The sequence below is a fragment of the Taudactylus pleione genome, unplaced genomic scaffold, assembly GCF_031769625.1.
Source record: "Taudactylus pleione unplaced genomic scaffold, aTauple2 ptg000043l, whole genome shotgun sequence".
Classification (NCBI taxonomy): Eukaryota; Metazoa; Chordata; class Amphibia; order Anura; family Myobatrachidae; genus Taudactylus; species Taudactylus pleione.
The window spans coordinates 17,709,324-18,862,756 of NW_028284445.1; the positions used below are offsets into that span (position 1 = coordinate 17,709,324).

The 1,153,433-nt window shown below is 44.7% G+C and overlaps 3 protein-coding genes and 2 long non-coding RNA genes across 7 annotated transcripts; 1 reads left to right on the forward strand and 4 right to left on the reverse strand.

Moving 5' to 3' along the window:
- The first annotated feature begins 48,707 nt into the window (after window positions 1-48,707).
- On the forward strand, window positions 48,708-807,237 carry ATP8A2 (ATPase phospholipid transporting 8A2). 2 transcript variants are annotated; one of them, XM_088460283.1, is made up of 37 exons: window positions 48,708-48,790; window positions 87,483-87,630; window positions 154,321-154,420; window positions 163,419-163,517; window positions 171,640-171,685; window positions 177,913-177,953; window positions 179,312-179,385; window positions 181,307-181,376; window positions 189,833-189,960; window positions 197,073-197,184; window positions 198,988-199,153; window positions 207,422-207,549; window positions 211,431-211,508; window positions 218,474-218,562; window positions 220,857-220,901; window positions 224,255-224,327; window positions 233,525-233,630; window positions 235,114-235,196; window positions 236,043-236,092; window positions 257,467-257,536; window positions 272,175-272,259; window positions 274,764-274,903; window positions 277,298-277,436; window positions 283,134-283,198; window positions 344,423-344,595; window positions 445,718-445,901; window positions 448,754-448,864; window positions 559,613-559,687; window positions 578,975-579,097; window positions 585,181-585,259; window positions 619,072-619,133; window positions 619,240-619,296; window positions 620,256-620,363; window positions 738,579-738,667; window positions 757,797-757,901; window positions 799,123-799,214; window positions 804,618-807,237. In XM_088460283.1, exons 2-37 carry the CDS (start codon window positions 87,530-87,532, stop codon window positions 804,713-804,715), a joined length of 3,444 nt encoding a protein of 1,147 aa, XP_088316409.1. In that variant the 5' UTR covers window positions 48,708-48,790; window positions 87,483-87,529; the 3' UTR covers window positions 804,716-807,237. The 2 variants fall into 2 exon arrangements, with proteins under 2 accessions (XP_088316409.1, XP_088316410.1); XM_088460284.1 differs by lacking the exons at window positions 48,708-48,790; window positions 87,483-87,630; window positions 154,321-154,420; ... (1 more) ...; window positions 171,640-171,685; window positions 179,312-179,385 and having other exon boundaries at window positions 177,926-177,953.
- LOC148537893 (uncharacterized) lies at window positions 106,598-116,068 on the reverse strand. The gene is made up of 3 exons (XR_015873097.1): window positions 116,012-116,068; window positions 108,318-108,460; window positions 106,598-108,040 (listed from the first exon to the last, which is right to left on the reverse strand). It is a non-coding gene; the product is annotated as an uncharacterized LOC148537893 (long non-coding RNA).
- Window positions 727,201-803,346, reverse strand: LOC148537894 (uncharacterized). The gene is made up of 3 exons (XR_015873251.1): window positions 803,222-803,346; window positions 763,792-763,900; window positions 727,201-728,246 (listed from the first exon to the last, which is right to left on the reverse strand). It is a non-coding gene; the product is annotated as an uncharacterized LOC148537894 (long non-coding RNA).
- Window positions 807,238-973,668: 166,431 nt separating the features above from the next.
- SHISA2 (shisa family member 2) lies at window positions 973,669-996,655 on the reverse strand. The gene is made up of 2 exons (XM_088460286.1): window positions 995,650-996,655; window positions 973,669-978,960 (listed from the first exon to the last, which is right to left on the reverse strand). The coding sequence occupies exons 1-2, from the start codon at window positions 995,951-995,953 to the stop codon at window positions 978,407-978,409; spliced, it is 858 nt and encodes a 285-aa protein (XP_088316412.1). The 5' UTR covers window positions 995,954-996,655; the 3' UTR covers window positions 973,669-978,406.
- A 42,528-nt stretch (window positions 996,656-1,039,183) lies between these two features.
- NUP58 (nucleoporin 58) lies at window positions 1,039,184-1,146,536 on the reverse strand. 2 transcript variants are annotated; one of them, XM_088460287.1, is made up of 15 exons: window positions 1,146,296-1,146,536; window positions 1,138,274-1,138,401; window positions 1,134,477-1,134,620; window positions 1,131,982-1,132,110; window positions 1,123,609-1,123,710; window positions 1,109,446-1,109,470; window positions 1,108,835-1,108,900; window positions 1,108,083-1,108,257; window positions 1,107,457-1,107,536; window positions 1,071,254-1,071,372; window positions 1,069,632-1,069,714; window positions 1,064,903-1,065,104; window positions 1,055,056-1,055,154; window positions 1,046,430-1,046,525; window positions 1,039,184-1,041,789 (listed from the first exon to the last, which is right to left on the reverse strand). In XM_088460287.1, the coding sequence occupies exons 1-15, from the start codon at window positions 1,146,400-1,146,402 to the stop codon at window positions 1,041,620-1,041,622; spliced, it is 1,725 nt and encodes a 574-aa protein (XP_088316413.1). In that variant the 5' UTR covers window positions 1,146,403-1,146,536; the 3' UTR covers window positions 1,039,184-1,041,619. The 2 variants fall into 2 exon arrangements, with proteins under 2 accessions (XP_088316413.1, XP_088316414.1); XM_088460288.1 differs by lacking the exon at window positions 1,055,056-1,055,154 and having other exon boundaries at window positions 1,146,296-1,146,535.
- Between the last annotated feature and the right edge of the window lie 6,897 nt (window positions 1,146,537-1,153,433).

The following is a 1,153,433-nucleotide window of genomic DNA, read 5'->3' on the forward strand; positions in this document are numbered from 1 at the left end:
AATAATGTGAAAAATGTTCACATTATTTTAGGTAAAAAAAATATAGGAATCCCGTCTCTTCCCCTGCTCTTAAAACGACACTAATCCCCTTTTGCATTTAGAACTTTCTGATGACATCACAACGCGATAAGACTGCCCCGGTCACATGGTACAGAGATAACAGACAACGAGGCAGTTGTAAATGTGCACAGATATTTAGATTTGGGAGGGGCGTGTCCAGACTGAAATCTTAATTGCAGTATAAAAATAAAGATGTCCAGCACTTGTAGACTACAAGCAGAAGCAGCCAGTATTTACCCTGCATGCAAATATATGTGTATATATATGTATATATACACACAGTATATATATATATATATATATATACTGTGTGTATATATATATATATGCATTTGCACCCCTTGCATTGCAGCATGGTTTGTTCAGGTACACAGTTATTTTATCTATTTCTAAATCTGAATCAGGCCCATAGAGTGTAAGCTTGGGAGCAGGGCCCTCTTCCCTATTTGTCTGTTATTACCCAGTCATGTTTTGTTACTGTTCTATTACGTACTGTGTTATTCCTGATTGTAAAATGCAAAGGTATATGCTGGTGCTATATAAGTACATGTTAATAAATGAGTGCCTATGCATTGCATTTATCTATCATATAAGGGTTGGCGGCAGGGCCTGACTAAGCTATCTGGCCGCCCTAGGCTAATACCATACCTCCCAACTTTTCAGATTTAGGATGCGGGTCACTGTGTGCACCCAAAAAGGGGGCGTCCCTTCGCTGAAAGGGACGGGGCCTTGCAAAAATGGGGGCGAAGCCTCGCAGTACCCACGTTCACATCACTGTGGGGGTGGAATAGTGTGCTGGGCAGCCCCCAGGCTTCCCCTCCACTGTGAATAGATGCCAGACGCATTCGCACGCCATCTTTTCTCCCTATGCTTACCCGCTGCTCTGCTATAAAGAGCAGCGGTGCGCGCTTCCCCTACCACGGGACACTGCGACCTGCATGTGGGACAGCGGGACAGTCCCAGAAAAAAACGGGGAGTGGAGATCCGAAAGCAGGCGTGCTTAAAGGTCAAAACGGGCGTTTTATGGGTGTGCATAATTAATACAGCAGCGTCATTGACCACGTCACTGGGTTATTTTATAGTCAGAACTGCTCGCATGATTGCGGTATGAAAAACCAACCACAAGAATAGCGAGCAGTTCATACGCTGGTCGATGTACTCGATTAATCTAATAAATAGCGGACATGACATAGGATGCGAGCGGCCAGGGGGCGTAGTTTTCCAAAAAACAACCGCAAGTTTTGTTCGCTCGTTCAGACCTAGAGGCGTGAACAGACCGCAAAGAGCGAACGGTTCATTTGAATAGCCAGCCCTTTTTACTGAACGAGCGAGCGCAAATAGCGTCCGGCTCTGAATGAGGTCCTTAGACCACTGTATATATCATAATGCCCAAGATCCCGGTGTTGGCGGTAGTAGTGCTTATTCACTGGCCACAAAAGAGGTAGAGTTTTTGCCAAAAGTTAACATTTCTTGTGTCAGATATGGGTGGGTTTGGGCAGATCACAGTGGGATTTTGGTGGATCAAGGCTGTGTTTTATTTTGCCCCTGTTTCACAATAGATACACAGACAGACAGACAGACAGACAAACAGTAAAACATGTTGGACAGGTTTATTTGGGTAACACTTCCTATGCTGGGTGATGCAGCGTTATTTTATCCCACATATGCCAATAACAGTAATCTAGAAAGCTATAAATATCCAACAACTATTCCAATGTAAAAAGAAAAATATAGGACTCAAGTAAATGTAAAAGATAAATCCAATATGCAAAAGTGTGTCAAATGTAAAAGGTCCAAGGAACATTACTACGATGGAGCAAATACCAGCGTTTACACATCCAGATAGGATCGTCGTCGTCCAGCCTAAATTACCATCCACCCTGACCCGTATCAGGTGGTTGTTGCTGTGATTTGTTGCCAATAGTTCTTCTGAATCTGCTAATTGGCTGTCAGGGTCATAGCATGTTCTGTCCCTTTTTTTGTTGTTGTTTGTTTACCATTATTCTCTTTGATGTCATGCTCATTAAGGAGGCAACAAATCCATCACCTTTTATCTTGCTAGTAATGGAGCAGACACATCTGTTGACATAATAACAAAGAGAATAATGAGACTGCACAAGGGAGAGCAAAGTAATTCTTATATGATATAAGTGAGCAGACAAAGGAGGTGCAGGTAGACACATTACTGATACTGTATGTGACAATTCTCTTTTACAATGAAATGTATTAATGCGTAAGTAATATTTTCACGCTATAAAATATATTCACCCGCTTCTGTATTTTTACACTTTATTTTCTTGCAACATGGAAACAAAATGGATTTATTCTAAAATTGTTACCGATGACCTGATTTGTAGCGGGCTAAAGAACAAGCATTACCGTTTTTTTCTATATTGCAGAATATATTGTGATGATCAGTGATAAGAAGTCCACAATAAATTGATAAATTCCATATTCCTTTTTTAGTAATTGTTTGCGAGCGAATATGTATCTGCTGTCCAAGAAATGTACTCAAAATAAATGTTTATACTTAGCTGATAAGGCTCACTGTGCTCTTTTTTACCCCTTTATAGCTGGTGGGTGCTTCATAGAGAGTAGGGTTGGCCATTGACCATCGATGGTTAACATCCATCCATGGTTAACCGCCGATAGTTATACCATTGATGGCACAGAGCCCCTCAATTATTATGTATTTTTTCTCCATGTGGCGGGGACACGGACCATTGCTCTGCTCCCCCTCCAACGCGACCTGTGAAGCCCTGTCCCCAGCTCTGATTGGTCTGCTGGCTGGTGAGTAATGAAACAGGGATGGACGAAACTATTGATGGTTCCCGTCAATGGTTTCATATCATCGAGGTTAACCACCAGTTAAAGCACCGATGAATATGATATAGAATAGAAAGTATGGGGGAGGGACTTTAAGCTTACTTATCACCCCAGCCCTGGCACCTATAAAGATCAGGGCACCCTTGTTTGGAAGAGTCACATCTTTTAAACTAGGTGAATTCAGAAAATCATGGAATACTGTGATGGAGGAAGATCTCCCCCTCCTGGCTTCCAAAAACTATGGGACACTTACTTTAGATTGAGGTGGTCCCCTCTTGCAACTGATGAGGCGCTAGTGGATATGTATTGTCTGGTGATCACCTGTGATAATCAGACAATATCATGCTGCAATAAGGAAAACAAGTTTTCCATGGATAGAATAGGGCGCCAAATTTGCCCTATCTCCACCATATGGCCAAGAAACGTGGTGGTAGCATCATTTGAAAGAGGGGAGTCCCCAATTGCAAAGGATATTCCCAAGTAGCCGATACTGGTCCTGATCAGAGATTAACGCAGATGCAGCTGCTAATAAGTCTGTGTTGCAGTGAATGTGCGAAAATATGCAAATTTCGCAGACGCCTACATTTGTATTAAGATGTCCACCGGCAGCTTTGCAAATACAATCGTCTGTGTACTAAGTCGCAGTATTGGTAACAGATCCTTCGATAATTCACTACGCAACAGTGAAAATGTTTCCAACATGAAAATACAGTAATTACTTCTAATTGATTCAACATGTGACGAAGGAATATGACATTGAGATCTCTGTTAGTTCTCTGTTCTGAGATCTAGCACATTTATGATGTAGAGGTATATTCCTAAATGCTAGGGAATTTTGGCAGTTAGAGAACAGTATAGGTTGGCAAAACTGAATACAGGAAAGCTGAGTCATTGTAGGCCATGTTTTGCTTGTCTGCGTATAGCTTGCATGAAGTGAAGGTTATGAGTGTTGTTTCTTTCATTTGTTTGAGTTTTGTGGTTATAATTTTCGTTAAAATTAAGAACTTTGTAATGGAGATGAGCAAAGATGGAGAAGCTTTCAAGTACCTGAGAGGACCATTTCCACTCATGAGTGATGCTAAAGTTAAGGAAGGAATCTTTGTTGATCTGTAATTCGTCAACTTCTTAAGGGTGAAAAGTACGACCGGGTCCTCCAGGTTAATGAGAAAGCGGCTTTGGAAGTCTGTAAAGGTGTTGTGTATGGCTTCTTGGGTAACAGAAGAGCTGGAAACTATGTTGTATAGAACAACCTTCTATAAAAGTGTCATCAATTAGAATGCAACATGTCACTCAAAATCCACTTTCTGGACTCTTCTCTGGGCGTCTTCTCTGACAGCTGTGGTGCAGTGAGTGACGAGCACGGTGAGCGATTCCACCAAGACATTTCTACAATGGAAGGAAGATATCAGGGTAGGTGGAACGCGTCTATGCTTGCTGACTACTGCTGGACAGTGACAGGAGATGCCATAGAAGAGGAGTACAAGTGACAAGAGAGAGACTGCACCCTCATGAATAGGCCACTATTGGAGATAGTACTTTTGGTTGCTCTATGTTGTTTCGTTTTGTGTCCTTATTTCTGATTGATTGAATTGAAACAGCTGTTATTTATGTTCTATCAAGAAAATTTTATGTTATTTTACAATTGCTTTTCACTATGAATATATCACTGAAGTACATATGGCGCAAGTAGTGTAGCTCAAAAACTAGAGCTAATAAAAAACATTCTGAAGTCATATTCATTTCTCCTGACCTCAAATTAGTAAAATATGACTATTTTCAGAAAGGAAACAAATTAAAAGTATTTATTTGTTGTACAGTGTAACTGGCCTTCTGAGTAACCCTACGGTTGCGGGAACTGAGACGCTGAAGCCATGTTTTTTGCATACGGGATCACAGTCACTATCTCCAACACACCCCGAAAATGGTAGCAACATGTCTGCATTTTTGCTGACACTCCCTCATTACCTCCCCCCAAGCACTCACTGACTGTCAATCACATGGTGGGAAAATAGTCTCTGCAACCGCCGACGGTGATGCATGCGCAGTCCGACTAAAACGTATGCGAGGACCACGGATAATCGCTCAACTGCGTAAGCATTGGCATTGTGTCCATCTCTGAATCAGGCCCAATGTCAGGTGATCACCTATGGTCACCTATGATCACCTGGCAAATTTACTCTAAACATTTTCTATAGATAGGGGAACGAAACTTCATGTGCCTATTATCCTCATAAAGGCCCCATGTGTTTATATAAGGGCACCTGCATTAGAAAGAAGAGAGCTTTCTGTATTTTCTTACACATCATATAACGACAAAAAGGAAAGAGAAAACCAAACTACTACTTGTTACAGTAAACTCAGGTCTGAACTTAAATTATATTCTATATACATTTCCCACATCCTGTAGTATGATATTATTACATTATTATTATTTATTTTTAAACAAGTTTTATTGAAGTATCAAGCGTCACAGATACAAACATGGTAGTGAACAATGGTGCAAGTACATAGGACAATGCAATTATAAACCATAATATAATAATAATTTAGATACATAGCATCACCATGACAATGAAAATAAGGAGCCAATAGGCTCCATCACATGGAGATCCAGTAGAATAAAAGATAAGATGACACAAAAGAATTATAAAAGCAATGGAAAGGAAGTGTCTCACCATCTCCCCTATCCCCACCCACGGCCAACACAAAATACATAAAAATAAGCAACTTTCCACATCTATGGTTGTATCGGAGGGTTATTAGCTGCAAGTAGTGACAGGTACCAGGACAAATCCTTCACACTATGATAGATTTGTGTTCTCATAGGGGTAGAGAGTGTATCTAGCTTGTATCTAGTGAGTGTATGTAGTTTTCCCACGTAAGAAAAAAACTTTTGGTTTTAACTTCCTCGTCCAAGGTAACCCCGACCAGAATCATTTTAAGCAATTAGTGTAGCTTAGCTTTAAAAAGCGATAGTCAAGGATGGAGCAGGTGTATCCAGTTCTGCAGGATAGCCTTGCAAGCTGCCATACTTATTGCCAGCAAGATGCGTCTACCATCCTTTGTAATGTGTGGGTACAGGGGGGGGGTATTACAATCAGAGCCCATTCAGTTGTAAAAGGAATATAGCTGACCAAATTATCTATAGAATAGGCACGAATTTGGAGTTGAAAGCCGTTCAAGTTTGGAATTCAGGGTTGGAAAGTAAGGGGAGATATAAAGCTTTGTGCGCATTTAACCAAGATTTGTGCTTAAGATAATCCCACGTTTTCCTAGTGTGCCAAAGTAGCGGGTTGTCTCGTATCCCCGGTGGAATTTCCTATTTGGGAGAAAGCTAATTAGATCACCCTTTCCTAAAAACTCTATTTCAAGGATTTATTAGCATATAGGTCTCGGTCGGACAGCCAATCCTTATAATATCGGAAGTGGGCAGCGTAGAAATACAGCTGGACGCTAGGAAAGTTAATTCCCCCATGGACCTGAGCTGTTGTAGTTTATTTAAACCAATTCTCGGGCGCTTCTTGTTCCAAATGAATTTTCTAAAAGTGTAGTTCACTACAGTAGCTCTACGTCTTTATTAGAGAGAAGAAAAGAAGAACTTGAATGGGGAACATTTATATAGGAAACTAAATCATCTTTATAAGGCTTACCCTGCCTAAATAGGATAAAAGCAAGTCTCTCCAACCCCCCAGCTCCACCGATATAGAACAAATCACAGAGGGAAAATTAATGTCATAAAGGAGATGTGGGTTACACCGAATCCACACACATACATATGTAAAACTTTGCGTAGCCCATGTAATGAGGATAGCCGAGGTGAAGGGGATGTGAGAAGAGCGTTGACCCAGACGAAGTGCCACCGACTTAGCAATATTGACCGCAAGCCTGATATGGAACCAAATTCAGCCAGAGTCGCAAAAATGTGGTCAAGGGATCAATACATTTTTTAGAAGGCATAAAGGGAGCAATTCAACTCAGCGGGAATTGAATAGCGCCAGAAGAGAGCTCCCGGAGCTATTCAATTCACCGCGCTGTTTAGTCTAACTAATGATTTAATCTGGTACCCGCCTGAGGGTGCGAGGAGAAATCTGATTAAGGTGCCGGCCGCAAGGCTGTTTTTCGGCTTACCATAGCGCTAACAGCCTCGTGGCCGGCACTTTAGTCGGAGAATGCAGGTTCTCGCGACTTAACCTGGGTGTTTAGTCGCAAGAACCCGACATTCTCCAACTTCTTCCCTTCGGAGTAAACATTGCAGTGACTTGAATAGCTCTGGGAGCTCCCTCCTGGCGCTATTCAACTCATGCTGAATTTAATCGCCCCCCATAGAGTTTATTTTGGAGGGCAAATGAAGAGGAGCTATTTACATTTTGTTATGTTATTTTACTAAAAAATTATTACACTTACCCCAAAATATGGAAGTGTTAAGGAATACAAAATAAATACAGGAATACTTTTTCAGGATTGATTAAATGAGTGAATTATTACTAATATAATAAGAACGTTGTGTCTGTCTATTCCAAGTTGATGCCAAACTACTGAACCGATTTTCGTGAAAACTACATAATTGTGTAGTGGAAACTCCTAGAAATAACCTGCACTTTGTTTCATCTCAATCCATTAAATTCAAGCTGAGCAAAAATTATTGACACCAAAAACACAAGAGATAGCTGTGGCACCATGCGCGTGGCCGGTAAGGGGTGGGGGAGAGGTGATTTAGGCCTGCAGTCACTTGAATAGGATAGGCTACATAGCAGTCTGTGCACAGGGCACACAGTGACATTGGTGTGAGTGGTAAGTGAATAGGATAGGCTACATAGCAGTCTGTGCACAGGGCACACAGTGACATTGGTGTGAGTGGTAGGTGAATAGGATAGGCTACATAGCAGTCTGTGCACAGGGCACACAGTGACATTGGTGTGAGTGGTGGGTGAATAGGATAGGCTACATAGCATTCTGTGCACAGAGCACACAGTGACATGGGTGGGAGTGGTGGGTGAATAGGATAGGCTACATAGCAGTCTGTGCACAGGGCACACAGTGACATGGGTGTGAGTGGTAGGTGAATAGGATAGGCTACATAGCAGTCTGTGCACAGGGCACACAGTGACATGGGTGTGAGTGGTGGGTGAATAGGATAGGTTACATAGCAGTCTGTGCACAGGGCACACAGTGACATTGGTGTGAGTGGTAAGTGAATAGGATAGGCTACATAGCAGTCTGTGCACAGGGCACACAGTGACATGGGTGTGAGTGGTAGGTGAATAGGATAGGCTACATAGCAGTCTGTGCACAGGGCACACAGTGACATGGGTGTGAGTGGTAGGTGAATAGGATAGGCTACATAGCAGTCTGTGCGCAGGGCACACAGTGACATGGGTGTGAGTGGTGGGTGAATAGGATAGGCTACATAGCATTCTGTGCACAGGGCACACAGTGACATGGGTGTGAGTGGTAGGTGAATAGGATAGGCTACATAGCAGTCTGTGCACAGGGCACACAGTGACATGGGTGTGAGTGGTGGGTGAATAGGATAGGCTACATAGCAGTCTGTGCACAGGGCACACAGTGACATGGGTGTGAGTGGTGGGTGAATAGGATAGGCTACATAGCAGTCTGTGCACAGGGCACACAGTGACATTGGTGTGAGTGGTAGGTGAATAGGATTGGCTACATAGCAGTCTGTGCACAGGGCACACAGTGACATTGGTGTGAGTGGTAGGTGAATAGGATAGGCTACATAGCAGTCTGTGCACAGGGCACACAGTGACATTGGTGTGAGTGGTAGGTGAATAGGATAGGTTACATAGCAGTCTGTGCACAGGGCACACAGTGACATTGGTGTGAGTGGTAAGTGAATAGGATAGGCTACATAGCAGTCTGTGCACAGAGCACACAGTGACATTGGTGTGAGTGGTGGGTGAATAGGATAGGCTACATAGCAGTCTGTGCACAGGGCACACAGTGACATTGGTGTGAGTGGTGGATGAAGGAGCTGCTGCCACCAGTCTGAATAGCGCTACTAGTCACATGGACTACTCCCGCAACAGGGCCTCTATGCAAAGCAATACAACTAGAACACCTTAAATAAATAAAATGTTGGCAGAAGCGATTTCATTTTGGGTGAAGTCGTGGACACAGCTAGAAATGTATTACAGGCAGAGGGGTAACTAGGGTTTTTGGAGGCCAGGACAAGATGAAGAACGGAGCCTGACCCCCCCACCCCCACACACAGACTAAACTACATGTGCACGCGAAAGGCACACCGGAAGGGGCATGGCCACTGATAATGGGGCATGCCAACTAGACACGCCACCCATTTCTCGTTCCTCTGGGAACATTCCTTTCCATATGCACCTTACCTATATGGTGGTTTCTCACAATGTGGAACCTCTGAAGAAATGTATCCTCCCTGGAAAGACGGCGTCTTCGGTCGGTATTCACTATTCATGTAGGTCACATGGTCCGGAAGATGCCTGTTTGTGTAGGAATATTAACAAGGTCATCATCATACAACAGCAGTTCAACCAGACTCATGCCCCCTATGCCACTTCCTGTCCTCTGCATCTCTCAGCCACACCATCATCTCCCCCCTGCATCTCTCAGCCACACCATCATCTCCCTCCCCTTGTGTCATCTCCCAGCACACCATTACCTCCCCACCACGTTTTCCCTCAGCAAACCATCATCTCTCCCTTGCATTGTCTCTCAGCACACCACCATCTCCCTCTCTGCGTCATCTCCCCCTTCATCTATGTATCTGAGTGTCTCTTCCCCCTTCATTCTATGTCTGTGTGTCTCTCCCCCCTTCATTCTATGTCCGTGTGTCTTCTCACACCCCCTTCATTCTATGTCTCTATGTGACCCCCCCTTCCTTCTTTATATGTCTCTCCCATGTCTCCCCCCTCTCCTCATCTTCAGCTGGGAATCGGGGGATGGTGAGGCCAGGCAGCAGGCTGAAGCTCCGGGTCCAGGGAGAATGACGCTGGCGTCGCGGTCACGCTCCCAGCAACAGCCCTAATAAAGTGGGTGCTGCTGCAGTAACGCCTCCAGCACCACGGGCCTTACTCTGCGGGGCAATGGGGACGGACTGAAGGGCGGCTGCAGCGGAATGGTGACAGGTGGGCAGTGTGGGTACAATGCCCTGGTCAGTTTTGCCCTCCTCTGCTGGGCCTGACACGGCGCACAGGGCAAGTGCCCCGCTCAATACACCCTGATTACGCCACAGGATGAGGGAAACTTATATTGAATATATTGCTTTTTTTAAATTAACCAGTGATCGGATGACTTCGACACTCCTAAGGTGGCACCACTAAGGAGGCACCACTGACATCACTAGTGATGTCAGTGGAGAGCTTCCTGCTCTGTTAGAGCAGGAAGTTCTCTGGGGCTTGCGATGGACGAGACCCTACCACAAGGGTCTCGTCGCAAGCCCCGATGGTCGCGACCATCACCTGGTCGCCCGCAAAACATGTGGGTGGTCACCCACAGCCTAGCGAGCGGCCAGGAGGCCGCAACAAAAAAGAGCGTCCGGCTCTGATTCAGGCCCACAGTATTGCGTTTGGTTGCTGGTCACATAACCATTAAAATTGATACCATTTAACATTACTGACTGCACTGTAACAAGTAATTTGTCTTTTTCTTTCTTGTTGTTATATGATCACCAGTGATCACCATGTATAAATATAAATAAACTTACATTGGCTTTTCACTGGCAAATACTTTATTGAAATGTCAAATATAGAAAGAAAGTTTTGGGCCATTTTGTTTAAATTCTGTTTAATGTGTTAGTTCCTCCGGAACCTTCTCCGTATGCCCCCACTGACCCATGCACAGGCTGACAGCCGTGCATGCGCAGTACACACGCCGATGCCGGACCTGGAAGTTGCCCTATCTCTCTACTTCCAGCTCTTTGCCGGGATGGTCTCAAAACAGATATTTACTCCATTTTAATTTTCACCTTGCAAATCTAAGCGACATTATATCCATGCCACATGTAAATGCGGGATATGATAAAATCGTCCCCATTATCGTATGGTCATAAATATTATTTGCTTCTGCTACATATTCATAATTTAGTATCTGTACCCAATGCAGTGATGTTATGGTCTTATCTTTTATTTACTACCTTGTCTCTGGCATCCTGTGGTAGGAGAACAAATGAATTGCGGTATGTTATGTGCCTAAGTGTAACTTCATTTCCCAATGTCCTCTCTTCTCATTGATTTCAGCTTTAAATAAATGAAATGACACAGACAAGGTTATAAAAGACCTATATGTAAGTTATACCAAGAAAACTTCTTTCAATCCTTGGGCCTGATGCAGAGATGTCCGCAATGCTGATACTTACGCAGTTGAGCAATTATCGTCCGCATTCTTCACGGTCGCACAGCACGCGCACCAAAGTACCTTAGCGACGCTGCTTGCAGTGAGAACTTCTTTGCACAGTGATCGACATTCAGGGACCTCTTGGAGGCGGTCAAAGGGGAGTGGCGGCAAAAACGCAGGCGCTTCGCAAGAGTTTCCTGGATGTTTCTCAGGCTACAACTGCGATCCCACACGCAGATACAGTGATCCGGACTTCTCAGTTCAGGTCCCCCCTCTCCCGAAACCCCAGGCTTAGGCTGAAGCCCAGGGCTCTTCCCCGCACCCCTGGGTTGTGGGTACGGGGGGTACGGGTGCTGGCTGCCTGCTGGCACTTGTAGTTCCACAAGTGCAAAAGGGCAGGCATGCTGACACCTGTAGTTCCACTGTAAAATACAATAGTTTATAACTATTTCCCACATTATTACCCCCGTACCCACAGCCCAGGGATGCGTGGAAGAGCCCCGGACTTCAGCCTAAGCTTGGGGTTTCGGGAGAGGGGGGGCTGGTTATGCTTTTTTTTGGGGGGGGGACCCTTCGTCATTTTTTTTTTAATTAACCATTTACAGGCAGAAACATACATGGATCACACTGATCTGTGTATGTTTCTGCCAAACACGCAGCTCACAGGCAGGTGAATTGATTTCACATATTTTTACAGGATCATTGTCCATTCTCATGAGAGTTTAGAAACTCTCATCTTGGTAAATTCCCGAATCCTATCTTCACTAGTGAAAAGTTACTCGAGTTTGGCCAATGGTGAAGTGAAGAGAGTTTGCCAACTCTCCAGAATTTTCCCGTAGCAAAGGAGATTTCTCTCCCGAGTTTGTCATTAGTAAATTTGCGAGATGAAAAACATGCCTAAACTCACCCGAAATTGCAATCTCGACCAAACTCGAATCTTAAGGCCCCCATACACGGTGCAATTCAAAGTTGGTAAGATGTGTTGTACAATTGCCCTTGACATTCTTCATACGAAGTGGTCGAATGGTGTACGACTGATCGTTACGATCATAGGATAAGATGCATAGAAGTGTATCACATTATACTCAAAAGATAGTAGATCTCTCTGCAAAACCTTCTGATCTGCGATCCAACTAGAGGACGGCGGGGACGCGCATCGGGGTGGCAAAACACACAAAAAAACCCTATTTTCATACGATTGGTCTGTACAACACGTTGAAACTGTCCATATCAGGTAAAAAATCGTACCGTGTATGGGCACCATTAGTAAATTTACCCCTTAGTATCTATCCATCTTTATGCCAAAATGATCATGAGACGATGCAGTTTGGACGAGTCTACAATTGGAGTAAAAATCAGAGGGAGGAACATCAACAATCTACGATATGCCGATGACACAACTCTGCTTACTGAAACTAGAAAAGACCTAGAATATCTGGTCAGAAGAGTCAAAGAAGAAAGCGATAGCATGGGACTGTACCTCAACATCAAGAAAACAGATAATGACTACGGCAAGACGATGCAGTCCATATTGCAATCGATAATGAGGAAGTTGAATCGGTAAGAGACTTCCTCTTTCTGGGTTCTAAGATTGACCGTAGTGGAGAATCATCTTCTGAAATAAAGCGACAAATTGCACTTTGCCGCATTGCTATGCTAGGAATGATGAAGATATGGAAAAGCAACTATGGGGGTCATTCAGACCCACTCGCGAGCGGCAGTACGCTCGCAAGTGGGTCGATGGTCCCCACTGCCCATGCGCACAACGGAGGGAGCTCCGTCGTGCGCATGCGCGAGACCCGGCGAGCGAAGGACTTTCCATCGCTCCGGGTCTCGCACCAAAGGGGGTGTGCTGTCGATGTTGATTGACAGCACGCCCCCTTTGGTGGGCGTGCCTGCCAGACGGAGGCGTTCCTATGGGAACGCCTACCGTCTGAAGCCGGCCCCACTGACATCACTAGTGGGCTTGCGGGCTTGCGGTTGAGAAACCCGACCACAGGGTTTCATCGCGACCATCTTGTTGGACGCTCGTATATGCTGTGGGTGGTGACCCACAGCTATACGAGCGTCCAGGAGGACGCTCCATTTTAATGGAGGTGGGCCCTGATTCAGAGCGAGCGCTCTGGTCAGAGCATGCGGCTCTGAATCAGGGCCTATATCAGCAGCGCAACACAAGCACGGTTGGTCAATGCAGTTGTTTTTCCGATCTTTATGTATGCATAAACACTGGACACTCAAGAAGGCAGATCGCAAGAAAATCGACGCTTTTGAATTGTGGTGCTGGAGGCGAATGCTGCACATACCACGGACAGCAATGAATACGAACAAGGCAATCCTAGAGCAGTCAAACCAAAAATATCATTAGAAGGCAAGATCACCAAACAACGACTCTCGTATTTTGGACATGTCATGTGGGCTAATTCCCTAGAAACAGCGCAAATGCTTGGATTCGTCAGCGGGTCCAGAAGAAGAGGACGCCAAAGAACTCGTTGGCTGGACACAATAAAGGCTGACACGAACATGCCCATAAATGACCTGAAGGAAGCAGTCAGAGAAAGAGAAGCGTGGCGTTCACTGATCCATAAAGTGTCCGAAAGTCGATGTCGACTAAACGGATAATCATCATCATCTATCCATAGTCACTTTATTTGTATCTTTTACACATTACAATTAATGCTTTGCACTAAATCTTATCAACATTTTGAAGAACCATGACTACCAACTCAACATGAGACATGGTTTAGTAGTGTACTGTACTATGTAATATGGTTATCCATTCAAAGCAATTTTATGCTCACCGGGAAATATATTACATATACAGGTGCCAGCTGCTATTAGGGAGCAACCATAGCACTGTCAGCAGTAACAACTCTATGGTTGGGCTTCCAATAGTGACCTTCCAGCCTACCAGAGACTCAGGGCCTTTTTCAGATATGCGGCAACACAAGTTGCATGTTTTTTGGCTGCAATTTTCAATGCTCATGCACATCTCTTTTTCAGGAGTATACAGGACCTGCAATTGTGTACTAGGGGCAAGTACAGGGGCTGGAATGGGCACATAGATGCTATAAAGGAAATTGAGAGAGAAAAAAAAAACTCTTTTTGGCGATGCACTCTCGACATTGACTCGTCATGGCCTATGAATGTGATGCAGCACTCATGATGTCAGGAGCCGATCTATGAGGATTATGAACGACAGACGGCTCCGTGTGCGGTGTACACACTGTGCAATAACCGGACCGACCAGCTGAGTTTTGGCTGCTTATTATCGTACGGTGGGCCTGATTCAGAGGCGCAAAAAGCGAGCGTTCGCTCTGAATCAGGGCAGCCTTTTTAGGTTTTTTTGGCCGGCCTCCTGGCCGCTCGCTAAGCTGTGGGTGACCACCCACAGCTTTAGCAGGCGGCCAGGTGATGGTCGCGACCATCGGGCTTGCGACGAGACCCGTGTGGTAGGGTCTCGTTCCTGCAAGCCCCAGTGAGCTTCCGGCTCTAATAGAGCAGGAAGCTCACTACTGTCAGTAGGGCTACCCCCAAACGGCAGGCATCCTTCAGGAACGCCTCCGTTTGGCCAGCCACCCCGCCTACAAAACGGGGCGAGCTGTCGATCAACATCGACAGCCGCCCCGTTTGTAGCGAGCCCCAGAGTGAGAGAATTTCTCTCTCGCTACCGGGCTTGCGCACGCTGCATCACATTCATCAGCCATGGCGAGTCAATGTTCTGCAGCAAATGCAGACTTCGCCTGACAACCTGCACGTAGAAGACAACACCTCAACAATCTTTACAGAAAATGATCGCTCTTATAGGAACGATAATTGTGTAGTGTGTATACAGGAAATTGGATGTTCTCTGGATCGTTTCAGCTGTCAGGAAGTAAGAATAATAGTGGATCATTCCTCTGATATGTCAGATGTGTACCTAGCTATAAATTGGCCATACCAGGCACTCTGACAATTAAGCACTAGTTTGACTGATACAAAAAATCTTGAAATTACTCCTTACAGTGAGATTAATCTTCACAAATTTATGTGGGGTGCACACTTGGCCGACCCAGTGGCCGGTTGACTGCCCCACACGGACTGAGCGACTGATTTGGTAAGCATACACACTTACCAATCGGCTAGTTATCACAATTGGGTGGGCACAAATTTGCCTGCCCAGTTGTAATGTCATTGTTGGCGGTTCCTGCGGCCAGTATAACGGGTTGGTCGGTTACTCGTCCACACTGACAGATGCGCACAATATATATCCGCAAGCTCTAGAACATCTGCCGCACTGCGCGTCCGATGCAATATAACTGTGAATGTCTTCATTCACAGATATATTGTGTATTTGTGCACTAAATATTTTGTTAGTTGGCTGTACGAACTATGGCCCTCATTCAGAGCCGGACGCAATTTGCGCTCGCTCGTCCAGAAAATAGGGGTGGCTATTCAAATGAACCGTTCGCTCTTTGCTCTTTGTTCACGCCTCTAGGTCTGAACGAGCGAACAAAACTTGCGGTCGTTTTTTGGGAAACTACGCCCCCTGGCCGCTCGCATCCTACGTCATGTCCGCTATTTATTAGATTAATCGAGTACATCGAACAGGGTATGAACTGCTCGCTATTCTTGTGGTTGGTTTTTGCTACCACAATTTTGCGAGCAGTTCTGGCTATAAAATAACCCAGTGACGTGGTCAATGACGCTGCTGTTTTAATTATGCACACCCATAAAACGCCCGTTTTGACCTTTAAGCACGCCTGCGATCGGATCTCCACTCCCCGTTTTCAAGCACCTTCCCCTGTTACCACCCACATACGCCTCATCCTGTCACTCAAATTATCAGGCATTCGCTATTTTGCGAGCACATGAATTTCGACCGCACTGACTGGTTCGCGCATGCGTATAACGATCCGTACGTATGCGCAGTTTGGCAAACATCGCTCGGAGCGAACGAGCTGCCACTTACAAGTGGCTCTGAATCAGGCCCTATATACTGTACTGTATTGTACAGTTTGCACCCAACATTACAATGTGTTGGTGCTGAATGACGGTCTGGCAGATCAAACTTGTTAGAAAATCCAGTCAGAAGATGAGGACCGTTTTTTGCCATCTTTGAGCGTCTGGCAGATTATCTCTCATGTCCGTACACTGATGAACTTTCAGAATAGTCTTTGATCTGCCTAATTTGACAGATTTTCTTTCACTGTATGGCCAGTTTTATATATGGTATCTGGCATCAGGGGCGTATCTATAATGGGTGCAGGGTGTGCGGGGAACACGGGTCCCTGGGTCCAGGGGGGCCCCGCACCGCACATCCTGCACCCATAATATACTTACCTATACGGAGTCCCACGTCGGCGCGGAGGTCCGGCGCTGTAAAACAACTGAAAAATGGCTGCGGTGGCCACTTTCCCGTCATTTGCACATGCGCAGTACAGGGAAAATGGCCGTCACGGCCATTTTCCCGGTGACCTGTGCATACATTATAGACTCTGGGCACACTCTAGTGTCCAGGGTCTATAACTCCGGCGCTGGCCGCGCACAGCTAAGTGCGCTGCCGGTCACCGGGCAGAGAGGAGGGGGCCCGTGTTGGAGACTGCACACGGGCCCCCTCCTCTCCAGAAACGCCCCTGTCTGGCATAACAATAGTAGGCAAGTATGGTTTATCAGGGCCGTAGCTAGGGTAGTGCGGCCGGTGCCATCGCACAGGGCACCACAGGTCAGGGGGCGCTGTTTGGGCCTGTCAAATTTCTGGTTATTATCATTTTCACTTGTAGCTTCCTATTATTTCATCCCCAGCATCTCCTGGCCTCCCCTATCTCTTCCCTGGCCCTTCCCCATGAAGCCATGGCCCTTTATTGGGTGCATTATGTCCCTTTGAAAAATGAGGGGGGCACCAATGCTCTTTCTGGCACAGGGCACCAAAAAGTCTAGTTATGGCTCTGTGGTTTATAACACTGTCCTACAGATGTGGCAGGAGTTTCAGCTGTGAGTGGGAAGCTAATGACTTTATTTCAACAATGTTAATATATATTGTATTTTACTTTCATTATTAAATATATATTGTGTAAATGTGTCTAGAGGTCCTTTAAATATCTTTGTAAAGAATAAATAAAATCACTATTATGATAACATAATTCTGTCTGCCCTCCCCTTTAGAATGTAAGCTGTCACTAGCAGGGTCATCTTCCCCCATGTGCTTTTCATTCACTTTTACTATTATCTACTCCATACGCCTTACAATTATGGATGTGCGCCGGACCATTTTTGCCGGATTTGGATTTGGTTCTAATTCTTCGTCCGGCTTTGGATTTGGATTTGCATTTTTTGCCAAAATTCGCAAAAAAACCTAAAATGACATAAATTGGGCGTTTTTTTTTTCTTCCTAGAGTGTTATTTACCTCAATAACATTAATTTCTAGTCATTTACAGTCAATTTAGACCACCTCACTGCTTAAATTATTGTTTTCACCATTATTGGCCAAGGGTTGCAGTGAGCTGACTGGTTACCAAGCGTCAGAGCAGCGGCGCAGTGGCACAGACACCACAAAGTCACGGTGCTTGTATACACAGAGGGCTAAGGCCAGTCATGGCGCTTGTATAATACACACAGTGGGCTAAGTCCAGTCATGGAGCTTGTATAATACACACAGTGGGCTGTCCAGTCACGGAGCTTGTATAATACACACAGTGGGCTGTCCAGTCACGGAGCTTGTATAATACACACAGCGGCCTATTCATTAAACATAAAAATTCAATGGAGATAATTAGCTTTAGAACTCTCATGGAGTTCTAGCTAATTATAGGTGGAATTCATCATTCCACCTCTCCATAAGTATCTATTCCGAAAAGCTGTCATTTTTGCGATGACAGCTTTTCGGGAAATAGATACTTTTCCCTGCCTACACTACATTATCGCATCTGGAAACAGTGCTGCACATGCGCTGTTACATCTGTAAAACCAGCGCATGCGCAGCACTGCCTACAGATGTGTTAAGTTTGGTACCCCCCCACCCCCCTCCGCTCACCTCCCCCTTCCCCCCGACTTACCTGTCCGCGCAGCAGCCTCCGGCTCCGTCCTGCTGGTCTGTCATGTGGTTTCCCAGCAGACCACATGACAGATTCGAAAAAAAAACAAAACATTTTTTTCTTTTTCTAAACTTTCTTGTGCTCTGCTGGGGAGCACACATGACAGACCAGCAGGACGGAGCCTGAGGACGGAGCAGAGCGCCGGAGGGACTCGTCGGGGGACCTGCACACGCGGATACAGGTAAGTTTCACCTGCTATTCGCCACCTCACAGTGGCGAATAGTAACTGCATCAAATTCCGAAAATTGATCATTTTCGGAATTTGATGAATACCATAATTTCCACATCCCCATACTATCTCCTGTGTTAAGTCTGTTCATGAATACCAAAATAACGTTATTTAAGGAAAATGTCCTTAAAAACGTTATTTTAGTGTTGATGAATAGGCCCCACAGTGGGCTAAGCCCAGTCACGGAGCCTGTATAATACACACAGTGGGCTAAGGGCCTGATTCAGAGCCGGACGCTCTGACCAGAGCGCTCGCTCTGAATCAGGGCCGTCCTACCTAAACTTGGAGCGGCCTCTTGGATGCTTGCATAGCTGTGGGTTACCACCCACAGCTTATGCGAGCATCCATGATGATGGTCGCGATGGTCAAGACCATCGCGACCATCGGGCTTGCGACGAGACCCTGCGGTAGGGTCTCGGTGACCACAAGCCCTGGAGTGATTTTGGCTCTATCAGAGCCAAAATCACTCCCACTGACATCACTAGTGATGTCAATGGGGCCAGACCCAGACGGCAGGCGTTCCCATGGGAACGCCTCCGTCTGGCAGCCACGCCCCCGGCACGCCCACCAAAGGGGGCGTGCTGTCACTCACCATCGATAACACGCCCCTTTGGTGCGAGACCCCGAGCGACGGCTTCCCCGTCGCTCGCCTTGTCTCGCGCATGCGCGCGACGGAGCAGCCTCCGTCGTGCGCATGCGCATTTGAGTACCATCGACCCGCTTGCGAGCGTCCTGCGCTCGCGAGCAGGTCTGAATGAGACCCTACGTCCAGTCACGGAGCTTGTATAATATAAAAACACACAGTGGGCTAAGTCCAGTCACGGAGCTTGTATAATACACACACAGTGGGCTAAGCCCAGTCACGGAGCACACAGTGGCAAGAACTACTCTCTCTAACTGTAATCTAACTCTAGTCTCACTTTTCCCCTCTCTATCACTAACTAACTAAGTGGGACTGTTCCGTCTGATACAGTCACGCGAAATGGCGCCTTTTATAGAGGCCGAACGTCACCCGGCTCTCGCGAGGTCTTGTGGAATCCGAGTCAGGCGGGAACACCTGAACTTGCGTTCGGGTGGACTCGGATTCCACCTGTTCGGAGCGGTTCGGATTCCTCAGAATCCGAACCGCTCATCACTACTTACAATGGCACATAACCCTTGACTTCTGCCACCGTACTGCTTATCGGAGTGATATGACCGCTGTTGCAGCAATGTTTATATACCTTCTACTTCTCCTGCATTGTCTTGTACTGTAAGTCACTGTTCTCTTTTTCTGCTGTACTTTGTGAGGCGCTGCGGAACCCTTGTTGTTTGGTTGCTGCAAAATCACAGCGAATTGGTCAGTATTACAGAGCTGTGTATGTGTAGTTGAAGATTACGGCTTCAGTAATCCAATTTGAATATCACGTATCACATACTAGTAGTACAAGTTTAGGGATCATGTTTAGACAAGAGAATTCAGATTATCAACAGAAGGTGGGGGGTCTGCCACAAACAAGTGATTTCTCCTTACTATGGAAAGGAAAACACAAGGTAAAGAGCTAAGAAAATTGCTTCAACATTTGCTATGGTGGCGTCACTCCCGGAGGCAATGGAAGCGCGCGCTGGGGGAGGAGCGAGTAAAGGCACCAAGATGAAGGAGTTACTGCCGCCTATGCTCTGACTGAGGGCCTGATTCAGAGCCGCTCGCTCTGAATCAGGGCCGGGCTTTTTTTTTTTGGAGCAGCCCCTTGGCCGCTCGCATAGCTGTGGGTGACCACCCTCAGCTATTGCGAGAGGCCAGGATGATGGTCACGATGGTCAAGACCAGCGCGACCATCGGGCTTGTGACGAGACCCTTGTGGCAGGGTCTCACCCATCGCAAGCCCCAGAGAGCTTTCGGCTCTAACAGAGCCGGAAGCTCTCCACTGACATCACTTGTGATGTCAGTGGGGCCGCCCCCAAACGGCAGGCGTTCTCATGGGAACGCCTTCATTTGGGCAGCCACCCCCCCGGCCCGCCCACCAAACCGGGCGAGCTGTCACTCAACATCGACAGCTCGCCCCCTTTGGTGCGAGACCCGGAGCGACGGAGTGCCCGTCGCTAGCCAGGTCTCGCGCATGTGCACGATGGAGCCGGCTCCGTCATGTGCATGCGCTGTGGGCCATCATCGACCCAGTTGATAGCGCTCAGCTTTTGCGACCGGGTCTGAATCAGGCCCTCAATTCCTTGTTTGTGTGTGTGTGTGTGTGTAGAGGGGTTTGGGATGTGCGCAGGTGGCGTATGGGATGGGTGTAGGAAGACATCTAGCAAGAGGGGACAAATGGTAGATAGGGACCCCAGACCCTCTGCTGTTGCACATGAAATTCCATACATATTTCTGTATAGAGCTTTTGTGTGTGTGCAGCTCTTTGATTTGATATCACTGGGATAAAATACAGGCTGGACCAGGCATTATAGCGAATGTAGCATTGGGAGGATGGTGTAATAAAGGCAGCACATTAATAGGGTACATTGTATTTGTAAACAGTAATAAGTTTTCTTAACTAAATTCTAATTCAGCTAAATCTGGAAATTACAGTTTTAAACAAAAGGGGGAAAAAATTCTACTAAAGAGCAATCGGTAACTCATTTAAACATATTGGACTCTTGGGATGTTTCATTTAAAGCCTAATGGATACTTATGCAGTCCTAATTGATCTGTCAAGGCAAGGCCTTGGATCTTGTTTGTTATATACTGAACGTGTAGCTTTGGGAGGGATAAAGTCATGGCTACAGCAAGGGAGGACTATTATTGAAGCAGTGATCACATATATTAGCAGCCAAGAAGAGTTGACCTATACGTGTATCATCTCTTTACTGCTGTGACTTTTTGGACCATTAAGCTAAGCTCCTAGATTTCCAGCAGACAGGAACATAACTTCAGGCAAATGGAGTATAGTGTCTGCTAATGACAGCTTACCGTCCAATCAGAAACATGAGGAGTGATACAGAAGATGCAAGTGCATGTCTCGCACATGTATAGGAGTGATGGTCTCAGCAGTCACTGCAGGATATGCAGGTTAGAAATATAGGGGAGGGATATATAAAACCTTCTAACAAGGACAAGTGGATGTTTTTGCCCGTAGCAATGTCAGATTCTACCTACAATTCCATAGAATGTACTAGATAAATAATAGCTACAAGCTGATTGGTTGCTATGGGTATCTTCTCCTTGTCCTCTTTAGAAGGTGTGATACATTTCCCTTGTAGACAAGAGAAGAGGGCAAGAGTATTATGGTAAGAGAGTTAGGGGAATATTTATAAAAGAAATATTAGTGAGATATCCGCAAAATACACTCCCGCCCACTTCGCTCCACAAACAAATGCCGCCTCTCCACCCAACTGACTTTGCACGTGCTGCTACCTACCTCTGATACTCTCTCCCTCTCCCTATCAGACTCTCTACTTCTTTACAAACCTTCAAACAGGCTCACATGACCCACTTCTCTATCAAAGCCTCCCAGCTCTCATTCTAACCCACTGCTCCATGCTCACTGTCTGTTTAACGCATGTCTGCCTGCCCCTCCCTTTTAGACTGTAAGCTCTCACGAGCAGGGCCCCTCTTCCCTCATGTGCTTTGCCTTCCGTCACTTATAACATCATCTCTTCCCCACTGCCTACAACGGCACTTATCCCTAGGGTATTATGATTTATGACTGCTGACGCAGCACTGTTTATAAACCATGTCCGTATCCTGCAATGTTCTGCACTGTAAGTGACTTTTTTCTTGTTTTGTTCATACTATTTCTGTCTATGTACCCTTGGTAAGGTACTGTTAACCCCTTTTGGCGCCATATTAACAAAGGATAATAATAATAATAATAATAATAATATATCAAGCATCATAAGGATATATGTATGGGGTATTGCAGCAGATATCAGAAATATCTTGCTTGGCCTCTGTAGCTAACACCATCTTTAGCTTCACAAATGTTTCAGGGAGAGGGTTTCTAATGGATTCCTCACCAAAACTCTCTGCTTGTACATGCTTGGTCTGATGAGCACAAATGCACAGTGGCTGCGGCGGCCATTTTCCAGTCGTTTTTAGAGCGCCGGACAGCCGCTCCGACGTGGAACTCTGGAGGAAAGTATGGTATGGGTGCAGGGTGTGCGGTGCGGGGCCCCCCTGGACCCAGGGGCCTTTGTGCCCCGCACATCCTGCACCCTTTATAGATACGCCCCTGGCAGGAGCCCCTGTGCCTTTAATGCTATTTTGTTACATCCTGGGGAACCTTAATATCTTGCCGAAAATATCATCATTGTGACCAATTCATGATACTTAATAAATTTGGCCCTAAGAGGCAATGAGATGAGTATATACCATAGTAATATAGTGGTATGGTTTCCTAAAAAGGGGAGTCAAGGTGAGGCTTCATGCACTTCTCTAACCTTTAAAAGATGGGATATTGTCTGATTAGCACTGTGGCACAGCGGTTAGCATTGCTGCCTCACAGCATTGGGGTCATGGGTTCAATTATCATCAAGAGGCCTGATCTGTGTGTAGTTTGTTTTAGTTTCGCCCCGGTACCCTGTTTACCTCAAACAATCTAAAAACATACTGGTGGGTTAATTGGCTTCTAACAAAACAAAAACATGTAAGTAAATAACATAGAAGAGAGTTGTGAAGTATGAGTGTAGCAAGGGAACGGGGGACCATTCAGGAATAAGACTATGAAAGGCCTATGTCCTAGGCCAGAAATAACAGCATGGCTGCCCTTTGCCAAGGGTCAGTGGAGTACGCCAATTCTCCAGCTGCAAATTTGTACACAGTAGCTGGGCAAGTATTGAGGCAGCAACTGGTGTCTTTGCAAATCCAAGCGACTGCGTACATAGACGCAACATCAGCTCCCAACTGTAATTTTTCAAATACGGCCTGTGAGATGACAGTTGCGAGCTGAGTGGCTGGCACCTTATCACTTTTCACTCTGTGTCCTAACACTGCTTTGTAAATAGACCCCTATGAGTCCTCAGGGGGCATCTGGTGTCACAGTGGCTAATTTATGCACGCCCCTGCAACGGCGTTGAGACGCACTGGCACGCCTGCGATCACCCAACCAACCCCCGTCACCACCCACAAACGGCACTTCCTGTCAAACACTCCATGGGTGTGCATATTCTCTGTGATCACAGTGTCTGGTTCGCACACGCACACTGCGATACGTACACATGCGCAGTGCAAATCGCCGACTGCGTGCGTATAAGCAGCGCTGATCCTTGCTGAATCAGGCCCTTAGTGTGGTGCTGCTTCCTGGTCACTTCCGAGGAAGCCGCTGAACCTGAACGGAGGCGGAGAAACACGTAAAACTCTACTATCTTGAGCCAGCTAGTCGTTAACACTCATGAGTACAGGACAAATAAGCTAACAGGCTGTGTTCCTGAACTTTCTAAGGGAACGACCCTACTGGTTCCTGTCTCAATGAAAAGGGAACTGAAAGCTTTAATTGCTTGCTTGTTGGACTGCCTACTAAAGCTGGCCACACATCTAAAGATTATCTGTCCAACCAGGAACTAGTTGATTGGTTGGACTGAAAATCTGGTAAGGCATAAAAGCAAATTACAATCAGCAATTTGCTCCCAAATGCCGGAAAATGGACAAAATCTGTTGTTTGAACAAATTGTTTAGATCAAACATTTAACAAACTTGTCTGACGACCATTTTCATCTGTTTTCTGGCATTTAGGAGCAAATTGCTGATCATCATTTACTCCCATATGTTACCAGATTTTCATACCAACCAATCAACTAGTTGGATGGTTGGATGCAAGTTGGGCTAGTGCAGTGTTGGCTAACCTTGACACTCCAGCTGTTATGGAACTACATAACCCAGCATGCACTGCTACAGTTTTGCTATTAGGGCATGCTAAAACTGTGGCAGGGCATGCTGGGATATATAGTTCCACAACAGCTGGAGTGTCAAGGTTAGCCAACACTGGTCTAGTGTGTGGCCAGCTTAACACTGCCTTCTAACACTCTGGGCAAAAACTAAAATCTATTTTATAGCAACAGAACTGAAGTCTGGACGGATGCATGCCTAATACTAATCACATTACAAATCAATTTATGGAGTTGTCTGCAATAATCTTTCACTAACATTCTCTGCTTTGGGCATGAACTAAACATATAGGGCCTGATTCAGAGCCAGACGCTGTTTCAGAGCGCTCACTCTGAATCAGGGCGGCATTTTTTTTTTTCAGAGACCCGGTCTCCTGGCCGCTCGCTAAGCTGTGGGTGACCACCCACAGCTTTTGCGAGCGGCCAGGTGATGGTGCGACCATCGCGACCATAGGGCTTGCGACGAGACCCTTGTGGTAGGGTCTCGTCCATTGCAAGCCCCAGTGAGCTTCCAGCTCTAATAGAGCTGGAAGCTCACTACTGAGGTCGCCCCCAAACGGCAGGCGTTCCTTCGGGAACACCTCCATTTGGCCAGCCACCCCTTCTGCCCGCCTCCAAAATGGGGCGAGCTGTCAATTACAATCGACAGCCGCCCCTTTTTGGTGCGAGACCTGTAGCGACAGAGAACCCGTCGCTGGCCGGGTCTCGCGTATGCGCACGCCAGCTCCGGCGTGCGCATGCGCAGTGGGGGACCGTCGACCCGCTTGCGAGTGCTGTGCGCTCGCGAGCGGGTCTGAATCAGGCCCATACTCTGTATTGACAGAGTCCGAGCCTAGGATATATTTATGCTTGCTATTTCTTTTTGCACAAACTACTCATTATGTGTTTGTAACACTTATAGCCATTTTTTCTTACAAATAGATTGCCTGGGTTACTACTAATCTACACAGTAGATTAGTATTATATGTTTACTACAATTCTGCCTGATTATTGTTATTAGAGTCCACTAAGTTCCAATCAGGAATACATGATCTATTGGTTTTATTATGGATATGTTATTTTTTTTAGCTTGTTTTTGTTGATGAGTGGTTATACCGGCCGGTTACATATACTCAATTATTTTTAATTGTGTATACTGCTATATTCATATTAATAATTCATATGGTATTTGCTATGTATTAAATATTTCTGTCAATTAGCGCTGTCTATATATGTTTGCTTTTATTTGTTCTTTATAGTATCCGTTTTACAATTTTTCAATTTTATTGCTACACATCTGTTTGGTATAGAGCTCCTGGTTTTATTTTTATTTTTTATTGCTTCCTGGTCTGCATTGATGTTTGAATGGTAATTTTTATATAAAGTTTAAAAGTAAAGAAGCTGCGCATGTGATTCAGGAAACACTAAGGAAGCAAGGAGTTTTCCCGTGCTCCCAGGTCACATGCTGCAAAAGTAAAGGTGCCTACACACTAGAAGATATTTTGCACGATTTGCCAGATTTTGACGCATCGGAACGACAAATCGTTTAAAATATGTCCAAATCGTCAGTGTCTACTCACAATAACGATGCCGATGCATGTCCCCGTGGGTCGTACATCGCATCTTCAGATCTTGACTACAGCAGGCAAGATCTGCCAATCTCGTACACGGCGCACTGGAATCATTAAGGATACACGAAAGATCATTGGTCAGATTGGACACTTTTTAGCACCATATCGTGTCCTGGAGTGCCGGGGAGAGTTCAAGGGAAATCGCTCATGCTATCGCATCGTGAGCACATCGTCTAGTGTGTACCCACCTTAAGTCTATCACTGATAACCTTACGGGCCAAATTTGATTGGAGGATAGTACATGTGCAGTAAACCTTCAGGCATGCGCTATGTGCCTGTGCTTTCATCGCTGAGAGGGTGACTATCCGTTCACAGTCTTTGGCAGGAGTAATCTTAAGGCGCCCACACGCTGTCAGATATTTTGTGCGATTTGACGATTTTTGATGCATCGGAACGGCAAATTATGCATAATATGTGCAAATCATGAGAGTTCACTGATGATAACGATGCAGATGCGTGTACCCGCGGGTCGTCCGTCTTACTGCATGTAAGATCTAGCAATCTCTTTAACGATGAACTGAAAATCGTTAAGGATGCACGATAGGTCCTTAGTAGATCGTTTGTCAAAATGAGCACTTTATGCACGATATCGTTTGTCCAGGACTGTCAGGGAGCTGCCGGGGAGTTCAAGGGAAATCGGTAATGACATAATATCATTTGCAAGTTGTTCAGTGTGTGGGCACCTTAAGTAATAATCGCGGTAGTCGCCTCCTGCTTCTCAGTGAAAGCAGGCGGAGCAGGGGTGGCTCTTTCTTTACGGTAAGTGGAGGTTTAGTACATAAACCCCTTACCGTAGCGGCTTCTAGCCCTTTGCCAGGACACTGCTTTTTCAGGAACTCTGCTCCGGCACCCCAACAATGAGAAATGCAAGCAGTAGCTTACATTGCCTCAATACGAGTTAGAGTATAATTATCTCATCACAACCGCATTAAAAATGCTGTTGGTGATGAACATGCCATTTGGAAGGGACGGTTGGATTTGCTATTTAGAAAACAATGTTGCTGAAAGCTGTTGTCATTTCTGTAAACTGGACAATATGACATAGAGGGTATTTCTGTTTTCCTCTTAATACCAAGAGCCCAATGAGTTAATATAAGTTAATAAATGGTTAATTTGTTTACAAAATCGTAATTTTTTCCGCAACACGAGATTCATTTTATGTGTCAGTGTCTTCAGATAGCCTGTTTATGGATTTATTTAGTAAGTTACAACAAGATCAAAGTCGTTTCTAGACTCGTCATTTCTGCTAGACAGAGCGGATCATTGCGTCCATGACATCTATACAAGGCTAATCTTTCCGTTTCTAAAATGCATAAAGCACAACATAGGAAAGTAAGATCGATTTTTGTTTTCCTTAAAATATACCAGAAGGCCAATAGTAATTTAATGCCAGATTGACATTTCTTGTAAAAATGGAGCAATTAGGGTGAAGTGCTTTGAAAAGAGACTTTCAGTGAAGAACTTACCAAATGGAGCTTAATTGATTATTTAAAAGTTAAGGCATCTCAGCTGTCCAAACTCAGGAGATCCTGATTGCATTACCATTCTTTCATGTAGGGTTATGACTAAGAACACACTGTTGCAGTTGCCAGAACAATATAACAAATGCAACTTGAGATAGCAATGTGATTGCACCCTGGGACCATCATTAAGAGTGGTGCAGGGCCATGGGGTCAGCACCAAGGCCGTAGGGAGGGTGGTGCTGCCGGTGCCTCCCCTCAGGGCGGAATCCTCCAGTGACACCGGCCACACACTTCCTGGCGCCGGAGGTCTGCAGAAAGAGACCTCCGACAGTGGTGCACGGCGTACGAAGAACGTCGGCTCAGGGTAAAACCCCTGGGAGGAAAGGTAAGCGCTCTGGGGGAGGAGGGGGGCGGAGAGGGAGCGAGAGGGGCGGCAGTGCTGCACAGGGCGCACTGCCGTCCAGATACGGCGCTGGTCGGCACCATCACTGCCCCATGGCATCTGCATTTGGCCTCAAGAAGTGCCGTACTAAGGACACTTGGGGCAATGCTCTTCTCCCTGGTGCTGGCGGCCAGACTCTTTAATCACGGCGTCATAATGTCATACTGTATGTTCAGGGGCAGAGAGCAGAATATCGCACTGCTCCGGCACTGACTGGGGTTACCGTTTAGGGACCCCTTAAGTTTTAACTGCCATCGTTACTAGAGCCAGTTGGTTTGTGCACCTTTGGTCAGTGCACACAACATTCATAATGAACCCTGTAACTTATTTTAAGTTGAACACCCACAACAATGTGTACCTACATATGTGTGTTAGTGGGATGTATCTCAAAATGCATACAGTTCAATCGCAAAAGTTTTTGTGCAAGGAATATTGTGAGTCTTACTATGTGCAACCAGACAACAGCCACTAATTGATCTCTTAGACGAGGTAATCCCCACACCTCCAATATACAGAAAATAAAATAAGCCTGAGTTCAATTTGTTGGTGCTATCTCTTTTATTATACTGTGCGGATTTTTTTTTAAATATAGTCACGTTCTTCACATTAAATACTGTATGTCCACTCTTTCCACCACGGTCTAGTTGGAATCCTCCACAGAGTATCTCCTTATACCAGTTCTGTTATAGTACATGGGCGAGCTTGGAACAGGATTACTTCAACTGAGTACATCCAGCATAAATTGTAGCTCAGCACATATAGGTATATTTATTTATTTATTATCATTTGCGGGCAAAATCTTGGAGGCGGGAGTGGGACCAAAAACAGAAGGATAGGGAAAAAAAACAGTGTAATACGTTTTTAGATTTTAATAAAGGACAAAAAATACATACATTTAGCAAAAAAAGAATCAACAATGTATAGCACTTAAGCTGTACCAAATAGGTGGTACATTAAAACAATTACCAAAGTTAGAACTGGCAACGGTCAGTTGTTTCAAGAGTAGTGTGTATAATACACCATTAGAGTCCCGGGGCTCTCCTGGTCCTGATTGTTATCACTGCCGGTATTGGAAATCTCCACCACAAGTTGGATACGCCCCTGCCACCAACGCGTTTCACCCCACTCTTGGGTCTTTTCCAAGGTGAGTATGATAAGTATTGAAACCTCCATCGTTCTCATATAAATACCTCCTCCCAGCCAATACTACTGTGAGACACACACCTAACTTTTATACATAATCAACTTCCTAACTCCCTGTCTTTCATAACATTGAGAATAGCCGACCAATCGCATGGATGAAGTTTGCACATGTGATCTCCACCTCACAACAGGAAGTGTATGTAGTTCCATAGCAATCGAAAGCTATTTCAGAATACATCTCCCATAATCCTTCCTGTGTGAGACCATATTCGCTGTCTGTATAATCGCTGGATGTTAAACTCCCCTATAATCCAGGCACAGGACATACATAGGTCATTTGATTGTCAGGGTAGCCATTCAAATGCGTATGTATTTAAAACACATGATCTCATCAACAGGCAAACAATTCTGCACAGACGAATTGTGCATACACACTTACCAATGGCCACAGAAACCAGTAGTGACCTCACTGTCGGCGGTTTCTTGAGCCGGCATATTGGGAGGTTGGCGGGTCAACCGTACGCACATGCAGATGTACCAATATATTGGCATCTGCCATACTTAGCGATATATTGTTCGATGGCTGTATGAAAGAATGGGAATGGGTATGTAATACCGGCTGTCGGGATGCCTCCTGTCAGAATACCGACAGCGGCATCACGATGGTATCCCGACAGGAGTTGGGTAAGTATACTTACCCTCCCCCCTTCTCCCCCTAACCCTCCTTTATTGTAGCCTAACCCTCCCCGTTAGTGCCTAAACCTAACCCTCCCCCCTTCATGCCTAAACCTAACCCTAACCCCCCACAGTGGTGCCTAACCCTTCCCCCTAGAAGTGCCTAACCCTAACCCCCCCCTAAAACCTAACTCTGCTATACTCCCTAAACCTAACCCCCCACATGCCGTGGCTAACGCTAATTGCGCCTTGGACTTACCTTGTTTGCCTTGGCGTCCTTCGGCATTCTGGCATCGGGATTAAGATAGGCATCGGTATTTCTACGCCTAACTTAAGTTCCTTGTCGGAGACCGGCGGCATTGCACACCATGGTACGCAAGGTATGCAATTTTTATTATGACAAGATGAAGATAGTACAAGTATTCTCCTCAAGAATTGTCTAGTGTGTCCACCAGTGACATACAGGAGAAGTACGCTAACCATCGGGTTAGCGTCCATCTCTGAATCAGGCCCAGGGTGTCCTTGGCTCCTTTTGTGCTGCTGACTGCAGCTCCTCCTCGCCACTGCGGCTCCCATAGGGCTTAGAAACTTAATTACAGGTCAATAGTGACATCACTGTGGGCGGCAAATTTGAAGTACTCTATATAAGGAGAAGTCAGGCCACTTCTCTTTTACCAGAGTATAGGCTCCCAAACCATACTCCAGCACTCTTGTGATCCCTACTGCTCGTTTCTGACCTTGGCTTGTTTGTGACCTGATTCCGTCTCATCCCTGATACTGCGCTTGATATCCGGCATTGACCTGGGCTATTCTCCGTGACCTGATTACATTTGATCCCTGGTACCATCTTGTCCGGATGGTTCTGACCCAGCTTGTCAACTATGTTTATACGTCTTCATCGTACTTTGCTCCAATCCGTTCATCAGCACCTGTACGAAGGAACCAAGTCTGAGGGCCGCGACCTGCGTGTTGGGGAATCGGTATGAAATAGATTCCCGGCAGTGCATGGCAGACATAAGCAGAGTTTCCGGCAGCGGAAGCCCGACAGCTAGTGGGTATATTTACTAAAGTGAGAGTTTTTAGAAATGGAGATGTTGCCCATAGCAACCTATCAGATTCTAGCTATTATCTTCTAGAAGGTGCTAGTTAAATGTTAAGTAGAATCTGATTGGTTGCTATGGGCAACATCTCCACTTTTACAAACTCTCACTATAGTAAATTTACCCCTATAAGTCTATATATAAATCTATGGTCACTCAGAATGGCAATTGAAATTAAGACGCTGGAGCTTTGGGCCTGATTTATAGCTGCTCGTTGCGATCGCGCTCGCACGATGTGTATGCAAATTGCGTAGACAGTGCTACCACACAGCAATGCATTAGCACGCCCAGTATTTCTTAGAGAGTGATCACATAGTGTATGCAGACACCCACCAGCCTATCTTAAGACGCCCACTTGTGCATGTCATGTCCAGGAAGTGTATGCAACCATCGGGTAACATCGGATGCTATCGCAGCGCTTGAGGTTGACCATACCCTGCCACAAGCACTGCGAGCACTTCAGTGTAAAAACAAGCCAGGTGACGTGTACTATGATGCTGTATTATAATTATGCACATCTCTAAAGCGCCGTTGAGATGCTCAGGCACGCCTGCGTTTGCACCTCCACTCCCCCGTTTTTAATGGCCAGCCCCTGTTACCACCTACAAACGGCTTCTCCTGTCACTCACTCTGCTGGGTTGTCTATGTGCAGCGAGCGAATGCATTGTGAACTTTCACTAAAGTATGCACATGCGCACACTGCATACACACTGCATACCATCGGCAGCAGCGAGAGTATGCATTTTAGCGAGCGGGTCTAAATGAGCTCCTTTGTTCTCTGCATGCGCAATCGCAGACGCTGGCTAGTACACGGCCCAGACACACCCGCACTTTGGGCGGAACTCCCTGTAACCACCCACAAAACGGTCCCCCTGCGATCGCAATTCATTCGCAGTGCGTGCGCTATGCGGCTGCGGCGAATGCGCAAACCACCGATAATCGCTCAACTGCTTAAACATCGAAATAGCTGTACTCTGAATCAGGCCCATAATTCATTACTGTAAGTGTTACATTTTGTTATTTCAAATGATTTATGTTGATATACTGTACCTACAATAACTTCCCATAGGGTAACATTTGTTGTGGAGGGTCGCCGGAGAAAAAAGCTCCCGGCAATCTACTCATTTGTACTGTTAAATAAAAAGAAAATAATGGCAATACTTTGTTACACAACATTGAGCCTATTAAGCAAAGCATCTGTCAGCAGATAGAGATTAGAAGCCATTTCATGCTGGTCTGTAAAGTAACCGATTTTTCTTCATTTATGTATATTGATTTATTTTAATTCCCTGACAATATTTGTAGTAGAGAGTAACATACAAACGATGTCTTCTCTCTGCTGTTTACAGTCTGCTGATGAATTGCTGCAGTTAGGACCATGCTGTAATCAGCGTGGGGCAGGAGAACAGGACTCTCTGTACCCTTTAGTGCATTCAGATCCAGCCAGAACATTTATAATTTGGAAATTATTGAAGAGATGAGTTATCGTTTTGCAGTTTTATATAACAGTATATCCTCATTATCTTCTTACTGCCAATAGACTAACCCTTTTGCTTCCAGACCTCAACAAATCATACACTGCTGACCATACATCGATAAATCATGTATTCAAACTCCACCATTGAGCCCCACAAAACCATACATTTTCCGGAAAAAAAAAAGATATCCTATTAAATGTAAAACGAAAATATATATTCTGGTACCCTGCACTGTGCTTGTTTGTCGTTTGGTCACAAATATTTTAAATTATTAATAAAGTGAAACAAAAAAAAAAATAGTTTGCATCTAAAATGTCATTGCCTAGTACATAAAATGCCCACTAAATGTAATCTCTGCCCAATCCATAAATAATGCATGTGCCTAGTTTTAATTACGCATGTGCTTGTGATATAGCTATATCCTCAAGCATACAACACTGTAAAAAAAATAAAACAAATCATTATTCCTTCATTTATATCCCATAATTTATTCTATGACTCATACCCTACCCTGATCAGTATGACAGTAAGAGCCATTTAGACTCTTCTGTATGTTATGCCAGTCTCAGTGATGCTCTCTGTATTGAATATTTGTCATTGGTATGCTCTGAATTTTATATTGGTGTCTGGGACGCTCTCTGTATTGTAAATTTGCCACTAAGATGGTCTCTGTATTGTATACAGGGCCTGATTCATTGCGGATCGCAATATAGCATACGCACGCAGTTCAACTGTGAATGTATGCTAATCCATAGCAATCGCAATGGCCCCGCACCACAACATAAGGACGACCACCACTTCACCTACACGCACATCCATATGGTTAGCAATACATCTTGCGTTTGGTATTCGGTATAGGTTCTGGTTTACAACCACACTAGGAGAAGTAGCAATGTCATGCTTTTAGGTTGGTGCACACAGGAACAGAAGAAAATACATCTCCATTCTGGTGTACCATTTCTCCCACTTTATCTCTGTGACTTGGGGAGGAGCCAGACCCTATGGTAACCTCATGTTCTCCAACCTTTACTGTTACTAGGTTTTCCTCTTGTAAAGGCTTTAACTTCTGAGTTGACACACTTTATAATTTACTAGACTTAGGGGCTCTTTAGAAGAGCTGTACTAGAGGGGCTATCTTTCCCAGCCTCTTTTGCATTCAAGCCACGAACTACACTAGATCTGGCTCCCTTGGAGACTGCTGCACCCATCCATCCTTTCAACATGTCTAGCACACCTCTTGGCCGACTCTATAGAGTAGCACAAAAGGACTAAGGACCTCATTCAGAGTCGGTCGAAGCGGCCGCACGGTCGTACGGGAAAAGGGGCCGGATATGCAAATGATTCCCTCGCAAGTTGCATCCCTAAGTTCGGATCGGTAGATGGCCGACCAAGGGGAGGAAGCGGCCGGAATTCAAAAATATACGCCCCCTTCTCGTACGCATTGCATGTCATCTCCGGCCATACAAGGATTAATCGAGACCATCGGAACTGGTCGTAGAGCTTAAGGTTGACCATACCCTCTCTTGAGCTCTACGATCATGTTAGTGTAAAAACCTCCCATGTCACATGTGCCATGACGCTACTTTGTTAATTATGCACTTCCATAAACCGTATGCACTCCCATAAAACGCCGTTTGCATAATTAGGCACGCCTGCGTCCGGATCTCCACTCCCCCGTTTTCAAGCACCTTCCCCTGTTACCACCCACAAATGCCTCCATCTGTCACTCAAACTACCGACCTGGCTGTGTTCAAGGAGAGAGAAATTTCTGATCGTAGCGGCTAGTTTGCGCACACGCATTGCGAACATTACGCATGTGCAGTATAGCGAACATCGGTGGCGTACGACCGTGCGGCCGCTTCGACCGACTCTGAATGAGGTCCTAAGACCTCCCAGAATGCAAACAATCTGTCACGGACTGAGGAACTTGGGATTTGTGTACCCGAACTGGGGTGTTGAACAGAGACACCTGGATCAGTAGGTGGTTTGAAACTGGACGGTTTTATATAGTTTCTGCTCATACAGCTGTAATAAAAGAAGACTGTGGTATAAGATGAAACACTAGAGTCCTCTGGGCAGAGATAATGCAACTAGAAGATGTGGAATAAGTCTGTAGGGGAAAGTCTCTAAATAGTTGCTGAACTTAGAAAAGGGACTGTAGACTTGGAATTTAAGTGAACTTGAACTTGATCTTTGGACTGGAGTAACATGGTTTGAACATGAAGAATTTGGAATTTTGACTCTGAACTGGAATAACTTGGATTGAACTGAAGAACTTGGGATTTGACTCCAGACTGGAGTATCCTGGATTGAACTGAAGAACTTGGGATTTGACTCCGGACTGTATTATCGTGGATTGAACTGAAGAATTTGGGATTTGCTTTTTGTGCTGGGAAGCATAGGTTTCACCCCGGAGCTCAGGAACATAGGTCATGCTGCAGCAATGGACATTGTTGTACTGGCAACCAGCATTTGTTTGTTACAGGGAGGTCTTTTACAGCACCAGGCTGAAACGGATTGGCTGAGGCAACTTGGGACTGCTGCTGACTGGATGCAGGAGTATCACCTGACCTGGCCCAAATAGCTGTGCCCAAGTCCCAGGAAGCTTGAATGCTGGCGTGCGCGCATGGATCTGCGGCAGAGGGACACAGGCAATAGTGGGGATGCTGCAGACGATTCTCCAGTGGAGGCCTCACATCAGAAATCACCGGAGGAACGGGCCGATGGCACAGCAGGCCACGACGGCACAGATGCACAGGAAGGTACAGGGGTCTGGGGTGGAGGTTTCTGGCACGGTTTGTGACACAATCATTTGGACAGGATGGTATCTCAATCCTTATTCTCCTAAACCACCTCCTTCTGAAGCATATTTAAGGTTCTGTTAAAGAGTTAGACCAAGCCATCAGTTTGAGAATGATAGACTGAGGCATGAAGGGTCTCTACCCCTAAAAGTTGGCACATATTCTTCTTTAGATATAAAAAGGGTCCCATAGTATGTGAGGATCTCCATTGGTATTTTAAAGTGAGTAAAAGTCAGATGTAATTCTTTAGCTATAATACTACATGTATGCTTCTTAGTGACACCACCTATGAAAAGTGAATGGCATAGTCTACCACTACCAGAATATACTGATGTCCCCAAGCTGACTTTTTTAAATTTATTAGCATTATATAGCGTACACATATTCCACACCGGACATATTTGTCCATTCACATCAGTCCCTGTCCCAGTGGAGCTAACAATCTAGGCGCCTGATTCTGACGCTCGCTCTGTATCAGGGCGTTTTTTTTTGTGCGGCCTCCTGGCCGCTCGCATAGCTGTGGGTGACCACCCACAGCTATTGCGAGCGGCCAGGTTGATGGTCGCGATGGTCAAGACCCTTGTGGGAGGGTCTCGTGGCCACAAGCCCCAGAGAGCTTCTGGCTCTAATAGACCGGGTCTGAATCAGGCCCTATGTTCCCTACCACATGTACACACACATGCTATACACTAGAGTTAATTTTTGTTGGGAGCCAATTAACCTACCAGAGCCAATTAACCTACCAGTATATTTTTGGAGGAAACCGGAGCACCTGGAGGATACCCACGCAAGCACAGGGAGAATATACAAACTCCAAACAGTTAGGACCGTAGTCGGAATTGAACCCACGACCTCAGTGCTGTGAGGCATTAGTGCTAACCATTACACCGTCTGTGCTTACATTTCCTCACAATGTTTATGTTAATACTTCCTAAAGGAATCTGCTTAAAATATAACCTAAAGGAATCTGCATAAAATATAACTGCCACTTGGACTGCAGGGCAGTAGAAACTATGTGAAAATATGCCAATGATTGCAATCGCAATGCTGTCGCAGCCAAACATAACAACGTCTATTTTACTTTACACACATCCGTAATATATGGCAAGTCAGCTAAACCTTCGGGAACATCGAGTACAATCGGAGCCTCACGCACACTTGCACAAGGCCGGACCTTACTCAGGAATTGCTAACCTCATCGCACACAGTGAAAGCCCAAGCTGTGTTTGGCATCGCAATGGCTAATTTATGCACGCCCCTGTAATGGCGTTTAAACATACTGGCACGCCTGCTTTTCTTCGACCACCCCCGTGTCACCACCCCCAAACGGTCACTTCCTCTCAGTCACTCTGCAATGGGTCTGCGTAGTCACTGAGATGCATGTGCAAAAACGCAACAATCGGCCGATTGCGTGCGTAATCGCAGTTGCAGTCGGTAATAAATCAGGCCCTTTGTCCTCCCCATGATACCCCCACATACTGTATGTAAGAATATACCATTTGTAATACTAGCAGAGCCTATACCTGTGGAAATAATAGCCGCTTTAGCCTCTCCCCTTTGGAGGTACTGACTTGGTACAACAAGTCCTTTTTAATTATAAAATAAACTGCATACCCAGCAGGTTGGGAAGACTTCTCTTTCCCATTACCTTTAGTTGAAGCTTTATATGTAATTGCTAAGGTAGTATAATTAAGCTGGTCCCAGCAAAATCCTGCTGGGGAAACTGTCCTGGTATAAGGTCACAGTCCTCCTCTCTTGCTATGATTGGCAGCACTTCATCCGTAGTCTCTCAAGCCTGTAGTTTCATAAGATAGCGCTCTACTTCTCTCTCCAACACCACTTCTCATGATGCTTTTTTTTCCATGGGTTCTCCATGGTTTGTTCATCACTTTTACTAGGTTAACATCTAGGGAGGGTAGTTCATTCAGACCTAGGTCTCCTGTTATCACCCTGGAGAGGTGATCTCTCAGCACCTGTAGATCTACATCAGGGTGAGTACACTTCCAGAGGCCATTAAAGACAACTTTAAATGAGGCCAAATACTTTCTCAGGATGAACTTTCTAAAACTTAACGTCCCTTTATAGTATCTTTTAGTGTTTGACTTAACATATAGGTGATGTCATTACCATGATGGTCAAGTTTGTGTAACCCATACTGTGGATTTCAAGACACCAGTGGACACTTCACTAGTGCTGTTCTATGTATTTCTGGCCACTTCATTCTGTAGAAAAATAAAACCATGAGATATCTACCAAACCCCAAAGTACTCATGTCACCAAATGGCAGTGTCAATATTTGGCACACACCAGATTCCATTCACTGGTGCCAGACATTACCAGAACACAATAGCAATGCAGTCAATATTTTTGGCCCTCACATTTGGCAAATTCCAAACAACTAGATCTTATGTCAACTTAATCATCACCTGTACAGGACAAACAAAATATTTAACACTGTAAATGTAATGTAATGCGTAATTATGATGTTACAGGGTTGTGACTGTCACTGAACATCTGCGGATCAAAAACCATGATTGGACCCTGGCTCTGGAGAGTGTGCAGTATTTATAGGGAACGATGTATGTAGTCAATCCCAGATCTTTGTGTATATCCTTTAGCGACAAGATGGACTTTGAAACAGGCAATGGTTCCGTCTGCATTTCATTTTTTACAGTAGACACATTTGTTCTTGACAGTCTTGCGGTGACTTGGCCTATTAACAATAGTGCATGTATTGTCATGCAATTATGCCATTTCTTTATGTATTGCAAATTTCCATACTTCGTCGTTGCTTGACTATGCTTCTAGGATATGTTGGGAGTTTATAGAAAGCGATATTTGCAAACTCCTCATAATATCTCTTAGGGGGTCTTCCTTGTTTCTCACAGAACTCCTGCTCTGTAATTGGGTATCCACACTGGCAGTCTCTAGCTCAGAAACGCTTCCAGTGTGACAAGCTTATGCTGTGATTCTTGTTCCAGCTTCACGTCAGGTGGCACTGTTTCATGAAACACCTTATCTATGCATTTTATAAGATTGTTGTATGTAATGTCCCCCACAGTCTGTATCCATTACTTCTTTGGCAGTATCCAAGCGTGATACACTCCAGGGACTTGGGATCCCGCTTACGTCTCTTCTCTTTGCGTATATGTGCATACACTCTGCACGCAAAGACTCTGAGATGATTGACATTTGGAATACTTACAGAACACGCCTCTAGCTACTATGGGTGCAGGGTTCTTCAGGTACACTGAGGTAGACACTGCTTCTGCCCAAAACCACTTTTCTAGGCCCACAACACTCAGCATATGTCTGCGCTCCTTCCACAATTGTGTGGTTGGCATGCTCACTGACACCATTTTACCCTGGCATGCAGACAATGGTTAGCTGGTGCTCAATGCCATATTTCTTTAGAAAGACTGCTACATTTTCATTTTCATACTCGCTGCCATTGTTGGATCTCAAGATTTTCAACTTCTTTTTTGAGTATCCACCAAACTCTTGAGGGGCAATTCAAACGTTTCTCGCACCCTCTGCTGGTCTTCTATACAAATAGGCGCCCGACAGGTAGTACTTAATGCGGCTACAAGCACCAGGTTTAGCTGCACAAAGCAAACAAAACGGACTTTAGACACATTTCTTCTCGCACCTCAGGAGGCTGCAAGAAGAAAGGTTTCCCCCATAGCTTTAGGCGTCCGAACGAAGCAACAATTGAATTGCTCGGTCTGGCGCCGATTCGTATAGTCGCCCAGTGGGGGGTAGGGTGGGGGGTGGGCGTCTAAAACAATTAAATTGCCCTCTTGTAGTCTGCAATTTTGTCTGCTACTTCACTCTTGGCTTTGATGACATAGACATGTGTCATTTTTGTGAAGTCAATAATGAATGTCAGAATTTATCAATTTCCACTAATCGATTTTACCTCCATTGGACCATACACATCTGTATGCACCAATGCTAGCGGTTCCTCAGCTCTGGTTGCTGACTTTGGGAAGAGACAGCGGGTTTGTTTACCCATTATACAGGCCGTTCTCTTAGTTTTATTCTCAACTATGCCAGACACCATCCCATCTAGGAGTTTCTGGACATTATTATTCCCGAGTTGGCCTAGCCACCTGTACCACAGCTTCATAGATTGGCTTGAATCACAGGCCGCCATCTTGTAACACTTCTCCGTGTCTTGTACGCATTAGTGGCCCCAGGTTGCCATCCCTCTTTTATTCTGCACAATACACCTGTCCTTGGCAAACTTGACCTTGAAACCTTTGTGTTCTAGAACACACTTATGGCAAAGAGGTTGGTTCTGAAATCTGGTATGAATAACACATCCTGGATGTCTGTGACTATGATTTCATCTTTAATTCTCAGACACAACGTGATTGTCCTAACTTTTGTGGCTGTAAGGACTTTCTGTCAGGATTCAGTCTGGGATCGGCTGTTACTTACCGCAGCGCCGGCTTCCCCTCACTAGCGAGCGCGGTGAGACGTCAGGTGCGGTGGTAGTTGACACGCTGAGTATTCTCCCCGGGGCCCAGGTGACTTCCACGCAATCCTCTATATCGGAGTTCTTGCGGCGGCGGTCATGGGCGCAGCAATGTTGTTTGAATCACATGACAGTCTCTCATCCAACAGTAGCCTTGTCAGTTCTCAGCTGACTTCCTCCTCCAATGGACAGCTACCTGGAGATATATAGCAGGACTCCAGGTAACAGGAAGTTGCCTGATCAACAGTGATTACTCCCAGCATAATTCACCAGTGTGTACTTAGTTCCTCACCTGAGTACTGAATCCTAGTGTCTCTTTCCAGTGTTCGTCCTGCGCTTGGATCTCCAGTCTGTTCTCAGAACGTCATCCAGTACAAATTTCTGGAGCACTACTCCGGTGCTCGTCCTGTGTTTGGACCATCATAAGTGTACTCAGTACAACATCCGAGTACTGACTCCTAGTGACCTTTTCCAGTGATTATTCTGCACATTCAGTTTGTACTCAGTATGTTATCCTGTACTGTTTTCCAGTGCACTACTCCAGAGCTTATCTTGTGTCTGCATCACAAGTGTATACTCAGTACATCATCCTGCGTCTAGATCTTCATTGTGCACTCAATACATCATCCTGTGTCTAGATCTTCATTGTGCACTCAATACATCATCCTGCATCTAGATCTTCATTGTGCACGCAGTAAATCATCCTGCATCTAGATCTTTATTGTGCACTCAGTACATCATCCTGGGTCTAGATCTTCATTGTGAAATCAATACATCATCCTGCATCTAGATCTTCATTGTGCACTCAGTAGATCATCCTGCGTCTGGATTTCTATTGTGTACTAAGTGCATCATCCAAGTACTGGTTTCCAGTGAACTACTCCAAAGCTTATCCTGTGTCCGGTCCACCATTGTGTATTCAGTACATCATTCCAGTAATGATTCCTAGTATATTCCTCCAATGTTTTTCCTCTGTCGGGATCTCCCAGCTGGACTCCGGTGCTTCTCTGCATCCAGTTTTCCAGTGTATTATCAGACACTCATAGTACACCAACCCTTGGTGATATTCTAAATTATCAGTCCTGTGTCTTCCTTCCCTATTCTTCTGTTGTCTTCTGCTAGTAACGGATACCTGACCAAAGGGCCGTGACCTGCTTGCTGGGTGCAGCTGAAGACCATATCCCAATTGGAGGAGTCACTGGTTAGACTTCGCACCTTTGCTCAGGTCTAGTCAACCTCCGGTACTAGCTGTTTTAGAACACTTATTCCCAGTCTCCTTGGTAGCTGCTCTCCAGACCATAGTTCTCCGACTTCTAACCCTCTGGCTGAGGGCCTCCAGAGTCTCACCGCGACACTTTCTCTCTAATCTCTCTGTTACAGGTTCACACGTGCTCAATGATGTAAACCATTCTTGATTGCAACTGAAATACCTTGTGGCTCCCGAGTCCATTTACCAAAAACCCTTCCTGCAACTGCCTGTGACATAGCTCTGAGGTCGTGGTTTCATTTCCCGCCACGGCCCTAACTGTGTGGAGTTTGTATATTCTCCCTGTGTTTGCGTGGGTTTCCTCGTGAAGTGGGCAGAATGGGTAGAATTTCTGCGGCGATCGCTGGTCCCCGAGTAAGGGGCGGGGTTTAATGACGTGATTCTCAGTGGATTGCATCATTTAGCCCCGCCCCTTTTTAAATTGAGGCCAATCGTGGCAGTTTGACGCGAAGGGGGCAGGGCTTAATGACGTGACCAGTCAGGCCCTGCCCCATCACAGCCCATCTGCTTGTCCGCCCCAGGCTTCTCCCGGGGAGGACAATCAAAAGGTAGGCAACTATGACTTCCATGTGGCATAATTCTCTGAAACTCTCAATTGTATAAAGGTCATGCTGGCTGCTGCACTGTGCATTTTCTGGCTTGATCCAAACAAATAGGACTTCACTGTAATCTTCACAGGCAGGGTACTGAGGCCCTGATTCAGAGCCGGATGCTCTGACAGAGCGCTTGCTCTGAGTCAGGGCGTCTTTTTTTTTTTTATGGAGCGGCCCCCTGGCCGCTCGCATTGCTGTTGCCACCCACAGCAGGATGATGGTCGCGATGGTCAAGACCATCGCGACCATCGGGCTTGCGACGAGACCCTTGTGACAGAGTCTCGTGGCCGCAAGCCCCAGAGAGCTTTTGGCTCAAACAGAGCCAAAAGCTCTCCCACTGACATCACTTGTGATGTCAGTGGGGCCGCCCCCAAACGGTAGGCGTTCTCATGGGAACGCCTCCGTCTGGGCAGCCACCCCCCGGCCCGCCCACCAAAGGGGGTGTGCTGTCACTCAACATCGACAACACGCCCCCTTTGGTGCGAGACCCGGAGCGACGGATTGCCCGTAGCTATCCGGGTCTCGCGCATGCGCACGACGGAGCCGGCTCCATCGCGCGCATGTGCTCTGGGCCACCATCGACCCGGTTGCGAGCGCTCAGCCCCTTCACCTAGCCTAAACCCAACCTCCAGGGGGGGTGCCTAACCTTAAGTTCCCCCCAGGAATCCTATACCTAACCTTCCCCCCCAGCGGCTGTCCGCGCCCAGCTTACCTTCGATTGGTAAGCCAGGTGTCGGGCTCCCGGCATAGGTAAAATTACAGGCGTCGGGATATCGACGCCTGTCATTTAACCCCTTGCCGGGATTAGACAGTCAGGAAGCCGACGGTCGGGATTACGTCCAACGGCTTCCCCTACACAGCTAGTGCTCATACCTTCGGGACTTGCCCCATATAGGGATGCTCATACCTTCAGGACCTGCCCTATATAGGGATGACACAATCATCTGATATAATGTATGCAGCACCCACCCAGTTAATCACATTAGGGAATGTGTATAATCTGATTCTATGCACAGTAATCTCATTGCCGAAGTCCTGTGTGTTGATCATACCCAGCAGGTGCAGGCCTTGCTATGTCCCGTCTATGCAAGAAATGCAGCTCCATAGGTAAATTCAATATGTCCTTACATTTAACAGTATTTCTATTAAATATGTGATCTTGAGGTGGGGAAATAACAACGAAGGCCACGAACAGATGGGTAGAAGATGGGTAGACTAATTCTTTAATCCTGTATTAGCTGGCAGTGGCAGGAAAAGATCTCTAAAGTTTATGCAAAAAAAAAAATATCTACATTATTAACATAACTGTTCTGAACACAACCAATAGCTCCTATCTATAGCTAATAGCATTTACTGTTAAAAAAAATATAGGTATAAAATTTAAATAATGAAAGATGAATCAGCCTGTTGGGTTGTACAGTATTTGCATTGTTTTTATATTCTGTTATGTTACTGCAGTGTATTTCACATGGATTGTGCTGTAGCCTGGAGAGGGACTTTAGCTGTGTACCTTACTGTACATAGCTGATTCTACCAAGCAAGCATAAATCCATGATAGATCACGCAGAGCATCCAGGCTGTAGGGAAATGGTCTGAGGGTTGCAGGCAGAGAGAGTATGGTGGTAGATTATATACTGGGAGGCAGCGAGAAAAGTGTTTGCTCTACTAACACTAAAAACATGATTCTGCATTGAAATAAACAAGCACGACACGCAAATAGAAGACAACAGACCATCAAGCCAATATGCGAGTACTTTCCATAGACAGAAATACAACTCACGGACTTTCTGAGAATCGTGTTTTAAAACACGATAGAACACAGGGCAGAATAGAAAAGTGTGTTCTGCCGAAGCACTGTGCTGTGCTTCTGTGTATACACTGTAAAGAAAGGGTAAAAAATCAGCAGAAAAAATTGGCATGCAGTCCTCTACCCCAAAAGCATAACCAGCCCAGGCCTCTGAGCCCGTTCTGGTACTAGAAATTAAGGAGAAATAGCGTGGGATTTCCCCTTTATTTCCAGTAACCAGCACAGGGCTCAACCAGCCGGGGGGCTTACACTAAAAGGAGGGAGACACATAGCATGGCGTCCTCCTACCGCAGTGTAAACCCAGCCCCAAAGTGGTCAGGCCAGGTCCTCCGTCCCGAGGATTAATCTTACTGGTGGCAGTGGGTGCAGGGTTATTGGTGTAAAAGTTAGAAATAATATTGTTCTTTACAGTGGGACTCAAGTTCCCAGCAATCTTACCCCGTGGCACTTGTAGAACCACAAGTATCAGCAGGTCACTGGCACCTATGCCTCCAGTATAAAGAAAATATATATTAAAAAAAGACACACACACCCCAAAGGAATTATGCCTTTATTACACATCACGCACAATCATACTGCATATTTACCTTCTCTTGGAGAAGGTCGATCTTCTTCTCTGGATAGAATCCAAAGTCTTTACATGCAGTTTATCCCCAAAATTTCAAGTACTAGGGGTAAATTTACTAAAGTCAGAGTTTTTAGAAGTGAGTTTTAAAAGTGATGTTGCCCATAGCAACCAATCAGATTCTACTTAACATTTAACTAGCACGTTCTAGAAGATAATAGCTAGAATCTGATTGGTTGCTATGGGCAACATCGCTTTTAAAACTCACTTCTAAAAACTGTCACTTTAGTAAATTTACCCCCTAGAACACGTTCAGAGGCCCGAGGCTAGTTATGCATTTAGGATGGTAGGGGTCTCCACGCTAATTTTCGACGCCAATTTATTTTAGATTTTTAACCTTTTTTTTTTACAGTGTACTCGCAGAAGCACTGCACAGATCAGTGTGCAGTGCTCAGTTTAGAAGCGACAAATAATCTTAGTAAATCCGTGACGCAAAAAACTAACGCGTGTCCCTGAGATGCCCAGCCTGTTTTTTCATGACCAAACACGATTCTTAGCAAATTTACCCCTTAGGCTTCCCAGCAGAGACATTTAATAGCATATATGTGTTTCAAAAATTTTATTACGGGTTGTTTGAGCCTTCAGATTACTTTCATTTATTGATTCGAACCTTCCTTACATTTACTGCTATCATCTGTTCTTTCAACCTATCATCAGGCAGAGTTGTGACTATAGTGTATCCCTTATACATGGCACAAAGGGCTTCATTTAGAGACGCACGCAATGACCATGTTCATGTAGCTAATCGATTATTTTAAATTGCTCATGCGTGAAAAATTCAGAAATCTTCTACAGCGCATGCGTTACCCAGAGCAAAAACGCTGTTGCGATCGGGGCAGATGGTATCACAAATGGGGTGGAGAAGATGGCTGGTCCTGGGCGGTGATTGGGAGTTGGCCAGAAGTGCACGCAAAAATGGTCCGCTCAGTGGGCGTGTTATGGGGGTGCTGTGGGGGTGTCAATGCAAGCGGCTGCATTCACAGCCGCACACATAGGAGGCTGTGGTCAGATGGAGGCACTGCACCTGCAATAGGGTTGGTGCGTCCATTGGCCGTGTATAAGGACGCACCTATCAGTATTACAGCATGCATTAGCGCTAAACGTGGGAGTTGCGGTCCTTGCAGATGCTGCTGCACAGGGGAAGGAGTTTGTAGGCCATTTGCATAAAGTCGCAGATGGAAGACCACCAACAGACGCTGCTGCATGCCCAAAGTTACTTCTGTGTCATACTACAACGACAGTTAACCATGCCAGTGGCGGAACTTGTGAGTGGTGGGCCCAGGTGCAAAAATTTGCTTTGGGCTCCCCTCCTCCGCCCTACTCCAAGTTCAAAGTGCAGTGGGTGACGGAGAGGTAGAGGGTGACAGGGAGAAGCAAGAGGTAGACAAAGAGAGGCAAGAAGGTGACAAGGAGAGGGTGACAGGGAGAAGCAGTGGGTGACAGGGAGAGGTGACAGGCAGTGGGTGACAGGAAGAGGGAAGAGGCAGTGGGTGACAGGAAGAGGGTGACAGGGAGAGGTGACAGGCAGTGGGTGACAGGGAGAGGTGACAGGGAGAGGCAGTGTGTGACAGGGAGAGCTGACAAGCAGTGAGTGACAGGGAGAAGCAGTGAGTGACAGGGAGAGGGAAGAGGCAGTGGGTGACAGAGAGAAGCAGTGAGTGACAGGGAGAGGTGACAGGCAGTGAGTGACAGGGAGAGGTGACAGGCAGTGAGTGACAGGGAGAAGCAGTGTGTGACAGGGAGAGGTAACAGGCAGTGTGTGACAGGGAGAGGTGACAGGCAGTGGGTGACAGGGAGAGGCAGTGTGTGACAGGGAGAGGTAACAGGCAGTGTGTGACAGGGAGAGGTAACAGGCAGTGAGTGACAGGGAGAAGCAGTGTGTGACAGGGAGGTATGACAGGCAGTGAGTGACAGGGAAGAGGATGAGAGGCAACAGGGAGAAGCAGTGGGTGACAGAGAGGGGCAGATGGTGACAGGGATAGTTGACAGGCAATGGGTGAAAGGGAGAGGGGATAGGCAGTGGGTGACAGGGAGAGAGTGATAGGAGAGGTGATAGACAGTAGTGACAGGGAAAAGCAGTGGGTGAGAGGGAGAGGTGACAGGCAGTGGGTGACAGGGAGAGGGGAGAGGCAGTGGGTGACAGGGAGATGATAGGAAGAGGTGACTGGCAGTGGGTGACACGGAGATGTGGGTGCCCAACACATTATACCACACTGTATTCCCCCCCACATTATGTCACACTGTAGTGCCCCCACAGTATGTCATACTGTAGTGCCCCACACATTATGCCACCTCTAGTGGCCACACATTATACACTGTAGTCCCCACACATTATGCCACCTGCAATGCCCACACATGCCACACTGTAGTGCCCACACACTATGCCACACTATAGTGCCCACACATTATACCACTGCAGTGCCCACACATTATGCTACCTGTAGTGCCCACACATTATGCCACCTGTAGTGCCCACACATTAAGCCACCTCTAGGGCCCACACATTATGTCACCTCTAGGGCCCACACATTATGCTACACTGTAGTCTCCACACATGCCACCTGTACTTCCCACACATTATGCCACCTGTATTGCCCACACATTATGCCACATTGTAGTCCCCACACATTATGCCACCTGTAGTGCCCACACAGAGCACTCACCAGCAGCATCCTCAGGCAGCCGGCAGAGAAGCAGTCACAGACTCACAATGAGTCACACCCATGAGGCTGCGCTGCTGCTAAACTCCAGGTAAGAGGAGCATGTGATGGGCTCCTCCAATGAGAGCTCAGCACATGCTCCTCTGACTCCATTGCAGAGACTACTGGGACTTATTACTCATCAGTGCACCGCAGTGCTGAGACTGACTGCACTGTGCCCTGGTCCTCTCTGCGTGTAGCTGCCGGCCGGCTAAGTCACAGCCCTGATGACTGCCTGGCAAGCAGCTGCTCTGCAGCCTGCCATTTACATACGGGCGCCGGGCAGTGTGGACCCCTATATTGAGGGGGGCCCTGGTCAGGGGCTGGCTGGCAACTTTCAGCCTGGGGGGCAGACACAAGCAAGTGGCCCAGTTTTTCTACTAGCAAATGCAATGTAAAATTTGGCGTGACATGGTTTCCCTAATGTGCGTGTGGTTTAAATAGCAAATGAAGCATATGAGGGAAAATTGTTATGACAAAGAGCTATAAATAAATACCATCTATTGTGTGCGTCTCCTGGGGGCTGGGTTGAGCAGCTGTGCCCGGCCCTTTGTTCCGCCTTCCTCTAAAACTCTGGCCCTCATTCAGAGGTAGTCGCAAAATGCGAGCGGTCGCTCTAAATGAGGATGGCCGCTTGTATTTTGAAGTGCGGCCTCCTGGTCGCAAGCTAAGCTGTGGGTCTTGCGACGAGACCCTAAGGTTGGGTCTCGGCAACCGCAAGCCCCAGGGAGCTTCCTGCTCTGACGAGCAGGAAGCTCCCCACTGACATCACTGCTGATGTCAGTGCAGCCGCCCACAAAGTGAAACCACCACCCCGCCACGCCTACAAACGGGGCGAGCTGTCGATCACCATCGACAGCCGCCCCTTTTGCAGTGAGCTCCGGAGCGAGAGAATTTCTCTCTCGCTCCGGGGCTTGTGCACGCGCAGTGTGGCCGCTGCGCGTGCGCAGGGCCTAAACATCGACCCGCTTGCGAGCAGGTCTGAATGAGGTCCTCTGTCCCACAGAGTGTGTGTCTGACCCGGACAAAGCAGGGTGCAATTCATCGATCACAAAATGAGCAGGGTGCATTTCACAGTTAACAAAACGGGCAGGGCGTAGTGCCCTGCTAAAAGTACCTAGTGGGAACACTAATAATATACATACATACAGACACATTAAGTCCACACACATGCAGGGGAATTCAATGCAAAGCAATGTTGAATAGGCCTGGGAGGGATCTCCTGAAGCTATTCAACGCAATGTTTGGTCGGGCTAAAGGATTTCTTTTCGCACCCCCCTGGGGATGAAAGGAGAAATTCTACAAAAGTGCCGGCTGGCACTTTAGTCCCAGAATGCTGGTTCTCGCGATTAAATAAGTTAGGTGGCGAGAACCAGCATTCTCCGACGTAACAGCGCGCTGAACTGAACAGCTCCGCGAGCTCCCTCCTGGTCCTATTCAGCATGGCACTGAATTGAATTCCGCCCATGGACATTATAAAGTACAAAACAACACCCCCACAAAGTTTATGCCACACTGACACATATAACTTGTATACAAGATATGAGAGATAGATAGATAGATAGATAGATAGATAGATAGATAGATAGATAGACACACTGTATATAAGCCCCACCCTCCACTTACCTGGTTTCTAAAAGTGTAGAGAAGAAAGGATGTTCTCCTGCATTCTGTGGAGCACTCCTCACCTCTGCACTCACTGTCTCTCTCTTCCCTGGGTGCCATAACGCTTCTTATTCATCTCAGCTTCCCTGTCAGACTCCCCGATAAGCTCCGCCCCCTTTTTCCACTTTCCAGCCTCTATGGATCCTGGGAATGAACACCTGGCTCCTCATTGGTCGACAGCGGCCATTTCTTTGTAGCTTAGCATGGGGGCAGCCATTTTTTATTAGCCTCTTTAACTTAGATATCACTCGCTGCGTAGCTGGTCTTCCCCTGTCAGAGCTGAAGCAGCACTCTCTGCCACAGCCAGGCGGCCTTCAAGTACTAACAATGTACCGGCCCGGTAGATGGCACCCTGCCCCCCGGCCCAGTCCGCCACTGGCCCTGGTGCAGTGCACTGGCTGCACCACCGGTAGTTCCACCCCTGAACCGCGTTGAAAAGCACAGAAGGCGGCAAGAAATGTATTTAGTAAAAGTTGTAGAACAGCTTATACAAGTCAACAATCAAGTTATTTGGAACAACTATGTTAATTTAAACGAAAATGCCTTTCCGTAGAAGACACTATGGGGTAACTAATAAGGTAATAGGGTAAAATCAACCTGGTTTTGCCTGTTAAATGACTACTACTTTAAATCTTTAAACATCGGACATACTCGCACAGAATTCGCCAATGTCAGAACTCTGCGCAATATTGCATTTACCCCTATGTCTCAATATGGAATTATGCATACACTCAATGCAGTTACAGATAAAAAGTGACTAAGGGGCCCATTTATCAATAATCACATTTGCAATGCAATCTGTGTGTGATAAAAGCGCCCCAAAAAATCGTTTCAGGATGCGATTATACCACCCAAATATATTAAATAGCACATGCAGAGACGGGGGCGCTGTGATGTGCTCAGAGTATGCATCATCAGCTGCTGAGACCAAACTCTGGAATGATTCGCATCTCTCATAGAAACCTACAGCAGCGCATCCCTCATAGAAACCTACAGCAGCGCATCTCTCATAGAAACCTACAGCAGCGCATCCCTCATAGAAACCTACAGCAGCGCATCCCTCATAGAAACCTATGGTGATTGCAGTTGCTGGCGGAATGGAGCGGCCGCAGCAGATATCGAAGATTTTGCTGCAGTCCCTCCTTCATACATTGGGGTGATAATAATTGCGGGTATCTCGCGAAAATGGAATGGATGTTTTCAGGGGAAATGCCATAAATATTTAATGATAAATAGGCCCCTAAGTGAAATGTCCTTGTGGACGCAGCGTTAAGCAGGAAGGACATAGTGCTACACTTGCTAAAATCTCCGATATTGGTTGCTGTCATCTGTCTGCTGAATGAGACCTAATTCATATCCCCAATTAATAATGCATTGATTTGCAAATCATTGTTATGCATTTTGTGCTGTCTTCTGTGGAAATAAGGCACTTATATGAAAGCTGTTTTTACAATGTCTACACATCCCAGGTAGATGCCAAAATACTTTTTTTTCAGTGACAACTGTGTTTGAACAAGCACTAATGCCAGTGTTACACGCAGGATTTTTAGATGGGGGGTTTCCAAATGCTTGATTTTACAGTGAGTGTGGCCAGTCCATGAAGACGGCATAATTAGCACTTATCCAGCTAAAATATGCATCATACAAAGTGTATTGTGCATCATAATTCCAGATCACAGTAAGCCATTAAATGCAACAGTAGGGCCATCCTGCCTGAGCTGAATGTATTTATTTCAGATGCAGTCACCATTCCAGACTATTGGAGCAAGTCCGGGAGTCTGGGGGTGCAGCACAAGAACATAGCACTGCTCTGGGCATATATGTATATGTTGGTCTTCTTATGCACTGAGTAGTGTATTATACAGTATTAATAATAAACCCTATTGATGGTCTATAGCATTGCATCCATAACAGTGCATGTTTTCCAGATCTCCTAGTTGGTGCACAGGTGTATTTAATACTGGCTGACACTTGTTCAACAGGTGGTGCTGATTATTTCATTTGTGATACCGAGAAGAACATGCAGCATAAGTGAAATTCTATTATATTACGATTTCTAATGTATTGTGGTTATGGTATGGGCTGGGGAGGGGGGTTTCCAGGCAACCCAGAACCTCCCCTCCACCTGTGTTTGCCTATGTATGCTGCTGTTTTACAACCCTCCTTAACTGGACATTTACTGCAGCAGTCTTGGGCAGGTACCATTAGAAGGCTGGAACGTTTCATAGATTTGTTTTAAGATTAATTAACCCTTTAGTGCTGCAGTCAAGTTTAAATATTTCTCTGCCATCACTAGGTACGTTACCCACTGGCGTGGTTTTGTGTAAGCAGATGCAGTCGCTCTGCATTTGAGCATTAGTCTAATAAATGGCTTGTGTATGGTCACATGTATCTAAAAAAGCAAGAGTACAAGTAATACCTCTTTTCCACCAAAAACCCAGGTCCGACCTGGGTTTTTGGACATGGTTCCAACCCTGGTCAGACCCATTTACACTGCACCTTTGATCTGGGTTACTCCCAGGGCCGCCCTGTTCACATTGAACTCAGGTCTGCCCTGCTAAACCTGTGAGGTCATAAAAAGTGGGAGGTGACTGCTCCACAACCACGAATCCGTTCATTTTAGGCATGTTCCAGATCAGATAACCTGGGTTGCACCGTTTACACTGCACCATTAACTATTTTTCAGGGACCCTTTTACACTGAGCTGCAACCCAGGTAGACCCAGCAAAAACCCAGGTTTTTGCTCTGGTGTAAAAGGGGTATTATATACTGTAGACCTTCTCCCATTCTCTTCAGTAGTCCATTCCTTGTTATGAGTTCACAGTATTTGAGCTATGTGTAAAATCTACATTGAAATTAATGAATTGATTGATTGAATGAACGTGAAAAGCTCCAGTAATAAATTAATAAATAAGCATTACCCTTAACCCCTAAATATTTTACGCAGCCCCTGTGCTATTAGTCTGGGCTGTTCCCTAGTATAACAGTGAGGCCATGAGTGTGAGGTCCTTGTGTCAGGCTTGTCAGCGCAGGGCTGGTGTTTCTATGGGAAGCATGGGCAGCAAAACACCCATGGAATACTAATACCCCTTTCACATCGCAATGCCTGGTCGCACTCGGGATTTTGTTCACGGGTCCATCCCGGGAGCGACCCGACTGAGACCCCTTTCAGATTGGCAGCCCGACCCAGCTTATTGCCGGGTCGATGATGTCACCGCAATCACGTGCTGAACCGGCGATTGGAGATTAAATCATCTCCAAGCGTCTACTCTTCCTACGCTGTGAATGGGACCCGGGTCGCATCAACCCGGGTTACCCGTTCACACTGCATCGCTACCCGGGTTGAAAGTAACCATGTTCAACCCTGCTCGTTTCCAGGGTACCCGGTTATTTCAACCTGGTCTTTTCACACTGTGCACATAACCCGGATTACCTGAGATGCATATAAATCTTAAGCTGTGTACACACGTAAAGGTTTTCTGTCCAACCATCCAACTAGTTGATTGGTTGGAATGAAAATCTGGTAAGGTATGAAAGCAAATGACAATCAGCAATTTGCTCCCAAATGCCGGAAAATGGACAAAAACTGTTGTTTGAACAAATTATTTCGATCAAACATTTAACAAACTTGTCTGACGTCCATTTTCATCTGTTTTCTGGCATTTAGGAGCAAATGCTGACTATCAGTTATTCCCACACGTTACCAGATTTTCATTCCAACCAATCAACTAGTTGGATGGTTGGACAGAAAATCTTTACGTGTGTATGCAGCTTAGTCATTCGTAGTCCCACAAATTTGTGTATGCTCGGCAAGAGATGCACAGTGTGAATAATAGCAAGATCCGCCGATAAAACGGACTTGCATGCAACTCTGAAACACAGCCATTGTTCTGGGGCACTTAAGAGGCTGTTACTAATACAATGTATTGCAAATCTGAAATAATGAAACCTATTAACAAACTCAGGGTCCTATCTGACGTGCACATCTCTTATATACATTCCATTATATTACAGGTTGAGTCTCCCATATCCAAATATTCTGAAATACGTAATATTTCGAAATACAGAATTTCTTCAGCATGAGATAGTGAAACCTTTGCTTTCTCATGGTTCAGTGTACACAAACTTTATTTAAGGCACACAATTATTAAAAATATTGTATAAAATTATCTTCAGGTTATTCGTATATGAAACACAAATTAATTTCATGTATGTACACAAACTTTGTTTGAGCCACAACATTATTGAAAATATTGTATAAAACAACCTGCAGGCTATGTGTATAAGGTCTATATAAAACATAAAAGCATTCTGTGTTTAGATTTGGGTCCCATTCCCAAGATATTTCATTATGGTATGCAAATATTCCAAAGTACGGAATATTCCGATATCCAAAATACCCCTGGTCCCAAGCATTTTGGATATAGGAGACTCAACCTTCTGCGGCTTCCAGCGGTAACCATCGGGATGCTTGCATATTGTGACTCGGACACATGTGCAGGCTGAAAGCACTGGCGACAAGCATGCGGCATTAACTTAGCATGCTCCTTTGAATCAGGCCCTATCTGTCAGTTTATGGGGACAAACGATAATCGTCCATAAGTTTCAAAACGGCAGAAACGATCTTGTGTGATTTTTCCTGCACACAATAAAAACGTCATCTTTGTAGCCGGGCATATATAAATGTCTGGCTATGTACAGTATAAGGCTATTAGATCATTTAAAAAAAAAAATGCATGGAATCCCCCTAAATCAGTAGAACGACTGCTTTCAGCCTAGTGCTGGTTAGCACAACATTAGGGGAACAACCAGTTTGGCATCCCGTCTGATTTTAGGCTAACCAGCACTAGGTTTTGCCTGACTACCCTGGTGGAACCATAGAGGTTAGACATGCATTGTATAGCAGTACTAGGGGTTATGGAGACAGCTGCTATTTGAAACAGCTGTCCCGGCACTGTAGCTATATTGAACTGCTGTGATAGTTAAGTATCCACAGCCACAACTTGCGACATCATTGGGGTCCATCCATCCCCCAATGATGAATAGGCCACTCAGTGAGAGTCCCCTATAGGAGAGAGCTGCATGGGATGTAGTGTCAGAGAAGGTAAGGCTGGGTACACACCTAAAGATTTTCTGTCCAACCATCCAACTAGTTGATTGGTTGGAATGAAAATCTGGTAACATATGGGAGTAAATGATGATCAGCAATTTGCTCTTAAATGCCAGAAAACAGATGAAAATGGTCGTCAGACAAGTTTGTTAAATGTTTGATCTAAACAATTTGTTCAAACAACAGTTTTTGTCAATTTTCCGGCGTTTGGGAGCAAATTGCTGTGTCATTTGGCTTACATACCTTACCAGATATTCATGCCAACCAATCAACTACTTGGATGGTTGGACAGAAAATCTTTAGGTGTGTAACTATGCAGTCCTCGACTTTCTTTCTGTAATGGCAATGAGTATGAGAGATTTTAAAATGAACAGATCCTGGATGGATGCAAGCAGATCTGCTTTCCAAAGTGCACAGGGGAAGGGAAATTAGTGTAATGGGAATATGTGGGTCAGGTTGGTGGGATTATAAGCATGAGATGGATGAAAAGTGTTTCGCTGTGAGGAGGAGCGCGAGCAGATAGTGAGGATTTCACTAGGTCCAGGGATGTGTGAGGTCACTAGCAGACATGAGGTGGACGAGGGCGAGGAAGGGGACGTGTGAGGACAACTTGTGGGTGTAAAGTTTGTTTCTATATATGTACAGTAGGGCAGTGAATTTCGTGGGTGCAGGAAACAAAATAGTTAATGGATGCAGATAAGCGGTGAATGGGGAAAATAATAGGAGAGGGTGAAATAGGATTCTGAAGAGAGACAGAGGCACAGAGAGGGGGGGGGATATAGGGCCTGATTCAGAGCCGCTCGTAAGCGGCCGCTCGTTCGCTCCAAGTGATGTTTGCCCAACTGAGCATGCGTATGGCTCGTTATACGCATGCGCGAACCAGTCAGTGCGGTCGAAATTCATGTGCTCGCAAAATAGCGAATGCCTGCTAATTTGAGTGACAGAATGAGGCGTATGTGGGTGGTAACGGGAAGGTGCTTGAAAACGGGGAGTGGAGATCCGAACGCAGGCGTGCTTAAAGGTCAAAACGGGCGTTTTATGGGTGTGCATAATTAATACAGCAGCGTCATTGACCACGTCACTGGGTTATTTTATAGCCAGAACTGCTCGCAAGATTGTGGTAGCAAAAACCAACCACAAGAATAGCGATGTACTCGATTAATCTAATAAATAGCGGATATGACGTAGGATGCGAGCGGCCAGGGGGAGTATTTTTCCAAAAAACGACCGCAAGTTTTGTTCGCTCGTTCAGACCTAGAGGCGTGAACAGACCGCAAAGAGCAAACGGTTCATTTGAATAGCCACCCCTATTTTCTGGACGAGTGAGCGCTAATTGCGTCCGGCTCTGAATCAGGCCCATAGGCCCTTTGTCGTGGCCTGGGAGTGAAAGTTTGATGTAATCAAGTGACACCGCTACATTCAGCTCTTGCAGGGGCACCTGATTGAGTGTGGCCACGCCCCCACATATGGCCCTCTGGTAACATATGGTAAGCCCAATGTATTGCTAGCCCTAGGAGCATATACAAATGTTTAGTAAAGATTTTTTCAGGTATCCACAAATATTAAGGATCCCTGGGATCTAAGTAGGAGGGACTGCAGGAGATATCTCCCATAACTGCCACTGTCCCTCCATTTCCGACCACAAAGCAACCCCCTATTGCTGCTAAACTGACGGATTTACCAAGCTCTGGATGGTGGAACATTCCGGAGCTTGGCTCTGACCGCTGACGCCATCTTAAAAACTATTGTAGATTTTCTGGAGAGGGATCCTCAGGAACGCTCTCCCTTGGCCCACACTGATGCATGCACAAGTAAACTGAGTAAGCGCATGATGGAGGGGTCTGAGAGATGTGAATTAGCTAGCGTAGGACAACAATGGAGGATTTGCGGCTACTTTACAACCCCCTGTCTGAGGTTAATAGAGTAGGCAGTCTCTGCATCATTGATATTAGCTCCGGTATTCTGACATCTGGGCTCAGATCATCCAGCAGCCACACAAATATGGCAACAGCAATGATGGATGAGTTCAATAGACGCAACAGCAATGATGGGTGAGTTCCATAGACGCAACAGCAATGACAGTTGAGCTTCAGTAGATCCTAACACAGCTTTGTTATTCTTGTGATGTCACTCCTCACCTCAGAGACATAGACCACTGCATCCCCAGCCCCAGCATAGGGGTAGTTACACCACGCTGCCGGCCACGGTACCGGCACGCCCTAGTTAGCCAGTGTAGTGCCGACTGCAGTGAGTGCGGTCAGCGCTACACATTTACACAGGACCGGCACTAGGCTTCCAGCGCCAGTCCTGTGCTCAACAGCCAAGCCCCTTCCCTCCCCCTGAGTGCTTGCCCAATAGCGCCAGGAGGAGGGTGGCAGGCGGGCTCATGCTGTGCATAACACACATATCGCCGCCAGCGCTGGTGGCGATGTGTGTGTTAATCAGCAGCCAATGAGAGTCAGACAGACTCTCATTGGCTGCTGCTGCACACACATCTCCGCCGAACGGCAGCGATGTGTGTGTTAATCAGCAGCCAATGAGAGTCACATAGACTCTCATTGACTGCTGCAGCTGCAGCGCCCACTGCAAGAGCCGGCTCCCTTCCGGCTCCTGCAGTGGGTAATGGGAGAGACGTCATGACGTCTCCCCCATAATGCAGAGCGCGCCAGCCCGGGAGGACTGATGTGCGGACGGCCGCGGGAGCCGGAGCGTGGATTCAGGTAAGTATTTTACTTGTATTTATTGTTTAATGTCAATGTGTATTTGTCAGGGGGGACACGGCACTTATACTGGGGGCACTGCATCGCGGGGGTAATATTACTAAGGGGACTTCTACTGGCGGCACTGCTTCGGGGGGGTACTATTACTAAGGAGGGGACTACTACTGGCAGCACTGCTTCGAGGGGGGCTATTACTAAGAAAGGGACTACTACTGGCGGCACTGCTTCGAGGGGGAGGGCTATTACTAAGGAGGGGACTACTACTGGGGGCACTGCTTCGAGGGGGGACTGTTACTAAGGAAAGGACTACTACTGGGGGCACTGCTTCGAGGGGGGGTTATTACTAAGGAGGGGACTACTACTGGGGCACTGCTTCAGGGGGGAACCACTACTGGGGGGGATACTACTGGGGGCACTGCATCGTGGGGGACCACTACTGGGGACTACTACAGGGGCACTGCATCAAGGGGGACTCCTACTGGGGGCACTATATAAAGGGCACTGTATAGGGTGGACTACTACTGGAGGCACTGCATTGGGGGGACCACTACTGGGGGCACTGCATCAAGGGGAACTCCTGCTGGGGCACTATATAAAGGTCACTGTATAGGGGGGACTACTACTGGGGGCACTGCATTGGGGGGGGACCACTACTGGGGGCACTGCATCAAGGGGGACTCCTGCTGGGGCACTATATAAAGGGCACTGTATAAGGGGGACTACTACTGGGGGCACTGCATTGGGGCGGACCACTACTGGGGGCACTGCATCAAGGGGGACTCCTACTGGGGCACTATATAAAGGGCAGTGTATAAGGGAGGACTACTACTGGGGGCACTGCATTGGGGGAAACCACTACTGGGGGCACTATATAAGGGGCTTACTACTGGGGGCACTGCACAGGGGGGACAACTACAGGGGGCACTGAAAAGGGAGAACTGCTACAGGGGGCACTGCATAGGGGGGTAACTACTGGGGGCACTGTATAAGTGGCACTACTGGGGGCCTGCATAAGGGGGGATCATTCCTGGGGAACTGTATAAGGGGAACTAATGGCAGGCTGCATAAGGGGGACTACTACAGGGGGAACTGTGTAAGGGGCACTACTGGGGGCCTGCATAAGAGGGACTACTACTGGGGGCATTGTATACTGGGGATACTATATAAGGGGCCTGCATAAGAGGGACCACTACTAGGGGCACTGCATAGGAGGGACTGTATAAGGGGCACTGCATTAAGGTGCAAATGGAAAGAAATGTTCCCAGTGACAAGAAAAGAGTGTGTGTCATGTTGACACACCCCATTTTTCAGTAGCCACGCCTCTTGTGACCACGCCCATTTTTGGCACACACGCCTGCGGCGCGCACACATAGTGGGGGGGGGCGGGTTCCATTTTAAAGTTTGCCCTGACCTCCAAATACCCTAGTTACGCCAGTGACCACGTGCTATAGCTGCTTAAACTCATATGCACCTAAAATGAAATATATGACAAAATGTGATATAATACAAAGCAGTGTGGGTGCTTCCTGATTTACACTATGTTACTTTCAGTAGAAACGTCCGTCTTCCATTATCCCAGCTAGAAATAGATATGTGTAAAACCTGTAAATAAAAAAAAACTAATAGCTTCATAAATAAATGTAAAAAGTTAATGTGGGCTGATTTTGTGGCAGTGTCACTGCTGATCTACATTATATTACAGCGATCAGTAATCATTGTGTGCAGCCAGCCTTTGGTCCTTCAGCAGCCTGTCAACATACTACGTCCCAGGGTGATTCTGAAAAGTCATTTTCCATTTGATTGTGCATTATTTAACAGGCATTACCTTGCTTTCCCATAAGGCACTCTTTCTAAATATACATTTTCAGACTGTGCTGTTGGGTGCAGACCTGTATACAATACACACTGGATTTCTATACAAGAGGAATATCATATTCATATTACTGTAAGCCTTTACTTAGGTCTCTTGATATTTATTAGAGAGCTATGTATCTTTTTTGAGTTATCTAAGCCAAAAGCTGTTAATTAGGCCATATTCAGCTGCGCCAGCATCGAAAAAGTCTGCAAATAGTGATCAAGTAAGTGGGTGGCGGGTGTGTGCATCTTTGTTTGTTCGTTTTTGTGTTGTTAACTTTTGTGTTTATTTTTAGCTTTATGCGAGCCTGATTGTCATAGGTTTACTACGGGCGCTGTGTGCAATCCTTGAGATAACCCAAAATACTGCTGGCATTGTAAGCCTCTCCTGCCAGATTGAGCTCTCTAATTTGGGAAGGAGTAAAGATGCCTACACACTTACCGACTTGCTGACTATCTGACATCGTGCATGATTTCCCTAGAAACTCTCCCCGGCAGCTCTGCACACAATCTGGTGTCCAATATTCAAACGATCTCTCCTTAATCCAGACTTTTCCCAGTGCATCGTGGACCAGCGGGGACACGCATCGTGATCGTGAGTGGGGACTCATGATTGTGCATTTTTTACACAATCTGTCGTTCCAATGCTTTGCAATCGGCCAGATCGTGTAAAAAAATCGCCAAGTGTGTAGGCACCTTAAATCTCCAAGGTGCAATAAGTCTCCCTGTAATAAATGAATATATGCAGGCAGAGAAGTGTGAGATAGATGTGTCTTATTGATATAAAGACTGGAGACATGTGATATGCATGTAATGTTATAAAGCTACAGATATGTCAGATGTGCCTAATACAATGCAGCTAAAGTCTCTAGAGAAGTAGACATATGAGATATATGTAATATTCAGCAAGAGTGACATGTATATATAATCATACGGCTACCGACGTGATTTGTGTCTAATATTATGCAGCTAGAGACATGTGAAATATGTATCTCCTATACATAGTATAAACTAAAGTCCCTGGTCGGTGTTTGTTTGGGTTAATCTCGAGAACCAATGCATGGATTTTGATGCAGTTTTCACTATTCTATAGTACATTTGTTGAGGAAGGTTTAGGTATATGACAGATTAATGTATGACAAAAGGGAGCCGAGCAGTTACAACAGGGACGTAACTAGGGGTGTGTGAGCGGTACGGCTGCACAGAGCGCAGTGCTCTGTGGGCGGCACCGCGGCTCACTAACGGCCCCGACATCTGGCTAGCAGGGTGCCTAGAATGACGCCCCGCAGCCAGAACTTCTGCAGCAGTGCCGCTTGGAGTGTCCTTAGGACGCTTCAGGCATGCACACCGGTGTCCTTACAGCCCCCCAGGCATTGCGGTAATCACCGGCGATTGTGGCCACGCCCCATCCGCATGATGTTACGCTGAGGGGCGTTGCTTGCACCGGGCGCCAAGAGCGCAAGTTACGGCGCTAAGTTACGATTTTAGTGAAGACAATAAAAAAAAGGGACGTCCGAGTGCTTCCTTGGCTTATGTTGCCTAAACCATTACAGATATATCACAACAATGGACTTTATTTTATAGCATGTAGAGATTGATACATATTATGCGGTTTCTCCAGAAAAACTGATGTAAACCCTGTTTACTGATACAAAATTTAAGTTTTTCCCTTGATTTCTTCCGTTCCTATTTCATTAATGTGAAAAACCGGTAAGAGTCTGCTTTGCATGACAATAAATAAAGCACAGGGACAGACACTTATCCTGGCTGGAGTTGACCAAGAGGAGGCTCTTTTACTCATGGACAACTTTACGTGGCCCCTTTTGCATGTCACGTCAAAACTAAATCTTTTTGTTTTGACGTCATGAGAAAAAACAACGAATGTTGACTACAAATCAGTCTTATAAGACCTTGGTTAAAAATGACTATAGCCGTAAGTTCAAAATTGCTCCAGCGCGAAGCTGGGGCGGGTATATACTGTATATATATATATATATTAATATTATGCAGCAAGATTGAGATGTATATAATATCATTCAGCTAGAGATGTGTGATATGTGCAATATGCAGCAGCAAGAGTGAGATGTATACTGTATATCATGCAGCTAAAGAAATGTCATATGTATGCAATATGCAGCAAGAGTGAGATGTATATAATATCATGCAGCTAGAGACATGTGATATGCAGGGTCAGATAAAGCCTTCGGGGGCCCAGGGCACTTAAGACAGGGGAGCCTACCCCCACTTTTCCGGCCTTCCCCCTCTTGTAGCCACTCGTCATCCATCCCATCCCCAACTTGTCAAGTGGTCCAACCCCACAGTGGCGGACTGCATCATGAAGGGCCCCCAGGGGAATGCAATAAAAGAGGCCCAGAAAGGGATGTGGCCAGTCACTGGAGAGGGTGTATTAATGAGTGAGTATGGAGGGGTCAGGGGGGTAGTGCAGATAGGTAGTGGTGAGTATGGAGGGGCCAGGGGGTAGTGCAGATAGGAAGTGGTGAGTATGGAGGGGTCAGGGAGGTAGTGCAGATAGTTAGTGGTGAGTATGGAGGGGTCAGGGAGGTAGTGCAGATAGTTAGTGGTGAGTATGGAGGGGTCAGCGGGTAGTGCAGATAGGTAGTGGTGAGTATGGAGGGGCCAGGGGGTAGTGCAGATAGGAAGTGGTGAGTATGGAGGGGTCAGGGAGGTAGTGCAGATAGGTAGTGGTGAGTATGGAGGGGTCAGGGAGGTAGTGCAGATAGGTAGTGGTGAGTATGGATGGGTCAGAGAGGTAGTGCAGATAGGTAGTGGTGAGTATGAATGGGTCAGGGAGGTAGTGCAGATAGGTAGTGGTGAGTATGGATGGGTCAGGGAGGTAGTACAGATAGGTAGTGGTGAGTATGGAGGGGTCTATTTATTTGAAAAACAATTTTAAAACATATTATCCTCCAGCACTTTGGGGTTTGGGTAACGTACCAGATGGAGAGGTGTATATGTACACCGGCAAACACATGTGAGTCAAGAAGCAATCCCGGACAAAGCCCTTGTCTTCACGATCCCTGATGTAAACAGTCCACTCCTCACATCTGCATCTGTTCCTTCCCCATAAACACCAACGCGTTTCAACAATTCAAGTCTTCAACTAGTTCTAAATTCAACAAATTTACTGGTATCTGCAGCATGCTAATTGTTCAAGAGCTGTGCAAAGGACTGGAAAGTGATCAATGCTGCAGATACCAGTACATTTGTTGAATTTAGAACTAGTTAAAGACTTGAATTGTTGAAACGCGTTGGTGTTTATGGGGAAGGAACAGATGCAGATGTGAGGAGTGGACTGTTTACATCAGGGATCGTGAAGACAAGGGCTTTGTCCGGGATTGCTTCTTGACTCACATGTGTTTGCCGGTGTACATATAAACCTCTCCATCTGGTATGTTACCCAAACCCCCAAGTGCTAGAGGATAATATGTTTTAAAATTGTTTTTCAAATAAATAGATTGTACTTCACTATATGTGGCAAATTTTTTTCTCTTTTATATACATCCGAAATATATGCCTGGCGGCAATTATTGTGGAACAAGGAAGAAGAATCATTTATAAAGAACTTTTATTCTAAAGGACCTACAGGAGGGAATAACATTTTATATCCACCTATAATTAGTTAGAACTCCATGCGAGTTCTAAACCTAATTATCTCTAGAGAATTTTTAGGTTTAATGAATAGGCCCCACTGTATCTCATCCATATATATTCGCTCTCCTCCCTCTGCATCTCTTCCATATATATTCTCTCTCCTCCCTCTGCATCTCATCCATATATATTCTCTCTCCTCCCTCTGCATCTCATCCATATATATTCTCTCTCCTCCCTCTGCATCTCATCCATATATATTCTCTCTCCTCCCTCTGCATCTCTTCCATATATATTCTCTCTCCTCCCTCTACATCTCATTCATATATATTCTCTCTCCTCCCTCTCATCCATAAATATTGGTATTCATGAACAGACTTAGGGGCCTATTCATCAACACTAAAATAAAGTTTTTAAGGACATTTTCCTTAAATAACGTTATTTTGGTATTCATGAACAGACTTAACACAGGAGATATCACAGATATCTCCTTGCTAAGTTCCCCTGCGTTAATTTCCACACTCCCCATCCATTAGAATGGGGATGTGGAAATTGTGGTATTCATCAAATTCCGAAAATTATCAATTTTCGGAATTTGATGCAGTTACTATTCGCCACTGTGAGGTGGTGAATAGCAGAATCGACTTACCTGTATCCGCGTGTGCAGGTCCCCCGACGAGTCCCTCCGGCGCTCTGCTCCGTCCTCAGGCTCCGGAGGCTGGTCGGACATGTGTGCTCCCCAGCAGAGCACAAGAAAGTTTAGAAAAAAAAAAAAAAGTTTTTTTTTTTTCTAATCTGTCATGTGGTCTGCTGGGAAACCACATGACAGACCAGCAGGATGGAGCCGGAGGCTGCTGCGCGGACAAGTAAGTCGGGGGGGGGAGGTGAGCGGAGGGGGGAGGGGGTACACAAACTTAACGCATCTGTAGGCAGTGCTGCGCATGCGCTGGTTTTACAGATGTAACAGCGCATGTGCAGCACTGTTTCCAGATGCGATAATGTAGTGTAGGCAGGGAAAAGTATCTATTTCCCGAAAAGCTGTCATCGCAAAAATGACAGCTTTTCGGAATAGATACTTATGGAGAGGTGGAATGATGAATTCCACCTATAATTACAAAAATTATATTGAAATAACAATGCGCTTCAATATAGGATGCAGTTAGAACGATAAATAGAGGTCACAAAACTCTATAATCAAAGACATAAACAAAAACAATAAAGTCCCAGCGCTTCCTCCTAGGTTAATATAAAATGTTATTCCCTCCTGTAGGTCCTTTAGAATAAAAGTTCTTTATAAATGATTTTTCTTCCTTGTTCCACAATAATTGCCGCCAGGCATATATTTCGGATGTATATAAAAGAGAAAAAAATTTGCCACATATAGTGAAGTACAATCTATTTATTTGAAAAACAATTTTAAAACATATTATCCTCCAGCACTTGGGGTTTGGGTAACGTACCAGATGGAGAGGTGTATATGTACACCGGCAAACACGTGAGTCAAGAAGCAATCCCGGACAAAGCCTTTGTCTTCACAATCCCTGATGTAAACAGTCCACTCCTCACATCTGCATCTGTTCCTTCCCCATAAACACCAACGCGTTTCAACAATTCAAGTCTTCAACTAGTTCTAAATTCAACAAATGTACTGGTATCTGCAGCATTGATCACTTTCCAGTCCTTTGCACAGCTCTTGAACAATTAGCATGCTGCAGATACCAGTACATTTGTTGAATTTAGAACTAGTTGAAGACTTGAATTCTTGAAACGCGTTGGTGTTTATGGGGAAGGAACAGATGCAGATGTGAGGAGTGGACTGTTTACATCAGGGATCGTGAAGACAAGGGCTTTGTCCGGGATTGCTTCTTGACTCACATGTGTTTGCAGGTGTACATATACACCTCTCCATCTGGTACGTTACCCAAACCCCCAAGTGCTGGAGGATAATATGTTTTAAAATTGTTTTTCAAATAAATAGATTGTACTTCACTATATGTGGTAAATTTTTTTCTCTTTTATATACATCCGAAATATATGCCTGGCGGCAATTATTGTGGAACAAGGAAGAAGAATCATTTATAAAGAACTTTTATTCTAAAGGACCTACAGGAGGGAATAACATTTTATATCCACCTATAATTAGTTAGAACTCCATGCGAGTTCTAAACCTAATTATCTCTAGAGAATTTTTAGGTTTAATGAATAGGCCCCACTGTATCTCATCCATATATATTCGCTCTCCTCCCTCTGCATCTCTTTCATATATATTCTCTCTCCTCCCTCTGCATCTCATCCTTATACATTCTCTCTCCTCCCTCTGCATCTCATCCATATATATTCTCTCTCCTCCCTCTGCATCTCATCCATATATATTCTCTCTCCTCCCTCTGGATCTCATCCATATATATTCTCTCTCCTGCTTCTCATCCATATATATTCTCTCTCCTCCCTCTGCATCTCATCCATATATATTCTCTCTCCTCCCTCTCATCCATATATATTCTCTCTCCTCCCTCTGTATCTCATCCATATATATTCTCTCTCCTCCGTCTCATCCATATATATTCTCTCTCCTCCCTCTGTATCTCATCCATATATATTCTCTCTCCTCCCTCTGTATCTCATCCATATATATTCTCTCTCCTCCCTCTGTATCTCATCCATATATATTCTCTCTCCTCCCTCTCATCCATATATATTCTCTCTGCTCCCTGTATCTCACCCATATATATTCTCTCTCCTCCCTCTGCATCTCATCCATATATATTCTCTCTCCTCCCTCTGTATCTTATCCATATATATTCTCTCTCCTCCCTCTGCATCTCATCCATATATATTCTCTCTCCTCCCTCTGGATCTCATCCATATATATTCTCTCTCCTCCGTCTCATCCATATATATTCTCTCTCCTCCCTCTGCATCTCATCCATATATATTCTCTCTCCTCCCTCTCATCCATATATATTCTCTCTCCTCCCTCTGTATCTCATCCATATATATTCTCTCTCCTCCCTCTCATCCATATATATTCTCTCTCCTCCCTCTGTATCTCATCCATATATATTCTCTCTCCTCCCTCTCATCCGTATATATTCTCTCTCCTCCCTCTGCATCTCATCCATATATATTCTCTCTCCTCCCTCTATATCTCATCCATATATATTCTCTCTCCTCCCTCTGTATCTCATCCATATATATTCTCTCTCCTCCCTCTCATCCATATATATTCTCTCTCCTCCCTCTGTATATCTTCCATATATATTCTCTCTCCTCCCTCTGTATCTCATCCATATATAATCTCTCTCCTCCCTCTCATCCATATATATTCTCTCTCCTCCCTCTGTATCTCATCCATATATATTCTCTCTCCTCCCTCTGTATCTCATCCGTATATATTCTCTCTCCTCCCTCTGTATCTAATCCATATATATTCTCTCTCTTCCCTCTGTATCTCATCCATATACAGTCAGGTGCATAAATATTGGGACATTGACAGAATCTTCATATTTTGGCCTCTATTCACACCCACAATGGCTTTGAAATGAAACAAACAAGATGTGCTTTAACTGCAGACTTTCAGATTTAATTTGAGGTTAACTACATCCAACTCAGGTGAACGGTGTAGGAATTACAACGGTTTCTATATGTGCCTCCCACTTTTTAAGGGGCCAAAAGTAATGGGACTATCAACTCAAAAGCTATTTCATGGACAGCTGTCAGCTATTTCCTCATTATTTCATTATCAATTAAGCAGGTAAAAGGGCTGGAGTTGATTCTAGGTGTGACATTTGCATTTGGAATCAGTTGCTGTCGACTCTCAATATGAGATCCAAAGAGCTGTCACTATAAGTGAAGCAAGCCATCATTAGGCTGAAAAATCAAAACAAACCCATCAGAGAGATAGCAAAAACATTAGGTGTGGCCAAATCAACTGCTTGGAACATTCTTAAAAAGAAAGAACGTACCGGAGAGCTCAGCAACACCAATATACCCGGAAGACCACAGAAAACAACTGTGGTGGATGACAGAAGAATTATTTCCCTGGTGAAGAAAAACCCCTTCACAAGAGTTGGCCAAATCAAGAACACTCTCCAGGAGGTAGGTGTATATGTGTCAAAGTCAACAATCAAGAGAAGACTTCACAAGAGTGAATATAGAGGGTTCACCACAAGATGTAAACCATTGGTGAGCCACGAAAACAGGAAGACCAGATTAGAGTTTGCCAAACAACATCTAAAAAAGCCATTACAGTTCTGGAACAACATCCTATGGACAGATGAGACAAAGATCAACTTGTACCACAGTGATGGAAAGAGAAGAGTATGGAGAAGGAAAGGAACTGCTCATGATCCAAAACATACCACCTCATCAGTGAAGCATGGTGGTGGTAGTGTCATGGCGTGGGCATGTATGGCTGCCAATGGAACTGGTTCACTTTTATTTATTGATGATGTGACTGCTGACAAAAGCAGCAGAATTAATTCTGAAGTGTTTTGAGCAATATTATATGCTCATATTCAGTCAAATGCTTCAGAACTCATTGGACGGCGCTTCACAGTGCAGATGGACAATGACCCGAAGCATACTGCAAAAGCAACCAAAGAGTTTTTTAAGGCTAAAAAGTGGAATGTTATACAATGGCCAAGTCAATCCCCTGACCTGAATCAGATTGAGCATGCATTTCACTTGATGAAGACAAAACTGAAGGGAAAATGCCCCAAGAACAAGCAGGAACTGAAGACATTTGCAGTAGAAGTCTGGCAGAGCATCACCGGGGATGAAACCCAGCGTCTGGTGATGTCTATGCGTTCCAGAATTCAGGCTGTAATTGCCTGCAAAGGATTTGCAACAAAGTATTAAAAAGTGAAAGTTAGATTTAGGATTGTTTAGTTTGTCCCATTACTTTTGGCCCCTTAAAAAGTAGGAGTCACATATAGAAACCGTTGTAATTCCTACACCGTTCACCTGATTTGGATGTAATTACCCTCAAATTAAATCTGAAAGTCTGCAGTTAAAGCACATCTTGTTTGTTTCATTTCAAAGCCATTGTGGTGGTGAATAGAGGCCAAAATATGAAAATTCTGTCAATGTCCCAATATTTATGTACCTGACTGTATATTCTCTCTCCTCCCTCTCATCCATATATATTCTCTCTCCTTTCTCTGTATCTCATCCATATATATTCGCTCTCCTCCCTCTGTATCTCATCCATATATATTCTCTCTCCTCCCTCTGCATCTCTTCCATATATATTCTCTCTCCTCCCTCTGTATCTCATCAATATATATTCTCTCTCCTCCCTCTGCATCTCTTCCATATATATTCGATCTCCTCCCTCTGTATCTCATCCATATATACTCTCTCTCCTCCCTCTGTATCTCATTCATATATACTCTCTCTCCTCCCTCTGTATCTCATCCATATATATTATCTCTCCTCCCTCTGTATTTCAACCATATATATTCTCTCTCCTCCGTCTGTATCTCATCCATATATATTCTCTCTCCTCCCTCTGCATCTCTTCCATATATATTCTCTCTCCTCCCTCTGTATCTTATCCATATATATTCTCTCTCCTTCCTCTGTATCTCATCCATATATATTCTCTCTCCTCCCTCTGTATCTCATCCATATATATTCTCTCTCCTCCCTCTGTATCTCATCCATATATATTCTCTCTCCTTCCTCTGTATCTCATCCATATATATTCGCTCTCCTCCCTCTGCATCTCTTCCATATATATTCTCTCTCCTCCCTCTGCATCTCATCCATATACTCTTTCCTCCCTCTGCATCTCATCCATATATATTATCTCTCCTCCCCCACATCATATATTCTCTCTCCTCCCTCTGTATCTCATCCATATATATTCTCTCTCCTCCCTCTGCATCTCATCCACATATATTCTCTCTCCTCCCTGTGCATCTCATCCATATATATTCTCTCTCCTCCCTCTTCATCTCATCCAGATATATTCTCTCTCCTACCTCTGCATCTCATCCATATATATTCTCTCTCCTCCCTCTGCATCTCATCCATATATATTCTCTCTCCTCCCTCTGCATCTCATCCATATATATTCTCTCTCCTTCCTCTGCATCTCATCCATATATATTCGCTCTCCTCCCTCTGCATCTCTTCCATATATAGTCTCTCTCCTCCCTCTGCATCTCATCCATATATAGTCTCTCTCCTCCCTCTGCATCTCATCCATATATAGTCTCTCTCCTCCCTCTGCATCTCATCCATATATATTCTCTCTCCTCCCTCTGTATCTCATCCATATATATTCTCTCTCCTCCCTCTGTATCTCATCCATATATATTGTCTCTCCTCCCTCTGCATTTCATCCATATTCTCTCTCCTCCCTCTGCATCTCATCCATATATATTCTCTCTCCTCCCTCTGCATCTCATCCATATATATTCTCTCTCCTCCCTCTGTATCTCATCCATATATATTCTCTCTCCTCCCTCTGTATCTCATCCATATATATTCTCTCTCCTCCCTCTGCATTTCATCCATATTCTCTCTCCTCCCTCTGCATCTCATCCATATATATTCTCTCTCCTCCCTCTGCATCTCATCCATATATATTCTCTCTCCTCCCTCTGCATCTCATCCATATATATTCTCTCTCCTCCCTCTGCATCTCATCCATATATATTCTCTCTCCTCCCTCTGCATCTCATCCATATATATTCTCTCTCCTCCCTCTTCATCTCATCCATATATATTCTCTCTCCTCCCTCTGCATTTCATCCATATACTCTCTCCTCCCTCTGCATCTCATCCATATATATTCTCTCTCCTCCCTCTGCATCTCATCCATATATATTATTTCTCCTCCCTCTGCATCTCATCCATATATATTCTCTCTCCTCCCTGTGCATCTCATCCATATATATTCTCTCTCCTCCCTCTGCATCTCATCCAGATATATTCTCTCTCCTCCCTGTGCATCTCATCCATATACTCTTTCCTCCCTCTGCATCTCATCCATATATATTATCTCTCCTCCCCCACATCATATATTCTCTCTCCTCCCTCTGTATCTCATCCATATATATTCTCTCTCCTCCCTCTGCATCTCATCCACATATATTCTCTCTCCTCCCTGTGCATCTCATCCATATATATTCTCTCTCCTCCCTCTTCATCTCATCCAGATATATTCTCTCTCCTACCTCTGCATCTCATCCATATATATTCTCTCTCCTCCCTCTGCATCTCATCCATATATATTCTCTCTCCTCCCTCTGCATCTCATCCATATATATTCTCTCTCCTTCCTCTGCATCTCATCCATATATATTCGCTCTCCTCCCTCTGCATCTCTTCCATATATAGTCTCTCTCCTCCCTCTGCATCTCATCCATATATAGTCTCTCTCCTCCCTCTGCATCTCATCCATATATAGTCTCTCTCCTCCCTCTGCATCTCATCCATATATATTCTCTCTCCTCCCTCTGTATCTCATCCATATATATTCTCTCTCCTCCCTCTGTATCTCATCCATATATATTGTCTCTCCTCCCTCTGCATTTCATCCATATTCTCTCTCCTCCCTCTGCATCTCATCCATATATATTCTCTCTCCTCCCTCTGCATCTCATCCATATATATTCTCTCTCCTCCCTCTGTATCTCATCCATATATATTCTCTCTCCTCCCTCTGTATCTCATCCATATATATTCTCTCTCCTCCCTCTGCATTTCATCCATATTCTCTCTCCTCCCTCTGCATCTCATCCATATATATTCTCTCTCCTCCCTCTGCATCTCATCCATATATATTCTCTCTCCTCCCTCTGCATCTCATCCATATATATTCTCTCTCCTCCCTCTGCATCTCATCCATATATATTCTCTCTCCTCCCTCTGCATCTCATCCATATATATTCTCTCTCCTCCCTCTTCATCTCATCCATATATATTCTCTCTCCTCCCTCTGCATTTCATCCATATACTCTCTCCTCCCTCTGCATCTCATCCATATATATTCTCTCTCCTCCCTCTGCATCTCATCCATATATATTATTTCTCCTCCCTCTGCATCTCATCCATATATATTCTCTCTCCTCCCTGTGCATCTCATCCATATATATTCTCTCTCCTCCCTCTGCATCTCATCCAGATATATTCTCTCTCCTCCCTGTGCATCTCATCCATATATATTCTCTCTCCTCCCTCTGTATCTCATCCATATATATTCTCTCTCCTCCCTGTGCATCTCATCCATATATATTCTCTCTCCTCCCTCTGCATCTCATCCATATATATTCTCTCTCCTCCCTCTGCATCTCATCCATATATATTCTCTCTCCTCCCTCTGCATCTCATCCAGATATATTCTCTCTCCTCCCTCTGCATCTCATCCATATATATTCTCTCTCCTCCCTCTGCATCTCATCCAGATATATTCTCTCTCCTCCCTGTGCATCTCATCCAGATATATTCTCTCTCCTCCCTGTGCATCTCATCCATATATATTCTCTCTCCTCCCTCTGCATCTCATCCATATATATTCTCTCTCCTCCCTCTGCATCTCATCCATATATATTCTCTCTCCTCCCTCTGCATCTCATCCATATATATTCCCTCTCCTCACTCTGCATTTCATCCATATACTCTCTCCTCCCTCTGCATCTCATCCATATATATTCTCTCTCCTCCCTCTGCATCTCATCCATATATATTCTCTCTCCTCCCTCTGCATCTCATCCATATATATTCTCTCTCCTCCCTCTGCATCTCATCCATATATATTCTCTCTCCTCCCTCTGCATCTCATCCATATATATTCTCTCTCCTCCCTCTGCATCTCATCCATATATATTCTCTCTCCTCCCTCTGCATCTCATCCATATATATTCTCTCTCCTCCCTCTGCATCTCATCCATATATATTCTCTCTCCTCCCTCTTCATCTCATCCATTTATATTCTCTCTCCTCCCTCTGCATTTCATCCATATACTCTCTCCTCCCTCTGCATCTCATCCATATATATTCTCTCTCCTCCCTCTGCATCTCATCCATATATATTCTTTCTCCTCCCTCTGCATCTCATCCATATATATTCTCTCTCCTCCCTCTGCATCTCATCCATATATAATCTCTCTCCTCCCTCTGCATCTCATCCAGATATATTCTCTCTCCTCCCTGTGCATCTCATCCATATATATTCTCTCTCCTCCCTCTGTATCTCATCCATATATATTCTCTCTCCTCCCTGTGCATCTCATCCATATATATTCTCTCTACTCCCTCTGCATCTCATCCATATATATTCTCTCTCCTCCCTCTTTATCTCATCCATATATATTATCTCTGCTCCCCCACATCATATATTCTCTCTCCTCCCTCTGTATCTCATCCATATATATTCTCTCTCCTCCCTGTGCATCTCATCCATATATATTCTCTCTTCCCTCTGCTTCTCATCCGTATATATTCTATCTCCTCCCTCTGCATCTCATCCGTATATATTCTCTCTCCTCCCTCTGCATCTCATCCATATATATTCTCTCTCCTCCCTCTGCATCTCATCCAGATATATTCTCTCTCCTCCCTGTGCATCTCATCCATATATATTCTCTCTCCTCCCTCTGCATCTCATCCATATATATTCTTTCTCCTCCCTCTGCATCTCATCCATATATATTCTCTCTCCTCCCTCTGCATCTCATCCATATATATTCTCTCTCCTCCCTCTGCATCTCATCCAGATATATTCTCTCTCCTCCCTCTGCATCTCATCCATATATATTCTCTCTCCTCCCTCTGCATCTCATCCATATATATTCTCTCTCCTCCCTCTGCATCTCATCCATATATATTCTCTCTCCTCCCTCTGCATTTCATCCATATACTCTCTCCTCCCTCTGCATCTCATCCATATATATTCTCTCTCCTCCCTCTGCATCTCATCCATATATATTATTTCTCCTCCCTCTGCATCTCATCCATATATATTCTCTCTCCTCCCTGTGCATCTCATCCATATATATTCTCTCTCCTCCCTCTGCATCTCATCCAGATATATTCTCTCTCCTCCCTGTGCATCTCATCCATATATATTCTCTCTCCTCCCTCTGTATCTCATCCATATATATTCTCTCTCCTCCCTGTGCATCTCATCCATATATATTCTCTCTCCTCCCTCTGCATCTCATCCATATATATTCTCTCTCCTCCCTCTGCATCTCATCCATATATATTCTCTCTCCTCCCTCTGCATCTCATCCAGATATATTCTCTCTCCTCCCTCTGCATCTCATCCAGATATATTCTCTCTCCTCCCTCTGCATCTCATCCAGATATATTCTCTCTCCTCCCTGTGCATCTCATCCAGATATATTCTCTCTCCTCCCTGTGCATCTCATCCATATATATTCTCCCTCCTCCCTCTGCATCTCATCCATATATATTCTCTCTCCTCCCTCTGCATCTCATCCATATATATTCTCTCTCCTCCCTCTGCATCTCATCCATATATATTCCCTCTCCTCACTCTGCATTTCATCCATATACTCTCTCCTCCCTCTGCATCTCATCCATATATATTCTCTCTCCTCCCTCTGCATCTCATCCATATATATTCTCTCTCCTCCCTCTGCATCTCATCCATATATATTCTCTCTCCTCCCTCTGCATCTCATCCATATATATTCTCTCTCCTCCCTCTGCATCTCATCCATATATATTCTCTCTCCTCCCTCTGCATCTCATCCATATATATTCTCTCTCCTCCCTCTGCATCTCATCCATATATATTCTCTCTCCTCCCTCTGCATCTCATCCATATATATTCTCTCCTCCCTCTTCATCTCATCCATTTATATTCTCTCTCCTCCCTCTGCATTTCATCCATATACTCTCTCCTCCCTCTGCATCTCATCCATATATATTCTCTCTCCTCCCTCTGCATCTCATCCATATATATTCTTTCTCCTCCCTCTGCATCTCATCCATATATATTCTCTCTCCTCCCTCTGCATCTCATCCATATATATTCTCTCTCCTCCCTCTGCATCTCATCCAGATATATTCTCTCTCCTCCCTGTGCATCTCATCCATATATATTCTCTCTCCTCCCTCTGTATCTCATCCATATATATTCTCTCTCCTCCCTGTGCATCTCATCCATATATATTCTCTCTACTCCCTCTGCATCTCATCCATATATATTCTCTCTCCTCCCTCTTTATCTCATCCATATATATTATCTCTGCTCCCCCACATCATATATTCTCTCTCCTCCCTCTGTATCTCATCCATATATATTCTCTCTCCTCCCTGTGCATCTCATCCATATATATTCTCTCTTCCCTCTGCTGCTCATCCGTATATATTCTATCTCCTCCCTCTGCATCTCATCCGTATATATTCTCTCTCCTCCCTCTGCATCTCATCCATATATATTCTCTCTCCTCCCTCTGTATCTCATCCATATATATTCTCTCTCCTCCCTCTGCATTTCATCCATATACTCTCTCCTCCCTCTGCATCTCATCCATATATATTCTCTCTCCTCCCTCTGCATCTCATCCATATATATTCTCTCTCCTCCCTCTGCATCTCATCCATATACATTCTCTCTCCTCCCTCTGCATCTCATCCATATATATTCTCTCTCCTCCCTCTGCATCTCATCCATATATATTCTCTCTCCTCCCTCTTCATCTCATCCATATATATTCTCTCTCCTCCCTCTGCATTTCATCCATATACTCTCTCCTCCCTCTGCATCTCATCCATATATATTCTCTCTCCTCCCTCTGCATCTCATCCATATATATTCTTTCTCCTCCCTCTGCATCTCATCCATATATATTCTCTCTCCTCCCTCTGCATCTCATCCATATATATTCTCTCTCCTCCCTCTGCATCTCATCCAGATATATTCTCTCTCCTCCCTGTGCATCTCATCCATATATATTCTCTCTCCTCCCTCTGTATCTCATCCATATATATTCTCTCTCCTCCCTCTGCATCTCATCCATATATATTCTCTCTCCTCCCTCTGCATCTCATCCATGTATATTCTCTCTCCTCCCTCTTTATCTCATCCATATATATTATCTCTGCTCCCCCACATCATATATTCTCTCTCCTCCCTCTGTATCTCATCCATATATATTCTCTCTCCTCCCTGTGCATCTCATCCATATATATTCTCTCTCTTCCCTCTGTTTCTCATCCGTATATATTCTATCTCCTCCCTCTGCATCTCATCCATATATATTCTCTCTCCTCCCTCTGTATCTCATCCATATATATTCTCTCTCCTCCCTCTGCATCTCATCCATATATATTCTCTCTCCTCCCTCTGCATCTCATCCATATACTCTCTCCTCCCTCTGCATCTCATCCATATATATTCTTTCTCCTCCCTCTGCATCTCATCCATATATATTCTCTCTCCTCCCTCTGCATCTCATCCATATATATTCTTTCTCCTCCCTCTGCATCTCATCCATATATATTCTCTCTCCTCCCTCTGCATCTCATCCATATATATTCTCTCTCCTCCCTCTGCATCTCATCCATATATATTATCTCTCCTCCCCCACATCATATATTCTCTCTCCTCCCTCTGTATCTCATCCATAAATATTCTCTCTCCTTCCTGTGCATCTCATCCATATATATTCTCTCTCTTCCCTCTGTTTCTCATCCGTATATATTCTCTCTCCTCCCTCTGCATCTCATCCATATATATTCTCTCTCCTCCCTCTGCATCTCATCCATGTATATTCTCTCTCCTCCCTCTTTATCTCATCCATATATATTATCTCTGCTCCCCCACATCATATATTCTCTCTCCTCCCTCTGTATCTCATCCATATATATTCTCTCTCCTCCCTGTGCATCTCATCCATATATATTCTCTCTCTTCCCTCTGTTTCTCATCCGTATATATTCTCTCTCCTCCCTCTGTATCTCATCCATATATATTCTCTCTCCTCCCTCTGTATCTCATCCATACAGTGTGGCGTTATGCAACGGTATCACATACCGGCACTTCCAGCACAACAATTTATTTATTATTTCAACGTGCAGGGACAGGGGGAGTGCCTGCGCCCGCTACTGTCAGTCAGTGACACACACCACACTGCTCACAGGCTGTCTCAGGAGGACAGCCCCTAAAGCCAGCCACACAAACATAACTGCGGAAGGTTTTAGGGGCTGTGCTCCTTTGACAGCCTGTGAGCATTCACTGTAAATGCTGGGCAGTGTGGCACTGCCCACCCAGCCGTGCCTGTCCCGTCGCCGTTGCCTGTCCCTTGCCCAGGGCCGTCTCTCATATGCGGTCCACGCTGCAGTGGCCGGTAACAGCTGCCACTCTCTGGCCCAACGCAGTGTAGCTGCCTGGACTGCTGGTCCCGGAGATAGTGTGGGGGGGACGGGTTTGAGCGGTGGAGATATGCACCGCGGGTCAGTAACAAACTTCACCGCCATGGGGATGTCAAATATGGTGCTGACCGCGAGCCAATCACAGCCTCGTGGAACAGCAGACAATCAGAAGAAGCCACTCCTGATTGGCTGCCAGTCCGTGAGGTGTGGTTGGATTGCGGCTGGCACAATATTTGACATGCAGACAGGGCTGACTGCACCTATCCCACCCGGGTCCCCGGCTCTCTCCAGGCCTTCAGAAGAAACGAGGAAGTCAGGTACTGCTCTGTGCCCCTCCACCTAGTGCAGATAGCCTTCCCTGCCCCACTTCCATCCAGCCTCTCTTGCCTTTGCCTCCCCTCTACTCCAGCCAGCTTCCCCTGCCCTGACTCCCCCTCCTCAGTCCAGCCAGCCTTTCCTGCCTCTGCCTCCCCCCTATTCAAGCCAGCCTTCCCAGCCCTGACCCCCCCCCAGTCCAACCTGCCACTTCCTACCACCCCCCCCAGTCCAGCCAACTTTCCCTGTTCCCTATTAAGGTCCAGTCTTCCATGCCACCACCCCAGTCCAGCCTGCCCTGTGCCCTCCCAGTCCAGCTTTCTGAGCCCTGTGCCCCCCATGTCCATCCTTCCCTGCACGCTGTACCCCCATTAAGGTCCGGGGGGGGACCACAATTTACCAGGCCCCACAATATCTGATGGCAGCCTTGGTAGCCGCAGCCAATAACAGCCACAACCCCCTGTCGGTGGCCAGCCGCCACCATCCCCAGACTCCCAGAGCGTGCATTGTGGCTGCTGGCTGATAACAGACGCCACCCCCCATGGGCCACCATAGCTTGCACTGCTGCCGCAGCCACCCCCCCATACGCAGCTCCACTCAGCTGTGTGATTGTTGCTCCTCCCCCTCAGTCCTGACTCCTGATAGAAGCAGCGGTAAGGTGGCACTTGCCACAGCCTAATAGTATTTCACAATGAACTTGTAAAAGAACATACTTTAGTATATTGCTTTACACTAGTAGAGTACACAGTAGGCCTGATTCAGCACAGATCACAGACAGCCGATTGTTGCGTACTGCGCATGCACAGTAGTGCACAACAGCAGCTATGTGATAATGCAGAGTGAGTGACAGGTAGTCAGCATTTGGGGGTGGTCGGAGAAACGCAGACGTGCCTATCCTTTTAAACATAATTGCTGCGACAGCATACACAGCTTGTGTACTCACTACATGCGACGAGGTTAGCAATTTCTGAGTAAGGTCAAACCTGCTGTAATTGTGCATGAGGGTCTGATGCTCCCGATGTATAGGCAGCACTGCAAGGTATTACGGATGTGAGATAGGGGTAGTGGGCGTCCCTATGCTGGCCGTTAGCATATTTTTGCAGCAGATATGCATGTGCAATCACATTAGCGATCCATAGTGAATCACGCCAAGTGCAGGTGCAAACGATGAGATGAAAAAATGGATGCATGACATGCCCTCGTTTTGAGTTGCCACACCCCTCATGACACAGCCACACCCCTCATTATGTGTTGCCACGCCCAATTTTATTGTGCGTCCCCATACCTCCACTTCAAATTTCCCAATTCGACCACTGCATCCATATATATTCTCTCCCCTCCCTCTGTATCTCATCCATATATATTCTCTCTCCGCCCTCTGTATCTCATTCATATATATTCTCTCTCCTCCCTCTCATTCATATATATTCTCTCTCCTCCCTCTGTATATCATCCATATATATTATCTCTCCTCCATATATAGTCAGGTACATAAATATTGGGACATTGACAGAATTTTCATATTTTAGCCTCTATTCACCACCACAATGGCTTTGAAATGAAACAAACAACATATGCTTTAACTGCAGACTTTCAGATTTAATTTGAGGGTAATTACATCCAAACTAGGTGAACGGTGTAGGAATTACAACGGTTTCTATATGTGCCTCCCACTTTTTAAGGGGCCAAAAGTAATGGGACAAACTAAACAATCCTAAATCTAACTTTCACTTTTTAATACTTTGTTGCAAATCCTTTGCAGGCAATTACAGCCTGAAGTCTGGAATGCATAGACATCACCAGACGCTGGGTTTCATCCCTGGTAATGCTCTGCCAGGCCTCTACTGCAAATGTCTTCAGTTCCTGCTTGTTCTTGGGGCATTTTCCCTTCAGTTTTGTCTTCATCAAGCGAAATGCATTCTCAATCGGATTCAGGTCAGGGGATTGATTTGGCCATTGTATAACATTCCACTTTTTAGCCTTAAAAAACTCTTTGGTTGCTTTTGCAGTATGCTTCGGGTCATTGTCCATCTGCACTGTGAAGCGCCGTCCAATGAGTTCTGAAGCATTTGACTCAATATGAGCATATAATATTGCCCGAAACACTTCAGAATTCATTCTGCTGCATTTGTCAGCAGTCACATCATCAATAAATACAAGGGAACCAGTTCCATTGGCAGCCATACATGCCCCTGCCATGACACTACCACCACCATGCTTCACTGATGAGGTGGTATGTTTTGGATCATGAGCAGTTCCTTTCCTTCTCCATACTCTTCTCTTCCCATCACTATGGTACAAGTTGATCTTTGTCTCATCTGTCCATAGGATGTTGTTCAAGAACTGTAATGGCTTTTTTAGATGTTGTTTGGCAAACTCTAATCTGGTCCTCCTGTTTTTGTGGCTCACCAATGGTTTGCGTCTTGTGGTGAACCCTCTATGTTCACTCTTGTGAAGTCTTCTCTTGATTGTTGACTTTGACACATATACACCTACCTCCTGGAGAGTGTTCTTGATTTGGCCAACTGTTGTGAAGGGGTTTTTCTTCACCAGGGAAATAATTCTTCTGTCATCCACCACAGTTGTTTTCCGTGGTCTTCCGGATCTTTTGGTGTTGCTGAGCTCTCCGGTGCGTTCTTTCTAAGAATGTTCCAAACAGTTGTTTTGGCCACATCTAATGTTTTTGCTCTCTCTCTGATGGGTTTGTTTTGATTTATCAGCCTAATGATGGCTTGCTTCACTGATAGTGACAGCTCTTTGGATCTCATATTGAGAGTCGACAGCAACTGATTCCAAATGCAAATGTCACACCTAGAATCAACTCCAGACCTTTTACCTGCTTAATTGATAATGAAATAACGAGGGAATAGCCCACACCTGTCCATGAAATAGCTTTTGAGTTGATAGTCCCATTACTTTTGGCCCCTTAAAAAGTGGGAGGCACATATAGAAACCGTTGTATTTCCTACACTGTTCACCTGATTTGGATGTAATTACCCTCAAATTAAATCTGAAAGTCTGCAGTTAAAGCACATCTTGTTTGTTTCATTTCAAAGTCATTGTGGTGGTGAATAGAGGCCAAAATATGAAAATTCTGTAAATGTCCCAATATTTATGCACCTGACTGTATATATTATCTCTCCTCCATATATATTATCTCTCGTCCCTCTGTATATCATCCATATACATTATCTCTCCTCCCTCTCATCCATATATATCTCTCCTCCCTCTGTATATCATCCATATATATTATCTCTCCTCCCTCTCATCCATATTATCTCTCCTCCATATATATTATCTCTCCTCCGTCTGTATATCATCCATATATATTATCTCTCCTCCCTCTGTATATCATCCATATATATTATCTATCCTCCCTCTCATCCATATATATTATCTCTCCTCCCTCTGTATATCATCCATATATATTATCTCTCCTCCCTCTCATCCATATATATTCTCTCTCCTCCCTCTGTATATCATCCATATATATTATCGCTCCTCCCTTTCAGCCATAAATATTATATCTCCTCCATATATATTATCTCCTGCCTCTGTATCTCATCCAAATATATTATCTGTCTTCCCTCTGCCTCACCCATATATATTATCTCTCCTCCCTCTCATCCATATATATTATCTCTCCTCCATATATATTCTCTATCCTCCCTCTGTATATCATCCATATATATTCTCTCTCCTCCCTCTGTATCTCATCCATATATATTATCTCTCCTCCATATATATTCTCTCTCCTCCCTCTGTATATCATCCATATATATTATCGCTCCTCCGTTTCAGCCATATATATTATATCTCCTCCATATATATTATCTCCTGCCTCTGTATCTCATCCAAATATCTTCTCTGTCTTCCCTCTGCCTCACCCATATATATTCTCTCTCCTCCCTCTCATCCATATATATTATCTCTCCTCCATATATATTCTCTATCCTCCCTCTGTATATCATCCATATATATTCTCTCTCCTCCCTCTGTATCTCATCCATATATATTATCTCTCCTCCATATATATTCTCTCTCCTACTGTATATCATCCATATAAATTATCTCTCCTCCCTTTCAGCCATATATATTTTATCTCCTCCATATATATTATCTCCTGCCTCTGTATCTCATCCAAATATCTTCTCTGTCTTCCCTCTGCCTCACCCATATATATTATCTCTCCTCCCTATATATTCTCTCTCCTCCCTCTCATCCATATATATTATCTCTCCTCCATATATATTCTCTATCCTCCCTCTGTATATCATCCATATATATTCTCTCTCCTCCCTCTGTATCTCATCCATATATATTATCTCTCCTCCATATATATTCTCTCTCCTCCCTCTCAGCCATATATATATCTCTCCTCCCTCTGTATGTCATCCATATATATTATCTCTCCTCCCTCTGTAGCTCATCCATATAAATTATCTCTCCTCCCTGTATCTCATCCATATGTAGTATCTCTCCTCCCTCTGTATATCATCCATATATATTATCTCCTCCCCCTCAGCCATATATATTATCTCTCCTCCATATATATTCTCTCTCCTCCCTCTCATCCATATATATTATCTCTCCTCCCTCTGTATATCATCCATATATATTATCTCTCCTCCCTCTGTATCTCATCCATATATAATATCTCTCCTCCCTCTGTATATCATCCATATATATTCTCTCTCGGGTGTGGGTATAAGCCGGAAACATAGTAACTGCATTGAAAAAGCCGGAAACCCATAGTAAATGTATTAGAAAAGCCGGAAATCATATTACATGTATTGAAATAGCCGGAAATCCATAGTAAATGTATTGAAAAAGCCGGAAATCATATTACATGTATTGAAAAAGCCTGAAATCTATAGTAAGTGTATTGGAAAAAGCCGAAAATCTATAGTAAGTGTATTAGTAAAGCCGGAAATCATATTACATGTATTGAAATAGCCGGAAATCCATAGTAAATGTATTGAAAAAGCCGGAAAGCTATAGTAAGTGTATTAGAAAAGCCGGAAATCATAGTAAATGTATTGAAAAAGCCGGAAATCCATAGTATGTGTATTAGAAAAGCCGGAAATCATAGTAAATGTATTGAAAAGGCGGAAATCTATAGTAAATGTATTAGAAAAGCCGGAAATCATATTACATGTATTGAAATAGCCAGAAATCCATAGTAAATGTATTGAAAAAGCCGGAAATCATATTACATGTATCAGAAAAGTGGGAAATCATATTACATGTATTGAAAAAGCCTGAAATCTATAGTAAGTGTTTTGGAAAAAGCCGGAAATCTATAGTAAGTGTATTAGTAAAGCCGGAAATCATATTACATGTATTGAAATAGCCGGAAATCCATATTAAATGTATTGAAAAAGCCGGAAAGCTATAGTAAGTGTATTAGAAAAGCCGGAAATCATAGTAAATGTATTGAAAAAGCCGGAAATCCATAGTAAGTGTATTAGAAAAGCCGGAAATCATAGTAAATGTATTGAAAAGGCGGAAATCTATAGTAAATGTATTAGAAAAGCCGGGTATCATGTTACATACATTGAAAAAGCCGGAAATCTATAGCAAGTGTATTGAAAAAGCCGGAAATCATAGTAAATGTATTGAAAAAGCCGGAAAATCAATAGTAAATGTATTCGAAAATCCGGAAATCATATTGCATGTATTGAAAAAGGCGTAAATCATTGTGAAGTGCATTAAAAAAGCTGGAAATTATAGTAAATGCATTGAAAAAAACGGCAATCATACATTTACTATGGATTTCCAGCTTTTCTAATACATTTACTATGGATTCCCTGCTTTTCTAATACATTTACTATGAATTTCCTGCTTTTCTAATACATTTACTATGGATTTCCGGCTTTTCTAATACATGTAATATGATTTCCGGCATTTATAATTAATTTACTATGGATTTCCAGCTTTTCTAATACATGTAATATGATTTCCGGATTTTCTAATACACTTACTATGGAGTTCCGGCTTTTTCAATGCATTTACTATGTTTCCGGCTTTTACCCTTTTCCTTCTCTCTCCTCCCTCTCAGCCATATATATCTCTCCTCCATATATATTCTCTCTCCTCCCTCCCTCTCATCAATATATATCTCTCACCCATATATATTCTCTCTCCTTCCTAGTCTATCTCATCCAAATATATTCTCTCTCCTCCCTCTGCATCTCCTCCATATATATTCTCTCTCCTCCCTCTGTATCTCATCCATATATATTCTCTCTCCTCCCTCTGTATCTCATCCATATATATTCTCTCTCCTCCCTATCTCATCCATATATATTCTCTCTCCTCCCTCTGTATCTCATCCATATATATTCTCTCTCCTCCCTCTGTATCTCATCCATATATATTCTCTCTCCTCCCTCTGCATCTCATCCATATATATTCTCTCTCCTCCCTCTGCATCTCATCCATATATATTCTCTCTCCTCCCCCTCAGCCATATATATTATCTCTCCTCCATATATATTCTCTCTCCTCCCTCTCATCCATATATATTATCTCTCCTCCCTCTGTATATCATCCATATATATTATCTCTCCTCCCTCTGTATCTCATCCATATATAATATCTCTCCTCCCTCTGTATATCATCCATATATATTCTCTCTCGGGTGTGGGTATAAGCCGGAAACATAGTAACTGCATTGAAAAAGCCGGAAACCCATAGTAAATGTATTAGAAAAGCCGGAAATCATATTACATGTATTGAAATTGCCGGAAATCCACAGTAAATGTATTGAAAAAGCCGGAAATCATATTACATGTATTAGAAAAGCGGGAAATCATATTACATGTATTGAAAAAGCCTGAAATCTATAGTAAGTGTATTGGAAAAAGCCGAAAATCTATAGTAAGTGTATTAGTAAAGCCGGAAATCATATTACATGTATTGAAATAGCCGGAAATCCTTAGTAAATGTATTGAAAAGGCCGGAAAGCTATAGTAAGTGTATTAGAAAAGCCGGAAATCATAGTAAATGTATTGAAAAAGCCGGAAATCCATAGTATGTGTATTAGAAAAGCCGGAAATCATAGTAAATGTATTGAAAAGGCGGAAATCTATAGTAAATGTATTAGAAAAGCCGGAAATCATATTACATGTATTGAAATAGCCAGAAATCCATAGTAAATGTATTGAAAAAGCCGGAAATCATATTACATGTATTAGAAAAGTGGGAAATCATATTACATGTATTGAAAAAGCCTGAAATCTATAGTAAGTGTTTTGGAAAAAGCCGGAAATCTATAGTAAGTGTATTAGTAAAGCCGGAAATCATATTACATGTATTGAAATAGCCGGAAATCCATATTAAATGTATTGAAAAAGCCGGAAAGCTATAGTAAGTGTATTAGAAAAGCCGGAAATCATAGTAAATGTATTGAAAAAGCCGGAAATCTATAGCAAGTGTATTGAAAAAGCCGTAAATCATAGTAAATGTATTGAAAAGGCGGAAATCTATAGTAAATGTATTCGAAAATCCGGAAATCATATTGCATGTATTGAAAAAGGCGTAAATCATTGTGAAGTGCATTAAAAAAGCTGGAAATTATAGTAAATGCATTGAAAAAAAACGGCAATCATACATTTACTATGGATTTCCAGCTTTTCTAATACATTTACTATGGATTCCCTGCTTTTCTAATACATTTACTATGAATTTCCTGCTTTTCTAATACATTTACTATGGATTTCCGGCTTTTCTAATACATGTAATATGATTTCCGGCATTTCTAATTAATTTACTATGGATTTCCAGCTTTTCTAATACATGTAATATGATTTCCGGCTTTTCTAATACACTTACTATGGAGTTACGGCTTTTTCAATGCATTTACTATGTTTCCGGCTTTTACCCTTTTCCTTCTCTCTCCTCCCTCTCAGCCATATATATCTCTCCTCCATATATATTCTCTCTCCTCCCTCCCTCTCATCAATATATATCTCTCACCCATATATATTCTCTCTCCTTCCTAGTCTATCTCATCCAAATATATTCTCTCTCCTCCCTCTGCATCTCCTCCATATATATTCTCTCTCCTCCCTCTGTATCTCATCCATATATATTCTCTCTCCTCCCTCTGTATCTCATCCATATATATTCTCTCTCCTCCCTATCTCATCCATATATATTCTCTCTCCTCCCTCTGTATCTCATCCATATATATTCTCTCTCCTCCCTCTGTATCTCATCCATATATATTCTCTCTCCTCCCTCTGCATCTCCTCCATATATATTCTCTCTCCTCCCTCTGTATCTCATCCATATATATACTCTCTCCTCCCTCTGTATCTCATCCATATATATTCTCTCTCCTCCCTATCTCATCCATATATATTCTCTCTCCTCCCTCTGTATCTCATCCATATATATTCTCTCTCCTCCCTCTGTATCTCATCCATATATATTCTCTCTCCTCCCTCTGCATCTCATCCATATATATTCTCTCTCCTCCCTCTGCATCTCATCCATATATATTCTCTCTCCTCCCCCTCAGCCATATATATTATCTCTCCTCCATATATATTCTCTCTCCTCCCTCTCATCCATATATATTATCTCTCCTCCCTCTGTATATCATCCATATATATTATCTCTCCTCCCTCTGTATCTCATCCATATATAATATCTCTCCTCCCTCTGTATATCATCCATATATATTCTCTCTCGGGTGTGGGTATAAGCCGGAAACATAGTAACTGCATTGAAAAAGCCGGAAACCCATAGTAAAAGTATTAGAAAAGCCGGAAATCATATTACATGTATTGAAATAGCCGGAAATCCATAGTAAATGTATTGAAAAAGCCGGAAATCATATTACATGTATTAGAAAAGCGGGAAATCATATTACATGTATTGAAAAAGCCTGAAATCTATAGTAAGTGTATTGGAAAAAGCCGAAAATCTATAGTAAGTGTATTAGAAAAGCCGGAAATCATAGTAAATGTATTGAAAAAGCCGGAAATCCATAGTATGTGTATTAGAAAAGCCGGAAATCATAGTAAATGTATTGAAAAGGCGGAAATCTATAGTAAATGTATTAGAAAAGCCGGAAATCATATTACATGTATTGAAATAGCCAGAAATCCATAGTAAATGTATTGAAAAAGCCGGAAATCATATTACATGTATTAGAAAAGTGGGAAATCATATTACATGTATTGAAAAAGCCTGAAATCTATAGTAAGTGTTTTGGAAAAAGCCGGAAATCTATAGTAAGTGTATTAGTAAAGCCGGAAATCATATTACATGTATTGAAATAGCCGGAAATCCATATTAAATGTATTGAAAAAGCCGGAAAGCTATAGTAAGTGTATTAGAAAAGCCGGAAATCATAGTAAATGTATTGAAAAGGCGGAAATCTATAGTAAATGTATTAGAAAAGCCGGGTATCATATTACATACATTGAAAAAGCCGGAAATCTATAGCAAGTGTATTGAAAAAGCCGGAAATCATAGTAAATGTATTGAAAAAGCCGGAAAATCAATAGTAAATGTATTCGAAAATCCGGAAATCATATTGCATGTATTGAAAAAGGCGTAAATCATTGTGAAGTGCATTAAAAAAGCTGGAGATTATAGTAAATGCATTGAAAAAACCGGCAATCATACATTTACTATGGATTTCCAGCTTTTCTAATACATTTACTATGGATTCCCTGCTTTTCTAATACATTTACTATGAATTTCCTGCTTTTCTAATACATTTACTATGGATTTCCGGCTTTTCTAATACATGTAATATGATTTCCGGCATTTCTAATTTACTATGGATTTCCAGCTTTTCTAATACATGTAATATGATTTCCGACTTTTCTAATACACTTACTATGGAGTTCCGGCTTTTTCAATGCATTTACTATGTTTCCGGCTTTTACCCTTTTCCTTCTCTCTCCTCCCTCTCAGCCATATATATCTCTCCTCCATATATATTCTCTCTCCTCCCTCCCTCTCATCAATATATATCTCTCACCCATATATATTCTCTCTCCTTCCTAGTCTATCTCATCCAAATATATTCTCTCTCCTCCCTCTGCATCTCCTCCATATATATTCTCTCTCCTCCCTCTGTATCTCATCCATATATATTCTCTCTCCTCCCTCTGTATCTCATCCATATATATTCTCTCTCCTCCCTATCTCATCCATATATATTCTCTCTCCTCCCTCTGTATCTCATCCATATATATTCTCTCTCCTCCCTCTGTATCTCATCCATATATATTCTCTCTCCTCCCTCTGCATCTCCTCCATATATATTCTCTCTCCTCCCTCTGTATCTCATCCATATATATTCTCTCTCCTCCCTCTGTATCTCATCCATATATATTCTCTCTCCTCCCTATCTCATCCATATATATTCTCTCTCCTCCCTCTGTATCTCATCCATATATATTCTCTCTCCTCCCTCTGTATCTCATCCATATATATCTCTCTCCTCCCTCTGCATCTCATCCATATATATTTTCTCTCCTCCCTCTGCATCTCATCCATATATATTCTCTCTCCTCCCCCTCAGCCATATATATTATCTCTCCTCCATATATATTCTCTCTCCTCCCTCTCATCCATATATATTCTCTCCTCCCTCTGTATCTCATCCATATATAATATCTCTCCTCCCTCTGTATGTCATCCATATATATTCTCTCTCGGGTGTGGGTATAAGCCGGAAACATAGTAACTGCATTGAAAAAGCCGGAAACCCATAGTAAATGTATTAGAAAAGCCGGAAATCATATTACATGTATTGAAATAGCCGGAAATCCATAGTAAATGTATTGAAAAAGCCGGAAATCATATTACATGTATTACAAAAGCGGGAAATCATATTACATGTATTGAAAAAGCCTGAAATCTATAGTAAGTGTATTGGAAAAAGCCGAAAATCTATAGTAAGTGTATTAGTAAAGCCGGAAATCATATTACATGTATTGAAATAGCCGGAAATCCATAGTAAATGTATTGAAAAAGCCGGAAAGCTATAGTAAGTGTATTAGAAAAGCCGGAAATCATAGTAAATGTATTGAAAAAGCCGGAAATCCATAGTATGTGTATTAGAAAAGCCGGAAATCATAGTAAATGTATTGAAAAGGCGGAAATCTATAGTAAATGTATTAGAAAAGCCGGAAATCATATTACATGTATTGAAATAGCCAGAAATCCATAGTAAATGTATTGAAAAAGCCGGAAATCATATTACATGTATTAGAAAAGTGGGAAATCATATTACATGTATTGAAAAAGCCTGAAATCTATAGTAAGTGTTTTGGAAAAAGCCGGAAATCTATAGTAAGTGTATTAGTAAAGCCGGAAATCATATTACATGTATTGAAATAGCCGGAAATCCATATTAAATGTATTGAAAAAGCCGGAAAGCTATAGTAAGTGTATTAGAAAAGCCGGAAATCATAGTAAATGTATTGAAAAAGCCGGAAATCCATAGTAAGTGTATTAGAACAGCCGGGTATCATATTACATACATTGAAAAAGCCGGAAATCTATAGCAAGTGTATTGAAAAAGTCGGAAATCATAGTAAATGTATTGAAAAAGCCGGAAAATCAATAGTAAATGTATTCGAAAATCCGGAAATCATATTGCATGTATTGAAAAAGGCGTAAATCATTGTGAAGTGCATTAAAAAAGCTGGAAATTATAGTAAATGCATTGAAAAAAACGGCAATCATACATTTACTATGGATTTCCAGCTTTTCTAATACATTTACTATGGATTCCCTGCTTTTCTAATACATTCACTATGGATTTCCAGCTTTTCTAATACACGTAATATGATTTCCGGCTTTTCTAATACACTTACTATGGAGTTCCGGCTTTTTCAATGCATTTACTATGTTTCCGGCTTTTACCCTTTTCCTTCTCTCTCCTCCCTCTCAGCCATATATATCTCTCCTCCATATATATTCTCTCTCCTCCCTCCCTCTCATCAATATATATCTCTCACCTATATATTCTCTCTCCTTCCTAGTCTATCTCATCCAAATATATTCTCTCTCCTCCCTCTGCATCTCCTCCATATATATTCTCTCTCCTCCCTCTCAGCCATATATATTATCTCGTCTCCCTCTGTCTTTCTCACGCATAGACAGTGTCTCAGTCTATCTCCTCCCTCTGGCTACACCTGACCGCTCCCGATGCCTCCCTCCCGGCCCCTCCTCTCCGGGTATCCCTGCTCTCCCCCCTCCTTCCCGTGCCCCGGCCATATATCAGGCCCCTGATCTCGGGCTAATCTCTGTCCTCCTCCTTCCCGGCAGGTCCGGGCTGCACCTCTCCGGGCTACAGGAAGGCAGCAGATGATGAGATGTCCGGAGCCACGTCCAGCGCTGAGCAGGTGGAGGCAGCCGCCCGCATCATTCTCATCAATCAGCCGCAATCTTGCAAATTCAGGGACAACTGGGTGAGGTGAGTGAGACAGACCTAACAGACCGCATCCTGTGCACTGCAGGCAGGCAGAGGAGCCGTCTGTTTCCCGCAGCAGACTGGGGCACCGCAGGGATTGCCTGTCCTAGGGGTCTGATGCTGCTGGTGCCTCCTATTCCTGATTACTAGTTCTGCACCGTAAGGCTGCAACACAGTGTCCTTACTACTAACTTCCTGCACGCACATGGCAGACTCCTGTCCGCTGGGTTATACACAACCAGAGTGACTCCTGGAACATGCAGAGACCTGCTTAGATTTGCAACAAAATCCTCTGACAGCCCAGCAAGAACTGTAGATATTGCAAATATGGATTGTATTGTATGTATGTATGTCTCATATATTCAGTCGCTGACATCAATGTTATCTTGTAATGCAGTGTATATAATAGTCTATGTACTGATGCAGTTGTTACATTGTCACACTGTGTGACATCAGGGTTTGGTGATCTGAGGTACATGGTCATTGATAACAGTGTGGGAGTTCTTTTTAGCTGTATTGGTGATTTTGGCATGTTTTGGTTGCGGCGTATAGAATGTGTTTGGCAGATAATCGACAAGGTGAAGTGTTTGCACTACAGGTATGGGTTAGATGTCATGTTTTATTCTCAGTGTTTTACCACCAGCTGTATATGAAATATGAGAGGGAAGAGCGAGTGTCATTTTTGCAAAGTAAAAACAATTATTAATACTACAGATGCACCAAGCCCTTATTTTAAGGTTCGATTAATACATTGGATTCTGCTGTATGCTATAACCAAATCTGATCCATCATTTTCAATCAAAATGAAAGCCGAATTAAGTTATTATTACTTTTAATAATATTTACTAAGCACCAGTATATTCCGTTGCCCTTTTACAATTCATAGTTGGGAACAAATCCATAATAGAACAAGATTGGGTAATAACATACAAAGAGGTACGAGGGCCCTGCTCGTAAGGTTACCATCTATAGGATATAAACCAGGAAATGTATTCGTACCTGGAAGTGACGTAAAGTGAGGGCGAAAGTGCGGTGCCATGCCCATATAGGCCACCAAAATAAGAAATGTGTCCACTTGGCATGCAGGGGCACGGTGGCTGGCTTCGCTTGTCACTGGTTTATATTCCCCCTCTATGTCCATGTGGATCGTAGGGAATGACGTTGTACAGTAACTGATGATGTCAGGGTACAAATGCTGAAGGGGATCTTTCCACTTCCATATAACCCATGTCCTCTGTCCCACAATCACTTTGCCACCAGAAGTCTGTTGATCCAATAATAACCTGTAGAACTTGGTGCACCCCTAGGTACAGTAACGATCAATACAATAATAGAACTCCATGTGTTTCTGGCTTTTCCAGAACAGTGCAGTTTGTTTGTTTTTATTTTATTTGTAAAATGTTCTCCACCTTCTCATTACTTTGAATTTATTGGCTTGTGCATTCCTTCCTGTAACCTCTTTTAAACACATTGCTTTATCTGTCTGCTTCCAGTGATTTTCAGCCATGTATAATTTACATCATCAGGCAGAGTTTACTTTTGTTGCTCTGGACAACTGTATCCAGAGAGCAGCTTTATGTGCTTTCCCATAGCAACAAATATAAACAACTGCCTGACGACCTAAAAAGACAAGTCTATCAATCGCCAGTGGGATACTGAACCTAAAGCCATGCATCTGCATAAGTAGTAACAATATTATTAGTCATCTGAATTTTCCAAATAAACTCATCTTTAAGGTGATTAAAGAGATAACATGATTAAAAAAGTGTGGTCATTTAAAATCCAATCTTCTGCAATGTTTCAGTAACTGACTCTTTTTGTTTGTGATGTTTGTTATGGAATAAGTGGTGTTCTAGTGCAGGCCTGGCCAACCTTTGGCTCTCCAGCTGTTGTGAAACTACAAGTCCCAGCATTCCCTAATAGCAAAACTGTGGCAAGGCATGCTGGGACTTGTAGTTTCACAGCAGCTGGAGAGCCACAGGTTGGCCAGGCCTGTTCTAGGGCCTTTGTGAGTGCTGCAGGTGTTTTGTCAGCACTGGATTTGATCAGATACATTTTTAAGGAGCATAGGGGGAGATGTACTAGTGATAAAGTACCAACCCATCAGCTTCTAAATGTCGGACACACTAGACATAGTCTAGTGTGTCCGACATCTTCAGGAAGGGGAGCTGGCATCGGCAAGTGCATACACACTTGCCGATGCCGGGAGCGAAGGGGTGGGCCATGCTGTATTCGCCTCATGGCCCTCACTAACGTCATCCCCCGTTGGACCTGCATGTAGGTCTGACTGAGGATGTTGCTGATGGTGCACATTAGCGCGCATCGTCCGAGACATATCGGGTACACACTAGATCACTAGATGATGTGCCCGATATGTTGCTCAGATCCGCCGGATCAGACGACATATATCATCTAGTGTGTGCCCAGCATAACTGTCCTTTTTCAAACACAGCCTGTAACATGGCAGTTAGGAGCTGATTGGTTGGTACTTTATCTCTGTCCACTTTATCACTCTCCAAGGCTTAGTACATCTCCCGCCCCTAGCTGGAAAGTGAGTTCATATAAACAGTTTTGATAATCCCAGTAATTTGACATGTCCTTTTGGTTAATGTAAACTAGGGGAATTCGCTCTGAATTATTGCAGAGGGACTTGATGACATGGAAATAAAGGACATTTGGGACTGCCTCAGAGTTGTACACTTTCCCGGTGTTTTCACAGTTGAGTGATTATTGGGCGTCCGCACATGCGTCTGAGCTGCTCTGCGCGTGTCAGGGTACATTACCGTGGTCGCAGGCAGCGAGTATTTATTTGCAGTGTGTATGACAGTTGGGGAGGTAATGTAACGCAAGGAATATGGTTCTGGCGTCTCAATCCCCACAGCTATTCTGCGGGCCATGGGCTTATTCAGGAATGACTGGCGACTATTGCTGCGTCTTTGTAAGCAAATGCTGCAACATTTTACACAGATGCTAAGATTTGCAGAGCAGCTGGTAGGCAGCTCAATACATCTCCCGGCGTCTGTGACATTTGCATATTCTCGTGTAGCGTCTGCAGACACATTGGCGGCAGTGGCATTAGGATTGCTGTCAGCTATACAAAACCAGACACTTACCATATATATGGGATCGGCGTCGAAATCCCGACGCCGACAGGCCGAACAGCGGAGATCCCGACTACCTAACCCTCCCCTCTCCCCCCCCCCCAACCCTCCTTTAGGGGTGCCTAACTCTAACTTCCCCCCTGGGGAGCCTAAACCTAACCCCCCCACCCTCCCCGCACCCTAAACCTAACCCTCCTGGGGGGGTGCCTAACCCTACTCCCCCTTCCCCTAGCCTAACCTTCCCGGGGGGGGGTGCCTGACCCCAAGTCCCCCCCGTCCCCCCCCGGGGTGCCCTAAACTGTGCAAGCCCACTGGTAGACCTTTGGTGGAGGTCCTTCAGCTGTTACATTGGCATTTCCTTCTGGTAGAGGAATCTGTTTATTATTCTGCAGCCATACAACAGATATTCTGCCGCTGTCTGTCACAGCAATAGAAAGTCTTCTGTCACTTCAGTTTAGCAAAGAAAGATTGCTGGGACAGCATTGTGATGCCCAGCTCCCCAGTACTGCTGGTTGGCATGGGATGTAGTTACCATCATGGCGCTCGGAATCCCTGCAACAGAATCCCGACCCCTTTAATAGGTGTTAGGGTTAGGGGCTGGGTTAGGTTCAGGGTTAGGGTTAGGCACTAAGTGGAGGATTAGGGTTAGGCTGCTGGGGGGGGAGGGTTAGGCAGTGGTTTAGGGGGGGGTTAGGTTTTAGTGTTTGGACACTTACTTATACTGCTTTTCCACCTAACTCCTGGGTCTGATCCAAGGTTTGGAACACAGTACTCAGGACTGCCCCCTTTTCTGCTGCAACGCCGATCTGGCTTATTCCACAGGTGCAGTGGAATACTTCTCCTGGTGCTTGGAGATGACATAATCTCCAAGCGCCGAGAAACCCTTAAGTCCCCATGCTGTAAACGGGACCTGGATCAGATGACCCGGGTTACCCATATACACTGCATGGTTGCACGGGTCGTTCTGAGTGACCCTGCAATCCAGCCCTTGCCCATTTTTCCATTTTTAGCAGGGTTAACCTGGGTTTTAGCTGTGGTGTATAAGGGATATTAATTGGGTCGGGATTCTGACTGTCGGGATGCTGCTGTCTGTATTCTGAGTCACCGGCGTCCCGACCGCCAGGATCCCGTACCCAACCCGTTAGCATGGGTGAGGCTATTCCATGTCCCTTCTGCACATGGGATACAAAGAATTGCATCTCCGGCAATGAGATAATAATTAGTTTGTTCTAATTAAACATTATTTGTAATGAGATTTAGAGTGTCTAATATGTAACATTTGGTTACTTTCAGTGTCCTAACAAGTTTCATTGTATGTTTATCTGGGGAGTAGGCGCTGATCAATCTTTCCTTTTTATATCTTAGGGTGGCAGTGACAATGAAATCAGCAGACCCATATGTAATGCATGTTAGATTACACCATGGGCATAATAGGGTGACAGATTAGAAAATATGAGTTTTGTCATACCTTTTAAACTCGGCCAATGTAATAGAGTCCAAGAACATGCAAATTCGCATGTTTTTCAGACTCAAAGGGGTATATTTACTAAAATGCGGGTTTTTAGAAATGGAGATGTTGCCCATAGCAACCAATCAGATTCTACTTAACATGTAACTAGCACCTTCTAGAAGATAATAGCTAGAATCTGATTGGTTGCTAGGGGCAACATCTCCACTTCGAAAAACTTGCACTTTAGTAAATATACCCCAAAAACTCTCATGATTTAAACTCTCATCCATTTTAAAAATACAACTCGACCAATGTAACAGTGTGAGAGTTTACTGCTAAACTCTCACCCTATTACATTTGGCCCCATGTATCTGCATTTATAAAACATATTCATTTCCTTTTGATCATTGAACTTTGAGTGTATACCACAGCTAGCTAACGTGTTTGTAAATTAAATCACCGGATTAAGAAAAGGCAAGTAGCAGAGCCGGATTTAGACCTCATGGGGCCCTAGGCAAGATACCAGTTTGAGGCCCCCCTCCCTCAAAAAATCCATAGCACTTTATTTGCATTCCTGATTCGTGCAAAGCGTTCCTACCCTAATCCTGACCCTAACTCAACCCTAAGCTCAAACCTGACCCTAACCATAACCTCTAACCCTAACACCCTGACCGCTAAACCCTACACCATCCCTAATACCCCAACTCAAACACCTAACCTGACCCTAATACCCTAACCCAAACTGATACACCAACCCTAATACCTTATCCCTAATGCCATAACCCAAACTAAACCTAATACCCTAAGGTTTTACTCCTCATTATCCATTGAATACATCACATAAGCCTGAGAAGTGCTAAGGATTAGAAGGTAGCTGCGAGGTGGCATCTGCAGTGGGGGTTGTGGTGTGGCCATGCCCCCAGTATTGTTTGTGACTGTGTTCAGCTGAGTACAATGATCGGGATGAGTCATCATCATTACACCACTCCCCCTTTTTTTTTTAAAGTACACTATAGGATTTATTTTTGTAATGGTAGGTGGGGAGTGGACAGGACTGCATTATAGTATAGTATATTACAAGTACCTAACATGAAAATACCATCCTGGATTGATGTACTAATAATATCATGATCATCATAATGTATATTATTATATGCTTGTAATATAAGGCAGTCCTGTCCACTTCCCAGACCCCATCTACCATAAAAAATAAATCATACATAAATCAATCTATATTATAGTTGAGAATAGCACAGTACTTGACCCTACCTGCCTGGCTGCTGTGATTCCCTGAGATCTGGATCCTCGGTCACTGTCTCACTCAGCCAGACTCTGCCTTGGCCTGCCCCTCTGCAAGCCTGGCAGTCAGTGGCAGAGGCTACTGTGCTGGAGCTGGATGGGGCTGGTCGGAGGACCCGGTGACTCTCCTCCTTCCTCTTATGCACAGTCCCTCTGTGACAGTGCAGACAGCGGTGCCGCAGCGGGACTCTACAAGCGGGTCCTCGTGACATCATGACGTCACACGGTACTTGTACAGTGCTCCTCTGGGAGCATTTTGACTGGCCAGATTTCTTGGGGAAAAGGGGCCCACCTAGGGCCCCGCGAGTCAAAAGGGGCCCAGCCAAAGGCCCCTTGGGACTTGTGGGGCCCTAGGCGAGCGCCTTGGTTGCCTTGTGGGAAATCCGGGCCTGGCAAGTAGTAGTCTTAGGGGTAAATTTACTAAGAATCGAGTCTGGGAGAGTTTTTTTTTTTTTTTTTGTTCTTTTCAACTCGATTAGCTTCACCTAAACTCGGGTGATTTGAAGCTCCTGAGACTTTAAAATTTACACAGAAGTGAGTTTAGCTGAGAGTCAGATGGCCGATGGTGAAGCAGAACGAGATTTCTCTGCCGAGTAGCAGGTTTTGCAGGAGATGACTCACCCGAGATTGCAGTGTCTTTTCTCTGCAAAACTCTTCTGAGCAGGCAGCCTGCAGATATCAGTGAGATATGTGTAAGCTGCTTGTGTTGCACCTGTAAAAAAAAAAAAAGGGTTAAAAGTGTAAAAAACAATTACATAGGCCCCCCCTAAAGCTTAACCAGCCCCAGGCTTGCCAGCCAGGGGCTGTCCCCTTCCTGTCCTGGAAGGGGACAGAAACATCTGGTATAGGTAAGTATGTGTGAATGGGTAGGTGTGTGTAATAAAGTTTTACTCATCACGGTGTGTGTTTTGTCTTTATTTAACTATTTATTCTACAGTGGCGGTACAGGTGCCGTCTGTCTGCTGGCACTTGTAGTGCCAAAGGGCAGGCATGCTGGCACCTGTAGTCCCACTGTAAAATACAATAGTTTACTTAAATTTCCCCACTTTATTACCCCCGTACCCAACGCTCCAGGGGTGCGGGGAAGAGCCCTGGGCTTCAGACCAAGCCTGGGGTTAAGGGAGAGGGGGTATCCCTTTTTTGGGGGGTCCCCACCTCCCCTGAGATCCACGGCTTGGCCTGACCGGTTTGGGCTGATAATGCTTTGGCCCCGGAGCCCCGGTAAAAGGGTCTCCGGGCTGTGGCATTACACCCCGGCCGTTTTGAGTCTGGTGCTGGTTTTAAATATAGGGGGTATCCTATGCAATTTTTTTTCCCCCCTATATTTAAAATCAGGACTGGCCCTGCAGCCTGGTGTTGGTTTCTAAATTACGGGGGAACCCTACACATTTTGTTCTCCGTAATTTTTTTTAGAAACCAGGACAGGCTGGCAAGCCTGGGGCTGGTTAAGCTATAGGGGGGGGGACCCTATGTCATCTTTTTTTCAGATATTTAAATTTTTTTTCTATATTTACAGGCAGAAACATACATGGATCACAGCGATCTGTGTATGTTTCTGCCAAACTTTCAGATCACAGGCAGGTGTATTTTTTTCACAAGTTTTTACAGGAGAGTTTTCCCATCTCATGAGAGTTTAGAAACTCTCTGCTTGAATCCTATCTTCACCAATGTAAAGGTTCTCGAGTTTTGCCAATGGGGAATTGAAGAGAGTTTGCTAACTCTACAGTATTTTCCCGTAGCAAAGGAGATCTCTCTCCCGAGTTTGACATGGGGCAATTTTTCCCACTCTCAAATTTACTAAACTCTCCAGAGTTTTGCAAACTCTCCCAAACGCTCAGCTTAGTAAATTTACCCCCAATTGTCTTATGTGGACATTCTGTTTATTATTGTCCTTTTGTACTATGTAAAATGTATGATTTATTCAATAAAAATATATTTAAACAAAAAAAAAGATAAGGCAAGAGATAATTATGTGCAATGAGCAAACATATACTGTAACTACCAAATACAGCCACCATATGGAAGTAACGGTGAGTACACCACCTATAAGGGTCCTGGGCTGTCATGTGAACCATTCTGACATTTCACTATGAGTTTTTATCATTCGCTCACTACTTGGTGATCAATTGTGCCATCAGTTTGTATCCAATTATGAAGCCCAAGTGGCTGAGATATTTACATAGGTGCATTTTTGGTCTCCAGAAAAATTACTGGCACTTGAACAATTCAGTCATTAATAATGACACACTGTAAAGGTGTGAGTTATTTCACCTGAAATTGATGTGCTCAATACTTTATTTTGCAACTGCCACTCAGCAGAATGAACAAGCCTGGGGGTTCTACTAATATGCTACAGGCAGGTACTTAACTGACAGAGACATATTCCTGCATACTGGTTGCTATGCTCAGTCTCTGCAGTCACTGTTTTGTATGTGTCTGTCGGCGACGGGGTGTGAGTCTGTATCCAATGTTTCTTTGTGTCATTGCATAGGTTGGGGACACAAAAGGTTAGGGGGGGGGCTGCATTTGTCATTTGTACTGTGCTCCACAATTTCTAATGACAGTCCTGTTACCTACTGATGTGTTTTTGTACATCATTACTGCAATTGCACCAAATAGCCACCCCGGACGACTCTGGTCTTGTGCGACTCTGCTAGTGTCGGACATATTTTTGCCGAAGATGCATCTTAGATGCAATGCGACTAGGACACACCAGGAGACTAGGCTGATATGAAATGCGATACTTGTATATCTGTGTGCGTCTGAGTCTTCGAGTTTGTATATGAAGTGCAGTTGCCATGGCCTTCTTCCATGCCAAGTTCCATTGTGCTTTGTATACAGATTCTGTCGAACACAGATATACAAGTGTCACCTTTCAAATTTAATAAGCGCAATCTCTTGGTGCATCATTGTCGCATCACTTTGCGACTTTGACGCATTTTCAGCAAAAAGAAGCAAAAAAGACGCCCGGTGCTAGCAGATTTGCACGGTACATGGCGTCTCACACACGGCATTAAGGCTAGATGTATGAGGACACATCTGTAAGCTTCCTTCCTTTTCAGAATGTGAGACATATGAAGCTATGTGATTGTTGGGCTTTAATTCCTTGCTTGTGAAGATGTGGTAGATCTTACTGCTGATAAAGCCATTACAATCAGGGGCGTATCTATAATGGGTGTACGGGGAACACGGCCCGCATCGCACACCCTGCACCCATAATATTACTTACCTCTCCGGAGTCCCACGTCGGCACAGGATTCCAGCGCTGTAAAACGACTGGAAAATGACTGCGCCAGCCATTTTCCCGTCATTTGCGCATGCACAGTACAGGGAAAATGGGGGAAGCAATCGGGAAACCGACTGCCTATATACCGGCAGCCGGCTTCACGACTGTCTTATCCCGGCAAGGGTGAAATGCCGGGCGTCTAGATGTAGACGCCCGCATTTCCCCGACGCCGGGAGACCGGCGCCCGGCATCACGATCGTAGTGATGCCGGGCGCCGCGAGTGGACAGCCGCGGGGGGGGAGGGTTAGGTTTAGGGCTCCCGGGGGGGACTTAGGGTTAGGCACCCCCCCCGGGAGGGTTAGGGTTAGGCTAGGGGGAGGGAGGGTTAGGGTTAGGCACCCCCGGGGGGGACTTAGGGTTAGGCACCCCCCCGGGGGACTTAGGTTTAGGTAGCGGGGAAGGGGGTGGTTAGGGTTAGGCACTTAGAGGGGGGATTAGGGTTAGGCACTTGGGGGGGAAGTTAGGGATAGGCACCCCTAAGTAGGGTTAGGTTAGTGGATACTTACCTATCCACGATCAGGATTTCCAGCGGTCGGGCTTCCGCTGCGTCGCACTCTGCTCCTGTCGGGCCGGCGGTATATCATACCCATTCCGGAAAATGGCCATACACCTGTATGACCTGTGCATACACTATAGACTCTGAGTCTATAACTCTGGCGCTGGCCGCGCACAGCTCAGTGCGCCGTGGGGCGGAGAGAAGGGGGCCCGTGTCGGAGACTGCACACGGGCCCCCTCCTCTCTAGAAACGCCCTTGATTACAATGTACTATTACTGCCATCCTTTTAATTTAAAGACCATTTAGAATGTTTGGTAAAATAGTTTGGTAAACTTGTGGCTTTCTAGTGGTTGTGCTTCAACAGTTACCTACTTATTATATAGCATGTTCAGTGGTTGGTTATTGGTAATCAGTGTAATTTTTTTCATGTATAAATAAATAATAAAAAATATATATTTATATATATGTGTGTGTTTGAAATGAGAGAGTTGGGTGAACAATTTTATTAACTGTCATCTTTCGATATATGCACCTTTCCCTGAATAGCCAAATCTGCGAGGTGTGGCTGCATCCCCTCACAAAAAGAAAGCAAATAGTATGCATGCTGCAAAGGGGGACATTTGTCCCCCTCAGCAGTGACGCAAAGGGGACAATGTCCCCCTCAGCAACTGACCGCCCCTCCAACAAGCCCGGGCCCGGGTAAAGAGGCTATACTACTTTTTTTTTATTTTTTTGTACTAATTAAAAATACACCTTACCTACAGCATGTGGTGGTCTCTGTGCAACGGGGAACCTTTGAAGAAATTAATCCTCCCAACATAACCAATGTTTGACAGGCAGAGGCATTTAAGGGGCAGTGCGGGGACGGCCGGCGGTCCTGGAAATGGGGGAGTGTCCACCCCGTTTTCCGGGAGTGGCAAGACCAGGGGCTGCATCCACGGACGCAATTTCCTGGCCTCGCAAGCCAGCCAGCCAGCCAGCCAGCCAGAGTAAGCTGAGGCTTACTCAGCTGGCCGGCGGCCTGGCGCCATCCACCATTGCGACCAAGGTCACAGTGCTGGCATCGCAAGTGCAACAGGAGATGTCATACACCTCCTGCGCATTTGCATATTAGCATGGATGGAATTGCAAAGCTGCCTGCATGCAGCTTTGCAATTCTGTCCTAAGCTGATTTAGTCCCTTGTATCACTAGTTCTCACTGCAGGAGCTGCAGCCAGACTGAGAAGAACACAGAGAGAGACACTACAAGAACTTGCCAGTTGCATGGTTAGTGCAAGGGGATCGGTATGAAAGACCCGATGCCGCAAGACCGACACCACTGAAAATCCTGATTCGTAACTATCCCTAATTCTCCCCCCCTCCCCCAACCCTTCCTTAGGGGTGCCTAAACCTAACCCCCCTCCCCACAGCCTAAACCTAATACACCTTTTACACCAAAATCCCGGGTCTGACCCTGGAATTTGAACACTGGTCAATCCCGGGTCGAACTCTGCTTCAGACCCCGTTTACAATGCAACTCGACCCGGGTTTGCCCCTTTTACACTGAACCCGGGTAATCTCTGCTTTTCCCTATAGATGTCATTAAAAATGGTCTTTTTTAAGGGCTGACAAAGATGAGGTCACAAAAGGCAACAAAAGAGAGGGGTAGGAACAGGCTGTGGGTCAGGCTGCTGTTATGGCTGTGTATCAGCCTGCGTTTGTAGCTGCTGGTCAGGCTGTGTGCAGGAGGTTAGGCAGGCAAGTGATGGCTGCGTGTGTGTCTCTCTGCAGGGCACTGACAAATGACATCATCTGCCAGCGCCGCAGAATCAACAAATAGCGGAATGTAGCCGGTCAAATAATTCGGGTAGCACCCGTTCACACTACCGCATGACCCGGGAACAACCCGTTTTCAACCCTGCTCTCAACCCGAGTAAGATTGCCGGGTAAATCAACCCGGGTTATTTTTCTGGGAGCTGTTCACACAGAGCCTCGACCCGGCAATAACCCGGGTTATTCGGTTGGTGTAAAAGGGGTATAAGTCTCCTGGGGGAATGCCTAACCTCCCCCCGGGGGTGCCTAACCCTCCGGAGAGCCCCTAACCTAACCCTCCCCCTCCAGCGGCTGTCCGCCGCCCGGCTTACCTTCGTTCGGTATGCCGGGCACCGAGCTCCCAGCGTAGGGATAATGAGCGGCGTCGGGATTTCGACGCCTATCATTTGTCCCCTGTCGGGATTACACAGTTGGGAAGCCGGCGGTCGGCATTTTGACCGTCTGCTTCCTGACTGCATCCCAGTGCAAGAAGGGTTCAGCTGCCGTACTTAATATTTTTTTTACTCCTGTTCCCAAAGGCTTCCCAAAATGAAACTTATACCAAAGGGAGTTTGTATTTAACTGTATGACATACTATATGTACAAAAAAATTAACATACGCTTTTTAGTTATTCAAGGTCAAATGTCACATCATGTGACCTTGAAATGTAGAAGTCAATACTGAAATATAAAACTATTTTTATTAAAACTATGGTCCCTTCAAAACAAGACCAACATGAAATTTCTACCACAATTAGAAGCAAAGTTATGATTCCTTTTAGTTGACTTTGCAAGCATAAATTTTAAATTTCCTGTCATGTTTGCAACCAAGGGCCGTATTCAATTAGTTTTGCACCCGCGATACTTTTTCACATGCCGCACTTTTCACCGACTTTTAGCCGCGTAAACGTTTCGTGCGCGCCCCCGCTATTCGCCATATTCAATTCCAAAGGACGTGAAAACACGTCCCGGCGAAACTCAAACATGCGAAAAGTGCTGTCAGTTTTGGGGAAATCAGCCTGACACCCCCCAGAAGATACACTAACATTGGGGATGTGTATATATGTCCCCAATTAGCTCCCCTGGAACTATTTAGGACACTTAAGTGCTTTCAATTGCCTCTCTATATTGTCTATGCATAAGTGGTGAAGAATAGCATTTAGCAGTTTTTGTTGGTGAAAATAACTAGTTCCAACAAATTTGGGGTACATGAAAATGGGTTTAAGCATGGTTATAAAATGCTAAAGTGAAGTGCTAAAAAGAGTTACAAAAATGCACCTTCAAAACACCTCCCCCATACTTGCAGATCCCCCAAATGCTTTTTTTGCTAGTTTATAAGTTTGTACCCCAACATTGTACTTTTTCGCATCCTTTTTCAAAGTGTTTTTTTAACGCAGTTATTCTTTTGGGGGTCTGTCCAAAGGGTACAGGGTGGTTTCTGCACCTTTGCACCCCAAAACCGCAATTCTGCACTTTTTTCCGCCGGGTATTCATAGGCGAAATATTTTTGCCTATTACATTGCATTGACTTTCTGCGTACGCGAAAAGTCTTTGCAATTGAATATGGCAAAAAGTTTCCGCCTGGCGAAATGACCTCATCCGCGATACTTTTTTGCAGATGACGGCTTTTCGCTACTAATTGAATACGGGCCCATGCTGCATGAACACCATGTATCACTGAGGGTTACATTTTATTTTACATATGAAAGTTACTTTATGTCATCTATCATCCTACCAAATTTCCTGAAAATCTGAGTTGGTCGGGTTGGAAGCTGTGATGATTTGGCATGGAATTACCCTGTCGCCAGATAGGTCGGCGGCCTAGTGTGTACCCAGCTTAAGAGAAACTGGTAGATTCATTGGTCTTGGTGTGTATTTTTTGTGTTTTTTTTTTTTTTTTTTGTAGTAGGGAATTTAGGGCCTGATTCAGAGCCGGACGCTATTGGCGCTCGCTCGTTCAGAAAAAAGGGGTGGCTATTCAAATGAACCGTTCGCTCTTTGCGGTCTGTTCACGCCTCTAGGTCTGAACGAGCGAACAAAACTTGCGATCGTTTTTTGGGAAACTACGCCCCCTGGCCACTCGCATCCTACGTCATGTCCGCTATTTATTAGATTAATCGAGTACATCGACCAGCGTATGAACTGCTCACTATTCTTGTGGTTGGTTTTTCCTACCGCAATCTTGCGAGCAGTTCTGACTATAAAATAACCCAGTGACGTGGTCAATGACGCTGCTGTATTAATTATGCACACCCATAAAATGCCCGTTTTGACCTTTAAGCACGCCTGCGTTCGGATCTCCACTCCCCGTTTTCAAGCACCTTCCCCTGTTACCACCCACATACGCCTCCTCCTGTCACTCAAAATAGCATAGCTATTTAGCGAACAAACTATTTTCGGCCGCACTGACTGGTTCGCGCATGCGTATTCCGATCCGTACGCATGCGCAGTTGTGCAAACATCGCTCGGAACTAACGAGCGGCCGCTTACGTGCGGCTCTGAATCAGGGCCCTTAGATAGTAATTCCACGTAGAGGAGAGTTGATATGCTGTACAATCACAGATATTTAGGCACATGTCGCAGTGTGCATGCAAACGGGGCCACAACTTGATCGCAAGTGGAGCAGTGCGCACACACATCATACATTACGCTGTTAGGACAAAGTGGTGAACTGGAGATACCTCCCAACATTCTAACCATTGTTACAAAGCAAATGTACTGGACATGTCTCTCCCAACATTCTAACCATTGGTACAAAGCAATGTACTGGACATGTCTCTCCCAACATTCTAACCATTGGTACAAAGCAATGTACTGGACATGTCTCTCCCAACATTCTAACCATCGGGACACAGGTGTAGGTGGTTGGTACAGACCCTTAAAATCATGTCTGTCCCCTCTAACTAGCGGTGTGGTACAGTGCTGCTACATGAGTTGGCATTTTATAAATAGAGTAAAGGGAAAAGCTTATTGCCATTTCTTAGGCCTTTGCAAATACATACCTACAATAAAAAGTTGTTCATCCCATACTAATCTAGAGCAGAAAACTACGTGAGCCTTTCAAGCTCGCCAATCACGACTAATGGCTTGGGCTTCTGGCTGTTTGCACATTATCCTATATATTTGCATTCCCCTCTCCAACTGCAGTCCTCATTGCCGGTTCAGAAAGCATCAGAAAGTCAGTAAGTTATTCCCTGTACACCCTCAGGTCTTCTGTGAGCTCACAATCCAAATTACTACAGAGCAGCCAACGATTTAGGAGAAAAATTAACTGAGAACAGCAGTGGGAAAAGCCACTCGAGAGTCTTTATAAAATGCAATGTTAATTAACAAAATTGCTATTTGCATAATCACCCTGTTTTGTGTTAAGTAAGTTGTTGATCACTGTGTATTTCTGATCTCACTGGAAATAGAAAGGCTACAATGAGCAAGTGCAGTATCATGTAGCTTTTATCTTCTACTCCCCATTAAGACTCTCTCACGGTTAAATAGGATATAAAACCTGGTATTACACAAGAGACTATTGGCCTGAAGAAAAACTATACATGAAATCCCAGTATGGTTTGTTTTGGGTGTATTTATTTTCCTGTATAGAGCATGCAGTTTTATGTTGTGCAGTAACGTTTCCCTGCTGGGGTGAGATTATGTGCCAGTGTGTTAATGCCAGGAGCACTAGAAGTCACAGTAATTTGCTCAGGGCCACAGGAAGTATAAATGTTCAATAACACATTATCAGTAGAGTTTGCACAGCCTGCTTCGATGCAAATGGGGTATTACTGTGGACTAAAGGGGCCTATCCATTATATGACTTTTTGCACGATCCGCATCGTACGGAAAGTCGTGTAATGGATAGTCGGCAAGGACCAGTGATGCGCGTGCACGCTGGGTCTTTGCCGATCCCGACTATCTACTGAACATGCCCGTCAACCTGACGACGATCGTCAGGTTCGGCATGTTCAGAGATAGGAGGCCGGGCTCCTCCACTGAATGACGTTCAGTCTGTCAGGTCACCTAGTGGATAGGCCCCTTTACATGACAAAAAAGAAACTGATGTAGGGGCTGAACCATTGTGAGTACTGTGCCAGTTGGTGTGGTGTAACCAGGGGCGCCGAGAGGGGGGGGGGGGGGCGCTTACTTATTACCTGGGCTTGCTGGAAAGGCCCAGCGGGGGCCTGGGTCCGGTGCCCCCCCTCCCTCCTACTTCACAGCAGTGTGTTGGGCTGCAGTGGGAGACTGCAGCAGTCTCCTATGCGTGTGGGGGGGAGCGATCACCCCCTCCTGCCTTTTGTACCCGGCTGAGGGGCACACAGCGCCCCTTTTCTAAGGGGATGTGCCACATCTTCCATGATTAGGACACGCCCACATTTACCCGGGCCCCCCCGCGGCTGTCAGTGCACCTGGGCGTAACTTGCGTGCGTTTGCTATGTGCATGTCTAGTGTGCAAACACACGTGCCTGTTCCTCCAGCAGTCTGCGCCTGGCTTGAGCGACTAGGGGCGTTATAATGTAGCATGCAGGAAAGAGAAAATGCAGGTACATGCTCTAAGCATGAATACTGATAGTCAAAATAATTATGATAAACTCTACAATTAGCATAGATTATAAATGAGTCTCCTAGCACGTTTGGCCACAAATGCATGTCCATCTACCACGTCAATAATACATTATATCAGTTTATCATGGACTTACCATAATAGTACCAATTCTAATATATAGCCAGCAATGTAGGAACCTATGCTAATTAAAATCACCCAAGGGCAGATGTGAGGGGTGCTTCTGATACCAAGCAGGGGTCTCTACCTTTAAGTGTACATTATATACACAAATATAAAAGGGGGGGTGGCTGGACTGTAATGTAAATGAAGTACAGTAAGGGGGTGTTCCTGCAGCTGCGAGTGTATGCAGATCTGAAAAGACTGGTATAGGACTGGGAAAGCTGCATCTTTTGCGGATGGTCAATGTGCAAATACATGGGTGTGGTATAAAAGATAAACAGGCGGTGAAATTGTCGACAATGTCTAGATAGAAACCAGATGTTAGACAGGCAATAGGTCGATGGGGACAAAAGGCCAACGCACACTAAAGGTCGACATGGAAGAAGATCAACAGGTACAAAAGGTCGAAAGGGTCAAAAGGTCCACACACAAATGGTCGACACCTGTGTTTTGTTTTTTTAACCCTAATCTTCAACCTAACCCTCCCTAATGGTGCCTAACCCTAAAGCTGGGTACACCCTAAACAATGTGCGCCCAGCGCGATATTGTGAGCGCCGGATTGGACGACATATCGTCAAGTGTGTACCCGACATAACCGTCGGAGTAGGTGCCTGACGCTAACCGTTCGTAAGTGCCTAACCTTAACCCTAAAAAAAAAAAAAAAGGCAAAAAGTGTCGACCATCTGCACCTGTCGACCTTTGTATTGAATCTTTTGGCCCTGTCGACCTATTGCCTGTCTAACAACTGGTGTCTATCTATAGTCCGGATACCCAAATACATGATGATGTATGGCAGCTATTGCCAGCACTAGCAAACCGCTTGTGATTGGCTGTATGTGAACGCTTCACTAACACTGATTCCTTCCTCATTGCTCTGGCATAGAATATGCTTTTAGGTTTCTTCCTGCATCCAGCTCCAGATCTGCTAGTCAGGTGGAGAGGTGCAAACCTCGTTGTAAGTCCAGAGTGGTCATAGTTCAGCTTTAAAGGACCACTATATCCGATTCTAAGTTTCAGATGTGATCCAGGATGGTAAAATGCATTAGTCATTGTTAACGTGACTTTCTACTAGAACTCTGTTAAAGTGTAAATTATTACCCCTCACTCCATCTCAGTACTTCCCAACTGTACAGTCTTTTTATCGATTTTAAAGGCTGTGTGGGGAAAGTCAATTAGTTTGCAAAAGCCTTTAAACTTACACACGTCGCCTTTATGCGGTCACTAAAGATAGGTACAATTCAATTTGAAATGCCACTTTGCACTACTAGCAGGGTGAGTAATTGTTTCCAAAAAGCTAACAGGGAAAGTAGCATAAAAATTTGGGAGACTAAACAGGACCCCCAAAAAAGTGACAACTTTGTTAGCAGAATCATATAGAATACTGTAAGTGGGCATAAGGAAAGTACTGTACACTTTTAAAAGGTGTCAAATTGCTGATTTGTACATTTAAAAAAGTAAAATAATATAAAAAGCTGTAGAATTTAGTGTTTTTACAAAGGAATTAAATGGAAAATGCAAAAAAAAAAGTAGAAAAAATATGCTTTTGAGGTGAGTTTAAAAATTTATAGAAAGCATTTATTTTTTGTTGAAATATACATTTGGGGAGCATTATTTAGCTAACAAGCTTATTTTGGGGTCATTCGAGGCCTTTTTTTTTTTTTTCACCCCAAAAATGACATCATTATTGGACCAATTAAGCTCATTGAAAACTTCCAAAAGCCTAATTAGTCATTAGGGGGATGTCCAAGGGGTTCTGAAGCAAGTCCTGACATTTTTACCTTTTAGGGAAAATCTTTTTTTTTTTTTTTTTTTACCTTTTCACCTGCTCAGGGCGGTGCAAACAAAATCAGGCAAATTTACTCTGGAAAAGAAATGCGAGTTTGGAATTGAATTGCAAATGTAATTCGCAATGCGGATCTGCCATGAATTTGTCTTGTGGGACAAAACTCACACCTAATTGAATTGAACCATAGTCAGAAAGCTGGGTATCTCCTATCACTATAAAACTGATGGGTGGACAGCGCTGATGAGGTATAAATAAAACAAAAAAAATAAAATAAAGTAAAAAAAATTAAAATAAATATATATACAATCGTGTTACAGACAAGCAGCGGCACTCGGAGACTACATAATGATTCAAATAGTGTATTTAAAACAAATGCATAATCCAACGTTTCGGGACTCGCACGTCCCTTAATCAAGGTGTAAAGGATATACAACATTACTAAACTTTTAAAGTAGAGAAGCCCTCACAGCGTGCAATCACTGCGGAGTTCCGGGGAGATCGTCACCGACTTCCGCAGTAGCCCCCAGCAGTGACATCATGGCGTGTCCAGCGTCATATCACCATGGTGACCTGGACGCTGATATAACGCTACACAAAAACAATACAAGAAATCAGAAAAGATACCTATCACCCATCCTAAAGGGTGAGAACACCTATAAATACAAATCCCCATACCATAAGGAGAGCATGAAACAGGTTGAGAAAAAGATATACATTGCAGAATGAATACATCATGAAAATAGTACGACCAGCTGAAGAGATCCATAAACGAGCAAGCACAAACCGCTTGTTGTCATGTATCAAGTTATATCAGACATATGTAAAACATGTCGGGGAAACAAACATCAAGTTTTATATGTGGTGGTTAATACAATTAAAAATAAGAAATGTAACAATGTGCATGGAATATCAACTAGTATTAAAAAAAATAAATAAATAAGTCCCTAAGTGTAAAGGAAAAGTGAAAAAGTGTTATAACAAACTAAGTGTAATGAATAAACAAATATGAAAAATATATATGAAAAGTAAAGTGAAAGTGATCATGAGTGTATTAAAAAATATATGCAGCTAGTAAAAATGTAAGTGTCCTAAATGTATGTAAATGATGTGTGAGAAAATCAATAAAAACAAAAATAGGTGTTGCGAACAAAATCTGGTGGAAACAAAGAAAAAATGGTGTGGAGCTAGTGAAAAAATAGAGTATTGTGAATGTATGTAAGTAAACCAATGGATCTAATGTAAACAAAAAATAAGTGTTGAAAACATGATATAGTGGATATATAAAGAATGGTGTTAGAGAAAAAGGCAAATGATGTCTAGGTTGAAGGTGCAAAAGGGACCTGTATGGATAAAATAGAAATATAAAGGCAATCTATACTGACTATTATCGCTTAAGCACGCTCCATTGTATCTTTTCGTTTAGACCATATGGGCTAATGGTGTGAAGTCCGAAAATCCACCGAGCTTCCACTTGTAGGAGTTTCCCCGCTCTGTCTCCCCCTCTTGGGTTCTTGGGTACATGGTCGATGATCTGATGTTTAAATTGGCCAAGAGTGTGCCCTTTCTCGGCAAAGTGTCTGGCCACCGGTTGTTCCGATGTCCTGCCTGCTAAAGCCGCCTTTATGGCCGACCTATGTAAGGCCATACGGTCTCTCGTTGTTCTAAAGGATTTGCCGATGTATGATAAACCGCAAGGACAGGTAATCAAGTATACTATATGATTAGACGTACAGGTCAACACATGTTTGAGCTTATATGACTTTCCTGAAGTAGGGTACTGAAAGGATGTCCCCGTGACCATGCTGTTGTAGGTAGTGCATCTAAGACATTTATAGCATCCTGGGGGTTTGCTTAAAAATGTTTTATTATTAATTGTCCCATCATCAAGACCAAAGCCTGTAATATCTGTATGGACTATGATGTCCTTGATACTTCTGCCCCTGGTTTAGCAAGATAAAGGCTTCTTTTTGAAACACTTTAAATTATTGTCAGTGGATAAAATTGGCCAAAGCGCTCTAGTAGCTCTTGGGATGACAGGGCTCGAGATATTATTATATTTGCTGACAAATGGTAATAATGCATTTTGTTTTTTGTCCTTACTACACCTGCCTAGATCCTGCTTTCTTGTTAATATTTCCTCTTTGTGTTTGGCCAGAAGTCCCGGTTCATAGCCTCTGTCGAGGAACTTGGTAATTACCCCATCAAGCGCTGGCTCTAATTTAGATTGGTCGCTTGTGATCCTAGCTACTCGGATCATCTGGGACCGTGGCAGTCCTCTTTTGAGAGCCCTAGGGTGGTGACTGTTGGCTCTGAGAAGCGTGTTCTTCTCAGTCCTCTTGGTGTACACCTCCGTATACAACTTGTGATCCTGTATCGTGACCAATACGTCCAGATAGTTTAGCGACCTTGTATTGGTCTGATGTGTAACTTTGATAGGGGAAATTCTGTTGTTGATGTAGTTTGCCATGATTTCAAACATATTTGCTCCTCCTGTCCACAAAATAAAGACATCATTTATGTATCTAAAATACGTGTGAATGTACCTAGCAACTTCTGGATCAGAAAAAAACATTTATTTTCCTTCACGAAACATGAATACATTGGCGAATGAAGTTGAGACATTACTCCCATGGCACAACCGCTAATTTGATGGTAGAACTTAACATGAAAAAGGAAGAAGTTCCTGGTTAAAGTAAGTTCCAATAGTTTATTGGACCTCGCACGTCCCTTAATCAAGGTGTAAAAGATATAATACAACATTACTAACCTTTTTAAAGTAGAGAAGCCCTCACAGCGTGCAATCACTGCGGAGTTCCGGGGAGATCACCGACTTTCACCGCAGCCCCCAGCAGTGACGCCATGGCATGTCCAGCGTCATATGACCATGGTGATCTGGACGCTGGGATAACTCTACACAAAAACAATACAAGGAATCAGAAAAGATACCTACCACCCATCCTAAAGGGTGAGAGCACCTATAAATACAAATCCCCATACCATAAGGAGAGTATGAAACAGATTGAGAAAAAATATATAATATAACAGAATGAATACATCATGGATAATAGTATGACCAGCTGAAAAGATCCATAAACGAGCAAGCATAAATCGCGTTTTGTCATGTATTAGGAGCAGGGCTGGATAATCAATTGGAAAGTCTTCCCTTTCTCCAACAAGATGGTACATCTGGGGGCGCTACTGGATTCCCTCTCGCTCTTCAGCTTGCAGATTCTCTGATTTGGCAGCGCTATCTTGTCACTCCCCATTTTTGATTTTCCACCAGGATAAAGCTGTTCTACGTACAAGGGAGGGTTACCTTCCTAAGGTAGTGTCCTGTTTTCATGTAAATGAAGAAATTGTTGTTCCGGCTTTTCAGGCTCCAGACCTTTTTGTGGGTGAACCCTCCCTGAATGTAGTTCGTGCTCTCCGTATTTATGTGGAGCATACGAATTCTATTTAGAAAATCAGATACAAAAAGAGAATTATATGGTTTTCACAAATGACGATGGCCAGCTAATCAGCAGACTCCGGTGAGATGGCTACGCATGACTATCTCTCACGTGTACACACAGGCTGATCTTCCTGTCCCAAGCATGGTGACAGCACACACTGTCTGTAGGGCCATCGTGGGCATTCAGTCGTGGTGCCTCTGCTGAACAGTTGTGCAAGGCTGCCACGTGGTCTTCTGTCCACACTCTTCTTAGGTTTTATGCCTTTGATACTTTTGCCTCCCAGGATGTTTCCTTTGGGCGATGAGTTCTCCTTTCTACTCAGGAGAGTCCCCCAAGCCACTGCTTTTGGACATCCCCATGGTATCCCTGTGGATCCCTATGGACCCCGAAGAAGAAATATAGAGTTATGGTACTGTAGAGTTATCTAGATAACGCCTTTTCTTTGCGGTCCATAGGGTCCACAGGGCACCCACATGGACGCACCTTCCTTCATTGGGTGATTTTCTTTTGATCACAGATTCCCTCATCTTCTAAGAGTGTTTCTGGTGTACGATTGTTCTTCCTTCTCCTCTTTCCTTCTCCTGCCTTTAGGCTTGTAAACTAAACTGAAGTCCTATGGCTAGGGGCGGGGCATATATGGAGGAGGACCCAGGGCATTCTGGGAGCCAAAGCTTTAACTGTTTGGTGACTGGTCTTCCAACCATAATATCCCCCATGGTATCCCTGTGGACCCTATGGACCTCGAAGAAAAGGAGTTACCTAGGTAAGTCTACCATAACTCTATATTTTAAAATGAGGTTCGGAAAACTCTGATGGTTTTTGGAACCTCAAATAGAGAAGGTTTTCTAACCTCATTTTTTTATGTGTACTAAATGTTTAATAATTTAAATATTGCAGATTAAGTATTTCTGTTATTTAATATAACCAGCCTATTGATTACCTCAGCACTGTTTTCCTTTGTTAGGTAGAAAAGTACCTCCTGCCCAACATAGCAGACTGCTGCTGAAGCCTGAAGAGAGCATAGTGAGCGTACTGTAGTTCGTATGTAATGTTATTAATCTCATTAGTAGCAGTGGCATCACTGACCCCTGACCCATGCATGTTACTATTTGCTAGTGAATGAATAAGCTGCCCGGTCTTTGATACAGGTTCAGCCTACAAAATGGCTGCCTCACTACTCCATGATTTGACCTTTTCCAAGTGAATGGATAGCAATGCATAACTCCCAACATACGAAAGTGGGACAAAATAAGGCATCCCTCTACAACCTGCCCAAGCCCCAGCCAACTGCGAGCGTTCACTTGTGGGTCACACTGTGTGAAAATTGGAAAAGTTGGGGATCATGTGACGGGCTGCATTCTCATGAATATTGGTTGATTGCACAAAATGACTACCTCCACTGTGTACTTTTACCCTGCGTCCCATGCTAAAAGACATAAGGCCTGATTCAGAGATGTACGCTAATGCCGCAGCTGCTGCCTCTGTATATGCAGCTGCTCTGCAGATTTTGCAGCCGCCAGGAGATGTATGCAATTCCAGGCGGCTGCGTACAAAATCGTGGCATCGGACGCAGATTATTCGATTATCGCAGTTATGAGTGAGCCTATGGTATTGCACAATGGCCGCAGGAACTGACTCACTGGAACCAAATTTCTTGCATGCAGTTTCACAGAAACAGGGTGTGACGCCCCCAAAATGGTCGTAACACGCCTGCGTACCTTCCTGTTATCTCCCCCAAATGCTTCTTGACAATCACACTGCAAGTTAATAGTCACTGCAAACGACTTCGGTAACATACCTTGACACATGCACCATGCAACTCGGACACATGCGCAGATTGCCGATTATTGCTCAACTGCGGAGACATAAGCATAGCGTAATTCCCTGAATCAGGTTTATAGTATATATCTTTTAACATGGGGCATATCATTAGAATATTAGGATCCAACTCCTTAAGAGTCTGCACAAGACTTTCTCCAGGTATCTCTAGGTGATACTTCCAGATCATTCAATATATATCCAGTTATAGCCTCTAATATAAATCAAATAGCATGACATTTACTGTGCCAGGCTGATAAAACGACAGCTAAGAATTGTGTATTTATGTCCTGTCTCCTGCACTTTTATATAGCCTCATTTGTCACCTCACATACTAACAGCAGCTTCATCCGTGATACAGAAATGCATGGCTCTGGCTCTCTTACATGGACACTATTCAGAAATGCATGGCTCTGGCTCTTACATGGACACTGTACAGAAATGCATGGCTCTGGCTCTCTTACATGGACACTATACAGAAATGCATGGCTCTGGCTCTCTTACATGGACACTATACAGAAATGCATGGCTCTGGCTCTCTTACATGGACACTGTACAGAAATGCATGGCTCTGGCTCTTACATGGACACTGTACAGAAATGCATGGCTCTGGCTCTCTTACATGGACACTATACAGAAATGCATGGCTCTGGCTCTCTTACATGGACACTGTACAGAAATGCATGGCTCTGGCTCTCTTACATGGACACTGTACAGAAATGTATGGCTCTGGCTCTCTTACATGGACACTATACAGAAATGCATGGCTCTGGCTCTCTTACATGGACACTATACAGAAATGCATGGCTCTGGCTCTTACATGGACACTATACAGAAAAGCATGGCTCTGGCTCTCTTACATGGACACTATACAGAAATGCATGGCTCTGGCTCTCTTACATGGACACTATACAGAAATGCATGGCTCTGGCTCTCTTACATGGACACTGTACAGAAATGCATGGCTCTGGCTCTCTTACATGGACACTGTACAGAAATGCATGGCTCTGGCTCTCTTACATGGACACTATACAGAAATGCATGGCTCTGGCTCTCTTACATGGACACTATACAGAAATGCATGGCTCTGGCTCTCTTACATGGACACTATACAGAAATGCATGGCTCTGGCTCTCTTACATGGACACTATACAGAAATGCATTGCTCTGGCTCTTACATGGACACTGTACAGGAAGAGATCTTGTAAATATATGCAAGAAGTCTATCACTTATTATGTAGTGCTGGTGCACATAATGGGATTCCATTAAAGAAGATCCACAGCTCCACATATTACTGTGCACGACGGTGACATATTACTAATCATGTCATGTATTCAAAACATAATACAAAGCAAGTCTGTATAAAGGGGGGGGGGGGGGTAGGGTGAGACATTTAATTTTATTTTACTGCTGTCTCATTACTGTCTTTGATAAAATACACCACTGACTTTTTGGGAGCTGCCTAGTATATTTGGTTAATGCAGATCCCCCCCATAAAGTGAAAATGTGTCCTCATACAAATATCTTTTTTGCGTAATATGGAGCAAGATGCCTGGTGCGATTCCTGTGCCCTGCACTTTTTCCTTCATTTTGCAATTATTTTTTTTTACTCCGTTCTGCATCTTGGGGCCTGATTCAGAGACGGACGCTATTAGCATCGCTGCTGCGACTGAGGAAAAACTACGTCCCCTGTGGGTTTGCCTACAACTCTGAATCCGGCCCTCATTTGCTCTTAGTGTAATAGGTAATTAGGATTATTATTTTTGTAGCCAAGGAATTGGTATAAAATGGCAGATGAAGGATAACTGTGCATGGCGTGGGTCACTTGTACCGTTCTTTTGCCTTTTTACCCGACATTGTTCTATTTATTCCTCTATTGTGCTAATTTGTCCTCAATTTTGTTCAGTGCGATTTGGGGATAGGTGTATGGATTACATATAAAGCTGTTCAGAATACACAAACCTTAAACACTTTAGGGGTCTATTTATGAAGCAATGATAACCCCTTTCTCTGCCTTGTGGTTGTTTTGCTGGAGAGATGGTTTATCATAGCTTCCTCCTATTTAACAAGAGGAATACTGCATGGAAATCACAGATTTTTCTTGCATTAGTTCTCATTAGTTTCTGCATCCTCCTAACCTGCTCTGGGTACCACGTAATGCTTAATTCATCATCTTGAGATGGCGTTACCTCATACTTGGCTACCCTCCCGGAGGTACAGGTGGGCGATGACACAATTCACGTTGAATCACGTCATCGTGGCCCTGCTTCAAAATGCCAGAAATCGCTCCACCGAGACCCGTCCCATCCAGTGCTGACCTTTCTGCATCCCGGGGGAGGCAGCCAAAAGGTCATAGTGGTCCCGCTAGATCGCAGACTGGGCAGGGTGCAGAGAGTGTGGGCAGAGAGTCTCTGAAATGGGGCATGGCCAACATGGGAGGGGCGTGTCCTTGTGTCACAGCTCCAATTTGTGACCCTTGGGGGTGTGTCCACTTACGGAGGTGCTGGGCTTCCCCCAAGCTGTCTCCTCATGCACACGTCATCTATTCACCCAGTGGAGATCGGTCACCGCAACCTTTTCCACCCGCAAAACACTGTGGCCAGCGGGTGGGGAAGGCACAGGGCAGGCTGTTTTAATAGGGCACCACTCAAAGGGCAGGGTGCATTTTGTCCCTTAAAAAATCAGGCAGGGTGTGCTGCCAAACACCCTAGCAGGAACATTAGGTTGGTAAGCAGGTGTTACCTATAGCCTTTAGGGGTCTATTTACTAAGCAGTGTTGGGAGACAGAGTGAAAAGTGATAAGGTGCCAGCCAATCAGCTCCTAACTTCCATCTCACAGGCTGTGTTTGAAAAATGACAGTAGGGAGCTGATTGGCTGGCACCTTATCACTTTTCACTCTGTGCCCTAACACTGCTTAGTAAATAGACCCTTTAGTCTCCTCTGCACTACCAGACTGGCTTCACTGGATCCACTCGGGACATGAACCGGAACTCCTCGTGGCAGCCACCAGTGAGGGGGAAACCACTGTTTGGGGGAGAGGTTTTCAATGAGGCTCCAAGTAAAGCTTCGGATTGATAAAAGAAGACCACACTGTTCTGTATCCCTGAAATATACCGCCATACAGAATGCACCCACTGAAGCGCTTATAATAAACAGACCCCTTACTGTATCTAATTAGCAATAATTCAGCCACCTATTGTTTTCAGCAACAGGTGAAGTGCGCTCCATTTAGCTCATGCAGATTGTCATCTGTATTCAGCTGCAATCTGCTAAAGTCTTCCTAAAATTGTTAATGTAAATATCATTATGCAAATGGGAGTTCTCATAATGCTCAGTAACAGTCTGCTGTACATGGAAGAAATCTGTCATATATTAGTTATAGTTTCTGTAATAGCTGTACAAAATGAAGTTTGCAATACTGTAGCTGGCAATGATTGCGTACAGTGATCATCAAAGTTATAATGGTATAGTCAGATGGGATGTCATTCATTTGGATTACATCTAGCTGCTCGATGCTCATTTGAGAATAGATTTTACGTAATCTTGAAAGTGACTAATACATTTCTTCAAAGCGTTCCTTAAAATATATAAACATTGATCACATTTATCTCGTGGAACATTATGTGATCTGCCTGGCACTCTTAGGTTTAAAAAAAATAAAACGTCTTATGAGTGTTCCATTAAACATGGAGCAAACATAGACTTATGCAAATTAATTTAGTAATTTGTGAACCACAGATGTTGTTACTGAGCCTAATAATGGAATGTTGGTAGGGGGAAGATCCTGTGCAGAACAGTTGGTTCCTGTTTTATATAGGACTCCATATTAATTGCTACTGTATATAGAGCCGGTATGTAGTCAGGAAGCTGGCGGTCAAAATGCCGAGTACTGGTTTCCCGACTGTGAAATCCCGGCATGGGACTAATGATAGGCGTCGGTATCTAGACGCCTATCATCAGCCCCACGCCGAAATCCCACCAGCATACCAAATGTAGGTAAGCCGGGCGTTGGGACCTGTTAACCGCGCGGGGGGGGGTTGGTTTAGGGACTCCTGGGGGGGCTTAGGGTTAGCCCCCCGGAAGGGTTAGGATTAGGCTAGAGGTGGGGGGGGTTAGGGTCAGGCACCCGTGGGGGGATGTTTGAGTTAGGCACCCCCCCCCCGGGAGGGTTAGGATTAGGGAGCGGGACGGGGGGTTAGGTTTAGGCACCCCTGGAGGCAGGTTAGGGTTAGGCACTAAGGGAGGGTTAGGGTTGGGGGGGGGAGAGAGTGGAGGGTTAGGATACTTACCAGCAGGGCCGGCCCTAGCCCAAATTTTTTGGTAAGCGAGTATTTTTTTGGTGCCCCCCCCCTATGCAGTGCCCCTTTTACAGTGCCCCCGGTAGTGGTCCACCCAGTGCAGTGCCCCTTGTGCCTCCAGTAGTAAGCCCCTTATATAGTGCCCCAGTAGTACTCCCCCCCATGCAGTGCCCCCAGTAGTGGTACCCCCCTATGCAGTGCCCATTATATAGTGCCCCTAGTAATAGTCCCCCCTCTTGTAGTGCTCCCCCCCTTGTAGTGCTCCCAGTGGTCCCCCCCCTTGTAGTGCTCCCAGTGGTCCCCCCCTTGTAGTGCTCCCAGTGGTCCCCCCCCTTGTAGTGCTCCCAGTGGTCCCCCCCCTTGTAGTGCTCCCAGTGGTCCCCCCCCTTGTAGTGCTCCCAGTAGCCCCCTCCCTTGTAGTGCTCCCAGTAGCCCCCTCCCTTGTAGTGCTCCCAGTAGTCCCCCCCTTGTAGTGCTCCCAGTATTCCCCCCCTTGTAGTGCTCCCAGTATTCCCCCCCTTGTAGTGCTCCCAGTATTCCCCCCCTTGTAGTGCTCCCAGTATTCCCCCCCTTGTAGTGCTCCCAGTATTCCCCCCCCTTGTAGTGCTCCCAGTAGTCCCCCCATTGTAGTTAGTGCCCCCAGTATTCCCCCCCTTGTAGTGCTCCCAGTAGTCCCCCCCATTGTAGTGCCCCCAGTAGTAATCAACCTCCCACCGCAGTAGTGCCCCCAGTAGTAATTAACCTCCCACCGCAGTAGTGCCCCCAGTAGTAATTAACCTCCCCCCGCAGTAGTGCCCCCAGTAGTAATTAACCTCCCCCCGCAGTAGTGCCCCCAGTAGTAATTAACCTGCACCCGCAGTAGAGACATAATAAAAAAAAAAAAACACTTACCTGACACCCGCTCCTGCTCCTGCCACCGAGACCAGCTCCTCCGTCCGCCGCTTTGCATTATGGGAGTGACGTCACGTCATGACGTCACTCCCATTACCCACTGCGGGAGCCGGAAGATGTCCGGCTCTGGCAGTGGGGAGCAGCAGCCGATGAGAGTCTGTCTGACTCTCATCAGCTGCTAAAGCAAACACACAGCTGCCGGAGCCGGCGGCTGTGTGTTTGTGCTGTGTAGCGCTGACCGAACTCCGTCCGGTCAGCGCTACACATGCGGTGCAGCTGTGTCACAGAGACACAGTCTGCACTGCCGCATGGTACGCAGCTGAGGCGCCCTTCACTATGTGGCGCCTTACGCAGCTGCGTACCATGCGTAACAGGAGAACCGGCCCTGCTTACCAGGCTCAGTCGGGATCTTCATCTGCTGGACTTCTGGAGTTGGTATTCCATCCGCCGGGCTCAGGACTGGCAGTATGTCATACCGATGCTATAGAGCCCCAGGGCAAAAAAACAGCTGTACAATTGTTCGCTTGTCTATGATCTTACAGAGCAAATCGGATCATCTGTGTGAACATCGATGGCCGGGAAATTTGCACTGCTGACGCCAGTGAAGCTGCGTCCAAGGATACAGCCACTGGCTCCAGACGTGTAGAAAACAGGGATTCAAATGTTTGTACAACGCTTGATATTGTTCACTATCTGGTAGGCGGCTAATCTTCTCATTCTTTTATATGTGTGTGACAATAAATTCAAGATTTTAGAACGTTACTGCTCTATGGAAGTTTCTTGATTTCCTTTTTTAAGGTTCAATTCTTGATAAACATCACACATGGGGGTATATTTACTAAAGTGACAGTTTTTAGAAGTGGAGATGTTGCCCATAGCAACTAGTCAGGATCTAGCTATTATCTTCTAGATTCAGGTGCTAGTTAAGTGGTAAGTATTTATTATTTTATTTATTTATTAACAGTTTCTTATATAGCGCAGCATATTCCGTTGCGCTTGTAAGTAGAATCTGATTGGTTGCTATGGGCAACATCTCCATTGCTAAAAACTCCCACTGTAGTAAATATACCTCATGGAGAGGACAATGGATATACGTGATAATTATTGTGGATGGGGTGGAGTCCACATTACTGTTTCAGCGTGAACTGAGGACTTTATGGTCAGGAAGATCCCTTTGGATTGCTCACTGCTGATAAGAGAAGGAGATGTAGGAAGTATCGGAGATACATAAAGTGGAGAGAGATAAAGTACCAACCAATCAGCTCCTAACTGTGTTTGAAAAATTATAGGAGCTGATTGCTTGGTACTTTATCTCTCTCCAAGGCTTAGTACTTCTACCCCAGAGTGAGGTGCTGTTGAAGAAAGAGGACACTGGTTCCATTGGTGGACACTAAAGTCTAATTTTCTGTAAGGTATATTTGGTGTGGTTTATAAACAGATCTAAGGTATTTATAGGTAGATAGCGCCTTGGAAAGGATCATCCCATTTTGTTATTACATGCTGTAGATATAAGGTGTTAGGTGACACTTTGGGAATTCCCATCCAGGCCGCTGTTTGCGCAGTTCTTTGAGGTTGATACCTTTTTTATAGATTTCAAATTAATGAGTCCACTTTCTGCTGGAATCATAGCGTTACGAGGGTAACAGACCGCTACCGATCTTCTGTTTCCACAATATGGATTCCGTTTGACCCAAGACAGTTAAAAGTATAACACAACCCAAAACTAAAAAGTTTTAGGTCTAGGTAGGTAAGATAAACATAACCTACCTCATCTGCAGCCCCCAATCCTCCATCACCTATAGGTGTAATAGCCAGAGCAGGGAACCCTTTCTGTTTCTTAGCAGCGTTGTCAAAGCCCCTCCCCCTCTGTGAGCTCCCTGTCAGGATGAAGGACTTCCAAGTCTGATAGCACTGTGCTGGTGAATGAGATTTCCTTATGCAAAGATTGTTAGCTAATCCTTTGTACTGTAAATTGTGTTATTTCCAGACTTCATCCTCCTCAGCCTCTCTGTGCTACAAAAGCTTTCCTGGACAGCGTCTCAGTTTTCACTTTGCACTGACTTCCCAGCACAATAGGGCGTTATCTGCTTGTAAACAGATCTGAGTGACACGAGCGGTTGTATGATGAATAAACCTTCTTAAGATAATTAAAAATTAGTTACAATTTATTTATTAACATTGCTGGTATATATGCTGCTATATATCACACTCTGTACGCTGTGCATTACCGTCCCACAAACTGTAAATGCAGCATGAGGTGTCTGGAGGAAATGGACATCTCCTTGCTGCTACTGAGAAATCAGAGTACAGCATCCGTAGAGGCTTACCCCAGCCTGGACACTTGCGAGGCCAGGAATTCTGCGTCCACCGATGCAGACTCTATCCTTGTTTCACCTGCAAACAAAGATGTGCGCTAACCATTGGGTTAGCGTACATCTGAGTCAGGCCCAAGCACCGTAATCACATGAGACAATTGAGAAGATAGGCGTTAGACCCCTATGTGGCCTTAACCTCCTATATATTCAACAAGCAGTCACAGCCCCTTTCTCCTGCCTTTTTGGCAGGAGAAAGGAATTATTATAATTTTTCCACATATACCAATACTTAAACTGCAGAGAATTTATTTCTCCACTGTTACCCATTTTTGTCATTGTTGAGTGCTGTGCCCATATTCTACGGGAGTTGGAATGTGCGTAGCAGTCCAAAATTCAAATAGGTGAGCCACACCATCTGCCACTGAGTCCTGACTGGTGATGTTTGGCAGTGTTTGGGCTGGCAGTTGTTGTGGCTCCCCTATATGAATTTTAGACTGTGCTGCAGTCCCACCTCTGGCTAGTCACCCCCTTGTTACCACCTAGAAACACACACCCATCTCTCCACCCAACACCCACCCATCTCTCTGCGTCTTAGGACCTGATTCAGCAAAGAACGCAGTTGCTATTGCAGATGCTAACTGTTTTGGAACTGTATCTCCTTCGTGTTTTGGATCTGAATTTGGTTTTGCCAAAAACGTCCTTGCGTGTTTTGGATCTGTATTTTTTTCAAAAAAAATCATAAAAACCGCTAAAATTACATAATTTGTCCCTGTTTTTGTTCCTACAGTATTATTAACCTCAATAACATAACTAGTTTCCAATCAATTTTGACCACCTCACAGCTCACAAAATTGTTTTCATCCAGTTTAGGCCCATAATTTGCACCAAGCTAGCTGGCTGACTATGTGCTGCCAGTTAGCAAACATGTGGCAGTTCAACTTCAAACATGGCACACAAGGAAACATATGTTTTCATTAATCAAGAGGCCTGAGGGAGATGGAGTATGTATGTAGTTGAAGGCATGGAAAGGAAGGGTTGATTTATAGTAAATTTAATTTAAGCTTTGGATTCCAAAGCAAATTTATGAGGGAGGGAGGGAGGTGGGGAGTCATTTTCAAAGAATATTTGACTCATTCTCATCAGTCCTTTCCCCAGTTGAGCTCTTGTGGTGGTCCAGTATTTATTTATTTTAAATGAAAGGGGCATGCAGGAGATGCTGTCTGTGGCAGCACACAAAATGGAAGCTCTGACCAGGAAGGGGGCTGAGGGATTTTTAAAGTCTGGTACTAAACATCTGTTATCATTGTGCTTCCGGGATTATGGAGGGAAGGCTGGGAGGGGTGGAGAGAGAACAGGTCCAGATACCATCACAAAATAGCCTTTCCATTTGGTGTTTGAGTTGCATCTGACCAAACCTGGCTGTTATGATTAAGGAAAACCAAGCTCACCAGGTTGGTATCTACAAATCAAGGTTGAAAAATGGCATAAGAGTATTTTGCAAGTATACCTATTTGTGATTTTAGTTGAAATAAATACAGTATGAAACTATAAAAAAAAAGTAAGCAGCAGAGCAGCAGCACAAATCCACGGCAGTTTAAAAAAATATAGGGCATCTACAAAACTTTTGCAACAGAACAGTGGCAGACAGGATGGTAGTTTCATAAATTATAAAATTTAAAATGTCAGACAGCAATGCCCCAAACAGCACATAATGCAAAGACAAGAGGTGCAAGATGGAATTGTCCTTGAGCCCTTCCACCCACCCTTATGTTGCATATAGGACATGCACAGTTTAACAAACAAATCACTTCAGCGACAGGGACTGCCAATTGTGGCTGAAGCGATTGGTTTGTTTGGGCCCCCACAAAACAAGCTACCAACGGGCAACTGATGTTGCTGGCAATGATCTCTCTGTGCACAAACTGGCTTTACAGTGGCAAGATGTTGTCTCCATCTTCCGATTCCTCACCCTCATCAGTGTTTACTTCATCTTCACACAATTAATTTGTCCCCGATGGAATCCACCATTACAGCCTCAGGTGCCTCTGTAATTTTTGGATGTATTTGACGGTAAAGTTCTTTCTCTGGAAACTCGTTTCCACATTTTGAGGAAGTAGTCTCCTACGCCGATCGCTAACAAGGTTCCTGGCTGTGCTGAAAACTCTCTCAGAGTACACACTGGAGGACGGGCAGCTCAAGTAAAGCAAAGCCAGTTTGTGCAAGGACCTCCAAATTGCCTTTTTTCCTGCCAGTAGTGAAACGGACTGTCTGACATGCCTACTTGGATGCTGTCATTAAAATAGTCCTCAACCATTCTTTGAATGGTGACCATATCAGATTGAGTCATGGTCGAGGTCTCATTAATTGTAGGCAATTCTTTTAGACCCGACCAGATGTCAAAACTTTGTTGTGTTGACTCACCTGCATCACCAGTGGGTCTTTTTTGGGGAAATTTAGTTTTTTCTTGGCAGCCACACTTGCTGGAGAAACTGAAGGAGCAGCCATTGCTGCATCATGTGTCGCTTGAGCTGACAATTTGCTTACCAACAGCTCTTTGCATCTCTTCAGATCTGTGCCCGTTGGGAAGAAAGACACAACGTATGACTTAAACCTAGTATCGAGCATGGTCGCCAAAATGTATTGCTACAATTGGAAGATTCTGACAGCCATTGGATCCTGGTGAAGCGAATAAAGGACTTGATCTACCAGTCTGATGTGCTTAGCGGAATCTGTTCGTTTCAGCTCCTCCTTTTCCAACAGTCTAATGAGGGGAATTACCTGACTCAAGCTGGCAGGTGACTGTAATAAACTACTATTGCTTACAGATGTGAAGATTGTTGCGACCATCGGGGCTTGCGACGAGACCCTAAGGTTGGGTCTCGTCAACCGCAAGCCCCAGGGAGCTTCCTGTCTGATCGAGCAGGAAGCTTCCCACTGACATCATTGATGTCAGTGGGGCCGCCCCCAAACGGCAAGCGTTCTGTCGGGAACGCCCCCTGCCTGCCTCCCAAACGTGGCGAGCTATCACTCGCCATCGACAGCTCGCCCCCTTTGGTGCGAGACCCATGGCGATGGAGCGCCCGTCACTAGCCGTGTCTCGCGCATGTGCACGTCGGAGCCGGCTCCGACGTGCGCATGCCCAGTAGGGAAACATCGACCCGGTTGCGAGCGCTCAGTGCTTGTGACCGGGTCTGAATGATCCCCAGTGTCCCCGGTTAGGAGTTGCAACTTATCCAATCTCTATTTAAGTCTCCATTGTGCTATTTCTCTCTCTAACTCCACTGTTGTAGCAATTTGGCTGGCAGTTTTTCTTAATAGGGTGCCTTCCAGTGTTAATAGTCAGTACTGAGGCGAGCGGCTCTGGTACTATAATTGTGGATGGTAGTTAGCTGCAGTCTTTGGGACTTGAGGCTCAAAGTCTACCTGCTGACTGATTGTCTGAAGCTTTCACAAAGGGTCCGGTGTCTGCAGATTATCGCGTCTTTGGCTGCCGACTGCTGCCAGGTAGGTGCGCTGGTCTGGTCCTCTTCTTTGTTACCTCAGGACTGCAACTGCCAACTGCTGCTCCCTGCCATCTGACACTGGTCATGTGACCTGCTGCTCCTGACCTCTACAGCAGCTGCAGAGACTGCTGGGAATTGCCTATATAATGGCAAGTCGGACGTAATAACTCACATAGTGGGGTATTACATGACTACTTCGAAGGGTTTCAGCACTCTGCACAACACGGAAAGTATTTTCCACTGAGCTTGAGTAAGGTATATTCCCCCTCCTCTTCCTATGTCAAACTTCGTTGTGTAGCTTTGGATGGCTTTTTGCTGTTCCTCTATCTGCTCAAGCATATAAAGGGTGAAGTTCCTCATAAATTCAACATTTCTTGTAGGTGCTGCAATCTTCTAAATGCACCTGCTGAATGGCTCAAATGCCCAGAAATTTTGCGGGCCACGGAGAACATCTCCTGCACGTCCCTGTCATTTTTAAAAAAAAAATTGCACCACTAAGTTAATAGTGTGAACAAAACATCGGACATGTTCGAATTCACCCAGCTGTAATGCTCTCACAATATTGGTGACGAGGAGAGTCCAAGCGGGATAAGTCATTTTGCAATGACTTCCCTGAGTTTTTCTAAGAGGTTGTCAGCAGTATGCCTCTTAGTGAAACCGTTTGTACATGCCTGCCTCTGAATAAGCTGCTTTATCTTAGATGCTGTTGGTGCCGCTGAAGGCAATATACCCACCCAGTGGGCTGTTACAGTTATGTAATGTTGCTTTTGCCCTGTTCCGCTTGTCCACATATCTGTGGTTAAGTGGACAGTGGGTACAACGGCATTTTGGAGGACACTAATTTTTTTATTATTTTTAACGTCCCTGTACAGGTTGGGAATTGCTTTTCTAGTGAAGTGGAACCTAGATGAGATTTGGTAGCGAGGACAGAGTACCTCCATTAACTGTCTAAAACCCACTGCACTAATGGTGGATATCGGATGCACATATAATACCAGCATAGATGTTATGGCATCAGTGATCCGCTGTGCAACTGGGTGACTGCTGTCATACTTGCTCCGACGTGCTCATGCCCAGTACAATCCTTGCAAAGGATTGTTTAACAGCCAATTGTTTATTAGAACTACTACTAGTAGTCTTCCTGGTCCTCTTCTGGGATGAAGATCCACACCCAGTAGCAAGGACTGAGTTAGCCTTATCAAATTGGATGCAGGACTACTTCAGATCATGATTGAAGATATTGTTGATGAAGGTGTTGGTGGTGAAGATGCCAGGCTCTTGGATCTAGCAGAAAGAAGAGAGCTAGCTGATGCTGAACTCTTTGTTGTTACTTTTTTAGCCAAAGTTTCTGAACTTTGCAAACACTTTTGATGGAAGTGCTGTATATGATGTAACAGGGAGGAGGTTCCTAGATGGTTAGGGTCCCTACCTCTACTTACTCTGGTATGACAACGGGTACAGATGGCTTGACAATTGTCCGGATTTGGGTAGAAATGATTCCACACATAAGAAGTAGATTTTTTTTGTTTTATGCCCAAGAATGACAATGGGCTTTTCCTTATCTTGGGCAACAACTGTTTCCACTGGGGCTTGTTTTACACAAACAACATCATCAGCATCCTCATCATCAACATCCTTATTAGCGTCAGCTACACAAATATCCTCCTCATCCTGGTGCACTTCCACAGAAGCATCCTCAATTTCTATGTCAGCATGTTGACTTGTACTACTCATCCCCACATTTGCAGAGGATGCACAAGTTGTGAAATGAGGATCCTCTTAGAGTACAGTTTTGGAAATGTCAGGCTCACACATGGCACCCGCCGACAAACAGACTCTCCTTAAGTATTTTCATTTTTGTGAAACTACTACAGTGAGAAGGGCTTACATCTGTCACAAACCATTCTAGAGACCTCCGCCTCAGACCCCTGCATCTTCCCATACGTCTGTGCCATCGCTGTCCGCTGAGCCGTCACGCTGCTGTTCCAGTGATTTCTGATGCAGGGCCTCCACTTGAGGATCGTCTGCAGCATCCCCGCTGTTGCCTGAGTCCCTCTGCCGCAGATCCATGCACGCACGGTGCACCAGCATATAAGTTCCCTGGAACATGGACGCAGCCATCTTGGGCCAGGTCAGGTGATACTCGTGCATCCAGTCAGCAGCAGTCTCAAGTTGCTTCAGCCAATCCGCTTCAGCCTGATGGCATAAAAGACCTTCCTGTAACACATGTTGGTTGCGAGTGCAACAATGTCCATTGCTGCAGCGTGACCTATGTCCCAGCATAACAAAGCAATTACAGATTCTTCAGTTCAATACATGTTTCTCCAGTCCGGACACGATTACCAATTCTTCAGTTCAATCCACGTTACTCCAGTCCGGAGTCAATTACTAGTTCATCTAGTTCCAAGACTAGAGTTCCTTTTCTCAGTACAGAGACTATTCAGAGACTTTGACCTACAGTTCTATTCAGCATCTTCTATTTGCGTTATCTCTGCCCAGAGGATTCTAGTATTTCATCCTGTGTTGCATCCTCTCTTATTTCTACTGTATGAGCAGAAATTATATTAAACCATCCAGTTTCAAACCATCTACTGATCCTGGTGTCTCTGTCCAACACCCCAGTTCGGGTACACAACTCCAAGTTCCTCAGTCTGTGACAACATCATCATAAGAGGCAGAACTACCAGTCATAAATAAAGGCCAAGGCCGTAGCCTTTCCTTGCCACTTTGTGTGGCGAAAGGCACATTGCCAATTTTATGTCTTTCTGCAGCTGTTTTTTTCTTTACCAATGTAAAAGATTGGTTCTTTGATTTTAGATGCCCTGACATAAATGCTGTGCCCTTGGGCTTTAGTAGTTGACTTAGACAGACTAGTATCATCATGACTGGTGGCACTGGCAGCAGCTCCAGCACTAGTATGTGGTTCCTGATCTCTCAACTGATCGTTCTCCATATCAACAAACACAAATGAAGTGGGGTACAGCACACACGTCAATTTGTACCAATTTTAAATATTACAATGCGGTATCAATGACCTACAGTGTCACAATATGTTTTGAGTAAGAAAAGAATAACTCACAGCGCTACAACATAGTGTCAGAAGTTTTTTTATGAATAAGAATAACACACTGCGCTATGACTTATAGTGTCACAATATGTGGATGATAAACTGCCTGGTCGGCAGTGTCACCGAATAATAATAGCATAGCTAGCACACACACACACAAAATAAAATCTTTTTATTTTTTGTGTTATGATCATTATTAATTTTAATAAACTTTATTTTTTTACACTGGGGAAGAGCACCTCTGGATTGACAGAGCACCCCTTTATGTACTTCAGCCATAGCCTCTTTATGGATAGGACAACACAGCAGCACCTCTTTATGTACTGCAGCCCCAGGTCCTTTATGGACAACACAGCAGCAGCCCTTTATTCACTGCAGCTGCCCCAGCCCCTTGATTGACAGGACAACAGTGACACAGCAGCACCCCCCTTTATGTACTGCACCCTTGAACAGACAAAGCAGCATAGAGCCCGTCTGTTCTCTGTACACTGGGCCTGATTCCGAGCCGGACGCTCTGACCAGAGCGCTCGCTCTGAATCAGGGCCCTCCTACCTAAAAATGGAGCGGCCTCTTGGACGCTCGCATAGCTGTGGGTTACCACCCACAGCTTATGCGAGCATCCATGATGATGGTCGCGATGGTCAAGACCATCGCGACCATCGGGCTTGCGACGAGACCCTGTGGTAGGGTCTCGTGGCCGCAAGCCCTGGAGTGATTTTGCCTCTATCAGAGCCAAAATCACTCCCACTGACATCACTACTGATGTCAGTGGGGCCGGACCCAGACGGTAGGCGTTCCCATGGGAACGCCTCCGTCTGGCAGCCACGCCCACCAAAGGGGGCGTGCTGTCAGTCACCATCGACAGCACGCCCCCTTTGGTGCGAGACCCGGAGCGACAGCTTGGCTGTCGCTATGCGGGTCTCGCGCATGCGCACGATGGAGCTCCCTCCGTCGTGCGCATTAGGGCACCATCGACCCGCTTGCGAGCATCCTGTGCTCGCGAGCGGGTCTGAATTAGGCCCACTATCCACAGCCGGAGTGAAAATGGCGCAGATCACCGGTACCTTTATAGAATCAAAAACCCGCGAGAATCCAACAGCGTGAGGATGATGTTTTGGATTCTGAGTTAGGGCCATATTCAATTAGCGGCGAAAACGGCAAATTTTGGCCAAAAAAACTCTGGTTTTAACATATTGGGTCTGATTTTTTGGGAGGTATGGATGCGTCAAGTGTTTTAAACACAGCAGGCGGTTTCTTAATGGTTTTTAAAATTTAATTTTTACGACACGAAAATATACTTCCACCCATTTTACTGTACCCCCCCAATTACGTGGAACAGTAATTTAGTGGTAAAAAAATAGCTTTCTATCATTTTCAACTATATTTTTTTTCCGGCCAAGATGTTTTTTTAAAAGTACGCATCATACAATCTTGTGTCCAGAGGGTTCTGAAAGAAATCCCCAAATTTTTAGCCAAAAATAAGGATTTTACTTTACTATTTTTTTTTCTCCTGGTCTGGGATGGAGAAAGCTTTTTCTCCAGTGTTTTTTCTCCATTTTCGCCTGTTTGCCGTTTTTTTGTTGAAAATGTTGCCATTTTTCCCCACGAAAAACAGCTGTTTTTGCAGTTAATTGAATACTGCCCTTAAGCAGGAAAGCCATATTCGGATACTACTCGGAATCCCATATGTTCGGGTGGGTTCCGTTCTCTTGAGAACCGGACCTGCTCATCTCTACTGCTAACATAGTAGCAGCTGCAATAGCCCTAATATGGCAATGCAACAGGAGGCGTCATGCATTACTGATCCAAATTGCATTATAGAATGCAGCACTGGATCATCTGCGATCCCTTCGGACGGCTAAATGACCCATGGGGGTCACGCAATCCGGCCGCCGCAGATGCACAAAAGAGCCCAGGAAATCTCTATCAGCGAATGGAGATCCTGGCCTCGTCACTCCACCCCAACTGCGCCGACACATCTCCGTTTAAGGAAATGGAGGTCATCGCTGCTCCCTCCTCGCCCAGCAGCAGAATGTCAATCACTGACAGTCTGCTGCCAAGCTCCGTGCGACATCACATAACCGTACTACACATGTGCAGAAAGGGTCCGGTGCATACGCAGAATCCCGACCATTGGGTATCTGCGTGATTTCTTCCCTGCGTCCTCTGCTGAATCAGGCACTTAGAGTTGTATCCATTGTGACACAATCACAGACTGAAAGTGAAACCACTGTCCGCTTGCAGGGGGCATCGACACTATGCGCACCTCAGAATGAAGCCCATACTGCTATTTTAGGAAGACATGGTGCGTAAACGCAGGATTTACTGTGGGGTATATATTTATACACACATAGAGTATACACGTGCCCTGGGCTGAGAAGAGACTGGCGGCCACTGTGTGTGAGGATGGAGGAAGCTGCTCCGGCCATAGATCTGGTGTATCTGAGTACACTCCAGGATGGAAATGCTCTGTATCAGTATTAAAAAAATAATCGGCGCCATTAGCAAAAGACACAGCTGCGTCTACGTCCAACTCAGACTACAGCCCACCCTCCCCCAGTAAAATCCATCATAGGGAGTGAGTGTTCCTATTAGAAGCGCAATCTGCTAATCATAGCCAGGCAGACAGTCTAGACCACAATTAGCAGAGAGAGCGCCTCCAATGGGAACTCCCTTTCCTGCCTTGCCGTGATCCCTATCCAGCTTCTATTGGTTGCAGCTGATGCGAAGAAGCACTGGCTTCTAGGGACTGCATGCACCGGTCATGGGCCCTGCCAGGAGCCGAAGATAGCAGGATCCAGTCGGACCGCTGACTGTAGGAGCCACCTCTGATTAGCTTGGAGGGAGATGGGAACTAGAAGATAATGAGAGTGATTTTTGGTCAGAATTACTTTTTAAAATAGAGCCCCTGCATTCAGGATAGATTGTAGAGGTGTAAGTCTTGTTAGGGGTAGACAAGCAATAAAGTAATTGCAATAGTCAATGCAGGAGGTGAGCACAGTGCAAAGTATTACTGTTTTTCACTGCTGCATTAATATTAGATAAATACTGATCACTTAAAGGGTATTAGTTTATTATGAATGGGTAATGCCAGAGATAAATGAGAAACATTTAGGAAGCCCCATAAAGTCCATGCACAGGGCAAAGCGCTCTGCCCGTTGTTGATGGCACATTTAGGTGACACGACTCAGACTGCATGTTTGGGAGGGGAGAGGTGAGGACCAACATCATCCTCACTGAAGGCGAAAGCACATTGTTTCCTAAGCCCTGTGAGACTGAGTAGTGCTCTAATAGAGGATGTACTGAGAACGTTGACATTCTGAAATTCAACATTGTACATGTCAGCATCTTCACAATTTCTACATGTGAAATTCTGACATTCTTCTGCATTTAGGCTGCAGCAACAGAGAGCTAAGTTTAGGCTGCGGCAGCGGAGAGTTAGGTTTAGGCTGCAGCAACAGAGGGCTAAGTTTAGGCTGCGGCAGCGGAGGGTTAGGTTTAGGCTGCAGCAGAGGGGTTGGTTTAGACTGCGGCAGCCAGTGACCTGCGGTGAGGTAAATGGCTGGGGAGGCACTAGCTAGTATCAGAGCCAGATTTACAGCTACATATATGAACCCGAGGGTTCATGTGGGCATTATACAAAGGTGCAGCAGTATATAGTGCTGGAAATTTGGTGTGTTTTTATAGGTATGTGCGCAAAAGGTAGACAAGGGAGGCAGTGCCTCACCTGCCATACACTTTACACACCAGAGTTTTGACTATAAAAATTATTAGAATAATAAAAAGAAGATATTTATAATATTTTCTTAATATTTTTTTGGAAGTAATCAGAATGTCACTGCTGGCCCAGATAAGTCACTATTAGACCACCAAGGACGTTTTGTCAATAATTTATCAGTGCCACTGCCGACATGATGAATGTAGACATACTATGCCACACCCTTCTAATCGCATCCTGACTACAGTCTGTGCACTCTCCACACAATAACAATGGGAGGACAAAAAAAAATGTTTGTGTCACGCAAGACGCGCTCCGGCCAATCAGAAGAGCAAATCAAGGCATGGGGAGTAGGATACGTTTCCACTCTCCCCTGCTCCACAGCATACCTAACTTCCACCTGCCCCCTGGCTTCCTGGTGCCTCAGGAGTCAGGAGCAGACAGGCTGCTGCAGCAGTGCCTACGTCTCAGCCTCATGACGCCCCCCCGATCCGGATCGGCCTCGGATCGGGGGGGCTCGGGGGGGTTTGGATTTCAGAAATCCGAACCCGCTCACCTCTAAAGTAATCTACAATGGGCAAAGAGAATAAGGGCAAAATGGGTGTTTGCTATGTAAAGAACACCTAGGAGTGTGTGCTTTGGGTACAATAAGGCTCATTTACATTTACTTTTAAATGTATGTTACTCTTCAGTGTGTTATAGCAAAAACGAGTTTGAGAACCACTGGACTAGATAAAGATACATTATACCTAGGGCCACCATCAGTGGAGTCCTGGGTCTAGACAGAGATGGGGGTCCACCCCTGGCTCCTATCTCCGATACCTGGAGAGCTACACAGTGACGGAACTCCCTAAGGGGTCTATTTACTAAGCCTTGGATGGAACTAAAGTCAACGGAGATAAAATTCCAGCCAATCAGCTTCTAACTGCCATGTCACAGGCTGTGTTTGAAAAATGAGTTAGGAGCTGATTGGCTGGTTCCTTATCTCCGTTGACTTTGTCTCCATCCAAGGCTTAGTAAATAGACCCTTTAGTCACCGATGCAAGTAATACTCATTCACTTCCCTGTTTACATCTCTGTGGTTACGGACCGGAAGTGACAAGGCGCTCACTGAGATTGGAGCATCGGACAATAGCCACGGCACAGTCAGAACTGTTGTAACGTCCTCTGTCGTAAGGCCAAGTGAGACCAGCAAACTGCTTCGGTTACTATGGAAAAACCGGAAGTAGGGATATTGTCGACAGTACTGTTTGGCCAGACACAGCAAAGGGTAATGGGATTTGTAGTTGATTGATGTATAGGGATCAGCTGTGCCCGAGTTTATGGGATTGGTTGTTGGGGTTTTTTTTAAGGTAAATCAGGACCAGGAGTGTCAGTCACACTTTGAACTAACCTCGAAACCTGAAACACATAGGTGTTTCTGACGGAGAAACCAGGTGGCAAGCGGGACACAGCTTCCGGCAAAAAGTGGAGTGGAGCTTGGATAAGTGAAGGATCAGGGACCTGCACTGCCACATTGGACTTTATCATAAGCACTCCAAGAACTGTCCGTTCTTTCCTCCATCCGGTAATTGTTGTCCTCACAGCCATTTGGGGATATCTGTTTGTGCTGAATGCCTGATTGTTTTAAATGATCTATTAAATTGTACTTCACTATAATATTTTTTTCTCTGTTTTATTGACATTTGGTTATAAGCCTATGAGGGGACTAAGGGCCTGATTCATTGCCGATCTCAACTGCGATTATGCACGCAATTGGTCGATTGTTGCATTCTGTGCATGCGTATGCATAGACTCCACTGCGATCGGGATAGTGATCACAGTAACTACGGAGACCCATCAAGTGATTGACAGGAAGTACCCTTTGGGGGCGGCCAGGAAAATGCAGGTGTGCCAGTGCATTTGAATGCCGTTGCAGGGGCGTGCATAAATTAGTCATTGCGATGCCCCACGCAGCTCGGGCATTCACTGCGTGCGATGAGGTTAGCAAATTCTGAGTAAGGTCAGAGCTTGTACAAGTGTGCATGAGGCTGCGATGGTACTCGATGTTACCGATGGTTTCACAGTCTTGCTAAGTATTACGGATGTGTGTAAGGTAAAGTGAGCGTCCTTATGTTGGGCTGCGTATGGCATCGCGAGTGCAATCATTAGCATATCTTCGCAGTGAGACTGCCGATTCTTACTGAATCAGGCCCTATGTCGGAAGACCATCTCATTTAAATGATTGGTGGATGATAGATCATAACCAGCAAAGAAACACTCTCTTGCTGTTCATGTAGATTAGCACTGTTTGAATGATTACTATTTTTTGTAAAACTAACCCCCCCCCCCCCACGGCCTAACACTAACCCCCCCCCCACGGCCTAACACTAACCTCCCCCCCCCACGGCCTAACACTAACCTCCCCCCCCACGGCCTAACACTAACCCCCCCCACGGCCTAACACTAACCCCCCCCCCCCCACGGCCTAACACTAACCCCCCCCACGGCCTAACACTAACCTCCCTCCCCACGGCCTAACACTAACCTCCCTCCCCACGGCCTAACACTAACCTCCCTCCCCACGGCCTAACACTAACCCCCCCCATGGCCTAACACTAACCTCCCTCCCCACGGCCTAACACTAACCTCCCTCCCCACGGCCTAACACTAACCTCCCTCCCCACGGCCTAACACTAACCTCCCTCCCCACGGCCTAACACTAACCTCCCTCCCCACGGCCTAACACTAACCTCCCTCCCCACGGCCTAACACTAACCTCCCTCCCCACGGCCTAACACTAACCTCCCTCCCCACGGCCTAACACTAACCTCCCTCCCCACGGCCTAACACTAACCTCCCTCCCCACGGCCTAACACTAACCTCCCTCCCCACGGCCTAACACTAACCTCCCTCCCCACGGCCTAACACTAACCTCCCTCCCCACGGCCTAACACTAACCTCCCTCCCCACGGCCTAACACTAACCTCCCCCCCACAACCTAACAATAACGTTAACATTCTGACAATGTTGAAATTTCACGCATTACTAATCACACTGCCAAGCCTCATCTCCTATGCCCTCTGCTCCTTAGTGTTACTACTGTTCTAGAGCTGGATGACTGAGCACGTAGACAATACGCTTTTTGTTGCACTCGTTTCCTCCGTAAGTTTGAGGAGCAAATCGGTCCACCTCTAACTGATCCCCATTACATGCAATTCTTTCCACTGATTTTTATTCTCTTGGCTTTAGATGTGAATATTTATTGAAGAGGAGATTACAATGCACACATGTTAACTCATATTTAGTAAACCCAATATGATAGGGGTGACTGTGTTTGTTAATTGCCAATATTGGAAACTTCCCTTCCAGGAGACTTCCTGGGGGGGTGAATATGGGGGTGGCCAGTGTTAGGGGTGTGGGCAGCAAATAGTTTTACTTGGACCCACCACCGGGTGATGCAATGCCACGAATTGCTGTATTATTCTCACAGCCCCGCCCATTACACTAGGATGGGCGCAGGATGCTGGAGGGTGCCAAACACAGATGTCCATGGAGCTCCCCAAAAATGTCAGTCTCCTGGACATTCCTGGAATGTTAGCAAGTTTGTGGTGCTTTAATGTCCACCAAGACAGACATGTATAATGTACATGGATGCACCAGTTCAGCGACTATAATAAAGTGCTGACAGCTATGCAAATCTTGACTATATCATTATGTGGGAATGAGGTACACGCATGGTAGTTGCTATAGTGGGCGCAGGGGGTGCCATTGCTATGGGTCCCAGAGGCTTAGGGGGTCCCAGACTCTGGTCATTAAGTAGTCTATCAGGTTTCCAAAAATGGCCGCTAAGAAATCTGGTCTGGCCCGTTGCCTGGCCTGAAAAAGGAGAGTCGTCAGCGCTCATATAGAGAGCAGTCTCTTACTCTCCCCCTCAGTAAAGCTCCGCACTGATGGGATCTATCTCCCGCACTCCAATTTCACCCTCACAGGTACAGCTGAGCTAATCAGTGAGCCCGGCACTTTCGGATAGTAGCTTCTCCTTGGTTACAGCCTTTGAAGTGAGCTGGGGGTTGATCTTTGTGATTTATTATTGTTCCAGAAAGCAGCAGTGTATAGAAATTAAGAAAGTGGAATTTCCATCATTAGGAAGTATCCCCCTCAGGTAGGAGCTGGTTGGTCCCCACCCCTTCACTCCGTCTTTACACTCACTGTAAACTGAAATCTTCTCAGCTGTGGAGGGTCTGCAGACGGGGCTGCCAAGTAAGATTCAAATTCTGCCAATAGGGATGGAGCACTAGATAAGGCATTATCTACTATAGTGACATTCCATTTTCAGCGAGGTGTGTGTGTGTGTGTGTGTGTGTGTTTTAATGTGAGGGGGCACTATAATGTTGCATGATACAAACTGGAACATGATGACATTGTATGGCATCATATGAACTGGTGGCACAGTGTGGCATAATGTCTGCTGGTAGCACTACAATGTGGAATATTGTGAACTGGAGGCACTACAATGAGGCAAAAGATGAACTGGAGCCACTGTGTGGTGTAATGTGAACTACAGCACTACTATGGAGCAAAAAATTAACTAGAGTCCTACTGTGAGACATAAATTCAACAATGGTGTAACTATGGGGCATAAAATTAACAACTACTGCGGAGAGAGTTGTCTAGAAGCATTAGGATGGGGCCCCTTCAGAATGCTGCTATGGTGCCCACAAAGTTCTAGCTACACCCCTGGGTACACGTTTCTCAATCTCTTACATTCTCACATATACTGTATATGCCTCATGCCTTGTTTGTGTGTCCACCAGGTCACATACTTCTCTTCAGTGCAGCTGTGTAGCAAAGAAAGCCTTTAGCTGTGTCTATAGAACAATGTAAATAGCTGACAAGACCTAAACTAATGAGCCTTTTAGTATTTTTCTGCTACAGTCACAAATATTTTGTTACGGTTTTTAAAACTAAACATGGCTTTTATTGTTATGATCTATTTACAGCTTGTTGGTTTTTCTTTATAGTTTAATCAATGTGACAATTTATGGCTTGCTTTCTCCAGCATTTTTAAAGGAACTAAATAGTCGATAATCTGTCCTGGTTCAGCATTAGAGAACCCCAGCACTAATCTCTGCTTCCACATGTCGTTATACACAGCAATGGTGAGCATTCTGTTATTTAGGAGGGTGCTCCCCCCCGTCACTGGGTTATTTTATAGTCAGAACTGCTCGCAAGATTGCGGTAGGAAAAACCAACCACAAGAATAGCGAGCAGTTCATACGCTGGTCGATGTACTCGATTAATCTAATAAATAGCGGACATGACGTAGAATGCGAGCGGCCAGGGGGCGTAGTTTTCCAAAAAACGACCGCAAGTTTTGTTCGCTCGTTCAGACCTAGAGGCGTGAACAGACCGCAAAGAGCGAACTGTTCATTTGAATAGCCACCCCTTTTTTCTGAACGAGCGAGTGCAAATAGCGTCCGGCTCTGAATGAGGCTCTTTGTTCAGTGATCATGTGCTGCAGTATTGCTTATTCACAATATGAACACCTGGCTGATGCTAGGCATACACGTCCAGACCGACAGACATTTTATCTGGCTGGCATGCCAGCCTCAGATGTCCGCGGCATACACTGAGATTACTGAGTTTATAAGCCCGACATCTGCGCTCCGCCCCCAGGGGAGGAGACATTTCCCTGTTCCTTCCATGGGAAGGAACACGGGAGATATCTTTGTCGGCCGCGGCTGGGCATACGCTGCCCGATGTGGCCGACAGTTTTACCCCATAAATATCGTATTGGACGGCATGCTGAACAATCCGGCATGCCCGACCGAGCAATATTTAACACTCGGTCGCCCGCACGCACGCTACAATTATCGGGGCGATCCGCGGATATGGAGCGGATCGCCCCGATAATTGTAGCATGTATGGCCAGGTTGAGTGAGGCTCTGATACGCGCACCCAAGTACTCTACATACACTCCTCAAAATATTCCCTGCACACCACTATATACTCTATTCACAAGAATATAGTATGGAACATTATTTACTACTGTCCTAGCTTTACCCCACTTTACTTTCACCTTTTAGTCCATTGAATAATTGTGTGGGGCAGACAAACTGCCACAACATGAGCGATTTCTGGAACAATGACATGGTGCTTATTTTCCACATCAGGTTGTGGCATTTCAGCCATTGTATTCTACAACAAAGTCACTGCTTAGTCTGCTTTTTCTTTTCTTGTAGACGTATGCCCTTGTAAAATGGAGCTATTGTGGATTGTATATGTTATTATACACTAACTATTTCCATACACAATTCATTATGTTGATACTCACTATGTCCACAGTGAGTATGTAGACATGACAATGCAGGTGCTGGGATCCCAACATGGGTGTAATGATGTTTAGAGCATGTTTAATGTTACAACACTCTCACGGCATTGTCATGTCGGCATACTGCGTACGTAGTGCGTGTCAACATGCTGACCGCATCCCATTCCTAGACAGTTATGTTCGTGTAGTACAAATATACATCAACCTTTAAAGATGGAACTCACGGTATATAATAACAATGAGGAATAGCCATTAACAAGCAGTTATACACCTGGCAATAATATAGTAATTAACCTAGGTACACACTGTAAAGGTGCCCATCCACTAGACGATTAGGTTGAGCGATTGAGCGACAATGATTGTTCAGTCGTTCATAAATCGTTTGCTGATAGTTTGCAAAAATGTCTAAAATGACCAGCGATGCGCGTGCCTGCTGGTTGTTTAGACATCTATCATCGTGCAAACATCTATCATTGAGCATGTTTGCAGATGATTGTTGAGCCTGCACTGAACGACAGCTCGTTTGGTGCAGGCTCATCATAGACTGACAAACAACTGCACGATTACAATGTCGTAATCGTGCAGTCTTTTGCCTGTCTTCTAGTGGATAGGCACCTTCAGATTATCTGTCCAATCTGACTATTCGTAACAGAAATCTGGTAATGTATGGGAGCAAATGACAATCGGCCATTTGCTCCCAAACACCGGAAAACTGATGAAGCAAATGGATTTAACCAATTTGTCCGAATGACCTTTTCTGTCTGTTTTGGAACTAAATGGTCGATTGTCATTTGCTCCCATACATTACCAGATTTTCGTTCCAACCAGCCAGATTAGACAGATAATCTTATAGTGCATACCTAGCTATAGCCAGCAATCATTCAAGTCTAGGTGGAGGGCCTAATACTGGCAGTATTCACATTTAGACCTACAGGCAGAGACCATAACCTGATGAACGTATAAGTGCATAACAGTAAATATTATAAAAATCACAGTTAGTCACATTTTCGCGGCCCTGCCCAATGATGCCAGACGCATACACCCTACAGAACAACTAATTCTTTATGCCAGTGGTTCCCAAACGCTGTCCTCAAGGCTCCCCAACAGTTCAGGTTTTAGAGATATCATTGGTTGAGCACAGGTGACTTCTTTTTAGTACCTCAGTCAATTTGATTTAACTACCTGTGCTCAACCATGGATATCTTTAAAACCTGAACTGTTTGGGAGCCTTGAGTACAGCGTTTGGGAACCTCTGCTTTATACTGTTCTATACATCCAGCACACACGCCAAAAGGCATGTTCTTTGTATTACAAGTCATTTTTTATTAATGAATTATTAGTTAATTATTTAAATGGGCATTTCACAACAGTGAAAGATGGAGTTAATTTTGCTAGTACTATTCTATTGTGCTCTGTACAGACCTAGAACTCTATACCTATCGACATGACCTGACCACTGAACCTGATCCTACTACAATTATATTCCAGTCTATACAGATAAAGAACATTACACTTACACAGGACATGATCACAATACAGTTCTATTACACTAATGTGACAGAACGACATGCTGGCATTATCAAAGAAGGTTAAGGCCACATGCACTGTACCGTGATATGATAAATTACTGTCTTTTTTTTACATAGACCCAGTGGTTCTTAAACTTAGTGCTCAATGCACCCTAACAGTCCAGGTTTTAATGATATCCATACTTGAGCATAGATGGATAAATCAAATTGACTGAGATACTAATTAAGCTGCCTGTGCTCAAGAATAGATATCCTTAAAACCTGGATTGTTAGGGTGTCTTGAGGACCAAGGGCCTGATTCAGCTTGGGGTTGCAGGTCTGCGTTCACACGCACCCGGTCGATGTTTGCGTTCTGCGCATTTGTATGCACCGCAGTGCGCAGGCGCGAACCAACCGCTGCAAATATGAACGCAGCAGATGTGCAAAGACGCAAGGAAATGAGTGACAAGAAGTGCCTTTTAGGGGTGGAGAGAGGGGTGGTCAAAGGAACGCAGGCGTGCCCGTGCGTTTGAACGCCGTTACAGGGGCGTGCATAATTAAGCCCCAGTGACTGCATACGCAGCTAGAGCTCTGCATGGCGGCAGGAAGCTTCGCAGGTTGTGAGGCATGTCATGCTCAACCACAACTCTGCGTATGGGTTGGATGAACTCGATGGTACCGATGTTTTCGCTGACTTGCGGATATATGTAATGGGAAGTGGGAGGCTTTATAAGCTGGGGGCGTCTTGGTATAGTGCTGTGATCGCATTCATTTGCATATTTTCGCAGTGAGCGGGTGAGTGGATTGCAGTCTTGCAGTCCTTGCTGAATCAAGGCCCAAGTTTGGGAACCTCTGCATTAAACTTTGTATGCAAGGGTGTGTTTGTACAAATATATTCTAAGCTGTTATCTTGCCATATCCAGAAGTCCTCATGTTAGGAATGTCATATTGGTACATATAGAATTATAAAATGTACATAACCATATTCTGTGTTCTGTGATGGTCAAGCTTAGACTGACAATTTCCAGGTCAACTACCAGTTATGTTGACATTAGTATGTACAGTGACAAGTTATTGTAGGTGTCTGCTCACCTAGACAAAGGAATTCTATTCAAACAGTGTCATAAGTGGTGAAATGACTAAGGGCTCTATTTACTACAATCCGCATATTGAATGCGGATTTTAGTGTGATATTACCGAGTGAATTCGCATTGCGAATTCAGGTAATATCACAGGGATTTACTATAAATCCCTTGCAGGGACAGAGCTTGTGATAAAGCTCTGTCCCTGCGGATCCCATCCGCACTCTAGTCGCGGTATTTTCGGAAAAAATACAGCGACTAAGAGCCCGCGCATGCGCCGACCCACCGTCGCTGCTACCCCCCACCGACGCTAAGCCCCGCCCCCCACGATAGCGGACCCCCGCGAACCCCCCCCCTCCCTTCATTACACTTACCTGCATCCTCCTGGCCTCCGGTGATCTTCTCCGGGCTTCCCGATCAGGTGATCTCCCATGCTGCACTGGGACCCGATCACCTGATGACCGGGCCGCAGTGCACTATGGGAGACCAGCTGACCGGAGAGGAGCAATCACCGGAGGTCCGATCACCGGTGCCTGGATTCAGGTAAGTAAAAAAAAAAAATGTTTCAATTTTTTTTTTCTTTTTTTTACAGCAATCAGCTTGCGGTCTGTTTAGACCACATAGCTGATTACTGGTACCGGCTCCCGCCTCTGCTCTCCCCGTTAGAGCAGAGTGGGAGCCCGGTAACCGGGGGAGACCCTGGATACCGCCACCTCCAGGTGGCGTTATTATCACAGGGCTTCCCCCGGTATTTTTTTACAATTTATTTTTAGTAACTCTGGTCGGATCACATTTCCCATTACAATTATGGGAAATGCAATCTGCTTTACTAAAAATAAGTGATACTAGGGGTTGGAGTAGAATTTTACTAATTCTACTCCAATTGCCCTGTAATAACGGTGTTCTGCCGGGAGTCTGTGTCAGAGCAGCAGCCGGAGGAGGGACCAGGGACCTACCTTGGGAGCCAAGGAGGTCCTGCCCAGCTGAAAGCAGGTAAATATATCCCGCTGTACGCCACCTGAGAGTGGTGTATAGTAACACCATCCAATTCCGAAAATACATAATTTTTGGAATTTGATGTATAGCCTAATTTCTACGTGGAAATGAACGCAGACTCAGTGATATCTCCTGTGTTAAGTGTGTTATTGAATACTAAAAAAACGGTAATTACGGAAAATTTCCTTATAACCGTTATTTTAGTGTTGATGAATAGGCCCCTGAGTGACACGAAAGTGATGGGAGACTGTGGCATAGTTTGAGGATTCACTGGACAGCGCTCGCAAGTTAAGTACAAATTTTGTATTTTATTTCTTTCAAGTTCTCCCAAACGTGTTTGGTTTTGGGTTGATTTATTTCTTTAACCACTTGCCTGGCATGGTCGCAACAGTTGTGACCACACCAGGCTGGAGTTTAACTGACATGGTTGTAATGGTTACGACCAGTCAGAAACGCCCACTAGGCGGTTGCAGGATGCCAATCTTCCCACACCCGCCTATATCAGAGGGACCTCCTGGTCGCTCTACACCCATGGCTCCCCCTCGTTTGTGTCCCCATCACTACTGGCCACAGTGATCGGGCACCCGGCATCATCACCCTCCCAGCGCGGCTGCAAGGACAGAAATGGTTGCTGCTGTGTCCTGATCACTGTGGCCAGCAGTGATCGGGAAGCTGGTTTAAAAAAAGGCGGTAGCCGCGGCGCCCTCTAGTCCAGCCACTATATCCAGCCCCCTCCCAGCGCGGCTGCCTTGAGTCTGTCTGACTGTCATTGGCTGGCTGGCAAAACAAACACACTGCGCTTACTGCAGTCTGCCCTACAGTAATCATCGGCGGGCCACGGGTTGAAGAACCCTGCTGTAATGTATGAGCGCAAATTGGTGGATTGAGGAATCTTCAAATGGCAGGAGGGGGAATCACAGAATCTGTGTTTTGTTCTTAGATTGCTGTTGCATGGGTTCATTAAGACGAACAGCGACTCCTGTACACAGCAGGGTATAGCCCTTGTTCAGGATCAAGTGAATGCTAATTACCTTTCCTGTGAGTAAGCCAGGCTATAAGAGGATTATCCAGTGTAACGTGTAGTTTTCAGCAGAGAAAATGCATTCTCTTGTAATGAGTTATACTAATGAAACTGCAGTGTGCTCTGTAACTACAGTAGGGTATTGCTATAACATTGCTACTACCAGGTGGAGGTGTTTATCTATTTATATATATTCACATGTACTTGAAGTCATTAAGATGTTTTGGGGAAACTATATTATAGCTGGTGGGGAGTGTAGGTGTGGTTACATTATTATTGTTATGTTGACAGGTGGATTTATATGTAAATACAGATGTGTCCACATATACCTATCCTCCGTGCGCTAGAAGTCACATTACACACCTCTTGAGCTTCTCCTTACTTTATTTTCATCTACTTCTTAGTCCCCACTAACACTTGGTTGCTTATGCTCTGATGCTTATCTGGGTGTTATAGTCACCAACGTAGCAATGTATATTATACATGTCCTTGTCCTGCATTGTATTGTATTGGACTGTAAGTCACTTTTTTGGTTATGTACTTTGTAAGGCGCTGCGGAACACTTTTGGCGCCATATAAATAAACGATAATAATAAGTATAAAGCATGAGCACCTTGCGACTTGGTAGCGCCGAGTGTCTTTTGGAGGAAGTTTTTCCTTTAAAATGTTCCTTATTTGCAAAGCAATGAGAATAGGATGTACAATCCGCTTCTGCTGATTAAAGTGATATGCGGCATGCCTATATTCTGTGTGTGACTGCGGGTGTATCTGCATGCTAAATGCTATATTACACTGTCAGCGGCTGTGACACTAACGTAGCATATCGCATACAGATACACCCGCAGTCGCACACAGAATATAGGGCCTGATTCAGAGCCGAACGCTCTGACCAGAGCGCTCGCTCTGAATCAGGGCCCTCCTCCATGAAAATGGAGCGGCCTCCTGGCCGCTCGCATAGCTGTGGGTGACCACCCACAGCATATGCGAGCGTCCATGATGATGGACCATCGGGCTTGCGACGGAGACCCTGCGGTAGGGTCTCGCTACCGCAAGCCCTGGAGTGATTTTGGCTCTATCAGAGCCAAAATCACTCCCACTGACATCACTAGTGATGTCAGTGGGGCCGGCGTCAGATGGTAGGCGTTCCCATGGGAACGCCTCCGTCTGGCAGCCACGCCCCCGGCACGACCACCAAAGGGGGTGTGCTGTCAATCAACATCGACAGCACGCCCCCTTTGGTGCGAGACCCGGAGCGACGGAGAGCCCGTCGCTCGCCGGGTCTCGCGCATGCGCACGACGGAGCTCCCTCCGTCGTGCGCATGCGCAGTGGGGGAACATCGACCCGCTTGCGAGCGTCCTGCGCTCGCGAGCGGGTCTGAATGACCCCCATAGACCACAGATACACGGTCCTTTCACACAGGTTTTCCTATGTAGATTATAACATTACGAAGATACCCCTATTATCCATTTATTTGGTTTATGTCCGTATATCCAAGGGGGTGTTACCACCGGAAGTTACATTACATAGCACAAGGAGAAAAGTGTGTCACTATTGGGTGCATTCCTAGGAATAAAAAGAATTTCTACTTCAGGGCCCATAGGGTATCCACAGGATACCTTGGGGTATAGGTGTGACGTCAGTCATCGGGCACCATAGAGTTAAGCTTTCAGCCTCCCAGGATGCACTAGGGTCCCCCTCCTATACCCCGCCCCCGAGCCAAGGCACCTCAGTTTAGTTTGGTGCCCGGCCGAAGTCGGGTGCACCTGTTGGAGTGGGGGCTAGAAGAGCCCCTGAAGTTTTCCTGCATGCAGCTGTGGCTGCACATCTGGATGTACAGCATGGACAGTCAGTCCTGACGTCCATGCTGTCTTCCCTACACCCCCGCCGGTACCAGAACGCCGGTACCGATCCGGGGATGCTGGTGAGCATCTGGGGTCACAGCTAGCGGTGACCCCAGATGTTCCGGACCATGGCCGGAATCAAGGGGGACAGCGAGGTAAGCAGCGGGGTCCTGCGGTGGGTCCCCGCTGTTACATGGTCCAGAGTCCCCAGGCAGGGGGCTCCCTGGGGACTGGCTGCAGCGTGGAGCCAGGTAAGAACCTGCGCTTCCACTACCCCCCTGGGACAGCGGACCGCAGCAGAGCGGTAGCGCTGCGGCGTCCTGGGGGTTAAATGCATGCCAGGGGAGCGCGCCTTCCCTGTCTCACAGCCGGCGCCTCCCCCGCTGCACACAGTCCTCTCTGCACACTGCCGACTGGTCCTGTAGCAGCGCTCCCCCCCCAGGCCAGCCTCCTCTCTGCTCCTCGGCGGCCATCTTCCTGAACGCATGGTGAACGCTGCTGGAAGCCTGGACGGAGGCTTCGTGGTCTGGGTCCCCCCGCATACCTCTCCTCCGCTGTGGTCAGGTCTGTGTATGCAGCGCTGTGTCCTACCAGACCCTGTGTCTGCGTAGTTGAGTGATCAGCGCTGGTTAGTGCAGGAATTGATTTTCTTTGCATTGTTTGTGACTGTGCTAGCGCTGCTGCCTGTATCTTTTATTCTGACTGTCAGCTTTATTTCTGTCCCTGTTCTTTCTGCTAAGCCCTTGCGGTGCTGCAGGGAGGTCTCTCGCCTCTTTAAAATACAATTGGTGAAAGGGGTCACATACTTGGTACCATTATGTCTGAAAGTGATTTTCCTCTCCGGCAACTGTTTACTTCGTGTAAAGTACCTTTAGCGGAGGGGGAGGGTAGCGTGGAGGGCCTCTGCCGGCAGTGTTTGTCAATGGCGCGGCCTATTACGGTTACAGCACCGGTACAGGAGCCGCCCTGGGCTTGTTTCGCTCAGGCGCTTACAACCTTAGTGGGCCAGTTAGCTCCGCAGCCCGCGTTTACGCAGATGGGTTTGTTCCAGCAGTCAGTGGTGTCGTCACCCATGCAGAGTTTCCCAAGACAATTGGTGGTACCCCGCAGTCTCCCTATTTCCCCTCTCCCGGTTTCTCAGGAGCCGGCGTGGGTTAACTCCCTGACGAGTTCTGTACAGCACTTGTCGGATGTGTTGCAGGGGGAGGCTGTGATGCGGCCACATAAACGGCCGGTGGCGTCTCTGTCGGCTCCTTATGAGGATGACGAAGAGACGTCTGATGATGGGGAGATTCTGGATCCTTACGATCAGGAACCTCTCCATACTAAGGACGCTGACACTAGGTCCAAGGTATATATTCCTGGACTTATTCGGGCAGTCCGCACAGCCTTGGTGATTGAGGACGAAGTTCCCCCAGCTGCTAAATCCTAGTATGCCTTTTTTAAGGATGTGAAGGGTGACGCCACAGTCTTTCCTCTTTCGGGTCAGTTAGTGGACCATTTAGAGGAGGCGTGGAAACAGCCCGGCAAGCGATACCAGCCGCAGAGGCGCCTGGCGGTGGCTTATCCGTTCGCGGATAATTATTTTGCTAAGTGGGAATCCCCTCCACAGGTGGATTCTCATGTGACACGTCTTGTCCGTAGTGCCACATTGCCGATGCCATCCATGTCCTCCCTTAAGGATGCTACGGACCGCAAGGTGGAGATCTGCCTGAAGTCCGCTTATTCCCTTGCGGGGGGGGGGCAGCGCGGCCGGCTATGGCCATTTGCTGGGTTGCCAGAGCAATGGAGCGCTGGGCGTATTCAATGGAGGCGTCCTTTGATTCCGACTGTCCGGCCGAACAAACGGAGTTGATTGGTAATCTCTGTGATTCGGCCACTTATGTCAACGAGGCAGCCTTAGACATTAGTACCCTGGTGTCTCGAATTTCTTCAGCAGCGGTGGCTGCTCGTCGCACCTTGTGGTTGTGATCCTGGAAGGCGGACGCTGATTCCAAAAAGGGTTTGGAGGCGTTGCCCTTTAACAGAGAAGTTCTCTTCGGTCCAGATCTGGACAAGATTGTGGCCACGCTGGCGGCAGCCAAATCGGCATGTCGGCCGCTGTTCCTTCTGGTTCAGGACCATCGTCCTTTCGGTCTTATAGGGCCCAGGGCAGGCCCAAACCACAGTCTTTTCCTCGACAGACTGGTCCCAAGAAATCAGCCAAGCCCCGGAAGCAGGCATGGAGTACCAGACGTCCGGCCCCTAAGCCTGATGATAAGCCTGCAGCCTGACGGTCCGGGCCTCCCTTTGGGGAATCCCAAAGTGGGAGGCCGCCTGCTGCAGTTCGCCCGGTGTTGGTCGGTCACCACGACAGACACTTGGGTTCTCGAGGTGGTCTCCCACGGGTACACCCTCTCTTTCCGGCACAGACCCCCGACTCGATTCTTCACCACGGGTCTACCATCAGACCGGAACAAGGCCACGGAGCTGCGGAAGGTCTTGCACACTATGCTCCAGGCTGGAGTTATAGTGCCTGTTCCATTCTCCCAGAGGGGCCAGGGTTTCTATTCCAATCTTTTTTTGGTGCAGAAACCCAATGGGTCATATCGTCCGATTCTCAACCTCAAAGCTCTCAACAAGTCTTTGCGGGTGCCGAAGTTTCGGATGGAGACCCTACGGTCCATCATTCTGGCGCTGGAACCTGGGGACTACATGGTGTCATTGGACATACAGGACGCTTACCTGCATGTCCCTATTCTTTTGCGCCATCAACAGTTCCTCAGGTTTGCAATCCGCAGCGACCACTTTCAGTTTTGGGCGTTACCTTTTGGCCTGGCGACAGCACCGCGGGTGTTCACCAAGGTCATGGCGGCTTCTCTGCGGCTGCAGGGAGTCCGCATGTTGCCGTACTTGGACGACCTTTTATTAGTGGCAGGATCTCCGGAGCTCCTTCTGCGCCACTTGGACCTGACCATTGCGCTACTGCAACGGCACGGCTGGTTAATAAACTGGCAGAAGTCCACTCTAATCCCGTCTCGGCGGATTCTGCACCTCAGAGCCTTATTGGACTCGGGTCAGCAAAGGATCTTTGTGACGGGGGAAAAGATCTCTGCTTTGCAGTCAAGGGTGCACAGTTGTCTGCACAGCCGCCGGGTGTCTCTACACTCGGCGATGAGGTTACTGGGCTCCATGGTGTCGGTGTTCGACATGGTGGAATATGCCCAGTTTCACTCCAGACCTCTGCAGCACCTGATCCTATCCAAGTGGAACGGGCTGCCTCAGTCTCTGAAGTCCCAGACGATAGTGCTCACCCCGGAGGTTCGCCTGTCCCTTGCCTGGTGGTTGCAGACGACCCATCTCAGCAAGGGACGTCCATTCTGGGTACCAAATTGGGTCCTGTTGACAACGGACGCCAGTCTTCGGGGCTGGGGAGCAGTTTCGGGTCCACACTTGTTCCAGGGCAGGTGGACGCCGACAGAAGCGGAGCTTCCAATAAATATCTTGGAACTCCGTGCGGTCTTCAATGGTCTCCAGCAGGCACATCGGGTTCTCCAGGGTCGCCCCGTGGCCTACATAAACAGGCAAGGTGGAACCCGAAGTCGGGCGGCTCTCGTAGAGGTGTCTCGGATCCTGGTATGGGCGGAGCGCAATCTTCCGGCCATATCAGCGGTCTTCATCCCGGGAGTGCTAAATTGGGAGGCGGACTTTCTAAGTCGCCAGGACGTTCATCCGGGGGAATGGTCCCTGCACCCGGACGTTTTTCAACTGCTGGTGGACAGGTGGGGTCTTCCAGAGATCGACCTCATGGCGTCCCGGCACAACAACAAGTTGCCGGTGTACGGGTCTCGCACAAGAGACGAAGAGGCGTCTCCGGTGGATGCTCCGTCCGTCCGGTGGACGTTCCGGTTCGCATACCTGTTTCCTCCGGCTTCCCTTCTTCCACGGGTAATCCGGAAATTCAAACAGGAAGGAGGGACGCTCCTGTTGATAGCTCCCGCGTGGCCCAGACGGCACTGGTTCTCAGACCTTCAGGGTCTGTCCGTGGACAGTCCTCTGCGGTTGCCGCTACGACCGGACCTTCTGTCGCAGGGTCCTTGTCTTCACCCGGACCTGACTCGGCTGTCTTTGATGGCGTGGCTGTTGAGACAGCCATGTTGAGGTCCAGGGGGTTTTCCAGCTCTTTGGTGTGTACCATGTTACGAGCTCGGAAACCGTCTTCCGCGAGGATATACCATCGCGTGTGGCATACGTTCTCCCAATGGTGTCGACCGAGAGGTTATGCACCGCGGGAGTTTCGTCTGTCTCGGATACTCGCCTTCCTACAAGTGGGACTAGATCATGGGCTTCGCCTTGCTTCTTTGAAGGTACAGGTTTTGGCCCTGTCTGTCTGCTTTCACCGTAGGATTGCTACAATCCCGGATGTGTGCACCTTTATGCAAGGTGTTCTCCGCTTTCAGCCGCCCTTTGTTCCACCTGTGGCGCCTTGGGATTTGGCTGTGGTCCTGAGGGCTCTCCAGGGACCGCCGTTTGAACCACTGGGCTCAGTGGATCTTAAATGGTTAACAGCTAAGACTGTTTTCCTTCTGGCCATAGCTTCGGCCAGACGTGTTTCTGATTTAGGGGCTCTCTCTTGTAGACCCCCTTTCTTGATTTTTCATGGGAACATGGCAGTGCTCCGCACTCGACCTGAATTTCTTCCCAAAGTTGTTTCCCAGTTTCATGTTAACGAGGAAATAGTTGTTCCGGCCTTTAACTCACCTGGTCTTTCAGTGGGTGAGGCCACTTTGGATGTTGTGCAGGCCTTAAGGACTTATGTTGACTGCACTTCTTCGTTTAGGAAGTCGGACGTCTTGTTTGTCCTCTATGGCTTCCGTAAAAAGGGTTGGCCTGCTTCAAAGCAAACTTTGGCAGCCTGGATCCGTATGGCTATTTCTGAAGCTTATCTTCATGAAGGTCTGCCGGTTCCTCCTTCTTTGAAGGCTCATTCCACTAGGTCTGTGGGTCCTTCGTGGGCAGCTCGACGTGGTGCCTCTGCAGTCCAGATCTGCAAGGCTGCTACGTGGTCCTCTGTCCATACCTTCGTGAGGTATTACAGGTTTGACACCTTCGCCTCTCAGGATGCTTCCTTCGGGCGGCGGATTCTCCTTTCAGCACAGGAGCGTCCTCACCCTTAAAGGATACTGCTTTGGGACATCCCCAAGGTATCCTGTGGATACCCTATGGACCCTGAAGTAGAAAATATGAGATATGGTAAGAACTTATCTTTGTTATCTCTACTTATACGAAGTCCATAGGGTTCCACAGGACTCCCGCCCTGTCGCACCTGTGCTGAAGATGGGCTTTGGTCTGGTCACCGGTTTTTCCGTCTACCTCTGGTGAGCGTGTGATTCTTGTGTGTATCCAGATCTTCTTTCTCTCTCTTCCTTCTCCTCCTCCGGCCTATGGCTTGGTAACTAACTGAGGTGCCTTGGCTCGGGGACGGGGTATAGGAGGGGGACCCTAGTGCATCCTGGGAGGCTGAAAGCTTATCTCTATGGTGCCCGATGACTGACGTCACACCTATACCCCAAGGTATCCTGTGGAACCCTATGGACTTCGTAGAAATAGAGATAACAAAGGTAAGTTCTTACCATATCTCATATTTTTAGATGTTTGAAATAAATTATATGTTTTAATCCAGTGCGCCCAATAGTGACACTGACACTGTAACGTAGCATTTCACATGCAGTCGCACACAGAATACAGGCATGTAGCATATCATTTTAATTCAGTGCACCCAATAGTGACACTTTTTTTTTTCTTTGTGCACACAGAATATAGGCATGTCAGCAGAAGCTGCATGTGCATCGCATCACTTTGTAAATAAGATGCATTTGTAAGGAAAAAGTCGCACGAAAAGGTGATCGGTGCTACCGAGTTGTGTCACGACATGGTGCGACTAGCTGGGGTGTTTAACGTGCAAGTAGTCTAGATGGAATCGGTATGATTTGCGTCCGGCGGATGGAATCCCGACAGCGGCAGCCCGACATGGCTGAAAATCCAGATCGTCCCTAAGGTAAGTATTGTCTAACCTAATTCCCTCCCCTAGCCCTAACCCTCCCTTAGGGGTGCCGAACCCTAACCTTCCCCCCCAGTGCCTAACCCTAATCCCCTCTCTAAGTGCCTAAACCTAACCCCCCTTCCACATCGCCTAATCCTAAATCCCCCCCCGGGGGTGCCTAAGCCTAACCCTCCACCCCCACCGCTATTCGCCCTCGGTGTCCCTTTGATTGGGATGCCGGGCGCCGGTCTCCCGGCATCGGTAAAATGACAGGCGTCTAGATTTAGACGCCTGTCATTTAACCCTCGCCAGGATTAAGCAGTCGGGAAGCCGGCTGTCGGGATTAGGTTCGCCGGCTTCCCGACAGCATACCGTCTCGATGTATGTGGACATATCTATACACTTTTTTTTATCTATACACTTTTTCCTTCTGGCTCTGGGTACCTCTGACAATAAGCCACCAGCCTCTGGGACTTCATAAGAAAATCATGGGTTAACTTGCAGATGTTCCTGTCATTACAAACCCTGCACACCTCTTAATTAGCACTCCCAGGTTCTTATTGTTCTACAGGTCACGCTTTTTGACAGCCTGGTACCAAGAGGAGTAGCGTGTAGCCAGGGTGCCCGGAGCATGTGCGTGCTACGTCACCCCCTCCCCCCTTAAGTGTTCCAGGGAGGAGGCTGGTCCAAATGGGACTAAAGTAAAGAGAAGTAAAAATAAAAAAATTAAGATATGGGGCAGCCCCCTGCAGTGGTGCCCATATGCAATGCCCCCTGTAGTGGTGCCCATATGCAATGCCCCTGTAGTGGTGCCCATATACAATGCTCTCTGTTGTTGTGCACCCCTGTAGTTGAGCCCTTATGCGATGCCCCCTGTAGTGGTGCCCATATACAGTGACCCTTGTGCCCCAGGAGAGGTCCCCCTTATGCAGGCCTCCAGTAGTGCCCCCAGTAGTGATCCCCCCCCCTATGCAGTGCCCCTTATATAGTGCCCCCAGTAGTGGTCCCCCCTATGCAGTGCCCCTTGTGCCCCCAGTAGTAAGCCCCTTTATTTAGTGTCCTCAGTAGTGGTACCCCCTATGCAGTGACCCCAGTAGTGGTACCCCCTATGCAGTGACCCCAGTAGTGGTACCCCCTATGCAGTGACCCCAGTAGTGGTACCCCCTATGCAGCGCCCCTTATATAGTGCCCCCAGTAGTAGTAGTCCCCCCCCATGCAGTGCCCCAAATAGTGGTAACCCTTATGCAGTGCCCTTTAAATAGTGGCCCCAGTTGTAGTTCCTCCCTATGCAGTACCCCCAGTATTGCCCTTTTATATAGAGCCCCCAGTGGTGGTCCCCCGATGCGGTGCCCCTAGTAGTAGTCCCCTCCCTTTGTAGTGCCCTTAGTAGTAGTCCCTTCTCCCCCTTGTAGTGCCCATAGTAGTAGTCCCCCCCCTTGTAGTTCCCCTAGTAGTAGTCATCCCCCCCTTGTAGTGCCCCTAGTAGTAGTCATCCCCCCTTGTAGTCCCCCTAGTAGTAGTGTTCCCCCCCTTGTAGTGCCCCTAGTAGTAGTCCCCCCCTTGTAGTACCCCCAGTAGTAGTCCCCCCCTTGTAGTGCCCCCAGTAGTGGTCCCCCTCGTGTAGTGCCCCCAGTAGTGGTCCACCCCCAGTAGACACACGTAATAAAAATAACCACTTACCTGAATCCCCGCTCCCGCCGCCGCCATCCACTCCTTCGTCCGTCCTCCCGGGCTGCCCGCTCTGCATTATGGGAGAGACGTCATGACCACAGTGGTAATGCTCCTTATGTCGTGCCTCCAGGAGTGGTGCCCCTTATGTAGTGCCCCCTGTAATAGTGCCCCTATTAGTAATACCCCTGTAGAAGTGCCCCCAGTAGTAGTGCCGCCTGAGTAATGCCCCATGTAGTAGTGCCCCGGTAGTGAAGCACAAAAATAAAAAAAAACGAATACTTGCCTTAAGTCCCGCTTCCACTACCGTCTGGTCCACCTGGCTGCTCCTCTGAACTATGTGAGAGACGTCATGATGTCTCTCCCATAGTGCACTGCACACTGCGGGAGCCGGGATCTGCAGGGATAGAGCCGGGCACCTGCTGCTAACAAAATCTCAGCGGGCACCCATCAAATGGAGCCTCCCTGCGGCGTCTGTCTGAGGTGGATCGGAGGAGGCGGAACTGGTTAGTGTCACGGCCAGGGTATTTCAGCATGGCGCTAGGCGGGTGTTACCTGTGAGGTCGTTGTGGCGTGGGCTGTCTGGTGGCGGAGCTGGTGTCTGGCGGGGGGCTTTGCCTGCTCGCGTTGTTGTGCGGGCCTGTTGTCACTCTGCGCTAGTAAGGCCTGGCGGTGTCTCCGTTCCGTTTGGCATGGGCGCCGCCATATGGCCTTCAGGCCATGTGATGCGGCTGGCCAATCCTGGTGAGTCACATGTTCCCTCCGGCCAGTAACAGCACGGCATGGGGTATTTAGGAAGGTTCAGTGCCTTTCTTTGCCAGTGCAACGTGTATCTCAGCCTAGCTGAGAGGGAGTTCTCTGTGCTTATCCTGTTCCTGTGAATTCGCCTGTCTGCCAGTCTGCCTGTCACCTCCTATCTTCCGCTGGACTACCCCACTTCCTCCACCACCCTTGCCCATACCTGAGCCTGCTGACATCCTGCTCATTTGTCTTAGTTCACTACCTGCATACCTGGCTTATTATTTTCCTGCATCACTACCTGCATACCTGGTTGATTATTCCAGTCTCACTACCTGCACACCTGGACAGTTCTAATTGTTTCTACTTGGACATTAACCCATTACTCCCACCACAGAACTCTAGTGCACGTTTATATATACCTGGACTCTTATTTACTGCCATATTTTATGTCTACTCAAGCACGTATTAAAAAACCTAATTTTATATTCAAACCCACTTCTGTGATCACTCCTGCTACCACCCCAGGTCCACAAACAACCCAGAACATAACAGTTTGCACTGGCCACATGGAGCCGGCTACGGATCAGGAGTCAGGAGTGGATTTGTTCTGGTGCATTTCTGGTCGTTTAGAAAATCTGGAAAACATGCAGCATCAGATGGCTCAATATCCTGTCTAAGCGACAGGATAGTTTGCAAACTTCCTTTTCTACCCCTGGAGTGCCAGCAACTACATCCGCACCAGCTTCTGGGAATACAGGAGGCAGATCATCTCCCCGCTTACATCTTCCTTTACCAAGTAAATTTGACGGCAATCCTAAACTCTGCCGAGGATTCCTAAATCAGTGTGACATACAGTTTACCCTGCAGCCTGACAACTTTCTAACTGCAAGAACTAAAGTGGCTTATATAGTCTCTCTGTTATCCGGCCAGGCCTTGGAATGGGCTTCCCCACTCTGGGAGCGCTCAGATCCACTGCTGGATAATTACACAGGCTTTGTGTCATCCTTCAGGAGGATTTAAATGTAGCTTTAATTCCTAGGCTCCTCCCCCCTGCAATCCCAGAATTCCTGTGTTCTTTAAGTGCCTAAGGTGAAGGGCACATTTTAGGAGGGCTGCTACGCAGCTCTTTATTGTGGCCTAGTGTTTTCTATATTTCTTTGTAATACTATTTTTATTTTTTTTAAGATGTAAACTAGTATATATTTGGTTTTCATTTGCATGTAGAAAGAAAGGATCATTTGTATTTCTGTTTTGTGAATGAAGGATACCTTTAGGCCTATTTCACACTTGCCGGTTTTGCCCGGCTGGCAAAAGACAAGGCAGAAGCCGGCCGGGTTTTTTTCAGGCACTCAGTGGCTGTCACATGCAGCGTCTTTGAGCCGTTTTGAATGTTTTTTATTTTTTCTGGGCATGCGCAGAAGCAGGAAACTGAGAAAAGCCTGCCGGCGAGTGTGAAAGGAAACCTTGTTTCCTATATACCACTGGCTTGCAGGGCCGGCATGGGAATGGCACGGCAGCCGTCCTTCTCAGTGGATATTCTCTGCTGCAACACGGTGACCGTGCCATGCCCGGGCCTTCTGAAAGGAATCGCCTCCTTACATGATTAATTAAATGTAACACCCGGCAAAAAAACGGGCAATTTTTTTTTTTTTGCCGGCTGGCCAAAACCGGCAAGTGTGAAATAGCCCTCAGTCCCTTGTTAAACAACTTTTACTTGAAAAATGTAACTGTTGTATTTGGGGAATCGAGAAATCTCAACACAGCTAGGCCCCATGAATCCTTGGAATGTTATGAAATAAGTAAGTAAATTTAACAGCAGATAAAATGTAACTAATAGAGATAATAGCTTGACCAATCATGTTAGAGATTTGCAGACATAGGTATAAAATGGAGAAGCCACGTATCCACTAGGCGATTAAAATGAGCAACTGAACGATAACTACATCATTATCGTTCATTTGCACTAGGGATGTGCAGGCTCGGATAGGTTCGAGTTTGCACGTGGAGTTCGGATTTTTCCCTCCAAAAAAACGGAACTCAGAACGAGGCAAAACGTCATCTTGCATGGACGAACATCATCATTCCTGGACAAAAGACCAGGAATGATGATGTTCGTCCATGTAAGATGACGTTTTGCCTCGTTCTGAGTTCCGTTTTTTTGGAGGGAAAAATCCGAACTCCACGTGCAAACTCGAACCTATCCGAGCCTGCACATCCCTAATTTGCACATTAATCGTTCACAAAACAAGCATAAAAATGTTGAAAACGACCAGTGATGCGCGCTCCCACTGGTCGTTTTCGACATCAATCATCGCCTGAACGTGCTGGCCAATCTGCCGATAACGACGGATTGTGCATGGTCAGGGATGAGGGAGGGTGCGACATATCGTTCAGTGTAGGCACTGCACATTATGAGGAACGACTGTGCAATTACAATGTTGTAATCGTAATGTCGTTTCTCTATCTGCTAGTGGATACGTACCTTAAAAATTAATTAAATGTGTCCGCATTCATTGTAACTTGAAAGCCGTGCTGTAACATCCTAGAAGATATGTAACATTCCTACAGTACGCCCTGTGTCTGCATATGTAACAGACTTTCTTATTAAGATATCTGGAGAATCTTGTGGTGTTTTAGCGTAAAAAAAGGAACCCAGAAATGTTCAAGGATTATGCTGTCAATGCCTTTATTTGCCCCATGGATATAAATAAAAACCACTACATTTGTATTTTCATGATATTGGGCATACAGTAGGTGATATTCATTAGGTCATGCATTATTTAAACATTTTAAAAAATCCTGAGTTTATAGGCACCATACATATCCCAGAAAAAAGTGGAGTAGACTGCGCTACTGTGACTAGATAATAACATGTGCTTGATTGATAATTGATAACACCTTAGCCTCTCTGAATCAAGAAATAAACAACATTTATTATAACATACAATAAAAATTAAAAATAGATAAAATGTATATCTTAATTAAGAGTATAATTCAAATTGTACAGTTGTTGCAACAACTCATATGGCCATAAAAAGTATCCACTCGTAGATTTTTTACCCAATGCGGGATATTACTTTGTTGTAAGTTCAATTAGTGACAAATAACGGGTCAAAAGCTCACCATTTCTCATATACACATAGTGGGAGCAGTCTGCACAAGCTTCATGTAAATATCCAGTTAGTAATTGTAATATACCGGACTCATATAGTGGAGATATAGTGGCGGCTGGAATAGGGCTTATGTCCGCTCTGTGCCGCAGTCCCGGGTCGCTCCCCCGTTAGCAGCAGGCAATGGGCTGGACGTAGCCCTCAGTGTTGACGGAGCCGTAAATTGCCAATTGGTATAGATGGTAAGTTGGCGGCTGTAGTGGGACTGGCGCCCGTCCTGCGCCGCAGACCCAGGTAGTCTCCCGTTGCCAGCAAACAATGCGTAGAGCGACAATCCACCAATAACTGAGCCGCTAGCCTTAACACTCCGGTGTGCTGGGAGCTCCCGTCTCTCCGTGCCTCGTGGATGATGGTGGCAGAATACAAGCCGCTGAGTTGCTGAACACTGATCACAGTGTTTAACCCCTTCGACGCGTTTCGCTCCTCTCTTGGAGCTTTTTCAAGAACTTTTTTCTGGGTTGTGTTCTTTATATTTGTCAGATCAGCAACTGACATTTAGATTTTGCAGCACTGTGCACTTGGATACATATTTAGTACTTTATATTCTACCGATATATTGGTTCTTTTAGCCCCGGGTACACTGGGGCCGTCTCCTTGATTGACCTCAGGTGACATAGGTTGTTTTAGTTGACCATACATATCCCTACAAAGATTTGAGGATCACATAGGGTTGATGTCACCAAAAGGTAAATAAGGGCAGACTGAATGGGTCAAGTGGTTCTTGTCTGCTGTCAAATTCTATGTTTCTATTTTGTATGGTATGTACAGTATTGTATACATTGTGCAGATCTCTCCATTCACCAGTCCACCCCAGCAGCCGAGTTCCATAGGACACCATGAAGGGGGATATAGTGATCTATTTTCTGCCAGTTCTTCCAGAACTATGAACATCACCAATCAGATTTTGTTTAGGATTAGTTTTACTATTAAATTTTTTGCAAACAAGGCAAGTTTGATGGCCACTTACTATGCGTATGGGCACATTTAGCGCCCAATGTGTTGTTTTTTTATTTATTTTTTGCTTTTTAAAATCTTTCATCTGGATTGCTTAATTGCGGTTTCATTTTTTGTTAACTTTTGTTTAGTTCAGGCGTTTGATTAGCCCAGACGACACAGGGATATGTATAATTTATGATATTAGTAATGGATGTACTGTATCTTCACCCAAAGCGAAGCAATGCATTTTATTGGCTGCAAAAAACTTAATGTGACACTGGTGTCCCCGTTTTAAATCTGTTTATATAATGGGTCCCCTGGCTATCTTTAGCTATAACTGTATTACTGTATATTTTTTTTGACTGGGTAATAGACAAGCAAACTAACCATCGTTTCTGTTTTTGCAGCACAGCCAAGTACAGTGTGTTAACGTTCCTACCTCGCTTCCTCTACGAGCAGATCAGGAGAGCTGCCAATGCTTTCTTCCTCTTCATTGCCTTATTACAGGTATTCCCCTTACAAATAAGTTAATGGTAAGAAGTATAAATAGCTGCGTATGGGGATTTAGACACCAATGATTTCCCTGACTTCCTCATACTAGTTCCTGTTGTCCATCTAGTGCACAATGAAATGGCCCACACAAAAGTCAATACATTAAGGCTCTGATTCAGAGCCGGACGCTCTGACCAGAGCGCTCGCTCTGAATCAGGGCCCACCTCCATAAATATGGAGCGTCCTCCTGGACGCTCGTATAGCTGTGGGTCACCACCCACAGCCTATATGAGCGTGCAGGATGATGGTTGCGATGGTCTTGACCATCGCGACCATCGCCAGTGCGAGCAGAAGCCTGCGGTTGAGTTTCTCAACCGCAAGGCCAGGAGTGATTTTGGCTCTATCAGAGCCAAAATCACTCCCACTGACATCACTAGTGATGTCAGTGGGGCCGGCTTCTGACGGTAGGCGTTCCCTTGGGAACGCCTCCGTCTGGGAGGCACGCCCCCGGCACGCCCACCAAAGGGGGCGTGTTGTCAATCAACATCGACAGCACGCCCCCTTTGATCAGACACAACGAGCGAAGGAAAGTCCTTCGCTCGTCGCGTCTCGCGCATGCGCACGACGGAGCTCCCTCCGTCGTGCGCATGTGCAGTGCACACCATCGACCCACTTGCGAGCGGACAGCCGCTCGCGAGTGGGTCTGAATCAGGCCCTAAATCTACTATAGTACAGTATATGAATATTTAATTGTAGGCTCTCGGCAGCAGGGCCCTCTGCACTAGTGTGCTCTTCCTCTCCTTACCTACGTTGTCCTCTCCCTCTTGGTATTCTGTGACTACTGACCCTGTCTGCTACACCCATCAACTGCGGTACAGATTCACTCACACTTTATGTCCTGCTCTGTTTGCTTTGTACTTTTCTATGCACATTGGGCGTGATTCCCTACGGATCGCTATTGCAATCGTGGCTGCGATTACGCACGCAGGTCTGCTGCGAAAATATGCTGATGAATGCAATCACAAGGCCGTCGCACAGCCAGCATAGAGACGCCCTCTACCGCCATCTCACATCAGTAATACCTTGCAGTCCTGCATATACATCGGGAACATCGAGTAACATCGGCCCCTCACGCACAATTACAACAGGTCTGACCTTCCTCTGGAATTGCTAATTTCGTCGCATGCAGTGAGTACTGAAGCTGCGTATGTCGTCGCAGTGGCTAATTTATGCGCGCACATGCAACGACATTCAAGCGGACAGGCACGCCTACGTTTCTCCAACCACTTCCCCATCACCACCCCCAAACGCTGACGTTCTGTCCCTTGGTCTGCGATGGCTTTGTATAAGCGTAGGCTATCGCAATGCTGCGGTGCATGTGCAGTATACACCATTGGCAGATTTGCGTACGCTGTTGCAGTTGCGATTCATAATGAATCAGGCCCCACTATACAGCAGTGCAGACCCTTTGTGGTGCCCTCTAAGTAGGATAATAAGTAATCATTTTATATTGTCTGCTATAAAGAGAAGGGGCAACCCCAGGTTGGGAGCCTCAGCAACTGGCTGGGGACCTGAGGGGCGTGGTGATAGATCAAACAATCAGGGGCGTTTCTAGAGAGGAGGGGGCCCATGTTCCCCGCACACCCTGCACCCATTATAGATACGCCCCTGCAAGCAATGAAAAGAGGGGAGAAGTGGACAAGCTGAAAAGTTGCCCATAGTAACCAATCCGCCTCAAAGTAGCTTTTATCTATTACAGTCTATATAATGGTAGGTAGCAGCTGATTGGTTGCTATGGACACTTCTGCAGCCTTTACACTGATTGATACAACTCCCCCATAGTCACATAAGAGGAAGTTAGCCAGCGATGTGGCATTACTGATTATACCACCCAGTTGTGCTTAATGATGCTAATTTTATTTTATTTTTTAAGTGTTTATTCTTCACCTTCAACCTACATTAAGCCAATTATTTAATTAGGAACATTCAACCTGTGTCCTCAAAACCTATATTATGCAACGTCTCACTTAAAGATATTAAACCTTTAATCATGTCTCCATGGTGACATTCCACCTTCTTTTATATAACAATCCATAAACAAAGAAGCAATATTCTTTCCACACATCTATACCTTAAGCTTTTTGTCCATAGACGTTTAGATATGTTCTTCTCTATATTTACTGCCTAATTTTGCATATTGACTACTATTGAAACTCAACACAAGTTGGTTGTATGCAAATCATGCTTACAAATCACTGCATATATGTAATGCAAATTCTTGGCAACACATAAAATAATATGCACTGAACACCTAATGGGGGGCATCCACTAGACGATTTTATCCCTGTCCAACCTCTTAACGATTTTCCCTTGAAGTTTCCCTTGAAATATGATCTTCCACTCTGAACAATTTGCAAAGGATTTGCAAAAGATTTGCAAAGGATTTGCAAAGGATTTGCAAAAGATCTGCAAACGATTTGCAAAAGATCTAACAATAAACTATGTTGTTTTAATCTGTAATTGAGAGCTTTCAGCTATAGTGGGCAGACAGTGGTTCATCGTTTGATCGTTCAGCATGAACGATGTGTAAACGATGTGTAAACGATGTGTAAGCGATTTGTAAGCAATCAAGTGAAATTGACCTGCATGTTCAGTCGATGGAGGAGACGATCAAACGACCAGCGGGAGCGCGCATCGTACATCGTTAGAAACAATTACTGCACGATTTGCAAACGATGTTCAAACGATGTTTGAACGATTATCGAACGATTTTGTCATAATCGTTCAACTTTATCGTCTAGTGGATACCCCCCTTAACACTTAGATATTTTAGCAGTTTTTATTTATTTATTAATTAACATTTATTGTGGGTATCATAAGGGCGCAATAATTAGCTTGCTGCCAACACTGAGTTTCAAGGTTCAATGCCCACCAAGGCCCTGTCTGTGTGGAGTTTCTATGTTCTCCCTGTGTGTACATGGATTTCCTCAGAGTGCTCAGGTTTCCTTCCACAATCCCCAAATATACTGAAAGCCGATCGGACTGGCCCAGAGGGTTACAGGGGAATACCGTGGTGGGCCCCACTGCCTGAGGGCCCACCCCCTCCTTTAGGGGTCTAGTTCCAGACTGTATATTTTACATTATACTGCCCAAGCTAATGGTGCATTCTCTTCAATGCATTGTAGTTATCAATCTGGTGTTTACTATATATACTTATAAAGGTACCCAGGGTCGTAACTAGAGTGGTGCGCCATGGCACAGGCACCGCAGGTCAGGGGGCACTGTTTGGGCCTGTCAATTTTCTGTTTATTATCATTCTCACTTGTAGCTTCCTCTTCTCTTATCCCCAGCATCTCCTGGCCTCACCTATCTCTTCCCTGGCCCTTCCCCATGAGGCCATGGCCCTTTTTTGGGTGCGTGTCTTATGTCTCTAATTGAAAAATAGTGAGCGGGGTGCGCCAATGCTCTTTCTGGCACAGGGCACCAAAAAGTCTAGTTACGGCTCTGAAGGGACCCAGACCATACACCATGGCCAAGTCTCTGTGGTGGTTATCCACACTTCTTCTGGAGGCTGGTCACACTTCCTAAGCATGGGTCCCAACAACTGCAATTCCCCTGGTGGGCCCTCATTGCCCAGTCAGACACTGACTGGAAGGTTAGTTGTCTTCTGACAAAAAATGAATCCTAGTGTATGTGTACATGTGGCAGGAATATAGCCCCACTGAGGCATGAACTGAGGGCCTGATTCAGAGCCGGACGCTCTGACCAGAGCGCTCGCTCTGAATCAGGGCCCTCCTACTTAAAAATGGAGCGGCCTCTTGGACGCTCGCATAGCTGTGGGTGACCACCCACAGCTTATTCGAGCGTCCATGATGATGACCATCTGACCATCGCGACCATCGGGCTTGCGACGAGACCCTGCGGTAGGGTCTCGGTGACCGCAAGCCCTGGAGTGATTTTGGCTCTATGAGAGTGATGTCAGTGGGGCCGGCCCCAGACGGTAGGCGTTCCCATGGGAACGCCTCCGTCTGGGCAGCCACGCCCCCGGCACGCCCACCAAAGGCAGCACCATCACCATCAACAGCATGCCCCCTTTGGTGCGAGACCCGGAGCGACAGCTTGGCTGTTGCTATCCGGGTCTCGCGCATGCGCACGACGGAGCTCCCTCAGTCGTGCGCATGCGCATTTGGGTACCATCGACCCGCTTGCGAGCGTCCTGCGCTCGCGAGCGGGTCTGAATGAGACCCTGATGTCAATGACTAAATATTCTCTGTAAAGCACTGTGGAATCTGTGTGCGCTATATAAATACTTATAAATAAATATAGCGCCACCATATTCTGTTGTGGTTTACAATTGGGAACAAGTGACACTGATGGCCGGATTGCAGATTGCTAGTATGTTTCCACCTCCATCTTTGCAATTTGAACTTTTTCATGTGTCTCTGGTGACAGGTTAATCTTGTTGATATAATTAAAGGTGTTTACTGTGAGAAAGAGATAATCTTTCCCATAGTGTTAAGCCGGGTACACACTGGAGCGATGTTGGCAAGATATATCACTCCGATTCGGCCGGAAACTATATATGTGTACCGCCAATATGCGCGCTCCCACGGATGCTTGCAACATTGGACGGCCGTGCTGCACGTTCCAACGATATTACAAGAGGCCCCTTTGCAGGCAATGAAGGACAGAACAAGGTGTCGTTTCGTCGTTCATTACCTCATCGTTCATTACCTCGTTCTGATATGTACCGATGATCTGATATGTCGGCCCGTCAGGCCGACATTTCGGATGGATACACATTGCTCAGTGTGTACCCAGCTTTAGAGCATGTTAGGCCTGTATGGCATAGACATCTGAGCTAGGGATGACCAGCACAGGATGGTCATTGAATAATGGCAACATTGCTGCCATCGCATGGTAACCATTGGTCATCCCTAATCTGATACAACTTCATGTTAAAAAAATAAATGAACTTCATGTAACTGCTGGTAGCAAATGGTTACTTACCTGGCGCTCAGTGTTCAGACTCAGGGCCTGATTCAGACCCGTTCGCAAGCGCGTTGCGCTCGCAAGCGGGTCGATGGTGGCCCAGTGCGCACGCATGGCATGTGCACTGCGTGTGCGCGAGCCCCGGAGCGAGCACAAAAAGCACTCGCTCTGGGACTCACTGCAAAAGGGGCGGCTGTCATTGTTGATTGACAGCTCGCCCCATTTTGTAGGCGTGGCCGGGGGGGTGGCTTCACAAACGGAAGCATTCCCATGCGAATGCCTGCCGTTTCTGAGCGGCCCCACTGACATCACCAGTGATGTCAGTGGGAGAGCTTCCGGCTCTATTTGAGCCAGAAGCTCTCTGGGGCTTGCGGCCATGAGACCCTACCACAAGGGTCTTGTCGCAAGCCCGATGGACCATCGCGACCATCATCATGTCTGCTCGCTATAGCTGTGGGTGGTCAACCACAGCTATGCGAGCGGAGAGGAGGCCGTTCCTAAAAAAAAACAGCGCCCGCCCTGATTCAGAGCGAGCGCTCGCTTTTTGAATCAGTGCCTCAGTACAAAGAAGTATCTGTAATACTTTAGAAGGCCAGGTGCGGCACGTCCTCCTTAGCACATTGTGGCAGTGCCTAGCTTCTTCATTGTACCCCTGATAGCGTGTGGTCATGCCCCCCACCCACTTGACCATGCCCCCTACAAGCATTTGGGTCTTTCCAACAATGTCTTGAACATGCCCAACAATGCTCCCCTCAGGGGATATGCCAGATTGGGCGAAATCTGTATCCTGTGTACAATAAGTAGGACTTTAGAATTAAGTGCATACACACATTACAATTTTTTTAACGATTTGTCGTTAACGACGTTGTTATCGTTCAATCGTTCAAAAAAATCGCTCAGTTTCTGAGATATAACGATGAACAATAATCTTTCAAGCTTTTGTACAACCGTTTGTAGTTTTCTTTCATCGTCCATTTCAGACTGTCCAACATAACGATTTTCATTAAGGGAAGGAACATTTTTCATTCATCGTTGTAAAAATCGTTCAGTACACTTCAAAAATTCGTTCACTTTTTCAAGGGAAAATCTGACAGAAAATCTGACAGAAATTTGTTGGTTACAAAATCGTTACGTGTGTATGCACCTTTTGAATTCACATACTGTATGCAATATCAGTGCTTAAAGTGGTCCTAGAGACGGGGTGGAACTTGAGCTTCCTGCCACCCATACTCTGCATTATTTTAATAAAGGGATAAAAAGGGGTGTGGTCTGGAAAGAAAGGGGCGTGATCACACAATTCAAATTATGCCAAACAGTAGTACAACCTTATTCACATTACACAGCACATATAACATGAATAAAGGACACTACTATGTGGTGCAATGTGAATCAGTGGCACTATGTGCTATGTAATGTGAATAAGATTGTACTACTGTGTGGCATAACATGAATAAGGGACACTACTATGTGGTGTAATGTGAATCAGTGGCACTGACACACAGTAGTGCCCCTTTTACACAATGCCCACATTAGTGCTCCTTATACAAAATGTCCACAGTAGTAATGCCCCTAATACACATAATGCCCACTGTAGTAGTGCCCCTTATGCAATGCCCACTGTAGTGGTGCCCACTGTAGTGGTGCCCACAGTGGTGGTGCCCCTTATGCAGTGCCCCCAGCAGGAGGAGTGGTGCCCCCAGTAGTGGTGCATCTTATGCAGTGGTAATGCCCCCATTAGTAGTTGCCCACTAGTGCTCCAGTAGTAGTGCCCCTGTAGTAGTGCCCCCTTGTGCCCCCAGTAGTAGTGCCCCTAGTAGTAATGCCCCTAGTGCCACCAGTAGTAATGCCCCTGTAGTAATGCCTGGTAGTGCCCCAGTAGTAATGTCCCCTAGTGCCACCAGTAGTAATGCCCCCTGTAGTAATGCCTAGTAGTGTCCTCAGTAGTAGTGCCACCAGTAGTAATGCCTCAGTAGTAGTGTTCCCAGTAGTAGTGTCCCTAGTAGTAATGCCCCTAGTGCCACCAGTAGTAATGGCTAGCAGTGTCCCCTGTAGTACTGCCCCCTGTAGTTGTGTTCCCAGTAGTAGTGCCCCCAGTAGTAATGCCCGCATTAGTAGTGCCCCCTACACAAAAAAAAGCAACCATACTTACCTTAAGCCCCGCTCTTGCATCCGCTGCCGTCCGTCTGGCCGCCCGCTCCTCGGAACTATGGGAGAGACGTCATGACGTTTCTCCCATAGTGCACACTGCGGGAGCTGGAAGCCGGAGCTCAGGAGTGAGCTCCAGCCTCTGGTTGCCGCTGTAGGGAAGGAGCCAGGCACCCGCTGGTAACAAAATTTCAGCGGGTGTCTGGCAACTCCCTGCAGCACAGTGCTGACAGGCCAGGTAAGGTGGGCTGAAGGAGGCGGAACTGGTTCCGTCTCCAAATACAACTGATGGTACGCAGTTCCACCCCATTCTGGCCCACTTTAACCCCTGTGTAACATAATTTGGTAGAGTATCTTAGGATCTTGCAACATGGAACAAATGGATAAATTACATTTACACTTTTATCCTCCTCTGTTTTTTGTTTCGTTTAGTAAATTAATAACCCTTGCTATTAAGCCCTACCTAACTTGTGCTCTATTACATCCTCAATTTGTAAAAAAAAAGATAACAAAAGGGTTCTGTTATTCTGGGCTGCTGAGTGCCCACTGAGCCCTAGGTGGAAGCCCAGGCTACATAATCCATCCAGGGCAGCCATCAGAAATTGTGGGGCCCGGGACTGAACACATAGGCAGGGCCGCCACGCACCCTCCCCCCCAGGTTTTTGCAACTCCAGCCCTGCAGTGTCTTTCCAGGTCCAGCCAGTCCCCTTCTGTCTCTCCGGCACCCCTTCCATCTCCCCAGCCAGCACCCCTTCTGTGTCTCCATCCCTGCGCTGTCTCCTTAGCCCATCTAGAGCCGTACCTAGTGTTTTTGGTGCCCTGTGCCAGAGAGTGCATTGGCGCCCCCCCCATCATTTTTTAAATAGGGACATAAGATAGTGCACCTGGAAAAGATACATGACCTCATGGGAAGGGCCAGGGAAGAGATGGGGCAGCCAGGAGATGCTGGGGATAAAAAAAGAGAAAGCTACAAGTGAAAATGATAATAAACAAGAAAATTGACAGGCCCAAACAGCACCCCCTGCCATGCGGTGCCCTGTTGCACCACCCTAGTTACGCCACTGAGCCCATCCATTGCCCTTCTGTCTCTCCAGCCCTGCCTTATCCCATTTTCAACCCTAGCCCATCCCCGCATCCCCATAAGACTTACTTTCTTCTTTTGTGGTTGATCCTCGCCCGCTTCAACCGCCAGGCCAGCGCAGTGGAATAAAGTTTTTTTTAGTTTGAGAGCCGGATCGCGTTTTCACAAACGCCATTGAAAAAGAGAGATTCCGTGGCGCAGCATGAATCACGCCGGCTTTCAAACAAATAAACCTTTATTGCACTGCGCCGGCCCAGCGGTAGGTGCTGTTTCCCTCTTGCTTTATATTGCACAGTTGCGGTCGGAATGGGTAGGTGGTGGGAGGTAAGAGCGGGTGGGTGGTAGGAGTGGGCAGGTTCCCCACAGTCTGAGTTTGCGGGCCCTGGACTTTAGTCCCGGCAGTTCCCCCCCTGATGACGGCCCTGGATCCATCTATGGGGCAGTCCCACTATTCATGATAACACCACCTGTCAAATAACTTGTACCTTGCACTTCACATTAGCAGCACTTCAGTTACTGCCACAATGCCAGTGGTATTCTTATTAGTAAGAGTATCAACACTATATTCAGGAATAAGGGGTCAGCTCCCAACTGTCATTTTTCAAACACAGCCTGTGAGATGACAGTTGGGAGCTGATTGGCTGGCACCTTATCACTTTCTTATCACTTTTCACTCTGTCTCCTAACACTGCTTAGTAAATAGACCCCATAATTTTATTACTCATAAGTGATCATTCTCAAATGACAAGTTATATCATTTATATCATATTAAGTTATATATTAATTTCTTTCTAGCAAATCCCTGATGTGTCTCCTACAGGAAGATACACCACTTTGGTGCCCTTAATCTTCATCCTCACAGTGGCTGGTATCAAAGAAATCATAGAGGATTATGTAAGTAATATCTGTGCTGCATGCTATAATTGCAAATAACTTTCTTCTGTCCTGCTGTTCTTAAACTACATTTGCCATGTACCAATTTGCTGGCCACTTAAGAATCATTGGGTATTTCTTTTCATCATCTAATTAGCAGTAAATCGATGAAAGCTAATTGCTGATTGGTCGCTACTGGTTGCTGTACATTTGCACTGTAGCCATTTATTAGTAAATCGTGCTCATATTGGGTTATATTTACTTGAGTGCAGGTTTTCAAAACTGGAGGTGTTGCCCATAGCAACCAATCAGATTCTACTTAATATTTATCTAGCACCTTCTAGAAGATAATAGCTAGAATCTGGTTGCTATGGGCAACATCTCCACTTCTAAAATACCCGCACTTTAGTACATATACCTCATTGAATCTTACAGATGTGCTCACATACATCTATCCTCCGTGCGCTACAAGTCTCGTCACACATAATGCGGGAGCTCAGTGCGTCTTTTTACCTTCAAATGCGTCTTATTCGCACAGCGAAAGAAATGATAGCACAAGCAGCTTCTGCTGATTAAAATGATATGCAGCATGTCTATATTCTGTGTGCTACTGCGGGTGTATCTGCATGCTAAACACTACATCACACTGTTGCAGCCGCTCACAAAACATAGGCATGCTGCATATCGTTTTAATCAGCAGAAGCTGCTTGTGCTATCATTTCTTTGCATTGTTGGGCGAATAAGACGCATTTGATGGTAAAAAGACGCACAAACAGACGCTCAACGCTACCGAGTGACGCCACGGCATGGCACGACTAGAATGGCTGTTTAACGCACAGGGAAGCTAGATGTATGTGGACTAGGGGTGTGCACCGGCCACTTTTCGTGTTTTGTGTTTTGGTTTTGGATCTGGATCTTTCTTCGTGTTTTGGATCTGGATTGGTTTTGCCAAAACCACCCTTCCGTGTTTTGGGTTCTGGGTTTTGTGTTTTGGATCTGTATTTTTTTTTTAAAAAAGCATAAAAACAGCTAAAATCACAGAATTTGTAGGTTTTTCTGCTCCTATGCTATTATTAACCTCAATAACCTTAATTTCCACTCATTTCCAGTCTATTCTGAACACCTCACACCTCACAATAGTGTTTTTATGTCCAAAAGGTTGCACCGAGGTAGCTGGATGACTATGCTAAGCGACACGAGTGGGCGGCACAAACACGTGACCCATCTAGGAGTGACACTGCAGTGGCAGACAGGATGGCAGTTTGAAAAACTAAGCCACAAACTGTACATAATGCAAAGAAAAAAAAGAGGTGCAAGATGGAATTGTCCTTGGGCCCTCCCACCCACCCTTATGTTGTATAAACAGGACATGCACACTTTAACAAATCAATCATTTCAGCGCCAGGGTCTGCCACACAACTGTGGCTGAAATGATTGGTTCGTTTGGGCCCCCACAAAACAAGCTGGCAATTAATGTGTCCCTGCACAAACTGGCTCTACGGAGGCAAGATGTCATCCTCATCCTCCTCATCCACTGTTTCCTCACCCTCTTCAGTGTGTACATCCTCATCCTCACAAAGTATTAACTCGTCCCCACTTGAATCCACCACCACAGGTCCCTCTGTACCTTCTGGAGGCTGGTCTCCCTGGAAGAGCTGATAATTAATTTTGATGAACATCATCTTCTCCACATTTTGTGGAAGCAACCTCCTACGCCTTTCGCTGACAAGGTTCCCGGCTGCACTAAACACTCTTTCGGAGTACACACTGGAGGGGGGGCAACTCAGGTAAAATAGAGCCAGTTTGTACAGGGGCCTCCAAATTGCCTCTTTTTCCTGCCAGTACAGGTATGGACTGTCTGACATGCCTACTTGGATGCTGTCACCGATGTAATCCTCCACCATTCTGTCAATGGTGACAGTATCATATGCAGTGACAGTAGACATGTCAGAAATTGTTGCCAGGTCCTTCAGTCCGGACCAGATGTCCAAACTTGGTCCTGCCTGCCCTGCATCACCGCCAGCGGGTTGCTTAGGATACCTAAGTTTTTTCCTGGCAGCCCCAGTTGCGGGAGAAAATGAAGAAGGAGCCGTTGACGTGTCACGTTCCGCTTCAGCTGACAGTGTGTTCACCAGCAGGTCTTTGCACCTCTGCAGGCTTGTGTCGGCCGGAAAGAGAGACACCACATAGGCTTTAAACCTAGGATCAAGCACGGTGGCCAAAATTTAGTGGTCTGATTTCAACAGATTGACCACCCTGGAATCCTGGCAAAGCGAATGAAGGGCTTCATCCACAAGTCCCACATGCCGAGTGGAATCGCTCCGTCTTAGCTCCTCCTTCACTTTCTCCAGCTGCTTCTGCAAAAGCCTGATGAGGGGAATGACCTGACTCAAGCTGGCTGTGTCTGAACTGACTTCACGTGTGGCAAGTTCGAAGGGCTGGAGAACCTTGCACAACACGGAAATCATTCTCCACTGCGCTTGAGTCAGGTGCATACTCCCTCCTTTGCCTATGTCATAGGTGGATGTATAGGCTTGTATGGCCTTTTGCTGCTCCTCCATCCTCTGAAGCATATAGAGGGTTGAGTTCCACCGCGTCACAACCTCTTGCTTCAGGTGATGGCGGGGCAGGTTCAAGAGTGTTTGCTGGCGCTCCAGTCTTCGGCACGCAGTCGCTGAATGGCGAAAGTGGCCAGAAAATTTTCGGGCCACCCAAAGCGTCTCCTGCACGCCCCTGTCGCTTTTCAGAAAATTCTGCACCACCAAGTTTATTGTGTGAGCAAAACATGGGACGTGCTGGAATTTGCCCAGATGTAATGCCCGCACAATATTGGTGGCGTTGTCAGATATCACAAATCCCCAGGAGAGTCTAAGTGGGGTAAGCCACTGGGCGATGATTTCCCTCAGTTTCTCTAAGAGGTTGTCGGCGGTGTGCCTCTTACTGAAACCGGTGATACACAGCGTAGCCTGCCTTGTAACGAGCTGGCGTTTCTGAGATGCTGCTACTGGTGACGCTGCTGCTGTTGCTGCGTAAGGTGATACATCTACCCAGTGGGCTGTCACAGTCATATAGTCCTTAGTCTGCCCTGTTCCACTTGTCCACATGTCCGTGGTTAAGTGGACATTGTGTACAACGGCATTTTTCAGGACACTGAGGACACTTTTTCTGACGTTTCTGTACAGTCTCGGTATCGCCTGCCTAGTGAAGTCGAATCTAGACGGGATTTGGAACCGGGGACACACTACCTCCATCAATTGTCTAAATCCCACTGCACTAATGGCGGATACCGGACGCACGTCTAACACCAACATAGCAGTCAAGGCCTCAGTTATACGTTTTGCTTCAGGATGACTGCTGTCGTACTTCATCCTCCTCGCTAAGGACTGTTGGAGGGTCAATTGTTTAGTAAAAGTAGTGGTGTTCCTACTTCCTCTCTGGGATGATGAACGACTCCCAGCAGCAGCAACAGCAGCAGCGGCAGCAGTAGGCGTAGCAATGCAGGATCCTCCGGAGGAATCCCGGATAGGAGAGTCAGTCATGCCAGTGACATGGCCTGCAGGACTACTTCCGATCCTGACTAAGGAGGAAATTGACGAGGAGGGAGTTGACGGTGTGGTTTGCAGGCGCTTGGATACAACAGGACAACGGGATTTAGGTGTCCCTGGACTGCTTACGGTCTTAGCCAAAGTTTCTGAACTTGACAGTAACTTTTTATGAACGCGCTGCAGGTGCCGTATAAGGGAGGATGTTCCTAGGTGGTTGACGTCCCTACCCCTACTTATTTCACCTTTACATATGGTACATATGGCAAGACAGTTGTTGTCCGGATTTGGATAGAAATATTGCCAGACCAAAGAGGTGGAATGTTTGGTCTTCTGCCCAGGCATGACCGTGATGGGCTTTTTCATCCCACGGACAACAACTGTCTCCCCCGGAGCCTGATTTAAACAAACCACATCACCATCAGAATCCTCCTCGCCAACTTCCTCCTCAGCGCCAGCTACACCAGTATCCTCATCCTGTTGTACTTCAACAGTGACATCTTCAATTTGCATATCAGCAAGTGGACTGTGGGTGCTCCTTTCAGCACTTGCAGGGGGCGTGCAAATGGTGGAAAGAGCCACCTCTTCCCGTCCAGTGCTGGGAAGGTCAGGCATCGCAACCACCACCACACTTGGACTCTCCTTGGGGATTTGTGATATCTTCTTAGAAAGCACAGTTCTTCGCTGTGCTTTTGCCAGCTTAACTCTTTTGATTTTTTTAGTGGGAGGAGGGCTTCCATCGTCATGTGAAGCTGAACCACTAGTCATGAACATACTAGGGATCGACCTTAGCCGTTCCTTGCCACTCCGTGTCGTAAATGGCATATTGGCAAGTTTACGTTTCTCTTCAGCTGATTTAAATGTCTTTTTCAAGGTCATTTTCCTGAACTTTGCCATTTGGGATTGTATGTACCCTCTACTATGACATTGGGCATCGGCCTTGGCAGACGACGTTGATGGCATATTATCGTCTATGTCATGACTAGTGGCAGCAGCTTCAGCACTAGGAGGAAGTGGTTCTTGATCTTTCTCTATTTTATTTTTATCGGAGAAAGTTTGGTCCTCCATTTATGTTATATCGATTTGATATATACGTGCGGCTAAACACAGAAAATAATTTTTTTTTTGGTTTGGACTGGAGTGTACTTTGGGGGTTACAGCACCCTTTAACGGTCAAGCCAGCCGGCCCTTTACTTATGACACAGGCGCACGCTTGGCACTACTTTGTTGATGCACGTGCGGCTACTGCGCACACAATTCACAAACACAGAAAATAATTTTTTGGGGGTTTGGACTGGAGTGTACTTTCGGGGGTTACAGCACCCTTTAACGGTCAAGCCAGCCGGCCCTTTACTTATGACACAGGCGCACGCTTGGCACTACTTTGTTGATGCACGTGCGGCTACTGCGCACACAATTCACAAACACAGAAAATAATTTTTTTTTGGTTTGGACTGGAGTGTACTTTCGGGGGTTACAGCACCCTTTAATGGTCAAGCCAGCCGGCCCTTTACTTATGACACAGGCGCACGCTTGGCACTACTTTGTTGATGCACGTGCGGCTACTGCGCACACAATTCACAAACACAGAAAATAATTTTTTTTTGGTTTGGACTGGAGTGTACTTTCGGGGGTTACAGCACCCGTTAACGGTCAAGACAGCCGGCCCTTTACTTATGACACAGGCGCACGCTTTGCACTACTTTGTTGATGCATGTGCGGCTACTGCGCACACAATTCACAAACACAGACAATCATTTTTTTTTTGGTTTGGACTGGAGTGTACTTTGGGGGTTACAGCACCCTTTAACGGTCAAGCCAGCCGGCCCTTTACTTATGACACAGGCGCACGCTTGGCACTACTTTGTTGATGCACGTGCGGCTACTGCGCACACAATTCACAAAAACAGAAAATAATTTTTTTTGGACTGGAGTGTACTTTTGGGGGTTACAGCACCCTTTAACGGTCATGCCAGCCGGCCCTTTACTTATGACACAGGCGCACGCTTGGCACTACTTTGTTGATGCACGTGCGGCTACTGCGCACACAATTCACAAACACAGAAAATATATTATTTTTTTAGCTCTTGGGGGGAGCACCCCTGATGGACAGAGCACCCCCTGGACAACACTACAGCACCCCTTTAGGACTGGGACACTGCACAGGACTTTGGAGTGGACACAGCCCCTATGGAGAACTGACTGCACAACACAGTCCAGCCAGCCCCTATGGACTTTGAAGTAGTGGACACAGCCCCTATTAACAACAGCAGCACAGCACAACACAGCCAGCCCCTATGGACTTTGAAGTAGTGGACAACAGCAGCACTACACTACACAGCCCTAACTCCCACCCTCCCTCTTCACTGTCCACAGCCGAGTGAGAAAATGGCGCCGACGCGGGTACCTTATATAGGATCCAAAACCCGCGAGACTCGGAAGGCGGGATGATGACGTTTTGCCTCGATTTCAGATCCGAGTCAGGCGGGAAAAGTCGAGCCTGACTCGGATCGGACTCGGATCGGGGGGGTTCGGATTTCAGAAATCCGAACCCGCTCACCCCTAATGTGGACCCATCTGTATATTACCTGCATTCGGCCACCAGGACTGTTTTTAGCAAGTTTTATATAATTGCCTTTTAAATGGGACACCAATTATCACCTTGCACCTGGGAATGTTATTGTTTGGGAGGAATTAGTGGCATTCATGATGAGAGTACGTTTATACCACAGCTGCAGGTACATAATCTGTTAATTACATTTCTCATTTGCCAGAAGCGCTCACGATCTGCGTACATGATGCTCATCTGTGTCTCAATGAGGAGAAGCACTTAATGGCATTAATTTGTAAATCATTTTACCTCTGTCAATCACCAAGCGGCAAATTGTAGCCCTTTCATGTAGTGTGCTTGGCGCATGACTCTGTATGGAAATATAATATAGACGTGACAGAGCGTATGCTGTTGTGGTGACCTGCAGAACATAACTACCCTAGAAAACAAAATATACTGCAACTCTGTCGATCTAGAAGTAGAACATTATTTATTGGGGAAGAGATTCAGTTAAGTGTGAGGTTCCAATGGACAGTGTGATGCCTCGTACATAGCTGGTGATTATGGGGGAAAACCATGCTTGCACCAGCAAACACGATAATCCGCAGTGCATTAGTCCATGAGGCTCCAGCAAAACTGAGGGCCTGATTCAGACCCGGACGCTATACCGCGAACGCACGCTATGGCCGATAGTCGCCCATCTACGCATGTGTATGCGTTGCAGTGCGCGAGGCAGTCACTGCAATCGGGAATCGAGCGTTCGTAGCACCCAGACTGAGCGCTAATTTGAGTGACTGACAGTGCCGTTTGAGGGTGGTGTCAGGGGATGATCTCTGAAAACGGGGGTGTGGATGTGTGAACGCAGGCATGCCTGTGTGTTCTAATGGCGTTTCATGGGCGTGCATAATTAGCATGGCAGCGTCATTGTACACGTCACCTGGTTGTATTTGAGCCTGCAGTGATCGCAGTGCTTGCGGGGGAGTAGGGTCTACCTCAAGGGCTGCAAGCAGCTCAGATGGCTCTCGATGTTACTGATTAATCATACACTTCCTGGAGATGACGTGTGCTGCGAAGGCAAAGGGGGTGTCTTAACACCGGTGTGCGTTCGCTCTGCTGTCGCTCTTTAAGACATAGAGGGCGTCCTTAACCCTTGGCGTGCAATCGTGGAATTTGCATACCCTGTTCCTGATGGCAGCGAAAGTGTGCTGCTTTGCGTCCAGGTCTGAATCGCTCCCTGAGTTCATTGAATTTCCTTTATCTTGATATTTAATAAGAAGAGTGATCATGTTTACCCAGCTAGCAGTGCACCAGGTGTATAATTGGGGCTTATCAGTGTAGGATAGTAGTTTCTGCTTGGCATATAGGGCCTGAATCAGATTATGCACAGCAGCAAGGAAACGGCTGTGCAATACCCTCCAGCAAATATTAAAATACTGCAGGAGGCGTCTATAGGAAGCAGACGCCTCCTGACAGCAACTGTGATCCGAGTGCAGCATACATAGACTTTGCTTCGGATCACCATAGCAACCATTGGTCGTGATGGCGGCAGCACTGGCCAGTCTTCAGCTTACTCAGGCTGGCAGCTTGTGAGACCACCTACGAAGACCCTGGCCTCAGCCGTCCCGGGAAACGGGGGTGATGCCCGTTTCCGGGAACGCAGGCCAGGCACGCCCCCCAATCTGCTCCCAAACATTTCGATTGGTTTTGCCTTTAAACTAATTGCTGCTTTATATGTAGTGACTATCCCGCTGGAATTGTGACAGCTCCCACAAATCGCAGACCATGAAAATTGCTTCTTGTATAGTTAGTTTGGGTATAATCAGTTAATTTTGTTTTGGTTTCTGCCAAGTCCTCATTTTTCGGAAACATAGTTTTGGCTGAAACATAAACCAAATGCAAAGTCTTATATTTGGGAATATTTTCCTTTTAAAGAAAACCATAGAAAAGTGATTTTCTTTTACCATTGTATAAAGCTTGTATACAGTACACTAATTTATTTATATTCTAACTCTTCTAACACTCTGATTAATGCTGTTTGTTTCCTCTACAGAAACGACATAAGGCAGATAATACTGTTAATAAAAAGAAAACAATAGGTGAGTTATTAGATGTGATCTGTGCACTTTCTGGACAATATGGGACAAATAATGATGTAGCCATTAATATGCTAAGTTAATTTGCTGTTTTAGCACAGAACTTGTGTGACTTTGCTCTTTTAATAAACTGATGTATTGTATTACTGATTTTATTGTATTTATATTACAATACATCATTATCAAATGACACTTGTCTGAGCTTTCTTAAATGAATAAGGCAACACATATAAAATATGAAACATTTTGAAATGACATATTCCACGTGTGCTTGAACTTACCAGTGGTCAGCATCTAAACTTATGGCTGGCGCTACACAATCTTATCATATTTATACACGAAACCATATGGCAGTGGTTCCCAAACTTTCTTGGTTCATGGCACCCTTACTGTCTCAGAATTGTTTTGCGGCAGCCCTAGACCAAGGGATAGATTCAATTAGTGCTGGGGTTCCGTTGGAAATTCTCACGCTAATGTAATACTAGCTAAAGCAAGTGAGGTTCTCTTACATAATAACCTCTTATGTGTGCATAATACATATGCAGACACATACATACAGGCAGGGTCACACATGCATATGTACATACATACAGGCAGGGTCACACATACATACATACATACATACATACAGGCAGGGTCACACATACATACATACATACATACAGGCAGGGTCACACATGCATATATATATATATATATATACATATACATGCAGACAGGGCATACATACATACATACAGGCAGGGTCACACATACATACATACAGGCAGGATCACACATACATACAGGCAGGGTCACACATACATACTGTACATACATAAAGGCAGGGTCACACATGCATGCATATATATATATATATATATATATATACATACAGGCAGGGTCACACATACATACATACAGGCAGGGTCACACATACATACTGTACATACATACATACATACATACATACATACATAATCACACACATACTCTGCTACAAAGGTGATGTTGTGGAAGACCGTTTCATGTCACAGGTCATACACCATGGCAAGACTGAGCACAGCAACAAGACACAAGGTAGTTATACAGCATCAGCAAGGTCTCTCCCAGGCAAAGATTTCATATCAGATAGGGGTTTCAAGATGTGCTGTTCAAGCTCTTTTGAAGAAAGAACGAAACTGGCAACGTTGAGGACCGTAGACAAAGTGGTCGGCCAAGGAAACTTAGTGCATCAGATGAAAGACACATCATGCTTATTTCCCTTCGAAAACGGAGGATGTACAACAGTGCCATTAGCTCAGAACTGGCAGAAACCAGTAGGACCCATGTACACCCAACTTCTGTTTGGAGAAGTCTGGCCAGAAGTGGTCTTCATGAAAGAATTGCGGCCAAAAAGCCATACCATCGACGTGGAAACAAGGCCAAGCTACTCAACTTTGCACGAAAACATAGGAACTGGGGTGGAGAAAAATGTCAGCAGGTGCTCTGGACTAATGAATCAAAATATGAAATATTTGGCTGTAACAGAAGGCAGTTTGTTCAGGACAGGCTGGAGAGTGGTACAATAATGAGTGTCTGCAGGCACTAATGGTGTCCTCAATGCTGAGAAATAGGCAGGTACTTATCCATCATGCAATACCATCAGGGAGGCATCTGATTGGCTCCAAATTTATTCTGCAGCATTACAACAACACGAAAAATACAGCCAATGTCATTAAGAACAATCTTTAGCATAAAGAAGAACAAGGAGTCCTGGAAGTCGGGATATGGCCCCCACAGAGCCCTCATGTTGGCATCATCAAGTCTGTCTGGGATTGCATGAAAAGACAGAAGGATTTGAGCATGCCTACATCCACAGAAGGTATGTGGTTAGTTCTCCAAGAGGTTTGGGACAACCTCCCTGCCGTGTTCCTTCAAAATTGTGTGCAAGTGTACCTAGAAGAATTGATGCTGTTTTGAAGGTATTCTTACTTTGCAGCATTTTTTCCACACCTGCCTAAAACTTTTGCACACTACTGTACATATACATATGTACATACATACATGCAGGGAGGGTCACACATAGACAAACACACGGGCAGGGAAGGTCACACATAGACACATACATACAGACAAGGAGGGTCACACATAGACACATATATACTGCCAGGGATGGTAAAACATAAACACATACATAATGTACATACAGGCAGAGTGGGGCTGGTCACACAGTTTGGCAAACACGGCCATATGGTCTAAAGTCAACTCTAATAAACCACACTTCCTATCTACGTTTTTAAATAATATTAATTTCAGTAAAATATATCTGTTCACATTATGTCTATTATATACTATTTGCCTGTTACCAGTTCTGTTACCTGCTAGCTTATATTCAGTTACTGTAGCTTTGGCTATATCATCTCCAGTGTGTCCCCGGCAGGGGTGTGCTCAGTGTTATTAACGACACTGGGCACAAACACCAAACACGGAACGAAATCAAGAACAATTTAGTTCAGTGCCGGGCTCCCTCCCTCATCCCCGAACATGTTCAACCTGACAATATCATCAGATTGGACGGGAGGTTTGGGCGATGAACAATAACTACAAACGGGAGCACGCATTTGTAGTTATCGTTCATCATTTTGGGGCTGAAACTGTACGATTTTTTTCACGACTGAACGATAACGATATCGTTATTGTTCAATCGTCTAAAAAAATCAATGACCATGTCCTCATTTCATCAGTGTCGATCTGGGGAATGTTGACATTATGGACATGTTGACATGATGAATGTCGACCTAATATAATGAACCCAGGGAGAATAGCTTTATGGGAAAGCTGGCTTGCTAAAGACCTAGTGAAGCTGTTCTAAACCTCTATCACCTCTCTACAGTGATTGTCCCAACAGGAGCATGCTTTCAAGTGAGCATTGGGCCTGATTCAGACCCACTCGCGAGCGGCTGTCCGCTTGCAAGTGGGTCGATGGTGTGCACTGAGCATGCGCACGACGGAGGGAGCTCCGTCGTGCGCATGCGCGAGACGCGACGAGCGAAGGACTTTCCTTCGCTCGTTGTGTCTGATCAAAGGGGGTGTGCTGTCGATGTTGATTGACAGCACGCCCCCTTTGGTGGGCGTGCCGGGGGCGTGCCTCCCAGACGGGGGCGTTCCCAAGGGAACGCCTACCGTCAGAAGCCGGCCCACTGACATCACTAGTGATGTCAGTGGGAGTGATTTTGGCTCTGATAGAGCCAAAATCACTCCGGGCCTTGCGGTTGAGAAACTCAACCGCAGGCTCCGGCTCGCAGTGGCGATGGTCGCGATGGTCAAGACCATCGTGACCATCAACCTGCACGCTCGTATAGGCTGTGGGTGGTGATCCACAGCTATACGAGCGTCCAGGAGGACGCTCCATTTTTATGGAGGACGGCCCTCATTCAGAGCGAGCGCTCTGCTCAGAGCGTCCGGCTCTGAATGAGGGCCATTGTCCCTTCCAAAGGATGGCATCAGTTTTTTGACAACAGCCAGCCAGATTTGTCTAATGCAAAGCATATTAACGGCATTTGGAAAAGCAAACTTGTAATATATAATCTAAGTAAATAGGTAGAATGCATGAAAGTAAACAAATGCTTTAGTGATGCATTTTAAAGTAGTCCCATGAGCTTTTTATTAGTTGCACCTTCACCAATCTAAGCATTTTACCGATCGCTGACATTAACACATGACAAAGGTTGTGCCAAAATTCAAGCAGTAACAAAGGCCAAAACCATATGTTATCTGTCTTGATGTAACATTTATATTTCTACAATAGCTGGGAGTTTCAGAAATTATAGGAAATTACCTCACATTTGTGTGTCGGTTAGGAGTGATTTAGCTCCACCTGGGACACATGATTTGGGCGAAATAAGGTGTGTTACCAATCACACATCCCAGAGCAGTATTGTTTACAATTAATTTATAGCTTAAATTAGAGAGAGTAATGTGAACATACCAGATTTCATGTGGTTACTACACAAGGAAAATTATGTACAGTTATTTGTATCTACAGTAGGTTAAAAGTTAGGTAGACGTTACTGGCTTGGAGCCTCGGTTATTAACCAGCCAGCCAGTCGTCAGGGACTTGGTCATGACATCACTATGGGGGGGTGGAAAAATTGATAACGGGTATGGGAGCATTTTGCTCTGTATCAGACTTTAGGAGGGCAATTCTAAGTTGAAGTCTGAACTTTAATTTCCTGACATTCACCCCGGCCATGAATAAGCCAAGTGTAATTCTGTGTAAGTTTTTTATTTTTTAAATTGCAATACTCTTTTCTCTATATAATTTGTAATCCTTTTTATATCTATATAATTTTTGTAACTAAGCATTGTACTCCCTTTTGTTAATAAAGTGTTCGTGTTTTAGTCTATATTCATATATGCTTTGGAACTCAGGACCTTATTCAGAGTCGGTCGCGAGCGCTGAGCGCTCGCAACCAACTCAATGTTGGTCCACAGGGCATGCGCACGACGGAGACTGCTCCGTCGTGCGCATGCGCGAGCCCCCGCTAACGACGGATCAGCCGTCGTTAGCGGGCTCGAAGCAGACGGAGCGAGCTGTCGATGTTGATTGACAGCTCGCTCCGTTTGCTGGGCGGGCAGGGGGCGTGCCCGGCCAAACGGAGGCGTTCCTTTCGGAACGCTTGCCGTTTTGTGGGCGTCCCCACTGACATCATCAGTAATGTCAGTGGGGAGCTTCTTGCTCAAACAGAGCAGGAAGCTCCCTGGGGCTTAAGGTTGACGAGACCCTACCCTAGCGGTCGTTAGAGCTGTGGGTGTTAACCCACAGCCTAACGACCGACATGGAGGCGGCCATTCAGGATGCAAGCGGCTGCCCTGTTTCTGAGCAACCGCTTGCATCCTACGACAGCCTCTGAATGAGGCCCTTAGTCTTTCAAGAAGTTATTAGATCAATAAGGTTACACTATTATTTAATGCTGGAAGCAGGGGGAGGCTAACGGAGTGCTAATTTGTGTCGCAGAGACTGCACAATTGGGTTAGAGTGTTTGGGGACCTGTGACCCCTTTTATTTCCACAGGTGGTGGCAGGCAAGAGAGGCGTATGGTATATGGGCAGAGATATATAATACTCACAATGAATATTCTATTAGGCTCTACCCTCACTATATCAGGACTTGGGGATCTGTATGATAACAGACTTTATTCTAGTGTAGTGCCAGTCAGGGTGATACAGATATTGGCTCTGACATAGTCCGAGTCAAACAGGGATACCTACAGTATAGGGTCCCTGACAGTCTGCAAATCACTGTTGCATGATGTTGTTACTATGCACCATTTATTACACACAAGGATTTATACATAATAATTATCATATTTAGGGGCCTATATTTTTGGTCCCATAACAAAATATAAAGAATAAGAAATTAAATAAACATTTGGTAGACAGGAAATATACTTATCAAGCTCAGTAAACCAAAAGGTTTTGGCTCCTTTTGGTCCCTCCGGCTCTCTCAGGCACATTGCCGGTAGTGTAATCTTTGGTTGCTGTGGTAATCTGCTAAATGCCAGGGTTTTGCTGTGGCTGGAGCAGCAGTGTATCGGTACAGATGTCCTGGTATGACTACAATGATAAATAGCCACCAATGATAATATGGCCCCTCAGAAATGATAAATAGGCCCCTCGGGACAAATGGCCTGATTCAGAGATGTACGCTTAATACGCCGATGCTGCGCCTTTGTACGCAGCTGCAGGCGATAATATTGGAATTGTTGCAGACGCCGAGGAATGTATTGAGACGCTCACCTGTGGCGTTGCAAAGGCATACATCAGCATGCTAAGAAGCAGCATCGCAGATCCTTTGATTATCGGTCTTCTGACAAATGGTCGCGTAGAATGGCCGTTGGAACTGAGACGCCACAGTTATTACGGTATCGCAGACGCAGGCTTTGACACACCACTGAAACGGTCTCAACATGCGCTTTTTGCCACCGCTCCCCGTTACCAAATGCTTTCTGTCAGTCACACTGTGAGTAAATAGTCGCTGTAAGTAACTATGGTAATGTACCTTGTCGCATGCGCAGTTTACCAATAATCGCTCAACTGCGACTATATTGGCTTAATGTAGCACTCTTAAATCAGGCCCATAATAACCAGTGAGGATCTTTACTAATCAGGAATTTGAATAATGACTTTTGGATGTGTATAATTAACATGGCATTTTGTTATGTAAACTAGATGTGATCTAATATTATATATTTGTTTTTATCCTGCAGTTTTGAGAGGAGGCTCGTGGCAGAATATGATATGGAAAGAGGTACATACATACTTTATAGTCTTCCTGAGGTCACTAGACTGAGACTATTCACCAGTCAGTTATGTTCTTCTTGCCAAGGAGCTGAGCTTGTAGCCGTGGCGGTTATCACTTTGCACCTTCACAGATGCCGCTCACCGATCAGTACATTAATACAGCAATAGTCCCTGTATAAAGTAAATTAGAAGTTTTTGCTCTTTGTCCTGAAATTGATTCTGTAAGTCCCATTTAGATGTTTCTAACACTTTCATCATATTTTGTAAAACATTCGATTCAGTTGACTTTTTAACCTGTTAAAACTCAATAACAATTAATCTCATTACGTATTAAAACCGTGATTTCAAATCCTTCTTGTTGAATTCACTGTTTTTATTCAAGCTTGATGCTGTATTCCAGACATTATATTACAAGATGTCTCGGTTCACAACAAGCATTTCATGGGGTCAATCCAATAAAGGGCCTGATTCATTACAGATCGCTATTGCGATTACACACGCAGACGGCCGATTGTTGCGTACTGCGCTTGCATCGCACTGCGTGTGTGCGACGGCATCAGAGACCACGCAGACCCATCGCAGAGTGAGTGACAGAAAGTGAGCGTTTGGGGGTGCTGACTGGGTGGGGGTAGTCGGCGAAACACAGGCGTGCCAGCCCGTTCGAACCCTGTTACAGGGGCGTGCATAAATTAGCCACTGTGACGGCATACGTACCCGCTGCGTGCGATGAGATTAGCAATTTCTGAGTAAGGTCAGACCTGTTGTAATTGTGCGTGAGGGGCCAATGTTACTCGACGTTCCCGATGTATACGCAGGATTGCGGATGTGGGAAAGTGGTAGTGGGCATCTCTATGCTGGCTTTTGGCGTCTCTATAATTGCTTTGCGATTGCAGTCATTACCATATTTTCGCAACCGACCTGCGTTTGTATTCGTAGCTGCGATCACAATAGCGATCTGTAATGAATCAAGCCCTAAGTTCTAAATGCTGGCAACGGCATTGGAACTCGCCCCCCTCAAAACCCTCTCTCATCCCAGATTTGTGGGTATTTGTACGCAGCCCTATAGGGCTCCGAACCAAAATCTGTGTATCTGGCGGTACCATAAGTACAGCATATAGCCGCACTTACCCGTGTGACATAGGGCTCAATCTATGTTCTATGTTCCCCTTATTACCAAACACAACATAATATCAAAGTGTACTTAATTAACCTCTATATTGTTTGTACTGTTTCTTGAGCTTGAAAGTTTTCTGATACTGTGGTTTTGCTCCTTGGAATGACTAATGGTGTGAGTGATGACTAAGGACAGACCGTGTATACTCTCTTTCTCTCCTGTCCGCTGCTTCACTGCCACTCACCTGACAGGTGGCAGTAGGAGACCTTGTGAAGGTGACCAATGGGCAGCATCTACCAGCTGATATGATCATTTTATCCTCCAGGTCAGGCAATATGTGATTGGGTGTCTCTGTGCTCATCTCCACTGAGATTCAGATTTATTTTTGCATTCCATAGAATGAGTGAAAAGATGTAATGTTCTTAGACCCTCTCATCTCACCCAACTGATGTCACCCTACTGATGACTCCCTAGTGGTACTAGATTAACCCCTTCTTTCAGGAACCTAAAAAGGGATGAGGAACTTCATATATCCTCCAACATGTCCCAAAGACATCATACTTGTGGGTGTTTTAAGGTTAAATCGTTGTTTCATTCGGTTTATATCCTAAAAAGTATAGTTAAAGTGCATCCTGGACATCTCTCGCTAATTAATACTTGCACAGATGTGTCCTCCTACATCTAGCCTCAATACGTCGTGCAGCGCGAGACGCCTAGTGTGAGTGAGCCGCCTGGTCCCGTGCGAAAATGCGTCTTCGTTGCAATGCGATGCTACTAGGACGCACCAGGAGACTACACTGATTGATTTTAGGTGACACTTGTATATCTGTGTGAGACTGTAAATGAAGTACAACGGAACTTGGTGTGGCAAAAAAAAACACGCCAACTGCGTCCGTCGTAGCACGTCATATACAGATCAAGTACAGATGTGTCCTTATTTATCTTTGCTGCAGTCACGCTAAAAAGCCCTGTTTAATTTGCTGTGTGACACTTGTATATCTGTGTGCGGCTCAAATGAATAAGCGCAGTCTGCTGGTGCATCTAGTTACATCGAATTCAAGGACATTTTCAAGGCATGTTATAAATGTAGGTAAAGTGCATATGGGACAAGAGTTGGGTGAAACTTTCTTGTTACCAGTATTTCCCCAAACCCCAATGTAAAAGAAATGTGATCTTTAGAGAATTCTTTAATTTATGAAATTGTCCATTAAACACTTTGGGGGAGGGGTCACTTGAATGTTGGTTTATAGTAAAAGGATACGTAGTTTAAAGGAATAATCATATTCCTTTACTATTAATAACCACTAACAGTGATAATGCAAAAATAATCTTTGGTTCATTGGATAGAATTTGCATGCCGAGTATGTGGTGTATTTCTCTGTGTAGTTTTATGTAGTGTTTAATATAATGTAGTAGCTCAAACGAGTGCACCAATGTGTGATTATAAACTGCCCTCATTAATTGAGTAACGTCAGCTAGGCAAAATGATGAACAAAACTACAAATATAATGAACTTATGAATTCTTTGCAATTAAATACATTGCAGGGATCAGCTATATTATAATTTAAATCCGTATGTTTAAAATGTCCGATCGCTTATAACTGGATCACTGCCCAGTGATGGCCAGTTTGACAATGAGTTTGCGATGGCAACTTTGCAGGAATAGCACTGTTTTGAGCTACTAAAGTCCATGCTTGACTGCTGCAAATATATACATAAAATGTACATATAGGATGAGATACAAAGTCTTAAATCTTTCAATTCAATCCCATTCATCTGTAGTGAGTTCTTACTAAATACATACAGTATATTATAAGATTGTTAGTACATACATTTGATTGACTTATAGAAACTGTGTGTTGCTGTGACATTATCTTTTAGCTCCAACCTTAAGTTGCAGCTTAATTAAAAAAAAAGTTGATATTCTGATGCCACTTTTACCACCTTTCCTAGTTATTGCTTGGGTGCCATTTACCATGTTGTCCCTTTACTTATCTGAGACCTACACACTACAAAGTGTTTTGTGTGTCTGCCGTTGTGTGAAAGCCTGTGCTGTGAGATCTGGCTTGGTAAAGGAAAATGTTGGAAAGGAGGTAATAGAGCAAAGACGTGCTAAACCCGTAGCCTCTGGTAGCTGGCGCCTGCTGTATGTCCCAGTGTCATTCCTTCCCTTCGGCATGGACTCTGGTGTTTGCCTCTTGTATCGTTTTACATTTTCAACTAAACAATTTTGTTCTTTTTACAGTGAGCCGCAGGCAATGTGCTACATTGAAACATCCAATCTTGATGGAGAAACCAACTTGAAAATTCGCCAAGTAAGAAGCTTTTAATATTTTTTTTAAATTTTTTTTTTTTTTTCAAGAATTTATTATTGGACTATAAGTTCCTCATGGGCACAGTCCTCTTCCCTCTTTCTCTCCTCCTAGCGATTATTCCTGCCACCAGTGTGCCTTCATTATCCTTTCTCTGACTCCCACCAGTGGCTTTGGTCCTGCCTGCTGGGTACAGGTTCATTATCACTATTATTATCCGTTATTTGTATGGCGCCACGAGGGTTCCGCAGTGCCTTACACAGTACGTAAGCATAAACCGTGCACACAAAAGAAGAGGGGAAAAAAATGCAAAAGACTCACAGTACAAAACATTGCAGAACGTGGGATATACTGTAAGCTATATAATCACTTTCTACTTCAGGGTCCATAGGGGGTCCACAGGGTTGACCTTGGGGTATAGGTTGGGAACCAAATCCGGGCACCACGCAGTTAAAGCTTTTAGCTCCCAGGATGCACTGGGTCCACTCTCCCTATAACCCCACCCCCAAGCCAGAGGCACCTCAGTTTAAGTTGGTGCCCGGCCGGAGTCGGGTCACCGTTAGCGCAGGGGGAGCTGATTAGTAGCCCCTAAGCTTATTTTTTTTTTTTTTTAGGGACAAAGTTTTTTCATGGACTTTGGACTCTTCAGAGCGGCAGCGTCGGACTGTCCATAGGACGTCTAAGCTGCCGCTCCGTCACCCCGCTGGCGCTGAGACGCCAGTACAGATCTGGGGATCTCAGCGGGACCCCAGAGTCTGTACTAGCCGGACTCTGCGGGCGCCCAGGACTGCTGCCGGATCCACGGGGAGCAGGTAAGGTCGCGGATCACCGCTTGCGGTGATCCGCGCATTTCAAATGCAGTCCTGTGCCTCCGGTCTCAGGGGACAGACCGGAGGCGCCGGCAGTGGCGGCGGGCCCCCCATACCCCGTGTGTCCACTAGACCACCAGGGACTTAACGATCGGTGCAGGGAGCCGGCGTCCCGGGGGTTAATAGCCGGCCAGGGGAGGCAGCCTTCCCTGTTACAGCGGCTCCTCCCCTCAGCTCAGCGCGCCTTTCAGTATCCATAGTCTGGCGTCGCTGAGCTGCTTCCTCCGCGGGCCACGCTTCCTCTGAGGTCTCCAGCGGCCATTTTATCTCTGTGGTGCAGCAGAAATCTCTCAGGATGGCAGTGAGTCCAGTCCCCCTGCGTACCTCACCATCAGGTCAGTGTACACAGCGCTGTAGCCTTCCCAGACACTGAATCTGGGCAGTTGAATGCAGTGTAATAGTGCAGTATATTATATGACATGTTTATGTATATATGTATATATCTGCATTGTATGTGACTTATGCTAGTGCTGACTGTACTTTATTCTCTCACCTGTCAGTGTATATCTATCCCTTTCCTTATCTGCCCTAATACAGCTGTACTTGGGGTGGTTCTGAGACCTCACATTTATATACTTGTTAATATTTGTGTGGTTTGTCACATACTGTTGCGTGCTGCACGTTGCCATATTTTAGATGGAACTGTGTGTTGCATACGCTGAAAATGGGTCCCTGCAGCTAATTTTTGGCATCAGTCAGGACCAGTATAGTGCTGCTTAATATTTCCGCCAAGATTGGTCAGATATGTCTGACCAGGAGATAGAGCGTTATACTGCACCCATTTTTACTATCCTGCAAGTCATGTGCTGCAGGTGTTAGTGCGGAGGATTTGACTCATAAAGGGTTCTGTATGTGGCGTCATCTGATGCCGGCCTCTTTCACGACCCCCTTGGGCGGTTTGTTTTCTCGGGATCCTCTCAATTGCGGATCGCCGGGCGGGCCCCATTGTTGTACCTCACTTGGGGTTACTTCACCATACTGCCCTTTTCATCTCAGGGTATCTCGCAGCTTCTTGCACTCTTCCCCTGTGACACAGGCTACCGCTCCCTGCAGGGGTTTTTCGCAGTATATGAATTCCCCCTGGTGCCACAATAGTCTGTCATTCCCCTTGCAGGGATTACCACAACAGCCACCCTGGGTGGATGTCGTTTTCTACGAAACGCTAATTGGCGTGGTTGACGCCCTGTGGTTACTTCCCAGTTGGCTCTGCCGTGAACTGGGTACTGTTCGGGGCTCTTTCCCTCTTACACGGGGGGAAGCCTATTTCAGGTATTATTATCCCTGCTTTAGGGCTGGTAGCAGGTCCATTCTGGTTAGAGTGAATGTTGACCTGCACCTGTATCATACACCCTCAGTATTGCGTGCCTTCGGGTTACCTGTTGCTGACTAGTGGGTGGATCGCATAGCGGGACTCTGGCTGTTGCCAGATAGGAGGTGTTACAACAGTGTTTGGCCTCCTGTCCCAAATTCCCTGAGGGTCATCACGAGCCCCTCCTGGGGGGGATGGGCGTGTTACTCGTCTGATTACAGACGTTACTACGCCTCCCATTCCTGCGTGGTCGGATTCTTCGGATCCGTAGGTGGTAACTCTGCCTGAAATCAGTATACTTGCTTTCAGGAGTTGTTACCCATCCTACCATGGCTATAGCATGGTTGGTTAATACTATTGCATATTGGGTTGATGCATTTGTAACGTTTTTTCCCCTCCAACACGTCGGGGGTTCAAATGTATTTGGTCGCTCACGTAATATATGCTGTTGTCATAGGTGGAAATGCCTATATTGGATACCAGTCTCCTAACTTTCAGAGTTCCGGCTGCGACTGTATCCTCCGTAATACCCTATGGCTGCGCTCTGGGAATGCAGAGGTGCAGATACCATCTTTAGGGTTGATTTTGTTTGGTCCTGACCTTGACAAGATTGTAGTAACATTGGCAGTATTACTAACGACAAGTTTACCGCTTTCAGCTATGCCCACTACAAGGCCTCAGACTAAGTCTGTTAAGTCTTTTTTGTCCTCTGGGTCAGCCTAAAGGTCTGTTTCTTCGTAGACTGTCGGCATCTACAAGGGCCGACATATCCAGTACCGAGCAGGCCTGGACTGCCAGCCGATCCTGCTTCTGAACCTACGGATATCTCTTCAGTCTGACGGGACAGGCCTACAACTGGGAGATACCGATTTTCTCAGTTCGCCCGGTAATAGTGTCAAGTTGCCGCGGCTACGTGGGTAGGAGGGTACGCCCTCTTTACAAGGGCCTTACAGATCCAGAAAGCTATGCAGTTGTTGCGGTAAGCGGAGCTAATTAGGCCATCCCCACTATCTCAGTGAGGGACTGGTTGTTCTGTTTTCTTTCTGGTGCGGTGGCTGAATGGTCCTCTTTGGCCTATTCTCTGTCTCAATTCCCTGAACCAGTTCCTAAAGCTACCTGGGCTCAGGAGGAAATCCCTATGCTCCATCATACGATGTTTGGAACCTGGGGACTTTAGGGTATCACTGGATATACAGGACGCGTGCCTACGGGTACTTACAGAGACCTTTCCTCAGCATGGGCTGAGGTTTGCTGTATCACAGCAACACTTACAATTTTTCGGGCTCTGCCTGTTGGGACTGTCCTCAGCCCCACAGGGGTTTACCAGCGTTTTGGATTTTCTGACAGTTCTTCTGTTCAGTATATCCCAATGCTCCTGTACCTGGACGGCCTCCTGCTCTTAGCGGGATCACCGGGGTACTTTACGGCCAGGTCAGGATGACTGTGGCTTCTTCAGGGTGCAGACGTTTAATCAACGGGGAAAAAGTCCTCCCTGCATCCCTCTCTGGGTATTCTTCATCTAGGATCCCTGCTGGATTCTCAGAATCTGAGAATTCTTCTGGCGTAAGACGGAATCTCCTCTCTTCCATTAGGAGTACATGGTTGTCTGCGCAGTCGACAGATGTCTTTACACTCTGGGATGCATGGTGGAATGGGCTCAGTTCCATTCCAGGCCTTTCCATAATTGGCTCATCTCCAGATGGAATGAGTTTTTTCTGTCGGATAACTGTTCAAACGATGATGCTCTCTCCGGAGGCAAGTCGGTACCTGTCCGGGTGGCTATGGCCATCTCGTCCAGGGTTTTCTTTGCTAGGGACAGTGTCTGGATCGAATCCTTTTCAGTGCAGTTGGACGTCTGTCGATTCCACCCTGTCAATTAACTTACTCTGGCATAACTCTTGTTTCCCGGTGAACCTGAAAAGGTTCAGTCCGACAGGGTCAGGACAGTGGCTTCCTTTTTAGCAACACTGTTCGTTGGGTGGCAATGACAGGTATGTCACATATTCGGACATAGTCCGAGGGTCTCCTCCCGACCATCTCGGCAGCGTTCATTTCAGGAGCTCTCCATTGGGAAGCGGGAGTCCTCAGCCGTCACGACGTGCATCCCGGGGACTAGTCTCTTCCCCAAGAGAGGTTTCATCTCCTGGTGAGCAGGGGGGGCCCCCCTGAGGTGACCCTCATGGCCTTCTGACTTTATCACACTATGGTGTTACAGTTCAGCTCTGGGGATTCTGAAGCAAACTTCAGCGACTCTTTGTCGGTGAAGTGGTCCTTCCACTTTGTGTACCTGTGTTCTCCGGTCTCCCTTCTTCCTCGAGGTCTTTGGAAGTGTTTTCAATCGAGACGGAGATGCTTTCCTGCTGGTGGCTCCTGATTGCCCCAGATGTCAGGGGTACTTGGATCTTCGGAGTCTCTACATCGATACTCCATCCCTGATGCTTCACTGCCCGGACCTGTTGTCTCAGGGTCCTTGGTTTTGCCTTGGACCTGGGTCGTTTGTCATTGACTGTGTCCTTACAGTGGTCTTACGGCTTCCCTGGCTTTGTCATCGTTGGAATGATTAGAGCACATGGATCAGCTTTTGCTGGGACCTACCACAAACTGTGGCAGCCATAAATCTTATGGTATTGTACCTGACGATACAATCCTCCGGTGTCCAGGATTTCCAGATATTCTGGCATTCCTTCCGGCTGGCTTGGGTTTCACACTTGGCCTGGTCTTCCTGACAGTGCGGATCTCTACACTGTCAGTATGGTTAAGATATGGAATTGCTTCACTCTGGTATCCAGTTCATCCTTTGGAGTGTTTTCTTGATTATGCCTCCATTTGTCCTCCCTAGGGACTCCTTGGGAGTAAGTAGTGGTTCTTCGTTACCTCCGGGGACAGTCAATGGAACCGCTGGTTGTGATAGCCATTACATGGTCTATTGCTTAGGCTCTCTCTTTCTCTCAGGGTGTTTATATCAACCAGGAGAGTGTCTGAATTGGGAGCGTTCTCATGTGGCTCCCTCTTCTGGAGGGCATCATGTCAGGGTGGGAGTTGCTCTCGCCCTGTGTTTCTTCTTAGTGGTTTTCAGGTTCCATATTATTCTGGAACTTATGGTACGGCCATTCTGTCCCCAGTCCTCTCGGCTGGTGTGGCCTCATTGACTGTGGTCTGGCCTCTTTGGATTTATGTGATCCGTTCAGGTTCCTTACGGAAATCGGACTCCTTATTGGTGGTCTGAGATTTCTGGTTTTCACAGGAAAGGATGGCCGGCCTATAACCAAATGTTGGCTTGGATGGCCTCGTAGGTCTTCCTCAGGGGCCTACCCATGGGTAGGCCTTCCTGTTGTTGATGCTTGTTTTTTCTCGGGCCATGTGACCCTCGTGTGCGGCTCGCTGTGGCGCCTCGGCTGTTTTGCCTTACTAGGTGGCCACGTGGTCTTCTGTCCACACCTTTTTAAGGTTCTAGGCATTGGTTTCCTTTGCCTCTCAGGATGCTTCCTTTTTGGCGACGGATTCTCCTCTCAGCACAGGAGCGTCCCCACCCTTGGTTGAACTGCTTTGGGACATCCCCAAGGTCAACCCTGTGGACCCCCTATGGACCCTGAAGTAGAAAACAAGAGATATGGTAAGAACTTACCTTTGTTATCTCTGTTTCTACGAAGTCCATAGGGTCCACAGGGCGCCCGCCCTGACGCACCTGGCTTCATATGGGCTGTGTGGCTGGTCACCGGTTTTCCGTCTCCCATTTCGGTGAGTATGGTTATTGAGTGTTCCAGTTTTCTCTCTCTTTTTCTCTCCTCCTCCGGCCTTTGGCTACTTACAAACTGAGGTGCCTCTGGCTTGGGGGTGGGGTTATAGGGAGAGTGGACCCAGTGCATCCTGGGAGCTAAAATCTTTAACTGCGTGGTGCCCGGATTTGGTTCCCAACCTATACCCCAAGGTCAACCCTGTGGACCCTATGGACTTCGTAGAAACAGAGATAACAAAGGTAAGTTCTTACCATATCTCTTGTTGTTTCATGTAAGTCACAGTACCCACAGAGGTAACGCTGCATGTTGAGTTTAAAGGTTTGATGGGCAGGGATGGAGCACAACAGGGTAGAGGGCCCTGCTCATGAGAGCTTACAGTATAGAGGGGAGGGGCAGACAGACAGAGGAGACACACATATTATATTATAGATCAAACTCTCGTGCTCCATTTTCTGCCTAGTGCAACTTTGTGGTCTATTTACTAAGCAGTGTTAGGAGACAGAGTGAAAAGTGATAAGGTACCAGCCAATCAGCTCCTAACTGTCATCTCACAGCCTGTATTTGAAAAATGACAGTTGGGAGCTGATTGGCTGGCACCTTATCACTTTCTTATCACTTTTCACTCTGTCTCCTAACACTGCTTAGTAAATAGACCCCTTTATCTTTGTTCAGACTAAATGCCAGAAATATAGCACAGATTGTCCGTAGTTTATCCATGCCTGGTTATATGTGTGTGCTTCAACCCAGCCAAACAAAAAACATAGACGCAAATTCGGAGGAGCAATATTACCTGCTAGTGTGCTTTTTTTATTAATTCTTTTTGTGAAAGCCTGACTTAAATTTGGAGATACAGGCGATGGACACCCTTTGAATAATGTAAAGTCCATAATTATCTCCCTAATTCTTTTATCATAAAACAGGCTCGTTGTCAGCCTCCATAATCAATACACAAATCCGGATACATGAGTACCCACAGTGTCATTTTTCCTGGATTCTGGCAAACAATAAACCAGACAAATATATCCTGTGTCCCCACCGGGAATATAGGATTTCACATTCAGCAAGTTGTTCACAGAACAGACTCTATCTGTCATCATGATTCATTGCAGAACGCTCCCACAGTTTTTAAGAAAATTATAACAACATCTAAATATCTACAATTCTACCGCGATAAATGATCCAGGATCAGCCCTTTGCTTTCCTACAGATGCGACTGGAGTCAGCGTTGCCTGCTGGAGCTACACGTACAATATGTTTTGGGCACAACTGAGCAGAGGGGAGTCGTAAATAATGAGCATAAACATTGGCTTTTATTGTATTTCACAATGACTAATGGTGAGGTTAAAATGAACAGTACCCAGCATGTATTCACTGTGGTTGTGGATTTGTTTCTCGTAGGACCTACATGGCATTGCCAATGAGTTGGTCAGATGCCAGCAACTGAGGCACAAATCGGGAGGTAGCAGAACGAAGGCTGGAATTTTACATTAGTCACCATTATCTGATTTATAATATTAATAATAATTGTATTAGTCATGTGACTCTTCTGATGTACTAATCTTCATCACACACACACGCACACCCGCCAACTTGTGGTAGGTCCGACCTGAGTGCTCTCATCTTGGGGGGCCTAACACTAATCTATTGGAGCAATTTATGAAGAGCGCCTATTAAATTACCAGTAAACATAATATCAAAAAGGAGGGTGGGGGCATTTTAATGACTTAAAGAAAGGTAAATATACACGTGTCCTCACTCGTATAGCCTCATTACACCACGCAGCACGATATACCTGGCGTGATTGAGCCACAAGGCCCTGTGCAACTCTGCTAGCATCAGTCGTCAGTCGCAATGTGATGTGACTAGGACGCACCAGGAGACTGTACTGTGACACTTGAATATCTGTGTGCGACTGAGACTGTAAATGGAATTTGCGTGGAAAAAAGCTGTGGCCGCTGCATCGTAGCACTGTGCATGCTGGTTGAGGGACTAAGTCACACCGATATATACAAGTGTCACATATCAAATTAATTAGCACAGTCTCCTGGTGCGTCCTAATCACACCGCATATGATACTTATTCGGCAAAAAAGATGCCCGGCGCTAGCAAAGTCTCACAGGACCAGGCGCGCCAGAAGGGGCTGTTTGACGCAACTGCAGCAAAGACGAGTAAGGACACATCTGTAGGAACCACTGCACTATAGTAACTATATACATTTTTTAAGATGGCCGACAATCTGTGGTGACTTTGAAGCCGCCATTAAAACCTGCAGTTGATACATTTTTCCATGGGTGTAAACGAGGCAGCCTTTGATATTCCATGTCATTGTCCACTGACCATTGTTCCAAATGATAGCAGGGAATAAACTGTCTTCTCTGTGTGCCTATTGCTATTCAGAGAGAATAAGAACCTATAGTGCTAGAAATTATAGTAAATATGCAATGTGACCTCTTTGCTCCGTATAGTCACGCCTGCAGTGATGTTTATTCTTTAATGTTCTGCCACAAATCACAGCTTTTTTTTTTTTTTTACATTTGTCATTAGGGTTTACCAGCAACCTCAAATCTTCAGTCCCACGAGGATTTGGTTAAAATAACTGGAAGAATAGAGTGTGAAGGACCCAATAGGCATCTCTATGACTTTACTGGAAACCTCTGCTTGGAGGGTAACAGGTCAGTTGTGGCTCCTTAATTTGCTGCAAACATGAATCGCCAGTTCCTCCCCTCTCGTATATCCATTGTTTCTACTTCAGGGTCCATAGGGTATCCACAGGATACCTTGGGGTATAGGTGATGACGTCAGGCATCGGGCACCATAGAGTTAAGTTTCAGCCTCCCAGGATGCACTAGGGTCCCCCTCCTACACCCCGCCACCGAGCCAAGGCATCTCAGTTTAGTTTGGTGCCCGGCCGGAGTCGGATGCACCTGTTAGAGGGGGGCCATGAAGAGCCCCTGAAGTTTCTTCAATGTAGCTGTGGCTGCACATCTGGAAGTACAGCATGGACAGTCAGTCCGGACGTCCATGCTGTCTTCCCTACACCCCCGCCGGTACCAGAACGCCGGTACTGATCCGGGGATGCTGGTAGGCATCTGGGGTCACAGCTAGCGGTGACCCCAGATGTTTAGGACCATGGCCGGAATTAAGGGGGGCAGCAGGTAAGCAGCAGGCTTCCACTACCCCCCTGGGACAGCAGGACCGCGGCAGAGCGGTAGCGCTGCGGCGTCCCAGGGGTTAAATGCATGCCAGGGGAGCGCGCCTTCCCTGTCTCACAGCCGGCGGGACTATGTCGATGGTGTTATTCGTTGACGCGACCGATTACGGTCACGGCTCCGGTACAGGAGCCGCCCTGGGCTTGTTTTGCCAAAGCGCTTACAACCCTCGTGGGCCAGTTATCTCCGCAGCCTGCCCTCACTCAGATGGGTTTGTCCCAGCAGTCAGTGGTGTCGTCACCCATGCAGGGTTTCCCAAGACAATTGATGGTACCCCACAGTCTCCCTATTTCCCCTCCTCAGGTCTCTCATGAGCCTGCGTGGGTTAATTCGTTAACAAGCTCTGTACAGCAGTTGTCAGAAGTGTTGCAAGGGGAGTCTGTGATGCGGCCTCACAAGCGGCCGGTGGCGTCTCTGTCTGCTCCTTATGAGGATGACGACGGGACGTCCGATAATGGGGAGATTCTGGATCTTTCTGACCAGGAACCTCCCCGTCCTAAAGAGTCGGACGCTAAGTCTAAGGTGTATATACCTGGCCTTATTCGTGCAGTCCGTACTGCTTTAGTTATTGAGGATGAGGAGCCTCCGGTATCAAAGTCCAAATACGCCTTTTTCAAGGATGTTAAAGGAGATACCACAGTGTTTCCTCTTTCGGGGAAATTAGTTGACCACCTAGAGGAAGCGTGGAAACAGCCAGGCAAACGATATCAGCCTCAAAGGCGTTTAGCTGTGGCGTATCCGTTTGCGGACAATTATTTTGCCAAGTGGGAATCCCCTCCACAGGTGGATTCGCATGTGACACGCCTTGTCCGTAGTGCCACATTACCCATGCCATCCATGTCCTCCCTTAAGGATGCTACGGACCGCAAGGTGGAGATCTGCCTGAAGTCCGTCTATTCCCTTGCGGGGGGGGGCAGCGCGGCCGGCTATGGCCATTTGCTGGGTTCCCAGAGCTATGGAGCGCTGGGCTGATACGTTGGTGGCGTCCTTCGATTCCGACTGTTCGGCTGAGCAGACGGAGTTGATCGGCAATCTCCGGGATTCGGCCACTTATATCAATGAAGCGCCTTGGATATTAGTACCCTGGCGTCTCGAATTTCTTCAGCAGCTGTGGCTGCTCGTCGCACCTTGTGGTTGCGATCCTGGAAGGCGGACGCTGATTCCAAAAAGGGTTTGGAGGCGTTGCCTTTTAACGGAGAAGTTCTCTTCGGTCCGGACCTGGACAAGATTGTAGCCACGCTGGCGGCAGCTAAATCGGCATATCTCCCGTCGGCTGCTATTCCTACTCGTTCAGGTACTCCGTCCTTTCGGTCTTATAGGGCCCAGGGTAGGCTTAAGACACAGTCCTTTCCCCGACAGGCTGGCCCCAAGAAATCGGCCAAGCTCCGGAAGCAGGCCTGGAGCTCCTTCTCCGACACTTGGACCTGACCATTGCGCTACTGCAACGGCACGGCTGGTTGATAAACTGGCAGAAGTCCACCCTGATCCCGTCTCAGCGGATTCTGCACCTCGGAGCCTTATTGGACTCGGGACAGCAAAGGATCTTTGTGACGGGGGAAAAGATCTCTGCCTTACAGTCGAAGGTGCGCAGTTGTCTGCAGAGCCGCCGGGTGCCTCTGCACTCGGCGATGAGGTTACTGGGCTCCATGGTGTCGGTATTCGACATGGTGGAATATGCCCAGTTTCACTCCAGACATCTGCAGCACCTGATCCTGTCCAAATGGAATGGACTGCCTCAGTCTCTAAAATCCCAGACGATAGTGCTCACTCCGGAGGTTCGCCTGTCCCTTGCCTGGTGGTTGCAGACGACCCATCTCAACAGGGGTCATCCGTTCTGGGTGGCGAATTGGGTCCTGTTGACAACGGACGCCAGTCTTCGGGGCTGGGTAGCAGTTTCGGGTCCACACTTGTTCCAGGGCAGGTGGACTCCGGCAGAAGCGGAGCTTCCAATAAACATCTTGGAACTCCGAGCGGTTTTCAATGCTCTCCAGCAGGCACATCGGGTTCTCCAGGGTCACCCAGTGCAGGTCCAGTCGGACAACGCTACCACCGTCGCCTACATAAACCGGCAAGGAGAAACCCAAAGTCGGGTGGCTCTCGTAGAGGTGTCTCAGATCCTGGTATGGGCGGAGCGCAATCTTCCGGCCATATCAGCGGTCTTCATCCCGGGAGTGCTAAACTGGGAGGCGGACTTTCTCAGTCGCCAGGACGTTCATCCGGGGGAATGGTCCTGCACCCGAACGTTTTTCAACTGCTGGTGGACAGGTGGGGTCTTCCAGAGATCGACCTCATGGCGTCCCGGCACAAGTTGCCGGTGTACGGGTCTCGCACAAGAGACGAAGAGGCATCTCTGGTGGATGCTCTGTCCGTCCGGTGGACGTTCCGGTTTGCTTATCTCTTTCCTCCGGTTTCCCTTCTTCCGCGGGTAATCCGGAAATTCAAACAGGAAGGAGGGACGCTCCTGTTGATAGCTCCCGCATGGCCCAGACGGCACTGGTTCTCAGACCTTCAGGGTCTGTCCGTGGACAGTCCTCTGTGGTTGCCGCTTCGACCGGACCTTCTGTCACAGGGCCCTTGTCTTCACCCGGACCTGACTCGGCTGTCTTTGACGGCGTGGCTGTTGAGATGGCCATGTTGAGGTCCAGGGGGTTTTCCAGCTCTGTAGTGCGGACCATGCTAAGAGCTCGGAAACCGTCTTCCGCGAGAATATACCATCGCGTGTGGCATACGTTCTTCCAGTGGTGTCGACCGAGAGGTTATGCACCGCGGGAGTTTCGTCTGTCTCGGGTACTCGCCTTCCTACAGGCGGGACTGGACCATGGGCTTCGCCTTGCTTCTTTGAAGGTGCAAGTTTCTGCCCTCTCTGGTTTCACCGTAGGATTGCTACAATCCCCGATGTACGCACCTTTATGCAGGGCGTTCTGCGAATTCAGCCGCCCTTTGTTCCACCTGTGGCGCCTTGGGACTTGGCTGTGGTCCTGAGGGCTCTCCAAGGACCGCCGTTTGAACCACTGGGCTTTGGCCAGACGTGTTTCTGATTTAGGGGCTCTCTCTTGTAGACCCCCTTTCTTGATTTTTCATGGGAACAGGGCAGTGCTACGCACTCGTCCTGACTTTCTTCCCAAAGTTGTTTCCCAGTTTCATGTTAACGAGGAAATAGTTGTTCCAGCTTTTAACTCGCCTGGCCTTTCTGTGGGTGAGGCCACTTTGGATGTTGTGCGGGCCTTAAGGACTTATGTTGACCACACTTCTTCGTTTAGGAAGTCGGACGCCTTGTTTGTCCTCTATGGCTTCCGTAAAAAAGGTTGGCCTGCTTCAAAGCAAACTTTGGCAGCCTGGATCCGTATGGCTATTTCTGAAGCTTATCTTCATGAAGGCCTGCCGGTTCCCCCTTCTATGAAGGCTCATTCCACTAGGTCTGTGGGTCCTTCGTGGGCAGCTTGAGGTGGTGCCTCTGCAGTCCAGATCTGCAAGGCTGCTACATGGTCCTCTGTCCATACCTTCGTGAGGTATTACAGGTTTGATACCTTCGCCTCTCAGGATGCTTCCTTCGAGCGGCGGATTCTCCTTTCAGCACAGGAGCGTCCCCACCCTTAAAGGATACTGCTTTGGGACATCCCCATGGTATCCTGTGGATACCCTATGGACCCTGAAGTAGAAAATATGAGCTATGGTAAGAACTTACCCTTGTTATCTCTATTTCTACGAAGTACATAGGGTTCCACAGGACTCCCGCCCTGTCGCACCTGTGCTGCAGATGGGCTTTACTCTGGTCACCGGTTTTTCCATCTCCCTCTGGTGAGAATGTGATTCTTGTGTGTGTCCAGATCTTTCTTCTCTCTCTTCCTTCTCCTCCTCCGGCCTATGGATTGGTACCTAACTGAGATGCCTTGGCTCGGGGCGGGGTGTAGGGGGGGGACCCTAGTGCATCCTGGGAGGCTGAAAACTTAACTCTATGGTGCCCGATGCCTGACGTCATCACCTATACCCCATGGTATCCTGTGGAACCCTATGAACTTCGTAGAAATAGAGATAACAAGGGTAAGTTCTTACCATATATCATATTTTTCTGCTGTACTGCTGCTAGTCAGATCACCTAGTTATCTAATGGTTTGCTCAATTCTTTTAACCACTTAAATGATGATTATTTCTGCCAAAACCGGTCAGAAATTGCCGGGAACGCAGGAGAGTCAGAGGAGATGCGTTCTGCACATGTGTAGAACGGATTTCCCCTTCAAAAACACAGCGGGTGGTGCAGTCGCACCTTGTCAGCTGAAGCAGAGTTGGCTGCATTCGCATCCCATGTGACCATGTGGTTAAATTAATATTAATTTTAAATAGTCTAATGTGAATATTAAGGGACAAATATATAGAATAATCTTGTTGTTAACCTTTAGTTAAATAGATTCTGTGATTGTGCTGGTCAGCAGGGGCGTTTCTAGAGAGGAGGGGGCCCGTGTGCAGTCTCCGACACGGGCCCCCTCCTCTCTGCCCGGCGGCCGGCAGCGCACTGAGCCTTACGCGGCCAGCGCCGGAGTTATAGACAAATGCAGGGGGGGGGGGGTTTCCGTCTGCCTGGAAAGCCCCCTTCCCAGCACATACCGTGACCACAATAGAAATAGTAATATAATAGAGTTTTACTAGTGCTACATGTTCTTCTTAGTATCACAAATGAAATAATTAGCCCCACCTGTGGATCTTTTATCATGTATTAGCCAGTAATAAATAACCTGTGCACCAACTAGGAGATCTGGAAAACATGCACTGTTAGGGATGCACTGCTATAGAGCCCAATATGTACATATATGTCCAGGGCAGTGCTAGGTTCTTCTACTGCTCCTCCAGGCTCCCGAACTTGCTCCAATGCTCTGGAATGGCGCTTACATCTAAAATAAATACATTCAGCTCAGGCAGGATGGCCCTACTGCTACATCTAATGGCTTACTGTGATCGCTGGTCGGTCCTGTATATGCTGGAATTATGATACACAATACACATTGTATAACGCATATTAAAGCTGGTTAAGTACCAATTCTGCCCTCTTCATGGACTGGCCACACTCGCTCTAAAATCAAGCATTTGGAAACCCCCCTCTAGAAAGCCTGCGTTTGCCACTTGTACTAAACGAAATATGCCGCCGGTAATTAGTATCAGTAATAAATGGAGCCCTTAGTGACAAATGCATTGCTAAACACAGGATGGATTTATATATGACTTGATAGTTATTTAGACATCGATGTAGCAGAAAGGACAGCTTGCGGTAAAAGCAAGCTGTCTTTTTTAGAGCATAAAAATTAAGGTGTTTATAATGGTGCCAACGTTGCTGTAAATGTATTATTTATTATGGTGCCAATACTATTTCATTTAGAACAGACAATAAATTTGTTGATGACAGTGGCAAAACTTATTATTTCATGATGGGAGCACCATGAGGCTGGTTCTTCCTACGTTTCCTTTTTTTAGCACTGGACGAGTTAGTGCCCAATGCTGCTTCGCCAAAAAGATTAATTGTGGAGCTGTGTACTGAGTGTACAACATTCAGGGTGGTTTAAATGTAATGTTTTATGAAATAAAAGTATGTACTGTACTATATGTGGAGCACTGTGGCACTGGATTAGTTAATGTCCGATGGTAAAACACCTGGTTATCCAGTGGAGAACTTTGAATCATCAGGTGGGGATTAGCATCTGCTTCGGTTCTCCATCTGCAGGGACTGGAGTGCTGTGGTGCCGTAGGTGTCCCCATCCATGGTGGTCTAGTGTAGTTGTTGCAGGACGCAGCCTCATTGCTAATTGGCAACATGTAGCCGACAGTCTGTAGCCAAAATGGCAGCCGCAGTGCAATGGCTAATGAAGGAGACTTGTAATGGTGCCTCCTATATTCAAATGAGTCCAGGAGCTGCACTGCCTCCTGGGAGTCTGAGGTTTCTAAGTGCCTCACTGAAATCCTGTCACAAACATACTTTCACGAGACCTGGGTGGTGGAGTACGCCAATCCTATCATACACCATTTATAGCCTGTATTTGTGGAACAACTGCCAGCATTCACTTACACTTTGATATGCATGCTGATACTTGTGTCACAAGTGTGCACTATAAATGTTGCCCCCATCATGAAATAATAAGTGTTGTCCCCATCATAAATAAAATAGTTTTGACTTCTAATCAAATAATACATTTATATTAATGTTGCCCCCACAATAAATACCTTAATTAGCTTTATGTTCCGATTGGTCAGGTAGCACAAACCGCATGCTGTCTCTCCTGTCAGAACTGAGCCCGAATAACCCGCCTTTTCTCTTGCAGTTTGCTATAAACCTCCTGTACTGTAGTTTAGGGGTTAGCAAAGGACACACGTGGTTTGAGCTTTCAGTCTCCAAGCCACGGAAGTGACTACCTCAAGGGATGGGTGGCAGTTTGCACACTGTCCACAACACTGCTGTTTAATAAATATCCCACTTTGTGCCTTCTCTTTATTTTGGGATGACAGTATGGCATAATTGTACATATAGCATATACTGAAGGATATAAGCAAGCTTCTCTTGTCTAAGACTACAAATGTACTTTTTGTTTTAGTCCAGTTGCTATTGGACCTGACCAGATCTTGTTACGAGGAGCCCAGATCAGGAACACTCAGTGGGTTTTGGGCATTGTTGTGTACACAGGACATGACACCAAACTCATGCAGGTAATTTATAAATAGTTAATTCAATATTTTTCCGTGTACAGTTGTGGTCCATGATATAAGGAGAAACAGAACATTGTGGTGCTTCCTTTAAACACTGTATTCATACATGAGCTGAGCCTGCTTGGCTACAGCTGATCATAATTGGTCTTGGTCCCTCTGCAAGCCTGCAGGTGTTAGAGAAAATCTTTCTTTATAGGAAATTAATACATTGTAATAATTATAGCTTCAAAGCTTTTATTTTGCTAAACTGCCTTTCATGGTGTGTTATAGTCATTTGCAAACTAATAGTTTTTCAAAGTACAGATTTTCAGAATTATTACCATGTTTTAACTACACATTGACAAATGCATAGTGATACAGGTGTAACAGTCATTAAACTGACACCTGGCATGTCATGATTTTAATGTATTGCGTTATTCCTTTGTTAGAATTTTGTTTTGCGTTACTAGTAGTCAGGGTTCCCCATGAGATCTCCTGGGCCCAGTACTAGGGGGTGTGACCACAGGCGAGGAGGCGTAGTCATGCTCTGATGTGAATACCGCGGCCCTCTCTTATGTACATCCTGCATTGGCTAGGTTGCACCAACCTGACAGGTCCCAGATACTTTGTACCCGCTCTCCCTCTCTGCGCCCATGCTACTTCCTGCTTGGGTGATTTGTACCACACATTTAAAAAGTAATTACATTCATAATCCAGTGCCCTGTAAATAAATAAAGCCGACAACTAGCATTTCGCCCCAGGCTTGACTGGTGATGTACAACAGGATGACCCACAGCGCAGTGTCCCTCCCATCATATTGTAGAATTAGCTCTAGCCTGGTCAGCACAGGGTGACCTTCTATCTCCAGGGTAAGCCAGCCCTCTGATTGGGCAGTGGGTGCCAAGGTGAAGGTTTAAAGAGAGAAAATAAATAATTAGAAATGATTGAAACAAATTGATAGAGAAATATAGCCGCATCAGGAGACAGATCATTAATTAGAGATCCAACCCCTAATTGACACAATAATATTATTCTTTGTTACGTATTCAGTTTTAGGGGTTTATTTACTAAGTGTCGATTTGTAAAACCCAACATTTGTATACACGTTTCTGCCGATATTTAAAAGGGCAGTGCTTTCCCCATTAAGACATGGCTAGTAAATGCACTTCCCTTTTTAAATATTGGGCATAAACACGAACAGAAGTGTCCACCCGACACTTAGTAAATAAACCCCATAGTCTGTAGGGGGCGCTATTCCATACTTATAACAACATGGCAAAATGCAAAAGAGGAAAGGTAGGTATTTCCCAGAATGCACTTGGGGTTCCCTATATTATTGACTTTTAAAAGGTCACTTTTTATTTCATTTACATTAAAATTACATACAGTTGTATTTATTTAGTGACCAGTCACAAGTTTCCATCCTGTTTAAGGCTCATGCTAAAGTAGATAACAATATGGTGATTGTATGATCATATTGAAACTGTGCAACCTATTGTATAGATTATATTTGTGATCATTCCTAAGCAGCCCATGAAGGATTACTTACATGTAATACTAATTACATGTTCATCCATGCTGCTCCTCTATACATATAACCCACAATCTTTTTCTGCCACAACTGTATTTCAAATAGAGGACTTTTCATTTTTTACATCGCCATTTTCTTATTAAATTCATTTATGTATTATTGTGGTTTAGATTATGTCGCTAGTCTGTAGCTAAAAAAAAAAAGGGAAGAAATGATGTACGAATGTGATATAAGTTCTGCTATTAAGTCATTTGCTTAATTTTATTGTCATTGTTTACATTTTGTTTGTCCAGAATTCTACAAAAGCTCCTCTCAAGAGGTCTAATGTAGAGAAAGTCACCAACGTACAAATCCTGGTCCTATTCTGCATTCTCCTGGTCATGGCTCTCGTCAGCTCTGTCGGGGCTTTGTTATGGAACCGAAAGTATGAGGAAACTAACTGGTACCTGGGCACTAATGGTAAGTCCTGTCACATGTAGTGGTTAGTATTACCGCCTCATAGCTCTGAGATCGTAGGCATTATGGGGTATATTTACTAAAGTGGAGATGTTGCCCATAGCAACCAATCAGACTCTACTTAACATTTATACATTTATCTAACACCTTCTAGAAAATAATAGCTAGATTCTGATTGGTTGCTATGGGCAACATCTCTACTTCTGAACACCCACACCTTAGTTAATATACCCCTATCTGTATGAGTTTGTATGTTATCCCTGGGTTTCGTTCCACAGTCAAAAAAAACATACTGGTACAGATGTGTCCTCATACATCATTGCTGTAGTCTTGCCAGGATGCCACTCTGGTAGTTCCAGGTGTTTTTTTTTTTTTGCATCTTTTTTTTTTTGCCAAAAATGCGTCTTTGTCTCAATGTGTGACAAGGACGCACCAGGACACAGTGCTGATTAATTTGACATGCGACACTTGTATATCTGTGTGTGCGACTGAGTCTCTGAATCTATATATGAAGTTCTACGATGCAGCAGCCGCAGCTTTTACCTCACCAAATTCTATTGGGCTTCATATACAGACTTGGTGGAACATATATACACAAGTGTCGCATATCAACTTAATCAGCATAGTCTCCTGGTGCCTCCTAGTACATAGCATTGTGGGTAAGATGCATTTTCAGTAATAAAGACGTCTGGCATTAGCAGAGTTGACCAGGACCTGGCGGCTCACACGCGCCAGGCATCTCACACCACGTGGCATATTGAAGCTGGATGCATAAGGACACATCTCTAGGTTAATTGTCTTCTGACAAAATATTTTCCCTAGTGTGTATAGTATTGTGTATCCATGCGATAGGGAATATAATAGGGGGAGATATATCAAGCCTTCTAAAGGGTGGATAAGTTTCCCATCGCAACCAAACTTCTTCAAGCTTGCATGTATCATGTGCATTCTATAAAATGGTAGGTACAGCTGATTGGTTGCTATGGGAATTTCTTTACCTGTCCACTTCTTCACTTTTCTTGATACATATTCCTCATATGTAAGCTCCACTGGAGCAGGGGATGTGGCATACTATGTCAGCCTTCATAATGTCGACGTTCATCATGTAGACAATGACGTGCAAGAATGTTGACATACAGTGGCGGTTCTAGGGCCGTTGCCCAGAGCGCCACGGAGTCCCCAGAAAGAAAAAGAAATAAATCCCACAAGAAAAAAAAAAAACAGCGTTGGTCCCCCCCCCTTCCCTTCCTGCTAGACACCGCAGGGAGGCTGCATTTACCGGGTGCCCGCTAGGATATGTTACCAGTGGGCACCCTGCTGACCAGGCTCACTCCGGCTCCCGCAGAGAGTACTACATGACGTCCCTCCCATAGATCCGTGGAGCCACGGTCGGACCGGACGGCAGCGGACTCAGGAGCGGGGCTTAAGGTAAGTATAGTGTTTGTATTTTAATTGTATTTTTTTTTTTTTCAGAACCACCAGCACTGGGGGCATGACTATAGGGGGCATTACTACTGGGGGATTATTATAGGGGGCATTACTACTGGGGGGTTATTATAGGGGGCATTACTACTGGGGGGATTTCTATAGGGCATTACTACTGGGACACAACTATAGGGGGCATTACTACTGGGGTACTACTACTGGTGCATTACATTTGTGGGCACTACTAATGGGGGCATTACTATAGGGGACATTACTACTGGGGGCACGACTATAGGGGGCACTACTAATGGGGGCATTACAACTGTGGGCATTACTAATGGGGGCACTACTATAGGGGGAATTACTACTGGGAGCACTACTAATGGGGACATTACAACTGTGGGCACTACTATAGGGGGCATTACTACTGTGGGCACTACTATTGGGGGCATTACCAATGGGGGCACTACTACTGGGGTATTACTACTGTGGGCATTACCAATGGGGGCATTACCCCCCCCCCCTTCCCTTCCTGCTAGACACCGCAGGGAGACTCCATTTACCGGGTGCCCGCTAGGATATTTTACCATTGGGCACCCTGCTGACCAGGCTCACTCCGGCTCCCGCAGAGAGTGCTACTTGACGTCCCTCCCATAGATCCGTGGAGCCGCGGTCGGACCGGACGGCAGCGGACTCAGGAGCGGGGCTTAAGGTAAGTATAGTGTTTGTATTTTAATTGTATGTATTTTTTTTTTCAGAACCACCAGCACTGGAGGCATGACTATAGGGGGCATTACTACTGGGGGGTTATTATAGGGGGCATTACTACGGGGGCATTACTACTGGGGGGATTTCTATAGGGCATTAATACTGGAGCACAACTATAGGGGGCATTACAACTGTGGGCACTACTATAGGGGGCATTACTACTGGGGTACTACTATAGGGGACATTACTACTGGGGTACTACTACTGGTGCATTACAATTGTGGGCACTACTAATGGGGGCATTACTATAGGGGACATTACTACTGGGGGCACGACTATAGGGGGGCACTACTAATGGGGGCATTACAACTGTGGGCATTACTAATGGGGGCACTACTATAGGGGGAATTACTACTGGGAGCACTACTAATGGGGACATTACAACTGTGGGCACTACTATAGGGGGCATTACTACTGTGGGCACTACTATTGGGGGCATTACCAATGGGGGCACTACAACTGGGGTATTACTACTGTGGGCATTACCAATGGGGGCATTACCACTGCGGGCACTACTAATGAGGACACTGCATGGTGTGCACCACTACCGGGGCCATTGTGTAAGGGGTACCACTGCTGTGGGGATTGTATAAGGGGTACTACTGCTGTGGGCCTTGTGTATAAGGGGCACTAATTTGGGCATTGTGTAAAAGGGGCACCACTGTGTGTCATAACATGAATAAAGGACTACTGTGTGGCGTAATTTGAATTTGGGATAATGTATTATAAAGGGAATTACTGTGTGTGGCATAATGTGTTATATAGGGCATTACTGCATGTGGCATAATGTATTGTTATAAAGGCCATTACTGTGTGTCGCATAATGTGTTATAAAGGGCAATACTGCGTGTGGCATAATGTGTTATACAGGGCATTACTGCGTGCGGCATAATGTGTTATACAGGGTATTACTGTGTGTGGCATAATATGTTATAAAGGGCATTACTGCATCTGGCATAATGTGTTATAAAGGGCATTACTGCATGTGGCATAATGTGTTATAAAGGGCATTACTGCATCTGGCATAATGTGTTATACAGGGCATTACTGCGTATGGCATAATGTGTTATACAGGGCATTACTGTGTGTGGCATAATGTGTTATACAGGGCATTACTTTGTGTGGAGAACTTGGGGGAAGCCCAGCACCTTCGTAAGTGCTGGGCACGCCCCACAGTGTGATGAATTGGGGATGTTCCGCAAGGACATGCCCCCCTTTCCGGAAGCGAGCGTCAGAGGTACGCCATCTGAAAAAAGTTATTTATTTGGGTGGGGGGGGGGGGGGTTGTGCAACTGGGAACCTTTGCACTGAGCTCGGCAATGCCTAGAACCGGCCCTGCCGACATATTGTCCCTGGTGACCCAGCTTACTTGTTCTTGAGGGCTGCAGTGTTTTCCGGGTCCTGGCGGTCATGTGGCTGTCACTTTGCTATCCTTAAGGGGCCTATCCATTAGCAGATGTATTTCTGAGCGATGAAAGACAAAAGATATCCCTTGAAAATTCCGGTGGCTGTGCTGAGCGATATCTGCCATGTACATGACAGATTTTGTCAAACGATGAACGATATCGCATGACATCAACATGGATTTTTTTCTCTGTAGCTGCTGCTAATATCTTTCGTTGTTTACAGCATATAAATTGCACAATATTGCTAATATCGTACAACTATATGCGATAATTGAGCAACATGTTGGAGAGATGATAGATGCGATTAATCGGCCGCGGGAGTGCGCATCTGTCATCGTTCAGGGCCTATCCATTAGCAGATATAATGAACGATTGAATGATATATCGACTGCCGACTCCTATGCCTCCATCTAGTTTCTAACCCTAACCACCTACCCCCACACAGTCTAACTGTAACTTCCACTAGCAACCTAACCCTCCTGCATCCTAACCTAACCCTCCTGCATCCTAACCTAGCCCTCCTGCCTGCAGCCTAACTGTAATCATTCTGACAATGGGGGTGATTCACGACTGGACGTAGTTGCAAAACTGTACACAAGCAGCTTTGCAATTCTATCCTTGCAAATATGCAAATGCAGCAGGAGGTGTATGACACTCACTGCTGCATTTGTGATCCCAGCACTGCGACCGAGGTCACAGGCTGGGATCACCATCGCGTCCATGATGGATGGCACCGGCCAGCAGAGTAAGCCTTAGCTTACTCAGGCTGGCTGCCTTTGCGAGGCCAAGAAATTGCGTCTGTGCACCCAGGCCTTGCCACTCCTGGAAAACATAGCAGACAAGCCCCGTTTCCGGGAAGCGCGGCTTTTCCTGCCCCGCACCACCCCTTAAATGCCTCTGCCTGTCAGTCAGGCAGAGGGATAGAAGGTGCTGCATGCGATCACGAAGGACCCGTTCTGCACATTCGCGCGGTCCTGCGCATGCACAGATTCCGGTAATTGGGAATCTGCGTTCAGCATTGCACTTACATGCAATTCTGAATTAGCCCCTATGTCAACACGTTGTCTGTTGAAATTTTAACAATGTTGACATAACTATCGACATTGTAAATATCAACCTAATGACTACATCCCGGAGTAGGGACAGATGTGAATGACTGAAATATTCTCTGTAAAACACGGTGGAATATGTGTGTGCTAAATAAAAATAAATAAATGTTATTTACTGTTTAATCATAGCTCAATCACATAGAGGGGCTTTCATTTATAGCTCACATTAATCCATGTGTTATGTTACCATAGTGATTCTACTAATGGGCCTGATTCAGACCCACTCGCGAGCGGCTGTCCGCTCGCAAGTGGGTCGATGGTCTGCACTGAGCATGCGCACGACGGAGGGAGCTCCGTCGTGCGCATGCGCCAGACACGACGAGCGAAGGACTTTCCTTCGCTCGTTGTGTCCGATCAAAGGGGGCGTGCTGTCAATGTTGATTGACAGCACGCCCCCTTTGGTGGGCGTGTCGGGGGCGTGCCTCCCTGACGGGGGCGTTCCCACGGGAACGCCTCCCGTCAGAAGCCGGCCCACTGACATCACTAGTGATGTCAGTGGGAGTGATTTTGGCTCTGATAGAGCCAAAATCACCCCGGAGCTTGCGGTTGAAAACCTCAACCGCAGGCTCCGGCTCGCAATTTCGATGGTCGCGATGGTCACGACCATCGCGGCCATCAAAATGCACGCTCGTATAGCCTGTGGGTGGTGACCCACAGCTATACGAGCGTCCAGGAGGACGCTCCATGAAAATGGAGCCCGGCCCTCATTCAGAGCGTGCGCTCTGCTCAGAGCGTACGGCTCTGAATGAGGGCCAATGTTTGCAGAATTTAAATAAATAAAAATTTTCTGAAGAATAGAGTGTCCTTGTCGTCTAAGCATGCAGTGGAGAGGGGATGGTTTGTTGGCTTGGTCAGTATCACTGAGAATGCTGACTAGGAACTTGTGTCATTTTTGAGGTGCAGACGTGTTCTCGTACACCTAGCGTCTTTTACGCCATGTGGCACGAGACAGCTCACGCAACCGAGACACTCCGACACCGGTAGCATAGCGAACATTTCAGAAAATATTGTGTTTTAGTTACATCGTAACAGTGTACCAGAGACTGTAGGTTGCGATTTTTGTGGCAAAAGATTTGGTACAAGTGTAGAAAGTCGCAGATTCAACATAAAGCAACACGGTGGGAGGACTAGCTGCAGCTGATTGTTTTGGAACCTTTTTTACACAGATTTGCCACTAATGCCGAGTATCCACTTGGCGATTAAACAGAGCGATTCAATGATTACGACATCGTAATCATTCAATCGCTCATTAATCATGCATAAATCACGCAGTATAATGTTGGAAATGACCAGCGATGCGCGCTCCTATTTGTCGTTTCAGACATCAATCATCGCCTGTACATGGCGGTCAATCTGCCGATAACGACAGATTGGGCATGTTCGGGGATGAGGGAGGGTGCCTGCACTGGACGACATATCGTTCAGTGTGGGCACCTACAGGATGAGGAATGACTGAACGATTACAACATCGTAATCCTTCAAACATTCCTCAGTCGGCAAGTGGATACGCACCTTTAGTCACACACAGATGTAGAAGTACTGCAAGCCCGAGTGGTCAGTGTATGCTAGTAATGTAGTTTTGTCACTTTTGCATCTTTTTAGGGGTGCAAAAAAGACACAACTTTTTAAAAAAGGCCACTTTGTCTCTGATAGTCACAAAGACCCTGAGGGTCTAGAGCCGCAGTGTATGAGGCACAAAGCAGGCTTCTGGAGACAGTGATGCATCCATACAGATTGCTAAACCCTCAATGTTTGCAATGGCGTCTGATGATTGTGAGTTACACCCCTGGTCTACAGTATCTTTATATCACATCTACAAAGCATCTGCCACTACAGCTAATGTGCACAATACATCCATTGTGTATGTATACAAGTATTTCTAGGAAACATTTCTTCGTCTATTGTTTCTGGTCTGTTTGATTGTCCACAGTGTATTGTTATGACACTGTCACTAGAAGCTGTCTGTAAGCGTTGTAGCATATGTAAACAAGTGATAATGTATCCTGGGTATCTATTACAGGCTGATCACTACTGCCTAATAAATAGGTATTAAGACTGTTGTTTATAGGAGAAAGCCGCCATAATGGAATACATTTCACAAAGATGAAATCACACATTAGTCAACAATGGAAAGACATGAATAGCAAGGGCTATTAAAACTGCTGCTCTGAAATCTTTTATTTATTTATATTCAGGCCTTAATAATATATATCCCCTTTTCATGTAAATGCAGGGACGACACTGACATCTGAATTACCATTTTCTTTGCAATCAGGCTGAAAAGGATTTTTTATCAGTAACTGGGTTAATTCGTAACAAACCACATTCCACGGTATAGTAGCTCCTACCCCATCCCTCATTTGAAAACCTAGGACATTTAAGTGGAGACAGCCTATAATGTTAAGTAAAATACACAGAGAAAAGTATATACTAAGTGCTAATGGGGCATATGTATCAAAGCTTGATGTGAGATAAAATTGTGAAATCTATATCAACAACCAATCAGCTCCAAACTATCTTTTCTTAAACACCGCCTGCAAAATGTAAGTTAGAAGCTGATTGGTTGGTGATATATATCTAACAATTTTATCTCACATCAAGCTTTGATACTTATGCCCCAATGAGAGGTTATCTATATCAACCTATTAGCAAGTTAGACACTGAAATAATATAAATGAGTTTTTTGCTATGGATTGATGGTCCTCTCCCGATTGGGCTACTGTAACCTCCTCCTATCTGGCCTTCCTGACTCCCACCTTTCTCCACTCCAATCTGTCCTCACTGCTGCTCTTTGGTTCATCTTCCTCTCCAAACATTCTACATCTGCCTCTCCTCTTCTACAAGCCCTACACTGGCTCCCCTTCCCCTTCAGAACCCAATTCAAGGTTCTTACATTTATTTACAAAGCCCTCACCCATTCTTCTCCCATTTACATCTACGACCTCATCTCCCTTCACACTCCCACCCGCCCCACTTCGCTCAACAAATCAAACCGCCTCTCCTGCCAACTGATTACCTCCTCCCACTCCGCCTCCAAGATTTTGATTGTGCTGCTCCTTACCTCTGGAACTCTCTCCCTCTCCCTATCAGATTCTCCACCTGTCTATAAATCTTCAAACGGGCTCTCAAGACCCACTACTTCATCAAAGCCCTTCAGCTCTCTTCCTAACACGCTGCTACAAGCTCCATCCTCCTTGTCTTCCCCATCTGTGTCACGCCTATTTGCCTGCCCCTCCCCATTAGAATGTAAGCTCTCATGAGCAGGGCCTCTTCCCTCAAGTGCTTCTTCTTACTTATACTTTCATCTAGTCCTTTCTCCCCACAAGGGCACCTAACACTTCGTTACTTACACCCAGCTGCTTATTTTGAGTGTTCTGATCGCTTATACAGCAATGTGTATAAAACATGTCCTTGTCCTGCATTGTATTGTACTGTAAGTAACTGGTTTCTTGTTCACTTATTTGTGTACTTTGCAAGGCACCGTTGATCACTTTTTGTGCCTTATAAATAAAGGTTAATAATCTACATTTGCACTGGTATGTACTGTGTACCTCTTTCCACAGAGGCCATATCTAACAATTTTGGATACAATCTTCTGACATTCATTATCCTGTACAACAACCTTATTCCTATCAGTCTCCTGGTGACTCTGGAAGTGGTGAAGTTCACACAAGCTCTTTTCATCAATTGGGTGAGTCGTACATACATGTGTATGTTACACACAATAACTGCAATCTCACATAGTTCGTTTTTTTGTTCTACCAGGCGGTTGTCCTATAACTCAGTGTTCCCTTTGCAAAATGACTCTGTGGGTTAGATCCCTGTTGCTGCCACAGTAAAACAAAAGCATCTATCTCCTGGAAACATCAGGTTTCTGCTTGCTCCCAGGAGAGTGTAAATTAATTTGTTAGTCTCAGCCAGTCAGTTGACAAGCTCCTCGGTCGTCACATGATGACTGAAGAATCAAGGGGGCTGTGGGTTTATGCCAAGAAAGTTCCAAAGCCCTCCTGCTGATTCAGGTGACTGTGGTTCCCATGGTAATTATATGACACTTAGTAAATCATTAACAGCAGCTTGATCAAAACCATAGTGTAAAATGAACAACTGCATTTGTAGTCTCTTACAAGTAATCAGGAGGATTTATTTTAAGAAACGGAACACAATTTTCACAAAGGATTGCACCATTAACACTGTTGCTAAGCCTTTATTACCAGTGATGCATAAACCCTGAGGGTCTCATGTAGAGATGGATGTACAGTATGATAGCAGCAAGAGACGTTTTTATGTGCAAACATTCAACCAGAGACCTCTCGCAACATTAACATACGCACCAGGTTTACTTGTGGAAGCATAGAGATGTGGCTTGATGATAATTTTTTCCTTTACTCGCAAAATGCATACTATGGGGTATATTTACTAAAGTGCGGGTTTTTAGAACTGGAGATTTTGCCCATAGCAACCAGTCAGATTCTAGCTATTATCTTCTAGAAGGTGCTAGAGAAATAAAGTAGAATCTGATTGGTTGCTATGAGCAACATATCCACTTCTAATAACCCGCACTTTAGTAAATGTACCCCTATGAATTGATCCATCTTAAAAAGACTTCTATGTTTCTTGAGAAAATACATTGCAAATATCCTAATTTATGTTTATGGACATTACGGACGGAGATCACAAGTGCAGCTGGATTGATCGGATCACTCTTTTCTGTGACCTGCTTGTGAGCGTTTATAATACAGAGAGTATGATACTGGGTGGGAGAGATGGAAAGGAGAGGGATAGGAGGAGGGCTGGCAGCATTTTATGAAAAGGTGAGGTTTTAGGGCACATTTGAAGCTGTGGAGCTTAATCATCATATATGTATATTAATTGGCCACTGTGTGTCTGATATGCTCTGTAGGTGTCGGTACTTTTTAGTAGCGACATGACTGACACTGGTGGGAGGGAGGTTCAGAGTTCAGACCAACTATCAGTAACTGTAATGTAGCTGCCACTTCTACTGGCCAAACACTGACTATACACTTATCTGTCCGAATCACTGTATATCGGCGGATCGCCCAGATAATTGTACAGTGTATTGCAGCAACCGACCACTAATTATTGGCCTATCAGACATGCTAAAATCGTCCAGCTTGTCTGAAAGATTCAATAATTATTCGGCCACATCTGGCAGTGTAGGCGCTGCCACGGTCTACATGGTCAGATAATTGGTTTGTTCTGTCTGATGGTGAGTTATCCGAGCACAAATTATCTGTCCGGCATAGTGGAAGACGTTTCTTGGCCTGAAGACTAATAATTGTTGTTCGGTTGCGACCATACACTGCATACATCGCTTGATAAGCCAATAATTGGCTGTTTGTGCTGATAATTGCACAGTGTATGGCCACCTTTTTAGTAAAGGCCTATTTTGGTTACTCCTTTCATTAGCACCAATCTATTGAGACAGCAATAAGATGGAGAACATTCCAGGAGGCATTTTTCAGAAATACTTTGTGATATATAGATAATAGATAGTATAATATATGCCACCATTCTGAGCCAACCGGAACAGGCCACTCCTCCCCCTATTTGCATGCACAACTATGTCTGGACACTTGTTCTCTGGCCAGGATAGCACACGCCTGCGTGTCCACGATGTCGTGCAAATATAAATATATGTAATTGGCTCCGACTGCTGGCAAGACTTGACAGACAGGGATGGTAAGAATAACTGGATTGGAGGAGGTTGTGGAGGCACGGCAGAGTGAAGATGTAGGACCACGGCAAGTATGCCATTGGTGAGATGTCAATCGATGGTTACCATTGATGGGTTCATCTGTGATTACCATCGATGGCACGAAAACCATATATGGTTTACCATTGATGGTTTGCACCCCTCGATGGCCACCACTGCTGGGGGCACTTCGGGCGTGGGCAAATCAAAAATGGCGATGGGGCTTAGCCGTCGTCAGGGACTGGGCTAAGCTCTGTCCCGTCAACAAATAAAAAACCATCGGCGCTCACTCGTCCATCGATGGTGTAGAGCCATTAGTTCTCCATCGATGACGAAACAATCAACAGTTAAACATCAATGAATGCTAACATATCGATGGTAGGTACAGAGGATTGGTCTGTGATGGAGACTTTGGATGACAGAGGACGGGGGCAGACCTGGACCTGTCGTAGGATGGGTCCAAAACTCCTAGTATGTCATATTTTTATAAAACTATTTTAAAGGAAGAGTAGAAGTAACATTCACTGCCGAGCGTGTACAGCGAGAAGCTCTTCACAATAAATGTTAAGCCAGGTACACATTAGACAACATGCAAACGATTCGATGTCGCTCACGATTTCCCTTGAACTCCCTGGAACTCGCGGACCAGCGATATGGTGCGTACACACTGAGCAATTTTACAAACGACCAAACAATATACGTGAGTCGTTCGACACTAGCAAATTGTTGGATTTCTGGCTATGAAGACATTTGTTGTTCATAGCGTAGACCTGTTCTCTGGTGCAAAGCCATTAAAGGTGCATTAATGCAGCCATAGGCATATGAGGCAATAAGGAAATAGATGATATTTATGTAGCCTTTTCCCAGTCCTCTTTGCTAAGAGGGGGGATATGTTATTTACATAGTTGGTTAAATGGTCATTCCACCCAGATCTGTGTCAAATGGTACTTTCTCTATCTCTTGCTGTGGTAGTTGTCCTTCAAGGCTATAAAAGCCCCTCTCCTGTGATGTGACATTTACAGTGCAGCCTTTAGCAATGCTGATATTCGGAGGCTCTTACTAGATCCACCAAATTGATGATAGTTTTTTGGGTAGAATAAATTACTTATTGAACTATGGGCCTGATTCAGTAACAAGCAATTGAGAAAGCGGATGGATTTTTTTTAGCAAATTGCGCAAGCATTGTGGCCTGCATACACAATTTATGGGCGACTACGAGCGATTTTTAGTCATGCCCACCTCGTCTCGTTACTGGGCATCAGTCGGGCCTTTGCATGCAGGATGTGTCCCGTGGGTGGGTCGTGGCAGTGTAGGGAGAAGTGGGTGCTATTCAGAGGTGAACGTATGCAGAAATCCCTCCACCTTCAGCCAGATCTCTGCACTAGGGATGAGGCTGCTGTAAATGCAGATTATAAAGATGGCTGCTGTTACAAGCGTTTGGTCGGGAGCTGTGTGGTTGTATGTATGCGCCGTTTCTAAACACAGGCCGATGCAGGAATTGATTTCCAATCGCTAAAGGTGGACACAATTGCCACCATTATACGTGAGACTCTGAATGAGGCCCTATATGTTTAGATTTAGATGGAGTAAACCTTTAATGGAAAAATAATTCATATTATGGAGACTTTTATTTTTATTTTTTTGGGACAATGTTTTTGAAGAGTATCTGTCAGCTGGGGAAGTTCTACCCTAATATTGGATTTGAGCGGTCTATTGTCTTTTGTGCTTAGCAAATACCGGTCATTGTTCCTCAGACAAGAGGAAACGTGGTGCTCAGATGAATGATAAAGCCTTAGATTCAGACATGTCACCGGTTTTCCCAGCATGAAACTTTCATGACGTTTTGTGCTGTGTTTCAGGACAGAGATATGTATTATGCAGAAACAGACACCCCCGCAATGGCTAGGACTTCAAACCTGAATGAAGAGCTGGGACAGGTGAGCAGGTTAATGGTGATTGATGCAACTGTTGTATCATATTGATGCTTTGTTCTCCCATGTACAGTACTGTCATCTCATCACTTTACTCTACCGCCATAACTAATACCTGCTTTCACCTCTTATAATCATACACTGTTTTATACCACTATAACCAGCACAGTACATTGAGCTGTAATGTCATATACTGTATATTATCCGTTATAATTGGTACAGTACATTCATCTCTAATTATCAAATACTGCACTGTCAAACCTTGGAGAAAGAGAAAATGGAGAAGTTGCTCATAGCAACCATTGAGGTCCTAACTGTCATCTGTAAATGACATTGAGGGGTCTAAGGGGTAAATGTACTAAGGACCTCATTCAGAGCCGCTCGCTATTTGTGGTCGTTCGTTCCAAAAAAAAGGGGTGGCTATTCAAATGAACCGTTCGCTCTTTGCGGTCTGTTCACGCCTCTGTCTGAACGAGCGAGCAAAACTTGCAGTTGAAATTTTGAAAAATACGCCCCCTTGCCGCTCGCACCATACGTCATGTCCGCTATTTATTTGATTAATCGAGTACATCGAACAGCGTATGAACTGCTCGCTATTCTTGTGGTTGGTTTTTCCTACCACTATATTGCGAGCAGTTCTGACTATAAAACAACCAGGTGACGTGGTCGATGACGCTGCTGTATTAATTATGCACACCCATAAAACGCCCGTTTTGACCTTTAAGCACGCCTGCGTTCTGAATTCCACTCCCCGTTTTCAAGCACCTTCCCCTGTTCCCACCCACATACGCCTTATCCTGTCACTCAAAATAGCAGGCATTCGCTATTTAGCGAACTAACGATTTTCGGCCTCACTGACTGGTTCGGGCATGCGTATTACAAACCGTACGCATGCGCAGATGTGCGAACATCGCTCGGAACGAATGAGCGGCCACTTACGAGCGGCTCTGAATCAGGCCCTAAGACAGGAGTTCTTTCAAGAAGTGATGTTGCCAATAGCAACCAATCAGATTCCAGGTATTATCTTCTAGAAGTAGAATCTGACTGGTTGCTATGGGCAACATCACTTCGTAATAAATTTACCCCTTAGAGGCCGATTCACTTTATCTCTAAGGTTTGATAAATCTCCCCCATAGACTCACATTTGTTTGCTTGGTCTCATCAACATTGGGCATGTATGGAAGGCTTCCCTATAGTGCAGTCTGACCGGACCTCTGTGCTGGACGTCTCTCCATAAAAGATCTACAGAGAGTATACCTTACCTGCTGACAGCCACATTAATGAGGCCTGTAGGAGACACATGAGAGCAGACTAGATATGGAGTTATTTTTTATTTTATTTATTTATTACCAGTTATTTATATAGCGCACACATATTCCGCAGCGCTTTACAGAGAATATTTTGCCATTCACATCAGTCCCTGCCCCAGTGGAGCTTACAATCTATGTTCCCTATCAGATGCACACACACATACACACTAGGGTTAATTTTTGTTGTTGTTGGGAGCCAATTAACCTACCAGTATATTTTTGGAGTGTGGGAGGAAACCGGAGTACCTGGAGGAGACCCACGCAAGCACAGGGAGAATATACAAACTCCACACAGTTAGGGCCGTGGTGGGAATTGAACCCACAACCTCAGTGCTGTGAGGCAGTAATGCTACCATTACACCATCTGTGCTGCCCTATCCAGGCACATGGTCGACATTTACCATGTTTTCATGTAGGAGAGAGGAGGTGTGCCTGTTGCAGCAGCTTCCCCCTGTTCTGATTAATGGTGATGATGATTATAAATGTCAGCATGGACCTTGCATTATATTTAAAGATAAATAAATAAACGTAAAACTAACAGTAACCCCGCTGAGAGAAGAAAGGATTAGTAGTGCTTCAGCTGCTGGTGCCAAACTTGAGGGGACGAAAACCCTGGGATCCTGGGGCAAATAAAAATCAGTGCTGGCCCATATGTTTCCCAGCTCATAAATGAGCTGTACTATCTTCTTTGATTACTACACTGTGAATTATTCAAGTCCTGTTTATCTGTCCTACATGTACTGTGCTTGGTGTTACAGTGATGTAAGAAGCACATCTGCTAACATGCTCTAAATGCAGATTTGATCAAACCTGTGATCATATTCAGAGTCCTGCTGGCTCAAATTAGGGGGAAAAAAATAAGCAACCCATATTTTTATTACTAGTTATTTATATGGCACCTACATATTAAGCATCACAGAGTATATGTCATCACTCACCTGAGTTCCGCTTAGAGCCTGATTCTGAGATGTACGCTAACCTGATGGATAGCGCACATCTCCGATGTATTGGGGTCTGTGCATGTGCAGAATGGGTCCTGCGATCTCGCACGCAGACCCCCACAAACCACAGCTTGATTGACATGCGGGGGGCAGGGCATGTACACCATTCTTGTTTTCTGGGAGGGACGAGGCCAGGGTCTGCGATGGTGGATGCAGATTTCCTGGCCTCACAAGTGACCAGGACCCGATCAGACTGCGGTAAGCTTCAGCTCCCGCAGCTTGTCCAAAGGAGCAGCCATCGCGACTGATGGTTGTGATGGTGATCACAGACTGTGAGATCGGTCGCAGCGCTTGGTTCGCAGATGTAGCCAGGAGGTATCTGTTTCCTACAGACACCACCAGTTGCATTAACATTTTAGATGGACGGTATTGCACAGTAACTCGTGTGCGGCTCTGTAATTCCGTCAGTCTCTGAATCAGGCCCACAGTCTGTATTCCCTACCACACAGACACGAGGGTCCATTTTCTCAGAAGCCAATTAACCTATCAGTATGTCTTTGGAGACCTCTGTGGTGATTATGGTTGTAATGTAATTACTGTGCTGCCGTCATCCATTTACATGGCATGTCCCTTACCCGCTATACCACATATCTGCAATAGATCATACTTTACTCAAACTACAATTCCGCAGACCAAGGCTAGAAGCTGATGTATAAAAAGGCAAAAGGCCCTGTTCATTTTTTTCCAGTTTTCACAATATACTGGCGTTAATTATCACTTATTGGCTACAAATAGATTATTCCTAAATTAAGGCAATCAATATATACAGTATATATATATATATATATATATATATATATTTATCCCCCTATAAGCGGCACTCCTCTGGACTAGAAAAAAACCCGCTGTGAGTCAGTATGTAGACACACTATATAGGTAAGTGCATTTGTATGTGTGTATGGTTTTTTATATATGTCTGTTCCGTGAACAAGGAGTGACATCCGAAACGTTGGAACATCACCATCGTCTACTGTAGTTTGTTTTTTCTAGTCCAGAGGAGTGCCGCTTATAGGAGGATATTTGTGCTGTGGCTTATACAGTAGCTGAGCACCCTGGCCATATTGACTTTGATTGATGGGAGTGCCATCCTTATGTTAGAATATATACATATACATATATACATATATATATATATATATATATATATAATCTCCAAAAGTAGAGACAGACCAGCACTCCATCATAATATGCAAAAAAGTTAATAAGCTTTCAATGTGCTTTTAAAAAAGCCAGAAAAAAACATAAATGAAAAGCTGAATAATGAATGAGTGATACTTAGCCTCAGACAGAGAACCACCACAGCGTCATAGCCGTGCACCCAGGGCCGGTTCTAGACATTGTGGAGCTCAGGGCGAAAGTTCACATTTGCGCGCCCCCCCCCCCCCCCCCCCAAAAAAAAAAAGAAATAACTTTTTCTAGATGGCGTTCCTCTGCGCTCGTTCAAAGCGCACGCGCTTCTGGAAAGGGTGGCGTGTCCTTGCTGAGCATCCCACTGTGGGACGTGCCTTACACAGTATTGCCCTTTATAACACATTATGCCACACGCAGTAATGCCCTTTAACACATTATGCCACACTCAGTAATGCCCTTTATAACACATTATGCCACATGCAGTAATGCCCTTTATAACACATTATGCCACATGCAGTAATGCCCTTTATAACACATTATGCCACATGCAGTAATGCCCTGTATAACACATTATGCCACACGCAGTAATGCCCTTTATAACACATTATGCCATATGCAGTAATGCCCTTTATAACACATTATGCCACACGCAGTAATGCCCTTTAACACATTATGCCACACGCAGTAATGCCCTTTATAACACATTATGCCACATGCAGTAATGCCCTTTATAACACATTATGCCACATGCAGTAATGCCCTTTATAACACATTATGCCACATGCAGTAATGCCCTTTATAATACATTATGCCACATGCAGTAATGCCCTGTATAACACATTATGCCACATGCAGTAATGCCCTTTATAACACATTATGCCACACGCAGTAATGGCCTTTCTAACACATTATGCCATACGCAGTAAGAACCTGTATAACACATTATGCCACACGCAGTAATGCCCTGTATAATACATTGTGCCACACACAGTAATTCCCTTTATAATACAGTATCCCCAATTCAAATTACGCCACACATTAGTCCCTTATTCATGTTATAACACAGTGGTGCCCCTTTTACACAATGCCCAAATTAGTGCCCCTTATACATAAGGCCCACAGTAGTAGTGCCCCTAATACAATGCCCACAGTAATAGTGCCCCTAATACAATGTCCACAGTATTAGTGCCCCTTATACATTGCCCACAGTAGTAGTGCCACTTTTACAATGCCCACAGCAGTGATGCCCCTTACACAATGGTCCAGTTAGTGGTGCCCCCTATAGTAGTGCGTGCAGTGGTAATGCCCCCATAGGTAATGTCCCCATTAGTAGTGCCCCCATTGGTAATGCCCCCCAGTAGTAGTGCCCCCAATAGTAATGCCCCCCCAATAGTAGTAATCCCTCCTGTAGTAGTGCCCCCATTGGTATAGCCCCCTATAGTAGTGTCCCCAGTTGTGTTTAACCCCCCTCCCCCTACTACTGAGGCACCCTGTAGTAAACTTACCATAGGCAGTCTTCTTTCCCCGTCGGCAGGGTCTTCATTGTGGAGTGCAAATAAGCAGTGCTGCCGGGAAGCTGGGACCTAGCGCCTCTTCAGAGAGCCCGGCGCCTGTGTCAGGATAATTACCGCAGAGGAGCAGATCGGAACCCCCTATGTGATGTCATGTGTGCCGGCGCGGAGGAGGGGCTGAGACTGGATGCGGCATTGCTAAGCTCCCTCCACGTGACATCACTGCCCACCTGCTGCTGCATGCTGCTTGCCTCCCGCCGCCCGCAGGATGCAGCCGCCGGGTCAGTCAACATCTGATGACTACCCAGCCACAGCAAGCAGCTACAGACAGTGTCGGACTGCTTTAAAAATTTACGGCGGCTAGCGGGGGGGTGCGGGGACCGTCCCATTTTTTTTTTATATTCTGGGGACCTTTTTTTCTTCCTGGGCACTCACCGGCGCCCTCTAGGGGCCGGCGCCCCGGGCGACTGCCCTGTTAGCCCACCCCTAGAACCGTCACTGCGTCCACCTGAGCATATCTGTAGGCAATGCATATGATTTCGGTAATCCCGTTATCAAGAGGCAGCATGCACCAATGTAACTGACTGGCTTAAATACCCATGATACACTGGGTGATATCACCTGAAAACTTACCCTGATCCCATATACCTGTGTCCGGCCTCCTGTGGACCACAGCTCAACCCCGCTGTGAAATGCAACCCGGTCACGTCGGACCGTAAGTGACGTCCGCTGGCGGAACCAAGGTGCAAACACCACAAGCGGGGAGGACCCAGGTGCACACACAAAGCTGGAAGCAGTGAAGAAACCATAGTAACAGGACGCTATATACAGCGTCCAACTGAGTAAATGTGTACAAACAATGAATAAAAAAATCCCTCAATGCCATAGTTACGATATCCTATAGTAAGAGCTAACAGGGTACACATATACCAATAATAAATGTATTATCATGCAAGAATAGACATCTAACATATCATGAGAAAATTATGTCATGAAGACACATATCATGAGAAAAATATATATATCGTAAAAAATAAGTACAGATTCCAGCACATGTATAACTTAGAAGAGCACCAAAAATAAACATAAAAAATTTACAAAACTGCAGATAGGCTGAATTCCTCGTTAAGTCCAAGTGGTGTCATACACTAGTTTCAGGTCAGACTGGCTTATGACAATGCTGCCCTCATCTGGCAGAAAGGCTTCATTACAGTGACATTTTTTTAGTGTTATTACAAATTTACTGTGTTTGCACACAAAGGTACATTCCAGAAAGCATTTTTTTCCTGTATAACAAGCAGGGTTGTCTTAACAGCAGTGTGGGTCCTGGGCAAAGCAAAGCACTGGGGCTCCTACCCACCCATTCACGGGAAAAAAATGTAAATGGTCAATAAAATTAAACCCTCCTGCATGCCAATCAGACCTCCCACACATGCAGAGAGACTCTGTCTGACTGGTCTGAAGCTGGCGGATGAAGTGAAACTGGGAATGAGGTGAGTACTTGTCACCGGGGGATGGGGTGGGGGAGGTTAGATCAGAATACAGTGCACCGGCTCGGCGGCCGTCTTATAGAAATATCACAAATTTACCAACTGGCTGCGGCTGCAGGGGGGCAGGTTGGCTGGCCCCTACAAGCTTCGGGCCCTTGGGCAACTGCCCACCAAGCCCAATGGAAGAGATGGCCCTGATAACAAGCAAACCTCAGCTGTCAGCTTTGCTCTGAGCAGAGTATCATTCTTTATCTCTATCCTTGCTGAAGTTACCAAGGATGGAAGGCATGGAGTCCCAGACACGGGACTGCAGCTGTCCTGACATTGGCGGGAAGGTGACTTTCATCTACAAAACAGACAGTTTGGGTTAAAAATCTATTTAAATTTTGCATATTTTCTCTCTTGCTGCCTCCAGCACACGCGTCATTATTACTGTGCCTAGCGGTGCTCTTCACAGTGTCTGTATTTATATGATTAAACTATTTTAACAAACCATAAATTTCATATTGATTTCTGCCTACTCCACAGGTTAAATACTTGTTCTCAGACAAAACCGGAACTTTAACTTGCAATATAATGCACTTCAAGAAATGCAGCATTGGTGGCATCACCTATGGGTAGGTAAATCAACACACAGTTTAAATTAGATGTGGAAACACTGGCATGAGTGTATATAGAGTCTTCTGTATGTTACTGACGCTGGTTAACCATCTACTGCTGACTATGACCAACCTCTCCTCCTTCAAACCCTCAGCTCTTTCAGTCTCTGTGACTCTGTCCTCTAGTGGGTGATCTCCTAAATCTCTAGCCACCCCTTCTGTCTCTTCCTCTGATCCCACCTCCCCCTCCCTCTGCCTGTTGGTGTCCTCCTAGGCCCCCTTCTCTTCCCCTTTTACAACCCCTTGCTTGGAGATTTCATCAGCTCTTTTTTCCTTCATTACCAGCTGTACACTAATCATATCCTAAGTGATTCTTCTGTCTCTATCTTTCTGCAATCTGCTGTTGGATGTCTCACTGCTTTTTCAAACTCTATATAATATGTCCAAAACCAAACTCTTTGTATCCCCCTCATTCTTGACCCTGTAACCCCCTTCTCTCTGGCCTTCCTCTAACCCGCTTCTGCCCAATTCATTGTATACTTTATGCTGATGCCTGCTTCATTTACCTCTCCTGCCTATCGATGTTGGGTTCACTGGCTCCTCATCCACCACAGAATACAGTTCTAGCTTATGCACCAGGATTACCCCAAGAATGGCAAGTGTGTATACTTAGACCCAACATAGTGTAGATAAAAGCATATCTATAGCATAGGGATACAGTAAAGATATAGGGAGGAGGCTTAATTGTTTTAGTACTAAATGCAAAATCCACACTACCCTATTTGTACACAATGTAATGATTAAAGTGTATATACACAAGAGACCATAGTAAACAATGTAGCCTACAATCAGTGCTTCACAATATATGATCTATAACGAGGTCTCTTGATATTATGGAAAATTCTTCTCCTCAAATCAATAAAGATCAAATTTGCAATTAAATTACATATATAAAGTCGTAGAAGATTCACTTCCATTTAGTTGGTTTCAAAAAGATCTTTTTTGAAACCTACTAATATGAGTGGAATTCTCTACCAATACATCCCCTTATCTATAACCATATTACACTGTTTTTTCTCCTATATTGAGACAGATTGACTATCACCAGCAGAAGATCTCTGCGATGTAATGAAGAAATTATCCATATAGTAGTATTGGACTGATACACTTGTGACTTTTTTAAATGTAATTTATTTGAAAATGTCTAATTCTCATCACTGAATTGATGCCTTGCTTTAGGGAAGGTCTCTTGTCTGTAGATCTAGTTGCATAACTCGTGTATGCTTGGGACTGATAATTGCCATTTACAAGAGTGAATAGTGTTATGAATAAATGTAAAAGCTGCCTTTACAAAAATATAATTAAATACAGACATCTGATGTTTACCCTGTTAAAAATAAATTCTGGTTGCAGTCCAAAAGGAAATATGTAATGCGAACAGACAGTCGCCATTCCATATAAAATTACAGCCACACTTATTAATTAAGGACTATTGGTGGGAATGGTGAAGACGCAATCAGTCAATGAGAAGCAGCTAGCTAGCAACTGTCATTCTCACCATTGTCATTGTATCTCACCTCATGACGCCTCAAGCACCCGATATGCAGCTCCTGATAGGTGTATATAGGTATGTAGCACTACCTCAGTGATTCTGAAACGAATGTATCTTGCGCCTTTCTTTCGGGATGATTTTGAAGGGAGCCTAGGAGGAAATTTATCAAAGCTTGGATAGAGATAAAGTGGATGGAGATGGAAAGTACCAACCATTCAGCTCCTAACTGTTATTTTTCAAACACGACCTGTTAAGCGACAGGACCTGATTGGTTGGTACTTTATCTCTCCACACTTTTATCTCTTTCCAAGCTTTGATAAATCTCCCCCCAAGTGTCCTAACATTCCCTTATTAAACAATACCATATATGAGTTACCATAAAGACAGCGGGTTATCATGGTAAATAACCATATTTACCTAGTTATTTTTTGAAAGAGTGGAGTAGTTACTTTGGTTAGCATTTAAAAAAAAAACCTTTTGCCAGGTAATACATTGCATAGATTTCCTGTGTATTTAACGTGTACCCATTGGAGGCAGCCATTTTGTGTGTTATGTTACATTTTTATTAAAATTGACTTGGAACTAGTTAGCTGGGTGGCATAACACTTAAATAATTATTGATTTAAGAACATTATCCCCCTTTTATGTATATAAATACTAGAAATGTTCTTTGAAACGGTACTATGGCATTATTTTAAAATATGAACCAGGCATGTTTCCATATATTTCACTTTATTTCTTATTTCCACATAACTGGAAGACATTTTCCAGAATTTGAGAGAGAGCGCTCTTCTGAAGATTTCAGGTAAATATATCTCATGGGTTATTCTGTAGTAATTTCAAGACCATAACTCCCATCAAATACAACACAACCAATCGCAATGATTTCCTGTCAGAAATGGAAGGTTCTGGAACTTGTGTGTATCTGACATACTGTACGAGGGAATTCCATGTCTCTCCTTTCAGAGCCTTGGAGGCAATTACTGTACACTCATTTGTTGTAAGCCATTTGCATGAGTCATAACTTTCTAATTCCTGACTGAAATCCCGAGTGGTAGACATCCTTGTTTCTTCCATTTCCAACTAGCCACTTTGCTAAATACTTAAAGCCCTGGCTATTTGATATGTTTGTATAACAAAACTGCTTTAATCTTCTTATTTATTATTCACACACAATTATTTTATTCCTTAATCCAATGCCAGACGAGGCCTAGCGGGTGTAACAGAGGGAAGTCTTGTAGGCCCGCTGGCAGAGGACACATAGAACACGCTCTCCCTCTTTCAGATCAGTCTGTTTATTTTACATACAAGCACATGCATTGAAAAGAACTAGGCCGAATGTAAACAGACTGCGTTAAAAAAAAAAAAAAAAAGCCATTGAGTTAAAATATTTTTTTTTTTCGCTTTTTTGTTTGGTATATGAGGAAAATGTGGATGTTCTGACTGAAATATGTTAGTATTAATCTGTTACGCCAATAAAAAAAAAAAAGTGATTATAATAAAGGTTTCCATCGACCTTTACCTCAGTCTTACAGTAATGTGATAGTGAGGCCTGTAGGTCCCGATCATTAATGCGGAGCACAGATTCTTTCCTGGCATGTCTTCCTCATACTGAACATTGGCTATACTGTCATTAGTGGTCAGCTGGCCCATATTTAGCAAAAACCTGGCTGGAAATATTCCATTCAGCTTCGTCCAAAGGCTCTTCATTCAAAGCTGAAAGGTTTATACTGTGTAGTATTTTTTTTTTTTTTTAAGCCTCAATCCACATATTCGACTATGCAGAGCAATGTAACGTCGAAGTTTGCTTTCCTCTCTCGCCTCGTCGTCATATATTTACATTTTTCTCTATGTATATATGACCACATACCTTTGTATGTATAAAAGGGGAAGTAATCTTGAGAGACTCAAATGACATCAGTAATTATGTGTTTTTTTCTTTTATCTATCTAAGGAGTTGTAATTAGTTTAAGTCAAATTCCTATCCAACTGTTTAATACTTTGGCCGAATGTTCAAGCATTTATTGTCTGTGTGACCCATTAAGAGCTGTCTAACGCAGCGCAGACTCACTTGTAATCCACTTTTGAATCCTGTAGCTTAAAACTTGCACATAAAAGTGAATTTAAAGATTTCCTTTTGTTGTGGGACTGAAATGACCGTGCTTTGCTTTTTTTTCCCTCTCTCTTTTTTTTATTTTTTAATTTAAATATAGAAAATTACATGCCCCTTAACAATATGGAGGGATTTCTAGAAGAATGCAGTAAGATACAATAAGGAGAAAATTAGAACTCGAGCCAGTATTGTACCTGGAGTGCGAACAGTGTGCCCGTTATTTCCCTGTGTAGATTGTGCTTGTGCTGTAGATTCTATCTATCAATGTTTTATATTTGAAATTACAGTTATAGTTTTTGTTGCTGTTGTACATTGCTGGAAAGATCGACTGAATTCTGTCTTTGGAAAATCCATTGGAAGTTTGAGAGTCTAGTAAAAGAGAGGGGCATACATAAAGTAATATATAATAGGCTATATAGGGTAATGAAACCGTTTTAAGGGCACAATTTACATTTTATAAATACAACAGTTTTTCTCTAAATCCACAGCTGCCTCCCAACCTGCTGGTATAAGCACTGGAAGGGAATTTGCCCTTACATAGTAATTGGGTACCCCAAATTTTAAAATTTTCAGGGTAGTGAAATAGCATTGTCCATGTTAACAATATCTAGATAAAATAAACCTGCTGAATGGATTTGCATTTGGAATTGATATTCAGTGTAGAAAAGAGATAGATTACTGGAATTGGAAAGAGATACATCAGAGGCTTCAAGTACAGTATTCTGCATAGAAGAGGCAATTTAGTACATTGTCAAAACCACATTGCCATGTAGAATTGGCAGGGCTGCCAGCAGACTGACAGGACCCTGGCAATATGTGGCCCACCGGGGGCCCTCAATAGAAGCTTCACACTAGAGGGGCTTGGTCACGTTGTACTGTGTGTGTTGTTAAATATCCTCTGCATTCCCAGGTTCCCAAAGAGAACCGAGCCCAGGTACTTTGGAGGTGCCTAATACATGGAATGAGTGCTGTAATGTTAATGTTAATGTGGTTGTCTTGCACCCGTACATGGTGCCCAATCACTGACATGATGGAAAAGCAGTCAGCAGCCTCTTACATGTGAAGCTTCTGGCTACTACTGCTCCTTGGAAGTGTTACAGTGGGAGTTTGGCGCTTGGCTATGATGTCACAGCCGAGCGCCTCGCTTCCAGTGTGAGGAGTTGATGATCCAACACCCGCCAGCTGTGGTAAGAACAGCGAAAATGACTGTATTTGAAGGTCAAGTTTAAATTCGCTGTTCGTATGGAAAGGCATTAAAATAGTTTACAGTGTAGCATTTTTTTTTTTATTATTGCTGTTCTTGAATTACATTTTTGGATAAAGGGGAAGTATCCCAAAAAATGTAAACGTTTTGTACAGTCATTCAATATTTTGATTTGTTTAATCTGCAACAATATAACCATGGTTGCATTGAGCAATGTAACCTAAACACGATGACCACTCAGTCGCTCACCCAAAACTACCAGCACTGACAGATGGCTGAATAACAGATATGATCTGAAAGTGCTGTAGCAAAGTGGTTCCCAAACTCTGTCCCTAACAGTTCAAGTTAGCTATTTGTGCTGAAACATGGATATCCATAAAACCTGGACAGTTAAGCTGGCCACACACTAGACCAACTTACATTCAACCATCCAACTAGTTGATTGGTTGGAATTAAAATCTGGTAGGGTATGAAAGCAAATGACAATCAGCAATTTGCTCCCAAATGCCAGAAAATGGATAAAAACTTTTGTTTGAACAAATTGTTTAGATCAAACATTTAACAAATTTGTCTGACGTCCATTTTCATCAGTTTTCTGGCATTTAGGAGCAAATTGCTGATCATCATTTACTCCCATACGTTACCAGATTTTCATTCCAGCCAATCAACTAGTTGGATGGTTGTATGAAAGTTGGTCTAGGGTGTGGCCAGCTTTAGGGTGCCTTGAGGACCGCTTTTGGGAACTACTGCTTTAACACATTTACAATTTTTCTTGTGATACTTTCCCTTTAATACATATTTAATACTGTAGCAAATCAATAAGTCTTATTGTCTTCTTCAGCCAGTTGCCCACTACAAGTGAGTCATGTGACTTTGATGACCCTAAGCTGTTTCAGAACATCGAAGGTGAAAGTGTAAGTATTACAGGGTGTAACTCATGTATTGTTTCATTTTTCAGTGTCAGAATAAACAAAACCAGTGTAACAGGTCAAATAAGTTGTTTCAAAGTATCAATAGTGATGATCACTTTAGGGGAGATTTATCAAACCTTTATAAGAGATAAGGCGGAGAAGTTACCCATAGCAACCAGATTGTAGCTAGCATTTCATATGTACTAGGTAAATGATAGATAGAAGGTGATTTGTTGCTATGGGTATCATCTCCACCTGTCCTCTTTAGAAGGTTTGATACTTTCCCCTCTGTTCTGTCAACACTGGTGTCAATATGTACCCAGGCGGCACTTATGAATACAGTATTTGCTAGCCTATGTTTTACCAATAAATGTTATACAAAGTTATTAAAACCCAATAGCAGATATCTGACTATTGGGTATTCATGCATTAATCAACAGTACCTGGTCTTGTCTTGAATTTGTAATGCTCATTGGTGTTTTAATCACCAGTATCTGATTTCCATCCTAGAGCTATAGATGTTTATCAGTGTCTTTCCTAGATGGTCATTGTTGTATTTATTACCATATTTAGTCTACGGTCTAGAACACTACCAAATGGTTATGCATGCATTAATCAGTAGCACCTGGTTCCTTGTCTAGAACCCTCAATGGCTATTGATGGAACAGTATTTTTGGAATACATTATGTCACGATCAGGGCTGACAGGCTGCCGAGTTCGCGGTCCTTACAGCTCTCTGGCACGGCATCTCCGGCGGGGGTGCAGGGTCCTGGAGAGCAGCGCTGGGTACTGTGAGCCTCCGCAGACTAAGGGCTTCCATCTGGAGGCAGGTGAGAGGGGATGAGACTGACAGTGCTTCCGCACGGTGACCACTGTGTGCGGCCATCTTGGATTTGGGTCACATGTTGATTTGGGCCAATCGGGTAACAGCCTGGGCTAGGGAGGCTAGCAGCTAATCCTGCACTACCTGAGGGTACTAAAGGGCTGTCAAGAAGCTCCTTAGTTGCCAGTGCAACATCTATCACAGCGTATGCTGTGAGCTAGTTCTCTGTGCTCCCTTGCTCCTTAAAGTGCCATCGCTCCAGTGTGTTAGTGCAGTTTCACCTTTCAGCCTTTGTGCGGTTCTGCTCCTGTTACTACCTGTCTCCTGACACGTCTACCCGCTATTTGCCCAGCCTACCCCGGTTCTCTGAGTACCGCCAGCGTCTCCCAGCTTTGTCTCACCCCTTCGTGTGTACCATTCCTTCATGAGTCATACCCCCCTAAGACCGGCTGCTTTCAAGTACCAGCAAACGAACCCTCTCGCCATCTGACTCCACTCCGGGTCCAGGCGCACGCCAAACCGTGACACATTATTACCTTAATAAGTAGCTGTAGATGTGTGTTTACATTTTGAGTGCTGTAAGACATTAAAGGCATGCAGTGGCGTAACTAGGGTATTTGGGGCCCAGGGCAAAATGAAAAATGGAGCCCCTCTATGTGCGTGCGCCTAAGGCTCGCACAGAAAAAATGGGTGTGGTCATATGTCACGGGGGCGTGGCCACTGAAAAATGGGTCGTGTCAACATGACACACCCCTTTCTCATCACTCTGGGAACATTCCTTTCCATTACATTTGCACCTTAATGCCCCCAGTAGTAGTGCCCCTTATGCAATGTCCTCAGTAGCAGTGCTCCATGTAGTAGTGCCCTTTATACAGTGCCCCCGGCAGTGCACGCGTATACTGTGCCCCCTGTAGTGGTCGCCCCTATGCAGGGCCTCTTATACAATGCCCCCAGCCAATTGTGGTCCCCCCTATGCAGGGCCCCTGGCTAGTAATGGTCCCCCCGATGCAGTGTCCCTTATACTGTGCCTCCGGCCAGTAGTGGTCCCCCTTATACAGTGCCCCCAGCCAGTAGTGGTGCCCCCATGCAGTGCCCCCGGGCAGTAGTGGTTCCCCTCCATGCAGTCGTGTCCCCGGCCAGTAGTGGTTCCTCCTATGTAGTAACAGACAGACAAAAAACACTCACTAACTTACTTAAATCCCTGCTCCTGCCGCGCCCGTGTCTGCTCCTCCGTCCTCCTGTTCGGTCCCGCTCGGTACTATGAGAGAGACGTCATGACGTCTCTCCCATCACCCACTGCAGGAGCCGGAAGGCGGAGCTCATGAGTCTGACTCTCATTGGCTACTGAAACACACACATTTCCGCCAGCTCCGTCGGCGATGTGTGTGTAACTGTGTAGTGTGGACCGCACTCACTGTGGTCTGCACTACACCGAGTGACTAGGGCGGGCCTGTACCTGCCCTAGTTAGGCCACTGAAGGCATGTACTTTTCTTGGGGAGGATTATGAGAAGGGATGTGTGTGTAGGATTAGTACAGTTGATTAATGGTATGTGTTGATAGACGTATGACAGATGTTCTGTATTTTGGAATAAGACAATTTATTTTAAGGGAACCAAAGGTGTTGTCAGGCTACGATATAAACAGCCCAAATATCTAGTTCCACTTCTAAGTCAAACTGTTTGTATTATGCATAGTACAAATGTTTTCTTAGCATAAATAATAATTGTACAGTACAAGGATGTTTAGGAGATGAGTTTGAAAAATATATATATTATAGTGTGTCACCTACACAGTGACAGCAGCCATTTTGAATTTTTCATGAGAATGCAATGTGCCTTAGTGATGTCTTTAGTTCCTAGTGAATTGATTGGCTGAAAAATGAAGCAGTGATTACCTTCACTTTGGAAACCATCATGTCCCAGTATAAATGCCTCTTAGTGGTCACATTTGATATGGGAAGTTTAAAACCGAAATAAGAGCAAGTAGAGGTAGTATTAGAGATAAGGCAGTCACATGAAAGTAATTTGAATGGCGTTTCTAATTACTAGTGTGATTCACAACACAAGTAGCTTATATTCATAATACTGCACTGGCCACTGATTAATTGCAGACTGTACAATAGTGGCTCTGTATGCTCAGCAGGAATATTATTTGAAATATAACCAGTAACAATTGTACCCTGGATATCTGGCATTTATCAACCATTTCTATAAATGATACTGATGGGTCCATAACCCGCCATATGTCTCAGCAATGATATTTTTATATGGTACAATCAAATTCTTTATTGCACATTAGTGTATTACATAGTTCTCCCATTGACATAGAAGTCTGTGTCCACTATGAACAATGTGTTCACACAACCTGGTTAAGTGCAGATATCTCGGAGGAACGAAGATTAAATGTTATGTGAGGCTCGATAATAGCTTGTGACTGGTCAGGGACAGCAAGGTGATTTATGATGGAGCTAATCAAATGGCTACTGTTATCTGAGTAGCACTTACACTGTTTAAATGACATTTTAGGCATTTGTTTCTGTGATGAAGCTGACAAGATATAGACGGTTGCACTTGATATGTACACGCTGGAGGTGAGGCTGCCTGACATCTCGCTGCGGCTCTGAGAGGTGTCTGGTGTCTGTGAAACACATTTGTTAGAAATGTGATCCTGTTCAGTGGGACTGTCACAGCGTGTGTCATGTAAGACTGTGCGTTTATATGTACATTTGCTAATTTCTTTAGATTTGTAAGATGTAGCCTTATGATGTAGAAATGTAACCCTTTGTAGCATGATGCAGTTCCAGTGTAAAAGTTGACATTTGTCATACTAATGAGGTCTAATCGTATTGTATTCACATGTGCGAGTATTCATTGTCTATGTATATTGCATAATATCAAGGGTGGGGGGGGGAGGGCAAATCCAGCCCCCTTCAACAAGCCCAGGTAATTAGTACCCCCCTCCTTTTGCCCCTGTATATGTATTACATTTGTTTAGTAGGAATCTTATATATAAAATTCATTGGTCTGTTTGTTTGTTTGTCCGGTTATGCATTTGGACACTCCTGCACTGATTGGGGTGAAACCCGCGCACGGTGGTCCAGTTGCATCCTGGACATGTTTTAGGGGGGAACTTTGACCCGGGGAGCCTGTTCTGGGTCTTCTACTGAATGGATTTGGATGAAAACATCACAGAGGGGTGGCAATTAGTCCGTAATGCCCAATGGAGTGGTTGGGGTCCTGGTCATACCTCACGGTGCACGGGCATAAATTTGACCCAGGGAGCCTGCCTGGGCCTTCCACTGGATGGATTTGGACAACCTCACATAATGAAACTTAATAACTTGAAGATTTAAACCAGGTCAACGCCGGGTACTCCAGCTAGTAGATTTCAAATAATTGTGTAAGGTTTTACTGAAAGTTTAAAAAATGAGGGGGCCTATCTGTTCACCTTTTTTTTTTTTCTCCCCATATATTAATGCGGAGACAGCCTCTACTGCATGATTATTCCGCATTTCAGTACAGTAATGGAAATGACTCACTCATTTGAGTGCATCGCTGCTCGGAGTTCTACAGAATTAGGATTCAGAGTACTTCTCATTTACCGCCCCCCTGGAGATGGAAAGATATTTCTACAAGAATTTACAGATATTGTTGCTGGACTAGTTCTGGAGCATCAACGATGGCTGATCCTTGGGGATTTCAATGCATGGGTTGATGATGAGCTCTCATACCTTGGCCAAGATCTCCTGTGCACAATGAATGCTCTGGGCCTCACACAAGTCATTCCTTCGGCTACTCATATAAGTGGTCACACTCTTGATCTTGTCTTCCAGATTGGATTAGATGTCTCTAACCTAAATATAAACCCAGTCACATGGTCAGACCACCACTCAATTCGCTTCTCAGTTGCAACCCCTCAAAATAGAACTTTACCCATGGAGTTGACAAGGTATCGTCCAAGGAGGGGCATGACTCCCCAGGCTCTTGCAGCAAACCTGGATCTTTCTGCGGTAATGGGGGCCTGTGAAGATCCTTGTTCCCTTGTCCATTACTATAACAGGGATGTGACAGCTGCAATGGATATTATTGCCCCTGTGCGTATACGACCCCTCATGCCACACCGTCAAGCCCCTTAGTTTGACAATAGTGTTAGTGAACTCAAGAAAAGGGGGCGTAGACTTGAAAGACGATGGAGGAAGGCGAACCTGGTAGAGGATAAGTTAACACTAATCAAACATATATGAGAATATCAATCAACAATCACCCGTAAGAAAACAGAGTTCCTTTCAAATGAGATCAAGGCAGCAAACAATAGGCCGGCTCAGCTTTTCCGTACAGTGGAGATGCTTTGCAAACCAGCTTGCCTGCAGCATGATGAAACCCTCTCCCAGTCAAGATGCAATGAGTTTGCAAAATTCTTTGCAGATAAAGTATCCTCCATTCGGGCTGGAATCCCCACAGTGCCATCAAAGGAGTGCCAAACTACCAAGCCTGCCAAGGTAAGCTACCTGTCTCCCTGGAACAGCTTTGACATAATGGATTTAAAAGACATTGCTAAAATTATCAGAATGTTGCGACCCACCACCTGTGATCTGGACCCTGCCTCAACCAAGCTTCTCATAGGGTGTATAGACATTATTGGCCCTGTAATTGCAAAAATAGTTCAATGCTCTTTGCAAACAGCCATTTTTCCAGAACCACTAAAGGAAACAATTGTTAGACCGCTTCTTAAAAAACCTAATTTAGACCCCGATTGCATGACCAACTATAGACCGGTATCAAACCTTCCTTTTCTAGGAAAGGTCATTGAGAAAGTGGTGGCAATGCAACTGGAAACCAACCTGTCTTACCCATGATGTTTAGCCGGCTCCTGAGGGCGCGAGCAGAAATGTGTGAGAAGCCCCCTGGTTAGGGCGGGCTAACCGCTTTTAGCGCAACATAAACCCGGTCTCATAGGGGGAGTAGAGGGCAATAATTAATGAGCGCCCAGAACAATTTAATTGCAACACTAGGCGGGCGCTCATTAATGATCATGCCGTAAAAAACAATTGAATCGCCCCCATGGTTCAATATGTACTAAGCTCTGTTTGAGTTTTTAGTTACAATGGTCCTCTCAGAATCCTGTGTGTATATTGGGTATATTTACTAAAGTGCAGGTTTTTAGAAATGGAGATGTTGCCCATAGCAACTGCATAATGGTGAGTTTTGTTCTGATCTAAATGAAATAGATACACACATGACCATTTGAGTGAGTACAAATTAACACACTTTATTTACAAGTAACAAACAAACAATTAATATACAAAGTATACAGTATACTCAACATTCGTCTATGTATGCAGGTGACACCGGTGATTCATTATGTTCAACATAAGATGTAGTTCATGTTCATCTTCTCTAGGGAGCCCTCGTTTTATCAACGCCCAGGTATTTCAATATACATTGCAGGCACTCTACTGCAGTCTCAAGTCAATGCACGAGCCGAAGAGCCTTTGTCTAGGTCTTGATTTATATACCACAGTCTGGGTGTTGGCTTTCCGGATATTAATCCCATATTTGTTACATACTGGGTATCAAGCACTGATTGGTACAGCATAGCATGGACCATTCTTATCTCTTGCACATGCTCTATAAGCATTAAGTTATTCTCAGACACAGAAATACAGTTATGACGTGTCCTAAAATGTCTGGAGTTACACTCTGTTTCAAAGCCCCTTTGTGTAGAATATGGACATCACTATCAGTAACTCTTCTCTACACAGCTTACAGTGGTCATTCTATTGGAATGTGGCTCGCTGTCTACAACTGGAGTGACAGGAGAGGCTGCTGTTGTGACACATGGGGGGGCTGCATGTATTATGTTAATGTTTTTTATTTTATCATTTGTGGATGTGACTTTTTCAGTGTATTTTATATGCATTTGGCTTGTTTCAGTGTACTTTATGTGGATTTGTTTTTTTTATATTGTTCTGGCTTTTTTTTTTCCCTTTAATAGTTACCTCTACGGTGATTGTGTGCATGCACTTTTACATGCTCCAACAAAACTCATATCAGAGGCGTGGCCTAGCTGGCACAAGTCCACACCCCTTTTTGCATGTGCGCCTTAGGTGCACGCATAACCTCGGCTCTTTGACATACCTACAGATATTTTAGGGCTCTTTGATTCTGATTGGTTGGCCACCCCTGTTCTAGAAGGTGCTTGATAAATGTTAAGTAGAATCTGATTGGCTGCTATAGCCAACATCTCTAAAAGCCCGCACTTAGTCAGGGGCATAACTACTGTAGGTATTTGAAGGCCCCATAGCAAAAACTTGTAAGGTCCCCTATGTACCACCCAATGGTGAAAAATATATATAACACATGTAACTTTGACAAGGAAGATGGGGCCCCCCCTCATCTCGGGGCTCCAAAGTAGCGGCACCCCTTGCACCTATGGTAGTTACGCCCATGACTTTAGTAAATATACCCCCTAGTCTCATTACATATTCTGCCAGCAGAGAATAAACAGCCTGCGGATGTGGCAATGCTGGTGGAGGTTTGTGGGTGGCTGAATATCTTCTGATTGGCAAAGTCCTGAGCATGTGACCCTCCCTAGTTTCTACTAGTTGGGTATAAACATGAGTGAGGACTGAAGATTTGAATACAATGAAGGCTATGGGCCTGATGCTAGGTAAGGGTTATGTAAGTTTACGTAAAATAAAATATGCAAATTAGTTCTGCACATGCCCAAAAAACAGACGGCATGCTTTTACACCTATTCAGACTCCAGGAAAGTTTATTATAAGAAGATTTCACATTCACTTCTATCATCCATCCGGGACTGATCCATTATCAGAAAAGTGTTCACTCTAAGGACTGAATAATTATTTATTGTGTGTACATATTAACAACGAATGTGTTTTACAATAAGATTGATCTTAAAAATAATAATCTAAAGCGCCCTCTCTTTTTCCATTTTTCCATTATTTTTTACACCCGTCTAATATGGGGTTGATTGAGAGGTGCAGCGTGTTTGTAAAATATCTGTTCTATTTGGTAATACTGTTTTATTAGCGTAAACTAAGGGCATTCTTTGTATTACATATTCAGATTTGTTCGAATTTGGCACCTGCTTGTGAGTTAAGAGGCAGGACAAGGGAGCTGTCTTGTGTAGCCTGAGTACAGTAAGGGCATGTGGACGCCTGATGCCAGGTGCAGATGGGATGATGAGGGTTTCCAGTACTAGCTGGCTAATTGTAGATCCACCGCTGAAGATCATAGATGCTGTGTTGCTTGTTCAATGTACAAGAGCAGGAGAGTTATATTTGCTGTATTCAAAAAGTTTTTTTTTAAAATACGTATTCAAAAATAATAATAGAAATTGTTAAAAACAATTGTGTGTAAGTGTACGTGATGTATACGTGATGTTAACCTGGTGCATAAACCACCAGCGCAGACCTGCACCATCTTGTGATTTTTGCAACTTTTGCGCGCAATTGTTTTTTGTTTTTTTAGCGAACACAGTTTACGTTTGTAAATTTGGATACAAATGTGTCCACATCAGACCCAATATTTCAAGAAAGATATACATGACCGCACTGTGTTTCTCTGTTACCTTTTCTCCAGTGGCCTTTATGTTCTAGGTCAGTGGTTCTCTCCTCCAACCCTCTTGTACCCCCAACAAGCCTCATGTACCCCCAATAAGTCAAGCTCCGTGGAGACAGATGGGGAGACAGATGGGGCAATTACTGACCCAGCAAAATAGATTAACTCACCTGTGCATGATTACAGACATCCACAAAACATGGCCTGTTTGAGGGCACTTGAGGACTGGCGTTGATAGCCCCTGGCCTAGATGAAATGCTAAGATAACTAACAGTGGGGCAGATTCTGTGTTGCTGCAAGTGCAGCTCAAACATTGGATTTTGCCCCTATTCAGAGCTGACTGCATCGGTGCCACCCATCTGCTTGTGAAAGTAGCCATCCTCACACTCAGCGTGCAGCTGCAGCCCTATCCTCAATGCAAGATATCCATCTGGAATCAAAAGTCCACAATTCCATCTACACACTATACAACTTCAGGAAACTTATCCTACGTGCGAGTGCCCCATTGCCGCACAGCTGCATCCATTTAGCCTCTGAATCGCCTGTTATTGCACATAGTTACATATGCTCTGCTCCGATGTATGCGCAGTCCGTATATCTGTACACTTGCCTCCAATTCTGACCCCTCCCCTAGGTCATTTTTTTTTGCTGCCCCCAGATCAGTGTTGCCCCAGTGTTATGTGGGTAATGCAGTAGTGTTTCTACATGAGATCAGATTCAATTTACAAATGAGTGCTGAGGCCCATCCTTTTTTCTACATAAGACACTTAACCTTACCGTATTCTTATTTCAGCCTACAGCATTGGTGATCAAGGAGTTCCTGACGTTACTTGCTGTGTGTCACACGGTTGTTCCTGAGAAGGATGGAGACACAATAATCTACCAAGCCTCTTCACCAGGTCACTCCTCACATTTATGGTATACAGTATAAGGGGAAGACTATACAGGCAACTTTGTGTTTGCCTAGAAATCTCATAGAACCATATTCATCTTTGTTCTCATTTTGTTACATTGAATTGAAAACACAGGAAACTTTGTTGGACGCAGTTGCTAGATATAGCCAAGGGCAACCTTGTTGCAAGTACCAGAGTTGATGTGCAAACTCCATTAGGAAGGAGGAAAACACTAAGGGCGGCCTATTAGACCTGAAAAGAATTTGGGCGCAAATGGATCCCCCAGGGAGATATCCAATTAGCCCTGCGACGCCGCCACTTATCGTGGGTTATTTTTTTGGGGGGGAACCTCAAATCCCTGATAAGTGCCGTTTTCGCCGCCACCGTGATCGCGAAAACGCATAGACCCGTGAAGTTATCGCGGATTCTATGTGTTTTTTGCAGGAAAATGGTACATTTTTCGAGCCAGAAAAATGGAGGCTAATTGGATAGCCTGGAAAAAAAAAACAAACAGGGAAAATCGCCCCAATTTTTTGGGGGGATAATAGGGTAGCGCCCTAAATTGTGTAATGACAAGTTGTGTGTTGATTAAATCCAAGATGTCACCTACGTTGCTCCAACCAAAGGCAAATCTACTGTGTTCTACTACAGTAATACAAGGAATGTAAGAATCTTGTGTTACATCATCAACTGAATTTCTATGAATATAGGGCCTGATTCAGAGCTGGACGCTCTTTGAGAGCGCTCGCTCTGAATCAGGGCATCCCTGTTTTTTTTGTTAAAGACGGCCTCTTGGCCGCTCGCTAAGCTGTGGGTGACCACCCACAGCTTTAGCGAGCGGCCAGGTGATGGTCACGACCATCGCGACCATCGGGGCTTGCGACGAGACCCTTGTGGTAGGGTCTCGTTCACGCAAGCCCCAGTGAGCTTTCGGTTCTAATAGAGCCGGAAGCTCACCACTGACATCACTAGTGATGTCAGTGGGGCCGCCCCCAAATGGCAGGCGTTCCTTCGGGAACGCCTCCATTTGGCCAGCCACCCCCCTGCCCGCCTCCAAAACGGGGCAAGCTGTCAATCACAATCGACGGCTTTCCCGTTTTGGTGCGAGACCCGTAGCGACGGAGCGCCCGTCGCTGGCCGGGTCTCGCGCATGCGCACGCCGACTCCGGCTTGCGCAGTGGGGGACAATCGACCCGCTTGCGAGTGCTGTGTGGGTCTGAATCAGGCCCATAATCCTCGTATTTGTGCACATTTCTTAATAGAAATTATAACTTGATGTTGGTGTTCTTTGCATATTTTGTTTATTACTGGGAATAACACATTTTGGGAGTGGGAGAACAAATCTTGAGCACTAGTGCCAATGAACAGATGGCGAGTCGCCAGGACACAATCCAGCTACGCACAGTCACTTAAGCACCTTGTACATTGTTTACATATATATAAAGTGTGTGAATAATATGATGGTGTGTATATACTATATATATTGCAGATGAAAGTGCGCTAGTGAAAGGGGCAAGGAAACTGGGCTACAGATTTACTGGCCGGACGCCACACTCAGTCATTATTGATGCAGTAAGTACAGCTCTGCAAAATCTTTTTTTATTATTATATTATCATAATTTGTTATTCTATTATTATTATGGAATTAAAATTAAAAATTATATTTTCTGTTGTAGAAGAGTGGGCATTGTCTTGCCATTCATTTAATGTCTCATCAGTTCTACCAACCCAAGATGTTTCTAAGACACCGCATTTTTGAAGTCACTGACTTGAATCAATAAAGTGCCTGACTAGCAGTAATATACGGTACAGCACACTTTTTTTTCACTTCCTTAATAAGGATGAAACCCTGTGCTGAGCTGAGAGGCTGGTAGCAGTGACGAATACCATATAATTAAGAGATTGCGGCTTGTAAATGCCTTTGCCCGGTCCAAATCCTCCCTCCTCCATAATCCTTTAAATATAAAAAAATTAATTTCCAGAACCCAGCAAAAATGCTAATCCAATGCCAAATAACCTACCAGTATGTTTTTGGAGTGTGGGAGGAAACCAGAGCAACCAGAAGAAATCCACACAAACATGCAAACTGCATAGTGCCTCGGTCAGGAGTTAAATTCATGACCTCAGAGATGGGAGGTAGCAATGCTAACCATTATGCTTTCCATGCTGCCTATCATCGCCGGTCTTCAAAACATCTTTGTTTAAAATGCTTTAACTACGCACATCACCTATTTAGATTATATATCTTTCTACAAGATGTGATAGTCAGTGCAATTTAGATTTCTGCTTGGCTATTCATATAGCAGTAGTGAGCACCTAACAGCATTGATTCTTATTATTAGAAACGTGACAAGTCCAGTGTACAAATCCAGAAGGTGGCGCTGTCACCAAACGTAACAATATTTTCTCTCTGCCTAGATGGGGACAGAACAGAGCTTTGAGCTTCTCAATGTGCTGGAATTCTCAAGGTAACTGTATCCACCACTTATCAGTAATTTAATTGTGGATCTCCTTCATGCTGTGTATTTATCTTTTTATTCAGGCTATCTGTTAGTTCAATCAATATTCCCTCCCGTGATGTATATTATTAAATCATTATTTGATCATTGAGAAAGGAACAGTGTATTGGTTCACATTACCCCTTTTGCCACAAGGAAAATATTTCCAGCTAATGTAAGGAATCACGGAGTATCTTTTACACATCTAATGTTCAAGTATAATAAACCCAAAGAAGGAAAGTAATGAACGGATTATCATTGAGTCCTTAGGTAATTCATTTTTTGTATTTTTTATTTTTATTTTCCATCCTGATGTATCGGTGACATAAGAAGCGTGATCTCCTCCCGTGGCTGGGTTTCCCTTTTTCATGGATCATATATTTGAAAGAGAATAAAACCAGTGAGAATAATACTGTAGCTTAGAACGTGGTTTTTCAAACTCCGAGATGATCACGACGCTGATGTTTACGCAGTTGGGCGATTACCGGTGATCTGCACTTGCCTCTGGGTCGCACAGCATAATGCGTGAAGTTTCATTACCGAAGGCGGTCGCTGAGAGGATTTGGCTGTAGCGTGATTGACAGTCAGGTAGCGTTTGTGGGATGTAACGGGGGAATGTAGACGAGAACGCAGACATGGACAGACTGTTTTGGGGGCGCGTCGCAGACTGCGATCCCATATGTAGTTGCAAATGCTCCGGTGTCTCGGGTCCCGCGGCCATTCTCGGTAGCCATAGGGTTAGAAAAAAAGAAAAAATGTACCCCCAGCACACTGCAAAAGACCAGCAACGAGGCTTGAAAACTACATGATGATAGAAATCCAGAGATCTTTGTTGCACATGTTTAAAAACCGGGCCGCGTCAAGGCGTCCCTAACACTGCATTATAATAGCACCCATATTGGGTCATATGATTGCACACTCTTATGCCACATGATAATCGCATATATATTAATACTGTATATCTATGTTGAGAGCTCACTGGAGGTACCCCAGAATCTTCCAGATAGCACAACAGGAACCAGCACACCCTCCCAATGCTGGTCCCATCCATGCCTCTCAGAACAGTAATACACCACTCTTTCATATTAGCCATAGGGTTACTCAGAACTTACATAACTGACTGGTCTATGACTTGCTGCGTCTTTGTACGCAATCGCTTGCAATTGTGAAGCTGCAGGTGGGGGTCTCAATACCGGCAGCTGTGACATTTGCTTGTTTCCGCACAGCCGCTGCGTACAAATTCACAGCAGCGGTGGCATTAGCGTATATCTCTGAATCAGGTCCTCAGTCCTAAAGGCACCATAACAGTCCAGGTTTTAAGGATATCCATGCTTGTGTACAGATGGTATAATCAAGCTGATTTTGGTATTGTCACCCATGCTTAAGCATGGATATCCTTAAGGCAACTTAACACTCCAGGTTTTAAAGACCATGTTTGGGAACCACTGGATTATAATATTGTCAAGTGTACAAGTATTACATCAAAAGTCCACGACCACATGTTACCTAAATGTAAAGGGGAACTCCGCCTTCAGAGGATTGCATTAGCCAGACAGATTTGCTTATATTCGATGCTCTTGTACATAACAAGTTTGCTATGGAATAATATTGTATGCAATGCAGTGACCCGAGCACGTGTTGTTTATGTACTGTATTCAGCAAAAGCAAATAAAACCAGCTGCAGAATACAATTCTGTAAATGTGGAGTTCCCCTTGGTATTTTATATCCAGAGCAGTTAAAACAGTGTAAAGGACCTGATTCTGAGTCTATGGGCGGTCACCCGTCTGTGAGTTTATGCAAATACCGCTACAAACTCCTCCCCTTGTGTACATCCGTGCTGCTGAATGTGTAAGGACAGACGCCCACTTTTAGCGACAGTGCACGCTGTAATACAGATTGGTGCCTCTTTATACGCCACCATCCATCTCCCCATCAAACCTTGCTCCGGCCCTATAACAGGTGCAGTTTCTCCATCTGACCAAAGCCTCCTATGCCTGCGTCTGTGCCGCTTGCATTAAAACATCCATGGCACTCCCATAACAGGAACGCCCATCACTTTACCGACACCTGTCTGATGCCGTTGGAATTGATCGCAACAGCACCTATGTGCGTATGTTCTGTGTATCGCATGCACCACCATGCCGGTTTACAGAAATGTTTGTTTCTACTTCAGGGTCCATAGGGTATCCACAGGATACCTTGGGTATAGGTGTGACGTCAGTCGCAGGGCACCAAAGAGTTAAGCTTTCAGCCTCCCAGGATGCACTAGGTCCCCCTCCTATACCCCGCCCCCGGGCCAAGGCACCTCAGTTTAGTTTGGTGCCCGGCCGGAGTCGGGTGCACCTGTTGGAGTGGGGGCTAGAAGAGCCCCTGAAGCTTTTTCTTCATGCAGCTGTGGCTGCACATCTGGATGAACAGCATGGACAGTCAGTCCTGACGTCCATGCTGTCTTCCCTACACCCCGCCGGTACCAGAACGCCGGTACTGATCCGGGGATGCTGGTGGGCGTCTGGGGTCACAGCTAGCGGTGACCCCAGATGTTCCGGACCATGGCCGGATTCAAGGGGGACAGAGGTAAGCAGCGGGGTTCCGCGGTGGGTCCCCGCTGATCACATGGTCCTAAGTCCCCAGGCAGGGGGCTCCCTGGGGACTGGCTGCAGCGTGGAGCCAGGCGACCAACCTGCGCTTCCACTACCCCCTGGGACAGCGGACCGCAGCAGAGCGGTAGCGCTGCGGCGTCCCAGGGGTTAAATGCATGCCAGGGGAGCGTGCCTTCCCTGTCTCACAGCCGGCGCCTCCCCCGCTGCACACAGCCCTCTCTGCACTGTGCTGACTGGTCCTGTGTCAGCGCTCCTCCCCCAGGCCAGCTTCTCTCTGCTCCTCGGCGGCCATCTTCTCTGCAACGCATGGTGAACGCTGCTGGAAGTCTGGAAGGAAGCATCGTGGTCTGGGTCCCCCCGCATACCTCTCCTCCGCTGTGGCTCAGGTCTGTGTATGCAGCGCTGTGTCCTACCAGGCCCTGTGTCTGTGTAGTTGAGTGATCAGCGCTGTTAGTGCAGGAATTGTTATTTCTCTGCATTGTATGTGACTGTGCTAGCGCTGCCTGTAACTTTTCTTCTCTAAACTGTCAGCTTTATTACTATCCCTGTTCTTTCTGCTAAAGCCCTTGCGGTGCGGTGCTGCAGGGTGGTCTCTCGCCTATTTAATACTTAATTGGTGAGAGAGGTCACATACGTGGTGCCATCATGTCTGAAAGTGATTTTCCCCTCCGGCTACAGTGTACCACGTGCAAAGTACCGTTAGCGGAGGGGGAGGGTAGCGCGGAGGGCCTTTGCCGGCAGTGTTTGTCCATGGCGCGGCCTATTACGGTTACAGCACCGGTACAGGAGCCGCCCTGGGCTTGTTTCGCTCAGGCGTTAACAGCTTTAGTGGGCCAGTTAGCTCCGCAGCCCGCGTTTACTCCGATGGGTTTGTCCCAGCAGTCTGTGGTGTCGTCACCCATGCAGGGGTTCCCACGACAATTGGTGGTACCCCACAGTCTCCCTATTTCCCCGCTCCCGGGTTCTCAGGAGCCAGCGTGGGTTAACTCCCTGACGAGTTCTGTACAGCACTTGTCGGATGTGTTGCAAGGGGAGTCTGTGATGCGGCCTCATAAAAGGCCGGTGGCGTCTCTGTCCGCTCCTTATGAGGATGACGAAGGGACGTCTGATGATGGGGAGATTCTGGATCCTTACGATCAGGAACCTTTCCATACTAAGGACGCTGATGCTAAGTCCAAAGTATATATTCCTGGACTTATTCGGGCGGTCCGCACAGCCTTGGTGATTGAGGACGAAGTTCCCCCAGCGGCTAAATCTAAGTATGCCTTTTTCAAAGATGTGAAGGGCGATGCCACAGTCTTTCCTCTTTCGGGTCAGTTGGTGGACCATTTAGAGGAGGCGTGGAAACAACCTGGCAAAAGATACCAGCCGCAGAGACGCCTGGCGGTGGCTTATCCGTTCGCGGATAATTATTTTGCTAAGTGTGAATCCCCTCCACAGGTGGATTCTCACGTGACCCGTCTTGTCCGTAGTGCCACATTGCCGATGCCATCCATGTCCTCCCTTAAGGATGCTACGGACCGCAAGGTAGAAATCTGCCTGAAGTCTGCTTATTCCCTTGCAGGGGGGGCAGCACGGCCGGCTATGGCCATTTGCTGGGTTGCCAGAGCGATGGAGCGCTGGGCGGATTCATTAGAGGCTTCTTTTGAATCCGACTGTCCGGCCGAACAGGCGGAGTTGATTGGCAATCTCCGTGATTCGGCCACCTACATCAACGAGGCGGCTCTAGACATTAGTACTCTGGTGTCTAGAATTTCTTCAGCAGCGGTAGCTGCTCGTCGCACCTTGTGGCTGCGATCCTGGAAGGCGGACGCAGATCCAAGAAAGGTCTGGAAGCGTTGCCGTTTACCGGAGAAGTTCTCTTCGGTCCGGATCTGGATAAGATTGTGGCCACGCTGGCGGCAGCCAAATCTGCTTGTCTCCCGTCGGCCGCTGCTCCTTCTGGTTCTGGACCATCGTCCTTTCGGTCATCTAGGGCCCAGGGCAGGCCCAAACCACAGTCGTTTCCTCGACAGGCTGGCCCTAAGAAATCGGTCAAGCCCCGGAAACAGGCATGGAGTACCAGACGTCCGGCCCCCAAGCCAGATGACAAGCCTGCGGCCTGACGGTCCGGGTCTCCCCTTGGGGGATCCCAGGGTGGGAGGCCGCCTGCTGCAGTTCTCCCGGTGTTGGTCGTTCACTACGACAGACACTTGGGTTCTGGAGGTGGTCTCTCACGGGTACGCCCTCTCCTTCCGGCACAGACCCCCGGCTCGATTCTTCACCACGGGTCTACCATCAGACCGGAACAAGGCTACGGAGCTGCGGAAGGTATTGCACACTATGCTCCAGGCTGGAGTTATAGTGCCTGTTCCATTCTCCCAGAGGGGCCAGGGTTTCTATTCAAATCTATTTTTGGTACAGAAACCCAATGGGTCATATCGTCCGATTCTCAACCTCAAAGCACTCAACAAGTCTTTGCGGGTCCCGAAGTTTCGGATGGAGACCCTACGGTCCATCATTCTGGCGCTGGAACCTGGGGACTACATGGTGTCATTGAACTTACAGGACGCTATGGCGGTCATGGCGGCTTCTCTGCGGCTGCAAGGAGTCCGCATGTTGCCGTACTTGGACGACCTGTTATTGGTGGCAGGATCTCCAGAGCTCCTGTTACACCACTTGGACCTGACCATTGCACTGCTGCAATGGCACGGCTGGCTAATCAACTGGCAGAAGTCCACTCTAATCCCGTCTCGGAGGATTCTGCATCTTGGAGCCTTATTGGACTCGGGACAGCAAAGGATCTTCGTGACGGAGGACAAGATCTCTGCTTTACAGTCAAGGGTGCGCAGTTGTCTGCACAGCCGCCGGGTGTCCTTACACTCGGCGATGAGGTTACTGGGCTCCATGGTGTCGGTGTTCGACATGGTGGAATACGCCCAGTTTCACTCCAGACCTCTGCAGCACCTGATCCTGTCCAAGTGGAACGGGCTGCCTCAGTCTCTGAAGTTCCAGACGATTGTGCTCACCCCGGAGGTTCGCCTGTCCCTTGCGTGGTGGTTAAAGACGACCCACCTCAACAAGGGACGTCCGTTCTGGGTTCCAAATTGGGTCCTGTTGACAACGGACGCCAGTCTTCGGGGCTGGGGAGCAGTTTCGGGTCCACACTTGTTCCAGGGCAGGTGGACACCGACAGAAGCGGAGCTTCCAATAAATATCTTGGAACTCCGTGCGGTCTTCAATGCTCTCCTGCAGGCACAGCGGTTTCTCCAGGGTCACCCGGTGCAGGTCCAGTCGGACAATGCTACCACCGTGGCCTACATAAACAGGCAAGGAGGAACTCGCAGTCGGGCGGCTCTCGTAGAGGTCTCTCGGATCCTGGTTTGGGCGGAGCGCAATCTTCCGGCCATATCAGCGGTCTTCATCCCGGGAGTGCTAAATTGGGAGGCAGACTTTCTAAGTCGCCAGGACGTTCATCCAGGGGAATGGTCCCTGCACCCGGACGTTTTTCAACTACTGGTGGACAGGTGGGGTCTTCCAGAAATCGACCTCATGGCGTCCCGGCACAACAACAAGTTGCCGGTGTACGGGTCTCGCACAAGAGACGAAGGGGCGTCTCTGGTGGATGCTCTGTCCGTCCGGTGGACGTTCAGGTTCGCATACCTGTTCCCTCCGGTCTCCCTTCTTCCACGGGTAATCCGGAAATTCAAACAGGAAGGAGGGACGCTCCTGTTGATAGCTCCCGCGTGGCCCAGACGGCACTGGTTCTCAGACCTTCAGGGTCTGTGCGTGGACAGTCCTCTGCGGTTGCCGCTACGACCGGACCTTCTGTCTCAGGGTCCTTGTCTTCACCCGGACCTGACTCGGCTGTCTTTGGCGGCGTGGCTGTTGAGACGGCCATGCTGAGGTCCTGGGGGTTTTCCAGCTCTGTGGTGCGTACCATGTTACGAGCTCGGAAACCGTCTTCCGCGAGGATATACCATCGCGTGTGGCATATGTTCTTCCAGTGGTGTCGACCGAGAGGTTATGCACCGCGGGAGTTTCGTCTGTCTCGGATTCTCGCCTTCCTGCAAGCGGGACTAGATCATGGGCTTCGCCTTGCTTCTTTGAAGGTACAGGTTTCGGCCCTATCTGTCTGGTTTCACCGTAGGATTGCTACAATCCCGGATGTGCGCACCTTTATGCAAGGTGTTCTCCGTATTCAGCCGCCCTTTGTTCCACCTGTGGCGCCTTGGGATTTGGCTGTGGTCCTGAGGGCTCTCCAAGGACCGCCGTTTGAACCACTGGGCTCAGTGGATATTAAATGGCTAACAGCTAAGACTGTTTTCCTTCTGGCCGTTGCTTCAGCCAGACGTGTTTCTGAGTTAGGGGCTCTTTCTTGTAGACCCCCTTTCTTGGTTTTTCATGGGAACAGGGCAGTGCTCCGCACTCGGCCCAAGTTTCTTCCCAAAGTTGTTTCCCAGTTTCATGTTAATGAGGAAATAGTTGTTCCGGCCTTTAACTCACCGGGTCTTTCCGTGGGTGAGGCCTCTTTGGATGTTGTGCGGGCCTTAAGGACTTATGTTGACCGCACTTCTTTGTTTAGGAAGTCGGACGCTTTGTTGTCCTCTATGGCTTCTGTAAAAAGGGTTGGCCTGCTTCAAAGCAAACTTTGGCAGCCTGGATCCGTATGGCTATTTCTGAAGCTTATCTTCATGAAGGCCTACCGGTCCCTCCTTCTCTGAAGGCTCATTCCACTAGGTCTGTGGGTCCTTCGTGGGCAGCTCGACGTGGTGCCTCGGCAGTTCAGATCTGCAAGGCTGCTACGTGGTCTTCTGTCCATACCTTCGTGAGGTATTACAGGTTTGACACCTTCGCCTCTCAGGATGCTTCCTTCGGGCGGCGGATTCTCCTTTCTGCACAGGAGCGTCCCCACCCTTAAAGGATACTGCTTTGGGACATCCCCAAGGTATCCTGTGGATACCCTATGGACCCTGAAGTAGAAAATATGAGATATGGTAAGAACTTACCCTTGTTATCTCTATTTCTACGAAGTCCATAGGGTTCCACAGGACTCCCGCCCTGTCGCACCTGTGCTGCAGATGGGCTTTGCTCTGGTCACCGGTTTTCCGTCTCCCTCTGGTGAGAATGTGATTCTTGTATGTGTCCAGATCTTTGTTCTCTCTCTTCCTTCTCCTCCTCCGGCCTATGGCTTGGTAACTAACTGAGGTGCCTTGGCCCGGGGGCGGGGTATAGGAGGGGGACCTAGTGCATCCTGGGAGGCTGAAAGCTTAACTCTTTGGTGCCCTGCGACTGACGTCACACCTATACCCAAGGTATCCTGTGGAACCCTATGGACTTCGTAGAAATAGAGATAACAAGGGTAAGTTCTTACCATATCTCATATTGTATGAGCAGTTGCAAATAACCGCTCAACTATGTAAATATCAGCATTGCATGCCACTCAGAATCAGACACAAAGTATAAGTATGTAGTGTTCACTCTAGCTCCGGCGGCAGGCAGGGCAACGGAGCTAGAGAGGGTACTTCCGCGCATGCCAAAGGCGCACCCAGAAAAGGGGCGTGGTCGTTGAAAAGGGGCGCAACTATAAGACGCGTCACCTTTTCGTTACTCGTGGGGGTGTGCCCGGCACTTACGGACACGCCGTGCAGCCCCCAAACGGTGCTGACAGGTAGAATAGATGCCGGGTGCATGCGCCCAGCGTCTATTCACCACCGGTGACCGGGTCACCGCACATTTCCCCACTTGCGGGAAACTGCGACCCACGAGTGAAGATGGCACAGGCTGCCTTAGGCTGTCTTAGCGGTGCTATGCGCGGTGAGGGCAGGGCACTTTTTGCCCTCCAAAAGGAGGGCGGGGCGCAGCGCCCTGCTAAAACAGCCTAGCAGGAACGCTAAGTATGTGCAGTGTGCCTCTCACACCCACACCAGTGTCACCCTGAAACACTAACCACGGGGTAGGGATGGCCATCAACCATTGATGGCTAGCACGCATTGATGGTTTGCCATCGATGGTCAATGGTACAATGGTATTGCTATTGGCGGCAGAGGTCTAATGTTGCTCTGCCATCAATGGTTTATATATCTATGGTGCAGTGTGAGGGCAGGGCTTGCACCACTTAGCCCTGACCCCTCAATGATTGGTCTGCTGCATCATAGTTCTGTTGATGGTTTCCTGCCAGCAATGTAAAGCACTGACGGCACCATTGAAGAAGACCATTCACGGTGTATCATTCCATGTCCACCCTACCATAGAGTCCCTAGGCAAAAAGGCTGCACAGAGCTGCCCCAGGGGGTTTGAGGTGGGGTCGGAGCTTTAAACTTCACAGATAGTTGCTTAAGCACTGTCTTTGTTTAGCTGTGTCTAGATCAGAGGATTGTATGGAGAAATCATTGGGGGTCATTCAGACCCGTTCGCGAGCAAAGGACGCTCGCAAACGGGACGATGTTCCCCCACTGCGCATGCGCACGACGGAGGGAGCTCCATTGTGCGCATGCGTGAGACCCGGACTGTGACAGCCAAGCTGTCGTTCCGGGTCCCGCACCAAAGGGGGCGTGCCGTCGATGTTGATTGACAGCACGCCCCCTTTGGTGGGCGTGCCGGGGGCGTGCCTGCCAGACGGAGGCGTTCCCATGGGAACGCCTACCGTCTGAAGCCGGCCCCACTGACATCACTAGTGATGTCAGTGGGAGTGATTTTATCTCTGATAGAGCCAAAATCACTCCAGGGCTTGCGGCAGCGAGACCCTACCGCAGGGTCTCGTCGCAAGCCCGATGTTCGCGATGGTCAAGACCATCGCGACCATCATCATGGACGCTCGCATATACTGTGGGTGGTCACCCACAGCTATGCGAGCGTCCAAGAGGACGCTCCATTTTCAGGGAGGAGGGCCCTGATTCAGAGCGAGCGCTCTGGTCAGAGCGTTCAGCTCTGAATCAGGCCCATTGTTTCATGTTATTTCTCTGCCAAGCCTATGAGCGTTCTCACAGGGTATTTTGCTACCTCTTTACTTGCTGTCTGATATCGGTCCCTGCACCCCTCCCCTGATCCCTGGTCCCCTGCTCTACTCTGTGAAGAGCACTACGGATGGCTTTCCTGAGTGACGCATGTACCGTCTGAGCATGGGCAGAAGAGCCCCTTGCTTTGCTCTTTTTAGAACAGAGCCAAGGGGCTCAGGAGGTTAGAGAGGCAACGCCAGGCCCCTAACCAGGTTTTGCTATGGGGTTGACAGTTCTACCACTGTTAAATAGCACCATCATGAAAACTGTTCCAATAAAAATATTTTTATTCATTCATCCCTAAATATTTACATTAGACAGAGTTGAGCTTGTGCTTTTTCTTAGTTCAGGGACAACTCCAGCTCTGCAGTAGTGCCCTCTAACCGGTCCTGGCATCCAGATTACTCAGGGCACTGACTGAGCACTTTTCGCCAGCGCGCGCTTTTCACAGTGGTGCGCGTGCTGTTCCATCCTATAGAGCAGATGGTCAGGAGATGCCAGGGCACACCACACCGCGTTCGTTTGTGGGCCCAACGCAAGGGGCATAATTATCTCTAGAGTCCACCTTAGGAGATACATGGGTCAGAGTGCAGCATCTCCCTCGCATTTGGGCCTGTGAGTCCTGCTGCCTAATGGATCCCTACAGTGTTTGTGCCCCCACCAGTGTATTCAGCCTGGGGGCCAGGGAGCAGAGGCTAGCTGACAGTGGGCATCACGCATCGCTTCCTAAGGACCTTTCTGCCAGCCCACCTATTGTCTGCTGTGGTGACTATCAGCCATTTTCACATTCCTCCTCTGCTTCTCCTTGCATGGTAGCTAGTGACTGGTTGTGATTCCTGGCCTTCTTAGCCTGGCAGCTCTTCTCCAGTATATATCTGTGATCCTATCTGTCCAGCTGTTATGGATCTGTAAATCTAACTTGATCCAGGAGGTGTGGCTGAGCAGGCTCCTCACGTTGGCGAAGCAACGCCCCCTGGAGCACCCAAGCCACCGTTGGGGGCGGCTGGGGGCCGTAGTTACGCCACTGGATAGCGATGATTTTCAGTCCACAGAGGAATCTATTTCCTGCTCCCCTCCTTAGATCATGGCTCTCTGGCCTCTCTTAATGTGCCTTGGTCTGAACAAGAGATTCAAGTGGTCATTAAGTTACTCCTTGTTAGGAAGGCTCCTGGTTTGGATTGTTTTACAAATTTCTTTTATAAACATTGTATCAATAAACTTTACCCCTGTTACCTCCCTATTTAATAGTGTTTGTGGAAGAAATGCTGGAAGCTCAGATTATTACATAGCCTAAACCAGATAAAGATGCCACTGATTGCTAAAACTCCTCAGTACAGATGTTAAAATCTACATTGAATTGATTGCAGATATGCTATCTCCCCTTATTCCCAAATTGAGCCATCTGGACCAGATGGGCTCTGTGATATATAGACAGGCATATAACACTCACAGGCTTTACTGAGAAGTAATCACCAAATTCTGCTCCTTTCCTAAGATGCAGAAAAGGCATTTGACTGCATTCCCTGGCTGTAGTTACGTGATGCTCTGGTGAAATATTAATGTATTTTTTCTGCACAATTCCTTTACCCCCCTGCCCCCCCCCCCCACCAAAAAACAAAAATAATTATTATTATGCATTGGCATGATTAATTGGATACAGCTACTCACAATTCCTAAGTGCTAGTATATTTGCCTGTGGGAATAGCTTCATTGAAATTCGTTTTCTAAAGGTGATTTTGCCGCTCCCCCATAATATTTAAATAGTCTGACAAAAACATGTTATATATGAAATCTTCCCATAGATAACAATATCTTTACTTATTTTTAAATTAAATCTTATTCACCAGACTAGTAGAAATCTTCAGGTGGAATAGACTGACCCCTTCCATGAAGGAACAAATTTTGCAACTCTTTATTCAACAGTATCTTCGCACATTGAGCAATGTGTCACCCATTGAAATGGGCAAGTGATTCCCGGGCGGTGAGCTGTGGGCTCTAATCTTTGTAGTTGTTATTATTACAATTACTATGTTACATACAGTATAAATACATATATCCACTCTATTGTGGGTAGGATGGGAAGAGGTGCCCTACACGGCTTAGAATAGATAGCACAAAGCGTAACTGTACAATGTCCTCATTAGTCCTGTGGCAAGACTAGGCTTCCTGAACTTAAATTGACTCCATCCCATTAACTTTAATATCTTTTAGGAAAGTCCAGATAATGAGGAGCCCACATCCAGGTATTGCTGCCAAACAACAGTCATGAGCAATACTCCTTCACTGAGCAAAAATGTGTGTTTGTTTAACATTGAAGGTCGTCTTGTTACTTGTTACTTGCACCGCAGAACTACCTCATGGACTGTACTGTTCTTCTCAGACCCTGCATAAGCTGGAACTGTAATCTCCACATGTGATTGTAGTTTAGAACATAAAATAATAAGCCTATTAATTGTTTAACTACTTGTCCATTGCCAAATGACGTAAAACATAGACAATATGTAAACCAAGGGGCATTTCGCATTGAAGTTGCCTCGGTAGCTTCCTCCATGCTTTGTCAGCCATGTTAGAGCAGTGTAGAGTTGATCCAGGTCCCCCCATCTATATCTCTGCATTAATAGGTCACTGCTAATAGTGATATTTTACTATCTGGCGTATCAGTGAGCATCAGATCACTATTACCAGCTATCTATTTCTGTGGGGCTGGATAAGGATCCAGTGCACTGAAATAATCAGCCCAAAATATAATTTTAAATAAAAATGAGCCACAGGTAACCCCTAGGTTCTTCCGCAGACACCCAAAATGATGCCACCCTTCTCTGTGACACTGGGCATGAATGCCATAAGTCACGTGGTCCCAAACTTCAAACAAGCATCATCTCCCCATCTTCTATCTGCCCACTGCCCACTTACAGTCCATTCCCCACCATGAAAGACAACTTCAAAAGATAACAAAAGAAAGAACTAAATTGTATACTTTTGTCTCTGAAAACTTTGATTCCATCAGAACTTGTACAAAATTCACATATTTGGAATACAAAATGTTTGTGAGAATTAGCTATTACATTTTGGGATACATTTCTCCCATTGCTATAACTACATTTAAATAGTTTTGGGAATAATCATGGATGTTTGTTTTTTGTGTGTTTTTTTTTTATTTCTGCCCATTTTTACCCTTTAAAAAGACCATCAAATTTAAAGCTGTTTTTTCCCAAACTGCTACCTAGTAAAAGCCCCATCTGTTCTGACCAATAACAATATAACATTTTCCTGCATAGTCTTATGCCGACAACAATTGAACGGCCGATATATTGTGTGCACGTCGGCCAGTGTGTACAGACGATATGTCTGTGAACAACTTCATTCAGACTTATTACGTTGGCCGTGCAGCACAGACGATAGATCTGCTCATCGTGTACGGGCAGTCAGCTGTTCAGTGTGTATGAACAACGATCAACTGCTGATATATCTGCTGATCAGTCGATCTGCCAAATATCTTTCCAGTTTGTACTCTTGGTACACACTATAAAATGTAACAAACGATAGGACAGCCGTCCCAATTTCACTAATTCCCAGAACACACGCTATCTTCTGAATGTAATATATTGGGATTGTATTCAGGTATTGTATCCAATTAATTGTTGCTCCTGTACACACAATGCAAGCATCAGGTAGAACAGTGCCATGCTTCAGAGGTACGATTGCACAATAAATTGTGTGGTCCTGTGTACCACATCGTTCATGGCATCGTCCCACCTGATGTGCAGCACAGCAGATGGAACGGTGCGATGGACAATGGCCGGGTACGACTGATTAGGCATATGATGTGTCCAATATATAATTCCGATCTGCATCGGAAAAATATATTAGACAATAGATCTTTTACTGTGTACCCAGCTTAAGAAATTGAAAAGCTTCAAACCATTGATTAGTAAATTAAGAAAATCATTATGGTCAGTTCCTTCTGATGTTTTGCCACCTGGGTAAACAGGTTATTTAGAGAAGGCATTGCCCCAAATTGTTTGGATTTTAAGTATCAAAAGGGACAAGGGTTCACCAACTTAGGGTGAAGGTCTCCATAAACATGGGCTAGTGTGGGCTTGTTGGGGGAGTTTATTTTAATTTTTTTGACTGTTCTAAGAAGTGCTCTAGGTCTTTTGCCAAAATTAATTGTGTAAGGAGTTTTAAGAGATCCCTGCGAACCTAAATCTAGCTAAAGCATTATCCTTGTCGGTGGCTGATGTTTTTTTGGTCTTCTCCCATGTGAAAGACACATTACAAAGTATTTCCCACCCTTGATACATCAAACATGGTTTTTTAAGAATGGTAATTTAAGAATGTGTCTAATTTAAAATCATTAAACTGGATTTGACAATTTACTGGACTAACTCGTGAGACTTCTGAAACTACCCTACCTGTGGATTATTGAATACACACTCTTTCTGTCACTTGAGAAAGCAGTTGTGAATAATGGACTGTCCCCTGTGCAGACCACAGTTTGTTTCCATGGTAACACCTGTTGCTGAAGTAGATCCGTTCTTCAAAATATCTGTCAAAGTTCAGCAACAGTGAGTTTCTTGTTATAAACGGGGAATCTCGAACAGAAGTCCTATTTCAAGTATGAATTGTTATTCCTGAAAGCTGTATTACCCAACATAATGATTTTAATTTAGGACCCTATTTTTTCGAGTGGTATTACCCTGAAAGAAAAGAAGGACGTTGATATGTTATTTGAAGTAACTAAGAAAACTTACTTTACACCAGATAAACACTTTTGCAAAACCAATTTATGTGGATAATTGCTCCTTCACTCGGCTGGAAATTCGTGCCTGGCACCCTCTGCTCTCATGACTGTAATCATGGTGCTGGCTTAGTGACATCACAAATCAAATAGCTGTTTTAAATGGCCGGATGCAGAAGACCGTATTTACAGGCCTCGCACACTAGAAATAATATAGTAAAAAGCATTTTAGATTAAGTATATAATGCTGCCGTAAGGGCCAAACAAATGAATGCAGACCTAGCTCCATGATCAGAATAAAGCAAACAAACCTAAATATGTCCAACTCCCCCTACCAATCCCTGACCTATCGGAACTCCAAAATAAGCTTGCTAGACACTTTCTCAGTTCTCTGCAAGACCTCACTATGAGATGGAACGGATGAGTAGTTTCTTACATTACTCCTCCGTTCCAGTTTATAGAATAATGTCTCTGCTCTTTAATTTTCTACCAGTCTCATGTATCTTATCTGCTTTCTTTGGTTACTTTCACTGCGTACTGCCCAAGAGTTTCCCTTCCCCTCTCTCTTATCCTCTCGTCTTCTGGGTAGCACCACTATCTGTGTACGCTATTCTCTGTATTTACCTTTATTCTTCAATATATTTCCCTTAAAATTACAAAAAAACAAAAACAAAAAACAAACGGATAAACAGTTACTAGAAATAGAAGATGTTGAGGAATCAGTGGAAAATGGTCAACAGGGCAGCTGATTTGACTTATAGGTGCCTCAGTTAAAAATAAACATGGTAATATTGACAACTTCGCTTCCTGGCTTCCTCACTTTCTCTCCTCTGACCTTCCCTCTATTATCCTAGGTGACTTCAATATTCCTATTGATATCCCCACAGAAGCCTCTGCCTCCAAACTCCTCACCCTCATGTCTTCATTTGGTCTCTCCCAATGTGGACCTCCTCACCCTCCCATGTGAGTGGGCATTCGCTTGACCTGGTCTTCACTCACCGTTGTGATATTTCTGATTACTCCAATTCCCCATTCCCCCTCTCAGACCATCACCTTCTCTCTTTTAACCTATCCCTCTCTCCTTCCCTTCTTCTACCTCCTATGGCCACTATCACTAAGCGTAACATTGATGCTATTGACAGTTTCTTTTTCTTCCCAGCCTGACTCACTTCTCTCCCCTATCCTCTCTCTTGCCCTGAACAAGCCATTTCTCTATACAATACCTCCCTTACTTCTGCTCTGGACTCTGTTGCTCCGGCGATCACTATTCACCCCCGCAGATTTACACCTCAACCCTGGCATTTCAAATGCACCAGATACCTGCAAAAGTGTTCGCGAACCGCCGAGCGACAGTGGAGAAGATCACGCTCTAAGGCTGATTTTCTCCATTTCAAATTTATGCTCTCATCATACAGTGCTGCCCTTTCCCTTTCTAAACAGTCATATTTCAAGAACCTCATCTCCTCTCAGTCCTCAAATCCCCAACGTCTCTTCACCACCTTCAACTCCCTCCTCCGCCCACCCCCTCCTCGCCTCCCCTCCTTGCTCTCTGCCCTTGATTTTGCTACCTACTTTACATCTAAAATTGACTCCATACTTCAGGACATCATATCCCACCAGTCCCCCTGCTATCCACCTCCTCTCTTCCCAGATCACCCCTCTCCTTCAATTTTACCGACTCTAACTTTCTTCTCCCCTGTATCTGGAGAGGAAGTCATGTCCCTCATCCAGTCCTCCCCCCTTCCACCTCCCTTCTTGACCCTATCCCTTCACGTCTCCTCCACTACCTCTCTCCTTCTGCCTGCTCCCATCTTGCCCACCTCCTTAATCTCTCCCTATCATCAGGCACTGTCCTGTCTGCATTTAAACATGCCCTTGTCTCCCCCATACTAAAAAAACAACCCTTGATTCTAACACTCTCTCCAACTACCATCCCATCTCTCTCCTCCCTTTTGCTTCCAAGCTCCTTGAGCGTGCTGTTTTCAAGCGCCTTACCACCTTTCTTTCCTCTCATTCCCTCCTTTACCCTTTTCAGTCTGGCTTCCGTTCTCTCCACTCCACTGAAACTGCCCTCACAAAAGTCAGCAATGACCTCCTTGCTGCTAAATCCAAGGGCCACTACTCTCTGCTCATTCTCCTTGACCTTTCTGCTGCTTTTGACACTGTGGACCACCCTCTCCTTCTGCAAATCCTTCACTCCCTTGGTCTGCGTGACACTGCCCTCTCCTGGCTATCCTCCTACCTCTCTGACCGATCCTTCTCTGTCTCCTTTCATGACCCCTCTTCTCCCCCACAGCCTCTTACAGTGGGTGTTCCCCAAGGTTCTGCTCTTGGACCTCTCCTTTTCTCACTCTATACATCCTCACTAGGTGAACTCATCAGCTCTTTTGACCTCCAATATCATCTCTATGCTGATGATATTCAGATCTACCTTTCCTCCCCCGACCTCTCTCCCTCTCTCCTCACTCGTATCTCCAACTGTCTCTCTGCCATTTCTTCCTGGATGTCCCAGCGATTTCTTAAACTTAATATGTCTAAGACTGAGCTAATCATCTTCCCTCCCCCCTGAATAACCACACTTCCCACCATTTCTTTATCAATTGATGGCACAACTATCTCCTCTAGCCCCAAAGTGCGCTGTCTTGGAGTTATCCTGGACTCCACCCTCTCCTTCAAACCACATATCCAGAATCTCTCACAGTCCTGTCGCTTTCATCTTAAAAATATTTCCAAGATTAGACCCTTTCTCACCCAGGATGCCACTAAAACCCTCATACACTCATTGGTCATCTCCAGATTGGACTACTGTAACCTTCTCCTATCTGGCCTCCCCAAATCCCTTCTCTCCCCTCTCCAGTCTGTCCTCAGTGCTGCTGCTCTGCTCATCTGCCTCCCCTCTCCTACAAGCCCTGCACTGGCTCCCCTTCCCCTTTAGAACCCAATTTAAGGTTCTCACGCTCACTTACAAAGCCCTCAGCCATTCCTCTCCCATTTACATCTCTGATCTCATCTCCCTTCACTTTCCTGTCCGCCCTCTTCGTTCAACAAATGCACGCCGCCTCTCATGCCAGCTGATTACTTCCTCCCACTCCCGCCTCCAAGATTTTGCCCGTGCTGCTCCCCACCTTTGGAACTCTCTCCCGCTTCCCATCAGACTCTCCACCTCTCTACAATCCTTCAAACAGGCTCTCAAGACCCACTATTTCATCAAAGCCTTCCAGCTCTCATCTTAACTTGCTGCTACATACTCCTTCCTCCCTGCCTACCCCATCTGTGTCATCCCTGTTTGTCTGTCCCTCCCCCTTAGAATGTAAGCTCCTATGAGCAGGGCCCTCTACCCTCTTGTGCATCTCCTTACTATACCTTCATCTACTTCTTACTCTCTACCAGGGCACCTAACACTTGATTGCTTTGCATTGTTGCTTATCTGGGTGTTATGGTCGTGAATGTAGCAATGTACATTATCCATGTCCTGTAATGTATTGTATTGTACTGTACTATAAGTCACTGTATATCAATCTATTTGTTTATGTACTTTGTAACGCGCTGCGGAAAACTTGTGGCGCCATATAAATAAACAATAATAATAATAATAATAATATTGCAGCAGTTGGATACTTAACATATTTGTAAGTCTACACTAATAACATGTTAAGGTGAAAGGAGGATGGGAAATTACATATGTCAAAGATGTTGGGGAAATAGAAGTTGATGCTCTGTAATGCTACTAATATTAGTGATTAATCACAAAGCAGTTCAGTTGTTCTTGATCTGAGATGTATATAAGGATGAGAATAGTCACAAGCAGGCAATGTCCATTTTAAAAGACAACACGTATTACACTTTGGTAACCGCTGTGTATAAAGAGGTCTCTCATGCTTCTGCTGAAGCAATGTAACACCTCTGAATTGCTGAGCTACCAGTGGAAAGTGTACCCTTATATAAGCAGTGACCACTCCCACACAGACAGCGCTATACGGGCTACGTCTCAGTCTATTATACTGTGATCCAGGGAAACAATCATGCTATAATACTACATTATAACATACAGGGAAATAATACATTGTATTACCCATCTTTATATATAGCAAACTTCTGGGTTATCTACCTCAGACACAGTCCGTTGGCAATATGGCTTTTCATTTTAATGGCAAGTACACAAAACTGAGTGAATTCTGGCGCTGAATCAGTGGGCAGTAATTCGATTTTCATAGAGGTTTCTGATTTTTTTACAGCACAAAATGTAGCTCATTCTGGTGACTGGTATGCAAACGATTATTCATTTTGGTAAATATATGAAACCAAGCCCATTTTAAATAGTAAATAGCAGAATTCCAATCTGCTAGTGAGTAACGAACCTCCAATCTGGTGGCTAATCTATAACAGAACTGTAGACTGCAGTGCATTGTAGTCTTACTGCCAGTAGGCGTTCAGATAACCATTCTGGTGGCTAATGTACAACAGAGCGCCAGGGCCATAGCTAGGGTAGTGCGGCCGATGCCATCGCACAGGGCACCACAGATCAGGGGGTGCTGTTTGGGCTGTCAAATTTCTGTTTATTATCATTTTCACTTGTAGCTTCCTCTTATTTCATCCCCAGCATCTCCTGGCCTCCCCTATCTCTTCCCTGCTCCCTTTTTTGGGTGTATTATGTCCCTTTAAAAAATGAGGGGGGCGCCAATGCTCTTTCTGGCACAGGCCACCAAAACGTCTAGCTACGGCTCTGCAGAGAGCTAATCTAGTTACTAATGTAATGGTGGTTGTGTATAGCAAACCTCCAATCTGGTGGCTAATCTATAACAGAACTGTAGACTGCAGTGCATTGTAGTCTTACTGCCAGTGTGCGTTCAGATAACCATTCTAGTGGCTAATGTACAACAGAGCGCTAATCTAGTTACTAATGTAATGGTGATTGTGTATAGCATACCTCCAATCTGGTGGCTAATATAGAACAGACCTTTAGACTGTAGTATAATATATAGCAGCCCTGTGTAGTATGGTTACTAGTGTACAATCTAATATAGTTACTAATGTATTATCAGATTCCGAATATGGCGGCTAGTGTACAGTAGACCCCTAGTAAGTAACCAGTTTATTTACCAGACCTCCAATATGGTTCCTGGTGTAATTACAGATCTACAGGTTTATGATGAGTGTATTAGCGGAACTCTAAACTAATGGGCAATACTGTATGTCATTTAGAACCATGGGCGCATCTATCCATTGGCCAGGATGGCACTCGCCAGGGGTGCCGGCCGAGGGGGGGCGCCACCCGGCGGAGCCACCCGCAGCCACAGAGTAGATACACCCTTGTGCTTTACATAACCCCCCACCTGCTCCGGCAGCTCCTGGGCCTGGGCCAACATGTTAAGGAGGCCAGGAGTCTCCAGTCTCCCCCAGCCCCTCACTCTGAATGAAGCTTGAGATTGTGTCAGCTCACAGTAGCTTTGCCGGAAGTAGAGGATGGGAGCTTAATTTTGAGTGTCGGCATGTACTAACCAATGGCAGCTCTCACTGCAGGACTCCCGTCCAATCAGCAGATTGCTTCTGGCAGTCACTAGGTTAGGCTGCATGTAAGCAGGAGCTGAAGCCATGTTGATTGGGGTGTGTATGTATGTAGCAGGGTGCCTGTGAGTGATATATATACTGCTCTGAGCCCAGTACAGAACTGATAGAGGCTTACCTGTATCTGTATTCTTTATGGTATCCCAGGTATGCTGGCTCAGTCCTCAGGTTGTGTGCAAACTGCATGTGTCTCCATTCTGGGTCAGCCTTGCCAAACTTATATAGGTGCTTTCTGTACCTATATTTCTCTATGTTGTTGGTGTGTTTGTACCACACATTTTACCTTTTTATTTATTTTAGATCTATATGTCATTTACAACTTAATATGTGTTAAAATGTGAAATGTTCGGCTTGTTGTCATCAAATAGGATAGAGAGAGAGAATGAATATGAATGAACTTATCTAGTTTCACATGTAGTGGGAAAGGAAGCATCTATATATATTTTTTTATTTATTGGAATATATGTGGGGGGGGGGCAGTAACTATCTTTGCCAAGGGTGCTCGGATCCCTAGATACACCCCTGGTTAGAACCTACCCCATGATGTACTCTCCCTTCACTATTGCTCAGTGCCTCTGATGTACCACTTGTTGCTTAACACTTAGCAGACAGCTCTCAATGACATTTTTTAATAGCACCCAATGTGAAAGCATCTTGTACAGTGGACTCCAGCAGCCAGTGCAATCAATGTACAAAGCTTCCTGCATATAACTATTTATGAATCCGAGTCACCAGCAGCTCTCTCCTCAATTTTAATGGATAATGACATCTCATAGAGACTTTTCCTATAGACATGCCACAGAGTGGGGTTCTGACATTAAATCTTTGGATCGTTACGCGTTCGAAAAGTAACTGAGTAGTTCTGTGACCATACAAAAGTAAGAGCAGGTTATACCTTGCAATATATGAGACCGAGATTCAAAAATGAAACAGCATTTCTATTACATTACATATTGTTTTATTTTGGTATGACTACTTTTTTATTTACTGATGCATTTTTCTTAAAGCTGCACAACTACCTAGTAAAGTGTGCAAGTACCGCCCCAAGCTTCTCTAACTGGCGCTTCCGGAAAAATGGCTGCATGCATTGCAGTCCTGTAGATCCATTTTAATTTGCCAGTTTAATATGGAGGAGCAAGCGGTGTGTGACAGCGGGGAAATAAACGGAAGGATTACACAGGACTATTGTCAGATGTGTAATCTCTAGCTGAGTGAAGTCATTCTGAAGAGGAGAGGAACATAGCGCACTTTTTCATGGGGAATCCATTGCTTCCAGTATTATAAAACTTTTTTTAATTATTATTATTTCAAAACATTACAATTGTGAATTTACATATTCAAGATTGCACATGGTCCCAGCAACAGCAGCATGGTTTTACAATAACAAGGATATGTTAATTTACTTGTCATTATCTCTCCCCATTGACAGGATTAACCTTTTTTATTTTTATTTTTTCCAGCAACAGAAAGAGGATGTCTGTAATCGTACGAACTCCATCAGGACATCTCAGACTTTACTGCAAAGGAGCAGTGAGTTTACGTCTTTTCTGGTTTTAGATGTTCCACAATGGTTTTGGAATCTAGAGTGTATTAGTACTATATTTGTAGGTTAATTACTTATAAAGTGACTGGATTCTTGTTCATTGTGCATAAGTGAATTAGCTCACTCATTTGTCTTTTGTCTTGGCTATAAATAGGCAGTACCTACCTTTAAAGTTCACCAGTCATATAGACATAGGGGGGCAGCCATTCTGTGAGCTGATAGTTTTATAGTAATTAATATAAATTTCTCAGGAATCAGTGACATCACTGTAGATATGTATCCTGCTAGGACCCAGCAGGATGAGACTTTCCATGGGGCTATGCATGCTGGGAGGGAGTTCCTGTTTGTGCTCAGTTCAGTTACTGATGTTATTGGAAGTAAATGTGTTATGCTGCACTCCTGAGTCCATGAGTCTTATCTGATATACAACACATCTACATGGTGTCAGAAGTGGGAACCATGGCTCAAGGACTCCATTGCATCGACCCCCTCATGTTTGATGAAACTATCGCTGACAGATGGATGCAGTTCAGGAGACAATGGGCTGTGTACCGCATGGCTGGATTGTCCGAAAAATCAAAGCAGGTACAAGCATAGACCTTGCTAAATCTGGCTGGTGCAGAGGCAGTCACTAAAGCAGACACATTCACATATGCAGAAGGGGAAAACAAAGAAGACCCAAATGTATTAATTGCAAAGTTTGATGAGATTTGTATGCCTGTAAAAAATGTCATAATGGACAGACACACATTCAACTCCACAAACGAGAACACTGGGGAAAATATACAGTCATACGTGTAAACCTTGAAACTATTGGCAAACAAATGTAATTTTGGAGCAATAACTGACGAGCTGATAAGAGACCGTATCGTATGTGGTACCCGTAGTGATGCAGTACGTGCACACTTACTACGAGAAAAGGATCTAACCTTAAACCCCGCCATTCACATCTGCATGCTGCACGAGAAATCAGAACAGGCCACAAAAGAGTTACGGAGGGAGGCTGAAATATGCAGTGTACAGCACACACAAACGCAATGCAGGCCATGCTACAACTGTGGGGGACGCCATTCATTTGCGCGGGAGAGGTATCCTGCCTTTAACAAACGCTGCAACCGCTGCAATAAGCTTAACCACTTTGCAAAATGTTGCAGATCCAGACAAACTGTGACACACAGTGAACCACAAGTAACACAGGTAGACAGACAGATGTATAAAGTCAACCACGTGGGCACGGAGTCAACAGCGCATTCCGATGTGACAGTATATTGTGAAAGTGTCGATCTAACTGCAAACCAAGGAGAGATTTTCACTAACTTATGTGATAAAAAGAGTGGCAATACATTGAAGATTAAAATTGACACTGGTGCCAAATGCAACGTGATGTCCAAGACTCTGCTGCACAAAACCAGCCCGCAAGCAACAATAGATCACACAGACACTGTAAACTTAGTGGCATATGGGGGTCATATTATCAAGACTGTGGGCACCACCACCATCGAATATACGTGTGCACCGCTGCTATTCCACATAGTAGATAGTGATGTTAGGCCATTGCTTGGACTGCCTGACAGTGTGCGCCTTGGTTTGATACAAATGGGGCCTGAAGTACACATGATACAACAAGACACCCCAGAGTTCCGCGGCTTCAAGGATTTATTCACATGCGACACCATCGGCAAACTACCCGTCATATACCACATGCGTTTAGATGAATCTGTCATCCCTACAGTGTGTGAACCCCAGAGGGTTCCAATCGCCATGAAGGATAAGGTCCTAGCTGAGTTATAGAGCATGACTGCGCTTGGTGTTATTACCCCTATTGAAAAAGCGACCCAGTGGGTATCTGCAATGGTTGCTGCTATAAAAACAGATGGGACTGTCAGGATTTGCATAGACCCTGTACACCTCAGTAAAGCTCTGCTAAGATCCCGCCACTCATTGCGAACAGTAGAACAAGTCATTGCTGACATGTCAGAAGCCAAGGTCTTCAACACGTTAGATGCGAAATGTGGGTTTTGGCAAATCCCATTAGACAAAGAATCGTCACTCCTCACTGTTTTATGACACCAGCTGTCAGAAATGCCTTTCTACGCATGCCATACGGATTGACTACTGGCAGTGAGGTGTTTCAACGGTGTATGGAACAACTGTTTGCTGGATACCCCTGCGAGATTATAGTCAACGACATCCTCGTCTGGGGCCGTACTATACAAGAACATGACGAGCATCTACGCCAGGCATTGGACAGAATACAAGCTATCAGCTTATAGCTCAACCCAGATAAGTGTAGATTCAGAGTGGCTGAAGTCCCATACATGGGTCACCTCCTCACTAACCATGGTGTTAAACCCGACCCTGACAAAACGGCAGCCATCCAGGACATGCCTTTGCCTGTGGACAAACTTAGCCTCCAATGCTTCTTAGGGATGGCTAACTACCTGTCAAAATTCATCCCCACTTACAGTGAGATAATTGCACCCCTGCGGCATCTTCTGCACCAAGATACAGAGTGGTGTTGGTTGGAACAGCACCAGGCCGCGGTGTCAAAACTTAAATGCATACTCACCAGCCCTCCTATTCTGCAATATTTCAATGTACACTTACCGGTGGGGATCTCAGCTGACGCCTCACAGCACGGGCTGGGTGCAGTTTGTCTCCAGAACAATAGACCAATTGCTTTTCATTCCAGGGCTCTGACGCACACAGAATCTCGTTACGCGCAGATCGAAAAAGAGCTGTTGGTGTTTGCTTGCCACAAATTCCATGATTTCATCTACGGGCAGCCGGTCACCGTCGAAACTGACCACCAACCGCTCATTATCATCCTGCAAAAGCCCCTGCACAATGCACCTGCCCGTATTCAAAGGATGATGCTCAAATTACAGAGGTACCACCTAGACGTCATCTACAAGCATGGCAAATAAATGTTCATGGCTGATGCTCCTCTCCAGAGTGTTCCTACCCCATCCTGCTCCGCTGCCGGTTGATAATGACTATGATGTAATGACTGTGCAATTCCTGTCTCTGCCCGAATGGAGGAGCTGCGTACAGAATCTTTGGCGGATGAGTTATGTCAACGCCTCTCTCAGGTTATTCTGCGAGGCTGGCCACAATCTTCCAGGGAGCTACCCCAAGTCTTACGCCCATTCTTTGCCATGCGAGATGAGTTATCACTATCAGATGGGATTGTTTTGCGAGGTCAGAGATTTGTTATACCCTACATATTGTAAAAGTACTACACCAAGCAACTGCACCAAGGCCACCCTGGTCTGGAGGCCACGAAGCCCAGGGCCAGGGAACTGCTCTATTGGTCTACCATGTTTCATGATCTAGAGAAGGAGGTCTCTGTTTGCTGCCCTCAATGTACACCAACCTAAAGAGCCACTGCATCCGCATGACATACCAGTTCTTCCCTGGTTTGTCACTGCTGGTGATGGTTTTTGTATGGAGGGGTAAGGAGTACCTGGTTCTTGTAGACTCTTACTCAGGATGGTTTGAAATAAATCAATTAACCACTATTACCAGCACCACCATAATTACCAAGCTCAAACAGCACTTTGCCACACATGGAATACCTCAGAAACTCATTAAAGACAATGCCACACAGTTCACGAGCAATGAGTTCAAGTAGTTTGTTTGTACTTGGGATTTCACACACATCACCAGCAGTCCACTATATCCCCAATCCAATGGACTCGCAGAAAGGGCTGTTCGTTCCGCCAAGCATCTGTTAGAGACATGTGAACGAGACCAGACCGACGTTTGTCTGGCACTCCTTAACTTACGTAACATACCGCGAGATGGATTACCATCCCCTGCCCAACGGTTGTTATCACGTCGCACCGGAACCCAAATCCCAATTACCAAACAGGAATTACAGCCTCAATTACAGACACAAGTGCAGGCAGCACTGGCTGCTAAGCGCATGTCTAATAAAAGGAATTATGACCGTACAACACACGCTCTCCCACAGTTGGTCCCAGGACAAGCTGTTCAACTACAGACCGCTCGAGGATATGACAAAATTGCTACTGTTCTAAAGGAAGCCGACCGACTCAACAGCTATGTTGTTCAAGCAGATGGAGCTGTGTATGAGCGTAATCGTCGCCACTTCCTGAGTGTACCTGAAGAGACTATTACTGCCCAATGTAACAGTGGACGGCACAAACCCCTCTCACATCACACCAAGCCCGGGATTGTCAGAACCGGTGGCTTCCTCAATTGATAATGAACCGCCATCTGACTCAACAGCACCAATAGATATCCCTTGCAATGACCAGGCTCCCATTCCGCACATGTATACCACCAAGTCAGGACGCGTATGCACCCAATTCCTGATTCCGGAATTATGTCACACAACTTTCCACACCATTCTCTCTCCTTTCATTATTCTCTTTTTATTGTGTTACCTCTTCTCTATCATCTTTATGAAGGGAGGAATGTAGATCTATATCCTGCTAGGACCCAGCAGGATGAGACTTTCCATGGGGCTATGCATGCTGGGAGGGAGTTCTTGTTTGTGCTCAGTTCAGTTACTGATGTTGCTCTAAGTAAACGTGTTATGTTGCACTCCCTGAGTCCATGAGTCTTATCATATATAGAACACATCTACAATCACTGAGGCACTTTTTACTTCAGAAAGGATTCCTTGTGTAGTTATAGGCAATGTCTTCAAGAAGACTGGATCGGGCTTCAAAATGGCTGCCAAATACAGTGTTACAGCGGTGTAACACTGTAACGTAGCGTTTTGCCTGCAGATACACCCGCACTCACTCGGAGAACATAGGCATGCTGCATATCGTTTTAATCAACAGAAGCTGCTTGTGCTATCTTTTCGCATCGCTGTGCGAATAAGATGCATTTGAAGGTAGAAAGTCGCACGAAAAAAAGCTCTGTGCTACCAAGTCACGCGGAGCTCCCACTTATTTGTGGTGCGACTTGTAGCGCACGGAGGATAGATGTATGTGGACACATCTGTAGCATAGTAAAATGGTCTATTTTCAGAGTATTCTTATACATATGTTAAATGTTGCCAAAAACCATTCTGAATAGAGAAATGTTTTCTACTTTTGCATTGAGTAATATAAGAGGGGTCCATTCTGGTTGTTTGGCTTAGATAAAATGAGATATCGGGCTTGAGTGCGTCTTAGCAATGCGAATGATGGAACAGGCACCCGGGTATAGATTTGTAATAATTTAACGGAGGAAAGACAGGTTTAAATAATGCTATGTATAAATAGCTGTAATGCATATGCTAGGGGCCATATTACCAGAATCTAAGATTATGATTGATTTTACCAAGCAACGCATTTTGAACAAATCAGGTCTCGGGCATGGAAGTTATGTTTATGGATAAAATTTGGTTCAGACTTATTTTGAATATGCAAATTTAGTTGTAATGTAACTTTAAAAATGCCAATACAGATGTGTCAACATACGTTTATCCTCTGTGTGCTACTAGTTGCGTTACACATAACGTGTGAGCGCCGCGCGTCTCGGTAGCGCCGAGTGTCTTTTCGTGTGACTTTTTCCCTTACAATGCATGTTATTCGCATAATGATGCGAATAACATGCACAAGCAGCTCCTGATTAAAATGATATGCGGCCTGCCTATATTCTATGTGCGACTGCGGGTGTATCTGCAAGCAAAATGCTACGTTAAAATGTCAGCGCCTGTGACACTGTGACGTAGCGCTTCACATGCTTTTGCATCCTATTCGCATCGCTTTGCGTATAAGACGCATTGTGAGGGAAAAAGTCACAAAACGACGAGATGCGTCATGGCATGGTGCGACTTGAACAGCTGTTTTAGGCGCAAGGAGACTAGAGGTATGTGGACGCATCTGTATATCATTACTTTTCTTAACAGAAGTACTGGTCCATTTATTTTCATTTACTTTAAATATCTGACCAAAAATATCCTATTTAGCAGCTGTCCTTAAAGCTATTAAATCCAAAGTGAATAGGAATGAGCTGTACTGTAGAGAGAGATGGCTTACAATGAAAAGTGACTTATATAAATAACATAAAAAAATGGATGCTCAAGAGAAGACTTGGGAACATGTTTCCCAGAAATCAGACCACAGAGGCAAACCTGCTCCCATTCCATCCCATTTCTACTATCCCACAAAGCATTGCATTACAGTTACTCACTGTGTACTGGCGGCCCCCAGAGCAATGAGTTATGTGATTTAGTGTGTGATAGAACTATTATTTTAACCACCTTCATTTGGTATTAATACCTCTATATGTTATTGTATGACTAAAACACTTATATACAGGGACTTTTGCCCATTTAAGTCAATAAGTGGTGTGAAAACGGAGGTTCACATGAGGGACTCTCGACCAGAAGTGGTTTCCGGACTATCTGTCTACATAGCTATTTTAAAAGTAATTTGCATAAACAGATTCATAGTTGCAGGATAACCCATGTCTGGATTGTGATGGTGGCAGATCATAAAAAGCACCTGTTGCTTACAGACATTGGAAGCGGCCATTTTGTGGTCTTAGGCCACAGTAGCATGGACTAAAAAAATGGAAAACAAATTGTTAGGAACTAGTGAGGCATTCCTCACCTCTATTCATGAGGCACTGTTTCCTTTTCAATGCATAGGCTGAGGCGAATATTGATTCAGCCCTTGAACTGGTTCCTTTACTGAGCATATGTGACAAGCACCCAATAACTGGTATGATAGTACTCTGTCTATTGTGCAGTTGGAATAGAGGTTTATGGACGGCAGACAGTGGGAGGTCACCTGGATTATATTATGTTGGCCACAGCTAAGTAAGCCTGCTCGTTAGTAACTGTTGTAGACTGAGCACATGATTAGGATTATCATTTGGGCGGCTGGCAGGGTGTGTTGGGACCTACAGTTCTACAGGAGCTGGAGAGCCAAATAAAAATTCTAAGCCTCCTTCACATCATGTGATATTCCTAGGGAATTCTAAGGAAAATGCAGCCTGGACCAAAATAGTAAACCGCGATCCCTACGTATATCTGTATGTTCTATGCTGATGGAACAGGAAATCCATAAATGTGTACTAAACTTAAAGAAGAAATCTTGTTCGTGGCATGTCCTGGTTTTTAAAATATGAAAGCAATATGCACAGTTGATGTGAGGACGGTGAAGTTCTGAAGTTCGTGAATAAAAAGGGTAATCTATAAGCCGTTAAAAGCTTTAGAAATATGTACTGGTTTTGGCTGGAGAAGTTCTGTGTTGTGCAATGCTTGTCAGCCATACTAAGAACACCACCCACACAGAGTGACAATTTCCTCACTCCATTACTTCCCGGATTAGCAGAAAGTCCCCCTTGTCTTGTGCTAACTTAATTGATCACGTTAATAATCTTCTATCCCTTATTCAATTTACACTATATTATGGGGGTAACTAAACTGAATGGAAGTTATGCCAGTAACTTGCATTTCCTCGTTCCTTTCTTTCCTTCTGTAACAAGAAATAATATGACTGTGTACTGTGTGTAAATTATAATAAGAATGTAGCAATGCTAAGTTTCCAAGTGTACAATGACTAATTTAGATGAACTGTTGGATCAAGTGGGTTTTATTCTGTAACAGATAGGGATGTGCATAATTTATTCTGCCTAGAAAGCTCCACGCTAGTGACATTGCATAGCGATGATAAAACATTTTTATTGGTAACCACCCTGCACATATTATTATTACATGTGATTTATACACAGGATTTATCCAGTGTGTCACAATGACTTATAGCTCTGATATAAACCAGAGGCAACGTACCAAAGAAACTCTTTTGTCTCTCTTTTAATTTGTCTCCAAGACGAAGATAAAGATCCTATTTCCATTAGGCATGTTTAACGTATATATATCAAACCTATCAGGGCACCGTTCCCAGCCATCCCCTTCTAAAATCCTATACATCAGTATAATGCCTCATTCGTGGCCTTTCTTTAGACATTCCAGAACGTTGGCTTCTTTTTTTTAATAATAAATTAGTGGACTACATGGCATATTCAGTTAATTAATTGTGTTTGATGGATTAAACAGATTGGTGAGTTATTTAATAAGATAACCTAGTTCAGTTATAGACACACTAGATAAAATGTGGGCCTATGGGCCTAATGTGAGATGTTATACAGCTGTATACTAGTAGACCACAAGGAAGATAAGCGTGCCCTCAAAAAAGAGAGTTTTCTTAAGTAATATACCTTAAAAAATTAAAAGATATAAAAGTAGCATACACACAGACAAACATAGATTCTGTATGAGTCTGTGAATATAAATCAATAAATCACTCTAAGAGTATGGATAAGTTGTAGCCAGGATAAATATTTTTTTTAGCATACTTGTAACCATATTCATACATGGAGCATATAATCTTCAATATTAAGCAGGTTAAAATATTTTATCTTTTTTTTTTTTTTCTCTCTATATGATAAGACAATTTCACAATTCCTTATAAGCAATCACGGAGTACTATATTTAAATTATTGCATGTAAGGTATTTCCATTTATCAGCAAGAAAAAGTATATTATTTTCTTTAAGTTATTCATATTTCTCAGCACATCTGCTTAATATTGAAGATTATATGCTCCATGTATAAATCCAGGCTATAACTTATCCATATTCTTAGAGTGATTTATTGATTTATATTCAGACTCATACAGAGTCTGTTTGTCTGTGTGTATGCTGTATGTGTGCTACTTTTATATGTTATGTATTAAATTAAACCTATTACTTAAGCGTGCCCTCAAAAAGAGTTTTCTTTTCTTCCTTGTGTTCTACTAGATATCTACTCTCAGGGGTGCACCTCCACACCTTTTACATTTATTCTATACCTAGATATCTACTCTCAGGGGTGCACCTCCACACCTTTTACATTTATTCTATACCTAGATATCTACTCTCAGGGGTGCACCTCCACACCTTTTACCTTTATTCTATACCTAGATATCTACTCTCAGGGGTGCACCTCCATACCTTTTACATTTATTCTATACCTAGATATCTACTCTCAGGGGTGCACCTCCACACCTTTTACATTTATTCTATACCTAGATATCTACTCTCAGGGGTGCACCTCCACACCTTTTACATTTATTCTATACCTAGATATCTACTCTCAGGGGTGCACCTCCACACCTTTTACATTTATTCTATACCTAGATATCTACTCTCAGGGGTGCACCTCCACACCTTTTACCTTTATTCTATACCTAGATATCTACTCTCAGGGGTGCACCTCCACACCTTTTACATTTATTCTATACCTAGATATCTACTCTCAGGGGTGCACCTCCACACCTTTTACATTTATTCTATACCTAGATATCTACTCTCAGGGGTGCACCTCCACACCTTTTACATTTATTCTATACCTAGATATCTACTCTCAGGGGTGCACCTCCACACCTTTATTCTATACCTAGATATCTACTCTCAGGGGTGCACCTCCACACCTTTTACATTTATTCTATACCTAGATATCTACTCTCAGGGGTGCACCTCCACACCTTTTACATTTATTCTATACCTAGATATCTACTCTCAGGGGTGCACCTCCACACCTTTTACCTTTATTCTATACCTAGATATCTACTCTCAGGGGTGCACCTCCATACCTTTTACATTTATTCTATACCTAGATATCTACTCTCAGGGGTGCACCTCCACACCGTTTACATTTATTCTATACCTAGATATCTACTCTCAGGGGTGCACCTCCACACCTTTTACCTTTATTCTATACCTAGATATCTACTCTCAGGGGTGCACCTCCACACCTTTTACATTTATTCTATACCTAGATATCTACTCTCAGGGGTGCACCTCCACACCTTTTACATTTATTCTATACCTAGATATCTACTCTCAGGGGTGCACCTCCACACCTTTTACATTTATTCTATACCTAGATATCTACTCTCAGGGGTGCACCTCCACACCTTTTACATTTATTCTATACCTAGATATCTACTCTCAGGGGTGCACCTTTTACCTTTATTCTATACCTAGATATCTACTCTCAGGGGTGCACCTCCACACCTTTTACCTTTATTCTATACCTAGATATCTACTCTCAGGGGTGCACCTCCACACCTTTTACCTTTATTCTATACCTAGATATCTACTCTCAGGGGTGCACCTCCACACCTTTTACATTTATTCTATACCTAGATATCTACTCTCAGGGGTGCACCTCCACACCTTTTACATTTATTCTATACCTACATATCTACTCTCAGGGGTGCACCTCCACACCTTTTACATTTATTCTATACCTAGATATCTACTCTCAGGGGTGCACCTCCACACCTTTTACATTTATTCTATACCTAGATATCTACTCTCAGGGGTGCACCTCCACACCTTTTACCTTTATTCTATACCTAGATATCTACTCTCAGGGGTGCACCTTTTACCTTTATTCTATACCTAGATATCTACTCTCAGGGGTGCACCTCCACACCTTTTACCTTTATTCTATACCTAGATATCTACTCTCAGGGGTGCACCTCCACACCTTTTACCTTTATTCTATACCTAGATATCTACTCTCAGGGGTGCACCTCCACACCTTTTACATTTATTCTATACCTAGATATCTACTCTCAGGGGTGCACCTCCACACCTTTTACATTTATTCTATACCTAGATATCTACTCTCAGGGGTGCACCTCCACACCTTTTACATTTATTCTATACCTAGATATCTACTCTCAGGGGTGCACCTCCACACCTTTTACCTTTATTCTATACCTAGATATCTACTCTCAGGGGTGCACCTCCACACCTTTTACATTTATTCTATACCTAGATATCTACTCTCAGGGGTGCACCTCCACACCTTTTACCTTTATTCTATACCTAGATATCTACTCTCAGGGGTGCACCTCCACACCTTTTACCTTTATTCTATACCTAGATATCTACTCTCAGGGGTGCACCTCCACACCTTTTACATTTATTCTATACCTAGATATCTACTCTCAGGGGTGCACCTCCACACCTTTTACATTTATTCTATACCTAGATATCTACTCTCAGGGGTGCACCTCCACACCTTTTACCTTTATTCTATACCTAGATATCTACTCTCAGGGGTGCACCTCCACACCTTTTACCTTTATTCTATACCTAGATATCTACTCTCAGGGGTGCACCTCCACACCTTTTACATTTATTCTATACCTAGATATCTACTCTCAGGGGTGCACCTCCACACCTTTTACATTTATTCTATACCTAGATATCTACTCTCAGGGGTGCACCTCCACACCTTTTACATTTATTCTATACCTAGATATCTACTCTCAGGGGTGCACCTTTTACCTTTATTCTATACCTAGATATCTACTCTCAGGGGTGCACCTCCACACCTTTTACCTTTATTCTATACCTAGATATCTACTCTCAGGGGTGCACCTCCACACCTTTTACCTTTATTCTATACCTAGATATCTACTCTCAGGGGTGCACCTCCACACCTTTTACATTTATTCTATACCTAGATATCTACTCTCAGGGGTGCACCTCCACACCTTTTACATTTATTCTATACCTAGATATCTACTCTCAGGGGTGCACCTCCACACCTTTTACATTTATTCTATACCTAGATATCTACTCTCAGGGGTGCACCTCCACACCTTTTACCTTTATTCTATACCTAGATATCTACTCTCAGGGGTGCACCTCCACACCTTTTACATTTATTCTATACCTAGATATCTACTCTCAGGGGTGCACCTCCACACCTTTTACATTTATTCTATACCTAGATATCTACTCTCAGGGGTGCACCTCCACACCTTTTACATTTATTCTATACCTAGATATCTACTCTCAGGGGTGCACCTTTTACCTTTATTCTATACCTAGATATCTACTCTCAGGGGTGCACCTCCACACCTTTTACCTTTATTCTATACCTAGATATCTACTCTCAGGGGTGCACCTCCACACCTTTTACATTTATTCTATACCTAGATATCTACTCTCAGGGGTGCACCTCCACACCTTTTACATTTATTCTATACCTAGATATCTACTCTCAGGGGTACACCTCCACACCTTTTACATTTATTCTATACCTAGATATCTACTCTCAGGGGTGCACCTCCACACCTTTTACCTTTATTCTATACCTAGATATCTACTCTCACGGGTGCACCTCCACACCTTTTACCTTTATTCTATACCTAGATATCTACTCTCAGGGGTGCACCTCCACACCTTTTACATTTATTCTATACCTAGATATCTACTCTCAGGGGTGCACCTCCACACCTTTTACATTTATTCTATACCTAGATATCTACTCTCAGGGGTGCACCTCCACACCTTTTACATTTATTCTATACCTAGATATCTACTCTCAGGGGTGCACCTCCACACCTTTTACCTTTATTCTATACCTAGATATCTACTCTCAGGGGTGCACCTCCACACCTTTTACCTTTATTCTATACCTAGATATCTACTCTCAGGGGTGCACCTCCACACCTTTTACATTTATTCTATACCTAGATATCTACTCTCAGGGGTGCACCTCCACACCTTTTACATTTATTCTATACCTAGATATCTACTCTCAGTGGTGCCCCTCCACACCTTTTACATTTATTCTATACCTAGATATCTACTCTCAGGGGTGCACCTCCACACCTTTTACCTTTATTCTATACCTAGATATCTACTCTCAGGGGTGCACCTCCACACCTTTTACCTTTATTCTATACCTAGATATCTACTCTCGGGTGCACCTCCACACCTTTTACCTTTATTCTATACCTAGATATCTACTCTCAGGGGTGCACCTCCACACCTTTTACATTTATTCTATACCTAGATATCTACTCTCAGGGGTGCACCTCCACACCTTTTACCTTTATTCTATACCTAGATATCTACTCTCAGTGGCGCCCCTCCACACCTTTTACATTTCTTTTATACCTAGATATCTACTCTCAGGGTGCACCTCCACACCTTTTACATGTATTCTATACCTAGATATCTACTCTCAGGGGTGCACCTCCACACCCTTTACATTTATTCTGTACCTAGATAATTGGGTTTAACTATTATTGTTACTGTGGATAATTTTGTGAGTAGAAACTACTAGTGAAAACTTAGGCTTAGGATATCCCCACTTTCCCTCCCCACCTTCCTTTCCTCTGACATTGGACAGTTGTATACTAGTTACAGACTTTTTGAAAGAGTTTGGGGTTCACCGTTCAAGTCATAGGGGCCTATTTATTATTCACTGGGTTTTTCACGGGACAAATGATTACTGTATTTGTAGTTTCTAGCTCCATTTATCGGAGCTATTTATTAAGATGCTTGCTAGGACAGTGCTTCTGAGGAAGAGGCTTCCTTTGCAAAGCACTGTCTCCCATTGTGAAGCCTTTCGCCGCTAGAGTAATGCAGCAATAAAAACTTCACTCCTAGTGTGCCCTGCAGTACGTTACCATGCATGTGCAAGCAATCCTGTGCATAGTCCAGCTAATGGAGAAGAATCTGAGGATCCCTCTCCAGCATTACTATAGCCCATAGGCTACAGCTGCTAGCACCATCTGAAGATGGAGTTAGCTAACGGGGTCAAGCTTTTTGAAGCTTGGTAATGGAGCCAGACCATAGTCTCCATTGCAAATTAAGGAAACTGCTGCATGCAGTGGTTAGTTTATCTAATTCAAGTTATATCTCTGGCATCAAACTCTTCTTAAATAGTCCCAATAATGAAATCACGCTGAAACTGCACGATTTCCTGCTTTTTAAATAGGCCCCATATTTTGAACCAATTTACTTTCATTTTTAGTGTCATTGTATTTTGGGGTATACTTAAAGGGCCAACACATTAATCTCATTGGTGGATAAATACAGAGAAATAACAATTTCTTCAATACAAATGTGTCCTCATACACCTAGGCTCAATATGCCGTCAAAGAGCCGTTCTGAGTGGAGTATCGTCTTTTTGCCACGGGAATGTCTTACTTCCAATGCGATGCGAAAAACCGCTACACGGGACTACAGTGATTCATTTAATACTGTATGCGACACTTGTGCTTCGTGTTCAGATTCAGCCTTAGTCGCATTGCGACTATGATGCATTTTCAGGTGAAAAAGATGTGAAACAGATGCTCGGCGCAAGCTAAGTCGCACGGCACCTGGAGGGGCTGTTTGTCGCGAATGCAGCAATAGTGTATGAGAACACATTTGTATAAGATTAAGGGGTCTAGTTACTAAGCAGTGTTAGGAGCCAGAGTGAAAAGTGATAAGGTGCCAGCCAATCAGCTGCTAACTGCCATCTCACAGGCTGTGTTTGAAAAATGACAGTCGGGAGCTGATTGGCTGGCACCTTATCACTCTGTCTCCTAACACTGTTTAGTAACTAGACCCCTTAATCTGATAATACTGTTTTTTACCTAATATGTTTTAACAAACACCTGCTACAACTTACACTTATTGTGCCTCATGAAGTGGCTCAGTGATGTCATTGGTTTCAGACCACAAAATGGCTGCCTCTGCGTATAATTTTTGCCGTTTTTACAACTATTCATTCTCTCAAATTTGAAAGCTCAACTTCCAGTGGGATTACATTAATTTTATTTTATATGTTCATTTTGTCTTCTTTGTTTCTAAGGATAATGTTATATTTGAGAGACTGTCAAGAGAATCCCAGTACATGGAACAGACCTTAATCCATCTTGAACAATTTGCTTCCGAAGGTAAAACATGTTGTTGTGATTACTACCGTTAAGGCTTATTACAAGTTTTTCTTTTTTTTCGCCCGCCATTATGCTCCACAATAAGCAGCTTCTACAGCACTTTCTTTCCATACCTGATTTTCCTGTCAAAATCTGGGAGAAAAACAAGAAAACTTTGGGCTACAGAAATCGCAATGGCTCTGGTCACTCATTGTTTTCAACTTTAGTTTTTTTTTCCTTTTTAATCTCATTTCAAGAAGTAAAACACATGGGGAAACATTTACTAAAGTGTATTTTTTTTTAAAAGTGGAGGTGCTGTCCATAGCAACCAATCAGATACTGGCTATCATTTGCCTAGTACATTCTATGAAAGCTATAATTTGATTGGTTTCTATGGGAAATGCCTAAACTTTATAAACCTTAATTAACCCCATTGAATCAAGATAAAAAAAACCTCTAAAATGGGAAACAGACTTCAGTGATGTGTGGTGTAGTATATATTTTTATTATTATTATTATTATTGCATCTTCTTGCCTTACATTTACTCCAAACCTAATGTAGCCCTCAAACCAAACCTGGAAGAGATAAGCATTACTGTATATGATACATAAATCTAAGGAACGACCACTTCTTGGATCAAAGTACTGAGCCTGGGAATAAATCAGTGTTATCAAAGTCTGACACTTATAAGTGTTTTTAATTTATGCCATTGTCTGATAATTGCTTTTGTAGTAAAACTATTTCTCAGCATTTCTGCTGTTTATGTACTCTGTGATAGTGTTAGCCAGGCTACAGCTAATAAAAGCTGTGGTTTAATGACCCCCATGCATAGAACGGATGCAGTAATTGCAGCCACCAGTCACAATCCCGACAGTGTAATCCCGGCAAGGAATCTAACATAGGCGTCGGTATTTCGACGGCGGGACCCCGACAGGACGCTGGACCGATCGTCCAACGCCGGGGGTAAGTAACCACGTAGCAGGGGATGGGGAGGTTAGTTTTAGGGACCCCCAGGGGGACTTAGGGTTAGGCACCCCCCAGGGAGGGTTAGGCTAGGGGAAGGGGGTGTTCGGGTTAGGCACCCCTGGGGGGGTTAGGTTTAGGGTGCGGGGAGGAGCTGTTAAGTTTAGACACTAGGGGGGTAAGGTTAGGGTTAGGCACCCCTAAAGGAGGGTTAGGGTTTAGGTGGGGGGGAGGGGAGGGTTAGGTACTTTACTTACCTTCGTCGGGATCTGCACTGTTCGGCCTGCCGGCGTCGGGATTTCAAATGCTGGGCTCCCGTCCGGCGGGCATTAATACCGATTCCGCCATAGAACATACTGCATTGTCTCTAACTGTATCTTGGGGTGTATATATAGATTTATTGACATTTGTGTCCTCATACACAGTTGCGCCAAACAGCCTTTCTCGGCTCGCTAGGTCCCATGTGACCCGGCTTGCGCTGAGCGTCTTTTTTCCTTTGAAAATGCGTCTTAGGGGTCTATTTACTAAGCAGTGTTAGGAGACAGAGTGAAAAGTGATAAGGTGCCAGCCAATCAGCTCCCAACTGTTATCACACAGGCTGTGTTTGAAAAATGACAGTTGGGAGCTGATTGGCTGGCACCTTATCACTTTCTTATCACTTTTCACTCTGTCTCCTAACACTGCTTAGTAACTAGACCCCATAGTCTCACTTGGATGCGACAAACCGCTTCATGAGACTGCACTGATTAATTTTATATGCCACACCTGTAAAAGTGTCTTTTGAAGCGATTTTGTTTTATCGCATGGCGACTAATGGAGCGTACACACGGTCAGATTTGTCAGACTTGTCAGATTTGTCAGATGAACGACTGAACGATTAAACGATTTAAACGATTTGGACGATTTGACCAAAGTTTTGAACGATTTGAACGAATGAACGATTTTTGACTGCATTAAATGAATGGAATCGTCCAAGTCTGACTGCAAACCCATCAGATGTCAGATATCGTTATCTGACAAACGGGAACGCGCATCGTTGATCGTCCATCGTTCAGGCATGTCAGATATGAACGATTTTCCATCAGATATGAACGACTGAACGATTTTTAAATCGTTATCGTCCATATCTGAAGAAAAAATCTGATCGTGTGTATGCACCATAAGACGCATTTTTGGGCAAAAGAGACAACCTGCGCAGGATGAGTCGCCCCGGTCGACTAGGGCTGTTTTGCGCAACTGCAGCAATAATGTATGAGGATAGATCTGTATGTGTGTGTGTGTCTGCAGCTTTGTACATTTACATGGTCATGTATCCCATTTGTGACATCTCATATCCTTATAAATGACAATAGAGGGTATATTAGTCAGAGCCACACACGCTCTTCTTGTTCGCGCTCTGCCTTCTTCCCACTAGATTGTAGGTACATATAAATATAATATATTTTTTTATTTCATAATACATTATATAGAACATTAACTTGGTACGAATATACTTTAGGACTTCTAAACATTGAAAACCTTTTTATTCATTTATATATATATTTATTATATATATCTACAGGCCTGAGAACGTTGTGCATCGCGTACACAGACTTGGAAGAACCTGAATACAAGGAATGGCTGAGGATCCACAATGAGGCCAGTGTCATTTTGAAGGACAGAGCTCAGAAACTTGAAGAATGTTATGAGGTTATAGAAAAGGTGAGTAGCGCATAATCACTCGACCTCTGACCCTCCAGCTGTTTCTGTACTACAACTCCCAAGATCCTTAGCTGACCTATGCCAAAGGTTAGGTTCCCCTGCTGCTAAGTGTACAAAGGTTTCTGAGCGTGTGGCAGTTTTACCCGATTGTCAAAGCCACGGTTATTCTACAAACGTCACAATATTGTCTATATTCTTTCCATTGTTTTTGTTCGCGAAAATATTTCCACTCCAGGCTACAGGACCCCTCGATCCCTTAGCTATTTCCTTGCAATGACTGTCAGTGCAGACAGGGAACAGGACCACCTGAGGAAAGCACACTCCGGCTATTAGAGCGAGGCATGACATCACCGTGAACCTGATATTGCAGCTTTGTGTGACACGATAACCCTTTATTACTCTATTGTAAACATGAAATATCTGCACTATCTTGCGGTCCCACGAGCGTAGGGCTTAGCAGGGCAGACCTTGAGAGTTTCCTGAAAATATGAAAGCAATTAATAACTCGTATGATGATCCCACTAAGCAGCTATGGATAGCTGACAGAAAGGGCGCAGCCAAGGTAAAATGGAAGGGACTGTGGAAGTAAAGCCGAGGTCGTAGTCTGTGTTATTAATACAGCAATTGAAGCTAAATTGGTAATGATGAGATCGTGAGAGAGTGGCCCCATCCTCACTAGGATAATAACACACTCATTTTAGGGAGGTTAATAGATTTGCATGAGACCTGGCAATGAATCAGAGAGGAGCCTGATCGCTTGCAGAAACAAATTACAGTATGCTTGTCGCAATTATTTTATGGACGGAGACAAACTCTGTTAATATATTACAGGTGGAGTCTCACATATCCAAATATTCCGAAATACAGAATATTCCAAAATACGGAATATTATTAGCATGACTGAGATAGTGATACCTTTGCTTTCTGATGGTTCAATGTACACAAACTTTGTTTTAGGCACAAAAGTATTATAAATATAGTATAAAATTACCTTCCGGCTGTGTGTATAAGGTGTATATGAAACATAAATGAATTTCATGTATGTAGACAAACTTTGTTTGAGCCACAAAATTATTGAAAATATAGTATAAAATGACCTTCAGTCTGTGTGTGTATAAGGTGCTATAAACTGGTGTCCTCACTGTGACATTAAACATGTTTCAACCGGCTAAGGCAACCTTTGTGTGGGTAAAAATGTGCCTGCACCGCCATTGGCACAGGAGAAGGGGGTGGTGTCACATGTCATTGGGGTCTGTCCACCCAATCGGGACAAAGCTATACTAATTGTTACATGAGCGGCACATCCCTCAAATTGGGTCAGTTGGGATGTATGTAATACACTAGGGCAGAGTTTCCTGAACTCCGACATTACAGTCCAGGTGTTAAGGATAGCCATGCTTGAGTCCAAATGGTTAAATCAAAGTGACTGAGGTACTAATTAAGTCAACTGTTCTCAAGCATGATTATCCTTAAAACCTGGACTGTAATGGCGGAGTTTGGGAAACAGTGCACTAGGAACTAGTGACAATAATAAGTCATAAGGCAGCCATTTTATCGACTGAGTGCCTGATTCACTACCGATTGCAACAGCGATTACGCACGCAATTGGCTGATTGTTGCGTACTGCGAATGCTTCGCAGTGCGTGTGTGCGAACCGGACACTGCAATCAGGACTGCAATCGCAGTGACTACTCAGACCCATCGCAGAGTGATTGACAGGAAATGCCATTTGTGGGAGTTGACGGGTGGTTGTCAGGGAAACGCAGGCGTGCCAGTGCGATAGAACGCTGTTGCATGGGCGTGCATAAATTATCCACTGCGATGCCGTACGCAATCTGAGGTCTCATAGCCTGCGATGAAGTTAGCAATTTCTGAGACCTTGTGCAAGTGTGCGTGAGGCTTTGATGGTACTCGATTGTACTGATGGTTTCACAGTCTTGCTAAACATTACGGAAGTGTGTAAGGTAAAGTGGGCGTCCTTATGTTGTGCTGCAACGGCATAGCAATCGCAATGGATTAGCATACTATCACAGTAAAACTGCGTGCGTAATCACTATTGCAATCGCAGTTGCGATCGTTAGTGAATCTTATTCAGGAACATGCAGCTAACAGTGCACTAGGAACTAGTGATGTCACTGAGGCATTAGGCAGCCATTTTATTGACTGAGCCAATGTTTCGGAACATGCTGCCTATCAGTGTGCTAGGACCTCGCAGTATAACTTTGTGCATGATGTCTCATCGATAGCGCCCACAACAAGGCTGCCTATAGTGTCAGTAGGCAACAGGTCCACCTCAGCAAGTGGAAGCAATGCTGTACTTCTGTAAACACTGGCAGCAGAACACACATATCTACAGAGAGGTTAGTGAAAACTAAATTACTCTGTTTTCTCCAGAATTTGATGCTCCTTGGTGCCACAGCGATCGAGGACCAGCTACAGGGAGGAGTCCCAGAAACTATTGCCACCTTAATGAAGGCTGAAATTAAAATATGGGTTTTAACTGGCGATAAACAGGAAACTGCTGTCAATATAGGTACAGTAATGTTTATTATGATCAAAGTACAACCTTAAAGCTGTATGTATAGGAATACATATGCTATACTGTATGATTGTGTATTACATTTTTGTTTAATTATAAATCCAGTTACAAAATGAAAACTTGAAATTTTATTCCGAGAAACATGTTCGTATTATGATTTTCTGTAAATGCTTTTTTTACTTCGTGGTTAAGTTGTCATGTGTTTAAAACTGTGCAAGTAACCATAGCAATGAAGTACAGAAAAAAAAAAAAAAGAATGCAAACAAAGTACTCCAGACGCGGTTTGGCCACATCAGCCTACTTACTAACTTACGCTAATGCGATTATCCCTCCGCCTATCCCGAGTATTTGTCTATCTTCATGCAGAAAGCCATGCTGCCCACCGGTATTGTATCTGCAGCCATAATGATTAGTACCGTGACTTACACACACTCCATGCCAATCCGCAGGCCTCAAACAAGCACGGAACCCAGGCTATATGCCCATAACACTCCCATGACACTCTCGTGAGCCACATCTGTTCCATGTGTCCGCACAGTAAGAACCCAGTGTCCGGCCAGAGATGCCCATTTCGTTGAAGGCTATGTCCGTTCTAGATCTGACACACATACGGAGCTCCTTGCCTCTGTGGCCACTTCGTTCAAAGCAAGCGCAGACCACATCTGCTGTTTTTACTACATGCACAGTCTGCAGAAAATCTCAAGATGCCCCCGCTTTTGGGCTTGCGTGGAAGTCAGACTCAGGCCCTGATGTAGCTATTTTTTATTTATTTTTAGAACATATTTTATTGAGAGATTTGTCATACCATAAAGTACAGTCCAAAAACTTCTCCAAGACTCTTGAAAAAAATAAGGTAGTATCAAGAAAGTAAACAAAATTATCGCAAACAAGCGGAAAAATAAAAATGGCAAAATGCAATGTCCAATTGTGGATACAGAGTACAGTAATGGTCATGTAGGGCAATTAGTGGTGGTGAGATCAGTAACTAGTAGAGCAAAACCGGCAGAATATGCATAGTGAGCATCTCACAACCAATCCCCTAGAATGGAGAAAAAGAATAGGACCCACTGCTCCAGAGAACACAGAAAAGGGGAGGGAGAAGGGGAAAATTATAAAATCCAAGTAAGCAAAGGAGAGGAACACAGTATACACTAGAAGGGGGCACCATGGGTAAGAACTTCCATGTTGTATCAATCAAATAGAAACAATTCCGCAGGGAGACTTTAACTAGAGGTGAAAGGGTGCCAATATAGGGCAACCAAGTATAAGAGTCTTTCTGCCAAACCCTCCTTATTCACCAAGGTCTCAGTCCAATCCATCATAAATAGAGATCCTAGGAAGCCTCAAGGCAATGTCAGGGAAGTTAGGGACTATATTTTGGGAATGTAACTGCTTTTAATTTCCCCGTGGTGCCCTTACACAGAGCACCGGTCGCTATCCTGAAGGAGAAGCAGCCAGGAGCTTTTTACATTTGAAGTTGCATGCTGCTGCTCCTCCATCGCTGTGTTACATTGGGAGTGTGACGCTTGGCTATGACGTCACAGCCAAGCACAATAATTCCAGTGCCGGACTTGGCTATGATGTCACAGCCAAGCACAATGATTCCACTGCCGGACTTGGCTATGACATTATAGCCAAGCACAATTATTCCAGTGCCGGACTTGGCTATGACGTCACAGCCAAGCACAATGATTCCAGTGCCGGACTTGGCTATGATGTCACAGCCAAGCACAATGATTCCAGTGCCGGACTTGGCTATGATGTCACAGCCAAGCACAATTATTCCAGTAGCGGACTTGGCTATGACATTATAGCCAAGCACAATGATTGCAGTGCCGGACTTGGCTATAACGTCACAGCCAAGCACAATAATTCCAGTGCCGGACTTGGCTATGATGTCACAGCCAAGCACAATGATTCCAGTGCCGGACTTGGCTATGACGTCACAGCCAAGCACAATGATTCCAGTGCTGGACCTGGGAGACTGGGGAAATTGCGGTGTTTTTGATGGTGAATAGGAGGGAAGATAATACGCTCTGTTTTGGAAATGTTGAGCAATAGAGAACATGTGACATCCATGTGGAGATAACAGGGAGACAGTTGGCTATATAAGATCATACCGAATGGCAGACATTCTGAAATAAGAGATCAATTTGGGTGTCATCAATGTAGATGGTGTAGTAGAATGAGTGGATTAATTCCCCAAGAGAAAATGTGTACAGTAAGAAAGCAGTGGGCAGTGCACAGGGCCAGGTGGGACGCTAATATATAGTGGAAGTGAATGGGAGGGGTTGAGTACGGGTTGCCGGCGCTTGAGATCCCAACGGCCTGATGCCGGCATCCCGACAGGGTTATGATACCGACACCTGATGGTCATTATCCTCCCCCTCTCCCTACCCCTAACCCTACCTCCCCGGAGCCTAAATCTAATCCTTCCCCCTCAGTGCCTAAACCTAACCCTCCCCCTAGTGCCTAACCCCACTACTTACCTTCGGAATGCTGTCGCCGGGATACTGACAGGTGTCGGGATTCCAGCGCCAACACTCTAAGCGTTGGCATCCCGACTGTCAGTATTATAACCTCATCCCGATGGGAGAATGTACCAGTGGTAGATATAATAAAGGAGCCATTCAGTAGGTAGGAAGTGAAGCAGAAAAGAATGGTGTCTGATAGGCTAATGGCGTGAAGGGTGTGACAGAGAAGAGAATGGTCAACTGTGTTAAAAGCAGCAGAGAGGCCCAGGACTAAGGAGAAGTTGGACTCGGCAAGGAGGTTTGGGCTCCGATATACAGATACCCCGCAGGCCAAAGCTCCCCTGGTGAGCACGGGAATAACTGTATGGAATTGGAAGAAAGACACTGAATAGATACGAGGTATGGCTGAGAGGACTGACTAAAGGACACTGAGTACTGAAGTACTGGACACTAGTATATAATAAGGTTCCTAGAACACAGCACAATGAGGAGCAGTTTGGAATGCAGGAGTGTTACATACAGGTGGTAGGCAAGGATTCTGGAACACAACTCAGAATGGAGCAAGTAGTAGTGTTTGAGTGCAATACACAGAGGCACTACAGGAATGCCAGTGCTTATCACACAGGTGTTTTGAAGAGTCTGAAGCACAGCAGAGGATAGTGCAGCTTGGAATGCTAGAGAGCAAAACATGGAGGCACTGCAGACATGCTGGAGCAGATACACGGGTGTTTGGTTAGGACTCTGTAGCCCAGGACACAGGTGTGAGATGAATACAGCACATGGAGAAATACTGAGAACTGGAGCAGGACACACAGGTGTTTGATTAGGACTGTGGAGTCCATCCAGAACACATGAGTGGGTTGATTACAGCACATGGAGAAATACTGAGCACTTGAGCAGGTCACACAGGTAGGGATGCAAGTTCAGGGACACATAATTACAATTAGGTTCTGTGGCTGATTAAAACCAGGTTAAATTGAGACTTGAAGTCAGCAGACACAGAGGACCTTATTCAGAGTCGGTCGAAGCAGCCGCACACCACCGATGTTCGCTATATTGCGCATGCGTAAAGTTCGCAATGTGCGTGCGCAAACTATCCCCTACGATCAGAACTTTCTCTCTCCTTGAACACAGCCAGGTCGGTAGTTTGAGTGACAGAATGAGGCGTTTGTGGGTGGTAACAGGGGAAGGTGCTTGAAAACGGGGGAGTGGAGATCCGAACGCAGGCGTGCCTCATTATGCGAACGGCGTTTTATGGGAGTGCATACGGATTATGGGAGTGCATAATTAACAAAGTAGCGTCATGGCACATGTGACATGGGAGGTTTTTACACTGACATGATCGTAGAGCCTAAGAGAGGGTATGGTCAACCTTAAGCTCTACGACCAGTTCCGATGGTCTCGATTAATCCTTATATGCCCGGAGATGACGTGTAATGTGTACGAGAAGGGGGCGTATTTTTTTGTCTTCCGACCGCTTCCTCTCCTTGGTCGGTCAGCTACCGATCCGAACTTAGGGACGCAACTTGCGAGGGAATCATTTGCATATCCGGACCCTTTTCCCGTACGACCGTGCGGCCGCTTCGACCGACTCTGAATGAGGTCCAGAATCTCTGTAATTCATATGTGTCCCTTATTAAAGGGATGAGGAAGCAACCTTACACACAGTAGTATGAAGTATCCTACACCATTACATAGAGTCAGCAGCTCAGGACTGCCAGCTAAGCAAGTTTAATTAGTCCGCCCGCTAGAGTGAGAGGATCTCATTGGCTGGGCTGATCAGCTGACTGGCATTTACAAAGGGTAGACATGGTCTAACTGCAAATATAACTTGTACCTCGGACCCTGTATGTGCATTCTGTCGTCCAATTAAACACAGGTTGCTCAAGTAGCTCAGAGGTTAGTGCTGGGTACACACTTGATATGTCAGCCCGACTAGCCGACATCGTACCGTGGGTACACATTGAGCAATGTAATGAACGACAGAATAATCTCTCGTTCTGTTCCTTCATTACCTGCAATGGCGCCACATGCGATATCGTCTGGTTGGTCGTGATGCCGTATGCGATCACAGGAGCATGCCTATATACCGGCAGCCGGCTTCCCGACTGTCTTATCCCAGCAATGGTGAAATGCCGGACGTCTAGATGTAGACGCCCGCATTTCCCCGACGCCGGGAGACCAGCGCCGGCATCACAATCGTAGTGATGCCGGGGGCTGCGAGCGGACAGCCGCGGGGGGGGGGGGGGAGGGTTAGGTTTAGGGCTCCCGGGGGGGACTTAGGGTTAGGCACCCCTCCGGGTTAGGTTAGGGGGAGGGAGGGTTAGGCACCCCCGGGGTGGACTTAGGTTTAGGTAGCAGGGAAGGGGGTGGTTAGGGTTAGGCACTTGGGGGGGAAGTTAGGGTTAGGCACCCCTAAGGAGGGTTAGGGGGGTTAGGTTAGTGGATACTTACCTATCCACGATCGGGATTTCCAGCGCTGTCGGGCTTCCGCTGCGTCGCACTCTGCTCCTGTCGGGCTGCCGCTGACGGGAGTATTTCGTACCCATTCCGATCCGCACAATCTATTGTTCCATCCACGCCGGAACGATAGTTCATTCAATGGATCGCATAGTGTGTGCCCAGCTTAAGGGGAGGAGAGAAATAGGAATGATCGTTGGAGATATAGGCAAGCCATCCAGAAGTATGACTGAATGGTCAGTAATGCAAGAGTCTGTAATGGCAAGATGGGTGAGAAATTGTGATATGTGCAGATTACGGGTCGATGCAAAGATGTTTACAGATCTTACCTTCCACAGTACATCCAAAGGGGAGGGATATGTGGATAAGGACGAAGTGATTAGACTTCAAGATGGGTAGAAAGTTTTGGGGTAGATTGAGGAGTGTAGGCGGGGACTGCATAAGATTTGGGTGACATATCCCCAGCAGCCATGAGAAGGAGCAGGGCGAGAAGTGACATGGAAGGCTTATTTGTGGGTGGGAAATTTGTTTTACTTACTGTATGTTGCCAGTTTATTTTTTTGTGCATGATCATCAGTTACAATATAACTTAGTTTTGCCAAGGCAGCTACAAAAGGGTCAGAGCAGAATGTTTCTTGTTACAAGACTCTGAATTTGGATATAAAGTACGTATGATAACTAATCAATTTGAAATCTATCATTTTCTCTACTGTTCTGTGATTCTCCTGGGTGACCTCTGATTCTTTATATCTGGCAGGATACTCATGCAGGCTAGTATCACAGACCATGTCACTCATCATGGTGAATGAAGACTCGCTGGATGTAAGTATTGATCTGTGTGTATATATATTCACTATCCTTTTTGTTTCATAAAGTTTAAGATCATTCTTTAGTTTAAACTGGACAAACATAAATACATTGACTTATTGGCAAAGCAAGCTCATGCAATGATCTAGTAGCTCTGGTTCATGAGACTATACAGTCTGCATGCATTGGACACAAATTAGATGTAAGTGAAAATACAGAAAGACTGTAGAGAAGCAGCAGGGTTAGGAGAACTGTATTGTAAAGTTTAATATATGGACTGTATTGTTTTGTTCTGTGTCCCCACTTGAGCTTCTAAAGTTCTGTCGTCATCATTACTGTATTCACATAATGTAAAGAATACAAGAAGATAGTAGGAGACCGGTGGATGAGCTAAGCAGTGACGTTCTGCATACACAAGCAGGGTTTTATTTTTCAAATTTGTGGAAAAGCCTCATAGTCCCTGGATTAGAGCCAGCAGTGTTGCAATGGAAGACCCTTACCCTCTTTACACATAATTGTTTTTGCTTTTTATTGGTTTTTTTGCTTTTTATTGGTTTTTTTGCATTATTATTTTGTATACTAGTAATTTGTTAATAACATAACAGTAAGATTTAAATACGGGCTAAGTTAGGGCTAAATAATTTCCACAAACTATATTTACATTGGGTGTAGCCTGGGGACACAGTGGTTAGCAGTGCTGCCTCGCCGTGTTGGAGCCATGAGATCGACATGTGTTTTGCTGAGAAAAATGCACCCTGGTGTCTGTGTATCTGTCTGGCAGAGAAATTAGACGGCATGCTCCAGTCGGGCAGGGACTGAAGTGAATGATATAATAATCTCTGTACACTGCGTAATATAGTGGTGCTATATGAAAAACCAATAGTAACAAAATAGAATATATTGTATATATTTGGAAGGCTGTATGGAGAGCGACAGTAATGCAGGTCTGTGCAAATATAAATATTAAAATGATATGCGGCATGCCTATATTCTGTGTGCTACTGAGGGTGAATCTGCATGAGAAATACTACGTTACAGTGTCAGCGGCTGTGACACTGTAACGTAGCGTTTCGCATGCAGATACACCCTCAGTCACACACAGAATATAGGCATGCTGTATATCAATTTAATCAAGAGAAGCTGCTTGTGCTTTTACTTTGCAAATAAGACGCTTTTGAAGGAAAAAATGTTGCACGAAAAGACGCTTGGCGCTACAGAGTCATGCCACTGCATGGCGTGATTAGAAGAGAGGTTAGGGGCAGGCAGTGCTGGGGGTATGGAGGGGGCAAGGCTAGATGACAGCTCGGGCAGTACAGCAGGGCTGGGGTAGGTAGGGGGTATTGGTAAATAGCAGCTGGGGCAGTACAGCAGGGCTGGGGTAGGGAGGGGGTATTGGTAAATAGCAGCTGGGGCAGTACAGCAGGGCTGGTGTACGGAGGGGGTATTAGTAAATAGCACCTGGGGCAGAACTGGGGGTGGGGCAGCACCAGTAGCCGCAAGAAGTTATCCTCAGCCCCCCCACCCGCCACAGCACCTGTCGTGTATGTGCCAGCACCTACCTCCCTGGTGCCGAGGCCATCCTGCCGCTGGATGCTGGGGCCTACCCTGTTGCTGGGTGCCTGGACTGTCCTGCCACTGGGGCCATTCTGCCGCTGGGTCCTGGGAGACATCAATCATTTCATCGAAAGCCAGGCAGGATGCGTCCCCAGGTACCCACCCATTTTGCAAATGTGAGTTCCTGGACCTCATATACGAGTAAAATACCCGCTATAGCGTGTATTAGCGATCATTGATATGGTAGGGCTTTCAGCGCATTGGCTGGTGTTTGCTAGGACCACCAATTTGGTGGCTAATGTTTGGTTTTAATGTGGTGGCTAGCGTATGTTGCAGGACCTCCAATCTGATGACTAGTATATGTAATTGGCTGGTATTTTTCAGAACTTTCTATATGTTGGCTTGTTACAGCACACCCACCCCCCGATTTACTCAATGTTCAACATTACTCATAAAGGCGACTGCCGGGAGCTATCCCTAACATGAAGTTAAGAGCTCCCAGCTAATGTTCCCAAGGACAATGGACCTCATTCAGTGCTCGCTCTGAATGAGGGTGGCCGCTTTTTTTTTTTTTTTTAAAAGCCGGCCACCTGGCTGCTCGCTAAGCTGTGGGTGACCACCCACAGCTTTTTGCGAGCGGCCCGGTGATGGTCGCGACCATCGGGCTTGTGACGAGACCCTTGTGGTAGGGTCTCATCTTCCGCAAGCCCCAGTGAGCTTTAGGCTCTAATAGAGCTGGAAGCTCACTACTGACATCACTGGTGATGTCAGTAGGGTCGCCCACAAATGGCAGGCGTTCCTTCAGGGGCGGGGGGTGGCAAAGCTGAGCCCAAGAGATTACCCCTGTGCACAGCTCTCTGCGTTCCCCTCCTGATGGAAATTTTGGACACCACTGACTGCACGGTCAAAAACATGCATTAAAGTCCTCACAATTTATAACAACGGCGCCCCAAGCTACGCAGCCAATAGCAGAGACTGCGTTCATTGTGTAAAATACAGCAGTTTGGGCCTGATTCTGAGTCGGACACAAACCGAACGCAATGCCGAGGTTCACGTAGTTGAGCGATTATTTGCAAACAATTAGTGAAAACCCCAATGGCACATACATTACCCTGAGTGTGTACTCACAATGGTGCTACAGCAACCGGCTCAGTCTTTATCAGAAATCGCGCGGCAAAGTGATGGACATTCCTGGGTGTTGACTGGGAGGTAGCGAAGTGAATGCAAAAAAATCTGTCTCCTGGACGTGTGCTAGGAGTGTCGCGGGTGTGTCAGTGACGGCAGATGCCACAGGGCTGGTGCACGTGGAGATGGTGCACATGATGACGCTTCAAGACTCACCGTCAGTATTGCAGCGTGCAGACACGCTGAAAGTGGGCATCTCCGTGCTTGCGCATCCTCCACCTCTGAATCAGACCCTTTGTCTTCCTGATAAGGGCCATGACCAATCTGACTTGTCCCGTACAATGATGAAGGGGTACCGATCCCATTGTATCACTGTCATCCAGGTGTCACTGCCAAACACAATGTTAATCCAGTGGCTGCAGTGATGATACACAATGATTATGCAGTATAACTCACCAGCTCTAGGGAGTATATTTACTAAAGTGTGGAGTTTTTAGAAGTGGAGATATTCCCCTTAGCAACCAATCAGATTCTAATTAACATTTATCTAGCACCTTCCCAAAGATAATAGCTAGAATCTACTTGGTTGCTATGGGCAACATCTCCACTTCTAAAAACTCGCACTTTAGTAAATATATCCCTAGATATAGGAGAGCGCTGGTGAAGCTGCACATGCAGTAGGATTTGTCTGTCAAAACAGCCATATACTAGCCTGGAGCCGGCAGTGTAGATCACAGACTGATGGTATAGAAAGAGCGCTACTTGTAGTGTATATGCAACAAATATCAGCAGCAGCAGGGAGATCTGTGTATGTACCCTGCGCCGGCAGCTGAACTCTGTTGCAAAGGTACTGGAAGGTGTGCTGGTAACACCTGGGTCGGGAATCTGTGGCTGTGTTCAGGGTTGCCATTAGAAACTGTGGGGCAGATAACTGTGTGTGATACATATAAGAGGGTGTGACTGATGGTGCTTGGGAAGGTGGCCATATGGAGGGGGAGTCGGCCAGGGAGGAAATAGGGGCAGCCGGATGATGCCGGAGATAAAAGAAGAGGAAACTGCAAGTCAGACTCATTATAAACAAAATATTGACAGCAGTGCCAGATGAAGGTCCACATGGGCCTGGAGCTGAAATTTATGAAGGGCTTATTGTGTGCCGTGACAGTCACGACATTGTGACTAATGATGTTGGGGTGTAGCTTGCACAGGGGTATGGCTACCGTCTACCTTGAACCTCCTCAATATCCCTTCCCATCTTGACACCATTCACATGCACGTAGGCATTAATTATGCCGGTATGCATGTAGAAGATTGCAAAGGACAGCTCTCTCAGGAAGAGGGACTTCTAAGGTCTATGACCCAGGAGTCCCCCTGGCATCCTTCTTCGCATGTGCAGAAGGACGCATGCACCTCGAGGGAGTCCGGTCACACCCTCTTATATGTATCACACACAGTTATCTGCCCCACAATTTCTGATGACAGCCCTGAACACAGCCACCGATTCCCGACCCAGGTGTTACCAGCACACCTTCCAGTACCTTTGCAAGAGAGTTCAGCTGCCGGCGCAGGGTACATACACAGATCTCCCTGCTGCTGCTGATATTTGTTGCATATACACTACAAGTAGCGCTTTTTCTATACCATCAGTTGGTGATCTACACTGTCGGCTCCATGCTAGTATATGGCTGTTTTGACGGACAAATCCTACTGCATGTGCAGCTTCACCAGCGCTCTCCTACATCTAGGATCCCTCCCACAAAAAATAGAAAACATTGCCTTCTACTCTGCGATGACAAAACCGTCGACCATTTGGTGGTTAGCCATCCCTAATAAATACTGTATACTCTTACCACCTCATCTGTCATTCCTGGAGGCTTATGAAATACTGTGGGATGCGAGCTGCAGTCGTTATGGGAACCTCTGCAAGTCTTCATGTATTATTAAAGCAGCAATCATTTTAAAGGCAAAACTGGTTTTGCCTTTAAAATGATTGCTGCTTTAAAAATACGGGAAGAATCAAAGGCATTCCTGCAGGGGCTGCAGCTCGCATCCTATTACATATCTCCCCAGGTCTCCTCTATATCTGGCTGTGCTGGATAACACATACACACCGTATTTTAAGCCCGGACTTGGGTTTCAAGTAGCAGATCCACAAAAAAATAGGAAAAATGTTTTTCTTTTATATAACAAAAAACAAAACAACACAATAAAGCATTTCTTTATTTTGTCCAGTACCACTCTTGGGGGACAATTCAATTATATGCAAGGGAGGCAAGTTGCTGTCACAATAGTGTACAAACACTGTAAACAGCAGCCATACATTGCTCCTCTTGCGGCCTGATCTCACCACTGGCCTACCTGATTTATTGTACGCAGCCCTGTGTGTTGCAGCATACTGCCCAGGCTTGCGGGAGTGAGTTTCTCTAATCAACCCCTTAGATTAAAAATGTACTAATCACTTGCTTCAGTTGCTCAATAAAAGCGATTACACTCATAAGCTTGCACTTACCTGCCATCTTCAAGTTCAGTAATGTTGCAGTGAACACGATTGTTGCTCCGTTCATTCACTGTGCTTCCGATCGGCCACTGGCAGGACAACTTCAGCGAAAGAGAAAGGGTAAGGTGGGAAGAACGGGTAGAAGAAGGTGCAGGGCAAGAAAAAAAGTTTAAGGGATACAGGAGAATAATGTGTGGCGGGGAAAATGGCAGAAGATGGTTGGGAGAGATAGATCCAATACTAGGGCGAAGCAGAAATGTGGGCACAAACAGGGCAAGTGCAGAGAGTATGAAATAGAGTAAGAGCATAGGGGCTGGCACAGACAAGGGAATGGCTGAGACGCAAGCAAAGACGGGATGGGCAGAGGGGCAGGTACAAATATGAGAGGAGCAGAATGTCTGGCACAGATATGAGAAGAACATAATGGCTGGCACAGACATGAGAAAAGCAGATAGGCTGGCGCAAACAAGTATCGGCAGATGCTGATGTAGACAGTAGAAGGGTAAAGAGGTGGGCACACTACAGGTAAGGGCAGGGAGACTGTTGCAGAAGGGTGCCTAGCATTAAGGCTAGTACAGCCAGGATAGGATCATAATGGCTGGTTCAGACAGAACAGCAGAAAGAATGGTCAGAAAGGTTGGTGCAGACAGGAGAAGTGTAGAGAGAGTGGCACAGGCAAGAAAAGGGCAGAGAGGCTGGCATATGCAGGAAAAGAGCTTAGAGGCTGGCATATGCAGGAAAAGGGCAGAGAGGCTGGCATAGGTAGGGAAAGTGCAATGGGACTACAGTAGCATAGGCTGGAAAGGAGCAGTGAGTTTGGCTTAGTCAGGCAAATTAAGAAGAGCTAGCATAAGCAGGAGAAGGGCAGAGAGACTGGCATAGTCAGGAAAATGGTAGATAGGCTGGCATAGATGGGAAAAGGGCAGGAGGCTGGCATAGACTGGAAAGCGGCAGGAGGCTGGCATAGGTAGGAAAATTGCAGAGGGTCTAACATATGCTGGAAAGGAGCAGAGGGGCTGGCACTGGCTGGAAAAGGGCAGAGGGGCTGGCACAGTAGGAGAGAGAGGGGAAGGAAGTTACAGATATATACTTACCTTTGCCTTGTTCCATGTGCAGGGGAGCGCAGAAGTGTCCTTAGATGCTGCAAGCCAGTGGAGCAGGGTAGGAGGTGGGGTCATGAAAACCCCTGCAGAACTCCCTCTGCAGCTGAAGAGCTCCAGAAGCATAGTGGGCAGTGGGTGTCAGCGCAAAACATGGCAAAAATGAGCCAGTGCTTAGTTTACTTTCATTTTACACTATAAAAAAAGACCCCCCAAAAATCTGTACATCGCCCCCTGGTGGCTGCCGGGTGCACCTCCAGGCTTCAGCTAATTATACAAAGTTGTTTACAGCTGTACAGCACAGTCCGGGGACATAGCCAGACAGCTAATGCATTGGCCAAATGCTGCAAATTGTGAATGAAGCAGCATGTGCCCGTAACCAATACCACTTAACTGGCTGAACACTGTTCTAAATCATTTACAAGAAACCCGGTCCTGTCTGCTTCCAGGCATGGGCCTATTTTCATGGAAGGGCTTGGAGCTGCAGCTCCACCCGCCCCATTGTTAATCCGGCCATGATTGACAGGCCCAAACAGCACCCCCTGCCCTGCGGGGGCCCTGTACCATGGCACGTCACACCCCCCTAGTTACGGCCCCGTGTATTTGCAGAAAATAATGGTTAAACAGAGAATAACTGTTACCTGAATAATTCATTGCAATGCTGTATATATTTTGTCTGGTAATACCCTGGTCCTTAGTGATTTATGGTATTTAGATTTAAATAAAACATTTTGTTTTTAAAGAAAATAGTTTGAAGCGATTTTGTGCAACTTGGAAAATTGTTTTACACAAATATTGTTTAATTACATTTTGTTCACATTTTGATTCTAATTTAATTCTAATTCTGATTTTAGTTATATTTGTTACATCTTCAATCATGTTGGAAATGCATTGGGTGTTGATTTACCAAAGACTACAGTAACCAACTTTTCAGAAAATAAATGTTTTTTTATTGATGTGATTGTGATGCTCAGGATATACCAGACTAGGTTTTATAGGATTGGCTGGCACTTCGGGAAGGAAAATACCACACAAATTCATTACATATTATCTATAGCAAAAACCAGGACTGACCAGGGAACAGCTGCAATAGATCTGGTACTCTGGCAAAACTTCATATACCGTATATATCCTTGCAATAATAATATATGTACTATACTATATAACTCAGTGGGATCTCAGTACGCCTTTATTTTATAATTCAAATAGTTTATTGGCTTGTCCTTGGCCTTGAAACACACTCTTTACACAATTTTACTTACAAAATTGCCTGCATTGAGACCTATTTTGTGAAATAATCTGCTAAAAACCATTTTGGAATAAATCAACTGCGGCTATGGGCCATATTCAATATGGGAGCGAAAAGTCCGTGCTGGACTTCTCGCTCCACATCAGTGGTTAGAGTGGGGATAAAGTATTGGGTGCGTGCCTGCTTATCCCCGTATTCAATTTAAATTGAGCGAAAACGGGACCCAGCGAAACTTGGATCTGCGAAAAATACAGGAATTTTTGGGAAATGTGCCCCAGACATGGGGGATCACTATGGGTACCCCCATTTTTGCCTGCTGAAGGAATTCGGGGTTTGTAATAACATTGGCAGGTGCAAATTTGCGGCTATGAAGAAGTGGTGAAGAATAGCACTTAGATTTTTTGGGGGGGAAAAATAACTATACCTATCAAATTTGGGGTACATGAAAATGGGGGAATGGGGGTAAGCATATTTTTAAGTCCCTGAAGTGCATTTTGAAAATTCTTCAAAAATGCACCTGCCACTACCACCCGCATTCCTTTAAACACCTGCTGCATACTTGGGAAACCTCCCCCCCCCTGAATTAATTTCAATATTTAAAAACGTGTTTCCCATATTTTTTTTTTTTTGCCCCAAAATTAAATTATTTTTTTTGGGGTATGCCTATCTTTTATTTTTTATTTTAAACTTTTTTTGACACTGTTCATTTTTAGGAGCTATTCCCAAGGGTGCAGGCTATTTTTTTAAGCCTGCACCACTAAACCCCAATTCTGCACTTTTTTTCGCCATGTAAAACATGGTGAAAACTTATACCCGTTTTTTTTTCAAAAACTTTTCGCACCAGCGAAAAGTCTTTGAAATTGAATACGGGGATAATTCAAACATGCGAAAATAACGTCGCCGATTCTGACTTTTCGCAGCCAATTTGAATATGGCCCTATATTCATGAATCCATACATTTTAATGACCAGTCTTTGTTGAATAGCATAGAATTAAAATTTCTGCTGGTTAAATCTAGTTTGCAGTTTCTAAATATCATTATCTTGATATTACACAAATATAGAGCAAGTATAACCTTAGAGTGTAAGACTAGACTTTGAAGCCAGCGCTGATATATTTTTCTGATGTAACATAATACTGTTGGAATATAGATATTTGTACATAATTGTTTTATTTACTAAATGAAGCTATTTAGAACTAACAAAGGATGTTCTTCCTTCCACGTATAGGAATTGTGAGGTATTGTGAGGTAATTGTAAAACATTCTGCTATACGTTTCCCTCTCAGAGATGTTGTTTATTTCTCCCTTGAGGAAAACTTTGTTTTATCTTTTTTTTTTAATCTTATATATAAGCTTTGCAAAACTCATGATTGAGTAACTGTTTTGATCTATATCTAACCACCTGAAAAAATTGCCATTGATGTGATGCAATCAATCACGTCTGATCTTTTCCATCGCAAACTGCTATCCCTTGTCGATTAGCCATAACAATGAATTGTTGTAGGAATATTTTGCTTCAAACCATCTTATACTATTGTGATATTTTTTATTTATTTTGGAATAGTTTCTCGCTCTTTCCAACACTATATAAATCAAGTTAATCTTAGTCGGATAGGTTTTTAAGCATTCTGACATTTGTGCACCAAGGGGATCACTTAAGGATTTGAATTTGTTGTGAAACGCGTAGGGAGGTGTGTGCTGACCGATGCTATGTTTGTATATTTATAGTTACAACTATTTATGTGCAAAATAAAATTTGTATTTCAGTTCAGAAGTATATTTGAACTGGTGACATAAATAAAATATAATTATATTGTTAAAATGAATAATGTGTTAATGCCCCATGAATGGAACAATCAAAATAATTGTTGGTGTATGGGCTACTTTTCTGATATTACTTTGTTTTTACACATTAGAATTTGATCTCAATGTAGAGTTTAGATCGGTGTGTAAAGTGTCAATCTCCTTGTGTATATAATGATGGATAGCATCTATTCACCTCTGTGAGAGTCTGACGATTTAAACAGCTGTTACACTAGTAAGTGGCCCCATCTATATATTATTTTTCTCCCAAGTGCATTTTTGATTGCTAGACTGGCATAATCTAAACATGGCAGGAGGCCTCGCTGGTCCATCAACCTTTATCCTGCAGCCCTTAAGGAAATGTGATCTACAAGCTGCAGGAACTAGACTTCAAACAGACCCCCAAGAGCATGGAAATTTTTTTCTCTAATTCACAATCTGGAGCTGATTCAGAGCCGCTTGCTAGATGCGATCACTCGCACGATGTGTATGCAAATTGCCGTAGGAAGTGCAATCGCACAGCAATGCATTAGCACGCCCAGTATTTCCTAAGGCACACATTCACTAGAAGACAGGCAAAAGATTGCACGATTACGACATTGTAATCGTGCAGTCGTTTGTCAGTCTGTGATGTGCCTATACTGACCGAGCAGTCGTTCAGTGTAGGCTCATCAATCATCTGCAAACATGCTCAACCTGACGTTATCATCAGGTTGTACAACATATAGATGATAGATGTCTAAATGACCAGCGGGAGCGTGCATCGTTGATCGTTTTAGAAATTTTTCTGAACGATTTTCAAACTATTTGCGAACGATTATTGACCGATAACACTATTGTTATCGTTCAATCACTCAATTTAATCGTTTAGTGGATGTGTGCTTTTAGAGTGATCACATAGTGTATGCAGACACCCACCAGCCTGTCTTAAGACGCCCACTTGTGCACGTAATGTCCAGGAAGTGTATGCAACCATCGGTACATCGGGTAACATCGGATGCGATCGCAGTGCTTGAGGTTGACCATACACTGCCGCAAGCACTGCGAGCACTTCAGTGTAAAAATAAGCCAGGTGACATGTACTATGATGCTGTCTTATAATTATGCACACCTCTAACACACCATTGAGATGCTCAGGCACGCCTGTTTTTGCACCTCCACTCCCCCGTTTTTAATGGCCAGCCCCTGTTACCACCTACAAATGGCTTCCCCTGTCACTCACTCTGCTGGGCTGTCTATGCACAGCGAGCGAACACATTGTGAATTTTCGCTAAGGTATGCGCACGCATACTATCGTCAGCAGCGAGCGTATGCATCTTAGCGAGCGGGTCTGAATGCGCCCCTCTGTCCAGGAACTGGAATGTGGGCACAGCTCAGTGCTTTCTTTCTGTTTAAAAGGTTCTCGTATACTGGTATAGACAACACTTATATATTATCCAGCCTTGTTCCTTATAGTTCAGTAGTCGCATATCTACATTGGGTGGAATGTACATATGTTATTAATATGAGATCATGGTCATGGATGCATTTTATTGAGGCATAATAATAATAATTAATAATAGTAATTCATGTTTCATTTTGATAATCCTTTTATTTAAAACCTTTCCATACTTTCCTTAGAGGAGCTCCTTAATGCTGTTGGGTGTAAGGGTGCACATGTGTTAGTAATGTGTAGAGTATATGCTACATTGGCCACAAATAATGCTATAGCAATTAATGGGGGTTATTTATAGAGTTGGCTAAGGGCACACTGGACCCATTATCCATTATTTCCCACGATGACACCATGAATCTGAGTTACAGGTAACTAGATTATTAGCTCTTTTTCATGAACAGGGCTCTAATTTCTCCAGGACAAAGAATCACTTCACCACCCCAACTCCACTAGTGCCCCCCACCACTGCCTCTACTCATGCTCCCTCTTCCAACAGTGCCAAGGAAGCACCAAGTGGGCATACAGATATTTCGCTCTAGTGTATATTGACACTTTATTGCAATTTTAGCTGCCCCCTGCATATCAGCAGGCTTTATAATATAGGAAGTTAAAGCTTACAACAGCTGCCAATACTAGGTATGAAAAAGTCACAGTGTTACACATTGTATATTATGGTTTGTAAGACCCTGACATTACTTAACAAACACAAGAGGGATACATTAGGAGAGAGTGTGAATATTGAGAGGGACTGACCTTTACCCTTCAGCCTTTGTGCTTGACAGGAATGTGCAAGGAGATTCAGGTGCAGGTTAAGCAGTCCTGCGTCCCCTGCTCCTGAGATGGTGTCTGGTCTCTGACATCTGTTGCAGAAGCCGGGAACCTGTATCAGGAGATTGGAGGACTAGTAACCACAGGCAGCCTCCGACTTATATTGCTCCTATGCAGGTAGTGACTCTTTATTAGTTCAGCTCAGAAGAGTTAGAATAGAGATATCCTTTTGCTATCTGTTTGCCAACCAATGACACATTGAGAGCAGGGCTACTGGTCCATGACCCCTCTGTTATATTTTTTGGTCAAGTGCAATGGGAATGGCAGGAGCTACGTCCGTCTGGGCTGTTGAGCAGCTGCAGTACTGTTTTCCTAACCCAAAATGGTCAGAGCAGCCACCAGTGTCAACTTCAAAATGTATGCCCCCCTCGACTGCACTCTTAGGGGTAAATTTACTAATGTGGGTTTTTAGAAGTGGAGTTGTTGCCTATGGCAACCAATCAGATTCTAGCTATTATCTTCTAGAAGGTGCTAGTTAAATGTTAAGTAGAATCTGATTGGTTGCTATGGGCAACACCTCCACTTCTAAAAACTCTCACTTTAGTAAATATACCCCATATTGTCCCCTCCATAGCAATTTCATTGCCTCCTTCATAGTGCTGTCATTGCCCCCCACCCACATACTCACAAACCCCATGGATCCACCCAGAAAAGCCTACTTTTGGGCAAACTCCATCCCTTTTGAGTTCTACAAATTGGGACTGCTTCCAGTTGTCTCCCCCTTCCCTTTAAACTGTAAGCTCCATGAGCACCCCCCCCCCTCCCTCTGTTCTCATTACTTCTCTTGCACACCAGCTACACTCTACATCTCTTCCTTGTGCCCTCTGGCTCTGGACTCCACTCTTAAATTGTGAATTTTCTCTGTGTTTATTGGGTGAATGCCCTCTTGGTTTGTAAGATTTACAATAATAGTCCTGGAAATGGGCACTCCAAAGCAATAATTACAAAATAGGGTGCCTGAATAAAAATAATATATAGGATTAATGAAAGACGGCACTCCAGATGATAATGCAAAACTCCTCAGTGTTTATTAAGACATCAGTCCAAAATTACAGCAACGTTTCGGGAAACCAGCTGCCCTCATAAAATATAAAACCCCCTGACTAATATTGTGTAGGTCCCCCTTGTGCCGCCAAAACAGCTCTGACTCATCGAGACTTGGACTCCTCAAGACCTCTGAAGGTATCTGGCACCAAGATGTTAGCAGCAGATAGTTTAAGTCCTGTAAGGTGTGAGGTGGGGCCACCATGGCTCTGACTTATTTTTCCAGCACATCCCACATCTGCTGTATCGGATTGGGTAATTTGGTTAATTTGGAAGCTAAGTACTCAAAAATAGTAATTAGCCTAGGCTAATAGTAGCAAGAGATTCCTTAGTGGGGCACTATTTTAATAGGGGTATGTAGTCAATATTATAGGATTAAGACATAACTGTTAATTTTATTCTTCCCTTAAAAAAAATAGGGTATAAAGACTCTGATTAAAAAGATATGACAGAATCACAGCTGAGCAAATGTTTTAAAAGAAAAAAAACATATATATAACTGAATAGAGTCCATGTTGAGAAATCAAGAAAAATAATAATTAATAAAAAATAAAAAAAATAGTTTCAAGTGGTGATAATGTTAAACAGGTTATAAATTCTCATAATGAGTATACTGGCAGGTTTGGCATATAGTAGCAATAGATAATGGATCCCTCTTATACCCCTTTTCCACTGCCGCAAAAAAAACCAACAAGTTATTGCCATGTCAACCCGGGTCGCGGCTCAGTGGAAAAGGCTCCTAGAAAAAATTCCCAGGTCGATTGACCCGGTATTTCTACCTGGGTCTTGAGCAGGGTTTTACACGTATAAAACCCGGATCACACTCTGTGTAAACGGGTAACCCGGGTCATCCAGATATGGGACCTGTTTATAGCACGGCGATTGAGTGAAATTGGAAGCTGTCTGTGACAGGGAGGGAAAGATTACAGCCTCCCCGTATGGTCCAGACCATTCAGGTTTTTACCCCATCCCCACTTCATACGGGGAGGCTGTAATCTCTCTGCCCGTCTCCCCGGTAACAAGTGTGACATCTGACAGCCTCCCGAAAGGACACCGTCCCCTCCGCTACTCGAAGGACCTCCTCCCCTGGTCACCGGTCCGCTCCGGTCTGGCATTCAGGGGAGAAATGGAGTTTCCAGCGCTTGGTGATGACATCATCTCCAAGAACCTGCACTGCACCCGTGTGCAGTGTGAATGGCGCCGACCCGGGATATTCCCAGCTTGGCACTGCAGAACCATGTTCCAAATCCTGTGTCAGACCTGGGATTTTGGTGGAAAAAGGGTATTAGCAACCCATTATACTGTACTTCTGAAATCCTTATCGTACAGACCATTATTATAGTAATCTGAAATAAATCAAGTCAGGGTGCGTACCATCATACCAAAGCAATCATATAGGCAGTAATACAGGTGATTACAGACATCCATTTGTCTGTAGCTTCCACATTCCATCTTCTGAATGGAAATTTCCATTATTCAAATAGATACAGGATATATATATATATATATATAATCCTAGTATGTGCAATAGTTCAATTACATCATGTGTATGGTTCTGGTATATATAATGCCGAACTATTCTAAGGGTGCCCAATCTCCAATCCACAGATAAATATATGGGCACAGATAATTCTAAAGTTATTCCAACAGAAATTGGGGATACAAATAATATTATATATCCTTGGGCATAGTAGAGCCTCCTGTCAATAGAATGTATTGCTTAATTGCTATAACGTATTAACAAAGTGGTGTTCTAATTTTCATAATGCATATAACAATAACATCACAAAAAGCAATATAGTTAGAGATCATGCTGTTAAGCTTACTTTGAAGAACTAATAGCAGACATTGTTGCAATATCATTACAGGCCATATCAAGAACATCTTGCACATGGGTATAATTATCAACTGCGATAATTAATCAGTAATATGTTATTTAGTCTCCTAACATTATAAAATTAAGAGAAACACACATATATATTTAGTCACATTTTTCGAAAATGTGAACGGTTTTCATAATTTATATAATATGGCATTACATCAACATCATATTGGGTATATCCTAAATATAATCTTGCACATAGCATGAATAGCTATGACCAAAAACTGGGATAGTAAATAAGAAAGAGAATGTGCTAGTACGGCACCAGTGTCCTGGTCCCTTCTGCTTTCTAAGGTCATCCAGGAGTGGACCAGAGATGAGAGAGGGACCTCGGACGGTGCCAATGGAAACCACGAGGAAACAGCAAGGTGGCGCATCGGGCCCCTGCAATGCAAACTGCAATAGCCTCCCTCACACCTTGCTGTTTCCATCGGTACCGTCTGATTTCCCTCTCTCATCTCTGAACCGCTTCTGGATGACCTTCGAAAGCAGAAGGGACCATGACACTGGTGCCGTACAAGTACAAGTACATCAGTGTGATCACTCTCCCCCGCCCCCCCCCACACACACACAGGCATAGGAGTGGGTGATTATCCGTGGTCTGTGCATGTGTCTGAGTTGCACTGTGCTTGCCTCAGGTCTCATTACTGATGTTGCTCGCAGTGATTGCACAGCGATTGACATGTAGGGACCGTTTGCAGGCAGCAACAGGGATGTGGCAACTGAAACACAGAGTGTATCTGTGGGGAGTGGGGAGTGTATCTGCCTACAACTGCACTCCAGTAGACAGTAAACATGGCTCTGGTGTCTCCGTTCCTGCGGGCATTCTGCGCGACCATAGGGTTACTCCGAAGGCTGATAATTAACTGAGCTGGTACCGATACTATGTCTTTGTACACAGTCTGTTGGATTTGCGAAGCCACCTGTTGTCGTCGCAGTACAAATCCCGGAGGCTGCGTCTGCAACATTTGCAGATTTTCGCACCAGCGCTGCGTACATATTCACAGCTGCGGTGTCATTATCGTCCGTCTCTGAATCATTCCCACAGCGCACTGTGTAAAGCTTAGAACGGAGATAAATAAAGAATCTCATCAGTGACCATTTATATTCATTGGTCAATGATGTAAGCATGTGAGCATACCGGATAACATACTAGATGTTTGCACACGTTCTTCCTTGTTCTTGCATTGCCATAGGGTACAGAAAGGGACTTTCATGATATGTTAAATAGGGGGAATAAAATAAAATCTCTGCCGGCATTATCCGACCGCTGGCTCCTCAGGCAAGTGGGAATTCAGCTCAGTGTAATTTGTAGAGCTTTGAGCTTTTAGATTTCCTTAATCTTTTTTTGAAATCAAAGCGAGTCGGCTAATAAAAAGTTAGAGGAGCTGTCTGTAGTAATCAGGAGAAACATGAGCACACGGGATGAACGAGCGGAAAGGCCCTTTCTATTCTCCATCCTCTTGTGTTCGGAGGATGGAGGGGCAAGTAGCGCCCTTTTGTAGTGCTGATTAGAAGTATAGTTAAAGAGAGTAATACAAATGTGCAATTAAACGAACTGTTCTCCACAGTCTCCTGCTATTGTCTAAAATTACAGGCAAAGGAATAATTACAGCATTCCTGATGCTAATTGGCGTTCTGAGTGTAAGTCCATGCAAGCTTGAGCAGCAATTCAAGTGTTATTAAATTACCGTTCATTTGGGAAATGTTAGTGTTTATGAGGAATGCTGAGGGTATTTTACCTTTATTATTTTAGTGGACTTTTTTTTTTTTTTTCTATTTAACTCCGCACTGTCCATGTTTTACATGGCAAGGGAAGACACTTTATAAATATATCTGAATTATAGGACAGTCTGTGCAAATACTTATTCAGGTAATCCGGGTGACGGAGCGGCGGTCATCGGACAGCAATTTTTTGTTAGCACAATCATTAATATGATGAGAAATACCATAGTTACAATACAAATACTATAGTTGCAGTACATGGACAGCTATTTTTAATTCTATTTTGGTCCAAACTATGAAATATCTACCATGAAGTCTTAGGGACATATTCAATTAGGTGCGATAATAGCATTTTTGATATTCAATTGGGTGCTGGGGTTTTCCATATTTTTTTTTTTGAGCGTTGGAGGGTGTTGTTTTGCGCACCTCCAGAACACAACTAAGTTTACCGAAAATCCATACTTTAAAGGGAAAATGGTCAGGAAATGCTTTGGGACACCGGCGGCACCCCTCCTAATGACTAATTAAGCAATTGGAAGTTTCCAATTAGCTTAATTTGTCAGTACATACTCACCTTCCGCAGCGGTGTCTTTATCCAGCATCGGGACCCAGTCTCCTGCAGCAGCGGTGTGTGTTGTGTCATTGTGTGTGTGTGAGCTCCCCCGGAAAACTACATCTCTCAGCAGCTCCCTCCCCAGTGAAAAGATGCAGGGCAGATCACCGGGAGCCATGGAGACCGCCAGAGACCAACGGATCGTATAAGTAGGTTTTTCTTTTTCTCTCATCGCTGGGTTTTCAGCACTGGATATCAGGAGCATGCATATCCGCGGCATTCCACAATTGGGTGTGAGGTCCACGTGATTTTCTGCGGAGAAACCCTCGCTCCCAATTGTATATGCCCCTTAGATTTGTCTATTCTAGAGTGTACCCAGAGTCTATAGTGTATGCACAGGTCACTGGGAAAATGGCCGCAGTGGCCATTTTCCCTGTACTGCGCATGCGCAAACGATGGGAAAATGGCCGCCGCGGCCATTTTCCAGTCGTTTTACAGCGCCGACGTGGGACTCCAGAGAAGGAAGTAATATTATGGGTGCAGGGTGTGCGGTGCGGGGCCCCGTGTTCCTCGCACACCCTGCACCCATTATAGATACGCCCCTGCACATAAGTTGTTTACTACCCACTATTCCTTAAGGATAAAATGGTATGCTATGATATCCATAAGAGTCATAAGTGTGGGGGTGCTCCCCTGAGAGTTAAGGTTTAGAGTACAAATTGAGAGAAAAGGAAACACTCTTTTTTTGGGGGGCACTCAAATATTGTATTCAAAATTAACTTTTATTAATCCATTTAAAAGATTTATGAAATATTCAAACCAACATACTGTATAAGAATAAAAATATTTTTGTAAGGCTCAGTCACTGGCTATACAAAAAGCAACAAAATATTGTCAGTAATACTTCAATATAAGAAGTTCAAATACTTCAGTAATGTAACGGCGATCACAAACACAAGAAATATAGCAGAAATCTGCGCCGAGCTATACAAATTGTACAGTATGCTGAGTCCCTTTAAACTGGATCGTAGATACCTATGTCCTAAGTCTCTGGATACAATTACGCAATCAGCCAGTATAGTGAATGTGGATTCCTTGTCCTGGCACACAGTACATGCAGATATCACATTCTGTTTGGTAGATGGTAACAAATGTAGTTATTCCCTATATAAAGACCACACACTACAGGTATTGCGTTAACTAGATAATAAGTATTTATTCATACATTGAAATGAATGAGGAAAAATGACATCTGGAAATCCCATCTATATTGTGTGCTGATATAGCTGCTGTTCCCTCTGCACAAGGTTTAAACAGGGAAATGCAATGAGCAACCAAAATGGAGTGAACCATGTAATACCATTACAGAGGTTCAAAAACTTCAATTTACTGTATATAGCAGTAAGTAGTTATTCACACCACAGCACACTCATGAAGCAAACAGCGAAATGGTGCACGTGCAGGCTATCCTGTGAGCACTGCAACACAGCACACGTAGCTGAAGGACATCAGTATACTGAGACTGCATCCAGGCACTAGCGATCTGCAGTAATCCCTATATGGTAGCAGGTGCACTTCCTTTCTCTTTCTCAGTGGACTCTGAGTTTTCCAGGTAGTTGGGGTGGGTATGGACCCTGCGATGTCTGCAGATATCAGAGTCCCCCCACCTCCACTAGTTCTGCACCACTCACTCCCCACCAAGGCTTAATATCATATGGAGAAGCAGCAGCTTGCATTACTGTGAAAAGGTGCACCTTCTTTTTGCTCAACAAGTCTTTTCTATCTCTGACCACTATTTTATACCCTTTCTTACTTAAATATCAGGGTACTCTCATTGCACTACCCGAATTGGAGGTCCTTGCACTGATATAACAAGGTCCCCTAAAGCGGTGAGTCCAAAAGCAGATGCTCTTACCAGGGCCGGATTTCCCGCTAGGCATCCTAGGCGCCCGTGGATGGTCCCCTTTCCCTAAAGAAATCACCCGAGGTGGTCTGCGCGAGTACCGCATGACGTCAAGCGGTCTCGCCTCCACTGCCAGAGTGTCCCGCGTGGCTGTCGGTGCTCTCTACAAGGGGGGAAGACTGAGTGTTTGCGGCCGGCTGCCTGCACGCGGCATGAGGGAAGGGTGTGCGTGTGTGCACACTGCACAGAGTAACTCACCGGGGACCCGCCGCACTGTCCCTCCTAGCTGATCCATCATCTTCATCCAGCTAGCCCCACAGTGGCCCGCCACTCTGCCAGCCTTCCAGGCCCTCCGCCGCCCACCAGCAGCAAACAGCAGGTAAGGCCCTGTAGTAATTACCCTTATGAGCTGCCGTATACACACAATATACTCTGTGTGTGTGTGTGTGTATATATATATATATATATATATATATATATATATATAGTGTGTGTGTGTGTATATAGATATAATATGTGTGTGTGTATATATATATATATATATATATATATATATATATATATATATATATATATATATACAAAGTCAGAAATCCACTGCACTCGCCACCCCTAGATTTGGGGTGCAGACCTGCACTCGCCATTCCCAGGACTGGGGTGCAAGTGGCACCCCAGTCCTGGGAATGGCGAGTGCAGGTCTGCACCCCAAATCTAGGGGTGGGGAGTGCAGTGGATTTCTGACTTTGTTTATGCGGTTAATTTTTTATTAACCTTTTGTGATCATAGCTTTCCCATGCACCCCATGTGCAAGCTCGTTTATATTAACCTGTGTCAGCTGTCTTTTTGGTAGTATGATAGAAGCTATGTTAGGTGACTGCCTTACCTTTAAAAGCCATTAGCTGGCAGGTGAGCTTTAAACCAGGTAACATTTTTTCAGTCTAACCTTGTGATAGCAGCTACCAGGTTTCCATCAGTGTGACGGATAGTGTAGAACCTGCAGAAAAGTGGGGTCCCGTGTTGTGGGCTGCGGGCTTAAATGCATTGATCAAGCCATGAACCAAATCCCCATTATTTATTTATTTATACATCATTGTGAGTGTTTAAACATGGTGAGTGCTGGGTTTTCTGATTTTATATATATATATATATATATATATATATATATATATAAATAATGTGCATCTATGGCAATGGAAATAATTATATATATATATATATATATATAAATAACGCCGGCACTCCACTAAATAAATCAAAAACTGGCCTGGGTGCCCTCAAATTGGACTTTTATCAAGACCAACATTCTTCTTGTTCTTGATAAAAGTCCAATCGACTGAAAACGTTGAACGGAGACCTGGTGGAGTCGTGAGTCTTTTTTTCTTAAGTCCTGAGAGTGCCGCTTTTTGTATTGTGTGTGTGTGTATATATATATATATTATATATATATATATATATACACACTTTTTCTCATCTGGTGACATTGTAAAACTGTATATATCCAGTAGGGGTGACTAGGTCAAGACTTGACCTAGTGACACCTACTGGATGTATGGACAGTTTTTACAATGTCAATATAGATAAAGGTGATGGATCATTGCCTGTCACAGTTGGTGCTAGCGAGTTACCTGTATCAGGTGATGAGCTGGAATCACTGGAGGCCGGCTGGACTGGAACCATGGTTAACATGAATAGCTCTTTATTATAAGAAGTGGGTAGCAGTGAGAACTGCCTTTGGTGATGAGTGACTGGAACTGGAAACTGTAGACGTTGGAATGAGACCAGAAGGAACTTGGAGGGACCGGACTGGGACCGGCAGGAAGACTGGTAGCTCGGTGGCTACGTGGAGTAGCTGGATAGCCGTGGGTAGACGCTGGTAGCTGGGTGGCTACGTGGAGCGACTGGATAGCCGTGGGTAGACGCTGGTAGCTGAGTGGCTACGTGGAGTGGCTGGATAGCCGTGGGCAGACGCTGGTAGCTGAGTGGCTACGTGGAGCGGCTGGATAGCCGTGGGCAGACGCTGGTAGCTGAGTGGCTACGTGGAGCGGCTGAATAGCCGTGGGTAGACGTTGGTAGCTGGATGGCTTTGGGGAGCGGCTGGATAGCCGTGGGTAGACGCTGGTAGCGTGGAAGCTACTTGGTGCGGCCTGGGAGCCGTGGGTGAGAGATGGTAGCGTGAAAGCTACTTGGTGCGGCCTGGGAACCGTGGGTGAGAGATGGTAGCGTGGAAGCTACTTGGTGTGGCCTAGGAGCCGTGTGGAGAAGCTGGTAGCGTGGAAGCTACGTGGAGCGGCCTGGGAGCCGTAGGTGAGAGTCTGGTAGCGTGGATAGCTGAATGCAGCAGGCTTACGGATAGCACTGGTCTAGGAACCAGCAGGAGCCTGGGACATACTGGCACACAGAGGAACAGCTATAGCACAAGCAGTACACCACGGAACGTAACACGATGTTCAAGCACTGAGTGCTATTAGAGGAGGATCTATATACCTAGAGTCTGGCAGCGATTGGTGGATACAGACAGGTGGTCTGGCAGTGGCATTCAGAGTGGAGCAAGGCACAGCATGCAGAGGGAGTATTCATCTCTGCAGCCCTTGAGAAACAGGACCACACCTGTGATTCCAATTAAGACTAGCAATGCTCACAGACAGAGCAGGGTCCAGGTGTTTAATCAGTGTGGGGGGAGAGCAGTCTGCACACACAGAGATGTTACAGCCAGCATGATTCAGCCAGAGCAGATGTCCCAGGAGAATTACAAACACAGATCCATGGAGCAGCTGGCAGAGGTAAGTCACAAAAGGTAAAAACTAGCCAGGATTGTGACAGTACCCCCCTCTTCAAGGGTGGACTCCGAACACCCAAATAAATACATAGGAGAACATGAAAAAATTAGACGCCCAGGAAACTGAAAAACTTTCTTCCAAACATGACATTACAGGAGCTTCAAACATAGGAACACCATCACTCTAGAAACATCTCTTTAGACATCTTCTTAATTCTGCATTATTGGGATACCAGAAGTGGAAATTCTTCAAAGGGGATGATTCAAGACCTTCGTCGATTCTTCTTTCTGCTGCGAGAACGTTTTGTGCCAACCAATGGACATGGGATCTCTGATAACTCCTGTGGAAACACATGACTGGAAAGGACAGGGTCAAATGGCAGATGGTTTTCAAGGAATGGAGAATTATCATATGCAGGATCAAGTTCAGACTCCGAGTCAGTATCTAAAGGTAAAATCGAAGGTTTAGTAGGACTTGAACATTGATAGGACTCCAGGGAGGAACTAAGTGAAATATAACCAATTTTGATGGTGTTTTGGGAGTTACCGCAGTATGAAGAGGACAAGGAGGTGGCCACACATCTCATGTTCAGGGAAGTGGAGGACTCAGCAGAGGATGATTCTTTAGTAGCACCAACAGACTGCTTGGACCGATTTTCAGAACTAGAATTTCGTTTGACAGGTTTTAGACCAAATTCTTTAATAACAGCTTCACTGAAAGTCTTTGTTTTTAGAAGCACAGGATCTTTAGACTCGATGAGAGGATTGGCCCAGTCCAATGCCTTACCTCTAAAGGAAGAGAGAAGGTACTTAGTAAGGTTGGTAGGAGTGATACCACAAGCTGGATCTGCTTCCATGATTGCAGCATATTGCGTCAGTAATGCAAAGTATTGCGATAAGTCCCCATCAAAATATATGTATCCTGGAGTATCCAATGAAGTTTGTGTGTTCGAGGATTGTGGAGCACATTCAGGTGCAGGGCTGGAAGAGACTTGAGGATGCTCTGATTGTTGAGGAATCAAAACAACTGAAGTTAACAGCTGTTCGGTACTTGGACCAACTAAAGGAACTGGAAGGAGTCCTGAAGAGCCAGAGACAGCAGCTTCAACATTCGAGGCTGAGAACAGGCTACAGAAACTGTCATCCTCTGGAACGATATTTTCAGGAGATGCTGAACAGGAGCCATGATCAGGATTAGTAGTACATGACACTTCTCCCTGGGAACTGGAACCTGGACCCCACTCCTGGGGCATGAGACTTGAGACCACCTCCTGGGGTGCGATACTTGAGGCCCCTTGCTGGGGTGCGAGACTTGAAACCCCCTCCTGGGGTGCGAGACCTGAGACCCCCTCCTGGGGTGCGAGACTTGAGACCCCTTCCTGGGGTGCGAGACTTGAGACCCCCTCCTGGGGTGCGAGACTTGAGACCCCTTCCTGGGGTGCGAGACTTGAGACCCCCTCCTGGGGTGCGAGACTTGAGACCCCTTCCTGGGGTGCGAGACTTGAGACCCCCTCCTGGGGTGCGCGACCTGAGACCCCTTCCTGGGGTGTGAGACTTGAGACCCTCTCCTTGGGTGCGAGACTTGGGGCCCCCTCTTGGGGTGCGAGACTTGGGACCCCCTCTTGGGGTGCGAGACTTGGGACCCCCTCTTGGGGTGCGAGACTTGGGACCCCCTCTTGGGGTGAGAGACTTGGGACCCCCTCTTGGGGTGAGAGACTTGGGACCCCCTCTTGGGGTGAGAGACTTGGGACCCCCTCTTGGGGTGAGAGACTTGGGACCCCCTCTTGGGGTGCGAAACTTGGGACCTCCTCTTGGGGTGTGAGACTTGGGACCCCCTCTTGGGGTGCGAAACTTGGGACCCCCTCTTGGGGTGTGAGACTTGTAACCCTCTCCTGGGATGAGAGACTTAAGGTCCCCTCCTGGAGTACAGAACTTGACACTCCCTGTTGGAGTATGGGACCCAAAATCCCCTTCTGGGGAAGCTGACTCGACTTTTCCTTTTGGGGTATGGAATATGAACCCCCCCTTTTGGGATGCGAGGACAGAGACTTCCTCCTGGGGTGAGTGACTCAAAACCCCTTCTTGGGTTACGAGACTTGAGGACCCTCCTGGGGTAGCCAACTGAAGTCCCCTACCAGAGCAGGCAGAATCCGGGTTGGGTCCGGAACAGGCAAAATCCGGGCTTGGACCGGAACAGGCAAAATCCGGGCTTGGACCGGAACAGGCAAAATCCGGGCTTGGACCGGAACAGGCAGAATCCGGGACGGGACCGGAACAGGCAGAATCCGGGACGGGACCGGAACAGGCAGAATCCGGGCTGGAACCGGAACAGGCAGAATCCGGGCTGGGACCGGAACAGGCAGAATCCGGGCTGGGACCGGAACAGGCAGAATCCGGGCTGGGACCGAAACAGGCAGAATCCGGGCTGGGACCGGAACAGGCAGAATCCGGGCTGGGACCGGAACAGGCAGAATCCGGGCTGGGACCGGAACAGGCAGAATCCGGGACGGGACCGGAACAGGCAGAATCCGGGACGGGACCGGAACAGGCAGAATCCAGGACGGGACCAGAACAGGCATTGAGACGTTGACACATAGTTATACTGCTGGAATTGCAAAGGGGACAGCCTTTGAGAAAGTGGTCAGAAGCTCCACAATAGCGACAGAGATGTAAATCTTTACGCCGCTGGCGTTCAGCCACAGAGACCTTGGGGCGCGGGTAACTACGATGTCTCACTTTACTTGGCAAGGAAGAATCTTTGGTTCTTAGAGATTCCAAGACAGAGTTTTTAGTAGAGACAGAGGTAGCTCTAAGAAATTCAGGAATGATCTGAAAGATTTTGTTGAGTAGAGCCTGTAGCTGTTCCAGCAGTTGATGGAAAGTAGTTAGGGGTTCAGGTAAGATTTGGGTATCATCTAGCCGGTTAGTCAGAATTTGCAGAAGCTGTAGTACTTGATGCTGTACCGCCTCCTGTGAATCCAAACGAGTGATTAGGTTACGGAAAGCACTTGATCCAGGATTAAGTGCTTGATCCGCTACCATCGTTAGGCTTGAACATACTGTCACAGTTGGTGCTAGCAAGTTACCTGTATCAGGTGATGAGCTGGAATCACTGGAGGCCGGCTGGACTGGAACCATGGTTAACATGAATAGCTCTTTATTATAAGAAGTGGGTAGCAGTGAGAACTGCCTTTGGTGATGAGTGACTGGAACTGGAAACTGTAGACGTTGGAATGAGACCAGAAGGAACTTGGAGGGACCGGACTGGGACCGGCAGGTAGGCTGACTGAGCTGGTCGGGGTACCAGTAGATGAGCCTGCAGATGGATGGTAGCACGGAAGCTACTTGGTGCAGCTAACGAGCCGTGAGGTGAGTGGGCTTGGAGGAACCGGACTGGGACCGGCAGGAAGACTGGTATCTGGATGGCTACGTGGAGCGGCCGGTTAGCTGTGGGTAGACGCTGGTAGCTGGGTGGCTACGTGGAGCGGCTGAATAGCCGTGGGTAGATGCTGGTAGCTGGGTAGCTACGTGAAGCGGCTGGATAGCCGTGGGTAGATGCTGGTAGCTGGGTGGCTACGTGGAGCGGCTGGATAGCCGTGGGCAGACGCTGGTAGCTGGGTGGCTACGTGGAGCGGCTGGATAGCCGTGGGTAGACGCTGGTAGCTGTGTGGCTACGTGGAGCGGCTGGATAGCCGTGGGTAGACGCTGGTAGCTAAGTGGCTACGTGGAGCGGCTGGATAGCCGTGGGTAGACGCTGGTAGCTGAGTGGCTACGTGGAGCGGCTGGATAGCCGTGGGTAGATGCTGGTAGCTGGGTGGCTACGTGGAGCGGCTGGATAGCCGTGGGCAGACGCTGGTAGCTCGGTGGCTACGTGGAGCGACTGGATAGCCGTGGGTAGACGCTGGTAGCTGGGTGGCTACGTGGAGCGACTGGATAGCCGTGGGTAGACGCTGGTAGCTGAGTGGCTACGTGGAGCGGCTGGATAGCCGTGGGCAGACGCTGGTAGCTGAGTGGCTACGTGGAGCGGCTGGATAGCCGTGGGCAGACGCTGGTAGCTGAGTGGCTATGTGGAGCGGCTGGATAGCCGTGGGTAGACATTGGTAGCTGGATGGCTTTGGGGAGCGGCTGGATAGCCGTGGGTAGACGCTGGTAGCGTGGAAGCTACTTGGTGCGGCCTGGGAGCCGTGGGTGAGAGATGGTAGCGTGAAAGCTACTTGGTGCGGCCTGGGAACCGTGGGTGAGAGATGGTAGCGTGGAAGCTACTTGGTGCGGCCTAGGAGCCGTGTGGAGAAGCTGGTAGCGTGGAAGCTACGTGGAGCGGCCTGGGAGCCGTAGGTGAGAGTCTGGTAGCGTGGATAGCTGAATGCAGCAGGCTTACGGATAGCACTGGTCTAGGAACCAGCAGGAGCCTGGGACATACTGGCACACAGAGGAACAGCTATAGCACAAGCAGTACACCACGGAACGTAACACGATGTTCAAGCACTGAGTGCTATTAGAGGAGGATCTATATACCTAGAGTCTGGCAGCGATTGGTGGATACAGACAGGTGGTCTGGCAGTGGCATTCAGAGTGGAGCAAGGCACAGCATGCAGAGGGAGTATTCATCTCTGCAGCCCTTGAGAAACAGGACCACACCTGTGATTCCAATTAAGACTAGCAATGCTCACAGACAGAGCAGGGTCCAGGTGTTTAATCAGTGTGGGGGGAGAGCAGTCTGCACACACAGAGATGTTACAGCCAGCATGATTCAGCCAGAGCAGATGTCCCAGGAGAATTACAAACACAGATCCATGGAGCAGCTGGCAGAGGTAAGTCACAAAAGGTAAAAACTAGCCAGGATTGTGACATTGCCATTGAGATATATATATATATATATATATATATATATATATATATATATATATATATATATATATATTAGGGGTGAGCGGGTTCGGATTTCTGAAATCCGAACCCCCCCGATCCGAGTCCGATCCGAGTCAGGCTCGACTTTTCCCGCCTGACTCGGATCTGACATCGAGGCAAAACGTCATCATCCCGCCTTCCGAGTCTCGCGGGTTTTGGATCCTATATAAGGTACCCGCGTCGGCGCCATTTTCTCACTCGGCTGTGGACAGTGAAGAGGGAGGGTGGGAGTTAGTGCTGTGTAGTGTAGTGTAGTGTAGTGCTGCTGTTGTCCACTACTTCAAAGTCCATAGGGGCTGGCTGTGTTGTGCTGTGCTGCTGTTGTTAATAGGGGCTGTGTCCACTACTTCAAAGTCCATAGGGGCTGGCTGGACTGTGTTGTGCAGTCAGTTCTCCATAGGGGCTGTGTCCACTCCAAAGTCCTGTGCAGTGTCCCAGTCCTAAAGGGGTGCTGTAGTGTTGTCCAGGGGGTGCTCTGTCCATCAGGGGTGCTCCCCCCAAGTGCTAAAAAAATAATATATTTTCTGTGTTTGTGAATTGTGTGCGCAGTAGCCGCACGTGCATCAACAAAGTAGTGCCAAGCGTGCGCCTGTGTCATAAGTAAAGGGCCGGCTGGCTTGACCGTTAAAGGGTGCTGTAACCCCCGAAAGTACACTCCAGTCCAAACCAAAAAAAAATTATTTTCTGTGTTTGTGAATTGTGTGCGCAGTAGCCGCACGTGCATCAACAAAGTAGTGCCAAGCGTGCGCCTGTGTCATAAGTAAAGGGCCGGCTGGCTTGACCGTTAAGGGTGCTGTAACCCCCTGAAAGTACACTCCAGTCCAAACCAAAAAAAAAATTATTTTCTGTGTTTGTGAATTGTGTGCGCAGTAGCCGCACGTGCATCAACAAAGTAGTGCCAAACGTGCGCCTGTGTCATAAGTAAAGGGCCGGCTGGCTTGACCGTTAAGGGTGCTGTAACCCCCGAAAGTACACTCCAGTCCAAACCTAAAAAAAAATTATTTTCTGTGTTTGTGAATTGTGTGCGCAGTAGCCGCACGTGCATCAACAAAGTAGTGCCAAGCGTGCGCCTGTGTCATAAGTAAAGGGCCGGCTGGCTTGACCGTTAAGGGTGCTGTAACCCCCGAAAGTACACTCCAGTCCAAACCAAAAAAAAAATTATTTTCTGTGTTTGTGAATTGTGTGCGCAGTAGCCGCACGTGCATCAACAAAGTAGTGCCAAGCGTGCGCCTGTGTCATAAGTAAAGGGCCGGCTGGCTTGACCGTTAAGGGTGCTGTAACCCCCGAAAGTACACTCCAGTCCAAACCAAAAAAAAAATTATTTTCTGTGTTTGTGAATTGTGTGCGCAGTAGCCGCACGTGCATCAACAAAGTAGTGCCAAGCGTGCGCCTGTGTCATAAGTAAAGGGCCGGCTGGCTTGACCGTTAAGGGTGCTGTAACCCCCGAAAGTACACTCCAGTCCAAACCTAAAAAAAAATTATTTTCTGTGTTTGTGAATTGTGTGCGCAGTAGCCGCACGTGCATCAACAAAGTAGTGCCAAGCGTGCGCCTGTGTCATAAGTAAAGGGCCGGCTGGCTTGACCGTTAAGGGTGCTGTAACCCCCGAAAGTACACTCCAGTCCAAACCTAAAAAAAAAATATTTTCTGTGTTTGTGAATTGTGTGCGCAGTAGCCGCACGTGCATCAACAAAGTAGTGCCAAGCGTGCGCCTGTGTCATAAGTAAAGGGCCGGCTGGCTTGACCGTTAAAGGGTGCTGTAACCCCCGAAAGTACACTCCAGTCCAAACCAAAAAAAAATTATTTTCTGTGTTTGTGAATTGTGTGCGCAGTAGCCGCACGTGCATCAACAAAGTAGTGCCAAGCGTGCGCCTGTGTCATAAGTAAAGGGCCGGCTGGCTTGACCGTTAAAGGGTGCTGTAACCCCCGAAAGTACACTCCAGTCCAAACCAAAAAAAAATTATTTTCTGTGTTTGTGAATTGTGTGCGCAGTAGCCGCACGTGCATCAACAAAGTAGTGCCAAGCGTGCGCCTGTGTCATAAGTAAAGGGCCGGCTGGCTTGACCGTTAAAGGGTGCTGTAACCCCCAAAGTACACTCCAGTCCAAACCAAAAAAAAATTATTTTCTGTGTTTGTGAATTGTGTGCGCAGTAGCCGCACGTGCATCAACAAAGTAGTGCCAAGAGTGCGCCTGTGTCATAAGTAAAGGGCCGGCTGGCTTGACCGTTAAAGGGTGCTGTAACCCACAAAGTACACTCCAGTCCAAACCAAAAAAAAAATTATTTTCTGTGTTTAGCCGCACGTATATATCAAATCGATATAACATAAATGGAGGACCAAACTTTCTCCGATAAAAATAAAATAGAGAAAGATCAAGAACCACTTCCTCCTAGTGCTGAAGCTGCTGCCACTAGTCATGACATAGACGATAACATGCCATCAACGTCGTCTGCCAAGGCCGATGCCCAATGTCATAGTAGAGGGCACATACAATCCCAAATGGCAAAGTTCAGGAAAATGACCTTGAAAAAGACATTTAAATCAGCTGAAGAGAAACGTAAACTTGCCAATATGCCATTTACGACACGGAGTGGCAAGGAACGGCTAAGGTCGATCCCTAGTATGTTCATGACTAGTGGTTCAGCTTCACATGACGATGGAAGCACTCCTCCCACTAAAAAAATCAAAAGAGTTAAGCTGGCAAAAGCACAGCGAAGAACTGTGCTTTCTAAGAAGATATCACAAATCCCCAAGGAGAGTCCAAGTGTGGTGGTGGTTGCGATGCCTGACCTTCCCAGCACTGGACGGGAAGAGGTGGCTCTTTCCACCATTTGCACGCCCCCTGCAAGTGCTGAAAGGAGCACCCACAGTCCACTTGCTGATATGCAAATTGAAGATGTCACTGTTGAAGTACAACAGGATGAGGATACTGGTGTAGCTGGCGCTGAGGAGGAAGTTGGCGAGGAGGATTCTGATGGTGATGTGGTTTGTTTAAATCAGGCTCCGGGGGAGACAGTTGTTGTCCATGGGATGAAAAAGCCCATCACGGTCATGCCTGGGCAGAAGACCAAACATTCCACCTCTTTGGTCTGGCAATATTTCTATCCAAATCCGGACAACAACTGTCTTGCCATATGTACCATATGTAAAGGTGAAATAAGTAGGGGTAGGGACGTCAACCACCTAGGAACATCCTCCCTTATACGGCACCTGCAGCGCGTTCATAAAAAGTTACTGTCAAGTTCAGAAACTTTGGCTCAGACCGTAAGCAGTCCAGGGACACCTAAATCCCGTTGTCCTGTTGTATCCAAGCGCCTGCAAACCACACCGTCAACTCCCTCCTCGTCAATTTCCTCCTTAGTCAGGATCGGAAGTAGTCCTGCAGGCCATATCACTGGCATGACTGACTCTCCTATCCGGGATTCCTCCGGAGGATCCTGCATTGCTACGCCTACTGCTGCCGCTGCTGCTGTTGCTGTTGCTGCTGGGAGTCGTTCATCATCCCAGAGAGGAAGTAGGAACACCACTACTTTTACTAAACAATTGACCCTCCAACAGTCCTTAGCGAGGAGGATGAAGTACGACAGCAGTCATCCTGAAGCAAAACGTATAACTGAGGCCTTGACTGCTATGTTGGTGTTAGACGTGCGTCCGGTATCCGCCATTAGTGCAGTGGGATTTAGACAATTGATGGAGGTAGTGTGTCCCCGGTTCCAAATCCCGTCTAGATTCCACTTCACTAGGCAGGCGATACCGAGACTGTACAGAAACGTCAGAAAAAGTGTCCTCAGTGTCCTGAAAAATGCCGTTGTACACAATGTCCACTTAACCACGGACATGTGGACAAGTGGAACAGGGCAGACTAAGGACTATATGACTGTGACAGCCCACTGGGTAGATGTATCACCTTACGCAGCAACAGCAGCAGCGTCACCAGTAGCAGCATCTCAGAAACGCCAGCTCGTTACAAGGCAGGCTACGCTGTGTATCACCGGTTTCAGTAAGAGGCACACCGCCGACAACCTCTTAGAGAAACTGAGGGAAATCATCGCCCAGTGGCTTACCCCACTTAGACTCTCCTGGGGATTTGTGATATCTGACAACGCCACCAATATTGTGCGGGCATTACATCTGGGCAAATTCCAGCACGTCCCATGTTTTGCTCACACAATAAACTTGGTGGTGCAGAATTTTCTGAAAAGCGACAGGGGCGTGCAGGAGACGCTTTGGGTGGCCCGAAAAATTTCTGGCCACTTTCGCCATTCAGCGACTGCGTGCCGAAGACTGGAGCGCCAGCAAACACTCTTGAACCTGCCCCGCCATCACCTGAAGCAAGAGGTTGTGACGCGGTGGAACTCAACCCTCTATATGCTTCAGAGGATGTAGGAGCAGCAAAAGGCCATACAAGCCTATACATCCACCTATGACATAGGCAAAGGAGGGGGTATGCACCTGACTCAAGCGCAGTGGAGAATGATTTCCGTGTTGTGCAAGGTTCTTCAGCCCTTCGAACTTGCCACACGTGAAGTCAGTTCAGACACTGCCAGCTTGAGTCAGGTCATTCCCCTCATCAGGCTTTTGCAGAAGCAGCTGGAGAAAGTGAAGGAGGAGCTAAGACGGAGCGATTCCGCTCGGCATGTGGGACTTGTGGATGAAGCCCTTCATTCGCTTTGCCAGGATTCCAGGGTGGTCAATCTGTTGAAATCAGACCACTACATTTTGGCCACCGTGCTCGATCCTAGGTTTAAAGCCTATGTGGTGTCTCTCTTTCCGGCCGACACAAGCCTGCAGAGGTGCAAAGACCTGCTGGTGAACACACTGTCAGCTGAAGCGGAACGTGACACGTCAACGGCTCCTTCTTCATTTTCTCCCGCAACTGGGGCTGCCAGGAAAAAACTTAGGTATCCTAAGCAACCCGCTGGCGGTGATGCAGGGCAGGCAGGACCAAGTTTGGACATCTGGTCCGGACTGAAGGACCTGGCAACAATTTCTGACATGTCTACTGTCACTGCATATGATACTGTCACCATTGACAGAATGGTGGAGGATTACATCGGTGACAGCATCCAAGTAGGCATGTCAGACAGTCCATACCTGTACTGGCAGGAAAAAGAGGCAATTTGGAGGCCCCTGTACAAACTGGCTCTATTTTACCTGAGTTGCCCCCCCTCCAGTGTGTACTCCGAAAGAGTGTTTAGTGCAGCCGGGAACCTTGTCAGCGAAAGGCGTAGGAGGTTGCTTCCACAGAATGTGGAGAAGATGATGTTCATCAAAATGAATTATCAGCTCTTCCAGGGAGACCAGCCTCCAGAACGTACAGAGGGACCTGTGGTGGTGGATTCAAGTGGGGACGAGTTAATACTTTGTGAGGATGAGGATGTACACACTGAAGAGGGTGAGGAATCGGTGGATGAGGAGGATGAGGATGACATCTTGCCTCCGTAGAGCCAGTTTGTGCAGGGACACATTAATTGCCAGCTTGTTTTGTGGGGGCCCAAACGAACCAATCATTTCAGCCACAGTTGTGTGGCAGACCCTGGCGCTGAAATGATTGATTTGTTAAAGTGTGCATGTCCTGTTTATACAACATAAGGGTGGGTGGGAGGGCCCAAGGACAATTCCATCTTGCACCTCTTTTTTTCTTTGCATTATGTACAGTTTGGGGCCTAGTTTTTCTAACTGCCATCCTGTCTGCCACTGCAGTGTCACTCCTAGATGGGTCACGTGTTTGTGCCGCCCACTCGTGTCGCTTAGCATAGTCATCCAGCTACCTCGGTGCAACCTTTTGGATATAAAAACACTATTGTGAGGTGTGAGGTGTTCAGAATAGACTGGAAATGAGTGGAAATTAAGGTTATTGAGGTTAATAATAGCATAGGAGCAGAAAAACCTACAAATTCTGTGATTTTAGCTGTTTTTATGCTTTTTTTCAAAAAAATACAGATCCAAAACACAAAACCCAGAACCCAAAACACGGAAGGGTGGTTTTGGCAAAACCAATCCAGATCCAAAACACGAAGAAAGATCCAGATCCAAAACCAGAACACAAAACACGAAAAGTGGCCGGTGCACACCCCTAATATATATATATATATATATATATATATATATATATATATACATACAGTCAGGTGCATAAATATTGGGACATTGACAGAATTTTCATATTTTGTCCTCTATTCACCACCACAATGGCTTTGAAATGAAACAGACAAGATGTGCTTTAACTGCAGACTTGCAGATTTAATTTGAGGGTAATTACATCCAAATCAGGTGAACGGTGTAGGAATTACAATGGTTTCTAGATGTGCCTCCCACTTTTTAAGGGGCCAAAAGTAATGGGACAAACTAAACAATCCTAAATATAACTTTCACTTTTTAATACTTTGTTGCAAATCCTTTGCAGGCAATTACAGCCTGAAGTCTGGAAAGCATAGACAACACCAGATGCTGGGTTTCATCCCTGGTGATGCTCTGCCAGTCCTCTACTGCAAATGTCTTCAGTTCCTGCTTGTTCTTGGGGCATTTTCCCTTCAGTTTTGTCTTCATCAAGTGAAATGCATGCTCAATCGGATTCAGGTCAGGGGATTGACTTGGCCATTGCATAACATTCCACTTTTTAGCCTTAAAAAACTCTTTGGTTGCTTTTGCAGTATGCTTCGGGTCATTGTCCATCTGCACTGTGAAGCGCCGTCCAATGAGTTCTGAAGCATTTGACTGAATATGAGCATATAATATTGCCCGAAACACTTCAGAATTCATTCTGCTGCTTTTGTCAGCAGTCACATCATCAATAAATACAAGGGAACCAGTTCCATTGGCAGCCATACATGCCCACGCCATGACACTACCACCACCATGCTTCACTGATGAGGTGGTATGTTTTGGATCATGAGCAGTTCCTTTCCTTCTCCATACTCTTCTCTTCCCATCATTCTGGTACAAGTTGATCTTTGTCTCATCTGTCCATAGTATGTTGTTCCAGAACTGTAATGGCTTTTTTAGATGTTGTTTGGCAAACTCTAATCTTGTCTTCCTGTTTTTGTGGCTCACCAGTGGTTTACATCTGGTGGTGAACCCTCTATATTCACTCTTGTGAAGTCTTCTCTTGATTATTGACTTTGACACATATACACCTACCTCCTGGAGAGTGTTCTTGATTTGGCCAACTGTTGTGAAGGTGTTTTTCTTCACCAGGGAAATAATTATTCTGTCATCCACCACAGTTGTTTTCTGTGGTCTTCCAGGTCTTTTGGTGTTGCTGAGCTCTCCAATGCATTCTTTCTTTTTAAGAATGTTCCAAACAGTTGATTTGGCCACACCTAATGTTTTTGCTATCTCTCTGATGGGTTTGTTTTGATTTTTCAGCCTAATGATGGCTTGCTTCACTGATAGTGACAGCTCTTTGGATCTCATATTGAGAGTCGACAGCAACTGATTCCAAATGCAAATGTCACACCTAGAATCAACTCCAGACCTTTTACCTGCTTAATTGATAATGAAATGACGAGGGAATAGTCCACACCTGTCCATGAAATAGCTTTTGAGTTGATAGACCCATTACTTTTGGCCCCTTAAAAAGTGGGAGGCACATATGGAAACCGTTGTTATTCCTACACCGTTCACCTGATTTGGATGTAATTACCCTCAAATTAAATCTGAAAGTCTGCAGTTAAAGCACATCTTGTGTGTTTAATTTCAAAGCCATTGTGGTGGTGAATAGAGGCCAAAATATGAAAATTCTCTCAATGTCCCAATATTTATGCACCTGACTGTGTGTCTATGTATGTATATATGTGTATATATATGTATGTGTGTGTATATATATATATATATATATATATATATATTGTGATAGGATCACTGGTAAAGTGGTCTGTGACAGGGACATTTATCCCAGATTCCTGTCTTATGTGTTTAAATCCCCAGGAGAAAGTCTGCAGTGTAACAGGCTTGATTGGGTTTCCACCTGAGAGTGGCCAATATAAGCCTAGTGTGTTGAGGGCTGATTGTCTCACCTGGGAGAGCAGACAGGGAGTTTGCTCAGAGACACTTGGAAAACCTATCTGTGAGTACTGTGTTGTGCTTTGTTGCTGGCGAGGGCATTAGGCCCTGCCAGGTTCTGGTAGTGAGGGAACTACCTGTGAAGTTAGTGCCCCGACAGGGCTAGGATTTACGTTTATGTTTTCTTTGTGTTATTTCTGACATTGTACAATAAAGACTGGCGCCGACCAGCTTGTACTTGCATCCAGACTGGTGTGCTGCTTCCCTGCTGCTGTGTGTGTGTGTAAGGAAGGAGTCCTCTACCCAGGAGAGGGACCCCCTAACCTAACTGTGTCACAATGTGGTGGAGAATGCGGGCAACCACACACTAAAGTTGCAGCAAGAGGAAAACTTTCCATTTAAAAATTAAAGGGACAGACACCCAATTTGTGAGTGTGGAAATAACACTGTGTCCTTGGAGTCCCATAGAGGAGGCGTCAGCCAATGCTCAGAGAGGCAAGGTTCAGCTTCCAACCTACACCCCAGGACAAAATGGAGGACATTGTTAAGGCCTTGCTCCAAGCTACAGCAGCTCAGCAGGAATCTACCAGGGCTCAGCAGGAGACAAACAAACTTCAGCAGGAATCTACCAGAGCTCAGCAGGAGACGAACAAACTTCAGCAGGAAGCTACCTGGGCTCAGCAGGTATCTACCAGGGGTCAGCAGGAATCCTCCAGGGTGCAACTGTTGGCCTTGGAGACAGCCCAGAGGCAGCAACAGGTCGCCATCAAGGAAACCCGCCAGGCCTTAGCGGAAAACAGCCAGGCCATAAAAGAGGTGGTACAGCACCTGGTCGCCCGGCCCAGAGATATTAATACTGGTCCTCCCACCACCTCTCACTCCGTACGAGCCAGTCACTTCCTCCAAAAGATGACTTCGGGCGATGATGTGGAGGCCTATCTCGCCGCATTTGAAAGAACGGCCGAAAGGGAGAGTTGGCACCAGGAGCAGTGGGCAAGTCTGGTGGCACCTTTTTTGTCTGGGGAGCCACAAAAAGCATATTTCGACTTATGCCTGGCTGATGCCAAGGACTATAAAAAACTAAAACAGGAGATCCTAACTCGCTTGGGAGTCACCACCTTTGTTCGTGCCCAACGGGTCCACCGCTGGGAGTTCCATATGGACAAGCCTCCACGTTCACAGATGCATGACCTCGTCCATCTGTCCTCAAAATGGCTACAGCCCGAGACGCTGACGGGACCACAGATCGTGGAAAGGGTCGTGATGGACCTGTACCTGCGATCATTACCCGCGATTCTGCGCAAGTGGGTGAGCCATGCAGACCCTAAGACCGCGGACCAGTTGGTCGAGCTAGTGGAGAGGTACGTGGCAGCTGAGGAGTATGCCCCACCAAGCCCCGATGGCGCACCGGCGAACTCCCACAGACACTGGTAAGACTGTTCCAGGGGAGAAGGGTGCTGGGCGGTGGGATGTACCTAAGACTGAGGGTGTAGAACCTGGAGACAGGCCTGCCAGGCCAGGAAGGTTCTTGCCCCGTAAACGACTTGACATTAATATGATTCAGTGTTTCCGGTGTGGTGACTTCGGCCATATTTCCGCTAATTGTTCACTTACAACTGAACCTATGCAATGTGATACTGCTCATGTCTACCGCAGGGGGTCTTTCTTTGCACAGACAGCCTGTACGGCTGACCGGCAGGCTGAGACTGATAAGCACATGTGTGTACTCACTGTAGATGGCAACCGAGTAGAGGCACTGTTAGACTCTGGTAGCTTGGTGACACTTATAAAAGCTGAGCTGGTGAACCCCTTGAGGCATAAGGGGAAAACTGTTGATGTGACCTGCATACATGGGGATAATCGATATTATGTTACTGCCGAGGTGAACATCGAGACACCATGTGGCTCTGCTATAGTTTCTGTGGGTTTGGTGCCTGGTCTGATGTACGATGCAATATTGGGGAGAGACTTTGCTCACTTCTGAAAATTGTGGGAAAGCCGTTTTGTTCCATAAGTGAACAACCCCCGTCCACTTGAGAAGGTTGTCGATATAGTGGAGGAGGGAGTTTCTTCTGAGTCAGAGTTATTCCCTTTTCCTACTATGGTTGGCGAACTAGAGAATGCGGAGCGTGACGGTGGCCCGCCAACTGATGTGCCTCCCATTGAGGTGGGAAGTGTTGTTGGGCCAGTTGATCGTCTGCCTGATTTAGAGGTCAGAAGAGAGGTCTTTGCCGTGGAGCAGTTGAAAGACCCTACTTTGGTAAAAGCCAGGAAGAATGTAAAGGTAGTTGATGGTAAACCCGTAGACCCTGATAGTCCTTTGTCCTATCCCCACATGGCAATGTGTCAGGATTTATCCTGCCCTGAGTGTCAGTATCATGCTCCCAGACCACATTTTAAGGGTCCAATAGTTCCATTACCTATTGTAGAGGTGCCAATAGTGAGAGAGCACCTGAAACAGGCTCAACAGGCACAGCAGAGGGTATACAACTGCAATGCTCGGTTACGCAGCTTTGCTCCTGGCTACAGAGTGTTAGTGTTGGTTCCCACTGTGGAAAATAAACTTTTGGCTAAATGGCAAGGGCCCTTTGAAATCTTAGAAAGAGTGGGACAGGTCAATTACAAAGTTTACCAGCCGGGGAAAAGAAAGCCGGAACAGATATACCATATAAATCTGTTAAAGCCCTGGAAAGATAGAATGGTACTGTCGGCCATCCGAGCCCCTCCAGTAAGTCCAGGGCCCTTAGTTCCCGAAGTGACAGTGGCAAAAATCCTGGCGGCAATTCAACAACGAGAGGTCAAGGAGTTTCTGGTTAGAAATAGGGTGCTGTTCTCGGACATACCTGGGAAAACCTCGGTCGTTAAACATGACATCATCACTGACCAAGGGGTTAAAGTTAATCTAAAGCCCTATAGGTTACCAGAAGCACCAAGAGCATCGGTGTCGAAAGAAATAAAAAATATGCTAGAGTTAGGGGTTATTGAAGTATCACATAGTGAATGGTCAAGTCCCATTGTGTTGATTCCAAAGCCCGACGGGAGTGTGCGTTTCTGCAATGATTTCCGAAAGTTGAACAGTGTTTCAAAATTCGATGCCTACCCGGTGCCACAGTGGAGAAGGAGGCGTTGGCCATAAAGTGGGCGTTACAAACTTTTAAATTTTCGGTGGAACACAGGCCAGGGGGCCTGTTGTTTAAAGCATACGCGTTGTCACGCGTTCAGTGTTTGGGGGCTTCAGTTGTTCCGCCCCATAGGTCGAAACAAAGGGGGGGGATATGTGATAGGATCACTGGTAAAGTGGTCTGTGACAGGGACATTTATCCCAGATTCCTGTCTTATGTGTTTAAATCCCCAGGAGAAAGTCTGCAGTGTAACAGGCTTGATTGGGTTTCCACCTGAGAGTGGCCAATATAAGCCTAGTGTGTTGAGGGCTGATTGTCTCACCTGGGAGAGCAGACAGGGAGTTTGCTCAGAGACACTTGGAAAACCTATCTGTGAGTACTGTGCTGTGCTTTGTTGCTGGCGAGGGCATTAGGCCCTGCCAGGTTCTGGTAGTGAGGGAACTACCTGTGAAGTTAGTGCCCCGACAGGGCTAGGATTTACGTTTATGTTTTCTTTGTGTTATTTCTGACATTGTACAATAAAGACTGGCGCCGACCAGCTTGTACTTGCATCCAGACTGGTGTGCTGCTTCCCTGCTGCTGTGTGTGTGTGTGTGTAAGGAAGGAGTCCTCTACCCAGGAGAGGGACCCCTTAACCTAACTGTGTCACAATGTGTGTGTATATATATATATATATATATATATATATATACACACACACGCCCGCCAAGAGCCGCCGCGGGCCCGGGTAACGGGGCATGGCCTAATCACGGGAGGCGTGGCCACGTCCCCCTCGAAAAAAAACAAACAAAAAAAGATTTTCAGCGCCACGAAGCGGAGCTGCACGCTGGCGAGGGGGGCGCGCTAAGCCCCCTCAGCCCGGCGCAAAGCCAGGGAGTGTGGCGCGATCAGTGTGATCGCTCCCCCCCACAGGCATAGGAGACTGCTGTGGCTGCTGCTCACCAGTCACGAGCAGTGTCCCATTGCAGCTCAGCACACGCTGTGTGGTGGGCTGCTGTGAGCGAGGGGGGGGTGGCATCGGTGCTTTTTAATGCTGGACTCTATCAACTTAAAAATATGCTTGCACCCATTTTCATGTACTCCAAATTTGATGGAACTACTTATTTTACTAAAAAAAATGGCTAAATGCTATTCCTCACCCCTGTCTCAAACACGCTAAATAGCTCCTATTGAGACCACTCAAAGACTCCAAATACCTTCAGCAGGGCTAATTGGGGGTACCCATAGTGAACCCCCATGTCAGAGCATCTTTTGGGGGGTGTCAGGCTGATTTCCCCAAAAACAACAGGACTTTTCGCCTGTTTGAGTTTCGCCGGGTCCCGTTTTCACCGATTTTGGAATTGAATGCGGGGATGGGCGTGATACTTTCTCGCATCTAAAACCTGCAATGACGGCGACAAGTCCGGCAACGGACTTTTCGCTTCTAATTGAATACGGGCCTTAGGGTCTCATTCAGACCCGCTCGCAAGCGCCTATGCGCTCGCTAGTGGGTCGATGTTCAGGCCCTGCACACGCGCAGCGGTCGAACTGCGTGTGCGGAAGCACCGGAGCGAGAGAGAAATTCTCTCGCTCCGGGGCTCACTACAAAAGGGGCGGCTGACGATGGTGATCGATAGCTCGCACTGTTTTGGGGGGGGGGGTGGCTGGCCAAACGGAGGCGTTCCCGATGGAACGCCTGCCATTTGGGGGCGGCCCCACTGACATCACCACAAGGGTCTCGTCGCAAGCTCCGATGGTCGCGATGGTCTTGACCATCGCGACCATCAACCTGGCCGCTCGCTAAAGCTGTGGGTGGTCACCCACAGCCTAGCGAGCGGCCAGGAGGCCAACTCTGAACATAGAAGCGGCCGCCCTCATTCAGAGCGAGCGCTCGCATTTTGCGAGCTGCTCTGAATGAGGTCCTTAATGTTTTAATGTCCGTAATGTTTAAAGCTTTAAAAAGTTGAATATAAGGAGGGAAAAAAGAAAAATATGTAAGGGCATGAATCAGGAACTTACATATAGTGCTATGGATTGTTTGAGGGAGGGCTCCCCAAACTAGTATCTTGCCAAGGTCCCCATGAGGTCTAAATCCGGCTCTGGCTCTTACACTTATTCATGTCCCAGAGCAGACTGTGAGGTACGCTCCCTCCCTGTATTAATGCTTTGCACACAGGGAGAAGCAGCTGCACCAGAGTACGCCGGAGAGGGATCTGTTCTGTATCTATCTATCTATCTCCTCTATTCTTGTACATATGTGCAGAACATTTATTATCCTATCACCGTAACACCTTTGGTATGTGCAATCTCTATGCTAATAGGAGATCATTTCTCATGTGCATCAGGTACCAGATAGAGGGCCTGATTCAGACCCACTCGCAAGCGCTATGCGCTCACAAGCGGGTCGATGGTGGGGCAATGTGCATGTGCGTCGTGCGCAAGCCCCGGAGCGAGTGAGAAATTCAGGGCTCGCTACAAATGGGGCGGCTGTTGATGTTGATCGACAGCTCGCCTCGTTTTGTAGGCGGGTCGGGGGGGTGGCTGGCCAAACGGAGGCGTGATGTCAGTAGTGAGCTTCCTGCTCTATAAGAGCAGGAAGCTCACTGAGGCTTGCGGCAGACGAGACCCTACCACAGACGAGACCCTACCTACTATCACCTGGGTGCTTGCAAAAGCTGTGGGTGGTCACCCACAGCTTAACAAGCGGCCAGGAGGCCGGTTTAAAAAAAAACGGCCGCCCTGATTCAGAACGAGCGCTCGCTTTTTTCTAGCGGCTCTGAATCAGGCACAGAGTGTGATGATACCTGCACATATACAAAGATAATATATGCTGCTGATTGAATAATTATATCTTCATTTCCTTACAGAGGTTATAGTTACTTAAGATCATATCAAATAAGTTTCTACGTATTGTATACCATTACATATTAGCAAGATTTTCTGTGACGGTCTGAATAACTATTTACTGCTATATAAATTGAAGTTATTGAACCTCTGTAATGGTATTACATGGTTCACTCCATTTTGGTTGCTCATTGCATTTCCCTGTTTAAACCTTGTGCAGAGGGAACAGCAGCTATATCAGCACACAATATAGATGGGCCAGATGTCATTTTTCTTAATTCATTTCAATGTATGAATAAATACTCATTATCTAGTTAACGCAATACTGTAGTGTGTGGTCTTTATATAGGGAATAACTACATTTGTTACCATCTACCAAACAAAATGTGATATCTGCATGTACTGTGTGCCAGGACAAGGAATCCACATTCACTATACTGGCTGATTGCGTAATTGTATCCAGAGACTTAGGACATAGGTATCTACGATCCAGTTTAAAGGGACTCAGCATACTGTACAATTTGTATAGATCGGCGCAGATTTCTGCTATATTTCTTGTGTTTGTGATCGCCGTTACATTACTGAAGTATTTGAACTTCTTATATTGAAGTATTACTGACAATATTTTATTGCTTTTTGTATAGCCAGTGATTGAGCCTTACAAAAATATTTTTATTCTTATACAGTATGTTGGTTTGAATATTTCATAAATCTTTTAAATGGATTAATAAAAGTAAATTTTTAATACAATATTTGAGTGCCCCCAAAAATGTTTCCTTTTCTCTCAATAGGTTACACTGTGTAAGCCTGATATTGTATGTTAGAAACATGTGTATCATTTTAATGCATAGTTGCCTTTGCCTGTAACTAAAAAAAACCCCAAACAAACTGCATGTGATGGTAACTCTCAATGCCCTCCAGTAACCGATGTGTGTGAGAGCTAAAATATCCCTTTTTCCTATTGGATGATGTTCACTAACTTATGATTGGTAGATATAAGTTACTTTAAATTTGCACGTTTTTGGTCTCAATATATTTTTATTCCGTTTTCTAAAGGTGAAAGGGACATCACCATACAAATAAAATTGGGACAGTATGAGGTAGTGTAGTCACATCAACAAAGTACTGTAGTTGTGGAACATGAGTAGCTCTGGCAATCTTAGACCATTCTCACTGACAGAGACAGCCTTCTAAAGGTGAGCTTAAATTACACATTGCCCAATCTAACTACATTTTCTGCATGGACTAATCTAAGGGAGAGGAAGTCACAATGTATAGAAGAAGAGGTATGGGAGGGGGACAGGGGGGTGATGAGAATACAATATATCTGATAGGTAGAAGAAGTTTCAGGGTAAGCAAGGTATGGTCCCAGTCTAGGTTCTCCAGAATTATAGTCAATACTAGCGGAATACAACTCTTATGAGACCGGACGTCCAGAGTCCATCTGTCATGGGACAGCCCTCTGGTCTGTCTACTTCTAAATTTAGCTCACCTGCCCTCAGCAGGACAGACTACACTGAAGTGCAAAAAGTCATGGGATAGCAGTATGTAAAGATAATGGCAGTTGGCATCACCGTATAGTGACGTCTTGGAAATACCAGACCTGAACAATTATAATCTAACATCTTGTTTGCCAGTTTGAACACCAGCTAGGATGCTCATGGCAAGGCAACGTGAGTGTTCGGAGTTCAAATGGAGCATGATAGTGGGTGCCCGATGAATGGGACATTTCATTTTCGAAGATGTGTGGACATTCAACATTCCTCGATCTGCGGTGTCACGTGTGTACGGGAATACTTCATGGAATGCATTACCACCCACTGTGGACAGCACAGTGGCCGACCACGGGTGCTTAATGATCGTGACCTGCAGCATCTGGCCAGAATTGTCTGTGGTAATGTAACAGACAAGCGACACTGGCTCAAATCACTTCCACATTCAGTGCAGGAAGGACCAGACGTATATCCAGCAGGTCAGTGCAGCATTCTTTAGCATCTATGGGATATGGGAGCAGAAGACCCATCAGAGTGCCCCTGTTAACACTGCCGGACACAGTGCCTCACCTGGGCATGTGACATCGCTAATTGGACTTTGGAGGACTGGTAACATGTGACATGGTCCGATGAATCATGGTTCTAGTTGTTTTGGCCTGATTTGGTGTGGCACAGAACCCATGAGACCATGGATCTTCGTTGTCAACAAGGCACTGTGCAGGCTGGTGGTGGTTCCATAATGCTGTGGAGGGTGTTAATGTGGCATGGATTGGGTCAGCTGGTCAGCCTGAACATGTCATTGACCATAACCTCTATGTTGCATTGCTTGATGACCATTTGCAGCCCTTAATGGACTCCATGTACCCCCACAACGATGGAATATTCAAGCAGGATAATGCACCATGTCATCAGTCCCAAGTTGTACAGAATTGGTTAGAGGAGCATTATGGAGAGTTTTGATGAATTGTGTGGCCACCACGTTTGTCCGACATGAACCCAATCGAGCATTTATGGGACATGGTGGATAGGTCCATTCGCACCTAAAATCCTTCACCTACACATATCAGGGAGCTGTGGGAAGCTACCTGGATGGCATAGGTCAACATTTCTCTGAGGTCTTCCGTCAACTTGTGGAATTGATGCCACGTCAAGTTGCGGCACTTCGCCAGGCTAGAGTGGGTCCTACACGATACTAGGAATCTATCCCATGACTTTTGGCACTTCAGTGTACATGGCTACTCTTAGCTATGTACTGACAACTCCCTATTAAGCTGCTGTTATGAGGAGTCACACAGCTTGACAATCCAGCATGAAAAGGTTGCAAGCACCACCTAGCCTGTAACTCTCAGTATGTAACCAGCATTTTGGAGAATCTGGGCTGTTGTGTGGGATTCGAGATGGCCGTTCATCATCAATAATTAACAACCATCGATGGTCAACTACCAATCGTTGTTCCTTTAATGGCAGAGATTCAATGGTTCTCTGCCATCAATGGCAGACTTGGACCCAATGTTTTCTTTTTCCCGAGAGCAAAGAGTTTAGCCTCGCCCCCTGGTGACCCATTATGCCCCACCTTAGATTCTGATTGACTCATGCAGCGGTGGCCATTGAGGGGTGCAAAGCATTGATGATTCACCATACATGGTTTTGTGCCATCAATGGTAATCATCACTGTTGACCATCAATTGACAGCCCACGGATGGCCATCCCTATTGTGGGATGATGTCCACCAATACTTTTCAAAGGTCTAAAGTGCCATTAGTTGTATGAAGAGGGTGTAGACCTACAGTAAATAGGCTTGGTACGTGTGAATAGGGAGAGTTTAGGTAGTTTATGGAGATGTCAATGTGAATTTTGAGAAGTTTGCTTAAAATCCAGTATTTCCACAATTGTAACGCACAACGGAATATGCTGGCACTATTTAAACAAATATAGATATGATGGCCCTAAATTGCCTTCTATAGAGCTTTCACCTCTCTTTGCAAAGCTTATCTGCATAGGTCCCTCCTTTATTACTTAATTGACTTAAACTGTATTATAAAGCTGACTTTATATTCACAGATGAGCCGACATAGTACTTGTAGCTACAACAGTTTATATAACTTATCACAGCAGGATTGTTATGGTGCATACACACGGTCAGATTTTTCCTTCAGATCTGAACGATAACGATTTAAAAATCGTTCAGTCGTTCATATCTGAAGGAAAATCTGACATTCCTGAACGATGAACGATGCGCGTTCCCGTTTGTCAGATAACGATATCTGACATCTGATGTGTTTGCAGTCAGACTTGAACGATTCCATTCATTTTAATGCAGTCAAAAATCGTTCAATCGTTCAAAACTTTGGTAAAATCGTTCATCTGACAAATCTGACCGTGTGTATGCTCCATAACACTATACACAACATGTTGTAAAAGGAACATTTCCCCGGATTGACAAAGGTGGTTGCAGTTATTCTTTGATACTCTTTGCAAAGAGTCATTTAAAGACTGAAAAGTTCCACAACATTTAGAGCACATAGAAATCTGCTAGAGTGGATCAGAGCTAAAGCCAATCATTGCACTGCTCTGAAATAGCTGGTTCAGCCGCATTACTGAATTTGTGCAAACGCCCAGACATACAGGCCTGATTCAGAGCTGCACTTAATGTGACCGCAGCACCGGCCTCTGCTGCGAATGGAATGCTAGTGAAACTATACGCACGATCAGAGTCATACGCAAATCTGCGAGAATAGCCGTCATCCGCACTTACACCTCCACCCCCATGCTTGGTGCAGGAAATGTGACGGAATTTGGCATCCACAGTGCCCAACTCATATTCACAAGTAACTATGGCTACTCACCTACTACTAAACCTTTCTCTTCTATCCGTTCACGTTCTTTCTGCCTAGTTGCCACCCAGAGATTCTGACGTCTGAGAAGCGTATGGCGCTAAATTGCGCATATGTTTACAAAGATGGCTATGCACCCCACAACGCATGCGCGGTATGCGGAAGATCTCCAGAAGCAGCCACATTTGCGTGTGACTCAGAATCAAGCCAACAATGTACAAGTTAAGCTTTTATAGTGTACTCATAGTGCTGGGACAGCAAGGACCAATTTATTCTGTTGTGCGGCGTGGTTTGGGTAGGGCTGGAGTCATTTAAGGCCGTATTCCGCCAACAAGACCTATTACATTTTTCAGCCAAATGTAGAGCAAGGTGAATACTTTGTGGAACAGTGTTGAAAGTTTCACTCTGGTCTGAAATCCTCTTTGTTTTGGTATGGCTAATGTAACGCTGATAGGTTTATGCTGATGTATCCATTAGCGGCTTTTGATGTGTGTGAGATAAGACCAGAATACAAACAGGAGGAAACAGTTTAGTGCATGCTACTGTGAAGCCTCGGGAGATTGAATCACATTAGATTCGGCAGGCTGGCTGGACACTTGCTTAGCTGACGTTCTGCCACTCATATGTTATTACAATCTCAGTAGTAAATGTTCCAAAACCAGCAGTAAAAGTCTTTAAGTAGGTTTTTATAGCATAATGATGAATGGTGTTGGTGTAAGGCGCTACCCTTTGTTTGGATTTGCAGGCATCCCAAACTGACCTCTTTTTTTTTTTTCTTTCTTAATATGCAGTTCAGGCTTCACCGTACATATACAATGACATTGATTCACACAATGTAGAACGTCTTTATTTCCGTTTTGTGTGGTACATAATAAATAAAGCCGGCTGCACACTCATTCAATCAGCGGATGTCTTTATGACATAAAATACTTATTTTGATTTGTAAGGGGTTTGAAAAGTCCCTACTATTTACATGCTCTTCATCTAGTTCTTTGGTGGAGGTTACACTAATGCTGGGTACTCACTACACCATGTGTGTACCCAGCGACCGCATGATGCAGTGGACGACTGCGCAATGTTTAGCAGCATGGCGTTGTTCATTGCATTGTTCCATCTGCTGGGCTTCACGTGCACTCGCATTCGGGTATACACACTATGTGATACGCACTCATATATTCCGATTCGCGTCAGAACGATATATATCCTGCAATGAATCGCATAGTTTGTACCCAGCTTAATTTACCTCAAATAGATGCTAGTCCTATGCTTTTGATCAGTATGATCAGTCTGCGAGCTGATCTCATCCCAGCTGAGTGAATAAGTGACACTTGCATTAAAGTACACATTGACTACAAACAATGGAGACAGCTAATTAGTAAATTAGATTAATATATGTGAGAATCCAGCTCATTAAATAACTAGGAACTAGTTGCATTGTTGAGGCATGACTACTGTAAATTCAGGCATCACTCTTTCCTAATGGTGTGATAGGCTACACTGTCTTGATAATTGGTTCAGCACCCACAATGGCTGCAGTGTATGGGTGACTGGTAGAAATGAAGGAGAGTTGAGAACAGGACCGGTTCCAGCATGACCACAAGCCACACCCCATAAATGACGCTATTTGGGGGCGTGCCCGTATGACACTCCTCCCATTTAACATCAGGCTGGGGGCGAGCCCGGCACTACGTGAGTACCTGGGCTTCCCCCAGCTCTCTCCCTGCACTGAATGCGCGTGGCATCCATTCTTCTTCCCAGGGGCCAGCACAGCTGCGGTGGTGGAAGTGCCCAACATCCCGACCACTCGCGGGACAGTTTGTCCCGCAGGTGGAACAGCGGGGCAGTGCCCGAAAAGCGGGAATGACTGGGAGGGGTGCGCCTTCTATGGGGTGGCGCCACTGTTCGACCGCAGTGGTCAAACATGCCTCGAGCCGGCCCTGGTTGAGAAGAAAGGCGCAGGAACATCTGTCTTTAAAATGGGTACACACTTGAACGACCTGGCAATCTTGTGGCGGTCCGATACGATGTAATGATACATCGTGCTAGCATATGCACTACATGGTCCACCATATGATTACAAAATATATTGTTACAGGATTAATGTTACCGCACCACATCGTAAATCACATTGTCTTATCTGACACGCCCGTCGTATGGCAAGCTGTGATGATGTGTGAAAACGATATATATTGGGTGTACACGTTATACAGTGCTTATGCAGATTGGCTGTGGCTTGCAAGATTGGCCAATATATCTGCATAGTGTGTACCCAGCTTTAAGGGGGGTACACACTAGGGTAACAGGACAGCGGAACAGCCATACAGCCGATCTGACGATTGGTGCAGACACACTTAGCAATCATTAGCCTGATGTATCAAGACTGATGCCATGTCTGACCAGGCATTTACATGTGCCCACCCAGTTGTGATATCAGTCACCGCCGGACTCTGCAGCAAGTGTACGGCTGGTCGGCTGACCACTCATACAAACAGCACGATGTGCCGATGTATCTGCAGATATATTGGGCATCGGCTGTGCTGCACAGCTGACGCGATATGTCTGTGAGCGACGTAGTTTACAGGCATATCGTCTGCACACACTGGCCGACGCACACACGATGCATCAACCGTTCAATTGAATGGCCAATATGTCAGGCAGTGTGTACCCAGCATTAGTCTCCGCATTGTGAGATTGGGTGTTGCCCTGTTTCTAAGTTCATTAAAGCGTGTATAACAATATTTAAATTGCTGACATTGCTTGTTTACAGTATACAGGGCACCACAAATTCTTCAGCTGCGATGTCCCGTGTAGTATCTGTAGTGTTTATTTATCAAATCACTATGTGCTGTTTATGTCCTTATTAGTCAATCAGTATGTTGTAATGTTTACTGCTCTGTAGGCTTTGATAAAAGGATGTTTAATTCTTAGCTGTTGCCAGTCTGCTGATGTAGAGAATAAAGTATTATGCTAGATACACAGTGTGGTTTTGTGTATTTACTTTTTCTGGAATGTGAACAAACCCCTAGGTTGCTCCTGTTCCAGAAATGTGGTTCAAAGAATAAAGGAGAGATTGCAGCTTATTGTCAGTTTTCCTGTTCTTCCTCTTCCTAATTTGTACTTTGTCTTCCTCCATCCAACCCCTTTACCATTGTGTTCTGGGCTACCCCATATGAAAAAGATCACTTTGTTCAAACATCTTGGGTGTAAAATGGTAGATTGTGTCACCATGTCACCTATATAAGTCCTGTTGTGTTATTGTCACATTTATATGGACGCACATGACCTCCTGTAAAAGCATCAGGATGACATTGTCCGCGGGATAGAATGCTTTTTTGATGGAAGGAGGATTCTGAAAGCTATAAGACTGTGTCATTCATTGATGAATGCAGGCTAGATGGATTCATGCAACTTGTATTTGATGTGATTCCATGCTACAGCCATGTAAAACAACTTTCTTTGTACACATTCTTGGAGGTGGCAGAGTTTGAATACACTTTTCATGGGATACTGTTTACCTTATAAGTTATGTTACATATGCATTTAGTTTTTGCATGCTGGGCAACTATTTCCTGCTTACCTGTGGTACACAAATGACTGGACAGCTTTATTTTAACACTACAGTTTTTTTGTGTTGGGTTTAAAAGCACACAACTCCTAACTCTACTTCTACCAGTGTATTAAATACATCCAAATTTGTGATACATTCCGATGTGGATATTACTGGACAAATAGGCCCATTTGCAGAATGCAACCATACATTCTTCTGCTAGTAAATAATCCTTACTATCCTATACATTGCAATCCATACAGGGTGAATATATTTAGAAAAAAATGTCAATGTACATTGGGCATCCACAGTCCGTTGTACTATGAATATTCCATTCCCTGCTGTTATACTGTACATAAATAAATAGATGAAGCTTCATTGTTTATGATTGGTGTGGACAACGTGTGTCACAGTTGTCGTCTACTTTCCCGGAATGTCTGAGAGATGAGTCCTGAGCTCTCATGGACTCCCGAGAGAGTAAACCAGCCTCCTGGATCTTACTACTTCCTCTGAGAATCTATATGTGGTGAAACGCGTCATTGTGATCTAGCACCCCACTGCATAATGCTGCAAATAGCCTCATTGTACAGTGGGTGCACAATGATGGAAATCACAGAGCCACACCCTCCACATCTCTTACCTGGCCTCCGCCATCTCCCTGGCAGCCCGGGTAAAAGTTGTTGAGAAGTATAACCTGTGGCTCTCCAAGTATTGTGTAACTACAAGCCCTAGTAAGCCAGCTGAGACCATAAAGTGGTGATAATTTAGTCCTTACATTTAAAGCACATATGTATTATATAATGAGGTGTGTAAGCCATTCTGATGCCTTTTACTAAATCATGTGTGTTACACAATATATGGCCTGCTTCTCCTCAAACGTCTTCTCTTGTGTGCATTAATGTGGCCAAATGTGCAAGGATTGAGTCACCCACTTTTCCAGCAGGTGCAGTTTCTCCATTTGAGCACAGCCTCCTATGCTTGTGGCTGTGCATCTGGGAACATTGACACGCCTGCGGTTCTTCCATAGTATGCCCACTGAATGGCCCATGTTTGTGTGCATTATTAGCCACCTCCCAGTGACGCCCATCACTTTTCCGCCACCTGTCTGATACTGTCTGTCCCGATTGCAACAACACCTTTGTGCATACACTCTGTGTAATGCATGTGTGGCAGGGGTTCTCAGAAATGCTAGCACATAATACATATATATGTCTGTGTGTGTGTGTGTGTATATATATATATATATATAATATAGTGACACGGACAGCATGCTTTCACATGAGGTCAATGTGGAGCAGCAGGTTTTTGCGGAGATGAATCAATAAACAGCATGGTAATGAGATCCAGTCCAGGTTTTCCTGGGATCAGTTGTAAGCCACAAGCAGGGCTAATTATCAGCACCTGTTATCTGTCTTTACAGTTGTCAGTGCAATTCCACAATGCTTCCGATGGTGAATCAGTCGCCCGGACAATAGGTTGGGGGGTGTGGGGTTACGATAGGAAGCCATATGGATGTGTTAGCAACTTGCTTGTGAAATGTAAACTGCCATGCTGTGAAGTATATGCTGTCCGAAGCTTACCTGATGCTGAGAATAAAGGAACTGCTTGAACCTTTTAATCCAGCATATGTGATCCTTTTCACTATATATATATATATATATATATATATATATATATATATATAAATATATATATATATATAATCTGTACTACTATTAGAAGAACGTTGTGTCTGTCTGTTTGTTCAAAAGTTGGAACACACTACTGAACCGATTTTCATGGAAACTGCATCATGTTGTAGTGGAAACTCCTTGTCACAAATCGCACTGCTACAGCTACCGGGTCACTTATCTGGTTTCCACCTCCATGATCCAGCTATGTGACACACTCTCCAGCTATGGCTTCTTCTCATCTCCTGTAGCCTCCCTGGCTTCCACATCAAATATTCCCTCCAGTGCTGGCTGCTGGGCGCAGCCATAATAGTCTGAGTCAGGTGAATATCCATCCTTCAACAGGAAACCAATATGCAGTCACATGATGCCTGCAGCCAATCCCTGACAAGCCAGGGGTATATAAGGACTCTCCCTGCACACAGCACTTGTTGCCAGTGCAATGTTGTTCACAGCCTAGCTGAGTGCTTCCCAGTGAACACCTGCAGATTCTTATCATTGTCTAGAGACTCGTGCAGTTTCCCATCTTGCTGCACTACTGGCTACAGTATCTGGCTCCACCCCAATGATTCTGCAATCAGGTATCGGATTGCAGGATCATCGGGATGAAACCAGACGCCACCGGTTCCATTCGCTGGTTCCATTCCAGATATCACATCTCAAGTCAGCCAGCTTCACTCACTCTGACTCCAATCCATAACCCAAGTCTGGATCCACAAAAAATTGTAGCACAAGCGTGACATTCCCAGAAATAACCTGCACTTAGTTTAATCTCGATCTGTCAAGTTAAAGCTGAACAATAATAAAAACTAAATTTACTGACATAATCAATGCAAGAGATAGATATGGCACCATGCGCACGGCCGGTAAGGAGTGGGGGGGGGGGGGGGGAGAAATGCTTTGAATATACTTGAATAGGGTAGGCTACATAGCAGTCTGTGCCCAGGGCACACAGTGACATTGCTGTGAGTGGTAGGTGAATAGGATAGGCTACATAGCAGTCTGTGCACAGGGCACACAGTGACATTGGTGTGAGTGGTGGGTGAATAGGATAGGATACATAGCAGTCTGTGCACAGGGCACACAGTGACATCAGTGTGAGTGGTGGGTGAATAGGAGAGGCTACATAGCAGTCTGTGCACAGGGCACACAGTGACATTGGTGTGAGTGGTGGGTGAATAGGATAGGCTACATAGCAGTGTGTGCACAGGGCACACAGTGACATTGGTGTGAGTGGTGGGTGAATAGGATAGGCTACATAGCAGTCTGTGCACAGAGCACACAGTGACATTGGTGTGAGTGGTGGGTGAATAGGATTGGCTACATAGCAGTCTGTGCCCAGGGCACACAGTGACATTGCTGTGAGTGGTAGGTGAATAGGATAGGCTACATAGCAGTCTGTGCACAGGGCACACAGTGACATTGGTGTGAGTGGTGGGTGAATAGGATAGGCTACATAGCAGTCTGTGCACAGGGCACCCAGTGACATTGGTGTGAGTGGTGGATGAATAGGATAGGCTACATAGCAGTCTGTGCACAGGGCACTCAGTGACATTGGTGTGAGTGGTGGGTGAATAGGATAGGCTATATAGCAGTCTGTGCACGGCACACAGTGACATTACTGTGAGTGGTGGGTGAATAGGAGAGGCTACATAGCAGTCTGTGCACAGGGCACACAGTGACATTGGTGTGAGTGGTGGGTGAATAGGATAGGCTACATAGCAGTCTGTGCACAGGGCACACAGTGACATTGGTGTGAGTGGTGGGGGAATAGGATAGGCTACATAGCAGTCTGTGCACAGAGCACACAGTGACATTGGTGTGAGTGGTGGGTGAATAGGATTGGCTACATAGCAGTCTGTGCCCAGGGCACACAGTGACATTGGTGTGAGTGGTGGGTGAATAGGATAGGCTACATAGCAGTGTGTGCACAGGGCACACAGTGACATTGGTGTGAGTGGTGGGTGAATAGGATAGGCTACATAGCAGTCTGTGCACAGAGCACACAGTGACATTGGTGTGAGTGGTGGGTGAATAGGATTGGCTACATAGCAGTCTGTGCCCAGGGCACACAGTGACATTGCTGTGAGTGGTAGGTGAATAGGATAGACTACATAGCAGTCTGTGCACAGGGCACACAGTGACATAGGTGTGAGTGGTGGGTGAATAGGATAGGCTACATAGCAGTCTGTGCACAGGGCACCCAGTGACATTGGTGTGAGTGGTGGGTGAATAGGATAGGCTACATAGCAGTCTGTGCACAGGGCACACAGTGACATTGGTGTGAGTGGTGGGTGAATAGGATAGGCTACATAGCAGTCTGTGCACAGAGCACACAGTGACATTGGTGTGAGTGGTGGGTGAATAGGATTGGCTACATAGCAGTCTGTGCCCAGGGCACACAGTGACATTGCTGTGAGTGGTAGGTGAATAGGATAGACTACATAGCAGTCTGTGCACAGGGCACACAGTGACATTGGTGTGAGTGGTGGGTGAATAGGATAGGCTACATAGCAGTCTGTGCACAGGGCACCCAGTGACATTGGTGTGAGTGGTGGGTGAATAGGATAGGCTACATAACAGTCTGTGCACAGGGCACACAGTGACATTGGTGTGAGTGGTGGGTGAATAGGATAGGCTACATAGCAGTCTGTACACAGGGCACACAGTGACATTGGTGTGAGTGGTGGGTGAATAGGATAGGCTACATAGCAGTCTGTGCACAGGGCACACAGTGACATTGGTGTGAGTGGTGGGTGAATAGGATAGGCTACATAGCAGTCTGTGCACAGGGCACACAGTGACATTGGTGTGAGTGGTAGGTGAATAGGATAGGCTACATAACAGTCTGTGTACAGGGCACACAGTGACATTGGTGTGAGTGGTGGGTGAATAGGATAGGCTACATAGCAGTCTGTACACAGGGCACACAGTGACATTGGTGTGAGTGGTGGGTGAATAGGATAGGGTACATAGCAGTCTGTGCACAGGGCACACAGTGACATTGGTGTGAGTGGTAGGTGAATAGGATAGGCTGCATAACAGTCTGTGTACAGGGCACACAGTGACATTGGTGTGAGTGGTAGGTGAATAGGATAGGCTACATAACAGTCTGTGTACAGGGCACACAGTGATATTGGTGTGAGTGGTGGGTGAAGGCGCTGCTGCTACCAGTCTGTATAGTGCTGCTGGTCACGTGGGCCACTCCCGGCATAGGGCCCCTATGCAAAGCAATGTACCTCAAATTTAAAAAAAATGTCAGAAGCGATTTCATCGTGGGCAAATCCGCAGGCATATATAAAAACTCATGGTATCTATCAAATCTTTGTTTACCCCTTTTGCCGTCTAGATAACCAAATGATAAGTCTCTGTTTTATGTCTAGTGTAAACCTGTTTTCTGGCTATTTAATGCCGTCACTAGCCTTCAATGTCAAACTAGTTTTGATATTGCTGTAATAGTTGTCTGATTTGTGGCTTTTGAAACCTTTCTTTGCATCATGACTCATATCAAACAAAGTGTTAGCCAACTTTGTTTAATTGATTTGTGAACAATTCCGGTAAATGTGTAGAGAATTTGGGTATTGTGTTTCAGTGAATGCTTGTTTTAAAGTGCAATTAGTTTGGTATTGTTAACTACTTGCATTCTACTATTACCAAATATCAAATGGAAAAGAGATGGAGATAATATATTAGATTTATATTTTATTTTTAACTATTAGCTGCCTTTTTTTCTCAATCATAACTTTTACAATATCTTGCCGGTCTAACCCTCTGAAATAAAAAGTGTGGTGGTGAAAATGTGGGTAATGTCATGCTCTTTGATTTGCGCAAGTTCCCCTGCATTTCTAGAAAACTACAGAGGTTTACCAAGCAATATGGCTATAACTGTAGAGGAGCAGATGCTGGGGACGTTCTGTAAATCTTCTCCAGACAGTCCAATTTGTCACGATGTATAGAAAAGGCGGTCTGAGTTTTCAGGAGCAGTGCAAAAAAATAAATTTAATTTCATGGAGTAAGGATGCGATAATTGGTATATCCCATCCATTGTGTTAAGGAAATTGTCAGGAATCATTCTTGCCCTCAGTGTCTGCTGTCCTGCCAGGGGTCTCTGCCTGGGGAGTCTCAAGAGTCTGCACTGTTGGCGGGGTTCCGGCATGGTGGTGGTCTTGGGCTCGGAGCTCCATTGGCATTTCTGCAGGCTCTGGACACTGGGCGTTGCCATGTTGGTACCAGTCAGCTGACCGCTAATCCCCAATGGTAGCCGGGCTGATGTTCACCTGAGACATCGGCCAATCACCTCGTGATCCAAGGTATAAATATTCTCTCCGGATAAGCATTCAGGCCTTCATTCAGAGGCGGCCGTACGGTCTACGACCGCACGGAAGCCTCGATGTTTGTCAAGTGCGCCTGCGCACGAGGGAGCCGGCTCCTTCGTGCGCATGCGTGAGACCCGCTACGACCGACAGCGCCGGTCGTAGCGGGTCTCTTTCCAAAGGGGGCGAGCTGTCAATGTTGATTGACAGCTCGCCCCGTTTGGAAGGTGGGCCGGGGGGGTGGCAGCCCAAACGGAGGCGTTCCCATGGGAACGCCTACCATTTGGGGGAGGCCCCACTGGCATCACTAGTGATGTCAGTGGAGAGCTTCCGGCTCTGACAGAGCCAGAATCTCTCCGGGGCTTACGACAAGTGAGACCCTACCCTAGGGTCTCGTCGTAATCCCCGATGGTCACGATGGTCTCTGACCATCGCCACCATCACCCTAGCGGTCGTTAGAGCTGTGGGTGTAACGACCGAAACAGAAGCGGGCGGTCAGGATGCAAGCGGCCGCCCAGTTTCTGAGTGACCGCTTGCATCCTCCGACCGCCTCTGAATGAGGCCCTCAGTGCCTGAGCTTTGTCGCTATTATATGTCCTTGGCTCCAGCTCCCTGACTCTGGTTACCAGTGGTTCCTGCTGCAATTCCTATCCAGCTCCAGTCTGTGCCATACTCCGGTCCCAACCTGGCTCCAGTCTGTGCTATAGTCCGGTCCCTATCTGGCTCCAGTTTGTGCTACAGTCCAGTCCCAATCCGGCCCCAGCTTGTGCTCTAGTTCGGACCCAACCTGGTTCCAGTTGAGCTCCAGTCTGGTTACCATTCTGTCTCTGTTTATATCCCGGTCCGGCCCCAATCTGGTCCCAGTTGTTTCATTCCTGTTCCCATACTACCCAGTCCGTACGGTCTTGCCTAGTCCTGAGTGTCGATTCTATAAGTTCCTGCAGTCACTATTACCATTCTCTATGAACACTTATCAGCTACACCACCTAAGAGAGAGTAATATATATGTCCTTCCCTGCTTCAGACCTCTCAAGTTAGTAGAGAGCGAATATCTGTGTCTCTCCCGGATAATCCTGAATCCCCAGTTCTGGCCGAAATCTTATCTATAAACAACATGTTATATTTATTACATTATTCAATATAAGAAATTAGAAATTGTGTCTCCCCCCCAACCATCATATAAGTGTGCTGACCAATACTCTTATATAAATTACTTATTTCTTTATGCTAGACATGATGATCTGTTTGAGGAAGTGAACCTTATGTTCAGAGCCGGTGCAAGAGTGTTCGGCGCCCCCTACAAAGTTATAAATTTGCGCCCACCTGCAAATATGTCCTCTTGACATGTCTCTTTACAATGTTTCATATTTACCCCTTATCCATGTTATGCCACACAGTAGAGCACCGTATTCACATTGACACACAGTAGAGCCCATTATACACATTATGCCACACAGTAGAGCCCCTTATACACATTATGCAACACAGTAGAGCCCCTTGTACACATTACACTACACAGTAGAGCCCCTTACACACATTACGCAACACATTAGAGCCCCTTATACACATTATGCCATACAGGGCTTATACACATTATGCTACACAGTAGAGCCCCTTATATACATTACGCCACACATTAGAGCCCCTTATACACATTATGCCACACATTAGAGCCCCTTATACACATTACGCCACACAGTAGAGCCTGTTATACACATTACGCCACACATTAGAGCCCTGATTTACATTATGCCACACATTAGTACCCCTTATACGCCACACAGTTTAGCCCCTTATTCACCTTATGCCACACAATAGGGGCCCCCCTTACCTATCTGTTACTAAATACTGATCTGGGCCTAATGCCCTGCCACTTACCCAGGGATCAGGCTATTGCCTGCCTATCTTGGGAAGCATAAAGTGACCTTGGCTTAATGCCCAGAGTCATTTGTGGGGCAATCTGCTGCCTAACATGCCCTACAGGCCTGAGGGGCCTGATTGCACCCACGGGCCTAATGCCAAATATCTGGTTGTCTAGGGAGTGGTGGCCACGGCCACCTGCTGGTAAACTGGCAGAAGGTGCAGTGGGGAGCTTTGTTTAGCGCTTTGCTTCCCACCACCTGCAGCACTCTCCAGTCCGAACTGCTTTCTTTCTGATCTGGCCAGCAGTGCCATCTTCTGTTCTCTTCTGTGGCTGCCTAAGCTCTTCATGCGATGTTCTATCCTTTTGACCGCCGCCATACTGACAGCTTCGTTCGGTGGCAGTGAACAGATGGAGCAATGACCGGGCTGCTTCTTTGGCTTCCTGTCTGTGAGCTGTGATTGGCTTATGAACATCGCCACGTTCAAATATCCGCTGCTGCCTATTAGCCACCAGTCCGCAAACAATGATTGGCTCGCAGTCGGCAACAAATTTAAACTGGTACCACACCCACTTGCAGGGCACTATTTAAAATGGTGATCAAGGCAGTAGCCGGTTTCAGGACAGCATGATGCCTCTCCAGGACGGCTTCCTCCTACAATGCTGACCCTGCATACCACAGCCCGCCAACCCTGCCTCTGTGTCCTTGGATATTAGCAGTTGCAACACAGAGTCTTCAGACCACCTTGGTTTCTACCAGAGAACCCTCAAGTGGCATTGGACTTTATTGCAATAGCAAACAAGGTTAAGGCCTCCAAAATGATTTGCTGACTAACAAATAAGCAAAATACCAAATTCCAAGAGAAGACCACACTAGCCAAGGGTCAAGAAGGGAATGCCTACTATCCATTTGCTGATACATCTCTCGGTCGAAATCCCCTTTAGTGAGAAGAAGCTTGTATGTATTAGACATGAGCTTATGATGTAATGTCTCCGCTAGGAAGAGACATTTCATCTCAATATTCCATAGAATTTCCTTATCAAATGATACAATTAATTGAGGGAATGTTTAAAATATTTGTATCATTGTGCTCCGTTTTGCCCACTTCAGTGGGGAAGTGGACAGGATCCTGGAGTGTAGTCTTCGCTCCCAGGAGCATGTGAAAACTTCCAAAAATTTAGTAAAGAATCAAGAATGCATTGTATATTCATAAATCTGCTCCTCTGATCTGTGTGTGATCTGTAGAGCATCTAGAGTTCTAGACATTTCTGTACTACATTTCAGAAATCTTTCCATTCAACAAGTGATGCAGAACTTGCGTAGTCTAGAAAGGAGGACTTCCTTCTCTGTTCTTACCTGCTCACAACTAATGACCTGAGGGGTGTATTTTCTGAGCACAGAATTACATGGGTGTACAAGTTTTTTTTATTTCAAAATCATGGGACTTCCAAATTGTTATTGAACCATAGTAATTCTTATATAGTATTTTCTGAATTCCAATAAGCTTAGTTTAAATGTGTGTTGCCAAAAAAAGACAAATGAAGTTAATAAACAGGGATCTTTGATGTTTTTATGTTCCATGAAAAAGAAATGAACACTATGTACCAGCCAGAAAACTTAAATTTTTTTTTTTTTTTAAATTATACACTGAACTAGCCCCAGACGTATCCCCAGCAGTAACATGCAACAGATTTTTTCGTTGAGCTTTGATGGTTCTGCAGAATAAGTCAATTGAATTTTCTTCCTAGGTGTTTGTGCAGTTTTTTTTAAGTTCATGGATCTGTGCACAAGTGACCAGAATCCAGCAGAAATGGCATCAGAGTATTTAAAAAAAATACACTTTTTTATTTTTAGTTTCTACTTAAGTAGTGTTTTAGTCAATAAATTTGAAAACAAGTTTAGAGTGAGAACTGTTCCCTATTGCAAAGGCCTTGGAGTGCTAGATACGGTATAAAATGCAGTGGTTTGGGAGTCTGACTGCACAGCTGGGACCACACATGATCTTTCCTTCAGGATATTTCAGTTCTTTGCCTGTCAACAAATTATACTCTTTTACGTGGATTTACAACAGCACTACAGTGGCATAACGTAGGCTCCCTGACAAAATTACACTGTTTACACAAAGCACGGAATCTCCCCGTTAGAGTAAAACACCAAGAACGAAATTAGCACTGAATGTTTTCAAATAATCAAGAGTGCAAGTGTATTTGTAACTTTATCACATGATCCGTCGGAATTGTGGATTTTGAAGACTGATATGTTGAAAGAATGATTACGGTCTAGACTTGTTAGAACAGGAAACGGCAGAAATTCACTCAAGTCAAACAACAAACAGCAGCGTAATTCTCATATTTTTTTTAGCTAATGTTTCTGTGGAATACAGGCCCTGATTCAGAGCCGGACGCTCTGAATCAGGGCCGTCCCTCTCACTGTTTGGAGCGGCCTCCTGGCCGCTCGCATAGCTGTCGGTGACCACCCACAGCTATAGCGAGCGACCAAAATGATGGTCGCAATGGTCAAGACCATCGGGCTTGCGACGAGACCCTTGCGGTGATTCTGACCCACTCAGCGCTCGCGAGCAGGTCAGAATCAGGCCCACTGTCCTCAGTAGATCTAGCATAGGACAAAAGGGTAAAATGCAAAAGGCAGCATTTCAGTTAGTGTGTATCAATTCACATATCAAATCTGCAAAGTATAGCCGCGTAGACTAGGTGATTAAAATGAGCGATTGAACGATAACGACATTGTTATCGTTCAATTGCTCATTAATCGTTTTGCAAATCGGACATAAAAATGTGGAAAACGACCAGCGATGTGCGCTCTCGCTGGTCATTTTCGACATCAATCATCGCCTGAACATGCTGGTCAATCTGCCGATAATGACAGATTGAGCATGTTCAGGGATGAGAGAGGGTGCGACATATCGTTCAGTGTAGGCACTGCAGAATATGATGAACGACTGTACGATTACAATGTTGTAATCGTACTGTCGTTCCACTATCTGCTAGTGGATACGCACATTAAGGAAGCAAGGTCTGTCATTCACACTCTGCTGCTTCAGATTATTGCTGGGTAAAGAAGCACCTTCCTCTTAATCTGGAAAACAGTATCAATAGAGGGTAATGCAGTGGCGTAAATTCATCCCAGATGCCCGGAGGCAAGTTATAATTTGGTGACACCCACCCACCCCCCTCCCCCATCACAGCCGCTGACACTGTAATGTAGGAGTTTGCATGCAGACAGGCTATAGATAGACGAAGGCAGCAACTGATGGTCTGACATGGAGCTCTCCATCGTGTATGGTGGCTTCTCAGGTGCTGGGAAGGGATGCCATGTATTGGGCGGCCGTGACGGTACACTCTGGGTACATAGTTACAGCCCTAAGTGGGGTGAATATGTTGTGGACAATGGAGGAGGTGCCCCTTTAGTGCTGGAGCCCAGCGGCAGGTGCCTCCATTGTCTCCCATAGTTCTGCCCCTGGGGTGATGAGAAAATTGTGTACCTATCTAGTCATGTTTTAACATTTAGTGGGAGATGTTTTAAACCTTCTAAAGAGAGAAAGTGGAGGTTACCCATAGCAACCACTCAGCTTCAAACTAATTTTATATGTGCTTAATGATATCTAGAAGCTGATTGGTTGCCATTAGCAACGTTTCCACTTTTTCTTTTTAGAAGGTTTGATGCATCTCCCCCCACAGGCGCAGAGAGGGGGGGTGGGTACTAATTGTCTGTCTGGGCGTGTCAGAGGGGTCAGGTGCTAAGGGAGGCATTGACCCCCTTTGCAGCGCTGCTGAGGAGGACAAATATCCCCCTGTGCGGCATCGGTGCCTCCCTGTGTGTTGCCAACGCCGCTTAGTGGTGCAGGGAAAATGGTTTTTTTTGTTTTTTTTTTTGAAGGGGAGGGGTTTGCCACCCCTCCCTGGGATTTGGCCAAGCCTTCCCCCCCTCATTACCCGGGCTTGTGGCAGCTCTCTGGGCCAGTTCCCCCCCCTCCTATGACAGTTTTACATGGTGGCAGATTCAGTCACCCACGGTGTTCACCGCAAGGGTAAGGACCAGAGCACTGAGCTATTCAATTATTTGTCAATTTCTCTGCACGGTAAACCCGCAGGCAAAGCGCGTTAACCCATAGATCAGCGTTAAGTGCAGTAATCTATGGGTTACTCTGCGCATTAAGGGCCTGATTCAGAGCCGCTCGTAAGCAGCCGCTCGTTCGCTCCGAGTGATGTTCGCACATATGCGTATGGGTCGTAATGCGCATGCGCCAACCAGTCAGTGCGGTCGGAAATTGTGTGTTCGCAAAATAGTGAGTGCCTGCTAATTTGAGTGACAGGATGAGGCGTTTCTGGGTGGTAACAGGGGAAGGTGCTTGAAAACGGGGAGTGGTGATCCAAACGCAGGCGTGCCAAACGGTCAAAACAGGCGTTTTAAGGGTGTGCATAATTAACAAAGCAGCGTCATCGACCACGTCACTTGGTTGTTTCTTAGCCTGAACTGTTCGCATGATTGCGGTAGGAAAATCCTACCACAAGCACTGCGAGCAGTTCAGACGCCTTTCGATGTACTCGACTAATCTAATAAATAGCGGAGATGACGTATGATGCAAATGGCAAAGGGGCGTCTTTACAAAATAGCGAGCGCATGTTTCGTTCGCTTGCTCAGACATAGAGGCGTCAACAGACCGCAAAGAGCGAGCGCTCAACTTAAATAGCCGGCCCCTTTTTCTGAACGAGCGAGCGCATATAGCGTCCGGCTCTGAATCAGAGGCTGCATATAACAGCGATTTTTTTTTTTTTCCTCGTAGCTCCTCAGGCTACAAGGAAAATCAGCATTAAACGCACCCTCGGGGGCTTAAGGTGCAGGGTAACGACCCTTAATTAAATAGCTCGGGGCTGACCATTAACCACTGGGTAAGCCCTACAGCTAATTGAATCTGCCCCAAAGACTAATATATTTATATTTAGGATGTTTTGTCTGAAACTCGATCATTTGGAATATGTAATGAAGTGTTCTGTAGGGGTTAAATTCCATTGTTTTATTATTCAAGGGCAAGTAGGCATATTAAAAAAAAAAAAATCATTAACATCACAAGCCTTGTAGATGGCTGTAATTGAATGTAACAAGCCATGAGACAAGTGGTTTAAATAACTCAAATATACTTAACTGAATTAATTTTTCTATATTTTTTTAAAGGCAACAAGAGAAACTTTAACGAACCACTGTAATAACCTCGGAGACTCGCTTGGAAAAGAGAACGACCTTGCTTTAATCATCGATGGACAGACCCTAAAGTACGCTCTCTCATTTGAAGTCCGCCAGTGCTTCCTGGACTTGGCACTTTCCTGTAAGGCTGTCATCTGCTGCAGGTACAAAGAATACATTATTTATCTGTCATAACAGCCGCCATATTCCAGAAGTGCTTATGTCTGGAGTTAGGCCTGTGAAAACTATACTGTATCTTGTAAAACAGTTTGGTTGGGAAATGTATAGCACAGATATTCTTGACAGCCAAATCAATGAGAAAAAAGGAAGAAAAGAAATGTTTTTAACTGCAACTTTTTATTATGAGCAAAACAGAAACTTAAGATAATCTCAGATGGAAAACTACAATATAACCAGATGTTGATTTGTTTTATATTTCATGTTGTATTGTTATTTAAGATGTTTTGGGAATGTTCTATTTCTTGACATCTATGGTGCTAAATTTGATTTCATTTCTTATTTTATTGCCGATAGCGAAGTTTGAGCAAGTCCAAATTTACAAGAAAATACACTAGTCCTAAAAGTAAATGCTTTTTTTCTTTTAGATTTTCCTTTAATTGCATTTTGTTATAACATTGTAGTCCTCACACTGTGGAGACTCAACCAGAATTCATGAGAACATCCTATAGTCATTATAATGCCTTAGCTATGTCACTAATGAATATTGGTTCAGTAAACAAAATAGCCTCCTCCACTGTGTGTCATCACGTTGGTATGAAATGACAGTTGGTAAGAACTCTAATCCTTCCACCTGTATCAGTGATGTCACTTCTAGAATGTTTCCACACAACACACATCAATAGTCTATTGTCCTACTTACTCATCACACCCCACCTCATAATGACAACACAGACACTCCTGATTATCAATAACAGCATCAAAACATTGTCCACAATCAAAAAGGTATAACAGTGTAGAAGAAAGGAAAAAGACACACAGGGATGCACAGGCCACATACAGAAAAAAAACAGTCTGAAGAGCAGAAAAGGTTAGGACATCCCAAAAAGTACAATAGTAAAGATGAAGGTAGTGCTAAGGTAAATCTATATACTGCAATAAAATCAAGTGCTGATTATAGAACTAGACAGATGAGGGGGAAGAGAGTGCTGGAGTAAGAGGAGGATAGAGGGAATCAGTACGATTTACCGCCGGACCCATGCCCGGCGGTTGGAATCCTGACAGCGGCATCCCGGCAGAGGAGGAAATCCCGTTCGTCCAAGGTAAGTATTCTCTAACCTAATTCTACACCCTAACCCTCCCTTAGGGGTGCCTAACCCTAACCGTCCCCCCCAGTGCCTAACCCTAATCCCCCCTCTAAGTGCCTTTCCCCGCCGCCTAAACCTAAGTCCCCCGGGGGGTGGGGTGCCTAAACTCAAGTCCCCCCCGGGGGTACCAAACCCTAACCCCCCTTTCCCCTAGCCTAAACCTAACCCCCCGGTGGGTGCCTAACCCGAAGTCCCCCCTGGGAACCCTAAACCTATCCCTCCACCCCCTCACACCCCCCCCCCCCCCCCCGCGATCGGTTTCCCTTCGAGCTGGGAGACGGTCTCCCGGCGTCAGTAAAATGACAGGCGTCTAGATTTAGACGCCTGTCATTTAACCCTCACCGGGATTAAGCAGTCGGGAAGCCGGCTGTCGGGATTAGGTCCGCCGGCTTCCCGACTTCATACCGGATAGGGAATAGACGAAAACAGTTGAGGTTCACTGGAGAGAGAAAGTGAGTGAGAGGGAACATTTTTGTTTCTGCTTTCCAGGCCCTCGTTATACAGATATTAAAACTTACACCAACCAATAGAAATATATGAATAAAAGCAATATTCAGGTCAAATAATATGATGGTTATATACAGGATGTTATGTTTTTATTATATTGATGATGGCATTCCTTTAAGTAAAAAAAACAAAAAAAAAACAGCAAATTGGCACTTACATTTTTTTTTTATAAATGATTGTTATCTGTCTTGTGAGTATTTGTCAGCAGGAAATGGAGTAAAGAACTGCGGCACTGTCATCTGGCTTTTGTTGTTAAGTTTTACCTTACTTCAACAGTCACAAGTGCCAGAAACCTCTCTGAAATGGTCTTCATTGTTCACTAAAGCGATTTTAAGTCATTCCGTCTAGCACGTAAGACTTCAGTTCTGTCTACAGAACAGCACGATAGGTAAAGGAAATAACTGGTCTATTCTTACAGCACATTTTTATAGTTTTATTTTTTTAGGTTGACTCCATCACTTGGCTACAAAACTGAATTGCTGTAGAGAGTACAGTAAATCTATTACTAGCGTTTCCTCTGTCCTGCATGCCCCCGTGTACAGGAACATCCTGCTAAACCCCTGCAGTGTGAGAACGCGACTGCACAAGCACTTATCCCTCTGTTGGCGCAGAGCTGCCGATGTGACCTCATACACTGATCATGTCTTACGCCAGACTGAGCCGCTACAAGACGAGTAGCATACTGTACGTCTTTTGTGTACTAGTTGTAAGGCAGATGCAGCAAAAAGTCGCTCACAGCGTACTAGAGACACCAGGCTGCATCTTTAAAAGGAATTGGTTTAAAACAGATGCAACGGCGGCCAATTCTGAATCAGGCCCCGTGTACGCTATCAATGCTGTTTTGTCACTTTCAGTCATTTTATTTGTGCGACTAAATAGCACATTTTTATCGAAAAAGATGCTCATCGCAGTTACATCGCACAGGACCTGGGCTATTTGGCGCAACGTGATCCACACATCTGAGTAAGAAATGAATGAGCATACATATGTGTCCTCCTACACCTCGCGTCTATATGTCATATGGCACGAGATGCGCGGTGCGACTGAGACGCTCCGAAAGGTGTAGCACAACGCATATTTCTTTACACTTTGTGACTTTTACGCGTAGCAGAATCGGCAACTAGAGGCGCTGGGCTACGATCTTAACAGCACATGAATTAAGTGTTACACGCTCAAGGCCTGATTCCGAGATTTCCGCTAATGCAATCGCGGCTGTGATCCCTTACCGACCGTAATAGCGAAAATATGCTAATGTCTTCAAAAGCTTAGCCGAGCATAGGGACACCCACTGCTGCCGTCTCATATCCGTACCCCAAACGCTGGCTGCTAATGAATCCTCTGTGTGAGAGTAACCGCAATACAATCACTGCGCGTGCACAGTGCGGCATTTACAAGTACACAATGGCTAACAATTGCGTAAATATTGACATTGCTTACATCTCGGAATCAGGCCCTCAGTCAGTTTTACAAATGGCGGAAATGAAATTGATCAGTGAGTCTAGCAATGGGCTTTTGTCGTTTGCAGTTTTATTTATGCAAATAAGGCGCACATTTTGAGCGAGAAAGACGCTCAGCGCGGCCGAGTCGCATGGGTCCTGAAACTACAGCGTAAAAGGACGCATCTGTAGCTGGACTGATTCAGAGCTGCAAACTATTCTGTCTGCAGACGGCTCTTGCGATCTTTAGCAAATTGTGCATGCGCGGAGGCCTGCATTCGCAACTTAAAGCAGTTACAGGTAATTCAGAGCCCTACGGATTTCAGTTGCATCTCCACTTGCAGCAGAGGGAGTGTAAGTAGGCGGCATCTGGGTGTTGGCACATAGGATAAGTGTCCCGTGGGTGTGTAGATGGAGGTGTGGGCCACTTGGATATGAGTATATGCAGAGAGATGTCCGACTTCAGATGAAGCTCTTGCACCAAGGATAGGGCTGGTGCAATAACACGCTGGTGATAATGACGTATGTATTCACAAGCGGATGAATGGGGGCTATAAGGTCGTATAGACATGGCCGACTCTGAATACAGATGCGGATAACAGTGATATAACCACTAGATTTAAAACGGCAATTACGTTTTTTAAAGCAACAAAAACCTGGTTTTGCCTTTAAAGATAATTGCCATTTTAAATCTAGTGGCTATATCATCGGAACAGCACCGGATAAAAGAAATCAGAGCCTTTTACATTTGGGCCATAGACTGCATTCCTGTGAATTGTGCAGTCCACACAGGGGCATTTCTAGTGAGGAGGGGGCCCATGTGCAGTCTCTGTCACTGGCCCCCTCCTCTCCGTTCGGCAGCCGGCAGCGCACTGAGCTGTGCATGGCCAGCACCGGAGTTATAGACTCTGGGCTCTAGAGTGTGCCCAGAGTCTATAGCGCATGCACAGGTCACCGGGAAAATGGCCACGGCGGCCATTTTCCCTGTACTGCGCATGCGCAAACGACGGGAAAATGGCCGCTGCGGACATTTTCCAGACGTTTTTACAGCGCCGGACCCCCGCGCCGACGGTAAGTATATTATGGGTTCGGGGTGTGCTCCCTCTCCGTTGTGTAAGCAATGGGTGTCTACTTACCCTATCCGTTCTGGTAACAAATATGTGATCTATTCTAGTGCCGGGAGCGTAAGAGTTTCTAATTGCGGTAACATTTATGCAGCATATTTTAAGGAAACCAAACAATTGCTGAATTAAAATGAAGATGAGGGAAATATGATTAAAGGGACTTTTTATCATACTTAATTCTAAGATCTAATTATCATTTTGATTTGGCTTGCACTAATGGTCATCATGTTAATTGCTTTCATCGCCTACAGTGATGAACATTTATGGATTTGCATAAATCATTCCTCACTAATTTCCATATGATTAACAGAAGTAGATTTCTGACCTAGCAGGGTCTTGTTCAGCTAAATACGTGGCAGCCTCATGTCTTCAGAGTGCAATTAAAAACATACAATGTTTCCTGTATTTCTCTAAATGATGCTGACATTATGTAAGTAATGAGGAACAACCACCCAAACCACAAAATACTGCATAGTATTAAGCGCCGTTAAAAAATTATTTTAAAAAATATATTTTTACTTATTAAGCACCATCTATTGGACTGTCATTTACTCAGGGCTGGTGGTGGTCTCTCTGTACTTCGGGTATCCCCCCCCCCTCATTGTTGCTAGTGTTGACTGAGGATGAAGAAAAGGTGCCCAACCACAAATGAAATATGTGAAGACCATGATGAATATTCAGCAAGATTAACTCCTAAAAACTGAAATAATCTAACCATCTGCACTGCTGTGTCATTTACATAGAACGGCTGTGATATTGTTCTTCTTCGATTCCTAAAATCGATTATCACTTCCTTTCTTGACATTTAGGAACAGATGATTATCCTCTCCCCACTGAACAAGAAGCTCAATCTCTTTCCTATTACTGGCTTTGTTCCACAAGTAGTCGGACCCTCTACTGTAGTATCATCTGCAGATTTTACTATCCTATTTGATTCTGAGTTGGAAGCACAGTCTGAAGTATACAAAGAATGCAGAATACAGACTATATAAACACTACAGAAAGGGGCTTTGGATAAGGCACAGTGGGGTCTGGAATAGCGGGTGGCAGCTAGGACCTGCTGGCGCCGCCGCCAATACTGTGATACAGATTGTCTTTTAGAGACAGGTTTTTTTATGGGAGGGACTCAACGGCACCCTCCAGGAGTCGGCGCTCCGGGCAACGGCCTTGTTAGCCCGCCCCTAGAACCATCCCTGTGCACACGCGTCATCTCCAGGAAGTGTATGCAACAATCGGTACATCGGTTACCATCGGATGCGATCACAGCTCTTGAGGTTGACTATACCCTACTGCAAGCACTGCGATCACTTCAGTGTGAAATACAACCAGGTGACGTGTACAATGATGCTGCCTGTAAACTATGCACGCCTCTGAAACAGTACTGAGACGCTCAGGCACGCCTGCGTTCCAATGTCCACTCTCCCACAAATGGCTTCTCCTGTCACTCACTATGCTGGACAGTCTATGTGCAGCGAGCGATCGCTTCCCGATCTCTTGCACTGGTATGCGCACTGTGATGCATGCACAGATTGCGACTATCGGCCAGCTACGTGCGAACGCATCCTATTGAGCGGGTCTGAATCACGTCCATGGTTCCAAACTGGGTCAGACCCAGGACAGACCCCTTTTCCACTGCAGCGCTAATCCGGGTTATTCCCAAAATGGCGCCGTTCACACTGCACATGGGTGCTGGCGCTTGGAGATGTCATCATCTACTTGCGCCGGAATGCGGCTCTCCCCATGCTGTAAACTGGTTTTGGGTTGGATGACCCGGATTACCCATTTACACCGAGCCTTACCTAGGTCCTTCCCAGGAATAACCCTGCTCGCTAGCAGGGTTGGCTTCCCAATGACTGGACCTGGATGGAGCTGGTTCCACTTACTAAAATTTTGGATTGATGCGCACTCACGTGCAATAACCCGGGACTTTGAGGAGTATAATACAACTTTTAGACCAAAGCATGGGCTTCAACCCTGCTTTTTTCCAGGTTATTGTACACTGGTTGGACCCCGGTCACAGCTCCTATGCCCCTTTTACACGGTACCTTGGTTCTTGGTTATCCCCTTGTCGACTCCTTTCACACTGGACCCGTGGCTGCCCAGCTTAAAGTGTGAGTCATTAGAAGTGGATGTTTTGTTACAGGCTCACTAATACCCTTTTTTACATCGCAAACCTGGCTCTGAACTGGGATTTTGAACACTAGTCCAACCCGGCTGTGACCTGGGTCAGACCCCTTTCACACTGCACCTTCGACCAGGGTTATTCCTGGGTTGGCCCTGTAAAACCCTATGGATGTCATTAATAATTGACTTTTTCAGGCTCACAAAGATAAGGTCACAAAAGGGAATACAATGGAGGGGTGGGGACTACTCACAGCATTGCAGGAATCATGGCTGATGGATTACCACTGTGTAGCCCTGAGTTCATGAGTGTTTGTGCTTTACTGCTATTTGATTCAGCCAGTGAGAGCATGTTACAGCTTCTGGCAGCATAGTGTACAGTTCACTTCTTCATCACTCCAATTAGCCATCACTGTAATGACAGTAGAGGTATTAACCCTTTTCAGAATGCTGCCTCTGCTGTGTGCTGCCTGTGTGTATGGCTGCTGACATCAGCAAGTGAGACCCAGGAACATCGAGTCAGTGGTGTTTGATGAGTCCCGGGTTGGACAACCCGGGTAGGGCCCGTTCACACTGCACTTCAACTGGGCTTGTTCCTGTGTTCAACCCTGCTCGATTGCAGGGTTGAAATGCCGGGTCACTCGACTCGGGAATTAATTTTGGTGGCCTGTTCACACTGCACCTCGACCCGGGTCAACCTGGCAATAATATTTTTAGGATGTGAAAGGGATAATAGATGAGTTATAAAAACTGAGTGTCGGCTGTTCAGGAGCGCCAATGAAATCTTTTTGATTAACCCGGGTTGAATAACACTGAAGCCTACCCAGGTCGGACCCAGAAATAACCCTGGTAGTGAACCCTGGGTAGGCCCTTTCACACAGAGAGAGGACCTGGTTGACCTTGCTTGACCCGGTAAAATCCTGGGTCGAAATCTCTTGTCTGAAAGGGGTATGAAAGGGGTGTTAGTCTGTTGTTGAATTGAAAATACAACAAAGGATATATGAGAAATCACAACAATACCTGGGTTTTATTTTTAGGGAGGGTGAGAGGATATTTCCTTTTCCGAAATGTCCTTCAATCACTAGGCATAAGTATGCGTTTGATCTTACCTAGGGTTGGGGTAGTATTCGCGTTCTACAATTGTGTAAAGAGAAAGGGGCATAGCCATACAGGAGACAGCAGTCCTGCAAGAACCAGTCCCTGTTAGTTCAGATTTAGTGCCTTTTATATGTACTATTTATTATCTCATCTGTAATAATGGTAATTTAATAATAAAGATATTTTCTACTGTTGCAAATAAGGAAAATGATTGAATAGTATCCACATAGCCCAGGTGTTGTACAGGTTAATTAAGAATTTTCCAGTAGTCATAAGGTTCAATTCATAGATGCTCCAAATTCTCCTCCCAGAAGTGTTTGGGGTTCTACTCCAGCAAGATGCATTACATGCTGAATGGAAGGAGGGAGTTAGGTAGCAGTGTTATTTTAAGGTGACAGTTTGACTAATGAGAAGAGGAAAGAGTACCTAAGAATAACACTTCTGTTTCTCTCGTTGGTCTTTTTTTAATAGCTATGCAGCCACATTACTATTTCCATCCATGCGTAGGATACATGGATTAGTACATAAGCATGCATTAAACTGCAAACATACATATGAATTGTGCAATATACTGTATACATTTCTGCTAGCACAGTTTACATTACAGTTAACAAACCTTGGGACCACAGCTTGAATACCTTCTTGTGATTTGCGCGATTGTACCTGTTCATATTGTTAAGCACATTGATTACTACCCCAATGAGAGGAGATGGGTGGATTGGGGCGTTCCTGATAAAAGCACCTTGTACATTGTTGCTAACTGTCCCTTATTATCAAGGAGAGCTTAGCAAATATTTATAACTGGAAATGTCCCTATCAATTATATAATGCTGCTAGGCAAGTGTCCAGCAACTGCGCGGTAGAGATCTGCTATCGCTGGCTGCCTGGACACCATAGTCCCTCCTCTCCCCCAGCTAATAACCCCCCCACCCCTGGACGCAGTAGCACAGTAGCTGGACGCAGCTGCCATGCTAAAATATGGTAATGCTGCAGGAGGCATCTTGTGTAAATAGATGCCTCCTGCTGGCTTTGGTGATAAAGTGCTGCATCCGAAGACGCAGCAGCAGATCATCTGCTTGAACATCAGCCATCTACAGCTATGGTCAAAAGTTTTGAGAATGACACAATTATTGGTTTTCACAAAGTTTGCTGCTTCAGTGTTTTCATACCTTTTTGTCAGATGTTACTATAGTATACTGAAGTAAAATTACAAGCATTTCATAAGTGTCAAAGGCTTTTATTGACAATTACATTACGTTTATGCAAAGAGTCAATATTTTTACAGTGTTGACCCTTCTTTTGCAAGACCTCTGCAATTCGCCCTAGCATGCTGTCAAACAACTTCTGGGCCACATACTGACTGATGGCCGCCCATTCTTGCCTAATCAACGCTTGGAGTTTGTCAGAATTTGTGGGTTTTTGTTTGTCCATCCTTCTTTTGAGGATTGACCACAAGTTCTCAAAGTCTGCAGAGTTTCCTGGCCATGGACACAAAATTTTGATGCTTTATTCCCCGAGCCACTTAGTTATCACTTTTGCCATGCTGGAAAAGGCATTGTTCGTCACCAAACTGTTCTTGGATGGTTGGGAGAAGTTGCTCTTGGAGGATGTTTTGGTACCATTCTTTATTCATGGCTGTGTTATTAGGCAAAATTGTAAGTGAGCCCACTCCCTTGGCTGAGAAGCAACCCCACACCTGAATGGTCTCATGATGCTTTACTGTTGGCATGACACAGGACTGATGGTAGCGCTCACCTTTCCTTCTCTGCACAAGTGTTTTTCCAGATGCCCCAAACAATCTGAAAGGGGTTTCATCAGAGAAAGTAACTGTACCCCAGTCCTCAGCAGTTCTGTACCTTTTGCAGAATATCAGTCTGTCCCTGAAGTTTATCCTGGAGAGAAGTGGCTTCTTTGCTGTCCTTCTTGACACCAGGCCATCCTCCAAAAGTCTTCACCTCACTGTGCGTGAAGATGCACTCACACCTGCCTGCTGCCGTTCCTGTGCAAGCTCTGCACTGATGGTACCCTGATCCCACAGCTGAATCAACTTTAGGAGATGGTGCTGGCGCTTGCTGGACATTCTTGGGCGCCCTGAAGCCTTCTTCACAACTATTGAATCTTTCTCCTTGAAGTTCTTGATGATCCGATAAATGGTTGATTTAGGTGCAATCTTACTAGCAGCAATATCCTTGCCTGTGAAGCCCTTTTTGTGCAAAGCAATGATGACTGCACGTGTTTCCTTGCAGGTAACCATGGTTAACAGAGGAAGGACAAATATTTCAAGCTCCACCCTCCTTTTAAAGCTTCCAGTCTGTTTTTCTAACTCAATCAGCATGACAGAGTAATCTCCAGCCTTGTCCTCATCAACATTCTCACCTGTGTTAACGATAGAATCACTGACATGATGTCAGATGGTCCTTTTGTGGCAGGGCTGAAATGCAGTGGAAATGTTGTTTTGGGATTAAGGGCCTGATTCAGAACCGCTCGTAAGCGGCCGCTCGTTCGTTCCGAGCGATGTTCGCCCAACTGCGCATGCGTATGGATTGTAATACGCATGCGCGAACCAGTCAGTGCGGCCGAAAATCGTGTGTTCGCTAAATAGCGAATGCCTGCTAATGTGAGTGACAGGAAGAGGCGTATGTGGGTGGTAACAGGGGAAGAAGGTGCTTAAAAACGGGGAGTGGAGATCAGAACGCAGGCATGCTTAAAGGTCAAAACGGGCGTTTTATGGGTGTGCATAATTAATACAGCAGCGTCACTGACCACGTTACTGGGTTATTTTATAGTCAGAACTGCTCGCAAATTTGTGGTAGGAAAAACCAACCACAAGAATAGCGAGCAGTTCATACGCTGGTCGATGTACTCGATTAATCTAATAAATAGCGGACATGACGTAGGATGAGAGCGGCCAGGGGGCGTAGTTATCCAAAAAACGACCGCAAGTTTTGTTCGCTCGTTCAGACATAGAGGCGTGAACAGACCGCAAAGAGCGAACGGTTCATTTGAATAGCCACCCCTTTTTGTTGAACGAACGACCGCAAATAGCGACCTGCTCTGAATCAGGTCCTAAGGTCATTGTCATGGCAAAGAGGGACTTTGCAATGAATTGCAATTCATCTGATCACTCTTCATGACATTCTGGGGTATATGCAAATTGCCACCATAAACACTGAAGCAGCAGACTTTGTGAAAACTAATACTTGTGTCATTCTCAAAACTTTTTACCATGGCTGTAAGTAACCCTCAGGTTACTCAGGCTGGCTGGGCTGTTCACACTTCCGGACACCGTAAATCTGCATCGGGAAGACGCAGACACTGGGCCTGATTCAGAGCCGGACGCTCTTTCAGAGCGCTCGCTCTGAATCAGTGCCCACCTATTGTATTTTTAGAGCGGCCTCCTGGCCGCTCGCATAGCTGTGGGTGACCACCCACAGCTAGTGCGAGCGGCCAGGATGATTGTTGCGATGGTCAAGACCATTGCGACCATCGGACTTGCGATGAGACCCTTACAGAGCAAGAAGTCCACCCATTGACATCACTTGTGATGTCAGTGGGGCCGGCCCCAGACGGTAGGCGTTCCCATGGGAACGCCTCCGTCTGGGCAGCCCCGGCCCGCCCACCAAAGGGGACGTGCTGTCACTCAACATCGACAGCACGCCCCCTTTGGTACGAGACCCGGAGCGACGGATTGCCCGTCGCTATCCGGGTCTCGCACATGCGCACGACGGAGCCGGCGCATGCGCACTGGGCCACCATCCACTATGCGCTCGCAAGCGGGTCTGAATCAGGCCCAGTGACTGCTCTTGGCGCAATCAGAAAACGGGTCCATGCTAATCATGCTGCGGCTTAGGGGCACTGAGGCCGTAGTGGCAGAAAGTGACCTGCTCATATGTAGTACAGATCCTGTGCATGTGCAGATCTCTAACCATCGGTGATGTGTACGTGAACCATTGGGTTTATGTACATCTCCGAATTAGGCCCAAGATCTAGAACCAACCACCCTACTCGCTCCTGCTGGTTGGAGATTAGAGGCTAAATTTGCTAAGCGACGCTTCTACATCTTCTGTAGTTTTGGCTACTGGATTTAAAGGGCCAATTATATTCAAAAAGTACTGCAAAGTAAATTTATAGCATGGCCAAGGTAATTTCTCTCACCACATTTACCCACAAACATGATTTTTACTTGTTTGAAGAGACTGTATTTGGGCATTGGTTTTTTAATGAGGCACATTTTTGCACCAGCTAGGCACCCGTTTTACACTTAAACTCATGTATACTGTACATAATCTAAAGGGGTGTCCGGGAAGCGGTGGGGAGTGCGGCACAGCAATGTAGACCACCACACCTTCCATTGTCCCCACACCTCCATCCTCAGGACTCACACAGAAGAGGCCCCTTAGTGAACGGGACATGTAAAGTAAATGAGCGGATAAATGTCACATTTGCACTGACATCCTATGCGATACTGAAAGTAATTAGACCTAGTTATTAGCACACAATTGTTTCTGCTTGCTTTAAGCCTACATTTTACCACAATCATTTCCCATTTCCCAGTCTTTCTTCTTTTCCTTCCTTCATCAATCTCCAGTGGTACAAAACACTTATGGTTCCAATGTTAGTTCCTGCTGTAAATGAATCCTACAACTAACTACTTACTGTATGGAGACTGGAATTGTACTCTCTTGTTGAAATATAAATAAATATATCTGTATTATATAATTACCAGAACTTGGGCTGATTCTAAGTCGGACACAATCGCGGCCATCCTTGTGTCTTTTTCCGCAGTTGCATCGACCCCTGCAGTCAGCGCCCATAGGTGCTGAAATATCGCTTGGTGCATCTTTAGACACATCATCGAAAAGTGCATCGGGCCTATGGCAGGTACGGTTTCTGCATCTGAGTATGGCGCCAATGTGAGCGGTTGACCATCTCTGTATGCAACTGCTTTTAGCAACGCTCCTGCGACACTCCCATAAGACGCAACATCTCGGTGTGTCTTTTCTAGTCGCCCCCTGTTACCTCCCAGTCACTGTTCAGGAACGCCTTTTACATTCCGTGTGTCCAAATCTATACTGCGACGGTATGTACAAAGGGGCTGATTCAGAGATGGGCGTGTGCGGAATATATAAATACCGCAGGAGGCACCTTAAGTAAAAAGACACCTCCTGTAGGCTTCTCTGATCCACTGCTGCGTCCGAAGACGCAGCATCGAATCAACTATGAACATAGGACATCTGAGAAGACCCCGTGTTGCTGAGGATGTCCGGGTAAATCACGCTGACTGGGCCAGTGAAGCTGCGTCCAAGAACGCAGCCACTGGCATCAGCACGCACAGAAAACAGGGCCAGCATGCCCCCGTGTTCTGCCTTGCTTACCATCGCCACCCCCAAATGCCAGCATCGTGCCAATCATGCTAGTGGGTCACTGCGACCGATATTGCAGAAAGAGATCTGCACATGCACATTGCGACTCCTATAAACATCGCAGATGTATGTAAATTTGCTATTTAAGTACATCTCTGAATTAGGACCAAAATTCTGACGCATGCGCGATACGACTGACACATGTGCTGACATAAAACATCGCTCCACTGAATTCAACATCACTGCTGTGTCCAACTTAGATTCAGAGCTATTGTGTCCGTGTTCCATGAGCACAATCCGCCCCTCAGCGCTTTGCTGCCTATGATGAACCAATATGAAAGTTGACTACGATGAGTCTCATTCATCATGTGGAGGTGGATGAGTCTTCTGATAAAATAATAGTTATTATTAAAAAATATATTTATGTTCTTGACAGTGAGACTCTTATACAGCGGTAGGCATATCGCTGGGGGTACCTCAGTGTTATGGGAGGGGTACTACAGTGTCATTGTACAATATTATTAAATAATACAATCCATACAAAATAAATAAAGGATATAGGGGAATGCAGCAAGGATTGCAAATACAAATCTGCACGCAGGCTATAGATATATATGATGTATGCACGCAGGCTATAGATATATGATGTATGCACGCAGGCTATAGATATATGATGTATGCACGCAGGCTATAGATATATGATGTATGCATGCAGGCTATAGATTTATGATGTTTGCATGCAGGATATAGATATATGATGTATGCACGCAGGCAGCTTTGCAGTTCGGTCCTTGCTATTCTGCAAATGCAGCAGGAGGTGTATGACACCCCCTGTATGACACCCCCTGTATGACACCCCCTGTATGATACCCCCTGCTGCATTTGCAATCCCAGCACTGCGACCGAGGTCGCTGGCTGGGATCACCATTGTGACCATTGGTGGACGGCGCCGGGCCACCAGCCAGATGAGTATGCCTCAGCTTACTCAGGCTGGCCGGCTTGCGAGCCCAGAATACTGCGTCTAGGTTTGCCACTCCCAGAAAACAGAGCATACACGCCCCCATTTCCGGTAACGCCAGCCTCCCCCGCCCCTTAAATGCCTCTGTTTTCAAGCAGGCAGAGGCATAGAAGGGTCTGCGTGCGACTACACAGGACCCGTTCTGCACACTCCCAAAGATGGGTCCTGCGCACGTGCAGATTCCCAATAATCGTGCGTCTGTGATCAGCTGAATCAGGCCCATAAGCAACAAAACATTTCTTGGTAAATACAGCATCTACTGACATTGTGGTGCTTGGTAAACACTTACAGGCATTATAGCACGGTTCATAACCGTGTCTCAGTAGGTTACCTGATTATAAATATATAGCCTATGTATAATATTTCTAATAAAACATTTTTTGAATAGGAAATTTTGGACCTGTATTAATAATATTATATAGCACATTGCACAACAGGATTGCAAAAAGATCATGGGGACCTTTGTTAAATGGTGATGATCCATGTTCAGACTTGGATGGGCTTTTTATGTGATTTACCGCTCGCACACCCCTCCCTACGGCCCTGACTCAGTCGCCCATGGGGTGGCAATTGTCGGAGTCCATGATCACAGGGGGCATGTGGGTAGGATTGCAAAAGATACATAATGAAGAAGCTTTTCATAAACCCACCGTATATATGCTTTACGCATAATGCCAAAATGTCATGTTCTCATATTAATTTTATTAATGAGACCTTGAGATTTTTCAGACTCTTCTCTCAAGAACAGATGGGCTGGTATCAAAAACTATTAAGGTGTTAATGCATTTTATGGACTATTCTAACTACAGTCCCAGCATCCTTGATTCTTTAATAGAGGCTTTATTAATGATCAATGTTAATATGGAATAACTGTTTGCCTATATAATGATAGAGATTTGGGATGTATGCTCTGTAACTAGGTCATCCTGTATCTCCATTCAGTTAGAACTCAAATTGACTTAATTTGTACAGTGACAACCCCTCATATCCTCCACTATATCCAGGGCCGGTGTCCAACGCCCCCTTCAAACTATACATTTGTGCCCTCCTACAAATCTGTCCGCTTGACATGTCTCTTTACAATGTTTTATATTATGAATTGTAACTTGCAATATGTTGTAAAATAAGTGATTTGACTTCTGTATCTGTACTCACCTTGTTTATTTCACCAATAAAAAGATTTTAAAAAAACCATTAGCACCTCCCTGTTTTACATTTTACCATTTTATACACTTTGGGCCTGATTCAGAGCCGGACGCTCTGACCAGAGCGCTCGCTCTGAATCAGGGCCCTCCTCCATGTAAATGGAGCGGCCTCCTGGCCGCTCGCATAGCTGTGGGTGACCACCCACAGCATATGCTAGCGTCCAAAAAGATGGTCGCGATGGTCTTGACCATCGCGACCAACGGACTTGCGACGGAGACCCTGCGGTAGGTTCTCCCTGCCACAAGCCCTGGAGTGATTTTGGCTCTATCAGAGCCAAAATCACTCCCACTGACATCACTACTCCTGGACCAAGGGTTACTATATGGGAAGCTTCCCCTACTTCACTTGGGACATTATCTGGATTTGGAATACCAGCACCTTTATCACCGGGACTGCAGGCCAGGGATTCCACTACTTGCGTTGGACTTTTAAGCAGACCAGAACAGGGTTGCCTACCTTTAATATTCTCTTCCCGGGAGAAGCCCGGGTAAGAGAAGCAGCAGGGGGCCGACGGGGGCGGGGCTTGATGAATCGCATCATTAAGCCCCGCCCCCTCACGGTAAAATTGCCGCGATTGGGCACAATTTACATAGGGGGCGGGGCCAAATGCTGTGATTCAGTCAGAATCACAGCTTAAGCCCCGCCCCCTTCACTGGGACCCGCGATTGCCGCCGGTATGCTCCTAATTCTGCCCACTTCACTAGGAAGTGGGCAGAATGCGGGAGAAATGCCTACCCTTCCGGGGGTGCGGGGGGTTACCCGAAAAATCGGGGGCCTCCCACGAAAACCGGGAGGGTAGGCATGTATGGACCAGAACCATCGCTAGGATCCTCATCATTGTGGCCATAAGCCGGGAATTAGCTGGACAATCATTTTCCGCCAGACCCCATTGATTTACCAGAACTGTACAGATTATTCCAGTACCCAGTTGTCCATTCAGACATACCACTACTAGCTTCATATATTTATATATCTATGTCTGTTATTGCTTGTTTTGCATATGCCAGCTGTTTTTATCTTTTAATTTATACTATGTTTCTGATATGATAATGTTTAATACTTTTTACTATTAGCATTGTTTCTAGCGTTGTTTCTATTATATTGTTCCTCTATATCCAGGAGACTGACCATCTCCTAATAACGGCAATTTGGAGACACAGCCTTAGCAGCACCCTATTTACTACCTTTAGTAGTTATCCTTCTACCTTAAATGTAATTTATGTCTGCGGCCACATAGACCACCCTTTAGTTTTGCCCTGCCAGGACCGCCCATGACACTGCTGCACTGGCTGCCTCAAGGTCCCTACACACTAGATGATATGTTACACGATTCACTTGGTTTAGATGCATCGGAACGTCAAATCGTGTAAAATATGTTCAAACTACGATGACGATGCACGTACCCGCTGGTCCTACATCGCATCTTCAGATCTTTCCTACTGCAGGCAGGATTTGCCAATCTCATAGATGATTTGGTGCAATCAATATTGTGCACGATAGATCTTTAGTCAGATTGGACAGTTTATAGCACCATATCGTGTCCTGGAGTGCCAGGGAGCTGCCAGGGAGAGTTCAAGGGAAGTCGCTCACGATATCGCATTGTGAGCACATCGTCTAGTGTGTACCCACCTTCAGGCTGCCTGTCACAGGTACAGCGAGTGCAACTGTACAGACGCTCAGAAAGCAAGCAGCGGGAAGAGTGCTTTTCCAGCCCGGCGCCCCCCTGCAATGCTTACCTTGTGGACTGCACTGTACCAGCCCTGACTATACCCTTTGTAATGTTCTTTGTTATAACTCTACTACAATTTAGAATGTAAGCTCTTACGAGCAGGGCCCTCTACCCTCTTGTGCTTCTCCCTACTTTAGTTTCATCTACTTCTTACTCCCCACTAGGGCACCTAACACTTGGTTGCTTATGCTCTGTTGCTTATCTGGGTGATATGGTCGCTAATGTAGCAATGTATATGATCCATGTCCTGTATTGTATTGTACTGTAAGTCACTGGTCAACAATTTGTTTATGTACTTTGTAAGACGCTGCGGAACACTTGTGGCGCCATATAAATAAATGATAATAATAATTTGATTTGTAGTAACAAATAAGAATGAGACAGTCATCTAGACTGTTGTCTTGTCATCACATCACTGCAGATATTTGCATGAGGATGTCATGAACCAGAAGAGAGCTTACATTTTTTGCTTAGGCAGATTATACCACTGCTGCCGCCATCACCAATCTGTAATGGCTATAGATCTGTTTGGCCTCAACCTCCAATCCGGATGTTTAGAGTTGGTTGCAAAAATACTGTCTGTATGTCACACGCCGCCCTGGAGACCCCAGAATCAGACCCCGTCACCTACCTTTGCGGGTGCTGACCCGCGCTGTCTTCCGGCTCCCGTGCTGTGCGCTGCTTCCCTCTCTCTCTGGCCGGTCTCCGCTGTCCTCTGCAATGTCCCGCTGCTCTGCTGCTCCCACGCTGGCTCCTGCTGGTCGCTGGTCCCCGCTGACTTCTTCTGAGAAGCGCTGTCCTCCGGTCCATGGGCGCGGCCATCTTGGATTGCCCATGTGACACGCTACCACCAATGAGGAGTCTTCTCCTTCTCTCTCAGCCTGTCAGCTCCCAGCGTCCACTATATAAGGTTCCCCAATGCTGACACAAGTTGCCAGTGCAACTAGTTTCCTAGTGAGCCTTCCCACTTTGCTCCAGTCGCTCCACGTAGCTTCCCAGCTACCAACATCTACCCACGGCTATCCCGCCGCTCCACGTAGCCACCCAGCTACCAACGTCTACCCATGGCTATCCAGCCGCTCCACGTAGCCACCCAGCTACCAACGTCTACCCACGGCTATCCAGCCGCTCCACGTAGCCACCCAGCTACCAACGGCTATCGAGCCGCTCCACGTAGCCACCCGGCTACCAATGTCTACCCACGGCTATCCAGCCGCTCCACTTAGCCACCCAGCTACCAACATCTACCCACGGCTATCCAGCCGCTCCACGTAGCCACCCAGCTACCAACGTCTACCCACGGCTATCCAGCCGCTCCACGTAGTCACCCAGCTACCAACGTCTACCCACGGCTATCCAGCCGCTCCATGTAGCTTCTCAGCTCCTAACGTCCACACAAGGCTATCCAGTCTTTCCAAGTGGCTTCCAAGCTACCACACCACTTCTAGCAGTACTCAAATTCCCTATTAGTTCACTGCTTCCTCTCATGTGGAGGAACTTTATTAAACCAAGTCTCCTCCTGCGGGCGTCTGCGCCAAGTGATACAGGTCCAAGGCCCAGTCCGGGAACACAGTCTTTAAATCCCACGTTTGTACACTGTAGATGAGCCATGAGCTGCTAGAAGCACATCTTGACATGGCTACAATAAAAGATATGCCAGTCATCAAGGTGGTGACTATAACTGGCATGTAAAGAATTGTCCTTTTATAAAGTTCCAATTCTGAGACATAAAAGGACTTTTATAATACAGTATAAAATCTTTATATGAGGCCCAATAAATATAAAATAAACAAATTAATTTTACCTGCATTTAAAATGATCATTATTATTATTATGCATGCAGGCATACATACATACATACATGAAATAGAAATACTCTGCGCTCCCCCTTGTCTATGTTTTAGACCTAGTGCGGCCTCTGGATAATGACGGGTTCTTCCTAAACATAATAGAATCAATAAAATGTTTATATATCCGGCTCACTGTTATGAGGTATCTGTAGGACTCAGGACCTCATTCAGAGTTTCTCGCTAGATGCGATCGCTCGCCCCCAGCATATGCAAATTTGTCGAAGTGACACCACGGGAAGCGATCGCTCGCCAAGGCATAAGTACGCCCACCATGTCTTAGCGAGCAGCCAGTGTACGCACAATCGCACAGGCAGAGCCGCCCACCAGCACACGTCATCTCCAGGAAGTGTATTAAAACACTGGTACATCGAGGAAAATCGGAAGTGATCGCAGCGCTTGTGCTTGCCTTACCCTACTGCAAGCACTGCGAGGACTTCAGTGTAAAAAACAGGCATGTGACGTGTACTATGACGCTGCGTGTTAATTATGCACGCCTCTAAAACGGCTTTGAAACAAACAGGCACGCCTGCATTCGCACCTCCACTCCCCCGTTATTCGTGTCCTGCCCCTGTTACCACCCACAAACGGCCTCTCCTGTCACTCATTTCACTGGGATGTCTTTGCTGGGCGAGCGAGCGGCCTGCAATCTGACAGAGTAGTTCGCGCACGCGCAGAACGAAGCGTGCGCATGCACGTACGCAAACCATCAGACCGCTTGCGAGCGACTCTGAATGAGGTCCTTAGAATCAATTAAAAGGGTGTTTATTCTAAATATAAAATCTGCATAAATATGCACAGATAAATATAAACATCAAACCAAATGTAAAAATAAATTAAACAATTCATATGCATATGGACATAACAAAAAATCCTATAACTATTATAGAATGCCAGCAATTATAGTAAAATACATACATACATACATACGAAACAATCTAATAAGAATGATGACGTTAGGGGCCCCTGTAATTCTGTGGCCAATCAATATTTGGCCCACAATTCCTTATTCTACATGTACAGTCCCTCCTGTGATCTCAACTGGACGTTTAATTTTAGATTCAAATAAATATTTGATGTTTGCATTAGTATTAGCTCCATCTACCATTCCATGCAGGCTTAAACGTGTTTTATAACCCCACCTTATTTATTTACTATTTCTAGGCTACTTTTCTCTACTGGTTAGACATATTCTTTACTCCGGCTACCAATTCCCAGAATAAAGGGAGATATTGATTTTTAGTGGAGGCTGTAAATATTGATATTTTACTAGATGCCGAAGAGCAGTAACTATGGATGGAGGTTTGTGTAATCCAGGCATTGCAGCCAGTTTCCTCGCATTCAGAGACCTGCAGCTGATTAAACTGGATCAATCATTTTATTTTGGACCTCTGCTGTCTTATATGGTCCTAGGCATTGATGTCCTGCTACAGTAATAATTTAATATGAATGACTAAGATCATGACGTCCACACTCCTACAGAGCTGATACTACTGGTGAAGGACGCAGAACAGACACATACTGGAATACTTACTGAGCGGAAGGCTGATGGCAAAGGAAAGCTTCTGTTAATTAACGTTTCAGTGGTTTCTAGAAATAAAGCAAATGATCTCAGAATTTTCCATGACTGCCCAGATTGGGGAATCCAGTCCCTTTCTTTGCCGTGAAATGTAGTTTTGTCTTTAATGTGGGGCGTATGGCATTATCAGCTTCACATTGTACAATAATAAAATTACATTCCAATCATGAACAATTCCCAGTTCCAAAACATAACGCCGTATAAAACAGCAAACAAAACCGCACTATTGACCTTACAATATATCTTTGTCGCATAATAGACACATAACCTGTTCTGTACATATCAAAATGAGCTCTACATATAGAAAAGTGGTTCTTTAGCTGCAGTTACAACAGCATATAGATGGAGCAAACCTAAATGAAACAAAGAGTGTGGCGGGATAATGCATGGAGAAACTGTGTATTTCTGTATTAATTCTAGTCTAAAGGCGCACATCCACATGCCGATAATACTGAGTGATTGCACGATTACGACATTGTAATCGTGCACAATCGTGCACTCTTATGTTGGAAACGACCAGCGATGCGCACTCCCGCTGGTCGTTTTCCAACATCAGTCATTGGCCGAACATGCTGAACAGGTTGAGCATGTTAGGGGATGATTGATGAGCCTGCACTGAACGATCAGTGTAAGCACAGCTCAGACTGTAAAACGACTGCACGATTACAATGTCATAATCGTGCAGTCGTTTTTAGGTCTGTAAGTGGATGTGTGCCTATAAACATATATAAGGCTCATTTGCAAAATTGCAGTGTAAATGCATTTTTTTTTGCCCATGGGTTTGCTTGGTCTTCAGAGTTGCGAGACCTTCTAATATGAGGATCTGGGTGGCTTGGGAGCAAGTGCTAACTGCAGGCTACATATATAAATGTGCGATTATGACAACAGAATTAAAGTAAAGAAAAAATGCTTTATTCTTTAACATAAGAACTAGAATCTTCATGGATAATATAGCACGATAGATACACAGAATGACAGTAGTTCAATAATTTTATTGGTCCATCACAGGTACATGTAAGGCATACTTGCCGACATTTCATTATCCTCCCCAGGAGAAGCAGGTAGGAGGTGTTGGGGTTGGGGCCGGACCGTTAGCGTAATTAAGCCCCGCCCCCTCATGACAATTGCTGCAAACGGTGCGTATTTAAATAAGGGGCGAAGCCAAAGGACGCGATTCTCATAGAATTACTTAATTAGGCCTCGCCCCCTACTCGCGGCCCCGCCGGTCCGCAAGAAAATTCTCCTTATTCTGCCCACTTCACTACGAAGTGGGCAGAATGCGGGAGAAGTGCCTACCCTTCTGGGGGTATGGGGGTTAACCTAAAAAATCGGGAGCCTCCTGCGACTTCCGGGAGGGTAGACATGTATGACGTAAGGGAGGGGCTAATCTGGACAAGAAAAAAACAACAAATCCCCCAGCACAATGCTAAGGACCAGCCGATTAGAGTAACTTCCTGCATGATAATCAGGGACGGATTGGCCTTCTGGCAAATGCCAGAAGAGACGATGGCCTCAGGGCCAGCTCGAGGAGGGTGGAAGTGGCCCCGCACTCCACTCCATGCTGCCGGATACATGATATGACCTCAGGGGAGAGGAAAGGGGCAACGGCAGTGAGGGGCCGATGCGCTCTGTTCGGCCGGGAAGAGACGAGGGCGTGTCGCAAGGCCAGGCCCCATGACTGATGACACGCCTGCTTGAAACTTAACCAGACCCCCTTTGCGAACGCCCACGCTCACAGGGCGGACTGCCAGGGCTGAACTACAGCCCCAGTCGCTCCCTGATGATAATAGTCATGCAGAGATCTCACATATATTACATATATTTGCCAAACATATGGTGTGGTAAGCTACCAGCCATGAGAAGACATCTCTGCTTTGGTGGTCCTAATGCTACATGATAATAGCTCCTAATCTGACTCACACATTTATTTTCTTACTTTACATGATAATAGCACATACATTTATAGATTTCTAAATTGAGAGCTAACTAACCAAGAAGCACCCCAGGATTTTCCAACATGTCACTACTCTGTGCCCTGTGCACATTAGATGTGTTGTGCACACCATGGGGGTCTATTCATCATCACTTTAATTTATACAAAAGCAGGTGAAAATTAACACATTCACTGTACTTTTGTATAAATTAAGTATCAGGGCTATTCATCAAGTTCCGGGAAAAAAAAATGTTTCCGGAACTTGGTGGTGTTACTGCACGCCATCCTCAGATGGTGTACAGCTCCCGAAAATCTTCACAAGCTGAAGTTTTCAGAGCACCCTGTGAAGATTTACATGGCAGCCACTATTCAGATCCCTCCCTGCTGTATCTGCACTGCAGAGCTCTGGGAGCTGAGAGCCCCGGGGCACCACAAACCTCTGTGTAGCTCACACTGCTTCTACTCTGACTCACCGGCAGAAGGCTCCCGTCCATGCTCTCGGTGGCAGAGGCAGGTGAGAAGAGCAGGGGGAGCAGAGAGGACACAGAGGGGGGAGGCAGAGAGGACACCACACCTGGGAAAGTATGCGGTGCAGGGGAAGAGACGGGGACATAGGGTGAACAGAGCGGACACCGCACCAGGGAAAGTATGTGGGGGGAGGAGAGAGGACACGGAGGGGGAGAGGCAGAGTGGACACTGGGGAAAGGTTGGGGGGATTACACAGCAGCGGGGTTAGGGGAAGAGGGGGGTGGCGGGGAAATCCATAGGAACACTGCAGGTTTAGGGGGAAAAGTATCACTTTTCCAAAAAGCTGGCTCCACAAAACAGAGCAGCTTTTCAGAAGTGATACTTTTGTTAATGAGGCATGATGAATGCCTCCAAACAGTTTTTTAAACTCACAGTGAGTTTAAAACATAATTATCACAATGATAACTATGTAATGATGAATAGACACCCATGAGAGAAGAGGACTGGGGGCCTGATTCGGCTAGGATCGCTATTCTGCTAGAACGCACGCACCGCAGTTGCTAATATTAGCGGTGAAATGCAAATGTTTGCAATCACAGCTTGCCATAAGTATGCCCACTTCCCCTTACATCCGTATACTTGGGCAACATAGCGAAATAATGGTAACATCGAGTAACATCGGACAATTAAGGCAGGTCAGACCTCACCCAGGAATAGCTAACTTCAGGTCACGCTATGAGGCTCAGGCTGCGTATAATTTATAATTTATGCACGCCCTTGCAACGCTGTCCCAATACAGTGGCACGCCTGAATTCGCCCAACCCCCCGTCACCACCCACAAATGGCACTTCCTGTCAATCACTGTGCTTCGGTGTCTGCAAACGCATTTCCCATCGCAATTGCTAGATTGCACACTGCGATGCATGCGCAGTATGAATTAATTGACCGATTGAGTGCGTCTTTGCAACTGGGGTCCTTGCTGAATCAGGCCCTGGGAACGGAGGAGGGTAAGTATTAGTAATGGGATGGGAGGGGGCTGGGAGTGAGACAGGAGAAGGGGGGAGAGTGGGAGAAAGAGGGCGAAGCTGGAGGGAGGGGGCTTAGAATGGGCTGGTAAGGGGCGAGTGAGACGGGCCTATGCTGGGTCCATAACTACTAGTTTAACATAATTATGTGGAGAAGACAAAGAAATGGGCCCTGCTCAAGTGCTCATACAGGCTTGCAATCTGTAGGGGATGCAATTGGGAAGCCGGCTGACGTAAGCCCGACAGCCGGCTTCCCGACTGCTTTATCCCGGCGAGGTTTAAATGACAGGCGTCCAAATCTAGACGCCTGTCATTTTTCCGATGAAGGCATGCCGGGCGCCGCCAGCGGACAGCCGCGCGGGGGGGGGGGGGGCTTAGGTTTAGGGCTCCCGGGGGGAACTTAGGGTCAGGCACCCCCCCGGGAGGGTTAGGGTTAGGCTAGGGTAAGGGAGGGTTAGGGTCAGGCACCCACCCGGGAGGTAGGGTTAGGCTAGGGTAAGGGAGGGTTAGGGTTAGGCACCCCCGGGGGGAGGTTAGGGTTAGGCACCCCCCCCGGGGGACTTAGGTTTAGGCAGCGGGGAAGGGGGGTTTAGGGTTAGGCACTTAGAGAGGGGATTAGGGTTAGGCACCCCTAAAAAGAGGGTTAGGGGGGTTAGGTTAGTAGAAAATTACCTTAGGACGATCGGGATTTCCAGCGCTGTTGGGCTTCCGCTGCCGGGCTCTGCTGTTTTGTCGGGCTGCCGCTGACGGGATTCGAACTCCAGGGCCATGTGGCCGCCGGGATATCATACCGATTCCATCTGTAGGGGATATGGTTTGAAGAGGGCAGGTACTGCAGAGTTAGGCGGAAGGATGGTAAGCGAGGATTAAAAAGTGAGTTTTAAATGCACGGTTGAAGTCGCTTTTTACTAATGGATAATAATGACGACTACAACCGATGTAGCACAAAATATAGGTCCCTTTACTTTGTTGTGCTTCTACCCAATTCACCGTTCCCCTTATTGCTGGTTAGTGCAGCACATACCCCCAGGGGAGGTTTTGAAAATAAAAACAAAACTCGCGGCCTCACATTTCAACATTGATACCTGTAAAAATATGGTTCAAGCTGAGTGAGATCAACTCTTCCATTTAACTGTGTGCAGATTTGTCATGTAATGTATACCCCACATTCAGCTCCTGCAAATCCCCTTAGAAGTTGTGCATGTTATTAAGTGAGGGTACACCATTACTTTTAATTATCTTTTGTTTTGTGTCCTGCTCATGCCCTTTGCACACACTCTCTGGGAGTGATATTAGGAGGGGACAGACATTGTTTTTGGGGAAGCAGGAAAAGGGAAACCACAGAGGAGCCAAACTTCAGCTCTGTGGCTTGGAACAACCCCAAGGCAGATTAGAGAAGCAGTAATGTATAAGTTTAGTGGATGGGACTTGAATGCTAAATTAACGGCACTGAAAGGAACAAGAGAGTATTAAATTATGATTTGCAAGGTATTACTGGTGAAATACTTTGCAGCTCTCACTAATGATGCCAGGTGCAGTTGTCACATCAGAGGACTCACATTTTGAGTTACGGTTCATTGTAAGCTGTGATAAGTGTCACAACAAGGTTAACGTTTGCACCCAAATAACATTTTCATTAACCAGTTAGATTTCTTATGCTTTATTTGTAATATTTGACACATGAAGTCAGTGGCGTAAGTTCATCCCAGACGCCCGGAGGCAAGTTCTAATTTGGTACACCCCCCCCCCCCACCCCCGTCACAGCCGCTAACACTGTAATGTAGCAATTTGCATGCAGACAGGCTATAGATAGACAAAAGCAGCAGCTGATGGTCTGACACGGAGCTCTCCACTAGTGTATGGTGGCTTCTCAGTTGCCGGGAAGGGGTGCCATGTATTAGGCAGCCGTGATGGTACACTCTGGGTACATAGGCTCTGATTCAGAGACGGACGCTCTGACAGAGCGCTCGCTCTGAATCAGGGGAACTTTTTTTCTTTTTTATGGAGCAGCCTCCTGGCCGCTCGCATTGCTGTGGGTTGCCACCCACAGCTAATGCGAGCGGCCAGGATGATGGTCGCGATGGTCAATACCATCGCGACCATCGGGCTTGCGACGAGACCCTTGTGGTAGGATCTCGTGGCCGCAAGCCCCAGAGAGCTTTCGACTCAAACAGAGCCGAAAGCTCTCCCACTGACATCACATGTGATGTCAGTGGGGCCGCCCCCAGACGGTAGGCGTTCTCATGGGAACGCCTCCGTCTGGGCAGCCACCCCCCGGCCCACCCACCAAAGGGGGCGTGTTGTCACTCAACATCGACAGCACGCCCCCTTTGGTGCGAGACCCGATTGCCCGTCGCTATCCTTGTCGTGCGCATGCGTTCTGGGCCACCATCGACCCGGTTGCGAGCGCTCCGCGATTGCGACCGGGTCTGAATCAGGCCCAGAGTTACAGCCCTAAGTGGGGCGAATATGTAGTGTACAATGGAGGAGGTGCCCCTTCAGAGCTGGAGCCTGGCGGCAGGCGCCTCCATTGTCTCCCATAGTTTTGCCCCTGCATGAAGTGTTACAGGCATGTGAGGATGGTTTCACTTAACTAGTTTAAGAGTAAAGAAAGGAACTCCATTGTGACTCCTACAGTCTTGTATAACTGTCACTGGTGTCCTCCCGTAGGACACTATCACTTGCATAAGGGAATGACCTCCGGTGTACCTTTCCTTCTTTTCACTCCTCCAGTATGATATCTTGTATACCTCATACCTCTTCCCTTCTGTCAGTAGTGTTTTTCTGTAAGGCAGTGACCTCTGGGGCACCTCTTCCCTTCTGTCAGTGGTATCCTTAAAATGGGCTATTACCCCGCGGGCTAGGGCGCCGAGAGGGGGGGGGGAGTGGGTACGAATTGCCTGGGACCGGGTTTGCTGGATGGGCCTCGGTCAGACGCCGCCCCCCCTTCCCCTCCCACTTATCTGTCAGCAGCCCAGCACATGCAGTCTCCACTGCTTGTGGGGGGCAGCGATCACTTTGATCGCACTCCCCCCCCCCTCCATTGGATTTGCGCTGGGCTGAGGGTCTCACAGCTCCCCACTTCGCAGCGTCATAATGGAAGTTCTCCCACCACTTTGCTGGCTGATAAACTCTGCCAATTATTGTGGATGTTCCCAGACATTCTGGGTAAATAGGCAAATGATGATTACAATAATCAAGTTCTGCAGCTTTAAATCATCTATTCCATATTTCAGTAGGAAAACCTTTGCTCCCCCGTGTCGCCCTCTACAGAGGCGATTTAAGAGAGGAGAGTTCCCGTGTGCAAACTACATGTGGGACCCCTCCTCTCTGTAGTGCAGTAGATTGCACCATGGTCCCGGAGACATCTCTATTGTGCATGCACCCATTTGATTTGTGCTGCTCGCAGGGGCGCCGAGAGGGGGGGGGAGCGGGTACAGATTACTCGGGCCCGGGCTTCCTGAGGGGCCCGGCGGGGGCCTGGCGGGGGCCCGGGTCCGACGCCGCCCCCCCCTCCCTCACAGCAGCCCAGCTCACAGCGTGTGCTGAGCTGCAGTTGGAGAATGCTCGTGGCTGCCACAGCTGTCTCCTATGCCTGTGCGGGGGAGCTATCACACTGATCGCGCCCCCCCTAGCTTTGCACCGGGCTGAGGGGGCTCAGAGCGCCCCCCTACTTTTTCCCGGCAAGGGGGCGTGGCCATGCCTCCCGAGATTAGGCCACGCCCCCTATTACCGGGGCCCGCCTTGGCTCTTGGCGGCCCTGGCTGCTCGTGGGTATGCGATGTGGTCCCCCTTGGACCCCTGAGGCCTTTGTACGCCGCACACCCTGTAACCATTATAGATACACCATTGCTCCTCTATGTCTGTGCTTCTTTTCTCTTTTTTTTTATTGCAACAATGTTGTTAGTGTTTATGGATTCCTCCTCCAGGGGATCCGGGGGTGAGACACAAGTAGCAAGTTCTGGATTTGGAGTGTAACACTCCTTCGCTGTGCTCATTAAGATGCATCATCAGTCGCAACATCAAGGATTGCACCACCCCTATGGAGGCGCATTTTATCTGTCTGAACTTGGCCGCCTTTGTCAGTGCAAATGCATCTATAGGGGCAGTTGCTGACCGCGACACGCCTGCATCTGGCTAGGCACACCCCTGTGACCACCAAGAAACGCCCACTGAAATGTTATCTTCGTGCAATTTCAATCTGTGCCTTAGAGCCTATGGCTGCCTCAATGTCCCCTTCACAACTTCAGCTAAACATAGCTGTGACTCTGCATTTGGGAATACAGCCGCATTCACTGATAGGCACGCGATACCCCCATAACACGCTCATCTGATAACATTTATCCGACAGCGCTGCCTCCATTCATCCCATGAGGAAAGTAGCCATCCTCATCATTATGTATGATGTATTTTATTCACATCCACACATATTTGCACCAGCCCGATTCTTGGTGCCCACGCTCACCTCCCAGGCGCCCGCAGTACCGTCAGCACACCCATGGCAAACTTATCCTGTGTATGAATGCCTTGTTGCCGCCCAGTAAAACACACTCAGTTGCAAGCAGAGAAACGACTGAGATCTGTAGATCTCTGAATCACCCCTCCTTGCTGTAAGCTTTGTATTCTGGCCCCGCCGCTTGCACAGTTTACTAAAAATCATGTGATCCATACGCAGACATAATTCTGTGCAACTCAGACCCTTTATGTTCAGATATAGGAGTAGTATGTGGTTGTATAAAATAAGTTCCACCCTAACAATCAGTGAAAAGCATAAAGCCTAAACATACAGTACAAAGGGAAGTTTTTCACTCCTCCTTATTCAGAGAACCTTTATTTCTCCGATGCCAAACTAGTCTTTTGTTTACTATCGTACTGCTCCATGCGGACAGCGCAAATTACCATTGTAACAAGAAGCAAAAAGCGTAATTTTTCCTTGTTTAGCTTGCTTTCTACTGTAAGGTTAACGCCATACCAACCAGATACATACATACACCGCAGAGAGGAGAACCAGCGAAGACGTCTGTCAATCATCAGTGTACGTGCACTGCGATAGGTCAGCGTATACACTGATGCTACAGAGGCATCTTCGCTGATACTTCTATCCGAGGTGTCTCTGAGTTATCACTGTACAAACTATCATTCTTGGTATGTGTATTTATCACAATGGAGGCAGGTAGGAAGATGGAGCTTTCGCCACAGCATTAAGCTAGCAATAAAGGCTTATACTGTCCAATAAAGTCTTCCCCGGGAAAGATGTTGTTTTTTTTTTCCCTGGCTGTGTTCCTGGGAGGTAAGAGGTGGAAGTATATTATTTATTTGTATTTAAGCAGCAGAAAAATTATTTATTTTAACCAGAAATGGATCTGCTTGATAAAGACCCCCTAAGGCTATATATAAGACAATAAATCAATAAATCCCTAAAGGAAAGAAATTATTTCTGTCATTTAAATTTATTTAAAACTGAGGCCGGTACCCAATTAGCCGCGGTAAATTACCGTGGTTAATTACCTCGCCCGGGGCTATCCAATTAGCCCAGTTGCCGGCACTTATCTGGGATTTTGTGGCAGGCGAAACCAAATCCGTGATAAGAAGCCATTTTTCTCCCTATCGTGGCAGTGAAAATACATAGGTCCGCGACTTATCGCAGATCTTATGTGTTTTCGTGAGAAAAACAGAACATTTTGAGACATAAAAAAACGGGGATTAATTGGATACCATGAAAAAAACATTGTCAAAAAAGACCCAAAAATCGGCTAAAATACCCCGATTTTTGCGTCCGAACATTTTTTGCAGCTAATTGGAATGTAATGTTGTTTCAGGATGGGAATCTGGGTTATAATGACAATCGCATGATAAACAAGGCCTCTCTCTGGTTATTCATTATACTTTAGTGGCTTCATTTTGTATTTCATTAATACCATGTAATAGAACAGTGGTTCTCAAACTCTGTCCTCAGGACCCCACACAGTTCACATTTTTGAGGTCACCCAGCAGTTGCACAGGTGTATTCATTACTCACTGATACAGTTTAAAAGATCCACAGGTGAGCTAATTATTTCCCTTGTGATTCTGTGAGGAGACCTGGAAAACATGCACTGTTTGGGGTCCTGAGGACCGAGTTTGATAACCTGTGTCTTAGAATATTGAAAATATCCCCCCAGAAAGCCATAGAGAGAGAGAGAGAAAGAGAGAGTTTGTCTTTAAACTACTTCCCATAAATCCATAATTTGCGGTGACTTTGTAATAAAGCCCTTGAGGATCGAGAGCAGGAGATGAGTGATGACCCCAAGGGTTTCCTTCAATCGATGCTGCATATTCTGCCATGAGCCCAGGGCAGCAGAACATCAGTATCCTCTGGAGATCACTTATGACCGCTTCATTCTTATAGTATTTCAGAACAATGGCTTTTAAATGCATGCCATTGTAATTCCAAACCTCAGGCATGCCTGGAAATGAAAATCCCTACCAGATTTTTTTTTTTATTATTATTATTATTATTATTATTATTATTATTATTATTATTATATTTATATAGAGCTAGCACAGCACTGCACATAGAGGCAATCAAGATACAAACAAATGACATAAAACAGAAGGCAATGATGCTTTGCTCAAAGAATTTCAAATCTAAAGGGGCAAATCCACTAGGCGACAATGAAAAGACTGAACAATAACGATATTGTTATCATTCAGTCGTTCATTGTTCTGTGCAGTGCCTACACTGAACGATATATCGTTCAGTGCAGGCACCCTCCATATTCCCCGAACATGACCAATCTGTCGTTATCGGCAGATTGACCGGCATGTTCGGGTGATGATTGATGTCGGAAACGACCAGCGGGAGCCCGCATCGCTAGTCGTTTCTGACATTTTAGTGCCCGATTCATGCACGATTAATGGACGACTGAACGATAACGATGTCATTATCGTTCAGTCGTCCATTAATATCTGCTAGTGGATGTGCGTCTTAAGAATTGTGGTTTACACTTAATACATAATAGCGGAAAACATGTTCATAGATATAGACACTGTGCTAGCTGAAGACTACAGGCAGAGTGATACACAAATTAGCAGTTGCTTATAATCAGTTTATTGGCCCATCACAGGTGCGTGTAAGGGAAGGGTTAACCTACACCAGGAAAAAAAACAATACAAATTCCCCCGAGCACTCTGCAATGGGTCAGCAAAAGAGAGACTGCAGGCACAGTGCCAGCTAACGGCCCCCGGCAGACAGCAGACAAAAGGCACTGTGCCAACTCCTGGCACCTGACAACCCCAGGTATAGTGCCAACTCCTAGCCCTTGACAGCCTTAATATTTTAAGTGTGTGAAAGAGTGGAAGAGCACACATCTGCTATTGGGAAGTAACTATTAAGAAGAACACTCTATACCTGGATTAAAATTATATTACCAAGTATAAAGTGCTCCTGATAGTGACTGCAGGAGATGCTCGCTGACCAGCGTGCATATGTCATTCTCTCATAAACATGTGCTATGAAATGCCTGTCACCACTGTAATTGTTGCACAATGGGGAAAACACACAGACGTACACACACATGCTCACACACACACATGCTCACACACACACATGCTCACACACACACTTAGAAATTTCCTGAGTATACTTTTTGATCAAGGTACCATAAAATTTGCCTGAAATAATAGTTAATATATTGATTGTCATAATTATAACATAATTTTTTCTTAATATAACTGCAGTATTTATCAAACTTTACATTCCTGAAAATAGTCCTCCATATGCAGCTTTTACAGCTTTCAAGACGTTTGCAATTCTAGCTGTTCGTTTTTGAAGATAATTGGAAAACTTTTACCTGCGACTTCTGTGGCTGTTGCCCAGGGCGCCGCAGTCTGAGGGCGCGGCCGCAGTCATCCCGCAGGTGCCGTCTAATCTGACAGTGCCCGCCTGCTCTTGCCCGCCGGCCTCGTGTCACGCACATCCCACAAGAGCTCAATAGGATTCAAATCTGGCAACTCCACCAAAGACAGTACTCCAGCTCCCTATTTCATCACTCAATAGTTTTTGCATAGCTTAAGTATATTTAGTATTATCATACATGCTGCAATTAAATTTGCATAAGTGTCCTTTCCCCTGCCATACTTGACTGAAAGCATTAAGCAGTTTTTCATCATCTGTTCATTTGCTCTACATATCACATACGTAGGTTCTTGTCTTTGAGCCATAATGCTTCTGTTTCTCAAACATTCTGCTATACTTCTCCTTGCGCTGTTCTGCACCTGAGCCTTCAGCTTCTTTTTCTACCCTGGTTAGGTTCAGCTTTAACCCTCTTATCTCAAGACAGTAGTTTTTTGGTAATCTGATGCTTGCGGAGGTATTCATTAGCCGCAGGGTCTACCCCGCAACTAATTGCTGGGCAAAGTCTCCGTGGCGCGGGGAAAAGCTATTCAATTTAATAGCCTTTTTCCCACGCCGAAAAATCGGGATTCACGTGCAGAAACATACTTATTCGGTGTAAACTGCGGAATCAATGTTTTTTTCACCCGCACGCGAGCCCAATTTGGTGTTTCTTCCGCTGACTTTACCTCGCAGCTCTTTGACCTACGAGGTCCAGTCCGATTGCGGGAACTCGCCTGCGGGGTAATCCCTGCTAATTGAATAGCTGTGGTGTGGCAATTAGAGCCTGTGGCTAATTGAATACCCCCCTTGGTATAGCATCAATTCTCAAAACTGCTATAGACTGACTTTTTTTTTTGAGAGACCTGTTGTGCTTTGCCCATCTTTGTTCCCATGATGTCAGCACAATGCTATTGCTTAGAACCCAAAGTAAGACAAATGACTTGCTTTATTGATTATAATAATGGGTTTGAGCTCTGCATACACACGGTCAGATGTGTCAGATGAACGATTTGAACTATGAACGATTTTTGACTGCATTAAAATGGATGGAATCGTCCAAATCTGACTGCAAACACATCAGATGTCAGATATCGTTATCTGACCATCGGGAACGCGCATCGTTCATCGTTCAGACATGTCAGATTTTCCTTCAGATATGAACAATTGAAAGATTTTTTAAATCGTTATCGTTCAGATCTGAAGAAAAATCTGACCGTGTGTATGCACTACATCAATGGTTTCTCTAATAACCAATTAACATTTAAAGATGATTAATTAAAGATGAACTAAGAGAGTTTGCGATTAGGACATTGGAGTATTGGCTGCTTAAAATGGGGCTAAATCAGTAATTTCAGGCAATCATAGCTATTTGCAACATTAGTAGTATCTTAACTATTTTTACTTAAATCAACAATGGCACCTTCTAATAAAAATAGTATCAATTCTTTCAAAAGTCCAGATATTTTTTACAGATTCCAACCTTTGCATGTTATTGTATCTACTTCATTTGAGCAGGACTTTTTTATATTGTTTTCTATATATACTATATCTACAGTAGCATTTACATGCATCAAATCTGAATATTTTGGTGAAATGTGAAGCTGAAATACCCTTCTGAGAAAATCCTGTGCCCTCCGGCTGGCTCCTGCATTCAGTGTTCTGTATATAGATGGAAGACTTAGCACAGAAACTCCACACATACTCCGGAGATTACCTAAAAGGACAGAATAAAGGCGGTTGGAGATGTGTAAATATCTCGCCTACATTGGTGATGGAACTTTATAATGTAGAAGGCAAGCCAAGAAACCTTTCATGCGGGATTAGTGACAGCGCAGTATACCTGTTGCAACAGACAAAAGGCCGTCAGTGGATAAATGATGTCAGGCACTATTGTGGAAAAGAACAAATAGAAGAGAGCAGACATAAAGTATATAATCAGGAAGATTATTACTACTTTTGTATGCAGTAAATATAGCAGAACGTTTGGTTGTTTGTGCCAAGTTTCGTTAAGTGGTACTTTGTTGGTTGAGCTAATGGAATTTAATCCTTTCTGGGTACTGGTGTTTCTTTATACTGATTTATTGCAATACAGTTTTTGTGTATTCAGTTATATTTGTTGTAGATAATTAATTTTCAATTTTGACAGAGTGTAGCCCAGTAATGTTCCAAGAAATAAGATGGGGTCATTTATGATGGCAAGCTCAAAGCCTTCTCATCTGAGGTCTTCCCAGCACATCGACTGCATTATTTAGCTGCATCCAGGAATGCTTTGCCCCATTCCACAAGGACTCTGGTATATTAATTGGAGCCGGTACAGTCAACGGTTGCATGTGTGTGATGCATCATAGAGTAACTATAGCAGCTGAGGGAGCCATTGTTACCAAAGGGTCATCTGAAATACATAATTTAATATTTGTGTAAATTGATTCTTTAATAACTAGAGCAAGTGCCTCATTCCTCAAAAATGTATCCTACTGGTAAATAAAATGCAGGTGTCTTGGTTACATACATCTGCAATTATTTCATAAGCAACCTACCACTTCACAGTGCTTCAGCTAATAGGATGGTCCAGTGGCATAGCTAGGGTATTTGGAGCCCAGGGCAAGATGAAAAATGGAGGCCTCCCTCATGTGGGCGTGCCAAAAAGTGGGAGTGGTTACATGCCACAAGGGGTGTGACCACTGAAAAATGGGGCGTGTCAACATGTCACACACCCCTTTCTCATCACTCTGGGAACATTCCTTTCCATTACATATCCACCTTAATGCCCCCAGTAGTAGTGCCCCTCTTGCAATGTTCACTGTAGTACTGCCCCTTATGCAATGTCCCCAGTAGCAGTGCCCCAGTAGTGCCCCTTCTACAGTGCCCCCAGTAGTGCACCCTTATACAGTGCTCCCAGTACTGCCCTTATACAGTGCCTCCAGTAGTGCACCCTTATACAGTACCCCTTATGCAGTGCCCCCAGTAGTGCACCCTTACACTGTGCCTTCCTATGCAGTGCCCCTTATGCAGTGCCCCTAGTAGTGGTCCCTATTATGCAGGTCCCCAGTAGTGCCCCTTATGCAGTACCCCCATTATGCAGTGCCCCAGTAGTGGTCCCTCTTATGCAGGCCCCCAGTAGTGCCTCTTATATAGTCCCCCCAGTAGTGATCCCCCCTATGCAGTGCCCCCAGTAGTGATCCTCCCTAAGTAGAAAAAGGAGGGGGAATTAAACCCCCTATTGTACCTCAGCACACTGAATAATACCTGCAACAATATATGAAGACTATATGGTCATAGAAATTCAGAGATATTAGTTGCATGCATTTGCAAATACATGGGAGGCTGCTGGGCCAGCAGCCTTCCATGTATTTGCAAATGCATGCAACTAATATCTCTGAATTTCTATGACCATATAGTCTTCATATATTGTTGCAGGTATTATTCAGTGTGCTGAGGTACAATAGGGGGTTAAATCCCCCTCCTTTTTCTACTTAGTATGACCCCTCCCTTTCATGCACCTGATTAGTACTGCTAGATTGATTGAGCAGCTGCCATTTTTGTTTGTGATCCTCCCTAAGCAGTTTCCCTTATACAGTGCCGCCAGTAGTGGTCCTCCCTATTCAGTGCCCCCAGTAGTGATACGGAGCCCCCTATACAGTGCCCCTTACATAACACACATAGACATACATACATACATACATACACAAAACGCTTATCTGAATCTCCGCTCCTACCACGCCCGCTGCTGTCCGCTCCTCCGTCCTCCCGCTCGGTACTATGGGAGAGACCTGCCCTAGAAACGCCACTGGGATGGTCACTAAACTCTAAACAGTAGGAGCACTCATATTGGGTTCTATTTATTTGGATGTAAGTATAGAGCAAATTTACCAGGAACTTCCCAAAAGCCTCCACAAATAAGATTTTACAAGGACCATCTTAAAACATACTAACCTACTCTCTCAGAATGTCTGCGAGACTCCAGAATTTCAGGGAGTTCTTCCACACTCTGGCAAAGTAGATCAGCGTCCCAGTGTCGCCGGGGGCTTAATCATGAGCTTTCAGGGTGAGTCACATCATCATTGCCCTACAGCCCACTTCTGCAATTTGTGATGTCATCATTCCCTGTGATAGCTTCTGCCCCATTTGCACCACCCACCTGTCTGGATCTCTTGGAGGGACCAGTGGCACTGCATCACTGGGGTCCTGCGCACGTCCTCCCGAAAAGGGACATGGATGCCCCCTTTTTTTTCATCACTCTGAGAGTGTGCCCAGCACTCCCGGAGATGCCGGGCTGCCCCCCGATACTCTCCCCACACTGTCAGGTCCTCCTCAGTGACTGGGAGCCGGGGGCTTCACAATAGCATCACAGTGCAGTGCCCGGTCACTGAGGAGGAGCTCCGAGCTGGCGTTTTGGTGTCACCCCCCCCCCGGATGGTGACACCCAGTGACACTTTTGGGAGGGACATTCTTAAAAGTAAGTAAATAATAAGACACTCGAAAAGAATGGGCTATGAAATACAATATGAAAACATTAATTTTATACAGGGCCGTGCCTGGAAAACTGACGCAGTGTCCAATTTAAGCCTTTGAGCCCCTTCTTCAGCAACAATTGGTGTTTTCACTAGAGATAGAGCTTTTCTCTGTTTGTCAAGGGGCTACTGCCAGCTAAACATGGGGAAGCCTATTTAAGATAGAGCATTTTGCAGCATCTTTTATGTTTTTATTTAATCTATTTGCCAAAGTTTTTAGACATTATATTTTTATTATTCCCCAAGTCAAGGCTTCCAGTTCTGCTGTGCATGCGAGAATCAGCAAAGCCAGGTCACGCATGAACAGAGCCATCCAGGATTGGCTGGTGAATATTCTTACCGCTACCGGACAGTATTGCCGGGCAGCTGCTTCAACAATATTTTTATAGTAAATTGCAGTGATAACTCATTTTATATGGATGTGATAACTGGTGATAGAAAATTATTGTTATCGCTTTATATTGATGTATAGGGGACTATGGACTTGAATTCAGCAAGGAACGCAGTTTCTTATGCGCACGCAATCTGTCTATAGTTTGGCACCGTGCATGCGTATGCATCGCAGTGTACGAACTAGCCATTGCGATCGGGACTGCGATCGCAGAGGATACGCAGACCCATGGCAGAGTGATTGACAGGGAGTGCCATTTGTGGGTGGTGATGGGGGGATGGTCGGGTGAACACAGGTGTGCCAGTGCATTTCAACGGCCTTGCAGGGGCCTGCATAAATATAGCCACTGCGATACCAGAGGCCGCCTGGTGCCTCATAGCATGCGCAGAAGTAAGCAAATCCTGAGTAAGGTCGTGGCTTCATTAACTGTCCGATATTACTCGATGATTACCGATTGTTTATGTCGGCCAAGTATACGGATGTGATAAGGGGAAACGGACGTCCTTATGTCAGGCTGCGATTGCAATGCGAATGCAAATATTTACATATCCCCGCTGATATTAGCAACTGTGTTGTGTGCGTATAAGCAGAATAGAGATCCATAGTGAGTCAGGTCCTATGTATTGTATATAGCCCAAGTACTTACAGATATTTCAAGTTTAAGGTAACAGTCCTAAAAACAATCGGAACAAGCTGCATTCTAGGAGCTGGTTCCCCCGGAAGAATTACAATATATAGGCTGATTAATGAAAAAAAGTTCCTACCTTCCACAATTCCCATTTCTTCAGTTAACCACAATCTTTATAGTACAATATCAGATTGTTACTTCTCCTGATGTTCTGGTCTGGCGTTCTGAGTGTAAAAACAGATGTAGGTAATTTCAGAAGCCGGAGATCCCAACAGTAATCTCAAATTCATCCAATTTAAAAGGTTTCTTTGCTATAGCATGAAATTCTTAGAAGATAAGTAATGGGGTTTCTAAAACTGATCTCAATCTCTAAGGGCAACCAGCCAAGACACTTCCCAGAGGGACTATGAGCTCACATACCACCAGAAAGGTATGAAGGGCGCAGTGGGGATTCCTAGGCCTCTACCTACCTAATATCTAAATTTACTAATCAAAATAAAGAGCGTTACATGGTATCGGGAATATTCTCCCGGGCAATAATTATACTCACAATGGTCTCCAATAGTAATACCAGAGCTTATTAAAATATTTAAGTTAAACCACTATATTATATTGAGTATAGTTATGTAACAAGATAAATATAGGTTTTTTCAATATGATAATGGACTAATGGAGGACACTGGAGACAAAACTATATACTAGAGTGAACATTTTGGAGCTGATACGGGGGAGATGTATTAAACCTTGGAGATAGATAAAGTGGAGAAAGGTAAAGTACCAACCAATCAGCTCCTAATGATCATTTTTCAAACATGACTGTTACGAGCTGATTGGTTGGTACTTTCTCTCTCCAAGCTTTGATACATCTCCTCCACAGTGTTGAACATACACCCGCTGTCGGAGCGTATTTTGCGTCATTCTGCACTGCACATGCTCCAAAAATGTCTGCACCCAATTACAAACAATGCAGAGTCATACACATTTGGAACACATCAACATTTTTGACAGGTGAGATGGAATGGGAACGTAAAGGTGCGTTCTCACATAGGCAGAGCTCGGGAAGGGTGTGTTCATGCAAATGTTCCCTATTCTGATCTGGATCTAAGCGGATTTACATCTTTCTGGAGGCATAGCTTTTGCACCTAGTGTAAGGCATGTCATAATGCACTTGCCAACTCTCCTTGAGACTCCATGAAACAGTGGGTGATCACCCTCACTCCCTGAGTAGTCTAATAATTTCCCTGAGGCCAGGCTGGGAGTGCACAAAAGAGTGATGATGTCATCACTTCACCCAGCATGGAGGAAACACTGGGAAAAGAATAAGGAAGGATGTGTGCTACAAGAAAATGGCCACCGCTCTCCAGCAGACTGATGGCCACATGAGTGGCTGTGTGCCCAGTATGTGTGGTGGATTTTTGTGTCCAAGGAAGTGTGCTGATTTATGGGAGATGTGTGCTGCACTATAGGGCACGTGTGTTGCATTACAGGGCGTATACTTCATTAGAGGGGGGGTTCATTAGTGTCCTCCATTAGTGTGGATCTGTGCCCGATCATTTAATATGCTAGAAAATAGCAGAGTGCAGTTTAGTGTTAATGTACAGTCTCTCCTAGGATCATGTTAGTGGGTTCATGGGTTAATTGCAGATTTTTTGGCCATCTGTGCGGGCTCTTTCTGTGACACACACACATACAGTGTGTGTGTATATATATATATATATATATGTTTGTGTGTGTATATATATATATATATACACACAGTAAATAAAGTGGGTAAAATAAGTATTGAACACATCAACTTTTTTCTCAGTAAATATATTTGTAATGAGGCTGTTGTAATGAAATTTTCACCAAATGTCAGCAACAACCCATGCAATCCACACATGCAAAGAAATCAAACCGTAGATGTCCATAAATTAAGTTATGTGTAATAATGTGAAATGACACAGGAAAAAAGTATTGAATACATGAAGAAAGGGAGGTGCAAAAAGACATGAAAAGCCAAGACACCAGCTGAAATCTATCAGTAATTAGAAAGGAATCCTGCCCCTTGTCAGTGCAAATTACTATCAACTGGTTCAGTCCCAACTGATAGCCCATAAAAAGGTGTGTCATTACCAAGGTGTCACACAAGAAACATCTCATGATGCGTAAAAGCAAAGAGCTCTCTCAAGACCTTTGCAACCTTATTGTTACAAAACACACTGATGGCATTGGTTACAGAAGGATTTCTAAACTTCTGAATGTTCCAGTGAGCGCTGTTGGGGCCATAATCCGGAAGTGGAAAGAACATCATTTCACCATAAACCAGCCACGACCAGGTGCTCTTCACAAGATTTCTGACAGAGGAGTGAAAAGAATTATCAGAAGAGTTGTCCAAGAGCCAAGGACCACTTGTGGAGAGCTTCAGAAAAACCTGGGGGTATATTTACTATGGTTCGATTTGAGATACATTTTTATGAATCTCTGAAATCTCCTGAGATTGAACTGAGGGCCCGATTCAGATCCGTCTGCTAGGCTGCGTTCGCACTTAGCCAGTTGATAGTTGCAATATGCGCATGTGTACACATCGCAGTGCGTGTGCGCAAACTAGTCCATACGATCGGGGAAGTGTTCACTCGCAGTGCATAGACAGCTCGCTAGAATGAGCGACATAACGAAGCGTTTGTGGGTGGTGACTGGTTGGTCGATGGAAACAGGGGAGTGGTGGTGCAAACGCAGGCACGTCGGAGTGTCTTAACGCCGTTTCAGAGGCGTGCATAATTAATACACAGCATCATAGTACACATCACATGGTTGAGTTATACACTGAAGCACTCGCTGTGCTTGCGGTAGGGTATGGTCTGCCACAAGTGCTGTGTACGCTTCCGATGGTACTCGATGTTACCGAATGTTGCATACACTTCCTGTAGATGACTTGTATTGCTAAGGGAAAGTGGGCATCTTAAGACAGCCTGGTGTGGGCGTCTAAATACACACCGCGATCGCATGCTAAGTCATAGTGGGTGTGCTAATGCCTTGCCGTGCGATCGCGGGATTTGCATACTTTGGTTGCGTGTGAACGCATCTAGCGAGCGGGTCTAAGTCGGGCCCAGAACTCAAACAGCAAAATCCCTTATCAAATCTCAAATTTACTAATAACTGAGTTTGCTTTCGATTTTCAACTCAAATTCGATCTGGTTTTAGTTTAAGAAGGGATTTGCTGTTCGATTTTGCATGTTCATGTCCAAATCAAACAGCAAATCCCACTCCAAAACGAACTGCAAATCCCAAAATGAATAGAACTGCTTCATGCTTTCATTTTCAGCATGAGCAGTTTGTTTTCACACAACATACATACATACATCAGTAAGATGCATGCATGTATCTGAGCGTTCATTGGCTGAGAGAGGTCAGCCCCTGCCTCTCTTACCCAATGAACAGCTCCCTCCATTGAAGTCAATGGAGAGGCGCAGTGTTACTAAAGTTTATTCTGCGGTTCCCACCATTGAGAGAGGGGGAGGGCTGATCTCTCTCAGCCAATGAACGCTCAGATACAGATCTACAAAGGGTAGAGCCGCATCTTGGCTCTTCATTCGGGAGGTAACAACCATCGTGGTTGTTGCCTGTGGCGTGGATCGCGAATCTCGTTTTTTTATTTTACCAAGACGATGGATGCCTACAGGGAGAAGGGGACAAGTCCAGGTAATGTAGGTGAATATGTGTGAGTGTGTATGTATTAAAACTTTACTATCACGGTGTGTATATTGTCTTTATTTAAACACTTCTTTACAGGTGAACTACAGGTACCAGCGGGCCCTTAATGCCCAGCATGCTGGTACTTGTGGTTCTCCAAGTACCAGCAGGCGAGGGAGACTTGCTGGGACCTGCAGTTCTACTGTAAAGACAATGTTTACACTATCAACCTGCCACCTACCGCCCAGGGGTGGCGGGGATAGCTCCGGGCTATCAACCTAGGCCAGGGATGCCTTGGAGAATGGGACCCCTTTATTGGGGGCTCCCCAGCGATCCCTGGCCTGGGCTGACTAGAGGTCAGGGCTGATGCTTTGGCTGGGGGGTCCGGTGATGGGGCTCCCCTGGCTGTGGCATCAGCCCCTCCGCTAGAAAGGGTCCGGTGCTGGTTGTGGAAATTACAGGGGAACCCTACGCTTTTTTTCCCCCTGTAATTCCAGAACCAGGACAGGATCTGAGCCCAGTGCTGGTTGTGCTAAGTACTGGGGGAATCCTACGCATTTTTTTCCCTGTACTTACACAACCAGGACTGGCTATGAAAAGTCCGGTTCTGGTTGTCTATTTAGGGGGGGTCCCCACGTAGTCTTTTTTTTTTTTTTCAATATTAACTCTTTCCAAGCTTTTTACAGTAAGATACATGCATGCATCTCACTGATGTATGCATGTATCTGTGTCAAATCGAACTGCTCATGCTGAAAACGAATGCATGAAGTTCTTCTATTCATTTGGGGATTCGCAGTTTGAGTCCGTTTTTCATTCGATTTACAAATCGAATGTTTGTAAATGAAGGGATCCTATTGTCCTCTATTTGAAAACATCATCAATGTTTTTCAGAAATTCGATTTCATTTCAAATTCCTTTTTCTGTTCGATTTGACATTTTCGATTTCCTTTAGTAAATCCTTTCATAAAAAAATCAAACCATAATCGAATGCAAAATCGAACCGAAAACAAAATCGAACTTTAGTAAATTTACCCCCTGGATTTAGCACATACAATTGTTTCAAAGAAAACAATAAGTATTGCACTCAACCGCCATGGCCTGTATGCACGCTCACTACGCGAGACTCCATTGCAGAAGAAAAAGCATGTTGAAGCTCATTTAAAGTTTGCTGCACAACATTTGGACAAGCCTGTGAAATACTGGGAGAATATAGTATGGTAGGATGAGACCAAAATGTAACTCTTTGGATGCCATAATACACACCATGTTTGGAGGATAAATGGCACTGCACATCACCCCAAAAACACCATACCAACAGTCAGTGGCGTAACTTCATCCCAGTTGCCCGGAGGCAAGATAAGTGTTGGTGCCCCCCCCCCCCCAACTTAAAAGTGCTACCGGGAAAAAAAGAAGATATATATATATATATATATATATATACACACACCTGCAGGGAAGCACGGTGGCACTAACGTTTTTTTAGAGAAATAAGGACAACAGCCCACTTAAATTCGACGTTTCGATAATTTAAACCTTCATCAGGAATGAAGGTTTCATTTACCGAAACGTTGAATTCAAGTGGGCTGTTGTCCTTATTTCTCTAAAAAAAAAAATGTGAGTGCCACCGTGCTTCCCTGCTTAGTACCTACAATCCCACCCGGAGGTCACCCGGTCAGTTAATCTGTTTGAGATTTGGAGTGCCGAACCCCTGCAAGTATAATATATATATATATATATATATATATATACACACAATGAGAACGGCAGGCACTCAACAGGACCAAATGACTACACAATAATAGAGCCAGACGGAGCCTAAGTGAACGTTTCAGCAGTCACGCTGCTTTTATCAGCTTGATTCATATGATTGAAGGAAGGATGAATGGAAAAGAGACATTCTTGATAAAAAATCTGCTGCCATCTACCAGGATGCTGACGATGAAACAGGGTGGACATTTCAGCAAGACAATGATCCCAAACACACAGCTAAGGACACTCTCAATTAGTTTCAGAGAAATAAATTAAAAAGCTGCTAGAATGGCCCAGCCAATCACCTGACTAAAATCCAATTGAAAATCTATGGAAAGAACTAAAGATCAGAGGGCCTGATTCAGAGCCGCTCGTAAGCGGCTGCTCGTTCGCTCCGAGCGATGTTCGCACATCTGTGCATGCGTATGGGTTGTAATGCGCATGCGCCAACAAGTCAGTGCGGTCGGAAATCATGTGCTTGCAAAATAGCGAATGCCTGCTAATTTGAGTGACAGGATGTGGCGTTTAGGGGTGGTAACAGGGGAAGGTGCTTGAAAACGGGTAGTGGAGATCCGAACGCAGGCGTGCCAAACGGTCAAAATGGGCGTTTTAAGGGTGTGCATAATTAACAAAGCAGCGTCATCGACCACGTCACTTGGTTGTCTTTTAGCCTGAACTGCTCGCATGATTGCGGTAGGAAAATGCTACCACAAGAATAGCGAGCAGTTCATACGCCGTTCGATATACTCGATTAATCAAATAAATAGCGGAGATGACATATGATGCGAGCGGCCAAGGGGCGTCTTTACAAAATAGCGAGCGCATGTTTCGGACGCTCGCTCAGACATAGAGGCGTCAACAGACCGCAAAGAGCGAGCGCTCAATTTAAATATCCAGCCCCTTTTTCTGAACGAGCGTCCGCAAATAGCGTCCGGCTCTGAATCAGGCCCTGAGTTCATAGAAGAGGCCCACAGAACCTTCAAGTTTTGAAGACTGTTTGTGTGGAAGAATGGGCCAAAATCACACCTGAGCAATGCATGCGACTAGTTTCTCCATACAGGAGGCGTCTTGAAGCTGTAATTACCAACAAAGGCTTTTATACGAAGTAATAAATTTCAGTAATGTGTCATTTCACATTATTATTATCACATTATTACACATAACTTCATTTATGGACATCTATGGTTTGATTTCTTTGCATGTGTGGATTGCATGGGTTGTTGCTGACATTTGGTGAAAATTTCATTACAATTGCCCCATTACAAATATATATACTGAGAAAAATGTACAGAATAGTGTAGTGATCTCAGCACTAGTGGTGTAATTTAAAAGATGTGAAAAAAATAGATATATGTATCAAAACAGATCTAATTTCTTCATAACAAAGTGCATAAATTACTTACAAATAAAGTAAGTATAAAACATAAATATATGTAATTAGCTCAAACAAGGTTGATCCTTTTAAGACCTGAGTGTGTCATAAGTAGCGGAGAAAAGTTTAAAGGCTTTTTTTTTCTAAAAGTTTCAAATTCTGTATTTTGATATGTACATTTTTAACAAATTCTGCATTTATTTGCATTGGGCAGAATTTTTATGCACTTTTTGTATAGATCCCTTAGGCACTATTAATCATATTGTGTGTATGTTGTACCAGATGCTATTCTCATTCTCCGAACTTTTATGATCATTTGCATATGAATTCTGTATGATCGTTTGTATGTGAATTTTTGATAATATAATATTTGTCACCCTCATCATTACTGACATTTATGTTTTACTTGCTTATAGATTATACCCCTGAGGGAGTCCCATTTAAGGGGCGAAACGTGTAGGGTTGTTGCCATATCCATCTGTCCCACGTCAGGTTTCCACCTATGAGCTTATACCCATTGGGGTGGTTGGTGGTTAACATCTACCTAACTAAGACGTTGGCTATTCTGACACCACTTTATTTGATGTAAGAAACTTTTAACTTTGTTAAAATCATTTTAATAAATAACAAATGATAAACTATTGTGTCAGTTACTAATGCTAGGCCAATTGGCCATCCCTTTGGGGTGACTTTTCGGTGTGAGGTTATGATAATGCCACACACCATAACCGTTCCATCATATTTTATGAACAAAAATCAAGTGACTTATTGTTCAGGACTGCTTTGAACCACTTCAGATTGAAACAAGCACAAGTGTTCTCCTTAAATGTATGGACTGCCTTTAAATTTTATTCTATTATTTATTATTATATAATCTGTAATTCATTGCATAATAGCGCCCTCAGGTATAACACTCTATTTTGGAATATCTGCTAGGTTCCTGCTGACAGAGGTCCCGCTTTGAGGTGCTGCTTGCATTGACCTTAGCGCGAAGTAAGGGTGTTTTGGGGCTGTGTGTGTGTGTATGTATGTATATATATATATGTATATTTTTTCTATTTTTTTTTCTTTCTTTTTTTACTGTGACAACTGCGCATGGTTTCTAAAACGTAAACTCTTTCTTCAAGCACAGCCACCTAATATATTTGCACTTAGACCCAATTATGAAGCTTTGATGCAACTTGGGAAATAATAATACAAAAAATGAGAGTGCATAAGGGTGAATATTTGCATTTTATCTCTGCACGATCCTTTGGAGGATTTCCACTTTAAGTAAACTCATTCACTAAATGTCTTCCTTCCCGATACTATTACTTTAGTGGGGTTTCTTGCTATAGAACCAACCAACGGTCCATACTTGCCAACTCTTCCTCATTGTCAGGGAGACTCCCTGAAATAGTAGCAATCTCCCTGATTGCACCTTACCACCATTATGAAGAAGATATATATACATTCAAATGGGATCATTAGTATCATTTCCCTGCAGTGGTTATAAGGCACAATGATCCCTATGGCTAAATGCATTTTCTGATAAGTATTAGTGTGTTTTCATCAACAAATAAACCTCACTAACTGCTTTTGGGCTTGTTTACATTTGGATATAAATCAATTTACCTCCGTGCTCTTAGGTCAGGGTTGCCGAGTTTCTGGCAGCCAGATTGGCAAATCGAAGGTGTGTGGCCGGCATTTGTGGATTGGACGGGGGGGGGGGGGGACGTGGTCACGTGCCAAAATGACTCGATTCAGCGAGAATCGCTTCACCGCAGGGGTCGGCGGCTGCTGGGAGGCTTGTCTGCCTTTTTGGGGGGCCAGGAGCGGCACATTATTTTCGGGAGGCTCCCGGCCAAATCGGGAGGGTAGGCAAGTATGTCATAGGTGTTGCTTTCACAATCGCCCTGAAATGCTTTTTCAAAAGTAGGCAAGTACGAACCAAGCATTTGCTGTGTTTAGTAGGGTATGGTAACCTGTGCTGATGACTATAAGGGCTGGGTTTCTCTCATTAAGGTTGAACACTGTGACCCTAATTGAAAGCCTTAAAGCCACTTTGTCAGACTTTCCCTGCTACATAGATACACAGGATAGCATTGAAGATGATTCCCAGACGTCCTTAGCGGAACACTAGAAAATAAAGTGAATGGGTGAGTGGTCGCAGGGAAGGACCCACAACGAAGTAATATTATTGGGTAGGACGGGCATTCGCTGCCTGAGTCAGTGATGGACGTAATGCCGATGTCGCACTGCGCATCCGTCAAGTTTCATTACCGATAGCTGTTGCAGCGAGGATTTGTCCGCTTTGTGATTGACAGTCGGGGAGCATTTGTGGGAGGGATGGCGCAAACACATATGTGTTGCGAATGTTTTGGGGGCCTGTTGCAGACTGCGACACCATGTACAGTTGCATATGCTCCGATACCTCAGTTCTGGAGCCCAATATGCGCTTACTCAGAACTCCGATAATCGACTGATCTGCAACCGATGCTGGGTCTTTCTACACGATCGCTTGGATTTGCAAAGTCACCCGTGGACGTCTCAATACAAATCTAGGCAGCTGCGACATTTGCATATTTTTGCACAGCCGCTGTGTACATATCGCAGCTGCGGTTGAATCTGCGTACATCTTTGAATTAGGCCCTTGGTTAGGGTTATAGGTTACTGAAGGAGGAAAGCCCCTATAATTACAGGCATCATATATGTATTGGTGCTTGCAATCTGTTGGGAAACGCTGAAAACATGCTGCACAAGTGATTATTAGGGGTGTGCACCGGCCACTTTTCGTGTTTTGGTTTTGGATCTGGATCTTTCTTTGTGTTTTGGATCTGGATTGGTTTTGCCAAAACCACCCTTCCGTGTTTTGGTTTCTGGGTTTTTGAAAAAAAGCATAAAAACAGCTAAAATCACAGAATTTGTGGGTTTTTCTGCTCCTATGCTATTATTAACCTCAATAACCTTAATTTCCACTCATTTCCAGTCTATTCTGAACACCTCACACCTCACAATAGTGTTTTTATGTCCAAAAGGTTGCACCGAGGTAGCTGGATGACTATGCTAAGCGACACGAGTGGGCAGCACAAACACGTGGCCCATCTAGGAGTGGCACTGCAGTGGCAGACAGGATGGCAGTTTGAAAAACTAGGCCCCAAACAGTATATAATGCAAAAAAAAAAAAGAAGTGCAAGATGGAATGTACTTGGGCCCTCCCACCCACCCTTATGTTGTATAAAATGGACATGCACACTTTAACAAACCAATCATTTCAGCGCCAGGGTCTGCCGCACGACTGTGGCTGAAATGATTGGTTCGTTTGGGCCCCCACAAAACAAGCAATTAATCTATCCCTGCACAAACTGGCTCTACGGAGGCAAGATGTCGTCCTCATCCTCCTCATCCACCGATTCCTCACCCTCTTCAGTGTTGTGTACATCCTCATCCTCACAGAGTATTAATTTGTCCCCGCTGGAATCCACCACCACAGGTCCCTCTGTACGTCCTGGAGGCTGGTCTCCCTGGAAGAGTTCATAATTCATTTTTATGAACATCATCTTTTCAACATTTTGTGGAAGCAACCTCCTACGCCTTTCGCTGACAAGGTTCCCGGCTGCACTAAACACTCTTTCGGAGTACACACTGGAGGGGGGGCAACTCAGGTAAAATAGAGCCAGTTTGTACAGGGGCCTCCAAATTGCCTCTTCTTCCTGCCAGTACAGGTACGGACTGTCTGACATGCCTACTTGGATACTGTCACCAATGTAATCCTTTAACAGACAGACGCACGCTTGTCGCTGCTGCTTTGAGGATGCAGGTGCGGCTACTGCACATACATTTCACACACAAACAGAAAAAAAGATTATTTTATTTTGGTTGGAGGCTTGGAGCGCACTTTGGGGGTTACACCACCCTTTAACAGACAGACGCACGCTTGTCGCTGCAGCTTTGAGGATGCAGGTGCGGCTACAGCCCACACAATTCACAAAGACAGAAAAAAAAAGAAGAATTTTTTATTTTTTTTGGAGTGCACTTTGGGGGTTACAGCACCCTTTAACGGACAAGCCAGCCGGCCCTTTACTTATGACACAGGCGCACGCTTGGCGCTGCTCCTTTGTTGATGCACGTGCAGCCACAGTGCACACAATTCACAAACACAGAAAATAATTCCTCCACCATTCTGTCAGTGGTGACAGTATCATATGCAGTGACAGTAGACATGTCAGAAATTGTTGGCACGTCCTTCAGTCCGGACCAGATGTCCAAACCGGCCCTTGACTTATGACACAGGCGCACGCTTGGCGCTGCTGCTGTGTTGATGCACGTGCGGCTACTGCGCATACATTTCGCATACAAACACAGAAAAAAAAGAATTGTGGACACAGCCCCTATGGACAACAGCAGCACTGCACAACACAGCCAGCCCCTATGGACTTTGGAGGAGTGGACACAGCCCCTATGGACAACAGCAGCACAGCACAACACTGCACTACACTACACTACACAGCCCAGCCAGCCCTAACTCCCACCCTCCCTCTTCACTGTCCACAGCCGAGTGAGAAAATGGCACAGACGCGGGTACCTTATATAGAATCCAAAACCCGCGAGACCCGGAAGGCGGGATGATGACGTTTTGCCTCGATTTCAGATCCGAGTCGGGCAGGAAAAGTCGAGCCTGACTCGGATCGGCCTCGGATCAGGGGGACTCGGGGTTCGGATTTCAGAAATGCAAACCCGCTCACCCCTAATGATTATAGACGGTCTCTTTTTATCTGGAGCTTTTCCCTTTAATACAAATTAAGACAAAAACTCAGCATTTCTCATGAGATAATACTTAAATCATACTGAAGTAAGGGTGCAGCCGTACTTAATGTACTCCAGATAATATAAGAGAGAACTTTAAATGTGTTGTTTACTTTTAAACTTGGATGGATGACAAAGCCTATGTGAAGTGCCTGGGGATTGGCAGTAATGGTAAAGGTTAATGTATACTTTAATGGCTAAAGTACTTTAGTTTCAGTTTAGTTCAGCTGGAATCCAAAATAAAGTTTGTGTAAGGTGAATAGCCCCTTCTTAGCCGCAAAGATTTTGTTTCTATAAAAACACATGGAACGTTTTAAATAACCAGTAAAAGCGCAGGGTTGCTTGGGCATATGAAGGGGGATTTGGTTTTGTATCATTATGGTTTAGCGGTTTTTCTTCATCATTAGATAATATATGATGCAGCGATCATTTTAATGGATATCAAATAGAACTTTTTTTTTTTTTTTTTTGCTCCATTCACACATTTTGTAAGATGGATAACTGAAAGCATCTCACATCTGCCGCTCACATACAAAACCGGAAACATCGAGCCAATCAGCTCCCAACTGTCATCTCACAGGCTGTGTTTGAAAAATGACAGTTGGGAGCTGATTGGCTGGCACCTTATCACTTTCTTATCACTTTTCACTCTGTCTCCTAACACTGCTTAGTAAATAGACCCCAAAGTGTTTAAACGCTACCATGACACCTGTGTTTCTCTAGCCCCAGTGACCTCACATTTTAAAAAGTCATCCCTGTAGGAGGGTTCATGACCAAGTGAATTTATTATTGGCCTAATTCCTGATTAGGCCATAATAGTCATGGCTCTGTGTTATCACATGCAGCATAGCCTTCCCTATGAAAGGGTCTTGTGCTCAGTTATCTTAATTTGAAATTAAAAGGTTGTTTTAAGACCAATCCTATTAGTTTGACTGTTATTTTGTTCTTCCCATTGAGACCCATACAGATGTGTGGCTACATGGCCCCTGGAAGTTGTCTCTGCCTGATGACTTATCAGGGTGGGCAATGGACCCCTTGTTCTAATACCCCTTTAATACCCCTTTCAGACAGGGAAAAGAACCCGGTAATTTTCCGGCTCTAGCCGGGTCAACCCGGGTTTTCTTTCTGTCTGAAAGGGTCAACACGTGACCTAAATCCCGGTATTTCGACCAAGGTATTGGGTATTTCCATTTACCTGGGTTTTTCCCGGGTCTTACACGGGTTTGTGGCTGTCTGAAAGGCGCCGACCCGGGTTTTTCTACTCTGGGCATAGTAAACAGCGCTTATTGGCTGAGATGGTGGTGCACAGGCTGATGGGCTGAGCGGCTGGGTCTCCCTGATTGGCTGAGTGGGCGCGGCAGTGGCGCTGGCATCTGATGTCACAATTGTGCTGCAGAAAAGGAGAGAGATAAGCATGGCGCACTGGAAGGAAGAGGAGATCCGTGAGCTGCTGGCAGTCAGGGGAGGAGGAGATCCGCAAACAGATCAGTGACACAGTGAAGGACGCGATAGTCTACACAAACATAGCTAAGGTCCTCACCTCAAGGGGCATTGTGCGGACCCAGCAGCAGGTAGTGAACAAACTGAAAGCTCTATGCAAATACTACAACAAAGTTCACGACCATAACAGGTGGAAAAGTGGCGCTGCCAGAATGGAATGGGTTTACTACGATCAGTGTAATGAAGTCTTTGGCAATTCTGCACTGGTTAATCCCATTGCCATATCATCGTCTAGTTGTGCAGCTTCACGAAGTGTTACCCCGGAGAATAGCCAATTCTGCCCAATGACACCACCAATACTCTTTGATGACATCACAGAGATAAGTGACACAGATCCGATGGCTGCCATGGGGGTCCCAGACACCAATACACTTGAGGATGTGGCTGAGGCGAGTGGAAGCAGTGCGAGTGGGACGCCAACTCCTGCACAGACTGAGACTCCGACATTGCGCAGGAACAGTAAGTTACTATACACCCACTTAATAATTTTTGGGAATGTTAACATTGTCCTGTATAGACTTGTCATTATAGTATGACTATGCTGATTTTACTTTGCTGAAATCCAAACTCAATGTATGTGTTGCAATGTGAAGCTAGTGTGCAGTAGGCCAAAAGCACTTATATGTTGACATTACTGCTTTGATTTCATTTGTAAATATATTTATTCTTTTCTTCTATTCCTAGTCTTTGAAGTACTAGAGCGGAAGAAAAAAACGTCCAAGATGGAGCTAGCAACGCGCACAATGACCAGAATCCCGGTAAATCAGCTGCGAGATTCTGATGCTGAATTCCAGGCACAGGAGGATGCCTGACTCCAGCGCTTCTTTGACAATGAAAGAGAGTTACAAAATTCATTTGTCAGTCAGCTTGTTGGTCTACACCAGGGGTCTTCAAACTTGGCCCTCCAGCTGCTGTGGAACTACACATCCCAGCATGCACTGCCACCTTTTTGATATAACAGCATGCTAAAACTATGTGCAGTGCATGCTGGGATGTGTAGTTCCACAGCATCTGGAGGGCCAAGTTTGAAGACCCCTGGTCTACACGAACAAATTTCACGTGAAAACAGAGAGGCACAGATGTCCTTTCTTAACGGTCTAGTGTCTAGGTTACACACTCCACAACCTTATGTAATGTATCCTCCTCAGTACTCTGAGGGTCCTGTTAGAAAATTACCAACAGCATAGCAGAGGGCTACCATTTCTGCAAATTAACCCCTCCAGTCCACCTCATGCTACTCCACATGGTACAGTGCATAGTTATCCAGATGGCACAGGGAATAGTAAGCCACAGGTCACTGTACAGAGCAGTCCACATGCCAATACCAGTCCAGAGGGCACAGTGCCTAGCACTCCACATGTCACTGTGCATAATAGTCCAGACGGCACAGGAAATACTAATCAATATGGCAGAGTGCATAGTTATTCAGATGGCACGGGTATTAATACACAGAATGGCAGAGTGCATAGTTATTCAGATGGCACTCATCATAACACTCCACTTAGCACTATTGTCAGCACTGCCTACAGGCAGTTGTAGACTTGTATGATGTTTTACATGTTTGCTGTCTAGTTTATATTTTTTTGTTGAAGCTTGTTGTTTTTGACAATATTGTTTATCCTGCCATTAACAGGCCTGGCAAGAGCTTAGGGCAATGTGTGGGTGCCCTTTACGTCAGCTACATGTATGTATGGGAGTGTACATAATTTAGAATGTACACACATTACCTCCATTTGTTTTGTATTAAAAAATTTGTATACTGCACTTAACAGGCCAGTCGTGAGCTTTCTCCCATTTGTGGCCGCTGTATTACCAAATGTATACTGTATATGTGTCGTTTCTAAGGCTGTCCCTGACACACAGTTGGGGTGCCTCCCCTATTATATTTTTCAGTTCCATGACAGCACAAACTATTATTCTATTGTGTATATATATATATATATATATATATATATATAGTGACACAGTTAGGTTAGGGGGTCCCTCTCCTGGGTAGAGGACTCCTTCCTTACACACACACACAGCAGCAGGGAAGCAGCACACCAGTCTGGATGCAAGTACAAGCTGGTCGGCGCCAGTCTTTATTGTAAAATGTCAGAAACATAAAGAAAACATAAATATAAATCCTAGCCCTGTCGGGGCACTAACTTCACAGGTAGTTCCCTCACTACCAGAACCTGGCAGGGCCTAATGCCCTCGCCAGCAACAAAAGCACAGCACAACACTCACGGTTAGATTTCCAAGTGTCTCTGAGCAAACTCCCTGCCTGCTCTCCCAGGTGAGACAATCAGCCCTAAACAAACTAGGCTTATATTGGCCACTCTCAGGTGGAAAACTAACAAGCCTGTTACCAGGCTTCGAGAACCAAAACCTGGAGTGGCCATGGGTGGAGCCGTCCCTCTCCTCTCACCCACAACCCCCAGATCCCAAACCAGCTTTTCAAAAAGCCGAAACTCAAGCCTGCTATACTGCAGACTTTCTCCTGGGGGTTTAAAACACATAAGACAGGAATCTGGGACAAATGTACCTGCCACAGACCACTTTACCAATGATCCTATCACAATATATATATATATATATATTTAAATTGTTGAATGCATTAAGGCCATGTTGTTAATGGCTAATGCATATTTGTTGAAAAATATAAGAAGCACTTTTATAAATTGAATACAGAAGGTGTTACATGGGACATAACATGAGCCTTTCAAATAAAAAAAATTTGATTGCAAAACAACACTTGTGTCCTCTATACTGTGTCATTGTATGTAAGTTTCCATTACAATGCAGTGAGCAGTCACCACCCACTTTTCATGACCTCATCTCTGTGTGCCATAAAAGCAGTCCATTTATTATGACACACTGTATATTGCAGGGATAATCTGGGTTCTGTGTGAAAGGGGTCGACCCAGGAATTTCCCGGGAAGTATGTGCTGTGTGAAGTGAAAGGGGGTTAGGAGCAAATTCCTGGTCCTTCCCGGGTTGAACGATACGGGAAAAACCCGGGTTTTTGGGATTTTTCTGTCTGAAAGTGGTATCAGACATCTCGAGATTCCTGGGAATTTGGCCTGTCTCAGCCAAATTCCCGGGTAGCCGCCCCTTCAATCGACCAGGGTTTTTCCCGGGACTTAAGTCCTGGGAAATTACCCTGCTTCTGTCTGAATGGTGCTACCCAGGAATTTACTACTCCCGGGCAGCACCAAGCAGCTTTGACATGGACCTGACAGCGCAGAGCATCTTATAGGACGCTCAGCGCTGCTGCTTTGAGTTGACACTGCAGAGCGTCCTATTGGATGCTCAGCGCTGCTGCTCACCACTCCCAGCGCTGGCCAGCTGTGTACAGAGAGCCATGCCAGTCGCTGTGTCAGCGACACAGGACCCCAGCCGGACGCCGGGGACACCCGCGCTGGAGACCGCCGACTGGTCCCAGCCATAGCGGGCCACCCGCACTCCCGCTGGACCACCAGGGAAGTAAAAGAAATTTTAAAAAAATAATATAAAAAAAATCTGCATTATGATTGGCCGGCTTCCGGCAGCTGAATGATGACATTATCATCATCAGCCAGAGAGGGGATAGGCTAGGAGGAGTAGACGGCAGAGAAGAGGCAGGTAAGCAGAAAAACCCTGCTCTTGTCTGAAAGGGGTCTACCTGGGAATTTCCCGGGTAGACACTGTAGTGTGAAAGGGGGGTCTCCACCAAATACCCGGGAATTTGCACAGGAGAAATTCCCGGGTCTGAGCAGGAAATTTCCCGGGTCGTTTGTCTGAAAGGGGTATTAGTGACAGTTGGGGAACCGTGGTGCAAGAAGAGATTCTTAATTAGGATCTTGCGGTATGGTCTAAATGTCTATGGACAGTAGATTACCTAGTCCTGCTGAGCTGTCATCACTCCCTCATCATGATAATTATGATGTCACACAGATGAAGATTGTGTCACACTCCAGAGGCTGCTAGGTCTGCTGGACAGCATGTGAGCCCTGATGTTACTGTTGCCTGGATGTATGTAGGTCTAGTGAGCTGTAGCAATGGAGTGTCACTTCATGTACAGGTTGAGTCTCCCATATCCAAAGTGCTTGGAACCAGGGGTATTTTGGATATCGGAATATTCCATATTTTGGAATACATTGAACCATCAGAAAGCAAAGGTTTCACTATCTCAGTCATGCTAAAAATATTCCGTATTTTGGAATATTTGGATATGAGAGATTCAACCTGTACTGTAATTAGCTGTTTTTGGTTCAGTTGCAGGCAACCTGTTCCTGGTGCAATAAACCGTCACTAGTGAAAGTCTTATGATAAAATAGGATGGGTCTTGTGTATTTATTATTAAAGGTTATACAACAATTACACTTTGAAGATAATAATCTGGTTCTAGAATATGTATAGTAAAAGATGTATATTCTCATTGGAAATACATTATTTTAATACTCCTTATTAATAATGTATAGCAAATCATCATTAGTATGTACAAAATAAGAGAAGATATTAAAAAGCATCATATGCATCAGTCTTATTCAATACTAGCTGGGATACCTGGCATTGCCCGGGTTGAAGAATGGACCTTGAAGTCCATCTGCAGCCTTAATTGTTTACATTGTCCTCACCTATAACCCTATTCCACTGAACCTGAAAAGGACCCAACTGTTTAAAGTGGGAAAGGTTTGACAAGGAACGCAGAAGTTATCCACACCTGGATAACATTGTAATTTAAAAGTAAATAAGTGCAGGCAGGCATATTCTCTGACTGTTGGAGAGCATGACATATGAAAATGTGCTTGGAGGAAGTTGGTAACTGTCAGTGCAGGTGCAGTGTGACAGTTGATCCTCTGACCCACTGCTCTTCCGTTATAGCTCTGCCTGCCCCCTACTGGTACATATCAGCCTGTGCCTTCAGATCAATGCAGTTTTAGGCACTGGAAGATATCCTGAGTGAACTGGCTTAAACAAAAATTGGTACTTCCTCATCTTTGCGGCCCCCTGCTGGAGGCGCTGGTTACACTACTTACGTATCTTCACTAGTCAGTGAAGATACGTAAATAGCGTAAAGATCAGCCAGTGTCCAACGTCATTCCCTACCATCCAAGGGGGCATGGAGGGGGAATATATCCATGTGGCAAGCGAAGCGAGCAACTGTGCCCGCAAGGGGCCGAATGGTATTTCCTCATCTTTACACTACTTACGTATCTTCACTGACTAGTGAAGATAAGTAGCGTAACCAGCGCCTCCAGCAGGGGACCGCAAAGATGAGGAAGTACCCAAAAATTTCAAATCAGAGGGCCTGATTCAGAGATGTACATTAATCCGACAACGAACGCACATCTCCGATGGTTAGGGGTCTGCACCTGCTGAGACCCCATCCTGTCTCGCTCACAGATCCCCCCCCCAAGCCCCAGCATGAATGACATGCTGCAGCGTTTGGGGGGCGGAGTGGAGGCATGCCTGGTCACCCTTCTCGGAAACTGGGGCGAGTTGCCCGCGTTTTCTGTGTGAGACGAGGCATTGGCGGAAGTAGATTCCTGGTATCTTACATGACCAAAGCTTGGTCAGGCTGTGGGAAGCTTCAGCTGCAAATCCATCCATCTCTGAATCAGGCCCAGAAAGGGCCGGCTCTAGGGGTGTTCGACCTGAGCAGTCAAACAGGGGCGCCACCCATAGAGGGCGCACACTTCCCCACCATCCCGATTTCAGAAGGACAGTACTGTCCCGCTGTTCCAACCGTGGGCTGAAGTGGCCCACGAGTGGTCAAATCGGGGGGTTGGGGACCCCCACCACCGCAGCTTTGCGGTGTTGCCGGGATCCCGGAGTCTGCGCGTGGCATCCATTCAGTGCCGTGAGAGGGCTGGGGGAAGCGCGCGATAAGAAGCACAGAGCACTCGGCCAGCACAGGACCCAGAGACTCTACGGCGTACTTGTTGGGCACCAAGTAGACCTCCATGGTCCTGACGAACGTCAAACATAGCCAAATAACTAATCCTGTTCAAACTACACCATTATGCCTAATTTGGTGGAGCTAGGTCTAAAACTCTGGCCGTACATAAAGGAGAAACAGAGACACACATATACTCTCGCTAGTATAGTATGTAGATTACAAAAGAATTAAGACACAATGGGCCTGATTCAGAGCCTGACGCAATTAGTGCTCGCTCGTCCAGAAAATAGGGGTGGCTATTCAAATGAACCGTTCGCTGTTTGCGGTCTGTTCACGCCTCTTGGTCTGAACGAGCGAACAAAACTTGCGGTCGTTTTTTTTTAAAATATGCCCCCTGGCCGCTCGCATCCTACGTCATGTCCGCTATTTAGTAGATTAATCGAGTACATCGACCAGCGTATGAACTGCTCGCTATTCTTGTGGTTGGTTTTTGCTACCACAATTTTGCGAGCAGTTCTGGCTATAAAATAACCCAGTGACGTAGTCAATGACGCTGCTGTTTTAAATATGCACACCCATAAAACGCCCGTTTTGACCTTTAAGCACGCCTGCGATCGGATCTCCACTCCCCGTTTTCAAGCACCTTCCCCTGTTACCACCCACATACGCCTCTTTCTGTCACTCAAATTAGCAGGCATTCGCTATTTTGCGAGCACATGAATTTCGGCCGCACTGACTGGTTCGCGCATGCGTATAACGATCCGTACGCATGCGCAGTTGGGCAAACATCGCTCAGAGCAAACGAGCTGCCGCTTACGAGTGGCTCTGAATCAGGCCCTATATTCACAATGTAAATAAAGTTGATTTCTGTTACATCTTTTAATATTATTAATGTGCAATTAATAGTATCGTACTTAGTAATTGTACTTCATAGTACTGAAAATCAGAATAACTGTCCTATACAGTAACATTTAGATATCATATATGTTATTAGATTCATTAAATATTTCCACTTTATTTTGCTTTGTTTTTTGGATTACCATAGTTTGTAGTCAAATGGGATGATTGGTCCTGGTCAGGGCTGCCATCAGAAATTGTGGGGTCCAGTACACATGTGACAGGGCCCTCCTTATGCTGATTGGTTGCTATGGACAACTTCTAAATGTCCACTTCTCCACTCATTAAAAGGTATGATAAATGTCACCCTAAATTTAATTCTTTTGCAAATATTCAAATGACCAATGTCCCCAGCTATAGATTACGAAAGGTATTCAAAGGAAGTGGCAGAGCATCCGTTCTCATACGGACAATTCTGGTTTGATTTCCAACTCTAAATAATGTGTGTTAAAGTCCATTTAATGTCTCTGTGGTTGGAGGATGAGTGGTTTGCTGCATACTAACTGTGTTACATATTATTCTGTGGTTACAATGGATTGAAAGTGCAGGACTGACATAATTCAGGAAACCTTTTCTTGGCAATAATCAGAGTTAAAAGCTTACAAATGCTGTCATGTTAGCAGCCAGCCCGGCCCCAGGTCACTTGGCGTCTTTAGATTTTCTGTGAGTACTGGAGTATTTCTACACATCACCACTGGTACAGGCTATTTCCAAAGCCCAAAATCTGTCATATCAAAGAAATCTGCTGGGCACACATATCTCATAACGTTTTATGTTGGTTGTGTAAAATGTTTTAAAATATTTCAAATTAAGTAAACAGATAAAAAACCAACAGCAAAAGTAACCGTAGACTTGAATAAACAAGACACTTTTCACCTAATGGGGTTGGTTACCTGTGAAGAGAATACCAAGGTGAATTTGTAACTGGAGAGATTTTGCAGGGTAAATAAATGAGGCTTACTTATCAGCATAGAGAAACTAATATCATTTGGATTGATTAAAAGTGTTACATACAGCAAGACAGTCTAAAAATAATTTTATTTTATTTTTTAATTTAAAAAATACACTTTTACACTATTCTGATACCATGAGATCATTTTGCTAGTGACCTACTGCTGCATGGATGGATTGGATCTCGAATTGCTTCTTCTCTTGCACCAATACAGCTAATCCCTAATGGTATTCGGAAGCACCAATGGTGGTATTATGTGCTCATTGTGAGCAAGTCCATATTTTACTATTGTGTCCCCCGTTAGGACTTCAGTGGAGTCCAACCTTCTATGAAAACAATAATATCCTATTTATGCATTTGGAAGCACAGCTTTCACCGTGGACAGAGCCTTGTTGTGATAAGGTAAATCTATTACAACAATTTACATGATGCTAATGACTTGCAGTTACAGTCCTTGGTCCAACAATGCATCTTATGCACCAGGTGAACAAGGTGCATTGTTGGATCAAAGACTGTGGGCCTGATTCAGCAAGGATGGCTATTGCGATCGCATTAGCGATTACGCACACAGTTTCATTGTGAAGATATGCTAATGATTGCAATCGCAATGCCATACGCAGCCTAACGTAAGGACGCCCATTTTACCTTACATCTGTAACACTTAACAAGTCTGCAAAACCATAGGTAACATCGAGCACCATCGTAGCCTCACGCACACATGCACAAGCTCTGACCTTACTCAGAAATTGATAACCTCAACCCACACAGTGGAAGCCCAAGCTGTGTAGGGCGTCGCAGTGCCTAATTTATGCACACCCCTGCAACGGCGTTCAAACACACTGGCACGCCTATGTTTTTCCGACCCCTCTCCCACCCCCCTCACCTCACCACCCCCAAATGCTACCTCTTGTCAATAACTGCAAAGGGTCTGAGTAGCCACTGCATGCGCAGTACGCAACAGCCGGACGATTACATGTGCGCAATAGCGATCCTTGCTGAATCAGGCCCTGTAACTGCAAGTCATTAGCATAATGTCATTCTTTTAATAGCTGTGGAAGCTCAGTAAATCTATGATTGATCTTTTTTATCCAAAGAGGGATTGAAGAGCATTTATACAGAGATTATTTATAGTTAAACCAATCAAACTTATAATAAGTTGTTCAAGATAAACAAAGTATTTCTATCTGTGAAATTTGCATTTAAGCTATAGCATGCTAAACACAAGGAGGATCTATTTATCTACAGTGAAGGGGGCGGCAATTGCCAGTGTCCCCCAAAAAACGGGGTGGGGGTGGGGAGTTGTGTTGGCCTCATTTTCTGGCCATGCCGATGCCAATGGCTACATCTTCCGACGCAGCTTCACTGGCCCCGACTGCGTGAAAACGCCGGCCTGAGTAACCTGCAACAGTGGATCACAGAAGCCGGCAGGAGGCGTCTATTAACATAAGTCGCCTCCAGCACCATTAACATATTTTTAGCATCATTGCTGCATCCAAAGACACAGCAGCGATGCTGAGAGCGTACAACTCTGAATCAGGGCCAATCTATCTCCCACTAATACTAATGCTCAATTCCCCTCCTGGAAAGGGCATGGTCAGTGCCACAATAGTGGGCAACCACTGTAATATAGTCTTTGGTGAGGGGCAAAAAACGTATGGGACTATTCAACTGCCTGCCATCTAGTGCGCACATATGGCACACTTACCGTAGCCTCAGGATGTGAACTAAAAAATAAGGGTAAGTTTTGTGCAATTTGGTGACACCATTGCAATGGCACATCGCGGTCATCACCTTCACACCCTTTTCACATTATTTTAGTTTCACCTAAATCTACTAAAGGGCAATTGGAGTAGAATTTGTAAAATTCTACTCCAAGCCCTAATTATCACATAAAAAAACCCCAAAACTGGCGAGTCCAGGCCTGGTGATCGGTCCTCTGGTGATGACCTCCGGGGCTCCGGTCAGCTGGTCTCCCGGCTCCTGCACTGTGACCCTGGTCAGCTGCTGCATAGAACAGGTGACCCGGGTCACAGTGCAGGATGGAAGACATGCTGACCAGAACCCCGGAGGGAGGACATCACTGGAGCACCGATCACCGGAGTTAAGTTAAATTAAGGGGGGGGCAGTCGGTCGGTGCGTGCGTGGCACATTGTCGCTGTATTTTTTAAGAAAAATGTAGTGATAAGGCTGCGGAGAGAATTCGTAGGGACAAAGCTTTATCGCAAGCTCTGTCCCTGCAAGGGATTTTTAATATATCCCTGTGATATTGCCTGAATACGCAGTGCGAATTCAGCCAGAAATATCACACTACAATCTGCATTCTAAGGGCCTGATTCTGTAAGGATCGTAATTGCAAAGCTGCACGCAGGCTATAGATATATGATGTATGCATGCAGGCTATAGATATATGATGTATGCACGCAGGCAGCTTTGCAATTGCGATCCTTGCAGATATGGTAATGCAGCAGGTGGCATCATGCCTCCTGTGCATTACTTAACTGAGCAGCATCGGTTGTCCAACGCAGCATCGGTTAATCTGCGTACCATCGGCCAGCTGCAGTGACCCATGGGGTCCCGCAGCTGGCCGCCACAGTAGAGGAAGAGGCCAGGAAATCTCCATCACCCGACGGAGATCCTGGCTTCTTCCCTCCACCAGAACGGCAGCGACACGCCTCTATTTCGGGAAACGGAGGGCATCGCCGCCCCCTCCCCGCCCACAAATGGCAGCAGACTGTCAATCACTGACTGTCTGCTGCCAGTATGCATGCGGCCTCGCAGACCCGTTCTGCACATGCGCAGAACAGGCCTGGCGCCTGCGCAGATTCCCGAACATCGGGAATCTGCAATCAGCAGTGCACTACTGAATCAGGCCCTAAATGCTGATTGTAGTAAATAGAGCCCTTAGTGTGAAAAGCAATTTACTATCCTCAAAAGTAATATTTCATGCAGTGCCTAGATGGCACTCGTCATATGAAGCGGCAGACCCACATTGATAATCCCACTTAGGTTTGTCGTGGACTCTGCAGAAAATAGCACCAAGGGTGTTTCCTAGTGCAATAAATTCAAACACATACTCCAAACAACATGAAAAGTTTAGGGGGCAAAATTACTGGACTAGGGCAGGACCAGGATATGTGGCCAAAACAGCAATTGGGTTACAGCCTGGTCTGTGTGTCAGATGTCAAGCCATTTTCTTACCACTTTAGTAAAGAGCCCCCTCATATACCTAAATATGCCTTAGAGCAGTGATTCCCAACCTCAGTCCTCAAGGCACACTAACAGTCCTGGTTTTAGTGATATCCATGATTGTGCACAAATCAAAATAACTGAGGTACTAATTAAGTCACTTGTGCCCAAGTATGGCTATCTCCAAAACCTGGACTGTTAGCGTGCCTTGAGGACCGTGGTTGGGAACCACTGCCTTAGAGACATTTATGCTCATTTATTCCAGCCCACAACCCCCTCATGTCCCTTTTATGCCTCAGAGCCTCTCATACTCTTATGTCTGCCCAGAGCTCCCTCTTACCTTCATCTTCAGGTGTCTGGGAAGTAAGCTCAAATTCAGTCACAATTGTCTTCACCGCTGGTGCCCAAGGCAGCAAAGAACAGTCAGATGAGCCAGCTGCGGGACAGGCTGGTGGAGGAGCGGCAGAGAGAGCCGGCCCAACCTGTGACTCACTGGCACTGGGATTTCTTGGACACTGCCCATCCAGGATTAGCATGGCACAAGCCTAGGAATCCCGGACAAGTGGTCAGTCCGCACAATTGGGCCACGAGTTTGACATGCCTGGTGTAGTATACCATCAAATATTGGCGTTTATTAAGAAGGATCGTACATACTATAAAACATAATATAAAAAGCAATGCTTTGCTAAAATTGTTGCTCCACAACAGCTGTACAGAAAATGGGCATCAGCGGATGTTACAGAAATGGGCCTGATGCGTTTCGTCGTGACACCGAGTTGTCACAGTGACTTCTTCACAGGCGGCTTCTAACTAGCTCTGGTAGTTATCATTAAGAAACCAGCACTCTCTTTTCACCCCATATTAAAGTAAATAGCAAACAGAATAGGCAATCAGTGTGAAAATGTTGCTTATTTATTATAGCCTTAGGGGTATATTTACTAAAGTGCAGGTTTTTAAAAATGGAGATGTTGCCCATAGCAACCAATCAGATTCTACTAACATTTATTTAGCACCTTTTAGAAGATAATATATAGAATCTGACTTGTTGCTATGGGCAACATCTCCTTTTAAAAACCTGCACTTTAGTAAATATACCCCTTAGAGGCTATATTCATCTTTACACACAAAAACTAAAGCAGCATTATGTCCTTCCTACTTAAACTTTGGCTTTATAAATGTTTTTTATGAATAGCTGAAATACAGATGACAGTTTTGTTATATATGATAGGTAAAATATATGGCAGGAAATTCCATTTATTTTACAAATGTATATCTCTGAATGTTTTCCATACTTTAATGGGCTATATGACTCTAGAGCTCCATTCTCTACACATTGAGGTGACAGCATATGGATTAGAGAAGAACGAACAGTTTAAAGATGATTATTAAAAGTTATTTATAACATATTATGCAGCGCTATACAGAGAGTGGAGATTATTCAATTAGATTCGCACCCGCAATAAAGTTCTGCCTGCCGGACTTTTTGCCTATATCGCGTCTTTCGGCCGTGGAAACTTATCGTGCGTGTCCCCGCTATTCGCCGTTTTAAATTCGAAAAGACGCGAAAACTGCAACACGCCAAGTCATAACAGACGGAAAGTGGTGTAAGAATCTGGGATATCAGCCTGAACCCCCCCAAAAAGATGCAGAAACATTGTGGATCAATGTAGTAGTGCCCGATTAGTCCTAATAAAACTGTTTCGGGTACTTAAGTTGGTACAATTGCTTCTAATTAGCTTCTTTGCACAAATGGTGAAGAATGGCATAAAGCAGTAGTTTCTGGCGAAAATAAGTAGTCCTGGCAAATTTGGGATACCTGAAAATGGGTGATTATTTTAACGTCTCTAAAGTGAATAAAAGTGAAATTCCTCCCTCATAAAAGCAGCTGCAATCCCAAAAACACTTGACCCCTTCTCCGAGCACCCCCAGAACCTTACTTCACTAGGTTTTGAATTTGTCCCCCCACTTTGTGCTTTTTCGCCCCCAAACTTAAAGTACTTTTTTTGGGGGGGGAGGGGGGGGGTTAAGTTTTTTAAAGACATTTTTTGCCACAGTTGTCCTTTGGGGGGCTGTCCCAAGGGTTCTGTTAGGTTTCCCCACCTTTGCACCCCAAAATAAAAAAATGCACTTATTTTCTCATGCTATTCAGAGGCAAATCTTTTCCGCCTATTACATTGCATTGACTTTCCGCGTACACGAAAAGTATTTGGACTTGAATACGGAGATACGTCTCCGACAGGCGAAAAGTCACAATCAGCTATACTTTTTGAGGGTCTCAGCTTTTCGCGTCTAATTGAATAGGCCCTTACGGGAATATGTACTAAGCAGTGGAGAGATATAACGTACCAACCAATCCTCTCTTGTCATTTTTCAAACACAGCCTGTAAAGTGACAGGAGCTGATTGGCTGGTACATTACATGGTGCTGATGCAAGTTAAGCAAGGTCTTTTGATATGCAATTTTTTTTGTTACTTGGAACTTGAAATATGTTAGTTTGGTAGACGTACCTACAGTACATCACCTGGTACAAGTTTTGGAGCTGTTTAGGACTGAGACATCTACACTATTCCACAGACTTTGGGCCTGATTCAGACCCACTCGCGAGCGGCTGTACGCTCGCAAGTGGGTCGATGGTCTGCACTGAGCATGCGCACGACGGAGGGAGCTCCGTCGTGCGCATGCGCCAGACACGACGAGCGAAGGACTTTCCTTCGCTCGTTGTGTCCGATCAAAGGGGGCGTGCTGTCAATGTTGATTGACAGCACGCCCCCTTTGGTGGGCGTGCCGGGGGCGTGCCTCCCTGACGGGGGCGTTCCCACGGGAACGCCTCCCGTCAGAAGCCGGCCCACTGACATCACTAGTGATGTCAGTGGGAGTGATTTTGGCTCTGATAGAGCCAAAATCACTCCGGAGCTTGCGGTTGAAAACCTCAACCGCAGGCTCCGGCTCGCAATTTCGATGGTCGCGATGGTCACGACCATCGCGGCCATCAAAATGCACGCTCGTATAGCCTGTGGGTGGTGACCCACAGCTATACGAGCGTCCAGGAGGACGCTCCATGAAAAAGGAGCCCGGCCCTCATTCAGAGCGTGCGCTCTGCTCAGAGCGTACGGCTCTGAATGAGGGCCTTTATTTTTATTATCTACAGTCAGGTGCATAAATATTGGGACATTGACAGAATTTCCACATTTTGGCCTCTATTCACCACCACAGTGGCTTTGAAATGAAACAAACAAGATGTGATTTAACTGCAGACTTTCAGATTTAATTTGAGGGTAATTACATCCAAATCAGGTGAACGGTGTAGGAATTACAACGGTTTCTATATGTGCCTCCCACTTTTCAAGAGGCCAAAAGTAATGGGACAAACTAAATAATCCTAAATCTAACATTCACTTTTTAATACTTTGTTGCAAATCCTTTGCAGGCAATTACAGCCTGAAGTCTGGAAAGCATAGACAAAACCAGATGCTGCATTTCATCCCTGGTGATGCTCTGCCAGGCCTCTACTGCAAATGTCTTCAGTTCCTGCTTGTTCTTGGGGCTTTTTCCCTTCAGTTTTGTCTTCATCAAGTGAAATGCATGCTCAATCGGATTCAGGTCAGGGGAATGACTTGGCCATTGCATAACATTCCACTTTTTAGCCTTAAAAAACTCTTTGGTTGCTTTTGCAGTATGCTTCGGGTCATTGTCCATCTGCACTGTGAAGCGCCGTCCAATGAGTTCTGAAGCATTTGACTGAATATGAGCATATAATATTGCCCGAAACACTTCAGAATTCATTCTGCTGCTTTTGTCAGCAGTCACATCATCAATAAATACAAGGGAACCAGTTCCATTGGCAGCCATACATGCCCACGCCATGACACTACCACCACCATCCTTCACTGATGAGGTGGTATGTTTTGGATCATGAGCAGTTCCTTTCCTTCTCTTCTCTTCCCATCACTCTGGTACAAGTTGATCTTTGTCTCATCTCTCCATAGGATGTTGTTCCAGAACTGTAATGGCTTTTTTAGATGTTGTTTGGCAAACTCTAATCTGGTCTTCCTGTTTTTGTGGCTCACCAATGGTTTGCATCTTGTGGTGAACCCTCTATATTCACTCTTGCGAACTCTTCTCTTGATTGTTGACTTTGACACATATACATCTACCTCCTGGAGAGTGTTCTTGATTTGGCCAACTGTCATGAAGGGGTTTTTCTTCACCAGAGAAATAATTCTTTTGTCATCCACTACAGTTGTTTTCCATGGTCTTCTGGGTCTTTTTGCGTTGCTGAGCTCTCCGGTGCGTTCTTTCTTTTTAAGAATGTTCCAAACAGTTGATTTGGCCACACCTAATGTTTTTGCTATCTGATGGGTTTGTTTTGATTTTTCAGCCTAATGATGGCTTGCTTCACTGATAGTGACAGCTCTTTGGACCTCATATTGAGAGTCGACAGCAACTGATTCCAAATGCAAATGTCACACCTAGAATCAACTCCAGACCTTTTACCTGCTTAATTGATAATGAAATAACGAGGGAATAGCCCACACCTGTCCATGAAATAGCTTTTGAGTTGATAGTCCCATTACTTTTGGCCCTTTAAAAAGTGGGAGGCAAATATTGAAACTGTTGTAATTCCTACACGGTTCACCTGATTTGGATGTAATTACCCTCAAATTAAATCTGAAAGTCTGGGCAAATTTAATGTCATAACCAGTTGTGATGTCTGACCAGACCTATTGAGTGGCAGATTGGTGTGTATGCTTAGCAAGTCGGTCGGCAGGATGGTCGGTTGGCCAGGTGTGTACCTCACATTACTCTGCTTCATAGGGGGTACTTTAAGAAACAGCTTCATTTTTAGCAGCCAAGAGAAGCAGTTTAAGCCCTGGCAGCGTCAGCAATGAGTTTACTGTATACACTATGTCACAATCCTTAGTTTTGAGTAATCGGGACTCCTGATAACCACAAATGAAAACATGTAACTGCAATGTTAGTGGGTGGGAGGGTAGCTGCTATACTGTGACAATCCACAGTTTAGTAACCTTTAGTAACCTTCATTGTTTTTTATATATTTTTGCATAAAAGGGTCTTTTCAATGAATGCTTGCAGATGAGTTTGTGAGTAACTTGCTGGGCTTAACTCATCATGTGTCTGTCCTTTTTATATGGTCACCATCTCTTCATTGTTAGATTCCCAGGCAAGAGTTTTAAAAACAACACAGTTTGCTATACAAATTTTACACAGACATGGAAAAAGATATGTAACACTACTCAGCAAACTCTTCTAGCGGCTCTAAAGCCAGGTACGCTCTATAAGATATAGCGCACAATGTAGCACTCCGATGAGGATCGGACCATACATAGTGCAAATCATATAGGCCCTCATTCAGAGCCGTACGCTCTGAGCAGAGCGCACGCTCTGAATGAGGGCCGCCCTCCATAAAAATGGAGCGTCCTCCTGGACGCTCGTATAGCTGTGGGTCACCACCCACAGCCTATACGAGCGTGCAGTTTGATGGCCGCGATGGTCTTGACCATCGCGACCATCGAAACTGCGAGCCGGAGCCTGCGGTTGAGGTTTTCAACCGCAAGCCCCGGAGTGATTTTGGCTCTATCAGAGCCAAAATCACTCCCACTGACATCACTAGTGATGTCAGTGGGCCGGATTCTGACGGGAGGCGTTCCCGTGGGAACGCCCCCGTCAGGGAGGCACGCCCCCGGCACGCCCACCAAAGGGGGCGTGCTGTCAATCAACATCGACAGCACGCCCCCTTTGATCAGACACAACGAGCGAAGGACTTTCCTTCGCTCGTCGCGTCTGGCGCATGTTCACGACGGAGCTCCCTCCGTCGTGCGCATGCTCAGTGCAGAACATCGACCCACTTGCGAGTGGACAGCTGCTCGCGAGTGGGTCTGAATCAGGGCCATAGTCTGTAGGTCCGATTGCGCACACACAACGCTCGTTCATCGCATAGTCCCATCCGCTTTGCTGCATAGCAGATGAGATGATGCAATGAACAACGCCATGCTGCTAAATTGTACACCGGATCACGTGGTGTGTACAGCACGCCCCGATATATTGTTACCTGCATCGTTGTGTCGCTGTGTACCCACATCGTACAGTGTTTACACAGCTATAGGCTATCATATTTACAGTCATTGTGTCCGATCTCTGCTTCTACTGTGATTGTCACACATTCTGTCAAATGGTGGAGTCCTAGCGGAGGGACAAGCCCAAAGTACTGTAGTCGGTAAGGGATGGGATGGCTTAAAACTAGAAAAAAAACTTCAAGGGAAGTTTCCATTTACACAAACTATTGTTTTTGTTTTGTGTATTTATTATTGTTAATATTAATACTAGTATGCCTGTAGCGAACATTTCACCAGTTTGAACCAAGAACATACGTATGATAATGGTTAGATCATATGTAATACAACGGAATTGGGTAATAAAAGATGTGTGTGAAACATAACCGGCTAAGCCACGCCCTTTTATAGTTTTGGGGAAGTTTTTATTGCAACATTTCGCCAATTTTAAGTGCAAGATGGACTGTTTCCAGGGGGTATTGCAAGTTGAGCCCCTATAGATGCAAATGATAATGCACTGTTACTCTGCCTCACTGTCTCCTAGCCTCCCGCCAATCAGCGGCTGCCGACAACTCTCGTAGAAAGCAGAGAGGCGCAAACCCGGTGCTGATTGGCTTGGAGTTGCAAGCCTGGAATCAACGTTTTGGAGAAAGTAGGTGAGGGAAGAGCTCCCCCTACGGCAGCCTCACGTGTTGTGCCGCCCGCGCACCCTCCGTCATTATGTAATTGCTACGTCACGCAGCCAGGCAACCAATCAGGGGCCGAACTGTGCAGACGTAAACAGTGTTTGCACATGGCTAGGGCGTGGGGTCCAGGTGACCACCAGTAGTGCATGAGAACAGCAGCCAGCGGTGGTCACCACTATCCTGCTTCCTCTGGGTCTCTGTGTCGGCTCTGTGTTCTGGTAGTTTCTTTACATTTTAAGGTTAGCTATGCCAAAGGATTTATTATGGTTTTTGTCGTTTTTGTTTTTTTTGTCATCAATTTTTATACAGTTTTATTCCAAATTCTGTAATTTATTGCTGATTGAAAACCATCGCAAAAGAATCACATTAATATCTTAATTAGTCTTTGAGATAGTCAAATTGAAAGAGCGTTCCGGACAAAGGGGCTAAGGAAATAAATATATTATAATTATTAATTTTTATTAACGATAATATGAGTCACTTTAGAATTACATGACTGCTTCCTCGTGGTCAGGGAATTCCTTTGGTGATGCAGCATCCTTTTTCAGGATAGATAATCCCATGTACAACAAGTTAATTTGACTCCTATGGGAAATGATGATACATCTGGTAATTGTTTTGTTCCAAATTATTGTTATCATACAATTATTCCATTGAGGCCTACACCAGTGGTTCCCAAACCTTTTTGAATCACGGCGCCCTAGAGTATCAGCATTGTTTTCATGGTACCCCTAAGCCAAAAGGTTGTTATTGAGAAAGTCAGAAAAAAATGTAGTGAAGTAGTAATGTGCAGTAAATTGTGCTTGTCTGTCATCCTTTAGGGTCAGTTATGTTGTGGTGGACAGGTTTGCACTTCTGTTTGTTCACATATTTACATTACATTGACCATAAGCTAATTTGATTTGGTACTGGACCACCAACCTGAGGCACCCCTGCAAGTGTCCTGAGGCACGCCAGGGTGCCAGGGCGCACAGTTTGGCAACCACTGGCCTACACATAAGACAGGTAAAACACAGTACAATACTGCAGTCTGTATCAGAAAATTTGTCAAATATTGTACCGTTTGGCTCCAATTATGCCTGCAAAATCAGATATTGATCTTATAAAATCAATAAGATTATTATCAGGCCTGGTGGAGAATTCGGATGACAGATGATGTGTGAGGTTCAACCATAATGTTAGGTCGCAGTGAAGCCTGTAGGCATACCTCCTAACACCTAAGAGTCTAGAATTGTGACTGGTGGCATGTTTGCGGCACACTGGGGGTGTATACTGTATATGAATCATAGTGGGTGTGTGAGATATCTGTAAGTGATCCAAACACTTGACCCGTGATACAAATAGTTGGATCTTGTCCGAATTGGACACTCACATGTGCTGAAATGAAAGAATAATGTCGGTGGGTTGACCCGTGTGTCCTCCTTTACTGCCCAACAGTCATTGCCTCAGACATGGAATAACTTATTTTCTGATTGCTTTTAAGTAATAAATATGGTACTTAAAAATAACTTTCAGATTTTATTAATAAAATAAAAAAATATATATTTTATCTACAAATGAGGGATTTTTTTTCCATGTAAACTTTAACTCATTTCTTGATCTGCTATGAAGAGGAAATAGAGAATACTATATAACCCTGTTTTAAAGAGGCATATAATAAATACCATAATGTATTTGCCCAACATCATCTTCTGCAACTTTACAAACATATGCAACCAATCACTTCATCTGAAATGTGCAAATGTTACGAGGTGAAAGGGATTTGTTCTAACTTTATTGAATGCTTCCCGTGTCATATTATTACTACATGCGTTCTGCACATGTTTCCAATATGTAGCTAATAAGAGGCTGTAGTATGGTTAGTAGGAGAATACAGCTCAGTGCGCTGTGACATCAGTCTAAAGGTTTCCAAATGCTGAAAACCTAAACAATTGTTTCATAAATTGCAGTGTTTATAGAGAAACACGTTCTGCACCTATTCAGATTCCAAACAGATATTTCCAGTTTAAACAGTTGTCCAGAACAGAACGCCGTCCTATCCCGGTTTAGCATAAACTAGACATAAGGTCTTTCTCTATTGCGATTAGCAAGGAGTAGTAAGTAAGGAGACATACTGTGGCCCGATTTAGCAGTGCTGAACGCAGATTCCCGATGTTTGGGAATCTGCGCAGGGTCAGGACCCATTCTGCCAGTGTGCAGAATGGGTCCCTGCTAACTCGATCGCAGCCTGGCAGTGATTGACAGTCTGCTGCCGTTTGTCGGTGGGAAGGGGGCGGCGATGGCCTCCGTTTCCTGAAACTGAGGTGTGTCGCCACCGTTGCGGAGGAGGGAAGAAGCCAGGATCTCCATCGGCTGACAGAGATTTCCTGGCCTCTTCCTCTAAACTGCAGCAGCCGGCTGCGGGACCCCATGGGTCACCTTAGCCGGACGATGGTATGCAGATTATTCAATGCTGCGTTGGATATACCTCCGTGCAAACATGATATATCTATAGCCTGCGTGCATACATCATATATCTATAGCCTGCGTGCATACATCATATATCTATAGCCTGCGTGCATACATCATATATATATATATATATATATATATATATATATAGCCTGCGTGCAGCTTAGCAATTGCGATCCTTGCTGAATCAGGCTCTGTATTCACAGTTTTGGACTTGTGGCATAAAAAAGTAGTTGTAATGTTTACTGCAGTCTGTTCATCTCCTTTTTAGTGTCATAGGGCACGATTCTTGTGTTCACAGAGGTTTCTCCTCTCTCAAATGCAATGTCCTGTGTCAAATGTCATTGTCAGACAATTTTGCCAATTACGGTCACTCTTGTGCTATTTCAAACTTTTCTAGGTTTTTATGCCGGGCAATTAACTGTTACTGGCGCCGACAGGGGTGAGTAGCTCCAAAACCACTGGGGACCTGGGCATAAATGCCCAATTAGTTTCTTCTGAGGAGAAGAATGATAACGACGTAGTTAATGACAAATCGTTAAAAAAATTGTTTCCTGTGTATGCACCTTTAGGCTCACTCAGATGGCCCATTCTGCAAATATCACCACTGATGATCACGATGTTGATCCGATTCTGTCTTCGGACATCATCGGACACAATGATCCCTGTGGCTACAGGCATTTATAAAATGCATGTAGCCATATGGATCATTGTGCCTTATAACCAATGCAAGAAATTATCCTATTTGAATGTATATATATCTCTGTTTTTATTAAATATAACAGCATTATAATGGGGGTATGGTGCAATCAGAGAGATTGCTACTATATCAGGGAGACAGGGAGATTGCTACTATATCAGGGAGACAGGGAGATTGCTACTATATCAGGGAGACAGGGAGATTTCTACTATATCAGGGAGACAGGGAGATTGCTACTATATCAGGGAGACAGGGAGATTGCTACTATATCAGGGAGACAGGGAGATTGCTACTATATCAGGGAGACAGGGAGATTTCTACTATATCAGGGAGACAGGGAGATTTCTACTATATCAGGGAGACAGGGAGATTACTACTATATCAGAGAGTCTCTCTTACAATCAAGGAGAGTTGGCAAATATGATATACTGTATATATATACACACATACATCCATACAGAGCAGGGGGGAGCAGGGGGGAGATGGGGGTATAGAACATGAGTGAGCTGGCACTCCAAAGCAATGACCAATTTTATTATTATCCTTTATATGATGCCAGAAAGGCTCTGTAGCGCCTTACAGCAATACATAAACAGGAACAGTATGAGCCCCCCCAAAAAGTGTACAAAACATTGCAGAACAAGGACAAGGTTTATAAAGTGTTGTTGACAGTAAGGAGATGATAGTATACATGAGGGAAGGAAAAGCACAAGAGGGAAGAGGGCCCTGCTTAAAATCTTACTGTCAACTGATAATTTCAAGTTGAAGTCCTAGTTCAAGCATCAGGAATTATTCCAGCAATATGTAAAATCCAGCATAATGAATCTAATTAATCAAACTAAATCTTTAGTGGATTTACCTTAAAATTTTGGTATGAAATTTATTGTAGTTTTGTTTGTGTCATCTCTGTGCTGTGGGTTTGATTTTTTTCTTTTTCTAAGACATTGGCTGCAGATTTCCACCATATCCCCAACAGCTGCTGTGTGATGGTAATAATTTTGCCCTCACATTTAAAGGATTTGTAATATGAAATCTCACATTACATTTTGTCACATGATATTAAGATGCCTTTGAAAAATATGTGTGTTGGACTAAATCGCCTTCTCATGTAACAAATCTCATTTGTGCTCTGGGAACATTCTTCTTAAGTTCACTGTTTGCAGGCGCACGGCAAATTCAACGTAAATTTGGTACATGCTCATAAAACGTAAGGCAATTGGCAGTAAAAAAAATAATAGCCTCAAAAAAACAAAGATTTTTTTTTTTATTATAATCTTTATCTGTAAAGAATTATAGATGGAGAAGTACAAATGTTTCTTTTACAGTATGTCCCCTCTGTAGGCCAACTAAGCTTCCAGAACAGATATTGCTAAGTATATAGAATATCATATTCAAAATGCATACACTTGTGTATATTTGTTCTCAGCTTAATTCATTTATTTATAAGTTTTTTTTTTTTTTTTCGTTTTTATATAAAAACCAATAAATAATACGACATGTTAGTTTCGGGAGGAGATTGTTCTCCTATATCCACACTAACAGTTTTTTTTTTTCAAGTGGTCTTTGAAGTATTATTTTCATGTTTTTCAGTCCCCACCCTTAATGTTTGAAAAAGTACAAGTGTGGCATGGTGGCCCGTTCGGTATTGCTGCCTCCCAGCGCTGGGGCCAGGACAGTATATCTATGGAAAATGGACGTAATCACCATGGATGCTCCAGTTTCTTCCCATGTTCCACAAACATACTGGTGGGTAAACATTAGTTTGTGCTCCACTGGAGTAATGACTGATGTTCAGCCTCCTAACTGTACTGATTGCAGTGTGGCAATCCAGATTGATGGAGCCTCAATGGGGGAGCAAGATACAAGGCTAACTAGTTCATAAGCTCCAGCTTTAACCTTTCCGAGTATGTATCAATTGGACTAGTGTTGCTGGCCTCAATGGCGTAGCTATGGTTGGTTTCTGGGAAAGCGGTTGCTTCGGGGCCCAGGCCACCTCTGGGGTCCGGCCCTCTCCCTGCACCGAGTTGCACTGCCATCCCCTGAGCCCCAGCTTTTTTATTCTCACCAGAGTGCTGCTGCAGGGCATCTGGGCTCAGAGCTGATCTCTAGCTGCTGCCTGCATGCATTGTGATGTCACAATGCAGGTCACAGCCCTATATAAAGGATGCCCAGCTACTGGCAGCCATTTTGTGGTGGCATTTTGTCCACTAAGTAGTTCCTGCCTTATTTAAACGCCTTTGGATCACTACTACTGATATGGACTTTGGATTACATCTTTCAGTAAGGTCCTGAACAGAAACATCTTCAGAAAAAGAATCTGAATAACATCTTCAGGTAAGCACTATATAACAAATTTTGGCCTGTCACCCTTACCCCTTCAGACACCTCCCTCCATTTTATTGGCAGTTTTTAATTTAGATACAATGGATAAAGCATATGATTAATCTGATATTATGAGGCAACACTTGTCCAATCCTCTGGCGATCCAACTCCAGACCAGACTGTTGACACAATCCTACTGGAGACCTGAATGTAGATTCAACACCAAATATATGAATACATAATAGTCGAATTGTGCAGCAGATCTCAGATCTGCACCTGCTTAAACAATCTACTGAAAGGATTGTTACACCATACACACTCTTCCAATCTTTGGCAGACCAGCTGCCACTCACAGGCAAGGGCGTAGCTACAGTAGGTGCAGAGAATGGGGCTGCCAGACCACCTGTGAGAGCCTGATAAAGAGTGTGTCAGTCTCTTGTCAGTCTCATTGCCTGGGGAGCAGGTCAGACCTTGTTTAGAGAAACTGTGATTACTGAATGTAAGTGTGGTAGACTTCTGTTTTGTGAGAGGGACGTTAGGTACTTCCACTCTGAGAGAGGTAATAATTTTGTTTAGTTACAGCCGTACAGGCCAGGATTTAATTTTATATGTGTTGCTAATATTTGTGCTGCTAATAAAACTAGCTGCAGATACTTGTGCCAATGCCAGGCCCGTAGTGAGCTGGCCCGGGCCCCAGTATTTTAAGGGGGTGTGGCCTAATTGTCAGAGGTGTGGCCATGCTCCCCTTAGAAAAAAGTGGATGTTGAAATTGGGGGGAGGGGGCATATTGAGCCCCATCAGCCAGGGACAAATCTGGGCGGGGGGACCAATCAGTGTGATAGCCCCCCACAGGCAGAGGAGACTTCAGCAGTCACCCTGGCCCCACTGCAGCCCAGTGCACTGCTGTGACAAAGGCTGCTGACAGGTAAGAAGGAGGAAGAGGGGGCATCAGCTGACCCGTACCTCTCCATCAAGCCCTGGCCCGGGTAATTAGTACCCCCCCCTCCTCTGGGTGCCTTTGACCAAGGCCCTGGACTGGTGTACTACTACATGGCAGCTGCATGACGAGTGCAACCGTTTACTCCAGGAGACTGCACCCTTACCCTGATCTTGCCACTGCGGGTATAAGTAAATAGTGATAGGCTTAGATTAGGTTGTCATAAATAATTGCATCCGATATACAGGATAAGAGTAACTGTGTTGTAAAGTTGGTCAGCACTAAAATATTCATAGAAAAAAATATATGTTCAGGATCCCAAATTTCTGAGAATATATGAGAACAGTTGGAAACTATGCAGATAGAGATCCATAGTAAATTATAAGTTCCAAGTTATAATTACCAGCAAACATTAGATTCTTGTAGTCTATTGAAAGGTTAATGTCACCTAGCATGCTACCTTACTCACCATACAGTACATGTAACTAGCCTAGCCACAGAGGAGCACCTCTGCCATGGTGCACCCACAGTTCTTCTAGTTAAGGGGGGAGAAAGGTTTGCTAAAAATATATTTTAGGTGTAATTATCCTTTAAGACCCCCACATTAAAAACAAACCTCACTGGCAGTCAGAAAGACCTGGGCTATCTGAGATGCCATAACATCACCAAACACCACATTCATTTATTTTCACTTCTGATGAACTTGAACAAGATTTACTGGAGCATATATATTGTAAGGTAAATATATAGTGACACAGCAGCATATGGAAACCACTGGAGAGCTCATTAAATCACACTTGCAGAATCTCTCTGTACTGGGAAGAGAGCACATTCACCTACACAGATAAAATGAACCGTTCATTAAACTGTGAGGATAAAAACAAATATGCTTTAATAGGCTATATTGATACTTTAAAGTTTAAACAGTGGATTATAATCTTTTTTTTATCCTGGGGCATGTGAAATAGATGACGCAATTTCTTGAGACCGCGCCAGGAATCACTGACTATCTGCTAAATAACTTCTGGTCAAAGAGTTTTGCTGCAGCCATCAATTTTGTTGATGAATTAAGTTAACATGTAGCATCCTCCCTGGATACTGTGGTGTTTTTGGCATCGGAACATATTCTTCCTAGCTTCTCATACGGCTGTGTCCTGTCTTCACTATCATGGTATGCTGACAGAACAATTACAAATTGACGTCACTTACCAGGCATCACAGTCATAACATATGCTTAAACTGAACCGGTCACTCTCATACTGCCCGGAAAGCATTCGGGAAGCCGATGGACGGAATCCCGACCGTCGGCTTCCCGACTGTCAAATCCCGGCAAGGGGTTAAATAACAGGCGTCATTTACCTACGCCGGGAGCCCGACACACGCCGAGCGCGGACAGCCGCGGGGGGGGGGGGATAGGTTTAGGGTTCCCGGGGGGGACTTAGGGTTAGGCAGCCCCCTGGGAGGATAGGTTTAGGCTAGGGGAAGAGGGGGTTAGGGTTAGGCACCCCCGGGGGGAAGTTAGGGTTAGGCACCCCCCCCGGGTGATTTAGGTTTAGGTGGCGGGGTTAGGTTTAGGCACTTAGGGGGGAGGTTAGGGTTAGGCACCCCTAAGGGAGAGTTAGGATTAGGGGGTAGAATTAGTTTAGTAAATACTTTGACGATCAGGATTTCCTCCTCTGTTGGGATGCAGCTGCTGGGATTCCTACTGCCCAGTGGTGGATCTGCCATGGATGCAATGTGTGTGGTGCACAAAAGCCCATGGGTCTAGGATTGCCCCGTGCCGCAAATCTTGCAAACTTTTTGCTACTGTAGCTGCCCGTGCAGCACCCCCTTCTTAATCTCGCCCAGCGGCACCAACTTTCCGGTGATATATTTGGAAAAATGGCTCTGCAATCAAATGGCTTCGCACATGAGAAACAGAGCCTTTGTTCTCCTCTGCGCATATGCCATCTTTCAGAGTATATCGCCAGAAAATTTTGCCGCCAAAAGAGAAATTAAAATGTATTTTCTTCTCCCCTGGAATGTTTGGTATACTCCTGAAGTTTGGGGACTTCTCCCAGACTCCTTAAAAGAGCAGTTTATCCTCCCATGGTCCGCAACTAGGGGGGGGCTGGAGGTGCATGTGGACCGTGTGTGCCGCTGCACCCGCCGCCAGTGTCCTCCAGCCCAGCACCGCAGGGGGGCTCCAAGCCAGATGCCCGCTGAGATTTTATTACCAGCGCCGCGGTAGCCGGAGGTTGGAGTTCTCTCCTGAAGTCCAGCTTCCGGCTCTCCCCACGAGCACTATGGGAGAGACGTCATGACGTCTCTCCCATAGTTCTGAGGACAGCCAGGCGGACCGGACGGCGGTGGACGTAGGAGTGGGGTTTAAGGTAAGTATTGTTTTTTGTTTTTTTTGTGTGTGTGTAAGCGGCATTACAGGGGCATTACTATGGGGGCACTACTACAGGGCATTTCTATAGGGGCATAACTATATGGGCACTACTACATGGCATTACTCTATGGGCACTACTACAGGTGCATTACAATGGGGGCATTACTGTATGGATACTACTACAGGGTGCATTACTATGGGGGCACTACTGTAGGGGCATTACTATAGGGGCATTACTATATGGGCACTACTACAGGTGCATTACAATGGGGGCATTACTATATGGACACTACTACAGGGGCATTACTATAGGGGCACTACTACGGGGGAATTACTATGGGGCATTAGATGAGCACTACCTCAGGGGGCATTACTATAGGTGCACTGCTGAAGAGGGTATTACTATAGGGGCACTGCTGCAGGGGGCATTACTATGGGGGCATTACCGGGGGTGGGGGGCAAATTACTGCCTTGCCCCGGGTGACAAAAATCCTAGCTTCGGCCCTGTCCTTCTGGATCCTGCCCACTTCCCCAGTTAAGTGGCTGGGTCTTAATGACGAGATTCACAGTGCATTGTGTTATTGTGGCCCCGCCCCAAGCTGTTTGATGTTGCAAATCGCATTGCCACTCCCCTGTACTTTCCACTTGGAACTCTCTTTCAGGGCATACAGCCTTTTTGTTTACTATATTTTATTTACTTTGTAGAGCCTTTACTAAGCACTGTGGTCAGAATTGTTCAGGCACCGTTATCCTGCCCAGATATATACTTATTCACTTTCCCAATTTGGAGATCAGGATATTTTATGCCATGCCCCAGGTCATGTCTAATCCACCCAAACCAGTCATGAGGTCTCACTTTTGCTTTTTAAATTGGGACTATTTACAGGCGGTGTTTGAAAAATGACAGGAGCTGATTGGCTGGGACTTATCTTAGTGAATAGACCCCATTATTTTATGGTCATGAAGGCCAGAAGTGTATAGTATGACATTACTTATACATTGCTGTCTGGCATTATAGAGACTTGGAACTAGGTATGCAGGTAATTTAGAATTCTGCCACCAGGTGGAGCTGTCATGCTCCAAAACTGAGACAAGTCAGCAACAGGACAATGTGTTTGTGGTTGCACATACGCATTTGAGACCGTGAGATGCTGAGGAGCAGAGTAGGGTGAGCTGCCGCAAGTCTACTGTGAGATATGAGAGACTGAGCAAAGTGCTGTCGGTGAAGTGAGTAGGTAACAGATGCCGCTAGACACCCGCATGCACAGAAATACGTCAGAGAGACTCCTAGGTGTTAAACCCGGAAGTCCATCTGTCTGGAGCCATCGCAAAGGACAGCTTTTATCGGGAGAGCTGTTCTTTGCGATAGTCTTGGTTTATCTAGAGAAACTGAATTAGCTAGATCTCATCTTGTCCTTCTAGGAGAAGAGGGTAAGGCAATTTGGAATCCCAAGCTCACTGGAATGTTTCACTGCAGCACCCAAGGGAAGAATGGAATAGTTTTACTGATAGTATTTGCAATTGTGTGCCAGATTTTGTTTAAAGAAAATAGAAGCCGTAAAATGAGTAGGTTCCTCTAATTGGACAGCTGCGCTACAGAACCTGACCAATTCTCTAAATGTGTCTTTGTGATCTATTTATGAAATGGAGAAAGGCAAAATTCACCCTATCCATCAGAGTTAATATTAACGATAGCACTTTGATCATCGGTGGTAACCGCCTCTATTGATAAGGATTTTGCGCTGTATCTACATGGGTTCTGAGACTAGCCATAAGTCGAGCCTCATCTCTCCCGGGCAGTATCACCACCTGACGATTGTCTATCAATAGAAAATCATTGTTATCAACTTTTATTAACTAAATAGGCCTTTAATATGAATTTGTTGAGGATTATCCAGTTTTGATGAAGTGCATCTAAGTAACTAAGGGGTCTATTTACTAAGCCTACGATGGAGATAAAGTGAACAAAGATAAAGTACCAGCCAATCTGCTCCAAACGGTCAGTTTACAGGCTGTTTGAAAAATGACAGGAGCTGATTGGTTGGTACTTTATCTCCATCCAAAAGCTTAGTAAATAGACCCCTAAGGTTGAGGCTGGTAATAGATGTTGTGAGTATGTTTGTATGGGAGTGGTCTTACAAGCCTTCTCCCACCTTACAGTAATCTGCTGCAAAGGGTTGCTGTTTTTATACCGTACATTACTTATACAAGTCGCACAGTAAAAAAGTCTGGTTTCCGCTATAATCTCCGGCTGATCTCTGCTAATAGCACAGCAATTTAAGAAATCCACAAAAAAAACAATTATACGTCCTTTTAATCAGCACTTGCTTGTTAACAGAGAGGTCTGTATGGTAAAACAGATGTGTTTTATTAATAATGTAATAGCCGCTAACTATGCAGGGCTTTTGGCCAAGACTGTCTAAATGTTGCTAAACTGTAACACACTTTAATGTGGCACAAAAAATGAAAGTGCTTACTTTAAAATACCATGTTACAAACATCCATTTGTACGTGTGGAGATTAAAAAATTCTAATTAATACTGACTTAATCAGTCCTATAATGATATTTTTTTTTCCTAGTAGAGAGCTGCCATATTGATGTCTTTCATCCTAGAACTGTGATGTATATGCTGAGAGCATAAAAAGTTGTAGGATAAAAGAAATATTCAACAATTGGGTTTCTGTCCCTGAATGTTTTCCATATTATCTATTTTGTTTGTAAACATTTCATAAACAGTCTATTTTTTATGTATATATTTTATTTATTGGTACAAATAAAATGCTTTGAGTTAAAATTAAAAGGCTGAAATAAACCCTAATTTTGTCTCCAGTTTCCCAATGGGACATGGTGGGGAGAATTGACAAATCCGATTTTAATTAGTAGCAAATTAGACGTTTTTATTTATTTATTTTTAAATTGAACTTATATATTTTATAAGTTTTCTTCATAAGAGCGCTAATTTTTTTTTTTTTTAAATATTTAGAATTTTTAAAAAACTTTTACAAATATCTAATTATGATTAAGAACATAAATATACAACAAAACAATGCACACAGAGAAAAAAATATTTATTTATCCCGAAGAGTTCAACATTACAGATGAGAGATAATATAATAATTACCTTACAAAGTAATATAAAAAAATTAAATAAATAAAAATAAGGAAGGCCACCCAAAAACAAATCAAAGTAAGATGTTATGAATGGAAAACATTAATCATATTTTAGCACACAGATAACGATAATAGCTAAAACATCTTTTACATCACACACTTCCACTCAGAGAGACTGGTCTACTATTACCTTGAAATTTTAAAGTAAACTCCCCCTTGTCTTGATCTACAGCTTTAAAGTCAAATTTGCCATTAAATGTTCATAGAGTATTAGAAGTCCAAAGCGCATCATAAGGTCATGGTAGTAAATCATAGGAGGAAGTATCAACGTTGGTCATTAACAGTGTCAACCTCCACTTACTGCTGTAGAAACCGAGGAACATCAGCCTTTTACTTTCCCTCCTCACTGCAAAGTTTATTTGGAGTGCACAACATTTTTGTTATGGTTAATGTTTGTAAATTAATGTACGTTGTATATGTATGGGTTGTAATTATAAAGCTTTACAAGAGATGTGCACAGCATTTTAGAATTTACATGACTATACTGTAGCTAGACTGTACAGCTCAAACAATTTTTTAAACATGGTGTGGTACAAGATTTAGGCTGAAGCCTGGGTCACTCAATACACATTCTTTGTAATGTTTGAACAGGATCACTTTTTTTGAGACCATTCTAGACTGGCAGTCTGGTAATTCTGGCATGTGCCCATTGCCATTAGTAGGGTAAGGAAAACTTTTTTTTTTATCTGGCCACGTGCACAAATGTGAATTGGCATGGCAATGGCAGATGTGGACACATTATGCCACTAGCGATTGACCTAGCTGTATCTATGGCATGGAGTCTAATGGGAACCCAACCATCACCAGTGACCATGGTAAGAGATTGATAGACTTCAGATACCTGTCACCACGGCTTGCCTTGCTAACTGATGGCTACTGACAGAATAATGGCCAAGACAGGCAGTACAAGTGCAAAGTCAGAATCCAGTGCAAAGTCAGGGGAAGGTAGCATCTGTACAAACCCAATATCAAGGCCGATAATCAGGCTCATAACCCTATAAACATAGTCGAACAAGCTGGTTGGTGCACAGTAATTCAGTAGAAAGTGTTGGACTTCATATAATTTTAGGAACAATTTAAAGTACAAAACTTGTTGCTCAGCCTCTGTTCAAAGAGCACAGATATGTGTCCCAACTATGTCCATATATAAAGGGGCTAATGGTGAAAGCCCGTTTGTTTAGGATAAAATATGCTAATTTGTGCTAAGCTTGTCCACAAAAAAAGGAGTATGCCTATGTCTGTATGGAGAGTTTACACTTATGCCTTGTTAGAGAGTCAGACGTGAGGTGGGAGGAAGAAATCTAGCGCGCGCCACGTACATTGAAGGCAAGTTTGCAAAATGGTGAGCAGGTCAGACAAACATGGAGACATCTACTGTATGCCACCGATTCAGCATCAGCCCAGAGTGTGCAGACGCAGGACAAGCAGGAAGGGAATGACACAGGCGTGTGGACATGTAACAGTGGCGACGTGTGGTGTGTGTGCAGCGGCAGCAGCAGCCAATGAGAGTCTGTCTGACTCTCATTGGCTGGCTGTCAAAACAAACACACTGCTGCCGGCACCAGCGGCAGTGTGTTTGTTTCTGTCTGTAGTGCAGACTGCACTTACAGCGGTCTGCACTACAGTAAACATCGGCGGGCCACGGGTTGAAGAACCCTGATGTAAGGTGTCTGACTGTTGAATGTGAAGTTGAGAGTTCAAGTCCTGGGTATGGCATGATGAGAATACAGGGGCCTTTTACTGAATGTGCAGATATTTCCTATAGGAATCATTGTATCGTCACCATATCAGGGTTAGCCATAGTAGAGACAGAGCCAGCGTATTAATCTCAGGGAAAAAAAACGGTCCTTCAAACCCCCCTGCCTGCACCACTGGGGAGAGAGGTTTGAGCTGCATCTGACCCCTCTGCTGAGGCAAAAACACAGATGGATAGTGCGATGGCACATCACTGTGTTTCTGCATCTGAATTTTGATCAAAAACAGGAAGCAGCTATTTCATTGTTTCATATAGATGAGCAGTGAATGCTTGTGTCTCTAATGGTTACTGCAGATAGTGAATAGCTTAATTTTGGAAACCGCAGGGTATTTTTGCTATCTTATCTCACTGTGCTAGTAACTCACAGAAAATGCTTCTCATTTTATTTGGCATCTAAAGGCTTATGGCTGTGACTGACGTTTCAGTTACAGCCAATAAGAGAACATGGGCAGTGGTAAACACAGGATTTCTAGAGGGGGGTTTCCAAATGCTTGATTTTAGAGCAAGTGTGGCCAGTCCATGGAGAGGGCACAATTGGCACTTAACCAGCTTTAATATGCATACAGACAAAATATATTTTGTGCCATAATTCCAGGATATACAGGACCTGCGATCACAGTAAGCCATTAGATGTGGCAGTAGGGCCCTCCTGTCTGAGCTGAATGTTTTTATTTTATATGTGGGCACCATTCCAGAGCATTACAACAATACGGGAGTATGTGGGAGCAGCAGAAGAACCTAGCACTGCCCTGGACATATATGTACATATTGGTCTTGTTATGCACTGGATACTGTATTATTAGATGGTATTAATAATCACCCCTATTGATGGTCTATAGCATTGCACCCCTAACAGTGCATGTTTTCCACATCTCCTAGTTGGTGCACAAGTGTATTCATTACTGACTGACTCATGTTAAAAGATCCACGGGTGGTGCTAATTATTTAATTTGTGATACTGAGAAGAACATGCAGCACTAGTTAAATTCTATTATATTACTATTTCTATTGCGGTCATGGTGTGGGCTGGGGAGGGGGGTTTCTAGGCAACAGGAAATCCCCCCCTGCGTTTGCCTATGATGGGAGTGAACATTTTGCATTTGGGACTGTACTTTTGTCTTTTCATGTCTCATTATCAAGGGTATGGTGAAGCGGGATGGGTGCAAGTTAGCAAAACATCTTTTAATAAAGTTATGTATGTAACTTTAATGCAGGCATTTATGACTATTTAAAAAATGTGCAACCTGTTATTACAATCCTGATACTGCAAGTTGAGATGGTCCAACTCCTCTAGAATATCCTATCTATCTATCTATCTATATATAAACAACGGAGAGAGGTGGCACTCGACAGACTTATTGATAAAAAATATATTATCCTTTATTCCAACGGCGTTTCGGGGTAACCCCCCGTCTTCAGGGACGGACCAAACCAAATGACAAACATGGCAAACATTTATACAACACTCATTACATGAAGACAACATGATCACACTCACCTGTGGAACGCCGCTGTCTGAGGCCCTGCTGCTTGTTCCGGCGCACATGTCCATCGCGGGCACAGTGACGTCACCAGCGGCGCGACACAGGCATATTATCCTGCCTCTCCATTGCCAAGCAACTAAGATGCTACATACAAAAATGAGACAATGTTAAAAGTTAGCTGCAGAACTGGGTAACATTAACTATGAGACTCAATGTATACAGTACTACTATATGGAACCATAAGACATCGATAAATGATACAACTATATTGAACAAACAACAAATAATCGTAGACATTGACTAATAATTCAAATGATGTCATGCTGAGACACATGTAGGATTAGATGCTCAGTAGTTGAAAATTTGAACATACATATTAAAGATATTACAAAAAACACTGTAAACCCAGAGTTTCATTAAGACCTTTGGGTGCTAAAGTGCCTAACTCAGAAATATATATATATATATATATATATATATATATATATCTATCTATCATATTCTGGGCCCTTCCCAGCCTTGGGACCACATTGCAACTGCAATGTAACATTTTGAATGTAGATTTCACTCTCACTCACATGTGCACAGCCTGTTAATGACGCTGCCTGAAGTGAAATTGTCCCTGGACACAGTTGCAATTTACAAAAGAATTTGGCTTAGATTAACCTCTGTATATATATGTGTCACATTTGGTTGAGATCTATTTGTCTAGAGTTCAGTTTTGTCTTTCAGTGTTTTTTTTTATAATAGTGAATGCAGTATGTGAAAACTATAGCTTCACACTCTTAGACATTGTATAAACACATGAAGGGTCTCAGGCACGTTTTTGGAAAGAAATAAAACCAATATTTTGCTGCAAGGCACAATTAAAACAATCCCTTTTGCTAAGTACAGTTTGCAGACCAGATTTCCTAAACACAATGGCACGTGCGCTTACTCCACAAGAGACGCCTGGAACAGGTCTTCAGGCTCTCGCAGGCAATCAATGCCTGAGCAAGCTAGATAATAAAAGTTATTTATTGTACATATGCAGGATCTAGGGGGGGAGGAGGGATGCAGATAGAAATAATATATGTACTGGCACTATTTACTTTAGGTTCATTTAAAAAAAATACAGAGACTAATTTAATATAGCTGCATGATACAGCATAAAGGTGTCAGGCTGGGATGTACTAATAAATCGAAGTCAGTCAATGATTTCTCAATGTTTTCGCAAAGTTTTCGAGGTTTTTTTTTCCCATCAATTTCCCATTTTGTAATATGTACTAATAATATATATATTTTTTTCATTTGCGAATAAACCATTCAGATGCGATGTCTCTGCGGAACTGCTTCTCACTACTGTGCCTGTCGGGATTTGAATTTCAGACATGCGCAGTGACATGTTTTCAGACGCCACACTGTTCCTGACTCACTGAAAGCCCCCCCCAGCAGATGGTTATGCTAATGATTGCATCAAAATCAAAAAGTAATTGAAAAAACATTGGTTTGAAACTCAGTTATGAATACACTACAGTATGTAGATATATATCTGTAATTATTACTAGCCTCATAAGTAAATTGCAAATATTCAAATTTATATATCTATCTATCTAGATATATAAGAATAATATTGTAAATATTGTATATATATATATATATATATATATATATATATACATGGCCTCTCCCAATGGGCTGACTCTTCTACTCATCAGGATGGCCACTGCCTTGATCTTGTATTTACCAGACTATGCTCAGTTTCTGATTTCACTAATGCTCCTTTCCCTCTCGCAGATCACAACCTTATCACCTGCACACTCTCCTCCATTACATCAACCTCAATGTCAGTGAAATCAACCAAACCTCCTAAAACCCGCAGAAATATTAATGCAATTAACTTTCAACAACTATCTACCTCTCTACAACAACGACTCTCACCAATTTCTACATTCCCTTCTCCTGAGACTGCAGCATCACACCTAAACCAGATTCTAGTAAAAGCCCTCGATGAAGTAGCTCCAGCTACCCATCACACTCCGCGTAGACTTAGACGTCAACTGTGGCATTCTAACTTAACAAGGCATCTACATAAACTCTCACGTAAGGTAGAACATCAGTGGCGAAAGTCTCGCACTCCATGTGACTTCCTCACATATAAGACGATCTACCACTCTTATCGTAATGCTCTGGACACTGCCAAACAAACATATTTCCAACCTCTTATCTCTGCTCAAGCCTCTAACCCCAAGCGACTTTTTAATACGTTTAAACTGCTTCTTAACCCTCCCTCACCCAAGCGACCTGCTACTATCTGTGCACAAGATCTTGCTTCCTATTTCAAGGACAAAATTGATAATATCCGAAATGAAATGGTATGTTCTTCCTCAGCTAGTGACCTACTCAATTCTCTACCTGAACCCTCTGGCACATTCTCTTTATTTGACCCCACAAATGAAGATGAAGTATCTACACTCTTCTCATCCTCCTACTCTATTACCTCTCCTCTAGATCTTATACCCTCACAAATCAGTAAAGCTCTGTCTCCTGTGCTCATCCCAACCCTAACTAAAATCTGTAATCTCTCTCTACTGGCATCTTTCCATCACTGTTCAAGCATGCAGTGATTACTCCCATTCTGAAAAAACAAAATTCTGACCCTAACACTCTCTCAAATTACTGTTCCTATCTCCCAGCTCCCATGCCCCTCCAAGCTACTGGAGAGACTTGTATACACCCGCCTCACACACTTTCTTAACACCCACAACTTATTGGACCCACTTCAGTCTGGCTTTCGTTCCCAGCACTCCACAGAGACAGCACTGACTAGTAAATTATCTGGTCACTGCCAAGACTAAAGGCCATTACTCACTCCTAATTCTTCTAGATCTCTCTGCTGCTTTTGACACTGTTGACCACTCTCTTCTTGTACAAACATTGCAATCCCTAGGTCTTAAGGAAACAGCTCTTTCTTGGTTCTCTTCCTACCTATCTGATCGCTCTTTTTCTGTTCATTTTTCTGATTCTGCCTCCTCTTCGCTACCTCTATCAGTTGGAGTACCACAAGGCTATGCCGGTTTTCTACCGTATTCAATACAAAATACTGTTACTTACACATAAGGCCATTAACCAAATTACACCAACATACATCTCTTCACTCATCTCAAAATATCTTCCAACCCGACCTCTCCGCTGAGCACAAGATCTGCATCTCTCATCCCCTCGCATTACTTGCTCCCATTTACGGTTACAGGACTTTCTTCGGGCTGCACCCACTCTATGGAATGCCTTACAACGCACAATAAGACTTACCTCTAGTCTTCAATCCTTCAAGCGTTCCCTGAAAACTCACCTCTTCACACAAGCTTATTAGATTCCAGAACTGATCACATAACCTTCATAGCTTCCATGTCTTATTACATCCCATCTCACAGTCCACACATAACCTCACATATTGTCTTTCTTTCACATACTCCTGACATTTGGCCGACATTCCTGTGTGACTGGATCATGCAGCTGACAAAAACTCTGCATTCGGGCCAGACCAAATTGCAATATACAGCACCTATCCTTGTGTATCAATGCCTATTTCCCTACAGATTGTAAGCTTGCAAGCAAGGCCCTCTTACCTCTATGTTAATAAATAAATAAATTAATTAAATATATCCATAAAAAAATCTAGGTACATTTATATGAAAACATATATATATATATATATATATATATATATATATACACACATACATCCAAATCTACTTTTATGAACTAGGCATTACCTTAATTTAACATGGATTCTAACTTGTGCCCAAATACAACTTGTCTAGGCCGAAATTCGCCAGCTAAATATGGCGAATGAGCACGCCCACATAAAACAAGTGTTAAAAAAAAATGTGCCCTTAGTACATATGGCTACTGCGGAATCACCACAGAAGCCAATGGAAAACAATTTCCATCCAAAAAAACCGCATTAATATAAACATACGGAAACTACGTCACATTCCGATAGTGAAACTTTATTAGTACATAGGAGTCAACAAAATATATAACGGAAAACGCCATTTGCCACAACGATAAGGTTACTACATCCTGGCCTCAGTAAGAACTGGCAGCGAGAAGCATTGCACTTCGTTTTAATGATGGGCCCAGTTTATAGATGGACGCTAATGCGATCGCAGCTGCGATTTCTCACGGGCCGCAGCTGCGAAAATATGCTAATATTGTCAAAGCTTACCCGAGCATAGGGAAGCCCACTGCTGCCTTCTCATCTGCGTCCTACGACATGTACCAGCGTAAACATTGGTAACATCGACGCACATCGACCAGCCATGCAGCCGGTGCGGCAGGTCTGACCTGTTTCAAATACAGCGGCTCTCCTGACACACAGAGGGCTCTCATGCTGCGCAGGAGATTGCAGTGGATAATTCATTAACGCACATGGAACGGCATTTAAATAAGGCACACTTGCGTTTTTCTAACCACCCCCCCATTACCTCCCTCAAACACTGGCTACCTGTCACTCACTTTGCAAATGGGTTCTCTGGGCTTCATTCAGAGCCGCTCGTAAGCGGCCGCTCGTTCGTTCCGAGCGATGTTTGCACAACTGCGCATGCGTACAGACCGTAATACGCATGCGCGAACCAGTCAGTGCGGCCGAAAATCGTTTATTCGCTAAATAGCGAATGCCTGCTATTTTGAGTGAAAGGAGAAGGCGTATGTGGGTGGTAACAGGGGAAGGTACTTGAAAACGGGGAGTGGAATTCAGAACACAGGCGTGCTTAAAGGTCAAAACGGGCATTTTAAGGGTGTGCATAATTAATACAGCAGCGTCATTGACCACGTCACTTGGTTATTTTATAGTCAGAACTGCTCGCATGATTGCGGTAGGAAAAACCAACCACAAGAATAGCGAGCTCATACGCTGGTCGATGTACTCGATTAATCTAATAAATAGCGGACATGACGTAGTATGCGAGCGGCCAGGGGGCGTAGTTTGCCAAAAAAACGACCGCATGTTTGGTTCGCTCCTTCAGACCTAGAGGTGTGAACAGACCGCAAAGAGCGAACGGTTCATTTGAATAGCCACCCCTTTTTTCTGAACGAGCGAGCGCAAATAGCGTCCGGCTCTGAATCAGGCCCTGTGTCCACTCCAAAGTCTATAGGGGCTGGCTGGACTGTGTTGTGCAGTGTCCCATAAAGGCTGTAGTCCTAGAGGGGTGCTGTAGTGTTGTCCATGGGGTGATCTGTCCATCAGGGCTGCTTCCTCAAAGTGCACTCCACAAAAAAAAATAAAAAATTTTGTGTGTGTTTGTGAATTGTGTGCGCAGTAGCTGCACGTGCATCAACAAAGTAGCGCCAAGCGTGTGCCTGTGTCATAAGTAAAGGGCCGGCTGGCTCATCTGTTAAAGAGTGGTGTAACCCCCAAAGTGCACTCCAAACAAATAAAAAACTAATTTTTTCTGTGTTTGTGAATTGTGGGCCTGATTCAGAGCCACTCGTAAGCGGCCGCTCGTTCGCTCTGAGCGATGTTCGCACAACTGTGCATGCGTATGGGTCATAATGCGCATGCGCAAACCAGTCATTGCGGTCGGAAATCGTGCACTCGCAAAACAGCGAGGGGCTGCTAATTTGTTTGACAGAATGTACCGTTTGTGGGTGGTAACAGGGGAAGGTGCTTGAAAACGGGGGAGTGGAGATCCGAACGCAGGCGTGCCTAACGATCCATTTAATGGGATTGCATAATTAGTAAAGGAGCGTCATCGACCACGTCACTTGGTTGTCTTTTAGCCTGGACTGCTCGCAGTGATAGCGGTAAGAAAAGCCTACCACAAGCACTGCGAGCAGTTCAGATGCCTTTCGATGTACCCGATTAATCTAATAAATACCGGAGATGACTTGTGATGCGAACAGCAAAGGGGCGTCTTTACAAAATAGTGAGCGCATTTTTCGTTCACTCGCTCAGACATAGAGGCGTCAACAAATCGCAAAGAGCGAGCGCTCAATTTAAATAGCCGGCCCCTTTTTTGGAACGACCGTCCACAAATAGCATCCGGCTCTGAATCAGGCCCCGTGTGCGCTGTAGCGTCAAGCGTGCGCCTGTGTCATAAGTAAAGGGCCGACTGGCTTGACTGTTAAAGGGTGCTGTAACCCCCAAAGTGCACTCCAAACAAAATAACAAATTAATTTTCTGTGTTTGTGAATTGTGTGCACTGTGGCTGCACGTGCATCAACAAAGGAGCAGCGCCAAGCGTGTGCCTGTGTCCCATAAGTAAAGGGCCAGCTGGTTCATCTCCTAAATGGTGGTGTAACCCCCAAAGTGCACTCCAAAAAAATTTTTAAATTACTATTTTCTGTGTTGTGAATCGTGTGCCCTGTAGCCGCACGTCCATCAACAAAGGAGCAGCGCCAAGCGTGCGCCAGTGTCATAAATCAAGGGCCGGCTGGCTTGACCGTTAAAGGGTGCTGTAACCCCCAAAGTGCACTCCAACAAATTTTTTAAATTCTTCTTTTCTGTGTTTGTGTGCAGATATCACAAATCCCCAAGGAGAGTCCAAGTGTGATGGCGGTTGCGATGCCTGACCTTCCCAGCACTGGCCGGGAAGAGGTGGCTCTTTCCACCATTTGCACACCCTCTGCAAGTGCTGAAAGGAGCACCCACAGTCCACTTGCTGATATGCAAATTGAAGATGTCACTGTTGAAGTACCACAGGATGAGGGTACTGGTGTAGCTGGCGCTGAGGAGGAAGTTGTCAAGGAGGATTCTGATGGTGATGTGGTTTGTTTAAATCAGGCTCCGGGGGAGACAGTTGTTGTCCGTGGGATGAAAAAGCCCATCACGGTCATGCCTGGGCAGAAGACCAAACATTCCACCTCTTTGGTCTGGCAATATTTCTATCCAAATCCAAAAAACAACTGTCTTGCCATATGTACCATATGTAAAGGTGAAATAAGTAGGGGTAGGGACGTTAACCACCTAGGAACATCCTCCCTTATACGTCACCTTCAGCGCGTTCATAAAAAGTTACTGTCAAGTTCAGAAACTTTGGCTAAGACCATAAGCAGTCCAGGGACACCTAAATCCTTTTGTCCTGTTGTATCCAAGCGCCTGCAAACCACACAGTCAACTCCCTCCTCGTCAATTTCCTCCTTAGTCAGGATCGGAAGTAGTCCTGCAGGCCATGTCACTGGCATCACTGACTCTCCTATCCGGGATTCCTCCGGAGGATCCTGCATTGCTACGCCTATTGCTGCCGCTGCTGCTGTTGCTGCTGGGAGTCATTCATCAGCCCAGAGAGGAAGTAGGAACACCACTACTTTTACTAAACAATTGAACCTCCAACAGTCCTTAGCGAGGAGGATGATGTACGACAGCAGTCATCATGAAGCAAAACGTATAACTAAGGCCTTGACTGCTATGTTGATGTTAGACGTGCGGTTGTACCCAATGTCCACTTAACCACGGACATGTGGACAAGTGGAACAGGGCAGACTAAGGACTATATGACTGTGACAGCCCACTGGGTAGATGTATCACTTTACTCAGCAACAACAGCAGCGTCACCAGTAGCGGCATGTCAGAAACGCCAGCTCGTTCCAAGGCAGGCTACGCTGTGTATCACCGGTTTCAGTAAGAGGCACACCGCCGACAACCTCTTAGAGAAACTGAGGGAAATCATCGCCCAGTGGCTTACCCCACTTAGACTCTCCTGGGGATTTGTGATCTGACAACGCCACCATATATTCCAAGGATAATTCCATCTTGCACCTCTTTTTTTTCTTTGCATTATGTACTGTTTGGGGCCTAGTTTTTCAAACTGCCATCTTGTCTGCCACTGCAGTGTCACTACTAGATGGGCCACGTGTTTGTGCCGCCCACTCGTGTCGCTTAGCGTAGTCATCCAGCTACCTCGGTGCAACCTTTTGGACATAAAAACACTATTGTGAAGTGTTCAGAATAGACTGGAAATTAGTGGAAATTAAGGTTATTGAGGTTAATAATAGCATAGGAGCAGAAAAACCCACAAATTCTGTGATTTTAGCTGTTTTTATGCTTTTTTTCAAAAAATAAAGATCCAAAACAAAACCCAGAACCCAAAACACGGAAGGGTGGTTTTGGCAAAACCAATCCAGATCCAAAACACGAAGAAAGATCCAGATCCAAAACCAAAACACGAAAAGTGGCCAGTGCACACCCCTAGTAATAAGGCACAATGATCCCTATGGCTACATGCATTTTTTGTAATGTATCAGTGTATTTTCATCACCAATTCGATCTTACGAACAGCTTTGGGGCTCATTTACATTTGTATGTAAATCAGTTTTATGACACACCCCTCAGATGTAGCAGTACACACCCACTTTAATGTGCTCTTATAGGTGTTTCTTTCATAATCTCCATGAAGTGCATTTTCAAAAGTATACCCCATTGTGATGTGCAACCTGTACCGATTCATAGATCTGAAATGTTGATATGTATGGTCTTTCATAGCAGATTGCACTTTGTGTCATTTCCATCTGGATAAAAATGAATCCATATGATACAGTAGTATATTGCAATGTAATAGTGATTACGCACGCAGTTCAACTGCAATAGTATGCTAATCCATTGTGATCGCTATGCCGCCGCTTCACTACAATAAGGACGCCCCCTTTACCTTACACACTTACATAATGTTTAGCAGGATAGCAAAACCATCAATACAATCGAGTACCATCGCAGCCTCACGCACACTTGCACAAGCTCTGACCTTACTCCGAAATTGCTAACTGCCACACATGCTATGAGGCCTCAGGCTGAGTAAGGCATCGCAGTGAATAATTTATGCACGCCACTGCAACGCCGTTGAATCGCACTGGCACACCTGCTTTTGCCCCCCCCTTTACTAGCCACAAACGGCTCCTCCTGTCAATCACTCTGCGATGGCTCTGCATGGTCACTGAGATCGCAGTCCCGATCGCAATGGCTATTTTGCGCAATGTGCACCGCAATGCATGCGTATTAGCAACTGCATTCCTTGCTGAATCAGGCCCATAAGTGCTACTAGAAAGCGCTACAGAATCCAGCTTGATTCTTCATTCCTCCAGGCTGCTTTTACCATTTGGGTGTTCAGCGTACCAAAAGAGCAATCTCATTAAGGATAATAATGTAACACATAGCACTTTCGTGCTTTCTAACACTTAGTCTATTTTTTGCATATCTGGATTGAACATCATTTGCTATTGATAGTACCTTGTTGTACAGACTGATTTTCCAAATAAGGCCAGGCCTAGTCCCAGATGTGCCAAAACGGCAATACCCGAAATGTGTTCCAGGTGAATTCTAAAATAACAAAATCTGCAAGATGACATTTCCACTTCCAGAGGCATCGGGGTTATTACTCCTCCAGCCCAGCCAATTTGTCTCAGGCTGGTTTTGATAAAGTAGTTGCAACCTGTTCACTGCAGCTCAGATGTTGGCCTGTGCCTTGTGTAACCTTGTGTGGTTACTGGTACATTGTTACGAATGGAAATGGTTCACACCTGAAATGTCAGTGAGGTTGTGTAAAAACTCATTGAAAGCCTCGCTTTTTATAACCCAGCTAATTATATCACCAGATGTATTTTTGGGTTCTCTGTAAGTTGGTCTTTCAGGAACTAACTTTATTTATTTTTTAAAATAACGTGTTGGAAACCATGTTTATTTTTATTGCAAAGCCTTTGGGTACCAATTATATATGTTGTGCCGGTGTTTATGGCTGATACATATGGAAATAACTTTTGTCACACTTGCACAGATTTGCTGGAAACCTAACACTTAGAAGAAGTTGCTTGAAATAATGCAAAAGATTTTCAGATTTATTTTTGGTGGCCGTAGCAGAGAGGGACATACTTTGCTCCCCTGTTGATTTATATATAATTAGGGATGTACGTGCACAAACCAGGAAGGTGGCACTCAAGGATTTGGTAAAGCGAGAAGAAAAATGGTGCTTTAAACCGTTTACAACGTTTCAGTTTTATTGGAAAACTGTCTTCAGGGATTTTTATATAACTTGTATATTGCAACATTAGTAATGCTGGGCGGACAATGCCAGATAAAATGCCTGTCAGACCAACAGACATTTTATCTGGCAGCCTGAAACCATGCAGATATCATGGGCATACATTGTGAAATATACCACAGTATATTGGCCCCAATATCTGCGCTTCACCCCCGGGGAGAAGTAATTTCCTCGTTCCTTCCATGGAAAGGAACAGGGGAAATGTCTGTCTGTTGGCCGCTGCTGGGCATATGCTGCCCGATGTGGCCAACATTCAATTTACAAAATATCACATCGGACGGGGCATGCTGGACAATCCGGCATGGCCGACCGGTCGCCCACACACAGTGCAATTATCGAGAGGATCCGCTGATATCGGACACATTGTCCCGATAATTGTATAGAATACAGATGTGTCCTGCTACATCTTTGGCGATTGCGCTACAAACGTGCGAACGCATCGCACCATGCGATTACCCGCAGCAGCATACGCTACGCTATGGTGCGTACTGCGATCGCACCATGCATTCCTATGGCGGCACAGGTGCGAAAGCAGTGCGCGTATCCGCTTGCGGGCACATGCCTCGCGCCATTCATGTGACGATTTGCTGCGTATGCAGCAAAGATGTAGCAGTATACATATGTATACCCGGCATAAGAGATTGATGTAAAAAGCAGTGAAAATAGTGTAGAAGTGAACCAGTTAGATATGAGGCCCATAGCAACCAATCAGCTTCTACCTATCATTTTATAGAATGTACTTAATAGATACTACCTCGAAGCTGATTGTTGCTATGGGCAACTTCTACACTGGTCCACCTCTCCGTTTTCACGTATTTGTTTGAAATGTGCGTAGATCTACTTAGAGCTTGCATGACGATTGTAAATGAGCATTGAGGTCCCCATGCAAATTTCAGTCTAGCTGCTCAGCCCAACCGCCTAGATCTCTAGCAGATTTGGCAACACTCTTACATACACACCAGTACACACACGTGCACCATATTTGAGAGACCACCATTAAAGAGGTTGCTGCAGTAATGATCCATCTGTATTTACTGTCCATCCCAATTGACATGTGATCAATCTCAATCAGACGTTGACTGGGATTGGTGGTGTCTTTGGTCATATACAATACTGTGAAAAAGTTTTAGGCAGGTGTGGAAAAAACAGAAGTGTTATTAGTTTATTTTTATCAATTGACAAAATGCAAAGTGAATGAACAGAATAGAAATTTAAATCAAAAAGCATCAATTCCTTCAAAACAGCATCAATTCTTCTAGATATACTTGCACAAAGTCAGGGATTTTGTAGGATTATAGTCAGGTGTATGATTAACCAATCATACCAAACAGGTGATAATGATCATCATTTTCATATGTAGGTTGAAACACAGTCATTAACTGAAACAGAAACAGCTGTGTAGGAGGCTTAGAACTAGGTGAGGAACAGCCAAACTGCTACAAAGGTGAAGTTGTGGAAGACAGTTTCATGTCACAGGTCATACACTATGGCAAGACTGAGCACAACAGCAAGACACAAGGTAGTTATACAGCATCAGCAAGGTCTCTCCCAGGCAAAGATTTCAAAGCAGACTGGGCCTTCAAGATCTGCTGTTCAAGCTCTTTTGAAGAAGCACAAAGAAACGGGCAACGTTGAGGACCGTAGACGCAGTGGTCGGCCAAGGAAACTTAGTACATCGGATGAAAGACACATCATGCTTACTTCCCTTTGAAATCGGAAGATGTCCAACAGTGTTATCAGCTCAGAACTGCCAGAAACCAGTGGGACCCAGGTACACCCATGTACTGTTTGGAGAAGTCTGGCCAAAAGTGGTATTCATGGAAGAATCGCGGCAAAAAAACTATACCTCTGATGTGAAAACCAGGCCAAGAGACTCAACTATGCACAAAACATAGGAACCGGGGTGCAGAAAAATGGCAGCAGGTGCTCTGGACTGATGAGTAAAAATTTTTATATTTGGCTGTAACAGAAGGCAGTTTGTGCGCCAAAGTGCTGGAGAGCGGCACAATAATGAGTGTCTGCAGGCAACAGTGAAGCATGGTGGAGGTTCCTTGCAAGTTTGGGGTTGCATTTCAAATGGAGTTGGGGATTTGGTCAGGATTAATCGTGTCCTCAATGTTGAGAAATACAGGCAGATACTTATCCATCATGCAATACCGTCAGGGAGGTGTCTGATTGGCACCAAATGTATTCTGCAGCAGGACAATGACCTTAAACATACATGTCATTCAAAACTATCTTCAGCATAAAGAAGAACAAGGAGTCCTGGAAGTGATGATATGGCCCCCACAGAGCCACTGATCTCAACATCCTCGAGTCTGTCTGGGATTACATGAAGACACAGAAGGATATGAGCAAGCCTACATCCACAGATGATCTGCGGTTAGTTCTCCAAGATGTTTGGTACAACCTCCCTGCCGAGTTCCTTCAAAAACTGTGAGCAAGTGTACCTAGAAGAATTGATGCTGTTTGAAGGCAAAGGGTGGTCACCCCAAATATTGGTTTGATTTAGATTTCTGGGCCTGATTCATACCCGGACACTATTTGCGCTCTCTCGTTCAGAAAAAGGGGACGGCTGTTTAAATTGAGCGCTCGCTCTTTGCGGTCTGTTGACGCCTCTATGTCTGAGCGAGCGAACGAAACATGCGCTCGCTACTTTGTAAAGACGCCCCCTGGCCGCTCGCATCCTACGTCATCTCCGCTATTTATTTGATTAATCGAGTACATCGAAAGGCATCTGAACTGCTCGCAGTGCTTGTGGTAGGATTTTCCTACCGCAATCATGCGAACAGTTCAGGCTAAGAAACAACCAAGTGACGTGGTCGATGACGCTGCTTTGTTAATTATGCACACCCTTAAAACACCCGTTTTGACCGTTTGGCACGCCTGCGTTTGGATCACCACTCCCCCTTTTCAAGCACCTTCCCCTGTTACCACCCACAAACGCCTCATCCTGTCACTCAAGTTAGCAGGCACTCGCTATTTAGCAAGCGCTCGATTTCCGACCGCAATGACTGGTTAGTGCATGCGCATTACGACCCATATGCATGTGCAGATGTGCGAACATCGCTCGGAGCGAACGAGCGGGCGCTTACGAGCGGCTCTGAATCAGGCCCTCTCTTCTGTTCATTCACTATGCATTTTGTTAATTGATAAAAATAAACTAATAACACTATTTTTTAAAGCATTCTTACGTTGCAGCATTTTTTCCACACCTGCCTAAAACATTTGCAAAGTATTGCGGCCAGTTAAGTCTAAATCAGCAAATTGGACGTCAAACTTACAGCATTTATGAGCATCCCTAAAGTATAGTATAAGTCCACCTGTCTTTTTTGTAGCACCTACACTGTTTCTAATCAGTGGTTAGATGCATTTTAAACCAAAATGTATGATAAGCTGGCTACACACAGGGCCTGATTCAGCAGTGCTCGCTAGTGCACTGCTTAACGCAGATTCCCGATGTTCGGGAATCTGCGCAGGCGCATGACCTGTTCTGTGCATGCGCAGGAATGGGTATGCGATCCCGCTCTCAGACTAGCAGCAGAATTTCAGTGATTGACAGTCTGCTGCTGTTTGTGGGGGGGCGGTGGCGATGGTTGTTGCCGCCGTTGGAGGGGAGGGAAGATGCCAGGATCTCCGTCGGCAGATGGAGATTTCCTGGCCACTTGCTCTCAACTGCGGTGGCCGGCTTCATGATCCCATGGGTCACCTTAGCCGGCCAATGTTACGCACATTATCCGATGCTGTGTTGGACAACGCAGCTCGGATAAGTAATGCACAGGAGGCGTGATGCATTACCATATCAGCAAGGATCGCCTGCGTGCAGCTTTGCAATTGTGATCCTTGCTGAATCAGGCCATCAGTCACAATTACAAATTAATTATTAATCAATCATAAAATTAATTTTCATGGCAGACATACTGCAATAAGGTTCATTAGCCTAATGTCACAGCATAATTTGCAGTGTGTTTGACTAACAAAACCGGTACCTATTTGAGAAAAATCACTGCTTCAAAGTCTGACTGACTCAGCTGTTTAACCTTACTAGATAAAAAAGCAAATAGGTTAAACCTGATGACATGATTATAAGGGCCAGTCGTAACGGGATGTTTTAACTCTGATCTATAGGGTGTACAGTGTCCATGTATAGGGTGCATATACCTGGCCCTCAAAAAACAAAAGTAAACAAACTTTGACTTCTCATCTTATGATCTGCTCTGCTCTCGGCATTGGCTAAAGTTATGTTTTAGCCACAGCTGTGAATCCCTGAGCAACAGAAACGAACAACTCTGCAGTCTCATATAAAGGCATGGCTGAAAAGCGCAGAAGGATGCTGCAAAGAAAAAAACAATTGTTCTAAGGCACAATTGGATGGAAATCAGGCGAAGGTGCATCGCCCCTTATGTGTACTAGTCTTCATCATCATCAATGCAGACTTTTACTGCCCATAAGCTAAGTCAAAAGATACACCTGAAACATAGACGTAATTATGCTTATATACTGTACTGTGTAGCCCGGAGTTCTGTAACACGCCCTCACTGCACTTTGCTTATATTAGAGCGCCCAGTTACGGCCCAGTTTTATTTAGTCAGTTACAAGTGGCAATGCGATTGACATGCAAGATACGCTCTGCAAACGGGCATATATTCAACCCTGCACCAGGCCCTGTATGACTATGAGTAAATTCTTGGTAAAATGTGCTATTTAACATTATACAGCACTTGCTAACCACCCCAAACAAAAAAAGCCCCTTAAATAATGATCCCTCATATGGTTATGCTTTGAGTTCTCCACCCCTCTGCTACTCCTTGTGTATCACTTTATAATTTTCCATAAATTTAATAAATCAGAGAAGCAATTCAAATTAATGTTGTTCAAGGTGCTCTTTAGTTTGTATTAGAGATGAGCGGGTCCGGTTCTCAGAGAACCAGACCCACCCGAACATTGCAATTCCAAGTCGAATCCAAGACTGGCTCAGGTTTTCCCACCTGACTTGGATCTCAAAACATCATCCTCCCACTGTCGAATTCTCACAGATCCCGGTGAGCGGCACCATTTTCACTACGGGTGCGGATGGTGAACTGAACAGACGTGTTTCTGTCACTGTCTGTGTCAGTGTGTTGTCCAACTTGTCCTGTCGGGGTCTGGGGCTGAAGGCTGCTGCTGTGTTGTTCATAAAGGGTCTGCAGTATATAAAAGGGGGCTTCAGTGGGTGCTACAGCTGCTGTGTCACTTGTCCTGTGTATCAAGGGGCTGCTTCTGTGTTATACATAAGGGCTGCTGCTGTGTTGTTGTCCTGTCCATCAAGGGGCTAGGGCTGCAGTCCATAAGGGGTGCTGTGTTCTCCAGGGGGGTGCTCTTTCAATCAGGGGTGCTCTTCCCTAGTGTAAAATATATAAAAGTGGGGGGGGGGTTTGTGTGTGTGTGTGTGTGCGCGTTAGCAACTTAGCTGCGCTATTATTGTTTGGTGACACTGCCGGCCAGACCGCAGTTTATTGTCCATGTATTTGTGACTCTGCAGGTGGCCTGTCCGCACTCGGCAGGGGTGCTTTGTTGTCCATAAAGAAAGGGTGCTGACTGTGTTGTTCATCAAGGGGCAGCTGCCTCATTCAGGGGTGCTCTTCCCCAGTGTCAAAAAAATAAGTGATTTTTTTTTGTGTGCGTTAGTGAATTAATATTGTGTGAAGAAGAGGATGTACACACTGATGGGGATGATGATGACGACATCTGATCTTACCTATGTTGTAATGCCAGTTTGTGTACGGGATCATTGCCGCCAGTGTCCACTGCGCATTGGCTGAAGTGATTGGTTTGTTAAACTGTGAATGTCCTGTTTCATATATACAATATAAGAGTTGGTGGGAGGGCCCAAGAACAATTCCATCTTGCACCTCTTTTCTTTGCATTATGTGCTGTTTGGGGCACTGCTGCCTGACATTTTTAATTTTATAGTTTATGAATGTCCAGAAATTGTAATGGCCACAGAGAGCATCTCCTGTATGCCCCTTTAATAAAAAATAAAATACATACATATATACATGGTACATACAGTGTGTAAAGCAGGCTGAGGTAACCTTAAGCACGTCACCTGGTGTTGACAAATAACTTCCAGTAGGCCCAGCAAACATCACAGATGCTGGGAGTTCTAGCTCAGCTGGAGAACTACTGACTGCTTTCCTCTGATGTAAACAGCAAGTCCTGGTACCATTATCCCTAACAACCTCCCTGATTACAAACTAGTAAACATCTGTTTACAGTATGTTCTAGCAGCACCTCCACAAGCAAGGCCACCTCATTTCTATTAGATGTATAAAAATGAAAAAACCTCCTCCAGATCAAAGATGTATTTTAGGAACTGAAGAACTTGATCCAAGATTGATCTTCCCTCATAAATATTTTTAAGAATCAAAACATTAAAATAAATAAATTAAAAACTAATCAATCCTTCCGTCCTTTCCCTGTCTTCAGTCCATAAACATATTCCAACTCCATCGGGCCTCTGACCTAGTTAAGGAAAACATTCTTGGTTTTTAAACTTCTACCACTGCAGTGCCACTCTGTGCTATGTTGGAAGATGAACTGCCACATGTTAGTGCCGCCCACTGCTGTCGCTTAGCTTAGTCAGCCAGCTAGCTGGATAACTAGATTAAATCAGTATTGTGAGCTGTGAGGTGGTCAAAATTGACTGGAAATGACTGGAAATAAATGTTATTGAGGTTAATAATACTGTAGGAACAAAAACAGGCCCAAATTATGTGATTTTAACTGTTTCTATGATTTATTTATTTTTTTTAAATACAGATCCATTACCAAAACACACAAGGGCGGTTTTGGCAAAACTAAATGCACGTCCAAAACACGAGGAGATACAGATCCGAAAAAAAAAAAAAAACACGGGTGTCGGTGCACATCCCTATTTTGCATTCTGTTTACAAGTTGGACAGTTCTTCTTGGAAATATCTTGAAACAAATATATTGCTTTAAAAAAATATATTTTTCATTCTTTGTAATACAATGAGTTCTTCTTATTACAATCCAACTGGATTTTCTTAATTTATAATCTATGGGAGTTTATTCTTTAGTATTTTACCTGTAAAAAAAACTTCCTGTAATTCACAGGACTATCGCATTATTGTAAAATGGAAAATGTTTCAGTAATCCGTAGGAGATATAAATAAAAAATACATGATCACAAGTAATTTCCCACTAGTAGCAATGAGAGTGGCTGATGGCGAGGGAAGTGCTTGGAACTTTGATTGTACTTTATCAAACGGTGAATTGAATGTCTATTGATATGGAAAAAACAATTAACATTCATGTCAATATCCCATTCAATTCAATAGCCCATATGTGGGATGTCTACAATTGAAATGAATGGGCCATTGACAGGAATGTGAAACATATGGTTTGAACACAATGAAATGGAGCAAGCAGTGTGCTAAATACTTTGCAATGGCTAACGCACTCAGACGCGGGTATAAAAACATATGGGTATGGATAAATGGAACATAATGGAATATATTTTTAAAGTGCAGTTGGTAGCACCTACATGAAAAACACAATTCAACATTATAACAGTCATTATAACAGTCTCTCTCACTGTACAACATTCAATTGGTAGTTAATCTTGTGATATGTTACATGTTACTTTCATACTCAAAGTCAAAGACAGTTACTGTATTTAGTATCCCGGAGCCCTGGTCAGTACTTTTCCGTATATTTGTTTCTGCATGCATTAAATAATCCCTGTTGCTGGTATTATGGATCATATATCCTAGTCTACCACATCTGAGAGTGAATGGAATAATGGGCAGAACCCATAGCTGCCGTGTCAAAGTTCTAAGACGGAATCATCTCACTTTCTGCGGAGAATCAAGTTGGTTTTGGATGTTCCTAGAGTTATAATACAGAATATGGAATGCTTATTATAGGAAAAGTCAGCTAAGGAAACCTCACAGTGAAGAAATATTTAATATAGCAGCTTTATAAACACATTCTTTGACATCTGCAATACATATTAAGTATTGAACGCGAGCAGCTTCCAAGAAGTGCATTTTGGATAGGTCTAAATCTGGTTTACAGCTGTCATGTTAGAGAGACGTATATAATTTGTAACTTCACAGTAGCTGACTGACATATTTGCTTTTGCTTTCCAGAGTGTCTCCGCTGCAGAAATCTGAAATTGTAGACATGGTAAAGAAACATGTAAATGCCATCACGCTGGCTATTGGAGATGGTGCCAACGATGTAGGAATGATCCAGACCGCACACATCGGAGTGGGGATCAGTGGGAACGAGGGCATGCAGGCCACCAACTCCTCCGATTACTCCATAGCTCAGGTCAGGAGCACAGATGAACAGCTGTACTAGACTGCTGACAGAGGTATCAGGCTGCATCTAACACTCATCATGTGGGGATATCATCTTTGACGCCACCAAAACCCAAGGCCAGCTCCTTGGAAGCCCTAGTGTAGTCCTGAGATTGTCAAACTGCCCGCAGAGAAAAGTTTCCTAAAGTTCGGAAGGGATTCCATTTCCCATTAGCAAGTGCGAGACTTAAAGCAGCAGGGGAGAGGCGCCGCTCAGGACACTTGTGCCTAAACAACCCCTCTAAATATGATATATAGTCCCCTTGGACAGTGTTGCTTGGTTTTGTAAAAAAAAAAAAAAGATTTTTAGGTCCAGAAGGTCATAGGAGGCTGAGAGTGAAGCTTTCTTCATGTTTCCTCTGCACCCTGATATAGGTTAGTAATCTGCAGCTCTCTGACTGTAGTTCAGCTACATCTCTCATCTTCCATCTATTTACTGTCAGTGATGGCAGTTGTGATGGGGAGTTACAAATGTCCCTGTATTGTAACAGTCATTACAGTGTTGCTGTGAGTATGAGCCATAGACCACTAATGGGGTGGCCATAAAAATAAGATATTATTTTATTTGTTTTCAGAGCCACTTTGGGTGGAATTTAATTCTACGCAATAGACGCGATGTGCCATACCAGATGAGCACATCGCGCCCGTCGGCATTGCACGTTTTCCCTAGCATCCCATAGAGGTGCAAAGAAAAACTAGAGATGTCTGCACAACCTGTAAATTGCAGATGCGTGCAGCCGGATATCGCCATGATGCTTAGCGGTACATAGCTTTGAATTGAACCCCCCCTTGTTCAGTCATTCTTACATTCAACTATCGTGTCTCTCATATTCATGTTTTCCCCCAATTTGAAGGAAACCTGTTTAGGTGATTTAAATGTAATAAATTATAATGATTTATAGATTAGATCACCATTCGGCCCTGGTCATATGTGAAGATCGCCTATGCATTCTTTCAACATGATCGCCAGATCTGCCCCTTATGAAAGCAATGTGTGTATTATACATTCTCTTAACACCTCCCAGACTGCATTGCAGAGCATGCTATTCACGTGTTACATTTTTGACCCTGTCTATAACATCCCTGCCTGAGTTAGGGTTACTTGATGCTTGTTTCACTGTGGTGGAACAGTCCTTAAGCCTGGACTGAGATTCGCATTTTTTTAGACACACTACTTGGGTATTCCTTATGTAATCACTGTGCTATACCCCTTAGTTACGGAGTAGGAGCTAATTGAAATTTCCATTACATTTAACAGAAAATCTAAATATATTAATTTAGAAAAATGTCATAAATATATCCCCACATTATTTGTAAAGTCAGATCACTTATTCACACTAAGATTAAATGCAATTTATTGATACTAGCTCTTCTACAAACGATAAAACTATTCCTAATATATTTAAATATATAATGCTCACACATCCTTCCTCTAGGACTTAGTAAGTGTGTCTAGAACTTGTGCCCCAAACAAAAAGAGAGTATTTTCTTTCTTTCTATACATTTACATACGTAGTAAGTGTGGTCAGATAATGACTCATGTTAGAACTGCTGGTGTAAATACTGATGTGTGCACATATATCTTACCACTGACGTGCAGTGAGGGCAATGGCTGGTGAGGCACACATGTATAAAAACACAGTTTTAATATTAAAACACTGGAGTATGACAGGGGAGGCTCTGCCTCCCCTCGCTACCCTGACTACACGTCCCTGCATCATACCTCCGCACTCTTCAAGTCGCGTTAAACATAAAGCGCGAGCGCCGTGCGACTCAGTAGCACCTATTGTCTTTTCATGCAACTTTTTACCTTCAAATGTGTCTTATTCGTAAAGCGATGGCAATAGGATGCGCAAGCACCTTCAAATGATTAAAATTATATGCAGCATGCCTGTATTCTGTGTGCGGCTGTGACACTGTAACGTAGCATATCGCATGCAGATACACCCGCAGTAGCACACAGAATATAGGAATGCTGCATATCATTTTAATCAACAGTCCCATTCACACCGCTTTGAAGGTAAAAAGTCGCACAGAAAGACGTGCAGTGCTACCGAGTCACGCCACGGCATGGCGCGACTAGAAAGGCTGTTTAATGTTCAAGAAAGTAAGATGTATGTGGACACATCTGTATATGTATATACACAAAACAAAATGATACACATTGAAATGAGAGTGATGCCGCCCATCCACTAGAAGACAGGCAAAAGACTGAACAATTATAGACATTGTAATCGTGTAGTCGTTTTAGACAGTTTAGCGAACGAACTTCAAACGATTAATCATTGAACGATAACGACGTTGCTATCGTTCAGTCGCTCAATTTAATCGCTTAGTGGAATGGGCAGCATGAGTGGCTCGGTTTTGGATTGGATCTTCCCGCCAAGTTCGGATCTCCAAACAAGGCAAAACGCCATCTTTCACGGGCATCTGTGCCGAGATGTCTGTGAATGAAATTAAGTGAAATGCGCAGTCTCCCAAGCATTGTGATAAAACATGTTTATCTGTAGTTACATGATAAAGGCCAGTGTATAATCTATTGCAGAGACCAATACAGACTTATCCTCCCCTCTCACTTGTGCATATTATACACACTTTACTAAACTAAAACAATAAATGCATCTTTTTTTTCTAAATAGGTGCACGTTCCATAACGAAATGAAACTATTGCTTTATTAGTGGTAATATCTAAACAGAAGAGCAACAAGAGTTAACTATTTTCTTTGTGTCTGTTTTCAAAAACATGTTGTACAACGGTCTTAAAAATATGACAGCATCAGGTTTCCCTGACTTTATTTAATATATATATATTTTTGTTTTTAGTTTTCTTATTTGGAGAAGCTTCTTCTAGTCCACGGAGCCTGGAGCTACAATCGAGTAACCAAATGCATCCTCTACTGTTTCTACAAGAATGTGGTCCTGTACATCATTGAGGTAAGATTAATGGCAAACTAAACGAGTACATCAAGCCAGCAAACAACGTATTGTCTGCAGGGCTGCGAGGGACATCCGCCGCTCGGCCTTAACATAAGCCAAGTATAACAGAGGAAAATGACACAGACATTTATCAAGTTGCGGGTTTCCTGTAACATCATTGCACAGCAGCCCTTAAAAATGGGTCAGCTTACTAAATTCACATACTGTCTTGAATGATATGCACCAAACACAAAATCCATTAAGTGCACAAAGACAGCTGCCACAATATTGTGGAGGCACATGTTCCAAGCCTCTAAGTACTTGTTCAAGACCTTCCCAGCTCTTTATATTTCAACTTCAAACGCCAGTTTGCATAGCTAGACTTTGGCTGGTGGTGGGCTGTGCAGTTATGCTTTCAGTCCAGCACACAAGGTAAATCCATGCATAAATCCTAGACTAGACCTCGCAGCTACTCGGTACAGTTTGAAAAATCTTCTGCTTTGATCTCTATATCAGTGAAGAAATGATACTGGTGACCTTCACTGTCTTGAGGGGGTCAGAGGATAACTGTGATTTCTTCTCAATTGGACATACCACACATCCAGTCACTAACTCTGTGAGGCAGCCCCTTCCCCAAAATGTTGTCGGGGACATAATGCAGTGTGACGGAACAGGAATGTCCAGGACGCAGGGATTTGCCGGATGTATGGGAATGTGCAGGGACACATGGTGGTAGCATAAGCTGAGTACAAATGCAAATCAATTGGCTAATGGTCAAACCACCCATAATATGACAAATCCTTCAGGCCAATAGACACGATACAGGTAATTAGGACATAAACGCAGTAAGCAGGGGAATCCGTAAAGTTGAATGGGCTGTGATATCTAGATAGGTCACAGCGAAGAATGATAATCCTCTCTCCATGAGTGAGAAATTCATGCCATGTGAATCACTTGGACATAGGGGATGGAGCAGAGATGGAATATGATATGTCCAGTGATTCCATTTTGAAATGTGAGTTTTGACAACAATTTTGCCAATTGAGAGGGAGGAGGGGGGAGTGGGGGGGGGGGGCAAGTTTTTCCCATTTTGTGATTTAAACATTTTGACATTGAGGAAAGTTTCTTGGATTACGAATGTTTTATGAAGGTCTGACTCCTATTGTAACTGAACCGAGGATTTCTCAACTGGGTCTGGAGGTAAATGCTATTGAACATTTTGAATCTCATTTATTAAGTATGTTCAATAAGTGGGTTAGTGGGGGACGTAAGATGTGTTTAATTTTACTCATTTCTTGCACCCAGTGTCTGCCCAAGAGTAAGACCATAATGGACCTTTGGTTACTCACGGGTGTGTCTATTACATTTATAGAGGATCAGTGGGGGCGTCATTGCTCACAGTCTATTATTATACACAATTATAGTTCAGTATTCCTGCGACTAAAAGCAGTGACTGGTTAGTGAGAAGAATATGCTTTACCCAGTTACAGACCTGGCTGTGTTAATGCACCCTAATTGCAAACATAGCAGTGATCACAAGGGCCACATGAAAACCATTTGAGGCAGAGCCGGCCCTAGCCAATTTGGTGCCCTAGGAAAGCTTTCGACTGGTGCCCCCTAGCATAATATATGTATGTAAAAAAAAACACAACACTCAGGTTTAGATGATGAAGTGTTTATTCACATAGACATCAGTGTTCAGTCCTGCATTAATACCACTGCAGCTGCAGAAGCCTGAAGTCCATGTCAACTGATATTGCTCAGTTTTCCTATGGGGCTTAACACACTGTAGCTAGTTAAGAACCCTAAATTGGCGCCAACGTACAACAAACTAAACCTACGCTGTCAGCCGCCGGCCGAGCCTGCTAGAAGCTCATTGGTTGCCTGTTGTCAGGTGTGTGTGGGGAGGGCACCAATTGTAAACAAACAGCCCCAAGCGTGTTGACTGGGCTGTCAGTGTGTGTTCACTGCAGGGCGCTCTGTCAGAGCAGCTGCTGTAACGGAGGTAACACAATTAAACCACCAATGTAAATGAAACAAGTGTAATAAAGCAGCCGCTCTTACACAGTGCGCTGAGCTCCGATTGTGGCAGAGGCGGGGAAGGGGTGGGGGAGCTGCAGAGCCACTGAATTCCCCTTTAGGCATTCACTTTTAATGCCTATGCCTAGGGCAGGCTCTGATTTGAGGCCCCTATGCTGCCCGTTGCCCAGTGCCGGTGGTAGGTGTCTCGGCACCCAGTGCCATTCCATGCTCCCCCTCCGCCCATTCCTTTACTGCGCCGTCCCCCTGTGCATAATATAATTACAGTAGCAGATGGGTAGAGGGCGGGGAACGTCTCCAGCCAGACCTCAGCACTCCAATGCTGCCGCACACAAGAAACGTGCCTGGAGCCGGCTCTGCCATCGCCCATCACCACTGATGGCTAACTGGCGAACTGTATATTTTGTATTTGGACCTCTATAGTCCTGCATGCTATAACACATCATTTACAATCAAGGCCTTTAATTAAGCTGGGCATCCACCTATACAATTTTCTGTCAGATATCTGTCCAATCTGGCTGGTTGGAATGAAAACCTGGTAATGTATGGGAGCAGATGACAATCGTCCATTTGCTCACAAACACTGGAACATAGACAAAAATGGTCGTTCAGTCAAATTTAACCATTTTTAACTATTTTTTTGTCCTTTATTCAGTGTTTAAAACCATATGATCATATGTCATTTGATCCCATACATTACCAGGTTTTCATTCCAATTAGCCAGATTGGACAGATATCTGACAGAACATTGTGTAGTGGATGCCCAGCTTTAGAGTCAGATACCTACCATAAATGCCATGCAAGGGGAGCCTCTTTCTATCACTGCATGTGTGCATACCCCGATTTAATTATTTCCAGGGACAGGTTATACATTACTCTACCACTCATCTTGCTACTTTGTCCCTCTCTGCCCCAGGGGGCGGGGGCACGATGACGTGATTCTGCGCGAATTGCGTCACTGGCCCCCTCCGCTGCGGGGGTTTCTGTAATTAACGTGGGGGTCAGGCGGCAGCCAGGAGGCTCGCCTGCCTTTACGGGGGGTTGGGAGTGGCACCCGATATTCGGGAGGCTCCCGACCAAATCGGGAGGGTAGGCAAGCCTGCCCTGAATAGAGTATTTGGGGTATTAACTCTACTTCTTCCTGACCTACTATAGCCTGTAAGACACTCCTCCGATTATATCCGCAGTTGCTAGAAAGAGTGTCTTGCATATGTGGATTAATTAACAAACCTTTAATCTTATCGCTATTTAAAGCTAAATTAAATTATGGTTTCCATATGGATATGATTCAATCGTTCCTGCGGGCTAGCTGTTATTTTGAAATATGGGAGAGTTTCGTTGAAATGTTACCGTCTACTCTTAAATCACAATCCATGTGTTTTTCAGACACACAAGGCTTCTCATTGGTGAGCCCCTGATCATTGTCTAGGTTTGTCTATATTTGAGGAGCTGTGGGGAGTAAGTACAATAGGTTTGGTGGATGGCACTGCTACTCTGTATGGTAGTCCTTGCCTTACAGTCACCCACTGCTGGAAATGTTTGCTTTTATATTATGCTATTATCTTGCTGTGACTCATCACACTGCTCCTTTGTTCCTGTCACTGTGACTTTTGCCTTTGTTGCATTGTCAACATTGTTTATGTACTGTTTGTTCAATTTTATTTTTTTCTTATCTTTTTATTCCAATAATAAAAAAAATGTACGATCAATTCAAGGCATCCGGCCCCACAGACATTTTTTAAAATACAACCCCCCTGTTATCGTGAGGGTTAACTAAAGAATAATATAAAGTTCTTGCTTTTTAGTTTATATTCTGTAGCAGAGAGGCTTTATTAGTTGTGTGTTTTTATAACTGCAGTGTCCATTGTAATTCGTTACAGTACAGTGTGTGTTGAGAAAAAGTTAAACTTCATCCCATCATAGGTGAAGATTTCAAGATGCAAAATTGAAGCAAAAATAATTTTTTTACCTCAGGTTTGTTTTGTCAAAGACAAAGTAGGTGCAACCGAACACAGTGCAAGGCTCCTGGGATCTAATACACATACATTGCCCAGCAGATGTCTTATAACAGGAAGAGCAGCACTTCCAGGCATAGGATCAAATCAGCACTTCTGTTGAATTTCTTGTAGAAAAATAAACCCACTGCACCCTTTTTATTTTCACGTGTGCGTGTTGTTTAGAATCGGTTCCTGTTGTGAATACCCACTGGCTGTGCAGTGTTCATATAACATGGATGAATTGCTGATCCTCCTGGCAGGAGCAGGCCTGTGTTTATTTTGCTTTTTTTGTGGGTGATATATGTGAAGTCAAAGCAGTGCTGTAACTAATAGGGAACGGACAGGGCTGTATTTAGACTTTGTGCCGTTGTAAGCACTTTGAATTAATTATATACATATAAATGTTTAAGAAGTTTTACCAAACGTGCGTAAGCAAGTGCAGGGGTGGGTGTGGGGGGAACAAGCATATATATTGCCTCAGTATACCAGAAATACTGATTATCTTATGAAGGAAAGCTGCTGGTGCAACAGGCCTGGATTTACATTTTGTAGCCATCTTTTCTTTGCCATACCTATTATACTTCTTTACCTTGCTGTGATAGCTTTCCGTGATCATAGTCTGCTCCACATCGCATCTCGATAAAGGATTTATAGTCCACTTTCAAATGCTTTTCACTTATTAATTATTAATATTTAAAATAAATGTATAAACAAAGATGTGTAAAGCATAACTCCCGACAGTCTCGCCGTTCAAGGACAGTCACGCTGTCCCACCCATGAGCCATATTGTCCCACTCTCATATGGGGCGGGACAGAGTGATGAAAACGAGGGAGGGGGTGTGTGAGGCCACTCCCCTGTCCCACAAGGCCACACACCTGTTTCAGACGCATGAGCCTTCAGCATGTGCAAGGCATACTTGCCTAATCTCCCGGGACCTGCGGGAGGCTCCCGATTTTTCAGGTAACCCCCCGCACCCCCGGAAGTGTAGTGGGCAGATTGGGGAGAATACTCCCGGTGATCGGTGGGTCCGGAGGTAGCGGACAGGGACTAAGAGAAGCGCGTAATTTGACCCCGCCCATATTTTAAAAAATGTACAAATTAACGTGAGGGGAGAAGGCTTAATGACGCAAACCGTCCAGCCCGCCCCCAACATCGCCCACCAGCTTATCCTTTTCAGAGGTCGGCAGGTATGGTGCAGGGTCACGATTTTAAGTTCCCAAATGTTGGGAGGTATGTGTAAAGTGAGTAGCCTGCATATCTGTGCCGCACTAGGCCAGGCTTAAGGTGTTTGCGATCCCAGCAGTAAAGTGATAGTAGCTTTAAGAGACAGTCTTTGATGTGGCCAAATTGCTCAACTTGATAATAATGCCCCTTAGTGCAGAGCCCTTCAGCCTAAAGTATCTGCACTGTAGTCAAATTGGGCAAATATAATGCCCGTATGTCCTATGCCTGTGTCATGCTGTGATACTTAAAGGGATGCCATATAATTGTCATTACCCAGAAGTCAATAATCATTTTGGAGTGGCTTACTTGCATATTATCCCTAGAAAATGAAGTTTAGACATCTCTCTAAAACAGGTGTTTTCACTGCTTTTGGCGATTCACAGAGGGGGTTACCGTGGAGGAGGGTATTCCTTCTCCAGTGGCACCCCCGCTTTGTGTATGAATTGCATCACCATAATTTTGTATGGTGAGTGCATTTCATAAAGGAGCGGAAAGTTCGGCTTTCCGTTCCTCTCCTGCAGTACAGATTCGCCGTCTAAGAATGGCGTAGTCTGTACCGCAAGCCGTACAGAGCAGGGAAGTAGCATACTCCCTTGCTGTCTGCCCGGCACCCGGCGCTGGCTCTGCCCCCCTTGCGTTGGCGTCCGAGAGCAGCAGATCAGAGCTGCCGCAATGGATGCAGGAGAAGGGGGCGAACAGTGCTGGGTGCCGGGCAGACGGCAGGGAAGTATGCTACTTCCTTGCTCTGTTCAGCTAGCGGTACAGATGACGCCATCCTCAGCTTTCCGTTCCTTTATGAATTGCACTCACCATACAAAAGTATGGTGATGCGATTCATACAGGAAGCTGGGGTGCTGCTGGAGAAGGAATACTCTTTTCCACGGAAACCCCCTCTATGACTCGCCAAAAGCAGCGAAAAGCCCTGTTTTCAGCTAAACAGGACTTTTCACTGCTTTATGAATAGATCCACAAGGGCATTACTTTCACAATACAAAATGGACCATAAAATAGCTCATTTTTGTATGCACGTCCCATGAAATAAAGAACAGTGACACAACCGACAAGTTTTGTAGGTTGTACATTAAATTATCTATTACTTATGTGCAGCTATTAATTCTGCGTTTAGAAGTTTAGAAAATATTCTATCTGACATTTTTGAACTTACTACTAATTTATATCATCACTTTGGGAGACTACATTAGCTCCTATGTCATTCACGTTCCTGCAACTACATAGGATTCTGGGCAGCTTTTAAGATGTCAGAGTGCAGATTATTTTAGGAAGAGGCCAAAGGCTAAAAACACTGATACAGGATTGGAACTGCAAGCTCAAACGCTGGCATCTTATCGGAAATAGACCCAGTGTATATTTTCTCAGTTAGTACTACGTATATAATTAGCCGTTCTGATTTTCAGTTTTAAATGGCAGAGAGGCTTATTTACTATGATGTAGTAATAACAAAGATTTTCTATCTCTGCTTAACACGACAAAAGAAAATCTGCCATCATCACAATTTACTTACAGTATAATGTAAAATGGTATTGTCGAATTTACTACGAGAATAGTCTTGATGTATGTGCACACTCGTGACCCAGCTTTATCGGTTCACACGTGTAGAGAAATTAGGAATTCCTGACTAATAATAAATATTTGAAGAAAATTCAGAAATAAATCATATATATTATATATAAATATATATATATATATATATATATATATATATATATATAAACTATGGTGGTAGCAAAGGGACGATTGCGGCAGTCTTATCCTATATTTTTAACACAATTTGTTCCTTCATATTCCATTGGCATTTGCATGGAGAAGGTTACCACCGGCGATGGTATGGTGGTAGCCCTTAATAGGGAGTATTTATATTACCCCCTTTTGATAAATAGACCTTTAAATCTGGCAAAATCACACTGATAATTTTCCAGCCATTTTCCCAGTCTGAGATTTCCTCATGCCAAGGGCAGGTAAGGTTAGTGCGGAATTGGTATGTAATGCCAGTGGCTATTTAACCGCCGGATCAAATACCGACAGCGGCAGCCCGACGGTCAGAATCCCGACAGCAGCAGGTAAGACATCTAACCCCTCCCCTCTCCCTCCTGCCTAACCCTAACCTCCCCCCATTAGTGCCTAAACCTAACCCCCCTTCCTCCCCACACCCTGTACTGGAATCTGTATGATTTACCGCCAGACCCATGCCCGGCGGTTGGAATCCCCTTCAGCAGCATCCCAGCAGAGGAGAAAATCCCGATCGTCCTATGGTAAGTATTGACTAACCTAATTCTACCCCCTAACCCTCCCTTAGGGGTGCCTAACTCTAACCTTCCCCCCCAGTGCCTAACCCTAATCCCCCCTCTACGTGCCTAAACCTAAGCCCCCCTTCCCTGCCGCCTAATCCTAAACCCCCCCGGGAGGGTGCCTTTCCCTAAGTCCCCCCCCAGGGTGCCTAACCCTAACCCTCCCTTCCCCTAGCCTAAACCTAAACTCCCGGGGGGTGCCTAACCCTAGGTCCCCCCTGGGAACCCTAAACCTAATCCCCCCCCCGCGCGGCTATCCGCGTTCAGAGTCCCTTCTATTGGGATCCCGGGCGCCGGTCTCCCAGCTTCGGTAAAATGACAGGCGTCTAGATTTAGACGCCTGTCATTTCACCCTCGCCGGGATTAAGCAGTCGGGAAGCCGGCTGTTGGGATTAGGTCTGCCGGATTCCCAACTGCATACCCCTAAACCTAACCCTTCCAAGGGGGTGCCTAACCCTAACCCCTCTTTCCCTACCCTAACCCTCCCAGGGGGGGTGCCTAACCCTAAGTCCCCCCGGGGGTCCCTAAAGCTAACCCTCCCTCCCCTCGGCTACACGCTTAAACACCCGGCTTACTTTCGTTCGGTAAGCCGGGTGTCAGGATTTAGTAGTGGGGCTAATGATAGGTGTCAGAGTTTCGGCGCCTATCTTTAGTCCCATGTCGGGATGTGGTTGTTGGTATATCGGCTGGCAGGATAGCGCTCGCAATTATCCTGACAACATCCCGGTTAATGCAGGCAGGGATCAGGGTCAAGAAACACAGAATTATAGAAATTACCTTTTGTTAGGACAGACAAATTAATAACAAATCTAAACTGTAATGTAATGATAACACAGCAATAAAACAGTTGTCCATTTTCACCCTGTTTTCACATTGTACAGCACCATCGATTGGCAACTATTTGCATTAAATTTTTTTTTTTTTTTGCTGAATCCTGCTTCCAAAGTCCTAATTATTCTCCCTACCAAATTTCGTCACATTCTGATTGCTAAATTGAGCTATTTAATTATAGCCATCCTGTATAGTAAGGTGGTGCATTTGGGGATGCCCACAATAATAATAATAATTTTTTTTTCATTTATTATAAAAATTTACTATTATTTAAAAAAAATGTCCTTTCTCCTTAGGGATGTAAATCCTACAATATGTAAAATATGGGACTATTTTCCCAGGCCCAGTAAGAATTTCCAGAAGCATTGACATGGGTGGTCCAGAAAGAATGTACGTAAAAGAATTTCTAATATTATGGCTCTACCAAGCCACTGGTTTATTTTTCTATTTCTGGAGAAATACACAGTATCTTCCTATGTGTTTTGTTTAAAAGCACATCCAGTGGAATATATGTATATTCATTTCTCCAAATCTTCTATGAGTTCTTCATTTTACTTCACTAAGATTTTGATTCCATGTTCCCTTTCTTTCACCTCAAGAGATGCCACCTTAAAATGATCACACTTAATTAAACACATGCTGTAATTATATAAATATATTAATTTAGCACACTGTGAGCAACCCATTCCATGACATATTTTATGAATAAATAAATCAGAGCACTTTAGTCATTAAATGACTGTGGAAATTGCCTTGCGTGTTGTACGTTTCCTAATTGAGTTATAGCAGCCTCAAATTAATCTTTGAAGACAGTTTGGCCGCATTACCTTCTAACAGAACAACAGCTTTTTTACTTGAAACTCAGGCAGGGATAAGACATGGGAGGGATGTTAGTTCGACAAACAAGGCTTATCCCTTGGCTTTTAGTTTCTTTAAAACATTTAAAAATGTAGTACTACATTTGATGAAGAACTAACGCAAGTCATCCTTATGTTAGGCTGTGATCGCAATGCGATTACAAACCTTTGCATTTCACCCGTGATATTAGCAACTGCGTATTAGCAGAATAGAGAACCTTGCTGAATCAAGCCAAGAGTGTCCATCTACTTCTATTAGCAGGCGAAAGCTGTATAGGCTTGAGCATAGATAAGAGTCCTGGGTTATTGGTCAGGTGGTTGTTTATATTACCAATGGAGTGAATTGTGGGTGTGTTTGAGAATTATGTATAAAAGAGATGGTTGTGCATGTTGATAAGCCTCTTTGTCATTTCTGGGGCCCACCCTCCCGCCCAAAGCTTTGCTGCTGGTGTTTTGTTACGCTAACTTTTTATTCCTTGGTTCAGGGAAGGCGCAGCATGGCGGGAGAACGCTGCATCTCAGTGGCTTTATGGTGGCGCAAGAGAGCGTTGTGAGGGCTCTGGACCTCGATGTATTATGGTGAGTTGGTCCTTCTCTGTGCGATGGGACCCGAGCGCTTTTGTGCGGAAGCGCTTGGACTAGGCCCAGGAGGGAGGCGAGTTCATTGCAGCCTAAGTGCTTCTTTAGGGGTAGCGTTTCAATCGTTCCCCATGTATGTCTCCAACTTGAAAGCTAGAACTGAGAATGTAGCATCTCCTGGCCACCTCGGTTAGGTGAATTAATTAATTGGTAAATAAAAACTGTGACCTTTTAGCCAAGCTGTTATTGTGTCCGTCTCTTTATTTATTAGATAAGTTAAGTGTTAAGCTGCATACACACGTAACGATTTTGTTAGTGAACGATTTTCGTTAATGATTTTCCTTTGAAAAAGTGAATGATGTTTTGAAGTGTAATTATCGATTTTTTGAACGATTTTTTCAACGATGAATGAAAAATATTCCTTCCCTTAATGAAAATCGTTAAGTTGGTCAGTCATAAATGGACGATGAAGTACAAACTACAAACGGGAACGCGCATGAATGATTATCGTTGATCGTTATAACTCAGAAACTGAACGTTTTATTGAACGATAACGACGTCGTTATAGATAAATCGTTCAAAAAATCGTTACGTGTGTATGCAGATTTAAGTTAAGCAAGGATGTTTAAGGTATTAATCAGCAATAAACCAATGGAGGTCTTATACAATTGTACAGTAATCGCCCAACTGGTTGGGAGAAATCAAACATGTCTGATTTCTCCTTCTAGTTGGACCAACAGTTTTTGGCTATTTATGAGCATGTGGGAGCAAACGGACGATAGTTGTTTGCTTCCACACATGGAACGATTATCGCTCCAACCAGCCAACTAGTTGTTGGGCTTGAATGATAGTCGTTCAGTGTTTTGCCAGCTCCTGTCCTTTCTAATGTGACACAGATTAATTAAAAAAATGTATCTAGAAATGCCAGTGATATTTTTCTGGACAGTTTTTACTTTTTCCTCTCAGTTTTATTTCCACCCAACCTTATTGTTTTAATAAAAGCCTAATGAGTGTCTTGTTATATATACCTTTTGCTTTTCTGATTTCCTGTGGAGCTTTGGACATATAACAGTAACCAGTGACAGATTACCAGCAATGTCTCACTGACAGACAGGTAGCCTTCTGTGCCCACCTGCCTGCACTTATTTCACTGTTATTTATTCAGTGAGGTGGGCCAGGTAAAATGGGCATCTGGTTTGTTGTCTCTCTTGCAGCTGACGCCACCCGCGACTTTGAGGTCATGCTGGCTCTTGGTGCTTCTATGCTCAGCTCTCATGCCAGTAAAGCATAATGTAGCAGGTAGCTGGTTTCATTGAGCATGAACTACGTACAAAGCCCTATGTGTGGCCAACTTAATTCTAATTTAGTCTAAAGAAAACAACTGGGACCTATGCGGGGAATGTAGTCAGGTTATCGGCAGCCGGAATACCGACACTGAAAACCCGACATGGGACTAAAGTTAGGTGTAGAAATCCCGACGCCTATCATTAGCCCCACGACGAAATCCTGCCGCCCGGCATACCGAACGAAGACAAACTGGGTGTTTTAGGTTGTAGCCGCCGGGGGGTGGGGGAGGATGGCTAGGTTTAGGAACCTCCGGGGGGAATTAGGGTTAGGCACCCCCCCCCCCGGGAGGGTTAGGGGCAGGCTAGGGAAAGGGGGGGCTAGGGTTAGGCACCACTAGGGAGAGGTTAGGGTTAGGCATCCCCCCGGGAGGGTTAGGTTTCGGGTGCGGGTAGAGAGGGTTAGGGTTAGGCACCAACAGGGGGAGGTTAGGGTTAGGCACTAGGGAGGAAGGTTAGGGTTAGGCACCACTAAGGGAGGGTTAGGGTAGGGAGAGGGGATGGTTAGGGTTCTTACCAGCCCCAGTCGGGATTTTGATCCGTTGGTCTTCCACTGTCGGTATTTGATCAGCCGGTGGAATTACATACTGATTCTCCTATGTGGCAATATACCAGATCCAAACCATTGGAACATGTATTTAAAAGGGCAGGTCTAGTTAAATGTCCTTTTGGAGACTGTTGTGTACACCGCAATGTTCATATAACATGAGATTTATCACAAGATATATCTTTACTTTACAAATAGTTCCAGGCACTCTCATCTTTGTATGTGAGGTTCCTATAGTTTGTGACCTCAATTTATTAAAAGGCCAAAACATACATCAGAAAATATTGTATTAGAACTGTACCCCTATAGAGACTTCGTAAAAGCTTTGGTGATGTCATTATACCTAGTCCTTTAATGTTATTATTATTATTATCCTTTATTTATATGGCACCACAAGGGTTCCACAGAGCCTCACAAAGTGCATAAACAAATGAGCAAACATGAAACAGCGACTTACAGTACAAAACAATACAGGATAAGAACACAGTTTATAAACATTGCCTTAATAGTGATCATAACACTCAAAACAGCAGCAGGATGTCAGCAACCAAGTGTTAAGTGCCCTTGTGTGGAGCTTGGAGTAGATGATTGTATGAGTGAGGAAAGGAGAAGCACATGAGGGAATAGGGCCCTGCTTGTGAGAGCTTACATTCTAAAAGGGAGGGACAGACAGGCATGGGTAGACAGTGAGGAAGAAGCATGGAGCAGCAGGTTAGAATGAGAGCTGGAAGGCTTTGAAGTAGTGGGTCTTGAGAGCCCGTTTGAAGATTTGTAGAGAGTTGGAGAGTCTGATAGGGAGAGGGAGAGAGTTCCAGAGAAAGGGAGCAGCACGGGCGAAATCTTGGAGGCAGGAGTGGGAGGAAGTAATCAGTAGGCAAGAGAGGCGGCATGCACTTTAGTGTGATGCAGATGAAGAGGTGGAGTGGTGATAGGGAGAGGAGGGTGGGTGCTGAGCTTAGTGGTCGGGTAGAAGGACCATTGTGGGGGAGAAAAGAATGAAAGTAGAGTAACAGGAGAGGAGGGTGAGGGAAACAGAGGGGAGGAATACAGACAGGAGGGGAGAGAAGGGGAGGAAGAGGTGGAGGAGACTAGGGGGGTGGGGAAGGATAGAGGTGGGAACAGGGGGCATAATAAAGGATTAGGTAGGCACAGAGTAAAGGGAGAATATGAAGAAAACATGGTCATGGTGTGGAAGAGGGGGAGGAAAACTGGAAGTAGGAATAGTGTCTGTATGAGAACGACAGGGCTAAAGATTTTGCAAAAATGCTGGTGAAAGAACACTTTAGGTAAATGTATATGCTCAATGACAAGTTTGTTTTTTTCATCGAGGGGAATACATGTGAAGATCTAATGGGTTTAGAACATTATTAATAAATAAGACTGTATTAGTAGTATGAAGTTGTGAGGCTAGGTAAAAGAGCAATGGTAAGTCAGACAGTATATCCACGGTGATAGAGGTAAGTTGGCATTGGTACAGATATGAAGTTCGTTTTTTGTGAAAAAAGAGGCAGCACAAATAGTAGCAAGCGACGTGGTAATTTCATTGCAATGGTCAAATAAGGAGTTCAGTGTTGCATGTCCTGGCTATGCAGGCAGCAGGTGTTTGTTGTGAAGAGGTAATGAACTCACATGTGTCCATGTGCAGTGTTGATTGTAGTTTAGTTATGGATGATGAAATGTTCTCCTTCTATTTTACTTCGGTTTAAAGTCTGTTTAACACCAAAACTTTTGCTAAAATCTATTTTGCACTTATGAATCTGCTAACTACAGCCAAGGCCTACAGCCTAGAGAAAGATATTTAAGCAGAAGTGTAGCCAAGTTTGCATCCTAATTAATGACAACCCCCCACTGGTCATCCAATACAGACCTAGCAATAATATGGCTTAAACAAACATGTGGCACATATAAAACATTTAGGACTTAAGATCAATCATGCCTACACTCATTCTAAAGACTGGAGATGGTACTTATGGCAATTTATATACAATAAAATATAAGGCACCAGCAGACTTCAGATAACAAGCACAAAATAGCAGGGAAAGACAGGTAACTTTAATGGCATGAGACAATGCAAGGCAGAGCTGAGGGGACAATGCAAGACTGGGGACAAAGAGGAGAGGACAATGCAAAACAGAGGGCAAGTAGGAGGGAACAATGCAAGACAGAGAGGAGAGGACAATGATTATACAAGACAGAGAGGAGGTTATAGTACAAAATATAGAAGTCAGAGGGTGTAGTGTTGCCACATATCCCGTATTCATAGGCTTGCCATAATATCCCTTTAGTCTGAGACTCATGTGGCTAATTAATACCAGATGAAATCCAGTGCAACCAGCAGGTGGAGGGAGGCTGGGGCACCGAGGTGAGTCTTCCATTCATTCTGCTTGTGTTGTGCGACTACTTACACTTTTAATGGGTGTCGGGAGAGTGGGACGGAGACCCTGGCTGCTGGCAGAGCTGCAAATAGTATTGGGACCACAGGCTGACCATGTGAGGGGAGAAGGGCAGTCTGTGGCCATTGCCATGGGCACTTTTTTTTAATGGAAATTGGGAATTATCTGGTTTTGTTATATTGGTTATCTGATGCTTTGCATTTTGGAGCTTGGTATTTGCAGGTAGCTCCCGAAAAGGATATCCTACAAATATTTTTTGATACATATGTGCCATAATGTGGAGGTTTAAACAGGGGCTTTCAGAATCTTTTATGGGGGCACTCTAAGGGCCTGATTCAGACCCGGTCGCAAGCGCTGAGCGCTCGCAACTGGGTCGATAGTGGCCCAGAGCGCATGCGCACGATGGAGCCGGCTCCGTCACGCGCATGCACGAGACCCGGATAATGATGGGCAAGCCGTCGCTCCGGGTCTCGTACCAAAGGGGGCGTGCTGTCGATGTTGAGTGACAGCACGCCGCCTTTGGTGGGCAGGCTGGGGCAGTGGCTGCCCAAACGGAGGCGTTCCCATGTGAACACCTCTGTTTGGGGCCGGCCCCACTGACATCACGAGTGATGTCAGTGGGAGAGATTTCGGCTCTGTTTGAGCCGAAATCTCTCTGGAGCTTGCGGCAACGAGACCCTACCACAAGGGTCTCGTTGCAAGTGTGATGGTCGCAATGGTCTTGACCATCACGACCATCTTCCTGGCCGCTCGCTATAGCTGTGGGTGATAACCCACAGCTATGCGAGCGGCCAGGAGGCCGCTCTAAAAAAAAAAAAATAGCCCGACCCTGATTCAGAGCGAGCACTCTGTCAGAGCGTCCGGCTCTGAATCAGGGCCTAAATTCACAATCCTTTCCTGTGTATGTTGATCACTGGAATGATGTCTATATTTTATTTGGATGTTTTCGATGCTCGCTGTGCTTTATATATTAGTAACTAGAATCCTTTCTGCATTGTATACAGTTCAAGGAACGCTCCAATAATCTCTGCTTTGTCAGATAAGAATTGTAGGTATTATATTTGTTTATAGCTTTTGACAGAATATGTCATTGCCTATTTAAGCCACACCCACACTAGGTAAACCACACCTACAAGGTTATTCTCACACCCATTTTTTGAATTGCAATGTGACAGGGCCACTTGCTCTTGTTTGCCCCCCAGACTGAAAGTTGCCAGCCAGCCCCTGTGAGAGGTTATCCAACTGAAATACGTAGGCTATCCCACTTCATTTATATTGCATACAGTAGCTTTTGATTGGTCAGCCTTTGCAATGATTGTCTAGTAGAATGTTTTCATAGCTCATCTGTATGTCATTTGCATAATTAGCAGTAGCATTGAGGATTGAATCTTAATGCACAAGCTGGGTATGGGATGTGTGCAATTCCTTGTCACAATTCTTTATTTCCATTGCAGACTTAAACTAGAATCACACATCTGTAAGACAGAGCAGACAGGGTAGGCTCAGTGATGCATACAGCTGTAAGGAACACGTGCTAAAGTGTCGGGAACCAATTACTTCATCATCAATCTCACCGAGGTTGTGCATGGTGGCCTTTATAGTTCCGCTTTCAAACACATGGCACACAAATAAGACATATTTCATAAGTGATTAAATAAATATGTGGTTCACACAGTTAGAAAAAGTGACAGCGAACATGAACTTGACAGTACTACCACTAGGCTTCTGCAAGAACTTATACAAATAAATAGGACACTCGCCGAGTTATTTCCCAACATTGCACAAAGTTACAAATATGGAGCAACTAAATACAAATAATAACAACCAATTGCTTTTATCTGTTAAATGCCGGTCCAATAATATTATATACAGTAGAATCAACCTACTATATCATACAGATCGTGTTGACTAAAATATTGCTGCAGGTCAGGCTGAAATATCTATAAGTCCACAATATCGGCTATGGATGCCCATCCCTACTTTGCATTGGGGCTGCTTGATGGGTCATTCATCATAAATTACGGTGTGCGACCCTTCTCCACTCTCAGGAGATGCCTCACCCCCAGCCCCCCATCCGTTACATTAAATTAAACATTTCCATGTAGATTCATTTATGGTTTAAGTTAATCAAGAGAATGAGGGAGTCATTGGGGTTGTCACTTTTGGGTGTTTGAGGCTTTTTATTATATTTTTTATTTTGTAAATTGCACCTAGAAATGAGCTTATTTGCCCAAGAGCAACTGGAAGGTGCAAAATGAGACCACCTGATCTTTGGCAGCTCAGAGCTGAGGCATAATTCAAGTGTTTATTGTGGAGTGAAAACGACCTCTAATTAGGCTATAGTCCTTAATGTTTGATTTCCAGAATTAAATCTAGTTTTTGCAGTGCTCTGAAAACAAAGCAGACTAGTGCTGCCTTTCCCACACTCTGCCCATCTTCCCCTTTCTGCAAGTGTAAGCTTCTGTCCCTGGCAAATGCTACCATCTTGCTCAGCAATTCTATGCACTATGATTGAAATCTAGAAGCTCTTGCACAAATTTAAGCACGCCAAAGAGGAATTTGTGCTAAGCCTTCGATATTTTATGTTTATCAAAAGAGTGGTTGTAATAAACTTCCTCTAATTGTGTCTTAGGGGCCTATTCATCATCGGAGGCCGTATGACCCCCGATGATTAAGGAATGGTCTCGCTGCGAAGGATCCTTAAGTATCCAACTCACAGCAGGGGAAACTTGACACCGGAGCAATTCACCATTGCATTGGTGCGGGGACAGCTGCTCCGAAAAGCAGCTGTCCCCTTGGTTAGTATCGCAGCTACAGAAGGTCACGCATTCGCAAAGCAGCCAGGGAGGTAGTGAGGAGGCGGCAGAGGGATCCCTCTTCGCATCCCCGGGAACAAGTGCTGTCTGAAGATAGCGCTTGTTCTCGGAAGCAAACTCTGAAAACTGAAAGTTTTCTGAGTTTACTGAATATCAGCTGGTCCTACCGGACCTCTGATGATGAACAGCTCTGAACTGTACTCTGCTTTCTTATAAAGTCCAGAATAAGACATAAATCAGAGTACAACGTGCCCATTCAAGAGATTCTAAGGGCTCGATTCTATTCAGCGCGATGTAAATAGCTCCGGGAGTGAGCTCCCGGAGCTATTCAATACACCGCGCTGACAAGTCCAACTAATGATTTCTTCTCTCATCCCTCCGGGGATGAGAGAAGAAATCCGACAAAAGTCCCGGCGCGAGGCTGTTTTCTGCTCTTAGCGCCGGGAAAACAGCCTCGCGCCGCGAAGTTAGGTCGGGGAATGCCGATACCGCGCCTAAACACCCTGTTTAAGGCGCGATAACGAGCCTTCCCCGACCTAACAGCCCGATGAATTGAATAGCTCCGGGAGCTATCTCCCGGCGCTATTTACATCGCGTTGAATTGAATCGTGCCCTAAGAAAGCAGAGAAGTCAGCGAGGATGCCATGTCATGTGACCTCCCTTGAACATCCAATCACAGGAGGGGAGTGCAGTGTATGCTGCACCATTGCTCTCTGTCCTCAATCTGCATGTTGCCAACATATGCTGCTTATGCCTTGTTACTAATTGTCTCTAATGGGCCTATTTATTAAAGTGTGGCAATACGGCTCATTTTATATTGCAATTATTGCTTGATAGAAAAAAAAAACTATCGCCACAATCAATAAAAGTAATACTCCGCTGCCTCTGCAATACTATCCCAGAGCAGTAAGGCTTAACTTACTTCTTTGCTTGGCCAGTCTCAGGGGATTTGCGCATGCGGTCTTATACATGCATGTGCAGTGGACCTGAAAGCCCAGTTGGTGAGATCGGGTGAATTTTACACCCGGTAGGGGCCACTGACATCAGTAGCACTGCTACAGCCTGCGGCGACACCTTGATGTATAGGGTGAAGCCCTATCCCCAGCGAAAATCACCAGCGTTTGGGCTTTTCACCCTTTAATAAATAGATTCCTATGCTGAACATAAAGTAGTTAATTTGCGGCTTGTTTGCTGGTGAAATGATTTTGATACAACAATAAAGACAACAGCTTTGGTCCCATCATCTGCAGCTGTTTAAATTAAAACTTATTTCTGATGACTATTCAGGGGTATAAAAACGACTGATCCGAGTCTGAAATGAGGAGCTGTAATGGTTCCCCAGATTGCCCAGCCCAGATATACTACAGTGCTTAATAACAGTTCATCCGCAGGTTGTGGTTAATCTTGCTCCTTCCCATATAGGGATTAGCTGTGTTCTGAGTTGATGAAGTGAGTAGATGGATGCTCGGACATATAACATGCCCTCCGAGTAGTTAATGTATATAACTGTATGAAATGTGTCAGATCTGGAAGAAGAATTTGTAAATCCCGAGCAGTGCCTTTGAAGCGTGTTACATCCTGAAAGGATTCCTCTGTAGTATCACATTGCCGCAGAATATCGAGTATCACATAAAAATGTACTGTCGTTTAAAAATGGATGCACTAATGTATGTACCGAGCATCTCTGCAAATGAACATTTTCTATGTCAGTCCTGACAGGTACAAACAAGTGTTCAGCTGGTTATACCAATATAACTAGCTGCAAAGACAGAGGACGTATAAAGAGAGTCACCTGGTGATGCATTTATTCACTTTATTCACACTTGGGTTTCAGAACTACCTGCTGTCTGGCACCGGCTGTCATTATTTCTGCACCTGTTTGGTGTCATAAAAACTTGAAGTGACGCAACTATTTAATTTAAATGTCAGAGTGATATGCTGAGTCCCTTAGCGCTGGCTGCAGTTACAGAAAGTAGCATTATAAATTATGAATACAGTATGTTGAACCTAGTGTACACATCTTGTGACAGCAATTTTGACAGTGCTTTAAAGTTTCCAGAATGGAAGTTGGGATTAATATCGCAGTAACGAGCAGCACCCATTGTAGGGAGGGAGCTTTAATACCGGTCACAGTCTGATCCTCCACAGACCGAGTGTGATTGATTAGTTTACTCATAAGCCTCCGTTTTCCTCATATCTAGCTGCTGTATAGTAATCTCTGTGTCGGAATTTCCCATTTATCATATTGCATAGCTACTCCTAATGGATAGTAAAATGATAACACTATTACTCTGTTTGTTCGGATATTATTTATAAGAGTTTACTAAAGTGGAACTGTCAGGAGGGTTGTGTGTCTTTTGTGTGTGTATCTACAAGAGCTGTTGCCCGCGACTTCGTCCAGGATGAAATTGCTTCTGCCAACATTTGTTTTTATTTGAGGTGTTCTAGTTGTATTGCTTTGCATGGGGGCCCTGTCACGGGAGTGGCCCACGTGTCCAGCAGATCTATACAGACTGGTGGCAGCAGCTCCTTCACTCACCACTCACACCAATGCTGTGTGCCCTGTGCACAGACCGCTATGTAGCCTCTCCTATTCACCCACCATTCACACCAATGTCACTGTGTGCTCTGTGCACAGACTGCTATGTAACCTATCCTATTCATCCACCACTCACACCTATGTCACTGTGTGCCCTGTGCACAGACCGCTATGTAACCTCCTATTCACCCACCACTCACACCAATGTCACTGTGTGTCCTGTGCACAGACCGCTATGTAACCTATCCTATTCACCCATCACTCACACCAATGTCACTATGTGCCCTATGCACAGACTGCTATGTAACCTATCCTATTCACCTACCACTCACACCAATGTCACTGTGTGCCCTGTGCACAGACTGCTATGTAGCCTATCCTATTCACCCACCACTCACACCAATGTCACTGTGTGCCCTGTGCACAGACCGCTATGTAGCCTATCCTATTCACCCATCACTCACACCAATGTCACTGTGTGCCCTGTGCACAGACTGCTATGTAACCTATCCTATTCACCTACCACTCACACCAATGTCACTGTGTGCCCTGTGCACAGACTGCTATGTAGCCTATCCTATTCACCCACCACTCACACCAATGTCACTGTGTGCCCTGTGCACAGACTGCTATGTAGCCTATCCTATTCACCCACCACTCACACCAATGTCACTGTGTGCCCTGTGCACAGACCGCTATGTAGCCTAGCCTATTCACCCACCACTCACACCAATGTCACTGTGTGCCCTGTGCACAGACTGCTATATAGCATATCCTATTCACCTACCACTCACACCAATGTCACTGTGTGCCCTGTGCACAGACCACTATATAGCCTATCCTATTCACCCACCACTCACACCAATGTCACTGTGTGCCCTGTGCACAGACCGCTATGTAGCCTATCCTATTCACCCACCACTCACACCAATGTCACTGTGTGCCCTGTGCACAGACTGCTATGTATCCTATCCTATTCACCCACCACTCACACCAATGTCACTGTGTGCCCTGTGCACAGACTGCTATGTAGCCTATCCTATTCACCCACCACTCACACCAATGTCACTGTGTGCCCTGTGCACAGACTGCTATATAGCCTATCCTATTCACCCACCACTCACACCAATGTCACTGAGTGCCCTGTGCACAGACTGTTATGTAGCCTATCCTATTCACCCACCACTCACACCAATGTCACTGTGTGCCCTGTGCACAGACCGCTATGTAGCCTATCCTATTGAAGTGAACGCAGGCCCAAAGCACCTCTCCCCCCACCCCTCACCGGCTGCGCACATGGCACCAGACCCATCTCTTGCATTGCTGATGTCAATACATTTTGATTTTACTATTGCTCAGCTTTAAGTAGATGGATCGAGATGAAACAAAGTACAGGTTATTTTCTATGAGTTTCCACAACAAAATGGAGTTTTCATGAAAATCTGTTCAGTTTCTTATTAGAGATGAGCGGTTCGGTTTTACTCGGTTATGTTCGGATCTCAAATACTGCATCTTATTGGCTATCCAGCACTGACATGTTTTGGAAAGCCAATAAAATAAATCCAAACTAGCACTAATTTGGTGGAAAGTGCAGAGTCAAAAGCAAACCGCTCATCCCAGTTCTTTCTATATTAGTTTAGATAAAGGAAACTCTTAACAGTGAAATATATCTATTTAATTATTGAACTGTGCGGCCTGTTTGTAAATGGAGCCCTGATTGAGGCAATAAGGCTGATTTTTTATTGTCACTTATCATAATTCATCAAAAAACTATTGGTGGGCGGCCTGGAGTGGTAATGGTCAGGTTACTGCTTTGCAGAGTTGTGCATGCATGAGCCGACTTGCCCAGATTTGGGATTTCAGTCCCACTAATTTGCAAAAAAAGTTTTTTAAAGTAGATTACATTTATATATATATATATAAAAAAAATTTAAAAATATTTTATAACTATTCATTAAATAAAATAAAAAATAAAGCATTATTAAAACTAAGTTAATTTGTTCTTGCCATGCCAAGATATTTATTAGATTTTCCCATGCACAGACATGAGGAAGCCTTCGCAGGCAAAAGCTGGCAAACTGTACCACCATCTATGATTAAACAAAGAAAGAGCAAGGAGATGACTGTTTAGGGCGCATGAACAAGCTGCCGCTAATAATATCCAAATACCTACAAGAATCTCACCCTGATTCTAAACAACAATGTAACATACAGAATGGTATTGGACAAAATCTGTGGCGCTTTATCTAACAGTGATACATCCCTTGAATGTTGACGTAATTTTCTTAGTAATGGATGAAATATATTACAATTTGTGATCTTCTACAACCATCTCTGAATCCGTAATGTTATATATAGAAAAAGATTTTGTGCTGACCAGAAATCATCTAAGGAGGGATAGCGTACCAAAATCACTTTTCCCACTCATAGATGAAGACACATAAAGGTATCTTTTATTCAATCCTACTAGTCAGATACCATCCTTAGAAGAATTCTCCTATATGGTAATAGTTGTATGTTAGAAGAGGACGTTATTTGTACATGGCGTACCCCAACTCACAATCTGTTGTAGAAGTTACTTCCTATCAAGGTATCTTTTCATGTAAATGATAGGTTCGTACCCCAACTCACCTGTAGTGGTATGATGACACTCCTATAAAGGTATCTTTGTCCAATGGTCTCAGCTGCTGTAATGTGGATTCTCTACCATATAATTCCAAAATATATTGATATATAGACGTGTACTATCATCCAAGACAATACTTTAATAATGCAAAAAAATAGTTCCAATACAGAAATAGCAGCTGATGGTTGTAGAAGATCACAAATTGTAATATATTTCATCTATTACTAAGAAAATTACGTCGATATTCAAGGGATGTATCACTGTTAGATAAAGCGCCACAGATTTTGTCCAATACCATTCTGTATGTGCCATCTATGATTATTGATGGCTAAGGGCTTAGCTATAGTAGGTGCAGAGAGTGTGGCTGCTACGGGGCCCAGGCCGCCTCTGGGTCCTGGACCTCTATCTGCACCTAGTTACAATGCCATCTCCCGAGCTCTGGGCCTGATTCAGAGCCGGACGCTATTTGCGGACGCTCGTTCAGAAAAAGGGGCCGGATATTTAAATTGAGCGCTCGCTCTTTGCGGTCTGTGGACGCCTCTATGTCTGAGCGAGCGTCCGAAACATGCGCTCGCTATTTTGTAAAGACGCCCCTTGGCCGTTCGCATCATACGTCATCTCCGCTATTTATTAGATTAATCGAGTACATCGAAAAGCGTCTGAACTGCTCGCAGTGCTTGTGGTAGGTTTTACTTTCCGCAATCACTGCGAGCAGTTCAGGCTAAAAGACAACCAACTGACGTGGTTGATGACGCTGCTTTGTTAATTATGCACTCCCATTAAACGTCCATTTTGACCATTTGGCACGCCTGCGTTCGGATCTCCCCGTTTTCAAGCACCTTCCCCTGTTACCACCCACAAATGCCTCATTCTGTCACTCAAATTAGCAGGCCCTCGCTGTTTTGCGAGCACACGATTTCCGACCGCAATGACTGGTTGGCGCATGCGCATTACGACCCATACGCATGCGCAGATGTGCGAACATCGCTCGGAGCGAGCGAGCGGCCTCTTACGAGCGGCTCTGAATCAGGCCCTCTGTCTTTTCTATTCTCACCAGAGTGCTGCTGCAGGGTATCTGGGCTCAGAGATGATCTAAGCTACAGCCATCTCTAGCTGCTGTCTGCATGCACTGTGATGTCACAGTGCAGGTCACAGCCCTATATAAAGGATACCCAGCTACTGACAGCCATTTTGTGGTGATATTTTATCCTACATAGATACTCACTGAGCAGTTCCTACTTTATTTAAGCAACTTTGGATAACGACTACTGATATATACTTTGGATTACATGTTAAAATAACGTCTTGAACAGCAACATCTTCAGAAAAAGAATCTGAATAACATCTTCAGGTAATTACTATATAACCAATTTTGGCCTGTCACCCTTACCCCTTCAGACACCTCCCTCCATTTTATCTGCGTTTTTAATTTAGAAACAATTGATAAAACAAATTATTTATCTGATATGATGCTGCATGACTTAAGATGGGTCTAATTCTCCGGGGATCCAACTCCAACAGTTTTGCAGCAGATCTCAGATCTGCATTTGCTTAAACAATCTACTGAAATAATTGTGTCACCATACACACACTTCCAATCTTTGGCAGACCAGCTGCCACTCACAGGCAAGGGAATAGCTGCAGTAGGTGCAGAGTATGGGGCAGCTATGGGACCCAGGCCGTTTGGAAGATTTGTGCTGCAATTTCTTAGCAGTGGTGTAAGTGTGTCTTATGCTAATCAAAATTTTATTGTGTTTTTTGGGGTTGTTATCTCATTTTAAGTAATGTCTGTACTTTTATTTTTTTTTAAGTCTTGTCAGTGCTATTTGTGTGTATTTGGCTGTAAAGCTAGAGTTAGTATAGTTTTGTTCTTTTAAGTGTTTGTCGGCAGTGGCGGAACTCCCTGAGACAATGGAGTCATTTGCTGCCGGGCGCCAGCCCTGAAGGGGGCACCTGGCTCCATTGTCACCCGGCGTTCCGGGCACTGCTGAGGAGGAGCTGCATGGAGAAGGAGCGCCGCTGATCGGCGCTTCACCTCCAGTGGTGTAACTACGGAGGATGCAGGGGGTGCCGGGCGCCCGCTGAGTGTGTTACCAACGGGCACCCGGCTCCTTCTCCCCCCTCCTCTTCCCCAGCACCAGCCGGAGGACGGAGCTCATTCCTGAGCTCCGGCTTCCGGGTCCCACAGTGCACTATGGGAGTGATGTCATGACTTCCCCCCGTTACCACTCACAGTCTGCACTTCCTGTCAATCACTCTGTGATGGGTCTGTGTCACCACTGCGATCGCAGTTCCGATCGCAGCGGTCGGTTCTCGCACGCGCACTGCGAAGCGTACACATGCGCAGTGCGAAACTATCGGCCAATTGCGTGCGTATTAGCAACTGCGATCCTTGCTGAATCAGGCCCAATGTCCCTATCACCGTCATATTTCTGATACTGCCTTCTTAAGTTCTTAATAATGCGCAGAATATTCTGCAGGTAAAACATAATCATTCTTTTCTTGTTCATGCCAGCAAAGCAGCAGAATGTTTTGTCTGGTCGTAGTCTCCACTAGGGAGCTGCTTGGTTGCACTTTAAATCCGATCCTTTCTGTCACTGCAAGATTCCATTACATACTCAGGTTGTGATGGAAATTCTCATGCAACCTCTTTATGGTATGTCTGCAGATTTTATCTCTTCCAGGACAATAAAGCATTCTGTGCCATGACATTTGTACCACATAACCCCCAGCAGTTACTTCCCAGTGTACACAGGGCCCCCCTCAGTCACTGTATATCTGCGGCATGGCCTGACAGAGAGCAGAAGCAGGGCGGCCTCTGCCAAACCTCTACATTATGCCCATAATTGAACCAAGATAATGAACAAGGGACTGTACCTGATTTATTTGTACATTGTGCTGCCCAGACACTGAGAAACCATAGAGTCTCACTGTATATTATTATTGCAATCGGCAGGGAAATTAAAAATTCAACATTTATTTTTTCATGCTTCTCCATTTACAATAAGTAGACCGAATGGGCTCCTAAAAAATGACAACATTTAGAAAGCTATTGCAGGAACCTATCAATCAAGTTATAAAATATAGTACAGTACCTTCTCTACTGCAGCTGCACGAGTTTGGGTCACTGAGGGGATAATAATAAAATGGATTACAGTCTGCCATAAATATAAAGAAGTGAATAGTTAATGAAGTTAAATTGTGCACCTGAAATAGGAAACTCTTGTGTTTGAAGCTAGGGACCCCGTTTTTTTTTTTTTATCAGGGCCTCTCGTACCCACGTATCATAAGCTGGGAGTCTGTGGGTGGTTATTAAAGCAGATCCACTACCTGTAGGCAATAGATAAACTTAAACTGAATTATTTGTGGTGTAAGATTGCCATAAAATCTTGGAAACATTGCAGCCGTGATTAAGTCTTTCAATTTACATCAGTGATTCTACTTCTGTTTAAAATTGAAAAAGAGAAAAATGCCGGAGTCTACTTTACTGGCAGCTCTCACTGCCAGATGTGATCTGTCGCATGGTTTCCCAATCACAGCCCAGACCAAGAGGCTAAGCTGTATGGAAGAGGAGGTTTAATAAATAGATCATTTCGATACAATACCTTGTTCCGAAAGCTTAAATGCCACAATATACTTGATGGAAAACATGTTTTATATTTTTGGTTGCCGACACTTATTTCACATTTTATGACTTCTTTTATTCGATGCTGCTTTATTAATGGGAAAAACACCTAGTGCCGAGCATTAATGTAATCAAACATCACAGCATGGCGAAGAAATAGAGGCAGGTTCTGCAGAAGCAGGTGGCATCCATTTGTGTCGCCCATGTACTATCCATTCTTTTTATGAGCGGCTTAGACATACAAATTAAAAACCTGCATGGAAAATTTACCTTGAAAAGTAGCCGTCTCTTGGGAAAGGCTTGAAATGTAATTTAATAAAGGAGTCACTTTTCTTTTTTTTTAAATAAATTTCATATCAGACAAATCACTTTTTTTTTTTTTTTTTAAATGAAAATACAATCCAGGCACGGGCAGAACAGATGTGTAAAGCAGCCCTGAATCGCTTCCATTCTACTACATTGCTCTTTGGGTTTTTTCCTCTCCTAATTTTGTTTTACAGCGCTACATAATTGTCTTTGTTCTAGAATCACGCTATAAAACAGACAACCTGCTAATGTCTTTTTTTTTTTTTTTTTGAATTGTGCTGAGTAATGAATCCTTACTGATGTGCGATTTTATTTTTATTTTTTTAAAGGATGTGGTTTCCGAAAGTCATATTTTGATCAAGGATTAAAAGTGTCCCACATGGGAGGCCTCATACCTAGATCTCTGGATTCAATTCTTCTGGTAACTGTTCCAGATGTAGTCACACTTGGCAGAGTATGTAAGAACTGCAATAAAGATAATACAATTATACCATGTCACGTCTGGTAAGAGTTACTTGACTCAAGACTTGGAGAGAGATAAAGTGATGAGAGATAAAGGACCAACCAATCGGCTCCTAACTGTCATTTTCAAACTCAGCCTATAATAAAACAGCTAGGAGCTGATTGGATGGTCCTTTATCTCTCTCCAAGGCTTAGTACATCTCCCCCAAAGTATTATAGGAAAATGGTTCTCGGAACGTGGTGCAGAGCACATAGGGTTGGCATTGATAACGGCTTCAATCTTAGACTATGCGTCGTAATGTTACTCAGAGGATGTAAAAAAGTCCTCTTACCAAGGTGTCCTCATACATCTAGCCTCAATACGCCACACAGTGGAACTTGCCTGGCGTGAGTGAGCCACAGGGTCCCATGCTAGCGTTGGGCGTCATTTGTTGCTGAAAATGCGTCTAAGTTACAATGCGATGTGAGTAGGATGCACCAGCAGACTGTGCTTATTAATTTGATTTGTGACATTTATATATCTGTGTGCACCTGAGACTGTATATGAAGCACAACGGAACTTGGAATGAGAAAAGCTGCAGCCACTACATTGTAGCACTTCCTATGCAGATACAGTGACCCATTCGCACACAGATATACAAGTGTTGCATATCAAATTAATCAACATAGTCTGCCATTACATTGCGACTTAGACATTTTTTGGCAAATACTATAAGATGCAAAAGACACCCAGTGCTAGCAGAGTCTCACGGCTCCTGGCGCCGATAGGGGCTTTTTAGTGTGACTGCAGCCAAAGATGTATAAGGACACATCTGTATATTGACCTTAATACAGGCAGCTATTTTTTATTTCAAGTTTTTCCTCATAATACTTTATTGAGGCACCGTCTTGGTCTGCTTTTTCACACTTTTTAATTTTACCTCATAACTTTGCAACAATTGACGGAATAGACTCAGCAGCCAAAGAGAGAGCTGAGGTTATGGAGCAGTAGACTACAAAGAGATGTTAACAAAAGGAGAGGACTGGGGTTATGGAGCAGAAGGCAGGTAGGGAATGTTGTGAGGTTCTAGTTTTGTTGTGGGCCAGGGGTGGTAAAAGGAGCAGACACTGAAACTGATTTAAAAATAAACGTGGAGTTTTTAATGAGTGGCAAAACAAAAGGTTCGGGTATAGCACTAAAGTGCACTTGGGGAACTGTAGTGAAGCAATGGGAAAAAGTCCAGGTAGTGATAACAGAAAGTAGTCCAGTAATCCAGGTTTTGTGAGGCAGAAATGATTTGCAGGCTGAAGTGAAGTTGCAAGCTGAATTGAATATGCAGGGAGAAGGCAAGTGGAGGCAGGGTGCAGGGTAACAGCTGACGCCGATACTCAGGCAAGGGAGAGGCAATGGAGGAGGCAGGAAAATCCAGGGGGCTGGAACAGGCAGGGAGAAGCAGGCTAGGCAATGATCCCAACAGACAGGTGAAAACACAGGAACTCTCTCTCAGCTCTCGCTGAGAAACACGTTGCACTGGCAATGAAAAGAAGCTCTGCACTCCCTTAAATCCCCAGTGCCAGACTGTGACTGGCCAGAGAGAGCATGTGACACACCAGGATAGGGCGACTAGGTCACATGACCGGAGGCAAGTTGGCGGCGCCCATGCCAGAGCGGAACGGAAGCACCACCAGGCCTAACCAGACCAGAGTGACAATATTCCATCACAGGACTACACGCAGCCAATGCACCCCGCCAGATACCAGCGCCACCACCAGACGCCCCTCGCCATAGCATCCTCACGGTAATACCTGCCGGCCAGCATGCCGAGAACCCCTGGTCGTGACAAATGTAAACAAAGGGAGAGGGTTGAGGATACGGAGCAGAAGGCAGGAAGGAAAATGAAAACAAAGGAAGAGGATGAGGTTATAGCAGAAGACAGGAATGAAATATAATCAAAGGGAGAGGACTGAGGTTATGGGGCAGAAGGCTGTAAGCAAATATAAACAGAGAAAAGGGCCAATGTTATGGAGCAGTAGGCAGGAAGGAAATGTAAACCGAGGAAAAGGACTGAGGTTATGGAGCAGTAGGCAGGAAGGAAGTGTAAACAAAGGGTGAGGGGTGAAGTTATGGAGCAGTACCCAGGAAGGAAATTGACTAAGGTTATGGAGCAGTAGGCATGAAGGAAATATAAGGTAAAGTGTTAAGGTTGTGGGGCAGAAGGTAGGAAGGAAGTGTAAACAGGAGATAAGGATATGAATTGTGGGATAGGTGGTTAGGAAGTTACCCTAACATAGGATATGGGCTATTATTATTGGCAGAGGGCATTTATGAGATGTGAAGAACTTTAGAAACTTGAGGGGGCCCAGTTTATTTTGTCGACAAGGTCATTATATGAACATGCTTAGCATGTCAACATTGACCATGTGGACATTCATAATGTTGATACCAATGAAATATCGACATGATTAGTCAAAAAAAATCTCCTGGTGTAGCGCTTACTTACCTGCTAACGGATCTCCGGTGGTGTCTTCTGGGTCCGACAGGCAGGTGATGGTGAGTTCTGGCTATCACCCAACAATAGTGGTCTGATGTGTGATGGAAGGCAAGAAGGAAATATGTACAGAGCGTATAGTGCATGTGTTGTGCGTAGATGAAATGTGTACAGAGGGTATAGTGCTTGTGTTGTGCGTAGAGGAAATGTGTACAGGGGGTATAGTGCCTGTGTTGTGCGTAGAGGAAATGTGTACAGAGGGTATAGTGCTTGTGTTGTGCGTAGAGGAAATGTGTACAGAGGGTATAGTGCTTGTGTTGTGCGTAGAGGAAATGTGTACAGAGGGTATAGTGCTTGTGTTGTGTGTAGAGGAAATGTGTACAGGGGGTATAGTGCTTGTGTTGTGCGTAGAGGAAATGTGTACAGAGGGTATAGTGCTTGTGTTGTGTGTAGAAGAAATGTGTACAGGGGGTATAGTGCTTGTGTTGTGCGTAGAGGAAATGTGTACAGAGGGTATAGTACCTGTGTTGTGCGTAGAGGAAATGTGTACAGGGGGTATAGTGCTTGTGTTGAATGTAGAGGAAATGTGTACAGGGGGTATAGTGCCTGTGTTGTGCGTAGAGGAAATGTGTATGTACAGAGGGTATAGTGCCTGTGTTGTGTGTAGAGGAAATGTGTACAGGGGGTATAGTGCCTGTGTTGTGCGTAGAGGAAATGTGTACAGAGGGTATAGTGCCTTTGTTATGCGTAGAGGATATGTGTACAGAGGGTTTAGTGCTTGTGTTGTGTAGAGGAAATGTGTACAAGGGGTATAGTGCTTGTGTTGTGGTTGTACATAGAGGAAATGTGTACAGGGGGTATATTGCTTGTGTTGTGCATAGAGGAAATGTGTACAGAGGGTATAGTGCTTGTGTTGTGCGTAGAGGAAATGTGTACAGAGAGTATAGTGCTTGTGTTGTGCGTAGAGGAAATGTGTACAGAGGGTATAGTGCTTGTGTTGTGCGTAGAGGAAATGTGTACAGAGGGTATAGTGCTTGTGTTGTGTGTAGAGGAAATGTGTACAGGAGGTATAGTGCTTGTGTTGTGCGTAGAGGAAATGTGTACAGAGGGTATAGTGCTTGTGTTGTGTGTAGAAGAAATGTGTACAGGGGGTATAGTGCTTGTGTTGTGCGTAGAGGAAATGTGTACAGAGGGTATAGTACCTGTGTTGTGCGTAGAGGAAATGTGTACAGGGGGTATAGTGCTTGTGTTGAATGTAGAGGAAATGTGTACAGCGGGTATAGTGCCTGTGTTGTGCGTAGAGGAAATGTGTATGTACAGAGGGTATTGTGCCTGTGTTGTGTGTAGAGGAAATGTGTACAGGGGGTATAGTACCTGTGTTGTGCGTAGAGGAAATGTGTACAGAGGGTATAGTGCCTTTGTTATGCGTAGAGGATATGTGTACAGAGGGTTTAGTGCTTGTGTTGTGTAGAGGAAATGTGTACAAGGGGTATAGTGCTTGTGTTGTGGTTGTACATAGAGGAAATGTGTACAGGGGGTATATTGCTTGTGTTGTGCATAGAGGAAATGTGTACAGAGGGTATAGTGCTTGTGTTGTGCGTAGAGGAAATGTGTACAGAGGGTATAGTGCTTGTGTTGTGCGTAGAGGAAATGTGTACAGAGGGTATAGTGCTTGTGTTGTGCGTAGAGGAAATGTGTACAGAGGGTATAGTGCTTGTGTTGTGTGTAGAGGAAATGTGTACAGGGGGTATAGTGCTTGTGTTGTGCGTAGAGGAAATGTGTACAGAGGGTATAGTGCTTGTGTTGTGTGTAGAAGAAATGTGTACAGGGGGTATAGTGCTTGTGTTGTGCGTAGAGGAAATGTGTACAGAGGGTATAGTACCTGTGTTGTGCGTAGAGGAAATGTGTACAGGGGGTATAGTGCTTGTGTTGAATGTAGAGGAAATGTGTACAGGGGGTATAGTGCCTGTGTTGTGCGTAGAGGAAATGTGTATGTACAGAGGGTATAGTGCCTGTGTTGTGTGTAGAGGAAATGTGTACAGGGTGTATAGTGCCTGTGTTGTGCGTAGAGGAAATGTGTACAGAGGGTATAGTGCCTTTGTTATGCGTAGAGGATATGTGTACAGAGGGTTTAGTGCTTGTGTTGTGTAGAGGAAATGTGTACAAGGGGTATAGTGCTTGTGTTGTGGTTGTACATAGAGGAAATGTGTACAGGGGGTATATTGCTTGTGTTGTGCATAGAGGAAATGTGTACAGAGGGTATAGTGCTTGTGTTGTGTGTAGAGGAAATGTGTACAGAGGGTATAGTGCTTGTGTTGTGCGTAGAGGAAATGTGTACAGAGGGTATAGTGCTTGTGTTGTGCGTAGAGGAAATGTGTACAGAGGGTATAGTGCTTGTGTTGTGTGTAGAGGAAATGTGTACAGGGGGTATAGTGCTTGTGTTGTGCGTAGAGGAAATGTGTACAGAGGGTATAGTGCTTGTGTTGTGTGTAGAAGAAATGTGTACAGGGGGTATAGTGCTTGTGTTGTGCGTAGAGGAAATGTGTACAGAGGGTATAGTACCTGTGTTGTGCGTAGAGGAAATGTGTACAGGGGGTATAGTGCTTGTGTTGAGTGTAGAGGAAATGTGTACAGGGGGTATAGTGCTTGTGTTGAGTGTAGAGGAAATGTGTACAGAGGATATAGTGCTTGTGTTGTGCGTAGAGGAAATGTGTACAGAGGGTATAGTGCTTGTGTTGTGCGTAGAGGAAATGTGTACAGGGTGTATAGTGCTTGTGTTGTGCGTAGTGGAAATGTGTACAGAGGGTATAGTGCTTGTGTTGTGCGTAGAGGAAATGGAGAGGAGATAAACAGAAGTAAATTGCTGAGGTGTTGGAGCAAAAAGTCGTGGAGGTGTAAACTGAAATAGATAGCTAAGGTTGAGAGGAAGTCAGCAAGGAAATATACACACGTAGAGGGATGAGGAGGTTGTAGGCCGGAAGCAGAGGAAACAGGCTGGTAACAGACGCAGAAAGCTGAGATTGCGGTAGAAAAGGAAAGTATTGGTAAAATAATGACCAAGATAAGTTGTGGTGTTTTTGGACAAGAAAAAACACAGTGAAACAGTAATTTCAATTAAGAGCCTTTGCAACTGCAAGACTTCACCTAGATTCTATACCGGTGTAACTCCTTTAGAATGTAAGTTCTCACGAGCAGGGACCTCTTCCGTCATGTGCTTCTCTTTACATTTTCTTCTACTCTTTACTCCACATAAGGGCACCTAACACATGACTGCCAACTCCCTGCTACTTATTGTGAGTGCTTTAATCGCTATTGCAGCAATGTATATAAGTTGTGTCCTTGTTCTGCACTGTAATGTACTGTAAGTTACTTGTTTCTTATTCACTTATTAGTTCTATGTACTATGTAAGGCGCTGCGGAACACTTGTGGCGCCATATAAATAAAGGATAATAATAATAACTAACTAGTCCTCCTGTCACTCTTATCTATGAGTGGTAATCCTCTACTACAAGAGGCCAGGCGTGTGGCCTACAGGAACAGTTTGGTCTGACGTTATTGGCGATGTGACCAGTGGTCACTCGGGGTGTGGCAATTCTGGTAGGTATGCGATCAGGTAAAGTATAAAGTTTGCCCATAGGTTGTAAGAGATAAGCTATCTATCATATGCATTGCCCTGTAGCAGATATAATGAAGCAAGGGAAATATTTGAGATTAGATGGCGTTTATTATGTGACGCTCATGTAGGAAAGTGAATGACACTTTGACAGGGCCTCACGTAATGAAGGAAACTTCAGATGCATGCTAATGTAAAATAAGATTCCCTGTCACTGAATGTAAAATCCTGCACAAAAGAGGAATTTAATTAAAAATCTGCCGTTCTCAGAAGCAAATTATACTGACTGCAGATAAATGAATTATGTGGACCCCGAGCTACGAGTCTCACAATGACAGGCAGACTACTTCAGACCTGCTATAAATGTATTTGTTACCCATCTGCCCTAATTGGTTGCTATTACTTGGTAATTTGATAACTTTATTTCCCAGTGCATTTCACTTTTCTCTTACTGACACATTTACTACTACTTTTAAACCTGACTTCCACCAGGCCCGTGACGTCTCTTATTTTATTGGGAGTCACTTAAATTTGATCCTCTTTTTACCATGCTCAAATGTTTTACCCCCAGTCTACAGGTTTTCTTGTGACCGTGAAACAGGCTTAAGTGTCTCCTATGGTCCCTTTAGTAATATCAGTAAAGAGGCAGTTCAGAGTGGACTAGTACTTCCCCCCTACTAACCTGTGACCTGGAGACAGAACTCTTTGCTAAACTATAATAACTGTCAACAATTTAATTGGTGAATAGTGCTGAGTGCCACTTGTCTAGTGGACTCCGACAGCCAATTGTAGTTACAGCCAATACGATATACTGTATATCGTACTAATTAGAATGTGTCTATTTCCTCCAACTATCCCTCAGGAAAACCCGCGGCCACACTACAGATGTGTCCTCATACATCTAGCATACCTCCCAACATGACCCTCTCCAGGAGGGACACAATGCTCTGGTCCTGGACTTCCCTGGTAAGAGGCGGGGCTGCAGCACAGTTCAAAAGTCAAATAGGGGAGTCACACCAACTGTCATTTCACACACTGCCAACATCACTGGCTGGGACTCACTGGCAGTTGATGTGACTCCCCTATTTGACTTTTGGACTGTGCTGCAGCCCCAGCTCTGGAGCCGCCACCAATCATACGTTACCAGGGAAGTCCAGGACCAGACCATTGTGTCCCTCCTGGAGAGGGTCATGTTGGGAGGTATGATCTAGCCTCCTTGTGTGTTAAACAGCCCTTTTATCTGCGCCATGCTGTGCCGTTACTCGGTAGCGCAAAGCATCTTTTTGTGCAACCCTTTCCTTTCAAATGCATCTTATTTGTACAGCGGCATGCCTATATTCTGTGTGCGGCTGTATCTGCATGCGAAACGGTACGTTACAGTGTCACAGCCGTTGACACTATATCGTAGCGTTTTGCATGCAGATACACCCGCAGTTGCACACAGAACATAGGCATGCCGCATATTGTATTTATTTATTTATTAACAGTTATTTATATAGCGCACACATATTCTGCAGTGCTTTGCAGAGAATATCGTACCATTCACATAAGTCCCTGCCCCAGTGAAGCTTACAATCTATATTCCCTACCACATGCGCATATCATTTTAATCAGCAGAAGCTGCTTGTGCGTCCTATACACTGTGCGTATAAGACATATTTGAGTCACGCGGCACTCATCCGTTATGTGTAACGTGACTTTTAGCGCACGGAGGTTAGATGTATGTGCACACATCTGTAATTTTCAAAAATATCACTGATTCTTGTATTGTACATATTTTTCCAACCTTTTTGAATTGTCTGCTCCAATAGGCAGGTGCACCTGTAAATGAGTGATTTAACGATGACTAAAGTAGCTTTAGTGTGTAAGGGGACTTAGGGTGCGGGGGTAGTGGGCTATGACATTTTAATAGGGGGATCTCAGGCAGCAAAATACCAATACTGTGTCCAGGGGCAACTCACATACGCAGGTATGCGTTATACAGTAGGACATGGCTGAAAAGCACAGTAGCAGAAAGCTACAGTAAAACCATCTATTTGGTAAAAGTTGCAGTAGGACATTTACACAACAATGACTTAAAGTCACATGTTGCTGGATTACCGTTTTTTTTATTTTTTTATTTACAGGTGTATCAGTCTATAACATTCCTAAATTCTCAGAGCAACTGATCTTGGCTGCCGAAAATGGAAAAGTACTTTAGATTGCCACCATTGTTCAGTTATTGGCCAGGATGTGCTGAAGGAAAAATGCGTTTTTTACGGCATTTTCATTTTTACTAAGCCCCGGACGCCCGATTTTCGATGCAGAGGGTAACACCAGGTTTTCCTGGAGTTAACCTATAGAAGCCTTTGGGCTTCTTACCACATCACGCTCCTCGCCGCCCCGCAGTCGCCCAGCACTTCTCACTGTCGGCCCTACTCACCTCAGCCTCCTGCGGTCTCCTCCTGGGTCCCCCGCCTCCTTTTTTCCTATTCTTCTCAGTGCAGGGAGGAGGAGGAGGAGCCCGGGACTTCCTGCAGAGGTCACTAGCAGGAAGCTCCTGGGGCTTGGAGGGGAGGAGACCCGCGGAGACCCCCTCACCCGGCGTCGGCAGGTTCGCAAAGAGCAGCTCTTAGCACAAGAGCTGACCTTTGCGATACTAATCGCTTATGTTATGCATATGCGATTAGTAATTTTCGGTGACTGGCAGGATCTATACCGCAAGGTTAGTACATCCCGACATTATAATTATTATGAGATTTATGATAGGCGATTTTTGATATCTAGACATCTGCAAGTTTGGCTAGATAATGTATTTAACTACATGATTCCTTTGATCCTAAATGTTCTTTTAAAAGCGAATCCTATTTATTTTATGCATATTTAACTCTAGCATTAAGGAATACAAAACCAATTTTTACTTGTTTCAAGTCCTATGTTAGCTGAAATCTAGAAGTTGAAGGAATTAGGTCACTGGTGGAGTTTTTCCCAGAACTCCTTTAAGTAAATATACATAGAATACATTATTTACGTTGCTTCTTGGACTCATTTGGCATAAATGTACAGTCCCAATTATGGTGAATACTGAGATGTTTCTAGCATACTATAGCTTTCTAGTAATTTATATGAAATTCATCAGCTGCCTTTATGGCATTTACTCTATTCTTATATCTGATGCCAAATAGCCCGATATATGTCAGAGTTTACTCCATAATGGGTCTGTAAAACATTTTTAAACTTTAATAAAACACAATTACTTTGTATTAATGCAAATAACATATATTAGTTTTTGGAAACAAAACAATGTAGTTGTATTTGATCCAGTGGCGTTGCTATGGGTGGTGACACCCAGCTCGGCATCTTGGTACACCTCGCACGTGTTATTCATCACCCCTGCAGCGCTGCTCGGTGACACCATTCCAGAGCTGCTCTGCTATATTGGTGTCACCCCCTCGGATGGTGTCACCCCCAGTGGCGTATCTATAATGGGTGCAGGGTGTGCGGGGAACACAGGCCCCTGGGTCCAGGGGTGCCCCACACCGCACACTCTGCACCCATAATATTACTTACCTCTCCGGAGTCCCACGTCGGCCCGGCGTCCGGCGCTGTAAAACGACTGGAAAATGGCCGCGGCGGACATTTTTCCGTCGTCTGCACGTGTCACCGGGAAAATGGCCGCCGCGGCCATTTTCCCGGTGACATGTGCAGACACTATAGACTCTGGGCACACTCTAGTGCTCACAGTTTATAACTCCGGCGCTGGCCGCGCACAGCTCAGTGCACTGCCAGCCGCCGGGTGAAGAGGAGGGGGCCCATGTCGGAGACTGCACACGGGCCCCCTCCTCTCTAGAAACGCCCCTGTGTCACCCGGTGTGGCTTGCACCCCCCTAGTGACACCACTGATTTGATCATGTTAAAATCATTTTAACATACAAAGGACGTAAGCCATATAAATATCTCCTGTGTTATACACAAAATCACAGCATGCTATCGTTTCCCCATATGTTACAGTTGTGCAGTTTATCAAGCTCTGATATCTTTTGGTTGACTCTGATAGCTGTCGCCACTTTCAGATGGTAATAGCCTGCTTTATCATATGGAAAGAGCCATTGTACTCTGCTTTCTCCTGGTCATTTAGTACGCATACATAACCCAAGGTTGCATTCCTGGGGCATAACCCGCCAGTGTAATCTTTCGCCCTTGCTATCAGCAGTGAAAGTATAGTGTTTAACAGTCGCTTATAGGAGCAGCTGTGCCAACATAAGTCCATTTATAAATAGCCGTGAAAAAGCATTCCAAATTGCGATGATATGTGGCGATAAGTAATGTCAATATTCGGTGCTGTAACGCTAATATTAATTTATAGGCTCCTAAACGGGAGAGCCTGGAAAGCTTGCGTCACTGTAAGACTGGACAATGCCCTGAGGAATTGTATGACACCCGAGGCAGCTATTCTCCACTCCCTAAAAATAATTTACAGGCTAATCATAATAGATCTGGGCAAATGGCTAGATTTCTTTCTTAAGCTGGGTACACACTTAACGATATGTAGACCCAGCGATGTGACCCCCCTGCCGAAATATCAGGCGGCCGGTATTCACTAGTCGATCTGCTGCCCGACCGCCCGATATATCAGCCCCTGCCACATTCCACTGCATGGGGTCGTCAGTCGCATCGTCAGGTTGGCCTGCATGTAGGGCCTACCTGACGATGCAGCCGATGACCACACGGGAGCATGCACAGGATGATGTAGAGCGTACACACTAGATGATTTTGAACGATCTTTTGTTCAGATGCGTCGGAATTGGGCATATCGTTCAGATACTCGTGTATCTGTATCTGAACGATATCTGTATCTGACCTTAAGGTGCCCATACAGAGACAGAAGCCACTGCCCCACTTCAGTGTTCAATGTACGCTCATTTGTGGTTGGACTGAATCGCTAGATCCTAGTAGAGCCCAATTAGAGTGACTGACAAATAATCACATACCTCCTACTTTTTCTTCCCGTCTAGATTGTCATCTGATTTTTAATACTCTGTAATTATACACTGATTATTAGACCTCTAATATTTGTCCCTAAACATTGCAACATATGTAGGCACCTTTTAAATTTTACTGTACAATTCAAATCTCTTATATAGCGTACTGTATACCATTGTTTAGAGGGAATCGGTATGATATGCCGGCGGCTGAAATCCCGACAATGGAAGCCCGCATGGTGTAGAATCCCAACAGCGGTAGGTAAGTATTCTAACCTCCCCCTTCTCCCCCCTAACCCTAACCCTCCCTTGGTGGTGCCTAACCCTAACCTCCCTAGGGGGTGCCTAACCCTAACACCCCCTTCCCCTAGCCTAACCCTTCCCGGGGGGTGCCTAACCCTAATCTTCCCCCGTGGGTGGCTAATCCTAACCCCACCTTCCCTGGGGAGAGAGACAGTTACTTACCCATCTGAACGATCAGGATTCCAGCGGTTCGAGCTGCCGATGTTGGTATCCTGTTCACCTTCAGGATATTTGCATCTGCCTATTGCCATGCAGCGGGATTCGGTCGTCGATATACTGATGCCCGGCATCCCGTCCGCCGGCAATATGACTACATCCCGTTTAAGAATGCTAAATGAACCATTTGGCCAACTCTAAATTGATTTTATTTTTGTTATCTCTCGGTTCCCTGGAACACATTCCTCCATTCTCTAGTTTCCAATCAAATACTGTAATGATATTGTGCAATGATTATAATGGAGCTTTAATCCCCGCACACTGAAGGAATGTTTAAGATTGTTTTCTTTGTACATTCATAATCAGTCACGCTATCATCTGTAATCCTGGTATACCTGCCAGAAGCACATGTGTCAGTCTGACAGAATAGTAACCCTCACCAGGCTAAATTGTGATGCACACTCTTTGGCCACTTTATTCAAGCACTGGGTAGGATCCACCTTTGCCCCTTAACAAACTGATGCAACAAGGTGCTGGAAATATTCCTTAGAGATTCTGGTCTATGGTTACATGATAGCAATATGCAGAGGCTGCTGATTTGTTGATTTTCCCATTGCATCACATCCCAAAGGTGATGTTTAGATCTGGTGACTGTGGAGGCCATTGGAGTAATCTAAACTCATTGCCATGTTTGTGGAACATGAACTTATGACATTGGGGTGGGTGGGGATGTACCAAGCTTTCTAAAGAGTGGAGAAGTTGACCATAACCACTATAAGAGCTAATAGCAACCATGGCAAAGGCAGCCATTATGGACCCTGAATCCAGCCTCATAATTCACTCTGAACTAGTACCTTGTGTCTCGTTGCTGTCCTCAGTTTTGCCATGGTGTATGACCTGTGACATGAAACTGTCTTCCACAACCAGTGGCGAATCTAGACTACTTTTAAGGAGGCGGTTTAAGAATAAATACTGACTGCTCCCCCTCTATTCGTTACTCCTCCCACTTACAGATCTGTCCCTCCCTGTTTCAACAAAGTTAAAAAAATAAAATAAAACACAATATTCATTAATAGGGAAAATATTATTTCTTGTTAATAATATTATGCACTAGAGACAGCCCCCAGTAATAACATGCTCCAGCCCTCCCCCCAATAATATGCTCTACACTGGGGCAGGTTTACTAAAAGTTGTTTTATGCTATTTATGTATTGATTTGTATTGTAAATTGTTTATATTTATACTTCTCCGGAGGTATATACCAAGAATAAAATATTCAGGTATAAGAATTATGGGCTGTCATAGGGCTTTTATTTTATGAATAATATCCAAAACATAAACTTATGGTGATTTGAAGACTAACTGGAAGGTTGTGTTTGACCAACAGCTAATATTGCAATAAATCCTCCTAAGTGGTGGAAATTTCTTCTATTCAATTAATACTCAAAGTTGTAGCGCACCAAAGGTACCCCTTCTCTTCCATATATATATATATATATATATATATATATATATATATATACAGTGTGTATATATATGTATATATATATATATATATATATATGTGTGTATATATATATATATATATATACAGTACATATTATTATTATTTATTTATTTATTTATTTTTTCAATTTAAAAAAATATTTTGCCCTGAAGTATCCAGCAACTGGTGCTACTATAACAGCCATTTCAAGCAGTAACATTGTTAGGTGCAACAATATATCCAGCAATCACAGGCCTTCTCTGCACAGCAATAATGTTCTTTTTGATCATAACCTTTCCCTAAACCGCTGCCAAATTCCAATAGGATCTTTCCTTTCGTTAGACTCTTTTACACCAGGCTGATTAAAATAAAACCAGCCTAAAATAGCATTCGTGCAAATAGGTAATTGTCTTTTTTTTTTATTTCCCTTCTACATTTCATTCTCACCTACACAATGCCAGGCAATTTATATCCCACCGTCTATTTTCTCTAAGTTTCTGTTTCATATTAATTTAACATTTTCAGTTGTCTCGTAGAAGTCATTTTAACAGTAACATAGCTGTTATTTATATGATAAGGCATTATGGTTTTGCTAAAATTGCCCTGTAATTTAAACCCTAAAATTAACCTATTATGTACCCAATAATAATTCAGAAAGAGGGTTCTGATACTTACCTAAAGCTCCAAGTTGATACAAGATTTATATAAGCTTCCACACTATGGATAAGTCTTCAGAAGCTTATTTTAGTCATTTCTGAAATTATTCCACTGATTTGTTTCTGGAACTACTTATAAAATAAAAAAAACAAAGGAAAAACTGGGTCCAGAAACCCCCCCCCCCCACTGCTTATTCACTACTGTATATTAGCCTGGAGTAGCTCTGAATGTGTTTTTTTATTTTATTGTACCGTTACATCCTATACATACAGTACAGATCTGTCTCCATGCAACCATCCCTTTTCAGCCAAATGGCACAAGACACCTGGAGCAATTCCTGTGCTATATACTTTTTCCTCAACTTTGCTACTTTTCCCCTTTATAGTGTTACTTTTTCTTCATTTTTGCAACTTTGTTCGCATACTTGTAAAGCCGCATACACACTACATGATTTTTATGGACGAAAACGATATCGTTCAACGATATATCATTCAGTGTGTTTGCAGTGAACGACCAATGATCAGAAGAGTAGCGTGGAACCATGGCGTCCGGAGAAAGTGTATGTCATACCGCCCCTCCTCCCTGTACTGAACTGTGCCAGTGGGGTATTGCCAGCCTGCGGGGGAATACTGAAGTGAAGAGAGACAGCAAACAGTGGCAGTATTATGCTGGGCATTGAGGTCCCATTGGGGGAATAGAATGCTTTAGTGATACACTATCTGACAGTAAGGGATAGCTGCTTTGTCATTGCTTTATTTATGTATAGCACCTAGGATCTGACTTTTATCTCCTTTGAATCATTGTTATCAGTCAATAGAGGAGATTGTATTATAATGTTCTGATCATTTAATTTAAATTGACAGAATACATGTACTAGAGTGAGATTCCACAGGGTGTACAGCTTATTACTGCAATTACTGCCCCAAGCAGCTGTCACTGGAGTGGGAACACCTATGGGAAGCTCCATTCTCAGCTATGCTCCTACTTCGCAAATATACATTGCACCTCTATTAATGAGTACTAAGTAATTAGTGAGTACTACTAATCATGTCATGTTCTGTCTACCACCATTATTATTATTCCAGGTCTCCTAATATTTTTAAAAAATCCATAACTTATTTAGGAGGTAGAGCAAACAAACCGAGATAAAACTAACAGGCGACCATCATACTATGTAGCGCCCCATGAATTCCGGAACTCTGGATGGTACCCTCTGTCCATTTTGCTGCCCGGAGCTCATGCTCCCATGGAACCACCCTCGTTACTCCCCTGCCAACGATGTGTGCTCACATATGTCGTTAACAATGTCTTTTGTCGTCCGTACATGCAGACCAATCTGACGATATCATCAAGAATTGCCTGCTCAGAGATGTGGCAGAATGACTTCACTGAAAGATATCTGTCAGTGTGTACACTCAATATCGTTTGTCCTGCACTACAGAAAGTTCAAGGGAAATCTTTCACCAATATCGTTCAGCACATCGTCTAGTGTGTATGAGCCTTTACTTAGGATTTGGGGGGGGTTTGGTGCAAAAAAATTGGTATAAAGTCACAGACTAATCATAATAATGTGTGACTTGGGTCACTCCTCTCAGACCTGTCTTTTGGCTGTTTAAAATGTACTTTTTCCTCAACTTTGCTACTTTTTTCTTCATCATGCTATTTTTTCCTCAGTTTTGCATCTTACTTTGCTTATAGTTTACTAGATACATTATTATTAAATTTTATGTATAGGTCGCCACAAGTGGTCCGCAGCGCTTTACCTACGTCAACAGTAGGACAGTACACAGAATATTACATTACAGTATAGTAACAAGAACATAAACAGAGCAAAAGTAACACTTAGAACCACAAATCTCAGTATACAATACAGCTGGGAAGGTGAAGGCTGCCATAGACATAGAAGTGCTAGAGAAGAGGGCTGTGAGACAGTAGTGAGGAGGACCCTGCTCCTAGGAGCTTACAATCTAGTGGAGAATGGAGACAGATGACATGAGTATGTAAATGGGGACCTGAGGGCAGGAAGTAGGCAAGGTAGAGATGGCTGAGGCAGGAGGGTGGTGAGAAAGCGACCTGGTGACGTGGTTGTGTGTTGGAAGGGTACGCTTTGATGAACAGGTGGGTTTTCAGTGCACGTTTGAAGCTATGCAAGGTTGGGGGAGCACCTGGTCGAGTGAGGTAGCTCATTCCAGTGAAGAGGGGCTGCATGAGCAAAATCTTGGATACGAGCATAAGGTGAAGTAACCAGGGTAGAGGAGAGGCAACAGTCATTTGCAGACCGGAGTGAGCGGGAGGGAGTATATAAGGAGATGAGGTTGGAGATGTAGGGAGCAGTGGAGTTAGAAAGGGCCCTGTATGTGAAGGTGAGGAGTTTGAAGAGGATTCTGTAGGGGAATGGGAGCCAGTGCAGGTTTTGGCGGAGGGGAGTGTCAGAGGGGAGCAGCAGGAGAGGAAGATAAGTCTAGCTGCAGCATTGAGAACAGATAACAGATTGGAGGGGAGCAAGATGGCAACATGGGAGGCCAGTGAGGAGAAGGTTACAGTAGTCGAGTCAAGAGATGATTAGTGAATGACTAATTAGTTTGATAGCATTCTGGGAGAGGAATGGCCTAATGCGAGCAATGTTACATAGCTGGAACCAACAGGAATGAGCCAGAGATTGAATGTGAGGGGACCAAGTAGAGGGTGACAAGCAGAGAAGTTGGGGAACAGGGGAGATGATGGTGTTGTCAACAGTGATAAAGAGCACTCAGACATCCAGGAAGAGATGGCTGAGAGGCAGCTGGATACCTGAGAGCGGACAGAAGGGGAGAGTTCAGGATAGGAGAGGTATAGTTGTGTGTCATCGGCATAGAGGTGGTATTAGACGCCGAAGGAACTGATTAGCTCTCCTAGTGAAGAGATCTACAGGGAGAAGAGCAGGGGACCCAGGACAGAACCATGCGGGACACCAACAGGAAGGATAGAAGGGGGAGAGGTGAAGTTGAATGCAGACACAGAAAAGGAGCGGTTGGCGAAGGTAAAAGATGAACCAGGCACGGACGGTGTTAGAGAGACCAAAGGTCTGAAGGGTGCGGAGGAGGAGAGGATGATCCACTGTGTCGAAGGCTGCAGAGCGGTCCAGGAGGATGAGCAGAGAGAAGTGGCCCCTGGATTTGGATGCAAGCAGCTCATTGGTGACTTTTACCAGGGCAGATACAGTGCAGTGAAGTGGTTGAAAGCCAGATTGGAGAGGATCCAGTTTGGTGTTGTCAGAGAGGTAGCTGGTGAGGCGGCTGTAGACAAGTCACTCAAGTAATTTGGAGGCGAAAGGGAAAATAGAAATGGGGCGATAGTTAGCGTGTGAGGATGGGTCGAGGTTGTTTTTTTAGAAAAGGTGTGCATGTCTGAATGGTGAGAAAAAGATGCCGGGGGAGAGAGATAAGTTGAAGAGGTGAGCAAGGTGGGAGCAGGCAATGTCGGAGAAGGAGCGGAGAAGGTGAAAAGGGAGGGGGTCAAGGGGGCAGGTGGAGGGGGGAGTGGACAAGATGAGTCAGTGGACCTCGTCACCCGTGGTGGGGCAGAAGGTACAAGGTGGGGTGGTCGGGAGGAGCGGATGGTGGGGGACGTGGGGCTGCAGCAGGGAGATCAGAGGAGATTTACATAGGATTAGTATTTTGGTGCAGGTACAGTAGATAGAAAAGTCTGTGGTGTGCTAAACTGGGCTCTATGCCGCAACTTGAGGATAGGTGTGTGTGGACACATCTGTATACATAAAAAATATTAAGTTTATGAAATGGTTGAATACTAGAACTGCATTCCTGTCTGTTGCTTGCATCGCTAATTGCAACTTTTTCTTTAAAATGTCACTTTTTTTTTTTTTCAAAATATATTTCACCCATATGTGTAAGCGAATACTGCTTTGCAGGTGGCTTTCTTAGATGGTATTGGTCTAATTACCTTCTTGCACCTACATGATGATGAGATTCCTTTGTCCATTTGAAGTAACCCAATATTAATGTCTCCTCGAAAAACATGGCATGTACTATGTCACAAGCGATCCTTGAGCCCATATGTGTCCCTACTTCTCCCACTAATACACAATCCGAATTTTCAGAACATGGCTGCAGGTCAACCTTTTACTTCACGAAATAGACAGGAAATCACTGTGATCTGACAACAACGTATAAATTGTGAATCAAGAAAACCACTGGCGTTTGTACAGCCAGTGGAACAGTATCCAATACTTGTATCCTCGCCTTTAGCTTTTCTACAGGCCCAACACTATGTAGCCAATCTCTCCAGGGTGCTCTCGCCAGATGATTAGAATAACCAGCTAGATAACTTATTGATGAGAGAAAATCCCCCTTATAAGGCCATATTGGTACTTTACTCATTCATACATACTCCTATACAATACGATACACAGAAAACTGGTCTGGCGCAATGGAGGGACTATTTTCCATCTTTAAGTACCAAAAAATAATTACGAACATTTGAATTATCTGTTAAACTGGTACCTGCAGCATTCTATACAGAATAATTCTTGAATATACTACACAGTACATATTTATCTCCCCACCGCAGGTATATTATGGGGATGTTAGAGGATCCCTCGTGCCTTAGATGTGGAGCACATACAGTAGGGCTGCTTTCAGAGCCGTAACTAGACTTTTTGGTGCCCTGTGCCAGAAAGAGCACTGGCGCCCCCCGCTTTTTCAAAAGGACATAATGCACCCAAAAAAGGGGAATGGCCTCATGAGGAAGGGCCAGGGAATAGATAGGAGAGGCCAGGAGATGCTGGGGATGAAATAAGAGGAAGCTACAAGTGAGAATGATAATAAACAGAAATTTGACAGACCAAAACAGCACCCCCTGACCTGTGGTGCCCTGTGCGATGGCACCGGCCGCACTATCCTAGCTACGGCCCTGCATGCTTTAATGCACTGCCTATGGGGATGTCCAATAATACGGAGGTTTTGGACCCTGAGAGGGAACTATGTTAACCGACATTTGGTAATTGCCTGCCCTTGACGCCTAAATAACACCTGAAGATACTAAAATGGCACAGGGGGTTCTGAAATTGTTAATAATTATATCAGCTGTAGTGAAAAATTTTTACTTTTTAATGTATTTTGAGTGGAATGGTTGGAAGCTTTGTTACAAAAATAAAGATTTACAGAAATATATTTCGAGACATGGGAAAGCTACATAGACACATTGTCGCAGTCACTTTTAGAGCGGATTTGGAAATGCTTCAGAAATAGGTTATGGTACGAAATACGAGTTTGTGAGCAAGACCCCCCGATATCCCGTAGCACTGCCTAGCTTATGGTTGGGAAGTGGTGATCGCAGACCCGGGCTCGCACCATTTTATTTGTATTCTCTCTTGGATACACCAATGTGAAACATGCTGTTAACATATTTTGATTGCATACTGTTCAATTGTTAATGATGTGTATTCTACTATACCCACAAATGAGTGTGCTTGTTTCAATCTTTTTGCATACCTGTCATGCTTCAATAAAGAAAACTTAAAAAAAATATATATATATTTCACTCTCCTTAAACCCAATTAGGGAACCTTTCCAGAGATCCTCAACCCATATCGTTATGTATTATTTAGTTTGGAACACCAGGAAAATAATGAAAATGAACGTTAGTGAGAAAATCAAGGTATCGGAACCACTGATTGGGCAAACAACACTGCTTATCCAATGAGCCAACAACCCCAACACCCTGGCTCACCCCTTCTCACTTCAAACACTATGCAGATGCTGTGGTCTGGAGCATACCAGTGCTTGCTTGGGCGGTGAGGGTCTCTGAAATGCAGGAGGAAATTAGGGAAAGGACACCTGTGGTTCTACAAGTTGGCAGGAGGGGAAACTTAGACGAAGGATTATAGTAGACGAGATCTTAAAATTGTTTAACAATGTACAGGACTCACTGCTTCTGTTTAAAAAACATAGTGAGAAATATGTAACTTTCCGGGCAAGAGACCGGTTGTCAAGCACAGAAGCGAAACAGAAGAAATATAAGCACACTGAAAGTCTTAACCAATTTCAGGTTGATATCAGTTTTCAGAAGTGAAAACGGTGTTAAGACCAATGAAATCGTGAGTAATGTATGAAAGAAAAAGAGATGTAAAACATAGACAAAAACAAATGGCCAAAATATGTCAAAAATAATCGTACTTCTTAAAGTAGCATGCATTGATACATGTACAGTAGCATGGAGTTGCAGTTCCACTCTTGTCTTCATAAACCTTTGTGTAGACTTTACCAAGGGTCCAGTGAGACGAGGAAACTAAGGGAAAATGTAGTTGCTTATTTTACTAGTCCGTTGGGGAGTGCGCACACAGACATAGAATAAGGAAACATGTGTGACCAGTAATAGGGGACCTCAGTCAGTGCACTGTGATTCTACCTACAAGAGTATATAAACCAGGAAGTTCTGAATCCCATTGAAGGTTGGAGCCATGTTTACATTCTAGGAAAGGAGTAGTTGAACCCGGCTTGTGGAAGCATATTTTAGTAGATCTCATTTCAGGGCTCCCTGGCATCTATCATCACATAGCCCTAAAAGGTTAGAGAGGTGATTGTGTATCCACTGACTGCAATGTTCATTCCTACAAGCCGGCGCTATCTGCAATGGGGAATTCATATGTGAAGATTGCAAGGGTCATTTAGAAAAGTCCTCAGCTACAACTAGACAGATTTGTGTTGTTTTTAGAAAGAATGAGCCATTTGTTGATGAGTTAGTTTGAAGTGCAAATAACACAAACAACTGGAAGGGCCACACGCGTATTACAGACATCAGATTGTATCAGGTTACTTGTCCTAGTGAATGTGCACTGGTGACACAATTAGGAAGATTTTTTTGTATTGTAGTTTAAAAAAATAAATTAAATCCAAAAGACATGTAAGATTGTTTTATTTATTTATTTTAGGTAGAGGCTTTGACTTGCACCATCATTCACCCCGGGGAATATTTACTAACCAGCCGGTTGTCAAAACCACCGATTATCGGCGGCTTTGACCAATGGATTTAAAAGGCAATAGAAATAAATGCTTTCCATATTCAATCAATCTGGAAGAGCCACCAATGACCGTCAGCTTTGACAACTAGATGATTAGTAAATATATAACCCATGTCCATTCTGTAAGTGAACAAAGTTTAATAGATTTTAAAAGTAACCATGCATGAAAGTATACTTGCAGACATCGAGGCTTCTCCCTCTGGAGGGTGTGGCATTGTAAAGCAGACCACCCACATCATTCAGGAAGTGGTCAGCATGCGGGAGATGGCTTACTCTCTCAGGAGCCCAGGAGAGACACCACCTGGACATTTGGGAGTGTAGATACTATGGGGTCTATTCATGATGTTAATTATCGGGGTCCGATAATTAAGTGCATGTAAGTACTGCAAGACATTGAAACCTAAAATAAACAAAAATCAGCAAGAGCTTGAAATATTAATCCCAAAATTATGCACTGCACCACATTGAAAAGTAGAAATTCAGGCCCTTTTAACATGGATCCCCTAGTATTGCTCAGTGTATGTATAGGTGCCACTCCTGTATCACTGTAAACATAACCACTTACCTGGCGTGATCGCATGGGATGCGCCTGCAGACAGCTGGGCTGGCTGAGGCGGTCGCATACCATACGACTCTGTCTGCTGCTCTGTCCACCGCCCTTCTTAGAGGTGACCATTTTGCACAGTCCCCTAGTAATGAAGTAGCGGTCTGTGACTGCCGACATCACTGACGAAATCGCACCCCAAAATGACAATTATGTTAAATTTACGTGCAAAGAGGAGAACTAAAGTTTCACTCTGAGGACAGTTGCTGATCTCTGTAGTGATACGCCCCGCTGTGCTAGGGCCACTGGGTGGAGGGTGTTCGTGGCACAAAACCATTTTGGCCCTGGTTTGTGGGGATGATTTAGACACAAAGGAAGTTTGCTGCCACTTTGGGGGAGGGTTATTTTTCAGTGCGGTCCTGCGGTTAAGGGTAATCTAATTGGGGGTTCAGTTGCCACTGGGGCATTTATTGTCACTGAGGGGGTGTAATATTACAGTGGAGACCTATGCATATAGAGGCTGTGCTAGAAACCTCTAAGCATGTTTTTTTTTCCCACAAAAATATTTGAAACTGTTATTGAAAATATGTTTTAAACTAATTAAAAAAAAAAAAAAAATTTTTTAGGTGGCTTTTGGAAAAACAATTGTCAGTAACTGGTTACGGGGCTGGATGTACTGCTCATCGGTACATCTTGCCTCTCTTCGGGTACATACCGTGGTTGATTACCGTGGTATGTACCTAGAATATCTGGAGAGGGGACTTCCAGGCTTAACACCCAGAAGTCCCCTCTGGCGTCCTTCTGCGCATGAAGGTGGTGATGGGAGGGAGCCTATTGTTCCTGAAAAGAAGCCCATGGGCTTCTATTGGGTAACGCCACCTGAAGATGGCATTACCCTTTGGGACGATGTAGTACATATGGGACATGCGGTAAATCCCCCATATTTTTGACCGCATGTTCCCCTTTAGTAAATCCCGCCTTAAAGGTGTTATCCAGTAAAATTAAAAATCCACCCACCCTTTTACAGTATTTCCTTTATATTAATTTATTGCTGATTAATTGATGTACAGACAATATAAACCACCAGGGGTGCCAAAAGTGGGTTGGGCCTGGCCGATCTCTTGGCTGCCCTGTATATTCTGTATAATATATATATATATATATGTGTGTATGGGTATATTGTGCTGACGCCACCCTATTTATCAGCCTCTTACGTCCTCAAGCAGTATCCCTGCTTCATCAAATAGAACAAATGAACAAATAGAGAAAACGTTCAAAGGCGCTCTAGGTGCCCTACTGACAGTACTTCCCTTTGGCAGAGGCGGATCTACTGTGAAACTAATGAAGCTTAAGCATATTTTATGAAGGAGTGTATTTTCAACAACATCAATGGAGTTTTTTAAGTGTGCGTTATTAAAATAAGGTTGTTTTAGTGATAGAATCATAAGCCAATGGGTTGAAGTACTTAATATTGACCTTAAGGTGCCCATGCCGGTCCGTCGGCAGACAGATTATGCTATCACCGCCGGCAATCGTACGGTACCCGCAGGCGGCACAATATGCCGGCTTCCCCCTCCTTCATCTGAATGGGATCGTACATCGTATCCCAGATCAGGTGGTTTTACAGGAAGACCTGGGGATGCGATGTATGACCCCACCTATATCGTGCCGTGTATGGGAGCCTTTATAATATGCACTACAGTAGTGCATGTAGGGGGGGGGGTTTCTGAGTACCCAGAAACCCCCTCTGATTAGTACTGGCTGCAGACACTCTTACAGCTCCGACCAGAGGATGGCCCTTATGAGCCGGCCGGAGAGTCGGTGTCACTGCTGAGTGCAGTACTGCCAGGTGCCACTAGGTGCTCCCATCTCCATTTGTACTGTCCCAAGAGTCGGCCCTGCAGTGCTGACCACAAACTGAAAGCTGAGCTAACTGAGGGATGTCATGTAGCTCAGAGGCGGGAGCTCGCAGCGTGGTGGAGAGACCTGACTCAGGGGCATTCCAGAGATCCCACTGAGGAGGTATATAGTTGGGATCCTACAGAAAAAGTGATTAGGTTTTGTTTTTGTATGTGATCTATCTACAGTCTCTCTCTTTGGGTTTTTGTACATTTATCTATCAAATAATCTCTCTCTCTCTCTGGGGGTTTTCTACATCTATCTATCTACAGTCTCTCTATGTCTCTGGGGGTTTCTACATCTATCTATCTATCTATCTATCTATCTATCTATCTATAGTGTCTCACTCTCTGGGGGGTTTCTACATCTATCTATCCATCTATCTATCTATCTATCTATCTATCTATCTATCTATCTATCTATAGTGTTTCACTCTGTGTGGGGTTTTGACATCTATTTATCTATCTACAGTCACTCTCTGGGGGTTTTCTACATCTATCTATCTACAGTCTCTCTATGTCTCTGGGGGTTTCTACATCTATCTATCTATCTATCTATCTATCTATCTATCTATCTATCTATCTATCTATCTATCTATCTATTGACAGTACCTATTATATCTATCTATCTACAGTATCTATTATATCTATCTATAGTGTCTCACTCTATAGGGGGTTTCTACGTTATCTATCTATCTATCTATCTATCTATCTATCTATCTATCTATCTATCTATCTACAGTCTCTCACTCTATGGGGGGTTTCTATATCTATCTATCTACAGTCTCTCACTCTATGGGGGTTTCTACATCTATCTATCTATCTATAGTGTCTCACTCTATGGGGGGTTTCTACATCTATCTATCTATAGTGTCTCACTCTATGGGGGGTTTCTATATTTATCTATCCACAGTCTCTCACTCTATGGGAGGTTTCTACATTATCTATCGATCTATCTATCTTTCTATCTATCGATCTTTCTATCTATCTACAGTATCTCTATGGGCGGTTTCTATATCTATCTATCTACAGTCTCTCACTCTATGGGGGGGTTTCTACATCTATCTATCTACAGTCAGTGTCTCACTCTTTGGAGGCTTTCTACATCTATCTATCTATCTATCTATCTATCTATCGTTGCAAAGGGGCCTCCATAACAGTTCAAGCTTCAGGGCCCCAAAAATGTAGATCCGCCACTGCCCTTTGGTATCAGTAAATTGCCCTTTCTTCGTCACATGGAATGGATCATTCTATGTGAAGATGGAAGGACAATTTTACTGATACCAAAGGGGAGTACTGTTAGTAGGGCACCTAGAACCCCTTTGAAAGTTTTCTCTGTTTGTTAATTAGCACTTAATGTAGCACATTATTGTGTATCAGAGAAAAAAAGATAATACGGCAAACTAGAAATGTGCATAGTCATATAGATAGCAGACAAGCACAGTTCAGTGGGACTCTCAATTCCTTTCCCTTGTCTCTGAGATCGCCAGAGTGTGACAAAACTATTTACAAGGATATATTACCCAACACAAATCAATTAAACAAAAGGGGAACCTAGCATACTAAATGGGATCAGGGACCACAGTGAGATACTTTTCCATGTTCCATATATAATTCACCACTGAACAATTTATATTTAATGTATGGCTATGTGTAGCATTGGATAAATCTATACTGCATTGCACTATTTATAGCAAAGCATTAATTGCTTGTTCGATTAATCTATATCTCGCACATTATTGCAGAGTTTAGCTTTCATTGTGAGTACAGTTGTGTATATTTTAAACTTATTAAGGGGTTTTCAATGCCATCAATATGAAATATTGAACATAGCCCTCAGGCCACGCATGACCTACAGACGGTTATGCATTAACATTCCATTTTCACTCTCTAATATTATGCTTAAATGATACAAATGGAAGTCGGTTTGGTTTGATGGACGTTCTAGAATTATTTACATCACCAAAAAGAAATCTGTGGAGAGAGTTGGGACGCAGAGCCGCACAAGCAAGCATTCTGATGGCTTACACAGATGTGCAGTGAACTCCAGGTCAGCATTAGTGTGCACTGGAGCTGAGGATAATGCACCATGAAACTACAGCCTTGTACATATAGCAATGATCTGAACCTTCTGTTCTTTAATGTCTAAGGACAGGCAAGTCTCCGAGATTACTCTAGCCATTTGATTGACTGCTGTTTCATGTGGTGCTATCCTGGCTTGATTTTGTAAACTAAAATGAACCATTTTAACTTCATGCTATAAAAAAAGTCTTGCTAATTTATTTATTTATTTTTTTCTATATATCGTGATTTATGGAGAGTGAAAATACGTATGTATGTGACCCAAAGTCAGAATTCCAAAACACTGTGTGATTTGGAGCCTCGGTAATGTTCATGAGCACCTGTGTCAGGTTTACTAATGAGGTACAACAGACCAGAAGGACCTGGCTTATGCTGGCCATACACTATACAATTATCTGTCAGATATCTGTCCAATCTGGCTGGTTGAAATTAAAATCTGGTAATGTGTGGGAGCAAATGACAATCGTCCATTTGCTCACAAACACTGGAAAACAGACAAAAATGGTCGTTCAGACAAATTGGTTAAAACACACGAATTTAACCAATTTGAACAATTGTTTTTTGTCCATTTTCCAGTATTTAAAACCATATGATCGACTGTCATTTGCTCCCATACATTACCAGGTTTTCATTCCGACCAGCCAGATTGGACAGATATCCGACAGATAATTGTATAGTGTATACCCAGCATTAGTTGTATACCTATACATTACATATTTTGGAGGATTAGATTTTAGGAAAAAGCAATGAGAGATTGGAATCAGTATGAATGACCGCCAGCCCTAACCCCCCCTAAGTGCCTAAACCTAACCTCCCGTCCCCGCAGCCTTAACTTAAGTCTCCCGGGGGGGTGCCTAACCCTAACCTCCCCCCACGGAGGTGCCTAACTCTAACCCCCCCTACCCCTAGCCTAATCCTCTCGGCGTGGTGCCTAACCCTAAGTCCCAACCCCCGGGAGCCCCTAACCTAACCCTCCCCCCCCCCCCCGCACGGCTGTCCGCACATGCCCCTCGGCTTACCTTCCTTCAGTATGCCGGGCGTCTTGTTCCCGGCATAGGGAAAATGATAGGCGTCGGGATTTCGACACCTATCATTAGACCCCTGCCGGTCAGCATTTCTCCCGTAGGCTTCCTGACTGCATCCCGTGTGATTGTGAGCCTCACTGCCCACTGGTCAGCAAAATCCTTGGTGAACCATACTGCTTGTGTGTTGTGCCCAGCAGGACCTGTTCCCAGACGCAGCATGCAGCCTAACTCTGTGAGTCCCTTAAGTGTAATGTTGCATCCGTGACAAATAAGTGAGTTGCTCTATCAGCCGCACCTAGAGAAGCACAAAGTCAGCAGCATGTCACCACAGTAATACACAGGGAGATGAATAGCAGTAGGGATACATAATGTGACCTGGGGACACTGTGGGGCAATGTGAACTGATTGGTACTTCAGAGTGGCATAATGTGAACTGGTAGGTACAAGGGGGTCTGTGTGCAGCGAACCCCATTTTCTGGGGGCCCCCCAAAGCAAGCATTTTACCTTGCTCTGGATAGCAGGTCTCTCCTCCTTCGCTGTGCCATCTTCTCAGTGATATTTAGGAAGTTGGCGCCTGCGCACTAGAAAGCAAAGAATCTGGCACAGTCTTTGCTGTCACTGCACAGCGCCATCGGTCACTGGGAAGATGTTGCCGCAGAGGAGGAGGGACCCGCTTGCCGGAGCAAAGTAAGTTTACTTTGGGTGTGGGGTGCGGGGGCCCCCTGGATCCAGGGCTTGTGTGCACCGCACACCTGGCTGCAACCATTATAAATATGCCTATGGGTAGGGAGTTCAATGTGTGTTATAATGGGAACTGGTAAGTACTTAACTGTTGCACTGGAGCTCACACAAACCATAATCCAGACCTGCCTGTGTAGATCAGCATAGCTGCATATAAGGCTGTTTTGAACAGCTTGTGTAGTTTTCCAGTGTAAAGGGATTTATTTACCAACACCGACTACACTGGATTTGCAACTGAAGTGTCTCAAACATGAAAATAACATATCTCACAACCATCTTGAGTTTGGTAGAACAGTCTTGTTTTCTGGGCCCTGTCCCGCCTTCCTGATCAGTAATGCATTGTCCTGACCGGCCTGACAGTGGGGGAGGTCTGTCCCATTCACCACTGCTCTGCATTTCCCTGCTGTGTGTGACCGTGACAGTGCTGTTGGAGTGGAGGGAGTAAATGTCAGAAGTGACATGCACGCCCCCTAGGGGTGCACCCACACCCCCTCCATGAGTGTCCCTTATCTGACCCTCTCTCCAGAATTGTTGGGAAGTTTGGAGTAAGCATAATTTACAACCACAGATGTGTCATAATGGGCTCAATTCAATTCACTGCGCTGTTTGGTCTGACTAAAGAATTTCTTCTTGCACCCCCCCTAAGGATGCTAGGAGAAATCCGACACAAGTGCTACTTAGACGCACTTTCGGCTAAAAAAAAGCCGAAGCACCAGGCGCGCAGAAAGGGGCTGTTTGGCATGACGAGTGAGGACACATATGTAGGTGGTTCGGATGAGGGTTCAACTGTTGATGGTAGGAGTGTGGAAATCAGGGTACCAGAGCCGGCGCCACCATTAGGCAGCTTTAGGCAACTGCCTAAGGGCATCGGCTACTAGAGGGCGCCGCTGGATACATTAAACTAAAAAATGTAGAATGCCTCAAAGAGACATCGTTCTTCTACATCGCGCTAACGGTGGCCGCGGGTCTAACAAGCCGCAGTCATCCTGTCACTTCACCCCACACATGACCTGGTGTCACTGGCACTGCCAGTGTGAGATTTCCCCGCCATGCCCGCCTGGGCTGTCAGCAGTGCAGTCAGCACTGACGTGTGCTGTATACAAGTGCGCCCGCCCCCTGGCCTGCTCTGTACTCTCCTTCCCTTAACTCCTCCTCTTCCTTTACAGAAAGTGAGGATTAGGGCTGCTGGGGCTGAGCTGTGAGCTGGATAAGAACAGTATTAACAAACATTATCCAACTTGTCTGCCCAGTGCTGATAAGTCAGCAAGCTCTGGGTTGAGTGTGTAGTCAGTGTAATTATATTTATACAGTTACACCATACTTACCGACTGTCAGGGCTCATCCGGGGATCGGCTCCCGCTTACCGCGCCGCCGGCTTCCCCTGTCATCCTGGGTGGTCGGGCAGCTGGCACGGCGGCGGGGGAGAAGCTGAGCATTCTCCCCGCATGCAGTGGCTTCCTGGTGGACTGGTGTCTGGCATCGCAATTCCGGACATGGGCGCCGCCATGACAGTCGGCCCATGTGACAGTATCTTCTTCCCAGGATAGGTGAGTGATCAGCTGACGCTGTGCATCTATCAAAGGGTTCCCCTGGGTATATAACTGTTCCACAGGTTACAGGAAGTTGCCTGAACAACGGTTGTCTCCTAGCGTGCCTCAGTGAGTTCCCAGTCCAGGTTCCTAACCTTCGTTACAGCAGCAGTGTTACCATTTCTACCTGTGTGCCTCCCGTCTCTAGTGAACATCCGTGCAGCAGTGTATACCATCTCTACCTGTGTGCCTCCCGTCTCTGGTGAATATCCATGCAGCAGTGTATATCATCTCTACCTGTGTGCCTCCCGTCTCTGGTGAATATCCGTGCAGCAGTATATACCATCCCTACCTGTGTGTCTTCTATCTCTGGTGATTTCTCAAGTAACCGTGAGTCTCTCTCCACTTGAATTTCTTATTGATATTTGACCTACGTGTCAAGGTATAGTTACTGTACGGTTAGGGTATTGCTAGTGCCTATCCAGGCATAACCTCTCTGGGCCACGGGTGTTGTGTCTCTATTCCCGCAGGGCTTGGGTACCTGGTCAAAGGACCACGACCTGCTCACGGGGTGCAGCTAAGCCCAAATCCCAATTGGAGAGGTCACTGGCGAACACCATCCTGTGGGTTAGATTCCGCACCTTTGCCCAGGTCTCGCCAACACTCAAGACCTGTGGATGAGGAGAACATATATCCAGGCCCCTCGTCTCAGCTTCCTCCGACAACCTAGGCCCACCACGTCTCCTACTCCAGTCTCAGACGTGACAGTTTGTTCAGGCCCAATGGAGGCTGCAGGATCCCAAGGTACTGGGTCACTACAAGAGTTGACCTCTCGGATGGACAACCAAGAGGCGGCCCAACAACAAGTGGCTCAGTATTTACAGGAGCTCTCAAGCAACTGGTTTCTATTCAAACCACGTTGGCTTCTATTCTTCCGGCTGCAGCTCCCACACCTTCTCCATCAGTTCCTCCACTGGTGGCTCCTACCCCCAAACCCCGACTCCAGTTAGCTACTCCGGAAAGGTTTGACGGTGATCCCAGGCGGTACCGCGGATTCATCAACCAATGCGAGACCCTGACTGAAGTAGGGAGCATTCAGTTGGGGGTCATTCTCAAGCCATCCCAATTATCAGAAAGTCTTCTAGTAGTGTCGCTTTCCCATAAGTCCAGGACAAGAAAGGTCCATGCTTTAATTGATTCAAGAGCCGCTGGTAATTTTATTGCAGAAAAATTGATTCACACTTTGGGTGTTCCAGTCGTTCCCCTACCTAATAAATTGTTACTGTCCGGTCTAGATGGTAAAACTCTGGTGGGGCTACCCATTTCTTCGCTCTCTTATCCTGTGACTGTCCGAGTTGGATGCTTACATCAGGAAATGCTGGAATTTTTTGTATTACCCGAATCCTCCTATGAGCTGGTATTAGGATTGCCCTGGTTGAAAAAACACAATCCTGTCTTCGACTGGGATGCTATGCAAATCCTATCCTGGGGCTCACATTGTTTTCAAAATTGTTTGACCAAGGTCATTCCAGTATGTAACCAAGCAACGGTTTCCAACTCAGCTAAGAAGTTCCTCCGTCCTGAGTCTCCTAGACACCCCTCCCAGTCGGGGTTGCCCGAGGCTTATCAAGAGTTTGCTGACGTATTCTGTGAACAAGCCGCAGATGAACTTCCTCCGCATCGACCATGGGATTGCGCTATCGATTTACTTTCCGGGAAAAGTCCTCCACGTGGCTGTGTTTACCTCTTGTCCGTGCCAGAGACCGCGGCCATGGAAGAATACATTAAGGAAAACCTTGCTAAAGAGTTCATTCGGCCCTCTTCTTCTCCTGCAGGGGCAGGTTTCTTTTTTGTACGGAAAAAGGATGGAGGACTCCGTCCTTGCATAGATTACCGAGACTTAAATCAAATCACCATAAAGAATCGGTACCCCTTGTCTTTAATTTCAGAACTTTTTGACAAAGTCCAAGGGGCTCAGGTCTTCACCAAGCTGGATCTACGTGGCGCGTATAATTTGATCCGAATTAAAGCTGGGGACGAGTGGAAGACCGCGTTCAATACCAGAGACGGGCACTTCGAGTACCTTGTAATGCCCTTCGGTCTTTGCAATGCACCAGCTATTTTTCAAGGTTATGTCAACGAAGTCTTCCGGGATATTCTTCATAAATTTGTTGTGATTTATCTCGATGACATCTTAATTTTTTCCAGAGATTTACAGAGCCATCGTCTTCATGTACGGGAGGTATTGTCCCGCATTCGTGTTCATCACCTCTTTTAAAACTATCCAAATGTATGTTTAATCAAACTTCGGTACCTTTTTTGGGTCATATAATCTCCAGGAGGAGTCTCCAGATGGATCCTGATAAACTAAAAGCAATCTCTTGAGTGGCCCCTGCCTACTTCTTTAAAAGGTACTCAGCGCTTCTTAGGATTCGCAAACTATTATAGGAGATTTATTCCACACTTTTCTACGCTGGTAGCACCCATTACCTCCCTCACAAGGAAAGGAGCCAATCCTTCTAAATGGTCTGTTCCAGCAGTACAAGCCTTTCAAAACCTAAAAAATGCATTTTCTAGAGCTCCAATCCTCTGCCAGCCTCAAATAGACAAACCATTCATTGTGGAGGTGGACGCATCCTCTGTTGGAGTAGGGGCGGTATTGTCTCAGACTGCTGAAGACGGGAAGACTCATCCCTGTGGATTTTTCTCCCGTAAATTTTCTCCTGCAGAAAGGAATTATATTATAGGCGACCAAGAACTTTTAGCTATGCGTTTAGTCTTGGAGGAATGGCGGTATCTTCTTGAAGGGGCTAAATTTCCTGTCACGATTATTACAGACCATAAGAATCTGATCTATCTGCAAACTGCACACCGGTTGAATGCCAGGCAGGCACGATGGTCATTTTTCTTTTCTAGGTTTAATTTAAAACTTCAGTTTCGTCTAGGTGTGTTGAACAAAAAAGCTGATGCATTATCTCGCTCCTTTATGACTAAGTTGGAGGAGGAGGAGTGTTCTCAAGTTCATTCCATTTTGGACCCAATTGTGTTTGCTCCTACTCAAGTAGTGTCTCTACCACCTGGAAAAATTTTTGTACCTCCTAATTTACGCAAAAAACTACTGGTTTGGGCTCATGCATCCTTGTTCGCAGGTCACACTGGAATCACCAAAACCTACCAGTTCTTACTTCGATCTTACTGGTGGCCTACCATGAAGAAGGATGTCAGGGAGTTTGTCCTGTCCTGTATTAAATGCGCCCAACATAAGACTCCACGTAGAAAGATGGTTGGCCTCTACGTCCCTTATCTATCCCAGCTGCTCCATGGACCCACATCTCAATGGATTTTATTTCTGAATTACCTCGGTGCAAGGGGCATAACACGGTATGGGTGTTTGTGGATAGCTTTTCTAAAATGGCACACTTTATCCCGCTGGTTGGCCTTCCTTCAGCCCCTCAATTAGCAAAAATTTTTATTCGAGACATCTTCAGATTACACGGTCTCCCAAAGGAAATAGTCTCTGATCGAGGTGTTCAATTTATAGCCAAATTCTGGAGAGCCCTATGTAATACTTGTGGAATCAAACTGAACTTTTCCTCGGCCTACCACCCACAGTCGAATGGTCAAACGGAAGGGGCAATCAAGAGCTGGAGACCTTCATTAGGCTCTTTGTGTCATCCTCCCAGGATGATTGGGTGGACCTCCTACCCTGGGCTGAGTTTTCTCATAATTTTAAGTACCATTCTTCCTCTAAATCCACTCCTTTTTTTACGGTTTTTGGTAGACACCTACGAGTTCCAGATTTCCAAAAGCTTTCATCTATGGATGTTCCGGCTGTGAACCAAGATATCCAATCCTTTTCAGTTTTGTGGAGTAAAATTCATAAATCATTAAAGCAATCTTCAAAAAATTACAAGAAATTTGCGGACAGGAGACGTTTGGCTGGTCCACTGTTGAGAGTTGGGGACAGGGTTTGGTTGTCCTCCAAGAATATTCGGTTAAGAGTACCGTCCATGAAACTCGCCCCACGTTTTATTGGGCCATATCGTGTCCTTAAGGTAATCAGTCCAGTAACTTATAAATTGGAACTTCCCAATGAAGATTTCAAACACTTTTCACGTTTCTCTTTTACGACCTCTGGTTCTCTGATTCTCGGCACAGATTTAACACCCTTCAATATCTCATTGATTGGAAGGGCTACGGCCCCGAGGAAAGGGCCTGGATCAAAGCCTCTGATCTGCTCCGAAAAGCAGCTGTCCCATCGATTAGTATCGCAGCTACATATGTAGCCTCCTCCCCCGTCGGTCCGACTACGCATGCGTGACCCGAGAGGAGGAAGACCCCATGCGCACAGCCGCCGGGGAGTCCATGAGAAGGCTACGGAAAGGATCTGCTCGGATTCCTCTTCGCATTCCCCGGAACTTCTTCCCATAGGAAAGAGCGGGGCTACGAGAGCAAGCGCCGTCTGTAGATGGCGCTTGTTCTCGTGAGCAAACTCCGAAAACTTTCAGTTTTCAGAGTTTTCAGAGAATATCAGGGGGTCCTATTGGACCCCTGATGATGAAACTAGCGTTTCCTCATGGTTACCGGGCCATTTATTGTTTAATGAATAGGCCACTATGTGGCCTACTTTTCTCAAGTATTTTTCTTTGCACATGTGCTGTATGATGGCCGTACATGCAGTGTTGCGTGGCGGCGTCCAAACCCTAGAGTAAAGTGATAGTTCTTACTTCAGTACTCATTTCAGGTACGACCAGGCTCTTATCACATCCCATGTCTCGGCGTCTGGCTCTTAATAAATGTCTCCGGTATAAACATTCTAAATTGCTGTGATGTGCCGTAATAAAGAATGTTAGTTCCCAGGGCAATACCAGAAATGTTGATAAATTGGCCACCTATATGAGATATCACATAATGCAATCTTACAGTAATGCCACCTAAGCACAGTTGAAAGAATGTAGGTCAAATATCTTCTTCCATTACACATATAAGAAAATATTTGACAGTGGGAATTATTATGAGGAAAATTTGCCCCATTATGTCAAAGATAAAGATATTATATAATTACTCTGCAGGTTATAGAAGGCAGAATAACTAAATATTACTATATTTTATAGTATGGGTGAATGAATTATTATTATTTTAGACAACCAAAACGAGTTACTTCTATGATGTGAATCTCATATCTACAGTAGGTGGTTCATACCCTCAGCGATATTTATTCATTCCATCACAGAAGGCATTCCGAAATGTGTCATGTGACACGGGTGACATCATTGCATACCAAATATACAGTATAGTCAGGTCACGTGTGTGTGTACATACATATATATATATATATATACACATATATATATATATGTGTGTGTGTGTTTGCTTGGTTTGTTTATATACTCTTTGTTTGGTTTGTGTAGACCTCATTCTTCAAATAAAGCTTTTTATAGGTTGCTTTACAGTCTAAGAGATTGACATGTTGATTTCCTACATTAACTCAAATTGGCCTCAGAAAACGGAGTTGAATGTTCTTTGGAAGAACTCATGTGGGAAAAACAAATTCCAGAACATTTGCGCACAACTTGAAATTTTTATGAGAACTGTCTGTGGAAACAAACTTTTAATTTCCCAACCCCTAAATCTAAAACAGTCTGTGCCTTGGTGTTTATGGTCGACTTTCACCTAGACATGCTATTCATGGCAGTTTAATGAAAATATTTCTAGATGGTAGCAGCACATTTCTATTACTGTATCATCCCATACAGAATTGACTGTCCTGTTTGAGGTTAATTAGTAGCTTCAGTATTTACTACAATCAGTTTGGTTTGGCAGAACTGTGCCCTTTGGCTGGTATGCAAGACGGCAAGGAGTTTTTATTTAATACTGCAGCCAGGAAACCAGATCAGGAACCATGCCAATATACAGTCCACTGGGCTTCTGTGTTCTAAGATTGGGAGTCTGGTGATGGTAGAACAAGTCCTGAATTCATACCATAACCAGGCCCAGAGAGGGCTATTTACTATGTACCTGTTCGTATCGTAGCCAATTAAGATGTGTTAAGATATACAGGGGCGTAGTTATTAAATAGCCCTGAAGAGAACTTTTTTCTAGCACCGCAATGAAAATATTTTTCAGGGCTATTTATTAAAAACAAATCACTGGGTAACAGCATTGCTCTGCTTCCCAAAGATACTGCTCGGCAATAATAAGCATAGACTTACAGCATTGCCGGCTATTTGGGATTGCTATTGCTATTGCTCATGGGGGGCTCGGCAAAATGATAAAATGAAAGAAAAAAAAAAAAGTAAGCAATAAAAAAAAAGCATGGTGATAGGAATGGAGGATAAATAATGATAAGAAATAACATAAATAAGCCCCACTGTACGTCATGTGCAGTTTGCATTCATATTCTCAGTATAGCCTCAATAACTCATACCTAGGATGTCATGAATAAAGTGTGGATATATCATTTTGTTCTTACGTTTGTATAGATTACTGTGCAGTGGCTGTAGAAGTGGGGTCAGGTGTATGATCCCACCTCATGTTCTTAACCAATGGACGAGTGGATATGTAGCACCCACCTAAAGTTTTTGTACAGCCTGAGTGTTCTGGTGGTTCATTAATGTAGTGGGGCATGTTTTCTGTACGGTTTGGGAGCAGTTTTTTACCTAGAAGGCAGGTTCAATGCTAATTGCTATTTAGTGCCACTGGGTGACTATCTTTGCCCCCTGTTGCACAATTTCTTTCCTGATGGATTGTTTTCCAGGACAGTTGCCCAAGAATATATGTGCACTATATAAATAGCTAGTAATAAATAAACACTTCTTTTTCTCATTCTAATGTAGGCCTAGTGTGTGTTGTAAACACAAAGTTTAGAACAAAGACGCATATACAATTGGGAAAGCCGTATTATTTGCGGTTGGTCTGGGGCAGGTGATGACATCAGTGGCAGTGCCCAGCTTGTGCCTAGCTGTTTGTAAAGGCTCAGCTGGATTGGTGATTTGTTTCATTGCTCAGGCGTATATTATGCATTTGTGTGCGTGTAGGCAAATCCTTTTTTTTTTTATGCATACGTGATCATTGAAATTCTTTTTGCTGTATTAAACAGGTTTTGACCGTTTTTTTATCACTTATATCTAACTGATTTTGTGGCAAATAAAATTAATGGTTAAAAACATTGGTGCAAGTGGGACATAAGAGTATACGCTACTGTTGCCGACAAGCATACATCTCAATGTAGCTGCCACTATGCATATGGTCACAATGGCGGATTCTTTTTAATAAACAGAAATTGCGTCTACATTACATTTGCCCCTAGGTGGCAGCGTATGCTACACACAACAGCTGAATAGTCAATTTGAACCATCACCTTTGTTCTTTTGTTCCCAAGTCAAACCTACCCTTATGTGTGTGCTCAAGATGCCTCCCATAAACCTATATCTATACCACCCCCCTTTCTTAGTGTTGGTAGAAGGTTTTTTTTACTATACTTTAGAAGTGTATTTGCCAAAAATAAAGACATATCTTTGGCTAGGGCACATGGAGATTGGGGGCGTCTATATAATAAGTATCACTGATTCCCCTTTTACACTGACCAAATAATACCGGATTAATCGGGTCGTGGCTCAGTGTTAAAGGGTCCCTGAAAAATAACACGGGACCAGTGATCGGGCAATCCAACACAGGTAGCGAGGAGGGTTGGATACAGGTCAAGGAGCAGTGGAAACTGGTGACCCGGGTCATCCGACCAGGGTCCTGTTTACAGCATACGAACAGCTGGCTCACCGCCACGTGATTATATCTACAAGCGCCGGCAGAAAACGTAACACTGAACCCATGTGCAGTGTTAACGGCCCGACCTGAAAGCAACCCAGGTCGGAGCCGCAATGTGAACGGAGTCTGTCCTGGGTTGGAACTGTGTTGTAAATCCCAGGTCATACCCTGGTCTTTGGTGTAGAAGGGGTTATGAGTTACACATACTGCCCACTTATCGCTATAGTCATCTCAGAATAGCAGTAGTGGAAGATCTTTAGTGGATGAGGAAAAAATTACTATATTTCTCTAATTTTTAATTTTTTACAAAGTTTTTTTTTTTTTTTTTTTTAAGGAAGATGGTTCTACTGTATAGATCCAAGTCCTGGCTCACAGTGCACTGCCCCACGTGTGAATTGGCAAAGTGCTGAGGCTTTCAGGAATGACTGGCAACATTTTATTTTTAAATTGTACAAAAAATATATATTTTTTTCTGTGTATGAGCTGCAAAAACACATACCTTGCTATTGCCGGAGATGGTGCTTTTCACACTTTATTAAATAAATTCACATGTCTGCAGTTTTTTAACCAACTCTTTACCCGTAGCGCTGCCTCTGAGTCAAATCCAAGGATTTGTAGTTTATGAATGAATTTGTTGAAAGTGATTCTATTAAATTCCCTACAATCTCTAACCACATGGAATTACACCTGTAAGCAGTGATTGGTTACAAAGCTCTTGAAATGTCAAGTTTCATCTCTCCTGTAGTAAATATAAAAATTTACATGGAAAAAAATGTAAATTGGGTTTGGGAGACTTAGCGCCGACTTCTTTTCAATAGTTTATTTGTTGAAATTCATATCCTGAGTTTTAATTCTTTGTTCTTTTAAAATCTTTAGGACAGCAGCGCATATCATTGCCCTGTACTATAGGTGACCCAATTGTAAACTTAGATCAAATATAGTTATTTAGGCACTTTGTAATTTCTTTGTCTGATTCAACATATCCTCTTATGCACTTATTTCTTTTTGCATTTTGACTTTCACACAGCCCTCGTTTATTAACAAATTGTTCAGCCTAAATAATGGTTAATAGCAAGAACATGTGCTCCAATAATATATTTGGTAAGGATAAAGGATAATGTTAGTATTTTGCTAGTAAAATGTAAATTGGGTCCGGGAGACTTAGTGGCAAACTCTTTTCAATAGTTTATTTGTTGAAATTCATCCCCTGAGTTTAGTTCTCTGTTCTTTTAAAATTGGCAGTATTTAGTAATTGGAAACTTGTATATTTAAATTTCAGCATGAAAGGAGCTGATCATAGTTCTAAAACAACATATTTGGTGTCAGGTCCAAAATCAACATCTTGAACAACCCTTAATGGCATATTTCTGTCAAAATCACAATTTTGCCTCAATCCCAGCAGTATCTTTGTATTTTTCTAACTTATGTTACCAAGACAGAAGAGTTATATATGGTCAGAGAAGTACAGTGGAAATTAATTTAGTTACGTCTTATCTCAAAACTGGTTGTGTTCGGTTTCTCATTTGGGTATTTAGCACATTCTAAAGTTAGCAGAACATAAAGTGAAGTTTTCTTAACTCTATGCAGAACATTTGAAAAACATCAGCATTCTAAAGAAAGCGCCATTCACAAATAGTCCAGGTTATTAATCCTTGATTGTCCGTTTATGCATACTGAAAGCTTTTTCACATGTGCTTAAAAACATATTTTGCAAAACATGCAGATTGTTATGGTGGGTAACATTCCTTCATTGGGTTTTATGCATCTATAGCAAAACCATTAAAAATAGCTTTTTTTTTTTTTTAAATAAACTCATCCCTGTACTTTGGACACATACATTCTGGACTTAAATGCAATCTGTGTACAGCTTACTATATTCAGGCAAACCATTCACACATTTTAAGCATATTTATTACACGGATTTAGGTTAAATCTGCCAAATTTCATCAACATTTGAAACAACACTAAGGGGGCGATTTAAATGTTTCTCACGCCCCCTGCTGGCTGTCTATACTAATAGACACCCGGCGGAGCAATTCAATTATTTCTCAGTTCAGGCGCCCATTAGTACTTAACACGACTACAAGCACCAGGTTTAGCTAGTCAAAGCGGCTAAACCCGTCTAAAGAAATGGTTAGTGCGGGAGTTTGGGCGCCCAAGCCACCATTAGGGCACTAAAAAAATGGACTTTACACACATTTCTTCTCGCACCTCAGGAGGCTGCGAGAAGAAATTTGTCCACCCGCGGCTTTAGGTGTCCAAACGCAGCAACCGTTGAATAACTACGTTGGGCGCCTATACGTATAGACGCCAAGTGGGAGGCGTGTAAAGCAATTGAATCGTCCCCTATATAATAGTCTCCGAGATGTAGGCACAGGTGAGATTCCTGCAAGTCTGTCTGTATTCTTAAAGCGGCAATAAACGGGCAGACTTTCCACAATCTTGCCAGTGCCTGCATCTCTCAGGCTATTATGTAAGGCCCTAAGTAATCAAAAGTAGAAGCTCCTTGCACGTTATTGTGAAAATCAAGTTCCTGCAATCAGTAATACAGATGTTCTTATGACTTAAATATGCAAAAGGAGAAGACTAAATACATACAGATGTGAGAAAAAAACGTTTAGCATTATATACATTCTTGCATTAGTTTCACATAGTATCAATAAAACCAGGATGGTTTGTCCTGTTAAATTATTGCGCTTTAAATCTACAGGCTTAATTGCCGAGATTGCGGCGGTTCACGGAAATTGCAAACTGTTACATATACCCCTTGGTCCTCAGCTAATAATAATATTTATAGACAATCCAATAACACTCAGTTTTACCATTTTTACCTAACATTCACGGTCTTTGTTGACGAAAGAATCTGGACTTTTATTTAGTATAGTTGGTTTCTCCTTTAACAGCGATAATTTCGCAGAAACATTAATCAATCCTGAAAATTGTCTCTGGTGTGTTCGGGACCATTTATCTGTCTACAATTGCTTCAAATCATTGATATGTTCGGTCTGTGTTGCATGGGCTGCTTAATTCTTGTCAGGACACAACATTTCAGTTGGACTTTTACCTGGTCATTCCAAAACAAGTCTTTCGCCTCCTCCATCCATTTGCATATTTAGGTGTGTATAGATCAATATTGCATGACTCACAACCTTAAGCTCTTACTCACATGTTTCTACTGACACTAGCTGATGTGCCTGTTTTCACCCTGATAGCTATTAGCTGAGTGCAATACATGAGAAAGGAGAGGGACCACAGCAGGCAAGCTCCTTCTCCCCATTAACATTCAAACACTTAATTGCCAAGTTCGAAATCCAAATGGCAAATTAATTGAAGTACAGTATTACAATCCAAATGATAATTTTCAATATCCAAATACAAATCAAGTGAATTTTCTAAAGAGAAAAAAACCTAGTTAGAGTGTGAAGTCCTTAGCAGTGGTGGCTACGGAGGTGGATCTGCAGCACAGTCCAATATTTAAATAGAGGAGCCAACACCAACTGCCACCCCAAATGCTTCCAAACATCACTGGCAGTTGGTGTGGCTCCTCTATTTGAATATTGGACTGCGGTGTAGCCCCACCTCTGGAGCCGCCACTCGTCCCAGACAATGAGCTTGGAGTCCTGCAGTACTTGGGCCATGTGGGTGCTTAGGTCTAGGAAGGAATATTCTCCCCACATTTCATGTTTCTAAATCCAGGCTTTAGGCTGGGCGTTCATGAGTCAGTGTTTTTATATATTAAGATAAATAAAAGTGGCACTGTTATATAGATAACTCCCATAGATTACTAGTAAATAGCATGCGGTAATGATCGGGAAAGTCACATATAGGAATCTGAGACATTGAAAACAGTGCTTATTTTCTGAAAAAAAAAATAAATGTATATAAATTTGTGTCAGTAAATATCTACTAATGCATGGAAGTTACAAAATTGCTGACAGTGATATTTATTCACATAATCAAATCAAAAGTACAATAAAAAAAACTTCCAATAGTTGTGACAGAATCCACTGATATTATTAAATCACAGAAAACATCTATAAATCTTGAATGGATGATGGTATACAACCAGCTCTTGAACTTGATTCGGAAAGCTATCGCAGTGAGCATGCAAAGTCTTCACATAGTGATTGACAGGAAGTGACAATTTGGGGGTGGTGAGGGGGTGTTGTCGGGCGAACGCAGGCGTGCCTGCGCATTTGTACGCCGTTACAGGGGCATACATAATTAAGCCCCTGCAATTGTATACGTAGCCAGAGATCTAGTTGGCGACAGGAAGTTTAGCAGTTTGTGCGGCAGGTCATGGTCAACCACAACTGTGCGTATGGGTTCGATGTTACTCGATGTTACCGATGTTTTCGCTGACTTGCGGATGCATGTCATGGGAAGTGGGCGGCTTTATACAGTGGTGGGCGTCTTGGTATAGTGCTGCGGTTGCCGTGTGATTGCATTAATTAGCATATTATCACAGCCTAGTGGGTGCGTGCGAACCAACCTGAATCAGGGCTTTAGTCCCTCTTATGGAAAATCCAGATCTTAATATAAATAGGAAAATATCCAGTGACCCACAATGTCAAAAAGTAGTAACTGAATGAAATAGGGTTCCATTGGTCTGTATAATAATATAAGGGGGAATTCAATTAGCCGTGAGAACCCCATTTACATGAGTTAATGTGGGTAACACGGCTGGCTGCAAATTTTTTTGCTATTCAGTTAGCTGCGCAAGTTAACCCAGATTAGCTCTCCACAGGATTTAATGCAGATTTTTGTTTGCAGCCCTTGAGCAGGTGAAAAGTTGGGGAAAATCCCTATTTTAAGGTAAAAATTTTAGGATTTGTTTCAGAACCACTGGGGCACCCCCATAATTTTTAATTTGGTACTTAAAAAATGTATTAGCGTTATTTGGCCAATAAGGATATGTCAATTTTGGGGTGATATTCTGTAAAAATGCTGAATAATGGGCGAAAAGATATGAGACCGATATATGGGGGTGCTGCATGGATGGGACAGGTGTTTTTAGGCTTACAGGTTGGAGTTGCAGGTTTTTTTTTAAACAAATATTTTAAGTGGCTTAAACGAAACAAAACAAAAGTCAACCGGGTTGCGGCTCAGTGGAAAAGGGTCCTAGGAAAAAAACCTGGGTTTTCCCAGGTCTCGAGCAGGGTTTTATGCAGATAAAACCCTGCTCAGGCTCAGAGGAAACTGGTAAACCGTTTCCAGCACGGTGGTTGTGTGTCATTCAGAAGCTATCTGTGACAGCTATCACCGGGGAGGTAGAGATCACAGCCTCCCTCTATAGTCCGTACCGTTACGGTTTTTACCCCGTCCCCGCTTCATACAGGGAGGTTGTAATCTCTACCTCCCCGGTGACAGCCTCCTGAATGACAACCCGACACTGCACCCGGGTGTAGTGTGAATGGCGTCGACCCGGGATATTCCCAGGTCGGTGCCGCAGTGGAAATGGGATGACCAGGGTCAAATTGCAGGACCCCAGAGGACCTCACCATAGCACCGATCTCCGGTCCCTGGAATCAGGTAAGTATTTTGGGGGGTTTTTAAACTATTTTTTTTCCCCAGTGATTAACTTGTGGTCTATTCAGACCACACATATGATCACAGTGGCCGGGTCCCGGCTCTGCTCTAGAGCAGGAGTCGAGGGACCGGGGGGATAGATGGCGTTATTATCACAGGGATTTCCCACTTATTTTTTTACAATTTATTTTTAGTAAATCTCAGGCAGATCACATTTCCCATTACAAGTATGAGAAATGCAATCTGCATACTACAAATATGCAAATGAAAGGGCACAGAGTAGTTTTTCATAAAACTACTCTTAATTGCCCTTTAACAACTTTGTGATATTAAAATAATGTGAAATGGGTGTGAAAACACCCTTTTTAAAAAAAAAAATTGTACAAAATAATATAGATAAATAGGCCCCTCTGTGAGGAGACTTCTAAAACATGCACTGTTTGGGGTCTTGAGGACTGAGTTTGAGAACCTGTAGTCTAGACCATTAATGTCATATTTATTTCACTATCGTTATTATCCATATTATTTATACGCTTCTTAATAAAAATTAATGGCAAAAATAAAATAATGGGGTGGCAAGGGGGTTAGGGGGAAAGTAAAGGGGTTAGGGACTGTGAAGAAGGAGGCCTAGCACGTCAAAAACAATTGCATACTCCCACAGGGGTTTTGTTGGCATAATGGGCCCATACAAATTCTCTGGCAATAAGTAAACTTCTGCACCACCATTGGCATCAGAGTATGATGGAAATCCGAATAATAAGTAACATATAATATAGTCTAGTTTGTGGTTCTTTCGTCCACATTTGCTTGTTTTCTAAGCGCTTGGAAGATGCACTGATTGCTAGCGCTGCATGTCTGCGCAATGTTTATTTCCCAGCTGAACGCTTTGGCTGCTTTGAAAGAAATATTTGTGGTTCTGACAAGACGTTCAGAAGCTTTGCAGGTCTCTACATAAGGAGAATAGCCACTGACAGGCATGACCAAATGCATTTCACAGGCAGAGAAATTTGCTCACAGCAAACAGTCTGATAACCGGCATGCAACTGATTAAAGCCGTGATGATTATTATTTTGTAAAGATCAGCATTCATATAGGCCTATTTACAAACATTGTGTTTATAACGAGAAACTGATCCGTAAACTCAATTCACATTGCAAGATGATTGGTTTATGTGTCACGCAAAGAACAAGATACATAATATAATGTAATGGTCACCAGTGACACCAGTAGATCAGCCACTATAACCAGGCTCTGATTTAAGCGGACCTCTTTTTCATAGATTATAGCAGTGGTTCCCTAACTTGTTACTCAAGGCACCCTAACAGTCCAGGTTTTATGGATATCCATGCTTAAGCACAGTTAACTTAATTAGTACCTCAGTGTGTTTGATTATACCATCTTTGCACAAGCATGGATATCCTTGAAACCTGGACTGTTAAGGGCCCCATACATCAGGTGGTCGTTTCACCGATTCCCCAATCCGACGGGAACTGGCGATTCGCTAGTTGGAAAGGCTGATCGGCAGCCATCGATGATTGCCGATCTGTCGGCAAATCAGTGAAATTCTTCATGTTAAAAATCCCTGATTTGCTGATCACGACCTTTAGGATAGAGTTTGGTAAACACTGGATTATTGTGTTCACTGGTACTTAGTTGCTTCCAGTTTTGGTGCAAGTAGCTGTAGTGATTAACCAAAATGGTTAATAGTGACCCATGAAGACAGAGAGGCCAGATCAAACACAACCATTGGAAGAAAGATGTTATATAGTAGTATATGTGTGTTTCTCTGTAATAATAGGTATCACCTGCAGGTTATTCTATGGATAGGTTACTTTATCAGGTTTTTTAGATTTCCATTCCATTTTTGTATCTAGCCAATAAATATATTTCTAACTATAATGTTCCTGTAGATATCTCTTTATGGGCGGGATGTAGTAAGCATCGCTTCCGCGATGTGGTACATCCCCCCTGACTTCGGGTCCATACCGCGGTGCATTACCGCCGTATGTACCAAGAATTTCACAAAGGACAGCTCTCCCGATAAGAGCTGCCCTTTGCGATGCTGCCGGCCAGAGGGACTTCCGAGTTTAACACCCAGAAGTCCTTCTGCGCATGCGCAAAAGGCCGTGGGCCGTGGGGGCTCATGGGAGGGATCCGATCTGATCCCTCCCAGCCAGGATCGTCCCGATAAGAAGCCCATAGGCTTCTATAGGGTAACACCACCTGGATGTGGCATTACCTAACGGTGCTTAGTACATTCGGGGAATGCGGTAAAAACCCTGAAAACTAAATTTTCGGGGGTTTTAACACATTTTTACCTCTAGTACATCCCGCCCTATGTGCGTCTTGCTGTAATAGATGTTATACTAAAAGATTTGCTTTTCTATTACTTGTATGTCTCACGTTATTTGTGGACACCTAAACATTCAAATCATTTACACTCCATGGTGTTCATAAATTTAAAACTAAAATTTCGAATGACTGAAATACACTTGGTAGTTTATGAAGGAAAAGTCCTGGGACAGTTTCCGGTTTGGTCTGTGAATCTATGGGGCAGATTCAATAAGCTGTCAGTTTTGCGCTGCGAATTTGCGCATGAAGATTGTGCGAGCTGTGCACAGTATATTTTCCCATGCAGATTGTGCATTATAAGTATGTTCCACCCAGCACAATCAGGGGTCTATTTAGTAAGCTTTGTTAGGAGATAAAGAGAATGGAAATAAGGTACTTGCCAATCAGCTCCTAACTGTCATTTTTCAAACACAACCTGTGACATGGCAGGAGCTGATTGGCTGGTACCTTATCCCCGTTCTCTTTACCTCCTAACAAAGCTTAGTAAATAGACCTCTCAGTGTTCTCCGTAGCAAGTAAAGTAGACAGGCTGTTATGTGTGCTTAGTGTGTGTTTTGGTGCAGCACCTGTGATCTATTATGCCCCTTTCAGACCTACAAACTGGGAAATACATGGGTCTATGACATACTTGCCAACTCCCTGAAATAGTAGCAGTCTCCCTGAAGAGTCTAGGGCAGTCGTTCCCAAAGTTTTTTGAACCAAGGTGTCCTAGAGCAGGGGTGGATTGGGCCGCCGGGAAAGCGTGATAGTTCCCGCTGGGCCGGCCCCATTAACCCCTTTTCTGGGCTGGCCAAGACTGCCAGCCAGGCTGGGCAGACACTGCCTGCCGGCAGCCGCGCTTCTGGTATTTGCGTTCTGCTATGGAACGCAAACCGGAATCTCCCGGCTCCACCGTCAGTCTGCAGTGTCCCGCCCCTCAGCCTCCGCCGCCTGCTGTCAGCTCCCCTCTCTGTGGCATGGTCGAAGCCTGGTCGGGCCACTCCTTCTCCTCGGGCTGCGGGAGATGACGTGGACCATGTGGGGACGGGTATGCAGTGCAGCTGTGCCTGGGACGGTGTAGGAGCCGCAGCATCGGGACAAGGTGGCAGGGGCTTTCTCAACATACTTACTCTGGCTGTCAGCGCTGAAAGAGGGGCGGCTGACGGGGACCCATGAGCTGAGGTGTCAGTGGAGTGTGGAGGTACTTCCTGTTCAGCTTTTTCCACTCCTATCCTGCCCCCTTATTCCCAACACTACAGCTACCCTGCTCCACACTGCTACTCCCATCCTGCCCCTGCCACTATTACTCCAATTCAGCCCCTTGCTCTGAATTATTACTACTACTCCCTGCCTGTCCCACATTACTACTACTCCAAGCCTGCCTCTGCTCTGCCATTACTACTCCCATCATGGCCCCTGATCCGCACTACTACAACTCCAATCCTGCCCCCTTATCTGTGCTACTACTACTTCCATCCAACCCCATGCTTCCCACTGCTACTCCCATCCTGCCCCCACTTCCGACTACTACTCCCACCCTGCCTCCTGATCCGCACTACTACAACTCCAATCCTGACACCTGATCCGCACTATTACAACTCCCTTTCTGCCCCCTGATCTGTGCTACTACTACTTCCATCCAAACCCCTGCTTCCCACTACTACTACTCCCATCCTGCCCCCACTTCTGACTACTACTCCCATCCTGCCCCTGCAGGGATGTATACTGCTTATGTTGCGGAGGTCAATGTGGTGTTATTGTTTTTCCTCCAGGGGCCAATGTTGTTTTTTTTTCCTGTAGAGGCCATTGTGTTTTATTGATTTCTGTAGGAGCCAATGGGCTTGATTCTATTAAACGCAAAGTGAATATCGCCGGGAATGAGCTCCCGGAGCTATTCAATTCATCGCGCTGCTAAGTCTGACTATGGATTTCTTCTCTCATCTCTCATGGGATGCGAGCAGAAATCCGACAAAAGTCCAGGCGCAATTCTGTTTTCTGCCCTTAGCGCGGCGGAAACAGCTTTGCGCTGGGAAGTTTAGTCGGAGAATGCCCGTTCTCGCAACTAAACACCCTGTCTAAGGCGCGAGGGTCGGGAGAACGGGCATTCCCCAACCTGACAGCGTGCAGAATTGAATAGCTCCGGGAGCTCATTGCCGGCGCTATTCACTTTGCATTTAATGGAATTGAGCCCATTGTGTTTATTTTTCTGTGCGGGCCAATGTATTTTTTTGGGGGGGCCAGTGTGTGTTTTATTTTTTCCTTGTGGAGGCGAATGTGTATTTTTCTTTTTTTTCCTGTCGGGTATCAATGTATGTATTTTTTTTTCCTGTAGGGATTAATGTGTTTTATTTTATGTATCGGCCAATGTGTTTGTCTGTTTTTTTTTGTGGGGGCCAGTGTGTGTTTTATTTTATTTTTTGTTGACGCTGTGTTTTTATTTTTTTCCTGTAGGAGCCAGTCTGTTTTATTGTGTCCTGTGGGGGCAAATTTTTTTATTTTTATTCCCTGTCGGGGTTCAATGTGTTTGTTTTTTTCCTGTGAGGACCAATGTGTTTTTAATTTTTTTGTTATGCATTGTTTTTCATCTGTGCAAGTGTATTAGAAATGTGTTGGATGTTCAGGGTTGGCTATAGGGATGCTGAATTTCCCACATTAGAGGCCATACTCTATAGTTCCAATGGTGCGACCGATAGTGACGTCTAAAGACGCCCAAAGCATGATTGCAGTGTCTTTAGACACTGACAGTGGAGGTCTCAGCCCTTGCATATTCGGACGCAGGGCTGTACACCAGGCAAGGGCATTGTAGGTAGGCAGGGGCATATTTAAGAGAGGAGGGGGCCCGTGTGCAGCCTCCGTTTGGGCCCCCTCCTCTCTGACGGCGGCACTGAGCGCTGTAGATTTTGGCTTCATGCCAGAATCTACAGCGCATGCGCGTGTCTCCGGGAAAATGGCGCCCGCGCCTACTTTCCCGGGGACATCTTTTCTGCACAGACCCAAATCACTGGGAAAATGGCCGGCACCAATTTCCCAGTAAGTGTTTGCTGCTCTACAGCGCCGTTCCGGCACTGCGGAGCAGCACTTCGGGAATTAGTGGAGAGGTATGTATAATTACCTATGGGTGCAGGGTGTGTATTGTGGGCCCCCCTGGACCCGGGGGCCCATGTGCCCCGCCCACCTTGCACCTATTACAGATTCGCTCTGATTGTAGGCTCATTAGCCTAAAGTCACAGACAGCAGCAGAAGACGCAAAGATGGCTGCAACTGTGTCAAGCTCAGAATCAGGCCCTATGAGAAGGGATCCCGATCTCATTGACAGACCTCACCTCCTCAACAGACTCCGCCCCCATTAGGGCTGCTGCCATAAATTTCCCGTGCTGGTTTTCTTTCCCAATCCACCCCTGTCCTAGAGTATCAGCATTGTGTTCACGGCACCCCTAGGCCAAAAGTTTGTTATTGAGAAATTAAAAAAAAAACTTCGTAATGTAGTAAAGTGGATTAAATTGTGCTAACTTGTCATCCTTAGGCTCAGTTATGTGGTGGTGGACAGGTTTGCACTTCTGTTTGTCCACATATTTACATTACATTGACCATAAAAATGTTTATTTGGTGCTGGACCACCAACCTGAGGCACCCCTGCAAGTGTCCCGAGGCACCCCTGGGAGCCGCGGCGCACAGTTTGGGAACCACTGGTCTAGGGGGGTAAATTTACTAAAGTGAGAGTTTTTAGAAGTGAGTTTTAAAAGAGATGTTGCCCAGATTCTAGCTATTATCTTTAAGAAGGTGCTAGTTAAATCATACTTACCGACTATCTGGCTGCTCCTTCCGGGAGGGAGCAGCCAGATCGGCAGAACAGGGGGCGTGGCCGGTAAAAAGGGGGCATGGCCGGGCTGAAGGCAGTTTGCGGGTGTGACAGGGGCGGGGCCACGCAATCTCGTCATTTTGGCATCGCCTCCGCTACACAATGCCAAAAAACAGGCATTGTGAAGCAGGGGGCAGGGCCAAAATGACGCGAACCGCGTACTGGTACTGGCGGGGGGGAGACGGGGGATCGGCGGCAGGCAGGAGGCTTGTCTGCCTTTCCGGGGGGGCGGGAGCTGCACCCGTTTATCGGGAGGCTCCCGCCCGAATCGGGAGGGTAGGCAACCCTGAGTTAAATGTTAAGTAGAATCTGCTATGGGCAACATCTCTTCTAAAACTTACTAATAAAAACTCTCACATTAGTACATTTACCCCTAGCAATCTCCTTGATTGCACCTCACCCCCATTATGTAGCTGTTATATTAAAAAAGACAGAAAGTGCATCCAGAAAGTATTCACAGCGCTTCACTTTTTCCACATTTTGTTATGTTACAGCCTTATTCCAAAATGAAATAAATTCATTTTTGTCCTCAAAATTCTAAACACAATACCCCATAATGACAACATGGCAAAAGTTTTTTGAGATTTTTGCAAATTTAATAAGAAAACCCCCCAAAAAGCTAAGAAATCGTATGTACATAAGTATTCACAGCCTTTGCCATGAAGCTCAAAATTGAGCTCAGGTGCATCCTGTTTCCACTGATCATCCTTGAGATGTTCCTATAGCTAAATTGGAGTCCATCTATGGTAAATTCAGTTGTTTGGACATGATTTTGAAAGGCATACACCTGTCTATATAAGGTCCCACAATTGACAGTGCATGTCAGAGCACAAACCAAGCATGAAGTTCAAGGAATTGTCTGTAGACCTCCGAGACAGGATTGTCTCGAGGCACAAATCTGGGGAAGGGTACAGAAAAATATCTGCTGCTTGTCCCAGTGAGCACAGTGGCCTCCATCATCCGTAAATGGAAGAAGTTCAGAACCACCAGGACTCTTCCTAGAGTTGGCGGGCTATCTAAACTGAGCAATCGGGGGAGAAGGTCCCTAGACAGGGAGGTGACCAAGAACCCGATGGTCACTCTATCAGAGCTACAGCATTCCTCTGTGGAGAGAGGAGAACCTTCCAGAAGGACAACCATCCCTGCAACAATCCACCAATCAGGCCTGTACAGTAGAGTGGCCAGACGGAAGCCACTCCTTAGTAAAAAGCACATGGCAGCCCACCTGGAGTTTTGTCAAAATGCACCTGAAGGACGCTCAGACCATGAGAAACAAAATTCTCTGATCTGATGAGACCAAGTTTGAACTCTTTGTCGGGAATGCCAGGCGTTATGTTTGGAGGAAACCAGGCACCGCTCATCACCAGGCCAATACCATCCCTACAGTGAAGCACGGTGGTGGCAGCATCATGCTGTGGGGATGTTTTTCAGCGGCAGGAACTGGGAGACTAGTCAGGATGAGGGAAAGATGAATGCAGCAATGTACATTGTTGGCTATTATTGATTGCTGGTGATATATTAGCATATTAGGAGACCAGCATGTGTTATAAATATATATATATATATATATATATATATATATATATATATATACACACATATATACACACATATTTATGGCTATTTTTACAGAAAAATAGGTTAAGAAAATTGGGGGTGGAGCTATAGAAAAATAATTTTATTTATATATATATATATATATATATATATATACACACACACACACATATTTATTCAATGTATATACAAATATACTATTTAGAAAAGAAGGTACTCTAAAGGGAGTTTAAAATAAAACTTATTTTATGGAAAATAAATTTTGGCCGAGGACATTACGTCATAGTTAATGAGAGTTTCAGGAACTGAGTTCCTGCAGAAAAATAGCCCTGTATATAAGTGTGTTGTACAATGTATACAAGTGCTTTAACATTGATTCATACTTGTTCATAAAAGGACATAGTGGCTGAGCATCGAGCATCTGTCATGAGTACCCGTACTACTATATAAACTCTGGCCACACATCTAAAAGATTATCTTTTCTACCAGCCAACTAGTTGCCTGGTTAGAATGAAAATCTGGTAATGTCTGTCAGGATAATCTGGTGATGTACAGGGGATAATCTGGTGATGTACAGGTGAAAATCTGGTAATGTACAGGGGAAAATCTGGTAATGTACAGGAGAATAATCTGGTAATGTACAGGGGATAATCGGGAGATGTACAAGGGAAAATCTGGTAATGTACGGGAGGTTAATCTAGTATGTACGGTAGGATAATCTGGTAATGTACGGGAGCATAATCTGGTATTGAACAGGGGATAATCTGTTATTGTACAGGAGGATAATCTGGTTATGTATGGGAGGATAATCTGGTAAAATACGGGAGGATAATATGGTAAAATATGGGAGTATAATCTGGTAATTTACAGGAGATAATATGGTATTGTACGGGAGGATAATCTGGTAATGTATGGGGGGATAATCTGGTAAAATACGGGAGGATAATATGGTAAAATATGGGAGGATAATCTGGCAATTTACAGGAGATAATATGGTAATGTACGGGAGAATAATCTGGTAATGTATAGGGGGATAATCTGGTAATGTATGGGGGGATAATCTGGTAATGTATGGGGGGATAATCTGGTAAAATACGGGACGATAATATGGTAAAATACGGGAGGATAATCTGGTAATGTATGGGAGGAAATCTGGTAATGTACGGGAGGGAAATCTGGTGATGTACGGGGGAATATCTGGTAATGTACGGGAGAATAATATGGTAATGTACGGGAGGATAATATAGTAAAGTACATTGGGTAATCTGGTAATGTACAGGGGATAATCTGGTGATGTACAGGTGAAAATCTGGTAATGTACAGGGAAAAATCTGGTAATGTACAGGAGAATAATCTGGTAATGTATGGGGGATAATATGGTATTGTACAATTGTACAGGGGATAATTTGGTATTGTACAGGGGAAAATTTGGTAATGTACGGGTGTATAATCTGGTTATGTACAGGGGAGAATCGGGGGATGTACAGGGGAACATCTGGTAATGTACAAGAGAAATCTGGTATTGAACGGGGGATAATCTGTTAATGTACGGGAGGATAATCTGGTAATATACAGGGGATAATTTTGTAATGTACGGGAGGGATAATCTGGTAATGTATGGGAGGATAATCTGGTAATATACGGGAGGATAATCTGGTAATTTACTGGAGATAATATGGTAATGTATGAGGGGATAATCTGGTAATGTATGGAAGGATAATCTGGTAATGTACGGGAGGATAATATGGTAATATGTACAGGGGAAAATCTGAATATATATACGGGAGGATTGATCTGGTAATGTACGGGAGAATAATCTGGTAATGTAAAGGGAATAATATGGTAATGTATGGGGGGAAATCTGGGATTGTACGGAGAGATAATCTGGTAATGTACGGGGGAAAATCTGGTAAAGTACAGGGGGATAATCTGGTAATGTACAAGGGGATAGTCTGGTAGTGTACGGAGGGAAATCTAGTAATGTAGGGGGGGATAATCTGGTAATGTGTGGGAGAAAATGCACTACAGATCGCTATTGCAATGGCAGCTGCGATTACGCACGCAGGTCTGCTGCACAAATATGCTAATGTCTGCAACTGCTCAGCCAGCATAGAGACACCCACTACCGCTTTCTCACATCCGTAAAACCTCGCAATCCTGCGTATACATCAGTAACATCGAGTAACATCGGACCTCCATGCAGAATTACAGCATACAGCATGTCTGACATGTCTCAGAAATTGTAACTGTCGTCGCACACAGGGCCTGATTCAGAGCCGGATGCTATTTGCGCTCGCTCGTTCAGAAAAAGGGGCCGGCTATTTAAATTGAGCGCTCGCTCTTTGCGGTCTGTTGTCGCCTCTATGTCTGAGCGAGCGAACAAAATATGCGCTCGCTATCTTGTAAAGACGCCCCCTGGCCGCTCGCATCCTACGTCATCTCCGCTATTTATTTGATTAATCGAGTACATCGAAAGGCGTCTGAACTGCTCGCAGTGCTTGTGGTTGGATTTTCCTACTGCAATCATGCGAACAGTTCAGAAACAACCAAGTGACTTGGTCGATGACGCTGCTTTGTTAATTATGCACACCCTTAAAACGCCCGTTTTGACCTTTTGGCACGCCTGCATTCGGATCACCACTCCCCGTTTTCAAGCACCTTCCCCTGTTACCACCCACAAACGCCTCATCCTGTCACTCAAAATAGCAGGCATTCGCTATTTTGCGAGCATACAATTTCCGACCGCAATGAATGGTTCACGCATGCGTATTACAACCCATACACATGCGCAATTGTGCGAACATCGCTCAGTGCGAATGAGCGGCTCTGAATCAGGCCCACAGTGAGTACACAAGCTCTGCGTATGCCGTCGCAGTGGCTAATTTATGCACGCCCAGAAAACAGCTTTTAAATGGACAGGCACGCCTGCGTTTCTCCTACCACTCCTCCTCCATCACCCCCGAAACGCTGACATTCCGTCACTCCCTCTGCGATGGCTATGTGTCTGCATACGTCATCGCAGTGTGATCGCAATACTGGCCTACGCACGTGTTCTGAGGTGCTTACACATGCGCAGTGCACACCATCACACACTGTTGCAATTGCAATCCATGATGAATCAGGCCCAATATCCAGTAATTTCTACATTAATCTGAACAATTCTAAAAAGTGTCAGAGGTGTGAACTAAAACACGGCAATTTAAAATTTTTAGTATATGATTTTAAAAACAGACTCGGTAAATATATTAATATAATAGGTGTGTAATGCAAGATCGGTATGAATGACCGCCGGATGTGAGCCCGGCAGTTCAAATCCCGACGCCGGCAGCCCGAACAGCGCAGATCCCGACAGGGCAGGTAAGGAGGCTATCCCTACCCCTCTCTTCCCCCCCCTAACCCTCCCTTAGGGGTGCCTAACCCTAACCTCCCCCCTAGTGCCTAACCCTAACCTCCCCCCAGGGGTGTCCAAACCTAACCCCCTCTCCTCGCACCATAAACCTAACTCTCCCAGGGGGTGCCTAACCCTAACCTCCCCCCGTGGGTGAATAACCCTAACTTCCTCTTCCCCTAGCCTGACCCTAACCCTCCCAGGGGGTACCTAACCCTAAGTCCTCCCGGGAGCCCCTAAACTTAACCCTCCCCCTTCCATGCGGCTGTGCACTCGTGACGCCTGGCTTACCTTCGTTCGGTATGCCGGAATTTTGGCGGGTGGATAATGATAGGCGTCGGGATTTCAACGCCTATCATTGATCCCCTGCCGGGATTTCACAGTTGGGAAGTCGGTGGTCGGCATTTCGACCGCCGGCTTCTTGACTATATCCCGTGTAATGCACCTGCAGGCTTTTGAATTGGAAAAAGAGTTGTACGAGGTGTTAACAGCAAAATTGCACGATTGCATCTGTCACTTTGAGCCTGATTCTGAGTGGCACGCACTGCCGATGTTTACCTAGGTCAGCGATCTTTTTTTTGCAACTGCACATGTGCAAAAATTTCTAAAAAGGCCTCGGGCGCATGCGTTCTATAGAGTGTAGCACAAAGGTGCTGTTGTGATCAGGGAAGACCATAACAGAAATGGGGCAGAAAAGTGATGGCTACAAGTGCACACAAAAATTGTCCATCTCATGGGCGTGTAATGGGAATGCCGCTGGTGCATCAGTGCAAGCGGCTGTATTCACAGACGCACAGCCGCAGCCATATTAGGCCATGGTCAGACTAAGAAACCGCACCTGCCATAGGGCTGGTGCAAGTGTTCATGGTGCGAACGCCGGTGGCGTCTGAAGAAAATTCGCCGGCATTACAACGTGTGCGGAGATGAGATGCTGAAAGTGGACGTCTCTGTCCTTGTACAGTCAGATGCCGGCTACTACACCAGGGGAAGGGCTAACACCAGCATTTGCATATACTCGCAGCCGCAACTCCGGCTACAGACACAAGAGCAAACGCAACTGGCTCCATCTCTGAATCAGGCCCTATGTGTTGCCTATTGGACATGACTTGACCTCTTGCTATGACTATACAGCCGTGTTATACAGAAAGTACAACCTCTTTCAAATCTGCATTTTATCAGGTCAGGGAATAAGTACCATCACCAGGCAGCTTGTAGAACCTACTTTATTAGTGAGAACTTTAGTAATAATATATCAGGGCCCATCCAGTTCAGTACAACTGATTCCTGGCCAAAAGTAAATAAACTTTGCTAAGGTTTTTCAACATAAAGACTGAATAGATAAAACACTGAATATGCATGAATTCAGTATATTTTTGCCAGAAGTAAGCAAGCTCCGAGGGCAGAATCTGAGAAGATACTCTATTCTATCTGTCTTCATTTACTAATAATCCAACCAGGAGAGACCCCACCACGAATGACAGGTATAAATCCTGTCATTCCTATTACAATGAAAGGCTGTGCTCTGATTAGTTAGAGCGTGAGAAATTCCATTCTGATTAGTTAGTAAGAACCATATGGAGCTCTAACCAAGCATTGGTTTTGACTTTTTAACCGCCATCGAACACTGAATGTCGACATGATCTGAATGTCGACATGTACAGAATGCCGACATGCAATTCATTCATACTGTCAACGCTTACAAAATGTTGACATTGTCAGAATGCCGACATTGTAAATGTTGACAGCCAGAATGCTGGCCCAAGGAGCTGCTGCTGATGTGCGAATTTAGGGTCTGAATCAGACCCGCTCGCGAACGCATTGCGCTCACAAGCGGGTCGATGGTCGGCCAGTGCGTACGTGCGGTGTGCGCAAGCCCCGTAGTGAGTGAGGAATTACTCGCTGCGGGGCTCGCTACAAAACGGGGCGGCTGTCATTTGTGGACGCCCTACTGACATCATTCGTGATGTTCACTCGGGCTTGCGGGAACCGAGACCCTACCACAAGGGTCTCGTCGCTTACCCGATGGTCGCAATAATCGCGACCATTGCCCTTAGCCCTCTAGCTGATAGTCCTTGAAGATATATAGTGTCACAGCTGTCTGTTCCCATTAATTAATTGATATTTTATGAAACAACAGATGTTTGTATTTAATTAAATTGAATTACATTTGTGTTTTGTATTTAATTATATTTTATGTGGATCATTGAACTTTCGCTTTTATTAATATGTAACAGTTTCAAGATACTATTCTCTCTAGTACAGTGGTTCCCAAACTTGTCCTCAAGGCACACTAACTATAGGTTTTCAGGATATCCATACTTAAGCACAGGTAGCGTAATTAGTACCTCAGTCAGTTTGATTATAGAATGTAAGCTCTTACGAGCAGGGCCCTCTACCCTCTTGTGCTTCTCCCTACTTTAGTTTCATCTACTTCTTACTCACCACTAGGGCACCTAACACTTGGCTGCTTACGCTCTGTTACTTATCTGGGTGTTATGGTCACTAATGTAGCAATGTATATTATCCATGTCCTGGTCCTGTATTATATTGTTCTGTAAGTCGCTTGTCTACAATTTGTTTATGTACTTTGTAAGGCGCTGCGGAACACTTGTGGCGCCATATAAATAAATAATAATAATAATAATAATAGTAGCATCTATGCACAAGCATGGATATCCTTAAAACCTGAACTGTTAGGGTGCCTTGAGGACCAAATTTTGGAACCCCTGCTCTAGTATATATGACAAGCCATTAAATTATTACAGTGTGTACAAATACACAAAATGTTACACAACTTTAGCATTTACTACTAACCCTGTCTCGCAGCATCTCTGTTCTCTATGCTAATGTGGGGCATACTGCATACTTGCCTACCTTGTCAATCTCCTCCCCGAGAGAACCGGGGGAGGAGAAGCAGCTGGGTCGTGACGGGGGCAGGGCCTGACAATTCACGTAATTAAGCCCCGCCCCCTCTGTGGCAGATTGCCGTGATTGGCACACATTTAAATAAGGGGCGGGGCTAAATTACACGATTCATGTAGTATCGCATCATTAAGCCCCGCCCTCTACATGGGGACCCGCGATCGCAGCGGAAGTTCTCCCCATTCTGCCCACTTCATTAGGAAGTGGTCAGAATGCGGGAGAAGTGTCTACTCTTTCGGGGGTGCGGGGGGTTACCCCAAAAACCTGGAGCCCCCTGCGAAAACCGAGAGGGTAGGCATGTATGGCATACTATAAGTATATATACTGATTACTCCTGCCATAAACCTGGAACAAATGCTAGTGATGGACAGATACATCTGACTGAATATATGCATGGAAATGTGTTATTTTTCCTGGATGCCTTTCGTTCACTATGCAAATCTCAACATGAGTTCTTTAGAATACAATGTAATGTTAATAAATATCAGCCTACTGCCACTGCAAATGGCACAGGATCCTGAAGTGAGGAGAGACACATATGACCAGGCCTCAGTCTTATCCCAGAGGAAGAGTGAGGGGCCGGTGCTGAGCAAGCGCTTGTCCAGCAGGTGCGCAATAAAGCACCGCCGTCCGCCAGTACTGCACAAACACCTGCTCGCTCCCCTGAGAGCATAGAGGAGAGCACAGAGGACGTCTGTTAGTTGGAGCATTATTATCAGGTTTTCTCCTAACTTTTGTATAAGGCCAAAGATGCAGTTTTCTGCCCTTGCTTACAGCAATGATATTTAGCATTTTTATGTAGGATCACTGTTATCCTCACAACCACAGCTACTTAGTATGAAATCATTTAGTAGTATTAAAGTTATTTTCTCTTCAGTAAATTTGTTCTTGATTAAAAACTAATTACATCCCAAACTAAATATAACCGTTTGCTGGTTTGTTTATCTGCCTCCATCGATGGAGGTTGTCTCCTTTCCATATAGAATAATTTTGATGATATACAACATGCTGGGAAATGTAATATCCTCCCAATTTAATAATAATCTGGGGTTTTCTCTCAATATTCTAGCGAGTTACAAATCGCCGCATGTAATAGAGGCAGAATCGCCAGAGAGCCATGATTTTAAAACATGAATTGCCTCAAGTCACAGTTCTGATAACGGAAAAAAACCAATATGGAATAATGTAGGACCAGGTGTTTAGTACAATATTGTCCCCTTACTATAAAAAATATAAAACAGGATTCATAAATAGTGGTTCCAGTTAATAATAATAATAATTCCCTAACCCAATACTTACCTGTTTTCTCATTTCTGCCATCATCCAATGGAAAGTGGAAAAACAAATAAATAAATAAATAAACATGTGGCCTGAATGCATCTCATCCTGGCCACACAATGATTTAAAATGAGGCTCCTGGCAAGTTAATAGATGGACAGCCAATCAGGAGCTCTGTCTTCTCTTCAAGATAAGACACAGCCAATCAAGGCCTCCTGACCTCCAAGTTAGAACTCACTGCAAGACTCGTAGGTTATTACATCCTCCCAACACCCTATATGAGATAGGATTCCCAAGTACTGTAGGAGCCAGAAGAATATCCCTGGACAATGGCATACATTTTTGTGTTCAATTTTGTTTCCACGTTTTATCAAATTATCCGGAATGTCTTTTGACATAAGCTACATACTAATTTCATCCCATGTGATTGTGATGTCCCGCTGAATCCTCTGCATTTTACGTAAGAAACAAGTGCAGAACTGATTTCCTGCTGCAGGCTTGAGCCTCCAGCAGTGACGGGAGAGTTTAGTGACTTGGGTGGGTATCGACAGCCACAGGGGAAGGATCCATAGTCACAGGGTAGGATGGGGAGTTAATGCCTCAAGGCAGTTTATTACCGCTGGGCGATGAGGAACTTCAATAGGGAACTAGTGACACTCAGAGGGGGCGGAGCCACTGGGGGAGCTATAACTAGATTGCGTGGGGGGGACTTAAAGCCACTTGGAGAGGGGGTCAGGTCTAATGTTACAATGGGCACATATAGTGGTGGTGTGCTAGTCCCCCATAGGTGTGTTTTCTTTTTTTCTTCAATATAATATTTAACTCTACTGTTAAAAAGAAATTTATAAAAGAAAAAATGTTAATATAGTTTTTAAAAAGCATAATCATCAGTTGAGTGGTAACAAGGCCTGCCTATTAGGACATGGTGAGATGTCTGGAACATTGATCCCTCATGTGCTTTTTGCACTGGAACAGATGCAGCTGTTGAGAAATCTCCTCGGGTGTCGGGCATGTTTTTTTGCTTACACTGTTTACTACTGATGAATTTGTCTTGTATATCTCCAGATTCACCCTCAGCAAACCTGCCCTGTCTATGGACGCTGTTCATTTCTTCTGTATTTCAAACATGACTGTGGGACAGGAGTAAAACTAATTGTAAAGCTGAATCAGTTTAGAGAATCTATTATGTTTTACTATTGGCAACTGGTACTGATTTATTCCAACAGATGTCAGCTTTTAAGATGTCTGGTCCATGACCAATCCTCCCCCCCTTCTATACTAATTTCAGACATGAATGCGAATGCAGGGGAAAAAAACACTGGAGAATAATGACCAGTAACTTTAGTCCTGGAAATGTGTATAAACTTGAACCTCAACATTCTGATATAAATGCACACAGATCTGCAAAGAGGCATTTTCTTTTTATAGCTTCTTTGCCCAAATAGTACCCCCCCCTACAGGTGATGCTTATGGGCTTGGTAAAGCAACTGCATGGACCAGGAGCTTCCTATTGGTCCGTGTGGTCATCCCTTATAGGCTGTGTGCACAGCACAGTGTTTTCTCAAAAGCCTGGGTAGAGGATGGACCAAGAAAGTCCATAAAGGCTGAGATGGCCCTGGGTGTAGGTGAAGGATCTTCTACTTAGCAGGTGAGGAGCTAGTAAGGTAAAGTGAATATGGTTGAAAAAGGAGGGGGGTTTAACCCCCTATTGTTCCTCAGCACACTGAATAATACTTGCAACAATATATGAAGACTATATGGTCATAGAAATTCAGAGATATTGGTTGCATGCATTTGCAAATACATGGGAAGCTGCTAGGCCACGTCACGGCTTCTCTGTCACTAGCAGTCCCTAACACTAAGGGGTTCACACAGTGGCGTAAGTTCATCCCAGGTGCCCGGAGGCAAGATAAAAGTTGGTGCCCCCCCCAAACTACAATGTACCACCCCCCCAGCACTTATGCCAGCCCCAGCTGCCGCCGCCCCCCTTATGCAGTTCCTTTTATATAATGCCCCCAGTAGTGGTCCCCCTATGCAGTGCCCGCCTATGTAGTGCCCCCCATTAATGGTCCCCCTATGCAGTACCTCCAGTAGTGAGCCCCCGGTAATTGCCCCCAGTAGTGACCCCCTGTAGTTGCCCCCAGTAGTGAGCCCCCTGTAGTTGCCCCCAGTAGTGAGCCCCCTGTAGTTGCCCCCAGTAGTGAGCCCCCTGTAGCTGCCCCCAGTAGTTGCCCCTGTAGTTGCCCCCAGTAGTGACCCCCCTGTAGTTGCCGCCAGTAGTGAGCCCCCAGTAGTTGCCCCCAGTAGTGCGCCCCCAGTAGTTGCCCCCCGTAGTGAGCCCCCTGTAGTTGTTCCCAGTAGTGAGCCCCCTGTAGTTGCCCCCAGTAGTGAACCCCCTGTAGTTGCCCCCAGTAGTGATTCCCCAGTAGTGAGGGGGCCGCCCTGCGCGCACACTAAAAAAAAAAAAAACAACAACAAACACTTACCTTTATCCCCACTCCAGTGCTGCTGCTGTCCATCCCCAGCGTCCGCTCCTTGGCACTATGGGAGTGACGTCATTACGTAACTCCCATAGTGCACTGCGGGACCCGGAAGACGGAGCTCACTCCTGAGCTCCGTCCTCGGCGTCCGCTCCTCGGCACTATGGGAGTGACGTCATTACGTCACTCCCATAGTACACTGCGGGACCCGGAAGACGGAGGGAGCTCCGTCCTCCGGTTGCCGCCGGGGGTTTGAATAGGAGCCGGGCGCCCGCTGGTAACACACTCAGCGGGCGCCCGGCAGATGTAGGGTGCAGGAGGTGCGACCGCACTCCCTGCACCATCCGTAGTTATGCCAATAGAGGTGGAGCGCCGATCAGCGGCGCTCCTCCATGCAGCTCCCGGGGACAATGGAACCAGGTGCCCCCTTCAGGGCTGGCGCCCGGCGGCATATGACTCCATTGTCTCCGGAAGTTCCACCACTGGGTTCACATACGGGGCGCAGTGCACTCCAAAAAACGTCCAGTCCAGGACCCCCCAGGGCATCACATGAAAAATGGAAAAAGAGTGACAGTGCAGTGTAAAGTATAGATGTGTGAGACTAAGTAATAAGTGTTGAAAAAAGGGGTTAAAATATATGTGAAATATTACATGAATAAAATAAAAACATAACAGGTGATGTGAAAAGCAACTATGTGTATTAAGTGGTGATGCCCTGAGGAGGCCCAGCCAGACCAGCCCAGGGGGCCCTACGCCCAAACGCTCACCCCAAATGTAAAATGTACCAATTATAAGGCATGGTAAAGGCACATATAAATTTTGTCACATGTAAGGCCTCATGATAAAGGCACATACATAAATGCATCCAAATTGAGAGCCAGCTTACCTGGGAGTCACTCCTGGGAACTCCAGCTAGCACTACTAGAACCAGCATGCCCTACTAATGCTGGCTCCTTCATGCAACTCATAACAAACAAACAAATATGGCAGCTGCTCAATCAATCTAGCAGTACTAATCAGGTGCATGAAAGGGAGGGGTCATACTAAGTAGAAAAAGGAGGGGGGTTTAACCCCCTATTGTTCCTCAGCACACTGAATAATACCTGCAACAATATATGAAGACTATATGGTCATAGAAATTCAGAGATATTGGTGCATGCTTTTGCAAATACATGGGAAGCTGCTGGGCCACGTCACGGCTTCTGTGAATATGGTTAACTAGCTCCTGCTTTGTAATGGCTATTTGCAAATGATTATCTCAGGTACTTTAACTTTTACTATCTGTCAGACATCTGTCCAATCTGGCTGGTTGGAATGAAAACCTGGTAGTGTATGGGAGCAAATGACAATTGATCATTTGCTCACAAACACTCTTAAACAGGCAAAAAGGGTCGTTCGAATTTAACCAATTTGATCAATCGTTTTTGCCTGTTTTCCAGTGTTGGGACCATATGATCGAACATCATTTGCTTTGATGTATTACCAGGTTTTCATTCCCACCAGCCAGATTGGACAAATGTCTCGCAGATAATTGTATAGTGTATGCCCAACATTCCAATACCAAAGTGCTATAAAGCTATGTGTCATATAATATGTATACATTTAATAAATACATGTATATCACAGGCTGTTAAAAATATGCTTTACACAAAAACTCATCACTACAATTAGATACATCCCCAATTATCCTGTCATCTATTCTCTGCTGACTTCTGCTTTGTATTGTAGTTTATATGTTCCAACAAAGGTCCTGATTCAGAGCTGCACACTAATGCCGTCGCAGCTGCAAATTTGTACGCAGCTGCTAGGTGCAAATATGCAAATGTTGCAGCCGACAGGAGATGTAGAGACGCCCACCTGCAACTTTGCACATCCCAGCATCTGTGTATGTCACAGAATCTGCGTACAAAGACGCAGCATCGGTCAAAGGCCCTCATTCAGACCCACTCGCAAGCGAGCGCACGTACGTTAGGCGTACGTACAAAAATATTTAAATTCAATGGCTCGCTCGTATTTTCGTTCGCATCTAAAATTCCTCCCTAATCTCTGACGACCCCTCCTCTAACTAACGAGCGTACGAAATAGCGAGCGTACATCCCCGAAATGGCTTGAAAGGAACGCACGCACAAGTATAAACAGGAAGTGGCCTTGTCAGATGTCGATTACCTGCTCCTTTATTCTGCCTACCTCCCTCAATCGTATCATGCCAATCAATGTATCAATTAGCTTAATTGTTTGTTTTTTTTCAACACAATGCAAGAAACTTTACTCTTGTCCGTGTTTGTGTTTACCCGCAGAATACGTACGGATGAAACATTCGCTTTTATTGTTCAAAAAACATGTGAACCACAATTAAACAATTGTTCTATTGCTGTGGATCCCCGCATATTTCCCTGGGTTCATTTCTTTATTTAAATTTGCTTACGCATGTCACTGCATCAAGCCTATCATAACTCTCCAGAGATTTCTGGCCCTGTCGAACACATGACTCATACACTAACCAATAAAATTGCTCCTGTTAATTTCCAAAATACATTAGCCAATCAGAAAATTTTTAAACACTTTATCAAAAATGATTTTTAAGAAAAACACCATTGCCATCATGAGAGCCTCCGCATTCACCAGGCGCGAGCTGCTGGTGCTTACGGAGGTCATGGATCGCCGGATCACCAGCCAACCTCAACCCATGACCAACCGGCAGAAGCGCTCCGCGTATGCGGAGGCACGGTCCCGCCTGCGGTCCTTCGGCTCACGCCGCAACATCGGGCAGCTGGAGCGCAGGTGGTCCGACCTGCAACGGCGAACGCCCCGCTTGCTGGCATGCTTTCGCATGGAGATCCTGGAAAGTAAGTGTTATGTATTGTGGTTTTAATGTTTGTGTTTGTGGGGCAAACTGCGTGTGCATGTTTTCGTGTCTGTCCTATTTATTATTTGTACTCATATCTGCGTGTGCATGTTTTCCTGTCTGTCCTATTTATTATTTGTACTCATATCTGCGTGTGCATGTTTTCCTGTCTGTCCTATTTATTATTTGTACTCATATCTGCGTGTGCATGTTTTCCTGTCTGTCCTATTTATTATTTGTACTCATATCTGCGTGTGCATGTTTTCGTGTCTGTCCTATTTATTATTTGTACTCATATCTGCGTGTGCATGTTTTCCTGTCTGTCCTATTTATTATTTGTACTCATATCTGCGTGTGCATGTTTTCCTGTCTGTCCTATTTATTATTTGTACTCATATCTGCGTGTGCATGTTTTCCTGTCTGTCCTATGTATTATTTGTACTCATATCTGCGTGTGCATGTTTTCCCTCTATTTCTGATTTATTCATTCTACTCCTATTTGGCTTATTTTTTGGGTTTTTATTTTTTTTTAGTTTTGGTCCCCGGATTTGTCCAGAAACTAACCGCAATTTCTTTGTCATATTTTAGGGGGACAGCCAAGACTCCGCCGTCACCGTCCGTCCAGACGGCGTTCCCGGCCACTATCCCCAACCCCCAGCCAACACTCCACCCCAAATCTTTCCCCTATTCCCCACTCCTCCCCATCCTTCCCAGACCCTCTCCCGGAAATGTCGGGCCTCCTTCCCCTCCGTCCCACTTCCCCCTCTCCTCCACCCACCCCTCTTCCAATTACCCCCTCCCCGGAGTCCATCATAACTCCTCCCCATTCTTTGGGGAATGACGGATCCTCCGAGGAGGATCATGGAGGCATTTCCGGAGCTCCCGTTTTGGCTCCCGGTATGTTTTTATTTATTTTTTTTTTAAAGCACAAACTGTTTGTATGTAATCATGTGTCGTGCCTTTCTTCGTGTTTTTGTGGCTTGACTTTTGGTGATTTTGCAGTTTGTCTTTACCTCTTCCTGGTGATTTCAACATACACATATCACACCTGTGGGAATTTGTACATAGGCCTTGTATTTTTGGCAGCACCCCCTTTTTTTTTTTTTTTTTTTAGGTTTAGGAGTGATTTCGTTGTGTTTTTGTTTTTTTAATGTGGATTCCCTATTGTTGTATTAACCCACACACTTTTCTCACCCACAGAGGAACAGAGGCGTCGGCAAGAGGTGGCGGATTGTGTTGGCCAGATGCGGCAACATGTAATCGGCATTCTGGTGGCCCTCGACCGGCTGTCTGGCCTCCTTCGCCAGTAGTTTTTTTATTTTTGTTATCGTTTCTAAATAAATTTATTCTGACAAATATACGTTCTGGCTCATTTTTTAAATCCAAAACCAAGATAGTTTAGCATGACATAAGTAGACTGTTCCTGCAAGGATTTCCCTTTTTTAAAAGTTAGATTGTGTTTTGTCTTTGTATGTCAAACAGACACAAGAAACACATAACAGTAACAATGTCATTTCCCTTTTTGGGTGTAGTGTCAATTACATATTTCGACATTTTACAGGTTCCTAGTTGGTGCGCAAGCTGCTTAGGCCAATCTTACAAATCCCAAGGTTGGGCCAGGCTTCCTTTGGGTGTGGGTTGGGAATCTGAAAACATATTTCAGTTTAGCTCAACTGGCGTCAGTACTGGATTACCCCTTAGTCAAATGTAACTTGTGTTAACCTGGTTACACTTGCTGTTAACGTCCCAAAAAAGGAAGACCATTTCACTCTCCAAACATTTATTCACAACATAACAGAGAAAACAAAGTGGTCACTCCCAAAAAAAGAACACAGTGATAAATTCAAATACAACACATACCAAGAAATAATTAAATAAAAACAAAAAATCAAGAACTGGTTGATGAAGGACCATGCCAACATGATTCCACAAACATGGCGTTGCAATATGGGTTCCAGAATATATGCCCAAAAGGACCAGATCCAGGTTTGGTAAGGGTAGCAGGAAGTAGTGAGCGTTGGAGTGCCAAAGATTATGTGAACAAACAGAAGATGGTGAGAAAAAAAACACAAAATTAGATGTTCGCAAACAAACACAAACACATTAGGTATAAACACTGTAGTTTTGTTACAACTTACCTAAAAAATCTGGCCACCACATCATCGCGTATGGCCCCCCCACATACTGACCTTCGACCAACCTCGGGGGGGCCATCCTCAGGTAAGGCATCCTCTGGCTGCATTGGGACACCACTCCTTATGGCAATGTTGTGAAATATCCCACACAGGACCACAATTTTAGACACCATATCCGGCACATACATGAGCTCGCCACCAGAGCGGTGGAGGCATCTGAATCGGCCTTTTAAAAGGCCGATACAGCGCTCCACCACTTGCCTGGTGGCTGTAAGTGCGGAATTATACGCACTTTGTGACCCTGGTGTGGGAGCCAAATAAGGAGTGAGCAGCCAGGACATGCAAGGGTATCCACTGTCTCCTGTGAAAAAAATTAGCCAACATCAGGACCACTGTGTATCAAGCTTAACATTGTTATGTACTAAAGGTCTCCACTTACCCAGAAGCCACGCATCACCAGCTTGTAGGTTGGTTAATTTCTGCCATATCCCTGATTGCCGGATGACGAAGGAGTCATGAGCACTTCCTGGTAATTTAGCATTCAGGGACAGGATCTGGAGGGAGGCATCACATACCACCATTACATTCAGGGAGTGATAGTGTTTACGGTTTCTAAATATTGCCTCCAGCCGTGCTGGAGGCTGAAGTGGTATGTGAGTACCATCCACAACCCCTATGATGTGTGGGAAGCCAGCTATTTGGTAAAAATTGGCCTTGGCCACACTAAGGGCACCCATATCCAAAGGCATTTTAATAAAATGATGGAGGTGCTTGAAAAGTGCCTCCATCACTGCCCTCAGGATCCGGGAAAAGGAGGATTGGGAGATGCCCGCCACTATTCCCACCGTTGTTTGAAACGATCCTGAGGCACAGAAATGTAACACCGCCATAAATTGCGTCAGTGGTGGTATTGCTGTTGGACTGTCAATTTGCCGCTCAAGATCACTTTCTATTAATGAGAGAGTGTCTATGATGATTTTGGGAGGTAGACGGTAGCGTCTTAAAACCTCATCATCGGGCATTCCAAAAAGGGTGACACGTGTTCGAAATATCTGGGGCCTTGCATGCCTACGATGCCTACGCCTGGGACGAGTTTGAGGTTGGTCGTCTTCCGGGAGCAGGGCCAGAACAATTCGCCCCAGATCTACCTGAAATTCAAAGTTTACAATGTAAGGCTTTTGAGTCACCCCAAAAGTAACATAAAACAACTTAGCTTTATGATACCATCCATAGCTGCTTACATGCCGGGGTATTGTCATGATACGTATAAACTGTAAAAAAGCCAAAAATGAGACATCAAAAATTTAGAGGGTGATTTTTTGTTTGTCAAATTGGTGCAAGCCAACACATAAAATAGTCGAAACACACATTTGGCCATCGATGAAAACGACATTGCACACCGTACGTCAAATAGGGGTCAAATGGACCCCAAAAATGGAAAAGGGCAAAGCAAAACTGGTTTACATGATGAATAAGCCTCGAAAAATGCGTTAATTAGTTCGCAAATGCAAGTCACTACACCAACTGTCAAAAATGCGTTAATTAGTTCGCAAATGCAAGAAAAAAAATGGACTTACCCAACTCGAATATATAAGATTTCCAACAAAAAGGTCTTTGGGTCCGAAAGCCAAAACAAACTAAAATAGATGAAATTAGTGTAAAAAAAAAAATATAAAACCAAAAACCAGAAGTAGACACCAATTGCCCACAAATTAGACTGCACAAAACTTACCAAATCAGGAAACGATGGAAAAAAATCAACCCAAAAAATGCGAACGGAAAACCAAAACAACTGTAGCAAAACCAAAAATAAACAAACTCTGCCAAATCCTCCAACCGCAAACAACCAAATCCAACCACCTTAACCGCCAACAAACCAACAACGCAACCTCGACTCCACACACACCAAGCCATAAATAGTGTTTATTTTCCCGCACAAATTAAGGATGAATCATAGGGACGCACAATCAATGATGCGGCCGCAAACTAAGGACGCATGTATAAATACGTCACGAAATCACATTTAATTTCTGGTTGATTTCATTCTGGAAGCAGAGACATGGCTTCAGACCAGGGAAACAATGGCCAAAAATCCGGCGGTAAGGCCTTCATGCATTTTGTCTCAATGATTCTTTTAAAACATAATATTGTGAAAGTTGTGAAGTGGCTAAATCTGCATATTTACCCAAATAGGTGAGGCGGATGACATGGAAGAGACTGCTGGCCCCAGTCAACCCGCCAAAGCTGCCCAAAAAAAAAGGCAGCCACATTTCACAAGCAAGGAGATGGAGGTTTTGATCCAGAAGTGCGTTGACATCCTGCCCCAGGCAGCCAGGAATATGAGCCAAAGCCAGAAGTGGAGAATGTGGGAGGAGGTCGCCGTTGCTGTCAATAGGGTGGGTGATTATGTCCGTCTAGCCCGGGATGTCAAACGGCGGTAAGTAAACACTTTCCCATCCTATAAACAAACCCCATTGTAAAACAAAGGATAATGGTTCCAATTTCATTCCACAGATGGGCAGACTTCAAATATCGTCTCAAGCAAAAACTTGCCGACAGGGCTAGGCATGCAAGGGGGACAGGTGGGGGTCCCACCCCTGTGTCATTGGAGTTGACAGACTTAGAAGAGCTGGCACAGGGGTGTGTGCAGGCTGTGGAGGTGTTTGGCGTGTCCAACATGGATACGGACATGCCAGACTTTGCGGCTCCTCATGTTGGCCAAGGTAAGTCTTGTGATGTCACCAACTCTGAAATGCTATTGTGCCAATATGTAGATTCTAATGTGAGTCTTTTCGCATTTTTCCTAACAGAGACAGAGGCGGATGAGTCTGCTCCAGAGGGGAGCCTTGGCCGCAGAATTTCTGCTGGCTCTGCAGGGGAGGAACCAGTACATCCGGCTGAGGACCCTGCAGAAGCCAGTCCAGGGCGTGCCCCCTCGCAGGCAGTGGGCCTCCTCACAGAACTCAATTTTAAATCGGATTTCCATACGGAGATTCTGCAGAGGATGGACGCCAGTCTGATACGGGTGGCTGAGGCCCTGGAGCAAAATGCTGCGGCCAACGTGACCATTGCTCAGGCCCTGGCGGAAAATACCAGGGCCAACATCCGCATCGCCGATGCCCTGGAGCAGCTCGTTCGCCAGCACATGGTGGAGCCGACCTCCCTTCCTGCCGGAACATCCGGATCCTCCACCTCTGGCACAACATCAGCCAATCCTCCAAATGTGCCTAGCCCTGTGCCTAGTCCAGAGGCCACAACATCTGCCTCTGGACAGGCCAGCCCGATGGCATCCCGGACCCGGTCTGGCGCCCACCCTCACCCAGCCAAACGGGCGAGAAAACGGTGACAGCAATGGCGACTTTGCCCACACTCCTTCTGTGCTTGGCTCATATTCCTTTCTGGTCAAAACTTCCCTCTCCTTTCTTGTGAAATTTTTATAAATTTGGTATTTACGTTTATGTTACCAGTTATGGCATTTTTTTTTATTTTAACAAATATCTTTGCCACAAAAAAAAGGCCAAAAAATATTAGGCCAATTTGTTGGTGTTTATACAATAAATTAAAAACAAAAAACTGACATTGTATTGTGACATTATTGTACAAATGGGTTACATTTAATCCTGGCCCTAAAGGCAAAAACTGACCCTCTTAAAAAAAAAAAAAGGCCTCTTTAAGGAACGCTTCAAAAATCACATAGCGATGCAAATTCCACAGTAAACCAAACAAAAGGGGAGCTAATTAAAACATGATGACATTATTGTTACAATAGGCCATAACCAACAAATTGTGGCCAAAATAAAACACCCAAAATGTACGCTAATTGATTGTGTAATCATGACATTAGCAGCTCTGATTTCCACCTGCGTACGCTTTTGTGCTATCCCAATAAACTGCTTTCCAAACACATACCAAGCCGGTTTTCAATCCAACACTAATTACTTTACTGACCAGCCGCGATTAATCGCAGCACCATCGTTGAGTCCCGGGACGGAGGAGAAGGCCATCGCCAATGTGGTCGAGTAATCCTGACCCTAAGCTGTGCGAGCATTTTGAAGGGAAAGCGGATGTTCCAGTGACGTATGAGACGGTCCGAACACATTTGACGTTCGCATCTGCTAATGTATGTACGCCCCAAAAACGCCTCGCCACGCCTGCGTTTTTTCATCTCCACCCCCGTCAACACCCAAAAACGCCCTGTTCTGTCAATCACATTTGACATGTCACTTCCTGTACGCTATTTTAGGAACGAGAGAAAAAAAGCTCGCAATCTGCCGTACGCACATGCGCAGTGTAACACCGACGCATGCGTGGTTAGCCAACATCGGAACGCAACGAGCGTACTGTTGTTAACGTGCGGCTCTGAATGAGGGCCAAAGATCATTGAATTGTTACAGTCCTGAGCGAGTCTTTGGTCCCGCAGAATGGCCATGGGAATTGAGATGCTGGATACAAATTCCTTGCGTACCGAATCACAGTCGCAGGGCGTGACATGTCCCTGGAATGGTCGCAACACTCCTGCTTTCTTTACTGCTACTCCGTTACCTCCCCCAGATGCTCCCTGACTGTCAATCACACTGCCAGTAATAATCGACTACCGTAATGTAACTTTATTCATGTGCTGTGCGTCTTACACACATGCGAAGATTGACGGTTATCGCTCAACTGCGGCATAGCATACTCCTATATCTGAATCAGGCCCAAATTCTGCAAAGCCTCGTTAACTTAGAGGCCGCTTAAAGAGAGGCAGTTGTTAACTATGCCAGGTTGGTGCAGCAGGGAAGGTGGGGGAAGTTTAAGTAGGCGGAGTGGGGGCGTGCCGGCGCGATTGCGTCATTGTGCCCCCCCGGTTTATAATGATGATATTACCAGCATTATAAAGCAGAGGGTGGGGCTACGATGACGCAATTCAGCAAGAATCGCGTCATCACAACCCTGGACCGCCCACGTTTGCATGCGGTCGCGGGGGGTCGGCGCCCGTTCCGGGGGACTTGTGGGGTGCCAGGAGCGGCACAATTTTCGGAAGGCCCCCAGCAGTCCCGGGAGAGTAGGCAAGTATGAATTGTACCCTCTTCATGGACTGACCGCGCTGACTCTAAAATCAAGTATTTGGAAACCCCCCTCTATAAATCCGATATATCATTGCCCATCCTTGTCATTAGCCAATTTAGCATTCACTGTGATGGGAGTTGCAGTTTTAATGTATTTTTTATAACAATACTTCTTGTCTAGTAAGGTCTTGCAATATATGAAGGTTGAAAACAATAAGGTGCCGTGAGCCTAGTTAAATGTATATTAAAGATTACTTTCCCATCCCCAGAGTTAGCAGAGACCAGGCCATGCCTCTACTTTCATTGAGATGCCTTTTATATCATCCTGGGGCACTTTATGTGGGAAAGCACATTTCTACCAATTGTGATGAGATTAAATGTAAAGGTAGCACCCTATTTGTCAGTGACAAGTGTTTAGGTACATAATATGGTCTCCTCCAGGTAACTCAGACTTGTGAACATAAATGAGCTTTAGTTGACAGCAACTGTACAGTAAAACCACAGTGGCTTCAAGACAAACATCTCGCCCCTATTCAGCGCACTGCCTTGCTTCTTGGTCCTTTCCATAAGTGGGCATGCAATCACACAGTCCTTATATTTCCCTTTAAGCCTCTTACTGTGGTCTCTGTCTCCCCCTCAAAGACACACAGGAATATCCAGATCACCTGGCTAGCAGAATCCAGCTCCTCAGAAGGTCAGGCCACTTGTCCTGTTTCTAGACTTGCAGCTTTTTTCTAAGAATTGTAGCACGGGACTGTCCTGAGGTCCTGCCAGGTGGATTCCAGATCATTTGGGACAGACCTTTTCTCCCAGCATTTCTACATTTTTCTGGACACCTAATGGCCTCACACTGGTCCCACTACTGACCTACCGACTGAGCTTCAGATGCCAGCGGTGACACATTTCAATCTTGTTGGGTTGCATCAAAACAGAGCATGAACAGATTGCAATATACGGCATTATAACCAAGGGTGTACCTATAGTAGGTGCACAATACAGGTCACAGCCCTATATAAAGGATGCTCAGCTACTGGCAGCCATTTTGTGGTGACATTGTTCCTACATTGGTACACTATGAGTATTTCCTGTTTTATGTAAGCGACGGGGGTTTGAATATGGGGCCCCCTTAGGTCTTACTACACCCCTGGTTATAACCACACACACTGCTGCTAATCACAGCATTGCATCAATGGGGGGGGTGGTCATTGCCACAATGAAAAGAATGGCGCAGACGCACTGGATGAGAAATCAAACAAGTTGGCAGGTATGAACTAAGGCCATCTAGGCTGCAGCATAGCTGTGGGTGACCACCCACAGCTATAGTGAGCGGCCATGATGATGGTCAAGACCATCGCGACCATCGGACTTGCGACGAGACCCTTGTGGTAGGGTCTCATTGCCGCAAGCCCCGAGTGCTTTTGGCTCTAACAGAGCCGAAAGCACTCCCACTGACATCACTTGTGATGTCAGTGGTGGCGGCCCCAGATGGTAGGCGTTCCCATGGGAACGCCTCCGTCTAGGCTGCCACGCCCCGGCCCGCCCACCAAAGGGGGCGTGCTGTTAGTCAACATCGACAGCACGCCCCCTTTGGTACGAGACCCGGAGGGACGGTTTTCCCGTCGCTATCCGGGTCTCGCGCATGCGCACGACGGAGCCGGCTCCGTCGTGCGCATGCGCACTGGGCCACCATCGACCTGCTTGAGAGCGCATAGCGCTCGCGAGTGGGTCTGAATCAGGCCCTCTGTGCGCAGACAATTGGCATTAAACGCACGGTGCGACTCGGACGCATGCGCAGTACAAAAACCATTGCACCATCGGCACTTCATCCACCTGTGAATCTGGCCCATAGATGTTAAATGTTAAAACTTAATTAAAAAAGTAAAACTTAAATGAAAGTGATTTCGGGGTAAGAGGGCCAGATCTACCAGTAGTTCAATACCCCTCTAGGGTTTTTTTCTGTATTCATAGAATCACAACTCCTATAGCAAATTCGTAGTTTTATTGCTTAAAACGTTGCTGAACATTACTCTACTCTAGTCTACTAATTTTCCAAATTCTACTGAATTGTTCTTTTCAGTATAATTTTATTACATTCCCTTGTGAACATAAATTGATTTCCCCATATTCTACAGAACTGTCCGTTGCTCATATTTTGTATCCAAACTTGAAAAAAAAAGAAAAAAATCTATTCCTATCAGTAGTCTTAAACAATTTTTGCTTTAATTGCACCTGTTCAATAAAAATGTTTTTTTTAATTATGGAATGTTTACTATAGACTTAAAAAAAAATAAAACTGGTGATAGTGTATGTTCATTAGAGTTTATAAAAGGAATACAAAAATATATATAGAAGAGAGTGCTAAATATAATCAATATTTATTGTAACTTAATAATATCAATAGCAATTATGATCAATAAAATTCAATAGCAATGGTAAAAAATGCTCAAAATATATATCATATACCAACTATAAAGCACAACAAAGTTGTTACAATGTGGAAAAAATTATTATATGTAATCCAAAGATCACCAGCAGTATCACCAGCAATATAGTTCAATGGGTAGACATAGGGCCTGATTCAGAGCCGCTCGTAAGCGGCCGCTCGTTCGCTATGAGCGATGATCGCACAACTGCGCATGCGTATGGGTCTTAATGCGCATGCGCAAACCAGTCATTGCGGTCGGAAATCGAGCGCTCGCAAAACAGCGAGGGGCAGCTAATTTGATTGACAGAATGTACCGTTTGTGGGTGGTAACAGGGGAAGGTGCTTGAAAACGGGGGAGTGGAGATCCGAACGCAGGCGTGCCAAATGGTAAAAAGGGCGTTTAATGGGAGTGCATAATTAGTAAAGGAGCGTTATCGACCACGTCACTTGGTTGTCTTTTAGCCTGAACTGCTCGCAGTGATTGCGGTAGGAAAAACCTACCACAAGCACTACGAGCAGTTCAGATGCCTTTCGATGTAGCCGATAAATCAAATAAATACCGGAGATGACGTGTGATGCGAACAGCAAAGGGGCGTCTTTACAAAATAGCGAGCGCATTTTTAGTTCGCTCGCTCAGACATAGAGGCGTTAAACTGCAATAAGCGAGCGCTCAATTTAAATAGCCGGCCCCTTTTTTGGAACGACCGTCCGCAAATAGCGTCCGGCTCTGAATCAGGTCCATAGATTATAGACTTTTTGCACGCCAGTGCTGAATTGTTTATGCCAAGTATGCAGTCAATGAAGAAAAAATTGGAAAATCCAGTGTCCGCAAGCAATAAACAATTAACTTTGTAAAGTTGATTGATGGTCACCAACTCGATTAGAAATCTTAATGGCAGATATCAACTTATTGCCGCTTGCACTGTTTGTAAGCATATGACACAAGCCAGGTATTATCACGGTATCGATGTATCCATGCGTAATATTGTGAAGAGCTCCGTTTCGAAGCACTGCCTCAAACACCGGCATACTCAGTCTCTGTGCGGCTAAGTCGGGTGAGATCACTCATCCCCAGACATCCAGCTCAGCTGCCGAATCTAGCCACGCTCGTGACGCGGTCTCTGGATTTAATGTCAATTAGTCTATTGGGGTCTCCATGCGGCTGTGGTGGGTGAGATCACTCAACCCAAGCTAGCTCAGCTCCCGAATCTCGCTCCGCTCGTGACACAGTCTCCGGACTCTCTGGCAATTGATGTCCCACAAATTAAATATGACCATTGTAACAACTTTGTTGTGCTTTATAGTTGGTATATGATATATATTTTGAGCATTTTTTACCATTACTATTGAATTTTATTGATCATAATTGCTATTGATATTATGTGTTATAAATAATAAATATTGATTATATTCTCTCTTCTGTATATATTTTTGTATTCCATTTTTGTTGTACGAGATGTCCCCAAACACCTCTCTTGAGAGCTGCTATTATAGCTGTTTAACCATTTTTCTATATATAGAGTGCGCCTGATATGCTCTTTGGAGCATATTTATCTTTTGAGTTTATAAAAGCTACACCTGAATCTAATGCTGCCCATCCACTAGACTGTTAAGTTGAGCGATTGAACGATAACGATATCGTTATCGTTCATAAATCGTTTGCAAAAAATGTCTAAAACGACCAGCGATGCGTGCTCCCCCTGGTCGTTTAGACATCTATCATCGGGCAAATATGCTGGTCAACCTGACAATATCGTCAGGTTCAGCATGTTTGCTGATGATTGATGAGCCTGCACTGAACGACTGCTCGCTCATCACAGACTGACAAACGACTTCACGATTAAAATGTCGTAATCGTACAGTCTTTTGCCTGTCTTCTAGTGGATGGGCGGCTTAAGTCCTCAGTCACGCATTGCATGTTTATTTTCACTTTTATATACTGTATGTCTAGTAAAGCGCTATGGATGAATTGTGGTGCGGTGGTGGGAACCCTTATGTTTATATGGGGGATGTTATAGCCTCTATAATAATCTCTTGTAAGGAGTAGTTTTTAAAGATTATTTTAAGAGCCTTAATGAGTAAGTAATAGGAGCAACTCATCGACCAGTGCCCCTGTCAAGTACCATCCTGTCCAACTGGTAATTACGGCCCTGTATTGCTGAATAATATGCACCTCACAGTTTGCACATGAATTTGTGAATCTTAAAAGCATTCCACCTTGTATTTTCATTGTATAGTACTTTAAGAATTCTACATAAAAATATTTAAATTTTTGTTTTATATATTGGCAGTGTGTGGCTTTCTAAGACTCCAGTGTCACAAATAGATTTCTTTGTGTAACCAAGTGTTGGCTGGTATAGATAATGAGATAAACACTTCTAATAATGATGTCATTATTTATTACAAGCCCCTGGTACATCTGGATAATGAAGGCTAGGCTAAGATAACTCTGACCCTTAATTCGGCAACGCTAAAAGGGATTAACAAGCTGTTTTCCCCTAAGATCAAATTAACGGTTTGTGCCATTAAAAATATTTAAATTACATTATGGCCATCTGTAGTCACATATCCTGCAGCTGTTGTATGCAGTTCATAAGCACTGTGCTTTTAGTATATGCCACCAGCTGCAGTTACTATTGCAGTTTTCATTTTCCAAATACCTTGTACTTCTATGCTTTAATTCTTTCTATATCCATATAACCTCTGTATGATTATATGGCAACATAGGAATTGTTTGCAGAATTCTGTTTTGGGCACTATGTGCCGTCTACAATTAACAGAACAGATACCATAGTGACGGTCATATAACTGCCCAATTGCCATCATTACACTTTTCGCTCAGTTCCTTTACAATGGGCATTTTACTGTAGTCAACAGACTGAGGCCCGCATAGCTGTGGGTGACCACCCACAGCTATAGCGAGCGGCCAAAATGATGGTCGCAATGGTCAAGACCATCGCGACCATTGGGCTTGCGACGATACCCTGCGGTAGGGTCTCGCTGCCACAAGCCTTGGAGTGCTTTTGGCTCTATCAAAGCACTCCCACTGACATCACTAGTGATGTCAGTGGGGCCAGCCCCAGATGGTAGGCGTCCCCATGGGAACGCCTCCGTCTGGGCAGCCACGCCCCGGCACGCCCACCAAAGGGGGCGTGCTGTCAATCAACATCGACAGCACGCCCCCTTTGGTGCGATACCCGGAGCGATGGAAACCCCTTTGGTGAGAGACCCATAACGACGGCTTGGCTGTCGTTATTGGGGTCTCGCGCATGCGCACGACGGAGCCGCCTCTGTCGTGCGCTTGCGCACTTGGGCAACATCGACCTGCTTGTGAGCGCTCAGCGCTCGCGAGCAGGTCTGAATCAGGCCCTGAGTGTACACGCTGCTACTAGTACTGTGAGTCTTGCAGGACTATTAACCAAAGTGAGAGTTTTTAGAGTTGGAGATGTTGCCCATAGCAACCAATCAGATTCTAGCTATTATCTTCTAGAAGGTGCTAGATAAATGTTAAGTAGAATCTGATTGGTTGCTATGGGCAACATCTCCACTTCTAAAAACTCTCCCTGTAGTAAATTTACCCCTAAGAGTGACACAAGTCATCCCCCTGTTGAGAAAATAGGCTGCGAGTAGCATGCTGCTTGGGGCCTGGGCTCAGATGCAGGCTGGAATCCTGGCACCTGTCCCATTCTGCCAAAGAGCTATGTGAGGTACAGTAGTAGAAGATCATATATGTATGAATGCTGTGTGCGATGACAATTTGCATTTCCTGGCACCTATAGTCCTCTTTCTTACTGTCTATGTGGAATTGTACGCTCAGACCCCCGGACCCGGTATTTAGATATTTTTGCTTCCCCCCACAACACCCCACTGGCTGCCTTTTCTGTGACGCACCATATCCCACCAATGTCATTGTTGTCCATGCTCCCCACCTTCATTCAGTCCATGTTTAAATGTTTATAGCGTAGTATATTTAAGTAATAAATGACTAATGTACCTAGATATAAAACCAATGTTATGCTAAGAAAGCAGAGAACTGTCCCCCCTTATAACATCAACCTTAGGCCCAGGCCTGTGGCCCTTCTACAGATCTAGACCTGTTTAGGGGCCTCCACAGGTTTGCAAAGTTGATGATCATCGGTAGTTCTTCCACCATCTTTGAGTTTACGTAAATTGCAAACTTGAAATGAGCAGTGTAACATTTTTAACTTGGCAAATGTTCAATTAATGATGGGGATTTATATGTGACATAGGTAGAGAGTATTTAAAACAGTCTTATTGTTTCAGGTAAAAACACAGAAAATATTGTTTAATTTTTTTGTTTATACTTCTACAGCGAGTTGGCCTACCTTGGCCTCTGTTTTTGTCCGACCCTGTCTGTGGTGTTCTAGTAATGATTGGTGCTTATACTGTTATGTTTTGTATTTATGCTCTTCTACTCTTTTGTTTTGAAATATTTTTATGTTTACCTTGTGATGTTGTGGCACTTTTTTTACTGTGTCAGATTATTTTTAGCCTTTATGAAAAATAACAATTTTATGAGGATGTAGGTGCAATTAACCTACTTAATTTGCTACATTTTAATTCTTTGACAAATTGCATTAATGTATATTAAAAAGAAAATAATATCTCTTTTGAAAATGTGTCTTTTTGTCATTAACTTCTAGACATAGGGGCCATATTATTCCCTTATATAGTATGTCGGAAGTAACATACATGCTCTATAAACATCTGTACTTTTGTCTAGTATGAAAGTATAGTATACTGCGGCAAATAAATAAACCAATATACCACTTAGGGGGGAATTTATTTGCGTAATGCTAGCACATATCGGACAAATACAGTAGCCCCAGCATCACCAGTTTTTCTATGCTCCTCTATGGGATACGAGGGAAATCTAGCGATGGAAACCCCTCTTTTTAAATTTAATTTCTCTGTTATAATTACCTCCTTCAATGCCTTTGGACATAGTATGTTTATAAATGCTGTCATATTACTCCACAATCTGGGATTACTACTATCAGGGCCGTCAAGAGCGGACAAGGTCCCGGGTACAGGAGGAGTGGCCCAGTGACGTCCCTCCCTGTTGTGTCACCCGGGGGCGAGAAGGGATGCTGAGTGCGTGGCGGAGCCATGGGCCGTCAAAAAGTGCCGGCCGGGTCCCTCACAGTGTCAGGAGCCAAGTGCTGCACTTAATTATACAGTGCAGTACCCAGCTCCTTTCACTGAGTGGGAGTCTGCACATTGGTGTCACCCCTCAGATGCCACTGGAGTGGCAAAATAAGGGAGGCGTGGCCACTCCCCCGCCAAAAAAAAGGGGGACAAGCAGCGCTTCAAATGGGGATACTTGTCCCCCTCAGCAGCTGACCCTGGCCCCAATTAGTATACCCCCCCTCCCCGCCCTTGGTGCCCTTGATTGCTATACCTATATAGGGAACATAAAGCTGGGTACACACTAGATGATACATCTGTGATTTTCAACCTTTTTCAGCTAGAGGCACACAACACAGGATTTTAAAATTGCCGAGGAACACCATCCGGCGATGCAGTGTGCGTGGCCAATAAAAAAACATACACATTGGCGGCACAGTGGTTGAACAACGCTGCGATATGTCGTCTGATCCGGTGGATGGAAGTGACATATCGCGCACATCGCCTTGTGTGTACACGCTCCAATATATTGCTGACTATGGGCCTGATTCAGAGCCACTCGTAAGTGGCAGCTCGTTCGCTCCGAGCGATGTTTGCCCAACTGCGCATGCGTACGGATCGTTATACGCATGCGCGAACCAGTCAGTGCGGCCGAAATTCATGTGCTCGCAAAATAGCGAATGCCTGCTAATTTGAGTGACAGGATGAGGCGTATGTGGGTGGTAACAGGGGAAGGTGCTTGAAAACGGGGAGTGGAGATCCGATCGCAGGCGTGCTTAAAGGTCAAAACGGGCGTTTTATCGGTGTGCCTAATTAATACAGCAGCGTCATTGACCACGTCACTGGGTTTTTTTTAACTCAGAACTGCTCGCAAAATTGTGGTAGCAAAAACCAACCACAAGAATAGCGAGCAGCTCATACCCTGGTCGATGTACTCGATTAATCTAATAAATAGCGGACATGACGTAGGATGCGAGCGGCCAGGGGGCGTAGTTTCCCAAAAAACTACCGCAAGTTTTGTTCGCTCGTTCAGACCTAGAGGCGTGAACAGACCGCAAACAGCGAACGGTTCATTTGATTAGCCACCCCTATTTTCTGGACGAGCGAGCGCAAATAGCGACCGGCTCTGAATCAGGCCCTATGCTCGCTCCCACACATCTTCAGCGATATCCTCATGCAGGTCTGATGGGCGAATGCAGCATGGCCCCCGCCGACGCTGCGGAGGTGTGTATGCACTTGCCGATGCCGGCGCCCCTTTCAGGTCCCGTCATTGTCTAGTGTGTACCGGCCTTTACAATTTAAAGTTATTTTGGAGAGAAACTAAAGTGCAAAAGATATTATACATAAAATACTGTATATAAATATTATACATTATATTCATCACCTGGAGGAGTCACATAAACCATTGTAAAACGTGTCAGTTATATGTAACGTGTCTCCATCACTGTAAGATTATAACCTCCTATACGACATATTATGCCTGTTACTTTGTGTGGAAAAGGGATTTGCTGTGAACTCCACACTCCATCAATACATAGGGGATTAAAGCATCATTGGATAATAAGGTCATATTCCTGACCAAAATTGAAGGTAATTTGTTAGTCATTTACAATAAAAAGATTATGTCTCCTGGGAGTTCCTCCTGATCCTGTTCAGCGCCTTAGCCTGAGTAATCATGGTGAAAAACCAAAGCTATTCAGACCATTGTTGGGATAAGAGAGGAGACAGAAGGGAATGTATTCTGCAGCAGCCTGGCTAGACAGAAAATTAACACCAGCATTCTTAAAGTGATGGTCACAGTGTCCCTGTTCTCATTTGTTAGCTCATGTTCCTTTCCTTTCCGTTAGTAGATCCATGGGCAGCATTTTATAGATGGAGTTTTTTTTTCTGGGGGGGGAGATGGAGGGGTTGTGTGGGGGATTTTTTTTTGTGTGACAAGACTATAATTTTTCTTTTTATTGTTGATTAAAACCAGAATGTGTATTGCTGCACCAAGAAAATAAAGAAAGTTGCGGCCGCGCACCTTTCCTATAAAATCTTCTGGCACTGTAACTTTTCCTTATAAATGCAGAGCGGATCAGCGATCTAGAGCGTGCTGTGTGCCTGTTCTGTATAGTAGTATGAAACGTAAAACAAATGAAACTCCGTGACACTACCTTTATTACCCTTACTTTACCAGGCCATGAGGTGCAACGTTTTTGTTTTTTTCTACAATGAAAGCCAGGTTGATGAGGTGTCTTTTGGGCTGTGATCACAGTTTAACACAACCGTGTTGTCTTTGGAGTAATGGAAGAGACTTTCTTGCCTTTGCATTTCCAGCATTGTGAGAACTCTTGGAAACATTTTTTTTTATGGATGTTCGTGGAGTATCACATTAAGAAGAGTTTATTTAGCTAGGTTTTGGCATTTTGGCAAGATCCATTGGCCATTATTCCCACCCAACATGGAGCTGCAGAGTAGCAGACTTCCGGGCGACACTTATTTGTTTTGGATCAAAATTGCATCTGTCTAGATGTAACATAAAAACTGATGACAGAGGGAGAACAGCCTATCCATCAAGCCTGTATAGTCTGAGCATGCAGATTTAACGCACACCTTCTCTGTAACACTGGGTGAGGATTAATACCTAGACGTGTCTTTCTAGGTCATAACCGGACAGGCATGGTCCAATAAAGTAAAACAAGGCTAAAAAGGATTTTAAAATTAAAACAAACATTAATGTGTTTAAATCGATAATAAAAAGTATAGAATTTATGGGGGAAAAGTATATTTTAAAAGGAATTACTAGCGTTTAATGAATATTGCTTGTTCCATGAAAATTCATATTTAAAATGTGGATAGTTTAGGGGAAAAGTCTGTGGTCTACTGTGTGCAAAGATTCAGAGATATACAGGTGTAGAGATGAACCAAAAACATATTTTAGTCTATAGCTGAATGCTGAATTCTTTTCAAAATATATTTAAAACCAACATTAAATTCAAGAGCTTATTTGCATTTGCATTAAGCAGGAGGGAGTGCAATGCTAAAATCTAATTGTACATTAGCTTCAGAAGGTAATAACTCCCTGTAAAATCAGTATTCTGCTTTATCTGGCTTTAGGATTTAGCTGACCCTGAATCTTTTTGTATCCTAGTTAAGCAGGTTACTTTGCCGCAGATTGAAATGTTGATTATATAAGGGCCGTCTGCAGAGACGTTCCAGACCATCATATGAAAGTTTAATGTAGTGTTTCCCCTTCTCTGCGCCAAAAACACTACCAGTATTCACTTGTTCTTCCCCCTTAGTCCCTACTAGCTGTCCACCTCCAAGGTTTTGCCATTCAGTCCAAAAATGATGTGTCCAGATATGCAGACACCACTCGCATAAGCAGTCTCCATAGCTTTCTGTGGGCACTGCGAAAAACTCCATTTACCAAACTTAGCTTATTGGAGCTTGGCCACGCCAGCTATCGTCATCCTAAGGAGTTAGCCATTGAAGCTAATAGGCTAAGGGCTGTCATGAGAAATTGTGGGGCCCAGTACAGATGAAACTGGCAGCCCTCCTACACACACACATAGTACTGAACACACATACACATATATACATATATGCACATGTTTACATGTCATCTTTAGGTTCAGCTATGTGGTGTTGAACACAGTGTTGCATGCATTTGTCCATGCTACTTCTGATTGATTGGAGATGGGGGCAACGGAAGGACCAGAAATGGGTACTGTGTCATAGAAACTAATGTATGCCTCTATGGTGTGTGGAAGCCGGTCATCGGACACGACAGGAGTACAGTGGTGGCCCCACAGCGCCTATGATCCAGATAGCGAGCTGCTTCTTACTCACAGGCGACATCTGCCAGTGAATAAGCAATTTGCAGGCTGGATCATCAGCGAGCTGCGCCCCCCAGCAAGTACCACCTGTACGCCCCTGATGCAGCCCTGTATGGGCTATATTTTCACAACTTTTTTTCTGAGAGATCCAAAGGTAAATAATACACATGCAGTGCCTAATGGCACATATGCAAAACAGCCCAGCTGGACCCGAACCCAAATGTTGATCACTTTGCCGGGAGCTTGGCTACATTTGTTCTTAAATTGGCCCCCTAGTGACATAACTGAGTCTACGGCCCTACTGAATCTATAGTTTTATGCAAAGAGTTACAGAATGTTTTATGGGAAACAAGAAATTGTGATGAAGATGGGCTGAGAGACCTGAGAACGTGAGAGCAGGTCATCAATCTTGGTAAAAGGATTTAAAGGCTCATTTGCAAATTGTCCTGTGAGATCCCTTAAGGCGCACATCCACTAGCAGATGAGTTAACAACAGTACGATTATGACATCGTAATCGTACCATCGTTCCCCATCCCCTGCAGTGCCTACACTGAACGATTAGTGTTGGCACCCTCCATTATCCCTGAGCATGGCCAATCTGTCGTTATCGACAGATTGATCGTCATGTTCAGGCGATGATTGATGTTGAAAACGACCAGCGGGAGCGCGCATCGCTGGTCTGTTCGACATTTTCATGCCTGATTCATGCACGATTAATGAGCGATTGCACGATTACGATGTCATAATCGTGCAATCGCTCATTAATATCTGCTAGAGGATACGCGGCTTTAGAAAATCTTTAGCAATCTGTGACAAGTGAAAATGAACACTGAATATCTGTATAATCCGTTCTTGTACAGTATATGTACTTACATTCTGTATGTGCCCTCTAAAGAATACAATTCCATTCAGTTTTATTATTTGTATTTGCACAAGCTTGGCCTCTGTTGTGCAAACTGAAGTTTCCTCTGCATCAAGTAATAATTTGGAGACTGGGTATAGCAATTGCGAAATGCTTTCCCTCCTCTTGTCTGGAAGGTAGAAGCCTTCTCTCTTGGTCCCAGTGATTTGCATTATATTCCAAGAGAAGATCATTATACTGCAGTATCAGTCTGATTATGCCAAGCAGGACACAGCTGTTGTAGAGCACACAAGACTGTAGCTGGTTGGGGCCCGAGAGTCACTAATTACCACTCATGCTGTTTTCTCTAACTGCCAAACATTGTCAAAGTGTTTTAAATCTTTTATTTCTTCCATTGAGCTGAAAACCCAAGGTGAATAAAAATTGATTTTCTTTCCTACTAAGGGCCAAAGACTTGTTAGTGAAGCTTGCGGTTCACTTTTGCATTATAATAAATCCTGAGGGGACAACTATTCCAGACCTAAACCGACCTTGCTTTAGTAATGCTACAGAATTAATTCAGCAGTCGCTGAGAAATGATTTTATTAAATAAGAAGAGAAGCGAGTCACATGACCCTCACTTAATAAGACACCGCTGCAGTTTAGGAACTAGACTGGTAGATGGGGCAGCGACACGGGGAACTGAGCGACAACCTGATACCCGCTTAGGTTTACTGCTCAAGTCAGCATCTCAACTCATCTGTGTGATTAGCGGTGACAGCACAACTCAGTGCACAGTGCAGGCCAGTGCTGTACACTTTCAGGAAATAATAAACACAGAACATTGAAACACATTTTGTGTCATATTAGTCATTAAAATGTAACCTTCGGAACGTGTACACAAGACGCGCAATGTAAACCAGATTGAGCTGCTCACCTAACCAACTTGCAAACTTTTTTTTTTTTTTTTTATTCTCAATAGAGACCTTTGCAGATATTCTGAGAAGTTTAATAAAATAATGTGGATTGACAAAACAAAAACAAGAAATAAATCAGAATAAATCGCAAGCAGGCTGACCAAGAAAAGTTACACTAATTTAATGAGAAAAAAAAAATTTAAAATACATTTTTATTTGGCTGTTCTAGAATATGAATGATCCAGTTATTATTACAGAATAATCTCCGAATATAAAGATATTACAAAAATTAACAAGTGTTTTTTTATTAAGATTAAAAAAGTTGATCATGTGCAGAATATTTTCTGCATGAAATGGGACCTTGAGTTTAAAATGCCTTTATTAGAAAAAGTAGATATGATACCGCCACTGCATAATATTGTGGTGTTACTTTAAAAAAAATTGCAATAAGTAAATACATTAGCAGGGAAAACCCCATGTATACCTCTACAGTATAATATACAGTGCAATATAACGTTTACTTGGGTACAATACCCCCACCCCCGTTTTTTCTCCCTTTTTCCTTCTTTATTTTCCTCTTTCTTCCTTTTCTCTTCCTCTCATTCTTCTTTCTTGAGAATATATCATTCAATGGTAATTTGATATCTTAGGAAGGTTGAAGATGGGTGGTCATTAATTGGCGTTAACAGTGGCAGATGATTAGTTGTGACTATGACATAAATTTAATATGCGTCGCTTTTCAAAGCCGCCACGTCTTCACTGGTTTCGGATACTGGATTTAAAGGGGCACTTATATTCAATACAAAACCAGGCATATTTTGTATTGAATATAACTGCCCCTTTAAATCCAGCGTCTGAAGACACCAAAGACATTTGTCACATTATTGTGAGCGGCTCTTCCTTGATTTTATAATAAGTTGCATAATCGTCAATATTTCCCAATATGGTGGTCAGCGCCCTGTGTAATATAGATTACAGGTACAATTTAATAACTGGCTAGAGTTTCGGCTTTACAAGTTATGTACAAAGGAACAAAGGCTGAAAGTTCAAGGAATGTGCACTGTATGTTTAGTTTACATCGGACATGCACCTAAGGAACATCTGTACATTTAAACATGTATAATGCTTTTATCATGGTGTTGATAAATGGAAACAAGTCAAGAGAAATGTACTTAATGCTTAATCAAAGCATCGGTGAAGCAGCTTTGGTCTGGTGATAATTACTCGCATACTCTCCCTTACTAATGCTTGTGATGCATAGAAAGGCATCTCTGATGTATTCCACTAAGCGAAACAGTTCAGGTACAAAAATTCACCGTAACAGGCTGATTTGAGAAGAACACATTTGAAACAACAATGATAATTACGCTCTAGCAACATTGCACAGCTGTGTCCAGCTGGTGGTCTACATTCCATCTGAGCCCCCTCCTGCTCTTTATTCATATATGGAAACATTTAGTGAAGTATCACAATGTAATATTGTGCCTCTGTCTTATGTTTCAGCTTTGGTTCGCATTTGTTAATGGATTTTCTGGACAAATTTTGTTTGAACGATGGTGCATTGGCTTGTACAATGTGGTAAGTGACTCATTTTTGGTCTTTGATTACACATGAAAGTGCCTAGCAGAGTTCTTACTCTTACTGTCTCTGATGTTTATCGCTGTCCATTATCTTACGCCCAGGTTTTCATGTTATGCTAAAGTATATTTTGAGAAAAACATCTTGTTCTGATGCAACATGTGACCGATATGTAAAACAGTTGTTGGGGAGTAAATTCAGTATAAAACCACATTTTCCATAAATCAAGTTGTACTCCCTTGGTAAATGCCTGGGATGCTTTTTAAAAAAATAAATAAAATAAGAATGTTAAAGTGTAATTTAATTTCTTGTATATTTGTTATAGATTTAGATTTTAAAGCTTAAAGGCGCCCATCCGCTACACGATATAAATGGACGATTGAAAGATAACGACATCGTTATCGTTCAATTGTTCGTTAATCGTGCAGTGAATATGCCGGCAAGGACCAGCGATGCGCGCTTCCGCTGGTTCATTGTCGGCATCTGTCATCGCCTGAACCTGCTGTCCAACTTGGCGATACCGTCAGGTTGTGCAGGTTCTGGGATGAGGGAGGGTGCACTCACTGAACGATATATCGTTCAGTGTGGGCTCAGGCCCTGATTCAGAGCCGGACACTCTGACAGAGCGCTCGCTCTGAATCAGGGCCGTCCCTGCTCCTTTTTGGAGCGGCCTCCTGGCTGCTCGCATAGCTGTGGGTGACCACCCACAGCTATAGCGAGTAGCCAAAATGATGGTCGCGATGGTCAAGACCATCGCGACCATCGGGCTTGCGACGAGACCCTGTGGTAGGGTCTCGCTGCCGCAAGCCCAGGAGTGCTTTTGGTGCGAGACCCTTAACGTTATTCGGGTCTCGCGCATGCGCACGACGGAGGCGCCTCCGTTATGCGCATGCGCACTTGGGCACCATCGACCCGCTTGCGAGCGCTAAGCCCTCCGAGCGGGTCTGAATCAGGCCCTCAGTGTCCACTGAACAAAATAAAGAACGGTAACGATGTCGTTATCGTTCAATTGTTCATTAGTCGTGTAGTGGATATGCGCCTTTACCCGTCATCTGCATCCAGTAGACAAAAGAACCTAATTAAAGGACCACTAAAGCTATACTATAAACCAGTTTGTATCAAATAACTAATAATAATAATCAGCAGTATATGTATGAAAATTTAATGAGCTTATCAGAATTTAAAATTTCTGCCAAGAGTTATGGTCTTTGGAACTGATTCAGGGCCTAATTCAGATCCGCTCGCAAGCGGGTCGCTGTTGGCCAAGTGCGCATGCGCACGACGGAGGTGGCTCCGTCATGCGCATGCGCGAGACCCGAATAACGACGGCCAATCCATCGTTATGGGTCTCGCACCAAAGGGGGCGTGCTGTCGGTGGTGGGCGTGCCGGGGGCGTGGCTGCCCAAACTGAGGCATTCCCATTGGAATGCCTACCGTCTGGGGCCGGCCCCACTGACATCACTAGTGATGTCAGTGGGAGTGCTTTTGGCTCTAATAGAGCCAAAAGCACTCCAGGGCTTGCGGAAGCGAGACCCTACCGCAAGGGTCTCGTCGCAAGCCAGATGGTTGCAATGGTCTTGACCATCGCGACCATAATTTTGGCCGCTCGCTATAGCTGTGGGTGGTTACCCACAGCTATGCGAGCGGCCAGGAGGCCGCTCTTAAACTCAGAGGGACGGCCCTGATTCAGAGCGAGCGCTCTGTCAGGGCGTCCGGCTCTGAATCAGGGCCTCAGTGTGTAAGAAAACACAATGATTTTCAGACATTTCCTCCGATGTCTGACGATCTGCACTACCACCTACATGAAATATTTTATAAACATGCCCCTTCTATTAGCTGGAACCCCAAGTACTGCTACATGCACTCCGCTTGTTCATTCCTCCTATAATCCTGGGTGGGGCCAGGATTAGGATCACCAATTACAAGACATAATCCCCCCCATTGACACACACTCAGGACCTCATTCAGAGGCGGTCGTTAAATGCAAGCGGTCACACAGAATCAGGGCGGCCGCTTGCATCCTGAACGGCCGCCTCCTTGTCGATCGTTAAGCTGTGGGTTACCACCCACAGCATAACGACCGACCAGGTTGATGGTTACGACCATACCCTAAGGTTGGATCTGGGCACTCGTAAGCCCCAGGGAGCTTCCTGCTCTGATGGAGCAGGAAGCTCCCACTGACATCACTGATGATGTCAGTGCGGCCGCCCACAAAATGGTAGGCCTCTATTTTGGAAACCACCCCCCCGGCCTGCCTACCAAACGGGGCGAGCTGTCAATCAACATCGACAGCCGCCCCTTAGGTAGCGAGCTCCGGAGCGACAGAGTTTATCTGTAGCTCCGGGGCTTGCACACGCGCAGTGCAGCTGCTGCGCATGCGCAGGCCTTACCATCGAGTCACTAACCTATGTAAAAAATTTTACATAGGTTAGTGTGTAACTTTGAGTTATTGTCACTTTTATGTAGATAGATAGGATTTATACTACTACTGTCAGAGCATTCAGAGCAGTTGAAGGTTTCTGCTAACTCATTCTCCCACTAACAACAAGAGCCTCAAATCGGAACTGGGTGGAGTAAGTTCTGATCATACAGTATACAGAACTCTACCTATCTGCCACATTCCACTCTGGTGACTCCTTGTAAGGTTCAAGCCATCCAATAATGAACTACAAATTGTTCTCTTGGGCACAGGTGTACCATGAAATAAAGCCACAGATGTAAATTCCAAAATATTTAGTTTTATACCATGCATGATAAAAACTCCAGAACTTCCCAGATGAGTGGGGTAATTACAGCAATATGTTTGACGCGATTCGTATGACATCTACATGCTTCATCAGAAACGCGTGCTGCAAAAGTTAGCAGTGGACATCAAAGGATAATTTGTCAGCTTTGAATGCTGCTCAGAGGCAGCACTACACTCCAGACTATTTCCTAGCCCCCCTGAAAGTATTGGTAAAACTCAGGAGCCAACCGCTGGTTGTTATCCTTTGATGTCTAGTAGCTCTTTAACTATTCTGACGTTTTAGTCATGCTTGGAATAAAATGGAATATTTTGGAATTGAATTATATGGAACGGTTTCATTGTACAGAGATTGAGAACACAACTACCTCTTCTATGGATTTTATTCACATAGTACACCTGCGTCCAAGAGAACCACTTGTATTTAATTTCCAGCTTTAGGAGGTCCAGACTCCCTTTTTGATTCTCATAGTGACTAAAACTGGTACAGCAAATTCTCTATTAGTGGACTGCCACAGATTACACTTTTCCAACATCTAGTTCTGCTGTCCATTCTGCTACTACCAATTCCCTGTTTCCAACACACAGCAGTGTTGTCAATGTTGTCAATGCTCCTCCCCCATTAACTTCCTATTCTAATCAATGGGAGTTTTACAGTTGAAAGGCTTTTTAAGCAGCGCAGAATGTTTTGAATAGCATATTTGTTTGTGTAAACCGTAGTTCTCAATCTCAGTCCTCGGGACCCCATACAGTTCACGTTTTCCAGGTCACCTAGCCAGTGCACAGGTGTATTCATTACACTGACACATTTTAAAAGATCCACAGATTGAGCTAATAATTTCACTTGTGATTCTGTAAGGGAGACCAGGAAAACATGCACTGTTTGGGATCTTGAGGAGTTTCAGAACCACTGTATTAGATCAATTCACCTATGTATGAGTAATACAATCCAGAACCTGCTGAGGATACTAATGCTAGGTACACACTGTGCAATAATTGGGCCTATCATCCTCTTCCCGGTTGGTTGGTCCTAATAATATTGCACACTCTGGGCCTGATTCAGACACGGTTGCAAGCGCTGAGCGCGCTCGCAACCAGGTCGATGTTTGCCCACTGGGCATGCGCACGACGGAGCCGGCTCCGTCGTGCGCATGTGCGAGACCCGGCTAGCGACGGGTGCTCCGTCGCTCCGGGTCTCGCACCAAAGGGGGCGAGCTGTCGATGGTGATTGACAGCTCGCCCCGTTTGATAGGCATGGCCGGGGGGGTGGCTTCACAAACGGAGGCGTTCCCAAGCGAACGCCTGCCGTTTGTGGGCGGCCCCACTGAAATCACCAGTGATGTCAGTGGGAGAGCTTTCGGCTCTATTAGAGCCAGAAGCTCTCTGGGGCTTGCGGCCACGAGACCCTACCACAAGGGTCTCGTCGCAAGCCCGATGGTCGCCATGGTCTTGACCATCGTGACCATCATCCTGGCCGCTCGGTATAGCTGTGGGTGGTCAGGAGGCCGCTCCAAAAAATAAAAACGTCCTGATTCAGAGCATCCATATCTGAATCAGGCCCACTGTACACAGCATTTGGTACCTACAGTTGTTCCATATCATGTTGGGCCTGTTTCCGCAACCAGGAGTTCTGCACAACTTCGGTTACGATAAGCCTGTATGATTCTACAAACGTAGTGTGTACAGAGATCGTCCAACCTAGAGCATTTAATAATGTCACTTCAACGATCTTTTGGGACATTTATTGTTCAGATAGGATCAATAATTGATTAGTGTATATACAGGAAATTGGATGTTCATAGGATCACTAGTAATGGTCTGCAAAATGGCTGATCAGTACCAAACACCAGCAATCTACAGCCCCGATTGGTCGGTGAAATCCAACATGTTGGACAACCTGATTTACAGATTCCGATCATTTTTTGCTCGGAATCGGCAATCAGTGAACTCCATACATTGCCATTCTGTTTACACAATCATCTGCGAAACGCAGAATTGCCTCAATTGATTGCTGATGTATGGGAACCATAATACTGTTTCATCTATACATAGTATAAAATAAAGTCCCTGGTAGGCATCTGTTTGTTCTCGGCTAATCTTGAGAACCATTGGACGGATTTTGATGCAGTTTTCACTATTCTATAGAGCATTTGTCAAGGAAGGATTAGGTGTATGATACATTACTGTATGACAAAGGGGAGCTGAGTACTGACTATTTTAGTGAAGCAAGTCAATGAAAGAAACGTACGTCCGAGAGCTTTCTTGGCTTTCTCTGCCTAAACCGTTAAAGATGGACTTTATTTTAAACCATGTAGAGATTGATGGGTATTATCCGGTTTATCTAGAAAAATTATTTAAGTCCTGTTTACTGGTACAAATTTTCCTTTTTACCATTCCTATTTCATTTATGTGAAAAACGATTCTTTAATTTCAGTCGAGTCCAATTCCCAGTAAGAGTCTGCTTTGGTATGACAATAAATAAGGCACAGGGACAGACACTTCTCTTGGCTGGAGTTGACCTGAGCGGAGACTGTTTTTCTCATTTTACATGTCACATCAAAACTAAACCTGTTCGTGTTGACGTTAGGAGTAAAAACGACTAATGTCTACAAAGCAATCTTATAAGACCTCGGTTAAAAAAAGACTATCGCTGCAAATTCAAAATTGGTCCTGTGTGAAGCCGGGGTGGGTTGCTAGTCTTAAGCCATTTACACACTAGACAATTTTTTAAACATTTGGTAATTTTCCGACAATGACAAATCGTCCAGTGTGTACGCACTATGCGCGCTCCCGCTGCGTCGCCCGTCACATACTCAGATCTGTTGTACATCTGTACATGCTGCTCAATCTGAGGATGTGACTGACCGCCCCATGCATTCGGATGCGGCGGGCAACGACATATCATGCGGCTGTTCACCAAATCGTGTGGTGTGTATGGACCGCACTAAGAGGTCTATTTACCCAAGCAGTGTTAGAAGACAGAGTGAAAAGTGATAAGGTGCCAGCCAATCAGCTCCCAACTGTCATCTCACAGGCTGTGTTTGAAAAATGACAGTTGGGGGCTGATTGGCTGGCACCTTATCACTTTCATATCACTTTTCACTCTGGGCCTGATTAAGACCCGCTCGCAAGCGCTATGCACTCACAAGCGGGTCGATGTCTGGGCAGTACACACGCGCAAGCCCCGCAGCGAGCAAGTAATCACTCGCTGCGGGACTCACTACAAGACGTGGCGACTGTCGATGTTGATCGTCAGCTCGCCCCGTTTTGTAGGCAAGGAGGGGGGGGTGGCTGGCCAAATGGAGGCGTTCCCAAAGGAACGCCTGCCATTTGGGGGCGGTCCTACTGACATCACGAGTGATGTCAGTAGTGAGCTTCCTGCTCTGAATGAATTTGATTTTGAACACTATAATTATAACTTGTTTTATATTTTTACATACTGTACAAATACTCCCCCTCATTATCCAAAGTAAAATAAAGTTTGGAATCCTAATACAGGAACCTAATCAGTCCCTAGCACGTCACGTGAATTGAATGGTAATACAATAATGTTTCTAAACACCTGTCAGCTTTATAATGTGTGAATTACAGGAATGTAAGGACAGCCTCATTTTCTAAGCACATGGATGTGGCATGGGGCAGGAAAAAACTTTAAAAGAGCATAAACTATCCATCTTAATGTACCTTAAAGATAGACCTACTGTAGAAACACAATGTCATTTACTTCAGTACAGAGGAACTGGAACAGCATTAATTGTAAATAGAATATCTAATATGATAATGCGTAAACATTCTTTACTTGTGTGAGTAGAGAGAATCCAAACCGATGACCTTGTAAGGATCTAGTCCTGTTAGTGGGATCACTGGCATATTTCATGCATGGCTGATACTACAATTTCTGGTAATAACAGTGAGAGTTTTTAGAAGTGGAGAAGTTGCCTATAGCAACCAATCAGATTCTACTTAACATTTAACTAGCAGCTTCTAGAAGATAATAGCTAGAATCTGATTGGTTGCTATGGGTAACATCTCAACTTCTAAAAACTCTCACTTTAGTAAATGTACCCCATAGTGAGATTAGAGATCGCTTTCAGTGAATTATGAATCCTGGATACACACCCTGGGGCCAATGCCAAATTGGATCTATTATCACTAAGAATTTAAACTTATAACTCTTCCGTTGAATCATTCAAGAAAAGCACTTTGTACAGATGTCAACCTCACCCATCCCATGATCAGTGCGATATTTATGATCTAATAAACTTAGCAAGGACACTTTTCCTGGATGAAACAGTGTTAATCAATGTTAAAGGCTTACTTATCATGATTAAATACTTGAGCCTAGATAAAAAGTATGTGCTAAATCCAGGAGTGAAAAGTTTACCTCCTGCATGCCATAGGTCCGGTTGATGTTTTGAGGTTGACATAATTTGTTAAACTCTCCGAAAATCATCACCTTATTTAGTCTATTTTTTTTTATTTTATTTTTTAACTTATTTTTATTCAGAAAGGAGCAGATAAAAATAATACAGAAATGGTATGATAAACAATATAATGTACATAAAAGATACAATAATTGGCAAATACACAAAATCATAAAATATATAAAGGGAAAAAAAATATATTGCAATTTAAACAAAAACCAACAATGTATGCATTTGAAATAATAAACAGGTTAAATAAATTATATCAAAATCAAAATTAGGCTATTGTTTTTTAAGATATTATACAATGTCTTATTCCGATCATCTCTAGAAATGAATGAGGTACTACAATTCCAAAACATATATTTTCATATTTTCTAGTAGAAGCTGTTAAATGATTTCCAGATTTCCACCTTTACACAACTAACTACCTCATACTGTACATGCTGTCCTGAAACTTTTACTGAAGGAAAAATAAACTAACTTATTGTGCTAAGTCACGCCGAAAAAGAGCACAGCAGCTTTTATAAGGTGGATGCTGTATCCTGTGGTGATTGCATAGAATATAACAAAGGGTTACATATAACTCCCATCTCTACACTCAGTGGTTGGTGCATTCTGAAGTATATCTGAGACTTTGTAATAAATTAATGAACAAGTACGGTATGTATGTACAGTATCATTGATATCTCTAAAATAATATTAGAGTTTGACTTTTTTTAATATCAATAGATAGAAACCTTACAGTGTATTAGATCATCCAATAATACAATGTCCTATAAACGGATAGGCTTGATCCTATATATACAGTAACTTTCCTTTCAATCAAGGCAATATTTTGAATTGCACAATTCTGCCCATAGATATTGGGTCCAGAATATATGGGAGTTGGGGCATCTTACCCCGCTAGGGAAATTAACATAAACAGTACCGCAGGGTACTGAATCATCATCTGGTAGCTAGAGAGAGGTATATAGGGGTATAGTTTTAATAACAGTTGCAAGCTTTGAAATACAGACGCATATCTTAATCCCGATGCTGGAACCCCGAAGGACGCCAGACTGAACGAGGTAAGTTAGCGTTAGCAGCAGGGGGGGGCGGGTTAGGTTTAGGGAGTGTAGCGGGGTTAGGTTTTGGCAGGAGGCGGTTAGCGTTACGCACCCCTGGGGGGGAGGGATAGGGTTAAGCACTCCCAAAGGGAGGTTAGGGTGAGGCAACCCCCCCGGGTTAGGGTTAGGCAGTAGGGGGGGAGGTTAGGGTTAGGCACCACTAAGGGAGGGTTAGGGTTAGGGGGGGGGGAGAGGAGTAAGGATAGGGTACTCACGTGCCCTGTCAGGATCTTCTCGCTGCCGGCTTCATACCCATTACCATGCAAGTTTGAATTTTGGATTTATTATCACTTAGAAAAATATAGCAATTAAAATTGAGTTGCGCTAACTTTTATGTGGCATAATAGAAGACACTTCATGTAATGGCAGCATACATTACTAACAATTAGGAATATATTATAACTAGGGATGTGCAGGCTCGGATAGGTTCGAGTTTGCACGTGGAGTTCGGATTTTTCCCTCCAAAAAAACGGAACTCAGAAAGAGGCAAAACGTCATCTTGCATGGACGAACATCATCATTCCTGGACAAAAGTCCAGGAATGATGATGTTCATCCATGCAAGATGACGTTTTGCCTCTTTCTGAGTTCCGTTTTTTTGGAGGGAAAAATCCGAACTCCACGTGCAAACTCGAACCTATCCGAGACTGCACATCCCTAATTATAACAGTAACTTTAAACCTTGCTTCTTGGCCATAGATTGCAGCATACCATCCCTGGGAGCTGAATATGGTCATACTGTAAGCAGTGTTGTGGAGCTGATGTACAGGCTCAGAAAAGGAAGGGCCACGGTTATGTATACTCTTCTTATATAGATATAAGGAGGAATGATGTTACCCTCAGCTGTGTAGAAGTGGGGAGTCTCCCCTTTGGTGCGCTTTTGGCACCTATGTTCGGTCTCTTTGTTTAGCCTGAGTACCAAGAGTATGTTTGTTATTATTCTCTATATTCTGCAGCACTGTATGGTCAGGTTTTTGGCCCAGTGGAGATTACAATCTTTTTTCCCCTAGCACATGGAACACACAACACCCATGTAAGCAAATATACTAGTTCTTCTTTAAACTGTGGGAGGAACCAAAGCTCTGAGAGGAAATGTACATGAGCTCTGATTCAACATTAAAACTGTATACAAATACCACCCTCAATTGGAATCAAAACCCAAACCACAGTGCTGGAGTTCAATGGTGGTCATCATTGCCATGGCTGTCTAGGTATTATGTCATGTGGGGGCAGATCACAGCTTTGGATCCAGTTTCTGCCTGTTGTGAGAACCTCTCTAATCCACATACATTATATAACAGTCAGTTCATTTGGCAGAAGTCTCCAATATCACCCCCTTCATACTGCGCCAGGAAAGCCAACAGCTTTACTTCAAGTAATTAGGTGGTCCAGATGATATCCCATATACTGTACAGAATATAGGCAAGGCCGCAAAGTGATTCACGCTGGCAGAAGAACAACACAGATGGTGTAATGGTTAGCATTACTGCCTCTCAGCACTGTGGTCGTGGGTCCGATTCCCACCACGGCCTAACTGTATGGAGTATGTATATTCTCCCTGTGCTTGCGTGGGTTTCCTCTGGGTACTCCAGTTTCCTCCCACACTCCAAAAATATACTGGTAGGTTAATTGGCTCCCAACATAAATTAACCCTAGTGTGTAAGTGCATGTACATGTGTTAGGGAACATAGATTGTAAGCTCCACTGGGGCAGGGACTGATGTGAATGGTAAGATATTCTCTGTAAAGCGCTGTGGAATATGTGTGCGCTATATAAATAACTGGTAATAAATAACACTTGTTTTCTGCACTGTTTCCCGTTACGCATGCAGCAATGTGGCAGCCAACATAGGGAACTAGTTATCAACTAGATTAACCATACAAGTGATAAAACACGTATATGATATTGGTGCTCCAGCCAATCAGCTCTTGTCATCTGTTTGAAAAATGACAGTTGGAAGCTAATTGGCTGGAGCACCTTTTATCATATGTAACAAGTTTAATCACTCGTTGCGTATGATGAAACTCATTGATAAATACGCCCTTAGCCCCAAATCTCTCCATGTAAAACGAAAGACAATCTGAATGAACATCTCGTCCGGACTGATCAGATGTCAATCAGCACTTTCTAAAAATATTGTTGACCTATAGCCGCAATCTCCCAGTGTGTGATCATCACCAGACCACAGTTATAGGCCTTCATGTGTGTAGACCATTTGGATCGATCCAAATAGGTAGCCAATTTGCTCAAAGCTCTGATTACTCAATGCGCAGACAGAGAGTCCGAATCCACATAAGCTAGGGTATATTTCATTTTCAGTATTGGAATTTATGGACACAGAACTTATGGAAAAATCATATTGGGCGTAATCTTCTTATTGAGAACAAACTATCAAAACTGTATCCAACTCATTGGAGACTTTAGCAACTCAATGCAGCGCTGGTTACACTAATATCTATTTATTAGAGGATGAACTTAAATTAAATCATGCATAAAATTACATCCACATTATAATGATAATTCTTAAAACATTTATATCTGCTCCATTGATAAATGCAAATCACATTATAAGATTGGATGTCAGGCTAAAAATATATACTTGGCTTTAAATAATTGAAAATTACAAAAAAAGTCCCGCATGAGGGTTAGCTAAATAATTATGGCAAATGTTTATCCTGCAGAGGTAAAGTGTTTTCAGTAGCAGTAACTCTGCTTGGTAAATATATAGATACTGTAGTATAATTATTTAGTGCACATACGATGTTCCATGTTTGGTAGTGGAAAAAGTTCCAAATCGGGCTGTCTAACAGTAGAGTCCGGGGCGTCCCCCAGCGGCTTAGCCACTCTACTCACGTTCCTCCTGCCAGCTGTATTCCGTCTTTGGAGGAAAATTACTCCACAACGATTGCTTTTGTTACTCGCACTGGATGCAAATCTTAGGTGCGGTACGAGCGTGGCTCCCGATGCTGGTATATTGCAGTCGCACTCCCCGTCAGGTGCCTGCCAATTGTCAGACCAAGCCGGCACAATACATCAATACCATGTATAGTCCCTGTTTAGTTCGGCGGCAGACGCAGCACCACTTACAGCAATAGTGGCTGGAATTTAGAAATGATAATGGACTTTTCCTTGTCCAGGGACACAGTCCAAGAATACTGGGTAAAATCACCAGCTCCACAGTGGTTATAGATTGGGACAGCGACGGGTTTTGTCTACTCTATAGACTTTTTCAAACTTGAAAAAGTTTATAGAGTAGACGAAACGCGTCGCAGTCAGCTGGCAGGAGGAACGTGAGTAGAGCGGCTAAACTGCTGGGGGGTGCCCCGGACTCTACTATTAATTTAGTCTGAATCATTACAGACAGCCCGATTTGGAACTTTTTCCACGACCAAACATGGAACTAATTATACTACAGTATCTATATATTTACCAAGCAGAGGTACTGCTACTGAAAACACTTTACCTCTGCAGGATAGACATTTGTCATAATTATTTAGCTAACTCTCATACGGGACTTTTTTTTTAATTTTCAACTATTTAAAGCCAAGTATATATTTTTAGCCTGACATCCATAGGAATTTTATAATGTGATTTGCATTCATCAATGGAGCAGATATAAATGTGTTTAGATTTATAATTATAATGTGGATGTAATTTTATGCATGATTTAATTTATGTTCATCTGCTAATAAATAGATATTCGTGTAACCAGCGCTTCATTGTGTTACTAATGTCTCCAATGAGTTGGATACATTTTTGATAGTTTGTTATCTATGATTTAGTGCGGGGGTAGCAAATCCCCTGGAATTGCATGCTGCAGGTACACTTACTATTGATTTAATTGGTTGTCCAGCGCAGACCTTTGTGTTTCCTTTTCCTATTGGGTGTGATCTTCTTATTGACATGATTTGCACTGTGACATAGGACGTATGTGTACAAAGCAAAGTGTTACAGACTTGGGCACAATTTCACAGAAGAATGGAATCATGGGACTTCAGACAATAAATGTAGACAGAGAAGCGTGTCCCTTTCTCAAAAGGAATATAAAGATTGTATTCAGAACTATATATAGCAATGAAAAGCTAAAGCCGGCTAGACACTAGAACGATGTATAGCCGGCCGATCTGACTGGCGACGGGACCCTGCATCGGCAAGTGTATACACACTTTGCACGATGCAGGGGATGACGGTGTGATGTAGTATGCCATTCTGCATGCGGCAGCATGGCATCATACATGATATTTTCTGATTGACCGTGCAGCACAGCCACCCAGAAGATATCGCATGTGACCACGGGAGTGCACAAATTGGGCATACGCATTTAAAGATATGCCCGATTTGTTATTCCGATTTGCCGGGAAATTACAAATCGAGCTGATATTGTTCTAGTGTGTACCCACCTTTAGCCTCTCATCCACTGGGGCTACAAAACTAAGAATTTCACCATTTCTAGTAATACAGTATATTCTTCATAGAGGTGACTGTGTACAGTCAGCAATCCATATGGGATGCTTAAGCTATAATCATCAGATGGATCACTCACCCAAATTCTCGCACAAACTACATCTTAATGCAATTTCTACTTCAGGGTCCATAGGGTATCAACAGGATACCTTGGGGTATAGGTGATGACGTCAGGCATCGGGCACCATAGAGTTAAGTTTTCAGCCTCCCAGGATGCACTAGGGTCCCCCTCCTATACCCTGCCCCGACCCAAGGCAATCCCAGTTTCGTTGGTTCCCGGCTCGGAGTCGGATGCACCTGTTTAGAGGGGGGCTAAGGATAGCCCCTGAAGTTTTCTACAAGGCAGCTGTGGCTGCACATCTGGAAGTACAGCATGGACAGTCATTCTTGATCCGGGGATGCTGGTAGGCATCTGGGGTCACAGCTAGCGGTGACCCCAGATGTTTGGGACCATGGCTGGATTTAAGGGGGACAGCAGGTAAGCAGCGGGATCCCGCGGTGGGTCCTCGCTGGAACATGGTCCAGAGTCCCCAGGCAGGGTGCTCCCTGGGGACTGGCTGCAGCGTGGAGCCAGGTTACGGAAAATACGCTTCCACTACCCCCCTGGAACAGCGGACCGCAGCTGAGCGGTAGCGCTGCAGCGTCCCAGGGGTTAATTGCATGCCAGGTGAGCGCGCCTTCCCTGTACACAGCCGGCACCTCCCCCGCTGCACACAGCCTTTCTGTACTTCCCGATTGGCCCTGTGGCAGCCTCCCCCAGGCCGGCCTCCTCTCTGCTCCTCGGTGGCCATCTTTCCTGAAGCATGGTGAACGCTGCTGGACGCTGCTGATCGGTGGCATCGTGGTCTGGGTCCCCCGGCATATCTCTCCTCCATTGGAACAGGTCTGTGTATGCAGCGCTGTGTCCTACCAGACTCTCTGTCTGTGTAGTTGAGGATCAGCGCTGATAGTGCAGGGATTGATTTCTTTGCATAGTATGTGACTTCTGCTAGCGTCTGCTGCCTGTACTTTCACTTTCTACTGTCAGCCTTTTCACTGTCCCTGCTCTTCTTCTGCTAAAGCCCTTGCGGTGTGGTGATTGCAGGGCGGTTCTCCCACTATACTAACGCGTATCAGTGAGAGGGGTCACATACTTGCCATCATGTCTTAGAGTGATTTTCCTCTCCAGCTTCTGTGTACTACGTGTAAGGTACATAGCTGAGGGGGAGGGTAGCGCGGAGGGGCTATGTCGGCAGTGTTTTTTATTAAAGCGGCCAATTACTGGGCTTGTTTCGCTAAAGTGCTTACATCCCTAGTGGGCCAGCTAGCTCCGCAACCTGCGGTCCCTCAGATGGGATTGTCCCAGCAGTGAATGGTGTCGTCACCCATGCAGGGGTTCCCGAGACAACTGATGGTACCCCACAGTCTCCCTATTTCCCCTCCTCAGGTCTCTCAGGAGCCCGCGTGGGTTAATTCCCTGACAAGTTCTGTGCAGCATTTGTCAGACGTGTTACAAGGGGAGTCTGCGTTGCGGCCTCATAAGCGGCCGGTGGCATCTCTGTCCACTCCTTATGAGGATGACGAGGGGACGACCGATGATGGGGAGATTCTGGATCTTTCGGACCAAGAACCTCTCCGTACTAAAGAGTCGGACGCTAAGTCTAAGGTTTATATACCTGGTCTTATTCGTGCAGTCCGCACAGCTTTAGTTATTGAGGATGATGAACCTCTGGTATCAAAATCCAAATATGTCTTTTTCAAGGATGTTAAGGGTGACGCCACAGTGTTTCCTCTTTCGGGTCAATTGGTGGACCACTTAGAGGAGGCGTGGACCCTGGCAAATGGTATCAGCCTCAAAGACGTTTAGCAGTGGCGTATCCGTTTGCAGACAATTATTTTGCTAAGTGGGAATCCCCGCCACAGGTGGATTTCCATGTGACACGCCTGGTCCGAAGTGCCACGTTGCCCATGCCCTCCATGTCCTCCTTAAAGGATGCTACGGACCGTAAGGTGGAAATCTGCCTAAAGTCCGTTTATTCCCTCGCGGGGGGGGGGGGGGCAGCCAGGCCGGCTATGGCCATTTGTTGGGTAGCCAGATCTATGGAGCGCTGGGCAGATAGTTTAGAGGCGTCTTTCGATTCCGACTGTTCGGCTGAACAGACCGAGTTGATAGGCAATCTTCGGGATACGGCCACTTACATTAATGAAGCGGCTTTAGATATCAGTACCCTGACTTCTCGGATTTCTTCGGCAGCGGTGGCGGCTCGTCGCACCTTATGGTTGCGATCTTGGAAGGCGGACGCTGATTCCAAAAAGGGCTTGGAAGCTTTGCGTTTTAATGGAGAAGTCCTATTTGGTCTGGATCTGGACAAAATTGTAGCCACGCTGGCGGCAGCCAAATCGGCATGTCTCCCGTCTGCTGCAGTTCCTTCCAGTTCAGTTACGTTGTCCTTTCGGCCGTACAGGGCCCAGGGTAGGCCTAAAGCACAGTCCTTTCCCCGACAGGCTGGCCCCAAGAAATCGGCCAAGCCCCGGAAGCAGGCCTGGGGTACCAGACGTCCGGCCCCTAAGTCCGATGACAAACCTGCAGCCTGACGGTCCGGGCCTCCCTTTGGGGGATCCCAAAGTGGGAGGCCGCCTGCTACGGTTCGCCCAGTGTTGGTCGGTAACCACGACAGACAGTTGGGTTCACGAGGTGGTTTCTCACGGGTATGCCCTCTCCTTTCGGCACAGGCTCCCATCCCGATTCTTCACCACGGGTCTTCCATCACACCGGAACAAAGCCATGGAACTGCGGAAGGTTTTGCACACTATGCTCCAGGCTGGAGTTATAGTGTCTGTTCCTTTCTCCCAGAGGGGCCTGGGTTTCTATTCCAATCTGGTTTTGGTGCAGAAACCCAATGGGTAGTACCGTCCGATCCTCAACCTCAAAGCACTCAACAAGTCCTTGCGGGTGCCGAGGTTTTGGATGGAGACCCTACGGTCCATCATTCTGGCGCTGGAACCTGGGGATAACATGGTGTCGTTGGACATACAGGACGCTTACCTTACCGATCACTTCCAGTTCCGGGCGTTACCTTTTGGCCTGGCGACAGCACCACATGTGTTCACCAAGGTTATGGCGGTCATGGCGGCTTCCCTGCAGCTGCAGGGAGTCCGCATGTTGCCGTACCTAGACGACCTTCTGTTGGTAGCAGGATCTCCAGAGCTCCTTCTACACCATTTGGATCTGACGATTGCAGTACTGCAACGGCACGGCTGGTTGATAAACTGGCAAAAGTCCACCCTGATCCCGTCTCAGAGGATTCTGCACCTCAGAGCCTTGTTGGACTCCAGTCAGCAGAGGATCTTTGTGACGGGGGAAAAGATCTCTGCCTTGCAGTTGAGGGTGCGCAGTTGTCTGCAGAGTCGCCGTGTGTCTCTTCACTCGGCAATGAGGTTACTGGGCTCCATGGTGTCCGTATTCGACATGGTGGAATATGCCCAGTTTCACTCCAGACCTCTGCAGCAATTGATCCTGTCCAAATGGAATGGACTGCCTCAGAGTCTCAAATCCCAGATGATGGTGCTCACTCCGGAGGTTCGCCTGTCCCTTGCCTGGTGGTTGCAGACGATCTCAACAAGGGTCGTCCGTTTTGGGTGGCGAACTGGGTCCTATTGACAACGGACGCCAGCCTTCGGGGCTGGGGAGCGGTCACGGGTCCACACTTGTTCCAGGGCAGATGGACTCAGGCGGAAAAGGAGCTTCCAATAAACATCTTGGAACTCCGCGCCGTTGTCAATGCTCTCCAGCAGGCACATCGGGTTCTCCAAGGTCACCCCGTGCAGGTCCAGTTGGACAATGCCACCACCATGGCCTACATAAATCGGCAAAGAGGAACCAGAAGTCGGGCGGCACTCGTAGAGGTGTCCCGCATCCTGGTCTGGGCGGAGCGCAATCTCCCGGGAGTCCTCAACTGGGAGGCCGACTTTCTCAGTCGCCAGGACGTTCATCCGGGGGAATGGTCTCTGCACCAGGACGTCTTTCAACTTCTGGTGGACAGGTGGGGTCTTCCAGAGATCGACCTCATGGCGTCACGGCACAACAACAAGTTGCCGATGTACGGGTCTCGCACAAGAGACGAAAAGGCGTCTCTCGTGGATGCTCTGACCGTCCAGTGGACGTTCCGGTTTGCTTATCTCTTTCCTCCGTTTTCCCTTCTTCCACGGGTAATCCGGAAATTCAAACAGGAAGGAGGGACGCTTCTGTTGATAGCTCCCGCGTGGCCCGGACGGCAATGGTTCTCAGACCTTCAGGGTCTGTCCGTGGACATTCCTCTGCGGTTGCCGCTATGACCGGACCTACTGTCACAGGGTCCTTGTCTTCACCCGGACCTGACTCGGCTATCTTTGATGGCGTGGCTGTTGAGACGGCCATGTTAATGTCCAAGGGGTTTTCCAGCTCTGTAGTACGCACTATGCTGAGAGCTCGGAAACCGTCTTCGGCAAGAATATACCATCGTGTGTGGCATACGTTCTTCCAATGGTGTCGACCGAGAGGTTATGCACCTCGGGAGTTCCGTCTGTCTAGAGTGCTGGCCTTCCTACAGGCGGGACTAGACCATGGGCTTCGCCTTGCTTCTTTGAAGGTGCAGGTATCTGCCCTGTCGGTCTGGTTCCATCGTAGGATTGCTACAATCCCTGATGTGCGCACCTTTATGCAGGGTGTTCTTCGAATTCAGCCGCCATTTGTTCCACCGGTGGCGCCTTGGGATTTAGCTGTGGTCCTGAGGGCTCTCCAGGGACCGCCGTTTGAACCACTTGGCTCAGTGGATCTTAAATGGCTGACAGCTAAAACAATTTTCCTTCTGGCCATCGCTTCGGCCAGACGTGTTTCTGATTTTGGGGCTCTCTCTTGTAGACCCCCTTTCTTGATTTTTCATGGGAACAGGGCGGTGCTGCGCACTTGTCCTGATTTTCTTCCCAAAGTTGGTTCCCGTTTTCATATCAACGAGGAAATCGTTGTGCCGCCTTTTAACTCGCCTGACCTTTCAGTGGGTGAGGCCACTTTGGACGTTGTGCGGGCCTTAAGGATTTCTGTTGACCGCACTTCTTCGTTTAGGAAGTCGGACGACTTGTTTGTCCTCTATGGCTTCCGAAAAAAGGGTTGGCCTGCTTCAAAGCAAACTTTGGCAGGTTGGATCCGTATGGCAATTTCAGAAGCTTATCTTCATGAAGGCCTGCCGGTTCCATCCTCTGTGAGGGCTCATTCCACTAGGTCTGTGGGTCCTTCGTGGGCAGCTCAAAGTGGTGCCTCTGCAGTCCAGATCTGCAAGGCTGCCACGTGGTCCTCTGTCCATACCTTTGTGAGGTAATACGCGTTTGACACCTTTGCCTCTCAGGATGCTTCCTTTCAGCACAGGAGCGTCCCCACCCTTGAAGGATACCGCTTTGGGACATCCCCAAGGTGGTATCCTGTGGAGTAGAAAATATGAGATATGGTAAGAACTTTCCTTTGTTATCTCTATTTCTACGAAGTCCATAGGGTTCCACAGGACTCCCGCCCTGTCGCACCTGTGCTGCAGATGGGCTTTGCTCTGGTCACCGGTTTTTCCGTCTCCCTCTGGTGAGAATGTGATTCTTGTGTGTGTCCAGATCTTTTTTCTCTCTCTTCCTTCTCCTCCTCCGGCCTATGGCTTGGTACGTAACTGAGATGCCTTGGCTCGGGGGCTGGGTATAGGAGGGGGACCCTAGTGCATCCTGGGAGGCTGAAAACTTAACTCTATGGTGCCCGATGCCTGACGTCATCACCTATACCCCAAGGTATCCTGTGGAACCCTATGGACTTCGTAGAAATAGAGATAACAAAGGTAAGTTCTTACCATATCTCATATTTTATATTTATTTTTTGTCTTATTTTTGAAAATATTGCGTTTCAACGCTGTTGCAGGGGCGTGCATAAATTATCCACTGCGATACCATACGCAGACTGAGGCCTCATAGCGTGCACTGAAGTTAGCAATTCCTGAGTGAGGTCTGACCTGCCTTATCTGTGGGTATGGGTCCGATGTTACTCAATTGTACCGATGTTTTCACAGTCTTGCTAACCATTACGAATGTGCGTGTAGGTGAAGTGGGTGTCCTTATGTAGTGGTGCGGCTATGCGATCCGTAGTGAATCAGGCCCTAGGTTTGGAGGAGTTTACCCAATAGCAGAACCAGCAAAGTGAAGAGTTAATTATTCATTTGCACCTGTCTTGGATTAATTGAATCCCATCAAATTTTAGATTTGGATGATATTTCCCCTTTAAGGGGAATGACATGACTATATAAGTGCTTAATGCTTACATGTGGAGCTGCCTGCTTTAATGCAACAAACAAAAAAACCCTCTATATCATTCTGTGGTCTAGCAGTTTATTAATCATGTCAATAAACATCTGAATGATTCATATCAGTTCTCTGCTAAGGAGCCCATTAGCTGTGGGGCTTATTGTGTCATTCTGCAGACAGTAACAACCTCTGTAAATCTTGTCTCTCCTCTTTCCTCATTGTTAGCACCTCTGCAATGATCATCCTTATTCTCTTGACAGATTTTCACTGCCTTACCACCTTTCACGCTGGGAATCTGCGAACGGTCCTGTAGCCAAGATAGCATGTTAAAGTTTCCACAGCTCTACAAATTTACTCAGAATGCAGATGGATTTAACACGAAAGTAAGTCCAATGGAAGTTTATCCAGAGCTTATATTCATGAGACTATTAGTGCCTTTGTTATTAACAGTATTACTATTTTATTAAAGTGTCAACAAATGAATAAAACATTCAGTTAACAGAGAGGTTACTTTTGCTTTTCTATACATGCTAAGAGTAAAACTATTTGATTGTTCTAGTCCTTATGTATTATGGATCTAATGACTGTTTATCTATGTATTGTGGATCTAATGACTGTTTATCTCCATACTGACTTTTGAAATCCTAGCAGCAAACTCTCATATCCGGGCATGATGGTAAACAATAAGGATCCTCCCTTTTACTTTTGCTTATAGCGAATAAGTACAATATAGAAAAACCTTAACAGTTTACCCCATGGGTCACAGAACACAGTCATTTTAAATATGGGGCTGGGATACAGTGGACAACTGTATATTATTTTTATCTTTTATTTATAAAAGAACCACCCACTTAACCTCCTTAAGCTATTCTACTATTTACCACTCCTCTACATAGTCCACACATAACTTTACATATGTTCTCTTTCTACACTACACTCACACATCCCGCTAACCCCAGGCCAATATTGCTGTGTGACTGGATCATACAGTCCAACAAGAACCTCTGCAATCTGGCTGGACTGTCAGTGCCTTTTTCTCTAGAGTGTAAGCTTGCTAACAGGCAGGGGTGTATCTAGGAATCCGAGTGCCCCTTGCAATGTAATGGACTGGCGCCTCCCTTCCCCCATAATTTCAGGCAGTGCCCCCAGTAGTAGTCCCCCCTATGCATTGACCCCAGTAGGTAGTCCCCCCTATACAGTGCCCCCAGTAGTAGTCCCCTCTATGCAGTGCCCCCAGTAGTGGCCACCCCCCATAAAGTGCCCCCAGTAGCGCCACCCCCATAAACTGCCCCCAGTAGTGGCCACCCCCCCATACAGTGACCCCAGTAGTAATCCCTCCTATGCATTGCCCCCAGTAGTAGTGCCCCAGTAGTAGTCCCCCACTATACAGTGCCCCCAGTAGTGGCCACCCCCCATAAAGTGCCCCCAGTAGCGCCACCCCCATAAACTGCCCCCAGTAGTGGCCGCCCTCTTTACAGTGCCCCGTAGCGACAGTCCCCCCCCATGCTGTGCTAGAAAAAAAAAACACAGGAAGAAAAAAAATAATAACCTGATCCCCGTTCCTGCTGATGTCGTCGTCCGCTCCTCCAGGCCCACTCTGCACTATGGGAGAGACGCCATGACGTCTTTCCCATCACCCACTGTGGGGGGAGCTCATGAGTGAGCTCTAGCCGGCTCCCTCCGTGGGTGCAGCTGCCAATGAGAGTCTGTCTGACTCTCATTGGCTGGGTGCTATAACAAACACACAGCCGCCGCTGGTGGCTGTGTGTTTGTTACTGTGTAGGGCAGACCGCTCTCACTGCGGTCAGCCCTACACTTGTGGGGCCTGGGGGAGTACCAGGCATCCTGGTACTAGTCCCGGCCTGATTCCACCCCTTGGCTGCTGGTGGCACTGCCGGAGGTGCCCCCCTTTGGCCAGTGCCCCTGGCGAGTGCCATCCTGGCCAATGGGTAGATATGCCCCTGCTAACAGGGTCCTCTTACCTCTATGTCTGTCTGTTATTTCCCAGTCTTGTTTTACTACTCTTTTGTTCACAATTGTAAAGCGCAGCGGAATATGCTGGTGCTATATAAGTAACTGGTAATATATATAACAATCTCCTAGGGGTAGATTTACTAAAGTGAGAGTTTTTAGAAGTGGAGATGTGGCCCATAGCAACCAATCAGGTTCTAGCTATTATTTTCTAGAAGGTGCTAGTTAAATGTTAAGTGGATTCTGATTGGTTGCTATGGGCAACATCTCCACTTCTAAAATGTCTCACTTTAGTAATTTTACCCCTAGTAAAGTCTGTCCCGTCTCCTAAGCCGGAGAACCACTCTGCCCCAGGAATGGCTAAGTATATACAGCAGGGAGGGATACAGCAGGGGTGGGATGGGGCAGAGCATCAGGCAGAGAGAGGGGCGGGGCAGAGAGAGGGGTGGGGCAGAGCAGCGGATGGAAAGGGTGGGGTGGGACAGCGCCATGCTTGGGCTGGGCAGAGCAGCAGATGGACCGAAGTTACCCTGAATATGCCAGGTCCGTTTACTAGTAAATAAAATAAATAAGGCACCACAAATAGTCCACAGCATAAGACATTGGTGGTGGGGTGCATCCACTGTATGCTTGTACAATTGCATGACAGCTCTCCCAATAAGAGCCCTTCTGTGCATATGATAGCCGCGGGGGTCACGGGAGATTTAATTCTCATATGATGGTAATGCCCCAAGATTTTAGATTTTGGGGAGAATGCTCAAGCAAATATTTGATATTGAATTTCTACTCCCTCCATGGTTCTCCCTTTTATGCCTTCAGTCCCCGGGTTTGGGGCACATTCTGGTAAATTAGCCTGCCTATATTTTTAATGAATCTAAAACATCTATAGCTATATTTCATCTCCACCTCCCCTACGGCATGTCTCAGAATGTAATATGTTTCATAGCTTCTATGGAAAAATTGTGTAACAATTACAGGCACATCCAATGCATTAATTCCATGTCTGAAGCTTTGCTCACGTTTATCTCTCCAAATCCATAATATTCTGTACATTTTTTGTGATGGTGTCAATAGATGGACTTAAGGTGCATACACACTAGACGATATGCTCCCTGAGCGATATCGTCTAGTGTGTCCCCGGCAGGCTGTGCTCAATGTCGTTCATGACATTGAGCACAGCCGCTGAACGATATCATTAGCGATATCGTTCAGCGCCGGGCTCTCTCACCCATTCCCTGACATGCAGCAACCTGACGAGGTCGTCAGGTTGGCCTGCATGTCAGCCCGATGAACAAGGATGACGAACGACCCGCGGGAACGCGCGTCGTCGTCATCGTTCATCTTTTTTGTGTTAAAAATGGACGATAAAGTGGACGACTGAACGATAACGATATCGTTATCGTTCAGTCGTCCACTTTAATCGCCCAGTGTGTACGCACCATTACTGTATTATATATACCATTAACATTGATTTTGATTTCAATAACTTCAACTTCAACTCTATGCTGGTCTTTGTATGTAACATACCTTTTGTTGATAATTGAGTGAGACTTCCCTGCCTATTTGTGTGTTGCACCCATCCCCCTCCCCACCACTTATTCTTTTGTACACATCCCTTAAAATGACTTTATATATGACAAAAACTGGTGTGGAAAATGATACACTGACAAAGCTCTTTCTGTTTGATATTTATTTATTGTTGACGTTTTTTCTTTCTTTTGGCTGTTTATATGTATAGATTGTCTATGCTGTCCTTTTAACATAAACATCTGTAATGAAATATAGAATTGGTCTACATTATATCTAAAATGGACACACATAATGACTACCCTCAGGGCAGTCTAGTGTCAATTGACTGATCATGACAGCACAACTTGAGTTTGACTTCCCGTGTAAGAAATGGAGAAGTTGCCATAGGAACCTATCAGCTTCTAGGTAACATTTAATAAGAACATTCCATCAAATTATAGGTACTGTAGAAGCTGATTGGTTGCCATGGCAACTACTACACTTCTCCAGTCTTTGTAAGGTTTGATACATCTCCTCTTTAGAATACACAACAGCCGAGTTTGGGGTCAATCCAATTAGGTGCGAATTGTGTGGTGCGAGTTGCTATTTTCTCTTCGAATTCGCACAGCGAGTTAATTTTGCAATCCAATTAATAACTCGCACTGAAGCAGTTAGAGTATATTTGCAATTTTCCATTCACACCTTCCTGAGGGTGATAAATGGAAGGGAAAATCTTTATTTTAAGGTTAAAATGTCAGGACATCGTGCTGAGGGCCTGATTCAGACCTGGTCGCAAGCGCTGAGCGCTCGCAACCGGGTCGATTGTGGCCCAGAACGCATGCGCACGACGGAGCCGGCTCCGTCGTGCGCATGCGCGAGACCCGGATAGCGACGGGCAATCCGTCGCTCCGGGTCTCGCACCAAAGCGGGTGTGCTGTCGATGTTGAGTGACAGCACACACCCTTTGGTGGGCGGGCTAGGGGGGTGGCTGCCCAGACGGAGGCGTTCCCATGAGAACGCCTACCATCTGGGGGCGGCCCCACTGACATCACAAGTGATGTCAGTGGGAGAGCTTTCGGCTCTGTTAGAGCCGAAAGCTCTCTGGGGCTTGCGGCCACAAGACCCTACCACAAGGGTCTCGTTGCAAGCCCGATGGTCGCGATGGTCTTGCCCATCGAGACCATCATCTTGGCCACTCGCATTAGCTGTGGGTTGCCATGCGAGCGGCCAGGAGGCCGCTCCATTAAAAAAAAAAGACGCCCTGATTCAGACCGAGCGCTCTGTCAGAGCGCCCGGCTCTGAATCAGGGCCTGAATCCCTTGGACCCCTAATGACTAATTAGGAAATTGGAAGATTCTTATTAGCTGAATTAGTCCAATAATTACATGTAATTTTTGGCCCCAAATTAACCCTAAATCAACTTTTCGTTCATTTAGTCAATCCAAATTTAATGACAGTATTTTTTTTATTGAAATTTTTTTAGAATCATATTTTCCAGTTTTTTAAAGTGCCCTTAAAGTACCCCAAAGTCACTTTTTTTTTCCTACTTATTTTTTTGCATTTTTTGTTTCATTCGTTTGAGATTAAATGGAAAAAGTTTGCTTTTTATATTTTTGGAGGATTTTTTTGTTTCTAATAAAAAAAAAAGCACAAATCAGCCATTTGACACCATTTAAAAACCTCAGTACTTTCCTTATGCCCACAAACAACCTTCTATACAGGCCTGCTAATGAAATTATCAATTTTGGGGGGGGTCCAGGATGGTCTCCCCACTTTTTCATGCACTTCTCCCACATAGCATTTGGCAGTCAATTCGCAAACCTCTGCTGCTATTACCGCAATTAGGTTTAATTGGATTGCAGAATCGTGCGAAGCCTGCGAGTTTCATGGAACAAACGCGCTACTTGCAATTTGCACATTATTGGATTGTTTTCAAAATAACTGATTTTATACTGCACCTCTCAATGCTGCTGTATTACAGATTATGGTACTGATGCAGAGTACATCTTCTGTACATAACTAAAAAGAAACATGCATAGAAAAATGCATATATTTGCCCATATGCAGATTTGTACGCATCTGGAGATGCATCCACACCTGCGTTTGCAGCACATACGTCAGTCATTACCATCAGTGAGTGCTTGCACCTACCCTATACTACTGTAGGTGACAGGTGTATTGCCTCACTGTCCTCTTCCTATGTTAGAACGCCCCATCACACCACTGTTCCACCTCTCCAGTCGCCAGTGTAGATGCATCGGACTCGGCATAATATAGATTGTAAGCTTGCGAGCAGGGCCTTCCTACCTATATATCTGTCTGTTATTACTCAGTTTTGTTCTATTAATGTTTCAAATTGTAAAGCGCAACGGAATATGCTGCGCTGTATAAGAAACTTAATAAATAATAAAATAAATAATCCGAACTCGCATGTGCCCAAGTTTGGTGCATGCATAGTGGGAATTCACGCAATATACACTACGCAAATGGGAAAATTATCCCCTCTGTATTAGCCCCAATGAGTGCCAGCACTTTGCAAGAGAATCCATAATGATTGTATTAGATTGTTATTGGTTTTTTTTGTTGCTGACACACACCAAGTATTATGCAGGCAAATAGATTTAATAAAAATATATCTGCCTAAAAAAATTAGACACTGGAAAATCTAGTTATTGGGGTAAATTTACTAAAGTGAGAGTTTTTAGAAGTGAGTTTTAGAAGAGATGTTACCCATAGCAACCATTCAGATTCTATCTATTCTCTTCTAAAAGGTGCTAGTTAAATGTTAAGTAGAATCTGATTGGTTGCTATGGGTAACATCTCTTCTAAAACTCACTTCTAAAAACTCTCACTTCAATAAATTTACCCCATTGTCTTTCTCCGGAAACAAGAGAATCCACTGATTCTTTAATGTAACAGCAGGGCATTTGTTAAGACTTGGTCGGTTCTGGAAGTTTAGTGATGTCACTGTTTTGTCTCGTTTCAGGTGTTTTGGGGTCACTGCATCAATGCCTTGGTCCACTCTCTCATCCTCATCTGGTTCCCAATGAAAATGATGGAGCACGGTAACTACTTTACCATTTCAGTCACCGAGATGCAGTACTGATTTCTTGCCAATGTAGTTGTAGGTTTTATTAGCAGAAATAACGAACAGAAACCAGGGTTACGGGAGGTTGAAGACAATGCCTGTGATTGACAGGCCATGAACTCATTTTTTCTTTTTATTACCAATTAAGGCACTTTTTTTTTTTTTTTTTTTTCAGTTCCATGACTCATCAATCACTCACCGGCTTTAGTTTAACTTTTTTGCACTTTGTTGACTTCTTCCACTTTCTCAACTTTTAACTGCCAGAAAACTTTCCCCCATCCTATTATTGAGGACACTCCTCCCCTGGGAAGAAGAATGGAATCCATGTTATTATGACATTGTAAAACACTGCATTATGCATTGAGCCTATCCTATAAAACTCAAAAGCTGCCCTAAACCAAGTGGAAAAGTGCTAGGAAAGACTAACAATACTTTAGTTGCAGTCTGTATAAACTAAGGGCATTGTGAATGGAAGTTTTTTTTTTTTTTTATATTCTTGTGTTTACTGCAAATTTTTAATTGCAATTTTGGGAGGGTCATTGTTTTATTGACTTCCTTTTTTTTTTCATAACGTCACATATTTGTCCTCATTGTCCACACACAGATGTACCCCACCATTTCTTTTAGACGTACGTCTGTACAGACATTTTGCACAACTTTTTGGGGGATTAATTGTAGGCATGTACGTGTCATTACAAACCAAATTTGCCTTACACAAATGTCCTATTAATTCATTACAAATCTTCCCTTTTTCTTCTAAAGTACTGCTTGTTGGAGCCTCATTTAAGTTTCAAATTAATCAACAGAGTAAGGTGACCGCCTTCATTACATTACCACATGCACCTGACTCTGGAGCAGAGTAGCAGAAAAAGGGGCATTCTCCCCCACTTTCCTACTCAAGAGACAAAGAGAGTCCTCAAAACGGGACTGTCCCACCTACATCAGGACAGTTGTGAGAGATGAAACAATGTATGGTTCATCATGAAGCAATGTACAGATGTGTCCTCTCTCGTCTTTGCTGCAGTTACGCCAAACAGCCCCTCTCGACACGTCTGGTCCCTCCTAGCGCAGGGTGTCTTTTTGCACACAGATATACAAGTGTCACATATCAAATTAATCAGCACAGGCTCCTGGTGCTTCCTAGTCGCATCACATTGCGACTTACACATTTTCGTCTGAATAAGGACGCAAAAAGACGCCCGGCTATAGCAGAGTTGTATGGGGACCTTGCAGTTTACTCTCGCCAGGCATTTCATGCTGCTTGGTTTACTAAGGCTAGATGAGCAAGAACATCTTGGTGGTTCTTTAATCTATCGATAATTATAAGACCAGGGCCACTGAGACATACTTGGGCGTCTAGGAGATACAGACGGCTCATGGCCAAATCCATGTCTCCTCTGAAAAATCTTTGAAAAACACTATGGGCTATATTCAGAGGTGGACGCTGTTGTGCCATCGGATACAAATGGACGATGATTTCAGTCTGCACATGCGTCCCAAGATTATTCATTTATCTCAACGAGTACTAACTGAAGTACAAAACAGTGGCCCTGATTCAGAGCCGGACGCTCTGACCAGAGCGCTCGCACTGAATCAGGGCCCACCTCCATTAAAATGGAGCGTCCTCCTGGACGCTCGTATAGCTGTGGGTCACCACCCACAGCATATACGAGCGTCCAACAAGATGGTCGCGATGGTCTTGACCATCGCGACCATCGGACTTGCGAGTGAAACCCTGTGGTCGGGTTTCTCAACCGCAAGGCCAGGAGTGATTTTGGCTCTATCAAAGCCAAAATCACTCCCACTGACATCACTAGTGATGTCAGTGGGGCCGGCTTCAGACGGTAGGCGTTCCCATAGGGACGCCTCCGTCTGGCAGGCACACCCCGGCACGCCCACCAAAGGGGGCGTGCTGTCAATCAACATCGACAGCACGCCCCCTTTGGTGCGATACCCGGAGCGATGGAAAGTCCTTCGCTCGCCGGGTCTCGCGCATGCGCACGACGGAGCTCCCTCCGTCTTGCGAATGCGCAGTGGGGACCATCGACCCACTTGCGAGCGTACTGCCGCTCGCGAGTGGGTCTGAATGACCCCCAGTGTTTTAAGCAAAAGCCTTTCATTTTCTCCATCCAAAACTTCGATAGTTTCCAATGGGAAATGAACTTACAGTTGTTTGGAAGAAAATTGTTATTAACCAAATTTTATGCCAATAACCGTACTAATTCTAAAGTGTGTGGGGGTTATTGACAAGCGGAGGTTACAGCAAAATATCCTATAAATACCGAATGTTGGACAACTGAAGACCTGGAGATGTTGGAGATTCTTGATGAACTCTCAGTGGAAAATAATGATATCCCTCCACATCTACCTAAGAAGAGACATATATGTAAAAATAGATCTACATTCTTTCCCCTTGACAAAATCAGTTTGGAAACTAAGGTCTTCCCGAAATTGGTATCACGAGAATTTGACCAAATTTACAGGAAGAGACAAAAATACGGAATTCCAAACAACTTATTACTTGCAGAGAGGAGAGCAATAAAAGAGATCAATAAATGGGATGATATTATAATCAAACCCTCTGATAAGGGGGGCAACATAGTGCTTTGGCCATTGGATATGTACAGTGCATCTGGAAAGCATTCACAACGCTTCACTTTTTCCACATTTTGTTATGTTACAGCCTTATTAGAAAATGGAATAAATTCATTTTTGTCCTCAAAATTCTATACACAGTACCCCATAATGACAACGTGTAAAAAGTTTTTTTTGAGATTTTTGCAAATTTAATAAAAAACAAAACTAAGAAATCACATGTACATAAGTATTCACAACCTATGCTCAATACTTTGTTGATGCACTTTTGGCAGCAATTACAGCCTCAAGTCTTTTTGAATATGATGCCACAAGCTTGGCACACCTATCTTTGGGCAGTTTCGCCCATTCCTCTTTGCAGCACCTCTCAAGCTCCATCAGGTTGGATGGGAAGCGTCGGTGCACAGCCATTTTCAGATCTCTCCAGAGATGTTCAATTGGATTCAAGTCTGGGCTCTGGCTGGGCCACGCAAAGACATTCACAGAGTTAACCTGAAGCCACTCCTTTGATATCTTGGCTGTATGCTTAGGGTTGTTGTCCTGCTGAAAGATGAACCATCGCCCCAGTCTGAGGTCAAGAGTGCTCTGGAGCAGGTTTTCATCCAGGATGTCTCTGTACATTGCTGCATTCATCTTTCCCTCTATCCTGACTAGTCTTCCAGTTCCTGCCGCTGAAAAACATCCCCACAGCATGATGCTGCCACCACCATGCTTCACTGTAGGGATGGTATTGGCCTGGTGATGAGCGGTACCTGGTTTGTGCCAAACATAATGCCTGGCATTCATGCCAAAGAGTTCAGTCTTTCTCTCATCAGACCAGAGAGTCCTTCAGGTGCATTTTGGCAAACTCCAGGTGGGCTGCCATGTCCTTTTTTACTAAGGAGTGGCTTTTGTCTGGCCACTCTTATATACAGGCCTGATTAGTGGATTGCTGCAGAGATGGTTGTCCTTCTGGAAGGTTCTCCTCTCTCCACAGAGGAATGCTGTGGCTCTGACAGAGTGACCATCGGGTTCTTGGTCACCTCCCTGACTAGGGTCCTTTTCCCCCGATCGCTCAGTTTAGACGGCCGGCCAACTCTAGGAAGAGTCCTGGTGGTTCAGAACTTTTTCCATTTACGGATGATGGAGGCCACTGTGCTCATTGGGACCTTCAAAGCAGCAGATATTTTTCTGTACCCTTCCCCAGAATTGTGCCTCAAGACAGTCCTGTCTCGGAGGTCTACAGACAATTCCTTGGACTTCATGCTTGGTTTGTGCTCTGACATGCACTGTCAAGTGTGAGACCTTATATAGACAGGTGTGTGCCTTTCAAAATCATGTCCAATCAATTAAATTTACCACAGGTGGACTCCAATTAAGCTGTGGGAACATCTCAAGGTTGATCAGTGGAAACAGGATGCACCTGAGGTCAATTTTGAGCTTCATGGCAAAGGCCGTGAATACTTATGTACATGTGATCTCTTAGTGGTTTTTTTAAATTAAAGTTGCAAAAATCTCAAAAAAACTTTTTACACGTTGTCATTATGGGGTATTGTGTGTATAATTTTGAGGACAAAAATTAATTTATTCCATTTTGGAATAAGGCTGTAACATAACAAAATGTGGAAAAAGTGAAGCGTTGTGAATACTTTCCGGATGCACCGTATATCAAGGAGACCTTAAAACAACTGAACACTACAGAATGCTATCAGAGGTAGTTATTCAATCCCACTGATAATTATATGGAACTATATTCAAGGATCATCAACCAGGCACTCCCCCTGGTACTATAATGAAACAGGAACACTCATTTCTATAATTACTAACCCCAAGAACGCTACATTCTACCTTCTCCCCAAAATTCACAAGAATATGAGGGAGCCGCCAGGAAAACCAATTGTTTCCAGGATAGGCGGACTCTCAGAGAAAGCGAGTGTCTTTGTTGATGGCTCATGCTGCAGAGGGGGGCATTTGTCTTCGTCAACAGCTGGCCTGAGACCCTCGGACAAGCCCAGGCTCCAGGTATTAGTACCCTCCCCCTCTCTCGGCATCCTTCTGTATGACATACAACTGAACGTAAAAATACCTCTTGCCCTTAATTATTACTGTAAGATAAACTGTGATTCCATACAGTATGATGGTATAAGCACAGCACACAGTACACGTTAAGCCAACTAACCCTTACAAAATGGTCTGTATACAGTGTAATAATAATATGTATACAGATGTTACTTTATGTGTCTTAAGGTGCCTATCCACTAGACGATTAAAATGAGCGATTGAATGATAACGATATAGATATCGTTCGATCGTTCAATAATCGTTTAAACATCGTTTGAAAATGTGGTCTTTTAGACATCGTCTAGACATCTATCATCGTGCAAACATGCTGGTTAACCTGACGACATCAGAGCCGGACGCTATTTGCTCTCGCTCGTTCAGAAAAAGGGGCCGGCTATTTAAATTGAGCGCTCGCTCTTTGCGGTCTGTTGACGCCTCTATGTCTGAGCGAGCGAACGAAACATGCGCTCGCTATTTTGTAAAGACGCCCCCTGGCCGCTCGCATCCTACGTCATCTCCGCTATTTATTTGATTAATCGAGTACATCGAAAGGCGTCTGAACTGCTCGCAGTGCTTGTGGTAGGATTTTCCTACCGCAATCATGCGAACAGTTCAGGCTAAGAAACAACCAAGTGACGTGGTCGATGACGCTGCTTTGTTAATTATGCACACCCTTAAAACGCCCGTTTTGACCGTTTGCCACGCCTGCGTTCGGATCACCACTCCCCGTTTTCAAGCACCTTCCCCTGTTACCACCCACAAACGCCTCATCCTGTCACTCAAATTAGCAGGCACTCGCAATTTTGCGAGCGCTTGATTTCCGACCGCAATGACTGGTTGGCGCATGCGCATTACGACCCATACGCATGCGCAGTTTTGCGAACATCGCTCGGAGCGAACGAGCGGCCGCTTACGAGCGGCTCTGAATCAGGGGCTAAATCCGAATTCTGATTTTTGTTGTTGTTATTGTTTCGCAGTTTTATCGTGCAGGACACAATTATTGATTACAGGAGCTAAAATGGGGTTAGAGGAGGGGGGAGGGTTATAATACTTACAGAGATCTTTCGGGATTCTGATTGTCAGGATGCCGTTGTTGTGCTGTAGATGATCTAGAATAGAAGGAAATAGTTTTGTTTTTCTCCTCTGAAGAAATCACTACGATGAAGAAACGCGTTAAGGGCTTGCATTATTACATTGTATATCAGGATTACAGAGTGTCTCTCCACAATATCTTACATCGGATCCATGGCAAGGGAACCTGTACATGGCTCACGCTCGGCCACAGTGTATACTATCGCAGCTTCGGGCCATGCACTTTCACCACTGTGCTACAGTAGGTCATCTGCAGCCAGGGCCATCTCTTCCATTGGGCTTGTTGGGCAGTTGCCCAAGGGCCCGAAGCTTGTAGGGGCCCACCAACCCACCCCCATGCAGTCGTGGCCAGTTGGTAAATCTGTGATATTTTTATAAGCCGGACGCCGGTGCACTGAATTCCGATCTAACCTCCCCCAACCCCCATCCGTCCCCCCGGTGATGACTACTCACCTCAGTCCCAGTTTCACTTCATCTGCCGGCTTCAGACCAGCCAGAGTCTCTCTGCATGTGTGGGAGGTCTGATGGGCATGCAGGAGGGTTTAATTTTATTGACCATTTAAAAAAATTTCCCGTGAACGGGTGGGTAGGGGCCCCAGTGCATTGCTTTGCCCAGGGCCCACATTGCTGTCAAGACAGCCCTGTCTGCAGCGCATGGAAGTCTGCAGCTCCCGTCTTTAACAGCAGCTGAAACTTGCTGCCCAAGTGACTGGTGACTTTATCTCTGTGAACGTGCATGTGAGTCTATTTCAGATTTATTGCATTTGTTGGTTTGACAAATTATATAGCTGCTATATATGTGTCCTTATACACTACTGCTGAAGCCGTAGCAAATAGCCTTTCTGACCGGGAGATATTTAATTGTTTATGTTCCCATTATTTCTGCTCGCACCCTCCTGAGGTGGCGAGCAGAAATCTGTGAAAAGTCTGGCTTTTGGGCGCCCATTACTTTGCACGAGTTTCGCCGCTGTACGCATCTAAACCCGGTGCTTTCGGGCGCGACACTTGCAATAATTAATGGACGTTCTGTGCTCTCGCTCCCCATTTGCAAAACAATTGAATATCGCCCATCGGGTGCTGATTACTCATGGGCGCGAGAAAACATTTGAATTTCCCCCAGTATGTTCAGGAAAGTTAATGGTGAATCCAGCTATGAGCTTATTGCTATAAGTGTTTTTAGGTATTTGTTGAAAACTATATCTGCATGTTATATCAAGGTGTGATTGGGACAGGGCTGTGTTTCATGGTACCCTGCAGAGATTAGATTAATCTGTTAGCTTTTAGTCCCACAAATAAATGGATGATGTGCAATAAGGGTGGCTGTGATAGCCATGAGATAACAAGCTTACAGGCTGATAACGCTGACATCGATTTACACCGCTCACTATCAGCACAGTGACTTTCTCAGTGTTTATCACCGGGGTATGAACTCTCTTGTGTCAATGCAAATCCGCTGACAAATTCTTTATCCTTTGCTTATCCCTTCTTTACAACTTGTGATACTGATTTATGCATTTTGGAACACGTCCTTCACTGTACTAAGAATACAATGTGAGACGAAGAATTTTGTCTCTTAGAAGAGCAATACAAGCAATGTGGGAAATTGTTTTAGAGGCTTGCACCTTGGAACACTGCGAGTGCAATAAATCAAACCTGCTTAATCAGCATGTTGTTATGTACACAAGATGGATGCCTAATTTCAGTGTCATAAATCACTTCTGATTTGCAGCATATGACAGTGCAGAGATGACAAGGGAACCATAACAGGGAAATAACCGATCTTCTTGCCACATCTCTGTCATTCATTAGTTTTGGAATGAGTTATTAAATATAGCAAACAGAGACGGCTCTCCTAGCCAGAAGGGAAAAAAAAATGTAAAAAAAAAACATAGTGGCTTCAGAATTTAAACAGCAAACAAAAGGTATTTATCAGTGTTTCAAGGTGTACGGGTGAAGGTTACTTTAGAGCATTTTCAAAATGTTTCAGTTGAAAATGTCAGAAAAGTTTTGGAGGTTTTATTTTATTTGTAGTTTTTGGATTGGCAGCTAATGTACCCTGATGGCAGTTCATCCTGTACCAGTTAGCGGTGCTGGGTGGGGCATGACGATATCACTTCTGTACCATACTTACCAACTTTCCCTGATTGTCAGGGAGAGTCCCTGAAATAGTAGCAATCTCCCTGACTTCCTGAAGAGTCTACCAATCTCCCTGATTGCACATTACCCCCATTATGAAGCTGTTATATTAAAAAACAAAAACAGAGATATATATAAATGGGATCATTAGTATAATTTCCCTGCACTGGTTATTAGACACAGTGATCACTATGACTACATGCATTTTTCAGTATCAGTGTTTTTATCAACAAGTAGATCTTACTAACAGCTTAGGGGCTCGTTTACATTTGGATGTAAGTCAGTTTTATGACACGCCTCTCAGATGTAACAGTACATGCCCACTGTACCAACACGCTCATAGGTGTTGCTTTCACAATCTCCCTTCAAAAGTAGGTAAGTATGTTCTGTACCCATCAGGTGCCTTCTTAAGAAACTGTATGCAATGTCATTTTGGAGGGATGGTAAAGTCTTACCTTTGGTCCCAGAGAGTCCTAAGCCTGAGCACCTAGTAGCAGCACTCACCCTTAGCGCCCCTAATTCTAATTAAAGCGTTAACGGAAGATGATGAACAATGATGACACTGAGGGGCAGCATGCAATAGAACGAGATGGGAAGGGAATATGGGAAACTCACAACAAATTAACTCATTAATTTTTGAACTGTGGAAGGGCCAGACCTGCAGTAAGCTAGGCCTGATGCCAGCTGCCTCTATAATAATAATATTGGGCTGGGCTAAGATAGTCTCTTTCCCAAATATCACCAAAAATGATAATGAACTTCTAATGAGATCTATTAATTATATTTATTATTGCAAAACTTATTCATGGACTTCAATCCCTATTTTTGTAATGTCATTTCAGACATTCGTATGTACAGAACATAGTAAGGTGACATCCCTGTAGTGTGGATTTAATAATAATAATATTAAAAATAAATCTTATATGATAATAACAGTTTGGAGTTCTTAGTGTAATATATTGTTTTTCTTCCAATGTCATGAGAAATGATATTTTAATTTTGGTGGTTGGTCATCGATGGACGCTTGTGCAGCAGGAGGTGTCTGAAGACAAAAGACGCCACAGATCCAGGTCACCTTCGCAATGGTCGCAGTCATCTGAGTAAGCCCAAACTTAAGTGGCCAGTCTGAGTAAGCCCAAGCTTCAATGGCCAGTCTGAGTAAGCCCAAGCTTCAATGGCCAGTCTGATTAAGCCCAAACTTAAGTGACCAGTCTGAGTAAGCCCAAACTTAGATGGCCAGTCTGAGTAAGCCCAAACTTAGGTGGCCAGTCTGAGTAAGCCCAAATTTAGGTGGCCAGTCTGAGTAAGCCCAAGCTTCAATGGCCAGTCTGAGTAAGCCCAAGCTTAACTGACCAGTCTGATTAAGCCCAAACTTAAGTGACCAGTCTGAGTAAGCCCAAACTTAGATGGCCAGTCTGAGTAAGCCCAAACTTAGGTGGCCAGTCTGAGTAAGCCCAAGCTTAGGTGGCCAGTCTGAGTAAGCCCAAACTTAGATGGCCAGTCTGAGTAAGCCCAAACTTAGGTGGCCAGTCTGAGTAAGCCCAAACTTAGATGGCCAGTCTGAGTAAGCCCAAGCTTAGGTGGCCAGTCTGAGTAAGCCTTGGGAATAGAGTAAGATAGAGCCAGTAACTGTGCACTTCGACAAACCATGTTGCAATGCAAAGGGTGCAAATACATTTAGTTTATTTGCATGTTTGGTAAACACTGACTGCTTTTACATGTAGCCCACAAATGCTATTTTTACACTGCAATTTAAATGTCAATTTGGACACACCTCTCCCAGATCTAAATCTCTCTGCACATTTAACATCTGCCCCACCTGCAGCGCAGCATGGTGTAGCCAAGATGCACAGTTACTGGCTCTGGCTTACTTTATTCCCAACCCTGAATAAGGCCCTTGATTCTCAGTTGCACAAAAGATCATCTGCAGCCGTATCGCACGATTTTTAGCAAACTGCACATGTGTCTGAGCAAGGGCAACTCCCTAACCCCCCCCCCCCCATGGCTAACATTAAGGACACCCCCAGACTTGCCTTCGTTCGGGCTGGCGTCCTTGGCATTCCAGCATCGGGATTAAGATAGGCGTCAGTATTTAGACGCCTATCTTAAATCCATTGCCGGGATTCCGATGTCAGGATTGAGACCGTCTCATAACACAATCCCATTAGGAGGTATGCGCAAAATATCTTAAATGTACACATTTTTTGCTGCACATGTGCAGTTTGAAAATGCAAAACACTGGCTGTAGTCAAATTGTAAATAACACCAATATGTCCATATATGAGAGGGTAGATGTAGAAGTGTAAACTGCAACAAATAAAATAAACTATACTTTGCAAACGTGTCCTGCAAATACTTATCCTGCTCTCTGTGTGATTAATCTTCTCTGGCTTCTCAAGTAGGCTCAAAAAGCCTTCACAACAACATACAATTCACTTAATTGCATCGCAACCTTATATGTTTCTGTTTACTAATGTAAAGATAAGAAAACTATCTCTTGAAATTACAGAACAGCCTAGTTCATTAAATCTCGGGGCGTACAACAAAAGCTTGCAGAATAGTCCTTTTTCAGCAATGTAATTATGTACACAAAGAGTCTAAGCCTCTTCAATTCCTGCTTCCAGCCAGCTCAGTAGTATTAAATTTCGCTCGTTTCTGGAGGGCTCTGCTGAATATTGGAAGAAAGTTTCACATTTTGATTCCACGTCACCTGGATATATGATATCCCTGAAAGACGAGCAGATGATACTGGGAGCCACTTGGTAGTAACACATGAAGGAATTTACATTACATCTCCTTACTCTTTTTTGAGAATATATATTTAGGACAGACAATGCAGAAGAGTTTATTGGGGGGATATTTTCAAGTTTTATTTCTACGGATTTCACATACATGAGCTTCTATGTAACCTCACTATAGTCCTAAGTGTCAATATCAATGATTTTCTGCTGCCACATCTTGCAGATCTAGAAAAACTGTAATCGCTGCATTGTATCAATACATGTTCCCCATCTATGGATAAAATATCAGCGACAGCTGCCTCTGCCATACTGGCTGTGATCAGAAAGACTTACCTGACCACTTTGATGAGTCAGCCTTGGGACATATGTGTGTTTGCGTGTATGAAATAAAACTGAAAGCCTTACATCTGTCTTTAATTAAAATAAATAATAAAATAAAACAGTAGAAAAAAGCTTAAATATATATACGGAATCAGTATGATTTACCGCCGGCCGCACCACTTTCTAAGTGCCTAAACCTAACCCCCCTTTCTCCGCAGCCTAACCCTAAGTCTCCCAGGGGGGGTGCCTGACCCTAACCTCCCCCCGGGGGTGCCTAACCCTAACCCCACCTTCCCCTAGCCTAACCCTAACCTCCCAGGGGGGGTGCCTAACCCTAAGTCCCCCCCGTGCGCCCCTACCCTAACAATGCCTTCCCCGCGGCTGTCCACGCCCGGCTTACCGTCGATCGGTAAGCCGGGTGTCAGGCTCCCAGCGAAGGTCTAATGACAGGCGTCGAGATGTCGACACCTGTCATTAGACACTTGCCGGGATTAGACATCCTGACTGCATACCATATATACAGGTTGAGTCTCCTATATCCAAAATGCTTGGGACCAGGGGTATTTTGGATATCGGAACATTCCATATTTTGGAATATTTGCATACCTTAATTAAATATATTGGGAATGGGACGGAAATCTAATCACAGAATGCATTTGTTTTATATACACTTTATAAACAGCCTGCAGGTCTTTTTATACAATATTTTTAATAATTTCGCACCTAAAACAAAGTATGTGTATATTGAACCATCAAAAGCAAAGGTTTCCCTATCTCGGTCATGCTACAAAAGATTCCGTATTTCTGAATATTTGGATATGGGAGACTCAACCTGTGTATGTATGTGTGTATGTGTATATATAATATATATATATATATATATTTTTTTTTTTTTCTTACAAAATATATTTTAAAACTATTTTCCAGTGGGCAAAAGTGCTTTATTCAAACCATAAAGGAACGTTTTTTATTTCCCTGTACTACCACAAATAAGTAAACTTCCATAAGGAGAAACCATCATCCATGAATTGTACTGTCAAGGGTTTCCTCTGGTGATAGTAGTATTAAGTTAATCATTTGGTGGATGGAAATAAATAAAAAATAAAAATCCTCTATATCTGGCAAAATTAGATATATTTGGCAGTGATCAGGTTTTCTCTATTTGCTAAACAAGTCCCATTATTTTCTGAATAACGTAGACAGGGCTATAATGGTAAGTGATGGATTTGGGTTTAATATAGGGGGCAGTCACTCAGCAGAGGCATCTATCATTAAGGGGAAAGACTCGGGTGCATTTGGACCAAAAATTACTTGAGGGATGTCCACAATACAATGTTACTCTAATGTGCAACATAAAGACCAGGCCGATCCAAATCCATATTTTTGCTCTGGACTCAGATGGTCCAAAAATCGCAGGAGATTTTAACTAGAGAAAGTGGGGTGAACCATCATCGCTTTCAAAGCTCATCTGTGCATGAATAAAATGGAGCAACAGAAAATACATCCAATTCTCATGTATAAGACAACATCCTAAGGGGATATACAGAAGGCGAGTATTGTAGCCAGGCTGATAAGATCAGGAAGTAATACAGACAGTGTTCCAGTACAGGAAGAGAGTTTTGCAGTGATCGCAGATATTAGCATAAGTCTCTGACCTGCCACCTGCATCAACCTGAGAACATTTGGCCCAAACTAGTGCAATGCTTCTACTATAAGCCTATCCTGAAACTGTCAAAATAAATAAGTTATCTTTTAAATAATAGGTAGTAAAAGAAAATAGCAAACCGGTCCCAACACTGTTTTTAGCTTCTCTTTTTGTAGTTTTGAAAACTTGAACACAGCATGAAAAGTAACACATTACCTCATATTGGGCTTTTTGCTTTGCGTTGCAACTTGCTATGCAGGTGCATTGCAGGCTATTATTAGATTCACTATGACCAGAATGGATTTAGAGTGATTTAGAGTGTGCTTGTACATGTATTTTCTGAATCTTTCCAGGCGCAAATTGTGTTATTGACAAAAGCCGAACATGTGACCATATGAAAGCAGCAACTATATTGAGATGCGTGGCGATCGGCGTCTGTAGCATATGCGTCTGGTTTTTATGCTAGGCACATATCACAGGCATTTGTCCCAGTTGCGCATATATTTCTGTTATGTGCAGCAATGCATTTGCTATTGTGCATTAATTACACTTAAAAAAACCCTAATTAATGTTTACTATAATTGGCCATGTAATTAAGCTTTCTGTCTTGCTCCTGATTGTATTTATTTACATGTATCTGTATTAAATAAAGATTTTATTTAAAAAAAATGCTATACAGCATAAACAACTCCCTGTCTTACATACGGGAAACTTTTTTTGTTGCTTAGACAAACGCGCAAAAGTATATTATGCTCCAGAGCAAGGAATAAAACACCAATCAGTGGCCTGATTCATGGATGTACGCTAAAGGCACCGCCGCGGCATCTTTGTACACAGCGGCCAGGCTTTAATATGCAAAAGCTGCAGGAGGCGCCTTGTGTTAAAAGACTCCCACTGTATTCCGCTAGCTGCGTCCGAAGATGCAGAATCAGATCCTCTCCTTGAACATCAGACGGCCATTAGATATCTGAGTAACCCTCAGGGTCCGGCAAAATCACGCTTCCAGGGCCAGTGAAGCTGCATCCGAGGACGCCACCACTTGCTTCGGCATGCCCAGAAAACAGGGCCGACACCCCCCGTTTTCATGAAAAGCTCCTCATCACCGCCTCCAAACACCAGCTGCATGTCAATCATGCTATGGCTTCTGTGGTACTGTGACTAACGTCGCAGGACCAGATCTCCGCTTGTGCAGTTTAGCTCCTGTACATGCGCAGATAAAAAGTTTTAAAAAATTCAGCCATTTGCGAGAACATTGAAGTTCTGTAAACCTCCGAATCAGTCCCAGTATCAGCAGAGCATTCCAGAACAGACCATGACAAGAGAATGCACGGGTAATGGTGCATACACACGGGACGATCGTCAACGATAATGATATCGTTGAATGATCTCCGGGATGTGCTGGATGATCGATCATCCAGCAGACATCCAACCCACCAACGACCCATGAACAACAGTCGCGGGTCCCTATAGTAACCTGGTCGATATCTAGCAGGTTGGCCTGCATGCATGGGCGATGGACGATATCATTATCATCCATACGTGCCCGAGCATCGCAGGTCGTTGGTGGGTTGGAAGGGGCCAAAAAATGCACAATATGAACGATAATGTTGTGATCGATATCTTTATCGTTCATATCGAGCATTTTAATCGTCCCGTGTGTACACACCATTAGAGGGATCTTTTCTGATCCCTACATGTGTCAGTGCAGCTACGCCTCATAGCAACAACAGGGCCATATAAATAGAAAGTACGCGCAAAAAAAAAAAGCTAAAATAATAATTAAAAAAATAAATACATTATAGTTACTTACCTTTCACTGGCCAGTCCACAGAGCTGTTAACAAAAGTCGAATTCCTCAAAGACAGACACTGCGCTTACAGCACAAACCCAAACTTGGTTCGGAGCTTGCGCACCTTCAGCCTGTACACGGAAAGTTGCAAAATAGTTATGCGCTATTCATTGGACCCCAGAAGACTACCTCACCTGGACAGTGGTTTTGGGGCATTCCATGTAACGTACGGAACATAGAACACAAGAGCCTATGTTATTTATTTTTTAAGAAAACCTACAGTATAAGAAAGAGCCAGCAACGGCATGAGGAGTGCTGCCACTGCTGGTCCGTTTGGCCAGGTCCCGGCGCCTGGGCCATCGATCTGGCAAGCACGGGGACGTGCATGCGCACAGGTAGCACCGCACATACGCATAACACCAACTTCTATGAACTGCATTGGCTGCACCCCCTAGAAGTCGTGTAGGGCTGCCCGAAAGGCACAGCAGCGGCTGTTCTCTGCTACTCGCAGCCCGGACTGGCATACCGGGGGGAGACATCACCTTCCCCTAGGCTGCCTGTCCTGTGAGTGACTGGCAGGTAGCACTTCCAGTGGGAAGCCACTGCCAGTCACAGTGTAGCCAGTGCAGCAACTGGCTCACCAAAGTGGCGGATTTTACTGCATCCCTTAGGTAAAATCTGCCACTGGAAAGAACTATAATTTAACTTGTCAACCTATGTTGAAAACCCTAATTATACACAGATACAAATGTATGGGACATTTCATAGAATGGCCCTTTTTAACAAGAGCTGTGCATGTACGGAGGCAATGGTACATACTGTGCGGGTGAAATATTTTGTATCCTGGTTGCGAATGCGGCCATATGGGGCTTACATTTTCATGCAAAATAACCGAATAATGATACATAGGCCCCTTGGCTTATATTGCTCATGCCATTGTCACCATAAAAAAAAACCATTAACTTTAAGTAATACTAAAGCCTTTATTGATAAACCTGATGCACTGTGTACATACACCAGCATCAAAGCTCTTCACAAAGCTAACATCACCCACTTCCAAATAGGAATTATGGGAGTGAGACCAAGCTTGGGGAACATATGTTACCCACTCCTTTAATTACAGTAAGCTGTCTCTACTGTAGACTCCTCATACCTAGGAGCTACCAATCCCCTGCCCTTAGAGAGCAATGACTGGCCCAGGTGATGGGGGAAGGGTGGCCAAATCATGGGACTGTGCCCACACCCTCTAGGAAATAATGAAAACTACTATGCGTGTACCTAGGAGTAGGGCATTCTGGTGCAGGCCCCAGCCAGGCTCGGGTAATTAGTAACTGCCTCCTCTTCCCCTCTCAGCACCCCTGCCCTCAGAAACATCAGCACACTTCTTGTCACATAGCAATGATCCCATAGGCAACATAACTGGTTGGTATATTAACCATGTGTGCCAGTTCTAACTCTGGACAACCCCTAGTAGTCCCTCTTTTAGAGGGAAAGTCATTTTTTTTTGTTTCTTTACTCAAATTCTCCAGTCCCCATTTCCTACCATACTGTTGCCTTCTCTTTAGCCTTAAGGTAGGTACATACTTAAAAGATATATCTGCAGATCGACTGCTCTGCAGATGATGGTTGCTCATACACGCTGAACACACCATCATTTGCCATCTGGCTGTGAGTCCTTCTGGTCGGGGGTTGCGTTGCGTCCACTCACCTCGGCCTCTGCAGCAAGTGTACAGCCAACGTGATGTGTCTGTGAATGTCTGTACACAGTCGCCAATGCACGCACGATATATTGGCCGTTCAATTGAATGGCTGATATATATCAGCATTAGACCACAAGCTCCAGTAGGGCAGGTGTTGATGTGAGGGGTTCTCTGGAAATATGGTAGTAATATGCACATAATGATAATTCTCACACCAAATGCCTCATTCTAAAAGACACAAAAATGTTTTTTATGAATTCTGTCTTCAAATTTACACCTCTGTCCAGAAAACTTATATTAGACCACTGCCACGCTGAATGAATGAATAAACTAAACAAAGAACCTAGATAGATGTCTATAGAAAAACTAAATATATATATTTTTTTAATCCTTAAATGCCTGTCTGAACACAGAATTAATAGGATATAGTCATGAACCTGGAAGTAATGTGATTTAGGGAGTTGAATTTGAAGTGCACTTAATGCAGTCATCCATTTGTCTGAAGCTTGGCCAAGTGCAACAGGAAATAATATGTGATGTTTTGTACGTATAGGCGAACCAGTGTCTTTATAATTCAGTCTGCTTGGGGACACCTGGCCAGTCTCCTCTTACACGCTGTCCCCAGAGAAGAGTGTGCGGAAAGGGTTATTGAAACAGTAAGCTTGATTAATCAGACCAGCTACAGCGGGGAAGTACAATGCTGTGTGTCTCGGCAACACCTGAGAGTGTCCTGCCTCCTTCTAGTAACTTATATTGTAGTAGCAAGTGAGGGACTTGTGAATCGTGTAACACCTCCGTTTGTTCTCTAACAATTACAAGCTCAATAACAGATATCAAATTATGCACAATATAAAAATATTTATTTCAACATTGGTCTAGTAAAAACCGTAGACATGCTTTGCAGGGTAAAGAATGTGCTCATAACATATATGGGATTTAGGAATACTTGCTGCTTACTGACGTCTCAACTATGGAATAAAAGCTGGATGTTCACGTTCAGAGTGAAAGAAAATACGTGAACCTTTCCTTATGCAGAACAATAGCTCGTAAAGCAATATACTGTATCACCAGTAACGGTAAAAAACCATAACATCATTCAGATAATTAGTTCTAGAACTAGAGGTGATGGCGCGCAAGGCAAATAAAAAAAAAATGGTTATTTAAAATACTGGTTAAATTCTTATATTGGTGCTCATGCAGACACCCACTGGAAACACAGATTAGGTAAACAAGAGAGAAAGTTAAAACGTCAAATTGTCGCGTGCCACATAATCGTGACGTCGTTGGTTTATACAAACTTCTCTTAGCCATCATTCCCAAAGCCTAGCACTTCCATAGACATTTCAGTGCTCTTAGAACCTCCGGCCCTACATCCTATATGCACCTCTCCTTTATTTCCATTTCTCCTTTTACTAACTCCTGATGCAGCACTACACACTTGAAAGTTTACTTTCTCTAATCTCTCTCTTTCAACTTAAGCACTTTCCTGCAATTACACATATCTATACATAAATGAGACGTGGGATAAATATGATCGTCAGAAATGAGAAGTGGAGTATTTGAATTCATTTAACCATAAAAATGTCACTCCCAAAATTAGCTGCCATAGACACTTTCCCCACCTTCCCCACCTTGGTTATGCCATTGTCCTTTACTTAATAATTGTTTCAGCCTGAATTTCTATCTGATATACTAGACATACATTGTACTCTATGCTTCCTGACTGGAATGCTACTGTCTAATTGAATTATAATTGCTGACCTTCACTTTGTTAGTGACCATCGTTCCTTGCTTCCAGCTCAGACCTTATCTGCCTGATAAAGTTGTTGGTATGTGACTTCCATCGCCGTTGGCTGGATGCTAGTTGTAGCACTGTATGTTCAAGACCTGAGAGCAACTGAGTATTAGAGCACATGTTCACTGGGACTGGGTGCTGCTTAAGGTGAAAACCGCCATAAGCTTGTCTATAGTGACGAAACTACTGGGTTCACTGATGAATTTATTGAAATCTAGTATAGTACAATCTGGGAACTCTGGCAGGACTAGGAAGAGTGTACAAAACTAATGGGCGAATATCCCCAATCAGAAGATGATCAGACAATGCACCTAAAATGGATATAACAATGCCACTGTGCCAACTCAGACAAGAGCACAGGATATACATTCATATTCATTTTTCAAGAGGTGCAGAAGCAGATGAAACTCTAGCCCCTGCTAGGTCCACTGCAACACCCCTGCTCCGTCCCACCCCGCCCCCTTCTCCATCCCTTGATTGGATACTTACTTATTCCTGGCAAGTCCTCCTCCTCTCTGGCTAGGGTCTGTCCTTTAGCTCGCTGCATGCATGTTGGAAATGGTACAGACTTTAGAAGATTATTATATACTGTAGCTTGTTACCACTCATCTGGTTCCTGATCGCAACTCATGTTAATCCCAAGTAACAAACACCAATGACTCCATGAGAGAAGTAGGGATGGACATCGGTAGCCGGGCATCGAATGGTTGCGATGCGATGTCAACTAACAATTCAATATATATATATATAATATATATATATATAAATCCATTGCCATAGTTATACTACCGTCCAAAAAAAGGGTGGGAAATTCGGCAGAGCCTCATGGCACCTCCCGCTAACGTCACTGTAGGGGCATGCCCAGCACTCACGGAGATGCTGGACTGCCCCCAGGCTCCCCCTACACAGGGAATAAATCCAGAGTCGGAAACATCAATAGTTGCTAACCATTGGCTTCCGATGTCCAACAATAGAGGGAAGGGGAGAAAACAGCAGGGGACAGGAGCTGTGGTGTCCGATGTCGGGCTGTCTATGTGCAGAGTAACAGCACAGCACATGTGACTAGCTAACCCAGAAAGCAGGGGGAAAGCAGTCACTGAACATCCGCAGTTTCTGGCAGCATAATGTGGATGAAGGATGTCTGCATCAGAAACATCCTTCATGCTTGTGGTAGGCAGATTCAGAGGCGCCTTCTAGTGGCTGTCGCCCTTAGAAAGCTGCCTAATGGTAGTGCCAGCCCTGTATGGGATAACAACTTCCTTATTCTCAAGTTTCACCACCCCTTACTTTGTTGGATAGCCAATCTAATTACAAAATCAAAATCTAAAAATTAATTTACTTCCTGGGAAAGTTTGTAATAATCATTGGGAAGGATATGGGTATCATCTTGGATATCTTCTAAATATGTATAGTATAGTGCCTCTGGAATTCTTAAAATAGAAAAACATTCCTAAAAATTCTAAAGGTAAGAGTCCTGAGACCCTCTACAGGAGTGGGGACGCTGTACTATGAGATGTGCTCTACAAATACATTTTCATTCAATGTTTGATCTTGTTCAATCCTTGGTCATGCCTAAAAATCCATGGACTCGAATTGGAGGTGGATTTTATTGTTGATTTACCTTTATGCTAAATATTTACAGTTATTTGGGATTCCATAGATTTTTACAGTAATGCTGGGTACACACTGTACGATCTGTACCACTAACGACTTGAAAGATATCTTTCAGCGAAGTCATCCTGCCACATCTCTGAAGAGGCAAAGTTGATGATATCGTGCAAGTTGGCCTGCATGTATGGACGATCATAGATATATCGTTATCGTTCATGCGGGAACGTGCATCGTTGGTGTCACGCTTGTCACTGGAGTATTGAAAGCTGAGGTCTTAGGTTGTGGGAGGAATCGGAGGCGAGGGGCCTGGATATATGACCTCCTCATCCATGGGTCTTGGACGTTGGCGAGACCTGGTCAATGGTGCAGAGTCTAACCGGCAGAGAGGTGTTCGCCAGTGACCCCTCCAAGCGGGATATTGGCTTAGCTGCACCCTATTGGACGCACTGTTGCTCAAGATGACACTGATAATGGCACACAGGCAGAGGCGTTGGACGCACTGTTGCTCAAAGAGAGACACTGGAAACTAGTCACGCAGAATAAAGGGAATCTGGAACGAGGACTCTACTAGTTTGCACTAGAAGCGACAAACATTGTTCAGGCAACTTCCTGGAGATCTGGAGCCGGATACATGCCCCTGGGTAGCCGTTGATAGGAGCGCAGCGTCAGCTGACCGAGACCAAGCTCCCATTGGTTGGAGATACTGTCACATGAGAGGAACTGACATGGCGGCGCCCATGACGGGAACTGCGATTCCAGACACACGGCCGACCATGGAAGTCCGCTAACACCGAAGGCGAAATACTCTTTGCATCACCGGCGCCGCACCAGACGTCTGACCGCACGAGAAGTCAGGGGAAGCCGTAGCGGAGGTAAGAGATGACTGATCCTAGGCTGAACCCTGACAGTTGGTCGTTCACTGCATAAAAGTGAAAGATATATCGCTGAACTATATAGTTATCGTTCATATCATTCATAGATACTGTAAGGTGTGTACACACCATAAAATGGCAAACTTTCTTTGTTTATCCACTTACCTTCTGCCAACCAAAAGGCCATGATATTTGTTGATCAAGTTTTCAAGGACCATGAAATTCCAACCAATTCTTTAGGGCCGGTTACTATATTCTATGGGCCACGCCACATCTCGAGCATGAGAACATTAAGGTCTGCTTCCTAAACATACAGGGCTTCACCTTATTGGACGCTATTGTCTTATTGAGTAACTGCTGCTGACCATAATATAGTTACCGCACCTACCCTTTGGCTTGTATGAACTTCATACAGACCATAGTTTTATTCAAATAAGCATAGACATAAGAATCCCTGCACAGAATAGAATATTCTATATTGAAGGCTGATCAACTGCAGAGTTTGGTTGGCCCTAAAAAGAAACAAAATTATTCATGCTGACAGCACTAAAATAATATACTTGGCACACGCAAGGCAGGGGGCTGTGCAGTTTAACTGTGTTATTGAAATGGCTATATTCAGTAATTAAAGGGTTAAGCTTGGCAGACCTTTCTTATAATTACATACATGTGATGGAGCAGTTTAAAATAAATAGGCAGAAATAACATTCATATTTATGAATTATGAGGTTAATGTCGGTGTAGTTACACCCTTTTTCTGTTTATCTGGCTTCATTTCAATAGCCTAACCAAGCCTGACCTCAATACAAACATTGTCCATTTTTTCTTTATTATACCAAATGGGACAGTGAGAATTAATCCATCTGCTGTAACTATGTTTTGGATTTTTGACTTGTTCTGTGTCCGCTAACAATACAGTAACTGTCTGTTCTGTGTATCAGATGCTGGCTACAGAGCTGCTGACATGTCAAATTAAGGGGAATTTTGACCTTCAAATTACTTTAATATTTTGGCTTGTTAATTTCTTGTAAAACTGCTACTAAAAACATTGCTTTTACTTTCCTTGTGCACTTTTGGATGCGTCTCTACGCACAGTGGTTAGCATTGCTGCCTCATTGCACTGGGGTCATAAGTCCAGTTCAGACCAGGACCCTATCTGTGTGGCTTTTGTTTCTACTCCCTGTTTTGTGTGAGACATAGTGGTAGGAGTATTGATGCTTGACAAAATTAACCCTAATGAATACTTAATTTGTCTTCTGGATTTGGGACAAGTTCTTAGCATCGCCACGTTAGTGGGACATGGCCATGTGTTGCAGGAGTTGTGACTGGCTATTCCGATGTGCTTGGGGGGGTCTATTCATTCTCTAACACTAGTGTATTAATACTATGTAGTACTATTTTCCAGAGGCGTCACTAGGGTTGGTGTCACCCGTGCTGTAATGCACGGTGACACCACCCCCTCTACCAGAAAAATAAAAAAATCGGGACCAAGGTGCGCAGCTCCGTAAACTCTTCCCCCTTAGCTGTCCAGCAGTCACACTGTGCTCCTCACAGAATGCCAGGCGCTCCCGGCGGGCGTGACGATGCCACGCCCGATATTCTGGGTAGCAGTGCTTAAAGTGGTCCTAGAGATGTGGTGGAACGTCCCCCCCCCCTCCCCCGGCGATTTATCAATAAAAGGACAGCGTGCGCCTAAGGTGTGTGGCACAAAAAAGGGGCGTGATCTTGAAAGAAAGGGGCATGGTCATACAATACTATCCCCAATTCAAATTACGCCACACAGTAGCACAATCTTATCCACATTACACCGCACATAGGGGGTCATTCAGACCCGCTCACGAGCGCAGGACGCTTGCAAGCGGGTCGATGTTCCCCCACTGCGCATGCGCACGACGGAGGGAGCTCCGTCGTGCGCATGCGTGAGACCCGGCGAGCGCCGGGCTCTTCATCGCTCCGGGTCTCGCACCAAAGGGGGCGTGCTGTTGATGTTGATTAACAGCACGCCCCCTTTGGTGGGCGTGCCTGCCAGACGGAGGCGTTCCCATGGGAACGCCTACCGTCTGAAGCCGGCCCCACTGACATCACTAGTGATGTCAGTGGGAGTGATTTTGGCTCTGATACAGCCAAAATCACTCCAGGGCTTGCGGCAGCGAGACCCTACCGCAGGGTCTCCGTCGCAAGCCCGATGGTCGCGATGGTCAAGACCATCGCGACCATCATCATGGACGCTTGCATATGCTGTGGGTGGTCACCCACAGCTATGCGAGCGGCCAGGAGACCGCTCCATTTTCATGGAGGAGGGCACTGATTCAGAGCGAGCGCTCTGGTCAGAGCGTTCGGTTCTGAATCAGGCCCTTAGTGCTCCTGATGCACATTACACCATAAAGTATTGTCCCTTATATATGTTCTGACACACAGTAGTGCCCATTTTACACAATGACCACATTATTGACCCTTATACACAATGCCCACAGTAGTAGTGCCCCTTATTCAATGCCCCCAGTAGTAGTGCCCATTATGCAGTTCCCCCTTTAGTAGTACCTCTTTATGCAATGCCCCCTGTAGTTGTGCCCAATATGCAATGCTTCCTGTATTAAAGCCCATTATGCAATGCCTCCTATATTAAAGCCCAGTATGCAATGCCTCCTGTATTAGAGCCCCTTACGCTGTGCCCCCAGTAGCTCCCCTTATGCAGTGCCCCCAGTTGTGCCCCTTATACAGTAGGCCCAGTAGTGCCCCTTATACAGTAGGCCCAGTAGTGCCTCTTATGCAGTGCCCCCTATAGTGCCCTTATACAGTACTCCCAGTAGCGCCCCTTATACTGTGCCCCCTATAGTGCCCTTATAAAGTACCCCCAGGAGCTCCCCTTATGCAGTGCCCCCAGACAGTAGTGCCTCATATGCTGGGCCCTCAGTAATGCCCTTATACTGTGCCCCCTAGACAGTACCCCCAGTAGTGCCCCTTATACAATACCCCCAGGAGCTCCCCTTATGCAGTGCCCCCTAGAGTGATCTTATACAGTACCCCTGTAGTGCCCCTTATACAGTACCCCCAGTAGCGCGCCCCTTATACAGTGCCCCCTATAGTGCCCTTATACAGTACCTCAGTAGTGCCCCTTATACATTACCCCCAGGAGCTCCCCTTATGCAGTGCCCCCAGACAGTAGTGCCCCATATGCTATGCCCTCAGTAATGCCCTTATACTATACAGTACCCCCAGTTGTGCCCCTATGCAGTGGCCCCAGAATGCCCCCAGTAATGCCCCTTATACTGTGCCCCCTCCCCTGCGCAATACTACTTACCTATCTTCAGGATGTCCAGGCTGGCTTCCACTAGCAGTGTCCGGGCGCGCACCTCCTCCTTCCTCCGGCATGCCGCATGCGTGATGACGTCACCGCGGCCGGCGTCCAGAGCAACACACAGGCACAGAGAGATGCTCTGTGCCTGTGTGTGGCTCTGGACGCCGGTCGCGGTGAGAGAATCAAGTGACCCCCTGCGGCGGCGAAGTGCAGGGCCTTGGGGTCGTCGGTGGTGCCGAGGAAGGGGGTGTGCTGGCAGCAGATGCGGCCCGCGGGTCTGTATGCTGCTCTTTTTGGTGTCACTCCCTTGAAGGGTGACACCCGGTGCGGGACACCCCCCTTGTGATGCCACTGCTATATTCCTACTTCTGGAGCATAGGAGACATTACTGGTTAAATTGGACCACTGTAAGGGCATTATACTTAGTACAGCATAACTTGAGTTGATATCCCTAAGCCCAAGGGCATAGTTATATTAGGTGCAGAAAGTGCGGCTGCTACTGCCTCTGGGGCCGGCCCTCTCCTTGCACCGAGTCACACTGCCATCTCCTGAGCCCAGCTTTTCTATTCTCACCAGAGTGCTGCTGCAGGGCATCTGGGCCCAGAGCTGATCTAAGCAACAGACATCACTAGCTGCTGCCTGCATGCATTGTGATGTCACAATGCAGGTCACTGCCCTATATAAAGGATGCCCAGCTACTGGCAGCCATTTTGTGGTGGCATTTGACCTACATTGGTACACTCTGAGTATTTCCTGCTTTATTTAAGCAACTTTGGATAACGACTACTGATAAGGATTTTGGGTTACATCTTTCAATAAGGTCCTGAACAGCAGCATCTTTAGAAAAATAATCTGAATAACATTTTCAGGTAAGGACTATATAACAAATTTTGGCCTGTCACCTTTACCCCTTCAGACACCTCCCTCCACTTTATCTGCAGGTTTTAATTTAGAAACAATGGATAGAGTAAATTATTCAACTAATATGACTTAAGATGGCTACATGCTTGTCATATCCTCTGGGGATCCAACGACTGTTGACCATACTTGCTGACTATTAAATTTTCCTCCACGGGAGAAGCCCAGGGAGGTAAAGCAGGTTGGTAGAGTTGGGGGCGGGGCCAACTTGATTGTTCCATTAAGCCACGCCCCGTGCTAATTCAATGCGATTATGCATATTTTAAATAGTGGACGGGGCTAAATGACACGATTCTCATATAATCGCGTCGTTAGGTCCCGCGCCCAACGCTCGGAACCGTTAATCACCATTCATTTAATCCTGCATGATCCTGCCTTCTGAGTAGGCAGTGCAGTTTTAGGATCAATTACTGTACAATCAAATGGATAAACTGTAAAATAATTTGCAGGGTGGGGGCCTGTGGACATTTTGCTATGGGCCCCCATAGGTCTTGCTATGAGATGGGTACGGGATGCCGGCGCTCGGGATCCTGGTGGTCAGAAACCTGACGCCAGCATCCCGACAGGGTTAGGATACCGACACCTGTCGGTAGGTATCCTAAACCTCCCCCTCTCAGGGACGTGCAGTTAGGGGAGGCAGAGCCTCCCCTGTCATACTCCTGAGATTTGATCTGAAAATTATTAGAATAATACAAAGAAGATATTTATTACTTATAAACAACTTCTTTGTTTATTGTAATCTTTTTTATAGTTAACACTCTCCAGTTTTTTGGAGCTCCCTGGGACTGCAGGAAGACCAGAGATAAGGCAGCAAACAGCTCAGCCTCGCTTCTGCATTGTCAGTCAGTCAGACACTGCTTGCAGAACTGGAGGCAGGGCCACACCACAGGCTGTAAGCTGCACAGAAAGAGAGCTAATAGAGGCATGCCTCTAAGTATGGGGGACATGCATTGAGCACTGATGGACACCTTAGATGTGTCATATGACCAGGAAGTACACTGCAGTGTTTAGAGATCAGATCTCAGTCAGCAGCAGCAAGAGAAGACACAGTGATGCAGGTAGGAGAATCAATGGATACTGAAGCTTTAGTGTAGTGAGGGGAGAGTTACAGTGAGTAGGGGGTGAGACAAGCTCCCAGCACTCAGACCCATCTCCATCTGTGCCTCCCCAGCCATTAACCTCACGTCACTGTCCCCTCTTCCTACCCTAACCGGTCCCTGAATCTGACCTAACTTCCACCCCTCCACACCCTAATCCTAAACTTCCCCCCTTAGTACCCTAACGCTAACCCTCCCCCTAACCCTGCTACTTACCTTCGGGATACCAGCGGTATTCTGACTGCCGGAATCCCCACGGTCATGATATTGACCACATCCCCTTGCTACGCCTCTGCCTAAGTCATCATAGTGCTATCAAATGCATTTACAGTCTGTCTGTTAACACATGTATGGTTAATGTGCATACTGGTGAATACTGAGGATGCCCTAAAAACCCCTTTCAATCAGTAGGTATTATAAGAGCAAGGTTCCCTTGTAGAAACAGCATATGATGGATAGTGCAGACAGTTACCTTTCTTATATTAATTCTGAGTCACATGGATCTCTCAACGGAAGCAAATGGCAAGTTTGCTTACAGCACATACCCAGATGTGAATTTATGCATATCTGAGTTGGGCGCAACATAACCGCATCTCATTCGGTGAAAAAAGGGCGTTTTGGGGGTGTGAACTGGCCAGTGACAATGCGATCGCATGTAACCACCCTGACTTATGGGAGTGTCTTGAGGGTATATCAAAAGCTCTGTGCGATTGTAAGTCGTGCATATGGGGCAGGGAAGCCTGTTTCTGCCGTATCTCCTGCACCTAGCATGGGGCTGGTGCTCATGCAGATACTTATGATGGTTTTTGCTGCGCCCGTTGTAAAATCCAACGGGCAGCACTGGTTCTGCTTGCAGACGCATGATCCCCCGCAACGCATACTGGCATTGGCATAAGTTAGTAAATCAGGCTGAAGCGGCTACCCGTAACTACCAGCACTTTGCGTGTGATTCAGAACCAGCCACACAGTGACTCACCTGATGGCTGACGTATTTTACCAGAATATCCCATCGATGGATGGTAATATATTAAGAAACAATAATAACAACATAAGCCACGTAACATTAATGTACTAAAACTTAATTTAACTAACATTACAAAGTGAAGGGGCAAAAAAGAAACATGTTGGGTCATTTTAACTGTTCAGATATACGGTAGACCGGGGCAGCGAGACTGGTGGTTCCTCAAAGAATAGATAATGTGTTGAATGTACAGATGAGGGGACATTTAGGGAATATGGATCAGAATGCTGTAAGTAACTTTTGACTTCAGTTCAATAAAACATTTTGTAAAGGAGATGTAAATATTATTTTTTTTTTTTAAATAGGTTATAGACAAAAGTGAAGCTAGTAGACATTAGGGGGTAAATTTACTAAGATGAGAGTTTTTAGAAATGGAGATGTTGCCCATAGCAACCAATCAGATTCTAGCTATTATCTTCTAGAAGGTGCTAGTTAAATGTTAAGTAGAATATGATTGGTTGCTATGGGCAACATCTCCACTTCTAAAAACTCTCATCTTAGTAAATTTTCCCTGTAAAGTGCAAATAAAAGCACATAGTTCAAATGGAAATTTTAAAACAAAATATATTTGAAGTAACTACTGTTGCATGCACTTTATGTCAGCAACCTTTCTAGGAAGTAAAGGAAACCAATGTGGTTAAAAAAAAGTATTTGAGGTAATAGGTTTAATAATAGAACAGTTACATTTTTAAAACCATAAGGGACTGAAAATTCATTATGTAAATACATGTAATGTAGCAAAATCAGATTAGAAGATTGATCCTTAAATATGGAATGCAAAAAAGATCAAGTGTAATTACAATACAATTTTTGACAGCAACAAAAATAAAACATATAATACTTGGCCACTTCTTCCCATCTGAATTCACACAGGCGGAAACAAATACAAGGAAATAGGTTGTGCAGCAAAATGCTATGCAGATCATTACATTTATGGGGCTTTATGCAATGTTAGGAGCAGGGGAGTAGCGAGGGTGACAGAGGGCGCCATCCAGGGTCCCGGAATTCATGGGGCGCTGCACAGTATGATGGCCGCCTGTTAGTTTTATCTCGGTTTGTTTGCTCTATATCCTAAATAAGTTACGGATCTGAGATCCGTTTCTACATTTCATGCTCCATCAAACTGGCCAGATTGTCTCCCCTCTGGCCCTCCATCCTCTGTGATCATCTTCTGTCACCTCCTCTTTCCTGTCACATTGATTACATTCACTTCTCACCTCTTTAATTCACTCCCCTCTCTACCCTGTGATCGGCTCTTTGTCCCTGTCCTCTCCTCCCCTATTGGCTTCTGTCACCTCCCCTCTCTGATTGGCACTTTCCTCTCCCCTCTCCTTTTTGTTCCCCTCCATCCTTCTCTCCTCATTCTGTGCTTCAATGGACTTAATAGTTTCACATCTGAGGTAAAATCCTAAACTTCAATTATAAGGTATAAGTTTAAAAAAGTCACTGCTTTGCTATTTAATGTAATATGGTGCTCCCAGGCATGACCACACAGTGTTATTTGAAAGGTCTTTTAAAAAATATTAGGAGACCTGAAATAATAATAATGGTGATAAACAGAACATGGTTAGTAGTACTCACATTAATATAGGTGCAGTGTATATTTGGTATAGCTGCTTGGGGCAGTAATTGCAGTATTAAGCTGTGCACCCTGTGTTATCTCACTCTAGCACATGTATTCTGTCAACTTAATTTAAATGATCAGAATATTATAATACAATCTCCTCTATTGACTAATAATAATGATTCAAAGGAGATAAAAGTCAAATCCTAGGTGCTATACATAAATAAAGCAGTGCCAAAGGAGCTACCCCTTATTTTCATCACCGAAGCATTCTATTCCCCCAATGGGACCTCAACGCCCAGCGTGATACTGCCACTGTTTGCTATTTTTCTCTTCATTTCAGTATTCCCCCGCAGGCTGGCCATACCCCACTATCACAGTTCAGTACAGGGAGTGGGGCGCTATGACATGCAGGGAGGGGGGCACTATGACATGCGGGCGCCATGGTTCCACGCTACTCCTCTGGTTAGGAGCAAAACCACAACAAAGGAGCAAATTTGTACCTTGGCTAAACCATATCACAGTGCCTGCAGGGGGGGAGGGCACATTTAAAATGTCAAGACAGATTTATATATATGGTAAGGTTTGTCCTAGTTTAATTCTAAATTCCAGTGAAAAAGCAAAGCTTCACAGTATTTATGCACTACAAACAAAAGCAGCCAGTATTTTCCCTGCATATAATAAATATAAATGTGACCCCTATATTGCAAGATGGTTTGCTTTGCTCAAAACTCAGATTAAGCCCTACAGTATAGTGTAGCATAGCAGAATGTGCAGTTATGCTTAAACAAGATAAAGATATATAATACCTCTTTTCCACCAAAATCCCAGATGCAGCCCGGGACACTGAACACGAGTTTCAAGCTGTGTCACAGCAGCTTAAACCACGTTTACACCGTAGGCTGGACCCCAGATATTGCCAGGGCTTACCTCTGCTGGTGCTTGGAGATGACATCATCCCCAAGCGCCGGGAATGCGTATCTCCCTATGTCGTGAACAGGTCCCAGGTCAGTCGACTCTGGATTTTTTCTAGGAGCCATTTCCACTGAGCTGCGACCCGGGTTGACACGGCAATAGCCCGGGTTTTAGCAGTAGTGGAAAAGGGGTAGTAATCATCAGGCCCGGATGGTATCCACCCATGTGAGCTAATGGTACTGATGGATCATGGTATGTTATATTTACGGTCTTCCTCAAACCAAGGTCAATATGCCTTAAGCAGAAAGCAGATGGGTAGAAATTTTTTATTTTTTTTTCACTTTTTCGGAACAAGGAAATGATTCATCTGTTAGCCTGACTTCTGTTGTAGGTAAATTATCTGAAGACATTCTAGGGGATGGGATTCTAAAACTTATTGTAGAAATAAATTTTAAAACACAGTAAAGGTATGTTACGATTTTACGCAACAGTTCAAAGTTTTACAAGGTCAGTAGGAAAAAGTATGAACTTGTGTAGACAGCAGATGAGGACATGCTTCCGAATATTGTACTGTTATGCGACTGTGAGCAGAACTAACTGTGGCAGAATTCACTCACCAGAGGACCAGGCTTTAATGGGTATGTGGGCCATGCTTGGGTTTTCCAGTTTGGAGAGGGTCTAAATACACCAATAAGGTCTCTTCTGTGAGGGAATGAGGTGGAGTAGGAGGGAGGGAGCAGCAAAGTGCGCATAGTAGGAGAGGAATTGATCCTGCATGTGCCACTCAGAACCTCCTCAAGCACCATAAGTATACTTGTGGCATTAGTGCCAAGTGTTGCCTATGTTCCAAGTCGGAACAATATACCTTATGATAAATCGTATAGTGTATACCCAGCTTTGCCATCGCTAGGATCTCTCAGCTGTTCTGGGGAAGTTTTCTTGTTAAAATGCGACAACAGAACATCGTTCTTATCGCCACTTAATGATAAATATTCTCATAGTAACTAACATACCCTAGAACACAGGTTCTCAAACTCAGGACCTGATTCAGCAAGACTCACAGTCGCTCATACGCATGCAATCGGACGATTATTTCGCACTGCGCAGAGGATACGCAGACCCATCGCAGATTGACAGGAAGTACCGTTTGTGGGTGGGGACGGGGGGTGGCCGGGCAAACGCAGGCGTGCCAGTGCGTTTCAACGGCGTTGCGTGGGGGTGCATAAATTAGCCACTGCGATACCAGACGCAGCCTGAGGTCTCATAGCGTGCACTGAAGTAAGCAATTCCTGAGTGAGGTCTGACCTGCCTTATCTGTGGGTATGGGTCCGATGTTACCGATTTTTCACTATGTTGCCAAAGTATACAGATGTGAGTAAGGGGAAGTGGGCGTCCTTATGTCATACTGCGATCGCAATGCGAATGCAAACATTTGCATATAACCGCTGATATTAGCAACTGCGTTACATGCGTATAAGCAGAATAGGCTCAGGCCCTCAGTCCTCAGGACCCCCAAACAGTACATGTTTTCCAGGTCTCCTCACCTTAGTTTTACCTGTGGAACTTTTAAAATGTGTCAGTGGGTAATGAATACAGCTGTGCACCTGCTAGGTGACCTGGAAAGTATGAACTGTGTGGTACCCTTCATGTGATTTGTTACTTTAAGTTTATTTTTCATTAAATACCCAGTAAAAACATTGATTACAAGAGGCCGTATACCTCTGCACATTTATATGCATTTTTTTGTTGCTCTGCTAAGGTGAGGTGGAATTTTGTGTTGATGGGTGCCTGCTGTTACCAAGCAATAACTGTGGAAGAAATCATATGTTAAAAATATTGGAGTTCTTGTATTAGTCAGCACAATACCTCTGTAAGACATGCACAGTACGTATATTAATGCACAGTTCTTGTATTAGTCAGCACAATAGCTCTGTAAGACATGCACAGTACGTATATTAATGCACAGTTCGTACATTAGTCAGCACAATAGCTCTGTAAGACATGCACAGTACGTATATTAATGCACAGTTCTTGTATTAGTCCGCACAATAGCTCTGTAAGACATGCACAGTACGTATATTAATGCACAGTTCTTGTATTAGTCCGCACAATAGCTCTGTAAGACATGCACAGTACGTATAATGCACAGTTCTTGTATTAGTCAGCACAATAGCTCTGTAAGACATGCACAGTACGTATATTAATGCACAGTTCTTGTATTAGTCAGCACAATAGCTCTGTAAGACATGCACAGTACATATATTAATGCACAGTTCGTACATTAGTCAGCACAATAGCTCTGTAAGACATGCACAGTACGTATATTAATGCACAGTTCTTGTATTAGTCAGCACAATAGCTCTGTAAGACATGCACAGTACGTATATTAATGCACAGTTCTTGTATTAGTCAGCACAATAGCTCTGTAAGACATGCACAGTACGTATAATGCACAGTTCTTGTATTAGTCAGCACAATAGCTCTGTAAGACATGCACAGTACGTATATTAATGCACAGTTCGTATATTAGTCAGCACAATAGCTCTGTAAGACATGCACAGTACGTATATTAATGCACAGTTCTTGTATTAGTCAGCACAATAGCTCTGTAAGACATGCACAGTACGTATATTAATGCACAGTTCGTATATTAGTCAGCACAATAGCTCTGTAAGACATGCACAGTACGTATATTAATTAATGCACAGTTCTTGTATTAGTCAGCACAATAGCTCTGTAAGACATGCACAGTACGTATATTAATGCACAGTTCGTACATTAGTCAGCACAATACCTCTGTAAGACATGCACAGTACATATATTAATGCATGGTTCGTACATTAGTCAGCACAATAGCTCTGTAAGACATGCATTGTTTTCAGAATGAGCAGTTTTAGAGTTTAAGACCAAGTTAAAGCTACTATTTGACATTAATATACGTTCTGTGCATCAAAGACTGTAAAATGACTGAGTGGAATATATACCTGAATTAACGAAAGTGATTATATTTAAATAAATCTCTAAACGATGCTCTTTGTGGATTGGTTGATGCAAAACACATGGAAAGGGCCAGAGATATCTCTGCAGCTTGAATGACTGCAAACTTAGGGCCTAAAGGACCCCATACATCTGCGACGGATTGCCACGATCCTGCGATGCTGCAACCTGGGATCGCAGAAATCCAACATGTTGGATTTCACCGATATGACAAAAAATTATCATGATTGTCAAATCAGAGGAATGTAACATGTGAAATTTCAGCGATCCTGCGATGGATCACTGAACATCGATGATCCCCCATCTGATCTCAGGATTGCGACGATCCGTCGCAGATGTATGGGTACCTTGATTCAGAGATGTACGGTAACCCGATGGTTAGCGCACATCTCCGATTGTTAGAGGACTGCTCCTGCGCAGGATGTGTACTGCGCATGTGCAGCCCTCCATCTGCGAGTCTGCTCACAGTACGTCCCAGCCGCAGCCTGATTGACAGGCTGTGGCGTTTGGGAGGCGGAGCGGGGGAATTCCAAAGGGACCATGCCAGGGTCTGCATCGGTGGATGCAGATGTCCTGGCCTTGCAAGCTGACAGGACCCAGTCAGGCTGCGGTAAGGGGCAAAAGGGGCAACCGTCACGACCAGTGGTTGCGATTGTTACCATGGTGATCCCAGGTTGTGACCTCGCTCGCAGTGCTGGGATTGCAGATGCAGCAAGGAGGTGTCTGTTTCCTGAAGACACCTCCTGCTGCATTTGCATTTTAGATGGACAGAATTGCACAGCCCCTTGTGTGCTGCTCTGCAGTTCCGTCCATTTCTGAATCAGGCCCTTAGCTTTTTTACTTGCACTAGATCATATTAGGACACTGTACATATGGAAGGTGGCTTCAAAGGTCTGTAATAGAGTGAAGTAGGTATGGAGTTCAGTAGAGCAGTATCGAATTGCTCCAACATGTATAGTTCTTAAACATCGACCATCGATGACATCCCTAGAGAGAGGAGGTTCTCTACTAGAATTCAGCACAACACTGTGAAATACCTTGATACAAGTCCCTGATGTAACAGTGTGCTGGAAATTATTATTCATAAATATACAGCTCACATTTGGGACATAACATGGCCAACAGATTTTAATCACTTTGTTTTTAATAGTTTGCTTTATGTAGAAGATCCTCTTGTGAATTTTAAAAATAATAAACAATTATGAAGATTTAAATTCCTATTAGTTGAGATCATCGTGCACCAAACCAGAACCCATTTGGTTCTTCTTGTCGGTAAACTGTTCTACTTGTCTAAGGATGGGTTTATTTATTGCCATAACAAATATCCTGCATTAGTAACATATTTTAGATAAAAGATATCAGTTGTAACACATCATTGGTGCTTTCGGAAGATGACTGCACACAGGCCGGTAGCGTTCTTCTTCGGATAGCAATTTTATAAAAATAACTGTGAACGATCCAATCCTTGTTGACCAAATTATTACTGGACATCTAACCCCTAATTTGGGTCTCCTCAGTAAAATGTTAATAAACCAGTAATGTATGTTTAAAATTCCTAATCAGAAAATGAAGCCAGGACACTGGGGAATGCCAGTAATCACCAGTAAAAGACATGCATTTCTCTATCTCACTTTTCCTACAGATGCTGTGTTTAGCAGTGGACATGTCACCGATTATTTATTTGTTGGAAATATTGTTTACACTGTAAGTATCTCTATGGGGAAATCTATGTTCTTAGTGTTATTGCATGTCTTGCAGTGTACTTGCTGCATGTTCATGTGGTTTTCTTTTATCTATTTTTTATTTACAGTATGTTGTGGTGACGGTCTGTTTAAAAGCTGGCTTAGAAACCACAGCATGGACAAAGGTAAGTAAGAATTTAATATGGAGAGATAACATAACGTGCTTACCTACCAGCTGGCTAGTGTTAGCATAATGTGGGTGTGCCCTCACCAGAAACGTGTTTTTAATCTCAGCGAGGTTTGGGTATAGTAAGGGTGCGGCCTAATTTGTCCATATTTTCTAGTTGGGAATGATGTAAGGTTTGTATTATGTAAAGGTGCAACTTTGATTGTTAACAGAACAGCTAATGGGATATACTGTCTATAGTTCTTAGAAAACCAGAAAACTTAATGCTTCACCAAGAAATAATGTGCACACACACTCTGCAGGCAGTCATTTTGTGGGCTGAACCAATAGGCTATGCCACTGGGGTTGATAGCTTAGGTTTGTACAATACCTTTACCTCATAATTGCCTATTTTTTAATTCTCCCTGACCACCCGCTTAATGTGAGCCTCTGAATATTCCAGAAGAGTAAGCAAATATGGGGTCTATGTACTAAGCCTTGAGAGTGATAAAGTGGATGGAGATAAACAACCAACCAATAAGTTCCTGTCATTTTAAAGGCTGTGTTTGAAAAATTATATGTAGGAGCTGATTGGTTAGTACTTTATCTCTCTCCAAGGCTTAGTACATAGATACTTATGTTTTACTCCCAGTTTCTGTTCCCCTTAATTTTCCTGACTCATATTCATTCTTTTGCATTGCACTGTGCTGCCCCCTGGCACCTGCATGTGGTCAGCTTCCTGGAGCCGGCGGCCTCACCCCCTAGGTGTGCAGTCATGATGTCATGGGTTTAGTAGGCTGGGCTGGCAGAGCGTTATGGCGCTGGTGTTAGCATAGCAGTAGAGTTATATGTGGATCTTACTGAACACCTTAAAAATCCACACTTTATACTGTATACCCGTGCATTTTATTTTGCCTATTTTATTTTGTCGAGACAAGCAAATTGTATATTAATATTAAACTGTCTTTTATCTTGCAGTTTAGCCACCTTGCTGTTTGGGGAAGCATGTTGATGTGGCTGGTGTTCTTTGGTGCTTATTCTTCTATTTGGCCTATCATTCCGCTTGCACCCGATATGCTCGGACAGGTCTGTTACATAAAACATTTTTTATTTATATATTTATTTTGTTTTAAATGAGAAAGATGTTTGTATGTTTATACACATTTGTTTCTGTAAGAAATACAAGACTGTACTATGTATATTAGCATCTCAGTATAAATATAGGGTGGGTGTTGCGCTCCTATGAATTTCATTGGACCCACAGGAATGACATGTGTAGTTCCACATGCCAGGGACATGGACCTATGGGACATATTGATGTCACGTCCTGCCTGGCCATTAGAAGGAGGAACTATAAGCAGCCGTCTCCTCAGTGTGTCATTGGCACAACCTAGAACCACCATGAAAAAAAGAGTGATAACAGAATGGACAGATGTCATGTTTTCTCTCCTCCCCCATACTGCAGTGGCAACACTCATACATCTACTGAATCCCCCTAAATTATCTGACCCTGCACTCTTTGCCTTTGGTTCTTGGGAGAGAGTACGAGACAGAATTAGACAGAGATAAATAACTAGCATTTCTGGATTAGCAAACCTCATTGGGTTCAGTTAGTGTTGGACAAATTTATCTTCAAATGCAAATGGAAAATGTGTTGGAAAAATAGATGCAGTTATGTGTGTATGTAAGATGTGTCCAGCTCCGCAGCAGTAGCATGTGTGGCCGGTTTACCCCCGGGAGAAGTCAGTAGCATATGCGCCAGACTTAATCCAGGAGATAATGATAGCATATGCATATGCATTTGCCTTACGCCAGGAGTCTGAAAGTCATTTGATAGTGTCAGTAGTAAATGCTAAAATGAAATTACCCTATTTGTACATAATATAATACTGTAGTGAACTGTTATTAATAAATGCAAAAGTCACATTTACCATGTAAAATACAATTGAATACAGACACAAATCTATATAATAATCCACTAAAGCATGTCCTGAGATGAATATATGCAGTGGAAGCGGGGCGCACTGCTCCTCTCCTTACCCTTCCCACCAACAGCTCTCACTGCCGCAATGCTAATGGGGCAGACCAGGAGAGAGCCGGCACAGGTAAGTATTACACCTCAGCAGGGCTGTGGTGATCCGGCATACAGTATGCCGGGTCCTTATCACTAGAACAATATAAAAGTCAAAACTGAATTAAACTAAAAACAAACATCTGTTGTTTTTCACTTTAAAAATCACATGGGAATATTCTTGACTGCTGTGGTCCAAATGCAAATATCAGTTAACAAATGCAAATAAATGGTCACAACTGCATATAATGTAGCAACCACACTAATGATTTATATCAGCGGGTGAGGTCCAGACGCAATCAGCCAATCAGAAGCAGCTGCTTATTGTCATCATTGTGAGTATTTTGCACCAGCGGTCACTCATATGCAGGAGGTGCACCCTCTGACAGGCGCGTATGGGTCTATGTACCTTGTACCTGTGACTAAACTTGCAGGCCTTTTCCCACCTCTCTAAGCAAAGGGAAGCGTAAGCTGCGAATAAATCTGACCTGTGTTAATTAATCTCTTTTGTTGGTTTTGGGTTTACTGTTGAAGGGCCTGATTCTGCACAGGACGGAATTGCAAAGCCGCACGCAAGCAGCTTTGCAACTCCGTACTTGCAAATATGCAAAGGAGGCAGGAAATGTCTGACCCCCTGCTGTATTTACAATTCCAACACTGCGACCAACATCGCAGGCTAGGATAACCATCGCGATCGTCAGGAATCTGCGTTCAGCATTACACTTATATGCAATGTACAGACTATAGCAATATTCAGCTCCAAGCTATACTGTCGCCATTAAGTGGGGTGTGTCCAATAGTGGACAGTGGGCCTGATTCGGAGCCGCTGGCAGTGAATCAGGGCGGCCGCATGTTTTTTTAAATCCGGTCTCCTGGCTGCTCGCATAGCTGTGGGTGACCACACACAGCCTTTGCGAGCGGCCAGGTGATGGTTTTGATGGTCGTGACCATCGGGCTTGCGACAAGACCCTTGTGTTAGGGTCTCGTTCCCGCAAGCCCCAGTGAGCTTCTGGCTCTAATAGCCTTTGAGAACGCCTCCGTTTGGCAAGCCCCCCCCCCCACCCACCCGCCTACCAAACGGGGCGAGCTGTCGATCAACATCGACAGCCGCCCCTTTTGGATGCGAGCGCCGGCGCGAGTGATTTCTCGCTCGCTACGTGGCTCTCGCACGCGCAGTGTGCACGCCGATCGACCTGCTTGCGAGCGGGTCTGAATCAGGCCCAGTGCCTTTATGGAAGTACTAGAACTTACAGCGTCTTTCATGAAATAGTTATATTATTCCTTTAAGTCGGGCAGTTCTGTCAGCTTTGCTTAATTTATACGCTGTGTTCTAGAGTTTTCGTTATGTGCACTGAAAAGATCAAAGTGTTTTGGCCGACAAGTGTTTCCAGATGAAACGTGAGACTATATGAGGACACAAAGTTAATGGCATTAATTTCTGTTTAACTAAAGGCACTGCAACTGTCAGCCTTGAGAATGCTAATAAACCATCTATCTAAATAAATAAGCATTAGTAACTGTTTTGTTATGTGTAATGTATCTACTTTCACTGTGAAAATTAGTTAATAGTGATATTAACAGCGGCATAAAATGTGTCTTACTTAATGTACAAAGTTATGTGGCAAATGTCTCCTAAGATACATATAACATTGTACTAAATGTATCATTCTGTTTACAAGTTATCAAACTATTCTCACATCTGAGAAATTGTTTAACCTCTTGAATTCTAAAAATGGGTTTACTAGTCCCCAGAAACCTTCCCAAGCACCAGAAATGTCTTCCACATCTATCTCACACTGAACTCATTGCCTAGTAACAGTGGTGGCAGCCATTTTTTATTCTGAACCAACATTCAAAAGAATTTAGCTGATCACTTTGCAAAGGACTAGTCCTTACCTCCCAACTTATATAGATGCACTATGACACCATTTGAAAAATTCACTGTTCCAGAAAGTGACTGACCCGAAACTGCAGATATATCTCATGCAAGTGGCACTGGACAGGCCATGTAAATGGCTACAGAAATGCTGTCATCTACTAGAGCAGTGGTCAGGGAACAGGGGTAAATTAGCCTACATGGGGTAAAAATTAAATTCCTGGGGGTAATGGACGGACAGCCGGGCATGCATATGAATCATTCTATAATATAGAATGATTCATATGCATGCCCGGCTGTGCTGCAGGGAGGCTCTAAGCCGAACGCCCGCTGAGATATTACTACCAGCGGGCGCCCGGCTCCTTCCCTGCAGTGGCGCATTAGCCGGAAGCTGGAGTTCTCTTCTGAACTCCAGCTTCCGGCTCTCTCTATGCGCACTATGGGAGAGACGTCATGACGTCTCTCCCATAGTTCAGAGGAGCAGCCGGGCGGACAGGATGGCGGCGGATGCAGGAGCGGGGATTAAGGTAAGTGTTTTTTTTTTGTACAAGCAGCACTACAGGGGCATTATATGGGGGCACTACTACAGGGGCATTTTATGGGGGCACTACTACAGGGGCATGATATGAGGGCACTACTACAGGGGCATTATATGGGGGCACTACTACAGGGGCATTACTATGGAGACACTACTACAGGGCTATTATATGGGGGCACTACTACAGGGGCATAACTATGGAGGCACTACTACAGGGGCATAACTATGGAGGCACTACTACAGGGGCATTATATGGGGGCACTACTATATGATTTCCTTCCTTTCAAATCAAGGGGGTAACGTCGGCGTATCTATATTTTGCGGTAAAAGGTAAAAAACTTCCCTGACTCCTGTACTAGAGACTCGCATTATACAGCCTTGGTGGACTCATGTAACTTAGGGGTCTATTTACTAAGTTTTGTTAGGAGATAAAGTGAACGGTGATAAGGTACCAGACAATCAGATCCTAACTGCCATGTCACAGGCTGTGTTTGAAAAATTACAGTTAGGAGCTGCCAGGTCACTTTATCTCCATCCAAGGCTTAGTAAATAGACCCCGAAGTGCTAAGCATCATTATTTCTGCTCATCTGGTGTTTATATTGTACTGTATAATTGGAGATCCATGGAGCAATTTCAGGCCCGATGCCCCCAAAGAAATTATAATGAAATACAAAATAAAATTCTACTGCAAGTGCCAACAATTGGTATTATTTAGAAGAAAATTGTATATTTAGAGGAAATAATGAAATAGTATCATGTTGTCATGGACTGATATAAACTACTAATTCATGCAAGGCTTCACAATAAAATATGGCTGTGTCTGGCATCTGTAATTCTGGACATTGATCGTTAGATACCTCCTAACACTGTTGATAATCATGGAGTTTCCCTTTTTGAAGGTCAGAATCTGATTTTCTTTAGGAAAGGGGTGTGATCTTGTGGAGAAGTTGTATGGGATTATGAGGGTGGGTTGATGTATCACTGTTATGCATTGTTACCTGCTGCAGTTTTATGTCTTGTTTAACATTGTTATATATAAAATGTTGCAAGCTGTGCCCAGGACCACTTACAAGTTGAGAAAAGCTGGTGTGCATGTTCCTCTCCTCATTTCCTATATACATTTTGTATGTGTGGATCAACTGGATGGCTTAGAAGCAGTAGTTACATGGTACAGTAAGTAGAGATTGGCAAAACAGTCCATGTTTACCAAAAGTCAACCAATAGTTTGTCATTGGGAGAAAGACGGGCCTATTCATCAAACGATAAATGACCCGGCAACCACGCGGAAACACTAGTTTCCGCATATTTAAGTTACCAGGCCATTCATCATGAGGGGTCCGATAGGTACCCTTTGGTATTCAGCAAACTCCGATAATTGAAAGTTTTTGGAGTTTGCTGCAGAGCACAAGCACCATCTTCAGATGACGCTTGTTCTCGGGTCCCCGCTCCTTCCTATGGGAAGGCGTTCCAGGGATGCAAAGAGGGATCCGAGCGGATCCAGGCGTGCTTAAAGGTCAAAACGGGCGTTTTAAGGGTGTGCATAATTAATACAGCAGCATCATTGACCACGTCACTGGGTTATTTTATACCCAGAACTGCTCGCAAAATTGTGGTAGCAAAAGCCAACCACAAGAATAGCGAGCATGGTCGATGTACTCGATTAATCTAATAAATAGCGGACATGACGTAGGATGCGAGCGGCCAGGGGGTGTATTTTTTCAAAAAACGACCGCAAGTTTTGTTCGCTCGTTCAGACATAGAGGCGTGAACAGACTGCAAAGAGCGAACGGTTCATTTGAATAGCCACCCCTATTTTCTGAACGTGCGAGCGCAAATAGCGTCCGGCTCTGAATCAGGCCCAGAGAGCATATATCTTTCTATAGGTTTGTACAGTCACCCCCTCCCCAAAAAGAATAAAATAAAAAATAGTATGAACTTTGCCACTGCTTTCAATAAAGTCATGCATAAGCCCAAGGAAAAACTGCTTTGGAGTGCAGGACGTGAGCCTCTATTGGGAGAGATGCACACGGGCGTATTTATAATGGGTGCAGGGCGCGCGGTGCACACGGGCCCATGCACCGCACACCCTGCTCCCAATTTCATATACTTAACTTTCCGGCAGCCCGGTGTTGGCTGTAGTGCTACAGAAAATCACCGGGAAAATGGCCACCATGGTGATTCGCGCATGGGCATTAGAGATGTCCCGGGAACACGGTGCGGGCGCCATGTTACCGGAGACCTACGCATGCCAGAGTTTACTGCGGCACCAGAGAAAGGGGGGCCCGATCAGAGCCTGCACATGGGCCCCTTCCTCTCTTAAAGTGCCTCTGGATACACACACACATCCCAAGACAAGATCACCTAAAAGAGTGAGTGGTAGATTGGGGAAGGAAATATCAGTGAGGTGAGAGGTACAGTAAATGGCCAAAGTGTTGTGAAGAATAGTGGCAAATGAATTACCCAGGTGTGGGAGGATTAGTAATAATTAGATGGGCATGATGGAGACTGGAAAATTAATTATCAGAGATAGGGGGGTAGGATACAAGAAGTGTTGAGGGATTGGGGGAAATAAATTGCCCAGGATTGGGAGTGAGGGAAGCTGATTTACCATGGAGAGAGAGTGGAAATTAATTGTACGCTGGGAGGGAGCGAACCACTAGACATATAGCAAATTTCAAGAGATGGGTGTGTAGGAAATGAATTACAGGGCGGATGTTTGTGATACAGTCCTGCTTTTCCTACACAGCCTGTACTTTGTCTCAGAGTTAGGAAATATGTCCCCTGCAGTGATGGGCAGCATGTAGGGCAAGCCCTACACAGTAAGCAGTGTTGCCCATGGCTAGTGATGGCCATCAACCATTGATGATTAGAAACCATCAATGGTTGCCCACCGATGGTGGATGGTCATACCATCGATGGTGGAGATGCATATAGTTTGCTAACATCAATGAGAGCTGTGGATGCCATGGAGTTTTTTTTTTTCCCCACTTGCACTGCAGAGCTGTTAGGCTGTTAGCCAGTAGCCCTGCCCCGCGGCCAGCAGGAACCATCAATGGTACATCATTGCATAGTTTCATAACATCAATAGCTCCATCCGTATTTTCCATCAATGGCAACCATCGATGCAGGGCATGCTGATGGCCATCCCTACCCATGGCATTATGAGGCAAAAATGTGGGGGTTGGAGACATATAAGGGCACTCTAGGCTGGTCACACCCCCTCCATGTTTTATTGCAGCATACATAAGAGTTTCAGTTCTGTTTTTATGTACAAATGAAGCACAAATAAACTCTATAGTTAGTTAGGCAGCATGTGCATCTGCCAATGTTGTGGAGCTAAAATCAGCTTACCTCCCATGCACTATACAAGTATATCCATACACATTGCACTCCTATTAAAATAATAAAAAAGCTGCGTAAAATCACTGCTATATCACAAATAAACAATATTTTTTTTCCATTCTAAAATGCAAAAATATAAATTATATTTTTATAAAGGGCAAATAAGGTTAAATTCCTGCACTAAAAAGCAGTAAAACAAAATATGGATCTAAGCGTTCATGGAAGGAATTGTTGTTGATGTGAAAACATATTTGTGGTTTTGCGTCTTCAGAGCAGCTGCTATCGCCATAGTATAGAGCGGGTTCCAGACAGCTTCTGAGTGACTTTACATTGGTCATTAGCAGTATATTTTACATCAATTCCCACAGAAACCCTATACATTTGGCAGTAATAAGAAAGTAATATGACAAAGTCAAAAGAAATGCAATGCTTTAAAAAACATTAGATGCTATTAGATGTTATTCTAGCTCTGTACTGGATTTATCTAATCTAGAAATATGCTTAGACTAACTAATATAAGCTATTTAACACAATCTTATTAATAGTCTTGTTCATGCAAGTTGGGGCCTGATTCTGAGTTGGATGGAGTCACAGGCGTCCTTGTGCCGCAGTCACGGGCGTCGTTGTGCCACAGGATCGTCTGCAACTTTATGCTAATGATACATTCCCTGGTGTACACCCGCATGGGCGCCGAGAGGGAAGGGGCGGGTACAGTTTACCCGGGCCCGGGCTTGCTAGAGGGACCCGGCGGGGCCTGGGTCTGGTGTCGCCCCCCCCTCCCTCCTTCACAGCGGCTCAGCACACAGCTTGTGCTGGGCTGCAGTGTGAGACTGCTTGTGGCTGCTGCAGCAGCCGGAACAGTCTCCTATGGCTGTGGGGGGAGCGATCACACTGATCGCGTCCCCCCCGCTTAGCGCCGGGCGTGGTGGGGGCTTACATCGTTCCCCTTCCCCAGCGAGCAGATTTATTTAAATTTTTTGGGTCAAGGGGGCGTGACCACGCCTCCCGCAATTTGGTCACGGTCCCTTCTTTATCCGGGCCCAGCCAGGCTCTCTACGGCCCTGTACACCCGTGCGCATGAATGTGCAAGGACAGAATAACCCACAGGCAACGTCTACAGAAACCGCCGATGGTAGATGCTTTTACCATTGATGCCATAGATGTTGCTTTACCATTTGGTGCATCTTCAGAGGCACCATCCAAAATTGCACCAACCCTATTGGCACTTACGAAGCCATTTTCAACGACACTCCAATAAGATGCAACATCTCCATGCATCTATTTAGCCAACCCCCTGTCACCCCCCCATTCACCTCCCAGGAAGGCCCCTTACATTTCTGCTACCATTATGTCTAAATTTGTTCTGCAACTTTGTACGGACAAAGGGCCTTATTCAACGCTAATGCACTGCTGAACGCAGATTCTTGATGATCGGGAATCTGCGCAGGCACATGACCCGTTCAACATATGTGCAGAACGGGTCTGTGATCCTGCATGGAAACTGGCAGCAGACTGGCAGTCATGTTTGTGGGCGGGGAGGGGGCAGCGATGCCCTCTTTCCCCTGAAATGGAGGCTTGTTGCCGCCGTTCGGGGGGAGGGAAGAAGCCAGGATCTCAGTCGGCTGACAGAGATTTCCTGGCTTTTTCCTCTCAGCTGCGTGATTCCATGTTCCATGTGTCACCTTAGCCGGCCAATGTTCCGCAGAGTATCCGATGCTGTGTTGGATAGCGCAGCTCGGACACGTAATGCAGCAGGAGGTGTGATATCTCCTGCTGCATTACCGTATCTGCACAGACGGAATCGCAAAGCTGCTTGCGAGCAGCTTTGCAATTCCGTCTGAAGCTGAATCAGGCCCAAATTCGGGAGCCATGCTGAGATGGAAAACAACACTAAACTGCGTCTGACATCGCTGCTGCGCCAGACTCAGACGCACGCACTGCTGATGTTCACGAAGTTGAGTGACTTTTTGCTATTGCACTTGTGTGAAGAACCCTAATACCTCTGATAAATTGTAAGGTCAGTCATTAAAAAGCTTGTGTGCAGAGCATGTTAGAGCTCCTCGGTACAACCCAGTTACGCCTCTTCAGATGCAGAGATGCCATTGAGATGCATGCACCACCCGTGTTGCATAATCTTGGTTGTGGAGCATGTCAGAACTCTTCTTTACAACCCTTCAGACACAAGCAGAGATGCCATTGAGATGCCTGTATCTCCCATGCTGCATAAGCTTGGTTGCGGAGCATGCGCAGTGTAAATACAATCAAGATATGCTCCGTTCAACTCTCCATTGGACATATGTGTTTATCTTTTGTTTTTTTAACAGTAGTCTAATTTTTACAAGCTATGTACTCAATCATACAGTAAGTCAGGGGTAGGTAACCTGATGTGCTTAGTGCTGCAACTTATTCTCATCATTATATTCCCCTGTAACACGTGCATACATGTAGCATTACATTAGTAGACCTATCCACATCTGAATTTCTTTTTTTTTTTCTCTTTTTACGCCTACATCATGCAGAGCTAATTTTATAGGAAGCAGGATTTTCTATACCATGATTATTATTGTGTCGTTCCGCATGCATAGTTATTCCAGTAATTATTCCAGGAACTGGTCATTTCCAAGTTACTGATCCTAAGGGGGAAAAACAAACCGTGTGGGCAGCGAATTCCGGCCCAGAACGCCTCGGCCTCTCAACAGACCTATTCTGCAGCGCAGCCCAGTGTTTGTTATGATGGCAGCCAACAAAGCTACTGCAGTGTGTGTGTGTGTGTGTGTGTGTGTGTAGGTTGAGAAAATAACATTACATCTATGGGGAAAGGTCCTGCTCACAGGTCCAGCGAGTTGAATCGTTGCCTTTGTTAGAAGAGACCCGGAAACTCCCCAGCGCAATCAGGACCTGGTTACTTTGGAAGAAGTTGAGTTTTGTTTTTCGTATTATTTTTTTTTCATCAGAAAAAAAAATGTGCATATTACATGTGTTTTAAAAGATAAGGATACAGTGCAGCACTGTTCGAACAGAAAATAAATGTATGACCACTGAGATCAGTCATTTTCTCATTGGCAAAGTCGAAACCAAATTCCTGGCCTGATACGTTGCAAGACTCCGATCATTTCAAGTTTACATCAATTATTGCTATTTTATTAGGTCCTGTTTTCAAAACATGCTGCTTCAGTACTGAGGTCTGTTCCCACTTTTACTAAACGCACAGAAACCACATTAAAAACTCCTCTGTTTTTAAATATGTTTTCAAATGTGGTTTTCTTGCAGACACTTGGCAGTTATCACATTACATTACAGAAAGATTCAGCCAGAAGTGGCCCTAGTGTAGCATGCTGTGTTCAGAACATGGATGGATGCGTTTTACTCAAAGCTTCGATACCGAGGCACAATGACCAGGCCATGCTAGCAGGTGATCCCACTCACATGCCAAAGGCCAAACAGTTTATAGGACCTATCCAATGAAATCTGACCATGGTTTTTATCAGGTTTATTTTGCCTGCATAAGTTGAAATTAATCTTGACAGACATTTATCTGCATAGCAATGTAAATAATGCAAATTATCCTCATGATCATTTCAACCCTGAAATCCACTTAGGCCATATGTATTTATTTTTGCAAATTTGCCCTAATAAATGACGACTCTTATCACTGCTATATTCGGCGATAAAAGATGCTACTTTATGGCAATTTATCAATAAATTCTTGCTAGGACAGCTTGTCCAATAAGATGCTGTCCCAGTCAACAGTTTTAGTCTAATGATAGCTATCAGTATACTTCCAGGGCTTACTTACACCAGCCACGTATGCACAATACTGTACATCATTCGGCTAAGGAGGGAGGGGAGCTTGCATCAATTATTGCTATTCTATTGGTATTAAAAAAAAAAATACTGCTTCAGTGCTGTAGTCTGACTGCTTCCCTGGTGCTATCAGAGGCCAAATAATTGTTTCACTTGAGTCCTCTGTGTACAATTAAAGTACTTTAATTGATTTCAAAATATAAAATTCCAGTCTGTGAGAGATCTAAGAGTTTGTTAGTGTATTTCCAAGCAAGAACTTCAACGTCAACATAAAAAAATAATTCAAAGCAAATCTGAAAATATATATTTAATACAGTATCAGTCATGGGCAGAAGATGAGGAGATTTCTTCAAAACTGAAATGCCTTGGGAGAGATAGCAGAAATCTCACCTAGAGTTTGTTAGAAAGAGAATGTGACCCTCATACAGAGTGCAAACTTTTTTTGGCCTCAATGCTACATTGCACATCATGCCTATAGCACAGTGCAACTAGGAAGCATGGTGGCAGGAGGGTACTGCTATGGCTTATTTGCTTCAGGGACTGGAAAATAGAGACCAAATGAATGGAGTAAGATCTATAGAAATGGAGAAAATCTGGAGCAGTATGTAAGAGACCTAGGGCTTGGGAGAATAGTCATGTTCCAGCAGGTTAATGACCTAAATCAGGGATAGCCAACCTCGGTCCTCGTGGGCTACCAACAGGTCACGTTTTCCAGACCACCTAGCAGGTGCACAGGTGTATTCATTACTAACTAACACATTTGAAAAGATCCACAGGTGGAGCTAATTATATAATTTGTGATTCTGTGAGGAGACCTGCAAAACATGCACATTTGGTAGCTCTTGAGGACCAGGGTTGGCTACCACTGACCTAAATCATACAACAAAAAACCACTCTGGAGTGTTGTAAATAGTTTTAAATACCAGAAAAAAAAGTGTCCAATCAGGGTCAGGACCTCAGACCAGTTGAGAGTCTGAGTGAGAATGTATTGAAAATTGCTGTTCTCCAAACCAAATGGTGGAACTCAGGCAATATTGCAAAAATAATAATTAAAAATGACAGTCCAGGTGCGCAAATCTGGTAGAGACTTACCCAGATGGACTTCGAGAGCTATTCAGATGGCCTCAGAGACCTACCCAGATGGCCTCAGAGACCTACCCAGATAGACTCAGAGCAGTAATTGCATCTCTATATGATTCTACCAAGTACTAGAACAATGGACATGAATACTTTATTGCAATTGTTGAAAAAGAAAACCATAAAATAGTAAGGGCGCTGACAGGAGTTGTCTCTCCTAGCGGCTGCTAAAAGGAGATAGTCAGTCCCCTAGAATAATAAAGATATATAACAAAGAGCAGCACTAGGGAAATGGATATGTATATAAATATATAATTTAATCATACATTCAATCATAAAAACAATCATATACATAAAATTAGCAATGGGCACATAAAACTATCATTATTAGCTTGCAGGCATTTAATTCATATTCATGGAATAAATAGAGAACCCTGTAGGCACTTCATAAATTTTGATAGCTACAAGCCGCAAAGTTCTTTTTAGGGAAGCATTAGTCCAGTTACTGATGTATATTACCTGCTAAGGAAAATCCAGCAGTATCCTTTGATTTGGTGATGATCTCAAGGCTGTTAGTCCCAAATGCATAGGATTGATCCCAATTTGATGCTGTTACCGGTATTAAGGCTGGAAAGTCCAGAATCTAGATGCAGTCCCGTATGGTGTAAAGGTGCTCGTCTTTGAAAGTGCTTAGTGACAGGAAATCAGGGTATATACGCGTTTCATTGCACCAGCGCAGCTGTTTGAAGGTGGCTAAGTAATCCCAAATGTAGCTTTTATATAGTGACAATCATTAACACTGAAGTCATACCTGACGTGCCTAATTGCCATACTATCAAACATTTAAAGACGATCTTCAATCTTAAACTATTTGTATCATTGTAAAATCATAAAACAGAGTAGGAGGCAAACCCATATTCCCCGTTAGCCAAAAGTGAACGAATATAAAAGCTTTTGAATACTTACTAGCTGGAAAATCATGATCAAAACAATTAGATCCTCATCCATGTTGACAATCACCTCTATCTGATAGGCCAGTTCTAGCACGTGATGAAATGAGAAAACCCTAAGGTTGGCCTTGGAACACAGCGTCAGTAGTCGGGACCAGGTCATCCTGCTGGATGTAGCGTTCCAAGCCCTGACCTGCCTCTGAAAGATGGTTACAGCCATGGACATTTCCGTATAGGTCATATCCAGGCTCTCATGACGTGTCTCGATCCCCAAATGAGGATAGTGAGAGTAGTGTATCATTAGGTTGCTTAGAAACTATATTTTAAGTAGAAACCAAATCTATCACAATTCAAATAGTAATGAAAATAATTCGGCAATAAAACATTTTGAGGCTTAGTGGAAAAAGTATATCATACCAAATACCTCATTAACCCAATTACCAACCACTAATAATAGAATTTCTGTTAGGTCAGTCAACACTCAATCTTTGTACACTCCCATATATATGGTGGATACATTCGCAAACTTATATAATTATTAAGGCAAGAGTTATTTAGCAAAAATAGTCACAGAATAAATTACTATTCTTGCTGCTAATATAAATAAGTCTTAAACAATCATATTTTACTATATATATATATATATATATATATATATATATTGTGACACAGTTAGGTTAGGGGGTCCCTCTCCTGGGTACACACACACACACACAGCAGCAGGGAAGCAGCACACCAGTCTGGATGCAAGTACAAGCTGGTAGGCGCCAGTCTTTATTGTACAATGTCAGAAACATAAAGAAAACATAAATATAAATCCTAGCCCTGTCGGGGCACTAACTTCACAGGTAGTTCCCTCACTACCAGAACCTGGCAGGGCCTAATGCCCTCGCCAGCAACAAAAGCAGAGCACAACACTCACAGTTAGGTATCCAAGTGTCTCTGAGCAAACTCCCTGCCTGCTCTCCCAGGTGAGACAATCAGCCCTCAACACACTAGGCTTATATTGGCCACTCTCAGGTGAAAACCCTAACAACCTGTTACCAGGCTGCGAGAACCAAAACCTGGAGTGGCCGTGGGTGGAGCCCTCCCTCTCCTCTCACCCACAACCCCCAGGTCCCAAACCGGCTTTTCAAAAAGCCGAAACTCAAGCCTGCTACACTGCAGACTTTCTCCTGGGGGTTTAAAACACAAAAGACAGGAATCTGGGACAAATGTACCTGCCACAGACCACTTTACCAGTGATCCTATCACAATAAATATATATGATACAAATAAAAAGAAAATTAAATAAATTAAGAATAAGTAAATATAAATATGGATATAAAGGATAAATGAAGTGTATGTCTTCAAACCTACAATACAGAATCAGAACTAATTATATAAAGGTGAGTAGGAAAGCATAACCAGACTATAGCTACCTAACGGCATTTAGTTCCTTCCAATGCTTAATTTAGTCCGCTAGGGTGCAGAGACTTAATTGGAAAGTCACAGTTTACGGAATCTGTCCTCCCCAAACCCCCCCTGCGTGGAGTCGGGGGAATAAACTCCAAGCCAATTACAGTAAAAGAACTTGGATCACATCTATGGAATTCCGCAAAATGTTTGGGTATGTTGTAATTATGGACCCTATTTAAGATGTTTCTGCGGTGTTCCATGAACCGCACTTTTAAGGGTCTTGTGGTACGTCCTACATATTTAAGTTAACAGCTACAGTACATTGTAATAAATATATTACCAAACTCGGAACTGCAGTTAATGAAACTGGAGATTTCTATTACCCTATTCCCTATCATAGTTGATATTGTCAGGATTTTATTAATAATATGTTTACAAGTGGTGCATTTTAAATTGCCACATTTGTAAAAACCTGTTGGTTACGGTGGTAACCAATTGTTTTTTTTCAATCTTTGGACTGGATTTCAGAAGGCTAGGAGCCAAGATAGTTTTTAATGATCGGTTCTTCCTAAATATGAAATTTGGATTAGGTGGAAGGACATCCCTGAGAATTGGATCACATTTTAAAATATGGTCATTAGATTTAATTCTTTTGATTTCGCTAGACTGATTATTAATCTTTACTGCAACTGTTGTCTGTTTTTATAAATAATGAGTAAAAATAGCATAATAGTCTAAATGGTTTGCATTACAGGATATCAGTATAATAATAGATAATTTCAGATGGTTGTCGTTAGTAGTATTTATTATTGTTATTATTATTATTATTATTTTTATTATTATTATTATTAATAATAATAATAATAATAATAATAATATCATTACCATTGAGTTGTAAGGTGCCACAGTGCTCTCAGCTTCGGACTGTGGGGAAACCAGGGACATACATGAAATGGGAATATACAAGAGGGAGGGCCCTGCTCATGCTAGCGTTGATGCATAGCAACTAACATTTTACCATATTTTCCAGGGACCCATCACTACTGATTGTTTATTTCTATGCAGGTGAGACACAATGCTTGTCTCTGCAGACCATGGAGCACTATAATCCACATCAGTCCTGTTTACAGACTGTGACAACAGTAACCATGCCAAAAGGATGTGGACGGCATCCCGTACCTGCTTAGGTGATCGCTAAGCAATTGTGCATTTGTATGTGTATAGTGCTATCATTTACTTTGTAAATCAATATACAGGAGTAGTCTCCCATGAATGAGTAGTACACAGCTACCCACCCACCAGCAGCCCACATACTGCATATTATACATATCTGCAAAGTCTTCATTTTGTACGCTTGGTTTGATATTACAAGCACAGAAATCTAGAAGCTTTTGGCATTCAGTAGCAGCCTGTATTAAGTTTCGTACTGTCCATCTATTTGTCTGTAACTACAAAAATAGCAGACTCAATCACATGGTATTAATGTCTGTTTGCAGCATATGCACTGGAACTGACACATGACCTTACACAGTCATGTTAGGTCAAACCCTAAACTGATGGAATGGTAAAGTGATTACTTCAGTCCGGCCTAGTGACTCACTTCCTTCTCTGTCTTCCGTGTTGTCTATTTCTTTGACTGTCAAATGGCATTTGACCTTAGTGAATAGTTGAAACGGGTGGAGCAGGCTAATGTTTTATAACTTACTCTTTCTGTAAAAAATAAATAAATTAAAGACTACAGTGAATAGTCACATTTTCCAAAGACAATCATATGTATTTCATTTCACATGTATCTGCTCAATTATTTCCTAGTTTTTGCATTGGTCACATACTAACATGGGGATGCAGTCAGGAAGCCGACGATCGAAATGCCGACCGCCAGCTTCCCGACTGTATAATCCCTGCACGGATCTAATGACAGGCATCGAAAGCCCGTCGCCTGTCATTTTACCTACGCCAGGAGCCCAACGCCCGACATACCGATCGAAGGTAAGCCGGCCGCCGGGCGCAGACAGACGTGGGGGGGGGTTAGGTTAGGGGCTCCCGAGGGGATTGGGTTAGGCACCCCCCCCCCCGAGAGGGTTAGGGTTAGGCTAGGGGAAGGGGGGGGTTAGGGTTAGGCACCCCCGTGGGGAGGTTAGGGTTAGGCACCCCCCCCAGGAGACTTAGGTTTAGGCTGCAGGGAAGGGAAGGTTAGGGTTAGGCACCCTCGTGGGGAGGTTAGGGTTAGGCACCACCCCCCAGAAGACTTAGGTTTAGGCTGCAGGGAAGGGAGGGTTAGGGTTAGGCACTTGGGGAGCACTAAGGGAGTGTTAGGGTTAGGCACTTGGGGAGCACTAAGGGAGGGTTAGGGTTAGAAGGGGGGTTAGGTTAGTAATAGTAGAAATATTTACCTGTCGGGATCTTCACCGCCCTTCTTCCAGCGTCGGGATTTGGGTAATTCATACTTGGTAACTTTCAGAGACTGTCCTGAGAGAAAAGCAGCAGATGAGAGGATGTGGTTTTTTTTTAGGGGGGGGTGAATGCTGCGACCACATAATTTTAACCACAATAACATAATCCAGCGCGGGATGTATTAGTAATTGCATATTTCATGCGATACATCCCGCCACTGATCGCATGCATAACGGCGTTTACATAGGTGTAGCATGGAGCCATGGCACCCGGAGCATATCTATGCTACAGCGACCCCTCTACCCCCCCGTTCCAAATTTTGCTAACATGGACATGGCCAGCTTGTGAGGCTAGTTTGAAAAATAAATAAATAAATAAATAAATTGGCTACAGAGACCCTCTTTTGCTGGATAATTGTAATGTTCTGGTTTAGTTGTGGGCCCGGGGTGGTGACAGGAGCAAACACAGAAGCAGATTTAAATAAAAGGTGCAGGGTGTCAGCAGGCTTAGACCCTCAGGCAGGGGAAAAGGTAGTGGAGGATGCAGGGTAGACCAGCAGGTTTTAGGAGCTGACAAGCAGGCTGGCAGGTAGCGTTTACACAGGTAACCAAAGGTGAGCACAGAGAACTCCCTCTCAGCTAGGCTGAGATACACGTTGCACTGGCAATGAAGGAAGGCTCTGGACCTTCCTAAGTACCCCGTGCAGCGTTATGACTGGCTGGAGGGAACACATGACTCACCAGGATTGGGCAGTTGAATCACATGAGTCAGAAGGCAAGATGGCGGCGCCCATGCCAAACGGAACGGAAACACCGCCAGGCCTTATCAGCCCTGAGTGACAATGTGTCCGCACAGACCCACGCGCAGCCAAAGCCCCTCGCCAAACACCAGCACCACTGCCAGACACCCCCCCGCCATACGCCATAGTGACCTCACAGGTAATACCCGCCGACCACCGTGCCGAGAAACCCTGGCCGTGACAATAATAAATGGGAAATTTAATGGGAATTCAATTCTATGCAATGTTCCGCAACTGCGCGCATATCCGGCACCTTCAGTAGTGCTATTCTGGAACAGCACATTGCGCCAAAATAAGGAGTTGAATTCCCGCCTATGACTCTCTTATAATACAGTACGATATACATAGATCAAATCACAAAGCTCATATAGAATAAGAGCATAACTGATACATCTTTAGTAGATACTGAATATTAATTTATGCCATCATACCATTCCACATACCACTTTTATGCCCAGCAGAGCCCTCCACATGCCCTTTTTATGCCATCATTCCCTCTACCACTGTCATCATTATGCCTTTAGAGCCCTCTGCTCCACATGCCCCTTATATGATATCCTACTTCCCCTTATGTGCCATCACACTCGTCCAACATCTGGCATGATATAAGACCTCTGACAATTTTATGGTTTATTGATATATAACATGATATATATTTCAAACTCGAACAAGATTCCAAATAAGTAGTAACATCAATGAATCTAGTAGCACTCGTACATGACAGCATGATATATAGTGATAAGTTGCTCTGCACCACATTTCAGATTACACACGCACCTACTACCGAGTCGTGTACACTACAGAGTACAGCAAGGATGTGAGCACATAAAGACTCATGTAAAAGGAGCCTGCTGTACTTTTCTGCTCATCCATCATATCAAACTGTTCAAACGTTTCATTGTCAGTCAATTGAAAAGATCCATTGCTTCTCCTGGGGCAGAGTATGGTTGGTGTTAGGTGTTGCTTTCCCTTTTCACAATGTATCATGTCCTCTCTACTTAGCTGCAGGCGAAGTACAAGTGTTACACAGCCAGATCTCACATTCTCTTCCCAACATGAAAACAAAACCCACAAAATGTGAGAAAGGTCAGCTAGGCAGAGAGGGAAATATTACCATGTTGTGAGGCAGGTTAGTGTCTTTGACAATACTCTTAAATGCAGGTTTATGTCATAAATTAATAAATGCCCAAACAAAGATCACATTTCATTCACTGAATACTGAGATAAGATGAATTGTTACATTTGACACTCATGTCAGTGTTTGGTTTGTAACTGTTTTATGTTCATTTATGTCTGTCCAGAAGGGGCAAATTCAGAACTTTGTGGGCCCCATAGCTACATTTTTTGGAGGCCCTCCCTAGTGCTTCTAGAGAGACACCTCTCTCCACAGTAGTTGTTCATTATAGGCCCCATAATATTGCCCTAGTTCATTTTATGCCCCATTGAAGTTCTCTAGTTCATTTTATAGAAGTTCCCTAGTTAACATTACACCACACAGTGCCAACAGGTCATATTATGCAACATTGTATTACCTCAGTTCACAATTTGCCACATTTTAGTGTTGCCAATACACATTATGCCACACAGTGCCTCCAGTTCACAATATGCCACACAGAGGGCAGAGACCAACCAGTTCCTACCTGAGGGGGATACTTCCTAATGCAGGACATTCCATTTTGAGTGGATATCTTCTTAATTTAAGCACACTGTCTCTTTCTGGGACAGTCCTAATCTCAGAGCTCAATTTCTGCCCCCCAGCTTCACAAGGGCTGTAAACAAGGGGAGGCTTACTCTCTGACAGTGCTGGGCTTACTGACTAGCTCAGCTCTGCCTGTGAGTGTAAAACAGGAGTGTGGGATATGGAACTTTACTAACAAGGAGAGATCGTTCATGACGAATCCCCCTTTTCAGGCCCGTGCAATGGGCCAGACCCAATTTCTAAGCAGGCAATTTCAGAACTTGGTAAACAACTATATAAGCTATATAAGCTGGTTTTGGGCTACGATGACGCGATTCAGCACGAATCGTCTCATCTGCCTTCCCAGCCCACCCACTTGTGCACTGTAAATGGGCAGCTGCGGGGGGTTGCGAGCAGCTGGCAGAGGGGGTACAGGCAACTAGAGGGGAAGGCGAGAGACTTGCCTTCTTTTCAGGGCAGCCAGGAACGCCACACGGTCTTCGGGAGCCTCTCACCCATTCTGATAGACAGTAGGCGAATATGCTTAACTGTCATTTTTCAAACACAGCCTGTAAAGTGACAGTTAGGAGCTGATTGGTTTGTACTTTATAGCCATCTACTTTATCTCTCTAAAAGGTTTAGCAACAGACAGACAAAGAGGTAAAAGGGTCCTGCTTGCAAGATTACATTCTATAGGGAAACAGCTATTGATACACAATGATAGGTGCTACCTCTTGCATATTGCCAGATTGCACAGGTTCTTGGTAGGCTGTATGATCCAATCACATAGGAATCTTGGCTGAAGGTCAGGAGGATGTGAAGTATGTAAAGTTATGGTTGGAATGTATAGTGGGGATGTAATTGGGTAGGATAGCTTATGGAGGTTATGTGGGTGGTTCAGGAATTTGATAAGCTGCCTGAAGAGATTAGTTTTCAGGAAATGTTTGAAGGTTTGGAGACTAGAGGAAAGTTTGATTGTGCGTGAGAGGGCATTCCACAAAGTGGGTGCAGCCCGAAAAAAAGTCCTGTAACCGTGAATGGGAGCAGGTGATGCTGGTGGATGAGATGAGAGACACAGATCGTGCACGTGGAGATGAAGTAAAAGTATTCTAGATTGAATTTGGTAGAATACAGTGAATCAATGGAGGGATTTGGGATTGACACACATACACACACACACACACACACACACACACACACACACACACACACATATATATATATATATATATATATATATATATATATGTGTGTATATAATAATAATTGTGACTTCCCTGCTTTAGCTGGCATTTTAGTTTGGAGAATAAAAAGTGGCAAAGGTTGGTTCTATAATGCGTTTGCAGAGGAGTGTACCCCAGTGCCAGAAAGTAGACTTTCACCGAGCTCTACTGCACCTATAATATCGGAAAACTAACTTCTGCCCAGAAAATCAATGACAGACCACCCTTGCGCTAGATTAAACTGTTCACTAACAGAATACTAGATTTCTAATGCACAAGGCATCCCCTGTTTTTAATTTTTTTTTTACTCTAGAACCGCTCTATCTTGGAGATATTCGCGTGAAATACCTTTTTCTGCTAGTGGTGGAGTTCCTGGACAGACATCCTTATGCTGCCTTGTGTGGTCTCAGTTACCTTTTTATGACTTTGCTGTGTGTATGCAGAGCAGGCAGCTTGTATCTCTCCAGCTGTTTGGAATTACTAGTCCCAGCGTGACCTGTCAGCTTCTCCTCAGCCAATAAAAATGTAATGAAGGAATTAACTAATGTGAGTTTAGGTGCGGAGATAGTGCCACTATATTCGGTTCTGTAAAAGAAGTGTGCTGAAGCTTGTGTATCTACAGGCTCCATTTATGCAGGTGCTCTAATGGAATAGACTGATGAATTGTAACATGGTTGCTTTGGTAGTATGGATTGTGTTTACATAAAGCGGTTAGGAGCCTTGATCACATATGAATGTGACAGCGCGTAATCAAGTGTAGAACATGGAAAAAGGAAGTTTGGGAAGTAGCCTGACACACATGGCTGCTGTACCACCCTGGCCTCTAGGAAGTCTTATTTCACAACTGTTTGTGAATGGAGAGTTTTAGGTGAAAAGTACAATGAGTTTTGCAATGTCAGTATTGTATGTTGTGTATTGGAATGCCACTAATATCACAATAACTGTATAGACATTTCAGTCATTTCTGCTCATTTCCATTCTGCACAACTGTTTGAACCATTCACATCTGAAGCCTTTGTCTACCTCTCAGAGCCTGTTATCCTCACTTCCCCTGTGTATTATCACGGAGTGCTGACATCCAATACTTCTTCCTTAAACACACACAAAATTTGATACAATTGAATAGGAAATTCACTGTCACCAAACCTCTAACCAAATAATACACTAAGTAGCCTATTTATTATATGCTGCCGGCATCCCCTCTACAATCCCCACCCCAGCCGGCAACCTGTACACAGGTGCCCCCCCCCCGGCTGTCATATTCTCTATAGTCCCCCTACCCCCCCCCTGCCGGCTCCTCTCTACGGTGTCTACCCACTCTTCTGTACTGAGCCCCCTAGTCCCGACCCCCCTCCTCCCGTGGCCACTGGTGTCCGCCCCTTACCCTCCTTCCCCCGCGTTTCTCTGACCACTCTCCAGTCGCCACCCCCAAACGCTGACATGCTGTCGCTCGCTTTGCGTCTGTAATCTAAATGAGAACGCTGCGCATGCACAGTGCTGCTTGTATGCAATCAATCATCTGTGTGCGTAATCGCTATTGTGTACGCTGTTGAATCAGACCCATAGAAAACAGCAACTTTCCTTGTCTGTACCCAAACCAAAAAGCTAGTCCTGTCAGGAGTAAAATATTGCATCCCCTCAGTTGCTGCCATCTTTACACTAAACCATGCACAGAAATTACCCTGAATATGTTCTGCATGAAATGACTGTCGCCTCTGGCGGTACTCTAACCCAGCTTTACAGCCAGGAACCTATGGGCAAAAATAATATTACTCCTGGTTCTATTACTCTACTGCGTTTTCCCTCCATTGCTGTCCTGTTAATCCATTTTACCTTGAGAGTGTCACATGAGGCAGCTGTTCTGCTCAGACAGCTGTTAGAAAGCTGCAGCTGTCTATGACCAGCAGCAGAAGAACTTGTGTAAAAAAGTGTTTCCTAGAAGTTATTTCTCCAGTCACTCCAGCGATTAAACAGCTGCTGAAGAACTGCTTGGTGCTATGTAAAACATCTCAGGCAGCAGATAAAACACTTTGGGATTTCAAAGAGCTTCTTTCCCCATTGGCTTTTGTGGAATTATCCCAATATTGGAGCGTGTGTGACCCCATTTCTAACATGTTCAAATATTAAGTCAGCAGATGTCATCTGTAGAATCTGTCCAATTTGGCCACATATGGAAGTGAGTGAATTCCAAACTGACCCTATCGCTTCGGGTGGTGCCACTCGCTGTGGGCGGTACAGCAGTCGCCCTGCATCAGAGCTTTCCAGTGCCCTAATTGAGCAATGGCTGTTTGGATATAGAACAAAAAATATATCCTACATGGCACAACAGGGGGAGTCTCTGGAGCAATCAGGTGCAGTCCGGGAGCCTGTATGGTTAGGTTCGTATCAGGAGGAGTTCCAGGAGCAGTCACATGTGCAATCCAGAAGCCTGGAAGAGGAAATTCATAGACCATGATAGAAGCCTGTGAAATGCAAAAAAAAAAGGTAGCTGGAGGTGGAAGAGTCTCACCAGAAGTGTGTGGGGCTGAGGGGAGTGGGTGCCCAATAATATTGTGCCTGGGGGCTGCCTGACCCCCTAAGTGCCCCTGAATTTAGCTCCATACTCACAATGCGGAAGCATTTGCAGCCTGCTTGCATAGTTGCCTAGTCTCTTGGAACGTCCAGAAGAATCCTTAATCTCAGGTGGCTCTCTCAGGACGCAAGTTTCCCAGAGGCCCTCCACGGCTTCTGGAATGAAGTGGGTGGTCTGGGCGGCTTGATGATGTTATTCACACTGAATCATGTAATTGTGGCCCCATCTTCCTCTTGATAATGCCAGTAATTGCAGCAATGTACAGTGGCGGAGCTACGATGATGCAATTGCTGCATCATACCCCCTGCACCCTCCTCTTAGCTGTGCCCTCCAAACCGCCAGTCTGGCTGACAAAAGGTGGGCAAGTATGCCATCTTCCATTTAACATTGCTAAAACCCCTGTAACTCCACATACAGTGATAATACATTTTGATTTTGAACCCTACAAAATATAAATAAACTTTTAATTTTTGTTCCTAGTGACTAAAGAAACCGAATGTGTTGGCTGAAACTTTGTGAACCCAAAACCAGCACCTATTTAATAATGTGGGTTATCCATTCTATAAAAAACAATAATTTGGAATATATGGTATAGTGATGAATTCATGTACACAGTATGAGCCTATTAAATGGGGTCCTATGAAAATAATCAAATTTGCTAGAGATGTGACATATCATGTAGTATTAATGCATATGCAGTCGTCCTATGTCAACCAAGTATTCCGAATACACATGTCAGACGCATGTCATTGTTTACACAATCAGTCATTTGATATTTCTCATTGTTTCTAATTATCTCTGTGCGATTTGTTTGGTATTATACAGAGAGGGCCCCATTGTGTGGATTCTCACGTGGTGTATATTAATGGTTCAAAATTAACATTTCTATACATTACATGGTGTTGGGGGGAAATAAAACATTATTAATTTCTAGAAAACATACCCACATACAGTATTGTGTTATTCTTTTAAATAACCAGATCATAGGAGAGGGCACATATAGGGCAGCTCTAAAGAATATGATATAGGGCAGCTCTAATGAATATGATATAGGGCAGCTCTAATGAATAACATATAGGGCAGCTCTAAAGAATATGATATAGGGCAGTTCTAAAGAATATGATATAGGGCAGCTCTAATGAATATGATATAGGGCAGCTCTAATGAATATGATATAGGGCAGCTCTAATGAATATGATATAGGGCAGTTCTAATGAATATGATATAGGGCAGCTCTAAAGAATATGATATAGGGCAGCTCTAATGAATAAGATATAGGGCAGCTCTAATGAATATGATATAGGGCAGTTCTAATGAATATGATATAGGGCAGCTCTAATGAATAAGATATAGGGCAGCTCTAATGAATATGATATAGGGCAGCTCTAATGAATAAGATATAGGGCAGCTCTAAAGAATATGATATAGGGCAGCTCTAATGAATAAGATATAGGGCAGCTCTAATGAATATGATATAGGGCAGCTCTAATGAATATGATATAGGGCAGCTCTAATGAATATGATATAGGGCAGCTCTAATGACTAAGATATAGGGCAGCTAATGAATATGATATAGGGCAGCTCTAATGAATATGATATAGGGCAGTTCTAATGAGTATGATATAGGGCAGCTCTAATGAATAAGATATAGGGCAGCTCTAATGAATATGATATAGGGCAGTTCTAATGAATATGATATAGGGCAGCTCTAATGAATAAGATATAGGGCAGCTCTAATGAATAAGATATAGGGCAGCTCTAATGAATATGATATAGGGCAGCTCTAATGAATAAGATATAGGGCAGCTCTAATGAATAAGATATAGGGCAGCTCTAATGAATAAGATATAGGGCAGCTCCATAAGATATAGGGCAGCTCTAATGAATATGATATAGGGCAGCTCTAATGAATATGATATAGGGCAGCTCTAATGAATAAGATATAGGGCAGCTCTAATGAATATGATATAGGGCAGCTCTAATGAATATGATATAGGGCAGCTCTAATGAATATGATACAGGGCAGCTCTAATGAATAAGATATAGGGCAGTTCTAATGAATATAATATAGGGCAGCTCTAATGAATATGATATAGGGCAGCTCTAATGAATATGATATAGGGCAGCTCTAATGAATGTGATATTGGGCAGCTCTAATGAATATGATATAGGGCAGCTCTAATGAATATGATATAGGGCAGCTCTAATAAATAAGATATAGGAATGTGTTGATGAAAGGAAATGGCTACAGATAGTTTTTTGAGCTGAAGCAATGTTTCCACAGAGTGCCGCAGTGATGTTACTGGTTCCTGGTGAATTGGTAGACTGCGTTCTTATGAAAATTTAGACAGTAGACCAAGCACTGTCTGCCTTATTCTCCATGTAAGTGATGAGTATGCTGCCAGTATTCCTTTTAATAAAGAACATTTACGGTTTATGTGGCTGTTTTGTTGGAAGCAGGTAGAGATGGTGAGATATTTATATATGCCCTACGGGGCATATTTATTAAGTATCAGGTTTTAGACCCGATAATTTCTTCTATCTACTTTTTGCAGCAATAAGAAATTAAGGATCTCTGGCATTTATTAAAAAACACATGCAAGCAGTGGAGTAGTGTAGAACCATGGCACCCGTAGAAAGTGCATGTCATAGCGCCCCCCTCCCTGTACTGAACTTTGCCAGTGGGGTATGGCCAGCTTGCGGGGGAATACTGAAGTGAAGAGGAAAACAGCAAACAGTGGTAGCAGGGCCGCCATCAGGGGGGGTCTGCCGGGCCTTGAGTCCCGGGCCCGAACAGAGCGGGGGCCCGGTGATAGCAGGGCAGATAATATGAATCAGGCTTCGGCAGCCTGGGAGAGACAGCGCAGCGCTGCCGGCGGTATTTGAAACATGTCACAATCCGCGAGCATTACAGCTCGCGGACCGGCGGCCAATCAGGAGTGGCCTCAATGGCTGCTCCTGATTGGCTGCTGGTACGCGAGCTGTGATTGGCTCGCGGCCAACGCCATATTTGAAATACCGCCGGCAGCGCTGCTCTGTCTCTCCCAGGCTGCCGTATATCTGCACCGCTGTCTCCCGGGGCCGGGCCCGCTGACGCTGAGAAGCAAGGTAGGACTCAGAGTCCCTGCCGTATGCCCCTCCACCTAGTGCAGCTAGCCTTCTCTACCCAAACCCCCTACTCCAGCCAGCCTTCGCCTGCCCTGTGCTCCCCTTGTCCAGACAGCCTTCTCTGCCTTGTGCCCCCCCCCCCAGTCCAGCCAGCCTTCCCTGCCCTGTGCTCACCCTAAACCAGCCATCGTTCCCTGCCCTGTGCCCTCTAATCCAGCCAGTCTTTTTTGCCTTGTCCTCACTTCCCAGTCCTGCCCTGTGCCTCCCCCCTAGTACACCTAGCCTTCCCTGCCTTGCCCCCCTCTAGTCCAGCCATCTTTCCCTGCCCTGTGCCCACCAATTAAGGTCCAGACTTCCCTGCTCTGTGCACCCCCAGTTCAGCCTTTTCTGTGCCCTCCCAGTCCAGGCTTCCCAGCCGTGTGTCCCCATGTCCATCTTTCCTTCCCGACCCCAAACTTTGAGAATTTTTAAATTGGTTTAATCACCAATTGACGTCCCACCCCCCAGTGTAACTCCACCCACATTATACACAGCTCCGCCCACCTCTGAACCATCCCCCAGGGGGGCCCTGCCTATTTTGTCAGTACCGGGCCCCACGATTTCTGATGGCAGCCCTGAGTGGCAGTATCACGCTGGGGGTTGGGGTCCCATTGGGGGAATAGAATGCTTTGGTGTTACACTATCTGACATTAAGGGGTAGCTGCTTTGGCACTGCTTTATTTATGTATATCACCTAGGATCTGACTTTTATCTCCTTTGAATCATTTTTATTAGTCAATAGAGGAAATTGTATTATATATTCTGATCATATAACTTAAATTGACAGAATACATGTGCTAGAGTGAGATAACACAGGGTGCACAGCTTATTACTGCAATTACTGCCCCAAGCAGCTTTCACTGGAGTGGGAACACCTATGGGAAGCTCCCTTCTCAGCTATGCTCCTACATCACATATATACATTGCACCTGTATTATATGTGAGTATTACTAACCATGTCATGTTCTGTCTACCACCATTATTATTATTTCAGGTCTCCTAATTTTTTTCAAAAGACCTTTCAAATAACACTTTGTGGTTATGCCTGGGAACCAGGGCCGGTTCTCCTATTACGCATGGTACGCAGCTGCGTAGGGCGCCACATAGTGAAGGGCGCCTCAGCTGCGAGCCGCGGGCAGACTTTGTCTCTGTGACACAGCTGCACCGCGTGTGTAGCGCTGACCGGACGGAGTTCGGTCAGCGATACACCAGGGCCATCTCTTCCATTGGGCTTGTTGGGCAGCTGCCCAAGGGCCTAAAGCTTATAGGGGCCCACCAACCCGCCCCCCTGCAGCTGCGGCCAGTTGGTAAATTTGTAATAATTTTATAAGCTGGCCGCTGGTGCACTGTATTCTGATCTAACCCCCCCGGTGATGAGTACCCACCTCAGTCCCAGTTTCACTTCATCTGCCGGCTTCAGACCAGTCAGACAAAGTCTCTCTGCATGTTTGGGAGGTCTGATGGGCATGCAGGAGGGTTTAATTTTATTGACCATTTACATTTTTTCCCGTGAATGGGTGGGTAGGGGCCCCAGTGCATTGCTCTGCCCAGGGCCCACACTGCTGTTAAGACAACCCTGCGATACACAGTGACAAACACACAGCCGACGGCGCCGGCAGCTGTGTGTTTGATTTAGCAGCTGATGAGAGTCAGACAGACTCTCATGGGCTGCTGCTCCCACTGCCGGAGCCGGGCATCTTCCGGCTCCCACAGTGGGTAGTGGGAGAGACGTCATGGCGTCTCTCCCATGATGCAAAGCGGCCCGGGAGGACGGACAGAGGACCTGATAGCGGCGGCAGGACCAGGAGCAGGAGCGGGGTTTCAGTTAATTGTTTTTTTTTTTATTTTTACTACGTGTGTCTCCACTGCAGGGGGTGGTGCTACTACTGGGGGCAATACAAGGGGGGGACTACTACTGGGGGCAATACAAGGGGGGATTACTACTGGGGGAACTACAGGGGAGGCTACTACTGGGGGCAACACAAGGGGGGATTACTACTGGGGGAACTACAAAGGGGGGCTACTACTAGGGGCAATACAAGGGGGGATTACTACTGGGAGCACTACAAGGGGGGCTACTACTGGGGGCAATACAAGGGGGGATTACTACTGGGGGCACTACAAGGGGCGGAATACTACTGGGGGCACTAGAAAGGGGGGACTACTACTGGGGGCACTACAAGGGGGGCTACTACTGGGGGCACTACAAGGGGGGCTACTACTGGGGGCACTACAAGGGGGGGCTACTACTGGGGGCACTGCATAGGGGGGGAACCTCCACTGGGGGGACTACTACAAGGGGGGACTACTACTAGGGGCACTACAAGGGGGGGACCACTACTGGGTGCACTATATAAAGGACAATACTGGAGGTACTGCATAGGGGGGGACTACAACTGGGGGCCACTGTTTAAAGGGCACTGCATAAAGGGTACCACTATTGGGGGCACTGCATGGGGGGACTACTACTGGGGGCACTATATAAGGGGCTTACTACTGGGGGCACAAGGGGCACTGCACAGGGGGGACCACTACTGGGGGCACCATATAAGGGGCACTGCATAGGGGGTACCACTACTGGGGGCACTGCATAGGGGGACTAGTACTGGGAGCACTATATAAGGGTCTTACTTTTGGGGGCACACAGGGCACTGCACAGGGGGGACCACTACCGGGGGCACTGTAAAAAGGGCACTGCACAGGGGGGTGCCAAAAAATATACTCGCTTACCAAAAAATTTGGGCTAGGGCAGGCCCTGCTGGGAATACCTCATTACATTAAATAGCAAAGCAGTGACTTTTTTTAAACTTATATCTTATAATTGAAGTTTAGGATTTTACCTCAGATGTGTCACTATTAAGCCCATTTAAGCACAATGAATGATGAGAGAAGGATGGAGGGGAACAAAGAGGACAGGGGAGAGGAAAGTGCCAATCAGAGAGGGCCGGTGACAGAAGCCAATAAGAAAGGAGAGTTGAGGGGCAAAGAGCCAATGGCAGAGTAAAGAGGGGAGGGAATTAAAGAGGTGAGAAGTGAATGTAATCCATCTGCCCATCGACTAGCCCTATTTTTTTATTTTTCCATTTCTACACAGCTCACTGGGCTTTGGGAGCACCACCAACAGTTTATGATTATATACTTTATATACTAATAATCGATGGTTGGTATATACTAATGAATCCAATAAGTTCTGTGCAGAATTTCTTTTTCCTTTTTGTAGGAAAGGGGAGGTGACAGAAGATGATCACAGAGGAGGGAGGGCCGGAGGAGAGGCAATTTGGGCAGTTTGATGGAGCATGAAATGTAGAAATGGATCTCAGATCCGTAACTTATTTAGAATATAGAGCAAACAAACTGAGATAAAACTTACAGTTGGCCATCATACTGTGCAGCATCCCATGAATTCCGGGACCCTGGATGGCGCCCTCTGTCCATTTTGGCGCCCGGAGCTCGTGCTCCACTGGAACCAACCTCGGTACTCCCCTGCATGCAAGTCATGCAAGCACTTTACTTACTGTTCTAAACCTTATATATTTTTGGTTTGAGAGTAGATTTCTCTCCCCCTCCCCTACTCCCGCCCTCTCTCTCTCTCATACAGAAAGAGGTCCTGCACTCACTTCTCTGATATGACAACTGCTGGGGTGTTCATAAAAGGCTATTGTTCTACCGTGTACAGAACAGACCCGAACTATATATAAAAATCCAAAAGATCCGGCACTCCGTCAGTAACGCCCGAATATCTTTTGGACGGTGCATTCCTATAGAATACTCCCTCCAAGAACGGTGTTTACTTCATTTCAACGTTTTGAGGACAGACTCCCCGTCATCAGGAGTCTGTCCCCGAAACGTTGAAATGAAGTAAACACCGTTCTTCAAATGTATGTACAGTCTCCGAGTGCCACCTTGTTTGTTTACTACACAGATGATATTTAGTCATTCACATCAGACCCTGCCTTGGTGGAGCTTGCAATCTATATTACCTACCACAAGTATACATACACACTAGGTTTAACTCTTTTGATAGAAACCACAAAATCTACCCGTATGTTTTTGGATTGTTGGGAGGACACTGTAGTACCTGGAAGAAACCCACACAAGCATGGGAGAACATACACACTACACAAAGATAGGATCCTGGTTGGAATGTTACCCATGACTTAAGTGCTATGATTCAGCAAGGCTAATCACTGCACCACCATGGTGTTCCATTTACTAATTACCCAAACCTGCATATAGGTGGCTAGGAAGAGACCTGGAATTTTCTAGTACTAGTTTGATTAGTTGAACTACCCCCTCCCCAACTCCAATCTCTGTAAGCAGCCAATCATACACTGATCAGAGAAGAGTCTTGTTGGGGAAACCCATACCACACCAGGTGCTTGACTGTAGAAAGGGAGCATTATTACTTCTATTAAATTAATTGTCATTTTTACAAATAAAGGTATTCTTAAGGGGCACATCCACTAGGCGACTAGTGAAAGACTAAATGATAACGATATCATTATCATTCAGTCGTTCATTAAACTGTGCAGTGCCTACACTGAACGATATATCGTTCAGTGTAGGCACCCTCCCTCATCCCTGAACATGCCCAATCTGTCGTCATCGGCAGACTGACTGGCATTTTCGGGCGATGATTGATGTCGGAAACGACCGGCGGGAGAGTGCATCGCTTGTCGTTTCCGACATTTTCATGCCCGATTCGTGCACGATTAATGGACGACTGAACGATAACAATGTCGTTATCGTTCAGTCGTCCATTGATATCTGCTAGTGGATGTGCGTCTTTACATATAGGAAGCCCTAAATGAAATTAAGTTTGTGTAGCCTACTTCATACTAATGAATATTATTTGCACTTTATCATGTTGGTTTTCCATTGCATGCTGCATGTTTGCACTCTATAAGGGTAATTTGTGAACTGCAAAGATAAAAAATCACTATGCAAATGTTCTTGTGTCATCAATGACCTACTGTAGTCCAGTTAAAGACAGGTTTGTAGTGCATTAGGGTATATTCATGATATAACACATTTTTGCCTTGTCAAATATCAGCTCCTATTACTGCTATTCACAGTGATAAGAGATGACGCCTCAGTGCATTTTATTAAGGAGCCCCAGCCAGGATATCACATCCAATAAGATGATGTCCCGCAGAAAAGATAACAGTATAATGATAGCTTTCGCTGAATCTGTCCCATCTGTGTCACTGAACATGCACATGTACAGAACATTACAGAACATGGACAAGGCTATAAACATTTCTGCAGCAGCAGTCGTTACACCCAAGTAAGCAGCGGGCGGCCAAACCCGAAGGTTAGGTGCCGTTGTTGACATTGGGAAGGAGATGAAAGTAGAAGTGAGGGAAGGAAAAGCACATGAGGAAAGAGGGCCCTGTGTGTGAGAGCTTACAATCTAAAGGTGAGTACACACGACAAATCGTTAAAAAAATTGTTAAGTATTTGCCCCAAAACGATGAACGAAAACTACAAATGCGTGCTCCCGTTAGCCGTTTGTAGTTTTCGTTCATTGCCCAAACTGGCCGTACAATCTGACGATTTTGTCAGGTTGTGTATGTTCGGGGATGAGGAGCGGGCCCGGTACTGAACAAAATCGTTCTTTATTTCGTTCAGTGTTTGTGCCCATTGTCGTTAACGACACTGAGCACAAACTGCCTGGGACACATGGGATAATGTTCGTTCAGGGCGCACATCGTCCTGTGTGTACGCAGCATAAGGGGGGTCCCAGTCTGCCAAAGACCTCAGTGTGAAAAGATTTGTAGCATTACAAATTGACAAAATGGGAAACTAATGTATGGTTTTTTTTTTACATCTTATTTTGTGAAAGAATGTTTTCACTAGTCATTAATTATTAAAAATAATACATTCCTAGTGCAAATTGTGATTCCTGACACTGGACCTATACGTATCATATACCACATGAAGTTACAATAATGACTGTGAAAACTGAAATATAACACTGAATTAGCTTTGGTAACATTATGAAGGCTCCAAGCAGCCAGTGGCTGCGCTAACACATGGCTGCCCTGTCACATTGAGCCGATTCTGCTCTGTGTAGGTAATTACAATGTGTCATCATTTAGAACACAGTCAAGGAAAGAAATGTCAATTGATACAAAGAAAGAGGCAAAGGACATTGCCTGCTTTAAAATTACCTTCATTAGCTTAATTTGAGGCAGGAATGTATGTAAATAAACTGCAGCAGCTGCTGAAGCTGCCATGTATCAGGCCACCCCTGGAATTCAGGACACACAGAAACTTAACAATCTTCTAAATAATGAATGGTGGAGCAGGACACCAATATATATATTTCTTATTTTTTTGTCAGATTATTATGGATCTGACCACACAGCAGGATTGGAGTGAGCCTCGTAAACATAACTGTTTTTTTATATTTGTGTGTCATTTACTTTTTCTTTTCTTTTCCCCCAACGAATGTTGAGGAACTCATGGCTGCCACGCTGCAGACCATGATCCAATGCTCGCTATCTGCCTACCCTTCATATAATTCATAATCTAGTGATATGCAGCTCAGGCAAAATTGTATTTACATTGTGTTATTCATAAATGCAAAAGTCGAAATGTAATGCGATACCAGCATCTCCACATCCATTGTTTACCCCTTTAAAAATTAAATGGGAATTTTCTTTCCTGCAGTAGTCCCAAAAGTCCCTGCAGTAGTGACAAATAAGTAATAGATGGACGTGAATTGATACAATCTACCCAAGAAGCTAGCGATTTAATTACTCTCACTGGAGAGGTTAATATGCAATTAGCCAATCAGAAGTGACTAGGTCAGTGTTAGCTAACCTTGACACTCCAGCTGTTGTGGAACTATATATCCCAGCATGCCCTGCCACAGTTTTAGCATGCCCTAATAGCAAAACTGTAGCAGTGCATGCTGGATTATGTAGTTCCATAACAGCTGGAGTGTCAAGGTTAGCCAACACTGGACTAGGTGCTACTGATTGTCATCACCATCATATGTATGATTGCACCAACCCTCCGGGACCTGCCATAGATATGCATCCAGGGCTGTCGAGACATGGAGCGGGCCCGTGTGATACTTAGGGGGCGTGGCCAAATATAGGAAGAGTGGCCACGCCTCTCCCAGAACAAAAAAATCAATACTTGGTTTATCCAAGTAGTACAGAGGCAAAACTGGGGCGTTCCAACTTAAAAAATGGGGGCAAGTATAGTAGTAAGTTGGAGTTTGCAGTGATGCTTGTATTGTTTCCATCCAGCACATTTCCCGGAGCATGAACCATCCTCCAAACCTAGACACATTCAGAGTTGCCTGTAAAGTGACCACAATTGCTGAAGCTTTCTGTATGACTCTCTGCCTGTATTCACAATCAGCTGCATCTATGCGACCGCATTGTCCTCATCCATCCGCTTGTGAAAGTTGCTGTCATCATCACTATCACCACGCAGTCATACTCTTGGTGCAGGAGATCCATCTGAAGTGGGATGGATCTCTGCGCATGCGCTCCTCTAATAAGCTGCAGTTACATTTACATGCCCACGACATGCCCACAAAACACTTATCCTATGTCTAAATGCCCACTTACACCCAATCAGTCGCAAGTGAAGATACAACTGTTTTGTATAACTGTAAATCACCTGTAATTGCTCTAAGTTGTGCATACAGGCAATGACACATCTGCACTTTGCTATTCATGCTTGGAAAATAAACTGTTACCGCAAAACCCCAGCAGTTACAGGAATACGAAAAAAAAATCAGGTGGAATATAGAATAGATAGGTGTTTATTTAGATGTATTTATTATTCATTCATTTATTTATTTAAGGCAACCATTTGTTTAGATCTTTACTTGAAGCCTGCTGATGTCTAAATTTTGCTGTGATCAAAGAAGCCAGCTTTTTAAAAGGATTGTTGCTCTCTAAAAATTACAATCAAATGGTTCTCCATCAATGGTTCCATCGGTACATTCCATAGGTGGCCGGAACCCATTGAAAGAAAACCATCAATGGGCATTACTAGCTTTGACACGTGACTGCAGTGAGCCAATCAGAGAAGGAGGGTGGGGCTAAGAGGCTCACAATAGAAACATTGTGCAATGGGAAAAAATATTGTGGCATCAACTTCTCGCCTAATCCATCAATGGCAAAACCATTGACTATCAGTAAAAAAATCTACAGTTTCTAACAACCAATGGTGGATGTCCATCCCTAGAGCTCTTATTACACCACCCCACACAACTGAAAGTGTCCTTGTATAGACATGATTATTGGCAGCACAAATATTGAGGATCTTTGAGCACTGCAGAGCTGGTGCCTATGGCTGTTACCATTGTACCCTTCAAATCCATACTTAACAGTTTAGATCCATCACAGGGGGGAAGCAGTCGGGAAGCCAGCGGTCGCAATGCCGACCGCTGGCTTCCCGACTGCTTAATTCCGACAAGGTACAAATGACAGGTAACGAAATCTCTACGCCTGTCATTAGACCTACGCTGGGAGCCCAACACCCGGCATATCGATCAAAGGTAAACCAGGCGCCGACAGCCACGGGGGGGAGGGTTAGGTTAAGGGCTCCCGGGGGGGACTTAGGATTAGGCACCTCCCGGGAGGTTAGGGGTAGGCTAGGGGAAGGGGGGGTTAGGGTTAGGCCCCCCCCGGGGGGATGTTAGGGTTAGGCTAGGGGCAGGGGGGGTTAGGTTTAGGCTAGGGGAAGGGGGGTTAGGGTTAGGCACCCCCCTGGGGTTAGGGTTAGGCACCCCCCTGGGAGACTTAGGGTTAGGCTGCGTGGAAGGGGGGGTTAGGTTTAGGCACTTAGAGGGGGGTTAGAGTTAGGCACTGGAGGGGAGGTTAGGGTTAGGCACCCTAATGGAGGGTTAGGGTTAGGGGGTAGAATTAGGTTAGTTTATACTTTCCTTAAGGACGATCGGGAGGTAAATCATACTGATTCCATCACAGGGAAAGACTGTAGAGTAAACAGAAGAAAGTATCTGTTTATGTCTTGTTCTGTCTGCCTTTTCCTTACTGCCTCTTCTATTATATTTCAGCAACCTTATGATACATTATCCACAGGAACAGTGACTGATATTGCTCCACCTGTTGTCTTAAATCACTTTTTCTGATGGAATAATCCTGAACATCTTAAATTTCTTTTTTCACAGAGTCATTGTGGGTTTCTTTTTTATTTTTAGGAAGGAGAGGAAGGAGGGAGTTTAAGCACAAATCCTTTAAGATGATTGTTCACTTTTTTATTTTACCTTTCTTGTGAGTGTGATCTCTGCAGCAAGTTTTCCAAATTGTTCTCTGGCAGTGGAATTATTTTCTCCTGTAGTTGTGTTTGTGTTGCAGCCTGGGTGACACGGTAGCAGTCTATTTCCTCTGCTCTTTAATGGTGATCATTACATGGTGAATGCATGTTAGCAGAAATTTTATGCCGTTACTTAGTAGAATTTATAATTCAATTTAAATGCATTACACATGAAGGGGCCCAAAAGAATTACACATTAAGGGGCCGCAATTCCCCCTTCTGCCAAGGGCTAGCTCAGGAGATCGGAGAAATTCAACATGTTGGCTTTCACTGACTCGCCGTTCTCAACAAAAAATGATCGGCATCAGGGATTTTTAACATGCTGTTTTTACCTCATTGAAGTAGCAGAACAGGGTATCAGGGACATAGATGTATGGTCCGCATTACAATGATTTACGTAGATATAAGGCATACTACACAACTATGCAGATTTTTGTGGAAACATCACAATTTAGGGCTCTGTCCCACTGTTCCTGTTGGGTCTGCATTTCCCAAAGTTAGGAGGTATAACCAATTCAATAAGAAGCTGATCTGTAAAGTGCAATGAGGCAGGAGATACAGCTGGTGTGACAAACAAAGACGTTCATACTTCATAAATTCTGGAAATTTTTAAAATAAAGATGTATGTCACACACTGGCACCTCCCCTGGTTACATGCGTTTTCAGTACTGTACTATGTACAGTTACTATGTACTGTCTTGTTGTTCGCCCTCTGTACCAAGCTGTGGACCTTTTTTGGTGCCCTATAAATAAAGTTTAATAATTATTATAGTAATAATCTTCTACCTTCACGCTACCTGGCGGGGCCTCGCAGACCTAGTGATGTGCCTTTATCTATTTTGTAATTGGTAAGCGTGCAGTAACCATGGTGGGATATTGGGACCCATATTTATAAATTGGGTGCAGCTTTTATATCTGCTCCAAAAGCCTGAGTCTCCGTGAATGGCTTTATATCAACTTCCTTTCCGGTAGCACGAGGAACGAGACAAGGTTGTCCTCTTTCATCTGCATTGTTTGCCATTGCAATCGAGTCCCTAGCTTGCTTATTACGATCGAATCAGGGTATTCAGGTATTTGATATGGGCTCAAGGACAGATAAATTGGAATTATATGCAGATGACTTATTGTTTATTAAGGATCATCAGGGTTCGTGTCCGGTTAATCTCTTAGTCACCTTCCCAGCACAGTTGGTAGACAAATTTAAATATTTGGGTATATGGGTTTCAAATACATCTCAGGATTATATTCAGTTGAACGTTGAACCTCAATTGGAATATTTAAAAACAAAGGCGAGAAGCTGGATAAAACTACCCTTATCTGTGATGGGTCAAGTTAATTTAATCAAGATGGTGATACTCCCAAAATTATTGTATGTTTTCTGTAATTCTCCTTTATGTCTCCCAATAGCAATTTTTAGACAGATACCGTAGTTTGGTTTTGTATTTGATTTGGGCTGAAAATCGGGCCCGAATTAAGCTTAACGTACTGACAAGGCCTAGAAAACGGGGTGGACTTGCGCTATCCCATTTTCGTTTAAATTATTATGCTGCCCCGCTGGCTCACCTATGGTGGTGGATTAGAGATTTGGATCCGTTAGCATTGCCTAAATTAATGGTTGCACAACTGGGAGTTTCTCATACACCATTACAGATGTTGTTGAGTGGTAAGAGTTTGGGAATTTGCTATGAAGCTCTTGGGTGAAGGGGGTTTAGATCCGGATACACCTCTTTGGCACTCTAATATGTTGCCCGAATTAGAGGGAATTCATTTGTGTGAGGTTTGGACATGAGTAGTTTCTGTGGGTCAACTATACTCCTCAGTGGTGTTTAAATCATTCTCCCAGTTACAGCGAGAGTTTAGCATTCCTGCTGCTTATTTTATTAGATTTCTTCAGTTAAGGCATGTTGTTGTCTGCTTAATTTTCGGGGGGTCCCCCAGATATTCTCCTCTATAAGCGTATAATATCTATTGACTCACGCAGATCTTTATCCAGATTTTATTCTTTTGTGCTGGATGCTTATCATTCAGAGGAGTTATTGGATCTTAGACCTAAATGGGAGAATGATTTGGAGGCCATATGCGAGGATGAGTGGAAAATGGCATTGAAATGCCGACCGGTATCTACGGTTTCCATTCATTTTCAACAAATACAACTGTTTATATTGCATAGAGTATATATTACTCAGTTTACATAAGTTTGCTGGTAGGAGCAACTCTAAGTGCCCTAAATGCGGGGCCAATGACTGTACTTTTTTACATTTGGTATGTTATTGTACACAGGTTGTACATTTATGGACTCAAGTAATAGGGGTTATATCAGATACTGGAGTTCCGAGGGCTGTTTTTACAGCAAATGTGTGTCTACTGGGCATAGCTGATGAAAATGGGCCGTATAGATACACTAAACAACATATTGTGTATTTATGCAGCCTGGCTAAAGTATGTATAGCCTGTACTTGGTTGGCCCAGGAAGGTATAGTGGTTAAACAATGGATATCGTTCGTTAATACCACACTGGCCCTCGAGAAGTATTCATATTTGGTCAGACAAGCGGAATCAAACTTTGATAAAGTTTGGTATAAGTGGCTCAATTCAAATCATATTACAATTTTCTCAGAGCTAGATTCATCTAATGTGTCCATCTAGTAGTTTGGTTGGTTTAGGCGGGGGATGCGGGTTTGGGGGGGGAGAAGAGAGAAAATATTTTTTTTATATGTCATTTTTTGTTTTTTTGCCTTTATTTGTGTTTTTTTTTTTTTTTATGTGTTTAGGTACGTACAGTAACTGTATAGAGAATATGGTTAACGCCTAAGATGTTTAATGTATATGTATTGTATATGTTGTCTGAAATAATTATATTTGTTCTTTTTTGGAAAATTAATAAAATAATATTGAATTAAAAAACCCCTGGTGGGATATTCTGGTGGTTCTTAAAGGGTTTTTATATTTATATGCATGAATATGTTCTACGTTATGTGAGTGTTTTTATTTCATTAAAGTGCTTTTAGTGCTGAAAGGTTTTGCACTATTGTATTTTTTATATGTCTTCATGGTATTCAACAATGCATGAGAGATGATCCCCTATATACCACTTTGAAATAAAAGGATTTGAGGTATTTGTGATAGCTTTTCATGCTGTGCTACATACCAAGTTTATATCCAGTAAGGAGCCACTGCCTAAGGGGAAAGATTGCCATTGTTTGGAAGTGGGCATATGTGTGCTGTCCTACTCACAATGTGCTATCCTACTCACCAGTTCTGTACGGGATCCCCGCGGTTGGGAAGCCGGCGGTCAGAATGCCGACAGCGGTATCTCGACAGTCATAATCCCAGCGCCCAAAGGTAAGTACCCCTACACTAACTCTAACCCTCCCTCCCCACAGCCTAACCCGAACCCTCCCCTCACGCAGCCTAACCCTCCCCCTAGTGCACAACATCAATGGGGACCCGGCGCTGCCTTTCCGGCTTCAGCGAAGTCTTCCAGGCACTGCCAGGTCCCTGTGTCATGCTCATGTGCAGATGGACCATTGCACATGCGCATTACACAAGACCCCCTTCGCTGGTAGCGTTAGCCTGCCAGCAGCCCAGCGGAGGACCTCGCAGAGGAGGAGGACTTCGCTGGACCTCGCTGGAGGGGTAAGTATTGCTAAATACCAGTGGATTTTTTGTTTGTATCACAGTGATACTAAATACTAATACAATATGAAACAATACTAATACGAAAAAATTCAGCTGGTGTTTACCTTCGTTAATAAATGGGCCCTAGAGTGCTTTCCTGCTCACAATGTGCTATTCTACTCACTTGGGTGTTCCAAAATACCAATTTTGGAATATTACTCTATGTACAGATATGCCCAGCTACATCTTAAACGCTGGCATTTAAAATCCGCCCGCGAGTGGATCCGCGCACTGCGTACCCATCCGCGCCTCCCTAGGAATGCATGGTGTGATCGCAATGTGAGCCAGAGCGTACCATAGCGTATGCAGGCGCAGGAAATCGCATAGCGAATTGCACGCGTACGTTTGTGACACAATCAGCAACAATGTAACTGTGCGCATCTGTATATGTGTTTTTTTCTCTCCATTTTATGTATCTCATATGAATCTTTCAAACTAAGAATGCGTATAACCAGGGAGTGTGTGACATCCATCCTTGGGGGGAGATCTAAGAAAGCTACTCTAATTAAAAAATGACAGAAGCTGATTGGTTGGTACTTTATCTCTCTCCAAGCTTTGATCCACCTCCCCCCTCCCTTATTTTGAAGATATCCCAGTTCCCTACTAATCTGCATAGCAAAGCAGTTGTGACCAGGTGCCACACATCTGCCATTGGCACGCAAGGCAATGAATCAGTGGGTGGAGGAGAGCTTAGGGAGGAAAAGGGCAATCTAGCGCATTCAGGTGTTAAGTACATCGACAAGTATTGCTACCCCCCACCATGACATATATACTCAAGTATTGTGATGTGACCCAGAGCCAGATTAATAATGGGGCGGATTGAACTACAGCTACAGGCCTCTACGGAAAACAGACCCATCACCATGACAGCAGGTTGTGTTTGACCCGTCGCCCAACTGGCCACACAGTCTGGCATAAATCCTAGTTATTAAAATTGTATTTCTATTTTACTCACAAAATTATAAAATGTTTCTACTTTTACATTTTTAGGGAGACATTGGGTCTGAAAGTGTAATGGGGATGTATATGCCCACATAGCACCCCTAAGGAAGGGTTAGGGTCGGGGGGGGGGGGTTAGGTTAGTTTGTACTCACCTTAGCTGCTGCCGGGATATTCACCTCTGCCCGGGCTTCCGCTGTCGGGATTTGAACTGCCGGCCTCATCCTAATCCCTGAATGTTTTAAAGGAAAATCATCCCTTAACTCATCACATTTTCTATCTTCATGAAAATATTGCCAGATCTTGCAAATGAGGAGAGATGTACTAGTGGCTGTATTTATTAACATTATTTTTACTAAAATAAAGTGAAAAACTGTGTTTTCACACCCTTTTCACATTATTTTAGTTTCACCTGTAGTTATTACAGGGCAATTGGAGTAGAATTAGTAAAATTCTACTCCAACCCCCAGTATCACTTATTTTTAGTAAAGCAGATCGCACTTCCCATAACTGTAATGGGAAATGTGATCCGACCACAGTTACTAAAAATAAATTGTAAAAAAATACCGGGGGAAGCCCTGTGATAATAACGCCACCTGGAGGTGGCGTTATCCAGGGTCTCCCCCGGTTACCGGGCTCCCACTCTGCTCTAACGGGGAGAGCAGAGGCGGGAGCCAGTACCAGTAATCAGCTATGTGGTCTAAGCAGACCGCAAGCTGATTACTGTAAAAAAAAGAAAAAAAAAATTAAACATTTTTTTTTACTTACCTGACTCCAGGGACTGGTGATCGGGCCTCCGGTGATGGCTCCTCTCCGGTCAGCTGGTCTCCCATAGTACACTGGGGCCCGGTCATCAGGTGATCGGGCCCCAGTGCAGTATGGGAGATCACCTGATCGGGAAGCCCGGAGAAGATTACCAGAGGCCAGGAGGATGCAGGTAAGTGTAATGAAGGGAGGGGGGGTCGCGGGGAGGGGGGGGTCGTGGGGGTCCGCGATAGCGGGGGCGGGGCTTAGCGTAGGTGGGGGGGTAGTAGCGGTGGTCAGTCGGCGCATGCGCGGGCTCTTAGTCGCGGTATTTTTTCTGAAAATACCGCGACTAGAGTGCGGATGGGATCCGCAGGGACAGAGCTTTATCGCAAGCTCTGTCCCTGCAAGGGATTTATAGTAAATCCCTGTGATATTGCCTGAATTCGCAATGCGAATTCACTCGGTAATATCACACTACAATCCGCATTCAATATGCGGATTGTAGTAAATAGAGCCCTAAGAGAGATAAAGTGGAGAGGGATAAAGGACCAAACCAAAAAGCTCCTAACTGTCACTTTACAGGTTGTATTGGAAAAATGACAAGAGCTGATTGGTTGCTAGTCTATCTCTCTCCAAGGCAAAGTACATCACCCCCGTAATCCCTAAGATTACCAGTTTCTCGGTAAGAACACCTGACTCAGTGAAAGATCATTTTACTAAATCGATCCTGGAAATGACACAAATAAACTCACTGGTTTCAGACAATTGAGATTAATAGTTCTAAGCCAGTGGGATCAAAACAAAGTTCTTTTTTCATTATTTTATTTTGCAATTACAAGAGTAAAGTTTGTTTCCATGGGTGGGCTAATAATCACAATTGAAATGAATTGGCAAATTAAAATGCATGGACAAAGCTCCACCCTTGTAATTTTCCATTACTAGAAAAAGCAGGCTAGTTATGAAGTATTCTGACATTTTCTAAATCCAGGGAATTTGATCAATGTTAATTTGTTTCTTATCACATAGATTCATAAGATTTTAATTGAGTATTTGAATTAATAAAGTGTTATATTCATTGTTAACTAATTCAAAGCTCTGTTTATGTGTGACAAAAAAAAAATCAATGTACACTGCAGGAGTACTGTGGGTACAGCAGTTGAATAGGGAATTCACCTGAGAACTCCAGAAGGACATTTAAATGTCAGACTAATCAATAACACTACTCAACTAAATTTTAAAAATCCTCTGTATCTGGCATGTGACTAAGGGGTCTATTTATCAAGCAGTGAAAAGTGTGGAGAAATGGACCAGTGGAGAAGTTGCCTATAGCAACCAATCAGCTCCTACCTATTACTTTATAGACTGTACTTGATAAATGCTACTTCAAAGCTGATTGGTTGCTATGGGCAACTTCTCCACTGGTTAACTTCTCCATACTTCTCACTGCTTGATAAATAGACCCGTATTTGTTTTAGCCTAATTTAGGGACAGTGTCGGACTGGGGCCTGAAGGGCCCACTGGGAAAGGCAGTGGTAGGGGCCAGTACTTAAAGGGTGAGGCCAGCCACCACAGAGGCTTGGCTAACCATTATAAAGGACATAGGCTGCAGACAACATGGATACTACAGTGCATGGTCTGTTCATCCATGTTCCTGCTCTTCTGGGTAACTGACTATGTAATTGAGTAAAGGGGCATACACACTGGACCAGTGTTTCCCAACCTCGGTCCTTAAGGCACACTAACGGTCCTGGTTTTAGTGATATCCATGATTGAGCACAGATGTTAAATCAAAATAACTGAAATACTAATTATCTAATACTATTAATTAAGTCACCTGTACTCAAGTTTGGCTATCTTTAAAACCTGGACTGTTAGTGTGCCTTGAGGACTGTGGTTGGGAACCCCTGCACTAGACGATTCGCTCCATGAGCGATATCGTCTGGTGTGCCCCTGGCAGAGGTGTGCTCAATGTTGTTCAGTGCCGGGCACCCTCCCTCATCCCCGAGCATGCAACAGCCTGACAATATCATCAGGTTGGCCTGCATGTTCGGGCAATGAGCAACAAAGACCAAGGACCTGCAGGATCGCGCATCGTTGGTCGTTATCGTCCATCGTTTTTGCATACAATTTGGCCGATATAGTGAACAACTGAACGATAACGATATTGGCAAGTGTGTACGCACCTTTACAATGTATAATTCAAGTGCTCTGTCTGAAAGCTGACATTAGAAGAGGAGGTGGGGCCCTCAGCCAGTGGGGCTCTCCGAGATTACCCCAGTGGGCCAGTCCGACCTTATTTAGAGATGCTGAATTCAGTGGAAAAATCTGACTTTCTCTATCTCGTCACATTTATTAGATACACACAAATAACTAAAGTGGTAATAGTTATATCTAAAAAAAAGTGAGAAGTGAAAATTCTAATTAATCTGTATAGAATTCTCTATAAATATTCTCATTGTAGTCATTTATAAAATACTGCATTTGTGTATTCCAATGAGCACACAATTCTGTGAATTAGCAGCTCCACCATTTTGTGAGTGGCAGCAATCTCACTGTGAGAGTGCTGAATCTGCAGTTAACCACAGGGTGTGACGGCATACCATATTTGTATTGCACAAGGAACACGTCCATTAAGGCATCAGCCTTAATGATCGGAATGTCATTACTTTTTTTTAGTTTGAGTGGCACAAATTCAGTAGGTTTTGTGAAATTTCACATCATATCTAAGAAGCCTTAATGGGACATGTGAAACCGTAAGGTTTTTTTGTCTATGGAATTTCATTGCTTTTTTATAATTTATTAAAAATCAGGGTTTTGACGAGCAAACCGGGCCACCTGCAGGGCAGAAGGACAACAAATAGGTACACTAGAACGGGTGGAGGATCGGACAGCACACAGGAGGTATTTTGGGGGTGCAAAGGGAGAGACGGCTGCGGGGGCAGGCTGCAGGTGTGTAGGGCAGTGGGAGCAGCGGGGCTGCGGAGCAGTGGCAGCAAAAGGGCCGTGTACAGAAGCAGCAGCAGGTGACATGGGGACTCACTGGTGCTGGGCATGCACCTAAGAAAATCAAATCAATAAGACACAGATGCATGGATGTATAAGTGAGATCCATCCATGCATCTGTTAAAATATGAATGTGTAATATAAAAAAAAAAATCATGTGCCCCCACAGCATAACCAGCATCGGGCTTTGGAGCCCCAGTGCTGGTTGTGCTTAATACAGGGCACACACAACATAGGGGTCCCCTGTATGAAGCACAACCAGCACCAGGCTTTTCAAAACCAGTCCTGGTTGCCATAATACTGGGAGGACCAATATATTTGGTCAAGAAGTGACCTTGGCGCAAACCTCGTCCTCTGGGCCCGCTATATCGATGATGTGATCTTCATTTGGCAAGGGAATGAAGAGTCACTTATATCATTTACCCAATACATTAATACCAACAACCACAACTTACAATTCACAACTAATTACAGTAAAAATAAAATTGAATTCTTAGACTTGAACATCTTTGTAGAAAATAATGATATTCACACTAGCACACATCATAAAAAACTTGATGTCAATAGCTTTATCTTAGCCACAAGTAACCATAATCCCATCTGGCTAGACAGTATACCGACAAGCCAATTCAAAAGACTTAGGCAAAATTGCTCCAGACGAGAAGATTTCACAGTACAAAGTGAACAACTTAAATCACAACTCATAGAGAAGAGATATGACAAAAATAAAGTAGAATCAGCCTTCCAGACAGTATTGGAGAGTGACAGAGATCCTCTCCTAACATACAAATCAAAACTTGATACAAACGGAGACAAAGATATTTATTTTATCACTGAGTATAGCAACCAAGCTAAGCACATTAAAAAGCTAGTACTCAAACATTGGCCTATCCTATTAGGCGATGAGATTTTAAGCAAAGCCCTGCCACTGAAACCCAAAGTAATAATCCGTAAATCCTCTGACATTAAGATGCAGATTACCAATAACCATATACCACCAAAGAACACCGACTCCACAGGAAACACACTGACAAAGACTTGGCATCTAAAACAATTAGGGGGATCGAGAGGTTTTTTCTATTGTGGAAAATGCAAGGCATGTACCGTAACCAAACAAAGAAGTACCAAACCAAAATTAATTGTGAGATCAACAAGCAATACTGCAACGTGGAAAATTAGGGACAGTATAACATGCAACAGTAAAGGGGTTATGTATTTATTACAATGTTCATGCAAGAAACAGTACATCGGAAGAACTATCCGTCCGCTAAAAACAAGACTACAGGAACACCTTTACAATATAACAAAGGGTAACGACAACCACCCCCTCTCAGCACATTTCAAAATATTTCATCAGTCAGACCCAGCAAGTCTGGAATTCTGTGCATTAAGGCTAGTTAGGCAGAACTGGCGGGGTGGGGATTTTATTAAACATATCAACAAAGAGGAACTCAAAACCATGATTCAAATGGGTACCCTATACCCAAAGGGACTCAATCTAGATAATGAAATCAAGTCCATCGTATGTGACTAAATAAGTCAGTACAAACATGTAATCATCTTTTATGCAACCTATTATAGTCACTATTTGTATCCAAATACACAGGGGCAATAACCAATTCACCTCTAATCTGTTGTTAACATGATAAAGAACCTTATATTCAGGAACTGTAAGGTGGGTCTAATTTCGCTTATTAGGTACACATTGCCTTAGAACAAATAATGTCTAAGTGATATCCATCTGAAATTCTGACTATCTATCAACACTAACATTGTTGTCCACCTAATTGAGGTTCATTCAAATTCTGATTATATATCACCATTAATAATGTTGCACACCAATAGCCCTGATGTTTCCAGTTTTATTTCTGTTTTTATTTAAATCCTTTTAGTTACGTTTGGGTTCTCATTTCTATTTTTTGCTCCTTATAAACACAGCCCCCCAGGTCCATTATAGAGAGTATCCATTAGCGGATTATAACCATATTATAAGTGCCATAATAATAAGGATACACGCTACATCATCAGTATAAACAATACAAAGCTAACCAGATACTGGCTTATAAAGTAGAATTCACATGTGCAGGATTTAGCACTATATGTAATGATTTAGTAATTCACTTAAATTAAAGAGATCAAGGCTGAATGGGAGACGCTGCTAACATATGCAAATTGGCAGTAGAACTAATCCAGGAACACCTAAGACTGACCTCCTGCCAACCAATTAGAAAGCGAGGCGTATCCGGAAGTTGTGTATTTAAACAAACCGAGAACTTAGACACACCACCAATCCCGCCCAGAGGAAGACCCCACGTGGGTCGAAACGCGTTGGGCACATCACCGTGAAAGAAACAAGGAAGCAAGGAACTGGACACCAGAAGGACATCACACGTGAGCAGACAGCGCTGAACAGACATCATTTCCAGCAGCTGACTCTGCCGAGAGATACTGGAGAAGAGGAGGACGCGACTGCAACACGCCGGCAAGGGGAAGAGCGGACTCTGCTGAGTCCCTGGGAGGTGAGTCCACAGCGTAGTAGGGGAGACGGTGCCTGGTTTCAGTACCACAGCCGTCTCTCCCCCTCTTGCTGCATACCTAGCCGTGGACCGGCGGGACGCACCACAGACCACCTGATATCGCCGGGTGAGCTGCGGAAGCGATCTGCGGCTACGGTGAGGTTTGGCAACACACCTCCAGACACTTGGTAGAGGGTCCGTACTACTTACCCCGGGAAGATCACACTGAGAACCGCCAGCTGTGTATTATCCATCAACAGCCCCGATTACTACTTAATCACAAGTGCGGGACGCCGCACCAACATCCAATTACACTACAATACTGACTATACACTGAAAGGTCTCCAGTTCCTGCTCCACCACTGGAGCAATATTGCTTCCACAGATCCAGAGTGATTGGTTTTGGAATTTTTTCTTGTTTTATCAAACTTTCTATCTTTGCTTTCAGAGACTGAACATTGCCATTAGACGGCATATGTCCAAAAGATTGACTGTCACATTCAGCCCAGGAACTACCATCCCTGAGATTTAAAGCTATTTACTTTTACCCAATAAAATTCTTCAATAACTTATTGATTATCAATAATATTAATTCACATATCTATAATTGACACAGACTATTCAGTCACAGGTTTTGAGCGCATTATAGTGATCTATAATCATAGATCAAACATTTGCATAATACTGGGGACAAATGACATAGGGGTCCCCCGTATTCAGTGCAACCAGCACTGGGCTCTGAGCCAGTCCTGGTTCTGGAAATACGGGGAAAAAATGCCTAGGGTCCCCCTGTATTTACCAGTACCAGCACCGGACCCTTTCTAGCAGGGGGTGATGCCACGGCCAGGGGAGCCCTTTCACCGGGCCCCCCAGCCGACGCATCAGCCCTGACCGCTAGTCAGCCAAGGCCAAGAATCCCTGGGGAGCTGGGGCGTCTCTAATAAAGGGATTCCCCTCTCCAGGGCACCCCAGGCCCGAGGCTATCCCCGGCATCCCTGGCCGGTGGGTGCCGGGTTGATTATGTAAAGTGTGGTGCAAGTAAAGAGTTAAAATATTGTCTTTTGCTGTGGAACTACAGTTTCCAGCAAGCTTCCCCTGCATGTTGGTACTTGGAGAACCATAAGTACCAGCATGCGGGGCATTACGAGCCCGCTGGTACCTGTAGTTCCACAGCAAAAGCAATATTGAAAAACCACAGAATACACACACCGTAGAAAGTAATATTTTATTAAAAGATACATGCACACACACATGTACACACACACTATCTCACCTATGTAACCCTGTAGCCCATCGGTCCTCTTCTCCATGTAGATAATCCAATGGTGTTCCTGTAATAAAAAATCTATACTCACCTCCTCCTATGCATGGATCTGGTCCTCTTCATTCCAAAGTAGGCAATCCAGGCTCTTGGCAAAAAAAACCAAAATAAAAAATGCACAAACCCACGAACATTAGTGCTGTCCTCTAAGGACAGTACTACCCGAATGACAGCTCTGCCATGGGATTTCAGTACAGAAATCCCGGTACAGAGCGCTCATTGGCTGAGAGAGGCGAGCCTTCCGTCTGTCAACCAATGAGCGGTTCTCACCATTGACATTTTTTCAATTCAATGACCGCCGTGAGCCAATCATGGCTCGCGTAGTCATCTCCCCGCCCCCCCCGGCTGGCTTATATAAGCCAGTGCGAGCACACGGCACGACAGTCAGCGGAGGGGCAGGAGAGAAGACCTGCCGAAGAAAGAAGACGCCGGGGAAGTATTTAACACAACCAATACTGGGTTTCCAAAGTCCGGTGCTCTATGTTGTTGGGGGGGGCACACAATTTTTTTTTTTTCGCAGGATTTCTTTTCTTTTTTAAACACAGAAGCACTGATTGGTCTCTCTGATCCCATCCGTGCTTCTGTGTTTGTTTATTTATACACAGATGCAGGTATCATCTGTCTGCTGCTACCTCCTGAGTCCTACTGTCTGCACCACCACCGTCCGCACTGTCGCTGCACCGCCACCACTAATGCTCGCTACCCTCCCCCGGGTCCCGGCCGCAGCTAATGGACGCTTTCTTCCTCCAAGCCCACCGCCACTACCGCCCGCACTGGCCAGTCATCTTGGAGCGATAGCTACCCAGTAAAACAAACACCAAGTCTAAATTCGTCCCCCTACCCTGTGTTTTGCCTTCCCAAAAATCCCCCATAGAGAACAGCAGAAAAGTGGTCCCAACTGAGAGTGTCAGAAAAAACTGACAGTTGGAACTTTAGATTACTCCCAAATCCAAATTTTTTATGTTTTTGCCCTGAAATGTGGCATGCAGCACCAAGCGATAGTTCTACCCGTCCTTGCCAAATTTAATCTCAGTACTTCCTATAGCTTTTGAGGTGTAGCCCCTTAAACACCATGCCCCCCTCTCGGGAGTTCTCTATGGGAGAATTAAATTTTTTTAGATTCAGCCTTAATATAAGGGCACGACTGTGCCCTTATAATAAATAAATATATATATATATATATTAGAGATGAGCGGTTCGGATTCTGTGGAATCTGAACCGCTCCGAACATTGGGGATCCGAGTCCACCCGAACCCTGTTCGGGTGTTCACCGCCTGACTCGGATCCCCGTTCGGGGCTGAACGGCGGCCGCCTGATGTCGGATTCTCACTAGAGAATCCGACATCAGGTCTCCTCGCGTGTAGGGCAGAGCGCAGTGATAGCGCTCTGCCCTCCACAGACACAGACACACAGCCGCCAGCGGCAGCTGTGTGTTTGTTACAGCAGCCAATGAGAGTCACACAGACTCTCATTGACTGCTGCACAGAGGGAGCCGGCTGGAGCTCACACATGAGCTCCGTCTTCCGGCTCCCTCCTCAGCGTGTGACAGAGCGGATGGCGCGGGAGCGGGGATACAGGTAAGTTTTTATTTTTTATTTGTGCAAGGGCCGGGGGCACTACTGGGGGGGGGTCTGCACTACTGGGGGGGGTCTGCTACTGGGGGGGGCTATACTACTGGGGGGGCCATACTACAGAGGGGCCTGCTACTGGGGGGGGCTATACTACTGGGGGGGGTCTGCACTACTGGGGGGGGTCTGCTACTGGGGGGGGGGCTATACTACTGGGGGGGCCATACTACAGAGGGGCCTGCTACTGGGGGGGGCTATACTACTGGGGGGGGTCTGCTACTGGGGGGGCCATACTACTGGGGGGGATCTGCACTACTGGGGGGGGTCTGCTACTGGGGGGGGCTATACTACTGGGGGGGCCATACTACAGAGGGGCCTGCTACTGGGGGGGCTATACTACTGGGGGGGTCTGCACTACTGGGGGGTCTGCTACTGGGGGGGCTATACTACTGGGGGGGCCATACTACAGAGGGGCCTGCTACTGGGGGGGCTATACTACTGGGGGGGTCTGCTACTGGGGGGGCCATACTACTGAGGGGCCTGCTACTGGGGGGGGCCATACTACTGGGGGGGCTTACTACTACTGGGGGGGGGCTGCTACCTGGGCAGCCTACTACAGGGGGGCCCATACTACAGGGGGGCCCATACTACAGGGGGGGCTACTACTGGGGCAGCCTACTACTGGGGGGGGCCTGCTACTGGGGCAGCCTACTACTGGGGGGGCCATACTACTGGGGGGGCCATACTACTGGGGGGGGCATACTACTGGGTGGCATGCTAATGGGGGGCATACTACTGGGGGGGCCTGCTAATGGGGGGCATACTGCAGGGTGGCATGCTAATGGGGGGCATACTACTGGGGGGGCCTGCTAATGGGGGGCATACTACTGGGGGGCATTCTACTGGGGGCACTGCATAGTGGACCCTACTACTAAGGGGACTGCATAGGGGGCACCACTGCTGGGGGACATTGTGTAAGGGACACCGCTACTGTGGGCATTGTGTAAAAGGGTCACTACTGTGGGCATTGTGTAAAAGGGGCACTACTGTGTGTCGTAACATAAATAAGAGACACTACTTTATGGTGTAATGTGAATCAGGCCCTATGTGCGGTGTAATGCTAATAAGATTGTGCACTGTGACTCCTAGGGCCGTAGCCCACTTTGTAAACAAGTACTGTGACTCTGCTGGCCGTACCCCACTGGGTGGGTGCACTACTTTTCATTTCTGCCACTGCTGTGTGGCAATGTGTCATAGATGTGCTTTATACTGTGGTGTCTGTGTCGCTGTGCCGCTGCTTTGTCGCTTAGTAACCAGTCAGCTCACTGCAACCTTTGGCCAATAATGTTGAAAACAATATTATAAGCTGTGATATGGTCTAAATTGACTGGAAATTAATGTTATTGAGGTTAATAATACTCTAGGAAGAAAAAAAAGACCAATTTATGTGATTTTAGCTTTTTTTGTCAATTTTTGTAAAAAAATCCAAATCCAAATCCAGTCACCGCAGTTTGGCAAATCCAAATCCAAAGCCAGACGACGAATTAGAACCAAATCCGGCAAAAATGGTCCGGCGCACATCCCTAATATATATATATATATATATATATATATATATAATATACATACACACATACATATATAAACACACACATACCTTACATACCTATGTGACATAATTTACCTTACAGCAGCTGTGGGACCTGGCGGGCTGGCACCATGTCATTAGGACCCTCCCCCTAGTGACAAAATGCAGCGATTCGTGGGTCATTCGGGAGGGGGCGGAGCCAAATTATGTGATTGTAATGGAATCACGTCATATTGGCTCCGCCTCCTCCCAAATGACCCGCAAATTGCGGCATTTTGCCGCGAGGGGGCAGGGCTTAAGAAGATGGTGCCTGCTCTCCAGTCTGTCAGAGGGGTTTCTGGGTACTCAGAGATCCCCCCTGCATGTGCTAGTGGTGTAGGTGTACATTACCCAGGCCTGCAGCTGTAGTAAATTATATATTCCAAATGCAGTACCACAATACATATGACTACTCTGGGCAGTAATATATAAAACGCCACTGCTGGAATTCCTCATGGCATTAGCCCGATTGCATGCACTTTATTTAGTGGCTCAGACTATCAGCCCTGTACAGAGCAGGTTTAAACAAAAGCCGGGTGGGTGGAGGCATGGACCAATAACAGAGGTTGCTGCTTCCTGTTGGTTCGCACGATGATACACTAATCTAGGATGCCCTCACACCCCTCCACCCTTGAAGTAGTGACACCCTGCTTTAGCAAGGTCATTACTTCCAAATTAAATGATATGTTCCAATCTCATGAACGTTGGCGTGACTGGGAGGTGGCTCTTCAGACACGCGGAGATGGACTCACTTAGAGGCGTGTTATGGGAGTGTTGCGGGCGTATAGCTGAAGTGTTTGCTTACCCATACGTGTAATCACTCACACAGGAGGCTGTACTCAGGCGTGGGCTGACGTAAGCGCAGACACGGGAGTGGCTCTGTGAGACTTAGAATCAGACCCTTGTTCTCTATTGTCTAATAATAAGGGTAATAAGCGGCCCTCCAGCTGTTGTTGAACTACAAATTCCAGCATGCATTGCAACATTTTTAGCATGACCAAAACTGTGGCAGGGCATGCTGGGATGTGTAGTTTTACAACATCTGGGGCGCCGCTTATTGCCCACCCCATGTCTAATACATTAGTACTTATGAGGCTCCTGTAATGAATCACAATCAGTTACTTCTGCTGCTTTGTAAATTCCTTCACCATTAGTGGACATTATAGCGAGTTATGTGATGGAGGAAATCATGTCCTGGCACTCATGGCCTAACTGGTGGAAGGTAATGGCAGCACACATCTGGCCTATTACAATCACCATCTATTTAATTTACATCCGATTACTAGTCCTCCCCGAATGCCCCATCCTCTTTATTTCCTGTTATTATTCTGATAGCTCTGAGCCCTTCTTCAGGATCCATCAGTAGCCTCTATATTACCCAGCAGTTGTGCAGGAGCACAGGTTGACATTCATTAACATCATATGATCTTTCACATTCCACCTCTCTGAAAGGTTTCATCATTTACTAAGAAAAGTAATGCATCCTTAATGCACGTTAGGAGGTGGTGATCAGGAGCAGCTGGCAGGGCCTGGTACACGTATAGTCAGGGGGACTTCTTAACCCTTTATGTCCAGGACCTAAATTATGTCTGCAAATCTGGATTGAGACCCCAAATCGATAGTTTGTACTTCCTTTTAATTATATTGTTGTTATCTACCAGTTGCTTACTGTATATCTATATTATTAAAAATATAATTATAAAAAATTACGTATCCCGAATATTAAAAACGATTAATAGTTTATTAGTCGATGATGTAAAATATGTTTGTGCAATTTGTGCAGACTAAACAATGCTTACTTAATATTTATGTATTAAGCTAATTTGTGTTAGTCTGAGGCCCTGCTTGTGTTAGTGTGAGGCACTACTTGTGTTAGTATGAGGCCCTACTTGTGTTAGTATGAGGCCCTGCTTGTGTTAGTGTGAGGCCCTGCTTGCAATGCATTCTGGTGCTTCGTCCTGGTGGGTAACACCATCTTCAGGTGGTGGTGGGGTTACCCAATAGAAGCCTAGGGACTTTTTATCGGAACGCCACCTGAGAGGGATCCAATAGGATCCCTCCCATCTACCCCTGTGGCCTGTGCGTCCTTCTGCCCATGCACAGAAGGACGCCAGAGGGGACTTCTGGTTGTTTAACCTGGCAGTCCTTCTATCTGAGGCTATCGCAAATAAACAGCTCATATTGGGAGAGCTGTCCTTTGAGATTTTAATCGCATTTCTAAGTGCATACCGGGGTAATTAACCGCGGTATGTACCCAATAAGAGATGAGATGTACCGCATTGCGGATGTGATGCTTTGTACACCCCGCCCAGTATGAGGCCCTACTTGTGATAGTATGAGGCCCTAATAAGTTAGTATGAGGCTCATTTATGCTACAGTAGCTCCTCTAAATACAACACTGTTAGAAGGGATGACCGATTTTGAGTCATTAAAGGATAAATAGTAACTCTTCGATGTGTACGTGAGTTGTGAGAGCAATTTAAGGCCATCAAAGACCTTATGAGATGTTATTCTCATAGGAAACTTGTTGTCTATGCTTTTTATTTTTAAATTATGGAATCACTCCGACCCCATCCTCCCCACCACAAGTAGCAGATCCATAGGAGTCCCTTGCCCGGGTCTCCATTGGATTGGAAGCAATTCATCCCTTCTGGCGTGGCACCTACAGAGTCACAATGTTCCAGGGATCCTGGCCTGGAATGTGAGTGGAAAATGCAGCCGGCTGAACATGACTCCTAGGCTATGTGCAGCAAGTCCAGGCTGTGTGCCTCATTGGATAGAAGGCTCCATCAGGAGTGAGTATCTCATTTGAATCATTCTTTCTTATAGTGAAGATTGTATTATTTGATAGGGATTGATAAACAAGACCCAACAATTTGTATTATACAAAAACAATCCGCTATCTCCAGTAGTAATTTGTTGAGCCTGGCAGTGATCCTCAAGCCGTCATTGTTCCTGTCCCTGTGCTGGCTGGTCTTCTAAAGGTACATAACGTAAATGTATTCTCAATTATGCCATACTCGCAGCAATGTGGCTAGAGCTAAATCCGTTTTGTTAACAATTTACTCATAGACAAGCAATCCAAATAAAAGTACAGTGCGAACATTAGCCCGAAATCTACCCACCAGACGCACAAGCTGTATTCCCTGAGGCTGTGAATCTCTTAAATACAAACCATAGCACAATTTCCAAAGTAATAAATTGTCAAAACCATGAAACTTTCCCAAAAGCTGATGTGTTGCAGGTTAAATGTCCAGCACATCTTTTCTTCATTTATTTGCTTGCTGTTGTGGTTAATAACAATTGGCGCTTACGTTCTGGACATTTGTAAGTGTTTACAGATGTACCAAAAAAAAAGTTCACTTCCATCAGATTTCTTTTAAGACTTCTGACCTTTCCATAAATAGACAGTTCCACATCGGGCTCCTTTGTTGGAGTCGGCTTTGGTCTTACTGTTCAGAAATGCCATTATTATGGATGCTGCAGCTGCCTAGAAAAAAAAAGAAAAAAGTCATTTTTAGGCTAGTTTAAATCATATAACCTCTAATGAATGTCAAGGATTGCTAATGCGGTGCTGGATTTTCCTCCAGTTGTAATTATATTGTGAATTTACAGTGTACCCTTTGAAATGCAGTTCACATTTTGCGTATGTTTGAGACGGTTATCAATTAAATGTCTAATGACATCATTTAAAGGTACTATTCTTGGTTTCCTTTTCACATTTTTGGACATTCTTGTATTACGCATACAATGATCTTAATAAATCTTGGCAGCTTTTATTGCCCCATAGTTTTCATCATGTGTGTTGTATGCGAATGTCTAATCATCCTAGTGAAGGTACCAAAGCTCTTTGAAGTGACGTATGTACAGTATACATAGGATACAAGATTTTGCAGCAGTTTAAATTGGGTCCAATATACACTCAGAGGAACTTCTCTAAGCAGTATTGTATTATTCATATTAAGCATATGTTTAATGGAGCCCAAAATACCTGTATTAATGTAACCTAAGGAGACCATGGTACATGGGTACAAAGTGGGCAACTAGCAATGCCAATACCTCAATTTCCCACAACTAGTTTTTTTTATATATTTCTGTTCCTACCATATGCTACCATACACACAAAGCAGTGGTGGGCACCATGATATTTGCCATGTGCCTCACATTGGGACTGCATGCCTCAGGTCAGAACAGCAGCAGATGTGCCAATGCAGTTGAACAGCATGTTAAGTACAACATGGAAGCGCACACATACAAACTGAGACGTATCTGCCTTTTGCATGTATAGAGTGGCGGACAGGGCAGGGAAGGGGTGGGCAAGTCTTGCCCAAGTGCAGTAAGGGAGGTTTAATGTACGTCATGTGCCATGTGGGGTAGAAGCAGGTTATTTTATGTAAAGTAGCTATGCCGCAAATAATACTAATGTAGGATGTCTGAATCTGTTAAGTTTAGCACTCGGGAAATAATGGGATGTGATCTGAATGTGGAATGAGTGTTTGCGCTGGCAGCAACGGTACAAGCATTAGCAAAACAGCTGCACTGGTCAGGCACACTCAGCCTGGTGACCTAAGGACACTCCGGGCAATGCTCTACTTCCCAGAGTTTGCAGCCCTGCCCCTTAGACGTGCCATCATGACATCACAGGTTTAGGGGGTAGAACCGACACAGGGCATCCTGCAATCTTGCTTAGGCACCAAATTGGTTAGGGCCAGCTCTGGAGTAGACAATAACAATTTGAAAAATATGTTGTAAGGAACTATTTTACATTTTCTTGTGCTTCAGTGGTTTGTTGTTGGTTAACTCATTAGTAGATGACTACACATGAAAGGTATCTATGTCTTTTCCTAGTGGTATTCATTGCTAATCTGGCATTTGACATGTTTCTACTTTTAAACCCTTTAAAGTTGGAGAGGTTAACAAAGTTGACTTAAAACTGTCCTCTCTGATTTCCCTATCACACTACTGAGTGGAGCCAGACCCGGTCTGTAAAGTGGTATAGGGTATAGGGTCTCACCAACACCTTCACTCCAGGGGTGTGGCTGGAGCATACAGCTTCATCCAGGTCCAATGCACACTGCACTTCTTATTTTTATACATGAAAATATAGTCTAATTGTATAAGGTATAAATTGTGAGGTTTAAAAAATATCCACCAGAATTCTATTCCTTACATATTTCCATATTCTATAAATATTTCCAAATATGAAAAAAAACAATTACTGTACCTCACTTCTACATCTTTTTTTTTCATTTATGCTACAATAGTGGTGATTTTTAGAAGAGTACATATTAACTGTGGAGGCAGCAATATAAGAGCAGAGACACAATCTATCTCGTCATTACAAACTAATAATATCACTGATGCATGTTCCTCCCAGCTGTCCCAATTGCAGGGGTCTGTCTTGCTATCCTGATCGGCCCGGCAGTTGGTGAGCTATGTCCCATCATAGATACAGAAATTCACCCTCCATGTCATGACTACTCCCAGTGCATGGGGAGTCAAGCCCAGGTACTGGGTGGGGGGGGGGTCACTAAATACTATGCAGGGTGCCACTGCAGCACGGGGGCGGCTTCGGGGATGGGGGTGGATGTCTACTCTGCCAATTACCACTGGCCGCTGTATTGCAGCAGCAGACGCAGGCTCCCTGGGCCCTCCTGCAGCCCAGTACACAGTAGCTGCCTGTCACTGAGCAGTAGCAGTCTCCTCTTTCTCTCCATGCCCAATGTGCCGCTGCTGCTGATATACAGCGTACAACGGCATTAGGCCCCTCCAACCTGCCCGGCCTGTGGTAAGTGATCCCCAAGTCCCCCATCCTCTGCGCCCCAACCTCATGGTCCTTTAACCTGAAATGTAGGTAGGTTATGCCTATCCTCCAACATGACCCGTTCCATCAGGTACACAATGCTCTGCTCCTGGACTTCCCACCTAATGTATAATTGCAGTCACTGTGCTGAACACGTTAGTTGATGAGACAGGTGTTTCACCACAGATGGCTGCAATCATACATTATGTGGGAAGTCCAGGAGCAGAGCATTTTGTACCTGGTGGAACCGGTCATGTTGGAGGGTCTGAGGTATGGATGCACGAGGCACACTGTAAATATTGCTTTAGCACACAAAATGTCTGTCTCTACTGTGTGTAGGTGACAGGTACTCTCTCTAATTAGTGTACATCATTTTATTGCAAGTGAAAGATGACCAAATCTGTCCCCTGCAAGTCTCTACCCACAATGCTTTGGTGCAGACTTTGAATTGTACATTCTCTGGCACTGTGTGTAAATGCTGGTCCTGCAATGTGTGTATTTGTGCAGTCCTCGCCTTGCAAGTGATAAATCTATATAGATGTACAGGCCCCAAAGAGATTGCAGAGAATTTGAATTATTTACAAGAGAGTAGGACTTATTTACAACTTGCATTTGAACATTACATACATTGTTAATTAACACATCATAAAATGTAAGAACTGTATTTCATGTCCATGTTATTGATAATTATTATTTTATTTTTATATTTATTCTTCATGCAAAAAGTCAATATATTAATAATATTTAACTATTTTTATTGGTCTTTTATTTAAAATTTAAATAATACTCTTATTTTATGCAAAATCTTTGAACGTCTGGGGTAGAGGTGGCTGCACATGGTTTTATGAGGAATGTGCGGAAACCCATACTGTATTATAGAGTCTGCCAACATGAATACAGCGATCAATGGTTCTTTGCGCTCTCTGGAAGTGTTGGGATATAGTATATCATTGTATGACTCTGCAGCTGTCATACTCTTATGCTAAGAGCTCACTGCACTGAAATCAGCATTTTTTTTTCTTGTTCAGGTTAAATTTACCTGCTCTGCCTTAAAAAGGCTTAGCCAGTCATACAGAATTGACTTTAAGGACTGGGATTTCTGTACCCTTTATGCTGCGCTTCAAACACAAGAAAATATACTTTCAGATAGTCACACACAGGACGATCCATCTACTCTCATCTGTAGCCAAACTGGACAGATCTGGAAGGTCTACCGCACACAACAAACTCAAGCTAATGGCCTTGTCGCAACCAAATCTAAAGGTGAATCTTCCCACTCCTCAAATGCTCCAATATCCTGGCATCCACAATACTTCTCCTTTTTAGTCTTAATCAGACTTTAATGGACGTCAGTGAAAACCTCATTCATCCCAAACCCTCTATTGGACCCCAAGGATCTGTCCATTATCCACTATTGTTCTTTGTTTACACCTCTTCTTTTGGTTAACTAATATGCTGCATATATGGGCCTCTGTATTATTATATTAACGCAGATGTCCCTCATATATTCCTCTCCATTTCAGAAAACGTATCAAACTGTCTTTAAGGCCATCTGCTCATGGATGTCTTAAAGGCATTTATACATTCCATCATCCCTCAAACCATAGCATGATATCTCGTTACCAGTTATGGCACCATCATTCAACCTACTTCCCAAGACTCTACAATTTTTCCTAACATTCAGACACTCTCTAATACGTGCAACATCTGTAAAATCTGTCCACAAAGGACGTCACCAAGCTCCTCATCCACCCCCTCATCATTTCCTGACTTAGCTTTGTAGCTTTCTTCTGTCTGACCTACTGATGACAGGAATGCTGCTACAAGACTTCACTTCCAATCCATTCTCAATTTACTATCAATCCATTAAATGTATCTGATTAACTTCAAAGTTCTGAGCCTTACCTAGAAGTCCCTCCATACACCTGTTTCACCATGACCAATACATCATCTACCATTTGCACTGAAATATCTTAATGTCTACCCCTCTGATGACATCATCTCCTGACAGGCAGCAAGACGTTTACCGCGCAGCAACTCTTATGGGTGCTTATGTTTCAAGCAGTGAAAAGCGTGGAGAAGTTGCCCCTAGCAACCAATCTACTCCTACTTATTATTTTATAGAATGTACTTTATAAATGCTACTTCAAAGCTGATTGCTTGCTAGGGGCAACTTCTCCACTGGTTCTCTTCTCCACACTTTTCACTGCTTGATACATAAACCTCATGGAAATCTCTACCACAGCCTACAGTATCATCTCAACTTCAACCAACCAACCAACCAACCAACCAACCAACAGAGCCCTGAGGACTAATTTCTTCAAAGAATCCCCCCCCCCTCTCCATAATCAGTATATCAGCTCTGCTTTACATTAGTGCCTCATGCCCCCACACCACCAGCTCACTACCTTATTATCAGGGATTGCCCACACATTTTAGATGAACTTGTTTGAGCATAGTAATCTTTCCCTATTGTTTCATAACGTTGTTGTTAAATGTTCTATATCGTGATCGCCTCAGCGTACGACTCTGTAATCGATGGGCCTGATTCAGAGTTGTATGCTAATCCCGCCATGGCTGCGTATGTGTGCGCATATGCCATGCGTAGGTATGCAAATGTCGCAGGTTCACAGATCCAGGCACCTGCATACAAAGATGCGGCATCGGTCACAGATCATTAGATTGTCACAGTCCTGAGTGAGCCTATGGCCCTGCAGAATGGCCGTTAGGATTGAGACGCCAGAGCCGTATTACTTGCATACGGGATCACAGTCACAGGTTGAGACACGCCTCCGAAACTGTTAGGACACGCCTTCGTTCCTTGCCACCAGTCCCTCGTTACCTCCCCCAAACACTCCCTCACTGCCAATCACACTGCGGATACATAGTCGCTGAGGTCGCCTATGATAATGTACCTTGACACATACGCAGTGTGACTCAGATACATGCGCGGACAGCCGATAATCGCTAAACTGCGAAAACATCAGCATAGCTTATAACGCTGAATCAGGCCCCATGCCGCTTTATAGGGCATATAATAATAATAAGTATGTCAATGAAGTTAAAAGAGGCAATAAAGAAATGATTGGCAGCAGCTGCTCATTTTAAGGCTCAGTGCATTATATGACACATTCCAGGCAGAACAGAGCAGTTGCTGAATAGAGATTTGAGGCCACTTCTTGTAACTTGGAAATATTTAGCAGTAGCTGGAACTGATAACAGGAGGGAGATGGTGCAGCATTACACATAGTAACTTTGAATCCAACGTAATATTGCAAGATTTACAGTGACTACTTGTTCCTGTAGAAGGAATGAATATCTCATTGCAGAAGTGCCAGGAATGAGTGACAGCTGTAGGAAGTGCTGCATGGCATTGCATGAGAATGGTACTGTGTGTAACTTCCACCCTGAGGCAGAGGTACAGCTGCTGCACTAACTACAGCGTGTATAAAACAGTGCAGCTGCTTCAATGCATTGAGGAAAGGTATATCTTGCTGTTTTATAGGGCTAGGGCCTTTAAAATAGTTAATTATAGTGTCTGCCATAAAGTGGAGGAGATTTACAGAAAGCTGCTATTTTAGTCATGTATTTAGAGGATAGCTGAGAAGAGCACAGGACCTTATATTAGCAGCTAAATGTGCAATATAATTCCTAGACTCTGCACTGATGTGCCTAGATACCCTGTCCAGTTCACAATAATGTGCACATCTGCTCCTGGGAACCATCTCTGTAAACTAGTTGGATCCAGCCTTCTACCACTGTACAACCACCCCTTATATAGAATTTTTCTTTCCTTTGAGTACTGTTTCATGGTACCAAGGCCCTCATTCAGACCCGCTCGCAAGCTCTATGCATTCGCAGTGCGCGTGCGCAAGCCCCGGAGCGAGTGACAAATTCACTCGCTCCGGGGCTCACTACAAACGAGGCGGCCGTTTTGTAGGTGGGGTGGGGGGGGTGGCCGGACAAACGGAGGCGTTCCTGAAGGAACGCCTGCCGTTTGTAGGTGGCCGTACTGACATCACCAGTGATGTCACAGAGCAGGAAGCTACCTGGGGCTTGCGGTAGACAAGACCCTACCGCAAGGGTCTCGTCGCAAGCCCTGATGGTCGCGACCATCACCTGGTCACTCGCTAAAGCTGTGGGTGGTCACCCACAGCTTAGCGAGCGGCCAGGAGGCAGGTTTTTAAAACAAAAGCGGCCACCCTCATTCAGAGCGAGCGCTCGCTTTTTGCGAGTGGCTCTGAATGAGGGCCTAAGCGCGTTGGTGTAAATCTCAGATGCACCTTGCCACCAAAGAGGAATGTTGTGCTCTGTAAATGAGGCCTGAGTGCTTCCAGCCATATCTCTATGTTTAGGGCTTGGATATATAGTATATATGGAATGCATACTGTACCTGAGGAGACCATGATAGGTATGGCTGGACACATTACGATAGAACTAAATGTAAAAAGGAGGGAATTCCATTTACAATTTTTTTTATTTTTTTTTTAAATGTTTTTATTTTACATTTCCAAATACAGAAACAGTACAATACAATACAATATAACAGTGGTTCTCAAACTCGGTCCTCAGGACCCAACACAGTTCACTTTTTGCAGGTCACCCAGCAGGTTAACAGGTGTATTCATTACTCACTGACACATTTTAAAAGATCTACAGGTGCAGCTAACTATTTCACTAATAATTATGTGAGGAGACCTGCAAAACATGCAATGTTTGGGGTACTGAGGACCGAGTTTGAGAACCTGTGCAATATAGTATAGCACATACAATGGTGATCATTTTTATAAGGATGGTAATATTGCCAGAAAAAAAAAGATACAATATAGGCAACAGCAAATAGTAATGAAGCGCCAACCTCCAACTTAGATATGGATGCAAGAAGTCCTGCGAGTAAATACATCATACAGGGGAAAAGTAGACGGGAAGTCCAATGTAGCGAATGACCCAACAACCCAGCTGCCGACACCAGGAGGGTGAATGGTGCCAGTGAACAATATATCAGGCTGTCGTTCACCGGATTGTGCAGTGTGTACCACCCGCCCGATATATCGTGCCGTTGTACCATTGGGCGGCACATTGGCGGGTTGCCTATTGTGTACCCAGCAATAGGCGTGCTGCCATCGGAAGACATATACTGTACTCAACAAGAGAATCTGTGCATATGTAGCCAGATGGGTCAGAGAACTGACCATTTGGTGATCAGGTCACATAATCAGATCATTACATTCATGGCCAGTGTAAAAGAGTTCTATCAGATAATTATATAAGAACTGAAGTAGTCTTATGCCTGCAGTAGTAGAAACCAATTTCACAATGCATCTGGTGTAAAGTGATCCTTTAGGTTAGGTGATAGTTCATAGAAGGTGATAAGGTCTACAGTCAACGTGGACGCTAAGTGGTGTATTGCTGGGAAGCCATATAAAGAGCTTTTAATTCAATCCTTAGCTTGACTGGAAGCCATTGCAGGTCTCACAAGGTTACAGTGATACAGTCACATTTGGACTGGCTCCTAGATCTCCTATGTTACTTTCACAGGATATCCTATGGCACGGCAGGAAACTTTCACAGAAAGCGAAGAATAAGGAGAAGTAAAAGCTTTGCTGCTCTCAATACAGTATCACATATCTAAAGTTATTGAAACATTGCCCCATGTATTTGTGTAGTTCTCTGCATATTAGCTATAATTTGTCCTAATGATCTCTCCCTATCACCCACGTATGAATGTTTATTTGTGATTGAGCAGTTTATGACGAATCGAACATCATTCTAATATACTTGTTCAGTGCCTGACCTTCCGTTTTGGAGCTTCTTTGTCTCCTCTGGCTCGAAGATCAAGAACCTAATTCAGAGGCGCATACAGAAGTGGCTGCATGTGTGTCTTTTGCGCAGCTGTGGCTGCGTTTTATGCTAATGCCATGGCTGCGTTTTATGCTAATGCTGTGGCTGCGTTTTATGCTAATGCCGTGGCTGCATTTTATGCTAATGCCGTGGCTGCGTTTTATGCTAATGCCGTGGCTGCGCTTTATGCTAATGCCGTGGCTGCGCTTAATGCTAATGCCATGGCTGCGCTTTATGCTAATGCCATGGCTGCGCTTTATGCTAATGCCGTGACTGTGTTTTATGCTAATGCCATGGCTGCGTTGTATGCTAATGCCGTGACTGCGTTTTATGCTAATGCCGTGGCTGCGTTTTATGCTACTGCCGTGGCTGCGCTTTATGCTAATGCCGTGGCTGCGTTTTATGCTAATGCCGTGACTGCGTTTTATGCTAATGCCGTGACTGTGTTTTATGCTACTGCCGTGGCTGCGTTTTATGCTAATGCCGTGGCTGCGCTTTATGCTAATGCCGTGGCTGGTTTCCTTAATACTGAGACGCCCACTTGCAGCATCTTGCGATGGTGCATTTCCGTCTTGGTGCGTCTCGGTTGCAGCAGCGTGCGCCTCAGATTGAGCCTCCATGTGTGGCCAGGTTGGAACCTGATTCTGTCACTTGGTGCTCAGTATAAGAGGCACAGCCAGACCTTTCTCTTAACGTAGAGGTAAAGCATATTCTTTATGTGTATGTTTAAATAAACTAATTGCTTTCCTAGTGGCACAGCACCATAATTGCATTTCAAACGGGATCGGGACAAAAAATGTTCACGCCGCAGTCGTCCCAATCCGCCATAGCTGACCCCCAGTTTATAAAGCTCACATACCATAATATGTAAACCATAACCCATTTGGACACAAAAAAAGACTATCCTGCTAAAACCTGTTCACAAATGGACTCTAGGGGGTAAATTTAAAAGAATCGTGTCTGGATGAGCTTTCAATCACGGGTGTGTTTTGCCATTTTTTACCACTCGCAAATTTACTAAGGACAAACTCAGATGAGAAATCATGAAACTCTCAGTAAACTCAAATAGAATTAAATACACTATCGGCCAAACTCGAATAGTGATTATAATCATGGGTGTAATTTTAGCAAACTTGGTCCTAAATAGAAGTTTTAAATAGACTACCTCCTGAGCTGCGTTTTTGGCAGAAACATACACAGATCAGTGTGATCTGTGTATGTTTCTGCATGTAATTACTCTCTAAAGGGATAATTAAAAAAAAAAAATGTAGGGTTTCCTCCCAAAGCATAACCAGCCCCGGGCACCTGAACCAGACCTGTTTCTAAAAATACGGGGGGAAAAACATGTAGGGTTCCCCTGTATTTTACTAACCAGCACTGGGCTCCCTGAGCCAGTCCTGGTTTTAAAAATAAGGGAAAAAAATGGCATGGGGTTCCCCCTATTTTTAACACCAGCACTGGACTCAAACCTAGCCGGGTGCAATGACACAGCCAGGGGACCCTTTCACTGGGTCTCCCCGCCTAAAGCATTAACACCCCAAGCTATCAGCCCAAGCCAGGGAGCTCAGGGGTGATGAGCTCCCCGGCTCCCCATTAAAGGGGTCCCCCCTCTCCAGCACACCCAAAGCTTAGATTGAAGCCCAGGGCTCTTCTCTGCACCCCTAGCCGGAGAGGGCAGGGGTAATAGTGTGAAAATTAGATATGTACTATTGTTTTTTACAGTGGAACTACAGGTGCCAGCGTGCCTGCCCTTTGGGACTTGTGGAACTACAAGTGCCAGCAAGTGGCCAGCACCCGTACCCCAACTGTAAAAAAAAAAAATAGTACAATAAAAACACAGTACAACACACCGTTGCAAGTAAAATTGCAATTACCCAAGACACCTCTGCCTGTCATATCACTTTCTGCTGGTGCTCTTGTAGCAATCTTGCTTTCCTCCAGTAAGAATGATTATTGCCTCTCCCGTCATTTTTAAAATCAACATTAATTACGTGAACTGGCGTTTTTGGGGCTCAACAGAAAACCAGCGGGTAATGCTGTAAATGGGAGGAATCCTGGCTGCCTCGCTCTTTTAATCTCCAACAGCAAATTAGCTATTAGCAATCACAGAGAAGCAGAAAGTACTGGTTCCAAGATTGTGTGCTGTGCCACTTGCAGCTGTGCCATCACTAGAGGATTGTCTGTGGCCATTTACAACACAAGAATACTGAATGTACATCTATGCAGGTTTGTGTTGTTTCAGTTCATCTTCCAAATGCTTTTTAGTCCAAATTGCACAGACTTTGGTAAGCAGTTACTGACTTTAACTAAGAGCAACAGTTTCTTTTATTTTTTCAAATACGGAATACTGTGTAATGATAAGGTCACCAAGAATAGACCCCTCCCCCCATACCTGCTGTCAGCTCCTGCCTATACCTTCTGATATCCTGCCTATATACCGTTAAGGATGACGCTATTTTGCGTACACAGTCATACAGTAAATAAAGACTCCAAACCTAGAACTTGTGGTTCCAAAGCACAAAGTATATTCAAATAAAAGTACAGTCAGTTACACGCTATGATCTAAGTACAATTTAGCGCAAAGGAATTATACAGACCCAAGTACAGTTATACATACGCAGCGCTCTGGACCAGATGTAGGCATCAGCAAGAAACCCCCGTCAATCAGCATTCAGCACGAAGACTAGAAACCCAGGGTCAGAGCACACATATTTATACCCCCCCAGAAAAAGACAACACAATAGAGACGTTTGTTGCTAATACCATTGGTCCTAAAGGAGACGGCATATGTTACAAGGCATCTAACAGGTTGGTTCAAATAAACACAGTCCAGCCTCTAACAACTGGTGGTCTTTGGTTTCCCGCCTCATGCAAATCCTAACAGTTGGTCATATAATGTACATTTTGTTGCTTGAAGTCTCTGCAGTCCATAAGTTGAGAATGCATGTTGCGATCTCTACATCGATGTTACCGGAATACTGTTGAAAGAGTACGCATCAGTACAATACCAAACATGGCTTACTTATCACGTATAAAATCCTTAGTTACCAAATAATCTTTATTTCACAGCAATTATAATAAATGAGCATACTTGAATCTTATACCTTTTATGGAACCTTGTATGTGAATATGTAATGTGTGAGTATGTGGGGTTTGATGTAAAGACGCTAGTTAACTTAGGGCAGATGCGTGTGCATGAAGCTAATATTCAGCGTTTTCATACAGGATCTTATGCATTCGCTAATATGCGACTAGTTAACAGCGCAATTGTGCGTATTAATGTGTGTACGAGAAATGGTGAAAGCTGCAGTCGCATGATGCTAATAGTAATATCGCCACATGTACTTAAGTGTGAGTTTATCTAAAATGGCGCTTGGGCGGCCATTCGCAAAATGGCGTCTTGCGATTTTATTTCCAAGATGGCGTCTTGCATCCAGTCGCAAGATGGCGTCGCTGCGATTCAATTTTAAACTGATCTTGTCTCAGCCAATTATCCAGCTACGACAATATATATAATTATATAAGTATAGAATTTGTTTACATTTTTTACTTAGGCAGAGGGTTAATTCACTGTATATCTGTTTTAGAAGGAGCCTGTATTTATGGAAAGGAGTGAATACTATTAATACTTATTTTATCTGTTTCCAGCTCTGGTGATCAGCTTCTCAGAAGCCTTTTTTTTTAATTACCTCTGCAGGGTCATAGAAGCCCAAGCTGTTTGCTTCATTAAATTCTCAAGGTGTCTTAAGAACAGCTCCCTAAACACTGCACTGTCACAGTTGTATCTAAATTAGCATCTGACTGACCCTCTCTTATAGTGGCTGTAAGTCCCATCTGACAGGGATTGGCGTATGAAACTAATTGGCGAGGTCTGCTAGGGAACGGTTGGAGTTGCTGCAGCAACAAAAGGAGAAATGTTTCTTTCAATATGCTCCTAGACTCACACAAGCACCTTCTTTAATGACTCCAGGTTATTGGGAAGCCTAGTCTATAGGGCGGGTGACCCGCAGCATCAGGCCTGTAAAAGGTAATTGGTGATGGCACAGGCCGAGCCACAGGAGCCGGTACTGAGGTGATGCTTCTGGGCTTAAAGCAGAATATATTGCTTCACTCAGGGGCCGACACAGTGGGGGAATTACAGCAGGGACTAATTTGATTTTAATCGGGAAGGACTGCAAGGATATAAGTTGGGCTTATCCACAAGATGAAAGAGCTGCACATGAAAGAAATTGAGTTAGTTCTTTGACACTTCATGTAATTTACCAAAAGTGACAGATTTTGTTGGGCCTACTGCAGTGTGACCAGCCATGCACTACATATGAAATACTGACGATTTAAACTGCTGAAGAAGTCTGAGACATTGAATGCTGATGCAATAGATTACATTGTTTTCTACCTTAAATAGATAAACAGGAAGCTGTATATTTACTAAAGTGTGGGTTTTTTAGAAGGGGAGTTGTTGCCCATAGCGACCAATCAGATTCTACTTATTTATCTAGCACCTTCTAGAAAATAATAGCTAGAATCTGATTGGTTGCTATGGGCAACAACTCCACTTCTATAAACCCGCACTTTAGTAAATATACCCCTAAAGGTCTATTTCTGAAGCAGTTTACCAGATACAGGGGTCTATTTACTAAGCAGTGTTAGGAGACAGAGTGAAAAGTGATAAGAAAGTGATAAGGTGCCAGCCAATCAGCTCCCAACTGTCATTTTTCGAACACAGCCTGTGAGATGACAGTTGGGAGCTGAGTGGCTGGCACATTATCACTTTATCACTTTTCACTCTGTCTCCTAACACTGCTTAGTAAATAGACCCAAGAGTATACAGTAAGAGCAGGCCCTGCAACAGGAAGTGCAAGGGGGATATATATTGCAGGGGGGGGTCCGGCCTCTCTGGAATCTATTAAGTCCAGTTTATTTGCCTCCCTTGCCAGCGGCCGGCGCAATTAAGTTTATTTGTAATGGGACAACGCGTGTGATGTCGCTACACTGGATGGGAGAGGAACTGATCTACGTGCAAAAAGGATCAGTAGCCTCAAAAGGCAGCAGGAGGTAAGTGTGGGCAGGAAAGACACAGGTTAGCTGAGGGCTGGTGGGGCTGGAGTTTGTGACACAGTAGGGGGATGGAGCTGAAAACAAAGGGCGTGGAAGACACAGGATGGGCTGGAGAGACACTGGATGATGGGGCTGAGAGACATGGGGGGGCAGGGGGAATGATGCTGAAAGATATAGGGGGGGGATAAGGTTGAGAGACTCAAGGGGGTGAGGCTGAGACATGGGGAGGATCAGGCTGAGAGACAAGGGGGATGAGGCTGGAGAGACAGGTGTTGGGGCCCATAATCTAACCCTAACCCCCCCTATTGCCTAACCCTCTCATCCCACAGCCTAATGTCGACATTCTGACAAAGTCGGTATGTCACATGTCAACATTCTAAAATTGTTATTTTCAACCTAAACACTACATCCTCTTTTATTAACCTGCACAAGTTGCCTACATAGCATGGTAGACTATTTGCGAACTGAACCAATATTCCTAACACTGTACAAAAACAATCCACTCTTTTGTGATTTTCATTTCTACTTCACATTTGTGCAGTAGCAGGTGTGAGGATTCACTCAGCGAGGCCAAGCACATAAAAGACACTTTAGAGAACAACTTATTATCCATTAATTGGATTTTGTTTATATTCCCCTAATCACAAATGTCACAATCACTAAACTGAACGCACACTCACCCATAAAGCCTTTAATCAGCCAGCAGATGTTCTTATTAGAGGGATTAGTTCCATACAGAAGGCAAGAGTAATAGAAAACTTTCTTATCAGATGACTGCACTCCTGGAGTGCCCAGTGTTGTCATCTTGTCAGATAGCCATGTGACAGCTCTCTCCTGGTGTTCAGGTCACATTCCAGCCCAACATTAAAGACACACAAGAAATGCTTATCGCTGATTCCTATAATAGAGCCTGACTGACCCATGCATATTCTATAAAAACGCCACCAAACTAAGGATTAAACCAGTGGTTCCCAAACTTTTTTGAATCACGGCACCCTAGAGTATCAGCATTGTTTTCAAGGCACCCCTAAGTTTGATATTGAGAAATTCAGAAAAAAATGTAGTGAAGTAGTACAGTGAAGTAAATTGTGCCTCCCTGTCATCCTTAGGTTTGGTTATATAGTGGTGGACAGGATTTTGCTTCTGTTTGTGCATATATTTACATTACATTGACCATAAAGAATTTAATTTGGTCCTGGACCACCAACCTGGGGCACCCCTGCAAGTGTCCCAAGGCACCCCAGGGTGCCGCGGCGCACAGTTTGGGAACCACTGGATTAAACAATGCATTTTGCAAAGATTCATCGACACTAAAACTTTAATGCAGACTTTTCCTGAATTTTTATTACTAGTTCATTACTATTGTACAGTGGGAGCTATACTGCTCCCACTGCTTTCCATACCAACACAGATTCTTTCCTTTGCTGTACATCGAGCCATCGTATAAGAACATGAATCAGTCCTTTTCTTACATGAAAAGCATATGTTAAGTTTGTCTGCTGCTGGTTCTAAATTAGAATTGTAGACCTATAGATCATCGCTGGGTCCCATAGCAAAATTTAGAGGAAGGACAGGCAGGGCCATCTTAACATATAGGTACACTGGTCAGCTGCCCAGGGCCCCACAATTCTAGCGGCATTTGACAGGGCATCTACATAGAGTGTGCGGCTGTTCGCTCCACAAATAGGGCAGCCAGCTGATGGGCGGGCAGAGAAAGATGCTCCCTGACCGCTCTGATTGTAAAGTACACAGTCAGAGTGGCCAGACAGCATTCTCTACCTGCCTCCCAGTCTGCAACCACAAAGCCACATTTAGGGGGTGGAGGCAAAGGGGGCACAATCCCCTGAGCCACCATACTTTAATCACAGCTGCAGTGAAGAGCAGGAGCTGCACTGCAAGCTAGAGAAGAGAAGAGGGATGTGGAATCCGTAATCCTTGCTTTACATAATGTTTTTATTTATAAACAGTGATTTTGTTGAAAGTACCAATAAATCGAAAGGTTAATTTTAATGACAGTTTACATTTGTATTCCCGTGAAACGGTGGGTAGGGGCCCCAGTGCATTGCTTTGCCAAGGGCCTACAATGCTGTTAAAACAGCCCTGAGGACAGGCGATCCTGCTCTAAACAAACCTGGCCCCATGCTCTGCTGTCAAAAGAGCCTCTTCCATCCCCACTAATCCCCCTCGTTTTGGTGAGTACTAAGGCCTCAGAATAGGGGAGGCTCCCTGCATTGCAAGCTCCTCTCATTTCCAGGCCCAGTAGCGGTTGCAACCTCTTCACCCACTGTAATTACGCTGTAACTCAGTGCCGGATCCAAATGTTGTTCTTACAGAGCGATAGATCAATATGGTTGGCAGGAAGCCTTTTTACCAAGGGGCATCTCAACTTCGGCCCTAAGATAGTGAATTAATTTCCTCAGTTGTGCCATCACTTACCCCGGCTGTGCCTATGGAAGTAAATCCTGAGAAGACTTGTCATTGTACACTAGCGCTGAAAATAATCTGTTACATACAATCTATATGGAGCATAACTCTCTCCAAACAGGACAAGGCAGTTTTGTAGAGGTGGAAATACAATTGCTGTGAATCTCCAGTGATGCAGTCAGTAGTTACTATGCCTTCCCAGCATGTGACAGAGAGGCCCACAGCGGTAAATGCAAATAGCTTGCAGCGTTCTTATGTGTCCTGCATGTCCAACATTTTTCAAATATGCTCATATTACTGGGCGACTGTATTGCTTCCTGTTATGTGAAGCTTTTTGCACTGTAAATTGGACAAGGGGCACATGAACATAATAAAGGTAATTGAGACTCCATGTTTTAAGACATCTGAGAACCCTGTCAAAAGCAGTTCAGACAGCCAATGAAATATGTATTGGGCGAGTATCCACAGTTTTGGTACAACATGTTGAAAATCCGACCTGCCAAATGGCATGCCTACTACTCCAATATCAACATTAGCATGAAATTGGCTTTTTAAAAACAAACCTCTGATTGCAATGCGTTCTGATTGAGTATGTGTTACATAGACAAGAGTTAAACAGAAAGGCTGTTCTTGCAGTGTTTAGTGTGTGTGTCAGAAAATACACTTGCATAAAATGGAAATGTGACACAAGTAGCGGACCTGTTTGGGGAGTGCTTAAAAAAAGGGGTTATTTAAATGAGTCGTGGTGACTAAAACAGGATAATATGCCCCCGTCACTGAGTGTCAGTAAGAATGATCTGTCTGTCTTGTTAGGAAAAGACTTCATTTAGTTCTGCTTTCCTTGTTTCTATACATTTATTATGTGGGGTTATTTGGTCTGCACGAATAATTTAATTATGAAAAATCAAGTACAGTACTGTGGTCGTATTATATTTTAGAACACACACTGGCACCTCTAGCTCATTATAGATCACAGCCTGGTGCCTCATTTAATCCATTCCTTCATTCCCTGGCCCATGTACAGTGGTCTGGTCCCTTATTGACTCCAAATAATCCTTTCGGATATATGGTACTTTTGTATAGTTTGCTAATTACCAGCCTTCACCACTGGTTCAGGGTTGGAGAGAGGGTCTATGTCCACTCTAATGGGTGTATTTACTAAAGTGCAGGTTTTAGAAGTGGAGTTGTTGCCCATAGCAACCAATTAGATTTTACTTATAATTTATCTAGCACCTTCTGGAAGATAGTAGCTAGAATCTGATTGGTTGCTATGGGAAACATCTCCACATCTAAAACCTCTCACTTTAATAAATATACCCTTAAGGGAATGAAGTTTATGGATAGTTGTAACAACAGCTATGGAGCCCAGTGAGTTATAAATTGAGTTAGGGCCTATGTATCAAAGCTTGAAGAGAGAAAAAATTGTGAGATATAAAACACCAACCAATCAGCTTCTAACTTACGTTTTATAGGCTGTGTTTGAAAAATGGTAGTTAGGAGCTGATTGGTTAATACTTTTTCTCTCACAATTTTATTTCTCATCAAGCTTTGATGCATAGGCCCCTTAAACAGTGAACCACATCATGTGTCCTATCTATCTCTATCTCTAATATGCATTTGGCCAGGTTCTGTATTCGTCATTTATTGCCTGCTTTTCCAGGGTGTCCACATGCTTGACGTGGGGAAACATTGAGTTACCAACAGCCAATCATCTTCTGACATTCATTTGTCCACTTGTGTGTTATGTAAAAAAGCAGAGGGCTGCACGATGGGATAGTGGGATGTATGGAGTGAGATAAAGACAAGCAGGAATACTGGAAATAAATAATAAAGGGATAATGGAGGCAGCAGGGTCCCTAACAGTACATAAAATGGTGTGAAGCTCCTATCAAATTTATGCAGAGAGATAATTTGTACAAAATACACATACTTGCTGACATTATTGGATTTTGAAGAGCTTATTTCCCCTTCTTGCTAGGGACCTGGAAGTGACGTGGGTGAGGGCGGAAGTGCAGTTCCTGCCCATGACGGCCAGCTAAACAAGTACTAAATAAATAAGTTTGTTGTCTCCTCGCGGGGTCGCTACGCTCGCCACATGGTTATATTCCCCCGCTATGCCCACTTGGATGGTAGGGAATGACGCTGGACACTGGCTGATGACGTCACTGTCCTCTCCGTAAAGGGGATTTAGACATTACCTATTGGATTTGACTTTGGGAGATACAAGGAGTGGAGGTCAGTGCGCCATGGGGGAGGGGAGGGGAGGGGCGTGGTGACCCAATTCACGTAGTTAAGCCTCATGAGCTAATCTAAACCGATCAACATCAATTGAAATATAACCCTGTTTGTCAGTTGGAAATACCTGAATGACGTACGGTTTATCAATGAACTGCGCTGAATTCGCTAACAGACGTGTGTATCTATCTATCACTGATGTTCAGTTACCATGTCCATTTACCTACCACCTCTTCCAAGCAGTGCAATCACATTCATTTCTTAGCAAATAAATAAATATTAATTATAAATGACTGACAGAGTTCAGAGTAAATGTGACCCTGCCTGTCTGATCCATTCTGTACTCTAGTGAAATAGCCATCACGATAGACATAGGCTGTCACTGAGTAGTGACGGCTCAGACCAGTGTTATATTATAATATTGACCCTGGGTTTGGGAATTTTAGTGTATCTATCTAAATGCTGCAGCTTGTGACGTCTTTGTTGCAGTCTAAAGAAAATGTACAATTGAAGTTCTTTTCTGGAATGGTTGGAATGAATTGGAATTGGGCTTTGTGAGGGGCTGAAGGCCTCTAGAATAATTGAAATATTTTTGGCCACCGTGGGAAGTCTGTTGTTCACAACACAGGTCAGTCTGGTAAACACTTCTAACAAAGTAGAACTGTCAATCACTGTTTTGCTACCTAAAAGCAAAGTAAACGTTTGATTGACAGGTCTGCTTTCCGAGAGATGCCTTAGGAAATAAGTTTCCATGAGGCTACAGAAGAAGCTAGTCTCCATCTAGATACAGGGCTTCCTGGTGCTCCTTTTTATGTTATTACCTACTAATTGCTGATTAAACTTTTTCTGCATTAATAGCTTTTCATACACAGGAAAAGTGAATCATTCATTTAAACAAAAGAAAAAAGATCTACAATAATTTAATTATAACAAATTTTAGTAGTTAAAAAGAGCAGATATGACTGTGAATCATTGTTCCTGTAAGTATTTAATCAATAGGAATCGGTATGACATGCCACCGGCCTAAACCCCGCGGATGTAATACTGAGGCCGGGAGACAGAATAGTGAAGATCCCGACAGGGTGAGTATTTTAACTATTCCTAACCCTTTCACCCTCCTTTAGGGGTGCCTAAACCTAACCCCCCCCTTCCGACACCCTAAACCTAACCCTCCCGAGGGGTGCCTAACCCTAACCTCTCCCCCTAGTGCCTAACCCTAACCCTCCCTTTCCCCAGCCTAACCCTAACCATCCCCGGGGGGGGTGGCTAACCCTAAGTCCCCCCGTGGGTCCCTAAACCTAATCCCCTCATCCCCGGGCTAAGTGTTAAATTTACCCATCGCGGACGATCGGGATGGCGGGGGTCAGTGTTGAGGCATCGGGATTAACATAGGCGTCGTTTTTTCGACACCTATGTTAAAACCCATGCCAGGATTATGCTGTCGGGAAGCCGGCGGGCAGCATTTCGACCGTCGGCTTCCTGACCGCATACCCATCAATATACTGGTTACAATTACGTAAATGTAATGGTAAATAGATTGGCCGGTCCAGATCATTTAACAGGTCCTTGAAGGACAATGATATATTTTCACCACCATAACATGGCAAAATCCTTGCTGGCAAAATCTTAAATTGAAATGTATTTGCCTTGATATTATCTGGCTTGCAATTTAAATGATGCCCTCCATGGTACTTGAAAGAGGTACTTTATGCAATTGAGACCAGTGTTCCTGCCAGTTGAGCCATGGCAACTCTTATGTAGTTTAGCTCTTGCTCCGGTAATCTTGTACATTCTCATTGTGATTATTCTGCGCCCTCTGTGGGTATTTAAAGCTGGAGAACCAGAAATTCAGGGCCTGATTATTGTGCCCAGACAGCCTAATTCAGCTGCTCTCACTTCTTGTTTCTGCTAATTGAATTTCCTGGACATTGGACCCTTGGCTGTGTTCTGACCTTCCCGTCTCTGTATTCCTGTCTGTGGCTTTTGGATCATCCTTGGCTACCTGTAACAGACTTCTGACTGCTTCCAGTTTGAAAACTTCAGCTTGAAACTTCTGGGTACCGATCCGGTTTGTATTTACAACCCGTTTCCTGCTTCCATTCTGACTGCTCACCTGTGTACCGAATCTCTTTGGGTACTGTTAAACCCCAAGGCTACCATCCATTGTGATCCAACCTATGACATGGCTACAGCCACCCACCTGCAGTTTACATGACATCCCCATATGTACAGTAGGTACTCACAAATGTAGGGGGTCAGAGGAAACCCCTCTGATGACCCAGAATGTTGGTATTAAAGACCTTTAGAATGTAAAGTAACCAGTCTGTAATATTACAGCTTTCCACATAATGTGGAGATGGACCATTGTAATCATGTAAAAATTGTATCTAATATTTTACAGTTTTAATATCATCTTTGTGTTATATAATTATTTATATGGTGACGTCTAGTCAGGCCTGAATTTGGGAAACTACCTCCGTTCAGAAGGGAAGGAGCCTGGTTACTATTTGTTTCATGATATTCTCATGTATTATATATACAGCAATAAAAATCAATCACATTATAATTACTGGAAGGATACATTTATATATTGTGTTATCTATGTGATATATGGAGTGTGGTACATGTTCTATGTCAGTGCCAGGCTCTCTATGAATCTCATGTACTACCATCTTGCATAACCATCAGTACTAGCAGCCTTCCCATTCTTCTGGCTCTTCGCCCCTTCTGGATTAAATGGAGTGCTCGCCAGCATCTTCAGCTTATCCAGAAGGAGATACCAGATATGACGTTTGATCTAAGCTTCAGCTCTTTTCCACCAACCATGGGCTGAGAGAGCACCATAAAAATCCTTAAACACTTCTACCTTCCAAGCAAATCATGAGCCTCCAGTGAGTCTCTCTAAAGGCACTAAATACTGTATATGTAACATATCTTTCACCCTGAAGTTTGTTGGCCAGTATGTAGTCTGTTTTGTTAACCCAATTATACTAATTTGCTGGGATGCAATGAAAGATCCATCTGGAGTGTTTTTCCAGGAGACAATGTGACCATTAGTACAAATTGTGCTAGCTCAACTACCATTATTTATAGGTGTGCCTGAAATTATTTTCTAATGGCTATTCCAGCAGCATATTGCACTTTAGTGGAGTTTTTTTTACCTTTTGTATATTTTGACCTTATTCCAGCTCATGACTTTGTTTTTCTGAGGACTCCTGCAGCTGTATGTGCGGATAATCAGCCTTTCTCTCCATTCCCCCTTCTTTGGCGCATCTGTTCTTACCATCTCTGCTTTTTTGTTTCTCCCTGTTTAGTGTCCAAGTTCAAAAATTAAATATTGTAACGTCTCAATGTGAAACTCACAAATGTGAATTTTTATCTAATTATAAATGCCTGGGGTACTGGTTCAACTGACAGTGCAGCTTGACCCAGCATTAAAACACCTAATTATATAGCTGCCTATAATATATTATAAATTATAAAGACAAGCACTTTTTAAATTTCCAATAGCAGTGGTTATCCATAGAGCTCTATATGTAAGATTTATATAACAAGTGCAATTTAGAAAGACGTCAGGGGATAGGCTCCAAAATGGTCTTCTCAAATTGTGGACTTTTGGTATATAAGGAAGAAAAGAGCAATTTCTAAATTCATGTAAACACACAAATTGTGAGTGCTGAATGTTGAACTAGTTGTGAAGTCCTTCATTTTTTGTTTTCTATTTGGGATGCCTGGACTGACTAGATCTTGCGATCACTCTCCAGAGGGCTAGAGTGACTTTGATGGCCATCACAAGTTTTTTGATCTCCACATTTGCAATCGAAAGGCTCCATTTGCACACTTTCGCAGCTAGGTCTGACCTCAGTGATACCCATGAGGCCATGATCAAAGAAGCATAAGCCTTGTGAAGCAAATCTCCTCCATGAGTCCATACCGTTAGCAGGTTTAAGGAACAGCAAGGTCTCATCTACCTTGGGGATATAGGGCAAATATTTAAAATATAGATCATTATATAAACCGGAGCTCAAAAGAGATATTATAAAATGAGTCTAACATAGATTTTAATACTACTCCCTTAAATAGTATTGATAGTGTTCCCTTCATGATAATATCCAAGGGCAGAGGTTCCCAAACGCGGTCCTCAAGGCTCCCCAACAGTTCAGGTTTTAGAGAGATCCATGGTTGATCACAGGTGAATTAAATAGTAACTCAGTCAATTTGATTTAACCACATGCTGCTCATCCATGGATATCTCTAAAATATGAACTGTTGGGAAGCGTTTAGGACCAGGTTTGGGAACCTCTGTCCTAGGGGTTTAGTGTTCCCTCTGTGATAATATACTAGGGGTTATCAGATCATTATTATGGAAATAAATGGGTAATCCACTACAAACATGTTGACATGCTCCCATATGCCCCAATCCGAGATTGTAAAATAAAATGAATTAAAGCAGATTCATTAGCAGAAAGCACTGTCAATGGGAAGTCACTGATAGGCAGTCACTGGGGGTGGACGGATTTTGGAAGCGCTCTTTCTGCTAATTGTAGTCCAGACTGGCAGTCCTAGGGGAAGAAAACACCTTCCTCGGGACAGCCATCTATCATGTGATTAGCAGGGAGCAGTTCCAATGGGAAGCCACTGTTAGACTATGTCTCTAGGTAAAATCCGCCACTGATAATGACCTATATCCTGTCTTGTTTCACCATTGAGCATAGAATTGTAGTTCTCATATAGGACTCTATTCATCATGTTAATTAACAGAGTCCGCCCCCTATAATTAACAGTCCTACTCGCAGCGAGCACAATCCAAAAATCAGCTGTCTCCCCGGAAATTTTCACTGCTCCTTTCAGAGCAGTGAATCTTTTCACTATTCCTTTTGGAGCAGTGTAACTAGTGCTCATGCACGACCTGTAGGTCATGCATGCGCACTATAGCCTTGGCGTCTGTCGGAAGGAGCCAGATAGGGGCGGAGGGATCTCAAAGGATCTCTTTTCGTGACCCGGAACTTCGTCCCTTAGGGAAGGAGCGGGTTGCGGGAGCAATCGCCATCTGAAGATGGCAAATGCTCCCGCAGTCAAGCTCTGAAAATATAATATTTTCAGAGCTTGATGATTACTGTCCCCATACTAGTGTATGAGGACAGCGGCCCATTCTGGGAGAGAAGGTAAGCAGGAGATATCTGTTATATCTCCTGCTTTACCTTCTTGATGAATGGCCCGAAGACTTAGGCCCTGATTCAGAGCCGCTCGTAAGCAGCCGCTCGTTCGTTCTGACCGATGTTCGCACATCTGCGCATGCGTACGGATTTTAATACACATGCGCGAACCAGTCAGTGCGGCCGAAAATCGTTTGTTCGCTATATAGCGAATGCCTGCTATTTTGAGTGACAGAAGGAGGCGTATGTGGGTGGTAACAGGGGAAGGTGCTTGAAAACGGGGGTGTGGAATTCGAACGCAGGCGTGCTTAAAGGTCAAAACGGGCGTTTTAATGGAGTGCATAATTAATACAGCAGCGTCATTGACCACATCACTTGTTTTTTTTTACTCAGAACTGCTCGCAAAATAGCGGTTGAAAAAAACAGCCACAAGAATAGCGAGCAGTTCATACGCTGTTCGATGTACTCGATTAATCTAATAAATAGCGGACATGACGTATGCTGCGAGCGGCAAGGGGGCGTATTTTTCAAAATTGCAACCGCAAGTTTTGCTCGCTCGTTCAGACTTAGAGGCGTGAACAGACCGCAATTAGCGAACGGTTCATTTGAATAGCCACCCCTTGTTTTAGAACGAACAACCGCAAATAGCGAGCGGCTCTGAATGAGGACCTTAATTTCTACAATTGGAGGTGAAAATGTTAATTTTCACCTGCTTTTGTAGAAATTAAGTGATGATGAATAGAGCCCATAGTATATAGGGGAAAGTGTAGGCAAGATTAGAAAACCATAAATATATGAAACAGTTTTTTCTCTTCCAATATTGTATTTATATTGTCTTATTATTCAGTACTTTATATTATTGTGTACTGTAATAAATAAATAAAAAAATAATATCTATATATTAATTGCAGAAGGACGACTTTTATGAGTGACATATTTCTATAATGCGGTTGTCTGAGCATGGCACATCATATGCCTAATTAAAAGTCTTGGGGCCTGATTGAGCATGGATCGCAATTGCAATAACATACGCAGATCGGCTGATTGATGCGTACTGCGCATGCGTGGCGGTCGCACTGCGATTACGGACACACTGTGGAATTCAACGCAGAGTGAGTGACAGGCCGTGAGCATTTGGGGGTGGTGACAGGGGGAGTGGTTACAGAAACACAGGCGTTGCATGGGCGTGCATAAATTAGCCAGTGCGATTGCCTACACAGCTTGAGTACTCACTGCGTGCGACAAGACTTGTTCTGAGATAGGTCAGAACTGCTGTAATTGTGATGTTACCGATGTATACGTAGGACTGCGAGGTATTACGGATGTAAGAAAGCAGTAGTGGGTGTCTCTATGCTGGCAGACATTAGCATATTTTCGCAGCTTCATTGCGTGCGATTACACAGCTGCGATCGCAGTTGCAGTCCAAACTGAATCAGGCCCTTGTCCGTAGATTTGCAGAAAAATATTGTCGTTGTAATTGGTTGCTTTGTTTCGGATGTTTTGTTGTGGCAAAACATTCGCCCGCCATTTGCAATCACCATTGTACTCTGGAAAATGTGACAGTTGGTGAACTCTTGCTGCGCACCTGCTGGATGACGTTGAACATGTGACCTGCTGGGTGGGCTGGAAACTGTCAGTTACCAAACATGCCTAGAGGCTGGCCTCGAGGACGTCGATATGGTGGAACCCTTACAGGCCGCCCAGAGCGCGCAGTACAAAGATCTTAAACTACGTATAACAAGATCAACTGACACGCCACTTGCATTAGACATGACATATTTGGCACAATATTACTGTTTGGGGCCTATGGACGTCCATTGTGTGAACTGTGGTGCCCTACACTATTTGGTAAATGAGATTAACGTCTGCTGTCATAGTGGAAAGGTTTTTTTTGCCCAATGTGGTTCTTCCACCATATTTAGCAGAACTTTTTATGGCAAATACCCTCAAATTACAGACTCATTATCTCCATAATATCCTCAGTGTCTAATATCCTTCATAACCAGGGGGGCCAAGAGGGGGGGGAGCAGGTACTAATTATCCAGGCCTGGGCTTATTGGATGGGCCTGGCGGGGGCCAAGGTCCGACGCAGCCCCCCATCGCTCTTGCCTGTCAGCATCCCAGCACACGCTGCTGTGTGCTGCGTATGGCATTGCGTTTGCAATCATTAGCATATCTTCGCAGTGAAACTGCGTGCGTAGCAATCCTTGCTGAACATGTTTGTACAGAAGGTACTCCCTGAAGGAATAACCTACACCCAACTGAAAACTGCACTAACTTCAATTGCTATATCAGTCACCCTCTGCATCACCCCCTACACCTAAACCCGGAGAGCACTGTAACTCTCATTTTTTAATATACATAAAACCCAATCCAACATCATTGTAATGTCAATATTATGATATCTGTATCGCAGTGTACTACATCATGTCAGGTCATGTAATGAGCTGCAATGCTACCGGTCAGTGGAGAGTCTGGAGACAAGGTAAGTTGTATAGTAGTAGTGGTGGTGGTGGGGGATCAATTTTATTGACCCTGTCCTGCGGGAGAGCCACCTGAGATCCGGGATACTACAGGTAAGTTTTATCGGCATGGTATCTGCACAATCTAACAAATGGTGTTACAGTACCTATACCCGGCAATGGGAGACATGCAAAGTCACAAAGGATTCAATTTGTCGTCCCCCCCCCTCCCAAGTCAAACTTGCAGAAGTGCCAGTACCCTTGCAGAGGTGCAGGGTTTTCATCAGAGTTCTAAAATGATCCGTGGATTGCTAAATAATGGCGCTACTAAAATCTAGCTTGCTGCAAAGAGTGGCGATACAGATTTTCAGTGATGTCTACATAAACAGACCCATTGGAGAGGTTAAATGCTGTATTGTAATATTTTTAAATCAAAGACCATCATTCCAGATGACATTCACTTATTATTATTACATTTTATTTATAGGGCACCACACGTGGTCCGCAGCGCCGTACATACAGTACAGGGTACACAGAACATTACATTACAATACAGTAAGCAAAATATAAACAGATCACAAGTAACACATAGCAACACAATTCTCCATACACAATACAGCTGGGAAGGTGAAGGCTGTCATAGAAGTGCTTGAGAAGAGGTCTGTGAGACAGTGGGGAGGAGAACCCTGCTCCTAGGAGCTTATAATCTAGGAGAGAGGGGAGACAGACAGATAACATGAGGCATGAGTGTGTAGATGGGGACCTGAGTGCAGGAAGTAGGCAAGGTAGAGATGGCTGAGGCAGGAGGGAGAGCGTCCTGGTGACACTTATAGATCATCTCTAGATCAACTACATTGATTTCCTGATTTGTCTTGTATGTGTTTGGTACTTAAATTAGGGCACAGTTTGTGTGTTTAGTTTGTGGATAAATACGTTGATAATGGTCATTTCCTTAGGGCCTGATTCATTACGGATCGCTATTGCGATCGCAACCGTGATTACGAACACAGGTCTGCTGTGAATATATGCCAATGAATGCAATCACAAAGCTGTCACATAGCCAGCATAGAGACGCCCACTACCGCTATCTCACATTCATAATACCCTGCAGTCCTGCGTATACATCGGGAACATCGGCCCCTCACACACAATTACAGCAGGTCTGACCTTACTCAGAAATTGCTAACATCGTTGCACGCAGTGAGTACACAAGCTGCGTATGCCATCGCAGTGGCTAATTTATGCAACGGCGTTCAAACTGACTGGCACGCCTGCGTTTCTCCGACTGCTCCCCCGTCACCACCCCAAACACTGACCTGCCCTCACTCACTCTGCGATGGCTTTCTTTTTGCGTGATCGCAAAGTGATCGAAATGCTACCTCATGCACTCACACTGCGATGCCTACGCATGCGCAGTACCACCATCGACCAATCTGTGTACGCTGTTGCAGTTGTGATCCGTAATGAATCAGGCCCTTAGATTATTAGTGTATTAAATAAAACTACACGGAGTGTGCAGTTGTTTCAGTTCAATTACATACATTCTTAGTTTTAAAAGGAATTCTTCATGTTGTTAGGATTGTAATGAGACAGACAGCTGCCTCGCATTGTGGAAAGATTTGTTGAAAGAGCCCAATCAAAGCCTCGATTCCCAAGAAATACAGCAGCCATCAGGCCCAGCACAGGGAGATGTCAGTATATTCTAAGGATGTAATCTATTCCAGTCATACCATGCAGAAAATAATATCCATAGCATATTAAAGCAAACTAAAAATTTCCCAGAAACAAATTCATGTTTCGCTTTAAAAAAATATTATTTTTTTTTTCTTTGAAAGCAAGGAATCAGATGTGTATGGCTTCCTTGTAATAAGTGCTTATTCTTCATTCTATTCTATCTGATTGTGTTACAGAAATATCAAAGTTTGTTTGCGTTATATAGAAGGAACCTAACTCCTTCACTTCTTGAATCTGAAATTGCAAATGTTGACATCTGCAATGCAGTTGGGTTATACTAAGGAACCGTACACAGAATACACTGACTATCATTTAATAGCATAGCCATAATTCCAATTTCTGCTAACTTAACAGCAGTACTGCATTCATTCTAAAAGGACTATTCACTATATTGCAAATATTTTTCATTAATTGTTATCAATGATGTGCAGTACCATCTGAGACCCTGCAGGTGGCGGTACATAGCATTGCCTCTAGAGAGGTCACTTTTTATTTTAAAAGTTGTTCACTTAAGGTGCGTATCCACTACACGAGAGTGGAACGACTGTACAGTTACAACATTGTAATCGTGCAATCGTTCTCCATCCTGTGCAGGGGATAATGTGCCCACACTGAATGACATGTCGTTCAGTGCAGGCACCCTCCCTCATCCCCGAACATGCACAACCTGTCGTTATCAGCAGGATGACCAGCAGTTCAGGCGATGACTGATGTTGAAAACGACCAGCAGGAGCGCGCATCGCTGGTCATTTTCGGCATTTTACTGCACGATTTATGAACGATTAATGAGTGATTGAACGATAACGATGTCGTAATCGTTCAATCGCTCATTTTAATCGTCTAGTGGATACGCACCTTTAGAGTAATACAATTTTACATTAGTTTTGCTTTAAGTTACATTAAATATAGCTAACAGTACCTTATTCACAATTGGACACAAATGTAATCACAGAATGCATCTGAAAAAAAATAGCAGTTTTTGCAGCCTATTCAGAGTTATTTGCATACACAGGTTAGCATTTATAGTCCCCTCCCCTTCACTTACCTGTGTCTGATGTACCAGGAGGTGTGGCTTCACTGAGTACACATTTTACATGACCATATAGTGCAGGTAATAAGTACCCCAAGTGGGGCATCTGCAGTGCTAAGCCAACAAGAAACAAATTTAAATGTTTTTTTTTATTACTCAATAAAACACTCATGGGCATATGAGAAGCCTTCCCCTTCCCAACAGAGTATGAAGCATACTTTATTTGTGTAAAGTTAATATTCTATGCAGTATACTTTGTCTATGAGATCACAGTTGCAGCAGGTTCACCCATCATGGCAAATTGCCACGAATCATGTGCCTGAGGGAAGGGGTAGGGCTAAAATAATGTGAATCACGTCATTTTAGCCCCGCCCCCTCCATATAGATCCAAGATTCCAGGTATTATCTACGAAGTGGACGGGAGGCGGGAGATCTCCCACTCTTCCGTTGGTGCAGGGAACTACCCAAAAATGTGTGAGTCTCCTGCACCTTCTGGGAGAGTAGGCAAGTATGATGTTATGGAGATGCTATGAAAAAGTGATGATCTCCCTGAATCCTTGCAAAGTCTAGTAATCTCCCTCTGTATGCAATACAGTAATCGTTTTGCCCACCATGGAGGAAATATTAAGGAGGAGAAGGATGTGTGCTACAAGAAAATGGCTGCTGCCTCCAACATATTGATGACTACATGAGTGACTGTGTGACCAAGGATTTTTGATTAATTACAGGGGACGTGTGAGGAATTTAATGAATCTGGTGGAAGGGAGAGAGTTAGAGGGGTTCATTTAAGGTAATAGAAAATAGTAGAGTGCATCATATTTTTAAAACACAGTCATGACTATGGTAAACCGTCTCACGTTAATGGGTTCATGGGCTAAAGAGCAGATTTATTGGCCATCTGTGTGGGATCTTTCAGTGACCATAGCAGATTTTTTCTTTTTTTACTGAGACATCTGCTCATGGTTGGCAAAACCTAAATACTTGGTTCAAAGCACAGCCTCCTCTCACATTTGTACCTTGCCCCCCTTATCCAGCTGTTCTACACCTTGTAAAATTAGGCTTACCATATCATCCCTTTAAACCGGGACACTCATGGATTAATGGCTCATTAAAACCAGGTGAAATCCAGGCTTGAGGTCAGCCAGCCACAGAACCTGTGTAATTCGCGAGTGTCCCGGTTTAAAGGGATAGTATGGTAAGTCTATGTAAAATAAGAATAAAAGCATCACCACTGTCCGTCTGTCTCTCCCTCCATTTCCGACAGCACCCACAGCCACCATAGGTTTCTATAATCTATGGGGCCTATTCATCATACCTAAACTTTTTCTGGAGGTAATTAGGTTTAGAACTCGCATGGAGATCTACCTAATGATCGGAGGAATTCATCATTCCTCCTCCCTATAACTAACTATTGCGAAAAGCTGTGATTTTTGCAATGACAGCTTTTCGGGAAATAGATAGTTATCCCTCTCTACACTAACTTACCGCAGCTGGAATCAGGGAATCAGTGCTGTGCATGCGCTGTTACATCCGTAAAACCAGCGCATGCGCAGCATTGCCTACAGCTGCGGTAATTTTGTGTTTCGGATCTCCAGACGGTGTCATCCTATAGTTGCCTATGGGCCACTAATGCACAAAAATTTCCGTAACCCTCCTCGGCAATGGCTGCCGCACAGGCGTGGTGAACAGACCTCGCATGCGCAGTAGTACAGCCCCGGCTTATGATATAGAAGTGAAATGATTGCTTTTGTCATCATTTCACTTCTTTACACATCGCAGAGACAGGATCTTTTTGGAGCCCCTCTCCCTCCATGTGATTTTTAGAAGATTTGGGCAAATGTATATTTCCTATTGTCGTGAATAGTGCCAATAAGAAATTCTATTTAGCGGGTCTAATACATTCAGTGTTATGCATCATTATCTCTTTCCTTTATGATCAATTTTGACAAAAATCAGTAAAACGTCTTGTCATAGAAATGTGGGTTACAATACAGCCTTGTGGTTGTGAGGTGCATGGATGTGAGAGGGGAGACCCCTATTTCTTCTTCCAGTAAATACTCAGTAAGGCACATTGCTATTTGCTATGGCTCAGCAACAGTCATTCTCTACTCGGTCTCTGTATAAGGGAAAGTCTTAGGTCCACCCTGCAGGCTCCCTGATACATTACACATGGGGTTTAAGACATAAGCAGCCAGCACCTGTTATCTCCCAAGACTAGCAGCAAAGTGCAGCAGCTGTTATATTCTGCTCACAAGTGTTATTGAGGTTAGTGTAGACCTTAGTAGCAAAAATGTAGTTTCTAATTTCTCCTTGCACTGTGCGCCCAGCATGTTATAACGGGGTATCAGGAATGCACGCAGCAAACATCACAGAGTGACTGACAGTAACACATTCCGCTGAATTGCTTCATAAAGCACAAGTAATCGTCATTTATTTATTCTTTTGTAAACACTGATATTGCAATAATAAAGTAGCAACATCTAAAAGTGCTTTTCTGAGAGTCATGCCTCAATCACATTAGTACTTAGAATCAGGAACGCTATTCTGGCTTATGTTTAGCGATCCCACCACCGCCATGTAGCACTGAGCGACATGGTCACTTTTTGTTTGGGGGGTCACATACAGTATGTGCATGATCCAAATAGGCGAGCCCGCTGATCACACTATTGATTACATTGAGACCCTGTTAGTGTAGTACGCAGGTCGGTATCGGTCATCTTGTCACCAGATTTACAGCCATGTTGGACAATAATCCCATAAATTTACATTTTTGCTGTTGATGCCCATGTGTGATATTGGACTAACCTGTGACCAGTGTATGGAATAATAACAAGATTATCACCAGTGCAATCACAGTCCTTGGGGCCTGATTCAGAGCCACTCGTAAGCGGCAGCTCGTTCGCTCCGAGCGATGTTTGCCCAACTGCGCATGTGTACGGATCGTTATACGCATGCGCAAACCAGTCAGTGCAGCCGAAATTCATGTGCTCGCAAAATAGCGAATGCCTGCTAATTTGAGTGACAGAATGAGGCGTATGTGGGTGGTAACAGGGGAAAGTGCTTGAAAACGGGGAGTTGAGATCCGATCGCAGGCGTGCTTAAAGGTTAAAACTAGGGATGAGCGGGTTCGGTTCCCTGAGAACCGAACCCACCCGAACTTCGGGGATCCGGGGCGATCCGAGCCCAAGCTCGGATCTCCCTGTCTGCCCCGGATCCCTCTCCCGAGGCAAAACCTCGAGATCTGCTGTCGGATCTCGAGGTTTTGCCTCGAGCAGCCATTTTAAAAAAAATGCCTTTGCCTTTAATGGGCAAAGTGCTGATTGGCTGACAGAGCCGTCTGTCACGGCTCTCAGCCAATCAGCATTATGGTGCTCATTTGCATGTAGCACGGACTCGTGAGATCCGTGCTACATGCATCTGTGTGATTGACAGTGACACAGAGCACAGATGGGTCAGTGAGACCCGTCTGTGCTGCTGTGTATTTCAATGACACAGATGCACGCACGGACCAGGAGATCCGTGCTACTTGCATCTGTGTCATTGACACAGAGCACTAACGGGTCCGTGAGACCCGTCTGTGCTGCTGTGGTAAAAAAAAAAAAAAAAAACCTGTGTAAAAAGAGAAAAAAATGGCGTGCCCCCCCCCCCCCAAAAAAGAGCAACCAGCCCCGGGCATTAGTGACCCAGTGCTGGGTGTGCTTAAATACAGGGGACAAACGACATAGGGGTCCCCTGTACTTAAACACAACCAGCACCGGGCTAGTCAGAACCAGAGCTGGTTGCCAAAATACGGGGGACAAACGACGTAGGGGTCCCCCGTATTCTGCGCAACCAGCTCTGGGCTCTGATCCGGTCCTGGTTCTGGAAATACAGGGGAAAAAAATGAGTAGGGTTCCCCTGTATGTTCCAGAACCAGCACTGGACTTTTTCTAGCGGGGGGCTGATGCCACAGCCAGGGGAGCCCTTTCACCGGGCCCCCCAGCCGCAGCATCAGCCCTGACCGCTAGTCAGCCCAGGCCGGGGATCCCTGGAGAGCTGGGGACCCCCCCAATAAAGGGGTCACCCTCTCCAGGGCTCCCCAGGCCCATGCTGATAGCCCGGGGCTATCCCCGCCACCCCTGGTGGCGGTGGGTGGCGGGTTGATTGTGTGGTGTGGTGTAAATAAAGAATATCAAACATTGTCTTTACAAGTAGAACTGCAAGTCCCAGCAAGCCTGCCCCGCATGCTGGTACTTGGAGAACCACAAGTACCAGCATGCAGGGCATTAAGGGCCCACTAGTACCTGTAGTTCACCTGTAAAAAAATGTTTAAAAAAAACACAGGACACACACACCGTGACAGTATAAGTTTATTAAACATACATACACACACACACACACACATGTACACATACTCACCTATGTAACCCTGTAGCATCGGTCCACTTGTCCGGTAAAGTATCCATAGGGGACCTGTGAAAAAAAACATACTCACCATCTCCTATGCGAGGTTCTGTCCTCTTCGTTCCAAAGTAGGCATCCCCGGACTTGGCAAAAAAAAAAAACGAAAACGCGATCCACGAACTTAGTACCGTTCTATAGAACGGTACTTCCCGAATGAGAGCTTAGCGGCGGGGTATCACCATGGAAACCCCGCTGCTAAGCGTTCATTGGCTGAGAGAGGCCATCTCCCGTCTCTCTCAGCCAATGAACGGCTCCCTCCATTGTAGTCAATGCTGGGAGCCGCAAGGTTATTAAAGTTTACCCTGCGGTTCCCACCATTGACTACAATGGAGGGAGCCGTTCATTGGCTGAGAGACGGGAGATGACCTCTCTCAGCCAATGAACGCTTAGCAGCGGGGTTTCCATGGTGATACCCCGCCGCTAAGCTCTCATTCGGGAAGTACCGTTCTATAGAACGGTACTAAGTTCGTGGATCGCGTTTTCGTTTTTTTTTTTTGCCAAGTCCGGGGATGCCTACTTTGGAACGAAGAGGACAGAACCTCGCATAGGAGATGGTGAGTATGTTTTTTTTCACAGGTCCCCTAGGGATACTTTACCGGACAAGTGGACCGATGCTACAGGTTACATAGGTGAGTATGTGTACATGTGTGTGTGTGTGTGTGTGTATGTATGTTTAATAAACTTATACTGTCACGGTGTGTGTGTCCTGTGTTTTTTTAAACATTTTTTTTACAGGTGAACTACAGGTACTAGTGGGCCCTTAATGCCCTGCATGCTGGTACTTGTGGTTCTCCAAGTACCAGCATGCGGGGCAGGCTAGCTGGGACTTGCAGTTCTACTTGTAAAGACAATGTTTGATATTCTTTATTTACACCACACCACACAATCAACCCGCCACCCACCGCCACCAGGGGTGGCGGGGATAGCCCCGGGCTATCAGCCTGGGCCTGGGGTGCCCTGGAGAGGGTGACCCCTTTATTGGGGGGGTCCCCAGCTCTCCAGGGATCCCCGGCCTGGGCTGACTAGCGGTCAGGGTTGATGCTGCGGCTGGGGGGCCCGGTGAAAGGGCTCCCCTGGCTGTGGCATCAGCCCCCCGCTAGAAAAAGTCCAGTGCTGGTTCTGGAACATACAGGGGAACCCTACTCATTTTTTGTCCCCTATATTTCCAGAACCAGGACCGGATCAGAGCCCAGAGCTGGTTGCGCAGAATACAGGGGACCCCTACGTCGTTTGTCCCCCGTATTTTGGCAACCAGCGCTGGTTCTGACTAGCCCGGTGCTGGTTGTGCTTAAGTACAGGGGACCCCTACGTCGTTTGTCCCCTGTATTTAAGCACACCCAGCACTGGGTTACTAATGCCCGGGGCTGGTTGCTCTTTTTTGGGGGGGTGCACGCCATTTTTTTCTTTTTTTACACAGGTTTTTTTTTTTTTTTTTTACCACAGCAGCACAGACGGGTCTCACGGACCTGTCATTGCTCTGTGCCAATCACACAGATGCATGTAGCACGGATCTCCCGGGTTCGTGCTACATGCAAATGGGCACCATAACGCTGATTGGCTTCCTGTCTGCCACTGCAGTGCCACTCCTAGATGGGCCACGTGTTTGTGCCGCCCCCTTGTGTCGCTTAGCATAGTCATCCAGCTTCCTCGGTACAACCTTTTGGCCTAAAAACAATATTGTGAGGTGTGTGGTGTTCAGAATAGAGTGGAAATGAGTGGAAATTAATGTTATTGGGGTTATTAATAGCGTAGGAACAAAAAAAGGCCCATTTATGTGATTTTAGCGTTTTTTTTTTATTTTTTAAGAAAAAATCCAGATCCAAAACACAGAACCCAAAACACGGAAGGGTGGTTTTGGCAAAACCAATCCAGATCCAAAACACGAAGAAAGATCCAGATCCAAAACCAAAACACAAAACACGAAAAGTGTCCGGTGCACACCCCTAGTTAAAACTGGCATTTTATGGGTGTGCATATTTAAAACAGCAGCGTCATTGACCACGTCACTGGTTTTTTTTAAGCCAGAACTGCTCGCAAAATTGTGGTAGCAAAAACCAACCACAAGAATAGCGAGCAGCTCATACCCTGTTCGATGTACTCGATTAATCTAATAAATAGCGGACATGACGTAGGATGCGAGCGGCCAGGGGGCGTAGTTTCCCAAAAAACGACCGCAAGTTTTGTACGCTCGTTCAGACCTAGAGGCGTGAACAGACCGCAAACATCGAACGGTTCATTTGAATAGCCACCCCTATTTTCAGGACGAGCGAGCGCTAATTGCGTCCGGCTCTGAATCAGACCCTTGGTTTCTCCTCTGCAGTGTTTTACCTTGTTTCATAGCCATAACAATGTTGATGGTACTAAACTGATCGACTATCATTAATATTATGAGGCCTACTGTATTCATTATCACTAATGTGCCTGTTACACATGCGTAAATGCTAGTTTCCACATGATTTAAGTAATGGGGTCAATCAATATTAGGGGCCCCATAGGGCCGCCTTATATGAAGTTTGTTTGTAAGAATCAGTGCCAACTTCAGATGGCGCTCATTCCTGACGCCCCATTCCTTTCTATGGGAAGGAGGTTTGGAGTTGCGAAGAGGGATCCCTCCACCTCCTCAGCATTGAGTGACCTGCGGTCAGGCGCATCTGTGACCCAGATCACGCATTTGCACTAGGAAGATTCCGGCACTGGCAGCAGGTATCACTTGTTACAGTATTACTCTTCAGGAGGACAGCTGCTTATTGGAGTATATATATATATAATCAGTAATTTGTAGTTGTGCACTTGTGATTTGTCTGTTTCTGTGCCTGCAATAAAATCTCAACAGGTAGCACCTCCCATTATATATATTCCGGGTGTGCAGTCCAGGAATCTTTCCTATCGGAGTAGCTGTCCCAGCACTGGAGCAATGCTGAATTAAGTATCCATCGCTGCAACTCGACCCCCGATGATGGCTAGGCTTCTAGGTGTAATAATTATTAGTAATACTATGACATAAAACAGTGCTTCTGAAATCCAGTCCTCTGGGCACCCTAAAGCTGGCCACACATCTCAAAGATGATCCTACCAACTAGCCAACTAGTTTATCTGCTTCCAAATGCCAGGAAACAGACGAAAATGGTCATTCAGACAAGTTAGTTACATCCTTTTGATTTAACCAACTTGTTTGAACAACCTTTTTTGTCCATTTTTCAGCATTTGGGTGCAAACGGTCGCTTGTCGTTTGCTCATATACAATACCAAATTTTCATTGCAACCAGCCAACTAGTTAGTTGGTTGGAAAGATAATTTCTTTGTGTGGCCAACAGTGCATGTTTTCCTGGTCTCCTCACCGAATGACAAGAGAAATAGTTAGAACCACCTGTAGATCTTAAATGTCAGTCATGCATTGTTAGTGTGTCCTATGGACTGGATTTAAGAAACACTGACATGGAAGAACGTCCCTGAGCAGTCATAGTTTATAGATCTCTTCATGTGTGTAAACTGTGTGACCTGTCATGGAAACTGTTGTGTCATCAAAGGTAATTTCAAGGTGGAATCTGATTACGTGAAATTAATCATTGGTACTTTTTGGGATGCTTTTGGAGGGATAAAGTTGGGATCCTGGCGCGCAGCATACTGGTGTTGGAATCCCGACAGGGGTGAGAATGCTGGCGCCTGCGATCCCGGTGGGTAAGTATGAGGGTTAGGGTTAGGCACTCGGGGTCGGATTAGGGTTAAGCTGCAGGAGGGGGGTTAGGGTTAGGCTGCAGGAGGGAGGGTTAGGGTTAGGCTGCAGGAGGGGAGGGTTAAGGATAGGCTGCAGGAGGGGGGTTAGGGTTAGGCTGCAGGAGGGGGGGTTAGGGTTAGGCTGCAGGGAAGGGAGGGTTAGGCTGCTGGGAGAGAGGGTTAAGGGGATGGTTTGGGGTAAGTGTATGGGTACTTAACTTCTGGCGTCTGCATTCTGACTGTCAGGATGCCGCTGTCGGTATTCTGACCGCTGGGATCCCGTACCCAACCCGTTTCTGGGTTTCCTCTTTACCTGCAGCAGCATTTTCCTTTTTTCAATGCTACTTTGAATTTTGTAATCATGCCATAAATGACATTGTATTGTCTACATATGATGGTTGAACTTACTTTCCACCAAGAAACAGTTTTCCATACATTTATGCAGTTTTCCTCGGATTAGACAAACAAGAGTCATGAGACAAGAGCATTATATTATACTGTTGCCTATACTTTTCTCAATCCTTTTTAATGTGTGGTAAGTTATTTTACATAGCTGATAAACAGGTGCTTCCTTTTATGTTTGGGAAGGTTTAAGAACCTAGCGATGCTGTCCTGAGATCTCAGCTGAAATCACACAAAGTCTGACAGGAGCCCTGGCTGTTTACTCATCTGTGCCAATGATGACAACAGTTGTCCCAGGCTGGACACGGAACAGATGACAGCTGGACAGGGTACATCTCAGTCAGGGATGTGACATATGAAGTATATATATGGAACTACCTTGTGCGTGTTCTGCAATGTGTGTCACAGGGATTTATGGTGTTTTTCTAAACCAACGCGGCGCTCAGGGACACACTCCCAACAATTCTGTGTTGCCTGCAAGAGACCACATAACATTTATGCAGTCTGAACACACTGTCGCTACGGGACAGAATAAGCAGCTCCTTGAAAATGGTGCTAGAGGCAGTGACTGTCATTGTCGCCATCAAACGGGAATGTTGTAAATCATAGTACTGTACTTCATTGGGTTTTTCCATGCAAGTTAAAATGCCATTTCCTTCTCCCAGCAGTGGTTTATGCTTCTTAGTTCCCCACAAGTTGTCTGCAGGTTATCATGTTATGTAATCATTTACTTCCTATAAATTTAAAGGATTAAGGGCCCGATTCAGCAGGGATCGCAGGTGCTAATGCGCACGCAACAGGCATGCGCGAACCGGCCACTGCAACTATGCAGACCTATCCCAGAGTGATTGACAGGAAGTGCCCTTTGTGGGTAGTGATGGGGAAGTGGCTGGCGAAACGAACGCCATTGCATGGGCGTGCATAAATTATCCACTGCGTTGCCCTATGCAGCCTGAGGCCTTATAGCGTGCGCTGAAGTTAGAAATTTCTGAGTAAGGTCTGACCTTGTGCAAGTGTGTGAGGCTGCGATGGTAATCGATTGTACCGATGGTTTCGAGGTCTTGCTAAACATTACAGATGTGTGTAAGGTAAAGTGGACATCCTTATGTAGTGCTGCGGGGGAACAACGATCGCAGTGAATTAGCATACTATCGCAGTTGAACTGCATGCGTAATCGCAGCTGCGATCGCCTATAGCGATCCTTGCTGAATCAGGTGCTAAAACATTAAACTTTTAATCTGCCTGTCCATATACTATGGTACTGGTGGATGACAAAATATAATCCAAGGGTTTGGAAGGAGCAAAACCAGTGTGCTGCATGTCATACTACACTAACCCCTCCCTTACATGCACCTGTGATGAATCTTACATCCTATGTATCACTGTATATCATACACATCCCCTTCCTCTTCATTGCGGGACAGAGAGGAAGGAGATGTGTAACAGTGTAAGAACAATCAACGCATGGGGCGTCCTGTCCTGCTGCTCCCACCGCTTCTACATATGTGTCCTCATAAACCTACCCTCAGTGCACCATGTGGCGCGAGACGGGATGTAGTTGGGATCTTGGCCCACACAATACAGACGCCGGAATCCCGACAAGGGTCAGATTCCCAGTGGGCGCGATCCCGAAGGTAAGTATAAGGGTTAGGTTTAGTGGTTAGGGTTAGGCACTAGCGGTAGGGATAGGGTTAGGCTGCAGGGAGGGGATGGTTAGGATTAGGCTGCAGGGAGGGTTAGGATTAGGCTGCAGGGAGGGTTAGGGTTAGGCACTGGGGGAGGGATAGGGTTTGGCACTAGGGAGAGGGTTTGGCACTAGGGATAGGGTTAGGCCTCAGGGAGGGGAGGGTTAGGCACTAGGTGGAGGGATAGGGTTAGGCTGCAGGGAGGGGAGGGTTAGGCACTAGGGGGAGGGATAGGGTTAGGCACTAGGGATAGGGTTAGGCTGCAGGGAGGGATAGGGTTAGACTGCAGGGAGGGGAGGGTTAGTCTGCAGGGAGGATTAGGGTTAGGCACTAGGGGGAGGGATAGGGTTAGGCTGCAGGGAGGGGAGGGTTAGGCTGCAGGGAGGGATTGGGTTAGGCACTAGGGGGAGGGATTGGGTTAGGCACTAGGGGGAGGGATTGGGTTAGGCACTAGGTGGAGGGATAGGGTTAGGCTGCAGGGAGGGATAGGGTTACACTGCAGGGAGGGGAGGGTTAGGCTGCAGGGAGGATTAGGGTTAGGCACTAGGGGGAGGGATAGGGTTAGGCTGCAGGGAGGGGAGGGTTAGGCTGCAGGGAGGGTTAGGGTTAGGCACTAGGGGGAGGGATAGGGTTAGGTTGCAGGAAAGGTGAGTCGGGGGAAGGGTTAGTTTACTTACCTGCAGGCAGCAGCATTTCAATTGTTGGGATTGCGACCGTCAGCATTGTGTGCGTGGGGATCGTGTAGACGCAGCAAATCACCACTCAATCTGTACCAGAGACGCTGGGCTGCGACTTTAACAAAAACCCCAAAAATATAATTTTTAAAAAGTGTGTATCCTACGCCAATTTAAAACCAGCACTAAAGCTGTCAGTCTATTTTGGTAACGGAATAATTGCAGATACAAAGAGCATGAGGTCCCCCGACTAGGCCGGTGAGCTCTTGGCACTATAGCAGAGAGATACACAGCATGGCTTCCTCCTGTCATACAGCCCTAGGCCTGTCAGCAGGGGACTCTATGGAAAAGCACTAGGGCTCCTCACCCAGCCTGATAGGTGTGAGGTTATATGCATTGCAAAAAGTAGACTTACTCTGTATATTTCTCATGCACTACAGGGCCCAGCAAGTCATGTTATGCCCAAGTTTAATAGCTAAAAAATAAGAATTACAATGTTTTTGTTTGCAACAATAGTCTCAACAGATAGCACCTCCCATTATATATATATATATATTAGGGGTGTGCACCGGCCACTTTTCGTGTTTTGTGTTTTGGTTTTGGATCTGGATCTTTCTTCGTGTTTTGGATCTGGATTGGTTTTGCCAAAACCACCCTTCCGTGTTTTGGGTTCTGGGTTTTGTGTTTTGGATCTGTATTTTTTTTTAAAAAAGCATAAAAACAGCTAAAATCACAGAATTTGTAGGTTTTTCTGCTCCTATGCTATTATTAACCTCAATAACCTTAATTTCCACTAATTTCCAGTCTATTCTGAACACCTCACACCTCACAATAGTGTTTTTATGTCCAAAACGTTGCACCGAGGTAGCTGGATGACTATGCTAAGCGACACGAGTGGGCGGCACAAACACGTGACCCATCTAGGCGTGAAACTGCAGTGGCAGACAGGATGGCAGTTTGAAAAACTAGGCCCCAAACTGTACATAATGCAAAGAAAAAAAAGAGGTGCAAGATGGAATTGTCCTTGGGCCCTCCCACCCACCCTTATGTTGTATAAACAGGACATGCACACTTTAACAAACCAATCATTTCAGCGCCAGGGTCTGCCACACAACTGTGGCTGAAATGATTGGTTCGTTTGGGCCCCCACAAAACAAGCTGGCAATTAATGTGTCCCTGCACAAACTGGCTCTATGGAGGCAAGATGTCATCCTCATCCTCCTCATCCACCGATTCCTCACCCTCTTCAGTGTGTACATCCTCATCCTCACAAAGTATTAACTCGTCCCCACTTGAATCCACCACCACAGGTCCCTCTGTACCTTCTGGAGGCTGGTCTCCCTGGAAGAGCTGATAATTCATTTTGATGAACATCATCTTCTCCACATTCTGTGGAAGCAACCTCCTACGCCTTTCGCTGACAAGGTTCCCGGCTGCACTAAACACTCTTTCGGAGTACACACTGGAGGGGGGGCAACTCAGGTAAAATAGAGCCAGTTTGTACAGGGGCCTCCAAATTGCCTCTTTTTCCTGCCAGTACAGGTATGGACTGTCTGCCATGCCTACTTGGATGCTGTCACCGATGTAATCCTCCACCATTCTGTCAATGGTGACAGTATCATATGCAGTGACAGTAGACATGTCAGAAATTGTTGCCAGGTCCTTCAGTCCGGACCAGATGTCCAAACTTGGTCCTGCCTGCCCTGCATCACCGCCAGCAGGTTGCTTAGGATACCTAAGTTTTTTCCTGGCAGCCCCAGTTGCAGGAGAAAATGAAGAAGGAGCCGTTGACGTGTCACGTTCCGCTTCAGCTGACAGTGTGTTCACCAGCAGGTCTTTGCACCTCTGCAGGCTTGTGTCGGCCGGAAAGAGAGACACCACATAGGCTTTAAACCTAGGATCGAGCACGGTGGCCAAAACGTAGTGGTCTGATTTCAACAGATTGACCACCCTGGAATCCTGGCAAAGCGAATGAAGGGCTTCATCCACAAGTCCCACATGCCGAGCGGAATCGCTCCGTCTTAGCTCCTCCTTCACTTTCTCCAGCTGCTTCTGCAAAAGCCTGATGAGGGGAATGACCTGACTCAAGCTGGCAGTGTCTGAACTGACTTCACGTGTGGCAAGTTCGAAGGGCTGGAGAACCTTGCACAACACGGAAATCATTCTCCACTGCGCTTGAGTCAGGTGCATACCCCCTCCTTTGCCTATGTCATAGGTGGATGTATAGGCTTGTATGGCCTTTTGCTGCTCCTCCATCCTCTGAAGCATATAGAGGGTTGAGTTCCACCGCGTCACAACCTCTTGCTTCAGGTGATGGCGGGGCAGGTTCAAGAGTGTTTGCTGGCGCTCCAGTCTTCGGCACGCAGTCGCTGAATGGCGAAAGTGGCCAGAAATTTTTCGGGCCACCCAAAGCGTCTCCTGCACGCCCCTGTCGCTTTTCAGAAAATTCTGCACCACCAAGTTTATTGTGTGAGCAAAACATGGGACGTGCTGGAATTTGCCCAGATGTAATGCCCGCACAATATTGGTGGCGTTGTCAGATATCACAAATCCCCAGGAGAGTCTAAGTGGGGTAAGCCACTGGGCGATGATTTCCCTCAGTTTCTCTAAGAGGTTGTCGGCGGTGTGCCTCTTACTGAAACCGGTGATACACAGCGTAGCCTGCCTTGTAACGAGCTGGCATTTCTGAGATGCTGCTACTGGTGACGCTGCTGCTGTTGCTGCGTAAGGTGATACATCTACCCAGTGGGCTGTCACAGTCATATAGTCCTTAGTCTGCCCTGTTCCACTTGTCCACATGTCCGTGGTTAAGTGGACATTGTGTACAACGGCATTTTTCAGGACACTGAGGACACTTTTTCTGACGTTTCTGTACAGTCTCGGTATCGCCTGCCTAGTGAAGTGGAATCTAGACGGGATTTGGAACCGGGGACACACTACCTCCATCAATTGTCTAAATCCCACTGCACTAATGGCGGATACCGGACGCACGTCTAACACCAACATAGCAGTCAAGGCCTCAGTTATAAGTTTTGCTTCAGGATGACTGCTGTCGTACTTCATCCTCCTCGCTAAGGACTGTTGGAGGGTCAATTGTTTAGTAAAAGTAGTGGTGTTCCTACTTCCTCTCTGGGATGATGAACGACTCCCAGCAGCAGCAACAGCAGCAGCGGCAGCAGTAGGCGTAGCAATGCAGGATCCTCCGGAGGAATCCCGGATAGGAGAGTCAGTCATGCCAGTGACATGGCCTGCAGGACTACTTCCGATCCTAACTAAGGAGGAAATTGACGAGGAGGGAGTTGACGGTGTGGTTTGCAGGCGCTTGGATACAACAGGACAACGGGATTTAGGTGTCCCTGGACTGCTTACGGTCTTAGCCAAAGTTTCTGAACTTGACAGTAACTTTTTATGAACGCGCTGCAGGTGCCGTATAAGGGAGGATGTTCCTAGGTGGTTGACGTCCCTACCCCTACTTATTTCACCTTTACATATGGTACATATGGCAAGACAGTTGTTGTCCGGATTTGGATAGAAATATTGCCAGACCAAAGAGGTGGAATGTTTGGTCTTCTGCCCAGGCATGACCGTGATGGGCTTTTTCATCCCACGGACAACAACTGTCTCCCCCGGAGCCTGATTTAAACAAACCACATCACCATCAGAATCCTCCTCGCCAACTTCCTCCTCAGCGCCAGCTACACCAGTATCCTCATCCTGTTGTACTTCAACAGTGACATCTTCAATTTGCATATCAGCAAGTGGACTGTGGGTGCTCCTTTCAGCACTTGCAGGGGGCGTGCAAATGGTGGAAAGAGCCACCTCTTCCCGTCCAGTGCTGGGAAGGTCAGGCATCGCAACCACCACCACACTTGGACTCTCCTTGGGGATTTGTGATATCTTCTTAGAAAGCACAGTTCTTCGCTGTGCTTTTGCCAGCTTAACTCTTTTGATTTTTTTAGTGGGAGGAGGGCTTCCATCGTCATGTGAAGCTGAACCACTAGTCATGAACATACTAGGGATCGACCTTAGCCGTTCCTTGCCACTCCGTGTCGTAAATGGCATATTGGCAAGTTTACGTTTCTCTTCAGCTGATTTAAATGTCTTTTTCAAGGTCATTTTCCTGAACTTTGCCATTTGGGATTGTATGTGCCCTCTACTATGACATTGGGCATCGGCCTTGGCAGACGACGTTGATGGCATGTTATCGTCTATGTCATGACTAGTGGCAGCAGCTTCAGCACTAGGAGGAAGTGGTTCTTGATCTTTCTCTATTTTATTTTTATCGGAGAAAGTTTGGTCCTCCATTTATGTTATATCGATTTGATATATACGTGCGGCTAAACACAGAAAATAATTTTTTTTTGGGTTTGGACTGGAGTGTACTTTGTGGGTTACAGCACCCTTTAACGGTCAAGCCAGCCGGCCCTTTACTTATGACACAGGCGCACGCTTGGCACTACTTTGTTGATGCACGTGCGGCTACTGCGCACACAATTCACAAACACAGAAAATAATTTTTTTTTTGGTTTGGACTGGAGTGTACTTTCGGGGGTTACAGCACCCTTTAACGGTCAAGCCAGCCGGCCCTTTACTTATGACACAGGCGCACGCTTGGCACTACTTTGATGATGCACGTGCGGCTACTGCGCACACAATTCACAAACACAGAAAATAATTATTTTTTTGGTTTGGACTGGAGTGTACTTTCGGGGGTTACAGCACCCTTAACGGTCAAGCCAGCCGGCCCTTTACTTATGACACAGGCGCACGCTTGGCACTACTTTGTTGATGCACGTGCGGCTACTGCGCACACAATTCACAAACACAGAAAATAATTTTTTTTGGTTTGGACTGGAGTGTACTTTCGGGGGTTACAGCACCGTTTAACGGTCAAGCCAGCCGGCCCTTTACTTATGACACAGGCGCACGCTTGGCACTACTTTGTTGATGCATGTGCGGCTACTGCGCACACAATTCACAAACACAGAAAATAATTATTTTTTGGTTTGGACTGGAGTGTACTTTCGGGGGTTACAGCACCCTTTAACGGTCAAGCCAGCCGGCCCTTTACTTATGACACAGGCGCACTCTTGGCACTACTTTGTTGATGCACGTGCGGCTACTGCGCACACAATTCACAAACACAGAAAATTATTTTTTTTTAGGTTTGGACTGGAGTGTACTTTCGGGGGTTACAGCACCCTTAACGGTCAAGCCAGCCGGCCCTTTACTTATGACACAGGCGCACGCTTGGCACTACTTTGTTGATGCACGTGCGGCTACTGCGCACACAATTCACAAACACAGAAAATAATTTTTTTTTGGTTTGGACTGGAGTGTACTTTCGGAGGTTACAGCACCCTTTAACGGTCAAGCCAGCCGGCCCTTTACTTATGACACAGGCGCACGCTTGGCACTACTTTGTTGATGCACGTGCGGCTACTGCGCACACAATTCACAAACACAGAAAATAATTTTTTTTTAGGTTTGGACTGGAGTGTACTTTCGGGGGTTACAGCACCCTTAACGGTCAAGCCAGCCGGCCCTTTACTTATGACACAGGCGCACGCTTGGCACTACTTTGTTGATGCACGTGCGGCTACTGCGCACACAATTCACAAACACAGAAAATAATTTTTTTTTTGGTTTGGACTGGAGTGTACTTTCGGGGGTTACAGCACCCTTAACGGTCAAGCCAGCCGGCCCTTTACTTATGACACAGGCGCACGCTTGGCACTACTTTGTTGATGCACGTGCGGCTACTGCGCACACAATTCACAAACACAGAAAATAATTTTTTTTTTGGTTTGGACTGGAGTGTACTTTCGGGGGTTACAGCACCCTTAACGGTCAAGCCAGCCGGCCCTTTACTTATGACACAGGCGCACGTTTGGCACTACTTTGTTGATGCACGTGCGGCTACTGCGCACACAATTCACAAACACAGAAAATAATTTTTTTTTTGGTTTGGACTGGAGTGTACTTTCGGGGGTTACAGCACCCTTAACGGTCAAGCCAGCCGGCCCTTTACTTATGACACAGGCGCACGCTTGGCACTACTTTGTTGATGCACGTGCGGCTACTGCGCACACAATTCACAAACACAGAAAATAATTTTTTTTTTGGTTTGGACTGGAGTGTACTTTCGGGGGTTACAGCACCCTTAACGGTCAAGCCAGCCGGCCCTTTACTTATGACACAGGCGCACGCTTGGCACTACTTTGTTGATGCACGTGCGGCTACTGCGCACACAATTCACAAACACAGAAAATAAATTTTTTTTTGTTTGGACTGGAGTGTACTTTCGGGGGTTACAGCACCCTTTAACGGTCAAGCCAGCCGGCCCTTTACTTATGACACAGGCGCACGCTTGGCACTACTTTGTTGATGCACGTGCGGCTACTGCGCACACAATTCACAAACACAGAAAATATATTATTTTTTTAGCACTTGGGGGGAGCACCCCTGATGGACAGAGCACCCCCTGGACAACACTACAGCACCCCTTTAGGACTGGGACACTGCACAGGACTTTGGAGTGGACACAGCCCCTATGGAGAACTGACTGCACAACACAGTCCAGCCAGCCCCTATGGACTTTGAAGTAGTGGACACAGCCCCTATTAACAACAGCAGCACAGCACAACACAGCCAGCCCCTATGGACTTTGAAGTAGTGGACAACAGCAGCACTACACTACACTACACTACACAGCACTAACTCCCACCCTCCCTCTTCACTGTCCACAGCCGAGTGAGAAAATGGCGCCGACGCGGGTACCTTATATAGGATCCAAAACCCGCGAGACTCGGAAGGCAGGATGATGACGTTTTGCCTCGATGTCAGATCCGAGTCAGGCGGGAAAAGTCGAGCCTGACTCGGATCGGACTCGGATCGGGGGGGCTCGGGGGGGTTCGGATTTCAGAAATCCGAACCCGCTCACCCCTAATATATATACAGTCAGGTCCATAAATATTGGGACATTGACAGAATTTTCATATTTTGGCCTCTATTCACCACCACAATGGCTTTGAAATGAAACAAACAATATGTGCTTTAACTGCAGACTTTCAGATTTAATTTGAGGGTAATTACATCCAAATCAGGTTAACGGTGTAGGAATTACAACGGTTTCTATATGTGCCTCCCACTTTTTAAGGGGCCAAAACATATCTCCCTGACACTTTTCCTAGGATAACATTGCTAGTGCTGCTTATTATATGGGCAGTGTGTGTGTGGGGGGGGCAGGGGGGTGGTAATAAATGCAAATTGTTTACAATTCTTTATTTGTTAGGAAAAAAACACTGAAAACACCCTGTAATGTCGGCGATGTGTGAGTTTAAAACCCAATGCACATTGCTGGCAGCTTGGTGACTCCATATCACCGGTTATATACGGCAATTTAGAGCAGGCTTGCCTACCCTCCCGATTTGGTCGGGAGCCTCCCGAATATCGGCTGCCACTCCCTACCCCCTGGAAAGGCAGGCAAGTCTCCCGGCTGCCGTCTGCTCCCCCAACTAACTAGTAGAAACCCCCGCAGCGGGGGACCCGATGACGCGATTCGCACTGAATCGCGTCATCGTGGCTCCGCCCCCTGCTTCACAATGCCTTTATTTTCGGCATTGTGAGGAGAGGGCGGGGCCATGATGACGCGATCCTGTGGCTCCGCCCTGACCCCGCTCCCAACACAGACCAGGGAAGGAGGGAGCTGAATGGCGGCAAGTATGATTTAGAGACTAGAAATCTCTAGAAAATCACAGCAATTTGCAAGTTCTCAGCCTTTTACATTCCAGCCTCCGATCACATGATGAAGCAGCTCACTGATAGGTTGAGATCACATTGCTGCAATGACCTCATCACTGCGTGGCATCAATGATTGTGATCTGCATCATAATGTGATCAGATGGAGGCAAGCTCTTCTCTAGTGGCGAGGGTTGGGAAATGGTTGGGAATACATCCCCTTCAGTAAATGTACTCTGACGTCTTCATTTACTATTCATCGACTGGGAATAGTAACCTGTCTGGCGAGTGAAACGAGCCCGCAAGGGTACAAGTTTCTACTGTAACAGCGCTTTAAGGGCATGGACCCGCACTGCCGCCCTCACTCTACGTCACGTCCAGGTACATTAACCGAAGGGATTCTATACACAACCGTTGAGATATAGTGTTGGAGGGGTAATAATTTGGGGTATTATGATTGAGGAAATAAAGAGTGTGATGAGTAACAGGGATGGGAAGCAATAAAACCACATCATTAAGGAGAGGGTGATTAATAACAGAGATGATGAGAACACCAAGCGCACTTTTGGCATTTAATTTTATTATATTTTTTATTATTAGACATCACTCAGGTATACACAGTGCTGTACAAGAGGTATACATAAAATACACATACAGTAAATATACCTGCATAATGCCACAAATTGCAGTTCTATTAAGAAGGGGAGGAGCCAAAATGACGTAGTTCTATAACAGTGAATCATATTGGCCCCACCTCATAGAGACATTGCAATAGAACTTGGGCAGTATATGGGAGGGCAGAGGAGTAACTAGGGTAGTACGACCAGTGCCATGGCGCAGGGCATGGGGCACTGTTTGGGGCTGTCAATTTCCCTGTTTATTATCATTCTCACTTGCAGCTTCATCTTCTCTTATCCCCAGCATCTCCTGGCCTCCCCTATCTCTTCCCTGGCCCTCTTTCAGGTGCACTATCTTATGTCCCTATTTAAAAAAATAGGGGTGGGGGGGGGGGGTGCCAATGCTCTCTCACACACAGGGCACCAAAAAGTCTAGTTACAGCTCTCTGTGAGGATTATCTACACTTCCTGGAGTCCATGGAACTCCCTCAAAATTCAGGAGTCTCCTCAGACGTTCTGGGAGAACAGATAAGTATGGTCTATTTATTTGCCAAGAAGCGCTAGTTTGCAATGTACCAATATCTGCAATGACACTTATTTATTTTATTCCCTTAAAGTATGTTATCTGATTATATAGTTCCTGTTACATTCCACGGGTAATCTTGGTGCAGGTTAGAGGCTTTAAAAACAGGCACTTTATTTTTTTTTTTACATTTGGAAAGATTTAAAACAAGAAAAAAACATTTCTATCCTGAGATTTCAGCTGAAATCACACAACGTCTGTGTCCCTGGCTGTTTGCTCATCTGTGCCAATCCAGATAACAGTTGGCCCAGGCTGGACACAGAACAGATGACAGCTGGGCAGGGAACACCATGGTCAGGGCTGTTACATTTTGGAACTACCTTGTACAGGGTCTGAATGTGTGTCACAAGGATTTACAGTGTTTTTCTAAACAAATGCGGCTCTCAGGCCCACACTCCCAACATTTCTATGCTGCCTGCAAGAGGCCACATAACATTTATCCAGTCTGAATACACTGTTTCTACAGGACAGAATAAGCAGCTAGTTGGAAATGGCGGATGAGGAGGTGAGAGACATATGTCAATGTCGCCATCAAGCAGAAGTATTGTAAATCAAAGTAGTTCTATATATGACTTGTTTTATTCAAGGAAAATACACTAACATAACTAAGATATCCTATAGCAGGCGTAGGCAACGTTCTCTCTGGCTGGCAGACATTGAACATTACAAGCCACCACCATTATATTAAAATGCACCAAGCTTCTCGAAGTTACTAAATCTGTAATATCATGCACCTGATATACACTGATCACTATACACAGGTCACACTGATATAACACACTGGGTACACAAGGATCTCTACACACAGGTCATGATGATATCGCGCAGACTGATCACTATACAGCGGACCACTGACATCAAACACCTGGTACACATTGATCTCTATACACAGGGAAGGGGCTTAAAATAAATATTAAATATTTGATTACAGAAGTCCTAGAAAATGTAGCTTGCTTGCCTGTTTCAGTGGTCAGTCTCTCAGTGGTGGTGGCCCCCTATTTGGCCCGACTCCGGATGAATACCAATGCTTGCAGTATTCATTATTTAAAAGAAAATTGTAAAGCCTGCCAGGTATAAAACCTTTATTTAAATAGAAGCCAGCAGTGGGTTTCCAGGGAGAGTACTACTTGCAAGTGTATGAGGGTGGGTATGGGGCTGCATATGGTGGTCATGGTACTGTATGAGACAGGTATGGGGCTGCATATGGTGGTCGTAGTACTGTATGAGACAGGTATGGGGCTGCATATGGTGGTCGTGGTACTGTATGAGACAGGTATGGGGCTGCATATGGTGGTCGTGGTACTGTATGAGACAAGTATGGGGCTGCATATGGTGGTCGTGGTACTGTATGAGACAGGTATGGGGCTGCATATGGTGGTCATGGTACTGTATGAGACAGGTATGGGGCTGCATATGGTGGTCGTGGTACTGTATGAGACAAGTATGGGGCTGCATATGGTGGTCGTGGTACTGTATGAGACAAGTATGGGGCTGCATATGGTGGTCGTGGTACTGTATGAGACAAGTATGGGGCTGCATATGGTGGTCATGGTACTGTATGAGACAAGTATGGGGCTGCATATGGTAGTCGTGGTACTGTATGAGACAAGTATGGGGCTGCATATGATGGCCATAAGACCCTATGAGGTGGTAAAGAGGCTGCATATGGAGGTTGCGGTAAGGTGACTCATACTGTGGGCAGCACTGAACTGTATGAGATGGGAATGAAGCTGCATATGGTGGTCACTGGTATGAGGCTGTATATGTTGAGCAGCGTGGTAGTGTATGTGGTTTGCATGTAGGTAATTAGTAATGAAAGTTTAGAAACACCATGATGTCTTATGTGTACCCTTTCATCTGTCCACTGTGTCATGTCAGCTCCAGCACAAATTCTGTTCACCCCTTGACTGTTTCCTTTGCATGTGCATTGTGAGCCATTATCTCCTGTCTGCCCAACCTTCTTCAGCTTCATTGTCATATTGGGGCATGAAGGGCCCACCACCATGGGAATGCAATGGCCCGCTAAAGGGGCGAGACCAGTCTTTGTGTAGTTGTGGTCATCAACTGAAGGGGGTGACAAAGGTCACAAAATTTAAAGAAATCAGCCGCCATAGGGTGTGGAGGGCAGACCTACGGATGCCCCAGCCAATACGAAGTAGCATGGGCCCAATTCTGGTACCCCTGGCCAGCGGGTATCAGGGGGAGAAAAATAAATGTGCCCCATTTAGTCTAATAAATATTATCTGTGCCCCCTTTAAGTCTAATAATAGTAATAATAATCATAATCATCTGTGGGTGCTTTAGCAGAATAATACAAATCTGTACCACTTTTAGTGTAATACATTTTTATCGGTGCCCCTTTTCATCTAATAACCTGTGCTCCCTCTAATTACATAATAATCTGTGCCCCCATTAGTAGAAAATGCGTTTCCTTGATTAGAATAGTAGTCATATGTGTGTCCCTTTTATTGGTATAGCGTGGTCCTGGTCTATCTGAGTGGCACCATCATGAAGTAGAGTGTAGTGGCCACTTCAACCGTTCACATTTTTATAAAACCTCCTCCTTATGAGTCCCGGAGGGGGCACCCATATCGGAGGTGGAGGGGGGTATGACGCCACAATAGTGTCATCAAGGCACCGCCCCCGCTGTTCAAAGATGGAAATCATAAGCGCGATACTATGACACAATGCAATGCAGATCACATCACAAAATCCATGTGCCACCCATGTAATTTATGAAGTGGGTGCCATGCGGAAGGCTTGCACACTCTCGTGAGTCCAGGAGAGCCCCCCTTGAAATTTGGAACAGTTAATAACTTAAGTATGATCCAATTTTTTTAGTAAAAAAACTAGTAGAGACTACTTCAATAAAAGGCTTATATGGCCCAGACATTCTGAGGCCCCTTTACAATACCTCAGCATGCAAACATCACTACTGACCCTCCTCGTATCTTGTGGTATTTTCATGTTTAGTTTATTAACTCTCATCAATGTCAACTCCACGATCACTGATTTGTCTCCATTAAATGGCCACACTGTTATAAGACATCATTGTGATACTGTGGTGCATTATTATAGGGATACTGTGGTGCATTATTATAGGGATACTGTGGTGTATTATTTTAGGGATAGTGTGTAATTTTTTTGTAAAAGTAGAAATATAAGAATCATTAGTGGCTAGAACAGTGCTTTCCATAAGGCCAGGCCTGAAGCTGCCATGTCTCTGTCGCAGAACTAGAAGATTCACAGTCTTGATGAAATAGCTGAAAAATGAATGAAGTAGGTTGCCTGGAACAGATGTAAAACATTAGGTACAGGTGTGTCATTTTATACCGTGGCTTCAGTCGTGTCAAATAGCTCCTTTCGGCGCGCCAGGTCCTGTACGAATCAGCCGCGTTGTGCATCTTGTTCGCCTAAAATGTGCATTTTAAGGGGCCTATCCATTTATAGACTTTGAAGGTCTGAACAACCAGCATTCAGACCTTCAAGTCGCTGGGTGCTGAGCGGCACTGAAAGACGTTCACTGAACGTCTTTTTAGTGCTGCCGTTGCTGCACGTCTGGCTTCCTATCTCCTAACATGCCGAACCTGACGACTGTCGTCAGGTTGACCGGCATGTTGAAGAGATAGTCGGGGTGGGCAAGGACCCAGCGTGCACGCGCATCGCTGGTCCTTGCCGGCTATCCACTAGCAGACTTTCTGCACGTTCCAACCAAAACCTCCTGGTTTTGGTCGCATCGTGAAGAAAGTCTGCTAATGGATAGGCCCCTTTAGTCGTATTTGCCGACTTTAGTAAACTCCGGAAGAAGCCCGGAGGGGAGATGCTGCTGACAGCTTTGAAGGCAGGGCTCTAGATGTTATTAGGCCCTGCCCCCGTCACTGCAAAATGCTGTGATTCGCTGGTCCGTGAGGTGGGGGTGGGGCTGAAAGAGGAGATTTGCGTCAGTTTAGCCTCACTCCTCGGAACGGACCCGCAAATTCCCTGTATAATCTCTCCATCCTGCCCACTTCAGTAGGAAATGGGCGGCTTGCAGGAGATCCGCCTACTCGTCCGGGGGATTGGCCAAAAAACCGTGAGCAATTTCCGGGAAAGTAGGAAGTATGATCTTAGTCACATAATAAAAATGGAAGCGACAAAACTGTTTTGCTGGTGTACAATGTCTCTTGGGGGACATTTGTACATCTGTGTGTGATTGAATCTGTGTAAAAAGGGCTGCGATGCAGCAGCCGCAACTTTTACTCACGCCAAGTTCCATTGTGCTTCATCTGCGACTGTGTAGCGAGTGTAAAACCAATTCCTGTTCAGTTAAAGCCATCTTTTAGCGTCTCTAGTGCCCCGTCAGCGGCTTTTCGCTGTGTCTGCGATGAGACTAAAGCTGCGTACACACTAGACACAATTTTAAATGATATTGCCGATAACAACACATCGTTACGTCAAATTTGTTTTATAGTCCAGTGTGTACGCACTAGATCGCTCGCGATGCGCGCTCCCGCGGGTCACTATCACCGTCCCCAGTTGTCTGTACTAGCAGCTCAATCTGGCAATGTCGTATGCAATGCTTCCGAATGCAGCATGCCCCTCCCCCCCACCGTTGTTCCGTCCTTGCCCTCTTCGGCAAGCGTGTATGCACTTGACGATGCCAGCAACCCCCGCCAAGTCTGTCGCTGACGAGGACGCTGGGTACGCACATCGTTTAGTGTGCACCCAGCTTTAGGCACAACATTTGAAACAAAATATTGTACTCTGCTCCTCGCGGAGTGTCTCAGTCAATGGTAAATGTGTAAAGTGATTAGACACCTGACTTGCGTTTTACTGTAACACCTTCAGAAGAATAAATACCAAGTTAAAGAATAGCAGCTATAAAGTGTTTGCTTCATCACATGAGTCTACAAAATGGCTGCTTATAAAGTTACCAGCATGTAGCAACATCCTATCCAAACAAACCACTTGAGTGTGCACTGAACAAACTGCTCCGATCCAGCGAGACTTGTAACATTACCATGAAATGTATCAATATATTTATTTTTCTGTTGATGAATATTATAAACTATTTAGTAAAATAATACATACATGTGGTTTTTCTCAGCTCTTCCCATTTATTACCTGCTCTATTTTTTAATGCCGGGGAAGGTGGTATTTATGTAAAATTAACAACCCCAACACATTTAACACAGCCCACATTGCCTGTATTCCCGTGGTAGTAATGTTAGACATGTTCTGTTTTATGAATGTCATTTTTCACAGACTCCCCCCTGAGTATCTTTAAGATAGGATCCCATTAACTATTATTGCAAGGAGTTCAACATATCCGCTGAGTCGCAGGTGTATAAGGCTATTAAAAGTATAATAGACCCTTTGAAGGATGTTGAAAAAAGTCAGACAAATAAACTCTTTCTGTGTGTGCCAAAACCTCTGTTCAGTATTCCCTGGAGGTATCCCGAGTCTTTTGTGCTGCAGTTTGATAGGACCCAAAGAGAATAAAAGCCAGACGGTCCAGAACTTAATATTTAAAGCAGATTTCCCTTCCAGTAACATAAAGCCATCAATACACAGTTAAGCAGTTTAACAGTTGATATTCTTGTGTTAGGTTGGAGAGCTGTTTTGCAATGGCAGTCAACCATCAGAGGAGACAGGAATTCCTACAACACACAGCATGGTTCGCTGACTCTGCACAGTACCAGAAAGCCTTACACCTAGAAGACGCCTTTCAGCGCAGGTTGGAGCAGCGGCTGTAAGTCCTCTCCACCTGACAGATCTCTGACAGCACTTGTGAAATTAGCTGGTGGTCCCAATCTGTACAGGAAGACACAGTGTATTAGTGTTCATCATGAAATGTGTGTAGGCCTCACTTGACAACTGATTACAGATAAGTGCAGGACAAAAGGCAACGTAACTTTTACAGAGTTTTAATCGCTATTGAAGTCAGCGCAACTTTGTCACAGTGTACGGAGAGTAGGATTGTGATTGCCAAATTGGCCCCACTTAGTAACAGCTTAATTTTCCTTCCCTGCATCCCATAATGGAAATATTTTTTTTTCTAAGACAGTGGACACACTATATAATGAACAGCGTTGTCTTATATAAGTCTGTGAGGACTGGAAAATTGTATTTTTCAAAATGTATCTATGACCTATGTTCTTTCAAAATGTATCTATGTTCCAGGCTTTCCTTGTATATAATGTATGTGGCAGGGCCGTAACTAGGGTGGTGCGACCATGGCACCACAGGGCAGTGGGCGCTGTTTGGGCCTGTCAATTTTCCTGTTTTATTATCATTCTCACTTGTAGCTTCTTTTATCCCCAGCATCTGCTGGCCTCCCCTATCTCTTCCCTGCCCTTCCCCATTATTATTATTATTATTATCATTTATTTATATGGCGCCACAAGTGTTCCGCAGCGCCTTACAAAGTACATAGAGAAAAAAGTAACCATTGACTTACAATACAATACAATACAATGCAGGACATGGATAAACATTGCTATATTAGTGATATTAATGCCCGCATAAGCAGCCAAGTGTTAGTTGCCCTAGTGGCTAGTAAGAGATAAATGAAATTCCAGTAGGGAGAAGCACAAGAGGGTAGAGTGCCCTGCTCGAAAGAGCTTACATTCTTTAAGGGAGGGGCAGACAAACAGGAGTGACACAGAATAGGGTGGGCGGGGAGAAAGGAAGATGTAGCAGCAAGTTAGGATGAGAGCTGGAAGACTTTAATGAAGTAGTGGTCTTAAGAGCTCGTTTGAAAGATGGTAGAGAGGTGCAGAGTCTGATAGGGAGAGGGAGGGAGTTCCAAAGGTGAGGAGCAGCACGGGCAAAGTCTTGGAGGCGGGAGTGGGAGGAAGTAATCAATTGGCATGAAAGGCGGCGTGTATTAAGTGAACGAAGAGGGCGGACAGAAGAGTGAAGGGAGATGAGATCAGATATGTAAATGGGAGAGGAATGGGTGAGGGCTTTGTAAGTGAGTGTGAGAGCCTTGAATTGGGTTCTGAAAGGGAATGGGAGCCAGTGGAGGGCTTGCAAAAGAGGGGAGGCAGATGTAGAGCGTTTGGAGAGGAAGATGAGCCGAGCAGCAGCATTGAGCACAGACTGGAGAGGAGAGAGATGGGATTTGGGGAGGCCAGCTAGGAGAAGGTTACAGTAGTCCATTCTGGACATGACCAGTGAATGTACAAGGGTTTTGGTAGCATCCTGGGTGAGAAAGGGTCTGATCTTGGAAATATTCTTGAGATGGAAACGACAGGACTGCGAGAGGTTCTGAATGTGTGGTTTGAAGGAGAGGGAAGAGTCCAGGATGACTCCAAGACAACGCACTTTGGGACTAGATGAGATAGTAATGCCATCTATTAATAAAAAATAGTGGGACATGATGTTATGTGGGAGGGTGGGAAGACTATCAGCTCAGTCTTAGACATATTAAGTTTGAGAAATCGCTGGGACATCCAGGAAGAGATAGCAGAGAGACAGTTAGAGATACAAGTCAGTAGAGAGGGGGAAAGATCAGGTGAGGAAAGGTAGATATGAGTATCATCAGCATAGAGATGATAATGGAGGTCAAAAGAGCTGATGAGTTTACCTAGAGAAGACATATAGAGAGAGAATAGGAGAGGTCCAAGAACAGAGCCTTGAGGAACACCTACTGTAAGAGGCTGTGGGGGGGAGGAGTCGCCATGAGAGGAAACAGAGAAGGAACGGTCAGAGAGGTAGGAGGACAGCCAGCAGAGAGCAGTGTCACATAGACCAAGGGAGTGAAGGATATGCAGCAGTAGAGGGTGCTCCACAGTGTCAAAAGCAGCAGAGAGATCAAGGAGAATGAGCAGGGAGTAGTAGCCCTTGGATTTGGCAGCAAGTAGGTCGTTGCTGACTTTAGTGAGACCATGGCCCTTTTTCAGGTGCACTATCTTATGTCCCTATTTCAAAAAAGGGGGGGGGGCAATGCTCTCTCTGGCACAGGGCACCAACAAATGTAGTTACGGCTTTGGGATGTGGGTTATTATAAGTCCCTTCCCGCCCCAGCGGCCACATTTCTGGTGCTGTAGCTGTTTTTATTCTGGTGTGTTACATGGTAGGGTAGCTCGGGCAGCCTTGCTGTGGCTACTGTATGGATAGGTTGGCCAGCTCATTAGGTACACCTGTCCTCCCTATGTAACTGACTGCTCAGTGAAAGCATCATGTATGCATACAACGTGATTTAAAGCAGGTATGGAGGTATTAGAGGACTGTGTCTAATCCAAAGGGAGAATGGCCAAGATAAATTATTATTGTGACTTTGGGGTTTGGTACTGGGCATCAGATACACTGCAGTGTTTTGAAAATAGCAATACTGCTGGGGGGATCGGTATGAAATACCGCTGGACCTATTTCGGTTCAAATCCCAACGTCAGAAGCCCGGTACCAGTGAAAATCCCGACCTCTCTAAAGGTAAGTACTAACTAACCTAACCCCCCCTAACCCTAACCCTCCTTTAGGGGTGCCTAACGCTAAGCCCCTCCCTAGTACCTAACCCTAACCTCCCTCTAAGTACCTAAACCTATCCCCCTCTTCCCCGCAGCCTAAACCTAGGCGTCGGGATATCCCGACGCCTGTTATTAGACCCCTGCCGGGATTAGACAGACGGGAAGCCGGCGGTCGGCATTTTGACCTTCGGATTCCTGACTGCATCCCCTGCTGGGTCACCGGTGTATGAGGTATGTGCTATCGCCCAAATAACACCAGCCAATACTGTCTGTGGCTTAGATGAATTGTGCAGATTAATATCACAACTTGCTGTACCTTATCATGCATAGGATATGGTAGCAGACTGTCCACCAAAGAAGATACAGTTTCTAGGGGCAGGATGGTAAAGGGAGCAGGATGGGACATTTTGTCCTTAAGTAAATCTTTGGGGCACCTCTCTCCTCAGCAACCAGACCACAGAGTCACTGCAGCTACAATAACCAGTTTCTATGGTCACAAAACTGGTGAGTGTCTTCCCTGAAATTGCATTTGCACCCCCCGCATTGCAGGGTGACTTGTCCAGCTGCTAATTTGCTCCCTGTAGCTGCTTGTCTGCAATCACTCTCCAGACTACTGAGCTCTGGGACGAATCTACAGCCTGCATCTATCTACAGTATCTGAATGTAGTTTATATGGGGAACATAAACATGCAGTAACTTATATGGAGGAGCTACACGTTACTGTACATATGTATTTCATTATGATGAACCAGAGGCTGTTTTATAGCTACTAGTAGCCCTATTATGAATGTACCTTGTTATTATATAGGCGCAGATCTATACGCATTGCTGTTTTGTGATGTATTTATTTTTATGTAAAATCACATTGAAAACTTAATTAATATTTAATTTTCATATTATTTGTTTTTAATGTTTATATTGTGGTTTTAAATGTGTCTTTTTTTTTTTACATATTGTGTAAAATCCACGTTGATCTCAGTTTACTCAGACTGTTACACTGTAACAAAGTGTAATGCAATATAAACAATTTTGATGTATGAACTGATTGATATCTGATACAGAGATTCATTGGACTCCGCAGTCTTCCTGTAACAGATTGACAGGAGGTTTGCATTACTATTCTGTGCTGTTGGGGACCTTATTACTCTATCTGACTCTAAAGCTGCCTACACACTATATAACGGTGTAAACCAGCGATGTAATAATACATTACATCGCCATACATGCTACACGATCCAGTGATGTATCGTTACAAGCTGCATGTAACAACACCACGTCAGCCGTGTAATCGTCACCCATTTGTGCAGCACAGCAGATGGGACGATTCAATGAATGACAACAGTGAACATCGGATTGGGCATACACACTTTACAATGTGTACAATATATCATTACCATCCACGTCGGGACGGTGTATCAGACGATAGATCGTATAGTGTGTACCCAGCTTTAGATATGTACTGTATATTTCCACCACTGCGGTGATAAGTATTTATGTTATTGTCACTTCTTGTGAGGATAAAAAAAAAAATCACAGTGTTCTTTAGCAATACTGGCCTGGAGCTGTAATAGCTTCCTTGCTTGTATTAATTAAGAAAAAAAGTGTGTGTGTTAAATATATTAATACATATAGTGTATATATATATATATATATATATATTTATATATTAATTATAATGTGAGTGCACATATGATATATAATGTTTTCTTTTTTTCCTAATGTACATATTCTAAGAAGCCCTTTTAAATGTTAATTTCTAGTTCTAGTAACGCCACCCTGAGGTGGACACACCAGCATAAGATGGTTTAACCAAAACGGGAAAATAGCAGTACAGGTACTTGATAAATAGACTCTGCCGTGCAGAGCTATGGGGGGGATCCTTTGCTGGCAACGTTTAACGTTAGTCGGGTTATCGCTGGCATTACCTCCATGAAGTGTAATAATGAGCCCCATCGTTGGTGAAAGCAGTTGTTTTTGTTGGCAATAAGACTCTTCATAATATATAGCCCTGTCAATTTATGCCTTAGCGCTAGCCACCATTACCCTTAATAAATCATGTCACCACCCCTATTCCCTGCCCACACGAGCAGACAGGTCACTCACTCCCAGAAGTTCAGCTCCTTCATCTCATTTTGATGATATAATAAAGAGAGTCCACATGGAGCAACTAGAGGTGACGACTCTATCATCTTATTACGATAATCCCATGGATTAAACATGAGGAAACGGACACAGAATTTGAACACATCCAAAAACACAAAATTGATATGTGAAGAACCATATCTGCGTGCAGGGCCGTAACTAGGCCATGGCACAGGGCACCGCAGGGCAGGGGGCGCTGTTTGGGCCTGTCAATTGTCCTTTTTATTATCATCCTTACTTGTAGTTTCCTCTTCTTTTATCCCCAGCATCTCCTGGCCTCCACTATCTCTTCCCTGGCCCTTCCCCATGAGGCCATGGCCCTTTTTCAGGTGCATTATCTTATGTCCCTATTTAAAAAATGGGAGGGAGGGGCGCCAATGCTCTCTCTGGCACAGGGCACCAAAAAGTCTAGTTACGGCTCTGTCTGCGTGAATTACATAACCATGTCCTACCTCCTATGTAGTATGCCAAATGTTCCCAGTGGCAAAATTGTCCAGTTGCATTGGGCACATTCCTGTTTAACCTTAGAGTCATTTAATATAAATATATGGCAGTTTTCCTAATTCTACAACTAGGAAATGTTACAGGACAATCCAAAGTCAACCCAGGGAGCCGCCTGTTTATTTTCTGTATGGTGGGAAGTTAAATACAACAGCAAGCCTGAGATTTCAGCTGACAGAGCAGCAACATTTTTACAACCATCTTGTCACGTTGACAACAGCCGAAGGATTTAGCAGCTAGAAACTGATAAATGAGCGTGTGAACACCTGCCCTTTGTCAGGCGGGGGAACACTGACAGACCCTGTGCTGCCAAATATGACTCAATTATCAGATGGCCACCCATTAACCAACTCCAATGTTGTGTTATGACTACACTGACTCTAATGAAGGTAACAAACACACATTCAGAGCAACACTCATAGCAGCGAAGGAAAATCGCAGACTGGACAGAAGTAAACTGGAGACGTCTGTCTCCCATTACCATCATATCCAGACTTCAGAAAAATAGAAGTCCAATTTTTACAGCCAAAACCTGTAAAATGCTGGCCATGTGCAACCCAAACTGGGGAACATTTAGGAAAATGTACCCCTGCAAATAAAAAAGGCACTTGCAACATTTTTGGGATAGTATTCTTTGTGGAGCAACCCCTCCCCCTGACATTGCTAGGCCCCTCTCTCCTCCGGTTCCTTCAGTAGCATTCACATTTTGAGACCAGTTTACAAAATGAGAGCTATTAGGGGTATATTTACTAAAGTGACAGTTTTTAGATGTGGAGATGTTGCATATAGCTACCAATCAGATTTAGCTATTATTTTATAGAAGGTGTCAAGTAGAATCTGATTGGTTGCTATGGGCAACATCTCCATTTCTAAAGATTCTTACTCAGGGTTGCTGATATTCTGGCTGACCCTTCCGGGAGGGAGCAGTCAGATCAGCATTGCAGGGGGGCATGACCGGACAGGTTTGTGGGTGGAGCGGGGGCGCATTTTGCCCCTGCCCCCGCTACACAATGCCGGGATTACCCCCGCTGTGGGGGTTTCTTTTAAAACCGCAGGGGAGGGGGGCTTGCCTGCCTTTCCGGGGGGCCAGCAGCGGCACCCGATTTTCCTGGGGCTCCCGGCAAATTCGGGAGGGTAGGCAAGTATGCTCTCACTTTATTAAATATACCCCTTGGAGGGCCTGATTCACTATTGCAATCGCAGCTGCGGTTACGCACGCAGACCTACTGCGAAAATATGCTTATGAATGCTATCGCAATGCTGTCGCAAGCCCAGCATAGAGACACCCACTGCCGCCCACTACTGCTATCTCACATCCGTAATACATTGCAGTCATGTGTACACATCTGTAACATCGGCCCCTCAGGAATAATTACAGCAGGTCTAACCTTACTCAGAAATTGCTGACTTCACTGTACGCAGCGAGTACTTTAGCTGTGTATGCCGTCGCAGTGAATAATTTATGTACGCCAATGCAATGGCGTTCAAACGGCCAGGAATGGTTTATGTTTCGCCCACCCTCAAATGCTCTCACTGCCTGTCAATCACTCTGCGATGGTTCTCCATGGCCTGCGTGATCACAGTGCGATCGCAGTGATGCCCACACGCACTCGATGCATACGCAGTCTGCAATAATCGGCCCATCTGCGTACGCTTTAGCAGTTGCGATCCATGCTGAATCAGGCCCAGAGGCTGACGGGTTGTTATTGGTTACAGGGACTTTTGTCAGCACGATTACCTGTGCACCAGTTTCCAATGTCGGACACAGCTGAGCGATTATATTCTGCTACACATCCATCTGAGTCGCACTGCGCACACAGTCGCCGTTGTGATTGAGATGTCTTAGAAATGTCTTCAATATATATTGGGTGTTCTTGGACGGTGACAGCTAGGTGACTAAGTGGATGCAGGGAGATGGTCCTTCTTATGGGTGAGTTGTGGGTATGTCGCTGTAGTGAACTAAGGGCCTGATTCAGAGCCGCTCGTAAGCGGCCGTTCGCTCGTTCGGAGCGATGTTTTCACATCTGCGCATGCGTACGGTTTTTAATACGCATGCGCGAACCAGTCAGTGCGGCCTGAAATAGTTTGTTCGCTATATAGCGAGTGCCTGCTATTTTCAGTGACAGAATGAGGCGTTTGTGGGTGGTAACAGGGGAAGGTGCTTGAAAACGGGGAGTGGAGATTAGAACGCAGGCGTGCTTAAAGGTCAAAACGGGCGTTTTATGGGTGTGCATAATTAAAACAGCAGCGTCATTGACCACGTCACCTGGTTGTTTTATAGTCAAAACTGCTCGCAATATAGTGGTAGACAAAACCAGCCACAAGAATAGCGAGCAGTTCATACGCTGTTCGATGTACTCGATTAATCTATTAAATAGCGGACATGACGTATGATGCGAGCGGCCAGGGGGCGTTTTTTACAAAATAGCGGCCGCAGGTTTTATTCGCTCGTTCAGACATGGAGGCGTCAACAGACCGCAAAGAGCGAACGGTTCATTTGAATAGCCACCCCCTGTTCCTGAACGAACGTCCGCAAATTGCGAACGGCTCTGAATTAGGCCCTAAGAGTCATAATCATTTACACTGGAGGCCAAACTCTGACAGATAATCTGCACCTAGCTGGTAAAGTTTTAGATGGTGCTAACGATGGTTGCGGCTTAAGACAAACCAAGTGGTTTTTGAGCATCTAAAGATGCTAAAAGTGGGCGTCCCAGTCCTTGCACATTCATATGCACACGTGTAGACCAGGGTAGGGCTTGTAGCGGTATTTACATCACTGAATCAGGCAAATAGACAGTGGAGTGACAGGAACCAGCCATTAACCAATGCATTTCTCATGTTTATAGCTTTTGTGACACTAGCCTTACTCTAAATTCCATTGCACCCGACGCCCACAGCTGTTTCCTTATAATGTGGATGCTTATATGTACAGGATGAAGATAGAATCAAAGTGTTGTTGGCCTTTTAGTGAATTTGGAGAGAACATCTCCTGACTGGATACAATTACTGTGATGGAAATAGCTGTTTTTTTTGTTTTTCACATGTTTTGTATTTTGATCTGGTGACATCATTCCAGTCACAAGGCCGAAACAAAGGGGGTCATTAAGACCCGCTCGCGAGCGGCAGTACGCTCGCAAGTGGGTCGATGTTCCCCACTGCGCATGCACACGACGGAGGGAGCTCCGTCGTGCGCATGCGCGAGACCCGGGAAGCGACGGGCTTTCCATCGCTTCGGGTCTCGCACCAAAGGGGGCGTGCTGTCGATGTTGATTGACAGCACGCTCCCTTTGGTGGGCGTGCCGGGTAGCGTGCCTGCCAGACGGAGGCGTTCCCCTGGGAACGCCTACCGTCTGAAGCCGGCCCCACTGACATCACTAGTGATGTCAGTGGGAGTGATTTTGGCTCTGATAGAGCCAAAATCACTCCAGGGCTTGTGGCAGAGAGACCCTACCGCAGGGTCTCCGTCGCAAGTCCGATGGTCGCGATGGTCAAGACCATCGCGACCATCTTTTTGGCTGCTCGCATATGCTGTGGGTGGTCACCCACAGCTATACGAGCGGCCAGGAGGCTGCTCCATTTTCATGGAGGAGGGCCCTGATTCAGAGCGAGCGCTCTGGTCAGAGCGTTCAGCTCTGAATCAGGCCCAAAATGTCTCCAAGGGATCATGTCTAAATATTGAACATTGAAGTTTTTTTGCAGAAGGCATTAGTGAAATGGCTTTACTGGCAGCCATTTGACCTCTTTACTCTTACACCCATAGTCATAGAACAAAAGCTACAAGTATGTGGTCTCTCATGGACAGGGTCCTCTTTCCTCCTGTTCTCCCCTTAGCACTGTCCATGGAACCTGTACGCCTTGTCCCTATTTACGTAAAAGCTCAAAAAGGTTTGTTCTTCATCACTGCGTATTGCAGCAATTTGGAATGCCTGGTGGGCGCAATGTATCAATGCTCAGACACCGGGACACAGGTCCTGAAAAGAGCCCATCCCAGCAAAGTCTAAGAAGGAAAGTGAGATATTCCAAACTGTAGTTTTTGTGGGTCTGATTCTGAGTGAGATGCAGCGGGGATGCCGGACGCAATGGAGCGATGTATCAGCGCATGTGTCTGAGTCGCAGAGCATGCGTCCCGATTTTGTTTGAGTCCCAGAACAAATGTAGACACAGCGGTAGTAGAAATGTAAGGGACGTACTTGGACGGCGACAAGGGTGGCTAAAAACACACGTGGTGATGCTGCATCTTATGGGAGTGTCGTGGGCATGTCCAGAGACGCACAGCCACTGACATAGGCGTCCGTACTCAGATAGAGAAACTGCCAAAGGACTGGTGCAAGTTTCTATGGTGATGCCCCAGACGGTAATGCAGCGTCTATAGATGTCGCGAGTGGGCGTCTCATTACGGCATGGAAGGACTTTGTAGCACCATTAGCATAGCTCTGACTTGGCATCGGGCCCTGTATGTTCCCCCTTATCTTGTATCCTGGCTCATCGATTTGCCTCCGCTCCCGGCTATTTGCCACCATTTACCCTACAAGTTACCCTACCCTCACCCCTTCCTCATCCTACATAGTCTGACATTTTATATGTTGTTCCTAGATAGGTAAATTGACACCTTATTGTGCGTCTGATATGTCACGTTACATTGTGATAGTGCTTGTAGGGTGCGGCGGCCATTTTAAGATGCATTAAAAATGAAAGCTAATAACAAAGTATTCAGAAACATGATGATCTATGTTAGTAGTTGGCGGTCAGTGATTACAGGCTGGTGGAGACACTTTCTATAAGACATGAGCAGTTACATGCCTTTCCCTGAGCGAGCAGATCACTCTGCAGTTATGACTAACAAGTGCTCACATACCATGAGGTAATTCTTATATGTCACATGTGAACCAAACCCTGCCTATTACTATATGGATTTTCAGCCTCATATATCTATATCTATGTATAATTTATTTGCACAATTTATGATACTGGGATGCAATAGACATAACTGTACATTGTATTGATCTTTGTGTGTGTTTTTATTTCTCTCCAGGCGGGAATGGTGCTAAAGTGCGGATACTTCTGGCTTGGATTATTGCTGGTCCCTGCCGCATGCCTGATTCGGGACGTAGTGTGGAGAGCGTAAGTCACATTACTTTGGGCATCTTATTCTTTTTAACATGCAATGATTACCTGTACTTATGGAGACTGCCATACTGGTGGCTAAGTGATAATTTAGCGCCTCGCTTCATTAGGCGCTAGTGACTGCACCGTGACACAAACGTTGTATCTCTGTGATTTCACTCATTTCTAGGCCATTCACATGCTCATTGACAAAATGGCTGTCTCAGAGAATTGATAGGTTGGGCTCTCTGAAATATTGGTTCAGCTCACTAATGCTTTATGTACTGCTCACATGCGACTGGTAAAAGGCTAATTCCAACTGGAGCTAAGCTTTTATTTTTGGATGAAATTAGGTATATTTCCTGATCCTGGTGCTTCTCCCAATGCCGCTAGCGGTCTCAAATAGGATATATTCTCCCCGCTATGACGTTTTTTAATCTAATAGTGAGATAGTCATAGTCCCTCTTCTATGAGATTTCTTTTTCTATGATATATCTTCAGCCAACAGTATAATTGGCTAATGCAAGGCCTGATTCAGAAATGGTCGCTAATGCTACCATTCTTGCAATAGTGGTTTCGGGCACTTCTTAAAGTGCTCCTAGAGACATAGTGGAACTCACCCCCCCCCCATCCTCGGCGCTACCTTAATAAAGGGACAGCGCGTACCGCAAAAAGGGGCATGGTCTTTGAGGGAAAGGGACATTGTCACACAATAGTATCCCCAATTCAAATTATGCCACACAGTAGCACAATCTTTTTCACATTACACCACACATAGTGACCTTGATTCACGTTACACCACATAGTAGTGTCCCTTATTCATGTTGTGACACATAGTAGTGCCCCTTTTACACAATGCCCACATTAGTGCCCCTTATACACAATGCCCACAGTAGTAGTGTCTTTAATACACATAATGCCCACAGTAGTAGTGCCTCTTGTGCAGTGCCCACAGCAGTAGAGTCCCTTATGCAATGCCAACTGTAGTGGTGCCCCTTATGCAATGCTCCCAGTAGTGGTGCCCCTTATGCAGTGCCCCCACTAGTGGTGCCCCTTATTCATTGCCCACAGTGGTAGTGCATCTTATGCAGAGCCCACAGTAGTGGTGCCCCCAGGAGTGGTGCCCCTTATGCCATGCCCCCAGTGGTAACGCCCCCATTAGTAGTGCCCGCTGTAGTAATGCCCCCCGTAGTAGAGCCCCCATTAGTAATGCCCCGTGTAGTAGTGCCCCCAGCAGTAATGCCCACTGTAGAAGTGCCCCTGTAGTAATGACCCCTAGTGCCCCCAGTATTAGTGTCCCCAGTAGTGATTCCCCCTAGTGCCCTCAGTAGTAATGCCCCCTAGTGTCCCCAGTAGTAGTGCCCCTTACACAAAAAACCCCCAGTAACAATACTTACCTTAAGCCCCACTCCTGTGTCTGCTGCCGTCCGTCTGGCCGTCTGCTCCTCAGAACTATGGGAGAGACATCACGGCTGCTGCTGAATGGAAGGAGCTCGGCAACTTCCTGTGGCGCCTGGCTGAAACCAGTTCCATCTCCAAATAGAACTGACGGAAACAGTTCTGCCCCGTTCTGGCCCACTTTAACCCCTGGTTTCGGGAATATGCTAATTATGATCTTAGTCTTCCCTTTGTGCTCCTTGGTGTGATAGAGTGTAAGAGTGGCGAGACGCCCACTTTTAGGCTGTGTGGTCTGTGCATTTGCAATGGAGTTTGTAAAGAACTCAACATCGGTGGAACATTGGTCGCACCATCGACATTTGCAGCAGCCTAGGGTCTGCCCTAGCTACTCTCCTCAAATAAAACATGACCTCTTAAGCATCGTATTTGCACGCCCATGACACTCCCATAACACGTCCATGAAACAGCCTCTTTTTTGTGATCACTTTAGGTCACCTCCCAGTCTTCACCCTGCAAACCCCTTTTCAAGTGTTAGCGATTCCCTACGCAATTGCGAACGGCATAGTATTCTTGGGGTAGTGCGTGCACAGTATGAGATTTCTGGACTTTTCGCAACTGCACACTAGCAAAACATTCCTCAACTGCGGGACCATCGGAATGGCGTCCTTCTCTGAATCAACCTCACGGCTCTGTCCGCTGTTTTTTGCTTAACTCCTTTTGGCTACCAGACTTCAGGGCAGGGCAGGAAATAGAGATCTATTTGTAAATAATATTAATAGCTTATAGGATCAGGCATCTTTACCCCTCCTTGCCCTAGAGTACCATCATGGTGAGAGTTGCAGGGCCTGTTCCTCTGCCCCTTGGTGAAAATATTACAGATGTTTCACCCTTGTCAACAAAATCTTACAAAGTTTATTTTTCAATACTTAAAATAGGAATAATTAAATAAAAATCGTCAATGAGGTTACTCCAGAGTGGAAGGAAGTTTATCAGCATGTACTAACACACTATTGACTCTGCTGGGATTAGACGTACAATAAGCTGACAACACACCTATATATGCATACCTTAGGTAATATTGGGCAGCTGGTCTGATAACACGCCACATGTGGGTCCTCAAACAACTGTGGTGCCTGATAATAAATTCAAATCTATCATCATCAAGCATGTCGGTATATTAATAGGTGGCCAAACTCAGTGCGGATAAAATGTGACTGGGCACACAGACCAATAGCGGTCATCATTTTCAGGTTGTATAGGGGCCACACACTTAGGTAACGAACCAAGGGCTAAATATTATACACACTATTGTACCATTTCTGGCCAGCCTCAGATAGGTCTCTTTTTATGAGGTAAATTCAGTTGGCTGTGGGACTTACTGCAGGCTCTTAGCTCCCGGAGCTTATTCAGTTACTACCCCCGGTAAGTCAGGGGGGTGCACTTATTACAGATATATGTTTGTATCTCAGGAGGGTGGTAACAGAAATCGGTGTTAAGTGCACCCTTGGGGCAAGTTGCGGGCTTCCTAGACGTGGTAATTGCATAGCTCAGGGCACTTAACTCGGAATCTATGCCTTACCGCTCGTTAGCAGCTAGGCTTACCGTGAGATATTATTGAAGAGTGAGTAACCTGCGGCATCGCACAGGACCCTGGGGGCGGCACCATCGCTGCCTCAAAGCACCTGCATGTGGCTTGCAGGGTGGCTAGAAGGGCACCCTGAAGTCAGTTGCACTACTGCAGAGCCGCCTGGCACCCTGCAGTCTCTAGACGCTCCGGGCAGTGCTCTACTTCTCAGCCAGCAGGCCCGCCCCCTAGGTGTGACCTCATGACATCACAGGTTTAAGGGGTCGGGCTGGCACTGCTGCCCTGTTACAGCACTGGTACGGAACTGCTGGAATCAGAACTGGTGAGGGAAAACCATGGAAGTGACAGGGAAATGGACAAAAGACAGCACAAAAAAAATCTGTTGTGTGGTATGTTATGGGAGTGTCATGGGCGTGTCAGTGAAAGCTGCTGCATTTTCATACGCAGTGCCACCGCCACAGCGACCGTGTTCAAACGGAGACACTACATCTGTCATGGTGGATTGTCTGGAACCACCGGCATTGTTGCAGCATGCATGGACACTGAAAGTGGGCACGTCAAGGCTTGCACATTACGGTGCACACTAGTACACAAGGGGAAGCCTTGCATATTATCGCCACCTCCGCTCCACAAGAAGACGCAGCCTCTGTGACGACTATGTGCACCTCTGAATTAGACCCTTAGCCACATGTATTTGCCTTTTACGATGACCACATCACCAGTGGTTGTCCCAATGCATGCAAAAAATAGATTTTCTTTTGCAGGATGACATTATTTAAATGAAATAAAGGGGTGGACAAACCACATTTAGTGGAGAGTTCTCAGCTTTATTGGAAGGCGCACTTCCAGTGGGACACATTTTGCACATTCCAGTTAGACATTTGTGGCATTTTCAGGAGCTTTTCAAGCAGCTTCTTTAAACATGGAAAATGTCCCCACATAATAAAGGTGGTGCTGATGTCCCCTGACTCTCAGGGGTAAATTTACTAAAGTGAGAGTTTTTAGAAGTGGTGATGTTACCCATAGCAACCAATCAGATTCTAGCTGTTATCTTCTCTAGAATGTGCTAGTTAAATGTAAAGTAGAATCTGACTGGCTGCTATGGGCAAGATCTCCACTTCTAAAAACTCTCACTTTAGTAAGTACACCTCTCAATTTAAATTTCTTAATTTAAAGCCTACTGTATATGAAAATCTTTTGGAGAAAACGTAAATTCTGAAATGAATGAAGAGTGGTGGTCCTGAAGCTGTAGTTAGTATATTTGTTGGGCTCTTACTGTTGCGTATTTTGAGGTGGATGCATAATTTACAAGACTGCCCTAGAAATGTGCTTGGTGGACATATAGGAACACTATAAAACAGCAGTATGGGTTACATTTTGTGCACTTTGTAAGGCATCGTATTATTCCAATAAAACAGGAGTGGAACACTACATCACCGGGCTCCGTAGAAAAACTTGGACCATTTTATGATGCAGTTCGTCTTACCGCAGCTTCTTCTGAGCAGGTGCGGGGGATGTATATGTGCAGTGAAGCTCCATTCGGGATTCACATCCTTCGAGAAAACAATAGGTGCAAGCAGTGGTGGAACCACCATTGTTGTCGGTTGAGGGATGGCTACTGGCCCCATCCTTTTCTCCCCTGCTACAGTTATATTACCCTCTCTGCATCGAATGATACTATATTAATGGTGTCACATGCTGGATCACCATGGCTTCCTTGGTGGTCCGGTGCAGCAAGGGGCCCTCCTGTTGTGGTCTGCTGGCAGGGTCTCTTCTTTGGCAGCACCGCAATCATACATGGGGTGTATGTGGACCACCATCTTGGGACCAGTCACACCAGCTTCTCCTCCTTAAAGACTCCAGTCATGTGACTATTCAGGACCAATTAAAGGGTCCCTTAGCCTTGGACCCCTATTTAAACCCCTTAATTCTTCCTAGCATAGTCTCCTGGCTCCAGGTGCTCTTAATGGTCCTGATTCCAGCTATTTCCCTATCTGAAGCTTCAGTCATCCTCATGGTGTCTCATGCCTCACTGATCTTGTCTGTATACTTGCAGTCCCTTTTACTGCCTGATATCCTTGTGGTGATCCAGTTCCACCTCCAGACTTTTTAGTGCTTCTGTGTCAGTTTCAGTCGCTGTGCCTCCTATTTGGTGCCTCACATCTAAGTGTTCCAATCAGCTTCTGAGTGTTTTCTATCCATCTTGTCCCTTATCAGTCTAACCCTGTGCTACCATAGAGGGCTGTGACCTGCTGGCTCCCAGCAGTGGAGTCCATCCCTTCTTGGGGCAGATCTTGGTGAAAACTGGAGAGCCAACTAGATTGGCTTCGGTCAGATGTGTGAATGTAGAATGAGAAAATAAGTCAAGTTTTCTATGTGGACTGTGTAGAGGGGAAGTAATTAGTAGCATAGTTTATGGAGGTTACGTGGGTTTTTCAGGAATTTGATACGCTTGCCTGAAGAGGAGAGTTTTCCGGGAAGGTTTGGAGGCTAGAAGAAAATCTTGTTGTGTGTGGGAGGGCGTTCCACAGAGTAGGTGCAGCCTGAAAAAAGTCCTAGAACTGTGAATTGGAGTAAGTGATGATCATGGATGTTTGTCATTTAATATTGTTGCTATTTTACATTTCATTGTCAAAACCACTGCTTAGTAATTTAGCTTCTGGATTTGAAAGCACTTGCTGAGCCTACAGTCAATGCATTTATTCATTTACCTGAATTCAGCATTGTGTGAATAGATTGCTCCTAGGCACAGCCAGGAGAGCAGAAAACTCCTCCGCTTATTAAGCTGTGCAGAGGCGAGCAGGGAGTGGAAGGACGCATCTGTGCATACAAATATTTGCCTGCACGACAGTCTGATCACTGAACAACAAGCCGTGTGCTGCTTACTATTGCCCTGCCATACAAGTAAATTGTGTGCAAGCGGTGATATTCTATAGGCGGATTATTTCACAGAACAAACTCCATATAAAGGAAACTTTATTTTAAAATTTGTTAGATTTCAAAGCTAAATCTTACCGGTGTATGATACTCTTGTGAGTTCTTTAGAAAACCCATAGCTCCACTTATAGGTCCATTTACAGGAGCAGACAACGCAGAATTGCAAGTTGTTTCTTCTTTTATGACCATCCAATAGAGTAACAAAGTATAATTTGAGGCCTGGAACCTGGTACCTAGGGGGTAAATTTACTAAAGTGAGAGTTTTTAGAAGTGGAGATGTTGCCCATAGCAACCAATCAGATTCTAGCTATTATGCTCTTGAAGGTGCTAGATAGATGTTAAGTAGAATCTGACTGGTTGCTATGGGCAACATCTCCACTTCTGAAAACTCTCACTTTAGTAAATATACCCCCTAGAGTAGGGGGATGGGACTTCAGGCAGTGGGGCCCACCGGGGATTTCCCCTGTAACCCTGTGGGCCAGTCAAACTCTAAATATGATTAATAGGTCTATATTACAGCAATGCAAAATATTAGCAATATCCTCTTAAGATAATAAACAAAAGTATTATTAATAAAATGTATATTAAATCAGGGCCCTGAATGCCAGCAGCATGTCAATCATGATGTGGCCTTCGGGACACTGCGAGCAACATCGCAGCCCCAGATCGGCACATGCACAGTGCAGCTTCTGTCACGATTACACTTACATTGCATGCACAGAACAGAATGTGGATATTTTGCACTTATTCTGAATTGTATGCCTATATGTGACCGCCCCTAGCTATTCACCGATAATACCGGTCTTCATTATATTGGTGCACGTGCACCAATCCTGTGCCTGCCTACACTCAACTCTGCATAGTCCGCAATTCCGTCTACATGTCCTCGACACGCCCACACTAAATTAAGCCCATGTGCCCTATTGCTGGCCAGTCTCGCCAATTCAGATGCAACTAAGAGACGTACAACTGGGAATCACCCCTAGATGCCTACGATCAAATCGGGAGCATCTGCAAAACGGACTAACTGGCTGATTCTGAGTTGGGCGGATCTCTGCTCACAGATGCCAACCGTGAGTTTTGATATACAGAAGCGAATTTACGTATCTTTGCGCCTGTCCAATTTGGATGAAACTTTGCCAGATCTGTCTTTCCGTGAAATAGTGTGTTTCAGTGCGTGAACTGCGATCACGCATAACCAACCGCCCTGATTGGTGACATGGGGGTGTATGTAAAGCTCTGTGTGATTCATGTGTACGAGAAGAGAAGCCTGCTACTGATGGATCTCTTGCATCTAGCATGGGGCTGGTGCACCTGGCGATAGTAATGATGCTGGTTCCGCGTAAAATCAATGGGCGGCATGCGTTTTCGCTTGCCCATGCACAAACCTTTCCATAAGTTGAACAGATATTCACATTAGGTAGTAAATCAGGCATTTGCGGCTACCGGCAACTGTAGCCACTTTGCGTGAAGTGTGGCCCTTTGGTGTGTGAAGCGTGTAATCCTGCATCAGCCCCAGGTGTGCACTAACACATGAGAAATTAGTTACGTAGCATTCTAACATTTTAAACGCAGTGTTAAACTTTTAGAACACAATGGGGGAAAAAACTAGGCTATAAATACAAATTCATACTTTTTTTAAAGTGCTTTCCAAGCTTTAGTTAGCTGCTGCAATCTGCATTAACTGCGGATAACTGTGCAAAAGCTCTAAATATTTATGCATCTGCAAGAAATATAACATGAGCGGAAAATGTAATAGATTTTGGAACTTAGATCTAAATCAAAGATGAATTCAGCCAATGAATGTCCTACAGTTAAGCCATATAAATGTGACATGTCATAGCTTAGTCTAGTGCTGTCAAAATAATTCCCTTTTAAGCAAGGTTTCCATAACACTTCCCAACTAATTAATGCAACAATCTTACCCAACCCATTAGACGACAATGCCCATTGTGATGAATTTCCACAATATCTCCTCAGCCTTGGCTAGTGTCCCCCACAAATCACCAGTTGTTCACAGTGGGATTAGTGGGTTGTCAGGGTAACAATAACACAGATCATCCAGGATAACCCTGAACACTCACTTCTGCTACTACAGCAGGAGCGTTAGCGGCTGTGGGCCGCAAGAAGACAAATTAGAATAAACATCCAGCATAGTGGGGGGTACACGCTGGCTCCTATCTACTTAGTACATTAGTTTAGGCTGGGGATGTAGGACAATTTTACTGACATGATTTATAAACCATCGAGGAGTCTAAAACCTGGGATTATACATCCAGAACATCTATAAGGGACCAGAAAGAAGTGTTTGTTCCCTGCTCGCATTATGGGAGAGATGATTAACTGGGTGTTTGGGATATTTTAAATTTGACAGCTTGAAAATGATTTACAGCTGTAGCCTAAAGAGGTTAGTTAGTCAGATGCTTATCTTACTCACAGCCTATTTTTTATGTGGGCTGAATTCTCAGTTTTTCTGTTGTTACAAAGTGCTAAAGTGCAACATTAGGAATTTTTGGTGTGATTTACTCATCTATGTTTCTCACGCCATTGTGGGCCACGCACGAGATGACCTATAGAATTGTAAGAGTCACCTCATTTAGCGCAGTTGCTCTTGGAGTGGCACATTTGAAGAACCCTGGTGGACCTCGGTCATTTTGTGCATTGATAGTCCATAGCGGTTTTGGCTGGTTACGGCCTAACTTGGACCATTTGATAAAGTCTATTTTTCCTATGCACACTGATCTCCCTGTTTGTAACCTATCGAAGGTGACTGCAAACAACCTGCAGCTCCATTTAACTATGTTACAGGCAAGTCTGGTGTTGACTTTTCAATGTGTACACCTGAGAAACTTTATGAGCGTGCGCCTCCATATCCCTATTAGATCACCAGCAAATTAACAATATGTCATGAGACCTTTTCCTGATTGTACCAGATTGCTCTGTTCCGCTCTATTTCAATTGTTGTTATCATTTTATTATATAGCGCACCATATTATGTAGCACTTTATGTTTAATCATTTACATCAGTTCCTGTCCAGTGAAGCTTACAGTTTAAATTCTCTATAATACAAACACTAGGATTAATTTAATCAACAGGCAATTAACTTATACCGCTCTACTCTGGGAGGAAACTCTGATCGCGATTGTCCATTTTACACTTTTTGCATTGCTGCACAAATTGGTATTTCCCGTTGGAAATGGTGTATCCAGTAGTTGGATTTGCTACTAAATCTAAGACTGGGTATACAATACAGCAATATCAGCACGATATGACATTTCCAGAAAAATTTAAACAACATATCATGCGGATCGCACAGTGGCCCTGATTCAGAGCCGGACCTCTGAAAGAGCGCTCGCTCTGAATCTGGGCATTTTTGGTGTTTTTTTGTGCGGCTTCCTGGCCGCTCGCATAGCTGTGGGTGACCACCCACAGCTATAGCGAGCGGCCAGGATGATGGTCGCGATGGTCAAGACCACGCAACTATCGGGCTTGCGACGAGACCCTTGTGGTAGGGTCTCGTGGCCGCAAGCCCCAGAGAGCTTCTGGCACTAATAGAGCCGGAAGCTCTCCCACTTACATCACTGGTGATGTCAGTGGGGCCGCGCACAAACGGCAGGCATTCGCTTGGGAACGCCTCCGTTTATGAAGCCACCCCCCGGCCATGCCTACCAAACGGGGTGAGCTGTCAATCACCATCAACAACTCGCCCCCTTTGGTGCGAGACCCGGAGCGACGGAGCACCCGTCGCTAGCCAAGTCTCGCGCATGCGCACGACGGAGCCGGCTCCGTCGTGCGCATGCCCAAGGGGCAAACATCGACCCGGTTGCAAGCGCTCAGCGCTTGCGACCGGGTCTGAATCAGGCCCAGTGTGTACACCCAATTGTGCGACATCTTCTGTTCTGGCGTGCTGTACAGTCAATCAGAAGATATCTTGTACTACCCCATACTTCTGTATGCAGCCAATGAACGATATAATGTATAACGTTAAGTGTGTACAGGCGACCGCAATGTCGTTCCGTCGGTCGCCCCGTCGGCCAGAAAACACATCGTTCTGATGTGTACCTGACCTAAATCCGTCCCAGTAATTCTACAGAAATTACATTATTATTTGCATTTATTTCTAAACATTTTTTATATACATAAACTTTTGTGTGACTCCAAACCTACCATTGTTATAATAAAATATTTTATGAGTGATTCTTTATAACATTTGGTTCCCTGGTTCTAATATTTATGAATGTAGTAAACTGGGGCACAAACTTGGACTCTGGACATTTCGAGAACGTATCTTTGTTCTAATTTTGCACATAAATGACATGAATGAGACTCCCTGGAGTTCAATACCTACATCAAGTTAATTCTTGAGTGTCTCATCTCCTAATAGAGTAATTTTCTCATTTATAAGGCTTTGGTTTTAACTATATAATAAGCGAGAAATTGTGTGTTTGTCCTTTATGCACGGCCAGAGTTTTGTACCTAGCTCCACCAAATTTGGCATGGTGGTGTAGTTTGACCAGGATTAGATTTTTGCCTAGGTTTGAACTTCGTCAGGGCCACACACCGTCACACAATCCCATAAAACACTCTTAAATTACACAGGTTCTGGGGCTGAGGGGCTGCTTCATACACACACTGTCACACTCTGTCAAGCTCATGAGTAACTCAGCACTCGATAAATTCCACTCTATACATTTAGACTGTGGCAGACAGCATAATAAATCCACAATCTTTGATCCTGGCAAAGCTTAGCATACGGAGATTACAAACCGCAGGGAGATTGATTGCAGCTACACAGTGCCACTGCGGACGGGTCCCCTTCTGTCCGGGACTCCAGTTCCGTCATTCCACCCCTGATGGCAGCCTGCTAGGTCTTCAATGTTGGTCTGCAGAGTGATTTCAGGGGGTGATTCAGCTGCGGACGCAGTGACAGAGATCACATAGATTCTTGATTATCATGAATCTGCGCATGCGCCTGACCCTTACTGCGCATGTGCAGTACGGGTCTGCGATCCCATACGCAGTCCGACAGCAGACGGTCAGTGATTGACAGTCTACTGCTCTTTCTGGACAGGAGAGCAGGTGGCAATGGCCTCTGTTTCCCAAAATGGAGGCATGTCACCGCTATTGGTGGGGGGAATGGCCTCCGGCTTGCGGGACCCAATGACGGGCAAAAGAGTTGCAGATAATCCGGCGCTGCGTCCTTGTACGCAGCTTAGATCAGTAATGCATGCAGGAGGCGTAACGCATCTTGCTGCATTTCCATATTACAGCTATCAGAGTTGCTAACATGTTAGCAGCTGCGATAGCATATTCGTCCGCAGCTGAATCACTCCCTCTGCTCTGCAGTGATTTCTGAAACTCAAGTGATTTTAGAAGCTATACTCGACAGCCGCGCCGGGCGTGGGTGAAGGGGCGTGGCCTAATCGAGGGAGCGTGGCCATGCACACTTAGGAAAAAAACAAAACATTTTTGTGGCGCTGCACACTGAGAAGGGGGACGCTGCGAGCCCCTCAGCCTGGTGCATAGCCATCGGGGGGAGCAAACAGTGTAATAGCTTCCCCCCCACAGGCATAGGAGACTGCTGCTTAGCAGCTGCGAGCAGTCTCCCAGTGCAGCCCAGCACACAGCAGCATGTGCTGGGCTGCTGTGATGGAAGAAAGAGGGCGGGCAGCAAGCCTGGGTCCAGGCAAATAGTACTCGCTCCCCCCCCTCTCGGAGCCCCTGGCTATACTGATTTCTGTACTGTAAGTCAGTCTGTTCCTGATATACCCCATTCCAAATGGTATGAGAATACGCCTGCCTGCACTGTCATTTACTCCTCATTTGCATAATTATCCAGGTTATAGACGAGGACAATGTAAAGAAATTAAGGCTGCAGGTGTACTTCAGGGTCCAGTCGTCAACCCGGGCAATGCTGGGTATCCCAGCTAGTAAGGAATAACTATTATTTCATAGATGTCCCCTTAGTTGTGGTAGCACATTGGAATAATTGTTTATTACATAGAATAAGAATTAATTTCTTCAGGTTGAAGGGATTGGTGGGAGAAAAAATTGTGAACGGTCAACAACCTCTTTGTCACAGCCAGACAAGACATACAGTCTATTTACTAAAACCCCTGAGAATAGAAGGTTTTGTATTGCCTCTCTTTGCATCAATAAAATCTTTAGCGCTATTTATCTGAAAAAATCACAGGGCAGCTGGGAGATGCTCAGCTCCTCGGCGACACACACTAGCTGGTAGTGGTAACAATGCTGCTATCCCTGCCACGTTAGTGTAAAAGAGTGCATGAGTGAGCCAGATTATCGGCTTCTGCATGTGCACTGGGACTGGAAGTTTGAGTCTGGCATTCAGTTCCAGAATCAATTAAAAAGTCCTGTTTTTGCAGGATTTGGGGCTTCAAACCTCTGACAGATTCCCCTTATGCTGGTAAGATACAACAATTGGACTAAACCCTGTCTCATATTTCACAAATTTGCAGATTTACAGCAATGTACTTAACGATCATCCATAAAAGAACTTACTACAATGGTGACTCAAGGCTTGCATTACTGACGTCAGAAAATAATTTAATGTCTTTTGTGCACCTCATAATGGGTTAAGTCCCCTAAATGTGGGTCTTTTCCTTGCCACTTGCAGTAATTATGGGTTTTCTACAGCAGGGGTTTTCAACTACAGCCCTCAAGTACCCCATTTTTCAGGATATATGTATGTGAACAGTGAACACACGTGGGATAATTAAATCGATTAAATCACTTGTGCAGGATTAAATAAATCCAGAAAACATGACCTGTTCAGTGTACTTGAGGATTGGAGTTGAGAACCTCTGCTCTACAGCAGTCAGGGTGATCCTCTGTGGAATTATGCACTAAATATAAAAGACTGAAATCCTCACCAACGGCCAAAAGCATCAAGAATACGCTTGGATAGCTATGTTTCCATGATTGACCACATAAAACACAAGTCAGGCTATGTGACTTGACAACCATAATCCATGAAAAGACTATTTGTAGAAGAAAAGTTTTGACTGGTTGCACAATCTCTGTTCCGATCAGAAAGTGGACTATGGAAACCTATTATACAGTACCTGGGTTTTTCCTTACAGCTTCCTGCAGGCAGAATTACTGTGATCCCATCCAAATGTGACCATGCCTTAACACCCCTGAGGCTGACCTGGCTTACAGGAAAACCTTGAAAGAAATACCCTATGTACAGCTTTCAAAACCACCTACCACTTGCCAAGCACGCACATTGCAGACCTGATCACCCATTCCAAACTGGTGGTACCGTACACAGGGCAAACGTACAACTCAAATCCACAGGATTTAAAGGAAAAATGTTCTCTTTTGACACACACAGTGCCACTGTCTTTGCTATCTCATGTCGCCATTTTTCTGAAGACATCATTGGAAAAGTGACACCACTGATAGCCAGGTATAAGGGGGCTCACTGCACACAGACACCATCATATGTTGTTCTATGTGGGATCTTTGGATGTCTTGACAAAAGTCTATATTTAACTGGAAACAATGACATATGGAGCTGGGTTGGGTACGCGAACCCGGTGCTGATAATGCCGCCGATCAGAATACTGGCAACAGAACCCCGATAGTGGAAATTCCGCTACATGCAGGTAAATATTCTAACCCTTCCCCTAACTCTAACCTTCCCCTCCCACAGCCTAACCCTTATCCTCCCCTCCCGCAGCCTAAACCTAACCCTAAGACTTCCCCTAACCTCAATACTCACTGTCGGGATCGCAGCCGCCGGGATTCTGACTGCTGTCGGAATTGTGGCGCTGAGATTCTGTTGCTGACTACATCCCATATAATTAGCACACCAGTAGATGATTTGTACATAGATGGATGGATGGATCTACATCACAAAGCTTACCCGGAAAGACTAATAGATCTGAACAAGTATAGTTTATAGAGAAGTATTAGAACATGAGTACATGCACTGAAGGGAGGGAGCTTCAGGGGAAATTTGAGGAAAAATTACCACACAGAAAGGGTAAGTGGAATAACCTCCCATCAGAGGTGTCAGAGGCTAATACAGTAGAGCCATTTAAACATGCTTGGGATAGGCATAAGGATGTCCTTACAAAGAACTGTGGATCACATAGGGTTAAGGTTACCATAAGGTTATAAAAGGGGCAGACTAGATGGGCCAAGTTGTTTTTATCTGCCGGTCACATTCTATGTTTCTACGACTCCCTAGTTCCAATGTACAGTGCATCCGGAAGTATTCACAGCGCTTCACTTTTTCCACATTTTGTTATGTTACAGCAGTGGTTCTTAACCTGGGTTCGATCGAACCCCAGGGGTTCGGTGAGTCAGTCTCAGGGGTTCGGGGGAGGTGTGTGTCCATTGCGTTCGCCAGGGTTGCCAGGTGCATTATACTTTTGGCATTCACACAATACTTTTATGGCATTTTTGTTTTGTTCTTTGAACACAGTGATTTTATGTGCAACTGATGCATGGTTCATTTTGTGCACTAATAACATATATAGCTCTATGTTTTGAATTTGAAAAAAAAAACCATTTTATTTATCCAACTATGAAGGGTTCGGTGAATGCACGTATGAAACTTGCGGGGCTCAGTATCTCCAACAAGGTTAAGAACCACTGTGTCACAGCCTTATTCCAAAATGGAATAAATTATTTTTTGTCCTCAAAATTCTACACACAATACCCAATAATGACAACGTGTAAAAAAGTTTTTTTGAGATTTTTGCAAATTTTAATTAAAAAATAAAAATAAATAAGAAATCACATGTACTTAAGTATTCACAGCCTTTGCTCAATACTTTGTTGATGCACCTTTGGCAGCAATTACAGCCTCAAGTTTTTTTGACTATGATGCCACAAGCTTGGCACACCTACTTTTGGGCAGTTTCGCCCATTCCTCTTTGCAGCACCTCTCAAGCTCCATCAGGTCGGACGGGAAGCGTCGGTGCACAGCCATTTTCAGATCTCTCCAGATATGTTCAATCGGATTCAAGTCTGGGCTCTGGCTGGGCCACTCAAGGACATTCATAGAGTTGTCCTGAAGCCACTCCTTTGATATCTTGGCTGTGTGCTTAGGGTCGTTGTCCTGCTGAAAGATGAACCGTCGCCCCAGTCTGAGGTCAAGAGCACTCTGGAGCAGGTTTTCATCCAGGATGTGTCTGTACATTGCTGCATTCATCTTTCCCTCTGTCCTGTCTAGTCTCCCAGTTCCTGCCGTGAAAAACATCCCCACAGCATGATGCTGCCACCACTATGCTTCACTCACTGTAGGGATGGTATTGGCCTGGTGATGAGCGGTGCCTGATTTCCTCCAAACATAACGCCTGGCATTCACGCCAAAGAGTTCAATTTTTGTCTCATCAGACCAGAGAATTTTGTTTCTCATTGTCTGAGAGTCCTTCAGGTGCATTTTGGCAAAATCCAGGCGGGCTGCCATGTGCTTTGTACTAAGGAGTGGCTTCCGTCTGGCCACTCTACCATAGAGGCCTGATTGGTGGATTGCTTCAGAGATGGTTTTCCTTCTGGAAGGTTCTCCTCTCTCCACAGAGGAATGCTGTAGCTCTGACAGAGTGACCATTGGGTTCTTGGTCACCTCCCTGACTAGGGCCCTTCTCCCACGATCGCTCAGTTTAGACGGCCGGCCAACTCTAGGAAGAGTCCTGGTGGTTCCAAACTTCGTCCATTTACGGATGATGGAGGCCACTGTGCTCATTGGGACCTTCAAAGCAGCAGATATTTTTCTGTACCCTTCCCCAGATTTGTGCCTCTAGACAATCCTGTCTCGGAGGTCTACAGACAATTCCTTGGACTTCATACTTGGTTTGTGCTCTGACATGCACTGTCAAGTGTGGGACCTTATATAGACAGGTGTATGCCTTTCAAAATCATGTCCAAACAACCTAATTTACCACAGGTAGACTCCAATTAAGCTGTAGGAACATCTCAAGGAAGATCAGTGGAAACAGGATGCACCTGAGCTCAATTTTGAGCTTCATGGCAAAGGCTGTGAATACTTAGGTACATGTGATTTCTTATTTATTTTTTTTAATTCTATTTGCAAATATCTCAAAAAAACTTTTTACACATTGTCATTATGGGGTATTGTGTGTAGAATTTTGAGGACAAAAATGAATATATTCCATTTTGGAATAAGGCTGTAACATAACAACATGTGGAAAAAGTGAAGCGCTGTGAATACTTTCCGGATGCACTGTATGTTACGTTATGTATGAGCCTTGTTGCTTTCTCTTCTATTTCTACGTTCATTGACAAAACAAAATAAGTTTAGGGAGAGTCTTAAGCAGCTCCCGAGAAGCAAGATATAAATTAGCAGCTCCTTCTCTGGAAAAGTGACTTCTGAGCACATGAGTATTATGTTCTGCATTATATACAACATTTTTTTAAAAAGCAGTAAAAACTATTTGAAAATGTAACATACAAAACTCGTGTTAAAAAAACATGCTAGGTTTCATGTGATCTCAAAACCCGTTCCCATGTACATGTACTGTAAATGTTCCCACTGAATGAGAAGTTTAGGTAGGTGTTATAGAAATGTACAAAATAGTTAAACAATCATTAAATTAATTCTAAAGCACAAATCTTTTTATTTTAAACCCTACTTTTATATACTATAATTTGCTATATATGTAGTGCGGAAGAAATTTAAGGGACAATAGATATAATATAGTATGATGTGTATTTGTTATACACGAAGGTAAAATAAATGATATGACAAGTACAAAGTATAATGGATGAGCTGTAGGCAGACATCTGACAGCGTTTCGCCCTGCTCATCCCTCATTTTGCAGTATTGTTTCCACTAAATCATCTTGCACGCTTTCCTCCAACAAAGTGTCACCTCTTCCTTGTTTCTTACATGTTTATGCCTGCCATATTTATTCAAATCGATCCTTTTATGTTTGTTTTATGTCCTTTCAATCTGAACCCGATGCGCTGTTGTTGTAGCAGTGTTCCGCATGCATTTGTGGCATTCCGTATCTTCATAAAATGAGCCTCGCTGTGCCTATTTCGGGACACCTCGGCAGAAGATGATTGCTCTATTATCTGATTAGTGTTTGCTCCTTTGTTTGATCTGACATCCCTGGTGCCTGTCTGAATAAACAAATCTAGGGCATGCTGTACTTCCATTCGCATGTTATGACATTACGGAGAGTGTACCGAGGCACAATTACACCTACTCCTGTACAACCCTTCACTGACTGTCAATAATTCAGTAGGGTGTCATTCCCTGAAGATGGGATCCTTGTTTGTGAAGTGATGGGTGTCTTTGTATCTCTCGGTGATGAGAGCGTCAATTATTTTGTTTCTCCTTCCACTGTGTCTTGCCTCCTATCTACAAGGGGGGAAACCTGCACTAATGATATTGCTATAATCTTACAATGAACCTTGAGTTTAACCCACCATGGTCCTGTATTTGCTCAGGCATTTTTTTTTTACCCTTAGAGGCAGCACAAAGTTGCTGTAGAGATACAATTGTGTCCAGTACACAAAACTGAGCTGTGTCATATCCAAAGGCCACAGACATGAAGAATATCACCTAGATCAGTGTTGGCTAACCTTGACACTCCAGCTGTTATGGAACTACATAACCCAGCATGCACTGCCACAGTTTTGCTATTAGGGCATGCTAAAACTGTGGCAGGGCATGCTGGGATATATAGTTCCACAACAGCTGGAGTGTCAAGGTTAGCCAACACTGACCCAGATCATATGAAAGTTACAGTGTAAAACACCGGATGAAACCAGAAAGATTAACCAGGGTGCTCAGTAAAAGTTGCAGCGGGACTTAGTAAATTAACCCCCCCCCCCCCCCTCCAAAAAAAAAAAAAAAAGTTGTTTTTGTTATCAGATTGGTAAGTCATTATATATGCCACCATCGGGCCCACATTTGAAACTTGCACAGCCCTTATGGCAGTTGCATTGTGTCCGTCTGACTATGGCCACCCGTGCATCTGTCAATGCATTGACACGCCCCCGACGCTCCCATAATACGCCCGCTGAACGGACCCTTTATTTGCATGTGCTACTAGCCAACGCCCAGGAACGCCCATCACTCTTCTGACATACGTCTGATTCCATCTGTCCCAATTACAGCAGCACCTTTGTGCTTACGTTCTGTCTAACGCATGCACCGTAGGGGTTTTCAGAAGTTTTTACGTATTTGCAGCTGCAAGATATCACACAACTACGTGAACAACAGCATTGCGTTCATCTCAGAGCCAGGCCCTTTATGTTTCTGGCTGTTGCTGGTAGATAAGCAGGCTGGTATTTTAATTATGCTTTTTACAAACAGAGTTATTATTCTGGATACTCATCCCTTATGCATAATAGCGTAGGGCAGCGCTTCTCAAACTCTGCCCTGAAGACCCAGTTTTAAGGATGTCCATGATTGAACACAGGTGACATAACTAGTACCTCAGTCATTTTGAGTTGACTGTCTGTGCTCAAGCATGGATATCCTTAAAATCAGGACCGCAGAAAGATCTCTCTGGCCCCGGTGCTAGCGGATGTGTGGCCAAGCATGTGGGGGCCCTGCTTATATGTATGCTGCTCTGTAGGGGGTGTGGTCACACCAGCGAGGGGCGTGGCTGCTAATTCCTGACAGGTCCAGGCCCCCTGACAGGCCCAGGCCCCCAGACAGGCCCAGGCCCCTGTACTTTGCCTCTGGTGTGTACATCTTCTACAGGTACTAGCATAAAGCTACACATAACCGTATATAGATCCAGGGAACATGTGGGTTCAAAGTGGGATTCAGGAGGCAAGTTTACAGCCAACTAGGGATACTACCACCACTATATCCTCATTGAATATTATTGTGTATTAAGAATGTTAAGTTTGTGCACTAAATAAAACATGACTTGTTTTAGGGGGTTTTTTACTTTTTAAGGCGGAATTATATATGGGTTTTGTGGTAGAACACCATTCTTTTTATTTTGAATGGTCAAAAGAAACAAATAAAAGAAGTACAAAACAGTAACAAGTATACAGGGAACATTTAATATATCAACAAACAGTAAAACATGAAAATAACAAAGGAGAGGGTAGGAGGGAGGATGATAAGGGGTATGAGATACAACATACCCAATTGTTACGGTACTACTACTAAATGGAGTGCAAGAAGAGCGTGATTTACATAGAAAACTATGATAAACATTTTCACAGATATACTTCTTATGGGCTTTTTTTGTTTTTTGCAGGGCCAAGCACACCTACAGCAAAACACTGTTAGAACAAATCCAGGAGATAGAGACCAGGTCCAAGGAGATGAGTAAAGCCGCACTTCGCGATTCCAACGGAAAAAGGTAAAATCATTGTCGCCACAACCTGTAGATATGTCACACAAGATGTATTGCAAATGTACTGTAATATAGCGATTTTACTGTAGTTGGCTCATTATTTTTTCTTTTTTCATTTGTGTTTAATTTTTAGTTGTACTTAAGCTGGGTACACACCTATACAATCGTCAGGTTGTTCTTTCGATATCAAGCGAACGACTGTTGGATTGTATAGGTGTGTACTGTGGACCTCATTCAGAGCCGCTTGCAAAATGCGAGCGCTCGCTCTGAATAAGGGCGGCCGCTTCTGTGTATTGAGCCGGCCTCCTGGCCGCTCGCTAAACTGTGGGTGACCACCCATCGGGGCTTGCGACGAGACCCTTGTGGTAGGGTCTCGTCTTCCGCAAGCCCCAGTGAGCTTTTGGCTCTACTAGAGCCGGAAGCTCACCACTAACATCACGAGTGATGTCAGTGGGGCCGCCCCCAAACGGCAGGCGTTCCTTCGGAAATGCCTCCGTTTGGCCAGCCACCCCCCCACACCGACTACAAAACGGTGCGAGCTGTCAATCACCATCGACAGCCGCCCCTTTTGTAGTGAGCCCCGGAGCGAGAGAATTTCTCTCTCGCTCCGGGGCTTGTGCGTGCGCAGGGTCTCAACATCGACCTGCTTGCGGGCGCTCAGCGCTTGCGAGCGGGTCTGAATGAGACCCACTGTCCCGATGCAGGAGCCTTAGCCGATAAACGGCTTATAACGCTCCTGCAACAGCTGGGATCGGCTGGTCGAATCTCATGTGCTGTCTGCTGTTTAATATTTATCGGGCCGATCACCCGATCCCATAGAGGCCCGTGCATACTGAGCTATATCTGCACAGTGTGTACGCGGATCACAGGCAGCTGACAGCGGGTCACACTAGGGACACACTGCATGGCTGACCAGTAGAGTTTTACCCGATCAGCCGCTGATTGTACTGGTATGTACCGAGCTTTACTGTACATTGTTCTCAAACACTACAATGCTTCTAATCAATTTTTTTATGGTTATTTTTTTTTATAATTTTTTTTGTAGATGATTAACGCTACTTAAATAAAAATTATTGTTACTGTTCGGTGCCAATAAACTTAAACTTTTTATGTATCATTACATTTTATAAATGTTTAACTAAAGTAATAAATGACAACCTTGGTACATCATACATCCATACCTATAATATTATTTTTCTTTTAACTTATTTTAATTAGTTTTCCTTTATATGTTTAGTGGCAGGAAATTGATGCTCAGATTAATCTCTGTGCTATAAAGTCAGCATCGCATGCTGTCGCACAGAATAACTTTTGTTAGTTATTCTTAATCAGCATTAAATGTAGACGGCTGAATTTATCAGTGTTGTCCATCAGATGTGGTGCTTTATGAGGTCACAAAGTAGTCCTGTTTAAATTCTGCGACCTGCCCTATGCAGCTTAAAATAAAACCCCTTTTAAAATCTTGTTGGGTTAAATTTTTTATAGCCAGAAGGAAGTATTATAGGGGTCTTAAACATGAGACAAAGCAACAGGCGGCATCATTTCTTTACTATTTATTTTTTTATTGTAAATTGGCTTAAGGACACATAAACACTAAAGCCCTGTTTCAGAGCCATAAGCAAATGATAACGCATCGCGAGCTTGAAAATAGCCGCAGACTTCCGCTTGTATTCAAAGTCAGCCCAGCTGCACCACCCCCATAGGACTATTTCACACACACCAGTTTTGACCAGTCGACAAAAAAACGGGCGTTTTTTTCCTATGGATATGTACCTTTCACGCGCGGTTTTGTGCCATGTGTGATGGTTTTTGCGTGTGTATACATTTTTTTTACAATCTTTAACACTGAAACCGTGAGATCATTGATTCCTATGTTAAATAAAACGTTCCAATATTGCCAATTAGCAATTCAGGAAAGAACATCACTCCCTACACCCACTCACTCTGCCCAAACCATTCCCCTTGGCCTTCCCAAAACCTTTCCAAGGAACATGTGGAATGGATGGCTAAATGCACCCTCCATTCTTCCTTAAGACCTCCATTTGTTTATCACTGATTAACCCCTTAAAACAACCTTACTTAACTTAACACTTAACTAATAAATAAAGAGACGGACAAAATAACAGCTTGGCTAAATGGTCACAGCTTTTAGTTACCAATTAATTAACTCACCTAACCGAGGTGGCCAGGAGACGCTGCATACTCAGTTCCAGCCTTCTAGATGGAGACATACTCAGGGGACGACTGAAATGCCCCCTAAAGACGCACTTATGCTGCGAAGGACTCGACTCCCTCCTGGGCCTAGTCCGAACGCTTCCATATAAAAGCGCCCAGGCCCCACCGCACAGAGAAGGACAAACTTGCCATATACATCGAGGGCCAGCGCCTTCACAACGCTCTCTTGCGCCACAGTAAAGCCACAATAAAGATGTAGCATTCTCCCGCCATGCTGCGCTTTCCCTAAATAAGGAATAAAAAGTTAGCATAATGACCAAAACAGCAGCAAAAGCTTTGGGCGGGAGGGTGGGCTCCAGAAATGAAAAGAGGCTGTGCACATGCAATCCCACCTCTTTTATACATCCACTCTAAACTTCAAACACATCCACAATCCACTCATTGGTCAGATAATCCACCACCTGACCAAAAAACCCAGCTAATCTACCTAGTAACAAGGCTATCAAGCCAGCCAATCAGCAAAAAAAACAGGACTCTTATCTATTCTCAAGACTATTCAGCTTACGTATGTCATTATTATTATTATTATCGTTTATTTATATGGCACAACAAGTGTTCCACAGCACCTTACAAAGTACATAACCAAAAAAGTGACTTACAGTACAATACAATACAATACAATGCAGGACAAGGACTTGGATAATAAACATTGATACATTGGTGGCCATAACACCCAAATAAGCGACAGAGCATAAGCAACCAAGTGTTAGGTGTCCTAGTGGTGAGCAAGAAGTAAATGAAAATGAAGTAAGGAAAAACACAAGAGGGTAGAGTCATTATAACATCAATTAATAATAACATGATTTACAAATCATTGTTATTCATTTACTGCTGTTTTGTGGTTGCAATACAGCAATGATGAGTACTGCATTAGATATCTGCTTTTCAGCAGCTTTAAGGGTTAAAAGTTGACTAATACTCTCAGGGTGACAAGGTACCTGACTTTTCTCATGCTTAATGACAGTGACTGAGCTCCCTCGGGAGTATCCTGTGTTGTGTTAACACTGACAAGAGGTTAAATGACTGAACACTTCAAAACACAGTGCTTTAGCAAGTAAGGCTATTACAGGTCATTTGTGAAAATGCAAATTGGTTTCTATTTGTATAAACGTGCCTATCCATCCACATTCCATGGGGTATTTGGGTAATTGTGGTCCTGGTTGGTAATGGACATGATGAAAAGATAGATCATATTCTTACCTTATATTAACCATTATTTAGTGCCAATATATTACACAAGGATTTGCAGACAATGGGCCTGATTCAGACCCACTCGCGAGCGGCTGTCCGCTCGCAAGTGGGTCGATGTTCTGGACTGAGCATGCGCAAGACGGAGGGAGCTCCGTCGTGCGCATGCGCCAGACGCGACGAGCGAAGGAAAGTCCTTCGCTTGTTGTGTCCGATCAAAGGGGGCGTGCTGTCAATGTTGATTGACAGCACGCCCCCTTTGGTAGGCGTGCCGGGGGCGTGCCTCCCTGACGGGGGCGTTCCCACGGGAACACCTCCCATCAAAAGCCGGCCCACTGACATCACTAGTGATGTCAGTGGGAGTGATTTTGGCTCTGATAGAGCCAAAATCACTCCGGAGCTTGCGGTTGAAAACCTCAACCGCAGGCTCCGGCTCGCAATTTCGATGGTCGCGATGGTCTCGACCATCGCGGCCATCAAAATGCACGCTCGTATAGCCTGTGGGTGGTGACCCACAGCTATACGAGCGTCCAGAAGGACGCTCCATTTTCATGGAGGCCGGCCCTCATTCAGAGCGTGCGCTCTGCTCAGAGCGTACGGCTCTGAATGAGGGCCAATGTTTCTTCATTAACTTCATTCCCTTTCCCAGTGGAGCTTACAGTGTGATTTCTGTACCACACAAATAAGGTCAATTCAGTTCAAAGCCAACTAACCTACTAGTATATATTGTTTGGATTGTGGGAGGAAACTATAGCACCTGGTGGAAACAGACATGAATATGGGGAGAATATACAAACTCCATACTGATAATGCCCTGGTTGTAATGACACCCATGGTCCAATGCAGCTAGAAAGCAATGCAGGAGCCCAATGTCCTCCCCTCTGCCTGCACACATTGTTGCTCCTTCTCCAATGCTTCCACACATTTGTGAGCCTTGGAGGAAATCAAGGCGCATTTGCGCAAATTGTAAATGACTGTTTTCCCATTTGTAACTGACCACCTTTGGAGTAAAACATTTTGTGGGCTGAACTTCTATTTCTGAGAAGGCAGCCTAACCCTTCACTAGGAGATCAGCATGATGTCTTTACCAAGATTATTTTGAGGATTTGTGAGCAGGCCAGAGGTATTGGAAGTGTTTTGTATCACCACCGTTGTGAATAAAATCTATAGTGGTTACATCCCCATATACATTTAAGAAGCCCAAGTCCGGGATTCCGCTGCAGTGCACAACATGAACTGGCAATGACGGGTCACACGTGTGCAGAGGGGGCCTGGGCTGCCAGTGATGTGGTAAGAGAACTCTGATAGCTAGTATTGCCTGGGAGCTGAGATCGCTCAGCTGCCCCAGCAATCTTTTATTGGCTTATTAGGCAGAAAAACAATTTCTATTGCTACGATAAATGGCGATAGAAAATCTTTTGTCACACCCAGAAGCCCGGAGAGGAAATGCAGATGGGGGACGGGGCCAGACTATCTGCGTCATTAAACCACGCCCCTCACGGTAAATTGTCGCAAAACCCAATTATTTAAAAAGAGGGCAGGGCCAAATGACAATTCTCATAGAAGTGCGTTATTAGACTCTGCCTCCTACTCACAGACCGACAACCCCCGGAGAGATTCTCCCCATTCTGGCCACTTCAATAGTAAGTGGGCGGGATGCGGGATAAGTGCCTACTCTTCCAGGGATGCGGGGGGTTACCTGAAACATCGGGAGCCTCCTGCAGGTTCCAGGACCAGGAGAGTAGGCAAAGTATGCCCAATATTGAAAAACATGGCCCTTAGTAGCATGAGGGACCAGTGACATACCTGGCTCCTAGTGAATTGCTAGATTGCATTCCTAGTGAATTGATATTCTGTATTTTGGTTCAGTCCACATTATAACTATGATAAATCCCTCTGTATTGCACAAATGTGTGTTGATCAGACATATTACTAGATCTGCAGTTCATATTACTAACATTACACTGCAGGTATTTTATATAAATATATACAGTATACAGGTTGAGTCTCCCATATCCAAATATTTCGAAATATGGAATATTTTCAGCATGACTGAGATAATGAAACCTTTGATTTTTGATGGTTCAATGTACACAAACTCTGTTTAAGGCACAAAATTATTAAAGATAAAGTATAAAGTATACAATGACCTATAGGCTGTGTGTATAAGGTGTATATGAAACATAAATACATTTCATGTATGTACACAAACTTTGTTTGAGCCACAAAATTATTGAAAATATTGTAGAAAATTACCTGCAGGCTGTTTGTATATAAGGTTTATATGAATTATAAATGCATTCTGTGTTTAGATTTGGGCCCTATTCCTAAGACATTTCAATATGGTATGCAAATACTCCAAAATACTGACAATTCCGCTATCCAAAATACCCCTGATCCCAAGTATTTTGAATATGGGAGACTCAACCTGTATTTAAATTGGCATTTAGTATTATGAGTGTAAATACAGTACCTTCAGTCCAGCGTTACCTTATTGTCTCACTCTCTGATCGGTCATTATAAACATAGGTCTCACTTACCAAGACGTGTCCATGAAAACAGCCTTCATTATATCAGCAGTTCTAGAACGAATTTAGTAAAAAAATAAATAAATACATATATTTGTATTTATAAAGACAAAAACATACATAAAACATGGTTTAATATGGCACTGAACAGGTTAACAACACCATAAAATAGTGTAATTATAATTGGTCTATTAGACATATAGGTTAAGGTTAATTGCTAAGCTGACTGCATGTGAATTTTTACACAGAGGAAGTGTTTGAACTGTTCATAATTGAATTCGATGTTTTAAACCAACACTTCCATGAGTTTAGGGGGGCTGACACGTTGATTGCTTGCCTGAGACCCTATCACTGCACTGCCAGTATGAACCTCTGCGATTGTGTATCATGTTCCATTAAGCCCTGTTGTGTCTGGCATCTAATCCACTAACCCATGATAATAATAATGTTGAGTGTTTTGCATTAATTTTACTGTATCCTCAACGCAGACTTTCATTTCTGTTCCTTTATGCAGATTTCCTTTACACTCACAAGGCATGCATAGAAATGATGTAAGCAGCCCACCTCTGTTCTGCCTCCCTCCAAATCAGCCCCCCCCCCCTCCCTCGTAATTACTGCCAGATTTACTGGGTGGTCCAACTGTGTACTAGATAATGGTGGAGTGCTTAAATCTTCTGGAGTTTGCAGTGCGTGCTCTGTGGTGTGGCCTCCTGAGTGTTCTTCAGTACCGCACTCTCTTTCATCTCTTCTGTTTGTATCTTGGCCCTTTCACACCTGCTCCAATTGTGCATGTCTCTGGGGAGGGTACTGGCAGTCCTGAGTAGATGAGTGGTACAGTGGGGATTTCACTCTAAAAGCTTGTTTGTGTTTCAAACCTGCACCCCCACTGTTCTCATGGAGTGTGTTTATCTGTGTAATAACTGACTGGCTCCCCAGTCCTGCTGGGCACCTCCTGCCAATCGCTGTGATAAGTCTGTTAGCTTAGAAATGTTTTAGCACACAATGAGTAACCGGAATCTTTTTGTTTCCAATAATGTTGTTCCAGTTTTATTAGAGACCTGCGGAGACGATTATTGCTATATGAGAGGCTGGCACAAACGTGAGGAGTGTGTCACGCATGTGGTGTCTGTGGCTGAGACACAAGCAGTTGTTCTGTAACTGCGCTATAATGCACTATGTAATATTTTATATACGTAATATTTTTCCATTTGGTTTGTCATGATGCATAAAGCCTTTTAGGGGGAATAATGTGCAATGTAGAATATATGGGCAAAGTTTGGTGCAATTTTAGTCCTGTTTTTTTTAAATATTATTGTGTCCTATTTGTTGCATTTACGTTGCTTTGCCTTTTAATCTGAAGCTGAGGGTGGCAGGAAAAACCGCAAAACAAAAATATTAAGAAAAAATAGAAAAACAGTGGCTCCCACTAAGCTGCCGATTATTACAATTTCACAGTTGTGGTTTATTTTACTTGATCCGCAATCCTGTTGGACACGTATGCAGTTTACATACATTAGTGAAGTCTGAATTGGGTTTGGGGGCGTGACTTCTGTACGCGGAGGCGTGACGCATCATGATGGGTGTGACTACAAAACCAGTAGTCCTGATCATGCTTGCAGTGAGCCTGCTTTGCACTTTTAAAGTGTTAAGGTGCGTATCCACTACATGAGAGTGGAACGACTGTACGATTACAACATTGTAATCGTACAATCATTCATCACCCTGTGCAGTGGATAATGTGCCCACACTGAACAATATGTTGTTCAGTCCAGGCACCCTCCCTCATCCTGAACATGCACAACCTGTCGATATCAGCAGGTTTTCCTGCATGTTCAGGCAATCGCTGGTCGTTTTTGACATTTTACTGCACGATTTATGAACAATTAATGAGCGATTGAACGATAACGATGTCATAATCGTTCAATCGCTCATTTTAATCATCTAGTGGATACGCACCTTTAGACCGCAATCCCCTCCTATAAAAACACCATTTTGTTGCCTCAAGCACTACAGGCACTTGCTCTGCTTTGTGCAGTAGAGGAAATACCTCCAACTTCCAGCAAATATTATTATTATCCTTTATTCATATGGTGCCACAAGGGGTCCGCAGTGCCTAACAAAGTACATAAACAAACTTTATGAACAGAACAAGACAGAAGTGACACAGGACAGAGCATTACAGAACATGGACATGGTTTATAAACATTGCTGCATCAGCAGTCATAGTCAGGGGCACGAGAGGGGGGGGAGCGGGTACTTTTTGCCCAGGCCTGTTGGAGGGGCCCGCGTCCCCTACCCTCGCCACCACTACTTAGGGCAGGGAGAAAGAGGGCTGACTGCTGCTGCCGTGACGCTGCGTGCTGGCCGGGCTAGGGAGAGAGGCTTCTGCAGAAGCAGTCAGCTCTTTCTTGCTCACGGCGTTATATGCAGGGGGAGAGCGATTGCGCCCCCACCCCCGTACACCTGCACCCCCTGTGCGGCGCTCGCGGCTGCAAAAAGACATAACTTTTTTTTATCTTTTGCAAGGAGGGGGTCTGACCACACCTCCCCGGGTTGGCCACGCCCCCTCCCTGGACCCGGCAAAGCTGTCAGCAGCCCTGGTCATTGTACCCAAATAAGCAGCAGAAATCAAGGTTTGGGTGTCACTGTAGGCAGTGGGGAGGGGATGATGGTATAAATGAGGGAAGAAGACCCTGCTTGTGAGAGCCTACAGTCTAAAGGGGAGAGGCAAACTCACCGAAACCGCCGCTCTGTAGCAAGTCACACTTACATGATCCGGAGACCCCGCTGGAGATGCTGCTGCTGTCGGGAGCAGGAAACACACCCCTGGCGCTCCCATAGCACTTCAGACCCCCTGCCCGACTCCACCCAGGAACCCCCATGGATGGCAGTGGTCTGCTCAGGCATAGCATACATACATCTCAGTACCAGGCCCTAAGAACTAGCTAGATCACAATGTGCAAATTCAACACAATGGTCTGACGATTCACTGTTCTAATACTCTCATTTACTCCCCTCTCCATGAGTGTTAGCTACACTCTATCATCTTTATATACTTTACGCAACCACTTAATATGAAAACATTCTCATTCGTTAAGTAAGCAGCACAAGTTGTTTTTGTATTGTGTTTGCACGCAACAACGGAATGATGTAGAGCCTGATGGTGCTATTAATAACTGTATCATGTGAGAGAGAATAGTCAGTGATCAATGCCAGACAAGTCATTATTATGAAATAATGAAAACTAGTTGGTAATGGATCACCCCCATTAGTGCTCAGACACAATACTATAACCCCTGCTTTCATGTATTTCCGGAACCGGAGTCGTCATATGCACTTTGAGGCAGGATGAGAATGAGACAACCTAACACAAAAGAGAGATAAAGTACAGTACACACAAGGCCTGGTATAGAACCCACTGTACTTGTGCGACCAATGCCGCTTTGTTAAGAATGAAAACATCTCCTTTTCTTGTTATTTCCAAAGTACCCTTATGGGAACCACATTATACAAAGGTGAACAAACATTCGGAAATCAGCTTGTGATTACAAGCCCTAGCCTAGGTCCACAGATTACCTGCTCCATTGAAAGTGCTGTTTGAAGTTGTCTGTCCTCTGTGGATTGCCGATCAACTCACAAGTGGAGGTGTGTTACCGGAGATGAAAGAAAATGTTCTATTCCCGTTTCTACCCTCTGGATAATAGTACACAACAAGGAATAGCTTCATTATCATGTTGAAGATAAAAAAAACCTTAATATATACCCAAAATAAGGAAAGTGTTTCTTCAGTGGTTTTTTTTAATTGTCTAATCTATTAATAAGATTACCTTTTATTGTATTGAGCCAATTGAGGAACATGACGTGCCTACACAGAACTCCCACAGGCAACTTAAATCTGTTATCCTTAGTGATAAAACCAAACAGAAATACTTATAGGTAATCATCTCCTTGTACAGCTATTTGTATCCTATAAATTATTAGTTTTTTAATTATTATTTGTTATTAGCTGTCCATATTGAGCACAGACATTATAACAGGAAGTGCACTCCTCATCTACCACAGCAACTCGGACTTATTGGGCCAAACGAAGATTTATGAAAACACTGTCTATGGTAGTTGCTTTCCAGCTGTTGCCTAATTTATTTAGATTTTTTTGTTAGCCACATTTCATATCAGACTAATTGCACGAGCGCTGGGTTAGTGTTGCTTTCCGACTTACTCCTTGCATCAATGCTACACAATCTTGCTACTGATTTACTTGAACAAAATTTAAAACCGTGTTTTGGCTGTTGTCTTGACAGTCTGCTGTCGAAATGCCGACCAGTCGGCTTCCCAACTGTACAATCCCGACAGGGGACAAATGATAGGCGTCGAAATCCTGACGCTGGGAGAAATCGAAATCCTACACTGGGAGCCCGACGCCCGGCATACCGAACGAAGTTAAGCCGGGCGGCAGGCGCGGACAGCCGCGGGGCGGGAGGGTTAGGATAGGGGCTCCCGGGGGGGACTTAGAGTTAGGCACCCACCCAGGAGGGTCAGGGTTAGGCTAGGGGAAGGGGGGGTTAAGGTTAGTCACCCCCCGGGGGAGTTTAGGGTTAGGCACCACCCCCCCGGGAGGGTTAGGTTTAGGCTACGGGGATGGGGGGGTTAGGTTTAGGCGTTTAGGGGGGGTTAGGCACTAGGGGGGGAGGTTAGGGTTAGGCACCCCTAAGAGAGAGTTAGGAATAGTTAGTGTACTTACCGATCAGGATTTTCAGTGGTGCCGGTCTTCTGGCATTGGGATTTGAACATAGGTTCGGCGGTCTTCATACCGATCCCATCTGCAGGATATTGTACAATGGGCTGTCCTTAATTGAGTCACTGTTGTTTTTATTTTATTTTGAGTACCAATTGTTTAACATGTGTGTCTGATGTGCTGTACGGTATGATGTTAAATTCCTAAACAGAAAATATAAACTACAGAGCTAGGGACAATTTAATTGCAAAATTAATATTATTTTAAATCAAAGTAGTGGTTTAGCCCTATGTAAACAGGTTGTAAATAACTGGAATTTAAAATGTGAATTCTTCACTAGCATATTCTTTATACAGTAAAGGACTGCATTTTGAATAACTCTCTACCAACATTTTACATAGTGCTTGATACGGTCACCTGCACATACTGAAGGAAGGGGGTGGAGTCTATTGTAAATACTGACCCAATGGCCATTAGAGTGGCCTATCGATCAGAAACTAGTGTGGGGTACTTTTCACTATTTATAAGTAATACAGCATTCATAGAGCATTGCTTCAGAATGCATTTATAGGCTGGTATCATTCCCAGTTCTGCTCATAATGTTTTTTTTGCTCTGAGTAGAATATAGTAGAACCTTTTTCTTTCACTCATAGTGGGGGGGATTCAATTCCTCGGCAACGACAAAATGTACCGTGGCTGCCGGCATTGCATGTTTTCATCACACCCCATAGAGTTGCACAGGGATACTTGCAATGTTGGCACTTCCATAACTGGCCGATATGTGTGTATTTTCTGTGGGGGTCTGCTGGTCTGCAAATATACAGATGCATCAGCTGCAGCCCCTACAAGCCCATATAAATTAGGATTGCCATAATAGGAATGGGTATGCGGCAGTGATATCCCGAAGGTTCAACATCCCGACAGGGGCTCGTAAGTATATTAACCCTCCCCTCTCCCTACCCTAACCTCCTCCTGGTGGTGCCTAATCCTAACCTCCCCCCAGTGGCGCCTAACCCTAACCCCCCTGCACGCATCCTAAATTTAACCGTCCCGGGGGGATGCCTAACCCCCCTCCCTGGAGCCTAACCCTCCTGGAGGGTCCCTAACCCTAGTTTCCTCCAGGGGTGCCTCAACCTAACCTTCCCTTCCCCCCGCGGCTAACGCTAACCCTAGTTTCCCCCAGGGGTGCCTTAACCTAACCTTCCCTTCCCCCCGCGGCTAACGCTAACCTGTCCCCGCTTAACTTCGTTCAGGATGCTGGCTGTCGGGATTTTGGCGTCGGGTTAAAGATAGGCGTCGGTATTTCAACACCTATCTTTATTCCCAAGTCAGGCTTTCAACGTAAATTCACTACATCCAGCCATAATAGCAGGGTAGAGGCTTCCCATTGGAGGAGCTTTCTGCTATCGCATTCTGCACTGGGAGTCCCAGGGGGAGAAAACAACTCCCCACGGAACTGCCTGTACGGCGTGTGATTAGCAGAAAGCGTTGTCAATGGGAAGTCACTGATAGGCAGTCACTAGGGGTTGGCAGATTTTACTGGGGGGGATCCACCACTTATAGTGAAATATATTACTCATCCAGCCAATTGTCTCTTCTTATAAGCACACTCGGCTCCATGTAGCTTTAGATTGTAAGCTTTAGTGAGCATGTAAGCTTTAGTCCATGTATTGTGTTTATTTAATCTCCCTGACTGTACAGCGCTGCGGAAAGACTCAGCACTATAATAGCAGCACCAGTAAGGAAGGTGGAAGGCAGAGAGTTGTATGGAACTAATGTGGTTTGTGGAGAACAGCTGACTATTTGTGGGTGAAAACTGACACCCAACTGCCAGGACAGGTTAAGACAATCTTTGAAGACTGTATTGCCCTGACAACAGCTGGATAAGCAAAATACTCTGGTCTTGCCATACTATAGAAGTTTTGCTGTCTTTACTATGGAGACAACTAATTTATCACAGCGCATTTTTTAAGACTCGTTCAGACCAGCATTTTATAAGATTTAACTCATGCAGCTTTCCAGATGGAAATCACAGTAGGAAAACCGCACTGACCGTACCGCAGGCACCGGACTCATTGATTTATTACATGGGATCATTTTGAGTCAGAGGAAAATAATGGATTTCCCCAGTGTAGCGATGCATTTAACAGTCAGCTAAATAAAAGCCTTTGGAGAGAGATAAAGTGGATGGAGATAACGGGGTCTATTTACTAAGCAGTGTTAGGAGATAAAGTGAACGGTGATAAGGTACCAGCCAATCAGCTCCTAACTGCCATTTTTCAAACACAGCCTGTGACATTATTATTATTATTATTATTATTATCCTTTATTTATATGGCGCCACAAGGGTTCCGCAGCGCCTGACAAAGTACAGAAACAAATGAGCACACAAGACAACAGCTATTAACAGTACAGACAATGCAGTGCAAGTACATGATTTATATACATTGCTGCATAACACCTAAATAAGCAGCAGGGTGTCAGTAATCAGTTTTAGGTGCCATTGTGAATGAAAGTAAAAGTAAGGCAAGAAGAAGCACGTGAGGAAAGGGGGCCCTGCTCGCGAGAGCTTACATTCTGAGGGGAGGGTCAGACAAACAGGGGTGACACAGATGGGCTAGATAGTGAGGAAGGAGCATAGAGTAGTGGGTTAGGATGAGCGCTGGAAAGCATTGAGGAAGAAGTGGGTCTTGATGGCCCATTTGAAGATTAAGAGCCAGGAAGCCAAGTGATGGAGGAATTTTGCAGGAGCAGTGGTGTCAGAGGGGTAAATCCAGGGTTTGGTGATGGCTAGGAGAATCCAGGCATTGCAGATGAAGTGCTCATGAACGGAGACCAGTTTATTATAGACAAAACTGGCTTTCCAGAGGGAACAGGAGAGAGGGACAGAGTTAAGAGGTGAGAGGAGAATGAGATTATTAGGGTTGATGCAGTGTGGAGGTGATACTGATCTAGAGAAGGGGAATAAGGAGTGTGGGGTTATGTGGCTGGCTTCTGAATGAGGAAGGGTGACAGCAGGTGGTGGGTCAGGTGGAGGTTTAGTGTGGTGTGGGGGGGGGAGAGGATAGGTAACTTGGAGAAAAGAGAGGGTGCAGGGTTTAGTGGTGGTGCAGCAGGACCATGGTGGAAGAGAAGTGAATAATACTGGAGTTGTGGGAGATGCAGTTGAGAGACTTATATGTGATGAAGAGAGACAGAGGAGGGGGAGAACGTAGAGGGGACTATGGATGGAGAAAAGAGGTGAAAACTGGTGGTAGAGGAGAAAATAATGTAGCGGCTGAGTGAGGGTGGAGTAGAATAAAAGAGACATCGTGTAGATGAGGCGGTTGGGGGTGAAAAAGTCAGTAGTAGTAATGAGTTTGAGATGAGGGAGCAGTACAGGTCAAAGGTCAAAATCAGATAAAAGAAAGAACAGTGCTGGAAGATGTAAAGGCACAACTACAATAGTAAATTATAACCAAAAAAGGAGTGTAGAGCTGTTAAAGTAGCAAGACTTGAGAATTAGTCTAAAGTATGAATATATATATATATATATTTAAAAAAAAAAAAAAAAAAAAGGTATAGGTGTGAAACAATGGTAGATACTACAGTAAAGATAAATTGACAGTGGTATTGGAATGATTTAAACAATGTAGAGAAGAAACGCAAACATACAAGTATTAAATGTTCAGTAAGCAGGTAGTTGCTTGCAATGCTGAAGCAGGGTGTTGTCAAAAGGTGGGTCCAGGTTGTGACATGACAGTTAGGAGCTGATTGGCTGGTACCTCATCACCGTTCACTTTATCTCCTAACACAGCTTAGTAAATAGACCTCAAAGTACCAACCAATCACCTCCTAACTGTCACTTTACAGGCTGTTTTTGAAAAATGACCGTCTCCAAGGTTTAGTACATAGACCTCTAAATGTATTGTATATTACCTCTTTTTCTCAAATACAAATTTTATCTGAATACAAAACAAAGCTGTAATAGGGATCTATAAGTAGCTGGAATATAAAATATTAATTATTATTAACTCACATTTGCATGTGATCTAGCTGTACTGTTGTGTGGGACGAGACCTGACTGATATTTTAATGCAATCATCTGACCCCTATTTCTTACAAATCCCAACTTTTCAGGGCAAAAGAATGGAACACAATTAGTCACACTCGTTTTGATTTTCCTAAAGCATGATCAGATTTGTTGCAGAATATATACTCTGATTAACATATACAGTAAAGTATATGGTTCTATGGAAAATACAACATTCACATAGCAACTTTTGCAGACAATTATTTAACATTTATATTTAGTTGTCAATTTGTAAATCACTTTTTTCTTTTTCTTTTTTTAAACAAAATTACAGACAGTTTTTGCATCAGCCTTTCTGCAGTACTTGTCAGTCTTACCCTGCCCGGACACTCGCTGCGAAAAGCAGCTCTGTGACTACTTTTGTGCCCAGCGATGCGCGTGTAAGAAGTCTACGCAAAAGCGAACGATTTCGTAAATCATGGTTGGTAGTGTGCGCATGCACGAGCTGGTAAGGCCACACGTGTACTAATGGGTCTGCACATGCACGAGCCAGTATGAGCAAAGAACAAAGATGAAGTGTTGGATAAATTAGAGGACTATGTAGCAATTATTTTCATTCTTTATTTATACGGCGCCACAAGGGATCCGCAGCGCCTTACAAAGGCCAGAAGCACTATGAACACAACAGAAAAAGTGAGACTTCCAATACAAAACATTGCAGAACATGGGCTACAAGGTTAAAAAACATTGCTCCATAAGCAGTCATAATATACAAGTAAGCAGCGCTGGCTGAACCCGAAGGTTTGTGATGATGGAATAATTGAGGAAAGGAAAAGCACATGAAGAAAGAGGGCCCTGCTCATGAGAGCTTACAACCTAACGGGGAGTGGAGGACAGGCATGGACGACACAGAGGGGAGAAGACAGTGAGCAAGGAGTAGGAATCAGTGTGTTAGGGTGAGAGGTAACAAGTAAGAAGATTCCGTGAAATCCACTCACATGTCAAAGTGAATTCACACCATATAAAATGGATAACTTCTTAAAACAGCATGGCATAGGTAATTATAAGATAGTTCCATATACAGCCATGGCGAAAAGTTTTGAGAATGACACAAGTATTGGTTTTCACAAAGTTTCTTTTTAAACCTTTTTGTCAGATGTTACTGAAGTAATATTACAAGCATTTCATGTGTCAATATTTGCAGTTTTGACCCTTCTTTTTCAAGACCTCTGCAGTTCGCCCTGGCATGCTGTCAATCAATTTCTGGGCCACATACTGACTGATGGCCGCCCATTCTTCCCTAATCAATGCTTGGAGTTTGTCAGAATTTGTGGCTTTTTGTTTGTCCACCCGCCTCTTGGGGATTGACCACAAGTTCTCAGTGGGATTAAGGTCTGTGGAGTTTCCTCGCTATGGACCCAAAATTTTGATGTTTTGTTCCCCGAGCCACTTAGTTATCACTTTTGCCTTATGGCAAGTTGCTCCATCATGCTGGAAAATGGCATCGTTCATCACCAAACTGTTCTTGGATGGTTGGGAGAAGTTGCTCCTTGGAGGATGTCTTCGTACCATTCTTTATTCATGGCTGTGTTCTTAGCAAGCTTTGTGAAAACCAATATTTGTGTCATTCTTTTCAAATGAGACCTAGCATAGGAAAAGACACGCAGAAGCATAGAAAGTGGAATGCTATAAACAGTCAATGGATAGGAATCGGTGCAAAGTTGCACGGAAGTCAGGTCGGCACCTATGGGTGAGTCAATAATACAACAAATAGGGAGGCCATCAATTGCACGTTTCTGTTTCATAGGGGTCTATTCATCATCACTTAATTTTTACAAAAACGGGAAAATGAAAATTTTCACCTGCAATTGTAGAAATTAAATATTGGGGCCATTCATCAAGAAGTTAAAGCAGGTTATGACTGATATCTCCTGCTCACCTTCCTCTCATGTAATGGCCCGCTGTCCCCATACACTAGTATGGGGACAGAATTCATCAAGCTCCGAAAATACAATATTTTTGGAGCTTGAGTGCAGGAGCATTCACCATCTTCAGATGGCATTTGCTCCCGCTCTGAGCTTGCATCTTGGGTTGCGTATAGAGATCCTTTCGGATCCCTCCGCCCCTGTCTGGCTCCTTCAGCCGGACGTCGGGGCTCTTGTGCATCACGCATGCGCACTAGTGTCACTGCTCCGGAGCAGTGAAGCCGCTCGCGGGGACAGCTTATTTTCGGATCAGCTGTCTCCATGTCGGAGCAATGATGAATTGCTCCGGCATCTGCGGAAAGTTAGAATGAATTAACATCATGAATAGATGTCTAAAACTCTTGAGAAATGGCAGAAACTCAGCAGTGGATTATCTTGGTAAACACTATGAGAAGCATTTTTATCTATAGCCTAAGGTTGGAGGTTTACGTTCAAGATGCTTTTAAACAGTGGATTTGATCACCGGTCCAATTGAAAATCAAAGAAACCTTTTAAGGCACGTTTTCACCTATTAAAGGTGAGCTGTTACATAGGAGAAGAGCTCATCTCCCCGTTTACATGTTTACAGATAATCCACTGTTGAATTGCTTCCATTTCTGCAGAGTTTTAGAAACAGATACTGACGCTTGATGATTTCCCTGTTTGTTGTATTAAGTTGGACATTTGCAACAGAAGTGGTTGCGCAGGTTATACCGCCATATTCTTCATAACCTATGGGTGAGTCGTATGCATCTCAGTGGCATCTCCACTTGTTGCTGATTGGGAGTAACTGTGTGGCAACAGGGGGCGTTTGCATGTAGGCTAAGTTGTTAGTGAGGGTGTGTCGTGGTCATGTAGATGGAAATGCAAGCTATGCAGAGTCATCTGAATGCAGACATCTGCCTGTTTTCAGACACGTCTTGCAGGAAGACTAGATCAGATGGAAGTGCGCACTGATCATCATGGCAGCTATGAAATCATGTGCCTGTCTAGCGGTTGTACAATTGCATACTACTCTGTACATGGTCAGCTATCCTCATTCAGTTCTGTGCACGCAATGAATGTGTAATGCAACTCTACATAATGTATAAGGCAGCCATATACATTTGTGCAGTCTACTTGACACATACCGTGCATGGATTAATGTTTCAGAAGTGCCTGAAGCAGAATTAACAAACTTTTTGAAAAACAGTATAAAAGGGAACTCATACTGGGGGGGGGGTTGGCTGGGACAAACACCAGCGACTGCGGTGAGCAGGAGGGGCGGGGGTTTGGACGGCGGCGGCCAGAATGGACACCTGTGGCAGCGGTGGGAGGGACATACAGCGGTGGTGGGGGGTCTACAATTCTGAAGGGGTGTGTTATTTGGTGGAGGACAGCGGTGGATTAGAGAGGGAGAGGGGGGGGCAGACGCAGTGAGGAAATCCTTATGGATACCTCAGCTGCATGGGGAGAAGTATCACTTTTCCAAAAAGCTGACTCTGCAAAAAGAGCATACTTTAGGCAAGGAGGTATAATGAATACCTCCTTTTAGTTTTTTAAAGTCAGAGAGAGTTTAAAACATAATTATCACTAGTGATAATTATGTAGTGATGAATAGGTCCCAAAGAGATAATCTATATTCTCACCAGGGCCACACAAAACTTTAGGCGATTCGGGGTGCTGGGGATGTGGCTGCTGTATGGGGGTGTGACTGCGCCCCCTTGTTGTATACATAACTGTGGTGTATACCACCACAAACCAGCAGCATACACTGGTGGAGGGGCATGATTACATTGTCCCCCTCCCCCCCCCTTTTCTAGCACCCCTGATCATCACTGAAGGAATTGGGCACAATCTACTAATGTGGAACAATCTGAATCTTAAAATGTCGGCAGGCAATTTGGCGACATTCTCAGTGTCAGCAAGTGAAATGTCGACATTGTCAGAAAGTCAACATTAGGGTTAGGCTGCGGGCAGAAGGGTTAGAGTTAGTCTGCATGGGGTTTAGGGTTGGGACAGAAATAGTCATAGGAACGCGGGAGTCAGGTTAGTCACCGCTGAGCCACCAGGGACCTGTGCCGTAATTAAGGCTTGCGATGCCCGGTACAGGCCGCGCCCCCTTCATGTGACATCATACGGAGGCTCTGGTGCCACAAACGCCGGGAATTACAGCAATGCCTGGCGCATCCTCAGAGTTCTCAAATGCCCACTTAATTTGTTGTATAAAATATTAATCGTAGCATTTTTTATTTCTTACTGATAGGCAACATTTTGTCAGGAAATTTACTGACAGCCAGTAACCACGGCTCCTTGTAGAGTTGCATATTATACATGTATATAGTGTAAAGAAGAAAAAAAATCAGCTGTGTCTCAAACACGTCCAGTCCCGGCAAACTCCTCAGACATATTCGTGTTTATTTGTGAATGTCACTAGTAGCTTTTTATCTACGGTAACTTGTATTTTAGGTTTAGTGACCCCATCACTTCTACATGGACTATCAAATTCTATGCCTATCATTCAAAACTCTCCTCCCTGTGTCAGATGTAATCTGCTGCTCCACCTCTGCTTGTTCTCTTTACATTCTATACAATAGTATCTGCTCCCCAGACAGTGTGTCACCACTGGCCTATCATTGTCTGCAACCCGCTTCTCAGGCTGCAGCTTATCTCTGGGGCTCCCAACCCTTCAGTGTCCGTCAAGAAGCTCTCTGTGCTTTCTTAGAGACCCTTCTAAAAATGTCTTTGCCTAGATAAGCACTCCAGTTATAATTTGTAATAAATGCCAAGGAATTTTGGACATGTGATCTCATCTTCTCATACCATAGTCTATATTTATTTGCTCTTTATCTAAACTAGTTATGATTAAAAAAAAAAAAAACATCCAGGGGACAGAGGCCCTGATTCAGAGCCGCTCGCTCTGAATCAGGGCCCACCTCCATAAATATGGAACGTCCTCCTGGACGCTTGTATAGCTGTGGGTCACCACCCACAGCATATACGAGAGTGCAGGATGATGGTCGTGATGGTCTTGACCATCGCGACCATCGAAACTGCGAGCAAAAGCCTGCGGTTGGGTTTTTCAACCGCAAGGCCAGGAGTGATTTTGGCTCTATCAGAGCCAAAATCACTCCCACTGATATCACTAGTGATGTCAGTGGGGCCGGCTTCAGACGGTAGGCGTTCCCTTGGGAACGCCTCCGTCTGGCAGGCACGCCCACCAAAGGGGGCGTGCTGTCAGTCACCATCGACAGCACGCCCCCTTTGATGAGACACTCCTAGCGAAGGAAAGTCCTTCGCTCGTCGGGTCTCACGCATGCGCACTATGGAGCTCCCTCCGTCGTGCGCATGCACAGTGGGGACCATCGACCCACTTGCGAGCGGACAGCCGCTCGCGAGTGGGTCTGAATGAGGGCCAGTGTTCTTAAGCATTGCTGGGACAAGCGAACAAAATCTAATTTTATTATTTAGTGGGAAAATCATTTGAAATTTGTCGCGTGACCTCCTTCCAGATATCATTTGGCAATGGCTGTGTACGCGTGTTTCAAACCTTTAGTATCCGTGTTCTTTTCTTCACAATGCCACGCCAGCGCCTGCAGTAAGGTACAGTAATAGGCATCATTACCATTTTACGGTGGTCTTTTCGCTGGGACAGACTCTTATTGGAGGCAGGAGTTTTTTGATAAATCAGCACAGAAAATAATAATGTGTTTATCACTGCAATATGCGGTGATAAACGATGATGATTCACTTATCCTGTGACTAACAAGAAACTTCCTTTCCTCCCAGCTCCTCCAATTACAGTTTTCGCAAAGCTACTTTAGCATCTTTACTTTTGATCATTTCTGCAAAAATGTTTGTAACGCAATGAGAAATTGGGCATAGAGGTGCGGGGATAATTGCATTTTTTTTAAAAAAATTATACATGAGCCCCCTATTTTCACAATGCACAATCATTTAAAATTGCAATAGAACAGTAATAGAAGTTTAAATAGAATAATCTTGGAAACAGAATGTAGAAAAGTGCCAATTGTCAGGACATGGAAAGATGGGCAAAGATTGATTTATGGCAATATCGAAAATCACTATAGAATTAGAAAAATCAGGCAAGAAAGCATAATGTGAATCTCTGACATAGGGGCTGAGTCAGAGATGTGTACATATCACACAGGCGCTGCGTCTTTGTATGCAACGGCTGTGCAATAATATGGTGATGCCGCAGGAGGGGCCTTGTGTAAATAGATGCCAAACAAAAATGGCAGCTGCTCAATCAATCTAGCAGTACTAATCAGGTGCATGAAAGGGAGGGGTCATACTAAGTAGAGAAAGGAGGGGGATTTAACCCCCTATTGTACCTCAGCACACTGAATAATACCTGCAACAATATATGAAGACTATATGGTCATAGAAATTCAGAGATATTAGTTGCATGCATTTGCAAATACATGGGAGGCTGCTAGGCCACGTCACGGCTTCTCTGTTACCAGCAGTCCCTAACACTAAGGGGTTCACGTCCGGGGCGCAGTGCACCCCAAAAAACATCCAGCCCAGGACCCCCCCAGGGCATCACACGAAAATGGAAAAAGAGTGACAGTGCAGTGTAAAGTATAGCTGTGTGTGAGTAATCATTAAGTGTGAAATGAGAGGTTAAAATATATGTGAAAAATACATGAATAATAAACAAACATAAAAGGTGATGTGAAAAGCAACTATGTGTATTAAGTGGTGATGCCCTGAGGAGGCCCAGCCAGACCAGTCCCGGGGGCCCTACGCCCAAACGCTCACCCCAAATGTAAAATATACCAATTATAAGGCCTCATGATAAAGGCACATATATAATTTTGTCAAATGTAAGGCCTCATGATAAAGGCACATACATAAATGCATCCAAATTGAGAGCCAGCTTACCTGGGAGTCACCCCTGGGAACTCCAACTAGCACTACTAGAACCAGCATGCCCTACTAATGCTGGCTCCTTCATGCAACTCATAACAAACAAACAAAAATGGCAGCTGCTCAATCAATCTAGCAGTACTAATCAGGTGCATGAAAGGGAGGGGTCATACTAAGTAGAGAAAGGAGGGGGATTTAACCCCCTATTGTACCTCAGCACACTGAATAATACCTGCAACAATATATGAAGACTATATGGTCATAGAAATTCAGAGATATTAGTTGCATGCATTTGCAAATACATGGGAGGCTGCTGGGCCACGTCACGGCTTCTCTGTTACCAGCAGTCCCTAACACTAAGGGGTTCACGTCCGGGGCGCAGTGCACCCCAAAAAACATCCAGCCCAGGACCCCCCCAGGGCATCACACGAAAATGGAAAAAGAGTGACAGTGCAGTGTAAAGTATAGCTGTGTGTGAGTAATCATTAAGTGTGAAATGAGAGGTTAAAATATATGTGAAAAATACATGAATAATAAACAAACATAAAAGGTGATGTGAAAAGCAACTATGTGTATTAAGTGGTGATGCCCTGAGGAGGCCCAGCCAGACCAGTCCCGGGGGCCCTACGCCCAAACGCTCACCCCAAATGTAAAATATACCAATTATAAGGCCTCATGATAAAGGCACATATATAATTTTGTCAAATGTAAGGCCTCATGATAATGGCACATACATAAATGCATCCAAATTGAGAGCCAGCTTACCTGGGAGTCACCCCTGGGAACTCCAACTAGCACTACTAGAAAATAAATGTAAATAGATGCCTCCTGCCGTCTTCTCGGATCTGCTGCTGCATCCGAGGACGTAGCATCGGATCAGCTGTGTGACCATCATACATCTGAGCAATCCTCAGGTTATTCAGGATGGCTGGGAAATCCAATACCAAGAAAACAAGCGCTTTCAAACCTTAATAAAATAATATAACACAATAAACAAAATCAAAATTCCATTTGCTGCGGGTCCAAGAGAACCAGCTCTGAGGGTTCTAGAGAGAAAATGCAGACAAAGAGAAAAATAGAAGACCGAGCAGTAGGAATTAGCACATAACAAAGTGTCTCATACAAATAATTTAATAAGTAACAATTCTAAAAAGTATATATTGTTAAAATACCAAACTATCGAAGATAAATACTGTAGCTAAAAAGTGTCTAATTGTGGGTAGTCACAAAGGTAATACCCATGTAAATCAGGAATAAGTCTATTCCGTGGAACTTTGAAAAAAATTCAAAAAGGAAATATCCAGTATTAGTCTTTAAATAGATAATCCACAATAAAGAAATCAAAACACAGGGCCTGATTCAGAGCCGTTCGCTATTTGTGGTCGTTCGTTCAAAAACAAGGGGTGGCTATTCAAATGATCCGTTCGCAAATTGCAGTCTGTTCCCACCTCTAAGTCTGAACGAGCGAGCAAAACATACGCTCGTTTATTTGATAAAAACGCCCCCTGGCCGCACGCACCATACGTCATGTCCGCTATTTATTAGATTAATCGAGTACATCGTACAGCTTATGAACTGCTCGCTATTCTTGTGGTTGGTGTTTTCAACCGCTATTTTGCGAGCAGTTCTGAGTTAAAAAAAACCAAGTGACGTGGTCAATGACGCTGCTGTATTAATTATGCACTCCCTTAAAACGCCCGTTTTGACCTTTAAGCACGCCTGCGTTCGGATCTCCACTCCCCGTTTTCAAGCACCTTCCCCTGTTACCACCCACATACGCCTCATTCTGTCACTCAAAATAGCAGGCCCTCGCTATATTGCGTACCAACGATTTTCGGCCGCACTGACTGGTTCGCGCATGCGTACTAAAAACCGTACGCATGCGCAGATGTGCGAACATCGCTCGGAACGAGCGTACTGCCGCTAGCGAGTGGCTCTGAATGAGGGCCAAAGTTCCAAAAGAATGCAGCAGTCTGCTAAAACAGGGATATCGCTTCTTCCTATATTTAAACGCCCATGAACCGATTGTTAAGAACACCATCCAGGATAATGATGTGAATGTATGGTTCCTTATTTGGATTAGGAGGTGTTAACTCATTAGTTTTAGGTAGTGGGGAATTCTAAGTCCGGTTAATTAACAGGTAGCGGCGGATAGCCGATGACTCTGTTCCCCTGCATAGTCCCGGAATCGCTTTAATAGCGCTCGCTGCTATTATCGGAATTCCAGGGCTATACGAAGGAACTGTGAGTCATCGGCTATACACCGCTACCTGTTATTAATGGGACTTAGAATTCCCCACTACCTAAAACTAACAAGTTAACACCTCCTAATCCGGCACTTGCTGTGACCAGAAGAAGGGCCGAGAGATAAGCAGAGGCTGGGATATCCCTGCTGCCGAAGCCAGTGACACTGCATCCAAGGACGCAGCCACTGGCTTCAGCCTGCATGGAAAACAGCAAACATAAAATGGAAGCTGCTCAAACCAATTTGGCAATACTCTTCAGGTGCATGAAGGGAGGGGTCATACTAAACAGAAAGGGGAGTGTTCCCTAGATTCCCCCAGCACACTAAATTGTACCTGCAACAATACATGAAACCTATATGGTAATAGAGATTCAGAGATAATGTGTTGCATGCATTTTGTAAGTACATTGGTTCTGTTCTCATGTAGTATAGGAACTGCCTGTATCAGAGAACCCGTGAAGTGGCCTGGCAGCTTACCATGTACTTATAAATGCATGCAACAAATATCTCTGAATCTCTATTACCATGTAGTTTTCATGTATTGTTGCAGGTACAATTTAGTGTGCTGGGGGAATCTAGGGAATACTCCCCTTTCTGTTTTCCCTGCACGGAAAACAGGTCTGACATGCCCCTGCTTTCTGTAATGCTGCCTGTTGCTGACCGCAAATGTCAGCAGCATGTCAATCGTGCTTTGCTATTTGGTCACCTTGAATGACATTGCAGCCCTGGACCCAGGGGTGCCGAGAGGGGAAAGGGGGCGGGTTCTAATTACCCAGGACCGGGCTTACTGGAGGGGCCCTGCGCCGCCCCCTCCCCCCTCCCTCTTACATCAGCTGCTGGGCTGCACTGGGAGACTGCTCGTGGCTGCTAAGCAGCAGAAACAGCATCCACAGAAGTCTCCAATGTCTGTGGGGAGAGCGATCACCCTGATCGCGCCCTCCCACTGGCTATGCGCTGGGCTGTGGGGCTCACAGCGCCCCCCTCCCCAGCACGCAGCGCCGCTTCGCACTGCTGGAAATTGTTTTTTTTTCAAAGGGGATGTGGCCACACCTCTCGTGATTAGGCCACGCCCCCTTCTCCCCCCGAGTCTGGCGTGGCTCTCTGTGTGCCTGCCTGGACCTGCACCTTTGTAGTGGCAACGACGGGGACGGGGGGCCATTTCCCAAAACAGAAGACACAACAGCCATGCAAATAGCGTCCATCTCTGAATCAGGCCCAAAAATCAAAGAAATAGCACCGATAATCGAAAGAAACCTTGTAGCAGCCAGTACACAATTTGCTCCAATCGAACAAAAAGGTGGACGCTATGCTGATGTTTGCACAGTTGGCCGATGTTTTTTGTGCTACGCATTATTCGCACTGTGCATGGGTCAAAATGGTTTACCGATGGCGGCCTTAGTGAGGGATTGCATTGTGTGCCTGATTCAGAGATGGACGCTAATCCCCTCGCTGCTGTGTCTTTGTACGCAGCGTACTGAGAATTTATGCTACTGGCGCTGTAATTTATACAGAGAAGCCCAGAGTGTCCTACAGAACAAAGCCCCAGCGAAACTGCGTACAAGACACAATCGCTGGCTGCAATGTGCCCGCAAAACATATGTGACACACCCGCCTTTTTTATAACCTCCCCTCTCACTTTACCTCCCATAAACGCACACTGTCTATCACTCTGCATCCACTGACTGTCTATCACTCTGCATCCACTGACTGTCTATCACTCTGCATCCACTGACTGTCTATCACTCTGCATCCACTGACTGACTATCACTCTGCATTCACTGACTGTCTATCACTCTGCATCCACTAACTGTCTGTCACTCTGCATCCACTGACTGTCTATCACTCTGCATCCACTGACTGTCTATCACTCTGCATCCACTGACTGTCTATCACTATGCATCCACTGACTGTCTATCATCACTTTGCATCCACTGACTGTCTATCATCACTCTGCATCCACTTACTGTCTATCACTCTGCATCCACTGACTGTCTATCACTCTGCATCCACTGACTGTCTATCACTATGCATCCACTGACTGTCTATCATCACTTTGCATCCACTGACTGTCTATCATCACTCTGCATCCACTTACTGTCTATCATCACTCTGCATCCACTGACTGTCTATCATCACTCTGCATCTACTGACTGTCTATCATCACTCTGCATCCCCTGACTGTCTATCACTCTGCATCCCCTGACTGTCTATCACTCTGCATCCCCTGACTGTCTATCAGTCTGCATCCACTGACTGTCTACTACTCTGCATCCACTGACTGACTATCATCACTCTGCATCCACTGACTGACTATCACTCTGCATTCACTGACTGTCTTATCATTCTGCATCCACTGACTGTCTATCACTCTGCATTCACTGTCTATAACTCTGCATCCACTGACTGACTATTACTCTGCATCCACTGACTGACTATCACTCTGCATCCACTGACTGTCTATCATCACTCTGCATCCACTGACTGACTATCATCACTCTGCATTCACTGACTGTCTATCACTCTGCATCCAGTGACTGTCTATCACTCTGCATCCACTGACTGTCTATCATCACTTTGCATCCACTGACTGTCTATCATCACTCTGCATCCACTTACTGTCTATCATCACTCTGCATCCACTGACTGTCTATCATCACTCAGCATCCCCTGACTGTCTATCACTCTGCATCCCCTGACTGTCTATCAGTCTGCATCCACTGACTGTCTACCACTCTGCATCCACTGACTGACTATCATCACTCTGCATCCACTGACTGACTATCACTCTGCATTCACTGACTGTCTTATCATTCTGCATCCACTGACTGTCTATCACTCTGCATTCACTGTCTATAACTCTGCATCCACTGACTGACTATTACTCTGCATCCACTGACTGACTATCACTCTGCATCCAAATATTCTGTACAGCTGCTGTCAGTAAACCATCACAACACTTGTGCAGTGTGACTCAGACCCATGTGCAGTACAAACAACATCCCCAACATCGGCATCGTGTCTCCCTCTGAATCAGGCCCGATGTCTCTTAAAGAAAGAAAAGGTTCCTTAAATACTCTGGATGCACTTTGGATACTCTGAATACACGTGGTATAGAGATACAGCACTCACTTCTGTAATACTGTCCTCAACTACTAGAAATAGCTCTCAGTAGAGATATCGAAATGTAACAAAGTCACTTGGTTGGTAAAGTTACTTAAAACAGCACTAATGACCCCTTTCTTGATTGAAGATGCCCTCTATGACATTCACCCAGGACCAGGGCCTCCCTCTCACTCCAGGGACTAACTTGTAAATGCCCAATTCCGCAAATACTGGTCTAGCTCTACCAAGGGATCACTGCCACTTTGCTCTCTCTGGGCTCGATTCAGACCCGCTCGCTAGATGCGTTCACAGCGAAAGTATGCAAAGCCGCGATCGCACGGCAAGGCATTAGCACGCCCACTATGTCCTGGCGTGCGATCCTGATGTGTATGCAGACGCCCACCAGCCTGTCTTCAGACGCCCACATATGCACGTCATCTCCAGGAAGTGTATCCAACCATTGGTAACATCGAGTACCATCGGATGCAATCGCACCACTTGTGGTTGACCATACCCTGCTGCAAGCACCGCGAGTGCTTCAGTGTGAAATACAAGTGACGTATACTATGACGCTGCCTGTTAATTATGCACGCCTCTCAAACGGCATTAAGATGCTCAGGCACGCCTGCGTTTGCATCTCCACTCCTCCGTTTCTAGCGCCAAGCCCGTCATCACCCACAAACGGCTTCTCCTGTCACTCATTCAGTCAGGCTGTCTTCGTGATCACTCACACTAGTTTGCGCATGCACATTGCGATGCATGCGCAGAATGCAAACAATCGGCTGGCTGCGTGCGAATGCATCCTAGCAAGCGAGTCTGAATCAGGCCCTCTGCACGGTAGATGTGTGCGGCTCCTCACTACAGCCCGCTGCCCAGCCACACAGGTACTGTCTGCTTTGTGATCCATCTCCCCAGTGTCCACTCTGGCAGCCACACACCCAGGCAAGTCTGACCTGATCAACTCTGTCAGCCTCCTAGCTCCGCTTCCTCCTTTTAACTTCAAAACACCTCCTTTTATCCCATCTGGGATGAGGTTTTCCGCCAGACACTAACTGCTCCTCATCACATCTTCGGCTACTCTCTTATTCCCAGAGAGAGCGATCCTCCAGTATCAAGGCCTCAGCCATCTTGGGGAAGTCCATAGTGGAAGCTGCCATTGTGGATGAGTCCATGTGCTAGGAGCTCCTGCGGTCCCCTGGACAATACATGCAAGGAGGACCAGGAGGCTACATATATACAGACCAGGGTAATTTCCCATGTTCATACTTTTTACCACTCCCTCCGGGAAATACCAATTTGGAGGGTCAAAGGCTATGAGTGCGGTAATGAGATTTGCTGCATCACAGCTTCGCCCACTGCTACAAAATGCCACAATTTCAGGCATACTTGCAAATGTTTGTGCTGCCCCCTCTGTGAGGGGGCAGCCAGATCAGCACTGCATGTGGCGTGGTGCTGCAGAAGTGGGTGGTGCTGGGGGCATGGCGTTGCGATTGCGTCAACATGGCCCGCTAGACAATGCCGTGATTAGCGGCATCATGAAGCAGGGTCGGGACCATGATCACACGATTCAATGCGATTGATGCCGTTGGCCATCTGTTCTCCCAACTTCAGCCGGGGTTGGGGGCAGCTCTAGGAGACTTGCCCACTCTTCTGTGTGGCAGGATGAGTGCCATCCAATTTTCGGGGAGCCTCCTGGTCATTCCAGGACAGTAGGCAAGTATGATTAGAGGAATCATGCAGCAGGAATCGCGGCCATATCAGTATCACCAACTTTACAGAGCAGGTGGATGGTATTCAGGTCTGCTCTCCCAAGAGTCTTGGTGAATGCCACGTAATATAATTGTGTTTACCATGCTTAATGCTATAAAATGTGTATTATAGAGATAATATTATGTTATATTGGAGTTCTATGACTGTATACAATTATTCTCCCTGCATATGAGCTTTATGTTCTCACAGAACTTCTAGTATTTTACACTAAGGGGTCTATTATCCCTATTATATCACCATTGTTTAAAAAAAAAAAAAAAAAACATTTGAAATCTACTGATGTTTTTCCAGGTACGTGTTACTGTTACTGATTTCATAGACAGAAGAAATGTACTATAACAGTGGTGTTCCTTATAGTGGTGGTGACGATTATGGCACACAGCAGGCTGTTAATATCAGCTTCCGTCCAGAAGTGCAAACAGAAATGTGTCTACGCTGCAGAGAAACGATGGCAGTTTGTCCCATTGTGAAGCTCTGAAGGGCGGTGAATGCCCGTCCTGGATTAAAGAGCCAAGGCCGCTCCTACTGCTCCCTCTTCTTGTCCCTTTAACAAGGGGCACAATTACTTGTGAGATTCCTTTTCACTTAAGTGGTTTTCTGCCGAACTTTAAAGCCGCTCCGTGGCTGATTAAGAGGGGCTGCATGACTAGTCTCGCCCTTGTACTGAGGTATGTTACTTATCTCCTCTTCCTTTCTACTCAGCCAATGAATACAGATGCCTATCTAGTCATTTCAATAGCCATGACCCCAGCATTGACCAGTCATCTCATATTATAGGCCCGATTACTCAATGGGCCTCTTGAATCCATAGAGTGCAGAGTAATGGAAAACTCACTCCAAACACAAACCAGGAAATCTAATGCTCCAACCCTTCCACTTCAGATCTGCAGAAGAGCATTGTGCAACGCTGCACTTCTACATACCTAACTGGCATACTGCGTGCCTAATAGGTCAGTCCTTGTGCAGCAGTTACATGGAAAGCTTCCCCTGCCCATACTATACTGAAGTTCTATTTAGATGCCAGTTATACAAGTGTTGACTTTAAAGATTATCAGAGCTGTTTTGAATGTAGGATACTGTGACGTTGCTTAGCATCTATGACCAGAGGAGTGTAATAGTAGCCAAGGTAAAACCACTACCAAGGACTTGAAAATAATGGAGCCTTTATGTACTATGTGACACTGTCCTTCATCATGTTACATTGTCCTGTGATACTATACAAAACATATGGGTGCAAGAGTTATTTTGAGCTTTTAGTTTCTAGAGCTTCATGAGAACCTGGATTGTGAGCATAGTAATGGAATGGTTTTATAACAGCGCAATACATACATACTTGCCTACTTTTGAAAACGTTTTTCAGGGAGATTGTGAAAGCAACACCTATGAGCGCGGCGGTAAAGTGGGCGTGTACAGCTACATCTGAGGGGCGTGTCATGAAATTGATTTACATCCAAGTTTAAACGAGCCCCAAAGCTGTTAGTAAGATCTACGTGTTGATGAAAACATACTGATACTTTTCAAACACTGCATGTAGCCATAGGGATCATAGTGCCGTATAACCAATGCGGAGAAATTATACTAATGATCCCATTTGAATGTATATATCTGTTTGTTTTTTTTTATATATATACATATATATATATATATATATAACAGCTACATAATGGGGGTAAGATGCATACAGGGAGATTGCTAGACTCTTCAGGGAGTCAGGGAGCTACTATTTTAGGGAGTCTCCCTGACAATCAGGGCGAGTTGGCAAGTATGGTGTAATTGGAATTCATATATTGCAACATTCCATTCTGCTGTCCTGCTGTCCTATATTTACCTTTAGCTAGAAATCACTAAATAGAATGTGTCTCTGTAAAAATTCAAATTTTCACCGTGGTTGGCAACATTTTAAATCGTTTCCAAGGGTAACTACAGCTGAATGGCCGCATCTAACATGTCATGTGCCATGCAGTCCGTGTGGACCTTGGTGCAAAGTCTGACTCTCCAGGCATTGTGAGACTACAAGCCCCAGCATGTTTTGCCTACTGATAGTTGAGACTTGTAGTTTCAAGCATTGAGAGAGACGCCAGTTTTTCGAGGCTTGTACTAGATGGACGTCCATGTATTGCTGTCCCCATTATAACATCTTTACTATATTTGTTTGCATGTTTAATAAATATTAAGGTATACAGCACAGTGCATAGGAACAGATAGAATTGAATTAAATGTACAGAATAAAAGAGTTGTACTCAGCTGATAGACCCTGAGTGTGGAGTAAGAATAATATGATGAAATATTCAGTTCTGAAAATGGATGTAGTTTGTTCTGACTGACGACGCATACATCCCACATATAACTTTAGCTGCCATGATTGGGTCTGTTGGGGTAGAGCAGGGGTCTTCAACCTTGGCCCTCCAGCTGTTGTAGAACTACACATCCCAGCATGCACTGCCATAGTTTTTAGCATGCTGTTATATCAAAAAGGTGGCAGTGCATGCTGGGATTTGTAGTTCCACAGCAGCTGGAGGGCCAAGGTGGAAGACCCCTGGGTTAGAGGAAGGACTGACGTCACCAAACTCTACTACTGTGCAGCACTACTTGGCGTGTAATGAATACAGATCATGTAATATGGCAGTATAGTGTATGGAAGGTTGTATAAAACATGTAGTCAGTAGATTAGATAATGAATAACCTATTATACATGATACAGAATTGCAGGCCCTGATTAGCTCCATTAGATGGAGAGCAGCTAGCGGACTCCCCTTTATTAATCATCACTGGAGATAGTGACCTGGTGACGGGAATTTCATCCTTCACAACAGATATAAACAAAGTTTTGCTGATTACCTTTGTTTAAATAAGATTGTAATGTTTTACATCTATCAATCTAGCTGGCTTCTCCCAGACAAGTGTAATCCCTCATTGAGCACTGAGTGGCTGTTCATTCATTCATTCATTCTTTCTGGCAGCAGTGCAGTAATGACATGTGCTGTATGTGAGGGGGTTTCCTTGTTAATGGTAGCACAAATACAGTAGTGAGGGTATACAGTGACTTGTGTTGTACTTATGAGGCAAATTAATCCATGGACTGATTTACAGTTCTTTGTAATTCCCTGATATATTACTTTAGTATTGTGCATTTTTAACCTGTAAATGTAAATCATTTGAGCCCTTTGGAGAGAAAAGTGAGATATGTATGTATATTATTATTATTATTATTATAACTATTATCTGTGTGCGTACTTTGTATATTGATGATTAGAGCAAGCTTCACATTTTTGTGGGCACTTGTTCCTACTAGTGGCTGCTACCAGTGTTGCCAGAGAGTTGTACCCAGCTTTTAGTGGGGCCTTGACCAAATGAGCAGGGGCATGGCCACACCCCGTTGTTAATACCTGGGCTCTGACTACATGCTGGGTGCTGAAGAGGGTGTGTCCATGATATCTTATGTGCGTGTCTGCACCTCCCTTACTGGCCCAGACCCACAGAGATCCCTGGGCTTGGGTACTGACCCCTCTTAGCACCCCTGGGTGTTATTTCTGCTACACCAATGACTACTGCTTTTCTCAGTTACACAGTCATTTCCAGGTACAGTACTGGGTTTTAAAGGTTTGTCCCTGGAAATATTTGTGCTTACCACTTCTCTGTATATTACATACAAATCTTACAATTTATTCGTAATATCTGCTCTGTGTAAGTTAAAAAATAAGTTACATTTAAAGTGCTTGTAGTTCTCCAAGAGCTGCGGAGACTGTTTTCTCTACATGATCTCCTTGGATCGATTCTGCACCAAAGTGTCCCTGATACCATGTTATAATGTTGGTAGTTTATGGACTGAGGGCCTGATTCAGAGCCGAACGCTCTGACCAGAGCGCTCGCTCTGAATCAGGGCCGTCCTCCCTCAACTTGGAGCGGCCTCATGGACGCTCGCATAGCTGTGGGTTACCACCCACAGCTATAGCGAGCGTCCATGATGATTGTCGCGATGGTCAAGACCATCGCGACCATCGGTCTTGCGACGAGACCCTGCGGTAGGGTCTCGGTGACCGCAAGCTCTGGAGTGATTTTGGCTCTATCAGAGCCAAAATCACTCCCACTGACATCACTAGTGATGTTAGTGGGGTCGGACTCAGATGGTAGGCATTCCCATGGGAACGCCTCCGTCTGGCAGCCACGCCCCCGGCACGCCCACCAAAGGGAGCGTGCTGTCAGTCACCATCGACAGCACGCCCCCTTTGGTGCGAGACCCATAACGACGGTTTGGCCGTCGTTATTCGGGTCTCGCGCATGCGCACAACGGAGCTCCCTCCGTCATGCGCATGTGCAATTCGGCACCATCGACCCGCTTGCGAGCGTCCTGCGATCGCGAGCAGGTCTGAATCAGCCCCTGAGGGCCCTGGATTATTCTTTCCTTTTGGTCCCTATTTGCCTCATACCTCACTCCTGCTCAGGGGCGTAACTAGATATTTGAAGGCCCCATAGCATAAGTTTGTAAGGGTCCCTATGTATCACTCAATAGGGAAAAATGTCTATAACACATGTAACTCTGACAAGGCAGATGCCCCCCCCCCTCAGCTCTGGGCCCCTTAGCAGCTGCACCCCCTGCACCTGTGGTAGTTACGCCCCTGCACCTGCTTCAAGACTGCTTCCGCTACTTACAACCCAGTGGCAAACGCAGGATTTCTAGAGGGGGGTTTCCAAATGCTTGATTTTAGAGTGAGTGTGGCCAGTCCATGAAGAGGGTAGAATTAGCACTTGACCAGCTTTAATATGCGCCATGCAAAGTATATTGTGTGTCATAATTCCAGCATATAGAGGACCAGCAATCACAGTAAGCCATTAGATGTGGCAGTAGGGCCATCCTGCCTGAGCTGGATGTTTTTTATTTTAGATTTGGGCACCATTTCAGAGCATTGGAGCAAGTCTGGGGGAGCAGCAGAATAACTTAGCACTGCCCTGGACATATATGTACATATTGAGCTCTATAGCTACACATCACTAACAGTGAATGTTTTCCAGATCTCCTAGTTGGTGCACGGGTTATTTATTACTGACTGATACATGTTAAAAGAATCACAGGTGGTGCTAATTATTTCATTTGTGATACTGAGAAGAACATTCAGCACTAGTAAAATTCTATTACATTACTATTGTGGTTATGGTGTGGGCTGGAGAGGGGGGTTTCCAGGCAGATGGAAACCCCCCCTGCATTTGCCTATGCAACCTACTGGCTCTATCCATTATATTGCCTAATGCCAACTCCCATCTTCTGCCAGGCCCAGTGACTGCACCCTCCTCCACCTGTCAGGTTTCCTTTACACTTCTCCATCCGCTCTACCTGCCACACAGATGTTCCCAGTACTCACCCCGTCACTTCAGTGACTATGTCTGGACACACTAGCTGGTATGACAGAGAAAGGGGTGGGGAGGGGCCAAACCACAAGCCCTTCCTAAGGACCTCATGGGTCCTCAATTCTGCTTTGGAACCATAATTGACAATTTTTGTTTCCTTTTCAGTGACAGTCACATAGTCTATGTCCAGGGCCAGAACTATGGGAGACAATGGAGGCGCCTGCTGCCGGGCGCCAGCACTGAAAGGGCACCTAATCCATTACTCACAAAATATTTACCCCACTTAAGGCTATTCTTTATTAGTGTTTTTGTGCATATGTGATAGATAGATAGATAGATAGATAGATAGATAGATAGATAGATAGATAGATAGATAGATGGATGAATATGCACCATATTTATTTTCCCTCATTTTTTTAAGGGGGGCACCAAATTATAACTTGCCTCCGGGCGTCTGGGATGAATTTACGCCACTGTTTATGTCACACCTCTGCCAATATGGTGTCTTCGCAAAATCCTGGCCTGGTCACAGTTTCTGGGCACTGGAACTGCTCATGTCTGTTATGAGTAATTAGTGAGAGAGATGCTATCAGGAGCCTGGCGAGAGCAGGTCATTTATCTCCACTTAAACCTGCTTTGCTCCTAGTGTTTTGGAAAGAAACAGACAGTGCAGATCCAGCAATTACTCTGTATCATTATATCATTAGTGCTAAATAGTCTTTTGTGAGGTACAGTAATTGGAATTTAAGCTAATGTCAATTTGCCAAGATGAATACATGAGCCACAGGGCACACTCCATATGTGTATGCTGCTCATTTACATTAATATAGGACGTTTCAAAGCTTTGAATTGCCAGCACAGCAAAACACCTCACATCACCAACACCTGGCATAACAGACAATAGATCAGATAATGTAATCAGTAGCCCATTGCTCTCCTGCTTTTTCTACCATGTAATCAGCTGAGTAGCTTTTATGTGACTCTTATTACTTTGCTTGTAACAAAGTCATATGAGCATTGTGGTGACTAATGTGCCCTGACAGAAGGCATGGATGCTAGCAGGGGCAAACAGAGGAAGTTTCTAAATTCTTGATTTTTAGAGCAAGACCAGCCCATGAAGGGAGCATAATTAGCACTATCTACCTCATACAGTGCACTGTATGTAATACATCAGACATGTATAGGGCCAGTGATCATGGTAAGCCATTAAATGTGCCAGTAGGGTCAGCCTGACTCAGCTGATTGTTGTTTTTTTGAGGATGTGGGCACCATTCCACAATCCAATTCCCCCTGCTCTGCAGAGCATTTGAGCAAGTCAGGGAGTCTGGGGGAGTGGCAGAAGAATCTAGCTCCAGCCGTGGACATGGGATGTAGTTATCAGACCGCCGCTCTGAATCCCGGCACTGAAAGTACGACATGGGACATAAGATAGGCGACACCTATCTTAATCCTGACGCTGGAATCAAAGAAGGATGGCAGCTCAAACAAGGTAAGTCCAGGGCGCTCTTAGCGATAGCTATGGCAGTGTAGCGGGGTTAGGGATAGGTTTTGGGGGGGGGAGGTTATGGTCAGGGTTAGGCACTACTGGACGGAGGTTAGGGTTAGGCACTAAGGGGGCGGGTTAGGCTTAGGCACAAAGGGGGGAGACTTAGGTTTAGGCACTAACGGGGAGGATTAGGGTGCGGTGTGGGAAGGGTTAGGGTTAGGCTACAAAAAGGGAGGGTTAGGGGGAGAAGGGGGAAGGGTAAGTATACTTACCAGACCCCTGTCGGAATACCACTCATCGGGATGCCACTGTCAGTATTTTGGCAGGAGGCATCCCGACTGCCGGCATTACATACCGATTCTCTGGACATATATGTGCAAACTGGTCTCCTTATGCACTGGCAAGTGTATGTAATACAGGGGCCTATTCATCAACACTAAAATAAAGTTTTTAAGGACATTTTCCTTAATTACCGTTATTTTAGTATTCATGATGACACTTAACACAGGAGATATCAGTGTTATCCTGTGCTAAGTCCCCCTGCATTAATTTCCACACTCCCCATACATCAGTACATTAGTATTGGGATATGGAAATTATGGTATTCATCAAAGTCCGAAAATTATGTATTTTCGGAATTTGAGGTGTGAGGTGGTGTATAGTAGGTAACACTTACCTGCTATCAGTTGGGCAGGTCTCCCGGCGTCTTCCTTCGGTGCTCTGTTCCCTCCTCTGGCTCCTGTGGATGCTCTGACACTGTGTTCTCCCAACAGAACACAATAAAGTTTAGAGAAAAAAAACACTTTTTTTTTTTCTTTCTAAACTGTACTGTGTTCTGCTGGGAGAACACGTGTCAGCACAGCAGATGGAGCCGGAGGCTGCTGCGCAGGCAGGTAAGTCGGGGACGGGGAGGGAGGGGAGGTGAGCGGAGAGGGGAGGTTGGAGGGGCACACAAAATTACCACAGCTGTAGGCAGTGCTGCGCATGCGCTGGTTTTACAGATGTAACAGCGCATGCGCAGCACTGTTTCCAGCTGCGGTAAGTTAGTGTAGAGAGGGAAAACTTATCTATTTCCTGAAAAGCTGTCATCGCAAAAATGACAGCTTTTCGAAATAGATAGTTATGGGGAGGAGGAATGATGAATTCCTCCGGTAATTAGGTAGAACTCCATGCGAGTTCTAAACCTAATTACCTCCAGAGAAAGTTTAGGTATGATGAATAGGCCCCACAGTATTAATTTTAACACTGTAGCCGTGATTCCTAACTCAGGGATCCTTAACAGTGCATGTTTTCCAGATCTCCTAGTTGGTACACAGGTGTATTCATTATTGGCTGACACAGCTGAAAAAAATCCACATTTGGTGATAAATATTTAAATTGTAATACTGAGGAGATCTGTAAAACATGCACTGTTATGCTGGGTACTCACTACCACGACGGATCGGTCAGCAGAACGGCCGATTGGTAAGCTATACACACTTACTGATTGGCCCCTCGATATGTCTGGCCTGACATCACAACTGGATGGGCCTTTAAATATGCCTGCCCAGTTGAGATGTCAGTATTGGTGGTCCCTGCAGCCAGTGCACGGGCATATACAGATGCACCGATATATATATATCTTTCAGATATATCGGAATCGCCTCTGCTGTAGGGCCGACCTGATGGTGTCTAGATAATGACTGTCGCCAAAACATACTGAGCCCGCATGAGTTGTGTCTATATACAGTAGATGAGCAATGACAATAATAGCTGTTAAGAGTATATATGACAGCTGTAATATTAGTATGCCATCCAACTTCAAATGTAAATTCTAAATCAAATATGTCAGTTTAGATAGAACTCTATATAAAGTATGGACTAAGGGCCTCATTCACTGCTGAACGCAGGTTCCCGATCGTACGCAGACTGGCAGTGATTGACAGGCTGCTGCTGTTTGTGGTTGGGGAGGGGACGGCTACAGCCTGCGTTTTCCAAATCTGAGGTGTGTCGTCGCCACCGGGGGGGAAGGAAGAGGCTGGGATCGCCGTCGGCTGATGGTGATTTCCTAGCCTCTCTTCCTGACCTGTGATGGCTGACCTGCGTGACCCCACGGTCACTCAGCCGGCCGCGGAACACGTAGATGATCTGATGTGGTGTCCATGGACGCAGCTCGGATCATTAATACACGCAGGAGGCATGATGCCTCCTGCTGCATAAGCAAGGACGAAAGTGCAAAGTTGCTTGTGTATCCTAGGCTCGGAAGCCACCGTATTACACAATTGTTTCCCGAGCTATCAGAGCTAGGTCAAATTAAAGGGGCCACATAGATCAGGCAAAGTAGAAAACTTAAAACTAGGTTAGGATGCCAGCAAAATGCAACAATTGTATTACTGATGCTGTACATCTATCATTATAAAACACAGTAACAAAGATCTGGAGCACTTGACGAATGGTATGAGCTGTAACCAGCTGCCCGCACGGCTCTGTCTGTCTGTCTGTAATACTATGTGGCTGTTTTGTGGACAATGGAAGATCAGGAAATGAAACACGTTGAAAATTGCATGTCAGATTGATGTAGAATATGGCCTTAGGCCTCTTCCATAAACATCTATTGCATGAATATACTGTACATACAATATCATTACTATGTGGAATCTTATATGATATAGAAATGTACTCTTCCTGATTCATTTTACTGCCTGAAGACGTTGTGCAGTTTAAAAGTTTAAAGTGGTTGATACCTCCTGTATCAATATCAGCGATATGTTACTGTACTCACCTGCGCCCCAGGAGACAGAGTTCTAGGCTGATTTCTTCAAAGTAAAATTCCTTTTACTAACTTGATCATTCTGACCCTTTCTCTCTGTTTCCATTTGTTTCTATATCACACTTACATGTTTCAGTATTAATCACAACAGTAAAACAGAATGTAATTTGCACACTGTGTATCACCTGGGGGCAAATACTGTACAACTGCTGCAAGAGTGTGGTGGGGGGGGACAATTAAACTTTAAAGGTGGCAGAAAAATAATCACAGAGGGGTCTATTCATCATCGGGGGCTGTATGGCCCCTGATGATGAAGTATCCACCTCACGTGGGGGATACTTATCACTGGAGAAATTCAGCATAGCTTTGGTGAGGGGACAGCTGCTCTGAAAAGCAGCTGTACACGCGATCATAAACACTGCTACTTGTGTAGCTGCGTTACTTACCTGCGCCCGTCGCCGGCTTCTGCACATGTGTGACCTGAGGTCAGGCATTGGCAAAGCCGCTGGGGAGACAGTGAGGAGGCGGCGGAGGGATCCACTCTGATCCCTCATCGCATCTCCGGAACTACTTCCCATAGGAAGGAGCGGGGCTCCGATAACAAGCCCCATCTGAAGATGGATCTTGTTCTCACTGGCAAACTCTGAAAACTTTGGGCCTGATTCAGAGCCACTCGTAAGCGGCAGCTCGTTCGCTCCGAGCGATGTTTGTCCAACTGCGCATGCGTACGGATCGTTATACGCATGCGCGAACCAGTCAGTGCTGTCGAAATTCATGTGCTCGCAAAATAGCGAATGCCTGATAATTTGAGTGACAGAATGAGGCGTATGTGGGTGGTAACAGGGGAAGGTGCTTGAAAACGGGGAGTGGAAATCCGATCGCAGGCGTGCTTAAAGGTCAAAACGGGCGTTTTAAGGGAGTGCATAATTAATCCAGCAGCGTCATTGACCGCGTCACATGGTTTTTTTTAACTCAGAACTGCTCGCAAAATAGTGGTTGAAAAAACCAACCACAAGAATAGCGAGCAGTTCATACGCTGGTCGATGTACTCGATTAATCTAATAAATAGCGGACATGACGTATGGTGCGAGCGGCCAGGGGGCGTATTTTTCAAATTTACGTTCGCATGTTTTGCTCGCTCAGACTTAGAGGCGTGAACAGACCGCAAAGTGTGAACGGTTCATTTGAATAGCCACCCCTTTTTAGAAAACGAACGACCGCAAATAGCGAGCGGCTCTGAATGAGGGCCTTTGTTTTTGGAGTTTTCTGAATATCATGTGGACCTGTCGGACCCCTGATAATGAATGGACAGTTACCTTATGTGTAACGGGCTGCTAACGGATACAGAATGGACCTCAGCAACTCTCCAAAAACTTGTGTTTTCACCTGTGAAAGGGTCATTTTAAGATCGTGACTATTTATTAAAGCCCTAATGGCAGAAAACTCATTGATTTCACTGACATTAATATAGTAAATGGAGGATACCACCATCCCTATAGATGGTGGCAGGGCCCATGTGCATTCTCTCCATCATGGCCCCCTCCTCTCTATCCGGTACTGCAGTGCCGTCTCTTGCAGCGCAATTCTGAGCATTAGTAGACTCTGGTGCTGTACCAGAGTCTGCTGCGCATGGGTAGGTTTTCGGGGAGATGGCGCAGCTGGCATTTTCCTTGCAAATATTCTACTGTGCATGGGCAAAACACTAGGAAAATGGCAACCGCTCCATTTTTACGGTGATTTGTGTAGCGCTGATGTGGGACTCCGGAGAGGTAAGTATTGAGTAAATGGGTGCAGGGGGTGCGTTGTGGGCCCATGTGCCCCACACACCCTGCACCCATTATAGATACGCCACCGGATGGCAGCGAGGTTACCCAAATTATCTGCAATGACGTCAGCTACCATTTCCCAGAGGTAAAGCTCTGGCATAAGTGACCTTTACCTTCTGCCCTGGCAAGCTCTGGCCACACATGCACAGTAGTTACTTGCAGGGCTAAGCAGGAAGTGAAGTCTTACATTTCTGCATTATGGAGAAATGCTTGGCTAGGACAGGCTCTTTTCAGGAGGATTGTCTCAGAGAGAAAAAGTTTGTTAAATAGCTTCAGAAAATCGGAGCTAAAAAATGCGATTTTATTTGCTTTTTATTGGGGGAAATCCCTGATAAATAGGAAATAAGCCCCAAGGTAGCATCTTGAGAATGTAACTTAAATACCACCCTGTTGATTGCAAACTATCATGAGCAGAGAATTCTTAACTTCCTGTCAAATTTGTGTGTGTGTGTGTATATATATATATATATATATATATAGATATATATATATATAAAAGCATGATATATATATAATATATATAGTGTGTGTGTGTGTGATATCTGTGCACCTTATATGTGTTTGTGTGGTGTTGCATATGTCTGAACTTTATAAAAACTGTATAATAATAACAGTATGCACATTAATGAGGCCGACTAGAACATACTAATGGTGCATTGTCCAGTATGTCCAGCGGATTGGGGCTGTGTCTCCTATAGCCCTTCTCTGATGGGCTATAAATGCTATATATACTTAGGACAGCAGCGCACGGCCAATGTAATAGTGGAAACTGTGATGGCAAAATAAGTAGTCAAAAATAAAAACAAAAATCACTAGCAGAATAAAAATCATTCAATCTAAAATGTGTATGTTTATGCTCTAGATTTTCTGAGCGTTCTAGAAACCTCATATGCAATTGTAGTATTTTAGTTTTTGACACGTTAAGAAATACATTTCAAAAGACACATTAATGATTAAGCTGTTCTGGCCTTTCCCTGGCATTAGTTTTCTACCCCATCGATGGGAAATGTGCCTGCCTTATGTAGTCTCTCTTGCTTAACAATAAAAGCCTGTAATCTTTGTATCGGGCCGCTGCCATGAAGTAAGAAGAGACCATTTCACATTTTAGGCAGCAGCTGTTTCCGGCCCGGTTGACATGCACTGAAAGTAATGTTTATTTGATCTCATTGCAGCTTGAACGAACGTGACCACTTGTTGAAGAGACTTGGCAGGAAAACCCCTCCGAGCCTCTTTCGTGCTAATTCTGTCCAGCAAGGTGTATCATGTAAGTATGTGAGCGTAAATAATACGGCTGGCTGCTTCCTGCGGGCAGGTGGGGATTGGATTTTAATTAAAGTGTGCGTCAGATAGAGCTGATATCAGAGGAAGCTTTAGCTAAAAGACTTACATTTGCATAGCGATCTTTATCTGACCCCAGAGGAAAAGTAGGCTTTGTGTAACAGGGTAATGTCTGTTTTATTGTGTTTAATAGGAGACAAATACATCCTCCTTCCCCTCAGGCAATGGAGACGTTAGTTTGATAAATGTGATTTACCTTTGATTTATGTGGCTTGGGTATGAAATACCAGCTGCCAAAATGCCGATAGCGCATCCCGATGCTCGGTATCCCGACAAGGGTTGGGTAAGTATAATAATAACCCTCCCCCTAACCCTCCCTTCATGCACCCTAACTCTCCCTTGTAGGTGCCTAAACCTAACCATTCCCCCTTAGTGCCTAACCCCCCTCCCCCAGTGGTACCTAACGCTAACTCCCCCTGTGGTGCCTAATCCTAATCCTCCCCCCAACCCGCTAATAGCTAAGACGCCTCAGTGTACTTTTGATCAGCATAGTGGCTGATGAGGTTCTGGCATCGGGATCTAGACTGGCATCGGGATTTCGACACCTATTTTTAGTCCCTGGTCGGGATTTCAATAGCCGGCATCCCGTCCTCCGGTATACTAACTACATCCCATTTATGTAACAGTTCCAAAATGAATTTAGCCACACACGGACTGATCCTGACGTCCAGCTGGTGGGGACATCTGTCATAGGAGCAACTTTGTAAACTGACTGTTGATCCTGAAGTAGTCCTATAATTGTAAAATGCGATGGATAGTGATAATACTATTCATGGCTATAGTACTGTAGGGACTCAGTGACCCACAGAGCTGATGCATACGCCACTTTCTGACTGCTCACATTTATGGTTATGCCCAATAACTGCTTCGTAACCACCCCTCCCTTTTTTTTTTTGGGCTGCCTTTATAAAGTGATGCTGTTGTCGGGTCCGGTGTCTATATACATGCAGATGCATTGATTATATACATATATATGGGCCTTATAAGAGTCCAGCACTAGACATATGGTGACAATTCACTGATAACACAGCTTCTGTGCTGAATATTGATCACATCTTACCCCTAACTATTACACAGAAATGAACACTTTAACCAGAACCTGAAAATGGGATGTAGAACAGGTACCTACTAACGTGTAAATGTAGAGTGGAGTGCTGGGTGTTTTAGGTATGGAGAAAAGCAGTTTAGAGTAAAGCTGACTGACCCATTGACCTATCTGACGATTGGTAACTGTATACACACCTACCAATCATCTGCCCAATGTGCCACCCAGTTGAGCTGTCCAACACCGCTGGATCCCTGCAGCATGTGTACTGGCGGTCAGTGGGTCTCCCGTAGACACCAGCAGATGACCAATATATCTTTTAGATACTGTATATCGGCCATCGGCTGAGCTGTACAGCAGATCGGATATGTCTATGAACGACTGCGTTCTTCAATGGAACGGGTCAGGGCCGGCTCCAGGGGTCTGAGCACCCTGTGCCGGCCCGGTACATGGGGGCTTGGTCTCATTCCCATAGACCACGCCCCCTGCGTGATGTTATTTGGAGACGTGCCTGCATGGCACGCCTCCAGATAGCATCAGGCTGGGGGTAAAGCCCAGCCCTCTGTCACTGGCTGGGCTTCCCCCAGCCCTCTGCCGTCAGTGAATGGATGCTGCGCGCATGCGCTCGGCATCCATTCACACTCTGGGGGTCCAGCACCGCACAGCTGCGGCGGTGGGGGTCCCCAACCTCCTGATTTGACCACCCATGAGCTACTTCGCCCCACGGGATCTTGGGGAGAGGGATCTTGGGGAGGGGTGCGCCCTCTATGGGTGGCGCCCCTGTGCGACCGCACTGGTCGAACACCCCTAGAGCCGGCCCTGGAACGGGTGATATATCTATCAGTGTTTAGTACCCAGCTTAAGTCAGTCACAATCTAGCAAGATGTACATGTCTGTGTATCAAGAAACTATAACGTTATTTGGCCCAATATGGCAGAATAATTTGCTGGTAAATCACTGGGTGACCTCGCCATGAAAGACACTTACCTGCACGTCACCGAATGCTGCAAGAACTATTTATGCAGAAAAGTTTCTCATGATGAGATTACTAAATAATTTACTATAGTTCTGGTATAGGAATAATCATTTTTAGAAAATGGCATCGCCAGACCCCATAGCATGGGATCTGCACTGTGCTGACCATCAAAGTGCTCAGAGGAGCAGAGTGGGGGCTGGAAGTCAAGAAAACTTCTTAATACACCTCCGATCTCTGTGGCCAAGAGGCATCCTGAGGGGTTTTTTTCTATTGTCTTATAAGTTACCTCATTGTGTGCAACTAGGTCTTTGCACGCCATCCATTGGTTACACACTATATGATATATCGATCCAACGCGGATTAGAACGATACATTGTAACACATCGTTTAGCTTGGGTAGGCAATAAGCGACCCACAAGCTAATGTAGAACTACACACCCCAGCACGCCCTGCCACAGTTTTGCTATTTGTCCATGCTAAAACTGTTGCAGGGCATGATGGGATGTGTAGTTCAGCAGCAACTGAAGCTCTGGTTATAGCCCACCCCTGTAGTATAGTGTGCACGCCCAATCCGCCATTAACGACGGTCGTTCATCTCATTGTCCCGTCTGCTGTGCTGCACAGATGAGATGATGCAATGAACAACGCGGTGCTGTTAAGCCGCATACACACTGGATGATAATTTGATAATTGTGAATATGAACGATAACGATATAGGATATATCGTTCATATCGTTCAGTGTGAATGCAGTAAATGACGGACGATGCGCACTCCCGCCGGTCATTAACGATATCCCCAGTCGTCTGAACATTCAGCTCAATCTGGGGATATCGTTAGTGATGCCATGCTGCCGGCCCCGCCCCCCACCGCCGTCATTCATTGTTGCCGGCATCGGCAAGTGTGTATTGCCGCTGTCAATGTCGCTCACTGGAGACACCGTCCAGTGTGTATGCGCCTTTACATGTAGCATGTAACAACACATTGCACCGTCGTATGCTGGATCGTGCAGTGTGTATGGCGCGAGATGTATCGTTACCTAGCATCGCAGCGTCACTGGGTACACACATCGTATAGTGGAGCTCATTCTGACCTGCTTGCTAGTTGCATTCACTCGCTCCCAGTGTATGCAAATCTAATGCAGGCCCAGCAAGGCAGGCGATCATGCGGCAAGGCATTAGCACGCCCACTATATATTGGCGTGCGATCACTTTGTGTATGCAGACGCCCACCAGCCTTTTATAAGACGCCCACTTGCGCACGTCATCTCCTTAGAGTGCAGGAAAACATTGGTACATCGAGCACCATCGGATGTGCTCGCAGCGCTTGAGGTTGACGATACCCTGCCACAAGCACTGCGATCACTTCAGTGTGAAATACAACCAGGTGACATGTACTATGACGCTGCCTGTTAATTATGCACGCCTCTGAAACGGCGTTGAAACACTCAGGCACGCCTGCGTTCATACCTCCACTCCCCCATTTCTAGTGGCTTGCCCCTGTTATACCCACAAACGGCCTCTCCTGTCACTCATTCAACTGGGCTGTCTATGCTGGGCGAGCGAGCGCTTCCCGATCTTTCGCAGAGGTTTGCGCACGCGCATTGCGATACATACGCATGCGCAGATTGCAAATATCGGCCAGCTACGAGCGATCGCATCCTAGCGAGCGGGTCTGAATCCGCTCCAGTGTATACCCATCTCAACTTATCGTTGTTTTTGGCTCTCCTCCACCCCACGCCTCCTTTCCTCCCTTCTACCCTTCCCTTCCCCGTTTTCCCCTCCCTATACTATCACTTATGATTCTTGTTATTGGAATTCTTCAACAAAATAATTTGAACAAAAATACAAAGAAAATATGGAACCAAGTGATAGAAATAAGGTAACGTCCTCCCAGAGTGTTTTAAAAACTTACAATTAGAGCTTTTTTTCCCTTATACTGGAGAGCCTGAGACATAACCGCCATCCTTCTGTCTGATGTTGTACTGTAAAGGAGGCCAGAACGGAGAAGATCCGGCATGTACCGTAGCAATGCGGACACCAGTTACAACGAGAGAACAGCTGGAAATAGGCAGAGTAACTGTATATATCACTCTTCTGACATGGCCCCTCCTTGTCCTTCTATAACCAAGCTGAGGTTCTCCAGCAAGGCTTGGGGAAATGCTGCAGGAGCAGGTGTCTGGGGAGTCCTCAACACATCCAGCGTGATGGTCGCTAGCAGCTGGAAGATGTATACAGACGTTTCTGTCAGGTGCTGTAATAGGAGGACATATTCATAGAGCAGTAATGTGGAGGGGGAGGTGCAGAATCCCAAAACGGACAGCAATTCTCACCACAAAAAAAGAAAGATCATAGAAAACAATTATTGTGAAGGTCGCCATTTTATGTTATCGTCCAGGCATAAGCGAGGCCACCATATGATATTCAGAGAACACAGCCATTTATCTGACTAAGAACTGGAAGAATCCAGGCCTGGATTTGTCTTAGGGCAACAATATAAGCTTGGCAAAGTTTATCGTTTCTCTCTCAGGATATCAAGGTGCTGCCATAGTCCTGGATAGGCACTTATCTGCCTGTACGATAGGTGACTTGTGTCTTTATACCTCAGACATCTTGGAGAACAGTGGGTGATGCAGGTTGTGATGAGAAAATTAGTGTCACCATATGCATTACCCCGCAAAGCTGACGGCACAAATGGCGTGTAGCTAGAGTTCCGTGTTATTCTGAGTCGTGCGTATGGGGAAGGGAAGCGTGATTCAGACAGATCTCATGTATCTAGCAATGGGGCTGGTGAAAGTACCAATATTAATGATGGCTGTAGGTGAAGCGGCATCCTGCTTGATGCTGCACAGTTCCTCGCATTAGCGTTATGGATACTTGCAGTAACAAAAGGTAGTAGATCAGGCTTCTGAGGCATCCTGAAAACACAGCCACTTTTCGTGTCCAACTCCTAGACAGCCCGAGTGTTCAAGTATGTTTGTATGACTTTCCACTTATCATTATGTTGTCCTCCTACTGACTGCAGTATGACATTGCCCTTCTCAGTACCTTGTGCTGTAGCGCTGCTCACAGTGACCACAAGGAAAAGTATGTATTATACAGTATGACTGTGTCACTGAGACCACCGATTATTCCCTTTTTTTCTGGCTTTCCGTACTGGTCACCAGGATGCCAAACACCCTTTACTCAGAGATCCAGTCTGTGTTCTGCCCTATAGGAAATATTTATATGATGCATCACACATCAGTGTTAGTCCTGGTGCTTTAGTGAATGGGAATAACCGATCAGCTCTCCTTACTTCTTGTTTTCAGATGGCTATGCATTCTCTCAAGAAGAACATGGTGTCGTTTCTCAGTCTCAAGTTGTCCGATCCTATGACACCACGAAACAGAGAACTGCGTCCGAATAGCAAAGACCTTAGCGACTGGTGGCAGATCTAATGAGCTTTGGACAATACATCTACTGTTAACAGATATTTGACCAAGTTTGGCCACAGCAGCCAAAAACTGGGAAATCCATTTCTGTGGCCTTTGCCAACAAATTTTCTTAAGGTTTTTTTTTTTTTTCCTTTTCCACCAGCAGAGCCTGCATGAGATATAAATCCAACTATGCATTACAGGTCTCTCTGGGAGCTGATAGGTTAATACATGTACTTTTATCTAGGAGAAAAGCATGGTCACAAAGAGACAACATCAATGTATTTCCTGCAGGGTTCTGCTTCTCACTTGTCTTTCTCCCGCAGGTACATCCGCACTTATTAGTCCATATTGTTAGACAGCTATGATCACAGAATGGGGCACAGACAGAGTACTGAGGAGAAGTGGTATCAAGAGCAATATAGTGCATCATCATATAAGGAATTGGTTTGAAGTGAGGTTTACATATTTACAAATAAAGGAAAGTAATAATTAGGTTACAGCATTGCACTTTTTGGTTGCCAAGCAGTGACTACACCTCCCAGAAGTAAGTGGGACACAAACATTAAAATCCTGCCAGTGGGTCTGATGTCCACCAGCCGGCTGTGTATCCTATTAGCCACAACGTGTGGTTGGCGATCTAGGAAGATCTGACTGTGCAGATGAAAATACCAAATCCCATAATGGTCTATGAACGGGTTCAGCTGGTAACCGCATACCCACTAACAGCCCCAACTTAGGCGGAACACTCCCAATTTCTGCTACTGAAATTAGAAGAGCAGCACAATTGACGGGCCGTCACTATTTAGAGGTGTGGTTCAGGCAGATGGGGGCATGGTCTGGATGAACAAGGGGCATTGCCTAAAATGCCATCATTTTCTCATTGGAAATATTGGGAGCGAGATGTCACATAGTGACAGTGGTCTCTACATTAATCAGCCAGGCATTATTGAAGCTTGGACAGATTCTCTGGTGGACCATTGAGCTCCATACCCACAAGGTTATTTTTTAATGAATTGAATTAGAATTGATGAAGTTGGGCGATAAACTTTCCACATGTGTGGCCACCTTTAGCTTTACAGGTTCATAAGCAGCACTATTATAATATTCCTTGTTCAGTCTAATTGTCCATCATATCATTCTAAACTGATTTACTCCAATCAGATTGTATTTCTTATCAAGTATGACAAGGTTACACACAGTCCATTGGTTGGTATACTGACCAACCAAGATCATGCAGTATTCTTCAAGCTTATCTGAACTGAAGAGAAGTGACTTTGAATGTTCTGATTGTTGGGGAAGATTTTATTACTATGCACAGCAGACATCCTGTCTGTAACCCTACTGAAGGACCTACCAATCAGGAGACATCCTGTCTGTAACTTTACTGAAGGACCTACCAATCAGGAGACATCCTGTCTGTAACTCTACTGAAGGACCTACCAATCAGGAGACATCCAGTCTGTAACTCTACTGAAGGACCTACCAATCAGGAGACATCCTGTCTGTAACTCTACTGAAGGAAACATCAACCAGAATAAGTCTGAAATGAATAATAACTGCAGACAATAGTTTGCATATGTCAAGCATTTCATGTCCTGTCAAATTATAAGGTCTTCTACACATAATAATTGTGAATGTCATTAATACAGTAGCTCTTTACAGAAGTCAAGTTACATTTTATGTTGTAAAATTTGTCTCTTCATAGAACTCACAATGACTGTGTTATTTATCAAACAGAATGGGACAATTATAAGGACTTTACAATAGAAAAACCTTTGGGTTGTTTGTGGTTGTGTGCAGCACAGCTGAATGTGTTAATGCTCTATATCCCATATATTCCAGCTTCTGGGATTTTTGTAAAACTTGCAAATATCTTATGTAACCTTGGAGCTTGCAATGAATATTACGCTAACTCCCAAGTTGCAGGCTTGTTTTTCGGCTTTATTTAGTAAATTTAGCCCATAGAGTAAGTGTAGGAAGCCTTTGGGTCAATAACGTGACGTGAGAACTGAGAAGTGGCCATATTCATATCCCTAATATTATCTGGTTTGGCTTAATGAAACTATCATGTTGTTTTACCTGCAGTCTTAATCATGCAAAAAGGTAAAAGTACCTTCTCCTTTATACCTATGAAATGTGTCAGTTTTATGTATTATATCAGTTTTATTTATTATTTGAATTCCTACTGGATTTGCAAATATGTATTTAGTGTTCTGAGAATAAAACCCAATCTAATTACCTATTTCATTGGTTATGGTTCTTATTTTAGGATAGTCAGGATATTGACAGAAACTTGCTCATATCTGGGGGCAGTTTTATTAAACCTTCCAAAGAGGGCAAATGGAGGTGTTGCTCAGACCAAGGTTCTAAACCCCGGGGGTGTGGTGGAAGTTTGATGGCGGGTTCTAAACCCGGTGGTTTGGTGGCAGTTTGATGGCGGGTTCTAAACCCCGGTGGTTTGGTGGCAGTTTGATGGCGGGTTCTAAACCCCAGCAGTTTGGTGGCAGTTTGATGGCGGGTTCTAAACCCCGGGGGTTTGGTGGCAGTTTGATGGCAGGTTCTAAACCCCGGTGATTTGGTGGATGTTTGATGGCGGGTTCTAAACCCCGGCAGTTTGGTGGCAGTTTGATGGCGGGTTCTAAACCCCGGGGGTTTGTTGGCAGTTTGATGGCGGGTTCTAAATCCCGGTGGTTTGGTGGTGGTTTCTAAATGACAGCCCTGTTCTATTCTATTCTAAAATTTGTTTTGTCGGCAGTTTTGCAGCAGTTTTGGCCTTAGTAAATCTGCGGATAGGAAAACCGCCGGCGTTTAGAACCTGCCGCTTAGTAAATTTTGCCCCAACTATGTATAAAATGATAGCTAGTAGCTGATTGGTTGCTATGGCCAGCATCTCCACTCGTCCTCTATAAAAGGTTTGATAAACCTCTCCGATGGTAAGGACAAAAACCTGGAGGTGCAGACTTATTCTTACACATACACTTTCATTTCAGGCACTTCACACCTTGGGGTTTATTTACTAAGCGGTGGGTTTTAAATCCAGCACTTCCCATCGTGTTTATGCCCAAAATTTAAAAGGGCAATGCTTTTACGTGCTGTGTTTTGCTGTTAAAATCATTGCCCTTTTAAATTTCATGGTCGGAAGCGCCGTGGTTTAGTACCCGGCACTTGGTAAATAAACCCCCTGACACTTACACAGAGCAGTTTTGAGCGTGCAGTTCAATAATTACCTAGAAACCTGTGACATCAGCCTAAACTGCTTTTGTTGTGCAGTCACTTTAAAATCGATAATTGTTTGTTAATCAGAATAAAATATACATACAGATGTGTCCTTGTATACTGTGGCATCAGTCGCACCACATAGCCCCTCTCGGCATGACAGGTCCCCATATGGTGGTGTACCTTACATACACAGTATTTGTTTTATCATAAAGGTATAGGATACATCTCCATATTATATGATGCAAACGTTGATAAATACATGCCTCCCAACTATCCCGCATTCGGAGGGGGGGGGGGGGTTGGGGTGAGCAGGTAAGCAGTGGTAGAAAGAGAATAGATGTTCTATTCACAGTGTAGGGGGATCCTGGGGATAGCCCAGCCTCTCTGAGAGTGCTGAGCACGCTCACAGTAACGTGAATGGGGTGCCGTGTGGCTCTGCTCCATTTCTCCAAGGCTTCACCCCTTTCCGCAAGGCTCCGTCTCCAGTGCACACAGTGTGCCGCATCCAGAGACATAAAAGTTGGGAGGTATGTAAATAGTGTTTGGTACATATGTACACACACATTGGGCGAAGGACGGATACCAGCATCTTGTGTGAAAGCATTAGGCCTTAATAAGCATTTTTTAAAAACAAACAATTCTAGTGAATGTGGAGGCATAGTAGAAGGAGCAGTGAGGACATACAGGGCCTGATTCAGAGCCGGACACTCTGACCAGAGCGCTCGCTCTGAATCAGGGCCCTCCTACCTAAACTTGGAGCGGCCTCCTGGCCGCTCGCATAGCTGTGGTTGACCACCCACAGCATAAAGACCATCGCGACCATCGGGCTTGCGACGAGACCCTGTGGTAGGGTCTCGCTGCCGCAAGCCCTGGAGTGATTTTGGCTGTATCAGAGCCAAAATCACTCCCACTGACATCACTAGTGATGTCAGTGGGGCCGGACACAGACGGTAGGTGTTCCCATGGGAACGCCTCCGTCTGGGCAGCCACGTCCCCGGCACGCCCACCAAAGGGGGCGTGCTGTCACTCACCATCGACAGCACGCCCCCTTTGGTGCGAGACCCGGAGCGACGGCTTCCCCGTCGCTAGCCGGGTCTCGCGCATGCGCACGACGGAGGCGCACTAGGGCACCATCGACCCGTTTGCGAGCGCTCACGAGCGGGTCTGAATCAGGCCCTCAGTCTGGTCTCCATCATTGTGTGCTGTCTGTTATCTTTTTGTCTTCAGCGAGTTGAACAGTTACTGATCTTCTCCTTTCTCTGGGATGAATTACAGAGGATTCCCACAGCAAAATGTGACTTTTTAGGAAGAACAGCTGTCCCTGATCGGTGATTTATTAGCCAGTCCCATTCTACCTTCTGCCTTAATTGAGGTCAGAAATTGCCATGCTCCCAGAATCCCTCTCTGCATTGGGCTGAACTATTGTACACATGTGGGGCAGAGCCAGTCAATGAGTATAACACATGGGTTTTGTCACTTGGTCATTCCCAGAGTGACACAGGGGAGGAAGGGTCACACTTTATCAGCATTTTGGGACTGTAAAGTAAACCTGTGTTAATCAGGGAGATCTCCCCAGGTCAGGACACTGCATTCTCCCTGCCCCAATTCAGCTTGGTCAAGAGATTCAGTGACCTCTGTCTGTTATTTTTTTACAATTGCTTTTACTGAATAAACACATAAACACACAATTGGGGCTAATGGTAGTTGTTTTTTCTCACAGGATCATTTCTAAACACTTTTGTTTAAATACGGTCGTTCATTAAATGTCAAAACTCACGACAACTGAACCGGCATCAGTGGTTTTTAAATGGGACAGTTGCATATTCTGGTTTAAAATAAGTGAATGAATGGTGCAATTAGCACTGCAGCACCGTCCTAAATGCTAGAGGCCGGTCACAACAAACCAGACCACATTTGGGTATAAAACTTTGTGGCAGATAAAAAAAAAACACCTATGTAAAAACTGCCCCCAGGAACCAGTAAGAGAGTTGTCTCATTCTATAAACTGTAGTTGAACAATGGCAGCTAGCATCTGATTGGTTGCTATGGACAACAGCTTATACTTTTTTTTAAAACACATTTTTATTTTTCATATAGGCAATTCGCAAACCACATAGCAGTTTTTGACCTGGGTTCTTCTATATGAATGGTGCAATGTATGAATTGCCGTTTTGCAAAACCGCATGGAAAACCACACACATAGACATTATTTCTTCGTTCTCATAGGTGACATTTGTGAATCGCATGAACATTGAGTATAATACCTTTAACACCGGTGCTTGATTTAAAGATACTGCGGCCACAAAAATACGATTAGACACAAATCTTAAGGTAAGTACAGCTTTATATATGGCATATAGACACATGCATAGTACATATGTGACAGTCATTATCACCATGAAGTAAACTTATATTAGGTGTATGGGATGCACAAAGATATGACTGCAAAGAGACATAAAAATATACTGTATGTTAGTCATATTGTGGGTAGGAATGAATAAATATTTTTTTGCAAATTACTTGTTTTACAAACCAGCAGGTTAGTTACAAACTGCATATGGCACATTATATATTTGGAGCAATTTCACCACAACTGCAGAAGTACAGAGGATTATTGTTTCCTTTTTATGAATATGGCGCCACAAAGGTTCCACAACGCCGCACACAGATATAGAACATACAAGATTACGTAGGTACAATGTGAGCAGTTTAGATAGTCACAGACAGGTTCAATACATAGGGGTCTATTCATGTAGAACATTAAGTGGCTCACGATAAATATCACTATATGTCGCATCACATCGATGCGATATATAGTGATATTTAGTAGCCATTCATGTACACTTACCTCTCCAACGTTTTCATGTGCTGTCCGGCCCCGCCGCGAGCCCTGGGCGCAGTGAGAAGACTGACATATCGGGTGCCCGATATGTCTGTATTCTCATTGTGCATGCCCAGGCGTCTGAGGGCAGCAGGTCAGGTTAGGGGGTGGAGCCAGTGCCGGGCAGACAGGGAAGTATGCAACTTCGCTGCTCTGTTCTGCTTGCAGTACAGCTTACGCTATCATCAGATGATGAATGTGTATGTAGGAGAGGAACAGAGAGCTGAGCTAAGCTGTTCTTCTATGAATCGCACTCACCATACAAAAGTATGGTGATGCGATGCAGGCATGGAGTGGGTACACCGCTGGAGAATTAATACACTTCTCTGCTGTAACTTGTTCCATGAATTGCACAAAGCAGAGAAGAGCCCTGATTTCAGCTAAACTGGGCTCTTCTCTGCTCCCTGAATAGACCCCATAATTACAGACTTAAAACCTGCACATTACATAGTAAAAACAGAAGGAGAGAGGGCCCTGCTCGCCAGAGCTTCCATACTTAAAGACAAGCGGTGGACACAAAGAGGGCGCTGGAAGTAGTGCAGTCAGGTGCAGATTCGGGAGATTTAGGATGAGGGGTGGAACTGAAAAGGTGAGTTATTAAGTAACATTTAAAGGCTGGGAAGCTAGAATCAAGAGGCCCATACATCTAGCCGCTGTCGCGCCATTTCACCGTTCTGCCAATGAGGAATTGGCTCCTGCTTACATGTAATGGAGCAGAGGAGCATAATTCTTGGCATTACACCCACATCACAGCGACAACACAAAGAAGCTCAGTGGATCTATGTGTGTGTGATATTAGAAAAGAAAAGCAGCAGTTATTACTTTTTGTTCTGATTTTTGGAGTCCTGTCAATAACCGGCTTCATTAATGGATTCTATTTACTTGTCTCCTGTCTACCCCCCAATACCGATTCCCCGCACATCATTTGTCTCTAACAATAGCCTCTCACCATCTCATTAGACCAGTGGACCTTCCTTAGTCTTCCTAATCTTAATGCTTATAAAACTGCCATAAACATGTGTCTCACACTCAGTAGCCTTCATCATTTCCTACCCACATGATGACCAATCACTCCACCGTAATCCCCGCACTAACAACTCTGACAAGTAGCGACATCTAATCTCTGATCAGCCCACTACATCTGCCCTTACTACAATTCTATAGGGAAACAGAATACATGAGGAAAAGTGTCACATATTGCTGATTGATCCCTCCATATTACACAGGTGCTTGGTGGCTACGTGATGCAGTCACACAGCAGAGTTGGCCTGGAGTCAGCCCCCGATAATGAATAGACGGACCCCTCTATCACTTTCACACAAAGGACTATTTTCTAGCGCAGGGCTTTTCTGCTCTTCTCCATCCAACTTACTTTCATTTTACTCGTAGGTCTGTATGGTTAATATAAGTTCTACACATTAGAAGTCCAGGGGGTTATTTACAAAGGGGCATATCCAATAGGCTAATTGTCGCGCTGGACGGGATTCAATTTGCGGGGATTCCACGTTCGGGTGTCCCTGAGACCCCGCGTGCGAGTCCCCGCCGATTGACTTTACCTCGCACCTCATGTAGGTGCGAGGTAAAATCAGCGGGAGGCCGCCCTATTTGGCCTCGCGCGAGAGGGTATTACACACTGAGGGCCTGATTCAGAGCCGGACGCTATTTGCGGACGGTCGTTCTGAAAAAGGGGCCGGATATTTAAATAGAGCGCTCGCTCTTTGCGGTCTGTTGACGCCTCTATGTCTGAACGAGTGAACGAAACATGCGCTCGCTATTTTGTAAAGACGCCCCCAGGCCGCTCGCATCATACGTCATCTCCGCTATTTATTAGATTAATCGAGTACATCGAAAGGCGTCTGAACTGCTCGCTATTCTTGTGGTAGCATTTTCCTACCGCAATCATGCGAGCAGTTCAGGCTAAAGGACAACCAAGTGATGTGGTCGATGACGCTGCTTTGATAATTATGCACACGCTTAAAACGCCCATTTTGACCGTTTGGCACGCCTGTGTTGGGATCTCCACTCCCCGTTTTCAAGCACCTTCCCCTGTTACCACCCACAAACGCCTCATCCTGTCACTCAAATTACCAGGCATTCGCTATTTTGCGAGCACACGATTTCCGACCGCACTGACTGGTTGGCGCATGCGCATTACGACCCATGCGCAGATGTGCGAACATCGCTCGGAGCGAACGAGCGGCCGCTTACGAGCGGCTCTGAATCAGGCCCTGATTCCGCAGTTCTCGAGGAATCAGTGTGTTCTTGCGTGGGAGTACGGGTCTAATGCATACTTGCCTACTTTTGAAAATGACTTTGAGGGAGATTGTAGATGACTGCAGAATGCGACGCGCCTTTGTGGGGGCGTGGTCTGCTCCACCCAAAGGGCGTGTCTAACTCCACCTATGGGCGTATATATTCCTATAAGCTGATGCCCTAGCTCCCCCACTGACATTAATACATCTCTACCCTGCCATATTGACATTAATAGATTCCCCCCCAGACGCACACATTCATTTATATGAATAGATTCACACACACACAGACAGTTTCACACACATCACATGAATAGATTCATACACACACGCACACAGTCTCATACACATCCCATGAATAGATTCATACACACAGTCACACACACACAGTCTCATACACAGTCACACACAGACAGTCTCAGCACATCCCATGAATAGATTCACACACACACACAGCCTCTCACACACAGACACCCAGTCTGTCACACACATCATATGAAGATTTCACCTCCCCACACACACACAACCACATCACATTACTACACACACACACACACACACATACATCACATTAGTACACACACACATACATCACATTAGTACACACACACATACATCACATTACTACACACATACATCACATTACTACACATACATCACATTACTACACACATACATCACATTACTACACCCACACATACTGTACTACACATACATCACATTACTACACACACACACACAGCCTCTCACAAATAGACACCCAGTCTGTCACACACATCATATGAAGATTTCACCTCCCCACACACACACACACATACATCACATTACTACACACACACATCACATTACTACACATACATCACATTACTACACACACACATCACATTACTACACATACATCACATTACTACACCCACACATACTGTACTACACATACATCACATTACTACACACACATACATCACATTACTACACACACATCACATTACTACACATACATTACATTACTACACCCACACATACTGTACTACACATACATCACATTACTACACCCACACATACTGTACTACACATACATCACATTACTACACACACACACACACAGCCTCTCACACACAGACACCCAGTCTGTCACACACATCATATGAAGATTTCACCTCCCCACACACACACACACACATCACATTACTACACACACACATCACATTACTACACATACATCACATTACTACACCCACACATACTGTACTACACATACATCACATTACTACACCCACACATCACATTACTACACATACATCACATTACTACACACACATACATCACATTACTACACACACATCACATTACTACACATACATTACATTACTACACACACACATCACATTACTACACATACATCACATTACTACACCCACACATACTGTACTACACATACATCACATTACTACACCCACACATCACATTACTACACATACATCACATTACTACACACACATACATCACATTACTACACACACATCACATTACTACACATACATTACATTACTACACCCACACATACTGTACTACACATACATCACATTACTACACCCACACATACTGTACTACACATACATCACATTACTACACACACACAGCCTCTCACACACAGACACCCAGTCTGTCACACACATCATATGAAGATTTCACCTCCCCACACACACACACATACATCACATTACTACACACACACATCACATTACTACACACACACATCACATTACTACACATACATCACATTACTACACCCACACATACTGTACTACACATACATCACATTACTACACACACATACATCACATTACTACACACACACACACACAGCCTCTCACACACAGACACCCAGTCTGTCACACACATCATATGAAGATTTCACCTCCCCACACACACACACACACACATCACATTACTACACACACACACATCACATTACTACACATACATCACATTACTACACCCACACATACTGTACTACACATACATCACATTACTACACCCACACATACTGTACTACACATACATCACATTACTACACACACATACATCACATTACTACACACACATCACATTACTACACATACATTACATTACTACACCCACACATACTGTACTACACATACATCACATTACTACACACACATCACATTACTACACACATACATCACATTACTACACCCACACATACTGTACTACACATACATCACATTACTACACATACATCACATTACTACACACATACATCACATTACTACACATACATCACATTACTACACACATACATCACATTACTACACCCACACATACTGTACTACACATACATCACATTACTACACACACACACACAGCCTCTCACACACAGACACCCAGTCTGTCACACACATCATATGAAGATTTCACCTCCCCACACACACACACACATACATCACATTACTACACACACACATCACATTATTACACATACATCACATTACTACACACACACATCACATTACTACACATACATCACATTACTACACCCACACATACTGTACTACACATACATCACATTACTACACACACATACATCACATTACTACACACACATCACATTACTACACATACATTACATTACTACACCCACACATACTGTACTACACATACATCACATTACTACACCCACACATACTGTACTACACATACATCACATTACTACACACACACACACACACACACACACAGCCTCTCACACACAGACACCCAGTCTGTCACACACATCATATGAAGATTTCACCTCCCCACACACACACACACACATCACATTACTACACACACACATCACATTACTACACATACATCACATTACTACACCCACACATACTGTACTACACATACATCACATTACTACACCCACACATCACATTACTACACATACATCACATTACTACACACACATACATCACATTACTACACACACATCACATTACTACACATACATTACATTACTACACACACACATCACATTACTACACATACATCACATTACTACACCCACACATACTGTACTACACATACATCACATTACTACACCCACACATCACTACACATACATCACATTACTACACACACATACATCACATTACTACACACACATCACATTACTACACATACATTACATTACTACACCCACACATACTGTACTACACATACATCACATTACTACACCCACACATACTGTACTACACATACATCACATTACTACACACACACACACACACACACACACACAGCCTCTCACACACAGACACCCAGTCTGTCACACACATCATATGAAGATTTCACCTCCCCACACACACACACATACATCACATTACTACACACACACATCACATTACTACACATACATCACATTACTACACACACACATCACATTACTACACATACATCACATTACTACACCCACACATACTGTACTACACATACATCACATTACTACACACACATACATCACATTACTACACACACACACACACAGCCTCTCACACACAGACACCCAGTCTGTCACACACATCATATGAAGATTTCACCTCCCCACACACACACACACACACATCACATTACTACACACACACACATCACATTACTACACATACATCACATTACTACACCCACACATACTGTACTACACATACATCACATTACTACACCCACACATACTGTACTACACATACATCACATTACTACACACACATACATCACATTACTACACACACATCACATTACTACACATACATTACATTACTACACCCACACATACTGTACTACACATACATCACATTACTACACACACATCACATTACTACACACATACATCACATTACTACACCCACACATACTGTACTACACATACATCACATTACTACACATACATCACATTACTACACACATACATCACATTACTACACACATACATCACATTACTACACATACATCACATTACTACACACATACATCACATTACTACACCCACACATACTGTACTACACATACATCACATTACTACACACACACACACAGCCTCTCACACACAGACACCCAGTCTGTCACACACATCATATGAAGATTTCACCTCCCCACACACACACACACATACATCACATTACTACACACACACATCACATTACTACACATACATCACATTACTACACACACACATCACATTACTACACATACATCACATTACTACACCCACACATACTGTACTACACATACATCACATTACTACACACACATACATCACATTACTACACACACATCACATTACTACACATACATTACATTACTACACCCACACATACTGTACTACACATACATCACATTACTACACCCACACATACTGTACTACACATACATCACATTACTACACACACACACACACACAGCCTCTCACACACAGACACCCAGTCTGTCACACACATCATATGAAGATTTCACCTCCCCACACACACACACACATCACATTACTACACACACACATCACATTACTACACATACATCACATTACTACACCCACACATACTGTACTACACATACATCACATTACTACACCCACACATCACATTACTACACATACATCACATTACTACACACACATACATCACATTACTACACACACATCACATTACTACACATACATTACATTACTACACACACACATCACATTACTACACATACATCACATTACTACACCCACACATACTGTACTACACATACATCACATTACTACACCCACACATCACTACACATACATCACATTACTACACACACATACATCACATTACTACACACACATCACATTACTACACATACATTACATTACTACACCCACACATACTGTACTACACATACATCACATTACTACACCCACACATACTGTACTACACATACATCACATTACTACACACACACACACACACACACAGCCTCTCACACACAGACACCCAGTCTGTCACACACATCATATGAAGATTTCACCTCCCCACACACACACACATACATCACATTACTACACACACACATCACATTACTACACATACATCACATTACTACACACACACATCACATTACTACACATACATCACATTACTACACCCACACATACTGTACTACACATACATCACATTACTACACACACACACATCACATTACTACACACACACACATCACATTACTACACATACATCACATTACTACACCCACACATACTGTACTACACATACATCACATTACTACACATACATTACATTACTACACCCACACATACTGTACTACACATACATCACATTACTACACACACATACATCACATTACTACACACACATACATCACATTACTACACCCACACATACTGTACTACACATACATCACATTACTACACACACACACACAGCCTCTCACAAATAGACACCCAGTCTGTCACACACATCATATGAAGATTTCACCTCCCCACACACACACACACATACATCACATTACTACACACACACATCACATTACTACACATACATCACATTACTACACACACACATCACATTACTACACATACATCACATTACTACACCCACACATACTGTACTACACATACATCACATTACTACACACACATACATCACATTACTACACACACATCACATTACTACACATACATTACATTACTACACCCACACATACTGTACTACACATACATCACATTACTACACCCACACATACTGTACTACACATACATCACATTACTACACACACACACACACAGCCTCTCACACACAGACACCCAGTCTGTCACACACATCATATGAAGATTTCACCTCCCCACACACACACACACACATCACATTACTACACACACACATCACATTACTACACATACATCACATTACTACACCCACACATACTGTACTACACATACATCACATTACTACACCCACACATCACATTACTACACATACATCACATTACTACACACACATACATCACATTACTACACACACATCACATTACTACACATACATTACATTACTACACACACACATCACATTACTACACATACATCACATTACTACACCCACACATACTGTACTACACATACATCACATTACTACACCCACACATCACATTACTACACATACATCACATTACTACACACACATACATCACATTACTACACACACATCACATTACTACACATACATTACATTACTACACCCACACATACTGTACTACACATACATCACATTACTACACCCACACATACTGTACTACACATACATCACATTACTACACACACACACACACAGCCTCTCACACACAGACACCCAGTCTGTCACACACATCATATGAAGATTTCACCTCCCCACACACACACACATACATCACATTACTACACACACACATCACATTACTACACATACATCACATTACTACACACACACATCACATTACTACACATACATCACATTACTACACCCACACATACTGTACTACACATACATCACATTACTACACACACATACATCACATTACTACACACACACACACACAGCCTCTCACACACAGACACCCAGTCTGTCACACACATCATATGAAGATTTCACCTCCCCACACACACACACACACACATCACATTACTACACACACACACATCACATTACTACACATACATCACATTACTACACCCACACATACTGTACTACACATACATCACATTACTACACCCACACATACTGTACTACACATACATCACATTACTACACACACATACATCACATTACTACACACACATCACATTACTACACATAGATTACATTACTACACCCACACATACTGTACTACACATACATCACATTACTACACACACATCACATTACTACACACATACATCACATTACTACACCCACACATACTGTACTACACATACATCACATTACTACACATACATCACATTACTACACACATACATCACATTACTACACATACATCACATTACTACACACATACATCACATTACTACACCCACACATACTGTACTACACATACATCACATTACTACACACACACACACAGCCTCTCACACACAGACACCCAGTCTGTCACACACATCATATGAAGATTTCACCTCCCCACACACACACACACATACATCACATTACTACACACACACATCACATTATTACACATACATCACATTACTACACACACACATCACATTACTACACATACATCACATTACTACACCCACACATACTGTACTACACATACATCACATTACTACACACACATACATCACATTACTACACACACATCACATTACTACACATACATTACATTACTACACCCACACATACTGTACTACACATACATCACATTACTACACCCACACATACTGTACTACACATACATCACATTACTACACACACACACACACACACACACACAGCCTCTCACACACAGACACCCAGTCTGTCACACACATCATATGAAGATTTCACCTCCCCACACACACACACACACATCACATTACTACACACACACATCACATTACTACACATACATCACATTACTACACCCACACATACTGTACTACACATACATCACATTACTACACCCACACATCACATTACTACACATACATCACATTACTACACACACATACATCACATTACTACACACACATCACATTACTACACATACATTACATTACTACACACACACATCACATTACTACACATACATCACATTACTACACCCACACATACTGTACTACACATACATCACATTACTACACCCACACATCACTACACATACATCACATTACTACACACACATACATCACATTACTACACACACATCACATTACTACACATACATTACATTACTACACCCACACATACTGTACTACACATACATCACATTACTACACCCACACATACTGTACTACACATACATCACATTACTACACACACACACACACACACACACAGCCTCTCACACACAGACACCCAGTCTGTCACACACATCATATGAAGATTTCACCTCCCCACACACACACACATACATCACATTACTACACACACACATCACATTACTACACATACATCACATTACTACACACACACATCACATTACTACACATACATCACATTACTACACCCACACATACTGTACTACACATACATCACATTACTACACACACATACATCACATTACTACACACACACACACACAGCCTCTCACACACAGACACCCAGTCTGTCACACACATCATATGAAGATTTCACCTCCCCACACACACACACACACACATCACATTACTACACACACACACATCACATTACTACACATACATCACATTACTACACCCACACATACTGTACTACACATACATCACATTACTACACCCACACATACTGTACTACACATACATCACATTACTACACACACATACATCACATTACTACACACACATCACATTACTACACATACATTACATTACTACACCCACACATACTGTACTACACATACATCACATTACTACACACACATCACATTACTACACACATACATCACATTACTACACCCACACATACTGTACTACACATACATCACATTACTACACATACATCACATTACTACACACATACATCACATTACTACACACATACATCACATTACTACACATACATCACATTACTACACACATACATCACATTACTACACCCACACATACTGTACTACACATACATCACATTACTACACACACACACACAGCCTCTCACACACAGACACCCAGTCTGTCACACACATCATATGAAGATTTCACCTCCCCACACACACACACACATACATCACATTACTACACACACACATCACATTACTACACATACATCACATTACTACACACACACATCACATTACTACACATACATCACATTACTACACCCACACATACTGTACTACACATACATCACATTACTACACACACATACATCACATTACTACACACACATCACATTACTACACATACATTACATTACTACACCCACACATACTGTACTACACATACATCACATTACTACACCCACACATACTGTACTACACATACATCACATTACTACACACACACACACACACACACAGCCTCTCACACACAGACACCCAGTCTGTCACACACATCATATGAAGATTTCACCTCCCCACACACACACACACATCACATTACTACACACACACATCACATTACTACACATACATCACATTACTACACCCACACATACTGTACTACACATACATCACATTACTACACCCACACATCACATTACTACACATACATCACATTACTACACACACATACATCACATTACTACACACACATCACATTACTACACATACATTACATTACTACACACACACATCACATTACTACACATACATCACATTACTACACCCACACATACTGTACTACACATACATCACATTACTACACCCACACATCACTACACATACATCACATTACTACACACACATACATCACATTACTACACACACATCACATTACTACACATACATTACATTACTACACCCACACATACTGTACTACACATACATCACATTACTACACCCACACATACTGTACTACACATACATCACATTACTACACACACACACACACACACAGCCTCTCACACACAGACACCCAGTCTGTCACACACATCATATGAAGATTTCACCTCCCCACACACACACACATACATCACATTACTACACACACACATCACATTACTACACATACATCACATTACTACACACACACATCACATTACTACACATACATCACATTACTACACCCACACATACTGTACTACACATACATCACATTACTACACACACACACATCACATTACTACACACACACACATCACATTACTACACATACATCACATTACTACACCCACACATACTGTACTACACATACATCACATTACTACACATACATTACATTACTACACCCACACATACTGTACTACACATACATCACATTACTACACACACATACATCACATTACTACACACACACACATACACACACAATTACACAGTAATAGATCTCCCTCCCTCCCTCCCCCACGGCACTGACATGAGTTATACATGTGGCAGGAGCTGCAGTGAGCTCTAACACTCACAGTCTCAGGCAGCTCCTCTGTTTTCAGTGTCCTCCGGCGTCGGCTCCTCCCCCCTCTGTCATCACAGGCTGGCCAGGGAATGCTGGGAGCAGCAGTCTGTGAGCAGGGGAAGGCGTGCCCAGGAGACCTCACAGCAGCCACACTCCTGCCTCCCTGCACCTGGTGAGTGCGCCCCTGCGTCTTAAGCTCGGGCCCCGCCCCCTTTACCTCCGGACTCGCGCATACGCAGTCCGGATTTTTAGACAGGGCAGAGGGAATGCTCCCACCTGTATTCGGGAGACTCCCGCGAAAATCGGGAGGGTAGGCAACTCTGGTCTAATGACGCGGGGTAATAGCTATTTAATTGAATAGCTAAACCCTGCATCACGGGACTTTTGCCTGTCAATTAGCCACGGGTGAAAACCCGCGGCTAATTGGATATGCCTCAAAGAGTCTGATTCTAAAACCCGGTGCTTCCGTCTAAAATTTAAAAGGACAATGATTTTACTAGCTTAGTAAATAAACCCCCAGATATTTTACTGATGAGATCTAATTAGAGTGAAGTAGATGTGTGAGAGCAGCATATAAGACTTTACGTGCAGTATCTCAGTGTATTATGCTATTAACCAGCAGTCCCTGATACATACTTAGTAAATATAAAATTATTTATGAACTATGGGCCTGATCCAACTTGGGAATAGAGAGAGAGATAGCACTTAACTGTGTAACTGGACAAACCATATTGCAATGCAAGGGGTGTAAATACATAATTTTTTTTGCATGTGGGGTAAATACTGGCTGCTTTTGAGTGTAGCCCACAAGTACTGCACAGCTTTATTATTACTCTATAATTTACATGTCAGTTTGGAAATACTCCTCCCAAATCTAAATCTCTCTGCACATTTTAAATCATACTTGCCTACTCTCCCGGGACTGTCAGGAGCCACTCCCGACACCCCGCAAGACTAGGCAAGTCCCCCAGAATGGCTGCCGCCACCACGCAAACCCCCAGAGCAGCCACAAAAGTGGGCCGGTCGTGCTGAATCGCGTCATCGTAGCCCCGTCCCCTGACTTATAATGCCAGTAATATTGGCATTATAAAGCGGGGGGCAGGGCCACTATGACACTGGGAGACTGTCCGAAGCTGCTAAAGCAGCAGCCCTAGCAGTCTCCTATGCCAAAGGGGGGGTGCGATCACACCGATCGTTGTCCCCCACTGGCTGTGCGCTGGGCTGAGGGGCACACAGCGCCCCCCCTCCCCAGCGCCTCAATTTTTTCCCCCGAAGGGGGTGTGGCCACATCTTCTGCGATGAGGCCACACCCCCTGTCCTGCCACCGGGACCCGCTGCAGCATGCAGATGATGGTCGTTCAGTGTGTATGAACGACCATCATCTGAAGATCACTCGATCTGCAGATATATCTGTCAGGTGTGTATCCATCTTAAGAGAGAAACAGTATTTACCAAAGGATTTACAATGGCAGCAAATGATCAAATGGGTCAACTCATACTTTCCTACTCTCCCTGAAGTTGCAGGTAGCTCCCTGCACCCCCGGAAGAGTATGCAGATCTCTCGTATCTCGCCCACTTCCTAGTGAAGTGGGCATGATGGCGAGATTACACAGGGAATTTGCGGATCCGTAAGGAGGGGCGGGGCTCGGGTGTATCTAGGGGGTCCGAGCACCCCACAGGCAAAGTAACAGGCAGACACCCCCTCTCCCATATTTTCTGAATGACTACATTCTGTACTTATAATGCTATGAACACAAAACTTTAAAAATAGATTAATTTTATTTAAAAAAAATGTATATAAATTAGGGGTGTGCACCGGCCACTTTTCGTGTTTCGTGTTTTGGTTTTGGATCTGGATCTTTCTTCGTGTTTTGGATCTGGATTGGTTTTGCCAAAACCACCCTTCCGTGTTTTGGGTTCTGGGTTTTTGTGTTTTGGATCTGTATTTTTTTTAAAAAAGCATAAAAACAGCTAAAATCACAGAATTTGTAGGTTTTTCTGCTCCTATGCTATTATTAACCCTCAATAACCTTAATTTCCACTCATTTCCAGTCTATTCTGACACCTCACACCTCACAATAGTGTTTTTATGTCCAAAACGTTGCACCGAGGTAGCTGGATGACTATGCTAAGCGACACGAGTGGGCGGCACAAACACGTGACCATCTAGGCGTGAAACTGCAGTGGCAGACAGGATGGCAGTTTGAAAAACTAGGCCCCAAACTGTACATAATGCAAAGAAAAAAAAGAGGTGCAAGATGGAATTGTCCTTGGGCCCTCCCACCCACCCTTATGTTGTATAAACAGGACATGCACACTTTAACAAACCAATCATTTCAGCGCCAGGGTCTGCCACACAACTGTGGCTGAAATGATTGGTTCGTTTGGGCCCCCACAAAACAAGCTGGCAATTAATGTGTCCCTGCACAAACTGGCTCTATGGAGGCAAGATGGTCATCCTCATCCTCCTCATCCACCGATTCCTCACCCTCTTCAGTGTGTACATCCTCATCCTCACAAAGTATTAACTCGTCCCACTTGAATCCACCACCACAGGTCCCTCTGTACCTTCTGGAGGCTGGTCTCCCTGGAAGAGCTGATAATTCATTTTGATGAACATCATCTTCTCCACATTCTGTGGAAGCAACCTCCTACGCCTTTCGCTGACAAGGTTCCCGGCTGCACTAAACACTCTTTCGGAGTACACACTGGAGGGGGGGCAACTCAGGTAAAATAGAGCCAGTTTGTACAGGGGCCTCCAAATTGCCTCTTTTTCCTGCCAGTACAGGTATGGACTGTCTGCCATGCCTACTTGGATGCTGTCACCGATGTAATCCTCCACCATTCTGTCAATGGTGACAGTATCATATGCAGTGACAGTAGACATGTCAGAAATTGTTGCCAGGTCCTTCAGTCCGGACCAGATGTCCAAACTTGGTCCTGCCTGCCCTGCATCACCGCCAGCGGGTTGCTTAGGATACCTAAGTTTTTTCCTGGCAGCCCCAGTTGCAGGAGAAAATGAAGAAGGAGCCGTTGACGTGTCACGTTCCGCTTCAGCTGACAGTGTGTTCACCAGCAGGTCTTTGCACCTCTGCAGGCTTGTGTCGGCCGGAAAGAGAGACACCACATAGGCTTTAAACCTAGTATCGAGCACGGTGGCCAAAACGTAGTGGTCTGATTTCAACAGATTGACCACCCTGGAATCCTGGCAAAGCGAATGAAGGGCTTCATCCACAAGTCCCACATGCCGAGCGGAATCGCTCCGTCTTAGCTCCTCCTTCACTTTCTCCAGCTGCTTCTGCAAAAGCCTGATGAGGGGAATGACCTGACTCAAGCTGGCAGTGTCTGAACTGACTTCACGTGTGGCAAGTTCGAAGGGCTGGAGAACCTTGCACAACACGGAAATCATTCTCCACTGCGCTTGAGTCAGGTGCATACCCCCTCCTTTGCCTATGTCATAGGTGGATGTATAGGCTTGTATGGCCTTTTGCTGCTCCTCCATCCTCTGAAGCATATAGAGGGTTGAGTTCCACCGCGTCACAACCTCTTGCTTCAGGTGATGGCGGGGCAGGTTCAAGAGTGTTTGCTGGCGCTCCAGTCTTCGGCACGCAGTCGCTGAATGGCGAAAGTGGCCAGAAATTTTTCGGGCCACCCAAAGCGTCTCCTGCACGCCCCTGTCGCTTTTCAGAAAATTCTGCACCACCAAGTTTATTGTGTGAGCAAAACATGGGACGTGCTGGAATTTGCCCAGATGTAATGCCCGCACAATGTTGGTGGCGTTGTCAGATATCACAAATCCCCAGGAGAGTCTAAGTGGGGTAAGCCACTGGGCGATGATTTCCCTCAGTTTCTCTAAGAGGTTGTCGGCGGTGTGCCTCTTACTGAAACCGGTGATACACAGCGTAGCCTGCCTTGTAACGAGCTGGCGTTTCTGAGATGCTGCTACTGGTGACGCTGCTGCTGTTGCTGCGTAAGGTGATACATCTACCCAGTGGGCTGTCACAGTCATATAGTCCTTAGTCTGCCCTGTTCCACTTGTCCACATGTCCGTGGTTAAGTGGACATTGTGTACAACGGCATTTTTCAGGACACTGAGGACACTTTTTCTGACGTTTCTGTACAGTCTCGGTATCGCCTGCCTAGTGAAGTGGAATCTAGACGGGATTTGGAACCGGGGACACACTACCTCCATCAATTGTCTAAATCCCACTGCACTAATGGCGGATACCGGACGCACGTCTAACACCAACATAGCAGTCAAGGCCTCAGTTATACGTTTTGCTTCAGGATGACTGCTGTCGTACTTCATCCTCCTCGCTAAGGACTGTTGGAGGGTCAATTGTTTAGTAAAAGTAGTGGTGTTCCTACTTCCTCTCTGGGATGATGAACGACTCCCAGCAGCAGCAACAGCAGCAGCGGCAGCAGTAGGCGTAGCAATGCAGGATCCTCCAGAGGAATCCCGGATAGGAGAGTCAGTCATGCCAGTGACATGGCCTGCAGGACTACTTCCGATCCTGACTAAGGAGGAAATTGACGAGGAGGGAGTTGACGGTGTGGTTTGCAGGCGCTTGGATACAACAGGACAACGGGATTTAGGTGTCCCTGGACTGCTTACGGTCTTAGCCAAAGTTTCTGAACTTGACAGTAACTTTTTATGAACGCGCTGCAGGTGCCGTATAAGGGAGGATGTTCCTAGGTGGTTGACGTCCCTACCCCTACTTATTTCACCTTTACATATGGTACATATGGCAAGACAGTTGTTGTCCGGATTTGGATAGAAATATTGCCAGACCAAAGAGGTGGAATGTTTGGTCTTCTGCCCAGGCATGACCGTGATGGGCTTTTTCATCCCACGGACAACAACTGTCTCCCCCGGAGCCTGATTTAAACAAACCACATCACCATCAGAATCCTCCTCGCCAACTTCCTCCTCAGCGCCAGCTACACCAGTATCCTCATCCTGTTGTACTTCAACAGTGACATCTTCAATTTGCATATCAGCAAGTGGACTGTGGGTGCTCCTTTCAGCACTTGCAGGGGGCGTGCAAATGGTGGAAAGAGCCACCTCTTCCCGTCCAGTGCTGGGAAGGTCAGGCATCGCAACCACCACCACACTTGGACTCTCCTTGGGGATTTGTGATATCTTCTTAGAAAGCACAGTTCTTCGCTGTGCTTTTGCCAGCTTAACTCTTTTGATTTTTTTAGTGGGAGGAGGGCTTCCATCGTCATGTGAAGCTGAACCACTAGTCATGAACATACTAGGGATCGACCTTAGCCGTTCCTTGCCACTCCGTGTCGTAAATGGCATATTGGCAAGTTTACGTTTCTCTTCAGCTGATTTAAATGTCTTTTTCAAGGTCATTTTCCTGAACTTTGCCATTTGGGATTGTATGTGCCCTCTACTATGACATTGGGCATCGGCCTTGGCAGACGACGTTGATGGCATGTTATCGTCTATGTCATGACTAGTGGCAGCAGCTTCAGCACTAGGAGGAAGTGGTTCTTGATCTTTCTCTATTTTATTTTTATCGGAGAAAGTTTGGTCCTCCATTTATGTTATATCGATTTGATATATACGTGCGGCTAAACCCAGAAAATAATTTTTTTTTTGGTTTGGACTGGAGTGTACTTTGGGGGTTACAGCACCCTTTAATGGTCAAGCCAGCCGGCCCTTTACTTATGACACAGGCGCACTCTTGGCACTACTTTGTTGATGCACGTGCGGCTACTGCGCACACAATTCACAAACACAGAAAATAATTTTTTTTTTGGTTTGGACTGGAGTGTACTTTCGGGGGTTACAGCACCCTTAACGGTCAAGCCAGCCGGCCCTTTACTTATGACACAGGCGCACGCTTGGCACTACTTTGTTGATGCACGTGCGGCTACTGCGCATACAATTCACAAACACAGAAAATAATTTTTTTTTTGGTTTGGACTGGAGTGTACTTTGGGGGTTACAGCACCCTTTAACGGTCAAGCCAGCCGGCCCTTTACTTATGACACAGGCGCACGCTTGGCACTACTTTGTTGATGCACGTGCGGCTACTGCGCACACAATTCACAAACACAGAAAATAATTTTTTTTTTGGTTTGGACTGGAGTGTACTTTCGGGGGTTACAGCACCCTTAACGGTCAAGCCAGCCGGCCCTTTACTTATGACACAGGCGCACGCTTGGCACTACTTTGTTGATGCACGTGCGGCTACTGCGCACACAATTCACAAACACAGAAAATAATTTTTTTTTTGGTTTGGACTGGAGTGTACTTTGGGGGTTACAGCACCCTTTAACGGTCAAGCCAGCCGGCCCTTTACTTATGACACAGGCGCACGCTTGGCACTACTTTGTTGATGCACGTGCGGCTACTGCGCACACAATTCACAAACACAGAAAATAATTTTTTTTTTGGTTTGGACTGGAGTGTACTTTCGGGGGTTACAGCACCCTTAACGGTCAAGCCAGCCGGCCCTTTACTTATGACACAGGCGCACGCTTGGCACTACTTTGTTGGTGCACGTGCGGCTACTGCGCACACAATTCACAAACACAGAAAATAATTTTTTTTTTGGTTTGGACTGGAGTGTACTTTCGGGGGTTACAGCACCCTTAACGGTCAAGCCAGCCGGCCCTTTACTTATGACACAGGCGCACGCTTGGCACTACTTTGTTGATGCACGTGCGGCTACTGCGCACACAATTCACAAACACAGAAAATAATTTTTTTTTTGGTTTGGACTGGAGTGTACTTTGGGGGTTACAGCACCCTTTAACGGTCAAGCCAGCCGGCCCTTTACTTATGACACAGGCGCACGCTTGGCACTACTTTGTTGATGCACGTGCGGCTACTGCGCACACAATTCACAAACACAGAAAATAATATTTTTTTTGGTTTGGACTGGAGTGTACTTTCGGGGGTTACAGCACCCTTAACGGTCAAGCCAGCCGGCCCTTTACTTATGACACAGGCGCACGCTTGGCACTACTTTGTTGATGCACGTGCGGCTACTGCGCACACAATTCACAAACACAGAAAATAATTTTTTTTTTGGTTTGGACTGGAGTGTACTTTGGGGGTTACAGCACCCTTTAACGGTCAAGCCAGCCGGCCCTTTACTTATGACACAGGCGCACGCTTGGCACTACTTTGTTGATGCACGTGCGGCTACTGCGCACACAATTCACAAACACAGAAAATAATTTTTTTTTTGGTTTGGACTGGAGTGTACTTTCGGGGGTTACAGCACCCTTAACGGTCAAGCCAGCCGGCCCTTTACTTATGACACAGGCGCACGCTTGGCACTACTTTGTTGGTGCACGTGCGGCTACTGCGCACACAATTCACAAACACAGAAAATAATTTTTTTTTTGGTTTGGACTGGAGTGTACTTTCGGGGGTTACAGCACCCTTAACGGTCAAGCCAGCCGGCCCTTTACTTATGACACAGGCGCACGCTTGGCACTACTTTGTTGATGCACGTGCGGCTACTGCGCACACAATTCACAAACACAGAAAATATTTTTTTTTTTGGTTTGGACTGGAGTGTACTTTCGGGGGTTACAGCACCCTTAACGGTCAAGCCAGCCGGCCCTTTACTTATGACACAGGCGCACGCTTGGCACTACTTTGTTGATGCACGTGCGGCTACTGCGCACACAATTCACAAACACAGAAAATAATTTTTTTTTTGGTTTGGACTGGAGTGTACTTTCGGGGGTTACAGCACCCTTAACGGTCAAGCCAGCCGGCCCTTTACTTATGACACAGGCGCACGCTTGGCACTACTTTGTTGATGCACGTGCGGCTACTGCGCACACAATTCACAAACACAGAAAATAATTTTTTTTTTGGTTTGGACTGGAGTGTACTTTCGGGGGTTACAGCACCCTTAACGGTCAAGCCAGCCGGCCCTTTACTTATGACACAGGCGCACGCTTGGCACTACTTTGTTGATGCACGTGCGGCTACTGCGCACACAATTCACAAACACAGAAAATAATTTTTTTTTTGGTTTGGACTGGAGTGTACTTTCGGGGGTTACAGCACCCTTAACGGTCAAGCCAGCCGGCCCTTTACTTATGACACAGGCGCACGCTTGGCACTACTTTGTTGATGCACGTGCGGCTACTGCGCACACAATTCACAAACACAGAAAATAATTTTTTTTTTGGTTTGGACTGGAGTGTACTTTCGGGGGTTACAGCACCCTTAACGGTCAAGCCAGCCGGCCCTTTACTTATGACACAGGCGCACGCTTGGCACTACTTTGTTGATGCACGTGCGGCTACTGCGCACACAATTCACAAACACAGAAAATAATTTTTTTTTTGGTTTGGACTGGAGTGTACTTTCGGGGGTTACAGCACCCTTAACGGTCAAGCCAGCCGGCCCTTTACTTATGACACAGGCGCACGCTTGGCACTACTTTGTTGATGCACGTGCGGCTACTGCGCACACAATTCACAAACACAGAAAATAATTTTTTTTTTGGTTTGGACTGGAGTGTACTTTCGGGGGTTACAGCACCCTTAACGGTCAAGCCAGCCGGCCCTTTACTTATGACACAGGCGCACGCTTGGCACTACTTTGTTGATGCACGTGCGGCTACTGCGCACACAATTCACAAACACAGAAAATAATTTTTTTTTTGGTTTGGACTGGAGTGTACTTTCGGGGGTTACAGCACCCTTAACGGTCAAGCCAGCCGGCCCTTTACTTATGACACAGGCGCACGCTTGGCACTACTTTGTTGATGCACGTGCGGCTACTGCGCACACAATTCACAAACACAGAAAATATATTATTTTTTTAGCACTTGGGGGGAGCACCCCTGATGGACAGAGCACCCCCTGGACAACACTGCAGCACTCCTTTAGGACTGGGACACTGCACAGGACTTTGGAGTGGACACAGCCCCTATGGAGAACTGACTGCACAACACAGTCCAGCCAGCCCCTATGGACTTTGAAGTAGTGGACACAGCCCCTATTAACAACAGCAGCACAGCACAACACAGCCAGCCCCTATGGACTTTGAAGTAGTGGACAACAGCAGCACTACACTACACTACACTACACAGCCCTAACTCCCACCCTCCCTCTTCACTGTCCACAGCCGAGTGAGAAAATGGCGCCGACGTGGGTACCTTATATAGGATCCAAAACCCGCGAGACTCGGAAGGCGGGATGATGACGTTTTGCCTCGATTTCAGATCCGAGTCAGGCGGGAAAAGTCGAGCCTGATTCGGATCGGACTCGGATCGGGGGGGCTCGGGGGGGTTCGGATTTCAGAAATCCGAACCCGCTCACCCCTAATATAAATTATTATTATTATTATTATTAATAATAATAATAATAATAATAATATATTTTAAAAAATAACCTTTTTCTTCTTTCTCCCAGTTGGATTCCCCAGGGACCTTCCTTACAATTCCAAGTTGCTGCTGATGCTGTCGCCCCTGGGAGAGCAAATGAGTTAGTAATGTACCAGTAATCCTGCCAGTTGAGAATAATCTTCAGCCACTTCCCCCCCAGTTCTCAATCAGCCTCATCTTGTGTTTCTGCAGCTCCAGCCCCACAGTATCTGTCCAGCTCCAGCCAGACCCCTTCTGTCTCTACAGCCCCCAGTGTCTCTGCAGCTCCAGCCAGCCCCCTTTCTGTCTCACCAGCTAGCAACCCCTTATGTCTCACCAGCCAGCACTTCCTTCTGTCTACTCAGCCAGCACCTCCATCTGTCTACTCAGCCAGCACTTCCTTCTGTCTACCCAGCCAGCAGCCCTTCTGTCTAGTCATACAACCCCCTTCAGTCTCCCCAGCCACCCCCCTTCTGTCTACTCAGCCAGGACCCCCTTATGTCTCACCAGCCAGCCCCCTTCTATATACTCAACCAGCACCCCCTTCTATCTCACCAGCCTACCCCCCTTCTGTCTCTCCAGCCGGCACCACCTTCTCTCTCCAGTCAACATCCTCTTCTGCAAGATCTGCATGATGACATACATGAAAAAGTGTGAGCCCTATATAATTGAGGTCTCTAATTTCAAGGTAATTTTAATAAACATGTTTTGTTTTGTTTTAAAATAGGAGATCCACTAATTACTTATTTTCATGAGATATCAAATAATAGGGAGATTAATCCAATAGTAAAATTATATTTTATTTAGATTATAGTGTCACTGGGGTATTCAATACTTCACACCCAATATTTTGTTATGATGCAAACAGGTTACAGCAGGTAGTGAGTGATAATCTCTTCATTCTCCGAAATATAAATAATGTTTGCCAATAAATAAACTTCTAGTAATATAATAATAATAAATCTATAATAATGGCTATAAGAGTAAAATGTTTCTGAACCAATAAAACATACATTATGTAGCAACACTGAATCAACAACATAAAATAAAAATATTTAAAGAACACTTACAAAAATAAACCATGAAAAAACTAAAAGATGCAATTCTCACTTAAAAGTAATGTAGTAATAATAAAAATCAGTTAAGCAGAATAATTGCAACCAAATTGCACAACAGACAGAAGAATTTGGCATAATACATACAGCCATGGGCAAAAGTTTTGAGAATGACACAACTATTGGTTTTCACAAAGTCTGCTGCTCCAGAATGTCATGAAGAGTGATCAGATGAATTGCAATTAATTGCAGTCCTTTGCCATGACAATGAGCTTAGGACCTGATTCAGACCTGCTCGCTAGGATGCGATCGCTCTTAGCTGGCCGATATTTGCATTCTGCGCATGCGTATGCATCGTAATGCGCGTGCGCGAACCACTGCGAATTATCGGGAAGTGCTCGCTCGCCCAGCATAGACAGCCCAGTTGAATGAGTGACAGGAGAGGCCGTTTGTGGGTGGTAACAGAGGCAGGCCACTAGAAATGGGGGAATGGAGGTACGAATGCAGATGTGCCTGTGTGTTTCAACGCCGTTTCGTAGGCATGCATAATTAACAGGCAGTGTCATTGTACACGTCACCTGGTTGTATTTCACACTGAAGTGATCGCAGTGCTTGCGGCCAGGTATAGTCAACCTGAAGCGCTGCAACCACATCCAATGGTGCTCGATGACCAATGTTTTTATGCACTTCCAGGAGATGACATGCGCAAGTGGGCGTCTTATGAATGGCTGGTGGGCGTCTGCATACACAAAGTGATCGCTTGCCAAGACATAGTGGGCGTGCTAATGCCTTGCCGTGTGATCACCTGCCTTGCTGGGCGTGTGCTGGATTTGTATACGCTGGGAGCGAGCGATCGCATCTAGCGAGCGGCTCTGAATCAGGCCCTTAATCCCAAAAACAAAATTTTCACTGCTTTTCAGCCCTGCCACAAAAGGACCAGCTGACATCATGTCAGTGATTCTCTCGTTAACACAGATGAGAGTGTTGACGAGGACAAGGCTGGAGATCACTCTGTCATGCTGACTGAGTTAAAATAACAGACTGGAAGCTTTAAAAAGAGGGTGGAGCTTGATAAAATTGTTCTTCCTCTGTTAACCATGGTTACAGCAAGTAAACACGTGCAGTCATCATTGCTTTGCACAAAAAGGGCTTCACAGGCAAGTATATTGCTGCTAGTAAGATTGCACCTAAAGTACCCATTTATCGGATCATCAAGAACTTCAAGGAGAGAGATTCAATAGTTGTAAAGAAGGCTTCTGGGTGCCCAAGAACATCCAGCAAGCGCCAGAACCACCTCCTAAAGTTGATTCAGCTGTGGGATTGGGGCACCACCAGTGCAGAGCTTGCTTAGTAATGGCAGCAGGCAGGTGTGAGTGCAACTTCACGAACAGTGAGGTGAAGACTTTTGGAGGATTACCTGGTGTCAAGAAGGGCAGCAAAGAAGCCACTTCTCTCCAGGAAAATCATCAGGGACAGACTGATATTCTGAAAAAGGTATAGGGGTTGGACTGCAGAGGACTGGAGTAAAGTTATTTTCTCTGATGAATCCCCTTTCAGATTGTTTGGGGCATCTGGAAAAACGCTTGTCCAGAGAAGGAAAGGTGAGTGCTACCATCAGTCCTGTGTCATGCCAACAGTAAAGCATCCTGAGACCACTCAGGTGTGGGGTTGCTTCTCAGCCAAGAGAGTGGGATCACTCACAATTTTGCCTAAGAACACAGCCATGAATAAAGAATGGTACCAAGACATCCTCTAAGAGCAACTTCTCCAAACCATCCAAGAACAGTTTGGTGATGAACAATGCCTTTTCCAGCTTAATGGAGCACCTTGCCATAAGGTAAAAGTGATAACTAAGTGGCTCGGGGAACAAAACATCAAAAATTTGGGTCCATGAACAGGTAACTCTGCAGAACTTAGGGCCTGATTGAGAGCCGGACGCTCTGACCAGAGCGCTCGCTCTGAATCGGGGCCCTCCTACCTCATTTTGGAGCGGCCTCATGGACGCTCGCATAGCTGTGGGTTACCACCCACAGCTATAGCGAGCGTCCATGATGATGGTCGTGGTGGTCAAGACCATCGCGACCATCGGGCTTGTGATGAGACCCTGCGGTAGGGTCTTGTTGCCGCAAGCCCTGGAGTGATTTTCGCTCTATCAGAGCCAAAATCACTCCCACTGACATCGCTACTGATGTCAGTGGGGCCGGACTAAGACAGTAGGCGTTCCCATGGGAACGCCTCCGTCTGGCAGCCACGCCCCCGGCACGCCCACCAAAGGGGGGCGTGCTGTCACTCACCATCAACAGCACGCCCCCTTTGGTGCGAGATCCAGAGCGACGGATTCCCCGTCACTCGCCGGGTCTCGCGCATGCGCACGACGGAGCTCCCTCCGTCATGCGCATGCGCACTTCGGCACCATCGACCCGCTTGCGAGCGTCCAGCGCTCGCGAGCGGGTCAGAATCAGGCCCTTAATCCCATTGAGAACTTGTGATCATTCCTCAAGAGGCGGGTGGACAAACAAAAACCCACCAATTCTTACAATCTCCAAGCATTGATTGGGCAAGAATCAGTCAGTATGTGGTCCAAAAAATTGATTGACAGCATGCAGGGTCAACACTGCAAATATTGATTGTTTGCATAAGCTTAATGTAATTGTCAATATAAGCCTTTGACACTTATGAAATGCTTGAAATTTTACTTCAGCATATCATAGTAACATCTGACAAAAAGGTCTAAAAACACCGAAGCAGCAAACTTTGTGAAAACCAATACTTGTGTCATTCTCAAAACTTTTGGCCATGGCTGTACAAGACAAGCATAACATACATAGGGCCTGCTGAAAGCAGATTCCTGATGATCGTGCATCTGTGCAGGTGCATGACCCGTTCTCCAAGCCAAATTGGGTTTATAATAAGCGCCAGTCTAAACAAATAAATAATTGAATATATGTAATAAAAATTATAGGCCCTGATTCAGAGCCAGTCGCTATTTGCGGTCGTTCGTTCCAAAAAAAGGGGTGGCTATTCAAATGAACCGTTCGCTCTTTGCGGTCTGTTCACGCCTCTATGTCTGAACGAGCGAACAAAACTTGCGGTCGTTTTTTGGATAACTACGCCCCCTGGCCGCTCGCATCCTACGTCATGTCCGCTATTTATTAGATTAATCGAGTACATCGACCAGCGTATGAACTGCTCGCTATTCTTGTGGTTGGTTTTTCCTACCACAAATTTGCGAGCAGTTCTGACTATAAAATAACCCAGTGATGTGGTCAGTGACGCTGCTGTATTAATTATGCACACCCATAAAACGCCCGTTTTGACCTTTAAGCACGCCTGCGTTCTGATCTCCACTCCCCGTTTTCAAGCACCTTCCCCTGTTACCACCCACATACGCCTCCTCCTGTCACTCATATTAGCAGGCATTCGCTATTTAGCGAACAAACGATTTTCGGCCGCACTGACTGGTTTGCGCATGCGTATTATGATCCGTACGCATGCGCAGTTGGGCAAACATCGCTCGGAACGAACGAGCGGCCGCTTACGAGCGGCTCTGAATCAGGCCCATAATTATAATAACAAAGACAGATCAGCTGTTCCCAAGGGCTCAATACTCCCAAGGGCTCCTGTGATACCCTTAAATGTTCAAATGACAAGAAAAGAAAAAATTGGGGGGTTGCGCTGTCCTGGCTTAATTTATAGACAGAGTGGGTCAAGACTGCGCATGTGCAGAACGGGTCTGCGATCGCGCACTTAGACTGGCAGCAGAATGTCAGTGATTGACAGTCTGCTGCTATTTGTGGGCGGGGAGGGGGCAGTGATGGCATCCGTTTCCCAAAACAGAGGCGTGTTGCCGCCGTTGGAGGGGGAGAGAAGAAGCCAGGATCTCTGTCAGTTGACAGAGATTTCCAGGCTTCTTCCTCTCATCTGCGGTGGCCGGCTGCATGACCCCATGGGTCACCTTAACTGGCTGATGTTCCGCAGAGAATCCAATGCCTCCTGCTGCATTACTATATCTACACAGACGGAATTGTTAAGCTGCTTGCGAGCAGCTTTGCAATTCCGTCCATAGCTGAATAAGGCCCATAAACATTACAGTTATACAAGATAAAACAAATGGATGTGATTTTGGCTAAATTGCATGACAAAAAGAAGAATTCAGCATAGGACGTGACAGAACATACAATGTGCACTGAGAGGGAACAGACACAAGACAATGGAGGTAGATAACCCTGCTTGTGAGAGCATAGAGGGGTAAGAGACAATACGGTGAGTTGTCAAGAAGGACCATCAAGTTGTCTGATCATATATGAGAAGGAAGCCAAGACATTACCTGAGACCTTGTTTCTGTAGGGTTCTGTATGGCGTGGAGCGCCAAGATGATGCAGAGGCCTGTACGGATCATGGTTGCATAAGGCCCTGAAGAGGCTAGCGGACCTGATGGTGCCCTAAGCTGAGTCCTGGTTTAGGGGACAAGGTGGTGCAATGAAAGGTTCATGCAAGTGCCATGGTGGTGTGGCTAAGTGCTGCGGGCAGTAGGCACTGGATCACAGTGGCAGAAGGCCCCAGAATCCTGGTCACTCCTTGTAGTGAGAAGATCTCACCCAGTGCTGGTTAGATGGGGTAATTAGGAGCACCAGACAAACTGGGCAAGGGAAGCAAAACCACCATACAGATTTTTCAAGGTTTTTGCATGAAGGCTGGCAACCATTCAGCAGTAGGCCATGAGACAGGCCATTGTGCATGTCACGTTGAAAGCAGTGGGGTTGACAGAGCCACGAGGGATCCATGTCATCATGCCACGCAGGCAACTCCAGACAGTCACTGCTCGTTGCAATTGTCAAGGGAAGGAGCACGGTGGATGATGCTGACATTGATGTGGAGAAAGGCCAGTTCTCAGCTGCAATGTACAAAAAGGTCACAGGCTGGGGCAAGCCAATAGCTGGAATGCCAAGGTAGGTCGCACAACCTTGAATGAGCCTGGAAGTAGCAATCTAAACTATGGACCTATCAAGATTAATGAGGGACCCTCCTGGGCACCAATTGATGGGACTATGATGCAAGAAATCAGTGCCAAGTGACTGGATGGAGGCTGATGATAGAGCTGGGGATGAGAGCTAAGAGTTCGCATTGTCCGTCCCTGGACGCTCTCACATAGCACAGTTGTCAAGATTGTTGGTGCTGGTCTAGTGAAGACTTTGAGTATAACTGTAAACTGTATGAAATGTCCTTCCTAGAACGGACGGTACTACATCTACAGTACTTTACAAAAAAAAAAAAGAAGCAAGACTGGAGTTTATTATGTAAGGATTACAGGACAGAGTAGAGAAACTGGAAAGACCTTCATGCCAGGATGGTTGGGTGATCATGGCACCAACACCGCTGCAATCACTCACTGTCATCTGCAGAAATGACAAGTACACGATCATCTTAAGTAATGGTTCTTTCTGTCAGTAGAAATGTTTTGAATTCCCGTCATGTTTTTTTCTCACGGTGTTTTCATAGTCTGTGTGAATTAAGCCTGGACTTGTAATCTCATTCCCCTGGAACTTCCTGGCACTGTGATATGATGTTGGGTTATTCCCTTACGTGAAATGTAACACAGATCTCATTTGAAAGGTCTTTCATTCCGGTCATGTTTCACAGGCAAACAACGCCTGCATTTTATATGTCATATGTCCAACAGCAACTCTAGACTTAGATAGATAGATAGATAGATAGATAGATAGATAGATAGATAGATAGATAGATAAATAATTGGTGATAATGCTTTAATGCCCTGCAGCATAGTATGACCTGTCTAACAAAACCTATACTTACATTGAGCACATTCCTTACCACTAAAGCGTGTGAATTTTCTAAATAATCAATGTTATGTATTAAGGGCAATGTTCATGTGCATTGCAGGATAAGGTCTGACTACTATAAGTGAAGATAGGTATTGCTGTTACTAGAACAGCCATCACCTTTGCCCTGCTACCCAAACTATGTGGATCCGGAACAGTTTATGCCCACGGAAAGTTAGGTGACACTGCGGTTGGGTTGCTGCCAGCTGGTAGTCAAGAGATTAGCAGCCTAGGACTGTTTGAGTGCATCTGGTCATAGATGCCCCAGGGATTGGTTCAGTAGTAATGTATTCATGTTTGTTTAGCTATAATTGTATAGCATGAGTTGAGAACATGTGTATAAAGGAGTTATAACTCTACTGGTGAATGATTCTTGGATAAATAAGATCAGGCGGCTTATATAATCGGTCCCGTATTTTTAAAGCGGCAATCATTTTAAAGGCAAAACCAAGCTGGTTTCGTCTTTAACATGATTGCTGCTTTAAAAATACAGTTAGAGTCACAGGAGTTCCCGCAGCGGCTGCAGCTCGCAACCTATTACGTAAGCCTCCTGATCTTCTCTATTCAGATGTTTGCCCAGGTGTTTCTAATTAATCGATTGACCTGATTGGTTCATGAGCTGACAACACAGGCCAGCGAAGGTGATGAGCAATTCATTTGCATTCTTGAGTCTGTTCAAGAGGCTGAGAACCCCAAGGCAGTAGCTAAACAGGCTGATAAGTATATGAGAGTCTTGGATCAGTATAATAACCTAGGTTGTACAGTACTGGTAGTACACACAATCTCCACACAAACACATAGGGAAATCAAACCCAAGAACCAAGTGCTGTGAGGAGGACATACTAATCACTTGTCACTGTGCTGGGAGGGTTCAGAAAAACTCATCCATCTTTGGAAAACATGAGAAGCCCAGCTGCAGGGGGCACACCAGGCGCACCAGCACTCCAACTCCATACTGTCCTTGCTCCGCTATAAACTTTTGCAGCTCTGTTCTTGCTCTGCTCTTTAGGATAAATCTAGGCTAATTTGTGCTCACGGCCACTGGGGCTAATTCTGAGTCGGGCTGTATTTGTGAGTATTCACGAAAGCCCAATTTACTACCTTATGCTAAAATGAGATTCCATACAGCGAATGCAAGGATCCATATGCTGCAAGCAAAAACCTGTGCCACCCACCGATTTTACGCAAGCTGCTGCAATTGTCATCATTAGCATCGGTAATTGCACCAGCCCATGCTAGATGCAAGAGATCCGTCAGAAACAGACTTCGCTTCCCCGCACAGCTCAGAATTGCACGGAACTCAAGCTTCATTCCATCAAGTCTGTAGAGTTCCATGTGATCATATTGTCACCACCCAGTTCCTTCCCTGAATTGCACATTTCACAGAGACAGATCCGGCCACGTTCCATCTGACCCAGAATAGGACTGAGATGCGCAAACATTCATAAATTCCCATCTGTAGAAAAGACCCCGCCATTTACGTCTGTGCACAAGATCCATCCCACTCAGAGTCAGCCCCACTACACTAAGTGCTTCATAAATGAGGAACTCTGTATTGCTATACTCACGTGTCAGTAAGTGGGTTGTGCCGTCTATGGTTCGCACTGCGCATGTGCAGATCTGGGGATGCGGTGTCACTCGCAGCACCCCAAAAGCTGCAGCATGATTGACAAGCTGCTGTCATCTGGTGAGAGGAGCGGGCACGGTGACAGGCAGCGTTCCAGAAAACAGGGGCGCGTCGGCCCCGTTTTCTGGGCGTGCCGAAGCCAAAGCTTCACTGGCCCTGGCAGCGAGATTTCACCGGACATCCTGGGTCCCCTGAGGGTTAGTTGATCCAATGCTGCCTATTTGGACGTAGCACCTGATCACAGAAGCCGGCAGGAGGCGCTTATTTACCAAAGATGCCTCCTGCGCCTGCTTTAGCGTCCACCTCTGCATCAGGCTCTATGCGCTATTCTGTTACTGGCAAACAAACACTTTTTCTTTTACTGACTGTCCATATGTAAGTGTTGGTTTCCATGATAACATAAAATTGTTGCAAAAGATTCATTCCTTACGGACAGTCAGTAAAATATGGCATGTTATTGTACGATTGTTATGTGCATTTACTATTTATTTATATAGCACTGTGTATAATATGTACTGTATAGCCTGCATATTTCAAATATATAATGAGGCATTTGCAAAAATCACAGATGGAGCAATACAGGATAGAATATGATTTTTTTCTTATTCCATGCAATGTGCTGTGGATTTCTTAGCACCAATGACTGTTATACTTTATTTACAAAGCATCAAAATATCCCACATAGAGGGTGAAATGTATCAAGTATCGCATTTGTCATATGATGCATCCAGCCACTAATGGCCAGGGCCGGCAACAAAAATCCTGGTACACTGATGTGTCTGGGGCCCCTCACCCTGGGATTGGTATGAAATACCGCCGGCTGCACGGCCGGCGGTTCGATTCCCGTCAGCGGCAGCCCGACAGGAGCAGAGTGCGACGCAGCGGAAGCCCGACAGCGCTGGAAATCCCGATCGTGGATAGGTAAGTATCCACTAACCTAACCCCCCTAACCCTAACCCTCCTTAGGGCTGCCTAACCCTAAATTCCCCCCCAAGTGCCTAACCCTAATCCCCCCTCTAAGTGCCTAACCCTAACCACCCCCTTCCCCGATGCCTAAACCTAAGTCCCCCGGGGGGTGCCTAACCCTAAGTCCCCCCCGGGGGTGCCTAACCCTAACCCTCCCTCCCCCTAGCCTAACCCTCCCGGGGGGGTGCCTAACCCTAAGTCCCCCCCAGGAGCCCTAAACCTAACCCTCCCCCCCCACGGCTGTCCGCTCGCGGCGCCCGGCATCACTACGATCGTGATGCCGGGCGCCGGTCTCCCAGCGTCGGGGAAATGCGGGCGTCTACATCTAGACGTCCGGCATTTCACCCTTGCCGGGACAAGACAGTCGGGAACCTGGCTGCCGGTATTTAGGCAGTCGGCTTCCCGATTGCCTCCCCTCACCCTTGACCCTCCCTTAACCACTATGTGGCATATTCAGTTAGGCGCGAGGTTTAGTTAAGCATGAAACCTTTGCACCCAATTTTGTATTAGCGTGGGTATGCATACTCCCGATATCCATAGCATAAAAAAAATGATTGCAGGGTACTCAGAGCAGAAAACCCCACGGCGCGTGAAAAAAACAGAAAAAAACTGTGTCCAGTGATCTCCGCGGCTCTCGGTGTCCTCCCCTCCATCTTATCACTGGGGAGGGGGCTGCTGTGTGTCCTGGGGACTTTTGAGAGGCCCCGGGGGCTGGTGGAAGGGGCAAGGGCTGCTGGGAGATGTAGTTCTACAGGGAGGGACACACACACACAGGGGGTCACACACATCGGGGGTCACTGACACACACACACTCACTCATACACACTCACACACCCTGCTGCAGGAGACCGGGTCCCGACGCTGGAGGTAGACGATACCGCTTCGGAAGGTAAGTAATTAAGGACTAATTAAGCTAATTGGAAGCTTCCAATTGCTTAATTAATCCTCAGGGGGAGGTGCTGCCGTGGTCCCAGAGCAAGTCCCGCTGAGTTTTCCTTAAATGAACGATTTTAGGAAACATCAGACTGGCTCTGGAGGTGCAAGGAAAAACCTCCCGGCGCTCAAAAGCTGAAAAAACCTGCACCTAATTGAATAGCAAAAATCCGTCGCCTGCAGGAAATACCCCGCGCGTGTGTGTGCGTATGGTCAGGATTTGATTTATTAACTTTTTACCAAGTTGATGATGGCAGCTGGTAAAGCAAATAAAATGAACTGAACATACGCTCATCTTGCACTGTGTCACTGATGAAGCTCTTTTTCTATCTGGACAATCACACATCCGATCCGAATGGGTTTTCCACCGCTGGCGCGCAGTGTGCTGCTTCTTCTTCTTCCGGGTACTACAACTGCTCCGAGGCGGCCGAGCTATGGCGGGATCCAAGGAGGCAGGGACAGAGAAGTACCGGCACTGCACGTAATGACATCGCCACAGCATCATTGGTTACTCTGGTGCATGCGCAGTGCACTGGATGACATTTACCTATTATTGCACTGCCGGTTGGCGCAGTAAATAATTTAAATTACCTTGTAAATAAAAGCAGTTGTGGGCCCCTAAGTGTTTTGGCCACATCCGAGATCCGGTGTCCCTCAGAACCTTGGGGCCTGGGTGTCCACTTTGTACTCCCCTGTCGCCGGGCCTGCTCATTGCATGCATGGCGGCGTTAATAACTCTCCCGATAAGAGCTGTCCTTTGCCATAGAAAAACCCAGAAGTCTGTTTGCGCATGCGTCGTATAACGTGCGCGCCACAGGGGGTGCTGGGAAGGATACGATTGGATCCCTATCACAGCTCAAAGTGATAAGAAGCCCACAGGCTTCTATTTGATAACGCCATGTGAAGATGGCACTGCCCACCAAGTGCAAGCTGAAGAAAGCTTTGTTTTCTGAAGCTTGGTGCATTTGAGAAATGCGGTCAAACCCCTGAAAACCACATTTTCAGCTTTGATGCATTTTGCCCAGAGCGTTTATATATTCAGGTACATCAGTCCCTGCCCACATGAGTCTTACATTCTGATTTCCCAACCAGATTGACACCAGCCACGGCCTCATTAATCAAAGCCAGCTAGCCCAGCAGTATGTCTTAGGATGGCTAGACGATATGCGAACATGCAAACTCCATATTGTGACTGTACTCAGGACCCCGGTGCTAACCACTGTGACACTGTGCTGACCCGTGGCTTGAGAAGATGAACTAACATGACCCACAAATTAAAGAGAAATTTGTTGCCTAACAAAACGTTACTTGTCTCTCTGGCAGCCAAATGGGCAGCGTACTGCGGATCTGCATTGTAATAAGTGGACTGATGAATGCCCATTTGTAGCATTTGTAAAATGCCCCTTTCTCTTACCCTATATTTTCCCATTGCCTTCTCATGCATACTTGGCACAGTTCTAGCAGTAAGTTAAAATCATATATATGTTGACAATACTTAGCCATGCAGATGATTTATGTAATAGAAGATCTTTGTCTGATTCCTAAATAGCTGCTCTGTGAGGAGTAATGTAACCTACTGACACAGCTACCAGAGAGCAAGAAGCTCCTTATCTCCAGCTGAAATGAGAGATGCAACAATATGTCCCTGATCGTGATAAATTACTGGTTGGGCGCCAGGAGATTTTCTTTGCACAAAGACAGAGGAAGAATTACAGACAGACAGCCCTGTCATTGTACACCGCTTGCACAATCCTGGAATACTGTAATGACACAGGATAGATTGTTCAGTGCAATGAAGGTACTCTCATTTCCATGGGATGCCGCTCTTTATAAACTACTGCTTAGCCATTATTTATTTAATATGTGTTTGTTTTATTTATTTAATGAGTTAAAATAAAAATGTGTATATATATATATATATATATATATATATTCCAAAATCCAAAAAATCTGCACTCACATCTCAGGTTATGTCCAACAGTCAGGGTGCACAACATAGGGGAGTCCACATCCGTAGGTCCCGCAATATAATCAAAATAAAGAAGAAGGCACTCATCAGGAATCCATAAAGTTAAAGTTCTTTATATGAATAAACTCACGTCACATAAAAAAAGGGGTCGACGTTTCTGTCCGTCAAGAAATCCAGTAAGTGTGTGTAATATTTTATTTTCTTGTGGGGGCCAATGTTTTTTTTTTGTGTGTTTTTTTATCTGGGTCAATGATTTTTTTTTCCTATGGGGAACAATGTGTGTGTTTTTTATAATGAAAATAAATTGCACAGGGTGCTAGTAGATCTGGGAGCGGCCCTGTATCCCAAAGTTGTTTCCATTCTAGGTAATAAATTACAAATATGCTCTATCAGTAGGTTTATCTTCACTTATTTTTTATTAAAAAAAAAATATTTGGTAAAATATATGGGCTTACTGTATATCTTATTGTTTGCATTATTATTCTTAAATCATACAGCACCACAGGGGCAGAACTATGGTAGACAATGGAGGCGCCTGCCGCCGGGCGCCAGCAATGAAGGGGCACCGGCTCCATTGCCCAGAATATATTCACCCCACTTAGGGCTGTAACTATGTACCCGGAGTGTACTGTCACGGCTGCCCAATCCACGGCACCTCTTCCCGGCACCTGAGAAGCCGCCATACACTAGTGGAGAGATCCATGTCAGACCGAGAGCTGCCGCCTCCGTCTATCTATAGCCTGTCCCTACTCGTTGGTGTTGCTGCTCCTCAGCAGCTGCTTATGTCATTGTGACACATCCGGTGCCCCCCTCACCCACAACTCTTTGTTTCACTCCTCCCTGGCGGCAGCCTTAGACCCGTGCAGCAGTCTCAGCACACCCCCTCACCAACAACTCCCCGTCCCATTCCTCCCTAGCGACAGCCCTAGCCACGGTCCTGTACAACAGTCCCGGTGCCCCCCCTCACCCACAACTCCCCATCCCACGCCTCCCTGGCAGCAGAGTCCTGAGTGGCTGGCCCGAGCATAAGTGTGGAGCTGGATGTCAAAAAGGATGCACCGGATGGAGCCGTGGGTAAGAGGGCATGGGGGGTGGGGGCCTGGGGGACCAGCGACTGAGTCTGGGGGGCAGATCTTTGGTTGAGCAACTTCCCGGCATGTGATGCAGTCAGCAGTAGACTGGGCATTTTGTGATTTGTAGTCCCACCACAGTGGCAGTCTTACAGTATCTTGACTAAAGGGGCCTATCCATTACCCGACTTTGTGAACAACCGCATTGTTCACAAAATCGGGTAATGGATAGCAGGCAAGGACCAGCAATGCGCGTGCACCCTGGGTCCTTGCCAACCCCGTCAACCTGGCGACGCTCGTCAGGTTCGGCATGTTCAGTGATAGGAGGTCGGGCTCAGTGAATGCCGTTCAGTGCGGGCACGGCGCCTCGGTGACCTGAAAGTCTGAATGCTAGACGTTCAGACTTTCAGGTCGCCTACTGCAGCATTTTTCAACCACTGTGAAATGGCACACTACTGTGCCGCGAGCGGTTGTCAAGTGTGCCGCGGCAGTAAGCTCAGCACACTTGTACTGTAGTGTGTTTTTGTCCTGAGGAGGCCAATGTGTGTGTATTTTTTTATGTGGGAGCCAATTTGTATGTTTTGTCATTGGTCACGTACAACGCATTGGCGGATAGTGTGTCTTGGCAATTTTTAAAATCTTATGTAGTGTGACTCGAGTTGAAAAAGGTTGAAAATCACTGCTCTAATAAATATATGCACCTTTAAACTCAGACCTCAGAGCCACCACATCAGGTGGTTTTCCCCTCCATCAGGGGTATCAGGAGGGCTCCCCACCCCACATCAGGTAGTTTTCTCCAGGAGGACTCTGAATCTCATGCTAATTGCACCATACAGGTCATTATCTTATCTGTGACTAATGCATACAGATGTGTCCACGTACATCTACCCTCCATTCGCCACGTTACACCAAACGTGTCAGCGCAGAGTGCCTTTATAGCACTGAGAATCTTTTCGTGCAAATTTTTCCCTTCAAATGCGTCTTATTAGGACGCACAAGCAGCATCTGCTCATTAAAATGATATGCGGCATGCCTATATTCTGTGTGTGACGGCGGGTGTATCTGCATGTGAAATACTACGTTACAGTGTCAGCAGCTGTGACGATATGGGGGGGACCGCCAAAATAAAACTTGCTTCCTGGTGTCTGGAATGAACTTACGCCACTGCAGCACCAATACAGGTTTTGACCCTGTACTGACAGATTTAACATAATAAGGTGACAATTCAGGGACCTGCAATGAGACAGGTGAGGGGCCCTTGCTTGCTGGAGATTACAATGTACAGGACATGCATAGATTATATCAGAAAGTAAATACCACAGTTTTGTTAAATATGATAATAATAATAAGTTTATACATACTGCTGCCGGTGGTGTATCAACAGGGTCTGACCCATCTTTCTATGGAAACATGGTGCAGTGCCTGAGTTTTCCTATGCTCTATGCAGCTGCCTACGCCATATTTCTGGAGGTGGGGGCTCACACAAAAACCTTTCTCACAGGCCCTCTTTATTTCTTGAAACACCCTTGATTCTGTTAATAGCTACCAAAAAGTGCATGTTACCAGTAATGGTATCAAACATCGCTAGACCTCCTAGCAAAATTTGGTTAGGAGCCTGACAATGCGCCTTTAGCCTTCCGGGGCATGCAATCTGCTCTTAAATAAGCAGCTCCTCTGTGTGTGACATTTTCTAGTGTAAGACTTTTTAGGCTCCACTGAGACTTTTTAGGCTCCACCTGCTGCAACCAGCTCCTCTGATCTATTCTCTGCAATACCATAGGCCAGAGTTTCCCAAACTCCGTCCAAGTTTTAAGGATAGCCATGATTGAGTGCAAATGGTTAAATCAAATTGACTGAGGTACTAATTAAGTCAACTGTGCTCAAGCAGGCATATCCTTAAATCTTGGTCTGTAATGGTGGAGTTTTGGAACCTCTGCCATAGGCAATGCGGTGGGTTATAAAGTAGAGAATGAAGCTGAACTGGCCACTGTCCGCAACATTTGATCTCTGCATAACAGCGGCCAATCACGCATCCTCTCACCACGTGTTATCCCGCCTTTCCATGAATGAGAACGTAATTAGTTACATATTTTAAATATATTTATTATTAATATTTATTTATTTAGCACCAGCATATTCTGTTGTGCTTTGCAATTGGGAACAAAAAAGTAATAAAACAAGACTAGGTAATAACACACAGACATAGAGGTCAGAGGGCCCTGCTCGCAGGCTTACAATGAACCAAAAATTATTAATGTGGAAAATGAAACCGTCAATTTGCAAACATTTCCGGTTTTCAAAGAATGCCCTCTCAGGGCCCTTATTGCTCCTTTAAGATACATCTAATTAAAACATTTGACATGCATTAATAATACTACCTGATAACAAGGCATGTACTTAATAGCCAGCTCCAGGTAGCTAAGGGCCTGATTCAGCAAGGAACGCAAAGGAGAGAGCGCACGCACTTGCCCGATGTTTTTGCACTGCGCATGCATATGCATCGCACTGCGCGTGCGTGAACTAGCCAATGCGATCGGGTTAGGGTACGCAGACTACACGCAGTGTGTACGCAGTCCCTTTCGAAATTGATTGACAGGAAGTGCCGTTTGTGGGTGGTGACGGGAGGTGGTCAGGCGAACGCAGGCGTTATAACGCCGTTATAGGGGCGTGCATAATTAAGGCAGTGCTGCGGCATACACAGCCATACTGTAAGCTGTACACAGGAAGCGGGCAAAATCCTGCGGCAGGTCAGGTTAACCACTATTATGCTAATGGGTCTGATGGTTCTTGATGTTACCGATGTTTACGCTATCTTGCGTGCTGATCAGGCTGTGAGTAAAGGGAGATGGGTGGCTTAGTATGGGGCTGGGCTTCTGCAAATTGTGCTGCCGTCTCCATGTGTATGCATTCATTAGCATATCCTCGCAGCGGACGGGTGCTTGCGTCCAGCGTGTGCTGAGCTGCAGTGGGAGACTGCTCGCGGCTGCTAAGCAGCAGTCTCCTATACCTGTGGGGGGGAGCGATCACACTGATCGTACCCCCCTGGCTTTGAGCAGTGCTGAGGGGGCTCAGAGCGCCCCCCCTCCCCAGTGCACGTGGCCACGCCTCCCGCGATTTGGCCATGCCCCCTGTTACCCGGACCCGCCGCGGCTCTTGGCGAGCCTGCGTTCATTGCTGAATCAGGCCCAAAGTGCATAGTAGCCTCTATAAAATCAGGAAATGTAGCCCGGCGAGTGCTGTCTTGTGGGGGAATAACATAATCTGTTTGTGAAAATGAACACCGTCAGGCTGTCAGTGTGATAGAGCTCATTGTTTGGAGAGGTCAAGTATTCATGGGTTTGAGTGACAGGAGTGTCTCATCGGCAAGCAGAGTCATGTGCTGCCGCCTCTCATGTCTTCTGCACGGTGCCTAAATATTGTCTTAGATATCGAAGTTTTAATCTGGATATGCAGAACAAGACATGCTGTGGGGAGATGTTTAATTGGCTCCCAGCAGAGCGGAGGCTGCTTCAATTGCACGTTTTTTTCCCCCTCTCAAATCGGTGCCATTTGCACATCCCATTAATGCCCTCCGGTAGTTTAAATACAGAACTACTCGTACATTGCACTTTTTTTTTTGTCTTTCCCAAAAGTAATTACCGACGAAGGTCAAATTGTGATATTTTTGAATAAAAAATAAAAATTTATTATTTTTTTATGTGCCTCATATTCTGAATCAACGAGCCATTATTCTTCGTGTCTTTTAAAGGTGATTTTCAGCTCATTATGTGACTTATATACAGATAAGTACGATGTTTCAATTGCTGGATAGTTGTGTAATAACCACCGATCCAGCAGCACAGAGGGATTGCAGGAACAGCGAGGAAAACACTAATTCTGGATATGAAGACGAACGATGGGAACAATAGGAATGGAAAATATATATATCAATAATATAATAATAAGGATGGGAAATGTGAAAAGAATGGACACAGATCTGCTGTTACAATCTGTGGTTGTATATGATTAAAACAAGTGCAGAATCTGCAGTAAGCCGAAGCTTGTTTTTGTTTGGTTTTTTTATTGTTAACAAGAAGTGAGAATAAGTAACATATCGCAGAGAAATGAGAAGACATGTTGAGTATAAAGTACGTCAGTAGTAGCGCTAGTGGCAGCCACTGACCCCAATCCCACCATAAGGACGCACAACAACACGGTATATCGTTACATTCTTAGGGGGGATTCAATTCACCGCAAATTTTACTCTGCAGCTAATTACCCAGCAGTGTGGGGAAATGTAAATACCCCGCACACTAAACCAGGGGTTAACGTGTGCTAACTAACCCACTGAATCCGAGCAACTGCAGTAACAATGGCTTTTTCCTGTGCATTAACCCCCAGAAGGGGCCTTTTCTCGCTCAGTGAAAGTCCATCTCTGCAATTTAAGGCGTGGGGTAAACCTTGCTATTGAACATCCCGGCGAGGGTGATTAGATTTCCCCCTTAATGTTACAACATTGCATCATCTGTGGTAGAGGTGTATCTTCGTATTGGCCTAGATGGCCCTCGCCAGGAGTGCCTGCTGAGGGGGAGCGCCGTTGCCGACATTAGTAAATGATCTCTGGTCTCCTGTCTTGTCTACCTCTTACCAGTGTCCCACAGTCAGCCGTCATTAGCAAATGATCCCTGGTCTCCTTCTGCTCTGCTCTGCTCTGCTTGTCTTTCACCCTATGCTCATTGGATTTCTCCGTGTGCTCATTGGATTTCTCCCTGTGCTCATTGGCTTTCTCCCTATGCTCATTGGATTTCTCCGTGTGCTCATTGGCTTTCTCCCTATGCTCATTGGATTTCTCCGTGTGCTCATTGGATTTCTCCCTGTGCTCATTGGCTTTCTCCCTATGCTCATTGGATTTCTCCCTGTGCTCATTGTATTTCTCCCTGTGCTCATTGGCTTTCTCCCTGTGCTCTGTGCTGCTTCTCTTTCACCCTGTGCTCATTGGCTTTCTCTCTGTGCTCATTGGCTTTCTCCCTGTGCTCATTGGATTTCTCCCTGTGCTCATTGGTATTCTCCCTGTGCTCATTGGCTTTCTCCCTGTGCTCATTGGATTTCTCCCTGTGCTGCTTCTCTTTGTACTCTATGCTCATGGGCTTTCTCTCTGTGGTCACTGGCTTTTTCCATATGTTGCTTCTCTTTCTCCCTCTGCTCATTGTCTTTCTCCCTGTGCTCATTGGATTTCTCCCTGTGCTCATTGGTTTTCTCCCTATGCTCATTGTCTTTCTCCCTATTATACTTCCCTTTCTCCCTGTGCTCATTGGCTTTCTCATTATGTTGATTCTTTTTCTCCCTAGGCTCATTCTCTTTCTCCCTATGCTACTTGTCTTTTTCCCTGTGCTCATTGGATTTCTCCCTGTGCTCATTGGCTTTCTCCCTGTGCTGCTTGTCTTCCTTCCTGTGGTCCTTGGATTTCTCCCTGTGCTCATTGGCTTTCTCCATGTGCTCATTAGCTTTCTCCTTGTACTCATTGTCTTTCTCCCTGTTCTCATTGGATTTCTCCCTGTGCTCCTTGTCTTTCTCCCTATGCTCATTATCTTTCCCCCTGTGCTCATTGTCTTTCTCCCTGTGCTCATTGTCTTTCTCCCTGTGCTCATTATCTTTCCCCCTGTGCTCATTGTCTTTCTCCCTGTGCTCATTATCTTTCCCCCTGTGCTCATTGTTTTTCTCCCTGTGCTCATTGTCTTTCTCCCTGTGCTCATTGTATTTCTCCCTGTGCTCATTGGCTTTCTCCCTGTGCTCTGTGCTGCTTCTCTTTCACCCTGTGCTCATTGGCTTTCTCTCTGTGCTCATTGGCTTTCTCCCTGTGCTCATTGGATTTCTCCCTGTGCTCATTGGTATTCTCCCTGTGCTCATTGGCTTTCTCCCTGTGCTCATTGGATTTCTCCCTGTGCTGCTTCTCTTTGTACTCTATGCTCATGGGCTTTCTCTCTGTGGTCACTGGCTTTTTCCATATGTTGCTTCTCTTTCTCCCTCTGCTCATTGTCTTTCTCCCTGTGCTCATTGGATTTCTCCCTGTGCTCATTGGTTTTCTCCCTATGCTCATTGTCTTTCTCCCTATTATACTTCCCTTTCTCCCTGTGCTCATTGGCTTTCTCATTATGTTGATTCTTTTTCTCCCTAGGCTCATTCTCTTTCTCCCTATGCTACTTGTCTTTTTCCCTGTGCTCATTGGATTTCTCCCTGTGCTCATTGGCTTTCTCCCTGTGCTGCTTGTCTTCCTTCCTGTGGTCCTTGGATTTCTCCCTGTGCTCATTGGCTTTCTCCATGTGCTCATTAGCTTTCTCCTTGTACTCATTGTCTTTCTCCCTGTTCTCATTGGATTTCTCCCTGTGCTCCTTGTCTTTCTCCCTATGCTCATTATCTTTCCCCCTGTGCTCATTGTCTTTCTCCCTGTGCTCATTGTCTTTCTCCCTGTGCTCATTATCTTTCCCCCTGTGCTCATTGTCTTTCTCCCTGTGCTCATTATCTTTCCCCCTGTGCTCATTGTTTTTCTCCCTGTGCTCATTGTCTTTCTCCCTGTGCTCATTGTATTTCTCCCTGTGCTCATTGGCTTTCTCCCTGTGCTCTGTGCTGCTTCTCTTTCACCCTGTGCTCATTGGCTTTCTCTCTGTGCTCATTGGCTTTCTCCCTGTGCTCATTGGATTTCTCCCTGTGCTCATTGGTATTCTCCCTGTGCTCATTGGCTTTCTCCCTGTGCTCATTGGATTTCTCCCTGTGCTGCTTCTCTTTGTACTCTATGCTCATGGGCTTTCTCTCTGTGGTCACTGGCTTTTTCCATATGTTGCTTCTCTTTCTCCCTCTGCTCATTGTCTTTCTCCCTGTGCTCATTGGATTTCTCCCTGTGCTCATTGGTTTTCTCCCTATGCTCATTGTCTTTCTCCCTATTATACTTCCCTTTCTCCCTGTGCTCATTGGCTTTCTCATTATGTTGATTCTTTTTCTCCCTAGGCTCATTCTCTTTCTCCCTATGCTACTTGTCTTTTTCCCTGTGCTCATTGGATTTCTCCCTGTGCTCATTGGCTTTCTCCCTGTGCTGCTTGTCTTCCTTCCTGTGGTCCTTGGATTTCTCCCTGTGCTCATTGGCTTTCTCCATGTGCTCATTAGCTTTCTCCTTGTACTCATTGTCTTTCTCCCTGTTCTCATTGGATTTCTCCCTGTGCTCCTTGTCTTTCTCCCTATGCTCATTATCTTTCCCCCTGTGCTCATTGTCTTTCTCCCTGTGCTCATTGTCTTTCTCCCTGTGCTCATTATCTTTCCCCCTGTGCTCATTGTCTTTCTCCCTGTGCTCATTATCTTTCCCCCTGTGCTCATTGTTTTTCTCCCTGTGCTCATTGTCTTTCTCCCTGTGCTCATTGTTTTTCTCCCTGTGCTCATTGTCTTTCTCCCTGTGCTCATTAGCTTTCCCCCTGTGCTCATTGTCTTTCTCCCTGTGCTGCTTCTCTTTCTCCCTATGTTCATTGTCTTTCTCCCGGTGCTCATTTTCTTTCTCCCTGTGCTCATTGGATTTCTCCCTGTGCTCATTGGATTTCTCCCTATGCTGCTTCTCTTTCTCCCTGTGCTCATTGGATTTCTCCCTGTGCTGATTCTCTTTCTCCCTGTGCTCATTGGATTTCTCCCTGTGCTGATTCTCTTTCTCCCTGTGCTCATTGGCTTTCTCCCTGTGCTCATTTTCTTTCTCCCTGTTCTCATTGGATTTCTCTCTGTGCTCATTTGATTTCTCCCTATGCTGCTTCTCTTTCTCCCTGTGCTCATTGGATTTCTCCCTATGCTGCTTCTCTTTCTCCCTGTGCTCATTGTCTTTCTCCCTGTTCTCATTGGATTTCTCCCTGTGCTCATTGGCTTTCTCCCTATGCTCATGGGCGTTCTAGCTGTGCTCCTTGTCTTTCTCCCTGTGCTCATTGTCTTTCTGCCTGTTCTCATTGGATTTCTCCCTATGCTCATTGGCTTTCTCCCTATGCTCATGGGCATTCTAGCTGTGCTCCTTGTCTTTCTCCCTGTGCTCATTGTTTTTCTCCCTGTGCTCATTGTCTTTCTCCCTGTGCACATTGTCTTTCTCCCTGTGCTCATTGTCTTTCTCCCTGTGCTCATTGTCTTTCTCCCTGTGCTCATTGTTTTTCTCCCTGTGCTCATTGCCTTTCTCCCTATGCTCATTGTCTTTCTCCCTGTGCTCATTGCTTTTCTCCCTGTGCTCATTGTCTTTCTCCCTGTGCTCATTAGCTTTCCCCCTGTGCTCATTGTCTTTCTCCCTGTGCTCTTTGTTTTTCTCCCTGTGCTCATTGTCTTTCTCCCTGTGCTCATTAGCTTTCCCCCTGTGCTCATTGACTTTCTCCCTGTGCTGCTTCTCTTTCTCCCTATGTTCATTTTCTTTCTCCCTGTGCTCATTGGCTTTCTCCCTATGCTGCTTCTCTTTCTTCCTGTGCTCATTGGATTTCTCCCTGTGCTGATTCTCTTTCTCCCTGTGCTCATTGGCTTTCTCCCTGTGCTCATTTTCTTTCTCCCTGTGCTCATTGGATTTCTCCCTGTGCTCATTGCCTTTCTCCCTGTGCTCATTGGATTTCTCCCTATGCTGCTTCTCTTTCTCTCTGTGCTCATTGGATTTCTCCCTGTGCTCATTGGATTTCTCCCTGTGCTGATTCTCTTTCTCCCTGTGCTCATTGATTTTTCCCTGTGCTCATTGGCTTTCTCCCTATGCTGCATGTCTTTCTCCCTATGCTGCTTGTCTTTCTCCCTGTGCTGTTTCTCTTTCTCCCTATGCTCATTGTCTTTCGCCCGCTGCTCATTGATTTCTCCCTCTGCTCATTGGATTTTTCCCTGTGCTCATTGGCTTTCTCCCTGTGCTCATTGGCTTTTTCCCTATGCTGCTTCTCTTTCTCCCTATGCTCATTGTCTTTCTCCCTGTGCTGTTTGATTTTCTCCCTGTACTCATTGTCTTTCTCCCTATGCTCATTGTCTTTCTCCCTGTGCTGTTTGATTTTCTCCCTGTACTCATTGTCTTTCTCCCTATGCTCATTGTCTTTCTCCCTGTGCTCATTGACTTTCTCCCTGTGCTGCTTCTCTTTCTCCCTATGTTCATTGTCTTTCTCCCTGTGCTCATTGGCTTTCTCCCTATGCTGCTTGTCTTTCTCCCTGTGCTCATTGTCTTTCTCCCTGTGCACATTGTCTTTCTCCCTGTGCTCATTGTCTTTCTCCCTGTGCTCATTGTCTTTCTCCCTGTGCTCATTGTTTTTCTCCCTGTGCTCATTGCCTTTCTCCCTATGCTCATTGTCTTTCTCCCTGTGCTCATTGCTTTTCTCCCTGTGCTCATTGTCTTTCTCCCTGTGCTCATTAGCTTTCCCCCTGTGCTCATTGTCTTTCTCCCTGTGCTCTTTGTTTTTCTCCCTGTGCTCATTGTCTTTCTCCCTGTGCTCATTAGCTTTCCCCCTGTGCTCATTGACTTTCTCCCTGTGCTGCTTCTCTTTCTCCCTATGTTCATTTTCTTTCTCCCTGTGCTCATTGGCTTTCTCCCTATGCTGCTTCTCTTTCTTCCTGTGCTCATTGGATTTCTCCCTGTGCTGATTCTCTTTCTCCCTGTGCTCATTGGCTTTCTCCCTGTGCTCATTTTCTTTCTCCCTGTGCTCATTGGATTTCTCCCTGTGCTCATTGCCTTTCTCCCTGTGCTCATTGGATTTCTCCCTATGCTGCTTCTCTTTCTCTCTGTGCTCATTGGATTTCTCCCTGTGCTCATTGGATTTCTTCCTGTGCTGATTCTCTTTCTCCCTGTGCTCATTGATTTTTCCCTGTGCTCATTGGCTTTCTCCCTATGCTGCATGTCTTTCTCCCTATGCTGCTTGTCTTTCTCCCTGTGCTGTTTCTCTTTCTCCCTATGCTCATTGTCTTTCGCCCGCTGCTCATTGATTTCTCCCTCTGCTCATTGGATTTTTCCCTGTGCTCATTGGCTTTCTCCCTGTGCTCATTGGCTTTTTCCCTATGCTGCTTCTCTTTCTCCCTATGCTCATTGTCTTTCTCCCTGTGCTGTTTGATTTTCTCCCTGTACTCATTGTCTTTCTCCCTATGCTCATTGTCTTTCTCCCTGTGCTGTTTGATTTTCTCCCTGTACTCATTGTCTTTCTCCCTATGCTCATTGTCTTTCTCCCTGTGCTCATTGACTTTCTCCCTGTGCTGCTTCTCTTTCTCCCTATGTTCATTGTCTTTCTCCCTGTGCTCATTGGCTTTCTCCCTATGCTGCTTGTCTTTCTCCCTATGTTCATTGTCTTTCTCCCTGTGTTCATTGTCTTTCTCCCTGTGCTCATTTTCTTTCTCCCAGTGCTCATTGTCTTTCTCCCTGTGCTCATTGACTTTCTCCCTGTGCTGCTTCTCTTTCTCCCTATGTTCATTGTCTTTCTCCCTATGTTCATTGTCTTTCTCCCTGTGTTCATTGTCTTTCTCCCTGTGCTCATTGGCTTTCTCCCTATGCTGTTTCTCTTTCTCCCTGTGCTCATTGACTTTCTCCCTGTGCTGCTTCTCTTTCTCCCTATGTTCATTGTCTGTCTCCCTATGCTCATTGTCTTTCTCCCTGTGCTGCTTGTCTTTCTTTCTCCCTATGATGCTTCTCTTTCTCCTGTGCAGTTTGACTTTCTCCCTGTGCTCATTGGATTACTCCCTGTGCTGCTTCTCTTTCCCCCTGTGCTCATTGTATTTCTCCCTGTGCTGCTTCTCTTTCTCACTATGTTCATTGTCTGTCTCCCTATGCTCATTTTCTTTCTCCCAGTGCTCATTGTCTTTCTCCCTGTGCTCATTATCTGTCTCTCTATGCTCATTTTCTTTCTCCCAGTGCTCATTGTCTTTCTCCATGTGCTCATTGACTTTCTCCCTGTGCTGCTTGTCTTTCTCCCTATGATGCTTCTCTTTCTCCTGTGCAGTTTGACTTTCTCCCTGTGCTCATTGGATTACTGCCTGTGCTGCTTCTCTTTCTCCCTGTGCTGATTCTCTTTCTTCCTGTGCTCATTGTCTTTCTCCCTGTGCTGTTTCTCTTTCTCCCTATGCTAATTGTCTTTCTCCCTGTGCTCTTTGGCTTTCTCCCTATGCTCAATGATTTCTCCCTATGCTGCTTGTCTTTCTCCCTATGCTGCTTCTCTTTCTCCCTATGCTCATTCTCCCTGTGCTGTTTGATTTTCTCCCTGTACTCATTGGCTTTCTCCTTATGCTAGTTGTCTTTCTCCCTGTGCTCATTGGATTTCTCCCTATGCTGCTTCTCATTATCCCTAAACTCACTGGCTTTCTCCCTATGCTCATTGTCTTTCTCAATGTGCTCATTGTCTTTCTCCCTATGCTGCTTCTTTTTCTCCCTATGCTCATTTTCTTTCTCCCTATGCTACTTATCTTTCTCCCTGTGCTCATTGGATTTCTCCCTGTGCTCATTGGACTTCTCCCTATGCTCATTGCATTTCTCCCTGTGCTGCTTGTCTTTCTCCCTGTGCTCCTTGTCTTTCTCGCTGTTCTCATTGGATTTCTCCCAGTGCTGTTTGGCTTTCTCCTGTGCTGCTTCTCTTTCTCCCTATGCTCATTGTCTTTCTCCCTGTGCTCATTGGCTTTCTCCCTATGCTGCTTGTCTTTCTCCTGTGCATTTTCACTTTCTCCCTGTGCTCATTGGATTTCTCCCTATGCTGCTTCTCTTTGTCCCTATGCTCATAGTCTTTCTCCCGGTGCTCATTTACTTTCTCGCTGTGCTCATTGTCTTTCTCCCTGTGCTCATTATCTTTCTTCCTGTGCTCATTGTCTTTTTCCCTGTGCTCATTGTCTTTCTCCCTGTGCTCGTTGTCTTTCTCCCTGTGCTCATTGGCTTTCTCCCTAAGCTCATTGGTTTCTCCCTGTACTCATTGGATTTGTCCCTATGCTCATTGGATTTCTCCCTGTGCTCATTGGTTTTTCTCCCTGTGCTCACTGGCTTTCTCCATGTGCTGCTTCTCTTTTGCCCTATGCTCATTGTCTTTCTCCCTGTGCTCATTGGCTTTCTCCCTTTGCTGCTTTTCTTTCTCCATGTGCTCATTGGCTTTCTCCCTGTGCTGCTTCTCTTTCTCCCTATGCTCATTGTCTTTCTCCCTGTGCTCATTGGCTTTCTCCCTATGATGCTTCTCTTTCTCCTGTGCAATTTGACTTTCTCCCTGTGCTCATTGGATTACTCCCTGTGCTCATTGGCTTTCCCCCTGTGCTGCTTCTCTTTCTCCCTGTGCTCATTGTCTTTCTCCCTGTGCTCATTTGCTTTCTCCCTGTGCTCATTTTCTTTCTCCCTGTGCTCATTGGATTTCTCCCTGTGCTTATTGGATTTCTCCCTATGCTGCTTCTCTTTCTCCCTGTGCTCATTGGATTTCTCCCTGTGCTGATTCTCTTTCTCCCTGTGCTCATTGGATATCTCCCTGTGCTTATTCTCTTTCTCCCTGTGCTCATTGGATTTCTCCCTGTGCTCATTGGCTTTCTCCATGTGCTCATTAGCTTTCTCCTTGTACTCATTGTCTTTCTCCCTGTTCTCATTGGATTTCTCCCTGTTCTCATTGGATTTCTCCCTGTGCTCATTGGCTTTCTCCCTATGCTCATGGGGATTCTAGCTGTGCTCCTTGTCTTTCTCCCTGTGCTCCTTGTCTTTCTCCCTGTGCTCATTGTTTTTCTCCCTGTGCTCATTGTCTTTCTCCCTGTGCACATTATATTTCCCCTGTGCTCATTGTTTTTCTCCCTGTGCTCATTGTCTTTCTCCCTTTGCTCATTGTCTTTCTCCCTGTGCTCATTGTTTTTCTCCCTGTGCTCATTGTCTTTCTCCCTGTGCTCATTAGCTTTCCCCCTGTGCTCATTGTCTTTCTCCCTATGCTCATTGTCTTTCTCCCTGTGCTCATTGTTTTTCTCCCTGTGCTCATTGTCTTTCTCCCTGTGCTCATTAGCTTTCCCCCTGTGCTCATTGACTTTCTCCCTGAGCTGCTTCTCTTTCTCTCTGTGCTCATTGGATTTCTCCCTATGCTGATTCTATTTCTCCCTGTGCTCATTGGCTTTCTCCCTGTGCTCATTGGATTTCTCCCTGTGCTCACTGCCTTTCTCCCTGTGCTCATTGGATTTCTCCCTATGCTGCTTCTCTTTCTCTCTGTGCTCATTGGATTTCTCCCTGTGCTGATTCTCTTTCTCCCTGTGCTGATTCTCTTTCTCCCTGTGCTCATTGATTTTTCCCTGTGCTCATTGGCTTTCTCCCTATGCTGCATGTCTTTCTCCCTATGCTGCTTGTCTTTCTCCCTGTGCTCATTAGCTTTCTCCCTATGCTGCATATCTTTCTCCCTGTGCTCATTGGCTTTCTCCCTATGCTGCATGTCTTTCTCCCTATGCTGCTTGTCTTTCTCCCTATGCTCATTGGCTTTCTCCCTATGCTCATTGTCTTTCTCCCTGTGCTCATTGGATTTATCCCTGTGCTGTTTCTCTTTCTCCTTATGCTCATTGTCTTTCTCCCTGTGCTCATTGATTTCTCCCTCTGCTCATTGGATTTTTCCCTGTGCTCATTGGCTTTCTCCCTCTGCTCATTGGATTTTTCCCTGTGCTCATTGTCTTTCTCCCTGTGCTCATTGACTTTCTCCCTGTGCTGCTTCTCTTTCTCCCTATGTTCATTGTCTTTCTCCCTGTGTTCACTGTCTTTCTCCCTGTGCTCATTTTCTTTCTCCCAGTGCTCATTGTCTTTCTCCCTGTGCTCATTGGCTTTCTCCCTATGCTGCTTGTCTTTCTCCCTATGTTCATTGTCTTTCTCCCTGTGCTCATTGGCTTTCTCCCTGTGCTCATTGGCTTTCTCCCTATGTTCATTGTCTTTCTCCCTGTGTTCATTGTCTTTCTCCCTGTGCTCATTTTCTTTCTCCCAGTGCTCATTGTCTTTCTCCCTGTGCTCATTGACTTTCTCCCTGTGCTGCTTCTCTTTCTCCCTATGTTCATTGTCTTTCTCCCTGTGTTCATTGTCTTTCTCCCTGTGTTCATTTTCTTTCTCCCAGTGCTCATTGTCTTTCTCCCTGTGCTCATTGGCTTTCTCCCTATGCTGTTTCTCTTTCTCCCTGTGCTCATTGACTTTCTCCCTGTGCTGCTTCTCTTTCTCCCTATGTTCATTGTCTGTTTCCCTATGCTCATTGTCTTTCTCCCTGTGGTGCTTGTCTTTCTTTCTCCCTATGATGCTTCTCTTTCTCCTGTGCAGTTTGACTTTCTCCCTGTGCTCATTGGATTACTCCCTGTGCTGCTTCTCTTTCTCCCTGTGCTCATTGTCTTTCTCCCTGTGCTGCTTCTCTTTCTCACTATGTTCATTGTCTGTCTCCCTATGCTCATTTTCCTTCTCCCAGTGCTCATTGTCTTTCTCCCTGTGCTCATTGTCTGTCTCCCTATGCTCATTTTCTTTCTCCCAGTGCTCATTGTCTTTCTCCCTGTGCTCATTGTTTTTCTCCCTGTGCTCATTGTCTTTCTCCCTGTGCTCATTAGCTTTCCCCCTGTGCTCATTGTCTTTCTCCCTATGCTCATTGTCTTTCTCCCTGTGCTCATTGTTTTTCTCCCTGTGCTCATTGTCTTTCTCCCTGTGCTCATTAGCTTTCCCCCTGTGCTCATTGACTTTCTCCCTGTGCTGCTTCTCTTTCTCCCTATGTTCATTGTCTGTCTCCCTGTGCTCATTTTTTTTCTCCCTGTGCTCATTGGCTTTCTCCCTATGCTGATTCTCTTTCTCCCTGTGCTCATTGGCTTTCTCCCTGTGCTCATTTTCTTTCTCCCTGTGCTCATTGGATTTCTCCCTGTGCTCACTGCCTTTCTCCCTGTGCTCATTGGATTTCTCCCTATGCTGCTTCTCTTTCTCTCTGTGCTCATTGGATTTCTCCCTGTGCTCATTGGATTTCTCCCTGTGCTGATTCTCTTTCTCACTGTGCTCATTGATTTTTCCCTGTGCTCATTGGCTTTCTCCCTATGCTGCATGTCTTTCTCCCTATGCTGCTTGTCTTTCTCCCTGTGCTCATTGGCTTTCTCCCTATGCTGCATGTCTTTCTCCCTGTGCTCATTGGCTTTCTCCCTATGCTGCATGTCTTTCTCCCTATGCTGCTTGTCTTTCTCCCTATGCTCATTGGCTTTCTCCCTATGCTCATTGTCTTTCTCCCTGTGCTCATTGGATTTATCCCTGTGCTGTTTCTCTTTCTCCTTATGCTCATTGTCTTTCGCCCGCTGCTCATTTACTTTCTCCCTATGCTCATTGTCTTTCTCCCTGTGCTCATTGATTTCTCCCTCTGCTCTTTGGATTTTTCCCTGTGCTCATTGGCTTTCTCCCTCTGCTCATTGGATTTTTCTCTGTGCTCATTGTCTTTCTCCCTGTGCTCATTGACTTTCTCCCTGTGCTGCTTCTCTTTCTCCCTATGTTCATTGTCTTTCTCCCTGTGTTCATTGTCTTTCTCCCTGTGCTCATTTTCTTTCTCCCAGTGCTCATTGTCTTTCTCCCTGTGCTCATTGGCTTTCTCCCTATGCTGCTTGTCTTTCTCCCTATGTTCATTGTCTTTCTCCCTGTGCTCATTGGCTTTCTCCCTATGCTGTTTCTCTTTCTCCCTGTGCTCATTGACTTTCTCCCTGTGCTGCTTCTCTTTCTCCCTATGTTCATTGTCTGTCTCCCTATGCTCATTGTCTTTCTCAGTGTGCTGCTTGTCTTTCTTTCTCCCTATGATGCTTCTCTTTCTCCTGTGCAGTTTGACTTTCTCCCTGTGCTCATTGGATTACTCCCTGTGCTGCTTATCTTTCTCCCTGTGCTCATTGTCTTTCTCCCTGTGCTGCTTCTCTTTCTCACTATGTTCATTGTCTGTCTCCCTATGCTCATTTTCCTTCTCCCAGTGCTCATTGTCTTTCTCCCTGTGCTCATTGTCTGTCTCCCTATGCTCATTTTCTTTCTCCCAGTGCTCATTGTCTTTCTCCATGTGCTCATTGACTTTCTCCCTGTGCTGCTTCTCTTTCTCCCTCTGTTCATTTACTTTCTCCCTGTGCTCATTGTCTTTCTCCCTGTGCTCATTGGCTTTCTCCCTATGCTGCTTGTCTTTCTCCCTATGATGCTTCTCTTTCTCCTGTGCAGTTTGACTTTCTCCCTGTGCTCATTGGATTACTCCCTGTGCTGCTTCTCTTTCTCCCTGTGCTGATTCTCTTTCTTCTTGTGCTCATTGGCTTTCTCCCTGTGCTGTTTCTCTTTCTCCCTATGCTCATTGTCTTTCTCCCTGTGCTCATTGGCTTTCTCCCTGTGCTGCTTCTCTTTCTCCCTATGATGCTTCTCTTTCTCCTGTGCAGTTTGACTTTCTCCCTGTGCTCATTGGATTACTCCCTGTGCTGCTTCTCTTTCTCCCTGTGCTAATTGTCTTTCTCCCTGTGCTCATTGGCTTTCTCCCTGTGCTGCTTCTCTTTCTCCCTATGCTCATTGTCTTTCTTCCTGTGCTCATTGGATTTCTCCCTGTGCTCATTGGATTTTTCCCTATGCTCATTGTCTTTCTCCCTATGCTGCTTCTCTTTCTCCCTATGTTCATTGTCTTTCTCCCTGTGCTCATTGTCTTTCTTCCTGTGCTAATTGTCTTTCTCCTTGTGCTCTTTGGCTTTCTCCCTATGCTCAATGATTTCTCCCTATGCTGCTTGTCTTTCTCCCTATGCTGCTTCTCTTTCTCCCTATGCTCATTCTCCCTGTGCTGTTTGATTTTCTCCCTGTACTCATTGGCTTTCTCCTTATGCTACTTGTCTTTCTCCCTGTGCTCATTGGATTTCTCCCTATGCTGCTTCTCGTTATCCCTAAACTCACTGGCTTTCTCCCTATGCTCATTGTCTTTCTCAATGTGCTCATTGTCTTTCTCCCTATGCTGCTTCTTTTTCTCCCTATGCTCATTTTCTTTCTCCCTATGCTACTTGTCTTTCTCCCTGTGCTCATTGGATTTCTCCCTGTGCTCATTCGACTTCTCCCTATGCTCATTGCATTTCTCCCTGTGCTGCTTGTCTTTCTCCCTGTGCTCCTTGTCTTTCTCCCTGTTCTCATTGTCTTTCTCCCTGTGCTCATTGTCTTTCTCGCTGTTCTCTTTGGATTTCTCCCAGTGCTGTTTGGCTTTCTCCTGTGCTGCTTCTCTTTCTCCCTATGCTCATTGTCTTTCTCCCTGTGCTCATTGGCTTTCTCCATATGCTGCTTGTCTTTCTCCTGTGCAGTTTGACTTTCTCCCTGTGCTCATTGGATTTCTCCCTATGCTGCTTCTCTTTGTCCCTATGCTCATAGTCTTTCTCCCGGTGCTCATTTACTTTCTCGCTGTGCTCATTGTCTTTCTCCCTGTGCTCATTATCTTTCTTCCTGTGCTCATTGTCTTTCTCCCTGTGCTCGTTGTCTTTCTCCCTGTGCTCATTGGCTTTCTCCCTAAGCTCATTGATTTCTCCTTATGCTCATTGGATTTCTCCCTGTGCTCATTGGTTTTTCTCCCTGTGCTCACTGGCTTTCTCCCTGTGCTGCTTCTCTTTCGCCCTATGCTCATTGTCTTTCTCCCTGTGCTCATTGGCTTTCTCCCTTTGCTGCTTTTCTTTCTCCATGTGCTCATTGGCTTTCTCCCTGTGCTGCTTCTCTTTCTCCCTGTGCTCATTCTCTTTCTCCCTGTGCTCATTGGATTTCTCCCTGTGCTCATTGGATTTCTCCCTATGCTGCTTCTCTTTCTCCCTGTGCTCATTGGATTTCTCCCTGTGCTGATTCTCTTTCTCCCTGTGCTCATTGGATTTCTCCCTGTGCTGATTCTCTTTCTCCCTGTGCTCATTGGCTTTCTCCCTGTGCTCATTTTCTTTCTCCCTGTGCTCATTGGATTTCTCCCTGTGCTCATTGGATTTCTCCCTATGCTGCTTGTCTTTCTCCCTGTGCTCATTGGATTTCTCCCTATGCTGCTTCTCTTTCTCCCTGTGCTCATTGGATTTCTCCCTGTGCTCATTGGCTTTCTCCATGTGCTCATTAGCTTTCTCCTTGTACTCATTGTCTTTCTCCCTGTTCTCATTGGATTTCTCCCTGTGCTCCTTGTCTTTCTGCCTGTTCTCATTGGATTTCTCCCTGTGCTCATTGGCTTTCTCCCTATGCTCGTGGGCATTCTAGCTGTGCTCCTTGTCTTTCTCCCTGTGCTCATTGTTTTTCTCCCTGTGCTATTGTCTTTCTCCCTGTGCACATTATCTTTCCCCCTGTGCTCATTGTTTTTCTCCCTGTGCTCATTGTCTTTCTCCCTATGCTCATTGTCTTTCTCCCTGTGCTCATTGTTTTTCTCCCTGTGCTCATTGTCTTTCTCCCTGTGCTCATTTTCTTTCTCCCTGTGCTCATTGGATTTCTCCCTATGCTGATTCTCTTTCTCCCTGTGCTCATTGGATTTCTCCCTATGCTGCTTCTCTTTCTCTCTGTGCTCATTGTCTTTCTCCCTATGCTCATTGTCTTTCTCCCTGTGCTCATTGTTTTTCTCCCTGTGCTCATTGACTTTCTCCCTGTGCTCATTTTCTTTCTCCCAGTGCTCATTGTCTTTCTCCCTGTGCTGCTTGTCTTTCTCCCTATGATGCTTCTCTTTCTCCTGTGCAGTTTGACTTTCTCCCTGTGCTCATTGGATTACTCCCTGTGCTGCTTCTCTTTCTCCCTGTGCTCATTGTCTTTCTCCCTGTGCTGCTTCTGTTTCTCCCTATGTTCATTTTCTTTCTCCCAGTGCTCATTGTCTTTCTCCCTGTGCTCATTGGCTTTCTCCCTATGTTCATTGTCTGTCTCCCTATGCTCATTTTCTTTCTCCCTATGCTGCTTGTCTTTCTCCCTGTGCTGCTTGTCTTTCTCCCTGTGCTGTTTCTCTTTCTCCCTATGCTCATTGACTTTCTCCCTGTGCTGCTTCTCTTTCTCCCTATGTTCATTGTCTGTCTCCCTATGCTCATTTTCTTTCTCCGAGTGCTCATTGTCTTTCTCCCTATGATGCTTCTCTTTCTCCTGTGCAGTTTGACTTTCCCCCTGTGCTCATTGGATTTCTCCCTGTGCTGTTTCTCTTTCTCCCTTTGCTCATTGTCTTTCTCCCTGTGCTCATTGGATTTCTCCCTGTGCTCATTGGATTTTTCCCTATGCTCATTGTCTTTCTCCCTGTGCTGCTTCTCTTTCTCCCTATGCTCCTTGTCTTTCTCCCGGTGCTCATTTACTTTCTCCCTATGTTCATTGTCTTTCTCCCTGTGCTCATTGTCTTTCTTCCTGTGCTAATTGTCTTTCTCCCTGTGCTCTTTGGCTTTCTCCCTATGCTCATTGATTTCTCCCTTTGCTGCTTGTCTTTCTCCCTATGCTGCTTCTCTTTCTCCCTATGCTCATTTTCTTTCTCCCTATGCTACTTGTCTTTCTCCCTGTGCTCATTGGATTTCTCCCTGTGCTCATTGGATTTCTCCCTATGCTCATTGCATTTCTCCCTGTGCTGCTTGTCTTTCTCCCTGTGCTCCTTGTCTTTCTCCCTGTGCTCATTGTCTTTCTCCCTGTGCTCATTGTCTTTCTCGCTGTTCTCATTGGATTTCTCCCTGTGCTGTTTGGCTTTCTCCTGTGCTGCTTCTCTTTCTCCTTATGCTCATTGTCTTTCTCCCTGTGCTCATTGGCTTTCTCCCTATGCTGCTTGTCTTTCTCCTGTGCAGTTTGACTTTCTCCCTGTGCTCATTGGATTTCTCCCTATGCTGCTTCTCTTTGTCCCTATGCTCATTGTCTTTCTCCCGGTGCTCATTTACTTTCTCGCTGTGCTCATTGTCTTTCTCCCTGTGCTCATTATCTTTCTTCCTGTGCTCATTGTTTTTCTCCATGTGCTCATTGTCTTTCTCCCTGTGCTCATTGGCTTTCTCACTAAGCTCATTGATTTCTCCCTGTACTCATTGGATTTGTCCCTATGCTCATTGGATTTCTCCCTGTGCTCCTTGGCTTTCTCCCTGTGCTCATTGGTTTTTCTCCCTGTGCTCACTGGCTTTCTCCCTGTGCTGCTTCTCTTTCGCCCTATGCTCATTGTCTTTCTCCCTGTGCTCATTGGCTTTCTCCGTTTGCTGCTTTTCTTTCTCCATGTGCTCATTGGCTTTCTCCCTGTGCTGCTTCTCTTTCTCCCTATGCTCATTGTCTTTCTCCCTGTGCTCATTGGCTTTCTCCCTATGATGCTTCTCTTTCTCCTGTGCAGTTTGACTTTCTCCCTGTGCTCATTGGATTACTCCCTGTGCTCATTGTCTTTCTCCCTGTGCTCATTTTCTTTCTCCCTGTGCTTATTGGATTTCTCCCTGTGCTCATTGGATTTCTCCCTATGCTGCTTCTCTTTCTCCCTGTGCTCTTTGGATTTCTCCCTATTCTGCTTCTCTTTCTCCCTGTGCTCATTGGATTTCTCCCTGTGCTCCTTGTCTTTCTCCCTGTGCTCCTTGTCTTTCTCCCTGTGCTCATTGTCTTTCTGCCTGTTCTCATTGGATTTCTCCCTGTGCTCATTGGCTTTCTCCCTATGCTCATGGGCATTCTAGCTGTGCTCCTTGTCTTTCTCCCTGTGCTCATTGTTTTTCTCCCTGTGCTCATTGTCTTTCTCCCTGTGCACATTATCTTTCCCCCTGTGCTCATTGTTTTTCTCCCTGTGCTCATTGTCTTTCTCCCTATGCTCATTGTCTTTCTCCCTGTGCTCATTATTTTTCTCCCTGTGCTCATTGTCTTTCTCCCTGTGCACATTAGCTTTCCCCCTGTGCTCATTGTCTTTCTCCCTATGCTCATTGTCTTTCTCCCTGTGCTCATTGTTTTTCTCCCTGTGCTCATTGTCTTTCTCCCTGTGCTCATTAGCTTTCCCCCTGTGCTCATTGACTTTCTCCCTGTGCTGCTTCTCTTTCTCCCTATGTTCATTGTCTGTCTCCCGGTGCTCATTTTCTTTCTCCCAGTGCTCATTGTCTTTCTCCCTGTGCTCATTAGCTTTCTCCCTATGTTCATTGTCTGTCTCCCTATGCTCATATTCTTTCTCCCTATGCTGCTTGTCTTTCTCCCTGTGCTGCTTGTCTTTCTCCCTGTGCTGTTTCTCTTTCTCCCTATGCTCATTGACTTTCTCCCTGTGCTGCTTCTCTTTCTCCCTATGTTCATTGTCTGTCTCCCTATGCTCATTTTCTTTCTCCCAGTGCTCATTGTCTTTCTCCCTGTGCTCATTAGCTTTCTCCCTATGCTGCTTGTCTTTCTCCCTATGATGCTTCTCTTTCTCCTGTGCAGTTTGACTTTCTCCCTGTGCTCATTGGATTACTCCCTGTGCTGCTTCTCTTTCTCCCTGTGCTGATTCTCTTTCTTCCTGTGCTCATTGGCTTTCTCCCTGTGCTGTTTCTCTTTCTCCCTATGCTCGTTGTCTTTCTCCCTGTGCTCATTGGCTTTCTCGCTTTGATGCTTCTCTTTCTCCTGTGCAGTTTGACTTTCTCCCTGTGCTCATTGGACTACTCCCTGTGCTGCTTCTCTTTCTCCCTGTGCTCATTGTCTTTCTCCCTGTGCTCATTGGCTTTCTCCCTGTGCTGCTTCTCTTTCTCCCTATGCTCATTGTCTTTCTTCCTGTGCTCATTGATTTCTCCCTGTGCTCATTGGATTTCTCCCTGTGCTCATTGGATTTTTCCATATGCTCATTGTCTTTCTCCCTGTGCTGCTTCTCTTTCTCCCTATGCTCCTTGTCTTTCTCCCGGTGCTCATTTACTTTCTCCCTATGTTCATTGTCTTTCTCCCTGTGCTCATTGTCTTTCTTCCTGTGCTAATTGTCTTTCTCCCTGTGCTCTTTGGCTTTCTCCCTATGCTCATTGATTTCTCCCTATGCTGCTTCTCTTTGTCCCTATGCTCATAGTCTTTCTCCCGGTGCTCATTTACTTTCTCGCTGTGCTCATTGTCTTTCTCCCGGTGCTCATTATCTTTCTTCCTGTGCTCATTGTCTTTCTCCCTGTGCTCGTTGTCTTTCTCCCTGTGCTCATTGGCTTTCTCCCTAAGCTCATTGATTTCTCCCTATGCTCATTGGATTTCTCCCTGTGCTCATTGGTTTTTCTCCCTGTGCTCACTGGCTTTCTCCCTGTGCTGCTTCTCTTTCGCCCTATGCTCATTGTCTTTCTCCCTGTGCTCATTGGCTTTCTCCCTTTGCTGCTTTTCTTTCTCCATGTGCTCATTGGCTTTCTCCCTGTGCTGCTTCTCTTTCTCCCTGTGCTCATTCTCTTTCTCCCTGTGCTCATTGGATTTCTCCCTGTGCTCATTGGATTTCTCCCTATGCTGCTTCTCTTTCTCCCTGTGCTCATTGGATTTCTCCCTGTGCTGATTCTCTTTCTCCCTGTGCTCATTGGATTTCTCCCTGTGCTGATTCTCTTTCTCCCTGTGCTCATTGGCTTTCTCCCTGTGCTCATTTTCTTTCTCCCTGTGCTCATTTTCTTTCTCCCTGTGCTCATTGGATTTCTCCCTATGCTGCTTGTCTTTCTCCCTGTGCTCATTGGATTTCTCCCTATGCTGCTTCTCTTTCTCCCTGTGCTCATTGGATTTCTCCCTGTGCTCATTGGCTTTCTCCATGTGCTCATTAGCTTTCTCCTTGTACTCATTGTCTTTCTCCCTGTTCTCATTGGATTTCTCCCTGTGCTCCTTGTCTTTCTGCCTGTTCTCATTGGATTTCTCCCTGTGCGCATTGGCTTTCTCCCTATGCTCGTGGGCATTCTAGCTGTGCTCCTTGTCTTTCTCCCTGTGCTCATTGTTTTTCTCCCTGTGCTCATTGTCTTTCTCCCTGTGCACATTATCTTTCCCCCTGTGCTCATTGTTTTTCTCCCTGTGCTCATTGTCTTTCTCCCTATGCTCATTGTCTTTCTCCCTGTGCTCATTGTTTTTCTCCCTGTGCTCATTGTCTTTCTCCCTGTGCTCATTTTCTTTCTCCCTGTACTCATTGGATTTCTCCCTATGCTGCTTCTCTTTCTCCCTGTGCTCATTGGATTTCTCCCTATGCTGCTTCTCTTTCTCTCTGTGCTCATTGTCTTTCTCCCTATGCTCATTGTCTTTCTCCCTGTGCTCATTGTTTTTCTCCCTGTGCTCATTGACTTTCTCCCTGTGCTCATTTTCTTTCTCCCAGTGCTCATTGTCTTTCTCCCTGTGCTGCTTGTCTTTCTCCCTATGATGCTTCTCTTTCTCCTGTGCAGTTTGACTTTCTCCCTGTGCTCATTGGATTACTCCCTGTGCTGCTTCTCTTTCTCCCTGTGCTCATTGTCTTTCTCCCTGTGCTGCTTCTCTTTCTCCCTATGTTCATTTTCTTTCTCCCAGTGCTCATTGTCTTTCTCCCTGTGCTCATTGGCTTTCTCCCTATGTTCATTGTCTGTCTCCCTATGCTCATTTTCTTTCTCCCTATGCTGCTTGTCTTTCTCCCTGTGCTGCTTGTCTTTCTCCCTGTGCTGTTTCTCTTTCTCCCTATGCTCATTGACTTTCTCCCTGTGCTGCTTCTCTTTCTCCCTATGTTCATTGTCTGTCTCCCTATGCTCATTTTCTTTCTCCGAGTGCTCATTGTCTTTCTCCCTATGATGCTTCTCTTTCTCCTGTGCAGTTTGACTTTCCCCCTGTGCTCATTGGATTTCTCCCTGTGCTGTTTCTCTTTCTCCCTTTGCTCATTGTCTTTCTCCCTGTGCTCATTGGCGTTCTCCCTATGATGCTTCTCTTTGTCCCGTGCAGTTTGACTTTCTCCCTGTGCTCATTGGATTACTCCCTGTGCTGCTTCTCTTTCTCCCTATGCTCATTGTCTTTCTTCCTGTGCTCATTGGATTTCTCCCTGTGCTCATTGGATTTTTCCCTATGCTCATTGTCTTTCTCCCTGTGCTGCTTCTCTTTCTCCCTATGCTCCTTGTCTTTCTCCTGGTGCTCATTTACTTTCTCCCTATGTTCATTGTCTTTCTCCCTGTGCTCATTGTCTTTCTTCCTGTGCTAATTGTCTTTCTCCCTGTGCTCTTTGGCTTTCTCCCTATGCTCCTTGATTTCTCCCTATGCTGCTTGTCTTTCTCCCTATGCTGCTTCTTTCTCCCTTTGCTCATTCTCCCTGTGCTGTTTGATTTTCTCCCTGTACTCATTGGCTTTCTCCCTATGCTCATTGTCATTCTCCCTGTGCTCATTGGCTTTCTCCCTATGCTGCTTTTTTTTCTCCCTATGCTCATTTTCTTTCTCCCTATGCTACTTGTCTTTCTCCCTGTGCTCATTGGATTTCTCCCTGTGCTCATTGGATTTCTCCCTATGCTCATTGCATTTCTCCCTGTGCTGCTTGTCTTTCTCCCTGTGCTCCTTGTCTTTCTCCCTGTGCTCATTGTCTTTCTCCCTGTGCTCATTGTCTTTCTCGCTGTTCTCATTGGATTTCTCCCTGTGCTGTTTGGCTTTCTCCTGTGCTGCTTCTCTTTCTCCTTATGCTCATTGTCTTTCTCCCTGTGCTCATTGGCTTTCTCCCTATGCTGCTTGTCTTTCTCCTGTGCAGTTTGACTTTCTCCCTGTGCTCATAGGATTTCTCCCTATGCTGCTTCTCTTTGTCCCTATGCTCATTGTCTTTCTCCCGGTGCTCATTTACTTTCTCGCTGTGCTCATTGTCTTTCTCCCTGTGCTCATTATCTTTCTTCCTGTGCTCATTGTTTTTCTCCATGTGCTCATTGTCTTTCTCCCTGTGCTCATTGGCTTTCTCACTAAGCTCATTGATTTCTCCCTGTACTCATTGGATTTGTCCCTATGCTCATTGGATTTCTCCCTGTGCTCCTTGGCTTTCTCCCTGTGCTCATTGGTTTTTCTCCCTGTGCTCACTGGCTTTCTCCCTGTGCTGCTTCTCTTTCGCCCTATGCTCATTGTCTTTCTCCCTGTGCTCATTGGCTTTCTCCGTTTGCTGCTTTTCTTTCTCCATGTGCTCATTGGCTTTCTCCCTGTGCTGCTTCTCTTTCTCCCTATGCTCATTGTCTTTCTCCCTGTGCTCATTGGCTTTCTCCCTATGATGCTTCTCTTTCTCCTGTGCAGTTTGACTTTCTCCCTGTGCTCATTGGATTACTCCCTGTGCTCATTGTCTTTCTCCCTGTGCTCATTTTCTTTCTCCCTGTGCTTATTGGATTTCTCCCTGTGCTCATTGGATTTCTCCCTATGCTGCTTCTCTTTCTCCCTGTGCTCTTTGGATTTCTCCCTATTCTGCTTCTCTTTCTCCCTGTGCTCATTGGATTTCTCCCTGTGCTCCTTGTCTTTCTCCCTGTGCTCCTTGTCTTTCTCCCTGTGCTCATTGTCTTTCTGCCTGTTCTCATTGGATTTCTCCCTGTGCTCATTGGCTTTCTCCCTATGCTCATGGGCATTCTAGCTGTGCTCCTTGTCTTTCTCCCTGTGCTCATTGTTTTTCTCCCTGTGCTCATTGTCTTTCTCCCTGTGCACATTATCTTTCCCCCTGTGCTCATTGTTTTTCTCCCTGTGCTCATTGTCTTTCTCCCTATGCTCATTGTCTTTCTCCCTGTGCTCATTATTTTTCTCCCTGTGCTCATTGTCTTTCTCCCTGTGCACATTAGCTTTCCCCCTGTGCTCATTGTCTTTCTCCCTATGCTCATTGTCTTTCTCCCTGTGCTCATTGTTTTTCTCCCTGTGCTCATTGTCTTTCTCCCTGTGCTCATTAGCTTTCCCCCTGTGCTCATTGACTTTCTCCCTGTGCTCATATTCTTTCTCCCTATGCTGCTTGTCTTTCTCCCTGTGCTGCTTGTCTTTCTCCCTGTGCTGTTTCTCTTTCTCCCTATGCTCATTGACTTTCTCCCTGTGCTGCTTCTCTTTCTCCCTATGTTCATTGTCTGTCTCCCTATGCTCATTTTCTTTCTCCCAGTGCTCATTGTCTTTCTCCCTGTGCTCATTAGCTTTCTCCCTATGCTGCTTGTCTTTCTCCCTATGATGCTTCTCTTTCTCCTGTGCAGTTTGACTTTCTCCCTGTGCTCATTGGATTACTCCCTGTGCTGCTTCTCTTTCTCCCTGTGCTGATTCTCTTTCTTCCTGTGCTCATTGGCTTTCTCCCTGTGCTGTTTCTCTTTCTCCCTATGCTCGTTGTCTTTCTCCCTGTGCTCATTGGCTTTCTCGCTTTGATGCTTCTCTTTCTCCTGTGCAGTTTGACTTTCTCCCTGTGCTCATTGGACTACTCCCTGTGCTGCTTCTCTTTCTCCCTGTGCTCATTGTCTTTCTCCCTGTGCTCATTGGCTTTCTCCCTGTGCTGCTTCTCTTTCTCCCTATGCTCATTGTCTTTCTTCCTGTGCTCATTGATTTCTCCCTGTGCTCATTGGATTTCTCCCTGTGCTCATTGGATTTTTCCATATGCTCATTGTCTTTCTCCCTGTGCTGCTTCTCTTTCTCCCTATGCTCCTTGTCTTTCTCCCGGTGCTCATTTACTTTCTCCCTATGTTCATTGTCTTTCTCCCTGTGCTCATTGTCTTTCTCCCTGTGCTCTTTGGCTTTCTCCCTATGCTCATTGATTTCTCCCTATGCTGCTTGTCTTTCTCCCTATGCTGCTTCTCTTTCTCCCTTTGCTCATTCTCCCTGTGCTGTTTGATTTTCTCCCTGTACTCATTGGCTTTCTCCCTATGCTACTTGTCTTTCTCCCTGTGCTCATTGGATTTCTCCCTGTGCTCATTGGATTTCTCCCTATGCTCATTGCATTTCTCCCTGTGCTGCTTGTCTTTCTCTATGTGCTCCTTGTCTTTCTCCCTGTGCTCATTGTCTTTCTCCCTGTGCTCATTGTCTTTCTCGCTGTTCTCATTGGATTTCTCCCTGTGCTGTTTGGCTTTCTCCTGAGCTGCTTCTCTTTCTCCCTATGCTCATTGTCTTTCTCCCTGTGCTCATTGGCTTTCTCCCTATGCTGCTTGTCTTTCTCCTGTGCAGTTTCACTTTCTCCCTGTGCTCATTGGATTTCTCCCTATGCTGCTTCTCTTTGTCCCAATGCTCATTGTCTTTCTCCCGCTGCTCATTTACTTTCTCGCTGTGCTCATTGTCTTTCTCCCTGTGCTCATTATCTTTCTTCCTGTGCTCATTGTCTTTCTCCCTGTGCTCATTGTCTTTCTCCCTGTGCTCATTGGCTTTCTCCCTAAGCTCATTGATTTCTCCCTGTACTCATTGGATTTGTCCCTATGCTCATTGGATTTCTCCCTGTGCACATTGGCTTTCTCCCTATGATGCTTCTCTTTCTCCTGTGCAGTTTGACTTTCTCCCTGTGCTCATTGGATTACTCCCTGTGCTGCTTCTCTTTCTCCCTGTGCTCATTGTCTTTCTCCCTGTGCTCATTGGCTTTCTCCCTGTGCTCATTTTCTTTCTCCCTGTGCTCATTGGATTTCTCCCTGTGCTCATTGGATTTCTCCCTATGCTGCTTCTTTTTCTCCCTGTGCTCATTGGATTTCTCCCTGTGCTCATTTTCTTTCTCCCAGTGCTCATTGTCTTTCTCCCTGTGCTCATTGGCTTTCTCCCTATGCTCATTTTCTTTCTCCCTATGCTGCTTGTCTTTCTCCCTGTGCTCATTGACTTTCTCCCTGTGCTGCTTCTCTTTCTCTCTATGTTCATTGACTTTCTCCCTGTGCTCATTTTCTTTCTCCCAGTGCTCATTGTCTTTCTCCCTGTGCTCATTGGCTTTCTCCCTATGCTGCTTGTCTTTCTCCCTATGATGCTTCTCTTTATCGTGTGCAGTTTGACTTTCTCCCTGTGCTCATTGGATTACTCCCTGTGCTGCTTCTCTTTCTCCCTGTGCTGATTCTCTTTCTTCCTGTGCTCATTGGCTTTCTCCCTGTGCACATTGGCTTTCTCCCTATGATGCTTCTCTTTCTCCTGTGCAGTTTGACTTTCTCCCTGTGCTCATTGGATTACTCCCTGTGCTGCTTCTCTTTCTCCCTGTGCTCATTGTCTTTCTCCCTGTGCTCATTGGCTTTCTCCCTGTGCTCATTTTCTTTCTCCCTGTGCTCATTGGATTTCTCCCTGTGCTCATTGGATTTCTCCCTATGCTGCTTCTCTTTCTCCCTGTGCTCATTGGATTTCTCCCTGTGCTCATTTTCTTTCTCCCAGTGCTCATTGTCTTTCTCCCTGTGCTCATTGGCTTTCTCCCTATGCTCATTTTCTTTCTCCCTATGCTGCTTGTCTTTCTCCCTGTGCTCATTGACTTTCTCCCTGTGCTGCTTCTCTTTCTCTCTATGTTCATTGACTTTCTCCCTGTGCTCATTTTCTTTCTCCCAGTGCTCATTGTCTTTCTCCCTGTGCTCATTGGCTTTCTCCCTATGCTGCTTGTCTTTCTCCCTATGATGCTTCTCTTTCTCGTGTGCAGTTTGACTTTCTCCCTGTGCTCATTGGATTACTCCCTGTGCTGCTTCTCTTTCTCCCTGTGCTGATTCTCTTTCTTCCTGTGCTCATTGGCTTTCTCCCTGTGCACATTGGCTTTCTCCCTATGATGCTTCTCTTTCTCCTGTGCAGTTTGACTTTCTCCCTGTGCTCATTGGATTACTCCCTGTGCTGCTTCTCTTTCTCCCTGTGCTCATTGTCTTTCTCCCTGTGCTCATTGGCTTTCTCCCTGGGCTGCTTCTCTTTCTCACTATGTTCATTGTCTGTCTCCCTATGCTCATTTTCTTTCTCCCAGTGCTCATTGTCTTTCTCCCTGTGCTCATTGGCTTTCTCCCTATGCTGCTTCTCTTTCTCCTGTGCAGTTTGACTTTCTCCCTGTGCTCATTGGATTACTCCCTTTGCTGCTTCTCTTTCTCCCTGTGCTCATTGTCTTTCTCCCTATGCTCATTGTCTTTCTTCCTGTGCTCATTGATTTCTCCTTGTGCTCATTGGGTTTCTCCCTGTGCTCATTGGATTTTTCCCTATGCTCATTGTCTTTCTCCCTATGCTGCTTCTCTTTCTCCCTATGTTCATTGTCTTTCTTCCTCTGCTAATTGTCTTTCTCCCTGTGCTCTTTGTCTTTCTCCCTATGCTCATTGATTTCTCCCTATGCTGCTTGTCTTTCTCCCTATGCTGCTTCTCTTTCTCCCTATGCTCATTCTCCCTGTGCTGTTTGATTTTCTCCCTGTACTCATTGGCTTTCTCCTTATGCTACTTGTCTTTCCCCCTGTGCTCATTGGATTTCTCCCTATGCTGCTTCTCGTTATCCCTAAACTCACTGGCTTTCTCCCTATGCTCATTGTCTTTCTCCCTGTGCTCATTGGCTTTCTCCCTATGCTGCTTCTTTTTCTCCCTATGCTCATTTTCTTTCTCCCTATGCTACTTGTCTTTCTCCCTGTGCTCATTGGATTTCTCCCTGTGCTCATTGGATTTCTCCCTATGCTGCTTCTCTTTCTCCCTGTGCTCATTGGATTTCTCCCTGTGCTCATTAGCTTTCTCCATGTGCTCATTAGCTTTCTCCTTGTGCTCATTGTCTTTCTCCCTGTTCTCATTGGATTTCTCCCTGTGCTCCTTGTCTTTCTCCCTGTGCTCATTGTCTTTCTGCCTGTTCTCATTGGATTTCTCCCTGTGCTCATTGGCTTTCTCCCTTTGCTCATGGGCATTCTCGCTGTGCTCCTTGTCTTTCTCCCTGTGCTCATTGTTTTTCTCCCTCTGCTCATTGTCTTTCTCCCTGTGCACATTATCTTTCCCCCTGTGCTCATTGTTTTTCTCCCTGTGCTCATTGTCTTTCTCCCTATGCTCATTGTCTTTCTCCCTGTGCTCATTGTTTTTCTCCATGTGCTCATTGTCTTTATCCCTGTGCACATTAGCTTTCCCCCTGTGCTCATTGTCTTTCTCCCTATGCTCATTGTCTTTCTCCCTGTGCTCATTGTTTTTCTCCCTGTGCTCATTGTCTTTCTCCCTGTGCTCATTAGCTTTCCCCCTGTGCTCATTGACTTTCTCCCTGTGCTGCTTCTCTTTCTCCCTATGTTCATTGTCTGTCTCCCGGTGCTTATTTTCTTTCTCCCTGTGCTCATTGGCTTTCTTCCTATGCTGTTTCTCTTTCTTCCTGTGCTCATTGGATTTCTCCCTGTGCTGATTCTCTTTCTCCCTGTGCTCATTGGCTTTCTCCCTGTGCTCATTTTCTTTCTCCCTGTGCTCATTGGATTTCTCCCTCTGTTCATTTTCTTTCTCCCTGTGCTCATTGGATTTCTCCCTATGCTGCTTCTCTTTCTCCCTGTGCTCATTGGATTTCTCCCTATGCTGCTTCTCTTTCTCTCTGTGCTCATTGGATTTCTCCCTGTGCTCATTGGATTTCTCCCTGTGCTGATTCTCTTTCTCCCTGTGCTCATTGATTTTTCCCTGTGCTCATTGGCTTTCTCCCTATGCTGCATGTGTTTCTCCCTATGCTGCTTGTCTTTCTCCCTGTGCTCATTGGCTTTCTCCCTATGCTGCATGTCTTTCTCCCTGTGCTCATTGGCTTTCTCCCTATGCTGCATGTCTTTCTCCCTATGCTGCTTGTCTTTCTCCCTATGCTCATTGGCTTTCTCCCAATGCTCATTGTCTTTCTCCCTGTGCTCATTGGATTTCTCCCTGTGCTGTTTCTCTTTCTCCCTATGCTCATTGTCTTTCGCTCGCTGCTCATTTACTTTCTCCCTATGCTCATTGTCTTTCTCCCTGTGCTCATTGATTTCTCCCTCTGCTGATTGGATTTTTCCCTGTGCTCATTGGCTTTCTCCCTGTGCTCATTGGCTTTTTCCCTATGCTGCTTCCCTTTCTCCCTATGCTCATTGTCTTTCTCCCTGTGCTGGTTGATTTTCTCCCTGTACTCATTGTCTTTCTCCCTGTGCTGTTTCTCTTTCTCCCTGTGCTCATTTTCTTTCTCCCAGTGCTCATTGTCTTTCTCCCTGTGCTCATTGGCTTTCTCCCTATGCTCATTTTCTTTCTCCCTATGCTGCTTGTCTTTCTCCCTGTGCTCATTGACTTTCTCCCTGTGCTGCTTCTCTTTCTCCCTATGTTCATTGACTTTCTCCCTGTGCTCATTTTCTTTCTCCCAGTGCTCATTGTCTTTCTCCCTGTGCTCATTGGCTTTCTCCCTATGCTGCTTGTCTTTCTCCCTATGATGCTTCTCTTTCTCGTGTGCAGTTTCACTTTCTCCCTGTGCTCTTTGGATTGCTCCCTGTGCTGCTTCTCTTTCTCCCTGTGCTGATTCTCTTTCTTCCTGTGCTCATTGGCTTTCTCCCTGTGCTCATTGGCTTTCTCCCTATGATGCTTCTCTTTCTCCTGTGCAGTTTGACTTTCTCCCTGTGCTCATTGGATTACTCCCTGTGCTGCTTCTCTTTCTCCCTGTGCTCATTGTCTTTCTCCCTGTGCTCATTGGCTTTCTCCCTGGGCTGCTTCTCTTTCTCACTATGTTCATTGTCTGTCTCCCTATGCTCATTTTCTTTCTCACAGTGCTCATTGTCTTTCTCCCTGTGCTCATTGGCTTTCTCCCTATGATACTTCTCTTTCTCCTGGCAGTTTGACTTTCTCACTGTACTCATTGTCTTTCTCCCTGTGCTGTTTCTCTTTCTCCCTGTGCTCATTGTCTTTCTCCCTGTGCTGCTTCTCTTTCTCACTATGTTCATTGTCTGTCTCCCTATGCTCATTTTCTTTCTCCCAGTGCTCATTGCCTTTCTCCCTGTGCTCATTGGCTTTCTCCCTATGTTCATTTTCTTTCTCCCTATGCTGCTTGTCTATCTCCCTGTGCTCATTGACTTTCTCCCTGTGCTGCTTCTCTTTCTCCCTATGTTCATTGACTTTCTCCCTGTGCTCATTTTCTTTCTCCCAGTGCTCATTGTCTTTCTCCCTGTGCTCATTGGCTTTCTCCCTATGCTGCTTGTCTTTTTCCCTATGATGCTTCTCTTTCTCCTGTGCAGTTTGACTTTATCCCTGTGCTCATTGGATTACTCCCTGTGCTGCTTCTCTTTCTCCCTATGTTCATTGTCTTTCTTCCTGTGCTCATTGATTTCTCCCTGTGCTCATTGGATTTCTCCCTGTGCTCATTGGATTTTTCCCTATGCTCATTGTCTTTCTGCCTATGCTGCTTCTCTTTCTCCCTATGTTCATTGTCTTTCTTCCTCTGCTAATTGTCTTTCTCCCTGTGCTGTTTGGCTTTCTCCCTATGCTCATTGATTTCTCCCTATGCTGCTTGTCTTTCTCCCTATGCTCATTCTCCCTGTGCTGTTTGATTTTCTCCCTGTACTCATTGGCTTTCTCCTTATGCTACTTGTCTTTCTCCCTGTGCTCATTGGATTTCTCCCTATGCTGCTTCTCGTTATCCCTAAACTCACTGGCTTTCTCCCTATGCTCATTGTCTTTCTCCCTTTGCTCATTGGCTTTCTCCCAGTGCTCATTGTCTTTCTCGCTGTTCTCATTGGCTTTCTCCCAGTGCTCATTGTCTTTCTCGCTGTTCTCATTGGATTTCTCCCAGTGCTGTTTGGCTTTCTCCTGTGCTGCTTCTCTTTCTCCCTATGCTCATTGTCTTTCTCCCTGTGCTCATTGTCTTTCTCCCTGTGCTCATTGTCTTTCTCGCTGTTCTCATTGGATTTCTCCCTATGCTCATTGCATTTCTCCCTGTGCTGCTTGTCTTTCTCCTTGTGCTCCTTGTCTTTCTCCCTGTGCTCATTGTCTTTCTCCCAGTGCTCATTGTCTTTCTCGCTGTTCTTATTGGATTTCTCCCTGTGCTGTTTGGCTTTCTCCTGTGCTGCTTCTCTTTCTCCCTATGCTCATTGTCTTTCTCCCTGTGCTCATTGTCTTTCTCCCTGTGCTCATTGTCTTTCTCGCTGTTCTCATTGGATTTCTCCCAGTGCTGTTTGGCTTTCTCCTGTGCTGCTTCTCTTTCTCCCTATGCTCATTGTCTTTCTCCCTGTGCTCATTGGATTTCTCCCTATGCTGCTTGTCTTTCTCCTGTGCAGTTTGACTTTCTCCCTGTGCTCATTGGATTTCTCCCTATGCTGCTTCTCTTTGTCCCTATGCTCATTGTCTTTCTCCCGGTGCTCATTTACTTTCTCGCTGTGCACATTGTCTTTCTCCCTGTGCTCATTATCTTTCTTCCTTTGCTCATTGTCTTTCTCCCTGTGCTCATTGTCTTTCTCTCTGTGCTCATTGGCATTCTCCCTAAGCTCATTGATTTCTCCCTGTACTCATTGGATTTGTCCCTATGCTCATTGGATTTCTCCCTGTGCTCCTTGGCTTTCTCCCTGTGCTCATTGGTTTTTCTCCCTGTGCTCACTGGCTTTCTCCCTGTGCTGCTTCTCTTTCGCCCTATGCTCATTGTCTTTCTCCCTTTGCTCATTGGCTTTCTCCCTTTGCTGCTTTTCTTTCTCCATGTGCTCATTGGCTTTCTCCCTGTGCTGCTTCTCTTTCTCCCTATGCTCATTGTCTTTCTCCCTGTGATCATTGGCTTTCTCCCTATGATGCTTCTCTTTCTCCTGTGCAGTTTGACTTTCTCCTTGTGCTCATTGGATTACTCCCTGTGCTGCTTCTCTTTCTCCCTGTGCTCATTGTCTTTCTCCCTGTGCTCATTGGCTTTCTCCCTGTGCTCATTTTCTTTCTCCCTATGCTCATTGGATTTCTCCCTGTGCTCATTGGATTTCTCCCTATGCTGCTTCTCTTTCTCCCTGTGCTCATTGGATTTCTCCCTGTGCTGATTCTCTTTCTCCCTGTGCTCATTGGATTTCTCCCTGTGCTGATTCTCTTTCTCCCTGTGCTCATTGGCTTTCTCCCTGTGCTCATTTTCTTTCTCCCTGTGCTCATTGGATTTCTCCCTGTGCTCATTGGATTTCTCCCTATGCTGCTTCTCTTTCTCCCTGTGCTCATTGGATTTCTCCCTATGCTGCTTCTCTTTCTCCCTGTGCTGATTGGATTTCACCCTGTGCTCATTGGCTTTCTCCATGTGCTCATTAGCTTTCTCCTTGTACTCATTGTCTTTCTCCCTGTTCTCATTGGATTTCTCCCTGTGCTCCTTGTCTTTCTCCCTGTGCTCATTGTCTTTCTGCCTGTTCTCATTGGATTTCTCCCTGTGCTCATTGGCTTTCTCCCTATGCTCATGGGCATTCTAGCTGTGCTCCTTGTCTTTCTACCTGTGCTCATTGTTTTTCTCCCTGTGCTCATTGTCTTTCTCCCTGTGCACATTATCTTTCCCCCTGTGCTCATTGTTTTTCTCCCTGTGCTCATTGTCTTTCTCCCTATGCTCATTGTCTTTCTCCCTGTGCTCATTGTTTTTCTCCCTGTGCTCATTGTCTTTATCCCTGTGCACATTAGCTTTCCCCCTGTGCTCATTGTCTTTCTCCCTATGCTCATTGTCTTTCTCCCTGTGCTCATTGTTTTTCTCCCTGTGCTCATTGTCTTTCTCCCTGTGCTCATTAGCTTTCCCCCTGTGCTCATTCACTTTCTCCCTGTGCTGCTTCTCTTTCTCCCTATGTTCATTGTCTGTCTCCCGGTGCTCATTTTCTTTCTCTCTGTGCTCATTGGCTTTCTCCCTATGCTGCTTCTCTTTCTTCCTGTGCTCATTGGATTTCTCCCTGTGCTGATTCTCTTTCTCCCTGTGCTCATTGGCTTTCTCCCTGTGCTAATTTTCTTTCTCCCTATGCTCATTGGATTTCTCCCTGTGCTCATATTCTTTCTCCCTGTGCTCATTGGATTTCTCCCTATGCTGCTTCTCTTTCTCCCTGTGCTCATTGGATTTCTCCCTATGCTGCTTCTCTTTCTCTCTGTGCTCATTGGATTTCTCCCTGTGCTCATTGGATTTCTCCCTGTGCTGATTCTGTTTCTCCCTGTGCTCATTTGATTTTTCCCTGTGCTCATTGGCTTTCTCCCTATGCTGCATGTCTTTCTCCCTATGCTGCTTGTCTTTCTCCCTGTGCTCATTGGCTTTCTCCCTATGCTGCATGTCTTTCTCCCTGTGCTCATTGGCTTTCTCCCTATGCTGCATGTCTTTCTCCCTATGCTGCTTGTCTTTCTCCCTATGCTCATTGGCTTTCTCCCTATGCTCATTGTCTTTCTCCCTGTGCTCATTGGATTTCTCCCTGTGCTGTTTCTCTTTCTCCCTATGCTCATTGTCTTTCGCCCGCTGCTCATTTACTTTCTCCCTATGCTCATTGTCTTTCTCCCTGTGCTCATTGATTTCTCCCTCTGCTCATTGGATTTTTCCCTGTGCTCATTGGCTTTCTCCGTGTGCTCATTGGCTTTTTCCATATGCTGCTTCTCTTTCTCCCTATGCTCATTGTCTTTCTCCCTGTGCTGTTTGGTTTTCTCCCTGTACTCATTGTCTTTCTCCCTGTGCTGTTTCTCATTCTCCCTGTGCTCATTGACTTTCTCCCTGTGCTGCTTCTCTTCCTCCCTATGTTCATTGTCTGTCAACCTATGCTCATTTTCTTTCTCCCAGTGCTCATTGTCTTTCTCCCTGTGCTGCTTGTCTTTCTCCCTATGATGCTTCTCTTTCTCCTGGCAGTTTGACTTTCTCCCTGTGCTCATTGGATTACTCCCTGTGCTGCTTCTCTTTCTCCCTGTGCTCATTGTCTTTCTCCCTGTGCTGCTTCTCTTTCTCACTATGTTCATTGTCTGTCTCCCTATGCTCTTTTTCTTTCTCCCAGTGCTCATTGTCTTTCTCCCTGTGCTCATTGGCTTTCTCCCTATGTTCATTTTCTTTCTCCCTATGCTGCTTGTCTATCTCCCTTTGCTCATTGTCTTTCTCCCTGTGCTGCTTCTCTTTCTCCCTATGTTCATTGACTTTCTCCCTGTGCTCATTTTCTTTCTCCCAGTGCTCATTGTCTTTCTCCCTGTGCTCATTGGCTTTCTCCCTATGCTGCTTGTCTTTCTCCCTATGATGCTTCTCTTTCTCCTGTGCAGTTTGACTTTCTCCCTGTGCTCATTGGATTACTCCCTGTGCTGCTTCTCTTTCTCCCTGTGCTGATTCTCTTTCTTCCTGTGCTCATTGGCTTTCTCCCTGTGCTGTTTCTCTTTCTCCCTATGCTCATTGTCTTTCTCCCTGTGCTCATTGGCTTTCTCCCTATGATGCTTCTCTTTCTCCTGTGCAGTTTGACTTTCTCCCTGTGCTCATTGGATTACTCCCTGTGCTGCTTCTCTTTCTCCCTGTGCTCATTGTCTTTCTCCCTGTACTCATTGGCTTTCTCCCTGGGCTGCTTCTCTTTCTCCCTATGCTCATTGTCTTTCTTCCTGTGCTCATTGATTTCTCCCTGTGCTCATTGGATTTCTCCCTGTGCTCATTGGATTTTTCCCTATGCTCATTGTCTTTCTCCCTATGCTGCTTCTCTTTCTCCCTATGTTCATTGTCTTTCTTCCTCTGCTAATTGTCTTTCTCCCTGTGCTCTTTGGCTTTCTCCCTATGCTCATTGATTTCTCCCTATGCTGCTTGTCTTTCTCCCTATGCTGCTTCTCTTTCTCCCTTTGCTCATTCTCCCTGTGCTGTTTGATTTTCTCCCTGTACTCATTGGCTTTCTCCTTATGCTACTTGTCTTTCTCCCTGTGCTCATTGGATTTCTCCCTATGCTGCTTCTCTTTATCCCTAAACTCACTGGCTTTCTCCCTATGCTCATTGTCTTTCTCCCTGTGCTCATTGGCTTTCTCCCTATGCTGCTTCTTTTTCTCCCTATGCTCATTTTCTTTCTCCCTATGCTACTTGTCTTTCTCCCTGTACTCATTGGCTTTCTCCTTATGCTCATTGTCTTTCTCCCTGTGCTCATTGGCTTTCTCCTTATGCTGCTTCTTTTTCTCCCTATGCTCATTTTCTTTCTCCCTATGCTACTTGTCTTTCTCCCTGTGCTCATTGGATTTCTCCCTGTGCTCATTGGATTTCTCCCTATGCTCATTGCATTTCTCCCTGTGCTGCTTGTCTTTCTCCCTGTGCTCCTTGTCTTTCTCCCTGTGCTCATTGTCTTTCAACCTGTGCTCATTGTCTTTCTCGCTGTTCTCATTGGATTTCTCCCAGTGCTGTTTGGCTTTCTCCTGTGCTGCTTCTCTTCCTCCCTATGCTCATTGTCTTTCTCCTTGTGCTCATTGGCTTTCTCCCTATGCTGCTTGTCTTTCTCCTGTGCAGTTTGACTTTCTCCCTGTGCTCATTGGATTTCTCCCTATGCTGCTTCTCTTTGTCTCTATGCTCATTGTCTTTCTCCCGGTGCTCATTTACTTTCTCGCTGTGCTCATTGTCTTTCTCCCTGTGCTCATTATCTTTCTTCCTGTGCTCATTGTCTTTCTCCCTGTGCTCATTGGCTTTCTCCCTAAGCTCATTGATTTCTCCCTGTACTCATTGGATTTGTCCCTGTGCTCATTGGATTTCTCCCTGTGCTCCTTGGCTTTCTCCCTGTGCTCATTGGTTTTTCTCCCTGTGCTCACTGGTTTACTCCCTGTGCTGCTTCTCTTTCGCCCTATGCTCATTGTCTTTCTCCCTATGCTCATTGGCTTTCTCCCTTTGCTGCTTTTCTTTCTCCATGTGCTCATTGGCTTTCTCCCTGTGCTGCTTCTCTTTCTCCCTATGGTCATTGTCTTTCTCCCTGTGCTCACTGGCTTTCTCCCTATGATGCTTCTCTTTCTCCTGTGCAGTTTGACTTTCTCCCTGTGCTCATTGGATTACTCCCTGTGCTGCTTCTCTTTCTCCCTGTGCTCATTGTCTTTCTCCCTGTGCTCATTGGCTTTCTCCCTGTGCTGCTTCTCTTTCTCCCTATGCTCATTGTCTTTCTTCCTGTGCTCATTGATTTCTCTCTGTGCTCATTGGATTTCTCCCTGTGCTCATTTGATTTTTCCCTATGCTCATTGTCTTTCTCCCTATGCTGCTTCTCTTTCTCCCTATGCTCCTTGTCTTTCTCCTGGTGCTCATTTACTTTCTCCCTATGTTCATTGTCTTTCTTCCTGTGCTAATTATCTTTCTCCCTGTGCTCTTTGGCTTTCTCCCTATGCTCATTGATTTCTCCCTATGCTGCTTGTCTTTCTCCCTATGCTGCTTCTCTTTCTCCCTATGCTCATTCTCCCTGTGCTGTTTGATTTTCTCCTTGTACTCATTGGCTTTCTCCTTATGCTACTTGTCTTTCTCCCTGTGGTCATTGACTTTCTCCCTATGCTGCTTCTCATTATCCCTAAACTCACTGGCTTTCTCCCTATGCTCATTGTCTTTCTCCCTGTGCTCATTGGCTTTCTCCCTATGCTGCTTCTTTTTCTCCCTATGCTCATTTTCTTTCTCCCTATGCTACTTGTCTTTCTCCCTGTGCTCATTGGATTTCTCCCTGTGCTCATTGGATTTCTCCCTATGCTCATTGCATTTCTCCCTGTGCTGCTTGTCTTTCTCCCTGTGCTCCTTGTCTTTCTCCCTGTGCTCATAGTCTTTCTCCCTGTGCTCATTGTCTTTCTCGCTGTTCTCATTGGCTTTCTCCCTATGCTGTTTCTCTTTCTCTCTTTGCTCATTGTCTTTCTCCCAGTGCTGTTTGGCTTTCTCCTGTGCTGCTTCTCTATCTCCCTATGCTCATTTTCTTTCTCCCTGTGCTCATTGGATTTCTCCCTGTGCTCATTGGATTTCTCCCTATGCTGCTTCTCTTTCTCCCTGTGCTCATTGGATTTCTCCCTATGCTGCTTCTCTTTCTCCCTGTGCTCATTGGATTTCACCCTGTGCTCATTGGCTTTCTCCATGTGCTCATTAGCTTTCTCCTTGTACTCATTGTCTTTCTCCCTGTTCTCATTGGATTTCTCCCTGTGCTCCTTGTCTTTCTCCCTGTGCTCATTGTCTTTCTGCCTGTTCTCATTGGATTTCTCCCTGTGCTCATTGGCTTTCTCCCTATGCTCATGGGCATTCTAGCTGTGCTCCTTGTCTTTCTACCTGTGCTCATTGTTTTTCTCCCTGTGCACATTATCTTTCCCCCTGTGCTCATTGCTTTTCTCCCTGTGCTCATTGTCTTTCTCCCTATGCTCATTGTCTTTCTCCCTGTGCTCATTGTTTTTCTCCCTGTGCTCATTGTCTTTATCCCTGTGCACATTAGCTTTCCCCCTATGCTCATTGTCTTTCTCCCTATGCTCATTGTCTTTCTCCCTGTGCTCATTGGCTTTCTCCCTATGCTGCTTGTCTTTCTCCTGTGCAGTTTGACTTTCTCCCTGTGCTCATTGGATTTCTCCCTATGCTGCTTCTCTTTGTCTCTATGCTCATTGTCTTTCTCCCGGTGCTCATTTACTTTCTCGCTGTGCTCATTGTCTTTCTCCCTGTGCTCATTATCTTTCTTCCTGTGCTCATTGTCTTTCTCCCTGTGCTCATTGGCTTTCTCCCTAAGCTCATTGATTTCTCCCTGTACTCATTGGATTTGTCCCTGTGCTCATTGGATTTCTCCCTGTGCTCCTTGTCTTTCTCCCTGTGCTCATTGTCTTTCTGCCTGTTCTCATTGGATTTCTCCCTGTGCTCATTGGCTTTCTCCCTATGCTCATGGGCATTCTAGCTGTGCTCCTTGTCTTTCTCCCTGTGCTCATTGTTTTTCTCCCTGTGCTCATTGTCTTTCTCCCTGTGCACATTATCTTTCCCCCTGTGCTCATTGTTTTTCTCCCTGTGCTCATTGTCTTTCTCCCTATGCTCATTGTCTTTCTCCCTGTGCTCATTATTTTTCTCCCTGTGCTCATTGTCTTTCTCCCTGTGCACATTAGCTTTCCCCCTGTGCTCATTGTCTTTCTCCCTATGCTCATTGTCTTTCTCCCTGTGCTCATTGTTTTTCTCCCTGTGCTCATTGTCTTTCTCCCTGTGCTCATTAGCTTTCCCCCTGTGCTCATTGACTTTCTCCCTGTGCTGCTTCTCTTTCTCCCTATGTTCATTGTCTGTCTCCCGGTGCTCATTTTCTTTCTCCCAGTGCTCATTGTCTTTCTCCCTGTGCTCATTAGCTTTCTCCCTATGTTCATTGTCTGTCTCCCTATGCTCATATTCTTTCTCCCTATGCTGCTTGTCTTTCTCCCTGTGCTGCTTGTCTTTCTCCCTGTGCTGTTTCTCTTTCTCCCTATGCTCATTGACTTTCTCCCTGTGCTGCTTCTCTTTCTCCCTATGTTCATTGTCTGTCTCCCTATGCTCATTTTCTTTCTCCCAGTGCTCATTGTCTTTCTCCCTGTGCTCATTAGCTTTCTCCCTATGCTGCTTGTCTTTCTCCCTATGATGCTTCTCTTTCTCCTGTGCAGTTTGACTTTCTCCCTTTGCTCATTGGATTACTCCCTGTGCTGCTTCTCTTTCTCCCTGTGCTGATTCTCTTTCTTCCTGTGCTCATTGGCTTTCTCCCTGTGCTGTTTCTCTTTCTCCCTATGCTCGTTGTCTTTCTCCCTGTGCTCATTGGCTTTCTCGCTTTGATGCTTCTCTTTCTCCTGTGCAGTTTGACTTTCTCCCTGTGCTCATTGGACTACTCCCTGTGCTGCTTCTCTTTCTCCCTGTGCTCATTGTCTTTCTCCCTGTGCTCATTGGCTTTCTCCCTGTGCTGCTTCTCTTTCTCCCTATGCTCATTGTCTTTCTTCCTGTGCTCATTGATTTCTCCCTGTGCTCATTGGATTTCTCCCTGTGCTCATTGGATTTTTCCATATGCTCATTGTCTTTCTCCCTGTGCTGCTTCTCTTTCTCCCTATGCTCCTTGTCTTTCTCCCGGTGCTCATTGGCTTTCTCCCTATGTTCATTGTCTTTCTCCCTGTGCTCATTGTCTTTCTTCCTGTGCTAATTGTCTTTCTCCCTGTGCTCTTTGGCTTTCTCCCTATGCTCATTGATTTCTCCCTATGCTGCTTGTCTTTCTCCCTATGCTGCTTCTCTTTCTCCCTTTGCTCATTCTCCCTGTGCTGTTTGATTTTCTCCCTGTACTCATTGGCTTTCTCCCTATGCTACTTGTCTTTCTCCCTGTGCTCATTGGATTTCTCCCTGTGCTCATTGGATTTCTCCCTATGCTCATTGCATTTCTCCCTGTGCTGCTTGTCTTTCTCTATGTGCTCCTTGTCTTTCTCCCTGTGCTCATTGTCTTTCTCCCTGTGCTCATTGTCTTTCTCGCTGTTCTCATTGGATTTCTCCCTGTGCTGTTTGGCTTTCTCCTGAGCTGCTTCTCTTTCTCCCTATGCTCATTGTCTTTCTCCCTGTGCTCATTGTCTTTCTCCCTGTGCTCATTGGCTTTCTCCCTGTGCTGCTTCTCTTTCTCCCTATGCTCATTGTCTTTCTTCCTGTGCTCATTGATTTCTCCCTGTGCTCATTGGATTTCTCCCTGTGCTCATTGGATTTTTCCATATGCTCATTGTCTTTCTCCCTGTGCTGCTTCTCTTTCTCCCTATGCTCCTTGTCTTTCTCCCGGTGCTCATTGGCTTTCTCCCTATGTTCATTGTCTTTCTCCCTGTGCTCATTGTCTTTCTTCCTGTGCTAATTGTCTTTCTCCCTGTGCTCTTTGGCTTTCTCCCTATGCTCATTGATTTCTCCCTATGCTGCTTGTCTTTCTCCCTATGCTGCTTCTCTTTTTCCCTTTGCTCATTCTCCCTGTGCTGTTTGATTTTCTCCCTGTACTCATTGGCTTTCTCCCTATGCTACTTGTCTTTCTCCCTGTGCTCATTGGATTTCTCCCTGTGCTCATTGGATTTCTCCCTATGCTCATTGCATTTCTCCCTGTGCTGCTTGTCTTTCTCTATGTGCTCCTTGTCTTTCTCCCTGTGCTCATTGTCTTTCTCCCTGTGCTCATTGTCTTTCTCGCTGTTCTCATTGGATTTCTCCCTGTGCTGTTTGGCTTTCTCCTGAGCTGCTTCTCTTTCTCCCTATGCTCATTGTCTTTCTCCCTGTGCTCATTGGCTTTCTCCCTATGCTGCTTGTCTTTCTCCCGTTGCAGTTTGACTTTCTCCCTGTGCTCATTGGATTTCTCCCTATGCTGCTTCTCTTTGTCCCAATGCTCATTGTCTTTCTCCCGCTGCTCATTTACTTTCTCGCTGTGCTCATTGTCTTTCTCCCTGTGCTCATTATCTTTCTTCCTGTGCTCATTGTCTTTCGCCCTGTGCTCATTGTCTTTCTCCCTGTCCTCATTGGCTTTCTCCCTAAGCTCATTGATTTCTCCCTGTACTCATTGGATTTGTCCCTATGCTCATTGGATTTCTCCCTGTGCTCCTTGGCTTTCTCCCTGTGCTCATTGGTTTTTCTCCCTGTGCTCACTGGCTTTCTCCCTGTGCTGCTTCTCTTTCGCCCTATGCTCATTGTCTTTCTCCCTGTGCTCATTGGCTTTCTCCCTTTGCTGCTTTTCTTTCTCCATGTGCTCATTGGCTTTCTCCCTGTGCTGCTTCTCTTTCTCCCTATGCTCATTGTCTTTCTCCCTGTGCTCATTGGCTTTCTCCCTATGATGCTTCTCTTTCTCCTGTGCAGTTTGACTTTCTCCCTGTGCTCATTGGATTACTCCCTGTGCTGCTTCTCTTTCTCCCTGTGCTCATTGTCTTTCTCCCTGTGCTCATTGGCTTTCTCCCTGTGCTCATTTTCTTTCTCCCTGTGCTCATTGGATTTCTCCCTCTGCTCATTGGATTTCTCCCTATGCTGCTTCTCTTTCTCCCTGTGCTCATTGGATTTCTCCCTGTGCTCATTGGATTTCTCCCAGTGCTCATTGTCTTTCTCCCTGTGCTCATTGGCTTTCTCCCTATGCTCATTTTCTTTCTCCCTATGCTGCTTGTCTTTCTCCCTGTGCTCATTGACTTTCTCCCTGTGCTGCTTCTCTTTCTCTCTATGTTCATTGACTTTCTCCCTGTGCTCATTTTCTTTCTCCCAGTGCTCATTGTCTTTCTCCCTGTGCTCATTGGCTTTCTCCCTATGCTGCTTGTCTTTCTCCCTATGATGCTTCTCTTTCTCGTGTGCAGTTTGACTTTCTCCCTGTGCTCATTGGATTACTCCCTGTGCTGCTTCTCTTTCTCCCTGTGCTGATTCTCTTTCTTCCTGTGCTCATTGGCTTTCTCCCTGTGCACATTGGCTTTCTCCCTATGATGCTTCTCTTTCTCCTGTGCAGTTTGACTTTCTCCCTGTGCTCATTGGATTACTCCCTGTGCTGCTTCTCTTTCTCCCTGTGCTCATTGTCTTTCTCCCTGTGCTCATTGGCTTTCTCCCTGTGCTCATTTTCTTTCTCCCTGTGCTCATTGGATTTCTCCCTGTGCTCATTGGATTTCTCCCTATGCTGCTTCTCTTTCTCCCTGTGCTCATTGGATTTCTCCCTGTGCTCATTTTCTTTCTCCCAGTGCTCATTGTCTTTCTCCCTGTGCTCATTGGCTTTCTCCCTATGCTCATTTTCTTTCTCCCTATGCTGCTTGTCTTTCTCCCTGTGCTCATTGACTTTCTCCCTGTGCTGCTTCTCTTTCTCTCTATGTTCATTGACTTTCTCCCTGTGCTCATTTTCTTTCTCCCAGTGCTCATTGTCTTTCTCCCTGTGCTCATTGGCTTTCTCCCTATGCTGCTTGTCTTTCTCCCTACGATGCTTCTCTTTCTCGTGTGCAGTTTGACTTTCTCCCTGTGCTCATTGGATTACTCCCTGTGCTGCTTCTCTTTCTCCCTGTGCTGATTCTCTTTCTTCCTGTGCTCATTGGCTTTCTCCCTGTGCACATTGGCTTTCTCCCTATGATGCTTCTCTTTCTCCTGTGCAGTTTGACTTTCTCCCTGTGCTCATTGGATTACTCCCTGTGCTGCTTCTCTTTCTCCCTGTGCTCATTGTCTTTCTCCCTGTGCTCATTGGCTTTCTCCCTGTGCTCATTTTCTTTCTCCCTGTGCTCATTGGATTTCTCCCTGTGCTCATTGGATTTCTCCCTATGCTGCTTCTCTTTCTCCCTGTGCTCATTGGATTTCTCCCTGTGCTCATTTTCTTTCTCCCAGTGCTCATTGTCTTTCTCCCTGTGCTCATTGGCTTTCTCCCTATGCTCATTTTCTTTCTCCCTATGCTGCTTGTCTTTCTCCCTGTGCTCATTGACTTTCTCCCTGTGCTGCTTCTCTTTCTCTCTATGTTCATTGACTTTCTCCCTGTGCTCATTTTCTTTCTCCCAGTGCTCATTGTCTTTCTCCCTGTGCTCATTGGCTTTCTCCCTATGCTGCTTGTCTTTCTCCCTATGATGCTTCTCTTTCTCGTGTGCAGTTTGACTTTCTCCCTGTGCTCATTGGATTACTCCCTGTGCTGCTTCTCTTTCTCCCTGTGCTGATTCTCTTTCTTCCTGTGCTCATTGGCTTTCTCCCTGTGCACATTGGCTTTCTCCCTATGATGCTTCTCTTTCTCCTGTGCAGTTTGACTTTCTCCCTGTGCTCATTGGATTACTCCCTGTGCTGCTTCTCTTTCTCCCTGTGCTCATTGTCTTTCTCCCTGTGCTCATTGGCTTTCTCCCTGGGCTGCTTCTCTTTCTCACTATGTTCATTGTCTGTCTCCCTATGCTCATTTTCTTTCTCACAGTGCTCATTGTCTTTCTCCCTGTGCTCATTGGCTTTCTCCCTATGCTGCTTCTCTTTCTCCTGTGCAGTTTGACTTTCTCCCTGTGCTCATTGGATTACTCCCTTTGCTGCTTCTCTTTCTCCCTGTGCTCATTGTCTTTCTCCCTATGCTCATTGTCTTTCTTCCTGTGCTCATTGATTTCTCCTTGTGCTCATTGGGTTTCTCCCTGTGCTCATTGGATTTTTCCCTATGCTCATTGTCTTTCTCCCTATGCTGCTTCTCTTTCTCCCTATGTTCATTGTCTTTCTTCCTCTGCTAATTGTCTTTCTCCCTGTGCTCTTTGTCTTTCTCCCTATGCTCATTGATTTCTCCCTATGCTGCTTGTCTTTCTCCCTATGCTGCTTCTCTTTCTCCCTATGCTCATTCTCCCTGTGCTGTTTGATTTTCTCCCTGTACTCATTGGCTTTCTCCTTATGCTACTTGTCTTTCCCCCTGTGCTCATTGGATTTCTCCCTATGCTGCTTCTCGTTATCCCTAAACTCACTGGCTTTCTCCCTATGCTCATTGTCTTTCTCCCTGTGATCATTGGCTTTCTCCCTATGCTGCTTCTTTTTCTCCCTATGCTCATTTTCTTTCTCCCTATGCTACTTGTCTTTCTCCCTGTGCTCATTGGATTTCTCCCTGTGCTCATTGGATTTCTCCCTATGCTGCTTCTCTTTCTCCCTGTGCTCATTGGATTTCTCCCTGTGCTCATTAGCTTTCTCCATGTGCTCATTAGCTTTCTCCTTGTGCTCATTGTCTTTCTCCCTGTTCTCATTGGATTTCTCCCTGTGCTCCTTGTCTTTCTCCCTGTGCTCATTGTCTTTCTGCCTGTTCTCATTGGATTTCTCCCTGTGCTCATTGGCTTTCTCCCTTTGCTCATGGGCATTCTAGCTGTGCTCCTTGTCTTTCTCCCTGTGCTCATTGTTTTTCTCCCTCTGCTCATTGTCTTTCTCCCTGTGCACATTATCTTTCCCCCTGTGCTCATTGTTTTTCTCCCTGTGCTCATTGTCTTTCTCCCTATGCTCATTGTCTTTCTCCCTGTGCTCATTGTTTTTCTCCATGTGCTCATTGTCTTTATCCCTGTGCACATTAGCTTTCCCCCTGTGCTCATTGTCTTTCTCCCTATGCTCATTGTCTTTCTCCCTGTGCTCATTGTTTTTCTCCCTGTGCTCATTGTCTTTCTCCCTGTGCTCATTAGCTTTCCCCCTGTGCTCATTGACTTTCTCCCTGTGCTGCTTCTCTTTCTCCCTATGTTCATTGTCTGTCTCCCGTTGCTTATTTTCTTTCTCCCTGTGCTCATTGGCTTTCTTCCTATGCTGTTTCTCTTTCTTCCTGTGCTCATTGGATTTCTCCCTGTGCTGATTCTCTTTCTCCCTGTGCTCATTGGCTTTCTCCCTGTGCTCATTTTCTTTCTCCCTGTGCTCATTGGATTTCTCCCTCTGTTCATTTTCTTTCTCCTTGTGCTCATTGGATTTCTCCCTATGCTGCTTCTCTTTCTCCCTGTGCTCATTGGATTTCTCCCTATGCTGCTTCTCTTTCTCTCTGTGCTCATTGGATTTCTCCCTGTGCTCATTGGATTTCTCCCTGTGCTGATTCTCTTTCTCCCTGTGCTCATTGATTTTTCCCTGTGCTCATTGGCTTTCTCCCTATGCTGCATGTGTTTCTCCCTATGCTGCTTGTCTTTCTCCCTGTGCTCAGTGGCTTTCTCCCTATGCTGCATGTCTTTCTCCCTGTGCTCATTGGCTTTCTCCCTATGCTGCATGTCTTTCTCCCTATGCTGCTTGTCTTTCTCCCTATGCTCATTGGCTTTCTCCCTATGCTCATTGTCTTTCTCCCTGTGCTCATTGGATTTCTCCCTGTGCTGTTTCTCTTTCTCCCTATGCTCATTGTCTTTCGCTCGCTGCTCATTTACTTTCTCCCTATGCTCATTGTCTTTCTCCCTGTGCTCATTGATTTCTCCCTCTGCTGATTGATTTTTCCCTGTGCTCATTGGCTTTCTCCCTGTGCTCATTGGCTTTTTCCCTATGCTGCTTCCCTTTCTCCCTATGCTCATTGTCTTTCTCCCTGTGCTGTTTGATTTTCTCCCTGTACTCATTGTCTTTCTCCCTGTGCTGTTTCTCTTTCTCCCTGTGCTCATTTTCTTTCTCCCAGTGCTCATTGTCTTTCTCCCTGTGCTCATTGGCTTTCTCCCTATGCTCATTTTCTTTCTCCCTATGCTGCTTGTCTTTCTCCCTGTGCTCATTGACTTTGTCCCTGTGCTGCTTCTCTTTCTCCCTATGTTCATTGACTTTCTCCCTGTGCTCATTTTCTTTCTCCCAGTGCTCATTGTCTTTCTCCCTGTGCTCATTGGCTTTCTCCCTATGCTGCTTGTCTTTCTCCCTATGATGCTTCTCTTTCTCGTGTGCAGTTTCACTTTCTCCCTGTGCTCTTTGGATTGCTCCCTGTGCTGCTTCTCTTTCTCCCTGTGCTGATTCTCTTTCTTCCTGTGCTCATTGGCTTTCTCCCTGTGCTCATTGTTTTTCTCCCTGTGCTCATTGTCTTTCTCCCTGTGCTCATTAGCTTTCCCCCTGTGCTCATTCACTTTCTCCCTGTGCTGCTTCTCTTTCTCCCTATGTTCATTGTCTGTCTCCCGGTGCTCATTTTCTTTCTCTCTGTGCTCATTGGCTTTCTCCCTATGCTGCTTCTCTTTCTTCCTGTGCTCATTGGATTTCTCCCTGTGCTGATTCTCTTTCTCCCTGTGCTCATTGGCTTTCTCCCTGTGCTCATTTTCTTTCTCCCTATGCTCATTGGATTTCTCCCTGTGCTCATATTCTTTCTCCCTGTGCTCATTGGATTTCTCCCTATGCTGCTTCTCTTTCTCCCTGTGCTCATTGGATTTCTCCCTATGCTCATTGTCTTTCTCCCTGTGCTCATTGGATTTCTCCCTGTGCTGTTTCTCTTTCTCCCTATGCTCATTGTCTTTCGCCCACTGCTCATTTACTTTCTCCCTATGCTCATTGTCTTTCTCCCTGTGCTCATTGATTTCTCCCTCTGCTCATTGGATTTTTCCCTGTGCTCATTGGCTTTCTCCGTGTGCTCATTGGCTTTTTCCATATGCTGCTTCTCTTTCTCCCTATGCTCATTGTCTTTCTCCCTGTGCTGTTTGGTTTTCTCCCTGTACTCATTGTCTTTCTCCCTGTGCTGTTTCTCATTCTCCCTGTGCTCATTGACTTTCTCCCTGTGCTGCTTCTCTTCCTCCCTATGTTCATTGTCTGTCAACCTATGCTCATTTTCTTTCTCCCAGTGCTCATTGTCTTTCTCCCTGTGCTGCTTGTCTTTCTCCCTATGATGCTTCTCTTTCTCCTGGCAGTTTGACTTTCTCCCTGTGCTCATTGGATTACTCCCTGTGCTGCTTCTCTTTCTCCCTGTGCTCATTGTCTTTCTCCCTGTGCTGCTTCTCTTTCTCACTATGTTCATTGTCTGTCTCCCTATGCTCTCTTTCTTTCTCCCAGTGCTCATTGTCTTTCTCCCTGTGCTCATTGGCTTTCTCCCTGTGCTCATTGGCTTTCTCCCTATGTTCATTTTCTTTCTCCCTATGCTGCTTGTCTATCTCCCTGTGCTCATTGACTTTCTCCCTGTGCTGCTTCTCTTTCTCCCTATGTTCATTGACTTTCTCCCTGTGCTCATTTTCTTTCTCCCAGTGCTCATTGTCTTTCTCCCTGTGCTCATTGGCTTTCTCCCTATGCTGCTTGTCTTTTTCCCTATGATGCTTCTCTTTCTCCTGTGCAGTTTGACTTTATCCCTGTGCTCATTGGATTACTCCCTGTGCTGCTTCTCTTTCTCCCTGTGCTCATTGTCTTTCTCGCTATGCTCATTGTCTTTCTTCCTGTGCTCATTGATTTCTCCCTGTGCTCATTGGATTTCTCCCTGTGCTCATTGGATTTTTCCCTATGCTCATTGTCTTTCTGCCTATGCTGCTTCTCTTTCTCCCTATGTTCATTGTCTTTCTTCCTCTGCTAATTGTCTTTCTCCCTGTGCTGTTTGGCTTTCTCCCTATGCTCATTGATTTCTCCCTATGCTGCTTGTCTTTCTCCCTATGCTCATTCTCCCTGTGCTGTTTGATTTTCTCCCTGTACTCATTGGCTTTCTCCTTATGCTACTTGTCTTTCTCCCTGTGCTCATTGGATTTCTCCCTATGCTGCTTCTCGTTATCCCTAAACTCACTGGCTTTCTCCCTATGCTCATTGTCTTTCTCCCTTTGCTCATTGGCTTTCTCCCAGTGCTCATTGTCTTTCTCGCTGTTCTCATTGACTTTCTCCCAGTGCTCATTGTCTTTCTCGCTGTTCTCATTGGATTTCTCCCAGTGCTGTTTGGCTTTCTCCTGTGCTGCTTCTCTTTCTCCCTATGCTCATTGTCTTTCTCCCTGTGCTCAATGTCTTTCTCCCTGTGCTCATTGTCTTTCTCGCTGTTCTCATTGGATTTCTCCCTATGCTCATTGCATTTCTCCCTGTGCTGCTTGTCTTTCTCCTTGTGCTCCTTGTCTTTCTCCCTGTGCTCATTGTCTTTCTCCCAGTGCTCATTGTCTTTCTCCCAGTGCTCATTGTCTTTCTCGCTGTTCTTATTGGATTTCTCCCTGTGCTGTTTGGCTTTCTCCTGTGCTGCTTCTCTTTCTCCCTATGCTCATTGTCTTTCTCCCTGTGCTCATTGTCTTTCTCCCTGTGCTCATTGTCTTTCTCGCTGTTCTCATTGGATTTCTCCCAGTGCTGTTTGGCTTTCTCCTGTGCTGCTTCTCTTTCTCCCTATGCTCATTGTCTTTCTCCCTGTGCTCATTGGATTTCTCCCTATGCTGCTTGTCTTTCTCCTGTGCAGTTTGACTTTCTCCCTGTGCTCATTGGATTTCTCCCTATGCTGCTTCTCTTTGTCCCTATGCTCATTGTCTTTCTCCCGGTGCTCATTTACTTTCTCGCTGTGCACATTGTCTTTCTCCCTGTGCTCATTATCTTTCTTCCTGTGCTCATTGTCTTTCTCCCTGTGCTCATTATCTTTCTCTCTGTACTCATTGGCATTCTCCCTAAGCTCATTGATTTCTCCCTGTACTCATTGGATTTGTCCCTATGCTCATTGGATTTCTCCCTGTGCTCCTTGGCTTTCTCCCTGTGCTCATTGGTTTTTCTCCCTGTGCTCACTGGCTTTCTCCCTGTGCTGCTTCTCTTTCGCCCTATGCTCATTGTCTTTCTCCCTTTGCTCATTGGCTTTCTCCCTTTGCTGCTTTTCTTTCTCCATGTGCTCATTGGCTTTCTCCCTGTGCTGCTTCTCTTTCTCCCTATGCTCATTGTCTTTCTCCCTGTGATCATTGGCTTTCTCCCTATGATGCTTCTCTTTCTCCTGTGCAGTTTGACTTTCTCCTTGTGCTCATTGGATTACTCCCTGTGCTGCTTCTCTTTCTCCCTGTGCTCATTGTCTTTCTCCCTGTGCTCATTTTCTTTCTCCCTGTGCTCATTGGATTTCTCCCTGTGCTCATTGGATTTCTCCCTATGCTGCTTCTCTTTCTCCCTGTGCTCATTGGATTTCTCCCTGTGCTGATTCTCTTTCTCCCTGTGCTCATTGGATTTCTCCCTGTGCTGATTCTCTTTCTCCCTGTGCTCATTGGCTTTCTCCCTGTGCTCATTTTCTTTCTCCCTGTGCTCATTGGATTTCTCCCTGTGCTCATTGGATTTCTCCCTATGCTGCTTCTCTTTCTCCCTGTGCTCATTGGATTTCTCCCTATGCTGCTTCTCTTTCTCCCTGTGCTCATTGGATTTCATCCTGTGCTCATTAGCTTTCTCCTTGTACTCATTGTCTTTCTCCCTGTTCTCATTGGATTTCTCCCTGTGCTCCTTGTCTTTCTCCCTGTGCTCATTGTCTTTCTGCCTGTTCTCATTGGATTTCTCCCTGTGCTCATTGGCTTTCTCCCTATGCTCATGGGCATTCTAGCTGTGCTCCTTGTCTTTCTACCTGTGCTCATTGTTTTTCTCCCTGTGCTCATTGTCTTTCTCCCTGTGCACATTATCTTTCCCCCTGTGCTCATTGTTTTTCTCCCTGTGCTCATTGTCTTTCTCCCTATGCTCATTGTCTTTCTCCCTGTGCTCATTGTTTTTCTCCCTGTGCTCATTGTCTTTATCCCTGTGCACATTAGCTTTCCCCCTGTGCTCATTGTCTTTCTCCCTATGCTCATTGTCTTTCTCCCTGTGCTCATTGTTTTTCTCCCTGTGCTCATTGTCTTTCTCCCTGTGCTCATTAGCTTTCCCCCTGTGCTCATTCACTTTCTCCCTGTGCTGCTTCTCTTTCTCCCTATGTTCATTGTCTGTCTCCCGGTGCTCATTTTCTTTCTCTCTGTGCTCATTGGCTTTCTCCCTATGCTGCTTCTCTTTCTTCCTGTGCTCATTGGATTTCTCCCTGTGCTGATTCTCTTTCTCCCTGTGCTCATTGGCTTTCTCCCTGTGCTCATTTTCTTTCTCCCTATGCTCATTGGATTTCTCCCTGTGCTCATATTCTTTCTCCCTGTGCTCATTGGATTTCTCCCTATGCTGCTTCTCTTTCTCCCTGTGCTCATTGGATTTCTCCCTATGCTGCTTCTCTTTCTCTCTGTGCTCATTGGATTTCTCCCTGTGCTCATTGGATTTCTCCCTGTGCTGATTCTGTTTCTCCCTGTGCTCATTGATTTTTCCCTGTGGTCATTGGCTTTCTCCCTATGCTGCTTGTCTTTCTCCCTGTGCTCATTGGCTTTCTCCCTATGCTGCATGTCTTTCTCCCTGTGCTCTTTGGCTTTCTCCCTATGCTGCATGTCTTTCTCCCTATGCTGCTTGTCTTTCTCCCTATGCTCATTGGCTTTCTCCCTATGCTCATTGTCTTTCTCCCTGTGCTCATTGGATTTCTCCCTGTGCTGTTTCTCTTTCTCCCTATGCTCATTGTCTTTCGCCCGCTGCTCATTTACTTTCTCCCTATGCTCATTGTCTTTCTCCCTGTGCTCATTGATTTCTCCCTCTGCTCATTGGATTTTTCCCTGTGCTCATTGGCTTTCTCCGTGTGCTCATTGGCTTTTTCCATATGCTGCTTCTCTTTCTCCCTATGCTCATTGTCTTTCTCCCTGTGCTGTTTGGTTTTCTCCCTGTACTCATTGTCTTTCTCCCTGTGCTGTTTCTCATTCTCCCTGTGCTCATTGACTTTCTCCCTGTGCTGCTTCTCTTCCTCCCTATGTTCATTGTCTGTCAACCTATGCTCATTTTCTTTCTCCCAGTGCTCATTGTCTTTCTCCCTGTGCTGCTTGTCTTTCTCCCTATGATGCTTCTCTTTCTCCTGGCAGTTTGACTTTCTCCCTGTGCTCATTGGATTACTCCCTGTGCTGCTTCTCTTTCTCCCTGTGCTCATTGTCTTTCTCCCTGTGCTGCTTCTCTTTCTCACTATGTTCATTGTCTGTCTCCCTATGCTCTTTTTCTTTCTCCCAGTGCTCATTGTCTTTCTCCCTGTGCTCATTGGCTTTCTCCCTATGTTCATTTTCTTTCTCCCTATGCTGCTTGTCTATCTCCCTTTGCTCATTGTCTTTCTCCCTGTGCTGCTTCTCTTTCTCCCTATGTTCATTGACTTTCTCCCTGTGCTCATTTTCTTTCTCCCAGTGCTCATTGTCTTTCTCCCTGTGCTCATTGGCTTTCTCCCTATGCTGCTTGTCTTTCTCCCTATGATGCTTCTCTTTCTCCTGTGCAGTTTGACTTTCTCCCTGTGCTCATTGGATTACTCCCTGTGCTGCTTCTCTTTCTCCCTGTGCTGATTCTCTTTCTTCCTGTGCTCATTGGCTTTCTCCCTGTGCTGTTTCTCTTTCTCCCTATGCTCATTGTCTTTCTCCCTGTGCTCATTGGCTTTCTCCCTATGATGCTTCTCTTTCTCCTGTGCAGTTTGACTTTCTCCCTGTGCTCATTGGATTACTCCCTGTGCTGCTTCTCTTTCTCCCTGTGCTCATTGTCTTTCTCCCTGTACTCATTGGCTTTCTCCCTGGGCTGCTTCTCTTTCTCCCTATGCTCATTGTCTTTCTTCCTGTGCTCATTGATTTCTCCCTGTGCTCATTGGATTTCTCCCTGTGCTCATTGGATTTTTCCCTATGCTCATTGTCTTTCTCCCTATGCTGCTTCTCTTTCTCCCTATGTTCATTGTCTTTCTTCCTCTGCTAATTGTCTTTCTCCCTGTGCTCTTTGGCTTTCTCCCTATGCTCATTGATTTCTCCCTATGCTGCTTGTCTTTCTCCCGATGCTGCTTCTCTTTCTCCCTTTGCTCATTCTCCCTGTGCTGTTTGATTTTCTCCCTGTACTCATTGGCTTTCTCCTTATGCTACTTGTCTTTCTCCCTGTGCTCATTGGATTTCTCCCTATGCTGCTTCTCTTTATCCCTAAACTCACTGGCTTTCTCCCTATGCTCATTGTCTTTCTCCCTGTGCTCATTGGCTTTCTCCCTATGCTGCTTCTTTTTCTCCCTATGCTCATTTTCTTTCTCCCTATGCTACTTGTCTTTCTCCCTGTACTCATTGGCTTTCTCCTTATGCTCATTGTCTTTCTCCCTGTGCTCATTGGCTTTCTCCTTATGCTGCTTCTTTTTCTCCCTATGCTCATTTTCTTTCTCCCTATGCTACTTGTCTTTCTCCCTGTGCTCATTGGATTTCTCCCTGTGCTCATTGGATTTCTCCCTATGCTCATTGCATTTCTCCCTGTGCTGCTTGTCTTTCTCCCTGTGCTCCTTGTCTTTCTCCCTGTGCTCATTGTCTTTCAACCTGTGCTCATTGTCTTTCTCGCTGTTCTCATTGGATTTCTCCCAGTGCTGTTTGGCTTTCTCCTGTGCTGCTTCTCTTCCTCCCTATGCTCATTGTCTTTCTCCTTGTGCTCATTGGCTTTCTCCCTATGCTGCTTGTCTTTCTCCTGTGCAGTTTGACTTTCTCCCTGTGCTCATTGGATTTCTCCCTATGCTGCTTCTCTTTGTCTCTATGCTCATTGTCTTTCTCCCGGTGCTCATTTACTTTCTCGCTGTGCTCATTGTCTTTCTCCCTGTGTTCATTATCTTTCTTCCTGTGCTCATTGTCTTTCTCCCTGTGCTCATTGGCTTTCTCCCTAAGCTCATTGATTTCTCCCTGTACTCATTGGATTTGTCCCTGTGCTCATTGGATTTCTCCCTGTGCTCCTTGGCTTTCTCCCTGTGCTCATTGGTTTTTCTCCCTGTGCTCACTGGTTTACTCCCTGTGCTGCTTCTCTTTCTCCTGTTTAGTTTGACTTTCTCCCTGTGCTCATTGGATTACTCCCTGTGCTGCTTCTCTTTCTCCCTGTGCTCATTGTCTTTCTCCCTGTGCTCATTGGCTTTCTCCCTGTGCTGCTTCTCTTTCTCCCTATGCTCATTGTCTTTCTTCCTGTGCTCATTGATTTCTCTCTGTGCTCATTGGATTTCTCCCTGTGCTCATTTGATTTTTCCCTATGCTCATTGTCTTTCTCCCTATGCTGCTTCTCTTTCTCCCTATGCTCCTTGTCTTTCTCCTGGTGCTCATTTACTTTCTCCCTATGTTCATTGTCTTTCTTCCTGTGCTAATTGTCTTTCTCCCTGTGCTCTTTGGCTTTCTCCCTATGCTCATTGATTTCTCCCTATGCTGCTTGTCTTTCTCCCTATGCTGCTTCTCTTTCTCCCTATGCTCATTCTCCCTGTGCTGTTTGATTTTCTCCTTGTACTCATTGGCTTTCTCCTTATGCTACTTGTCTTTCTCCCTGTGGTCATTGACTTTCTCCCTATGCTGCTTCTCATTATCCCTAAACTCACTGGCTTTCTCCCTATGCTCATTGTCTTTCTCCCTGTGCTCATTGGCTTTCTCCCTATGCTGCTTCTTTTTCTCCCTATGCTCATTTTCTTTCTCCCTATGCTACTTGTCTTTCTCCCTGTGCTCATTGGATTTCTCCCTGTGCTCATTGGATTTCTCCCTATGCTCATTGCATTTCTCCCTGTGCTGCTTGTCTTTCTCCCTGTGCTCCTTGTCTTTCTCCCTGTGCTCATAGTCTTTCTCCCTGTGCTCATTGTCTTTCTCGCTGTTCTCATTGGCTTTCTCCCTATGCTGTTTCTCTTTCTCTCTTTGCTCATTGTCTTTCTCCCAGTGCTGTTTGGCTTTCTCCTGTGCTGCTTCTCTATCTCCCTATGCTCATTTTCTTTCTCCCTGTGCTCATTGGATTTCTCCCTGTGCTCATTGGATTTCTCCCTATGCTGCTTCTCTTTCTCCCTGTGCTCATTGGATTTCTCCCTATGCTGCTTCTCTTTCTCCCTGTGCTCATTGGATTTCACCCTGTGCTCATTGGCTTTCTCCATGTGCTCTTTAGCTTTCTCCTTGTACTCATTGTCTTTCTCCCTGTTCTCATTGGATTTCTCCCTGTGCTCCTTGTCTTTCTCCCTGTGCTCATTGTCTTTCTGCCTGTTCTCTTTGGATTTCTCCCTGTGCTCATTGGCTTTCTCCCTATGCTCATGGGCATTCTAGCTGTGCTCCTTGTCTTTCTACCTGTGCTCATTGTTTTTCTCCCTGTGCTCATTGTCTTTCTCCCTGTGCACATTATCTTTCCCCCTGTGCTCATTGTTTTTCTCCCTGTGCTCATTGTCTTTCTCCCTATGCTCATTGTCTTTCTCCCTGTGCTCATTGTCTTTCTCCCTGTGCTCATTAGCTTTCCCCCTGTGCTCATTCACTTTCTCCCTGTGCTGCTTCTCTTTCTCCCTATGTTCATTGTCTGTCTCCCGGTGCTCATTTTCTTTCTCCCTGTGCTCATTGGCTTTCTCCCTATGCTGCTTCTCTTTCTTCCTGTGCTCATTGGATTTCTCCCTGTGCTGATTCTCTTTCTCCCTATGCTCATTGGCTTTCTCCCTGTGCTCACTGGCTTTCTCCCTATGATGCTTCTCTTTCTCCTGTGCAGTTTGACTTTCTCCCTGTGCTCATTGGATTACTCCCTGTGCTGCTTCTCTTTCTCCCTGTGCTCATTGGCTTTCTCCCTGTGCTCATTGGCTTTCTCCCTGTGCTGCTTCTCTTTCTCCCTATGCTCATTGTCTTTCTTCCTGTGCTCATTGATTTCTCTCTGTGCTCATTGGATTTCTCCCTGTGCTCATTTGATTTTTCCCTATGCTCATTGTCTTTCTCCCTATGCTGCTTCTCTTTCTCCCTATGCTCCTTGTCTTTCTCCTGGTGCTCATTTACTTTCTCCCTATGTTCATTGTCTTTCTTCCTGTGCTAATTGTCTTTCTCCCTGTGCTCTTTGGCTTTCTCCCTATGCTCATTGATTTCTCCCTATGCTGCTTGTCTTTCTCCCTATGCTGCTTCTCTTTCTCCCTATGCTCATTCTCCCTGTGCTGTTTGATTTTCTCCTTGTACTCATTGGCTTTCTCCTTATGCTACTTGTCTTTCTCCCTGTGGTCATTGACTTTCTCCCTATGCTGCTTCTCGTTATCCCTAAACTCACTGGCTTTCTCCCTATGCTCATTGTCTTTCTCCCTGTGCTCATTGGCTTTCTCCCTATGCTGCTTCTTTTTCTCCCTATGCTCATTTTCTTTCTCCCTATGCTACTTGTCTTTCTCCCTGTGCTCATTGGATTTCTCCCTGTGCTCATTGGATTTCTCCCTATGCTCATTGCATTTCTCCCTGTGCTGCTTGTCTTTCTCCCTGTGCTCCTTGTCTTTCTCCCTGTGCTCATAGTCTTTCTCCCTGTGCTCATTGTCTTTCTCGCTGTTCTCATTGGCTTTCTCCCTATGCTGTTTCTCTTTCTCTCTTTGCTCATTGTCTTTCTCCCAGTGCTGTTTGGCTTTCTCCTGTGCTGCTTCTCTATCTCCCTATGCTCATTTTCTTTCTCCCTGTGCTCATTGGATTTCTCCCTATGCTGCTTCTCTTTCTCCCTGTGCTCATTGGATTTCTCCCTATGCTGCTTCTCTTTCTCCCTGTGCTCATTGGATTTCACCCTGTGCTCATTGGCTTTCTCCATGTGCTCTTTAGCTTTCTCCTTGTACTCATTGTCTTTCTCCCTGTTCTCATTGGATTTCTCCCTGTGCTCCTTGTCTTTCTCCCTGTGCTCATTGTCTTTCTGCCTGTTCTCTTTGGATTTCTCCCTGTGCTCATTGGCTTTCTCCCTATGCTCATGGGCATTCCAGCTGTGCTCCTTGTCTTTCTACCTGTGCTCATTGTTTTTCTCCCTGTGCTCATTGTCTTTCTCCCTGTGCACATTATCTTTCCCCCTGTGCTCATTGTTTTTCTCCCTGTGCTCATTGTCTTTCTCCCTATGCTCATTGTCTTTCTCCCTGTGCTCATTGTTTTTCTCCCTGTGCTCATTGTCTTTCTCCCTGTGCTCATTAGCTTTCCCCCTGTGCTCATTCACTTTCTCCCTGTGCTGCTTCTCTTTCTCCCTATGTTCATTGTCTGTCTCCCGGTGCTCATTTTCTTTCTCCCTGTGCTCATTGGCTTTCTCCCTATGCTGCTTCTCTTTCTTCCTGTGCTCATTGGATTTCTCCCTGTGCTGATTCTCTTTCTCCCTATGCTCATTGGCTTTCTCCCTGTGCTCATTTTCTTTCTCCCTGTGCTCATTGGATTTCTCCCTATGCTGCATGTCTTTCTCCCTGTGCTCATTGGCTTTCTCCCTATGCTGCATGTCTTTCTCCCTATGCTGCTTGTCTTTCTCCCTATGCTCATTTGCTTTCTCCCTATGCTCATTGTCTTTCTCCCTGTGCTCATTGGATTTCTCCCTGTGCTGTTTCTCTTTCTCCCTATGCTCATTGTCTTTCGCCCGCTGCTCATTTACTTTCTCCCTATGCTCATTGTCTTTCTCCCTGTGCTCATTAATTTCTCCCTCTGCTCATTGGATTTTTCCCTGTGATCATTGGCTTTCTCCCTGTGCTCATTGGCTTTTTCCATATGCTGCTTCTCTTTCTCCCTATGCTCATTGTCTTTCTCCCTGTGCTGTTTGGTTTTCTCCCTGTACTCATTTTATTTCTCCCTGTGCTGTTTCTCATTCTCCCTGTGCTCATTGACTTTCTCCCTGTGCTGCTTCTCTTTCTCCCTATGTTCATTGTCTGTCAACCTATGCTCATTGTCTTTCTCCCTATGCTCATTGGCTTTCTCCCTTTGCTGCTTTTCTTTCTCCATGTGCTCATTGGCTTTCTCCCTGTGCTGCTTCTCTTTCTCCCTATGGTCATTGTCTTTCTCCCTGTGCTCACTGGCTTTCTCCCTATGATGCTTCTCTTTCTCCTATGCAGTTTGACTTTCTCCCTGTGCTCATTGGCTTTCTCCCTGTGCTGCTTCTCTTTCTCCCTATGCTCATTGTCTTTCTTCCTGTGCTCATTGATTTCTCCCTGTGCTCATTGGATTTCTCCCTGTGCTCATTTGATTTTTCCCTATGCTCATTGTCTTTCTCCCTATGCTGCTTCTCTTTCTCGCTATGCTCCTTGTCTTTCTCCCGGTGCTCATTTACTTTCTCCCTATGTTCATTGTCTTTCTTCCTGTGCTAATTGTCTTTCTCCCTGTGCTCTTTGGCTTTCTCCCTATGCTCATTGATTTCTCCCTATGCTGCTTGTCTTTCTCCCTATGCTGCTTCTCTTTCTCCCTATGCTCATTCTCCCTGTGCTGTTTGATTTTCTCTTTGTACTCATTGGCTTTCTCCTTATGCTACTTGTCTTTCTCCCTGTGCTCATTGGATTTCTCCCTATGCTGCTTCTCGTTATCCCTAAACTCACTGGCTTTCTCCCTATGCTCATTGTCTTTCTCCCTGTGCTCATTGGCTTTCTCCCTATGCTTCTTCTTTTTCTCCCTATGCTCATTTTCTTTCTCCCTATGCTACTTGTCTTTCTCCCTGTGCTCATTGGATTTCTCCCTGTGCTCATTGGATTTCTCCCTATGCTCATTGCATTTCTCCCTGTGCTGCTTGTCTTTCTCCCTGTGCTCCTTGTCTTTCTCCCTGTGCTCATTGTCTTTCTCCCTGTGCTCATTGTCTTTCTCGCTGTTCTCATTGGATTTCTCCCTATGCTCATTGCATTTCTCCCTGTGCTGCTTGTCTTTCTCCCTGTGCTCCTTGTCTTTCTCCCTGTGCTCATTGTCTTTCTCCCTGTGCTCATTGTCTTTCTCGCTGTTCTCATTGGCTTTCTCCCTATGCTGCTTCTCTTTCTCCCTATGCTCATTCTCCCTGTGCTGTTTGATTTTCTCTTTGTACTCATTGGCTTTCTCCTTATGCTACTTGTCTTTCTCCCAGTGCTGTTTGGCTTTCTCCTGTGCTGCTTCTCTATCTCCCTATGCTCATTTTCTTTCTCCCTGTGCTCATTGGATTTCTCCCTGTGCTCATTGGATTTCTCCCTATGCTGCTTCTCTTTCTCCCTGTGCTCATTGGATTTCTCCCTATGCTGCTTCTCTTTCTCCCTGTGCTCATTGGATTTCACCCTGTGCTCATTGGCTTTCTCCATGTGCTCATTAGCTTTCTCCTTGTACTCATTGTCTTTCTCCCTGTTCTCATTGGATTTCTCCCTGTGCTCCTTGTCTTTCTCCCTGTGCTCATTGTCTTTCTGCCTGTTCTCATTGGATTTCTCCCTGTGCTCATTGGCTTTCTCCCTATGCTCATGGGCATTCTAGCTGTGCTCCTTGTCTTTCTACCTGTGCTCATTGTTTTTCTCCCTGTGCTCATTGTCTTTCTCCCTGTGCACATTATCTTTCCCCCTGTGCTCATTGTTTTTCTCCCTGTGCTCATTGTCTTTCTCCCTATGCTCATTGTCTTTCTCCCTGTGCTCATTGTTTTTCTCCCTGTGCTCATTGTCTTTATCCCTGTGCACATTAGCTTTCCCCCTGTGCTCATTGTCTTTCTCCCTATGCTCATTGTCTTTCTCCCTGTGCTCATTGTTTTTCTCCCTGTGCTCATTGTCTTTCTCCCTGTGCTCATTAGCTTTCCCCCTGTGCTCATTCACTTTCTCCCTGTGCTGCTTCTCTTTCTCCCTATGTTCATTGTCTGTCTCCCGGTGCTCATTTTCTTTCTCTCTGTGCTCATTGGCTTTCTCCCTATGCTGCTTCTCTTTCTTCCTGTGCTCATTGGATTTCTCCCTGTGCTGATTCTCTTTCTCCCTGTGCTCATTGGCTTTCTCCCTGTGCTCATTTTCTTTCTCCCTATGCTCATTGGATTTCTCCCTGTGCTCATATTCTTTCTCCCTGTGCTCATTGGATTTCTCCCTATGCTGCTTCTCTTTCTCCCTGTGCTCATTGGATTTCTCCCTATGCTGCTTCTCTTTCTCTCTGTGCTCATTGGATTTCTCCCTGTGCTCATTGGATTTCTCCCTGTGCTGATTCTGTTTCTCCCTGTGCTCATTGATTTTTCCCTGTGCTCATTGGCTTTCTCCCTATGCTGCATTTCTTTCTCCCTAAGCTGCTTGTCTTTCTCCCTGTGCTCATTGGCTTTCTCCCTATGCTGCATGTCTTTCTCCCTGTGCTCATTGGCTTTCTCCCTATGCTGCATGTCTTTCTCCCTATGCTGCTTGTCTTTCTCCCTATGCTCATTGGCTTTCTCCCTATGCTCATTGTCTTTCTCCCTGTGCTCATTGGATTTCTCCCTGTGCTGTTTCTCTTTCTCCCTATGCTCATTGTCTTTCGCCCGCTGCTCATTTACTTTCTCCCTATGCTCATTGTCTTTCTCCCTGTGCTCATTGATTTCTCCCTCTGCTCATTGGATTTTTCCCTGTGCTCATTGGCTTTCTCCGTGTGCTCATTGGCTTTTTCCATATGCTGCTTCTCTTTCTCCCTATGCTCATTGTCTTTCTCCCTGTGCTGTTTGGTTTTCTCCCTGTACTCATTGTCTTTCTCCCTGTGCTGTTTCTCATTCTCCCTGTGCTCATTGACTTTCTCCCTGTGCTGCTTCTCTTCCTCCCTATGTTCATTGTCTGTCAACCTATGCTCATTTTCTTTCTCCCAGTGCTCATTGTCTTTCTCCCTGTGCTGCTTGTCTTTCTCCCTATGATGCTTCTCTTTCTCCTGGCAGTTTGACTTTCTCCCTGTGCTCATTGGATTACTCCCTGTGCTGCTTCTCTTTCTCCCTGTGCTCATTGTCTTTCTCCCTGTGCTGCTTCTCTTTCTCACTATGTTCATTGTCTGTCTCCCTATGCTCTTTTTCTTTCTCCCAGTGCTCATTGTCTTTCTCCGTGTGCTCATTGGCTTTCTCCCTATGTTCATTTTCTTTCTCCCTATGCTGCTTGTCTTTCTCCCTATGTTCATTGACTTTCTCCCTGTGCTCATTTTCTTTCTCCCAGTGCTCATTGTCTTTCTCCCTGTGCTCATTGGCTTTCTCCCTATGCTGCTTGTCTTTCTCCCTATGATGCTTCTCTTTCTCCTGTGCAGTTTGACTTTCTCCCTGTGCTCATTGGATTACTCCCTGTGCTGCTTCTCTTTCTCCCTGTGCTGATTCTCTTTCTTCCTGTGCTCATTGGCTTTCTCCCTGTGCTGTTTCTCTTTCTCCCTATGCTCATTGTCTTTCTCCCTGTGCTCATTGGCTTTCTCCCTATGATGCTTCTCTTTCTCCTGTGCAGTTTGACTTTCTCCCTGTGCTCATTGATTTCTCCCTGTGCTCATTGGATTTCTCCCTGTGCTCATTGGATTTTTCCCTATGCTCATTGTCTTTCTCCCTATGCTGCTTCTCTTTCTCCCTATGTTCATTGTCTTTCTTCCTGTGCTAATTGTCTTTCTCCCTGTGCTCTTTGGCTTTCTCCCTATGCTCATTGATTTCTCCCTATGCTGCTTGTCTTTCTCCCTATGCTGCTTCTCTTTCTCCCTTTGCTCATTCTCCCTGTGCTGTTTGATTTTCTCCCTGTACTCATTGGCTTTCTCCTTATGCTACTTGTCTTTCTCCCTGTGCTCATTGGATTTCTCCCTATGCTGCTTCTCTTTATCCCTAAACTCACTGGCTTTCTCCCTATGCTCATTGTCTTTCTCCCTGTGCTCATTGGCTTTCTCCCTATGCTGCTTCTTTTTCTCCCTATGCTCATTTTCTTTCTCCCTATGCTACTTGTCTTTCTCCCTGTACTCATTGGCTTTCTCCTTATGCTCATTGTCTTTCTCCCTGTGCTCATTGGCTTTCTCCTTATGCTGCTTCTTTTTCTCCCTATGCTCATTTTCTTTCTCCCTATGCTACTTGTCTTTCTCCCTGTGCTCATTGGATTTCTTCCTGTGCTCATTGGATTTCTCCCTATGCTCATTGCATTTCTCCCTGTGCTGCTTGTCTTTCTCCCTGTGCTCCTTGTCTTTCTCCCTGTGCTCATTGTCTTTCAACCTGTGCTCATTGTCTTTCTCGCTGTTCTCATTGGATTTCTCCCAGTGCTGTTTGGCTTTCTCCTGTGCTGCTTCTCTTCCTCCCTATGCTCATTGTCTTTCTCCTTGTGCTCATTGGCTTTCTCCCTATGCTGCTTGTCTTTCTCCTGTGCAGTTTGACTTTCTCCCTGTGCTCATTGGATTTCTCCCTATGCTGCTTCTCTTTGTCTCTATGCTCATTGTCTTTCTCCCGGTGCTCATTTACTTTCTCGCTGTGCTCATTGTCTTTCTCCCTGTGCTCATTATCTTTCTTCCTGTGCTCATTGTCTTTCTCCCTGTGCTCATTGGCTTTCTCCCTAAGCTCATTGATTTCTCCCTGTACTCATTGGATTTGTCCCTGTGCTCCTTGGCTTTCTCCCTGTGCTCATTGGTTTTTCTCCCTGTGCTCACTGGTTTACTCCCTGTGCTGCTTCTCTTTCGCCCTATGCTCATTGTCTTTCTCCCTATGCTCATTGGCTTTCTCCCTTTGCTGCTTTTCTTTCTCCATGTGCTCATTGGCTTTCTCCCTGTGCTGCTTCTCTTTCTCCCTATGGTCATTGTCTTTCTCCCTGTGCTCACTGGCTTTCTCCCTATGATGCTTCTCTTTCTCCTGTGCAGTTTGACTTTCTCCCTGTGCTCATTGGATTACTCCCTGTGCTGCTTCTCTTTCTCCCTGTGCTCATTGTCTTTCTCCCTGTGCTCATTGGCTTTCTCCCTGTGCTGCTTCTCTTTCTCCCTATGCTCATTGTCTTTCTTCCTGTGCTCATTGATTTCTCTCTGTGCTCATTGGATTTCTCCCTGTGCTCATTTGATTTTTCCCTATGCTCATTGTCTTTCTCCCTATGCTGCTTCTCTTTCTCCCTATGCTCATTCTCCCTGTGCTGTTTGATTTTCTCCTTGTACTCATTGGCTTTCTCCTTATGCTACTTGTCTTTCTCCCTGTGGTCATTGACTTTCTCCCTATGCTGCTTCTCGTTATCCCTAAACTCACTGGCTTTCTCCCTGTGCTCTTTGGATTGCTCCCTGTGCTGCTTCTCTTTCTCCCTGTGCTGATTCTCTTTCTTCCTGTGCTCATTGGCTTTCTCCCTGTGCACATTGGCTTTCTCCCTATGATGCTTCTCTTTCTCCTGTGCAGTTTGACTTTCTCCCTGTGCTCATTGGATTACTCCCTGTGCTGCTTCTCTTTCTCCCTGTGCTCATTGTCTTTCTCCCTGTGCTCATTGGCTTTCTCCCTGTGCTCATTTTCTTTCTCCCTGTGCTCATTGGATTTCTCCCTGTGCTCATTGGATTTCTCCCTATGCTGCTTCTCTTTCTCCCTGTGCTCATTGGATTTCTCCCTGTGCTCATTGTCTTTCTCCCAGTGCTCATTGTCTTTCTCCCTGTGCTCATTGGCTTTCTCCCTATGCTCATTTTCTTTCTCCCTATGCTGCTTGTCTTTCTCCCTGTGCTCATTGACTTTCTCCCTGTGCTGCTTCTCTTTCTCTCTATGTTCATTGACTTTCTCCCTGTGCTCATTTTCTTTCTCCCAGTGCTCATTGTCTTTCTCCCTGTGCTCATTGGCTTTCTCCCTATGCTGCTTGTCTTTCTCCCTATGATGCTTCTCTTTCTCGTGTGCAGTTTGACTTTCTCCCTGTGCTCATTGGATTACTCCCTGTGCTGCTTCTCTTTCTCCCTGTGCTGATTCTCTTTCTTCCTGTGCTCATTGGCTTTCTCCCTGTGCACATTGGCTTTCTCCCTATGATGCTTCTCTTTCTCCTGTGCAGTTTGACTTTCTCCCTGTGCTCATTCGATTACTCCCTGTGCTGCTTCTCTTTCTCCCTGTGCTCATTGTCTTTCTCCCTGTGCTTATTGGCTTTCTCCCTGGGCTGCTTCTCTTTCTCACTATGTTCATTGTCTGTCTCCCTATGCTCATTTTCTTTCTCCCAGTGCTCATTGTCTTTCTCCCTGTGCTCATTGGCTTTCTCCCTATGCTGCTTCTCTTTCTCCTGTGCAGTTTGACTTTCTCCCTGTGCTCATTGGATTACTCCCTTTGCTGCTTCTCTTTCTCCCTGTGCTCATTGTCTTTCTCCCTATGCTCATTGTCTTTCTTCCTGTGCTCATTGATTTCTCCTTGTGCTCATTGGGTTTCTCCCTGTGCTCATTGGATTTTTCCCTATGCTCATTGTCTTTCTCCCTATGCTGCTTCTCTTTCTCCCTATGTTCATTGTCTTTCTTCCTCTGCTAATTGTCTTTCTCCCTGTGCTCTTTGTCTTTCTCCCTATGCTCATTGATTTCTCCCTATGCTGCTTGTCTTTCTCCCTATGCTGCTTCTCTTTCTCCCTATGCTCATTCTCCCTGTGCTGTTTGATTTTCTCCCTGTACTCATTGGCTTTCTCCTTATGCTACTTGTCTTTCCCCCTGTGCTCATTGGATTTCTCCCTATGCTGCTTCTCGTTATCCCTAAACTCACTGGCTTTCTCCCTATGCTCATTGTCTTTCTCCCTGTGCTCATTGGCTTTCTCCCTATGCTGCTTCTTTTTCTCCCTATGCTCATTTTCTTTCTCCCTATGCTACTTGTCTTTCTCCCTGTGCTCATTGGATTTCTCCCTGTGCTCATTGGATTTCTCCCTGTGCTCATTGGATTTCTCCCTGTGCTCATTAGCTTTCTCCATGTGCTCATTAGCTTTCTCCTTGTGCTCATTGTCTTTCTCCCTGTTCTCATTGGATTTCTCCCTGTGCTCCTTGTCTTTCTCCCTGTGCTCATTGTCTTTCTGCCTGTTCTCATTGGATTTCTCCCTGTGCTCATTGGCTTTCTCCCTTTGCTCATGGGCATTCTAGCTGTGCTCCTTGTCTTTCTCCCTGTGCTCATTGTTTTTCTCCCTCTGCTCATTGTCTTTCTCCCTGTGCACATTATCTTTCCCCCTGTGCTCATTGTTTTTCTCCCTGTGCTCATTGTCTTTCTCCCTATGCTCATTGTCTTTCTCCCTGTGCTCATTGTTTTTCTCCATGTGCTCATTGTCTTTATCCCTGTGCACATTAGCTTTCCCCCTGTGCTCATTGTCTTTCTCCCTATGCTCATTGTCTTTCTCCCTGTGCTCATTGTTTTTCTCCCTGTGCTCATTGTCTTTCTCCCTGTGCTCATTAGCTTTCCCCCTGTGCTCATTGACTTTCTCCCTGTGCTGCTTCTCTTTCTCCCTATGTTCATTGTCTGTCTCCCGGTGCTTATTTTCTTTCTCCCTGTGCTCATTGGCTTTCTTCCTATGCTGTTTCTCTTTCTTCCTGTGCTCATTGGATTTCTCCCTGTGCTGATTCTCTTTCTCCCTGTGCTCATTGGCTTTCTCCCTGTGCTCATTTTCTTTCTCCCTGTGCTCATTGGATTTCTCCCTCTGTTCATTTTCTTTCTCCCTGTGCTCATTGGATTTCTCCCTATGCTGCTTCTCTTTCTCCCTGTGCTCATTGGATTTCTCCCTATGCTGCTTCTCTTTCTCTCTGTGCTCATTGGATTTCTCCCTGTGCTCATTGGATTTCTCCCTGTGCTGATTCTCTTTCTCCCTGTGCTCATTGATTTTTCCCTGTGCTCATTGGCTTTCTCCCTATGCTGCATGTGTTTCTCCCTATGCTGCTTGTCTTTCTCCCTGTGCTCATTGGCTTTCTCCCTATGCTGCATGTCTTTCTCCCTGTGCTCATTGGCTTTCTCCTTATGCTGCATGTCTTTCTCCCTATGCTGCTTGTTTTTCTCCCTATGCTCATTGTCTTTCTCCCTATGCTCATTGTCTTTCTCCCTGTGCTCATTGGATTTCTCCCTGTGCTGTTTCTCTTTCTCCCTATGCTCATTGTCTTTCGCTCGCTGCTCATTTACTTTCTCCCTATGCTCATTGTCTTTCTCCCTGTGCTCATTGATTTCTCCCTCTGCTGATTGGATTTTTCCCTGTGCTCATTGGCTTTCTCCCTGTGCTCATTGGCTTTTTCCCTATGCTGCTTCCCTTTCTCCCTATGCTCATTGTCTTTCTCCCTGTGCTGTTTGATTTTCTCCCTGTACTCATTGTCTTTCTCCCTGTGCTGTTTCTCTTTCTCCCTGTGCTCATTTTCTTTCTCCCAGTGCTCATTGTCTTTCTCCCTGTGCTCATTGGCTTTCTCCCTATGCTCATTTTCTTTCTCCCTATGCTGCTTGTCTTTCTCCCTGTGCTCATTGACTTTCTCCCTGTGCTGCTTCTCTTTCTCCCTATGTTCATTGACTTTCTCCCAGTGCTCATTTTCTTTCTCCCAGTGCTCATTGTCTTTCTCCCTGTGCTCATTGGCTTTCTCCCTATGCTGCTTGTCTTTCTCCCTATGATGCTTCTCTTTCTCGTGTGCAGTTTCACTTTCTCCCTGTGCTCTTTGGATTGCTCCCTGTGCTGCTTCTCTTTCTCCCTGTGCTGATTCTCTTTCTTCCTGTGCTCATTGGCTTTCTCCCTGTGCTCATTGGCTTTCTCCCTATGATGCTTCTCTTTCTCCTGTGCAGTTTGACTTTCTCCCTGTGCTCATTGGATTACTCCCTGTGCTGCTTCTCTTTCTCCCTGTGCTCATTGTCTTTCTCCCTGTGCTCATTGGCTTTCTCCCTGGGCTGCTTCTCTTTCTCACTATGTTCATTGTCTGTCTCCCTATGCTCATTTTCTTTCTCACAGTGCTCATTGTCTTTCTCCCTGTGCTCATTGGCTTTCTCCCTATGATGCTTCTCTTTCTCCTGGCAGTTTGACTTTCTCACTGTACTCATTGTCTTTCTCCCTGTGCTGTTTCTCTTTCTCCCTGTGCTCATTGTCTTTCTCCCTGTGCTGCTTCTCTTTCTCACTATGTTCATTGTCTGTCTCCCTATGCTCATTTTCTTTCTCCCAGTGCTCATTGTCTTTCTCCCTGTGCTCATTGGCTTTCTCCCTATGTTCATTTTCTTTCTCCCTATGCTGCTTGTCTATCTCCCTGTGCTCATTGACTTTCTCCCTGTGCTGCTTCTCTTTCTCCCTATGTTCATTGACTTTCTCCCTGTGCTCATTTTCTTTCTCCCAGTGCTCATTGTCTTTCTCCCTGTGCTCATAGGCTTTCTCCCTATGCTGCTTGTCTTTTTCCCTATGATGCTTCTCTTTCTCCTGTGCAGTTTGACTTTATCCCTGTGCTCATTGGATTACTCCCTGTGCTGCTTCTCTTTCTCCCTGTGCTCATTGTCTTTCTCCCTATGCTCATTGTCTTTCTCCCTGTGCTCATTGTTTTTCTCCCTGTGCTCATTGTCTTTATCCCTGTGCACATTAGCTTTCCCCCTGTGCTCATTGTCTTTCTCCCTATGCTCATTGTCTTTCTCCCTGTGCTCATTGTTTTTCTCCCTGTGCTCATTGTCTTTCTCCCTGTGCTCATTAGCTTTCCCCCTGTGCTCATTCACTTTCTCCCTGTGCTGCTTCTCTTTCTCCCTATGTTCATTGTCTGTCTCCCGGTGCTCATTTTCTTTCTCTCTGTGCTCATTGGCTTTCTCCCTATGCTGCTTCTCTTTTTTCCTGTGCTCATTGGATTTCTCCCTGTGCTGATTCTCTTTCTCCCTGTGCTCATTGGCTTTCTCCCTGTGCTCATTTTCTTTCTCCCTATGCTCATTGGATTTCTCCCTGTGCTCATATTCTTTCTCCCTGTGCTCATTGGATTTCTCCCTATGCTGCTTCTCTTTCTCCCTGTGCTCATTGGATTTCTCCCTATGCTGCTTCTCTTTCTCTCTGTGCTCATTGGATTTCTCCCTGTGCTCATTGGATTTCTCCCTGTGCTGATTCTGTTTCTCCCTGTGCTCATTGATTTTTCCCTGTGCTCATTGGCTTTCTTCCTATGCTGTTTCTCTTTCTTCCTGTGCTCATTGGATTTCTCCCTGTGCTGATTCTCTTTCTCCCTGTGCTCATTGGCTTTCTCCCTGTGCTCATTTTCTTTCTCCCTGTGCTCATTGGATTTCTCCCTCTGTTCATTTTCTTTCTCCCTGTGCTCATTGGATTTCTCCCTATGCTGCTTCTCTTTCTCCCTGTGCTCATTGGATTTCTCCCTATGCTGCTTCTCTTTCTCTCTGTGCTCATTGGATTTCTCCCTGTGCTCATTGGATTTCTCCCTGTGCTGATTCTCTTTCTCCCTGTGCTCATTGATTTTTCCCTGTGCTCATTGGCTTTCTCCCTATGCTGCATGTGTTTCTCCCTATGCTGCTTGTCTTTCTCCCTGTGCTCATTGGCTTTCTCCCTATGCTGCATGTCTTTCTCCCTGTGCTCATTGGCTTTCTCCCTATGCTGCATGTCTTTCTCCCTATGCTGCTTGTTTTTCTCCCTATGCTCATTGGCTTTCTCCCTATGCTCATTGTCTTTCTCCCTGTGCTCATTGGATTTCTCCCTGTGCTGTTTCTCTTTCTCCCTATGCTCATTGTCTTTCGCTCGCTGCTCATTTACTTTCTCCCTATGCTCATTGTCTTTCTCCCTGTGCTCATTGATTTCTCCCTCTGCTGATTGGATTTTTCCCTGTGCTCATTGGCTTTCTCCCTGTGCTCATTGGCTTTTTCCCTATGCTGCTTCCCTTTCTCCCTATGCTCATTGTCTTTCTCCCTGTGCTGTTTGATTTTCTCCCTGTACTCATTGTCTTTCTCCCTGTGCTGTTTCTCTTTCTCCCTGTGCTCATTTTCTTTCTCCCAGTGCTCATTGTCTTTCTCCCTGTGCTCATTGGCTTTCTCCCTATGCTCATTTTCTTTCTCCCTATGCTGCTTGTCTTTCTCCCTGTGCTCATTGACTTTCTCCCTGTGCTGCTTCTCTTTCTCCCTATGTTCATTGACTTTCTCCCTGTGCTCATTTTCTTTCTCCCAGTGCTCATTGTCTTTCTCCCTGTGCTCATTGGCTTTCTCCCTATGCTGCTTGTCTTTCTCCCTATGATGCTTCTCTTTCTCGTGTGCAGTTTCACTTTCTCCCTGTGCTCTTTGGATTGCTCCCTGTGCTGCTTCTCTTTCTCCCTGTGCTGATTGTCTTTCTTCCTGTGCTCATTGGCTTTCTCCCTGTGCTCATTGGCTTTCTCCCTATGATGCTTCTCTTTCTCCTGTGCAGTTTGACTTTCTCCCTGTGCTCATTGGATTACTCCCTGTGCTGCTTCTCTTTCTCCCTGTGCTCATTGTCTTTCTCCCTGTGCTCATTGGCTTTCTCCCTGGGCTGCTTCTCTTTCTCACTATGTTCATTGTCTGTCTCCCTATGCTCATTTTCTTTCTCACAGTGCTCATTGTCTTTCTCCCTGTGCTCATTGGCTTTCTCCCTATGATGCTTCTCTTTCTCCTGGCAGTTTGACTTTCTCACTGTACTCATTGTCTTTCTCCCTGTGCTGTTTCTCTTTCTCCCTGTGCTCATTGTCTTTCTCCCTGTGCTGCTTCTCTTTCTCACTATGTTCATTGTCTGTCTCCCTATGCTCATTTTCTTTCTCCCAGTGCTCATTGTCTTTCTCCCTGTGCTCATTGGCTTTCTCCCTATGTTCATTTTCTTTCTCCCTATGCTGCTTGTCTATCTCCCTGTGCTCATTGACTTTCTCCCTGTGCTGCTTCTCTTTCTCCCTATGTTCATTGACTTTCTCCCTGTGCTCATTTTCTTTCTCCCAGTGCTCATTGTCTTTCTCCCTGTGCTCATAGGCTTTCTCCCTATGCTGCTTGTCTTTTTCCCTATGATGCTTCTCTTTCTCCTGTGCAGTTTGACTTTATCCCTGTGCTCATTGGATTACTCCCTGTGCTGCTTCTCTTTCTCCCTGTGCTCATTGTCTTTCTCCCTATGCTCATTGTCTTTCTCCCTGTGCTCATTGTTTTTCTCCCTGTGCTCATTGTCTTTATCCCTGTGCACATTAGCTTTCCCCCTGTGCTCATTGTCTTTCTCCCTATGCTCATTGTCTTTCTCCCTGTGCTCATTGTTTTTCTCCCTGTGCTCATTGTCTTTCTCCCTGTGCTCATTAGCTTTCCCCCTGTGCTCATTCACTTTCTCCCTGTGCTGCTTCTCTTTCTCCCTATGTTCATTGTCTGTCTCCCGGTGCTCATTTTCTTTCTCTCTGTGCTCATTGGCTTTCTCCCTATGCTGCTTCTCTTTCTTCCTGTGCTCATTGGATTTCTCCCTGTGCTGATTCTCTTTCTCCCTGTGCTCATTGGCTTTCTCCCTGTGCTCATTTTCTTTCTCCCTATGCTCATTGGATTTCTCCCTGTGCTCATATTCTTTCTCCCTGTGCTCATTGGATTTCTCCCTATGCTGCTTCTCTTTCTCCCTGTGCTCATTGGATTTCTCCCTATGCTGCTTCTCTTTCTCTCTGTGCTCATTGGATTTCTCCCTGTGCTCATTGGATTTCTCCCTGTGCTGATTCTGTTTCTCCCTGTGCTCATTGATTTTTCCCTGTGCTCATTGGCTTTCTCCCTATGCTGCATGTCTTTCTCCCTATGCTGCTTGTCTTTCTCCCTGTGCTCATTGGCTTTCTCCCTATGCTGCATGTCTTTCTCCCTGTGCTCATTGGCTTTCTCCCTATGCTGCATGTCTTTCTCCCTATGCTGCTTGTCTTTCTCCCTATGCTCATTGGCTTTCTCCCTATGCTCATTGTCTTTCTCCCTGTGCTCATTGGATTTCTCCCTGTGCTGTTTCTCTTTCTCCCTATGCTCATTGTCTTTCGCCCGCTGCTCATTTACTTTCTCCCTATGCTCATTGTCTTTCTCCCTGTGCTCATTGATTTCTCCCTCTGCTCATTGGATTTTTCCCTGTGCTCATTGGCTTTCTCCGTGTGCTCATTGGCTTTTTCCATATGCTGCTTCTCTTTCTCCCTATGCTCATTGTCTTTCTCCCTGTGCTGTTTGGTTTTCTCCCTGTACTCATTGTCTTTCTCCCTGTGCTGTTTCTCATTCTCCCTGTGCTCATTGACTTTCTCCCTGTGCTGCTTCTCTTCCTCCCTATGTTCATTGTCTGTCAACCTATGCTCATTTTCTTTCTCCCAGTGCTCATTGTCTTTCTCCCTGTGCTGCTTGTCTTTCTCCCTATGATGCTTCTCTTTCTCCTGGCAGTTTGACTTTCTCCCTGTGCTCATTGGATTACTCCCTGTGCTGCTTCTCTTTCTCCCTGTGCTCATTGTCTTTCTCCCTGTGCTGCTTCTCTTTCTCACTATGTTCATTGTCTGTCTCCCTATGCTCTCTTTCTTTCTCCCAGTGCTCATTGTCTTTCTCCCTGTGCTCATTGGCTTTCTCCCTGTGCTCATTGGCTTTCTCCCTATGTTCATTTTCTTTCTCCCTATGCTGCTTGTCTATCTCCCTGTGCTCATTGACTTTCTCCCTGTGCTGCTTCTCTTTCTCCCTATGTTCATTGACTTTCTCCCTGTGCTCATTTTCTTTCTCCCAGTGCTCATTGTCTTTCTCCCTGTGCTCATTGGCTTTCTCCCTATGCTGCTTGTCTTTTTCCCTATGATGCTTCTCTTTCTCCTGTGCAGTTTGACTTTATCCCTGTGCTCATTGGATTACTCCCTGTGCTGCTTCTCTTTCTCCCTGTGCTCATTGTCTTTCTCCCTATGCTCATTGTCTTTCTTCCTGTGCTCATTGATTTCTCCCTGTGCTCATTGGATTTCTCCCTGTGCTCATTGGATTTTTCCCTATGCTCATTGTCTTTCTGCCTATGCTGCTTCTCTTTCTCCCTATGTTCATTGTCTTTCTTCCTCTGCTAATTGTCTTTCTCCCTGTGCTGTTTGGCTTTCTCCCTATGCTCATTGATTTCTCCCTATGCTGCTTGTCTTTCTCCCTATGCTCATTCTCCCTGTGCTGTTTGATTTTCTCCCTGTACTCATTGGCTTTCTCCTTATGCTACTTGTCTTTCTCCCTGTGCTCATTGGATTTCTCCCTATGCTGCTTCTCGTTATCCCTAAACTCACTGGCTTTCTCCCTATGCTCATTGTCTTTCTCCCTTTGCTCATTGGCTTTCTCCCAGTGCTCATTGTCTTTCTCGCTGTTCTCATTGGCTTTCTCCCAGTGCTCATTGTCTTTCTCGCTGTTCTCATTGGATTTCTCCCAGTGCTGTTTGGCTTTCTCCTGTGCTGCTTCTCTTTCTCCCTATGCTCATTGTCTTTCTCCCTGTGCTCATTGTCTTTCTCCCTGTGCTCATTGTCTTTCTCGCTGTTCTCATTGGATTTCTCCCTATGCTCATTGCATTTCTCCCTGTGCTGCTTGTCTTTCTCCTTGTGCTCCTTGTCTTTCTCCCTGTGCTCATTGTCTTTCTCCCAGTGCTCATTGTCTTTCTCGCTGTTCTTATTGGATTTCTCCCTGTGTTGTTTGGCTTTCTCCTGTGCTGCTTCTCTTTCTCCCTATGCTCATTGTCTTTCTCCCTGTGCTCATTGTCTTTCTCCCTGTGCTCATTGTCTTTCTCGCTGTTCTCATTGGATTTCTCCCAGTGCTGTTTGGCTTTCTCCTGTGCTGCTTCTCTTTCTCCCTATGCTCATTGTCTTTCTCCCTGTGCTCATTGGATTTCTCCCTATGCTGCTTGTCTTTCTCCTGTGCAGTTTGACTTTCTCCCTGTGCTCATTGGATTTCTCCCTATGCTGCTTCTCTTTGTCCCTATGCTCATTGTCTTTCTCCCGGTGCTCATTTACTTTCTCGCTGTGCACATTGTCTTTCTCCCTGTGCTCATTATCTTTCTTCCTGTGCTCATTGTCTCTCTCCCTGTGCTCATTGTCTTTCTCTCTGTGCTCATTGGCATTCTCCCTAAGCTCATTGATTTCTCCCTGTACTCATTGGATTTGTCCCTATGCTCATTGGATTTCTCCCTGTGCTCCTTGGCTTTCTCCCTGTGCTCATTGGTTTTTCTCCCTGTGCTCACTGGCTTTCTCCCTGTGCTGCTTCTCTTTCGCCCTATGCTCATTGTCTTTCTCCCTTTGCTCATTGGCTTTCTCCCTTTGCTGCTTTTCTTTCTCCATGTGCTCATTGGCTTTCTCCCTGTGCTGCTTCTCTTTCTCCCTATGCTCATTGTCTTTCTCCCTGTGATCATTGGCTTTCTCCCTATGATGCTTCTCTTTCTCCCTGTGCTCATTGGATTTCACCCTGTGCTCATTGGATTTCTCCCTATGCTGCTTCTCTTTCTCCCTGTGCTCATTGTCTTTCTCCCTGTGCTCATTGGCTTTCTCCCTGTGCTCATTTTCTTTCTCCCTGTGCTCATTGGATTTCTCCCTGTGCTCATTGGATTTCTCCCTATGCTGCTTCTCTTTCTCCCTGTGCTCATTGGATTTCTCCCTGTGCTGATTCTCTTTCTCCCTGTGCTCATTGGATTTCTCCCTGTGCTGATTCTCTTTCTCCCTGTGCTCATTGGCTTTCTCCCTGTGCTCATTTTCTTTCTCCCTGTGCTCATTGGATTTCTCCCTGTGCTCATTGGATTTCTCCCTATGCTGCTTCTCTTTCTCCCTGTGCTCATTGGATTTCTCCCTATGCTGCTTCTCTTTCTCCCTGTGCTCATTGGATTTCACCCTGTGCTCATTGGCTTTCTCCATGTGCTCATTAGCTTTCTCCTTGTACTCATTGTCTTTCTCCCTGTTCTCATTGGATTTCTCCCTGTGCTCCTTGTCTTTCTCCCTGTGCTCATTGTCTTTCTGCCTGTTCTCATTGGATTTCTCCCTGTGCTCATTGGCTTTCTCCCTATGCTCATGGGCATTCTAGCTGTGCTCCTTGTCTTTCTACCTGTGCTCATTGTTTTTCTCCCTGTGCTCATTGTCTTTCTCCCTGTGCACATTATCTTTCCCCCTGTGCTCATTGTTTTTCTCCCTGTGCTCATTGTCTTTCTCCCTATGCTCATTGTCTTTCTCCCTGTGCTCATTGTTTTTCTCCCTGTGCTCATTGTCTTTATCCCTGTGCACATTAGCTTTCCCCCTGTGCTCATTGTCTTTCTCCCTATGCTCATTGTCTTTCTCCCTGTGCTCATTGTTTTTCTCCCTGTGCTCATTGTCTTTCTCCCTGTGCTTATTAGCTTTCCCCCTGTGCTCATTCACTTTCTCCCTGTGCTGCTTCTCTTTCTCCTTATGTTCATTGTCTGTCTCCCGGTGCTCATTTTCTTTCTCTCTGTGCTCATTGGCTTTCTCCCTATGCTGCTTCTCTTTCTTCCTGTGCTCATTGGATTTCTCCCTGTGCTGATTCTCTTTCTCCCTGTGCTCATTGGCTTTCTCCCTGTGCTCATTTTCTTTCTCCCTATGCTCATTGGATTTCTCCCTGTGCTCATATTCTTTCTCCCTGTGCTCATTGGATTTCTCCCTATGCTGCTTCTCTTTCTCCCTGTGCTCATTGGATTTCTCCCTATGCTGCTTCTCTTTCTCTCTGTGCTCATTGGATTTCTCCCTGTGCTCATTGGATTTCTCCCTGTGCTGATTCTGTTTCTCCCTGTGCTCATTGATTTTTCCCTGTGCTCATTGGCTTTCTCCCTATGCTGCATGTCTTTCTCCCTATGCTGCTTGTCTTTCTCCCTGTGCTCATTGGCTTTCTCCCTATGCTGCATGTCTTTCTCCCTGTGCTCATTGGCTTTCTCCCTATGCTGCATGTCTTTCTCCCTATGCTGCTTGTCTTTCTCCCTATGCTCATTGGCTTTCTCCCTATGCTCATTGTCTTTCTCCCTGTGCTCATTGGATTTCTCCCTGTGCTGTTTCTCTTTCTCCCTATGCTCATTGTCTTTCGCCCGCTGCTCATTTACTTTCTCCCTATGCTCATTGTCTTTCTCCCTGTGCTCATTGATTTCTCCCTCTGCTCATTGGATTTTTCCCTGTGCTCATTGGCTTTCTCCGTGTGCTCATTGGCTTTTTCAATATGCTGCTTCTCTTTCTCCCTATGCTCATTGTCTTTCTCCCTGTGCTGTTTGGTTTTCTCCCTGTACTCATTGTCTTTCTCCCTGTGCTGTTTCTCATTCTCCCTGTGCTCATTGACTTTCTCCCTGTGCTGCTTCTCTTCCTCCCTATGTTCATTGTCTGTCAACCTATGCTCATTTTCTTTCTCCCAGTGCTCATTGTCTTTCTCCCTGTGCTGCTTGTCTTTCTCCCTATGATGCTTCTCTTTCTCCTGGCAGTTTGACTTTCTCCCTGTGCTCATTGGATTACTCCCTGTGCTGCTTCTCTTTCTCCCTGTGCTCATTGTCTTTCTCCCTGTGCTGCTTCTCTTTCTCACTATGTTCATTGTCTGTCTCCCTATGCTCTTTTTCTTTCTCCCAGTGCTCATTGTCTTTCTCCCTGTGCTCATTGGCTTTCTCCCTATGTTCATTTTCTTTCTCCCTATGCTGCTTGTCTATCTCCCTTTGCTCATTGTCTTTCTCCCTGTGCTGCTTCTCTTTCTCCCTATGTTCATTGACTTTCTCCCTGTGCTCATTTTCTTTCTCCCAGTGCTCATTGTCTTTCTCCCTGTGCTCATTGGCTTTCTCCCTGTGCTGCTTCTCTTTCTCCCTATGCTCATTGTCTTTCTCCCTGTGATCATTGGCTTTCTCCCTATGATGCTTCTCTTTCTCCTGTGCAGTTTGACTTTCTCCTTGTGCTCATTGGATTACTCCCTGTGCTGCTTCTCTTTCTCCCTGTGCTCATTGTCTTTCTCCCTGTGCTCATTGGCTTTCTCCCTGTGCTCATTTTCTTTCTCCCTGTGCTCATTGGATTTCTCCCTGTGCTCATTGGATTTCTCCCTATGCTGCTTCTCTTTCTCCCTGTGCTCATTGGATTTCTCCCTGTGCTGATTCTCTTTCTCCCTGTGCTCATTGGATTTCTCCCTGTGCTGATTCTCTTTCTCCCTGTGCTCATTGGCTTTCTCCCTGTGCTCATTTTCTTTCTCCCTGTGCTCATTGGATTTCTCCCTGTGCTCATTGGATTTCTCCCTATGCTGCTTCTCTTTCTCCCTGTGCTCATTGGATTTCTCCCTATGCTGCTTCTCTTTCTCCCTGTGCTCATTGGATTTCACCCTGTGCTCATTGGCTTTCTCCATGTGCTCATTAGCTTTCTCCTTGTACTCATTGTCTTTCTCCCTGTTCTCATTGGATTTCTCCCTGTGCTCCTTGTCTTTCTCCCTGTGCTCATTGTCTTTCTGCCTGTTCTCATTGGATTTCTCCCTGTGCTCATTGGCTTTCTCCCTATGCTCATGGGCATTCTAGCTGTGCTCCTTGTCTTTCTACCTGTGCTCATTGTTTTTCTCCCTGTGCTCATTGTCTTTCTCCCTGTGCACATTATCTTTCCCCCTGTGCTCATTGTTTTTCTCCCTGTGCTCATTGTCTTTCTCCCTATGCTCATTGTCTTTCTCCCTGTGCTCATTGTTTTTCTCCCTGTGCTCATTGTCTTTATCCCTGTGCACATTAGCTTTCCCCCTGTGCTCATTGTCTTTCTCCCTATGCTCATTGTCTTTCTCCCTGTGCTCATTGTTTTTCTCCCTGTGCTCATTGTCTTTCTCCCTGTGCTTATTAGCTTTCCCCCTGTGCTCATTCACTTTCTCCCTGTGCTGCTTCTCTTTCTCCCTATGTTCATTGTCTGTCTCCCGGTGCTCATTTTCTTTCTCTCTGTGCTCATTGGCTTTCTCCCTATGCTGCTTCTCTTTCTTCCTGTGCTCATTGGATTTCTCCCTGTGCTGATTCTCTTTCTCCCTGTGCTCATTGGCTTTCTCCCTGTGCTCATTTTCTTTCTCCCTATGCTCATTGGATTTCTCCCTGTGCTCATATTCTTTCTCCCTGTGCTCATTGGATTTCTCCCTATGCTGCTTCTCTTTCTCCCTGTGCTCATTGGATTTCTCCCTATGCTGCTTCTCTTTCTCTCTGTGCTCATTGGATTTCTCCCTGTGCTCATTGGATTTCTCCCTGTGCTGATTCTGTTTCTCCCTGTGCTCATTGATTTTTCCCTGTGCTCATTGGCTTTCTCCCTATGCTGCATGTCTTTCTCCCTATGCTGCTTGTCTTTCTCCCTGTGCTCATTGGCTTTCTCCCTATGCTGCATGTCTTTCTCCCTGTGCTCATTGGCTTTCTCCCTATGCTGCTTGTCTTTCTCCCTATGCTCATTGGCTTTCTCCCTATGCTCATTGTCTTTCTCCCTGTGCTCATTGGATTTCTCCCTGTGCTGTTTCTCTTTCTCCCTATGCTCATTGTCTTTCGCCCGCTGCTCATTTACTTTCTCCCTATGCTCATTGTCTTTCTCCCTGTGCTCATTGATTTCTCCCTCTGCTCATTGAATTTTTCCCTGTGCTCATTGGCTTTCTCCGTGTGCTCATTGGCTTTTTCAATATGCTGCTTCTCTTTCTCCCTATGCTCATTGTCTTTCTCCCTGTGCTGTTTGGTTTTCTCCCTGTACTCATTGTCTTTCTCCCTGTGCTGTTTCTCATTCTCCCTGTGCTCATTGACTTTCTCCCTGTGCTGCTTCTCTTCCTCCCTATGTTCATTGTCTGTCAACCTATGCTCATTTTCTTTCTCCCAGTGCTCATTGTCTTTCTCCCTGTGCTGCTTGTCTTTCTCCCTATGATGCTTCTCTTTCTCCTGGCAGTTTGACTTTCTCCCTGTGCTCATTGGATTACTCCCTGTGCTGCTTCTCTTTCTCCCTGTGCTCATTGTCTTTCTCCCTGTGCTGCTTCTCTTTCTCACTATGTTCATTGTCTGTCTCCCTATGCTCTTTTTCTTTCTCCCAGTGCTCATTGTCTTTCTCCCTGTGCTCATTGGCTTTCTCCCTATGTTCATTTTCTTTCTCCCTATGCTGCTTGTCTATCTCCCTTTGCTCATTGTCTTTCTCCCTGTGCTGCTTCTCTTTCTCCCTATGTTCATTGACTTTCTCCCTGTGCTCATTTTCTTTCTCCCAGTGCTCATTGTCTTTCTCCCTGTGCTCATTGGCTTTCTCCCTATGCTGCTTGTCTTTCTCCCTATGATGCTTCTCTTTCTCCTGTGCAGTTTGACTTTCTCCCTGTGCTCATTGGATTACTCCCTGTGCTGCTTCTCTTTCTCCCTGTGCTGATTCTCTTTCTTCCTGTGCTCATTGGCTTTCTCCCTGTGCTGTTTCTCTTTCTCCCTATGCTCATTGTCTTTCTCCCTGTGCTCATTGGCTTTCTCCCTATGATGCTTCTCTTTCTCCTGTGCAGTTTGACTTTCTCCCTGTGCTCATTGGATTACTCCCTGTGCTGCTTCTCTTTCTCCCTGTGCTCATTGTCTTTCTCCCTGTACTCATTGGCTTTCTCCCTGGGCTGCTTCTCTTTCTCCCTATGCTCATTGTCTTTCTTCCTGTGCTCATTGATTTCTCCCTGTGCTCATTGGATTTCTCCCTGTGCTCATTGGATTTTTCCCTATGCTCATTGTCTTTCTCCCTATGCTGCTTCTCTTTCTCCCTATGTTCATTGTCTTTCTTCCTCTGCTAATTGTCTTTCTCCCTGTGCTCTTTGGCTTTCTCCCTATGCTCATTGATTTCTCCCTATGCTGCTTGTCTTTCTCCCTATGCTGCTTCTCTTTCTCCCTTTGCTCATTCTCCCTGTGCTGTTTGATTTTCTCCCTGTACTCATTGGCTTTCTCCTTATGCTACTTGTCTTTCTCCCTGTGCTCATTGGATTTCTCCCTATGCTGCTTCTCTTTATCCCTAAACTCACTGGCTTTCTCCCTATGCTCATTGTCTTTCTCCCTGTGCTCATTGGCTTTCTCCCTATGCTGCTTCTTTTTCTCCCTATGCTCATTTTCTTTCTCCCTATGCTACTTGTCTTTCTCCCTGTACTCATTGGCTTTCTCCTTATGCTCATTGTCTTTCTCCCTGTGCTCATTGGCTTTCTCCTTATGCTGCTTCTTTTTCTCCCTATGCTCATTTTCTTTCTCCCTATGCTACTTGTCTTTCTCCCTGTGCTCATTGGATTTCTCCCTGTGCTCATTGGATTTCTCCCTATGCTCATTGCATTTCTCCCTGTGCTGCTTGTCTTTCTCCCTGTGCTCCTTGTCTTTCTCCCTGTGCTCATTGTCTTTCAACCTGTGCTCATTGTCTTTCTCGCTGTTCTCATTGGATTTCTCCCAGTGCTGTTTGGCTTTCTCCTGTGCTGCTTCTCTTCCTCCCTATGCTCATTGTCTTTCTCCTTGTGCTCATTGGCTTTCTCCCTATGCTGCTTGTCTTTCTCCTGTGCAGTTTGACTTTCTCCCTGTGCTCATTGGATTTCTCCCTATGCTGCTTCTCTTTGTCTCTATGCTCATTGTCTTTCTCCCGGTGCTCATTTACTTTCTCGCTGTGCTCATTGTCTTTCTCCCTGTGCTCATTATCTTTCTTCCTGTGCTCATTGTCTTTCTCCCTGTGCTAATTGGCTTTCTCCCTAAGCTCATTGATTTCTCCCTGTACTCATTGGATTTGTCCCTGTGCTCATTGGATTTCTCCCTGTGCTCCTTGGCTTTCTCCCTGTGCTCATTGGTTTTTCTCCCTGTGCTCACTGGTTTACTCCCTGTGCTGCTTCTCTTTCGCCCTATGCTCATTGTCTTTCTCCCTATGCTCATTGGCTTTCTCCCTTTGCTGCTTTTCTTTCTCCATGTGCTCATTGGCTTTCTCCCTGTGCTGCTTCTCTTTCTCCCTATGGTCATTGTCTTTCTCCCTGTGCTCACTGGCTTTCTCCCTATGATGCTTCTCTTTCTCCTGTGCAGTTTGACTTTCTCCCTGTGCTCATTGGATTACTCCCTGTGCTGCTTCTCTTTCTCCCTGTGCTCATTGTCTTTCTCCCTGTGCTCATTGGCTTTCTCCCTGTGCTGCTTCTCTTTCTCCCTATGCTCATTGTCTTTCTTCCTGTGCTCATTGATTTCTCTCTGTGCTCATTGGATTTCTCCCTGTGCTCATTTGATTTTTCCCTATGCTCATTGTCTTTCTCCCTATGCTGCTTCTCTTTCTCCCTATGCTCCTTGTCTTTCTCCTGGTGCTCATTTACTTTCTCCCTATGTTCATTGTCTTTCTTCCTGTGCTAATTGTCTTTCTCCCTGTGCTCTTTGGCTTTCTCCCTATGCTCATTGATTTCTCCCTATGCTGCTTGTCTTTCTCCCTATGCTGCTTCTCTTTCTCCCTATGCTCATTCTCCCTGTGCTGTTTGATTTTCTCCTTGTACTCATTGGCTTTCTCCTTATGCTACTTGTCTTTCTCCCTGTGGTCATTGACTTTCTCCCTATGCTGTTTCTCATTATCCCTAAACTCACTGGCTTTCTCCCTATGCTCATTGTCTTTCTCCCTGTGCTCATTGGCTTTCTCCCTATGCTGCTTCTTTTTCTCCCTATGCTCATTTTCTTTCTCCCTATGCTACTTGTCTTTCTCCCTGTGCTCATTGGATTTCTCCCTGTGCTCATTGGATTTCTCCCTATGCTCATTGCATTTCTCCCTGTGCTGCTTGTCTTTCTCCCTGTGCTCCTTGTCTTTCTCCCTGTGCTCATAGTCTTTCTCCCTGTGCTCATTGTCTTTCTCGCTGTTCTCATTGGCTTTCTCCCTATGCTGTTTCACTTTCTCTCTTTGCTCATTGTCTTTCTCCCAGTGCTGTTTGGCTTTCTCCTGTGCTGCTTCTCTATCTCCCTATGCTCATTTTCTTTCTCCCTGTGCTCATTGGATTTCTCCCTGTGCTCATTGGATTTCTCCCTATGCTGCTTCTCTTTCTCCCTGTGCTCATTGGATTTCTCCCTATGCTGCTTCTCTTTCTCCCTGTGCTCATTGGATTTCACCCTGTGCTCATTGGCTTTCTCCATGTGCTCTTTAGCTTTCTCCTTGTACTCATTGTCTTTCTCCCTGTTCTCATTGGATTTCTCCCTGTGCTCCTTGTCTTTCTCCCTGTGCTCATTGTCTTTCTGCCTGTTCTCTTTGGATTTCTCCCTGTGCTCATTGGCTTTCTCCCTATGCTCATGGGCATTCTAGCTGTGCTCCTTGTCTTTCTACCTGTGCTCATTGTTTTTCTCCCTGTGCTCATTGTCTTTCTCCCTGTGCACATTATCTTTCCCCCTGTGCTCATTGTTTTTCTCCCTGTGCTCATTGTCTTTCTCCCTATGCTCATTGTCTTTCTCCCTGTGCTCATTGTTTTTCTCCCTGTGCTCATTGTCTTTCTCCCTGTGCTCATTAGCTTTCCCCCTGTGCTCATTCACTTTCTCCCTGTGCTGCTTCTCTTTCTCCCTATGTTCATTGTCTGTCTCCCGGTGCTCATTTTCTTTCTCCCTGTGCTCATTGGCTTTCTCCCTATGCTGCTTCTCTTTCTTCCTGTGCTCATTGGATTTCTCCCTGTGCTGATTCTCTTTCTCCCTATGCTCATTGGCTTTCTCCCTGTGCTCACTGGCTTTCTCCCTATGATGCTTCTCTTTCTCCTGTGCAGTTTGACTTTCTCCCTGTGCTCATTGGATTACTCCCTGTGCTGCTTCTCTTTCTCCCTGTGCTCATTGTCTTTCTCCCTGTGCTCATTGGCTTTCTCCCTGTGCTGCTTCTCTTTCTCCCTATGCTCATTGTCTTTCTTCCTGTGCTCATTGATTTCTCTCTGTGCTCATTGGATTTCTCCCTGTGCTCATTTGATTTTTCCCTATGCTCATTGTCTTTCTCCCTATGCTGCTTCTCTTTCTCCCTATGCTCCTTGTCTTTCTCCTGGTGCTCATTTACTTTCTCCCTATGTTCATTGTCTTTCTTCCTGTGCTAATTGTCTTTCTCCCTGTGCTCTTTGGCTTTCTCCCTATGCTCATTGATTTCTCCCTATGCTGCTTGTCTTTCTCCCTATGCTGCTTCTCTTTCTCCCTATGCTCATTCTCCCTGTGCTGTTTGATTTTCTCCTTGTACTCATTGGCTTTCTCCTTATGCTACTTGTCTTTCTCCCTGTGGTCATTGACTTTCTCCCTATGCTGTTTCTCATTATCCCTAAACTCACTGGCTTTCTCCCTATGCTCATTGTCTTTCTCCCTGTGCTCATTGGCTTTCTCCCTATGCTGCTTCTTTTTCTCCCTATGCTCATTTTCTTTCTCCCTATGCTACTTGTCTTTCTCCCTGTGCTCATTGGATTTCTCCCTGTGCTCATTGGATTTCTCCCTATGCTCATTGCATTTCTCCCTGTGCTGCTTGTCTTTCTCCCTGTGCTCCTTGTCTTTCTCCCTGTGCTCATAGTCTTTCTCCCTGTGCTCATTGTCTTTCTCGCTGTTCTCATTGGCTTTCTCCCTATGCTGTTTCTCTTTCTCTCTTTGCTCATTGTCTTTCTCCCAGTGCTGTTTGGCTTTCTCCTGTGCTGCTTCTCTATCTCCCTGTGCTCATTGTCTTTCTGCCTGTTCTCTTTGGATTTCTCCCTGTGCTCATTGGCTTTCTCCCTATGCTCATGGGCATTCTAGCTGTGCTCCTTGTCTTTCTACCTGTGCTCATTGTTTTTCTCCCTGTGCTCATTGTCTTTCTCCCTGTGCACATTATCTTTCCCCCTGTGCTCATTGTTTTTCTCCCTGTGCTCATTGTCTTTCTCCCTATGCTCATTGTCTTTCTCCCTGTGCTCATTGTTTTTCTCCCTGTGCTCATTGTCTTTCTCCCTGTGCTCATTAGCTTTCCCCCAGTGCTCATTCACTTTCTCCCTGTGCTGCTTCTCTTTCTCCCTATGTTCATTGTCTGTCTCCCGGTGCTCATTGGATTTCTCCCTGTGCTCATTGGATTTCTCCCTATGCTGCTTCTCTTTCCCCCTGTGCTCATTGGATTTCTCCCTATGCTGCTTCTCTTTCTCCCTGTGCTCATTGGATTTCACCCTGTGCTCATTGGCTTTCTCCATGTGCTCTTTAGCTTTCTCCTTGTACTCATTGTCTTTCTCCCTGTTCTCATTGGATTTCTCCCTGTGCTCCTTGTCTTTCTCCCTGTGCTCATTGTCTTTCTGCCTGTTCTCTTTGGATTTCTCCCTGTGCTCATTGGCTTTCTCCCTATGCTCATGGGCATTCTAGCTGTGCTCCTTGTCTTTCTACCTGTGCTCATTGTTTTTCTCCCTGTGCTCATTGTCTTTCTCCCTGTGCACATTATCTTTCCCCCTGTGCTCATTGTTTTTCTCCCTGTGCTCATTGTCTTTCTCCCTATGCTCATTGTCTTTCTCCCTGTGCTCATTGTTTTTCTCCCTGTGCTCATTGGATTTCTCCCTATGCTGCTTCTCTTTCCCCCTGTGCTCATTGTCTTTCTCCCTGTGCTCATTAGCTTTCCCCCTGTGCTCATTCACTTTCTCCCTGTGCTGCTTCTCTTTCTCCCTATGTTCATTGTCTGTCTCCCGGTGCTCATTTTCTTTCTCCCTGTGCTCATTGGCTTTCTCCCTATGCTGCTTCTCTTTCTTCCTGTGCTCATTGGATTTCTCCCTGTGCTGATTCTCTTTCTCCCTATGCTCATTGGCTTTCTCCCTGTGCTCACTGGCTTTCTCCCTATGATGCTTCTCTTTCTCCTGTGCAGTTTGACTTTCTCCCTGTGCTCATTGGATTACTCCCTGTGCTGCTTCTCTTTCTCCCTGTGCTCATTGTCTTTCTCCCTGTGCTCATTGGCTTTCTCCCTGTGCTGCTTCTCTTTCTCCCTATGCTCATTGTCTTTCTTCCTGTGCTCATTGATTTCTCTCTGTGCTCATTGGATTTCTCCCTGTGCTCATTTGATTTTTCCCTATGCTCATTGTCTTTCTCCCTATGCTGCTTCTCTTTCTCCCTATGCTCCTTGTCTTTCTCCTGGTGCTCATTTACTTTCTCCCTATGTTCATTGTCTTTCTTCCTGTGCTAATTGTCTTTCTCCCTGTGCTCTTTGGCTTTCTCCCTATGCTCATTGATTTCTCCCTATGCTGCTTGTCTTTCTCCCTATGCTGCTTCTCTTTCTCCCTATGCTCATTCTCCCTGTGCTGTTTGATTTTCTCCTTGTACTCATTGGCTTTCTCCTTATGCTACTTGTCTTTCTCCCTGTAGTCATTGACTTTCTCCCTATGCTGCTTCTCGTTATCCCTAAACTCACTGGCTTTCTCCCTATGCTCATTGTCTTTCTCCCTGTGCTCATTGGCTTTCTCCCTATGCTGCTTCTTTTTCTCCCTATGCTCATTTTCTTTCTCCCTATGCTACTTGTCTTTCTCCCTGTGCTCATTGGATTTCTCCCTGTGCTCATTGGATTTCTCCCTATGCTCATTGCATTTCTCCCTGTGCTGCTTGTCTTTCTCCCTGTGCTCCTTGTCTTTCTCCCTGTGCTCATAGTCTTTCTCCCTGTGCTCATTGTCTTTCTTGCTGTTCTCATTGGCTTTCTCCCTATGCTGTTTCTCTTTCTCTCTTTGCTCATTGTCTTTCTCCCAGTGCTGTTTGGCTTTCTCCTGTGCTGCTTCTCTATCTCCCTATGCTCATTTTCTTTCTCCCTGTGCTCATTGGATTTCTCCCTGTGCTCATTGGATTTCTCCCTATGCTGCTTCTCTTTCCCCCTGTGCTCATTGGATTTCTCCCTATGCTGCTTCTCTTTCTCCCTGTGCTCATTGGATTTCACCCTGTGCTCATTGGCTTTCTCCATGTGCTCTTTAGCTTTCTCCTTGTACTCATTGTCTTTCTCCCTGTTCTCATTGGATTTCTCCCTGTGCTCCTTGTCTTTCTCCCTGTGCTCATTGTCTTTCTGCCTGTTCTCTTTGGATTTCTCCCTGTGCTCATTGGCTTTCTCCCTATGCTCATGGGCATTCTAGCTGTGCTCCTTGTCTTTCTACCTGTGCTCATTGTTTTTCTCCCTGTGCTCATTGTCTTTCTCCCTGTGCACATTATCTTTCCCCCTGTGCTCATTGTTTTTCTCCCTGTGCTCATTGTCTTTCTCCCTATGCTCATTGTCTTTCTCCCTGTGCTCATTGTTTTTCTCCCTGTGCTCATTGTCTTTCTCCCTGTGCTCATTAGCTTTCCCCCTGTGCTCATTCACTTTCTCCCTGTGCTGCTTCTCTTTCTCCCTATGTTCATTGTCTGTCTCCCGGTGCTCATTTTCTTTCTCCCTGTGCTCATTGGCTTTCTCCCTATGCTGCTTCTCTTTCTTCCTGTGCTCATTGGATTTCTCCCTGTGCTGATTCTCTTTCTCCCTATGCTCATTGGCTTTCTCCCTGTGCTCATTTTCTTTCTCCCTGTGCTCATTGGATTTCTCCCTATGCTCATATTCTTTCTCCCTGTGCTCATTGGATTTCTCCCTATGCTGCATGTCTTTCTCCCTGTGCTCATTGGCTTTCTCCCTATGCTGCATGTCTTTCTCCCTATGCTGCTTGTCTTTCTCCCTATGCTCATTGGCTTTCTCCCTATGCTCATTGTCTTTCTCCCTGTGCTCATTGGATTTCTACCTGTGCTGTTTCTCTTTCTCCCTATGCTCATTGTCTTTCGCCCGCTGCTCATTTACTTTCTCCCTATGCTCATTGTCTTTCTCCCTGTGCTCATTGATTTCTCCCTCTGCTCATTGGATTTTTCCCTGTGCTCATTGGCTTTCTCCCTGTGCTCATTGGCTTTTTCCATATGCTGCTTCTCTTTCTCCCTATGCTCATTGTCTTTCTCCCTGTGCTGTTTGGTTTTCTCCCTGTACTCATTGTATTTCTCCCTGTGCTGTTTCTCATTCTCCCTGTGCTCATTGACTTTCTCACTGTGCTGCTTCTCTTTCTCCCTATGTTCATTGTCTGTCAACCTATGCTCATTGTCTTTCTCCCTATGCTCATTGGCTTTCTCCCTTTGCTGCTTTTCTTTCTCCATGTGCTCATTGGCTTTCTCCCTGTGCTGCTTCTCTTTCTCCCTATGGTCATTGTCTTTCTCCCTGTGCTCACTGGCTTTCTCCCTATGATGCTTCTCTTTCTCCTATGCAGTTTGACTTTCTCCCTGTGCTCATTGGATTACTCCCTGTGCTGCTTCTCTTTCTCCCTGTGCTCATTGTCTTTCTCCCTGTGCTCATTGGCTTTCTCCCTGTGCTGCTTCTCTTTCTCCCTATGCTCATTGTCTTTCTTCCTGTGCTCATTGATTTCTCCCTGTGCTCATTGGATTTCTCCCTGTGCTCATTGGATTTTTCCCTATGCTCATTGTCTTTCTCCCTATGCTGCTTCTCTTTCTCCCTATGCTCCTTGTCTTTCTCCCGGTGCTCATTTACTTTCTCCCTATGTTCATTGTCTTTCTTCCTGTGCTAATTGTCTTTCTCCCTGTGCTCTTTGGCTTTCTCCCTATGCTCATTGATTTCTCCCTATGCTGCTTGTCTTTCTCCCTATGCTGCTTCTCTTTCTCCCTATGCTCATTCTCCCTGTGCTGTTTGATTTTCTCTTTGTACTCATTGGCTTTCTCCTTATGCTACTTGTCTTTCTCCCTGTGCTCATTGGATTTCTCCCTATGCTGCTTCTCGTTATCCCTAAACTCACTGGCTTTCTCCCTATGCTCATTGTCTTTCTCCCTGTGCTCATTGGCTTTCTCCCTATGCTTCTTCTTTTTCTCCCTATGCTCATTTTCTTTCTCCCTATGCTACTTGTCTTTCTCCCTGTGCTCATTGGATTTCTCCCTATGCTCATTGCATTTCTCCCTGTGCTGCTTGTCTTTCTCCCTGTGCTCCTTGTCTTTCTCCCTGTGCTCATTGTCTTTCTCCCTGTGCTCATTGTCTTTCTCGCTGTTCTCATTGGATTTCTCCCTATGCTCATTGCATTTCTCCCTGTGCTGCTTGTCTTTCTCCCTGTGCTCCTTGTCTTTCTCCCTGTGCTCATTGTCTTTCTCCCTGTGCTCATTGTCTTTCTCGCTGTTCTCATTGGCTTTCTCCCTATGCTGCTTCTCTTTCTCCCTATGCTCATTCTCCCTGTGCTGTTTGATTTTCTCTTTGTACTCATTGGCTTTCTCCTTATGCTACTTGTCTTTCTCCCAGTGCTGTTTGGCTTTCTCCTGTGCTGCTTCTCTATCTCCCTATGCTCATTTTCTTTCTCCCTGTGCTCATTGGATTTCTCCCTGTGCTCATTGGATTTCTCCCTATGCTGCTTCTCTTTCCCCCTGTGCTCATTGGATTTCTCCCTATGCTGCTTCTCTTTCTCCCTGTGCTCATTGGATTTCACCCTGTGCTCATTGGCTTTCTCCATGTGCTCTTTAGCTTTCTCCTTGTACTCATTGTCTTTCTCCCTGTTCTCATTGGATTTCTCCCTGTGCTCCTTGTCTTTCTCCCTGTGCTCATTGTCTTTCTGCCTGTTCTCTTTGGATTTCTCCCTGTGCTCATTGGCTTTCTCCCTATGCTCATGGGCATTCTAGCTGTGCTCCTTGTCTTTCTACCTGTGCTCATTGTTTTTCTCCCTGTGCTCATTGTCTTTCTCCCTGTGCACATTATCTTTCCCCCTGTGCTCATTGTTTTTCTCCCTGTGCTCATTGTCTTTCTCCCTATGCTCATTGTCTTTCTCCCTGTGCTCATTGTTTTTCTCCCTGTGCTCATTGTCTTTCTCCCTGTGCTCATTAGCTTTCCCCCTGTGCTCATTCACTTTCTCCCTGTGCTGCTTCTCTTTCTCCCTATGTTCATTGTCTGTCTCCCGGTGCTCATTTTCTTTCTCCCTGTGCTCATTGGCTTTCTCCCTATGCTGCTTCTCTTTCTTCCTGTGCTCATTGGATTTCTCCCTGTGCTGATTCTCTTTCTCCCTATGCTCATTGGCTTTCTCCCTGTGCTCATTTTCTTTCTCCCTGTGCTCATTGGATTTCTCCCTATGCTCATATTCTTTCTCCCTGTGCTCATTGGATTTCTCCCTATGCTGCATGTCTTTCTCCCTGTGCTCATTGGCTTTCTCCCTATGCTGCATGTCTTTCTCCCTATGCTGCTTGTCTTTCTCCCTATGCTCATTGGCTTTCTCCCTATGCTCATTGTCTTTCTCCCTGTGCTCATTGGATTTCTACCTGTGCTGTTTCTCTTTCTCCCTATGCTCATTGTCTTTCGCCCGCTGCTCATTTACTTTCTCCCTATGCTCATTGTCTTTCTCCCTGTGCTCATTGATTTCTCCCTCTGCTCATTGGATTTTTCCCTGTGCTCATTGGCTTTCTCCCTGTGCTCATTGGCTTTTTCCATATGCTGCTTCTCTTTCTCCCTATGCTCATTGTCTTTCTCCCTGTGCTGTTTGGTTTTCTCCCTGTACTCATTGTATTTCTCCCTGTGCTGTTTCTCATTCTCCCTGTGCTCATTGACTTTCTCACTGTGCTGCTTCTCTTTCTCCCTATGTTCATTGTCTGTCAACCTATGCTCATTGTCTTTCTCCCTATGCTCATTGGCTTTCTCCCTTTGCTGCTTTTCTTTCTCCATGTGCTCATTGGCTTTCTCCCTGTGCTGCTTCTCTTTCTCCCTATGGTCATTGTCTTTCTCCCTGTGCTCACTGGCTTTCTCCCTATGATGCTTCTCTTTCTCCTATGCAGTTTGACTTTCTCCCTGTGCTCATTGGATTACTCCCTGTGCTGCTTCTCTTTCTCCCTGTGCTCATTGTCTTTCTCCCTGTGCTCATTGGCTTTCTCCCTGTGCTGCTTCTCTTTCTCCCTATGCTCATTGTCTTTCTTCCTGTGCTCATTGATTTCTCCCTGTGCTCATTGGATTTCTCCCTGTGCTCATTGGATTTTTCCCTATGCTCATTGTCTTTCTCCCTATGCTGCTTCTCTTTCTCCCTATGCTCCTTGTCTTTCTCCCGGTGCTCATTTACTTTCTCCCTATGTTCATTGTCTTTCTTCCTGTGCTAATTGTCTTTCTCCCTGTGCTCTTTGGCTTTCTCCCTATGCTCATTGATTTCTCCCTATGCTGCTTGTCTTTCTCCCTATGCTGCTTCTCTTTCTCCCTATGCTCATTCTCCCTGTGCTGTTTGATTTTCTCTTTGTACTCATTGGCTTTCTCCTTATGCTACTTGTCTTTCTCCCTGTGCTCATTGGATTTCTCCCTATGCTGCTTCTCGTTATCCCTAAACTCACTGGCTTTCTCCCTATGCTCATTGTCTTTCTCCCTGTGCTCATTGGCTTTCTCCCTATGCTTCTTCTTTTTCTCCCTATGCTCATTTTCTTTCTCCCTATGCTACTTGTCTTTCTCCCTGTGCTCATTGGATTTCTCCCTATGCTCATTGCATTTCTCCCTGTGCTGCTTGTCTTTCTCCCTGTGCTCCTTGTCTTTCTCCCTGTGCTCATTGTCTTTCTCCCTGTGCTCATTGTCTTTCTCGCTGTTCTCATTGGATTTCTCCCTATGCTCATTGCATTTCTCCCTGTGCTGCTTGTCTTTCTCCCTGTGCTCCTTGTCTTTCTCCCTGTGCTCATTGTCTTTCTCCCTGTGCTCATTGTCTTTCTCGCTGTTCTCATTGGCTTTCTCCCTATGCTGCTTCTCTTTCTCCCTATGCTCATTCTCCCTGTGCTGTTTGATTTTCTCTTTGTACTCATTGGCTTTCTCCTTATGCTACTTGTCTTTCTCCCAGTGCTGTTTGGCTTTCTCCTGTGCTGCTTCTCTATCTCCCTATGCTCATTTTCTTTCTCCCTGTGCTCATTGGATTTCTCCCTGTGCTCATTGGATTTCTCCCTTTGCTGCTTCTCTTTCTCCCTGTGCTCATTGGATTTCTCCCTATGCTGCTTCTCTTTCTCCCTGTGCTCATTGGATTTCACCCTGTGCTCATTGGCTTTCTCCATGTGCTCATTAGCTTTCTCCTTGTACTCATTGTCTTTCTCCCTGTTCTCATTGGATTTCTCCCTGTGCTCCTTGTCTTTCTCCCTGTGCTCATTGTATTTCTGCCTGTTCTCATTGGATTTCTCCCTGTGCTCATTGGCTTTCTCCCTATGCTCATGGGCATTCTAGCTGTGCTCCTTGTCTTTCTACCTGTGCTCATTGTTTTTCTCCCTGTGCTCATTGTCTTTCTCCCTGTGCACATTATCTTTCCCCCTGTGCTCATTGTTTTTCTCCCTGTGCTCATTGTCTTTCTCCCTATGCTCATTGTCTTTCTCCCTGTGCTCATTGTTTTTCTCCCTGTGCTCATTGTCTTTATCCCTGTGCACATTAGCTTTCCCCCTGTGCTCATTGTCTTTCTCCCTATGCTCATTGTCTTTCTCCCTGTGCTCATTGTTTTTCTCCCTGTGCTCATTGTCTTTCTCCCTGTGCTCATTAGCTTTCCCCCTGTGCTCATTCACTTTCTCCCTGTGCTGCTTCTCTTTCTCCCTATGTTCATTGTCTGTCTCCCGGTGCTCATTTTCTTTCTCTCTGTGCTCATTGGCTTTCTCCCTATGCTGCTTCTCTTTCTTCCTGTGCTCATTGGATTTCTCCCTGTGCTGATTCTCTTTCTCCCTGTGCTCATTGGCTTTCTCCCTGTGCTCATTTTCTTTCTCCCTATGCTCATTGGATTTCTCCCTGTGCTCATATTCTTTCTCCCTGTGCTCATTGGATTTCTCCCTATGCTGCTTCTCTTTCTCCCTGTGCTCATTGGATTTCTCCCTATGCTGCTTCTCTTTCTCTCTGTGCTCATTGGATTTCTCCCTGTGCTCATTGGATTTCTCCCTGTGCTGATTCTGTTTCTCCCTGTGCTCATTGATTTTTCCCTGTGCTCATTGGCTTTCTCCCTATGCTGCATGTCTTTCTCCCTGTGCTCATTGGCTTTCTCCCTATGCTGCATGTCTTTCTCCCTGTGCTCATTGGCTTTCTCCCTATGCTGCATGTCTTTCTCCCTATGCTGCTTGTCTTTCTCCCTATGCTCATTGGCTTTCTCCCTATGCTCATTGTCTTTCTCCCTGTGCTCATTGGATTTCTCCCTGTGCTGTTTCTCTTTCTCCCTATGCTCATTGTCTTTCGCCCGCTGCTCATTTACTTTCTCCCTATGCTCATTGTCTTTCTCCCTGTGCTCATTGATTTCTCCCTCTGCTCATTGGATTTTTCCCTGTGCTCATTGGCTTTCTCCGTGTGCTCATTGGCTTTTTCCATATGCTGCTTCTCTTTCTCCCTATGCTCATTGTCTTTCTCCCTGTGCTGTTTGGTTTTCTCCCTGTACTCATTGTCTTTCTCCCTGTGCTGTTTCTCATTCTCCCTGTGCTCATTGACTTTCTCCCTGTGCTGCTTCTCTTCCTCCCTATGTTCATTGTCTGTCAACCTATGCTCATTTTCTTTCTCCCAGTGCTCATTGTCTTTCTCCCTGTGCTGCTTGTCTTTCTCCCTATGATGCTTCTCTTTCTCCTGGCAGTTTGACTTTCTCCCTGTGCTCATTGGATTACTCCCTGTGCTGCTTCTCTTTCTCCCTGTGCTCATTGTCTTTCTCCCTGTGCTGCTTCTCTTTCTCACTATGTTCATTGTCTGTCTCCCTATGCTCTTTTTCTTTCTCCCAGTGCTCATTGTCTTTCTCCCTGTGCTCATTGGCTTTCTCCCTATGTTCATTTTCTTTCTCCCTATGCTGCTTGTCTATCTCCCTTTGCTCATTGTCTTTCTCCCTGTGCTGCTTCTCTTTCTCCCTATGTTCATTGACTTTCTCCCTGTGCTCATTTTCTTTCTCCCAGTGCTCATTGTCTTTCTCCCTGTGCTCATTGGCTTTCTCCCTATGCTGCTTGTCTTTCTCCCTATGATGCTTCTCTTTCTCCTGTGCAGTTTGACTTTCTCCCTGTGCTCATTGGATTACTCCCTGTGCTGCTTCTCTTTCTCCCTGTGCTGATTCTCTTTCTTCCTGTGCTCATTGGCTTTCTCCCTGTGCTGTTTCTCTTTCTCCCTATGCTCATTGTCTTTCTCCCTGTGCTCATTGGCTTTCTCCCTATGATGCTTCTCTTTCTCCTGTGCAGTTTGACTTTCTCCCTGTGCTCATTGGATTACTCCCTGTGCTGCTTCTCTTTCTCCCTGTGCTCATTGTCTTTCTCCCTGTACTCATTGGCTTTCTCCCTGGGCTGCTTCTCTTTCTCCCTATGCTCATTGTCTTTCTTCCTGTGCTCATTGGATTTCTCCCTGTGCTCATTGGATTTCTCCCTGTGCTCATTGGATTTTTCCCTATGCTCATTGTCTTTCTCCCTATGCTGCTTCTCTTTCTCCCTATGTTCATTGTCTTTCTTCCTCTGCTAATTGTCTTTCTCCCTGTGCTCTTTGGCTTTCTCCCTATGCTCATTGATTTCTCCCTATGCTGCTTGTCTTTCTCCCTATGCTGCTTCTCTTTCTCCCTTTGCTCATTCTCCCTGTGCTGTTTGATTTTCTCCCTGTTCTCATTGGCTTTCTCCTTATGCTACTTGTCTTTCTCCCTGTGCTCATTGGATTTCTCCCTATGCTGCTTCTCTTTATCCCTAAACTCACTGGCTTTCTCCCTATGCTCATTGTTTTTCTCCCTGTGCTCATTGGCTTTCTCCCTATGCTGCTTCTTTTTCTCCCTATGCTCATTTTCTTTCTCCCTATGCTACTTGTCTTTCTCCCTGTACTCATTGGCTTTCTCCTTATGCTCATTGTCTTTCTCCCTGTGCTCATTGGCTTTCTCCTTATGCTGCTTCTTTTTCTCCCTATGCTCATTTTCTTTCTCCCTATGCTACTTGTCTTTCTCCCTGTGCTCATTGGATTTCTCCCTGTGCTCATTGGATTTCTCCCTATGCTCATTGCATTTCTCCCTGTGCTGCTTGTCTTTCTCCCTGTGCTCCTTGTCTTTCTCCCTGTGCTCATTGTCTTTCAACCTGTGCTCATTGTCTTTCTCGCTGTTCTCATTGGATTTCTCCCAGTGCTGTTTGGCTTTCTCCTGTGCTGCTTCTCTTCCTCCCTATGCTCATTGTCTTTCTCCTTGTGCTCATTGGCTTTCTCCCTATGCTGCTTGTCTTTCTCCTGTGCAGTTTGACTTTCTCCCTGTGCTCATTGGATTTCTCCCTATGCTGCTTCTCTTTGTCTCTATGCTCATTGTCTTTCTCCCGGTGCTCATTTACTTTCTCGCTGTGCTCATTGTCTTTCTCCCTGTGCTCATTATCTTTCTTCCTGTGCTCATTGTCTTTCTCCCTGAGCTCATTGGCTTTCTCCCTAAGCTCATTGATTTCTCCCTGTACTCATTGGATTTGTCCCTGTGCTCATTGGATTTCTCCCTGTGCTCCTTGGCTTTCTCCCTGTGCTCATTGGTTTTTCTCCCTGTGCTCACTGGTTTACTCCCTGTGCTGCTTCTCTTTCGCCCTATGCTCATTGTCTTTCTCCCTATGCTCATTGGCTTTCTCCCTTTGCTGCTTTTCTTTCTCCATGTGCTCATTGGCTTTCTCCCTGTGCTGCTTCTCTTTCTCCCTATGGTCATTGTCTTTCTCCCTGTGCTCACTGGCTTTCTCCCTATGATGCTTCTCTTTCTCCTGTGCAGTTTGACTTTCTCCCTGTGCTCATTGGATTACTCCCTGTGCTGCTTCTCTTTCTCCCTGTGCTCATTGTCTTTCTCCCTGTGCTCATTGGCTTTCTCCCTGTGCTGCTTCTCTTTCTCCCTATGCTCATTGTCTTTCTTCCTGTGCTCATTGATTTCTCTCTGTGCTCATTGGATTTCTCCCTGTGCTCATTTGATTTTTCCCTATGCTCATTGTCTTTCTCCCTATGCTGCTTCTCTTTCTCCCTATGCTCCTTGTCTTTCTCCTGGTGCTCATTTACTTTCTCCCTATGTTCATTGTCTTTCTTCCTGTGCTAATTGTCTTTCTCCCTGTGCTCTTTGGCTTTCTCCCTATGCTCATTGATTTCTCCCTATGCTGCTTGTCTTTCTCCCTATGCTGCTTCTCTTTCTCCCTATGCTCATTCTCCCTGTGCTGTTTGATTTTCTCCTTGTACTCATTGGCTTTCTCCTTATGCTACTTGTCTTTCTCCCTGTGGTCATTGACTTTCTCCCTATGCTGCTTCTCGTTATCCCTAAACTCACTGGCTTTCTCCCTATGCTCATTGTCTTTCTCCCTGTGCTCATTGGCTTTCTCCCTATGCTGCTTCTTTTTCTCCCTATGCTCATTTTCTTTCTCCCTATGCTACTTGTCTTTCTCCCTGTGCTCATTGGATTTCTCCCTGTGCTCATTGGATTTCTCCCTATGCTCATTGCATTTCTCCCTGTGCTGCTTGTCTTTCTCCCTGTGCTCCTTGTCTTTCTCCCTGTGCTCATAGTCTTTCTCCCTGTGCTCATTGTCTTTCTCGCTGTTCTCATTGGCTTTCTCCCTATGCTGTTTCTCTTTCTCTCTTTGCTCATTGTCTTTCTCCCAGTGCTGTTTGGCTTTCTCCTGTGCTGCTTCTCTATCTCCCTATGCTCATTTTCTTTCTCCCTGTGCTCATTGGATTTCTCCCTGTGCTCATTGGATTTCTCCCTATGCTGCTTCTCTTTCTCCCTGTGCTCATTGGATTTCTCCCTATGCTGCTTCTCTTTCTCCCTGTGCTCATTGGATTTCACCCTGTGCTCATTGGCTTTCTCCATGTGCTCTTTAGCTTTCTCCTTGTACTCATTGTCTTTCTCCCTGTTCTCATTGGATTTCTCCCTGTGCTCCTTGTCTTTCTCCCTGTGCTCATTGTCTTTCTGCCTGTTCTCTTTGGATTTCTCCCTGTGCTCATTGGCTTTCTCCCTATGCTCATGGGCATTCTAGCTGTGCTCCTTGTCTTTCTACCTGTGCTCATTGTTTTTCTCCCTGTGCTCATTGTCTTTCTCCCTGTGCACATTATCTTTCCCCCTGTGCTCATTGTTTTTCTCCCTGTGCTCATTGTCTTTCTCCCTATGCTCATTGTCTTTCTCCCTGTGCTCATTGTTTTTCTCCCTGTGCTCATTGTCTTTCTCCCTGTGCTCATTAGCTTTCCCCCTGTGCTCATTCACTTTCTCCCTGTGCTGCTTCTCTTTCTCCCTATGTTCATTGTCTGTCTCCCGGTGCTCATTTTCTTTCTCCCTGTGCTCATTGGCTTTCTCCCTATGCTGCTTCTCTTTCTTCCTGTGCTCATTGGATTTCTCCCTGTGCTGATTCTCTTTCTCCCTATGCTCATTGGCTTTCTCCCTGTGCTCATTTTCTTTCTCCCTGTGCTCATTGGATTTCTCCCTATGCTCATATTCTTTCTCCCTGTGCTCATTGGATTTCTCCCTATGCTGCATGTCTTTCTCCCTGTGCTCATTGGCTTTCTCCCTATGCTGCATGTCTTTCTCCCTATGCTGCTTGTCTTTCTCCCTATGCTCATTGGCTTTCTCCCTATGCTCATTGTCTTTCTCCCTGTGCTCATTGGATTTCTCCCTGTGCTGTTTCTCTTTCTCCCTATGCTCATTGTCTTTCGCCCGCTGCTCATTTACTTTCTCCCTATGCTCATTGTCTTTCTCCCTGTGCTCATTGATTTCTCCCTCTGCTCATTGGATTTTTCCCTGTGCTCATTGGCTTTCTCCCTGTGCTCATTGGCTTTTTCCATATGCTGCTTCTCTTTCTCCCTATGCTCATTGTCTTTCTCCCTGTGCTGTTTGGTTTTCTCCCTGTACTCATTGTATTTCTCCCTGTGCTGTTTCTCATTCTCCCTGTGCTCATTGACTTTCTCCCTGTGCTGCTTCTCTTTCTCCCTATGTTCATTGTCTGTCAACCTATGCTCATTTTCTTTCTCCCAGTGCTCATTGTCTTTCTCCCTGTGCTGCTTGTCTTTCTCCCTATGATGCTTCTCTTTCTCCTGGCAGTTTGACTTTCTCCCTGTGCTCATTGGATTACTCCCTGTGCTGCTTCTCTTTCTCCCTGTGCTCATTGTCTTTCTCCCTGTGCTGCTTCTCTTTCTCACTATGTTCATTGTCTGTCTCCCTATGCTCATTTTCTTTCTCCCAGTGCTCATTGTCTTTCTCCCTGTGCTCATTGGCTTTCTCCCTATGTTCATTTTCTTTCTCCCTATGCTGCTTGTCTATCTCCCTTTGCTCATTGACTTTCTCCCTGTGCTGCTTCTCTTTCTCCCTATGTTCATTGACTTTCTCCCTGTGCTCATTTTCTTTCTCCCAGTGCTCATTGTCTTTCTCCCTGTGCTCATTGGCTTTCTCCCTATGCTGCTTGTCTTTCTCCCTATGATGCTTCTCTTTCTCCTGTGCAGTTTGACTTTCTCCCTGTGCTCATTGGATTACTCCCTGTGCTGCTTCTCTTTCACCCTGTGCTGATTCTCTTTCTTCCTGTGCTCATTGGCTTTCTCCCTGTGCTGTTTCTCTTTCTCCCTATGCTCATTGTCTTTCTCCCTGTGCTCATTGGCTTTCTCCCTATGATGCTTCTCTTTCTCCTGTGCAGTTTGACTCTCTCCCTGTGCTCATTGGATTACTCCCTGTGCTGCTTCTCTTTCTCCCTGTGCTCATTGTCTTTCTCCCTGTACTCATTGGCTTTCTCCCTGGGCTGCTTCTCTTTCTCCCTATGCTCATTGTCTTTCTTCCTGTGCTCATTGATTTCTCCCTGTGCTCATTGGATTTCTCCCTGTGCTCATTGGATTTTTCCCTACGCTCATTGTCTTTCTCCCTATGCTGCTTCTCTTTCTCCCTATGTTCATTGTCTTTCTTCCTCTGCTAATTGTCTTTCTCCCTGTGCTCTTTGGCTTTCTTCCTATGCTCATTGATTTCTCCCTATGCTGCTTGTCTTTCTCCCTATGCTGCTTCTCTTTCTCCCTATGCTCATTCTCCCTGTGCTGTTTGATTTTCTCCCTGTACTCATTGGTTTCTCCTTATGCTACTTGTCTTTCTCCCTGTGCTCATTGGATTTCTCCCTATGCTGCTTCTCGTTATCCCTAAACTCACTGGCTTTCTCCCTATGCTCATTGTCTTTCTCCCTGTGCTCATTGGCTTTCTCCCTATGCTGCTTCTTTTTCTCCCTATGCTCATTTTCTTTCTCCCTATGCTACTTGTCTTTCTCCCTGTACTCATTGGTTTTCTCCTTATGCTCATTGTCTTTCTCCCTCTGCTCATTGGCTTTCTCCTTATGCTGCTTCTTTTTCTCCCTATGCTCATTTTCTTTCTCCCTATGCTACTTGTCTTTTTCCCTGTGCTCATTGGATTTCTCCCTGTGCTCATTGGATTTCTCCCTATGCTCATTGCATTTCTCCCTGTGCTGCTTGTCTTTCTCCCTGTGCTCCTTGTCTTTCTCCCTGTGCTCATTGTCTTTCAACCTGTGCTCATTGTCTTTCTCGCTGTTCTCATTGGATTTCTCCCAGTGCTGTTTGGCTTTCTCCTGTGCTGCTTCTCTTCCTCCCTATGCTCATTGTCTTTCTCCTTGTGCTCATTGGCTCTCTCCCTATGCTGCTTGTCTTTCTCCTGTGCAGTTTGACTTTCTCCCTGTGCTCATTGGATTTCTCACTATGCTGCTTGTCTTTGTCTCTATGCTCATTGTCTTTCTCCCGGTGCTCATTTACTTTCTCGCTGTGCTCATTGTCTTTCTCCCTGTGCTCATTATCTTTCTTCCTGTGCTCATTGTCTTTCTCCCTGTGCTCATTGGCTTTCTCCCTAAGCTCATTGATTTCTCCCTGTACTCATTGGATTTGTCCCTGTGCTCATTGGATTTCTCCCTGTGCTCCTTGGCTTTCTCCCTGTGCTCATTGGTTTTTCTCCCTGTGCTCACTGGTTTTCTCCCTGTGCTGCTTCTCTTTCGCCCTATGCTCATTGTCTTTCTCCCTATGCTCATTGGCTTTCTCCCTTTGCTGCTTTTCTTTCTCCATGTGCTCATTGGCTTTCTCCCTGTGCTGCTTCTCTTTCTCCCTATGGTCATTGTCTTTCTCCCTGTGCTCACTGGCTTTCTCCCTATGATGCTTCTCTTTCTCCTGTGCAGTTTGACTTTCTCCCTGTGCTCATTGGATTACTCCCTGTGCTGCTTCTCTTTCTCCCTGTGCTCATTGTCTTTCTCCCTGTGCTCATTGGCTTTCTCCCTGTGCTGCTTCTCTTTCTCCCTATGCTCATTGTCTTTCTTCCTGTGCTCATTGATTTCTCCCTGTGCTCATTGGATTTCTCCCTGTGCTCATTGGCTTTCTCCCTATGCTACTTGTCTTTCTCCCTGTGGTCATTGGATTTCTCCCTATGCTGCTTCTCGTTATCCCTAAACTCACTGGCTTTCTCCCTATGCTCATTGTCTTTCTCCCTGTGCTCATTGGCTTTCTCCCTATGCTGCTTCTTTTTCTCCCTATGCTCATTTTCTTTCTCCCTATGCTACTTGTCTTTCTCCCTGTGCTCATTGGATTTCTCCCTGTGCTCATTGGATTTCTCCCTATGCTCATTGCATTTCTCCCTGTGCTGCTTGTCTTTCTCCCTGTGCTCCTTGTCTTTCCCCTTTGCTCATTGTCTTTCTCCCTGTGCTCATTGTCTTTCTCGCTGTTCTCATTGGCTTTCTCCCTATGCTGTTTCTCTTTCTCTCTTTGCTCATTGTCTTTCTCCCAGTGCTGTTTGGCTTTCTCCTGTGCTGCTTCTCTATCTCCCTATGCTCATTGTCTTTCTCCCTGTGCTCATTGGCTTTCTCCCTATGCTGCTTGTCTTTCTCCTGTGCAGTTTGACTCTCTCCCTGTGCTCATTGGATTTCTCCCTATGCTGCTTCTCTTTCTCCCTGTGCTCATTGGATTTCTCCCTATGCTGCTTCTCTTTCTCCCTGTGCTCATTGTCTTTCTCCCTGTTCTCATTGGATTTCTCCCTGTGCTCATTGGCTTTCTCCCTATGCTCATGGGCGTTCTAGCTGTGCTCCTTGTCTTTCTCCCTGTGGTCATTGTCTTTCTGCCTGTTCTCATTGGATTTCTCCCTGTGCTCATTGGCTTTCTACCTATGCTCATGGGCATTCTAGCTGTGCTCCTTGTCTTTCTCCCTGTGCTCATTGTTTTTCTTCCTGTGCTCATTGTCTTTATCCCTATGCTCATAGTCTTTCTCCCTGTGCTCATTGTTTTTCTCCCTGTGCTCATTGTCTTTCTCCCTGTGCTCATTGTCTTTCTCCCTGTGCTCATTGTCTTTCTCCCTGTGCTCATTGTTTTTCTCCCTGTGCTCATTTTCTTTCTCCCTGTGCTCATTAGCTTTCCCCCTGTGCTCATTGACTTTCTCCCTGTGCTGCTTCTCTTTCTCCCTATGTTCATTGTCTGTCTCCCGGTGCTCATTTTCTTTCTCCCTGTGCTCATTGGCTTTCTCCCTATGCTGCTTCTCTTTCTTCCTGTGCTCATTGGATTTCTCCCTGTGCTGATTCTCTTTCTCCCTGTGCTCATTGGCTTTCTCCCTGTGCTCATTTTCTTTCTCCCTGTACTCATTGGATTTCTCCCTGTGCTCATTTTCTTTCTCCCTGTGCTCATTGGATTTCTCCCTATGCTGCTTCTCTTTCTCCCTGTGCTCATTGGATTTCTCCCTATGCTGCTTCTCTTTCTCTCTGTGCTCTTTGGATTTCTCCCTGTGCTCATTGGATTTCTCCCTGTGCTGATTCTCTTTCTCCCTATGCTCATTGATTTTTCCCTGTGCTCATTGGCTTTCTCCCTATGCTGCATGTCTTTCTCCCTATGCTGCTTGTCTTTCTCCCTGTGCTCATTGGCTTTCTCCCTATGCTGCATGTCTTTCTCCCTGTGCTCATTGGCTTTCTCCCTATGCTGCATGTCTTTCTGCCTATGCTGCTTGTCTTTCTCCCTATGCTCATTGGCTTTCTCCCTATGCTCATTGTCTTTCTCCCTGTGCTCATTGGATTTCTCCCTGTGCTGTTTCTCTTTCTCCGTATGCTCATTGTCTTTCGCCCGCTGCTCATTTACTTTCTCCCTATGCTCATTGTCTTTCTCCCTGTGCTCATTGATTTCTCCCTCTGCTCATTGGATTTTTCCCTGTGCTCATTGGCTTTCTCCCTGTGCTCATTGGCTTTTTCCCTATGCTGCTTCTCTTTCTCCCTATGCTCATTGTCTTTCTCCCTTTGCTCATTGTCTTTCTCCCTGTGCTGCTTCTCTTTCTCCCTATGTTCATTGTCTTTCTCCCTGTGCTCATTTTCTTTCTCCCAGTGCTCATTGTCTTTCTCCCTGTGCTCATTGGCTTTCTCCCTATGCTGCTTGTCTTTCTCCCTGTGCTGTTTCTCTTTCTCCCTGTGCTCATTGACTTTCTCCCTGTGCTGCTTCTCTTTCTCCCTATGTTCATTGTCTGTCTCCCTATGCTCATTTTCTTTCTCCCAGTGCTCATTGTCTTTCTCCCTGTGCTGCTTGTCTTTCTCTCTATGATGCTTCTCTTTCTCCTGTGCAGTTTGACTTTCTCCCTGTGCTCATTGGATTACTCCCTGTTCTGCTTCTCTTTCTCCCTGTGCTCATTGTCTTTCTCCCTGTGCTGCTTCTCTTTCTCACTATGTTCATTGTCTGTCTCCCTGTGCTCATTTTCTTTCTCCCAGTGCTCATTGTCTTTCTCCCTGTGCTCATTGCCTTTCTCCCTATACTCATTTTCATTCTCCCTATGCTGCTTGTCTTTCTCCCTGTGCTCATTGACTTTCTCCCTGTGCTGCTTCTTTTTCTCCCTATGTTCATTGACTTTCTCCCTGTGCTCATTTTCTTTCTCCCAGTGCTCATTGTCTTTCTCCCTGTGCTCATTTGCTTTCTCCCTATGCTGCTTTTCTTTCTCCCTATGATGCTTCTCTTTCTCCTGTGCAGTTTGACTTTCTCCCTGTGCTCATTGGATTACTCCCTGTGCTGCTTCTCTTTCTCCCTGTGCTGATTCTCTTTCTTCCTGTGCTCATTGGCTTTCTCCCTGTGCTGTTTCTGTTTCTCCCTATGCTCATTGTCTTTCTCCCTGTGCTCATTGGCTTTCTCCCTATGATGCTTCTCTTTCTCCGGTGCAGTTTGACTTTCTCCCTGTGCTCATTGGATTACTCCCTGTGCTGCTTCTCTTTCTCCCTGTGCTCATTGTCTTTCTCCCTGTGCTCATTGACTTTCTCCCTGTGCTGCTTCTCTTTCTCCCTATGCTCATTGTCTTTCTTCCTGTGCTCATTGATTTCTCCTTGTGCTCATTGGATTTCTCCCTGTGCTCATTGGATTTTTCCCTACGCTCATTGTCTTTCTCCCTATGCTGCTTCTCTTTCTCCCTATGTTTATTGTCTTTCTCCCTGTGCTCATTGTCTTTCTTCCTGTGCTAATTGTCTTTCTCCCTGTGCTCTTTGGCTTTCTCCCTATGCTCATTGATTTCTCCCTATGCTGCTTGTCTTTCTCCCTATGCTGCTTCTCTTTCTCCCTATGCTCATTCTCCCTGTGCTGTTTGATTTTCTCCCTGTACTCATTGGCTTTCTCCTTATGCTACTTGTCTTTCTCCCTGTGCTCATTGGATTTCTCCCTATGCTGCTTCCCGTTATCCCTAAACTCACTGGCTTTCTCCCTATGCATATTGTCTTTCTCCCTGTGCTCATTGGCTTTCTCCCTATGCTGCTTCTTTTTCTCCCTATGCTCATTTTCTTTCTCCCTATGCTACTTGTCTTTCTCCCTGAGCTCATTGTATTTCTCCCTGTGCTCCTTGTCTTTCTCCCTGTGCTCATTGTCTTTCTCCCTGTGCTCATTGTCTTTCTCGCTGTTCTCATTGGCTTTCTCCCTATGCTGATTCTCTTTCTCTCTTTGCTCATTGTCTTTCTCCCAGTGCTGTTTGGCTTTCTCCTGTGCTGCTTCTCTATCTCTCTATGCTCATTGTCTTTCTCCCTGTGCTCATTGGCTTTCTCCCTATGCTGCTTGTCTTTCTCCTGTGCAGTTTGACTTTCTCCCTGTGCTCATTGGATTTCTCCCTATGCTGCTTCTCTTTCTCCCTGTGCTCATTGGATTTCTCCCTATGCTGCTTCCCTTTCTCCCTGTGCTCATTGTCTTTCTCCCTGTTCTCATTGGATTTCTCCCTATGCTCATGGGCGTTCTAGCTGTGCTCCTTGTCTTTCTCCCTGTGCTCATTGTCTTTCTCCCTGTTCTCATTGGATTTCTCCATGTGCTCATTGGCTTTCTACCTATGCTCATGTGCATTCTAGCTGTGCTCCTTGTCTTTCTCCCTGCGCTCATTGTTTTTCTCCCTGTGCTCATTGTCTTTCTCCCTGTGCACATTGTCTTTCTCCCTGTGCTCATTGTTTTTCTCCCTGTGCTCATTGTCTTTCTCACTATGCTCATTGTCTTTCTCCCTGTGCTCATTGTTTTTCTCCCTGTGCTCATTGTCTTTCTCCCTGTGCTCATTGTCTTTCTCGCTGTTCTCCAAGTGCTGTTTGGCTTTCTCCTGTGCTGGTTCTCTTTCTCCCTATGCTCATTGTCTTTCTCCTTGTGCTCATTGGCTTTCTCCCTATGCTGCTTGTCTTTCTCCTGTACAGTTTGACTTTCTCCCTGTGCTCATTGGATTTCTCCCTATGCTGCTTCTCTTTGTCCCTATGCTCATTGGATTTCTCCTTGTGCTCCTTGGCTTTCTCCCTGTGCTCATTGGTTTTTCTCCCTGTGCTCACTGGCTTTCTCCCTATGGTGCTTCTCTTTCGCGCTATACTCATTGTCTTTCTCCCTGTGCTCATTGGCTTTCTCCCTTTGCTGCTTTTCTTTCTCCATGTGCTCATTGGCTTTCTCCCTGTGCTCCCTATGATCTCCCTATGATCTCTTTCTCCCTGTGCTCATTGGCTTTCTCCCTATGATGCTTCTCTTTCTCCTGTGCAGTTTGACTTTCTCCCTGTGCTCATTGGATTACTCCCTATGCTGCTTCTCTTTCTCCCTGTGCTCATTGTCTTTCTCCCTGTGCTCATTGGCTTTCTCCCTAAGCTCATTGATTTCTCCCTGTACTCATTGGATTTGTCCCTATGCTCTTTGGATTTCTCCCTGTGCTCCTTGGCTTTCTCCCTGTGCTCATTGGTTTTTCTCCCTGTGCTCACTGGCTTTCTCCCTGTGCTGCTTCTCTTTCGCCCTATGCTCATTGTCTTTCTCCCTGTGCTCATTGGCTTTCTCCCTTTGCTGCTTTTCTTTCTCCATGTGCTCATTGGCTTTCTCCCTGTGATCATTGGCTCTGCTGCTTGTCTTTCTCCATATGCTCATTGGATTTCTCCCTGTGCTCATTGGCTTTCTCCCTATGCTGCTACTCTTTCTATGTTTGCTCATTGGCTTTCTCCATGTGCTCTTTGGCTTACTCTCTATACTGGTTCTCTTTCCCCCTATGCTCATTGTCTGTTTCCCTGTGCTCATTGGCTTTCTCCTTATGCTGCTTGTCTTTTTCCCTATGCTACTTGTCTTTCTCCCTGGGCACATTGTGTTTCTCACTATGCTGTTTGGCTTTCTCCCAGTACTCATTGGCTTTCTCCCTATGCTGCTTCTCTTTCTCCCTATGCTCATTGTCTTTCTCGCTGTGTTCATTGGATTTCTCCCTGTGCTCATTAGCTTTCTTCCTAAGATGATTCTCTTTCTCTCTATGCTCATTGGCTTTCTCCCTGTGCTCATTGTCTTTCTCCCTGTGCTCTTTGTCGTTCTCTCTGTGCTCATTGGCTATCTCTCTATGTTGCTTTTCTTTCTCCTTGTGCTCATTGGATTTCTCCCTGTGCTCATTAGCTTTCTTCCTAGGATGATTCTCTTTCTCTCTATGCTGCTTGACTTTTTCCCTGTGCTCATTGTCTTTCTCCCTGTGCTCATTGGCTTTCTCCCTAAGCTCATTGATTTCTCCCTGTGCTCAATGGATTTCTCCTTGTGCTCAATGGCTTTCTCCCTGTGCTGATTGGCTTTCTCCCTGTGCTGATTGGCTTTCTCCCTATACTGCTTCTCTTTCACCCTATGCTCATTGGCTTTCTCCCTGTGCTCATTAGCTTTTTCCCTATGCTACTTTTCTTTCTCCCTATGCTCATTGTCTTTCTCCCTGTGCTCATTGTCTTACTCCCTATGCAGTTTGTCTTTCTTCCTGTGCTTCTTGGATTTCTCACTGTGCTCATTGGCTTTATCCCTGTACTCATTGGATTTCTCCTTGTGCTCATTGGCTTTCTCCCTGTGCTCATTGGTTTTTCCCCTGTGCTCATTGTCTATCTCCCTGTGCTCATTGTCTTACTCCCTATGCAGTTTGTCTTTCTTCCTGTGCTTCTTGGATTTCTCACTGTGCTCATTGGCTTTATACCTGTACTCATTGGATTTCTCCTAGTGCTCATTGGCTTTCTCCCTGTGCTCATTGGTTTTTCCCCTGTGCTCATTGTCTATCTCCCTATGCTCATTGTCTTTCTCCCTGTGTTCATTGGATTTCTCCCTGTGCTCATTAGCTTTCTTTCTAGGATGATTCTCTTTCTCTCTATGCTCATTGTCTTTCTCCCTGTGCTCATTGTCTTTCTCCCTGTGCTCTTTGTCGTTCTCTCTGTGCTCATTGGCTATCTCTCTATGTTGCTTCTCTTTCTCCCTGTGCTCATTGGATTTCTCCCTATGCTGCTTGTCTTTCTCCCTGGGCTCATTGTCTTTCTCGCTATGCTGTTTGATTTTCTCCCTGTGCTCATTGTCTTTCTCCCTGTGCTCATTGGCTGTCTCCCTGTGCTCATTGGATTTCTCCTTGTGCTCAATGGCTTTCTCCCTTTACTGCTTCTCTTTCACCCTATGCTCATTGGCTTTCTCCCTGTGCTCATTGGCTTTTTCCCTATGCTTCTTTTCTTTCTCCCTATGCTCATTGTCTTTCTCCCTGTGCTCATTGTCTTACTCCCTATGCTGTTTGTCTTTCTTCCTGTGCTTCTTGGATTTCTCACTGTGCTCATTGGCTTTATCCCTATGCTGCTACTCTTTCTATGTTTGCTTATTGGCTTTCTCCATGTGCTCTTTGGCTTACTCTCTATACTGGTTCTCTTTCCCCCTATGCTCATTGTCTGTTTCCCTGTGCTCATTGGCTTTCTCCTTATGCTGCTTGTCTTTTTCCCTATGCTACTTGTCTTTCTCCCTGGGCACATTGTGTTTCTCACTATGCTGTTTGGCTTTCTCCCAGTACTCATTGGCTTTCTCCCTATGCTGCTTCTCTTTCTCCCTATGCTCATTGTCTTTCTCGCTGTGTTCATTGGATTTCTCCCTGTGCTCATTAGCTTTCTTCCTAGGATGATTCTCTTTCTCCCTGTGCTCATTGTCTTTCTCCCTGTGCTCTTTGTCGTTCTCTGTGTGCTCATTGGCTATCTCTCTATGTTGCTTTTCTTTCTCCCTGTGCTCATTGGATTTCTCCCTATGCTGCTTGTCTTTCTCCCTGGGCTCATTGTCTTTCTCGCTATGCTGTTTGACTTTCTCCCTGTGCTCATTGTCTTTCTCCCTGTGCTCATTGGCTGTTTCCCTGTGCTCATTGGATTTCTCCTTGTGCTCAATGGCTTTCTCCCTGTGCTGATTGGCTTTCTCCCTATACTGCTTCTCTTTCTCCCTATGCAGCTTGTCTTTCTTCCTGTGCTTCTTGGATTTCTCCCTGTGCTCATTAGCTTTATCTCTGTGCTCATTGGCTTTCTCCCTGTGCTCATTGGCTTTCTCCCTCTGCTCATTGTCTTTCTCCGTGTGCTCATTGTCTTTCTCCATGTGCTCATTGTCTTTCTTCCTGTGCTTCTTGGATTTCTCCCTGTGCTCATTGGCTTTATCCCTGTATTCATTGGATTTATCCCAGTGTTCATTGTCTTTCTCCCTGTTCTCATTGTCTTACTCCCTATGCAGCTTGTTTTTCTTCCTGTGCTTCTTGGATTTCTCACTGTGCTCATTGGCTTTATCCCTGTACTCATTGGATTTCTCCTAATGCTCATTGGCTTTCTCCCTGTGCTCATTGGTTTTTCCCCTGTGCTCATTGTCTTTCTCTCTGTGCTCATTGGCTTTCTCCCTATGCTACTTCTCTTTTTCCCTATGCTCATTGTCTTTCTCCCTGTGCTCATTGGTTTTCTCCCTATGCTGCTTTTCTTTCTCCATGTGCTCATTGGATTTCCCTCTGTTCTCATTGGCTTTCTCCCTATGCTGCTACTCTTTCTATGTTTGCTCATTGGCTTTCTCCATTTGCTCTTTGGCTACTCTCTATGCTGCTTCTCTTTCCCCCTATGCTCATTGTCTTTCTCCCTGTGCTCATTGGCTTTCTTCCTAGGATGCTTCTCTTTCTCTCTATGCTCATTGGCTTTCTCCCTGTGCTCATTGGATTTCTCCCTATGCTGCTTGTCTTTCTCCCTGGGCTCATTGTCTTTCTCCTTGTGCTCATTGGCTGTCTCCCTGTTCTCAATGGCTTTCTCCCTGCTGATTGGCTTTCTCCCTATACTGCTTGTCTTTCTCCCTATGCTCATTGGCTTTCTCCCTGTCCTCATTGGCTTTTTCACTATGCTACTTTTCTTTCTCCCTATGCTTATTGTCTTACTCCCTATGCAGCTTGTCTTTTTTCCTGTGCTTCTTGGATTTCTCCCTGTGCTCATTGGATTTCTCCCAGTGCTCATTGGCTTTCTCCTTGTGCTCATTGGTTTTTCCCCTGTGCTCATTGTCTTTCTCCCTATGCTCATTGTCTTTCTCCCTATGCTGATTGTCTTTCTTCCTCAGCTCATTGTCTTTCTCGCTTTGCTGTTTGGCTTTCTCCTTGTGCTCATTGGCTGTCTCTCTGTGCTCATTGGCTTTCTCCCTCTGCTCATTGTCTTTCTCCGTGTGCTCATTGGCTTTCTCCCTGTGCTCATTGGTTTTTCCCCTGTGCTTTTTGTCTTTCTCTCTATGCTCATGGGCTTTCTCCCTGTGCTCCTTGGATTTCTCCCATGCTCATTGTCTTTCCCCCTGTGCTCATTGTTTTTCTCCCTTTGCTGCTTGTCTTTCTCCTTGTGCTCATTGTCTTTCTCTCTATGCTGCTTGTCTTTCTCCCTGTGCTCCTTGGATTTCTCCCTGTGCTCATTGGCTTTCTCCCTTTGCTCATTGGTTTTTCTCCCTGTGCTCATTGGCTTTCTCCCTGTGCTCATTGGCTTTCTACTTATGCTACTTGTTTTTCTCCCTGTGCTGTTTGGCTTTCTCCCTGTGCTCATTGGATTTCTCCCTGTGCTGTTTGGCTTTCTCCCTGTTCCCATTGGCTTTCTCCCTGTACTGCTTGTCTTTCTCCCTATGCTCCTTTAATTTCTCCCTTTGCTCATTGTCTTTCTCCCTGTGCTCATTGTTTTTCTCCCTGTGCTCATTGGCTTTCTCCCTGTGCTCATTGGTTTTTCCCCTGTGCTCATTGTCTTTCTCTCTATGCTCGTTGGCTTTCTCCCTATGCTGCTTATCTTTCTCCCTGTGCTCCTTGGATTTCTCCCATACTCATTGGCTTTCTCCCTTTGCTCATTGGTTTTTCTCCCTGTGCTCATTGGCTTTTTCCCTGTGCTCATTGGCTTTCTACCTATGCTACTTGTTTTTCTCCTTGTGCTATTTGGCTTTCTCCCTGTGCTCATTGGATTTCTCCCTGTGCTGTTTGGCTTTCTCTCTATGCTCATTATCTTTCTCCCTTTTCTCATTGTCTTTCTCCCTTTGCTCATTGTCTTTCTCCCTGGTCTCATTGGCTTTCTCCTTATGCTGCTTCTCTCTCTCCCTATGCTCTTTGGATGTCTTCCTCTGCTCATTGTCTTTCTCCCTATGCTTATTGGATTTCTCCCTGTGCTACTTGGATTTCTCCCTGTGCTGCTTGTCTTTCTTACTGTGCTCATTGGCTTTATCCCTGTGCTCATTGGCTTTCTCCCTATGCTGCTTGTCTTTCTCCCTATGCTCATTGTCTTTCTCCTTGTGCTCATTGTCTTTCTCCCTTTGCTGCTTTTTTTTCGCTTTATGCTCATTATCTTTCTGCCTATGCTCATTGGCTATCTCCCTATGCTGTTTGTCTTTCTCCCTATGCTCATTGGCTATCTCCCTATGCTGCTTATCTTTCTCCCTGTGCCCAATGGCTTTCATCCTGTGCCTTTACCCATAATGCATCTTGTTTGTTTTTGTCGCAATGTTTTCAATCTTTTCCTGTGTTTTTATTTTCATAAATAAATTAATAAATAGTGGGTTGCAATAGAGTAAGTTCTATAAAAGATATATATATATATATATATATATACAGTCAGGTCCATAAATATTGGGACGTTGACCGAATTTTCATATTTTGGCCTCTATTCACCACCACAATGGCTTTGAAATGAAACAAACAAGATGTGATTTAACTGCAGACTTTCAGATTTAATTTGAATGTAATTACATCCAAATCAGTTGAATGGTGTTCGATTTACAACGGTTTCTATATGTGCCTCCCACTTTTTAAGGGACCAAAAGTAATGGGACTGTCAACTCAAAAGCTATTTCTTGGATAGGTGTGGGCTATTCCCTCGTCATTTCATTATCAATTAAGCAGGTAAAAGGTCTGGAGTTGATTCTAGGTGTGACATTTGCATTTGGAATCAGTTGCTGTCGACTCTCAATATGAGATCCAAAGAGCTGTCACTATCAGTGAAGCAAGCCATCATTAGGCTGAAAAATCAAAACAAACCCATCAGAGAGATAGCAAAAACATTAGGTGTGGCCAAATCAACTGTTTGGAACATTCTTAAAAAGAAAGAACGCACCGGAGAGCTCAGCAACACCAAAAGACCCAGAAGACCACGGAAAACAACTGTGGTGGATGACAGAAGAATTATTTCCCTGGTGTAGAAAAACCCCTTCACAACAGTTGGCCAAATCAAGAACACTCTCCAGGAGGTAGGTGTATATGTGTCAAAGTCAACAATCAAGAGTAGACTTCACAAGAGTGAATATAGAGAGTTCACCACAAGATGTAAACCATTGGTGAGCCACAAAAACAGAAAGACCAGATTAGAGTTTGCCAAACAACATCTAAAAAAGCCATTACAGTTCTGGAACAACATCCTATGGACAGATGAGACACTTGCACCAGAGTGATGGGAAGAGAAGAGTATGGAGAAGGAAAGGAACTGCTCATGATCCAAAACATACCACCTCGTCAGTGAAGCATGGTGGTGGTAGTGTCATTGCGTGGGCATGTATGGCTGCCAATGGAACTGGTTACCTTGTATTTATTGATGATGTGACTGCTGACAAAAGCAGCAGAATGAATTCTGAAGTGTTTCAGGCAATATTATATGCTCATATTCAGTCAAATGCTTCAGAACTCATTGGACGTCGCTTCACAGTGCAGATGGACAATGACCCGAAGCATACTGCAAAAGCAACCAAAGAGTTTTTTAAGGCTAAAAAGTGGAATGTTATGCAATGGCCAAGTCATTCCCCTGACCTGAATCTGACTGAGCATGCATTTCACTTGATGAAGACAAAACTGAAGGGAAAATGCCCCAAGAACAAGCAGGAACTGAAGACATTTGCAGTAGAGGCCTGGCAGAGCATCACCAGAGATGAAATCCAGCGTCTGGAGATGTCTATGCGTTCCAGACTTCAAGCTGTAATTGCCTGCAAAGGATTTGCAACAAAGTATTAAAAAGTGAAAGTTAGATTTAGAATTGTTTAGTTTGTCCCATTACTTTTGGCCCCTTAAAAAGTGGGAGGCACATATAGAAACCGTTGTAATTCCTACACCGTTCACCTGATTTGGATGTAATTACCCTCAAATTAAATCTGAAAGTCTGCGGTTAAAGCATATCGTTTGTTTTATTTCAAAGCCATTGTGGTGTTGAATAGAGGCCAAAATATGAAAATTCTGTCAATGTCCCAATATTTATGGACCTGACTGTATGTATATATATATATATATGTGTATATATATATATATATATATATATATATATATGTATATATATATATTAAAAGAGGGAATAAAAAAAATATTCTCCCTTTTCTACAGGTGTCTGAATTAAACTACCCCCAGTGTGTTAGTTTTCTTTTTTTCAGTAAAAGCAGTCATTGGAGGGGGGCGCCAGTCCCTTGGTTTGCCAGGGGTGCTCGGACTCCTAGATACACCTCTGATCTGTGGAATTGTCCCATCCAACATGCAGTATATCAAATGGGAAGATCATGAAATGATGAATTGAGTGGATTTGGGGGCACACACAATACGATATTCGTTACGATACATCGCGAATCGCAAGATCGGCCTTTGTATATTGTGTACCCAGTTTTTTTTTGCTTTTGTATTTCTGTGCTGTTGATTTTCACCTGGGTCCCCATTAATTAAGTGCACAATCAGTCTCATCCTGGTTCCTAGTCTCAGCAAATATACAGTATGTCTGTGCAGTCTCAGAGCCTTATCTCTGTGTTTGGTTATTCTCTTGTACATGCTTATCATCCTCTACTGTCTGTTTTTCTAATCTGTCTGACTTTTCAATCCTATAGTTTGTGTTTCACTTTATTCCCAAATCTTCTTTATCCCTCCCACCTCTTTTTCTCTATCATCCTTGCCTTATGAATCACTCTTGGGCCAGAACATTAGTGATGTTACTTGAGGACAGATGTGAAATAAATTTCCCTTATGGAACTAAGGGCCTGATTCAGGTTGGATCGCAAGGCTGCGTTTGAACGCAGCCAGCCGATGTTTGCATTCTGCGCATGCATATAAGAGGCAGTGCGCGAACCAGGCACTGCGATCGGGAATGCGATCGCAGGCACTACGCAGACCCACCACTCAGTGATTGACAGGAAGTGCCGTTTGTGGGTGTTGACGGGGGGTGGTTGTGCGAATGCAGGCGTGTCAGTGCATTCGAATGCCATTGCAGGGGCGTGCATAAATTATCCACAGCGCACCCATACGCAGCCTGAGTACTCACTGTGTGCAGGAAGTTCAGCAACTCCTGCGGGAGGGTCAGGTCAGCCACAATACTGCGTCTTCGTCTGATGGTTGTCGATTGTACCGATGTTTTCGCAATCTTGCACATTATTACGGATGTGAATGCAGGTAAGATGGCGTCTTTATGAAGTGCTGGGCGTCGTCATAATATGGTGCGGTGGCAGTGCGTTTGCATTCATTAGCATATTTTCGTATCGGCCGGGTGCGTGTGAACGCAAGCTCTGCGATCTTTGCTGAATCAGGCCTTAAATACACAGGGCCTGCAGAAGTGCAAGTGGGACGTAATCGGCCGATGTTTTCAATCTGTGCATGCGTTCGAGTTGCGCTGTACATGCGTCTCAATGGTTACCTCAGGAGACGCATTTGGACGCATGAGTACTGGATATCAGTGGGCATTCCCATGAGGTACAGGGGGATGGATAAGAAGGAGTGTTGGGTACAGTAGCACTGACCCTGGAGGCCATGTTCATGTTGAGAAATTGCACCTGCCATTGTGCTAGTATCGATGTTATAACCAATGTAAAGACGCACTGAGACGGATTAGTGCCGCTGCCAATGGGCATCTCAGTAGTTGTGGCATTAGTATAATGACGCAGACACGCCTCTGAATCAGGTCCATAATACAATGCTGCGTTCATATACTGGGTCATTGGGATCGTTTCAGATTCCAGTGCCCACAATCATTTTAGTTTATTATGCTTCATTAACCACATAACTTACTATGGGCCCCATTTACAAACAAGGATATGCTAACCTCTTTTAGCCTCTTTTAGATGGCGAGATCGATGCGGGCCCCATTGCCGGCAATGGAGACCCGGCGGTGCCTTTCCCGCTTCAACGAAGTCTTCCGGGTACTGCCGGGTCTCCCTGTCATGCACATGCGCAGAGGGACCGTCACTGGCAGGCAGCAGCCCAGCAGAGGATCTCGCCGAGGACGAGGATTCCGCTGGACTTTGCGGGACCTCACTGGAGGGGTAAGTATTACTAAATACCAGTGGAATTTTCGTTTATTCACAGTGATACTAAACAAAAATTCCTGCTGGTATTTCCCTTCGTTTGTAAATGGGGCCCGAATTCTTTTTCCAAAAGTCACTCCAAAATTTTAATTTTTTTTAAGGTTGAATTAGATCGAGAACATCTTTTTAAAACTTTTCCAGCATGATTTTGTAAAAGAAAATATTTTTTGAACACCATATACCATAAAAATGCCAATTTTTATGATATAGTGTAATACCATCGGTGACCAATGGGCTCAACCATCGATATAAACTATTGATGGTTTGAGATATATATATATATATATATATATATACACACACATATTTAGATACATATATAGATATATAATATAAAAAAGACCAGCAGCACACACCTATAGGGCAAAAGGGCGTAGAATAGAAAAATCAATCCAGAAAAAATAGAGCCAGTATGGTTGACACCGAATCGGCTGCTGCACCATATACTTGATAGGGACATTCGTGTATCTTGCTCCTCCACCGATAAGTATCTGACTTGGCTTCACACTATGCAATTTTTGCTGCTATGAAGTCTCCACATACCCTGATGCTCATTATGCACTTTATGGATGTTTTATTCCTTGGTACTGGATAAATATACTTTTTTGCATTTAAATGGATGCGCTGGGTCTATTTTTTTCTGCACATATATATATATATATATATATACAGTGCATCCGGAAATTAAATGTACAAAAATCTCTAAAAAAACTTTTTACACGTCGTCATTATGGGGTATCGTGTGTAGAATTTTGAGAAGACAAAGGAATTTATTCCATTTTGGAATAAGGCTGAGGCTGTAACATAACCAAATGTAGAAAAAGTGACACGCTGTGAATACTTTACAGATGCACTGTATATACATATATTTACATATATACACACACACACACACACATATATATATATATATATATATATAATTATATATATATATATATATATCCCAAAATACTGCCCAAGAACAGAGGGGGAGCTTGAATAGGAGGGAGGGGGTATGGATGTTGCCGGCTATAGACAATTGTGACACACAGCTGCAGCCGTGCCAGGGGGAGGGCTGTGGATACAGCCTGGATTAGCCGGGCCGCTGCAGCGCAAGAAGGAGGGGGTTGGGGGAGGGTCCGGGGACACAGGAGCAGTCGCCTGGAGGACAGGGGGGGTCGGAGATGAAGCAGCAGCGGCCGCCGAAACAAAGGAAGGAGGGGGTTGGTGGAACAGCTGGGGACACAGGAGCAGCCGCCTGGAGGACAGGAGGAGCCGGGGTCGAAACAGCGGCCACCGCATAGCTGGTTGCAGGGGGTTGGGGGAGGGTCCGTGGACACAAGAGCAGGCACCTGGAGGAGAGGGGGGACTGGGGACAGAGCAGTACGCCACAGCACCGGGAGGAGCGGGTACGGGGGACGACCAAGGACACAGGATCAGCTGCCCAAATGAGAGGGATGGCCGGGACGCCGCAGCACCGGGAGGAGGAGGTTGGAGGAGGGTCCGGGAATATCAGAGCAGGCGCATGAGGAGAGGGGGGACCAGGGACAAAGCAGTACGGCCGCCACAATGCCGGAAGGAGGAGGGGGACCAGGGACAATGGGCAGCCACGCTGGGAAAAGATGCAGCACCAGCTACACGGGGGGACAGCAGCAGCCGTGGCCAGCAGGAGCTGCGGCTACTGCAGTGAGGATGGTCACGCAGGCTGCCCGATCACTGCTGGCCACAGTGATCGGGACACAGCATATGGAACACACGGCTGCCCTTGCAGTCACACCAGGAGGGGGGTGTCACGGAGTGCCCGATCACTGTGGCCAGAAGTGATCGGGACAAGCTGGAGAGGCAGCCACAGTTGCAGAGGGACCAAGGGTCCCTCTGATATAGGCGGCTGCTGGAATATTAGCTTCCCACAGCCGCCCAGTGGGCACTTCTGACTGGTCGTATCAGATACAACCATGTCAGCGAAAGCCCAGCCTGGTGTGGTCGTATCTGATATGACTGTGCCAGGCAAGTAGTTAACAAGTTCAATATTTAGCTAATTACATTTTGTTGATACTATGAGCCTGATCCAGAAGCTCCAAAAGCTGCAGCGTGTCTGGACCGGTAGGTTCTTGGACACTCTAGGTGGCTCTGCAGTAGCGCTAGTGGCTGCAGGTTGCCGTTCCAGGCACCCTGTAAGCCACATGCAGGCGCTGAGCGGCAGTGATGGTGCCGCTTCCCCAGGGCCCTGCACCCTGTATGACAGCACATCGCACATCCTTAGTTATAGCCCAGCTGATGTTTATGTAGTAGAGCAATTATTTGCTACTGCTCATGTGCAAAATATTCTGAAAATCTCTATGGTGCATGGGTTACCCTGAGAATACACCTAACGGCGCTGTTGCATACTCGAAGGAAGGTATCAGAAACCAAGAGGAAAAGCAATGGGCGTTCCTGGGTGGTGACTATAAGGAGGCCTGAAGTGAACGCAAACCCCCCCCCAAATAAATAATACCAAGTGCTCCCTCTCCAGCATGATGTATCCCGCTCAGTCACATGCCCTCAGGGAACAGTAGGCACCTAATGGGAGTCAGCGATGTTCTCGGACAGGGGCACCATGGCGAGGAATCTCAACAGGAAGCCCAGGAAATACAGGGTACATTGTGCAAAGAGGACATTGCTCATCGCCATGTTCAACAACCGGGGAGGGGTGTGCATGGAGGCTGCAGAAATATGCACAGGTGACCCAGCCTGGGGGACATGCTGCTGATAATGCTTCCAGTATCTGCAATACAAATCTCTCATCAATCATCCTTCTGCACATCCCAGTGGCTGGGCCCCAGCCAGCTGCAGGGTAGCAGCAGTGGGGGTTGTGGTGACACTGGTGAGATGCAGGAGGCAGGAATGAGAAGCAGGGGGTTTGTGGTGAGATGCAGAGGACTGTGGAGTGATGCAGGGGGCTGTGGTGAAATATAAGATGCTGTAGTGAAATGCAGGGGGCAGTAGTGACAAGCAGGAGGTTGTTGTGAGATGCAGGAGGCTGTGGTGAGATGCAGGAGGCTGTGGTGACATGGCAAAGTTTATGATGAGATGCAGGAGGCTGTGGGGAGATGAAGGGTACAAGGGTGACATGACGTAGGTTATTATGAGATGCAGGAGGCTGTGTTGAGATGCAGGAGGCTCTGGTGAGATATAGGGGACTGTGGTGACATGGCGTAGGTTATGATGAGATGCAGGAGACTGGTGACATGGCGTAGGTTATGATGAGATGCAGGAGGCTGTGGTGAGATGCAGGAGGCTGTGGTGAGATGTAGGGGACTGTGGTGACATGGCGTAGGTTATGATGAGAGGCAGGAGGCTGTGGTGAGATGTAGGGGACTGTGGTGACATGGCGTAGGTTATGATGAGAGGCAGAAGGCTGTGGTGAGATGTAGGGGACTGTGGTAACATGGCGTAGGTTATGATGAGATGCAGGAGGCTGTGGTGAGATGCAGGAGACTGTGGTGAGATGTAGGGGACTGTGGTGACATGGCGTAGGTTATGATGAGATGCAGGAGGCTGTGGTGAGATGTAGGGGACTGTGGTGACATGGCGTAGGTTATGATGAGAGGCAGGAGGCTGTGGTGAGATTAAATTGTTCCTATGCAAAGCCGGGGCTGGTCGCTAGTTAGATGATAATAAGACCTACCTGCAGTGGGTGGTATTAGTCCCGAAACGCCCTCTTAATTGAAACTGCAGGGCTCTGTGAATTCCAATGTACTTTACTACTTCAAATCTTAGGGAATATTCTTGTATTCTACTCACCTTCCAGTATCTGAATCAGGATTTTCTTGGCCTATATTGCTGCTCTTCTTGCAGTGTATATTTACTCCAATTTTTATCTGGAAGAAAAGAGCTTTTCCCAGCTGTGGCCTTTGATATAATAGCATCCAACTTTGCTTCAAGCTGAAATTAGCCCTGATATACATTTTGTGTTCAAAGTGGTCAATCTCATAACCTCTGTAAAGCGCTGCGGAATATGTGTGCGCTATATAAATAATTGGTAATAAATAAATAAATAAATAAATAAATAACCTCTGCAACTGCTTTCAGGTTTTCCCATAAAAGGGGAATCCTGTTTCTTCACTCCTGAGGAACTTCTCAGTAAGAAAAAGGTCTTACTAAGCAGCCGTTATGGACAGGCTTGACCTTAATATTTATAGTGGCACCAATATTAAGTGCAAAGCATGGTATGTTAATATTACTGCTGCTTTAAATCCGCTGCTCAGTAGCTCTAGCCAAAAGAATTTTCCTTAAAAACAAAATATACTTTTTGAATCACTTTTTAATTTCAAAATTAACTACCCCACATCCTCAATTTACAGAACCTCCACCACCCCCTCACGAGGTGGAGGGTCTGAATATTGACTGCATTCTTCTGGCATCTGTCTAGCCTAACATATCTGGGCATAACACTGAATAGTGAGCTCTCACCTCTTTACCAACAATTTACAGCCTATAATCTAAAACTTCATAGTGAGCTGAATGCCTGGAGCAGGGAGGCCTTCTCCTGGCTGGAGCAGGGGGACCTTCTCCTGGCTGGGGGAGGTCTAGAATCATTCAAATGAACATGCTACCATGAATCCTTTGTTTATTCCAAATGCTCCAAGTACTAAACAGTGGTATTGATCATCAATGTTGTTAGTTGGGAACTGCTGATACTAGAGACAGATGCTCAATGGTGAGGTTGGAGGCTCAGAGCTGCACCTATATGTGTGGGTGTGTAAATGATGAAGTACAATGAGGGGCCTATTCATCAAAACTAAAAATTTGATGGAGGTAATTAGGTTTAGAACTTGCATGGAGTTCTACCTAATTACCGGAGGAATTCATCATTCCTCCTCTCCATAACTATCTATTCCGAAAAGCTGTCATTTTTGCGATGACAGCTTTTCAGGAAATAGACACTTTTCCCTGCCTGCTCTAACTTATCGCAGCTGTAATCAGTGCTGCGCGTGAGCCGTTATGTTCACAAAAACTGTGCATGCACAGCACTGCCTACAGCTGCGATAATTCTGTATCACACTAGATGTATCTGATTGTATGAACAGTGAGAGACTGCTCTCAAGCTATCAGGTGGATTCCCTTTGTATGTATAACAGTAGGAGACTGCTGTACACCCACTTGGTGTGGTGGAGGACCTGTGGGGGGATTGCGGTAATTCTTTTAGGAAAACCACTTACTTTGTGTAGTATTTTGTACTACACTCCTCTCTTAGGTGAACTTGTCCACTGTATAATATCCACTGGCTTGATGGACCAGAGGATTGTGTCCAGTCAGACTGTAGGGGAGCTGATAATGAAAAGTCAATGTATGTTGCATTAGCGCACTGGTAAGTAGGCTTACTGATAAAGTCCTGCCCAGGGCTGGTGGTTCCCTAGGAGTTGTTCCCACTTCCCAGGAATTCCAGCCCTGGGGTGACCAGTTTGGGGCTGGTTATGTCCGGGCCAAAACTAGGATTTTTGTCACCTGGGGAAAAGAAGTAATTTGACGCCCCTCCACCCAGTATATTAACAGCAGTCTGTGTACCTCTCCCTTCCCTAATCACTGCAGCAGCCTGTGTCTCTCCACCCTAATAACTCTGCAGCAGCAGCCTGTGTTTGTGTTACCACCCACCCACCACTACTTACCTGAATCTTCTCCTTGCTCCTCCTTAAGACAGCAGCGGTGACAAGCTCCTCACACACTGTTCTTCAGCACACATGATGTCACCTTCCTCAATCATTCCCCATCACCTTCCTCAGACAGCACCCTGGCCCTATCACCTTACTCAGCCAAACCCATCACCTTCCTCAGGCAGCACCCTGGCCCTATCACCTTACTCAGCCAAACCCATCACCTTCCTCAGGTAGCACCCTGGCCCTATCTCCTTCCTCAGGCAGCACCCTGGCCCTATCACCTTACTCAGCCAAACCCATCACCTTCCTCAGGCAGCACCCTGGCCCTATCACCTTACTCAGGCAGCACCCTGGCCGTATCACCTTACTCAGCCAAACCCATCACCTTCCTCAGGCAGCACCCTGGCCCTATCACCTTACTCAGCCAAACCCATCACCTTCCTCAGGCAACACCCTGGCCCTATCACCTTCCTCAGGCAGCACCCTGGCCCTATCACCTTACTCAGCCAAACCCATCACCTTCCTCAGGCAGCACCCTGGCCCTATCACCTTACTCAGCCAAACCCATCACCTTCCTCAGGCAGCACCCTGGCCCTATCACCTTCCTCAGGCAGCACCCTGGCCCTATCACCTTACTCAGGCAGCACCCTGGCCCTATCACCTTACTCAGCCAAACCCATCATCTTCCTCAGGCAGCACCCTGGCCCTATCACCTTCCTCAGTCATCCCCCACCACATTCCTCAGCCAGCCCCCAGCCCCCATCACCTTCCTCAGCCAACCCCATCACCTTCCTTATGGACCCCCCACCTCCTTCCTCAGCCAGCCCCCAGCCCCTCACCACCACAGCCAGCTTCAGCACTGATGGGGATGACGTGCAGCAACATGATCTTTGACATGACCTATGATGTCACGCAGGCACATCGCTGATTGCCTGAGCTGCATCAGAGCCTCAAAGAGCACAGTACAGTGTGCACTGTGCATGCAGAGGGAACAAGGAGAGAAGGGAGGAGGGGTGCTGATCTCTGCAAGCTATGAGAGTCACCCCAACTGTCCATTCTGCTACGGCCTCCTTAATTTCTTTTATCTCCTAAAATACACAGTTAAACTTTAGTTGTATTAATCATGTAAATGAGAGGTACTGGACTGTTTTTTTTTTTTTGTGTGTGTGTTTGAACGTTTCTACTACTTTTGACGAAACGCGTCTTGAATAGAGCTTTCCCATAAACGTGCTTCTGGAAGGTACAAAATCTATCTAATTGAAAGCACAGACCAAGGTCTGGTGGTTGTGGTCGCCAATATCTCTGAATTAAAAAAATATCAAGTCCTTTTGCAGAGAGTAAAATGCTTTGCAGACACCAGCTTAACACAGAACAATATCATCATGTTGAGGGTTTCTCAATAATAGGACCTGTGGAAGCTTATAGTCTTGATTTGTTTTACTTCTATGATGTATTATGATGTGGAAGATGTAAGCAGTGAATGTGGTTACTTGATTTTACTGTATGCTTGAAAAGGTGATTAGGTAGGAAAAATCTTTAATTGAAGGTATGTCAGGACATAGGGCCTGATTCAGGGTGGTTCGCAAGGCTGCGTTCGCACGCAGCCAGCTGATGTTTGGATTCTGCGCATATGTATAAGACGCAGTGCACGTGCACAAACTGACCACAGTGATCGGGAAGCGATCGCAGTGAGCACATAGAGGGTGGTGACGGGGGGTGGTTAGAGAAATGCAGGCATGCCTGAGCGTTTAAAAGCCATGACAGGGGCGTGCATAATTAAGCCCCTGCGATTGTATACGCTGGCAGAAGTCTAGATGGCAATAGGAGGTTTAACAGTTTCTGCGGTAGGGTCAGGGCAACCACAACTGTGCGGATGGTTCTGATGTTACTCGATGGTACCGATGTTTTCGCTGACTTGCAGATGCATGTCATGGGAAGTGGCAGTGGCGTAACTAGGGTATTTGGAGCCCAGGGCAAATTTGAAAAGGGAGCCCCCCCCAATATCCCGAGATGTGCGCGCGAAAAAAAATGGGCGTGGTCACTTAAAAATGGGGCGTGTCAACATGACACACCCCTTTATTTTCACGCTGAACAGTCCTATCCATATGCACCTTAACCCCAGTAGTACCCCTTATACAGTACCCCCAGTATGCAGTTGTGGTCCCTCTTATGCAGGCCCATACTAGTGCCCCTTATACAGTATCCCCAGTAGTGGTCCCCCTTATACAGCCCCCAATTAGTTCCCCTTACTCAGTACCCCCACTAGTGGCCCCCCAAATGCAGTGCCCCACGTAGTGTTCCCCCTTATGCAGTGCCCCCAGTAGCAGTCCCCACAATGCAGTGTGCCCAGTAGCGGTATCCCCTTATGTAGTGCCCTTTATATGGTGCCCCCAGTAGTAGTCCCCCCCCCTATGCAGTGCCCTTTATATAGTGCCCCCAGCAGTAGTCCCCCCCATGCAGTTTTCCCAGTAGTGGTCCCTTTATGCAGGCACCCTGTAGTGATCCCCCCTATCCAGTGCCCCCTGTAGTGGCCCTTCCTATTATTGCCCCCAGTAGTGGTCCCCCGAGTGCAGTGCCTCTTGTAGTAGGCCCCTTTTATAATGCCCCCAGTGGTAGTTCCCCCCCAAGTAGTAGTCCCCAGTAGAGTAGGTCCTCCCAATGGCGCCCCCAGTAGTAGCCAACCCTCCCCCAGTAGAGGTCCCCCCAGTAGTAGCCACCCCTCCCCCAGTAGAGGTCCCCCCAGTAGTAGCCATCCCCCTCCCCCATTGTGCAGATAGGTTTAAAAAAAATAAAATAAATATATATATATAAAAATATACTTACCTGAATCTCTGGTCCTGGTCCTGCTCCTGCTCACGACGCCGCTCCCGCCCGGGCTGGCGTGCTCAGCATTATGGGACAGACGTCATGACGTTAGTCCCATTACCCACTGCAGGAGCCGGACGGAAGTCCGGCTCTTGCAGTGGGTGCTGCAGCAGTCAATGAGAGTCTATCTGACTCTCATTGGCTGCTGTTTAACACACACATCACCGCCAGCGCTGGCGGCGATGCGTGTGTTATGCACAGCCTGAGCCCGCTGGGTAAGCGCTCAGGGGGAGGGAATGGGCTCAGGTGGGCAGCACAGGACCGGCGCTGGTAGCCTAGCGCCCGTCCTGTGTAAATGTGTAGCGCTGACCGCACTCATTGCGGTCGGCGCTACACTGGCTAACTAGGGCGGGCGGGCCGGTACCATGGCCGGTGGCGCCCCCCGCGCCGCCGGTCCAACGGCGCCCAGGGCACGCACCTCGCTCGCCTAACCTAGTTACCTAGTTACCTAGTAACGCCACTGGGAAGTGGGCAGGCTTTATACAGTGATGGGCATCTTGGTATAGTGCTGCGGTTGCTGTGCGGTTGCATTCATTAACATGTTTTCACAGCGAGCGGGGTGTGCGAATCAGGCCCATAGTACAGTACCTCTCGTACACCCCTCTTGATAAATAATCATGCACTTGGAGAGAATTTCTATAAAAAGCTCAATAATGGGTTAATTGATGTGGGACAGGTATGTGGAGGTGTAAATGATGTGGGACAGGTATGTGGAGGTAAAAATGATGTGGGACAGGGACGCATAGATGTAAATGATGTGAAACAGGTATGTGGAGGTGTAAATGATGTGGGACAGATATGTGGAGGTCTAAATGATGTGGGATAGGTACGTGAATGTGTAAATGATGAGGGACAGGTATGTGGAGGTGTAAATGTTGTAGGACAGGTATGTGAATGTGTAAATGATGTGGGACAGGTATGTGAATGTGTAAATGATGTGGGATAGGTATGTGGAGGTGTAAATGATGTGGGACAGATATGTGGAGGTGTAAATGATGTGGGATAGGCACGTGAATGTGTAAATGATGTGGGACAGATATGTGGAGGTGTAAATGTTGTAGGACAGGTATGTGAATGTGTAAATGATGTGGGACAGGTATGTGGAGGTGTAAATGATGTAGGACAGGTATGTGAATGTGTAAATGATGTGGGACAGATATGTGGAGGTGTAAATGTTGTAGGACAGGTATGTGAATGTGCAAATGATGTGGGACAGGTATGTGGAGGTGTAAATGATGTGGGACAGGTATGTAGAGGTGTAAATGATGTGGGACAGGTACGTGGAGGTGTAAATGATGTGGGATAGGTATGCGAATGTGTAAATGATGTGGGACAGGTATGTGGAGGTGTAAATGATGTGGGACAGGAATGTGGAGGTGTAAATGATGTGGGATAGGTAAGTGAATGTGTAAATGATGTGGGACAGGTATGTGGAGGTGTAAATGATGTGGGACAGGTATGTGGAGGTGTAAATGATGTAGGACAGGTATGTGAATGTGTAAATGATGTAGGACAGGTATGTGGGGGTGTAAATTATGCGGGACAGGTATGTGAATGTGTAAATGATGTGGGACAGGTATATGGAGGTGTAAATGATGTAGGACAGGTATGTGAATGTGTAAATGATGTGGGACAGGTATGCGAATGTGTAAATGATGTGGGACAGGTATGCGAATGTGTAAATGATGTGGGACAGGTATGTGAAGCTGTTTGAACTGGCAAATGAGAGGTAACTGTTTATTCTGACTTTTTACAAACGTGTATAAAAATACTGCAAAATCACTGTACAAGCATTTTTCTGTATCCCAAAATGCTAGAAAGACTTTAATTTGATGAAAAACACTTGCTTTCTATCATTTTTTTAACCATTATTAAAAAAAATGCAAACATCAGCATTTTAACACCATTTAAGAACTTAGGGTTAGGGTCAGTTTTAGGATAAAATATCAGTGTCGACATTGTGATTGTTTTGAAATTGTTTACGTCATCTGTTGACATTCAGAACCTGCCGACATTATGGTGTTGACATTCAGAACATGATATTCTGTATGTCGCACCTGGCACACACGTGATGCATTTTCAACCCCAATAAGCTGATATTGATATTTGCACTTGATGTCGTCACTTCTGAGAGTTTAATGTGAGGCTAACTGAGGGTTTCTTGAATTTGCAACGTGAGAACATGTACTATAATGTAAATGGGTTTATACGAATGAAAGAATGACAATTATAGCCTTGTGGGATTAGCATGTGAAATGTACAGGACAGAATAATAAACCACAAAGTATTTTGTCTTCTTTTTTTTTTTTTTTTTTTTAGAATGCAGCACACTATAAAAATATTACCCAATATTGTCCAAGGTCCTGCTCCACATGAACATCAATCACATGGCCCCAAATCTAGTTTCATACATATGTACTGTACGAAGATTGTGTCAATAACGTTAAGCACAATCGCACATATTTAAAGCATATATAATGTTTTTATAATCCAGGTTAGAAATTGGCGAAATCCTATTTTACAATGATTATACCCAGTGCTTAAAGTGGTCCTAGAGAAGTGGGGGAACTCACGCTCCTTGTCTCCTAAAAAATGACAATGCGCGGCGAAAAAAGGGGCGTGGGTTCAAAAGAAAGGGGCATGGCCACAAAATAAATGGGCGTGGTCACACAATTGTATTCCCAATTCAAATTACACCACTCAGTAGCACAATCTTGATTTACCCGATTCACATTACACCACATAGTAGTGGCCCTTATTCATGTATGACACACAGCAGTGCCCTTTTTACACAATGCCCACAGTAGTAATGCGCCTTATACAATGCCCACAGTAGTAATGCCCCTTATACAATGCCCACTGCCCACAGTAGTAGTGCCACTTATACAATGCCCACAGCAATAGTGTCCCTTACATAATGCCCCCAGCAGTGGTGCCCCCTATGCAGTCCCCTTAGTAGTAGGGCCCCCTATGCAGTGCCCCCAGTAGTATGCCCCCAGTAGTATGCCCCCCATTAGCAGGCCCCTAGTAGTATGCCCCCCATTAGCAGTCCCCCAGTAGTATGCTCCCAGTAGTATGCCCCCTATTAGCAGGCTCCCAGTAGTATGCCCCCATAAGCAGGACCCCAGTAGTATGCCCCCCATAAGCAGGACCCCAGTAGTATGCCCCCAGGAGTATGCCCCCCATTAGCAGGCCCCCCATTAGCAGGCCCCCAGTAGTATGCTCCCAGTAGTATGCCCCCCATTAGCAGGCCCCCCGTAGTATGCCCCCCATTAGCAGGCCCCCAGTAGTATGCCCCCCATTAGCAGGCCCCCAGTAGTATGCCCCCCATTAGCAGGCCCCCCGTAGTATGCCCCCCATTAGCAGGCCCCCCGTAGTATGCCCCCCCATTAGCAGGCCCCCAGTAGTATGCCCCCCATTAGCAGGCCCCCCGTAGTACGCCCCCCATTAGCAGGCTCCCAGTAGTATGCCCCCCATTAGCAGGCCCCCAGTAGTATGCTCCCAGTAGTACGCCCCCCATTAGCAGGCCCCCAGTAGTATGTCCCTCATTAGCAGGCCCTCCGTAGTACGCCCTGCATTAGCAGGCCCCCCATTAGCAGGCCCCCCCATTAGCATTAGCAGGCCCCCATACACACAAAAAAATAATAAAAAAAAACTTACCTGCACACGGGGATAGACAGGCGCGCGGTGATGTAATCGCGCTGTCTGTCTCATTCCCACCGGTGCTAGAGGAGAGGAGGCAGGGCGGGCAGCGGGCCAAATGTCAATCAGGAGATGACTGACTGACTCTAGTAGCCCCGCCTGCCGCCATAACTGATTTATAATTGATTATTATATGGGTGGGCTGGGCAGCGCTGGTGTGCAGCACAGAGCCGGCCAGGACAAGCATGACGCGAAGACGATCATACACTACACACTACAGTAAAAAAAAAACACCCTTACATTTTGGTGCTACGCAGGCAACGCAGCTCTTTTAAGCGCACCATGTAATACAGATATTGCTGACCTTTGTGCTGTCACTGTCTGTGTCCTAATTTCTGTCAGTCTCACTGGCTGCCTCAGTCTTCTTCTCTCTTAATCAGATCCCGGTGTTATCCCGAGCAAGGAGAGTGGGCAAAGGGGGTGGGCCAGCCGGGCAGGCTTATCCAGTGAGAACGTACCTGAGTCACCCCACATTCAGACTGACAGCCGCAGGCCTGCAGCCGGCAGCTGAGAGTTTCCGAAGCCAAGCTAAGTGGGCGGACGGAGACGGAACTGGTTCCGCCTCCCATTTGAAGTGACGGAACGCAGTTCCGCCCCACTTTAACCCGATTATACCTAATGTGTAACATTTACCATTTATAATGGTGTTATGGAATTAAAAATGCATGGCATGCTGACACTTGTAGTTCACCAGCAGCTGTTCAGCCACAGGATGCCTACATCTAGCTAAGAGACTGTATATAAAGAAATAGGTGAAAAAAATAAATAAATTTTTTGCAAAATCAGATGCATATTGGTCATTTAATAATACTGCTGCTCTGTCCGCTTTATATAAAGTAGCTGGGACTGGAACTTTCTTAAGCACTGCATGGGAACAAAATTGTCTCCAATAACAAAGTTTGGCCATAGCAACAAACAGTGAGCTGCTTAATGCTTCTCACACATATGGAGGGACAGTTAAGTATAGATATGTCTTCCCAGCACAGACACATTCTGTGCAGCTTCCAGCCCTTGCCCAGTTTTTCTGTCTGATCTCAGGGCAGCCAGAATAAATAAGCTTCCTAGTGAGAGCACTTGGACGATGGGTTTATACTGAACTTTCTCAGTAACACTGAGATTTATGGGTCTTAAGGTAGACTGGTCAGCATTCATCTTCAGCAGACGCTTTTAACCTTGCTTTCTGCTTGCAAGACTGGAGCTGCATGCTGAGAATCGAGTTGGTGTTATATAAATGAAGGATATAATTTTGTTAATAATAATAATAATAAAAAGCTCAGAGCACGCGCTAGGCAACCTAGGTCCTGATTCAGAGTCGGACGCTATTTGCGCTCGCTCGTTCAGAAAAAAGGGGTGGCTATTCAAATGAACCGTTCGCTCTTTGCGGTCTGTTCACGCCTCTAGGTCTGAACGAGCGAACAAAACTTGCGGTAGTTTTTTGGAAAACTACGCCCCCTGGCCGCTCGCATCCTACGTCATGTCCGCTATTTATTAGATTTATCGAGTACATCGACCAGCGTATGAACTGCTCGCTATTCTTGTGGTTGGTTTTTCATACCGCAATCATGCGAGCAGTTCTGACTATAAAATAACCCAGTGACGTGGTCAATGACGCTGCTGTATTAATTATGCACACCCATAAAACGCCCGTTTTGACCTTTAAGCACGCCTGCGTTCTGATCTCCACTCCCCGTTTTCAAGCACCTTCCCCTGTTACCACCCACATACGCCTCCTCCTGTCACTCAAAATAGTAGGCATTCGCTATTTAGCGAACAAACGATTTTCGGCCGCACTGACTGGTTCGCGCATGCGTATTACGATCCGTACGCATGCGCAGTTGTGCAAACATCGCTCGAAACGAACGAGCGGCCGCTTACGAGCGGCTCTGAATCAGGCCCCTAGAGCACTACCTAGGGCCTGATGCTATTAGTGTGCACAATATTGAAGTACTCTGTATAACTTAGTGATTAACCTACTCTCAACTACAGGAAGGAGCAATGACGTGCGCAAGGTCGAGGCAAGAGGTGTGTGACACCTCCTCAACCCTCCAAGTGGGACGTAAGCTGCTATTCGTAAACTCCCCCCAACTTTCCCCCAGGGACATAGACTATTTGTTTTGTAGTATATATATATATTTACGCACGGGCTTATTGAAAAGTGATGAGACTGTCTCTGTTTTTCTGTCCCATGGGGAGACGTGGCAACGCTATGCTGGTTACTGTGAAGCTCATACATCGATGTGTCTGGACCTGCAGTTGGACTGCCGTAGTCTTGTTTGGTCACAGCGAGTGGAAGATCTTCATACAATTCGTCATTGCGGATGAGGAAGATGTGCCTGTGAGATTATGTCAGAAATGTGTGATTGAATTTTGTGTTCAACTTGAAAAAAGTGGAAATGTTTCCATACACTAGACTGTTGTTTGGATTCCGGATCATAATGACAAATCCATGAATCGTCACACGTCACAATCGATGTCAGGAAATCGGGTATCTTCTCCGACATTCGGTGTTCTTGCACAATTCAATTCATCGTCGCATCTGCTCTTCTGTGAGATTTCTGGGTACCCACCTGGTACACACATGATGCATTTTCAGTCCTTTGTCACAATATGCTTAACCCATTTGAATGAGATGCCATGTGAAGCTGAAAGTTGGCGTAAAGTTAAGCTTCTGTCATTTTGTAACATTTCCGCAGCTTTGGCAATGCTGATATCTGTAACTGTGGCTTTTGGTCTCCCAGAACGCGCTTCATCAAGCACTCGCGTATTACCCTCTTTGAAGTGCTTCTACCACCAAAATACTGCAGCACAGCTAATTGTATCTCCACCGTATGCTTGCCGTAACATTTCATGAGTTTCATTTCCGCTTTTAACAAGTTTAACACAAAATTCAATCACACATCTCTGACGTAATCTCACAGACACATCTTCCTCATCCACCATGACGAAACGTACAAAGATCCACCTTCGCTGTGACCAAAGAGGACTACAGCAGTTCAACCGCAGGTTCAGACGCATCGATGCAGGGCCGGCTCTAGGGGTGTTCGACCAGTGCAGTCGCACAGGGGCGGCACCCCTCCCCAGCATCCCGATTTCAGCGGGACAGTACTGTCCCACTGTTCCACCCGCGGGCCAAAGTGGCCCACGAGTGGTCAAATCGGGAGGCTGGGGACCCCCACCGCCGTAGCTGTGCCGGACCCCCGGAGAGTGAATGGATGCCGCGCACATGCGCGCGGCAACCATTCACTGACAGGAGAGAAGTGGGGAAAGCCCAGCCAGTGACGGAGTGCTGGGCTTTACCCCCATCCTGACATTATTTGGAGGCGTGCCATGCGGGCACGCCTCCAAATAACATCACACAGGCGGCGTGCCCTATGGTAATTAGGCCACGCCCCCAAATTCAGTCGCACGCGAGGTTAGGGCGCTCTCTCAAGAGCTGGCACAGGGTGCGCAGAACCCTGGAGCCGGCCCTGCATTGAAGTATGAGCTTCACAGTAACCAGCATGGCATTGCCACATCTACCTATGCATGCGCAGAAGGACTCCCAGGTAATAAATCCAGAAGTACCCACACCGCAAAGGACAGCTCTTATCAGGAGAGCTGTCCTTTGCTTAAATGTACATGCATAAATAACATACTAAATGCTGCTATGCATGCAATCAGTGGCGGGATGCTGCGATGCTTGATGCAGCTCGCCCCAAATCTCTCAATCTCTTATAATTAAAAATGTCTTTATTTGGTGTCTAAAGTATGTGCCATATTTCGTAAATGAACGATTTATACATTTTGCATAACAAAATTCCAAGGGTAATTTTTCAGAAATGAACCCCCTCTGATGCCTGTTTGATCAATACACTCTTTAGCACAGGGCATTTTAAATCCCCAGCCTAAAATGTGCATATAGCAATGTGAAGGGGCCAAACATATATACTATATATATATATATATAAATAAATAAATAATTATATATATATATATATATATATATATATATATATATAATTTTTTTTTTCCAGTTACATCCTTTCTTTCAGGACTTTTTTTTATCTATTATTGGTCTTTCCATATTATAAACTGAAGGTTAAGTAAAATCACAAAATATACCCTGACTGATATAGAACAATAACAAATGCCACAAAATGCCAAGCTTTAAATAAACAAAAAAAAAAAAAAAGACATATTTTACAAACAATTATTGGTGAAGAGGAGATGGACTATGTTTGTGTAAATAATATATATTTATCTAAAAATAAAAATACATTTTAAATAATAATATAAAAAAAACCTGTTATCACACCATAAAATTTTTATTAAAAATTTAATTTTTACTTCACTTTAAGAAACACCTTAAGTTAAGTGCCCTTTCAAACAATTATGGCAAACATGGATATTTATTTTACACTTTTATACATTACACATAGAAATTGTGCAAAACACCACATATCACAACTTTTGTTTTCAACTCAATTTACCCTAACAATTGAAACATATTATTGTTATGCTTTACAAATTTTACTTATATTTTTTTTAAATCTTTACAGTATACAATATACAAATGATTGACCCCCTGAATTAAGTTTATCAGAGAAGATCGTCCTTAGTAGGCTTGTGCAATGGGTGCATTTTGTCCTCAAATCTGTAAAATGGGGACATACAAGTCACTAAAAAAATAGATTTTTTTTTTATTGACACATGAGAAAAAAAAAAAAAAATGAAACACCAGTTTATAGCTATACATATTACATGGTTTGGGTAAAATAAAATTTGTATGATGTTAGAAATTTTCTAGTGATGCACTTATATGGTTAAAACTTTTAAGAACACGTGCTATACTGGAGCAATTAAATCCCAGAAAAAGCAGACATGAAGCATGTAGGTAAAATGTTATTTTAAGCATCACCCTTCTGTCTTACTGTACCTTTATTTAAAAAAAATTAGTCTTCATGAATAGTTCTCGCATTCAAGAAGCCAATGAATGAGCGTTATGCTTTTGTGCACGGCCCCTTCTATCTTTTGGTAAATATTAACATCTAATGACTTGCTTTGTAAAGAACGGTTATATTTTACAGCCTTATGTTTTTTTTTTTTAAACCAAAATTTCCCAATAATTTATACCTTACATTAAACCTCCTCTTGTATCGCATAGATATATACACCTATGTGGCATCCAAAAATATATTTTTGGGTTACTTAATTCAACAAAATTCTACCCACATTGTCAAAAGTTGCAAATGACAGTTTTCATCCTCTCATTGTAGCTGCTACCCTGAGTTATTTCATAGTATTATATAATTCTGCTCCAGCTCTCCCCAGTTAAATCCTGGATGCAACAATCTGGGCTGCATCAATTAATCAGTATTAAAAAAGTAAATAAAGATTATTTTATTCTCGCAAATTTATTGCATTTGGTGAAAAAAAAAACCTGGAAAAATAGGAGAGGAATACTGCATGATCGAGCTCAGGATAGCAGGAATGCACTCAGGTGTATTATTAGAAGTATTAGTGCTCCTGTGGCTTGTATAGCGTGTCCCGTTCTACTTGTAGTGTTCTATAAAGGGCCAGATTAGGAAAAGGCACTAAGGCTATACCCAGTGGTAGCAGAGGCCCCCAGTTGCCCTTAGAAAGCACTAATTCCTTAAGAGAAAGAAAAAGAAATCATTTGATGGAAATTTATCTAAGGGGATTTTTTTTTTAATTGGGGAAAGGGTTATGGCTGGCCATTGTTTATCTGAGGGTTTATCAATGGTTTATAATTATCACTGGTTTCCTCCCACTAATAGGTTTCCATTGATGGGGGAGGTCCAAAGGCAGAATCCAATCACATCTAAGTACTTCTTATGTACCGGCCGTACTCCCCGTTCTTTTGTGCCTGCGCAGACCCTAACCATTGATGGCTCCCCCCCCAAAGGTTAAATTCCATTGATTGTTATTCTGTCAATGGCCACCTCTACTGTGTTCTGGTATTTGATTAGTGGCAGAACCGTGAATCACCAGGCTCCATAGCAAAACTATAGCTGCAGTTACATTCTATAATGGATTAAATCCACCTCTGGTGGTAATATAAGCACAGAGACATCTGTTGGGATGTAATTTAGATCAACCACACAGATCGTTGATCTTAGTTTGTCACGTAACAAACCTAACTCAAGTATCTTATCAACTGCTAAATTATAATCAATACAGAGTAATATTAACGAGCATTAAGAAAAAAACCTCTCAAACTTAAAGTGGTGGACGTAGTTTGAAATGTAATTTAAAAAAAAAATATATATATATATATATATATATATATATAATGCATAATTTTTATTATATGCATTGTGCGTGGCTCTTCATCCTCCTATATTTGTTTACAACACCTTACATTAGTCTGCCAATGTCACTGCTGAAATTACAGTGCTAAGAAAGCATTTGGCCATCACCTGGATCTCCATGTAGAGCAAATGAAATGGCTGCATGGGGCTACCAGTGATAGAAACTTGCAGGATAACTAGCAAAAGTATGAAAAAAGCAAATCTTACAACTTACAACTCATAGTGGCTTATTTAATAGCAATATGCAATGAGCATAGCAACCAATCAAATATCAGCTCCGTGCAGTCTAGTGGAGTAAGATTAAAGGGAGCTACCATTTGATTGGTTGCTGCAGCTTGCAGCCAGCTCTGAGTTAAGCAATGGGCACAGTAGACATGTGCCACGAAGTTTCCCATAGCAAGTTAGCAACCAAATCAGATTTTATAGAATGTACTAGATAATTGATAGCTAGGAACTGATTTGAGTTTAGTCCTAGTGTGCAACAGGTTGGGAAATAGAATTTGGTTTCTTATTACCAGCATATGAGGGCAGAAAACCTAATCTTTGCATCTTGAACATGAAAACCTGTTTGGTTTATCTGTTTACGTTGGTCATATATATAAAAAAAACAAGGATTGTGTTTTTGAATAATCTGACACATTCCCTATATCAGAAAGGGTAGAGGGGCATTGCATGTATTGCATGATACAGACACCACAATTATTATTATTTTTGAATCATTATTTATTAATTTAGAAATGGTATCTTCAGCTTTGTGCCTGTAAAAGTTTTGGTCATTGTAAACTGTTCTCTATTTATCTCAGATCCACTTTTTTAAAGGTGTTTGATTCTTTCTTGATTGAATTTTTGGGAACAAAAAAAAAAACTTATAGCACCAGTGGATTTAAAATATCACTTTTAAAGACTTATGTCAAAATATTTATTATACTGCACTACTTTGTTACCCTTTAGTAGCAGCCTAAACAATACAGTATACTATTACAATACAGAACATTTTTATTTGAGCAGTTAGCTACATTCATCTCTGAATAAGTCCTGAGGCCTTAAAGAACATTTGTTGCCTATATAAAATGGAGGCAGCCATTTTGTGGTCTGAACCAATATACATGTTCATCAGCTCGTTACATGATTAACAAGCTGTAGCATGGAAAACATTTTTTATAATACATATATTTGTGTATATATATATATATATATATATACACATACACATACGGTGGTGTTACGGACCTTGGTGACTGCCGCTGCGGCTGGCAGGAGTCCTCCCGCATGCGTGTAAGGGGACATAGCCTCATTTCATGAAGCCATGCCTCCTGTGTGCCAATCTTAGGGGTGTGGTCACATGTCACACCCCCCTTGTTGGCACATGGTGGGCTTACCCAGCGCTCCGGCAGCTGATGGGCAGCCCCCAGCCTTTCTCTGCAGTGTGGCTGCTCGGTGACGCCATCCGAGAGAGTGATACCAAAATAGCAGAACAGCTCTGCTATTTTGGTGTCACCCCCTTGGATGGTGTCACCTGGTGCGGACCGCACCCCCATAGTGACGCCAGTGTACATATATATACACTTCACATTTTTTTCCAGCATGTTACGTGGGAGGCTGTCAATGCCCACTAGTTTCTTCCTGAAGAACAAATATGGGAGAAAACCTCAAAATGGCTGCCTCCACTGTGTGTAAGTGACAGATGCAGTTTAAAATCTATGACACGTCCATTCATAGTTTATTATACACATTAATTTATATATATATATATATATATATATACACACACACACACATATATATATATATATATATATATATATACACACACACACTGTGTATATATATTTATATATATTTTTTAATCCTTAATGAGTTGAAATCATACTTTCCTACTTTGTATCTCCCTCCCCCCCGCAGCAGCCTGCAGAGGAGGGGGCTGGGCGCTTCACGTCATTATGCTCCGTCCCTGTCGTGGCAAATTTCCTGCAAATTACGGGTCCTTGTGAAGAGGACATGGCTAAAATTAGGCAAATTGCCTCATATTGACCCTGCCCCCGCCCTATGGCCCACGATTCCCAGTATTATCTACCCATCCTGCCCACTTCACTAGAAAGTGGAAAGGATGCGTGAAATGCGCCCATTCTTTCAAGGGTCTACCCGAAAAAATTGGGAGTCTCCTGGACCTTCCAGGAGAGTAGGTAAGTATGGTTAACATATGTGTTTTTTTCTTTTATTTCTTTGTTTGTTTTGTTTTTTAATCTAGGCCTGAAATAAGCTTTAACCTAAAGCTTGTGTGATTGCACGGTCCTATTGATTGTCTGCATGATTGTCTATGTTAAAAAGAAACATATTATTTGCATCATAATTAATACACTTCAACAGGTAAAAACAATCCCTATACCAGAGTATACTAAACCTGCTCTTTGCCGTAGATGTGTCCAGCAAAGAGTAGGCTAATGGCTCAGGCATTTTAAACTAAAATAAGTATTATGAACCCCCAACCCCCCGAAAAAAAATAAAATAAAATGAACATTTGTAAAAATAAAATAAAAAAAACAAAAAAAAACTTTTGTCATTTAGATTCCACATGCATTTTACAATAAAGCTTATTCAAAGTCTCTTTCGCCACTTAAGTAGTCCTGTAAAATGCAATATTTACTGTACTTCCCGACCAGTCTGTTTTCCTCATTACAGAGATGATACAATGTTCTAATTTTCAGTCCTTTAAATATGGCTCAGCTTACACAGTCACTGCTGGGTACAGCATCTGTTCTGGGTTGCTGTGAGGATAAGGTGATTGCATTTGTCTGTAACCACCTTGTAACCCATCTAGAAAAGGTGGCATAGCAGTCATAGGTACAGAGTCATGAGGTACCGCGTATCCCACAAACTGAGGGTGGAGATATTGTCCCTGGTGAGGAACCATTTGGGTCGCCTGTTGACAGTTTAACACTGAATAATTGGTAGGCATATTTACGTAGACATTATTCATGGCCCCCTCGGGCAGGCAGCAGTTGGTCTGCGATCTCGTCGGTGGAGCTCTTGCCCCCGAGTTGGCACTGGAGCTAGAGCTGGTAGCCGTGCTCGACTGGCGTGATGAAGAGCCACGTGAGGTGTTGGCACTAGATATCATAGGGATGGTTTCCATCAGGCGGTTGTTCCCAGGCGCCCTGCTTTGCTGGGGTTCCTGCTTGGGTCTCAGACAGCGGCAGCAGCAGATGGCGACCAGGGACCCCAAGATGATGAACGCGACAAACACGGATCCGACAATCAGAAATGGAACGTAGATGGGAACTGAAAGAAAAAAAAACAGAATCGTCAGTTTTGTTAAGAGTGGGGAATTAATGTAATATTACAGAATGAGCCGTGCAAGAAATGAAATAATCAAACCTTTCGAACAAATACACACAAGACACAGCTTACAATAAGAATACACTACTGAAAGATAGATTTAAAAAAAAGTAAAACCAAGAAACCAACCAGGTGGGCAATTTAAAGAGGATATTTGATTTTTAGAGTAAAATCAGTTTTAATGTTTTTTTTGCTCATTACATTTCCCCCAAAATCTGAGGCTGTTTATCATGTAGTAGTCATGTGCTTTGCAGGTCAACAACATCACAGCCAGACAAGGTTATTGTGTTTTTCAAATTTAGAATTCAAAATTTAACAAAAAATTGCATCTGTTTTCCTATAATTCTTCAATTATTGTTTTTTATTTATATAGAGCCACCAATTTATGCAACACTGTACAGAGCATATACAGTATGTCAAGTTACAATCTAACTTCACTAACATTAAAGTGCACAAACACACACTAAGGTTCATTTTGTCCGAATCCAACTAACCTACCAGTTTGTTTTCAGGAGTGTGGTAGGAAACCAGAGCACCCAGGGAAAACCCAAGCAAGAACATGGGAAGAGCATACAACTCAACACAGATAGGCAATAGCTGGACATTTAGCTCATGTCCTCTATTTATTATTATTACCAGTTATTTATATAGCACACACATATTCCGCAGCGCTTTACAGAGAATATTTGGCCATTCACATCAGTCCCTGCCCCAGTGGAGCTTACAATCTATATTCCCTATCACTTGCGCACACACATACACACTAGGGTTAATTTGTGTTGGGAGCCAATTAACTTACCAGTATATTTTTGGAGTGTGGGAGGAAACCAGAGTACCCGGAGGAAACCCACGCAAGCACAGGGAGAATATACAAACTCCGCACAGGTTGGGCGTGGTGACCTCAGTGCTGTGAGGCAGTAACGCTAACCATTACACCGTCTAGACAGTAATGCTAACCACTACCTCACCATGTTTCCCTGATTAACAACTTTTGGAGTCTCACTTTGGTGCTAACATAGGAATTAGCTCTGTGCGTGCCAATTTTCAGATGTGCATGGAGTGGGGGTGGGGGTTCAATGTGAGCCCCCACAGTAATTTTAAATAATCCACTAACGCACCGAGGGGCGATACATGTAGCTGCTTTCCCTGGGGTGCCTCTGGTTCTGGACAGGGTGATTTATTTTTTCTTTTTAGACCATACTTGCCTACATCCTGGCTGCTTCCTCCGGGAGGAAGCAGCCAGGTAGGTTTAGCAGGGGGGGGGGGGCGGGACCTGTACAGAGGGGCGTGGCTGAATACATTTCAAGCAGTTTGGGGCAGGACTGCGGGGAGGAGCCACATAAGCATGTCATTTAGGCTCCGCCCGCTACACAATGCCGATATTTCCGGCATTGAGATGCAGGGGGCGAGGTTATGATGATGCAATTGAGCGTGAATTGCATCATCAGCCCCTACGCTGCGGGGGTTTGGTGCTACATTGCGGGGGGAGGAGTCAGGAGGCCTGCCTACTTTTCCGCGGGGCCGGGAGCGGCACCCGATTTTCGGGAGGCTCCCGGCCAAATCGGGAGCATAGGCATGTATGTTTTAGGCCCTACCTTGGAGGCAGCTTTAAAGACCCTCTAATGATAACATGTCATTCTGTAGGTGTTTTACTTAACTTGGGCCTATATCATACTTGACAATTCTCCCCGATTGCCAGGGAGACTCCCTGAAATAGTAGCAATCTCCCTGAATCCCTGAAGAGTCCAGCAATCTCCCTGATTGCACCTTACCCCCATTGTGAAACTGTTATACATATATAAGAGACATATATATTCCAATGGGATCATTAGTATTATAGCTCCTGCAGCTATTCAATACCACGCTGTTTGCATGGGCTAAAGGATTCTTCTCGCACCCCCCCTGGGGATGCAAGAAGAAATCCGACAAAAGTGCCGAGTGCGCAGCTGTTTGCCGGCTTAGCACGGCGCTAACAGCCGCGCGTCCGGCACATTAGTCAGAGGATGCCAGTTATCGCGCCTAAACACACTAAAGCTCCCCCCCGCGGCTATTCAGCTTCGCATTGAATTAAATTTGGCCCAAAGATCCCTATGGCTGCATGCATTTTCTGAGAAGTATCAGTGTGTTTTTATCAACAAACAGATCTTAATAACTGCTTTGGGGCTCATTTACATGTGGAGGTAAGTCAGGTTTATGGCACGTCTCTCAGAGTACACGCCCACTTTACCGCCGCACTCATCGGTGCTGCTTTCACAATCTCCCTGAAATGCTTTTTCAAAAGTAGGCAAGTATGACCAGGGGCGTTTCTAGAGAGGAGGGGGACCGTGTGCAGTCTCCGACATGGGCCCCCTCCTCTCCGCACGGCAGCGCACTGAGCTGTGCGCGGCCAGCGCCGGAATTATAGACTCTGGGCACTAGAGTGTGCCCAGAGTCTACAGTGTATGCACAGGTCACCGGGAAAATGGCCACGGTGGCCATTTTTCCTGTACTGCGCATGCGCAAATGACGGGAAAATGTCCGCCGCAACCATTTTCCAGTCGTTTTACAGTGCCAGACACCCGCGCCGACGTGGGACTCCGGAGAGGTAAGTAATATTATGGGTGCAGGGTGTGCAGTACAGGGGCCCCCCTGAACCCAGGGGCCCGTGTTCCCCGCACACCCTGCACCCATTATGGATACGCCCCTGAGAATGACCTATATGCATGTTTTAAATCTTATAAATGCATTTAATACTTTATTTGTACCGATTAACGCCACAGAAATGTAATTAAAGACGAATATTTTCTGCAAACACTCCAATTACTTATATATTCCATTGTCACTTGCTTCAAGCACTTGATATTGGTTTTTTTAGGCTACTATTCTATGTGGCCGGTATCTGAGCTGAGGCGGTTATCGCTACTCCTCATGTATGTCGTACAGAGCGAAATTAAAATCATCATCAAAACCACCTGTTTTGCTTCTAATTAAATCCACACTCAATATACCAACAGTAACCGGTACCAGCCAGGAAAAAAATAATAACGAAAAAAATCTGCTTTTGATTTGGAAAAAATAAAAATAAATAAGATATTCCTAGAAAAATGTAATGCAGCGCTGTAATACTGAGATTCTGGCATGGACCCTGGGAGAGGGTGAACACCGGGTATAATGACAGGAGCCTGCTCACATCACAGTACATCACCGTGTAGGAAGACTGCCAGCTTTTAACATAATGATCACATGAGATTAATGTTATTGCTTTCGGGCCACAGGATATTTATGTGTTTTAGTGTTTTTTGTTTTTTTTTTCATTTACATCAAAGAGGATTTCTACAAATAAAGTTTGAGTCAAAGACTTAAAATGAACATCCCCAAACAGTTGGTTTATTCAATACAATAGAATGCAGAAATAATAGCCCAGGAATAAAACTACTATAGAACTTCAAAGGATCAACAGAGCTCTAAATAAAGTAATGTTATTGCTTTGGCCGAGCAGTCCTACATCCCGCTAATTGACTGAGCTCCAATTGCAAATTCCAAAATGAAAGCAGGATGCATAAACAGAGGCTGCGATTATAGGAGGGGGCATTCTGTGCATTAGACAGGTGGCATCATTTCACTTATTGAAGCAATTTCTTCATTACCACACTGCAGTTGCCTCTGACACAGGAAAGGCACAGAATCAAATAACAGGGAAAGGGAATCTTAATGATAACGAGAATGTTTCCACTCCGGTATGCATGTGCAAATGGCCGCTGTGACGTGGTACTGCAGACTGTGGCCCCATTCTGCCGGAAAGGGGAGACAGCCTTGGCTGTTTTCTCTGCTTAGCGCCAATTGACAGCGTTGGGATTAATCCTAGGAAATTATCCAGGCATCTGCTTCTCTTTTCAGGTGAAATAAGGCACTCCATATTGAGATTCAATATCACCACATATATTTTAATCCTTATAAATGTTCAATTTTGTGAAACGGGATTACATTTGAATTGCTTCTATATATAGGTTTTTTTATGGGAGTAGGAATAATTATCCATTCTGTATTGCAGTATTATTCTGGTGTTTTCCCATTATTAGTTTATTGGCACATGTGGCTGACATGACTAAAACAAGGAATGTAAACCAAGAACATTAAAACCATACTTGCAAGTGATCACCGTGGGGGGGCGGGGCTGGGCATTTTATGTCATAGGCCTCATTTATCAACAAGTTTTATCATACGCAACGAGTGCTAAAACCATACTTGCCTACCCTCCCGATTTGGTCGGGAGCCTCCCGAAATTCGGGTGCCGCTCCCGACCTCCCGGGATGGCAGGAAAGTCTCCCGGCTGCCGCCGACCCCTCCTGTCCCACAGTAAGTCTCCCGGCAGCTAAGGGGGCGTGGCCAAATATCGGCAGTGTGTAGCAGGGGCGTGGCCAAAATGACGCACTCGCGTGGCTCCACCCCCGCCCGCGAAAACTTCTCATCTTGCCAGCCCCGCCCCTTCTGTTGGCCACACCCCCCAGTAATGCCGATCTGGCTGCTCCCTCCCGGAAGGGGCAGCCAGATAGTCGGCATGTATGGCTAAAACATGTTGTGTATAGTAATGGTGCTTCAGCCAATCAGCTCCTAACTGTCATCTGTTTGAAAAATGACAGTTGGAAGCTGATTTACGCAACGAGTTTTATCACTCGTTCCATATTTCAAAACTCGTTGATAAATGAGGCGCTATGTCCCCCCACCACACAATGCCATAAATTGTGGGATCCTGAAGAAGGGGCGGGGCCAGGATGATGCCATTCTCTAAGAATCACGTCATTGTGCCCACTTCCTAGAGAAATGGGCGAGTACCCCCGGATGTTCCGCAAGAGTATGCAAGTATTGCCTGGTTTTCAATAGCACTAAGGGCTCTATTTACTACAATCCGCATTTGTAATGCAGATTGTTGTGTGATATTATCGACTGAATTCACATTGCGAATTCAGGCAATATCACAGGGATTTACTACAAATCCCTTGCAGGGACAGAGCTTGCGATAAAGCTCTGTCCCTGCGAATCCCCTCCGCACACTAGTCACGGTATTTTTGCAAAAAAAACCGTGACAAAGTGCCCGCGCATGCGCCGACCGGCCACCGCTGCTACCACCCCTCTGCATGATCCGGGCCTCCGGTGATGTCCTTCATCCGTCCGTTCAGATGACATCCCATACTGCACTGGGACCCGATCACCTGATGACCGGGCCGCAGTGCACTATGGGAGACCAGCTGACCGGAGGGGAGACATCACCGGAGGCCCGATCACTGGTCCCTGGAGTCAGGTAAGTAAAAAAAAATTTTGACAATTTTTTTTTCGATTTTTTACAGTAATCAGCTTGCGGTCTGTTTAGACCACACAGCTGATTACTGGGACCGACTCCCGGCTCTGCTCTCCCCGTTAGAGCAGAGCAGTAGTCTGGTAACCGGGGGAGACCCTGGATAAAGCCACCTCCAGGTGGAGTTATTATCACAGGGCTTTCCCTGATATTTTTTTACAATTTATTTTTAGTAACTTTGGTCGGATCACATTTCCAATTACAATTATGGGAAATGCGATCTTATTACTAAAAATAAGTGATACTTAGGGGTTGGAGTAGAATTTTACGAATTCTAGTCCAATTGCCCTGTAATAACTATAGGTGATACTTAAATAATGTGAAAAGGGTGTGAAAACACCCTTTTTCACTTTATTTTAGTTAAAATAATGTTAATAAATAGAGCCCTAAGAATCACATTCTTCCTCGTTTAACGCTATTTGCTGTGATAAGAGATGATACAAGGGAGCAATCTATACAAGAAATACCAAAGGTTATCCCCCAGCACTCTGAATTATATCAGCAATAAGACTTGAAAACTACATGGTTGTAGATAATTCAGAGATCTAAGGCCCTCATTCAGAGCCGTACGCTCTGAGCAGAGCGCACGCTCTGCATGAGGGCCGGGCTCCATTTTCATGGAGCGTCCTCCTGGACGCTCGTATAGCTGTGGGTCACCACCCACAGGCTATACGAGCGTGCATTTTGATGGCCGCGATGGTCGTGACCATCGCGACCATCGAAATTGCGAGCCGGAGCCTGCGGTTGAGGTTTTCAACCGCAAGCTCCGGAGTGATTTTGGCTCTATCAGAGCCAAAATCACTCCCACTGACATCACTAGTGATGTCAGTGGGCCGGCTTCTGACGGGAGGCGTTCCCGCGGGAGCGCCCCCGTCAGGGAGGCACGCCCCCGGCACGCCCACCAAAGGGGGCGTGCTGTCAATCAACATTGACAGCACGCCCCCTTTGATCGGACACAACGAGCGAAGGAAAGTCCTTCGCTCGTCGTGTCTGGCGCATGCGCACGACGGAGCTCCCTCCGTCGTGCGCATGCTCAGTGCAGACCATCGACCCACTTGCGAGCGGACAGCCGCTCGCGAGTGGGTCTGAATCAGGCCCTAAGTTGCATATATTTGCAAAAATATGGCTAAGCCTCCAGGCCGCGTCACGGCATCTCTGACACTGGAGGTTCCTACTTCTAAGTCAAAGTCTGGGGCGCGGAACCCCAAAAAGCCAGCGAAGGCTAGCCACCCCAGGGCAGCACACCAGTGAAAGACTAAGGTGTTAGTAAGTGTTAATAATAATATTAATAAATCAAAAGCTATGTATTAAAGGGTGATACACAGGTGAAGAGTGTAATTAAATTGCTAAATAAAGTAGTATTAGTAGAAGTGTTAAGAAAGTGCTAAATAGAGTGTTCTAATGTGCCACCCCAAAGCAGTCCAGCCATACCAACCCAGGGAGCACCGCGCCACAAACTCATCCCCAAAAATAATAACATCAAATCTGGGGCATATAATTGCCCAATATAAGGCCACATGATAATGGCACATACAAAAACATATCTAAAATGAGAGCCAGCTCACCATGCAGTCACCCCTAGGTCCTCCTAATGGCACTACACTACACTACACTTCCTGTAGTGCCATTAGGAGGACCTAGGGGTGACTCCAAGGTGAGCTGGCTCTCATTTTAGATGTTTTTGTATGTGCCATTATCATGTGGCCTTATATTGGGCAATACACAGAAAGTTACAGTTTTGACCGCATTTCCATATGTACAAAGTCCTGGAAAGCAAAACTTCTAGGAGCTTGTACCTGGTAGGCAACACCATCCTGGTCCGCCATTAAGACCTCAGATATTGGGAGGTATGGTGTGAGTGTCATTTGTAAGTTAGATTCTAAAAGTTATTTATAAATGCATAAAATTGCTGAGCTGCCATACATATGTCTATTTCAGTGCAATTACGCTGTACGTTATGGGTTCATCCCGCAGCGCCAGTTCTGCTTACCAAAAGTGGCCCACTGGGCGCTCGCATTCCAGCAGCAACATGGCGACAACTTTAAAAAGGTACAAAATGTAACCGATTATAAATAGACAGGAGTTGGGCAGTTCGCCTTATCACTAGCCATAACAAAGCTTCTGATCGTGTGCCCAAATGCAACATTAGCTTTTGTGTTGTGGGCTGAGATACTAGAATGAACGTCCTTGGGTGGAGAATGCATTACCAGTACAGTAGGTGCCTGTGGAGCGGTTTTGAACAGACAAACTTACTCTGAGCTAGCGGTGATATGGGGCGAGCCATCACTTCCAACCTTCTCCACAATCTAGGCTCATATTATATGACAAATTGCATACAGTATGCAGCTGCCATCAAACATGGGGAAGAACTGGCAGTGAGCATGACACCAAGCTGACAGATAGCCGCAAGAGTGCACAAAAGGAATAACCTTCTGTAGGACCAGCAGAGGGAGGATACGGGTGACAGCAGATGACCGTTCTACAGTGACTGGGTAACGTCACTGAATTCTGCCATCTCTCCTCGTCCTATATACATTACACTGATGGTAACTGCACAGAAATACCAGTCATCAATAACTGCTATATTATTGGACACTTATAATGCTGCTACCTAGCAATAACACACACCTTCCACATCACCGGCGGCCAGGGGTGTCGGAACGATTTTATAAAATCATTCTGCCGCCCGCAACCCCCCCCCACCTCCTCCCCGCCTGTCCTCCCTCCCTCTCTCTCTCTTACCTGCGTGGTGGCCGCAAACTGTCAGGGGGCATACTTTATAGCAATAGGCTGCACAGCACGCAGGAGGAGGTGTAGTATGCGGTGATTTAACTTAAAGACTGTACATTACACCTCCTCCTCTATGCGGTGCAGGGGCCATGCAGCCTATTGCTATAAAGCACAGCCCCTGGCCATCCGCAGTTCCTGCTCCTTTCAAATGTTTGGGGCTTACGAGCTGCCCCCTTGCTCCCCTCGTTCCAACGCCCATGCTGGCGGCTACTAATGTCATTCTGTTACCTTCTGTGACTTGTACTGCGACACACCAGATTGTTTTTATCTTACATTTCATGTTGCTGTATGTAATTTATTTGTGTTTTGTCATGATTCCTTCAATGTACAATACTGCTTAATATGTCAGCACTTTTATAAAATATAATACATACATGAAACAATAAATTAATTAGAAATGTGACACAATATGAAGACACCCCCCAAAGTCCCTTTACACTCACATTGTATATTAGAAATAGGTGAGGTTCCAATTAGCAGTAAATTAGGGCCAATTTTAATTAAGGTATTAAAAAAGTCGTAGTTGGCCAGGGTGATGCTTTAAGGTGCATACACACGTAACGATTTTTTGAACGATTTAACTATAACGACGTCGTTATCGTTCAATCGTTCAAAAAATCGTTCAGTTTCTGAATTATAACAATGAACAAAAATCGTTCAAGCGCGCTCCCGTTTGTAGTTTATTTCAGACTGTCCAACATAACGATATTCATTAAGGGAAGGAACATTTTTCGTTCATCGTTGTAAAAATTGTTCATTACACTTCAAAAAATCGTTAACTTTTCAAGGGAAAATCTGACAGAAAATCGTTGGTTACAAAATCGTTACGTATATGTTTGCAAACATGCACATTCCTATGATGGGCCACAGACCAACAAATCGGCACACAAAGTATTTACATCAGAATTGCCAACTTCTTCTGCAGTTATAGAAGGTCCAAGATAATTGTGGTATCGCGGCCCTGTCCCCCGCTTTGAAATATTGCTGTTCATGTCAAAAAAGGGCCATGGCTTCATGGAGTAGGGCCAGGGAAGAGATAGGAGAGGCCAAGAGATGCTGGGGATGAAATAAGAGGAAGCTACAAGCAAGAATGATAATAAACAGGAATTTCACAGGCCCAAACAGCGCCCCCTGACCTGTGGTGCCCTGTGCGATGGCACCGGCCGCACTACCCTAGCTATGGCCCTGCTGATGAGCTTAAACAAGCAGTGAGGGAGTAGGCACTATTATAGGCACTTGGACAAATAGGTACATTTGCAAGTATAAAATAATGTCCTGCAGACTTGTCAGTGATGACAAAAACACACAGCTTTCCCTATACTAATACTAACATTCATTCCAAATCTAAACCTTTGCTAATTAAGGCTTTAAGGATAATTGGGGAGACTGAAAATTATGAGAATTACCTGCTTGGAGACATGAGTCACAGTAAGTGAACACACACATGAAACAGCTGTACTTATTACTATGATAATCCCTATGGTTCTCAGTGTCTACATCCCCTTGATCGCCTTGGACTGAGTTAAGCGATAGAAAGAAATGTTCAACTTGCTGGCTGGCAATATGATAATTGGTGCGCCAGGATAATGCGGCCTAAATCCCAGCACTTCATCAAACATTCCTTAAATTCTTGGATTTGTAGTGTTGATTTGTCTAATAAGCTTCTGCAATGTCTAAGACTAAGCAAGGCTGATGGTTAGAAGTCAAGAGCCACTGAATTTCCTTGTGGAATATTTTCAGAGATTGATCACATCAGACATCTGGGCTACCAACGTCCCTGACATTTTGACATTTATCTAAGAAATACATAAAGCCAGGGATGAGATTCTAAAGCAGAAGGTTCTGGGTTGTTTCAGAGCTTATCATGTATAAAGGGCTCAATTCAGAGATTTACGCCGGTATTTTCGCAGATCGAACGATTGTTTGCAAATGTGCAAGCGCAGAATCCCTCATTACGCATGCACGCTGATTGCATTGCGAATACGCTCGTACAGAGGAACCACCCGCAAAGTGAGGGACAGGCAAACAGCATTTGGGGGGAGGTAACAGGGGCGTGCATAAATTAGCCATTGCGATCTCCTTCAACGCATCAGAGCTTCCTGCGTGTCAGGAGAGCTGCAGTGTTTGAAGCAGTCAGACTTAACTTACATGCTGCGTGACTGGCCAATGTGTATCAATGTTCCCGATGTTTACGCTGTTGCACGTGGTCTGACAGATATGAGAAGGCAGCAATGGCGTCCCTATGCTCGGCTATGCTTTGGAAGGCATCAGCATATTTTAACAACTGCGATCCAAAAGAGAATGCAGTTGTGATTGCATTAGCGTAAATCTCTGCAACAGGCCCAAAGCCTGATTGTTAATAAATCATCCAGGTGACATCTTACTAGACTTTCCAACATTGCAAATGGCCTTTAATTGCCATAAACCATCATAAAGAGGACTGATGGAAGCGCTCACCTTTCCTTCTCTGGACAAGCGTTTTTCCAGATGCCCCAAACAATCTGAAAGGGGATTCATCAGAGAAAATAACTTTACCCCAGTCCTCAGCAGTCCAATCCCTGTACCTTTTGCAGAATATCCATCTGTCCCTGTTGTTTTTCCTGGAGAGGAGTGGCTTCTTTGCTGACCTTTTTGACACCAGGCCATCGTCCTGTGTCATGCTAACAGTAAAGCATCCTGAGACCATTCATGTGTGGGGTTGCTTCTCAGCCAAGGGAGTGGGCTCACTCAAAATTTTGCCTAATAATACAGCCATGAATAAAGAATGGTACCAAGACATTCTCCAAGAGCAACTTCTCCCACCCATCCAAGAACAGTTTGGTGATGAACAATGGCTTTTTCCAGCATGATGGGGCAAAAGTGATAGCTAAGTGGCTCGGGGAACAAAACATCGAAATTTTGGGTCCATGGCCAGGAAACTCCCCAGACCTTAATCCCACTGAGAACTTGTGGTCAATCCTCAAGAGGCGGGTGGACAAACAAAAACCGACAAATTCTGACAAACTCCAAGCATTTGATTAGACAAGAATGGGCGGCCATCAGTCAGTATGTGGCCCAGAAGTTGATTGACAGCATGCCAGGGCGAATTGCAGAGGTCTTGAAAAAGAAGGGTCAACACTGCAAATATTGACTCTTTGCATAAACTTAATGTAATTGTCAATAAAAGCCTTTGACACCATAGTAACATCTGGAAAACATACAAATAGACAAACAGACCTGCAAATTGCTGCATTGTGCTGTGAGGGGCGGAGTCTAGCAATGCAAGATCCCTGGCTCCACCCACATCAGCGACCTGCTGCTGCATTTCCGAATTATTCGTGAATTTATTTTACAAATTGGGACTGATTCAATTCATTTTGTTCAAGGCAAGTCTCTGAAATTTTGCTGGATTACAAAATTAGCTAAATCCATTTTCATATGTCTACTTATGAACAATCAGAACAGTCTATCATAATTATATTTGAAGAGGGGTCTTTAAACTATATTTTGGACACAAAACGTGGTCATCTCAGATGCAGATTGGCTGTGATAAATTCGCCCAATATATCACATGGATGTATCAAATATGCAAATATCGCATCCAGGGACCGAGCTTGCGATAAAGCTCTGTCCCTGCGAATCCACTTCACGCACTTCTCACTGCATTTTCCGGAAAAATACAGTGAGAAGGTATGTGTGCATGTGCTGCCGGCTCCCCAACACCCCTCCACACACACTCCCCTCGCGACTCTCCCCCCCCACAATTTACCCCCCTTTTCAGGTTACACTTACCTGCCTGGTGATCGGTGCTCTGGTGAGGTCCTCTGTGTCTGCAGTCAGCTGGTCTCTGGGCTACTGCACTGTGACCCTGGTCAGCTGCACAGTGCAGGAGCCCGGGGACCGGCTGACCGGAGGCACAGAGGACCTCACCAGAGCACCGATCACCGGTCCCTGGATGCAGGTAAGTGTTGTTTTTTTTTAAGTGATCTGCTTGTTGTATATTTAGGGCCTCATTCAGAGGCGCTCGCTGTTTGCAAGCTCTCGCTCTGAATCAGGGTGGGGATTTTTTTATTTTTTTCGGCCTCCAGGACGCTCGCTAAGCTGTGGGTGACCACCCACAGCTTTTGCGGTTGGCCTAGCGATGGTCGCGATTATCGCGACCATCGGGTTTGCGAGGAGACCCTGTGGTAGGTCTAAGCTCTCGCAAGCCCGAGTGGACTTTCTGCTCTAATAGAGCAGGAAGTCCACTACTGACATCACGAGTGATGTCAGTAGGGCCGCCCACAAATGCCAGGCGTTCCTAAGGGAACACCTGTTTGTGCAGCCACCCCCCCCTCCCCGCCATCAAAATGGGGCGAGCTGTCAATCAACATCGACAGCCGCCCCGTCTTGTAGCAAGACCCGTTGCGACGGAGCTGCCGTCGCAGTACGGGTCTCGAGCATGCGCACGCCGAAGGCAGCGCATGTGCAGTCGGGGACCATCGACCCGCTTGCGAGCGGGTCTGAATCAGGCCCTTAGACCACAATGCTGAACACAGGGGTCGTCTCAGCTCTGCCTGTCAGAGCAGAGCAGGAGTCGGGGAAACAGGAAAGCCTGGATAACGCCATATGAAAATGGCGTTGTTATCACAGGGCTTTCCCCAGTATTTTTTCACCGTTTATTTTTAGTAAATCTGAGCAGATCACATTTCCCATTACAAGTATGGGAAATGCGATTTGATTACTAAAAATATTTGAATTGAAGGGCTTGGAGTAGTTTTTTTCATGAAAAATAAATCATATTGATAAATTGGGCCCTGTGCCATTTATTGTGACGATTATGCACTAATAACTCTGTGGCGTATCTATAATGGGTGCAGGATGTGCGGTGCACACAAAGTCCCAAAATAACAAGACACCCTATAGTTCATTTAACAAAAAAAATCCTCATTGAGAAGGGCACCTGTTTTTGCACAGCTTTGTGACCAGGGTTTAAGCCACAAACTGAACGGGAATAAGCACACCAGATATGTAATCATACTTAATACCTAGACAAGTAACCATTTCAGCTCCGGAGAAGTAGGCATTAAAGCAACAAAACCATGATTTATTTATTCCCCGGATAAATTGGAATGATACTCATTTGAGAAATAAGCAGGTTCAAACAAAAATGGAGAGGTAAAGCCAGATTAATGGTTGTGCACTTACTAGGGCTTCATCAGGAATACCGCCACCACAGTTTAAAGAGTTACTACTGTATTAATCAGGTGCCACTGTGCACTACCAATTAATATACCATTTAACAATAACACAATACTACTACTACTACTACAACTACTACTACTACTAATAATAATAATAATATTACGAATTTGAAGACATCCACAAAGTTATTGGCTAAATAGATTGTTGTAAATAATTTAATCTGTATTTTGTATAAGCCAGAATCTTCAACTTCATGTGGCCGGGTACACATCAGAACGATGTGCATCTCGGCCAATGGTACGACCGATGGGACGAGATGTCAGTCGGCCATAAACAATTAATGATATATCGCTATATTGTTCATGGCCGCATTCAGCTGTCGGCCCCCGGGTCGCTTCATCTGCCGTACGGCACAGCAGATGGAAAGACCCCGATGTCAGCTGGCGGGAGCGTGCAATCATGGGTACATATCAGATGATGTGTACGATATGTTTCTCTAATCCATGGGATCAGACAACATCTCGTCTGATGTGTACCCACATTTGAAAACATAGAAGTCTGAGCTCTAATTACTGCACGTCTTCCTGTTCTATTCGCAGCTATATATATTTTTGTATTTGTTGCAGTGAGAATGGTAAGTTTACATTCTGCTTTTCAGCTAAAATCAGGAAGAAAAGAAAATTAACTAATGTTTTCAGGTTCTTTCATTGCCAACTGTGGCATGTAAATATTATATATTTGAAGATATATTTCCAGAAAATAATATTCCAAATACAAAAAAGAGCATGGTTGCACTAACAGAATAAGCACAATTCCGATTAGAACAATGGATTAGAGGTCAATAGGAGACAACACCAAAATTCCACCAATCAAACATCTTCTCAGTACTTTGTGTTCTGGACTGTGACAAACAGGGAATGTAAACATACAACTGTTTAACAATCAGATCCATCATCGGACAGCTACATGGCAAGAGAGTTGCCTTCTTTTAGACACAATATCAAGTTGTTCCCTAGTATTATTGAACCCAGTGGAACTTACTGTTATCTGTTACATCTGTTTAAAGAAAAGAAAAGTTGCAAGGATGTTGAGAAAGAGAACAATCAACATGTGTCACTCCAGTGATTGATTGGTTAGAGCAGATGAGTTGCCAAGTTACCAAATCTCCTTATTCTATATCAAACAACATGATTATGGCTCTGCTTCTGGAGTATCTGCTGACTAATATACAGTCAAGATAAGACCAGACCATTCAGGCATTTCATTTAAGAATGATTAAGTCCTCTACCATCAAGTTTTTACTACAGATTTGGGGTGGTATTTATCAAAGTTTGGAGAGAGAGAGAGAGACACACATTTTACAGATAAAGTACCAGCCAATCAGCTCCTAACTGTAATTTGTCAAACACAGCTTTTAAAATGTCAGTTAGAAGCTGATTGGTTAGTACTTTAGCTCTCACAATTGTATCTCTCTCCATTCTTTGATAAATACCTTCATTCATTAATTGATATGACGTGATCACTTTTATTTATTAACAGTCACTTTTATAGCGCAGCATATTCTGTTGCCCTTTACAATTAGGAATCAGTTTTGCTTATACTAAAGGTCCCCATACACGGGGCGATAAAGCAGGCGATCCGGCTGATTGGTGCGATTTGCCTGCTATATCGCACCGTGCATGTCCCAGATGTCGGGCCGAGCGCGCTCCTGTTGGGTCGTACATCGCACCCCCTGATCTTTCTGCAGAACCAAAAGATCAGGGGATGCGATGTGCGATCCCATGGATTGCTATGAGGGTGAGAGAGGGGGAAGCCAGCATAATGGGCGGGAGGCCACTCGATCGCACCGTGTGTGTGGATCGCCCGATATGTCGGACGACGGATCCCCCGTCGCCATTGCACCGTGTATGGGGGCCATTAAAGTTACTGGGCGCTGGTACATGAATGAATAGAGTGCTAGGGTAAGATCTAGTTATAGATGGTTGAAGCTAAACAAACAGCATCCCAATATCATAAACATATACACTGTGCACCAACATCAAGCCAATGCCAACCATTACCTGTGGTGGAAATTGTAATGTAGAGATACCACAACTCTGGTGGACAATTGGGTTGGTGGTGGTGGTGGGGGGTTAATTTTAAAACAATATATGGACATCACATCATACTTACTACAGGTTGGCAAACCATGTTCTATAATACAACAAAGAAACTGTATCTGGCTATCCACACAAGTCCAATTTAATCCTTTGGATTTATAATACAGCCCCCGTCACGTGCACATGTGAGTCTTGTCATCTATGGTTACTGACGGGTTAATGGCTAGCAATCGTGCTGGTAATCATCAACATTTATTCCCAAAGCTGATTAAGTATGAATTGGTTGATGAGGGGATCTGCCCACACAGTACTCAGAGCCACCCTGCTAGGGGGACTGAATTGGCTCCAATTAATGCTACAATGAATGGAAATATTGGGAAGTTCATTTCAGCCACTAGGAATAAATGAAACCTATATACTGCAGAAAGCATTTATCCGACTGATGTGCTCTGGGCTGAAGATTTCCAGCCGGGAAAAGTTCCAAAACAACATGCTCCTAACACCTTTCTCCACAAGCGGAGTAACACCAGCCCCAATCCTGTCCAAGTCACATCCAGTGACCCAGGGAGACGCAGCCTTCCTCCAATAACACCTCTACTCCAGCAATGCCCTGGGGGTGTCAGTGATCACACCCTAAAGCCCGGCTGCGGTACTGAGATTATGATACACTGGAGAAATGCTCTATGAATCTAATCATTCTGGGGGAGGGGGGGAGCAAATAGAAATCTCAGCCCTCCAGTACTCTCCCAGGTAACACACCAATACAATGGCACGATAGTCTCAGCACAAACTACTGAGGACAAGCCACAGACCCAGGAATGAATGGGACCCCTAGTAGGTGCCTCTGAGAGAGGGGGTCATTCACTAGCCCTGGTGTAACATTCACAAGTTCCATCAGAAGGCACCAAAGTGCTTTACTTAGAATACAGGAAACGTCAGTGTTTTGCATTATTAATAACTTATTTATTTATCATGCAAAAGAAATATCTCAATGGGATGTTTGTGTGATAATAGTAATAATAATTAGACTAATCATAAATACAAATACACACACTGTCACACCACTTGAAGGTACACAAGTGCATTTGTACAATATCTATGTAAATATTATATTAATACTAATAAAACAATAATAGTAATAATAATAATAATCCCGCTGTTTATAGTCAGGTGTCACATCCATAGTAAAAGTCTCCCCCACCCCCCCCGTCTCCCCCGTTCCAGAGCTGGTAGCTGAGCCTACTGTACCTGCGGCAGTGTCGGGATTATCCTTGTCCGGCTTGCCGTGCTCTGGCGCCCCCTGCTGCCTGTCGTTGTTGCACAGTCCCTGCTCCAGCCTGGCCTCCGTGCTGGAGCAGCAGTAGCGCAGGAGGCAGGTCCCGCAGCAGATGGTGGCGTCCTCCGCATCGTATCTCTCCGGGCACTGGAAGCCGTCCCTCCACACCTCCTGCCCGTCCGTCCACCCGTGACAGTACTCCCCGCTCCCCCGGGCAGCTGCCAGCACCGCCAGCAGGAAAGCAGCGGCGACCAGCGGGGAGCCCTCCGGCCACATGATGTGCAGACACACTGCAGTCCTGGACGCACGGGAATGTCAGATAGTCGCACAAGCTGAGGATACCTATAGGAGTTCACTAGGCAGACATGAGCAGGGCAGGGGATAGGTACCAGCAGTAGTCCGTGCACTTGCTCTGATCCAACGAAAGGAGACTATCCAGGGGGTGCTGAAGTTCTCCAGAACTATCCACAGTTATCGGAGCAGCCTCTCCAAGTTAACCAGCGCCCACTCCGCTTCCTCTCCGGGATATCACAGCCGGTGCCAAGCTTACCCTGTGCCTGCGCTGCGCCAGCCAACCATCAGATAGCCACCGCCTGGGCGCAGGGTCCTAGCGAGCTCACTGCGCAAAAATGTCCAGGAGGGTGGGCATGGCGCACGTATAGCTGTGTTGTTGGGTATCCCGGTGCCTCCACGTCCCTGCCAGCATCCTGCTCGCCCAGACCATTCATAGCCCACTGGCTATTCACATGATTGGGCGTCCAGGGAAAAGAAGGTGCCCAGGAGTGGAGGCTGGAGTGAGCTGGGGGCACAGGGTGCCAGTTGTCCACAGGAGAGCAAGTGGTGGTGGGCAGCTACAGTGCAGGAAGAGTGGTTGTGTAGCTGTGAGATCCCCCTGTCATTCCCGTTCCTCACTCCTCCTCCTCTCTCCACTGCTCTGTAAATAATCCCTCTCTCCAGCAGCTCCACACTTAAATTATAACCGCTGGAGCGCACAGGAATCGCAGGTGCGCGCATAGAGCCACTGTAGTGACCCGCATGGTAACACTTCTATTACTAGCCCACAAGTAGGCTGGGATCAACAGTCCTTCTGCAATAACTGCTATGTACACATAGCTTGGTGGCACATGTAGTTCCACAGGTTTCTAATTCCCATTGAAGTTTATTTCTTTGTGCTAGAAACAAACAGTACTAAATACTAATCCTTTTATTTGTTTATAAAGTTTTATTAAATTGATTTGATTGTTGCTTTGATATTTCAATATTTCCTTCATACAATTTAAAAAAACGCTTAATACAATTGTAAATGCTGCTTTGCAAGTTACTATTGAATTCTTTCTTTTATTGTTTCAACACAAACAAAATCCCCAATTGTAAGCTCAATGGAATATGCTGCTGGCACAGTTATACATTAGTGTAAAAAATAAATACCCTAAGTGGGAATTACACAATTGAATGGATTTCTATATAATTTGTAACTTGTACATACATAAACCAGGCAGTGGATTGAATGCTCGGTCAGAACAGACAGAAAGCGACGGGCGACGTCATGGCATTCGCGGAATAAACAGCTATAGGGCTACAGCAGAAGTTGTTAGTGAGAACAGCATTGCTAAGTGTGTTATAGTGACTCACTGAGATTTATATGTGTCCATATAGTATGTAATCCATGTGCCATGCAAGCAGTATACTGAATATGTTTGTTTTACCCCACAGTAAATATTTTAAGATTATATCTATCCATTAGTAGTTTTAGCAAGTAATTAACATTAGCAGCTGCATGCTGGGTGGGGGGTGGGGGGCAGTGGTCCCTGGAGGGGTATATTACCAAGACTACTGCATTATAGTGTGGGACTGCTGCAGACAGTCCAGGAGATAGACTGCTGTCTTCTGTCTGATGTCTCTTTTTCACAGGTGTGGTATAAAAGGTCAACAGTATAAAGGTCGACATTCAGCAGGTCGACACCACACAGTCGATTGGTTGTGAATGTCGACAGTAAAAAGGTTGACATGGTAATTAGGCTGACCATCATTCTGTAGACATGTATTTAGTTCAACATGGTTAAAGGTCGACACAGTAAAAAGGTCAACATTTAACTTTTTTTTTTATTATTATTTTAGCATAAACCTAACCCTATAAATCATGGAAAACCGTGTGTCCACATTTTAGTGTCAACATGTTAAATGTTGGCCTTTTGACTGAGTCGACCATTTAACCCCCGTCAACCCATGTCTACAGAATGAATGTGTCGACCTTCTGATGTCGATCTTTTTTTTATTGTCGGCCAATCGACCGAAGTCCCTGTTTCACAAGGGGTTCTGCAGCAGATTAAAGTTTCCATTACACTTTTGTCAAGAGCTCATTGAGGAATGTGGGGATGTATCAAAGTTATATTTTTTTTCCCCCAAACCACAACTGGTTTGTAAAATGGTATTTATGTTTCGTTATGGGATTTAGCAAAGTAAAAAATGCATATGAAGACTTTTTTTTTGTTTTCAAAGCAGCACAACCAAGTTTCCGGCTTGCAATCCACGCAAAGGCGTATATGTCTGTATTAATGATCAGCTGCCGCAAAAAAATGTGTTTAGGCACAAATCCTATGATAGTACAACTTTAAATATATCATTTACATGCATCCAGAGTCCAGACGCAACAGTCATCATAACAACAAATAAACTAGCACCAGGACTGCAAGGCCCATAAATAATACACCTTCTAAATGGCGAATACTAAGAATATACGTTGGTCATAAACTGGACGCATTGCAAACGCTTCATTTGGGAACAAATGTTTTTTACACAATGTGGCTGATTTAGAGCTGTACGCAAACCCGATGGATTGCATAGAGCGCAGATGTTTGAAGTTCTGCGCATGAGTAGGACCCGTACTGAGCATGTGCAGATCCCCTTCTGCTCGCTCGCAGTGCCCAGATGCAGTCTGATTGACAGGCTGTGGCTGTTTGTTGGCAGAACAGGGAAGGTGTCGGGCAGCGCCCCAAAAAACGCTAATGGCTGCATCCTTGTAATCAGCCTCACTGGCTTCAGCTGCGTGAAAACCCCGGACCACCTAAAGGTTACGCAGATGGCCAGTGTCCACGCAATGATCCAGTGCTGCAGCCTGGGATTCAGCAGCGGATCACAGAAGCCGGCAGGAGGCGACTGTTTACACTAGGCGCCTGCTGCGACGTTAGCATATTTTAGCCCAGCAGCTGCGTCGAAAGATGCTGCAGCTGTGCTAATAGCGTACAACACTAAATCAGACCCAATGTTCCGTTTGCTACAAACCACATGGGGTTTGATTGTTTTTAAACCACATCTGATGCAGTTTTACACCAACCACAGATTAATAGATGCTGCAGTTGTTTTCTGAAACCCTCTCAGATTGATGGTGGTCTTAAAATTTCGTAATAAAACCACACGTTAAAGCATCTCTACCACATGTACAGCTATAAAGTTAATGTTATGTAAAATGCCTTTATAAACAGTCACAAGACCACCTGTCCCACACCCCAAAAAAAGGATATGACCGAATGTCTGTTCTATCTGATACAAGAGACAAGAAATGTGAGCTGGATGCCAAAAAACATCAAGTGAAAAAGATACATTTTAGGTAAAAAGGTGAAATAATAAACTAATACGTTATGAAAGCACATTTTGTTTATGTGAAAGGAATATCAGAGGGGTCTACTCAGCATGATATAATTGACGTAAAAAATGCGGAAACACTCATTTCCGCATTATTTAAGCGCTTGCCATATTCAGCAATGTGTATACGGAGAAGATGCCGTAATTATCTGCTCCATATTTTCCTAATTCGCAGAGTTCCGCACTGTAGGGATCAGCCATTGATCTCTATAGTGCTTTAATGCTTTTTACTATTCAGCAAAGCAAAATGCATTAAATCACTCCTAAAATATTTCCTTTATATAATGCCATTTCAGAATGGCGTTATATGAAGAAAATACTTATATATCCCGAAAACTGCAGGGACAGAGGGAAATTTTCCCATAAGTCCCTGCAGCATCTTGTAAGCTCCGCCCAGTCTCCGTGCTTGCCGAAATTGATCTACATATGTATACAGGCTTTATACTAGCCTGTATATATGTATATTTATGTGCGATTATATTTAACATTTATATATAAATGTTAGATATAAAAGCACATAAATATACATGTATACAGGCTAGTATAAAGCCTGTATACATATTTCAATTAATTTCGGCAGGCTGGAGCTGTACTTACCCCGTCGGCGGTCACCGCAAGCAGGGACGGAGACTGTTCCCGAGCGCATGACTGAGCATGCGCAGACGAACAGACAGAAGGGATTGTTTTCGGAATCCCGCTGTCCCTGCAGAATATATTGCTGAATAGCAGTAATAAATTATCATGATTGATAATATTCTGGGCAACATTGTCACTCTTGCTGAATATACCCTCAAGTCTCTTTGAATAAGGGGTCTATTCAGCAATGATTTTATTACATGAAAAATGCGGAAACTATAATTTCCGCTTTTTTAATGTAAATCTAGTCAGCATTGGGATAATGGGGAAGATAACGCAATTATCTTCTCCATTAATTCCCATCTCGCAGAGAACCGCATTGTAGGGATCAGCCATTGCTCTCTACAGTGCTGTAACGCTCTTTGCTATTAAGCAAAGCAAAAAGCGGTAAATTACTCAAAAAAATCATTACTTTATATAATGCCATCTCAGAGTGGAGTTATATGAAGAAATGCATAAAATTGCCCTAAAACTGCAGGAACAGAAGAAAAATTTCCCATAAGTCCCTGCAGCATCTTGTAACTCCGCCCAGGCTCCGTCCCTGCTTTGCGGTGACCGCCGACAGGTAAGTCACTCTAGACATTGTCAAACCTGCCTAAACTGATTGACATACACAGGCTTTATATTAGCCTGTATAGATTTATATTAAAGCCTGTATACATTTATATTTATGTGCTTTTATATTTAAACTTTATATATAAATGTTAAATATAAAAGCACACAGTTTGGACAGGCTGTATTTGGACTTACCCGTCGGCGGTCACCTGACTGTTCTTGAGCGCATGACAGCATGCACAGAAACAGAAGGTATTGTTTTTGGAAACTGATTACAATGCCTTCTGTAACATGGCAGGGACAGCGTGTTACCGCAATCGCTGTCCCTGCAAAAAAATATTGCGGAATAGCAGCCATACATTTTAATAATTGATAAAAAAAATTGTGACGATGTTGCCCGATAATATTCTGGGCAACATTGTCACTGTTGCTGAATAGAGCCCTATGTCTCAATCAACTTCGCACAACACTTCTATCCTAATCCTTCCTGCAAAAAAGTACAAGGTCCATAGGCAAATGCAGGCCCCAGCCCACACCATAACCACAATAGAAATACTATATAATACAATGTTACTAGTGCTGCATGTTCTTCTCAGTATCACAAATTAAATAATTAGCACCACCTGTGCTAACGTGTCAGGCAGTAATAGATACATCTGTGCACCAACTAGGAGATCTGGGAATCATGCTTTGTTAGAGGTGCACTGCTATAGACCATCAATAGGGTTACTTATTAATACCGTATAATAATACACTATCTAATTCAGGGGCATCTTGAGAGAGGAGGGGGCCCGTATGCATTCCCCATCACGGGCCACCTCCTCTCGCTCCGGCGGCCGACAGCCGACTGACGTGGCTGGCCGGCCACCACAGAATCAATAGACTTTGGGCACTAGAGTGTGCCCGGAGTCTATTGCGCATGCGCAGATCGCCGGAGAAATGGCGCGCCCGCCATTTTCCCGGCTATTTCTCACTGCGCATGTGCAAAACACCAGAGAAATGGGCATTTGAGCAGCACTGGGAGACCCGACGCGGGACCTCAGAGAGGTAAGTTTTGCATAATATGGGTGCAGGGTGTGCGGTGCGGGCCCCCCAAGACCCAGGGGCCCGTGTACACCGCACACCCTGCACCCATTATAGATACGCCCCTGATTCAATGAATAACTAGACCAACATGTATCTATATGTCCAGGGCAGTGCTAGGTTCTTCTGCTGCTCCCCCAGACTCCCGGACTTGGTTCAATGCTGGAATTATGACACACATTACACTTTGTATGATGCATATTAAAGCTGGTTAAGTGCTAGTTATGCCCTCTTCATGGACTGGCCACACTTGCCCTAAAATCAAGCATTTGGAAACCCCCCTCTAGAAATCCTGCGTTTGCCACTGAGGTCCAACAGACTGTGGGAATCTCCTCTACGTAGCCATATTTAGGTCATTCCGCAGGTCTTCAGTGGGATGTTATCTGGATTAAAGATCGACAGTGTCTAGATAGGTCGACTCGGAAATGGTTAATTGACAGTGCATTAGGTTGACAGGGACAAATGGTTGACACAAAAATGGTGTATGTGTTTTTTCAGCATGGTTAGGCACTTTCTTGAGGGTTAGGGTTAGGCTGCGGAAGGGGACGGTTAGGCACTAGGGGGAGGGCTAGGTTAGGGTAAAGATTAGGTTTAAATTACAAAAAAAGTGTCCACCATTTTTGTGTTGACCATATGTGTGTCAACCATTTGTCCCTGTTGACCTTTTTTTACTTGTCGACCAATTACAATGTCGACCATATGCGTTTTGGCCATTTGTACCCATCAACCTTTTGTCCCTGTCAACCTATTGTTTATCTACCATCTGTTGTCGATCTATTGAGTGTCTTTCCAGACACTGTCAATCTTCTACACCACATCCCATTGGGATTAAGCTCTGGGCTTTGATTGGGTCATTCCAAGATTTTGATCCTCGCTTTGGAAGTCATGCCTTGATTGACTTGCCTATGTGTGCTTCTGACAGAGGTCAGCGGGTTAAATAGTTATTCATTATACTCTGACAAGAGCGCCTGTCCCCTGATGAGTTGCGCCAAACATATATTTTAAACTTAAGGCCAAAAAGGTCCACCTTTAAAAACTTGGAACCCCTTTAATGTTGGTAGCCTCCCTGACTGAGTGGTCACCTTGTCCTGTCATCAGCTGTGGGGAGACATCCTGATCTTGGCAATGTCCCTGTCGTGCCTCATTCTCTCTGCTTACTGGTGATGGTCACAGTGTTCCCTGGTACATGTAATGCCTTTGAAATAATTTTATATCCCCTATTGGTTTCTTTCAACATTGAGATCATGTCGATGTTCTGAGAGCTCCTTTCAGACCACGGCTGTCCCAGTACAATGCAGCCAAGAAAACGGCAACAGGATCCTACAGGAACAGGTGATCTATATTACGGGTTATTCACAGTCCCGATCATTGCAGGCAGGTGCACGCTAGGTACATATGGAAATGATTTGGAATTTACTTAACTATGAACTGACCCATTACAAAAGGGTGTGCTCACTTATGCAACCAGGGGAATTGTTGGCTTTGTATTCCCTTAATAAATTTAATTAAAAAAATTTACCTATTTGTTTTCTACATCAATTATGTTGGTTTCAAAGTCACTGTAGAAGTGGAAAAAGGTCAGGCATGATTTATCCTGATTTCTGTCTTTACATCACAAAAACCTGAAATTTCAGTATGGGTGTGTAGACTTTATTTCCAGTGTAATATAGCTGATAATGTATGGTTTGGCATGAATACTAAAGGTGCATACACACGTAATGATTTTTTTTACGATTTGTCGATAACGACGTCGTTATCGTTAAATCGTTCAAAAAAAATGTTCAGTTTATGAGTTATAACGAATGATAATGACAAATGCGCACTCCCGTTTGTAGTTATCGTTCATCGTCCATTTCAGACTGTCCAACATGACGATTTTCATTAAAGGAAGGAACATAGGCCCTCATTCAGACCCACTCGCGAGCGGCTGTCCGCTCGCAAGTGGGTCGATGGTCTGCACTGCGCATGCGCACGACGGAGGGAGCTCCGTCGTGCGCATGCGCGACGAGCAAAGGACTTTCCTTCGCTCATAGTGTCTCATCAAAGGGGGCGTGCTGTCGATGTTGACTGACAGCACGCCCCCTTTGGTGGGCGTACCGGGGCGTTCCTGCCAGACGGAGGCGTTCCCAAGGGAACGCCTACCGTCTGAAGCCGGCCCCACTGACATCACTAGTGATGTCAGTGGGAGTGATTTTGGCTCTGATAGAGCCAAAATCACTCCTGGCCTTACAGTTGAAAAACTCAACCGCAGGCTGTTGCTCGCAGTTTCGATGGTCGCGATGGTCAAGACCATCATCCTGCGCGCTCGTATATGCTGTGGGTGGTGACCCACAGCTATATGAGCGTCCAGGAGGACGCTCCATATTAATGGAGGTGGGCCCTGATACAGAACCACAATTCCCCCATTTTCCAGCAGATATCTGTCAGGTGACTGCAGGCTGTACTCAGTTTCCGGGGTGATTCAGGGCTGTGCCAGGTAATTGTCTTCCAGTTTCACTGTCTTAATCTGCAGCAGTTTCCGGTTACAGCAGTGAATTCTTAGGTCCCAAAACTGGAATAACCACAAAAGTACAACCTGATAATATATAATTTTGTGTCAAATCTTCAGCCATAACAAGATTTTATTTCATTACTAATTATTCTTAAAAATTATTTCATAATAGTGTACATGGAAGTCATTTTTATTCCAAATTAGAATATGTTTAACCTTTTTGTGATAATGTTATAAATAATGGCCTATTTGTGTATTGAGCTCTCTCCTGTATTATTGCATTTCTTTAGATAAATATGACTCACAAAAACATTGAATGCTGGACACACATGGTGCAATATCAGGCAAATGGTATTATATTGCTGTGTCTTGATAATAATGAGAATCCATAGGTCCATTAAAGCACTCTGATTAGTGTGGTCAGGTGACACCTAATGCTGTGACCGTTGTGAGCCCTGCCAGACCGTCTCTTCATAGGGAACAACTCTCTCCATACCAGATGACCCTCTCTTCATAGGGAACAATGCTCTGTGCCAGACAGTCTCTTCATAGGGAACAACATTCTCTATGACAGATCGTCTCTTCATAGGGAACAACTCTTTCTATGGCAGACCGTCTCTTCATAGGGAACAACATTCTCTGTGACAGACCGTCTCTTCATAGAAAACAACTCTACGGCAGACCCTCTCTTCATAAGGAACAACTGTCGATGGCAGACCATCTCTTCATAGGGAACAACTCTGTCTATGCCAGACCATCTCTTCATAGGGAACAACTCTCTCTATGGCAGACCCTCTCTCCATAGGGAACAACTTTCTCTATGCCAGACCGTCTCTTCATAGGGAACAACGCTTTCTGGGCCTGATGCAGAGGTGGTCACAGTTACAGTCTCGACTGCGTTTTTTTAAGCAGCGCGACTGCGTCTTTATTCAAACATCATGGCTGATGGGCTACATATTGAGACGCTCAATGGCCGTGGCACTAATTTGCTACTGTGCATATTAATACACACCATCAGTCACACCAGCTGAGATTACACCAGCCCGCAACATGCCCGCATCTGGGCAGCCGCCCCCCTGTTACCACCCAGAAACACTCACTGAAATTATGCCATTGCCCAGCATCAGATGGGGGCATGATGATACAATTAGCCATGTATTGCGTGATGAAGCCCCCAGACCGGGAGACTGATTTACTATCCTAGGAGTGTGGGAGAACTCTCCGTAATTTGTGACTCTCCCAGACATTCCGGGACAGTATGGTGTAACTGCTAAGTGCATCTATGAATGGCATTAAACTTTACTATACAATAATATTTTATTCAGATATTCAGAGCAATATTCTGTTCACTCTAACAGTTTGGGGCATGGCCTAGCAGCAGGTCTGATGTTATTGGGGGGCATAATTGTTAGGATGAACTAGAAAATGACAGACAGCAGCCGCGGAGGAGACAGACTCAACCCCTAATGTTTTCTCATAGCTTGAATAGCGATATAACATAACACCAAGCAGAGCTTATAAGTTCCTGTGCGCTGAAATGTGAACTTGGGGGCCCTTGGCAAATGCCCTTTTCGCCCTGTCTTTAGTAATAAGATCCCCAAACAATACTGCACTGCGGATCTGAGCTGCTGAGGTAACTACACCATGGTGACAACACTAAGCATCTTCTGGCCCATTCATCTAGCAGCCCAGTTGTCCTATTTTCTTCTAGACAAATATCGAGCAGTCAGAGAATTCCTCCACCCTGTAATGAATATAAAAACATACCATACAATGACAGTGACAGACAGCATTCAATGCATAGTCCTATCAGTGTAACTACATTCCATGTGATGCCGGGAAGCTGTAACGCAGACATTAAAGTCATCTGAAGACACCGTGTATATGTACCTATTCGTTTCTGGAAATAGACAGTGCGTATATAATATACAGACAATTGGATGGACGTTTGCAATCTCTGTCCCAGCATATTGACAACAGCTGTTGCGTGGTATGTACTGTGCACCCAGGAAGATGGGAAAGCACTCTGAACAAATGGTTCATACAGACCAGCGAGTGCCCAGTCTATTTCTGCAGGCAGGAAGTGATACAGTTGCAGACAGATAAATATAACTGCGCAAGGTAATACGACTAGACAAGATCACATGTGGAGGCGACCACAGATTATATGACAACACACTATTAATCCAACATTCAATACATGAAACCCACATTCTGGGAATTCCATTGATGCTAAATAACCACCTGCCCAGTTATTAGGTTTTAAAAAAAATCAACTTCAAAGGGAAGAAAAAAAGGATTTGCCTTGTAATAAATGTATGCTTTATTTTCACAGGAATATTTCATGGTTGATTGTTTTTGCAGCCATTGATTCGCAAGCAGATAGTCGCGGCGGCGTTGTGTATCTATAAGTTAGGGTGGAGCCCTCACTGTACACCCTGCACCCATTGCATATACTTACCCCTTGGCCATCGCTGAAGAGGCCATTTTCCTGGAGAGAGGCGAAGTCACTGGGAAAACAGCACTGGCTAGCAATATGGGGTACCTAGTAGATCCCTGACAGGGGCTGCTGGAGGTCTTTTCTATAAACATGTGTAATTAGTTACATGCAAGTGGTAATGGGAGATATAAAGCAGAGTTTAAAGTAAGTGTAGATTATATAAAATAGTGGGTGTGACCATGCTCATCCTAAAAGTGTTCAGCTGATATAACAGCTCATGGCAGGTGATTTACATACAAATTATGCTGATTAACATATTTGGTGACCACTCTTGCCCTGTTGCTGGGAGTACTGTCATCATGGAACATTCCACTCCCATTCATTGGTCAGTGAAGAAGACAGTCACTTATGGTGGGTGCACACTACACAGATATATCTGTTGATGATGGTTGTTCATACACACTGAACAACCATCATCTGTGTCTACCCGCAGGTCCTGAAGGCCGGGGGTGTGTCCAGGGGGGGTGTCCCGCCCCCCTCCTTGCCACTGCCGCTGTGTGTGTACGGGCGGTATGCAGACATATCTGTCCATCGGCTGTGCAGCACAGCCAATGTGATATGTTGGTGAACGCCGACGTTCACCGACATATCGCGGGTACACACTGCCCAACGGGCAGCAGATACATTTTCCGATCAATTGATCGGTCAATGTATCTGTCAGTGTGTATCCAGCTTTAGACTGGCTATGTATTTATTTGCATTGACATTACCCTCTAAAGCTGGGTACACACTTAGCGATATTTTGAACGATTTGCCTGATTCCGATGGGTCGGAACGACAAATTGTTCAAATCATGCAGTGTGTACCCACTATGTCAGACGGCACACGCTACCGTGGAGGTGTCAGCCGCATCATCATCATCCAGCTCAACCCGACGATGCGGCTGATGAAACCATGCAGCGGGATGCGGCAGGATCATGTAATGTTTACCAGCCTCCCGTCAGCAGGGGGGGTCGCCCATCGGATTGCTTGGTACACACATCGTTTAGTGTGTACCCAGCTTAAGGGGATGGGTGGACCTACCTAACCATAAAAGAGGCATCGGAGGCCATCACCATGGGAAACGTGCTTTGGGTCCCATAGGCCCCTTATGGTGTGCACCATAAACTCACCAGAGAGAAGGACGACACAGGAAACCAGCTTTTGTGTTCTTTGCACCACTTCAGTCAGTTCTTACAGGTTAACTATTACAAATTACCATAGGATTATAGGTTTTCTTACATTTTCTGCATCACTGGCTCATTTCAACAGTAAATAACATTTGGTTTATCTTTGTGATGTGAATAAATGACCCTTGTTTCACATGCTAATCTGGGTGTTATTTAATGTGCTTTATACATGCCTGTGAAGTCAGGCATACACTACATTAATCCTTAAACTAAGATTAAGTGAAATCAAATGATAAAAAAAATACAATAGTTTTTCTGCTTCTAACAAAACCATCAGAGCTCCTGTGCAATGGCCTCTAAGTGCATGGGAGGTAACATGTCCGGTTTGTAAAGTATGAAGGAGAATGAGATGTAGGATTGGTCTGTACAGTCCGGAGAAAAGAAAAAAGTTAACAGCAGGGCCGTAGCTAGGGTAGTGTGGCTGGTGCCATCGCACAGGGCACCACAGGGCAGGGGGCGCTGTTTGGGCCTGTCAAATTTCTGTTTATTATCATTCTTGCTTGTAGCTTCCACTTCTTTTATCTCCAGCATCTCCTGGCCTCTCCTATCTCTTCCCTGGCCCTTCCCCATGAGTCCTTTTTTGGGTGCCTTATGTCCCTTTAAAAAATGAGGGGGGCGCCAATGCTCTTTCTGGCACAGGGCACCAAAAAGTCTAGTTACGGCTCTGGTTAGCAGTAATGTACTGCAAAAGATCTGGCGTTTCATTGAGTTTTAATTGAAAATCAGTGCCTGCTGCAAGTAATAAGGGTTTGGTTAGAACCCCAGAGACCACAGTCTCTATAGATAAATCAAATAAATACAAAATAAATCTTGTCACTCACAGTGCTTAGCGCAGTATATCTTGTTCCATTGATTTGTAGAGTCCGGAGAGTACATCCTCTGGAGAAGAGGAGAACAGCATCTTTGGTGTTTGTCCTTTGGACTTGCTGTATATAGTTTCTAAGGAGGTCGAGGATACAAAGTTTGTTAAACTTGACCATCGACATATAGACATGCAAAATTGTCAACCGCCCCGAGGTTCACTTTCATTTTGTACATTAAATGTAGAGATGAGCGGTTCGTTTTTTGCTCGGTTACGTTCGGATCTGAAAACAAAATGTTATTGGCTATCCAACTCTCATGTGTTCATGGGTAGAAAATAACAGAAATCCGACCTTGCACTAATTTGGCAGAAAGAACCGAGCAGTACCAAACCGCTCATCTCTAATTAAAAGTAGGGATGTGCAGGCTCGGTTTTACTCGGATTTACTCGGTTCTTATCGCCACTTTACCGCAAATTCGGATTTATTATATTGGCTATCCAAAACACATGATAGGCGGTAGCCAATAAAATGCCGTTTAAAGATCCGAGTAAAACCGAACCCGCTCACCCCTAATTAAAAGGAGATCTTTTAATTGTTTTATTCTCTGCATTTTGTTTATTATTAATTGACTGCAAAAATACATGATAAAACATCTTGCAATTATGATTTTTATTTATTTATTTATATAGCGCACACATATTCCGCAGCGCTTCACATAGAGTATTTGGCCATTCACATCAGTCCCTGCCCCAGTGGAGCTTACACTCTACATTCCCAACCACATGCTCGCATACACATACACACACACACTAGGGTTAATTTGTGTTGGGAGACAATTAACCTACCAGTATATTTTTGGAGTGTGGGAGGAAACCAGAGCACCCGGAGGAAACCCACGCAAGCAAACTCCACACAGTTAGGGCCATAGTGGGAATCGAACCAACAACCTCAGTGCTGTGTGGCAGTAATGCTAACCATTACACCATCTGTGCTGCCCAGGTGGGATGGCAGTATACATAGTATATAGAATTACAATCTATGGACAATAAAACCACTTTCCTACCATAGTTGGTTCGGTCTTTCCCTGTGTTTGTTATTAACTCCCAGTAACTGAAAATTATATTTCATCCTGAGTGAAATAAGTTTTCCATATAATGACCAAATGGCCACTAGTGGAAGTAACAACAGTCATGGTAATGCCATTACTGTTTTACTCAACAATTGTGTGTCATTGTTTTTTTGTTTTGCTTTTTAATGTACCTTTTATATAGTTTAGCCCTAGTTATTTTTACCCCCACCCAGGATGTCAATGACTGTTCAGCTGTAAACCTGTCAGTAGATCAGGGGTCATCCTTTATTCATCAATGCCCAACACGGCATAGTACATGGAAGGTTCAAAAGATTTACTAGCTATATGATAACATAATGTAGAACTGGCAGACTAGCCAGCACACTGATAGCAAAGTGTTGCCGACCTCTGCACTAGATGAAACCTTTCCCTTCCAAAGTTTTTTTTAATTCTATTTCTCAGTATCTACGAGATCCTGTATTTGATAGCAAGTATTTAAATAGGATGTAGCGTATGTGGTTATGATGATACTTTTGCAATCCTATATGTGTATATGTGGAGTATGTTTAGTGGAGGCAGAGGTCACACTGCAGCTGCTGTTACCAGCATCAGAGCAGGATTACAAATAATGAATGGGAATTACCAAGGATAGAGCAACAGACAGCATGTACGCTAGCTACAGCAAAGTGGACATTTAGGACACCCAGTAAAAATACAGCAGACTATATATTAAATGTAATAGCCTGCGATTTGTAGGAATCGGCAAGATCTGGCTGAAGTTTTAAAGTGGCAATCATTTAAAAGGCAAAACCTACCTGGTTTTGCCTTTTAAATGATTGCCACTTTAAAACATTGGGCTGACTCACTGGAATATCGCGGTACCTGAAAGTCACAGGCTATTACATTCCCTTCTATATAGCAGCTAATATTTTAAGCACTGAGGCCTGCCGCCCGATGACTGGAGTTAGGCAACACTGGCATAGGCATTGCTCCTGGGTCATGGACACATCCCCTATCGCAATTAATGGGGTCAGAAAGTTGGGAGGTATGGTGCATACAGAATGCACATGTATTAATATACACACACGACTATACATACACATAAGCCAATGCGGTTAAACAAAAGTAAGTTTCAAATATTTAAAATTAAGACAGCTCCAATGCCCCCTTACTGTGAGGTGTCATTTAAACCAGGAATGGTGGTGAAATGAACAATATATTGAAAGCCAAATGATTGAAGGGGTCAAATGTGATATTAGGGAAGGCTGAGTGGTGACATGCCCATGTGGATGTGTGATACCCCAGGTGATGTAGTGGGCACAGATAAGTTAGGTTTAGGTGGTACCTTATAGCTGAAACAGCAGCTCAAGTGGCTCGTCCTTCTCCTTTGGCAAATACACCACAAGTTGTAACCACCTCAGGCTGTAGCAGAGAGGCCAGTCCCATACACACAATAACATTATATAAATAGAATAATCAAGTAGATTTATTAAAGGAGGGTAAGAGGACATAGATCTAGGGCAGGTTACTGTATGAAAATAATTATCACCATAAATATAACAGGAGATTGCAGCACAAAAAGTAATATAGCAATGTCAACAAAGTAGTTAGCAATACAGTAGTGAATAGGCAATTGTCAATAACTCTTTCCAATAGTTAAACGGGTTTCTTAATCTTTACTGCTGCAACACCTCTTTGGCTATAACTACGAAAAGGGCAATTTCTATACTTTGGACATACATTAACCTTTGCAAAGCATGGATTTTTGCTCAGCAGATTTAGCAAAAACCTCAAAACTGTTCAGTATTTTACTCTAAAGTGCACACAAACTACTGTCATTGTTGGGCGATCACTGACCTATAACATGCATGTATTTGTAATCCACAATTGGCAATAGCAATGATCTTAGCATCTAATGCTGTTCTGTCCTTATTCCAGAGAGCAATAACTTTGACTTTCGAATAATAATGCACAATATACACACAATTCCACTTACAATATAATCCCAATTAACTTCAACACTGCACAGTAGCAATAACTCAGTCCCAAAGCGCTCTTTAACTCAGCTCAGTATTCACAGAAAATGGCTGCTGCTCTATACACTGACATACTCAGGTACTGTTTCTCTAGTAGCTCAAACAAGATGAATATCAAACTGTTTATGCAAACTCAGGGCCTGATACAGAGATGTACGTTAACCAAATGGTTAGTGCACATCTCCAAATGTTAGAAGACTGTGAATGGGGAGAATGTGTACTGCGCATGTGCAGCCCTCCATCTGCAAGTTCGCTCACAGTGCCTGCCAGCCACAGCCTGAGTGACAGGCTGTGATGCATGGGAAGCGAAGTGGGGGCATTCCTGGGCAGCGTTCCCAGAAACAGGGGCATGTCTTTCCGTAAGTACGAGGCCAGGGTCTGCGTCAGTGGACACAGATTTCTTTGCCTCACAAGCTGCCAGGACCCGGTCAGGCTGCGGTAAGCATCAACTACCATAGCCTGGCCAAAGGGACAACCATACTTGCAATGGTGATCCCAGGCTGTGACCTCGGCCGCAGAGCTAGGATCACAGATGCAGCAAGGAAGTGTCTATTTCCTACAGACACTTCCTGCTGCATTTGCATTTGAGATGGCCAGAATTGCACAGCCACTTGTGTGCAGCTCTGCAATTCTGTCCATCTCTGAATCAGGCCCTCAGTCTCTTGCACAAGTCAGGTTTACACAGTACTTAAAATATAGTAGATCTCAGTATCTCTTAGCAATTCTTAGTATCTGTTGATAATTCTCAGTAATTCTTATACACTCTCGCAACAGCTCTATAACAGATCTCAATAGCTCCTATACAATTCTCAGTAGCTCTGCAGCTAGTTAGGCATTTGGGGGGGGGAGAGTTAGGGTTAGGCACTAGGCAGGGAGGGTTAGGGCTAGGCACTAGAGGTTAGGTTCAAGGTGCGGGGAAGGAGGGTTAGGATACCTACCGACAGGTGTCGGTATCCTTACCCTGTCAGGATGCTGGTGTCTGTATTTTGACCACCGAGATCCTGACCGCCGGCATCCCGTACCCAGGCCCATTTAGGAACCTTTGCAATTTTGTCCCGATATCACCACTATTCACATCAGTAAAATATGTTGTATCAGAGAAATGTACCAATCTTCACATTACGTGAACCTGTACTGCTGAATGGTATAAAATACTCAGCTAGCGTACCTACTGTGCATGCCCTGCCATCAGGCCATACAAGTGCTCAGCAGTAGCTGGCACCATCTGTACATCGGTGGTAGCTATCTGGGCAGAGCTTGGTAAATGTCCTCAGGTTTGCTCTGTCCATAAAAAATTATGGTGATGGCGGCACTGAGCGGTAATTTGGTTAAAGGCAGGATATATCTCTTGGTAAGCAGCGCCAATACATACATTTCCCTAAATCATGGAGCCTATGATTCAAAGCAATGTAATAAGCCCCGGATATCTTTTACAAATGAAAGGTGTTACAGCCACTTGAAACAAAGGTGTTAGGAGAACAGGCATTGATAACCATGGAAGAGGATGAAGAGGATTATAAAATAAAGAAGACAATTATGACATAGCAAGAATCCAGTTCTGGCATACTAAATGCACTACTGTCAGGTAAAGGCAGTAAAGGTCTCACCGACACTGCCCGGCATCGCTTACAGGTGGATTCAGGTCTTTGCAGTTTATGTATCAAGCAAGTGAAAAGCATGGAGAAGTGGACCAATGGAGAAGTTGCCCACAGTAACCAATCAGCTTTCAGGTAGCATGTATCATGTACATCCTGTGAAATGATAGGTAGAAGCTGATTGGTTGCTATGGGCAACTTCTCCACTGATCCTCTTCTCCCCTCGTTTCACTACTTGATACATTATTAAGTATAAACATTTATATTTTATTATCTTTTTAATTTTTTTTTACTCCTATGCAACACAGGAGATAGAAAAAAAAGGTTAATAATAATGATTCATGATGATGTCATAGGGACAACATATTAATATTTATTGTTCCATTTTGACTGAACGTGTACTCTTTCTCTATCAGTGTTATGTCCACACCATGGGGCCTATTTATCATTAATATTTGCAGCATATTCCCCAAAAACTTATATATATAACTTATATATTTATATGTATGGGATGTATTTGCCGCCGGTCTCAATACCGACATCCGAATCCCGACAGGGGCTTAAGATAGGCGTTGAAATACCGATATCCGAATCCTGACAAGGGACTTAAGATAGGCGCCGAAATACCGACGCCTCTCCTAATCCTAACGCCTGAACACCAGCCCGAACGAGGTAACAACGAGGTTGTTTTCAACGATCCAAAGAACTTGAACTATTACATTGTATCCACTCGCAGGTTTTTTATATTTCTCCCAGCTGGTGAGCATAGATACCATTGATATTGCTGCTTGTGAGGTTCATTAGTCAAATAGAATTTATGTATGTCTATATTATCATGCATCTTTCCTAAGTGTTATTATATTTACCTGTATATAATAAAATAGTGAAATTGATTGTGTGTGTATTGGGATATAGTTTGTGCAGCTCCACCTTAGTTCTTTTTGATGTTTCTCTTATGTTGAGAGATTAAGGCAGATCTCTCTTTAGGTGTGTAGCAGCACTTATACATAGATTAGTTCCAGCGGGTTGTGAGCAGTGGTGCCCAGATAGTATATATATGTTTTTCTGTTGTTTTTCATAAAACATATACCTTTAATTCATCTAAACGGAATACAGACATGGAAAGCAGCATCAACATTCCGGTCCTGTGCTTGGGCCTTTGTCAAGATAGCTTGACAAAGGGGGTCATTCAGACCCGCTCGCGAGCGGCAGGACGCTCGCAAGCGGGTCGATGTTCCCCACTGCGCATGCGCACGACGGAGGGAGCTCCGTCGTGCGCATGTGCGAGACCCGGCGAGCGACGGGCTCACCATCGCTCCGGGTCTCGCACCAAAGGGGGCGTGCTGTCGATGTTGATTGACAGCACACCCCCTTTGGTGGGCGTGCCTGCCAGATGGAGGCGTTCCCATGGGAGCCAAAATCACTCCAGGGCTTGCGGCAGTGAGACCCTACCGCAGGGTCTCCGTCGCAACCCCGATGGTCAAGACCATCGCTACCATCATCATGGACGCTCGCTATAGCTGTGGGTGGTAACCCACAGCTATGTGAGCGTCCATGAGGACGCTCCAAAAAAAGGTAGGAGGGCCCTGATTCAGAGCGAGCGCTCTGGTCAGAGCGTTCAGCTCTGAATCAGGCCCAAAGGCCCAAGCACAGGACCGAAACGTTGATGTTTGTATTCCATCAAGATGAATTAAAGGTATATATTTTTTGAAGACTGGTTAGTGCATGCCTGTGACTATTTTTTCTATATTAATGAGGATTTCTACTGTCCTCTTTGGGTAGTCACCCCAGCATGCTTTTTTTTTAATCGTGAGCATGGACTCCTACAGGGTTATATATAATATATATATATATATATATATATATACACTGTATATTAGTCTGCACTTCACCAGATTTTATTCAGCCACAGAACCTGTGTAATTCACGTGTCCTGAATTAGAAGGATGATATGCCAGGTCTCTTTCTATCAATCTTTTTTTTTTTACATACATAATTAAGTTCCAATGCATTTTACATAATCTGTGCTAGCAATAGAAGATACAATATAAGTATCCTGTGTAGAATCATTTCATTTAATTTCAGTCTCTTGGCCATTCCACATCGTGGTAGAACTGTCCTGTTTGTTGAAGTTTGGTGAGCTGACACCTGTCTGCAGTTAAAATTACCACCTGACCACCTGACTCTGAGACGTAAATAGCCCCTGACACTGGGCTCCACCTATCCTGTTGCAAGGAACAAATCGTTGGCCAGCTAGAGGTATAACCAACCATTGCTCAGCTGTTTCTCATGGAGAGATGACTTGAGGTGACATGTCACAGCCCACACACAGCCCTGACAGTCAGAGAGCTGCGCAGTGTTATCTAGGCACATTACAGTGACATTATCCAGGCAAAGTGTTATTACATATTATGTTGAAGACATAAGAGGAATCCCGCCCTGAGCATCACCTTTTCAGTAACAGTCAATATATTCATATACAGTATGAAAATAAGTGTTCTCATAGAAAATACTCCAAATATTGTGCACTGGGTGGTGCTCCCTTCTGTCTCAAAAATCCATTTATAAAGGGGAAAAAAACAAAAAGGAGAGTTATTTCAGAAGGGTGCACTCAGATCCCATATGGCACAAAAAGGTCGATTAAAAACAGTGTTTTATTAGGTATATTTGAAAATAGATACCGATATCAGACATACAGTATACTGTATCATATACTGATTATAGGCTAAGAGTGTATTAAATTGTTAATACTTTCAAAATTGTGAATTTAATCATTCAAACAGTGTATTAACAAATGCTGTTAAATACCAAAAATGATCTTAATATGGTGGGTTAAGCGAAACTTATATACATAAAGAATTAGGAGATAGAAAGTATATGAATAAAAAGTGTTTTAGAAGAAACGCTATGCATTGTTTTTAGTTCTCTTATTGTATGTGTCAGTATATAAATTATTACAGTCTGGGCACTGCATTTATATACAAGATTATTATTGTATCAGATCTACACTGTATTTTACTTTCTGAGATACATATCTACTTTATAACAATAATGCTTTTAATGGGAGAAGATTCAGAATAGTAATGCTGGTTACACACGTTCTATCGACGAGCGATATACTGTATATAGCGAGTGCTTCAGCCACTCCAGTGGCGTAACTATAGAGGGTGCAGGTGGTGCGCTTGCCATGGGGCCCAGCGGCTTAGTGACCCGCCAGGCCAGCAAGCGTCCCCCTGCACTCTCTGTAGCACGGCCGGCCAAGTTGCTGGTGCAACTGGGAACGCTGGTCTCTGATTGTTTCAGAGGCCAGTGTTCCCAATAACGCAGTGCGCGGGTGATGTCATCACGTTACCCGCGCACTGCATCACTGGGAACGCTGGCCTCTGAAACGATCAGAGGTGTCTTTAGTCACCTGACATGTGAGGAGCCTGCGCGCCTGCTAGATCTAGTTAGATCCAGTCAGCGGCAGGCACAGACGGTGGAGTGAAGCTGGCGCGCTGACAACCGTGAAGACAGGTAAGTACAGCACAGCGGAGGGGACACAGCATTTGGGGCATTACCGATCAGTCTGTTAACTGTTCCGTCGTTAGAGTGTGTACCCAGCTTAAGATGTTTATGCTCCCATGTTTATATGAATGGAGACTCACAGGGCTCAATCCTATTAGGTGCGAGTTCCCGAATGCGAGTTTGTTTTATGAAACTCGCATACATCGCACAAAAGCGAGATCCAATTAGAAAATGCAATTTGCTTTAGTTGCAGCGAAGGTGTGCGACTTCTTTACAAAATGCGACCTGGGAGAAGTGTATGGAAGCATGGGGAAACCATCCTGTACCCATAAAAAGGTAACAACTGAGATAGAAGGAGCAGGAAGATATACAAAGCTGTTGGTGGCCATAAGAAAAATACTTGAGGTAAAAGGTGTTAAATGGATATTTTTTGCACGTTTTATTAATGGTTGAAAAATGAAAGCAAGTGTTTTTCATCAAATGTAAGTATTTCCAGCATTTTGGTGTACAGAAAAAGGTATAGTAGTTTTTCAGTGTTTTTATACAAGTTTGAAGAAAGTTGGTACACTTTTACCTCTCATCTGCAGGTTCAAACATCCCTCTCCCATCAATACAACACATCCACATACCTGTCCCCCATCACTTACACCTCCACATACCAGTCCCACATCACTTACACCTCCACATACCTGTCCCACATCACTTACACCTCCACATACCTGTCCCCCATCACTTACACCTCCACATACCTGTCCCCCATCACTTACACCTCCACATACCTGTCCCCCATCACTTACACCTCCACATACCTGTCCCACATCACTTACACCTCCACATACCTGTCCCACAACACTTACACCTCCACATACCTGTCCCACATCACTTACACCTCCACATACCTGTCCCCCATCACTTACACCTCCACATACCTGTCCCCCATCACTTACACCTCCACATACCTGTCCCCCATCACTTACACCTCCACATACCTGTCCCCCATCACTTACACCTCCACATACCTGTCCCACATCACTTACACCTCCACATACCTGTCCCCCATCACTTACACCTCCACATACCTGTCCCACATCATTTACACCTCTATGCAGTGCCTCTTGTAGTAGTCCCCCCTATGCAGTACCCCCAGTAGTAGTCCCTTCTATGCATTGCCCCCCCTATACAGTCCCCCATGAAGCGGCCCCCCTATAGTGACCACTTAGAATACCAGCGCCAGAATCCCGAACGCCGGCATCCTGGAGGTAAGTGGCGGGGTTACGGAGAGGGTTAGGCACAGGCACTAAAGGGAGAGGGTTAGGTTTAGGGTGCGGGGAGGGGGAAGTTAGGCTTAGGCACTAGGGGGGAGGTTAGATTCAGGCATCAGGGAGGGTTAGGATACAGACTGACAGTTGTCGGTATCCTAACCCTGTCGAGATGTCGGTGTCAGGATTTTGACCACCGGGATCCTAAGTGCCGGCATCCCATACCCAACCCAACTGTCCCACATCATTTATACCTCGTCATACAGAAATGTACTTGAAAATTTACTTTATTGGCCAAATTATGCTATATAAACCCCTCCAAGTGTGTGATTAAGTTAAGTTAATATACTTATATTGGTTGTAAATTTACATATCTATCCAATATTTTTACACTGTTATACTTTGTATGTATTATAAGAGTTACTCAATCCAGTATCCAATATGGTTGTGAATGGTGGTACTGATTAGATGTACGTTTTTGTATATATGAAATATTGAAGTATATAAAAGTGTGTTAATTAAGGTGCACCCCACCCTGCAGGCAATCTCCTTTATATATTTATACCCTCCATACACAGATTATTGATGTACAAAGTAGTGAAAAGAGTGGCGAAGTTGCCCATAGAACGCACATGCCTCTCATCTACTCTGCCCGCTGCAATGTATTATAGTAGCAGTGCGCACGGCTCCTTCTCTGCCGAGCGCACCGCTACTAATACACATTACAGCGGCCAGCAATGCAGCGGAATCGGTATGAATTACCGTCGGACCTAAGCCCGGCAGATGAAATACAGACACCACAAGGCCAGCAGCTGAAGATCCCGACTGAGGTAAGTAACACCCCTAACCCTCCCCTTTTCCCCCCCTAACCTCCCCCCCTAGTGCCTAACCCTAACCTCCCCCCAGGGGTGCCTAAACCTAACCCCCCCTCCCCGCACCCTAAACCTAACCCTCCCGAGGGGGTGCCTAAACCTAATTCCCCCCCCCCCCCCGTTCCCCTTGCCTAACCCTAAATCCTTCCGGGAGTCCCTAATCCTAAATGGCTAAGCACTCCAGACGCCCGGCTTACTTACGATCGGTATGCCGGGCATCGGGATTTCGTCACGGGGCTGGTGATAGCTGCCTGCCCCCTGTGCACTGCCCCCTCCCCGTCTTGATGCACTAGTAGAGCCGTCATGACATCTCGTCCAGTCCCACAGTGCCCTGCGCCGAGGAGCCATTCCTTTGGCATTAGGCTTCAGAAGAGACGGTGCTGGCGGGGACAGACACTGCAGCTTCCCACGGCTCCTACAGTGATGCGCTGACAGGTAAGTGCTGCATTTAGGGGGGAGGCATAATGTGTAAGGTGGAGTGGGCTAGCACTTGTGCACTGTGTGGCATAATGTGTAAGGGGGGGCATAATATGTAATGGGGTGTGGGCTTCGTACTTTTGCACTGTGTCATAATATGTAATTGGTGGCATAATGTGTAAGGGGCACTACTACTGTGTATCATAATTTGTATAAGGCACACTATTATGTAGTGTAATGTGCATAAGGGACACTACTGTGTGTTGTAATGTAAATTGGGGGTACTATAGTGTGGCCAAGCCCTTTCCTTTATGACACCACGTCTCTTTTTTTGGCTCCTGCGGTGCACACTGTCTTGGTTTACAATAACAGATGGGGAGGGGGGGGGGACCGGGACCAATGCTCTATCTAGCACAGGGCACCAAAATGTCTAGTTACAGCTCTGGTACCCACCTTTACAGTCTAGATCACAGGTTCTCAAACTCGGTCATCAGTACCCCAAACAGTGCATGTTTTCCAGGTCTCCTCACAGAATCACATGTGAAATAATTATCTTCACCTGTGGATCTCTTAAAAAGTGTCAGTGAGTAATTAATACACCTGTGCACCTGCTGGGTGACCTGCAAAACATGAACTGTGTCGGGTCCTGAGGACAGAGTTTGAGAACCATTGGTCTAGATTTTAAGGATAACTTATAAAATGACTGATGTACTAATTAGGTCACCTGTGCTCAAAGCTAGGATCATCTTAAAACTTTGCCTTTTCTTGTGCATTTAGAGACAAGTTTTAGATGCACTGCTAGGATAATTGAAATATGATACATGGGGTTAAGTTCCACATAATGCATACTGGTTCAACCAGATTGCAAGGGTAAAACATTCCTGGTGGCTATATGGTCAGTCACACAGCAATATAATGGGGCCCATACATCAGCAATCACAAAATAACAAACCAATGCACAGATTTTGCATCCCCCCCTCCTCGATTTAACGATTTTCCAGTCCACCAATATGCGCCCATATATTTCCAATATGTATGTAGATCATTTTCACCAAAGAACGGATCTGCCAATCATGAAGGGCTCATCATCTTACTGGTAACGGTTGGCAAATCAGATGATCATTACCATACACTAGCAATCTACAGTCCCGATTGGTCAGCAAAATCCAACATGTTCAAAAACCTGATCCACCGATTCCCATCACTTTATGGTTGGAATTGGCAATCGGTGAGCCCCATACTTTGACGATTTTTTTACACAATCATCTGCAAAATATAGAAGTACCCCAATTGATAATTGATGTATGGGCCCCATAAGTCTGCAGTCAGAGGGTTGTTATTTGAAACTAGATGTAGTCGGCATCCCGGCGTGTAGGATGGCGACGGTCTAAATACCGGTGCCGAAATCCCGATAGGTCGGGATCCCGGCAACAGTATCCCGACCGTTGGCATCCTGAAGGTAAGTATCGAGGTGTTAGGGTTAGGCACTAGGGGGAGGGTTAGGTACCGGTAGGGAGTGTTAGGATTAGGGTGCGTGGAGGGGGAGGTTAGGTTTAGGCACTAGGGGGGAGGTTAGGTTTAGGCACCGGGGAGGGGGTGTTAGGTTTAGGGTGAAGGTTAGGCTTAGGCACTAGGGAGGGGGGGCAGTTAGGGTTAGGCACCGGGGAGGGAGGGTTAGGGTAGGGGTTGGAGAAATACTTACCATGCGTTCCTATGGGTGTCGGAATTCTGACCAGCGGCATCCTGACAGCCGGGATTTCATACCCAACCTATTTGAAACATATAGTTATAACAACAGCCAGCCTGTGTAGAACCTCGCCAGGGATAAGGGCAGATCAGACTGACGCTTTAGAATGCCCATTGTTTTTTCACAGGAAACCAGCATTTTAAAGTGATCCTCTGTGTTCCTGAAAATGAAATAGAGAGGCTGTTCCTGTCACACTACGGTGACTCCACTGCCAAAATGCTGCATTCAGTGCTTTGACGGTCTTGTCACAATGATGTTCCCTATTCGCTTTTATCTAATGCTAAGTACATTATTGTGTTGGGAAGCCATCGCTTCCTTGTTGTGTAATCGAAGTGTCTAAAATTCCCATCTGACAGTGCCCTTCCTTATTTATACGGCAATATGTAATACTGAATTTATAGTGGGCTACATTTATAATCCTTGTCCCCTACCCAAGCCTGTGAAAACTATGGTACAGTACTGGAGTGACGGTAGGCAGTGCTCCACATACAGAAGAGTCATATACTGAGAACTACACCTCAGTAATTGTACAGTGACAATCACCGCTCCATTACCAGACACATTACGCAAAACGTTACCAGTATGTCATGTGTTTACATTACAGTAACGGATTACACCGGATTATAACTCTCAAGTGCGCGGCGCCAGAAACTGGATCTAGGTAAGTACAGTTTGGAAGGTAAGAGATTTGTTGCTGCAAGTTTATAGGTTTCACAGATCTATTGCTTAGCTTTGCGAGTACGGTATTTGCATTCAGTGTAATTCTCTCCTAATCGAGCTTGCAGTTGTGTTGTTTTTGGACTTAGACACATTTCAGCATCTTGTCTAAAATCCAGAACTGCTTTTCCTTTGTCAGGTTATTGTTTGTGTGGATTATTCCAACGTGCGGAGAGAGAAGATAAGGTGGTAATCCTAGCTCTTTCTGTCCACAGAACTAAACAAAAGCACAGAGCTGTACATTTACTGGCGGCAGAGCAACTTCCTGCAAATGTAACAGGTTCACTCTATTCCCAAATGCAGTCATTACATCACCTGGCACCAGGAAGAGGATGGCAGCCGCTTAATACCCTCCCGTTGTGCTGATATAAGTATATAGAACAATTACACTTGTGTATTGCCATTTAAATAGAATTCATATACATTTAGAGCCTTGCAATTCAATAGCCACAATGCCCTTTCATTAAATTATCTGCTAGATGACAAGGATTTTAAATTAAATGAAAAGTTCTGTCCCAGCGCCTACATGAACATACAGAAGGAGTGCACCGGGGCATGTGCCCCAAGGGATAATAGACATATAGAATAATGAACAATAAATGAGTAAAGTTCCTCTAGCGATGTCACTCGTATAACAAAAGAAGCCACTGAAAATCTCCAATATACAGTAGATGCAACCAGAAAAGAAACGGGATATCCAAGTAGGTGCCTCAATAGTGTACCAGTATATTGTGTAGTCTCTGTAGTCAATAGATGCTCCATTTAAAATTGTCAAATCAACTTATACAACTGAATATATTGCGTTCTTTGCTATGTAACTAGATCATTAGGTCACGCTTGTCTGATTGCTGTAATATGGGACTCTCATTGCTGTACCAATGTATACTAAGCTTGTATGCCCTAAAACTGCCCTGCAATGCTCTGTGCCAATGTGTACTGCATACATATGCCCATCTGACAATAGCCTTAATGCTGGAACCCTCTTGTAAGACATCTCACTTGGCTACTCCACCTGTAGGTAATTCTTTATTTATATGGTAATAAAAATAATTTATAATTGGAAGCATTGGTAAATGTAACCAGGCGTGTGGGTAAGAAGTGTGAATTCTGGTTTCCTACCAAAGTTTATATAAGCTAAAGTATACAGGGAGGACACATTGGATGTGTGCATTTCCACTTACCTATAAGAACTCTTCCTGGGTGACTTATTTTGAATTACAGCTGATGCAATGGGTTGGGTATGAAATGCCGACGTCTGGGAAGCCGTCTGACTAAATCCAGACGCCGCAAGCCCGAACGCTGAAGATCCTGACTGGGGCTGGTAAGTCCCTTAGTGCTGCCTAACCCTAACCTCCCCCCGGGGGGTGCCTAAACCTAATCCCCCCTCCCCGAACCCTCCCAGGGTGGTGTCTAACCCTAAGTCCCACCGGGGGTCCTTAAACCTAAACACCCCCCCCCCTGCAGCTAAGCGCTAATACTGCCCGGATTACCTTTGTTCAGGAAAGAGTCTGTCTAGATTCCGCCAACGGGATATAGACGGGCGTCAGGATTTCAATGCCTGTCTTTAGTCCCGCGTTAATATTTAGACGTCTGGATTTAGTCAGACGGATTCCTGGCCATCGGCATTTGACGGTATCCCGTTGCAATACAATTTGCGACTATGCACGGCTGTAACAAGCTGCATCACTCTGCAGTGCTCACAAAGCTTTCTAGTGAGATGTACATTATATCAGGGGAAGCTGAATATAGACTATAAATGTACTAGCCGTTTTGGCATTTTATATTCCATGTATTTCTATTACATCTGTCTGGCCGATGGAAATCAGGTTGATACTGTATTTCTCTATGGAATGTAACTTGTGCAGTAGTGCGTGCGTGCTTACCGGAGCACGCTATTTGTAAAATGGGAGTTCCTGGGCAGCAACCGCGTGGACGAACAGAACTGTTCCTTCTGGTGGGAGTATGCCGGCATCCATGCTCGTTCCTAGCGTGCGTTCAGAATTTAGACACCTATTTCAGATGGATCCTTTACACCCAGCATGGCGCAGACGCAAGTCTGATTACCAATTATTCCGGTTGTGGCTACCAGGGTAAATACAGTGGGTGGGTCGGTGTCCCACATGCAGACGCATGGATTTTTAGTATACGGATTCTCACACTAGCTTAAGGAAGTAAGGGGTCTGTGTACTAAGCCTTGGAGAGAGAGAAAGTGGACGGAAATAAAGTACCAACCAATCAGCTCCTATTATTTTTCAAACACGGCCTGTAAAGTGACATTTCGAAGCTGATTGGTTGGTACTTTATCTCTCTCGAAAGGCTTATTACATAGACCCCTAAGTAGGCTACCGTGGCCAAATGCAAAAACAACCGTGGATGGGTCTGGTTTAGAATCAGGTTCTCTGTGTTCATTACTGTGACGTTCCAGGTTCCGATCTGCCTCACACTCCTAGAACCCTCTATCCCTTCATGTCTGCTCCTCAGCCCTTCAACTCCCCAGTTATTCGTTCCCTTAGGCCTCTTATCATTCATGTTTGTTTGCGTATTTTCTGTTGTTCATTTGTGCTTCCGGTGTTTTTGTGATCATTTGCCTGTTTATGTGTCTATGATATTTGTGTCTCTGAACTGAACTGAGAGCGTTCTGAACTGAGAGCGCGCTCACGAGGGCGGGCAGCCATTCTGCTCTCTGAGACGTGAACTGAAATGAGCTCTTTCCCTATTACATAAACTATACTTGCATATAAGTAGTATGCACTTTAATAGACAAATATTGTAATGTTTAAGCATTCTTAGACCAACAAAGTAAATACCGCTAATTGAGATTTATAATTTTTTTTTTTTTAAATTCCTTAATTTTTCTATTCCCAAAACCTTCTGCCAGATCGCTCCCTTCCAGTAGCCTCATCACAGGCGCCTCTCACACATCACTTAGGCCCCGAAATGCAGAGTACTGCAGTAATACTAGCTCCTGCGCAAGGAAGATTTTCAATTGCTTCATTATGGGAACTTGGGAGAAAAACAGCCGACTATAGTGAATGATGTGAGTGATATAAACATACAGGTGCTTGGACAGAGGGAGATGTGTGAGAGAGGCACAGGGGAACCAAATCCATATAAAAAAACAAAACCAACACAACACCAAAACATCAGAGATATATATATATATATTTACATATATACACACACACACACAGTGCATCCGGAAAGTATTCACAGCGCTTCACTTTTTCCTCATTTTGTTATGTTACAGCCTTATTCCAAAATGGAATAAATTAAATTTTTTTTGTCCTCAAAATTCTACACACAATACCCCATAATGATAACGTGTAAATAGTTTGAGGTTTTTGCAAATGTAATAAAAAAACAAAAACTAAGAAATCTCATGTACATAAGTATTCACAGCCTTTGCTCAATAGTTTGTTGCTGCACCTTTGGCAGCAATTATAACCTCAAGTCTTTTTGTATATGATGCCACAAGCTTGGCACACCTATCTTTGGGCAGTTTCGCCCATTCCTCTTTGCAGCACCTCTCAAGCTGCATCAGGTTGGATGGGAAGCGTCGGTGCACAGCCATTTTCAGATTTCTCCAGAGATATTCAATTGGATTCAAGTCTGGGCTCCGGCTGGGCCACTCAAGGACATTCACAGCGTTGTCCTGAAGCCACTCCTTTGATATCTTGGCTGTGTGCTTAGGGTGGTTGTCCTGCTGAAAGAAGAACCGTCGCCCCAGTCTGAGGTCAAGAGCGCTCTGGAGCAGGTTTTCATCCAGGATGTCTCTGTACATTGCTGCATTCATCTTTCCCTCTATCCTGACTAGTCTCCCAGTTCCTGCGGCTGAAAAACATCCCCACAGCATGATGCTGCCACCACCATGCTTCACTGTAGGGATGGTATTGGCCTGGTGATGAGCGGTGCCTGGTTTCCTCCAAACATAACGCCTGGCATTCACGCCAAAGAGTTCAATCTTTGTCTCATCAGACCAGAGAATTTTGTTTCTCATGATCTGAGAGTCCTTCAGGTGCATTTGGGCAAACACCAGGCAGGCTGCCATGTGCTTTTTACTAAGGAGTGGCTTCCGTCTGGCCACTCTACCATACAGGCCTGATTGTGCAAAAAGTGAAGCGCTGGGAATACTTTCCGGATGCATTGTATACCATCAAAAACGTAGGTGGTACAAATTATTTTAATTATATTTTCCTGGGTTAAGCAGGACACACTCACTCACTGACTTAATTAGATTGCTCATTCAAAGAAAAATACATGTCTGTACACATGCGCTGTTCAAACAAGGGGATAAACAGGCAGCTCTGGCCTAAAATTGGTCACAATAGGGACCAACACCGTCATATAATACACAATAAATAAACATAGCTGAAAATTGACCCCTGTTCCCTGCCAAGTCCCACTGCAATTGACATAACTAAATAGGGGCAATTACTTCTTTTAAACACATGTTCCTGCTGGTTAAAATTAGTATTATATAGTTCTTTTTTTTTACTAGAGGCTAAAGTTACATCCAGTTAATGGGGCCATGTACTTTCCCGTCATACCATGCTGTGTGTGACAGGCCGATCCTTCCACTGATAGCAGGAAGCGACACCTGAATAAAAATAATACAGTATTATAGCATCAAATGTAAGAGCTGTTTTCTTTGTAAGCAAAATCCCATTTTGTATAACTTCCATCATCGTACCCCCCGTATACAAGTTTTGCTAGGTTTGCACATAATCCGCTGAAGTGTGCAGAAAACCTGTGCGACTGAAGGGGGGGAAAGCAATTCGCCCAATGGGTGTCCGGCTGCAGGTGCCCCTGCCCCAAGCATCCTAGCTAGTGACCACTATGATCATGGAAAGTTGGATTACCCACCCACGAAATAGGGCTGTTCCTTGCGATCGCATGCTCGGTACAGTTACACAGAAACTGTGCTCCGCCAACAGACAGCTCAATCCATGCGCAGTAGCGATCTCCGCGTCTCATCTGGCGCACGCGCAGTTGCGGATTTGTCTTTCGCACTTGCGCATTATGCCTAAATCGCAAGATCTGTCTGCTTTCCCACTTCTGTCCGGATCAGAATCAGCCCCATTGTGTTGCAGTTTTCCAGAACGTATGATATTGTTGACACAGTCACTAATACCCCTTTCACACTTACAGCAATAACCCGGATTATTGCACGTGAACGCGCAGCAACCAGAGTTACTGCGCAGTGTGAAAGGGCCAGGTTGAAATAAACCGGGTCGACCCGGAATTTCAACTCTGGTAACCAGCAGGGTTAAACGCATGTTCAACCCGGCTCGTGATCCAATGTCGCATTGACCCGGGTCCCATTCACTGCATAGGAAGAGCCAGCGCTCGCAGATGAGATAATCTCCAAGTGCCATCTCATCATGTGATGCAGATGACATCATCGACCCGGGTCGGGCCGCCAGTCTGAAATGGGTCTCAGCCGGGTCGCACCTGGGATGGGCATGTGATCATAATCCCGGGAGCGACCCGGCATTCAGATGTAAAAGAGGTATAAAACACGTTTCATGTCAGCCTGTCATTTACCAAATATATATAATATTGCAACACACGGAAACACCTATACACAGACACATGTATGATAAAATGCGTGTATCATAATCAGTGACAAGGATTGTATTTTTAGTTAAATGAGGAGTTACTTTACATTGTCTAATTTCCACTAGATGCCAATTTTGATTGGCTGCTATGTATTGCCCCGCCCACCTTTTTTTAAAGTAACTCCCAAAGACTGATGCACTCTTCCTGGTACACAGACGGATCTGGGGAAACACACGTCCTTGCCAAAAAATAGAGGTGCTTTTCTACAACTATCCGTTCGGAAAGTTCCCACTCATTTTAAAAAATCCAATATACCCATTTCTACTAACTGTTAATAGTCAGCGACCAGGTGGTATAAATTGATCACATGTACAATAATGTTACAATATGCAGTATACAGTTTCCCCTAACTATATAGTCTGTATATAATTATTTTTTTTTTTCAGCCATGAATGCATAGAGGACCAGATTCAGCAGCATATGTTATTGCGATCGCAGCTACGATTTTGCACGGAACGCAACTACGATAATATGCTAATACCGGTCACAGCTCAGCCGGCATAAAGACGCCCAGGGTATGACGCATAAATAAATAACAAACAATCACAAAATAGGTAGTTATTGAATACTTCTATAACAGATGAAACACACAAATGTGTCTATGTAACAATGTTTCTCCAGCAATAAAAACATTGCAATATAATAGCACACTTTATATTGAAATATAGCAATATTCTCCAATGGTGATCAGATGCACAAGCGCTTAGATATTCAGCCTTTAGTTAGTCCTCCATATTATTTTTATTGCTGGAGAAACATTGGGCCTGATTCAGAGCCAGCCGCTCTTTCAGAGGGCTCGCTCTGAATCAGGGCCCTCCCTCTCTTTTTTTAGAGCGGCCTCCTGGCCACTCGCACAGCTGTGGGTGACCACCCACAGCTATAGCGAGCGGCCAGGAAGATGGTCACGATGGTCAAGACCATCGCGCTTGCGACAAGACCCTTGTGGTAGGGTCTCGTCTGCCGCAAGCCCTGGAGTGCTTTTGGCTCTATCGGAGCCAAAAGCACTCCCACTGACATCATTTGTGATGTCAGTGGGGCCGGCCCCAGGCGGTAGGCATTCCCATGGGAACGCCCCCGGCACGCCCACCAAAGGGGGCATGCTGTCACTCAACATCGACAGCATGCCCCCTTGTAGCGAGACCCATAGCAACGGCTTGCCCGTTGCTATGCGGGTCTCACGCATGTGCACGACGGAGCCGGCTCCCTTGTGCGCATGCGAGCGGGTCTGAATCAGGCCCATTGTTACATGGACACATTTTCGGGTGTTTCATCTGTTATAGAAGTATTATATTACTACCTTATACTCCCTGGCTTGATTTTAGTTTAAGAACTATTCTGTGCTTGTATGCTATTTATTTGTTATATGTATACTCCCGAGAGCATGCATATATCTTGTAGATTTATGTTTTAATAAAAATATATATTTTATTAGTTTTATTATTTCTGAGCACCACAGCACATCACAATTCTTTTTGGTATATTATCTGTGTGTGGAGATTGGAATTCTCCACGTTCTGTTGCTGGAATAATATTTTTATTCATTACAGGTGACTCGGCAGGCGCTAGGTTCTATTGCCATGACTAGGATTCAGAAGAGACACGTTGATCATTTCATAGGAGAAAATTGCTTATCTAACAGAAAAGTATTTATAGTTGGAAAAAGACATTTTCAATGATCAATCATGTTCACACCGTTATGAAGTGTCTTTACAGTCACCAACAGACATGAACACAGCACCCTCTAGTGGTAAAGCAGGTACTTTTATAGTTAAGCTGGTTATTCAAAGTTCACCAACAAGAACCATTTCGTCCAGTAAACGGTGGTCTTCTCGTACCCCTTAAGTTAATGTGCAGTGTGAAAAGGCCAGGTTGAAATAAGCATTTCATCCTTGGTCACAAGACGGGTTGAAGAAGTGTTCAACCCTGCTCATGATGCAGTGTGTACGGGTAACCCGGGTAGATGTGGCCATTTTTGGGGATACCTGTAAACATTATGTATCATCGTGCAATGTGATCATGGGTGCTAATATCGCAGCCAGATTGCATTGGAAATGCGATCAGTAATAAATGGGCCCTATATGTAATAGGCATTAAAAAAACAAGGTACACACAGAAGGAAAACCTGCCTGGGTGAGTGCTTCAGAGGGCCCTGTCTTACTCAGCCTGACCTGATGGCCAATATCAGTTTACAATGGCCGTATGCAAATTGTACATTCATATTGTTTCCTTTTTCCGGTACGGTCTCATCTTTCATGATCTCTAATTCAGGGTCTCATTCAGAGAATGTACACAGATCCGATGGTGGAAGGACTGCGCAGGTCCCGCTCTGTGGGGACCTTAGGGGGCCTATGTATTAATAATCGGGGTACTGCCGCGATTATTAACAATCCAACTCATGAATATTTTTATTTTTAATGAAAATATCCCGGCTATGTGCTACCGGGATCTCGCAGAGATAGTGGTTGTGGTAAGCGCTGTCCACGCGAGTTATATCCCCGGCATTTCGGAGAAGTCTTTCACTGAAGTGAAATACTTCCCCAGGGGAAGCAGACACTGCTCATGCGCACAGCATCAGCTTCCGGCCCGCGGGGAGACCACATAGACAAACAGTAGTTTATACAATCTGAAGATAACTACTGGTGCTCAACTCCGAAAAGCTTTGCTTTTTGGAGTTTAGAAGAGAAGGGTCAGATCGCAGTCCCCATTGATAATAATGGGGACTGCGATCTGCAGCACTAATTGGCACTTTGCTGGAGATTTCTGTGAAATCTGCAGCATTGTGCTTTTAGTACATTGGATCAATACATAAAATTATGCAGAAACTGCAGTTTCTGCATACTTTTATGTAAAAAATGGCTATATACATATGCGCCTTAGACAGTAATGGATTCGATTGACAGTATCTGTGAGTCGCATGTAATTTGTCGCAATTGCAGTTGATTCCCGAGATCAGAATTCCCATGCAAACATCCGCCAGTATTCAGAGTCGCACCCGTCTATGTGACCGTGCTTCCCCCAGCTCCAAGCTCGTGGGAGCAGCTGTCATTGCTTGCACCAGCCCCATCCAAGGGGCAGGAGATCTGACTGAAATCAGACGTATCTCTGCAAAAGGCTTTCTCCGTATAGGACTAAACTATGTGTACACGACCACGGCAAGTATTTTAATATGTGTATGCAGCAAGGGAAACATGTTAATTCCACTGGGCACCCACCAGGCGATATATCGTTCAATCCATATGGCAGTGTGTACATCTTGCATAGATATACTGCATTGGCCTTGCTGCACGGCAGATGCGATATATCTAAAAGATATATCTTTCACATCTACTTGTGTGTACATACGACCGACCCATATGCTGGCCACAGGAACCAGCAATAATGACATTAATGGTGCGTACACAGTGGGCGATAAAGAGGACGACTGAACGATATCGTTATCGTTCAGTCGTCCACTTTATCGTCCATTTTTAACCCCAAAAAGATGAACGATGACGACAACGCGCGTTCCCGCGGGTCGTTCGTCATCATCATTCATCGGGCTGACATGCAGGCCAACCTGACGACCTCGTCAGGTTGCTGCATGTCAGGGAATGGGGGAGAGAGCCCGGCACTGAACGATATCGTTAATGATATCGTTCAGCGGCTGTGCTCAATGTCATGAACGACATTGAGCACAGCCTGCCGGGGACAACACTACACAATATCGCTCAGGGAGCATATCGTGTAGTGTGTACTCACCATTAAGCTGTTTTTTCTGGCCAGACATATCAGGCGGCAATCGGTAAGTGTTTATGCACAAGGTGGTTTGTGCATAACCGCTCGGCTGATCTAACAATTTGTCATTCAAGTGTGTATCTCACATAAGAATCTTTTGATCTTTCTGCATTCGAAAATGCGTCCAACTCAGAATCGGGTCCCCAGTTGTTAAAAAGCCATTTGATTCTTTGCAGGCAGTGAAAGGGTTAACATTTTTTTTCTGGGTTCAGTACGATTTGGTAACTATCCCAATCTAATCACAGACACTCCGGCATGTTGGAAAGGGTCCACATGTGCTGGTGGTAACGTAATGAAAACCAGTAACATGGAATTGCACACGTATGTGTGACCTATGCGCTAGCTCTCTATTATTTCTCTTTGATGGGAAACCTAACAAAGCTGCACAAACCTCGCGTCCCTAAATGATCCTAATTCTCTTCCCATTTGCCCCAAGATTAGACTCTTTTAATGCAAGGATTTATCTGTGTCATAGAGCAAGAGAAGAATTGCACCTATTAGAACTCTCTGTCCTGCATCATTTAGCAGGGGCAGATATACAGGGTGGGGTATGAAATCCCGGCTGTCGGGATGCTGCTGGTCAGAATACAGACAGCACCATAGGAAGTCACGGTAAGTATTTGTCTAACCCCTACCCTAACCCACCTTCCCCGATGCCTAAACCTAACCTCCCCCTCCCCACGCCCTAATCCTAACACTCCCTACCCGGTGCCTAACCCTTCCCCTATGGCCTTACCCCGCTAACCTAACCCTGACACCCCGATACTTACCTTCGGGATGCCAGCGGTCAGGATACTGGTGCCGGGATCCCCGACCTGTCAGGATTTCAGCGCCGGTATGCAGACCATCGGCATCCCGCACGCCGACTACATCCCGATATACATCCTTACTGTATACAGCATAATAATCTTCCAACCCTTTTTAATGCAAAGGGGGTACTCTGCATCCATGGTTGTTCCAAAAGCAGAATGCCATTTGAAGTTGTATATGGATGCACCTCCCTGCTCCCCATCCGATTGCAATGCTCCCTACTGAGGCACAGATGGAGCGAGCGCACTAGCTTCTCAACATAGATGCAATCAGACCCTTCCTTTATTGGATTAATGGAAAGCTGGCGAATCAGACGGTCACACGTTACCGATGCATGCAGTAGGGGAGGGACACTCAACATCCACTGTTACCTGTCTGAATAAGCCTGGCAAGCGATGTCTACACCATAAGGATGTTGCAGGGTTGCAATCTGGTGGGACATATTTTTGCCATACATATTTATATGACCCCCAATAGACCATATTAGCAAGGGCCACAAAAAAATACCTAGCAAAAGGTTCTTTGACGATGACGTTTAGGAGCTGATCTGTGGGCATTTATATCATATTTTATTATTTTAAAAGACAAAAGCATACGAGCCGGCTTACCGTGTTATTCATGTAAGTGTTATAAACTAATATATTTACATGCGAAGGCCTTCTGTACCTTCCGAAAAGAAACAAAATGGACCTCTGACAACCTGCCTGCTGTTTGTAAAATACCCATATTGATAATTGACTATCTCATTGAGGTAAGGCATATACAGCACTTGTGCCTATATACAGCACTTGTGGTACTTGGGCATATATACAGTACTTGTGCCTATATACAGCACTTGTGGTACTTGGGCCTATATACAGCACTTGTGGTACTTGGGCCTCTATATAGCACTTGTAGTACTTGGGCCTATATACAGCACTTGGGCCTATATACAGCACTTGTAGTACTTGGGCTTATATACAGTACTTGTGGCACTTGGGCCTATATACAGCTCTTACGGTAGCTCCAAACTCACTGATTTTTGTTCGCAGCCCCATAGGACAAATTTAAGAAAGACAAAATGTTGAGGTTAGTATCCTTTTCAATACCACTGAAATTTTCATAGAAACCAGTGACACCTGGAGGCTAGAAGTAGTTACTACACTCAACAGACTAGCAAATAAGCATTTTACATACATTTTTCTTTCTAATATGCTGTAAGGGCATTATGCTATTAATAATAATAAATTCATAATAATGATAATAGCATTTTTCTCCAAAGACTCAAGGCGCTTTTACATACAGTAATACAGAGGTTTATATTTTCATAAAATACAGAAACCATGCATATAATACAAAGGCAGGGCAGCTATTTTGGGTCATCCGTTCCCAATATTATTCATCCTACCCATGAAGAATGAAAGTGAGGCAGCCAGGGCAGGCACACTATATAGCAGTGTTGGCTAACCTTGACACTCCAGCTGTTATGGAACTACATAACCCAGCATGCACTGCTACAGTTTTGCTATTAGGGCATGCTAAAACTGTGGCAGGGCATGCTGGGATATATAGTTCCACAACAGCTGGAGTGTCAAGGTTAGCCAACACTGCTATATAGGATTACACTAAGCAGAATAGGCAATGCCTGGAAGAGATGACACATAGGGCCGTATTAAATTAGGTGCGAAAAGCCGTTTTCTGTGAAAAAGTATCGCGAGTGACGTCATTTCGCCATGTTATAAGTTTCCTCCGTATTCAATTCCGGAGACTTTCGCTGGTGCGGAAACAATGCAATGGGACCTGTGAAAGTTTCACCTATGAATAGGTGTCGAAAAAAGGTGCAGAATTGGGGTTTTAGGGTGCAAACCTCGGAAAACCCCCCTGCACTCTTGGGACAGTCCTCCAAAGGTAAACTGCGTTAAAAAACAAGTACTTACATTTTGGGGGCGAAAAAGACCAAAGTTGGGGGACAAACTTAAAAACTAGCGAAAATAGACTGCAGGGGGGGGGGGGGGGGGGGTCCCCAAGTATGCCCCAGGTGTTTTTAAGTTTGCAGGTGGTTGTGGCAGCTGGATTTTTTACGTTTTATAAAACTTAACTTTAGCAACTTTAAAATATGCTAGAACCCATTTTCAGGTACCCTCATTTCATGGGAATACTTATTTTCACCAAAAAGTACTGCTAAATGCTATTCTTCACCACTTATGCAAAGACGCTAAATAGCAGCTATTGAGATCATTTTAGTACCCCAAATACCCCCGAAATGGTCTGCTGAGGGTATCTATAGTGATCCCCCAATGTCCGTGTATCTTTTGGGAGATGTCATGCTGATTTCCCCACCTGACAGTACTTTTCGCATGTTACAGTTTCGCCGGGTCCCGTTTAGCTGATTTCTAATTGAATAGGGGGATAAGCGGGGACATGCACGATACTTTTTCGCATGGAAAACCAGCGATGTCAGCGAAAAGTCCGGCGTGCAAAAAGTACGGGACTTTTCGTGTCTAACTGAATATGCCCCATAATGGGAGAGAGAAAAATAATAGGCGAGTTCTTTGCAAAGTCATCAGAACCATGCATTGCTCATTCTACACAACAGAGTATCAGGCAAGGCAGCCATGTTGGGGGCACTACTTCGGTTACAATGTGCGATAAGCAATACATGGAAATAAGACATACAAGGATAAAATGAACAGTGACTAACACGATACATACTGCCTTTGAAAGTACCAGGTGAGGCAGCCATCTAGGGTGCACTACATAGGTTACAGTAGGAGTATTCGCAGGTAACAGAAGTGTAACATGCAGCGGGCAATCACAGGAGAAAAGAAAAAGCACAATATGTTGAAGTGGGCGGAGATACTGGGTAAGCGGGATTGGGGAGAAGGGGGACTGGGGAGGGATAGTAGAGTAGGAAGTACATGATGTGGCAGTATGGGGAGACATGCAAAGCAGTCAGTATACTACACATAGAAGTACAAGGTAAAATGGATTAATAACAGAGATGCCATACTGCAAAATGTGTGAAGCCAGAATGCAGGAATAATAGACAATGTTAAACAACAATTTGTCAATTTACCAGGTGAGGTTGTAGGAGGCTGGATTTGGGGGACTAGTAACATGAAGGTTTGTAATGTTTGAGAACTTGCAGTATTATAGAGATTAGAGAGTGGGGCAAAATCCAGTTTAAACTCTGTATCCTTGGAATGACGTCCTTAGAACGCAGCCTTCACAATGGCAGGCCAAGGCCCGATTCCAGGTCTAGACAGTCATTCTCTGTTGCATTGTAGACAGCATCACAGCTGCAGACAGGTGTGAAAAGTGTATGCAGGGAGAAATGAGAAACTAAGGTGAAGATGGTTTTACATTGCCAGTAACTGGCATGTGTAAGGTCAGAAGAAGTTCCATGGATCATGTCAGCATGGCATGTCCTTCCATGTAGCTATATCCTCGTTTAGTGAGTTATCAATAAGCATTTATACTTGATGTCATGGCATAGGCCACCACAGAATAGATTGTTACATTTCTGCTTTTTAGATGAAATATCAGCTCGCATCCTTTCCAAGCCTCAGATATTCCTTCTTCATCTGTTCTGTCAGCAGAAAGGTAATACAGAACACAGAGCACTAATGTGTAGCTAACTACAGCCAAAACATAATAAACTTCTCTCCTCTACCCCAAACCAAACTGGTTTGTAACCTCTTGTTCATCTATGAAAACTAAGGAATGTAGCGATGGAAACATTCCATTGTGGGATTGCGGGTTATCATCATTGGGTTTGTGGACAAAGTTACATTTTTTTTTTTAAGATTGGTTACGGAATTAAAACTTCTTGCTGTTTTGCTGTAATGAATTAACTGTATAAAGGCATTTCCCAAAACTGTAACTTTCAACGTATCTTTAAAGAGAGTCATTGCAAAGAAAACGCAAACTCAGAGAGGGCACTGTGTGCAGCTGCTCCCACTGTAGCACAGGCTAAAATATGCTGTCTGGAGGGTGCACAAATCCTCAGGTCAGTTGCTGTGCCAAGTTCCTTATTTCAACACTAATCGATGGAAGTTGCCGCACGTCTACCTACAGCACAGCCGTGCTCTACAACGCTCATTCTGCCCTTTCACTCTGTACACTCACCACTGAGGCCTGGAGTGACCACCCCCCATTGGGGTGATTGGCTAAAGTGTGAGATGGGGGGGGGGGGGGGGGGGCAGACAATCAGAACCACCCTCCATTCCTCCACAACCATGTGCACCACCAACACACCCTGTTGCCTGTAATGTTTCAACACGCCACTTCTTGCTGCCTTATGTCTGAAAGTATATCTGACAATATTATGGGTACAGGACACAAGTGACCAGTGGTTGCCACAAGCATAGTGATTGTTCATCTCTATGCAAAGGAAATGCTGATTTAGAATCCATTTTCCTAAAACGCCTGTGCATATTGAGTGTCAATTTAGATTGAGGATTAGTAATATCTGTGTATATAGTGCTTTACTCCCTGCAGCATGAATGGATTGTTTTAAAATGAGAAATAAAATGATCCCAACCCAATAATTTCCTTACTATGATTCCTCCACAACCACACCACCCACAGAGGCAGGTCTTTCCGCTTGGGTCACAGGTTGACAAGAAACAGAGCCTAAACAATCAAGTCTTCCTTCACTGATGACCCTAATACAATTAATAAGTCAGACACAAAAAAGATAAAAATAATATAAGGTGGGACTAAGGAAAGGTGCTGTGAAGAGTGATTCCAAACACCCATTTCATGACCATAGCAGCACAATCCTAAGAGACAAGGACATTTTTTGGTGGCTTCTCTCTCTCTTCCAGAGGTTAAAACAGCTTGTGTTGAGCGACTATTTGGAGAAATCGTAGGATTCAGAGATAACATCTTTCATCAAGCCATGGATGCTCAGGCGGCTTTCGGGTCTCTTCAGGTGGAGCAAATGATTGATGTTCTTCCACCAAAATACTCATATTGTCAGTATGAAAAATATACCTCTTTATACACAAGCAATGTAGAGACCTTACCTCTTCGAAATTAGGATTTTGTTAGAAGTTGGTTTGCTTTAGGTGATCTATGGAACTGTGACATGTCTCCACATAAGACAAAGGAGACCAACTTAAGAATCACCTCATCTTCTAGTACTGTAAGGTATGGCATATTGATAGAGAAAGCTCAGACCCCCGTGTACCCCAAACACTTTCCTGGCATGTGTGTGATGGCTAGAAGAAAGGTCCAATTTATGGCAATTCATCTTCATATTTGCTACATGTTTAGTCCAACACTTACAGGTTAAGGGTGCGAGAAGAAATAATTTTAGTCGACCTAACAATGCGCTAAAAAGAATAGCTCCGGAAGCTCCCTCCTGGCGCTATCAACAGCGCATTGAATTGAATCGGCCCTATTGATACCATAGAAATTATGCTACTTATACAATAGGACATGTGACCTTCCATATCAATTGTCTCCAAGACTGCTACTTCATCCTCCATAACGTTGGGCCAGTGCTTTTATTTTCACTCATGTATATAGCCCCAATATATTACAAAGTGTTGTACAGAGGATGTTTATTCATTCAGTTCAGTCCCAGCATCAGTGGGGTGGTCAATACTGCGTAACAAACAAACAGGCCAATTAACCTACCAGTGTGTTTCTGGACTTTGGGAGGAAGACAGAGTGCCGGAGGAAGACCACACAACAACACAACATATAACAGACGTCATCCAGGGCAGGATCAAATCAAAATCTGCAGCAATGAAAACCTCAGCCATGATTCCACAATTACTGGGCCTAACCATTGTTAAACTGAACCGAACTATACCCAGAAAAAACTTTGGCAAAGCTTTGCTCAAGTCTCAATAATCTACTTGCTTATTACAATGTTTTATTTGCTGATGGTAGAGCACTAAGCATTAACGTCTATTTATCGCAACTTTGATGGCTGTGCAGCTCGGAAACAGCAAAATTAATACATTTTGGATTACTTAAGGCTACAGGTAAATCTCTAGTCTGATTTTACTTTGGAGTAAACTCATAGTTTTATAGTGTGCCTGCAGCACCTTGATAGACTTGGCTCATGACAAAAGCACCCAGGCCTAGTATTACGTGTATGACATGTGCACTACTTTTGGCTTTATACGAGTCGGCATGGACGCTTACATATGCAGAAGTTTTGGCTGCATTCTCCTTGTCACTGGCATACGTCACTATTACTTTTTTGATTGTGAGTAATGGTTACTAATACAGCAGCTGAGTTTCAATTCACTGTGTTAGTGCAGAGGCCATGTAACGCTCGGGTGCCACAGACATTATACATTTACAGCTATATGACTACTTCAGTACAACACTCCTTACAGATACTTGTGAAACTAAAAGCATTGTTTAAACTACTTATTGTATACTGGTAGGCATCACAAGACTTATGTAACACTGGCATGTCATAGATTGTGGTCTCTGAGAAATTGACCTTAACCAAAACTTTAGGTCGATAGAAGTGCAGGCCAATAATAAAAAGTACTGCATCATGGGACATGCATTAGTATTTATGATTCGGCTACATCAAATGAACATGTTGTAACAGCCGACTGAACATGCCCGATACATAATTAAGGTCAAATGAGGAACTAGTAAACTACCTCGCCCCTAACCTCAGGGTGTCCCCAGTTTCTAAGGTGCAAAATCCCAAGAGGATCATAAAGACTCATTCTGACTTCATGATAATATACAAACATACTTAGGGCAGACAGACTTTTACCACTCTGTAAATCACTGGTAGGGCTAGATCTTGAATACTGAATACAGACACAATCAAACTTTTTATGGGGTGCTCAAAGTTGTCCGCAGCGCAGTGATAAAAACAATTACAAAAATATAGACTAAATACAAAAGGCTAAACATAAACCCATAGTGATCAAACCAAAGATAGTGGAAGGGTAGGGGGGAGTAGAGGGCAGGATAGAGCGAATAAGGTTGATTGTAGAAGCAAGGAATGATGGGTCACAGAGTAGGGAGCATACAGAACCTAATGAGCCTGTCAACCAGCCGTACGCTTAGTGTTCTCCTAGAGAAAAAAAAAAAATAACTCATATGGGAAGACAACAGGGAATTGGTTTTTCTCTGGGCCACAGCATGTATGTGTAACCTTCAAGCCCTTATTCAAAACGCCCAAAGGAGAATTTTTTAAAGAAAAATAAATGAGAAAAGGAGACAATTTACAAAGCTGCCACAATTACACATCTTCAGTTTATATACATATTCGGTATGCAGTACATATACAATCATATATACATACACTATCATGAATACATGCAATCAGAATTATCCTTACCAGTTTAATACAAAACAATACACATACTTTTGTAGATGGAAAATATAAGGCGGCAATTAATCAATGTACAAAAAGATTTGTAGCAGTCAGTGGATAACAAAAGGCAACACCACACAACTAAAAAGTACCAGTTGTGGCGGCTTCTGTGTCTTGACAACAGGTAACAACTCAGACGCACACCCTACATGTGATTAAACGGTACTTACTGTATGCGAATTGCCTGAAACATCTCTAATGGAACAAACATATCAGATCAAACACCGATTATAGATTGAGGGGGGGTGAAAGACACAGGAGTAACCAAATTGTGAAAAAAATATATAAAAACAAATGAATAATAATTGAAATAGCTAATGGACAGTTACATCTCCCATGCTAAAAAAAATAAAAAATATAAAAACACCAAAAAACTCAGAACTGTGAAGATAAATTTAAGAAGTGAATTGAATTGTTTTTGGGGCATAATTGTTTTGCTGATGGGCGCCAGTGTCACGGGCAGCCATTATTTATCACGCCCAAATGCACTGGCATTAGCCTAGTAAAGCAGGTTTTCAGCTAAACCCATGCAATCTACAGGGCGCAATGAGTTTGTGCTCCCAAAAGCCAGACACTCAGGAGGGTGCGAGCATAAATAATGGATGTCCGCAGCAAATGCGCCCAACTGAATAGCTCCCGCCACTCTAGACAGGGGCTGCGGCAGCGTTAAAACCATTGAATTCCCCCCTAATTTGTAGTCTTTCCATAGATACAGATAAGACAATATGGAAACCCCTCCCTTAAACAAAGGCAAAACAGCACTCAAACAAAACTAGAGATGAGCAGTGCTTGGATCTTTCCACCAGGTACGAATCTCAGAACTAGGCAAAATGTCTTCTTTCATGGACATCTCGGCAGAGATGTCCGGTGAAAGATTACCTTTTGCCTCATTCGGAGATCCGAACTTGGCGGGAAGATCCAAGCCCAAAAACGAACCGATCAGCTGGGTATATTCGACCACTAGCTGCCAGACATCGCTGATGAAAACACTCAATGGTTGCTAACCCATCAAAAGGTCAATATTACTTTACATGTAGATGCACCGGAGAAAATCGTGTTTTCTTCCCAGGGTAGAACACTTTGTAACATGGTGGTCAGTGCATGTGAAGTACAATTAAAAGGTGCATGCCTCAGATTCTACTCTGATAAAGTGAAAGAAATAGAAGTTAACGTATTGTCCAGGACAGACAGGCAAAACATCCTCCCACTGTTTGCGCAAAATAGTGGATCGTGCATTTCTCGGAGCGTAGAGGCTCCTTTGCATGGATGGGGTTGTTGACTGCAGATCAACTGTACAATAGATTGTTCTGTATGGTTGTGTTCCATGGATGGAAAGTAAGACGGAAAAACATCTACATTCTCTTTACCTCCAGTACTGACAAACAGGACCGGAAAACTCCATAAAAATATATATGTATCTCTCTGGAAACATAGCGGTACTATTCTTGCACCGTGTGTGTATATCCCCGGGGACAACTACAGATTAAATAAGAGGGGACATACTACAAGTGTGCATGAAAACAGCACAACATAACAGGACTCCACAAATCAGCAGTGTACGGCTGTATGGTCCCAATCATGTCACAGTTGAAAACAATGTATTGTAAAATACACTGAATCTTAGAAGACAATTTTTCATATTTGGACACTCAAATAGAATAAGATTATGCACAGTGATTATGTCAGCAAACTGCCAAGAGATCAATCATTTGAAAGTTATGCAAACTGTAAATTATTATATGGATAAAAGTTCAGTACATCTAACTTCCTGGAGGGGTCCCCGTTGCTATTCAGGTCAAATATACTGTAGCTTCCCCTGAAACACCATCAAGGACCCCTAACACCTGCATTTTCTCTCCATAACAAGCAATGAAACATACAAGCTACAAGACAACAGATATGAGTAATGGCTTTCAAGACAAAATACAAAAAAAAATAAAAAATCATGGCTACAATTGAACTGCACAATTTGCTAAAGGGGGTATCATCATAATGACAATAAATCTTCATACATTTTTGGTAATGCGCCTTTAAATGTGGAACAACAGTAAAAAAATACGATATTAGACGAGAAGCCTTTCAAAAGACAAGTGTTTATGTTCCTATTCTATTCTGGATTCAGATGTCACGACGTCATTGCAGAAAAGACACTTGTATATTACGGCAAATAGAATACATCATTGGTTTTCGGACATGAAAATAACTTTATAAATCTCCTGGGGAACAATTACACCACTGGTTTAGAAAAATAGACCCTTTTCAACGTACTAACTAGATTATTTTTTTACTTAAATGTCTATCTTTTCCCTCTCTTGTTTCCAGCTGGGGGCTTCTTAAGCTGTAGCAGCTGTGATCCGGTTCCAAAACCTGAAGATGAGGGGTTAGACACTCCGAAGGTTAAGCCGGCTGATGCATTGATACCGGGATTGCTGAAGTTAAATCCAGACGTAGAGGAACTGCCAAATCCTTTAGGGAATAAAATACATTTGAAACCATTAATTTAGGTTTCCATTTAAATAACTTCACCCTAGCCAAAATACTAGACACCTTTACCATCACACATTGACATAGTGCATTAGTATGATATGACAGAGGTTAAAGGGAACTCTCAGTTCTAAAAGTTTCACACACATATACATATATATCTATATATATATATATACACACACACACTTACATGTATACATATATACAAAACGTACATGCATACAGACACACAAACATCTTCTTGATCGTACAAGTTTTAAATACAGGGGAAATTAGAAGTCATATAAAAGTTGAATAATCTGTTCTAATACCAAAATCTCTCTGTGCCCAGTGTAGACTCATGCATTACTGTGTGAGACGTTGCCAAGTACTATGCAACTCCATGGGAAGGTGGGTTTTACATGAAACATTTCCTAATGCACATATTTAACTGTCAGGTTCACTTTATACCTTAAAGATAAAATTAAATAATGTACATAAATCCCTAAAACAGGAAGGGGGTGGAGGATTGAAATCGCAATCTCATTAGTCAGTGATCACTTGTACAATTGGAACACATGGCTCAGACATCAAAACGTTCACTAGCGCATAATGTCAGACTTCACAAATCATATGGATGCATACACCAAAATTACATTATACATATGCCAGGAAAGAAACATCCTTTTGAGAGGTTACAAATAATAAGAAAATATATAATATATCATATTCAAGCCTTTTTAATGTAAATGTTGGGCAGCGTTAGATTATTTCTGAAGGAGATCAAAGGGATATTTTAATTGGCACAGCTAGAACTCTCCCATGCTTACCATTAAAGTTCACATAATTATTCAATTCTAATTCAACAATAAAAAATAAAAAAAAAACAGCTTTGGGTGCATAAGCTAGACCAGTGGTTCTCAAACTCAGTCCTCAGGACCCCACACAGTTCATGTTTTCCAGGTTACCTAGCTGGGCACAGGTGTAGTTTTTTTTTTTTTGACCCTACACTGTTTATATTATTCCTTTACCACTGTCAATTTATCTCTACATCACTCTAGTATCTACCATTTTTGAACACCTTCTCATCTGTAAGAATGCTTTATCCTTAATTTAAAATCCTGCAACTTGAACAGCTCTAAACTCATTTTGTTTATTATATAGTCTTGTAGTTGTGCCTTTACATCTACTAACACTGTTCTTCCCTTTATCTGATTTTTAGACATTTTAACTGTACTATTCCTGTCTCACTCTCATCACTACTACTGCTGTTTTCTTCCCCCCCCTAATCCCTCATCTACGCAATGTCTCTTTTCTTCTACCCCCCCTCACTCAGAAGCTACATAATACTTTCCTCTACCACCAGTTCCCATTTCTTTTCTCCCTCCATAGTCTCCTCCACTTTCTCCTCTCCCTCCCTTCATCCCATCTAGTACTCTCCACCGCATCTCCTATAACTCGTAAGGCCTGCACTCTCCCTTTTCTCCAAGTTACACCTCTTCTTCTCAACCCACACCACACTAAACCTCCACCTTGCCCACCACCTGCTGTCACCCTCCCTCAATCTCTGCCCCACACTACAGCAACTCTAACAAACTTCTTCTCTCTCCTGTCTCCTCTGGAAAGCCAGTCCTGTCTATAATCAACAAGTCCCTGTCCATTACGGCTTCATATTCAACTCCTTTAATCTCCTAGCCATCACCAAATTCTGGATTTACCCATCTAACAGCACTTCTCCTTGAGCCATCTCCTTTGGGAGCCTCACATTCTTTCACACTCCCTGGCCTGGAGGTTGCCACAGTGTTGGTGTTGGGGTACTTCTATCATCTGGTCACTCCCACCTACTCTTACCTTCTAAACTCCCCACTTAATTATTTGCATTCAATGCTCATATCAGTTGCATTTTCCAACTTCCTCGTCCCCCTTGCCTTAACTCAAAATTCCATGTTAACTTTGCTTCTTGGCTCCCAACCTTCAAATGGGCTCTCAAGACCCCTTTCTTTCTCAAAGCTTTCCAGCTCTCATCCTAACCCACTACTCCATGTTCCTTCCTCACAATCCAGCCCATCTGTGTAACCCATTTGTCTGCTCCCTCCCCTTTAGAATGTAAGCTCTCACGAGCAGGGCCCTCTTCCCTCATGTGCTTCTCCCTCACTTACTCCTGCTTTAATTTACAACTGCGCCCCACCCTTGGTTGCTGACGCCATGCTGCTTATTTAAGTGTTATGCAGCAATGCATAAATCGTGTATTTGTCCTGCATTGTTTGTACTATTGATAACTGTTTTTCTTGTGTTATCATTTGTCTGTGTACTTGTCTTGTGTGCTCATTTGTTTATGTACTTTGGAAGGCACTGCGGAACCCTTGTGGCGCCATATAAAGGATAATAATAATAGTCATTACTCACTGACACATTTAAAAGATCCACAGGTGGAGCTAATTATTTCACTAGTGATTCTGTGAGGATACCTGCAAAACATGCACTGTTCAGGGACAGAGTTTGAGAACCTGTGAGCTAGACATTCGCCCAAAATATGACTTACCTGGGGTTTGGTATTCCAGCTAATACACAAGGTAACCCCAATGTGGACCGATGACATCATCCTTACTCTTTATGTGGCAAATGTGAGCAGTCTAACTAGCAGTCCACAGCAGACATATAAATAATGCTAGACCCCAAGGAAGGCAAAAGTTTGAATGGATTATTTTAATTATGAAACTACACCCAAAGCTAAAAATTCTGTGCTTTTTTTTTTTTTTTTTTAAATTGTAACGGTATCCTTTACTATAGAGTTCTGGAGAAACATGCTGATGCCTGCAGATTAGATTTACATGGAATTCTCCTTTAATACTACATTGAAGCAATCACAAAATGTTTGCAGCTATTAGTGTGCAGGGTTGAACTGATCAGCAGATGAATGTTACATATAAATCTTTATCTTAAGTGCAGTATGAATAATGTGACTTGTCTATTAAATATACAGGTTCAGTCTCCCATATCCAAAATGCTTGGGACCAGGGATTTTGGATATATGAATATTCCATATTTTACAATAATTGCATACCATAATGAAATATCTTAGGAATTGGACCCAAATCTAAACACAGAATGCATTTATGTTTTATATACACCTTATATACACAGCCTGAAGGTAATTTAATACAATAATTTTGTGGCTCAAACAAAGTGTGTGTACATACATGAAATTCATTTAAGTCTCATATACACCTTATACACAAAGCCTGAAGGCAATTTTATACGTTAAGGCATAAAATAATTAAAAAATTAAGTTTGTGTACATTTAACCAATCAAAAAGCAAAGGTTTCACTGTCTCAGCCATGCTAAAAAAAATCCGTATTTCGGAATATTTGGATATGGGAGACTCAACCTGTAATAAAATATACACTCAGGGACACTTTATTAGGAACACCTTTTTAGTATACATTAGGTCTCCTCTGATCACAGAAAAGCCTATATTCTTTATGGTATGGATTCGTTAAGGTGACATATTGACAGGATGACCTCACACAGTTCCTGCAAAATTTGCCGGCTGTTAATCGGACATTCCACAACATCCCAAATGTGCTCTATTAGATTCGGATCTGGCAACTGTGGAGGCCATTGGAGTACACTGAACTCATTATGTCCTTGGAACTTTTTTGAGATGCCGTGTGCTTTGTGATATGGTGCGTTATACTGCTGGAAGTAGCCATTAGAAGATAGGGGGATAGATACTAGCGCTATATAAATAAATGTCAACAACTACAATAATAGACTGTGGCCATAAAGAGATGCTGACAATCAGCAACTATAGTCAGGTAGGCAGTGGCATTTAAACAATGCCCAGTTGGTATTAAAGGTGTCTAATGTATACCAAGTTAACATTCCCCATGCTATTATAATGAACCATTAACTAAAGGCAGAATGGATCCATGGAGATCCAGGTTGTTTATGCAAAATTGTGAACCTAGCATCTGAATGTCGCAGCAGAAATTAAGAACCATCAGACCAGACAATGTTTTTCCAATCGTCATCTGTCTTGCTTTGGTAAGACCTGTTCCCAATGTAGCCTCCATTTCCTGTTCTTAGCAGACAGGTGTAATCTATATACTGCAAGCAGTGCGTTCAGAGATGTTCTTCTGCATAATAGTTGGTTATTGAGTTAAGGTCTCCTTCCTGTCAGCTTTAACCACTCCGACCATTCTCCTCTGACATCTCTAATTGATCAAGTATTTTCACCCATAGAACTGCCACGCACTCTGCTTTTTTTGTTTTGCGCACCATTGTCCGTAAATTCTACAGACTTATGTGTGAAACTCTCAGGAGGAGATCAGCAGTTACGGCAACACTCAAACACTGTCTGACACAATGAATCCGCAGTCTAAGTCACATAGATCAACATTTCTTCCCATTTTGAACAACAACTGAACTACTTGACCATGTCTGCATGCTTTTATGCACTGAGTTGCTGTCACATGACAGCTATGTGTACAGGTGGACCTAACAAAATGGTCACAGAGTGTATATAGAGGCAGAAACCAGCAAAAAGTTGATTTTTGTGAGGTTGAACAACGCGGTTACTCTGCATGTTGCTTTTCAACATCCACACACACATACCCAGGCATCTATGTATACAAACCTGCACTGAGGCTTCCTGAGGGTTTACTTGCTGTCCCAAAGCCAAAAGAGGAGGCGCCTGTGGTGTTACCTCCAAAAGCAGAACTACTTCCAAATCCTAGTAGGACAGTATTAGATAAAACACATGTAATATAAGTTGTAACACACAATATTCCACTAAAATGAGTATGCCTTATCTAATTTACAGACTGCTCCTTCAAAAATCCTTACTTCTACCTTTAGGGAATTACACTATATATTAACCCTAGAAAGCTAACCATGGCTCTGACGCACCCGGCCATTTCTAACTCTCCAATAAAGAACATAGTAACAACTGGGTAATCATTTGTTCCGATTGTATTTTAATGGAAAAAAAAAAATTTAATTTCTTGCTTAGAACAAAAAAGCAGCTATGTAATGTACCAGTGTTCAATAAATTTTATTTCTATGGATACTAAGGATCATTCATCTTATGGGTATCACAGACCCAGGTGAGCTGTTGTAGGTTAGCTTTCTAGGGGTAAATAAACTTTGTAGCATTTATAATAAAGGGTTATTTGCACTTTAGCTTTCTATACATTAAAGGAAATCATTATATATATATATATATATATATATATATATATATATATATATATATATATATATATATATGGGTCGATCCATGCCAAATCATCACAGAAAACTTAACTTTTCAGCCCAACCGTCTCAGATTTTCATGAAGTTTGGTAGGACAATAGATGACAAAGTAACTGTCATAAGTAGCATAATAATGACTTCACGCAGGATTTCTGCCACTGTATGCGCGCAACCTCAGGCATTCGGCCGTCGCTGCAATGGCTTAAATATGCATGACCCTAAAACACCTGCGTTTGCCCGACCACCCCCCACAAACGACACTTCCTGTCAATCACTGTGCTCTGGGTTTGCGTAGCCTCTGCAAACGCAGTTCCCATCACAGTAGCTAGTTCGCGCACGCATGCGCAGTACGCAACAATCGGACGATTGCGTGCATCTGCATCTATGCGTTCCTTGCTGTATCAGGCCCTGAGTGTTGCAAACCATTGATGGTTCACCATAGATTGTTATTGTACCATCGATGGCACCATCGATGGAAAACCACAGATGGCCATCCCTAAAACACAGAGAGGACAATACAAGACAAGTCTGAACTTGCCAGTTGCATGGTTAGTGCAAGAAGGGTTCTACTTAATATTTTTATTACTCCTGTTTCCAAAGGCTTCCCAAAATGAAACTTATACCAAAGAGAGTTTGTATTTAAGTGTACAACATACTTTATGTATAAGAAACTTAAACATATACTCTAAATAATTAAGGTCAAAGGTGACCTTGAAATGTAAAAGTCAATATTTAAATATAAAACAATTTTTTATGAAAACTATGGTCCATTAGCTTCAAAACAAGGACCAACATGAAAGTTCTACCACAAAGTTACGATTTGTGTCATCTATCATCCTACCAAATTTCATGAAAATCCGAGATGGTCGTGTTGGAAGCTGCGATGATTTGGCAAGGAATGACCCATATTAAAATATATATAATAAATAAAAATTCTAAACACAATATATGTAATCATTAATATGAGTACTCTTGGCCATACTAAAATTGGCTACACTCATTCAATACCCTATACTACCTTTATAGTTGTAAAAACAAAGCTACTGTAAATTACGACAGTTCCAGCACAAGATTCTTTTAAAACTGAATCTATATTTTAAAAGTATTAATTTTAATGTTAGGAATAAGCAACACTTTGGAGGTACAAACAGTAGTATTAGGTTTTTGTTTAAATCCAAAGACGTGCTGGAAATTGTCATGTTAGGAGTTTAAAATGCATAGTCCCCACTCAACAGAAAGAAAAAAAAGGGCGGGGGGGTAAATAAACCCCTTTTATATAGCTATAACTACATTGCAACAGCACATTATCTAAAATAGCCTGTTTCTTCTGATATCATCGATTAAACTAACAAAAGATCAACCAACTATGGGCCTAATTCAGAGATGTATGCAAACCTGATGGATTACGTACATCTCCGATGGTGCAAGATCTGGGAATGAACAGCCGCCTCACTGCGCATGTGCAGATTTCATTCTGCGAGAACATTCGCAGCGCCCTGCATTCATCAGTTTGGAGGCGGCGACAGGCAGAATCACAGAAAACAGGGGCGTGTTGCCCTTGTTACTAAGCGTGCAGAAACCAGTGGCTGCTTCCGTAGATGCAGCTTCACTAGCTTCAGCTGCATGAATTCCCGGGTCATCCTGAATAAATTGAGGGTTACTCAGATGACCGATGGTCATGCAGAGGATTCAATGCTGCATCTCCGTATGCAGCAGCGGATCAGAGAAGCCAGCAGGAGCAGTCTTTGCACAAGATGCCTCCTGCATTATCATATTATCAAGCAGCTGCTGTGTGATTACCGTACACCTCTAAACAAGGCCCTATTATATAGTAACACACAATAACCCCCAACAGATTTATCATTTGCTGCACACGATTATCAGCTAACCTTGACAATATGATACTCTAACAAATGTACATTGCACGCTTCACATAGTTTAGGGTAAAATAATGTTACCATCAGTGATCATGTACATGCTAATCCCTGGCCATGCTAGCCATCACAGTGCTGACAGAATGAGGTAATGCAGAGGGTCTTAAACATGCTGGAACAATGGAGAGAGATGGAGGCAATATCCTTAGAGGAAATTAATGTTAATGTATTATCTAGTTGCTTACAGGCTGTAATGAATATGAAGGTTACGCTGGCTAGCTGATTTAGTCCCCTTGCACGCTAAATGTATACATTTTTATACTCGCTTCCCTGTGTCACCAATATTATCTGATGTATTTTTGATGGCATATAGAGAAATTAAGAAAATTACGCTCCTAAATGACTTTGGTCTTTAGATTACCCCTGGTGAGTAAAGGTGCCCACACACACAGCGATCTGCACACGATCCCACGATGTGTGCGATTTCCCCTAAACTCTCCCCCGGCAGCTCCCCGGCAATCCTACTCACAATTTGGAGTAAAAATGTCCAATCTGACTTAAGATCTAACGTGCATCCAGTGCAGTGTGTCCCAGATTGGGGACACACTGATCTCTAGAGCACGGCAGATCTGAAGATGTGATATACGACGAGCGGGGCCGCGCATTGCCATCGTGATCGTGACAATTCGTCGAAATCGGGTAAAATATCGCTGTGTGTGTGGACAGCTTAACAGCTATGGGGGCTCCTATGTGTGGGTCTACTGCAGAGAAGGAAAAATTCTACAGGACTCATTCAAAACTTTGCCTCTACTTTTCCGTTTTACACTCTATAATGTTAGATTAGGAGGTAGTCTATTTCAAGAAGATATTCAAGGCAACAATACACAGTTAAAAATAAAATGAGGCTGTAAAACGTCTGATGAAACTATACAATTTTTTTTTTTTTTAAAGAATATTTTTCTAAAATGTTAAAGAATTTCACAAATTCATCCCCTTGATCAAAGGACACAATCAGATTCAACGCAGTCTCATTCTACTTAATTATCTAGCACCTCCTAGAAGACAATAGCTAGAATCTGATAGGTTGCTATGGGCAACATTTCCACTTCTAAAAACCTGCATTTTACTAAATATACCCCATGGAATGACCTGCAGGAACTACCACGGAGCGCTCGTGCCTGTTCTAAGGATCAAAGTCCGCAATATATATGTGGATTGGTTAAGAACTGCAGCAAAGACCGGTTACATGGGAACAGATTTGCCAGTTAAACCATAAAGCCCCCAGGAAGAACAAAATAAAAATATAGTTGGATAACCAGAAAAGGTGCTTAAACCTGCGTTAGGTACTGAAAGAGCAGAAACACATTGCAGTGAAGCAGAAAGAATGACAAAAGTAAAATGGCTTTCACATTAATATTCTAGGTAGAGCCCTTGGACAATTATAACCAAAAATGACCATATTCCATAAACAATTTGGACAAGTTCCCAGGATATCCGACCAAAAAGTAGAACACAAGTTGTTTCACACAGAAGCTCTACTGGTAATATGAACAATAAGTTTGTGAAAATATTGGCGGTAAAAGTTGAGATGGAGGGAGACGCAATCTTCTGATACATGGAGACGTTCTCCCAGTAATCCCATTTAACTTCATAACCGACATTTAATATTGTAATGTCCAGTTACATACCAGATGCACTAGGAATAACCTTGTGATTATATAACCTATACTGGACAGCACAGACGGTGTAATGATTAGCATTACTGCCTCACAGCACAGAGGTTGTGGGTTCGATTCCCACCACGTCCCTAACTGTGTGGAGTTTGCGTGGGTTTCCTCCGGGTGCTCCGGTTTCCTCCCACACTCCAAAAATATACTGGTAGGTTAATTTGCTCCCAACAAAATGAACCCTACTGTGCATGTGACAGGCAATATAGACTGTAAGCTCCACTGGGGCAGGGAAATGTCCTCTATAAAGCACTGCGGAATATGTGCGCTATATAAATAACTGGTAATAAACAAGACTGGGGAAATTTATATTGCTTTCTTTCAGAAGACTAAGGGCTTTTTGTACCATAGTCGTGTATATATTTTGTTGTATGTTCACTGAATTGGACAATGCAAAATAAAAAAATACCCCCCCCCCCCCCAACACCCTCTTTCCATAGATGACTTTCAGCAAATTAGTGTAACCTTGGAAATTTAAACTAAGTTTTTAATTCAGCCACTATGAGTACAATTACATGTGTTGCCTTATTACTTAGGGGACCTATACTGGATCATCTCTTTATTAAATCAATGGTGATGTCACAATCATCAACAGTTTCCCACAGCAACCACAACACAAGCTTTACACTTCTACTGAGCTCTGGGCACCACAGATCACATACCCGTGCCCACAGAAGGAGGCGGTCACTGGCAACCTTACTTCCAGTATGATGGGTGGAGAAAGACTCCTGAAAGCAGTTTATTTAACAAAACAGGTATATGCCCCTTAAAATAAAGGCTGGCACAACAGCGACATGATCTACCAGGGCCTGGGCAGGAATGGGGTGCATCAGTAGCACCCAGTCTCATAACAAAAGCAAACATGTAAAAAACTACTCTTATTTTAAAATGTGTTTCAAGACTTGTATTTTACAGTAAGTGGTGCTTTAATGTCTAAAATGAAGAATGACATGGGGACAGGGACACGTAGCTTTTAATAGTAAAAGTACCATCATATTAAGAGGGAGGGAATATAGAGTCTATTAATTTCTAAATTAAATAAACTCATAACTAGTTACAGTACTGTATGTGATATTATACTACGTCCAGTGTAACATCATGAAACTATAATACCAGCACATAGCATTGTTGGACATGGAAGCTCTTCCAGCTCATTGCTGTGTGAGGCCGGCCAGCTCTAAATGCAGCTTTGTACTAAAAGAACTTTAAAGAGCATTTGTATAGCAAAACCACATGTTTGAGAGTAATAAAAGGATCCTGAAAGTTTGTCCCAATTGTTAAAACCCAACCCAGCAATCACAATACAGGACAGTGCAGCTGAATTATATAGACAGTCAAGTTTTAAAACAGCTGACAATAGTTACAAACACCACGGTCACTAAAGAATTTATTACAGTGTAAGGTTTTTGTTTTTTTTTATCTTGGCTCTGACGAATACATCACCAATATTGAGGCGCCTAAACCTAACTCCATAATTGTGACTGCAAAACAAATAAATGTGCAGCGTCTGCACATATGTATACGGTGTATAAGAAAGATTCACCCCCTATGGCATTTCTCACATTTTATTCTCCAGCATCATGGAATAAACAGAATTTGTGATTTCTGATCACTACATGACACAGGTTTGTATGTGAGGCTTCAGAACCATGTGTACCTTACCAGCTGTCTATTGGGTAAGCCTCTGCCAGCTTTTTACATCTGAACACTATATATGGGCCTTATTCAGAGACGTATGCAACCCCGATGTTTTGCGATCTGGGCAGGGCCTGTACTGCGCAGGTGCAGATCAGTGTCTGCGACAATGGCCGCAGTGCCACCCTATCATTGAAATGCTGCACCCATTTGGTGGCGGGGAAGGGGTGTCAAGGGTTAGCCTCCCAGAAAATGGGGGCGTGTCTTCCCCCTTTTTACTGGGTGAGCCAAAGCCAGTGGCTGTGTCCTTGGACGCAGCTTCACAGGCCCCGGAACATACACGGACATCCTAGGTAACCTGAGGGTTACTCAGATGAAAGATGGTCACACAGTTGATCCAATGGCTGCATCTCCGTACGCAGCATCAAACCAGAGAAGCTGGCAGTAGGCGTCTTATTACTTAAGACGCCTCCCACGGCTTTTGTATGCTGTAACAAAGACACAGTGGCTGTGCTACAGCGCCCATCTCTGAATCATGCCCTATGGCCACTCTTCTTCATAGCTTCTCAGGGTCCCTCAGGTTGGATATAGCCAATAGAACAGCAATTTCCAAATCCTTCCACGGATTCTTTCTGGGGCTTAGATGTGCAGTTCTAGTGGGGCTCACTAGGACATTTCCTTTCTTTGTACAATGTGGCTCTTGCTGTATGGCTTTGGTTCGTTGTGCTCCTGAAATATAAATGTCCACCCTGGTCCTGGTCTCTGCAGCAGCTTCTTCTAAGGATGGACTCATCCTCCTACATCACTTTGTCCTCTGTTCTGACAAATTTCATAGCCCCCATAGCACTATACTCTCACCACAATGTATAGATGATGTCCCTGGGATGACGCATAGAGCTCCTTGGGTTGAGACAATTTGTTTTGGCGATCTTGTTCTCACTTAGACGGTAGAATCTTCTGATACTTGGTTTATGGGTGTCCCCTAAGCACTAGGTATATAACTGGGTGAGATTTTGTGTGTTTTTTCGTCATTTATGATTTTCTTTTTGCCGCTCTCCCATAAAATACAGATGAAGTAACCAAGCTACCGCTATCCCATGGATAGACACTGCCATACATCTCTCCCCAACAAGTGCTCTTCTTGCATGGACTTTCAGGTTTAGAGGATAAACTAATGTAAACAAATTCTCTCCATGCTTGATGGGCAGGACTGTTCAAATAAATATTAAAAGTCTTTGAACAGCATCAATCAGGGAAAATGCATTACAATCACAATTTCTCTAACTTGCTTTGACGTTTATTTGACCTTGACGTTTATTTGACCTTCAAAATGAAGCTTGTGTGGGACTGCACTAATAAACCGTGGTACCTCTCACAGGACGGTCTATTTTTATATCAATCAAAACACTTTAATTGTACCCAGGAGTCCAATCAATTACATAACCTTTGAAGGCAACTAATAGCAAAAGGTTTTACTTAGGTGTCTCTTAGCAAAATACGTAAATACTTTTTGACCTTATTTTGTCATACCCAAATAATTCCTATTTGATTCCATGGCGTACGATGATAAATGTGAAACATGCCACAGGTGTGAATACTTTTTATAGTTACTGCATATCACCAGAATGGTCAGAGTATGTATATGCACCAATAACCTTTACATTATTAGATAAACAGAGTGTGGGATTTGTGAAAGGTGAATTCTAGAACAAGCTCCGGTGCTGTGTACACAGCGAGTTATCACTTAAAATCTTATGGGCAGCAACTGGTTGGAACTCTACAAAAATCCATTTAAATCGCTTCTGACCTATGGGCAGAGATGCAAGAAAGGACAAAAATGTGACACTGTATTAACAATTTAAGTGAAAGCCATGAAAAAGGACTGGATCACATGGAGTGCGATTAGCTTAGCAGAGAATTAGTAAATGAGCAGCAAGGTGTGGGAGAAGATAGATCTGTAGGAGTGCCCACAAGCAGGCTGATCACACAACTCAAGCCAAGAACAGAGCAACAGGGTAACTTAATTTCACTAAAACAGACGAGACCCGGCTGTTTGCTCCTCCAGCTGGATCTCCCCTGACCACATTATCTTTCAGCCACATTTTCCTCCATGTTTAATAACAATCCTATCTGTGTCAACAGAGTCGTTATCTGGTATTGGGGAAGGTTTGAGGGAACACGCTGACCTATGAGGCCAACTGTGCAATATCAGCTGTGATATCACAATGTGCAAAGTCCCTCTAAGACTAAAAGTTACCGTTTATGTAATAGGTAAAGACAAATGCATATATGAGATTTCAACGTGTGCATTATTTAATAGAAACTCAGAAATGTGGTTATTTAGTTTACAAGCAACATAATTTTTTAATTATTTTTTTTTACATTAGTTTTTAAATAACCAAGTGGGAATTATAGGACAATACTGAAGCCCAGTGCATAGAACAGGCTCTGCTTTGGGTGTAGCCAGGACTGTACCTCCCTTCATAATAAAACTACAGTTCAGAGAGTGGAACAGAACAGCTTTCCTGGAACATTATAATGAAAAACACACCGCTGTTTGTTTCTGATTACAGACTCACACAATAAATGTTCTATTTAAAGAGTAATCTTTATAGACTGATATTTTGGTTTCATATTGCTTTTATATTATTTTGAGAACATTTTTAAAAAGGCCCAATAAACCACAATTCAGATTTCACATGATCACAGGAATCCTTGTAAGACTGAAAATCATTTGCTACCATAATGAATGTATAAAAACATAAAAAAGTACCTCCAAGATTTGATGAGCCCAAGCCAGCTGGCTGCAGAGCAGTACTCATAGCTGAGCCGAATGGTGCTCCAAAACCCACTCCCAGTGTAGGCCGAGGCCCTAGTATGAAAAGTAAAAACAAAACAAACAAACAAAAAAAAAAAAAAAGACACCAAAAAAACAAAAACAAAAAAAAAAAAACTTTCCTTACTTGAAAAATTAAAGGAAAACTTAAAAGCAGAGAGGTAACACCAACTGAGAAAACCATACAGGCCACACTCCCATTCCTTCCACATTGAGGTTCCTGACATTTTAAAGAGAGACTAGCTAAGGTAGGAGATTACAGTTACACTGTAATATAAAGAACACAACAATAGTATATTGTTTATTGAATTTATTTTTCAGTTTCAGCAAATCAATTAAATGGTAACATGACAATTCAATCGTTTTCACACACAGACTGGCAGCGGGGAATCTGGAAACGTTGGGGGTAATTACATAAGTCAAATGTAGGAAAATCGATAGTTTATATATCGGGTTGTGTACTGAAACATGGTTCTAGCCAAATCTAGCACCCGAGGGGTGACAAAAGATGTTGTTTCGGTACAATTAGTCTGAGTCAGAAGGTGTTGGCTAGGAAACACAAAAATACAGTAGTTCGCTTACAAAAATGTGGTTCTATTAGGAAAAAAAATGCTAACAAAAAATCCCAGATATTTCTTTATATATGCAATTGGTTTAGGTCACAAATCTTTTTATTTACCATATGCTATCATTAGATAGGAGGTATCAGCACAGATACAGTCCAAGCAATCCAGTCTTTTATCCACTTGATGAACAACCAGATTGCAAGGGGCCTGGGTAATTCCTCGTACACACTCTTGTGGTCAACTGTTGGCCAGATCTCTGGACCTGTCTGATCCGACTTTTGTCAGTTGTGGGCCAGAAACAAAGTTGAACCATTTTAATCTAGATACAACAGAACTGGCCAACAAAACTGGCCAACAAAATAGCCACAACATGTGATCATCTGTATACATGTAAGCACTATTTCTTTTTGGATTCACATTTTATTAGCAATCATACACTTGTTCCTAAAGCATATATTAAAGACACAACAAACCCATATGATGCATTGGTTATTTGAATGTATAACATTGAGCTATGATCATAGCATACTACCGTAACAGACAAAAATCTTTGTTCTTCCATGTTCAAAACAGAAATGTTTTTTTTAAAGTACACAACATAAAATAATTTCAAGCACAAAAAAAGGTTTGCGTTCTGCACAGATTCAGTCTTCTCTCACTGAACAAAAAAGTTTTGGAAATATCCCTATCCAGTGACATCTTGTTAAGAAAAAGACAAACTGTTTTAAGCAGTGTGGTACAAAATTACTTATGGTGCATACACACGGTCAGATTTTTCCTTCAGATATGAACGATAACGATTTAAAAATCGTTCAGTCGTTCATATCTGAAGGAAAATCTGACATATCTGATATGCCTGAACGATGTACGATGTACGATGAACGATGTACGATGCGCGTTCCCGTCTGTCAGATAATGATATCGGATATCTGATGTGTTTGCAGTCAGACTTGGACAATTCCATTCATTTTAATGCAGTCAAAAATCGTTCAATCGTTCAAAACTTTAGTAAAATCGTTCAATCGTTCATCTGACAAATCTGACCGTGTGTATATGCTCCAATACAGTAGTTCAGGAGCAAAGGAAAATCGCTACACTGAAAATGAAGCACCAACAGAATAATGTTTTAGAAGCTGTGGCTATCCAAGATTTGTCCAGTCCTGTAGCTGATGACATACTCCTGTCGAATTAAGATAACTTTGCAGTATAAAATAGGTCACTGTTCTAGAAAGAAATTTACAAAAGATCAATAAAAGCGGGGAGGGGAGTGGGGGGTGGTAGCCATTTCACGTGACAGCTTCTCAATGCTATCCATATGGCAGCCAGGAAGATTTATTGCTAATGGAAAGCATTTATCCTTTAATAAAGAGATTTTTTTTTTTACTAATCTATATCTAATTTTTCTTTTTTATCCAAATCTTATACTAGAAGTCAAAGTGTGAGCTTCCAGAATATCCCATTAGAAGTCCAGCAAAGCATAGGTGCAAGGTTTAAGGGGTCCTGGACTGTACTACATTTTTTTATTCTTAGCAATGCAACATTTTTTTTTTGTTAGAAAGCTGACAATTTAAAAAGAAAATTCTTCTTTTTAGGTCATATTGATAAACATGCACCAAAGATTCTGCAGCAATTGCTCCCAAGGAATATTTATCTTGAACCTATTGCTGGGAACACACTAAGCGATAGATCATTCGTACAGCTTACTAACAATATATTGTTAAGTGTGACAGCACTTGTAAGCATGTATGATGACTGGTTAAGTGCGCTAGCTTACCAAATCGATCGCTTGGTACGCGGGGACGGTCGGTAGACATACTACTGACATTTAGCTCCTAGTAACAATAATTTGTAATATTTTCAGCCCTTGGCTGGACTATGAGAGTGTACATCACCTACAACCAATGAAGGCACCAAAATATTTAGGGCGGAGACAAAAGCAGCCAATCAAATACAGGAATTGCACAATAGAAATAGATTAAATGATATATTGGGGGACCTAGCATCTAAAGAGCGGTTTCAGTTGCAGCGTTGACACAAATAGTGTAAATTATCAAAATATCAATTTACTCATTTCAAAAAGTTAATGGGAGTAGACTATTACTACTATTACATAGTATGGCATAATAATGGTATAGAAGTATAAAAATTGTCTCAATTTAGTGTGGGTATAAATCTTGTTTAGATAACATTGCAGTCACTACCCTTAACGGTTCACTGGTTTTAGTATGTACTCCAATCAAAACTTCAAAGTATTTCTAAGCAGAGATCAGTGAGTGAATATAAAACTCCCCCCAAATTAAAAGTTGTATTTATTCAGGAATATGCCATTCAACTAAAGCATTGGGGGAGGAGGGAGATTATTCAAAGCTTGGAGAGTGGATAAAGCTGAGAGAGATAGAGAGAAGCAAACAATCATCCTCTGACATTTTATAGGCTGCATTTGAAAAATGACAGGTGCTGATTGGTTTAACTCTCTTTCCAAGATTTGATAAATCTCCCCATGGGGCACCAATAGCTATAACTGTGGCATGTTGCAATCAGCTTCCTGCTGAGCCAAGTTATTTCATTGTGCTAGAGCTAGACAAGTCTTATGGGACCCATACATCTGCAAAGTATTGACCCAATTCCCTGTTCGGTCACAGAGGCGGGAATCAGGGAAATTCAATATTGGAAATCCTCGATTTACCGATTCCAAAAAATGTTCGGGATCGGTGAGTCGAGGAGTTTTAACATGCTGTTTTTATTTTTACCAGTCCGTTGATGGATCACCGATGTCCACGGATCGGCGGTTTTTGATCGCTGATCGGCAGATCAGAGAATTGGGGCAGTATATGTATGGCTCGCATTAGATAGTCACAGTGCCTAAAATCTTACTGATGGTGCTTAAGTTAGGTGAATTTTAAAGATGACACCTTAAATGATTAAACATAACCCTACACCTATCTCGCTCGTCTCAAATAGGCCAAGCACTCACTGTAGGAAGGTGTGTGTGTATTGGGCCATTTTACAAACATGGTCACTTTTCTTATATGTGAACACATGGTCCTCAATCCAAAAGCACTTTTATTTTGGGAGCATTAGCTTTTAAAAGGCTGAAATTAAAAAAAGGTGCAGTAAATAGGACTGGAATTAATGTTACTACTTCACTTTAAGAAGGGTCATTATACACAGACAGGAGCGCATACATCTTATCAAGGCACCATAAGACGGAGAGTCCTGTAGATTTAAGAATTGCAGGACTGTGCCCCTGTCACATTCACAATGCGTGCCTCGGATGTCACGGGCTCCTAATGAATATATGGGTCACATACTAACCAATACATGGCTACCTGTTTCTTGTGTGAGCAAAGGATGCACTTATAGTATTTATTTATTTTTTTGCAAGCTATAGGGGACTGTACATCTGAGACTTATTGCCGCAATTCCCCGTTCTGCCGACATTGGTGACGGGAGATCTGGGATAATCAACATGTTAAAAATCTTGATTCCCAGGCACGATCATTTCCCAAATCCGCAGACCGATCATCGATGTCTGTGGGTTGGTGTAGGTAGAATGGGGAATCGCAGCTCAGGTGTATGGGGCCCTTTACATTAGTGAACATCAAATCTAGCTATTTTAAAAGTTAAAGACTTATTATTTAGAAATAAAAGCATAAAATAACAAGCAGCCAAATAATTAGTCCTAAAATTTTCCAGTGCTTTTAATTATAGTGCCTTTTAAATGTTGACGGTTTATATTGAATCCATTTTAAGTAAATGTAAAATCTCCCACATACATGTTATATATTTTACTAACCTTCGCACTCCCCAGCAGGTCCCTGGAGCCTGTGCCATGCAGCCATTATTCCCGGTCTGTGAGAATAACTCAGAAAGGCCCCTGGAATATGGCTGCCCCACAGCTCCAACTAGTGGAGGCAGGAGGTTAGTAAATTGTAGCATGTAGGTGAGAGTATGCGAGTACAGCTTTAAAAGACCCTATGGTTAATACTGGAAGACAAAAAAAAGACAAAGTTGGTTGTAATAGAAATGTGTCCAAATTAGAAAGACACTGGCAGCTAGAACCAAATAGTGGGAGATGCTACCAATCTTACTTTTTATAGGGCAAATATATGTATAATTTTTTTTGCAAATGCTTTGAAGATTTTTTTTTTTTTTTTATTTGTGATCAGAAAACCTGCAGTTCTGCACATCTTCAAGAGCAGAGTCAAAACACAATGCTAGCATTTCAGAAATAAAAATATAACCACAGGTCCCAACTCTGTCGCTTTACAGTGTGATATGCAGAGCTTTTTTTTATACTGTGCAATCTTGCTTGTCCTAGGAGAAGGCACTGGCAGTGGAAGACATTTATATAGGGAAAGCCCCTTTTGCTTGAAAGATTGGTCAAAGCTGTAAAGGCGCACATCCACATGCCGATAATACTGAGCGATTGCACGATTATGAAATCGTGCACTTTTATGTCGGAAATGACCAGCGATGCGCACTCCCGCTGATCGTTTCCGACATCAATCGTCGGCCGAACATGCTGATCAACCTGACGATAACGTCGGGGTGAGCATGTTAGGGGATGATTGATGTGCCTGCACTGAACGACTGCTCGTTCAGTGTATTCACAGCACAGACTGAGAAACGACTGCACGTTTACAATGTCATAATCGTGCAGTCGTTTTTTTGGTCTGCAAGTGGATGCGTGCCTTTAGACCAAATTCATTAACACCTCAACCAAGTGTCCTAATGTTTATATAAAGTAAGTCAAGGTCAATTAAACAGTAACAGAATGCAAATCGATAAGTAGCCCCGGAAATAAAGAATCTATTATGTTTTCCATTCAGGTCTTATTGTTCGTTATCATCCAATCATACAAGTTCACAAGGCTCATATTTAATGGCTAATTTAGCCTCATTAACAACTGATAATATTAATATCAAATTCACATTTGTTGGGTTATGGACAGCCACATAACTAACTGATCAGGTAAGAATATTTGCTCGTTGTACAGCAGTAACCCGTTATATTTGTATATTAAACTTCAAGTCAGTTTATCGCATATTATTGATACAATCACTGTTAGAAGATACTAGTAGCTATAAAAAAAAAAATGTAAACCGCTTAACGAATTAAAAAACTAAAACAAAAAAACACTACACCATACTTTGCAAACTTCAACCAACACAATGACAGAACACAATTTGTACCTTATCTAATGTAAAAATAAAATTAACATAAAATTATAGCTAAATACTGACTTAAGCATGAGTTGTTGAATTCAAGGGGAGCTGTTCCTAAAATGTGGTCAGAACCAAACTACCTGACAAAAGTTTTCCAATTGCAGACTACCCTATGCATAAAAATTGTAGCAAATAGCCAAATACAATGTAAACAGTGTTGCTCATCTTAGTAATTATATCAGATAGTGGCTTATGGGGCCCATACATCAGCAAATATGTGTTCTGCAGGTGATTGTGTACATTTTTTTTAAAATAGTCGGGGTTCACAGATGATCCAACCAAAAAGTGAACGGAATCGGTGAATCAGGTTTGTCCAACATGTTGGATTTCATACCCCAAATCGGGGCTGTGGATTGTTAGTGTATGGTGCCGGTCAGCCCGATTTGCAGACCGTTATTAGTATGTTGCACGTAAAATGGGCACTTTCATGATCGCAGATTTGATTTGTGGATGAAAATGAATCGCTGTAAAATATCAGCAATGCATGTGCGCATATTGGCGTATTAAAGAGTCGTTAAATCAGGGGAAAAAAACTCAGAATCTGGGAGCAGCTTTTATTTCAGACAGTCTTAGATATAATTAAAATGCAATTTCTTTGGACACATTTTAGTTTCTATTTATTGTGATGCCAGAAATACATTCCATAACAGCTTCTGTGAACCCCACTAATCATTATCGGGCATCATATATTTCCAAAACGCAGTACTGGTGTGAGAAGGGCAGTCTGCAGTGACCTCACTACAGTGTGCTATGACACTGTCCGCTGACTACAACTCCCATACTCCATTGCACGTTCACATCCAGAAATGAAATGTGACACCATCAACAAGTTGCCTGCAGTCTGCTTGCATCACAACCACTGCATGCACCCTGTACCACAGAGGTAGCAGCTGCAGTACAGGTCAATATAATGAATACATTTGTGTTGGCAACCGAAGTGTTGGGTTAGGGAATTGTGCGTCATCTAAGCAACCTCACAGGTATCATGCTGTACTGACAAATATGTAGGTTTGGGCATAATTGACTTACCAGTAACATCTTGTTTGAAAGTGGAAATATCCTTTAAATTAAAGTGACAACATTTTAAACATAGGAAAGTCTCAAGTAGGAAAATCAGATTTTTTTAAAAAATATCTGTATATTTTTATGGTACAGTCTCCCTTTAAGCTCAATGAGATGCAAATATCCATGAACACAAAATGAGGTTTCAATATTTTACTGATGGAATTATATACATTCAGGTCTAAATGCAATGTGAAAAACCTAACTATGTAAACCAAACATCCTTAGCGTTCCACATGAGATACTGACACTTCGGAAAATAAATAGTAGTTTTACACTTATGGCTGCAAAAGATTGTTCTTGGATCAGAACAAACATAAGAAAAAATGTAATGCATTCACAAATGTGTTAAGGGTTCTTGTACCATGTCATAAGTGCTTCACATGGTGCATCAAAATTGTTATCCTTTTTGTGTCTTATGCCGTGCATCCACTAGGCGATTAAAATGAGCGATTGAGCGATAACGATTAAAGAGCGATTGAACGATAACTTTAACAAATCGGGCATTAAAATGTTAAAAACGACCAGCGATGCGCGCTCTTGCTGGTCGTTTTCGACATCAATCATCGCCTGAACATGCCGGTCAATCTGCCGATAACGACAGATTGGGCATGTTTGGGGATGACGGAGGGTGCCTGCACTGAACAACATATCGTTCAGTATAGGCACTACAGGGGATGAGGAACGACTATACGATTACAATGTTGTAATTGTACTGTCGTTCAACTATCTGCTAGTGGATACGCACCTTTAAAGGTTTTTATAGTTCAAAGCAAATGATACTTTTCTCTATGTTTACAATTGTGTTCATTTAGTTTCTAATAACTGTAACTTGTCACTTATTTTGTAGTGTAGCAATTATCAGATTCTTCAGCTAATTATCCATAATTAACTTGAGGTTACCAAAAACTCTAGGATATCTTCAGAAGCAAAAACAAAAATACTAAAATAGATTTTTTAGAAACGTTAGTTTAAATTGTTGTAAGGGATTCATTAAATTTGCAATTATTTAATTTTAGAACATCAAACATTACGATTATTAGTTTTGGTAATTAGGAAAGTGGTTTTATTTAGATACTTATGGGCGCTTTCATTTATTTGATTTATACGTGGTCTCCTACAACTTTTATCAAGTGCGCGGCATTATCTTTCTGGATTTCTTGTCCAGGAACAAGAAAATCCAGAAAAAGGTATCAACTCATAGCTCTTCACAAACCAATATATTAAATCCATTTAAAAAGTTAGGAACTCCTTTAAATTAATTAAGGTAATATAAAATTGCCATGCATTTACCAACTGCCAATAATACCTAAGTTCACTCTAACTAAATAATGTATTAAAATATACAATAGACATTCCATAAGTTTATATCGTATAACAATTCTGCAGCACCATAACATTACACGTTACAATAATATCTCTGCATTTGTAATGCATTTCATTTTTTTTTTTAACTTTTAGCCTTTAACAGTACAAAGTTATTTGTACTTTAGCAATGGCAAAAAGGAACTCAAGATTAATTTTTTTTTTTTTTTTTAAAGTACTTTCAATTATTAGAAATATATATATATATATAAAAAAAAATAACCCTTTAACGCAAGGGTTGTTTTTTTTTTGTAGTGCCTCAATTACAACGCCTATAAATATAACTTAAAACGCCATCATTAAATAACACATGAAAAAATGCCTGCCAAAATTCACAAGAGGCGGCCATGATAGAAAACAAATTAAATATTGGTCTGTCAGCATGGAAAAAAAAATTCCAAACTATGTAAACAACTTTTAAAATATCACTGGAACAGAAGAATAAAGACAGACAAATTAAAAAAATTAAAATAAATCCATTAATGTTGGCAGTAAGTTATGTATCTCAGCATAATTCTGTATGCAACATAATTTAAATTCTATAAAAAGATCACACATTCGCTAATAGAGAAGCAGTAGAGCAATGCTGCACATCGCGGTGGCAGCAGCGTGCAGTTTAATACAGCAATCTTGCCTGATGTTTACAGTTGCTTTGAAAGTAAATCCCTAAGACTGAAAAGGGATGCTCCTGTTTAACATGTCTGCCCTTCTAGCACTAGTAGTTTCCAGTGTCTATAAAGAGGGTTCATTAAAATCAGGGACATTTTTACAGCCCTCCCCACATGGCCAGTTAAATCTCCTTTCATAAACAATGAGAAATGTACATATATGGACTCATATACACTGCAGCGCAATGATGTGCTGCACCCCATTGCAACGAGGTACAGCCAGGAATACCCAAGTGTGAACGCAAAGGAGCTGATGTAGTGTTGCTCGCAAAATGGAAGTAAAAAGTACTCCCAAACAAGGAAGCGCACCCAAAAATAGCAATTCTATGCCCATACACAGAGCAGTATAAATCTTGAGATGTGTCCGGTTCCCCATCATCAGCATTTATGTACCTGGTTTATGCCAAACCGTCATCATTATGCACTAGTGCTAGCCCAGACAAACAAAGCCACAGGGGAAATATAGGTTAAAGCTAAACCAAGCCTTTCACGTCTGGCTTGCCTTGTATTTATAGAAGGCTGCCTTCCCTGTACCATGACACGGTCGCAGTGACTGAGCTGTCATAGCTTTCTTAGAATAGAGGCACAAGTTAGTCTTTTCAAGTATAATAATGTCCCCAAACAGCTGGAGACTTGAATATATTTAAAAACAAGCAGGCAGAATTGCTGATTAAATATGGATAACATGTATATGAAAAAGACAATTCACACAGTTTACTACTAAGGTGTAATTATTGCCAAGACTAACCCCTGCCTAATCTAGAAGCTGCAGGTAATAAGAAAAATATTTAAAAATCTTTTGCCAGCAACTAGGAAGACCCAGCACAAGAGTTGAGAGACGTTTACTGAGCACAGAATAGTTTTAAAAGTATCTAAAACTTCAATGCATTCAGACCTGTAGCAGGCTGCTGCTGCTGGGTCAAGGTGGCAGCCATTGCGACGGCGGCTGCGTTTGATATGTTGCTGAACGGGGTGGGTCCGGTGGTGATGTGTGGGGCACTCTGCCACTTCTTCACTTCCGCCCTCCTGGCTTCAAACACATCTGTGGAATCACCCAAGAACGCTTTCCGATAGCCAAGGTATTGTTCTTTGAGCATCTGAAGGAAAGTCATTTTAGTTTTGAGAGTGAAGGTCCCTAATGCTACTGCAATGGGCAGGTGAACAATAAACAGAGTAACATTTTACATATTGTAAGGTGTAGCAATGACATAACCAAGGGCAAAACACAGGGGGGAGATGTACCAACCCTCCTGAACAGTGAAGTGAAAAAGTTGCCAATAGCAGCTAATCAACTTCTAGCTATAAAAGTACATTTTATAAAATGATAGGCAGAAGCTGATTGGTTGCTATAGGCAACTTCTCCACTATTAGAAGGCTTGATACATTTCCCCCACAGTGTCTACAGCAAACATATAACCCAAACTAACTGGGAAAAAAGAAGATTAAAGGCCAATTCCTGGATCTCTGCTGTTCAACACCCAGACATTAATTTACACCTATTTAGAGAGAGTGCTGAGAAGAGGATACTACCCTATCATAAACTGGTGCTAGATTAAAGAGATGCAAACAGGGGTGTTCACCATGGAAATGAACTAAGATTACGGCTTATTCTTAATCATACTAATTATTAGTAATTTGCTGGTTATTCTTCCTAAATAGAAGGAAGCTTATATGATGTTTTTAAGACCAAGCAGTGTGTCCTCGCCAAATAAGTTTTAAATGGAATTCCGAAGCCATACAAATGCAAGGTTAAAGGAGTATGTACCGATCAGTTTTATTAACTTTTTTATAATGCGCAACCGTGTACACAGCGCAGTACAGGGTAAACATGTACAACAGTAACAGGGAATCAGAGCATAAATACAACCCACAATGCTAGATCACAGCATTAATACCACACAATAACACCCCATAGACAAGTTAGACAGATTGACAGGGGCAAGGGTAGCGGAACTCGCTGAAGCTAGCAGGAGTAAGGAAATACCATACGATTCAGTTCTCAATGATCCTGTACCCAACAAATGGGCAGCAAATTAGTCAGTCATCGAAAGAGCTGAGCACTGGGGACACGTATAGTGCTAGGAAAGAACAAGAGGACCCTGCCCATAAGGAGCTTACATACTGTACTAAGGTGAAGGATAGAACAGTTGGTAGGTAAACTGGGAAGGACACATAGTGAAGGTTAGAGGACAACAATAATGAGTTATCAGACAGGCTGGTACACTTTGATATAAGACCATGTGTTAAAGCTGGGGAGACTAGTTGAGAGTCTGGACAAATTAGTAAGTTTTAGAGGATGGGGGCGTGAGAGGAAGTGACCAGGGTGGAGGAGTCTCGTTGGTCTGAGGAGGAGCAGAGACGGTGGGAGGGAGTGTGGAGAGAAAGGAGGTTAGGGAGGGGAGGAGTAGATTAAGGTATTGGTATAAAAGACAGTAAAAAGGTTGACAATGTCTAGATAGACACCAGGAGCCAAATGTAATAGGGTAAGAGATTAGGAAATGTGAGCGTTTAGCAGTAAACTCTCACACTATCACATTGGTCGAGTTGTATTTTCAAAATGGGAAAACATCTGGATGAGAGTTTAAATCGTAAGAGACTTCTGAGTCTGAAAAACCGACAAGTTTGAATGTTCTCAGACTATTACATTGGCAGCGTTTAAAAAGTGAGAGTTTACTCTCACATTTTCTTAACTCTCACCCTATTACATTTGGCCCCAGATGTTAGTCAATAGATTGACACACACTAGTTATATATATATATATATATATATATATATATACACATATATATGTATTAGGGATGTGCAGGCTCGGTTCTACTCGGTTCCGTTCGGTTCTTTTTACCGGATCTTATTGGGTTTCAGCTGTCACGAGTTTTGGATAGCCAATAAGATTCGGTAAAAAGAACCGAACGGAACCGAGTAGAACCGAGCCTGCACATCCCTAAATGTATATACATATACACACACATATATACACACACCTGTCGAACTTCTTCCATGTAGGCCTATTGACGGTCTAACATCTGGGGATAAAATGTAATAGGATGAGAGTTTAGAAAATGTGAGAGTTTAGCAGTAAAGCTCTCACACTACTACACTGAGTTGCATTTTCAAAACAGGAAACACCTGGATGAGAGTTTAAATCATGAGATTTTTCTGAGTCTGAAAACCATGCAAGTTTGCATGTTCTGTGACTATTACATTGGCTGAGTTTAAAAATGTGAGTTTTCTCTCTCACATTTTCTAAACTCTCACCCTATTACATTTGGTCCCTGGTGTCTATCTAGAAATGGGGGAACCATGGAAGGGGGGAAAAACAATAAGTTTGGAATTGGCCATATTAAGCTTCAGGAAGAGTTGGGACATCCAGGAGGAGACGGCAGACAGGCAATTGGAGACTTGTGAGAGGATGGAGGGAGAAAGGCCAGGGTGGAGAGATAGGAGGATGGTTCAATAAGTAAGGTAACAAGACCTCTCACGTGTGTAACGTTATTTCATTTTAATTTATCACCAGGAAAGAGCAGGTAGACCACTGCTTCCCCTGATGGCCATTAGACAGCGCTTTATATCAGTCATACTGTCCCAACATCAGTTGTAAGATGGCGGGTCTGGTGGAAACATGGTCAAACATTGAGGTGCGTAGTGTATTCAGATCTCTGCATCTAAAAGGCACATCATTGGCTGAAATTCATCGCCAACTAGCCAAGGTGTATGGTATTAACGTCATGTAATGGAACCAGGTTGGTGCACTTCTTTTGATAACGGCAGGACAGACGTCCAACATGAGCAGCGATCCGGCCAGCCAAGCACATCCACCACAGATGACTATTTCTGCCGCATTGAAGGTCTGATTCAGGAGGAAAGATGCATTTGAGTTTGTGACATTGCTAATGAACTGTGCACATCATCATTCATGAGCAACTGGGGTATAGGAAAAAGTGTTCACACTGAGTACTGAAGCAACAATAGGATGGGATCGTCTTTTGTGCACTTAACAAAGTACCATTAGGAGGGAGTGCAATTCCTGCAGCGTATTGTTACAGGCTATGAAACATGGGTGCATCATGTGACACCAGAGACTAAGCAAGCATCCATGACATGGATACACGCCTCGCCCCCACCTTCAAAGAAATTCAACACAACTCCATCAGCAATGAAGGTCATGGCGACCGTGTTTTGGGACCACAAGGGCGTGCTTCTTGTTGATTTCCTCACCAAGGGAGATACTGTGAATGCTGTCTCCTACTGTAACACATTGAGCTGCTTGCGGAGGGCAATTCGTTGAAAACTACCTGGGTTGCTGCACGATAAGCCACACTCAGCAAACTGCATGCGTGAGTTGTCACTGCGCTACCATTGGGAGGTAATGGACCATCACCCCCTACAGCCTTGACCTGGCATAGAGTGATTTCCAGCTCTTTGGCGCACTAAAGAAGCACCTGGGTGGAGGTCGATTCGCAAGAGACAATGAAGTTCACCAAGCAGTCACGTCCTGGGCTTCAGATGCTTGACACAGTTTTCTTCAATGCTGGGATAGATGCATCGGTGTACCGTTGGAACATATGCTTAGACAAGTATGAGGACTATGTGGAAAAATAACCTCTTCCAAGGCCAGACTCTTGATTATATGTATATATTATACACACAGCGGCATATAAATACCTGATACTCAAAAGCGAGGCAACACTCCAAAAACACTGAGCATTTGCCTCATTTTTAAGAATAGAGGGGCTTCTATACCTATAGCTCTATTTATATATCAATTTTAGGTTGTGCCTTAACTTTTTTTTTTTATATATAGGTGCTAAAATTGAAATTTTCTGTTTGGCTCACACCCCTATCATAGCTATGAAACAAGGGTACATCCTCATTTAAAAAAAACAACAACTCAAAAATGGGTTAAATGGTGTTTTTTGAACTTGCAGATGGGAATTACAAGTGTTTTTTTCCAACATTGTATAAACTTGTATATAAAGACTGAAAAATGACTCTACATACATTTTTTCTGTAACCCAAAATACTGTAAAAGACTTTAATTTGCTGAAATACACTTGCTTGCCATCATTTTACCAACATTACTTAAAAAAATTAAAATGCTAACACTAACAGCCTTCAATACTCTCCTAAACTAGTGGCCAATTTTTGGGTGTCCAGAATGACTTCCGCCATGTCGCTCTTTGTAGAAAAAAGTGTGCGACATTACAGAGTAACACAAATCCCCATTTCTAATTGAATCTCGAATGTCTCAGGTGTGTACATTGCCGCAATGTATGCAAGTTTTATCATGCAATATCACTTTTTTAAACTCACAACTAATTGAAATGACCCGACAGAACCCTACTTACATAATATAGATATAAGTTATTTCTATATCTCATAGGTCGAGTGTTTTCCAGCATATTCAAATTATATTACACGGTCTTGGGAGAAAGGATATAATTGGGCTAAACGAATATCAATGTTTTACATTTAAGTACAAAAACATATAATGCTGCAATCTAAATGATACAGACACAAACACTGTATATAACATACAATTCTAAGACTCCATTTAATGTCCATCAAAGGAATTCAACGGTCACACACACAATGATATGAAGTGACAAATGAATCTGGCACATACCTTAACATTTTCATGTATTGACTGTAGCTGAGATGCTAACGCTACAAATGTCTGATAGAGCTTCTGCATTGCCATGGACAGGTCTGACGGCATAAAAATAAACATATATATATATAAAATATGATGTTTACCTACATACTGCACAGTACATACAAAAGGAAATAGATGGGCTGTCGATATAAACCGGTTTGCAAAAAAGTATTCAACCTTCTAATATGTCAACAGATTTGTCTGTATTGCACAACACTTACAGTTCCAGACTGTATTTTTTGCAAACCAGTCAAAATTACTTTTCAAACTCATAATCCTTATTTACGTGCAGATTTGTTTAAATAAAAACTGAAAAATACTGCATTCATAAGTATTCAACCCCGGCAGACTTGCACTTTTCAGAACCACCTTTAGCTAGCATAGCAGCTCCAAGTCTGTAGTTTTTACCGGGTTTGCAAACTGGTTGGGAGTGATGTTTGCCCATTGTTCCTTGCGGATTTACTCCAGGTTGTTAAGGTTGGTTGGGTGATACTTGTGGACAGTAATTTTCAAATAGTGCCACTGATCCTCAGCTGGATTGAGATCTAAACTTTGACTTGGCCATTGTAGAACATCCACCTTTTTGTGGTTCAACCACAGCAGCGTTCCTTTTGGCCTTGTGCTTGGGACCATTGTCCTGCTGAAAGGTGAACTTTCTTCCAGGCTTTAGTTTTCTAGTAGACTGAAGCAGGTCATCTTGCAGTATCTCCCCTGTATTATGGACCATCCATTTGTTTTTCAATTTTCACAAGATGTCCAGTTCCCACAGAGGAATGGGTCACTCATAGATTTCTGGCTAACTCTAGACATGCTTTATTGTTGTTTTTCTTCTTCAGTAATGGCTTCTTTCTAGCTACCCTCCGATACAGGCCAGCTGTAGGCAGAGCTCCTGATATATTGATGACTGGTGCATCTTCACTGCAGTCTCAGCCATTTAACTCTGTAGCTCCTTTAAAATGATAGTTGGCCTCTCTGTGTCCTCCCTCACGTGTCTCCTCCTTTCTCTGATGCTGAATTTTGAGGGACGGACTTGTCTAGGCAACACCTGGTGGTATGATGCAGCTTCCATATCCTTACAATTGACCCAACATGCTCACTGGGATATCCAAGCACTTGGATATTATATTTTAGTATTTTCCAATCTTGTGCAGGTCTAGAACTACATTTATTTTTCTTACAATGCTCCCTGGTCTTCATTTTCACAGCTTTCCTTCAGATTCACAGTATGACCAATATTGTTTGAATTAGGGGTGTATTATCCATAAAAGATGACTTGCATCCACAGATAGAGGCTAATTGAAAGCCAAATGTTAGGGCAACATCTTTCATCTGTGTAAACTTGGACCTTCCACAGCACAGGAGTTGAATACTTTGGCAAGTAGCATTTTACAGGATTTAAAATAAAAAATTAAATAAAAAATGCACTTTAAGAGCCTACCAGTTAACAATAACCATATGCCCTGGAACAATCTGTGTTAAGTGTCATGGGTAATACAGACAAATCTGTTGACTTTTTAGAGGGTTGAATACTTTTGCAAGTCACTGTATATATGATCACAAAATGAAAGTTAGCCTAGCTTTTACTACTGTACCTTGTGGAGTGAGGTGTGAGCTGTTCGCTTGTGTTGAGAGGTGGTTCTCTAGCTCTTCAATTTGCTGCCTGTACTGCTGCAATTGGACTTCAAACTGTTCTACCAATGTCCGAAAGTAGCTATAAAAAGGAAAAAACACAACGCGTTACCAATAGGTATGTATTCATAATGGCACTTATCAAACATATTCCAGTACAGTAACCACCTCCACTTACAAGGACAGATTAACCTGAAAATGACAGCTTTTAATGTATGCAGATGTGTTCACATACATCTTCCTTCCTTCTGTGTTAAACAGTTCTGTAGTCGTGGCATGACTCGGTAGCGCTGAGCATGTTTTCGTGCGACTTTTTAACTTCAAACGCGTCATATTCACATAGGGATGCGAATATGATGCACCAGCAGCCTGTGCTGATTAAAATTATAAGTGGCGGCGTGGCCTAGCTGTCGGGCAGTGTGGATGTGTCTCCTCTAAGCTCCCTGGAGAGTCCCTCTAAATACAGGTCCCCCTGTCTCACCTTGTTACCCTGAGGGGCCTGGGCCTCTTCCTCCTCACTAGAGGAGCCGCTCCCCTCTTGTTTGGGCTCCGTGGGCGGACTCGCGGCGCCGATTCACCTGAGGCCTAGGTCGCCTCCAGAAGCCGCAGGCTAAATTTCGCCCCCCCCGCCGGCGCGTCCTGGACCAGTGCCGTCGCGGAGAATTGCCGCTCTGCCCGCCGCTTGTCTACCCTCTACAGCCTTGCCGGGACCCCAGGGTAGACTATACTTACCCCTCCTGAGCCTCTGAGACCTCTAGGAAGCTGCCGCGATTGCCGCGAATCGCGGGTGGCGGCCATTTTGAGGCCTCCTATATATTACATTACACTGCTAATCAGAAGCTCCTCGGAATAAGGACTGTGGCACAGGCAGGTGTATATAAGCCCTGACCAGGTTGCCCAATCTGCTTAGCCCTGTACTGGCCCTTGGAGACTCTGTCTTGCCCAAATCAGCCTTAAATTGATAACCTGCATGAAAGGAGCTTGTGTGCTGGATTGGTGGCCTCCTTGCACTCTGTGGATATTAAGCCCTACAATGCATGCCCTGACAGCTTCAACCATGATATAACAACATGTCACTGAGGGGAACCTGAAATATGACACCCACTCTCTGCTAAGCCTGGTATTCCGCCTTTTCCTTATTGTGCCAATCCGCTCTGATATGTATCCTCATGGGGAAGAAGAATACAGCTAAACGCCCGGCCGCCACTCCAGTTAGGAAATCATCTAACTCTGCATTCCATACTCTATTTGCTGTTTCTGCCCCTCCGACTGGTACTTCAACAGGTTCAGCCTCTCCACACATGGCATCGGGGGGCTCAGATGGAGGCTCTAACCAGGAGTCTCATTCACCTCATTTAACCCCACCCGCCTCTTCTCAATCGTCCGATATAGGGGAGATTCTGCAACATTTACGGTCCTTACCGACTCGGCAGGACATTCAACAAGATCTGCAATCCCTAGAAAAACGGATTCAGGAAACAGTCCAGACTCATATCTCCTCCATCCGCTCAGACCTCACCCACGTGGCAGAGAGAGTGGTTGCCTTGGAAGAACATGTGGAATCTGTGGATACCCAGCTTGGCGAATGTAACACCTTGCTCTCTCGCCACTCCAGTATATTGTTGGCGATGCAGCGTAGATTGGACGATATTGATAATAGGGGTAGACGAAATAATCTGCGGATTCGGGGGGTTCCTGAAGATATTCCTCAGTCGGGAATTGAAGATGCTCTCACCAAAATATTTAATGAACTTTTACATGCTGATTCTGATGCACGGATTCATTTTGATCGAGCCCATAGGGCATTGCGCCCTCAAGGTATGCCCTCTGAAAGACCCAGAGACATTATATGCCGATTGCATTATTATAAGGTTAAGGAGCAAATTCTACGACATGCCAGACAAACAAAGGAGATCGACTTCAATGGATGTCCAGTACAGATTTTCCAGGACCTTTCGTGGTCAACGCTCCAACAGAGGCGCCTTCTCCGTCCTCTCACAGAGGAACTACATAAGCGGGACATTAAATTCCGATGGGGCTTTCCGCTAAGTGTGCAAGTAATGTATGAGGGGAAGCTCCATATTCTTCGAGAACCTGCTGAATTGCCCCAGTTTTGCTCTTCTCTGGGTCTGCCTACTGTTTCAGTCCCCAATTGGCTGGATTTATTGGATACCAGTGCCCCCGTGCCACCTCGTAGGGAGTTCTGGCTGCAAGCCCGAGGCTCCAGACGTAGACCGGGAAGAGATCCTACAGCTGAAAGTGAGGAAACTACCTGATCAGGACAGTTATTATGGTCCGTAACATTTTATTTTATGCTTGATGATTTTTGTGGTCTACTTGTTGATCTTTGCTGTCTTTCCTATACATTGTAGGTCACTTAACACTTTTTCACTTCCATTTAAATGCGATCCTGCTAGATGTCTATGTGGGTCGCAATGGCCCATGAACAGTTCTTGTTTAACCTGATTATTTCATGTTAATTTTTAATATTCTAGATTAATGTTTTCCTATTGATTTTATATATTTTACTGATCTAGGCGAATACTTGGCTTTAATATTACTCTAATTTAGATAGGTCCTAAAACAAAAAGGGACCTATTTGGGTGTCATGTTCACTATTACCCTCCTATTTCCCCCTACTCCGTTGTGTATACAATGTCCATGGACCCCTTAAGGGCTTCCATGGCCTTTATTACGGAGTTCTGTTCTTACTACACTAATATATTCAGTTTTGAATTGAGATTTAATCTGATGTTACAATGTCCTTTGTTTTTTAGGATTTGTTCCATGTTTTCCTTGTATTTCCTTTGTTTTCTTCCTGTCTTCCTTCCCTTTTGGCTCTTATGTGTCCCCTCTTCTCCCAATATCTTTTTGCTGGTAGACGCTCTCTGCATGCAGGTAACTGTTCCTTGTATCCGACAAATGAGACACTCTCCTACACACTTTAAATATGGCTAAGTTAACTATTTTTTCTCACAATGTAAAGGGTCTTAATATACCGGAGAAAAGATCCCGTCTTCTGCATACGTTACATATAGATAAGGTGGATATAGCTTTTCTCCAGGAGACGCATTTTAAGAAAGGTGTGGCGCCATCTTTACGATCTCGTTATTTCCCAGTGGGGTACTTCAATGATTTCTCCGAAGCCAAGGCTAGAGGGGTGGCCATATTGTTTTCTAAACATTTGGTGCTCTCTGATACCTCAGTGGTCCATATTGGGGACGGTAGGGGATTATTGGTCAAGGTTACCATAGCTAATCAAAAATATTCTCTGGTAAATTTATATGTACCCAATAAAGGTCAGTCTGGCTTTCTACGCAAGTCATTAGAAATGATAGAAGATCAGTTGGAGGGCATCCGAGTGGTTGGTGGAGATTTTAACTGGGCTCTGGAGCCCTCTCTTGACACCACTTCTGGCTCTTCACGCACCTCTTTTAGAGAGGTTAGGAAATTCAGGCTGACCCTGCACGATTTTCAGTTGGTAGATACTTGGAGACTTTTACATCCATCAGAGAGGGATTACACTTTTTATTCTTCCCCTCATAATTCTTATTCACGCATTGATTATTTTTGTGTAGATCATTCCCATCTAGATCTCCTGGCAGATGCCGCTATTGGGCAGATTACTGGTTCTGACCACGCCCCTGTTTTTTTAACCTTGTATCTGCGTGATCCCCCTTCTCGCCAGTGGAACTGGAAGTTTAACGAGCAATTCCTTCGAGACTCTTACTGTAAAGATCAAATTGGGGAAACCCTAAGAGAGTACATCTCTCATAATGTCACCAACGATGTCTCATCAGTCTCAATCTGGGAGGCTCACAAATGTGTTGTCCGGGGGAAATGTATTCAGTTGGGGTCCTATCTCAAAAAAAAGAAAACTGAGTGTAGGGATGCTTTGTTATCTAAAATCCAGATGCTCGAACTTACCCATAAATCTACTATGTCCTCTGATGTATTTGTAGAACTTCAAAAGGCTAGAGACGCTCTTAATGATTTACTTTATGAAGGGGCTAGGAGAGGGTTTCGAAGATGCCGCCATAAATATTATCGTTGGGGGAACAAACCAGGCAAAATGCTGGCAAGGGCTCTTAGAGCTCAGAGATCCCTGACTTATCTTCAACGTATCAAGGATCATACAGGTAATCTCTGTCATACCGACAAGGACATTGCAGCAGTCTTTCAGACTTTTTACTCTGCCCTCTATAATCTAGGTCCGGATAATGCGAATTTAGATCACGCAGCTCGAGTATTGCAGATTCAGAAGTATTTGGAAGAAATAGACTTCCCTATTCTCCCCGAAGTGGTGACACAGGCTCTTGACTCCCCTTTCACAGAAGACGAATTATCTGTTGCCATCAAATCTTCCCCATCCGGAAAGAGCCCTGGTCCTGACGGCTTCACGCTGTCATACTATAAGGCGTACCAAGATACTCTCTTGCCTCTTTTGTTACGGGCCTGTAATGCAGTTTCAGAGTATACCCCTTTCTCAGATCAATCGCTTGCAGCACACATTACGGTTATCCCTAAGGAGGGCAAGGATCCATCACTACCAGCGAGTTATCGCCCGATATCTCTCTTAAATGTAGATGTCAAGCTTTATGCAAAGCTTATAGCTAATCGGCTTAAGCCTCATCTCCCATCTATCATCCATTCTGACCAGGTGGGCTTTGTCCCGGGTAGGGAGGCGAAGGACAATACCACCAAAGTCCTTGATTTAATACACCATGCAGTCTCCTCTGATATTCCCATGGTGCTCCTCTCCACCGATGCTGAAAAGGCTTTTGACCGGGTGGATTGGGGTTTCATGACAGGGGTGTTGAATCGCTTAGGGTTGGGTGCAAGCTTCCTTTCTAAAATTTTGGCCCTATATAGAGCCCCTTCGGCCCAGATACGAGTGAATGGGATCTTGTCGGCCCCAGTCAACATATCAAATGGTACTCGTCAGGGCTGCCCTCTCTCTCCCTTGGTTTTTGTACTTTGCATGGAGGCCTTGGCAAGAGCAATTAGAGCGAATCCTACTATCACGGGTCTTAAGGTGGGTTCATGGGATTATCGCCTTGCCCTCTTTGCGGATGATCTGCTAGCAATAGTAACTAATCCGGTTACCTCTCTCCCTAATTTAATGAAAGAATTCCAGCGTTTTGGTGACCTCTCTAATTTTAAGATTAATTATAGTAAGTCTGTTGCCTTAAATGTTACCGCTTCGGTCGAGACAGTGTCTGCACTTGGTACCTCCTTCCCCTTTAAATGGCAGACTTCTTCTCTTAAATACTTAGGCATATTTGTTCCTAGATGTTTATGTGACCTGTTTGCCCTTAATCATACGCCTTTGATCACTTCTATTCGTAAAGAATTGGATAAGTGGAGTTTGCAAAAGTTTTCGTGGCTAGGCCGCCTAAATATTATCAAGATGAATATTCTTCCGCGCCTCTTATATTTGTTGCAGGCCACACCGATTGCTCTTCCCTCAAGCTTCTTGTCAGAAGCACATACCCTCATCCGAAAATTTGTCTGGGGAGGTAGGAAGCCCAGATTTAAACATGAAGTGCTTTTTAGGCAGAAAAGTCAGGGAGGCCAACAATTACCAATGATATCCACTTACTATCAGGCCATTATACTCGGTAGAGTTCTAGATTGGACTCGGGGTACAGTGGGTAAGCAGTGGGTGGAGCTGGAGTCAGAATCGTCTAATCTTCATCTGAGTACTTTGCCGTGGTGTTCCAAAATTGTTCGTTCCGCACACCCAACAGTGGGCCCTACTTTAGAAATGTGGAGAAAATTGCGAGTAAAACCCGGAATATCTTCAGTGATATCTCCTCTTACCCCTATCTTATACAATCCCCTTTTCCCTCCTGGGAATTCTGGGCGGTTTTCTTCCATATGGTCTGCTGCAGGGATTATTAGAGCTGGTCACCTTGTGGCCAAAGGTAAACTCGTACCCTTTTCAGATCTATGTGCCAATACCTCTCTTACAACCCAATCTCTCTGGGCCTACACTCAGATCCGACATTTTGTCTCTTCTCTGGGGGGTCCTTCAGTATTTGCTAGAGATATGACATCCTTTGAATCTATGTGTACGCATCGGCAACCTCCTACACATATAATCTCGGGTATATATAAGATTTTATTACATAACATGTTTTCTGGAGACCCTCTTTTTGTAAAGGCCTGGGATAGAGATTTTATTAAAAAAGATATACATATCAATTGGGACAGAGTGTTTCTAGTTATTAATGCGTGCTCCAACAGTTTAGAGGTTTTGGAAACACAATATAAGGTCATGACACGATGGTACCGTTGCCCGGTCATTCTCCACAAATGCTATCCCACGGTGTCTCCTCTCTGTTGGAGATGTCTTGGGGAAACGGGTACGATGATGCACATCTGGTGGGATTGTCCACTAATTATCCCCTTCTGGGGTAAAATAATAGCCCTGGCTTCGGAGATCTTAGGCTTCACTGTTCCATCTGGCTCGGATTTTTGGTTGCTCTCACATACATCTGACCCGATCTCTCTATACAAAAAGTCCCTCCTTAGTCATATTAATAATGCGGCAAGGGCGGTACTCCCAGTGCATTTTCGCTCCCGGACCCCTCCTACAGTCTGGGAATGGTGTCAACGTCTTGACTTCTATATGACAATGGATGATGTTCTTTACTCAGCCCCTGAGAAACACTCTGAGTTTACTGCTATTTGGTCCAAATGGATTGACTTTAAATCATCTGCCTCATATGCAGCCCTCATTCCACATTCTTAATTATGGGAAAAAAGGAAATAAATTGTCTTATTTCGGATTTCGGTGCATTCAGGGTCTATCTGCATACCTTCCCCCTTTTCCCCCATTGTCTTACTCTCTCTCTGTTTTATTTTATTGTATGTATTTTTCTTTTTCTTTTCTCTTTACAAAAACAGATGTCTGTATGTAAGGATATGTCTGTATATGTGTGTAATGTTTCTTATATATACAGTCCGTGTTATGTATTGATTTTTCGTTTACAAAAATGTGTTTTTGTTCTGAAAATAAAGAATTTATAAAAAAAAGAAAAAATTATAAGTGGCATGCCTATATTCTGCTCAACTGTGGCTGTATCGGAATGCGAAATGCTACATTACAGTGTCACAGCCGCTTACACTAACGTTTTGCATGCAGATACAACCGCACACAGATTATAGGCATGTCGCATAGTTTAATCAGCAGAATCTGCTTGGTCGTCACTTTGAGAATAAGACACATTTGAAGGTAAAAAGTCGCACGAAAAATGCTCAGTGCTACAGAGTAGCACGGCGCTCACGAGTTATGTTTAACGTGACTTGCAGTGCACGGAGGTAAGATTTATGTGGACACATCTGTACAAGAAAAACAATTTGTATTTACATGTAGCACACAGCTAAAATGCAATATTCAGTCTGACTTTCTATTTGACCATCTTAAAAGACTCTCCCAATCAGTGTCAGCTACAGTAACACTTTTTGGTACCTTCTCATAATGGGATTTTTACATTTATGTCAAATCCTTTTCTCGGGAGTCCGTTGGGATACACTGGAAGACTGGGGCAATACTGTGCGGTATCAGGAGCCCGGGCTCTTTTAAAATGACTTCTAAAAGCTCAAGCTGCTCCCCCGCTATAGCCAGGAAGCCTGCTGGAAACCAGTATTTTGAAAACAATAATCCTCACAAGTAGAGTAAAAAGGGAGGATGCCCAGTGTACCCCAATAGACTCAAAGAAAAGGATTTCAAATAAGTGTAAAAACATTTTGTCTTATGAAATAGTGGAGGCAGACACAAAAGCACACCTCAAAGCTGTATCTACGGGAAGCAATGCTCAGAAGTTGCAGTGTGCAGCAGACTATGGGCCCGATTCACATTTGTACACACATTCCGATGTTTAAACAGATTAAGTGATTGTTAGCCATTGCGCATAAGCCGCACTGGATAAGCGCAGTGATTGTATTGCGATTACGCTCGTACAGAGGACAAGTAGTCAGCATTTGGGGGAGGTAATTGGGGGGGGGGGATTGGTAATTTCAGTGGAGAAACCCAGGTGTGTCAGAACCTTTTATTTTAAACACTCTTTTCTGGCCGTGCATAAATTAGCCATTGTGTTCTTGCTCGCAGCAGGAGACTGGTTGTGTCTAAGGCAGCTTAAACTTACTCAGAAGGCTACGGGCAGCCAGATCTGTGTTCGATGTTTCCGGTTTTGTATGCAAGTGACGGATGTGAGATGCTTTTAGTTGGAGTCTATGCACTGGACAGTGGGTGAATCATTACCATATTTTCACAACTGCGATCCGTGGGAGATGGCAACTGAAATTGCATTAGCGTCCCTCTTCTTTTGGAGACATCCTTAATATAAGGCGGGAATCACAATGCAACTTGGGAGATCACTTTGGGCTGGAAAGGAGGTTTAGTCCTAACAACATCCCTGTCTTCATGAAAGATGGGAAATGGGGACACACAGGACAGAGTTCCCAGCTCCGATAGTCCAGAATCTGTGGAGATAGCCAACGAAAATATAAGGAACTTCATCTCCTCTAAATGCAAAGGTCCAAAGAGGGAGGATGCCGTCAACACCAATTTGAGATCACAAGGAACAATAGGGAGGATGCATGGAAAAGTGGATATCTTGATGCTCCTGCAAGAAGAGCAGTAATAGATCTCATTGAAGAGGAGGTAAAAAACTCCTTAAGATCTTTCAAAGACAGCAGTAAATCTTTGCCAAAATCAGGCTTCCTAGTCTCGAGCATAGTCCGAAAATCCCTTAGCTCTAATGTTCAGCCTAAAATATCGTTGTACCATGACCTAATTGGATAAGTTTGGTGCTACCAGAAATATTCAAATTATCTTTTACCATTCTTGAGCGCCCAGAAAAGCATTGCTTATGGAAAGTACAGGTATAGCTGATGGAAGTTCCAAAGGAACTGACATGACATAAACCAGAAATTCCTTCAGATTCCATGTCCCCAATCTTGTTGTTCTACGGAGATGGCCTCATGTCCCACCTGGCTGACCCCACCTGTCCACAATCTGCTGGAAGACTTCCTATTGAAGGGTGTTGAAGTGATGGCTCGGTTTGTTGAGCAAATTTTTTTTACAGTTTTGTATAACGAAATAAAATCCGGTGTCATAGCTGTAACGTTTATCTCTACCCATCGTTTGATCCTATTGGTCTCTCAGGGCTTAATAATTTAAGTAGGACAACAAGGCATTGTCTAACTGGATCCTAACGACTCTTCCTTGCAATAACTGGATTCCGCTGTCTGGCGTCCTTTGTAACAATCATCCAGTTGAAGAATAGGCAAACCATGTTGAGGTAGTCATCGCTCAGCTACCAGCAAAGTGACAGACTCACCTAAGAATGCCATCTGCTGGCAGGTGTCTAACAGAAGCAATGGGGAGATCATCTGCTGGGAAGGTGTCAGTTTGGATTTCTTGTAGTTGATGACCCATCCTTTTGGAATCTATGTCCACCTCCCAAGTGCTGCCAGAGAGCATGACATGTGGCAACTACTGCGCTTGATTTCCTAGCCCCAATGAGTTCTTCATTGGTGGTGGGATCTCACAGATATTTGCTCCAAAAGCATTAGCGAGTCTGCAAAGTCTGTCAGATTCCAAACAAACTGTTCGTCACATATCCACTGCTTCACTACTCCAAACCTAAACCAGGCAGTTTCTCAGGGAGGCCTGTGTAAATAAATAGACTTAAGGGTGGTCATAATGTTTCTACCCGGTAAGGTACGGGGATTAAGATCAGGAATAAATTTGGTCTTAGATATGTGAAAAATGGGAACATTTACCTTTGGCAGAGGATCATTGCAGTGTATCTTCATTAGGGAGAAACCTACAATAAAGTCTGGTACTCCAGTTGGAGGCTTGGCCTTGTAGCCATCTGAGCCAGACAGACTAGTTTTACTTGAGCTCCTCACCAGCATCCTAAATCTGAGTGCATCAGTGAACACTCTATAACCGCAGTCGCCAACCCGTCGCCCGCGAGCCACTGGTAGCAAGCATTGTGGCTGGCCTTACTACGGCAGCTCTCATTATGGCAGTGGGCTGACGGCGCGCAAGCAGCGCATAGGGCATGCGTTATATGTGGCGTGGCAGCAGTGCATGACGGACACTGCTAGCAGCCTCGCCGCTGACCGCATTAAGAGACACCGGGCACTTGTTTGGAGGGTGTGTGGGACCTGGCCATCCACTGTCCCACCTGCACAGTCTGTCAAGCAGCCCCCTGCTCTCAGGCATCACAGGTAGAGTCGGGTACTTTGAAAGGGGGTGTGGGGCCTATCCATCCACTGTCCCCCTTGCACAAACCATCTAGCAGCCCCCTGTTCCCCGCTGACCGCTCTCCACATTTAATTTTTGAAAACTAAAAATCTGGCTAATAAGCAAATTTTTCATAGAACAACAACAATGCATTTATTAATAGTGTGATAGTTATCACTGTATTAAATGCATTATTGTTTTTCTATGAAAAATTTGCTTATTGGGGGCGTGGCCAAGACGGACATGGAGTAGCTAGCACTTTGCTGAGCTCTCCAGCCGCGATATCCGCTGCCAATATCCTGACCTCTGCCCAGCGGTGCCCACTATACCTGGCTTGTGGGGGAAGTTGTGCTGCCTCTGCGGGAGCAGTTTGAACAGCCTCCCGTCTCCTCCTGTCCGTCCGCGCGGCTCTGCAGTGTGAGTCCTCCTGCCCTTACACGTGGCTCCGTCTCCTGCTGTAACTTCCTTCCTGCCGTTGAGCTCCCTGGCTCTAACACTTGCAGCGTCTGCTGTTGGAGGTTCCTGCGGCCGCCAGAGCTGTCTGCGGGACACGTGCTCCCTCCTCCTGCCCTTCTGTTGCCAGGTGCTTCCTGAGATTGCCGCGACTTGGTCCTGGGTCCTGCAGCCTGCCAGAGCTGGTTGTGGAGCTGCTGTGGGTGAGTGCCTGACACCCCTCTCCTCATCCTTGGATCTCCTGAACAGCGGTGCTGAGCTATCCTTCCCATTGCTGCACAGCGCTGGTCTTCTCACTTCTCTGGGGCTGCGAGGCTCTGTGCTGCTCAGTGCTGGTCTCTGGGGCAGTGAAGCTGTATCCTGATTTCCTGGTAGCGGCCATTTTCCCTTCTCTGTCTATATTATTAGTGTGTGTTGCCCTTCAGCTATGGGGAAAACAAACCACACATCAGCTGCTGCTGCTAAACTGGAGCGCTCCTCCCGTAACCCTGTGTCTAACACTCCACAGAAGGAAGATCCTGTGGAAAGGCCCGATCAATCACCTCCTTTAACTACAGCTCCTCCTGCTACGCGGGCCCCGGAGATCACCTAACAGCAGGTGTTGGATGCTGTAACTACCAGTGAAAAGCGCTTAGCTGACCAGATTGGCTCTGTACAGTCTGATCTGACTATTATTCATCAAGATTTACAGCGTGTTCGCGAGAGGGTTGGAGAGGCTGAAACACGTAATCCCACCTTGGAAGACTCGTTCTCCCCGCTTAAAGTACGAGTTAATACCCTGGATTCTCAAATGTCATCCGTGCAACGCAAGTTGGCAGATATGGAGGGGCGATTACGTAGCAACAATGTTCGCTTCGTAGGATTGCCAGAAAAGGAGGAAGGGAATAATCCTAAAGAATTTCTAGAAAAATGGCTCCTGGAAGTTTTTGGCCGCGATGCTTTTACTTCTCACTTTGCGGTGGAACGGGCTCATCGCTTCCCTACTAGGGCACCGCCACCAGGAGCACCTGCCCGCACGTTGATAGCCAAATTCTTACACTATCAAGATCGTGACTCAGTACTCAGACTAGTTCGTGTCAAAGGTCATATGGAAAGGAATGGCTGTCGTGTCTCAGTATTTCCTGATTTTTCTATTGATGTGCAAAAGGAGAGAGCTCAATTTATGCCAATTAAGAGACGCCTGCGTGAACTGAATCTCCCATATGCAATGTTATTCCCATCCAAGCTAAGAATCATTGCTGACGGGGAAACAAAGTTCTTTATGTCTCCAAAAGAGGCTGCTCTATGGCTAGATCGTTACAGGCCCGGTCGCAGACAGGTGGCTGAAGATTAAGTCAGCGGGATCATAATTTGCCTTGAACTCACGTAACTATGCTTAATTTCTGGTTACTGACTGTTGTTCTCATATAGGCTGGACGCTTATAGCTTGCTGTGATCTTGAAGTTATTATTTATTTGTTGACAATAAGCCTGATAGCATTACGAGATCACTATATTCATATTATTACTGATTGCAAATAACGACTATTTTTTATCTGTCGGTTTATTGCATTGTACTCTGAAAGCGCTATATAAGTCTATGTCACCTTTCTACTGTATGTATTATGTTTGGGTTTATGCACCTTCCCCTGCTATTGTATGTTTTTTTGCAGGGGCACCGAGGGCATTATTGGCTGGAGAGCTCCCTCATGTCTAGGGGTCATCTAAATTCTTTGCTCCGTACTCTGTAGGGGGGTTGCTGTATCGGGATAGTTGTTAGGAATTATAGTTAGGGATTTAGGTATGCCGAAGTTGGGGTTAGGTATACGTGGCAGTAATAAGGGTTGGGGTTTTTCTTTCTTTTTTTTGTGTTTTTCAATGGATGTTCCTATAGAGATGTCAATTTTTTTTGTATCGCAATTTTTTTTTGCTCTCTTCTATGCATATACCATTGTATATTTAATTTGTCTATTTGTTTGTCTCGCACACTCTAATGCTATTTTGCAGGTTATCCGCTGTCTATTGTTGCTAGTATCTGGTACTAATCTGGGATGATGGCTACTCCATTGAGAATTGTATCTTGGAATGTCCGAGGGCTTAACGATAAAATTAAAAGATCCTTAGTCCTCCGGCAGCTCCAACAATATGGTTCTGACATTGCATGCCTCACTGAAACACATTTGCTGGGGGGTAGGTTAATGTCACTCAAAAAACCGTGGGTTGGATGGGCTTATCATACCTCGCACACTTCATCTAGGGGTGTTTCAATAACTTGGTTTTGAGTTGGTTTCCCTGCAAAGTGACTCTTGGGGACGGTATGTTTTTTTACAATGTCGAATAAATGCTGCCCCCATTCTTTTATTGGCTATATATATCCTATCCCCGTACTCATCTGAGGATATGAAAAAAGCAGCTGAATTTATGGCTAGATTTCCAGATACACCTATAATTTGTGTGGGGGACTTTAACAACGTAATGGATCCTGTTCTTGATAGGCGGAGCAATGCCTCTGTTTCCTCTTCCTCCAGTAGTGGTCGCTTCGGGGCACTTGTGGAAGAGCTGGGCTTGGTGGATGCTTGGAGGACGAGACATCCTACGGAGAAACAATATTCCTGTTTTTCACGTAGCTATCATTCGTTCTCCAGGATTGACCTTGCCCTGATCTCCCCCAATCTGTTGCCTAAACTTCAGTCAGTTGTTTACGAAGCAAGAGGTTTCAGATCACTCCCCATTAGTACTTAGGTTGGACCTGATTGGTCAATGCGGGCATTCCTTCTGGAAGCTCAACCCCTTTTGGTTAACTCGTATGGGAGCAGGGTCGGAACTAGAGGCTACCTGGGGTGAATTCTTCTCTAAGAACCATGGCTCGGCTTCCACTACGGTAGTTTGGGATGCCTTTAAATCCTTCTTAAGGGGTACCCTGATTAGACGTGTGTCAATTAAAATCTTCCTACAAGCACCATGAGAGAGTTGGAATCCTCCTGCAGGGCTTTGGAAGCAGCGTATCTGTCTGATGGGCTTGCCACGCAGAAGGAGTGGAGTGACTTACTATTGGCTAAGACTCAGTATAGGCTGCTGTTTGCAGCACATTCCCAATATGCCTTGGCTGACAGGCCGGGAGGTTACCTTGCTAGTCTGGCACGTGCAGAGAGGTCCCCTGTAGCTGTGGTTGAAGTTCTTGATTCTGCTCGGGTGGCTCAGATACAGACCCCAGATATTGCTGCAGTCTTTGTACAAGGCTTTGTATACTTCTAGACTGACCTGCACGTTAGACGATGTACAATCCTATCTCGCAGGTATATCATTGCCCACTTTGACGGCGGAGGAAAGGGATTACTTGGACTCTCCCCTTTGCGTTCATTCCCTGGCGGTAAGGCACCCGGGTTAGATGGAGTTCCGATAGAGCTGTACAAGAAGCACAGTCAGTTTTATGTCCCTCGTCTCCTTGACTTGTTTAACCAGCTATATGAGGGCACTGCTCTCCCACAATCTATGTCAGAGGCTCTTATTGTGGTCTTGCCTAAGCCGGGGAAGGATCCGAGGCTTTCTGACTCTTACCAACCCATATCCTTTCTCCCTACAGATGTTAAAATGTTAGCTAAATTACTGGCCATTCGATTAGGTAGGGTGATTTTATCTGTTGTACACCCAGAGCAGAGAGGGTTTATGCCCGGCAAGTCCACATCCATTAATTTACGTTGCCTTTTCACTCATTTGCAGGGCTCTCGTGGGCAAGGGTCCTCCTCAGTTGTCTCGCTGGATGCAGCTAAAGCTTTCGATTCTGTCGAGTGGCCCTTCCTATGGGAGACCATGCGCTGTTTTGGGATTGGCCCTGGGTTTATAAAATAGGTTCAGCTCCTATATTCAGCCCCAACAGCTAGGGTGTCAATTAATGGTTTTATATCCTCTTCTTTTCCTTTATCGCGTGAAACAAGACAGGGATGCCCTTTGTCTCCTGCCCTGTTTGCTATAGCAATTGAGCCTTTGGCTTGTCTCATTCGGGCACATAGGAGGAGTATCAGGGGATTGGAGCTGGGGGCCAGAACAGACAAAGTGGCGTTGTACGCTGACGGTATGTTGGCCTTTGTTTCTGACTATTCCAGCTCCATGCCTCATGTTCTTGATCTCATCACTCAGTTTGGTAGTTTCTCGGGACTTACAATAAATTGGGATAAATCTTGTATTCTCCCCCTTAGAGGACCATGCCCTGTGAGTTCGAGTGTTTCACTTCCGCTGAAGTGGGTCAACACCTTTAAATATCTTAGTATTTGGATAACTAAAGCTCCCCGAGATTATGTGACCTTAAATGTGGTGCCCCAGGTGGACTATTTACGGGCTCGGGCAAAGACATGGAGCAAACTTCCGCTCTCACTCACCGGGCGTGTCAACTTAATTAAAATGGTGCTACAACCTAAACTGTTATATGTACTCCATAACTCTCCGATCTATCTTCCCCAAAAACTTTTCCATCAAATAAACAGTTTGGTCTCCATTCTGGTCTGGGCGGATCGCAGAGCTCGCATAAAATTGGATGTGCTTACTAAGCCTATTTCACAAGGGGGTCTGGCACTTCCCCATGTATTATTTTGCATCTCAACTGGCGCATTTGTGGCATTGGATAAATGACACTGACCCTCAGGCCCTACATGCTGTTATGATCTCCCAAGTTACTCCAGGTCATACTCCTCTGCAGGCACTACTTAGTGGTAATATATCTAACAATATGTTACCTATGCTTAATCAAGCTGTCAGAATATGGGACTCGGTCTCAAAACTTCTGAAGACACAGGGCTTAGATCCGGCTACTCCTTTATGGTGCTCTCGAGCTTTGCCTGAACTTGTGGCGTTGCACACTTTGGGGCAGGTGGGGAGTGGTCTCCCCACCTGCAGGGATTTGGGGCAGGTGGGGAGTGGTCTCCTTGGGACAGCTATATACTGCAGGTGTACTTAAATCCTTTAGTCAGTTACAATTTGAATTTGGCCTCCCACAGTCACATTTCTTTAGATACCTGCAACTTAGACATGCGCTAGCGACCCAATTCCCCGATGCTCCCCCAAACATTCAAGATTCCCCCTGTCAAAAAATTCTTGTCTATAGGCGGACCTCGTCGTTTTGTCTCTCATGCCTACTTTTTTGTAGTGCAGGCTCACCACCATGATGATCTGCCAGCTCTCAGAGCTAAATGGGAGGTCAATCTGGGTGCAATACAGAACGATTCATGGCAGGATGTATTGGGATGTCCACGATTAGTTACCACCTCAATTCGTTTCCAACAAATACAGCTATTCCTATTGCACCGGGTTTATTTAACCCCTGATCGTCTGTTTAGGTTTGGTGGACGTTCAGATTCAATTTTCCCTAAATGTAGTGCCTCATCGGCTAACTTTTGGCATTTGCTTTAGGAATGTCCTCAGATTATGTTGTTCTGGGACAAAATACTCAGGGCAATCTACTCTACAGGAGTTCGGCGGGCTGTTCTTACTCCTATTGTATGTACGCTTGGAATTATAGAAGACCATTTGCTTGATAGACACACTCGTCAGTATATACTGAATGTTTGCATGTTGGCCAAAGTTTGCATTGCCCGCTCCTGGATGGCCTCCACAGGGCGCGGAGTATTATGATTGGTTATCCTTAGTCTCTGCCACAATTGCACATGAAAAATATACCTATTTGGCTAGAAACGCAGAATCTAAATTTGAACACATATGGGCCAAATGGCTTAATTCTGCTCATGCTCAGACCGCACATCACCGGTTCTCTGTCTCCAATTCTCCATTTAGTGCTGTTATGTAATAGTACCAATGGGGGAAATAATGCTACATAATCACTTATTGGTGTGTGCGAGAAGGGAAAGAATATATATATATATATATATATATATATATATATATATATATATATATATAGACAATTGTTGTATATAAGTGTTATATGCTGGTCTGTTTGCTCATTGTAATGTGACATCAATGATATGTCATTTCTACATCCTTTTATTTTGTTTTATGTTTGTCTTTTTGTTGTTATTTTCTTTTTTGAAAATCAATAAAAAAAACACTTTATTAAATAAAAATAAAAAAAAATTTGCTTATTAGCCAGATTTTCCTCTTCAAAAATAAAATGTGGCTCTTCAAGAGGTCCCCTATTTTTCCAAGTAGCTCCCACCCCAATTAAGCTTGGAGACCACTGTTCTATACAAACTACTATTGCAAATATGAAAACTACATACAGGAATTCTGTATACCCTGTACAATGTAACAAGCTCTCTCATGGTGCATACACACGGTCAGATTTTCCTTCAGATTTGTACAATAACGATTTAAAAAAATCGTTCAATCGTTCATATCTGAAAGAAAATCTGGCATGTGTCCCTGTAACGGTGAACGATGCGCGTTCCCATTTGTCAGATAACGATATATTTTTTAGAATGTAAGCTCTCACGAGCAGGGCCATCTACCCTCTTGTGCTTCTCCTTACTATAGTGTCATTTACTTCTTACTCCCCACTAGGGCACCTAACACTTGGTTGCTTATGCTCTGTTGCTTATCTGGGTGATATGGTCACTAATGTAGCAATATATATTATCCATGTCCTGTATTGTATTGTTCTGTAAGTCACTTGTATACAATTTGTTTTTGTACTTTGTAAGGCGCTGCGGAACACTTGTGGCGCCATATAAATAAATGCTAATAATAATAATATCCGATGTGTTTGCAGTCAGATTTGGCAGATTTTCATTCATTTTAATACTGTCAAAAATCGTTTGTAGTTCATGAAATCGTTGGTAAAATCGTTCGTTTATTGTTCGTAATTCATCATTCTTCTGACAGACCTGACCGTGTGTATGCACCATTAGGCTAATATAAGCAGTTATAAGTCTACACACAATAAGTTCTCCTGTCTAATAACAGGCTACAATTCAATGCAAAAATCAGGACACTTATAATCTCCAGCTTGTTATACATTTATTTCTGAGTGGATTTAGTTGTTATTAAGCTTTTTACATCAGAGATGAATACATTATCAGTGGTTCCCAAACTGTGCGCCACGGCACCCTGGGGTGCCTCGGGACACTTGCAGGGGTGCCTCAGGTTGGTGGTCCAACACCAAATCAAATTCTTTATGGTCAATGTAATGTAAATATGTGCACAAACAGAAGCTCAAACCTGTCCACCACTATATAACCAAACCTAAGGAAGACGTATAAGCACTATTTACTTCACGGAATTTTTTTCGGAATTTATCAATACCAAACTTTTGGCTTAGGGGTGCCGTGAAAACACTGCTGATGCACTAGGGCGCCATTATTAAAAAAAGCTTGGGAACCACTGCATTATACAACATATTTAATTAAGTTGACTCTGCTGCCATCAAGTGGATAACTGAGGAGCTATTTCATCACAATAACTTTGCAAGAAGGGATACAAGGGTGGTGAAAAAAACTTGAACAGGCAACTCTATGACAGATGTCTTATCCAATCCTTCATTGGTTCCCTCCACAGAAACTGATGTTTTTGTTGATGTCCCAGATCCTCCCCACACTCTGAGAAGATGGGGAGCGTAAAGAAAGAAATGCAATCTATCAAGATTTTCCCCATCAAATACATTTTGTAAGGAGACCATCAGATCAGAGGATTCATTAATTAAATTTGAGCTTTTCAACCTAGTGGGGATACTCTATACTCTAGAGGAGGAAATGGAGGTAGATAACTGTAATTTCATCCCGAGAGAGGTGGTATTCCATCAATCCATATAGCTAATAGCACTTTATCTCCAACTTGATAATCTGTACAACAGAGGATACTAGAATAAACTCAGAGTACCAAGCATCCCAGACGGGCATCCCTGCGGCATGGATAACATGTTTCAACAAAGATTTTTAACAAGGTGCTTGAACACACACCAAACTGTGAAATCATTTTATTGACTACCATCCCCTTAGCTCAAAGGATCTCCAATTACAAAGGTCCAGGGATATTATTTGTCATCTACAATATTTTACATATTTTGCAGATATTTCCACTGAGCGCACTTGTGGCGTTCTTTCTACAATGGAAACCAAATTTTGTTTGGGAAGTTCTTCCCAACACTATTGCAAAGGTTCCAAAAATGTGTTGGACTTGGGATGCTTTGCTTTCATCCTTCTGTCTAAACCACACAACAGGGTTTAAGCCTGGAGACTGCCCTGGCCATTTGAAGCCAACTGGCTTGTTCTTTTCCTTGAAGGCAGTTCTTATGCTGGCCATACACGGTAAGATTTTCTGTCCAACCATCCAACTAGTTGGTTGGAATGAAAATCTGGTAACGTATGGGAGTAACTGATGATCAGCAATTTGCTCCTAAATGCCATAAAATAGATTAAAATGGTCGTTCAGACAAGTTTGTTAAATGTTTGCTCTAAACAATTTGTTCAATCAACAGTTTTTGTCCATTTTCCTGCATTTGGGAAAAAATTGCTGATTGTCATTTGCTTTTCTACGTTACCAGATTTTCATTCCAACCAACTAGTTGGACAGAAAATCTTACCGTGTATGGCCAGCATTACATTGCCTGGAGGTTTGGGTCATTATTTTGCTGTAGATGAACCATTGACATGTTAGATGTAGACCAGAGGGTATTGTATGGCGCTACAAAATGCTTTGCGAGTGCCAGTTACTTTGTGCAAATCACAGACTCAGGATCCAGCAAAACAGCCCAGACAATCGCGCTTCATATAGTTTAAGTTTTTCACATACAGAAACAAAATCATAAGACTAATATACATTTCTTATTTTGTATATCAATTCCATGTTTTCGACACCTCAAAATTGCCGTCTACTCTTAAATCATACAGACCGTAGACACTGCTAGGACATTCCTGACGATATGGAGAGGGTAACTTTTACATAATTCACTTTTGTTCATGCTGTTAACATGTACTAGTTATTTATTAGTTTGTTAATCACTTTCTTATTTTCCCTTTTACATTTCCCTGTGTGTCCTCTTCCTTCCTCTCTTCGCAGTGTTAACTTTACCACTTCACAGACTATTTTACTTCCAGAAAGGCTACAGTATCTATTTGCCTCTTCCAATAGTCTAGCCCAGTGGCTCCCAAAACATCTTGAATCCCAGCAACCTAAACTAACCGCATTTTACGGCACGCCCAGGCCAAAAAGTTTCTTATTGTGAAATTCAGCAGAGATTATTAAATTAATTAAATTGAGCTCCCCTATCTTCCAGTTCTATAGTGGTGGATAGGATTGCGCTTGTTTGTCACATATTTTATAACAGGCAAAACCAGTGCTGGTGGCTGCCAATCACATTGACTATAAATTTGATTTGGTCTTAGACCACCAAACCAAGGCACCCCTGCAAATGCGCCACGACACCCAGTTTTGGAACCACTGGTCTAGCCTATTCACTACCTATTACCTATGTCTGTTAAAAGGTAGATTCAAAATGACTTCTATTAATGCAGGAACTTAAACCACAGATTAACAAAATCCTGGTTTAATGCAGGAACTTAAACCACAGATTAACAAAATCCTGGTTATGATCCCTTAATGACATTGTATTATTATATGGATATTATTATCCTTTATTTATATGGTGCCACAAGGGTTCCGTAGCACCTTACAAAGTACAGAAACAGTTGAACAGAAGAAGAAAACAGTGACATACAGTACACCACATTGCAGGACAAGTATATAAACATTGGAGAATAGAGTAGTGAACAATATAAGTAAAGGAAGGAAAAACACATGCGGGAAGGGCCCTGCTCGTGAGAGCTTACATTCTAAAGGGGAGGGGCGATATGTACAACATTACAATCTATTGACTAAGGGGGGAGGGGGGAACTCCATTAACCGCGAACTACAGTAGGTTGCGCGACTTATTGCAATTCAACTAGAAATAAGCAATACGTAAAAGTAGGAATCATTGGCTTTTAGCACGCATCTCCAGAGTAGGTGAAAAAATCCTCATTTTATATGTAAAAATGTCATTACACAATGCAGTACCCATGGGACACCCCTTCCTATGATTAATATATTTAAGAGGTAATAAATAACCTAAAAAACAGATAAAATCGTTTAAATGATGAGGAGGAACATGTATGGTGAGAAGTTGTATTAACAGGAAAAAGAGGCTTCTGAACCTGCAGATGGTTACAAACATGTATACATACATGACAAAAATCCCTAGAGACATTTTAATGTACCCAAAAATAGTCTAAACTGTTACTTACTGGCTATCATTTTTCCATTATTTTCTAAAAGTTGCAAAAATTAACCATTTGACATCATTTAACTGCCCATACTTTGCTGACAGCCCCAACAGCCTTCTATACTGTCCTATGATATTTTCCACTTTTTGAGGGATTTTTCCCACTTTCACACACTGCAGAGTTAATGTGCGACATTGCCACAATATTGGCACAACTTGCAGTTTGCAATTGTATTGCATGGGTATCGGAAGCGAGCTTCATGAGAATATCCTGAGAAAGCGCGCGTTACATTATTGCGGGACTTCGCACTACAGGCCTTGCAACTACTTGAATTCTTAGGAGTCGGATTTCTTTGCTCACACGATCAGTTTCTCTAAATCCATCTGAGGGAACACCTTGGGGCACGGAGGCGGCAATCTTAGGAGCAGGCACATATCTTCATACTGTAACTGGTTGTGGTGTTGGCTCCTCTCCTCTACATCCCTCCAGCTGGGAAGTTTCCCACAGCTGTCAGTTTTACCTTCAGCCAACCAACACTCAACTTTAAGAGCTGCCAAGCAAAAGAGAATAAAGAGTGGGAACACAGCGTCCCATAGATAGATTTAGAGAAACTGACTAAACAGGGAGCACCAAACATCCCATTGTCTCTTTTATCCTATGGGGCATATTCAATTGGGCGCGAGGTTTAGAGAGTTAAAAATCTCGCGGGTATGTGAGTTCCCGATACCCATGGTATTCAATTTCCAAAATACTGGTCGCGGCACGTATTTTTTGCTGAAAAAAACAAAAACACCACTTACCTTACCGGGGGTCTCCAGTAGTCTCCGCGGCCTCCCCTCTCTCTTCTTACTGGAGAGGGGGGCTGCTGGGAGTACCAGGGGCTGGTGGGAGGAGCAAGGGCTGCTGGTAGATGTAGTTCTCCCAGCGCCCATTACGGGGACCACAGTGACACTGGGGGGGGCACACACTGACACCGATATACACACACTGATACACACTTACAAACACCACACGCACTCACATACTCAGCCCTGCTGCAGAGGAGCCGGCTCCCGATGCAGGATGAAGAAGACAGCGCTGCCAAAGGCAAGTAGTTAAGGACTAAATTAAGCTAATTAGATACTTCCAAATGCTTAATTAGTCCTCAGGGGGGATGCCGCGGGGGTGTCGGAGCAAGTCCCAGTGATTTCTCCTGAAATAATCGATTCTAGGAAAAATCACGCTTGCTCAGGAGGTGCGCAAAAAAAATACCTCCCGGCGAGCGTTTTAAAACAAAACCCGCACCTAGTAGAAAAGCAAGAACCCGCACCTGCAGGAAAAACCTTGCAGGTGCGAGTTTTTTGCTTTAATCGCAGCCTATTGAATATGCCCCTATATGGGGGATTTACCAAAGCAGCCACCAAGGGGAGGGATACTTACCAATAGCTGTGGCAGAACTGTGCATCCAAAACTGGAGTCTTTATTTACAAAGACTGTGAACCTTAAGACCTTTGCAAAGGTATGAACGGATGACCAGGCAGCCCCTCCGCACAACTGCACCACCGAAGCCCCACACTGGATCACCCAGGAGGCCCCTCACCAAATGGGTTGAATGAGCAACCAGGCGATCAGGAACCTGGACTCCCTTTGAAACAAATGCCTGATTGATTGCAGCTGTGATCCACCTGGCCAAGGGCTGCTGCTAAGCTAGAAAGGAGGAGGATCTGCCGGGAACAGGGTCAGTATGCAGCTGCGGGAGGGATTGTGTGGGACACAACAGGACAGAGCAGCAGACAGAGGGGGACAAGACAGAGCACCAGACAGTGGGGGGATGGGAGGTCGCAGACCATCCGTACACTTGCTGCAGGGGTCACCAGTGAGTGATAGCTCAACTGGGCGGGAAAAGTCAAATGCCCGCCAGTTCTGATGTCAGGGAACACACATTGAGCAGCTGATCGGCAAGTCTGTATGGCTTACCTGATCGGCCGCTGCGTCGGCAAATCAGTCGGCACAGTTTGTACCCAGCTTAACACAGCACCTGATATAGCCGACAGGAGACTACCTGGGTCTCCCTAGTCTGCTTCCCTGAGAAACACCAGACTGGGTAATGGGAGAAGGACAGCAGCAGACACTGTCTCAATCTCTGAGAGAGACAGGCCGCTCCATGTTCCAGTCGGAGGACAGGGCACTAAATAGCGCTCCCAACTGTTACTAGGAAGTTTTCATGTAAAACTTCTGTACGGTAAAAATTTTTTTAAAAAATAACCAACAATGGGTATAAATAAAATTGTATCAAAAACATGAATAACAATCTAGCTGTTAAGCTTGGTACACACTATACATTGTGTGACTCAGTGATGGTGCCATGAAACGTAACAATACATCGTCTGCACTGTACACACTGCAAGATCTGGTGTATGACGGCGCAATGTGTCGTCACATGCTGCATGTAGCTCGCCGTTCATTGCATCAACCCCATAGGTAAGTGAAAATATGAGATATGGTAAGAACTTACCCTTGTTATCTCTATTTCTACGAAGTCCATAGGGTTCCACAGGATACCTTGGGGTATAGGTGTGACGTCAGTCGCAGGGCACCAAAGAGTTAAGCTTTCAGCCTCCCAGGATGCACTAGGTCCCCCTCCTATACCCCGCCCCCGGGCCAAGGCACCTCAGTTAGTTACCAAGCCATAGGCCGGAGGAGGAGAAGGAAGAGAGAGAACAAAGATCTGGACACATACAAGAATCACATTCTCACCAGAGGGAGACGGAAAACCGGTGACCAGAGCAAAGCCCATCTGCAGCACAGGTGCGACAGGGCGGGAGTCCTGTGGAACCCTATGGACTTCGTAGAAATAGAGATAACAAGGGTAAGTTCTTACCATATCTCATATTTTCTACTTCAGGGTCCATAGGGTATCCACAGGATACCTTGGGGATGTCCCAAAGCAGTATCCTTTAAGGGTGGGGACGCTCCTGTGCAGAAAGGAGAATCCGCCGCCCGAAGGAAGCATCCTGAGAGGCGAAGGTGTCAAACCTGTAATACCTCACGAAGGTATGGACAGAGGACCACGTAGCAGCCTTGCAGATCTGAACTGCCGAGGCACCACGTCGAGCTGCCCACGAAGGACCCACAGACCTAGTGGAATGAGCCTTCAGAGAAGGAGGGACCGGTAGGCCTTCATGAAGATAAGCTTCAGAAATAGCCATACGGATCCAGGCTGCCAAAGTTTGCTTTGAAGCAGGCCAACCCTTTTTACGGAAGCCAAAGAGGACAAACAAAGCGTCCGACTTCCTAAACGAAGAAGTGCGGTCAACATAAGTCCTTAAGGCCCGCACAACATCCAAAGAGGCCTCACCCACGGAAAGACCCGGTGAGTTAAAGGCCGGAACAACTATTTCCTCGTTAATATGAAACTGGGAAACAACTTTGGGAAGAAACTCGGGCCGAGTGCGGAGCACTGCCCTGTTCCCATAAAAAACCAAGAAAGGGGGTCTACAAGAAAGAGCCCCTAACTCAGAAACACGTCTGGCCGAAGCAATGGCCAGAAGGAAAACAGTCTTAGCTGTTAGCCATTTAAGATCCACTGAGCCCAGTGGTTCAAACGGCGGTCCTTGGAGAGCCCTCAGGACCACAGCCAAATCCCAAGGCGCCACAGGTGGAACAAAGGGCGGCTGAATGCGGAGAACGCCCTGCATAAAGGTGCGCACATCCGGGATTGTAGCAATCCTACGGTGAAACCAGACAGATAGGGCCGAAACCTGTACCTTCAAAGAAGCAAGGCGAAGCCCATGATCTAGTCCCGCTTGCAGGAAGGCGAGAATCCGAGACAGACGAAACTCCCGCGGTGCATAACCTCTCGGTCGACACCACTGGAAGAACGTATGCCACACGCGATGGTATATCCTCGCGGAAGACGGTTTCCGAGCTCGCAACATGGTACGCACCACAGAGCTGGAAAACCCCCGGGACCTCAGCATGGCCGTCTCAACAGCCACGCCGTCAAAGACAGCCGAGTCAGGTCCGGGTGAAGGCAAGGACCCTGAGACAGAAGGTCCGGTCGTAGCGGCAACCGCAGAGGAATGTCCACGGACAGACCCTGAAGGTCTGAGAACCAGTGCCGTCTGGGCCACGCGGGAGCTATCAACAGGAGCGTCCCTCCTTCCTGTTTGAATTTCCGGATTACCCGTGGAAGAAGGGAGACCGGAGGGAACAGGTATGCGAACCGGAACGTCCACCGGACGGACAGAGCATCCACCAGAGACGCCCCTTCGTCTCTTGTGCGAGACCCGTACACCGGCAACTTGTTGTTGTGCCGGGACGCCATGAGGTCGATTTCTGGAAGACCCCACCTGTCCACCAGTAGTTGAAAAACGTCCGGGTGCAGGGACCATTCCCCCGGATGAACGTCCTGGCGACTTAGAAAGTCCGCCTCCCAATTGAGCACTCCCGGGATGAAGACCGCTGATATGGCCGGAAGATTGCGCTCCGCCCAAACCAGGATCCGAGAGACCTCTACGAGAGCCGCCCGACTGCGAGTTCCTCCTTGCCTGTTTATGTAGGCCACGGTGGTAGCGTTGTCCGACTGGACCTGCACCGGGCGACCCTGGAGAAACCGCTGTGCCTGCTGGAGAGCATTGAAGACCGCACGGAGTTCCAAGATATTTATTGGAAGCTCCGCTTCTGTCGGCGTCCACCTGCCCTGGAACAAGTGTGGACCCGAAACTGCTCCCCAGCCCCGAAGACTGGCGTCCGTTGTCAACAGGACCCAATTTGGAACCCAGAACGGACGTCCCTTGTTGAGGTGGGTCGTCTGTAACCACCACGTAAGGGACAGGCGAACCTCCTGGGTGAGCACAATCGTCTGGGACTTCAGAGACTGAGTCAGCCCGTTCCACTTGGACAGGATCAGGTGCTGCAGAGGTCTGGAGTGAAACTGGGCGTATTCCACCATGTCGAACACCGACACCATGGAGCCCAGTAACCTCATCGCCGAGTGTAAGGACACCCGGCGGCTGTGCAGACAACTGCGCACCCTTGACTGTAAAGCAGAGATCTTGTCCTCCGTCACGAAGGTTCCTTTGCTGTCCCGAGTCCAATAAGGCTCCAAGATGCAGAATCCTCCGAGACGGGATTAGAGTGGACTTCTGCCAGTTGATTAGCCAGCCGTGCCGTTGCAGCAGTGCAATGGTCAGGTCCAAGTGGCGTAACAGGAGCTCTGGAGATCCTGCCACCAATAACAGGTCGTCCAAATACGGCAACATGCGGACTCCCTGCAGCCGCAGAGAAGCCGCCATGACCGCCATCACCTTGGTGAAAACACGTGGTGCTGTTGCCAGGCCAAAAGGTAACGCCCGAAACTGGAAGTGGTCGCTGCTGATTGCGAACCTGAGGAACTGTTGATGGCGCCAAAGAATAGGGACATGCAGGTAAGCGTCCTGTATGTCCAATGACACCAAGTAGTCCCCAGGTTCCAGCGCCAGAATGATGGACCGTAGGGTCTCCATCCGAAACTTCTGGACCCGCAAAGACTTGTTGAGTGCTTTGAGGTTGAGAATCGGACGATATGACCCATTGGGTTTCTGTACCAAAAATAGATTTGAATAGAAACCCTGGCCCCTCTGGGAGAATGGAACCGCCACTATAACTCCAGCCTGGAGCATAGTGTGCAATACCTTCCGCAGCTCCGTAGCCTTGTTCCGGTCCGATGGGAGACCCGTGGTGAAGAAGCGAGCCGGGGGTCTGTGCCGGAAGGAGAGGGCGTATCCGTGAGAAACCACCTCCAGAACCCAAGTGTCTGTCGTAGTGGTCGACCAACACTGGGCGAACTGTAGCAGGCGGCCTCCCACCCTGGGATCCCCCAAAGGGAGGCCCGGACCGTCAGGCCGCAGGCTTGTCATCTGGCTTGGGGGCCGGACGTCTGGTACTCCATGCCTGCTTCCGGGGCTTGACCGATTTCTTAGGGCCAGCCTGTCGAGGAAACGACTGTGGTTTGGGCCTGCCCTGGGCCCTAGATGACCGAAAGGACGATGGTCCCGAACCAGAAGGAGCAGCGGCCGACGGGAGACAGGCAGATTTGGCTGCCGCCAGCGTGGCCACAATCTTATCCAGATCCGGACCGAAGAGAACTTCTCCGGTAAACGGTAACGCTTCCAGACCTTTCTTGGAATCTGCGTCCGCCTTCCAGGATCGCAGCCACAAGGTGCGACGAGCAGCTACCGCTGCTGAAGAAATTCTAGACACCAGAGTACTAATGTCTAGAGCCGCCTCGTTGATGTAGGTGGCCGAATCACGGAGATTGCCAATCAACTCCGCCTGATCGGCCGGACAGTCGGATTCAAAAGAAGCCTCTAATGAATCCGCCCAGCGCTCCATCGCTCTGGCAACCCAGCAAATGGCCATAGCCGGCCGTGCTGCCCCCCCTGCAAGGGAATAAGCGGACTTCAGGCAGATTTCTACCTTGCGGTCCGTAGCATCCTTAAGGGAGGACATGGATGGCATCGGCAATGTGGCACTACGGACAAGACGGGTCACGTGAGAATCCACCTGTGGAGGGGATTCCCACTTCGCAAAATAATTATCCGCGAACGGATAAGCCACCGCCAGGCGTCTCTGCGGCTGGTATCTTTTGCCAGGTTGTTTCCACGCCTCCTCTAAATGGTCCACCAACTGACCCGAAAGAGGAAAGACTGTGGCATCGCCCTTCACATCTTTGAAAAAGGCATACTTAGATTTAGCCGCTGGGGGAACTTCGTCCTCAATCACCAAGGCTGTGCGGACCGCCCGAATAAGTCCAGGAATATATACTTTGGACTTAGCATCAGCGTCCTTAGTATGGAGAGGTTCCTGATCGTAAGGATCTAGAATCTCCCCATCATCAGACGTCCCTTCGTCATCCTCATAAGGAGCGGACAGAGATGCCACCGGCCTTTTATGAGACCGCATCACAGACTCCCCTTGCAACACATCCGACAAGTGCTGTACAGAACTCGTCAGGGAGTTAACCCACGCTGGCTCCTGAGAACCCGGGAGCGGGGAAATAGGGAGACTGTGGGGTACCACCAATTGTCGTGGGAACCCCTGCATGGGTGACGACACCACAGACTGCTGGGACAAACCCATCGGAGTAAACGCGGGCTGCGGAGCTAACTGGCCCACTAAAGCTGTTAACGCCTGAGCGAAACAAGCCCAGGGCGGCTCCTGTACCGGTGCTGTAACCGTAATAGGCCGCGCCATGGACAAACACTGCCGGCAAAGGCCCTCCGCGCTACCCTCCCCCTCCGCTAACGGTACTTTGCACGTGGTACACTGTAGCCGGAGGGGAAAATCACTTTCAGACATGATGGCACCACGTATGTGACCTCTCTCACCAATTAAGTATTAAATAGGCGAGAGACCACCCTGCAGCACCGCACCGCAAGGGCTTTAGCAGAAAGAACAGGGACAGTAATAAAGCTGACAGTTTAGATGAAGAAAAGATTACAGGCAGCAGCGCTAGCACAGTCACATACAATGCAGAGAAATAACAATTCCTGCACTAACAGCGCTGATCACTCAACTACACAGACACAGGGCCTGGTAGGACACAGCGCTGCATACACAGACCTGAGCCACAGCGGAGGAGAGGTATGCGGGGGGACCCAGACCACGATGCTTCCTTCCAGCGCTTCCAGCAGCGTTCACCATGCGTTCTGGAGAAGATGGCCGCCGAGGAGCAGAGAGGAGGCTGGCCTGGGGGAGGAGCGCTGCCACAGGACCAGTCGGCAGCATGCAGAGAGGGCTGTGTGCAGCGGGGGAGGCGCCGGCTGTGAGACAGGGAAGGCGCGCTCCCCTGGCATGCATTTAACCCCTGGGACGCCGCAGCGCTACCGCTCTGCTGCGGTCCGCTGTCCCCGGGGGTAGTGGAAGCGCAGGTTGGTCGCCTGGCTCCACGCTGCAGCCAGTCCCCAGGGAGCCCCCTGCCTGGGGACTTAGGACCATGTGATCAGCGGGGACCCACCGCGGGACCCCGCTGCTTACCTCTGTCCCCCTTGAATCCGGCCATGGTCCGGAGCATCTGGGGTCACCGCTAGCTGTGACCCCAGACGCCCACCAGCATCCCCGGATCAGTACCGGCGTTCTGGTACCGGCGGGGTGTAGGGAAGACAGCATGGACGTCAGGACTGACTGTCCATGCTGTACATCCAGTTGTGCAGCCACAGCTGCATGAAGAATAAGCTTCAGGGGCTCTTCTAGCCCCCACTCCAACAGGTGCACCCGACTCCGGCCGGGCACCAAACTAAACTGAGGTGCCTTGGCCCGGGGGCGGGGTATAGGAGGGGGACCTAGTGCATCCTGGGAGGCTGAAAGCTTAACTCTTTGGTGCCCTGCGACTGACGTCACACCTATACCCCAAGGTATCCTGTGGATACCCTATGGACCCTGAAGTAGAAAGGAAGAATCAGTGATCGCGCTGAGCGAAATTAAATGTGAGTCTCATGGACCCCCTCATTTACAAAAATTGGGATCCTACTCCAGATTCTGGGTCCCATCAGAATTTATGCTTTTGAGTTCTCCATATGCCATGAGACCACCCCACATGCTGTACACTATGGAAAGTCAGTCACCAAACACAAGGTAATCTTGTTGTCCATTGTAATTAAATAATCTGCCGCAGTCACTTTTAGCAGAGAAACTAGAGACAGTGATCTTCCAAAATATTAGTACATATTTAAGCATACAAAAAATTTTCACAGAAAGAATTTGGCTTAAATTTATACAGTATAGACTTTAAATCAATGACAGTGCTACATACCTGCATTTGTAACTGAGGTTTCTACGTATACTCCTTTTAAAGAAACTCTTGCATGCTTCACAGGCGAAAAACCCATAATCTGGGGTAGCCTTTCCCCATCCCATTAGGGTCATCATTGGGATCTCCCCAGCCCCCAGACACTACGGCCATAACAGAACCCAAATCAATATAACGTATGAAATGAGCAGAGACGATAAGCCCTTCCAAGTGAATAAGAGACACTCATTTTAGCCACCTATATACTTTTCATTACAAGTCCATTGTTTTTTAGTGTGAAAACATAAACTTAACAGTGCATACAGCTGCCAAGTAATATTAGAGCAATGAGGTGGAAACAAACCGAATAGCAGAAGACACAACATAAGACATCAGGAATATGACAACAGCGGCTGTCCCAGATAGCCGGCACCTCGGGCACTACTAACCTACATACACAGAGACGGGAGCAGGAATATACAGCATCATTATCATAGCAACATACATCAGGCTTCCATCTGTGTTACCACAATATATACACAGACCATCACGTTACACTAGAAGACCCTTTCAGTGCTACGTGAGTGCAGGCCGCCATCCTCCACATTTACATGCATGTCTCTTCTATAACACTGATGCCGAGATAAAAGTCTTACGCAGTCTTAAGCATAAATCCAATATTAAAAAATTTGAATGAGAAAAACAAAAACCACTCTTCGGGGTAGTCTCAGGAACAAACAGTCAAAAGGTACATGCATCAATAATACCAATAATCTGTAGGAAGAGACTTCTTATTGAAAGTCCGTATTTCGGAGTGATATGACCAATCGTCCAGTGAACACTCCCTTTTCTCTATGTCACTTCACTTGGATACTTAATTAATCGTAGATGTGGTACCAGATTGGGTCTTTGAGAAAGGCACACTTGAAGGCTAGAGTGGTGAACCTGGGTCTATCTCCTTCTCCTCCAAGATGTGGAACCCTCTATAGGTCCAACAGGTAGGCAGGTAATTCACCTCCACCTAAATCTGGTATATGCGAGGCCCCTCCACCCTGCGGGGTGCAGTTACCCGGTGGAGCCCATTGCTGTTTGCCCCATGCATGGTGTGCATTCCGATGGGAGCAGAGAACCAGGGCACCTGAGAGGAGGGAAGGACTGAGGTCTCAGACTGCGATTGGATGAGGAGACGCTGCCGCCGCAGTGATTGGTTTGGGAGACACCAAAAGCACTTCCTGCAGGATCTGGTAATGTTTAAAATCTGAGCCCTTCTCTGGCTGCAGCACATAAAAACGCGCTATGACAAGTATTTTGCGATCACTGGTTTGCTAACCATACACTGGGTGGGTACACACCTCAACGACTTGTAATTGGACAGATTTTACATCCAATTACCCTTGAGGCCAGAACATATGATATTGAGCGTACACACTGTCCAATATCTCATACGACCGAACAATATATTGTATCGTTTGATCATATACGATTTATCGCTGCTCCCGTACACACAACGATCACTGGCAACATATGATGTCAAAATTGGCCAAATTGGACCAACATATCGTCTGGTCGTCCGTACACACTACACCACAGGTTCTCAAACTCGGTCCTCAGGACCCCAAACAGTGCATGTTTTGCAGGTGCCCTCACAGAATCACAAGTGAAATAAATAGCTCCACCTGTGGATGTTTTAAAATGTGTCAGTGAGTAATGAGTACACCTGTGCTCCTGCTGGGCAATCTGCAAAACATGACCTGTGTGGGGTCCTGAGGACAGAGTTTGAGAACCTCTGCACTACACGACTGGCACCTAATCACATGAGAAATGTTTCGATTGGGTGTGCAAGCCGGACGACGTTGCATACGACCCGCGGTAGTGAACAATAATGTATACACACTAGCCCAGAAGTCTCCAACGTTAATTGAGGTGTGAGCTACATTAGAAAAATGAAGCCTCCTGAAGAGCTACTAAAATTGTAGAAAAAAATAAAATTAGGCTAATAACCAAACAATTGAAGGTAATTTTAAGAAAATGAAAAACAAAAATGTTTCAGTAAATAAAAATGCATTTAATTGTTACAGTGATATTGTTGTAGTTTGTAAATAAAATTTAAGCACAGGCACATTTCACTGTAAATTACCGACTGCAAGGAAATACGTGCAGTAGAGGAGCAAAAGATACAGGCAGCGCTGCTGTGTGATTTTCCGGCAGGCACTCACTCTGCCGTAGTGTAGACGCTGTGGGTGGAACCACTTGGAAGCACGTCAGGTGATTGCTGTAGAGGCTGAGGCAATCACCTGACGTGCTTTCCTGTGGCTCCACCCATGGCATCGATGCCACGGGGGAAGCACATGTCATCGGTCACTTCATCCTAGTTGACTCGGCAGTACTGCAGCTAGGTGAGCTACCAAAATTAAGCCTGCGAGATACCGGTAGCTCGCGAGCTACAGGTTGGAGACCACTGCACTAGCCGAAACGCGCTATTTGTCGTGCCGAAAAAGCAAATCATGTCGATATCGGCCAAGTGTGTAGATGGCCTCAGATTAAACTTCCAATCAGACACAAACCAATTATCAGACATTGTCATACACTGCCAGATAATTGGTCTGTTTGTCTAATGGTGAGTATATTATATCAGAGGACCAATTATCGCATCTGTCGGACACGTTGACCGATTTTTCATGCCCGACATACCAATAATTGGTGATCAACTGCGGCCATACACTGCGCAACTATCGGCCTGATCAGACAACAATTAGTTGATAGGGCCGATAATTGCACAGTGAAAGGCCACCTTAAAAAGTCAATAGATTGAATTATATGGATATGCATGACATTGCACCATGATTATGAGAACATTACAGTATAGTTTAAAAGGAATACTTTAAGGACTTTGGCATTTCAAATCCCTATCCCCCCACCCCCAGGTAACAGTCTGTGTGTATATTACATTCCCACTTAGTGGGTCTGATTGGGGGTGCTTTCTATTTACTTGGCACACAGGCTTCTGGTGCATGTTGCCATGATAGGAAAACTAATTTTAAGTAGGCATATACTCTGTAATTTGCCAAGCAGACTTAATTTTTCATACTTAGAGCCGTCATTAGACACATGAAGCTCTCATCTCCATCCTTCCCACTTCCTCTGTTACCCATTTCCAAACCCTTTTCCTGGCTCTGGTTTTCCCAATAATGTGAATTACAACAACAAAAGCCAAACGCACTCTCTCTATAGACATATTTCCCTTTACCTACAGATATGGCTAAGATTTTCATGTGTGCTGTTGCCGATATTTATTTTACTATTTTATTAAGACATCAGAGCACTATGTATGTATAAAGCTGACAGTATTTTTAAAAATACAATTTTAGTTCAATAAAGAGAAAGATACACATACTACAAATATCATCCTGCTCCAGAGAAGGGGGAAGGAAACTACGTAAACAGTGAACTGGCTCCAATTCCCTGCAGTCCTGAATATTTAGGGTTTGCCAGGAGGCTTGCACTACTGTAAAGCTGGGTAAACATCAGACCCAGCCCGACATCGAGGGTGACGGGACCCAGCATGCAACAAATGCATACACACTCGCCATTGCTGAGCTCGACGCAGTTAGGGATGCGCCATGCTGCATTCTGCAGCATGGTATCGTTAGCGGCATCCCCCGTTGGCATATCGTCTAGTGTGTACCAAGTTTTAGTCCTCCACACCCTTTCTGGACTACCCTCGGGGGTACAAAAAAACCTCAGGGTCAGAGCCTTTGTCCACCTCTTCTTCCTGGGAAGGAAAATCCCAAGTAATAGACATAAAATGGTAACAGCGCTGGGGAATTATATCCTGATAGCTGGCATATATTATTATTATCATTTATATGGCGCCACAAGTGTTCCGCAGCGCCTCACAAAGCATAAACAGGTGACCAGTGACTTACAGTACAATGCATTACAATACAATGCAAGACAAGGACATAAATAATATACATTGCTACCATAACACCCACATAAGCAGCAGAGCATAAGCAACCAAGTGTTAGGTGCCCTAGTGGGGAGTAAGAAGTAGATGCAAGTAAAGTAGGGTGAAGCACAAGAGGGTAGAGGGCCCTGCTCGTAAGAGCTTACATTCTAAAAGGGAGGGGCAGACAAACAGGTGTGACACAGATGGGCAGAGAGCTGGAAGGCTTTAATGAAGTAGTGGGTCTTGAGAGCCCGTTCGAATGATTACAGAGAGGTGGAGAGTCTGATGGGGAGAGGGAGAGAGCTCCAAAGGAGGGGAGCAGCACAGGCGGGAGTGGGAGGAAGTAATCAGATGGCATGAAAGGTGGCGTGCATTCGTTGAACGAAGATGGCAGACAGGAAAGTAAAAGGAGATGAGATCGGAGATGTAAATAGGAGAAGATACATATATTCTATGTATCCAAGAATTACTCTATAGTGGTACAATTTAAATATATGTACAGATTTGTGCTTTACTATTTTTTTGGCTATATAGAATTTTCTTTTTAATTTTTTTAAATGTATCCGCATGTGAATATGTAATTAAGTAATTTCAATAAGGATGTAATTACCAGCACTGTTACCATTTTATGTCTATTACTTGTTTGTTGGAAACTCACTAAACTCCTGAGTTTATACAGCTGCTCTGGGCAATCTACCCTAGGTAGCGCCTGACGAGTTATCTTGAATAATTTTTCTGATTCTTCCCAAGTCTGGGGACCACGGTGGAGGCAGAGTCCAAAATAGTCTACAAGGAAGTGGACACCTGATTCAAACCCTGCAGTGAGCTTGCAAGGCCCTGAGACAAAGCCAAATTGGGTGCAGCCGAGGCAGAGCTTGAAGGGCCCTAATCGGGAAAGGGGGTGGGGGCTCGGTCACACTCCGTGACTCCTGTGTGAGTTGCGTAGGAAGGAGGGTCCCTGCTTGGCTTCTTGGTATGTGCAATGAGATGAGTGTGCTTCACTATCACACCATGCACAGGGAATCCTCCCCAACCTGGCGCAGGGCAATTCAGGATGACATCTGAAGCAAGCAAAACTTTTGCCACTGTCCCTCCTTTAAGACTGGCTCTGGACATATTCTCTTTCTTAGACATAAAAATAAATGAGGGAAGAATAGGAGAGGACAGCTGCAGGTGCCCAATATAGAAGGACGCGGAGCTGCGAGACATAGGAAGAGCACACAGGTAAACCCAGTAACCCAATACACTTCACCAATACCTCCTTACAGATAAGCAGCTGCTGGCTGCTTCCGGAAAGATGACTGCAGTGTCCTTTCTGATGGGTTTGCCTTACTGGAAAGCCTCATCAGGGGAGGTGCCAAATGGATGGCATCTACCTCTAGGTCCAGAACTGAGGGATCTATGGCTTCCAAAATGACGACAACAGCTTAGTTTTCCTGTGTCTAGCATGGTGTTGCTGTGACAGGTAACACCCACTTGATGCCCAGGCCCCAGGTGCCCTACACCCAAACATCCCATAGTAGAGGAGAGCCACTTGCCTTTTTGCCATATCTCTCCGGTGCAAGGTCCTTCACTAGTCCTAGCTTGATGGCATCGGAAACACCAGAATCCCAGTCACTAATTGTATTAGCATTGACTGAATCACCCTCCTGAAGGTCATCCTATTATGGCAGGGTGCAGGAGAAGTTACCGATCATGGTACTCCCTTGGCCTGGTCCTTGCATTCCTAGACGCAGCTGAAGGATGCCATAGGCAGCTTTAAAAAATATCCAGTGGGCACTTACACAAAAAACTTTTGCCATCTGGCTCAATAGTTAGAAACAGGGAGAAGCTTGAGGAGTTAGGAGGCAAGTCTAAGAGTGTCCAGATTCTGGATATTGCACTATATACCACAGTGTTCCCCAATTGGATGAAATAGAAAATACTTACAAGATACAGAAAAGCATATCAGGTAATACTTGTTGCGACATCACTGACAATGAAAGGGTCATTGTCAGTGATGTCACAACAAGTTCCATGATATGAACCAACCAATAGAACATAATATTCAAGCACTGCCTCCTAAATAATGTCTGCTTTCTCTAACTGCATTGGCAGACTGGATTCAATTTATTTATAAACATCTCAACTATTTAAGCTCAGTAATACACAATTATATGTAGTAAAGAAAAACTCCACCAAATGCTACAAAATTACTTTTTGGGTGTAGGACAGTGTAATTCAGGTAGATGCGCCACTGTTTGCCAGATCTGCTAAGGGCCCTGTTGGTTGTAATGGTCCCTTGCTGCACTCCACACCATGCTGCCCTCTAATAAGCTAAGCAGGTGTAGATGCCACCCTTCTCCATGAATAGAAAGATCATTCGAAATGGGCAAAGACACATTCTTGGCAGGTCTATACAAGTAGAGATAAGGGGAATAGGTAGACCAACATGGAACAGTTATAGCTATAAAAGGATCATGACACGCCCGCAACAAGTATCATGATTAAGTCACAAACAGTAGTTTTAGGTTTCTATTGATCAGTATATAAACTATTGATCACCTACATCTTTGTTAAGGAACTTACTCTGCTGGAGCTGTATTTTCATGTTGAAGGCCTGGTGGAGTTTTCTGTGTCCTCAAAGCTATTTCAGCATTTTTGAGTTCCTAAAAAGAGTGAGAAGTGACAGCGTCATACTAAGCACACACCAAACATGGAAGTATCCTCTGGCTGCATAAGGATTTGCCCTGGCACACACACTCCACCACCTGAGCACGGCCTCCAACTCTTGTGACTGATGCAGAACAGTCCAATAGAGCATCCCCAAGCTGAATGTCATTTTGTTATTATACACTGTATACGTAAGCCTCATTTACCCAGTGTATTGGGTAATATACTGTAGTTGCCTCCTGGCTGAAGACAGAAGCCAACTTCAGTAAATAACCTATTTGTAACCAAAACTGCAGTGATTGTTAGTGTTTAACCTATTCATCTCCAGCGTGGTAGTGCAAACACCCTACAGTATCCAGGGAATGAGGAGGCTGGTACTGCTGGTTTATTACAAACCCTGGAAGTACAAGGGCTGCAAATATTCTGTATAGAAGCAATTTCTATCCATATATATGAATGACCGATATCTTTGTACGTGAACTCGAATGTAAGTCCCCTAAATTGTAACGTGTAGCACTGACAATTACAGAAGCCGTACATACCTGAGCAGTTTCAAACTTCAGTTTGTCAATAGCCAAAGTATTTCTCTGGAGACCGCTGGATGCAACAGATAGGAGCTGTTTCAGGGCTTCGAGGTCCTCCTGTACTTTCAGCATGGCTTTGGAGGACATTCTGCTGATCTCCTCTTGCACCTGTTTCTGCTCCTTCACAAACTTCCTGCACAGAAGACATCAACATGGTCTCATCAGGAAAGCCTATATGATGGCGCCAGCAACATCTTTGCATGCAAAGGCTGCTTACATTGAAAGGTACTATCACATTCACAGGTTAATATGTTTAACAAGGTGAACTGTGCTCTGTACCGATTCTAAATTTATTTGTATACTTGTATGTTAATTACAGCGGGATGTAGTTATGAGACCGGCAGCTGACGGGGGAAGCCCGACAAGTGACCTAAGATAGGCGTCGAAATACAGATGCCTATCTTAATCACAACGTCAGAATTCAAAAAGGATGGCTGCAGGAACGAGGTAAGCCGGGGCCCCCTTAGCATTAGCTAAGAGACCACCTGCCTACCGGGATAATCGTCAAAACCACCTGTCTGCCTTTCCTTTCCCGCGCCGATGGGCCATTGAATGCTACCGGTTCTTTTAATGGTCACTTACATGGTTGTCTGAATATTTCATAGTTTGAGGTTTCCCCTTCTATTGTCAGTTTGAACCTTTTTGCATTCAATTGTTGTTAGTTTGTGGATCATTGTAACAGAATAGCTTTCAGTTACCACAGAACTTACTGGAAATTGTCAACATCCTGACAGATTAATTGAGGTAGATTTTCATCCTTAAGTGCTTTACTGTCCCTGAAAAAAACAAAGATATTGTAGGTGCAGCATGCATGCAGAATATACGCGTATTACATAACACAGGGCCTGATTCAGAGTTGGGAATAGAGAGATATCTCTCTCAAGTGATCATCTTGGTGACACCATGCTGCACTGCAGGTGGGGCAGATTTAAAATGTGCAGAGATTTAGATTTGGGAGGGAGGTGTCCAAACTGACATTAAAATTGTAGAGTAATAATAAAGCTGTGCAGTATTTGTGGGCTACATGTAAAAGCAGCCAATATTTACCCTACATGCAAAAAAAAAAAAATTATGTATTTACACCCCTTGCATTGCAACATGGTTTGTCCAGGTACACAGTTACGTGCTATCTCTCTCTCTATTCCCAAACTCTGATTCAGGCCCACAGAGCATTGAATTTTATACGGTTGAGGAAAAAACTATAGTTTAAAAGTTTAATTGCATTATTAGCTCATGAGATTTGTGGTTGTGTATATACACATGGCGCAGATGTTACAGGAATGAAAAGCACAGCGTACAATAAACTTGTAAAATAACTTACTCGGGTCTGGTTCCAGTTTTATCACCTGAAAGAAACAAATAAGCATTTTAATGAACAGCAAATTAATTTAACCTAAATATTTCTCCTCTCCTTTAAAAAAAACCATCAGATGTTTTGTATATCTTTTGCATAATTAATACTTTTAGTTTATGATGATCAGTCATTTGGAAGATTTTAGGTGTCTTAGACAATGTCAACCATCACTTGTGCAGGACACGTCTATCCCTATGTACAGAAAGAGGTCACCACCTACCCTGTGACATTAACGGATTTTCAAATATTCTGCAGCTACATGTCTACATAAGATCAGGATAATAGGGGAGTACTCAGAGAGCCCCTGGTAACGACAATCTCTGTACATTCATAGTTACGAATACTAAATTTGAGTGAGGATTATTTAGTCCAAAATTAAAAACAAAACTAGAGAGATAATTATTGATTTTAGAAGATAAATTAGGCTAAATTTGCAACCATTTAACTCTTAATAACTAAAGGGGCCAATACACCAGTGACGTATCGACGCAATGTTGCGATCCTGCAACCTGGCATCTACGGATCGGTGAAATCCAATATTTTGGATTTCACTAATTTGCCGACCATGATCAAAATATGATAGCGATATGCTAAATCTATTAAATTTAACATGTATAGCTTTCACCTATCCTCCGACGAATCGCAGAACATCGATGGCCGGCATATTGGGTTTCTGATTGCAGGATAGCGCGACCAGCCGCTAGGTGCGTGGGGGCCTTTAGAAGTAACGAGAGTAACTGATATCAAATTGCTAGGCGTTACCATATATGAGGACATGGCATGGACCTCAAATATTGTTGCAATGGTTAAAAAAAACATGACTACTTTATTTTCTTAGGAAATTACGGGCAGTTAATTTATTGACCAGTAACTTGTGAAATTTATCGCTGTGTTATTGAAAGCATTTTGAGATATTGTATCCCAGTTTGGTATAGGAGCAGCTCTAAGGCTGATCACAAGCTATTAGAAAGGGTTTTAATGCAGAAAAAAATGGGAGAAATGCAGATGCACACTCTAAGGCAGGGGTGGCCAAACTCGGTCCTCGAGATCTACCAACAGATCATGTTTTCCAGGTCTCCTCACAGAATCACAAGTGAAATAATTAGCTCCACCTGTGGATCTTTTAAAATGTGTCAGTGTAATGACTACACCTGTGCACCTGCTGGGTGACCTGGAAAACGTGAACTGTTGGTAGATCTCGAGGACAGAGTTTGGCCACCCCTGCTCTAAGGACTAAGAATACGGATTATCAAAATATATAATTAACTTCAACAATTAACATGGTTTTATAATAAGGTTCTTAGTACTTGCTTGGCTGAAGATGTTTGCCCACCTATCACGTCATGGTAAACCTCATCAGGCGGGTCCCTAACATCCCTAATACTTACAAATTCTATACATTTATCTAGGACTTACCTTTAATAGTACCCATTAAATGTGTACTGTAATGCAAAGAACCTATACGAATTAATATCACATGGGGCAGGCAGATGGGAGGAGTTCTAGCCCAGGAGAAGGGGTCTCACCTTCAAGTGTACCTTACATACTCACATAGATAGGAAAAAGGGAGGGCTGGGCTGCACATCTTAATTTAAACATAATAAGAGGTGCTACCATGCTGAGACCTGTAGCTCTAAAGAAGAAAAAGGAAAAATGCAGATGCACACTCTAAGGACTACTAGGGGAATTCAATATGGAGCGAAAATGCCGTTTCTGCGAGGTTTTCGCTTGGAAGACGTCATTTTCGCAGTTTTTACTTTTGCACCATATTCAGTTTGAAAACTTTTCGCCGGTGCGAAAAGTATATTGCATTCGACCCTGTGAAAAAGTATCACCAAGGAATGGGTGGCAAAAAAAGTGCAGAATTGGGGTTTTGGGGTGCAACATTTCGGAAGCCACCCTGCAACCTTCAGACAGTCCCCCAAAGGTAAACTGTGTCAAAAAAAATAAATTGCTTTTTTTGGGGTGTTCTGAGGTATTTTTTACACTTTCATTTTGGTGGCCAAAAAAAAAAATTGGGGGGTACAAAGTTGAAAACTAGCGAACTACAATCTAGGGGGGTCCCAAGTATGCCCCAAGTGTATTTTTCATTGCAGTTGTTTGCGGCAGGTGGATTTTTCAAGTTTTTTAAAACTTCACTTTAGCAACTTTTAAATATGCTCACCCCCATTTTCAAGTACCCAAAATTTGCTGGGACTACTTATTTTTTGCCAAAAAAACTTCTAAATACTATTCTTCACCACCTTCCCAAATCCCCAAAATAGCAGCTATTGAACCCGTTTAAAGACCCCAAAAACCTTCAGCAGGGCTAATCGGGGGTATCCAGAGTGATCTCCCATGTCAGACCATCTTTTTGGGGGTGTTAGGGTCATTTCCCCAAAAATCAGCGAAGTTTTCGCTGATTTCACATTCGCCGGGTGCCGTTTGACGATTTCATATTGAATATGGGTATAATCGGGGGCGTGCGTGATACTTTTTCGCCAGCAAAAGCTCCGATGTGCGGCGAAAACTTCGACCCGCATAGACGGCGAAGTTTTCGTTTCCTATTGAATACCCCTGTAAGAATACTGATTGTGAAAATATATATTTGTGTGTGTCAGAGTGTGAAAAAAAAAATCATGATTTAAAAAAATAAAATAAAAAATGTTTTTTTTTTTTTTTTAAATTTCGTTTTCTTTTTTTAATTGGATTTTTATAAAAATGATCAAGTAAACAAATAAACCAAGTAAAAACAATACTACTATAACTTTAATATATTTAATTTAAACGACTTGACAGTGTCACCATGAATCATGGCATGGCACAGCAAACTACACACAAATCACACAACCTGCAAAATGAAAGATACAGCAATGATTTTATAAGTTATATAGTTATAACTTATAACTATACAAGTTAAATAGTTGGCAATTGCATTGCCTGATTTGTAAATCTGAATAAGGCTACACATTAGCTTCATTGAACGCCTTAAAAAGAAACAAGTTTTGCAGCATTGTCAGTATCCCAAGCAGTTTCTCAGTTTTGACTGCACCAAACCAAATGATGAAAATCTCCTCGCTACTGAAGCTGATGATGCTGCAGCTGTTAGCAATCGTTCTACTGCTACCATGATATTTTCATTACCAGCTACAGTTTCTGAACCAATGTACATTTTCCACTAATCTATTGGTGCCACTGTTGACAACATCATGGTCAAACAAGAGGTCATTTTTACATTTGGCTTTAACTCCTTTTCCTGATTCAGTTTTCTCTTCATTAAAATAAATCCATACAGGATCTTTCTTTCTGCCAGCCATAATTCTCTGTCGTTTCTCTCTGAACTTGAAGCACTGGTGTGGTGTTGGTTTATCTTTCTGGATTCTGGAATTATCTGTTTGTCTGTCTGGACTTCACACGAGTCATAATTAAATTATGTCAGCAAGCAATAGCCATAGATACAGATCTTTTATTAGTAGAGCAGCTAATCAAAGGTGAAAGGACTATGGTCCATATTGCACAGTATGCCAACAGCTTGGTAAAAACATGGATGTAGACCAACTCTACATCCATGGCAGGGGCATATCTACCCATTGGCCAGGAAGGCACTTGCCAGGGGCGTCGGCTGAGGTAGGGGCGCCGCCCAGCGGTGCCACACATGGCCAAGGGGTAGAATCACATAGTACCGGACCACCCATTAGCTTCCACCTCCGAGCCGCCATGTTTTTTAATGTAATCAATGCCCGGCCAGTCAGGAACGCGTTACCTCTGCCTGACCACGTGGACCTGCATCTTGTTCCCCAGCTTCGCCTCCCCTGCTATACTACCAATAAGATCAGAGCGCGGCGGTGACGTCATGACGTGGGGCCGTGCATGATCATCTACAGTGAGGAGGAGAAAAGCAGTTTCCCCACCAGCGCGCCATCTAAGTAGACGGCGCCCGCCACCTGAGACCACCTCAGCGGCAGAGTCATGATGGCCACTCACTGCCTCCAGAGTCCACGAATGCTGGTGCGACACTCTCCGTGACGTTGACGCTGCTGCCGCGCAAAGCATCCTGGCAACTGAGAGCGCGCGCGGGGGGGGGGGGGTTAGAAGACCCGGGACATGGGGGAGCGGCCTAAATCTGGAGGTACAGCAGCAGGTGAGTCACTGGAGGGGGTGAGAGGGAGGAGAAGGGAGTCACTGAAGGGGGGAGAGGTGAGCCACTGGAGGGGAGAAGCATTGCAAATTGTGGCTAAGTGTGTAAAGGGCATTACAGTATGTGGCTAAGTGTACAGGGCATTACAGTATGTGGCTAAGTGTACAGGGCATTACAGTATGTGGCTATGTGTACAGGGCATTACAGTATGTGGCTATGTGTACAGGGCATTACAGTATGTGGCTAAGTGTACAGGGCATTACAGTATGTGGCTATGTGTACAGGGCATTACAGTATGTGGCTATGTGTACAGGGCATTACAGTATGTGGCTATGTGTACAGGGCATTACAGTATGTGGCTATGTGTACAGGGCATTACAGTATGTGGCTATGTGTACAGGGCATTACAGTATGTGGCTAAGTGTGTACAGGGCATTACAGTATGTGGCTAAGTGTGTACAGGGCATTACAGTATGTGGCTAAGTGTGTACAGGGCATTACAGTATGTGGCTAAGTGTGTACAGGGCATTACAGTATGTGGCTAAGTGTGTACAGGGCATTACAGTATGTGGCTATGTGTACAGGGCATTACAGTATGTGGCTATGTGTACAGGGCATTACAGTATGTGGCTAAGTGTAAAGAGCATTACAGTATGTGGCTATGTGTAAAGGGCATTACAGTATGTGGCTATGTGTAAAGGGCATTACAGTATGTGGCTATGTGTAAAGGGCATTACAGTATGTGGCTATGTGTAAGGGGCATTACAAATGGTGGCTATGTGTAAAGGGCATTACAAATGGTGGCTATGTGTAAAGGCATTACAGTATGTGGAATAAAGTGTAAAGTGTTTTACAGTTTGTGGCATTATGTGTAAAGGGTATTACAGCGTGTGGCATTATGGTGTCTGGCATGTGTAAAGGGCTTTACAGTGTGGTATGTGTAATGGGCATTAGTGTGGTATTATGAGTAACAGGCATTACAGTGTGGCGCATAATCTGCAAAGAGCATTACTGCATGGCATAATGTGTCATAACGTGTATAAGGAGCACTACGTGAATGGACTGTGTGGCATAACGTACATACTCTGGCAGCACCATATTCACAAACTGCTGCAGTGTAATACAAGTAAGGGGCAGTAATGTGTGGAATAATTTTAATTGGGGGAGTTAATGTGTGACCACATCCATTCCCCACAAAGCCACAGCCCTTTTGCAGAGCGTGCTGTCCATAATTACAATATGGGGGCACCAGTCCCTTACTTTGCCATGGGCGCTCGGAACCCTAGATACACCCCTGATCCATGGTAAAACAGATCTAATATATATTGAATTCTTGAAACACAAAAATGTTGATCATCAAAGTTAATTTTATCAATACATTAAACAACTTGATTTTTGTTTTTTTAAAAGTCATGCAATTTATATCAATGATTTTCTTAAAAAAAAAAATCATGTGATTTAAATTAGCACACCCTGTTTTTGAAAACCAGTATTTTTAGTGCATCTGCATTTTCCCCATTTTTTCTGCATTAGAAGTACAGGTATCAGCATGGTAGCACCTCTTAGAAAAATAGGGCAGCTGGGCTGCACATCCTTATATCAGAATGGGCTGTAAGATCAGCAGGCTATGTTATTGGTGTTACTCTGCCTTTTATTGAAGAAATTTATGTTAAAAGTAGCTTAAGGTACATATTGTAATAGATTGTAACCATCTAAACCACTATGTGTTTTCTCTGCTGCCTTCTAAAAGATGGTTTAGATGTATTAAAGCACAATCATCAAGGTTAAAAAATAGTTGTTTTGTTCCCTTCTATTATTGGTAGAATAAACTTGGAAAAGTGTATATAAGCCTATTGTGATGTTTACTCTGCTGTATCGGGGTTGTGGGAATTTTGAAAATGTATATTGTTCCAAAATGTTAGTTTAGTACAATGACAAACATTTTCAATCATACAAATTACGCAAATAAAAAAAAAAAACCACACATTTGCATAGAATAGGTTTAATCAAAAATTAATATGGCTAAAATAAACACCTATAAAATAATAAAAACAAAAACTTCATAGAAACATTACATTAGAAAATGAGAGTTATGGTAAAACTTACCTTTGTTAACGCTCTTCGAAGTCCATAGGGTCCAGAGGGAAACATTGGGGTGTAGGTAGGACCTGGAGGACCGGACATCAAACGCAAAGCTTTTCAATCCAAGGATGCTCCGGTCCTTCCCCCTATCCCCTGCCCACAGCCTGAGGGCACTTAAGTTTTGTTAACAAGCCCAAGGCAGGAGCAGGACAGGAGAGAAGGAAGACTGGTACACTGAAGAACAACACTCTCACACAGAGAAGGAAACAAGTGACCAATAGAAGAAACCCAAAGAAGCGGGATGCGCCAGAGTGGGGATGGACTTTTACCATAACTCATTTTCTTCTTCAGGGTCCATAGGGCTCCACAGGGAGACATTGGGGATGTCTCAAAGCAGTTGTTCAAGGGCGGGAACGCTCCTGCGCTGAGAACCCTACGCCCGATAGAAGCATCTTGAGAGGCAAATGAATCAAAGGCACAAAACCTAAGAGAGGTATGGACAGAAGACCAGGTGGCCGCCTTGCCCTGTTCAGCTGAGGCACAACGCCGGGCTGCCCACGTGGGACCCACAGAGCGAGTAGAATGAGCAGAGACTGTAGTTGGCATAGGAAGGTCCATCTGCATGTAAGCAAGTCATGCAAATCCATCTGGCCAGTCTGTTTGTTAGCTGGCCATCCCTTCTTTTGAAATCCATATAGGACAAAGAGAGAGTCCGATTTCCTGATGGAAGTAGTACTGTCTACGTAGATCTTTAGAGCACGGACCACATCCAAAGAGACCTCACCTGCCGAGAGGTCTGGTGAATTAAAGGCCGGAACCACAATTTCTGTATTCAGGTGAAAGTGAGAAACTACCTTAGGAAGGAAACCTGGGCGAGTTCGAAGAACAGCCCTATCCTGATGAAATATCAAAAAAAGGGGACGAAAGCACCCCTAAGTCTGATACGCTACAGGCAGATGCTATAGCCAGAAAAATCAGAGTCTTCGTAGTGAGCCAATTGATATCCGATTCCTGAGGTTCAAATGGGAGGTTCCTGAAGTGGTTTGAGCACCACTGACAAATACCATGGAGCCACAGGAGTGACAAAGGGAGGTTGTATCCGCAGAACACCTTGCATGAAGGTGTGGACACCTGGCATAGAGGCAATCTTGCGTTGACACCAGATAGACAAAGCAAAAACTTGCGCTTTGAGAGATGCTAGGCGGAGGCCTAGATCCAGTCCAGCCTGAAGGCAGGCAAGAATTCGAGAAACTCTAAAGACCTGAGGGTCAAAGGACCTCATTCAGAGTCGGTCGTTGCGGCCGCACGGTCGTACGCCACCGATGTTCGCTAAACTGCGCATGCGTAAAATTCGCAATCGCTATTACGATCACAAATTTCTCTCCCCTTCAACTTGGCCAGGTCGTTAGTTTGAGTGACAGGATGAGGCGTTTGTGGGTGGTAACAGGGGAAGGTGCTTGTGAACGGGGGAGTGGAAATCCAAACGCAGGCGTGCCTGACTATGCAAACGGCGTTTTATGGGAGTGCATAATTAACTAAGTAGTGTCATGGCACATGTGACATGGGAGATTTTTACACTGACTTGATCGTAGTGCTTAAGAAAGGGTATGGTCAACCTTAAGCTCTACGAGCAGCTCCGATGGTTCCCGATGGTCTCGATTAATCCTTATATGCCCGGAGCAGACGTGTAATGCGAACGAAAAGGGGGCGTATTTTTAGTCTTACGGCCGCATCCTCCCCTTGCTCGTCCAGCTAACGATCCCATCTTAACGACGCAACTTGCGAGCGCTTCATTTGCATATCCAGCCCCTTTTACCTTACGACCGTGCGGCCGCAACGACAGACTCTGAATGAGGTCCATAGTTTTGAGTAGCACACCATTGGAAATATGAATGCCAAATTCTGTGGTAAATCCTAGCTGAGGCTGGTTTACGTGCTCTAAGCATGGTCTGGACCACAGAGCTAGAAAATCCCTTAGCCGTTAGGAGGGAAGCCTCAAGAGCCAAGCATTTAAAGACAGACGGGCTAGGTCCGGATGTAGACAGGGACCCTGAGACAACAGGTCTACTTGTAGAGGAAGTTGAAGAGGAACGTCTATGGAGAGTCTTAGAAGATCTGAGTACCAATGACGTTTGGGCCAAGCCAGAGCTATTAAAAAGGATTGTGCCTCCTTCCGGTCTGAATTTCCGAAGCACTCGAGAAAGTAGGGATATTAGAGGGAAGAGATATGCCAACTGGAAAGTCCATGTCACCGACAAGGCGTCTATGAAGGCTATGTCGAGGTCCTTTGTTCTTGCTCCATAACCTGGAAGTTTGTTGTTTTGTCTTGAGGTCATGAGATCCACTCCTGGAAGATCCCATTTGCCCACCAGAAGCTGAAAGACTTTTGGGTGTAGAGACCATTCTCCTGGGAATCAGTGGAAGCCCGGCAGGGGGGGGGAGATCCCAACAGCGGATTAAGGTAAGTAACCCTAATCCTATACCCCCCCCACCCCCAACCTAACCCCCCCTAAGTGCCTAAACCTAACCCCTACCCCCCACCCCCCCCGTCTCTGCAGCCTAAACCCAACTCTCCTGGGGGGGAAGCTTCCTAACCTCCCCCCGGGGGTCCCTAACCCCTCCTTCCCCCAGCCCAGCGGTTCCCAAACTTTTTTGAATCGCGGTGCCCTAGTGTATCAGCATTGTTTTCACGGCACCCCTAAGCCAAAAATTTGTTATTGAGAAATTCAGAAAAAAATGTAGTGAAGTAGTACAGTGATGTAAATTGTGCTGACCTGTCGTCCTTAGGTTTGGTTATATAGTGGTGGACAGGTTTGTGCTTCTTTTTTTGCACATATTTACATTATATTGACCATAAAGAATTTCATTTGGTGCTGGACCACCAACCTGAGGAACCCCTGCAAGTGTCCCGAGGCACTCCAGGGTGACGTGGCGCACAGTTTGGGAACCACTGCCCTAGCCTAAACCTAACTCTCCCGGGGGTGTGCCTAACCCTAAGTCCTCCCGGGAGCCCTAAAACCTAACCCTCCCCCCCCCCTGCGGCTGGCTTACCTTCGCTCGGTATGCCGGGCGTTGGGCTCCTGGTGTAAGTCCAATGACTGGCGGCGGGATTTCGACGCCTGTCATTAGTACCCTGCCGAGATTTCACAGTCGGGATGCCGGCAGTCGGCATTTCGACCATCAGCTTCCTGACTGCATCCTTTCTCCTGCATGCACATTGCGACGGCTGAGGAATTTTGCTTCCCAATCCCCGGGATGAACACTGCGGAGATGGCTGAGAGTTTGAGTTCAGCTCATGTCAGAATGCGGGACACCTTAGTCAATGCTGATTGACTTAATTGAGATAGGCCACAGCCGTGGCGTTCTCATACTGTACTTGTACTGGCCTGTTTTTCAGAATATTCTGAGCCAGAGTGAGAGCTCTGTATATGGCTCGAAGTTCCAGGATGCTGTTGGCAACATTGCCTCGATTGGGGACCATCGGCCCTGGATGGAGTGTTGGCTGGTTACTGCGCCCCACCCTCGGAGGTCTGCCCTATCCAGGATCAAAAAAGGGACGATCCTGGTTCAAATGGGGAGTCTGTAGCCACCTAGGGACAGGTGAACCTCTGGGGGGGGGGGGGAGGAGATCATCGTCTGGTATCTGAGCAGATGAGGTAGTCCGTTCCACCTGGTGAGGATCAGGTGTTGCAGGGGCCTGGAGTGAAAATGGGCAAAGAAGGTGGATACCATCGATCCCAAGGTCTGCATTGCAAAGTGAATCGACACTCTGCGACTGTGAAGCAGTCTGCGTAGTCTGTACTGTATCACTGAAATCTTGTCTGCCGTCAGGAAGATTCTCTGAACTCGAGAGTCCAGAAGGGCTCCCAAATGTACCATTCTTTGAGAGGGTGTCAGGGAAGACTTCTTCCAGTTGATCAGCCAACCATGCATGTGTAGAAAGGCAATGGTTACCTGCAGATGGCGTTGAGTCTCTGGGGAGCTAGCCAACAGCAAAAGAACGTCCAAGTATGGGAGCAGTCTGATCCCTTGACGACGAAGTGAGGCCGCCATGACTGCCATGATCTGGGTAAAAGCCAGAGGAGCCGTTGAGAGGCCAAACGGTAGAGCCTGAAATTGCTAACTTTGCTGTAGTATAGCAAACTGGAGATATTGTTGATGAGAAGGCGCTATAGGCACACGTAGGTAAGCGTCCTGAATGTCCAGGGAAACCATAAAATCTTCAGGCTCCATAGCTAGGATAATAGAACGGAGAGTTTCCATACGAAACTTGGGCACCCTGATAAACTTGTTCAGAGATCTGAGATTGAGGATAGGCCGATGAGACCCATTGGGCTTCTGAACTAAGAAAAGGGTAGAATAATAGCTCTTACCCCACTGTGAGGAGGGGACCTGAATTATTACTCTTGAATTCAGTAAGGACTGAATGGCTTTGTGGAGCAGCAGGGCATTCGTTGAGTCCAATGGAGGTTCTGTGCAAAAGAACGGTTGTCGGTCGCCTCAGGAAGGAGAGGGCGTATCCGTGGGAGACCACTTCTCTTACCCAGGCATCTGACGTGGTCTGAGGCCAAACCTGGGTGAGCTGAAGTCAGCCTCCCACGAAGAGGCCTGCCCCGTCAGGCTGCACGCTTGTCCGTAGACGTCTAGTAGCCCAGGCCTGTTTGGCTCTAGGCTTGGAGGCCTTTGCTGATGTCTGGTGCCGAGGAAAAGACTGACCTTTGGCTTTTCCTTGAGGGCGAAAGGATGATGTCCAAGGCTTTGTATTATATGCCGAGAGCAGGAACGCAGTCTTGTTAGCTGCCACGAAAGTCACAATTTATATAGCACAGGACAAAATTGGATGTCCCCTGAATAGGGAAGAGACTCCAGTGCCCGTTTTGAATCCGAATCTGCTTTCCAGGAACGGAGCCAAACAATACGATGGGCCACTATCCTGGAGGCCAGGAGAGCCGTATCCATAGATGCCTCACCTAAGTAGGAGGGTGCATCCCTAATGTGCGATACATAGGAGTTGTTCCCGTGAAGCATCAGAGGGAAGTGTTTCTTCTAGGGCTTCTGCCCAACTCTCAATGGCTTTCGCCACCCAGGCCGTAGCCCTAGCAAGACGAGTAATAGATCCTGTAAGAGAGTAAATACATTTATGACCACTGCGTTAGGAACTTCCCATTTAGTGCAATCAATAGCTGGAAAAGGGTAAAAGGAACTGAATCTTTTTGGGATTTGAAACCTTTTACCAGGCATGATCCATGCTTCACTCATGTGATCAGATAGCTGGTCTGATTGTGGTAAAACTACCTTTTGTTGTTTGAAAAGTGCATTCTTTTTCTTCGGAGTGAGTTCATCCTCTTCAATTTGTAAAATGGATTTTACAGCTCTTACAAGAGCAGGTATATCTAGCTTAGAGGGTGGCTCCTCTTCTCCGGAGACGGAGTCAGAGTGAAAGAGGTCTGCATCTTCCACATCCCGAGAGGATATGTCAGAATCAGATAACTGAGTGGACTGGGAGGAAAACAGAGTGTTTGGTAGGTAAAGGCTTTTCCTTGTGTAGCAGTTGCTGCAAGGCTGTAGAAGTAGTAGCCAAACTCTGTACTGAGGTAGACAGCATGTCTACCTATGGGGGAGGCAAAGGATTTGCAGGGAGTACCTGCTATAGCCATCCCGCAGGGGGAACCACTATGGGGACCGCTCTCTGTTCCGAAGTTTTTGCCAGCATTTGTGAACAGGCAGCCCAGGGAGAGTCCTGAGGGAGAGACACCGGGGCTGAGGGACCAGGGGCTGTGTAGCAATTAGTGCAAAGCCCATCCTGAATAAAGTCCTCTGGGGCCAAACCCGCTGAGCAGGCTTTACAGGACAAAAGAATAGGGACAGGATCCTGAGGCTGTTTATTATTCTTTTCTCTGCCCGCCATAGTAATGATTCAATGCAGTAAACAAGTTGCAGTATGTGAACTATGGCACACTGTAGTGTGCAAACGTGCTATATATGACCCAATATCATATGAAACAGCGATATATATGGCACGATGTAGTATGCAACAGAGTTAAAAATGATAGCATGTAGTATGCAACAACGCTATATATATGGCACAAGGTAATATGCAACAGCGCAATATACAGTATGTATATAAAGGTAGCACAATATAGTGTTCAACTGCACTGCTGGTAGCCCCCCTGGAGTGACAGCGCTTTCGAAGGCACAAGTTAGTTGCAAAAGCAGTACATCTGATACCAGGGAGCGTGCAACCGTGTTAGATATGGCACCATGTAGTGTGCAACACGGTCTCACGTATGTGATAGCCCTCACAAATGTGAGGTACAATGACCCTCTATACCTTAGCATGACAGGGTACAGTAGAAGAAAGGGATAATTATAACTGACAATATAGAAAAGGAGAAGTTAGCGCTAGCACAAGTCACATACAAATCAGAAAGAAAAATCACATTTTCTGCAATGGGCACGAATAACTATACAGACCACAGTGGCTGGCACGATATAGCGCTGTATGACCTGGCCCTTGGGAGAGGTATACAGGAAGACTGGACCCAGTGATTCCCAAAGACCTGCTTGCCTAAAATGTCTGCCGTGTCTCTCTGAGGGGGCGGAGGGTGGAGAAGGAGCAGCCCAGGGAACACCTGGACCACAGTGGAACGGTGCCCTGAGCTGGGGGAGGGGCTGCAGGGAGAGTGCCTTTTTCCCCTGGCTGACGTTAATCACCGTGTCCCCTGGCCCTAATTATGCCTCTGCACCAGTATGTTAATGCCCCGGTGGTCTAGTGGCGTGGTGTGCTGCCTCCCCGGAGTCCACATCAGCGCCTCCGGTCTGTCTCTGGAGACTGGAGGCAAGACTGCAATATTATGTGGGTCCCCGCGAATGGGGTCCTGCCTTACCTGTCCCCTGGATTCCGGGCTGCAGTCTGGGGGTCCGGGGACCTTGCTAGCTAGTCCCCCTCAGAGCCCTGCCGGGAGTACCTAGCACAGGCTTGGAGTCACGGTGCCGTGGAGGGGTGATACCATAGATGTCCAGAAGACAGTCTGGTGTTGCTCACCCTTCTGGTAGAAATAAAAATTAAATAAATGAAAATAAAAGCTTGGGCTGCATAAGGCGGCCCCCTGTTATAATGGTGGTCCAGCTCCTTGACAAACACCAACAAAACTGAAGTGCCCTCAGACTGTGGGCGGGGTATAGGGGGGAAGGACCGGAGCATCCTGGGATCGAAAAGCTTTGCTGTTGCTGTCCGGGCCTCCAGCTCTCACCTACACCCTGTGGAGCCCTGTGGACCCTGATGAAGAAAGTAACATTTAGAAGCCTCAGGCTATAGGGCCTCTTCTGTAAGGGCCCAATAACTCCAACCTTCCCAACCATTTCAAGAGACTTCAATGGAGTGTGTCTTTTTAGCTAAAGCTATATCATTAATTTAGAAGCAAAACCATTTGGATGATTTTAATGCAGCTGTCATTCACATTTCATCCAGAAAACAGCCACCAGACTGCTGCCTCCTATGTATTATGAAGCATCTCATTTTGTGGTGTGACCATATATGTAACACCATTATATGCTGCATTGATTTTTCATTGCAAACTTTAATGACAAGGGAAAAAGCAGAGCAGGAATTATCGCGGTTATAAAATGCAATATCCAGTGTTACATGGCGGCAAAGATTTCCTGAACACGAGAGGGAATTTTAACAACAAGCTGTACCGAGTGTGTTTTTAAATAGGTGATCTGGCACAGTACCCATAGTTGTATACCTTTCGTATATTTAGCTTCGTAATCTTTATTTTGTTTATATTTTAATTGTAATTAATAAGTTATTTAAACTTTAAAAAAAAACATAAGCATTCAGGCACGTTTCAGAAGAAATATAACCCACGTTATAGGGACAAGACTACACAGTGGCAAAAATCAAAAACTCCTATGTAAAGAGCACATACTTTTTTTGTCTGAGGAGCTGCTAAAGTCGATGCCGCCAAGTCCTTCGTTAGTGGTAGTCTGCGGAACGGGTGCAGCCAAGCCCAGGGGGTTCTGTCCCAGACCTAGAAACAAAGAACAACTTTTCACCAGCACTAAGACTACATATCAGTAGTTTGAGACAGCCATGTATACATGTTAAGTTTTTTATATGACAATTCCACTTTTAAAATGAGTGCCGACGCCTTTAGCCTGCACTTTAAGGATCCCTGACAAAAACCGTGGTTCCACAAAGGGGCCACCCAACGTGCAGAGTTTTTAGCAGCAGAGCTTAATGATTGGCCAACCAGATACTAAATTAAAGAGTCAATAAAGTCTGCAGACATAAAAACCTTTGGCAGTCCCAGGACAGTAACTATTGGTTCTAGGATTTTCAAACCTTATTAAGTTAAATAAAATAACGTACAATCTGTAGTCAAAAACGAGATGATTTTTTTTATACTTACCAGTAAAATCGAGTTAATCTGGGGCACATTTCTTGACTATGGGGTATAGTAAGGGTTAAAGGAGCCAGCACTTAATGAGTTAACTTTTTAGGGTATAAAGCTCCTCCTCTCCAACCCCTTCCTCAGTTTGAACTTAAAAAGCCTTAAGGAAAGGTTGAAGAACGAAGGACAGGATTGTATCTTACTCATACGCACAACCAACAAGGGAGGGATCGAAGTGTCCCCCAGATGTACTCAGAGAAAGATTTAACTGGTAAGTACCACAAATCTGGTCTTTTCTATCCTTCATCTGAGGGACAGTTCTTGACCATGGGGGATTGTACAAAAGCTGTACCTAGGGGAGGGTTCGCTCAATTTTTTGTGAACATAATACTTTACGTCCAAATATAGATCTCTAGACGCAAAGCCTCTAGCACAGTGGTGTCAAACTCGGGCCCTCGAGCTGCATTGAAACTACACATCCCAGCATGCAGTGCCACAGGTTTGCTATTAAGGCATGCTAAAACTATGGCAGGGAATACTGGGATATGTAGTCCCACAAAAGCTGAAGGGCAGTGGAGTTTGACACCACTGCTCTTGCAGATGCACCACACCGCACTGACCATGAAGCCCCCACCGAAAGAGCGGAATGAGCAGAAATCATGGCTTGAACAGTCCTTTCAACCCCATATACCTGCTTAATTGTGGCCTTAACCCATCTGGCTATAATTTGTTTTAGATGCTGGCCAACCTCTTTTCCTAGCATAAAGAATTAATAAACTACCTGTCTTCCTTATACTAGCAGTCATCTCCAGGTATATTCTTAACACTAGCTACATCTAACACACAACCATCTTGCCTGATTTAGCAAAAAACTATATAACCATTTCCTGATTAGGTTGGAAAGAAGGGAGTGTAAGTAATACTGCCCTATATTCATGGATAACTAAAAACGAAGGTTTGCAAAATAAAGCTCCCAATTCTGATACCTTCTAGCTGATGAAATGGCTAAAAGAAAAACTACATTTTTAAGATATCCATATAAGGTCTTTACTTCTGTAATAATGGGCAATCTTATCTGAAAATAGATAGACAGAGTTGATTCCTTTACCTTCAGAGAGCCTAACCTAAGGCCCAATGCGAGACCTGCTTGTAGAAAAGAAAGGACACTAGGTAATGAGAAAGAAGAATATGAAATTTCCACCAAGTAATATAATTATTCAAGATTGTGCGATAGTTGTCCGAAGAAACTTTCTTCCTAGCTTTAATCATTGTCTGAACTACATTGTCCTTATTCCTTAAAATCTTGGCTTCAAGAGCCATGCCATTCAATTTAGCCTCTGAATGCTCTGACAGACAATTGGCCCCTGTGATAACAGGTCCTGGCGTAGAGGGTATTTGACTCCTGCACCCACTGACATGTCTATTATGTTTGAATACAAACTCTTCTTGGCCAGTTTGGTGCTAAAAATATCACCAGAATCTCCTCCTTTGTTTTCTTCCTGAGAACCCTCAGAAACATAGGTATTGAGGGAAACATGTAGGCCAAGGAACCACCATTGTATCTATTAGGAAGGCTAGCAAATCCCTGGTTCTGCAACAAAACCTGCGCATCTGGTTGTTGAACGGAGAAGCCATTAAATCTATTTCTGGTTGACTCCATTTCAAAACCAGACTGTTGAAAACTTCCGGGTTCAAAAACCATTGCCCTGGAAGAATGAATTGGCAACTTAGAAAGTCTGCCTTCCAATTCTCTAACCCCAGAACAAAAACATCCGATATAACTGGAAACCTGATCTATGCCCAGGACAGGATCTGAAACGTTTCCCTCATAGCCAGGGAGCACTATGTCCCTGCCTGGTGATTTATGTATGCTATTGTTGTAGCATTGTCTGGCTGGAATCTTATTGGTTTTCCCTGAAGAAGAAACTCGGCTTCTTTTAATGCATTTAGAACTGCACTTAGGGACTGATTCAGCAGTGCACGCAAGATTCCCGATGTTTGGGAATCTGCGCAGGCCCCATTCTGCGTATGTGCAGAATGGGTCCTGCTAACTAGCTCGCAGACTGGCAGTGATTGACAGTCTGCTGCCGTTTGTGGGCGGGGAGGGGGCGGCGATGCCCTCAGTTTCCCGAAATGGAGGAGTGTCGTTGCCATTGTGGGGGAGGGAAGAAGCCAGGATCTCCGTCGGCTGACGGAGATTTCCTGGCCTCTTCCTCTAGACTGCGGCAGCCAACTGCGGGACCCCATGGGTCACCGCAGCCGACCGATGGTACGCAGATTATACAATGCTGCGTTGGATAATGCAGCTCGGATAAGTAATGCACAGGAGGCGCGATACCTCCTGCTACATTTCCATATCTGCAAGGATCGCAATTGCAAAGCTGCCTGCGTGCATACATCATATCTATAGCCTGCGTGCAGCTTGGCAATTACGATCCTTCCAGAATGAGGCCCTTAGTTCCAATACATTGATGGGAAGTCTCATTTCCTTTTTGGTCCTAAAAATGATGGTTCAACAGGACTGCTTCTATCCTTGCAGACTGGCATCTGTGGTGATCACTAACCAGACCAGGGCCATGAAACTCCTGCCTATGTTCAGGTTTTCATTATGGGTCCACTATCTGAGCAACTTTCTGATTTCTGTGGTGAGGGTTAAACAAACGGATATGATAGTTGATTGGACCCTGGCCAACTCCTTAAATGTTTAACTGAAACATTGTGGAATGCAATCTTGCATACTGGATTGCTTTGAATGTAAATACCATCTTCCCTAGTAGTTTCATACAACAGAGAACTGATGGGCTTCTGATCCCCAAAATCTTTTTGACGAGAATTTTGAGCGTTTCTGATCTTGTCTTCTGGTAGAAAAACTCTGGCCAATTCTGTATCGAACCTGAGGCCCAACAATTCTACTGAAAGACGTCTAGTGCCCTTAAAAGGATTGCCTGAAGCGCAACCTCTGAATCTGCCTTGAACAATAAATTGTCTAAATAAGAAATCATCATTAGCCCCATCCTCCTTAGGAGGACTGCCATGACTTATGTAAAAATTTGAGGGGCTGTTGCTAAACAAAAGATAGGGCCCTGAATTAGAAATGGCTTTCGCCCACTGCAAATCTTAGCAGACTTTGATGGCCTTCCCAAATAGGTACATGAAGATAGGCATCTGATGTCTATACATGCCAAAACTTTACAATATTTATCTCCATTCCATTTATGACTGACCTTTTAGACTCCATTCTGAATCAGTCTATTCTCAGTTTTGCATTTAAATCCTTTAAATTTAAAAATTAGTCTGACTCCCATCTGGTTTATGGTCTAAAAACAGATTGTAATAAAAATCCATTTTTCATTGACAATTTGGTACTGGAATTATTGAATAAATACCCTTGAGTTAGCGTTCCCGCTAGGCTGTTTTAGCGGGGCGCTGCGCCTTGCCCAATTTCAAAAGGGCAGAATGCGCCTTGGCGGCGCCGCGCTTAAACAGCCTGCAGGTGCCGTCCCCACTCGAGTACCGCAGTGGGAACGGCACTTTAAAGGCTTTTACAACCAAACTTCCCATGATTTTACCCACAACAATCATCTGAAATCTTTGACTAAACTAAAGATGCATCTAAAGCGGCTTCTCCCAAGTAATCTGCTCCCACTTTGAGTTGCTCTGCCATAGACACAACTGTTACCTAGGGTTGTCTGACTGGGTGCCTTCTAATGAAAGGTTGATCCACTTCTCCATAGCCTTCACTACTAGGTCTTAATGCTGCACCAGCAGCTACATAAATAGATTTCAACACACTTTCACATTTATGGTCTGAGCTATCCTTAAGAGCAGCTCCATCAGGAATTCGGTCTGAGCTATCCTTAAGAGCAGCTCCATCCGGAATAGGGAGAGCCGTAGCCTTAAATAATTTTGCTATAGGAACATTTACCCTTGGTGACTGTTCTCTATATACAATATCATTATCCAAAATAGGGCACATGGAAGGAAACCTGCATTGCACCTGGAACTTTTTTAGATTTGCCCATGGTTCTGCAATTAAAATTGCGTAATTGCTCAGAGGAGGTGAAAACAATGGACCTTTTCTTTAATGTTTTGGTTCTGAACAAATCATTAGATAAAATTTCCTGTCACAAACTTCTCTAGGTCAAGGACCTGACGGACTGCTTTAACCAAGTCCTCCACTCCCTAGACATCAAATCCTTCTTTTATAAAGGAAACAGAATCCTCTACCTCAGAATCTTCAACTCATCCTTCCTTATCAGAGGTAATATCAGATTCTGAGAAACCTGTCCAAAAACTGTCACTTGCACGACTTGGACCCAGCTGAGGATAACAATTTTTCTAGTGAACAGAAGTCCTTTCTAAATCTAAACCAGTCTTTTCCATTGATTTGGCCAAGGATGGTACCTCCACAGGCCCTAGAGCCTCAGGACGGCCCTGGAGAATTATCGTGCATCAGGATAGGACCTTGTTCTATCTTAGATACACCCTGCTGTAAATCAGACATTCTGAGAGGATACAAAATTAGACAATTCCTGTCTCATAATCGAAGTTATGGAAAGGGCAAAAGACCTAACCCAACGGGCGGTCAAGGTCTCCGCAACCAGTCACGTACCACTTGCCTCCTCGCAAGCAGCACATTACCAAACATTTCCAAGGGAAAATATCACAATCACAGTATTATACTGATATTCCATACAGCATATATACAGAAAAACAACAAACAATAAATATCTGAGTAGAAATAAACTGACCGTGTCAGATACTTATCTAGACTTAGCCACATGTTACTAAGAGGAGAGGAGCATTGCAGTTTTTATCTGCAGAGCCTCTTTTCAGCTATTGAACTGTACCAATAATTCTCTATGGCTGAACCTCCTTATTCAGACTGACGTCTTACCTCAACACCATTTTGAATAAGGTTAGGCCTTGAGAGCATAAACTCCAACTCTTCCACCCTTTCATCAAGGTGAGAGAGGAGCCTTTTGCAGTCGATCCAGCCACCCCTCTTTCATTAGGCAGGGTGGACTTGTCTGGTGCTACTTCCTGGATCGTGGCTGACGTAATTCTGTAATGGTCGCTTCCGCCACTGAGAGCATGCCTCTCAGCACCTCACACACAAGCCTGCACGCTGCCGAGACTTTCAGTGCAGCTGGCACTCCACCGCCGTCAGCATGCCGCCCGTCTGCACCCCCAGTCCTGGATGGTTCCGATCGCCCCTTCATCTGCCGCCCCGCCGCTCTCCTGAGCACTACTGCACTAACCAGATTTTCCTCTGTCAGGAATATGAACTGCTGTACGCCAGATTGCCCCTGGTTTCAGGTAAGGAGAGGGTTTTGAGGCACATATAACAAGGTCTGAGGCTTATAGACACCCTTAGGTAACTAGTGCTGAACCTACTCCCGCCAGCACTTAATGAAAAAGAAGGGGTTGGAGGGGAGGAGATTTATACACAAAAAGTTAATTCATTAAGTGCTGGCCTCTCAACCCTCACTATACCCCATGATCAAGAAGTGTCCCCCAGATAATGGAAAGAGAAATATGCTCCACTGGTGTCTGTACATGTTTAGATGAACACAGATTCACAGCAGTCTTACGTAGGAGCAGACACCAGAGTTGGGCCATGCCATTCATTTAAACAGTTAAGCTGGGTACACACTTAAGCAACATTGCGGCTGTACACATTTACCAATTGGCCTCTTGATATGTCTAGTCAAGAAATAAGCAGATAATAGACCATAATATAAATAAAGATGGTCTATAAAAATATGACAGTCAATACTAAAAAGTATCAACTGATGGATACTTCTGAGGAAGCCGCTGAATCCTGAGGCGGAGAAACGCGCAAAGTCACAATTTATTTTCAAAGACCAGCTGGTATTGTACTACTCAATTATCTCCCGGGAGTATCGTGAGCACAGGACTTTTTTTAAGCCGGGATTTCAGTTTACTGAAGGGGAATATCCCCATTGGCTCACGTCCTCACTGAGGAGTGATTCATATGCCCTATGATTGGGCTATATACGCATTTATAAACATCCTGGATGCATACAAACATCTTATTTGTGAGCGATATGCTGTAAGCCTGGACATATGCATGCCTGCTATTAACCACTTTTTGCCAAAAATATATATGTGGAGTTATTTCAAAAAGACTTGCATACTAACCATTCACTCTGGACAGAGTAACATTATATCTGCATGTATAGAGTCTAAGCCTAAGACTTATTTATGTGGACTTGCATGCGGGCCCGCAAATATATTGGCACACTAACCAGCGTTGCTTCTGCAGTATTGACTGCTACACTCAATTTGTATTAAGACTTTTATATGTTTGTCTGTTATGTTTGTTTGTATCATGGGTAGCATATCCATCAATTGATACTTTTTAGTATTGACTGTCATATTTTTATAGACCATCTTTATTTATATTATGGTCTATTATCTGCTTATTTCTTGAGTAAATACTGGCCGGTCTAATCTATTAATCTTTAGCGATTGTTTAATTTTTTATGTATTTTTTATGTTATTAAAACCTGTCTATTTAGCGCTATTATTTTTGTTTTAATTTCTCCGCTAATAGGTAAGGCACAGACCTATTTTTAGGATAGCAGCTGTTGATGGGATTTAGACCTTGTTTTCAATTACTAATATACATGTGTATGGTTTAGAGCACTTGGTTTTTTATACTAACTTGATATGTCTGGCCGGCCAGACATCACAATTGAACGGGCATTTCAATTTGCCAGCCCAGTTGAGATATCAGTGTTGGCGGAGCCTGCGGCCAGTGTACAGGAGGTCAAGTATCAGGTATACACCCCTGCTTGTTTTGCTCCTTGTAGTTTTAAAACCAGTGCCAGCACCAAAAGCCTGGTGCTGGTTAATCAAATACAGGGGGCCCCTACATATTTTGTTCCCTGTAGTTTTATGAACCAGTGCCAGCTAAGAGAGCCTGGGGCAGGTTATGCCTCTGTGGGGGGAACCCCATGCCATTGTATTTTTTTTTTTGGAAACCTGAAATCCTATCCAGTTCCAATTATCAGGTTATTAATTCTCAACCTCCCCCTCTTCACCATTATAAATTAAATTCCTCATTAATTAATCCGCTTTCCTGCACAGTGAATGTATTTTTTTTCAGCAGACTGTTTCAGCAAACACAGATTGGAGGTCTGCTGAAAAATTGGACGAGTAGCAAGGATTGGATGTAGAATCTGCAAGCAGGTCTACAGCAGGATTGTATAAACAGTCTGATCTGTGGTCTGATCTGCAGTGGATTGGATAATAGTGTGTACCCAGCATTACTCGCTGGCATTTAGATGCATCCTGTACTTTGGTGATTACACAAGTTCTGCTTAGCATGAAGACCAATGACCTTCAGCATCTCAGGAGGAGCTGGATTCCAAGTATGTCTATCGGTCACAGAAGATCTCTTACAATGTCAAAGTTGAAAAAGGCTGGTAACAAACCTGACTGACGCGCGCGCGCGCACACACACACACACACACACACACACACACACACACACACACACACACACACCTCGGCAATTGCCAAAATAATGCCATAGAAGACTTGCGGTTATCCAACTCTGAAAGCCCCTCTTTGTGAAAATGGAAAATAAGATAGCGGTTGAGTTTCCTAGAAAGAGACCTACTGGATTTATGGCCCACGGCTGGACATCCTCAGAGCTTGCTAAATATTTGCCTGCAGACCCAGATGGCCATGCTGCCAGCATATATCCAATATACGCCCCATACTCTTATCAGCACAAGTCTCTTTCCCATTTTATATACTGTTGCTTTAGTCACTAATCATGTTAAGAATAAACTGCCTACTATGTATAGAGGTTATAACTATGTTAGTATCCAACATGGCAAGATATATAGGTGCAGCAGACGCAGTTACAATTACCTGAAGGTAGTGCATTTGTACTTTGAAAGAGTGATCCGGACAGTCCGGACAGAGCCCCAAGTGAAAGACCAGTGGACGCTGTAGGTGCGGCTGTAGTTCCGCCCAAATTCAAAGAAAATCCAGTTCCCCCTTGAAGTAAAGCAATAATGTTAATTAGTAGATACAAATAAAACTTCTTGGGGTGCAGAAGATAAGTGACATTTGTAATAAGATAACAAAATACATTGAATGTGGGTGAGATATAATCAGCTGTACTATAGGGAGGAGGCACAGAGCAAAACGCCAAAGCACCAACTTTGTACTGTATGTACAAGACAAATAATGATATTAAACTGTATTACATGATCTAAAAAAAGAGGGGTGAACACTTAAAATTATAAAAACCTGCATTTAATCAGTGCAAAATATAAACATGAATAACATTTATAAAAAAAGAAAGAAAAAAAAAAATCTTACAACACAATGAATACTGAGGTGTATTAGGCAGACACCCCCTATAATCTTGGTGCATTTGAGGGATTGCACACCATGTTTATATGCAGTTCAAATGGGAGAAATAGTTTGACTAGATCACGGCCTGCCATTGGATTATTCTCAGTCATATAAATTCACACCTAAAGCTTAGTACACACTATAACTATATCTTTCAACGATAAATCGTTCATATCGTTCATTTTTATGCAGCGAACGACCAACGATGCGCGTTCCCGAGTGGGCGATAGAGATATCTATGGTCGTCCGTGCATGCAGGCCAACTTGGACGATTTCATCACGATTTGCATTTTAGGAGATGTGGCAGGATGACTTCACTTTAAAGATATCCATCATAGAGATCTTTCAGTGTACACCCAATATCATTTGTCCTGCACTACAGAAAAGTTCAGCGAAATCGTTGGTTGCGCAGATCGTACCGTGTGTACCAAGCTTTAGATCTATCATCCAATATATCGGTCTGACACAGATAGGAACTATAGTGTGTACACCCGATGCGATAAATAACGTATCGCCCCCATCTGCTGTGCTGCACGCCAGATGGGATGATGCAATGAACGGAGTGGTGCATACTGTGTAGTGTGTGTGCAGGACCGCCCATGCGGCCTGATTCAAACCCGGTCGCAAACGCTGAGCGCCCGCAACCAGGTCGATGGTGGCCCAGAGCGCATGCGCACGACAGAGCCGGCTCCGACGTACGCATGTGTGAGACCCAGATAGCGACGGGCACTCATCACTCCAGGTCTCGCTCCAAAGGGGGCGAGCTGTCGATGTTGAGTGACAGCTCGCCCCCTTTGGTGGGCGGGCCGTGGGGGTGGCTGCCCAAATGGAGGCGTTTCCATGAGCACGCCTGCCGTTTGGGGGCGGCCCCACTGACATCACGAGCATCCTATCTTGGTTAGGAATAATATGCAGCCTATTAATTGGCTAGGATCCAGTCAACCCTTAAGACCCGTACACACTACACGATATGTTTAATGATTTGGCCGATTCCAATACATCGGAATGACAAATCGTTAAAATGTGTAAAATGTGTATAGTGTGTATGCACTACATCGTGAAGCGTGCGCCCCCTGCTCCTATGTAATGCATGTAAAATGCGGCTGACGATCCCATGCAGGGCTATTTGGGGGGGGGGGGGGGGGGGGTTTCATGGAGTGGCGTGGCATATCGGGCACCAGATCGCCCAGTGTGTACGGACCGCCAGATATGCCGGCCTGTTAGCGCTGGGTTCGCCAGCGACATCACTGGGTACACACGTCCTTTGGTGTGTACCCAGCTTTAGGTAGTAGTATTCATAATGCCTGACAGATATTCATGAGGTCCTGGTTTCTACTGAATCGATACAAACTATACTCATGAATGGCTGCCCTCACTGTGTGTAGGAGACAGGTATACTTTAAGCATAATGATGCAATGATGATTCTCACAGGAGGAAGCCATCATCTGATCTGCCATAACAGTGATTGAAGGGGACACCAATGACAGAGAAATGGCACTGATAGGATAGGCTAGGGAAATCACACATGGGCTTTAAACTAGTGTTTGGGAAAAATCAAGTCTTCCCACCTCCTCCAATCTCATCGCAGACAGAGGAGTCCCAGTGACTTAAGTGAGCTGGCAGCTAGAAACCATACAAAAAAAAAAGCCCCAATAAAACACAGATAAGTAGATCTAGAAAGCCAAAATGCAATAGAAAACAAGGTCACATCCACATAATTTCTGTCTTTTGTACTCAGTTTATTTTTTTACCCCTAAAATGTATGCGTCTATTACCAAGCACAGCAGGAGAACACTAATGTATACAGCCTACACCTGGACATTACATTTCCATATGTAACCAGCGGTCACAGTCTCTGCATCACAGATAGGATCTACTGATCACCTGTCACCCACACACAGAGGAGGCAGTGAGTATGTGGTTATACATAATGCAATCACTTCAGTAGGCCCATCTGTGACATCACCAAGGAAGATGAATTACAAACCCAGGTCATCCCTACCTGTCGCTGGGGCAGACGTCAGAGAGGCGGCTAGTCCGGTGGTTGAGGTGGTAGCAGCAGGCAGGGAGAACGGGGTAGCAGATCCTGCAGGTTTACTGAAATTCAAACTGAATCCAGTGGCTGGTGCAGATGCTGTTGTAGCTGCTGTAGTACAAAATACAAGGAAAATTGTTCATAAGGCATATAAAGGTAACAATACAGAAGGACCACCAGTGACAGTAGTCTGAATAGAAATGTTATTGCAACAGTATAATTTGCTAACTAAAACCGCAAGACACAGCAGAGAAACTTATGTGGTCTAAAAAGTGGGACAGTGAATCATTACATATAGGGAGCGATTCAATTATTATTATTTTTTTTTTTTTTTAAGGCGTGCGAATTACTGGGCACCCAATTCAATTGTTCTTGGGCATCCATTAATTATTGCGCTTGTCGTGCCCAATCAGACCAGGTTTACACATGTAAAACTGCTAAACTCATCCAAAATAGTGGTTAGGGCGCCCAAATCACAGACTTTGGCACAGATGCCGGTCGCGGTTCATGTCCGAATGGATTAACAATTGAATTGCTCCGTCGGGTGCCAGCACGAAGCAATGGAATTGTCCGCATAAAATGTTATGCCAACAGTCTAATAACTGTAGAAACAGTAACCTGTCATCATTTCACCGTTATACTATGATCCCACACTGTAAATTACTACCTAGAAGCTACACAGCTGACCTGCCTCAGACATCGCTGCTGGGCACCTAGACATGAAGGAATAGCAGGTAAAGGCGCATATCCACTACACGCGATATAAATGGACGATTGAACGATAACGACATCTGTCATCGCCTGAATATACTGCTCAATCTGACGTTTGCGTCAGGTTGTCCAGCATGTTTGCCCGATGATAGATGTCTAAACAACCAGTGGGAGTGCGCATCGCTGGGCGTTTCAGACATTTTTTAAACAATCTGCAAACGACGATCAAACGATCACGATACAGTTATCGTTCAATTAAATAGTCTAGTGGATGGGCACCTTTGTTCAACTTTTGGGGAAGAAAAAAAAGATGATGCGAATGCACACTGATGCACGTCTGTACGTGGGCGAGAATCCAAACTGGGATGGGGTCGTGCACTGGGCAGCACTTTGTTAGTTCCCTTCGACTCACATTCAACACAAGGGCTATCGGGTTCATTACAGAACATACCACACGATTCATGCCTGGCAAGAAGAAATGCTAATATAAAATTGACACCATTTCTGTAAACTTTATATACTTTCTTTTTAATTACTCCAACTGTTAACAGTCATTAAAGTTAACCTGGCCTTCAATATAAAGCAACACAACACACAAAGCACTCAGTAAATTATATTTACACTAATAGAATATCTTAATTCATGTCTCCATTATTATATGTTATAGCATTTTCATTAGTCATAAAAGGCCCAGTGAATAGAAACTAATTACCATGGTTACTGCTGGAAGTCACTCCACTCACATAGGCAGTGTATTGTAGTGCTCATTCTAGAGAAAGGGCTTCTGCGCACGGCGAAGGGTTGACCGTGCCCAAAAAGGTGCGTGGGAAAGGGGTTGTGGCTTTAGGACATACCCACCCCCCATTTATCATTCTTATGGGCATGTACAGACATGCCGGGCTGCCCCCAAGCGCTCAGGTCTGTGAATAGATGCCAGGCGCATGCTCCCAGCATCCTTTCACCGGCGGTGACCACTACACCGCAATTCTCCCCACCCACGGGACACTGCGGCCTGCGGGTGGGGACGGCACCCGCTGGCTGTTTTAGTGGGGAGCCGCTAAGGAGGGCAGGGTGCTTTCTGCCCTACTAAAACAGCCTGATCTCGTCTATGCGCACACCAGTCTTTCGTGCAATTCATTCCCAAAAATTGCGAAGCAGCATTTGCCCAAACATTTTTCCTGCTTATATCAGCAGTAGGTATAGGTGAAAATGGAGATATTTGCCTTTACCCCAAAAAAATATAGGCTAATAATATAGAGGTGTATTAGTGGCCCTAATAAGAGTATTTGGAGTTCTCAAATGTAATCAAATGGCTGTAATAAGCATTTTTCTAAAATCGTCACCATGATAGAAAGCAAGTGATGTTTTGCAAAATAAATGTTCTTTTTATATTGGGGGGTGCATAAAAATGCTTATAAGTATATATTTGTCTCATTTCAAAAAATGCCTCTAACACCCACCTGCAATCTTAAAAACACCCATCCCCATTCATATAGCTCCCGGATATATACCAGTCATCAATTAACCCATTTTCCTGCACTCTGCACATTTTCAGCCCAAAAAATACATCATATTATTGGTCAAATTAAGCCAATTAAAAAATATGTCTAATTAGTCATTGAGGAGGGTGTCCTAGTGGTTCTAAACCAAGTCCTGGCATTTTTCAGCCAAAAGTAGGGGTTTTGCACAACTTTTCACCTACTCAAAGGTGGTGAAAACTTTTTACCGCAAATAGTATGGATAATTCGCACCCGCGAAATGTTGCGACTAATAGGATAGAGTAAAAATCGTACGATGAGCCTTTTTGGCAAAAAGGCGGATTATTGCGGCTATTTGAATTCCCCCCTCAATCTTGCACTGATTTTTCACCCAGATGCAGATCTAGCTGAATCACCCTCCATCCAGATCTCTCACAATCATACACAGCTGAATCACCCTCCATCCAGATCTCTCACAACCATACACAGCTGAATCACCCTCCATCCAGATCTCTCACAATCATACACAGCTGAATCAGAATCACCCTCCATCCAGATCTCTCACAATCATACACAGCTGAATCACCCTCCATCCAGATCTCTCACAATCATACACAGCTGAATCAGTCAGTGCCACCACCTATTGTGTCAGATCAACAGAACCCCATAACTTTGTTACTAGCGTTCCTGGTAGGTTGTTCCCGCTGAAACATCATGCCGGGTACCTTCCCCATCCGTGTGCCGCAGAGTCCAGAGGGTGGGAAAAATTGCAGTGCAGCGATCACTGCTGGTGAATAGATGCCGTGCGCATGCGAATGGCATCTACTCACAGAGCGGTGAGGAAAAGTGGGCACGTCGAGAGTGCTCCTTCAACGGCCCGGCGCCAAACTTAGAGGACTAGTTACACAAATGTATATGCTGGCATTCACTGCACTCTCTGGTAGTCAAAGGTTCAACACTTCACTTCTTAGTATTCAAAGGGTTAACACAGCCAAGCAATACCTTTCTTAAAATATTTATGAATTTGTTAGAGTAATATGTACAAAACTTATAAAATTTTAGATTTAACATACAAGGTACAGTGCTTTAAACACAAGATGACATACAAAATAAATATAAAAAAAAACTTCTAAACATAAAATGTAGAATTGCATACAATTTGTATGTCGGGAAAATGGCAGAAGTGGAGCAGCTCCCAATTGGACAGATTCCAAAAAGACTAACACCTAAGACAATTTTACATGGGCTACTAAAGTCCTATTCGGTGGTCCGTTGACTGAGCTCCAATAAAAAACATGGAAAGGGCTTCTAATAACGAGAGGTAATAGTAATAAAACTAGTGAAATGAGAAATAAGTAGAAACTTTAATTAAAGATAACATAATAGAAGGCAGAGGTAGTGTGAGGTTAGAACAGTTTTCTACACACAGAAGATGCTGCCTTTTTAGAATTAAATAATATTCAGTAGAATGCAGCCTGCAACTACAATCCAGGGCATCCTTTAAATCGGTTAGAAAATAAGTCGATTCATTGTAAAACAGGTATTAGTAAATCAAAGAGGTAATAAAATGGGTACCTGGATTTTGTACGCCTAATGTGAATCCTGTGGTAGGTTTTCCTCCAAATATACTTGCAGTTGCACTTGTTGCTGGGGTTGCAGTCGTACCAAAACCACTAAAAGGTGTCCCAGCCACACCAGTGTTACTGTAAGAATAAAACGAACCATAAAATACATCATTTTTGATAGACTCCGGAATTCGTTTCAAACAACTCGCCCTCATTTACAAAACACCCCTCCATACATTTCAAATCTCAGCTCAAAATATTTTCCTTCAGTTCCTCTTCCTCTAAAGGCACGTATCCACTAGCCGATAAAATGAACGATTGAACGATATCGTGCAATCGTTCATTATATCGGCCAGTGGACATGCCGTCAACGACCAGCGATGTGCGCTCCCACTGGTCGTTTATGACATCGCTCATCCCCCGAACCTGCTGTCCAACCGGCTGATATCTTCAGGTTGTGCAGGTTCAGGGATGAGGGAGGGTACCGCCACTGAACGATATATCATGCAGTGTGGGCTCAATGTCCACTACACAATATAATGAACGATTGAACGATATCGTTAATTTTAATTGGCTAGTGGATATGGGCCTTAACCTGAGCTCGACGACACAATCGCAGCACCACGTCTGTCCTGCTCATCGGACATAGTTGCCCCATCTGGGACTTTCCCGAAGAGGGTTTTTATTAAGTCAGCAAGTATGGTATGGGATCATGCATTTGGATTAAAAAAGGATACACGTATATTACATTTTTTAGGGTATCAATTTGTTTAATATCTTATGCAGTTAATACAAATAATGTTGAAGTAATACATTATTGAAGCACGTTTTCACTTTTAATTCCACGTCAAAAAGAATACAATGTGTAAAATATACCAATATTGTTTATTATGAATGAATAATCTGTATCCTACCTCAAACCGTTGGCAGGATACAGTACGCCACTAAAAAAAAGTATCTACACATTTCTTTTTGGCAATGACTCTTGATCTCCAGTGGGACAAGTATATGCAGTCTTCTGCACACCGGGCTCCCAACTACACTTCATTTTCCCAAAGTCAGAAGCAAAAAAAACATTTAGTAAAATAAAACCTCACCTCATACCATGTTGGGTATGTGACCTGGCAGCAGATCGGATGGAGGTTTTGTTGTTCAACTTTTGGCATATATGGTACGTCAACAGATGAAAAACAGAAATATATTTTTTTTTTAACTCGCTTTCTTTTAGAAATGGCGGAAATGTAAAAAGCAGGACAGCAATTTTCATATTTGTAGGCGTTTATGTAAATGCAAATATCTCAGAACTGTGAGGTAGTAGAGCCTTGGACAAAAAAAACATTGTTCTCAACAAAGTTTGGGCTACATTTTGATTAATTTATCATGACTGAAAAAAGGGCTCAGAACACATTATTCGTGGAAAGATGACATTTCAGGGTACCACTAGCTTGGAAAAAAAAAAAAAAAAACTCATGTTCCAGTTTTAACTTAAGTAGTAGGTACATACACTGATCAGCCAAAACATTAAAAACCACCTGCCTAATATTGTGTAGGTCCCTCTTGTGCTGCCAAAACAGCTCTGACCTGTTGAGGCATGGCCTCCATATGACCTCTGAAGGTGTCCTGTGGTATCTGGCACAAAGACGTAAGCAGCAGATTCTGTAAGGCGTGAGGTGGGGCCTCCATAGCTCGGACTTGTTTTTCCAGCACATCCCACAGATGCTCGATTGGATTGAGATCTGGGGAATTTGGAGGCCAAGTCAACACCTTGAATTGTTTGTCATGTTGCTCAAACCATTCCTGAACAATTTTTGCAGTGTGGCAAGGTGCATTATCCTGTTGATCAGGGAATACTGTTGCCATGAAGGGCTGTACTTGATCTTCAACAATGTTTAGGTAGGTTTTACTTAACAAAACAACATCCACATGAATGCCAAGACCCAAGAATTCCCAGCAGAACACTGTCCCCGCCAGACTTGCCTTCTTCCCACAGTGCATCCTGGTGCCATCTATACCCGAGGTAAACGGCGCACACACACCACGCTGCCCATATGATGTAAAACAAAGGTAAGGCCACCTTATTCCATTGCTCTATGGGCCAGCTCTGACGCTCACATGCCCCACTGTAGGTGCTTTCGGTGGTGGACAGAGGTCAGCATGGGCACCCTCCCCGGTATGCAGCTACACAGCCCCATACATAGCAACCTGTGATGCACTGTGTGTTCTGACACCTATCAGAGCCAGTGTTAACTTTATCAGCAATTTGGGCTATAGTAGCTCTTTTGTGGGATCGGACCAGATGGGCTAGCCATCGCACCCCACACGCATCAACAAGCCTTGGGCGTCCATGATCCTGTCTTCGCTTCACCGGTTGTCCTTACTTGTACAGCATTTGGTAGGTACTAACCACTGCATACCGGGAACACATCACAAGACCTGCCAATTTGGAGATGCTATGACCCAGTCATTTAGCCATCACAATTTGGCCCTGGTCAAAGACTTGTCACTTGCCCATTTTTTCTGCTTCCAACACATCAACTTCAAGAACTGACAGAACACTTGCTGCCTAATATATCCCACCACATGACAGGCGCCATTGTAATAGGATAATCAATGTGATTCATTTCACCTGCCAGTGGCTTTAGTTATGAATGACTGGTGTACATACTAGTAATTTGATACAAACAGAGCTGAAGTCTGAAATGTGTCCAACTTTTTATTTTTATTTTTTTTAAGAGACTTTGAAAATGATGTTTTTTTTTCTAAATTTTAACTATTTTGGGCCTTACTATTTCTGTTTGGCAACATTGAAAAATAGTTCATTTCTGGATCACGTTAAGGTTTATATGACACTAAAATGCTGTGAAACTTTCAAGTTTCTATTTTTACAAATGGCCAAGCACCCAGAAAATTAAAAATTGGACCACTTGATTTGAAGGCCAAATTTTGCATATATGAACATTGAAGAGCTCAATGTTTTATCCCCTACTATACCTCAATCATACCTACAGTGATACCCTCACATTCTCCCAACAGTTCAGTATTGTGAGGATTTCTGTACAAGTTGTATCACTGCCTGGCAAAATATACATATATAATTAAAATAAGGATAGTTACCTTATAATATGCATTATTTCTTTATTAGATTTAGTATCACATTTATTTGCAATAATCATGTTTTATAGCTCTAACACCATTAACATAACCGGTTAGTGGATTTGAACACGCTAGAAACCAGGTTTTCTGGAAACAACTCCACAGGAAGCCTTGCAGAAAATAAATAGTATGTCAATGTACATGTCTTTTCACTTTTACATGTAAATATACATACCAGTGATCAAAACAACGGAGATGAGCATGTTGTCTAGTGTGGTACATACATATTACATGAACAGCACAGTCTTGCTGGTTTTGACAAAAGCATAAAAGAAATACATACAAAATAACTAATGATAAAGAACTCCAGGTAAAAAAAAAGGTTTAAATCCACTATTACTATAATTTATTTGGTTCCGTTCATTGAATAACAACCAGTATACAGGTTGAGTCTCCCATATCCAAATATTCCGAAATACGGAATAATTTTGTCATGACTAAGAAAATAAAACCTTTGATTTTTGATGGTTCAATGTACACAAACTTTGTCTAAGGCACAAATTATTACAAATATTGTATAAAATTACCTTCAGGCTGTGTGTATAGGGTGTAAATGAAACAAATGTATTTCATGTATGTACACTAACTTTGCTTGAGCCACAAAATTATTGAAAATATTGTATAAAATTACCTGCAGGCTGTGTGTATAAGGTGTATATAACACAAATGCATTTTGTGTGTATATTGGGGTCCCATTCCCAAGATATTTCATTATAAGCAAATATTCCAAAATACGGAATATTCCGTTATCCAAAATACCCCTGGTCCCAAGCATTTTGGATATGGGAGACTCAAACTGTACTGACTAAGGGTGTATTTATCAAAGCTGGGAGAGAGATAAAATAGTGAGAGATAAAGTACTAACCAATCAGCTTCCAATGTACATTTTACAGTCTGTGTTCATAACATGATAGTTAGGAGCTGATTGGTTGGTAATTTTTTCTTTTTTACAATTTTATCTCTCCCAGCTTTGATAAATACCCCCCTAAATCAAGTAGTAAAGTTTCTCAATGCCCCTCCCACTTGTGAATCTTTTCACAGATTAGTGGAATAGAAATTATTTGGGTTCCTCACTCTTCCTAAACCTGTCCTAGCATTCAATAAAAAGAAGGATTCTACACTTTTACTTAAGGTGCGTACACATGGTACGATTAAAATGGATATGAACGATAACGATATTGATCATATCGTTAATATCATGCCCGGGCAGTATGGTCGATTTCGATATCGACCATCGCCCATGCATGCAGGCCAACTTGGTCGATATCGACCAAGTTACTATAGTCGTTAGTGGGTGCATGGTGTGCTGGATGATCGATATCGATCGTCCAGCACACCCGGGAGATCGAACAACGATATCGTTATCGATCATCCCGTCTGTAAGCAACGTTATATTAGAAGTCAATTACCATGTAAGCAGCCAAAATGACTTTTCCCAAGAGACAACCAATTGCACATTGTACATTTACCTAAAATTGGAAACAGACCCTTTCTTGTTTTTCTGAAGTAAGGCACTTTTTTTCCCCATTTTTCTGTCTCTCAAATCCGCAGTAAAGAGTCCGCATTTAAAACCCTGGTGTGGCTACTAACTTGATGGACATATCCATCCCTCTGACAATGCAAAGTAAGCAGTGACATCACAATGAGAATTATGATGCAATACACATTAAGTATACTAACATGTAACCACTGACAAAAGACAACAGAAACCAAAATCAGAATTATTTCTAATGGTCTGATAAATATGGACATTACAAACCACAGGGTTTTCCCACCAGGGAACTGAAACTATCACAATTAACACCAAATCACAGCGCGGGCAGGGTCATGATGACACAATTTGCTGCAAATTGTGTCATCAAGCTCCTATCCCCACCCATTTCACTAGGACAGTGGGGTGATTCTCTGACACGCAGGGGGCATTTACATACATTCACGTAGGTGAGATGCACTAAGCCTTGGAGAGTGATAAAGTGGAGAGTAATAAAGTACCAACCTATCAACTCCTAAATGTCACTTTACTGGAAGTGTTTGAAAAACTACAGTTAGGAGCTGATTGGTTTGTACTATATCGCTCTCCACTTTCTCTCCAAGGCTTAGTGCATCTCCCCCCCAAGTCTTAAATACTTTGTTGATAGAAAATATACACCAGTAAAAATGTCACGACAGTAAACCGTTCCTACTGGAATTTTTGATGCACGGGACCTACGCAGCGGATCTGAGGAGTTATGTCACAGCCATTGATGCCCACCAGCAGCTTCTCAGATTTGCCGCTTGTGTACAAAGACACAGCATCTGACCTCTGAGTAACACTATGGGCCATATTCAATTAGAAGCGAAAAGCCGAGATCCGAGAAAAAGTATCGCCGATTGCGTCTTTTCGCCTGTCGGAAACTTATCTCCGTATTCAATTCCAGCCGCTTTTCATGCACGCGGAAATTCAATGCAATGTAATAGGCGAAAAAGATTCGCCTCTGAATAGCAGGAGAAAAGAAGTGCAAAATATTTATTTTGGGGTGAAAAAGTGGGGCAACCACTCGGAACCCTTGGGACAGCCCCCCAAAGGACAACTGCGTCTAAAAATTCCAGTAAAAAGAGCAAACACCAGCCCAAAAAAGCACTTTGAATTTGGGGGCGAAAAAGCACAAAGTGGGGGACAACTTCACAAACTAGCAAAATAAAGTTCAGGAGGAGCTCTAAGAAGGGGTCAAGTGTTTTGGGGATTGCAGGTGCTTTTATGAGGGAGGAATTTCAGTTTTATTAAAACTGCACTTTAGAGATATTAAAATATGCTAGCACCCATTTTCATGTACCCCAAATTTGCCAGGACTACTACTTTTCACCAAAAAACACTGCTTTATGCCATTCTTCACCACTTCTGCAAAGACGCTAATTAGAGGTAATTGTACCAACGTACAGTACCCCAGTTTTAGTAGTGCTAATTGTGCACTACTACATAGATCCCCAATGTTTCTGCATCTTTGTGGGGGGGGGGTCAGGCTGATTTCCCAGATTCTGACTCCACTTTCTGCCTGTTCCGACTTCGCGGGTCGCCGTTTTCACGTCTTTTGGAATTGAATAGGGTGAATAGCGGGTACGTGCACATTAGGTTTCCCCTGCCAAAATACGTGATGTAAGCGAAAAGTCGGCAGGTGAAACTTTATCGCGGATGCAAAACTATTTGAATACGGCCCTATGTTGGCTCAGAATGTCCATAAGACAGTGGTTGCCAAACTTTAATGAATCACGGCACCCTAGGAGTATTCATATTTTTTTCACGACACCCTTAAGCCAAAAGTTTGTTATTGGGAAATTCAGAAAAAAAAAATGACGTAAATTGTGCTTACCTGTCATCCTTAGGTTCAGTTATATGGTGGTGGACAGGGTTGCGCTTCTGTTTGTCCACATATTTTATGTTTTGTGTCTTACATTGACCATAAATAGTTTGATTTGGTGCTGGACCACCAACCTGAGGCACCCAGTTTGGGAACCACTGCTGTAAGATCTAAGCCATAGGGGCTAGTGACACTGTGTCCGAAGACAAAGTCGCTGACTTCAATAAACCCCGAAACAGTCACTACACGCCTGCCTTTTTGTACCCACTACCATTACCTGCCCCAAGCAGTCGCTGTCTGTCAATCACTCTGCCTCCTAATTCACACTGCGATCGGCATCACAATACCATCACGGCACATGCGCAGTGCGGCTCACACACACGCAGTAGATAAAACATTAGTATTTGCGAACAGTCAAAACTGCATCTATCTCTGAATTGGGTCCTGTCAGACCTCAGTCACTGACGGCAAAAACATTAACCATCGATAGCCATTTCTAATTCCAGGACAGTAAGAAACTATGAATTTATCCATGTACTGCGCTATTTGTTTACTTCGAGTACTACGCATCTTATATTGCTACCTCACACTGCTAATGTGTGTAACGAAAGCCACGCCTTTGTTTTTATGCTCAATTGTAGTCACATATAGAGCCATATTCAATTCTGAGCGAAAAGCCGTTTTCGCTTGGTTTTTTTTTCCCGAAAATGTTGCCTGATTTTTTTTCTCCGTATTCAATTCCATTCCATTTTCGCCTATGCGAAAAGTCAAGGAAAAAAAATAGGCGATTTGTTTTTTTTCACCTGCTATTCAGTTGAGAAAGTGTGTAAAATCTATATTTGGGGTGCAGATGTTGGTACACCCCCACAATGAACACTTGCCAATGCCGGCACCCCGCCGCACGCGACATCGGTGCTCAGTACACATCGCCAAGTGTGTACCCAGCTTAAATCTCGCCATGCACCTCACACCATATGGCACAAAAAGGACAGATGTTGGGGGACACATCTGTAGGTCAAATCTGTACAAAGGAATCTGTGATGCCCAATAAATAAACTCTGATGGTGCAAGAGAGAATAGGCCATACATCTAGCGGGGCGAGCGGCTGACTCCAATGATCTGTGATTTCTCAGGGGATCAGCAAAATACATGTTTAAAAACCCTGACTCGACGATTCTGGTCATTTTTGGGGTCAGAATGGGTGAATCGAGATTGTGCCTCATGTTGTGCCAATCACACGGCTCAAGCATCGGCAGAGCGGGGAATTACCGCAATAGAGTTTAGCTGTATGGCAAGTATGCAATTAAAACCCCAATCGCTCTGGTTACCTGATCTCTATATTTATAATGTCCAGAGAATAATAATAATATACCTGAATATGTCATACACAGAATGAGAGGATACATTGTACCATAGGTCAGTACAGATTACAGTGTGGCATTTCCAGACACACTCTACAAGTCAGGGTGACAGTCAGGATGCTCATCCCCTGCTGCCATGTGAGTCCCCCTCCCTCTCATCCTCCTCCTGCTGCTGCCTCTCACCTGGCAGGCTGGTTTGTCCCGAAGGAAAATGGCGCCGCTGTTGCTGTGGCCGGGTTCAGCGTCGTAGTGGAGGCCCCCGGTGTGCCGAAGCTGAATCCGGTGGCCATGTCGCTACCAGAGGATACCCGTTACCTCCGGTTTGAGACACCGACACCGGAAACAATTCAAACACAGAATCCTCCCGAGCCTGACGAGCAGGCGCCTCCTGATGACGTCACAGAGCGCCGCTTGCCAGGACTCTGAGGTCACACGCAGCGCGACAGCTCGTTTGCCGCGCAAATGGAACAGTAGTCAGTAATACTAAGTAGAGTAAAATGAGGGACTGACACAATGGTAGTTCTGATTATGGTGTCTGCGCTGCTACATCCAGTCAGCAGCATTATTACTGTCCATATCTGTGTGCTGTAATGGTATATTGTGAATAAAGTGCTTTCCCCCCACCATAACCATAAGCCCAATCAAGAACACATTCAACTATTGTACTAACTAATGCCAATAATACGATTTTTCTGTAGTTTTTTTGAACTGATTATTCTTTATATAGCGCAAATTTTTATGTGCACAAATTCCTCTGCAGTTTGACATTATTGCCTTTCCCTGGATACATACAAACATCCCCTAAAACTGCGCTCTTAAACCCTTGTGGCCAGGGACGTATCTATAATGGGTGCAGGGAACACGGGCCCCTGGGTCCAGGGGGGCACCGCACACCCTGCCCCAATAATATTACCTCACCGAAGTTCCACGTCGGTGCGGGGGTCCGGCGCTGTAAAACGACTGGAAAATGGCCGCCACGGCCATTTTTCCATTGTGTGCGCAGTACAGGGAAAATGGCCACCATGGTCATTTTCCCGGTGAACTGTGCCTACATTATAGACTCTGGGCACACTCTAGTGCCCAGAGTCTATAACTCCGGCGCTGGCCGTGCACAGCTCAGTGCGCTGCCGGGCGGAGAGGAGGGGGCCCATGTCAGAGACTGCACACGGGCCCCCTCCTATCTAGAAACGCCCCTGCTTGTGGCACCTTATAAAATAAATGATAATAATAATGATCACACATACTCATATTAGGGCCAGACCTCCCAACATTGTCCCTGTGCAGATTGGGATGGAGCAAAGGGGTGGCACCCATAAGTAAAGGGGATCTGGAAGTGTCACTGTGAGCCTCTCAATGGCTAAGATGATACTGTGGTGCTCTAGGTGTTTGTACAGATGTACCACTAGAACCAGGTTCAGGTGCGGGTACTTTACTCTCTCATGACTGAACTTCCCGTCTTTGAGGTAGAGCACACCCTGACAGAGAGGCAAGACTAAAGCTCCCCTAAGAACAGACTCACAACCAGATGCGTTGTTCTTTGAAAACACAGATTCCTTTTATTGTTGTAGTAGGTAATAATATGATACCGCTTTTATACCTAAATTCCGGGTCTGACCCGGAGGTTGGAACAGGATTCCAATCGTGATCAGACCCGGAATTTATCCGGCGCCGACCCAGGATATTCCTGAGTCAGCGCCGTTCACATCGGAGCCGGGTCTGCAGTGACCCGGCTTTTCCGGCGTTGAAGTGGACGCTTGGAGATGACGTCATCTCCAAGCACTACTGAAGCCGGCCAATTAACAAGCATGCCGCACAATCCAGGTCATCGTGACCCGGATCGTGCTGTTTACACTGCAGGGTTTCATGGCTTATTCCCGTGTTAAACCTGCAAGTTACGTGGGTTGGATTGTTGGGTCACTCCACCCGGGAATCCAACCCATTCCCCTTTTACACCAAGGAGCTACATTGGTTGACCCTGCAATAACCCGGGTTTTATCTCTGGTGTAAAAGGGGTATCACAGAGTTTGAATTGTCTCTGGACAAATTACTACTTCTCCAGGAGAAAACAGTAAAGAGGATACAATTTGATTGGAAGTGTCACAAAGTAACTAATCTGTGCTCAGCACAATCTATACAAATTTAGAATCTCACAATTTACATGTTATAATGTATCAAATTAACAATTTCCCTGTCTTCTACCGGTGACCCCAGCTAGCAAATAAAGGTGAGAATAAAAAAATAAACAGGCAGTTTGCAGCTTCTGTCAAAGAACGGCCCGGAATGAAACAAATAGCAAATTCAGTGGGTGTAGGCTGAAACACAAGGACAATTGCCAAACCAGTACAGATTTATATACTGTATGCTAGAAAACTTCTATACAATGACAGCTTTATTATCTAGAGAAGAGTCTGTGCTGTGTAGCTGTATTACTGAAGCAAGAGTCACGGCTAGCATGCACGTTAAACACAGGTGTATATGCAGAATTACAGGCCTTGGCACACGAAAATGAAGAAGAGTCTATATGGCTTGAAGCAATAGCAAAGCAAAACACTGTTAAATACATAAATCCAGTTACAAACATAAATGCACAATTCACTACCAGGGGAGTTTTGTCAGCTGAGGTCACACAGGGCTGATGGACAGGTATAGCATTAAAGAAAACCAGTAATTTAAATATTTACCAGCACAGGTACATACGAGACCTTTAGAGAAATTAGCGTTTAAATAAATACCAGCAGATAATTATGCATTGCATTAAATAGAAACAGCAATTTAACATTTACCCAAAAAAGAAAGTTGCATCAGACATGAGCTGCTGCAAGTACAGCATAACACATTGGGGGAGATGTATGAAGCCCAGAAGCGGTATCAGTGCACGCTATGTGCGCTGATACCACTTCTCCCCGATGTATGATCGGGGGTCTGGGCGGTAAATGACGGGGGCGCTAGCGCCGATAGCCTGGGCCATGCACGACGGTCAGATCGCCTGACCATTCGGCCCGCTGTAGCTGGCGTTATCGACAGCTACAGCCTGGCGCTAGCCTATCCCCCCACGCATGCTCAGTGGAGCCAGCGGGGATAGAGACACAGGGCATCAGCACTAGGCTGATGCGCTGTGGACTCTAGCAGGTAGTGCCAGAGGGGGGAGCTAATGCTCCCCCTCTCCGGCCGATGAGATGTTCTTACATCTCATCGGTAGTGCTTCCTGCTTTGCCTCGGTAAAGAGGCGAAGCGTGAAGCGTTATAGCGGCAGGTTAAGTGTCGCTATCATACATCTACCCCATTACCTCCTAACATGAGCTGGTGGGACACAGCGTAACCCTGGGCAACAAAACATGCAGACTAACCGCGGGCACACGGAAAAGGGGTGAGCTACTTCCCTCCTACTTCTACACATTACACTACACATATAAAGAGACTGGACCATACATCTAACTTTTACTTGCCCCCTAGGTCTGGAAGCCTGACTAACAATAACTGCTTCTCCCATTTTTCTCAACTGCACGGTGGCAGTATTAACCCTAATATGGGGGCTCTGCTAAATAACCCATGCTTTGTGGAAGGTAGAGGATCCCACCAGTTCTCACCACTGGCGGGGGCTCTTCTGCCCAAACCGATACCTGGATAAAGGAACTGCACAGCCCGGAATGCAGAACACCGCACCCACAGACTCTGGGCCTGATTCAGAGCCGCTCGTAAGCGGCCGCTCGTTCGCTCCGAGCGATGTTTGCCCAACTGTGCATGCGTACGGATCGTAATACGCATGCGCGAACCAGTCAGTGCGGCCGAAAATCGTTTGTTCACTAAATAGCGAATGCCTGCTAATATGAGTGACAGGAGGAGGCGTATGTGGGTGGTAACAGGAGAAGGTGCTTGAAAATGGGGAGTGGAGACGCAGGCGTGCTTAAAGGTCAAAACGGGCGTTTTATGGGTGTGCATAATTAATACAGCAGCGTCACTGACCACATCACTGGGTTATTTTATAGTCAGAACTGCTCGCAAATTTGTGGTAGGAAAAACCAACCACAAGAATAGCGAGCAGTTCATACGCTGGTCGATGTACTCGATTAATCTAATAAATAGCGGACATGACGTATGATGCGAGCGGCCAGGGGGCGTTTTTATCAAAAAAACGACCGCATGTTTTGTTCGCTCGTTCAGACATAGAGGCGGCAACAGACCACAAAGAGCGAACGGTTCATTTGAATAGCCACCCCCTTTTTCTGAACGAGCGAGCGCTAATAGCGACCGGCTCTGAATCAGGCCCTCTGTCAGCACCAGCAGACTTCTCCTCTGCGAGATTCCCCGATCCGCACATTAGCGAGCATCCTCTTCAGACTCCTCCGCGGTGGAGGTAAGTAAAGGACAGTGGCGTTGTCAGCAATCCACAGCTCCCGGGGGTCATCTCATTGTACAGGGTCCATGTCTGTGCGCACAATATTATGACTGGATTCTTTAAATAAATTTACCTTTGCTTTCACCACAAGCTGTCTTGATGAAGATTTAACTTTAACACTACCAGTTATTAATTTAGTGCACACATGTTTCACTGCGATTTACAGAGATATTTAGGGGTCTATTTACTAAGCTTTGTTAGAAGATAAAGTGAACGGTGATAAGGTACCAGCCAATCAGATCCTACAGTAAATGGCATGTCACAGGCTGTTTGAAAAATGGCAGTTAGGAGCTGATTGACTGGTACCTTATCACTCTTCAATTTATCTCCTAACAAAGCTTAGTAAAAAGACCCATGGTTTTATTTACTAAGCATTGGATGGAGATAAAGTGAACAGAGATAAAGTACCAGCCAACTAGCTTCTAACTTCCATGTCACAGGCTGTGTTTGAAAAATGACAGTTAGGAGCTGGTTGGTTGCAGTGACGTGCGGTGAGGTAAATGGCTGGGGAGGCACAGGCTAGTATCAGAGTCAGATTTACACATACATATATGAACCCGAGGGTTCATGTGGGCATTATACAAAGGTGCAGCAGTATATAGTGCTGGAAATTTGGTGTGTTTTGATCAGAGATGTGCGGAAAAGGTAGGCAGGGGAGGCAGTGCCTCGCCTGCCATACACTCTTTACTCCAGAGTATCATTCTTATAGTCAAAACTTTGGAGTATACCTAAGTATGACAGGAAAGGCTCTGCCTCACCTGACCGCAAATCACTGTATGTTATCTCCGTTCACTTTATCTCCACCCCAGGCTTAGTATAGACCACTTAACAATTCACATCAGTCCCTGCCCCAGTGGAGCTTACAGTCTATATTCCCTACCACATGTACACACACACACTAGGGTTCATTTTTTGCTAAGAGTCAATTAACCTACCAATATATTTTTGGAGTGTGGGAGGAAACCCACGCAAGCATAGAAAAAAATAAACTCCACACAGTTAGGGATATGGTGGGAATCAGACCCCAGAAGACCTCAGTGCAGCCTCACAGGTAGCTCCAACACTGATGGAGTAATGGTTAGCATACTGGGGGCATGGTGTGGGCGGAGCCACAAGTACCACATCACCTAGACCATGTACCCTGTCTGGAGGCACTGATCTCTTTATGTGCTTCAGGCTCAGCTCAGTAGCAGTTGATCCGCCACCTTGTCGGATGGCAGATCTCCGGCACCCTGGCCGCAGGTCCTCTACTGGAACCACCCTCGCTATGCCCCTGCATATACGCCCATATGTGCAACTAGGCACGCCCTTTGGGTGGAGAAAGCAGCGCATTCTACTACCAACTACAATCTCCCTGAAACTAGTTTTCAAAAAAAGGCAAGTATGCATGACAACCTCACAGTAATGCTAACAATCAGCACCATAACAGGGCACAAATGCCTGACATCGTGCAGAGGGTGTGGGGCTGGCAGCACCGGTAACTGCATCGCTGAATGGAGCCTCATGAGGACGGTCCGATTAGCTGTACAGGCTGCAGGGTGCTTGCCTGGAGCATCTGAAAGATGCTCCGAGTGGCACTGCAGCAATTATGCTGGCAGCAGGGTGCCGTTACAGGCACCCTGCTAGCCAGAAGCAAGGGCCGTGGTGTGGCAACAGTGCCACTCACAGAGTCATGCGCTCTGTGCAGAGGCATCGGTTGCATGCCCCAATTTATAGCATTACACCATCCATGCTGCCCGTATGCACCAGTGGAATTTCAATAGGGCAGGGACGTATCTATAATGGGTGCAGGGTGTGCGGTGCACACTGTCCCCTTGTGCACACCCTGCACCCATATTATCTAATACTTACCTCTCCAAGGTCCCGCGTCGGGTGTCTCAGCCCTGCACAAAATGGCGGAAAATGGCCGCTGCGGACATTTTTCCGACATTTTGCGCATGCGCAGTGAGGAAATTGCCGGGCACCCTGCGCATGCACAGTAGACTCTGGGCACAGACTAGTGGCCAGAGTTTACTGATGCTGCGGTTGCTGATCAGCTGCGTCAGTCTGCTGCTGGCCGCCAGGGAGAGAGGAGGGGACCCTGGACGGGGAATGCACACGGGCCCCCTCCTCTCTTAATACGCCCTTGCAGTAGGGCACACAGTCACCAGAGGGCATGGACACACTTCCAAACCGTTTTGGCAGTCATGATATTTGTTAAGAGCTGTGGAACAACAGTCCTCCTCATTAGGCAAACTTTAGCGATCAACAGGAGCCAGTAGTATGAAGTGAATAAAATACTGAATGAGTGGCATAATGTCAACGGTCCAGAGTATTTAATGCCACCACAGCACCCTCATCCAGAATGCCAGCATCAACTTACATATGAAGCGTCTGGAATGTTGCTCCTTAATGTCAGAGTTTGCTGGCACTTGGCTAAGATGTCACATTCAAGTGCCACACTCTCATGGTAGCAAAAGTATGGACTTTTTCCATCCTAGCCTACCCTACCGGAATGGCTGGGAAGCTCAGGAAAATTGTGTGGTGCTCCCAGCCACCTGGAAAGGTGGACAATCCTCCCAAGGGCTGAGGCTACCAGAACGCGGCTGCCCTCTTTCCCAGTGAAATGGGCGGAAGATGATGCATTTCACGTTGACGTGAATGGCATTGGTTAGGGGTCTACGATGTCATCATGCCTCCAGACCCACCCATTTCCGCCAAGCCTTGCCCTGGCCAGGAGGCAGCCAAAAGGTCAGCCTGTATGACTTTTGCTCATAAGTGGATGTACTGAACAATGTAAATTCAAAGAAAGAAAATTGTCTCAACCTGACTTTGAAAGTTTTTTTTCCCACCTGCTCCTCCCTCAAAGCCTGTAACTCAGGAATTTAAACTTACAAATGTACATCTGGGGGTAGATTTTCTTTTTGTCGGGTTCAAATAACAATA

Coding starts and splice junctions, on each gene's coding strand:
- ATP8A2 (XM_088460283.1), top strand. CDS start 87,530: ATGTCCGGAGCCACGTCCAGCGCTGAGCAGGTGGAGGCAGCCGCCCGC. Junction 199,154..207,421: donor CTGGTACCTGGGCACTAATG/GTAAGTCCTGTC, acceptor CTCTTTCCACAG/AGGCCATATCTAACAATTTT. Junction 257,537..272,174: donor GACTTTACTGCAAAGGAGCA/GTGAGTTTACGT, acceptor TTTGTTTCTAAG/GATAATGTTATATTTGAGAG.
- SHISA2 (XM_088460286.1), bottom strand. CDS start 995,953: ATGTGGCCGGAGGGCTCCCCGCTGGTCGCCGCTGCTTTCCTGCTGGCG. Junction 978,961..995,649: donor TAATCCCGACACTGCCGCAG/GTACAGTAGGCT, acceptor TTTTTCTTTCAG/TTCCCATCTACGTTCCATTT.
- NUP58 (XM_088460287.1), bottom strand. CDS start 1,146,402: ATGGCCACCGGATTCAGCTTCGGCACACCGGGGGCCTCCACTACGACG. Junction 1,132,111..1,134,476: donor GACGTCTGCCCCAGCGACAG/GTAGGGATGACC, acceptor CTTTACTTCAAG/GGGGAACTGGATTTTCTTTG. Junction 1,123,711..1,131,981: donor TACAAATGCACTACCTTCAG/GTAATTGTAACT, acceptor CTTTGTTTCTAG/GTCTGGGACAGAACCCCCTG.